Source organism: Ictidomys tridecemlineatus, chromosome 10 (genome assembly GCF_052094955.1).
Source record: "Ictidomys tridecemlineatus isolate mIctTri1 chromosome 10, mIctTri1.hap1, whole genome shotgun sequence".
NCBI classification, from domain to species: domain Eukaryota; kingdom Metazoa; phylum Chordata; class Mammalia; order Rodentia; family Sciuridae; genus Ictidomys; species Ictidomys tridecemlineatus.
Window position 1 is genome coordinate 111,609,989 of NC_135486.1, and position 997,831 is coordinate 112,607,819.

At 36.8% G+C, this 997,831-nt stretch overlaps 9 protein-coding genes, 3 long non-coding RNA genes and 8 pseudogenes across 27 annotated transcripts in view; 8 read left to right on the top strand and 12 right to left on the bottom strand.

Annotated features, from left to right (window-relative positions):
* Positions 1-19,881: 19,881 nt before the first annotated feature.
* LOC101969366 (cytochrome P450 3A12-like) lies at positions 19,882-44,229 on the top strand (annotated as a pseudogene). Its single transcript, XR_013427172.1, has 12 exons — positions 19,882-19,999; positions 21,900-21,993; positions 23,455-23,506; positions 23,596-23,714; positions 25,956-26,070; positions 26,326-26,414; positions 27,105-27,253; positions 35,953-36,080; positions 37,689-37,755; positions 40,845-41,005; positions 42,331-42,557; positions 43,673-44,229. The product of XR_013427172.1 is annotated as a cytochrome P450 3A12-like (transcript).
* Positions 44,230-69,603: 25,374 nt separating this feature from the next.
* On the bottom strand, positions 69,604-234,921 carry LOC144367644 (cytochrome P450 3A4-like). Of its 8 annotated transcripts, XR_013427176.1 has the most exons (12): positions 234,641-234,880; positions 232,171-232,264; positions 229,449-229,501; positions 227,749-227,848; positions 223,386-223,499; positions 222,854-222,942; positions 221,341-221,489; positions 211,418-211,545; positions 210,217-210,283; positions 207,293-207,453; positions 204,688-204,850; positions 201,766-202,356 (listed from the first exon to the last, which is right to left on the bottom strand). XR_013427176.1 is itself a non-coding variant. In XM_078024760.1 (11 exons), the coding sequence occupies exons 1-10, from the start codon at positions 234,712-234,714 to the stop codon at positions 207,302-207,304; spliced, it is 1,020 nt and encodes a 339-aa protein (XP_077880886.1). In that variant the 5' UTR covers positions 234,715-234,889; the 3' UTR covers positions 201,766-202,356; positions 207,293-207,301. The 8 variants fall into 8 exon arrangements, 6 of the variants coding, with proteins under 6 accessions (XP_077880888.1, XP_077880885.1, XP_077880887.1 ...); XR_013427177.1 differs by lacking the exons at positions 211,418-211,545; positions 221,341-221,489 and adding an exon at positions 211,581-211,620 and having other exon boundaries at positions 234,641-234,805; XM_078024760.1 differs by lacking the exon at positions 204,688-204,850 and having other exon boundaries at positions 234,641-234,889.
* LOC144367656 (cytochrome P450 3A43-like) lies at positions 88,633-100,856 on the bottom strand. Of its 2 annotated transcripts, XM_078024776.1 has the most exons (4): positions 100,568-100,856; positions 97,879-97,972; positions 92,891-92,990; positions 88,633-88,998 (listed from the first exon to the last, which is right to left on the bottom strand). In XM_078024776.1, exons 2-4 carry the CDS (start codon positions 97,968-97,970, stop codon positions 88,939-88,941), a joined length of 252 nt encoding a protein of 83 aa, XP_077880902.1. In that variant the 5' UTR covers positions 97,971-97,972; positions 100,568-100,856; the 3' UTR covers positions 88,633-88,938. The 2 variants fall into 2 exon arrangements, 1 of the variants encoding a protein (XP_077880902.1); XR_013427183.1 differs by lacking the exons at positions 88,633-88,998; positions 92,891-92,990 and adding an exon at positions 94,574-94,625 and having other exon boundaries at positions 100,568-100,853.
* Positions 148,653-187,732, top strand: LOC144364805 (cytochrome P450 3A12-like; annotated as a pseudogene).
* An 18,110-nt stretch (positions 234,922-253,031) lies between the features above and the next one.
* On the top strand, positions 253,032-257,636 carry LOC144367056 (uncharacterized). Its single transcript, XR_013426265.1, has 2 exons — positions 253,032-253,276; positions 256,540-257,636. It is a non-coding gene; the product is annotated as an uncharacterized LOC144367056 (long non-coding RNA).
* A 9,947-nt stretch (positions 257,637-267,583) lies between these two features.
* Positions 267,584-300,682, bottom strand: LOC144364742 (cytochrome P450 3A21-like; annotated as a pseudogene).
* LOC144367452 (uncharacterized) lies at positions 280,458-287,302 on the top strand. Its single transcript, XR_013426839.1, has 2 exons — positions 280,458-280,760; positions 286,978-287,302. It is a non-coding gene; the product is annotated as an uncharacterized LOC144367452 (long non-coding RNA).
* Positions 300,683-360,285: 59,603 nt separating the features above from the next.
* Positions 360,286-361,222, bottom strand: LOC144367057 (olfactory receptor 2AE1-like; annotated as a pseudogene).
* Positions 361,223-444,299: 83,077 nt separating this feature from the next.
* On the top strand, positions 444,300-937,204 carry LOC144367625 (cytochrome P450 3A11-like). Its single transcript, XM_078024712.1, has 4 exons — positions 444,300-444,424; positions 445,790-445,938; positions 450,861-450,988; positions 937,091-937,204. The coding sequence occupies exons 1-4, from the start codon at positions 444,336-444,338 to the stop codon at positions 937,202-937,204; spliced, it is 480 nt and encodes a 159-aa protein (XP_077880838.1). The 5' UTR covers positions 444,300-444,335.
* LOC144364731 (cytochrome P450 3A4-like) lies at positions 454,378-836,837 on the bottom strand (annotated as a pseudogene). The gene is made up of 5 exons (XR_013427180.1): positions 836,563-836,837; positions 464,375-464,441; positions 461,451-461,611; positions 458,796-461,225; positions 454,378-455,474 (listed from the first exon to the last, which is right to left on the bottom strand). The product of XR_013427180.1 is annotated as a cytochrome P450 3A4-like (transcript).
* On the top strand, positions 454,582-455,609 carry LOC101975683 (olfactory receptor 2AE1-like). Its single transcript, XM_078024767.1, has one exon. It carries the CDS (start codon positions 454,671-454,673, stop codon positions 455,607-455,609), a length of 939 nt encoding a protein of 312 aa, XP_077880893.1. The 5' UTR covers positions 454,582-454,670.
* Positions 574,121-609,971, bottom strand: LOC144364735 (cytochrome P450 3A9-like; annotated as a pseudogene). The gene is made up of 8 exons (XR_013427178.1): positions 609,869-609,971; positions 600,801-600,928; positions 599,243-599,288; positions 596,799-596,959; positions 595,256-595,481; positions 592,741-592,903; positions 578,330-578,423; positions 574,121-574,437 (listed from the first exon to the last, which is right to left on the bottom strand). The product of XR_013427178.1 is annotated as a cytochrome P450 3A9-like (transcript).
* On the bottom strand, positions 689,085-719,527 carry LOC101971685 (cytochrome P450 3A9). 2 transcript variants are annotated; one of them, XM_078022212.1, is made up of 13 exons: positions 719,368-719,527; positions 717,385-717,478; positions 716,303-716,355; positions 714,782-714,881; positions 712,461-712,574; positions 712,108-712,196; positions 711,284-711,432; positions 704,968-705,095; positions 703,339-703,405; positions 700,906-701,066; positions 699,403-699,629; positions 690,153-690,315; positions 689,085-689,602 (listed from the first exon to the last, which is right to left on the bottom strand). In XM_078022212.1, exons 1-13 carry the CDS (start codon positions 719,436-719,438, stop codon positions 689,507-689,509), a joined length of 1,512 nt encoding a protein of 503 aa, XP_077878338.1. In that variant the 5' UTR covers positions 719,439-719,527; the 3' UTR covers positions 689,085-689,506. The 2 variants fall into 2 exon arrangements, with proteins under 2 accessions (XP_077878338.1, XP_077878337.1); XM_078022211.1 differs by lacking the exon at positions 719,368-719,527 and having other exon boundaries at positions 717,385-717,472.
* On the top strand, positions 771,037-831,266 carry LOC101974169 (cytochrome P450 3A4). The gene is given in 14 exon segments (XM_078024778.1): positions 771,037-771,107; positions 791,792-791,885; positions 809,204-809,256; positions 810,855-810,954; positions 814,856-814,910; positions 814,913-814,968; positions 815,414-815,502; positions 816,865-817,013; positions 821,858-821,923; positions 821,926-821,987; positions 823,124-823,190; positions 825,954-826,114; positions 826,340-826,566; positions 828,593-831,266. Coding segments are annotated over 14 exon segments (1,452 nt in total). The 3' UTR covers positions 828,795-831,266.
* Positions 831,744-833,601, bottom strand: LOC144367645 (olfactory receptor 2AE1-like; annotated as a pseudogene).
* On the top strand, positions 859,353-861,190 carry LOC144367646 (olfactory receptor 2AE1-like; annotated as a pseudogene).
* On the bottom strand, positions 861,273-889,899 carry LOC101972654 (cytochrome P450 3A9). Its single transcript, XM_078024777.1, is given in 14 exon segments — positions 861,273-861,869; positions 864,183-864,341; positions 866,368-866,594; positions 866,820-866,980; positions 869,744-869,810; positions 870,947-871,008; positions 871,011-871,076; positions 875,923-876,071; positions 877,434-877,522; positions 877,967-878,080; positions 881,999-882,098; positions 883,689-883,741; positions 886,440-886,533; positions 889,739-889,899. Coding segments are annotated over 14 exon segments (1,506 nt in total). The 5' UTR covers positions 889,810-889,899; the 3' UTR covers positions 861,273-861,775.
* On the bottom strand, positions 897,230-901,655 carry LOC144367660 (uncharacterized). The gene is made up of 2 exons (XR_013427187.1): positions 901,582-901,655; positions 897,230-897,677 (listed from the first exon to the last, which is right to left on the bottom strand). It is a non-coding gene; the product is annotated as an uncharacterized LOC144367660 (long non-coding RNA).
* A 46,305-nt stretch (positions 937,205-983,509) lies between the features above and the next one.
* Positions 983,510-997,831, bottom strand: part of LOC144364745 (cytochrome P450 3A9-like) — a 466,715-nt gene continuing 452,393 nt past the window's right edge. For all 4 annotated transcript variants that reach the window (XM_078024750.1, XM_078024746.1, XM_078024753.1 and 1 more), the window contains one exon: positions 983,510-984,065. In XM_078024750.1, coding sequence (XP_077880876.1) covers positions 983,970-984,065 — 96 coding nt within the window. In that variant the 3' untranslated portion in view covers positions 983,510-983,969. The remainder of the gene's footprint in view (positions 984,066-997,831) is intronic.
* The window catches only part of LOC101972934 (cytochrome P450 3A12-like), a 17,249-nt gene continuing 16,905 nt past the window's right edge, over positions 997,488-997,831 (bottom strand). The window contains exon 5 of the mRNA XM_078022994.1: positions 997,488-997,831. This exon is cut by the window's right edge and continues 88 nt beyond it. Within this exon, the coding sequence (XP_077879120.1) occupies positions 997,763-997,831 (69 nt within the window). The 3' untranslated portion in view covers positions 997,488-997,762.

Consider the following 997,831-nt stretch of genomic DNA (forward strand, 5'->3'; position numbering starts at 1 on the left):
AGCTGATTGGCTCCTCTGAGGTGATGCTCATTGGGCTGTTTTCCTGCCCTTTCAGAACACGGAGCTGCTCATTGGGGAACTTCTTTGGCTCCGCCCACATGACCCAACCAATCGGCCTCAAGAGCAGGAAGATTGTGGGAGGTGGAGAGGCTGGTGTTGGGGTGAGAGGCTTGTGGGAAGCTGGTGGTGGCAGTTGGGCTCTGAGGGTTTTTTCCTGAGAAGCTGTTTTGTTTAGCGTGTGTAGTTCTAAAAATAAAGTTAGTTTCTTTTGACAAGTGGCTCCTGAATTGTGCCCAGCCAGACTGTGGCACTCTTCAGTCTTGTCTCACTCTATACCTCCATTAGATGTTTTAAGGGATTGTTATCATTTATTACATCCCAATCTCCCTAAAGGTGAAATGTTCTTGTTTTCTTTTGTCTATACAGGCTAGTCTTCTCTTGGAATGACCCAATGTGTTTTTCAAAAAGTGAATTCCTATCAAACTTTCACAAGTCACACTGGGCATCATCTACTCCAACTAACCCCTTTCACTGACTCATTATAGAGGTGGTTAAAAGTCCACTTCTGTCCTCTCATAATTCCTATTAAGAAACTATGAGTTGCTATCAACACAGGATTTCCATTAAAATTGATGTGCATGGGAGGCTTAAGAAATGCAGATACCATAATCTGCCTCACTCCAGATCCTAGTAATTTCTCTGTCCCTCCCATTGTCCTTCCCTCTGTTACCCTTTCTCTATTCTACTAGTCTTATTTCTATTTATTTCTACTTTTTGAAAATTAGTGCTTTATATTTATAGTGAGATTACAATAAATCACTGATTCAAACTCAATATAATAATTGTAACTTTTATTCACTGGCTGGTGGGCCAAGAGAAGGCCAAGAGAAGTTTTCACTACTTGACCCACTCCAGGGTTGGAGCACACCATTTATAGTTCAAAACCACAAGTCACTACATTAAACCTAAGTGGCTGTTACTATGATTCAAAACTATACACATAAATCATAAGCTCTAAAATCATAAGCAGAAGGGAAAGTGGATCAAAACAATCCTAAATGAGTACAATTGAAAGAATGGTTTACTAGTATCTAGACAATTATTCTATGTTGTTAGGGTACATTGCTAAGAAAAATGGAAACCAAAAAGAGAATGATTTTACATTGTATAAGAAGAAGAGCAACATTTGCATCTCGAAGCAGGGTGTGCTAAGCAGGATCAGAATGGCACTGACAGGGTTTTCTCCTGGAAAAACCATTTCTTGTATGAAATGGAGTCTCAGAGTAAAATGGAGTTTGTCTGGTTAAGGCACATATATCCTGACCCATAAAATTTCCCATTTTTGAATGAGGTAGAGGGTTGTAATGGCCATTCATTTAAGTATATATACTTGATTCACAAAATATGTTGTTTTATTAGTTCTGGCCTTAGAACACAGTCTGAGTAAGAGAAAAAACATAATTAACTTTTTTCATTTCTTTTTTTTTAGTTTTATCTTTAGAGGGTAATTGGAGTCTCTTAGTCTGTCCATTCTTTTGCAGAAGATATTTTTGTTGTTTTGATTCAGGTGAGATAAATCCACTCTGTGAGTTCATTTACCTTCATGGCCATTAGGGTTGTCAAGATGAGTGAATAATGTCCCATCCAGCTAGATGTTAATCCTTTATAAAACAATTTGATATAGACAAATTCATAGTCTTTTTTTCTTTAATAATGAAATTAATAAGACTAAAAAAATGCTTAGTTTGTATAATAGCTATCTTGAATTATGGCTGTCTTATACTTTATCTTCCTCTTTGAGATCATAGTAATCTTTAAAACAAGTATCACACTTCTAAACATAGCTTTAAATGAGCTTAAGTCCAGCCCATTTCGGAGCCATTCTAACATGTAGTAGGTGGAAGGCAGAGTTTTATCTCAGGTAAGGTGGGACTTGACAAATTTGAGGTAAAGTGTTTTAGGTCTGAGGCTGATTTTGTCTTTTTCTTAAATGTCATTTTATAAAGTTTGCATATATTATTTCCTGAGTCTATATGAACATTAGTTAACACAATATAAATTTACATTTAAAACACAGATCAGAGAAAGGATAAGGGGGCTGTTAGCTTTCCTTTTGCGTGGGTAGGTGGCAAAATGTTTTTATGTTTTACAATATTACCTTTAAACATTTCAGACTTATTATTTTTTAAAGTGCATTAAAATTTCAATTGTAATGTGAAGAGTAACCCCAAATTTTATATATAACTATTGACAACAGGTTACTTTATCTGATTATAAAACATTAAATGACATAAATAAATATCAACACAATTTGTTATTTCTAAACACATCTGAGACTTTTGTTACAGATAATTTTAGTTTGGAGAATATCAATATGGCAAAGTGCTCTCTTAAGCTTTACATTTTACTAATTTTAACTTTTACAATACAGTTTAGAATCCAGAGTTCAGTAATAATAATCATAGGTCTGCATGGGTTTCCAAAAACCAAAGGATATCTTTAAATTTCTTATACATTTAGAAAACAGTGTTAATAATCAGAAACTGCTTGGTAAAAGTAAAGAGGTATAGGAGAGATCTCTTAGGACAACATGTGGAGGAGGTTGAGCAGACCAACCCAGCCCCACACATGTAGGAGGATGACCAGATAGATCTCAGCCCTATGAGCAGAAGAAGAGCAGACTAACCCCAGCCAGACACACAGAGGAGGAGGAACCTGACCCCAGCCCAATGTGGATAGAAGGAGGAGACTGACCTCACCTAGACACATGTAGGAGGAGGAGGAGATTGACCACAGCTGTGTGTGTGGAAGAGGAGATCAACCATGCACATGTGAAGGAAAAGATCAAACCACATCTACCAATGCATGGCTCTTCTGTCTAGCTTTTACTAGAGAAAACAGCCAATACCTCGAATACCATCACCAAGGTCCTGGCTAGGTTACACTGGAGGTATCCTTGCTAGCCTACTTATCTTGATACCTCTTTCACTCTCCCTATGACTTAATACCTCTGTATTCTTACCTTCTACCTCACAACTCCCACATCCTATACCCTCCCCTTTGTTCATCATTCAAAACTATAGACCCTTATGCAAATATACTATTTTTAAGGTGGAGAGTAATTGGATACATTATTTCTGTTTAATGTGACAAAACTGCAATTATCTAAATAAGAGTTATATAGTTTAAGACTGTACATTGTTTGTTTGGATGCTGTAAATTAATATACTTGTTAAAGTTGATGTATTGGTAACCTGCAGGGACATTACAAGATTATAGAGTAGAAACTGTAATACCTAAGATCTGTACTGCTATAGAGGAAGACCATAAAGAACATTAAAAAAAACAAGGGAAGAAAGTGCCCCCAAACAAACCAAGATTATAAAATAATAGAATACATTGACATCACAGTAGAATAAATGTCAGAGAAGGCCTTCAAAACATACATAATTAAAGTGATCTTCAAGGCACAGAATAATATAAGACAGCAAATACAGGAGACAATAGATCACTCCAACAAAGAGATAAGAGACAAATACAGGTAGCAAAAGATTACATCAAGAAACACATAGAGATTATGGGGGGAAAAATAGAATCCTCAAAATGAAGAAATCAGTAAACCAAATTATAAATTCAATAGAAAGCATCACCAACAGACTAGACCACTTGGAAAACAGAACCTCAGGTGATGAAGACAAAAAAAAACATATAATCATGAAGATAGAGTTGACTCTGCAGAGAAGATAAACAGAAACCATGAATAGAACATCCAAGATTTATGAATTAACATGAAAAGACCAAATTTAAGTGTTATAAGAATAGATGAAGAAGCAGAGATACAAACCAAAGGAATGCACAATAATTCAATGATATAATATCAAAAAAATTACCAAACCTAAAGAAAAGAATGGAAAATCAAATACAAGAGGCTTACAGGACCCCAGATGTACAAAATTACAGCAGACCCCACCAAGATACATTAGAATGAGAATGACTAACATAGAGAATAAAGATAAAATCTTAAAGGCTATAGAGGAAAAAAAATTAAATTACATATGGGAGAAACCAATGTGGATCTCAACTGGTTTCTCAACCCAGACCCTCAAAGGTAGGAGTTCATGGTATAAAATATTTCAAGATGTAAAAGAAAATGGATGCCAACCAAGAACTTTACATCCAGCAAAATTAATTTTCAAATTTAAAGATGAAATTAAAACCTTCCATGATAACAAGCATTGAAAGAATTCACAACTAGAAAGCCTGAACTACATACAGAGCATTATCAACAAAATATTCCATGAGAATGAAGTTTAAAAAAAGTGGAAACCAGCAAAGGGAGAAACTACACTAAAATAATATTGAACAAAAGGAGAAACTAAATCAAATTAAAAACCAAAAGCAAAATGACAGGGAATACAAATCATATCTCAAAAATAACCTTGAATGTTAATGGCCTAAACTTATCAATAAAAAGACCTATACTAGCAGATTGGATTAAAAAGCAAGACCCGACAATATGCTCATCTCCTACATGGGCATGCTTTCCTCTTACCTCATGAGCACTCTCCTTGAGTTCTCATAGAGTTAGGAACCTGAAGACACCATTGGTCAGCTTAGAACAACTGATTTATGTACATCTCAGGCATATTGTGTAGTAGAAAATGAGTAAATGAGCAAATATGAGAAAACTTGCCTCCTGAGTTCCCACTCTGCATGGAGAGAGGGAGAACTGCCACCTCTACACAAGGACAGGGCAAGTTCAACATTTGCTCTGAGTTTTAACTCCAGAAAATTAAGAATAAATATTTCCATTGTTCAAATGCAATTGTGAATTTTAACTATACAAAAGTAGGTCACAGAAATGTGGATTTGGGAATACATCTATTGAAAAGTTCATTTAGGATAAATGGAGAGGAAATTATTGCTTTTTAGAGAAAAAATGCATGGAGATCTTCACTCGAACAAACTAAATCCTCTTAATGTGCCAGATATTTGGGCTGTGCACCTTAGGAAAACACTAGCCTTCAAATAAATGAGGTTAAAGTCCCAGGAAAATCCTGGGTGTACTCTGTGGAGCACACACACAGTTTCTGAAACCTCAGCACTTCTTCCTAAGGAGGAGCATCTAAATGGAACTAAGTGGATCTTTGCAACCAGGAGTAGCAAAACAGGAACTCAAGCAAGACTCACCTTACAGCAAGGCAGAATAGTTCCCCCAAACAACAGAGGTTTTGGTCCCAGAATCCCCAGCTCCTTTAAAAGTCCATGTGAGGAGGTCCCATAGCTATACTGTAAAAGAGAAAGTCAGGTCACAGGAATTGTGAAAGTATGTGGGGCTTGCCTGTCACAGACTCAGGAAACAGAGCAGTCAAGCCAGGGAGGTGACATGTAGATGATAAAATGACAGGAAAAATCCCCAAAGCAATAATAGCATTCACTCACCCTCTCCTTCTCCACCTCCACTGAGGGACCTATTGGAACTCATGATTACTTAAAAGAACATGAATTCTTTATGCTTCCATCTTAAAATGAAAAGTTGATAAGCATCCCCAAACTAGAGTGTTCCTGAGAGGGTCAGACTAAAATTCTGCCAGGGCATTTGATTTGCCTATGTCAATTGGTGAAATAGATTATTCCATGAAGTTATGATTCTCATTCATGGAATAATAAAGGTGGTAGAAATGGGAAGTTTTTTTTCTTTTCCTCAAATCATAATATTTTGCTTAAATGCATCTTCTCAGCATCTCAAAGTCGTGAAACACCTGTGGTAACATCGCTCTTTCAATTTGTTCTTGAGGGTTTTATAATTTTCCTTTTCTCTGAAGCATGCTCCTATTTTAGGGTCTGGCCCTTAGATATGTCTTCCCAGAAATATCTGGGATTGCTCACAGTGCTCTTATTTGTATAGAATGACAACTGGGTCCAAGGCTTCCCATGACATCAGAGAAATCTGAACACCTTCAGAGATACTCAAATTGCTGTTGTCAAACAGTCCATAGATTTGATTTATAGGGAAGGCTGATTTTCCAAATTTTACCTGAGTTACACTGGGCACAAAAATGGGTTATCAAGGAACCAATGTTGAGGCCATTCCTCTACTCATGAAATCTACAACAATAATGGTTGCATGGTCATCACAGTGCCAGCCAAGCTCACACTTATGAAGAGGGTCAGTTACAAAGCCATTCATTTGCTGCCTCTGTACATCAACTACCTCTATATGAAACCCATTATGGCTGATGCTCCTTAGGGCAGGCCTGCCTACATCTCATCTTTGATATGTCCTGATACTCATACCTGTGGGTTCTGGATCCCGCAAACCTCTTACTTAAATGTGGCTGACATGGGGCAAACTTAAGAAAAAAGAGAGAGGGAAGAGTCTTTCAGCAACCTATAAAGCCTGTAGCTGTTATTCCCAGAAGGTTGGTCCCTTAGTGACAAATGGGAAAGGTTTAAAAAGTTCTATGTGTATGAAAGGAATGTTCCCCAAGAGATCTTTCAGTTACAATAGAGGTGACCTTTGAAGTTCATTTCTTCCTGTTCATAGCAAGAGATGCACTGTGCAATATCAAATGAGAAACCATGATGTGTTTCAGATGGTTAAATTAACATCTTCTTCTCCAGAGATAAGCCTTTAAAGTAGACAGGTGTCAAGTATTCTGTAAAAATCTAGTAACTCTTGTAAAATATCATAAAATTTATTTCAGGAAAAGACTTGTGTTTGAAGGATCCACAGGCATTCCTCAGCAAGGCCCAGCTGGGCTCTGGGATCCCCCCTTCATATTTCCAACAGCTGTCTCTGCTCTAAAAGTTCAACATTGAGAGGTAAATAGTTCTGCATATTGTACGGTGTAGAAATTGAGTTCTAGGAGTGAATGGAGGTTCCAGGGGAAGATCACAGAAAAGAGGAAAGGTGGAATTTGACACTCCCTCTAGGTATGGGGTGCAGTGTGGAGCTTTTTATAAATGATGATGGGGATTAGGAGGGAGGAGAACAGGAAACACCAATACCCATAAGACAGCCACATCTACACCAGCAGACATAATGGAGAAGGTAAAGATAATAAGACAAATCTCCAAATAACCCATTTGCCCCCAGAATTCCCAAAGGGAATAGAGAAAGGGGTGAGGTTCCTACTGCACACGGCGGTCAGTTATTTTTGTTGTTGTTGTTTAAACTTTGCCGCCATTGTATTCTGGATAATTGGTCTGGGTCTAAAATTCAGTTAATCAGATCATCCCAGAAACTATTTTTGTCAATAACCCTGGTAGACACAGGAATAGGAAGTAGGAGGAAGGGATAGAAACTCAAGCAGATATTAAGGATATGGTTAAGATTAATAGGAGCTTATGCATTTCTAGCATTATCTCTTTTGACCATTCATACACATTAAAAAAATAAGGCCCTGATAACCACCCCAATGCCAGGGTTACAAAGTAGAAAGGCCTGGACAGCTACTCACAGACAGAGGAAAACCAGGCTGATTGTGAAGAGGATCCATGTCTCCATGGAGAAGTGGGGGATCAGGACTATCACAGCTTCCCACAGGCAATTCTCTATGCTGAGTTTTCCTGTCAGCTAAATATGAAAACCTTTAGGGCTACCCTATGCACGGCTGTCCCTGCAGAGCTTCCCTTCTGTGCCCAGATCTATTTGGTGACGCAAGCCTCAATTTTTACATTATGGAAGAGGAGATGGAGATAGTATGTTGGCCAGGAGTAGAGCCATATGTACCCCACCTGAAGTTGGAAGTGTTGAATGCCCTCTGCACCCTGGCAGTTGGAAAAGGGTCATAAACATCCCTACTCTGACCTCCTCTGAGTGAATGTTCTGTGTAAAATCAATAAGCAATTCTCTTAGTGTTGTCATAATGCCAAACATCTTTTACTCATATTAGATATTTAAGTGAGCCCACTGACATTAAATTTCCTGACATTAATTTTCCATCGCTCCCCTCATTCAAAATACTTGAATTCATTCCAACAAGTCACATCTACAGATCATTACCCAAGTAGTTTCCTCAGCCTAAATTGGCTCTGTGCCCCATAGAAGGCTCCTAATCACACTTCAAAACACAACTGAGGCACAAAATCATTCTAGTAGAAAGTTTCCACAGCAGTGGCCTCCAACAAATAAAATTGTGTCTTCCTCTGGGTAATTTATACCTGTCTCCCCAACCTCCATTTATATTATTGGCCTCTCTATGCTCTGCCTCCCTTGGGGACTTCTATAATAGTTCCCTCACCAGATTGTGAGATTATCAAGGAAAATGAGTATCATTCACTGTTATGTCCCTAGTCCCTAGCAGAATTCTTGATACAGAGTTGGCATCCAGAAACTTTGGTTGAGTTGAATTGAGTGTGATGCCTGGGCACCTTCATGCATTCCCTTGTAAGCCCTTGGCATCAACTCTACCTACCTAACAGAAGGTATCACCTGTGCCTCATCCTTAATCCCTGTAAGTTCAGGTGGATACAGCAGGGTTATGTTGACAAAAGGCCCTTGAATAAGGGACTGGACATGGTTGAGATGGAGTTGACAGCTGAGTGAGCACCATCAATTCATGGTGCTCTTTGAGAAGTCCCTCACAGGTGTCTGCCACAGAGAGAAATTAAGAGTGATTGTGTAAAAACGAATGGCCCCATCTCTCTGGCATCATGAGAAAATGGACAGAAAATAAGAATGATTTCTCTGGCCACTTGGACCCCAAACACCTTAGCTACCAATGGTGTGGAAGATGTCATAACAGGCAGCATATACAGCACCTTAGAATCCAAAAATATGATTCTAGGTTAGGTGAGGGGTCCATGGGTCAGAGACAGTGGGTTCCAGTTTTTGATGAATGGTGATTACTCAATGGGTGATGAAGAGACCTGGAAAACTGGTCAGGGATGTTGTGTAATTGATATCTCTGTCACTTGTGAGCTTCCACCACATCTCCAATGGTAGAGACCCCATAAATGAGTGTTTGGAAATCACACAAGCTCATTATTATCATTATGACTCATATCCTGAATAATTTTATTCTGAAAAAGAAAACATGATTCATGAAAAGGAAAAAAACCTTCATAGTTCTTAATACATAACAAAATTAAAGACACTTGAGCTGCACTAAGCGTGTCTCTTCCTCTTTATCTTTTCTCATTATTGTCAGACTTTCCAAAGAAAACTATAGGTCATGCATGACCTATTCTTAGAGAAACCAAGTTCCCTCCTCATATTGGTAATTGGAAAAGAATTATGTACACATTTAGTCTGACCTCCTTTTAGTGCTTATTCTGTGGGAAGTAAATAAACACCTCTATCAATGTTATTGGTAAGTTCAAAGGTTACAAATCACCACTTCCATTTTATCTTATTATTCTAGGTTTAAGTATATGGGCTGCTGAACAGTGGCCTATGTACGTGGACAACTCAATACTAAATATCGGCCACCTGCTTTCTTTGTTTTGGAGCTTATCAAGCAGCATGAAATGTTGACGATCATAGTTTGTCACATTTGAGTAAAAGATTTCTTTAGGAGACACCAGATAGACACTACAGCTTCTCATTTATAGTGCAAAAAGGAGATACATCTATTTATGCATGCATTGATTCAAGGCCAAGGGGAGGTGTTGTACCAGGTTGTCTCCTGGCACACAGTCTCCTTACCCAGGAATAGCCTTAGGTGAGCAGAAGACACATAAATGGGCTCAGATAGAGCCATACCTGTGGTATTCCTGTGGAATGTCTGAAAAAATAACACTCTGCAGAGATGTGATTAAGGATAGATATGGCAGAGATCTTTACAGGCAAGGAAAAGTACAGGAAAGGAAAGCTGGGAGACAATCACCAGGCATGGTGGCATTTATAGCTCAGGAAATTCTTACACATGCATTACTTCTCTCCTTGACTTTAATGAACATTGTTCCATAGAGTAAGGCTTCTATCCCTGGTTCACAGAGATTGAAACTGACTGCAAATGGCTTAACAACAGCTGTGGATCACAACAAAGTGATCAAGCTAACGTGAAGGAAGTTTGAAAAGTCTTCTGTTGCTTGTCATTTCTCAGTACTTGCCATTCCCTGACAGGGTCAACATCAGACATAGTTAGATCCATGACTGCAAAAGCTAATCAGTTGGGATTCAGTTCCTATCCCATGGTTCCTCCCTCAGCAGCTCCCCTGTTGCATTTTCAGATGTAAGAACACCTCTCCCCTTTCTCTCTCTCTTTCTCCCTCTCTCTCTCTCTCTCTCTCTCTCTCTCTCTCTCTCTCTCTCTCTCTCTCTCTCTCTCTCTCTCTCTCTCTCTTCCTCCCTCCCTCTTTCAGCAGGGATAAACAAGGAGGCAAATCAGGGAGATACTGAAGGTATTGATGAGTAGGATCGTCCTCTATGATCCCCACCAGAGGGGTTCACAGAATGCATTCAAACAAGGTCAGAGTTTCATCTCATAGCCACTGGCAACTTAATCCCAATGCCTTCCTTATTCTTTTTGGAAATAAATCTCCTGTGGAAATTTATGTTTTAATTTTCCTCCAAAGCATATATTTACAAATACTGTGTCATTACCAAGTCCAATGTGACAGTTCCTCTGCCATTGTCATTTTAGGCCCAAAACAGGTGCTTAGACTTCATAGCAAAAGCAGTACCTATCATTACTTGGGATGAAATGTAGTCAGAACTATTTCCCAACTGATGCAAAAGGTCTTACTCTACAGGGGATAATAATAAGAGACATGTTCTTTGTGCCATTTGATTCCCTGGAAGCAATGACTTCAAACAGAAAAAGTTTGCAAACTGACAATTTATTTGAACATATACGGGAAACCACCCCTTGTCTTCCGTCTACTTTTTGCTATACTGAAGCATCTCTATGTACTTTTAGAGGTCTGATCTAAGTACTGAGATTACAAAGATGACAGAGATTCAGATATTCTGGCCAAAAATAATGACAAATAAACAGATAACTACAGCAACCATCCAAGTGTCTTTGTCAACATTGAATGTCTGAGTTTCTGTCTCAGTGTTCTTCATATAATCAGTGTGAAGTCTCATATAATATTTACAGGGCATTAGGCTCAGATTCCATGACTGTATTCTAAGGATTTTCATGAATCTAATATTATCCTTTACATTGTTAGCCCAAGTCTCTCCTCTTATGGGAAACATGTCCTGATTTCCACTGTTTAAGTGTTTGCTCTCATTGTAGGGAGGCAGGGTTGTGCTAAAATGATTTGAGTGTTAGATTCAATTTCACAATTTCTAAACTTGACTGTGCAAATAAAGAAAGTAATTTTTTCAACGCAAAATAGATTTTTTTTTCTAACTCTGTTCTCAAGAGCCTACACTACTCAGTAGAGGCAAACTTGATTAGGCCTATTTGGGAAACCAGGTGGTATCTAGCTTTGATTGCTGAAGGAGGAGAGCAACTAACTCTTGTGGGCCTCATGGTTGGATGTTGTAGGGAAATTGGCAGGTCCTATGACATTCTCTCCTGGCATTGGAGGAGGTGTGTTCCTTACCTCAGTGTCACTGTGAATTGGCTCGGCTGTATGCCTGCTATGTTTGGGACATGCACCAGCACTGCATATAAAGGTCAGAATCATTGCTCTCATGGAGTTTAACATGAAACAGGAAAAAGATGCTAATTCTACAAGCACAAACAAATATTGAATTAGAAATAGGACTACTATATGATTCAGCATCCCACTTCTGTATATTTACCTAGATGAAATATAATGTGTCATAGAGGCATGTGTACTTACATGTTTATTGCAATATTATTCATGATAACCAAGAATAAAAATCAACTTAAGTGTCCATGAAATAGTGAATGAAAGGTGGAATGTATACAACAAATAACACTATTCAGCCTTACAAATGATGAATTTCTATCATTTGTTCAGCATGGATATGACTGAATGGCATCATTTCTTTACAAAATATCCTGCCTGAAATTTGTCATTTTAGTAATAAAATACAGATTTATAGAGAAATTGGTAGTGAAACATATGGTCATTAGTATAACTAAACTGAAAATGTGGAAGCATTTTTAGAACTGCAACATGCCCATAGGTAGGGAGAGTTGGGAAACAGCCAGATCAAAACATACATGAAATTTCAGGAAAAAAAGAATAGGAAATAGTAACAGTGTTGAGGGGAAATCATTTCAGGAATCCTGACACCATAGACACAAATCTACCACACACCTGACCATGGGAATACATCTATATTCTTCTAAGTCTAAACTTTTCAACTACTTGTTCTTAGTCAGAGAAAGTAAGTGAGGTGACTGAAACTAGCAGCCAGCTGGAAGATGTCACAATTTCAACAAAGTCAGCAAGGATGACATGTATCCAATAACTTCTTACAATACTATCTCACTAGCAAAATTGTGGTCGAATATTAAACAAAAACCTCAGGTGACCAAAAGGACCTCAGAAAGTGTAGAGAACAACCAGTTCAGGTAGGGTAAAATGGGAATTTGTGTCACCCAGGAACATGCTGTTAGGGATTGCTTTAGAGTCTGTCACTAAAAGTCAAGATTTCATTTACAATTTGTCACAGATGATATATATCAGAGTGAGCCCTAAAAGACAGATCTTGACTGCCACCAATCATGACATGTATCTAATGTTTTTCTACCTTGTAGATATAATCCTGGTTGACTATTAATTAACAACCTCAACTTACACTTAAACCTTAGGAAGTTCATATTTTAATCACCCTAATCAGGCCCATTGAGATTGTGAAATCAGCAGACTGATTAACTGGTCACTTTACAAGATACCACTTTGGATCCAAATTCCACTTGTCATGAAGAACAGTTGTAACTCATATCTTATTTGCCATGGAGAAGTCCCTGTAGCCCTGCAGAATTATAAATGGTTCACACCTATTAAACTTTCTAGCGATTTAATCAATAAAATGATTTGAAAATTATGTCAGTTTGACCCAATTTTGCTCAGACAATTCACCCTGAGCAGAATTGGCCCCCATTTCTGCATGAGCCCATTCACACAGAAGCTGAAATGGCCACCCTTATCAACTTGCTCCTTTATAACAATAAACTGTAGAATTAATGCAAGCTTGTTTCCTGACTATGCACAAAAAGGTGGCAATTCTGAGAACCTACAGCTTTCCACTTTATAAAATGAATGTACTTATGATTGTATTTGCCTCTCCTCCCTGCCTACTTTGTGCTTTTTTTGTATGTTTTTAAGCTGCCCCCCACCAGAATTCAATATCTTGGACTGCAGAACTGGCAGCTTTGTGCTTCCCTGGCCCTGGCCAGATTAAATCCTTTGTATTTACTTCAAAAAGACACAGAGTTTTATTTGATATTTAGAATAGTGCCTTAACATTTTAAGGCCCCAGAGAGATATTGGCTAGAGTTCTAAGCCACCTGAGATGCCAATGCCACAAATACAGAGAGAAGATCTTGGAACAACATATATCAAGTTCTGAAAAAATGGGTGCCAATCAAGAATCCTGTATCCAGCAAAATTAAACTTTAGATTTGAAGATGAAATAAAAACCTTCCATGATTAACAAAAGTTAAAAGAATTTTTAGCTAGAAAATTGGCTCTACAAAACATCCTTGGCAAAATATTCCATGAAGAGGAAATGAAAAACAACAATGAAAATCAGCAGAAGGTGGTAGTACCCTACAGGAAAAACTAATCAAAGAAGAAAATCAAGTCAAGTTAAATAACCAAAATAAACAAACATGGCTGGGAACACTATGCCTCAATAATAACCCTGAATTTTAATGGCTTGCACTCTCCAATCAAAAGACATAGGCTAGCACACTGTATTAAAAAAAAGAACAATATGCTGCCTACAAGAAACTCATCTGATAGGAAAAGACATACACAGACTGAAGGTGAAAGGTTGGGAAAATCATACCACTCACATGGGCTTCATAACCAAGCAGGGGTTTCCATTATCATGTTAAATAAAGTAGACTTCAAGCCAAAGTTAATCAAAAGGGATAAAGATGGACATTACCTTATGCTGAAGGGAACCATACACCAACAAGACATAACAATCATAAATATATATGCCCCCAAACAATGGTGCAGCTATGTTCATCAAACAAACTCTTCTCAAGTTGAAACTGAACACAACACAATAATTTTGGGTGACTTTATCACACCTCTCTCAGCACTGAATATATCTTCCAAATAAAAATTGAATAAGGAAACTCTAGAACTCAATAATACAGTCAATAACTTAGACTAAACTGACATAAATAGAATATTTCAACCTGCATCAAACAGATACACTTTCTTCTCAGCAACACATGGATTCTTCTCCAAAATAGACCATATAATATACCACAGCAACTCTTAGCAAATACAAAAATAGTAGAGATACAATCATGCATCTTATCAGATAATAATGAAATAAAATTGAAAATCAACAATAAAAAATAAATATTTTTCCATCACCTTGGGACTAAACAATACGCTACTGAATGAACAATAGGTTGCAGAAGACATCAAGGAGGAGATAAAAAAAATTCTTAGAGGTAAATGAAAACATAGACAAAACATATTAAAATCCAGGAAACTATGAAAGCAGTACTAAGAGGAAAGTTCATTGCATAGAGTTCATTCCTTAAAAGAAAAAAAAAAGCTAACAAATAAATGACCTCATATTACATCTCAATTCCCTATAAAAACAGTAACAAATCAGCAGCAAAAGCAGTAGAAGGCAAGAAATAATTAAAATTAGAGCTGAAATCAATGAAATCAAAACGAAAGAAACAATTGAAAAAATTGACAGAACAAAAAGTTGTTTCTTTGAAAAAATAAATAAAATTGACAGGTCCTTAGCTATAATAATGAAGAGAAGTAGAGAGAAAACTCCAATTACCAGCATTCATGATGAAAAAGGTAATATCACAACAGACACTACAGAAATACAGAGGATAATTAGAAATTATTTTGAAAACTTATACTTCATTAAAGTAGAAGTCATTGAAAGCATTGATAAAGTTCTTTTTTAAAATTGTTTTAAGTTGTCAATGGATCTTTTTATTTATTTGTATGTGGTGCTGAGAATCGAACCCTGTGCTTCAGGCCTGCTAGGCGAGCAGTCTACCACTGAACTACAACCCCAGCCTCGATAAATTTCTTAAGTCATAGATTTGCCCAATTGAATCAGGAAGATATACACATTTTAAACAGACCAATATCAAGTGATGAAATAGAAGACGCCATCAGAAGCTTACCAACCAAGAAAAGCCCAGGACCAGATGGATACACAGCAGAGTTCTACAAGACCTTGAAAGAAGAACTGATACCAATACTCTTCAATTTATTTCAGGAAATAGAAAAAAAGTTAATTTTTTTAGACAAATTTTTCACCTATTGTATCAGTCATCCACCTCTGCCAAATGCCAAAGTCTCGGCTTGGCACAGAATCACGATCCACCACACAGCTTTGTAGGTTCAAACAGCAATTCTTTATTCCCGATCTCACACCGCCTCCACGCAGGTACAGGGGCAATCCCAATCTCCCGCACAATTCAAGTCCTAAATACTTTCTCTCCAGGAGAACTCAGTGGGAACTCAGGCAGCAGGCACGCCCTACTCCCAGCAGGAATAATCTTCAACCTCCAACTTCCCTAAAACTCCTATTGTCACGCCCTAAACCCAAGGACTGGGATACTTCCTGCAAGATACACCCTAATCCTGGATCCACCCTGGTGATTGAGCAGGGTCACCTTTCTCAAACACACAAGCAAGGTTGCAGCAAATTTCCAAGGTAAGTCCATTTAACATGGGGTATGCTGGCAAGGATTATGATGCGTCATTCCTACTTGTTAATGGCCCTCAGCACACCTCAAGCTTTGAATACAATCTTTGGCTACTTTGCTACTGAGGCTTATTTTAAAATGGACAGGGTTTTATTTTCCTCTTCTACCTCTCTGTCTTCATAACCTGGGGGTGGGGAACAAGATTATCTTTTCCCATCCTAGGCTGAGTAATCCATCTGACTTTTAGCATACACCCAGCACAGGAACAAAGTAATTCAGATTTCAGGACTGGAGCCATAAGAATGGCTATCTCCCAAGTAAACAGGTGAATCTGAATCGAACCTCTCACAGGGAACACCTGGAATGGATTATGTCTTTAAAAACCCTCTGTTATTGGTTGAGTCAGAGCACTTGCATAGCATATATGAGGCACTGCTTTCAGTTCTTAGCACCACATAAAATTAAACACATAAAATAGAGGCATTCTGTCCATCTACCACTACAAAAAACAAAAGTAAACAAACAAAAAGAAAACCCCAAACCGTTTGTTCTCCCTGATGGGCAGAATCACAGCCTCTGGGAAAGGAGTCGCCTGTTCTTCTCCTTCCCAGTGGAACAATAAAACTTCCTTCTTTGCTCAAAACCATTCCTTTTATTGAATTGACAACAGGGACAAGACTGAGCTTTTAGTAACACTATTGTTACTTGAGGTACATTCTCTGTGTGTGTTGGGCACAGTGATGCACATGTGTAATCCTAGGGGCTCTGGAGGATAAGGCAGGAGGATCATGTGTTTGAAGGTTTGGAGGCAGATTCTTAGCAAGGCTGTAAGCAACATAGTGAGAGCTTACCTCAAAATAAAAAATAAAATAAAATGTGCTGGGGATGTGGCTGGATGTTTAAGGAACCTTAAGTTCAATCACTGCTATTAAAAAAAATTGGGGTGTGTGTGTGTGTGTGTGTGTGTGTGTGTGTGTGTGTGTGTGTGTGTGTTTGTGTGTGCATGCATTTGTGTTTCTGGGCAAATATGTGTTTTTGCACATGCATATAATGCCCTTTACTCTGTACCCCTAGGTGAGAAACCACTTTAGAATTTTAAAGCTAGGATATCCTTGGCAGGTATCTTCTTCAAGGCCCAGTCTATTCTGCTGTCTTTGTGCTTCATCCTGCCCTCAGGAGTTCTTGGTTGCTGGCTTGATTTGAGGGTCTGGGGAACTCTCAGTGATATGCAAGATAAAGAGGATAATGTGGAGGTGGTATGTTTATGAAAATACAAGAGAATCATAGAGGTAGAGAGAGGCAGGTGATCCCTGAGGTCCTGTGATTTGAAGGGCATTTACTGAGCCCCTTCTACAGTCAGATGAGGAATTAGAGCTAAGCATACTCAAGTTCTCACACAACTAACCCCTCAAGTTCTGTAGATTCTGCTTTCATAACTTACAAAGTAGGAAGGAGTTAAGAGATAAAGGAAATATCATGATATGGTTTGGCACTGGAATGTTCCCAAAGCCTCAAGGGTTAACAGCTTGGTTCCCAATGCATCCATGTGCACAGGTGGAGATTTTGTGAAGGTGGTATGATCATGAGCTTCCCTAATCTCATCTGTGAATGATCCATAGATGGATTCACAATTGTATGGCATTATCAGAAAGTGGTAGAGAGGACAGGGCTTAGGGCCTAGTTGGAGTTAGGTCACGAGGTGCAGATCCTGGAAGAGCTAATCAAATTCCTGGCCCCTACCTTGCCCTCTTTATGTTTCCAAGTCACCACGAGGGGAACAACTTTGCTCCATGGTGCACGTCTTCCATGGCAATTTGCCTCATCAAAGCCCAGAATCAATGGATCCAAATGATTATGGACTGAAATCTCTTAAACTGTGAGTCCAAATATATCTTTTATTCTTTATTTAATATTTCTCAGTTATTTTTTCTCTTATGGTTTTTAAGTTTTTATTTGTGCATTATAATTAGATAGATGAGTGATTTTTATTGTGTTATATTCATGTATGCACATAACATACATTGTCTATTTCATTCTCATATCCCTCTCTTTGCTCCCCCTTTTCCCTCCATGAATTCCATTTCTCTACTGGTCCCTCTTCTGTTTACCTGAGTTCCCTTTCTTTCCTTTTTTTTCTCTAATTTTCACATATTAAAAAAAACATATAATTTTTGACTTTCTGAATCTGGCTTATCTTACTTAGTATGATGTTCTCTGTTATGGTTTGGGTGTGTAGTGTTCCCCAAATATTGAGGTGTGAGACAATGCAAGAAGGTATGGAGGAGAAATTATTGGGTTATATAGCATAGTCTTAACCTAATCAGTGAATTAGTCCCTGATTGGATTAATTGAACGGGGACTGTAGGCAGGTGGAGTGGGGCTGGAGGAAGTGATTCATCGGGGGTATGGCTTTGAGATATATATTTGTATCTGGCAAGTGAATACTGGTCTCTCTCTCTCTCTCTCTCTCTCTCTCTTTCTCTCTCTCTCTCTCTCTCTCCCTCTCCCTCCCTCCCTCCCTCTCCTTTCTGATCATCATGAGAGCTGGTTCCCTCTGCCACAAATTTTCACCATGATGTTCTGCCTCACATTGTGCCCTAAGGAATAGAGCTGGCCTTCTATGAACTAAGACATCTGAAACCCTGAGTCCTTAGATAAACTTTTCCTCCTCATACAATTCTACTAGCTGGGTCCTTTAGTCACAGAAGAAAAAAATTCACTAAATCAGTCTCCATTTCTATTAATTTTCTTGTAAATGGCATAACTCTATTTGTGTTTATGGCTGAGTAAAACTCCACTGATTACAAATACCATATTTTATTTATCCAGTTGATGGACACCTAGGTTGGTTCTATAACTTAGTAATTGTGAAGTCCACCATGTGGCCAGCGCAATGGTTTCATTAATGAGGCTCTTGGCATAAAAGTTACCTAGCACAGATCGAAATAAAACACAGAGACTCAGTTACCTTTTTTCTATGACCAGGTCCGAGATGGCTCCCCTCTCTGTTTCCCACCTCTAACCGCCTGGCAGGGAAGCAAGGATTACTCAGGGCTAGCAGGAGAGAGAGAGAGAGCAAGCACGCCAGGGAGTAGACTTTTATTGGGGAACAAGAAATTCAGGGGAGAATTCAATCCAATGAATGTTGATGGGGGCCTCACCCCAAGGTCAGGGTCAGTGATTGGGCCCCCGGGCTCAGTGGTCAGTCACACCCCCACACGGACGGGTTCTCTCATCAGGAGAGGACCAGGAAAGTTCTGACACAGCCAAAATGCCTTAGACCCAAACCAGGAGTCGCCCAGTCACGTGTGAGAATAGCTCCCCACAGTGAAGTATGCTACTGTAAATATGGATATGCATATGTTGCTATAATATGCTGATTAATTCTGATGGATAAATATGAGGGATTATATAGCTGGGTTTGATTCTCAGCACTGCATATAAAGAAAGAAAGAAAGAAAGAGAGTGAGAAAGAAAGAAAGAAAGAAAGAAAGAAAGAAAGAAAGAAAGAAAGAAAGAAAGAAAGAAAGAAAGAAAATGTTCATCAACAACTAAAACAATTTTTTAAAAAGTCTTCTATGGGGCATGAGAACATTGTAAGCAGAGGAAAGTGCATGAGTAGTTATTTAGATATAATATTTTTGGGTATAATTCAAGGATTTTATAATGAGAACATCCACAGAGAAAAAAATGGAGTAGAAGACATTTAGTTCTAATGTTTCACTTGAGTTTCTGAAAAGAAGCAATAACCTTTGGGCATAATAACACTGATCAAAGTATTTTTAAAAAATATTTATTTTTTAATTGTAGGTGGACATAATATCTTTATTTCAAGTTTATGTGGTGCTGAAGTTTGAACCCAATGCCTCAGAACACTCTCCCACTGAGCCACGACCGCAGCCCCATTGAAGATTTTATAGATATTTTTTTTTATGAAAACTGAACTCTAAGATCCAAAGAGGCATGTCCCCAAGTCTCACTGCCAACTGCCAAGGTGGAGGGGGCACCTGGCTTCTTCAATAGTGGGTGGAGCACCAATAGTTTTTTCTATTGGTTGAACATTTATCCCCACCTCCTTTTCCAGCATATAAATATGCCAGTCTGACTTCATTGAATCACACCTGCTCACAGAAGGCAAGCTTGGCACTTCTAGATCACATATCTGGAAGGAAAGTTGTGATGGACCTGATCCCAAACTTTTCCATGGAAACCTGTGTTTTCCTGGGAATAAGCCTGGTGCTCCTCTATCTGTGAGTAACTGTCCCAGTTTCGCTTCTCTTGAAACCAACCATTTCTGTGACTAGGAGATTTAGTGATATGATTTGATTTAGAGGATGAACTTTGGAGTGAGTCTAAATTTGAACCCAGATTAATCAACCAGAAGAGTTCAGTAGATGAAGATTACAAACAACTGGACACCTTCTGAAAAGTGATGCACACTTTGCAAACTTTCAGAATTCTAGGGGTATAGAGGGGTCTTCACAAGTTTCTGTGTCATTGTTTATCTTTTGTGTTCTATGTGCACTACAAGAGATGTGTAGGAGCATCTCTCCTGTGGAACAGGTGGTTCCTGCTTCTTTTCTTCAGGTCCCAGCACCATTTGTAAAATGCACCAAGTGCATCCCAGGTGCTACCACAGGCTCAGATTCAATTCTTCCCTCTGTTCTCTTCCCTTTCCCTGGAACAGCCCTCTCTCCAAAAAATCAAATCCTCCGCTCTGCAATATGCAAGTACTCCTGAATGATAAAACTATTGAGCAAAGACCTGGGAGAAATTTGGAAGTTTTATGCCTTAAGTTAGCATCAGTGTAGAGACTTGTTTCTCCCTTGATTTGAAATCTAATGACAGCTTCAAGAGACAGATGTTTCCAAGCCCATTTTGTATTTTAAATATTTGCTTATGAAATTCTAGTACAGGAGCATGAATAATATCATCTAGTAGAAGAATTCCTTTAAATAGTGAGATTCCTGGGCTGTGGTTGTGGATCAGTGGTAGAGAGCTCATCTGGCATGTGTGAGGCACTGGGTTCAATCCTCAGCACCACAAAAATATAAATAAATAAAATAAATGTATTGTGTCTGCCTACAAGTATAAAAATATTTTTTAAAAAATAGTGGGATTCCTGGTTTCATGGAGCAGGGGGAAGAGAGCAGTTATTTATGACTGAGGTAGAAGACATTGCCCCAAGGTGACCTTTGACTTCTATCTTAAATCCACTTTTGTAAGACTAGGTATTCATAATGATATAAAAATAGAAAATATAAACCTGGTTGTAACAATTAAAGTAAAGGGTAGTATTCAGGCTTTTGTTGCATCTATTTTCCCACCAGTGGCATTTTAAAATTAATGAAAACGTTTTAATTTTATTCTGCTCAATAGTACAATTTCTTTGAGGTAAGTTCCTCACATTCCTTCTGAAGGTCAAAATAAGACCCTTGGGTTCTGAATTTGTGAAAAACAACCTGTTTAAGAATGACTTCATCTTTTTTGAAAAATTGAAAGAATATTAATCTAATACATATATCCATGACGTAGATTGCACATGTCTTTAAATATACCTGCCCAGCTGGTTATTCTTACTCAAAATTTTCTCCATATGCCAGTGTTCTTAATCTCTTACAGCAGATGAGTAAGAAAAATGTGGACCAGGGATGCAATAAAAAGCATCTAGATGGGAGTTATGAAAAAGTGGGAGAATACTCCTTTCTGCTCAGGAAAGAAGTCCCAGAGTGGGGATGGCTTCCACTGGAGGCCACTAGAAGGCCAACATAATGGCATCAAGTCAACTTCCTAAACTGACTCCAGTGAGTGAAGTGACCTGGAAGAAATCTAGTCTGAATGACTCAGGAGTATTCAAACTCATGTTCCGGGACTTATATCAAATATTAACTATAGAATTTGGAGCCTAATGATGCAACTTAACAATAATCAGCTGCTTTGAGCTAATTATTATGACTTTTGTGGTCTCTCAGAGAATGTGAGAGAGATGATGAGCAGATGTAATTAGGGCCATTGGAGTTTTTGTTGTTATTTAGGGCCTACATGTTACCTGCCTGGCTTTACTGCTCCCATTCTTGAATCAGTGACTCGTGAGCCACTGTATACACACAGTCACAATCCCTTGACATGGACTTCTCTTCCACTTTATAGATATGGGACCTATTCACATGGATATTTTAAGAAGCTGGGAATTCCTGGGCCAACACCTCTGCCTTTTTCGGGAATTCTTCTTAATTATCACCGGGTGAGTGTCATTTGAGCTCCCTGTTTTGCCTCTTTTGGTTGCAAATACCTGCTTAGTTACATCAGTAGATATTTAGCTCCATGAGAGAAGTTTTGAGATTTCAAGCTTCAGAAACTGTGTGAGGGCCCATCCAGAGCACAGTCAGGTTTACCCTGGGGCTCTGTTTACAACTCCTCATAGTGTCAGGTTCACTTCTGTTGATGAGCTCAGGACTCTGGCACATCAACAGTGTAAGCTGTGGACTTTATGTTCAGACTATGAGCATTCTCACAGTGTTTTCTTTTTTTCCTCAGGGCATATTTCTAGGAAGATACACTCATATCTCTGGGATGCTTTTTTTGCACAGTTAAAATATTACAAATGAAACTTAGCATGAGGAAGATTAATCGCTTAGTTTCTATGATGAAAACTCACAGCCAGTGTCTAACTATCTGTTTACTATGTGCAGAGAGGTAGCATCTCCCCTCTTCCAAGTTAAGCCCCAAAACAGGAAGGCAAATCCACTTTTATATGCTCACTATGTCACTTACTTACTCAACAACATGATTGTGACAACATAAATCTCCTAGTCTAGAAGAGTTTCCTGCCATCTTTACTCCCTAATTCTACTTTCTTCTTTTTATTTGTCATAATTATTGTTGCTCATATGCCATTATTAAGTTTTCAGTGTTGACTTTTCAGTGAAGCATTTCTTTCTCTCCTTCATCTATTTGATGTTAAGACCAGACATAGGATGTAATTCCACCAGTGAGTTCCCTGGTGGATTGACGGGGTTTATATTGGAGAGTGACCTCAGCTAACTGTAGCAACTATTCCCTTTCAGAGCTGGTGGGGGTTTGGTGGGAACCATAGAAGAGATGCAATCATTTTGCTCTAGAGTAAAAATAGTGGTAGAAGACATTGACTCTTCTCCTCCATCTTCTCTCATCAATCCCCAGAAAGCCACAGGGCTGGCCAGAGTGTTCTGCTCAGTTGACATGGCCCATAGACACCATGTGATCCAAGGACACAATGTGCCCCACTGAATCTCCAAAGGCCCCATTTCAGCTACCACTTGCAAACCTTAGTAATTGTGAGATGTTAGTAAATTATCTGCCTTCAATTTTTCACAAACTTATATTTTTCCATGTAAAAAGTTGTGAAGACTATGGGCTGAAGCTGTAGCTCAGTGGCAGAGCATTTGCATAGCACAATGAGGAAATGGGTTTGATCCTTATCACCACATAAAAATAGACAAATAAAGGCTTCTATCCACCTGTAATTTAAAAATAAGTAAATATGTAAATAAATCAACAAATAAATAAGTTATGGAAAGTACCGTAGGCAATACTATTGTATTCACCATATAGATTTAACCAGTGTTCCAATGTTATTTCTAATTATGATCTCTTAGAAGGTGTATTTTGTCTCTACGTTTCTCTTCCTACCTACTTTCTCTACATTACCCTCTTTGCTATGAAGACTCCAGTGGTTTCTGTGGTCAGAATCCCCAACCAGAACTTCATGTTCCTATGTATTGTAGGAGTAGGCAGGTAGAATATGTAATATCGGGATCAAAGTCTGGAATCCTGCTGCAGAATCAGGCCTCTTAGATTTAATCAGCTTTGCTTTCCCAACACAGCCTGTTTAATGGTTCACAACCTGTTTTGGCTACTATAGAGCCCAGCATTATCAAAACAGTGCTCATCAAAGAATGTTATTCTGTCTTCACCAACCGGTGGGTAAGTACTCACTTTTCAAAATTGTAACATTTATTTATATTTTTAAGATTTTATTTGTTCTTTTTAGTTATACATGACTCTAGAATGTATTTTGACATATTATACATACATGAAGTACAACTTTCATCCTTGTGTTTGTGCATAATGTGGAGTTTCACTAGTTGTGTATTCACATATGAATATAGGAAAGTTGTGTCTGATTAATTCTACAGTCTTTTCTAATCCCACCCCCTCACCCTTCCCTTTGTTCCCTTTTGTCTAATTGAAAGTAACATATTTTATTTATTTATTTAATTTATTGACTCAATTTTTATCCTGAGATATTTACGAATTCAGAGGGCATTCCTTGCCCAAAAAAATTATCAGGCAGTTTCATGTGTAATTTATTCTGTTTTACCCAATGAAAATTTCTTACATGACTATAAATTTATTAAGTACTTGTTCCTATATTAACAGGAAATTGATACAATCTAGGCTTTTTATTTTCATTTTTCCCGTTTTGTGTGCCTATATAAATGAGTGTGCAGCTCTGTCCAAATGTATCACATGCCTACATTTGTGTTGATTTAGATTGTTATTTTAATGTGTTTTCACCATTTCTTCATTAACCTTAGAAATGTGCCTGATTTCTTGTGTGTTGACCACATCGGACAAAGATCGCACCTATAAATAGGGAAAATCCTATCTGTATTTCTTTTATTTATTTGTTTTTCTTTTTCTCTGACATAACTTCCATAGCTTGGAGTTCCAGTGTGAGGTTGAATAACAGCAATGAGAGTGAACATTTTTTTTTGAAGGATATAGACTTTAATCTTCCAAAGTTCACCCCAATTTTAGATGAGGCTAATGTGTGTGTGTTTGGATTCCCATACAATCTCTATCTTCACTTTTTAAAAACTTTGAGGGCTAGGGATATAGCTCAGTTGGTAGAGTGTTTGCCTTGCAGGCACAAGACCTGGGTTTCAAACAAAAATTTTAAAACTTTGATTAATATATGATAATTGTGCATGATATTTGGATTTTCTGTGATCTTCAATAGATGCATATATTGCACACTGCTCAAATCCAGCCTCTATTTACTTGCCTTCTACATACCCCTTCCTAACATGTATAAATCACTAATCTACACTGAGATGAACATTTTTACTTGTCTTTCTGTATATGACTGAACAGACGTTGTTGAATTATTCCTGATGCTTGGGAGAAAGCATTCAGTTTGACACCAGTAAGTACATTGTTAGCTGAAAATTGTTTTTTTTTTTGTAGAATCTCTGACAAGTTGAAGCAGCTTCCCTCTTCTCCTAATCCCCTAAATGTTTACAGTGAATGAGTGCTGGAAGCATACATTTTTTGGTGGTAGTGGGGTACTGGGATTGAACTCAGGAACACTAGACCACTGAGCCAAATCCATGGTCCTATGTTGTACTTTATTTAGAGACAGCGTCTCACTGAGTTGCTTAGCACCTCAACACTGCTGAGGCTGGTTTTGAACTTGTGATCCTCCTGTATTAGACTCCTGAGCTGCTGGAATTACAGGCATGCACCACTGTGCCTGGATGGAAACATACATTTTAACACAAAAAAATATATTTTAGATGACAGAACTAAACTTCAAGGGTTTTACTTTGGAAGTCTAGCACCCAGGTGAAAAATAGAATTATTTTCCTTTTCTCCTCTGTCCTTTTAGAAAATACTGAAACAACTTCCATTAAAAACTTGTGTTTTTTCCTGTTTTCCACTTATATTCCAAATCCTTTAAGTTTCAAATATTATTATTTTTAAAATTATCATACCTAAGTACCCTTTTATCAAGACATTTATGCCGGAAATGTATGTAAAGACAGAACTGATCTTAGATAACATACAGTTGACCAAGAACATCTGATATCTGTCACCAACCCATTTCTGCTCTGCATAGCCCTGGAGTTTGTACTAGGTCTTTGTAGGTTTTTTCCTGTCTATTCCCCTAAAAAAAGTTTCCAACAATTGAAAATTTTGCATGTAAACATAGGTTGGAATATAAAGTCCAAAAGCTATGTGAGGTACCTGGGTATCTCTTTCAAACTCTCAGGAGGTTATATCACTTGGAATAAATATTATTGAGTGTCTGACATAGGGCAAGCTACCTAGTAGGCAGTCACTAAACTTTTTTTTAAATAAATGATACTTATTTAACAACTTTTGCAACTGTGGGGACCTCGACATTTATATAGGACAAAATCTCTTTTCTTTGGGCTCTAGAATCTTGGTCCAATGGGATTTATAAAAAAAAGCCATCTCCTTGTCTGAGGATGAAGAGTGGAAAAGAATAAGAACACTGCTCTCTCCAACCTTCACCAGTGGAAAACTCAAGGAGGTAAGGATGGCTCTTCATTGAAAACTTAGAGAATAAACCTGGGGATGGGTAGAAAATGAGATAGATAGTAGTTCCTTTTAAAGGGATAGTTATCTGAATTTGAAGTTCCTAAAAATGTTCTTTTGTCTTTATGTTTTAGAAGAGATATAGTAAGGTTCATTATAAATGTCTCATACTTCTTTATCCTGGGAAAACCATAATCTTGGGGACTGAGTCTCTCACTTAACTATTGATGATTTTGTGTTTTGTGTGTAGATGTTTCCCATCATTAACCAGTATGGAGATGTGCTGGTGAAAAACATGAGACTGGAATCAGAGAAGGGCAAGTTTATCAACTTGAAAGAGTAAGTAGCAGGGCAGCTCTGGCATTCCAAGCTCCACCAGGAGCCCCTCCAACTGCTTGCCACAGAACCGAATTCCAAATGTTGAGCTTGTACAATGAGCAGACAAAAGCAAGTTTGGAGTCACAACTCCAACTTTTCATCTAAGAAATAGCTGCTCCCAGGAGAAGACAGGGAAACTGCGGGAGAAAGGATCTCTCCTGTATCCACCAAGGTTTGTTTGGCTGCTATTTATGACTTTGGATATACTAGAAGACAAAATACTGTCAAGGTCAAGGTCACCTTTTTAAGCCCTCTAAGAAGACTCAGTTATTCCACCCTTGTCCTGCTGAAGCTGTTTGTATACAACTGTCATCATCTACAATCTATTGTGCTACTGTAGTTTGTCTGATTATGGATCTTATCCCCTGTGTGGGTGAACTTCTTGAGTTCAGAGGTGAATCTAAGTCACCTCACTGTCCCCATGACTCCTAGTACAAGGGCAGTACCTCATTTGAAACTCATAAAGACCTCTTGCTCAGTGTTAAGGGATCATAGACTAATCTGATGGTCCAGCAGATAACTGTTGACAGTGTGGGGCTCAATGCTTGTCTTGCTTGGGCACATGAACTTACTCCTACTACTTGCTGCATGTGTAGTGGAAGGATTGGGAAGAGACACTGGTTTTAACTTTCTATATCTTTCTCTATTCAGCATCTTTGGGGCCTACAGCATGGATGTGATCAATGCTACATTATTTGGAGTGAACATTGATTCCCTCAACAAACCACAAGATCCCTTTGTGGAGAAAGTCAAGAGGCTCTTACGATTTGATTTCTTTGACCCTTTGCTCTTCTCAATAAGTATGTGAACTACCATGTTATTCATTCATTCTCTTTTTGAATAAGAGTGTTATTGATACATAATTAATATACCTTTGGATCATCTCACTTAACTTGTAGAATTAAATGGTTTTCAGTACAAAAATATATGCAGCCATAACTAGTGACCATTTATCAACTCAGAAGCAGGCTATTATTTCATTACTAACTCTCTATTCTCCAAGCCTAAGCAACCATGAATCTATTTTCTGACTCTATAGATTTGCTGATACTGTGAATTTTCTATTAATGCAATCCTCAAAGTCATGTCTGACTTTTTTCATTTATCATTATGTTTTCAATTTCTTCCATTCTAAAGCATGTGTGAGTACTTCATTCCTTTTATTAAAGAAATTATTTATTTATTTGTTCTAATTAGTTATGCATGACAGCAGAATGCATTTTACTACATAATCCACAAATGGAGTGCAAGTTTCCATTTCTGTACTTTTACATAAAGTAGATTCACACCATTTGTGTCATCATACATGTACCTAGGGTAATGATGTCCATCTTATTACACCATCATTCCTATACCCATAACCCTTCCCTTCCCTTTTCTTTCCTTTGCCCTCTCCGAAGTTCCTCTATTCCTCCAATGACCACCCCCCCATTACGGATCAGAAACCAATTATGAGAGAAAATATTTGGCCTTAGATTTTTTGGGATTGGGTTATTTTACTGAGCATTGAATTCTCCAAATCTATCCATTTATCTGAAAATTTCATGATTTTATTCTGTTTTAATGCTGAATAATATGCCATTGTGTATATGCACCATAGTTTTTTTACTCATTCATCTACTGAAGGGCATCCAGGTTGGTTCCACAGTTTAGCTATTGTGAATTCAGCTGCTATAAACATTGATGTGACTGTGTCCCTGTAGTATGCTGATTTTAAGTTCTTTGGATGTAAACGGAATAGTTGGATAGCTAGGTCAAATGGTCGTTCCATTCCAACTTTTCTGAGGAATCTTCATACTGCTTTCCATATTGGTTGCATCAATTTGCATTCCCACCAGCAATGTAAGAGTATGCCTTTTCTCCCACATACTGACCAATATACATTTTTGCTTATATTCTTCATAACTGACATTCTGAGAGAAGTGAGATGAAATCTTGAGAGGAGTTTTGATTTGCATTTCTGTATTTACTAGAGAAGTTAAACCTTTCTTCATATATTTGTTGATCAATATATATCTTTTTCTGAGAAGTGTCTGTTCAGTTACATATCCTATTTATTTTTTGGGTTATTTGTTTCCTTGGTGTTAATTTTTTTGTGCTCTTTATATATCCTGGGTATTAGTGCTCTATATGATTTGTATGCTGTAAAAATTTGCTCCCATTCTTTAGGCTCTCTCTTCACCTTATCTTTTCTTTTGTTGAGAAGAACCTTTTTAGTTTGAATCTATCCCATTTACTGATTCTTGATTTTATGTCTTGTGCTTTAGGATTCTTGTTAAGGAAGTCAGAATCTAATCCAAGATAATCAAAATTTTGGCCTACTTTTTCTTCTATTAAATGCAAGATCTCTGGCCTAATTCCTAGGTGCTTCATTCATAGTGAATTAAGTTTTGTGCATGAGAGATAGTGGCTTAATTTCATTTTGCTATATATGGATTTCCAGTTTTCCCTGCAACATTTGTTGAAAAGACCATCTTTTTTTTTCCAATGAATGTTTTTGGCACCTTTGTCTAGTATGAAATAACTGTATTTGTGTAGGTTTGTCTCTATATCTTTTGTTCTGTACCATTGATCTATGAATCTGTTTTGGTGCCAATATGGATTTCCAATTTTGCCAGCACCATTTATTGAATAGGCCCTTTTCTCCAGTGAATGCTTTTGTTACCTTTATCTGGTATGATACAAACATATTCATGTCGGTTTGTCTCTGTGTCCTCTATTCTGTACTATTGGTCAACAAGTTTATTTTGGTGTAGATACCATGCCTTTTTATTATTATAGCTCTGTAGTATAGTTTAAGTTCTGGTATTGTGATGCCTCCTGCTTCACTTTTCTTGCTAAAGATTGCTTTAGCTATTCTGGGTCTCTTATTTTTTGATACATATTTTACAATGGCTTTTTCTATTTCTATGAAGAATGTCATGGGATTTTAATAGGGATTGCATTAAATGTGTAAAACACTTCTGGTAGTATGGGATTTGCCAGAATGTAATAGAGAATGTTTACATATATGTTCATTAGAGATAATGGTCTGAAATTTTCTTTTGTTGATGTGTCTTTGGCTGTTTTTGGAATCAGGGTGATACTGGCCTCATAGAATGAGTTTGGAAGTGTTTCCTCTTTTACTATTTCATGGAATAATTTAAGGAATATTTATATTAGGTCTTCTTTGAAGGACTTGTGAGATTATGTCTGGTAGAGGGCCTTCTTTGTATATAGCCTTTTGATAGTGTCTTTTATTTCCTTGCTTGAAATTGATCTTTTTAGCCTGTGAATGTGATCCTGATTCAGTTTAGATCATGACTCTAGAAATTTATTGATGTCTTTGATACTTTCTATTTAATTGCAGTATAAATTTTCAAAATAGCTTCTAATTATCTTCTGTATTTCAAAAGTGTCTATCATGATATTTCCTTTTTCATCACAGATTTTAGTAATTTAAGATTTCTCTCTCTCTTTCTCTTTGTTAGTGTGGCTAAGCATTTATAAATTTTATTTTTTTTCAAAGAACCAACTTTTTGTTTTGTCAATTTTTTCAGTTGTTTCTTTTGTTTCAATTTCATTGATTTCAGCTCCAATTTTAATTATTTCCTGTCTTGTACTACTTTGGGTTTTGATTTGTTCTTGTTTGGGGGGGCTTTTAGATGTAATGTTAGGTCACTTATTTGTTGACTTTTCTTCTTTTAAGGAATGAACTCCATGCAATGAACTTTCTTCTTAGTACTGCCTTCATAGTGTCTCAGAGATTTCTATATGTTGTATCAGTGTTCTCCTTTACCTTTAAAAATTTTTAAATCTCCTCTCTGATATCTTCTTCTATCTCTTGCTCATTCAATAGCATTATTTTTTTAGTTTCCAGGTGTTGGAGTACCTTCTATTTTTCATTTTATCATTGATTTCTAATTTTATTCCATTATCTGATAGTATGCAGGTTACTATCTCTGTTTGTTTGTATTTGCTAGGATTTGCTTTGTGGCATAATATATGGTATATTTTAGAGAAGAATCCATGTGCACTTGAGAAGAAAGTATATTATTTACTCATTAATGGGTGAAATATTCTCTATATGTCTATTAAGTCCAAGTTATTGATTGTATTATTGAGTTCTATAGTTTCTTTGTTTAGTCTTTGTTTGGAAGATCTATTAGATCTATACTGGTTAAAGTCATCCAGTATTATTGTGTTGTGGTCTATTTTACTCTTGAAATTGAGAAGAGTTTGATGAATGTAGATGCTCCATTGTTTGGGGGTATATGTATTTACTAGGGAGTGCTGCGTTAAATAGCAATTTAATGTTTACCTAATAGTAACTGTCAGTATGTTTTCCACAAAAGCCACACCTATCTCAATTTCCCACCTGGAGTGCACAAGGGCTCCTGTTACTCCCTATCCTGTCCAACACTTACTTTTTCCCATTGTTTTGTTTCTAGTTATCCTCCTGGGTGTATTGTGGCATCTCATTGTGAGTTTCATTTTAATTTCTATAACCTAATATGTTGAACAAGTTGAGGTATTTTTATGTCTTCTTTCTATAAAAGTCTTTTCAAGTCACAGTTGTATTTCTGTTTGTAGGCAAGTTGTAAGATTTCTTTATTCTGGATACAGATTCCTGATGTGATGTGTTTTGCAATTTTTTTCTCCTCATCTACAGGTCTGGTTTGACTTTTTGATTGTATATTTGGAAGTAGCATCTTTTTATATTTATAATATATAACTTTTGTGTTTTTTTAAAGAGAGAGAGAGAAATTTTTAATATTTATTTTTTAGTTTTTGGCAGACACAATATCTTTGTTTGTATGTGGTGATGAGGATCCAACCCGGTCCACATGCACTCCAGGCAAGCGTGCTACTGCTTGAGCCATATCCCCAGCCCAAATTTTTGTGTTTTTATTCCCTTTTTTTGGCTTCACAATCTTAGACTCCAGATCTAAAATTGTAAAGGTGTAGTTTCTTGCTTTTTTTTCCCTAAGAGTTAGTTTAATTTTATGTTTACATTTTTGATCCATTTTTAGTTGGATTTTTTTTACAGTATGAATTCAGGTCCCAACTTTAATCTGTTGTGTGTCTCTGTCCAGATGAACCAAAAGCATTTATTGAAAAGAGTGGTTTTTCCATATTTTACTGTCATGGCACCTTTCTCAAAATTCTTTGAACCATAGACACATGGGATTATTTCTTATCAACACTACAATTCTTCTGTCAGTTTTTTTTTTGTCTTTGAATTTTAAGATCACATCTTTTGTAAAGAATAATAATTTGACTTCTCTTTTTCCAATTCCTTTTACTTCATTCTTTGGCCTCATTTCTCAAAGATTTTAGTTGATATATTGACTAAGAGTGGTGACAGTGAACATCTTTGTCTTATTCCTTATTTTAAAGAAAATGCTTTTATTTTTTTTCTTGTCCATATGCTATTTGGGGTTTTTATATATAAAATTAATGATGTTGAAGGAATTTTTTTCTATTCTTTGCTACTTCGGTGTTTTTAATTTTTGACCAGTGCATTATAATTACACATAATATTGAGCTTCATTCTGACATAATTATACAAGCATGGAATATAATTTGCTCTAATTCAGTCTCTAGTACTTCCCCTGTCCCTTGCCTCTCCCTCTAACCTGTTCCCTTTCCTTTAGTCTACTGGTCTTTATTCTATTCATTTATCATTCTTTTTAATCAATGCATTATGGATATGCAAAAAGATGAAATTCAGTATGGTGAATTATATGCCCCCTTTATGTCATCCCAGAGCTCATGAATATTCTGATCATGTTTCCTCTTGTTTCCCTTAATGCTGACTGAGGTTTATATGTTTCAAGTGTGAAGTTTTATCTTCCAGGTGACCTAATACATTTGCAAGAATTCAGCTAAATTTTTATTTGATTTATTGAGATTTTTATTTCTCAAATTTGTTTGGTCTTTTCAGATTATCTTTCACATCCTGTGTTCTCACCCAGGGTTCATTCCTTAGATCATGTCTTAGTTTATTGATAATGTTAACAATCAACTTTTAAAATTATTTGCTTGGGATTTCATCAACTGCAATATCTGTGAACTTAGTATTGGAGGATAATAAGCATTTGGAGACAGGATGACAGCCTGTTTGCTGAGGTTGTATTTGTGTATATGTTGAGATGGATTCCTTTTGCTCATGTATGTGAGGGAGTTTAATTAATATTTATTTCATCATTTTAAGCCCTGATATGAAGATATATCTTAACTTTAACACATCTAATCAATGTAAACAGTCTTGGGCTCAAGAACAAGTACCACTTTCAGAAAATAAGTGCCAGTAACAGTAATAACTTAATAGCAAATCATATATCAACATATACTACAGCATTTATTAGTAATGAGCTCTGCAACTGTATTAACCAAAGAGAAAAGTGAGTGAGGAGTAACATAGAGTAGGTGGAAAAGCTTAAGCATTAGAAATATAGTATGGCAAACTATATTAGAAGAATAAAGCATAAATAAAATAAAAAGAAAAATAAAGAAAACTTGGGAGAGGGAGGAGAGAAAAAACAATGAAGCACAGGAGAATGGAGTGAAGGTGAAAGAGAAGCAGAATTGACATGGGATCCTTTTCATTAAAAAAATAAATAAAATTATATGAATTCTAAAAAATACATAATGATAAGACACTGGGAGTTTATCTCCAATAGTGAATGCAAGACCACTCATAGAGCTTCAGTTTTCTTTCTGTTGAAGCTTTAAATTTGAAGACATTGCTTTGTGGGGTTTTGATTTTAGAATATCCCAGTTATAAAGAATTTTGTGTGATACCAATGTCATGCTTTTTGTCTGTTTTCAGCTCTGGCCCAAGCTGGCCAAACTTGATGGAGGAGTCTGTGTGCTGAGCTCTGACCCCTCTGCCTGGCAGCATCTGCTGTGAAAGTATTGTCTTATTCAGAGTAGACTTCACTTTAAAAATGGCTTTGTTCTTGTGACTGAGGTGGGAATGTGAGTGTGGTAGGGTTGTTGGTCAACTTCTAGAAAACAAAGACAATCAGTAAAGGATCTGGGTGTCTCACACCCCTCCTTTAGAAAGCCTGAGTCCCTGTACTGGGTTGTTTGTGTGGAATGTTTGCCTCCATCTTTCAGACCCTCTGGAGCTTGGGGAGGTGGCACAGGTGCTGTGGGATGCTTTCACAGGCCCAGGGTTTTCAACCTGACCCTGATCTGTCCTATTTCCATCTCCTGCCAGCCATGGTCAGACTGCCAACTTCAAATAAAAGTGCCCTTAACACTTTACTCTGCAGACTGTCAGACAACTGCAGGTTGCCCCACAAAGCTTCTCCTTTTCTGTGTTGTAGTCTTACTTCTGTGTCCAGATTGATGCATGATCTGAACACCCGTCAATACAGTAAAAGGTAAAGATTAGGTGGCCATTTTTCTTGGTATTCAAAAAGAAAATATACCAGAAACAATACAAAAAGAGCAAAAAGTGAAAAATGAGTGAAACATGAAAAGCAAGGGTAAATTGCAGGGATTCGTAGTCTCCCTCCCAGGAAGTACTAACAGAGAATGTCTTTAGCTGATGCAACTTCCCCACTTTTACTCTCTGCTGGAGAGTGCCTGGTCTCTCTGTTGAGCTAGCTCTGATGAGCTTATTTTCTTCTCAGATGATGATTTTGTTGGACAGCAGCACCATTTATCTTAAACTGGGTGGGAGTAATTTGGGCCCATTGGGGAGGAGCTTCCTCTCCCCCATGGAACCAATGCACACCCGGAACTGCTGCCATCTATCCCTTGAATTAATTCTTTTTGTATTCTAGAAGTTGATATTTTTGGATTTCGCCTGATTGCTAGTTTTCTGGGTTGCTTGCTATCATTTTCCCATAGCCTTCCCATTTCCCCACAGAACTGTTGATTTAATTCAGTCTCCAGGGACTGTTGGGATATTGTGAGTTCTGCTAATACACCATTTTTTCTGACCTCCAAATCTGATTTTTTTGTTGTATATAATTATTTTTATATGATGCTAGATTTAATTTTCTAATACTAGTTGAGATTTTGCATCCATAATTATAAGATATGTCAGTTTGTAGTTGTCCTGTGTTATCTTTGTGTTAAATCTTATGATTAGGTTAACATGGACATTTAGGATCTTTTACAAGTGTTCACTGTATTCTATATTAGAAAATACTAGATATTTCTATGAATATTTGTGAAGAAGTTAAGAATTGGTTATAGTTCTTTGAATGTTTGGTGGAATTCTCCATGGAACATCTGGACCTGAGCTGCTCTTTGTGGAAATGTTCTTAATTTCTCTTTTAACCTCATCATGTGATGCATGTCTATGTATATTCTCACACCCCTCCTTCAGAAAGCCTGAGTATCTGTGCTGGGTTGTGTGTGTGGAATGTTTGCCTCCATCCCTCAGACCCTCTGGAGCTTGGGGAGGTAGGACAGGTGCTGTGGGATGCTATCACAGGCCCAGGGTTTTCAACCTGACCCTGATCTGTCCTATTTCCATCTCCTGCCAGCCATGGTCAGATTGCCAATTTCAGATTCAGTTGTTTGTGTTTTCTAGGAATATGTCCATTTCATTTATGTAATTTGTATAGTTGTTGTGATAATCTGATTGTTAAAATATCTTTATACTTCTTTCTTTGTTTATAATATCAGTATTTCCCATTTTCGTTTTGAAGGCTAGTAACTGTAGTCTTTCTATTTCTGGCTCAGTCTAGCTATTATTTTGGCATTATTGGTGATATTTTTCAAATAATTGCATTTGTTTTTATTCATTTCTTCTATTGACATTATTTTCTCTTTGATTAGCTTTCACTTTGGTCCTTAATATTTTCTTCCTTCTGTTTTCTTTACCTTTAATTTGTTCTTTTTTTCATGATTTATTGGGTGAAGTTTTATTGTTCATTTGTGATCTTTGTTTTTATTTAATAGATAACAATTTTCCACTACAAAATAATGGCTTTTTCTTCTTTCCATAAGTTTAATATATTATTTCTTCTTTTTTCTTATCAGTACTTTATCCATTTCACTTTATATTTCTTCTTTCATCCAGAGTTTATTTAGGTGAATATTGATCAATTTTCCCATACATTGAGTTTCCCAATTTTCTTTCTAATAATGTCTTCTGGATTCCTCCTGTGGTGGATTCTCTTTATCCCATCCTGACTGTTCTTTCTTGAAGAGCATAATTAACCACAGTCCCAGACTAAAGCCTAGTTTTATCCAAAGACACTCTATTCAAGTACATGAAGAGTAAAGGTGTCAGGGTTTTCATCCTGATCCTTTGGTCACTCCACACAGGCACAAGGGGCCACTAATATCACTGCTATGATGGTGGCCCTGTATATGACCTCCTCTTGCTCAGCCAGGGGCCTGGAGCCAAATAAGTAGTCCTAACACGAACAGTTACTCTTTAGGAACCATTATGACTTCCATTTTTCTGATTGGTAGACAAGATGTAATTGCTCCAGGTAAATTTTACATTTTTCACTGAAGTGTCCTTTGTTTTTTCTTTCCCCTGCAGCAATCTTTCCATTCCTTACTCCCATTTATGAGGCAATGAATATTTCTCTGTTTCCAAAGGATGTCACAAATTTTTTAAAGAAAGCTATAAGCAGAAGGAAAGAAAGTCGCCTTCAAGAGAAACAACAGGTAAAATCCAGTGGTGGTTACAGAGGAGGTTCATTTTTGATAACTTATTTGCCTATGGGTGTATGACTTCCATACTTCTTTGTATATTTTTAAAAAGTAGATGAAGAACTCTTGGTTGAGAGTAGTAGAGGGTTTTTATTTGGGGAGAATAAAGAATTTAGCATCTGGTAATTGAGATAAAAGAATGAATCAGAGAGGGAACTTAATTAGAGTGAGATGTATTCCAAGCTCTTATAATAATGTCAAAATGGACTCTACTCTCATACATAACTAAAAAGAACTAATAAAAATTAAAATAAATAAAATTATGTGTTTTAAATATTGAAAAAATAGTGAACCAAAGAGAAAACATTTACAATTAAATGATGGGCATGGAATTTAATTTGTCAAGGCATAAATATTGCTGATAGAAAAAGTCCCAAAGGAGTCCTTGTACATTATTGAATATAATTTAAATTACGACAGCCTTTATGGAAAATTGTCTGGAGGGCCCTCAGAAATCAAATAAAGACCCATCGTGAGATCCAGCAATCTCACAACTGGGTATCTAGCCAATGAAAATGAAATCAGTATGTCAAAGAGAGATATGTACTCCCATGTTTATTGCTGCACTATTTAAAAATTGTTCCTATAAATTGAGCCAAATATATTTTGAAAATATCCAGTATCAGGAAATGATAAATGCAATTAAAGATGTATATAAACTAACATAAACATCAAACAGCATATATATATATATATATATATATATATATATATATATATATATATATATCAAAGTAATCAGGTACCTTGTTAATATGTGTATAGCTAAATATTTTTATACATCAGTTGAAATGATTTTTTAAATAGAGGAAAAATATTTTATCATGTCCCTTGTCTTCAATAGATAAAATTTCAACATAATATTTTTCCTGGTGCTTTAATTTTTTTAGATTTTATATTGACAAAGAATCATTGCATTTCCAAACCTCTCACTTTATAAATTCTCCACAGAAGGCATCCTCAGTGTAGCTGGTACTGTCTGGCCTCTGATGGAGCAGGCATGGGTTCTTTAGGTGAAGGTTTGTTTCATGTATGAAGGCCAGCACAAGGATGTGTGCAGGCCAGGGAGCCAGTATGGGCCCTCCAGGTGTCAGTACAACTTCATAGCTTCAAGCATGATTGGATCTTTCAAGAAGCTTGCCCAAAATCTAATGATAAGCTCTAAATGGAAGGAGACTAATCTGTGGTATCTTTGGTGACGAATTGAGGCAGTAAAACAAAATATTGCAGTCCAGGACTTCTCCCTGAGAAAACAAATGTAACAGGAGACAAAGCCAACCACTCTCTGGCCAGGAGGCTGTGTTCAGAATCCACAGAGCTCACAAGCAGGGAGAGCAAAGACCAGTCGCTATTGGACCCCACAGCCAGTTTTCACTCAGGGAAATGTCCTACTCTCCAAAGTTTATAGATGGATACTTTTCTTCACTGATGACTTAGGAAACTTTAGCTGGACTTCTATACTTAAAGAAGTCATAGTTTCAGAAGAGTAGATAATTTCTGCACTCTTAATTTATTTCTGACTTCATAATTAACATTCTATCTTTGAAATCACTCTATTTCTAGCATCGGGTGGATTTTCTTCAGCTTATGATAAATTCTCAGAATTCCAAAGATGTGGAATCTCATAAAGGTAACCAAGGTTGCTACCTTGTCTACTTATGGGGAAACTCAGTGGGAAGAGTTGTTCTTGAAATTTTCAGCAATTTTTCCAGGAAGAAGAGCATTTCTACCAAGTTGCAGAAAGGCTATGCTTGGATATTATATACAGTAGCCTGAGGAACTCTCTGGAAAGACATCTAGAACTATGTTCAATACTGAAGCTGATATAAACAAGTATTTGTTTCACTAGCATGGTATTTTTTATTCAACTTATTTTCTCAATATTTTTATTTGATTCTCAATTTCTTTCTTATTTGTCCACTGGAATCCATTTCATGTAGACTCTTGAGTCCTCTATTATTCTTGTCACATTTCCTTGTGATTTTTTAAAAAGTAGCTTCTATTTATTGTGAGAAATTATAAATTCATTACAATATTGTGCTGAAAACATAGAGGTTCTCCATGTAGTCTTGAATACACTGCTTCACTATTAATATCCACCACAAAGAGTTATATTTGTTAGAGTTCAGGAACCTGTATTGACACACTTCTATCACTTAAAGTCCACAGATTTCCTTAGAGTTTGCTCTTGGTCTTGTACATTTTCTGACATGTATTTACATTATAGAAACATACAGTATATTCTGTTCCCTTTTCATTTATTTTCCAAGTATTTTCTCCCTTTCTGATTTAAGATATTCCAGGTTTCGGCTCTGTTTCTCCTGACCCCTTTGGAATCGGTGATTTTTCAATGGATCTTAGGGTTTTCATTTATTTATTTATTTATTTATTTAGTAATTAATGGAATTTAGAAATCAAAATCTGTGATCATCTTGTGGATTTTTGCTTTTAGATACTTTCAGCAGATAAGATTATTAACATGAAATGCTTCTACATGAAGCAGAGGAAAGAAATATTTTTGTATCTACTCACATCCAGAGATATACATTATTTTTCTCTCTCTTTCAAAAGAAATTTTCTAATTTAGAGCTTATTTCTGTGACATAAATACTCCCATTGCAGTTCTAATTTTTGGTACCCATTGTCTTGACAATCAAATAAAAAAATCCTGAATGTTGAAAATTAATTCGAGAGATGAGGGTTGGGCTTACTACAGCCTGCCAGTGTACATATTTTTTAAAAAATATCTTTATTTTTTAGTTGTAGGTGTACACAATATTTTATTTTATTTTTATATGGTGTTGAGGATCAAACCCAGTTCCTCATGTGTGCTAGGTGAGTGCTTTACCACTGAGCCACAAACCTAACCCCAGTGTACATAATTTTTTAATATTCATTTTTTGGGTTGTAGATGGACATATTATATTCTTTTTATTTATTTATTTTTATGTGGTGCTGAGAATCAAACCCAGGGCTTTGCACATGTGAGGTGAGCACTCTACCACTGAGCCATAACTCCAGCCCCTCATATTTTTGTGTTCACATGTGCATATCCATCTATCCATCCGTCCATCCATCCATCCATCCATCCATCCATCCATCCATCCATCCATCCATCCATTCATCTATCCTATATGTATCTACCCAGTTCTATTCAGCTCTTTGCAATGATAGAAACAGTCTATAGTTTAACTGTTTCAATATAATAACCACCAAACACATGTGCCTAGTGACCATTTGACATGTGGCTAGTGCCACTGAGGAACTGAAGTGTACTCAGGTTTAATTAATTAAAATTTAAACATTCACATATGGTTGGTAACTACGAATGCAAACATCTAAGCTTCAAACATTGATTGTTTTTTTTTTTTGGCTTTGGGGAGTGGGGTACCAGGGATTGAACTCAGAGGTACTCAACCACTGAGCCACATCTTCAGCCCTACTTTGTGTTTTATTTAGAGACAGAGTCTCAGTGAGTGATATAGACCTTTGTTGTTGCTGAGGAATATCTTGCCTCAGCCTCCCACTGGGATTACAGGTGTGTGCCACAGCACCTGGCCCAAACCTTGACTTTATAGTCCTACTCATGGGGTTCAAACTCACTGGGATAATAGATTTCATAATTAGATGCTCTCATGACATCATCATAGAAAAACACCATAGAAAAAAACATCAGTAAATCTGAACTCTGTATACCTCTCAAACACTTGTTTTGTGTATTCTATTTTTATCTTGAATTGCATGTTTGGCATAGGGACCATGTTATTTCAGGGCCCCATGTATCTAAATGTCATGATGCATTTCAAGATACATGAGTTAATTTCATGATTGTGTTTAGCTCCTCTCAAGAGAAAAATCAACATAGAGGTCAGCTTCTATGAGAAGATCTGTTTGGTGTGCATGATGTAGAGCAGAAAGAGAGAATGTACTAAGGAAGGTGAAATTCAGTCGTGACTGAATAAGTGTTGTGTTTTACTAAAATTGACCCACTTTTTCGCCACATGTAATTCCCACTGCCGCTCTATTGACAGTTTTCAATAGAATAGAATCATCACATTTTATGGAAGTTCATAAAATGAAAGTTCATATTTTGACTTGGTAGTTCTAGGATGGGTTTGAGATTCTGTGTTTCTAATAATTTCCTAAATGCTATTGATGCTGCTTGTCTATGGACCAGGCTTTCAGTAGCAACAGTCCCTTTGCTGCCCAATATTTTCTTACATTTCCTCCAGCATGCTTAGATGAAAGATTCTTCAATTTCCCACACACTGAAACCTTAGTATTACAAACAATCAAATTAGTATTTCAGGCTATATGTTACCTAGAATAATTAAAATTGTCCTGGACAAGAATATCATCCACTTTTGTACTTACACAAAGTAGATTCATAATAATCTAAGGGACATATTGATCATACTGTGTATCTTAGATAGAAATGGTGTCTCTTGAAATTACCTATCTTTGGTGGTGCTGAGAATGGCACAGTTTGTAGCCAAGTCCAAGTGTGGTGTAGATCTCAGAAAACTGGATTAAAAAAAGTCTTCCGTTGTCTCCCCTATCAGATAGACACTAGACTGAATACCACTCTGAGAATGACCTTGAACTGCTATTCCATGGTCCTGCCTGGTGATCTGTGGGTTTTAATGGGATTTATCTTCATCTAAAGCCTGATGTTGTGATTTTCTGGATTTACCTAAATTGTGTTTCTTCTTCCATTAGCCCTGTCTGATCTGGAGCTTGTGGCCCAATCAATTATCTTCATTTTTGCTGGCTATGAGACCACTAGTAGTGCTCTTTCCTTCATTTTGTATGAAATGTCCACCCATCCTGATGTCCAGACCAAATTGCAGCAGGAGATTGATGCGGCTTTGCCCAATAAGGTGAGAAGATGGTAACTGGAGAGGGAGGAGAGAGGCAGAGCCTCAACAAGACTGCCTCCGCGTCACTTCCTAGGAGGCTTTATCCAAAATATAGTCACTATTCTTTTCACCAGCTCTATTTGGAAAGGCTCTGAAGAAACAAATGAAGGAGAAAACAGCATTTTGGGGAAATATGTTATTCCCAAAACCACAACGAATTTTGAAAAGAATAAAATTTCAATTGTACCCATTACCAGTTACCATGATGATACCTAGGAAGTGTAAGCATGTGTCACTCAAGTGTTCAGATCATTGGATCTGCTGAACTGTGTCAAGAGCTCCTGCCTGGATGTCTGCTGAGTAAGCCTGGGCTTGGTGGGCAGGCCAACTCTGATCTGTTCCACATATCTTCACACTCTAGTCACATATTAGAGAGAAGCAGCCAAGGGATGAGTCAGGTTTTCTGGCTCCTGAGCCAAACAATTTACTTCTACCTTGTGTCCTCTCCAATGTCACATCAGGCATTAGCCACGTGCTGTTCCTGCTGTCTTCACACCTCTTCCTAAACAGGGAGTCTATCAGATATGAAGACACATGGTTTCTGGGACTGGCACGGCAGTGAAGTAGGTACAAAGCCTCTTCTTCAGAGCTTACAATGAAGCCCTAAAGAACAACCAGGAAATTGGTCCAGAAACAGAGGGTGGGGCTGAGAGTGGCCTCCTGTACTCCTTTGAATGTTCTCTGAAACTGAAATTATGTGACATGGTGCCATCGAATCTTAGCATTGTTTTGGAGGTATTAGGGTGGAAGTTACCAGTTTCTCCCAATATTTTTACATGAGGTAGTGTTATCTCTATGGTATATATACATATAAAATCTCCAAAGCAGAATTATTCAACTATAAATGGATGTAGAATGGTTATTTTCTATTTTTATGTTCTATTTACTTGAAATAGATACATGAGTTTTCTAGTGAAAGGTGACAGTGACTTTCACATATTTTGCTTGAGTGTAATTGTCATATTCTCTTTTGGGTGCTATTAATCACTTTTTCTCACATGAGAAAAAGTAGTACATGATGCTGCTGAGGATATTACAAACTGAATTTGGGATTGTCCCAAAGGTCTCTTAAGTACTTAACTTCTCTGCACTTCTCAATGGACCATGGACATGGTTGTCAAATGGGCATGATTGTTATTACAATGCTTAGTCAATTGTAAGTACTACTCTCCTTCACCATTCTGAGTATATTTTGGGATCTTCTAACACTTTAATAATACAGCATAGACTGAGGTTAATGTTAGTTTCAAACCTTAATTCCCCCAAATTTCATTTTTTCCCTTCAGGCACCAGTTACCTATGATGCCCTGATGCAGATGGAGTACCTGGACATGGTAGTAAATGAGACTCTCAGGTTGTACCCAATTGGTGTCAGAATTGACAGAATCTGTAAGAAAGATATTGAAATCAATGGAGTGTTTATTAGTAAGGGGACACTGGTGATGATACCAATCTTTGTTCTTCATCGCGACCCAAAGTATTGGCCAGAGCCTGAGGAGTTCCTCCCTGAAAGGTACAGGGACCCCGGGAAAAAGGACAAACTGGGCTAGGCTGATTCAAGCATATCCTTGTATCTATTAGCATAGGTGACATACAGGTAACTATGCAATAATTTTTATGTATGTCTTTTTATTTTAAGCTGTTTTCATGTTACAAACATGACATTTTCTTGCAAAATGCTATAAATTTGTGACAAGGAATAAAAAGGATGCTATGTCCATCCAGTATCTCAAATTTTTTAAAGAATCACAAGTTAATAATGTGATTATGTTCTCAGAAATATATGTCTGTGTAAATATAGACTTCTTTGCAAAACTAGATTGTATCAAATTTATTTTATTTTGAACAAATGTTTAACAACAAGCGGTAAATTCTCCATTATCACTTGATGACACTATGTATGTACAGGTTTTGCATCTATGATTTCAACTAAATATAAACATTTTTTCTTGTCATTTCCCTATAAATTGTCTAATACAATAAGTATTTATAGAGTGTGTACATTTTATTAGTTATTATATGCAATCCAGAGATGATTTAAAATATATTTCAGTATGTGCTTAGGGTATACAAATATTTCCCCATTATTTTTATAAAAGACATCATCATCCAAGATTTTATTGTGGCCTGATGCTGAAACGAATCCTAGTTCTCTAAAAGTTTGCCTTAATGTGTAGAAATCTATTTTAAATTTTTGAAACTATTTTTTTAATTTACAATTTTCTTAAAATCACTTTTTGTTTAGTTTATGGACCTTATGTATTTATATGTGGTGCTGAGAATCAAACCCAGTGCCTCACATGCTAGGGAAATGCTCTACCACTAAGCCACAACTCCAGTCCTTTATTTACAATTTTATCAATAAAGTGAATAAGTATAATTTTGTCTTAGGCCTCGTATAAGAGATATTCATGAAATAATTTTTCACATAAATGAATAATTTCACTATCCTATCATGACGCATGTTAGAGAAGGAGTATGAGGAGTTCAAGATACAGAATACTGAAAGTAGTTTTCATGTTTGTAAAGCATGACTGTACTTAATGTATTTTCTCTACTTTGCTCCTTCGTTTGCTGTTGTTCCATTCATTGTACTTCATTCTCCATGTGCTTGGCTATATGTTACAGATTCCTCTGAAATTAGGAAATCTTGAAATTCTTCAACCCATTATTCTGAAGGTTTTGTGCAGAGATGCAACAATTAGTGGAGCCTGAACTTCCCAAAGGATTTTTGAATGGTTCTTCTTGGAGACGGGGACACAGAACATCAGAGAACAAAAATGTATTTTGTGAAGAAAACTCAAAATGAAAGTAGACTCTATATTCCTCAATTGATGAATGATAAGAGATGATAAGAGATGCTGAACCTTTGCTGACCTTGCTCAGGGTCTGTGCAGAGAAATATTATCTAATTTGTGATGAAAAGTATGTGCCAATCCCAGTGCCACTCACCCTTTCTGGGTCTAATAGTCTCTCTCCTCTCACTGCCAGTTAGTACTGGCAGCTCCTCCTGATCTCTTATCAAAGAATCAACAATTATCACCAAATTTGTCAACAATTTTTAATGAAAATGAGGGTGGTTGTGGTCGCTTTTTTAGTGACATTGATATACGATGCATTCTTTGAAATATTCTGTGATAAGTTTTATAATGAGAAAGTCAATAAAAATATCCTTATAAAATTTATCTGAAGCTCCTATGCCCATTTAAGGGGATATATAGTACTGAATCAGTGAAAGTCAAAACTCAATCTTTGATCCTCAATCACTGAATACATGGAGCTTTTTCAGAAATTCAAATTAAATAGTAAGATAGATACAGTTAACCCACTGTGAATTTTTGCATTCCTGGAAAAGTATATTTATAGTGTCCTTCTGCAATTTTTGAAGCACATAATTTGTAACACTCTACTGAGGTAGTTATTACTGTATCTCTAGTTTAGATTTCATATTTTCATCCTATCTCCCTTATTGATTCTGAAAAGTAAAAATCATATTTGTAGTCCATCTTCAATTCCCAACGTGATAACAAGCACAATAAGCATTGAATTAGAAAATGGTTGATAGTCAATCATTTTTTATAGCAGGGATCCTCAGATTCAACTTGTATCAAAAGCTACACAGGATTTTTTCATCTTATTTCTGTCCCATATCTTCCTTCCCTTTACTTCCCTTTTCCTTCCTGAATAATTCACTCCTAATGCCATTAGATGCAGTCCAGCAATATGAGGGCATATTTTGTGGTAAAGGGGGGAATAATGGTAGCTTCAAGTCAGATATGAGATACAATTTGGAAGGTGTCCTCAGAAGGGACAGCCTACCTGAGTATGGAAGCCCAAGCAACCTAAGATGGGCACCACAGACAGAGGAAGCCTGTCATAAACACTCGTTGACAAAATAGGGTAAAAAAACACCCCAGTGAGCTAAGGAGGGCATGTGGTTTTAGAATAGGATAAATGGAATTTAGCTGTATAAAGAGAGATGGTTTAAAAAATTAAATACATCAAGGACAATGAAATCCAGTATTCATAGGAAATGTTGGTGGAGTGACTCTCTGGTTCAGGAAAGAAAACAGGAATTAGACCTGTGAAGGAGGACTGAAATTGAATCTATCACTTGGAATTCATGCTTTTCCAAATAGTGTGTGTGTGTGTGTGTGTGTGTGTGTGTGTGTGTGTGTGTGTGTGTGTTTGAGAGTTTGAATGCAGAAATTTAAATTCATACTTGTCTGCACTAATGGGACTGGGTAACAGTGACATTTTAATAGCAAGGACCAGTGGATCAGTCTTGGTGATCAGATCCTTGAATAAAAATACCATATTTCACTATAGGAAACAGGGTAGTTAGATAAAAGACTGATTCCAGGTTAAAAATTGGGAAAGTCCAAACTGAACCTTTAACACCTTTTTGTGTAAAATGCAAGAACACATTCAAAAAAGGGAGGAAGGTGTTCCAGGTGTACCCAGGCCTATCCCCCCTCCATCTTGGGCCTCTGTAAGCATCTCCATAGCCCTCCCCATGCAAGAGCCTTCACATTGGGACAATAGGTAGGGGTTGGAGGCAGCTGCATCTCAGAATAGGCAGACCAAAGCAATTGTAAGGCCCACTTTTTTAGCCCCATCTCTGAAAGTAGTTGCATCCATTTTGACACAACTTCACAGCTATCTTGAGTTATCTCCACTATTGCCACCACCACATTTATTTGCAGTAGCATTTATCATGGGATATTTACTGGGGGCTAGAAGTCCAAAACCAAGGTGAGGTACAAGTAATCTTCAGGGTCACTATAAGATTATAGGGTAGAAACTGTAATAACTCAGATTTGCACTGCAAGAAAGGAAGACACATAGACAACATGAAAAAACACACCAAGATACTACAATAATAGAATCCATGGAAAGTGCAGTTAATAAAATGTCAGAGAAGGAATTAAGAATATACATAATTAAAATGACCTACAAAGTAAAGAATGACCTAATTGAGAAAACATAGGCAACCATTGATCACACCAACAAAGAGATAAGGGGGCAATACAGGTAGCAAAAGAGTACTTCAAGAAAGAGAAATTCTGAAAATAAAATCAGAAATCAAGGAAACAATCAACAAACAAACAAAAAGCCAACAGAAAGCATAAAGAGCAGATTAGATCACTTGGAAGAAAAATGTCAGAAAATAAAGACAAAATATACAATCTTGAAATTAAGTTCAGCACACAGTGAAGATGTTAAGGAAGCATAAACGGAACACCAAATAATTATGGGATAACATCAAAAGACAAAATTTAAGATTTATTGGGTTAGAGGAAGGCACAAAGATTCAAAGCAAAGGAATGCACAATCTCTTCAATGAAATAATATCTCAAAATTTCCCACACATGAAGAATAAATTGAAAAATCAAATACCAGAGGCTTATAGGAAACCAAATGTACAAAATTAAAACAAATCTACACCAAGCTAAATTATAATGAAAAGGTCTAGCATACAGAGTAAGGATAAAAATTTAAAAGCCACAGAAAAAGGAATGAGATCACATATATGAAAAAAATTAGGATCTCTGCAGATTTTTCAATTCAGAACCTCAAAGCTAGAATATCCTGGAAAAAATATGTACCAAGCTATGAAAGAAAATGGATGCCAACCAAAAATCATATTCAGAAAAAAAAAGCTTTAGATTTGATGATGAAATAAAAACCTTCCATGAAAAACTTAAGATAAAAGAATTCACAACTAAAAAGACTACAGTACAGAACATCTTGGGAAAATAGACCATGAAAAGAAAATGAAAAACAACAATTAAAATCAGCTAAGGGAGTGATTACACTAAAGGAAAAATCAGCCAAAAGAGAAACCAAGTCAATATAAATATCAAAAATAAACAAAAATGACTGGGAATACAAATCATGTCTGAATAGTAACCCTCAATATTAATGTCCTGAACTCACCAAATAAAAGACATAGACTGGCAGGTTTAATATTTTTAAAAAACCAACAATATGCTGCATTCAAGAAGCTCATCTCATAGGAAAAAAGCATCCACAGACCGAAGGTGAAAGGTTGGGAAAAAACACACGCACATCTATGGAAACAATTAAGGGTTTCCACCCTCATATCAAATAGACTTCAAGACAAAGTTAATCAAAAGGGAAAAATAAGAGCATTTCATACTACTTAAGGAAATCATACATCAATAATACATAAAATTATAAATATGTATGCCCCAAGCAATAGAGCATCTATGCTCATCAATCAAACTCTTCTCAACTTCAAGAGTCAAATAGACCACAGTAAAGTATTTCTGGATGTCTTTAACATGCCTCTTTCACCACTGGATAGATCTTCCAAACAAAAGCTAAACAAAGAAATTATAGAACTCAATAATACTATTAATAACTTAGACTCAACAGACATATAGAGAATATTTCATCCTCCAATGAGTGAATACACTTTCTTCTCACCAGCACATAGATTCTTCTCTGAAATAGACCATGTATTATGCCACAAAGCAACTCTTAGCAAATACAAAGTAGAGATACTACCCTGCATTCTATCAGATTATAATGGAATAAAATTAGAAATCAATGATAAAATAAAAATAAAAGATACTCCAAAACCTGAAGAGTAAATGTTATGCTATTGAATGAACAATGGGTTGTGAATGACATCAAAGAGGAGATTAAAAATTATTAGAGGTTGTGGCTCAGTGGCGGAGTGCTTACCTAGCATATGTAAGGCTCTGGGTTTGATTCTTAGAACTGCTTATGAAAATAAGTAAAATAGACATGATGTCCATGTACAACTACTCAAAAATCTAAAATAATTTTAAAAATTCTTAGAGGTAAATGAGTACAGTGACGCAACATATTGAAATCTCTGGAACACTACGAAGGCAATACTAATCACATCACAATAGACTTTATTCATTGTAAAATGTAATTTATTACATCAATATACTTAAAGATAAGAATCATATGATCAACTCAATAGATGCAGAAAATACAAAATACATCACACCTTTATGTTCAAAACACTAGAAAAACTAGGGATAACAGGAACATTTTCAGTACTGTAAAAGTTATCTATGCTAAGCCACAGGCTAACATTATTCTAAATGGAGAAAAATTGAATGCATTCCCTCTAAAAGCTGTAAGAAGACAGGGATTCCTTCTTTTGCTACTTGTATTTAAACATAGTTTTTTGAAAATCTAGCCAAAGAAATTAGATAGATGACAGAAATTAAATGGATATGGATAAGAACAGAAAAACTCAAACTATCACTGTTTTCCAACAACATGATTGTATACCTAGAAGATCGAAAAAATTCCACCAGAAAAATTCTAGAACTAATGAATGAATTCAGCAAAGTATCAGGATGTACAATCAATACCCATAAATCAAAGGCATTTCTTTACATCAGTGACAAATCATCTAAAAGAGAATCAAGGAAAATCACCCCTTTACAATATCCTCAAAATAAATAAATAAATAAAATAGTTGGGAATCGACTTAATGAAAGAGGTGAAAGACCTCTAAAATAAAACTACAGAACACTAAAGAAATTAAAGAAAACCTCAGAAGATGGAAGATTCTCCCATGCTCCTGAACAGGCAGAATTAATATTTTCAAAATGATTATACTGCCAAAAGCACTACACATATTTCATGCAATCCCAATCAAAATTCTAATGACATTCCTCATAGAAATAAAAAAGGAATCATGAAACTCATCTGGAAAAATAAGAGACCAAGAATACATAAAGCAAACTTTACCAAGAAGAGTGAGGCAGGTGGCATCATTATACCAGAACATAAACTATACTATAGAGCAATAGTAACCAAAACAGCATGGTATTGTCACCAATGGTACAAAATAGAGGACACAGAGACAAACCCATATAAATGTAGTTATCTTATACTAGACGAAGGAGCCAAAAATTATATTGGAGAAAAGATAGCCTTTTTAAAAAATGGGGCAAGGGTAACTGGAAATCAACATGGAACAAAATGAAATTAAACCCCTGTCTCTCACCATGCACAAAACTCAAATCAAAGTGGATCAAGGACCTAGGAATTAAACTAGAGACACTGCACCTAATAGACTAAAGTAGGTTCAAATCTTCATCATGTTGGATTAGGCCCTGGATTCCTTAATAAGACTCCTATGGTCCAAGAAATAAAATCAAGAATGAATAAATGGGATGGATTCAAACGGAAAAGCTTCTTATAAATGAGGTGAATGAAGAGCCTATAGAATGGGAGCAAATTTATAACCATATACACATTGATAGAGCATTAATATCTAGGATATATAAAGAACTCAAAAAACCTTAAAAACAAAAAGCAAATAATCCAATCAGTGAATGGGGCAATGCATTGGTTAAGACCTGAAATATAATATATTTTAGTCCTAAGCACAGATTAGCCTATTGATATTGATGCCAGTTTTTAATTATTCTATTTGTGTGTTTTATATATAATAGTGGAGTTTGTTTTGATGAAAACAAACAAAAATAAAATATAATTTGCTTCACTTTTGTCCCCAGTGCATTCACTATCCCTCCTCACCCCTTTTCTCTGTTCCACTTTATTTAAAATTTTGGTTTTCTATTTATTTATAGCTTTTTAAATTAGTGTTTGTAGATGTACATAAAAGTGAAATTCAATGTATGTAATACATGCATTTATGGACATAGCATAATTTGGCCAATTTTATTTTATTTTTTCTCCATTTTTCCCATTCCTCCTCCCTTTCCCTCAATCCCCTTTCTCTGCCCCACTGTTCTCCCTTTCACTTTCATGGGATTCCACTCCCCTTCTTATTTCTTAGTTTGGTATAGCTTCTGCATATGACAGAAAACATTCAACGCTTGTCTGTCTGAATCTGGTTTATTTTACTTATCCTGATGTTCTGTGATTTCATGCATTTCCTATCAGATGACATAATTTCATTATTCTTTATGACTGATTAAAATTCCATTATGTCCATTTTAACATGTATGAGCTGTTCCTCATGTAAGCAGAGCACTTTGAAAGTCATCTTGGATTTAGTCATCACATCATCTCAGAAAAGCACATGTTTTTATAACATTGAAACATATAGTTTCCATAGGAATGTGTTTCCAAAAGAAAATATAAAGTTTTGGGGTTTGAGTGGACTAATTAAATTGTTTATAGCCATGAAATAACACGACAAAATTTTCTTGTTGAATGAATGTTGTTTTACATGCATTCAAATCTTATCATATTTTGCCAGTGAGAAGTCCACATTTTCAGGCTAGTGTCAGGAATCCCTGGGGATTTACAGACCAGAGGGATGGGAAGAGTTGTCTGGGGTGGTTATGAGTTTATACAGAATGTTAACACTAAGAACAGTAAAAGAAGAATGACCAGCTTTTGCTGCTTAAATTTCTACTCTTTCTGTTGATTTTTAAGAACTTTGAAGATTTATCATCTAATTCTTTATTCCTTAGACCAAGTAGACACAGAATATTAGATAATGTTCCAATTAGAAAGATAGTCCATCATATGGTGACATTAGATAATGAACTCGTGTTATTTCCAAGCAAACATGGGATGTCTTTCATCACTAAAGTGATGGGGGCTCACAGGTAGTAATGACACCTGTTACAGAGCTGTTCCTCTCTCAGCTGCCCAGACTCAACGTCTACCCATTTAATTAATCATCTATTCACCAAAAAATCATGAGACCATATATTCTGACTTATCACAAAGGAAAAGCTCAAATCATATTTTGGTGTTCCTAGATCTTGTATCTGCTCTGGCATTGCACCAAGTTGTTTGGAGGTCTATGTGTCCATGCAGGCTGATGTTTTTTTCCCCCTCTTTAACATCCATTGGTTTGGGACATGCAGACTTTCCAGAAAGCAAGAACCTCTTTTTTGTCAAAAATTTGGGTAACTTGCTGTATAATGCAATATTCCCTCAGGGACTGCACAGCAACATGAATACACACTGGTGGGACCATCTGCTCCATCTTGTCTGTGTCCCATCTCTCCTTGAGAGGCCATCTTCCCAAAAGAATTAGTACAGAATGGCCTGAAAGTACAGTTAAGGTGACTGACACAGAGCCAACTCTTCTTGGTATATTAACAAAGCAGGAAAATGGAGTGGTCACCAAAAACTCCCGAGAAATTATCATGCATAACCACAACAATATCACTCAATTCAACTCAGCCAACTTTTCTTGATGCCAGGAGTAAAACCTTCTGCTAGAGATCTGGCTACAATGGTGGATAATACCCAGTCTGGGCCCTTGAGAAACTTAACGTCTGGTTCAGGAAAACACTGGTGGAAACAAGCAATGTGCTAGAAGAGTAGAGAGAACAACAATGGAAGTGAGTGCAGATCACAGAAGTTGCTTCTGAGGAATAAATGCTGTTGATGGTGGTGATGGTGGTGGTTTGTTCATTTCTTGGTTTGTGAGGATTGTTTTTGTTTTGTTTTGAACTGGGAATTGAACTCAGAGGAGTCTCTCCACTGAGGTGCAGCCTTTATTCATTTATTTTTTATTTATTTGTTTATTTATTTTGATACTGGGGATTGAATCCAGGGGTGCTTAATCACTGAGCCATATTCCCCAACACTTCACTATTTGTTCTAATTATTTGTACATGACAGTAGAATGCATTTTGAGACATTATACAAAAATGGAGTATAACTTCTTATTCTTCTGGTTGTACATGAGGGAGACATACACCAGTCATGTAAAAATATATGCACATAGGGAAATGACCAGTTCTTTCTACTATAATTCATATATATATATATATATATATATATATATATATATATATATATATATGATGCTTAGAGGATCACTGCATTTCTGAAGCTGATTTTGAACTCATGATTTTCCTGCCTAAATCTATAGAGTCCTGAGGAAAAGAGACAAGGAATAAGTTGTCCTACTCTTTGAGATTAGTAAGGAAAGACTCTACCAAAATAGGTGCTATAAGAGCTGGCTTTTGGAGGCTCAGCAGGGGTCTTTTATGAGGCACAAAACTATTCTAGACAGAGGAACCTGTGTGGGCAAAGATGGAGCTTGTGTTGACAAAGGTCTCATGACTGGGGTTGTGCTCAGAGATAGAACGCTTAACTACCATGCATGAGACAGTGGGATGGATCCTCAGAATCACAGAAAAGTTGAATAATGATATTGTGTCCACTTATAACAAGAAGAACAACAACAACAAAAAGACAAGCAGCTAGGATCCAGGAACATATAAGGATATTTAATGCCAGTGGCTTCATATGAGTTTCTCATTATATAACATAACCTTTGGACTTATTGATTACACAGTGATTTATTGATTTTCCACAAAATAAGAATTGAAAGAATTACAGGAGTTCCATGCCAGGTACAAAATACAGGTCTGTCCACACATCACACACTCCTCAGAAAATCCAAAGGGTAATTGCAAAAATCAAGAAAAGAACTTTAGTCAGTGTGGCCACACCAGAAAGACAATGGAATGTATGTTTTAAGTCATATCTTCTGGGTGCTGGAATGACTTGTAGGTTTAAATAGAAGCAGAATTGGGAGAGTGGGGAAGAGGTATGCGTTGTGAAACAGTCTTGTCCAAACTAATGTCTGAAGGATCACTATCTCACTTCTAGCAATGTTAGGTGGCTTCTGAGAAGTCCTTATCACTTGAAAGGAATAAATTTTATTTATTGTCCAGGATGTTTATCTACCAGACCTGGAATCTTAAAAGGAGCAGTGTAGGTCCCATGGGATGATTGCTATTGTTGACAGAATAAACTCCTGTGTTTATCTGTATACAAGGGTCTACCTTAACTGGAAGTAAATTAACAATGACTGAAGTCTACTTAGAACCACCCTGGGGTTCTGAAAAAAGATAATGTAAAAGCTGACACTAGAGGAGCTGGGGTTCTGGTTCAATGGTTGATCACTTGACTGGCATGTGTGAGGCACTGGATCTGACTCTCAGCACTGCATTAAAAATGAATTTAACAAAGGTGTTTTGTTCAGGTACAACTAAAAAGAAAATTTTTATAAAAGCTGATAGTTGAATGTCCCTTCAATCTTGCCTCAATGTTCAAAGGGAATAAGATAGGTTAGATAAATTTGTAATCTATTGCTAGTTTTAATATGAGCACTCCTTAAATTATTAACATGTCTATGTGCAGAGCTGAGCAGTCACAAATATTAAGTTAGTAAAGGATATTAAATGAAGGCAGAATGCCAAGCTTTATCCTGCTTTTAGTTACTCATTGTACAGCTGCAGGCCCCAGAGTCATTGCCTTTACCCAAGGCAGTATCTGTAAGTCCCTGTTTTCAAACAAATGTCAAATTAGGAGAGTGCATGGTTCTTTGCCAGCTGCAAAGAGGACACTTGACCCCTCCAATTCCAGGAGATGCAAAGTTGGCCTTTCCACTGAATTCATTTCTGGCCTCACCTCCTTCCACAGCACAAACTGGCCTCACTGAATTGTAGCTTTTGAAGGGGCACTCTGCAGGCACAGTTCTGCAAAGGGCAGCCCATATTGCTGAAAGAAAGATACAAAATTCAAAACTGATAAAGTAAAGTGGTGAAGAATCTGACCCTGAATTCTTCCATAGAGACCCGGGTCCTCCTGGCTATCAGCCTTATGCTTTTTTATCTGTGACTCACTGTCTAGTCTTTTCTCCTCCAGAAGCCTGGAGTTGGTGGCCTAATCAGGTTCCAGTTTTCCTTAAGTAGTTGGAAGATCAAAACAGATGATGGAATTGAAATTTCTATAAACACTTAAGAATTTTCTATTGATCTTAGGCAGACTGCTTGAGCTTCTCCCTGTCCTGAAATCTATTTTACTATGGGTTTGGGGATTCATATGGAGGTGTGTCCCCAGTTGTAATCTGATTAGCTCAGAGTTGGCACGTAGAGTGATGAACCAGAATTCACTATATATAGCTCATGCATAAGTTCTTATCACATATAGTGGGAATCTCACCCTTTCAAGCTTTAAGAATTCTGGGGTAAACCAGGTTCCTTGGGTTTTATCTCTCCATCTTCTGGGTTTTCTGCAAAATGACATTCTGGAGGACTGTACCCATTCATATAGTGATTCCTATGACCTCCTGGCTGTAGAACCATTTGTACAATGCACCATAGCCCCTCAGACTCCCTGAGAGCCTGACTGAACAAGTCCCTCTTTTCTGTGAACCTCTTCTAGCACATCCTTCCCTCCTAAAACTCCATTCTCCCACCCTGAAATTCACAGAAATGTCTAAATGGTGAGTATCTAGAACAGAAAATACCTGACAGAAATTTTAAGAAATTTTAATTCTTTTCTTTTGTATTATCTTTTCTCCCTCTGGGAGATTAGCATCAGTAAAGACACTTATTTACCCCCAATATGAAATCTATATTTGGGGTGACAAATACCCCTAACTTAATTGGGCTTTTCATTTTTATTTCCCTGTACACTCCAGTATTAAAGAATGAATCTATACCATCTAGAAGTGATGTAATTTAATTTTATCATATTGTTATAGTTAAAGCTTCGTCTCAGGGCTTCATAAATTGACTTACATACCACTCACATATAATTGCATCAACCCTTTATTGAAGCACACTAGTGGCCACTGATGAGAACATAAAACTGTTCCTCAGATCAGCCCTGAACAATTGCAAGGGTGCTCCTTATAAGGGATATTCAGGAGTCTAGCAAATGCAAGCAAGCCAGGTTACAGAAGCAGGAGAGTGCAGTCAAGTGTAGGGAAGCCTAACCAATCACAGTGAACCCAGTCACCCCAGTTTCAGAATCAGAGCCCCGTTACCCTAGTTACAGAAACAATGCCCCATTAGGTATTTTCGTATTCTTAAAGGTTTCAATAGCAAAAGGTAAAGAACATCTTGACCAAGTCATGACCCTTCTACTTGGCATGGTTGTTTTACAGAATGGAGTCACAAAACAAAATTGAGTAACATTTGCTTTTGCTGTCACATTCCCCACTGGTTTTAGTAGATTTGATGTCAATCTTGCACATCATTAGAACTCAGTTTCTTTTTATTCCTTCTGCATCTAAGGGACCATACTAGGCTCACAAGACCAAAATTTGGACGTCAGCTACACCCTAGTTTATGAGGCAGGGCCCTATAGTAGTCCCAATCAGGAGAAGGACTAGGGGCCCAACTATGTCTGAGATGATAGTAGTCAGCCAAGGAGACCATGATAATAGGTTTTAGAACTAATTGCCTGAAGTTACTTATGTTTTTATTTCTTTCTCACTGGCACCAAACTGTTTTTTATTTTCCCAGAATGGTTGCATAAAAACAACACGTTTTTTCTAGGTCCATACAAAGTCCTATGTGTTTTATATAGAGAGGATCTAGACCCCATCTGTTTGTAATACTATTTCTGTCAGAGAGTCTGGTGAAATCTCTTGTTTGGAGATTGACATTTTTAGTTCTCCTAAATCTCTATCTATTTGATGGCTGAGGGACTTAAAATTTTTAGAGCCTGTGATAAGAGCTGCAGTTCCCAAAGCAGTATACTGATCCAGCTATTTCCATACCAGCCAGGAGGGGAACTAAAATGGGGGCAGCCTGTCTATGTTGATAAATCAGTGGGCCCTGGCCTTTTAATGAGCCCAGGTTCTTTTCCTTTTCTCCATGAAAATAGTAGATTACATACTTCAGTGTATTGACAGATTTGAGATTTAGGCAAGGAGTTTGAAGTGGAAGCCAGGAAGCACAATTTTTGGTGAACAGGGAGTTGTCCCACATATAATTTGGGTTGTGGAAGCAAGTGTCTCATTCTGGGAGATCACGCAGGGTGATATTGGGGGTAGTTTCCCAGGTGCATCTTCCTGAACTAGACATATTGGCGAACATTTATACTGACCATACTTTTTCTCTAATACTAGGGACTTACTACTGCTGGAAGGGAAAAGGGTTATGACCATTCTTGCTGCTTCGAGCTGAGAGGGGGCAATGCAGAGTGGGCAAGCAGTTTGCAGTTTCTTTGTGGAAACTGAGAGGGTCAAGGAGTAAGTCCATGGTAAAAATCTGGTTCAGGAAGAACAGATTGAAAATTCACCTGGGGGTGGGTACTTCTCTGAGAGAAACAAAAAGACATGAGTACTGAAATAAGATTAATGCAAAATAGCAGGTGTAGCATCTGAAATCATTTTATGAATATTATGAAAATGACAGAATATTGTTTACTAGGAGGTGGAAGACCTGAGAAACTGTCCACATAACAAGGCCTAACAAAGCCTAATAAGGCCCTTTTTATGGACATAAATCTTTAACATTTTCAGAATTATCAGGAATGTAGACACAACATTAAGTTAAGTTAGTTAATGCCATCTGATTTTTGTAAAATATCTTTATTGCCATGACCTCTACATTCAGTAGAGATTTATTTGTTACTTAGGGGTAGATAATTATACTATCAAACACTGATTATGTCTACTTGTATATGAGGTTAGGAAAATATGTAGGCCTTAATCTGACTAAAAACTTCTGGCTCTGGCAATTTTTATTATCAGGCATTCTTACCTAAAAATTTTTCTTTTGTTGCCTCCAGTCTTACTTATTTTTTGGGGGGTGAATACACAAGTGTACATTTTAAGTTATATTAAAATAAGTGCTGTTTGTTTTAAATTCCCAGGAATGGCTGTGCTTTGGTTTTTAACTGTTTTTGCTAGGTGTTTAAGACCAAGCTGGTCAAACAGAACTTTTTCCTACCTATTGGTGAGAGTCAGCTGAGTTTTCTTGGAGGAAACTCTTAGGGAAATTGTGAGCCACATTTCAGCTCTGCTAGTGCCATCTGCATTAGGATGGATCAAGGTCTTGCTGACCATGTGGCTTCCCTGGAAGCATCAGGCATGTCTCCCCTTTTTAATGACCCTCCTCTTTTTCAGCATGTACACTCATTGGCTTTCTGTTCTCCAGTAGTCTCATTAATCTCCCTTATTGGGAGGTTATGTGGCCCAGAGTTGCAAAGCTCTTCCTCCTGTCCTGGGTTCTGGTTGACTCAGAGGGCAAGAGCCAAATATTGTTTTTCTTGGCCCCTTTATTTTAAACTTATTTTTTAAGTTTGACCCTAAGCATCTAGCAAGTCAGTTATATCAGTCTTAAACTGAGAATACTCTGCTTTAACTTTAATGTTTATAACTTAAAGTTATTTTTACATAATACAATATTTTTATTTCACTTATTAACTTATTTAATGATGAGGATTGAACCTAGTGACTCACACATGCAAGGCTAGCACTCTACTGCTGATCCATAACTTTAGCCCCTTTACCCTTAGTTTAATCCCTTTTAATTATTATCTTCTACAGATGATGGTTTAATATCTCAAATTAACTTAGGTTGTGTGTTCATGAAGTATTACCTCTGTAAAACATTAACAGGCATCAGTTATTGTTAGTTTCAGAGCAGGCTGAACAAATGTTAGCTTCACTTGTTTGCCTCAAGTCTGAACACTCAACCCCACTTAAGGTTGAACACTTTCACCCATCTGTTTTAATGGAAACCCACATCTGACCCCTGCCTGGTCTGCCTGAAGGCAGAAGATGACACCCTTAGCAACTACAGTGATACAATCACTGTATGCCAACAAGGCAGGTTGTAGATCCAGAGAGCCCATTAGATTTTGACTATAAAATCTCTCTCTTGCCAGGTACCCCTCTCTTGTTCTCTCTTTCTTATCTCACTTGTGCTCTCTTTCATTCTCGCTCTCATTCTCTTTCTCTTTCTCTTTCTTTCTTTCCCTCTCTAATATCCTTTGTCCTCCCCCTTGTACTTTCCTCTCTCTCTCTCTCTCTCTCTCTCTCTCTCTCTCTCTCTCTCTCTCTCTCTCTCTCTCTCTCTCTCTCTCTCTCTCTCTCTCTCTCTCTTCCCTATTAATCAGACAATGGCAGTATAAAGGTCTATTGGTTGTTCTGAGTGTCATGGTCACTTTTTTAGTCATAATAAATATACAGGGCTGTGGATGTGACTCAAGTGGTAACACGCCCTCCTGGCATGCGTGAGGCATGGGTTTGATTCTCAGCATCACATACAAACAAAAGATGTTGTGTCCACCCAAAAAACTAAAAAATAAGTATTAGAAATCTCTCTCTCTCTCTCTCTCTCTCTCTCTCTCTCTCTCTCTCTTTCTCTCTCTCTTTAAAAAAAGAAAATATAAAGTGAAATTAACAACAGTAAAAACATATCTAGCTTGTATATAATTTTGAACCCTGGCTAAGTTATATATTATATTTTTTATTTGAGATCATAGTAATCTTTTTAATAAAATCAATATTTGAATATGAATTTAAATTAATCTTTTTAATAAAATCAATCTTTGAATATAACTTTAAATTAACTGAAATCTGGCCTACTTTGAAGTTATTTTGACATGCTGTAAGGTGGGTGGCAGAGCCTTATCTCAGGTAAGGCAGGGCTCTTCACAAATCTTAGGTAAAGTGTTTTAGTTCTAAAGCTGATCTTTGTCTCTCTTTTTAAATATTATTTTATAAAGCTTACATATATTGTTTTCTGACTCTGTATAAATGTTAGCTAGCACAATATGACATACATCTGAAACACTAATTAAGAAAAGGCTGAGTGCTCTTTTTTATGTGAAAAATTGAAAAAAATGTTTTATAATCTTAACTTTAAGCAGATCAGGCTCTCATTATCTTTTAAAATGCCTTTAAATTTTTATATCCCAGTGAAAAAGGTAACATAAAGTTTGGTTACAAAACATCAAATAATATAAATAATTTCCCAATAAAATCTATTATCCTTATAATTTTAACTTATCATTACAGACAATTTTAGTTTGGAGAATACCAACTTGATAAAATGTTTCTTTAAACCTTTTACCTTAAAGACTTGCATACCTGAAAGATATGAACATATTTAATCTGTAAAGAAGAGTAATTTACCACACTTCTATTGATGTTTTTATATTAACCAAGGTTAGCTTTTAAAGAAAAATCTAGATTCTGTAATGTAGGAAAATACTTTAAAATAAACTTTGCTGTTTAACCAAGATTACTTGTTCTAGGGGATAAAATTAACTGTCACAATGTAATAATTTTTTTGGAAGTTTTTGTCATTTTAGCATATAAGTATATCAGTACATTAATATTTATCTGTAGGGAATGACCTTGAATAGTTTTAACTATTTGTGTTACATACATAACCAACTTAGTTTCATATAAACCTTTTAATATTTATCTTTTATATGTAGACCTCTATATTAATTAATTAGGCCCTTTTGTTGTTTACTTAGATATATTATAATTATACTTTACCACATAAAGACTTTTTATCTTGAAACAGTTTTTACTAAATATAAGTTTATATTAGAACCTTTTAATAATTTTTAATCCATTGATCCTTCTTTCTGTTTGTACCTTAAAATAACCAGTATACATTTCTGAATTTAGATAAATCCATTTTAATAAGGTAAAATATTTTGTTATTTATGGTACTTTAGTTGAAATGTAGTTGAAAAATCTTGACTCCTTGTATGTAGAATTATGCCTGTTGGGATTTTTAATTTATAGTAACCTTATTTTATGATAACTCAAAATATTTATTTAAAGAGAGAGAGAAAATTTTTTAATATTTATTTTGTAGTTTTGGTGAATACAACATCGTTATTTTATTTTTATGTGGTGCTGAGGATCAATCCCAGTGCCCTTCAATGCCAGGGGAGTGCATTATATCTTGAGCCACATTCCCAGCCAGACACAAAATAATTTTAATTTCTTTAATTTACCAATTTATGAAAACACCAACATTGTTTGAGTATTTTGTCTAATGGAATTTAAGGAGTTGATAGTACTTGATATTATATTTAACAGTTAGCATTTTAACTTTGTAAAACAATTAGATCTCTCTAACAAACACATTCATGATTAATTTTATATGTGTTTAGATGTAATTTATGTTTTTTTTAAAAAACAAGGTATCATACAAGTGCTCTAAATAGTGTTAGTAATACTTTTTTCAGTTGAAGAAAAATCCTACAGACAATGGATATCAGACACCTTATAAAAATTAACATTTTAACAGATTTTTAACCATCTAGAAACAAAACTCTCCATTAGTAACTTTAACGACATTTGTACTTTTATTTATTTTTCCAATTTAAATTAAAGCTTTTAAATTATATTTACCAAAGATATTTGGATCTATTTTGTAAAATTTTAATGTATGAGCTCAGATGTCAATTTTTTTTGTACCAAATATATGTAGACATAGCAATACATGTTGATGGACACTACATTGATGCACTCACACAAAGCAAACAGACAAACAAAAGCCTTGTAGCTTATTTTTAAAAACCTATTAGATTGAGAGTAAACCCTTGTAAGTTTGCCTTAGAATAAAGCAGAATGTAATCAGAAAAACATATTAATATAGGCATATTGGATCAAAGTTATCAATTTGACAAATATAGAATTTTAAAAGTTTTTCTGACCTTTTTCTGAGATAGTCCTGTTCATCAAAGTTAAATAGAGTTAAGGGAATATAGAAAAATGAAAGGGTATTATTTTTTTCTGAAGAAATTTCCTAAAGACGCAGCTCCATTGGTGTCCTTGGGAGAGTGCTCAAGGTTGGGGTTCCATTCTAAACTGTTTTTTCTGGTTTCTTGGATAGTGGCCACCAAATTTTAGCCTGATATTGAAAAATCTTTGGACCACTTTTTTAATAGTTGGGAGTTATTCATGCTTGAAAATACTGAGAGACAAAAGCCAAATTTCCTAGACAAAACTATGCTTTTTGTTATACAATTTAGGAATAATAATTTTATAAAACACTTTAGTTTTAATCTGTCCTCTATAGGAACTCACATGATTTACCCAGTTGGCCATCTGGCTCAGTTCCTAAATGAAGGCAATCTCCAGAATGCTTTTTTTTTTAACCTTTAGCTTTTACGTTTGGCAATACTTTTATTCATGTTAAAAGCACTTTACATTTTAATGCAAGCTGTAGTGAGCACAGTTAAAACCATTTTAACCATTTTTTCCCATTTGAAACAAACTGAAGTAGAAATTAACACAGAACACAAAGGGAACAAACAAAAACAAACCAACAAACAAAAGTTCTGAAATTGTTAAGAAAATAAGTCAAATGGATCCAGGTAGAGATCTCTATAGAGCTCCCTTGTCCAATGATGTTGATAGAGGGAAGGAGTCCTGATGAAAGAAGAGCAGTAATGAGAATAAGAAAAGGTCCACGCACAATACACAGACAGATAAACACAAGACAGACGGCTGGCAAACAGACACTGGACAAATGACAAATAGCAAAGCAGAAGCTGGAGAAATGACAAACAGCAGAACAGATGCAGGACAAGCAACAATCAGTAAGATCACATAGGGAGAACTCTAATGGGGCAGAGATCATGTCTCCTCTTACCCCCAGGAAGAGATGAAGCTGCAGGGAGGCCTCCAGTGGGAGAGAGACAACATCTTGACCTGCCCCCAGATACAGACAGATGAGGTCACACAGGGAGAACTCCAAAGGGGCAGAGACATGACTGGTCCTGCCCCCAGGTACAGGTAAGGGCCCACTGGAAGGCCTCCAGAGAGACAGTGACAACATCTCATCCTGTCCTGGGAAAGGTGTAAGCAACAGCATCCAATATGAAATTTTCCCCAGGGAGTCAAATCACCATATCTGACAGGCCAGCAGGAGGCTTTTCAGAGCATCCTAGGATGTGGCCGAGGTTCAAAGGCCCATGATTGGAGGCAAATATGGTGTGAGGGTAAGGAAGAAATGAATCCTGTATGAGACCCAAGATGTTATAGTTAAAGCTTCATCCCAGAGTTTCATAAACTGACTTTCAGACCACTCTTCTATAACCAAATCAAGTCTTTATTGAAACACACTAGTGGCCACTGACCAGAATATAAAGCTGATCCCCTGATCAACCCTGAACAATCACAAAGGTGCTCCTTATAACCCTGAAAACCACCAAAGGGTCACTTTAAGGTTTAGCCAACGCAAGCAAGCCAGGTTACAGAAGCAGGAGAGTGCAGTCAAGTGGCAGGGGGCTATCCAATCACAGTTGGATCAGTCACCTTAGTTACAGAAACAATGCCCCATTAGGTAGTTCCGTGTCCTTCAAACTTTTGATAGCAAAAGAAAAAGAACATCTTTACCCAGTCATGACCCTTCTACTTGGCATGGTTATTTTATAGAATGGAGGCACAAAACAAAATGGACTCACATTTGATTTTACTATCACAGTATTTAATGGCAGGATTTGTACAGAACATATGAAACCTACACTGCCTTAAACATTCTCCTCTAAAAAGCAGCAGCAAGTTCTTATTGCAACTGTCTACAACACATTATGGGTTCTTATTTTATATTGCATATTTTCTTCTCATTCTACAGGACAGTTCCTGAACTTCGGAGGGTCCCCATTCATGTAGATGAAAGGAATTATAGAGCATGCTGGGCCATTTATTCATGCCACAGTTTTCTCCTCTGCTACTATGGGGCCACTTTTGCAGAACTAGCTATTTCATTGTTAAAATAGCTGCCAGGACTCTCTTATACATCATTACTGTTTTCCATATTTCTCTCATTTTTTGAGATGGTGGGGCAGGGGTTGTATCACATAGAACACTCTGGCATGGGGCTGTGATTATGACACCTCTGAGTTGCTGGCCAGCCAGGCCAAAGGAACACCAGCTTTTGTGGGTTTTCATACAAAGGGGGTTGATGCATGGGGGCAATAAACAAACTGTGCTGTGACTGGCCACCTTGGTGGACATAAGTATGCCTGGCTCTGCACTGCCATCTGAGCATCACCAGTTGGAGGAACACACTCAACAAGAGGGAGAATGGCCTGGAGATGATTACTCAGTTATTCATTCCTCGCAGTAGCACTCAGAGTACATAGGGAACTCAGCCTTCCCTCTGGCTCAAGGCAACCAGATTGTCTGACAACAGATTTTGGTGACACTCAACATGTCTCACATTTGTGTGAGGTAGAGGGAAGTCTCATTGTTTCAAAATGCTACATTTGCCATTCAACCAGAGAATAATATTACTGCTTCCAAGGATACATGTAAAGTTAATTTTAAAAAAGGGCTAGATGCTGAACAAGGAGCATGGCATGGAAAAAAGGAAAAGCCCCAAAGCTTTATGACCAAGTTGTAAGAAAAAAAGTCACCAGAGGCTCTCATTGGACCTGCTGTGATTGAATAGATCGTGTTAACCGAAATCTCTTCATCAAAGTAGCACCAAAATATCATACACACACCCTTTTTAGACTGAAAATACTACATTAAGGAAGGGTCAATATACCAAAGAGACATGCAAATGAAATGCCCTGGCAGAAAGCCAGGCTGGTCCTTGCAGGAACACTCAAGTCTGAAAATGTTTCAACTATGAACCCTCAACTTATCTTAGCTCATCATTGTGCCTTTGGGGTGAGGGGGGGCTCTCTAAATGGATTTGGGAAAGAGCGAATGTATTGTTGGAGTTTTTGTTGTTATATATCACCTACATGTTACCTCCCTCATTGCCTGGTTCAGTTTCTAAGTCAGAGACTTGTCAGGCCCTTATTTATAAAATGACAATCATGGTGACCTGGCTTTCTTTCTCACTTTATAGATATGGAAGCTATTCACATGGGCTATGTGAGAAGCTGGGAATTCCTGGGCCAACACCTCTGGAATTTCTTTGGAATGCTTCTGTAAGGTGAGTATGGTTGAGTTTCTTCTTTTTCTTTGGCAAATAAAATGTCAGTTTAATGTCATTGGTAAAAATGCACTTCTTTGGGAGGAAGTTCCCAACTCTCATTCTTTTTGAAACAGTGTGCAAGCTCCATCCTGAGCATGGCCAGGTTTTTTGGGAAGCTCTGTTGTCAACTCTTCAAGAGCCTTAGTGGAAATACTCATATCCCTAATTGACCAGCATTTGATGCTCATGATGTTGCTCAGACTTGTACATATCATAAAGAGAATGTTTAATTTGCCTTTTCACATTTGAGCAAAAATCTATGAAAGAGAAGATGTAAAGCACATTCAAACATTTCTATTCATAACTAGATCTCATGAGTAGCTTTATTTTAAAAAGTGTTCATAGATATATTTGAAACTACAATTTCTTGAACAATGCAAGTATTCATATTCATATTTGCACATACATAATTTCTTAATATCTAAATCTATGATTATTTCCATGGCAGTACCCAAGTATTACTACTAAAGGTACATGTAGAGAATTTGAGAGATGAAACAAAAGCAATCTGCATTTTTTTATTATCCTTCAAAGATAACACCTTATCTGTGAGTCTTAGAAGGGGAAAAATATGAAAGAGATAAGACAGCTCTTATCTATGGACTTCACATAATTAACCACAAGACGAGTATGGTTTTTCAACAAGGTCAGATTTAGTGATATAAAATGAGCATAAATTGGATGATTTAAAAAATTATTAAAATTTAAGTCAATTGAATGCAGTATTCCAAAAGAAATGTGAATTTGTGGCTTGCAATGGTGATTAACCTGGTTAGGTGTTTGACTCAGGGCCTGACTACTGGATAGAAATTCATGAGCTCTAATCCACATGGTCAGAGAATATGCTGCTCTCTTCTTAGATTATCTTTCCCAAAGACTGAGGCTTCCTAATTAGATTCTATTTCTACAATTTGGAGACTTAATGACCACTTGAGTGTTTCATACTTATGTTCTCTTTGGAAAAACAATCATTTAATCTTCACACTTCCCAGATAAACTGTTTACTAAACAGCCCCTAAGGTTCATATAATTGGGGTCTCCTTGTGCATCATGAAAACATCACTGCTGAAACAGCAACAGAAAAATTCTTTTTAAGTGTTAGAAGCAAAAACTTAGAGCAAAGACTTAATTTATTGATTCCCATGGGTAGGTTGGCATCTCCCCATCTTCTCCACATTGATCTGGAAAACTGGAAGGTGACTCCATTTTGTCAATCCTCACTTATTCTTTATCACTCTACAACATGCATGAGAACCACTGTTATGGTGTTGGTGTCCCCCAGAAGCTCATGTGTGAGGCAATGCAAGAAAGTTCAGAAATAAAGTGATTGGATTGTGAAAGCCTTAATCTACTCTACACTATTTCCTCAGTAAGGATTAACTGGGGGGCAACGGTAAGCAGGTAGGGTGTTGGTGGAAGAGGTGGGTCACTGGGGGCCTGGCTTCAGGGCATACATTTTGTCCCTGGTTAGTGGAGTTTCTGTCTGCATCCTGATGCCACGTTCTGAGCTGCTTTATTCCTTCACACACTTCTGCCATGTTATTCTGCCTCACCTCAGACCATGGCAACAAAGGAAGCTGTGTATGAACTGAGACCTCTGAAACTGTGGGCCCAGTAAATCTTAGCTTTCTACATGGTTCTTATCAGGGTCACAGTAGTGAAAGAAACAACTAAACTAATCACATCAACATGGTCAACTTAGAGGCGACTTGTGCCTTGAACTTCCTAATTTCCCCAGTATTCTAGGGAGATTCATGAGAGAAATGAAAAAGATCTAAGGAAAATCTGAGTGAAGTATCCTTGTGAATTTCCCTGGGAAACTCACTCACTTTCTCTCAGCTTTGTTTTTTTCACATTCATGTAGATGGTATGATTCAAATTTGGCAGGATTTCAAAAACAGTGCATGCACATAAGAAAATGACACAGAAAGTCAGGCTTGCTTTATATTCATACTCAAGGATGACTGTCCAAAAAGTGGCACACAGCTGTAGTCCCAACCACTCTGGAGGCGAGGCAGGAGAATCACAAATTCAAGGCCAGCTTGAGCAATATAGAAAATATGGCAATACCTTGTCTCAAAACAAAAGAAGGATAATCTCTTCAATATGTACAATATTTCAAGAAAATTCAAGATGGAATCTAAATTCCCTTTTCAAATATCTCATTTATTTTTTCTTATTTGCCTTTGGATGTCTTAGAATAAGAGCTTCCCTCTAATTGCCAGTGATGGACCATATTTCAGTCAGATTTTAAGAGATTGGAAAAATTGGTTCCTCAATTAGAATCAGGGTTCAATATTTTCAAAATAACAATATAAATTCTTTTGTTTCTCCTCTCATTGTTTTTAGCAATATGATCCCCAATTTCATGAAAAGTATGGGAAAATGTGGGGGTGAGTATTTTGGAAACTTCCCTTGTGTCGACTTGTTGGATGGGGCACTCCAGGGTAAGAGGACAATCCCACCCAGAGCTATTACTGATAATTAATTATTATAAAGCTTTTAGGGGCTCCTTCTCCTGCCAAGGGTCTAGTATTTCACCAGGTGTCAAGGTTTATGTCGAAGAATGTCACACTTCAGACTTTTCTCAGTCTCTGATGACCCAAACACTCTTGGACTCACCTTCTCTCCAGTGTCCAGCTTCTACCCCTATTTCCATTTTTTTTCTTTATTAGGAGCCTTTAATACTGCATAGGAGACATTAAGTCAGACCTTTCTAAAATGTGCACTATGCATGGCTTAATCTCCTTTCAAGATTGTCACTCTAGTAAAAGCAATTTTTATATAAATCAGGTTGTTATTATATACATTTGAGCGAAAACTGGAGTGAGAGATGAACAGATTGGGAAATGATTTGACCTCTGCTTTCTTTCATTTTAAATTTTTCTGCAAGTGTAAAATCTTGGGGATTTCATTTGATTTTCCCTGTCAATTAGGAGTTTTCAATAGAAGTATACACAGGGATTTCTCTGCCTACCTCATTCTATTGACTTTGATGAATGGACTTCCAGTACATTTTAAACCACTGTGTTCCAATGACCTTGTGTACTTCATAATCTGCTATGGTGAAATCAGCTAATTTCAGCAGCCATTTTCTTAATAATGCTTGATGAAAGCAGTTTCAGAGGTATTATTGTAGTTCTTGTGTACCTCAAGAAAATTGGAGGTGGCTTTGCCTCCTCCTCCCTCTTCATCTTCTCTCATCAAGTCCTCAAAACTGCAGAGATGGTCACATTATTCTGCCTAACTGGCATGGCCCATAAAGGCCATGTTGTTGAGTGGAAAAAGTACACGGGGCTGAGTCTACACTAATACTGTCTCTTGCATCTTAAGTACTTGTAAGAACTTAATAATTTAATTTAATAGATAACAATAATTTAATTGTTGTCTATTTTCTCTAATCTAATATCCTTTCACATCAGAAGAAACAATTGAGAGCATGAAGAGAGAACCTTCAGAAGTGGATAAAATCTTTGCCCCCTGTGCTTCATTTATGGTGTTAATATTCACAATATACAAAGAACTCAATGAGCTTAATACCAAAAAATCAAATAACTCAATCAATAAATGGGCAAAAGAACTGATCAGACCCTTCTCAAAAGAAGAAATACAAATGATCAATGAGTATATAAAAAATGTTCAACGTGTTAAACAATTAGAAAAGTGCAAAATTATTTTCAATGATTTTGTAATTATGTCAAAATGAAACTTATTGTTATGGATAAATAAAAAGAACTAATGAAAAATTTCAAATTACCTTTTGTCTTTATATCTAGAAGAGATATTATTTTATCCATTATAAATATCTTATACTTTATAATCCTTGGAAAACCAGAGCCTTGGGAACTCGATTCTCCTCTAACTGTGGGTGAAGTTGTGTTTTGTGCTTAGATGATCCCCATCATTAACCAATATGGAGACACATTGGTGAAGTATCTGAGCCAGGAAGTGAAGAAAGGTGAGCCTGTCACTGTGAAGGAGTAAGTAACAGGCCAGCTCTGGGGTTCTGAGCTGTTTTAAGACCTTCCAGCAGCCTGCCAGGGAACTGAAATTACCACTGTTGAGCTGCTCCCTGACCAGACAAAAGCAAGTGTGTGGTGTCACAACCACAATGGGCCAACCAAAAAGAAGAGGCTCCCAGGAGAAGGCAGGGCAGCTGGGACATCTGTGTACAGAAGACAGAATTAGTTTATCTACTTGGTCGTCAATGTGGATATTCTGTAAGTCAAAACACATGTTTTACAATGAAGAATGTGATCACTCAGAAGTTGGGGGTAGAGCACAGGGAATGTTGATTAGGGGAAAGTTTCTGGTACCTATTGATCAGGAATAGAAAGATACAATGCAGGCTATGGAACAAAAAATCTCTTCATGGTTGCACTGAGAATGTCAGCAAAATGAAAAATATAAAATATTCCTACCACTTCTTCCTCCAATTTCCAAAGAGATAGGGTCCTGAAAGAATACGGATTACAACTACCACATTATTTGTTGTATAAAATGGGTTATTTTGACCCATGTACAACCTCTAATACTGTAATGAAAAATCTGAAGGGAATATTTTCACCAGGTTGTGAGATCACCCAAGTACATTTTGAGGAGATATTCAATATTTTAACTGAGGATATTCTTACTCATTACCTTTTGCAAGATTTTGCCTTTGGGGCCAATTCATATCCTGGAGTGCAGGACCTCTCGGGAGCTGTAGCAGTGGATGCAGAGAAGGGGGGGGGCAATGTTTCTGCCTCTCAGAACAGTGTGTTGCTTTTATGTGTTGTGCTAGAGAGGAATCAGTTCTGGGCACAGACTGTGCTTCGGCAGGACCTAGGTCAAGGTCACATATCTTGGATCCCCTACCAGGAGTCAATTATAACACCCTGGTCCTGCTGAAGATCCATACTTAAATCATCTTTTATCATCTACACTCCACTCACTGATGTAATTTGTCTGATTATGGGTGTCTGTCACTCTGTGACTGAACTCCTTGAACTCAATACCTAGTGTCCCTAACTCCCCTGGCACAGAGGCAGCTGCCTCATGGCATTTGATAGGAGCATGGACTAGTCATTTGTTCAACAGATATTGTTGACAGTGTGTGAATGTGCTCATATCACTTCTTCCAACATGTGTACTAGGAGAGTAAAGCAGAGCAGATTAAAATTTTACATTTTTTTCGCTACTCAGAATTTTGCGGAGCTACAATATGGATGTGAAGTTCAAAAGTTGGAAGTGCTGAAATTGGAGGAAACTGGCATTGAGGAACTCATAACCAACAAGACAAGGTCACTCTAAGCAAGAAGTGTAGAGTTAGGGGCCAAGAGAAGTCTTGATCCCATGCCAACTGACCCCCCAGACACTACCCTTAAAAGTTTCTCTATTTTGCTCTTTATTACAAAAACAGGAAAAGAGTAACTCGTTCCAGAGTGCAAACTGTGAGGTTGGATCCAAATTTTCAGAAGGCCAAAGTCAAGACATATTTAAGGATGAATATCTCAGGTGTCTTGGGGGCAGGTTACTTGGCTTTGAAAGAGTCATCAACTGTGGAGAGTATGAGAAGCTGGCCCAGAACACTCCAGAGACAAGACTCAGAGGATCTGAGCTCTCTCCATCCTCAGTGAGGCTGCTTAAACCATCTGGATGAGAGGGAGGGTTCTCAGGCCTTAACTTGTATTTAACAGTTGTGCTGGAGAAACCAGGAAGCAATGTTTAATCAAGTGGAAGATAGATGTGCTTCCTAAAGCTGGTAGAAAATTCAAGGAGCTAAAGTGAACAGGACAAAAACCCTAAAATGATTAAAAAATATAAGCACCTAAAATAAGAGAGTGGTCAAGTGGCAGAAAGGTTTATAGATTACTGTTAAATAAAATAAAAAACAGTTCAACATCAAATGAAATGTGATAGCATTTCAGTCCTTAAAAACTACACATTTATATAAAAATGTCCATACTGACATTTATCACATTAATAATAGATAGGGCTTATTGTGATGTTCTAGAGCCTTAAATGGCTATAGTCATTTATTTTTTCTAATGTTTGTTTTCTAAAACAATTACCACTTTGTAAAAGACTTCTTAAAATTTTCTTAAAACAAGAAAATTTTAAAATCACATGTATGCCATCTGCACTAAAAGACCTCAGAATATGTGTGAAACAGCCTCTTAAGGGTGGATTTCCTTTCTCAGGAGCCCTGTACCTTTCAGGGTAGAACTTTTCATGTTCTGGCCAGTACATGGAGTTTTGATGAAGACTATATGTTGGTATAGCCACATTTGTTCTTTTGGGAATGAGCACCCCATTGAGTTCAACATCTTTTTTACACACTCTCACAATTCTCTCAATAATTGTATATAATCTGAGAGTTTCATTCACGACCATGTCCAGATACTTCATCTCAAATAGTACATCATATGTAACAGGTGTCTGGCAAGAAAGAAATTTTTGTGAATTAAGATTTGGAAATGACTTAAAACTCTGTTGACACAGTACACTGATGTTTTCAGAGCTCCTCAAATAACTCATATTGGTAATATTCCATAGCATTTACAAAGCATTTACTAACCATCATGATTTTAGAACTGCCCAATGGCACACTGAGATGCCCAGAGATTTTACCTCACCTCTTCCCTCCAGGTGCCATTCACTGATGTTATTTGCAAAGTCTCATCAATCTCTTTCTGAAGCTTCTTATGGACATCAGGGTTGGTGGCCAGTACATACATAATAAATGAAAGAGTGGTGCTAGTGGTTTCATAGCCAGCCATGATAAAGATAATAGACTGAGCTGCAATCTCCAGATCAGATAGACCTAAAAGGAGAGGAAAGACAATTTAGTCTAAGCAGGTCCATGCACAGTTTACAGTTTACATGAAGATAAATCAGAATGATGATCCAAAATTCCATGAGGAAAAACTGGAAGAGCAATTCATAATTTTCCTCATTCTGCCATCCCCTCACCACGAACACAACTGGGTGATTTCAAGGGACAGTATGGATGTCAAACAAACAGTATTTTTCAAATGTGCCTTGCATATCATGAAAGTCGTTTAGCTATAAATAGTGGGTAGCACTCTTCTCCTGGGAAAAAAATAAACTTACTCTATCTAGAATGTAGGTTGAAGAACCTTGAAAGCATTTACACTACTGGCATCTTTGCAGGGAAAATAAAGGCCATTATTTACAGAACTATACTAAGCCACAGAAAAATTTTTCTACACAAACTCTGGTCCATGGACCAGCAGCATCAACAGCTTCAAGGAGCTTATTAGAAACACAGAGTTTCAAGGTTCGCTCTAGAGGTACCAAATTGAAATCTGAACTTTCATGAGTTAGGGTCCACTCTGTTCACAAACTAGCCTAAGAATCATCAGGTAATAGAAGACCTGGGGAACCAGTCTTCAAAATGGATGATCTCAGGGTGTGCAGAAACTATACAGAGAAAAAAAAAACAGAAGAGTAGTGATTAACCAGAGTTTAATGAGTGGTATTAAAATCACACAAGAAAAAATGTGTTGATACAGGGCATTAGGCAGAAGCCATATGACGATGGGGTTCAGTGAGTGGAATTAACATTGCTTATCAATCTTGGGCTGAATGTCATCTTTCCTAGTACACATCCCCTCTATTTGCTGAACTTCATAATCATCAAATAGCCTTTGTGATAGAAGGTGTTGTTTCTCTTGACTTTTCTCCTGAAAAGTCACATTCAAGTATTCATCTCATTGATTGGAGAAATGATTAGAATTTGTTGATACTCGAATACCTGAAAGAAACATGGTATACATTCCAACCATGTAATTCATAACAAAAAATAATGCAAAATGAGTGTGAGAAAGATCTACATGGAATTCTAGCTTAAGGAAGCGTTCTATGATGCTATTGTGGAAAAACTCAAACCAAGTTTTCCCCACTACTGGCATAAACCCAATGATACTGAAATGAAATTGGATTATAATCTTAAGTTACAACTGTTCAGCACAATCTGGTAGCCACTAACCATATGTGTCTATCTAAATTTAAATTTTAATGTATTAAATCTAAATAACAATAGAAAGTACACTTCTTCAGTAACATTACCTACATGTCAAAAGCTTTGTAGCCACGTGTCCAGTGCTTACTGTATGAACAATACGTATATTTAGTACTTGATTCACCACAGAAAGTTGTAGTGGAATCTGGGAGAGGAGTACTGTTTAAACCATGTACATGGTCTCACATAGAAATATTTATATTGCTCAGTCTGCACTAATATATTTTATTTTAATATCTCTGTTCAGAGAAATGATATAGAAGTAACTACAGTAGTAATGGTGACATTACACTTCCAGATTTTGGTTTCTAATACCGTCTCTCACTTAAAGGAGCCAGGGCTTCTAGAAAAAATTGGTGGTTCCAGGCCTGATCAGAGGAAATAGACAAGGAACCTAGAGTTTCTTGCACCAGAAAGCAAGAATGTTCTCCCAAAACAATATGAGAAAACATATATAATACTGTATATGTTTCTACAATGTGGATATATATCATTATATAGTTATCAAAACTGATAGAATGTACAAACTCAAGAACCCTTAAGTTCACCTATGAACTTATGGGTAAGGTGACTTATCTGTGATGGTTCAAAAAATTGATATAGCAATCTCTATGCCTTCTTTTCAGTATTGTTATGAAACTAAAAGTGCTATAAAATATAGTCAATTTTAACAATCAAAATATAAGATGAGGAACAGGAGAGGGAGGAGGAATAGAAGGAGAAGGAAAAAGTTGTTAAAAGACTTAAGCCCAAGAGAATTTGACCATCAAAATAAAAAATGATAGCAAGAGAATAAATTCATAGTATATAACATCATACTGACATAAATAAGAATGGAACTCTCTTACAATCTAATACCAACTCATAAATGTATGGTAGATGATAGAATGATAAAGACAGCAGTTTGTAAACATCATAATTCAAATGCTTTCTATCAAAAATCATCCATGTATGATAAAATTAGTTGGTGAAAGTATGCTGAGGAATAGGATGTTTACACAGTATAAGAGGTTTCCCCCAAAACATTCTTATGAATTACATGGGAAAAGTTAATCTTAATATCAGATGAAGCTAGTGAACACATTTTCACCCAGTATTGCCATTGACCCTCACCACTACTGGGACAGTGAACCTCCTGATTGGATGTACAAATGCAAATATCCAGGCAGAGGTTCTGATTCAGTGCATCTAAATGAGGTTGTGAATCAGCATTTGTTCTGATGTCGATGGTAAAAAGACAACAGACTAACTTCATGACTGAAATGCTTTCTCCTAGTTTCCCTTCAATTTTTGAGCCTTGTTACACCTGTATGATTCTAGACAGTACATGTGGGCACCATTTGCAATATCCAAATGTGTATCTTCCTGCAATTTGGTGGAAATCTATTTTCTCTAGAAAACATGTACATTTTCAGGATAATTTGCTTATTTGAATTTCCCTGTCAATGGACCATAAAACATTCTTTGTTACCTTGGTAGGGCTCCCTGTCTTGGGAATTCTGGGAATCAATCATTAACTGGAGAAAATCAATGCGGTGTGGAAGCAGAAATGGAAATGGAAATGACAAAATAAGTCATAAAGTCAGAAGTAAATCTGGAATGTAGCATTTCACCTCACTTCTTAGAATATGGATCTTTTAAGTCCAGAATTCTGGCTAGTGTTGCACAACCTACCAGTGGAAAAAACATGCATGTATAAACCATGAAAAACAGGATATTTTCCTGAGAGAAATCCAGCTATGGTGTCCAATATCTGTTGGTCTTTGCTCTTCCTAATGCTGGGTTTGTCTCCTTCTCCTGTCACACCTGCTTGCCCACGAAGTGGTCCTGGACTTAAATTATTTTAGTTTGCCTTAATTCTTATTCAATGGCCACACTGAATACACTTGGTAGTTTCAAATATGATTACTAGCTTTTGTTTGTGTATCATCAAATTCTCCACCCATTAGGTACATGAGTCAATATTTAGTCACACTTGGGGATGGCTGTCCTGCCTCCCTGACCTGGAGACATTTTTGTGCTGACCTCCAGGCAAAGCAGAAGGCAAAGCTGGGTTAGCATATCACCTTGATGATCACTGAAGAGCACGGCCTGATTGTGGACATGAAAAGACTCAGATTTAATATACACATACTTCACCAGGTGCCCAATAGGACATTCCTTTGAAGAATGTGCCAACTAAGATGTAAATGGCTTGAAATTGCAATGATTGTTCACCAGTCTAAGATTTGGGGAATACTTTTTAACAGTAAAATCATTTTGAAATAGGATTTTTATTTTTACAGTTTACTGAATGGGAGGGAAATGATAAGGTTTTTATTTGAATGATATTTCTTTCAAGACATAACATCATGTCTATTATTGTATCAAACATTGTAAATCTTACTCATTATCAGTTTGCCTTTTTTAAATTTGATCTTAATTCTAACCAAAATGTAAAAATTCTCCAGTGCAAATCTTAAAGTATTCCATCAACTTTAAAAAATGTACAGAGAGGGACTGGGGAATGAAGCTCAGTGATAATAGTATTTGCCTAGCATACATGAGTCCTTGGATTCAATCCCCAGCACCACTTACAAAATTACATGTACATTTGTATATGCACAAGTCAGATGTACATGGTAAATAAATGATCAGAAAGCGAACATTGTCATGTCACCATGACCAGGTTTTACCTTTTCTTTATTTTCTAGGTGTTTTTGTTTCCTCTTCATTACAGCATTTTTTTTAAAAATCCAGAACACTTTTTGAAAACCTGTAGACATTTAATGCTTGAAACATTGGTCTAAGGAATGGAAATATCACTAGAAAGAAAGTGAAAGAAAAAATAAAGAGAAACCTTGATGAAAAGGAAACATCCCAGGAGCATTGATCATTTTCTAAAAAATACAGAAGAGAAAAATCATCAGTTTTCTCAACCAGCAGCCATTCCCTCTGTGGCTGGTACTTGGTGTCTAGTTCATGTCTGAGCAAGGGCACTTCATACATGGGGTTGCAGCCACCATTGCAGTGGATCAGCAGCTCCATTAATGCAAATGGACTGAGCAAAGGAAAGGATTAAATTCCCTGGCCCCTTACCCTTTTGTTTATTGGGATAGGGTCTCTGGGTAAACCAGTTCATAGTCTGTGCTATATTTAATTATGCATTGAGGAAGGAAATGTAGGCAGGATAGGTACAATTTGGCCTATGTTCCTCAGCTGTCAAGAAATGAAACCATAAATCAATAACAGATGGAAAATCAGGAAACTCCGACCAAAGTGGAAATTAACTGTAGAACTTTCAGATACAGCTGTCAAGCATCAATGATGGTATCCTGAGGCAACTAGAAGTTGTTTTTAGGTGAATTAAGGTGAAGACATGTTATATTACACTTAGGAGAAGTAGCAAAAGCAGTGCTCATAAACATATATCTACAGATGTATACGTTTTATAAAAGAGAGTTCTCAAGTAAATAGTCTAAGTTAAATCATAAAATGGTGAAAAGAGGAAATTAAACAAAAGGCAAGAATAAGGAAGAAAATCATAAAAACCCAAGTTGAAACAAATGAAATAGAAAAGAAATAAAATTGACGAAAACAAAAGGTGTCACCTTACCCCTTTGAAAATGTCATATAAATCGCCAAACCATTAGCCAGATTGACCAAGAAATACAAAGGGATAACAGTTTCATATGATAATATTTTCTCTCAATATGTACTAGAAGGGAGCATCTGGATCAGAAGGTATATCTACTTTTATTTATTCTTGGGATCTTCACACTCTTTTCCAGAATGGTGTGAATTTCCACCTACTATATGTAAGAGAACTTTTTCTTCACATCTAGCCAGCATTTGTTATTTTTTCATGCATTCTTTCTTTTTTTGATAATGGTCATTCTAACCAGGGTGAGATGATGTCTTATTGTAGTTTTGATTTTCATTTCCCTGACACCAAGTGATATTGAATAGTTTTTTCATGTATTTTTAAATCATTTTTATTTTTATTTTCATTTTTTGAGAAATTACTATTTGGAGCATTTTCCTATTTTTTAAACTAGATTACTTGAGAGTTTGGTCATCAAGTTCTTTTAAAATTTGTTATATTATGGAAATATATATCACTTATAAATGTAATACTCTATAGATATATAAAACATATTTTATATTAATTTATTCATTATCTAAATGATTGGAACATCTATACATCTAGATTTATTTCTATATTATTCTGAATACCTGAGATGTGCATAAAATCTAGGTATCCATCAATGCATGGATAAAGAAAGTGATATATATATATATTTAGTGTATATTATAATATAAAAATTATGTATTTATAATATATATTATAATAAAAAATATATATACCCACACATACATATATGACAAATGGAACATTCATCCATAAAGAAGAATGAAATTCTGTATTTTGTAGCTAAAAGTGGATAGAATTAGAGGACATTCAGCTTATGAACTAAACTAGACACATCTGTACAAGTATCACATGTTCTTTCTCATATGTGGAAGGTAAAAATATTTGACCTGAATGTATGATAGTGATTATTAAAGGTTGGAAAGAGCCATGGCAGAAGGTGGATAAAGAAAAGCTCTATTTCATATGTGTATGCTGTTTATATGTGTTAAGACATCACATGGAACCCCATTTATTTGCATAACTCATACATGTTAATTAAAAATAAAATAAATATTAAAAAAGAAATGAATAGCAAGAGAAATGAAAGGAGAATTTATTACTAACATTGGAGAAGTATTATTAAATAATTCTAACAATTTAATTGTTCACATATATTTGTGCAGAAAATCCTAACAAACACAAACTACAGAAATTGATTGAGAAGTAAATATACAACCTGAATAAACTTGTAAAATGTAACATGATTGCATTAGTAATAGAAAATTATTCACAAATACAAGCCCAGATCTGGATTGTTTTAATAATAGATTCTACAAAATAAAGAAATAATACCAATTATTCACAAACACTTCCAAAATTAAAAGAGCATTTCTGAATATAGTCTAAAAGGCCAATATTACCCTAATACTAACACCAAGCAATGACAACACAGGAAATAGTTGTGTAATACACCAAATTTATGAAATAAAATGTCAACACAGAGGATTGTTTCAATTGATGCAGAAAAAAACATTTGGTAAAAATCAAAACCAACCTCCCCCCCGGAAAAATAATCCTCAAAAATCATTCTTTTGTGATAAAACCCTCAGCTAATTAGGACTAGGATGAAATTTTGTAAACCTGATATAGGATATCTATGACAACTTGTAGCTTAATAATGTAATAGTTTCACCCCAAATCAAGAACATAACAAGCATCCCTCTCTCACCACTTCTCTTGGAGTACTGTAAGTAATAACAAGTTCACCAGCATTTCATGATACAAGATCAGTACACAAAAATGAACTGCATTTCTCTACACTGTGATAAGCAACCCAAAAGAAAAACTAAGAAATTAAAAAATAATTCTATATTCAATGACATTAAAAAGAATAAAATACATAGGAATCAATTTAACAAAGGTGCAAGACAAGCACAATAATAACTACAAAGTATTGTTGAAATAAAATAAAGAGGATCTACATGACTAGGAAAAACATCTCAGGTTTGTGGATCAGAAAACTTAATATTGTCCAAATGGCAATAGTATTGAAATTGATTTGCAGATCCTAATGCATTTGTAACAGAATCTTAGCTGGCTTTTTTGAGGAATAGACAAGTTGATTTAAAATTCACATAGAATTCAAAGGGACACAGAATAGCTAAAATAATGTTGGAAAGTGAGACTAAAGTTGTAGGACTCACATTTCTTGATTTGAAAACCTACTCCAAAGCAAAAATAAAATGTGGTCCTAGAAGATGGGTAAACATATAGGTAAATGGAATAGGATTTAGGGTCCAGAAATTAACTCACATATCTATGGCACATGGAATTTTGAGAAAGGTGCCCTGGTTATTGAATGGGGCAGACACTCTTTAAAAAATGGTGCTGAAACAACTGGATAGCCACATGCAAAAGAATAACATGTTGTCCTCACCTGGCCCTGAATGTAAAACTTAAATTAAAATGGTTGGGCAACCTTAATATCAGAGCTAAACTACAATTTTTAGTAGTAAACAATAAAAAGTATGTAAGTCCATATGGTTTCAATCAATTTTTATGTTTGATACTTGAAGCACAAACAATAAAAGAAAATGACATAAATTATATATTGTTTAAATGTTAAGTTTCCAAGACCTGTTGAGTTTCTAACATTTATATAAATGGCATCCAATTGCATGCATCTACACTCAATTGCTTTTCTTTTGTGAACACTACAGCTTTGAGATTAATACATTTTAAGATTTTGAAATCCAGCTCATTCATTTTAATGGTTGGGATATGTAATACCTCCCATGATAGGAATAAACTGCAAAAAGCTAAAAACTTTGTGCTTCAAAGGACACTATCAAGAAAGTAAAAAGATATCTATAGAATAGGAAAAACATGTTGCAAATCATAATGTGTAAGAAACTGTGTAAGGAATATATGAAAAAGTATTTTTTCAATTAAATTAATTAAAATTTATTTTTTCTTTTATTTTTAATTTTTTCCAATTAGTTATACATGACAGTGAGACTAAAGTTGTAGGACTCACAGTAGAATGCATTTTGACACATTGTACACAAATGGAGCACAAGATTTCCTTCCTCTGCTTGTACATAGTACAGACTCACACCAGTAAAATTCTTAAGCCTCAGAACAAAAAGACAAATACTTCAGGTAATTGTGGGCAAAAGATATGGATAGACATTCTTTAAAATAATGAATCTGCATTATCTTTCCTATGTACATATATGAACACCTAATAGTGAATTTCCATCTCATGTACCTCCACAAGCCTGGCATCCTAATTAGAAGAAGGTATACTTTATGTTGTTATAAATATGTCATGCATATCTAAAAAGAACAAATAAAAAAGTGATTAACATTGCTTGCTATCAGTAACCAACAGGAAAATGCAAATCAAAACCACATAAGTTGCCATCTCACATCCCCTACAATGTCTAAAATAAGAGATGGAAACAGGAAGTGTTAGAAAATAAGTGAAGCAATTGGAACCCTCATACACTTTGGTAAGAATATTAAATGGTACAGCTATTATGGAAAACACTGACAGAAGTACTTTGTAAGGCAGCAATTTCACTCCTGAGTATACACTCAGATGAAATTGAAAACTAGAGTTCACAAACAAGTTTCACACTAATTTTCATAACGGCACCATTCACAAAGGCCAAAAGGTCGAAATAACTTAAATGTCTATCAACTGATGAAAGGATAACTAAATTGTAGTATATCTATACAATGGAATATTATTTGGCCATAAATATGAAGTACTGATATACATTTCACTTGGAAACAAAATGCTAAATGATATCACTTTGCATCACAAAAGACCACATATACCATGTCACCATTTTTATAATGTATACATCATATGCAAAGCTAAAGAAATAGAAAATACAGTAGTGTTTGTTTAGGGTAAATGATTTTGAAAGCTGACAGTTAAAAGATAATTAGTTTTCTGAGTTTTGACAATGGTGAGGGCTGCACATATCATTTATCATGCTATAAATTATGGAATTTTACATTTTTAAGGAATCATATAGTATGTAAATAATATCTTAATGAAGTTGTTATTTTAAAAGAAAAAAAGAAATGGTGATCCACATACTAAGTATAAGAAAAATTGGATGGAATACATCTGAACCAAGGGCCTTCTTGGCTTTTTTCACAAATGGATCTTGTGGATTGTTGAGGGAATTGACATTAACTCCAAAAGATGTGCTAACACTCACGTCCATGTTGTAGCTCCCCAATATTCTGAGTAGAAAAAGAGATGTAAAATTTTAATCTGCACTGCTTTACTCTCCTACTACACATGCTGGAAGAAGTGATATGAGCACATTCACACACTTTCAGAAATATCTGTTGATGAAATGACTAGTCCATGCTCCTATCAAATGCCATGAGGCAGCTGCCTCTGTGCCAGGGGAGTTAGGGACACTAGGGTAGTGAGCTCAAGGAGTTCAGTCACAGAGAGACAGACACCCATAATCAGATAAATTACATCAGTGAGTGGAGTGTAGATGATAAAAGATGACTAAGTATAGAGCCTCAGCAGGACCAGGGTGTTATAATTGACTCCTGGTAGGGGATCCAAGATAGGTGACCTTGACCTAGGTCCTGCCTAAGCACAGTCTGTTCTCAGAGCTGATTCCTCTCTAGGACATCACATAAAAGCAACACCCTGTTCTGAGAGGCAGAAACATTGTCCCCCCTTCTCTGCACCCACTGCTACAGCTCCGGAGAGGTCCTGAACTCCAGGACCCAAAGTGGCCCCAAGGGCAGAATCTCACAAAAGGGAATGAGTAAGAATATCCTCAGTTAAAACATTGAAAATTTCCTCAAAATGCACTTGGATGAGCTCACAACTTGGGGAATGTATTCTCTCAGATTTCCCAAGACTATATCGGTGGTTGTTCATGGGTCAAAATAACCCATTTTATACAACAAATGATATGGTAGTTGTAATCCATATCCTTTCAGGACCTTATCTCTGTTGAGACTGGAGGGAGAAGTGGTGAGAATATTTAATATTTTGTATTTGCTGATATTCTCAGTGCAACTATGAAGAGATTTGCTGTTCCATAGCCTGCATTGTATCTTTCTTTTTAAAAAAATTTTAAATAATTTTTTACTTGAAGAGGACAGCATGCCTTTATTTTATCAGTTTATTTTTATGTGGTGCTGAGGATCAAACTCAGTGCCTTACACATGCTATTCAAGTTTTCTGCCACTGAGCTACAACCCTAGCCCTGTGTTATATCTTTCTATCCCTGCTCAATAGGTACTAGAAACTTCCCCCATCCAACATTCCCTAGGCTCTACCCTCAACTTCTGAGTGATCATGTTCTTCTTTGTAAAACATAGGGAGAAAGGACGGATGCATATGTCAGGAGGATAGAAAGGCTGTTATAATGATTTTGTGTGGTTCCCTTTTTATTGGATTCTGTCTCGGTTTTGTTTGGCGTCATCTTGTTGGGTTGTATTATAGTAGAAATACGGGATCAGCAATTAGTAAAAAACAAACCGAAAGAGTGTTAAGTAAATTGTTAGAGGAAGGAAGCTTCCCAGTAAAACCAAGAGCAGTCAGGGCATACGTTGATATAATACAAGAATATAGCCCATGGCTTTTTAAGGAGGAGTTGTTAGATATATCACAATGGAACCATCATGGTGAAGATTTAAAAAGAATAGAAAAGAACAACCCAGGGACTCTGCCAGTTGGCACATTGTCATTGTGGACGTTGGTATCTGGTTTGCTTAGTCCAAAGCCTTCAGTTCAGACAGAGGTAGAGGAAGAAGAAGACATATTGATTCAAGTAGAAGAGGAAGTCTCTCAAGTTAGTCAGAAAGAGGAAAAGATTCAAGTGAAAGAGAAGGTCTTTCGAGATAGTGAGACAGAGGAAGAAAGTTTAGAGCAGAAAAATCTATCAGGGGAAAAGTTAAAACAGGAGACTGCTAATAAGACCCTTTTATTAGAGAGCGTAAGTGTCCAACCAACAGCACCGCCTCTACAGGAGACTGCTACTAATAGCATTCTATCACCAGAGGGCGTAAGTGTTCAACCAACAGCGCCACCTCTACTAGAGACTGCTACTAACAGCACTCTATCACCAGAGGGCATAAGTGTCCAATCAACAGCACCACCTCCATATGCTAAGAGACTCCCAACCCCCGCAGTTGATAGTTGGGATCCTGAGACAGGATCTCAAGTATGCCCTGTATTTGAGGTAGGAGGGCAGCGAACTTACCAGGGTTTAAATTTCAAATCAGTGAAGGAGCTAAAAGAGGCTGTAACAACCTATGGTCCTCAAGCACCCTTCACTGTAAGCTTGGTCGAATCCATTACCAACTTAAGCATGACGCCAGCAGATTGGGCTAGTTTGTGTAAAGCTGTGCTAAATGGAGGACAATACCTGTTATGGAAAGTTGCCAATGAGGAATTTTGCAAAGAGACGGCTAGTCGAAATGCAGCAGCTGGTTATCCTCAGAGAAATCTAGATATGTTGTTAGGAAAGGGACCTTATGAGGATCGGCAGCAACAACTTGCATATGATCCTGGTGTATATTTACAAATTGCTGTAGATGCAGTTAGGGCATGGAAGACTTTACAAGAACATGGAGGTTTACAAGGTCAATTATCTAAGGTAATACAAGGAGCTAATGAACCTTACGCTGAATTTGTAGATAGGCTTATTCAAACAGCTACCAGAGTTTTTGGGAATACAGAACAAGCAATGCCATTTATAAAACAACTGGCTTATGACCAAGCGAATCGTTGGTGTAGAGATATCATTAGATCATGGAAACAGGAAGATTTAAACACATATATTAAATTATGTAGAGACATTAATGAACAAGGGCAAATTGTGGCAGCTGCAGTAAAACAAGCTTTAGATGCCAGAGACATTAATGAACAAGGGCAAATTGTGGCAGCTGCAGTAAAACAGGCTTTAGATGCCAGAGACATTAATGAACAAGGGCAAATTGTGGCAGCTGCAGTAAAACAGGTTTTAGATGCCAGAGACATTAATGAACAAGGGCAAATTGTGGCAGCTGCAGTAAAACAGGCTTTAGATGCCAGGCCAAGAACATGCTACAATTGTCAACAAACAGGACATTTTAAAAGGAATTGCCCCATAGGAGGAGGGTTTAACAAAACTAGGTATCAAACAAGTAGAATACCGGGTATTTGCCCACGATGCCGTAGAGGGAGACATTGGGCTAATGAATGCCGTTCTCAAACCACCATAGAGGGTACTCCATTATATTGGGCTAATGAATACCGTCCTCAAACCACCATAGAGGGTACTCCATTATCAAAAAACGAACAAGGACAAGGTGTTTATCCACAATATCGTGGACAAAGGCATCGGGCTCCGTTGCCAAAAAATGGACAGGGGGCCCCAATGCTCCGGGGCCCCAAACCACAAATATACGGAGCACTGGAGGAACCCAGCAACCCCAGCAACCCCGTCAGGGTAGTGCCCAGCACATCAGATCCCTCATCAGACAAACCAGAGGGAGCGCAGGGTTGGACATCTGCGCCTCCACCAAATCAGTACTAACTCCAGAGATGGGAGTTCAAATCATTCCCACAGGGGTAAAAGGACCTCTTCCCAAAGGAACAGTAGGCTTATTATTGGGACGCAGCTCTTCTACTCTAAAAGGACTTTTGATAAGTCCTGGGGTAATTGATTCCAATTATGAAGGTGAAATAAAAATTATAGCCAGTTCTCCAAAGGGTATATCAGTAATTTCACCAGGAGATAGAATAGCACAGTTACTAATAATACCAAGCCTACATGATAAATTTTCCAGTCATGTTGTAGAAAGAGGTTCCAAGGGATTAGGCTCCACAGGTGTAGACTGGGCTATGCTTTCTTTAAATTTAGATTCTCGCCCCATGCTAAAACTAAATATTCAAGGACATGAATTTAATGGGCTACTGGATACAGGTGCAGACCTTAGCATCATCTCTCGTCAAGAATGGCCAAAACATTGGCCATTACAACAAGCCACTCAATCGCTTCGAGGCCTAGGAGTGGCGACTAATCCCGATAGAAGTGCAATGCTATTAGATTGGAAGGATCCTGAAGGATGTGAAGGAACTATACAGCCATATGTATTGGATCATCTTCCCGTAAATTTATGGGGACGAGATGTCTTAGATCAATTAGGTTTGACATTAACAAATAATATCAATCAAAATGCACCCACTATTATGGCTAGACAAGGTTTTAGGAAAGGAAAAAGATTAGAAAGACAAGAACAATGTATAGCAGCACCAATACAAATAGATCAAGGAACAGACAGACATGGGTTGGATTTTCACAAAGGGCCACTGAGACAATAAAAATTACATGGAAATCAGAAAGACCAGTATGGGTTCCTCAGTGGCCCTTGACTAAAGAAAAGACACAAGTAGCCCATGATCTGGTCAAACAACAATTAGCGGAAGGACATATACAACCTTCTGTATCTCCCCATAATACTCCCATTTTTGTCATCAAAAAGAAATCTGGTAAATGGAGATTACTGCAAGATTTAAGAGCCATTAACAATGAAATGGTCATTATGGGACCTGCTCAATCGGGGATTCCTCAATTGTCTGCTTTGCCAAAAACTTGGTATGTTTTAGTTATAGATATTAAAGATTGTTTTTTTTCAATTCCAATTCATCCTGAGGATAGTCCACGTTTTGCATTTACTATCCCTGCACTAAATCATGAAGGTCCTGATCAGAGATATGAATGGAAAGTACTCCCTCAAGGGATGGCTAACAGCCCAACTATGTGTCAAATTTATGTTAACAAAGTAATCCAGCCACTTAGAAATCAAAATCCTGAACTACAAATATTTCATTATATGGATGATGTATTATTAGCACACAAAGCTAAAAACACATTGCTAGAATGTTATGCCACACTTACAAACTTATTAAAAAATTATAATCTAGAGATAGCAATAGATAAAGTACAATTAAATTTTCCAATTAATTATTTAGGAGTTCTATTATCCTCAACCATGGTCCGTCCACCAAAAATTCAAATACGAGTAGATCAACTCAAATCACTTAATGACTTTCAAAAGTTATTAGGAGACATAAATTGGATAAGGCCTTATCTAGGTATTCCAACAGGAGAATTGGGACCTTTATTTGATATCCTAAAAGGTCCATCAGATCCAAATTCACCCCGAATGTTAACGCCTGAAGCAAGAAAGGCATTAAAAATCATTGAAACATATATGGAAAATATGCATTTGGATAGAATTGATATAAGTTTGCCTTTATTATTTATTGTACTACCAACAAAAAATATTCCTACAGGAGTATTTTGGCAAGAAGGTCCATTATTATGGATACATTTATCTTATTCTCCTAACACTATTCTTACTAGGTATCCTGAGGCTGTAGGACAATTAATACTCAAAGGAATAAAAACAGCAAAGGCAGTGTTTGGAATTTCTCCCCATAAAATTATTACTCCATATACTATGAATCAAATTGATGAATTAGCTAATGAGTTAAATACTTGGGCAATAATAATGTGCAAATCTAATGTTTCATTTGATAACCACTTACCATCTAATCCTTTATTGTCTTTTTGGTCATTGCATCCTGTAATTTTTCCAAAAATGACAAGAAAAACACCTATCATGAATGCTCCAAATATATTCACTGATGGGTCAAATAATGGTACAGCAGCAATAGTTACACCTGATCAAACTTTTACATTTTTAGTACCCAAACAATCAGCTCAAAAGGTAGAGCTTAATGCAGTATTACAAACTTTTGTGATGTTTAAAGATTCTGTATTTAATTTATTTTCTGATAGCCAGTATATAGTTAATGCTATAGTATCCCTTGAAGATGCTGGTAGAATTTCCCCTTCTTCTACTGTTTTCTCTTTGTTTTCCACTATACAAAGTTTAATCTGGGACAGAAAAGATCCATTCTTTATAGGACATATCAGGGCACATACAGGATTGCCTGGAGCCCTTAGTTTAGGCAATGATTTAGCAGATAAAACTACACGTGACATACATATTTTCTCTACACTAGAAGAAGCTATAAATTTTCATGAAAGATTCCATGTCAATGCTAATACTTTACAAAAGCGTTTTAAAATAACTAAGGAACAAGCTAGACAAATAATAAAACAATGTCAAAATTGTGTGACCTTTTTACCACAAGTTAATCTTGGAGTCAATCCTAGAGGATTGATGCCTAACCATATTTGGCAGATGGACGTCACACACTTGCCAGAATTTGGAAAATTAAAATATTTGCATGTTACAGTTGATACTTCTTCTGGATTTTTGATGGGCTCCCTTCATGCCGGCGAAAAAACTAAAGATGTTATAGCTCATTGCTTACAAAATTTTGCCACTGTGGGCATTCCAAAACAGTTAAAAACAGATAATGCCCCTGGTTATACGTCTACTTCTTTTAAACAATTTTGCTCATCATTTGGCATTACTCATATAACAGGAATCCCATACAATCCACAGGGACAAGGCATAGTTGAAAGAGCTCATCAAACTATTAAAATGTACTTATTAAAGCAAAAAGATGGAATTGGGAAGGGGTATATATTCCCCAAAGATAAACTTAAAATAACCCTTTTTACTCTAAACTTTTTAAATTGGGATTCATCAGGACTTAGTGCTGCAGAAAGGCATATGTGTCCAAAAAATGTACATAAGCCCAAGGTACTTTGGAAAGATATTCTAACAGGACAATGGAAAGGTCCTGACCCAGTAATTGTCTGGAATCGGGGGTCTGTTTGTGTGTTTCCACAGGAAGAACAGCAGCCGATTTGGATTCCAGAGAGATTAACCAAGGTTCTGACCCAGAACAGCAGCCGATTTGGATTCCAGAGAGATTAACCAAGGTTCTGACCCAGTGATTGTCTGGAGTCGGGGGCCTGTTTGTGTGTTTCCACAGGGAGAACAGCAGCTGATTTGGATTCCGGAGAGATTAACTAAAATCCTGACCCAGTGATTGTCTGGAGTCGGGGGTCTGTTTTTGTGTTTCCACAGGGAGAACAGCAGCAGACCAAAAAGAAGATGATTTAGCTCAAATCCATAATAGCTGATATCCAAAACTCCAATTTGGCTATCCTTACATCTGCAACAGAACCAGGATGCTTTTATCAATATCTATTTTATTATTGCCCTTTCCCATATCATGAAGTTCTATTTTATTTTTTTGAGCTCATACAGACCTAGGTTAATGTTTTGCTGATCAGTTCTATTTTTTTTTGACTATAGAGTTTTTAAACATTGCAATAGAGATTTTACCTGTAAAAAGTTATAAGGCCTTTACTATTATGTTATGTGTTGTATGTATTATATTATGTGTGCACACTTGTGTTTTGTGTTATATGTTTGAATGTACGTATGTCCAATGTACGTATTTCCATATATCATATATGATGAGCGCTCATGAAAAGATGGATCCAAATATTTTTTTTATTCACGTGATTTAAATGGTTTAATTTAAATTGGGTAAATAACTGTTAAGAATTGTTTTAATATGTAAACAAAAAAGGAGGTTAACAGATCTGTTTATTTACTCTCACCTTTCGTTTTCATTATATTTAATAATTCTCTTCACTATAATGTAAATTGTTAAGAAAATTGTTTTCTTTTAGTGCCTTCTGAAATGTTACCTAATTTTTTCTTTAGCCATTATTGCCAGAATTTCTATCTTCAGATGAAGATAATATAAATTGTTAAGAAAATTGTTTTCTTTTAGTGTCTTCTGGAATGTTACCTAATTTTTTCTTTAGTCATTATTGCCAGAATTCCTATCTTCATCCCTGTGCCGGTGAAGACAAAGATAAAACTAATCTACAGTTTCTGCAATAGCCATCACTGAACTGCTTACAGAACTTGCACTGAACTGCTTACACAACTATGTGTCACTTGTATGCATTGTGAACTATCTGTTGGTGCAGCGACTTGTGGTAGTGTTGGGGTATTTTTGCTGATGATATCATCGGTGGTACAATTTTCCCAAAAGGAGCCGTCAATTGACTTGGTATATCTTCCTCCCTTCTGCTTGTCATGATCATTCAGCTAAAATTTGGGGGTCAACAGAGGTGAGGCAAAGAACCTCACCCCCCCTAACCTAACCCCGCTGAGACCTCTCCACAGGTGTGGCTGTATACTGGACCGGTAGTCAATGACGGGTAAGATCCAATTACAATGGTACCAACCTAAGACAGGAGGCTGACGCCCTGAGGTCAGCTCATCCGAAGACGGGTAAGGACCATATGTATTGGACAACCTAAGGCAGGCACGGTCCATAAGCCACATGCTTGTTGTTTAAACAGAGAGGGGGAGATGTTGAGAGCCACAGCCAAAGGGGCCCCAGCAAACTTCCAGCTGCCAGCAACTGCCCCAGCAACATCTAGCTGATTGGCTCCTCTGCGGTGATGTTCATTGGGCTGTTTCCCTGCCCTTCAGACTGCCAGCTGATGATTGGCTCACAGCGGCCCCAGCAACATCTAGCTGATTGGCTCCTCCACGGAGCTGCTCATTGGGTGACTTCTTTGGCTCTGCCCACGCAACCCAGCCAATCGGCCTCAAGAGAGGAGGATTGTGGGAGGTTGAAAGGCTGGTGTGGGGGGGAGAGGCTTGTGGAAGCCGGTGGTGGCAGTTGGGCTCTGAGGGTTTTTCCCTGGAGCTGTTTTGTTTGGCGTTTGTAGTTCTAAAAATAAAGTTAGTTTCTTTTTGACAAGTGGCTCCTGATTTGTGCCAAGCCAGACTTCGGCAGGGTGGCCCACTGTGGTTGCGATATCCCCACACTTACTTTTGTCTGGTCAGGGGAGTAGCTCATCAGTGGTAATTTCAGTTCCCTGGCAGGCTGCTGAAAGATCTTAAAACAGCTCAGAACCCCAGAGCTGCCTGCTACTTACTCCTTCACAATGACGGGCTTGCCTTTCTTCACTTCCTGGCTCAGGTACTTCACCAATGTGTCTCCATACTGGTTAATGATAAGGAACATCTAAACACAAAACACAACTCCACCCACAGTTAGAGAAGAATTGAGTCTCGGAGGCTCTGGTTTTCCCAGGATTATGAAGTATGAGATATTTATAATGAATCAAATAATATCTCTTCAAGGACATAATGACAAAAGGTGATTTGAAATTTTTAATTAGTTCTTTTATTTATACATAACAATGTTTCCTTTTGAAATAATTATAAAAGCATGGAAAAATAATTTGTTCTAACTCAGTCCCAAACTTCCCCTTTCTCTCCTGTCTTCCTTCTCTCTGTTCCCTTCCTTATACTCTATTGCTCTTTCTGATATTTACTTTTAGTTTTTTTTTTAATTAGGAATTTCAAACTTAGTGAAATATTCTTTGGAAAACGATGATGTTTTCACGTATGCCCCATCCCCAAATCCTTATTTAAGTTTCCAACGAAAGTCCTCTTAGTTTATTACCTCCTTGAGTTTCCCACTGGAGAACACTGGTGATAGCAAGACTCGAAGTCTTTTTCACTCTTTATCCCTTGCTGCAAAGAGAGCTTTTGGCACAAATCCCAATGGCAAAACTACCTGAAGTTCACAAAGAAAAAGACATTTTGTATGAGGTATGTTTTGGAAGTCTCCACATTGTAGAGAACTTGTTAAACGGGCATCAGTTTTTTAAATCAGTTATTTACTGAGTGTCTACTAGGGAGCAGGCCCTGTGCTAGATTCTCCATAAACTTTTATCCCAAATTCCTCTTCTTTTGTGAGGGTAGAGGGGGTACCCAGCCACCAGATGTGTGTTCAGTATTTATATTACAGCTTCTGTGTAAATACAAAGGCCCCTCATGGTAGGCAAACTGTTCTCCCAGGGGACAGAGAGCATTATGACTTAGGGCATTCTATACAGGCAGCACAGGAAAAACACTGATTGATGACAGTCATCCAGATAACCTTGGAAAACTAGGTGGCCCAGACCAGTTATGCTTTTCCATATATGTGCAGCATGAATATCTTGCAAGGGATGCCAGGATACAGCCACTTAAAAATAGTAGCTAATAACTTAAAAGATTAGGAACTTTTTCTCAATTCTGATAAAATAATGCAATTATATGGAAGTAGTTTTTTGACTCATCCCCCACTACACACATACATGGAGGGACAGAAGGAAAAGGAAAGATAATTATGTTTCCCAGCTTGAGACTGGCCTGTCAATCCAACCTGCTCAAAGCTGTCATTCAGCTTCCAACACTGTGTTTTGTTTATAAAGGTATACATCCAGTGCTCATTCATGATGAAAGCTCAAAACACTAGGAAGAAAAAAAAACTTCTTCAATCTGAAAGAGACTCTATATACTAAAAAACCCAACACCAACAACAAAGACCTTCAGCTAACATAACATTTACTGGTGAAATGGTGAATCTATTCTCCTAAGATCAGTAACAATGTAAAGTTTTCTACTTTTATTATTCTTATCCAATATTACCATACTGTAAATCCTTACTGGAGCAATGGGACAATGTTTTTAAAAAGGCATGAAAATTGGAAATGAAAGAACCTGAAGTGACCCTGTCTTCAGGGGACAAAATTATCAATGTGGAAAATCTCAAGAAATATTTTAAAACTTCTAGAACTAATAAATAGGTTCACCAAGGGTGTAAGATACAGTATTAACATGCAAAAACAAGCTATATTTCTATATAACAACAAGGGAAATGTGAAAAAAAACACATTAACGATACAATGATATTCACTGTCACTACAAGGAAAGTGAAACACATTAGGAACAGATATAAAAACAAGTACAGGATTGCTATGCTGAAAACTATAAAATGTTGATCAAAGATATTAAAGAAAATCTCAAGAAATGGAGAAGCATAACATTGATTGAAAGATTCAACCCAGAAAAGATACAGATTTTCTCCAAATTAATCTATAGATTTGATTGAATTCTTATCAAAATCTCACCAAATGGGTTTTTGCAGACAATCTTATTCTGAATTTGTATGAAAAATTAAAGGACCAACATAAATAAAGTGGGAAGGCTGGGGATGTGGCTCAAGCAGTAGCGCGCTCGCCTAGCATGCATGCGGCCCATGTTCAATCTTCAGCACCACATACAAAAAAAGATGTTGTGTCTGCCGAAAACTAAAAAAAAATAAATATTAAATATCTCTCTCTCTCTCTCTCTCTCTCTCTCTCTCTCTCTCTCAATAAATAAATAAATAAACAAACAAACAAATAAATAAATAAATAAAGTGGGAGTGAAACAGACAAACTGAGTCAGTCTTAGTAACAAACATAACAGAAAATTAGGAGTTAAACCATATGATAGTCTCTAATGTTAACTTAAAACACCAGGAGACAGGAGTTTGAAAAGTCAGCTCAGCATTCTGAGGCTATGAAGTCATCATAAAAACCAAAAAGCCAGAGGCAAAACCCAGGTCATTACAATAAAACCCACTGAGAGAGGCCACTAGTCTGCCCTGTTCTGATAATAATACTAGGGACTCCCCCAGATGAGGTGTCACATCTTTTTGAACTAAGGGGAAAATGCATGCATAGAAAAGTTAAGATGGTAACTTCTTGGTTAAAATATATATATATATAGTTGTAGATGGACACAATACCTTTATTTTATTTTTTTATGTGGTGCAGAAGACTGAACCCAGCACTTTACAAATGTTAGTCAAGCACTTTACCACTGAGCAACACAACCCTGGCTCCAGGATGATAACATATTTTTCCTTTGCTTTATTAACATAGTCACCATCCCCCAAGGTAGGTACTTCAAATGGTAATGAGACTCATTGCAAGAAAAATCACAATGGTTAGAAGAACACAGGCACAACTAAAATAAAACAGAGTGAGAAATAGACACACTCTATCAGCCCAAATGGATGCTTGACAATGGTGAAAACAATGATTAGAGGGAGGACAGTCTTTCTAAAGATGGTACTAAAACAACTGGACAGCCACAAGCCAACAAAACAAGATAACAACAACAAATGAACCCTCACTGTGTTTTACAATGAGCATGACATAGATCATAGGTTTTTATGTAAATTGTAAAGTCTATAACTTTTAGGAGATAAATAAGAACAACATAGAAGTCAGAAGCAAAGCTTTTCATGTATTAGCCTCCCCCATAAAAGACAATACTTGCTCTTATGTAGACCCTGTTAAGAGGAAAAGACAAGTGACCATTCAGCACTTTAAAAGACTAGAAAGAGGGAGCCTTGGGGAACACTATATCTTAAGAAAGCTGATGATTATATGGATTTATCCACAGCAGCAATTTTGCCCAAATGTACATAGGCACACATGTACTAGGGCACATAAAATGGTGAAATCTAAATAAGTTCTTTGGATTGTATGGATGTCAATTTCTGGTTACTCTAGTAACAAGAATAGACTACATTCAGAGATAAGTAATATGATATTCAAAGCATGTCAATTGTGAAAAACAGAAGAAAAGTAATATGAAACCTCCCTGAACAGTTTTGGAGCAAATTTCTGTGAAGCTGTGATTACTCCAAGACACAAATTTAATCAATAAATATTTGTATTTTTTAAAATAACCTGAGCATACACTTCACAGAAAGTGACATACACTCAATCAACAAATATATGAAAAACTATTCATCATCTCTAGTAATCAGAGAAATGCAAATCAAAACCACTATCATGTCATTCCAGTCAGAATGGCAATTATTATGAAGATAAACAACAATGAATGTTGGAGAGCATGGGGAGAAAAAGGCACAGTCATACATTGTTGGTGGGATTGCAAATTAGTGCAGCCAACATGGAAAGTAGTATGGAGATTCCTTGGAAATCTAAAAATGGAACCATCATTTGACCCAGCTATCTCTCTCCTTGGTCTATATCAAAGGACTTAAAATTAGCATACTACAGGGACACAGCCACATCAGTGTTTATAGCAGCACAATTCACAATAGCTAAACTGTAGAACCAACCTAGATGCTCTTCAGTGGATGAATGGATAAAAAGGGGGGGGATATATACACAATGGAATTTTACTCCACAATAAAAGAGAATAAAATCATGGCATCTGTAGGTAATTGGATAGCTTTGGAGAAGTTAATGCTAAGTGAAGTTAACCAATCCCCGAAAAAACAAATGCTCGAATGTTTTCTCTGATATAAGGAAGCTAATTCATAGTGGGTTAGGGAAGGGGAGTATGGGAAAAAATGGATTAACTCTAGATAGTGCAGAGGGTTGCAGGGAAAGGAAAGGGGTGGGGTTAGCAAAAATGATGCAATGTGATACATATCATTATCCAAAGTACATGTATGAAGACATGAATTGGTGTCAACATACTTTATATACAACCATAGATATGAAAAATTGTGTTACATATGTGTAATAAGAATTGTAATGCATCCTGCTGTCATTTATTTTTTAAAAAATCAATTAAAAAAAGAAAAAATATAATTTAAAAAATCAAATGCTTACCAGCGGATTTGTAAAAACAGAATTATGTTCTTTCACCAGCACTGTTTTGATCATCTCTGGATCCATAATAACCAACACAGGCTGTTGACCATCATACAATCTGTGTTGGGAAAGAAGAGCTCATTAAACCTACTAAGCCATGTTTTTCAGTTGGAGCAACACCCAAGAATCCAAACTGATATTCCATAATCCATATGCCTGACTGTAAAATGCACAGTGACAAGTTCAAGGTAGGTGATGACACACAAGAAGATTCTGTCCATATAAAATAAAGGTCATGTAAATGAAGCAGGGAAGAGATATTTAAAGATGAAAAAAATTCTATAAGAAGAGCCTGGTTGGAGATGTCTAAATAGTGCGTACATGTTTTATATCTCATTCTCCAATAATTTTTGTATTTAAAAATAGTTCATAATCAGTGCAGTTTTAATCTGCACTTCTCTAATTGCTAGATATGTTGAACATTTTTCATATATTAATTGATCATTTGTATTTATTCTTTTGACAAGGGTCTGCTCAGATCTTTCACCCATTTATTGATTGGGTTATTTTATTTTTTGGTGTTAAGCTTATTGGGTTGTTTGTATATTGTGAATATTAACACCATAAATTAAGTGCAGGAGGCAAAGATTTTATCCACTTTTGAAGGTTCTCTTTTTATGCTTTAATTGTTTCTTCTGATGTGAAAGGATATTAAATTAGAGAAAAATAGACAAGTAAATTATTAAGTTCTTACATGTGCTTAAGATGCAAGAGATAGCTGGGGTTGTATCAGTGGGGACTCAGTCTTGCATGCTCTTTCCATTCAAAAAAATGGCCTTTATGAGCCATGCAAGTTAGGCAGGATGATGTGGCCAGCTTTGCAGTTTTGAGGACTTGATAAGAGAAGATGAAGAGGGAGGAAGAGGCAAAGCAATCTCCCACTTGCTTATAGAACACAAGAACTACAATAAAACCTCTGGAGCTGCTTTCACCAAGCATTATTAATAAAATGACTGCTGAAAATAGCTGATGTCACCCTAGCAGATTATGAAGTACACAAGATCATGGGAACATAGTGGTTTAAAATGTACTGGCCATCCATTCTTCAAAGTCAGTAGAATGAGGTAGGCAGAAAAATCCCTATGTACACTTCTATTGAAAACTCCTAATTGACATGGAAAAACATATGAAATCCCCAAGACTTTACACTTGCAGAGAATGTTAAAATAGAAGAAAGCAGAGGTCAAATAATTTCCCAATCTGTTCATCTCTGTCTCCTCTTTTCTTTCAAATGTACATAATAATTCCCAAATTTATATAAAGGTCACTTTTATTCAGTGTGGCAATCTTGAAAGGAGATAAAGCCATGCACATTTTAGAAAGGTCTGACTTAATGCCTCCTATGCAGTATTAAAGGCTCCTAATAAAGAAAAAATGGAAAACGGGGTAGAGGCTGGGCACTGGAGAGAAGGTGAGGCCAAGAGTGTTTTAGTCATCAGAGACTGAGAAAAGTCAGAAGTATGACATTCTTGGCTTTCAACCTTGACACCTGGTGAAATATGGGACCCTTGGCAGGAGGAGGAGCCTATAAAACTTTATGATAATTATTTCCTAGTAATAGCTCTAGACAGGCATTGTCCTCTTGCCCTGGAGTGCCTCATCCAACAAGTCTACCCAAAGGAAGTTTCCAAAGTACTCACTGCCACATTTTCCCATACTTTTCATGACATTGGACACCATACTGCCAAAAACACTGGGTGGAGAAATAAGAGAATTTATATTGTTATTTTGAAAATATTGTACCCTGCTTCTAATTCAGGAACCAATGATTCCAATCCCTTGAAATCAGACTGGAATATGGTCCATCACTGGCAGTTAGAGGGAAGCTCTTATTCTAAGACATCCAAAGGCAAAGAAGAGAAAATAAATGGGATATTAATGTTGAGAGCTACAGTTTAGTCGGAATGATGACTAGCATTTTGCTAGAAGGAATGGTTGAAAGTGACCCTGCTCTGGGATTAGGGCTGCTCCAGGATTAGGGCGGATCCTGCTGGGATTAGGGCGTATCCTGTTGCCTCAGGCACTTGCTTCTTTGGAGTTCAGGCTGGTGGAGGGAGTGGGTTCCTGGGAAGTGAGTGTAGAGTGCCAGTGAGAGTTCGGGAATAAAGAGTTGCTGTTTGAACCTATAAGGCTTTGTGGCGCCTTGGTTAATTTGTGCCCAACCAGACTGTGGCATATTAGAAAAGAGAATTTAGAGTCCATCTTGAATTTTCTTGAAGTATTGTACATATTGAAGAAATTATTCTATTTTTTTTAGACAAGGTATTGTCATGTTTCCTATAATGACCTTGAATTTGTGATTCTTCTTCCTCACCCTCCAGAGTGGTTGGGACTACAGGTGTGTGCCCCAGTTTCACTAGTTGTCCTTGAGTATGAATATGAAGCAAGTCTAGTTTTCTGTATCATTTTCTCATGTGCATGGACTGTTTTGAAATCCTGCCAACTTTGAATCATTCCCTCCACCTGGATGTGAAAAAATCAAAGCTGAGAGAAAGTGAGTGAGTTTCCCAGGGACATTCTCAAGGCCACTTTACTCATTTTTCCCCAGATCTTTTTCATTTCTCTCATGAATCTCCCTAGAATACTGGGGAAATGACAAAGTTCAAGGCATCAGTTACCTCTAAGTTGACCATGTTGATGTGAGTAGTTTAGCTGGCTATTACACTACTGTGACCCTGACAAGAACCATGTAGAAAACTAAAATTTACTGGGCTCACATTTTCAGAGGTCTCAGTTCATACATCGCTTACTCTGTTGCTGTTGTCTGTAGTGAGGCAGAATAACATGGCAGAAGAGTGTGAAGGAATAAAGCAGCTGAGGACTGAAAGGGTAAAGTTTCTAAGCCGCAAAACCTGAGTTAAAATGTAAAGGACCAGGCATTGTAAGCCTGCTTCTAAACTGCAAAGCTTGGGTTCAATTCCTGAGGCAATTAAGACAGTGCACTACTGGCCATTTGGTTGTTTTATAACTTAGGACTCTGAGTAGCCTGGCACGTAGGCATCCAGGCCCCAAAAACAATCAGTTTAAATGTGTACCCAGCTTAGAAGTGACCAATCAACCCTGCCCAGACTGTTCCCGCCAATGAATGTACTAATCATGTCTAAGAGTTGTTGTTTGATTTTCCCGTGCCTCATGATGATTTGCCCTGATGTATGCAAAGCTTCCACCCTCCCCAGAAAAGTGTACTTAAGCATTGCTCAACCACTGCTCTGGGCTCTGGGCTGCTTTCCTTTCTTGAGTGGGCACGGAGCCCCAGCATGCTGGTTCAATAAATCCCCTTTTGCCAATTGCATGAGTGGTCTCTTGGTGGTCTCTTTCTCCGATGCTTAGCTGGACCCTTACAAGGACGTGGCATCAGGAAACAGACAGAAACTCCACTAACCAGGGACAAAACGTATGCCCTGAAGCCAGGCCCCCAGTGACCCACCTCTTCCACTAACACCCTACCTGCTTACAGTTGCCCCCAGTTAATCCTTACTGAGGAAATAGTGTAGAGTAGATTAAGGCTTTCACAATTAAATCACTTTATTTCTGAACTTTCTTACATTGCCTCACACATGAGCTTCTGAGGGATACCACGAACATAACAGTAATTCTCATGCATTTTGTAGAGTGAGAAAGAATAAGTAAGAATTGTTAAAATGAGTCACTTTTCCTTTTTCCAGCTCAACGTGGAAAAGATGGAGAGATGCCACTCCTACCCATGGGAGTCAACAAATTAAGTACTTGCTCTAAGTTTTTTCTTCTAACACTTAAAAAGAAATCTTCCTATTGCTATGTTTCAGGAATGATGTTTTCATGATGCACAGGGAGACCCCCAATTATGTGGATCTTACAGCCTGTCTAGTATACTATTGATCTGGAAAGCATGAATAGGAAATAATGCCTTTTCAGCAGGAATAGGAGAATGGAATTCTCAGGGGGTCAGGGGGTCTATAATTATCAGGGGGTCTATAATTCTGCTCAGAATTATAGAATAAAAGTATGATAAACAAGCCTCAGTGTTTGGAAGTGATAATCTGAGCAGAGTGTTGCCTTCTTTTCTGGCCTCTGGTTTTGAGCTCATGAATTTCTGTCAGTAGTCTGGCCCCGAGTCCAATATCCAAATGGGTTAATGAAAAAGGCTTGATAAAAATTCACCTTTTTTGTGGAACATGTTACCTTCCATTCAGTTTAAAAATTTTAAATTTTTTAAAATCATGGGATTACTGCTCATTTCATATGTGATACTGCCTTTGTTAAAAAACAATACACATCTTGTGTTTAATTATGTGAAATCCATAGACACGGGCTATCTTATCTCATTCATACTTATTCGTTTCTAAGACTCACTGCTAGGGTCCTATCTTTGAACAATAAAAGGAAATGCAGAATGCTGTCATTTCATCTGTTAAATCCTCCAAATACATCACAGTAAGTGAAACTTGGGTGAAGCCATGGAAATAACCACAGGGTATTTACACATTCAAAAATTAAGTATGTGCAAGTTGTCAACTTATGAATGTTTGGGGTACTTCAGAAACTGAAGTTTCATTTTTTATTTACAAAGGGACTCATGAGACCTTGCAAAGAATAGGAATGTTTGAAGGTGTTTACCATGCCCTTTTTCACAGACTTTTTGCTCAAATACTAAGCACAATATTATCATCCTGGAAATGTGCACCCAGCAAGTTAAACATCCTTTTCATGATGAATTCAAAGTCTGAACAACATCATGAAGATCAAATGCAGATGTACCAGAGATCCGAGCTGTTCCACTGAGGCTCTTGAAGAGTTGACATCAGAGCTCCAGGGAAAACCTGACCATGCTCCAGGAGGGGCCTGAACATTGTTTCTCAAAGGATAAAAACTACTAACTTTCTCCTGAAGATGGACATTTTTACTGATGGCACTAAACTGGCATTTGTACTCAGGAGAAAAAATAGAGGGAGCTCAAGCACACTCACCTTGCAGTAGTACAGAAGAGTTCCAAATAAAGGCAGAGGTGTTGTTCCAGGTATTCCCATCTTCTTAAATAATCCATGAGAATAGGTTCCATATCTATAAAGTGAAATAGAAAGCCAGGTCACCCTGATTGTCATTCCATAGATAAGGGCCTGATCAGTCTCTGACTCAGAAACTGGACCAGGCAGTGAGATAGGTAACATGTAGGTGATACATAACAACAAAAACTCCAAGGGCACATTCTGTTTTCCAATACCACTTAGAGATAACATCCTGCCACAAAAGGCACAATGATTCAGTAAAAGAACTTGAGTCTTCATGGCCCCAATAATTGGGTTAGTTCTTAATAAACAATCCCAGCCTTGTATGCGCCTGAGAAATTCAGGCTGGCCTTCTGCCAGGGCATTGCAGTTGCTACGTGTATTTGGTATGTTAATCTTTCCTTAACGTAGAGATTCCTAGTAAAATAAAGGCCAATGCTTTGACATAACTTTCATTATGAGATTTTGGATAACCAAATCCATTCAAGCACAGAATGTCCACTGAGAACCTATGGTAACATTGTTTCTTGTAATTTGACATAAACCTTTCATACTTTTCTTTCTTTCTATGCCATGTTTCTGGATCAGCATTCAGCCCTTTTTTTAAAATTCGACTTCACATGGATATTTGGAAGCAGTAATAGTATTCTTATTTTTATAGAATGACAAATGTGACATTTAAGAAAACTGGGACTTCCATTGGCTTCATACCAATGTGAGCCATGTTGAATGTCACCCAAGTCCATTGTAAGAAAATCTAAGTGACTCGAGCAAGAAGGAAGGCTGAGTTCCCTTATACTCTTAGTGTTTCTGTGAGGAATAAATGACTGAGGAATTATCTCCAGGCCATTCTTTCTCTCATTGAGTCTGATCCTCCAACTGGTGATGCTCAGATGGCAGCACAGAGTCAGGCATGCTCATGTTTACCAAGGCAGTCAATCATAAAATAATTTTGTGTATTGCCTCTATGCATCAACTCTCCTTGTATGAAAACCCACAAATGCTGGTGCTTCCTTGGGCTGGCCAACCTGCAACACAGATGTGTCATGTTCACAGCCCCATGCCTGAGGGTTCTGGATCCTAAAATCTTCACCCCTATCAGCGTTGATAATAGATGAAAGACTAGGAAAAGGAAAAATGGTGAACAAGAGATTCCTGGCAGCTACATCAATCACGAAACAACCAGTCTTGCAAAGATTGCCCCATAGTAGCACAGAAGAGAAAAGTCTGGCATGTTTAAATAGCTCAACATGCCCAGCAATTCCTTTTAACTACATGGAAGGTGACCTTCCACATTTCAGTTACAGTCATGGTGACAGAGCAAACAATATGCAACATAAAATAAGAACCCATTGTGTTCCAGACAGTTGAATAAGAACTTGCTGCTTTTTTGGAGGATCATGTTTAAGGCAGTATAGTTTTCACATACTCTGTACAAATCCTGTAATTACATACAGTAAAATTAAACTACATTGATTCACTAGAAAATGTCTACAGAGAGAAGATTATGTTGCCACAACACGCTGAATTAGTAGTACATTTCTTTCAGAGAATAAAAGCCAGATCTATATTTTCATGCTATTTTGATTCCTTATTTTTAAGAGTGAAATTGAGACAAACGTCAGATGTGACCTGTATGGAATCTCTCCTACCCACAATCAAAATAACTTTTTTCCCTCTGCTTCATGATGTCAGGATCCCATTAGTAAAAGCAATTTCCCTACTAGGTATATGCATTCATGCGTTCATGTTGGAGTGTAGAGGGAAAAAAGTAAAGCCAAACTGGCTTTGTGATGTTGTTCAGGCTGCTAGAAGATTTCATATTGTGGGGAAATAAATCTTTTTATAAGGCTAATATCTCAGAGAGAGCAAAAATAATACAAAATGAAAGAATAAAACTTCTTAAAATTTCTGTCAGGTATTCTCTGCTCTAGACACTTATCATTTAGAAGGAAACAGTTCTGTGAATTTCAGGGTGAAATAATTGAGTTTTACAAGGGAGGGAAGTGCCAGGAGAAAAAGAGGGAATTGTGCAGTCAACCTTCCAGGGAGTTTGAGGGGAAATTGGTGTGTTATATAGAGGGTGCTGGGGGCAAGAGGGGGCAGGAGTCACAACATGCACAGGCGATAGTCCTCTTGCATGTCTTCTGCAATAGGCAGAAATCTAAGAAGATAAAGAGAGAAAACCCAAGTAAACAGGTTGTCCCCAGAATTCCCTAAGTTTGAAAGGGAGTGAGGTTCCCACTGCATGTGATAATAGATATTAATTATCTGTATATGCTGAATTCTGGTTTATTCCTCTAGGTGCAAACACAGAGCCAATCAGACAACCCCCAGAAACAAATCTCAACACCAATTGCCCTATCCACAGGAACTCACCATTTTTCTTCAGCAGTTCTGTCTTCTGAATTGTTTTTTCTACTATGTGGGCTTTTTTGCCAAAATGTGTCAAGTTGTAATTCAGTGAGGCCAATTTATGTGCTAGGAAAGGAGTTGGGGCCAGGCATGCTCAATAGGAACTTTTAAAGTGTTTATAGAAATTTCAATTCCATCATCTCTTTTGATCTTTCAAATAGACAAAGGAAAGAGGAACATGATTAGGTCCCCACCTCCAGGGTTACAGAGGAGAGGAGGCTGGACAGCTACTCACAGATACAGGAGCACCAGACAGATAGCCAGGAGGACCCAGGTCTCTATGGAAGAATTGGGGATCAGGTCTGTCACCACTTTTCTTCAGCAGTTCTGCCTTCTGGATTGTTTTTTTCTGCTATGTGGGCTTTTTTTTGCCAAAATGTGTCAAGCTGTAATTCAGTGAGGCCAATTTATGTGCTAGGAAAGGATGTGGGGCCAGGAATGCAGCCAGTGGAAAGGCCATCTATGCATCTCCTGGAATTGGAGGGGTCAGGTGTCCTCTTTGCAGTTGGCAAAGAATCATGCACTCTCCTCCTTTTATCTTTTAAACCATTGACTTAAACAAACTTCCTTTGGTAATTTCATTAATTTTGAGACCAGCAGCTTTCCAATGGGTAACTAAAAAAAGAATAAATCTTGGTATTCTGCCTTCATTAGGTATCCTTTACTAACCTAATATTTGTGACTACACAGCTTTGCAGAAGACATGTTAATCATTTAAGGAGTGTTTATCTAACAACTAGCAAAATGAGAATGTTTAGTCCTAAATATACCTAATCTGATACCACCTTCTAGATTGAGGCAAGATTGAAGGGACATTTTATTGTCAGCTTTGGGGGTTTTGTTTTGTTTTTTTTTGTTTGTTTGCTTGGTGGTGATGTTGGAACCCAAACCTTGTGCATGCAAGACAAGCACTCTACCAACTGAGCTGTAGCCCCAGCCCTGATCCTCAGCTTTTACAGTAGCTTTTCTTCAGAGCCCCATAGTGGTGCCAAAAATTTTTCATTCATTTTTTAATTCCTTCCAGGAATGGCAGAGCCTTGTAGACAGATAACTATGAGGAGAGTGTTCCCTCAACAAAAGGAATCATATCATGATATCTACACTGCCTTTCTAGTATCCAAGGTCTGGTAGATGAACATTCTGAGCAGTAAGTAAAAATTTACCCCTTTCAAGTGATTAGGACTTCTCAGGAGCTATGTCACAATGCTAGAACTGAGATAGTGATCCATGAGACTAAAGTTTTGCAAGATTGCTTAACAATGCATACTTCTTCCCCACTGCCCTAATTCTTCTTCTATTAAAGCCTTCAGGTCAAGTCAGCACCCTGAAGACATGCCTAAAAATATGTCTTCCTGGGGTGGCTACACAGATTAAAGTTCTTTACTTGCATTTTACAATTATCCTTTGGGTTTGATTTTTGGGATGAGTGGCCAGACCTAGATTTTGTATCTGGCCTGGAACTTCTGTAGTATGCTTAGTTCACATTTGGTGGAAAAATCAATATATCACTGTGTAATCAATAATGTCAATGTTATTTAATATTTGGTATTTGAATTCAAGCAAAGCCACTAGCATTTCATTTCCTTATGTGTTCATGGCATCATAGCTGCTAAGATGAGAATACATGAGACCTTCATCAAAACAAGCTACATCCATAAATCTTTGGTTATACAGGTTCCTGCACCTAGAATGTTTTTGTGTCTCACAAAAGACTTCAGCTTAGCCTTCAAAACCCAGGTCCCACAGCACCTTTTTTGGTATAGTCTTTCCTAATTTATCTTGAGCAGTAGGACAAGTTATTCCTTGCTGCGATCTCCAAGACTCTGGAAGCTGAGGAATGAGGATTGCAAGAGTAAAACCAGTCTCAGAAATTCTTTGAGGCCCTATGACACTTAGATAGACACTCTCTCAAAATAAATTATAAAAAAGGAAGGATAATAGAATGAATCAGACAGTGTTACTTTATGTGCATATATGATTACACAATCCAGATAACTCTACATCATGTACAATCAAGAGACTCATTCTACTATACTTCCTACACATAAACCCCCTTTGTTCCCTTCACATACTTCTACTTAATCTTGTCTACACCCCCCTTTATTGTGAATTAGCATCAAGATATCAGAGAAAACATTTAACATTTGGTTTGGGGGTATTGTCTTATTTTATAATATTCTCCAGCTCCATCCATTTACCATTAAATTCCATTTTATTCATCTTTAAGGCTGAGTCATATTTCATTGTATATATGTATATATATATATATATATCATATTTTTTTTATATATTCATCTGTTGAAGGACACCTACGTTTGTTCCATAGTTTAAGTATAAAGCTCTGCTCAAATACTTGGTTATATAGAGACTCAGCCCCAGATACCATGCTGATTTTATAGGGGCACACATGAACAGCCAATTTTAAGATGCCAAATAAAGTAATCATAGAGGTATGAGAAAAAACATTCTTATCAATTTTAAAGGTGGAGCTTTTTTCTTGGCATGGAACAGTCCATTCTCTTGTGCATCGTCAGCCCACATAATATCTCTTTTGAGAAGCCTGTTATTACTTCCACTGGCAAATAAATTGTTCATGGTGTTGGCTTTTGTTTTACATTCAAAACTCACAGGTCATAATCTTATGTATGCAAAAAGGAAAAAAAAAGAATGGAATGAAAGAAAAAAATAAAGATGATTTTTTTTAACTCAGCTGTCAAATGCTCTTTCTTTTAAGTAAGGACTATTTTCATCTTGCCAAATTTGGGAGGCAAACAGTATCTAAGCTTTGTGGCAGGAAGAGGGAATAGCCAAGTATTCTGGGCCTTGTGTTTGGAGTGGTGTGAAGACTATCAGGTCCAGGAACACATCCTCTTGGACTGAAGGATAGTCACTGCAGGTAGAATGAGATGTATTCCCACTGTGTTCAGGACCTGTGTCAAGCATTACACATGAACGATCCAGAAACTTGGCTTTCATGAATTTTAACCTTTATTGGGGGAATGAAACATTAAACAGCAAAAAGAAAAAAACCCCACACATATAGATTTTGAATTATAAATTTGGATGAGTTCTGTGAAGTAAAAGAATACTTTAATGAAACTTGTAGCAGGATTTGACTCACTCATTCTTTCCTTTTTTAAACTCACTTCTTTTTCCAAAAATATAAAAGCAGCAGAATCAACAGAACTGAAGAGAAGGGAAGTGTGAGCCATTGGGTATGCCTAGACTTCTTTCCACATGTAGGTGATGGATATTGCCTAGAATTGACTTAAGATGTCCACGGGTCTTGTCATCTGAATCACAGGACTTGCTCAGGACTGCCTGCCTCTTTCAGGATTGATATAAAACACACCCCTTCCTCATTATTCTACTTATTTTGGATATTAGAGTCCACAAGTTCCTACAGTCCAGTCAGGAACCAAGAGATCCTATGATCATGATGCACAAAGGTAGAATAGGCAGGATCTCAAAGAAGACACACCTGCCATGGAAGCTCTGAGCCCTAAAGTCTAGAGAGGTTTCTCAACTGGGAGTGCAGAGAGAGAGAGATACACCACACCCCTACGCACCCCTTACCTCAAGAAAAACTATCTAGTGTTTATTTTTTTACTCTTTAAATTTTTATTTGGGATTTTTTGATATATATGACAGAAGATTATATTTTGACATTATACATACGTGGAGTATATCTTATTCAAATTAGGATACCATTTTTGTGGTTGTACATGATGTGGAATTTTACTGGTCATGTATTCATATATGAACATAGGAAAGTGACGTCCAATTCTTTCTACTTTCTTTTCTAATATTTTGTTGTTGTTGTTGTTGTTGTAAGGACTTCTCCTTAATTAACTGGCACAACCCATCCAACAATTCTATGAGATATGTATGGCTATAATTATCATTTTATGAAAGAGCAACTAAGCCCCAGAAATTTTAACTCATACATACAGTTACATAGCTATTACCATCAAAAAGCAGGGCCCTGGAACAAAATCTTGTGATTTCATTTTCCACTGAAACTTCAAAAGACCTTCTAAAAACCCTGGTTGATGTTTCAACCTCACATGGGTTACATATTTCTTTCCACATCTTCCAGAACACTCCCAACACAGTTAAAAAATGCTGCAGAACTGCTTGTAAACACAAATCCACAGACGACATTTTGTTTACTTATTACTAAATGTGTAGTCACTGAATTCTATGAGTCAGCAGACAGTCAGAGGTAAAAGGAGTTCAGCCATTTTGCAATCAGAATCATTCCAATAGTCAGGAAAACAAGCAGGAAAAGAGGTCAAAACCAATAAATCAAAGATAACTGAGAGAATTAATCAGTGAGGACAAAATGTGAATCATGGGATTATGTTGAAAAAGCCTGAAAAACCAGCACACTGCCTCTCTATGTGGGCCAGTGACTTTCCAACTTGCCTGGTGGGACTGCAGGCTGGCCTTTTCCAGGGAATGACCTCACCACCATGCAAATCCCAGTCCTTTTTATTTTTTATTTTGAAAGAGAGTCTTGCTAAGTTGCTTAGGACCTCACTATGATACAGATTAAACTGATAATACACTGGCTTATGTAAGCTCTTCTTTTCAACAATTTCACCAAGAGTTTTGGATTGACCATAAAACAGTTATTCCTTATAACCCTCAAGGGCAATCCATTGTAGAATGAGCTCATTTTTTTATTAAGCTACAATTACAAAACCTAAAAGGGGGATATAGACTATCACTCCCCAACATAACCTCAATAATGCTCTATTTGTTTTAAATTTTCTAAATTATGACTCAGAAGGTCACACTGCACTGAGTGACACATTTCTTCCACAGCAAAGGCCCTTTAGGACTTACAGACTGATCAATGGAAAGGACAAGGGGCAGAGGTCATGCTTGTATTTTTCCAGAAGGTGCTTTTTTTCCTATTTGGGTACCTGAACACACCATCAGGCATGGAGGACGTAGAACCTAGTTTCAAATGACTGAACATCGACCCAGAGAAGCCTTCACTCAAAAGTTAGAAAACACGATATTGTGTCCATGTACAACTAAAAACAATTAAAAAAAAAACTCGAAATAAGTGAAGAAGAGGGACCCTGAGAAACCAAACAAGGAAGCTAATCTCATGGAAGGACCTGAAGAAATTGACACTATGGGCTACAGGAATGATTTGACAGCAAGGGAAAGCTAAAACTCCAATGGTGATGCTTGCTGCAGTAATAGCTCTATTGAGCTGTTGGGTAAAAGAGAATCAGAGAGAAACTTACTGTACATATTTTCCAGATCCACCTCTAGTACACCCAGCTTTGTGGACTAGAGAATTCATTCCAGTATTTACTAATGACTTACATATGATGAGAGGACTTACAGACACTCATATTACTCTCAATGATGTGACTGGATTTAATTATTCTGGCTATGTTATGTTGGTTCCATGATAAACGGGCTGGCTCTCTAAAAGCATTACTTGAGGGAAACACAGAAATTAGGAGACTTAGACCAACTAATTGTACTGTTAATGGAGACTTAAAATCTTATATTAGATGAGTTATTAAAATGGGACTTTCTCATTACAATCCCGTCATCTCAGCAGAACATCTATGAATAATACCTCATTGTCCTAACCGTTCTGTGATAGAAATTGGCACTCTTCCTAAGTGAATAGATTGTATAGATACTTTTACACTACAACATAAAATGTCTAAAAATAGTGGGTATATTTTGTACTGGTCTCCTAAAATTGACAAAAGGCAGTTATACAAGAGTTCTGCCAACACCTGGAGAATTTGTTAGCAACATGTTGACTTTCAGCAAAGGTGGCATTCAGAAAGATGTTTGGTACTTAATTGCTGCTTCAGAATTCTTACACTTTACTTGCAAGCCTTTACCAGTCTTTGTAGGCAAGAACTGTAAGGAAGGTTCTTGCTATGGCTTATGAGCCTGTGTTCAATATTCTTATGTCTTAATTACTGTAATGAATAAATTAAATGGAAAGATTATAGATATCTTGTAACATGTAATAAATGCAATTTAACTGTATCACCAGATATAATAGAGGAAAAGGAATGCTAATACTCCATCAGCACTCTTTTGTCTTATTACCAGCTAATATTTCAGAGCCATGGTACACTGATGCTGGATTTTAAGTCTTACAACAAATACATGCCCAGCTAGTGAGATCTAAATGTGCTTATAATAATGGGAGTGGTTGCCTTGGTTTCTTTTATTGCTTCAATGGTCACAGCTACAGTGGCCATATATCAAAATATTCAACATGCAAATTTTCTTAATAATTTGGCTCAGAATACTCTCAAGGCTCTTCATAATCAAATAAATATTGATGAAAGAATTGAGATTAAGCTAAATGCTTTAGAGGCTACTGTCATAAATATTAGTAATGAACTTTCAGCTTTGAAATTCAAGGAAAGACTTAAATGTCATGCTAGCCAAATACAATGCTTCCCAATGGGATTGGAAGAAGGTTAGAAACCATTTGTTGGGTATTTTGCAAAATAATAGTAACAGCTTGGATCTTTTGCAGCTCCATCATTATATTTAAGATGTAAAAAAAAGTAAAATTGATTTTTCAGATCCTACTTTTTAACTGATCAAATAACCCTGGAAACATTCTTCAACATTCTGTATGTTATATTCTTGTATTGTTCTCTTTGCTACTAATTCTCTCTAATTCTCTCTAATTCTCTACTGTAATACTAGGATGCTGAGCCTTCATAATAAGGATTCAGGGATTCAAAAAAGTGACCCGTCGCCTGCTTTTTCAAAGAAAAAGTGGGAATATGAGGGGGACTGTTGGGCTGAATGACTGGCATTCTCCTTCTTGTGATTGGAAGAGGTTCTGTCGGTTACTTTTGTAGGGACACCTAGATATTGCCTGAATCCTTGAAGTAGCCAAATGTGTCTTCATGCATAGGTGTTCCTTCTCACAGCCTCAGGGGTCAAATTTCTCACCTGTAACCCTGCCCCTCTTGAACTTTTGTGGATGAAACTTTTTGAAAGAATGAGGGTTCCCCCCCCCCAATAAAAGCTCACTTCTGAACATGCTAGCTCTCTCTCTCTTGCCAGCCTCTGGTGACTTTCCTCACTCTCCTATTTGGGGAGCTTGAGGCCGAGAGCAGAGGAGCCATGCTGAACCTTGATTCAAAGGTACAGTGTGTGTCTGTGTTTTATTTGGTGTCCCAGGAAATTCCCATGAGTAACCTTAAGTTTAGCTGCCCACACTGGTTGTGCGCGGCAGTATGTGACCAAGATTCTGAAACATAATCCAGAACGCACGCACACACACATACACACACACACACACACACACACACACACACACACACACAATTAGATGCTAAGCTCCTGTTCTTAAACTCTGACTCATAAAATGAGCAGCAAACCCAAGCAAACCATATAAAACCCACACATGCTCACACACATAACAATCCCATATATAGAGACTCACACACACACACACACACACACACACACACACACACACATACACATAATATACACACATATACATACACCTACATACACATTTTTTTATGGAGAGGAGACATAAATTTTGGTCCTTAATAAAGTCTAGAAATTTTGGAATTTCAGAGTGTTCATGATCATGAAGGGAGATTTTAGATTTCTTTTGTTTTGAAAAAGAGTATATTTCAATAATTTTAGCTGCTAGATCATTAGAGACAAAATTTTTTTTTCTACAGTTTGTTTTCTTGAATCAAAAGTTCCTTATCACTATGAACACATTATCCCATATTTCTGGCATCACATTTGGTCTCAACTCCTTATTTCCCCAGCGACTCAGGATAAATAAAATATCATCCTGGTTTCTACATCCTATGGCTTCATCCAGCACAGTGTAAAAGAAATTCCTTTACCTCTTGCAGCTCCCACCTCACTGTGGCCTCTCTCTGGTTTGGTGCCTGCATTTTCTCATATGTGAAGTCCACGTCCCAGTGCACTCCACTGCAAGATAAAGTTGGTTTATTACTCCCACTCTGAATCCTCTGTTTTATTTATTTTTATTTTAACTTGTTATATATGACAGAAGAATGAGTTACAATTCATAGTACACATATAAAGCACATTTTTTCCTATCTCTGGTTTTATACAAAGTATGTTTACACCATTATTGTCTTCATATATGTACTTAAAGTAATGATATCCATCTCATTCCACCATCTTTTTATTCCTCCATGCCCCCTCCTTAACACTCCCACCCCTTTGTTCTATCTAGAGTTTCTCTAAATCCTCCCATGCTCCCCCCAATCCCTATTATGAATCACCCTCTTTATATCAGAGAAAACATTTGACATTTGTTTTCCTGAGATTGGCAAATTTTACTGAGCATTATCTTCTCAAACTCTATACATTTACCTGAAATATTATGATTTTATTCTCTTTTATTGCTGACTAATATTCCATTGTGTATATATATCACATTTTCTTTATCCATTCATCTACTAAAAGGCTTCTATGTTGGTTCCATAGTTTGGCTATTCTGAGTTGTGCTGCTATACACTTTCATGTGGCTGTGTCCCTCAAGTATGCTGTTTTTAAGTCCCTTGGGTATAGACCAAGGAGAGAGATAGCTGGGTCAAATGATAATTACATTCTCATATTTCTAAGGAATCCTCCATACTATTGTTTATATTGGCTGCACCAATTTACAGTCCTATAAGCAAGGTATGAGTGTATCTTTTTCCCCACATCCTCACCAACACTTATTGTTGTTTGTATTCTTAATAGCTGCATTCGGATGGAGTGAGATGAATTCTTAGAATAGCTTTGATTTGTATTTCTCTAATTGATAGGCATGTTGAACATTTCTTATATATTTGTTAGTTGATTATAAATCATCTTCTGAGAGGTGTCTCTTCAGTTCCTTGGCCCATTTATTGGTTGAGATTTTAGTTTTTTCGGTGTTTAGCTTTTTGAGTTCTTTATGTACCCTAAAGATTAGTGCTCTATCTGATGTGTGAGGGGTAAAATGTTGCTACCAAGATGTAAGCTCTCTATTTACCTCACTGATTATTTCTTTTGCAGAGAAGAAACTTTTTACTTTGAATCCATTCCACTTATTGATTCTTGGTTTTAATTCTTGTTCCATAGGAATGTTATTAAGGAAGCTGGGGGCTAATCTGACATGATGGAGATTTTCGCCTACATTTTTTTATAATAGGCACAGTGACTCTGATTTAATTCCTAGGTTCTTGATTTACTTTGATTTCAGTTTCGTGCATGGTGAGAAATAGGGTTTTAATTTCATTTTGTTCCATATAGATTTCCAGTTTCTTCAGCAACATTTGTTGAAAAGGTTTTTTTTTCTCCAATGTTTGTTTTTGTTGCCTTTGTCTAATGTGAGATGACTGCAATTATATGGGTTAGTCTCTTTGTCCTCCATTCTGTACCATTGGTATACCAGTCTATCTTGGTGCCAATACCATGCTGTTTTGTTACTATTGCTCTGTAGTATAGTTTAAGTTCTGGTACAGTGATGCCACCTTCTATACTTTCTTGCTAAAAGGAGAAAATTAGAGGGAAGATCTTATTCTAAGACATCTAAAAGCAAAAAAGAAAAAAAAATAAAAGAGATATTAGAAAAGGGATTTTAGAGTCAATCTTGAATTTTTTTGAAGTATTGCACATGTTGAAGTAATTATTCTCTTTTTTCTTTGAGATAAGATTTTGCCATGTTCTCTATGTTAGGTATAGACTGAGGAGTGGGATATCTGGGACAAATGGCAGATATAACTTCTTAAAGGTCCTCAGAATGACTCCTGGATTTGTAATTCATCTGCCTCAGCCTCCAGAGTGGTTGGGACTACAGGTGTGTGCCACGGTTTTACTAGTTGTCCTTGAGTAGGAATATGAAGGAAGTCTAGTTTTCTGTATTATTTTCTTATGTGCATGGACTGTTTCTGAAATCCTGCCAACTTTGAATCATTCCCTCCACCTGGATATAAACAAATCAAACCTGAGAGAAAGTGAGTGAGTTTTCCAGTAACATTCAAAAGGAAACTTTACTCATTTTTCCCCAGATCTTTTTCATTTCTTTCACGAATCCTTCTAGAATAATGGGGAAATTAGGAAATTAAAGGCACAAATCACCTCTTTAGTTAACCATGTTGATGTGATTAGTTTAGTTGGCTTTTTCACTACTGTGACCCTGACAAGAACCACTGGACTCACAGTTTCAGAGGTCTCAGTTCATACATGGCTTACTCTGTTGCTGTAGTCTGCAGTGAGGCAGAATAACATGGCAGAAGAGTGTGAAGGAATAAAAAAACTTTAGGACATGGCACCAAGAAGCAGACAGAAACTCTACTAACCAGTGACAACATGTATGCCCTGAAGCCAGGCCCTCAGAGACCCACCTCTTCCACCAATATCCAGTTGCATCCAGTTAATCCTTACTGAGGAAACAGTGTAATGAGTAGATTAAGGCTTTCACAATTCAATCACTTTCTTTCTGAACTTTCTTGCATTGCCTCACACATGAGCTTCTGAGGGACACCAACACCATAACAGTGATTCTCATGTATGTTGTGGAGTAAGAAATAATGAGTGAAAATTGACAAAATGGGGTCATCTTCCAGTTTTTCAGCTCACTGTGGAAAAGATGGAGAGATGCCACTCCTACCCATGGGAGTCAGCAAATTAAGTACTTGCTCTAAATGTTTGCTTCTAACACTTAAAAATAAATCTTCCTGTTGCTATGTTTCAGGGATGATGTTTTCATGATGCACAGGGAGATCCCAATTATGTGGATCTTACAGCCTGTCTAGTATGCTGTTGAACTGAAAATAGTGAATAGGAAATAATGCCTTTTCAGTAGGAATAGCAGTATGGAATTCTCAGATGGTCATTAGATCTCAGAATTTTAGAATTAGAATATGATAAACAAGCCTCAGTGTTTGGGATAGATAATCTGAGCAGAGTGTAGCCTTTTTTTCTTGCCTCTGGTTTTGAGCTCATAAATTTCTGTCCATAGTCAGGACCTGAGTCAAATACTTAACCAGGTTAGTCCCAAATGTGAGCCACAAATTCACATTTCTTTTGGAACATTCCATTCAGTTGACTTAAATTTTAATAATTTTTAAATCACCCAATTTCTGCTCATTTGACATCACTAAATATGCCTTTATTGAAAAAGACAATACTCATCTTGTGTTTAATTATGTGAAGACCATAGATAATAACTGTTTGATCTCATTCATAATTATTGCCTTGTAAGATTTAGAGACAGGGTATTATCTTTGGAAGATAAAAAAATGCAGAATGCTTTGGTTTCATCTCTCAAATCCTCTAAATGTACCTTCAGTAGTAAAACTTGAGTAGTGCCATGGAAATAACCACAAATTTAGACATTAAGAAATTATAGATGTGCAAATTATCAAACTATGAATACTTGCATCGCTCAAGAAATTGTAGTTTCAAATCTATCCATGAACATTTTTTAAATAACTACTCATGAGATCTAGTCATGAATAGGAGTGTTTGAATGTGCTTGATGTCTTCTCTTTCACAAATTTTTGATCAAATATTAAATACAATATAACTTTCCTGGAAATGTGCAAAGGCAAAAATTAAACATCCTCTTTATGATATGTGCAAGTCTGAACAACATCATGAGTATCCAATGCAGATGAACTAGAGATCTGAGCTCTTCCACTGAGGCTCTTGAAAAGTTGACAGGAGAGCCTCAGGGAAAACCTGGCCATGTTCAGGGTGGAGCTTGCACACTGTTTCAAAAAGGATAAGAGCTGGGAACTTCCTCCAAAAAAAGTGCATTTTTACCAATGACATTGAACTGGTATTTTATTTTTGCAAAAAAAAAAAAAGAGGGAACTCAACCATACTCACTTTGCAGTAGTGCAGAAACATTCCAAGAAAGGCAAAGGGGTTGGCTCAGAAATTCCCACCTTCTCAAACAGCACATGTGAATAGGTTCACCATCTATAAAGTGAGAGAAAAAGCCAGGTCACTATGATCGTCATTCTATAGATAAGAGCCTGACCAGCTTAACTCATAAACTGGACCAGGCAATAAGGGAGGTAATATGTAGGTAACAACAACTCCAACTCACAGTGAGAGAAAGTGAGCACATTTTCTTCTTCCCAACTCCATTTAGAGAGCCCCCCTTACCCCAAAGTCATAATAATGAGCTAAGAGAAGTTGAGACTTCATGCCCCAATTATTAGGTTTACACTCAATACACATTCCCAGACTTGAATGTTCCTGCAAGGTCCAGCCTGGCATTCTGCCAGGGCATTTCATTTGCATGTATCTTTGGTATGTTGGCCCTTCCTTAATGTAGTATTTCCCAGTCTAAAATGGGGTGATATTTTCAAGTTACTTTGATAAGGAGATTTTGCTTAACACAGTCTATTCAATCACAAAGGGCCAACTGAGAGCCTCTGGTGACATTTTTTTTTTACAACTTGGTAATAAAACTTTTGGGCTTTCCCTTCTTTCCATGCCATGCTCCTAGTTCAGCATCCAGCCCTTCTTTAAAATTGACTTCATATTGATGCTTGGAAGCAGTAATAATATCCTCTGTTGAATGGCAAATGTACCATTTTGAAACAATGAGACTTCTCTTTACCTCATACAAATGTGAGCCATCTTGAGTGTCACCCAAGTCTGTTGTCAGACAATCTGGTTGCCTTGAGCTAGAGGGAAGGCTGAGTTCCCTATGTCCTCTGAGTGATACAGTGAGAAATGAATGACTGAGGAATTATCTCCAGGCCATTCTCTCTCTTGTTCAGTCTGTTCCTCCAACTGTGATGCTCAGATGGCAGTGCAGAGCCAGGCATGCTCATGTCCACCAAGGTGGCCAGTCACAACATAGTTTGTTTATTACCCCCGTGCTTCAACTCCCTTTGTATAAAAACCCACAAAGGCTAGTGCTCCTTTGGCCTGGCTGGCCAGCAACTCAGATGTGTCATACGCACAGCCCCATGCCAGAGTGTTCTATGTCATACAATCCCTGCCCCACCATCCCAAAAAATGAGAGAAACACGGAAAAAAAAGAAATGATGTACAAGAGAGTCCTGGAGCCATTTTAACCATGAAACAGCTAGTTCTGTAAAAAGTGGCCCCATAGTGGCAGAGGAGAAAACTGTGGCATGGATAAATGGCCCAGCATGCTCTGTAATTCCTCTCATCTACATGGTGGGGGACCCTCCATAGTTCAGGAACTATCCTGTTGACTGAGAAGAAAATATGCAATATAAAATAAGAACCCATAATGAGTTCCAGACAGTTGCAATAAGAACTTGTTGCTGCTTTTTAGAGAAGAATGTTTAAGGCAGTGTAGGTTTCATATATTCTGTACAAATCTTGACATTAAATACTGTGATAGTAAAAGCAGATGTGACTCCATTTTGTTTTTTGCCTCCATTCTATAAAATGACCATACCAAGTAGAAGAGTCATGACTGGGTCAAGATGTTCTTTTTCTTTTGCTATCAAAACCTTTAAGGACATGAAACTACCTAATGGGGCATGGTTTCTATAACTAGGGTAACGAGGCTCTGTTTCTGTAACTGGGGTGACTGACCCAACTGTGATAGGTTAGGCTTCCTGCCACTTGACTGCACTCTTCTCCTTCTGTAACCTGGTTTGCTTGCATTGGCTGGACCCCCAAACATCCCTTTTGTGGATTTCAGGGTTATAAGAAGCACCCTTGCAATTGTTCAGGGCTGATCAGGGGAACAGCTTTATATTCTGTTCAGTGGCCACTAGTGTGCTGCAATAAAGGCTTGATTCGATTATACAAGAGTGGTCTGGAAATCAGTTTATGAAACCCCGGGATGAAGCTTTAACTATAACATCTGGGGGCTTTAGCATCCTAGGATGCTCCTCCTGCTGGCCTGTCAGATATGGTGAATGTACTCCTCTGGGGAAAAGGCCAGATTGGATGCAGTTGCTTACACCTTTCCTGGGACAGGAGGAGATGTTATCACTGTCTCCCTGGAGGTTTCCCAGTGGGCTCTTACCTGTGTCTGGGGCAGGATGAGTCATGTCTCTGCCTCAATGGAGGACTCCTGTGTGACCTCATCTGTCTGTATCTGGGGGCATGAGGAGACATTGTCTCTGTCCCACTGGAGGCCTCCCTGTGGGGCTTCATCTGTTTCTGGGGGCAGAATGAGAGGAGGTCTCTGCACCATTAGAGGTCTCCCTGTGTGACCTTACCGATGGTTGCTTGTCTGTTCTGCTATTTGTGGTTTCTCCAGCTTCTGCCTTTGTGTTTGTCATTTGTCCAGTGTCTGTTTGCCGGCTGTCTGTCTTGTGTGTATCTGTGTGTGTGTTGTGCATGGGCCCTTTTTTTGTTCTCACAACTGCTCTTCTCTCATCAGGACTCCTTCCCTTCACTATCATCATGGGACAAGAAAGCTCTATAGAAATCTCTGCTTGTACCCCTTTAACTTATTTTCTTATCAATTTTCAGAACTTTTGTTGTTGGCTTGTTTTTGTTTGTTCTCTTTGTGTTTTGTGTTAATTTCTACCTCAATTTGTTTCTAATGAGGAAAAAAATGCTTAAAATGGTTTTAACTGTGCTCACTACAGCTTTCATTAAAATGTAAAGTGCTGCCAAAAAGACTAAAAGAATTGTAAAAAGTAAAAGCTAAAGGTAAAAAAAAAAAAAAAGAAAAAGAAAAAAGCATTCTGGAGTTTGCCTTCACTTACGAACTACGCCAGGTGGCCAACTGGGTAAATCATGTCAGTTCCTATAGAGAACAGATCAAAACTGAAGTGTTTTATAAAATTATTATTCCTAAGTTGTATAATAAAAAGCAAAATTTTGTCTAGGAAATTTGGATTTTGTTTCTCAGTATTTACAAGCATGAATAACTTCCAAGTATTAAAAAAGTGGTCCAAAGATTTTTCAATGTAAGGCTAAAATTTAGTGGCCACAATCCAAGAAACCAGATAAACCAGTTTAGAATGGGACCCCAACCTGGGGGACTTTCCCAAGGAGACCAATGGGGCTGCATCTTCGGGAAGTTCCTTCAGGAAAAAAATAAGACCCTTTTATTTGTCTATATTACCTTAACTTTTTTAGCTTTGATGAACAGGACCTCCTCAAGGAAAAGGTCAGAAAACTTTTAAAATTCTATATTTGTTAAGTTGATAATTTTGATCCAATATGCCTAGATTAATATGTTTTTCTGATTACACTCTGCTTCATTCTAAGGCCCATATACAAGAGTTAACTCTCAATCTAATAGGTTTTTCAAAATAAGCTACAAGGCTTTTGTTTGTTTGCTTTGTGTGGGTGCACCAGTATACTGTCCATCTACATGTATTGCCATGTCTACATATATTTGATACCAAAAAAAAATTGACATCTGAGCTCATAAATTAAAATTTAACTATAGATACAAATACCTTTGATTAATATGATTTAAAAGGTTCAATTTAAATTGGAAAAATAAATAAAAGTACAAATGGCTTTAAAGTTACTAATGCACAGTTTTTTTCTAGATGGTTAAACAGCTGTTAAAACGTTAATATTTATAAAGTGTCTGATATCCATTGTCCCTAGGATTTTTCTTCAACAGGAAAAAAATGATTACTAACACTATTGAATGCACTTGTCTGATTCCTTGTTTAAAAAAAAAACATAAATTTCACCTAAACATATATAAAATTAATCATGGATGTGTTTGTTATAAACATCTAATTGTTTTACAAGTTAAAATGCTAACTGTTAAATATAATATCAAGTACTCTTAACTTCTTAAATTCCATAAGGCAAAATACCTAAACAATGTTGGTGTTTTCATAAGTTGGTAAATTTAAATTTTTTTTAAATTATTTGTGTCAGACAGGGTATATGGCTCAAGTGGTAATGCGCTTGCCTGGAATTCATGGGGCACTGGGTTAGATCCTCAGCACAACATAAAAATAAAATAACGATGTTGTCTCCACCAAAATACTCAAAATAAATATCTGAAAATTCTCTCTCTCTCTCTCTCTCTCTCTCTCTCTCTCTCTCTCAAGAAAAGATTTTGTGTTATCATAAGAACAAGGTTACAATAAATTAAAAGTCCCAATAGGTATAATTCTACATACAAGGAGTCAAGAGATTTCAATACATTTCAGTTAAAGTACCATAAATAACAAATATTTCATCTTATTAAAAGAGATTAATTTATCTAAATTATGGAATGTATTAAGATTATTTCAAGGTATAAACAGAAAGAAGGATCAATGGATTAAAAATTATTAAAAGGTTCTATATAAAATATATTTAGTAAAAATCTAATAGGTTTTAAAAAATAAGTTAATGTTTCAGAGGTATGTCATATTATGCTATCTTACATTCATACATAGTCAATAAACAATATATGTAAACTTTATAAAATAATATCTTAAAAGAGAGACAAAAATCAGTTTTAGAACCATTTAAAAAATGGTTCTAGGTAAAAAGTCTTTATGTGGTAAAGTATAATTTTAATACATCTAAGTAAACAAAAAAGGGTCTAATTAAGTAATATAAAGGTCTAAAAATAGAAATAAATATTAAAATTTTATATGTAAATAAGTTGGTTATATATGTAACAGAAATAGTTAAGACTATTCAAGATCCTTCCCTACAGACAAATATTAATGTACTGATATATTTATATGCTAAAATGACAAAACCTTCTAAAAATATTAATTACATTGTCTCTGTGAATTTTATCCCCTACAACAAATAATCTTGGTTAAACAGAAACGTTTATTCTAAAGTATTGTTCTACATTCCACTGTCTAGATTTTTCTTTAAAAGCTAACCTTGGTTAATATAAAAACATTGATAAAAGTGTGGAACATTACTCTTCTTTACAGATTGAATGGGTTCATATCTTTTGGTATTCAAGTCTTTAAGGTAAAAGGTTTAAAAGAACATTTTATCAAGTTGGTATTCTCCAAACTAAAATTGTCTGTAATGATAATTTAAAATTATAAGGATAATAGAATTTATTGGGAAATTATTTATATTATTTGATGTTTTGTATCCAAACTTTATGTTACCTTTTTCACTGGGATATAAAAATTTAAAGGCATTTTAAAAGATAATGAGAGCCTGATCTGTTTAAAGTTAAGATTATAAAACATTTTTTTTCCAATTTTCTACATAAAAAAAGCACTCAGCCTTTTCTTAATTAATGTTTCAGATGTATGTCATATTGTGCTAGCTAACATTTATACAGAGTCAGAAAACAATATATGTAAGCTTTATAAAATAATATTTAAAAAGAGAGACAAACATCAGCTTTAGAACTAAAACACTTCACCTAAGATTTGTGAAGAGCCCTGCCTCACTTGAGCTAAGGCTCTGCCTCCCACCTTACAGCATGTCAAAATAACTTCAAAGTAGGCCAGATTTCAGTTAATTTAGAGTTATATTTAAAGATTAATTTTATTTAAAAGATTACTATGATTTCAGATAAAAATATAATATATAACTCAGCCAAGGTTCAAAATTATATACAAGCTAGATATGTTTTTACTATTGTTAATTTCACTTTGTATTTTTATTATAACTAAAAAAAATGACCATGACACTCAGAACAACCAAGTAACCTTTATTGTGGAAGTGTCTGATTAATAGGGGAAAAAAGAGAGAGAGAGAGACAGAAAGAAAAGTGAGAGAAAGAGAGAGAGAGAGAGAGAGAGAGAGAGAGAGAGAAGGTAAAAACAAAGGGTATGAGAGAGGAAAAGAAAGAGAAAGAGAATGAGAGGGAGAATGAGAGAGAGCAAAAGTGAGATACGAAATAGAGAACAAGAGAGGGGGACCTGGCAAGAGAGAGATTTTATAACCAAAATCTAATGGGTTCTCTGGGTCTACAAGCTGCCTGGTTGGCATACAGTGATTGTATCACTGTAGTTGCTAAGGGTGTCATCTTCTGCCTTCAGGCAGACCAGGCAGGGGTCAGATGTGGATTTCCATTATACCAGATGGGTGAAAGTCAAGTATCAAACCTTGAGTGGGGTTAAGTGTTCAGACTTGAGGCAAATAAGTGAAGCTAACATTTGTTCAGCCTGCTCTGCAACTAACAATAACAGATGCCTGTTAATGTTTTATAGAAGTAAAACTTCATGAACACACAACCTAAGTTAGTTTGAGATATTAAGCCATCATGTGTAGACAGATAATAATTAAAAGGAATTAAACTAACTGTAAAGGGGCTAAAGTTATGGCTCAGCAGTTGAGTGTTTGCCTTGCATGAGTGTGTCACTGGGTTCAATCCTCATCATTAAATAAGTTAATGAATAAAATAAAGATATTGTGTTATGTAAAAAAATTAACTCTAAAGTTATAAACATTAAAGTTAAAACAGAATATTCTCAGTTTAAGATTGATAAAACTGACTTCCTAGAGGTTAAAGTTCAAACTTAAAAATTAATGTGAAAATAAAGGGGACAAGAAAACCAATATTTGGCTCTTGCCCTCTGAGTCAGCCTGAAACCAGAAAAGGGGAAAGAACTTTGCAACTCTGGGCCACACAACCTTCTGATAAGGGAGATTAATGAGACCACTGAAGAACAGAAAACCAATGAGTGTACATGCTGCAAAAGAGGAGGATCATTAAAAAGGGGAGACATACCTGATGCTTCCAAGGGAAGCTACATGGTCAGCAAGATCTTGACCCATCCTAATGCAGATGACACTAGCAGAGCTGAAATAGTGCTCACAAGTTCCCCAAGAATGTCCTCCAAGGAAACTAAGCTGACTCTTACCAATAGATAGGAAAAAGGTCAGTTTGATCATCTTGGTCTAAAACACCTAGCAAAAACAATTAAAAACCAAAGCACAGCCATTCCTGGGCATTTAAAATAAACCACAGTTATTTAATGTAACATAAAATGTACACTTGTGTTAACACTCCCCCCAAAATAAATGAGACTGGAGGCAACAAAAGAAAAATTCTTAGGGAAGAATGCCTGATGATAAAAATTGTCAGAGTCAGAAGTTTTTAGTCAGTTTAAGGCCTACATGTTTCCCTAACCCCATACACAAGTAGACTTAATCAGTATTTGCTAGTATAATTATCTAGCCCTAGGTAACAAATAAATCTCTACTGAATGTAGAGATCATGCCAATAAAGATATTTTACAAAAATAAGATGACTTTAACTAACTTAACTAAATGTTGTGTCTACATTCCTGATAATTCTGACAATGTTAAAGATTTATGTTCCTAAAAAAGGGCCTTATTAGGCTTTGTTAGGCCTTGTTATGAAAACAATTTCTCAGATCTTCTGCCTCCTGGTAAACAATTATTAATTTCTATTATTTTCATAATATTCATGAAAAGATTTCAGATGCTACAATTGCTATTTTGCATTAATCTTATTTCAGTACTCATGTCTTTTGGTTTCTCTCATAGAAGTGCCCACCCCCATGTGAATTTAAAATCTGTTTTTCCTGAACCAGATTTTTACCATGGACTCCTTGACCCTCTCCGTTTCTACAAAGGAACTCCAAACTTCTTGCCCACTGCACACTGCTCCCTCTCAGCTTGAAGCAGTTAGAACAGTCATTGCCCTTTTCCCATACAGCAGTAAAAGGTGACTAATATTAGAGAAAATATATGGTCAGTATAGATTTTCACCAATATGTCTAGCTCAAGAAGGTGTACCTGGGGAACTACACCTGAGATCACCCTGGGTGATCTCCCAGAAAGAGACACTTGCTTCCACAACCCACATTATATGTGGGACAACTCGCTCTTTGCCTTAAATTGTGCTTCCTGAGTCCCACTTCAAATTCCTTGCCTAAATCTCAAAACTGTTATGAAGAATACAAGCACAATTATATGTTGGTGTGAATGTGAGGGAAAAGGCACTTACATTGCTGGTGGGACTGCAAATTGGTGCAACCACTTTGGAAAGCAGTATGAAGATTCCTCAGAGAAGTTGGAATGGAACCACTATTTGACCCAGCTATCCAAATTCTTGGTTTATACCCATAGGATTAAAAATCAGCATACTACAGTGCTGCAGCCACATCAGTGTTTATAGCAGCACAATTCACAATAGCTAAACTGTAGAAGCAATCTAGATGCCCATCAACAGATGAATGGATAAGAAAAATGTGGTACACAATGGAATATTATTCAACATTAAAAGAGTAAAATCATGGAATTTTCAGATAAATGGATGGAGTTGGAGAATAATATGCTAAGTGAAGTAAGCCAATCCCAAAATACAAAAAGCCAAATGTTTCTCTCATAAATAAATGCTGATCCATAATGGGTGGGTGGGGGTCATCTGAGAAATGGAGGAACTTTGGAAAGGGCAAGGGAAATGGAGGAGAGATGGGTGGTGTAGGATTGATGGTGGAATGAGATGGACATCAGTACCCTAGGAACATTATGATGACACAAATTTTGTGAATCTACTTCATCTACAAGTACAGAAGCGAAAGTTGTGCTCCATTTGTGTTTTATGTAGAGGAATGCATTTTGCTGTCATCTATAATTCATTAGAATAAATAAATAATTTTTTTAAAAAAAGAAATGAAATACTCACACATGATTCAGGATGGAAGAATTTGAATATACAATGATAAATGAAAGAAGTCAGACATGCAAAACCACATATTGTAGAATTCATTAATACAAAATTTACAGGGGCTGGTGATGTGGCTAAAGCAGTAATGTGCTTGCCTGGCATGTGTGGGGTGCTGAGTTTGATCCTCAGCACCACATAAAATAAAGATATTTTTTCCACCAAAAACTGAAAAATAAATATTAAAAAATTCTCTCTCTCTATCTATTATCTATCTATCTATCTATCTATCTATCTCTAACTCTCAAAAAAAATTAACAGTATCAGCAAATGTAGAGTCAGAAAATAGATCCATGGTTGCTTAGGCTTGTGGAATAGAGAGGTGATAATGAAATGGTAGCCTGCTTCTGAGTTGAAAAATGGTCACTAGTGATGGCTGAGTATATCTTTGTACTAAAAACAATTTAATTGTTTAATTAAGTGGGGTAATTAAAAGATTATTAATAATGTATCAATAATCATCTTATTTAAATAGAGAGAGAAAACAAATAACATGGTAGTCCACATACTTATTGAGAGAAGCAAAGGATAAAAAAATTAAATTTTAAGAGCTTCTTGACTTTCACAAAAGGATATTTTGGGTTGTTGAGGAAATTGATGTTCACTCCAAATGATGAAGCAGTGATCACATTCATGCTGTGGGCCCCAAAGATGCTGAATAGAGAAAGATATAATATGGAAAGATAAAACCAGTGCCTCTTCCCAATCCTTCCACTACACATGCAGCAAGAAGTAGGAGTAATTTCACATACCCAGGCAAGATAAGCAGAGGGCCACACACTCACAGTTATCTGCTGAACGATCAGATCCCTTCACACTTACTATGAGTCCTTTAAGAGTTTCAAATGAGATACTGCCCTTGTTCCAGGAGTGATGGGGACAGTGAGGTGATTAGACTCACCTCTGAACTCAAGAAGCTCATCCACACAGGGATAAGATCCATAATCAGACACACTACAGTAGCACAAATAGAATGTTAATAATGATAGTTGTGTACAAACTGAGCTTCATCAGGACAAGGGAGGTACAACTAAGTCTTCCTAGAGGATTCACAAAAGGTGATCTTGACCTTGACAGTATTTTGTCTTCTAGTATATCCAAAGTCACAAATATTTGCAGCCAAACAAACCTTGGTGGATACAGGAGAGATCCTTTCTCCCCCAGCTGCCCTGTATCCTCCTGGGAGCAGCACCTTCTTGGATGAACAGTTGGAGTTGTGACTCCAAACTCTTGCTTTGTCTGCTCATTGCACTAGCTCAACATTTGGAATTCAATTCTGTGGCAGGCAGTTGGAGGGACTCCTTCAGGAGCTTGGAATGCCAGAACTGCCCTGCTACTTACTCTTTCAAATTGATAAACTTTCTCTTCTCTGATTCCAGTCTTATGTTTTTCACCAACACATCTCCATACTGGTTGATGATGGGGAATATCTACACACAAAACACAAGATCACCCATAGTTAAGTGAGGAGACTCAGTCCACAACGCTATAGCTTTCCCAGGATGAAGAAGTATGAGGCATTTATAATGAATCTCACTACATTTCTTCTAAAACATAATGACAAAAGACTATTTTTAGAAAGTTCAAATTCAGAGGACTGTCCGTTTGAAAGGGACTACTATCTCTCTCACTTTCTACGCATACCCAGATTAATCTTTTAAGTTTCCAATGAAAAGTCTTCCTATTTTATTACTTCCTTGAGTTTTCCACTGGTGAAGATTGGAGACAGAAGTGTTCTAATTCTCTTCCATTCTTCATCCTCAGATTCGGTGATGGTTTTTTTCATTAATCTCACTGGAACAAAATTCTAAGTTCAAAGAAAAAGAGATTTTGTCTACATAAATGTGGAGGTCTCCACAGTTGCAAAAATTTGTTAAACAAGCTTTATTTATTTAAAAAATGTTTAGTGTGTGATAATAGAAAAAGAACATCTGTACTTAAGCCTAATGATGGGCAAGATTGACATCAAACCTACTAAAACCAGTGGGGAATGTGATAGTAGGAGAAAATTTGATTCCATTTTGTTTTATGACTTCATCCTGTAAAACAACCATGCCAAGTAGAAGAGTCATGACTGGGGCAAGATGTTCTTTTCCTTTTGCTATAGAAACTTTTGTGAACATGGAACCACCTAATGGGGTATTGTTTCTGTAACTAGGATAACAGGGCTCTGTTTCTCTAACTGGGGTGTCTGGGCTAACTGTGATTGGTTAGGCTTCCCTCTGCTTGACTACACTGTCCCGCTTCTGTAACCTGGCTTGCTTGCATTGGCTATACCCCCTGAACATCCCTTTTGCAGTTTTCAGACTTATAAGCAGTGCCCTTGCAATTGTTCAAGGATGATAGGGGAACAGCTTTATCTTCTGGTCAGACACCACCAGTGTGCCTCAATAAAGGCTTGATTCAATTATATGTGCGTGGTCTGGAAGTCAGTTTATGAAACCCTGGGATGAAGCTTTAACTATAACATTTGGGGGTTCACCCTGGATCCATTTCTTCCCGACCCTCATGCCAAATTTGCCTCCAACGATGGGCCTTTGTACCTCAGCAGCAGAGTAGAGGGGAGCTACTGAGAGACACTCCACAGTCTCACTCCAATCCATCCTAGGACGCTCTGAAAAGCCTCCTGCTGGCTGTTAGTTCTGGTGAGTCAACTCTTCTCTGGGGGAAAAGATCAGATTGGACGCAGTTGCTTACACCTTCCCCAGGACAGAACAAGATGTTGTCACTGTCTCCCTGGAGGTCTCCCTGTGTGACCTCATCTGTCTGTATCTGGGGCTCACTGGAGGCCTCGCTGGGAGGTCTCATCTGTCTGGGGGCAGGAGGAGACATAGTCTCTGTCCCACTGGAGGTCTCCCTGCAGGGCCTCATCTTTCTGGGGGAAGGACAGAACATGGACTCTGCCCCATTAGAGGTCTCCCTGTGTGACCTCAGTGATTGTTGCTTGTCCTGTGTCTGTTCTGCTGTTTGTCATTTCTCCAGTGTCTTCTGCTGTTGGTCATTTGTCCATTGTCAGTTCGCTGGCCATTTGTTCTGTTTGTAGGGTCTCTGCGCCATTAGAGGTCTCTCTGGGTGACCTCAGCTGTTGTTGCTTGTCCTGTGTTTGTTTGGCTGTTTGTCATTTCTCCAGCATCTTCTTGCTGTTTGTTATTTGTCCCGTGTCTGTTCGTTGGCAGTTTGTCCTGTTTGTCTATCTGAGTGTTGCGCTTTCCTTGTTCTTGTAACCACTCTTCTTTCAACAGGACTCCTTCACTCCACTGACATCAGAGACAAGAAAGCACTACAGAGATCTCTACCTGGACCCCTTTAACTTGTTTTTTAAAAAATATTCAGGAAATTTTCTGTTGGTTGGTTTTTGTTTGCTCCCTTTGTGTCCTGTGTTAATTTCTACCTCAGGTGGTTTCTAATGGGAATAAAATGATTTATCTGTGGTCACTACAGCTTGTATTAAAATGTAAAGTGCTGCCAACAGGACTAAAAGAATTGTCAAAAGTAAAAGCTAAAGGTAAAAATAAAAGCATTCTAGAGATTGTCTTCATTTAGGAACTAGGCCAGGTGGCCAACTGAGTAAATCATGTCAGTTTCTATAGAGGACAGATTAAAACTAAAGTGTTTTATAAAACTATTATTCCTAAATTGTGGAATAAAAAGCATAATTTTGTTTAGAAATTTGGCTTTTGTCTCTCAGTATTTGCAAGCATAAATAACTCCCAACTATTAAAAAATGGTCTAAAAATTTTTCAATGTCAGGCTAAAAGTTGGTGGCCACTATGCAAGAAACCAGAAAAACCAGTTTAAAATGAGACCCCAACCTGGGGGACTCTCCCAAGGAGACCAATGGAGCTGTGTCTTTGGGAAGTTCCTCCAAAAAAAAAGCCCCCTTTATTGGTCTATGTTCCCTCAACTCTTCTCAGTTTTTATGAACAGAACCCCCTCAGGAAAAAGGTTAGAAAGCTTTTGAAATTCTGTATTTGTTAAATTCATAATTTTGATCCAATACACTTAGGTTAATGTTTTTCTAATTAAACTCTGCTTTATTCTAAGGCCAAATTACAAGAGTTAACTCTCAATCTAATAGGTTTTTTAAAAAAATAAGCTAAAAGTTTTCGTTTGTCTGTTTGCTTTGTGTGGGTGCACTGGTGTACAGTCTGGGAGGAGGAGGTTCTGCACAGTGATTAGTTCCTGTGTATTGAGAGGAGAAGCTTGGCCCGGTGGGAACAGCTCCACCTACTGAAAGAGAAGTCAATAAAAATCTAAGATTGCATTTATTTTTTTATCTGAGTTTATTTTTCATTTTCATTTTTTAATTTTTTTTAATTTTTTAAATTTTTTTAATTTTAATTTCAATTTTTTAATTATCTTTTTACTTTTTCTTTTTTTCTATGTTTTTCTATTGTCTTTTCATTTTTTTTCAACTTCCTTATTCCCCCTTCCTTGAATTATACCTGCTTACTCTCATGCTATTTAGTTACTTTTTCTCTTCCCTTCTAATACCTTTTCTCCCAAGCATCAAATAAATTTATAGAAGTAAACAGTAACTCAGCAGTCAAACAGAACAAGAAGTAACATGAGTAGCATAAAAAAGGAAGGAAGAAAAGGAGTACAAACAATGAGGGACAGCCTAAATATTCAGGAGGACCTAGAGTCATCAGAAAAATGGCCAAATAAAGAACTTAAGGAATATCTTAGACAGATGGAATGGAATCTGAAAGAGGATATGAGACAGCAAATTAAAACAGTGAAAGAACACATTGAAAATGAATTACATAATCAGATAAAAGAAGCATAAAGCATCTTCATCAGGAAATAGAGATTATAAAAAAAAATCAAACAATAATTCTAGAAATGAAGAAAACTATAAACCAAATTAATAACTCAAATGAGAGTATCACTAACAGAGTGAAGCAAATAGTAGCCAGAATGTCAGATAATGAAGACAAAATATATCATCTTGAAAAGAGTCAAGCAAACTCAGAAAGGCTGGTACAAAATCATGAGAAAAACATCCAAGAGATATGGAATAACATAAAAAAACAATCTTAAGACTCATCGGGATAGAGGAAGGTATAGAGGCTCAATCCAAGGGAGTGAGAAGCCTACTGAATGAAATTATTATAGAAAACTTTCCAGAAATAATAAAGGAAACGGATATACAAATTGTTGATGCATACAGGACACAGAGAATACAAAATTAGAGTAGACCAATGCCAAGACACATTGTTATGAAGATATCCAAAATACTGAACAAAGAGAAAATATTAAAAGCTACAAGAGAAAGGAAGCAGATAACATTCAGGGGTAAACCAATAAGGTTAACAACGGATTTTTTCATCACAAACGCTGAAAGCAAGAAGATCCTGGAACAACGTATTTCAAACACTAAAAGACAATGGATGCCAACCAAGAATTCAGTATCCAGCAAAATTAAGCATCAGATACGACAATGAAATAAAAATCTTTCATGATAAACAAAAGTTAAAAGAATTTGCAGCCAGAAAACCAACACTGCAAAGCATCTTGAGCAAAACACTATACGAGGAAGAATAAAACACAATAACCAAAACCAACAGTGGGAAGTACCTCAGTAAAGACAGAGAGTGGGGGAAAGCTAATCATGGAGAAACAAACTAAATTAAAAAAAAAGATAAATAATCACACATGGCTGAAAGTACAAACAATATATCAATAGTAACTCTAAACATTAATGGCTTAAACTCTCCAATAAAGCAACATAGGCTGGTAACATGGATTAAAAAAACAAATCCAACATTATGCCGCCTCCAGGAGGCACATATGATTGGAAAAGACATACACAGGCTGAAGGTGAAAGGTTGGGAAAAAATATACCACGCACACAGTCCTCGTAAGCAAGCGGGGTAGCCATTCTCATATCAAATAAAATCGACTTCAAGACTAAGTTAATCACAAGGGATAAGGAAGGACATTATATACTGTTAAAAGGAACCATTCACCAACAAGACATAACAATTATCAATATTTACGCACCAAATAAGAGTGCTGTGACATTCATAAAACAAACTCTCCTCAAGTTCAAAAATCAAATAGACCACAACACAATAATTATGGTTGACATCAACACACCTCTCTCACCACTGGACAGATCCTCCAAACAAAAGTTGAATAAAGAACCTATAGAACTCAATATCACAATCAATAACCTAGACTTAAATGATATATATAGAATATATCAACCATCATCAAGTGGATATACTTTTTTCTCAGTAGCACATGGATCCTTCTCAAAAATAGACCATATATTATGCCATAAGGCAATCCTCAGTAAATATAAAGGGGTGGAGATAATACCATGCATTTTCTCTGATCATAATGGAATAAAACTGGAAATCAATGATAAAAGAAGGAAGGAAAAATTCTACATCACATGGAAAATGAACAATATGTTACTGAATGATCAATGGGTTAGAGAAGACATGAAGGAGAAAATAAAAAAATTCTTAGAGATAAATGAAAATACAGACACAACATATCAGAATCTATGCGACACAATGAAAGCAGTTTTAAGAGGGAAATTAATCACCTGGAGGTCATTCCTCAAAAAAAGAAGAAAAACAAATAAATGAGCTCACACTTCAACTCAAAGCCCTAGAGAAGGAAGAGCAAAACAACAGGAAATGTAGCCGAAGGCAAGAAATAATTAAAATAAAAGTGGAAATCAACAAAATTGAAACAAAAGAAACTATTGAAAAAATTGACAATACTAAAAGTTGGTTCTTCAAAAAAATAAATAAGATCGACAGACCCTTATCCATGCTAATGAAGAGAAGAAGAGAGAGAACTCAAATTACTAAAGTATGGGATAAAAAAGGCAATATCACAACAGATGCTACAGAAATACAGAAGACAATTAGAAATTATTTTGAAAACTTATATTCCAATAAAATAGAAGACAGTGAAGATATCAATAAATTTCTTAAGTCATATGATTTGCCCAGACTGAGTCAGGAGGATACACACAATTTGAACAGAACAATATCAATGGATGAAATAGAAGAAGCAATCAAAAGTCTACCAACCAAGAAAAGCCAGGACCGGATGGGTATACAGTAGAGTTTTACAAACTTTTAAAGAAGAATTAATACCAATACTTTTCAAGTTATTTCAGGAAATAGAAAAAGAGGGAGCTCTTCCAAATTTATTCTATGAGGCCAACATCACCCTGATTCCAAAACCAGACAAAGACACCTCAAAGAAAGAAAACTACAGACCAATATCTCTAATGAACCTAGATGCAAAAATCCTCAATAAAATTCTGGCGAATTGAATACAAAAACACATCAAAAAAATTGTGCACCATGATCAAGTAGGATTCATCCCTGGGATGCAAGGATGGTTCAATATACGGAAATCAATAAATGTTATTTACCACATCAATAGACATAAAGATAAGAACCATATGATCATCTCGATAGACGCAGAAAAAGAATTTGACAAAGTGCAGCATCCCTTTATGTTAAAAACATTAGAAAAACTAGGGATAACAGGAACTTACCTCAACATTGTAACAGCTATCTATGCTAAACCTCAGGCTAGCATCATACCGCATGGAGAAAAATTGAAGGCATGCCCTCTAAAATCTGGAACAAGACAGGGATGCCCTCTCTCACCACTTCTATTCAATATAGTTCTCGAAATACTGGACAGAGCAATTAGACAGACAAAAGAAAGGCATAAAGGCATAAAAATAGAAAAAGTAGAACTTAAATTATCACTATTTGCAGATGATATGATTCTATACCTAGAAGACCCAAAGGTGTCTACAAAAAACTACTAGAACTAATTAATGAATTCAGCAAAGTGGCATGATATAAAATCAACACGCATAAATCAAAGCCATTTCTGTATATCAGGGAGAAAATTTCTGAAACGGAAATGAGGAAAAACATCCCATTCACAATATCCTCAAAAACAGTAAAATACTTGGGAATCAACCTAACAAAAGAGGTGAAAGACTTATACAATGAAAACTCAAGAACCCTAAAGAGAGGAATAGAAGAAGATCTTAGAAGACGGAAAAATATACCCTGTTCATGTATAGGCAGAACTAACATCATCAGAATGGCTATATTACCAAACGTTGTCTATAGGTTTAATGCAATGCCAATCAAAATCCCAATGGCATTTCTTGTAGAAATAGATAAAGCAATCATGAAATTCATATGGAAAAATAAAAGACCCAGAATAGCAAAAGCATCTCTAAGAAGGAAGTGTGAATCAGGCTGAATAGTGATACCAGATTTCAAACTATACTACAGAGCAATAGTAACAAAAACAGCATGGTACTGGTACCAAAACAGGAGGGTGGACCAATGGTACAGAATAGAGGACACAGAGACTAATTCACAAAGTTACAACTATTTTATATTTGATAAAGGGGCTAAAAGCATGCAATGGAGGAAAGATAGCATCTTCAACAAATGGTGTTGGGAAAACTGGAAATTCATATGCAACAAAATGAAACTGAATCCCCTTCTCTTATGATGGCCAAAAATTAACTCAAAATGGATCAAGGAGCTTGATATCAAATGAGAGACTCTGTGAATTATTGAAAAAAACGTTGGCTCCGATCTACATATTGTGGGGTTGGGCTCCAAATTTCTTAATAGGACACCCATAGCACAAGAGTTAATAACTAGTATCAACAAATGGGACTTACTTAAACTGAAAAGTTTTTTTCTCAGCAAGAGAAACAATAAGAGAGGTAAATAGTGAGCCTACAACATGGGAAAAAATTTTTACTCCTCACACTTCAGATAGAGCCCTAATATCCAGAGTATACCAAGAACTCTAAAAATTAAACAATATGGTAACAAATATCCCAATCAACAAATGGACCAAGGACCTGAACAGACACTTCTCAGAGGAGGACATACAATCAATCAACAAGTACATGCAAAAATGCTTGCCATCTCTATCAGTCAAATAATTGCAAATCAAAACCACTCTAAGATACCATCTCACTCCAGTAAGACTGGCAGCCATTATGAAGTAAAACAAGAAGTGCTAGTGAGGATGTGGAGAAAAAGGTACACTTGTATATTGCTGGTGGGACTTCAAATTGGTGTGGCCAATTTGGAAAGCAGTATGGAGATTCCTGGGAAATCTTGGAATGGAACCACCAATGACCCAGCTATTCCACTTCTTGGACTATTCCCTGAAGCCCTTAAAAGAGCCTACTAGCAGGGATTCTGCCACATCGATGTTCATAGCAGCACAATTCATGATAGCTAGACTGTGGAACCAACCCAGATGCCCTTCAATAGATGAATGGATAAAAAAATGTGGCATTTATACACAATGGAGTATTACTCTGCACTGAAAAATGACAAAATCATGGAATTTGCAGGGAAATGGATGGCATTAGAGCAGATTATGCTAAGTGAAGCTAGCAAATTCCTAAAAAACAAATTCCAAATGTCTTCTTTGATATAATGAGAGCAACTAAGAACAGAGCAGGGAGGAAGAGTAGGAGGAAAAGATTAACATTAAACTGAGACATGAGGTGGGAGGGAAAGGGAGAGAAACGGGAAATTGTATGGAAATGGAAGGAGACCCTCATTGGTATAAAAAATTACGTATAAAAGGTTGTGATGGGAATGGGAAAAAAACAAGGAGAGAAATGAATTACAGTAGATGGGGTAGAGAGAGAAGATGGGAGAGGAGGAGAGGGGGGATAGTAGAGGATAGGAAAGGTAGCAGAATACAACAGTCACTAATATGGCATTATGTAAAAATGTGAATGTGTAACCAATGTGATTCTGCAATCTGTATTTGGGGTAAAAATGAGTTCATAACCCGCTTGAATCTAATGTATGAAATATGATATGTCAAGAGCTTCGTAATGTTTTGAACAACCAATAAAAAAGGAAAAAAATAAAAATTACAATATTATCCTACATTACAAAGTCTAGATTTTCCTTTAAAAGCTAACCTTGGTTAATATAAAAATATCAATAAAAGTGTGGTATAAGGCTCAGCCTCCCACCTTACAGCATGTCAGAATAACATTAAAGTAGACCACATTTCAGTTAATTTAAAGTTATATTCAAATATTAATTTTATTAGAAATACTACTGCAATATCAAATAAAAATATATAATATATAATTCAGCCAAGGTTCAAAATTATATACAAGCTATATATGTTATTTCTATTATTAATTTCACTTTGTATTTTCATTATAACTAAAAAAAGTGTGACCACTACACTTAGAACAACAAAGAGACTTTTACTGTGACAGTGTCTGATTAACACAAGAGAGAGAGAGAGAGAGAGAGAGAGAGAGAGAGCAACAGAGAAAGAGATTGAGAAAAATGTAAGAGAGAGAGAGAGAGAGAGAGAGAGTGCAACAGAGAAAGAGATTGAGAAAAATGTAAGAGAGAGAGAGAGAGAGAGAGAGAGAGAGAGAGAGAGAGAGAGAGAAGAAAAAGAGAGAGGAAAAAAGTGAGAGGGAGAATGAGAGACAGGGAAAGTGAGAAAAAGGAGAGAGCAAGAGAAGAGGACCTAGCAAGAGAAAGATTTTATAGCCAACATCTAATGGAGTTCCTGGGTCTGCAAGCTGCCTTGTTGATATGCAGTGATTGGATCATACAGTAGAAGCTAAGGTGTCATCTCTGCCTTCAGGCAGATCTTCAGCATTTCATAAATTAATAAATAAAATGAGGATACTGTGTTATGTAAAAATTAACTGTAAAGTTATAAAGATTAAAGTTAAAGCCCAGCTTTCTTACTTTAAAACTGGTAAAACTGACTTGCTGGATGTTTAAGGCCAAACTTAAATATTAAGGTTAAAACAAAGGGGCCAAAAAAAAACAACAACCAATATTTGGCTCTTGTCCTCTTAGTCAGCCTGAACCCAGAACAGGGGGAAAAGCTTTGCAATTCCAGGCCACATAACCTCCCAATAAGGGAAATTAATGAGACCCCTGGAGAACAAAAAGCCAATGAATGTGCATGCTGCAGAAGAGGAGGGTCATTGAAAAAGGGAGACATGCCTAATGCTTCCAAGGGAAGTCATATGATAAGCAAAATCTTGATCCATCCTAATGCAGATGACACTAAAAATAGCTAAAATGCTACTCACACGTTCCCCAAGAATGTCCTCCAAGAAAATTCAGCTGACTCTTATCAATAGATAGAAACAAGGTCAGTTTAACCAGCTTGGTATTAAACATCTAGCAAAAACAGTTAAAAAACAAAGCACAGCCAATCCTGGGCATTAAAAAAAACAACAGTTATTTTAATGCAACTTAAAATGTACACTTGTGTTAACATCCTTCAAAATGAGTAAGACTGGAGACAACAGAAGGGAAATTCTTAAGCAAAAATGCATGATAACTACCATAAACATTGCCAGAAGTTTTTCTTCAGTTTAAGGCCTAAAGATCTTCCTTACCTCCTACACAGATAGATATAATCAGTGTTTGTTAATATAACTAGTTAGCCCTAAGTAATAAAAGAATCTTTACTGAACACAGAGGTCATGCCAAAAAGGTATTTTTATAAAAATAAGATGACATTAACTAATTTAACTAAATGTTGTGTCTATATTCCTGATAATTCTGACAATGTTAAAGATTTATGTTCCCACAAAAAAGTGCCTTATTAGGCTTTGTTAGGCCTTGTGTGGGGACAATTTTTCAGGTCTTCCATTTTTTGGTAAATAATTATTAATTTCTGTCATTTTCATGATATTCATGGACAGGTTCCAGATGCTACAACTGCTATTTTGTATTAATCTTACTTTAGAACTCATGTCTTTTTGTTTCTCTCATAGAAGTGCCCACCCCAGGTAAACTTACATCCTGTTCTTTCTGAGCCAGATTTTTACCATGGACTCCTTGACCCACTCACTTTCTAAAAAGGGACTCCAAACTGCTTGCCCACTGCACATCGCCCCCTTTCAGCTGGGAGTAGCAAGAACGGTGGTCATTGCCCTTTTCCCTCAAAGCAGTTGGAGGTCCCTAATATTAGAGGAAAAAATTAAGGTCAATATAGATGTTCACCAGTATGTCTAGCTCAGAAAGATGTACCTGGAAAACTACTCCCAAGATTACACTGGGTGACCTCCCAGAAAGTCAATAATTCTGAACTATGTAACCTTCTATTTTGATGGAGTAAAGGGAAAAAAACTCCTGGACTTATTAAAAGGCCAGGTCCCACTGATTTATCAACACAGACTGGCTGCCCCCATTTTAGTTCCTCTCCTGGCTGGATCTTCTGCATTAGGAACTACAACTCTTATCACAGGCTCTAAAAATTTTAAGGTCCTCAGCCATCAAATATATATAAAAGTAAACTTCAGGTGATTGGTTCCAAAACTTATTCTCCTGGTCCTCTTGGATGATTACCATCATTTCAGCCATAGTTAGGCCTCTAGTCCTTCTCCTGATTGGTATTACTGTAGGACCCTGCCTCTTAAAAACCCGCCTAAATCATATACACAAATATGTAGGTGAGGTCAGACTCATGGTCTTGTGAGCCCAGTATAGTCCCTAAGACACAGAAGGATGGAAAAAACTGAGGCCTAATGATGTGCAAGATTGATTTCAAACCTAATTAAACCAGTGGAGAATGTGATAGTAGAAAAATAACACCTGGAATTATGCCTAATTATGTGCAAGATTGACATCAAACCTACTAAAACCAGCAGGGAATGTGATAGTAGGAGCAAATGTAACTCCATTTTGTTTTATGACTTCATCCTGTAAAACAAACATGCCAAGTAGAAGAGTCATGCCTGGGGCAAGATGTTCTTTTCATTTTGCTATACAAACCTTTAAGAACACAAAACTACCTAATAAGGTATTGTTTCTGTAACTAGGGTAACAGGGCTCTGTTTCTGTAACTGGGGTGACTGGGCTAACTGTGATTGGCTAGGCTTCCCTCCGCTTGACTGAACTGTACTGCTTCTATAACCTGGCTTGCTTGCATTGGCTAGAACCCCTGAACATCCCTTTTTCAGTTTTCAAACTTATAAGGAGTTCCCTTGCAATTGTTTGGAGCTGATCAGGGAAACAGCTTTATGTTCTGGTCAGCCACCACAGGTGTGCCTCAATAAAGACTTGATTCGATTATACGTGAGTGGTCTGGAAGTCAGTTTATAAAACCCTAGAATGAAGCTTTAACTATAACATCAACTGCCTACTAGGTAGCTAGGTCTATGTCAGACACTCAATAGTATTTATTCCAAATGCCTAACCACCTGAGAGTTTGGAAGAGACACCTAGGTACCTCACATCATTTTTGGACTTTATATTCCAACCCTTGTTTAGATGTAAAATTTCCCTTGGTTGGAAGCTTTTTCCATGCGAATAGACAGAAAGAAGACCTAAGAAGACCTAGTACAACCCTCAGGGCTATTGCAAAGCAGAAATGGGTTGGTGACAGATACCAGATGTTCTTGGTCAATGGTATGTTACGTAAGACCAGTTCTGTCTTTACATTCATTTACAGCATAAGCATCTTCATAAAGGGGTGCTTATATATGGTAATTTTAAAAATAATATTTGAAACTTAAAAGATTTTGTCTACATAAATCTCCCAGCTAATGTTAGAGGAAAAGAAAAACAAATAAATAAAAGACATATAGATAAAACCACAAGTTATTAGTGAAAGTTCTTTCAATATTTTCTACAAGGGCAGAGGAGTGCTGAGGGCCATTACCAAGTAGGAATGACACATCGAAATCCTTGCCAGCGTACCCCATGTTAAATGGACTTGCCTTGGAAATTTGCTGCGACCTTGCTTCTGTGTTTGAGAAAGGTGACCCTGCTCAATCACCAGGGTGGATCCAGGATTAGGATGTATCTTGCAGGAAGTATCCCTGTCCTTGGGTTTAGGGCGTGACAATAGGAGTTTTAGGGAAGTTGGAGGTTGGAGATTATTCCTGCTGGGAGTAGGGCATGCCTGCTGCCTGAGTTCCCGCTGAGTTCTCCTGGAGAGAAAGTATTTAGGACTTGAATTGTGCAGGAGATGGGGATTGCCCCCGAACCTGTGTGGAGGCGGTGTGAGATCAGGAATAAAGAATTGCTGTTTGTACCTACAAAGCTGTGTGGTGGCTAGTGATTCTGTGCCAAGCCGAGACATTGGCATTTGGCAGAGGAGGAAAGGAAGATAATTCTATTTTTCACCTGGGAGCTAACCCAACAAAGCAAAATCCTTGAAATTTATTTCCATCATATAAAATATATTTTTGTATTAAAATATATGCTTCCAGCCAGGCACAGTGGTCATGCCTGTAATCCCAGCAGCTCAGGAGTCTGGGACAGGATGATCACATGTTCAAAGCCAGCCTTGGCAACGGTGAGGTGCTAAGCAATTCAGTGAGACCCTGTCTATAAATAAAGTGCAACATAGAACCAGAGATGTGGCTCAGTGGTTGAGTGCCCCTGAGTTTAATGTTCAGTCCCACCATACCCAAAAAATAAATATATGCTTCCAGCACTCATTCACTTTAAAAATTTAAGAGATTAGAAACAGAGTGAAATTTCTTCAACTTGACAAAGAGATTCTACAAAAAATTCATTTTCAGCTAACCATACACTTACTGGTGGCAAACTGAATGCTTTCTTCCAAGCATCAGGAAAAACTCTACAATGTCTGCTCAGTCATATTCAGAAAGACATGTAGAAACGTTCATCTGAGTGTAGATTAGTGATTTGGACATGTTGGGAGGTAAATAGAGGCTGGATTTGGGCAGTGTGGAATATGTGTATTATTGAACATAGCAGCAAATCCTATTATCATCCACAATTATCATACACTAATCAAAGTTTTTAAAACTTTTTTTGTGATACTGAGGATTGAACTCCAGACTTTGTGCCTGCGAGGCAAGCACTCTACCAACTGAGCTAAACCCAGCCCCAAAAGTTTTTAAAAAGTGAAGATAGAGATTGTATGGGAATCCACACACACACACACACACACACACACACACACACACACACACACACACATTAGCCTCATCTAAAATTGGGGTAAACTTTGGAAAATTAAAGTCTATATCTTCAAAATAAATGTTACTGTCATGGCTCTTATTAAATCTCACACTGGAATTCCCAGCTAATGTCAGAGGAAAAGAAAAACAAATAAATAAAAAGCATACAGATAGGATTTTCTCTATTTGTAGGTGCAAACGTTGACCAATGTGGTCAACACACAAGAAACCAGGCACATTTCTAAGGTTAATGAAGAATTGGTGGAAACACATTAAAAACACAATCTAAATCTGCACAAATGTAGGCATGTGATTCATTTGCCCAAAGCTGCACACTCATACATATAGGCACACAAAACAGGAAAAATAAAAATAAAAAGCCTAGATTGTATCAATTTCCTGTTACTATAGAAATAGGAACTTAATAAATTTATAGTCATGTAACAAATTATCATTGGGTAAAACAGAATAAATTATACATGAAACTGCTTGATAACTCTTTTGACAAGGAATGCCCTCTGAATCTATAAATATCTCAGGATAAAATTGAGTTAATAAATAAATAAATGTTACTTTGAATTAGTCAAAGTGGAACAAAGGGAAGGGTTAGGGGATGAGAAAAGGAAAGACTGTAGAATGAATCACACACAACTTTCCTATCTTCATATATGAATACACAACTAGAAAAACTCCATATTATGTCCAAACACAGGCTAGGGAAATTGTACGTCATGTATGTATAATATATCAAAATATAATATATCAAAATACATTCTAGTGTCATGCATAACTGAAAAGAATAAATTAAAAACTTAAATATAACTAATTAAATGTGAAAATGTTGAAAAGTGAATGCTTACCCACCAGTTAGTGAAGACAGAATAACATTCTTTGATGAACACTATTTTGATAGTGCTTGGCTCCTTAATAAACAAAACAGGCTGTTGACCATCATATATGCTGTGTTAGAAAAATAGGGCTAATTAAATCTAACAGGTCAGATTCTGCAGCAGGAATCCAGACTTTGATCCTGATGTTACCTATTCTACCTGCCTAGTTATACAATACATAGCAACATGAAGTTCTGGTAGGGGATTCTGACCACAGAAGCCACTGCAGTCTTCATAGCATAAAGAGTAATGTAGGTAAAGTAGGTAGAAAGATATCATAATTAAAAATAGCATTGGAACACTTGTTAAATCTAGATGGTGAATACAACAGTATTGCATACACTACTTTCCATAACTTATTTATTTATTATTTATTGTAATCATTGGTGGACAGAATGCCTTTATTTGTTTATTTTCATATGGTGCTGAGGATCAAACCCAGCGCGTCACACATGCTAGGCAAGTGCTCTGCCACTGAGCTACAGCCTCTGCCCATAGTCTCCATAACTTTTTACATAGCCAAATATAGGTTTGTGAAAAAAATTGAAGGCAGACAATTGAATAACTTCTCACAGTTATTAAGTTTTTCAAGTGGTAGCTAAAATGGGGGATTTGGAGATCCAGTGGGGCATGTTGTATCCTTGGACCACATGTTGTGTCTTTGGGCCATGTCAACTGAGCAGAATACTCTGGCCAGGCCTGTGGCTTTCTGGGGATTAATGAGAGAAGATGGAGAAGAAGAGTCAATGTCTTCTACTACTATTTTAAGTGGAGACCAAAATGATTACATGTCTTCTATGGTTCCCACCAACCCTCCACCAGCTCTAAAAGAGAATACTTGCTTTAGTTAGCGGAGGCCACCCTCCAATATAAACCCTATCACTTCACCAGGGAACTCACTGGGGTACCTACATCATATGTCTGGTCTTAACATCAAATGGATGAAGAAGAGAAACAAATGCTTCATTGAAAAGTCAACACTGAAAACTTAAAAATGGCATATGAGCAAAAATAATGATGACAATAAAAAAGAGAAAGAAAGTTAAGGAAATAAAAAAAATCTAAGCAGAAATGGTTTCCCATCTGCTTCCCAGTACCTCCCAGTCTTTTGTTCAAAATCATACATTAAATCTGATATTTAAATAAGAGAATTTGTCTTTAAATTAAAAAGGAAATCAATGGAGGAAAGAGATGATGCCATAAATTTATAAGCCCATGATTTTAAAAAGCAATTCTCAAATAATACATTTTATTTATCTAAAGGGGTCAAAAAGAAAGAAAAATGGGGAAGATAGGAATAACCAGGCATTAAACACAAAGTAAGGCTGGAGACTCTGGGTCATCAAATTAGGAGAAAAGCCAACACATGCAACATTCTCAACCTAAGTCAGAGTGTAGACCCAGACTCCTAGTGACATGCAGAACCTTAGGCAGGTCAAGCCTCCAAGGACTTTGCAGCACAGAGGGTTGCATCCAAATACTCAGGGCTGAGGTTGTCCTCATGCTTTGGGGCACCACATCATAACAAGTCTACCAAAGAGAAATTTCCAGAATACTCACTCCCATTTTATTCATACTTTTTATAATATTCTGTGTCAAAATTAGACAAACCCTAGGAAGAAGAACAAAATAAAATTACATTATTGTTGCAAATGTACTGACATTGCATCAAATGACCCAAATCCCATGAAATCAGGCTTGTTGTTCCTAACAGGTGGTTAGAGATAAGCTCTTATTCAGAAGATTCTAAGAAGAAAAGAGAAAATATGCAATGTTTGAAATAAAATATGTAAAGTCACTTGAATTTTCTCTATTATACATAATAAACCAATTCCCCTTGTCTATGAATACAACATGCTTCTCTTCTGCAATATTTCTTCTTCTACTTATGTTGTCTTAGAAATACTGGGACCTTCTGAATTATCACCTCAATGGGCACATGAGGAAACCCAGGGTGAGAAAAAGTGAGTGTTTCCCAGGGCCAGGCATGATCTTTTATCTCCTCATTGAGTATCATTTTAGTTTATCTCAGGTTTTAACTAGAATTCTAGTAGAATTAGGGACTTAAAGACACCAGCAACCTCTTCTAGCCTAGGAGATTTACGTTATCACAATCATGTTGTTGAGTAAGTGAGTGACATAGTGAGAAAATAAAATGTGGACTTGCCTTTCTATATTGTATCTCAACTTGGAAAAGGGAAGTTTCTACTTCTCTGCACATAGGACACAGATTGGTAGACACTGTCTCTGAGTTTTCACCATAGAAACTAACCATTAATCTTTCTCATGCTAAATTTCATTTGTAATATTTTAACTGTGCAAATAAAACAACCCAGAGATTTAACTGTGTCTTCCTAAAATCTGCACTGAGAAAAATAAAAACTCTGTGAGAATGCTCACAGTCTGCTGAACATAAAGTCCACAGCTTACAGTGTTGATGTGCCAGAGTCCTGAGCTTATCAACAGAAGTGAACCTGAGGCCAGGAGCAGTTGTAAACAGAGCCTCAGGGTAAATCTGACTGTGCTTTGGATGGGGCCCTCACACAGTTTTTGAAGCTTAGAAATCTTGAAATTCTCTCATGGAGCTGAATTTCTACTGATGTAACTAAGCAGATGTTTGCAACCATAAGAGGCAAAACAGGGAGCTCAAATGACACTCGCCCAGTGATAATTAAGAACAGTTCCCAAAAAAGGCAGAGGTGTTGGCCCAGAAATTCCCAGCTTCTTAAAATATCCATGTGAATAGGTCCCATATCTATAAAGTGGAAGAGAAATCCAGATCAAGGGATTGTGACTGTGTGTATATAGTGGCTCATGAGTCACTGATAAAGAATGGGAGCCATAAGCCAGGCAGGTAACATGTAGGCCATAAATAACAACAAAAACTCCAATGGCCCTAATCACATCTTCTCATCATCACCTCTCACACATTCCCTGAGAGACTCCAAAAATCATAATACTTGGCTCAGAGCAGCTAATTCCATCATTAGGCTCCCAATGCTACAGTGAATATCTGATATAAGTTCCCAAATATGAACTTGAAAATTCCTGAGCAATTCAGCCTAAATTTCTTTCAGGTCATTTTACTAACTGATGTCAGTTCAGGAAGATGACTTGATACCATCTTGTTGGCCTCTCAGTGGCTTCCAGTGGGGGCTGTCCCCACTATGGGCCTTCTTCCCTCAGTGGAGAGGAATATTCTCCCACTTTTTCATAACTCCTATGTTTGGATTTTTTTATTGCATCCCCGGTCCCTATTCTCTTTTACTTACCTGCTGTAAGAGATTAAGAACACTGGCATATGGAAAAACTGTTGAGTAAGAATAACCAGCTGGGAAGGTATATTTAAAGACATGTGTAATCTATGTCATGGATGTATGTATTAGATTAATATTCCTTCAATTGTTCAAAAAAGATGGGTCAATTTTAAACAGATTGTTTTTCACAATTACAGAATCCTAGGGTTCTATTTTGACCTTCAGAAGGAACGTGAGAAACTTACCTCAAAAAAAAATTGTACTATTGAACAGAATGAAATTAAAACATTTCCATTAATTTTAAAATGCCACTGGAGGGATAATAGATGCAACAAAAGTCTGAATACCACCCTTTACTTCAATTATTACAATCAGGTTTATATTTTCTATTTTCACATCATTATGAATGCAAACTCTCATAAAAGTGGATTTATGGTAGATGTCAAAGGTCTCCTTGGGGCAATGTCTTTTACCCTCAGTCAGAAATAACTTCTCTTTTTACCTGATCCATGAAACCAGGAATCCCAGTATTTTTTAATATTTTTTTTTAGTTGTAGGCGGACACAATACCTATATTTTATTTATTTAGTTTTATGTGGTGCTGAGGATCAAACCCAGTGCCTCACACATGCAAGATGAGCTTTTTCCCACTGAGCCACAACCCCAGCAAAGGAATTCCACTATTTAAAGGAATTCTTCTACTAGATTATTTTATTTATGCTCCTGTACTGGAATATCATAGGAAAATATTTAAAATACAAAATTGGCTTGTTAACTTCTGTCTCTTGAAGCTACCTTTAGATTTCAAATGAAGAAAGAAACAAATTTCTACACTGATGCTAACTTAACGAATAAATGTTCAAAATTTCTTGCAAGTCTTTGCTCAATAGTTTCATCATTCAGCAGTAGTTGCGTATTTCAGAGCAAAGGAATTGAGTTTATGGAGAGAGGGCTGTTTCTGTGAAAGGGAAGAGAACAGAGGGAAGAACTGAGTCTGAGCCTGTGGTAGCACCTGGGGTGCACTTTGTGCATTTTACAAATGGTGCTGGGACGTGGGAGGAGAAGCAGGAACCACCTGTTCCACAGAATACAAGCCTTCTACACATCTCTTGTACTGCACATAGAACACAAAAGATAAACAATGACACAGAAACTTGTGAAACTCCTCTTTACTCCCAGAATTCTGAAAGTTTGCAGAGGGTGCATCACTTTTCAGAAGGTGTCTGGTTGTTTTTAATCTGCCTCTACATAACTCTGGCTGATTAATCTAAGTACAAACTGAGACTCAATCAGAAGTTCATCCTCCAAATCAAATTATATCACTAAAACTCCTAGTCACAGAAATGGGGAGTTTCAAGAGGAGAGAAACTGGGACAGTTACTCACAGGTAGAGGAGCACCAGGCTGATTCCCAGGAAACCCAGGTTTCCAGGGAAAAGTTTAGTATCAGATCCATCACTACTTTCATTCCAAAATTTTCTTTGACAGCTATGTGAGCTATCTTTTTACTGGCGAAGATGCCAAGCTTGCCTTCTGTGAGCAGCTGTGAGTCAATGAAGTCAGTCTGGCATATTTATATACTGGGAAAGAAATGGAGCTGGATGTACAGCCAGTAGAAAAAATCACCTGTGCCCCACCCCCTATTGCAGAAGCCAGGTGACCCCTCCACCTTGGCAGTTGGCAGTAAGTCATGAGACATGCCCATTTTTATCTTTGAGCTAAGGTTTGTAAAAATTATTAATAAAAATTTAATCAGAGTTATCATTACGCCCAAAGGCTATTGCTTCTTATCAGAAACTCAAGTGAAACTTTGGAATTAAATTTCCTCTAAACATTTTTTGTCTCCTTGGGTTTTCTGATTACGAAATCTTTGAATTCTACCCCCAAAAAGTTATATCTAAATAACTACTCATGCACTTTCGTCTTCTTACAATGCCTTCTTGCTCAGAGAAGGCTTTTTTTAAGTATTTTTTTTAGTTGTTGATGGACTTTTTTTTCCTTCTTTCTTTCTTCCTTCCCTTATTTATTTCTATGCAGTGCTGAGAATCAAACCCAGGGCCTTACATTCTAGGCAAGCACTCTACCAATGAGTCACAGCCCCAGAAGAGAAGACTCTTAATCATCCTTCAAAATTCAGCTCAGAAAAAACTTAATCTGGTAAAGGCTTTCAACACCACCTCTTCACAAGGAACCACTTCCTCTCCTGAACAACCTCTATTTTCCCTGGAACACATTTCTCTTTTTGTTGTCCTCTTTATGTACAACATCGTTAGATTCCACGTTTGTTTAACTTTGCAGAATGTGAACTTTTCTGGAGCAGGGTCTCTGTACTATCCATTATTACACTCCTAGTCCCTAGCAGAGTTCTTTACAAAGAGCTGGTATCTGGGATGCTTGGTCCCTGAGTCAGGTGAGATTGCTGGGCCTCTGCAGGTTCTTTGCCTGTGTGTCTTTGCTGACCATTTCATCTTCCTGGTTTATTAATACAGAAAGATGATTTGTCTTGTTTGGGCCACAGCCACCTTCCCAGGACATTTAGGCTGTGTACCAGTACCCTGATGGCCAGAAGTTCCCTAAAAAACGGGGATGAACAAGATGACACTGATGGATGCACTGAGTCATGTCAATCCAAGCTACTTCCTGTGCCACCATTAAGAGATCCCTGCAGTAGCCAGAAAGTTAGACAGATTTTAGAGCAAAGAATAACCTCTGTCTCTGAAAATAATGCATGTCTATGACCAATGAGTGTGAAAGGACAAAAGAGGAGAACAGCATCCTGCACGGCCAGGTGAACCACAAATCTCTACTCACCCATCTCATGGCAGATATCACCAAAGAGAGCACATCCAGCACCAGAACCCAAAAAAAATAATCCCAGATTTTTTATTAGGCCAAGAGGTATCTGAGCAGGTGGCTCCCTGCTTTTTGGTAAATTAGGATGGAGATGAGACCCTGGGAGCTGGTTTAGGAGGAGTCTTGTAAGAACAATTGTCACTTGTGAGACTCTCAACAGATTCCTGATGCGAGTGATGTAATGTCTGAGTGTTTGGAAATTATACCAGTTCATCATCTAAAGTCTGAGTCAAATTCTTTGTCTGATTAGGCTGAGAAAGAGAGGTTTAGATAACAAAGCCTCCAAGTTTTCAAAACATAACAGAATGAGAAGACATTCAAGCTGTGCTTGTGTGCTACCTTCTCTCTTTCTTTTGACTCTGTGCCAACTGATACTCACTCTTCACCATCTGGCATGCATTCAAACAAGGAGAGATTATAGTGTCATTTGATAACTACTGACAATTAACAATCTTGAAACAGACTGAATTCAGAGGCACCCCATCTGAAATTGGGAATGACTTTCTTATGTTGAGAGTAGAAGCTGGGAGCCATGGGGCTTCCACCACTCACCCTGACAGGCACCAAAGAGGATGCAAATGGGGATTTCCTTCCTTCTGGGACAACACATATTAACTAAATCTGCATCTGTGCATTTCTTGCCCTTTTTTTCCAGATTGATTCCTCTTCAGATCAACCAAATATACACATGTATATCACCTGGCTTTTGTTTCTGTAAATTATAATTGTGTCTGTGGGATAGGTAAGGAGAAGTAATCTAACCACTCTCTCCTGGGATGATCAAACTGCATCAAGTTCAATACTCATTTTACCATATTTTGTATATTTATTATGTGGATAGGCAGCCAAATCCTGGCAGCTAGGATCAAGGCATGTCCCAGGGTTATGTTGCCAGTAACAATCTTACCATAATCCCAAATCTTTTTTATACTTTCTTTATAAACAACCTCTATGGAACTAATATAATTTCATCTTTCTTCAAATCATGTGTTTGACTACTATAATGAAATAGCCAGGGCTATTATTATTTTCCCCATCTTTTATAGCTCTGATCCTGGCTGGACTTGTTGGGACTTGTACCAACAAAGATGGGTTAGACATTTTTTTGAGAGGAAAAACGCATCCAGTGCTGGACCCAATCTATGCAGAAGTTCTTTTTCTGCAAAGGGCAATCAAAGAAGCCAAGCTTTAGCCAGGCAGGGTGGCAAACATCTGTAGTCCTAGTTGTTCAAGAGGATGAGGCTAGAAAATCACTTGAGCCCAGGAGTTCAAGGCCAGGTAACACAGGGAGAAATCATCACACACACACACACACACACACACACACACACACACACACACAGAGAGAGAGAGAGAGAGAGAGAGGCATATTCCACATGAACTTAATTTCATAGAAGGTAATATCATCAAACAGAAAAATATTTGCATACTAAAATTTTGCTGTGCATGTCTAGGAAAGTACTGGGTGCCAGAAGACTGCCCTCATGACTCTAGCATCTCCTCTACATATTTAGTGAAGCACTCACCACATACTGTAAAGATCTGATCTATATATTTAAGTATTTAGATGTTTAATTCCCAGTTATTATTCTGGTTGAAGATAGTGATAGCAAAAAATAAGGACATAGTATAAATAAGGATGGTTCAGCCACATAAAATTAACCATACAAGTATGAAAAACCTACAGTCCTTATCAATATGAATGGTTTATCTTGTTTCTTGTTTTCATATACAACAGATAAAAGTCCAATCTCAGATTACATTCAGAAAAACATCAGGCTGATATTAGTGTAAATGAGCAGGTGATCCACAAACTTAGTGATGTAAGGGTCCCAATCATTATGATATTTCCATCCTTTCATAATGGTAGCCCAAGTTGTTATTCCCATGGAAAGCCTGTCTTGACTGGAATTGTCTGACTAAATTTCTCTTGGTGTAGAGAGAGACACAGAAGTGCTCTGGAATGATTTGTGTATAAGGTTCAAATTCCACAATTTATAATAACAATTATGAAAAAATGCAAGCAAGATTGTTTATCTAACTTAGTTAAGTGCCCATTCTTCTCAGTTGGGTAAAACTTTATCTTGCTAATTTGGGGAATCAGATAATATCTAAGCATTGGTGGCTAGAAGAGGAAATAACCAACTCTTCTGGGCTAATGGATGGGAAGGTTGAGGAGCATGTCAGGTGAAAGAGACAGTTCCTCTCGTTATTGGACTCCTCCAATGTGTTTCTAACATCAGTATCACTGCAGATTGGCAGGACTGTCTGGCTACTGTTTTCAGGACTTGTGCCAAATTCTACATATAATCCAGTCAGAATCCTTGCCCTTATGAAATTTAACATTAAGGGAGAGCAACACTAATCAAATATATACACAAATAATATTAAATTGCAAATTTTATTACAAAATAAAAGAAAATTTGCTGAACTTCCCAGCAGTGTTTGACATAGGTGGTTGATGTGACAAGAGATGAGAAATTAAATCAATATATGACCCAGCTATATCATCCCCAATATTTATCCAACAGAATTAATCAGTATACTATAGCAACACATGCCTATCCATGTTTTTGGTAGCATACTTCACAAGAACTAGTTTATAGAAGCAATCTAGGTGTCCATCAACTGGATAAAGAAAATTTGGGGGCTGGGGATGTGGCTCAAGTGGAAGCACGCTTGCCTGGCATGCAGGCTGCCTAGGTTTGATCCTCAGCACCACATACAAAAAAGAAAATATGGTATATGTACTCAATGGAATTTTACTCAGCCATAAATACAAATAGAGTTACGCCATTTGCAAGAAAATTAATAGAAACAGAGAATTATTTATTCAGCTTTTTTTCTTCTGTGACTAAAGGACCCAGCTAGCACAACTGTATGGTGAGGAAAAGTTTATCTAAGGGCTCATCGTTTTAGATGTCTTATTTCATAAAAGACCAGCTCCATTCCATGGGGGCTCAAGATGAGTCAGAACATCATAGTGCAAAATTGTGGCAGAGGAAACCCGCTCACATGATGATCAGAAACAAGAGAGAGAGAGAGAGAGAGAGAGAGAGAGAGAGAGAGAGAGAGAGAGGTCTTCACTTGCCAGGTACAAATATGTACTCCAAAGCCATGCTCCTAATGAATCACTTCCTCCAGGCCCACTCCACCTGCCTAAAGTTCCCATTCAGTTAATCCAATCAGTGACTAATTCACTAATTAGGTGAAGACTATGCTATATAACCCAATCATTTCTTCTCCATACCTTTGTGCATTGTCTCACACCTCAACCTTTGGGGAACACTACATACCCAAACCATAACAGAGAACATCATACTAAGTAATATTAGCCAGATTCAGAACATCAAGGGTTCTTTGTTTTTTATCATATGTGGAAGCTAGAGAGAAATAAGGGAAAGAAAGGGAACTCAGGTAAACAGAAGAGGGACCAGTAGAGAAATGGAAATGGTGGAGGAAAAAGGGGCAGCAAAGAGAGGGATCTGACAATGAAATAGTGTATGCTATGTGCATATATGAGTATATCACAATGAAAATCACTCATCTATCTAATCATAATTCACAAATAAAAAAATTAAAACCATAAGAGAAAAAATAACTGAAACATATTAAATAAAGAAGAAAAGATATATTTGGACTCACAGTTTGAAAGATTTCAATCCATAATCACTTGGATCCATTGATTCTGGGCTGTGGTGAGGCAGATTGCCATGAAAGAAGTGCACCATGGAGCAAAGTTGCTCTCCTAATGGTGACAGGGAAGCATAAGGAGGGCAAGGTAGGGGCTAGGGATTTCATAAGCTCTTTCAGGATCTGCACCTGGTGACCTAACTCCAACTAGGCCCTAGGCTCTGTCCTCTTTACCACCTTCTGATAATGCCATAAAATTGTGAATCCATCTATGGATCATTCACAGATGAGATTAGGGAAGCTCATGATCAAATCACCTCCCCAAAATCCCCACCTCTGCACATTGCTGCACTGGGAACCAAGCTGTTAATCCTTGAACCTTTGGGAACATTCCAGAGTCAAACCACATCATGATTTTTTCTTTACCCCTTAACTCTCTCCTACTTTGTAAGTTATGAAATCAGAATCCACAGGACTTGTGGGGTTGGTTGTGTGAGATATTGGGTATGCTTAGCTCTAATTCCTCATATGACTGTAGAAGGGGATCAGTAAATATCCTTCAAATCACAGGACCTTAAGGATCACCCGCCTTTCTCTGCCTCTATGACTCTCTTGTATTTAAAAAAATTCCACCTCCACATTATTCTTTTTATCTTGCATATCATGAGAGTTCCCCAGGCCCTCCAGTTCAGCCAGAAACCAAGAACTCCTGCAGACAGGATAAAGCACATAGACAGCGTAATAGACTGGACCTTGAAGAAGACATCTGCCAAGGAGGTTCTAGCTTCAAAATTCTAAAGTGGTTTCTCAACTAGGAGTACAGAGTAAAGGGCATCATACACATGCACACAAACACATATTTGCCCACACACACACACACACACACACACACACACACACACACACCAATTTGGGGTTTTTTTTAGTAGCAGTGATTGAACCTAAGGTTGCTTAAACATCCAGCCACATCCTCAGCACACTTTAATTTTTTATTTTGAGACAGGGTCTCACTATGTTGCTTACAACCTTGCTGAATTAGCCTTCAAACCTTCAAACACATGATCCTCCTCCAGATCCCCTGGGATTACAGATGTGCATGACTGTGCCCAACACACACACATAATGTACCTCAAGCAACAATAGTGTTACTGAAAGCTCAGTCTTGTCCCTGATGTCAATTCAATAAAAATGACAGTTTTGAGAAAAGGAGAAAGTTTTATTGTTCTACTGAGCAAGGAGAAGCACAGGGGACTCCTTCTCCAGAGGCTGTGATTCTGCCCATCAGGGGGAACAGAGGGTTCCTTTTTTGTTTGTTTGTTTGCTCTTTTTTTGTAGTGGTAGATGGACAGAATGTCTTTATTTTATTTATTTATTTTTATGTAGTGCCAAGAACAGAATGCAGTGCCTTTTATATGCAAGGCAAGTGCTATGACTCAATCAAGAACAGATGGCTTTTAAAGACATAATCCATTCCAGATGTTCCCTGTGAGAGGTTCGATTCACCTGTTAATTTGGGAGATAACCATTCTTATAGCACCAGTCCTGAAGTCTGAATTACTTTGTTCCTATGGTGGGTGTATGCTCAAAGACAGATGGATAACTCAGCCTAGGATGGAAAAAAGATAATCTTGTTCCCCACCCCCAGGTTATGAAGAGAGAGAGGGAGAAGAGGAAAATAAAATCTTGTCCATAGTAAAATAAGCCTCAGTGGCAAAGCAGCCAAAGACTGTATTCAAAGAATGAAGTGGATTACTGATAAAATAGGTGAAATTTTTGTCTAAAACATTTTCCTATTTCCTGAAATAAATTGAAGAGTATTGTTAATATTTCTTCTTTAAAGGTCTTGTAGAACTTGGCTGTGTATCCATTTGGTCTTGGGATTTTCTTGGTTGGTAAGCTTCTGATGACATCTTCTATTTCATCACATGATATTATTCTGTTTAAATTGTGTATATCTTCCTGATTCAAATAGGCAAATCCTATGACTTAAGAAATTTATTGGTAGGTCCAGTGGCCTGCCGGCGTGGTAGACACATCACCCAATTGGAGGAGGGGGCAGAGCTGCCACCCGTGCCTGCAAGGTAGGCAGACCTTCGACCAACTTGTAGAATAAGCCCAGCAGCCCCTGGCATGGTAGACACATCACTCCAATTGGAGGAGGGGCAGAGCTGCCACCCACGCCTGCAAGTTAGGCAGACCTGCGACCGACCTGGAGAACAGGCCCAGGAGCCCGCCGACCTAGTTGAAAGATCACCCCATTTGGAGGAGGGGCACAGCCGCCACCTGAGCCTGCAAGGTAGGCAGACCTGCACCCTGGAGAAAAGGCCCAGCGGCCCGCCACCGTGGTAGACAGATCACCCCTAATGGAGCAAGGGCCCAGTCATTGCCCACAAGGTAGGCAGACCACGCGACCCGGAGAAGGGGCCCAAAGGCCCGCCGGCATGATACACAGATTACGCCAATTGGAGGAGAAGCACAGCTGCCGCCCGCACCTGCAAGGGAGACTTTGCAACTATACAAGAGCAATATAAATATATAGGGGGAAAATTCAATAACAACAGTTTCACCAAGCAGAAAGAAATGCAAGCAGTATGAAAAGACAAGGAAAGAAAGGACCACAAGCAATGCAGGTCAACTCAACTTTAGAAGAGGTAATAGCTGCAGCAGATGGAATGTCAGATAAAGAATTCAGGATATACATGCTTCAGATGATCTGGAGTCTCAAGGAAGACATTAGACACCAAAATCAGACAATGAAAGATCACTTTGACAATGAATTACATAAACCAATCCAAGAAGCAAAAGATCAACTATACATGGAGATAGAGGTTATAAAAAACAAACAAACAGAAATCTGAGAAATGCAGGGTGCAAAAAGTCAACTTAAAAACTCAAATGAGAATACTACCAGCAGAGTAGAACACTTATAAGATAGAACATCAGACAATTAAGACAAAGTATTTCAACTTGAAAAGAACATAGACAGCTCAGCGAGACTGTTAAGAAACCATGAGCAGAACATCCAAAAAATATGGGATAACATAAAGAGACCAAACTTAACTGTCATTGGAATACAGGAAGGTATAGAGGTCCAAACAAAAGGAATGAGCAAACTGTTCAAGACATAATACAAGGAAACTTCCCAGACTTGATGAATGAGACAGAATTCCAAATCCTAGAAGGATACAGGATGTTGAATGTTCAAAATCATAAGAGATCTACAACTAGACACATTATAATGAAGATGCCCAACGTACAGAATAAGGAGAGAATTTTAAAAGCTACAAGAGAAAGGAAGCAGATTACATATAGGGGTAAACCAATCAGGATAACAACTGATCTTTCAACACAGACTCTGAAAGCTAGAAGATCCTGGAATAACATATTTCAAACGCTGAAATAAAATGGGTTCCAACCAAGAATTGTGTATCCAGCAAAATTAAGCTTCCGGATGGAAGATAAAATTAAAACCTTTCATGATAAACAAAAGTTAAAAGAATTTGCAGCTAGAAAACCATCTCTTCAAAACATTACAGGAAGAGGAAATGGAAAATAACAATGAAAACCAACAGTGGGAGGTAGTACAGAAAAGGAGGGAAAAATGATCAAAGAGGAAAACAAACCATGTTAATTAACATAAATAAACAAATATGGCTGGAAGAACAATCCATTTCTCAATAATAACCCTAAATGTTAATGGCTTAAACTCAGCAATTAAGAGACACAGGCTAGTAGAATGGATCAAAAAAAAAAAAAAAGAAGATCCAACAATATGCTGCCTACAGGACACACATTTCATAGGAAAAGACATACATAGACTGAAGCTGAAAGGTTGGGAAAAATTATATCACTCATATGGATTTCGGAAACAAGCAGGAGTGATATGAGTATTTCATACTCATATCAAATAAAATAGATTTCAAGCCAAAGTTAATCAAATGGGATAAAGAGGGACACTACATACTGCTCAAGGGAACCATACACCAACAAGACATAACAATCATAAATATATATGCCCCCCAAAATGGTGCAGCTATGTTCATCAAACAAACTTCTCTCAAGTTCAAGAGTCTAATATACCACCATACAATAATTATTGGAGACTTCAACACACCTCTCTCACCAATGTACAGATCTTACAAACAAAAGTTGAATAAAGAAACTATAAAACTCAATACTACAATTAATAACATAGACTGAATTGACATATATAGAATATACCACCAAACATCAAGCAGTTACAATTTTTTCTCAGCAGCACATGGATCCTTCTAAAAAATAGATCACATATTATGTCAAAGGGAAACTCTTAGAAAATATAAAGGAGTAGAGATAATACCATGCATCTTATCTGATCATAAAGAAATGAAACTGGAAATGAACAATAAAAGAAAAAAGGAAAAATCTTGCATCACTTGAAGAATGAACAATAGGTTACTGAATAATCAATGGGTTATAGAAGACATCAAGGAGGAAATTTGAAACTTCTTAGAGATAAATGAATACATAGACACAACATATCGGAATTTATGGGACACAATAAAAGCAGTTCTAAGAGGGAAATTCATTGCTTGGAGTTCATTCCTTAAAAAAAACAAACAAAATAACAACAACAACAAAAAAAAAAACAAATAAATGATCTCACACTTCATCTAAAAATCCTAGAAAAAGAAGAGCAAAACAACAGCAAAAGAAGTAGAAGACAAGAAATAATTAAAATCAGAGCTGAAATTAATGAAATCAAAACAAAAGATACAATTGAAAAAATTGACAAAACTAAAAGTTGATTCTTTGAAAACATAAATAAGATCGACAGACCCTTAGCCATGCTAACGAAGAGAAGAGAGAGAACTCAAATTACTAGCATATGGATGAAAAAGGCAATATCACAACAGACACTTTAAAAATACAGAACATAATTAGAAATTATGTTGAAACCTTATACTCCAATAAAATAGAAGATAGTGAAGGCATCAATAAATTTCTTAAGTCATATGATCTGCAAAAAATTGAGTCAGGAGGATATAGACAACCTAAACAGACCAATATCAATTGACGAAATAGAAGAAGCAATCAAAAGACTACCAACTAAGAAAAGCCCAGGACCAGATGAGTATACAGCAGAGTTTTACAAAACCTTTAAAGAAGAACTAATACCAATACTTTTCAAGTTATTTCAGGAAATAAAAAAAGAGGAAGAACTTTCAAATTCATTCTATGAGGCCAACATCACCCTGATTCCTTAACCAGACAAAGACACTTCAAAGAAAGAAAACTACAGACCAATATCTCTAATGAACCTAGATGCAAAAATCCTCAATAAAATTCTGGTGAATTGGATACAAAAACACATCAAAAAAATTGTGCAACATGATCAACTAGGATTCATCCCTGAGATGCAAGGCTTGTTCAATATATGGAAATCAATAAATGTTATTCACCACATCAATAGACTCAAAGATAAGAGCCATATGATCATCTCCATAGATGAAGAAAAAGCATTCATCAAAGTACAGCATCGCTTTATGTTCAAAACTCTAGAAAAATCCGGAATAACAGAAACATACTTCAATATTGTAAAAGCTATCTATGCTAAGCCTCAGGCTAGTATTATTCTGAACGGACAAAAATTGAAGGCATTCCCTCTAAAATCTAGAACAAGACAGGGATGCCCTCTCTCACCACTTCTGTTCAACATAGTTCTCGAAACACTGGCCAGAGAAATTAGACAGATGAAAAAAATTAAAGGCATAAAAAAAAGAAAAGAAGAATTTAAATTATCACTATTTGTGGATGACATGATTCTATACCTAGCAGACCCAAAAGGGTCTACAAAGAAACTATTAGAGCTAATAAATGAATTCAGCAGAGTGGCAGGATATAAAATCAACACACATAAATCAAAGGCATACCTGTATATCAGTGACAAATCCTCTGAAATGAAAATGAGGACAACCCTTCCATTCACAATATCCTAAAAAAAAAATTAAAATAAAATACTTGGGAATCAACCTAACAAAAGAGGTGAAAGACTTATAAAATGAAATGAAAACTACAGAATCCTAAAAAGAGAAATAGAAGATCTTAGAAGATGGAAAAATATTCCCTGCTCATGGATAGGCAGAACAATCATCATCAAAATAGCTATATTACCAAATGTTCTCTATAGGTTTAATGCAATGCCAATCAAAATCCTAATGGCATTTATTGTAGAAATAGATAAAGCAATCATGAAATTCTTATGGAAAAATAAAAGACCCAGAATAGCAAAAACAACTCTAAGAAGGAAGTGTGAATCAGAAGGTATAGTGATACTAGACTTCAAACTATACTACAGAGCAATAGTAACAAAAAAAGCATGTTACTGGTACAAAAACAGGCAGGTGGACCAATGATACAGAATACAGGAAACAAAAAACAATCCACAAAGTTACAAGTATCTTATATTTGATAAAGAAGCTAAAAGCATGTAATGGAGGAAAGATAGCATCTTCAACAAATGGTGCTCGGAAAACTGGAAATCCTTATGCATCAAAATGAAACTGAATCCCTATCTCTCGCCATGCACCAAAGTTAATTCAAAATGGATCAAGGAGCTTGATATCAAATCTGAGACATGGCTTCTGATAGAAGAAAAAGTTGGCTACGATCTACATTCTGTGGGGTCGGGCTCCAAATTCCTCAATAGGACACCCATAGCATAAGACTTAATAACTAGAATCAACAAATGGGACTTACTTAAACTAAAAAGTTTTTTTTCTCAGCAAAAGAAACAATAAGAGAGGTAAACAGGGAGCCTACATCCTGGGAACAAATCTTTACTCCTCACACTTCAGATAGAGCCCTAATATCCAGAGTATACAAAGAACTCAAAAAATTAGACAATAAGATAACAAATAACCCAATCAACAAATGGGGCAAGGACCTGAACAGACACTTCTTAGAGGAGGACATACAATCAATCAACAAGTACATAAAAAAATGCTCACCATCACCAGCAGTCAGAGAAATGCAAATCAAAACCACCCTAATATACCATCTCACTCCAGTAAGATTGGCAGCCATTATGAAGTCAAACAAGAAGTGCTAGTGAGGATGTGGGGAAAAGGGTACACTTGTTCATTGTTGTTGGGACTGCAAATTGGTGCAGCCAATTTGGAAAGCAGTATGGAGATTTCTTGGAAATCTGGGAATGGAACCACCATTTGACCCAGCTATTCCCCTTCTCAGTCTATTCCCTAAAGACCTAAAAAGAGCATGCTACAGGGACACTGCTACATCTATGTTTATAGCAGCACAATTCACAATAGCAAGACTGTGGAACCAACCTAGATACCCTTCAATAGACGAATGGATAAAAAAAATGTGGCATTTATACACAGTGGAGTATTACTCTGCATTAAAAAATGACAAAATCATAGAATTTGGAAGGAAATGGATGGCAATAGAGCAGATTATTTTAAGTGAAGCCAGTCAATCCCTAAAAAACAAATGCCAAATGTCTTCTTTGATATAAGGAGAGTAACTAAGAACAGAGTAGGGACGAAGAGCATGAGAAGAAGATTAACATTAAACAGGGAAGAGAGGTGGGAGGAGAAAGGGAGAGAGAAGGGAAATTGCATGGAAATGGAAGGAGATCCTCAGGGTTATACAAAATTACATACAAGGGGACGGGAGGGGAAAGGGAAAAATAATACAAGGGGGAGAAATGAATTACAGTAGAGAGAGAAGAGGGGAGGGGGGAGGGGAGTGGGGATAGTAGAGGATAAAAAAAGGCAGCAGAATATAACCGACACTAGTATGGCAATATGTAAATTAATGGAAGTGTAACTGATGTGATTCTCCAATCTGTATACAGGGTAAAAATGGGAGTTCAAACCCACTTGAATCAAAGTGTGAAATATGATATATCAAGAACTATGTAATGTTTTGAACAACCAACAATAAAAAAAAGAATTTTCTGGGCTATCAATCCCACCATGCCTGGTGATTGTCTTTCAGCTTTCCTTTCCTGTACTTTTCCTTATCTGTAAAGATCTCTGCCACATCTATCCTTAATCACATCTCTGCAGAGTGTCATTTTTTTTTAAGAAATCCCACAGGAATACCACAGGTATGGCTCTATCTTAGCCCATTTATGTGTCTTCTGCTCACCTAAAGCTATTCCTGGGTAAGAAGAATGCCAGGAGGCTCTACCTGGTACAACACCTCCCCTTGGCCTTTATGCATGCATAAATAGATGTATTTCCTTATCGCACTTTAAATGAGGAGCTGTAGCATCTATCTAGTGTCTCCTGAAGAAATCTTTCACTCAATAGTGACAAACTATGATCATCAAAATTTCATGCTGCTTGATAAGCTCCAAAGCAAAGAAAGGAGGTGGCCGATATTTAGTATTAAGATGTCCACCTTCACAGGCCACTGTTCAGCAGCCCATATACTTAAACGTAGAATAATGAGATGAAATGGAAATGGTGATCTTAACCACTGAACTTACCAATAACACTGATTGAGGTGTTCATTGACTTCCCACAGAATAAGCACTAAAAGGAGGTCAGGGTGAATGTGTACATTTCTTTTCCAATTAGCAATGTGGGGAGGGAACTTGAGTTCTCTAAGTATAGGTCTTGCATAACCTATAGTTTTCTGTGGAAATTCTGACAATGATGAGAAAAGATAAAGAGGAAGAGACACACTAAGTGCAGCTCAAGTGTCTTCAATTTTGTTATGTATTAAGAACTATAAAGGTTTTTTTCCTTGTCATGAATCGTATTTTTTTTCAGAATAAACTTATTCAGGACACAAGTCAGTATGATAATAATGAGCTTGTGTGATTTCCAAACACTCACTTGTGGGGTCTCTACCATTGGAGATGTGGTAGAAGCTCACAAGTGACAGAGATATCAATTACACAACGTCCCCTGACCAGTTTCCCAGGTCTCTTCATCACCCATTGAGTAATCACAATTCATTAAAAACTGGAACCCACTGTCTCTGACCCATGGACCTCCCACCAAACCTGGAATCATTTTTGGATTACAAGGTGCTGTATAGGCTGCCTGTAATGACATCTTCCACACCATTGGTAGCTAAGGTGTTTGGGGTCCAAGTGGCCACACAGATTGTTCTTCTTTTCTGTCCATTTTCTCATGATGCCAGAGAGATAGGGTCATTATTTGTTCCAAAATCACTCTTAATTCCTTTCTGTGGCAGACACCTTTGAGGGACTTCCCAAAGAGCACCATGAATTGATGGTGCTCACTCAGCTGTCAACTCCATCTCAACCATGTCCACTCCCTTCTTCAAGGGACCTTTGTCAACAGAACCCTGCTTGATCTACCTGAAATTACAGGGACAAAGAATGAGGCATAGATGATACCTTCTGTTAGGTAGGTAGAGTGTACACCAAGGGATTACAGGGGAGACATTCAGGGGCCCAGCCATCAAATTAAATTCAACTCAACCAAACTTTCTGGATGCCAACTCTGTATCAAGCATTCTGCTAGGGACTAGGGACATAACAGTGAATGATACCCATTTTACTTGATAATCTGGTGAGGGAAATATTCATAGAAGTACCCAAGGGAGGCAGAGCACAGAGAGGCCAATAATAGAAATGGAGGTGGGGGAGACATGTAGAAATTATCCAGAGGAAGACACGATTTTATTTGTTGGAGGCAATTGCTGAGGAAACTTTCTACTAGAATGGTTTAGTGCCTTAGTTGTGTTTGAAGTGTGATTTGGAGCCTTCTGTGGGGCACAGTGTGATATTAGGCTGAGGAAACTACTTTGTTAATGATCTGTAGATATGACTTGTTGGATTAAATTCAAGTATTTCAGAATGAGGGAAGCAATGGAGAGAAGAGAAAGTCAGGAAATTTAATGCCAGTGGGCTCACTTAAATATCTAATATGAGTAAACCATGTTTGGCATTAGAACAACAGTAAGAGAATTAGAATTGCATATTGTTTTTACATAGAACATGCATTCACAGGAAGTCAGTGTAGGGGTGTTTATGAGCCTTTTCCAACGGCCAGAGTGCAGAGGGCATTCAACCCCTCCAACTTCAGGTGGGGCACAGGTGGTTATACTCCTGGCCGACATATTATCTCCATTTCCTCTTCTGTAATGTAAAAATGCAGGCTGGCCTCACCAAATACATCTGGGCACAGAAGGGAAACTCTGCAGGGACAGCCATGCATAGGGCATGCCTAAAGGTTTTCATCTTCAGCTAACAGGAAAATTCAGTGTAGAGAATTTTCCATGGAAAGCTGTGATAGACCTGATCCCCCACTTTTCCATGGAGACCTGGATCCTCTTCACAATCAGCCTGATGTTCCTCTGTCTGTGAGTAGCTATCCAGGTTCTTCTCTTCTGTAACCCTGGAATTGAGGTGGTTATCAGGGCCTTATTTTTTTTAAGTGTTTGAGAGTTCAAAACAGATAATGCTAGAAATGCATAAGTTTCTATTAATCTTAACTAGATCCTTAATATCTACTTGAATTCCTACCCCTTCCCCCAACTTCCTATTCCTGTGTCTATGGGGGTTATTGACAAAATTATTTCCTGCGATGATCTGATTAACTGAATTTTAGACCAAGACCAATGATCCAGAATACAATGGAGGCAAATTATACAAAACAATAAATTAAAAAAAAACTCACTGCCATGTGCAGTAGGAACCTTGCCCGTTTCTCTATTCCCTTTGGGAATTCTGGAGGGATCTGTGTTATTTGGAGATTTGCCTTATTATCTTTACCTTCTCCATTATGTCTGCTGGAGGAGATGTGTGGCTGTCTTGTATATATCAAAGTTTTCTGTTCTCCTCCCTCCTACTCTTCAGCATTATTTACAGAAAGCTCCACAGTGCACCCCATACCTAGTTGGAGGGTCACACTCTACTTTCCCTCTTTTCTGTGATCTTCCCCTCAAACCTCCATCCCCTCCTAGAACTCAATTTCTACACAATGCAATATGCAGAACTATTTACCTCTCAATGTTGAACTTTTAGAGCAGAGACAGCTGTTGGAAATACAGAGGAGGAATCCCAGAGCCAAGCTGGGCCTTGCTGAGGAATGCCTGTGGATCCTTCAAACACAAGTTTTTCCTGTAATAAATTTTATGATATTTTACAAGAGTTACAAGATTTTTACAGAATATTTGACACACTGTCTGCTTTAAAGGCTCATCTCTGGAAAAGAAGATGTTAATTCAACCATCTGGAAAACATCATAGATTCTCATTTGATATTGCACAGTGCATCTCTTGCTATGAACATGAAGAAACCTGAACTTCAAAGGGCACCTCTATTGTAACTGAAAGGTCTCTTGGGGAACATTCCTTTCATACACATAGAACTTTTCATACCTTCCCCATTTGTCACTATGGGACCAACCTTCTGGGAATAACAGCTACACGCTTCAGTGGTTGCTGGCAGCCTCTTTCCTTTTTCTCTCTTCTTTCTTAAGTTTTCCCCATGTCAGCCACATTGGAGTAAAATGGTTTTCTGGATCCAGAACTCACAGCTGTGAATTTCAGGACATGACGTATCAAAGATGAGTTTCAGGCAGGCCTGCCCTAGGGAGCATCAGCCCTAATGGGTTTCATACAGAGGTAGTTGATGGACAGAGGCAGCAAATGAATGGCTTTGTAACTGACCCTCTTGATAAGTGTGAGAATGGCTGGCACTGTGCTGACCATGCAAGCATCACTAGTTTTAGATTTCATGAGGAGAGGAATGGCCTCAATATTGGTTCCTTGGTAACCCATTTTTGTGCCCAGTGCCACTCAGGTGAAATGTGGAAAATCAGCCTTCCCTACATGTCAAATCATATGGAGTGTCTGACGACAGTAATTTGGGTATCTCTGAAGGTGTTCAGATTTCTCTGATGTCATTGGAAGCCTTGGACCCAGTTGTCATTATATATAAATAAAAGCACTGTAAGCACTCCCAGATCTTTCATGGAAGACAGATCTAAATGCCAGATCCTAAAAGAGGAACATGCTTCAGAGAAAAGGAAAATTATAAAACCCTCAGAAAAAACTGCAAGAACAATGTTACCACAGGTGCTTCATGACTTTGTGATGTTGAGAAGATGCACTTAAGCAAAATTTTATCATTCGAGGAAAAGAAAAAAATCTTTCTATTTCTACCACATTTATTAATCCATGAATGAGAATCATAATTTCATGGAATAATCAATTTCACCAATCAACATAGGCAAATCAAATGCCCTGGCAGAATTTCAGTCTGAAGCTCTCAGGAACACTCCAGTTTGGGGATGCTTATCAACTATTCATTTTAGGATGGGAGCATAAAGAATTCAGGTTATTTTAGTTAATCATGAGTTTTAGGAGGTCTCTCACTGGAGGTGGAGGGGGAGAAGGTGACTGAATGCAATTATTGCTTTGAGGATTTTGCTGTCATTTTATCACCTACATGTCACCTCCCTGGGTTGACTGCTCTGGTTCCTGAGTCTGTGACAGGCAAGCCCCACATACTTTCACAATTCCTGTGATCTGGCTTTTTCTTATACAGTATAGCTATGGGACCTCTTTATGTGAACTTTTTAAGGAGCTGGAGATTCTGGGACCAAACCTCTGTTGTTTGGGGGAACTATTCTGGCTTGCTGTAAGGTAAGTCTTGCTTGAGTTCCCTGTTTTGCTTCTCCTGGTTGCAAAGATCCACTTAGTTCCATTTAGATAATGCTCCTTGGGAAGAAGTGCTGAGGTTTCAGAAACTGTGTGTGGGCTCCACAGAGTATAGCCAGGATTTTCCTGGGGTTCTAACTTCACTTCTTTGGAGCTTAGTGTTTGCTTCAGGTGCAAGCCCAAATCACTGGCACATCAAGAGGATTTTGTTTTTTCCAGTGAAGGACTCCATGCATTTTCTCTTTGAGAAAGCAATAATCTCCTCTCCATATCTCCCAGATGAACTTTTCAGATGTATCCCAAAATCCACATTTCTGTGAACTACTTTTATATAGTTAAAATTCACAATTGCATTTTAACAATGGAAAGATTCATTCTTAACTTTCAGAAGGGAAAACTCAGGGCAAGTGTTTACTTGCCCTGTCCTTGTGTAGAAGTGGCAATTCCCCATCTCTCCAAGCTGAGTGGGAACTAAGGAGGCAAGTTTTCTGATATTTGCTCACTTACACACTTTGTACTTCACACTATGCCTGGAATGTACATAAGTCTGTTGGTCTAAGCAGACCACTGGTGTCTTCAGATTCCTAACTCTATGAGAACTCGAGGAGTAAGCTCATGAGGTAAGAGGAAAGCATGCCCATGGAGGAGATGAGCATATTGTTGGGTCCTGCTTTTTAATCCAATCTGCCAGTCTAGGTCTTTTGATTGATAAGTTTAGGCCATTAACATTCTAGGTTATTATTGAGATATGATTTGAATTCCCTATCATTTTACTTCTGGTTTAATTTAAATTAGTTTCTCTTTTGGTTGAATATTACTTTAGTGTAGTCCCTCCCTTTGCTGATTTTCACTTTTTTTTAACTTCATCCTCATGGAATATTTTGTTGAGAATGCTCTGTAGCTCAGGCTTTCTAGTTGTGAATTCTTTCAATATTTGTTATCATGGAAGGTTTTAATTTCATCTTCAAATATGAAACTTAATTTTGCTGGATGTAAAATTCTTTGTTAGCATTCATTTTCTTTTACATCTTTAAATATTTTATTTCAGGAACTTTTACCTTTGAGGGACTCAGTTGAGAACCAGTTGAGATCCACATTTGATTTTTTTCTAATGTAATTTGATTTTTTTTCTCTCACAGACTTTAAGATTTTAACATTATTCTCTGTGTTAGTCATTCTCATTTTAGTGTATCCTGGTATGGGCCTGCTGTAATTTTGTACATCTGGGGTCCTGTTAGCCTCTTGTATTTGATTTTCCATTCCATTCTTTAGGTTTGGTAAATTTTCTGATATTGTATCATTAAATTATTGTGCATTCCTTTGGTTTGTATCTCTGTTCCTTCATTTATTCTTATAACTCTTAAATTTGGTCTTTTCATGTTATCTCATAAATCTGCAATGTTCTATTTATGGTTTCTGTCTATCTTCTCTGCAGAGTCAACTCTATCTTCAAGATTATATGTTTCATCTTCATAACCTGAGGTTCTGTTTTCCAAGTTGTCTAGTCTGTTGGTAATGCTTTCTATTGAATTTATAATTTGGTTTATTGATTCCTTCATTTTGAGGATTCTGTTTGTTTGGGAGTTTTTCCCAGAATCTCTAAGTGTTTCTTGAAGTAATCTTGTGCTACCTGTATTTTTTCTCTTATTTCTTTTTTGGAGTGATCTATTGTCTCCTGTATTTGCTGTCTTACATTATTCTGTGCCTTGAAGATCACTTTAATTATGTATGTTTTGACATTCTTCTCTGACATTTCTTCTACTGTAATGTCAATGTATTCTATTATTGTACTGTCTTGGTTTGTTTGGGGTCACTTTCTTCTCTTGTTTTTTCATATTGTTTATGGTCTTCCTCTATAGCAGTACAGATCTGAGGTATTACAATTTCTACTCTATAATCTTGTAATATCCCTGCAGGTTACCAATATTTCAACATTAAAGAGAATATTAATATTTATAGCATCCAAAGCAAACAATATGCAGCCTTAAACTATATAACTCCTATTTAGACAATTACAGTTTTGTCACAATAAAGAGAAATAATGCATTCAATTAGTATCCATATTAAAATAGTAGGTTTGCATAAGGATCTACAGTTTTGAATGATGAACAAAGGGGAGGGTATAGGATGTGGAATATGTGTGGTAGAAGTGAGAATATAGAGGTATTAGGTCATAGGGAGAGTGAAAGAGATATCAAAAGACGTAAGCTACCGAGGATACCTCTGGTGTAACCAGGCTAGGACCTTGGTGATAGTCTTCCAGGTCTTGGCTGTTGTCTCTAGATAAAAGCGAGCCAGAAGACCCATGCATTTGTAGATATGGTTTGGTCTTTTCCTCCACATGTGCATGGTTGGTCTCCTCTTTCAAAAACACGCAGCTGTGTTAGATCTCTTTCTCCTCCTCCATGTTCTTGCTGAAGTCAGTCTCCTCTTTCTCCTCCTCCCCACATTGGGCTGGGGTCAGTTTTCTCCTCCTCCGTGTGTCTGGCTGGGGTCAGTCTGCTCTTTCTCTGCTCATGGGGCTGAGATCTGTCTGGTCCACCTCCTTCATGTGTGGGGCCAAGTCAATCTGCTCTACTTCCTCCATATGTTGTCCCAGGAAATCTCTCTTACATCTTTCACCAAGACAGTTTCTGATTATTAACACTGTTTACTAAATGTATAAGAAATTTAAGGATATGCTTTGATTATTATAAACCCATGCAAATCTATGATTATTGTTACTATATTCTGGATTCTAAATTGTACTGTAAAAGTTAAAATTAGTAAAAATTTAAATCTAAGAGAGCACTTTGCCATGTTGATGCTCTCCAAGCTAAATGTATCTGTAACAAAAGTCTTAGATGTGTATAGAAATAACAAATTGGGTTGATATTTATTCATGTCATTTAATGTTTTATAACTGGATAAAGTAACCTGTTGTCAACAAGATATATATATATCTTTTGTTACTCTTCACATTACTTTTGAAATATTAGTGCACTTATAAAAATAATAAGGAGAGCCTGATCTGTTTAAAGGTGATATTGTAAAACATAAAACATTTTGCCACTTACCTACACAAAAGGAAAGCTAACAGCCCCCTTAGCCTTTCTCTGATCCATGTTTTAAATGTAATGTTATATTGTGTTAACTAAAGTTCATATAGACGCAAGAAATAATATATGCAAACTTTATAAAATGACATTTAAGAAAGAGGCAAAATAAGCCTCAGACCTAAAACACTTTACCTAAAATTTGTCAAGTCCCACCTTACCTGAGATAATACTCTGCCTTCCACCTACTACATGTTAGAATGGCTCCAAAATGGTCTGAACTTCAGCTCATTTAAAGTTATGTTTAGAAGAGTGATATTTGTTTGAAAGATGATCTAAAAGAGGAACATAATGTATAAGATAGCCAAAATTCAAGATAGCTATTAAACAAACTAAGCATATTTTTAGTCTTGTTAATTTCATTATTAAAGAAAACAAAGACTATGACTTTGTCTATGTCAAATGGTTTTACAAAGGATTAACATCTAGTTGGATGGGACCTTATTCATTCATCCTGACTACCCTAATGGCCATGAGGGTAAATTAACTCACAGGGTAGATTTATCTCACCTGAGTAAAGACAACAAAAATATCTCCTGCAAAAAAATGGACAGATTAAGAGACCCCAACCACCCTCTAAAGATTAAAAAAAGGAAAAAGAAAGAAAAAAAGAGAAAGAAAAAGTCAATTATCTTTTTTTTTCTCTTGCTCAGACTGTGTTTTAAGGCCAGAACTACTAAAACAACATATTTTTGAATCAAGTTTATATATATATATATCCCCACTACAACCCCCTACCTCATTCAAAAGGGGAAAATGGGAAATGTTATGAGCCAGGATATATGTGCCTTAACCAAACAAACTCCATTTTACTCTGAGACTCCATTTTGTATAATAAATGCTTTTCCCAGGAGAAAACCCTGTCACTGCCATCCTGATCCTGCTTAGCACACCCTGCTTAGTGATGCAAATGTTGCTCTTCTTCTTATACAATGTAAAATCATTCTCTTTTTGGTTCCCATTTTTTTTGGCAATGTACCCTAACCACATGAAATTATTGCCTAGATGTTAGTAACCACTCTTTCAATTGTACTCATTTAGGATTGTTTGGATCCATTTCCCCTGTCTGCTTATAATTTTAGAGCTTATGATTTGTGTGTATGTTTTGAATCATAGTAAGAGCCACTTATGTTTAATGTAGTGACTGGTGGTTTTAAACTATAAATGGTGTGCTCCAACCCCTGGAGTGGGTCAAGAAGTGCAGACTTCTCTTGGCCTTCTCTTGGCCCACCAGCTGGTGAATAAAAGTTTCAATTGCTATATTGAGTTTGATTCCACGATTTATTGTAATCTCATTATAACAATAAAGCACTAATTTTCAAAAAGTATAAATAAATAGAAGTAAGACTAGTAGAATAGAGAAAGGTAACAGAGGGAGGGAGCATGGAAGGGAGAGAGAAATTATTAGGGTCTGAAGTGAGGCAAATTCTATTCCATGTTGTTTGATTATGGTATCTATTTTTTAAGCCTCCCATGCACATCAATTTCAATGGGAATCCTGTTTGGACAGCCACTGGGTGTTTATTTGTAGGAATTATGAGAGGGAAGAAGTGGAGCTCTTCACCAGCTCTCTGATGAATCAGTGGAAGGGATTAGTTGGGGTATATGATGCCCTGTGTGACTGCTGAAAGTTGAATAGAAATTCACTAAATGAAAAACAGGTTGGGTCACTCCAGAAGAAGACTAGCCTGTACAGACAAAAGAAAACAAGAATATGTCACATTAGGGAGCTTGGGATGTGATATATGATAACAATCCCTTAAAACATCTTATGGAGATATACAGTGAGACAAGACTGAAGAGGCCACCATGTCTTAGTGAAGAAGAATCAGCTGTTGCTGAAGGCAATTCGGTTTTATCCTGTGGGTGTTGGTAGCATTTGGAGGGATTTTAGTAAAAGAGAAATGTGTTGGGCATTATGGTACAATCCTTTAATCCAAGTGACTCAGGAGGCTGAGGCAGGAGGATCACAAGTCTAAAGCCAGCCTTAGCAACTTAGTGAGATCCTAACCAACTTTGCAAGAACCGGATTCAAAATAAAAAGTAAAAAGCCTGAGTACCAAAATCAATAAATAAATATTAAAAGACCGAGTTTACAAGGCTCTGCCTTGTGGTGAGCAGGGCATTCCTGGATAAGACCAGCCTACAGTCCCATCAAGCAAGTTAGAAGCTCACTGTCCTATGTGGAGGGGAGAGTTTGCAGGCTTTGGAGTTCTTTTCAACATGACCCCATGATGCTCATCTTCTCCTTACTCATTTTCTCTTTCATGAATTCTGATTTCTCTTTGATTTACCTGCAAGTGTAACCAGATTCTTGAAGGACCCCTCCAGTGAGCGGGGGTCTAGCTGGCTGGCAGGAGGAAGCGGGGGAGGAGCCAGAGAAGAGAAATGGCTCTGGACTAATAGGATTGAGAGACGCTCAGGACCCACCTTAGAGGGATTGCTGCAAGCACATAGAGGGCAGAAGCTCGGCTCGGAGGGCACAGCTCTGCCTAATGGAGGAGAAGAAAATGGATCTCTAAGACTTCATTTTTTTTTTAAATTTTCTACTTTATTAGTTTTTTTCCTTCCTTCTTTCTTTTCCCTTTTCAAGTTTTATTGTTCTTTCCACTGTCCACTATTCTACCTATCTCTCTCTCCCTCTTTCTCTTTAAGAACTCCTTCCTTCATTTCCCCCTAACATTAGACACAGAAAAAGTATTTGGCAAAGTACATATCCTTTTATGTTCAAAACACAAGAAATACTAGGGATAGCAGGAACTTGCTTCAACACTGTAAAAGCTATATATGCTAAGCCTCAGGCTAGCATTATTCTAAATGGAGAAAAACTAAAGGCATTTCCTCTAAAATCTGAAACAATACAGGGATGCCCTCTCTCACCATTTCTATTCAATTTAGTTCTCAAAATACTATCTAGAGCAATTAGACAGACAAAAGAAATTAAAGGCATAAAAATAGGAAAAGAAGAACTTAAATTATCACTATTTGCAGATGATATAATTTTTTACTTAACAGACCCAAAAGGGTCTACAAAGAAACTACTAGAGCTCATAAATGAATTCAGCAGAGTGGCAGGATATAAAATCAACACGCATAAATCAAAGTCATCCCTGTATATCAGCAACAAATCTTCTGAAATGGAAATGAGGACAACCACCCCAATCACAATATCCTAAAAAAAAAAAAATACTTGGGAATCAACCTAACAAAAGAGGTGAAAGATTTATATAATGAAAACTACAGAATCCTAAAGAGAGAAATAGAAGAAGATCTTAGAAGATGGAAAAATGTAACCTGTTCATGGATAGGCAGAACTAACATCATCAAAATGGCCATATTACCGAAAGTTCTCTATAGCTTTAATGCAATGCCAATCAAAATCCCAATGACATTTCTTGTAGAAATAGATAAAGCAATCATGAAATTCATATGGAAAAATAAAAGACCCAGAATAACAAAAGCAGGAAGTGTGAATTAGGCAGTATAGCGATACCAGATTTCAAAGTATACTACAGAGCAATAGTAACAAAAACAACATGGTACTGGTACCAAAATAGGCAGGTGGACCAATGGTACAGAATAGAGGACACAGAGACTAATCCACAAAGTTACAACTATCTTATATTTGATAAAGGAGCTAAAAGCATGCAATGGAGGAAGGATAGCATCTTCAACAAATGGTGCTGGGAAAACTGGAAATCCACATGCAACAAAATTAAACTGAATCCCCTTATCTCAAAAAGCACAAAAGTTAACTCAAAATGGATCAAGGAGTTTGATATCAAATCAGAGACTCTGTATCTTATAGAAGAAAAAGTTGGCTCTGATCTACATATTGTGGAGTCGGGCTCCAAATTTCTTTATAGGACACCCATAGCACAAGAGTTAATAACAAGAATCAACAAATGGGACTTACTTAAACTAAAAACTATTGTTTTTCTCAGCAAGAAAAACAATAAGAGAGGTAAATAAGGAGCCTACATCCTGGGAACAAATTTTTACTCTTCACACTTCAGATAGAGCCCTAATATCCAGAGTATAAAAAGAAATAAAAAAAATTATACAATAAGATAACAAATAACCCAATCAACAAATGGGCCAATGACCTGAGCAGACACTTCTTAGAGGAGGACATAGAATCAATCAACAAGTACATGAAAATATGCTCACCATCTCTAGCAGTCAGAGAAATGCAAATCAAAACCATGCTAACATACCATCTCACTCCAGTAAGATTGGCAGCCCTTATGAAGTCAAACAGCAACAAGTACTGACGAGGATGTGGAAAAAAGGGTATACTTGTGCTTGGCTGGTGGAACTGCAAATTGGTGTGGCCAATTTGGAAAGCAGTATGGAGATTCCTTGGAAAGCTGGGAATGGAACCCCATTTGACCCAGCTATTCCCCTGCTTGGACTATTCTCTAAAGACCTTATAAGTGCATACTATAGGGACACTGCTACAATAATGTTCATAGCAGCACAATTCACAATAGCTAGACTGTTTAACCAACCTAGATGCCCTTCAATAGACGAATGGATAAAAAAATGTGGCATTTATACACAATGGAGTATTACTCTACACTAAAAATGACAAAATCATGGAATTTTCAGGGAAATGGATGGTACTAGAGCAGATTATGCTAAGTGAAGCTAGCCAATTCCTTAAAAATAAATTCCAAATGTCTTCATTTATATAATAAAAGCTACTAAGAACAGAATAGAGAGGAAGAGCATGAGAAGAAGATCACCACTAAACAGGGATGAGAGGGGAGAGGGAAAGATAAAGAGGAGGGAAATTGCATGGTAAATGAAGGAGACCCTCATTGTTATACAAAATTACATATAAGAGAAAGTGAAGGGAAAGGGGAAAAAAACAACAGAGAGAAATGAATTAAAGTAGATGGGGTAGGGAGAGAAGAAGGAAACGGAGAAAAGGGAAGGGGAGGGAAGAGTAGGGAAGGGGGGATAGTATAGGATAGGAAAGGCAGCAGAATACAACACACACTAGTATGGCAGTAGGTAAAAAAGTGGATGGGTAACTGATGTGAATCTGCAATATGTATATAGGGTAAAAATGGGAGTCATAATCTGCTTGAATAAAATGTATGAAATATGATATGTCAAGAACTTTGTAATGTTTTGAACAACTAGTAAAAAATAAAAAGAAAACACAGAAAAGAAAAAAAAATAACACACATACCCTTTTTAGATTGAAAATACTACATTAAGTAAAGGGTCAACATACCAAAGAGACATGCAAATGAAGTGCCCTGGCAGAATGCCAGGCTGGACCTTACAGGAGCACTCAAGTCTGGAAATGTGTATTGAGTATGAACCCAAGAATTGGGGCATGAAGTCTCAACTTATCTTAGCTCATTATTGTGCCTTTGAGGTAAGGGGGGGCTCTCTAAATGGAGTTGGGAAGGAGCGAATGTGGTGTTGGAATTTTTGTTGTTATATATCACCTACATGTTACCTCTCACATTGTCTGATCCAGTTTCTGAGTCAGAGTCTTGTCAGGCCCTTATTTATAGAATGACAGTCATGGTGACCTGGCTTTCTCTCTAATTTTATAAATATAAAACCTATTCACCTGTGCTATGTGAGAAGATGGGAATTCCTGGGCCAACACCTCTGCATTTCATTAGAATGCTTCTGTAAGGTGAGTATGGTTAAGTTTCTTCTTTTTCTTTGGCAAAGAAAATGCCAGTTTAATGTCATTGGTAAAAATGCACTTCTTTGGGACGAAGTTCCAAGCTCTCATCCTTTTTGAAACAGTATGCAAGCTCCACCCTTAGCATGGTCAGGTTTTCCTTGGGGCTCCATTGTCAACTCTTCAAGAGCCTCAGTGGAAATACTCAGGTCCCTAATTCACCTGCATTTGATGCTCATGATGTTGTTCAGACTTGTACATATCATAAAGAGATGTTTAATTTGCCTTTGCACATTTGAGCAAAAATCTGTGAAAGAGAAGATGTCAAGCACATTCAAACATTCCTATTCATAACTAGATCTCATGAGTAGCTTTATTTAAAAAAGTGCTCATGGATATATTTGAAACTACAATTTATTGAACAATGCAAGTATTCATAGTTTGATAATTTGCACATACATAAATTCTTAATGTCTAAATCTATGGTTATTTCCATGGCACTGCCCAAGTTTTACTACTAAAGGTACATGTAGAGGATTTGAGAGATGAAACAAAAGCATTCTGCATTTTTTAAATTATCCTTCAAAAATAACACCCTGTCTGTAAGTCTTAGAAGGGAGAAAACACAAAAGAGATAAGACAGCTCCTGTCTATGGACTTCACATAATTAACCACAAGATGAGTATTGTTTTTCAACAAGGTCAGATTTAGTGATATAAAATGAACAGAAATTGGATGACTTAAAAAATTATTAAAATTTAAGTCAATTGAATGGAGTGTTTCAAAATAAATGTGAATTTGTGGCTTGCATTTGTGATTAACCTGGTTAGGTATTTGCCTCATGGCCTGAATACTGGATAGAAATTTATGAGCTCTAATCCAGATGGTCAGAGGATATGCTGCTCTCTGCTTAAATTATGTTTCCCAAAGTCTGAGGCTTCTTTTTTTTTTAGAGAGAGAGAGAGAGAGAGAGAGAGAGAGAGAGAGAGAGAGAGAGAGAATTTTTTAATATTTTTTTTTGTTTTTAGTTGACACAAAGTCTTTTTATTTTATTTTTATGTGGTGCTGAGGATTGAACCCAGTTCCCAGCATGCCAGGTGAGCACATTACTGCTTGAGCCACATACCCAGTCCCTGAGGCTACTTAATTAAATTCTATTTCTACAATTCAGAGACCCAATGAACACCTGAGAATTCCATATTGATGTTCAAGGTATTGGAATCATTTGTTCCTCAATTAGAAGCATGGTTGAATATTATCAAAATAACAATATAAATTCTCTTGTTTCTCCTCTCAGGGTTTTTGGCAATATGATCCCCAATGTCATGAAAAGTATGGGAAAATGTGGGGGTGAGTATTTTGGAAACTTCCCTTGGGTTGACGTGTTGGATGAGGCACTTCAGGGCAAGAGGACAATGCCAGCCCAGAGCTATTACTGGGAATTAATTATCATAAAGCTTTTAGAGGTTCCTCCTCCTGCCAAGAGTCCCATATTTCACCAGGTGTCAAGGTTCATGGCCAAGAATGTTATACTTCTGACTTTTCTCAGTCTCTGATGACACAAACACTCTTGGACTCACCTTCTCTCCAGTGCCCAGCCTCTACCCCCTTTTCCATTTTTTTTCTTTATTAGGAGCCTTTAATACTGCACAGAAAGCATTAAGTCAGACCTTCCTAAAATGTGCACCATGCATGGCTTAATCTCCTTTCAAGATTGCCACATTGAATAAAAGCGAACTTTATATAAATTTGGGGGTTATTATGTACATTTGAAAGAAAAGCTGAGAGAGAGATGAACAGATTGGAAAATAATTTGACCTCTGCTTTCTTTTATTTTAACTTTCTCTGCAAGTGTAAAGTCTCGGGAATTTCATTTGTTTTTTTTTTTGCTGTCAATTAGGAGTTTTCAATAGAAGGGTACACAGGGATTTTTCTACCTACCTCATTCTACTGACTTTGAAGAATGGATGGCCAGTACATTTTAAACCACTGTGTTCCCATGAACTTCTGTACTTCATAATCTGCTAGGGTGAAATCAGCTAATTTCAGCAGGCATTTTCTTAATAATGCTTGGTGAAAGCAGCTCCAGAGGTATTATTATAGTTCTTGTGTGCTATAAACAAGTGAGAGAAGGCTTTGCCTCTTACTCCCTCTTCATCTTCTCTCATTAAGTCTTCAAAACTGCAGAGGTGGCCACATTATCCTGCCTAAATGGTGTGGCCCATAAAGGCCATGTTGTTGAGTGGAAAGAGCACACAGGGCTGAGTCCCCACTGATACTGTCTCTTGCACCTTAATCACTTTTAAGAACTTAATAATTTAATTTAACAGACAACAATAATTTAATTGTTTTCTATTTTTCTCTAATCTAATATCCTTTCACATCAGAAGAAACAATTGAGAGCATGAAGAGAGAACCTTCAGAAGTGGATAAAATCTTTTCCCCCTGCGGTTCATTTATGGTGATAATATTTACAATATACAAAGAACTGAATGAGTTTAACACCAAAAAAAAATCAAATAACCCAATCAATAAATGGGCAAAAGAACGGAGCAGACCCTTCTCAAAAGAAGAAATACAAATGATCAATGAATATATGAAAAAATGTTCAACATGTAAAGCAATCAGAGAAGTGCAAAATTATTTTCCATAATTCTGTAATTATGTCAAAATAAAACTTATTGTTATGGATAAATAAAAAGAACTAATGAAAAATTTCAAATGACATTCGTCTTTATGTCCTAGAAGAGATATTATTTGATTCATTATAAATATCTCATACTTTATAATCCTGGGAAAACTACTGCCTCGTGCACGCGATTCTCTTCTAACTGTGGGTGGAGTTGTGTTTGTGCTTAGATGTTCCCCATCATTAAACAATATGAGACGCATTGGTGAAGTACTTGAGCCAGGAAGTGAAGAAAGATGAGCCTGTCACTGTGAAGAGGTAAATAGCAGGCTAACTCTGGGGCTCTGAGCTGTTTTAATACTTTCCAGCAGTCTGTCAGGGAATGGAAATTACCACTGTTGAGCTATTCCCTGACCAGACAAAAGCAAGTGTGTGATGTCACAACCATAATGGGCCACCCAAAGAGGAGAGGCTCCAAAGTGAAGGTGGGGCAGCTGGGACATCTGTGTACAGAAAACAGAATTAGTTTATCTGCTTCATCATCAATGTGGATATTCTGTAAGTCAAAACATGTTTTACAATGAAGAATGTGATCACTTAGAAGTTGAGGGTAGAGCCTAGGGAATGTTGGTTTGGGGAAGTTTCTGGTACCTATTGAGCAGAGATAGAAGATACAATGCAGGCTATGGAACAACAAATCTCTTCATGGTTGCACTGAGAATATCACCAAAATACAAAATATGAAATATTCTCACCATTTCTTCCTCCAATCTCAACAGAAATAGGGTCCTGAAAGGATATGGATTACAACTACTATATCATTTGTTGTATAAAATGGGTTATTTTGACCCCTGCACAACCTCTGATACTGCCTTGGAAAATCTGAGAGAATATGTTCACAAAGTTGTGAGCACATCCAAGTACATTTTGAGGATATTTTCAATATTTTATGTAAAAATATTCTTACTCATTCCCTTTTGCAAGATTCTGCCATAGGGGCCACCTTGGGTCCTGGAGTGCAGGACCTCTCAGGAGAAGTAGCAGTGAGTGCAGAGAAGTGAGGACAATGTTTCTGCCTCTCAGAACAGAGTGTTGCTGTTATGTAATGTACTAGAGAAGAGTCATCTCTGGGCACAGACTGTGCTTAGGCAGGACCTAGGTCAAGGTCACCTTTCTTGGATCCCTTAGCAGGGATCAATTATAACACCCTGGTCCTGCTCAAGCTCTGAACTTAATCACTTTTATCATCTACACTCCACTCACTGATGTAATTTGTCTGATTATGGGTGTCTGTCTCTCTGTTACTGAACTCCTTGATCTAACTCACCCTAGTGTCCCTAAGTCCCCTGGCACTGGAGCAGCTGCCTCATGGCATTTGATAGGAGCATGGACTAGTCATTTGATCCACAGATATGTCTGAAAGTGTGAGGACCTCCTGTTCCACTTCTTTCAGCATGTGTAGTAAGGAGTAAAGCAGTACAGATTAAAATTTTAGATTTCTTTCTCTACTCAAAATTTTGGGGAGCTATAGCATGGATGTGATCATTAGCATATCCTTTGGAGTTAATATCAATTCCCTCAACAATCCATTTGTGAAATAAGCCAAGTGCATCATTGGTTCAGAATTCCTTCATCCATTTTTTCATATAATTAGTATGTGGATTATCATTTTTTTTCTTTTAAAATAACAACTTCATTAATATATTTTTACATACTAAATGATTCCATACAATTTAAAATTTCATATTTTTAGCATGTTAAATGATACATGAAGCCCTCCCCATTGTCAAAACTCAGAAAACTCATTATCTTTTAACTGTCAGCTTCCAAAATTTTTTACCTGAAACAAACACTACTCTATTTTCTGTTTCTGTAGCTTTGCATATAATGTATACATTATAAAAATGGAGATATGTAATATGTGGTCTTGTGATGCAAAATGTATCATTTAGCATTTTGTTTTCAAGTGAAATATATATCAGTTCTTCATGTTTATAGCCAAATGATATTCCGTTGTATAGACATACCACAATTTAGTTATCCTTTCATCAGTTGATGGACATTTGTGTTATTTACACCTTTTGGCAATTGTGAATGATGCTGTTATGAACATTAATGTGAAACTTGTTTGTGAACTCTAATTTTCAATTTCATCTGAGTGTATACTCAGGAGTGAAATTTCTGCCTTACAAAGTACTTCTGTCAGTGTTTTCCATAATAGCTGTACCATTTAATATTCTTACCAAAAATGTGTGAAGGCTCCAATTACTTCACTTATTTTCTAACACTTTCTGTTTCCATCTCTTATTTTAGAAATTGTAGTGGATGTGAGATGGCATCTTTTGTGGTTTTGATTTGCAATTTCCTGTTGTTTACTGATAACAAGCAATGTTAATCACTTTTTTATTTGTTATTTTTAGATATCCATGACATATTTATAAAAACATAAAGTATACCTTATTCTAATTAGGATGCCAGGCTAGTTGAGGTACATCATGTGGAGATGAACTATAATGTATTCATCTATACATATAAAAGATTATTCACTATTTCAAAAAATGTCTATCCATATCTTTTGCCCACAATTACCTGAAGCATTTGTTTTTTGTTTTGAGGCTTAAGAATTTTACTGGTTTGAGTCTGTACCATGGACCAGAGGAAAAAATATCTTGTGCTCCATTTGTGTACAATGTGTCAAAATTCATTCTACTGTCATGTATAACTAATTGGAAGAAATTAAAAATAAAAGAAAAAAGAATTTTTAAATAATTTAATTGAAAAAATACTTCTTCATATATTCTTTACACAGTTCCCTACCAGATTATGATTTGTAACGTGTTTGTCCTGTTCTATAGATATCTTTTTACTTTCTTGATAGTGTCTTTGAAGTACAAAGTTTTTAGTTTTTTGCAGTATATTTCTGTCATGAATAAATGAGCAGAATTTTTAAATCTTAAAATGTATTAATCTCAAAGCTGTAGTGATCTCAAAAGAGAGCAATTGACAGTAGATGCAAGAAATTTGAGGCCATTTATATAAATGTTAAAAACTGAAGAGGTCTTGGAAACTTACATTTAAATGATGTATGATTTATATCATTTCCGTTTATTATTTGTGTTTTAAGTATCAAATCTCAGAATTCATTGAGACCATATGGACTTAGACACTTTCTATGGTCTACTAATAAAAATTGTAGTTTAGCTCTTATATTTAGGTTGCCCAACCATTTTAATTTAAGTTTTACATACAGGGCCAGTTGAGGTCAACATGTTTTTCTTTTGCATGTGGCTATCCAGTTGTTCCAGCACAATTTTTTGAAGAGTGTCTGCCCCATTCAGTGGCCATGGCACCTTTCTCAAAATTCCATGGGCCATAGACACGTGGGTTAATTTCTGGACTCTAAATCCTATTCCATTTATCTATGTTTACCCATCTTCCAGGACCACATTTTATTTTTGCTTTGGAGTAGGTTTTGAAATCAAAAAATGTGAGTCCTACAACTTTAATCTCATTTTTCAACATCATTTTAGCTATTCTGTGTCCTTTTGAATTCTATGTGAATTTTAAATCAACTTGTCTATTCCTCAAAGAATCCAGCTAAGATTCTGTTTCAAATTCATTAGGATCTGCAAATCAATTTCAATACTATTGCCATTTGAACAATATTAGTTTTTCTGATCCAAAAACCTGAGATGTTTTTTCTAGTCATTTATATCTCTCTTACTTTTTTTTTATTGTTGGTCGTTCAAAACATCACATAGTTCTTAATACATCATATTTCACAGTTTGATTCAAGTGGGTTTTTAACTCCCAATTTTACCCCGTATACAGATTGCTGTATCACATCAGTTACCCTTCCATAGATTTACATATTGCCTTTCTAGTGTCTGATGTATTCTGCTGTCTGTCCTATTCTCTACTATCCCCCCTCCCCTCCCTTCCCCTCCCCTCCCCTTTTCTCTCTCTACTCCCTCTACTGTAAATCATTTCTTCCACTTGTATTATCTTGTCTTACCCCTCCTTTCCTCTTATATGTAATTTTGTATAACCCTGAGGATCACCTTCCTTTTCCATGCGATTTCCCTTCTCACTCCATTTCCCTCCCACCTCTCATCCCTGTTTAATGTTAATCTTCTTCTCAAGCTCTTCATCCCTACCCTGTCCTTGGTTACTCCCCTATATCAAAGGAGTCATTTGGCATTTGTTTTTTAAAGATTTACTAGCTTCACTTAGCATAATCTGCTCTAAAGCCATCCATTTCCCTCCAAATTCTATGATTTTGTCATTTTTTTAATGCAGAGTAATACTCCATTGTGTATAAATGCCACATTATTTTTATCCATTCATCTAATGAAGGGCATCTAGGTTGGTTCCACAATCTTGCTATGGTGAATTGTGCTGCTATGAACATCGATGTAGCAGTGTCCCTGTAGCATGCTCTTATTAGGTCTTTAGGGAATAGATCCAGAAGGGAAATAGCTGGGTCAAATGGTGGTTCCATTCCCAGCTTTCCAAGAAATCTCCATACTGCTTTCTAAATTTGCTGCACCATTTGCAGTCCCACCAACAATGAACAAGTGTGCCCTTTTCCCCGCATCCTCTCCAGCACTTGTTGTTATTTGACTTCCTAATGCCTGCCAATATTACTGGAGTGAGATGGTGTCTTAGGGTAGTTTTGATTTGCATTTCTCTGACTGCTAGCGATGGTGAGCATTTTTTCATGTACTTATTGATTGATTGTATGTCCTCCTCTGAGAAGTGTCTGTTCAGGTCCTTGGCCCATTTATAGGTTGGGTTATTTGTTATCTTATTGTATAATTTTTTGAGTTCTTTGTATACTCTGGATATTAGGGCTCTATCTGAAGTGTGTGGAGTAAAGATTTTTTCCCAGGATATAGGCTCCCTGTTTTTCTCTCTTATTGTTTCTTTTGCTGAGAAAAAAACTTTTTAGTTTAAGTAAGTCCTATTTGTTGATTCTAGTTATTAACTCTTGCGCTATGGGTGTCCTATTGTCCCTCTTACTTTTATTTCAACAGTATTTTGTACTAGTGTGCTTGTTTTGCACTTTCGTTAAATTGATTCCTAAGTATTTTATTCTTTTTAATGACATTGTAAAAAAAATTATTTTTTTCACTTCTTAGTTTTTCTTTTGGGCTGTTTGTTACAGTGTATAGAAATGCAGTTTATTTTTGTGTACTGATCTTACATCATGAAATGCTGGTGAACTTGTTATTACTTACAATACTCCAAGAGAAGTGATGAGAGAGAAATTCTTGTCATGTTCTTGATTTTGGGTAAAACTATTAAATTATTAAGGTAAAAGTTTTCATAGATATCCTTTGTCAGGTTTACAAAATTTCATGCTAATCCTAATTTGCTGAGTGTTTTATCACATAAGAATGGTTTTGAGGATTATTTTTCCATGAGGAGGGTTGGTTTTGGTTTTTATCAAATGTTTTTCTTTTCTGCATCAATTGAAACAATCCTCTTATGTTTACATTTTATTTCATGGATTTGATGTATTACACAATCTTTTCCTGTGTTGTCTTTGCTTGGTGTTAGCAATAGGGTAATACTGGCCTTTTAGTATATATTCAGAAATGCTTTTTTAATTTTGGAAGTGTTTGTGAATAATTGATATTAGTTCTTTATTTCATAGAATCTACTATGAATAATTTCTATTACTAACACAATCATGTTACATTTTACAAGTTTATTCAGTTTGCATATTTATTTCTCAATTTCTATAGTTTATGTCTTTAAGGATTTTGTGCATTAAGATATGTGAACAATCAAATTGTTAGAATTCTCTCAGAATCTTTCTCCAATGTTAGTAATAATTTCTCCTTTCATTTCTTATGCTATTAATTTTATTCATTTCTTTTTTAATATTTATTTTATTTTTTAATTAACATGTATGTGCTATGCAAATAAATGGGGCTCTGTGTAATATCTCAACACATGTACATAGCATACAAAAATGAAATACAGCCTTTCTTTATATACCTTCTGCTATAACGCTTCCCAACCTTTAATAATCACTGTTATATATTCAGGTCAAATATTTTCCCTTCCACATATGAGAAAGAACATGTGATTCTTTTATTGATGTATCTAGTTCAGTTCATAAGCTGAATGTCCTCTAATTCCATCTACTTTTTGCTACAAAATACAGGATTTTATTCTTCTTTATGAATGAATGTTCCATTGGGCACATATGTATATGAATGTATATATTTTAGTATAATATATTATACATACATAAATTTTATATTATAATATAATAAATATATATATATTTATATACACATATATTGTATATATATATATATCACTTTCTTTATCTATTCATTGATGGATACCTTGATTTAATTCACAACTCAGATTTTCAGAATAATATAGGAATAAATCTGGATGTACAGATGTTCCAATCATTTAGATAAAAATATATTAATATAAAATAGGTTTTATATATCTATAGAGTATTACATTTATAAATTATACATAATATAACAAAGTTTTAAAAACCTAACAACCAAAACTCCCATGTAATCCAGTTTAAAAGTAGGCAAACACACTAAATAGTAATTTCTCAAAAGAAAAAACACAAATGACTTAAAAATACATGAAAAACTGTTCAAAATCACTTGGTGTCAGAGAAATGCAAATCAAAACTACAATACAACATCATCTCACCCTGGTTAGAATGACCATTATCAAAAAAAAAAAATAGAGAATGAATGAAAAAATAACAAATGCTGGCTAGATGTGGAGAAAAAGTTCTCTTACATATAGTAGGTGGAAATTTACACCATTCTGGAAAAGAGTGTAAAATCCCCAAAATGAATAAAAGTAGACATACCTTAGGATCCAGATGCCCCCTTCTAGTACATATTGAGTGGAAATATCATCATATGAAACTCTTATCCCTTTGTATTTCTTGGTCAATCTGGCTAATTGTTTGGTGATTTTTTATGATATTTTCAAAGGGGTGAGGAGACTTATAGACACCTTTTGTTTTCATCAATTTTATTTTTTTCTATTACATTTGTTTCAACTTGGGTTGTTATGATTTTCTTTCTTATGCTTGCTTTTTGTTTAATTTGCTCTTTTTGCCATTTTATGATTTAACTTAGACTATTGAGTTGAGAACTCTTTTTTATAATAAAAAATATATAGCTATATGTTTATGAGGGCTGCTTTTGCAGCTTCACCTAAGTGTGATATAACATGTCTTTACCTTAATTCACCTAAAAACAACTTCTAATTGCCTCTGGATACCATCATTGATGCTTGACAGCTGTATCTGGAAGTTTTACGGTTAATTTGCACTTTTGTCTGAGTTTCCTGATTTTCCATCTATTATTGATTTCTGGTTTCATTTCTTGACAGCTGAGGAACATAAGCCAAATTGCATCTATCGTATCTACTTCTCTTTTAATGCATAATAAATTACAGCACAGACTATGGACTGGTTTACCCAGAGACCCTATCCCAATACACAAAAGTGTAAGGGGCCAGGGAAATTAATCCTCTTCCTTTGCTCAGTCCAATGGCATTGATGGGGCCACTGATCCACTGCTATGGTGGCTGCCACCCCATGTATGAAGTACCCTTGCTCAGACGTGAACCAGACACCAAGTACCGGCCACAGAGGGAATAACTGCTGGTTGAGAAAACTGATGATTTTTCTCTTCTGTATTTTTTAGAAAATGATCAATGCTTCTGGGATGTTGCCTTTTCATCAAGGTTTCTCTTTATTTTTTCTTTCACTTTCTTTATAGTGCTATTTTCATTTCTTAGACCAGTGTTTCAAGCATTAAATGTCTACAGGTTTTCAAAAAGTGTTCTGGATTTCTTTAAAAATGCTGTAATGCAGATGAAACAAAAACACCTAGAAGATAAAGAAAAGGTAAACCCTGGTGGTGGTGACATGACAATGTTCTCTTTCTGATCATTTATTTGCTGTGTACATCTGACTTGTGCACATATAAGTATATATGTAATTTTGTAAGTGGTGCTGGGGATTGAGCCCAAGGCCTCATATATGCTAGGCAAATACTGTTATCACTGAGCTTCATTCCCAGCCCCTCTCTGTACATTTTTTAAAGTTCATGGAATACTTTAAAATTTGGAGAAATTCTACATTTTGGATAGAATGAAGATCAAATTTTAAAAAGGCAAACTAATAATGAATAAGATTGACAATGTTTGATACAATAATAGACATGATGTTATGTCTTGAAAGAAATAGCATTCAAATAAAAACTTTATCATTTCCCTCCCATTCAGTAAACTGTCAAAATAAAAATTCTATTTCAAAATGATTACACTGATAAAAAAGTATTCCCCAAGACTTAGATTGGTGAACAATCATTACAATTCCAAGCCAATTACATATTAGTTGGCACATTTTTCAAAGGAAGGTCCTATTGGGCAGCTGGTGAAGTATGCGTATGTTAAATGTGAGTCCTTTCCTGTCCACAATCAGGCCGTGCTCTTCAGTGACCATCAAGGTGATATGCTAATCCAGCTTTTCATTCTGCTTTGCCTGGAGGTCAGCACAAGAATGTCTCCAGTTCAGGGAGGCAGGACAGCCATTCTCAAGTGTGACTGAAGATTGAATCATGTACCTAATGGGTGAAGAATTTGATGATACACAAACAAAAGCTAGTAATCATCTTTGAAACTACCAAGTATATTCAATGTGGCCATTGAATAAGAATTAAGGCAAACGAAAAGAATTGAAGTCCAGGACCACTTCCTGGGCAAGTAGATGTGACAGAAAAAGAAGACAAACCCAGCATTAGGGAGAGCAAAGAGCAACAGATGTTGGACACCATAGCTGGATTTCTCTCAGGAAAATATCCAGTTCTCCATGGTTTATACATGCATGTTTTGTTTACTGGTGGGTTGTGCAACCTTAGCCAGACTTCTTGACTTAAAGAAGTCATATTCTAAGAAGGGACATGAAATGTTACATTCCAGATTTACTTCTGATTTATGACTGATTTAGTCATTTCCATTTCCATTTCTGCTTCCAGCACCATATTGATTTTCTCTAGTTAATGATTGATTCCCAGAATTCCCAAGACAAGGAGTCCTACAAAGGTAACCAAGAATGTTTCATGGACTACTGTCAGGGAAATTCAGAGTAAGTAAATTATCCTGAAAATACACATGTTTTCTAGAGAAAAGAGATTTCCACCAAATTGCAGGAAGATACAATTTGGATATTGCAAATGGTACCCACATGTACTGTCTAGAATCATACAGGTACAACAAGTCTCAAAAATTGAAGGGAAACTAGGAGAAAGCATTTCAGTCATGAATTTAGTCAGTTGTCTTTTTACCATCGACATCAGAACTAATGCTAATTCGCAGCCCCATTCAGATGGGCTGAATCAGAACCTCTGCCTGGATATTTGCATTTGTACATCCAATCAGGAGGTGCAGTGTCCCAATAGTGGTGAGGGTCACTAGCAGTACTGGGTGAAAATGTGTTCACTAGCTTCATCTGATATTAAGATTAACTTTTTCCCATGTAATTCATATGAATGTTTTGGAAAAACCTCTTACACTGTGTAAGCATCGTGTTCCTCAACATACTTTCACAAACTAGTTTTATCATACATTTATGATTTTTGATAGAAAGAATTTGTATTATTATGTTTACAAACTGCTGTCTTTATCATTCTATCTTCTACTGTACATACATGAGTTTGTATTAGATTGTAAGAACTTCCATTCTTATTTATGTCAGTATGATGTTATATACTATGAATTTATTCTCTTGCTATCATCTTTTATTTTGATGGTCAAATTCTCTTGGACTTAAGTCTTAACAACTTCTCCCTCCTCATTCTGTTCTTCCTCCCTCTCCTCTTTCTCATCTTATATTTTGATTGTTAAATTACTATATTTTATAGCAGTTTTAGTTTCATAACAAAACTTAGTAGAAGGCATAGAGATTGCCATATCAATTTTTTTTTCTCTAAATTCATATGTTGCCCCCATTAAAAACACCCCTCACCAAAATGGTATATTTGCCATAATCAATGAACCATCCCAGAAAAGTCACCCTACCTCTAAGTTCATAGGTTAACATGTGGGTTCTTGAGTTTGTACATTCTATCAGTTTTGATACCTATATAATGATATATATCCACATTATATAAAGATACACAGTATTGCATATGCTTTCTCATATTGTTTTGAGAGAACATTCTTGCTTTATGGTGCAAGAAACTCTAGGTTCCTTGTTTATTTCCTCTGATCAGGCCTGGAACCACCCATTTTTCCAGAATCCCTGGCTCCTTTAAGTGAGAGACAGTATTAGAAAGCAAAATCTGGAAGTGTAATGTGACCATTACTACTGTAGTTCCTTCTAGATCCTTTGTCTGAACAGATATATGAAAATAAAATTTATTTGTACAGACTGGGCAATATAAATATTTCTATGTGAGTCCATACACATGATTTAAACAGTACTCCTCCCCCTGATTCCACTACAAATTTCTGTGGTGAAGCAAGTACTCAATATACGTATTGTTCATACAGTAAACACTAGATACGTGACTACGAGCATTTGACATGTAGGTAATGTTACTGAAGAAGTGTACTTTCTATTGTTATTTAGATTTAATACATTAAAATTTAAATTTAGATAAACACATATTATTAGTAGCTACCAGATTGTACTGAACAGTTGTAACTTAAGTTTATAATCCAATTTCATTTCAGTATTATTGGGTTTATACCAGTAGTGGGGAATACATTGTTTGAGTTTTCCCAGAATAGCATCATAGAAAGCTTGTGTAAGCTAGAATTACATGTAGATCTTTCTCACACTCATTTTGCATTAATTTTTGTTATGAATTACATGGTAGGAATGTATACCATGTTTCTTCGGGTATTTGAGTAACAACAAATCCTAATCATTTCTCCAATCAATGAGATGAATACGTGAATGTCACTTTTCAGGAGAAAAGTCAAGAGAAACAACACCTTTTGTCACAAAGGCTGTTTGATGATTATGAATTTGAGCAAATAGAGGGGACATGTTCTAGGAAAGATGACATTCAACCCAAGATGAATAAGCAATGTTAATTCCACTAACTGAACTCCATTGTCCTTTGGTTTCTGCCTGACGCCCTGTATCAACACATTATTTCTTGTGTGATTTCAATACCACTCATTAGACTCCGATTAATCATTACTCTTTTTTTTTTCTCTGTATAGTTTCTGCACACCCTGAGATCATCCATTTTGAAGACTGGTGCCCCAGCTCTTCTATTACCTGATGATTCTTAGGCTAGTTTGTGAACAGAGTTTACCACATCCCATGAAAGTTCAGATTTTAAATTGGTAGCTCTAGAGTGAAGCTTGAAACTCTGTTTTTAATAAGCTCCTTGAAGCTGTTGATGCTGCTGGTCCATGGACCACAATCGGTGTAGAAAAATTTTTCTGTGGCTTAGTATAGTTCTGAAGATTCCAGTATTGCAAATGATTTTAAGGTTTGTCAACATACATTCTAGATAGAGTAAGTTTATTTTTTTTCCAGGGGAAGCGTGCTACCCACTATTCATACCTAAATAACTTTCACGATATGCAAGGCACATTTGAAAAATACTGTGTTTCTTTGACATCCATACTGTCCCTTGAAATCACCCATTTGTGTGGGTGGTAGGGGTGGCCAAATGAGGAACATTATGAATTGCTCTTCCAGTTTTTCCTCATGGGATTTTGGATTACCATTCTGATTTATCTTCATGTAAATGATAAAGTGTGCACAGACCTGCTTAGACTAAATTATCTTTTCTCTCCTTTTAGGTCTATCTGATATGGAGATTGCATTCCAGTCTGTTATCTTTATTTTGGCTGGCTATGACACCATTAGCACCAATCTTTTATTTATTATGTATGTACTAGCAACCCACCCTGATGTTCAAAAAAAGCTTCAGCAGGAGATTGATGAGACTTTGCCCAATAAGGTGAGTGAATGGCAACTGGAGGGGAGAGGAGAAGTAAAATCTCTGGGCATCTCAGTGTGCCATTGAGCAGTTCTAAAATCATGATGGTTAGTAAATGCTTTGTAAATGCTATGGTATTTTACCAATATGAGTTATTTGAGGAGCTCTGAAAACATCAGTGTACTGTGTCAACAGAGTTTTAAGTCATTTCCAAATGTTAATTTACAAAAATCTCTTTCTTGCCAGGCACCTGTTACATACAATGTACTATTTTAGATGAAGTATCTGGACATGGTGGTGATGAAACTCTCAGATTATATCCAAATATTGAGAGAATTGTGAGAGTCTGTAAAAAAGATGTTGAATTCAATGGGGTGCTCATTCCAAAAGGAACAAGTGTCGCTATACCAACATATAGTCTTCATCAAAACTCCACATACTGGCCAGAACCTGAAAAGTTCTACCCTAAAAGGTACAGGGCTCCTGAGAAAGGAAATCCACCCTTAAGAGGCTGTTTCACACATATTATTAGGTCTTTTAGTGCAGATGGCATACATGTGATTTTAAAATTTTCTTGTTTTAAGAAAATTTTAAGAAGTCTTTTACAAAGTGGTAACTCTTTGAACCTTAGAAAACAAGCATTAGAAAAAATAAGTGACTATAGCCTTTTAAGGCCATAGAACATTAAGATAAGCCCTATCAATTATTAATGTGATAAATGTCAGTATGGACATTTTTATGTAAATGTGTAGCTTTGAAGGCCTGAAATGCTATCACATTATATTTGGTGTTGAACTCTTATTTATTTTATTTAACAGTAATCTATAAACTTTTCTGCCATTTGACCACTCTCTTATTTTCGGTGCTTACATTTTTTAATCATTTTAGGGTTTTTGTCCTGTTCACTTTAGCTTCTTGAATTTTCTACTGCCTTTAGTCAGCACTTCTGTCTTCCATTTGAGTAAACATTGGTTCCTGGTACCTCCAGCACAATTTTTAAATACAAGTTAAGGCCTGAGAATTCCCCCCCCCACCCCAGATGGTTCAAGCAGTCTCACTGAGGATGGAGAGAGCTCAGAGCTTCTGAGTCTTCTCTCTGGAGTGTTCTGGGCCAGCTTCCTCCTACTCTCCACAGTTGATGACTCTTTCAAAGCCAAGTAATCTGGCACAAAGACACCTGAGATATTCATCCTTTGATATGTCTTGACCTTGGTTTTCTGAATATTTGGATCCAACCTCACAGTTTGCACTCTGGAAAGATTTATTGTTTTCCTGTTGTTGTACTGAAAAGCAAAATAAAAAAAAGTTTTCAGGGTAGTGTCTGGTGGGTCAGGTGGCATGGGATCAAGACTTCTCTTGGCCCCTACCTTTACACTTCTTGATTAGAGTGACCTTGTCTTGTTGATTATGAGTTCCTCAGTGCCAGTTTCCTCCAATTTCAGCACTTGCAACTTTTGATACTTCACAGATACAAAATCAGAGATTACACATCTCTTTGATTCACTGAGACCTGATGAGATACTAAGTGCTTGATGTGCATCCAGGACTAGACCAGGATGAGAAAAATTACAAAGATGTATTGTATGGAGGACATTTGACATACACACAAGAATAATCTACAGACAGTAGTCTGGAAAAATGCTTTAATGCTTTTGAATCTGCTCATCATCTGCCCAAACAACCATCCACCAACATCATCAGACCCTCCACACACCACTTCACCCTCCAATATATTCCATGTTACTTTGAATCACAATAACCTGTAAATTTGCCAAAATGCTCTCAAATATATAAGAATACTTTTAAAAAGAATCACAATGTCATTATCACTTTCTCCAAATCAACACTTTATCCTTAAAGCAATCAAATAACTAGGACTCAATTTGAATAAAACATGGGTTCAACATACAAGGAATTATTTGTAACCTGATGAGACAGAATAAGAAGACAGTGATAAGATATTCTATGGGAGGAGAGGCAGAGATAGAAGAAGAAAGAGAAAAAAGAAGAATGAGGAGGAGGTAGAGGAAGAGAGGAATTAGAAAATGGAAGGGAGAAAAGAAGGAAGTAAGACAAGAAAATTGAGGGAAAAAAGAAGTATAGAGAAGAGAAAAGAAGAGAAGAGAAGAGAGGTAATTATAGTGGGAGCATTTTCTCCTCCTTCATCAATAAAAATATGAAATGCAAGTGTGGGAGTTGAGGCAGAAACATACTTTTCTTTATTTATAAGCTCATTTTCTAATTTTTTCAGAGTGTATATGGATCACGATTCTGAATATAATTTCAATATTTAAAGACATATTTTCTTTTAAATAGCATTCATTACATCTTAACAAGATTGAGAGCTCCTCTAGTGTAAGGAGAATGAAAAAGTTCTGTAGGTTTCAATTCTTATAAGCAAAGTCACAACAGGATTTCAATGACCATTCTACAAAAGAATCCTGTGTTTTGCTGCTTATGAATATTTAGGAGACAACCCCAATTATGTAGCTTTTATACATTTATAATAACTTGTTTTCATCTACTATTGTGGAATCAGGTTCAGTAAGAAGAACAAGGACAGCATCAATCCTTACGTATACGTGCCCTTTGGAAATGGACCCCAAAACTGCATTGGCATGAGGTTTGCTCTCAGGAACATGAAAATTGCTCTCATCAGATTACTGCAAAACTTCTCTTTCTATCCTTTCAAGGAAACACAGGTCAGGACACTTTATGAAAAAGTAAGTTCTTGTGGATAGTTTCTTTTAGTTGAGAAGCCTATTTAAAGAAAAGTGTCTGCCCATTCAAATAAATAATCTATTTTGAGACATTTGGAGGAAGCTAGGCTTCTTCAGTTTTGAAGCTCTATATCTGTGGATTTATAAAAAACAGGGTATAAAAGATAAGGGAGAATCCATTGAGATTAGGTTGACATGTTTATATGCAGTGTTTTTGAACTTTACAAAAGTATAAACTTGATTTTATTTCAAATGAGGATGAGGCTGCTTTCCATAGTCAATCCTGAACTGTGAAAATCAGGTTTTGATGATGTCAAGTGCTGTTTTCCTCAACTAAACTTATGAAAATTTTGTGACAGTTTTTCTCAACTATTGTCTGAACATTGAAATCAACATAGGATTTTAAAAATACAAGATATTTGGGTCATCTCAAAAATTCTAAAATCACTTGCCTAGAGTTTGACTCTAAAATCTCCCTGTTTGTCTCATGCTCAGACAACATTGAGAAACTTTGACATCAATTATTTCTTAAAGATAGGAAAAATTTATTCAGTTCAGTGTTTTCCTAATTGATCCAACCTTCCTGGAGTCCTCTTGGAGAAAAAATACTTTTACATTTCAATAGTAACTCTTTGAATCTTAGTTTTCCATTTTCCTCATTCTATTCTCATCTTTCAACTTCTAGTTCAGCCCCAAACTCTTCAAAAGAGTCCTCCCATCTAATGCAAGACTCATTCATTCCTCTCTTTTGATATTGATTACCCCACACTTTTATGATCATCTAAGTTAATATTTTGTCCCCAAAGCATTTCATTTGGAGGCCCATTTTTTCTGTATATTAACTACATCATACCACTTAACCACATCACCTCAATTTTGCCCTTCATGAAATCTCAATGGTGACTTAGAGGAAAACTTGTTCATAGATGGATTCAAGAAATATTTAAGGAGAGACTTATCACTGATTTAGAGTACTTACTTGGCTGTCAATTTTTTGATTCGTTTAATTTTAAAATTTAACAAATTACCCCCCCCTCTCTCTCTCTCTCTCTCTCTCTCTCTTTCTCTCTCTTTCTCTCTCTCTCTCTCTCTCTCTCTCTCTCTCTCTCTCTCTCTCTCTCTCTCTGTCTGTCTCATCTCTATCTCTTTCTATCTCTATACCTCTCATAACTAATGTCAACCTAATCTAATGTTTGTGGTTTTCTCTATGCAGAAAATATTTGTAAACTATTTGAAATTTAAGAATAGTAATGTGTTACATTTATAGAACTATGTGGAATCTCTCCTGTGAAGAATACACTGTTCATTGAGTCACAAAAAGCAAAGTTCTATATGGCTTATTTCTAGAGACTGATCATTTATTATGCAATTTCTTTCCCATTTGTTCATGTTCCATATGGGAAAGGAGGAGACAGAAGTGGTGACCATTTTATTTGAGAAGTCAGGGAAGTCAGGTAGCTACCCTCTAAGCAGGAAGGAACTTAAATCTCAGAGAAAGTAGGTCTCTAGTACATCTGAGATGGGGCAGATACTTTCTGCAAGCTCCTAGTATTTCCCAGATTGGAACTTCTCAATCTCCATGACAATTGTCTTCCCTTCTCTCTCTTGAGTGTAGAAGATTACTCTGTTGGAGGTGCCCCCAACACTAAAGAAATTCCTCCATGAGAATGAGACTAAAGGGATACTCAAAACTATGTAGGACTCAAATGTTCCCCATTTGCACTTCAAAGAGGAAGAAAAACTTTAGGGGGAGAAAGCATGTTGTTCCCTGAAGGTCTTTTCCATCTTTAAACTTCATGGTTTCTATCAAGAGGCATGCCTGGACTCTCAGAAGGGAAGGACTGCTCATAGAGTTCAAATTATAAAACCTGATCAGGGTTACCTATGTAAACCATCCATGAAGCAACCTGAGCAAACATCCATGAAGTTCACTTTATTTACTTTTACAAAAAAGAGTTTGAAATAATACCAAAAATATAGTTTAAATTATTTAAATGCATCTATTTTGCTGAATATTTTTTGTTTGTGTTGTTAGGGAACCAAGGGCATCACACATGCTGAGCAAGTGTTCTACAACTCAGGCTCATCATCAGCTGTTTTCCTAAAATTTAAATTAAAAAGAACACAAGCCAACATTATTTTATCTCAGCGATGGTAGAGAATAGATGCTCCTGAAATACTTCTTTGAATGGTCAGATGTATATATGCTTTTATTCTACAATCTTGGCAAAGCTTATAGAACAAATATAAGGAATCCCAGACACATGAGGCTGAGTTTTATATGTTTGTATAGCTTTATTGTCTGAAATGTACTTTTTCAAATTCTTTCTGTTGTTCAGGCTTCACTTACTACATCTAAATATATTTGCTTAATGATTGCAGATACCTCTGAAATTAAGCAAGACACCATTTCCTCAACCAGAAAAACCCATTGTTCTAAAGGTTGTGTCAAGAGATGAGCCTGGAAAGTAGAGTCTAAATCTCCCTAAATTTCTCTACTCTATTCCTCAAAAAAGATGTATCTCAGAACAAAAGACATATTAATTTTCTCTGTGAAGAAAAAATGGAATTGAAGATGGATTTATGGGTGGATGCTGCACTTGAGTTACTAGGGATGCTGGACCTTTGCTGGGCTTGTTCAGTGTCTGTACACACTATTATGTGTTGTGTGATGGAAAGGAGGTGACCATCTGTGTGCCAGATATAATGACTCAGTCTCTGTAGTTTTTTGGTGATTCTATCCACCAACCTCTGCACCCTCACCTCTTCATATTGCCCTTAAACACTGACTCAGTAACTCAAAAGATCTGAGGACAATATTTTTAATCATCAACTCTTTCTTTCAAAACATGTTTTACTTCACAGGTTTCTAATATTAATCAACACATTCTACTTTTATACTCCCTAAATAGTCTTTGCTGTCATGATTTACATATGTATTATCAATAAAAATAATGATAGAAAAGGTCTTTATATATTTATCTTAATATTTTTAGAGTATCACTTAACTTCATATGTCTACCTTAAATGGGATTTATAAAGGTTTTCCATAATACTCTGAAAGATTATAGACACATATACAATGCTACTTGAATTCCTGCAACTAAGTTAAAATAATGAAGGTATACATAAACCACTTTATTCTGGGGATTGTCAAAGTACATAATGGATCTAGATTCTTGAAAATTCTTAGAGGTTTACCCACAATAACACTCTATACTTGGGCCAACTACAGGTGTAGTCATTGGGTGATTAACTCTCCTCAACACTCTCCTCAGAGCCTTAGCTACATCCTTATTCTGGAGAGTATAAATCAGAGGATTGAGAGGAGGAGTAATGATGCTATAGAACACAGAACCAACTTCGTCTTGCAATGGAGTGTGCTGGAATCTGGGCCTCATGTATGAAAAGATGCAGGCACCAAATCAGAGAGACACCACAATGAAGTGGGAACTGCAAGGGGCAAAGGCATGTTTTTTACTCTCAGCTGAACCCATATCAAGTTCACTGTGAAGGATGAAGCCATAGGATGTAGAAACCAGGATTATGGGGAGGAAGAGAAGCACGATGGTACAGATACACTGTGGTCTCATAGATGGTGACATCACTGTATACCAACTTCACAACAGCTGGATACTCACAGTAGAAGTGGTGTATTTTCCAAGATCCACAGAAGGGAAAGTGCATCAAGATGACTGTGTGAATTTGGGAGTTCAGAGATGCCCCCAACCATGAGGTGACGCCCATCATCAGTACCACGTTTTTGCTCATGAGCACAGTGTAATGCAGAGGATGACAGATGGCAACATACGTGTCATAGGACATGAGAGCTAGCAGAAGACACTCAGCGCCACCCAGAGACAAATAGAGGAATTGCTGGGTGGCACATTCCATGAAAGAGATGGACTTGCTGCCAGACAGGTATTTGGTAGCCACCTTGGGGATGGTTGTGCAGATGTGCATCAGGTCCATGAGGGAGAGCTGGCTGAGCAGAAAGTACATGGGCGTGTGAAGCCCACAATCCACACAGATGAGGAGGATGATGAGGGTATTGCACTCAGTGCAATAAGGTAGACCACCATGGTCAGGCAGAAAAGGAAAAGGTGGGTCAGGGAGTAATCAAAGAGCCCTTCAAAGATGAAGTCGGCCAGAGATGTCTGATTTTTCAGCCACATGGTCCCTTCAAAGTCTTGGGGGAACAGGGAGTGGATACAAAATGTGATGCCAGAAATATGGGATGGTGTGTACAGGGTGATAAGCTCTCTTGATCCAAGAAAACATTTGTGAAGAGATTTTTCTCTTTTTGTAAGTACCCAAAAACTGAAATTATTGAAATTCAACTTTTTTTTCAAAACAAGACAAACCTAAAATTTGTCATCACGATCATGGTCATTTGAATTCCAAGACTCTATTAAGGGCCAAAATTTATAACTCTTCTTACTAAATATAGGCATATGTGTGTGTAATCATATGCATGATTTGGATTAGTGTGTGTGTCTTTGTTTGTATGGTTGTTGGATTATGTGTCTTGTTTTACCAGGCAGCTGATAACAAGAGCAGCTGAACCACTATGATGTTTCTAGTTATGCATGTAATTGTTAAGAGTTGTGTTACAGAACTTTGGCCTTATTTTTTTGTGGAAGCTGGTTAAAGCGTTGGTGTACTGCTGTCATATTTAAGTCTCATGTGGAAACTTAAAGTCTAAAGGACAAGCAGTAGAAATGGAAGACAGTACAAAGCAGGCCAGACAAGAGACAGATGAAATCCCAAAGCATGAGCTATGACCCCACAAGAGAAAACAAAAAGAGTCAGTTGGCTTGCCTATAGAATTAAGCACTAAGGTTCTTCTTTTTTTATTGGCTCTTTTGAATTCTACAAAATATTAGGGTTTCTTTTTACATAATTAAAAAGCATAAAATAGGCCTCAATTCAGTCCCCATAATTCCCCCTTCCTACTTCTCCTCTCTTCCTCTGATTCCTTCCCTACACTCTGCTGATCTGCTATTTATTTATGGTTTTTTATTAGTTACTTGTGGTTATACATAAAGATGAGATCCATATGTTATTTTCATAAAGGCACATGGGAAATTTGGGTCAGATTTTTAATGAAGCTAAAGTCACACCCCTAGCCCAGAATTCCAAGAGCCTAAAGGAGTAGCCTGGAGAAGTAGAGCAACTGCAGGCCCAGCCAATGCTCCTTACCAGTGAGGTGTGAGGCAGCAGACCAGCAGCAATGTATTGCAATGTATTAGTACTACAGAATGGCTGCTTTCCTTCTGCCCTCTAATCTCCCAGGAAGCTTTTCTAAGTCCCACCTTAAACAGAAACGATGGATTAGAGGGAATTTTGGTGAGATGTAGTTAATCCTAGCCAACCTCACACATGGCAAACTCACTGCAGTCTATCTTCTGCCCTTTTGGTACACATGCACACCTCCATCAGTCAGGTTAACCTCCAAATACAAAAAGGATACCTGTGTAACTAAATACAATACATCCAGCATAAAGGCAAACAAGTTAACCCTTTCTCCAGGAGAAAATCCAAAGTTCTTTATTTTGCCTAGGGGAGAAATTCATTCTTCTAATACATGTGTCCCCTTTAATATCCTAGAGCTTCAAAATTTTCTTGATTATATATATATATATATATATATATATATATATATATATATATATATATATATTCTTATGGAAACAAGAAAGAAATACTCATTACTACCACCCACGGGATAGAGATTCTTATCCAAAGAAGGGTTAATCAGTACTTTGGATATCAGCCCCAGTTTCCTCATAGTCCTGGCATCTGCCCAATAGATCCATGAACAAAGTGGACATGGAATAAGAGGTAAAGTTTATCCCTGAGAGTTGAGGTTACTACTTTAGGATGCTCATTGTAGCTGAATCAACAGGTGAAGAAGAAGGCCACTCTGTGGCATGAAGTGACTGATTCTGACTAGGAAGGGAAACTGAGTTACTACTACACAATACAGAGAGGAAAAGCAAGTGTGACATAAGAAATTATCTCAGTGCCTCTTCAAACTCCCAGGTCCTGTGATGGAGGGCAATAGAAAACTAAAGCCCACGTCAGGTCACACTGATAAGGGCTCAGATACGTCAAAGATGAAGGTTTGGGTGACCTAACTGACAAGAAACAGTGACCAGCTGTGAACCAAGGCAGTATGGACTGCGGAGTGAAATATGATAATTATAAAGACCAGTAATGACCATATGAACAACTCTCAGGAACACAAAATGTCAATCTTTTGCATTTCTTTTTAATGCTGATAAGAATTTGTATATTTATATTACACAAATTAAGTCTTTATTTCATTGTCATCCTCTCATCAAAGATGAGGTGTGAATAATACCTAAAATCTCATCTCAGTATTTAAATAACTGAATATAAATGAGGAGTATGAATCAGTAGAAACAGAATATATTTCACACAAAATGCAAAAAAAAAAAAAGTATTTTTCTCCCTTAATGAGGAAAGGGTTGCATATTTTATATAATCTACTTGGGAAAAGATGACGATATCTTAGATTATACATAGAATAGTCATATCAGATTAGGTAGAAGTGTATTTTATGGTGTCTGTATTTGAATAATGAGCAAATTTTTAAAAAAATGCATGAGTGCTGTGTTAACACAAAACAAAGCAACCATACCTATGTCCTGGGTAAATTTGTGAGTCAACAGATGAAAAAAAAAATACTGACAAAATTAGGTTTCTCACATTGATTCAGCCACACTTGCCAATCTGCCCTTTCTCCAGTTCTCTCACAAACACAAATGAGAATGAAAAGTTGATCTCCATGGGGAAATTAGACTCAAAAAAGTCATAAATTAAGTAGAGCCTTCTATCACTTCTTGTGTCTTACCTCCTAAATATCTTCTTATACTTTCACATATTCTTAATCACTGATGCATATTAACAAGAAAGAACCACCACCATTGAAGGAAAGTGATCATGACAATTGTAAGAGTGAATATCGGTAATTAAAAATAATTATGTGAGTATAAGAATAAACTTCAAAAATAAAAGCAAAAAACACAGGACTTAATGCATTCTGATAAAATTTCAACTCTGCCAGTAAGAACAAGCTCACATTTATTTTTCTTCTGTCCTAGAGTCACTCTAGGATTATAATGACAGTCATGTTACACTGCTACTTCCTGCTCAGCTTCTGTGAACTAAGAGAACAATTTTAACCCTGATGCCCCTGATTACTCCAACCCAGTCAACATGATCTGCATACTTCTTTTCTACCTAATTGTAGACACACATCTTTTTCTTCATTAGTTTCTGAATATCTCTATGAACCTCGTTGGTATAAGTTTTCCATGATCTGGCTCTATTCTCTCTTCCTTCCTTAGGCAACCCATTCTTTCTTGTACCCCTTAAGTTATGTTTTTTTCTCTATCTTCTCAGGAAGATATGCTTATGTGCTGATAAAATGTCAGCATTTATTAAAGGATAATCTCACAATGCCCTAGTTTCTGATAAAGGCTTCTGAACACCTCAAGCCCCAACACTATCTTACCTGCAATTTTCTCTGCAGAGATTTGTGCACAGAAGTGAAATGGAGAGAGAACAGTCCTTCCAGCCATACATTGGTTATTTGTCTATTTGTGTTTATTATTTTAAGTCCTGTCTGTCAGATTAAGTAAAACTGAACACATTTGCCCCCTATTAATTGGCACTTGGTGTGGTGCATATATTTCCACTATTTACTTTCAGGGTTTTTAAATAGAAACTTGTGAACATACATTATGGTGAGATTCCTTGTGGTATATCCATGTATGTAGTATAATCATATATGAATTTTACATATATTTATATACTCGAAAGTTAGTTCAGATTCACTCTACTGCTTTTCCCTTATCATGTACCATCTCCCCCTTCTCATTTCCCTTTATCTAGTCCACCTATCTTACTTATCTTTTGATAGAATCCCCCATTTTCCTTCAATGTTTCTCTCTCTCTCTCTCTCTCTCTCTCTCTCTCTCTCTCTCTCTCTCTCTCTCTCTCTCTCTTATTTTGGACTAACTTTTACAAATCAGAGAAAAATTCAATATTTAGTTTTCCTTATCTGGCATATATGTCTCAATGAGAATGATAGTCTCCCTTTTTATCCATTAACTAGTAAATACCATAATTTCATTCTCCTTTATAGCCCATTGGTTATGGGTGGAGATGTATCACATTTTCTTATTCATTCATTTCTTGAAACACAACTTGGTTGGTTCCATAGGTTGGAACAAAATAAAAAAGTAAAGATATCCCCATGTATTTTGTGATAATAATGGAATAAAATTGGAAGTCAATGACAAAATAAAAAATAAAAATTTCTCCATCACATGGAGACTAAACAATATGCTACTGAATGAACAATGGGTTACAGATTGGAGGAGACCAACATAAGACTTTTAAAACTGATAAAATTTTAGTAAAGTCAGTTTCTAAAGTAAACATACAAAAGTCAATCACTTTCCTATACTTTAATAAAGAAAACTGTAACTGTTGTAAATGAAGTTAGGAAAACTATTCCTTTCACAATAACCTGGAAAAAAGTGGTACTAAATATTATAGTGGGTTTCAGGAAACTTTGAAATGAAAACTATATAATGCTTAACAAAGAGACTGAAGAAGACCTTAGAAGATGGAAAGATGTCCCATGTTCTTGGATAGGCAAAATTAATATTATTAAGATGACCATATCACCAAAAGTATTATAGAGATTCTATCCAATTTCCATCAAAACACCAATGACATTCTTCACAGAGCTAGAAGAGGCAACTCTAAAATTCCTTTGGAAAAATAAGAAACCCAGAATAGCCAAAGGAATTCTGAGCAAACAGTGATGCTGGAGGCATTACACTACCAGACCTCAAAATATGCTACAGAGCTATAGTAACAAAACACCATGGCACAAAAAGGAACTGAAGGACAATGGAACAGAACAAAAGATGGAAAGGTAAACCCACATAATTACAATTATCTAATACTAGACAAACATACCAAAAACATTCACTGGAGAAAAGATAGCCTTTTGAATAAATGGTGCTGGGAATACTGGAAATCTATATGTAGAAAAATGAAACTTGACCTCTATCTCTCATAAAGTCAAAGATTTAATATTTTCTCTGATTTGTAAAAGCTAGTCCAAAATAAGAAAAAAAAGAAGAGAGGAAACAGATTAAAGGAAAATGGGGGAGTCTATCAAAAGAGAAGTGAGATAGGTGCACTAGATAAAGGGGAATGAGAAGGGGGAGATGGTACATGATAAGGGAAGAGCAGCAGAGTGAATGTGAAGTAACTTTCACATATATGAATATATGTAAAATTTATATATGATTATATCACATACATGTATATTCCACAAGGAATCTCACCATAATGTATATCCACAAGTTTCTATTTAAAAACCCTGAAAGTAAATAGTGGAAAGATTAGTAGAGTAGAAGAAAAAAAGGGAGAGGGAAAAAGGAAGGAAAAGGGAAATACTACAGACTGAATTGAAACAAATTACATTCCATGCTTTGTAATTATGTCAAAATGAATGCTAATGTTAGACATAATGAAAAAGAAAAAAAGATCCAACACCTTCTGTCTTATGTCACTTGCATTGGGTATTGATTAATACAAATTCTTCACCCAAGTTGACATAGTTGTGTCTGTAACTCCCAAGGAGGAAAAGACCCCTCATGCTTGTTAATCACTATGTAATCAGTACAGTTCTTGAAACACAGCAGGTGCTCATAAAATATTTCTCAAACAATGAATAAATCATATAAATGCCAAGACTGTGTTAATTAAAACTATATTCTGTCATAAAGGGAGGTACCAGATAAGAGTAATAGCCTGTAGGTTTTGAAGCAAATGATAATACGTTTCCTCTACTTAAACAACAAGCCATGATATAGAGTCAAGATAAGCTCAGTGAAGCAAGGCATTTTAATATCTGAGTTGAGAAAAGTGAAACAAGAAAAGCTCAAATATGCTTATGATGAGAGGAGGGCAGTGAGTGAATATAACAAGGGAGTAAATAAAAGGTAGGGAAATGCACTTTTCTTTTTTCTCTCTTGACATGCTATTTTGTGTGGTCCATAGAATGGAAGCACCAACAAGACTGAGCATGGGAATTACCTGCTGTCATTTCTATAATATGACACATGGGAAAAAGCAGTAGAGTGGCCACTTGGCAAGAAGACACTCAGACTGTCTTCTCAAAAGAGTAGCATGGAAAGGGGCTACTGAGACCTGGATTCTGTAATGAACAAAATAAATCAGGGACTGTAGGAACAGTTACTCTGTATTATTAACTAGTCCCTAGAGAGAGTATTCCCATGTTATCTTCAGAACCAGATTCCCCCAATTACCTAGTTCCCCCACCCCTGCAAACAAACTTCAAGTACAGCACCATGGGATTCTCACCTCAGTGAACATAGCACAGACTATTTGGTATCTTGGGTAATGGTGCCCAGAAGACATCCGGTGTGTCTTCTAAGTGGGAATCCCTGATGCCATCAGGTCTTCAGATTTCTATTTACCTCTGCTGACATCATAGGTCCTGAGGACCAGGGGAATATTTCATCTCTCATGGAGCATGCTCCTCTTCCTCATGACTGGCTCAGGTCAAGACAGTCTGGCCTCTTCTGACCCCTTTGATTACTGTTGAGAAAACATCTCTGTGGTATAGAAGGAGCTTAGTAACTGCATAACACATACATACTTATATGTTACTACTAGGGAATGAGGTAAACAATGACAAGTGTGCTATAGTGAACCAAAAGCACAGAGACTGCAAAGAGGTTTTTTGTTGGGCTCTGGGAGCATTGAGGATTAACCTGCTATTATGTTTAGTAACTTACTAAGGTAACATGAATGGCCATTCCTATTTCCCAGGCTCTCAATATGGTAATGAAAGGAAGTTCAAATATAAGTTCAGAGTCAAGAGGATACATATGCAACACACCAAGTCCCAACTAGTAGGGGCTAAATGCACTCTGTTTTACTTAATCTGACAGGGCTCAAAATAATGAACACAGATTTTGATAGGCTCCCAGAACACCATGTCCTATTGTTTGTGTGATGCTCCATCCTAGGGTAATTAGTGCAAACCATGATGAGTGAGCTGGACAAATAATCTATCTAATATTCTACTAGAAGATGTAGCTTCCAGGGTTAGAAGAGGAGACTTAGGAGTACTTCAGAAAGTGCTTGTATGGAAGACAAATAGCCAATGTATGGCAGGAAGGACTGTTCTCTCTCCATTTCACTTCTGTGAACAAATCTCTGCAGAGAAAATTGCAGGTAAGATAGTGTTGGGGCTTGAGGTGTTCAGAAGCCTTTATCAGAAACTAGGGCATTGTGAGATTATCCTTTAATAAATGCTGACATTTCATCAGCACACGAGGATGCTTCCTGAGAAGATAGAGAAAAACATAACTTAAGGGGTACAAATAAGAATGGGTTGCCTAAGGAAGGAAGAGAGAATAGAGTCAGATCATGGAAAACTTATACCAACGAGGTTCATAGAGATATTCAGAAACTAATGAAGAAAGAGATGTGTGTCTACAATTAGGTAGAAAAGAAGTATGCAGATCATGTTGACTGGGTTGGAGTAATCAGGGGCATCAGGGTTGAAATTGTTCTCTTAGTTCACAGAAGCTGAGCAGGAAGTAGCAGTGTAACATGACTGTCATTATAATCCTGGCAGAGTTGAAATTTTATCAGAATGCATTAAGTCCTGTGTTTTTTGCTTTTATTTTTGAAGTTTATTTTTTATACTCACATAATTATTTTTAATTACCGGTATTCACTCTTATAATTGTCATGATCACTTTCCTTCAATGGTGGTGGTTTTTTCTTGTTAATGTACATCAGTGATTAAGAATATGTGAAAGTAAAGGAAGATATTTAGGAGGTAAGACACAAGAAGTGATAGAAGGCTCTACTTAATTTATGACTTTTTTGACTCTAATTTCCCCATGAAGATCAACTTCTCATTCTGATCAGTGTTTGTGGGAGAACTGGAGAGAGGGCAAATTGGCAAGTGTGGCTGAATCAACGTGAAAAACCTAATTTTCTCAGCATTTTTTTTTCATCTGTTGAGTCACAAATCTACCCAGGAAATAGGTATGGTTGCTTTGTTTTGTGTTAACACAGCACTCATGCATTTTTAAAAAAATTTGCTCATTATTTAAATAAAGACAACAAAATATCCTTCTACCTAATCTGATATGACTATTCTATGAATAACCTAAAATATCATCATCTTTTCTGAAGTAGTTTATATAAAATATGCAACCCTTTCCTCATTAAGGGAGAAAAATACTTTTTTGCATTTTGTGTAAAATATATTCTATTTATATGGATTCATACTCCTTCATTTATATCCAGTTATTTAAATACTGAGATGAGATTTTAGGTATTATTCACACCTCATGTTTGATGAGAGGATGACAATGAAATAAACACTTAATTTGTGTAATATAAATATACAAATTCTTATCAGCATGAAGAAGAAATGCTAAAGAATGGCAGTTTGTATTCCTGAGAGTTGTCCCCATGGTCATTACTGGTCTTTATAATTATCCTATTTCACTCCACAGTCCATACTTCCTTGGTTCACAGCTCGTCATTGTTCCTGGTCAGGTGAGTGACCCAAACCTTCATCTCTGAAGGATCTTAGACCTTATCAGTTTAGTTTCCTATTGCTGTCCATCACAGGACCTAGGAGTTCAAAGAGGCTCCGAGAAAATGTGCTATGTCACACTTGCTCTTCTTCTCTGTATTGTGTAGTTTCATCTCAGTTTCCCTTCCTAGTCAGATCCATGCCACTGAGTGACCTTCTTCTTCACCTGTTGATTCAGCTATATTGAGCACCCTAATGTGGCAGTAGGGCAATCTCAACTCTCAAAAAATTGAGTCACTTTGTGTCTTGGTAGAAAAATTTCTCTCTTTATTGAATTTTCTAAAGCAGCAGAACTGAAAAGTGCAGGAACAAACAATTTTGGTGGGTCATAGACATCAATCTTATAGGGAGAGAACACACTCTCATTTTTATCCATTGAATCCTTGGGGTCTGATTCTATAAATCCTTACTATAAGGGAAGCTGTACCATAAATTAGATGCAGACGTGGAACATGTATCACACCCTGGAGGACATTTCCCCAGCATCGAGAAGTGTTGCCACCAAGGTGTTGCTTGAGGCATAGTCTTACAAGGGTATTTCACCATTCTATCAGGATCTGCATTTCAGGAAGATGGAGGACCTATGTTAAGTATAACAAATCCCATGAACCCAGGCCACATTGCACACTTATTTGCTGTGAATTGAGCTCTTTGTACAGGAGCAATGCTGCATGGAATACGCTTATGGTGAATAAAGTATTCTGTGAGTCTAGAGATGGTAGTTCTGGCAGCAGCACTTCAGGAGAGGAAGCAAAATCCATACCAAGAGTGAATGTCCAGTCCAGAAAAAAAAAGGAATGTCCCTTTCATTTGAATGTGGTCCATGTCATCAATGTGCTATGGAGTGGTGGCTGATTACCCCTGGGAATGGTGTGATGTGGGGAACTCAGGTTAGTCTTTGCTGTTAGCCATGGATATTCTGCAATTGCTTCAGACAGATTGGCCTTGATGAGTGTATGTCCATCATGCTGAATTCAGGAATAATCTTTCTCCCTGATGCCATGTCCAGTTTGTTCATGGATCTATTGAGCAGATGCCAAGACAAAGTGAGGAAACAGGGGCTGATATCCAAACTACTGTTTAACCATTTTTTGGATAAGAAGATCTGTCCTGTGGGTGGTAGTAAATAGTATGTCTTTGTTGTTTCCATAACGATTTTTTCATAAATATCATCCAGAAAATTTTGAAGTTCCAGGATATTAAAGAGAACACATGTATCAGAGCAATGAATATTTCTTCTAGGTAAAATACAAAACTTTGGATTTTCTCTTGGAGAAAGATTAACGTGTTTGCCTTCATGTTGGATATATTGTATTTAGTTACACAGGTATCATTTTTGTATTAGAGGTTACCCTGACTGATGGAGGTGTGCATGTGTGCCACAAGGGCAGAAGATGGACTGCAGTGAGTTTGCGATGTGTGAGACTGGCTAGGATGAACTACATTTCACCAAATTCCCTCTAATCCATCATTTCTGTTTAAAGTGGATCTCAAGAGGAGCTTCCTGGGAGATTAGAGGGCAGAAGGGAAGCAGCCATCCTGTAGTACTTATATGTTGTTGCTGGTCTGCTGGCTCACACCTCACTGGTATGGAGCAGTGGCTGGGCCTGCAGTTGTTCTACCTTCCTCAGGATTCTCCTTTAGGCTCTTGGAATTCTGGACTATGGGTGTGCATTCAGCTTCTTAGAAATTAGAAATCTGACTTAACTTACTTTTGTGCCTACATGAACATACCATATGGATCTCATCTGGATGTATAATCACAAGTAACTAATAAAAAATAATAACAAATAGCAGATCAGTAGAGTACAGGGAAAGGATCAGAAGAAGAAAGGAGGAGAGGGAAAGGGGAAGTATGGGAACTGAATTGAGGCCTCTTTTATGTTTTTTAATTATGTTAAAAGAAACCCTAATATTTTGTAGAATTCAGAAGAACCAATACAAAAAAAAAAAAACAGTGCCTAATTCCATAGGCAAGCAGACTGACACTTTTTGTTTTCTCTTGTGGGGTCACAGCTCATGCTTTGGGATTTTGTCTGTCTCTTGTCTTCTCTGCTTTGTACTATCTTACCTTTCTACTGCTTGTCCTGTAGACTTTAAGTTTCCACATCAGACTTAAACATGACAGCAGTACACCAACTCCTTAACCAGCTTCCACAAAGAAATTAGGCCAAAGTTCTGTAAAGCAGCCCTTAACAATTACATGTGTAAATAGAAACGTCTTAGTCGTTCAGCTGTTCTTGTTAGAACCTGCCTGGTAAAATAAGAAACATAATCCAATAACCATAGAAACACAGACACACACTAACACAAATCACAAATATGATTACACACACATATGCCCATATTTAGTAAGAAGAATCATGAATTCTGGCCCTTAATAGAGTCTTGGAATTTAAAATGACCATGATTGTGATGACAAATTTAAGGTTTGTCTTGTTTTGAAAAAAATTGAACTTCAATAATTTCAGTTCTGGATACTTACAAATAGAGAAAAATCTCTTCACAAATGTTTTTTTGGATCAAGAGAGCATATCACCCTGTACACAGGATCCCATATTTCTGACATCATACTTTGTATCCACTTCTTGTTTCCCCAAGAATTTTGAAGGGACCACGTGGCTGAGGAATCAGACGTCTCTGGCAGATTTCATCCTTGAAGAGCTCTTCGAAGACTCCCTGACCCACCTTTTCTTTTTCTGCCTGACCATGGTGGTCTACCTTGTTACACTGAGTGGCAAAACCCTCACCATCCTCCTAATCTGTGTGGATCCTGGGCTTCACACCCCCATGTACTTCCTGCTCAGCCAGCTCTCCCTCAAGGACCTGATGCATATCTGCACAACCATCCCCAAGATGGCTACCAACTACCTATCTGGCAGCAAGTCCATCTCCTTCCTGGGATGTGCCACCCAGCAATTCCTCTATTTGTCTCTGGGTGGCTCTGAGTGTCTTCTGCTAGCTCTCATGTCCTATGACATGTATGTTGCCATCTGTCATCCTCTGCATTACACTGTGCTCATGAGCAGGAATGTGGTACTGATGATAGGCGTCACCTCATGGTTGGAGGCAACTCTGAACCCCCTAATTCACACAGGCATCTTGATGCACTTTCCCTTCTGTGGATCTTGGAAAATACACCACATCTACTGTGAGTATCCAGATGTTGTGAAGTTGGTATACGGTGATGTCACCATCTATGAGACCACAATGTATATCTGTAGCATCGTGCTTCTCCTCCTCATCATCATCCTGATTTCCACATCCTATGGATTCATCCTGCACAGTGTCATTGAGATGCATTCAGATGGGAGAAAGAGAAATGCTATTGCCACTTGTAGCTCTCACTTCATTGTGGTGTCTCTCTGGTTTGGTACCTGCATCTTTTCATACATGAGGCCCAGATTCCAGTGCACTCCACTGCAAGACAAAGTTGGTTCTGTGTTCTATAGCATCATTATTCCCACTCTGAATCCTCTGATTTATATTCTCTGGAATAAGGATGTAGATAAGGCTCTGAGGAGAATGTTGAGGAGAGGTATTATACCCAATGACTACACCTGTAGTTGGCCCAAGTTTAGAGTGTTATTACGGGTAAACCTCTAAGAATTTTTCAAGAATCTAGATCCATGACATACTTTGACTATCCCCAGAATAAAGTGGTTTATGTATACCTTCACTTTTTTAACTTAGTTGCAGGAATTCAAGTAGCATTGTGTATGTGTCTATAATCCTTCAGAGTATTATGGAAAACCTTTACAAATCCCACTTAAGGTAGACATATGAAGTTCAGTGATACTCTAAAAATATTAAGATAAATATATAAGGACCTTTTCTATCATTATTTTTATTGATAATACATATGTAAATCATGACAGCAAAGACTATTTAGGGAGTATAAAAGTAGAATGTGTTGATTAATATTAGAAACCTGTGAAGTAAAGCATGTTTTGAAAGAAAGAGTTGATGATAAAAAATATTGTCCTCAGATCTTTTGAGTTACTGAGTCAGTGTTTAAGGGCAATATGAAGAGGTGAGGGTGCAGAGGTGGGTGAATAGAATCCCCCAAAAAGCATAGAGGCTGAGACTTCATATCTGGCACTCAGATGGTTACCTCTTTTCATCACACAACACATAATACTGTGCACAGACACTGAACAAGCCCAGCAAAGGTCCAGCATCCCTAGTAACTCAAGAGCAGCATCCACCCATAAATCCAACTTTAATTCCATTTTTTCTTCACAGAGAAAAATCAATATGTCTTTTGTTCTGAGATACATCTTCTTTGAAGAACAGAGCATAGATTTTTAGGGAGATTTAGACTCTAATTTCCAGGCTCATCTCTTGACACAACCTTTAGAACAATGGGTTTTTCTGGTTGAAGAAATGGTGTCTTGCTTAATTTCAGAGGAATCTGCAAACATTAAGCAAGTATATTTATATGTAGTAAATGAAACCCGAACAACAGAAAGAATCGAAAAAAAATACATTTCAGACAATAAAGCTATGCAAATATATAAAAACTGCTTTCAGCCTCATGTGTCTGGGATTCCTTATATTTATTCTTTAAGCTTTGACAACATTATAGAATGAAAGCATACATGCCTCTGTCCATTCAAAGAAGTATTTCATGAGCATCTATTCTCTACCATCACTGAGATAAAATATTGTTGGCTTGTGTTTTTTTTTAAATTTTGGGAAAGCAGATGATGATGAGCCTGAGTGTTAGAACATTTGCATAGCATGCCTGATGCTCTTGGTTTCCAAACAACACAAATAAAAGATTTTCAGCAAAATAGATAAATTTAAATAATTTAAACTAGATTTTTGGTATTATTTCAAACTCTTTTTTTGTAAAGCTAAATAAAGCGAACTTCATGAATTTTTGTTCAGGTTGCTTCATGGATGGTTTACATAGGTAAACCTGATCAGGTATTATAATTTGAACTATATGAGCAGTCCTTCCATTCTAAGGGTCCAGGCATGCCTCTTGATAGAACCCATAAGTTTAAAGATGAAAAAGACCTTCGCTTTCTCCCCCTAAAGTTTCTCTTTCTCTTTGTAGTGCAAATGGGGAACATTTGAGTCCTACATAGTTTTGAGTATCCCTTTAGTCTAATTCTCAGGGAGGAATTCCTTTAGTGTTGGGGGCACCTCCAACAGAGTAATCTTCTACACCAAAGAGAGATAAGGGAAGACAATTGTCATGGAGATTGAGAAGTTCCAATCTGGGAAATACTAGGAGCTTGCAGAAAGTACCTGCCCCTTCTCAGATGTACTAGAGACCAACTTTCTTTGAGATTTAAATTTCTTCCTGGTTAGAGGGTAGCTACCTGACTGCCCTGACTTCTCAAATAAAATGATAACAACTTCTGTCTTCTCCTTTTTCATATGGAACATGAACAAATGGGAAAGAAATTGCATAATAAATGATCAGTCCATAGAAATAAGCCATACAGAACCTTGCTTTTTGTGACTCAATGAACAGTGAATTCTTCACAGGAGAGATTCCACATAGTTCCATAAATTTAACACATTACTATTTTTAAATTTCAAATAGTTTACAAATATTTTCTGCATAGAGAGAAACACAAACATTAGATTAAGTTGACATTAGATTAGGTGAGATGAGAGAGAGAGAGAGATAAAGAGAGAGAAAGAGAGATAGAGAGAAAGAGAGAGAGAGAGAGAGAGAGAGAGAGAGGTAATTTGTTAAATTTTAAAATTAAAGAAATCAAAAAATTGACAGCCAAGTAGTCTAAATCAGTGATAAGTCTCTTCTTAAATATTTTTTGAATCCATCCATGAACAAGTTTCCCTCTAAGTCACCATTGAGAGTTCATGAAGGAAAAAAATGAGATGATGTAGTTAAGTGGTAATGATGTAGTTAATATACAGAAAAAAATGGGAATCCAAACGGGATGCTTTTGGGACAAAATGTTAACTTCAATGATCATAAAAGTTTGGAGTAACCAATATCAAAAGAGAGGAATGAATGGGTCTTCATTGATGGGAGGACTCTTTTGAAGAGTTTGGGGATTGAAATATAAGTTGAAAAATTAGAATAGAATGTGGAAAAATGGAAAACTAAGATTCAAAGAGTTACTATTGAAATGTAAAAGTATTTTTTCTCCAAGAGGACTCCAGGAAGGTTGGATCAATTAGGAAAACACTGAACTGCATAAGTTTTTCCTATCTTTAAGAAATAATTGATGTCAAAGTTTCTCAACTTTGTCTGAGAATGAGACAAACAGAGAGCTTTTAGAGTCAAACTCTAGGCAAGTGATGTTAGAATTTTTGAGATGACCCAAATATCTTGTATTTTTAAAATTCTGTGTTGATTTCAATGTTTAGACAATAGTTGAGAAAAACTGTCACAAAATTTCCATAAGTTCTGTTGAGAAAAACAGCACTAGACATCATCAAAACCTGATTTTCACAGTTCAGGATTGAATATGTAGAGCAGCCTCATTCTCATTTGAATTATAATTGAGTTTATACTTTGATAAAGTTCAAAACTACTGCACATAAGCATGTCAACCTAATCTCAATAGACTCTACCTGATCTTTAAACTCTGTTTGTTTTTATAAAGCCACAGATATAGAGCTCCAAAACTGAAGAACCTAATATTACACAAGTGTCTCAAAAGAGATTCTTTGAATGAGCAGATACTTTTCTTTAAATAAGTTCCTCAACTAAATGTAACTACCCACAATACCTTACTTTTTCATAAAGTGTCCTGACCTGTGTTTCCTTGCAAGGATGGAAGGAGAAGTTCTGCAGTAATCTGATGAGAGCAAGTTTCATGCTCATGAGAGCAAATCTCATGCCAATGCAGTTTCTGGGTCCATTTCCAAAGGGCATGTATACGTAAGGATTGATGCTGTCTTTGTTCTTCTTACTGAACCTGATTCCACAATAGTAGATGAAAACAAGTTATTGAGACATAAATGTATAAAAGCTACATAATTGGGGTTGTCTCCTAAACATTCATAAGCAGCAAAACACAGGATTCTTTTGTAGAATGGTCATTGAAATCCTCCTGTGACTTTGCTTATAAGAATTGAAACCTACAGAACTTTTTCATTCTCCTTACACTAGAGGAGCTCTCTGTCTTTTTAAGATGTGATGAATCCTATTTAAAATAAAATATGTCTTAAGTACTGAAATTATATTCAGTATTGTGATCTATACACACTCTGAAAAAATTAGAAAATGAGCTTATAAATGAATAAAAGTGTGTTCTTGACTCAACTCACACTCCTGCTTTTCATATTTTTATTGATGAAGGAGGAGAAAATGCTCTCACTATAATTACCTCTATTCTCTATACTCCTTTTTTCTCAATCTTCTTGTTTCCCTTCCTTCCTCTCTTCCTTCCTTTTCCCAAATTTTCTCTTCCTCTACCTCCTCCTTATTCTTTTTTTTCTCCTTCTCCTTCTGTCTTTGCCTCTCTCCCCATAGAATATCATCATTGTCTTCTGTCTCATCAGGTTACAAATAATTCCTTGAATGTTGAACCCAGGTTTTACTCAAATTGACTCCTAGTTATTGGATTACTTTAAGGAGAAAGTGTTGATATGGAGAAAGTAATAATGACATTATGATTATTTTTAAATGTATTCTTATATATTTGAGAACATTTTGGCAAATTAATAGGTAATTGTGATTCAAAGTAACATGGAAGCTATTGGAGGGGGTGGTGGTGTGTGGAGGGTCTGCTGAGGTTGGTGGATGGTTATTTGGGCAGATGATGAGCAGATTCGGAAGCATTAAAAGCATTTTCTGAACTACTGTCTGTAGATTATGCTTGTGTTTCAAGTGTCCTTCATACAATACATCTTTGTAGTTTTCCTCATCCTGGTCTAGTCCCTGATGCACCTTAAGCACTTAGTTTCTTATCATGCCTCAGTGAATCAAAGAGATGTGTAATCTCTTATTTTGTATCTGTAAAGTTCAAAAGTTGCAAGTGCTGAAATTGGAGGAAACTGGCACTGAAAATCTCATAACCAACAAGACTAGGTCACTCTAATCAAGAAGTATAAAGTTAGGGGCCAAGAGAAGTCTTGATCCTATGCCAACTGACCCACCAGACACTACCCTGAAAACTTTCTCTATTTTTCTCTTCTGTACAACAACAGGAAAACAGTAACTCTTTCCAGAGTGCAAACTATGAGGTTGGATTCAAATTTTCAGAAGACCAAGGTCAAGACATATTTAAGGATGAATATCTCAGGTGTCGTGGGGGCAGGTTACTTGGCTTTGAAAGAGTCATCAATTGTGGAGAGTATGAGAAGCTGGCCCAGAACACTCCAGAGACAAGACTCAGAGAATGTGAGCTCTCTCCATCCTCAGTGAGGCTGTTTGAACGATCTAGGGGCCAGGGGCGGGGGATTTTCAGGTCTTAACTTGTATTTAACCAATGTGCTGGAGGAACCAGGAACCAATGTTTACTCAAATGGAAGATAGACGTGCTTTTTAAAGCTGGTATAAAATTCAAGTAGCTAAAGTGAACAGGAAAAAAACCCCTAAAATTATTAAAAAAAATGTAAGCACCTAAAATAAGAGAGTGATCAAGTGGCAGAAAGGTTTATAGATTACTATTAAATAAAATAAAATAAAAAAACAGTTCAACATCAAAATAAATGTGATAGTATTTCATCCCTTAAAAGCTACACATTTATATAAAAAATGTCTATACTGACATTTATCACATTAATAATAGATAGGGCTTATCTTGATGTTCTAGGGCCTGAAATGGCTATAGTCATTTATTTTTTCTAATGTTTGTTTTCTAAAACAATTACCACTTTGTAAAAAACTTCTTAAAACTTTCTTAAAACAAGAAAATTTTGAAGTAAGAGGCTGGATTTCCTTTCTCAAGAGCCCTGTACCTTTCAGGGTCAAACTTTTCAGTTTCTGGCCAGTACGTAGAGTTTTGATGAAGACTATATATTGGTATAGCCACGATTGTTTTTTTGGGGGAATGAGCACCCCATTGAGTTCAACATCTTTTTTACAGACTCTTACAATTCTCTCAATAATTGGATACAATCTGAGAGTTTCATTTACCACCATGTCCAGATACTTCATCTCAAATAGTACATCATATGTAACAGGTGTCTGGCAAGAAAGAAATTTTTTGTAAATTAAGATTTGGAAATTACTTAAAACTCTGTTGACACAGTACACTGATGTTTTCAGAGCTCCTCAAATAACTCATATTTGTAAAATTCCATAGCATTTACAAAGCATTTAATAACCATAATGATTTTATAACTGTCCAATGGCACACTGAGATGCCCAGAGATTTTACCTCTCCTCTCCCCTCCAAGTGCCATTCACTCACCTTATTGGGCTAAGTCTCATCAATCTCCTGCTGAAGCTTCTTCTGGACATTAGGGTGGGTGGCCAGTACACACATAATAAATGAAAGAGTGGTGTTAGTGGTGTGATAGCCAACAAAAATAAAGATAATAGACCGGGTTGCAATCTCCAGATCAGATAGACCTAAAAGGAGAGGAAAGACAATTTAGGCTAAGCAGGTCCATACACACTTTACCATTTACATGAACATAAATCAGAATGATGATCCAAAATCCCATGAGGAAAAACTGGAAGAGCAATTCATAATGTTCCTCTCTCTGCCAACACCCCCACCATGAACACAACTGGGCAGTTTCAAGGGACAGTATGGATGTCAAACAAACACAGTATTTTTCAAATGTGCCTTGCATATTATGAAAGTTATTTAGCTATAAATAGTGGGTATCACTCTTCCCCTGGAAAAAAAATAAACTTGCTCTATCTAGAATGTAGATAGAAAAACTTTAAAAGCATTTGCAATACTAGCATCATTGCAGGAAAAATAAATTTCATCATTGACAGAACTATACTGAGCCACAGAGAAATTTTTCTACAAAAATTTTGGTCCATGGACCAGCAGCATCAACAGCTTCAGGGAGCTTATCAGAAACACAGAAGCTCAATCATTGCTCTAAAGCTACCAAATTTAAATCTGAACTTTCATGAGATGTGGTCAACTCTGTTCAAAAACTAGCCTAAGAATCATCAGGTAATAGAAGAGCTGGGGCACCAGTCTTCAAAATGAATGATCTCAGGGTGTGCAGAAACTATACAGAGAAAAAAAAAACCCAGAAGAGTAGTGATTAACCGGAGTCTAATGAGTGGTATTAAAATCACACAAGAAAGAATGTGTTCATACAAGAAATTAGGCAGAAACCATAGGATGATGGGGTTCAGTGAATGTAATTAACATTGCTTATCAATCTTGGGCTGAGTGTCATCTTCCCTAGTACATGTCCCTTCTATTTGCTCAACGTCATAATCATCAAACAGCCTTTGTGATAGAAGGTGTTGTTTCTCTTGACTTTTCTCCTGAAAAGTGACATTCAAGTATTCATCTCATTGATTGGAAAAATGATTAGGATTTGTTGTTACTCAAATACCTGAAAGAAACATGGTATACATTCTAACCATGTAATTCATAACAAAAATTAATGCAAAATGAGTGTGAGAAAGATATACATGGAACTCTAGCTTACAAAAGCTTTCTATGATGCTATTCTGGGAAAACTCAAACCGTGTTTTCCCCACTATTGGCATAAACTCAATGACACTGAAATAAAATTGGATTATAAACTTAAGTTACAACTGTTCAGTACAATCTGGTAGCCACTGACCATATGTGTCTATCTCAATTTAAATTTTAATGTATTAAATCTAAATAACAATAGAAAGTACACTTCTTCAGTAACATTACCTACATGCCAAAAGCTCCATAGCCATGTGTCCAGGGCTTACTGTATGAACTATATGTATATTTAGTACTTCCTTCACCACAGAAAGTTGTAGTGGAATCAGGGAGAGGGTTACTGTTTATACCATGTATATGAACTCACATAGAAATATTTATATTGCTCAGTCTGCACTAATATATTTTATTTTCATATCTCTGTTCAGACAAAGGATCTAGAAGAAACTATAGTAGTAATGGTCACATTACACTTTCAGATTTTGGTTTCTAATACCATCTCTCACTTAAAGGAGCCAGGGCTTCTGGAAAAATGTGTGATTCCAGGCCTGATCAGAGGAAATAGACTAGGAACCTAGAGTTTCTTGCACCAGAAAGCAAGAATGTTCTCCCAAAACAATGTGAGAAAACATATGCAGTACTGTGTATGTTCCTACAATGTGGATATATATCATTATATAGGTATCAAAACTGATAGAATGTATAAACTCAAGAACCCTTATGTTAACCTATGAACTTTGGGGTAAGGTGACTTATCTGTGATGGTTCATTGATTATGGCAAATATATAATTTTGGTGAGGGATGTTTGTAATGGGGGCAACATATGAATTTAGAGAAAAAAATGGATATGGGCAATCTCTACGCATTTGTCTCAGTTTTGTTATGAAACTAAAACTGCTATAAAATATAGTCAATTTTAACAATCAAAATATAAGATGAGGAAGAGGAGAGGGAGGAGGAACAGATAAAGAAGGAAGAAGTTGTTAAAAGACTTAAGCCCAAGAGAATTTGACAATCAAAATACAAAATGATAGCAAAAGAATAAATTCATAATATATAACATTTTACTGACATAAATAAGAATGGAACTCTCTTACAATCTAATACCGACTAATAAATGTACAGAAGATTATAGAATAATAAAGACTGAAGTTTGTAAATATCATAATACAAATGCATTCTATCAAAAATCATCCATGTATGATAAAACTAGTTGGTGAAAGTATGCTGAGGAATAAGATGTTTACACAGTATCAGAGGTTTCCCCACAAAATTCTTATGAATTAGATGGGTAAACTTAATCTTAATATCAGATGAAGCTAGTGAACACATTTTCACCAAGAACTGCCAGTGACCCTCACCACTACTGGGACAGTGACCTCCTGATTGGATGTACAAATGCAAATATCCAGGCAGAGGTTCTGATTCAGTGCATCTGAATGAGACTGCTAAACAGCAATTGTTCTGATGTCGATTGTAAAATAAAAACAGACTAACTTCAAGACTGAAATGCTTTCTCCTAGTTTCCCTTCAATTTTTGAGCCTTGTTACACCTGTATGATTCTATACAGTACATGTGGGCGCTAGTTGCAATATCCAAATGTGTATCGTCCTGCAATTTGGTGGAAATCTATTTTCTCTAGAAAACGTGTACATTTTAAGATAATTTGCTTATTTGAATTTCCCTGTCAATAAACCATAAAACATTCTTGGTTACCTTTGTAGGGATCCTTGTATTGGGAATTCTGGGAATCAATCATTAACTGGAGAAAATCAATGCGGTGCTGGAAGCAGAAATGGAAATGGAAATGACAAAATCAGTCATAAAGTCAGAAGTAAATCTGGAATGTAGCATTTTAACTCCCTTCTTAGAATATGGCTCCTTTAAGTCCAGAAGTCTGACTAGGTTTGCACAACCCAACAGTGAACAAAACATGCATGTATAAACCATGGAGAACAGGATATTTTTCTGAGAGAAATGAAGCTATGGTGTCCAAATATGTTGGTCTTTGCTCTCCCTAATGCTGGGTTTGTCTCCTTCTCCTGTCACACCTTCTTGCCCAGAAAGTGGTCCTGGACTTCAATTCTTGTAGTTTGCCTTAATTCTTATTCAATGGCCACACTGAATACACTTGGTAGTTTCAAAGGTGATTACTAGCTTTTGTTTGTGTATCATCAAATTCTTCACCCATTAGGTACATGATTCAATCTTCAGTGACACTTGGGGATGGCTGTCCTGCCTCCCTGAACTAGAGACATCCTTGTGCTGACCTTCAGGCAAAGCAGAATGCAAAGCTAGGTTAGCATATCACCTTGATGATCACTGAAGAACACAGCCTGATTGTGAATAGGAAAGACTAAGATTTAACATACACATACTTCACCAGGTGCCCAATAGGACCTTCCTTTGAAGAATGTGTCAACTAAGATGTCAAGGGCTTGGAATTGTAATGATTGTTCACCAGTCTAAGATTTGGGGAATACTTTTTAACAGTAAAATCATTTTGAAATAGGAGTTTTATTTTGACAGTTTACTGAATGGGAGGGAAATGATAAGGTTTTTATTTGAATGGTATTTATTTTAAGACATAACATCACATCTATTATTGTATCAAAAATTGTCATTCTCACTAATTATTAGTTTGCCTTTTTTAAATTTGATCTTCATTCTATCCAAAATGTAAAAATTTTCCAGTGCAAATCTTAAAGTTTTCCATCGATTTTAAAAAATGTACAGAGGGGCTGGGAAATGAAGTTCAGTGATAACAGTATTTGCCTAGCATATATAAGGCCTTGGGTTCAATCCCCAGAACCACTTACAAAATTACATGTATATTTATATATGCACAAATCAGATGTACACAGCAAATAAATGATCAGAAAGCGAACATTGTCATATCACCACCACCAGGTTTTACCTTTTCTTTATCTTCTAGGCGTTTTTGTTTCATCCTAATTACAGCATTTTTTAAAAAATCCAGAACACTTTTTGAAAACCTGCAGACGTTTAATGATTCAAAAACTGGTCTAAGGAATGGAAATATCACTAGAAAGAACGTGAAAGAAAAAATAAATAGAAACCTTGATGAAAAGGCAACATCCCAGGAGCATTGATTGTTTTCTAAAAAATACAGAAGAGAAAAATCATCAGTTTTCTCAACCAGAAGCCATTCCCCCTGTGGCCAGTACCTGGTGTGTGATTCATGTCTGAGCAAGGGCACTTCATACATGGGGTTGCAGCCACCATAGCAGGGAATCAGTGGCCCCATCAATGCCGCTGGACTGAGCAAAGGAAGAGAATTAAATTTTCTGGTCCCTTACCCTTTTGTGTATTGGAATAGGGTCTCTGGGTAAACTAGTCCATAGTCTGTGCTATAATTAATTATGCATTCAAGGAAAAGTAGGCAGGATAGGTACAATTTGGCCTATGTTTATCAGCTGTCAAGAAATAAAACCAAAAATCAATAACAGATGGAAATTTAGGAAACTCATACAGAAGTGCAAATTAACCATAAAACTTCTAGATACAGTTGTCAAGCATCAAAGATGGTATCCAAAGGCAACTAGAAGGTGTTTTTAGGTGAATTAAGGTGAAGATATGTTATATCACACTTAGGAGAAGTAGCAAAAGCAGCGCTCATAAACATATACCTACAGATGTATAAGTTTTATAAAAGAGAGTTCTCAAGTCAATAGTCTAAGTTAAATCATAAAATGGTGAAAAGAGGAAATTAAACAAAAGGCAAGCATAAGGAAGTAAACCATAAAAACCCAAGTTGAAACAAATAAAATAGAAAAGAAATAAAATTGACGAAAACAAAAGGTGTCTATAAGTCACCTTACCCCTTTGAAAATGTCATAAAAATCTCCAAACCATTAGCCAGATTGACCAAGAAATATAAAGGGATAACAGTTTCATATGATGATATTTCCTCTCAATATGTACTAGAAGGGGGCATCTGGATCAGAAGGTATATCTACTTTTATTTATTTTGGGGACCTTCACACTCTTTTCCAGAATGGTGTACATTTCCACCTACTATATGTAAGAGAACTTTTTCTTCACATGTAGCCAGCATTTGTTATTTTTTCATTCATTCTTTCTCTTTTTAATAATGGTCATTCTAACCAGGGTGAGATGATGTTTTATTGTAGTTTTGATTTGCATTTCCTGACACCAAGTGATATTGAATAGTTTTTTCATAAATTTTTAAGTCATTTGTATTTTTTTTTTTTTGAGAAAAAACTATTTGGAGCATTTTCATATTTTTAAACAAGATTACTTGGGGATTTTGGTTATTAAGTTTTTTAAAATTTGTTATATTATGGAAATATATATCATTTATAAATATAATACTCTATAGATATATAAGACATACTTTATATTAATCTATTTTTATCTAAATGATTGGAACATCTGTACATCCAGATTTATTTCTATATTATTCTGAATACCTGAGATGTGCATTAAATCTAGGTATCCATCAATGCATGGATAAAGAAAGTGATTATATATATATATATATATATATATATATATATATATATATATATATACTATAATATAAAATTTATGTATTTATAATATATATTATAATATAAAATATATATATACACACACACATACATATATGCCCAATGGAACATTCATTCATAAAGAAGAAGAAAATCCTGTATTTTGTAGCAAAAAGTAGATGGAATTAGAGTACATTCAGCTTATGAACTAAACAAGACACATCAATACAAGTATCACATGTTATTTCATATATGTGGAAGGTAAAATATTTGACCTGAATGTATAATAGTGATTATTAAAGGTTGGGAAGGGTTATGGCAGAAGGTGGATAAAGAAAGGCTGTATTTCATTTGTGTATGCTGTGTATATGTGTTGAGACATCATACGGAACCCCATTTATTTGCATAACACATACATGTTAATTAAAAATAAAATAAATATTAAAAAAATGAATGCAATGAATAGCAAGAGAAATGAAAGGAGAAATTACTACTAACATTGGGGATGGATTTTAAGAGAATTCTAGCAATTTGATTGTTCACATATCTTTGTGTAGAAAATCCTTAAAGACAAAAACTGTAGAAATTGATTGAGAATTAAATATACAACCTGAATAAAATTGTAAAATGTAACATGATTGCATTAGAAATAGAAAATTATTCACAAATACAAGCCCAGATCTGGATTGTTTTAATAGTAGATTCTATGAAATAAAGAACTAATAACAATTATTTACAAACACTTTCAAAATTAAAAGAGCATTTCTAAATACATTCTAAAAGGCTAGTATTACCCTAATACTAACACAAAGCAAAGACAACAAGGAAAAGGTTGTGTAATACACCAAATCCATGAAATAAAAATCAACACAGAGGATTGTTTCATTTGATGCAGAAAAAAAACATTTGACAATAATCAAAACCAACCCTCCCCTTGGAAAAATAATCCTCAAAACCATTCTTTTGTGATAAAACACTCAACAAATTAGAACTAGGATGAAATTTTGTAAACATGATAGAGGATATCTATGAAAACTTGTAGCTTAATAATTTAATAGTTTCACCCCAAATCAAGAACATGACATGCATCCCTCTCTCATCACTTCTCTTGGAGTACTGTAAGTAATAACAAGTTCACTAGCATTTCAATATGTAAGATCAGTACACAAAAATAAACTGCATTTCTATATACTGTAATAAGCAACCCAAAGGAAAAACTAAGAAGTTAAAAAATAATTCTATATTCAATGTCATTAAAAAAATAAAATACTTAGGAATCAATTTAACAAAGGTGCAAGACAAGCACAATAATAACTACAAAATACTGTTGAAATAAAAGAAAGCGGATCTACATGACTAGAAAAACATCTCAGGTTTGTGGATCAGAAAACTTAATATTATCCAAATGCAAATAGTATTGAAATTGATTTTAGATCCTAATGCATTTGAAACAGAATCTTAGCTGGCTTCTTTGAGGAATAGACAAGTTGATTTAAAATTCACATAGAATTCAAAGGGACACAGAATAGCTAAAATGATGTTGGAAAATAAGACTAAAGTCGTAGGACTCACATTTCTTCATTTGAAAACCTACTTCAAAGCAAAAATAAAATGTGATCCTGGAAGATGGGTAAACATATAGATAAATGGAATAGGATTTAGAGTCCAGAAATTAACCCACATGTCTATGGCCCATGGGATTTTGAGAAAGGTGCAATGGCCATTAAGTTGGGCAGACACTCTTCAAAAATGGTGCTGGAAGAAGTGGATAGCCACATGCAAAATAATAACATGTTGACCTCACCTGGCCCTGTATGTGAAACTTAAATTAAAATGGTTGGGCAACCCAAATATAAGAGCTAAACTACAATTTTTAGTAGTAAACCATAAAAAGTGTGTAAGTTCATATGATTTCTATCAATTCTTAGATTTGATACTTAAAGCACAAACAATAAAAGGAAATTAGATAAATCATATATCATTTAAATGTTAAGATTCTAAGATCTGTTGAGTTTTTAATATTTATATAAATGGCATCAAATTCAATGCATCTATGTCAATTGCTTTTCTTTTGTGAACACTACAGCTTTGGGTTTAATACGTTTTAATATTTTTGAAATCCAGCTCATTCATTGTAATGGTTAGGATATGTATACCTCCTATGATAGGAATAAACTGCATAAAACTAAAAACTTTTTGCTTCAATGGACACTATCAAGAAAGTAAAAAGATATCTATAGAATAGGAAAAACATGTTACAAATCATAATCTGGTAAGGTAGGCAGAACTGCAACCACTGACAGGACAGGCCCAGCGGCCTGTGGATGGGCAGAGCCTCCAACTGCACCTGCAAGGTAGGCGGACCTGCGACCCACCTGGAGAACAGGCCTAGTTTCCTGCAGAGGGGCAGAGTGATGCCTGTGCCTGCAAGGTATGCGGACCTGCTACCGACTGGCAGAACAGGCCCAGCGACCTGTCAGCATGGTAGACACATTGCCCCAATTGGAGGAGGGGCACAGCCACCCCTGCCTGCAAGGGAGACTTTGCAACTATACAAGAGCAATATAAATATATAGGAGGGAAATTCAATAACACAACAGTTTCACCAAGCAGAAAGAAATGCAAACAGTATGAAAAGACAAGGAAAGAAAGGACCACAAGCAATGCAAGTCAACTCAACGTTAGAATAGGTAATATCTGCAGCAGATGGAATGTCACAAAAATAATTCAGGATATACATGCTTCAGATGATCTGGAGTCTCAAGGAAGAAATTAGACAGCAAAATCAGACAATGAAAGATCACTTCGACAATGAATTACATAAACAAATCCAAGAAGCAAACAATCAACTATACAGGGAGATAGACGTTATAAAAAACAAACAAATAAAAATCCTATAAATGCAGGAAGCAATAAACCAACTTCAAAACTCAATTGAGAATACTACCAGCAGAGTAAAAAACTAAGAAGATAGTACATCAGACGATGAAGACAAAGCATTTCAACTTGAAAAGAACATAGACAGCTCAGCAAGGCTATTAAGAAACCATGAGCAGAACATCCAAGAAATATGGGATAATATAAAGAGACCAAACTTAAGAATCATTGGGATACTGGAATGTATAGAAGTCCAATCCAAAGGAATGAGCAATCTGTTCAACGAAATAATACGAGAAAACTTCCCAGACTTGAAGAATGAGACAGAATCTCAAATCCTAGAAGCCTACAGGACGCCAAATGTGCAAAATCATAAGAGATCTACACCTAGACACATTATAATGAAGATGCACAACATACAGAATAAGGAGAGAATTTTAAAAGCTACAAGAGAAAGGAAGCAGATTACATTTAGGGGTAAACCAATCAGGATAACAGCTGATCTTTCAACACAGACTCTGAAAGCTTGAAGATCCTGGAATAACATATTTCAAACACTGAAAGAAAATGGGTTCCAACCAAGAATTGTGTATCCAGCGAAATTAAGCTTCAGGATGGAAGATGAAATTGAAACCTTCCATGATAAACAAAAGTTAAAAGAAATTGCAGCTAGAAAACCATCTCTCCAAAAACTCCTCAGCAAAACATAACAGGAAGAGGAGATGGAAAATAACAATGAAAACCAACAGTGGGAGGTAGTACAGTAAAGGAGGGAAAAATAATCAAATAGAAAAACAAACCATGTTTAGTAACATAAATAAACAAATATGGCTGAAAGAACAACCCATATCTCAATAATGACCATAAATGTTATTAACTTTAAACTCACCAATTAAGAGACACAGGCTAGAAGAATGGGTCACAAAACAAGACCCAACAATATACTGCCTACAGGACATGCATTTGATAGGAAAAGACATACATAGACTGAAGGTGAAAAGTTGGGAAACATCATATCACTCATATGGACTTCAGAAACAAGCAGGAATGTTCATACTCATATCAAATAAAATAGATTTCAAGCCAAAGTTAATCAAATGGGATAAAGAGGGACATGACATACTTCTCAAGGGAACTATACACCAACAAGACATAACAATCCTAAACATATATACCCAAAACATGGTGCAGTTATGTTCATCAAACAAACTCTTCTCAAGTTCAAGAGTCTAATAGACCACCATACAATAATCATGGGAGACTTCAACACACCTCTCTCACCACTGGACAGATCTTCCAAACAAAAGTTGAATAAGGAAACTATAGAACTCAATAACACAATGAATAACCTAAACTTAATTGACATACATAGAATATACCACCCGACATCAAGCAGTTACACTTTTTTCTCAGCAGCATATGAATCCTTCTCAAAAATAGATCATGTATTATGTCACAGGGCAATTTTAGACAATATAAAGGAGTAGAGATAATACCATGCATCTTATCTCATCATAATGGAATGAAACTGCAAATCAACCATAAAAGAATAAAAGAAAAATCATGCATCACTTGGAGAATGAACAATAGGTTACTGAATAATCAATGGGTTATAGAAGACATCAAGGAGGAAATTTAAAAATTCTTAGAGATAAATGAAAACACAGACACAACATATCAAAATCTATGGGACACAATGAAAGCAGTTGTAAGAGGAAAATTCATTGCTTAAAGTTCATTCCTTAAAAAAAAAACAACAACAAATAAATGATCTCATCCTTCATCTCAAAATCCTAGAAAAAGAAGAGAAAAACAATACCAAAAGAAGTAGAAGGCAAGAAATACTTAAAATAAGAGCTGAAATTAATGAACATACCTCAATATTGTAAAAGCAATCTATGCTGAGCCTCAGGCTAGCATAATTCTGAATGGAGAAAAAATTGAAGGCATTCCCTCTAAAGTCTGGAACAAGACAGGGATGCCCTCTCTCACCACTTCTGTTCAAGATAGTTCTCAAAAAACTGGCCAGAGCAATTAGACAGACGAAAGAAATTAAAGGCATAAAAATAGGAAAAAAGAACTTAAATTATCACTATTTGCAGATGATATGATTTTTTTACCTAACAGACCCAAAAAGTTCTACAAAGAAACTATTAGAGCTAATAAATGAATTCAGCAAAGTGGCAGGATATAAAATGAACATGCATAAATCAAAGGCACTCCTGTATATCAGCGACAAATCCTCTGAAATGGAAATGAGAACAACCACTCCTTTTACAAGAAAAATAAGATACTTGAAAATCAACCTATCAAAAGAGGTGAAAGACTTATATAATGAAAACTACAGAACCTAAAGAGAGAAATAGAAAAAAATCTTAGAAGATGAAAAAATATACCCTGTTCATGGATAGGCAGAACTAACATCATCAAAATGGCGATATTACCAAAAGTTCTCTATAGGTTTAATGCAATGCCATTCAAAATCCCAACAGCATTTTTGTAGAAATAAAAAAAGCAATTATGAAATTCGTATGGAAAAACAAGAGACCCAGAATAGCAAAAACAACTCTAAGCAGGAAGTGTGAATCAGGTGGTATAGCGATACCAGATCTCAAACTATACTACAGAGAAATAGTAACAAAAACAGCATGGTACTAATACCAAAACAGGCAGGTGGACCAATGGTACAGAATAGAGGACACAGAAACCAATCCACAAAACTACAACTATCTTATATTTGATAAAGTGGCTAAAAGCATGAAATGAAGGAAGAAAAGCATCTTCAACAAATGATGCTGGGAAAACTGGAAATTCATATGCAACAAAATGAAACTAAATCCCTTTCTCTCGCCATGCACAAAAGTTAACTCAAAATGGATCAAGGAGCTTGATATCAAATCAGAGACAAGGCGTCTGATACAAGAAAAAGTTGGCTACGATCTACATACTGTGGGTTCGGGCTCCAAATTCTCCAATAAGACACCCATAGCACAAGAGTTAATAACTTGAATCAACAAATGGGACTTACTCAAACTAAGAAGTTTTTTCTCAGCAAAAGAAACAATAAGGGAGGTAAATAGGGAGCCTACATCCTGGGAACAAATCTTTACTCCTCACACTTCAGATAGAGCCCTAATATCCAGAGTATACAAAGAACTCAAAAAATTATACAATAATAAAATGAATAACCCAATCAACAAATGGGCCAGGGACCTGAACAGACACTTCTCAGAGAAAGACATACAATCAATCAATAATTACATAAAAAAATGCTCACCATCTCTAGCAGTCAGAGAAATGAAATCAAAACTACCCTAACATACCATCTCACTCCAGTAAGATTGGCAGCAATTATGAAGTCAAACAACAAGTGCTGGCGAGGATGTGGGGAAAGGATACACTTGTACATTGCTGGTGGGACTGCAAATTGGTGCAGCCAATTTGGAAAGTAGTATGGAGATTTCTTGGAAAGCTGGGAATGGAACCACCATTTGACCCAGCTATTCTCCTTCTCGGTATACTTCCTAAAGACCTAAAAAGAGCATGCTACAGGAACACTGCTACATCAATGTTCATAGCAGCACAATTCACAATAGCAAGACTGTGGAACCAACCTAAATGCCCTTCAATAGACAAATGGATAAGAAAAATGTGGCATTTATTCACAATGGAGTATTACTCTGCATTAAAAAATGACAAAATCATGGAATTTGCAGGGAAATGGATTACATTTGAACAGATTATGCTAAGTGAAGCTAGCCAATCCCTAAAAAACAAATGCCAAATGTTTTCTTTGATATAAGGAGAGTAACTGAGAACAGAGTTGGGAGGAAGAGCACGAGAAGAAGATTAACATTAAATAGGGGTGAGAGGTGGGAGGGAAAAGGTAAGAGAAGGTAAATTGCATGGAAATTGAAGGAGATCCTCATGGTTATACAAAATTACATACAGGAAGAAGTGAGGGGGAAAGAGGAAAAAACAAGGAGGAGAAATGAATTACAGTAGATGGCATAGAAAGAGAAGATGGGAGGGGAGGTGATGGGGGATAGTATAGGATAAGAAAGGCAGCAGAATATAACAAACAATAGTATAGCAATATGTAAAACAGTAGATGTGTAACGTATGTGTTGCTGCAATCTGTATACGGGGTAAAAATGGGAGTTCATAAGCCACTTGAATCAAAGTGTGAAATATGATATGACAAGAACTATGTAATGTTTTGAACAACCAAAAATAAAAATTAAAGAAAAAAAAAGCAAATCATCATCTGGTAAGAAACTGTGTAACGAATATATGAAGAAGTATTTTTTTTCAATTAAATTATTTAAAAATTTTTTTCTTTTAAATTTAATTTGTTCCAATTAGTTATACATGATAGCAGAATGCATTTTTACACATTGTACACAAATGGAACGCAAGATTTTCTCTCTCTGGTTGTACATGGTACAGACTCACACCAGTAAAATTCTTAAACTTCAAAACAAAAAGACAAATGCTTCAGGTAATTGTGGGCAAACTATATACATAGACAATCTTAAAAATAGTGAATCTGATTTGTCTTTCCTATGTACATAGATAAACACCTCATAGTGAATCTCCACATCATGTACATACACAAGCCTGGGATCTTAATTAGAATAAGGTATACTTTATGTTTTTATAGATATGTCATGCATATCTAAAAAGAACAAATAAAAAGTGATTAGAATTGCTTGTTATCAGTAACCAACAGAAAAATGCAAATCAAAACCACATAAGATGCCATCTCACATCCACTAAAATGTCTAAAATAAAAGATGAAAACAGCAAGTGTTAGGAAATAAGTGAAGTAACTGGAAATTTCATACATTTTTGGTAAGAATATTAAATGGTACAGCTATTATGGAAAACACTGACAGAAGTACTTTGTAAGGCAGAAATTTCACTCCTGAGCATGCACTCAGATGAAATTGAAAACTAGAGTTCACAAACAAGTTTCACACTAATGTTTATAACGGCACCATTCATAATAGCCAAAAGGTGGAAATAACATGTCTATCAGCTGACGAAAAGATACCTAAATTGTAGTGTATCTATACAATGGAATATTATTTGGCCATAAACATAAAGTACTGATATATATTTTACTTGGAAACAGAATGCTAAATAATATCACTTTGTATCTCAAAAGACCACATATTACATGTCTCCATTTTTATAATGTATACATCATATGCAAAGCTAAAGCGATAGAAAATAGAGTAGTGTTTGTTCAGGGAAAATGATTTTGAAAGCTGACAGTTAAAAGATAATGAGTTTTCTGAGTTTTGGCAATGGTGATGGCTGCATGAATCATTTAACATGCTAAAAATTATGGAATTCTGCATTTTAATAAATTATTTAGTATGTAAATAATATCTTAATGAAGTTGTTATTTTAAAAGAAAAAAAATAAATGGTAATCCACATACTGATTATAAGAAAAAACGGATGGAGGAATTCTGAACCAAGGATGTTCTTGGCTTTTTTCACAAATGGATCTTGTGGATTGTTGAGAGAATTGATATTAACTCCAAAGGAGGTGCTAACGATCACGTCCATGTTGTAGCTCCCTAACATTCTGAGTAAAGAAAGAAATGTAAAATTTTAATGTGTATTGCTTTACTCTCCTACTACACATGCTGGAAGAAATGATATGAGCACATTCACACACTTTCAGAAATATCTGTTGATCAAATGGCTAAGTCCATGCTCCTATCAAATGCCATGAGGCAGCTGCCCCCCTGTGCCAGGGGAGTTAGGGACACTAGGGTAGTGAGCTCAAGGAGTTCAGTCACAGAGATACAGACACTCTTAATTAGACAAATTACATCGTTAGTGGAGTGAAGATGATAAAAGATGATTAAGTACAGAGCTTCAGCAGGGCCAGGGTGTTATAGTTGACTCCAGCTAGGGGATCCAAGAAAGGTGATCTTGACCTAGGTCCTGCCTAAGCACAGTCTGTGCCCAGAGCTGATTCCTCTCTAGCACATCACATACCAGCAACACCCTGTTCTGAGAGAAAGAAATATTGTCTCCCCTTCTCTGCACCCACTGCTACAGCTCCTGAGAGGTCCTGAACTCCAGGACCAAAAGTGGCCCCAAGGACAGAATCTCACAAAAGGGAGTGAGTAAGAATATCCACAGTTAAAACATTGAAAATTGCCTCAAAATGTACTTGAATGAGCTCACAACTTGGTGAACATATTCTCTCAGATTTCCCAAGACAGTATCAGTGGTTGTTCATGGGTCAAAATAACCCATTTTATACAACAAATGATATGGTAGTTGTAATAAATATCCTTTCAGGTCCTTAACTCTGTTGAGATTGGAGGAAGAAGTGGTGAAAATATTTCATATTTTGTATTTTGCTGATTTTCTCAGTGCAACCATGAAGTAATTTGTTGTTCCATAGTCTGCATTGTATCTTCCTTTCTAAAATTTTTTTTTAAGTAATTTTTTTAGTTGTAGAGGAGAGCATGCCTTTCTTTTATCAGTTTATTTTTATGTGGTGCTGAGGATAGAACTGAGTGCCTTACACATGCTAGGCAGGGTTCTGCCACTGAACTACACCCTAGCCCTGCATTATATCTTTCTATCCATGCTCAATTGGTACCAGAAACTTCCCCCCATTCAACATTCCCTAGGCTCTACCCTCAACTTTTCAGTGATCACGTTCTTCAGTGTAAAACATGTGTTTTGACTTACATAATATCCACATTGACGATCAAGCAGATAAACTAATTCTGTTTTTGTACATAGATGTCCCAGCACCCTGCCTCATCCTAGAAGCGTCTCCTCCTTTGGTGGCCCATTGTGGTTGTGATACCCCCCACTTACTTTTTTCTGGTCAGGGAGTAGCTCAACAGTGATAATTTCAGTTCCCTGGCAGGCTGCTGGAAGGTCTTAAAACAGCTCAGAACCCCAGAGCTGGCTGCTACTTACTCCTTCACAGTGACAGGCTTCCCTTTCTTCACTTCCTGGCTCAGGTACTTCACCAATGTGTCTCCATATTGGTTAATGATGGGGAACATCTAAACACAAAACACAACTCCACCCACAGTTAGAGGAGAATCGTGTCCCCAAGGCTCTGGTTTTCCAAGGATTATGAAATATGAGATATTGATAATGAATCAAATAATATCTCTTCTAAGACATCAAGACAAAAGGTGATTTGAAATTTTTAATTATTTCTTTTTATTTATACATAACAATGTTTCCTTTTGAAATATTATAAAAGCATGGAAAAATAATTTGTTCTAACTTAGTCCCAATATTTTCCTTTCTCTCCTCTTTTCCTTCCCTCTGTTTCCTTCCTTCTACTCGATTGATCTTTCTGATATTTACTTTTAGTTTTTTTTTAATTAGGAATTTCAAACTTAATGGAATATTCTTTGGAAAATGATGATGTTCTCACGAATGTCCCATCCCCAAATCCTTATTTAAATTTCTAACTAAAGTCGTCTTATTTTATTACCTCCTTGAGTTTCCCACTGGAGAACACTGGTGATAGCAAAACTCGAAGTCTCTTCCACACTTCATCCCTTGCTGCAAAGAGAGCTTTTTTCATAAATCCCAATGGCAAAACTACCTGAAGTTCAAAAAGAAAAAGACATTTTGTATAAGGTATGTTTTGGAAGTCTCCACATTGTAAAAAACTTGTTAAACAGGCATCAGTTTTTATAATCAGTTATTTACTTAGTGTCTACTAGGGGGCAGGCCCTGTGCTAGATGCTCCATAAACTTTTATCTCAAATTCCTCTTCTCTTGTGAGGGTAGAGGGCGTACTCAGCCACCAGATGGGTGTTCAGTATTTATATTTACATTAGCTATGTAAATACAAAGGCCCCTCATGGTAGGTAAACTGTTCTCCCAGGGGACAGAGAGCATTATGACCTAGGGCATTCTACACAGACAGCACAGGAAAAAAAAAGATTGATGACAGTCATCAAGATAACTTGGAAAACTAAGTTGCCCAGACCAGTTATGCTTTTCTATATACATACAACATGAATATCTTGCAAGGGATGCCAGGATATAGCCACTTAAAAATAGTAGCTAATAACTTAAAAGATTAGGAACATCTTCTCAATTCTGAAAAAATATGCAGTTATATGGAAGTACTTTTTTTGAATCATCCCCCACTACACACACATGGAGGGACAGAAAGAAAAGGAAAGATAATTATGTTTCCCAGCTTGAGACTGGCCTGTCAATCCAACATGCTCGAAGCTGTCATTCAGCTTCCAACACTGTGTTTTGCTTATAAAGGTATACATTCAGTGCTCATTCATGATGAAAGCTCAAAACACTAGGAAGAAAAAAAATTTCTTCAATCTGAAAGAGACTCTATATACTAAAAAACCCAACACCAACAACAAAGACCTTCAGCTAACATAACATTTACTGGTGAAATGGTGAATCTATTCTCCTAAGATCAGTAATAATTTAAAGATTTCCTCTTTTATCATTCTTATCCAATATTACCATACTGTAAATCCTTACTGGAGCAAGGGACAATTGTTTTTAAAAAGGCATGTAAATTGGAAATGAAAGAACCTGAAGTGATCCTGTCTTCAGGGGACAAAATTATCAATGTGGAAAATCTCAAAGAATATTTAAAACTTCTAGAACTAATAAATAGGTTCACCAAGGTTGTAAGATACAATATTAACATGCAAAAACAAGCTACATTTCTATGTAACAACAAGGGAAATGTGAATAAACATTAAAAACACAATACTATTCCTTTTCACTCCAAAGAAAATGAAAAACATTAGGAACAGATATAAAAACAAGTACAGGATTGCTATGCTGGAAACTATAAAATGTTGATTAAAGCAAATCTCAAGAAATGGAGAAGCATAACATGCATTGAAAGATTTAACCCAGAAAAGATACAGATTTTCTCCAAAGTAATCTATAGATTTTATTGAATTCTTATCAAAATCTCACCAAATGGGTTTTTGCAGACAAGCTTATTCTGAATTTGTATGAAATATTAAAGGACCAACATAAATAAAGTGGGAGGGCTGGGGATGTGGCTCAAGTGGTAGTGCGCTCGCCTGGCATGCATGCAGCCCAGGTTCGATCCTCAGCACAACATACAAACAAAGATGTTGTGTCTGCCAAAAACTAAAAAATAAATATTAAAAAAACTCTCTCTCAATAAATAAATAAATAGATAAATAAATAAATAAATAAATAAATAAATAAATAAATAAAGTGGGAGTGAAACAGAGAAACTGAGTCAGTTTTATCAGGTTAACAAACATAACAGAAAATTAGGAGTTAAACAATATGGTAGTCTCTAATGCTAACAAAACACCAAGAAACAGGAGTTTGAGAAGTCAGTTCAGCATTCTGAGGCTATGAAGTCATCAGAAAAACCAACAAGCCAGAGGCAAAGACCAGGTCATTACAATAAAACTGAGAGAGGCCACTAGTCCTCCCTGTTCTTATAATAATACTAGGGACTCCCCCAGATGAGGGGGAGTCACATCTTTTTAAACTAAGGGGCAAACGAATGCATAGAAAAGTTAAGATGGTAACTTCTGGGTTTAAATATATATATATATATATATATATATATATATATATATATATATATATATATATATATATATATGTGTGTGTGTGTGTGTGTGTGTGTGTGTGTGTGGTTGTAGATGGACACAATAAAGATAAATGTGGTGAGCCGCCTCTGCTGTTTATGCAGATTATGGTCACCATTACAAGATGGCGCTGGCTCCACTGTTGTATGTGACAAACAACTCCTTAATTGGGAGAGTTGGCGCATGGTTTTTCAGCACCCTATGAGAAAGTTCCACGTGGCAGCTTCGCATTGGGGCTTGAGATGCTTTATTAAGGCTGGGAGGGGCATCCGAGGGATTAGTAGAAGAAATATCAAGGGCCTGAATAAACCGCTGAAAGAAGATTCCCGAGTTGCGTCTTCCTTGCGGGCAAGGGGTCGCGACAGATAAAGATTTTGTTTGTTTTTATATGTGGTGCAGGGAACTGAACCCAGCACTTTACACACGTTAGGCAAGAACTCTACCACTGAGCCACACAACCCTGGCCCCAAGATGATAACATATTTTTTCCTTTGCTTTATTAACATAGTCACCATCCCCCAAGGTAGGTACTTAAAATGTACCTACCTTAATGAGTCTCATTGCAAGAAAAAACACAATGGAGAGAAGAGCACAGGCACAACTAAAATAAAACAGAGTGAGAAATAGACACACCCTATCATCCAAAATGGCTGCTTGACAATGGTGAAAACAGAATGATCAGAGGGAGGACAATCTTTCTAAAGATGGTACTGAAACAACTGGACAGCCACAGGCCAAAAAAACAAGACAACAACAAGAAATAAACTCTCACCGTGTTTTACAATGAGCATGACACAGGTCATAGGTTTTTATGTAAATTGTAAAGTCTATAACTTTTAGGAGAGAAATAAGAACAACATAGAATTCAGAGGCAAAGCTTTTCATGTATTAGTCTCCCCCATAAAAGACAATACTTGCTCTTATGGAGACCCTGTTAAGAGGAAAATACAAGTGACCCATCAGGACTTGAAAAGACTAGCAAGAGGGAGCCTTGGGGATCACTATATCCCAAGAAAGCTGGTGATTATATGAATTTATCCACAGCAGCAATTTTGCCCAAATGTACATAGGCACACATGGACACGGGCACATAAAACTGGTAAAATCTAAATAAGTTCTGTTGATTGTATCGATGCCAATTTCTGGTTACTCTAGTAACAGGAATAGACTACATTCAGAGATAAGTAATATGCCATTCAAAGCATGTCAATTGGGAAAAACAGAAGAAAAGTTATATGAAACCTCCCTGAACAGTTTTGGAGCAAATTTCTGTGAAGCTGTGATTACTCCAAGACACAAATTTAATCAATAAATACTTGTATTTATTAAAATGACCTGAACATACACTTCACAGAAAATTACATACACTCAATCAACAAATATATGAAAAACTATTCATCATCTCTAGCAATCAGAGAAATGCAAATCAAAACCACTATCATGTCACTCCAGTCGAAATGGCAATTATTATGAAGATAAACAACAATAAATGTTGGAGAGCAGGGGGAGACAACAGCATACTCATAAATTGTTGGTGGGATTGCAAATTGATGCAGCCAATATGGAATATAGTATGGAGATTCCTTGGAAATCTGGAAATGGAACCATTATTTGACCCAGCTATCCCTTCCATTGGTCTATACCCAAAGGACTTAAAATCAGCATACTACAGGAACACAGCCACATCAGTGTTTTATACCAGCACAATTCACAATAGCAAAACTGTGGAACCAACCTAGATGCTCTTCAGTGGATGAATGGATAAAAAGGGGGGTGGGGAATATATACCCAATGAAATTTTACTCCACAATAAAAGAGAATGAAATCATGGCGTTTGTAGGTAAATATATGGCATTGGAGAAGATAAAGCTAAGTGAAGTTAAACAATCCCCAAAAAAACAAATGCCGAATGTTTTCTCTGATATAAGAAAGCTGATTCATAGTGGGTTAGGGCGGGGGAGAATGGGAGGAATGGATGAACTCTAGGTAGAGCAGAGGGGTTAGAGGGAAAGGGAAGGGGTGAGGGTTAGCAAATTGATGAAATGTGATACACATCATTATCCAAAGTACATGTGTGAAGACATGAATTGGCGTCAACATACTTTATATACAACCATAGATATGAAAAATTGTGTAATATATGTGTGTTAAGAATTGTAATGCATTCTGCTGTCATTTATTTTTTAAAAAATCAATTAAAAAAATTTAAAAAAAATGAATGCTTACCGGTAGATTTGTAAAAACAGAATAATATTCTTTTACAAGCACTGTTTTTATCATCTCTGGATCCGTAATAACCAACACAGGCTGTTGACCATCATACAATCTGTGTTGGGAAAGAAGAGCTCATTAAACCTACTAAGCCATATTCTTCAGTTAGAGCAACACCCAGGAATCCAAACTGATATTCCATAATCCATATGCCTGACTGTAGAATGCACAGTGACACTAGATACAAGTTCAAGGTAGGTGATGACACACAACAAGATTCTGGCCATATAAAATGAAGGTTATATAACTGAAGCACGTAAGAGATATTTAAATATGAAAAAAATTCTTTCTAAGAAGAGCCTGGTCGGAGATGTCTAAATGGTGCATACATGTTTTCTACCTCATTCTCCAATAATTTTGTATTTAAAATATGTCATAATCAGTGCAGTTTTAATCTGCACTTCTCTAATTTTGAGATATGTTGAACATTTTTTTATATATTCATTGATAATTTGTATTTCTTCTTTTGAGAAGGGTCTGCTCAGTTCTTTTGCTCATTTATTGATTGGATTATTTGGTTTTTTTGGTGTTAAGCTTATTAGGTTGTTTGTATATTGTGAACATTAACACCATAAATAAAGTGCAGGGGGCAAAGATTTTATCCACTTCTGAAGATTCTCTTTTTATGCTTTAATTGTTTCTTCTAATGTGAAAGTATATTAAATTAGACAAAAATAGACAAGTAAATTATTAAGTTCTTACAAGTGTTTAAGATACAAGAGACAGCTGTGGTTGTATCAGTGGGGACTCAGCCCTGTGTGCTCTTTCCACTCAACAACATGGCCTTTATGAGCCATGCCAGTTAGGTAGGATGATGTGGCCAGCTCTGCTGTTTTGAGGACTTGATGAGAGAAGATGAAGAGTGAGGAAGAGGCAAAGCCTTTTCCCACTTGCTTATAGTACACAAGAACTACAATAATACCTCTGGAACTGCTTTCACCAACCATTATTAAGAAAATGGCTGCAGAAATTAGCTGATTTCACCCTAGCAGATTATGAAGTACATAAGCCCATGTGAACACAGTGGTTTAAAATGTACTGGTTATCCATTCTTCAAAGTCAGTAGAATGAGGTAGGCAGAGAAATCCCTGTGTACACTTCTATTGAAAACTCTAATTGATATGGAAAAATAAATGAAATCTCAAAGATTTTACACTTGCAGAGAAAGTTAAAATAAAAGAAAGCAGAGGTCAAGTCATTTTCCAATCTGTTCTTCTCTCTCTCAGCTTTTCTTTCAAATGTATATTATAACCCCCAAATTTATATAAAGGTCACTTTTATTCAATGTGGCAATCTTGAAAGGAGATTAAGCCATGCATGGTGAAAATTTTAGGAAGGTCTGACTTAATGCCTCCTATGCAGTATTAAAGGCTCCTAATGAAAAAAAAATGGAAAAGGGAGTAGAGGCTGGGCACTGGAGAGAAGGTGAGGCCAAGAGTTTTAGGGTTATCAGAGATTGAGAAAAGTCAAAAGTATGACATTCTTGGCCATGAACCTTGACACCTGGTGAAATATGGGACTCTTGGCAGGAGCAGGAGCCTCTAAAAGCTTTATGATAATTAATTACCAGTAATATCTCTGGGCTGGCATTGTCCTCTTGCCCTGGAGTGCCTCATCCAACAAGTCTACCCGAGGGAAGTTTCCAAAATACTCACCCCCACATTTTCCCATACTTTTCATGACATTGGATGTCATATTGCCAAAAACACTGGGAGGAGAAACAAGAGAATATATAGTGTTATTTTGAAAATATTGAACTCTGCTTCCAATTAGGGAACCAATGATTAGAATTCCTTGGAATAAGATTGAAATATGGTCCATCACTGGCAGTTAGAGGGAAGCTCTTATTCTAAGACATCCAAAGGCAAAGAAGAGAAAATAAATGGGATATTAGTGTTGAGAGCCACAGTTTAGTCGGAATGATGCCTGCATTTTGCTAGAGGGAATGGTTCCTGTTGAGTTCCCTTGGGGTTCAGAGAGAATTGGCCACCTGGAGCCCTGTGGAGGGAGTGTGTTGCAGGGAAGTGTGTGTAGAGTGCTGGTGAGAGTTCGGGAATAAAGAGTTGCTGTTTGAACCTACAAGGCTTTGTGGCGGCTTGGTTAATTTGTGCCCAGCTGGACTGTGGCATATTAGAAAGGGGAATTTAGAGTCCATCTTGAATTTTCTTGAAGTATTGTACATATTAAAGAAATTATCCTCTTTTTTAGACAAGGTATTGCCATGTTTACAATAATGACCTTGAATTTATAATTCTCCTGCCTCAGCCTCCAGAGTGGTTGGGACTACAGGTGTGTGCCCCAGTTTCACTAGTTTTCCTTGAGTACGAATATGAAGCAAGTCTAGTTTTCTGTATCATTTTCTCATGTGCGTGGACTGTTTCTGAAATCCTGCAAACTTTGAATCATTCCCTCCACATGCATGTGAAAAAATAAAAGCTGAGAGAAAGTGAGTGAATTTCCCAGGGACACTTACAAGGACACTTCACTCATTTTTCTTCAGATCTTTTTTATTTCTCTCATGAATCTCCCTAGAATACTGGGGAAATTAGAAAGTTCAAGGCACCAATCACCTCTAAGTTGAGCATGTTGATGTGATTTGTTTAGCTGGCTATTTCACTACTGTGACCCTGACAACAACCATGTAGAAAACTAAGATTTACTGGGCTCACAGTTTCAGAGGTCTCAGTTCATACACAGCTTCCTCTGTTGCTGTGGTCTGTGGTGAGGCAGAATAACATGGCAGAAGAGTGTGACAGAAAAAAGCAGTTCAGGACATAGCACCAGGAAGCAGACAGAAACTCCACTAACCAGGGACAAAATGTATGCCCTGAAGCCAGGCCTCCAGTGACCCACCTCTTCCACCAACACCCTAACTGCCTAAAGTTGCCTCCAGTTAATCCTTACTGAGAAAATAGTGTACCAAGTAGATTAAGGCTTTCACAATTCAATCACTTTATTTCTGAAGTTTCTTACTTTGCTTCACACATGAGCTGCTGAGGGACACCATGACCATAACAGTGATTCTTATGCATGTTGTGGAATGAGAAAGACTAAGTAAGGATTGACAAAATGGAGTCACCTTCCAGTTTTCCAGCTCAAGGTGGAAAAGATGGGAAGATGCCACCCCTACCCATGGAAGTCAACAAATTAAGTACTTGCTCTAAGTTTTTGCTTCTAACACTTAAAAAGAAATCTTCTTATTGCTATGTTTCAAGGATGATGCTTTCATGATGCACAGGGAGACCCAATTATATGGATCTTACAGCCTATCTAGTATACTGTTGATCTGGAAAGCATGAATAGGAAATAATGCCTTTTCAGCAGGAAGAGCAGAATGGAATTCTCAGGAGGTCAGCGGTGTCTATAATTCTCAGAGGGGGTCTATAATTCTTCTCAGAATTATAGAATTAGAGTATGATACACAAGCCTCTGTGTTTGGAAGAGATAATCTGAGCAGAGTGTAGTCTTTTTTTCTGGCCTCTGGTTTTGAGTTCATGAATTTCTGTCAGTAGTCAGGCCCTGAGTCAGATTTTAAATGGGTTAATGACAGAGGCTTCATTAAAATTCACATTTCTTGTGGAACATGTTACATTCCATTCATTTACTTTAAATTTTATTTTTTTTAAATTATGAGATTACTGCTCATTTTATATGTGATACTGCCTTTGTTAAAAAACAATACACATCTTGTGTTTAATTATGTGAAATCCATAGACAAGGGCTACCTTATCCCATTCATACTTATTTGTTGCTAAGACTCACTGCTAGGGTGCTATCTTTGAACGATAAGAAGAAATACAGAATGCTGTCATTTCATCGGTTAAATCCTCCAAATATGTCACAGTAAGTAAAACTTGGGTGAAGCCATGGAAATAACCACAGGTTATTTGCACATTCAAAAATTAACTATGTGCGAATTGTCAACTTATGAATGCTTGGGGTACTTGAGAAACTGTAGTTTCATTTTTTAATTACAAAGGGACTCATGAGACCTTGCAAAGAATAGAAATTTTTTTAGGTGTTTACCATGCCCTCTTTCACAGAATTTTTGCTCAAATACTAAGCACAATATAATCATCCTGGAAATGTGCACCCAGCAAGTTAAACATCTCTTTTATGATGAATTCAAAGTCTGAACAACATCATGAAGATCAAATGCAGATGTACCAGATATCCAAGCTGTTCCACTGAGGCTCTTGAAGAGTTGACATCAGAGCTCCAGGGAAAACCTGGCCAAGCTCCAGGAGGGGCCTGAACATTGTTTCTCAAAGGACAAAAACTACTAAATTTCTCCTGAAGATGGACATTTTTACTGATGGCACTAAACTGGCATTTGAACTCAAGAGAAAAAAATAGAGGGAGCTCAAGCACACTCACCTTGCGGTAGTACAGAAGAGTTCCAAATAAAGGCAGAGGTGTTGGCCCAGGTATTCCCAGCTTCTTAAATAGCCCATGAGAATAGGTTCCATATCTATAAAGTGAAATAGAAAGCCAGGTCACCCTGATTGTCATTCTATAGATAAGGGCCTGACAAGTCTCTGACTCAGAAACTGGACCAGGCAGTGAGATAGGTAACATGAAGGTGATACCTAACAACAAAAACTCCAACGGCACTTTCTGTTTTCCAATACCACTTAGAGATAACTTCCTTCCACAAGAGGCACAATGATTAGGTAAAAGAACTTGAGTCTTCATGGCCCCAATAATTGGGTTTGTTCTTAATAAACATTCCCAGCCTTGAATGTGCCTGAGAAGTTCAGATTGGCATTCTGCCAGGGCATCGCAGTTGCTGCATGTATTTGGTATGTTAACCTTTTCTTAACGTAGACATTCCTAGTAAAAAAGGGCCAATGCTTTGACATGACTTTCAGTATGAGATTTTTGGTAACCAAATCCATTCAATCACAGAGTGTCCACTGAGAACCTATGGTAACATTCTTTCTTGCAATTTGGACATAAGCCTTTCATACTTTTCCTTCTTTTTATGCCATGTTTCTGGATCAGCATTCAGCCCTTCTTTAAATTTGACTTCACATGGATATTTGGAAGCAGTCATAGTATTCTTATTTCTGTTGAATGACAAATGTGAAATTTAAGAAAACTGGGACTTCCATTGGCTTAATACCAATGTGAGCTATGTTGAGTGTCACCCAAGTCTATTGTCAGACAATCTAAGTGACTTGAGCAAGAAAGAAGGCTGAGATCCCTTATACTCTGAGTGCTACTGTGAGGAATAAATGAATGAGGAATCATCTACAGGCCATTCCTCCTCTCATTGAATCTGATCCTCCAACTGGTGATGCTCAGATGGCAGCACAGAGTCAGGTGTGCTCATGTTTACCAAGGCAGTCAATCACAAAACAGTTTTGTTTATTGCCTCTGCACATCAACTCTCCTTGTATGAAAACCCACAAATGCTGGTGCTTCCTTGGACTGGCCAACCTGCAACACAGATGTGTCATTTTCACAGCCCCATGCCTGGGGGTTCTGGATCCTAAAATCTTCACCCCCATCAGCATTAATAATAGATGAAAGACTAGATAAAGGAAAAATGGTGAACAAGAGATTCCTGGCAGCTACTTCAATCATGAAACAACCAATTTTGCAAAGATTGCCCCATAGTAGCACAGAAGAGAAAAGTCTGGCATGTTTAAATAGCTCAACATGCCCAGCAATTCCTTTTAGCTACATGGAAGGTGACCTTCCAAATTTCAGTTACAGTTCTGATGACAGAGCAGACAATATGAAACACAAAGTAAGAACCCATAATGTGTTTCAAACAGTTGAAAAGAACTTGCTGCTTCTTCTTTGGAGGAGAATGTTTAAGGCAGTATAGTTTTCATATACTCTGTACAAATCCTGTCACTACATACAGTAAAATTAAACTATATTGATTCACTAGAAAATATCATCAGAGAGAGGATTATGTTTCCACAACACCCCTGAATTAGTACCTTTTTTTTTCAGAGAATAAAAGCCAGATCTATATTTTCATTTTTCACGCTATTTTGATTCCTTATTTTTAAGAGTGAAATTGAGGCAAATGTCAAATGTGACCTGTGTGGAATCTCTCCTACCTACAATCAAAATAACCTCTTTTCCTCTGTTTTATGATGTCAGGATTTCATTAGTAAAAGCAATTTCCCTACTAGATGATATTCATTCATGCATTCATGTTGGAGTGTAGAGGGAAGAAAAGTAAAGCCAAATTAGCTTTGTGATGTTGTTCAGGCTGCTAGAAGATTTGATATTGAGACAAAATAAGTCTCTTTATGATGCTAATATCTCAGAGAGATAAAAATAATACAAAAAGAAAGAATAAAACTTCTTCAAATTTCATTCAGGTATTCTCTGCTCTAGACACTCATCATTTGGAAGGAAACAGTTCTGTGAATTTTAGGGTGAAATAAATGAGTTTTACAAGGGAGGAAAGTGCCAGTAGAAAAAGAGGGAATTGTGCAGTCAACCTTCCAGGGAGTCTTAGGGGAAATTGGTTTGTTGTATAGAGGGTGCTGGGGGTAAGAGGGGGCAGGAGTCACCACATGCACAGGGGATAGTCCACAGGAACTCACCATTTTTCTTCAGCAGTTCTGTCTTCTGAATTGTTTTTTCTACTGAGTGGGATTTTTTTTTTGCCAAAATGTGTCAAGTTGTAATTCAGTGAGGCCAATTTATGTGCTAGGAAAGGAGATGGGGCCAGGCATGCTCAATAGGAACTTTTTAAGTGTTTATAGAAATTTCAATTCCATCATCTCTTTTGATCTTTCAAATAGACAAAGAAAAGAGAAACATGATTAGGTCCCCACCTCCAGGGTTACAGAGGAGAGGAGGCTGGACAGCTACTCACAGATATAGGAGCACCAGACACATAGCCAGGAGGACCCAGGTCTCTATGGAAAAGTTGGGGATCAGGTCTATCATCACTTTTCTTCAGCAGTTCTGTCTTCTGAATTGTTTTTTTTTTTTTCTGCGATGTGGGCATTTTTGCCAAAATGTGTCATGCTGTAATTCAGTGAGGCCAATTTATGTGCTAGGAAAGGAGGTGGGGCCAGGCATGCAGCCAGTGGAAAGGCCACCTATGCATCTCCTGGAATTGGAGGAGTCAGGTGTCCTCTTTGCAGTTGGCAAAGAATCATGCACTCTCCTCCTTTGATCTTTTAAACCATTGACTTAAACAAACTTCCTTTGGTAATTTCATTAACTTTGAGGCTAGCAGCTGTCCAATGGGTAACTAAAAGCAGAATAAATCTTGGTATTCTGCCTTCATTAGGTATCCTTTACTAACCTAATATTTGTGACTACAGAGCTTTGCACAAGACATGTTAATCATTTAAGGAGTGCTTATCTAAAAACTAGCTAAATAAGAATGTTTAGCCCCAAATATACCTAATCTGATACCACCTTGGAGATTGAGGCAAGATTGAAGGGAAATTTAATTGTCAGCTTTGTTTTGTTTTGTTTTGTTTGTTTGTTTGGTGCTGAGGATCTAACCCAGGGCCTTTTGCATGCAAGACAAGAACTCTACCAACTGAGCTATAGCCCCAGCCCTGATTGCCAGCTTTTAAAGTAACTTTTTTTCAAAGCCCCAGAGTGGTGCCTAGATTTTCTCATTCATTTTTCAATTTCTTCCAGGAATAGCAGAGCTTTGTAGACAGATCACTATGAGGAGATTGTTCCCTAAACAAAAGGAATAATATCATGACATCTACATTGCCTCTTCTAGGATCCAAGGTCTGGTAGATGAACATCCTGAGCAGTAAGTAAAAATTTACCCCTTTCAAGTGATTAGGACTTCTCAGGAGCTACCTCACAGTGTTAGAACTGAGATAGTGATCCATGAGACTACAGTTTGGCAAGATTGCTTAACAATGTATACTTCTTCCCCACTGCCCTGATTCTTATACTATTAAAGCCTTCAGGTCAAGTCAGCACCCTGAAGACATGCCTAAAAATATGCCTTCCTGGGGTGGCTACACAGATTAAAGTTCTTTACTTGCTTTTTACAATTACCCTTTGGGTTTGATTTTGGGGGTGAGTGGCCAGACCTAGATTTTGTATCTGGCCTGGAACTTCTGTAGTATGCTTAGTTCATATTTGGTGGAAAAATCAATATATCACTGTGTAATCAATATTGTCTATGTTATTTAATATTTGATATTTGAACTCAAGCAAAGCCATTAGCATTTAATTTCCTTATGTGTTCATGGCACCATAGCTGTGGACATGAGAACACATGAGACCTTCATCAAAACAAGCTACATCCATAAATCTTTAGCTATACATGTTCCTGCACCTAGAATGTTTTTGTGCCTCACAAAAGACGTCAGTTTACCCTTCAAAACCCAGCTCCCACAGCACCTATTTTGGTATAGTCTTCCCTCATTTATCTTGAGCAGTAGGACAACTTATTCCTTGCTGTGATCTCCAAGACTCTGGAAGCTAAGGAAGGAGGATTGCAAGTTTAAAACCAGTCTCAGAAATTCATTGAGGCCCTATGACACTTAGATAGACCCTCTCTCAAAATAAAATATAAAAAGGGAAGGATAATAGAATGAATCAGACAGTATTACTTTATGTGCATATATGATTACACAATCCAGGTAAATCTACATCATGTACAACCAAGAGATTAATTCTACTATACTTCCTACTCATGAACCCCCTTAATTCCCTTCACATACTTCTACTTAATCTTGTTTACACCCCACTTTATTGTGAATTAGCATCAAGATATCAGAGAAAACATTTAACATTTGGTTTGGAGGGATTGTCTTATTTTGCTTAACATAATATTCTCCAGCTCCATCCATTTACCAGTTAATGTCATTTTATTCTTCTTTAAGGCTGAGTCATATTTCATTGTGTGTGTGTGTGTGTGTGTGTGTGTGTGTGTGTGTGTATATATATATATATATATATATATATATATATATAACATTTTATTTATATATTCATCTTTTAAAGGACACCTACGTTTGTTCCATAGTTTAAGTATGAAGATCTACTCATGTATTTGGTTATATAGAGACTCAGCCCCAGATACCATGCTGACTTGAGAGGGCCACACATGAACAGGCAATTGTAGAATGCCAAATAAAGTAATCATAGAGATATGAGAAAAAACATTCTTTTCAATTTTAAAGGTGGAGCTTGTTTCGTGGCATGGGGCAGTTCATTCTCTTATGTATCGTCAACCCATATAGATATATCTATTTTGAGAAGCCTGTTATAACTTCCACTGGCAAATAAATTGCACATGGTTTTGGCTTTTGTTTTACATTCAAAACTCACAGGTCATAATCTTAAGTATGCAAAAAGAAAAAAAAGAATGGAATGAAAGAAAAAAAAAGAAAGATGATTTTTTAAACTCAGATCTCAAATGCTCTTTCTTTTAAGTGAGGACTATTTTCATCTTGCCAACTTTGGAAGGCAGACAGTATCTAAGCTTTGTGGCAGGGAGAGGGAATGGCCAAGTATTCTGGGCCTTATGTTTGGGGTGGTGTGAAGACTATCAGGTCCAGGAACACATCCCCTTGGACTGAAGGAGGAATGTTCCTCACTCCATAGTCACTGCAGGTAGAATGAGATGTATGCCCACTGTGTTCAGGACCTGTGTCAAGCATTACACATGAACTATCCAGAAACTTGGATTTCATGAATTTTAACCTTTGTTGGGGGAATGAAACACTAAACAACAAAGAAGGAAAAAAAACCCTCAAATTCAGATTTTGAATTATAAATTTGAATGAGTTGGGTGAAGTAAAATAATACTTATTGAAACTTGTAGCAGGATTTGACTCACTCATTCTTTCCTTTTTTAAACTCACTCCTTTTTCAAAAAATATAAAAACAGCAGAATCAATGGAACTGAAAACAAAGGAAGTGCGAGTCGTTGGGTGTGCCTAGACTTCTTTCCTCATGTAAGTGATGGATATTGCCTAGAATTGACTTAAGATGTCCACGGGTCTTCTTATATGAATCACAGGACTTGCTCAGGACTGCCTGCCTCTCTCAGGATTGATATAAAACACACCCCTTCCTCATTATTCTACTTATTTTCGATATTAAAGTCCACAAGTTTCTGCAGTCCAGTCAGGAACCAAGAGATCCTATGATCATGATGCACAAAGGTAGAATAGGCAGGATCTTAAAAAAGACACACCTGCCATGGAAGCTCTGAGCCCTAAAGTCTAGAGACGTTTCTCAACTGGAAGTGCAGAGAGAGAGGTACACCACACCCCCACACATCCCTTACCTCATGAAAAACTAGCTAGTGTTTATTTTTTTACTCTTTAAATTTTTATTTGGGATTTTTTGATATATATGACAGAAGATTGTATTTTGACATTATACATACGTGGAGTATATCTTATTCAAATTAGGATACAATTTTTGTGGTTGTACATGATGTGGAATTTTACTGGTCATGTATTCATATATGAACATAGGAAAGTGACGTCCAATTCTTTCTACTTTCTTTTCTAATATTTTGTTGTTGTTGTTGTTGTAAGGACTTCTCCTTCATTAACTGGCACAATCCATCCAACAATTCTATGAGATATGTATGGTTATAATTATCATTTTATGAAAGAGCAACTAAGCCCCAGAAATTTTAACTCACCATATACAGTTACATAGCTAATTACTACCATCATAAAGTAGGGCCCTGGAGAAAAATCTTGTGATTCCATTTTCCGTTGAAAGTTCAAGAGACCTTCTAAAAACCCTGGTTGATGTTTTAACCTTACATGGGTTACATATTTCTTTCCACATCTCCCAGAACACTCCCAACACAGTTACAAAATGCTGCAGAACTGCTTGTAAACACAAATCCACAGACAACCTTTTGTTTACTTATTACTAAATGTGAATTCACTGAATTCTATGAGTCAACAGACAGTCAGAGGTAAAAGGAGTTCAGCCATTTTGCAATCAGAATCATTCCAATAGTCAGGAAAACAAGCAGGAAAAGAGGTCAAAACCAATAAATCAAAAATAACTGAGAGAATTAATCAGTGAGGACAAAAATGTGCATCATAGGGTTATGTTGAAAAAGCCTGAAAAGCCTGCACACTGTCCCCTCTATGTGGGCCAGTGACCTTCTAACTTGCTTGGTGGGACTTCAGGCTGGCCTTATCCAGGGAATGACCTGCTCACCACCATGCAGATCCTTGTAAAATGGATCTTTTAACATTTCTTGCTGATTTTGTTTCCCAGTCCTTTTTATTTTTTATTTTGAAAGAGAGTCTTGCTAAGTTGCTTAGGACCGCACTATGATACAGATTAAAACTGATAATCCACTGGCTTATGTAAGCTCTTCTTTTCAAAAATTTTGCCAAGAGTTTTGGATTGACCATAAAGCAGTTATTTCATAAGGAATATTCCATATTCCCTCAAGGTCAAGCCATTGTAGAATGAGCTCATTTATCTATTAAGCTACAATTACAAAAACTAAAAGGGGGATATAGGACTATGACTCCCCAACATAACCTCAATAATGCTCTATTTGTTTTAAATTTTCCAAATTATGACTCAGAAGGTCACACTGCACTGAGTGACACATATCTTCCACAGCACCAGGCCTTTTAGGACTTACAGACTGATCAATGGAAAGGACAAGACCCAGTGATTATGTGGGGCAGAGGTAATGCTTGTATTTTTCCAGAAGGTGCTTTTTGTCCTATTTGGGTACCTGAACACACCATCAGGCATGGAGGACTTAGAACCTAGATTCAAATAACTGAAGATCGACCCAGAGAAGCCTTCACTCAAAAGTTCGAAAACATGATATTTTGTCCCTGTAAAAACTAAAAACAATTTTTAAAAAACTTGAAAGAAGAGAAGAGGGACCCTGAGAAACTGAACAAGGAAGCGAATCTCATGGAAGGACCTGCAGAAATTGACGCTATTGGCTACAGGAATGATTCTACAGCAAGGGAAAGCTAAAACTCCAATGGTGATGCTTGCTGCAGTAACAGCTCTATTGAGCTGTTGAATAAAAGGGAATTAGAGAGAAACTTATTGTACATATTTTCCAGATCCACCTCTAGTACACCCAGATGTGTGGACTGGATAATCCATCGCAGTATCTACCAATGCCTCACATATGATGGGAGGACTTACAGACACTCATATTACTCTCAATGATGTGACTAGATTTAGTTATTCTGGCTATGTTGTGTTGGTTCCATGATAAACATGCTGGCTGTCTAAAAGTGTTTTTTGAGGGAAAGACAGAATTAGGAGACTTAGACAAACTAATTGTAATGTTAATGGAAACTTAAAACCTTATAGTAGATCAGTTATTAAATGTGACTTTCCCATAACAAACCAGTAATCTCAGGAGAACGTCCATGAATAATACCTCATTGTCCTAACCATTCTGCGATAGCAATTGGCACTTTTCCTAAGTGAATAGATTGTATAAATACTTTTACACTACAACATAAAGTGTCTAAAAATAGTGGGTATATTTTGTACTGGTCTCCTAAAATTGACAAAAGGCAGTTATACAAGAGTTCTGCCAACACCTGGAGAATTTGTTAGCAACATGTTGACTTTCAGCAAAGGTGGCATTCAGAAAGATGTTTGGTACTTAATTGCTGCTTCAGAATTCTTCAGAATTGCTTCCTCAGAATACTTACATTTTACTGACAAGCCTTTACCAGACTTTGTAGGCAAGAACTGTAAGGAAAGTTTATGCTATGGCTTATGAGCATGTGTTCAGTCTCTTTAAGTCTTAATTACTGGAATGTATAAATTAAATGGAAAGATTATAGATATCTTGTAACATGTAGTAAATGTAATTTAACTAACTGTGTCACAGACAGATATAATAGAGGAAAAGGAATACTCCATCATCCCTCTTTTGTCTTATTACCAGCTAATATTTCAGAGCCATGGTACACTGAAGCTTGTTTTCAAGTCTTACAAAAAATACATGCCCAGCTAGTGAGATCTAAACATGCTCATAATAGTGGGAGTTGTTGCCTTGGTTTCTTTTATTGCTTTAATGGTCACAGCTTCAGTGGCCATATCTCAAAATATTCAACATGCAAATTTTCTTAATAATTTGGCTCAGAATACTTCCAAGGCTCTTCATATTCAAATAAATATTGATGAAAGAATTGAGACTAACTAAATGCTTTAGAGGCTAGTGTCATAAATATTAGTAATGAACTTTCGGATTTGAAATTCAAGTAAAGACTTAAATGTTATGCTAGCCAAATACAATGCTTCCCAATGGGATTGAAAGAAGGTTAAAATCCATTTGTTTTGGTATTTGGCAATATTATAATAACAGCTTGAATCTTTTGGAGCTCCATCAGTGTATTCAAGATGTATAAAATAAAAGTAAAATTGATTTTTCGGATCCTACTTTTTAGCTGATCAAATAACCCTGGAAACATTCATAAACATTCTGCATGTTATATTCTTGTGTTGTTCTCTTTGCTACTAATTCTCTCTACTAATTCTCTATTGTAATAGTAGGATGGTGAGCCTTCAAAATAGGGATTCAGGGACTCAAAAAAATGACCCATCGCCTGCTTTTTCAAAGAAAAAAGTGGGAATATTAGGGGGGGCTTTTGGGCTGAATGACTGGCATTCTCCTTCTTGTGATTGGAAGAGGTTCTGTTGGTTACTTTTGTAGGGACCTAGATACTGCCTGAATCCTTGAAGTAGCTGAATGTGTCTTCATGCATAGGTGTTCCTTCCCACAGCCCCAGGGGTTGAATTTCTCACCTGTAACCCTGCCCCTCTTGACCTTTTTTGGATGAAACATTTTAAAGAATGAGGGTCCCCTCCCCCAATAAAAGCTCACTTCTGAACAGGCTAGCTCTCTCTGTTGCCAGCCTCTGGTGACTTTCCTCACTCTCCCATTTGGGGAACTTGAGGCCAAGAGCAGAGGAGCCATCCTAAAGCTTGATTCAAAGATAAAGTGTGTGTGTGTGTCTGTATTTTATTTGGTATCCCAGGAAATTCCCATGAGTGACCTTAAGTTTAGCTGCCCGCACTGGTTTTGGGCAGCAGTATATGACCAAGATTCTGTAACATAATCCAGAACACACACATGCACACACATACACACACACACACATGCACACACATACACACACACACATATTAGATGCTAAGCTCCTGTTCTTAAACTCTGACCCATAAAATGAGCAGCAAACCATATAAAACACACACATGCTCACACACGTAAAAACACATTTATACAGACTCACACACACTCACACACACACACATAATATGTATACATATACACACATATACATACACATACATATACATTTTTTTAACGAGAGGAGAAATAAATTTTGGTCCTTAATTTTAAAGTCTAGAAATTTTGGAATTTCAGAGTGATCATGATCATGAAGGAAAATTTTAGATTTCTCTTGTTTTGAAAAAAAGTATATTTCAATAATTTTAGCTGCTAGATCATTAGAGACAGAAAAAAATTTTTTTCTACAAATTTTTTCTTGGATCAAAAGTTCCTTATCACTATGAACACATTATCCTATATTTCTGGCATCACATTAGGTCTCCACTCCTTATTTTTCCAGGGACTCAGGATAAATAAAATATCATCCTGGTTTCTACATCCTATGGCTTCATACTTCATGGTGTAAGAGAAATTCCTTTGCCACTTGCAGCTCCCACCTCACTGTGATCTCTCTCTGGTTTGGTGCCTGCATCTTCTCATATGTGAAGTCCAAGTCCCAGGTCACTCGACTGCAAGAAAAAGTTGGTTTATTACTCCCACTCTGAATCATCTGTTTTATTTATTTTTATTTTAACTTGTTATATATGACAGAAGAATGAGTTACAATTCATAGTACACATATAAAGCATATTTTTTCATATCTCTGGTTTTATAGAAAGTATATTTACACCTTTAAGGTCTTCATATATGTATTTAAGGTAATGATATCTATCTCATTCCACTATCTTTTTATTCCTTCATGCCCCCTCCTTAGCACTCCCACCCCTTTATTCTATCTAGAGTTTGTATAAATCCTCCCATGCTCCTCTCAAACCCCATTGTGAATCACTCTCTTTATATCAGAGAAAACATTTGACATGTGTTTTATGGAATTGGCTAACTTTACTGAGCATTATCTTCTCAAACTTTATACATTTACCTGAAAATATCATGATTTTATTCTCTTTTATTGCTGACTAATATTCCATTGTGTATATATATATATATATCACTTTTTGTTTATTCATTTATCTACTAAAAGGCCTCTATGTTGGTTCCACAGATTGGCTATTGTGAGTTGTGCTGCTATACACTTTGATGTGGCTGTGTACCTGAAGTATGCTGTTTTTAAGTCCTTTGGGTATAGACCAAGGAGAGGGGATAGCTGGGACAAATGGTGATTCCATCCCCAGATTTCCAAGGAATCTCCATACTATTGTTTATATTGGCTGCACCAATTTACAATCCTATAAGCAATGTATTAGTGTACCTTTTTCACCACATCCTAACAAACACTTATTGTTGTTTGTATTCTTAATAGCTGCATTCTGAATGGAGTAAGATGAAATCTTAGAGTAGTTTTGATTTGTATTTCTCTAATTTCTATGCATGTTGAACATTTTTTATATATTTGTTAGTTGATTATAAATCATCTTCTGAGAGGTATCTCTTCAGTTCCTTGGCCCATTTATTGGTTGACATATTAATTTTTTTGGTGTTTAGCTTTTTGCGTTCTTTATATACCCTAGAGATTAGTGCTCTATCTGATGTGTGAAATGTAAAATGTTGTTACCAAGATGGAGGTTCTCTATTCATCTCACTGATTGTTTCTCTTACTGAGAAGAAACTTTTAATTTGAATCCACCCAATTATTGATTCTTCATTCTAATTATTGTGCTATAAGAGTGTTATTAAGGAAGTTGGGGGCTAATCAGACATGATGCAGATTTTGACCTACTTTTTCTTATAATAGGCACAGTGACTCTGATTTAATTCCTAGGTCCTTGATTTACTTTGAGTTGAGTTTTGTGCATGGTGAGAAATAGGGTTTTAATTTCATTTTGTTGCATAGGGATTTCCAGTTTCTCCAGCACCATTTGTTGAAAAGGTTGTTTTTGTTTTTTTTTTCTCCAATGTTTGTATTAGACGTCTTTGTCTAATGTAAGATGACTGCAATTATGTGGGTTAGTCTCTGGGTCCTCCATTTTGTACTATTGGTCTACCAGTTTATCTTGATGCCAATACCATGCTGTTTTTGTTACTATTGTTCTGTAGTATAGTTTAAGTTCTGGTACAGTGATGCCACCTTCTATATTTTCTTGCTAAAAAGGGAAGATTAGAGGGAAGATCTTATTCTAAGACATCTAAAAGCAAAAAAGAAACAAAATAAAAGAGAGATTAGAAAAGGGAATTTAGAGTCAATCTTGAATTTTCTTGAAGTATTGTACATACTGAAGTAATTATCCTCTTTTTCTTTGAGATAAGATTTTGCCATGTTCTCTATGTTGGGTATAGACCCAGGAGTGGGTTATCTGGGACAAATGGCAGATATATCTTCTTAAAGGTCCTCAGAATTACTCCTGAATTTGTAATTCTCCTGCCTCAGCCTCCAGAGTGGTTGGGACTACAGGTGTGTGCCACAGTTTCACTAGTTGTCCTTGAGTAGAAATATGAAGCAAGTCTAGTGTTCTGTATCATTTTCTCATGTGCATCAACTGTTTTTGAAATCCTGCCAACTTTGAATCATTCCCTCCACCTGGATGTGAAAAAATCAAAGCTGAGAGAAAGTGAGTGAGTTTTCCAGGGACATTCTCAAGGACACTTCACTCATTTTTTCCCCAGATCTTTTCATTTCTTTCATAAATCCTTCTAGAATAATGGAGAAATTAGGAAATTAAAGGCACAAATCACCTCTTTAGTTAACCATGTTGATGTGATTAGTTTAGTTGGCTTTTTCACTACTGTGACCCTGACAAGAACCACTGGACTCACAGTTTCAGAGGTCTCAAATCATACACGGCTTACTCTGTTGCTGTGGTCTGCAGTGAGGCAGAATAACATGCCAGAAGACTGTAAAGGAATAAAGAAGTTTAGGACATGGCACTAAGAAGCAGACAGAAACTCCACTAACCAGGGACAAAATGTATGCCCTGAAGCCAGGCCCTCAGAGACCCACCTCTTCCACCAATATCCTACCTGCCTACAGTTGCACCCAGTTAATCCTTACTGAGGAAATAGTGTACTGAGTAGATTAAGGCTTTCACAATTCAATCACTTTATTTCTAAACTTTATTGCATTGCCTTACATATGAGCTTCTGAGGGACACCAACATGATAACAATGATTTTCATGTATGTTGTGGAGTGAGAAAGAATAAGTGAGGATTGAAAAAATGGGGTCACCTTCCAGTTTTCCAGCTCAATGTGGAAAAAATGGGCAGATGCCACTCTACCCACGAGAGTCAGCAAATTAAGTACTCTAAGTTTTTGCTTCTAACACTTAAAAATAAATCTTCTTGTTGCTATATTTCAGCGGTGATATTTTATGATTCACAGGGAGACCCCCAATTATGTGGATCTTACAGCCTGTCTAGTATACTGTTGAATGGAAAAACGTGAATAAGAAAATAATGCCTTTGCAGCAGAAAAAGCAGTATGGAATTCTCAGATGGTCATTAAGTCTCAGAATTTTAGAATTAGAATATGATAAACAAGCCTCAGTGTTTGAGAGAAATAATCTGAGCAGATTGTAGCCTTTTTTCTGGCCTCTGGTTTGAGCTCATGAATTTCTGTCCAGCAGTCAGGACCTGAGTCAAATACCTAACCAGGTTAGTCCCAAATGCAAACCACAAATTTAAATTTCTTTTAGAACATTCCATTCAGTTGACTTAAATTTTAATAATTTTTAAATCACCCATTTTCTGCTCATTTGACATCACTAAATGTGCCTTTGTTGAAAAAACAATACTCATCTTATGTTTAATTATGTGAAGTCCATAGGTAAGAACTGTCTGATCTCATTCATAATTTTTTCCTTCTAAGACTTACAGGGTATTATCTTTGGAGGATAATAAAAATGCAGAATGCTTTTGTTTCATCTATCAAATCCTCTAAATGTGCCTTCAGTAGTGCCATGGAAATAACCACACATTGAGACATTAAGAAATTATGTATGTGCAAATCATCAGACTATGAATACTTCTATTACTCAAGAAATTATAGTTTCAAATCTATCCATGAACATTTTTTAAATAGCTAATCATGAGATCTAGTTATGAATAGGAGTGTTTGAATGTGCTTGATGTCTTTTCTTTCACAGATTATTGATCAAATATTAAATACAATATAAATTTCCTGGAATTGTGCAAAGGAAAATTAAACATCCCCTTTATGATATGTACAAGTCTGAACAACATCATGAGCATTCAATGCAGATGAACTAGAGATCTGAGCTGTTTCACTGAGGCTCTTGAAAAGTTGACAGCAGAGCCCTAGGGAAAACCTGGCTATGCTCAGGGTGGAGCTTGCACACTGTTTCAAAAAGGATGAGAGCTGGGAACTTCCTCCAAAAGAAGTGCAGTTTTACCAATGACATTAAACTGGCATTTTCTTTTTGCCAAAGAAAAAAGATGGAAATCAACCATACTCACCTTGCAGTATTGCAGAAACATTCCAAATAAAGGCAAAGGGGTTGGCTCAGAAATTCCCACCTTTTCAAACAGCACATATGAATAGGTTCCACATCTATAAAGTGAGAGACAAAGCCAGGTAACTATGATTGTCATTCTACAGATAAGAGCCTGACAAGTCTCTGACTCATAAACTGGACCAGGCAATGAGGGAGGTAACATATAGGTGATATATAACAACTCCAACTCAAAGAGAGAGAAAGTGAGTACATTCGCTCTTTCCCAACTCTATTTAGAGAGCCACCCCCCTTACCCCAAAGTCATAATGATGAGCTAAGAGAAGTTGAGACTTCATGCCCAAATTTTTAGATTTATACTCAATACACATTCCCAGACTTGAGTGCACCTGCAAGGTTCATTCTACCAGGGCATTTCATTTGCATGTCTCTTTAGTATGTTGGCCCTTCCTTAATGTAGTATTTCCCAGTCTAAAAAGGGGGTGATATTTAGAAATTACTTTGATGAAGAGATTTTTCTTAACACAGTCTATTCAATAACAGAGGGCCCATTGAGAGCCTCTGGTGATATGTTTTTCTTACAGCTTGGTCATAAAACTTTGGGGCTTTTCCTTCTTTCTCTGCAATGCTCCCAGTTCAGCATCCAGCCCTTCTTTAAAATTGACTTTATATGGATCCTTGGAAGCAGTAATAATATCCTTCTGTTGAATGGCAAATGTACTATTTTGAAACAGTGAGTCTTCTCTCTACCTCACACAAATGTGAGCCACGTTGAGTGTCACCCAAGTATGTTGTTAGACAATCTGGTTGCCTTGAGCCAGAGGGAAGACTAAGTTCCCTATGTCCTCTGAGTTCTAAAGTGAGGAATTAATGACTGAGAATCATTTCCAGGCCATTCTCACTCTCATTGAGTCTGTTCCTCCAACTGTGATGCTCAGATGGCAGCACAGAGCCAGGCATGCTCAATGTTCATCAAGCTGGCCAGTCACAACACACTTCGTTTATTGCTCCTATGCATCAACTCCCTTTGTATGAAAACCCACAAAGGCTGATGCTTTTTTGGCCTGGCTGGCCAGCAACTCAGATGTGTCATACTCACAACCCCATACCACAGTGTTCTATGTCATACAATCCCTGCCCCACCATCCCAAAAGATGAGAGAAACACGGAAAAAAAATAAATGGTGTACAAGAGAGTCCTAGCAGCTATTTTAACCATGAAACAACTAGTTCTGCAAAAGTGGCCCCATAGTGGCAGAGGAGAAAACTGTGGCAAGGATAATTGGCCCAGTATGCTCTATAATTCCTCTCATATGCATGGAGGGGACCCTCCAAAGTTCAGGAACTATCCTGTTAACTGAGAAAAAAATATGCTGTATAAAATAAGAACCCATAATGTGTTCCAAACAGTTGCAATAAGAACTTGCTGATGCTTTTTAGAGGAGAATGTTTAAGGCAGTGTAGGTTTCATATTTTCTGTACAAATCCTGTCATTAAATACTGTGATAGTAAAAGCAAATGTGACTCCATTTTGTTTTGTGCCTCCATTCTATAAAACGACCATACCAAGTAAAAGGGTCATGACTGGGTCAAGATGTTCTTTTCCTTTTGCTATCAAAACATTTAAGGACATGGAACTACCTAATGGGGCATGGTTTCTATAACTCGGGTAACAGGGCTCTGTTTCTGTAACTGGGGTGACTAAGCCAACTGTGATTGGTTAGGCTTCCTGCTGCTTGACTGCACTTTTCCACTTCTGTAACCTGGCTTGCTTGCATTGGCTGGACCCCCAAACATCCCTTTTGTTTTATTCAGGGTTATAAAGAGCACCCTTGCAATTGTTCAGGGCTGATCAGGGAAACAGCTTTATATTCTGTTCAGTGGCCACTAATGTTCTGCAATAAAGGCTTGATTTGATTATACAAGAGTGGTCTGGAAGTCAGTTTATTAAACCCTGGAATGAAGCTTTAACTATAATATCTGGGGGCTATAGCATCTTAGGATGCTCCTTCTGCTGGCCTGTCAGATATGGTGAGTGGACTCCTCTGGGGAAAAGGCCAGATTGGATGCAGTTGCTTACACCTTTCCTGGGACAGAACAAGATGTTGTCACTGTCTCCCTAGAGGCCTCCCAGTGGGCTCTTACCTTTGCCTGGGGCAGGATGAGTCATAACTCTGCCCCATTGGAGGACTCCCTGTGTAACCTCATCTGTCTGTATCTGGGGGGCATGAGGAGATATTGTCTCTGTCCCACTGGAGGTCTCCCTGTGGGGCCTCATTTGCTCCTGGGGGCAGAATTAGATATGGTCTGCCCCATTAGACGTCTTTCTATGTGACCTTACTGATTGTTGCTTGCCCTGCATCTGTTCTGCTGTTTGTCGTTTCTACAGCTTCTGCCTTCCTATTTGTCATTTGTCCAGTGTCTGTTTGCCAGCCATCTGTCTTGTATTTATCTCTCCCTGTGTTGTGCATGGGCCCTTTTTTTTTTCTCACAACTGCTCTTCTCTCATCAGGACTTCTTCCCTTCACCATCATCATGGGACAAAGGAGCTCTATAGAGATCTCTACCTGGACCCCTTTAACTTATTTTCTTAACAATTTTCAGAACTTTTGTTTGTTGGTTTGTTTTTGTTTGTTCCCTTTGTGTTCTGTGCTAATTTCTATCTCAATTTGTTTCTAATGAGAAAAAAAATGATTAAAATGGTTTTAACTGTGCTCACTACAGCTTTCATTAAAATATAAAGTGCTGCCAGCAGGACTAAAAGAATTGTCAATAGTAAAAGCTAAAGGTTAAAAAAAAAAGCATTCTGGAGATTGCATTCACTTAGGAACTAGGCCAGGTGGCCATCTGGGTAAATCATGTAAGTTTCTATAGAGGACAGATTAAAACTAAAGTGTTTTATAAAATTATTATTCCTAAATTGTATAACAAAAAGCATAATTTAGTCTAGGAAGTTTGGCTTTTGTCTCTCAGTATTTGCAAGCATGAATAACTTCCAACTATTAAAAAAGTGGTCTAAAGATTTTTCAGTGTCAGGCTAAAATTTGGTGGTCACAATCCAAGAAACCAGAAAAATCAGTTTAGAATGGGACCCCAACCTGGAGATTCTCCCTAGAAGACCAATGGAGCTGCATCTTTGGGAAGTTCCTTCAGGAAAAAAAAATAAGACCCTTTTATTTGTCTATATTCCCTTAACTTTTTTAGCTTTGATGAACAGGACCTCCTCAAGAAAAAGGTCAGAAAAACTTTTAAAATTCTATATTTGTCAAATTGATAATTTTGATCCAATATGCCTAGATTAATATATTTTTCTGATTACACTGTGCTTTATTCTAAGGCCAATTTACAAGGGTTAACTCTCAATCTAATAGGTTTAAAAAAATAAGCTACAAGGCTTATGTTTATCTGTTTATTTGTTTTGTGTGAGTGCAGCAGTGTACTGTCCATCTACATTTATTGCCATGTCTACATATGTTTGGTACAAAAAAATTGACATCTGAGCTCATAAATTAAAATTTTAAAAAAAGATCCAAATACCTTTGGTTAGTATGATTTAAAAGGTTCAATTTAAATTGGAAAAATAAATAAAAGTACAAATGTCCTTAAAGATACTAATGCACAGTTTTTTTTCTAGATGGTTAAACAGCTGTTTAAATGTTAATATTTATAAAGTCTGATATCCATTCTGCTAGGATTTTTCTTCAACAGGAAAAAACGATTACTAACACTATTGAATGAACTTGTCTGATACCTTGTTTTTTTAAAAATGAAACATAAATTATGTCTACACATATATTACAGTAGATGGGGTAGAGAGAGAAGATTGGAGAGGAGGGGAGAGGGGATAGTAGAGGATAGAAAAGGTAGCAGAATACAACAATTACTAATAAGGAATTATGTTAAAATGTGGATGTGTAACCAATGTGATTCTGCAATCAGTATTTGGGGTAAAAATGGGAGTTCATAACCCACTTGAATCTAATGTATGAAATATTATATGTCAAGAGCTTTGTAATGTTTTGAACATCCAATAAAAAAATTAAATTATTTGTGTCGGACAGAGGATTGGTTCAAGTGGTAACACACTCACCTAGAATAAGCGGGGCGCTGGGTTCAATCCTCAGCACCACATAAAAATAAAATAACAATATTATCTCCACCCAAATCCTCAAAATGAATATTTAAAAATTCTCTCTCCCTCTCTTAAAAAAAGTTTTGTGCTATCATAAAAACAAGGTTACTATAAATTAAAAGTTTCAACAGGTATAATTCTACATACAAGGAGTCAAGAGGTTTCAACTACATTTCAATTAAAGACCATAAATAACAAATATTTCATCTTATTCAAATAGATTGATTTACCTAAATTCAGGAATGTATAAGGGTTATTTCAAGGTATAAACAGAAAGAAGGATCAATGGATTAAAAATTATTAAAAGGTTCTAATATAAAAATATATTTAGTAAAAATCTAACAGGTTTTTTAAAATAAGCTAATGTTTTATATGTATGTCATATTTTGCTAGCTAATATTCATACAGAGTCAGAAAACAATATATGTAAACTTTATAAAATAATATCTTAAAAGAGAGACAAAAATCAGCTTTAGAACCATTTAAAAATGGTTTCAGGTAAAAAGTCTTTATGTAGTAAAGTATTATTTTAATACATCTAAGTAAACAACAAAAGGGTCTAATTAAGTAATATTAAGGTCTAAAAATAAAAGATAAATATTAAAAGGTTTATATGTTAATAAGTTGGTTATATACTTAACACAAATAGTTAAAACTATTCAACATCTTTCCCTACAGACAAATATTAATGTACTGATATATTTATATGCTAAAATGACAAAACCTTCTAAAAATATTAATTACATTGTTTCTGTGAATTTTATCCCCTACAGGAAATAATCTTGGTTAAACAGCAACGTTTATTTTAAAGTATTGTTCTACATTACACAGTCTAGATTTTTCTTTAAAAGATAACCTTGGTTAATATAAAACATCAATAAAAGTATGGTACATTACTCTTCTTTACAGATTAAATGTGTTCATATCTTTCGGTATACAAGTCTTTAAGGTAAAAGCTTAAAGGAACATTTTATCAAGTTGGTATTCTCCAAACTAAAATTGTCTGTAATGGTAATTTAAACTTATAAGGATAATAGATTTTATTGGGGTTTTATTTATATTATTTGATGTTTTGTAACCAAACCTTATGTTACCTTTTACACTGGGATATAAAAATTTAAAGGTATTTTAAGAGATAATGAGAGCCTAATCTGTATAAAGGTTAATACTATAAAATATTTTTGCCACATTGCCACATAAAAGAAAGCACGCTCAGCCTTTTTTGAATTAATGTTTCATATGTATATCATATTGTGCTAGCTAACATTCATACAGAGTCAGAAAGCAATATATGTAAACTTTATAAAATAATATCTATAAAGAGAGACAAAGATCAGCTTTAGAACTAAAACACTTCACCTAAGATTTGTGAAGAGCCCTGCCTTACTTGAGATAAGGCTCTGGCTCCCACCTTACAGCATGTCAAAATAACTTCAAAGTAGGCCAGATTTCAGTTAATTTAGAGATATATTCAAAGTTTGATTTTATTAAAAAGATTACTATGATCTCAAATAAAAATATATAACTCAGCCAAGGTTCAAAATAATATACAAGCTAGATATGTTTTTACTATTGTTAATTTCACTTTCTATTTTCATTATAACTTAGAAAAGTGACCATGATACTCAGAACAACCAAGAGACCTTTATTGTGGCAGTGTCTGATTAATAGGGAAAAAAAAGAGAAAGAGAGAGAGAAAGGAAAGTTTGAGAGAGAGAGAGAGGAAGAGAGAGAGAGAGAGAGAGAGAGAGAGAGAGAGAGAGAGAGAGAGAGAGAACAAATGGTACGAGAGAGGGAAAGAAAAAGAAAGAGAAAAAGAAAGAGAAAGAGAATAAAAGAGAGCAAAAGTGAGATAAGAAAGAGAGAACAAGAGAGGGGGACCTGGCAAGAGAGAGATTTTATAGCCTAAATCTAATGGGTTCTCTGGATCTACAAGCTGCCTTGTTGGCATACAGTGATTGTATCAATGTAGCTGCTAAGGGTGTCATCTTCTGCCTTCAGGCAGAAAAGGCAGGGGTCAGATGTGCGTTTCCATTATACCAGATGGGTGAAAGTCAAGTGTTCAACCTTGAGTGGGGTTGAGTGTTCAGACTTGAGGCAAACAAGCAAAGCTAACATTTGTTCAGCCTGCTCCGCAACTAACAATAACTGATGCCTGTTAATGTGTTATAGAAGTAAAACTTTATGAACACACAACCTAAGCTAATTTAAGATGTTAAGCCATCATCTGTAGACATATAATAATTAAAAGGGATTAAACTAACTGAAAAGAAACTAAAGTTATTGCTCAGCAGTAGAGTGTTTGCCTTGCATGAGTGAGTTACTGGGTTCAATCTTCAACATTAAATAAGTTAATAAATAAAATAAAGATATTGCGTTACATAAAAACATTAACTCTAAAGTTATAAACATTAAAGTTAAAACAGAGTATTCTCAGTATAAGACTGATAAAACTGACTTGCTGGATGTTAAAAGTCAAACTTAAAAATTAAGGTTAAAATAAAGGGGACAAGAAAACCAATATTTGGCTCTTGCCCTCTGAGTCAGCCTGAACCAAAAACAGGGGGAAGAGTTTTGCAACTCTGGGCCTCATAACCTCCTGATAAGGGGATTAATGAGACCACTGAAGAACAGAGAGCCAATGAGTGTACATGCTGCAAAAGAGGAGGATCATTAAAAAGGGGAGACATGCCTGATGATTCCAAGGGAAGCCACATGGTAAGCAAGACCTTGACCCATCCTAATACAGATGGGACTAGCAGAGCTGAAATTCTACTCACAAGTTCCCCAAGAGTGTCCTCCAAGGAAACTCAGCTCACTCTTACCAATAGATAGGAAAAAGGTCAGTTTGACCAGCTTGGTCTTAATCACCTAGCAAAAACAGTTAAAAACCAAAGCACAGGCATTCCTGGGCATTTAAAATAAACAACAGTTATTTTAATGTCACATAAAATGTACACTTGTGTTAACACCTCCCAAAATGAGTAAGACTGGAGGCAACAAAATAAAAATTCTTAGGCAAGAATGCCTGATAATAAAAATTGCCACAGTTGAAAGTTTTTTGTCAGTTTAAAGCCTACATATTTTCCTAACCTCATGCACAAGTAGACTTAATCAGTGTTTGCTAGTATAGTTATCTTCCCCTAAGTAACAAAGCAATCTCTACTGAATGTAGAGGTCATGCCAATAATGATATTTTACAAAAATACTATGACATTATCTAACTTAAATAAATATTGTGTCTACATTTCTGATAATTCTGACAATGTAAAAGAGTTATGTCCCTAAAAAAGGGTCTTATTAGACTTTGTTAGGCCTTGTTATGGGAACAATTTCTCAGGTCTTCTGCCTCCTGGTAAACAATTATTAATTTATATGATTTTCATAATATTCATGAAAATATTTCAGATGCTACAACTGCTATTTTGCATTAATCTTATTTCAGTACTCATGTCTTTTGGTTTCTCTCATAGAAGTGCCAACCCCAGGTGAATTTACAATCTTTTCTTCCTGAACTAGATTTTTACCAAGGACTCCTTGACCCTCTCAGTTTCTACAAAGAGACTCCAAACTGCTTTCCCACTGCACATCACTCCCTCTCAGCTCGAAGCAGTAAGAACAGAAATCGCCCTTTTACTTTACAGCAGTAGTAGGTCCCTAATATTAGAGAAAAAATTATGGTCGGTATAGATATTTGCCAATATCTCTAGCTCAGGAAAATGTACCTGGGTAACTACCCCCAAGATCACCCTGGGTGATCTCTCAGAAAGAGACACTTGCTTCCATAACCCCAAATTATAAGTGGGACAACTCCCTGTTCACCAAAAATTGTGCTTTCCGGTCCCACTTCAAACTTCTTGCCTAAATCTCAAAACTGTCAAGAACTCCAATCTATGTAACCTACTATTTTAGTGGAGAAAAAGGAAAAGAACCTGGGCTTATTAAAAGGCCAGGGTCCACTGATTTATCAACATAGACAGGTTGGCCCCATTTTAGTTCCCCTCCTGGCTGGTATGGAAATAGGTGGATCAGTATACTGCTTTGGGAACTGCAGCTCTTATCACAGGCTCTAAAAATTTTAAGCCCCTCAGCCATCAAATATATAGAGATTTAGAAGAACTAAAAATGTCAGTCTCCAAACTAGAATTTTCAATAGACTCTTGGACAGAAATAGTATTACAAACAAAAAAATGTGTTGTTTTATGAAAATCATTCTGGGAAAATAAAAAACAGTTTGGTGCCAGTGAGAAAAAAACACAAAACATAAGAAGCTTCAGGAAATTAGTTCCAAAACTATTTCTCATGGTCTCCTTTGCTGACTACCATCATCTCAGCCATAGTTGGGCCCTTAGTCCTTCTTCTAATTGGAACTACTATAGGGCTCTGCCTATTACACAAGAGTGTAGGTGAGGTCCGACTTTTGGTCCTGCAAGCTTAGTATGTTCCCTTAGACACAGAAGGATGAAAATGAAACTGAAGCCTAATGATGTGCAAGTTTTACATCAAACCTACTAAAACCCATGGGAATGTGATAGTAAAAGCAAAGGTGACTCCATTTTGGTTTGTGACTCAATTCTCTAAAACAACCATGCCAAGTAGAAGGGTCATGACTGGGTCAAGATGTTATTTTCCTTTTACTATCTAAACCTTTAAGAACATGGAACTACCTATTGGGCATTATTTCTGTAACTAGGGTACCTGGGCTCTGTTTATGTAAATGGGGTGACTGGACTCACTGTTATTGGTTAGGCTTTCCATCACTTTACTGCACTCTCCTACTTCTGTATCCTGGCTTGCTTGCATTGGCTAGACCCCCAAACATCCCTTTTGTTGTTTTCAGGCTTATAGGAACAACCCTTGAAATTGTTTAGGGCTGATGGAAGGAACAGTTTTAAGTTCTGGTTAGTGGCTACTAGTGTACTTCAATAAAGGCTGGGTTCAATTATATGTGACTGGTATGAAAGTTAGTTTATAAAACTGTTGGACAAATCTTTAACTATAACAGTACAATAAAACTAAATTACATCACTTATAGATGGTATAGATTCATTCTTTCATGCTGGAGTGTGGAGGGACATAAAAAAGAAAAGCCCAATTGGGTTTGGAGTGTTTGTTGGGTTGCTACTAGATTTCATATTGGGGGTAAATAAGTCTCTTTACTGATGCTAATCTCCAAGAGAGAGGAAAGATAATAAAAAAGAAAAGAATAAAACTCCTTAAAATTTCTATCAGGTATTTTCTGTTCTAGATGCTCATCATTTAGACATTTCTGTGAATTTCAGGGTGGGAGAATTGAGATTTAGGAGAGAAGAATGTGCTAGGAGAGGTTCACAGAAAAGAGGGAATTGTTCAGTCAGCTTCCCAGGGAATCTGAGGGGCTATGGTGCATTGTACAAATGGTTCTACAGCCAGGAGGGCACAGGAATCACCATATGAATAGGTACAGTCCTCCAGAATATTTTTAGCAGAAAACCCAGAAGATGAAGAGACAAAACCAGAGGAAACTGGTTTTCTCCAGAATTTCCAAAGCTTGAAAGGGCGAGGTTCCCACTGCATGTGATAAGAACTTATGCATTAGGTGTATCTGTTGAATTCTGCTTCATCACTCTATGTGCAAACTCAGAGCCAATTAGATTATCCCTGGGAATACACCTCACAATGAATCCCCAAACCCATAGTAAAATAGATTTCAGGACAGGAAAAAGCTAAAGCAGTCTGCCTAAGATCAATAGAAAATTCTTAAGTGTTCATAGCAATTTTAATTCCATCAACTATTTTGATCTTCCAAATAGTTCAGGAAAACAGTAACCTGATTAGGCCACCTACTCCAGGCTTGTGGAGGAGAAAATGCTGGACAGTGACTCACAGATAGAAAGCATAAGGCTGATAGCCAGGAGGACCCAGGTCTCTATGGAAGAATTTGTGGTCAGGTTCATCACCACTTTCCTTCATCAGTTTTGAATTCTGTATTTTTCTTACAGTCATATGGGCTGCCTTTGAAGAAATATGCCTGCAGAGTGTCCCTTCTGTGACAAGCTACGATTCAGTGAGGCCAGTGTTTGTGCTGGGTAAAGGAGGTGGGGCCATGGATGAATCCAGTGGAAAGGCTACGTTTGCATCTTCTGGAATTGGAGGGGTCAAGTGTCCTCTTTGCAGTTGGCAAAGAATCATGCACTCTCCTACTTTTACCTTTGTTTGAAAAGAGGGACTTAAAGATACTGCCTTGGGTAAAGACATTGACTCTGGGGCCTGCAGCTGTAGAATGAGTAACTAAAAGCAGGATAAAAGTTGGCATTCTTCCTTCATTCAGTATCATTTACTAACTTAATATTTGTGACTGCTCAGCTCTGCACATAGACATGTTAATAATTTAAGGAATGCTAATATAAAAACTAGCAATAGATTACAAATGTATGTAATCCATCTTATCCCCCTTGAAGACTGAGTCAAGATTGAAGGGACATTCAACTATCAGATTTTTAAAAAATATTCTTTTTAGTTGTAGATGAACAAAACACCTTTGTTTAATTCATTTAATTCTATGCAGTGCTGAGGGTCAAATCCAGTGCCTCACACATGACAGTCAAGTGATCTACCACTGAGCCACAACCCCAACCCCTCAAGTGTCAGCTTTTACAGTATCTTGTTTCAGAACCCCAGGGTGGTTCCCAGAAGTCTTCAGTCATTGTTTATTACCTTACAGGTAAGGCAGAGCCTTATAGACAGATAAACACAGGAGTTTACTCTCTCAACAGGGGCAATCATCTCATGGGACCTACACTGCCCCTTTTAGGATTTCAGGTCTGGTAGGTAAACATCCTGAACAATAAATAAAATTTATTCCTTTCAAGTGATAAGGACTTCTCAGGAGCCACATAACAGTGCTAGAAGTGAAATAATAATCCTTCAGACCTCAGTTTGGACAAGACTGCTTCACAATGCATACCTCTTCCCCACTGTCCCAATTCTGCTTCTATTTAAACCTTTAGGTCATGCCAGCACCCAGAAGACATGACTAAAACATGGATCCCCTTGTCTTTCTGGTGTGGCTGCACTGAATAAAGTTCTTTTTTTTTAATTTTTGCAATTACTTTGTGGGTTTAGGGGGGTGGGTGAATGGCCAGACCTGGATTTTGTACTTGGAATGGGACTCCATAATTCTTTCAATTCTTATTTTGTGTAAAATCAATAAACCACTGTGTAATCAACAATCCCAAAGGTTATGTGATATTATGAGAAATCAAAGTGAAACCACTGGGATTAATCTCCTTATATGTTCCTGGAACCCAGCTGCTTTTCTTTTTGATGTTGTTTTTCTTGATGTTGTTGTTATTGTTATAAATGGACACAATATCATTATTTTATTTTCCTGTAATGCTGAGGATCAAACCCAGTGTCTCACACATGGTAGATGAGCGTTCTACCTCTGAGCATAGCCCCAGTCCCATAGCTGCTCTATGAACAAATCATACATGAGACCTTTGTCAACACAAGCTCCACCCATATATCTTTGCCCACACAAGTTCCTCTGCCTAGACTATTTTTGTGCCTCATAAAAGACTCCTGCTGAGCCTCCAAAAGCCAGCTCTTATAGCACCTATTTTTATAGAATCTTTCCTTACTAATCTCAAAGTGTAGGTCAACTTCTTCCTTGTCTCTTCTCCTCAGGACTCTATAGGCTGAGGCAGGAAGATCATGAGTTCAAAAGCAGCTTCAGAAATGCATTGATCCCCTAAGCATCATATGTATATATCAATGATAGTAGAAAGAACTGGTCATTACCCTATGTGCATATATGGTTACATGACTGTAACCATATATGTGCATATATGTTTACATGACTGTGTTTGTCTGCATCATGTACAACCAGAAGAATAAAAAGTTATACTCCATTTTTGTATATTGTCACAAAATGCATTCTACTGTCATGTATAACTAATTAGAACAAATAGTAAAGTGATGGGGATATGGCTCAATGATAAAGCACCCCCAGATTCAATCCCCAGTACCAAAATAAATAAACAAATAAATAAAAATAAATGAATAAAGGCTGCACCTCAGTGGAGAATCACCTCTGGGTTCAATTCCCAGTTCAAAACAAACAAAAAAAATTCTCATAATCCAAGAAATAAATGAACCACCACCATCACCACCATCAACAGCACTTATTCCTCTGAAGCAACTTCTATACTCTGCACACACTTCCATTTTTTTCCTCTCTATCTTCTAACACATTGCTTGTTTCCACCAGTGTTTCCTTGAACCAGACATTGAGCTTGTCAACGTCCCAGTCTGGGTATTATCCACTATTTTAGCCTGATATCCAGGAGAAAGTTTTGCTCCTGGCATCAAGAAAAGTTGGCTGAGTTGAATTGGATGAGATTGCTGTGGTTCTGCATGATCCTTTCTGGGGAGTCTTTGGTGACCACTTCATTTTCCTGCATTGTTAATATACAAAGAAAAGTTGTCTCTGTGTCAGTCACCTTAACTGTAATTTCCGGCTGATCTTTACTAATTCCGTTGGAAAAATAGCCTCTCAAGGAGAGATGGGACATAGACAAGATGGAGCTGATGGTCCCAGCAGTGTGTATTCATGTTGCTGTGCAGTCCCTTCGAGAATATTGCAGTACACTGCAAATTACCCAAATTCTTGACAAAAGAGAGGTTCATGCTTTCTGGAAAGTCTGCATGTCCCAAACCAATGGATGTGAAAGAAAAGAAGAAGAAAACAGTTTTCTGCATGGACACATAGACCTCCAAACCCCTTGGTGGAATGCAAGAGAAGATACAAGGTCTAGGAACACCAAAATATGATTTGAGCTTTTCCTTTGTGATGATGAGTCAGAATATATGGCCTCCTGATTTTTGGTGAATAGAGAATTAATTAAATGGATGGACATTGAGTCTTAGCAGTTAAGAGAGGAACAGATCTGTAACAGGTGTCATTACTACCTGTGAGCCCCCATCACTTTAATGATGAAAGACATCCCCTTATTGTTTGGAAATAACAGCAGTTTTTTATCTAATGTCTTATGATGGACTATCTATCTAATTGGAACATTATCTAATATTCTGTGTCTACTTGGTCTGGGGCATTAAGGATTAAGTGATAAATCTTCAAAGTTCTTAAAAATCAACAGAAAGAGTAGAAATTTAAGCAGCACAAGCAAGTCATTCTTCTTTTATCTGTTCTCAGTGTCAACCTTCTGTATAAACTTATAAATACGAGGACAACTCGTCCCATCTCTCTGGTCTGTAAATCCCCAGGGATTCATGACACTAGCCTGAAAAAGGGACTTCTCACTGGCAAAATATGATAAGATTTTAATTCACGTAAAACAACATTCATTCAACAAGAAAAGTTTGGGATATCATTTCATAACTATAAACAATTTAATTAGTCCACGCAAACCCCCAAATATTTTTATTTTCTTTTAGAAACACATTCCTATGAAAACTATATGTTTATATGTTATAAAAACATGTGTTTTTCTGAGATGATATTATGACTAAATCTAATTTGACTTTCCACCTGCTCTGCTTACATGAGGAACAGCTCATACATGTGAAAATAGACATAATGGAGTTTTACTCAGCCATAAAGAATAATGAAATTATGCCATCTGATACTAAATGCGTGGAACCAATAACATCAGGATAAGTGAAATAAACCAGATTCAGACAGAGAAGTGTTGAATGTTTTCTGTCATACGCAGAAGCTATACCAAACTAAGAAATAAAAAGGGGAGTGAAATCCCATGAAAGAGAAAGGGAGACCAGTGTGGCAGAGAAAGGGGATTGAGGGGAAGGGAGGAGGAATGGGAAAAAGAGAGAAAATATAAAATTAAATTGGCGAAATTATGCTATGTCCATAAATGAATGTATTACATACATTTAATTTCACCTTTATGTACATCTACAAACATTAATTTTAAAAGCTATAAATAAATAGAACACCAATAGATTAAATGAAGTGGAATGGGGGAAAGAGGGGAAGAGAAAAAGTGGATGCACTAGGGACCAAAGTGAAGCAAATTGTATTTTATGCTTGTATGATTACATCAAAACAAACCCCAATATTATATATAATACACAAATAGAATCATTAAAAAACTGACATCAATATCAATAGGCTAATCTGTGCTTAGGACTGAAATGTAATATGTACCAGGTCTTAACCAATGCATTGGCCCATTCATTGATAGAATTATGGTTTTTTTGGTGTTAAAATAATTTTAGTTCTTTATATATCCTAGATATTAATGCTCTATCTAATGTGTATGTGGTTAAAAATTTGCTCCCCATTCTATAGGCTCTTTATTCACCTCATTGATAAGAAGCTTTTAAGTTTGAATTCATCCCATTTATTGATTCTTGATTTTGATTCTTGTGCTATAAAAGTCTTATTAAGGAATTCAGGGCCTGATTCAACATGATGAAGATTTGGACCTATTTTTTCATCTATTAGGTGCAGTGTCTCTGGTTTAATTCCTAGGTCTTTGATCCATTTTGAGTTGAATTTTGTGCATGGTGACACATAGGTGAGACATAATTTTATTTTGTTGCATGTGGATTTCCAGTTCCCCCTGCCCCATTTTTTGAAAAAGCTATCTTTTCTCCACTATAATTTTTTGGCTTCTTTGTCTAGTATGAGATAACTGTATTTATGTAGGATTGTCTCTGTGTCCTCTATTCTGTATCATTGGTGCCAATACCATGCTGTTTTTGTTACTATTGCTCTGTAGTTTAGTTTAAGTTGTGATATAATGATGCCACCTGCTTCACTCTTCTTGGTAAAGTTTGCTTTATGTATTCTGGGTCTCTTATTTTTCCAGATTGCTTTTTCTATTTCTATGAGGAATGTAATTGGGATTTTGAATGGGATTGCATGAAATCTGTATAGTGCTTTTGGCAGTATAATCATTTTTAAAATATTAATTCTGTCTATCCATGAGCATTGGAGGATCTTCCATCTTCTGAGGTTTTCTTCAATTTCTTTCTTTAGTGTTCTGTAGTTTTATTTTAGAAGTCTTTCACCTCTTTCATTAAGTTGATTCCCAAGTATTTATTTATTTATTTATTTTTAGGGTATTGTAAATGGGATGATTTTCCTCATTTCTTTTTTAGAGAATTTGTCACCAATGTAAAGAAAGGCCTTTGACTTATGGGTGTTGATTTTACATCCTGCTACGTTGCTGAATTTATTTATTAGTTCTAGAATTTTTCTGGTGGGATTTTTTTTATCTTCTAGGCATACAATCATGTTGTAGGAAAACAATGATATTTGAGTTCTTCGTTTCTTATCCATATCCATTGAATTTATTTCATCTGTCTAATTGCTCTGGCTATATTTTCAAAAACTATGTTAAAGAGAAGTGGCAAAACAAGGCTTCCCTGTCTTCCTCCAGTTTTTAGAGGAAATGATTTCAATTTTTCTCCATTTAGAATGATGTTAGCCTGTGGCTTAGCATAGATAACTTTTACAGTATTCAAAATGTTTTTGTTTATCCCTAGTTTTTCTAGTGTTTTTAACATAAAGTGGTGTTGTATTTTGTCTTTTCTGTATCTATTGAGATGATCATGATTCTTATCTTTAAGTCTATTGATGTAATGAATTACATTTTATAATGAATGAATTGTATTGATGTGATAAATTACATTTATATTTATGTTGAACCCACCTTACATCCCTGAGATGAACCCTACTTGATTGTAGTTCACTAACTTTCTAAAATGTTTTTGTATTTTATTTGTCAGAATTTGATTGAGAATTTTTGCATCTATGTTTATTAGAGATAGTGATCTGAAGCTTTCTTTCTTTGATGTCTATCTGATTTTGGAATCGGGGTAATATTGGCATGATAGAATGAGTTTTCAAGGGCTCTCTTTTTTTCTTTTTCATGAAATAGTTTGAGGAATATTTGTATTAGTTCTTTTAAGGTCTTGTAGAACTCAGCTATGTATCTGTCTGGTCCTGGGCTTTTCTTGGTTGGGAGGCTTCTGAAGCCAACTTCTATTTCATTCCTTGAAATTTATCTATTTAACTCGTGAATATTATTCTGATTCAGTTTGAGCAGATCATATAAACCTAGAAATTTGTCCATACCTTTGATATTTTCTATTTTACTGGAGTCCAAATTTTCAAAATAGTTTCTAATTATCTTGTGTATTTCTGTCGTGTTCATTATGATATATTCTTTTTTATCACAAATTTTAGTAATTTGAGTTTACTCTCTCTTCCTTTAAGCATGGCTAAGTGTTTATTGGTTTTATTTATTTTTCCAAAGAACCAACTTTTTATTTGTCAATTTTTCAATTGTTTCTTTTGTTTCAATTTCATTGATTTCATCTCTGATTTTAATTATTTCCTCTCTTCTACTGCTTTTGGTCTTGAGTTGTTGTTCTTTTTTTTTGAGGGGGGGTGGCTTTCAGATGTAATTTTAGGGAACTTATTTGTAGACTTTTTCTTCTTTTAAGGAATGAACTCCATGCAATGAACTTTTCTCTTAGTATTGCCTTCATAGTGTCTCAGAGATTTCAATATGTTGTGTCAGTGTTTCCATTTACCTCTAAGAATTTTTTAAATTATTTTAGATTTTTAGATTATTTTTGTAGTTGTACATGGACATCATGTCTTTATTTTATTTATTTTCATAAGCAGTTCTAAGGATCAAGCCCAGAGCCTCACACACGCTAGGCAAGCACTCTGCCACTGAGCCACAACCTCTAATAATTTTTAATCTCCTCTTTGATGTCTTTCACAACCCATTGTTCATTCAATAGCATAATATTTACTCTCTAGGTTTTGGAGTATCTTATATTTTTTATCTTATCATTGATTTCTAATTTTATTTTATTATAATCTGATAGAATACAGGGTAGTATCTCTACTACTTTATATTTGCTAAGAGTTGCTTTATGGCATAGTATATGATCTATTTCAGAGAAGGATCTATGTTTTGCTGAGAAGAAAGTGTATTCACTCATTGGTGGATGAAATATTCTCTATATGTCTGTTAAGTCTAAGTTATTGATTGTATTTTTGAGTTCTATAATTTCTTTGTTTAGCTTTTGTTTGGAAGGTCAATCCAGTGGCAAAGAGGCATGTTAAAGTCATACAAATTACTGTACTGTGGTCTATTTGACTCTTGAATTTGAGAAGAGTTTGATTGATGAGCATAGATGCTCTACTGCTTGGGACATACATATTTATAATTTTTATGTCTTGTTGATGTATGATTTCCTTAAGTAGTATGAAATTTTCTTATTTATCCCTTTTGATTAACTTTGGCTTGAAGTCTATTTGATATGAGGGTAGAAACCCCTACTAGTTTCCACAGTACGTGTGAGTGTGTTTTTTCCCAACCTTTCACCTTTGGTCTGTGGATGCTTTGTCTTATGAGATGAGCCTCTTACATGCAGCATATTGTTGTGTCTTTTTTTTTTAATTTAACCTGCCACTGTATGTCTTTTGACTGGTGAGTTCAGGACATTAATATCTAGAGTTACTATTCAGACATGATTTGTATTCCCAGTCATTTTTTTTATATTTTTGGTATTTAAATTGACTTGGTTTCTCTTTTGGCTGATTTTTTCTTTAATGTAATAACTCCCTTTGTTGATTTTCATTGCTGTTTTTTATTTTCTTCTCATGGACTATTTTGCCAAGGATGTTCTGTAGTGCATTCTTTCTAGTTGTAAATTCTTTTAACTTATGTTTCTCATGGAAGGTTTTTATTTCATCATCAAACCTAAAGCTTAATTTTGCTGAATATGATTCTTGGTTGGCATCCATTTATTTCATAGCTTGGCATATATTTTTTCAGGATCTTCTAACTTTCAGGGTCTAGATTGAAAAATCTGCAGAGATCGTAATTTTTTTTCCCTATATGTGATCTCATTCTTATCTCTGTGGCTTTTAATTTTTTTTCCTTACTCTGTATGCTTGACCTTTTCATTATAATGCATCTTGGTGTAGATTTGTTGTAATTTTGTACATTTGGTTTACTCTAGGCCTCTTGTATTTGATTTTCCAATTTATTCTTCATACTTGGGAAATTTTCTGATATTATTTCATTGAAGAGATTGTGCATTCCTTTGATTTAAATCTTTGTGCCTTCCTCTATCCCAATAAATCTTAGATTTCATCTTTTGATGTTATCCTATAATTATTGGGTGTTCTGTTTATGTATTCTTACCATCTTCACTGTGTGCTCAACTTTACTTTCAAGATTATATATTTTCTCTTCATTATCTGACATTCTATCTTCCAAGTGATCTAATCTGATGTTTATGCTTTCTCTTAGGTTTCTGTTTGTTTGTTGATTGTTTCCTTGATTTCTTATTTTATTTTCAGAATCCCTTTTTCTTGAAGTACTCTTTTGCTACCTGTATTAGCCCCCTTATCTCTGTTGGTGTGATTAATGGTTGCCTGTATTTTCTCAATTAGATCATCCTTTACTTTGTAGATCATTTTAATTATGTATATTCTTAATTCCTTCTCTGACATTTCATCAACTGCACTGTCCATGGATTCTATTATTGTAGTATCTTGGTGTGTTTGGGGCAATTTCTCCCTTATTTTTTCATGTTGACTATGCGTCTTCTTTTCTTGCAGTGCAAATCTGAGTTATTACAGTTTCTACCCTATAATCTTATAGTTTCCCTGAAGATAACTTGTACCTCACCTTGGTGTTGGACTTCTGGCCCCCATCCAATGACCCATGATAATGCTACTGCAACTAAATGTGGTGATGGCAATAGTGGAGATAACTCAAGATAGCTGTGGGGTTGTGTCAAGATGGATGCAACTACTTTCAGAGATGGGGCTAAAAAGTGGGCCTAACAGTGGCTTTGGGCTACCTGTTCTGAGATGCAGCTGCCTCCCATCCCTACCTGTTCTCCCAAGGTGGAGCCTACTGCATGGGGAGGGTTATGTTGATGCTTATAGGGGCTCAAGATGGAGGTGGGGAAGGGATGAGTTCTGTTGTAGGTCTGCCAGTTGGCTGGGTGAACCTGGGATTTCTTCTACCCTTTTTTGAATGTTTTCTTGCATTTAGAACAAAAAGGTGGTAAAGGCTCACCTTGGGCTTTCCCAATTTTTAACCTTGAATCAGCCTTTTGTCTAACCAGCCGGGCTTCCTATAGTGAAATTTTTTTTTTCTTCTAGGATCTGATCACCAAGACTGATCTGCTGGTCTTTGCTATTAAAATGTCACTGTTACCCAGTCCCATTTGTGCAGACAAGTATAAATTGAGTTTTCTACATTCAAACTCTCTCTCTCTCTCTCTCTCTCTCTCTCTCTCTCTCTCTCACACACACACACACACACACACACACACACACACATACACACACACACACACACACACACACACATACGTTTCTCTATTTTTCTATTGAGAAAGCATGAATTCACAGTGATACATTCCATTTCAGTCCTACTTTACAGGTCTCATTCCAATTTTCTTTCCTGAACCAGAGAGTCACTTTACCAACATTTCCTATGAAAACTGGATTTCATTGTCCTTCATGTATTTACTTATTTAAACAATCTCTCTTTATACAACTAAATTTCATTCATCCTATTCTAATCCCACAAGCCCTCCTTAGCTCACCTGGGTGTTCTTTACCCTATTTAGTCAATGAGTGTTGGGGGCTGCAATCATGTCAAGATGGCTCCTGGCAGTTTGCCAGGAGGAGTGGTTTGTGAGGCAATGCCACTGAGCTATTAAGATGGTAGGGATTCCTTATTGGTGGATTGCTGTATCTAGATGATGCTAATTGAGTCAAGCTGTGTGTAATCAGTTAGGTATATATACCTCTGCTGTTTCACAAGAAAGCAGTTCCCACTACCTTGAGTTCTCCCACAAATGAGTGTTTATGATAGGGCATCCCTCTGCTTGGAGCCAATCTCAGGTTGCTTGGGCTCTTATACTCAGACAGGCTGTCCCTTCTGAGAACGCCTTCCCAATTGTATCTCACATCTGACTTGAAGCCACCATTATTTCCTCCTCCACCACAAAGTGTGCCTTCACAATGCTGGACCACATCTAATGGCATTAGGAGTGAATTATTCAAAAAGGGAAGGGGATGTAGAGGGAAGGAAGAGAAAGAACAGGACAGAAGATGGAAAAATCCTGTGTAGCTCCTGATACCAGATGAATCTGAGGAGCACTGCTGTAAAAACAATTGACTATCAACCACTTTCTAATTCAATGCTAATTGTGCTTGTAATCAAATTAGGAGTTGAAGATGGACTACAAATATGTTTCTTGCTTTCCAGAATCAACAGGGAGATAGGATGGAAGTATGAAATCTAAGCTAGAGATATAGTAATAACTACCTCAGTAAAGTGTTACAAATTTTGTGCTTCAAAAATGACAGAAAGCTACTCTGAATATTCTTTTCCAGCAATGGGGAAACTCACAGTGGATTAACTCTATCTTACTATTTAACTTGAATTTCTGAAAAAGTGCCATGTATTCACTGATTGTTATGATCAAAAGATTGAATTTTGACTCCACTGATTCAGTACTATATATCCCCTTAAATGGGCATAGAGGCTTCAGATAAACTTCTACAAGGATATGTTTATTGACTTTCTCATTATAAAACTTATCATAACATATTTCAAAGAACACATCATATATCAATGTCACTACAAAAGCCACCACAACCACCCTCATTTTAATTAAAAATTATTGAAAAATTTGGTGATAATTGTTGATTCTCTAATTAGAACTCAGGAGGAGCTGCCAGTATTAACTGGCAGTGAGAGGAGAGAGCCCATTAGGCCCAGAAAGGGTGAGTCTTCAAATCTGGAACTGAAGTGGGCACCTCCTTTCCATAAGAAAATACATAATACTTTGCACAGACCCTCAGCAAGCTCAGCAAAGGTCCAGCATCTCTTATCATTAATCAATTGAGGAATATAAAGTCAATCTTAATTTTGAGTTTTCTTCACAAAATACATTGTTGTTCTCAGGCTCTTAGGACAACAATGCACAAATTCTTAGAGAAGTTCAGGCTTCACTTATTATCTCATCTCTGCACACAGCCTTCAGAATAATGGGCTTTTCAGATTGAAGAAGTCCTAGATCTCTTAATTTCAGGGAAATCTGTAATGTTTAAACAAGCACATGGAGAAGCAATGAATGAAACACCAGGAACAAAAGCAGAAAAGTCAAGAAGATACATTAAGCCCAGTAATGCTCCACAAACAAACAAAAAAAAACCCTACTTTTGGTATCATGTTCTTTGAATTTGTCCTACTCATTCTCTAAGGTGTGTCATGTTTGAATAGTAAAATTATTCATTTATCTGAAAAATTATTTCATAAACATTTATCCTGTACAAGGCCTGATACAAGGAAGTTCTGTAAGTTCTGGTGAGGAGAGCTTCACTCAAACATCAGAACCCTGTGGTCACCACACCTCATGACTGTGCACAGGAACTCTCCAGGAGACTTGGAGCTGAATTTACACTCTGCTCAAGTTCACAGTCCATACATACACATGGCACACTAATTTGCATTGAGTCAATATGTTTTTTACACTTTGGTCTTCATAAAGCCATAGATTTAGAGGCCCCATGGTGAAGAACTCTAAAACTCAAAGATGGTGCAAAAGAGACTCACTGGACTATAGATCTAACAATTAAATGATGAATGAGCATATAGTTTTCTGTGACTTGGCCCCCTCTGTTTGGAAAAACATCTTCAAGTAAAACATTGTACATATGAAAATCTACTGACCTGTGTTTCCTTACAAGTTTGGAAAGATAAGGTCTGCATTATTTTGACAAGAGCAAGTTTTATGTTCATGGGAGCAAACCTCATGCCGATGCAGTTTCGTGGTCCATTTCCAAGGGGCATGTACACGTAAGGATTGATGCTGTCCTTGTTATTCTTTCTGAACCTGATCCCACAATAGATGAGAAATCAACAAAATATTAAAACCTAAACAGTTACTTATTTCAGTTTGTGCCTTAGACACCCCTAAGCAATGGTGTAAAAGATGATTTCTGGGCTGGTCATTGAAATCCAGCTGTGGTTTTGCTATGAGAATTGTTAATCTATGGAATTTTCCCACCTTTCTATTTCTTATCCTATAGAAGTTTTTCCACCTTTCTCCCCCTTAGCCTATAGGATCTTTCAGTCTTTTTGAGATGAGATGAATGCTGTTTCAAAGGAAATCATGGTAAATTAAGACAGTAAAGAAAACAAAACACACATAAAATTTAAGGAGTATAAGAGTGAATACATAAAATGAAATGAGATAGGTGTTATGTCAGTTATTGCACATGCTTTAAAATTTGAAAACACAAACACACACACACACACACACACATGCATACACACAGAATAATGTGCCATATCTAAGGAGAATTAGTTTTAGCATCTGAATAAACAAAATCCTGGGTGTTTAAGGCTCTTAAAAAATAATGGGGAAATACTTGTATATCCCATGCACATCCTGAAATATATTTTACATCATCTCTGGATTGCTTATAATAACTAATAATATTTAAACACTATATAAATACTTATTGTTTAGACTCTTTAGGGGAAACTTAGAAGAAAAAAAGTTTATAAGTTAGTTGAAATTATAGATGGAAAAACCATACATAGGGCTGAGCACAGCACATGCCTGTAATCCCAGCAACTTGGGACACAGCAGGATCCCAAGTTCAAAGCCAGCTTCAGCAATTTAGTGAGGCCCTAAACAACTCAGTGGAACCCTGTCTATAATAAAATACAAAATAGGGCTACTGATGTGGCTCAGTGCTCGGCCACCCATGAGTTCAATTCCTGGTACCATACAAAAAAAATCATACATGCAGAGGTTGAATGTATATATTATCAGGTGCAATCAAAAATAAAATAAAATCTAGTTTAGCAAAAATATCTATCTATAAATAGAAATATGTTTATGAGAACATGATCATATTATTAATTCATGGTTATTTAAAGAATTTAACAAACTAAAAAGTTTCTTCTCAGCAAAATAAACATTTTTTGAGGTGAATAAAGAGCCTAAAGATTGGGAGCACATTTTTACTCCTCCCACATTAGATAGAACATCAATCTCTAGAGTATATAAAGAACTCAAAATCAAAGCACCAAAAAAACAAATAACCCAGTCAATAAATGGGCCAAGAACCTTAACAGACACTTCTCAGAAGATGACATACAATCAATCAACAAATATATTTAAAAAATGCTCATCATTTTTAGCAATTAGAGAAATGCAAATCAACACTATTCTAAGATATCATCTCACTCCAGTCAGAATGGCAGCTATTATGATGACAACAATAAGTGTTGGCAAGGATGTGGGGGAAAATGTACACTCATACATTGCTGGTAGAACTGTAAATTGGTGCAGCCAATATGGAAAGCAGTATGGAGATTCCTTGGAAATCTGGGAATGTAACCACCATTTGACCAAGCTATCCCTCTTCTTGGTTTATACCTAAAAGACTTAAAAACAGTATGCTACAGAGACATAGCCACATCAATGTTTATAGCAGCACAATTCACAATAGCTAAACTGTGGAGCCAACCTAGATGCCCTTCAGTAGATGAATGGTTTAAAAAATGTGGCATATATACACAATGAAATTTTACTCGATATTAAAAGAGAATAAAATCATGGCATTTGCAGGTAAATGGATGGTGTTGGAGAAGATTATGGTAAGTTAAGTTAGCCAGTTCCAAAAAAAAAAATGCTGAATGTTTTCTCTGATATAGGAGGCTGACTCATAGTGGGGTAGGGAGGGGGAGATTGGGAAGGATAGATAAAATCTAGATAGAGCAGAGGGGTGGAAGGGAAATGGAGGGGCAGGGGATTAGCAAGGATGATGGAATGTGATGAACATTATTATCCAAAGTACAGGTATAAAGACATAAATTGATGTCAAAATACTTTATATACAAACAGAGATATGAGAAATTGTTTTTATAAATGTGTACTAAGAATTGTAATGCATTTCATTGTCATTTATTTTTAAAAAAATCAATTTAAAATTTTTTTTAAAAAAGAATTTAGAATAGTGAATAAACATAGCATTTGTTTTGTTCCTTCTCACAAATTCATATCATTTTGCAAGAAAGTGGTATATTTATAACAGGAAAACTGCTCAAAGTACAAAGGCATACATGAAAATAATTACATAGCTACCTCTATGTTATCTATGATAAGAAATATAAGGACATGCTTAGACAACCCTAGCCCAGGGTGGAACTCCTCAGGCTCTGGCCAGTGCTGTGGGTCTCAATGAAGAACATAGCTTGATATCATCACCAATGTCCTCTTCCTAATGGGCACTCCATTGATTTCAACATCTTTCTTACAGATCCTCTCAAGTCTGCCAGCAATTGGGTATAACCTGAGAGTTTCATTCACCACCATGTCCAGGTACTCCATCTGTAACACAGTATCATAGGTAGCAGGTGCCTGAAAAGAAAAAAAAGAGATTTTTGGATATTTATGTTTAGAACTAACATTAAATGCAATCTACGTAGTTTTATTAAAGTGTTAGGAAGTGCCAGAAATAACAGAATGGAGAAGGAGAGTAGTGCTTACAATTGACTAAGCACTGTAATAACATACATGTCCATTTGACAACAATGTCCATGGCCCATTGAGAAGTGTAGAGTAGTTATGTACATAAGAGAGCTTTGGGACAATCCCAAATTCAGTGTATAATATCCTCAGCATCATCATGTACTACTTTTTCTCATGCAAGGAAAAGTAACTAATAAAATATTAAAATTACACTCAGGCAAAATATGTGAAAATCACTGTTAACTTTTTCTAGAAAAGCACATGTCTATTTCACGGAAATAGAAAAGAGGAAATAACCAATTATATATCAATTTTTTTGAATAAACCTGCTTTGAGTGTATATATATATATATATATATATATATATATATATATATACATACATATGTGTGTGTGTGTGTGTATGTGTGTGTGTGTATGAAACTTAAAAATAACACTACATCAAGAAAAAAATATTGGGAGAAACTGGTAACTTCCATTCCAGTACCACCAAAAGAAGTCTAAGTTTGGATGGCACCATGTCACACAATTTCAGTTCCAGAGAGCATTCTAAGGAGGACAGGAAGCCACTCTCAGTCCCACCCTCTGTTTCTGGAACAGTCTCATGATTGTTCTTCGGGGATTCATTGTAAGCTCTGAAGAAGAGGCTTTGTGCCCACTTCATTCCAAACCAGCCATGCCAGCCAAAGAGACCACGTGTCTTGATATCCAATAGACTCTCTGCTTAGTTGGGGTGTAAGGACAGCAGGTACAACTTGTGACTAATGCCTGGTGTGTCATTGGAGAAGATACAAGGTAGAAGTAAAGAATTTGGCTCAGGAGGCAGAAAACTTGACTCATCCCCTGACTGCTTCTCTCAAATACATGACTATAGTGTGAAGATGTGTGGAGCAAAGCAGAGTTGTCCTGCCCATCAAACACAGGCTCACTCAGCAGACAGCCAGGCAGGAGCTCATGCCACAGCTCAGCAGAGACAATGATATGGACACTTGAGTGACACATGCTTACACTTCCTAGGTGTCATCATGGTAACTGGTAATGGATACAACTGAAACTACACTCCTTTAAAAATTCCTTGTAGTTTTGGGAATAGCATTTTCCCCCAAATACTGTTTTCTCCTATATTTATCCCTTCAAATCCTTTAAAAATATAGGTGGTGAAAAAAAATCAGTTACTATATTTTGGACAAAGCCTTCTAGGAAGTGAAAAGGAGGCAGTCTTGTTGAGGCTCATCGTCCCTCCTCCCTCTTCAGATACCATATTCTCACCTTATTGGGCAAAGCCGCATCAATTTCCTGCTGCAATTTGGTCTGGACATCAGGATGGGTGGCCAGTTCATACAAAATGAAGGAAAGAGCACTGCTAGTGGTCTCATAGCCAGCAAAAATGAAGATAATTGATTGGGCCACAACCTCCAAATCAGACAGGACTAATGGAAGAAGAAACACAATTTAGGTAAATTCAGCAAATCCCAACATCAGAGTTTAGTTGAAGAGAAATCTCATTAAAACCCACAGATCACTATGCAGGACCATGGAAAAGCAATTCAGAGGCATTCGCAGAGTGGTTTTCACTTTCATGTCTCTCTGATAGGGGAGACAAAGGAAAACTTTTTTAATCCGGTTTTCCTGAGATCTATACCACTCTTGGACTTGGCTACTAACTGTGCCATTCTCAGCACCACCAATGATAGGTAATTTGAAGAGATACCATTTCTATCTAAGATACACAGTATGATCAATATGGACTTTTAGATACCTGGGCCCTAAAATAAACATGGTCTCTGTGCCAAACACGCAATTAAAGATAAAAAAAAGAATACACAAAACAAGTGTTTGAAAGGTCTACAGACTTCAGATTTATTGATGATGGTTTTCTATGATGATGTCATGAGAACATTTAATTATCAAATCTTTTATCCCAGTGAGTATGAACCCCATGAAATAGGACTATAAAGTCAAGGTTCAGGCCAGGTGCAGTGGCACACACCGGTAATCCCAGCAGGAGGCTTAGGCAAAAGGATCATGAGTTCAAAGCCAACCTCAGCAACAGTGAGGTGCTACGCAACTCAGTGGGACCCCTGTCTCTAAATAAAATACAAAGTAGGGCTGGGAATGAGGCTCAGTGGTTGAGTGCCTGAGTTCAATTCCTGGTAGCCCTCTCCCCTGCACCAAAAAAAGTCAAGGTTTGGAGCTTGGCTTTTTGCATTCGTAGCTACTAGCCACATGTGAATGTTTAAATTTTAAACAGTTTCTCAGTGGCACTAGCCACATGTCAAGTGCTAAGAAGGCACATGTGTTTGGTGGTTATTTTATTGAAGAGTTAAACTACAGACTGTTTCTTTCATCACACAAAGCTGAATAGAATTGGGTAGATACAAACATGATAGATGGATGAATGGATAAATGGATAGATAATTAGATAGATAGATAGATAGATAGATAGATAGATAGATAGATAGATAGATAATATGTACATGTGAACCTAAAAAAATGAACACTGGGGCTGGGGTTGAGGCTTAGTGGTAGAACACTCACCTAGCACACGTGAGGTACTGGGTTTGATTCTCAACACCACATAAAATTAAAATAAAATAAAAGTATTGTGTGCATCTATAACTAAAAAATAAAATTATCTTTAAAAATTATGTATACTGGCAGGTTGTAGTAAGCCCAGTCCTCATCTCTAGAATTAATTGCTCAACATTCAGGACTTTCTTCAGATGGTTGTTATGGTACTGGGTACCATGAATTAGAACTGCAATGGGAGTATTTGTGTATTACAGAAATAAGCAATGAATTAGAAAAAAATTGAAGGAGAGAGAAAAATAGTTTATATCACTGGATGTGAGTAGATACAGAAATATTTCTTTCCTCTGTTGCATATAGAAGTATTTCATGTTAATAATATTGTCTACTGAGAGTATCTAAGAGCAAAAATCCACAAGATGATCACAAATTTTGATTTCTAAATTCCATTAATTGCAAAAACAAAAACAAAAAACAAAGCTGTCATGAGAAACAAAGCAGAAACCTAGAATATCTTAAATCAGAAAGCAAGAAAATACTTAGAAAATAAATGAAAAGGAAATAGAATACACTATATGCTACTATAATGTGGTTACATGGTATAGAATGTACAAGACCAAGAGCAAACCCTAAGGAAATCTGTGGACTGTAAATGCTAGAAGTGTGTGAACACAGGTTCCTGAACTGTGATAAATATAACTGTCTGGTGGTAGATATGAGGAGTGAAGCAGTGTATTCAAGACTACATGGAGAACCTCTATGTTTTCAGTTCAATATTGCTATGGCCAGAATAAACAGAAGCTACTTTTAAAACAATCATAAAAAAATGACAAGAATAATAGAGGACTCAGGAGCCTACATGAAAGGGATTCCAGTGGACAAATATGGGAGAATTGAGGATCAAAATAAAAATAGTAAGAAAATAAGTTGAATAAAAATACCACGCTAGTGAAAGAAATACTTGTTTTTATCAGCTTCAACATTTGAACATGGCTCTAGGTGTGCTTCTCTAGAAAGTTCCTCAGGCTACTGTATATGATATCCAAGCATGGTCTTTCTTCAACTAGGTAGAAATATTCTTCTTCCTGGAAAATCTTCTGTACATTTCCAGAACAATCTTTCCCTCTGAGTTTCCCCATCAGTAGATGAGATAGCAACCGTGTTTACCTTTATAAGACTCCACATATTTGGAATTCTGAAAATATATTATAAGCTGAAGAAAATCCACCCGATGCTAGAAACAGAGAGATTTCAAAGATAGAAGGTCATTAAGAGTGCAGAACTTATCTTCCCTTCTGATACTATAAATTCTTTTTTTTATTGGTTGTTCAAATCATTACAAGGCTCTTGACATATCATATTTCAAACATTAGTTTCAAGTGAGTTATGAACTCCCATTTTTACCCCAAATACAGATTGCAGAATCACATCGGTTACACATACACATTTTTACATAATGCCATACTAGTAACTGTTGTATTCTGCTATCTTTCCTATCCTCTACTATCCCCCCTCCCCCCCCATTTCTCTTTTTATCCCGTCTACTGTAATTCGTTTCTCTCCTTGTTTTTTTCCCCCTTTCCCCTCACAACCTCTTATATGTAGTTTTTTATAACAATGAGAGTCTCTTTCCATTTCCATGCAATTCCCCTTTTCTCTCCCTTTCCCTCCCACCTCGTGTCTCTGTTTAATGTTAATATTTTCTTCCTGCTCTTCCTCCCTACTCTATTCTTAGTTGCTCTCATTATATCAAAGAAGACATCTGGTATTTGTTTTTTAGGGATTGGCTAGCTTCACTAAGCATAATCTGTTCTAGTGCCATCAATTTCCCTGCGAATTCCTTAAGTAGAGAAGTCCATCTAAAGTTTCCTAAGTCATCAGTGAAGAAAAGCATCCATCTACAAAATTTTAAGAGTAGGACATTTTCCTGAGTGAAAACTGGCTGTGGTGTCCAATAGCTACTGGCCTTTGCTCTCCCTACTTGTGACCTCCTGTGTATTCTGAACACAGCCTCCTGGCCAGAGAGTGGTTGGCTTTGTCTCCTGTTACATTTGTTTGCTTAGGGAGAAGTCCTGGACTTCGATATTTTGTTTTACTACCTTAATTCTTCACCAAAGATGCCACAGATTAATCTCCTACCATTGTTAGAGCTCATTATCAAATTTTGGGCAAGATTCTTGAAAGATCCCACCATGCTTGAAGGTATGAACTTTGTACTGACACCTGGAGGGCCCATCCTGGCTCCCTGGCCTGCACACATCCTTGTGCTGGGCTTCATACATGAAACAAAATCTTCACCTAAAGAACCTCATGCCTGCTTCATTAGGGGCCACACAGTTTCAGCTACCCTGAGGATGCCTTCTGTGGAGAGTTTGTAAAGTGAGAGGTTTGGAAATGCAATGATTCTAGACCATATAAAATCTGATAAAATTAAAGCACCAGGAAAATAATTTCTATGTTGAAATTTTATATATTGAAGAGAAGGGATATGATAAAACAGTTTTCCACTATTTAAAAAATAATTTCAACTGATATATAAAAACATTAAACTATACATATTAACAGGTACCTGATTAATTTGATATATGTATATGCTGTTTGATGTTTATGTCAGTTCAGAGACATTTTAATTGCATTTATCATTTCCTGATGGTGGATGATTTCAAAATCTATTTGACTCAATTAATAAGAACAATTTTAACATAGTGTTGTAATAAACATGGGAATGCATATCTCTCTTTGACATACTGATTTCATTTCCTGTGGTTATACACCTAGTAGTGAGATTGCTAAATCATATGGTGGGTCTGTATTTGATTTCTAAGGGCCCTCCTCATAGTTTTCCATAAAAGCTGTCCTAATTTGCATTCTAGTCAACAATATACAAGGACTCCTTTTTAGAGCATTTGGGACTTTTTCTATCAGCAGTATTTATGCCTTGACAAACTAATTACCATGCCCATTATTTAATTGTAAATGCTTTCTCTCTGATTCATTATTTTTTCAGTATTTGGAATGTATAATTTTATTTATTTAAGTCTTTTTTATTAGTTCTTTTTAGTTATATGAGAGTAGAGTCCATTTTGATTTAATTATAAAAGCATGGAATATATCTTACTCTATTTCAGTTCCCTCTTTAATTCATTCTTGTTTCTCAATTACCAGATGCTAAATTCTTTATTCTCCCCAAATGAAAACCCTCTACTACTCCCAACCAAGAGTTCTTCATCTACCATTTAAAAATATACAAAGAAGTATGGAAGTCATACACCCATAGGCAAATAAATTATCAAAAATGAATCTCTGTAACCACAACCGAATTTTACCTGTTGTTTCTCTTGAAGGTGACTTTTTTTCATTCTCTTTATAGCTTTCTTTAATAAAATTTGTGACATCCTTTGGAAGCAGAGAGATATTCATTGCCTCATAAATTGGAGTAAGAAATGGAAATATTACTGCAGGGGAAAGAAAAAACAAAGGACACTTCAGTGAAAAATGTAAAATTTACCTGGAGCAATTACATCTTTTCTACCAATAAAAAAAGTGGAAATCACAGGAGTTCCTAAAGAGGAACTATTTCTGTTGGGACCACTGATTGGGCTCCAGGCCACTGGCTGAGCAAGAGGATGTCATATATAGGGCCACCACTATACCAGTGAGATCAGTGGCCCCTTCTGCCTCTGTGGAGTGACCAAAGGAGCAAGATGAAAACCCTGACCCCTTTACCATTCATGTACTGGAATAGAGTGGCTTTGGATAGAACTAAGCTTTCATCTGAAGCTGCAGTTAATCATGCTCTTCAAGAAGGAGCAGTCAGGATGGACCAACAGAGCATGTATTTCTCAATCACCACAGGAGAAATCCAGAGGCATTATTAGAAAGAAAATTGGGAAACTCAAAGTATGGGCAAATTGATCAATATACACCTAAATAAACACTGGATGAAAGAAGAAATATAAAGTGAAATAGATAAAGCATTGAAAAAAAAAGAAGGTGTAATATATCAAACTTATAGAATGGAGAAAAAGCCATCATGGCTCAGAGGGAATTTCTTATCTATTAAATAGAAACAAAGATTGCAAATGTGTGATCAAACTTTACATAATAAATTATAAAAAAATCAAATTAAACTTAAAGGAAACAGAAGGAAGAAAATATTAAGGACCAAAGTGAAAACTAATCAAATAAAAAATAAAATCAATAGAATAAATTAATGAAAACAAAACAACAAAATTCACAAAATAATAGCTACATTGACCCAGAAATAGAAAGGCTACAGTTAGTAGCATTCAAAATGAAAACTGGGAAAATACTGACACTATAAACATAGAAAGAACTATAAAGATATTGTAACAGATTACACAACAAATATACAAATTACATAAATGAAATAGACAAATTCCTAAAAAGACACAAACAACAGAAACTGACACAAAAAGTAATGCAAAATATATATTTACATACATCATGTGATGAGACTAAATTAGAAATTAGGAACTTTTCTACAAAGGGAAGCTCAGGTCCAGATGTTCCAAGGACAATTCTACCAACCATTAAAAGAACTAATACCAATTCTTTACCTTTTTACAAACATTCATAGAAATATCTATTATTTTCTAAATATAGAATACAGTGAACACTTGTAAAAGATCCTAAAATGCACATGTTAACCTAATCCTAAGACTTAACACAAAGATAACACAGGAGAGCTACAAACTGATATATCTGATAATTATGGATGCAAAATCTCAACAGCATATTAGCAAATGAAATTATTTGTTGTTCTCTTCTTTCTCTTCTCTTCTCTTCTCTTCTCCTCTTCTCTCTCTCTCTCTCTCTCTCTCTCTCTCTCTCTCTCTCTCTCTTCCCCCTTCCCACTTATCTATCTCCTCAAAGTCTCTTTCTCTCTATTCTCCTGCTACTAGCCAACGTCTTTTGATTCCTCTTTTATGCTTCCTAAGATCTAATAACTCTATATCCTCATTTCCTACCTTCTTAACATCTCATCCTAAATCAGTCCCCCTATTCTCTCTTTGACCACCATTATAAACTGTAGATCTTTTTGCAACCTACTGTTTACATTGTTAATAATAATCAAACTCACCATTTCTGTCCATTGTGACAAAACTGTAAACATCTCAATAGAAGCTATTTGGTTTAATTAAGCCTGCATATTGTTTGCATGGGGATATGTTAATATTGATCTCCTCTTTAAAGGAGAGGTCATGAAATTCTGCAGGGATACTATAAGTGTATTGGTAAAAACTGTAATACCTTAGATCTACACTGCTAAAGGGAAAGACATGCAAACAATGTGAAAAAACAAGGGATAAAAGTGCCCAAAACAAACTGAGATACATTACTAGAACCAATGGCCAGCACAGCAGAAGAGATTTCCAAAAAGAGTTCAGGATGTATGTAATTAAAATGTTCTGTTAATTAAAGGATGATATAAGAAAGCAAACACAGGCAACAAAAGGTCATTTCAATAAAGAGCTACATAGCCAAATACAAGAAGCAAAAGTTTACTTCAATAAGGAGATAGAGATTCTACCAAACAAGGAAAAGAAATCATTGAAATGAAGAAAACAATAAAGCCATTTACAAACTCCATAGAAATCATCACCATCAGACTAGATCACTTGAAAGATAGGACCTCCAACAATGAAGACAAAGTATATTGTGGAAAGCCATTCTAACACGTGATTGGGTGACTTCCGTTAAGGGCCTGAGGCACTTTGGCTATGTCGAAGTTTTCCCGACCCTTTCCTGATGAGAGAGCCCATCCGTGTGGGGGTGTGCCTGACCACTGACCCCGGAGACCCAATCACTGACCCTGAACTTGGAGTTCAGCCCCCCTCAGCCTTCATTGGATGGAATTCTCCCCTGAATCTCTTGTTCCCCAATAAAAGGCTACTCCAGGCGTGTTTGCTCTCTCTCTCTCTCCTGCTAGCCCAGAGTAATCCTCGCTGCCCTGCAGGGCGATTGGAGGAGGGAACCAGAGAAGGGAGCCGTCTCGGACCTAGCAATAGAAATAAGGTAATTGAGTCTGTGTTTTTATTTCGATCTCTTCTAACTAACTTTATGCCTAGAACCTCATTAATGAAACCATTGCGCAGGTCGCATGGTAGAATTGGCACCCACGAGGGGGGCATTCTAGATTAGTTAGATTGAGTGGGAGCGCGCTATAAAGATAAGGAAAAAAGATATAAAGATAAGGATAAGAATAAAGATAAAGGAAGAAGTGACGTTTGGGTCACAAAAGTACGTGGAGTTATTGAAGGAAAGAGGTGTTAAATTAATTAAAATGGGAAATTCAACTTCTGCCGATAAGGAAATGTACCTGACTATTTTAGACAGTATAATTAATCAGAAAGGAAAACAGATAAAGAAATCTCAGTTATTACAATTTTTAAAGATTGTAGGTGAATATTGTCCTTGGTTTTGTGAACAGGAATCTCCAAATTTACTTACTTGGGAGAAATTAGGAAGGACGTTACAGAAAGTTTGTCTTTCTAATGAACTACCTGGAGGCATAGAAAATATACAGAAAACATGGACTGCTCTAGAAGTTTGTCTTTTTAAATATATGGGCCAGAGTTTGTGGCCCCCTAAGGAACTTTAAAAAGGCATTCAACGAGCTGTTAGGTCTATTCAAATAGATAATCAGCCTAAGGCTAAGTTAATTCCCTTTCCCTTAAGCCGTTTAAAAACAAAGGCACTAGGAGCCAAGCCAAAGGTTAAAAATGTGGACTTAAGCTCACAAGATCAGGCTAGCCCACAGGCCGATTGTACAGAGCAACATCATAGAAGAGAAACCTCCCAGATCCTAGGAAGGCCCTCCAGAAGATGGTCTTACTAGAGAGGAAAATACGGAAGAGACTCCTAGAGGGGCTCAGTGTTCTTCTCAACCATGGGTTTTAGAAACCCAAATTTAAAATGGCAATAGTTCAGATTCAGACCGTGGGTCACAGTCTGAGGAAGAAGAATCAAATGTTGAAATTCAGGACTTAGAGAGAAATTTTAATAGGCTGCGTTTAACACCGCCTGCCCAAGCTATTCAAATTCGGCCGGTACCTGCTAGAAGGACCAAATTTAACAGGTATGCTGAATTAAAAATGACTTTTCTTACCCCAGTACAGGGAGGTATTAAGAAGGCTCAAGAAATGGGAGAGGATACTAGTGGGTTTCACCTCTTTCTAGTTTTTGAGCAAACTGATGAACAAGATCAGAGAGTAAGAGTTCATACTGTAATCCCATTTAAAACTATTAAAGAATTAAAAAGTGCATGTGAGACGTATAGTCCAAATGTCCCTTTTGTACAGAGTCTGATAGAAAATATTTGCTCACAACCCCTTCCTCCTAGTGATTGGATTTTTTTAGCCAGATCTTGTCTGAGCGAGGGAGATTATTTGCTCTGGAAGACTTATTGGACTGATTTTTGTAATGAACAGGCAGAAAGAAACAGAAGACAGGGCATAGAAACACCAGTAATGATGTTTTTAGGGACTGAAAATTTTGCTGATTTGGAAAGACAATTAAATTATGATTTTGTAGTATACAATCAAATAACTGACTGTGCAAAGCGTGCTTGGAAGCAGATCGTCCCAAAGGACCAGTCCAATTTAGTCCTTACCAAAATCAGAGGAGGTGCCAATGAAACTTATTCAGATTTCGTAGCCCGACTGTATCAGGCTGCAAACAGGTCCATAGGGGACCCAGGAGAAAGCGAATTTATTGTTAGACAGTTGGCTTTTGAGAATGCAAATAGTTTGTCAAGATGTTCTCCGACCACATCGTAAAAAAGGGACAGTTTCTGAGTATATTCGCCTGTGTTCTGACTTAGATCCCACACAGTTGCAGACAGTGGCCTTAGCGGCTGCATTGAAGGAAACCTTGGGGCCGCAAAATTTAAGTCAAAAGTCTCGCGGTAGATGTAACGTTTGTGATAAGAACAATCACTTTGCCTGTGAGTGTCGCATGCGCAATTTTAAGTTCAGGGCTCCATCTACTGGCGATAATAGATATTACAGGACTCAGAGCCCTGTGGTGGATTCAGATGGCAGAGATGAGCCCGCCTTCTCTCCGCCGGCATTTCCTCCTAGCGGAAGGACAAAAAACTTCCGTTCGGCCCCTCCCCAGGCCGAGCAACAATACAGGGAATTCCAAGGGAGGTGGCAGAGTGTGACGTCACTGGCGCCGACCAGGACAGCCTGCTATTTTTACCAGGACAGAGACAGAGATAACAGACAGTTTTCTTAGGACCTTCGAAGACAGTTGAATTAAATCCTGAAATGGGGCCAGAACAAATCCCTACTGGGATTTTCAGGCCGCTTCCTGATAATACTGTAGGTTTAATTTGGGGACGTAATAATTTAAAGGGAGCCATCGAGGTGATACCTGGTGTGATAGATTCAAAATTTAACGGACAGTTATATGTTACTGTAAAATCAAATTATGCCCTAAGGCTCACCCCAAAGGATACTTTTGCCCAATTAATATTATTGCCTTGTGTCTCAGAAAGGCACCTGCCGGTAGATTCAGTTTCTAAACAGCCAGACAGAGTATACTAGTCACAGTTAGTATGGCAAGAACGCCCTTTATTAAAACTTAGAATTAATAATAAAAATTTTCTAGGAATAATCGACACAGAAGCTGACATCTCAGTATTGTCTAGTAGGTTTTGGCCTAGAAAGTGGCCTTTGCATGTAGCACCAGCTAACCTAGAGGGAATAGGACAGGTTTCACAGCCTGCTCAAAGTGCCAACTACCTCCGTTGGGAAGATTCCGATGGAAACAGTGGAGTATTTAAGCCTTATGTGTTAGAGTCTTTACCAGCTAACCTATGGGGAAGAGATATTTTAGCCAAAATGGGATTATTATTAGTTACTCCAAATACTATAAGGACAGTTGAGGAAGTTAATCAGAGGTATTTTCCTGGAGATGATAAGGAGACCTTTCAGGAAGAGTATCTGTTTACAAGCCAGTCTCCATGACAAAGATTAGTCAATGCTCCAAACCAAAATTTTTACTAGGGGCCCTGAGTACTTCCACGATCCCTAAGATAGCTGAAAAAATCACGCGGCTCACAAAGGAGCCTATATGGATTCCTCAGTGGCCCATCTCAGGGGAAAAACTTAAAATAATTCATAGATTAGTTGAGGAACAACTTTAGGCTGGTCATATTGAACCAATGCTTAGTCCTTGGAACACACCTATTTTTGTTATTAAGAAAAAGTCAGGAAATTGGAGATTGCTACAGGATTTAAGGGCAATAAATCATGCAATTCAGCCTATGGGATCATTACAGCCAGGACTTCCCTCCCCCACAGCCATTCCTTTAGATTATAGCTTGATGGTAATAGATTTAAAAGACTGCTTTTTCTCTATAAGGTTACATCCTGAAGATTGTGAAAGATTTGCTTTCACTGTCCCAGCAATTAATTTTAAGGAACCTGTTAAAAGATATTGCTGGAAGGTACTCCCTCAGGGAATGCATGATAGTCCTACACTGTGTCAAAAATACGTTGATCAGGCAATAGATCCCATAAGAAATAGCTTTCCTGATGCATATATTATTAATTTTATGGACAATATATTATTGGCTCATGCTAATCCAGAGGTACTTCCAGAAATTTTTACTCAGTTAGAGACTTCACTTACAGCAATGGGTTTATGTAAAATTCAAAAGGTGTCTCCTTTTCAATATCTAGGCCAGATAATTCAAGGACGTACAATCCGTCCTCAAAACCTTCAGATAAGAGTTAAAGAGTTACATACCCTTAATGATTTTCAAAAACTATTAGGAGATATTAACTGGCTGAGGCTATCCTTAAAATTAACTACCTCTGAGTTAAGCCCTTTATTTCAGATATTACAAGGAAATCCTTCTCCAACCTCTCCACCTCAGCTAACTTTGAAAGCTAAGGCAGCCTTCAGAAAAGTTAAAGACGCAATTAAAAATGCACAGCTTACTAGAATAGATCCTAAAAAAATAGTGTATTTATTAATATTTCCAACTGAGCATATGCCAACAGGAGCCATATGGCAAAGATTAGGAGTTATTGAGTGGATTTATTTATCCCACTCCCCACAAAAAACATTAATTCCTTTTCATGATTCCATAGCTCAATTAGTAATTAAAGGTAGAACTAGGATTTTACAATTAAGTGGATCTGAACCTGATATTATAATTATTCCATTTTCTATTCAACAGACTAATTGGCTTTTTCAAACTTCTAGCTCATGGCAGATAGCTTTTGCAGATTTTCCTGGGCAGATAGATAGCCATTATCCTCGTGATAAGATTATACAATTTGCATCATCAACCTCACTTATATTTCCAAAAATTGTACAAGCTTATCCAATAGAGAAAGCTTTACCAGTGTTCACAGATGGTTCCAACTCAGTTAAGGCAGGATTTTTCAGTCATGTTTACACAGAGGTGATACAAATTTCTTATATTTCTGCCCAAAGAGCAGAGCTTCAAGCTCTTATTTGTGCCTTAGATTACTTTTCAAATGAACCTATTAATATCTATTCTGACAGCTTATATGCAGTCAGAGTTACCAATAATATTGAAACCTCAATGATTGGGTTTACTTCATCACAGGAGTTATTTGAATTATTTCATAATTTGCAAAAGACAGTGCTAATGCGAAAGTACCCATGTTCCATAGGACACATACGTGCCCATACTAATCTTCCTGGACCTCTAGTTTTAGGTAATGACAAAATTAATAAGTTAGTAGCTTTTTGTCAACAGATGTCTTCGTATGACTGTACACTAGCTTCCCATTCCTTGCATCATCAAAATGCTTCTAGCTTACGTAAAAAATTTAGTATTACCAGAGAACAAGCTTGTCAGATTGTAAGCCAATGCCCAAAGTGTGTTATTCACACTCCATCTCTGTCATCAGGGGTAAATCCCCGTGGATTAAAACCAAATCAGATATGGCAAATGGATGTAACTCATATTCTTCAATTTGGTAAGCAATGTTATGTGCATGTCATAGTGGACACTTATTCTAGATTTATTTTTGCCACAGCACGTACTAAGGAAAATACTCAACATGTAATTTATCATTGCTTAGCAACTTTTTTCGTTTTAGGGTCCCCTATACAGATTAAAGCAGATAATGCTCCAGCTTATGTAAACTCTTCAACAATTTTGCCAAGAGTTTAAAATTAATCATAAAGCAGGAATTCCTTATAACCCCCAAGGTCAAGCCATTGTGGAACGAGCTCATTTATCTATTAAGCTTCAATTACAAAAAATAAAAAGGGAGAATAGGATTGTCACTCCCCAAAATAGCCTTAATCATGCCTTGTTTGTTTTAAATTTTTTAAACTGTGACACAGAAGGTCACACTGCTGCTGAGAGGCAGATAGCTCCCTCAGTATCAGACCTCTTAGGCAGAGTTCTGTGGAAAGATTTACAGACTGGTCAGTGGAAGGGACTAGACCCGGTAACAATGTGGGGAAGAGGCCATGCTTGTATCTTCCCAGAAGGCTCTCTCCATCCTATTTGGGTGCCTGAACATGCTATCAGACATAGAACCCAGATTCAAGCGACTGAGGATCGACCCAGAGGAGCCACTACCTAGAAGGAGGAGATTTTGGAAAAAGATGAAGAAAGACCAGATTGAACCAGTCGAAAAGCTGATTTCATGGAAAGACGTGAAGAAGCTAACAACCCAGGCTTCCTGAATACTTTGACGCCTAGGAAAGAACAGGACCCCAGTCTTGATGGTAGCGACAGTAATTGCCCTACTGGGCTGTCAGGTAAAAGGGAATCAAGTAGACACTTATTGGACATATTTCCCAGATCCACCCCTGGTACACCCAGCTGTGTGGACTGGAGAATATTTCAGTATTTACTAATGACTCATTCATGATGGGCGGATTTATAGATACTCATATTACTCCCAATCGTGTGACTAGATTTAATTATACTGGTTACAGTGCCCAATTACCTTTGTGTTGGTCACATGATAAACATGCTGGCTGTCTGAAAGTATCATTTGAAGAAAAGACAGCGATTGGTAAACCTAGATTGACAAATAATTCTATTTATGGGGACTTAAAACCTAATACTAGATCAGTAATTAAGATGGGACTTTCCCATAACCAGCCAGTCGTTTCTGCAAAACCTCCACTGATACCCCACTGTCCAAATAGTTCTATAATTGAGATCAACACCTTTCCTAAATGGATGGATTGTGTAAATGCCTTTCCTGTACAACATAAGGTATCTAAAGATAGTGAGTATATTTTAGACTGGTCTCCAAAAATTGATAAGAGACAATTATGAAGAAATTCTGCTATGACACCTGCAGGATTTGTTACTAATATTTTGACTTATAGTAAAGGAGGTGTTCAAAAAGATATTTGGTGTTTAATGGCTGTCTCAGAATATTTACATTTTACAGATAAACCTTTACCAAAATTTATCGGCAAGAACTCTAAAGAGGGATCTTGCTATGGCTTAAGAGCTTGTGTCCAATCTCCTTATGTTTTAATTATTGGAAATGTAAAAGTTAAATGGATGGATGACAGATATACCGTTACTTGTAATAAGTGCAACCTAACCAATTGTATTACTAGGTATAACGGAGGAAAAGGAGTGCTGATACTTCATCAGCCCTCTTTTGTTTTATTACCTGCTAATATTTCAGAGCCATGATATGCTGATGCTGGTTTACAAGTCTTGCAGCAAATTCATGCCCAGCTAACAAGACCTAAACATGCTATTAAAGTCATAATTGTTGGTGTGTTAGCACTGGTCTCATTTATTGCCTCAACTGTCTCTGCGTCTCTGACATTGTCTCAGAATATTCAGCATGCAAAATTTCTTAATAATTTAGCTCAAAATACTTCTAAGGCTCTGCATAATCAAGTAAATATTGATGAAAGGATTGAGACTAAATTAAATGCCTTAGAGGTGACTGTTATAGACACAGGTAATGAACTTTCAGTCTTAAAATTTAAAGAAAGACTTAAATGCCATGCTAATTAGAAGTATGGGTGTGTTACAGCTGCCAAGTACAATGCTTCACTCTGTGATTGGGAGAAAGTTAAAAACCATTTATTAGGTATTTGGCAAAATAGTAATAATAGCTTGGATATTTTGGAACTTCATCACTATATCCAAGACATTCAAAATAATAGAGCTGGTTTTTCAGATCCTTCTTCCTTGGCTAACCAAATATTGAAGGAGTTAAATAGATTCAACCGTGGAAATATTCTTAAACACTCCGCTTGGTACATTATTGGAATATTCTCTTTGCTGTTAATTCTCTTTTGTATTGTAACTATAGGATGGTGAGTCTTCCAATCAAGAATCCAGAAACTCCAGAGACTGAACGGCTGCCTCATTGTTAAGAAAACAAAGGGGCGATATGTGAGAAGCCATTTTAACACGTGATTGGGTGACTCCCGTTAAGGGCCTTAGGCACTTTGGCTATGTCAAAGTTTTCCCAACCCTTTCCTGATGAGAGAGCCCATCCGTGAGGGGGTGTGCCTGACCACTGACCCCGGAGACCCAATCACTGACCCTGACCTTGGAGTGCAGCCCCCCCTCAGCCTTCATTGGATGGAATTCTCCCCTGAATCTCGTGTTCCCCAATAAAAGGCTGCTCCAGGCGTGTTTGCTCTCTCTCTCTCTCCTGCTAGCCTGGAGTAATCCTCGCTGCCCTGCTGGGAGGTTGGAGGAGGGAACCAGAGAGAGGAGCCGTCTCAGACCTAGCAATAGAAATAAGGTAATTGAGTTTGTGTTTTTATTTCGATCTCTTCTAACTAACTTTATTCCTAGAACCTCATTAATGAAACCATTGTGCAGGTCGTGTGGTAGAGTATATAATCTTGAAAGTAAAGTTGACCACACAGTGAAGATGGTAAGAAACCCTGAGCAGAACATTCATGAATTATGAAAAGGCCAAATGTAAGAATTATTGGGATAGAGGAAGGCATACAGTTTCAAAACAAAGTAATCAAAAATTTATTCAATGAAATAATATCAGTAACTTTTCCAAACCTGAATAATGAATTGGAAAATCAAATACAAAATGCTTACAAGACACCAAGTGAAAAAAATCACAACAGATTCTACACCAAGGCATATAACAATTAAAATGCCTATTATATAGAATAAAGAAAGAAATTTAAAAGCCACAAGAGAAAGGAATCAGATTACATATAGGAGAAAATGAATTAGGAACTCTGCAGATTTCTAAACCCAGACCTTCAAAGCTAGAAGGTCCTGGAACAATATATACCAAACTCTGAAAGAAGATGGATGCCAATCAAGAATTTTATATCCAGCAAAATTAAGATTTAGATTTCATGATGAAGTGAAAACCTTGCATAATAAACAAAAATTAAAAGAATTGACAACTAGAAAGCCTGGACTACAGAACATCCTTAGCAAAATATTCCATGAAGAAAAAATGAAAAACAACAATGAAAATCAGCAAAGGGAAGAAGTACACTAAAGGAAAAGCCAATCAAAGGAGAAACCAAGTCAAATTAAAAACCAAAAATAAAGCAAAATGACTGGAAATATAAACCACACTTCAATAATAACCCTGAATGTTAATGGCCTAAACTCATCAATCAAAAGACATAGATTGGCAGATTGGATTTTTTAAAAAACCAACAATATGCTACCTTCAAGAGACTTATCTCATAGAAAAAGACATCCACAAATTGAAGGTGAAAGGTTGGGAATAAATATACTACTCACATATACTGTGTAAACAAGCACAGGTTTCTATCCTCATATCAAATAAAGTAGACATCAAGACAAAGTTAATTATAATGAATAAAGAAGGACATTTTATACTGCTTAATAAAACCATTCATCAACAAGAAATAACAATTATAAATACTTATGCCCCAAACAATGAATTATGGGATAACAAGAAAAGGCCAAATGTAATGGCCATCTACATTCATCAAACTCTTCTCAAATTCAAGAGTAAAATAGACCACAATACAATAATACTGGGTGACTTTAACACAACACATTCACCACTGGGTAGATCTTCCAAACAAAAGCTAAACAAAGAAACTATAGAATTTAATAATACAATCAATAACTTAGATTTAACAGACATATAGAGAATATTTCATTCATCAATGAATGAATACACTTTCTTCTCAGCAGCACATGGATTCTTCTCTAAAATAGACCATATATTATGCCACAAAACAACTCTTAGCAAATACAATAGAGATACTACCCTGAATGCCATCAGATTATAATGAAATGAAATTAGAAATTAATGATAAAATAAAAAACAGAAGCTACTCCAACACCTGGAGACTAAATAATATGCTACTGAATGATCAAGGGATTGCAGAAAACATCAGAGAAGAGATAAAAGAAATTCTTAGAGGTAAATGAGACCACTGATACAACATATTAAAGTCTCTGGGATACTATGAAGGTGGTACTAAGAGGAAAGTTCATTGCATGGAGTTCACTTCTTTAAAGAAGAAAAAGTCAATAAATAAAGGACCTAAAATTACATCTCAAAGCCCCCCCAAAAATAACAATCAACACTAAAAGTGGTAGAAGACAGAAAATAATTAAAATCAGAGCTGAAATCAATGAAACTGAAACAAAAGAAACAATTTAAAAAAAATGACAAAACACAAAGTTTGTTCTTTGAAAAAATAAATAAAATTCATAAACCCTTAGCCACACTAATAAAAAGAGAGAAAACGTAAAAAGGAAATATCATGATTGACACATCTGAAATATAGAAGATAATTAAAAACTATTTAAAAATTTTATACTCCAGTTAAATAGAAAATATCAAATACATAGACAAAATTCTAGAGTCATAATCTATTCAAACTGAATAAAGGTAATATACACAAGTTAATTAGATCAATTTTAAGCAAGGCAATAGAAGACACCATCAAAAGTCTACATACAAAGAAGAGCTCTACCAGTCAGATTCTCACAAGACCTTCAAAGAAGACCAAAAACTAAAACTCCTTAAATTATTCCATGAAATAGCAAAAGAGGGAACATTTGCAAACTCATTCAATCACTCTGATTCCAAAACAAGCCAAAGACACAGAAACAAAAGAAAATTTCAGACCAATATCTTTAATGAACAGAGATGCAAAAAGTCTCAATTAAATTCTGGCAAATCCATACTACGAAAAATGTTATACAGATTTAATGTAATCCCCATTAAAATCCCAACAACATTTTTCATAGAAATAAAAAAAGCAATCATAAAATTTATTTGGAAAAATAAGAGACCCAGAATAGCTAGCAATCCTTAACAAGAAAGTGAAGCAGAAAGCATCACTATACCAGACCTTAAATTATACTACAGAGCTATAGAAACAAAAACAGCATGGTATCTGCACCAAAATAGACTTGTTGACCAATGGTACAGAATAGAAGACACAGAGAAAAAACCACATGAATATGGTTATATCATGCTAGACAAAGGTGCCAAAAACATTCACTGGGGGAAAAAAAGCCTCTTCAACAAATGATATGTAGCAATGTGAAATTAAGTCCCTACCTCTAACCATGCACAAAACTTAACTCCCAGGGAATCAAAGACCTAGTAATTAGGCCAGAGACCCTGCACCTAATAGAAGAAAAAGTAGGCCCAAACTTTCATTATGTCAGATTAGATTCTGACTTCCTTAACAAGACTCCTAAAATGCAAGAAATAAAATCAATAAACAATAAATTGGATGGATTCAAACTGAAAAGCTTGTTATCAACAAAAGAAACAATCAATAAGGTAAAGAGAGAGCCTAAAGAACGGGAACAAATTTTGACAACATGCACATCATATAGAGCACTAATCTCTAGGATATATAGAGAACTCAAAAAACTTTACACAAAAAAATAAAACCAGCAAATACCCCTATCAAAAAATGAGCTAAGAAATTGAACATACATTTCTCAAAAGAAGAAACACAAGTGATCAACAAATAGATGAAAAAATGTTCAATATCTCTAGTAATTAGAGAAATGCAAATCAAAACTACTCTAAGATTTCATCTCACTCCAGTCAGAATGGCAGTTATGAAGAATACAATCAGAAATATATGTTGGTGTGAATGTGAGGGGAAAGGCATTTACATTGCTGGTGGGACTGAAAATTGGTGCAACCACTTTGGAAAGCAGTATGAAGATTCCTCAGAGAAATCGGAATGGAACCACAATTTGACCCAGCTATCCCACTTCTTGGTTTATACCCAAAAGATTAAAAATCAGCATACTACAGTGATGCAGCCACATTAATGTTTATATCAGCTCAATTCACAATAGCTAAACTGTAGAACCAACCTAGATGCCCATCAACAGATGAATTGATAAGGAAAGTGTGGTACATATACACAATGGAATATTATTCAGAATTAAAAGAGAATAAAATCATGGAATTTTCACATAAATGAATACAGTTGGAGAATATCATGCTAAGTGAAGTAAGCAAATCCCAAAGCACAAAAAGCCAAATGTTTTCTCTCATAAGTGGATGCTGATCCATAATGGGGGGGGTCATCCAAGGAATGGAGAAACTTTGGATAGGGCAAGGGAAATGGAGGGGTGATGGGTGTAGGAGTGAATGTGGAATGAGATGGACATCATTACCCTAGGAACATGTATGATGACACAAATGTTGTGAATCTACTTCATGTACAAGTACAGAAGTGAAAAGTTGTGCTCCATTTGTGTTCTATGTAGTGGAATGCATTCTACTGTCATGTATAATTCATTAGAACAAATAAATAAATATTTTTTTTAAAAAAAGAAATGAAGTACTCACTCATGCTTCAGGATGGAAGAATTTGAAAATACAATGATAAATGAAAGAATTCATACATGCAAAGCCACATATTGTAGGATTTGTTAATAGAAAATTCACAGTATCAGCAAATCTATAGTCAGAAAATAGATCCATGACTGCTTAGGCTTGGGGAATACAGAGTTTATAATGAAATGGTAGTCTGGTTCTGAGTTGACAAATGGTCACTAGTGATGCTTGAGTATATCTTTGTACTGAACAATTTAATTGTATAATTAAGTGGGGTAATTAAAAGATTGTTAATTATGTATCAATAATGATCTTATTTAAAAAGAGAGAGTGAACGAATAACATGGTAGTCCACATACTTATTGAGAGAAGCAAAGAGTCAAAGAAATTAAATTTTAACAGCTTCTTGATTTTCTCCTCAAAGGATTCTTGTGGGTTGTTGAGGGAATCAATGTTCACTCCAAATGATGTCGCTGTGATCACATCCATACTATAGGCTCCAAAGATGCTGAATAGAGAAAGACATGAAAAGTTAAAACCAGTGTCTCTTCCAAATCATTCCACTACACATGCAGCAAGAAGTAGGAGTAAGTTCACATACCCAGGCAAGACAAGCAGTGAGCCACACACTCACAGTTATCTGCTGGACTATCAGTTGAGTCCGTGATCCCTTCACACTTACTCTGAGGCCTTTATGAGTTGCAAATGAGTACTGCCCTTGTTCCAGGAGTGATGGGGACAGTGAGGTGAGTTAGACTGACTTCTGTAGTATGTCTGATTATGGATCTTATCCCTTACCTGAACAGGGATAAGATCCATAATCAGACATACTACAGAAGCACAAATAAAATGTGAATGATGATAGTTGTGTACAAACTGAGCTTCAGTAGGACAAGGGTGGAATAACTGAGTCTTCCTAGAGGGCTCAAAAAAGGTGACCTTGACCTTGACAGTATTTTGTCTTCTAGTATATCCAAAGTCACAAATAGCAGCCAAACAAACCTTGGGGGATACAGGAGAAATCCTTTCTCCCCAGCTTCCCTGTCTCCACCTGGGAGAAGCTCATTCTTGGATGAACAGTTGGAGTTGTGACTCCAAACTTGCTTTTGTCTGCTCATTGCACTAGCTCAACATTTGGAATCCAGTTCTCTGGCAGGCAGTTGGGGGCTCCTAGTGGAGCTTGGAATGACAGAGCTGCCCTGCTACTTACTCTTTCAAGTTGATAAACTTGCCCTTCTCTGATTCCAGTCTCATGTTTTTCACCAACACATCTCCATACTGGTTAATGATGGGGAACATCTATGCACAAAATACGAGATCACCCATAGTTAAGTGAGGAGACTCAGTCCCCAAGGCTATGCCTTTCCCAGGATGAAGAAATATGAGACATTTATAATAAATCTCATTATATCTCTTCTAAAACATAAAGACAAAAGAACATTTTTAGGAAGTTCAAATTCAGAGGACTATCCCTTTGAAAGGGACTACTATCTCTCTCACTTTCTACCCATACCCAGATCAATCCTTTAAGTTTCCAATGAAAAGCCTCTTATTTTATTAACTCCTTGAGTTTTCCACTAGTGTAGGTTGGAGACAGCAGTGTTCTTATTCTCTTCCACTGTTCGTCCTCAGACACGGTGATGGCTTTTTTCATAAATCCCACTGGACCAAAACTCTGGAGTCAAAGGAAAATATATTTTGTCTACATAAATGTGGAGGTCTCCACAGTTGCAAAAGTTTGTTAAACAAGCTTTATTTATTCAAAAAATGTTTAGGGTGTGATAGTAGAAAAAGAACACCTGGACTTAAGCCTAATGATGTGCAATATTAACATCAAACCTATTAAAACCAGTAGGGAATGTGATAGTAGGAGCAAATGTGACTCCATTTTGTTTTATGACTTCATCCTGTAAAACAACCATGCCAAGTAGAAGAGTCATGACTGGGGCAAGATGTTCTTTTCCTTTTGCTATATAAACCTTTAAGAACACAGAACTACCTAATGGGTTATTGTTTCTGTAACGAGGGTAACTGGGCTCTGTTTCTGTAACCGGGGTGACTGGGCTAACTCTGATTGGTTAGGCTTACCTCTGCTTGACTGTAGTGTCCCACTTCTGTAACCTAGCTTGCTTGCACTTACTAGATGCCCTAAACATCTCTTTTCGGTTTTCAGGCTTATAAGGAGTGCCCTTGCAATTGTTTGAGGCTGACCAGGGGAACAGTTTTATGTTCTGGTCAGCTGCCACCTGTGTGCCCGAATAAACGCTTGATTCATTTATATGTGAGTGGTCTGGAAGTCAGTTTATGAAACCCTGGGACAAAGCTTTAACTATAACATCGACTGCCTACTATGTCAGACATTCAATAGTATTTATTCCAAATGCCTAACCACCTGAGAGTTTGGAAGAGACACCCAGGTACCTCACATCAATTTTGGACTTTATATTCCAACCCTTGTTTAGATGTGAAATTTTCATTGGTTGAAAGCTATTTCCAGAGGAATAGACAGGAAGAAGACCTAAGAAGACCTAGTACAACCCCCAGGGCTATTGCAGAGCAGAAATGGGTTGGTGAAAAATACCAGATGTTCTTGGCCAACTATATGTTACCTAAGATCAGTTCTGTCTTTACATGCATTTACAACATAAGCATCTTGATAAAGGGGTGCTTAGATATGATAATTTTAAAAATAATAATATTTGAAACTTAAAGGATTTTGTCTACATAAAACTTTCAGCTAATATCAGAGGATAAGAAAAACAAATAAATAAAAGACATACAGAAAAAAAACACAAGTTATTAATGGAATTTCTTCCAATATTTTCCACAAGGGCAGAGGGGGAAAGAAAGATAATTTTATTTTTTCACCTGGGTGCTAGCCCACCAAAGCAAAACCCCTGAAATTTAGTTCCAGCATATATAATATATTTTTTTGTATTGAAAATGTATGCTTCCAGCCAGGCACAGTGGTCATTTCGTAATCCCAGCAGCTCTGGAGTCTGGGACAGAATGATCACAAGTTCAAAGCCAGCCTCGGCAACGGTGAGGTGCTAAGCAATTCAGTGAGACCCTGTCTCTAAATAAAGTGCAACATAGGACCAGGGATGTGGCTCAGTGGTTGAGTACCCCTGAGTTCAATCTTCAGTCCCACCCCACTTATAAATAAATATATGCTTCCAAGACTCATTCACTGAAAAAATTTAGGAGATTAGAAACATAGGGAAGTTTCTTCAACTTGACAAAGAGATTCTACAAAAAATCCATCTTCAGCTAACCATACACTTACTGGTGGCCAACTGAATGCTTCCTCTCAAGCATCAGAAATAATTCTACGATGTATGCTCAGTTACATACAGAAAGACAAGTAAAAATATTCATCTGAGTGTAGATTAGTGATGTGGACATGTTGGGAAGTAAATAGAGGCTAGATTTGGGCAGTGTGGAATATATGTATTATTGAACATAGCAGCAAATCCTATTATCATCCATAATTATCATACACTAATCAAAAATTTTAAAGAAATTTTGTGATGCTGAGGATTGAACTCCAGACTTTGTGTCTTTGAGGCAATTACACTACCAACTGGGCTAAACCCAGCCCCCAAAGTTTTTTAAAAAGTGGAGATAGAAATTGTATGGGAATCCATACACACACATCAGCCTCATCTAAAATTGGGGTAAACTTTGGAAGATTAAAGTCTATATCCTTCAAAAGAAATGTTCACTCTCAGAGCTCTTATTCAATCTCACACTGGAATTCACAGCTAATGTCAGAGGAAAAGAAAAACAAACAAATAAAAAGCATACAGATAGGATTTTCCCTATTTGTAGGTGCAAACGTTGACCAATGTGGTCAACACACAAGAAACCAGGAACATTTCTAAGGTTAATGAAGAATTGGTGAAAACACATTAAAAACACAATCTAAATCTGCACAAATGTAAGCATGTGATACATTTGCACAGAGCTGCACACTCATACATATAGGCACACAAAACAGGAAAAATGAAAATAAAAAACCTATATTGTATCAATTTCCTGTTACCATAGAAATAGGAACTTAATAAATTTATAGTCATGTAAGAAATTATCATTGGGTAAAATAGAATAAAGTATACATGCAACTGCCTGATAAATTTTTTGGCAAGGAATGACTTCTGAACCTATAAATATCTCAGGATAAAAATTGAGTTAATAAATAAATAAATGTTACTTTGAATTAGTCAAAGGGGAACAAAGGGGAAAGTGAGGTGATGAGAATAGGAAAGACTCTAGAATAAATCACACACAACTTTCCTGACTTCATATATGAATAAACAACTAGAGAAACTCCACATTATGTCCAAACACAGGCTTGGGAAGTTGTACATCAGGTATGTATAATATGTCAAAAGACATTCTAGTGTCATGTATAACTGAAAAGAACAAATTGAAACTTAAATATAACTAATTAAATGTGAAAATGTGGAAAAGTGAATGCTTACCCACTGATTACTGAAGACAGAATAACATTCTTTGATGAGCACTGTTTTGATAGTGCTTGGCTCCATAATAAACAAAACAAGCTGTCGACCAACATATATGCTGTATTAGAAAAATAGGACTTATTAAATCTAACAGGCAAGATTCTGCAGCAGAAATCCAGACTTCAATCATGATGTTACCTATTCTACCTGCCTAGTAATACAATACATAGCAACATGAAGTTCTAGTTGGGGATTCTGACCTCAGAAGCCACTGCAGTCCTCATAGCATAAAGGGTAATGTAGATGAAGTAGGTAGAAAGAGACAAAATACACCACCTAAGAGACCATAATTAGAAATAGCATTGGAACACTTGTTAAATCTAGCTAGTGAATACAATAGTATTGCCATAACTTATTTGTTTATTATTTATTGTAATTATTTGTGGACAGAATGTCTTTATTTGTTTATTTTCATATGGTGCTAAGGATCAAAGCCAGTGCCTCACATGTGCTAGGCAAGCACTCGCTCTGCCACTGAGCTACAGCCTCAGCCCATAGTCTCCATAACTTTTTAGATAGCCAAATATAGGTTTGTGAAAAAAATTGAAGGCAGATAATTTAATAACTTCTCACAATTACTAATGTTTTCAAGTTGTAGCTAAAATGGGAAATTTGGAGATCCAGTGGGGCATGTTGTATCCTTGGATCACATGTTGTGTCCTTGGGCCATGTCAACTGAGCAGAACACTCTGGCCAGGCCTGTGGCTTTCTGGGGATTGATGAGAGAAGATGGAGAAGAAGAGTCAATGTCTCCTACCACTATTTTTAGTGGAGAGCAAAATGATTACACCTCTTCTATAGCTCCCACCGACCCCCCACCAGCTCTAAAAGGGAATAGTTGCTATAGTTAGCTGAGGCCATCCTCCATTGAAAACCCTATCAATTCACCAGGAAACTTACTGGTGTAACTAAATCCTATGTCTTAACATCAAATGGACGAAGAAGAGAAAGAAATGCTTCATTGAAAAGTCAACACTGAAAACTTAAAATGGCATATGAGCAACAATAATGATGACAATAAAAAAGAAGAAAGAAAGTTAAGGAAATAAAAAAATCTGAGCAGAAATGGTTTTCCATCTGCTTCCCAGTACCTCCCAGCCTTTTGTTCAAAAGCATACATTAAATTTGAAATTTAAATAAGAGAATTTGTCTTTAAATTAAAAGGAAATCAATGGAGGAAAGAGATGAGGCAATAAATTTATAAGCCCATGATTTTAAAAAACAATTCTCAAATAATACATTTTATTCATCTAAAGGGGTCAAAAAGAAAGAAAAATGGGGAAGATAGGAATAGCCAGGCATTGGACACAAAGTAAGGCTGGAGACTCTGGGTCATCAAAAGAAGGAGAAAATCCAAAACATGCAACATTCTCAACCTATGTCAGACTGTAGACCCAGACTCCTGGTGACATGCAGAACCTTTGGCAGCCCAAGCCTCCAAGGACTCTGCAGCACAGAGGGTTGCATCCAAAAGCTCGGGGCTGAGGTTGTCCTCATGCTTTGGGGCACCACATCATAACAAGTCTACCAAAGAGAAATTTGCAGAATACTCACCCCCATGTATTTCCATACTTTTTATAACATTCTGTGTCAAAATTAGACAAACCCTAGGAAGAAGAACAAGATAAAATTACATTATTGTTGCAAATGTACTGACATTGCATCAAATTACCAAAATCCCATGAAATAAGGCTTCTTGTTCCTAACAGGAGGTTAGAGAGAAGCTCTTATTCAGAGGCTTCTGGGGAGAAAAGAGAAAATATACAATATTTGAAATAAAATATGTAAATTCACTTGAATTTTCTCTATTATACATAATCAACCAATTCCCCTTGTCTATGAATACAACATGCTTCTCTTCTGCAATATTTCTTCTTCTACTTACGTTGTCTCATAAATATCGGGACCTTCTGAATTATCACCTCCATGGGAACATGAGGAAACCCAGGGTGAGGCAAAGTGAGTGTTTCTCAGGGCCACACATGAACTTTTATCTAATCATTGAGGATCATTTTAATTTATCTCAGGTTTTAACTAGAATTCTAGTAGAATTAGGGACTTAAGAACACCAGCAACCTCTTCTAGCCTAAGAGATTTATGTCATCACCATCCTGTTGTTGAGTAAGTAAGTGACATAGTGAGCAAAGAAAAAGTGGACTTGCCTTCCTATGTTGTAGCTCAACTTGGAAAAGGGAAGATGCTACCTCTCTACCCATAGGAAACATATAGTTAGACACTTTCTCTGAGTTTTCATCATAGAAACTAAGCAATTAATCTTCCTAATGCTAAGTTTTATTTGTAATATTTTAAGTGTACAAATAAAGCATACCAGAAGTTTGAGTGTGTCTTCCTAGAATATGCACTGAGAAAAATGAAAATCCTCTGAAAATGCTCACAGTTTGCTGAACACAAAGTCCACAGATTTCAATGTGGATACGCCAGAGTCCTGAGCTCATCAACAGAAGTGAACCTGAGGCCAGGAGGAGTTATAAACAGAGCCCCAGTGTAAACCTGATTGTGCTTTGGATGTGACTCTCACACAGTTTCTGAAGCTTAGAAATCTTGAAACTTTTCTCATGGAGCTGAATTTCTACTGATGTAACTAAGCAGATGTTTGCAAACATAAGAGGCAAAACAGGGAGCTCAAATGACACATGGCGATAATTAAGATAAGTTCGCAAAAAAGGAAAAGGTGCTGTCCCAGGAATTCCCAGCTTCTTAAAATATCCATGTGAATAGGTCCCATATCTATAAAGTGGAAGATAAATACAAATCAAGGGATTGTGACTGTGTGTATATAGTGGCTCATGAGTCACTGATCAAGAATGGGAGCCATGAAGCCAGGCAGGTAACATGTAGGCCATAAATAACAACAAAAACTCCAATGGCCCTAATCACATCTGCTCATCATCTCCTCTCTCACATTCCCTGAGAGACTCCGAAAGTCACAATACTTAGCTCAGAGCACTTAATTCTATCATTAGGCTCACAATGTTACTGTTAACATCTGATATAAGTCCCCAAACATGAACTTAAAAATTCCTGAGAAATTCAGCCTAAATTTCTTCTAGGTTATTTCACTCACTGGTGTCAGTTCAGGAAGATAACTTGATACCATCATGTTGGCCTCTCTAGTGGCCTCCAGTGGAGGCTGTCCCCACTCTGGGTCTTCTTCCCTAAGCAGAGAGGAATATTCTCCCACTTTTTCATAACTCATATCTGGAAGCCTTTTATTGCATCCTTCATCCATATTCTCTTATACTCATCTGCTGTAAGATATTAAGAACACTGGCATATAAAGAAACTGTTGAATAAGAATAAGCAGCAGGGAAGGTATATTTAAAGACATGTGCAATCTACATCATGGATGTATGTATTAGATTAATATTCCTTCAATTGTTCAAAAAAGATGGGTCATTTTTAAACAGATTGGTTTTCACAAATACAGAATCCTAGAGTCCTATTTTGACCTTCATAAGGAACGTGAGGAACGTACCTCAAAAAAATTGTACTATTTAACAGAATGAAATTAAAACATTTTCATTAATTTTAAAATGCCACGGGAGAAAAAATAGATGCAACAAAAGTTTGAATACCACCCTTTACTTCAATGGTTACAACCAGGTTTATAATTTCTATTTTCACATCATTATAAATGCCAACTCTCATAAAAGTGGATTTAAGGTAGAAGTCAAAGGTCTCCTTGGGGCAATGTCTTCTACCCTAAGAAAGAAATAACTGCTCTTTTTACCTGATCCATGAAACCAGGAATCCCACTATTTTTTAAATATTTTTTTTAGTTGTTGGCAGACACAATATCTTTAATTTTTTATTTATTTTTATGTGGTGCTGAAGATCAACCCCAGTTCCTCACACATGCCAGATGAGCTCTCTCCCACTGAGCCACAACCCCAGCCCAGGAATCCCACTATTTAAAGGAATTCTTCTACTAGATTATTTTATTCATGCTCCTGTACTGGAATATCATGGGAAAATATTTAAAATACAAAATTGGCTTGTTAACTTCTGTCTCTTGAAGCTGCCATTAGCTTTCAAATCAATAAAGAAACAAATCTCTACACTGATGATAACTTAAAGAATAAAAGCTCAAAATTTCTCCCAAGTCTTTGCTCAATAGTTTCATCATTCAGCAGAAGTTGCATATTTCAGGGCGAAGGTATTGAGTTTTTGGAATGACTGTTCCTCTGAAAGGGAAAAGAACAGAGGGAAGAACTGAGTCTGAGCCTGTGGTAGCACCTGGGGTGCACTTGGTGCATTTTACAAATGGTGCTGGGACGTGGGAGGAGAAGCAGGAACCACCTGTTCCACAGGATACAAGCCTTTTACACATCTCTTGTACTGCACATAGAACACAAAAGATAAACAATGACACAAAAACTTGTGAAACTCCTCTTTACTCCCAGAATTCTGAAAGTTTGCAGAGGGTGCATCACTTTTCAGAAGGTGTCCAGTTGTTTGTAATCTGCCTCTACAGAACTCCAGCTGATTAATCTAGGTATAAACTGAGACTCAATCAGAAGTTCATCCTCCAAATCAAATGATATTACTAAAACTCCTAGTCACAGAAATGGGGAGTTTTAAGAGGAGAGAAACTGGGACAGTTACTCACAGATATAGGAGCACCAGTCTTATTCCCATGAGAACCCAGGTTTCCATGGAAAGTTTGGGATCAGTTCCATCACTACTTTCCTTCCAAAATTTTCTCCTCTGATTTTGACTTTCAGCTATGTGAGCTATCTTTTCACTGGCAAAGGTGCCAAGCGTGCCTTCTGTGAGCAGCTGTGAGTCAATAAAGTCAGTCTAGCATATTTATATACTGGGAAAGGAGGTGGAGCTGGATGTACAGCCAGTAGAAAAAATCACCTGTGCCCCATCCCCTATTGCAGAAGCCAGGTGCCCCCTTCACCTTAGCAGTTGGCAGTGAGTCATGAGACATGCCCATTTTTATCTTTGAGCTCAGATTTGTAAAAATTATTAATAAAAAATTTGATCAGAGTTATCATTACGCCCAAAGGTTATTGCTTCTTATCAGAAACTCAAGTGAAACTTTGGAATTAAATGTCCTCTAAACATTTTTTGTCTCCTTGAGTTTTCTCATTACAAAATCGTTGAATTCCATCCCAAAAATGTTATATATAAATAATTACTCGTACACTTTCGTCTGCTTACAATGCCCTCTTGCTCAGAGAAGGCTTTTTTTAAAGTATTTTTTTAGTTGTTGATGGATCTTTTTTTCCTTCTTTCTTTCTTCCCTTATTTATTTCTATGCAGTGCTGAGAATCAAACCCAGGGCCTTACATTCTAGGCAAGCACTCTACCAATGAGTTACAGCCCCAGAAGAGAAGACTCTTAATCATCCTTCAAAACCCAGCTCAGAAAAAACTTCATCTGATAAAGGCTTTCAACACCACCTCTTCACAAGGAGCCACTTCCTCCCCTGGACAACCTCTATTTTCCCTGGAACACATTTCTCTTTTTGTTGTCCTCTTTATGTACAACATTGTTGGATTCCACGTTTGTTTAACTTTGCAGAATGTGAACTTTTCTGGAGCAGGGTCTCTGTACTATCCAGTATTACACCACTAGTCTGTAGCAGAGTTCTTTACAAAGAGCTGGTATCTGGGACGTTTGGTCATTGAGTCAGGTGAGATTGTTGGGCCTCTGCAGGTTCTTTGCCTGTGTGTCTTTGCTGACCACTTCATCTTCCTGGTTTATCAATACAGAAAGATGATTTGTCTTGTTTGGGCCACAGCCATCTTCCCAGCACATTCAGGCTGTGTGCCAGTACCCTGATGGCCAGAAGTCCCCTAAAAAACGGGGATGAACAAGATGACACTGATGGATGCACTGAGTAATGTCAATCCAAGCTACTTCCTGTGCCACCATTAAGAGATCCCTGCAGTAGCCAGCAAGTTAGACAGATTTTAGAGCAAAGAATAACCTCTGTCTTTGAAAATAATGCATGTCTATGACCAATGAGTGTGAAAGGACAAAAGAGGAGAACAGCATCCTGCACGGCCAGGTGAACCACAAATCTCTACTCACCCATCTCATGGCAGATATCACCACAGAGAGCACATCCAGCACCAGAACCCCCAAAAAATAATCCCAGATTTTTCATTAGGCAAAGAGGTATCTGAGCAGGTGGCTCCCTGCTTTTTGGTAAATTAGGATGGAGATGAGACACTGGGAGCTAGTTTAGAGGAGTCTTGTAAGAACAATTGTCACTTGTGAGACTCTCAACAGATTCCCGATGCGAGTGATGCCATGTCTGAGTGTTTGGAAATTATACCAGTTCATCTTCTCAAGTCTGAGTCAAATTATTTGTCTGATTAGGCTGACAATGGGAGGTTTAAGTAACAAAGCCTTCAAGTTTTCAAAACATAACAGAATAAAAAGAAATTCAAGCTGTGCTTGTGTGCTTCCTTCTCTCTTTCTTTTGACTCTGTGCCAACTGATACTCACTCTTCACCATCTGGGATGCATTCAAACAAGGAGAAATTATAGTGTAATTTGATAACTATTGACAATTAACAATCTTGAAACAGACTGAATTCAGAGGCACCCCATCTGAAATTGGGAATGACTTTCTTATGTTGAGAGTAGAAGCTGGGAGCCATGGGGCTTCCATCACCCATCCTGACAGGCACCAAAGAGGATGCAAATGGGGATTTCATTCCATCTGGGACAACACAGACTAAATCTGCATCTGTGTATTTCCTGCCTTTTTTCCCAGATTGCTCCCTCTTCAGATCAACCAAATATACACATGTATATCACTTGGCTTTTGTTTCTGTAAATTATAATTTTGTTGTGGGATAGGTAAGGAGAAGTAATCTAACCACTTTCTTCTGGGATGATTAAACTACATCAAGTTCAATACTAATTTTACCATATTTTGTCTATTTATTATGTGGATAGGCAGCCAAATCCAGCCATGCAGGATCAAGGCAGATCCCAGGGTTAGGTTGTCAGTAACAATCTTACCATAACCCAAAATCTTTTTTATGCTTTCTGTATAAAAAACCTCTATAGAACTAATATAATTTCATCTTCCTTCAAATCATGTATTTGACTACTATAATGAGATAGCCAGGGCTATTATTATTTTCCCCATTTTTCATACGTCTGAACCTCGTTGGACTGGTTGGGATTTGTACCAACAAGGATGGGGTAGGCATTCCTTGAGATGAAAAACGCATCCAGTGCTGGACCCCAATCTATGAAAAAGTTCTTCTTCTGCAAAGGGCAATCAAAGAAACCAAGCTCTAGCCAGGCAGGGTGGCAAACATCTGTAGTCCTAGTTGTTCAAGAGGATGAGGCTAGAGAATCACTTGAGCCCAGGAGTTTAAGGTCAGATAACACAGGGAGAAGTCATCACACACACACACACACACAGAGAGAGAGAGAGAGAGAGAGAGAGAGAGAGAGAGAGAGAGAGAGAGAGAGAGAGAGGCATGTTTCTCATGAACTTAATTTCTTAGAAGGTAATATCATCAAACACAAAGATATTTGCATACTAAATTTATGCTGTGCATGGACAGGAACGCATTATGTGCCAGAAGACTGCCCTCATGACTCTGGCATCTCCTCTACATATTTAGTGAAGCACTCACCACATACTTTAAATATATGTTCTATATATGTCAGTATTCAGATGTTTAATTCCCAGTTATTATTCTGGTTGCAGATAGTTATAGCAAAAAATAAGGACATAGTATAAATAAGGATGGTTCAGCCACATAAAATTAATCATGCAAGTATGAGACACATAGACTCCTTATCAATATTAATGGTTTATCTTGTTTCTTGTTTTCATATGCAACAGATAAAAGTCCAATCTCAGATTACATTCAGGAAAACATCAGGCTTATATAAGTGTAAATGAACAGGTTATCCACAAACTTAGTGATGTAAGGGTCCCAATCATTATGATATTTCCATCCTTTCATAATGGTAGGCCAGGTTGTTATTCCCTTGGAAAGCCTGTCTTGACTGGAATTGTCTGACTAAATTTCTCTTGGTGTAGAAAGACACAGAAGTGCTCTGGAATGATTTGTTTATAAGGTTCAAATTCCACAATTTATAATTACAATTATGAAAAATGCAAGCAAGATTATTTATTTAACTTAGTTAAGTACCCATTCTTCTCAGTCGGTTAAACTTGATCTTGCTAATTTGGGGAATCAGGTGGTATCTAAGCTTTGGTGGCTAGAAGAGGAAATAACCAACACTTCTGGGCTAATGTATGGGAAGGTTGAGAAGCATGTCAGGTGAAAGAGACAGTTCCTCTCGTTATTGGACTCTTCCAATGTGTACCTAACATCAGTATCACTGTAAATTGGCAGGACTGCCTGGCTACTCTGTTCAGGACTTGTGCCAAATTCTACCTATAAGCCAGTCAGAATCTTTGCCCTTGTGAAATTTCACCTTAAGGGAGAGCAATGCAAATCAAGTATATACACAAATAATATTGAATTACAAATTTTATTACAAAATAAAAGAAAACTTGCTGAACTTCCCAGCAGTGTTTGACATAGATTGATGTGACAAGAGATAAGAAATTAAATCAATATATGACCCAGCTATATCATCCCCCATATTTATCCAACAGAATTAATCAACATACTATGCATATCCATGTTTTTGGTAGCATAGCATACTTCACAATAACTAAGTTATAAGAGCAATCAAGGTGTCCATCAAGTGGATAAAAAATATGGTATATGTACTCAATGGAGATTTACTCAGCCATAAACACAAATAAAGTTATGCCATTTGCAAAAAAAATACAGCTTATTTTCTTCTGTGACTAAAGGACACAGCTAGCACAATTTTATGGGGAGGAAAAGTTTATCTAAAGGCTCATCATTTTAGATGTCTTATTTTATACAAGGCCAGCTCCATTCCATGGGGGCTCAAGGTGAGGCAGAAAATCATGGTGTAAAAATTGTGGCAGAGGGAAGCAACTCATATGATGATCAGAGAGAGAGAGAGAGAGAGAGAGAGAGAGAGAGAGAGAGAGAGAGAGAGAGAGAGAGAGAGAGAGAGGTCTTCACTTGCCAGATACAAGTATATACCCCAAAGCCATGCCCCCAATGAATCACTTCCTCCAGTCCCACTCCACCTGCCTACAGTTCCCATTCAGTTAATTCTATCAGGGACTAATTCACTGATTAGGTTAAGACTATGCTACATAACCCAATCATTTCTCCTCCATACCTTCGTGAATTGTCTCATACCTCAACCTTTGGGGAACACTACATACCCAAATCATAACAGAGAACATCATACTAAGTATTATAAGCCAGATTCAGAAAGTCAGGGGTTATTTTTTTTATCATATGTGGAAGCTAGATAGATATAAATGAAAGAAAGGGAACTCAGGTAAACAGAAAAAGGACCAGTAGAGAAATAGAATCAGTGGAGGGAAAAGGGGGAGCAAAGGGAGGGATCTGAGAATGAAATAGACAGTGTATGCTATATGCTTATATGAATCTATCACAATGAAAATTACTCATCTATTTAATCATAATGCACAAATAAAATTTTAAAACCATAAAAGAAAAAATAACTGAAACATATTAAATAAAGAAGAAAAGATATATTTGGACTCACAGTTTAAGAGATTTCAGCCCATAATCACTTGGATCCATTGATTCTGGGCTGTGATATGGCAGATTGCCATGATAGAAGTGCACCATGGAGCAAAGTTGCTCCCCTCGTGGTGATTGGAAAGCATAAGGAGGGCAAGGTAGGGGCTTGGGATTTGATAAGATCTTCTAGGATATGCACCTGATTACCTAACTCCAACTAGGCCCTAGGCTCCGTCCTCTCTACCACCTTCTGATAATGCCATACAAATGTGAATCCATCTATGGATCATTCACAGATGAGATTAGGGAAGCTCATGATCAAATCACCTCCCCATAATCTCCACCTCCACACATTGCTGTACTGGGAACCAAGGTGTTAATCCTTGAGCCTTTGGGAACATTCCAGAGTCAAACCATATCATGAATTTTCCTTTACCCCTTAACTCTCTCCTACTTAGTAAGTTATGAAAGCAGAATCCAAGGACTTGTGGGGTTGATTTGTGAGAACTTGGATATTCTTAGCTCTAATTCCTCATCTGACTGTAGAAGGGGCTCAGTAAATATCCTTCAAATCACAGGATGTCAAGGATCACCTGCCTCTCTCTCTACCTCTATGATTCTCTTGTATTTAAAAAAATGCCACCTCCACATTATTCTCTTTATCTTGCATATCATGAGAGACTCCCAGACCCTCCAGTTCAGCCAGAAATGAAGAACTCCGAAGGACAGGACTAAGCACAAAGACAGTGGAATAGACTGGACCTTGAAGAAGACATCTGCCCAGGATGTCCTAGCTTTAAAATTCTAAAGTGGTTTCTCAACTAGGAGTACAGAGTAAAGGGCATCATACACATGCACAAAAACAAATATTTGCCCACAAACACACACACACACACACACACACACAAACACAAACACACACACACACACACACACCCTAATTTTGTTTTTTTTTAGTAGCAGTAATTGAACCTAAGGTTGCTTAAACATCCAGCCATATCCCCAGCCATATCCCCAGCTCACTTTATTATTTTTATTTTGAGACAGGGTCTCACTGCGTTGCTTACAGCCTTGCTGAATCTTCCTTCAAACCCTCAAACACATGATCCTCCTCCAGATCCCCTAGGATTACAGATGTGCATCACTGTACCCAACACACACACATACACATAATGTACCTCAAGCAACAATAGTATTACTGAAAGCTCAGTCTTGTCCCTGATGCCAATTCAATAAAAAGGACAGTTTTGAGAAAAAGAGAAAGTTTTATTGTTCAACTGAAGAAGGAGAAGCACAGGGGACTCCTTTCCCAGAGGCTGTGATTCTGCCCATCAGGGAGAACAGAGGGTTCCTTTTTTGTTTGTTTGTTTGATTTTTTTTTTTGTATTGGTAGATGGACAGAATGTCTTTATTTATTAATTTTTATGTGGTGCCAAAAACTGAATGCAGTGCCTCATATATGCTAGGCAAGTGCTTTGACTCAACCCAAGAACTGATGGTTTTTAAAGATATAATCCATTCCAAGCGTTCCCTGTGAGAAGTTCAATTTACCTGTTAATTTGGGAGATAACCATTCTTATGGCACCAGTCGTAAAGTCTGACTTACTTTGTTCCTGTGGTGGGTGTATGCTCAAAGACAGATGTATTTTCTAAGAGTTGCTTTGTGGCATATTATATGGTCTATTTTGGAGAAGGATCCATGTATTGCTGAGAAGAAAGTGTACCTGTTTGATGCAGGTTGAAATATTCTACATATGTCAGTTAAGTCTAAGTTATTGATTGTATTATTGAGTTCTTTAGTTTCCTTAATCAATTTTTGTTTGGAATATATATTTAGTGGAGAGAGAGGTGTGTTAAAGTCACCCAAAATTATTGTGTTTTGTTCAATTTGAACTTGAGAAGAGTTTGTTCAATGATCATAGCTGCACTATTTTTTGTAGCATATATATTTATGATTGTTATGACTTAATGGTATATGCTTCCTTCAGCAGTAGATAATGTCCATATTTATCCCTTTTGATTAACTTTGGCTTGAAGTCTACTTTATTTAATATGAGGATGGACACCCCTGATTGCTTCAGCAGCCCATGTGAGTGGTATGATTTTTCCCAACCTTTCACCTTCAGTCTCTGAATGTCTTTTCCTATCAGATGAGTCTCCTGGAAGCAGCATATTGTTCTTTTTTAATCCAGTGTTCTAGCTTATGTCTTTTGATTGGTGAGTTTAAGCCATTAAAATTCAGGGTTACTATTGAGACATGGTATTCCCAGCCATATTTGTTTATTTTGGTTATTTAACTTGACTTGATTTTCTTCTTTGATTATTTTTTCTTTTAGAATACTACCTTCCTTTGCTGATTTTCATTGTTGTTTTTCATTTCCTCTTCATAAAATATTTTGCCAAGGATGTTTTGTAAAGCCAATTTTCTGGCCATACATTCTTTTAACTTTTGTTTATCATGGAAGGTTTTTATTTCATCCTCAAATCTAAAGTTTAATTTTGCTGGATACAAGTTTCTTGATTGGCACCCATTTTTATTTGTAATTTTTTATTATTTGCTCAACCCAATACAATGATATTCACATATCATACATTTGATTCAAATAGGGTATGAATTCTCATTTTTCCACGTGTGCAGATTGCAGGATCACATTGGTTATACATCCATGTGTATACATACAGCAATCTTAGTGTTAGTTGTATTCTGCTGCCCTCCCTATACCCCCTCCACTCCCCTCCCATTACCTCTCTCTTCTCATTCTACTGTGACACTTATTTCTCTCTTTTTTCTTCCCTACCCCCTCACACCATCATATATGTATTTTGTGAAACCATCTCCTTCCATCTTCCATGCAATTCTCCTTCTCCCTCCCATTTTCTCTCACCTCTTTTCCTTGTTTAATGGTAATCTTCTTCTCATGCTCTTCCTTTCTACTCTGTTTTGAGTCACCTCCCTTATATCAGGGAAGACATTCAGCATTTGATTTTTAGGAATTGGCTAACTTCGCTTAGCATAATTTGCTCTAGTGCCATCCATTTCCCTGCAAATGGCACCCATTTTTTTAGAGCTTTATATATGTGGTTCCAGGATCTTCTCTCTGTGTTTGTGGCATTGGGGTCTCAGGTGGCTGAGAACCACAGCCTAGACTTCAGAGAATATCTCTCTGAGGCTTCCAAATGTTACGGCACTATTCCAAAATCCCAAATAAAACTTTTTGAAGTACAGATAAAAAATTTCTTCTGGCCAGGGTCAAGGGAACACAAAGCCGCCAGTTCTGCAGCCCAAAAATTGAATGCTGGTTGGGGGCATCTTAAAAACACAAAAAAGCACAAAGAAGGGAGGCAGGGAAGGCAAGTACAATCATAAGAAATATTTCATAAAGTGGAAAGAACCAAGTTCTCAGAATTGGCACCTTTTTGTGCATAGTCAGGAAGCAAGCTTGCATTAGTTCTACAGTTATGGACGTTGTTTTCAGGGATCAAGTTGGTAAGGATGGCAATTTCAGCTTCTATGTGAATGGGGTCATGCAGAAATGGGGGCCAATTCTGCCCAGGGTGAATTGTCTGAACAAAATTGGGTCAGACTGACTTAATTTCCAAATCATCCCATAACAAATCCATTTACATTTTTTTTATTAATGTCCTATGGAAACATGTGGTGCTGGGACCCACTGTGCCACACCGATGCATGCACATTCCATGTTCAGTGAGATTCATTCCATTCTTTTTCCTTTTTTATGTCCCTTCTTCTTCCTCCTCAACCCCTCCATCTACTCTACTTAACTTTCCTCTATTTTTATTAGTTGTTCAAAACATTACAAAGCTCTTGACATATTATATTTCATACATTTGATTCAAGCAGATTATGAACTCCAATTTTTTGATGAAATTATCTCTCCATTCTTTTGTTCCCTCTCTCTTTTTCTTCTTTTATTTTTTTAATCTCCACTTTACTTGCCTTATTTTGGATTACCTTAACCCTAGCAGAGAAAACCTTTGTATTTTAATGTTTTGGGACTGGATTATTTTACTTAACATGACTTATCTTTATTTTACCCTTTAGCTTTGATAACCTATAACAGAGAGGAGCAAAGACATACAAACAAAAAAAAAACTATTTTATAGATTATTTTTAGTGTTGTTCATATATTTATTTTTTATTATTGTTTATATACTTACTTTCTGAGGATACCTGAGGTTGTTGTTTAATATTCGAACACAATTTTGCTAGTGAGATGATGTTGTAAGAAGCTATTGGATACATGTCATCCTTGCTGACTTTGTTGGAATGGTGACATTTTCCAGCTGGATGTCAGTCTCAGTCACCTCTTACTTTCTCTGACTAAGAACAAGTAGTTAAAAGGTTTAGACTTAGAAGAATATAGATGTATTCCCATGGTCAGGTGTGTGAGTGATAGATTTGTGTCTATGGTATCTGGATTCCTGAAATTATTTCCCCTCAATACTGTTACTATTTCCTCTTCTTTTCTCCTGAAATTCCATGTATGTTTTGATCTGGCTGTTTCTCAACTCTCCCAACCTATGGGCATTTTGCAGTTCTAAAAATGCTTTCATTTTTTCAGTTTAGTTACAGTAATGACCATATGCCTCACTACCAATTTCTCTATAAATCTGTATTTTATTACAAAAATGAAGAATTTGAGTCAGGATATTTTGTAAAGAAATGATGCTATTCAGTCACATCCATGCTGTCCCAAATGATAGAAATTCATCATTTGTAAGGCTGAATAGTGTTATCTCTTGTATACATTCCACCTTTTCTTTTATGCACTCACTATTTCATAAACACTTAAATTGATTTTTATTCTTGATTATCATGAATAATATTGCAATAAACATGAGAGTACACATGCCTCTATGACACATTATATTTTATCTAGATAAATATCTAGAAGTGGGATGCTGAATCATATATAAAAGTTCCATTTCTAATTTAATATTTGTTTCTGCTTGTAGGATTAGCATCTTTTTCCTGTTTCATGTTAAACTCCATGAGAGCAATAATTCTGACCTTTATATGCAGTGCTGGTGCATGTCCCAAACACATCAGGCATGCAGCCGAGACAATTCACAGTGACACTGAGGTGAGAAAAACACCTCCTCCAATGCCAGGAGAAAATGTCATGGGACCTGCCACTTTCCCTACAACATCCAACCATGAGGCCCACAAGAGTTGGTTGCTCCCCTCCTTCAGCAATCAAACTAGATACCACCTGGTTTCCCAAATAGGCCTAATCAATTTGCCCCTACTGAGAAGTGTAGGCTCTTGATAACAGAGTTAGAAAAAAATTGAGTTTCCATTTAAAAAATTACTTTCTTTTTTGCACAGTCAAGTTTAAAAATTGTGAAATTGAATCTAACACTCAAATTATTTCAGCACAACACTGCCTCCCTGAAATGAAAGCCCACACTTAAACTGTGGAAATCAGGACATGTTTCCCATTAGAGGAGACTTGGGCTAAGAATGTAAAGGATAATATTATATTCATGAAGATCTTTACAATACTCTGAATCCAGTGATGGAATCTGAGCCTAATTCCCTGTGAATATTATATGAGACTCCACATTGATTATATGAAGAACACTGACACAGAAACTCAGACATTCAATGTTGACAAAGACACTTATTATACTTGGATGGTTGCTGTAGTTATCTGTTTATTTGTCATTATTTTTGGCCAGAATATCTGAATATTTGTCATCTTTGTAATCTAAGCACTTAGAGCAGACCTCTAAAAGAATCTCTGGAGATTCTTCAGTACAGCAAAGAGTAGATGGGAGACAAGGGGTGGTTTGCGTGCTTCCCGTATATGTTCAAATAAATGGTCAGTTCGCAAACTTTTTGTGTTCGAAGACATTGCTTCTGGGGAATCAAATGGCACAAAGAACATGTCTCTTATTATTAGCCCCTGTAGAGTAAGACAATTTGCATCAGTTGGGAATAGTTCTGACTACATTTCATCCCATGTAATGATAGCTATTGCTTTTGCTGTGGAGTCTAAGCACCCTGTTTAGGGCCTAAAATAACAATGGCAGAGGAACTGTCACATTGGACTTGGTAATGGCACAGTATTTGTAAATATATGCCTTGGAGGAAAATGAAAACATGAATTTCCACAGGGGATTTATTTTGAAAAAGAATAAGGAAGGCATTGGGGTTAAGTTGCCAGTGGTTATGAGATGAAACTCTGACCTTGTTTGAATGCATTCTGTGAACCCCCCTGGTGGGGATCATAGAGGACGATCCTACTCATCAGTACCTTCAGTATCTCCCTGATTTTTCTCCCTCTTTATCCCGCTGAGGGAGAAAGGGAGGGAGGGAGAGAGAGAGAGAAGAGGTGGGGAGAGGTGTTCTTACTTCTGAAAATGCCACAGGGGAGCTGCTGTGGGAATAACTATGGGATAGAAAATAAATCTCAACTGATTAGCTGTTGCAGTCATGGATCTGGCTATGTCTGATGTTCACCCTTTCAGGGAATGAAAAGTACTGAGAAATGACAAGCAACAGAAGACTTTTCAAACGCCCTTCATGTTAGCTTGATCTATCCTACTTTGTTGTGATCCACAGCTGTTGTGAAACCATTTGCAGTCAATGAGCCTCAGTTTCAACCTCTGGGAACCAGGGATAGTAGCCTCACTCTATAAAACAGAGTCCATTAAAGTCAAGGAGAAAAGTCAGGCATGTGTAAGAATTTCCTGAGCTATAAATCCCACCATGCCTGGTGATTGTCTCCCAGATTTTCTTTCCTGTACTTTTCATTGCCTGTAAAGATCTCTGCCATATCTATCCTTAATCACCTCTCTGCAGAGTGTCATTTTTTCAGACATTCCACAGGAATACCACAGGTATGGCTCTATCTGAGCCCATTTATGTGTCTTCTGCTCACCTAAGGCTATTCCTGGATAAGGAGACTGTGTGCCAGGAGACTCTACCTGGTACAACACCTCCTATTGGCCTTGAATCAATGCATGCATAAATAGATGTATTTCCTTATTGCACTTTAAATGAGGAGCTGTAGTTTCCATCTAGTGTCCCCTAAAGAAACCTTTGACTCAAATGTGACAATCTATGATCATCAACATTTCATGCTGCTTTATAAGCTCCAAAACAAAAAAAGCAGGTGGCCGATATTTAGTACTGAGATGTCCACCTACATAGGCCACTGTTCAGCAGCCCATATACTTAAACCCAGAATAATGGGATGAAATGGAAGTGGTGATCTGTAACCATTTAACTTACCAATAACACTGATTGAGGTGTTTATTGACTTTCCACAGAATAAGCACTAAAAGGAGTTCAGACTGAATGTGTACATAATTCTTTTCCAATTACCTATATGGGGAGGGAACTTGGGTTCTCTAAGTATAGGTCATGCATAACCTATAGTATTCTTTGGAAAGTCTGACAATGATGAGAAATGATAAAGAGGAAGAGACAAGCTAAGTGCAGCTCAAGTGTCTTAAATTTTGTTGTGTATTAAGAACTATGAAGGTTTTTTTTTTCCTTGCCATTAATCGTGTTTTTTTTTTTCAGAATAAATTTACTCAGGATCTGAGTCAGAATGATAATAATGAGCTTGAGTGATTTCCAAACACTCCCTTGTTGGGTCTCTACCATTGAAGATGTGGTTGAAGCTCACAAGTGACAGAGATATCAATTACACAACGTCCCCTGTCCAGTTTCCCAGGTCTCTTCATCACCCATTGAGTAATTATTATTCATCAAAAACTGGAACCCACTGTCTCTGACCCATGGACCCCTCGCCTAACCTAGAATCATATTTTTTGGATTATAAGGTGCTGTATATGCTGCCTGTAATGACGTCTTCTACACCATTGGTAGCTAAGGTGTTTGGGGTTCAAGTGGCCACAGAGATTGTTCCTTTTTTCCTTTCCATTTTCTCATTATGCCAGAGAGACAGGACCATTCTTTGTTCCAAAATCAATCTTAACTCTTTTCTGTGACAGACAACTTTGATGGACTTCCCAAAGTGCACCAGGAATTCATGGTGCTCACTCAGGTGTCAAATCCATCTCAACGATGTCCAGTCCCTTATTCAAGGGCCTTTTGTCAACAGAACCCTGCTGGATCCACCTGAACATTTTTTTGAATATTCTTTTTTTTAAATTTAATTTAATTTTTTATTGGTTGTTCACAACATTAAAAAGCTCTTGACATATCATATTTCATACATTAGATTCAAGTGGGTTATGAAGTCCCAAGTTTTACCCTAAATGCAGATTGCAGAATCATATGGGTTACACATCCACATTTTTCCATAATGGCATATTAGTTACTGATGTATTCTGCTACCTTTCCTATCATCTACTATCCCCCTCCCCTCCCCTCCCATCTTCTGTGTCTACCCCATCTACTGTAATTCATTTCTCTCCTTGTTTATTTTCCCATTCCTCTCACAACTTCTTATATGTAATTTTGTATAGCAATGAGGGTCTCCCTTTATTTCCATGCATTTTCCCTTTTCTCTACCTTTCCCTCCCATCTCAAGTCTCTGTTTAATGTTAATCTTGTCTTCCTGCTCTTCCTCCCTGCTCTGTTCTTAGTTGCTCTCATTATATCAAAGAAGACATTTGGTATTTGTTTTTTAGGGATTGGCTAGCTTCACTAATCATAATCTGCTCTAGTGCCATCCATTTCCCTGCAAATTCCATGATTTTGTCATTTTTCAGTGCTGCATAATACTCCATGGTGTATAAATGCCACTTTTTTTATCCATTCATCTATTGAAGGGCATCTGGGTTGGTTCCACAGTCTAGCTATTGTGAATTGTGCTGCTATGAACATCGATGTGGCAGTATCCCTGTATTATGCTCTTTTAAGGTCTTCAGGGAATAGTCCCGAGAAGGGCAATAGCTGAGTCAAATGGCGGTTCCATTCCCAGCTTTCCCAGGAATCTCCATACTGCTTTCCAAATTGGCCACACCAATTTGCAGTCCCACCAGCAATGTACAAGAGTACCCTTTTTTACACATCCTCGCCAGCACTTGTTGTTTTACTTCATAATGGCTTCCAATTTTACTGGAGTGAGATGGTATCTTAGGGTGGTTTTGATTTGCATTTCTCTGACTGCTAGAGATGGTGAGCATTTTTTCTTATACTTGTTGATTGATTGTATGTCCTCCTCTGAGAAGGGTCTGTTCAGGTCCTTGGCCCATTTCTTTATTGGGTTATTTGTTATTTTATTTTCTAATTTATTAGTTCTTTGTATACTCTGGAAATTAGGGCTCTATCTGAAATGTGAGGAGCAGGCTCTCTATTTACCTCTCTTATTGTTTCTCTTTCTGAGAAAATACTTTTCAGTTTAAGTAAGTCCCATTTATTGATTCTTGTTATTAACCCTTGAGCTATGGGTGTCCTATTAAGGAATTTGGAGCCCAACCCCACAATATGTAGATCGGAGCCAACTTTTTCTTCTATCAGACACAGAGTCTCTGATTTAATATCAAGCTCCTTGATCCATTTTGAGTTAACTTTTGTGCATGGTGAGAGAAAGAGATTCAGTTTCATTTTTTTTGCATATGGATTTCCAGTTTTCCCAACACCATTTGTTGAAGATGCTATCCTTCCTTCATTGCATGCTTTTAGCCCCTTTTTCAAATATAAGATAGTTGTAACTTTGTGGATTAGTCTCTGCATCCTCTATTCTGTATCATTTGTCCACCTGCCTGTTTTGGTACCAGTACCATGCTGTTTTTGTTACTATTGCTCTGTAATATAGTTTGAAATCTGGTATCACTATACCACCTGATTCACACTTCCTGGTTAGAATTGCTTTTGCTATTCTGGGTCTTTTATTTTTCCATATGAATTTCATGATTGCTTTATCTATTTCTACAAGCAATGCCATTGGGATTTTGATTGGCATTGCATTAAACCTATAGAGAACTTTTGGTAATATCTCTATTTTGATGATGTTAGTTCTGCCTATCCATGAACAAGGTATATTTTTCCATCTTCTAAGATCTTCTACTTCTCCCTTTAGGGTTCCGTATTTTTTATTGTATAAATCTTTCACTTCTTTTGTTAGGTTGATTCCCAAGTATTTTATTTTTTTTTTTGAGGATATTGTGAATGGAGTGTTTTTCCTCATTTCCGTTTCAGAAGTTTTGTCGCTGATATACAGAAATGCCTTTTATTTGTTCGTGTTGATTTTATATCCTTCCACTTTGCTGAATTCATTTGTTAGTTCTAGTAGTTTTTTTTTACCCTTTTGGGTGTTCTAGGTATAGAATCATGTCATCCGAAATTAGTGATAATTTAAGTTCTTCTTTTCCTATTTTTATGCCTTTAATTTCTTTCGTCTGTCTAATTGCTCTGGCCAGTGTTTCGAGAACTACATTGAATAGAAGGGTTGATAGAGGGCATCCCTGTTTTGTTCCAGATTTTAGAGGGAATGCCTTAAATTATTCTCCATTCAGAATGATGCTAGCCTGAGGCTTAGCATAGATAGCTTTTACAATGTCAAGGTAAGTTCCTGTTATCCCTAGTTTTTCTAATGTCTTGAACATAAAGGGATGCTGTACTTTGTTGAATGCTTTTTCTGCATCTATTCTGATGATCATATGGTTCTTATCTGTAAGTCTACTGATGTGGTTAATAACATTTAGTAATTGCCATATATTGAACCATCTTTGCATCCCACGGATGAATACCACTTGATCATGGTGCGTAATTTTTTTGATGTGCCTTTGTATCCAATTCGCCAGAATTTTATTTAGGATTTTTGCATCTATGTTAATCAGAGATATTGGTATGTAGTTTTCTTTCTTTGAGGTGTCTTTGTCTGGTTTCGGAATCAGGGTGATGTTGGCCTCTTAGAATGAATTTGGAAGAGCTTCCTCTTTTTCTATTTCCTGAAATAACTTGAAAAGTATTGGTATTAATTCTTCTTTAAAGGTTTTGTAAAATTCTGCTTTTACAAAAAAATAATCCATCTGGTCCTGGGCTTTTCTTGGTTGGTAGTCATTTGATTGCTTCTTCTATTTCATCCATTGATATTGGTCTGTTCAAATTGTGTGTATCCTCCTGACTCAGTCTGGGCAAATCGTATGATTTAGGAAATTTATCAATGTCTTCACTATCTTCTATTTTATTGGAATATAGGTTTTCAAAATAATTTCTAATTATTTTGTCTTCTGTATTTCTGTAGCATCTGTGGTGATATTGCCTTTTTCATCCCGTATATTAGTAATTTGAGTTCTCTCTCTTCTTCTCTTCATTAGCATGGCTAAGGGTGTGTATCTCTAAGAATTTTTTGATTTCCTCCTTTATGTCTTCTGTAACCCATTGATCATTCAGTAACATATTGTTCATTTTCCATGTGATGTAGGATTTTTCCTTTCTTCTTTTATCATTGATTTCCAGTTTCATTCCATCTTGATCAGATAAAATGCATGGTATTATCTCCACCCCTTTATATTTACTGAGGGTTGCCCTATGGCATAATATATGGTCTACTTTTGAGAAGAATCTGCTGAGGGCCATTGCCAAGTAGGAAAGACACATCGAAATCCTTGCCAGCGTATCCCATGTTAAATGGACTTGCCTTGGAAATTTGCTGTGACCTTGCATGTGTGTTTGAGAAAGGTGACCCTGCTCAATGACCAGGGTGGATCCAAGATTAGGGTGTATCCTGCAGGTTTGAGGAAGTATCCCGATCCTTGGGTTTAGGGCATTCCCAGTTTAAGACAATAGGAATTTTAGGGAATTTGGAGGTTGAAGATTATTGCTGCTGGGTGTAGGGCGTGCCTGCTGCCTGAGTTCCCGCTGAGTTCTTGTGGAGAAAAAGTATTTAGGATGTGAATTGTGAGGGAGATTGGGAATTTCCCCTGAGCGTGTGTGGAGGCTGGTGTGAGATTGGGAATAAAGAATTGCTGTTTGAATTTACAAAGCTGTGTGGTGGCTCGTGATCTTGTGCCAAGCCGAGACATTGGCATTTGGCATTTGGTGGTCCGTACGCGGAACATCTGAAACTTGGAGGTGAGTAAAATTGCTCGCTCCTGAGGGTAGGCGAGAGAATGGGTGACCATATCAAAAACAATGTGTTCTTGTTTTGATTTATTTTGCTTTGTTTCAAGCTGCCTATCCCTAAAAATTTCTCAGGCAAACTGGGAAAAATGGTTGGCTCAAGGTTTGAAGTTTGTTAGCCCCGAGAAAGAGAAAATTGATACAGCGAATTTTTATTCAGTTTTTGTTTCATTCAGTTGCGGTTTTGTTTTTGTGTTATCTTATTGGGTTGCGTTATCTTTATAGAAGATTAGAAATTAGTAAAAAAGAAACCGAAAAGGTGGTAAGTAAATTGTTAGAGATTCAGACCATGGAGAAAGATATTTTAGATCAAGCAAAAGAGAAGGTCTCTCGAGTTAGTCAGAGAGAGGAAGAAAATTTAAAAGAAAAGGGGTTATTAGGAAAAAGCCCACAGTAAGAGGCTGTTACTAACTCCATTTTATTACCAGAGGGCGTAATTCAACCAACAGCCCCACTGATGGAGACAGCTGAGTGGCTCTCAAACCCCGTAGTTGATAAGTGGGATCCTGAGACAGGACCTCAAAGATTAGCATGCCCTGTATTTGAACAAGTAGGAGGGCAGCGAATTCACTGTGCTTTAGATTTTAAAACAGTGAAGCATTTAAAGGAGGCTGTAACAACCTATTGTTCCCAAGATCCCTTTACAGTAAGCATGGTCGAGTCCATTACTAACTTGGACATGATGCCAGCAGGTTGGGCTAGCATGTGTAAATCTGTGCTAAATGAAGGACAATATTTGTTATGGAAGGTTGCCAATGAGGAATTTTGCATGGAGACAGCTAGGCGAAATGCAGCCACCAGTTACCCTCAAAGAAATCTAGATATGTTGTTAGGAAAAGGACCTTATGAGGGTCAGCAGCAACAAATTGAATATGATCCTGCTGTATATGTACAGATTGCTGCAGACACAGTTACGGCATGGAAGACTTTACAAGGACATGGAGATTTACAAGGTCAGCTATCTAAGGTAATACAGAAACCTAATTAACCTTACGTTGACTTTGTAGATAGTCTTATTCAGACAGTTGCCAAAATTTTGGGGGACACAGAACAAGCAATGCCATTAATAAAACAAGTGGCTTATGACCAAGCAAATCGTTGCTGCAGAGAGGTTATTAGACCTTGGAGACATAAAGATTTAAACGCATATATTAAATTGTGTAGAGATATTAATGAACAAGGGCAAGTCTTGGCAGCTGCAGTACATCAGGATTTAGATGCCAGGCCAGAATCATGCTATAATTGTGAACAAACAGAACATTTTAAAAGGAGTTGGCCCATAAGAGGAGGGTTTAACAAAACTAGAAATCAAAGGAATAGAATACCGGGTATTTGCCCACAATGCCGTAGAGGGAGACATTGGGCTAATGAATGCCGTTCTCAAACCACCATAGAAGGTACTCCCTTATCAAAAAACGGACAAGGATCAGGTATTTACCCACGATATTGTGGAGAAAGGCATCAGGCTTAATTGCCAAAAAGTGGACTGGGGATCCCAATGCTCTGGGGCCCACAACCACAAATATACGGGGCAGTGGATGACCCCAGCAACACCATGAGGGTGGTGCCCAGGACACATTGTCCACTAAATCCCTCATCAGACAAACCCGAGGGAGTGCAGGGTTGGACATCTGTGCCTCTGCCAGAGCAATATTAACTCCAGAGATGGGAGTTCAAATCATTCCTACAGGAGTAAAACGACCTCTTCCCCAAGGAACAGTAGGCTTATTATTGGGACGTAGTTCATCTACATTAAAAGGACTTATAATAAGTCCTGGGGTAATTGATCCCAATTATGTAGGTGAAATAAAAATTATAGCTAGTTCTCCAGGAGGTATATCAGTAATTTTACCTGGAGATAAAATAGCACAGTTGTTGATAATACCCAGCCTACATAATAAGTTCTCTAGTCTTAATGTAGAAAGAGGTTCCAAGGGATTAGGCTCCACAGGTGTAGATTGGGGTATGTTGTCTTTAAATTTAGATTCTCGCCCAATGCTAAAACTAAATATTCAGGTTCATGAGTTTAATGGACTGCTAGACACAGGTGCTGACCTTAGCATCATATCTCTTCAAGAATGGCCAAAACATTGGCCATTACAACAAGCCACTCAAACGCTTTGAGGCCTAGGAGTGGCAACTAATTCCCATAGAAGTGCTATGGTATTAGATTGGAAGGATCCTGAAGGATGTGAAGGAACTATACAGCCATATGTTTTGGATCACCTACCTATTAATATATGGGGACGAGATGTCCTAGATCAACTAGGTTTGATGTTAACAAATAACATCAATCCTAATGCGCCCACTACTAGGGATATACAAGGTATCAGGAAAGAAAAAAGATTAGGAAAACAAGAACAAGATATTGCAGCACCAATTCAAAGAGATCAAGGAACAGACAGACATGGGTCGGATTTTCAGAAAGGGCCACTGAGACAATCAAAATTACTTGGAAATCAGAAAGACCAGTGTGGGTTCTTCAGTGGCCCCTGACTAAAGAAAAGATAAAAATAGCCCATGATCTGGTCAAACAACAATTAGTGGAAGGACATTTACAACCTTTGGTATCTCCCCATAATACTCCCATTTTTGTCATCAAAAAGAAATCTGGTAAATGAAGATTAATGCAAGATTTAACAGCCATTAATAATGAGATGGTTATTATGGGACCTGCTCAATCGGGGATTCCTCAATTGTCTGCTTTGCAAAAAACTTGGTATGTTTTAGTTATAGATATTAAAGATTGTTTGTTTTTTTTTTTCAATTCTAATTCATCCTGAGGATACTCCACGTTTTGCATTTACTATCCCTGCACTGAATCATGAAGGTCCTGATCAGAGATATGAATGGAAAGTACTCCTTCAAGGGATGGCTAACAACCCAACTATGTGTCAAATTTATGTTAACAAAGTAATCCAGCCACTTAGAAATCAAAATCCTGAACTACAAATATTTCACTATATGGATGATGTATTATTAGCACACAAGGCTAAAAACACATTGCTAGAATGTTATGCCACACTTACAAACTTGTTAAAAATTATAATCTAGAGATAGGAATAGACAAAGTACAATTAAATTTTACAATTAATTATTTAGGAGTTCTATTATCCTCAACAATGGTCCGTCCACCTAAAATTCAAATACGAGTAGATCAACTCAAATCACTTAATGACTTTCAAAAGTTGTTGGGAGATATAAATTGGATAAGGCCTTATCTAGGCATACCAACAGGAGAGTTGGGACTTTTATTTGATATTCTAAAAGGTCCATCAGATCCAAATTCACCCCGAATGTTAACTCCTAAAGCTAGAAAGGCATTAAAAATTATTGAAACATATATGGAAAATATGCATCTAGATAGAATTGATATAAGTTTGCCTTTACTATTTATTGTACTACCAACAAAAAATATTTCTACAGGAGTATTTTGGCAAGAAGGTCCATTATTGTGGATACATTTATCTTTTTCTCCTAACACTATTCTTACTAGGTATCCTGAGGCTGTAGGACAATTAATACTCAAAGGAATAAGAGTAGCAAAGGGAGTGTTTGGAATTTCTCCCAATAAAATTATTACCTCATATACTATGGAGCAAATTGATGAGTTAGCTAATGAGTTAAATACATGGGAAATAATCATGTGTAAATCAAATGTTTCATTTGATAATCATTTACCATCTAATCCTTTGTTGTCTTTTTGATCTAAGCATTCTGTAGTTTTTCCTAAAATGACAAGAAAAACACCTATCGTGAATACTCCAAATATATTCACTGATGGGTCTAATAAAGGTACAGTTTCAGTAGTTACCCCTGATCAAACTTTTACATTTTTAGTTCCCAAACAATCAGCTCAAAAGGTAGAGCTTAATGCAGTTTTACAAGCTTTTGTGATGTTCAAAGATTCTGTATTTAATTTATTTTCTGATAGTCAGTATATAGTTAATGCTATAGTATCCCTTGAAGATGCTGGTAGGATTTCCCCTTCCTCTACTGTTTTCTCTTTGTTTTCCACTATACAAAGTCTAATCTGGCACAGAAAAGATCCATTATTTATAGGACATATTAGGGCACATACAGGTTTGCCTGGAGCCCTTAGTTTGGGCAATGATTTCACAGATAAAACTACACATGACATACATATTTTCTCTACACTAGAAGAAGCTACAAATTTTCATAAAAGCTTTCATGTTAATGCTAATACTTTACAAAAGCATTTTAAAATAACTAAAGAACAAGCCAGGCATATAATAAAACAATGTCAAAATTGTGTGACCTTTTTACCACAAGTTAATCTTGGAGTCAATCCTAGAGGACTGATACCTAACCATATTTGGCAGATGGACGTCACACACTTGCCAGAATTTGGAAAATTAAAATATTTACATGTTACAGTTGATACTTCTTCCAGATTTTTGATGGGCTCCCTTCATGCTGGAAAAAAAAACTAAAGATGTTATAGCTTAGCTCATTGCTTACAAAATTTTGCCACTGTGGGTGTTCCTAAACAGTTAAAAACTGGTAACGGTCCTGGTTACACTTCTACCTCTTTTCAACAATTTTGCTCATCATTTGGTATTACTCATATAACAGGAATCCCATACAATCCACAGGGACAAGGCATAGTTGAAAGAGTTCATCAAACTATTAAAACGTACTTATTAAAGCAAAAAGAGGGAATTGAAAAGGGGTATATATCCCCCAAAGATAAACTTAAAATAACCCTTTTTATTCTAAACTTTGTAAATTTGGTTTCATCAGGACTTAGTGCTGTGGAAAGATATGTATCCGAAAAATGTACATAAGCCTAAGGTACTCTGGAAAGATATTCTAATAGGACAATGGAAAGGTCCTGAACCAGTTATTGTCTGGAGTTGGGGTTCCGTTTGTGTGTTTCCACGGGGAGAACAGCAGCCAATTTGGATTCCATAGAGGTTAACCAAAATAATTTCTACAGAAAAAGAAGATGATTTGACTGAAATCCATAACAGCTGATATCCCGAGCTCCAGCTTGGCTATTCTTGATTAACTATGGTGTTTTTTTTTTTAATATCTATTTTATTATTGCATTTTTCCCACATCATAAAGTTCTATTTAATTTTTTGAGCTCATACAAACCTAGGTTAATGTTTTTCTGATCAGTTTTATTTTTTGACTGTGTTTTATTTTTTGACTGTTGAGTTTTTAAACATTGCAATGGAGATTTCACCTAGGTATAGCTACAAGGCCTTTACTTACTTATGTGTTGTATGTTATGTGTGCTATGTGTGTTATGTGTGCACTGTTTGTGTTGCATGCCAGTATGTGTGTATGTCCATATTTTTATATGAGGAGCCCTCATGAAAAAATGGATCCGAATTTTTTTTTATTCACGTGATTTAAGTGGTTTAATCTAAATTAGGTAAACAGCTGTTAATGATTGTTCTTAAAGGTGGTTAACAGATCTGTTTGCTTACTAATTTAAATTAGGTAAACAGCTGTTAAGGATTGTTTTTAAAGGTGGTTAACAGATCTGTGTATTTACTTTCACCTTTCCTTTTCATTATATTTAATAATTCTGTTCAGGATAATGTCTCTTTAGCATCATTGTCAGAATTTTCATCTCCATCCCAGTGCTGGTGAAGACTAAGAAAACCAAACTACAGCTTCTATGATAGCTATCACAGTAAACTGTATAAACTGATGCATCAATGAATATAACTCAACAAGTAATGTTCAATCAAGGACTTGATTTACTTTTGGAGGAAATGGACATATTGATAGACTCCTCTGATTTGAACTGCTTGCAGAAATTGCCTGGACTATATATCAGTTGCATGCATTGTGAACTATCGTCTGGTGCAGCGAATTGTGGTACTGCTGGCATATCTTTGCTGATGGTGTCACCAGTGATGCAATTTCCTTGCCAGCGCACCCCATATTAATTGTGGTAATGCTGGCATCTTTGCTGATGGTGTCACCAGTGACGCAATTTTTCCAAAGGAGCTGTCAATTGGCTTGGTTTCGTGGCATTTCTGTATCCTCCTCCCTTCTACTACTGATGGTCTAAAATTTGGGGGCCAACAGAGGTGAGGCAAAGAACCTCACCCCCCCACTGGCACCAAGGCTAAATTTGGGGCCAACAGAGGTGACGCAAAAACTTCACCCCCCCACTGGTGCATAGGCCTATCCACAAGCATGGCTGAATGCTGGACCGATAGTCAGTGACGGGTTGATCGGGTTGCAGTGGATTCAACCTAAGACAGGAAACTGACGCCTAAAGGTCAGTTCTCCCATGACGGGTAAGAACCATATGTTGAATTGGACAACCTACCAGGCACAATCCTAAGCCACATTGCTTGTTGTTTAATTAATCAGAAGGGGGGAGATGCTGAGGGCCATTGCCAAGTAGGAATGACACGTCAAAATCCTTGCCAGTGTACCCCATGTTAAATGCACTTGCCTTGGAAATTTGCTGTGACCTTGCATGTGTGTTTGAGAAAGGTGACCCTGCTCAATGACCAGGGTGGATCTAGGATTAGGGTGTATCCTGCAGGTTAGAGGAAGTATACCAGTCCTTGGGTTTAGGGCATTTCCAGTTTAAAACAATAGGAGTTTTAGGGAATTTGGAGGTTGAAGATTATTGCTGCTGGGTGTAGGGCATGCCTGCTGCCTGAGTTCCCGCTGAGTTCTTGTGGAGAGAAAGTATTTAGGATGTAAATTGTGCGGGAGATTGGGAATTTCACCTGAACGTGTGTGGAGGTTGGTGTGAGATCGGGAATAAAGAATTGCTGTTTGAATTTACAAAGCTGTGTGGTGGCTCGTGATCTTGTGCCAAGCCGAGCCATTGGAATTTGGCAAGGATCCATGTGCTGCTGAGAAAAAAGTATATCCACTTGATGATGGTTGATATATTTTATATATGTCAATTAAGTCTAGATTATTGATTGTGGTATTGAGTTCTATAGTTTCTTTATTCAATTTTTGTTTGCAGGATCTCTCCAATGGTGAGAGAGGTGTGTTGAAGTCACCCATAATTATTGTGTTTTGGTCTATTTGATTCTTGATTTTGAGGAGAATTTGTTTTATGAACATGTCAGCACCATTATTTGGTGCATAAATATTGATAATTTTTATGTTTTATTGGTGAATGGTTCCTTTTAACAGTATATAATGTCCTTCCTTATCCCTTTTGATTAGCTTAGTCTTGAAGTCGATTTTATTTGATATGAGGATGGCCACACCTGCTTGTTTATGAGGACCGTGTGCGTGGTATATTTTTTCCCAACCTTTCACCTTGAGCCTGTGTATGTCTTTTCAAATCAGATGTGTCTTCTAGAGGCAGCATATTGTTGGATTTGTTTTTTTAATCCATGTTACCAGCCTATGTCGCGTTATTGGAGCATTTAAGCCATTAACGTTTAGAGTTACTATTGATATATGGTTTGTACTTCCTGCCATGTTTGATTATTTATCTTTTTTTTCTAATTTAGTTTGTTTCTCCAAGATTAGCTTTCCCCCCATCCTCTGTCTTTACCGAGGCACTTCCCACTGATGGTTTTAGTTATTGTTATTTTATTTTTTCGTCGTGTAGTGTTTTGCTCAAGACACTTTGCAATACTGGTTTTCTGGCTGCAAATTCTTTTAGCTTTTGTTTATCATGAAAGATTTTTATTTTGTTGTCATACTCTTGCTGGATACAGAATTCTTGGTTGGCATTCATTTTCTTTCAGTGTTTGAAATATGTTGTTCTAGGATCTTCTTGCTTTCAGCGTCTATGATAAAAAAATTCGTTGTTAACCTTATTGGTTTACCCCTGAATGTAATCTGCCTCCTTTCTCTTGTAGCTTTTAATATTTTCTTTTTGTTTTGTATATTGGATATCTTCATAACAATGTGTCTTGGCATTGGTCTACTGTGATTTTGTGTGCTCGGTGTCCTGTATGCATCTACAATTTGTATATTCATTTTCTTTTTTATTTCTGGAAAGTTTTCTGTAATTATTTCATTCAGCAGGGTACTCATTTCCTTGGTTTGAATCTCTGTACCTTTCTCTATCCCGATGACTCTTAAATTTGTTTTTTTTATGTTATTCCATATCTCTTGGATGTTTTTCTCATGATTTTAAACCAGCTTTTCTGAGTTGGCTAGACTCTTTTCAAGATGAAATATTTTGTCTTCATTATCTGAAGTTCTGGCTTTTACTTGCTCTACTCTGTTAGTGATACTCTCATTTGAGTTTTTAATTTGGTTTATAGTTTCTTTCATTTCTAGAATTATTGTTTTTTTTATAATATATATCTCCTGATAAAGATGCTTAACTTCTTTTTTTATCTGTTTATGTAATTCATTTAAATGTATTCTTTCACTGTTTGAATTTGCTTTGTTGTATCCTCTTTAAGGTTCCATTCCATCTGTCTAAGGTATTCCTTGAGTTCCTTATATGACCATTTTTCTGATGGCTCTAGGTCCTCCTAAATATTTAGGCTGTCCTGCATTGTTTGTACTCCTTTTCTTCCTTGCTTTTTCATGCTGCTCATGTTACTTCTTGTTCTGTTTGACTGCTGAGTTACTGTTTACTTCTATAAATTTATTTGATGCTTGGGAGGAAAGGTATTAGAAGGGAAGGGGAGAAGTCATTAAAGAGAATGAGAGTAAGCAGATAGAATTTGAGGAAGGGGGAATAAGAGAATTGAAAAGAAATGAAAAGACAAATAATAATAAAAAAATGAAACTTAAAATTAAAAAAATAATAATAAATTATTTTTAAAAAAATTAAAAAAATTAAAAAAATATTTACAAAATAAAAACAAAAAATGAAAATGAAAAAAAAAATTAAAAAAATTAATAAATGCAGTCTTAGAGTTTGATTAACTTCTTTTCCAGTAGGTGAAGCTGTGCCCACTGGGCCAAGCTTGTCCTCTCAATAGGCAGAAACAAATCACTGTGCAACAGCTCTTCCTCCCAGACTAGGCAGGTCTCCAATCCTGGGTGCCTAGGGCCTTCTCTTGTGTCTAGTCACTTTCCCTCTTTTCCTCACGCCAGGCCCCGCTCACAGGTGATGGTCACCACAATATTGGCTACATGCCAGGTCTGCTGCTCCTGGGAGTTCTGTTTTCATGAACGCCTGGGCACACTCTCCTTGTTTACCATTCCCTTGGACCCTAAGTTTGTGGAGCTTGGGGCTAAGTACCCCCAGCAAATTTGCTTGCCCTCCAGTAGCCACGCCCCTGGTAGCTGGTGCAAGGGACCTCAGTTGTCAGCACTGGTGGGAGCAGTAGCCAGGAGTTCCATGCTGTGACTCCCGTGCCACTCCTGACTCCCTTGTTCTGGCTATTGCGATCAAGGGAGAGCTGGGATGGGGGAGGGGCCCTTAAAGTTTCCCCGCTTTGTGGAGAGGGAAGGCTAGGGGGTTACATACCTGTTGCCACTGGTTTCAATGAAGTTGTCTCCTCTGCCACGTTTTGGTGATGTCAGTTCTTAGCCATGGTGGTATCCCATGCAAATGGTGACAGTTTGTTCCCTTTGATGGGTGACCAATGCAACGGGTGGGTCCTGACTGTCTCTCCCAAGCCCCGTTTCAATCCTGTGACCACTGCCTATGAAGGCGTGGTTGGCATTTACTTCCCTAGGATCAGAAGCACTGACCAGTTGTTTCGGCAGGATCCTTAGTGAGGAGTCATAGCGGTTTGGCTGCAAGAAACAGGCAAACGAGAGCTTGAATGCAACAGATCATGGCTCCAATCCATCTGAACTTACAGGGATAAAGGATGAAGCATAGGTGATACCTTCTGTTAGGTAGGTAGAGTGGATGCCAAGGTCTTACAATGGAAGACATGCAGGTGCCCAGGCATCACACTCAATTCAACTCAACCAAAGATTCTGGATGCCGACTCTGTATTAAATATTCTGCTAGGGACTAGGGACATAACAGTGGATGATACCCATTTTTCTTGATGATCTCACAATCTGGTGAAGGAATCATTATAGAAGTCCCCAAGGGAGGCATAGCATAAGGAGGCCAATAATATAAATGGAGAGGGGACACAGGTAGAAATTACCCAAAGGAAGACACAATTTTATTTGTTGGAAGCCACTGCGGTGGAAACTTTCTACTAGAATGATTTTGTGCCTGAGTGTGTTTTGAAGTGTGATTAGGAGCCTTTTATGGGGCACAGAGTCAATTTAGGCTGAGGAAACTACTTGGTTAATGATATGTAGATGTGACTTGTTGGATTGAATTCAAGTATTTTGGAATGAGAGAAGAGCAAGTCAGGAAATTTAATGTCAGTAGGCTCACTTAAATATCTAATATGAGTAAAAGATGTTTGGCATTAGAACAACACTAAGAGAATTGCTTATTGATTTTACCGAGAACATGCACTCAGAGGAGGTCAGAGTAGGGGTGTTTATGACCCTTTTCCAACCACCAGGGTGCAGAGGGCATTCAACCCCTCCAACTTCAGGTGGGGCAAAGGTGGCCCTACTCCTGGCCAACACACTATCTCCATCTCCTTTTCCGTAATGTAAAAATGCAGGCTAGCCTCACCAAATACATCTGGGCACAAAAGGGAAGCTCTGAAGGGACAGCCGTGCATAGGGCAGGCCTAAAGGTTTTCATTTTCAGCTGACAGGAAAACTCAGCATAGAGAATTGCCTGTGGGAAGGTGTGATAGACCTGATCCCCTACTTCTCCATGGAGACCTGGATCATCTTTACAATCAGTCTGGTGTTCCTCTGTCTGTGAGTAGCTGTCCAGGCCCTTCTCCTCTGTAACCCTGGAATTGGGGTGATTATCAAGGCTTTATTTTTTAATGTGTTTGGACGCTTAAAAGAGAAAATGCTCAAAATGCATAAGCTCCTGTTAATCTTAACCAGATCCTTAATATCTGCTTGAGTTTCTATCCCTTCCCCCAACTTCCTATTCCTGTGTCTATGGGGGTTATTGACAAAAATAGTACCTGAGATGATCTGATTAACTTAATTTTAGACCCAGACCAATGATCCAGAATACAATGGAGGCAAATTATATATATATAAAAAAGCCCTGACTGCTATGTGCAGTAGGAACCTCACCCCTTTCTCTATTCCCTTTGGGAATTCTGGGGGCAAATGGGTTATTTGGAGATTTGTCTTATTATCTTTACCTTCTCCATTATGTCTGCTGGAGTAGATGAGTGGCTGTCTTGTGGATATTGGTGTTTCCTGTTCTCCTCCCTCCTAATCCCCATCATGATTTATAAAAAGCTCCAAAGTGCGCCCCATACCTAGTGGGAGCATCACATTCCACCTTCCCTCTTTTCTGTGATCTTCATCTGGGACCTCCATTCCCTTATAGAACTCAATTTCTACACCATGCAATATGCAGAACTATTTACCTCTCAAGGTTGAACTTTTAGAGCAGAGACAGCTGTTGGAAATATAAAGGGGGAATTCCAGGGCCCAGCTGGGCCTTGCTGAGGAATGCCTGTGGATCCTTCAAATACAAGTCTTTTCCTGAAATAAATTTTATGATATTTTACAAGAGTTACTAGATTTTTACACAATACTTGACACCTGTTTACTTTAAAGGCTCATCTCTGGAGAAGAAGATGTTAATTTAACTATCTGAAACACATCAAGGTTTCTCATTTGATATTGCACAGTGCATCTCTTGCTATGAACAGGAAGAAACGAACTTCAAAGGGAACCTCAATTGTACCTGAAAGGTCTCTTGGGGAACATTCCTTTCATACACATAGAATTTTTCTTTTTTTTTATTTTTAAAAGACAATGGTTCACATAGAACTTTTCATACCTTCCCCACTTGTCACTCTGGGACCAACCTTCTGGGAATAATAGCTACAGGCTTCACCGGTTGCTGGCAGCTTCTTCCCTTTCTCTTCTTTCTTAAATTTGCCCCATGTCGGCCACATTGGAGTAAGAGTTTTGCGGGATACAGAACCCACAGCTGTGGGTATCAGGACATGACATATCAAAGATAAGTTGCAGGCAGGCCTGTCCTAAGGAGCATCAGCCCTAATGGGTTTCATACAGAGGTAGTTGATGGACAGAGGCAGCAAATGAATGGCTTTGTAACTGACCCTCTTTATAAGTGTGAGCATGGCTGGCACTGTGCTGACCATGCAAGCATCATTGGTTGTAGATTTCATGAGGAGAGGAATGGCCTCAACATTGGTTCCTTGGTAACCCATTTTTGTGCCCAGTGCCACTCAGGTGAAATGTGGAAAATCTGCCTTCCCTACATGTCAAATCATATGGAGTGTCTGAGGACAGCAATTTGGGTATCTCTGAAGGTGTTCATATTTTTCTGATGTCATGGGAAGCCTTGGACCCAGTTGTCATTCTATGCCAATAAGAGCACTGTGAGCAATCCCAGATATTTTTTGGAAGACAGATCTAAGGAAAGACCCTAAAATAGGAGCATGCTTCAAGAAAAGAAATATTATAAAACCCTCAAGAACAAATTTTAAAAGTGATGTTACCACAGGTGCTTCATGACTTTGTGATGTTGAGAAGATGCAATTAAGCAAAATCTTATCATTCAAGGAAAAGAAAAAATTATACTTCAATTATTATTATATGAATGAGAATCATAACTTCATGGAATAATCTATTTCACCAATTGACATGGGCAAATCAAATGCCCTGGCAGAATTTTAGTCTGAACCTTTAAGGAACACTTTAGTTTGGGGATGCTTATCAACTATTCATTTTAGGATGGGAGCATAAAGAATTCAGGTTCTTTTAAATAATCATGAGTTACAACAGGTCCCTCAGTGGAGGTGGAGGAGGAGAGGGTGAGTGAATGCAATTATTGCTTTGGGGATTTTGCTGTCATTTTATCACCTACACGTCACCTCCATGGCTTGACTGCTCTGGTTCCTAAGTCTGTGACAGGCAAGCCCCACATACTTTCACAATTCCTGTGACTTGGCTTTCTCTTTTACAGTAGAGCTATGGGACCTCCTCCTGAGGACTTTTAAAGGAGATGGGGATTCTGGGACCAAAACCTCTGTTGTTTGGGGAAACTATTCTGGCTTACTGCAAGGTAAGTTCCCGTTTTGCTTCTCCTGGTTGCAAAGATCCACTTAATTCCATTTAGATGCTGCTACTTGGGAAGAAGTGCTGAGGTTTCAGAAACTGTGTGTTGGCTTCACAGAGTACACCCAGGATTTTCCTGGGGCTCTAACCTCCTTTCTTTGGAGACTAGTGTTTTCCTCAGGTTCACAGCCAAAATTTCTTGCACATTCAGAGGATTTTGTTTGTTCCAGTGAAGGACTCCATGCATTTGCTCTCTGAAAAAGCAATAATTTCCTCTCCATTTATCCTAAATGAACTTTTCAGTAGATGTTTCCCAAAATCCACATTTCTATGACCTACTTTTGTATGGTTAAAATTCACAATTGTATTTTAACAATGGAAAGATTTATTCTTAACTTTCCGAAGTGAAAACTCAGGGCAAGTGTTGAACTTGCCCTTTCCTTGTGTAGAGGTGGCAGTTCTCCCTCTCTCCATGCTGAGTGGAAACTCAGGAGGAGGGTTTTCTGATATTTGCTCACTTACTCACTTTCAACTATACAATATGCCTGGAGTGTACATAAATCTGTAGGTCTAAGCTGACCACTGGTGTCTTCAGGTTCCTAACTCTATGAGAACTTGAGAAGAGAGCTCATGAGGTAAGAGGAAAGCATGCCCATGGAGGAGATGAGCATATTGTTGGGTCTTGCTTTTTAATCCAATCTGCCAGTCTAGGTCTTTTGATTGATAAGTTTAGGACATTAACATTCAAGGTTATTATTGAGATATGATTTGTATTCCCTGTCATTTTGCTTCTGGTTTTTAATTTGATTTAGTTTCTCCTTTGGTTGAATATTACTCTAGTGTAGTTTCTCTCTTTGCTGGTTTCCACTTTTTTTTTTTTAACTTCGTTCTCATGGAATATTTTGTTGAGAATGCTCTGTAGCTCAGGCTTTCTAGTTGTGTATTCTTTCAATGTTTGTTATCATGGAAGGTTTTAATTTCATCTTTAAATCTGAAAGTTAATTTTGCTGGGTGTAAAATTCTTTGTTGGCATCCATTTAATTTTACATCTTGAAATAATTTATTCCAGGAACTCGTACCTTTGAGGGTCTGGGTTGAGAAACCAGTTGAGATCCACATTGGTTTCACCCATATGTAATTTAATTTTTTTCTCTCAGAGCCTTTTAGATTTTACCTTTATTCTCTATGTTAGTCATTCTCATTCTAATGTATCTTGGTGTGGGTCTGCTGTAATTTTGTCCATTATTATAGGTTCTGTAAGCCTCTTGTATTTGATTTTCCATTCCATTTTTTAGGTTTGGTAAATTTTCTGATATTATATCATTAAATTATTGTGCATTTCTTTGGTTTGTATCTCTGTTCCTTCATCTATTTTTATAACACTTAAATTTGTTTTTTTTATGTTATCTCATAAATCTTGGATGTTCTGTTCAGGGTTTCTGTTTATCTTCTCTGCAGAGTCAACTCTATCTTCATGATTATATGTTTTCTCTTCATCACCTGAGGTTCTGTTTTCCAAGTGGTCTGGCCTGTTGGTGATGCTTTCTATTGAATTTATAATTTGGTTTACTGATTCCTTCATTTTGAGGGTTCTGTTTTTTCCCCCTATAATCTCTGTGTTTCTTGATGTAATCTTTTGCTACCTGTATTTGTCTCTTATTTCTTTGTTGGAGTGATCTATTGTCTCCTGTATTTGCTGTCTTATATTATTCTGTGCCTTGAAGATCACTTTAATTATGTATGTTTTGAAGTCTTTCTCTGACATTTCTTCTACTGTTTTGTCAGTGTATTCTATTATTGTACCATCTGGTTGGTTTGGGGGCACTTTCTTCCCTTGTTTTTTTTTTAATGTTGTTTATGGTCTTCCTCTATAGCAGTACAGATCTGAGGTATTAGGGTTTCTACTCTATAATCTTGTAATGGTTACTAATACACCAATTTTAAGGAGTATATTAATATTTACAGCATCCAAACAAAAAATATACAGTCTTAAACTATATAACTCCTATTTAGATAATTGCAGTTTTGACACATTAAACAGAAATAATGTATCCAATTAGTATCCACATTAAAAATAGTAGTTTTGCATAAGGGTCTATAGTTTTGAATTATGAACAAAGGGGAGGATATAGGATGTGGGAGTTGTGAGGTAGAAAGTAAGAATACAGAGGTATTAAGTCATAGAGAGAGTGGAAGAGGTATCAAGAGAAGTAGGCTAGCAAGGATACCTCTGGTGTAACCAAGCCAGGACCTTGGTGATGGTCTTCCAAGTCTTGGCTGTTTTCTCCAAATGGAAGCAAGCCAGAAGAGCCATGCATTGGTAGATGTGGTTTGGTCTTTTCCTCCACATGTGTATGGTTGATCTCCTCTTCCAAACACGCAGCTGTGGTCAGTCTCCTCCTCCTCCTCCATGTGTCTAGCTGACGTCAGTCTCCTCCTCCTATCCACATTTGGCTGGCATCAGATTCCTCCTCCTCTGTGTGTCTGGCTGGGTTCAGTCTGCTCTTCTTCTGCTCAAGGGGCTGAGATCTGTCTGGTCCACCTCCTACATGTATGGGGCTGGGTTGGTGTGCTCTACCTCCTCCACGTGTTGTCCCAAGAGATCTCTCCTATATCTCTTTACTTTCACCAATCAGTTTCTGATTATTAACACTGTTTTCTAAATTTATAAGAAATTTAAGGATATCCTTTGGTTTTTGTAAACCCATGCAGACCTATGATTATTGTTACTTTACTCTGGATTCTAAACTGTATTGTAAAAGTTAAAATTAGTAAAATGTAAAGCTTAAGAGACCACTTTGCCATATTGATGTTCTCCAAACTAAAATTATCTGTAACAAAAGTCTCAGATGTTTATAGAAATAACAAATTGGGTTGATATTTATTTATGTCATTTAATGTTTTACAATCAGATAAAGTAACCTGTTGTCAATAGGTTATATATAAAATTTTCAGTTACTCTTCACATTACAATTGAAATTTCAATGCACTTTTAAAAATAATGAGAGTCTGATGTGTTTAAAGGTAATGTTGTAAAACATAAAAACATTTTGCCACCTACCCACTAAAAAGGAAAGCTAACAGCCCCCTTAGCCTTTCTTTGATCCATGTTTTAAATGTAAAGTTATATTGTGTTAACTAATGTTCATATAGACTCAGGAAATAATATATGCAAACTTTATAAAATGACATTTAAGAAAAAGGCAAAATCAGCCTCAGACCTAAAGGACTTTACCTAAAATTGGTCAAGCCCTGCCTTACCTGAGATAAAACTGCCTTCCACCTACTACATGTTAGAATGGCTACAAAATGGACTTCAGCTCATTTAAAGCTATGTTTAGAAGTGTGATACTTGTTTTAAAGATTACTATGATCTCAAAGAGGAAGAAAATGTCTAAGAATTATGGTTATAATTCAAGATAGCTATTACACAAACTAAGCATGTATTTGGTCTTAAATTTCATTATTAAAGAAAACAAAGACTATGAATTTGTCTATGTCAAATTGTTTTACAAAATATTAACATCTAGCTGGATGGGAAATTATTCACTAATCTTGACTACCCCAATGGCTAAAAAGGTAAATGTATTCACAGAGTGGATTTATCTCACCTGAGTCAAGACAACAAAAATATCTCCTGCAATATAATGGACAGACTAAGAGACTCCAACCACCCTCTAAAGATAAAACTAAAAACAAAATGAAAAGTTAATTATGTTTTTTTCTCTTAATCCAACTGTGTTCTAAGGCCAGATTTAATAAAACAACATAATTTGTCAATCAAGTTTATATATATATATATATATATATATATATATATATATATATATATATAGAAAGTTTATATAAAAAATAAACAATATATATTTATATATATATAAATAAAACAATATATTTATTTATATATATTCATTTATATATAAAATATTTTATATATAAAATATTATATATATATGTATATATATATATATATATATATATATACATGAATGGCCATTACAACCCTCTACCTCATTCAAGAGGGGGAAATGTTATGGGCCAGTATATATGTGTTTTAACCAGACAAACTCCATTTTACTCTGAGACTCCTTTTCATATAAGAAATGCTTTTTCCAGGAGAAAACCCTGTCACTGCCATCCTGATCCTGCTTAGCAGACCCTGCTTAGAGATGCAAATATTGCTCTTCTTCTTATACAATGTAAAATTATTCTCTTTTTCATTCCCATTTTTCTTGGCAATGCACCCCATCCTCATAGAATAATTTTCTAGATATTAGTAAACCATCTTTCAATTGTACTCATTTATGGTTGTTTTGATCCATTTCCCCTTCTGCTTATGATTTTAGAGCTTATGATTTTTGTTTATGGTTTTGAATCATAGAAACAGCCACTTAGGTTTAATGTAATGACTTGTGGTTTTGAACTATAAATGGTGTGCTCCAATTCTGGAGTGGGTCAAATAGTGAAGACTTCTCTTGGCCTTCTCTTGGCCCACCAGCTTTTTAATAAAAGTTACAATTCTTATATTGAGTTTGATGTAGTGATTTATTGTAACCTCATTATAAATATAAAGCACTAATTTTCAAAAAATAGAAATAAATAGAAATAAGACTAGTAGAATAGAGAAAGGGTAACAGAGGGAAGGACAATGAGAGGGACAGAGAAATTACTAGGGTCTGGAGTTGGGAAGATTATGGTATCTGCATTTTTTAAGCCTCCCATGCACATCAATTTTAATGGGAATCCTGTTTTGGTACCAACTCAGAGTTTCTTTATAGGAAGTATGAGAGGGCAGAAGTGGACTCTTCGCAACCTCTCTGGTAAGTCAGTGGAATGGGTTAGTTGGGGTAGATGATGCCCTGTGTGACTCCTAAAAGTTGGATAGGAATTCACTTTTTGAAAAACACGTTGGGTCATTCCAAGAAAAGACTAGCTTGTACAGACAAAGGAAAACAAGAACATGTCAACTTTAGAGAGCTTGGGATGTGATAAATAATAACAATTTCTTAAAACATCTAATGGAAATATAGAGTGAAACAAGACTGAAGAGGCCTGTGTGTCCTGGTGAAGAAGAATCAGGTGTTGCTGAAGGCAATTTGGTTTTATTCTATAGGTGTTGATAGCATTTTGAAAGATTTTAGTACAAGAGAAATGTTAGCTGGGCATTGTGGTACACTCCTGTAATCCAAGTGACTCAGGAGACTGAGGCAGGAGGATCACAAGTCTAAAGCCAGCCTTAGCAACTTAGTGAGGTCCTAACCTACTTAGCAAGACCAGATTCAAAATAAAAAGTAAAAAGTCTGAGTACAAAAATCAATCAATAAATATTAAAAGACCCATTTTACAAGGATCTGCCTGGTGCTTAGCAGGGCATTCCCTGGATAAGAGCAGCCTACAGTCCCATCAAGTAAGTTAGAAGCTCACTGTCCCATGTGGAGAGGAGAGTGTGCAGGCTTTGCAGTCCTTTTCAACATGACCACATGATGCTCATCTTCTCCTTACTCATTTTCTTTTTCATGAATTCTGATTTCTCTTTGATTTATTGTCTTTGTCCTCATTTTCTTCCTGCTTTCCTTACTATCAAAATGATTCAGATTATAAAATGACTGAACTCTTTCTTCCTCTGACTGTCTGCTGACTCCAGAAATTCAGAAAATTCACATTTAGTAATAAAGTAAAGGCTGTCTGTGGATTTGTGTTCACAAGCAGTTCTGCACCATTTCATAACTATGTTGGAAATATTCTGGGAGGTGCAGAAAGAAATATATAACCTATGTGAGGCTTCAGGTTTTTGAGAGAATCCCTTGTACCTTCAGCAGAATTTGGAATCACAAGTTTTGGCTCCAAGGCCCCACTTCAGGATTAAATTGCCTCAGCAATTTTCTTCTTCACTGTTGGTTTCCCAGGTATAACAGGGGAATTAAAACAATCCAACACTAGTTGTCTCACAGAGTAGAAATAGGATCCATCATTAAGAGACATGTAAATGAGCTTTCTTAACTATAAGGTACTCTGTTCACTTATTATTTTCAAAAGAAAAAAGGCTCAGGGATGGAGTAGGAAGTGAGCAGCCATGATGAAGTTTTCTTACTCTTATCCTCAAAATCTTCAGAAGGTTTCCTTTTCCAGAGTGAGGAGGGGAGATAGGATTTCCCCCATGGAGCTAAAATGGTATCTTCAACTTTTGCCTTTGTAGGAGACAGAGCTCTGGGCACAACACTTTCAGAAGATCTTGGCTACATTCCATTCCCTTAACTCATCCTGTGTGGCAGAAGTTCAGGCTGAGCCCAATTTGCAAGGTTGAGATACTGGGCACTAGAGTTATATGTTTTAAATTAGAACAGTGGCTCTGGTAGTAATTAGCTAGGTAACCATGGGTGGGTGAGTTAAACCTTGTGAGACTTAGTTTACTCATTCATAAAATAATGACTATAACCACATAAATCTCATACAGTTGTTGGATGGATTGTGCCAGTTAATGAAGCAGAAGTTATTAGAACAAAATAAAAAACACTTGGAAAGACATTAGACCTAATTGAACATCACCTTCCTATGTTCATATATTAATACATTAATACAAGACCAATGAAACTCCACATCATGTACAACTACAAGAATGTTATTCTAATTAAATACTTACACTCCATGTATGTGTAATGTCAAAACACACTATACTGACATGTATATCTAAAAAAAAAACCAAATAAAAATATAAATAAGTAAATAAATGGTAGCTATTCTTTCCTGAGTTATTGATTCCCATATGTGATGCCTTTTTTATTGCACTCCCAATTGAGAGACCCTCTCTAGATTTTATAGCTCAGGAAATCTGTGTCAGGTGTGTCATCTTTCAGTTCCAGATTATTTCACATTTTATGCATCCTGATCATAGGATCCCTTGGTTTCTGCATGAACTGGAGAAATTTGGGGACTATAACATAAAAGATAATTAGAATAATGAGGAAGGTGTGTGTTTCATGCCAACCATGAGATAGGCATGTAGTGCTGAGTGGGTCTTGTGATTGAAATAACAAGGCTTTTGAACCTCTTAGGTCAATTTCTCCCTTGTGAGGAAAGAGATCCTGGCACAACCAATCCTCAAACTTTCCATGCCTCTAGTCCCATTGATTCTGTTGTTTTTATATTTTTCAAAGGAGAAGTGATTTGAGAAAAAGAAAGGATAAATGAATCAAATCCTGCTGAAAGCTTCAGTAAAAAATTCTTCTACTTCACAGAATTTATCCCAATTTGTAATTAAAAATCTCTATTAGTGGGATTTTTGTTGTTGCTCTTTAGTATCTATTTCCCCCAGGAAACGTTAAACTTCATGAAGGCCAAGGTTCTGCCTGGCTTTTGTGTGTTGCCTGTCTCAGATCCAAAATCCTGATCTGAGCCATGCATTACACATGCAGGCATGCAGCCCAGTCACCCTGCAGTGACACTGGGGTAACATACATACTTTCTCCAGTGCCAAGAGAGAAGGTCCCTAGACCTGATTCTCTCCTCACCAAAACAAACAAAAAGGCCAGAGGTTTTGGCCATTCCCTCTCCCAGTCACAAAGCTTAGATACTGCCTGCCCCCCAAAACTGGCAAGACGAATATAGTCCCTACTTTGAAGAAAGGACATTTGAGAACTGAGTTACACAAATTATCTTTCTCCTTTCGTTCATTTCTTTCCTTTTTCTTTTTGCATATTTAAGATTATGATCTCTGATTTTTCAATGTGAAACATAAACCAAGACCATGAGTAATATACTTGCCAGTGAATGTGGGAACAGGCTTCTCAAAGAGATGTCACTTGTGCTGACGAAAAACAAGGAGATGGATCATCACGTGGCAAGAAAGAAGATCCACTATTCAAGATTGCTAGGATTCTGTTTCTCATTCCACTATGATTACTTTATTTGGCATCCTGAAATTGCCTGTTTATGTGTGCCTTTCTCAAATCATCATGATATCTGGGGCTGAGTTTCTATGTAACCAAGTACTTAGAGCAGAGATTCATAGCTAAACAGTGAAACAACTTGGTGCCTTTAAACAGATAAATGGATAAAAAATGTGTTATATATACACAACGGAATATTACTCAGCCTAAGGGAATGAAATTATGACATTTTTCAGTAAATGAATGGATCTGGAAAATATTGTGTTAAGCCAATCCCAGAAAAACCAAAGAGCAAATGTTTTCTCTGATATGCGAATACACAATAAAGTTCTGGTGTTAGAAAAGAATGAAATTACTTTGGATTAAGCAGAAAGGAGTGAAGGAAGTGGAGGGGATATGAGGTAAGAAGGATAGTAGAATGAATCTACTGGTTCTACACTATGTAGAGATACATGGGTTGTGTAATCATTTGCATAGATTAATAATTTGTGATTCATTCTATTTCTCTTCCCTTTTTATGTTTTATTTTGAGACAGATTCTATCTATATTGCTTAGAACCTCACTGAATTTCTGAGGCTGGTTTTGAATGTGCAATCCTCCTGCCTCAGTCTCCGGAGTCTCAGGGATTACAGGCAAAAGATAAATTGTTCTACTGTTTGAGATAAATAAGGAAAGACTCTATGTACCAAATAGATGCTATAGGAGATTTGTTTTGTAGGCTAAGCAGGAATCTTTTATGAGGCACAAAATCATACTAGGCAGACAAAACTGTGTGTGAAAAGATTTAAGAATGTTTGATGAAACATTTTTTTTTGATGAAAGTCTGTTTTTAACAACAGCAGCTATTTTGCAGAGACAAAATAAGGAGATTTAATGCTAGTGGCTTTGCTTTGGTTTCTCATTATATCAAATAACCTATGACATTACCAGTTACACAGTGATTAATGGATTTTCCACAATATATGAACTAAAAGTATTACAGGAGTTACAGGCCAGGTACAAAAGCCAGGTCTGGCTACTCACTCCCCAAAACAAATCCAAATGGTAATTGTGAAAATGAAAAAAAGAAATTTAATACCAGCCACAATGGGAATACATGTTTTAGGCATATCTTTACGGTGCTGACATGACCTGAAAGTTTAAATAGAAGAATTGCAGAAGTGGGGAAAAAGTATGCATTTTTGAGTAGTCTTGGCCAAACTGTAGTCTGATGGATCATTATCTCAGTTCTAGCACTATGAGAAGTCCTTATCTCTTGAAGTTGGTAAATTTAACTTACTGCATATTATGTTCATATACAAGACCTGAAATTCTAGGGGCATTATAGGTCCCATGAAATGATTGCTCCTATTGAGGGAAGAGTCTCCTCATTGTGATCTGTCTATAATGCTCTGTCATTTCTGGAAGAAATTGAACAATGACTGAAAACTTCTAGGCACCACACCAGGTCTCTGAAGCAAGGTACTGTAAAAGCTGATGATCAAATGTTCCCTCCATCTTGCCTCAGTTTTCAAGGGGGTATCAGATAGATTAGGTAATTTTGGGTTACTAAATGTGGAATTTTTAGTTTTTAGATGAGCACTCCTTAAATGATTAACATATTTATGTGCAGAGCTGAGCAGTAAAAAATGTTAAGTTAGGAAATGATACCTAATGAAGGCAGAACACCAAGCTTTATCCTGCTTTTAGTTACTTATTGAACAGCTGTTGACCCCAGAGTCACTGCATTTACCAAAGGTAACTTCTTGAAGATCCTATTATAGAAGGTCAAAGTAAGACAGTGCATGATTTTTTTTTTGCCAACTGCAAAGAGGGCACCTGACCCTCCAATTTCAGAAAATGGAGAGAGTGGCCTTTCCTCTGGCTGAAACTCTTGCCCCACCTTATTTCCCAGCACATAAACTGGCCTTGCACAGCTTGGCACAGAAGGGATGCTCTGCAGGCACAGTTCTCCAAACAGCATCCCCTAGAGCTGAAAGGAAAATTCAGAAGACAGAAGTGTTAAAGGAAAGTGGTGATGGATCTGATCCCAAATTCTTCCATAGAGACCTGAGTCCTCATAGCTATGAGGCTTGTGCTCTTCTACCTATGAGGAGCAACATTAGAAGCACCAACTTGATAAGGCCCTCAACTCCAGAGGAGAGGAGGCTAGACAGCAATTAGGAGTGAAATTCAGACAGAAGTCCATACAGGTTATATTGGACTTCTGCCTGAATTTCACTCCTAATTGCTGTCTAGCCTCCTCTCTTCTGGAACCCTGGAGTTAGAGGCCTAATCAGGTTCCTGTTTCCCTTATGTTTGGAAGATCAAAGAGATGATATCATTGAAATTGCTATAAACACTTATAAAGTTCCTCTTCATCTTAGGTTGACTGCTTGAGCTCCTCCCCACCTCTAAATCCATATTCCTGTGGGTAGAGAGATTGGTGGTGAGGTTTTTTCCTGGGGATAATCTGTTTATCTCTGAGTTTGCACCTAGTGTAATGAACCAGAATTAAACATATACAACTAGTGAATGAGTTATTACCATGCACAGTGGAAAATTCACCCTTTGGAGCTTTGGGAATTTCGGGGACAACCAGTTTGCTTGGGTTTTGCCTTCATCCTCTGGGTTTTCTTCTTCTGCAAAAGAAATGTAAAAGCAATAAAATAGCTCCTGGGAATGTGGTGATTCCTTACTCCTCCTGCCTGCAGCACTATTTATACAATGAACCAATTACACCTGAGACTCCCCAGGAGGCTAACTGCACAAATTCCTGTTTTCTGTGAACCACTCCTGGCACTCCCTCCCTCCTACAACTCAATTTTTACACTATGAAATACACAATACTGTTTCTTTCCAAATAATGAGTATTTAGAGCAGAGGATACCTGACAGAAATTTTAAGAAGTCTTATACTTGCTTTATATTGATTAACATCAGTAAAGAGATGTATTTCCCCCAATATGAAATCTGCAAGAAGCCTGAAAAACACCCCAAAGCCAATTTGATTTTATAGTTTTTTTTCTCTGTACTTCAGCATGAAAACATGAATAAATATCATCTAGTAGGAAATTGCTCTTAATAATGAGATCATGATATCTTGAAGTAGAGGGAGAGACATTACATTGATGTGTGTGTAGGAGAGATTCCATGCCAGTTATATTGGACGTCAGTCTGAATTTCACTCTTAATAGTAGAGAATCACAATAGCACGAAAAAGGAAAATGTAGATTCAGTTTCAATTATCTGAAAGTAAAGGTGTTAATTCAGGGTGTTATGGTGAAATAATCCTCTCTTCAATAACATTTTATAATAAATTGATGTAGCTTATTTTTTTTGTATTTAGTTACATGATTTGTACAGAAGTGTATGAAACCTACTGCCTTCAACATTCTCCTCTAAAGATGTAGCATCAAGTTTTTATTGCGACTGTTTGGAACTCATCATGGGTTCTTATTTTATGTTGTATATTTTCTGTTGTGTCAACAGGACTGTACCTGAACTTTGGAAGGTTCTTCCATGTAGCTAAATGGAATTGTAGGGCAATTGAGCCATTTATACTTGCCACATTCTCCTTCTCTGCCACTATGGGGCCACCTATACAGAACTAGATGTTTCATAATTAAAGCAGCTGGCAGAAATCTCTTCTTCACCTTTTCTTCTTTTTCTATTCTCTCATCTTTGAGTAATTCTGTGGAAAGTCAGGGGTTTTAGGATCCAGAATACCCAGGAATGGGGCTGTTCAACTCGACACATCTGAGTTGCTGACTATTCAGCCCAAGTGGGCACCAACCTTCGTAGATTTTCTTACAAAGAGAGTTAATGTATGGTATCCTCTGCTCTAAATACTCATGTATGGAGGCAATAAACAAATTGCTTCGTGATTGACCACTTTGGTGAACATGAGCATGTCTGGTTTTGTTAGCCATTTTACCATCTCCAGTTGGATAAACACACTCAATAAGGAGAGAAGTGGTCTGGAGATGATTTTTCAGTCATTCATTCCTCAAAGTAGCACTTAAAGGATGTAAGGGAAATCAGCCTTCCTTATGGCTCAAGTCAATTTTATTATCTGACAACAGATTTGGGTGTCACTCAACAGATTTTACATTTGTGTTAATCCAATGGAGTCTCATTTTTTAAAAATGACACATTTTTCATTCAATACAAATAAGAATACTATGACTGTTTCAAGTTCCCATGTGAAGTCAGATTTAAAGTAGTGCTGGATGCTGAACCAGGGACATGGCATAGTGAGAAAAAAAAGCGCAAGTATTTTGTGAAAAAAATGTCACCATATTCTCTCAGTGGATTCCCTGTAATTGAGTGGACTTGGTTACCCAAAATTTCATCATCAAAATCATGTCAAAACATAAATCCTCTCCACCTTTTTTTTTTACCTAGACTAGAAATCTGCACATTAAGCAAGAGTCAAGAAACCAAAGAGACATAGCAAACAAAATGCCCTGGCAGAACTTCAGCCTGGACCTCTCAGGAGCACAGAAATTTTAACTTATGGTAATGTTTACCAAGTACAAACCTAAGAATTTGGGCCATGAAGACTAAACTTCTTTTAGCTAATTAATCTGGTTTGGGGGTTGGAAGGGGGTGTTCTCTAACTGGAGTTGGAAAGGAGAGAATATGCCGATGTAGTTTTCATTATTATGTGTCACCTACTTGTTATGTCCCTCGCTGCCTGGTCCAGTTTCTCAGTCAGAGACTGGCCAGTCCCTTATCTATAGAATTATAGTCATGGTGATCTGGGTTTCTCTTTCATTTTATAGATAAAGAACATCTTCACATGGGCTATTTAAGAAGATGAAAATGCTTGGGCCAACACCTCTGCCTCCCTTTGGAACTTTCTGCACTACTGCAAGGTGATTGTTGTATCTAGGGTATCTAGGGTAATGATGTTCATCTTATTCTACCATATTTCCTGCCCTCCACACCCTGCCCTTCCTGCCTATCCTTTGCCCAATCAAAGTTTCTCCATTTTCCCATGTATCCCCACTCCCTGTCTTGGATGAGCATCCAATTATCAGAGAGAATATTCAACCTTTGGATTTTGGCATAGGCTTACTTCACTTAGCATGATATTCTCTAACTCCATCCAAATGCCTGCAAATTCCATGATATTATTCTTTTAAATCTATGTAATATTCTATTTGTATATTTACCACAGTTTCTTTTTTCCATTCATCTATTTAAAGACATCTAGGTTGCTTCCAAAATTTAGCTATTGTGAATTGAACTGCTATGAACATTGATGTGGCTGCATTACTATATTATGTTGATTTTAAGTCCTTTGGGTAGAGGTCAGGGAGTGGTATATCTGAGTCCAATTGTGGTTCCATTCCAAGTTTTCTAAGGAATCTCCGTACTGCTTTCTTGATTGTTTGCACCAATTTGCAGTCCCACCAGCAATGTATGACTTTGCATTTTCCCCTATATCCTTGCCAATATTTATTGTTGCCTGTATTCTTGATAACTGCCATATTGACTGTCATGAGATGAAATCTCAGAGTAGTTTTGATTTGCATTTCTCTGATTACTAAAGATGTTGAACATTTTTCATATATTTGTTGATCAACTATATAACTTCTTCTGAGAAATGTCTGTTCAGCTCCTTAGCCCATTTATTGATTGTGTTGTTTGTTTGTTTGTTGATGTTAAGTGTTTTGAGTTCTTTATATATTCTGGAGTTTAGTGCTATGATGTGTATGTGGCAAAAATTTGCTCACAAAATATAGGCTGTCTGTTCACCTCATTGATGTTTCTTTTGCTGAGAAGAAGCATTTTACTTTGAGACAATCCCATTTATTAATCTTTGATTATATTTCTTGTGGTTTAGGACTCTTGTTAAGGAATTTGGGGATTAATCTGACATAATGAAGATTTGGACCCAGTTTTTCCTCTATTAGGTGCAGGGTCTCTGGCGTAATTTGGGTCCATGATCCACTTTGAGTTGATAGAGATTTAATTTCATTTGTTACATGTGGATTTCCAGCTCTCCCAGCACCATTTGTTGAAGATGCTATCTTTCCTTCAATGTAAGTTTAGGAGCCATTTTCTAGTATAAAAAAACTGTATTTACATAGGTTTTTCTCTATGTCTTCTATTTGGTACCATTGGTCCACAAGATGAGTTTTGTTTTTCAACAAAGGTAGAATCACTTATATAAAATCAGCAGAAATTGGATGATTTTAAAATTTTTTAAAATATAAGTTCACTTAATTGAATGTAACATATTCCATAAGGAATGTGAATTTTAACCAAGACTTTGTGGTTAACCCAGTTAGGTGTTTGACTCAGGGCCTGACTCCTGAAGCGAAATTAATGAGATCTATTTCAGCAAATCAGAAGAAAAGCTGGTTTATGCTCAGATTTCTTCTCCCAAAAATCTAAGACTTTTTAAAAATCACATTCTAATTCTATAATTCTGAGACCTAACATCCACCTGAGAATTCTATACTGCTGTTCCCTCTGTAAAAGCAATCATTTCCTTTTCATACTTCCCCAGTCAACTACTTACTAGATAGGAGCTAAGATCCACATTATTGGGGACTCCCTTTGCAGCTTGAAAATATCACCTCTGAAACTTAGCAATAGGAATATTTATTATTAAGTGTGAAATGAAAAACTTAGAGCAAGTATTTAATTTGCTGACTCCTGTGTGTATTGGTGCCATTTTCCCTTCTTTTATACACTGAGCTAAGAAACTTGAAGTTGACTCCATTTTGTCATTCATCACTCATTTGTTCTCACTTGACAACATGTTTGAGGACCAATGTTATATTTTAAATATGAGGTGTCCCTCAAAAGGTCATTGTGAGACAATGCAAAAAAATTCAGAAATAAAGTGATTGTCTTATGAGAGCCTTGTCGTGATCAGTGCATTAACTGTTGTAACTGCAAGCAGGTAAGGTGTGGCTAGAGGAGGTGGGTCACTAGGCCCTGCCTTTGGAGCTTATATTTTGTCCTTGGTGAGTGGGGTTCTCAGTCTGCTTTTTGGTGCTGTGCCCTGAGCTGCTTTCTTCCATCACAGTTTTATGCCATGTTGTTCTGCCACAGGTTAGACCAGAACAAAAGAATCAACCGTCTTCGAAATGAGACCTCTGAAACAGTGAGTCAAATAAATTTTACCTTCTCTACATTGTTCTTCTTAGTTCTTTTGGTCATAGCAGTGAAAATATGAACTAAAACAATGATATATACTTTGTAAAATTAAATTCCCTTGTGCCTTTAACTTCCTAATTTTACCAGTATTCTAGGGGATTCATAAGATAAGTGAAAAAAATCTGAAAAAAAAAACCAAGTGAAGTGTCATTGTGAATATCCCTGGAAAATTCACTCACTTTCCCTTAGTTTTAGTTTTCTCACATTCACGTGGAGGAAAGAACTCAAAAGTTGGCAGAATTACAGAAACAAAAACTCACACAATAATGCTACAGAAACCCAGAGTTGCTTCATATTCATACTCAAAGATAACTAGCCAAACGGTGGCAAATACCTGCAGTCTCAACTACTCTGAAGGCTAAGGCAGGAGAATAACAAATTCAAGGACAGCCTGAGTGACATAGAAAATATGTATATATATATATATATATGCATATTTCTTCAATATGTTCAATAATTCAAGAAAATTCAAGATACACTCCAAAACTCCTTTTCAAATATTTTCTCTATTTTCACTCCTTTGCCTTCAGATGTCTTTGAATAGGTGCTTCAGACTGATTTTCCAGCATTTGACAATAAGTCTGATGCTAAGGGATTGGAACCAACTAGAGTCAGAATTCAAAATGTTCAAAATAACAATATAATTTCTTTTTTCCCTCTTCCTGGTATTTTTTTGGAAATATGAACCCAATATCATGAAAATATGGGAAAATGTGTGAGTGAGTATTCTGGAAAGTTTCCTCAGGTAGACTTGTTGGCAAAGGCACCCCACTGCATGAGGACAATGCAAGTCCAGACGTATTACTGGTGACTAATTATCATAAAGCTTTTGGAGGCTTCTACTCCTGCCAAGGGTCCCATATGTCACCTGGTATCAGGACTCAAAGCAAAGAATGCCACACTCCTGACTTTTCTCAGGTCTACAAAGACCCAGAAACTCCTGGTCACAACTTTTATCCAGTGCCTAGTCAATCCTCCCTTTTCCAATTTTCCTTTATTACAAAACATTTAATAATGCTTAGGAGGCATAACTCCAAACCCTTCTAATATATGCATCATGCCTGGCTTTATCTCCTTTCAAGAGAGTCAATTTGATTAAAAGTCAAAAACCTCTATATAAATTTGGGGTTTATCATGTGCATTTGAAAGAAAAGATGAGAGATGGAAATAAACCGATTGGGAAATGATTCGTCCTCTGTTTTATTTTAATTTTATCTACAAGTGTAAAGTCTTGGGGGGCGATTAATTTGTTTTTAATTGTAGGTGTTTTCAGCAGAAGTGTATACCAAGATTTGTTTGCCAACATCATTCTATTGACTAGGAAGGATGGATGTCCAGTACATTAAAACCACTGTGTTCCCCATGGGCTTATGTACTTCAGGATCTGGTAGAGTAAATTCAGCTAATTTCAGCAGCTGTTTCCTTAATGCTGTTTGGTGAAAGCAGCTCCAGAGGTATAATTGTAGTTCTTGTATGCTATAAGCAAGTAGGAGAAGGTTTACCACTTCCTACCTCTTCATCTTCTCTCATCAAGTCCTCAAGAACTGCAGGGCTGGCCACAGCATCCTGCCTAACTGGCATAAATCATAAAGGGCATGTGGATGAAGGGAAAGAGCACACAGGGTGAATATCTGCTGATACAACCCCAGCATTTGAAGCCCTTGTAAGAACTTAATAACTTACTTGCCTTCAAATTTTCACTAATACAATACTCTTTCACAGCAAAAGATTAATCAAGAACATGAACCGAGAATGTAGAGAAGAGGAGAAATCTTTGCCACCTGCATCATTTATAGTGTTAATTTTCAGGATATACAACGAACTCAATAAGCTTAACATCAAAACAAACAAACAAACAAACAAACAACAACAACAACAACAACAAAAACCCCACAAATATCTCAATCCATAACTTGGCAAAGGAACTCAACAGATCTTCTCAAAAGAAGAAATACAAATGATCAATGAATGTATGAAAAAATGTTCAACAACTCGAGCAATTAGAAATGCAAATTAAAAACTCCACTGATAATGAAATATTTTAAAATACGAAAATTGTTGCGAATGGAATAGAAAATACATGTGCACCATTTAGACTTATCTGACCAGGCTCTCCTTATGAAGAATTTTTTTGTCTTTAAATATCTCTTCCCTACTTCAGCTATATGACCTTCATTTTATGAAAATCAGAGTAGATTTTATGGCCAGAATCTCACTGTGTATCATACCCTAATTTGACCTTGTATCTAGTATCACTGTGCATTATACAGTTAGGCATATGGGTTAAGGAAGATCAGTCTGGATTCCTGGGGGTAGCTCTAACTGCAGAATCTGGCTTATTAGCTTTAATCAGCTCTTTTTTCCCACTACTGGTTGTGTGATGATCCACAGTCTGTGTTGGTTATTGCAGATCCAGAGATGATCAAAACAGTGATGGTTTGTTTTCACAAATCAGCTGTAAGCATCATTTTTTAAAATATTTTTTTAATTAAATTTATGTCTTAAAATGATTATACCTTCACAGAGAATTGCTCCAAAAAATGTACAGAAAGGTTTCATATACAATTTCTCCTGCATTCCAGCAATTATTAGCACATTGCTTATCTATGGATATAGTCTATTCCTCTCATTATAGTAACTAGAAATTGACATTGATACAATTCGAAGAACGTATTTAGATTTCACCAGTTTTTTTATGTGCCTCCTGCATGTGTGCCTATATATGTCTGCAAATTTGCTACTGTAAATAGATTCATGTAACTGTCATCTTAGTCCAGACAAAGTGTTTCCCAAGGCTCTGTCTTACTAGTCTTTTAGAGTCCTTATGTGTATCTTGTCTTTTCCTTTTAACAGGGTCTTCATAAAAGCAAATATTGTTTTATTTGGAGGAGACTAATATATTAATATTTCTTTGTGGTTTAAGCATAATATATGAAAATTCTTTACTTCTGACTTCTGTTTTTCTTGTTTCTCTTCTAAAAGTTGTACTTTAATGCTTTGCATTTAAATCTATGATCTATGTCATGTTCATTGTTAAACAAGATGAGGTTCGATTTTGTTGTCTCATTTTGTTGACCTGTGACTGTCCAGTTGTTCCAGCACCATATTTAGAAAGACTACCATTGAAGCACTTCCAAACTCATTTTTTGAGGCCAATATCACCCTGATCCCCAAACCAGGCAAAGACAGCAATATCTCTAATGAACATAGATGCAAAAATTCTCAATAAAATTCCAGCAAGTCGAATACAAAAACATATCAAAAAGATCGTGCACCATGATCAAGTGGGATTCATCTCAGGGATGCAAGGTTCATTCAACATATGGAAATAAATAAATTTAATCATCACAACAATAGACTCAAAGATTAAAATCATATGATCATTTCAATATGTGCAGAAAAAGCATTTGACAAAATGCAGCATCGCTTCATGTTCACAACAGTAGAAAAACTAGGGATAACAAGAACATATCTCAACATCATAAAGGCTATCTATGCTAAGCCTCAGGCCAACATCATCCTAAATAAAGAAAATTTGAAAACATTCCCTCCAAAAACTGGAACAAGACAGGAATGAACTCTTTCACCAGTTATATTAAACATAGTTCTTAAAACACTGGCTATAGCAATTAGAGAGTCAAAAGAAATTAAAGAGATATGTATAGGAAAAGAAGAACTTAATTAGCACTATCTGCTCACGATATGATTTTATACCTAGAAGACCCAAAATGCTCCACCAGAAAGCTTCTAGAACTAGTAAATGAATTCAGCAAAGTTGCAGGATATAAAATCAACACTCATAAATCAGAGACATTTCTACATATCAGTGACAAATCCTCTGAGAAAGAAAACTACCCATTTACAATAATTTCAAAAAAAATTAAGATACTTGAGAATCAAATTAAAGAAAGAGGTAAAAAATCTACACAAATAAAAACTACAGAACCCTAAAGAAAGAAAATCACAGAAGACCTAAGAAGATAGAAATATCTGCCTTGCTCTTGAATAGGCAGAATTAATATTATCAAAATACCCATACCACCAAAAGCACTATTCAGATTTAATGCAATTCCAATCAAAATCACAATGGTATTCCTCAAAGAAATAGAAAAAGCAATCATGAAATTCATCTGGAAAAATAGGAGACCCAGAATAGCTAAAGCAATTCTTAGGAGGAAGAGTAAATCAGATGACATCTGTATACCAGACCTTAAACTATACTACAGAGCAATAGTAACAAAAACAGCATGGTATTGGCACAAAAACAGGCTGGTAGACTAATGGTACAGAATAGATGACACAGAGACTAACCCACAAAATTACAATTATTGTACATTAGACAAAGGTGCCAAAAACACGCATTGGAGAAGAGATAGCCTCTTCAACAGATGGTGCTGGGAAAACTGGAAATCCATATGCAACAAAATGAAATTAAAACCTTTAATCTCTTTCATCTGTCTAATTGCTCAGGCCAGTGTTTCAAGAACTATGTTAAATAGAATTGGTGAAATTGGGAATTCCTATCTTGTTCCAGTTTTTAGAGGGAATTCTTTCAGTTTTTCTCCATTTAGAATCATGTTGGCCTGGGGCTTAGCATAGGTAGCTAGCTTTTACAAAGTTGTGATATGTTCCTGTTATCCCTAGTGTTTCTAGTATTTTGAACATGAAGCAGTACTGTATTTTATGAAATGCTTCTTCTTCATCTGTTGAGATGAGTATATGGTTCTTTTCTTTAAGTCTATTGATGTGATGAAATACATTTATTGATTTCTGTATGTTGAACCAACCTTGTATCCCTGGGAAGAACCCCACTTGATTGTGGCACACTATCTTTTTGATATGTTTTTGTATTTGGTGCCAGAATTTTATTGAGAATTTTTGCATCTATATTCATTAGAGATATTGATCTGAAGCGTTTTTTTTTTTTTTTTTGAAGTGTCTTTTCCTGGTTTTGGAATCAGAAAGATATTGGCTTCATAGAATGAGTTCGGAAGCAATTCCTCTTTTCTATTTCCTGAAATAAATTGTAGAGTATTGGTATTAGTTCTTCTTTAAAAGTCTTGTAGAACTTGGATGCGTATCCATCCATTACTGGGCTTTTATTAGTTGGTTGATTTTGTGGTGTCTGCTATTTTATCACTTGAAATTGATTGGTTTAAATTCTGTATATCATCCTGATTCAATTCGGAAAAATTATATGACTCTAAAAATTTATCAGTGCCTTTGATATTTTCTATTTTATTAGGGTATATATTTTAAAAATAATTTCTAATTTTCTTCTGTATTTCTGAAGTGTCTTTTGTGATATTTCCCTTTTCATCAAGTATGTTATTGATTTAAGTTTTCTCTCTCCTTCTCTTCATTATAATGGCTAAGTGTCTGTAAAATTTATTTGTTTTTCAAAGAACCAACTTTTTCTTCTGTTAATTTTTTCAATTGTTTCTTTTGTTTCAGTTTCACTTATTTCAGCTCTGATTTTAATTATATCCTGTCTTCTGATGCTTTTGGTGTTGATTTGTTCTTCTTGTTCTAGGGCTTTGAGATGTTGTGTTAATTCACTTATTTTTCGGCTTTTTCCTTTCTTAAGGAATAAACTTTATGCAATGAGGTTTCATCTTAGAACTTTCATAGTGTCCCAGAGATTTTGATATGATGTATCTGTGTTCTCATTCACCTCTAAAACCTTTTTAATCTCCTTTTGATGTCTTCTGTAACTCATTGTTCATTCAGTAGCATATTGTTTAGTTTCCAGGTGTTGGAGTGGATTTTATTTCTTATTTTATCATTGATTTCTAATTTCATTTCATTATAATCTGATAAATTCAGGGTTGTATCTCCACTTTTTTAAGTTTTCTAAGAGTTGCTTTGGGCATATTATATGGTCTATTTTATAGAAGGATACATGTGCTCTTGAGAAGAAAGTATACTCTCTTGTTAAAGATTAAAATATTCTGTATATGTCAGTTAAGTCTAAGTAATTAATTGTATTATTAAGTTCTAGAGTTTTTTTGCTCACCTTTTGTTTGGAAATCTATCTAGTGATGAAAGAAGTGTGTTACAGTCACCCAAAATTATTATATTGTGGCCTATTTGACTCTGGAACTAGAGAAGAATTTGTTTGATGAGATAGCTGCACCATTGTTTTGAGTATATATATTTATGATTTTTATGTTTTTGGGTGTATGGTTCCCTTGAGCAGTATGTAATGTCCATCTTTATTTCTTTTGATTAACTTTGGCTTGAAGTCTGCTTCATTTGATATGAGGATGGAAACTTCTGCTTGCTCCCAGGGTCCATGTGAGTGGTATGATTTCTCCCAACTTTCCCCCTTCAGCCTATGAATGGCTTTTCCAATGAGATGAATGTCTTAGAGACAGCATATTGTTGAGTCTTTTTTTTCCAATCCAATCTGCCAGTCTATGTCTTTTGATTGGTGAGTTTAGGTCATTAACATTTAGGGTAATTATTGAAACATCATTTCAATAATTTCTAGATATTTTTGCTTATTTTTGGTATTTAACTTGTCTTGGTTTCTCCTTTGATTAGTTTTTCCTTTAGTATAATACCTCCTTTTTCTGATTTTACTGTTGTTTTTCAATTCCTCTTCATGGAATATTTTACCAAAGATGTTCTGTAGTAGAGACTTTTGAGTTTTAAAATCTTTTAACTTCTGTTTATAATGGAAGGTTTTGCTTTCATCATAAAATCTAAAGTTTAGTTTTTCTTGATATAAAATTCTTGGTTGGTATCCATTTTCTTTCAGAGCTTGATATACGTTGTTATAGGACCTTATAACTTTCAGGGTCTGGGTGGAAAACTCTGCACATATTTTAATCGGTTTCCACCTATATGTAATCTGATTCCTTTCTCTCATGACTTTTAATATTCTCTCCTTGTTCTGTATAATAGGCATTTTCATTATAATGTGCCTTGGTGTGGATCCGTTATAATTTTGTACATTTGGCACCCTGTACACCTCTTGAATTTGGTTTTCCAATTCATTCTTCATATTTGGAAATTTTTCTGATATTATTTCATTGAACAGATTGCTCATACCTTTTGTTTGGAACTCCATTTCTTCCTCTATCCCAATATCTCTTAAATTGGTCTTTTTTGTGCTATCCCATATTTCTTATATCTTCTGCTCAAGGTTTCTTACCATTTTCATTGTTGGGTCTTCATTCAAGATTATATATTTTGTCTTCATTGTCTGAGGTCCTGTCTTCCAAGTGGTCTAATCTATTGGTGATGCTCTCAATTGAACTCTTAATTTGGTTTATTGTTTCTTTTATTGCAATATTTCTGTCTGGTATAAAAAAAAGTCTATCTCCCTATTGAAGTAATCTTTTGCTTCCTCTATTTGTTTATGTAGCTCTTTTTCAAAATGATCTTTTGCTGCCTGTATTTGGTCTTGTATCATCTCTTAGTTCACAGAACATTTTAATTATGTACATCCTGAACTCCTTCTCTGTAATATCTTCTGCTGTGCTAGCCATTTATTCAAATAATGCAGTGTCTTGATTTGTTTGAGGCACTTTCTTCCTTTGTCATTCATATTGATTGTATGTCTTTTCTCCTAGCACTGTGTTTATAGGTGGTACCTATTTTACCGTATAGGCTTATTGTGCTCCTGTAGGAACCTAATACCTCTTCTGTTAAGTTAAAAACAATGTTATCAGATCCTATATAAACAAATATACATCCTAAAACACAAATGTTTGCTACAGTTTGTTCACAATGTACAAAAATGGTGAATTAACTTCTACAATATATTCAGTAGGCTTATAAAAGGATTTACAGATTCTGATGGTAGACAAGGAACCTGGGATGAGGAATAGGATGATATGGTGGGGAGGTAGGAGGTGAGGATATAGAGTTGTTATACCTTAGAAAGTGTGAAAGAGAAATCTAAAAAAAAATTAGTAGAAGGATGGGAAGTACCTTTGGGTAGATAATTAAGTGGGAAGATAGTAGAGTACATAAAACAAACACACAGATATATCAAGAAAAGTAAAAAAAAATGTTAAAATAGAAGAACATTAAGGAAAAAAGAAAAAAGATTTTTAAAATTTAAAAAATAAAATAATATTAAAAGAATGTACAACATAATGTAATATACTATTCAGACGTCCCAACCTCAAAATACTAATTCATGCAAACTATTTGGTTTTACATATGTTGGAGATGTGAGGGCAAGTGAAAGGAGAAGGAGTGGGAAAGAGAGAGAGGAAGAGAGAGAGAGAAAGAGAGAGAGAGAGAGAGAGAGAGAGAGAGAGAGAGAGAGAGAGAGAAAATATTGAAGAAAGACACAGGGCTTGCTATGGTTGTTTATCAGTATCTTTCCTGCTTCCCTTCTCAACCAATAGGTGGAGTCCTCTGTTGTTACCTAGTATCTCTGCCCTCAGGTTGGTGAAAGTAACGAGAGTGTCATTGTGCAGAGTTAGCAGCTGCTGGGGAGAGTGGGGAGTTAGAAACTGAGTACTAGAAAGATGGTGATAAAGGTGACCCAAGATAGAGGCTCCTGCTTTCAGCGGTGGGGTGTCTGTTGTGGTGAAGGAAGCCTGGCAATGGTGATGGATGATGAGTTCAGCAGCAAGCTCTGTGTATGGCAGTGTCAGCTGTCTTCAGAGCCTGTGTGAATTTCCTAGGTGCTGACAGGCACTGTGCATACGTGATTATGTCAGCTGCTGCAGAGTCCCAAGATGGCAGTGATCAGGGGATTTCCCACATTGGTAGATGAGGGTTTACACAGGGGTGGCAGACTGAGTTCTTACTCATGGGAAGATCCAGGTGTCCTCCATGGAAGCAGCATCTGTGATTACTGCTTGAGTTGGTGGCCAAAAGTTCTTTGTGGGTGCTGCTGCCACTGCCATGGATGATCTCACAAAGGTATCCAGTAGTATTGTGTGGGCTAGTATTTGGGATACCTACTCTGATGCTGAGTCCTGGAGCCCTGGACAGGCAAGGTGCTTCCTGCATGGGGTGGAAATATTACTGGCAGAGAAGCCATATTCTCACATGTGATGGGAACAAGAACTAGCCATTGGTCAACAGATAATTCTGGTAGTGTGTGGATCTGTGCTGGTCCTACTTCTTGCTGCATGTGTAGCAGAAAAAGGGTAAAATGGCACAGATTTAAATATTCTGTGTTTTCTCTATTCAGAATCTTTGGGGCCTACAGTGCAGGCATAATCACTAGAACATCCTGGTACACAGAGGAAGGATGCCACACTATCTTCATTCACACTGAGTTGAAGAGGGGCTGGCAGGGGCATGACCACAGGGTCAGATACAGCCAGAGACAGTTAATGTTGATTCCCTCAACTATTCACAAGATTCCTTCGTGAAAAAAAAAATGAAGAGCATCAGAGATTTAGATGTCTTTCATCCACTTTTTCTTATAATTACTATGTGAACTAGCATTTCTTTTTCTCTTTTAAATAACAACTTTGTTAAGATACCATTTACATTATAAAAATAGAGTCATATTATATGTAGTCTTTTGTGATGTAAATGGCTATCATTTAGCATTTTGTTTACAAGTGAAATATCTATCAGTACCTCAGATTTTATTACCAAATAATATTTTATTGTATTTATATATCACAATTTGGTAATCCATCCATCATTGATTAACATTTGGGTGATTTCCACCTTTTGGCCATTGTGAATAGTGCTGTTATGAATAATATTGTGAAACTTGTTGTGAACTCTAGTTTTTAATTCTGGTGTATACTCAGGAGTGAAATTTCTGGCTTATGCAATAATTCTGTGTTTCACTTAATAAAGAACCACCAAAAATGTTTTCTATATTAGTCGTACCATTTTGCTTTCTCACCAAAAATGTATGAGAGTTCTAATTACTTCACATCTTTTCTAAGACTCTATGTTTCCACCCCTAATTTAAGACATTGTAATGGATGTAAGATGGCATCTCAGTAGTTTTGATTTGTATCTTCCTATTGGTTACTAGTACTGAGCAATGTTAGTTACTTTTTTATTTGTTCTGTTTAGGTGTACATAACAGGAGAGTATATTTTGACATATTCATACAAAATAGAGAACATCTTATTCTAATTAGAATCCCAGTCCTGAGGATGTACATGATGTGGAGATTCACTGTGGTGTATTCATCTGTGTACATAGGAAAGTTAAGACAGATCCACTATTTTAAAGAAATATCTATCCATGGGCTGGGATTGTGGCTCAGTGGTAGAGCACTTGCCTGGCATGTGTGAGGCACTGGGTTCAATTCTCAGCACCACATATGAGCAAATAAATAAAGGTCCATCCATTACTAATAAAAATATTTAAAAAAATATCTATCCATGTCTTTTGCCCACGTATACCCAAAGAATTTGTCTTTTCATTTGGAGGCTTAAGAATCTTTATGTAGTCTTCACAGAAGTCCTTCTTAGATTATGATTTACAACAAGTTTGTCCTATTCTATAGATGTCTTTTCACTTTCTTGATATTTTCATTTAAAGCACAAAGTTTTTAGTTTTTCTTGCAATTTATTTCTTTCATGGAAGCTACTATATACCTCAACCATTCAAATGAATGAACTAGATTTCAAAATCTTAAATGTATTAATCTCAAAGCTGTAAAGTTCATAAAAGAAAATCAATTGACAGAAAATGCATGTAATATGATACTATTTATAAAAATGTTACAAACTCAACATATCACGGAAACTTACACTTGAATGATGTGTGATTTATGTGTTTTTTTTTTATTGTTTGTACTTTAAGTATCAAATCTCAGGCTCCATTGAGGTCATATGGACTTACACAGTTGTTGTAATTTCTTGCCAAGAATTGCTTAGCTTTAACTCTTATACTTAGGTATTTCAACCATTTTGAGTTAAATTCTACATACAGAGTCAGGTAAGGACAACACATTATTGTTTTGCATGTAGCTATTCAGTTGTTCCAGTTTCATTTTTTGAAGAGTGTCTGCCCCATTCAGTGGCAATGGCACCTTTCTCAAAAGTCCACAGGTAATAGAAAGGTGGGTTTCTTTATGAACTCCAAATCATATTCCATTTAACTACATGTTACCCATCTGCCAGGACCAATAATTCTGTGTTTCACTTAATAAAAAACCACAAAAACTCTTTTCTCTAATAGTTCTACCATTTTGGTTTATCACTAAAAATGTATTTTTGCTTTGCATTAAGTTTTTAAATCAAGAAATGTGAATCCTTCACTTTATTTTTGATTTTCAAGATCATTATGGCTATTTGGGGGTCCTTTTAAATTCAATTTAAATTTTAATTCAATTTGTCAATTTCTACAAAAAAAGTCAGCTAAGATTCTCTTACAAAGGTCATTCTAATCTACAAATTGATTTCAAGAGTACTGCCATTTTGCTGATATTAAGTTTTCTGAACCGTGTACCTGGCATGTTTTTTGTTAGTCATGTAGATCCTCTTTAATTTATTTCAACAGTGGTTTTTAGTTATTATTGTACCTGTTTTTCTCACATATTTGGTTTTTTAAAAATATTTTTATAATAGATGGCACAATATATTTTATTTTTATGTAGTGCTGAGGATCAAACCCAGTACTTCACACAAAATAGGCTAGCACTCTACCAACTGAGCTACAGCCCCAGACCTGTATTGCACTTTTGTCAGTTTGATTCCTAAGTATTTGTTCTTTTCAATGATATGATAAATTGAACTATTTTCTTCATTTCTTAATTTTCCTCTTATAACAGTCTGTAGAAACACAGTTTCTTTTTGTATACTGATCTTCTATCCTTCAGTTCTCATTCTCAGACAAAATTGAGAATCAGTGATATCAATAATTTCTTAACATTATGAAGAATTTATACAGTCTAGGGTAATCCTGATTGACCTTTTACAGAAAAACTACTTGTTTTACTTTTCAGTAATAACTATTTCTGACTCTTATTTCCCACTTCTTCTCATCCTTCAAATTCTAGTTCAATATACAAACTCTTCCAAGGAGTCTACCCCATCTAATGCATGACTCCTTCACTCCTCCATTTTGTTATTGGTTACTGCAAACTGTTTTCATCATCTAAATTAATATTTTGTTATTATAGCATCCCATTCATAGGACTATATTTAAACCAGTTTGACTCTGGTTTAAATTTAGTTTTCTAAATGTGGTGTTGAGACTTGAACCCAGTGCCTCAAACAGGCTATGCAAGCACTCTACCACCGAGCCACAACCACAGCACATGAAAGCCTATTTTTTCTGTATCTTAGCACATCATCCCCCTTAACTACATCACCTTATTTATGCCTTTCATAAATTCCCAGTGGTGACTTGTAAGTGCACCTCACCCATGCAAAGCATTCAGTAAATATTAAAGAAGTGACTTGAATTAGAATTAGATTTCATGGCTGTAATTTTTTGTTCTTATTAATTTTAAAATTTTACAAATGATATTTCTCTCCCTCTTTCTCTGTGTGTGTGTGTGTGTGTTTTTGTGTGTGCTCATGCACACACGTTTCTCAGCATGCAGAAAATATTTGCAAATTATTTGAAATTTAAAAATAGTAATTTGTTATATTTATTGATCAATGTGGAATCACTTCTATGAATAATGTAAAGTTGTCACTAAGTCATGAAAAGCAAGGTCTTATATGGCTTATTTCTAGGGATTGTTAATTTAATATGTAAATCATCCCCCATCTGTTATTTTTCCATTTGGGAAATAAGAAGAGAGATATGCATATCATTTACTTTGAGGATTCAGGGCAGCCATGTAGCTATGCTTCATGTATGTCCATATAGGGAAGTTAGACCTGATAGAAAATAAGTCTCTAGTACACCTGGGATAGGGTAGGTACTTTCTGCAAGCTCCTAGTTTTTCCCAGCAAGAATTTCTCAATCTCCATGACAACTGTCTTCCCTTCCCTCTCCTGGGATCAGAATAATGCTCTGCTAAATTTACCCCTGACAGCAAAGGAATGCCTTGGTCAGAATGGGACAAAAGTGCTTCTCAAAATTCTGTATGACTCAAATGTTCCCCATTTGCACTTCTCTTGGAAGTAAAGACAAAAAGGAACCTTGGAGGGGGAAAGCACAAAATTTCCCTGAAGGTTTTGTCCATCTTTAAACTGCATGGGTTCAATCAAGAGGCATAACTAGACTCTTTTAGAAGGGAAGTTCTACTCATATACTTCAAATTATAAAACCTACTCAGGGTTTCCTGTGTAATCCATGCATGAAAGAACCTGAACAAACATCCATGAAGTTCATTTTATTTAGCTTTACAGAGAGTTTGACTCTGGTTTAAATTTTTCAAATTCATCCATTTTACTTATTTTTTTTTCTTCTTGTGGTACCAGGGAACTCAGGGCCTCACCATTGCTACGCAAGTGCTCATCCACTGAGCCTCATCTCCAACTCTCTTGATTAAATTTAAATTAAAAAAACACAAGTCAACATGATTTATCCCATGCATGGTAGTGAATGGTAGTTCTTTCATGCATGAAATATTTTGTTGAATGGACAGATGTATATATGCTTTCACTATCCAATCTTGACAAAGCTTATAAAATAAATGGAAGAAATCCTAGACATACAAGTTTAAAAGTAGTTTTCATATGTTTATACAGCATTATTATCTGAAATTTACCTTTTCTAATTCCTTCTGGTTTGGGTGCTTCATTTACTACTTTTAAGTATGCTAGATTAATGTTTTCAGATTTCTCTGAAATTCAGCAGGGAATCATTACTTCAGCCAGAAAAACCAATGTTCTAAAGATTGTGTCAAGAGAAAAGCCTGTAAAGTAGAATCTGAATCTCCCTAAATATTTATGCTTTGTTCTTAAAGAAACATGTATGTCAGAACAAAAGACATCTTGATTTGCTCAGTGAATAAAAAAATGAATTTAAGATAGATTGATGCTGCTCTTGAGTTACTAGTGATGCTGGACCTTCTCTGGGCTTGGTAAGTGTCTCTACACAGTACTCTGTGTTGTGTAATGAAAAGGAGGTTACCACCTCATTGCCAAACGTGAAGACTTAGCCTCTCTGGTTCTCTTGGGACTCTCTCCAACCCTCTCCATACCCTTACCTCTTTATTCCTTCCCTTATAAATTCATAAACACTGATTCAATGAACTATTAAGGTCTATGAGTATAAATTTTGTATCATCTACCCTTTCATTCAAAACAGCCTTTACTTCCCATGATTCTGATATTAAGCAACACATTCTAATTTTACACTCCATAAGTACCCTCTGGTGGCATAATTTACATAAGTCTTGGCAATAAATAATAACAGAAAAGGTCCTTACATATTTATCTTAATATTTTTACATTGTCTCTGACCATTATATGTCTTTTTAAATGGGTTTGTAAAGATATTTCTCTAATACTCTGAATGATTGTAGACACATATGCAATGCTGCTTGATTTCCTGTGACTAAGTTAAAATAGTGAAGTAAGTCATAAACCACTTTATTCTTGGAGTAGTCAGAGAACATCAGGTATTTGGACTCCTGAAAATTCTGAGAGATTTACTCAGAATAACATCTACATTTGAGACAAACACAGGTATAGTCATTGGGAAATAAAATCTCTCCTCAACATTCTCCTCAGAGTCTTAGCTACACCTTTATTCTGAGGAGTATAAATCAGAGGATTCAGAGTGGGAGTAATGATGCTATAGAACACAGAACCAAATTTGTCTTGCGTGGAGTGCGCTGGGACCTGGTTCTCATGTATGAGAAGATGCAGGCACCAAACCAGAGAGAGACCACAGTGAGGTAGGAGCTACAAGTGGCAAAGGCATTTCTCTTACTCCCAGCTAATCGCATCTCAATGACACTGTGCAGGATAAAGCCATAGTATGTAGAAACCAGGATGATGGGGAGGAGAGAAGCACTATGGTTCTTATGTATGCTGTGGTCTCATAGACAGTGACGTCAAAACACACCAACTTTACAACAGCTGGATACTCACAGTAGAAGTGGTGTATTTTCCGAGTTCCACAGAAAGTAAAGTGCATCAAGATGACTGTGTGAATTAGGGAGTTCAGAGATGCCCCCAACCATGAGATGAGGACCATCATCAGTGCCACCTTCCTGCTCATGAGCACAGTGTAATGCAGAGGATGACAGATGGCAACATACCTGTCAAAGGACATGAGAGCTAGCAGAAGACACTCAGCACCACCCAGAGACAAATAGAGGAAGTGCTGGGTGGCACATCCCAGGAAGGAGATGGACTTGCTGCCAGACAGGTAGTTGGTAGCCATCTTGGGGATAGTTGTGCAGACGTGCATTAGGTCCATGAGGAAGAGCTGGTTGAGCAGGAAGTACATGGGGGTGTGAAGTCCATGATCCACACAGATGAGGAGGATTGTGAGGGTGTTGCCACTCAGTGCAACAAGGAAGACCAGCATGGTCAGGAAGAAAAGAAAAAGGTGGGTTAGGGAGTCATCAAAGAGCCCTTCAAGGATGAAGTCTGGCAGAGATGTCTGATTCCTCAGCCACATGCTCCCTTCTCAGCCCCTGGGGAAACAGGAAGTAGAGACAAATTTTGATGCCCAAAATATGGGATCCTTCATACATGACGATAAGCACTTTGATCCAAGAAAACACTTGTGGAGAGATTTTTTTCCTATATGTAATTATCCAGCACCTGAAATTATTGAAATATATATATTTTTTCAAAACAAGCATTATAAGGTGAAGATAGCATAAAGCAGGGCAGACAAGAGGCAGACTAAATCTGAAAGCATGAGCTGTAACCCCACAAAGGAAGACAAAAAAATGTCAGGTGTGCTTGCCTATGGAATCAGTGGCTGGGATTCTTTTTTATTGACTCTTTTTAGTTATGCAAAATATTTGGGTTTGTTTTGACATAATTCTAATGCATAAAATATAATTTGCTTTAATTCAGTCCCCAGTACTTCCCCTTTCTCTCTCCTCCTCCTTTTCTCTTTTCCCTTTCCTCTACTCTACTGATCTATCTGCTATTGATATATATTTCTTCATTAGTTACTTGTGGATATACATCCAGATGAGATCCATATGGTATATTCATATAGGCACCTGGGAAATTTAGGTCAGATTTCTAATGAAGCTGAATGCACACCCCTAGCCCAGAATTCAAAGAACCTAAAGGAGAATCCTGGGGAAGGTAGAGCAACTGCAGGCCCAGCCACTGCTCCGTGTCAGTGAGGTGTGAGCCAGCTGACCAGCAACAACATATTAGTACTACAGGATGGCCGCTTCCTTTCTGCCCTCTAATCTCCCAGGAAGCTCCTCTAAGACCCACCTTAAACAGAAAAGATGGATTGTAGAGGGAATTTGGTGAGATGTAGTTCATCCTAGCCAACCTCACACATCACAAATTCACAACAGTTCATCTTCTGTCAATTTGAAACACATACACATCTTCTTCAGTCAGGTTAATCTTCAAATACAATAGTTACCTGCCTAAAAAATACAATACATCCAGCATGAAGGCAAATGTTAACCCTTTCTTCAGGCAAGAATCCACAGTTCTTTATTTTGCCTATGGGAGACAGTCATTCTTCTGAAATATGTGACCCTTTTTTCTCCTAGTACTTCAAAATTATCTGGTTAAGATATATTCAGAATATTCATGTGGAAACAAGAAAGAATTACTCCTACCCACAGAATATATCATCTTATCCAAAAAAGTATTTACCCATTCTTTAGCTATCAGCCATTTCCTCACTCAGTTCTGGAATCTGCCCAACAGAACCATGAACAAACCAGGCATGGCAGCAGGGGTAAAGATTATCCCTGGATTCAGCACAATGGACTTCTACTCACCAAGGTAAATCTGCCTGAAGCAACTGCTAAATACCCACTGCCAACAGCAAAGACCAACCTGAGTTGATAGCACCTTGATAGTATTGGACTACTTTTAACATAAAATGGACACTTGTGGGTTTTTTTTTTGTTTGTTTGTTTTTTTATTTTGTGATTTCATTTTCTGAGAGTTGAGATGTCCCTGCTGCCACTTTAGGATCCTCATTATAACTGAATAAGCAGGTGAAGAAGTTCACCCTATAGCACGGAGTGATTGATTCTGACTAGGAAGGGGAAACTGATTGTTACAACTACACAATACGGAGGAGGAAAAGCAAGTGTGAAATCGGGACATTTTCTAATGTTCCTCTTCAAACTCCCAGGTCCTGTAATGTAGAGCAATAGAAAAGTAAAGCCCAAGTCAGATCATGCTGATAAGGGCTCACATCCTTCAGAAAGAAAGTTTTGGGTCACCCTACCAGTTCAGAAACAATGACTACCTATGAACCAAGGAAATATGGACTGGGAAGTGAAATAGGATAGTTATAAACACCAATAATGACCATGTGGAAAACCCTCAGGAACACAAAACACCATACTTTGTGCATTTATTCCTAATGCTGATAAGAATATTATCCATTAATATTATATAAGTCAAGTCTTTATTTCATTTTAATCCTCTTATCAAACATAAGAGGAATTAATAAAACCTGATATCATATTTCAGTATTTCAATAACTAGATACAAAAGGAGGAGTATGAATCAGTAATGATAGAATAAATTTCACACAAAATACAAAAAATGATTTTTTCCCCTAAATGAGGAAAGGGTTGTATATTTTATATACTCTTCTTGGAAAAAGAAGATGATAGAATAGTCATATTGGGCTAAGTAAAAATATATTTTATGTTGTCTTTATTTGACTATTGATTATAATTTTTAAAAATGTGAATGGATGCTATGTTGACACAAAACAAAGCAACAATACCTATGCTCTAGGTAGACTTGTGAGGATCATGACATTTATAAGAGTGAACACAAATAATTAAAAATATATGAGTATTAAAAAAACTTAAAAATAAAAACAAAAAACAGAGGACTGAATTCATTCTGATCAAATATCATTTTTTTCCAGGAAATAAAGAGCTCACATTCATTTTTCCTGTGCCCTAGGGTCACTCTAGGATTTTTATGGCAGTCATGTCATATTTCACACTCAGCTTCTGTAGATTAAGAGAATTATTTCAACACTGCTCCCCCTGATTACTCCAACCAAGTCAAGATGGTCTACAAACATCCTTTCTACCTAATTATCTATACATATCTCTCTTTTCTCATTAGTTTCTAACCATATCTGTAAACCTCCATAGTACAAGTTTTCCACCATCTGACTCTATTCCTCTTCCTCCCTTAGGTAACACACCTAATAATTTTCCAATCTTACTTGTGGCCCTTAAATTACACTTTTTGGTTCAATGTTTTGTTTTGTTTTGTTTTTGTGCTTTCTCAGGAAGCCTCCACATGGGCTAACCAAATGTCTCCCTCGATTTAAAGGATAATCTCAAAATGCTCTAGTTTCTAATAAAACCTCAAGCTCCAGCACTATCTTACCTGGCATTTCCTCTGCAGAGATTTGTAGACAGAATAAGCACAGAAGTGAAATGGAGAAGGAAGAACAGTCCTCCCAGACACACTTTGGCTATTGGTCTTCCACACAAGCACTTGCTAAAATATTCCTCAGACTCCTCCTCTAACCCTGGAAATTGCCATGTCCTAGTAGTATACCAGAGAGTACATTGGTTCAGCACAGTCATCATGATTTGAACTAATTACCCTAGTGATGGAGCATCACAAAAACATTAGGATATGGGGTTCTGTGACCCTCTCAATATCTGTGCTCATATTTTGAGCCCCATGAGCCCACAGCAGGACAGATTAAGTAACTGAATGCATTTGGCCCCTCCTAGTAGGAACTTGGTATGGTATATATGTTTCCTCTGTCCCTGAACATATATTTGAACTACTTTTCATTACCAGGTTGAGAGCCTGGGAAATAGGAATGGCCATTCATGTTACCTGAGTAAGATGCTAAACATAATACCAGCTTAATCTTCAATGCTCCCAGAGTCCAACAAAAATCCACTTTGCAGTCTCTGTGGTTTGGAATAACTAAGGTACCCTCTTTCTAGCTTTATCTTCAATCCCTACTTAGTAACATCCAAACATGTATATGTTATGCAGTTACGAAGCTCCTTCTGGACTATAAGATGTTTCCTCAACAGTAATCACAAGGGTTAGAAGAGGTCAGACTTGGCCTGACATGAGTCATTCATGAGAAAAGAGGAGTATACTCCATGAGAGATGAAATACCCCCTGGTCCTCAGGACCTATGATGTCAGCAGATGTGAATAGAGATCTGAATCCCTGGTGGCATCAAGAATTCCCACCAGAACACACCCTGGATCTCGTCTGGGCACCATTACCCAACATACCAATTACTCTGTGCTGTGTGCACTGAGGTGATAATCCCATAGTGCTGTACTCGAAGTTTGTTTGCAGGGTTGGGGGACCTTGATAATTCTGGGACTCTGGCTCGGAAGATAGCATGGGGATACTCTCTCTAGGGGCCAATTAGCAATGCAGAGTAACTATTCCTACACTCCCTGACTTGTTTTATTCATTGCAGAACCCAGATCTCTGTAGCCCCTTTCCATGCTACCCTCTTGAGAAGACAATTTTTGAGAAAGATCAAGTCTCCTTTACCCAGTATGCCCTTTTAATGGTCTTCCTGTATCTTTACACAGAAAAAAATTTAAGAAATGAAGGAAGTTAATTCCCACACTAACACTTGGTGATTCTCCAGGAATAAATATTACTACATAAATATAACATGTCAGGAAAATGTGGTATATAAACACAATGAAATATTACTCAACCTTAAATAAAAATGAAATTATGGATTTTCAGGTAAATAGTTGTAACTAGAAAATATCATGCTAAGTGAAATATGCGAATCCCCTCCTTCTGAAAATAAAAACAAAGCCAAATATTTTCTCTGATATGTGGATGCTGATCCATACTGGGACAGGTGGGTCTGGAAGAATGAAGAAAATTTGGTGTTTGTGTAGAGTGCAGTGAGAGGTGGGGTGGGGCTGTGAAGATGAGAAGGATGGTAGAATGAGACAGAGATTATTACCTTATATATATGTATATACTTAAGTGACTCTGCACCATGTACTGTCAGAGGGATGAGAAGTTGTGCTGCATTTGTGTACAATATGTCAAAATGCATTCTACATTTATGAATAACTAATTAGAACAATTTTTTAAAAATCAGTTATAGCAGAGGATCATAGAAAACATGCCAGGATATTTTATAATAATGTATTCATTACAGAATCCAGATCTCTGTAGCCTCTTTCCATGCTACCATTTTCAGAAGACAGGCTGAGTATCTTCTTCTGTCTTTTCCCATGTAATATATTATACAAATGATAGCAGGTAATTCCCACCCTCAGTCTTATTAGTATTCTAATTTTTATAAAGTACATTAAATAACATGTAATTTACATAAACAAATAAAAAAAGTGCATTTTCCTACATTGCATTTACTCCCATGTTTCATACACTCCCTGCCCTCCTCTTGCCATGAGGATATTTTGGAGTTTTTTTTCCTTAGTTTTAGATAGACACACATAATCTATTTCATTTTGGTTTGAACCCAGTGCCCCACACATGCTAGGCAAGCACTCTACCACTAAGCACCAGCCCAACACTCATCATAAGCATATTTGAGATATTGTTTCTCTTTTCTCAACTCAGATATCAAAATGTCTTGCTTCATTGAGCTTACCATGACTCCATATTGTGGCTTGTTGTTTAAGTAGATAAAATGTATTACCATTGTCTTCAATTGCTTTTATCTATTACTATTACTTTTATTTGATACCTTCCTTTATGCAAGAATATAATTAGTTTTAGTTAAGGCAGCTATGGCATTTATATGATTCATTCATTTGTTTGACAAATATTGTATGAGCACTTGCTGTGTTCCATGCACTGGATTGATTACATAGTGATTAACAAGCATGAGGGGTCCTTTCCTCCTTAAAATTTACAGATACAAATATGTCAGCTTGTGTTTAGGATTTGTATTAATCAATGCCCATGCAAGTGACATGAAACAAAATTTTTTGAATTTTTTTGTTCTTTTAGTTATATATAACATTAGGATTAATTTTCACATACTTATAAAAGCATGAAATATAATTTGTCCTAATTCAGTCCCCAGTATTTCCTCCTTTCCCTTCCCTCCTCCCTCCCCATCTTTCCTATCCTCTACTCTACAGATTTTTCTGCTATTGAATTTTATGTTTTTTTTTAATAGTTAGTGTCTTGTGGATATACATTATGATGAGATTCACTGTGGTATATTCACATATGTGGTATATTCATATATGTATTTCACATATATTCATATATGTAAAAGTTAGGTAAGATTCACTCTGCTGTTCTTCCCTTATCGTGTTCCTTCTCCCTCCCCCTCAGCCCCCTTTATCTATTCTACCTAACTTTCTTCTATTTTTATGACATTATTTTCCCTTTATCTTTTTTTTTCTTTTTTTTTCCTCTTATTTTGGGGTAGCTTTCACAAATCAGACAAAACATTCAATCTTTAGCTTTATGAGTCTGGTTTAACTCACTTAGCATGATGGTCTCCAGTTCCATCCATTTACCAGCAAATACTATAATTTCATTCTCCTTTATGACTAATACTCCATTGGCTACAGATGGATATATAATATCACATTTTCTTTGTCCATTCATCTGTTGAAGGACACCTTCTTGGTTCCATAGCTTGATTGTTATGAATTGTGTTTCTACCAAACACTGATGTGGCTGTATCCATGTAGCATGCTGACTTTAGCTCCTTCAAATATATACCAAAGAGTGGGAGTCGTATGATGGTTCTATTCCTACATTCTTTTTTGCTTGTTTGTTTTTGTTTTTTGCTTTATTTTTCAATTTTTTGGGGGGTTATTTGTTTATTTATTTATTCTCCTTTGGTATATATGACAGCAAAATGTATTTTAATTCATTGTACACAATTACAGCAAGCACAACTTTTCATTTCTCTGGTTGTACACAATATAGCATCGCACCATATGTGACGTCATACAGGTATCTAGGGTAATGATGTCTATCTCATTTCACCATCTTTCCTGGCCCCTTGAGCCCTCCCTTCTCTCCCTCCCCTTTGCCCAAAGTTTCTCCATTTTCCCCATGTCCCCCCATTAAGGATCATTATCCACTTATCAGAGAGAATATGGCCTTTGGTTTTTGGGGATTGACTTACTTAGCATTATATTCTCCAACTCCATGCTTTTACTTGCAAATGTCATAATTTTATTCTCTTTTAATGCTGAGTAATATACTATTGTATATATAACACAGTTTCTTTATCCATTCATCTATTGACGGGCATCTAGGTTGGTTCCACAGTTTAGCTATGGTGAATTGAGTTGCTATAAACATTGATGTGGCTGTGTTACTATAGTATGCTGATTTTAAGTCCTTTGGGTATAGACCAAGGAGTGGGACAGTAGAATGAATTTTGACATATCGTACACAAATGCAGCACAACTTCTCACTCCTCTGACTGTACCTGGTAGTCACTTCAGTATATACATGTATATAAGGTAATAATGTCTGTCTCATTCTACCATCCTTCTCATCCCCACAGCCACACCCCAGTCCTCACTTCCCTTTACACAAATGATAGTTCCATTCCAAGTTTTCTAAGGAATTTCCATACTGCTTTCCAGATTGGTTGCACCAATTTGCAGTCCTACCAGCAATGTATGAGTTTGCCTTTCCCCCCACATCCTCACCAGTACTTATTGTTGTTTGTATTCTTGATAACTGCCATTCTGACTGACATAAGATGAAATCTTAGAATAGTTTGATTTGCACTTCTCTAATTACTAGAGATGTTGAACATTTTTCATATATTTGTTGATCAGTTATATATCTTCTTCTGAGAAGTGTCTGTTTAGCTCCTTAGTTTATTTATTGATTGGGTTGTTTGGTTTTTAGGTGTTGAGTATTTGAGTTCTTTATATATCCTGGAGATTAGAACTCTATCTGACATGCATGTGGCAAAAACTTGATCCCAAAACGTAGGCTCTCTGTTCACCTCATTGATTGTTTCTTTTGCTGAGCCCATTCCTAGTTTTTTGAGAAATCTCCATATAACCTTCCAGAGTAGTTGCATTAATTTTCAATCCTACCAACAATGTACAAATGTACCTTTTCCCCACATCCTTGTCAACACTTATTATTATTTGTACTCTTGATAATTGCTATTCTGACTAGGGTGAGATAAAATCTCAATGCAGTCTTGGTTTGCATTTCCCTAACTGCTAGAGATATTGAACATTTTTTACATGTTTGTTGTCCAGTTGTATTTCTTCTTTTGAGAAGTGTCTTTAGTTATTTTGCTCATTTTTAATTGAGCTATTTGAGGAGGTTTGGGTGTCAAGATTTTTGAGTTCTTTATATATTATGGATATTGATGCCCTGTCTGAATAACAGGTGGCAAAAATCTTATGCAAGGTTTCTCGTCACTCACTTGTTTTCTTTGCTATACAAAAATTTCTTCATTTTTATGCCATCCCATTTATTGATTTTTTTGGTTTTATGTCTTTTGCTTAAGGAGTCTTGTTAAGGAAGTCAGTTCCTATGCTAACATTTTGAACTGTTGGGACTATATTTTATAGGAGTTGCAGAGTTTCCAGTCTAATTCCTAGGTCTTTGATCCACTTTGAGTTGACCTTTTCATAGTTAGAGATAGAAATTCACTTTCATTTTTCTACATATAAATTTCCAGTAACTCCAAAACTATTTGTTAAAAAGACTATCTTTTCTCCAATTAATGTTTTTGGTACCTTCATCTAGTATCAGATAATTGTATTAATGTGGATTTGCCTCTCTATTTTCTATTCTATTTCATTGTTCTTCAGTCTGTTTTGGTGCCAGTGTCATGCTGCTTTGTTATTATAGCTCTGTAGCATATTTTGAGGTCTGGTATTGTGATGCCTCCAGCATCTTTTTTTTTTTTTTTTTTTTTTTTGGCTCAGGATTGCTTTGGCTATTTTGGGTCTCTTATTTTCTCAAATAAATTTTAAAATTGCCTTTTCTAGATCTGTTAAGAATGTCATTGGTATTTTGATGGAAATTGGATTGAATCTCTATTATGGTTTTGGTGATATTGTCATCTTAATAATATTAATTCTGCCTATCCATGGGACATCTTTCCATCTTCTAAGGTCTTCTTCAGTCTCTTTCTTTAGCATTCTATAGTTTTCATTGCAAAGGTCCCTGACATCCTTCATGATATTTAGTCCCACTTTTTTCAAGTTACTGTTTCTTTTACAGTGGTTCCTTATTGAAGTATAAGAAAGTGATTGATTTATATTGAAATATACGAAAGTGATTGATTTATATATGTTAACTTTGGATGCTGATACTTTACTAAAATTTTTTCAGCTCTAGAAGTTTTGTGTTGGAGTTTTTGGGGTCCTCTAAATATATGATCATGTCAATAGCTAGCCAAGATCATTTGAGCTCCTTTTCATTTTTGTATTTCTTTAATTTCCTTTTCTTGCCTGATTGCTCTGGCTAGATTTTTAACAACTGTGTTGAATAGGAATGGTGATAGTGGACATCTTTGTCATATTCCTGTTTTCAGAAGAAATGCTTTCTGTTTTTCTCCATTTAGTTTGATATTGCCTTTGAATTTGTCATGTATAGCCTTTACAATGTTGAGGTAAGTTCCTTCTATCCCGAATTTCTCTAATGTTTTAAACATTTATATGTGTTGTACTTTGTCAAATGATTATTCTGAATTTATTGAGACAATCATGTGATTCTTATCCTTAAGTCTATTATGTGGTAAATTACATCTATTAATTTGCATATATTGAACCAACCTCTCAGCCCTGGAATGAAACTCCCTTGATTGTAGTGTACTATCTTTGTAATATGTTTTTGTATCCAGTTTTCCAAAATATTTTGGGGGGCGGGAGAGACTGGGGCTTGAACTCAGGGACACTTGGCCACTGAGCCACATGTCCAGCCCTATTTTGTATTTTATTTAGAGACAGGGTCTCACTGAGCTGCTAAGCACCTCATTGTTACTGAAGCTGGCTTTGAAGTCACTATTCTCCTGTCTTCGGAGCCGCTGGGATTACAGGCCTGCATCACCACACTCAGATTCTCAATATTTTCTTAAGAATTTTTTGCATCTGCATCTGTGTTCATCAAGGATATCAGCCTGAAGTTTTCTTTCCTTGATGTGTGTTTGTCTAGTCAGGGTGATGCTGGTCTCATAGAATGAATTTGGCAGTGATTCCCTCCTTTTCAATTTCATGGAATAATTTGAGGAGGTAGGGTACTAATTCTTTTCTAAAGGTTTGATAGAACTTGGCTATTACTGCATTTGATCCTGGATTTCTATTTGTTGAAAGGCTTTTGATAGCTATTTAAATTTCATTACTTGATATTAATCTGTTTATGTTTTCTAGATCCTCATAGTTCATTTGATTTGGTCATATGTCTCTAGGAATTTTTTGATTTCTTCAAGAAGTTCTAGCTTATTGGAGTATAAATTTTCAAAATAATTTCAGATTATTCTCTGGCTTTCAGTGGTATCTAGTGATATTTCCTTTTTCATCACTAATTGTATTTATTTGAGTCTTTTCTCTCTTCATTTTGGTTAACTTGACTACGGGGGTTATTATTCTTGCTTATCTTTTAAAAAACTAACTGTTTTATTGATCCTTTGTATTTTTTATTCTCAATCTTATTGGTTTGGGGCTCTGATTTTAATTCCTGTTTTCTACTGACTTTGGTGTTGGTTTGTTTTTCTTTTTTCTAGGACCTTGAGGTATAATGTTAGTTATTTATGTGTTATCTAATTTTTTAATGTATGAACTCAGGGCTAAATTTTTTTCTTACATCTGCCTTTATACTGGCTAAGATATTTTGATATGTTGTGTACCTATTCTCATTTGTTTATATGAATATTTTTTATCTCCTCCAATTTTTTCTGCTGTCTATTTATCATTCAAAGATGTATTATTTAGTCTCCAGGTGTAGAGTGGTTTCTATTTTTTATCTGGTCATTGATTTCTAATTTCACTCCATTATGTTCCATTAGGATGCAAGGTATTATCTATATTTTTCATATTTGCTAAGATTTGCTTCATGACCTAAAATGTCACATATTTTAGAAAATGTTCCATGCACTGCTGAGAGGAAGATAAATTCAGTAATTGATGGATGAAGTATTCTACAGATGTCTATTAGGTCCATTTGGTTAATAGTATTTTTTAGGTCTGAGGAATCTATACTTAGATTATATATGGATGACCTATCTAGTGTGAGAGAGGTGTGTTGAAGTAATTGGAGCCCTGAAAGAGTAGAGACAGGAAGGACAGAAAAAAAATCTGAAAAAATAATTCTATTAACCAGCTTGACCTAGGTAAACTTACCAAACACTCCACTCTAAAAAAAAAAAAAAAAAAAAAAAAAAAAAAAAAAAAAAAAACAGAAAATATTTTTATATGTATGTGGAAAAATTTATCAACATAAGCTATATTCTAAGCCATAATAAAAGGAGCAATAAATTTAAACTTTAAGTCTTCAAAGTATATTCTCAGGCCAGTACAAAATTAAAAATCAATAATAGAAATAGCTCCTGAAACTCCAAATATTGAGAGACTTCTAAATTATCCATAGGTCAAAAAAGAAATCAGAAGGAAAATAAAAAACAAAAATGTCTTGTTTTGTATATTAAGACTACTTTGCTTATCTGGAATTGTAGCTCAGTGGTAGAGCACTTGCCTAGCATGTGTGAGGAACTGGGATCAATTCTTGGCACTGCATATAAATAAAATAAAGGTTCATTGAAAAAAAAATAAATAACATGGATTATCTCTGGGAGGCCATTCTCACAAGTGATTTGAGTTACCTCCCTGGCTGGATGAGAGGCGCTTAGACACAACTGTGTTAGAGCTTTTCCCCACCCTTCTCCCGGTCCTTGCAGAGGTATGCCTGGCCACTGCCCGAAGACCCAATTATCGTCCCTGACCTTGGGATGCTGCCCCCCCGCCGCCTTAATGTTCATTGGATGGAAATTTCCCTTGAATTTTTTGTTCTGTAATAAAAGTTCACTCCCTGGCCTGTTCTCTCTCTCTCTCTCTCTCTCTCTCTCTCTCTCTCTCTCTCTCTCTCTCTCTCTCTCTCTCCTCTTCAGTGAACCTCAAAACCGCATTACATGGGTGGAGGCGGGAGCTAGGAGAAGCCAACCCAGGGCTGGTATTAAAGGTAATTAGAGTCTTATCTCTTTAATTTAGAACTCCCTAGCATTTACTCATGAATTGAACTTTCTTTCATGAAGCCAGTGCTGGTCGTGTGGTGGAATTATCTTAAAACAAAAACAAAAACAAAACAAAACAAACAAACAAACAAAAAAACCCACTTTACTGGTATTTGATCCCTAGCACCACATAAAAATAAATAAACGAAATAAAGATATTGTGACCATATACCACTAAAAATATTGAAGATAATAAAAAACAAATAAAACCACTTTACTGAGGAAGGAGTAACATACAAAACATTGGACATATTTAATATATAAAAGTTGATGAGTTCAGAGATAAATATACTCATGAAATCACTATAAACTACACTATAAACATATCCATCTGCCCCAACCGGCAGGACACATCAACGTGGGCAGCGAACCTAGATGGGGAGGAATGAAGGGACAAGAGACACGAAGGGTGACAGCAAGACAAAAGTTCTGATCGAGCTGCAAACTTTTATTGTTCACACAGGGGTATTTATGGGCTGGGGATGGGGGGAGCTCTCTTATCGGCAGTTGCTAGAAGTCTTCACAAGGTGAGATAGTACAGGATGTTTCAGGAAGACAGATGGCCGCAGGATGTCTCAGGGAGATGGATGGCTGCAGGGTGTCTCCCAAGCGAGATGTCTCCTAGAGGGCTGTTTCTTGTAACTGTCAGGCTATTCTTTGAAGGAGAACTCACTTTTGGTCCCTGGCATTGTCAGGCTATTCTTTGAAGGAGAACTCCCTTTTGGTCCCTGGCATCTCCCCCTTACTTATATAAAATATATGACCATACCTTACCGGCCTATGTCTAATAGAGAAATCTCTAATTCTGTTACTTAGGGCTGGATAACCATACTAGCAAACATTAAGCCTACCTGTGTAGGTTAGAAATAAAGGCCTTAAACTAAAAACTATTCTGGAAGTCCCTTTTGATGGTTATCAGGCATTCCTGTCTGAGAATCTCTTTTGCAGCCTCCAGTTTACTTATTTTTGGAAGTTACATTTAACTATTATTATCATTTAAAATGCCCAGGACTAGCAGTGTTTAGGCTTTGACTGTTTTTGCTAAGTGTTTAAGATGAAGCAAGTCAAACTGATTTTTGTTTCTACCTATTGTTAAGTCAGCTGAGTTACTCTGGAAATCCTCAGGAACTTCACAGCAGCTTCTCAGTTCTGCTAGTGCCATTTGCGCTAGGATGGGTCCAAGTCTTTCTTGACCACGTGGCTTCCCTTGGAAGCATCAGGGATGTCTCCCTTTTCTGGTAACCCTCCTCTTCACAGCAAATGCACTGATTGGATTTCTGTCCTCCAGTGGTCTCATTAATCTCCCTGTTCAGGAGGTTATGTGGCCTAGGGTTGCAGAGCTCTTTGGAGAAGTCCCCTATTCCCTGACTCAGACTGACTCTGGGGGCAAGAGCCAAATATTGGTTTTCTTGGCCCTTTTAATTTAACTTTAATTTTAGAACTTAATCTTAAACATCCAGCAAATAAGTTTTAACAGCCTTATATTAATAGTACTGGGCTTTAATGTCTATCTCTCTATCCTGTAGGTGATAACTCTTTATCTTAAATTAGCCCAGGTTGTGTGTTCTTAAATCAGTACCTCTGTAAAACAGCAACAAGCAATTCTTAGACCACCTATAAGCAAACTACAAACTAAAATTAACTAGGGTAAAAGCATATTTAGTTTATGTAATAGCTACCTTGAATTCTGGCAGAGTTATACATTATAATCCCCTGTTTGAGATCCTGGTAATCATGACAAGAACCAACTTTTGGACACAACTTTTAAATGTACTGAAATCTGGTCTGCTTCTTTCATAGTCGCTCTCACATGTAGTGAGACGGGACATAGAGCCTTATCTCAGGCAAGGCAGGGCTCTTTATAAATCTTAAGTACTATAGTTCTGAAGCTGATCTTTGTTTTTTAGACATCATTTTACAAAGCCTACATAAATTTTTGCTCAAGTTTACATGAACATTAGCTAACACATCACATCTACAACATGAATTAAAGGCTGAAAACTTCTAAACCCCCCCTTTTTTAAGTAGCAAAGTACTTTTGTGTTGTACAATAAAACCTTCACACAGATTAGGCTCCCATTAACTTGAAAATACATTTAAATTGTATCTCAGTGTAAAGTAACACGGAACTTTACATATCTTATTGATAACAAATCCAGTTAGAGAACACAAATGATATAAATAAATCTCCAACATGTTTTTTAAGCCTAAAATTACCATATAACTTCAGAACACCAGCTTGATATAATGCTCTTTTGAAGCTTCTACCTTACAGACTTCTATACCTGGAAGATATGAATTAATAGCACCATAATTACATTGATGATTTTATATTGACCGAGTTTAGCTCTTAAAGAAATAACATTACAATATTGAAAAAAATAACAGTTGTTATTTAACCATAGTTGTATAATTTTAAAAACTTATACATATAACCAATTTACACAGACCTTTTTCATCACTTGCTTAAGCCCTTTTGTTAATTTAATCATATAGACTTTTTTATCCAGAAACACATTTTCCCTCTATTAAATCCATATCAAGAACCTTTTAGTTTTTCTTTTTCATCTGCTGACCTTCTTTTTTTTACATTTTGAAATAATACTTGTAAATTTCTGAATTTAAGCAATTATTTCATAGACATCAACATTTTATTAGGTTTTATTTTTGAACACCTAAAAAAACTTATAAGCTTAATTTTAAAGACATCTTTACTTCTATCTGTTTACCCAGTTTAAATTGAACCATTTGAATCACGTGAATCAAAGATATTTGGATTCCTTTTTTTTTTTGAGCGCTCTTTGAATATCTGCCAATTGTCATATAACTGCATGATATATGGACATACACACACACAGACATAGGACATACAACACATAACATGTGTGTAACACATAAAGAAGGCCTTGTAGTTTTTTTTTAATCTCCATTGCAATGTTTAAAAACTCCACAGTTCATCAAAAATAGAACTGATCAGAAAGCATTAACTTGTCCATGAGCTCAAAAAATACAGAATCTAAGGAAAAAACAAGAGTCAAAATGACTGGCCAGTAATTAGTAAATATCATACAATTTACTTTTTGGTTTGGTCTTGTTTGAGTTCAGGTAAAAGGACACTTTTAAGAAAGGAGGATCTGTGGGGATGTAAATTTAAGAAATAAGCCTGTGAGAAGGGTATAGCATCCTTTTAAATGTTGGCAGCGCGGTCTTCCATATCCAGACTATGATAGTAAACCTGTATGGGCTTAGAGGCTAAAATATTAATCTGTTCTTTAATAAATTGAACCAGCCTGTTTATAATGCAGGGTTCTATGGACATTATTAAAAGTAAACCCAAGAAAGGGCCTAATAGTGGAAGAAGGTAGGGTAAAAATCCATTAAGCCCAGTCCAGAGGGGATTTTCAAATAGTTCCCTTCGTCTCTTTTTTAGATCTTCTTGAAGCTGCTTAATTTTAGTCTGTACTATGCCTGATTTATTGGCATAAAAGCAGCATCATTCCCCTAAGGCCAAGCGAATACCTCCCTGGTTAGCTGTCAGCAAATCTAAGCCTCGTCTGTTTTGAAGGACCACTTCTGCCAGGGAGTCTATTTGGTCCTGTATATCTTTAGTGGTTCCTGATAGAGTTTGTATATCATCTATAAGTTGCTGAGATAGGCGATGGTAAGAGTGTATAGCTGTGCCTAAGCCAGCTGTACCTGTGCCCACAGCAGCTGTAATTCCAAGGGTGTCAAGGAGTGGTAAGGCCTGTATTGCCCTCCTATGTCTTTTGACTAAGGTGTCTAGGCAAGGAATGGGTAGAGGTTCATCTCCTGGGACAATAGTTATATCAGGGAGTAATAAGGCAAGAACACAGCCACCGGTCCAATTCGCTGGAAGCCTGGGGAAGGCTGAGTTTCCTCCACACATAAAAACTGTGCCATTGGGGGCATAAAGAGATGGGGTGGGTGAGGAATAATTTTTTATTGTTGAGCATTTTCTAAAGAAAGTAACTCCAACATCAATATCATAGGTATTATTTTGCATCGCGCCTAAAAGACATAATGTAAATGTGCCTATAGGCTGTACTTTAAAAGGAAATCCGGGTTGGCATGTATTATAATTGTCTATGATAGAATTAATAGGAACCTCCAAAGGCATGAATGCCCCTGTTGTCATGCAGAGCCAGCAATCACCAGCAAGGGTGGGGTTGGAATTATTAAGCAAGGAGAAGGTAGTTCCCAAAATATCTAATGTATTGGTATCTAAATCTGGGAGCTGGGATTTAGGCAGCACTAAGGGATGACATGTGAGCTCAGGGATTTGTGGTTTCAAAAGTTTGATTATCTGAAGATGCTTGACAGCATCAGTGGGTCCTCCACCATCAGAGACCCCTGTAGGGGCCTTAATGGGCCAGAAGGAGGGTTTACCAACAGTGCCTTGGCATCCAGCTGACTGTAACTTGGTGTATATGCCTTCTCCTTCCCGGTCAAAGAGAACGGGAGTATAATGAATAACGGTCCCCCTTGCTGCATGAGTTTTGGTTACAGTGGCTTCAAAAAATTGTTCTCCCTTATTGTTAACACAAATTGAGGCTGACGCATAACAAGAGATATGCATTGCCTGGGTATGCGTACAAGTTGCAGAACAATTTTGGAGAGCTTTACTTGTACTGGGGGGAATAATCTTTGGCTTGTTAACACATACCCATTCAGGCTGATAAAATCCTCCAAGTTTATTGTCAACCTCAGCACGGAGGTAAGCCACCTTAGTCAAGCAGTCAGCAGTCTAGGTCCAACTAGTGGGAGCCTGAGTCCAAAATCCTCCCATGCATTCGCAGGGAGGGCCAAAAAGGTACTACCTGATGTTGGAAGGTGGAGGGCCAAGGCCTCCGTGTACAAACTTGTTCAACAGAAGTGCCTTAAGCAGGATCCTCACACAGATTATTGGCTGCATCTGAAAAAGAGGAAAATTTGTCCTCAGGGGGAGGGTCTCTGTCCCTGGGTGGAGGTAAGTCATGAACCTGTTTAACCAGGTGTTCTGGTAACCATCTTGGGGCTGCTTGTTCTTGGTCCAAAACACAAGCTGAGCCTCGTCCCCAGATGAGGACAGTATCTGGGCCTTTTCATTTATTTGTAAGGGGATCGCGCCACATTACAGGTGGGCAAACAGAACTGGACGAGGAATGCCAGTGTCTGTCTGCGGACGAATGGCCTTCACTGTCTAGGGTAAGAAAATTAAGGGCAAATAATGCATGGTTAAGGCGATCCCTGGGAGTGGTAAATACAAGGGCGGAAGCCTTAAGGCAGGTTAGCCAAGTCTTTAAGGTAAGGTGGGCACGTTCCACAATGCCTTGGCCCTGAGGGTTGTATGGATTTCCAGTAGTATGACAAATTTACAAGGTGGCACAAAACTGTTTAAACTTGGCACTGGTATATGCAGGACCATTATCTGTTTTAATATGTATTGGTTTACCTATTATGGAAAAGGCTGAAAGAAGATGGGAAAGGACATCTTTGGTAGCCTCTCCGGAATGTGGTGATGCGAAAATAAAGCCACTGAAGGTATCTATAGAAACGTGTATATATTTGGTTTTTCCAAATTCAGAAAAATGAGTGACATCCATTTGCCAAACCTGATTGGGCAGCAATCCTCGGGAATTAACTCCCAAGTGTTGAATGGGGAGGGAGAGAGTGTAAGCAGGACATGCTTTTACTATTTCTCGTGCCTGCTGCCTGGTAATTTTACAAAGTAATCGAAGGCTCTGGGAATTTAGATGGTAAAGATTGGGTAACTCTGTGGCCTTTTGAACGGAGCCAACAAAAATTGGAAAGATGGAACAAGTTGCTGCATTAGCCTGGGCATTGCCTTGTGTTAGAGGGCCGGGAATATCAGAGTGTGCCCTGATGTGTCCTAAGAAAAATGGGTGTTGTCTGGCCTGAATTAGCTGCTGAAGCTGGTGAAACAGAAAGGCCGCATTGGAAGAAGCCTTAATAGCAGGTGAAATCTCCAGCAGGGACACAGAGTGAGAAATGTAGGCACTGTCTGTATAAATATTAACAGGCTTATCAAAAAATGTTATAAAAACTTGTGTTATGGCAAACAATTCCACAAGCTGTGCTGACTGATAGACAGTATCAAAGGTGGTAGGCTGGTTATTGACAACAAAGACCGCACGGCCATTACTGGAGCCGTCTGTAAAGACAATAAGTGCTTGGGAAATGGGAGCCTTTTGAGTAATTTTGGGAAAAATAAATGGATGTAATTGGGTAAAATGTAAAAGGGGGTCATTGGGGAGGTGGTTATCAATTGTTCCCAAAAAGCCTGATAGGGCAATACCCCATTCATCCCCTGTCTGTAGTAAAAATTAGGTTTGGTCCTTAGTATATGGAATTAAAATATTATCAGGGTCTTTGTCAAAATGTTATTGAGAAAGCAAACGACCTTTGATAATAATAGAAGCTACCTGAGCAGGATAAACAGTAATAACCTTGGAAGATGTGGTGGGTAAATGGACCCAAAGCAAGGGGCAGCCTTTATTTTTAAAATGTGGATCCTGCTTCCAAAATATTCCTGTGGGTGTATGAGGAGTGTGTAAAATAACCAGAACCAGAGGAAAGTTATAGGAAATTTGTGTAACAAACTGTTGGGCAATGGCTTCTGTGACTTGGTTTAATGCCTGTCGTGCCTCTGGAGTAAGCTTTTGAGGGGAGGAGGGGTGGGAATCACCTCTCAAAATATCATTAAGGGGCATAAGTACACAAGTGGGTAATTTTAAATATGGTCTTAGCCATTGAATATCCCCCAGTAATTTTTGAAAATCATTAAGGGTGTGAAGTTGGTCCACACGTAGTTGTATTTTAGGAATTTGGATCTGATTATCATGAAGTTTAAGGCCCAAATAGGTATAAGGGTCTTGTGTTTGAACCTTATCAGGAGCTATATGTAGTCCCAAGGTAGTGAGGGCTTTGTAAAGGTCCAAGTAACAATTATTAAGGTCATGGTTATTAGGTGCAGAAATTAACAAATCATCCATATAATGTAAAATATAAGTTTGTGGCCATCGCTCTCTTACAGGGTCTACTGCTTGAGCCACGTATTTTTGGCAAAGACTAGGGCTGTTAGCCATACCTTGGGGAAAAACCTTCCATTGAAACCTCTGCATAGGGCCCTGAAAATTAATGCGAGGGAAACTAAAGGCAAAATAGGGTCTATCCTCAGGATGTAAAGGAATGGTAAAAAACAGTCTTTTAAGTCAATAACCATTTTACAATAGTTTTTGGAAATAGCCACTGGTGTGGGAATGCCTGGCTGTAGTGCTCCCATAGGGTGCATAACTTTATTAACGGCACGTAAATTTTGTAAAAGGCGCCACTTGCCTGATTTTTTCTTGATAACAAAAATAGGAGTATTCCATGGTGAGGTTGAGGGCTCTACCTGGCCGGCTGCCAGCTGTTCCTGCACTAACATGGAGGCAGCCTCCAATTTTTCTTGGGTAAGGGGCCACTGATCCACCCACACAGGAGTCTGAGTCTCCCAAATAATCTTATCTGCATGGGGTACAGGAGGGTCAGGGACCGACACTAAAAATCCGAATACCCAAGACCATATGTATCTGTTTTTTGTATGGGTTGTATGGGCTCAACCAGTCCTTGTCTCAGTCTCCCAAGGCCTGTATCAGGAACAAAATTCATACGAAGCATTTGATGAGTCACCATGGAATTGGGACTGGCAAGAATAACTTCCATTTGACTCAAAATATCTCTTCCCCATAGGTTAACGGGGAGGTCAGGAAAAACAAAAGGAGTGACAGTTCCCTTATTACCCTCTTTATCAGTCCAGCTAAGAGCCCTAGAGCTGACTAGAGAATTTTTTGACTGTCCTATCCCTTTAAGGTCAGTCAAGGATGGGGTGAGGGGCCAGCCTGATGGCCAGTATTTTTGAGAGATAATTGTGGCATTAGCCCCAGTATCTAGAATTCCTTGGAAGTCCTTTCCTTCAATAAGTAGGGTAAGGGTGGGTCTATTGTGAGAAATAGGCTGAACCCAATACGCATCAGAGGAGCCCAGGGAGGCAGTCCCCCGAGGTAGGGTTTGGGCGGTGGAAGTGCCTCCTGAATCTAAGGGAAGGAGTATTAATTGTGCGAGTCTTGTTCCTGTTGGGATGGTTGCAACTCCATTAATAGCTGTGGCCAGTATTTTTATTTCTCCAGTGAAATCATTATCAATAATGCCAGGGAAGACCTGAACACCTTGTAAAGTAGTAGAGGCCCTTCCAAGAATAAGGGCACACGTATGAGATGAAGGGGGACCCATAATTCCAGTGGGTATTATCTGGGGCCCTTGCATGGAGTCTAATATTGTATCGGTGGTGACACAGAGGTCCAATCCTTCGCTGCCTGGGGTGGCTCGTTGGAGGGAGGCAATCATGAAGAAGGATTTTGAGGTAGGTTGGGAGTTTGGGAGGGAACAAACCTTATTGCCCCTGAGTTTGTCCTGGGGGAGGTCGGGGCCAGGGGCTGGCCCCTCAGGGAGTTTCCCGGGAAGCGGGAAGAAGTAAGCTGTCCAAGGGCATTTGCCTTAGATCTACACTCACTAGCCCAGTGACGACCTTTACCACATCTAGGGCAAAGGGTGGCTGGGGGCGGTTTAGCCCCGGTTTGAGGAGACACCATCCCTAGGCTTTGCTTTCCTGTCAGATACTCGCGTGCAAAATGGCCAGGCTGCTTACAAGTAAAGCAAGTACGTGAGCCAGGATTGCCAAAGGCCTTGGTAAAGGCAGCACCTATGGCCAGACCCATGGCATGGGCTGCACCCACGCCGGCACAGAGTCTAATAAAGTCAGAAAGTTCCCCTTTGTCCTTCTGTGGTTGAAGACATCCTGACATGCAGGGTTGGCATTTTCAAAGGCAAGATATTTTACAATAAGGCTTTCGCTTTCGCTTGGTCCAAGCAGGCGCTCCGCGGCTAGGTTAAGCCGGACAACAAAGTCGCTATAAGGCTCGTCAAGCCCTTGTCGGATTTTTGCTAGGGAAGTGGTAGCCGAGCCCTTTTTAGGGAGGCGTCTCCAAGACTGTAAGCCAGCCTTCTGAATCTGCACCAAAAGTCCAGCAGGGAAACGCGCCTGTTTAGGGTTAGTGTCAAAGGGCGCATTGCCCACTAGCTTAACATAAGTCCAGGATTTAGAGGAGGACTTAGTTAAATTTTTTTGAGCACGTTCCCGACAGTGCTCTTTGAAATCTGCATTCCATAACAGGAAATCTCCGGCACTGAGGGTAGCTCGGGCTAAAAATTTCCAGTCATTAGGAGTAAGCCATTGTGCGCTGTGACTCTCTAGTAAAGCCAATGTGTAGGGCGCAGTGGGTCCATAGAGAGCACAAGTCTTTTTAAGTTTTTCAAGAAAGTGCAGGCTTAATTTTTTGTAAGCACTCTGGGTTCCTTCCTGCCTAGGGGGTGAACTCCTCATTCTCTGAGTCCTGATCTTCCTCTTGCCCTCCCCCTGCTTCATCCCCTTGATCCTTTTCCTCGGCTTCCTCCTCTAGATCTGTTTCCTCCGCTTTCACCTCTTTGTCCTCAGCCTGGGTGGGCTTATCTGTCTGACTGCGGGTGACTGGGAAGGCAAGAACAGGCCGATGGCACGGCTTAGACTTTGTATCAGATCGCCTTGGGCCAGCTAGGGTTGACTCCATGCCTAAGGCTAATGAGAAGAGCTCAGAGTCAAGGGATCTTAATTCTTTTAAAAGTTGGATCTGTTCCCGTCTGTGTTGGAGAGACTCTCGCAAGGGAGCCAGGTCAGGCAGGGGAAGTGGAGAAAAAAATGTCTGAGGGGGCAGTTGGCCCCTGAAGGGCCGGAGAACAAAATGCAGGAGGGATATAGGAGGGAGGGGGATGTGTAAGTCCTATAGGCTGTGGTAGGGTCCTGAGAGGTGGCGGGTATTCTGAATGGTAGCGAGCTGCTTCCTTCTCCAAGTTAGCCTCTTTCCCAGAGGTCAATGTGTCTCCAAGATTTAAAACTGGATAAAGGTGGTTGGTAACCGTTGGAGCCTTATTTATTAGGGTGGGGTTTTGAACGGGACCAGGAAGGTTCCCAGAGTCCTGGGAAGACTGAGAATGGTCTGTGTCTATACTAACTGAAGGGCATGCCGAGGAGAGACGAGAGGTATTTTGCATAGCCTCTTCCCCAATCCTGACAAGTTTTAAGGTACCATTGTCAAAGGGTGAACTTTTAAGAAGTTCATTAATTAAGTTCCAGTAAGAAAAGGTGAGAACAGGCACCTTTTCTGGGCCAAAGGATTCATAATAATCTTTTAAACAATCTCCTACTCTAAGCCATCTTTTACCATCAATGGTCCCTTCAAGGGGAAACCATGGACACAATTCTCCTACATATGAAAAGAATAATTTTAAGTCCTTTTTCTTAACACGCGCCCCCCGTGTCTTGAGGGCCTCCTTGAGGCCTGACAAAAACAACTCGTGATGAAACTGCTTGTCCCATGGTGTGTCACTCACCTTGCGTTGTCCTCGCTCTCCTCCCGGATCTGTCTCTCGGTCGTGTCTGCCGAGGTGATCGTGCGCTCCCGCTTGGCCAAGTCTTCCCGGAGGACGGCATTCCCCCTCAGTCAAAGGCTCGAGCCCCACGTTGGGCGCCAAATGCCCCGACCGGCAGGACACATCAACGTGGGCAGCGAACCTAGATGGGGAGGAATAAAGGGACAAGAGACATGAAGAGTGACAGCAAAACAAAAGTTCTGATCAAGCCGCAAACTTTTATTGTTCACACAGGGGTATTTATGGGCTGGGGATGGGGGGAGCTCTCTTATCGGCAGTTGCTAGAAGTCTTCACAAGGTGAGATAGCGCAGGATGTTTCAGGAAGACAGATGGTTGCAGGATGTCTCAGGGAGATGGATGGCTGCAGGTGTCTCCCAGGCGAGATGTCTCCTAGGGGGCTGTTTCTTGTAACTGTCAGGCTATTCTTGAAGGAGAACTCCCTTTTGGTCCCTGGCATCCATCACCTCCAAACTTTACTCTCATTCTCTTTATTTATCATTATAATTTCTGCATGTAAAAAAAAAACACAATATAAGTTCTACTGTCTTACAAATTCTTAAGTATACAAAGTATAATAGAAAACTATAGGCTATATCTTGCCAGCCTCCTGCACTGACGAGATGAACTGGGTTCACAAGAGCTGGCTGCAACATTAAACTAAAAAAATGATGAGAAAGCACAGGACACAAAAGAAATTTTCACATGGAAGGTGGACTGCTCTGTGACCTTAAAGGTCAGCTTCCACGCTGGAAAGAGCACTAGAAAAGAGAGTATGCACCCAGAATCTCTTTTTGTTTATAGGGGAGACACACAGGAGTTTCAATAGAATGTTCTTCACCAAATAAAGCAGGAGATACAGTTTCAAAGGGAGTTGTCTAATCCCCTGGGTAATGCCCAAGTCCAGGGCTAGAGGAAACTTCTTTGCAGAGTGAAAGTGGGGGCCACTTCATTGCATAGAGTAAGGTGTGTGATACTAGACCAGCGCCCCCTTATTCAAAGCTGAGAGAGGATGCTAAGATTATGGGCAGGCAGCCTTCCACAGATCTATACACTGTATAGTAGAGATCAATATGACATATTCATCTTGTATAAAGGCTGAAAGTAAAAGAAAAAAAAGATATTCTATGCAAACAGTAACTGAAAGAAAACATGATGAAGTTATACTTGTATAAGGCAAATAGACAAGTCAAAACTGGTATTAGAGACAAAAAAAGTCATTATATAATGATTAAAGGGTCAATTCAATAGGAAAATGTAATGATTAAAAATAGGTATGCAAATTGGTTGCAGTGGGAAATGCCTGTAATCCCAGCCACTTGGGAGGCTGAGACAGGAGGATCTCCAGTTTAAAGCCAGCCTCATCAATGGAGGATCTCCAGTTTAAAGCCAGCCTCAGCAATGGAAAGGACCCACCTGTCAGTGAGATCCTGTCTGTAAATAAAATACAAAATATGGATGAGGATGTGGCTCAGTGGTCAAGTGTCCCTGAGTTCAATCTCCAGTACCCAAAAGAAAAAAAAAAAAGCTATGCAACCAACATCACTCTACCTAATTTAAGGCAAACACAGACGGATCTAAAGGAAGATATCATCAGCAACACATTATAAGTAGGAGTCATTAATTCATAACAGATTAATCATGTAGACAGAAAATCCATATGGAAACAGAATACTTGAACACAATACACCAAATGTACCTAACACAATGGAAATACAATTGGAAGGATACGGGAGCTAATATGAAGGATTCCTAATGAACAAAGCTGAGATAATTTGACCAAAAGATAAGTAATGTGATGCAACCCAAATGATAAAATAAATCTCCATGAGCTTAATTTGGTATAAATAATTAAACAAATGGAAGAGAAAGGAAGTCTTCCACTCAGAAACATTACAAATAATTTAAGTGGACACACGTCTCCCTCCCCCATACACTTTTGCCATCAGGCCTTGCTTGGCTCTGGCTCCTGTCCCCAATTGCATTCTCCTAGTTGCTTTCCCAGCCCCTAAGGCATGGGCTAGACTTTGTGACTCTTTTATTTTTTAATGTGGTGCTGAGAATCCAACCCAGAGCCTTACCCTCTCTCCCTGAGCTACAACCCCAGCCCAGTAACTGGTTTTGAAAGCACAAATAAATAAGGGAAAAATGTGAATTTTAAAAATTAAAAAAAAATAAAAACCTAGCTAACACAGCCTTAACCTTGGGCTGAAGATTAACAACGCCAGGAAAGAGCCTCACCCTCCAGAAGAGACACATGGGCACTCCCAGAGTCCCAGACTGCACATCGGATCCTTCCGCTGGCACTTCCGGTCTCCCCTTCTAGAAACCACCAGGTCTCCAGAGTGCTTGGAGTTTAGTTCCAACCCACTCGTCTAGAGACTGGTGTAAGAGATGGGCCTGTCTGTCTTCCTCACGTCAAGATGCCCCTCTGCCCTCTTTGGCACCTGGCGGAGAGCACCTTCTGGTGGAGGGGGATACTCATGACCTGAGAGGGCCAGGGTGGTGCAGTCTGGCTCTCACTGTGGATCTGAGGAGTTGAGATCCTAGAAGGTCCACGTGGGGCTCAGAAAGTGGAGGTTAAGTAAGGATTGCCAAACCACCTTCTAGGAAGTCAAAATTACTGTGCCAAGAACAATGGCTTCTGTGGTGAATGATGCTAAATTGCTGCCAACACTCCTAATGAGTCATATCACACATTAACAGAAAAAGCTTGCAGAAGTCCCTAAGTAAAATTGAAAATCTACCATGAAAGTTTCTTCTCAATAATGTTTTGTATGTCAAAAGCATCAAAGATGTTCAGTGTTTCAGTTTGTTGTTTTGTTATTATTATATTATTATTTATTTGTTTTGTTATTTGAATCCCATCCATACCTAATGAGCAGATAGGGTCAACATCAAGACCCACAAAAAAGAGGAAAAGGACTGAATAAAATGAGGTGAGAATATAAATGTGTTTTTTTTTCCCTCTCAAGTGAAAATTTAATTTCTTCCTAATTGTAGAGGAAAAGTTTGGAACTGTTGCCACCAGTGATTTAAAAGGAAGCCAAGGGATGAAAAAATAAAATTTGTTTATTGGCTCCATTTGATATCAGAATAAGGATTTGTAGAAGAATCAATCAATCTTGCAACAGCCCACAGGAAGAATAGGAAAATGTATTGATGAGTTTCCCAATAATAAGAAATTAGCAATGTGGGTACTGGAAGAAGTCCTGATAAAAAAGTGTAATCATTTCTTAGAACTGCCAAAACAAAGCTTAGGGAAATCTTTAACCAAGTGCACTGTCCCTGTGTTCTCACTTCCAATATAGCTGCTAACATCAGAAATGGTAAAAATGTTTTTAAAAGCTCTTTTTAATATTCAAAATATTCATACTTAAATATAATTAATAAAAAATATTTTAAATATTTAAATATGACTTAGATGCACCTTGGAAAATTTTCTGTCCTAGCTCCACTGGCCCTAATTCCTTAAATGAGACTGCATCTTCTGAAGAACATTGAGAATGAATATTAAATAGTTCAATTAGGAGGATAGAGAGGCAAAAGAAGTGTTTGGGTGGCCACTAGAAAAGTGACTAATGGAGGCTACCATATTTGTTTGTGTGCATCTTATGCAGGAGCTGAAAGGAACATGGAATTGGAATCTGAATGGATAATACTGATAGACTACTCAGGACAGAAATGAAGGGGAGAAAGGGAGCCAAGAAATGTGTGTCTCTAAGCCAGAGTTCAAGGAGGAAATTTTCATTCAAAAGAAGAATAGCTTTATTTCCCATGAGTCATTAATTGCCTAACTAAAAATGTTAGGGGACCCAGAAAAATAATACAGCCAGAGGTGTGAGACAAAAGGAGAAAAAAAATGTCAGGTGTACTCTGTCCACAGCGCTACAGTAAAATACCTCATGAGCTAGGCAAACCCCACCTGATAAACAGTTGTATCTCCCTCTGGAGGGATGACAGGGAGACTTGCTAGAGACTGATGGCCAGCTGAATTCCAATGATTATCCCAGATTTCCACATGAGGAAGTAGATATTTTTTAATCTCTAACATACTCCCACAGTAATCTTCAACCTTTCTTTGCTCTCCAATTACCAGTAATGTTACTCTGAAGTAAAAAATGTCTTTTATTCTTTAGAATAGGTCATTAGTGTTGAAATCTGTTTATGGTATTCTGAGGATTCCTTTATCCAGACAATAGCATGAAGATTGAGATGGGGGCGGGGGAATTTCTTAGTTGTGAAGTTGTATAATATCACTTGATGGTAGACTGATAAAGGTATTGTTAGACCAGGATGCAAAAAAAGACTATCGACTCCAATTAAAATCAAATTAAAGCAAACTTATTATTTCAACCAGCTGGGCTGCCTCTCCCAACAAAAACCACAGGAACAAAAGACAGCCTCGAAACTTTCTATAAGCGCAGATTTATAGCCCAGAAAATTACACAAAGAGGGGGGGTGAGATCTTACAGATAACAAAACTCTTGACGAGCATAACACAAAGGCTAGTTTATAATTTTGTTGGCCCCAACATCAGAATTTATGAAGGTCATTAGAGCCACAGAGAGGGTTGTTATCTGGTTAGGGAAAGACAATCATGGGTGAGTTCAAGACACAGGCAGGCATTCCAAGAAAATTTAGAATTCGCAGTAATTTATAGTAAATCTGAAATTAGCTTTTCATGTTTGTGGCGAGATAGCTCCCAATTTTAAGAGGGAATCAGGCTGGGTTTATCAGTATATGCTGTGACCCTTAAAGCAACACTAAAATTAAAACAGTGTATATAATAAATCAACAAGGAAATAAAGTGGAATGACTTTAAAATCTTGATTTATCAAAAAGAAGGTGGGAAAAGAAAGAAATAAAACAAAATGCAAATAGCAGGATAATAGACACCAATCTCACTGTATAATGATCACATTAACTATAACTATCTGTTACCCTAAACTAAAGGCAGAGAGTTTGGTTGTATCATCTTAAAAAGCAAGACCCAACTATGATCATTTTATATGAAGACCCATATATGTTTAAAGTAAAAGAATTAAAATGATATAAGATGTGAATACTAAAGAAATCTAGAGTGACTATATTATATCAACAGATTTAAGAGCAAAGAATAGTACCAGAGATAAAGTTCATTTCCTAGTGATAAAGGAGTCAATTTTTGTCATGCATTTCACCTTTAAATACATTACAAACTCCACAATATGCTCGTTTTGTTTTTTAAAATAGTCAATTTGTTTCCTGTTGTGGTTCTCCAAAGAAACAGAATCAATAGGATGTCTGTGTGTTTTCACATATGTATAAATGTGTGGGTGTGTGAGATTCATTATAAGGAATTAACTCACATGATTATGATAGCTGGCAATTCAAATATGTTTGGATACCAAAGGATGTATGGGCCTAACAGAGGTGTTGATGAGTCATAGATCCTGAACTAAGTGATAGGACCTGTTGGGCTTTTCTACCACTAGTATGGGAGTATGGTAAGCGGAATGAGCAGGACGGAGGTACTCCTTTGCTCACAAGGTCCTGAATAATAGGTTGTAGGCCCATATGAACTTTTGTGGACAGGGGGTATTGAGCATAATTGGGAAAGGTGTTAGGATCTTTACTGGTGGGCAGGAAACGGTGAAGGAGGTGTGAGTATCCCATACAATTGGGTCAACCAGGTTCGTAGGTAAGGGGTCCTTTTTAGTATGGTGTTTCACATCAGCCTCACAAGTGAAGCAGAATGGCCAGTCTTCTGCCAAAGGGGCCAGAAAAGATGAACAGGCCGATTCTGGGGCCTGACAGATGCCAGGAGCCCGGATGTTGATTGTTGTATTGAATTTAGAGAGAATATCTCAGCCAAGCAAAGGAACTGGTCATTGGGGCAAAGCTAGGAATTCCTCAGAGAATGGGAAGTTGTCTATGGAACAGAGTAATAGGGAATTCTTTTTTGGTTAGATGGTCTCTCCTTCTACCTTGACAATAGGAGAGGTGGACAGCACTGTTTGCCCCCAGAATTCTGTCAGGACTGAGAAGGTAGCCCCAGTGTCTAGGAGAAAGTCAATCTTGCACCTATCCACCTGAATCTTCATTCTGGTTTCTGTCTATTGAAGGGACAAGTACAAGGACAAGGGACAAGGACCCAAGGTTCCATCAATCTTCCATTGTCATGCCCAGAAGGTCAGATAGTAACCTGGCCATAGGCCTCCTATGGGATCTAGGACAGTCAGAGCCCCAATGACCTTGTTGTTGACATTTTGGGCATAGGGTATGCGCAGTGCATGGTGCAGGGCATGCCCTGGCCTAATGTCCCTCCTTGCCACACTTAAAACATGTACCCAGGGGGGGTTTTGGTGATGGGCAGCAACCCAAGGAAGCACCCTGCAGGGCCTGGGTGAGCATCTGAAATTTCTCAGTCTGGGGGGTGGCAGGGCTTTGTTTGAGCTGTTTTGGTTTGGCCCAGATGTCGAGGTAGCTCTGCAAGAGGAAATATGTCATAAGAACATGATGACCATCTGGGGTTTTAGTATCTAGGTTACTGCTGAAGGGTTTTCATAAGCTGATCCAGAAATTTCGATGAAATCTCCTGTAATTTTTGGAAATTGACAGCCTTACATGCCACTTTTTTGAGCCCAGCAATAATACATGCAGAGAATTGGTCCCTACTCTGTATGCCAGCTTGTATATTATCTGGGCCAGAAAATGGCCCCGGAGGGTGATTGGGATTAACCTAGTGAGTTTCATCAACATGGGCTCTAGCAAGTTCTCAGATTCTGGTACGTTCCTCAAGAAAGAGAGTATTAACCAATAACATATAAGTGAGGCTATAAGCCTGGAAGACCCATTGACCTCTCTTCTGTGGTGAATGAGCCCAACCTTCACTCTAGTTTCATGAAGTCATTCATAGAGAATGGGACATGTACTCAGATAATGCCCTCAGGTCCAGCAAAATCTCTTAAGGGGGCCATGGTTTGTGGGACTAGGGAGAAGGACCTAGTTTGGGGTAATAAAGGTGTCAGGCAAGTCAGGGGGAGCACCTGAGTGGCTGGATGGAGCTGACGGGGGAGGTCAGTAGGGAGGGGTTTCATCTGCTGGATAGGTCGGGGTGAGAATGAAGAAGAGAAAAAGCCTCAACATGGGGGATCTGCTTCCACTTATTTGAGCGCTCGCAGAAGTTAAACAGATCTCTGAGAATTGCGGGATCTAGGAATCCTCCTGGGGGCCATTGACTTTGATTATCTAATTGATAGTAAGGCCAATCTTGTCTGCAGAATTTAATGAGGAGGAGTCTTCAGGGAGAGAAGAAGAAGCCCCTATAGGTCAGCAAAGGGACAAGGGTGGTTGAGAGAGAGAGAGAGAGAGAGAGAGAGAGAGAGAGAGAGAGAGAGAGAGAGGAGTGCTTTTCTTCCACCCCTCAGGACCTCTCACTCATGAACCGGGTCCCAGAGAGTCCACCATGAATGTGAAGGTTGTGGTGGGGTGCATTCTCTCCTCCAGATTGGGCATCAGAGGTTTGCTGGACATTCATGGTAAAAGCCCCTGTGTATAGCCAATCTGAAAATGGATACCCAATAGGGGAACTCACCTACTGAAGAGCCGGTGTTCTGTGAGTAGTAGCAACACTTAAAAGAGAAGACAAAGATGGCAAGCCTTGAGAGAGGGGGCCCTCAAGCAGCGAGGCATTCCCTCTCCCAGGTTTCAGCTCTGATGAAAGAACAAAAAAGGCACATTGTTGGATAAAATGCCCGTTTATTGAGGAAAAGTTCTGTATATTTATAGAACCAGGGGTGATTTGACAGTTATGACAGTTTAACAGTTTAATGGTTTGCAGTTGGCATGGGGTGCTTTCTGATTGATGGGTAAGGATCATGTGAGTCAGCAGGCCTAATCTGATTGGGTGAATAAGGATCATGTGAGCCTGCAGGGCTAGTCTAATTGGTGGGTAAGGATCATGTGAGCCAGCAGGGCTCATCATTGGACAGCTCTTCTTGGGAAATGGGAAAGTTAAAGGGAGAACTTGTGAGAGGGCAGATTGGCAAGTGTGGCTGAATCAATGAGAAAAATATACCTTTATTGGCATTTTATGTAATCTGTTGACTCAAATCTACCCAGAACATAGATATGGTTGCTTTGTTTTGTGTCAACACAGAACTCATGCATTTTTTTTAAAATTTGCTCAATATTCAAATAAAGACAACATAAAATATTCTTCTACCTAGTCTTACTATTCTATAGATAACCTAAGATGTCCTCAACTTTTCCCAAGAAGAGTATATAAAATATACAACCCTTTCCTCATTAAGGGAAAAAAATCCTTTTTTTTTGTATTTTGTGTGAAATTTATTTGGTTTCTACTGATTCATACTCCTTCACTTATATCCAGTTATTTAAATACTGAGATATGATTTTAGGTATTATCCACACCTTATGTTTGATAAGAGGATGACAATGAAATAAACACTTAATTTGTATAAAATAAATAAACAAATTCTTATCAGCATTAAAAAGAAATGCAAAAGTATGGCAATCTGTGTTCCTGAGGGTTTTCCACATGGTCATTACTGGTGTTTATAACTATCCTATTTCACTCCCCAGTACATACTGCCTTGGATCACAGCTGGTCATTGTTGCTAGTCAGGTGGGTGACCCAAAACTGGATCTCTGAAGGATCTGAGCCTTTATCAGTGTGACCTGACTTGGGATTTAGTTTCCTGTTGCCCTCCATCACAGGACCTGGGAGTTCGAAGAGGCACTAGGAAAATGTCCTGTCACACTTGCTCTTGCTCTCTGTATTGTGTAGTAGCAACTCAGTTTCCCATTCCTAGTCAGAATTAATCACTATATGCCACAGAATGATTCTTCTTCACCTGTTGATTCAGCTATAATGAGAATCCTAAAGTGGCAGTAGAGCAATCTCAACTCTCAGAAAATGGAATCAATTAGTGTCTGGGTGGAAGAATCTCTCTCTTTGTCACTAAGAATTTTCTTAAACAGTAGAACTGAAAAGTCTAGGAACACATAATGTTGGTGGATCATAGACATCAATGATATACGGGGAGAACACACTCTCATTTCTATTCATTGAATGCTTGGGGTCTGATCCTATGAATCCTTGTTGTGGGAGAAGCAGCACCATAAATTAGATGTAGACATGGAGCATGTACACACCCTGGAGAACATTGCCCCACCAATGAGAGATGTTTCCAGCTATGTGTAGCATGAGGGAGAGTCTTACAAGGATATTTCACCATTCCATCAGGTTCTGTGTTTCAGGAAGTTGGAAGACCTATGTTAAGTATAACAAATCCCATGAACACAGACCACATTGCACACTTATTTGCTGTGAATCAAGCTCCTTGATCAGGAGCAATGCTGCATGGAATACTCTTATGGCGAATAAAGCATTCTGTGAGACCAGAGATGTTAGTTCTGGCAGCAGCACTTCAGGAGAGGAAGCAAAATCTATACTCAGAGTGAATGTCCAGTCCAGAAAAAAGCGTGTCCCTTTCATGTTGAACGTGGTCCAATGTCATCAATGTGCTATTAAGGGGCTGGCTGATCACCCCAGGTAATGGTGCGATGTTGGGAACTCAGGTTGGTCTTTGCTATTAGCCATGCTTATTCAGCAGGGGATTCAGACAGATTGGCCTTGGTGAGTGTACCTTTATCTTGCGGAATCCAGGAATAATCTTTACCCCTGATGCCATGTCCAGTTTGTTCATGGATCTATTGGGAAGATGCCAGGACTGAGTGAGGAAACAGGAGTTGATATCCAAAGTACTGGTTAACCCTTTTGTTGGATAAGAAGATCTATCCCGTGATGGGTAGTAATGAGTATTTCTTTGTTGTTTCTGAAAGAACGACCGGACAAGGCTTGTCATCGGAGAAGTACCTGTTTATTGAGGAACAGCTTTCCACATTTATAGAGCCAAGAACCATTCAACAGATCAAGGTATTGGCACAGGGCACTTTCTGGTTGGTGGGTAAGGATCATGAGGGTCAGCAGGGCTCACCATTGGGCAGCTCTTCCCGCCACTGTCTCTGGGCATGGGAAAGTTAGTACCAGAAGAGAAGAGTGGTCAGTGCCATCTTTGGAGCCAGGGTGACTCCAAACATTTTCTGTATGAATCTTTCTCATATAAATCATCCAGAAAATTTTGAAGTTCCAGGATATTAAAGGGGACACATGTATCAGAGGATTGAATATATCCCCTAGGTGAAATAAAAAACTTTGGATTTTCTCCTGAAGAAAGGGTTAATGTGTTTGCCTTCATGATGGATGTATTGTCATAGTGACACATGTATCATTTTTGTATTTGGAGGTTAACCTGACTGATGGAGGTGTACATGTGTGCCAAATTGGCAGAAGATGGAATGTAGTGACTTTATGATGTGTGAGGTTGGCTAGGATAACTACATCTCACCAAATTCCCTCTAATCCATCATTTCTATTTAAGGTGGGCCTTAGAGGAGCTTCCTGGGAGATTAGAGGGCAGAAGGGAAGCAGTCATCCTGTAGTATTAATACGTTGCTGGAGATCTGCTGGCTCATTCCTGACAGGTATGGAGCAGTGGCTGGCCCTGCAGTTGCTCTACCTTCCCCAGGATTCTCCTTTAGGCTCTTTGAATTCTGGGCTAGGTGTGGGCATTCAGCTTACTAAAAACATAACTTAAATTTCCCATGTACCTATATGAACATACCATATGGATCTCATCTGGATGTATATCCACAAGTAACTAATAAAAATCTATAAATAATAGCAGATCAGCAGAGTAGAGGGAAGTAATCAGAGGAAGGGAGGAGGAGAGGAAAAAGGGAAGTATGGGGACGGAATTGAGGCCTATTTTAACCTTTTAAATTATGTTAAAAGAAACCCAAAATGTTTATAGTATTCAAAAGAGCCAATACAAAAAAGAATCCCAGTGCATAATTCCATAGGCAAGAAGAACTGACTCTTTTTTGTTTGTTTGTGTTTTCTTGTGGGGGTCACAGCTCATGCTTTTGGATTTCGTCTTTCTCTTGTCTGCCCTTCTTTGTACTATCTTCCCTTTCTACTGCTTGTCCTGTAGACTTAAAGTTTCCACATCAGACTTAAACATGAAAGCAGTGCACCAACTCCTTAACCAGCTTCCACGAAGAAATAAGGCCAAAGTTCTGTAATGCAACCCTTAACCATTACATGTATTAATAGAAATGTCTTAGTGGTTCAGCTGCTCTTGTTATAAGCTGCCTGTAAAATAAGAAACATAATCCAACAACCATACAAACATAGACACACACTAACACAAATCACACATATGATTACATACACATATGCCTATATTTAGTAAGAAGAGTCATAAATTTTGGCCCTTAATAGAGTATTGGAATTTCAAATGACCATGATTGTGATGACAAATTTTAGGGTTCTCTTGTTTTGAAAAACTGAATTTCAATAATTTCAAATGCAAATTAATTACAAATAGAGAAAAAAATCTCTTCACAAATGTTTTATTGGATCAAGAGATCTTATCGCCATGTACACAGGATCCCATATTTCTGGCATCACAATCTGTCTCCACTCCCTATTTCCCTAGGGACTGAGAAGAGATCATGGGGCTGAGGAATCAGACGTCTCTGGCAGACTTTATCTTTGAAGGGCTCTTTGATGACTCCCCAACCCACCTTTTCCTTTTTTGCCTGATCATGGTGGTCTACCTTGTTGCACTGAGTGGCAACACCCTCACCATCCTCCTCATCTGTGTGGATCATGGGCTTCACACACCTATGTACTTTCTGCTCAGCCAGCTCTCCCTCATGGACCTGATGCACGTCTGCACAACCATCCCCAAGATGGCTACCAACTACCTGTTTGGCACCAAGTCCATCTCCTTCTTGGGATGTGCCACCCAGCACTTCCTCTATTTGTCTCTGGGTGGCGCTGAGTGTCTTTTGCTAGCTCTCATGTCCTGTGAGAGGTATGTTGCCATCTGTCATCCTCTGCATTACACTGTGCTCATGAGCAGGAAGGTGGCACTGATAATGGCCCTCACCTCATGGTTGGGGGCATCTCTGAACTCCCTAATTCACACAGTCATCTTGATGCACTTTCCTTTCTGTGGGACTCAGAAAATACACCACTTCTACTGTGAGTATCCAGCTGTCGTGAAGTATGTGTCAACGTCACTGTCTATGTGTCCACAGTGTTCATCAGCACCATCGTGCTTCTCCTCCTTCCATTCATCCTGGTTTCTACATCCTATGGCTTCATCCTGCACAGTGTCATTGAGATGCATTCATCTGGGAGTAAGACAAATACCTTTTCCACTTGCAGCTCACACCTCATTGTGTTGTCTCTCTGGTTTGGTGCCTGCATCTTCTTATACATGAGACCCAGGTCCCAGCACACTCCACTTCAAGACAAAGTTGGTTCTGTGTTCTATAGGATCATTACTCCCACTCTGAATCCTCTGATTTATACTCTCTGGAATACGGATGTAGCTAAGGCTCTGAGGAGAGTTTTAGGGATACAGATCACCCAGTGATTGCACTCACAGTTGTCCCATATAGAGAATGGAATAGGAAAAGCTCCTTATGTTGATCTGAATAAACCTTTCAAGAATCCAGGTCTCTGATTCTCTTTGTAAGAAATAGGTGTCTTATGTATAACTTCAGAAGCTTACCAACCAAGAAAAGCCCAGGACCAGATGGATACACAATTCTACAAGACCTTTAAAGAAGAACTAATACCAATACCCTTCAATTTATTTCAGGAAGTAGAAAAAATTTAAATTTTTTTAGACAAAATTTCACCTATTGTATCAGTCATCCACCTCATGCTTTGAATACAGTCTTTGGCTGCTTTGCTACTGAGGCTTATTTTAAAATGGACAGGATTTTTTTTTTCTCTTCTACCTCTCTTTCTTCATAACCTGGGGGTGGGGAACAAGATTATCTTTTTCCCATCCTAGGCTGAGTAATCCATCTGTCTTTGAGCATACACCCACCAGTAGAACAAAGTAATTCAGATTTCAGGACTTGTGCCATAAGAATAGGTATCTCCCAAATTAACAGGTGAATCCAACCTCTCACAGGGAACACTTTATATGGATTATGTCCTTAAAAACCCTCTGTTATTCGTTGAGTCAGAGCACTTGCCTAGCATATATGAGGCACTGCTTTCAGTTCTTAGCACCACATAAAAATAAACATAAAATAGAGGCATTCTGTCCATCTACCACTACAAAAAAAAGTAAACAAACAAACAAACAAAAAACCCAAACCCTTTGTTCTCCCTGAAGGGCAAAATCACAGCCTCTGGGACAGGAGTCCTCTGTTCTTCTCCTTTCCCAGTAGAACAATAAAACTTTCTTCTTTTCTCAAAACCATTTTTTTTTATTAAATTGACATCAGGGACAAGACTGAGCTTTCAGTAACACTATTGTTGCTTGAGGTACATTCTCTGTGTGTGTTGGGCACAGTGATGCACATCTGTAATCCCAGGGGCTCTGGAGGATAAGGCAGGAGGATCATGTGTTTGAAGGTTTGAAGGCAGATTCTTAGCAAGGCTGTAAGCAACATAGTGAGAGCTTGCCTCAAAATAAAAAAAAATAAAATGTGCTGGGGATGTGACTGGATGTTTAAGCAACCTTAGGCTCAATCACTGCTACTAAAAAAAAAAATGGTGTTTTTTTTGTGTGTGTGTGTTAATGCATTTGTGTTTCTGGGCAAATATGTGTTTGTGTGCATGTGTATGATGTCCTTTACTCTGTACTTCTAGTTGAGAAACCACTTTAGAATTTGAAAGTTAGGATATCATTGGCAGATGTCTTCTTCAAGGCCCAATCTATTCTGCTGTCTTTGTGCCTCATCCTGCCCTCAAGAGTTCTTGGTTGCTGGCTGGACTTTAGGGTCTGGGGGACTCTCAGTGATATGCAAAATAAAGAAGATAATGTGGAGGTGGCATGTTTTTGAAAATACAAGAGAATCATAGAGGTAGAGAGAGGCAGGTGATCCTTGGGGTCCTGTGATTTGAAGGGCATTTACTGAGCCCCTTCTACAGTCAGATGAGGAATTAGAGCTAAGCATACTCACGTTCTCACACAACCAACCCCACAAGTCCTGTGGATTCTGCTTTCATAACTTACAAAGTAGGAGAGAGTTAAGGGATAAAGGACATATCATGATATGGTTTGGCATTGTAGTGTTCCCAAAGGCTCAAGGGTTAACAGCTTGGTTCCCAATGCATCCATGTGCAGAGGTGGAGATTTGGGGAAGGTGGTGTGATCATGAGCTTCCCTAATCTCATCTGTGAATGATCCATAGATGGATTCACAATTGTATGGCATTATCAGAAGGCGGTAGAGAGGACAGGAATAGGGCCTAGTTGGAGTTAGGTGACCCAGTGCTGATCCTGGAAGATCTAATCAAATCCCTGGCCCCTAGCTTGCCCTCCTTATGCTTCCCAGTCACCACGAGGTGAGCAATTTTGCTCCATGGTGCACTTCTGCCATGGCAATTTGCCTCACCACAGCTCAGAATCAATGGATCCAAATGACTATGGACTGAAATCTCTTAAACTATGAGTCCAAATATATATTTTCTTCTTTATTTAATATTTCTCAGTTATTTTTTTCTCTTATGGTTTTTAAATTTTTATTTGTGCATTATAATTAGATAGATGAGTGATTTTTATTTTTTTATATTCATATATGCACATAGCATACATTGTCGATTTCATTCTCATATCCCTCCCTTTGCTCCCCATTTTCCATCCACCAATTCAATTTCTCTACTGGTCCCTCTTCTCTTTACCTGCGATCCCTTTCTTTCCTTTTTTCTTTCTAGTTTCCATATATTATAAAAAACATATAATCCTTGGCTTTCTGAATCTGGCTTATCTTACTTAGTATAATGTTCTCTGTTATGGTTTGGGAGTGTAGTGTTCCCCAAAGGTTGAGGTGTGAGACAATGCAAGAAGGTATGGAGGAGAAATGTTTGGGTTATATAGTATAGTCTTAACCTAATCAGTGAATTAGTTCCTGATTGGATTAATTGAGTGGAGACTGTAGGCAAGTGGAGTGGGGCTGGAGGAAGTGATTCTTTGGGGGTATGGCTTTGGGGTATATATTTGTATCTGGTAAGTGAATACTGGTGTCTCTCTCTCTCTCTCTCTCTCTCTCTCTCTCTCTCTCTCTCTCTCTCTCTCTCTCTCTCTCTTTTTACTGATCATCATGAGAGGTGGTTCCCTCTGCCACAAATTTCCACCATGATGTTCTGCTTCACCTTGAGCCCCAAGGAATGGAGCTGGCCTTTTCTGAACTAAGATATCTGAAACCATGAGCCCTTAGATAAACTTTTCCTCCCCATACAATTCTACTAGCTGGGACCTTTAGTCACAGAAGAAAAAAAATGACTAAATAATTTTTTATTTCTGTTAATTTTCTTGCAAATGGCATAACTCTATTTGTGTTTATGGCTGAGTAAAACTCCACTGATTACATATAGCATATTTTATTTATCCAGTTTATGAATAGCTAGGTTGGTTCTATAACTTAGTAATTGTGAAGAATGCTACCGTAAATATGGATATGCATATGTTGCTATAATATGCTAATTAATTCTGATGGATAAATATGAGGGATGATATAGCTGGGTCATATATTGGTTTAATTTCTCATCACTTGTCACATCAACCAAAACCTGACAATACAGGTCACCTATGTCAAACACTGCAGGGGAGTTCAACAAAGGGCACTGTAGAGTTCAACAAAGGACAGTCATGAGGGCAGTCTTCTGGCACATAATGTTTTCCTGCACATGCAGACCAAAAATTTAGCATGTATATATCTTTGTGTGTGATGATATTACCTTCTATGGAATTAAGTTCATGAGGAACATGCCTTTCTCTCTCTTTCTCTCTCTTTTGTGTGTGTGTGTGTGTGTGTGTGTGTATGTGTATGTGTGTGTGTGTATGATGACTTTTTCCTGTGTTGCCTGGCCTTCCTTGAATTTCTGCGCTCAAGGAATCCTTCTGCCTCATTCTCTTGAAAAGCTGGAACTACAGATGTTTGCCACCCTGCCTGGCTAGAGCATGGCTTCTGTGATTGCCCTTTGCAGAACAAGAACCTTTGCATAGCTTTGGCCCCAGCACGGGATGCGTTTTTCATCTCAAGGAATGACTAAACCATTCTTGTTGGTACAAATCTCAACCAGTTCAACCAGGATCAGAGCTATAAAAGACAGGGGGAAAATCATAATAGCCCTAGTTATTTCATCATAAGAGCCAAATACATTACTTGAAAAAAGATGAAATTAAATTAGTTCCATAGAGGTTTTATATACCGAAAATATAAAAAAGATTTTGGATTATGGTAAGATTATTACTTAGCCTAACCCTGGGAGCTACCTTGATTCTAGCTGGCTGGATTTAGATGCTTGCCCACATAATAAATAGACAAAAGATGGTAAAATGAGTATTGAACTTGATGCAGTTCCATCAACTCAGGAGAAAGCGGTTAGATTGCTTCTCTGTACCCATCCAACAGACACAATTATAATTTACAGAAACAAAAGCCATGTGATAGACATGTGTATATTTGGTTGATCTGAAGGGGAAGCAATCTGGAAAAAAAGGCAAGAAATGCACAGATGCAGATTTAGTTAGTCTGTGTTGTCCGAGAAGGAAGGAAATCCCCATTTCCATTTTCTTTGGTGCCTGTCAGGGTGGGAGGTGGAAGCCCCAAGGTCCTCCCGCTTCTACTCTCAGCATGAGGAAGTCATTCCCAAAGTGGGGTGCCTCCAAATCAGTCTGTTTCAAGGCTGATAATTGTCAATAGTTATTAAATGACACTGTAATCTCTCCTTGTTTGAAAGCATGCAAGAGATGTGAGAAGGTTTGGTGAAGGGTGAGTATCAGTTGGTGCAGAGTAACAAGAAAAAGAGAAGGAAGCACACAAGAGTTGAATGTCTTATTATTCTGTTATGTTTGAGAACGTGGAGACTTTGTTACCTAATCCTCCATTTCTCAGGCTAATCAGACAAAGAATTTGAATCAGAGTTTAGATAATGAGCTGATATAATTTTCAAACACTGAGACCTGGCATCACTCACATCAGGAATCTATTGAGAGTCTCACAAGTGACAATTGTTGTAAGACTTCTCATAAATCAGCTTTCAAGGTCTGCTCTCCACCCACAACCACCCATTTACCAAAAAGCAAGAAGCCACCTGCTCAGACATCTCTTGATCTAATGAAAAATCTAGGATCATCTTTTTGGAGTTCTGGTGCTGGATGTGCTCTCTGTGGTGATATTGGCCATGAGATGGGTGGGTAGAAATTTGTGGTTCACTTGGCCATGCAGGATGCTGTTCTCTTCTTCCTTTCATACCCATTGATCATAGACATGCACTATTTTCAGAGACAGAGGCTATTTTTTCTCTAAAATCTACTTACTGGCTACTGCATGGATCTCTTACTGGCTACACAGAAAGTAGTCTAATGTGCTGGGAAGGTGGCTGTGGCCCAAACAAGACAAGTCAACTTTCTGTATTAATAAAGAAGGAAGATGAAGTGGTAAGCAAAGACACACAGGGAAAGAACTTGAAGAGACTCAGCAGTCTCACCTGACTCAATGACCAAACGTCCCAGATACCAGCTCTTTGTAAAGAGCTCTGCTAGGACTAGGGGCATAATAGTGGATAGTACAGAGATCCTGATTTAGAGAAGTTCACATTCTGGAAAGTTAAACAAAGGTGGAATCCAAAAATGTTGTAGGTCAGTTAAAAGAACAACAACAAGAGAAATGTGTTCCAGAAATACTAGAAGTTGTCCAGGGGAGGAAGTGGCTCCATGTTAAGAGGTGGTGTTGAAAGCCTTTACCAGATGAAGTTTTGACTGAGCTGGGTTTTGAAGGATGATTAAGAGTCTTCTGGGCTGGGGCTGTGACTCAGTGGTAGAGGTCTTGCCTAGCATGTGTGAGGCCCTGGGTTTGATTCTCAGAACTGCATATAAATAAATAAATAAATAAATAAATAGATAGATAGATAGATAGATAAATAAATAAAATTTTTATCAACAACTAAAAAGTATTTTTAAAAAGTCTTTTATGGGGCATGAGGGCATTGTAAGCAGAGGAAAGTGCATGAGCAGTTATTTAGATATAACCTTTTTGGGTAAAATTCAATGATTTTGTAATGAGAACATCCATGGAGAAAGAAAATGGAGTAGAGGACATTTAATTCTAATGTTTCACTTGAGTTTCTGATAAGAAGCAATAACCTTTGGGCATAATGATAACACTGATCAAAGTTTTTTCTTAAAAAAACATATTTATTTTTTAATTGTAGGTAGGCATAATATCTTTTTTTCATTTTTATGTGGTGCTGAAGTTTGAACGTAGTGCCTCATGAGCACTCTACCACTGAGCCACAACCCCAGCACCATTGAAGTTTTTATAGATAATTTTTTATAAAATCTGAACTCAAAGATCAAAATAGGCATGTCCCCATGTCTCACTGCCAACTGCCAAGGTGGAGAGGGCACCTGGCTTCTTCAATAGTAGCTGGAGCACCAATAGTTTTTTCTATTGGTCGAACACTCAGCCCCACATCCTTTTCCAGCATATAAATATGCCAGTCTGACTTCATTGAATCACACCTGCTTACAGAAGGCAAGCTTGGCACTTCTAGATCACATATCTGAAAGGAAAGTCGTGATGAAAATAATCCCAAACTTTTCCATGGAAACCTGGGTTCTCCTGGGAATCAGCCTGGTGCTCCTCTATCTGTGAGTAACTGTCCCAGTTTCTATTCTCTTCAACCCACCCATTTCTGTGACCAGCAGATTTGGTGATATGATTTGATTAGGAGGATGAACTTCGGAGTGAGTCTAAGTTTGAACCCAGATTAATTAACCAGAAGAGTTCAGTAGATGAAGATTACAAACAACTGGACACCTTCTGAAAAGTGATGCACCCTCTGCAAACTTTCAGAATTCTGGGGGTATAGAGGGATTTTCTCAAGTTTGGGTGTCATTGTTTATCTTTTGTGTTCTATGTGCACTACAAGAGATGTGTAGGAGCTTCTCTCCTGTGGAACAGGTGGTTCCTGCTCCTTTTCCCCACGACCCAGCACCATTTGTAAAATACACCAGGTGCATACCAGGTGCTACCACAGGCTCAGATTCAGTTCTTCCCATTGTTCTCTTCCCTTTCACTGGAACAGCCCTTCCTCTAAAAGATCAAATCCTGCACTGTGCAATATGCAAGTACTTCTGAATGATAAAACTATTGAGCAAAGACCTGGGAGAAATTTGAAACTTTTATGCCTTAAGTTAGCATCACTGTAGAGATTTGCTTCTCCCTTGATTTGAAATCTAATGACAGCTTCAAGAGACAGAAGTTTCCAAGCCCATTTTGCATTTTAATATTTGCTTATGAAATTACAGTACATGAGCATGAATAAAACCATCTAGTAGAAGAATTCCTTTAAATAGTTGGAATCCTGGTTTGGGGTTGTGGCTCACTGGTAGAGACCTCATCTGGCATGTGTGAGGCACTGGGTTCAATCCTCAGCACCACAAAAAAATAAATAAAATAAATGTATTGTTTCCGCCTACAACTATAAAAATATTTTTTAAAATAGTGGGATTCCTGGTTTCATGAAGCAGGGGAAGAGAGCAGTTATTTCTGACTGAGGCAGAAGACATTGCCCCAAGGAGACCTTTGACTTCTATCTTAAATCTACTTTTACAAGACTAGGTATTCATAATGATGTGAAAATAGAAAATATAAACCTGGTTGTAACAATTAAAGTAAAGGGTAGTATTCAGGCTTTTGTTGCATCTATTTTTCCTCCAGTGGCATTTTAAAATTAATGAAAATGTTATAATTTTATTCTGCTCAATAGTACAATTTCTTTAAGGTAAGTTCCTCACATTCCTTCTGAAGGTCAAAATAGGACCCTTGGATTCTGTATTTGTGAAAACCAACCTGTTTAAATGACCTCATCTTTTTTGAAAAATTGAAGGAATATTAATCTAATACATACATCCATGACGTACATTGCACATGTCTTTAAATATACCTGCCCAGCTGATTATTCTTACTCAACAGTTTTCCCATATGTCAGTGTTCTTAATCTCTTACAGCAGATGAGTAAGGAAAATGTGGACCAGGGATTTAACAAAAGGCATCCAGATGGGAGTTATGAAAAAGTGGGAGAATACTCCTGTCTGCTCAGTTAAGAAGTCCCAGAGTGGGGATGGCCCCCACTGGAGGCCACTAGAGGGCCAACATAATGGCATGAAGTCAACTTCCTTAACTGACACTAGTGAGTGAAGTGACCTGGAAGAAATCTAATCTGAATGACTCAGGAGTATTCAAACTCATGTTTGGAGACTTATATCAAATATTAACTGTAGCATTTGGAGCCTAATGATGGAACTTAACAATAATCAGCTGCTTTGAGCTAATTATTATGATTTTTGTGGTCTCTCAGGGAATGTGAGAGAGGAGATGATGAGCAGATGTAATTAGGGCCACTGGAGTTTTTGTTGTTATTTAGGGCCTACATGTTACCTTCCTGGCTTCACTGTTTCCATTCTTGAATCAGTGACTCGTGAGCAACTATGTACACACAGTCAAAATCCCTTGAACTGGATTTCTCTTTCACTTTATAGATATGGGACGTATTCACATGGATATTTTAAGAAGCTGGGAATTCCAGGGCCAACACCTTTGCCTTTTTTGGGAACTATTCTTAATTATCGCTGGGTGAGTGTCATTTGAGGTCCCTGTTTTGCCTCTTTTGGTTGCAAATACCTGCTTAGTTACATAAGTAGAAATTTAGCTCCATTGAAAAAATTTTGAGATTTCAAGCTTCAGGAACTGTGTGAGGGCCCATCCAAAGTGCAGTCAGGTTTACCCTGGGGCTCTGTTTACAACTCCTCATAGTGTCAGGTTCACTTCGGTTAATGAGCTCAGGACTCTGGCACATCAACAGTGTAAACTGTGGACTTTATGTTCAGACTATGAGCATCCTCACAGTGTTTTCTTTTTTTTCCTCAGGGCAGATTCTAGGAAGATACACTCATATCTCTGGGATGCTTTATTTGCACAGTTAAAATATTACAAATGAAACTTAGCACGAGGAAGATTAATTGCTTAGTTTCTATGATGAAAACTCACAGCCAGTGTCTAACTATCCGTGTACTATGTGCAGAGAGGTAGCATCTCCCCTCTTCGAAGTTAAGCCCCAAAACAAGAAGGCAAAACCACTTTTATTTGCTCACTATGTCACTTACTTACTTAACAACATGATTGTGACAACATAAATCTCCTAGGCATCTTTACTCCCTAATTCTACCAGAATTCTACCAGAAAACATGAGATAAATTAAAATCATACTTGATGAGGAGATAAAAGATCATGCATGGCCCTGGGATGCACTCATTTTTTCTCACCCTGTGATTCCTCATGTGCCTATTGAGGTGATAATTCAGAAGGTCCAAGTATTTCTGAGACAACACAAGCAGACAAAGAAATAATGCTTAAGAGAAGCATGTTGTATTTATTGATAATGGTAATTTGTAGATTATGTATAATACTTAGAGAAAATTCAAGTGACTTTACATGTTTCATTTCAAATATGCATATTTTCTCTTTTCTCCTCAGAAGCCTCTGAATAAGAGCTTGTCTCTAACCACCTGTTAGGAACATCAAGCCTGATTTCATGGGATTTGGGTCATTTGATGCAATGTCAGTACATTTGCAACAATAATGTAATTTCATTTTGTTCTTCTTCCTAGGGTATGTCTAATTTTCACACAGAATGTTATAAAAAGTATGGAAAAACATTGGGGTGAATATTCTGGAAATTTCTTTTTGGTAGACTTGTTATGATGTGGTGCCCCAACACATGAGGACAACATCAGCCCAGTGCTTTTGGGATGCAACCCTCTGTGCTGCGAAGTCTTTGGAGGATTGTCCTGCCAGTGATCCTGCATGTAACCAGGAGTCTGGGTCTACAGTCTGACTTAGGTTGAGAATGTTACATGTTTTGGCTTTTCTCCTACTTTTGATGACCCAGAGTCTCCAGCCTTACTTTGTGTCCAATGTCTGGCTATTTCTATCTTCCTCATTTTTCTTTCTTTTTTAATCCTTTAGATGAATAAAATGTATTATTTGAGAAGTTTTTTTTTAAAAAAAACTTGGGCTTATAAATCTATGACATCATCTCTTTTGTCCACTAATTTCATTTTAATTTAAAGACAAAATTCCCTCATTTAAATTTCAGATTCAATGTATGCTTTTGAACAAAAGGCTGGGAGGTACTCTAAATCAGTTGGGAAACCATTTCTGCTCAGCTTTTTTCATTTCCTTAACTTTCTTTTTTCTTTTTAATTTTTATAATTATTGTTGCTCATATGCCATTTTTTAAGTTTTCAGTGTTGACTTTTCAATGAAGCATTTCTTTCTCTCCTTCATCCATTTGATGTTAAGACGAGACATAGGATGTAGTTCCACCAGTGAGTTCCTTGGTGGATTGATGGGGTTTATATTGGAGGGTGACCTCAGTTAACTATAGCAACTATTCCCTTTCAGAGCTGGTGGGGGTTTGGTGGGAGCCATAGATGAGGTGTAATCATTTTGCTCTACACTAAAAATAGTGGTAGAAGACTTTGATTTTTCATCTCCATATTCTCTCATCAATCCCCAGAAAGCCACGGGGCAGGCCAGAGTGTTCTGCTCAGTTGACATGGCCCATAGATATCATGTGATCCAAGGACACAACATGCCCCACTGTATCTCCAAAGGCCCCATTTCAGCTACCACTTGAAAAACTTAGTAATTGTGAGATGTTAGTCAATTATCTGCCTTCAATTTTTCACAAACCTATATTTTTCCATGTAAAAAGTTGTGGAGACTATGGGCTGAGGCTGTAGCTCAGTGGCAGAGTGCTTGCAAAGAACAATGAGGCACTGGGTTTGATCCTTAGCACCACATAAAAATAGACAAATAAAGGCTTCTGTCCACCTGTAATTAAAAAAAAACAACTCAATAAGTAAATAAATAAACAGATAGATGAGTTATGAAAAGTACCATAGGCAATACTATTGTATTCATCGTCTAGATTTAACCAGTGTTCCAATGCTATTTCTAATTATGATCTCTTAGAAGGTGTATTTTGTCTCTAAGTTTCTCTTCCTACCTACTTTACCTAAGTTACCCTTTATGCTATTAAGAATCCAGTGGCTTATATGGTCAGAATACCCAAACAGAACTTCATGTTGCTATGCATTGTAGGAGTAGGCAGGTAGAATAGGTAACATCAGGATCAAAGTCTGGATTCCTGCTGCAGAATCTGGCCTATTCGATTTAATTAGCTTTGCTTTCCCAACACAGCCTGTTTAATGGTTCACAACCTGTTTTGGCTACTACAGGGCCCAGCATTATCAAAACAGTGCTTATCAAAGAATATTATTCTGTGTTCACCAACTGGCGGGTAAGCACTCACTTTTCAACATTATAACATTTATTTATATTTTTAAGTTTTTATTTGTTCTTTTTAGTTATACATGACTCTAGAATATATTTTGACATATTATACATACATGAAGTACAGCATCCATCCTTGTGTTTGTGCATAATGTGGAGTTTCACTAGTTGTGTATTCACATATGAACATAGGAAAGTTGTGTCTGATTAATTCTACAGTCTTTCCTATTCCCACCCCTTTACCCTTCCCTTTGTTCCCCTTTGTCTAATCCAAAGTAACATTTTAAATTTATTTATTTATTTTATTTATTAACTCAGTTTTTATCCTGAGATATTTACAAATTCAGAGGGCATTCCTTGTCAAAAAAATTACCAGGCAGTTTCATGTATAATTTATTCTATTTCATTCAATGAAAATTTCTTACATGACTATAAATTTATTAAGTTCTTGTTCCTATATTAACAGGAAATTGACACAATCTAGGCTTTTTATTTTCATTTTTCCCGTTTTGTGTGCCTATATGAATGAGTGTGCAGCTCTTTCCAAATGTATCACATGCCTAAATTTGCGTAGATTTAGATTGTTTTTTTTAATTTGTTTTCACCAATTTTCATTAACCTTAGAAATGTGCCTGATTTCTTGTGTGTTGACCATATTGGACAAAGATTGCACCTATTAATAGAGAAAATCCCATGTGTATTTCTTTTATTTATTTGTTTTTCTTTTCCTCTGACATCAGCTGGGAGTTCCAGTGTGAGGTTGAATAATAGCCATGAGAGTGAACATTTCTTTTGAAGGATATAGACTTTCATCTTCCAAAGTTTACCCCAATTTTAGATGAGGCTAATGTGTGTGTGTGTGTTCCATACAATCTCTGTCTTCACTTTTAAAAAACTTTGATGGCTAGGGATATAGCTCAGTTGGTAGAGTGCTTGCCTTGCAGGCACAAGACCTGGGGTTCAAACCAAAATTTAAAAACTTTGATTAATATATGAAAATTGTGCATGAAAATTGGATTTGCTGCAATCTTCAATACATACATATATTGCACATTACTCAAATCCAGCCTCTATTTACTTGCCTTCTACATACTCCTTCCCAACATGTATAAATCACTAATCTACACTCAGATGAACGTTTTTTACTTGTCTTTCTGTGTATGACTGAGCAGACGTTGTTGAATTATTTCCTGATGCTTGGGAGAAAGCATACAGTTTGCCTCCAGTACATACATTGTTAGCTGAAAATCGTTTTTTTGTATAATCTCTGGCAAGTTGAAGAAGTTTCCCTCTGCTGCTAATCCCCTAAAAGTTAACAGTGAATGAGTGCTGGAAGCATACATTTTTTGGTAGTAGTGGGGTACTGGAAATTGAACTCAGAGACACTACACCACTGAGCCAAATTTCTGGTCCTATGTTGTACTTTATTTAGAGACACTGTCTCACTGAGTTACTTAGCACCTCAACACTTCTGAGGCTGGCTTTGAACTTGTGATCTTCCTGTCTCAGATTTCTGAGCTGCTGGGATTACAGGCATGCACCACTGTGCCTGGATGGAAACATACATTTTAACACAAAAATATATTTTAGATGACAGAACTAAATTTTAAGGGTTTTACTTTGGAAGTCTAGCACCCAGGTGAAAATAGAATTATCTTCCTTTTCTCTTGTGTCCTTTTAGAAAATACTGAAATAACTTCCATTAAAAACTTGTGTTTTTTTCCTGTATTACACTTATATTCCAAATCCTTTAAGTTTGAAATATTATTATTTTTAAAATTATCATACCTAGGAACCCTTTTATCAAGACACTTATGCCTTAAGTGCATGTAAAGACAGAAGTGATCTTAGGTAACATACAGTTGACCAAGTACATCTGGTATCTGTCACCAACCCATTTCTGCTCTGCATAGCCCTGGAGTTTGTACTATGTCTTCTTAGGTCTTCTTCCTGTCTATTCCCCTGGAAAAAGTTTTTGACCAAGTGGAAATTTTGCATCTAAACAAAGGTTGGAATATAAAGTCCAAAAGCGGTGTGAGGTACCTAGGTATCTCTTTCAAACTCTCAGGAGGTTATGTCACTTGGTATAAATATTACTTAGTGTCTGACATAGGGCAAACTACCTAGTAGACAGTCGCTAAACATTTTTTTAATAAATGATACTTATTTAACAACTTTTGCAACTGTGGAGACCTCAACATTTATGAAGGACAAAATCTTTTTTTCTTTGGGTGCTAGAATCTTGGTCCAAAGGGATTTATGAAAAAAGCCATCTCCTTGTCTGAGGAGGAAGAGTGGAAGAGAATAAGAACACTGCTATCTCCAACCTTCACCAGTGGAAAACTTAAGGAGGTAAGGAGGGATTATCATTGAAAACTTAGAGAATAAACCTGGGGATGGGAAGAAAATGAGATAGATAGTACTTTATTTTAAAGGGATAGTTCTCTGAATTTGAACTTCCTAAAAATGTTCTTTTGTCTTTATGTTTTAGAAGAGAAATAGTAAGATTCATTATAAATGTCTCATACTTCTTTATCCTGGGAAAACCATAACCTTGGGGACTGAGTATCTCACTTAAGTATGGATGATTTTGTGTTTTGTGCGTAGATGTTCCCCATCATTAACCAGTATGGAGATGTGCTGGTGAAAAACATGAGACTGGAATCAGAGAAGGGCAAGTTTATCAACTTGAAAGAGTAAGTAGCAGGGCAGCTCTGGCATTTTAAGCTCCACCAGGAGCCCCTCCAACTGCCTGGCACAGAACTGAATTCCAAATGTTGAACTAGTGCAATGAGCAGACAAAGCAAGTGTTTGGAGTCACAACTCCAACTGTTCATCCAAAAAAGTGCTTCTCCCAGGAGGAGACAGGGAAGCTGGGGGAGAAAGAATTTCTCTTGTATTCACCAAGGTTTGTTTGGCTGCAAACATTTGTGACTTTGGATATACTAGAAGACAAAATACTGTCAAGGTGAAGATCTCCTTTTATGAGTCCTCTAGGAAGACTTAGTTATTCCTCCCTTGTCCTGATGAAGCTTAGTTTGTACCCAACTATCATTATTAACATTCTATTTGTGCTACTGTAGTGTTTCTGATTATGGATCTTATCGCTGTGTGGGTGAGCTTCTTGAGTTCAGAGGTGAGTCTAACTCACTTCACTGTTCCAATCACTTCTGGAACAAGGAAAGTTCCTCATTTGAAACTCATAAAGGCCTCATAGTAAGTGTGAAGGGATCATGGACTCATCTGATAGTTCAGCAGATAACTGTGAGTGTGTGGCTCTCTGCTTGTCTTGCCTGGGTATGTGAACTTACTCCTATTTTTTGCTGCATGTGTAGTGAAAGGATTGGGAAGAGGCACTGGTTTTATCTTTCCATATCATATCTTTCTTTATTCAGCATCTTTGGGGCCTCCAGCATGGATGTGATCACTGCTACATCATTTGGAGTGAACATCGATTCCCTCAACAACCCACAAGATCCCTTTGTGGAGAAAGTCAAGAAGCTCTTAAAATTTAATTTCTTTGACCCTTTGCTTTTCACTAAGTATGTGGAATACCATGTTATTTGTTTCCTTTCTTTATTTAAATAAGATCATTATTGATACTTAATTAATAATCTTTTAATTACCCCACTTAATTATAGAATTAAATTGTTTTCAGTACAAAGATATACTCAGCCATCACTAGTGACCATTTGTCAACTCAAAAGCAGGCTATCATTTCATTATCAACTCTCTATTCCCTAAGCCTAAGCAACCATGGATATATTCTCTGACTATAGATTTTCTGATACTGTGAATTTTCTTTTTTTTTCAAGAGATAGAGGTAAAGAGAGAGAGAGGAGAGAGAGAGAGAGAGAGAGAGAGAGAGAGAGAGAGAGAGAGAGAGAGAGAGAGAGAATTTTTAAATATTTATTTTTTAATTTTCGGTGGACACAACATCTTTATTTTATGTGGTACTGAGGATCAAATCCAGCACCCCGAGCATACCAGGTGAGCACATTACCACTTGAGCCACATCCCCAGCCTCTGTGAATTTGTATTAATAAATCCTACAATATGTGGCTTTGCATGTCTGACTTCTTTCATTTATCATTGTATTTTCAAGTTCTTCCATCCTGAAGCATGTGTGAGTACTTCATTTTTTTAAAAAATATTTATTTATTTGTTTTAATGAATTATAGATGACAGCAGAATGCATTCCACTGTATAAAACACAAAGGAAGCACAACTTTTTACTTCTGTACTTGTACATGAATTAGATTCACACCATTTGTGTCATCATACATGTTCTTAGGGTAATAAAGTCCATCTTATTCTACCATCAATCCTACACCATTCTCCTCTCCATTTCCCTTGCCCTATCCAAAGTTTCTCCATGCTTTGAATGACCCCCCACCCACCTTGACAGGTCGAGCTCTTCTTTGTATGTAGGCTTTTGATGGTGTCTTCTATTTGCTTGCTTGAAATTGATCTAATTAACTTGTGTATATTACCTTTATTCAGTTTGGATAGATCATGACTCTAGAAATTTGTTGATGTCTTTGATATTTTCTATTTAACTGGAGTATAATTTTTTTAAATAGTTTTTAATTATCTTCTATATTTCAGATGTGTCCATCATGATATTTCCTTTTTATCACAGATTTTAGTAATTTAAGTTTTCTCTCTCTTTATTAGTTTGGCTAAGGGTTTATGAATTTTATTTATTTTTTGAAAGAACAAACTTTTTGTTTTGTAAATTTTTTCAATTGTTTCTTTTGATTCAGGTTCATTGATTTCAGCTCTGATTTTAATTATTCCCTGTCTTCTACTACTTTTTTGTGTTGATTGTTCTCTTTTGAGGGGCTTTGAGATGCAATTTTAGGTCCTTTATTTATTGACTTTTTCTTCTTTAAAGAAATGAACTCCATGTAAGTAACTTTCCTCTTAGTACCATCTTTATAGTGTTCCAGAGATTTCAATATGTTGTATCATTGGTTTATTTACCTCTAAGAATTTTTTAATCTCCTCTCTGATGTTTTCTGTTATGTCTTGCTCATTAAGTAGCCTATTATTTAGTCTCCATGTGTTGGAGTAGCTTCTGTTTTTCATTTTATCATTAATTTCTAATTTCATTCCATTGTAATCTGATGGCATTCAGGGTAGTATCTCTATTTGTACTTGCTAAGAGTTGCTTTGTGGCATAATATATGGCCTATTTTAGAGAAGGATCCATGTGCTCCTGAGAAGAAAGTGTATTCACTCATTGATGGATGAAATATTTTCTGTATGTCTGTTTTTTTAAATTTTATTCTTGCAATTTTTGTATGTCTGTTAAGTCTAAGTTATTGATTGTATTATTGCGTTCTATACTTTCTTTGTTTAGCTTTTGTTTGGGAGGTCTATCCAGTGGTGACTGTGTTGTGTTAAAGTCACCTAGTATTATTGTATTGTGGTCTATTTTACTAGAGTTTGATGAATGTAGATGGCCATTACATTTGTTCTATTCTTGTTAGCCCATAATTCATTGTTTGGTGCTTAAGTATTTATAATTGTTATTTCTTGTTTATTTCATTCAATCTTGTTGATAAATGGTTTTTTAAGCAGTATAAAATGTCCTTCTTTATTCCTTATGATTAACTTTGTCTTGATGTCTACTTTATTTGATATGAGGATGAAAACCTGTGCTTGTTTACACAGTCAACGTGAGTAGTATATTTATTCCCAACCTTTCACCTTCAGTTTGTGGTTGTCTTTTCCTATGAGATAAGTCTCTTGAAGCCAGCATGTTGTTGTTTTTTTTAAAAATCCAATCTTTCAGTCTATGTCTTTTGATTGATGAGTTTAGGCCATTAACATTCAGAGTTATTATTGAAACATGGTTCATGTTTCCAGTCATTTTGCTTCATTTTGGTTTGTAACTTGACTTGGTTTCTCCTTTGATTGTCTTTTCCTTTAGTGTACCTCCTCCCTTTGCTAATTTTCATGCTTGTTTTTCATTTTTGTTCATGGAATATTTTGCTAAGGATGTATTCTGTAGTCCAGGCTTTCTAGTTTTAAATTCTTTCATTTTTTGTTTATTATGGAGAGTTTTCACTTTATCATGAAATTTAAAGCTTAATTTTGCTGGTTGTAAGATTCTTGATTGGCATCCATTTTCTTACAGAGTTTGGTATATATTGTTCCTGGACCTTCTAGTTTTGAAGGTCTGGGTTTAGAAATCTGCAGAGATCCTAATTGATTTCCTCCTATATGTAATCTGATTCCTTTCTCTTGTGGCTTTTAAATTTCTTTCTTTATTCTGTATGTTAGGCATTTTCATTGTTATGTGCCTTGGTGTAGAATCTGTCGTGATTTTGAACACTTGATGTCCTGTAAGCCTTTTGTATTTGATTTTTTAATTCATTATTCAGTTTTGGAAAAGTTACTGATATTATTTTATTGAATAAACTGTTAATTTCTTTGTTTTGGAACTCTATGCCTTCTTCTATCTCAATAATTCTTACATTTGGCCTTTTCATAATTCATGAATGTTCTGCTCATGGTTTCTTACCATCTTCACTGTGTGGTCAACTTTACTTTCAAGATTATATATTTTGTCTTCATTGTCTGAGGTCCTATCTTTTAAGTGATCTAGTCTGTTGGTGATGATTTCTATGGAGTTTTTAATTTGCTTTATTGTTTCCTTCATTTCAATAATTTCTCTTCCTTTTTTTTTTTTTTTTTAGAATCTCTATCGCCTTATGAAGTAATCTTTTGCTTCCTGTATTTGGCTGTGTAGCTTTTTATTGAAATGAACTTTTGTTGCCTTTTTTTTCTCTTTTATATCATCTTTTAATTTACAGAACATTTTAATTACATACTTCCTGAACTCCTCTTGGACATCTCTTCTGTTGTGCTGGCCATTGGTTCTAGTAATGTATCTTGGTTTCTGTGTGGCTCTTTCTTCCCTTGTTTTTTCACATTGTTTTTGTGTCTTTTCCTTTAGCAGTGTATATCTAAGGTATTATAGTTTATATCAATAGACTTATAGTGTCCCTGCAGAATTCCATGACCTCTCCTTTAAGGGGGAGATCAATATTAATATATCCCAATGCAAAAAAATATTCAGGCTTAATTAAACAAAAGAGCTTCTATTGAGATGTTTACAGTTTTGTCACAACAGACAGAAAGGGTGAGTTTGATTATTATTAAGAATGTAAACAGTAGGTTGCAAAAGAACATCAGTTCATAATGGTGGGCAAAGAGAGAATGAGGGGTGGGTTTAGGATGAGATGTTAAGAAAGTAGGAGGTTAGGATATAGAGTTATTAGATCTTAGGAAGCATAAAAGAGGAATCAAAAGATGTTAGCTAGTAGCAGGAGAAAAGACAGAAAGAGATTTTGGGGAGATAGATAAGTGGGGAGAGAGAGAGAGAGAGAGAGAGAGAGAGAGAGAGAGAGGAGAATAACAAATTATTTTGTTGAGATTTTTGCATCCATAATTATAAGATATATCAGTTTGTAATTCTCCTATGTTATCTTTGTGTTAATTCTTAGGATTAGGTTAACACGGGCATTTTAGGATCTTTTACAAGTGTTCACTATATTCTGTACTAAGAAAATACTAGGTATTTCTATGAATGTTTGTAAAGAGGTAAAGAATTGGTATTAGTTCTTTTAATGTTTGGTAGAATTGTCCATGGAATATCTGGACCTGAGCTTCACTTTTTAGAAGTTCTTAATTTCTAATCATCACATGATGTATGTCAATATATATTTTGTATTACTTTTTGTGTCAGTTTCTGTTGTTTGTGTCTTTTTAGGAATTTGTCTATTTCATTTATGTAATTTGTATAGTTGTTATAATAATCTGATTGTTACAATATCTTTATAATTCTTTCTATGTTTATAATGTCAGTGTTTCTTCAGTTTTCATTTTGAATGCTACTAACTGTAGCCTTTCTATTTCTGGGTCAGTGTAGCTACTATTTTATGAATTTTGTTTTTTTTTTTCAAAGAATTGCATTTGTTTTTTATTTATTTATTTATTTATTTTTATTGGTCGTTTAAAACATTACATAACTCATGAAATATCATCTTTTATACATTTTACTCAAGTGGGTTATGAACTCCCATTTTTACCCCAAATACAAGTTGCAGAATCACATGGGTTACATATCCACATTTTTCCATAATGCCCTATTAGTGACTGTCATCTTCTTTTTTTCATGATTTATTATGTAAAATTTGATAATTAATTTGTGATATTTGTTTTTATTTAATAGATAAGAATTTCCCTCTGAGCAATAATGGCTTTTTCTCCATTTTATAAGTTCGATATATTATGCCTCCTTTTTTTTCTTTCAAAGCTATATCTATTTCACTCTATTTCTTCTTTTATCCAGTGTTAATTCAGGAATATATTAATCAATTTGCTCATACTATAAGTTTCCCAATTTTCTTTCTAATAATGCCTTCTGGATTTCTCCTGTGGTGCTCAAGGAACACATGTTCTGTTGGTCACATCCTGACTGCTTTCTCTTGAAGAGCATGATTAACTGCAGCCTCAGACTAAAGCCTAGTTTTATCCAAAGACACTCTGTTCCAGTACATGAAGGGAAAAGTGGTCAGAGTTTTCATCTTGCTCCTTTGGTCACTCCACACAGGCACAAGGGGCCACTGATCTCACTGGTTTGGTGGTGGCCGTACATATGACATCCTCTTGCTCCGCCAGTGGCCTAGAGCCCAATCAGTGGTCCTAACAGGAAGAGTTCCTCTTTAGAAACCCTGTGACTTCCACTTTTCTAATAGGTAGAAAAGATGTAATTGCTCCAGGTAAATTTTACATTTTTCAATGAAGTGTTCTTTGTTTTTTCTTTCCCCTACAGTAATATTTCCATTCTTTACTCCAATTTATGAGGCAATGAATATATCTCTGTTTCCAAAGGATGTCAAAAATGTTTTAAAGAAAGCTATAAAGATAATGAAAGAAAGTCGCCTTCAAGAGAAACAACAGGTAAAATCCGGTGGTGGTTACAGAGGAGGTTCATTTTTGATAATTTATTTGCCTATGGGTTTATGACTTCCATACTTCTTTGTATATTTTTAAAACATAGATGAATAACTCTTGGTTAAGAATAGTAGAGGGTACTCAATTGGGAGGAATAAAGAATTCAGCCTCTGGTAATTGAGATACAAGAATGAATCAGAGAGGGAACTAAATTAGAGTAAGATGTATACCATGCTTTTATAATTATGTCAAAATGGACTCTACTCTCATATAACTAAAAAAAAACTAATAAAAAAGACTGAAATAAATAAAATTATATATTCCAAATACTGAAAAAAAATGAATCAGAGAGAAAGCACTTACAATTAAATAATGGGCATGAAATTTAGTTTGTCAAGGCATAAATATTGCTGATAGAAAAAGCCCAAAATCTGTAAAAAAAGGAGTCCTTGTACATTGTTGACTAGAATGCAAATTAGGGCAGCCTTTATGGAAAACTGTGAGGAGGGCCCTCAGAAATCAAGTGCAGACCCACTGTATAATCCAGTAATCTCACTACTAGGTGTATAACCACAGGAAATAAAATTAGTATGTCAAAGAGACATCTGCACTCCCATGTTTATTGCAGCACTATGTTAAAATTGTTCTTATTAATTGAGCCTTATAGATTTTAAAAACACCCACCATCAGGAAATGATAAATGCAATTAAAGATGTTTCTAAACTGACATAAACATCAAATAGCATATACATATATCAAAGTAATCAGGTACCTTGTTAATATGTGTATAGCTTAATGTTCTTATATATCAGTTGAAATGATTTTTTTAAAATAGAGGAAAAATGTTTTATCATATCCCTTCTCTTCAATAGATAAAATTTCAACATAAACATTATTTTCCTGGTGCTGTAATTTCATCAGATTTTATATGGTCAAGAATCATTGCATTTCCAAACCTCTCACTTTACAAACTCTCCACAGAAGGCATCCTCAGGATAGCTGGCACTGTCTGGACTCTCATGGAGCAGGCATGTTTTTTTTTTAGGTGAAGGTTTTGCCTCATGTCCAAAGGCCAGCTCCACAGAGAGAGGTAGCCTGTTATAAACACTCATTGACAAAACAGGGTATAAAACACCTAGGTGAGCTAAGGAGGGCATGTGGGGTTAGAATAGGATGAATGGAATTTAGTTGTATAAAAGAGAGATTGTTTAAATAAGTAAATACATCAAGGACAATGAAATCCAGTTTTCATAGGAAATGTTGTTGAAGTGACTCTCTGGTTCAAGAAAGAAAATTGGGATGCAACCTGTTAAGTAGGACTGAAATGGAATGTATCACTGTGAATTCATGCTTTTCCAGATAGAAAAATAGAGAAACAAGTGTGTGTGTGTGTTTGAGTGTTTGAATGTAGAAAATTAAATTCATACTTGTCTGCACTAATGGGACTGGGTAACAGTGACATTTTAATAGGAAAACAAGTGTATTAGTCTTCGTGACCAGATCATGGAACAAAAATACCATATTTCACTATAGGAAGCAGGGCTGGTTCGACAAAAGGCTTATTCCAGGTTAAAATTTGTGAAAGTCCAAGGTGAGCCTTTTTGTGCAAAATGCAAGAAAACATTCACAAAAGGGTGGAAGAAATCCCAGGTCCACCCAGCCGACTGGCAGACCTACAACAGAACTCAGGCCTAACCCCACCTCCATATTGGGCCTCTATAAGCATCACCATAACCTTCCTCATGCAGTAGTCTCCACCTTGGGAGAACAGGTAGGGCTTGGAGGCAGCTGCATATCAGAACAGGCAGCTCAAAGACACTGTAAGGCCCACTATTTAGCCCCATCTCTGAAAGTAGTTGCATCTATTTTAAGACAACCCCACAGCTATTTTGAGTTATCTCCACTATTGCCACCATCATATTTAGTTGCAGTAGCATTATCACGGAACATTGGCTGGGGGCCAGAAGTCCAAAACCAAGGTGAGGTACAAGTAATATTCAGGGAAACTATAATATTATAGGCTAGAAACTGTAATAACACACATTTGCACTGCAAAAAAGGAAGACACATACACAACATGAAAAAAAACAAGGGAGAAAATTGCCCCCAAAACACAAAGATACTATAATAATAGAATCCATGGAGAGTACAGTTGATGAAATGTCAGACAAAGAATTAACAATATACATAATTAAAATGACCTACAAAGTAAAGAATGATCTAATTGAGAAAATACAGGCAACATTGATCACACCAACAAAGAGATAAGGGGGAAAATATAGGTAGCAAAAGAGTACTTCAAGAAAGAGATTCTGAAAATAAAATCAGAAATCAAGGAAACAATAAACAAACAAGCAAACACTTAACAGAAAGCATAAACATCAGATTGGATCACTTGGAAGACAGAATGTTAGATATTGAAGAAAAAAATATACAATACTGAAAGTAAATCTGAGCACAGTGAAGATGTTAAGAAAGCATAAAGAGAACACCCAATAATTTTGGGATAACATCAAAAGACCAAATCTAAGATTTATTGGGATAGAGGAAGGGACAAAGATTCAAACCAAAGGAATGCACAATCTCTTTAATGAAATAATATCAAAAATTTCCCAGTATGAAGAATAAATTGAAAAATCAAATACAAGAGGCCTATAGGAAACCAAAATTACAACAAATCTACATTAAGATGCATTATAAAGAAAAGGTCTAGCATACAGAGTAAAGATAAAAATTTAAAAGCCACAGAGAAAGGAATGAAATCACATATAAAATAAACAAATTAGAATCTCTGCAAATTTTTCAATCCAGACCCTGAAAGCTAGAAGATCCTGCAAAAATATATACCAAGCTATGAAAGAAAATGGATGCCAACCAAGAATCATATTCAGCAAAATTAAGCTTTAGATTTGATGATGAAATAAAAATCTTCCATGACAAACGTAAGTTAAAAGAATTTACAAATAGAAAGATTGCACTACAGAACATTTTCGGCAAAATAGTCCTTGAGAAAAAAATTAAAAACAGCAATGAAAATCAGCAAAGGGAGTTTTTACACTAAAGAAAAAATCAGCCAAAAGAGAAACCAGGTCAATTTAAATACCAAAAATAAACATAAATGACTATTTATGTTTATTTTTGGTATTTTAAAATACAAATCATGTCTGAATAGTAACCCTCAATATTAATGCCCTTAACTCACCAATCAAAAGACATAGAGTGGCAGGTTAAATTTTTTTAAAAAGACCCAACAATATGCTGCATTCAAGAGGCTCATCTCATAGAAAAAACCATCCACAGACCAAAGGTGAAAGGTTGCAAAAAACACATGCACGTGGACTGTGGAAACAAGTAGGGGTTTCCACCCTCATATCAAATAAACTTCAAGCCAAAGTTAATCAAAAGGGATAAAGAAGAACATTTCATACTACTTAAGGAAACCATACATCAACAAGACAAAAATTATAAATATGTATGCCCCAAGCAGTAGAGCATCTATGTTCACCAATCAAACTCTTCTCAAATTCCAGAGTCAAATAGACCACAATACAGTAATTCTGCCTGACTTTAACATGCCTCTTTCACCACTGGATAGAAGTTCCAAACAAAAGATAAACAAAGACATTATAGAATTCAATAATACAATCAATAACTTAGACTTAACAGACATATAGAGAATATTTCATTCACCAATGAGTAAATACACTTTCTTCTCAGCAGCACATAGATCCTTCTCTGAATTAGACCATATATTATGCCACAAAGCAACTCTTAGCAAATACAAAGAAGTAGAGACACTACCCTGCATTCTATCAGATTATAATGAAATAAAATTAGAAATCTACACGCAAATCAGCCCAAGGAAATGAAAAAATGGAACGGTGTGTGACAATTTCTAATTACTGTGTAAAAACAACATATGGAAACTTCATTGTCCATTTCATCCCTCAACATGTACCATCAAGTCATACTTCTCTTACTCAGTCACTCTCTTGAGCATTTGAGACTGATTTACTTCCATAGAGAGGCTGGTTTAAAAATGTTTTTGGATAGGGAAATAGTATTTTTGAAATTTTTTTAAAAACATCTGGATCATTGAGAGATTTTCCCAACCTTGCTCTATTCTCCATTTGAGTTTTGTTGTTGTATTCTCATTAGTTGATTTTATTCCCGAGGGTTGTTCAAAAGCTGGATTGAAACTGTCCCTTCTTGGAAATTTTAAATTAGCTGTCCCTAAGTACCTCTTATAAATGCTCCAATGGGTCCCTAATCACTTATTAGGAGAGGAAGGAGGATTGATTCAGTAATACTCTGCTCACATCTTCTAAAAGCATCTGAACAAGAAGTGAAAAAGAAAAATCAAGCAGACACCGTTGACCTAAAAAATAACAGTCACACTAAATGAAAAAAAAGAGGCTAGGTCAAGCTATGTGTTGAGGCAGAAAAGACAGGATTGAAGGTGAAGATACCTGGAGTCTGGCCCCTGCCTGACCTCAGCCTTACCTGTGTAATCTTAAACAAGTCCTTTGCTTCCTTCACCCTCTGCATTAAAATAAGACTTTTCAGATGCCATTCCTACATTCTCAGACTACATGGAATAATCTAAGCACTATGTGTTCCATGTGAGGCAGAGAAGACACTGCTGACCGAGAGTCCATTGTATTTAAATGCTAACCTTGGAGCAAAGTTTGAAGGTGGAGGTGAGACCAGAGAAACAAAACATACATCAACTACCCGTTTGCTAAAAGCAAAACCTTCCAGTTTCTCCTCTCTTCCCCGCTGGCCACAGAAATACAGTCAGTTAATGAATCAGAAAAAAAGCTGGTTACCAGATGTCCTGGCTTATTAACACGCACATCGCATTCTGTAATGGCATTCACTGAGAAAGCTGTGTGGAACCGAGAGATGGCAGAGGAAAAGTTCTCCTCCTCAGATGAGCTCCAAAATGTGGGTGTGCCCTGAGTCAATTCTGAGAATGGTTGGCATGCAGGCTCCTTTAAGCCACTATGGGCATTCTATCTGGTGGGTACTTTCCTGGGTCACTGAGCTTCTCTCCAAGGCCAGTAGGCCTCTCTGGGCCCTTCTCCCTCCCTCTAATCTGCAGAGCTGTTGACATGGACTCTCTTGTGTGGAAAAGAAAGACAATGATAATAAACTTAGGAGCAATGCAAAGGAAAAGCCAATTCTGTTTGATTGGTTTTCAACATGGCTAATTTTAAAGCCACCCATTGTTCGGCTCTGCAGTCTAATTTTATGTTAATATCCTGAAAGTTGTCAAATCTTGGCAAAACCTATGCATAAATTACACAGAAAGTAGCTCACAGGAGGGAGAATGTAATGACTGTCATGGTTAGCCAAACCCATTAATAGTCTGACAAGCAATAACCCAGGAGCTCTGGTAAACTGCTGCAGACATCTGTGAAAATTTTGCAATTAATATCATTTTCTTTCTTCTTCTTCTTTTTTTTCTTTAATTTTGGAAGAGGTAACTGTGAAATAGGAAACAACTGACTAATCATTATAAGCCCTGCTGGTATGGATTTGGCTTATCATCTCTTGGTTGACCTGTTATTCACAAAAAATCATTGATTTTGAAGGGATGCCATTTGGGGGTATAGATATCGATAGTTTTTAGAAAATGAGTACTAACGTTATGTGTCTACTCAAACAATAAAAAATGTTTAAAAAAATAACAAAATAAAAAATAGAAGATACTCCAAAACCTAGAGAGTAAATATTATGCTATTGAATAAACAATGGGTTGTGAAAGACATCAAAGAGGAGATTAAAAATTATTAGAGGTTGTGGCTCAATGACCGAGTGCTTGCCTAGCATGACCCTTAGAACTGCTTATGAAAATAAGTAAAATAGAGACATAATGTCCATGTACAACTACACAAAAAATCTAAAATAATTTAAAAAATTCTTAGAGGTAAATGAGAACACTGACACAACATATCAAAATTTCTGGGACCCTATGAAGGCCATACTAAGAGGAAAGTTTATTGCATGGAGTTCATTCTGTAAAAGAATAAAAAGTCTACAAATAAATGCCCTAAAATTACATCTGAAAGCCCTCCAAAAGAACAACAAATCAAGACCAAAAGCAGTAGAAAACAGGAAATAATTAAAATCAGATATGAAATCAATGAAACTGAAACAAAAAAAAAACAATTGAAAAAAATTGACAAAATAAAAAGTTGGTTTTTTGAAAAAAAATAAATAAAAGCAATAAACCATTAGTCATGCTTACAAGGAAGAGAGAGTAAACTCAAATTACTAACATCTGTGATGAAAAAGGTAATATCATGATGATCATGACAGAAATACACAAAATAATTAGAAACTATTTTGAAAATTTGTACTCCAGTAAAATAGAAAATATCAAAGGTATGGACAAATTTCTAGGGTCATATGATTTGCTCAAAGTGAATCAGGATAATATTCACAAGTTAAATAGATAAATTTTAAGGAATGAAATAGAAGATGGCATCAGAATCCTCCCAACCAAGAAAAGCCCAGGACCAGACAGATACATAGCTGAATTTCACAAGACCTTCAAAAAACTAATACAAATACTCCTGAAACAAAACCTTACATCCCAGGGATGTAAGGTTAGTTCAACATACATATAAATGTAATTCATCACATCAATACAATTCATTCATTATAAAATGTAATTTATTACATTAATAGACTTAAAGATAAGAATCATATGATCATCTCAATAGATGCAGAAAAGACAAAATACAGCACTCTTTTATGTTCAAAACATTAGAAAAACTAGGGATAACAGGAACATTTTCAATACTGTTAAAGTTATCTATGCTAAGCTACAGGCTAACATCATTCTAAATGGAGAAAAATTGAAAGCGTTTCCTCTAAAAACTGGAATGAGACAGGGATGCCTTCTTTTGCCACTTCTATTTAACATAGTTCTTGAAAATATAGCCAGAGCAATTAGACAGATTAAAGAAATTAAATGGATATGGATTAGAAAATGAAAAGTCAAACTATCACTGTTTTCCAACAACATGATTGTATGCCTAGAAGATCCAAAAAATTCCACCAGAAAAATTTTAGAACTAATAAATGAATTCAGCAACATAGCAGTATGTAAAATCAACATCCATAAATCAAATGTCTTTCTTTACATTGGTGACAAATCCTCTGAAAGAGAAACTAGGAAAATTATCCCATTTACAATGGCCTCAAAGTAAATAAACAAATAAAATATTTGGGAATCAACTTAATGAAAGAGGTAAAAGACCTCTAAAATAAAACTACAGAACACTAAAGAAAGAAATTGAAGAATCCTCAGAAGATGAAAGATCCTTTCATGCTCCTGGAGAGACAGAATTAATATTTTCAAAATGATTATACTGCCAAAAGCACTATACAGATTTCATGCAATCCCAATCAAAATCCCAATGACATTCCTCATAGAAATAGAAAAAGCAATCATGAAACTCATCTGGAAAAACAAAAGACCCAGAATACATAAAGCAAACTTTACCAAGAAGAGTGAAGCAGGTGGCATCATTATACCAGAACTTAAACTACAGAGCAATAGTAACAAAAACAGCATGGTATTGGCACCAATGGTACAAAATAGAGGACACAGAGACAATCCTACATAAATACAGTTATATCATACTAGATAAAGGAGCCAAAAACTTATATTGGAGAAAAGAGAGCCTTTTCAAAAAATGGGGCAGGGGAAACTGGAAATCCACATGCAACAAAATGAAATTAAACCCCTATCTCTCACCATGCACAAAACTCAACACAAAGTGAATCAAGGACCTAGGAATTAAACCAGAAATACTGAACCTAATAGACAAAAAGTAAGTCTTAATCATCATGTTGGATCAGGCCCTGAATTCCTTAATAAGACTTTTATAGAGCAAGAATCAAAATCAAGAATCAAAAAAATTGGATGAATTCAAACTGAAAAGCTTCTTATCAATGAGATGAATAGAGAGCCTATAGAATCAGAGCAAGTTTTTAACCACATACACATTGATAGAGCATTAATATCAAGGATATATAAAGAACTGAAAAGAATTTAACACCAAAAAACACATAATCCTATCAAAGAATGGGCCAATGCATTGATTAAGACATTGTATATATTACATTTCAGTCCTAAGCACAGATTAGCCTATTGATATTGATATCAGTTTTTTAATGATTCTATTTGTGTGTTATACATAATATTGGAGTTTGTTTTGATGTAATCATACAAGCATAAAATATAATTTGCTTCACTTTGGTCTCCAGGGCATCCACTTTTACTCCTCTCCTCCTTCCCCCTGTTCCACTTCATTTAATATATTGGTGTTCTATTTATTTATAGCTTTTAAAATTAGTGTTTGTAGATGTACATAAAGGTGAAATTCAATGTATGTAATACATTCATTTATGGACATAGCATAATTTGGTAAATTTAATTTTATTTTTTCTCTCTTTTTCCCATTGCTCCTCTCTTTCCCTCAATCCCCTTTCTCTGCAACACTGGTCTCCATTTCACTTTCATGGGATTTCACTCCGTTTTATTTCTTAGTTTGGTATAGCTTCTGTGTATGACAGAAAACATTCAACACTTGACTGTCTGATTCTGGTTTATTTTATTTATTCGGATGTTATGTGGTTCCACACATTTCCTATCAGATGACACAATTTCATTATTCTTTATGGCTGAGTAAAACTCCATTATGTCCATTTTAACATGTGTGAGCTGTTCCTCATGTAAGCAGAGCAGGTGGAAAGTGAAATTAGATTTAGTCATAACATCATCTCAGAAAAACACATGTTTTTATAACATAGAAACATATATTTTCCATAGGAATGTGTCTCCAAAAGAAAATAAAAATGATTAGGGTTTGGGTGGACTAATTAAATTGTTTATAGTTATGAAATGATATTTCAAACTTTCCTTGTTGAATGAATGTTGTTTCACATGCATTCAAACTTTATCATATTTTTCCAGTGAAAAGTCCACATTTCCAGGCTAGTGTCAGGAATCCCTGGGGATGTACAGACCAGAGGGATGGGAAGAGTTGCCTGGGGTGGTTATAAGTTTATACAGAAGGGTGACACTGAGAACAGATAAAAGAAGAATGACCTGCTTTTGCTGCTTAAATTTCTGCTCTTTCTGTTGATTTTTAAGAACTTCAAAGATTTATCACCTAATCCTTAAATCCTCAGACCAAGTAGACACAGAATATTAGATAATGTTCCAATTAGATAGATAGTGCATCATATGGTGACATTAGATTTAAAATACTGGTGTTATTTCCAGACAATCAGGGGATGTCTTTCATCACTAAAGTTATGGGGGCTCACAGGTATTAATGAGACCTGTTACAGAGCAGTTCCTCTCTTAGCTTCCCAGACTCGATGTCCACCCATTTAATTAATCCTCTATTCACCAAAAATCAGGAGGGCATATATTCTGACTTATCATCCCAAAGTAAAAGCTCAAATCATATTTTGATGTTTCTAGATCTTATATCTGCTCTTGCATTGCACCAAGGGGTTTGGAGGTCTATGGGTCCATGCAGGTCGCTGTTTTCTTTTTCTTTCCTTTCACATCCATTGGTTTGGGACATGCAGAATTTCCAGAAAGCATGAACCTCTCTTTTGTCAAGAATTTGGGTAACTTGCTGTGTACTGCAATATTCCCTCAGGAACTGCACAACAACATGAATACACACTGGTGGGACCATCAGCTCCATCTTGTCTATGTCCCATCTCTCTTTGAGAGGCCATCTTCCCAACAGAATTAGTACAGATCAGCCTGAAAGTACAGTGAAGGTTACTGACACAGAGACAACTTTTCTTGGTATATTAACAAGGCAGGAAGATAAAGTGGTCACCAAAGACTCCCCAGAGAAAATCATGCAGAATCACAGCAATCTCACCCCATTCAACTCAGCCAACTTTTATTGATGCCAGGAGTAAAACCTTCTGCTGGATATCAGGCTACAATAGTGGATAATACCCAGACTGGGCCTTTGAGACGCTAAATGTCTGGTTCAGGGAAACACTGGTGGAAACAAGCAATATGCTAGAAGAGTAGAGAAGACAACAATGGAAGTGTGTGCAGAGCAAAGAAATTGCTTCAGAGGAATAAGTGCTGTTGATGGTGGTGATGGTGGTGGTTTGTTCATTTCTTGGTTTGTGAGAACTTTTTTCTTTTGTTTTGAACTGGGAATTGAAACCAGAGGTGATTCTCCATCGAGGTGCAGCCTTTATTCATTTATTTATATTTATTTGTTTATTTATTTTGGTACTGCGGATTGAATCCAAGTGTGCTTAGTCAGTGAGCCATATCCCCAAAACTTCACTATTTGTTCTAATTAGTTGTACATGACAGTAGAATGCATTTTGACACATTATATAAAAATGGAGTATTACTTCTTATTCTTCTGGTTGTACATGATGCAGACATACACCAGTCATATAACCATATATGTACACAGGGTAATGACCAGTTTTTTATACTATCATTCATATATATATATATGATGCTGAGGGGTTCACTGCATTTCTGAAGCTGGTTTTGAACTCATGATCTTCCTGCCTCAGATTTTAGAGTCCTAAGGAGAAGAGACGAGGAATAAGGTGTCCTACTCTTTGAGATTAGTAAGGAAAGACTCTATCATAATAGGTGCTATAAGAGCTGAAGTTTGGAGGCTCAGAAGGAGTCTTTTATGAGGCACAAAATTATTCTAGGAAGAGGAACCTGTGTGGGCAAAGATATATGGATGGAGCTTGTGTTGACAAAGGTCTCATGATTTGTACATATAACAGCTATGGAACTGGGTTTACTCAGAGGTAGAATGCTCATCTACCATGTGTGAGACACTGGGTTTTATCCTCAGCATCACAGGAAAATAAGAATAATGATATTGTGTCCACTTATAACAATAAAAACAACAACAACAAAATCAGCAAAAACAAAAGCAGCTAGGTTCCAAGAACATATAAGGAGATTATTCCCAGTGGCTTCACTTGAGTTTGTCATAATATCACATAACCTTTGGCATTATTGACTACACAGTGATTTATTGATTTTCCACAAAATAATAATGTAAAGAATTATGGGAGTCCCATGCCAGGTACAAAATCAAGGTCTGGCCACTCACCCCCCAAAAAAGAATCCAAAAAGTAATTGCAAAAATCAATAAAATAACTTTAGTCAGTGCAGCCACACCAGAAAGACAAGGGGATCCATGTTTTTAGTCATGTCTTCTGGGTGCTGGCATGACCTGAAGGTTTAAATAGAAGCAGAATTGAAATAGTGGGGAAGAGGTATGCATTGTGAAGCCATCTTTTCCAAACTGAGGTCTGAGGGATCACTATCTCACTTTTAGCAATCTTAGGTGGCTCCTGAGAAGTTCTTATCACTTGAAAGAAATAAATTATATTTATTGTTCAGGATATTTATCTACCTAACCTGGAATCCTAAAAGGAACAGTGTAGGTCCCATGAGATGATTGCTCCTGTTCAGGGAATAAACTCCTGTGTATATCTGTCTACAAGGCTCTGCCTTTCCTTGAAGGAAATAAACAATGACTGAAGGTTTTTAGGAACCACCCTGGAATTCTGAAACAAGATACTGTGAAAGCTGACACTTGAGGGGCTGGCGTTGTGGCTCAGTTGTAGATCACTTGACTGTCATGTGTGAGGCACTGGCTTTGACCCTCAGCATTGCATAAAAATAAATGAATTAAACAAAGGTGTTTTGTTCATCTACAACTAAAAAGAATATTTTTTAAAAAGCTGATAGTTGAATGTCCCTTCAATATTTCCTCAATCTTCAAGGGGGATAAGACAGATTAGATATATTTGTAATCTATTGCTAGTTTTTATATAAGCACTCCTTAAATTATTAACATTTCTATGTGCAGAGATGAGAAGTAACAAATATTAAGTTAGTAAAGGATACTGAATGAAGGCAGAATGCCAAGCTTTATCCTGCTTTTAGTTACTCATTGTACAGCTGCAGGCCCCAGAGTCAATGTCTTTACCCAAGGCAGTATCTTTAAGTATCTGTTTTCAAACAAAGGTCAAAGTAGGAGAGAGCGTTATTCTTTGCCAACTGCAAAGAGGATACTTGACCCCTCCAATTCCAGGAGATGCAAAGGTGCACTTTCCACTGGATTCATCCCTGGCCCCACCTCATTTCCCAGCACAAAAACTGGCTTCACTGAATCATAGCTTCTCACAGAAGGGACACTCTGCAGGCACAGTTCTGCAAAGGGCAGCCCATCTTGCTGAAAGAAAGATACAGAATTCAAAACTTATGAAGAAAAGTGGTGAAGAACCTATCCCTGAATTCTTTCATAGACACCCGGGTCCTCCTGGCTATCAGCCTTATGCTTTTCTATCTGTGAGTCACTGTCCAGCCTTTTCTCCTCCAGAGGCCTGGAGTTGGTGGCCTAATCAGGTTCCTGTTTTCCTTAAATATTTGAAAGATAAAAATAGATGATGGAATTGAAATTGTTATAAACACTTAAGAATTTTCTATTGATCTTAGGCAGACTGCTTGAGCTTCTCCCTGTCCTGAAATATATATTCCTATGGGTTTGGGGATTCATGGTGAGGTGTATTCCCAGGGATAATCTGATTGGCTCTGAGTTTGCACATAGAATGATGAACCAGAATTCAACAGATACAGCTAATGCATAAGTTCTTATCACATGCAGTGGGAACATCACCCTTTAAAGCTTTGGGAATTCTAGGGAAAACCAGGTTCCTTGGGTTTTGTCTCTTCATCTTCTGGGTAATCTGCTAAAAATATTCTGGAGGACTGTACCTGTTTATATGGTGACTCCTGTGCCCTCCTGGCTGTAGAACCATTTGTACAATGCACCATAGCCCCTCAGACTCCCTGGGAGGCTGACTGAACAATTCCCTCTTTTCGGTGAACCTCTCCTAGCACATCCTTCCCTCCTAAAACTCAATTCTCCCACCTTGTAATTCACAAAAATGTCTAAATAATGATTGTCTAGAACAGAAAATATCTGACAGAAATTTTAAGAAGTTTTATTTTTTTCTTTTGTATTATCTTTCCTTTCTCTGGGAGATTAGCATCAATAAACAGACTTATTTACCCCCAATATAAAATCTACTAGCAACCTTACAAACACCCCAAACCCAATTGGGCTTTTCTTTTTTATTTCTGTCCACACTCCAGCATGAAAGAATAAATCTATACCATCTAGAAGTGTTATAATTTAGTTTTATTGTACTATTATACTTAAAGCTATGTCCCAGAGTTTTAATAAACTAACTTCCATAACAGTCACATATAATTGAATCAAGCCTTTATTGAAGTGCACTAGTGGCCACTGACCAGAACTTAAAGCTGTTCCTCCATCAGCCCTGAACAATTGCAAGAATGGTCCTTATAAGCCTGAAAACTGCAAAAGGGAAGTTTGGGGGTCTAGTCAATGCAAGCAAGCCAGGTTATAGAAGCATGAGAGTGAAGTCAAGTGATGGGAAGCCTAACCAATAACAGTAAGTCCCGTCATCCCAGTTACAGAAACAGAGCCCTGATACCCTAGTTACAGAAACAATGCCCCACTAGGTAGTTCCATATTCTTAAAGGTTTCAATAGCAAAATGAAAAGAACATCTTGACCCAGTCATGACCCTTCTACTTGGCATGGTCATTTTACAGAATGGAGTCACAAAACAAAATGGAGTCACATTTGCTTTTACTATCACATTCCTACTGGTTTTAGTAGGTTTGGTGTCAATCTTGCACATCATCAGGCTTTAGTTTCTTTTTCATACTTCTGTGTCTAAGGGACCATACTAGGCTCGCAGGACCATAAGTTCAACCTCATCTACACTCTTGTGTAATAGGCAGAGCCCTATAGTATTCCCAATCAGAAGAAGGACTAGGTGCTCAATTATGGCTGAGATAATGGTAGTCAGCCAAGGAGACCATGAGAAATAGTGTTGGAACTAATTACCTGAAGCTTCTTATGTTTTGTGTTTCTTTCTCACTAGCACCAAAATGTTTTTTATTTTCCCAGAATGGTTTGCATAAAAACAACACATTTTTCCTAGGACCACAAAAATTCTTCCTTGTTTTAGAAAGGGATGATCTAGACCCCATCTGTTTGTAATACTATTTCTGTCAGAGAGTCGAGTGAAAATTCTAGTTTTGAGACTGATATTTTTAGTTCTCCTAAATCTATATCTATTGGATGGCTGAGGGACTTAAAATTTTTAGAGTCTATGATAAGAGCTGCAGTTCCCAAAGCAGTATACTGATTTAGCTATTCCCATACCAGCCAGGAGGGGAACTAAAATGGGGGCAGCCTGTCTATGTTGATAAATCAGTGGGCCCTGGCCTTTTAATAAGCCCAGGTTCTTTTTCTTTTTCTCCATCAAAATAGTAGGTTACATAGTTCAGAAATGTTGACAGTTTTGAGATCAGGCAAGAAGTTTGAAGTGGGACTCAGGAAGCACAATTTTAGGCGAAAAGGGAGTTGTAGCACTTATAATTTGGGTTGTGGAAGCAAGTGTCTCTTTCTGGGAGATCACCCAGGGTGATCTTGAGGGTAGTTCCCCAGGTACATCTTTCTGAGCTAGACATATTGGCGAATATCTATACTGACCCTAATTTTTTCTCTAATGTTAGGCACCATTTACTACTGTATGAGAAAAGTGCAATGACAGTTCTAACTGCTTCAAGCTGAGAGGGAGCGATGTGCTGTGGGCAAACAGTTTGGAGTCCCTTTGTAGAAACTGAGAGGGTCAAGGAGTCCATGGTAAAAATCTGGTTCAGGAAGAACAGATTATAAATTCACCTGGGGGTGTGCACTTCTATGAGAGAAACAAAAAGACATGAGTACTGAAATAAGATTAATGCAAAATAGCAGTTGTAGCATCTGAAATATTTTCATGAATATTATGAAAATGATAGAAATTAATAAATGTTTACCAAGAGGCAGAAGACCCAAGAAATTGTTTTCATAACAAGGCCTAATGAAGCCTAATAAGGCCATTTTTTAGAGACAGAAATCTTTAACATTGTCAGAATTATCAGGAATGTAGACACAACATTTAGTTAAGTTAGTTAATGTCATCTTATTTTTGTAAAATATCTTTATTGGCATGACAATTCAGTAGAGATTTCTTTGTTACTTAGGGGAAGATAGTTATACTAGCAAACACTGATTAAGTCTACTTGTGTATGAGGTTAGGAAAATATGTAGGTCTTAAACTGACTAAAAGCTTCTGACTCTGGCAATGTTTATCATCAGGCATTCTTGCCTAAGAATTTTTCTTTTGTTGCCTCCAGTCTTACTTATTTTAAAGGGTGTTAACACAAGCGTACATTTTATGTTACATTAAAATAACTGTAGTTTATTTTAAAAGCCCAGGAATGGCTGTGCTTTGGTTTTTAACTGTTTTTGCTAGGTGAAGACCAACCTGGTCAAACTGACCTTTTTCCTATCTATTGGTAAGAGTCAGCTGAGTTTCCTTGGAGGACATTCTTGGGGAACTTGTGAGCAGCATTTCAGCTCTGCTAGTGCAATCTGCATTAGGATGGGTCAAGGTCTTGCTGACCATGTGGCTTCCCTTGGAAGCATCAGGCATGTCTCCCATTTTTAATGATCCTCCTCTTTTGCAGCGTGTACACTTGTTGGCTCTCTGTTCTTCAGTGGTCTCATTAATATCCTTTATCAGGAGAGTATGTGGCCCAGAGTTGCAAAGCTCTTCCTCCTGTCCTGGGTTCAGGCTGACTCAGTGGGCAAGAGCCAAATACTGTTTTTCTTGGCTCCTTTATTTTACCATTAATTTTTAAGTTTGAACTTTAACATCTAGGAAGTCAATTTTATCAGTCTTAAACTGAGAATATTCTGTTTTAACTTTAATGTTTATAACTTTAAAGTTTTTTTTACATAACACAATATCTTTATTTTATTTATTAACTTATTTAATGTTGAGGATTGAACCCAGTGACACACTCATGCAAGGCAAACACTCTTCTGCTGAGCCATAACTTTAGCCCCTTTACAGTTAGTTTCATCCCTTTTAATTATTATCTGTCTACAGATGATGGCTTAATATCTCAAACTAACTTAGGTTGTGTATATATGAAGTTTTACTTCTATAAAACATTAACAGGCATCTGTTATTATTAGTTGCAGAGGAGGCTGAACAAATGTTAGCTTTACTTGTTTGCCTCAAGTCTGAACACTTAACCCCACTCAAGTTTGAATACTCGACTTTCACCCATCTGATATAATGGAAACCCACATCTGAGCCCTGCCTATTTTGCCTGAAGGCAGAAGATGACACCCATAGCAACTATAGTGATATAATCACTATGTCAACAAGGCAGCTTGTAGACTCAGATCCCATTAGATTTTGGTTATAAAATCTCTCTTGCCAGGTCCCCCTCTCTTGTTCTTTATTTCTTTTCTCACTTTTGCTCTCTCTCATTCTCCCTCTCATTCTCTTTCTCTTTCTTTCCCTCTCTCATACCCTTTGTTTTTCCCTTCTCTCTCTCTCTCTCTCTCTCTCTCTCTCTCTCATTTCTTTCTCTCTCTCTCTCTCTCTCTCTCTCTCTCTCTCTCTCTCATTTCTTTCTGTCTCTATCTCTTTCTTTTTATCCCCTATTAATCAGACACTTGCAAAATAAAGGTTGTTCTGAGTGTCATGGTCACTTTTTTTTAATTATAATAAAAATACAAAGTGAAATTAACAATAGTAATAACATATCTAGCTTGTATATAATTTTGAACCTTGGCTGAGTTATATATTATATTTTTATTTGAAATCATAGTAATCTTTCAAATAAAATCAATCTTTGAATATAACTCTAAATTAAGTGAAATCTGGCCTACTTTGAAGTTATTTTGACATGCTGTAAGGTGGGAGGCAGAGCCTTATCTCAAGTAAGGAAGGGCTCTTCACAAATCTTAGGTGAAGTGTTTTATTTCTAAAGCTGATCTTTGTCTTTCTTTTTAGATATTATTTTATAATGTTTACATATACTGTTTTCTGACACTGTATGAATGTTAGCTAGCACAATATAACATACATCTGAAACATTAATTCAGAAAAGGCTTAGTGCTCTTTCTTTTAGGTGGAAATGTGGCAAAAATCTTTTATAATATTAACCTTTCAACTATCAGGCTCTCATTATTTTTTATAATACCTTTAAATTTTTATATCCCAGTATAAAAGGTAATATAAGGTTTGGTTACAAAACAACAAATAATATAAATAAATCCCCAGAAAAATCTATTATCCTTATAAGTTTAAATTAACATTACAGACAATTTTAGTTTGGAGAATACCAAATTGATAAAATGTTGCTTTAAACCTTTTACCTTAAAGACTTGCATACCAAAAGATATGAACCCATTCAATCTGTAAAGAAGAGTAATGTACCACATTTTATCAATGTTTCTGAATATAGTCTAAAAAGCCAATATTACCCTAATACAAACACCAAGCAAAGACAACACAGGAAATGGTTGTGTATTACACCAAATCCATAAAATAAAAAGTCAACACAGGGGATTGTTTCAATTGATGCAAAAAAAAAAAAAAACATTTGGTAAAAATCAAAACCAACCTTCCCCCCGAAAAAATAATCCCCAAAATCATTCTTTTGTGATAAAACACTCAGCAAATTAGGACTAGGATGAAATTTTATAAACCTGATAAAGGATATCTATGAAAACTTGTAGCTTAATAATTTAATATATTCATCCCAAATCAAGAACATGACAAGCATCCCTCTCTCACCACTTCTCTTGGAGTACTGTAAGTAATGACAAGTTCACCAGCATTTCATGATATAAGATCAGTACACAAAAATAAACTGCATTTCTCTACACTGTGATAAGCAACTCAAAAGAAAAACTAAGAAATTAAAAAATAATTCTATATTCAATGACATTAAAAAGAATAAAATACATAGGAATCAATTTAACAAAGGTGCAAGACAAGGACAATAATAGCTACAAAATATTGTTGAAATAAAAGAAAGAGGATCTACATGACTAGGAAAAACATCTCAGGTTTATGGATCAGAAAACTTAATATTGTCCAAATGGAAACAGTATTGAAATTGATTTTCAGATCCTAATGAACTTTGTAACAGAATCTTAGCTGGTTTCTTTGAGGAATTGGCAAGTTGATTTAAAATTCACATAGAATTCAAAGGGACACAGAATAGCTAAAATGATGTTGAAAAATGAGATTAAAGTTGTAGGACACACATTTCTTGATTTCAAAACCTACTCCAAAGCAAAAATAAAATGTGGTCCTACAAGATGGGTAAACATATAGATAAATAGAATAGGATTTAGAGTCTAGAAATTAACCCACATGTCTATAGCCCATAAAATTTTGAGAAATGTGCCCTTTCCAATGGATTGGAAGAAGGTTAAAAACCATTTGTTTTGGTATTTGGCAAAATAATAATAACAGCTTGAATATTTTGGAGCTCTATCATTGTATTCAAGATGTAAAAAAAAAAAAGTAAAATTGATTTTTTCGATCCTACCTTTTAGCTGATCAAATAACCCTGGAAACATTCTTAAACATTCTGCATGTTATATTCTTGTGTTGTTCTCTTTGCTACTAATTCTCTATTGTAATAGTAGGATGGTGACCTTTCAAAATAAGGATTCAGGGATTCGAAAAAGTGACCCATCACATTCTTTTTCAAAGAAAAAAAGTGGAAATATTAGGGGGGCTGTTGGGCTGAATGACTGGCATTCTCTTTCTTGTGATTAGAAGAGGTTCTGTCGGTTCCTTTTTTAGGGACCTAGATATTGCCTGAATCCTTGAAATAGCCGAATGTGTCTTCATGCATAGGTGTTTCTTCCCACAGCCCCAGGGGTTGAATTTCTCACCTGTAACCCTGCCCCTTTTGACCTTTTTTGTATGAAACATTTTAAAGAATGAGGGTCCCCCCCCAATAAAAGCTCACTTCTGAACAGGCTAGCTCTCTCTCTTGCCAGCCTCTGGTGACTTTCCTCACTCTTCCATTTGGGGAGCTTGAGGCCGAGAGCAGAGGAGCCATCCTGAATCTTGATTCAAAGGTAAAGTGTGTGTGTTTGTGTTTTATTTGGTATCCCAGGAAATTCCCACGAGTGACCTTAAGTTTAGCTGCCTGCACTGGTTGTGGGCAGCAGTATAAGACCAAGATTCTGTAACATAATCCAGAACACACACATGCACACTCATACACACACACACACACACACACACGCACACACACACGCACACACACACACACACATTAGATGCTAAGCTCCTGTTCTTAAACTCTGACTCATAAAATGAGCAGCAAAGCATATAAATCACACACATGCTCACACACATAACAACCCCATATATACAGACTCGCACACACACACACACACACACACACAAACACACATAATATGTATACATATACACACATACATACACATTTTTTAATGAGAGGAGACATAAATTTTGGTCCTTAATTTTAAAGTCTAGAAATTTTGGAATTTCAGAGTGATCATGATCATGAAGGAAGATTTTAGATTTCTCTTGTTTTGAAAAAGTATATTTCAATAATTTTAGCTGCTAGATCATTAGAGACAGAAAAAAATTTTTCTACAATTTGTTTTCTTGGATCAAAAGTTTCTTATCACTATGAACACATTATCCCATATTTCTGGCATCACATTTGGTCTCCACTCCTTATTTCCCCAGGGACTTAGTATAAATAAAATATCATCCTGGTTTCTACATCCTATGGCTTCATCCTGCACAATGTAAGACAAATTCCTTTGCCATTTGTAGCGCCCACCTCACTGTGGTTTCTCTCTGGTTTGGTGCATGCATCTTCTCATACATGAATTCCAGGTCCCAGTGCACTCTACTGCAAGACAAAGTTGGTTTATTACTCCCACTCTGAATCCTCTGTTTTATTTCTTTTTATTTTAAATTGTTATATATGACAGAAGAATGAGTTACAATTCATAGTACACATATAAAGCACATTTTTTACATATCCTTGGTTTTATAGGATAAAAGGTCTTCATATATGTATTTAAGGTAATGATATCCATCTCATTCCACCATATTTTTATTCCTCCATGCCCCCTCCTTAGCACTCCCACCCCTTTATTCTGACTAGAGTTTGTATAAATCCTCCCATGCTCCCCCCAAACCACATTATGAATTACCCTCTTTATATCAGAGAAAACATTTGACATTTGTTTTTCTGGGATTGGCTAACTTTACTGAGCATTATCTTCTCAAACTCTATACGTTTACCTGAAATATCATGATTTTATTCTCTTTTATTGCTGACTAATATTCCATTGTGTATATATATCATTTTTTGTTTATTCATTCATCTACTAAAAGGCATCTATGTTGGTTCCACAAATTGGCTATTGTGAGTTGTGCTGCTATACACTTTGATGTGGCTGTGTCCCTGAAGTACGCTGTTCTTAAGTCCTTTGGGTATAGACCAAGGAGAGGGATAGCTGGGTCAAATGGTTATTCTATGCCCAGATTTCCAAGGAATCTCCATACTATTGTTTATATTGGCTGCACCAATTTACAGTCCTATAAGCAATGTATGAGTGTACCTTTTTCCTCACAACCTAACCAACACTTATTGTTGTTTGTATTCTTAATAGCTGCATTCTGAATGGAGTGAGATGAAATCTTAGAGTAGTTTGATTTGTATTTCTCTAATTGCTACACATGTTGAACATTTTTTATATATTTGTTAGTTGATTATAAATCATCTTCTGAGAGGTGTCTCTTCAGTTCCTTGGCCCATTTATTGGGTGAGATATTAGTTTTTTGGTGTTTAGCTTTTTAAGTTCTTTATATACCCTAGAGATTAGTGCTCTATCTGCTGTGTGAGGTGTAAAACGTTGCTACCAAGATGTAGGTTCTCTATTCATCTCACTGATTGTTTCTCTTACTGAGAAGAAACTTTTAGTTTGAATCCATCCAATTATTGATTCTTCATTTTAATTCTTGTGCTATAGGAGTGTTATTAAGGAAGTTGGTGCCTAATCTGACGTGATAGAGATTTTGGCCTACTCTTTCTTATAATAGGCACGGTGACTCTGATTTAATTCCTAGGTCCTTGATTTAATTTGAGATGAGTTTTGTGCATGGTGAGAAATAGCATTTTAATTTCATTTTGTTGCATATGGATTGCCAGTTTCTCCAGCACCATTTGTTGAAAAGGTTTTGTTTTTCTCCAGTTTCTTTTTGGCGCCTTTGTCTAATGTAAGATGACTGCAATTATGTGGGTTAGTCTCTGTGTCCTCCATTCTGTACTATTGGTCTACCAGTCTATCTTGGTGCCAATATCATGCTGTTTTTGTTACTATTGCTCTGTAGTATAGTTTAAGTTCTGGTACAGTGATGCCACCTTTTATATTTTCTTGCTAAAAAGGGAAGATTAAAGGGAAGATCTAATTCTAAGACATCTAAAAGCAAAAAAGAAAAAAATAAAAGAGAGATTAGAAAAGGAAATTTAGAGTCAATCTTGAATTTCCTTGAAGTACTGTACATATTGAAGTCATTATCCTCTTTTTCTTTGAGATAAGATTTTACCATGTTCTCTATGTTGGGTATAGATTGAGGAGTGGGAAATCTGGGAGAAATGGCAGATATATCTTCTTAAAGGTCCTCAGAATTACTCCTGGATTTGTAATTCTCCTGCCTCAGCCTCCAGAGTGGTTGGGACTACAGGTGTGTGCCACAGTTTCACTAGTTGTCTTTGAGTAGAAATATGAAGAAAGTCTAGTTTTCTGTGTCATTTTCTCATGTGCATGAAGTGTTTTTGAAATCCTGCCAAATTTGAATCATTTCCTCCACCTGGATGTGAAAAAATCAAAGCTGAGAGAAAGTGAGTGAGTTTCCCAGGGACATTTTCAAGGACACTTCACTTATTTTTTCCCCAGATCTTTTTCATTTCTTTTATGAATCCTTCTAGAATCATGGGGAAAGTAGGAAATTAAAGGCACAAATCACCTCTTTAGTTAACCATGTTGATGTGATTAGTTTAGTTGGCTTCTTCACTATTGTGACCCTGACAAGAACCACTGGACTCACAGTTTCAGAGGTCTCAATTCATACACGACTTACTCTGTTGCTGTGGTCTGCAGTGAGGCAGAATAACATGGGAGAAGAGTGTAAAGGAATAAAGAAGTTTAGGACATGGCACTAGGAAGCAGACAGAAACTCCACTAACCAGGGACAAAAATGTATGCCCTGAAGCCAGGCCCTCAGAGACCAACCTCTTTCATCACTATCCTACCTACCTACAGTTGCACCCAGTTAATCCTTACTGAGGAAATAGTGTACTGAGTAGATTAAGGCTTTCACAATTCAATCATTTTATTTCTGAACTTTTTTCAATTGCCTCACACATGAGCTTCTGAGAGACACCAACACCATAACAGTGAGTTTCATGTATGTTTGGAGTGAGAAAGAATAAGTGAGGATTGACAAAATGGGGTCAACTTCCAGTTTTCCAGCTCAATGTGGAAAAGATGGAGAGATGCCACTCTACCCATGGGAGTCAGCAAATTAAGTACTCTAAGTTTTTGCTTCTAACACTTAAAAATAAATCTTCCTGTTGCTATGTTTCAGGGGTGATATTTTTAAGATTCACAGGGAGACCCCCAATTATGTGGATCTTACAGCCTGTCTAGTATACGGTTGAACTGAAAAATGTGAATAGGAAAATCATGCCTTTTCAGCAGGAATAGCAGTATGGAATTCTCAGATGGTCATTAGGTCTCAGAATTTTAGAATTAGAATATGATAAACAAGCCTTAGTTTTTGGGAGAGATAATCTGAGCATAGTGTAGCCTTTTTTCTGGCCTCTGGTTTTAAGCTCATGAATTTGTGTCCAATAATCAGGACCTGAGTCAAATACCTAAACAGGTTAGTCCCAAATGAAAGCCAAAAATTCACATTTCTTTTGGAACATTCCATTCAGTTGACTTAAATTTTAATAGGTTTTAAATCACCCAATTTCTGCTCATTTGACATTACTAAATGTGCCTTTGTTGAAAAAACAATACTCATCTTGTGTTTAATTATGAGAAATACATATATAAGAACTGTTTGATCTTATTCATACTTTTTTCCTTCTAAGACTTACAGACAGGGTATTATCTTTGGAGGATAATAAAAATGCAGAATGCTTTTGTTTCATCTCTCAAATCCTCTAAATGTACCTTCAGTAGTAAAACTTGAGTAGTGCCATAGAAATAACCACATATTTAGACATTAAGAAGTATTTTTTTATTTTTTTAATTGGTTGTTCACAACATTACAAAGCTCTTGACATATCATATTTCACACATTAGATTGTAGTGGGTTACGAACTCTCAATTTCACCCCAAATGCAGATTGCAGAATCACGTCGGTTACACATCCACGTTTTTACATAATGCCCTATTAGCAATTGTTGTATTCTGCTGTCTTTCCTATCCCCTACTATCCCCCCTCCCCTTCCCTCACATCTTCTCTCTCTACCCCATCTACTGTAATTCATTTCTCTCCTTGTTTATTTTCCCATTCCCCTCACAACCTCTTATATGTAATTTTGTATAGCAATGAGGGTCTCACTTCATTTCCATGCAATTTCCCTTTTCTCTCCCTTTCCCACCAATCTCATGTCTCTGTTTAATGTTAATCTTTTCTTCCTGCTCTTCTTCCCTTCTCTGTTCATAGTTGCTCTTATTATATCAAAGAAGACATTTGGTATTTGTTTTTTAGGGATTGACTAGCTTCACTAAGCAAAATCTGCTCTAGTGCCATCCATTTCCCTGCAAATTCTATGATTTTGTCATTTTTTATTGCTGCATAGTACTCCATTGTGCATAGATGCCACATTTTTTTATCCATTCATCTATTGAAGGGCATTTGGGTTGGTTCCACAGTCTACCTATTGTGAATTGTGCTGCTATGAACATCGCTATGGCAGCATCCCTGTAGCATGCTCTTTTAAGCTCTTCAGGGAATAGTCTGAGAAGGGCAATAACAGGGTCAAATGGTGGTTCCATTCCCAGCTTTCCCAGGAATCTCCAAACTTCTTTCCAAATTGGCCGCACCAATTTGCAGTCCCACCAGCAATCTACAAGTGTACCCTTTTCTCCACATCCTCGCCAGCACTTGTTGTTGTTTGACTTCATAGTGGCTGCCAATCTTACTGGAGTGAGATGGTATTTTAGGTGTTTTTGATTTGCATCTCTCTGAATGCTAGAGATGGTGAGCATTTTTTCATGTACTTGTTGATTGATTGTATATCCTCCTATGAGAAGTATCTGTTCAGGTCCTTGGCCCATTTGTTGATTGGGTTATTTTTTATCTTATTGTCTAATTTTTTGAGTTCTTTGTATACTCTGGATATTAGGGCTCTATCTGAAGTGTGAGGAGTAAAAATTAGGTCTCAGGATGTAGGATCCCTATTTACCTCTCTTATTGTTTCTCTTGCTGAGAAAAAAACTTTTTAGTTTAAGTAAGTCCCATTTGTTGATTCTTGTTATTAACTCTTGTGCTATGGGTGTCCTATTAAGGAATTTAGAGCCCGACCCCACAATATGAAGATCGGAGCCTACTTTTTCTTCTATCAGATGCAGAGACTCTGATTTGATATCAAGCTCCTTGATCCATTTTGAGTTAACTTTTGTGCAGTGTGAAAGAAAGGGATTCAGTTTCATTTTTTTTGCATATGGATTTCCAGTTTTCCCAACACCATTTGTTGAAGATGCTATCCTTCTTCCATTGCATGCTTTTAGACCCTTTATCAAATATAAGGTAGTTGTAACTTTATGGATTAGTCTCTGTGTCCTCTATTATACCGTTGGTCCACGTGCCTGTTTTGGTACCAGTACCATGCTGTTTTTGTAACTATTGCTCTGTAATATATTTTGAAGTCTAGTATCACTATACCACCTGATTCACACTTCCTGCTTAGAATTGCTTTTGCTATTCTGGGTCTTTTATTTTTCCATATGAATTTCATGATGGCTTTCTCCATTTCTTCAAGAAATGCCGTTGGGATTTTGATTGGCATTGCATTAAACCTATAGAGGACTTTTGGTAATATCGCCATTTTGATAATGTTAGTTCTGCCTATCCATGAACAGGGTATATTTTTCCATCTTCTAAGATTTACTTCTACTTCTCTCTTTAGGGTTCTGTAGTTTTCATTGTATAAATCTTTCACCTCTTTTGTTAGGTTGATTCCCAAGTATTTTATTTTTTTTGAGGATATTGTGAATGGAGTGTTTTTCCTCATTTTCGTTTCAGAAGTTTTGTTGCTGATATACAGAAATGCCTATGATTTATGCGTGTTGATTTTATACCCTGTTACTTTGCTGAATTCATTTATTAGTTCTAGTAATTTCTTTGTAGACCCCTTTGGGTCTTCTAGGTATAGAATAATGTCATCCGTAAATAGTGATAATATAAGTTCTTCTTTTCCTATTTTTATGCCTTTAATTTCTTTCGTCTGTCTAATTGCTCTGGCCACTGTTTCAAGAACTATATTGAACAGAAGTGGTGAGAGAGGGGCATCCCTGTCTCGTTCCAGATTTTCGAGTTAATGCCTTCAATTTTTCTCCATTCAGAATGATGCTAGCCTTAGGCTTAGCATAGATTGCTTTTACAATGTTGAGGTATGTTCCTGTTATCCCTAGTTTTTCTCGAGTTTTGAACATAAAGGGATGCTGTACTTTGTGGAATGCTTTTTTCGCATCTATTGAGATGATCCTATGGTTCCTATTTTTAAGTCTATTGATGTTGTGAATAACATTTATTGATTTCCGTATATTGAACCAGCCTTGCATCCCAGGGATGAATCCTACTTGATCATGGTGCACAATTTTTTCGATATGTTTTTGAATCTGATTCGCCAGAATTTTTTTGAGGATTTTTGCATCTAGGTTCATTAGAGATATTGGTCTGTAGTTTTCTTTCTTTGAGGTATCTTTGTCTGGTTTCAGAATCAGGGTAATGTTGGCCTCATAGAATGAATTTGGAAGAGCTCCCTCTTTTTCTGTTTCCTGAAATAACTTGAAAAGTATTGGTATTATTTCTTTTTAAATGATTTTGTAAAACTCCGCTTTATATTCATCTGGTCCTGGGCTTTTTTTTGGTTGGTAGTCTTTTGATGGCTTCTTCAATTTCATCCATTGATATTGGTCTGTTCAAATTGTGTGTATTCTCCTGACTCAGTCTGGGCAAATCATATGACTTAAGAAACTTATCGATGTCTTCACTATCTTCTATTTTATTGGAATAGAGGTTTTCAAACAATTTTTAATTGTCTTCTGTATTTCTGTAGCATCTGTTGTGATATTGCCTTTTTCATCCTGTATGTTAGTAATTTGAGTTCTCTCTCTTCTTCTCTTTGTTAGCATGGCTAAGGGTCTGTCAATCTTATTTATTTTTACGAAGAACCAACTTTCAGTTTTTCAGTTTTTTCAATAGTTTCTTTTGTTTCAATTGCATTGATTTCCGCTCTGATTTTAATTATTTCTTGCCTTCTGCTACATTTGCTGTTGTTTTGCTCTTCCTTTTCTAGGGCTTTGAGATGAAGTGTGAGCTCATTTATTTGTTGGTTGTTTCTGTTTTTGAGGAATGACCTCCAGGTGATGAATTTTCCTCTTAAAACTGCTTTCATTGTGTCCCATAGATTCCAATATGTTGTGTCTGTGTTTTCATTTATCTCTAAGAATTTTTTGATTTCGTTCTTTATATCTTCTGTAACCTATTGATCATTCAGTAACATATTGTTCATTTTCCATGTGATGTATGATTTTTTCTTTCTTTTTTTATCATTGATTTCCAGTTTCATTCCATTATGATTAGATAAAATGCATGGTATTATCTCCACCCCTTTATATTTACTGAGGTTTGCCCTATGGCATAATATATAGTCTATTTTGAGAAGTATCCATGGGCTGCTGAGAAAAAAAGTATATCCATTTGATGATGGTTGATATATTCTATATATGTCAGTTAAGTCTAGGTTATTGATTGTGGCATTGAGTTCTATAGTTTCTTTATTCAACTTTTTTTTGGAGGATCTGTCCAATGGTGAGAGAGGTGTGTTGAAGTCACTCATAATTATTGTGTTGTGGTCTATTTGATTCTTGAACTTGAGGAGAATTTGTTTTATGAACGTCACAGCACCATTATTTGGTGCATAAATATTGATAATTGTTATGTCTTGTTGGTGAATGGTTCCTTTTAACAGTATATAATGTCCTTCCTTATCCCTTTTGATTAACTTAGTCTTGATGTCGATTTTATTTGATATGAGGATGGACACCCCTGCTTGCTTACGAGGACTGTGTGGGTGGTATATTTTTTCCTATCGTTTCACATTCAGCCTGTGTATGTCTTTTCCAATCAGATGTGTCTCCTGGAGGCAGCATATTGTTGGATTTGTTGTTTTAATCCATGATACCAGCCTATGTCGCTTTATTGGAGAGTTTAAGCCATTAACATTTAGAGTTACTATTGATACATGGTTTGTATTTCCAGCCATGTTTGATTATTTATCTTTTTTAAAAAAAAGATAGTTTGTTTTTCCATGATTATCTTTCCCCTCGCCCTCTGTCTTTACCGAGGCACTTCCCACTGATGGTTTTGGTTATTGTTTTTCATTTCTTCCTCGTGTAATGTTTTGCTCAAAATTAGTGTCTACTAGGCATGCCCCCTAGTAGACACTAAGTAAATAACTGATTAAAAAAACTGATGCCTGTTTAACAAGTTCTCTACAATGTGGAGACTTCCAAAACATACTTCATACAAAATGTCTTTTTTTTTGTGAACTTCAGGTAGTTTTGCCATTGGGATTTGTGCAAAAATCTCTCTTTGCAGCAAGGGATGAAGAGTGGAAGAGACTTCGAGTCTTTCTGTCACCAGTATTCTCCAATGGGAAACTCAAGGAGGTAATAAACTTAGAGGACTTTAGTTAGAAACTTAAATAAGGATTTGGGGATGGGACATATGTGAGAACATCATCATTTTCCAAAGAATATTCCACTAAGTTTGAAATTCCTAATTAAAAAAAACTAAAAGTAAGTATCAGAAAGATCAATAGAGTAGAAAGAAGGGAACAGAGGGAAGGAAGAGAGGAATGAAAGGGGAAGTATTGGGACTGAGTTAGAACAAATTATTTTTCCATGCTTTTATAATTATTTCAAAAGGAAACATTGTTATGTATAAATAAAAAGAACTAATTAAAAATTTCAAATAATCTTTTGTCTTTATGTCCTAGAAGAGATATTATTTGATTCATTATAAATATCTCATACTTTATAATCCTGGGAAAACCAGAGCCTGGGAGACTCGATTCTCCTCTAATGGTGGGTGGATTTGTGTTTTGTGCTTAGATGATCCTTATCATTAACCAATATGGAGATGCATTGGTGAAGTATCTGAGCCAGGAAGTGAAGAAAGGGGAGCCTGTCACTGTGAAAGAGTAAGTAGCAGGCAGCTCTGGGGTTCTGAGCTGTTTTAAGACCTTCCAGCACCCTGCCAGAGAACTGAAATTACCACTGTTGAGCTAGTTCCTGACCAGACAAAAGTAAGTGTGTGGTGTCACAACCACAATGGGACACCCAAGGAGGAGAGGCTCCTAGGATGAGGCAGGGTGCTGGGACATCTGTGTACAAAAACAGAATTAGTTTATCTGCTTGATCATCAATGTGGATATTATGTAAGTCAAAACACATGTTTTACAATGAAGAACATAATCACTCAGAAGTTGAGGGTAGAGCCTAGGGAATGTTGGATGGGGGGAAGTTTCTGGTACCTATTGAGCAGGTATAGAAAGTTATAACAAAGAGCTAGGGTTGTAGTTCAGTGGCAGAACACTTGCCTAGCATGTGTAAGGCACTGAGTTTGATCCTCAACACCACTTAAAAATAAACTGAAAAAATAAAGGCATGCTGTCCTCTAAAACTAAAAAAAACATTATTTAAAAAAATTTAAAAAAGAAAAGTACAATGCAGGCTATGGAACAACAAATCTTTTCATGGTTGCACTGAGAATATCAGCAAAATACAAAATATGAAATATTCTCACCACTTCTTCCTCCAGTCTCAAGAGATATTAGGTCCTGAAAAGATATGGATTCCAGCTTCCATATCATTTGTTGTATAAAATGAGTTATATTGACCCATGAACAACCACTGATACTGTCTTGGGAAATCTGAGAGAATATGTTCCCCAAGTTGTGAGCTCATCAAAGTACATTTTGAGGAAATTTCTAATGTTTTAACTGAGGGTATTCTTACTCATTCTCTTTTGCCAGATTTTGCCCTTGGAGCCACTTTGGGTCCTGGAGTGCAGGACCTCTCAGGAGCTGTAGCAGTGTGTGCAGAGAAGGAGAGACAATGTTTCTGCCTCTCAGAACAGGGTGTTGCTTTTTTGTGATGTACTAGAGAGGAATCAGCTCTGGGCACAGACTGTGCTTAGGCAGGACCTAGGTCAAGGTCACCTAACTTGGATCCCCTACCAGGAGTCAATTATAACACCCTGGTCCTGCTGAAGCTCCATACTTAATCATCTTTTATCATCTACACTCCACTCACTGATGTAATTTATCTGATTATGGGTGTCTGTCTCTCTGTGACTGAACTTCTTGAGCTCACTACCCTAGTGTCCCTAACTCCCGTGGCACAGGGGCAGCTGCCTCATGGCATTTGATAGGAGCATGGACTAGTCATTTGATCAACAGATATTTCTGATAGTGTGTGAGTGTGCTCATATCACTTCTTCCAGCATGTGTAGTAGGAGAGTAAAGCAGTGCAGATTAAAATTTTACATTTCTTTCTCTACTCAGAATTTTGGGGAGCTACAGCATGGACGTGATAGTTAGCACATCTTTTGGAGTTAATGTCAATTCCCTCAACAATCCACAAGATCCATTTGTGAAAAAAGACAAGAAGGCCCTTGGTTCAGATGACTTCCATCAAATTTTTCTTATAATTAGTATGTGGATCACCATTTCTTTTTTTCTTTGAAAATAACAACTTCATTAAGATATTATTTACATACTATATGATTTCTTAAAATGTAAAATTCCGTAATTTTTAGCATGATAAATGATATGTGCAGCCCTCACCATTGTCAAAACTCAGAAAACTCATAATCTCTTAACTGTCATCTTTCAAAATCATTTACCCTAAACAGACACTACTGTATTTTCTATTTCTTTAGCTTTACATATGATGTATACATTATAAAAAATGGAGACATGGAATATGTGGTTTTTTGTGCTGCAAAGTGATATCATTTAGCATTTGTTTCCATGTGAAATATATATCAGTACTTCATGTTTATGGCCAAATAATATTCCATTGTACAGATATACAATTTAGTTATCCTTTCATCAGTTGATAGACATTTATGTTATTTTGACCTTTTGGCTATTATAAATGGTGCCATTATGAACATTAGTGTGAAACTTGTTTGTGAACTCTAGTTTCCAATTTCATCTGAGTGTATACTCAGGAGTGAAATTGCTGCCTTACAAAGTACTTCTGTCAGTGTTTTCCATAATAGCTGTACCATTTAATATTCTTACCCAAAGTGTATGCGGGTTCCAATTACTTCACTTATTTTCTAACACTTCCTGTTTCCATCTCTTATATTAGACATTTTAGTGGATGTGAGATGGCAACTTATGTGGTTTTGATTTGCATTTTTCTGTTGGTTACTAATAACAAGCAATGTTAATCATTTTTATTTGTGCTTTTTAGATATGCATGACATATTTGTAAAAACATAAAGTATACCTTATTCTAAATAGGATGTCAGGCTTGTGGAGGTACATGATGTGGAGATTCACTATGAGGTATTCATCTATGTATATAGGAAAGATAATTCAGGTTCATTATTTTAAAGAATGTCTATCCATATCTTTCCCCACAATTACCTGAAGCATTTGTCTTTCTGTTTTGAGGCTTAAGAATTTTACTGGTGTGATTCTGTACCATGTACAACCAGAGGAAGAAAATCTTGTGTTCCATTTGTGTACAATGTGTCAAAATGCATTCTACTGTCATGTATAACTAATTGGAACAAATTAAAAATAAAAGAAAAAATAATTTCTAAATAATTTAATTGAAAAAATACTTCTTCATGTATTCCTTTCACAGTTTCTTATCAGATTATGATTTGTAAGATGTTTTTCCTATTCTATAGATATATTATTACTTTCTTGATAGTGTCCTTTGAAGCACAAAGTTTTTAGTTTTTTGCAGTTTATTCCTATCATGGGGGGTACTACATATCGAAACCATTAAAATGAAAGAGCTGGATTTCAAAATCTTAAAATTTATTAATCTCAAAGCTATAGTGTTCACAAAAGAAAAGCAATTGACGGTAGATGCATGCAATTGGATGCCATTTATATAAATGTTAGAAACTAAACAGGTCTTGGAAACTTAATATTTAAATGATATATGATTTATGTCATTTCCTTTTATTGTTTGTACTTTAAGTATAAAATATAAGAATTGATTGAAACCATGTAGACTTACGTACTTTTTATGGTTTACTACTAAAAATTGTAGTTTAGCTCTCATATTAAGTTTGCCCAAAGATTTTAATTTAAGTTTAACATTCAGGGCCATGTGAGGACAAGATGTTATTCTTTTGCATGTGGCTATATAGTTGTTCCAGCACCATTTTTTGAAGAGTGTCTGCCCCATTCAATGGAAGGGCACATTTCTCAAAATTCCATTGGCCATAGACATGTGGGTTAATTTCTAGACTCTAAATCCTATTCTATTTATTTATATGTTTACCCATCTTGTAGAACCACATTTTATTTTTGCTTTGGAGTAGGTTTTGAAATCAAGAAATGTGTGTCCTACAACTTTAATCTCATTTTTCAACATCATTTTAGCTATTCTGTGTCCCTTTGAATTCTATGTGAATTTTAAATCAACTTGCCAATTCCTCAAAGAAATCAGCTAAGATTCTGTTACAAAGTTCATTAGGATCTGAAAATCAATTTCAATACTGTTTCCATTTGGACAATATTAAGTTTTCTGATCCATAAACCTGAGATGTTTTTCCTAGTCATGTAGATCCTCTTTCTTTTATTTCAACAATATTTTGTAGCTATTATTGTCCTTGTCTTGCACCTTTGTTAAATTGATTCCTATGTATTTTATTCTTTTTAATGTCATTGAATATAGAATTATTTTTTAATTTCTTAGTTTTTCTTTTGAGTTGCTTATCACAGTGTAGAGAAATGCAGTTTATTTTTGTGTACTGATCTTATATCATGAAATGCTGGTGAACTTGTCATTACTTACAGTACTCCAAGAGAAGTGGTGAGAGAGGGATGCTTGTCATGTTCTTGATTTGGGATGAATATATTAAATTATTAAGCTACAAGTTTTCATAGATATCCTTTATCAGGTTTATAAAATTTCATCCTAGTCCTAATTTGCTGAGTGTTTTATCACAAAAGAATGATTTTGGGGATTATTTTTTCGGGGGGAAGGTTGGTTTTGATTTTTATCAAATGTTTTTTTTTTTTTTGCATCAATTGAAACAATCCCCTGTGTTGACTTTTTATTTTATGGATTTGGTGTAATACACAACCATTTCCTGTGTTGTCTTTGCTTGGTGTTTGTATTAGGGTAATATTGGCTTTTTAGACTATATTCAGAAATGCTCTTTTAATTTTGGAAGTGTTTATGAATAATTGGTATTAGTTCTTTATTTTGTAGAATCTACTATTAAAACAATCCAGATCTGGGCTTGTATTTGCGAATAATTTTCTATTACTAATGCAATCATGTTACATTTTACAAGTTTATTCAGGTTGTATATTTACTTCTCGATCAATTTCTGTAGTTTGTGTCTTTTAGGATTTTCTGCACAAATTATATGTGAATAATCAAATTGTTAGAATTCTTTCATAATTCCTCTCCAATCTTAATAATAAATTCTCCTTTCATTTCTCTTGCTCTTCATTTCTTTTTAATATTTATTTTATTTTTTTAATTAACATGTATGAGTTATGCAAATAAATGCGGTTCCCTGTGATGTCTCAATACATATACACAGCATACACAAATTAAATAGAGCCTTTCTTTATCCACCTTCTGCCATAGCCCTTCCTAACCTTTAATAATCACTATTACACATTCAGGTCAAATATTTTTACCTTCCACATATGAGAAAGAACATGTGGTACTTGTACTGATGTGTCTAGTTTAGTTCATAAGCTGAATGTCGTCTAATTCCATCCAGTTTTAGCTAAAAAATACAGGATTTCATTCTTCTTTATGGATGAATGTTCCATTGGGCATATATGTATGTGTGGGTATATATATTTTTTATTTTAATATATATTATAAATACATAAATTTTATGATATTATATATATATATATATATATATATATATATATATATATATATATATATATTTGTTACTTTCTTTATCCATGCATTGATGGATACCTAGATATAATGCACATCTCATGTATTCAGAATAATATAGAAATAAATCTGGATGTACAGATGTTCCAATCATTTAGAAAAAAAAAGATTAATATAAAATATGTTTTATATATCTATAGAGTATTACATTTATAAATGATATATAATTCCATAATATAACAAATTTTAAAAAACTTAATGACCAAACCCCCAAGTAATCCAGTTTAAAAATAGAAAAATGCTCCAAATAGTTATTTCTCAAAAACAAAAAATACAAATGACTTAAAAATACAGGAAAAAACTATTCAATATCACTTGGTGTCAGGGAAATGCAAATTAAAACTACAATAAAACATCATCTCACCCTGGTTAGAATGACCATCGTCAAAAAAAGAAAGAATGAATGAAAAAATAACAAATGCTGGTTAGATATGGAGAAAAAGTTCTTGTACATATTGTAAGTAGGAATGTACACCATTCTGGAAAAGAGTGTGAAGGACCCCAAAATAAATAAAAGTAGATATACCTTGTTATCACGATGCCCATTTCTAGTACATATTGAGAGGAAATATCATCATATGAAACTGTTACCCCTTTGTATATCTTGGTCATTTTGGCTAATGATTTGGCGATTTTTATGACATTTTCAAAGGGGTAATGTGACTTATAGACACCTTTTGTTTTTGTCAATTTTATTTCTTTTCTATTTCATTTGTTTCAACTTGGGTTTTATGATTTTCTTCCTTATCCTTGCCTTTTGTTTAATTTCCTCTTTTCACCATTTTATGATTTAACTTAGACTATTGACTTGAGAACTATCTTTTATAAAACCTATACATCTGTAGCTGTATGTTTATGAGCGCTGCTTTTGCTACTTCTCCTAAGTGTGATATAACATGTCTTCACCTTAATTCACCTAAAACAACTTCTAGTTGCCTTTGGATACCATCTTTCATGCTTGACAGTTGTATCTGGAAGTTTTATGGTTAATTTGCATTTTTGTCTGAGTTTCCTGATTTTCCATCTGTTATTGATTTCTGGTTTCAGTTCTTGACAGCTGAGGAACATAGGCCAAATTGTACCTATCCTGCCTACTTTTCCTTGAATGCATAATTAAATATAGCACAGACTATGAACTGGTTTATCCAGAGATTCTATTCCAATAAACAAAAGGATAAGGGGCCAGGGAATTTAATCCTCTTCCTTTGCTCAGTCCAGTGGCATTGATGGGGCCACTGATCACCTGCTATGGTGGCTGCAACCCCATGTATGAAGTGCCCTTGCTCAGACATGAATCAGACACCAGGTACTGGCCACAGGGGGAATGGCTTCTGGTTGAGAAAACTGATGATTTTTCTCTTTTGTATTTTTTAGAAAATGATCAATGTTCCTGGGATGTTGCCTTTTCATCAAGGTTTCTCTTTATTTTCTCTTTCACTTTCTTTCTAGTGATATTTCCATTCCTTAGACCAGTGATTCAAGCATTAAATGTCTGCAGGTTTTCAAAAAGTGTTCTGGATTTTTTTAAAAATGCTGTAATGAGGATGAAACAAAAACGCCTAGAAAATAAAGAAAAGGTAAAACCTGGTGGTGGTGATATGACGATGTTCGCTTTCTGATCATTGATTTGCCGTGTACATCTGACTTGTTAATATATAAATATACATGTAATTTTTGTAAGTGGTGCTGGGGATTGAACCCAAGGCCTCATATATGCTAGGCAAGTACTGTTATCACTGAGCTTCATTCCCCAGCCCCTCTGTACATTTATTAAAGTTGATGAAAAACTTTAAGGTTTGCACTGGAGAATTTTTACATTTTGGTTAGAATGAAGATCAAATTTAAAAAAGGCAAACTGATAATGAGTAAGATTGACAATTTTTGATACAATAATAGATGTGATGTTATGTCTTGAAAGAAATATCATTCAAATAAAACCTTATCATTTCCCTCTCATTCAGTAAACTGTCAAAATAAAAATCCTATTTCAAAATGATTTTACTGTTAACATAAAATATCCTTCTACCTAATCTGATATGACTATTCTATATATAAACTAAGAGATCATCATTTTTCCCAAGTAGATTAAATAAAATAAGCAACCCTTTCCTCATTAAGGGAGAAAAATACTTTTATTGCATTTTGTGTGAAATATATTCTGTTTCTACTGAGTCATACTCCTTCATTTATATCCAGTTATTTAAATACTGAGATATGATTTTAGGAATTATCCACACCTCATGTTTGATAGGAGGACGATAATGAAATAAACACTTAATTTGTGTAATATAAATATACAAATTCTTATCAGCATTAAGAAGAAATGCAAAAGAATGGCAGTGTGTGTTCCTGAGAGTTGTCCACATGGTCATTTTTGGTCTTTATCCTATTTCACTCCACAGTCCATACTGCCTTGGTTCACAGCTGGTCATTGTTCCTGGTTACTTGGGTGACCCAAACCTTCTTCTCTGAAGTATCTGAGCCCTTATCAGTGTGACCTGACTTGGGCTTTAGTTTCCTATTGCCCTCCATCACAGGACCTGGGAGTTTGAAGAGGTACCGAGAAACTGTCCTATGTCACACTTGCTCTTTCTCTCTGTATTGTGTAGTAGCAACTCAGTTTTCCTTCCTAGTAAGAATCAATCACTCCATGCCACAGAGTGACCTTCTTCTTCACCTGTTGATTCAGCTATAATTAGCATCCTAAAGTAGCTACCTCAACTCTCAGGGATAAACTTTACCCTTGATGCCATGTCCTGTTTGTTCACGGATCTATTGGGCAGATGCCAGGACTGAGTGAGGAAACAGGGGCTGATATCCAAAGTTCAGGTTAACCCTTTATGCATAAGAATCTCTATCCAGTGGGTGATAGTAATGAGTATTTCTTTCTTGTTTCCATAAGAAAATGGAATCACTTTGTGTCTGGGTGGAAGAATCTCTCCCTTTGTGGCTAAAAGTTTTCTAAAGCAGCAGAACAGAAATGTTAGTGGTTCATAGACATCAATCTTATAGGGAGAGAACACACTCTCATTTCTATCCACTAAATTCTTGGGGGTCTGATCCTATGAATTCTTGCTGTGGGAGAAGCAGTACCATAAATTAGATGCAGACATCGAGCATGTATCACATCCTGAAGGACATTGCTCCAGCAATGAGAGGTGTTGTCATCTAGGTGTTACTTGAGGTAGAGTCTTCCAAGCGTATTTTACCATTCTATCAGGTTCTGTGTTTCAGGAAGATAAAGGACCTATGTTAATTATAACAAATCCCATGAACACAGGCCACATTACACAGTTGTTTGCTGTGAATGGAGCTCCTTGTTCAGAAGCAATGCTGCATTGAATACACTTATGGTAAATAAAGCATTCTGTGAGTCCAGAGATGGTAGTTCTGGCAGCAGCATTTCAGGAGAGGAAGTAAAATCCATACCAAGAGTGAGTCCAGAAAAAAAAGGAGTGTCCCTTTCATGTTGAATGTGGTCCAATGTCATCAATGTGCTATGCAGTGGCTGGCTGATCACCCCAGGGAATGGTGCGATGTTGGGAACTCACGATTGTCTTTGCTGTTAGCCATGGGTATTCAGCAGTGGCTTCAGACAGATTGGCCTCGGTGAGTGTAAGTTTATCATGATGAATCCAGGGATAAACTTTACCCCTGATGCCATGTCCAGTTTGTTCATGGATATATTGGGCAGATGCCAGGACTAAGTGAGAAAACAGAGGCTGATATCCAAACTACTGGTTAACCCTTTTTGGAATAAGAATCTCTATCCCATGGGTGGTTTTCATAAGAATATTTTTTTATATATATTATCCAGAAAATTTTGAAGTTCCAGGATATTAAAGGGAAAACATGTATCAGAGGAATGAATGCCTCCCCTAGGCAACGTAAAGAACTTTGGGTTTTTTTCTGGAGAAAGGGTTAAGATGTTTGCCTTCATGCTGCATGTATTGTATTTAGTTACACAGGTATCATTTTTGTATTTGGAGGTTAACCTGACTGATGGAGGTGTGCATGTGTACCAAAAGGACAGAAGATGGCCTGCAGTGATTTTGCGATGTGTGACGTTTTCTAGGATGAACTACATCTCACCAAATTCCCTCTAATCCATCGTTTCTGTTTAAGGTGGGTCTCAAGAGGAGCTTCCTGGGAGATTAGAGGGCAGAAGGGAAGCAGCCATCCTGTGGTACTAATACATTTTTGCTGGTCTGGTGGCTCACACCTCACTGGTAGGGAGCAGTGGCTGGGCCTGCAGTTACTCTATCTTCCCCAGGCTTCTTCCTTAGGCTCTTGGAATTCTGGGCTAGGGGTGTGCATTCAGCTTCATTAGAAATCTGACCTAAATTTCCAATGTGCCTGAATGAACATACCATATGGATCTCATCTTTATGTATAGCCACAAGTAACTAATAAAAAAAACCATAAATAAATAGCAGATCATAAGAGAAGAGGGAAGGAATCAGAGGAAGGGAGGAGGACAGGGAAAGGGGAAGTATGGGGACTGAATTGAGGCCTATTTAATGCTTTTTAATTATGTCAAAAGAAACCCTAATATTTTGTAGATTTCAAAAGAGCCAATACAAAAAGAAGAACCTTAGTGCCTAATTCTATAGGCAAACAGACTGACTCTTTTTGTTTTCTCTTGTGGGGTCACAGCTCATGCTTTGGGATTTCGTCTGTCTCTTGTCTGCCCTGCTTTGTACTGTCTTTCCTTTCTACTGCTTGTCCTTTCGACTTTAAGTTTCCACATCAGACTTAAACATGACAGCAGTATACCAACTCCTTAACCAGCTTTCACAAAGAAATAAGGCCAAAGTTCTGTAACACAACCATTAACAATTACATGCATAACTAGAAACATCTTAGTGGTTCAGCTGCTCTTGTTAGAACCTGCCTGGTAAAATAGGAAACATAATCCAACAACCATACAAACACAGACACACACTAACACAAATCATACACATGATTACTCACACATAGGCCTATATTTAGTAAGAAGAGTCATAAATTCTGGGCCTTAATAGAGTCTTGAAATTTCAAATGACCATGATCGTGATGACAAATTTTAGGTTTGTCTTGTTTTGAAAAAAAAATTAATTTTAATAATTTCAGTTTCTGGATACTTACAAATAGAGAATAAATATCTTCACAAATGTTTTCTTGGATCAAGAGAGCTTATCACCCTGTACACAGGATCCCATATTTCTGGCATCACACTTTGTCTCCACTCCCTGTTTCCCCAAAGACTTTGAAGGGACCATGTGGCTGAGGAATCAGACCTCTCTGGCAGACTTCATCCTTGAAGGGCTCTTCGATGACTCCCCGACCCACCTTTATTTTTTCTGCCTGACCATGGTGGTCTACCTTGTTGCACTGAGTGGCAACACCCTAACCATCCTCCTCATCTGTGTGGATCGTGGGCTTCACACCCCCATGTACTTCCTGCTCAGCCAACTCTCCCTCATGGACCTGATGCACATCTGCACAACCATCCCCAAAATGGCTACAAACTACCTGTCTGGCAGCAAGTCCATCTCCTTCTTGGGATGTGCCACCCAGCACTTCCTCTATTTGTCTCTGGGTGGGGCTGAGTGTCTTCTGCTAGCTCTCATGTCCTATGACAGGTATGTTGCCATCTGTCATCCTCTGCGTTACACTGTGCTCATGAGCAGGAAGGTGGCACTGATGATGGCCCTCACCTTATGGTTGGAGGCATCTCTGAACTCCCTAATTCACACAGTCATCTTGATGCACTTTCCCTTCTGTGGATCTCGGAAAATGTACCACTTCTACTGTGAGTATCAAGCTGTTGTGAAGTTGGTATGTGGTGATGTCACCATCTATGAGACCACAGTGTATATCTGTAGTATCGTGCTTCTTCTCCTCCCCATCATCCTGGTTTCTACATCCTATGGCTTCATCTTGCACAGTGTCATTGAGATGCATTCAGCTGGGAGTAAAAGAAATGCTTTTGCCACTTGTAGCTCCCACTTCATTGTTGTCTCTCTCTGGTTTGGTGCCTGCATCTTCTCATACATGAGGCCCAGGTCCCAGCGCACTTCACTGCAAGACAAAGTTGGTTCTGTGTTCTATAGCATTATTACTCCCACTCTGAATCCTCTGATTTATACTCTCCGGAATAAGGATGTAGCTAAGGCTCTGAGGAGAGTGTTGAGGAGAGGTATTATCACCCAATGACTACACCTGTAGTTGGCTCAAGTATAGAGTGTTATTATGGGTAAACCTCTAAGAATTTTTAAGAATCCAGATCCATGACGTACTCTGACTACCCCAAGAATAAAGTGGTTTACGTATACCTTCACTATTTTAACTGAGATGCAGGAATTCAAGTAGCACTGTGTATGTGTCTATAATCCTTCAGAGTATTATGGAAAAACCTTTACAAATCCAATTTAAAGTAGATATATGAAGTTAAATGATACTCTAAAAATAGTAAGATAAATATATAAAGACCTTTTCTATCATTATTTTTATTGATAATACATATGTAAATCATGACAGTAAAGACTATTTAGGGAGTATAAAATTAGAATGTGTTGATTAATATTAGAATCCTGTGAAGTAAAGCGTGTTTTGAAAGACAGAGTTGATGATAAAATATTTGTACTCAGATCTTTTGAGTTACTGAATCAGTGTTTAAGAATTTATAAGGGCAGATATGAAGAGGTGAGGGTGCAGAGGTGGGTGTATAGAATCCCCAAAAACCAGAGAGGCTGAGTCTTCATATCTGGCACACAGATTGTCACCTCCTTTTCATCACACAACAGATAATACTGTGCACAGACACTGAACAAGCCCAGCAAAGGTCCAGCATCCCTAGTAACTCAAGAGCAGCATCCACCCATAAATCCATCTTAAATACCAATTTTTATTCACAGAGAAAATCAGTATGTCTTTTGTTCTTAGATACATCTTCTTTGAAGAACAGAGCAGAGATTTTTAGGGAGATTTAGACTCTAATTTCCAGGCTCATCTCTTGACACAACCTTTAGAACAATTGGTTTTTCTGGTTGAAGACGTGGTGTCTTGCTTAATTTCAGAGGAATTTGCAAACATTCAGCAAGTATATTTAGATGTAGTAAATGAAACCCGAACAACAGAAAGAATCGGAAAAGGTACATTTCAGACAATAAAGCTATACAAACATGTAAAAACTACTTTCAGCCTCATGTGTCTGGGATTCCTTACATTTATTCTTTAAGCTTTGACAATATTGTAGAATGAAAGCATGCATGCCTCTGTCCATTTAAAGAAGTATTTCATGAGCATCTATTCTCTACCATCACTGAGATAAAATAATGTTGGCTTGTGTTCTTTATAATTTAAATTTTTGGAAAACAGGTGATGATGAGCCTGAGTGGTAGAACATTTGCCCAGCAACACAAATAAAAAATTTTCAGCAAAATAGATGAATTTAAATAATTTAAACTAGATTTTTGGTATTATTTCAAACGCTTTTTTTGTAAAGCTAAATAAAGCGAATTTTATGGATGTTTGCTCAGGTTGCTTCACGGATGGGTTACATAGGTAACCCTGTATTAGGTTTTATAATTTGAACTCTATGAGCAGTCCTTTTCTTCTAAGAGTCCAGGCATGCCTCTTGATAGAACCCATGAAGTTTAAAGATGGAAAAGACCTTCAGGGAACAACATGCTTTCTCCCCCTAAAGTTTCTCTTCCTCTTTGAAGTGCAAAAAGGGGCACATTGGAGTTCTACATAGTTTTGAGTACCCCTTTAGTCCCGTTTCCACCAAGGCATTCCTTTAGTGTTGGTGGTACCTCCAACAGAGTAATCTTCTACACCCAAGAGAGAGAAGAAAAGACAATTGTCATGGAGATTGAGAAGTTACAATTTTGGAAATACTAGAAGCTTGCAGAAAGTACCTGCCCCATCTCAGACATACTAGAGACCTACTTTCTCTGAGATTTAAGCTTCTTCCTGCTTAGAGGATAGCTACCTGACTGCCCTGACTTCTCAAATAAAATGGACACCACTTCTGTCTCCTCCTTTCCCATATGGAACACGAACAAATGGGAAAGAAATTGCATAATAAATGATCAGTTCCTAGAAATAAGCCATATAGAACCTTGCTTTTTGTGACTCAATGAAAAGTGTATTCTTCACAGGAGAGAGTCCACATAGTTCCATAAATGCAAAACATTACTATTCTTAAATTTCAGATAGTTTGCAAATATTTTCTGCATAGAGAGAAACACAAACAATAGATTGGGTTGACATTAGATTAGGAGAGATAGAGAGATACAGAGATACAGAGAGAGAGAGACAGAGAGAGAGAGAAATAGACAGAGAGATAGAGAGATAGAGGTGTCATTTGTTAAATTTTAAACTTAAAAAAAGCAAAAAATTTAGAGCCAAGTACTCTAAATCAATGAAAGGTCTCTTCTTAAATATGTTTTGAATCCTTCCAAGAACAAGTTTCTCTCTAAGTCACCATTGAGAATTCATGAAGGGCAAAAATGAGGTGATGTAGTTCAGTGGTATGATGTAATTAATATACAAAAAAAATGGGCCTCCAAATGGGATGCTTTTGGGACAAATTATTAACTTAGATGATCATAAAAGTTTGGAGTAACCAATATCAAAAGAGAGAAATTCATGGGCCCTGCATTAGATGGGAGGACTACTTAGAGGAGTTTGGGGACTGAACTAGAAGTTGAAAGATGAGAATAGAATGAGGAAAATGGGGAAATAAGATTCAAAGAGTTACTATTGAAATGGAAAAGTAGTTTTTCTGCAACAGGATGCCAGGAAGGTTGGATCAATTAGGAAAACACTGAACTGCATAAATCCTTCCTATCTTTAAGAAATGATTGATGTCAATGTTTCTCAACTTTGTCTCAGAATGAGACCAACAGGGAGCTTTTAGAGTCAAACTCTAGGCAAGTGATTTTAGAATTTTGGAGATGAACCAAATATCTTGTATTTTAAAATTCTATGTTGATTTCAATGTTCAGAAAATAGTTGAGAAAAACTGTCACAAAATTTCCATAAGTTCTGTTGAGGAAAACAGCACTTGACATAATCCAAACATGATTTTCACAATTCAGGATTGATTATGTAAAGCAGCCTCATGCTCATTTGAATTATAATCGAGTTTATACTTTAATAAAGTTCAAAAACACTGCACATAAGCATATAAACTTAATCCCAATGGATTCTATCTGATTGTTTATACTCTGTTTCTATAAAGCCACAGATATAGAGCTCCAAAACTGAAGAAGCCTAACATCGCACAAGTGTCTCAAAAGAGATTATTTGAATGAGCAGATATTTTCTTTAAACAGTTTCCTCAACTAAATGAAACTACCCACAAGACCTTACTTTTTCATAAAGTGCCCTGACCTGTGTTTCTTTACACAGATGGAAGGAGAAGTTCTGCAGTAATCTGATTACAGCAAGTTTCATGTTCACGAGAGCAAACCTCATGCCAATGCAGTTTCTTGGTCCATTTCCAAAGGGCACGTATACGTAAGGATTGATGCTGTCCTTGTTTTTCTTACTGAACCTGATTCCACAATAGTAGATGAAAACAAGTTATTAAGACATAAATCTATGAAACCTACATAATTGGGGTTGTATCCCGAATATTCATAAGCAGCAAAACACAGGATTCTTTTTTGGAATGGTCACTGAAATCCTGCTGTGACTTTGCTTATAAGAATTGAAACCTACAGAACTTTTTCATTCTCCTTACACTAGAGGAGCTCTCTGTCTTGTTAAGATGTGATGAATGCTATTTAAAAGAAAATATGTCTTTAAGTACTGAAATTATATTCAGGATTGTGATCCATACACACTCTGAAAAAATTAGAAAATGAGCATATAAATGAAGAAAAGTGTGTTCCTTCCTTAACTCCCACTCCTGCATTTCATATTTTTATTGATGAAGGAGGACAAAATTCTCCCAGTATAATTAACTCTCTTCTCTATACTCCTTTTTTTCTGGATCTTCTTGTCTTCCTTCCTTCCTCTCTGTCTTCTTTTTCCCAATTCCTCTCTTCCTCTACCTCCTCCTCATTCATCTTTTTTCTCCTTCTCCTTCTGTCTCTGCCTCTCTCCCCATAGAATATTATCATTGTCTTCTGAGTCTGTCTCATCAGGTTACAAATAATTCCTGGAATGTTGAACCCAGGTTTTATTCAAATTGAGCCCTAGTTATTTGATTACTTTAATGAGAAAGTGTTGATTTGGAGAAAGTGATAATGACATTGTGATTGTTTTTAAATGTATTCTTATATATTTGAGAACATTTTGGCAAATTTATAGGTGATTGTAATTTAAAGTAACATGGGATCTCTTGGAGGGTGTGTGGTGTGTGGAGGGTCTGATGAGGTTGGTTTATAGTTGTTTGGGCAGATGATGAGCAGATGCGGAAGCATTGAAAGTGTTTTCCAAACTACTGTCTGTAGATTATGCTTGCGTGTATGTCAAGAGTCCTGCACACCATACATCTTTGTAATTTTCCTCATCCTGGTCTAGTTCCTGATGCACCTTAAGCATTTAGTATCTTATCATGCCTCAGTGAATCAAAGAGATGTGTAATCTCTGATTTTGTATCTGTGTAGTTCAAATGTTGGAAGTGCTGAAATTGGAGGAAACTGGCATTGAAGAACTCATAACCAACAAGACAAGGTCACTCTAATCAGGAAGTGTAAAGTTAGGGGCCAAGAGAAGTCTTGATCCCATGCCACCTGACCCCCCAGACACTACCCTGAAAACTTTCTCTATTTTGCTCTTCAGTACAACAACAGGAAAACAGTAACTCTTTCCAGAGTGCAAACTGTGAGGTTGGATTCAAATTTTCAGAAGACCAAGGTCAAGACATATTTAAAGATGAATATCTCAGGTGTCTTGGGGGCAGGTTACTTGGCTTTGAAAGAGTCATCAACTTTGGAGAGTATGAGAAGCTGGCCCATAACACTCCAGAGACAAGACTCAGAGGATCTGAGCTCTCTCCATCCTCAGTGAGGCTGCTTAAACAATCTGGGTGGTGGGGGTGGTTTCTCAGGCCTTAACTAGTATTTAACAATTGTGCTGGAGGATCCAGGAAGCAATGTTTAATCAAGTGGAAGATAGAAGTGCTTCCTAAAGCTGGTAGAAAATTCAAGGAGCTAAAGTGCACAGGACAAAAACCCTAAAATGATTAAAAAATTTAAGCACCTAAAATAAGAGAGTGGTCAAGTGGCAGAAAGGTTTATAGATTACTGTTAAATAAAATAAAAAAACAGTTCAACATCAAATGAAATGTGATAGCATTTTAGTTCTTAAAAACTACACATTTTTACAAAAATGTCCATACTGACATTTTTCACATTAATAATAGATAGGTCTTATCTTGATGTTCTAGGGCCTTAGATGGCTATAGTCATTTATTATTTCTAATGTTTGTTTTCTAAAACAATTACCACTTTGTAAAATATTTCTTAAAATTTTCTTAAAACAAGAAAATTTTAAAATCACATGTATGCCATCTGTACTAAAAGACCTAAGAATATGTGTAAAACAGCCTCTTAAGGGTGGATTTACTTTCTCAGGAGCCCTGTACCCTTCAGGGTAGAACTTTTCAGGTTCTTGCCAGTACGTGGAGTTTTGATGAAGACTGTATGTTGGTATAGCCACGGTTGTTCCTTTGGGAATGAGCACCCCATTGAGTTCAACATCGTTTTTACAGACTCTCAAAATTCTCTCAATAATTGGATATAATCTGAGAGTTTCATTCACCACCATGTCCAGATACTTCATCTCAAATAGTACATCATATGTAACAGGTGCCTGGCAAGAAAGAAATTTTTGTAAATTAAGATTTAGAAATGACTTAAAACTCTGTTGACACAGTACACTGATGTTTTCAGAGCTCCTCAAATAACTCATATTGGTAAAATACCATAGCATTTACAAAGCATTTAATAACCATCATGAATTTAGAACAGCCCAATGGCACACTGAGATGCCCTGAGATTTTACCTCTCCTCTCCCCTCCAGGTTCCATTCACTCACCTTATTGGGCAAAGTCTCATCAATCTCCTGCTAAAGCTTCTTCTGGATATCAGGGTGGGTGGCCAGTAGATACATAATAAATGAAAAAGTGGTGCTAGTGGTTTCATAGCCAGCCAAGATAAAGATAATAGACTGGGCTGCAATCTCCAGATCAGATAGAGCTAAAAGGAGAGGAAAGACAAATTAGTCTAAGAAGGTCCATGCACACTTTACAGTTTACATGAAGATAAATCAGAATGATGATCCAAAATTCCATGAGGAAAAACTGGAAGAGCAATTCATAATGTTCCTCATTCTGCCACCACCCTACCACGAACACAACTGGGTGATTTCAAGGGACAGTATGAATGTCCAACAAACAGTATTTTTCAAGTGTGCCTTGCATATCATGAAAGTTGTTTAGCTATAAATATTGGGTAACACTCTTCCACTGGGAAAAAAATAAGCTTACTGTATCTAGAATGTAGGTTGAAGAACCTTGAAAGCATTTGCAATACTGGCATCTTTGCAGGGAAAATAAAGGCCATGATTGACAGAACTATACTAAGCCACAGAGAAATTTTTTAACACAAACTGTGGTCTATGGACCAGCAGCATCAACAGCTTCAAGGAGATTATTAGAAACACAGAGTTTCAAGCTTCGCTCTATAGCTACCAAATTGAAATCTGAACTTTCATGAGATGTGGTCAACTGTGTTCACAAACTAGCCTAAGAATCATCAGGTAATAGAAGAGCTGGGGCACCAGTCTTCAAAATGGATGATCTCAGGGTGTGCAGAAACTATACAGAGAAAAACAACCCAAGAAGAGTAGTGATTAACTAGAGTCTAATGAGTGGTATTAAAATCACACAAGAAAGAATGTTTTGATACAGGGTATTAGGCAGAAGCCATAGGACGATGGGGTTCAGTGAGTGGAATTAACATTGCTTATCAATCTTGGGCTGAATGTCATCTTTTCTAGTACACATCCCCTCTATTTGCTGAACTTCATAATCATCAAACAGCCTTTGTGATAGAAGGTGTTGTTTCTTTTGACTTTTCTCCTGAAAAATCACATTCAAGTACTCATCTCATGGATTGGAGAAATGATTACAATTTGTTGATACTCGAATACCTGAAAGAAACATGGTATACATTCCAACCATGTAATTCATAACAAAAAAATAATGCAAAATGAGTGTGAGAAACATCTACATGTAATTCTAGCTTACAGAAGTTTTCTATGATGCTATTGTGGGAAAACTCAAATCGAGTTTTCCCCACTACTGGCATAAACCCAATGATACTGAAATGAAATTGGATTATAAACATAAGTTACAACTTTTCAGTACAATCTGGTAGCCACTAATCATATGTGTCTATCTAAATTTAAATTTTAATAAATTAAATCTAAATAACAATAGAAAGTACACTTCTTCAGTAACATTACCTACATGCCAAAAGCTGCATAGCCACGTGTCTAGTGTTTACTGTATGAACAATATGTATATTTAGTACTTTCTTCACCACAGAAAGTTGTAGTGGAATCAGGGAGAGGATTACTGCTTCAACCATGTATATGGACTCACATAGAAATATTTATATTGCTCAGTCTGCACTAATATATTTTATACTCATATCTCTGTTCAGAGAAACAATCTAGAAGAAACTACAGTAGTAATGGTCACATTACACTTCCAGATTTTGGTTTCTAATACTGTCTCTCACTTAAAGGATCCAGGGCTTCTAGAAAAAATGGGTGATTCCAGGCCTGATCAGAGGAAATAGACAAGAAACCTAGAGTTTCTTGCACCAGAAAGCAAGAATGTTCTCCCAAAACAATATGAGAAAACATATGCAATACTGTGTATGTTTCTACAATGTGGATATATATCATTATATAGGTATCAAAACTGATAGAATGTACAAACTCAAGAACCCTTATGTTAACCTATGAACTTAGGGGTAAGGTGACTTATCTGTGATGTTTCATTGATTATGGAAAATATATCATTTAGGTGAGGGATGTTTGTAATGGGGGAAACATATAAATTTAGAGAAAAAATGGATACGGGCAATCTCTATGCCTTCTTCTCAGTTTTGTTATGAAACTAAAACTGCTATAAAATATAGTCAATTTTAACAATCAAAATATAAGATGAGGAAGAGGAGACGGAGGAGGAACAGAAGGAGAAGGGAGAAGTTGTTAAAAGACTTAAGCCCAAGAGAATTTGACCATCAAAATAAAAAATGATAGCAAGAGAATAAATTGATAGTATATAACATCATACTGACATAAATAAGAATGGAACTCTCTTACAATCTAATACCAACTCATAAATGTCCGGTAGATGATAGAATGATAAAGACAGCAGTTTGTAAACATCATAATTCAAATGCTTTCTATCAAAAATCATCCATGTATGATAAAACTAGTTGGTGAAAGTATGCTGAGGAATAGAATGTTTACACAGTATAAGAGGTTTCCCCCCACAACATTCTTATGAATTACATGGGAAAAACTAATCTTAATATCAGATGAAGCTAGTGAACACATTTTCACCCAGTACTGCCATTGACCCTCACCACTACTGGGACAGTGAACCTGCTGATTGGATGTACAAATGCAAATATTCACGCAGAGGTTCTGATTCAGTGCATCTGAATGAGGCTGCAAATAAGCATTTGTTCTGATGTCGATGGTAAAAAGACAACAGACTAACTTCATGACTGAAATGCTTTCTCCTAGTTTCCCTTCAATTTTTGAGCCTTGTTACACCTGTATGATTCTAGACAGTACATGTGGCACCATTTGCAATATCCAAAGGTGTATCTTCCTGCAATTTGGTGGAAATCTATTTTCTCTAGAAAACGTGTATATTTTCATGATAACTTGCTTATTTGAATTTCCCTGTCAATGGACCATGAAACATTCTTGGTTACCTTGGTAGGGCTCCTTGTCTTGGGAATTCTGGGAATCAATCATTAACTGGAGAAAATCAATGCGGTTCTAGAAGCAGAAATGGAAATAGAAATGACAAAATCAGTCATAAAGTCAGAAGTAAATCTGGAATGTAGCATTTCACCTCCCTTCATAGAATATGGCTCCTTTAAGTCCAGAAGTCTGGCTAGGGTAGCACAACCCACCAGTGAACAAAACATGCATGTATAAACCATGGAAAACAGGATATTTTCCTGAGAGAAATTCAGCTATGGTGTCCAATATCTGTTGGTCTTTACTCTCCCTAATGCTGGGTTTGTTCCTTTTCCTGTCACACCTGCTTGCCCAGAACGTGGTCCTGGACTTAAATTCTTTTAGTTTGCCTTCATTCTTATTCAATGGCCACACTTAATACACTTGGTAGTTTCAAAGATGATTACTAGCTTTTGTTTGTGTATCATCAAATTCTCCACCCATTAGGTACATGATTCAATCATCCATGACACTTGGGGATGGCTGTCCTGCCTCCCTGAATTGGAGACATTCTTGTGCTAACCTCCAGGCAAAGCAGAAGGCAAAGCTGGTTAGCATATCACCTTGATGGTCACTGAAGAGCACAGCCTGATTGTGGACAGGAAAAGACTCAGATTTAACATACACATACTTCACCAGGTGCCCAATAGGACCTTCCTTTGAAGAATGTGCCAACTAAGATGTAAAGGGCTTGGAATTGTAATGATTGTTCACCAGTCTAAGATTTGGGGAATACTTTTTAACAGTAAAATCATTTTGAAAAAGGATTTTTATTTTGACAGTTTACTGAATGGGAGGGAAATGATAAGGTTTTTATTTAAATGATATTTCTTTCAAGACATAAAGTCATGTCTATTATTGTATCAAACATTGTCAATCTTACTCATTATCAGTTTGCCTTTTTAAAATTTGCTTTTCATTCTAACCAAAATGTAAAAATCCTCCAGTGCAAATCTTAAAGTATTCCATCAACTTTAAAAAATGTACAGAGAGGGTCTGGGTAATGAAGCTCAGTGATTAAGTATTTGCCTAGCATATATGAGGCCTTGGATTCAATCCCCAGCACCACTTACAAAATTACATGTACATTTGTATATGCACAAGTCAGATGTACACAGCAAATAAATGATCAGAAATCAAACATTGTCATGTCACCACCACCAGGTTTTACCTTTTTAAAAAAAATTTCTAGGCGTTTTTGTTTCATCCTCATTACAGCATTTTTTTAAAAATCCAGAAAACTTTTTGAAAACCTATAGACATTTAATGCTTGAAACACTGGTCTAAGGAATGGAAATATCACTAAAAAGAAAGTGAAAGAAAAAATAAAGAGAAACCTTGATGAAAAGGCAACATCCCAGGAGCTTTGATTATTTTCTAAAAAATACAGAAGAGAAAAATCATCAGTTTTCTCAACCAGAAGCGATTCCTCTGTGGCCAGTACCTGGTGTCTGGTTCATGTCTGAGCAAGGGCACTTCATACATGGGGTTGCAGCCACCATAGCAGGTGATCAGTGGCCCCATCAATGCCACTGGACTGAGCAAAGAAAGAAGATTAAATTCTCTGGCCCCTTACCCTTTTGTGAATTGGAATAGGGTCTCTGGGTAAACCAGTTCATAGTCTGTGCTATATTTAATTATGCATTCAAGGAAAAGTAGGCAGGATAGGTACAATTTGGCCTATGTTCCTCAGCTATCAAGAACTGAAACCAGAAATCAATAACAGATGAAAAATCAGGAAACTCAGACAAAAATGCAAATTAACCATAAAACTTCCAGATACAACTGTCAAGCATAAAAGATGGTATCCAAAGACAACTAGAAGTTGTTTTTAGGTGAATTAAGGTGAAGACATGTTATATCACACTTAGGAGAAGTAGCAAAAGCGGCGCTCCTAAACATAGAGCTACAGATGTATAGGTTTTATAAAAGAGAGTTCTCAAGTCAATAGTCTAAGTTAAATCATAAAATGGTAAAAATAAGAAAGTAAACAAATGGCAAGCATAAGAAAGAAAATCATAAAAACTCAAGTTTAAACAAATGAAATAGAAAAGAAATAAAATTGAAAAAAACAAAAGATGTCTATACGTCACCTTATCCCTTTGAAAATATCATAAAAATCTCCAAACCATTAGCCAGATTGACCAAAAAATACAAAGAGATAACAGTTTCATATGAAGATATTTTCTCTCAATATGTACTAGAAGTTGGCATCTGGATCAGAAGGTATATCTACTTTTATTTATTTTGGGGTCCTTCACACTCTTTTTTAGAATGGTGTACATTTCTACCTATAATATGTAAGAGAACTTTTTCTCCACATCTAACTAACATTTGTTATTTTTTCATTTATTCATTCTTTTTTGATAATGGTCATTCTAACCAGGGTGAAATGATGTCTTATTGTAGTTTTGATTTGCATTTACCTGACACCAAGTGATATTGAATAGTTTTTTCATGTATTTTTAAGTCATTTGTATTTTTTTTTTTTGAGAAATAGCTATTTGGAGCTTTTTCCTATTTTTAAGCTGGATTACTTGGAGGTTTGGTCATTAAGTTTTTTTAAAATTTGTTATATTATGGAAATATATATTATTTATAAATGTAATATTCTATAGATAAATAAAACATATTTTATATTAATTTATTTTTTATCTAAATGATTGTAAAATCTGTACATCCAGATTTATTTCTATATTATTCTGGAAACCTGAGATGTGCATTAAATCTAGACATCCATCAATACATGTATAAAAAAAATGATATATATATTTATTATATATTATAATATAAAATGTATGTATTTATAATATATTATAATAAAAATATATATACCCACACATACATATATGCCCAATGGAACATTCATCCATAAAGAGGAATAAAATCCTGTATTTCATAGCTAAAAGTAGATGCAATTAGAGGACATTCAGCTTATGAACTAAACTAGACACATCAGTACAAGTACCACATGTTCTTTCTCATATGTGGAAGGTAAAAATATTTGACCTGAATGTATAATAGTGATTATTAAAGGTTGGAAAGGGCTATGGCAGAAGGTGGATAAAGAAAGGTTCTATTTTATTTGTGTATGCTGTGTATATGTGTTGAGACATCACATGGAACTCCATTTATTTGCATAACTCATATATGTTAATTAAAAAATAAAATAAATACTAAAAAGAAATGAATAGCAAGAAAAGTGAAAGAAGAATTTATTACTAACATTGGAGAGGGATTATGAAAGAATTCTAACAATTTGATTATTCACATATATTTGTACAGAAAATCCTAAAAGTTACAAACTACAGAAATTGATTTAGAAGTAAATATAAAACCTGAATAAACTTGAAAAATGTACCATGAGTAATACAAAGTTATTCACAAATACAAGCCCAGATCTGGATTGTTCTAATAGTAGATTCTACAAAATAAAGAACTAATACCAATTATTCATAAACACTTCCAAAATTAAAAGAGCATTTCTGAATATACTCTAAAAGGCCAATATTACCCTACTACTAACACCAAGCAAAGACAACACAGGAAATGGTTGTGTAATACACCAAATCCATGAAGTAAAAAGTCAACACAGAGGATTGTTTCAACAGATGCAGAAAAAAACATTTGATAAAAATCAAAACCAACCTTCCCTCCGGAAAAATAATTCTCAAAATCATTCTTTTGTGATAAATCCCTCAGCAAATCAGGACTAGGATGAAATTTTATAAACCTGATAAACGATGTCTTTGAAAACTTGTAGCTTAATAATTTAATAGTTTCACCCCAAATCAAGAACATGACAAGCATCTTTCTCTCACCACTTCTCTTGGAGTATTTTAAGTAATAACAAGTTTACCAGCATTTAACGATACAAGATCAGTACACAAAAATAAACTGCATTTCTCTACACTGTGATAAGCAATCCAAAAAAAAAAACTAAGAAATTAGAAAATAATTCTATATTCAATGACATTAAAAAGAATAAAATTCATAAGAATTAATTTAACAAAGGTGCAAGACAAGCACAATAATAACTACAAAATATTGTTGAAATAAAAGAAAGAGGATCTACATGACTAGGAAAAACATCTCAGGTTTGTGTATAAGAAAACTTAATATTGTCCAAATGGCAATAGTATTGAAATTGATTTGCAGATCCTAATGAACTTTGTAACAGAATCTTAGCTGGCTTCTTTGAGGAATTGGCAAGTTGATTTAAAATTCAAATAGAATTCAAAGGGACCCAGAATAGCTAAAATGATGTTGAAAAAATGAGATTAAAGTTGTAGGACTCACATTTCTTGATTTCAAAGCCTATTGCAAAGCAAAAATAAAATGTGGTCCTACAAGATGGGTAAACATATAGATTAATGGAATAGGATTTAGAGTCCATAAATTAACCCACATGTCTATGGCCCCTGGGGTTTTCAGAAAGGTGCCATGGCCATTGAATTGGGCAGACACTCTTCAAAAAAATGGTGCTGGAACAACTACATAGCCACATGCAAAAGAATAACATGTTGTCCTCACCTGGCCCTGAATGTAAAACTTAAATTAAAGTCGTTAGGCAACCTTAATATCAGAGCTAAACTACAATTTTAGTAGTAAACCATAAAAAGTATGTAAGTCCATATGGCTTCAATCAATTCTTATATTTGATACTTAAAGTACAAACAATAAAAGGAAATGACATAAGTCATATATCATTTAAATGTTGTTTCCAAGATCTGTTGAGTTTCTAACATTTATATAAATGGCATCCAATATCATCCATCTACTGTCAATTGCTTTTCTTTTGTGAACTCTACAGCTTTGAGATTAATACATTTTAAGATTTTGAAATCCATCTCATTCATTATAATGGTTTGGATATGTAGTACCTCCCATGATAGGAATAAACTGCAAAGAATTAAAAACTTTGTGCTTCAAAAGACACTATCAAGAAAATAAAAAGATATCTATAGAATAGGAAAAACATGTTACAAATCATAATCTGATAAGAAACTGTGTAAGGAATACATGAAGAAGTATTTTTTCAATTAAATTATTTAGAATTTATTTTTTTTATTTTTAATTTGTTTCAATTAGTTATACATGACAGTAGAATGCATTTTGACACATTGTACACAAATGGAAAACAAGATTTCCTTCTTCTTGTTGTACGTCTTACAGACTCACACCAGTAAAATTTTTAAGCCTCAAAACAGAAAGACAAATGCTTCAGGTAATTGTGGGCAAAAGATACGGATAGACATTCTTTAAAATAATGAATCTGAATTATATTTCCTTTGTACATAGATGAACACCTTATGGTGAATCTCCACATCATGTAACTCCACAAGCCTGGCATCTTAATTAGAATAAGGTATACTTTATGTTTTTACAAATATGTCATGCATAGCTAAAAAGAACAAATAAAAATGATTAACATTGCTTGTTATTAGTAACCAACAGAAAAATGCAAATCAAAACCACATAAGTTGCCATCTCACATCCACTAAAATGTCTAATATAAGAGATGGAAACAGGAAGTGTTAGAAAATAAGTGAAGTAATTGGAACCCTCATACACTTTGGGTAAGAATATTAAATGGTACAGCTATTATGGAAAACACTGACAGAAGTACTTTGTGAGGCAGCAATTTCACTCCTGAGTATACACTCAGATGAAATTGGAAACTAGAGTTCACAAACAAGTTTCACACTAATGTTCATAACGGCACCATTCATAATAGCCAAAAGGTCGAAATAACATAAATGTCTATCAACTGAAGAAAGGATAACTAAATTGTAGTATATCTATACAATGGAATATTATTTGGCCATAAACAGGAAGTACTGATATATATTTCACTTGGAAAAAAATGCTAAATGATATCAAATTGCATCACAAAAGACAACATATTCCATGTCTTTATTTTTATAATGTATACATTATATGCAAAGCTAAAGGAATAGAAAATTCAGTAGTGTTTGTTTTAGGTAAATGATGTTAAAAGCTGACAGATAAAAGATAATGAGTTTTCTGAGTTTTGACAATGGTGAGGGCTGTACATATCATTTATCATGCTAAAATTATAAAATTTTACATTTTAAGGAATCATATAGTATGTAAATAATCTCTTAATGAAATTGTTATTTTAAAAGAAAAAAAGAAATGTTGATCCACATACTAATTATAAGAAAAATTGGATGAAAGTCATCTGAACCAAGGGCCTTCTTGGCTTTTTTCACAAATGGATCTTGTGGATTGTTGAGGGAATTGACATTAACTCCAAAAGATGTGCTAACAATAATGACCATGCTGTAGCACCCCAAAATTCTGAGTAGAGAAAGAAATGTAAAATTTTAATCTGCACTGCTTTACTCTCCTACTACACATGCTGGAAGACGTGATATGAGCACATTCACACACTTTCAGAAATATCTGTTGATCAAATGACTAGTCCATGATCCTATCAAATGCCATGAGGTAGCTGCCCCTGTGCCAGGGGAGTTAGGGACACAAGGGTAGTAAGCTCAAGGAGTTCAGTCACATAGAGACAGACACCCATAATCAGATAAATTACATCAGTGAGTGAAGTGTAGATGATAAAAGATGATTAAGTATGGAGCTTCAGCAAGACCAGGATGTTATAATTGACTCCTGGTAGGGGATCCAATATAGGTGACCTTGACCTAGGTCCTGCCTAAGCACAGTCTGTGCCCAGAGCTGATTCCTCTCTAGACATCACATAAAAGCAACACCCTGTTCTGAGAGGCAGAAACATTGTCCCCTTTTCTCTGCACCCATTGCTACAGCTCCTGAGAAGTCCTGAACTCCAGGACCCAAAGTGGCCCCAAGGGCAGAATCTCGCAAAAGGGAATGAGTAAGAATATCCTCAGTTAAAACATTGAAAATTTCCTCAAAATGTACTTGGATGAGCTCACAACTTGGGGAACATATTCTCTCAGATTTCCCAAGACAGTATCAGAGGTTGTTCATGGGTCAAAATAACCAATTTTATACAACAAATGATATGGTAGTTGTAATCCATATCCTTTCAGGATCTTATCTCTGTTGAGACTGGAGGAAGAAGTGGTGAGAATATTTCATATTTTGTATTTTGCTGATATTCTCAGTGCAGCCATGAAGAGATTTGTTGTTCTATAGCCTGCATTGTATCTTTCTTTTTTAAAATTTTAAATAATTTTTTTTAGTTGTAGAGGACAGCATGCCTTTATTTTATCAGTTTCTTTTTATATGGTGCTGAGGATGAAACTCAGTGCCTTACACATGGTAGGCAAGTGTTCTGCCACTTAACTACAACCCTAGCCCTGTGTTATATCTTTCTATCCCTGCTAAGTAGGTACCAGAAACTTCCCCCCATCCAACATTCCCTAGGCTCTACCCTCAACTTCTGAGTAATTATGTTCTTCATTGTAAAACATGTGTTTTGACTTACATAATATCCACATTGATGATCAAGGAGATAAACAAATTCTGTTTTTCTACACAGATGTCCCAGCACCCTGCCTCATCCTAGGAGCCTCTCCTCCTTGGGTGTCCCATTGTGGTTGTGACACCACACACTTACTTTTGTCTGGTCAGGAACTAGCTCAACAGTGGTAATTTCAGTTCTCTGGCAGGGTGCTGGAAGGTCTTAAAACAGCTCAGAACCCCAGAGCTGCCTGCTACTTACTCTTTCACAGTGACAGGCTCAACTTTCTTCACTTCCTGGCTCATGTACTTCACCAATGAGTCTCCATATTGGTTAATGATGGGGATCATCTAAGCACAAAATACAACTCCACCCAAAGTTAGAGGAGAATCGAGTCCCCGAGGCTCTGGTTTTCTCAGGATTATAAAGTATGAGAGATTTATAATGAATCAAATAATATCTCTTCTAGAACATAAAGGCACAAGGTGATTTGAAACTTTTAATTAGTTCTTTTTATTTATACATAACAATGTTTCCTTTTGAAATAATTATAAAAGCATGGAAAAATAATTTGTTCTAACTCAGTCCCAATACTTCCCCTTTCATCTCTCTCTTCCTTCCCTCTGTTCCCTTCCTTCTACTCTATTGATATTTCTGATATTTACTTTTAGTTTTTTTTTTAATTAGGACTTTCAAACTTAGTGGAATATTCTTTGGAAAACGATAATGTTCTCACGTATGTCCCATCCCCAAATCCTTATTTCAGTTTCTAACTAAAGTCCTCTAAGTTTATTACCTCCTTGAGTTTCCCATTGGAGAATACTGGTGACAGAAAGACTCGAAGTCTCTTCCACTCTTCATCCCTTGCTCCAAAGAGAGATTTTCGCACAAATCCCAATGGCAAAACTACCTGAAGTTCACAAAGAAAAAGACATTTTGTATGAGGTATGTTTTGGAAGTTTCCACATTGTAGAGAACTTGTTAAACAGGCATCGGTTTTTTTAATCAGTTATTTACTGAGTGTCTACTAGGGTGCAGGCCCTGTGCTAGATGCTCCATAAATTTTATCCCAAATTCCTCTTTTCTTGTGAGGGTAGAGGGGGTACCCAGCCACCAGATGCGTGTTTAGTATTTATATTACAGCTGCTGTGTAAGTACAAAGGCCCCTCATGGTAGGTAAACTGTTCCCCCAGGGAACAGAGAGCATTTTGACCTAGGGCATCCTACACAGGCAGGAAAAAACTGATTGATAACAGTCATCCAGATAACCTTGGAAAACTAGGTTGCCCAGACCAGTTATGCTTTTCCATATATGTACAGCATGAATATCTTGCAAGGGACGCCAGTATATAGCCACTTAAAAATAGTAGCTAATAACTTAAAAGATTAGAAACTTCTTCTCAATTCTGAAAAAATAATGCAATTATATGAAAGCACTTTTTTTGAATCATCCCCCACTACACAAACATGGAGGGACAGAAGGAAAAGGAAAGATAATCATGTTTCCCAGCTTGAGACTGGCCTGTCAATCCAACCTGCTGGAAGCTGTCATTCAGCTTCCAACACTGTGTTTTCTTTATAAAAGTATAAATCCAGTGCTCATTCATGATTAAAGCTCAAAACACTAGAAAGAAAAAAAAAACTTTTTCAATCTGAAAGAGACTCTATATACTAAAAAACCCAACACCAACAACAAAGACCTTCAGCTAACATAACATTTACTGGTGAAATGGTGAATCTATTCTTCTAAGATCAGTAACAATTTAAAGTTTTCTACTTTTATCATTTTTATCCAATATTAACATACTGTAAATTCTTACTAAAGGAATGGGACAAAGTTTTTAAAAAGGCATGAAAATTGAAAATGAAAGAACCTGAAGTGATCCTGTCTTCAGGGGACTAAATTATCAATGTGGAAAACCTCAAAAAATATTTTAAAACTTCTAGAACTAATAAATGGGTTCACCAAGGTTGTAAGATACAGTATTAACATGCAAAAACAAGCTACATTTCTATATAACAACAAGGGATATGTGAAAAAAAAACCTTAAAAATACAATACTATTCACTGTCACTCCAAAGAAAATGAAACACTTTAGGCACAGATATAAACACAAGTACAGGATTGCTATGCTGAAAACTATAAAATGTTGATCAAAGATATTAAAGAAAATCTCAAGAAATGGAGAAGCATAACATAGATTGAAAGATTCATCCCAGAAAAGATACAGATTTTCTTCAAATTAATCTATAGATTTGATTGAATTCTTATCAAAATCTCACCAAGTTGGTTTTTTCAGACAAACTTATTCTGAATTTGTATGAAAAATTAAGGGACCAACATAAATAAAGTGGGAGGGCTGAGGATGTGGCTCAAGCTGTAGCCCGCTCGCCTGGCATGCATGCGGCCCAGGTTCAATCCTCAGCACCACATACAAAGAATGATGTTGTGTCTGCCAAAAACTAAAAAAATAAATATTAAAAATCTCTCTCTCTCTCTCTCTCTCTCTCTCTCTCTCTCTCTCTCTCTCTCTCTCTCTCTCTCTCTCTCTCTCAAAAAATAAATAAATAAAAAATAAACTGAGAGTGAAACAGACAAACTGAGTCAGTCTTAGCAGGTTAACAAACATAACAGAAAATTAGGAGTTAAACAGTATGGTAGTCGCTAATGCTAACTTAACACACAAGGAGACAGGAGTTTGAGAAGTCAGCTCAGCATTCTGAGGCTATGAAGTCATCAGAAAAACCAACAAGCCAGAGGCAAAGACCAGTTTATTACAATAAAACCCACTGAGAGAGGCCACTAGCCTGCCCTGTTCTGATAATAATAGTAGGGACTCCCCCAGATGAGGTGTCACATCTTTTTGAACTAAGGGGCAAATGCATGCATAGAAAAGTTAAGATGGTAACTTCTTCGTTAAAATATATATATATATATATATATATATATATATATATATATATATATATAGATGTAGATAGACACAATACATTTATTTTTTTTTATTTTTTTATGTGGTGCAGGGGACTGAACCCAGCATTTTACACATGTTAGAAAAGCACTCTACAACTGAGCCAAACAACCCTGGTCCCAGGATGATAACATATTTTTTCCTTTGCTTTATTAATATAGTCACCATCCCCCAAGGTAGGTACTTAAAATGGTAATGAGACTCATTGCAAGAAAAATCACAATGTAGAGAAGAGCGCAGGCACAACTAAAATAAAACAGAGTGAGAAATAGACAGACCCTATCAGCCTAACTGGATGATTGACAATGGTGAAAACAGAATGATCAGAGGGAGGACAGTCTTTCTAAAGATGGTACTGAAACAACTGGACAGCCACAGGCCAACAAAATAAGACAACAACAATAAATGAACCCTCACAGTGTTTTACAATGAGCATGACATAGATCATAGGTTTTTATGTAAATTGTAAAGTCTATAACTTTTAGGAGAGAAACAAGAACAACATAGAAGTCAGAGGCAAAGCTTTTCATGTATTAGCCTCCCCCATAAAAGAAAATACTTGCTCTTATGGAGACCCTGTTAAGAGGAAAAGACAAGTGACCCATCAGGACTTTAAAAACTAGCAAAAGTAAGCCCAAAAAATCATCAGCTTTCTTGGGATCACTATGTCCCAAGAAAGGTGATGATTATATGGATTTATCCACAGCAGCAATTTTGCCCAAATGTACATAGGCACACATGTACACGGGCACATAAAACTGGTGAAATCTAAATAAGTTCTGTGGATTGTATTAATGTCAATTTCTGGTTACTTAGTAACAGAAATAGACTACATTCAGAGATAATTAATATGATATTCAAAGCATGTCAATTGGGAAAAACAGAAGAAAAGTTATATGAAACCTCCCTGAACAGTTTTGGAGCAAATTTCTCTGAAGCTGTGATTACTCCAAGACATAAATTTAATCAATAAATATTTGTATTTTTTAAAATAACCTGAGCATACACTTCACAGAAAATGATATAAGCTCAATCAACAAATATATGAAAAACTATTCATCATCTCTAGTAATCAGAGAAATGCAAATCAAAACCACTATCATGTCACTCCAGTCAGAACGGCTATTATTATGAAGATAAACAACAATGAATGTTGGCAAGCATGGGGAGAATAAGGCACAGTCATCCATTGCTGATGGGATTGCAAATTGGTGCAGCCAATATGGAAAGTAGTATGGGGATTCACTGGAAATCTTGAAATGGAACCAACATTTGACCCAGCTATCCCTCTCCTTGGTCTATACCCAAAGGACTTAAAATCAGCATACTACAGGGACACAGCCACATCAGTGTTTATAGCAGCACAATTTACAATAGCTAAACTGTAGAACCAACTTAGATGCTCTTCAGTGGATGAATGGATTAAAAGGGGGGGATATATACACAATGAAATTTTATTCCACAATAAAAGAGAATCAAATCATGCATTTGTAAGTAAATGGATAGCATTGGAGAAGATAATGCTAAGTGTAGTTAACCAATCCCCAAAAAAAAACAGATGCTCAAATTTTTTATTTGATATAAGGAAGCTGATTCATAGTGGGTTAGAAAAGGGGAGCGTGGGAGAAATGGATGAACTCTAGATAGGGCAGAAGGGTTGCAGGGAAAAGAAAGGGGCAGGGTTAGCAAAAATGATGCAATGTGATACACATCATTATCCAAAGTACATGTATGAAGACATGAATTGGTTTCAACATACTTCATATACAACCATAGATATGAAAAATTGAGGTACATATGTGTAATAAGAATTGTAATGCATTATGCTGTCATTTATTTTTTTAAAAATCAATTAAAAAAAAATTACAAAAAAGAATGCTTACCGGCCGATTTGTAAAAACAGAATAATGTTCTTTCACTAGCACTGTTTTGATTATCTCTGGATCCATAATAACCAACACAGGCTGTTGACCATCATACAATCTATGTTGGGAAAGAAGAGCTCATTAAACCTACTAAGCCATATTTTTCAGTTGGAGCAACACCCAGGAATCCAAACTGATATTCCATAATCCATATGCCTGACTGTAGAATGCACAGTGACACTAGATACAAGTTCAAGGTAGGTGATGACACACAACAAGATTCTGGCCATATAAAATGAGGGTCATGTAACTGAAGCAGGGAAGAGATATTTAAAGATGAAAAACATTCTTCATAAGCAGAACCTGATTGGAGATGTCTCATTCTCCAATAATTTTTGTATTTAAAAATATTTCATAATCAGGGCAGTTTTAAACTGCACTTCTCTAATTGCTAGATATGTTGAACGGTTTTCACATATTAATTAATCATTTGTATTTCTTCTTTTGAGAAGGGTGTGCTCAGTTCTTTTGTCCATTTATTGATTGGGTTATTTGATTTTTGTTGGTGTTAAGCTTATTGGGTTGTTTGTATATTGTGAATATTAACACCATAAATTAAGTGCAGTAGGCAAAGATTTTATCCACTTCTGAAGGTTCTCTTTTTTTGCTTTAATTGTTTCTTCTGATGTGAAAGGATATTAAATTAGAGAAAAATCGACAAGTAAATTATTAAGTTCTTACAAGTGCTTAAGAAGCTGGGGTTGTATCAGTGGGGACTCAGTCCTGTATGCTCTTTCCACTCAAAAAAAAATGGCCTTTATGATCTATGCCAGTTAGCCAGGATGATGTGGCCAGCTCTGCAGGTTTGAGGACTTGATGAGATAAGATAAAGAGGGAGGAAGAGACAAAGCCATCTCCCACTTGCTTATAGAACACAAGAACTACAATAATACCTCTGGAGCTGCTTTCACCAAGCATTATTAAGAAAATGGCTGCTGAAATTAACTAATGTCACCCTAGCAGATTATGAAGTACACAAGGTCATGAGAACATAGTGGTTTAAAATGTATTGGTCATCCATTCTTCAAAGTAAGTAGAATGAGATAGGCAGAAATATTCCTGTGTACACTTCTATTGAAAACTCCTAATTGACATAAAAAAACAAATGAAATCCCTAAGACTTTACACTTGCAGAGAAAGTTAAAATAAAAGAAAGCAGAGGTCAAATCATTTCCCAATCTGTTCATCTCCGTCTCCTCTTTTCTTTCAAATGTTCATAATAACCCCAAAAATTCATGTAAAGGTCACTTTTATTCAATGTGGCAATCTTGAAAGGAGATAAAGAAATGCACATTTTAGAAAGGTCTGACTTAATGCCTTCTATGCAGTATTAAAGACTCCTAATGAAGAAAAATAGAAAAGGGGGTAGAGGCTGGGCACTGGAGGGAAGGTGAAGCCAAGAGTTTTTGGGTCATCAGAGACTGAGAAATGTCCAAAGTATGACATTCTTGACTTTGAACCTTGACACCTGGTTAAATATGGGACTCTTCACAGGAGGAGGAGGCTCTAAAAGCTTTATGATAATTAATTCCTAGTAATAGCTCTAGACAGGCATTGTCCTCTTGCCCTGGAGTGCCTCATCCAACAAGTCTACCCAAGGGAAGTTTCCAAAATACTCACCCCAACATTTTCCCACACTTTTTATGACATTAAACATCATACTGCCAAAAACCCTGGGTGGAGAAACAAGAGAATTTATATTGTTATTTTGAAAATATTGAACCCTGCTTCTAATTCGGGAACCAATGATTTCAATCCCTTGAAATCAGACTGGAATATGGTCCATCACTGGCAGTTAGAGGGAAGCTCTTATTCTAAGACATCCAAAGGCAAAGAAAAGAAAATAAATGGGATATTAGTGTTGAAAGCCACAGTTTAGTGGGAATGATGCCTGGCATTTTTCTAGAGGGAATGGTTGAAAGGTAACCATGCTCTGGGATTAGGGCGGCTCCTGCTGGGGTTATGACGGATCCTGTTGCCTCAGGAACTGGCTTCATTAGAGTTCAGGCTGGTGAGGGGAGTGTGTTCCCGAGAAGTGTGTGTAGAGTGCTGGTGAGAGTTCGGGAATAAAGATTTGCCATTTGAACCTACAAGGCTTTGTGGCGGCTCGGTTAATTTGTGCCCAGCCAGACTGCGGCATATTAGAAAACAGAATATAGAGCCCATCTTGAATTTTCTTGAAGTATTGTACATATTGAAGAAATTATCCTCTTTTTTTTTTTTAGACAAGGTATTGCCATGTTTCCTATAATGACCTTGAATTTGTGATTCTCCTGCCTCAGCCTCCAGAGTGGTTGGGACTACAGGTGTGTGCCACAGTTTCACTAGTTGTCCTTGAGTATGAATATGAAGCAAGTCTAGTTTTCTGTATCATTTTCTCATGTGCATGGAGTGTTTTGAAATCCTGCCAACTTTGAATCATTCCCTCCACCTGGATGTGAAAAAAATCAAAGCTGAAAGAAAGTGAATGAGTTTCCCAGGGACATTCTCAAGGCCACTTCACTCATTTTTCCCCAGATCTTTTTCATTTCTCTCATGAATCTCCCTAGAATACGGGGGAAATGAGGAAGTTCAAGGCACCAGTCACCTCTAAGTTGACCATGTTGATGTGAGTAGTTTAGCTGGCTATTTCACTACTGTGACCCTGATAAGAACCATGTAGAAAACTAAGATTTACTGGGCTCACATTTTCAGAGGTCTCTGTTCATACATCACTTCCTGTGTTGCTGTGGTCTGTGGTGAGGCAGAATAACATGGCAGAAGAGTGTGAAGGAATAAAGCAGCTCAGGACTGAAAGGGTAAAGTTTCAAAGCTGCAAAGCCTGAGTTAAAATGTAAAGGACAAGGCATTGTAAACCTGCTTCTAAACTGCAAAGCCTGAGTTAAATTCCTGAGGCACTTAAGACAATGCCCTACTGGCCATTTGGTTGTTTAATAACTTAGGACTCTGAGTAGCCCGGCACGTAGGCATCCAGGTGCCAAAACCAATCAGTTTGAATGTGTACCCCACTTAAAAGTGACTAATCACCGCTGCCCAGACTGTTCCCACCAATGAATGTACTAATCATGTCTAAGAGTTGTTGTTTGATTTTCCTGCGACTCATTATAATTTGCCCTGTTGTATGCGAAGCTTCCGCCCTCCCCAAAAAAGTGTACTTAAGCATTGCTCAACCACTCCTCTGGGCTCTGGGCTTCTCTCCATTCTTGAGTGGGCACAGAGCCTCAGCATGCTGGTTCAATAAATCCCCTTCTGCCAATTGCATGAGTGGTCTCTTGGTGGTCTCTTTCTCCAACGCTTCGCCGGAACCTTACAAGGACGTGGCATCAGGAAGCAGATAGAAACTCCACTAACCAGGGACAAAATGTATGCTCTGAAGCCAGGCCCCCAGTGACCCACCTCTTCCACCAACACCCTACCTACTTATAGTTGCCCCCAGTTAATCCTTACTGAGGAAATAGTGTAGAGTATATTAAAGCTTTCACAATTCAATTACTTTATTTTTGAACTTTCCTACATGGCCTCACACATGAGCTTCTGAGGAATACCACGACCATAACAGTGATTCTCATGCATGTTGTGGAGTGAGAAATAATAAGTAAGGATGTCAAAATGAAGTCACCTTCTGTTTTTCCAGATCAACGTGGAAAAGATGGAGAGATGCCACTCCTTCCCATTGGAGTCAACAAATTAAGTACTTTCTCTAAGTTTTTTCTTCTAACACTTAAAAAGAAATCTTCCTATTGCTATGTTTCAGGGATGATGTTTTCATGATGCACAGGGAGACCCCCAATTATGTGGATCTTACAAGCTATCTAGAATACTGTTGATATGGAAAGCATGAATAGGAAATAGTGCCTTTTCAGCAGGAATAACAGAATGGAATTCTCAGGGGGTCAGGGGGTCTATAATTTTCAGGGGCTCTATAATTCTTTTCAGAATTATAGAATTAGAGTATGATAAATAAGCCTCAGTGTTTAAAAGAGATAATCTGAGCAGAGTGTAGCCTTTTTTCTGGCCTCTGGTTTTGAGCTCATGAATTTCTGTTAATAGTCAGGCCTCGAGTCAGATATTTAAATGGGTTAATGACAAAGGCTTGATGAAAATTCACATTTCTTGTGGAACATGTTACCTTCTATTCAGTTTAAAAATTTTAAATTTTTTTTTAAATCATGTGATTACTGCTCACTTCATATGTGATACTGCCTTTGTTAAAAAACAATACACAGGGCTGGGGATGTGGCTCAAGCGGTAGCACGCTGGCTTAGCATGCGTGCGGCCCGGGTTCGATCCTCAGCACCACATACAAACGAAGATGTTATGTCCACCAAGAACTAAGAAAAAAATAAATAAATGTTAAAATTCTCTCTCTCTCTCTCTCTGTCCCCCCCTCTCTCTCACTCTTTAAAAAAAAAATACACATCTGGTGCTTAATTATGTGAAATCCATATACAAGGACAATTCCAACATCGCGGCGGCACAGAGAGATCAAGTCTCTGACCTCTTCAGTTGTGCAGGCTTAGGGAGTAGTAAACAGCCTAAATCTGTTTGCTCAGGATCACTAGGCAATGCTGAGCTGAAGTGGATCTGGGACGAGCAGTCTGGGCCTCTCAGAACACACACTGAACTCAGATCGGCTGAATTCAAGCTCCCGTTCGCCTGCTTCCCGCAGACAAACAGCTGTGACTCAGCACTAATCCATCCAGCTGAAACAACTGGTCAGCCCCTGGAATCCCACGGAGGTAAATGCCTACCAAGCCTTCATAGGTAGTGGCCACAGGTTTGAAACGGGGCTTGGCAGAGACAGTAAGGACCCACCCGTTGCATTGGTCACCCGGCAAAGGGAAACAAACTGTTGCCATTTGCAAGAGATACCACCATGGCAGAGAACTGACATCATCAGACTGTGGTGGAGGAGATAACTCTATTGAAACCTGCGGCTACATTTGTGTAATTCTCTAGCCTTCCACACATGGGGGAAACCTTAAGGGCCAATCCCAGCTCTCCCGTAAGAGCCCCTCCCAGCTCTCCCGTGAGCATGGTAGCCAGACCAAGGGAATTAGAGGAGGCACGGGACCCGCGGCACGGAACTACTGCTCCCACCAGTGCTGACTGCTGAGGTCTCTTGCACCAGCTACCGGGGGTGTGGCTACTGGAGGGGCAGTAAAATTTGCTGAGGGTTCTCAGCCCGAAACTCTACAAACTTAGGGTCTGAGGGAATGGCAAACTGGAAAAGTGTGCCGAGTCATTCATGACAACAGGGCTCCCAGCAGCAGCAGACCTGGCCTGTACCCAGTATTGTGGTGAGCGACACCCGTGAGAGGGGCCTGGCTAGAGGAAAAGTGGGGAAGTGACTAGACACAAGAGGAGGCCCTAGGCACCCAGGATAGGAGACTCGCCCAGTCTGGGAGGAGGATCTGCTGCACAGTTATTGGTTCCCGCATATTCATAGGAGAAACTTGGCCTGGTGGACACAGTGCCACCTACTGGAAGAGATGTTAATCAAACTCTAAGACTGCATTTATTAGTTTTTTTTTAATATTGATTTGAGTTTTTTTTCATTTTCATTTTTCTTTCTTGTTTTTTTAATTTTTTTTACAATTTTTTTTAAATTTTTTTCTTCCAATTTTAATTTTAATTTTTTTATTATTTTTTTAAAAAAATATTTTTCTTTTTTTATTTCCTGTTTTATTTCTTCTTTTGTCTTTTAATTTCTTTTCAATTATCTTATCCCCCATTCCTTGAATTCTACCTGCTTACTCTCATTCTCTTTAGTGACTTCTTCCCTTCTCTTCTAATACCTTTTCTCCCAAGCATCAAATAAATTTATAGGAGTAAACACTAACTCAGCAGTCAAACAGAACAAGAAGTAACATGAGCAGCTTCAAAAAGCAAGAAAGAAAAAGAGTACAAACAATGCAGGACAGCCTAAATATTCAGGAAGACCTAGAGTCATCAGAAAAATGGTCATATAAAGAACTCAAGGAACACCTTAGACAGATGGAACAGAACCTTAAAGAGGATACGAGACAGCAAATTCAAGCATTGAAAGAACACATTGAGAATGAATTACATAAACAGGTAAAAAAAGAAGTTAAGCATCTTTATCAGGAGATAGAGATTATAAAAAATAATCAAACAATAATTCTAGAAATGAAGAAAATGATAAACCAAATTAAAAACTCAATTGAGAGTATCACTAACAGAGTGGAGCAAGTAGAAGCTAGAACGTCAGATAATGAAGACCAAATATATCATTTTGAAAAGAGTCTAGCCAACTCGAAAGGCTGGCAAAAAATCATGAAAAAAACATCCAAGAGTTATGGGATAACATAAAAAAAATCAAACTTATGAGTCATCGGCATAGAAGAAGGTACAGAGAATCAAACCAAGGGAATGAGTAACCTGCTGAATGAAATAATAACAGAAAACTTCCCAGAAATAAAAAAGGAAACAGATATACAAATTGTCGATGCATACAGGACACCGAGCACACAAAATCACAATAGACCAATGCCAAGACACATTGTTATGAAGATATCCAATATACAGAACAAAGAGAAAATATTAAAAGCTACAAGAGAAAGGAGACAGATTACATTCAGGGGTAAACCAATAAGGTTAACAACGGATTTTTCATCACAGACACTGAAAGCAAGAAGGTAATGGAACAATGTATTTCAAACAATGAAAGAAAATGGGTGCCAACCAAGAATTCTGTATCCAGCAAAATTAAGCTTCAGGTATGACAACGAAATAAAAATCTTTCATGATAAACAAAAGTTAAAAGAATTTGCAGCCAGAAAACCAGCATTGCAAAAAATTTTGAGCAAAACATTACATGAGGAAGAAATAAAAAACAATAACCAAAACCATCAGTGGGAAGTGCCTCGGTAAAGACAGAGGGAGAGGGGAAAGATAATCATGGAGAAACAAACTATTTTTTTAAAAAAAGGATAAATAATCAAACATGGCTGGAAGTACAAACCATATATCAATAGTTACTCTAAATGTTAATGGCTTAAACTCTCCAATAAAGCGACATAGGCTGGTATTATGAATTAAAACAACAAATCCAACAATATGCTGCCTCCAGGAGACACATCTGATTGGAAAAGACATACACAGGCTGAATGTGGAAGGATGGGAAAAAATATACCACCCACACAGTCCTCGTAAGCAAGCAGGGGTGTCCATCCTCATATCGAATAAAATCGACATCAAGACTAAGTTAATCAAAAGGGATAAGGAAGGACATTATATACTGTTAAAAGGAACCATTCACCAACAAGACATAACAATTATCAATATTTATGCACCAAATAATGGTGCTGTGACGTTCATAAAACAAATTCTCCTCAAGTTCAAGAATCAAATAGACCACAACACAATAATTATGAGTGACTTCAACACACCTCTCTCACCATTGGACAGATCCTCCAAACAAAAGTTGAATAAAGAAACTATAGAACTCAATGCCACAATCAATAACCTAGACTTAACTGACATATATAGAATATATCAACCATCATCAAATGGATATACTTTTTGGCTCAGCAGCACATGGATCCTTCTAAAAAATAGACCATATATTATTTCATAGGGCAAACCTCAGTAAAAATAAAGGGGTGGAGATAATACCATGCATTTTATCTGATCATAATGAAATGAAACTGGAAATCAATGATAAAAGAAGAAAGAAAAAATCCTACATCACATGAAAAATGAACAATATGTTACTGAATGATCAATGGGTTACAGAAGATATAAAGGAGAAAATCAAAAAATTATTAGCTATAAATGAAAACACAGAAACAACATATCGAAATCTATGGGACACAATGAAAGCAGTTTTAAGAGGAAAATTCATCGCCTGGTGGTCATTCCTCAAAAAAAGAAAAAAAACCAACAAATAAATGAGTTCACACTTCATCTCAAAGCCCTAGAAAAGGAAGAGCAAAACAACAGCAAATGTAGCAGAAGGCAAGAAATAATTAAAATCAGAGTGGAAATCAATGAAATTGAAACAAAAGAAACTATTGAAAAAATTAACAAAACTAAAAGTTGGTTCTTCAAAAAAATAAATAAGATCGATAGACCTTTAGCCATGCTAACAAAAAGAAGAAGAGAGAGAACTCAAATTACTAACATACAGGATGAAAAAGGCAATATCACAACAGATGCTACAGAAATACAGAAGACAATTAGAAATTATTTTGAAAACCTCTATTCCAATAAAATAGAAGATAGTAAAGACATCGATAAATTTCTTAAGTCATATGATTTGCCCAGACTGAGTCAGGAGGATACACACAATTTGAACAGACCAATATCAATGGATGAAATTGAAGAAGCCATCAAAAGACTACCAACCAAGAATAGCCCAGGACTGGATGGATATACAGCGGGGTTTTACAAAACCTTTAAAAAAGAATTAATACGAATACTTTTCCAGTTATTTCAGGAAATAGAAAAAGAGGGAGCTCTTCCAAATTCATTCTATGAGGCCAACATCACCCTGATTCCGAAACCAGTCAAAAACACCTCAAAGAAAGAAAACTACAGAGCAATATCTCTAATGAACCTAGATGCAAAAATCCTCAATAAAATTCTGGCGAATCAGATTCAAATACATATAGAAAAAATTGTGCACCATGATCAAGTAGGATTCATCCCTGGGATGCAAGGGTGGTTCAATATACGGAAATCAATAAATGTTATTCACCACATCAATAGACTTTAAGATAAGAACCATATGGTCATCTCAATAGACACAGAGAAAGCATTCCACAAAGTACAGCATCCCTTTATGTTCAAAACTCGAGAAAAACTAGGGATAACAGGAACGTACATTGACATTGTAAAAGCTATCTATGCTAAGCCTCAGGCTAACATCATTCTGAATAGCCAAAGTTGAAGGCATTCCCTCTAAAATCTGGAACAAGACAGAAATGCTCTCTATCACCACTTCTATTCAATATAGTTCTTGAAACACTGGCCAGAGCAATTAGACAGACGAAAGAAATTAAAGGCATAAAAATAGGAAAAGAAGAAGATGGCGGCGAAGGGAGTGCATCACCCCAGTGCGCCGTGTCACTGAGGGGGAGAAAGACGAGGTGAAATGGCTGAAGAATATCTTGTTGGGAATTTCCAGTGAAATTGAGGTGCTCCAGAATCTAGTGGACAGATTTCCATCGCCCGAAGTTCGACTGCGGGAGCCCAGTCGAGGGCAATTTCTCTGTGATTTCTCTGCATGGACGATTGCATTGCCTGATCGGGGGAACGCCCCACAGCTGGAGTCTGCGGTGCGCGCGGGGAAAGCGGCGAGGTGCCGGAGTGGGGGTGCAGCGATATGGATTCTGGGGGCTCCCGCCAGCGGTACAATGGCCGCGCTTAGTGCTGAGTTCCGGCTTTGAGACAGAGGAGAGAAGCGGTCCAGTTCGGTTCCGGACACCAGTCGGACCACGGAGAAGGACAGCAGCCGCCATCTTGGAGAGATTATGTAATCATCTCTGTTTTCTACTGATATCAGCGCATTCAGCTATGGAACAGGTGATTTCAGGCTGGTATTAGCCTGCGTGTAGCAGACAGATTGTTCAGGCTTGGGAATTGAGAACCGGTGGAGAGTACTCCTGGGGGCCTGTTTCTGGCAAGGTGGGCGCTGGGCTCTGAGCGACCGGATTCTGGTCCCCGGGGCTCCCTTTGCCCAGGGTTGGGGAATCCACGGAGACTGCATATGAAGGCCAGCACCAAGTGGAGCGTGCGCTGAGCTTGGGGCGGCTGGGGTCTAATTTCCGGAACAGTTTTGGCCCGGGGCTGGGGAGCCCGCGGGGACTGTGTCTTTGAGCCTGCGCCCAGAGGAGTGTGCACCGAGTTTGGAGAGCTTGGAGCGGCCGGGCTCTGGCTTCCGGAAGTGCTTTGGCCTGGGGCTGGCGGACCCATGGTGGGGGGGTGCTCCTTGGAGCCAGCCCCCAGTGGAGCATGCATTAGGATCGGATAGGCCGGGTTCAGGCTCCCGAAACTGCCTTGGCCCAGGGATGGGGAACCTGTGGTGACTGCTTCTCGGTCAGGGTCCTGCTGGGTGCTGTGGAAGCCGGGGAGGCAGAGTGGAGCTGCCGCCTAGGCCAAGTGACCCGCCGGCGTGGTATCATGACACCCCAACTGCAGCTGGGGCCGAAGTTAGTAGCTGCCCACGCCTAGAATAGGATCAGCGACCCGACGGCATGATAGCAAAGTAACTCCACTTGGAGTAGGGGCTGTGCCAAGCCGCTGTCTGAGCCTGCAAGGTAGGCAGACCTGCGACCCACTGGCAGGACAGACCCGGTAGCCTGCTAGCTTGAGGGACACGTAGCACCGAGGCAGTCGCATCACACTGGTTGGAGTGGAGGCGGAGCAGGGCCGCCGCCGGTGCCCGGAGGGGGCTCAGCGAACCGTTGGAGAGGCAGTCAGGTACCCCCATTGGGAGTAGGGGCTGTGCAGAACTGCCACCCGAGCTCGAAGGGTGGGCAGACCTGCGACTCACCAGTGGAACAGGCTTAGAGGCCTGCCAGCGTGGTAGACACGTGACACCAATTGGAGTGGGGATTGAGCAGAGCCACCGCCCACATCCGGATCAGGACAAACGACCTGAGGGCATGGTAGTTATGTCACCACAATTGGAGTGGAGCAGAGCAGAGCTGCCACCTGCGCCCGCAGGGGGCGCAGACCTGCGACTGACCAGCGTAGTAGACAGACAACCCTAATTAGAGGAGGAGCACAGCCACTACTCGCCCTGCGAGGGAGACTTTCCAACTACAGAAGAGCAATATAAATAAATAGGGGTAAATTTCAAAACCACAATAGTTTCACCAAGCAGAAAGAAACGCGAGCAGTATGAAAAGACAAGGAAAGAAAGGACCACAAGCAATGCAGGTCAAGTCAACTTTAGAAGAGGTAATAGATGCAACAGATGGAATGGCAGATAAAGAGTTCAGGATATACATGCTTCAGATGATCTGGAGTCTCAAGGAAGACATGAGACAGCAAAATCAGACAATGAAAGATCACATTGACAAGGAACTACATAAACAAATCCAGGAAGTAAAAGATCAATCTCACAGGGAGATAGAGGTAATAAGAAAAAAAACAAATAGAAATCCTAGAAATGCAGGAAGCAATAAACCAACTTCAAAACTAATTGAGAATACTACCACCAGAGTAGATCACTTAGAAGATAGAACATCAGACAATGAAGACAAAGTATTTCAACTTGAAAAGAACATAGACAGCTAACCAAGTCTGCTAAGAAACCATGAGCAGAACATCCAAGAATTATGGGATAATATCAAAACACCAAACTTAAGAGTCATTTGGATACCGGAAGGCACAGAGCTCTAAACGAAAGGAATAAATAATCTATTCAGTGAAATAATAAGAGAAAACTTCCCAGACTTGAAGAATGAGACAGAATCCCAAATCCTAGAAGCCTACAGGACGCCGAATGTGCAAAATCATAAGAGATCCACACCTAGACACATTATAATGAAGATGTCCAACATACAGAATAAGGAGAGAATTTTAAAAGCTACAAGAGAAAGGAAGCAGATAAAATTTAGGGGTAAACCAATCTGGATAACAGCTGATCTCTCAACACAGACTCTGAAAGATAGAAGATCCTGGAATAACATATTTCAAACACTGAAAGAAAATGGGTTCCAACCGAGAATCATGTATCCGGCGAAATTAAGCTTCAGAATGGAAGAAGAAATTAAAACCTTCCACGATAAACAGAAGTTAAAAGAATTTGCAGCTAGAAAACCATCTCTTCAAAAAATCCTTGGCAAAACATTACAGGAAGAGGAAATGGAAAATAACATTGAAAACCAACAGTGGGAGGTAGGACAGTAAAGGGGGGAAAGTAATCAAAGAGGAAATCTAATCAGGTTTAGTAACATTAATAAACAAATATGGCTGGAAGAATAAACCATATCTCAATAATCACCCTAAATGTTAATGGCTTAAACTCACCAATTAAGAGACACAGGCTAGTTGAATGGATCACAAAACAAGACCCAACAATATGCTGCCTACTGGAGACGCATCTGATAGGAAAAGATATACATAGACTGAATGTAAAAGGTTGGGAAAAATCATACCACTCCTATGGACTGTGGAAACAATCAGGAGTGTCCATACTCATATCTAATAAAATAGATTTCAAGCCAAAGTTAATCAAAAGGGATAAAGAAGGACCCTTCATACTGCTCAAGGGAACCATACACCAACAAGACATAACAATCATAAATATATATGCCCCAAATAATGGTGCAGCTATGTTCATCAAGTAAACTCTTCTCAAGTTCAAGAGTATAATAGACCACCATACAATAATCATGGGAGACTTCAACACACCTCTCTCACCACTGGACAGATCTTCCAAACAAAAGTTAAATAAGGAAACTATACAACTCAATAACACAATTAATAGCCTAGACTTAATTGACATATATAGAATATACCACTCAATATCAAGTACTTAAACGTTTTTCTCAGCATCACATGGATCCTTCTCAAAAATAGATCATATATTATGTCACAGGGCAACTCTTAGACAATATAAAGGAGTAGAGATAATACCATGCATCTTATCTGATTATAATGGAATGAAACTGAAAATCAATGATAAAAAAAAAAGGAAAAATCATGCGTCACTTGGAGAATGAACAATAGGTTACTGAATGATCAATGGGTTTTAGGAGACATCAAGGAGGAAATTATAAACTTCTTAGAGTTAAATGAAAACACAGACACAACATATCGGAATCTATGGAAAACATTGAAAGCAGTTCTAAGAGGAAAATTCATTGCTTGGAGTTCATTCCTTAAAAAAAAAAAAAAAAAACAAATAAATTATCTCATACTTCATATCAAAATCTTAGAAAAAGAAGACCAAAACAACAGCAAAAGAAGTAGAAGGCAAGGAATAATTAAAATCAGAGCTGAAATTAATGAAATCGAAACAAAAGAAACAATTAAAAAAATTGACAAAACTAAAAGTTGATTCTTTGAAAAAATAAATAAAATCGACAGACCCTTAGCCATGCTAACAAAGAGAAGAAGAGAGAGAACCCAAATTACTAGCATACGTGATGAAAAAGGCAATATCACAACAGACACTTCAGAAATACAGAAGATAATCAGAAATTGTTTTGAATCCTTATACTCCAATAAAATAGAAGATAGTGAAGGCATCGATAAATGTTTTAAGTAATATAATCTGCCCAGATTGAGTCAGGAGGATATAGACAACCTAAACAAACCAATAACAATAGAGGAAATAGAAGAAACCATCAAAAGACTACCAACTAAGAAAAGCCCAGGACCGGATGGGTATACAGAGGAGTTTTACAAAACCTTTAAAGAGGAACTAACACCAATACTTTTCAAGCTATTTCAGGAAATAGAAAAAGAGAAAGAACTTCCAAATTCATTCTACGAGGCCAAAATCACCCTGATTCTGAAACTAGACAAAGACACTTCAAAGAAAGAAAACTACAGACCAATATCTCTAATGAACCTAGATGCAAAAATCCTCAATAAAATTCTGGCAAATCGGATTCAAAAACATATCAAAAAAATTATACACCATGATCAAGTAGGATTCATCCCTGGGATGCAAGGCTTGTTTAATATACGGAAATCAATAAATGTTATTCACCACATCAATAGACTTAAAAATTAGAACCATATGATCATCTTGATAGATGCAGAAAAAGCATTCGACAAAGTACAGCATCCCTTTATGTTTAAAACTCTAGAAAAATTAGGGATAACAGGATCATACCTCAACATTGTAAAAGCAATCTACGATAAGCCTCAGGCCAGCATCATTCTGAACAGAGAAAAATTGGAGGAATTCCCTCTAAGATATGGTACAAGACAGGGATGCCCTCTCTCACCACTTCTGTTCAACATAGTTCTCGAAACACTGGCCAGAGCAATTAGACAGACGAAAAAATTAAAGGCATAAAAATAGGAAAAGAAGAACTTAAATTATCACTATTTGCAGATGACATGATTCTATACCTATCAGACCCATTTATTAGCTCTAATAGTTTCTACAAAGAAACTATTAGAGCTAATAAATGAATTCAGCAAAGTGGCAGGATATAAGATCAACACGCATAAATCAAATGCATTCCTGTATATCAGCGACAAATCCTCTGAAATAGAAATGAGGATAACTACTTCATTCACTACATCCCCCCCAAAAATAAAATACTTGGGAATCAACCTAACAAAAGACGTGAAACACTTATACAATGAAAACTACAGAACTCTAAAGAGAGATATTGAAGAAGACTTTAGAAAATGGAAAAATATACCCTGTTAATGGATAGGGAGAACTAACATTATCAAAATGGCGATATTACCAAAAGTTCTCTATAAGTTCAATGCAATGCCGGTCAAAATCCCAACAGCATTTCTTGTAGAAATAGATAAAACAATCATGAAATTCATATGGAATAATAAAAGACCCAGAATAGCAAAAACAATTCTAAGCAGGAAATGCGAATCAAGCGGTATAGCGATACCAGACTTCAAACTATACTACAGAGCAATAGTGACAAAAACAGCATGGTACTGGTACCAAAACAGGCGGGTGGACCAATGGTACAGAATAGAGGACTCAGGAACCAATCCACAAAACTACAACTATTTTATATTTGATAAAGAGGCTAAAACCATGCAATGGAGGAAGGATAGCATCTTCAACAAATGGTGCTGGGAAAACTGAAAATCCATATGCATCAAAATGAATCTGAATCCCTTTCTCTCACCATGCACAAAAGTTAACTCAAAAGGATCAAGGAGCTTGATATCAAATCAGAGACATGGCATCTGATAGAAGAAAAAGTTTGCTATGATCTACATACTGTGGGGTCGGGTTCCAAATTCCTCAATAGGATACCCATAGTGCAAGACTTAACAACTAGAATCAACAAATGAGACTTACTCAAACTAAAAAGTTTTTCTCAGCAAAAGAAACAATAAGAGAGATAAACAGGGAGCCTACATCCTGGGAACAAATCTTTACTCCACACACTTCAGATAGAGCCCTAATATCCAGAATATACAAAGAACTCAAAAAATTAGACAATAACATAACAAATAACTCAATCAATAAATGGGCCAAGGACCTAAACAGACACTTCTCAGAGGAGGACATACAATCAATCAATAAGTACATGAAAAAATGCTCACAATCGCTAGCAGTCAGAGAAATGCAAATCAAAACCACACTAAGATACCATCTCACTCCAGTAAGATTGGCAGCCATCATGAAGTCCAACAACAAGTGTTGGAGAGGATGCGGGTAAAAGGGTACACTTGTTAATTGTTGGTGGGACTGCAAATTGGTGCAGCAAATTTGGAAAGCAGTATGGAGATTTCTTGGAAAGCTGGGAATGGAACCACCATTTGACCCAGCTATTCCCCTTCTGGGTCAAATCCCTAAAGACATAATAAGAGCATGCTACAGGGACACTGCAACATCGATGTTTATAGCAGCACAATTCACGATAGCAAGATTGTGAAACCAACCCAGATGCCCTTCAATAGATGAATGGATAAAAAAAATGTGGCATTTATACACAATGGAGTATTACTCTGCATTAAAAAATGACAAAATCATAGAATTTGGAGGGAAATGCATGGCATTAGAGTAGATTATGCTAAGTGAAGCTAGTCAATCTTTAAAAAACAAATGCCAAATGACTCCTTTGATATAAGGGGAGTAACCAAGGACAGGGTAGGGACGAAGAGCTGGAGAAGAAGATCAACATTAAACAGGGATGAGAGGTGGGAGGGAAAGAGAGCGAGAAGGGAAAGTGCATGGAAATGGAAGGTGATCCTAAGGGATATACAAAATTACATATAAGAGGAAACGAGGGGTAAGACAAGATAATACAAGTGGAAGAAATGATTTACAGTAAAGGGGGTAGAGAGAGAAAAGTGGAGGGGAGGGGAGGGGGGATAGTAGAGAATAGGATAGACAGCAGAATACATCAGTGACTAGAACGGCACTATGTAAGTCAATGGAAGGGTAACTGATGTGATACAACAATCTGTATACGAGGTAAAATTGGGAGTTCGTAACCCACTTGAATCAAACGGTGAAATATGGTATATTAAGAACTATGTAATGTTTTGAATGACCAACAATAAAAAAATAAAAAAAAAATTAAAAAGTAGGAAAAGAATAATTTAAATTATCACTATTTGCGGATGACATTATTCTATACTTAGAAGACCCAAAAGGGTCCACAAAGAAACTACTAGAACTAATAAATGAATTCAGCAAAGTGGCAAGATATAAAATCAAAACGCATAAATCAAAGGCATTTCTGTATATCAGCGACAAAACTTCTGCAAGAGAAATAAGGAAAAACACTCCATTTACAATATCCTCCAAAAAAATAAATTACTTGGGAATAAACCTAACAAAAGGGGTGAAAGATTTATACAATGAAAACTAAAGAACCCTAAAGAGAGAAGTAGAAGAAGACATTAGAAGATGGAAAAATATACCCTGTTCATGGATAGGAAGAACTAACATTATCAAAATGGCGATATTACCAAAAGTTCTCTATAGTTTTAATGCAATGCCAATCAAAATCCCAACAGCATTTCTTGTAGAAATAGATAAAGCAATCATGAATTCATATGGAAAAATAGAAGACCCAGAATAGCAAAAACAATTCTAAGCAGGAAGTGTGAATTGGGCGGTATAGTGATATCAGACTTCAAACTATACTACACAGCAATAGTGACAAAAACAGCATGGTACTGGTACCAAAACAGGCACGTGGACCAATGGTATAGAATAGAGGACACAGAGACTAATCCACAAAGTTACAACTATCTTATATTTGATAAAGGGGCTAAAAGCATGCAGTGGAGGAAGGATAGCATCTTCAACAAATGGTGTTGAGAAAACTGTAAATCCATAAGCAACAAAATGAAACTGAATCTCTTTCTCTCACCATGCACAAAAGTTAACTCTAAATGGATCATGGAACTTGATATCAAATCAGAGACTCTACGTCTGATAGAAGAAAAAGTTGGCTCTGATCTACATATTGTGGGGTCGGGCTCCAAATTCCTTAATAGAACACCCATAGCCAAGAGTTAATAACAAGAATCAATAAATGGGACTTACTTAAACAAAAAAGTTTTTTCTCAGCAAGAGAAACAATAAGAGAGGTAAATAGGGAGCCTACATCCTGGGAACAAATTTTTACTCCTCACACTTCAGATAGATCCCTAATATCCAGAGTATACAAAGAACTCAAAAAATTAGACAATAAGATAACAAATAACCCAATCAACAAATGGGCCAAGGAGCTGAACAGACCCTTCTCATAGGAGGATATACAATCAATCAACAAGTACATGAAAAAATGCTCACCATCTCTAGCAGTCAGAGAAATGCAAATCAAAACCACCCTAAGATACCATCTCACTCCAGTAAGATTGGCAGCCATTATGAAGTCAAACAACAACAAGTGCTGGCGAGGATGTGGAGAAAAGGGTAAAGTTTAACATTGCTGGTGGGACTGCAAATTGGTGCGGCCAATTTGAAAAGCAGTTTGGAGATTCCTGGGAAAGCTGGGAATGGAACCACCATTTGACCCTGCTATTGCCCTTCTCGGACTATTCCCTGAAGACCTTAAATGAGCATGCTACAGGGATGCTGCCATAGCGATGTTCATAGCAGCACAATTCACAATAGCTAGACTGTGGAACCAAACCAGATGCTCTTCAATAGATGAATGGATAAAAAAAAAATATGGCATCTATACACAATGGAGTACTATGCAGCAATAAAAAATGACAAAATCATGGGTGCCGCTCACCACAATATTGGCTACACGCCAGGTCTGCTGCTCCCGGGAGCTCTGTTTTCAAGAATGACTGGGCACACTCTCCCTGTCTGGCATTCCCTCAGACCCTCAGTTTGTGGAGCTTGGGGCTGAGAATCCTCAGCGAATTTTACTTGCCCTCTGGTAGCCACGCCCCCGGTAGCTGGTGCAAGAGACCTTAGGTGTCAGCACTGGAGGGAGCAGTAGCTGGGAGTTCTGCGCCGTGGGTCCTGCGCCACGTCTGATTCCCCTGGTCTGGTATTGAGCTCACGGGAAAGCTGGGAGGTGCCCTTACGGGAGAGTTGGCAGGGGCCTTTAAGGTTTCCCTGATGTGTGTAGAGAGAAGGCTATGGGATTACACACCTGTAGCTGCAAGTTTCCACGAAGTTATAACCTCCCCTGCAGTCTGGTGACGTCAGTTCTCTGCCATGGTGGTATCTCTTGCAAAGGACGACAGTTCGTTTCCCTTTGTCGGGTGACCAATGCAACGGGTGGGTCCTTACTGTCTCTCCAAGCCCCGTTTCAAATCTGTGGCCACTATCTATGAAGGCTCGGTTGGCATTTACCTCCGTAGGATAAGAAGGGCTGACCAGTTGTTTCAGCTGGATGGATTAGTGCTGAGTCACAGCTAGACATTAAGAAATTATGTATGAGCAAATTATCAAACTATGAATACTTGCATTGCTCAAGAAATTGTAGTTTCAAATCTATTCATGAACATTTTTTAAATAGCTAATCATGAGATCTAGTTATGAATAGGAGTGTTTAAATGTGCTTGATGTCTTCTCTTTCACAGATTTTTGATCAAATATTAAATACAATATAAATTTCCTGGAATTGCGCAAAGGCAAATTAAACATCCCCTTTATGATATGTACAAGTCTGAACAACATCATGAGCATCCAATGCAGATGAACTAGAGATCTGAGCTGTTCCACTGAGGCTCTTGAAAAGTTGACAGCAGAGCCCCAGGGAAAACCTGGCCATGCTCAGGGTGGAGCTTGCACACTGTTTCAAAAAGGATGAGAGCTGGGAACTTCCTCCGAAAGAAGTGCAGTTTTACCAATGACATTAAACTGGCATTTTTTTTTCCAAAGAAAAAAGAGGGAACTCAACCATACTCACCTTGTAGTAGTGCAGAAACATTCCAAAGAAAGGCAAAGGTGTTGGCTCAGAAATTCCCAGCTTTTCAAACTGCACATGTGAATAGTTTCCACATCTATAAAGTGAGAGACAAATCCTGGTCACTATGATTGTCATTCTATAGATTAGAGCCTGACCAGTCTCTGACTCAGAAACTGGACCAGGCAATGAGGGAGGTAACATATAGTTGATATATAACAACAACTCCAACTCACAGAGAGAGAAAGTGAGCACTTTTGCTCCTTCCCAACTCCATTTAAAAGCCCCCCTTACCCCAAAGTCATATTGATGAGCTAAGAGAAGTTGAGACTTCATGCCCGAATTCTTAGGTTTATAATCAATACACATTCCCAGAATTGAGTGCTCCTGGAAGGTCCAGCCTGGCATTCTGCCAGGGCGTTTCATTTGCATGTCTCTTTGGTATGTTGGCCCTTCCTTAATGTAGTATTTCCCAGTCTAAAAAGGGGGGTGATATTTTGAAGTTACTTTGATGAAAAGATATTGATTAACACAGTCTATTCAATCACAGAGGGACCATTGAGAGCATCTGGTGACATTTTTTTCTTACATTTTGGTCATAAAACTTTGGGGTTTTTCCTTTTTTCTCTGCAATGCTCCCAGTTCAGCATCCAGCCCTTCTTTAAAATTGACTTTGTATGATCCTTGGAAGCAGTAATAATATCCTTCTGTTGAATGGCAAATGTACCATTTTGAAACAATGAGACTTCCCTCTACCTCACACAAATGTGAGGCATGTTGAGTGTCATCCAAGTCTGTTGTCAGACAATCTGGTTGCCTTGAGCCAGAGGGAAGACTGAGTTCCCTGTATCCTCTGAGTGCTACAGTGAGGAATGAATGACTGAGGAATCATCTTCAGGCCATTCTCCCTCTCATTGAGTCTGTTCCTCCAACTGTGATGCTCAGATGGCAGCACAGAGCCAGGCATGCTCATATTCATCAAGGTGGCCAGTCACAGCACATTTTGTTTATTGCCCCCATGCATCAACTCCCTTTGTATGAAAACCCACAAAGGCTGGTGCTTCTTTGGCCTGGCTGGCCAGCAACTCAGATATGTCATACTCACAACCCCATGCCAGAGTGTTCTATGTCATACAATCCCTGCTCCACCATCCCAAAAGATGAGAGAAACATGGAAAAAAAAATAAATGGTATACAATAGAGTCCTAGCAGCTATTTTAACCATGAAACAGCTAGTTCTGCAAAAGTGGCTCCATAGTGGCAGAGGAGAAATCTGTGGCATGGATAAATGGCCCAGCATGCTCTGTAATTCCTCTCATCTACATTGAGGGGGACCCTCCAAATTCAGGAACTCTCCTGTTGAATGAGAAGAAAATATACAATATAAAATAAGAACCCATAATGTGTTCCAGACAGTTGCAATAAGAACTTGCTGCTGCTTTTTAGAGGAGAATGTTTAAGGCAGTATAGGTTTCATATATTCTGTACAAATTCTGCCATTAAATACTCTGATAGTAAAAGCAAATGTGACTTCATTTTGTTTTGTGCCTCCATTCTATAAAACTACCATGCCAAGTAGAAAAGTCATGACTGGGTCAAGTTGTTCTTTTCCTTTTGATATCAAAACCTTTAAGGACAAGGAAATACCTAATGGGGCATGGTTTCTATAACTAGGGTAACAGGGCTCTGTTTCTGTAACTGGGGTGACTGAGCCAACTGTGATTGGTTAGGCTTCCTGCCGCTTGACTGCACTCTTCCGCTTCTGAAACCTGGCTTGCTTGCATTGGCTGGACCCCCAAACATCCCTTTTGTGGTTTTCAGGGTTATAAGGAGCACCCTTGCAATTGTTCAGGGCTGATCTGGGGAATAGCTTTATATTCTGTTGAGTGTCCACTAGTGTGCTGCAATAAAGGCTTGATTCGATTATACACGAGTAGTCTGGAAGTCAGTTTGTGAAACCCTGGGATGAAGTTTTAACTATAACATCTGGGGACTATAGCATCCTAGAATGCTCCTCCTGCTGGCCTGTAAGATATGGTGAGTGGACTCCTCTGGGGAAAAGGCCAGATTGGATGCAGTTGCTTACACTTTTCCTGGAACAGGAGGAGATGTTGTCACTTTCTCCTTGGAGGCCTCCCAGTGGGCTCTTACCTTTGCCTGGGGCAGCATGAGTCATGACTCTGCCCCATTGGAGGACTCCCTGTGTGACCTCATCTGTCTGTATCTGGGGGCATGAGGAGACATTGTCTCTGTCCCACTGGAGGCCTTCCTGTGGGGCCTCATCTGTTCCTGGGGGAAGAATGAGATGTGGTTTCTGCCCCATTAGTTTTCTCCCTGTGTGACCTTACCGATTGTTGCTGGTCCTGCATCTGTTTTGCTGTTTGTCATTTCTCCAGCTTCTGCCTTCCTATTTGTCATTTGTCCAGTGTCTGTTTGCCGGCCATCTGTCTTGTATTTATCTGTCCCTGTGTTGTGCATGGGCCCGTTTTTTGATCTCACAACTGCTCTTCTCTCATCAGGACTCCTTCCCTTCACCATCATCATGGGACAAGGAAGCTCTATAGAGATCGTTACTTGGACCCCTTTAATTTATTTTCTTAACAATTTTCAGAACTTTGTTTGTTGGTTTGTTTTTGTTTGTTCCCTTTGTGTTCTGTGTTAATTTCTACCTCAATTTGTTTCTAATGAGAAAAAAATTATTAAAATGGTTTTAACTGCGCTCACTACAGCTTTCATTAAAATGTAAAGTGCTGCCAACAGGACTAAAGAATTGTCAATAGTAAAAGCTAAAGGTAAAAAAAAAAAAGCATTCTGGAGATTGCCTGCACTTTTGAACTAGGCCAGGTGGCCAACTGGGTAAATCATGTCAGTTCCTATAGAGGAAAAATTAAAACTAAAGTCTTTTATAAAATTATTATTCATAAATTGTTTAACAAAAAGCATAATTTTGTCTAGGAAGTTTGGATTTTGTCTCTCAGTATTTGCAAGCATGAATAACTCCCAACTATTAAAAAAGTAGTCCAAAGATTTTTCAGTGTCAGGCTAAAATTTGGTGGCCACAATCCAAGAAACCAGAAAAAACAGTTTAGAATGGGACCCCAACCTGGGGGACTCTCCCTAGGAGACCAATGGAGCTGCATATTTGGGAAGTTCCTTCAGGAAAAAAAATAAGACCCTTTCATTTGTCTACATTCCCTTAACTTTTTTAGCTTTGATGAACAGGACCTTCTCAAGGAAAAGGTCAGAAAAACTTTTAAAATTCTATATTTGTCAAATTGATAATTTTGTTCCAATATGCCTAGATTAATATATTTTTCTGATTACACTCTGCTTTATTCAAAGGCCAATTTACAAGGGTTAACTCTCAGTCTAATAGATTTTAAAAAATAAGCTACAAAGCTTTTGTTTATCTGTTTGCTTTGTGTGGATGCACCAGTGTACTGTCCATCTACATGTATTGCCATGTCTACATATATTTGGTACAAAAAATTGACATATGAGCTCATAAATTAAAATAAAAAAAGATCCAAATACCTTTGGTTAATATGATTTAAAAGGTTCAATTTAAATTTGAAAAATAAATAAAAGTACAAATGTCTTTAAAGTTACTAATGCACAGTTTTTTTCTAGATGATTAAACAGCTGTTAAAATGTTAATATTTATAAAGTGTCTGATATCCATTCTGTTTAGGATTTTTCCTCAATAGCAAAAAACTATTACTAACACTATTGAATGCACTTGTCTGATACCTTGCTTTTTAGAAATGAAACATAAATTACATCTACACATATATTACAGTAGATGGGGTAGAGAGAGAATATGGGATGGGAAGGGAGGGGGGATAGTAGAGGATAGGAAAGGTAGCAGATTACAACAATTACTAATAGGGCATTATGTAAAAATGTGGATGTGTAACCGATGTGATTCTGCAATCAGTATTTGGGGTAAAAATGGGAGTTCATAACCCACTTGATCTAATGTATGAAATATGATATGTCAAGAGCTTTGTAATGTTTTGAACATCCAATAAAAAAAAATAAATTATTTGTGTCGGACAGGGGATGTGGCTCAAGTGGTAACGCACACACCTGGAATAAGCGCAGAGCTGGGTTTTATCCTCAGCACCACATAAAAATAAAATAACAATATTGTCTCCACCAAAATCCTCAAAATAAATATTTAAAAATTCTCTCTCTCTCTCTCTCTCTCTCTCCCTCTCTCTCTCTCTCTCTCTCTCTCTCTCTCTCTTTCTCTCTTTTTCTCTGTCTCTCTTAAAAAAATTTGTGCTATCATAAAAACAAGGTTACTATAAATTAAAAGTCCCAACAGGTATAATTCTACATACAAGGAGTCAAGAGGTTTCAACTACATTTCAATTAAAGACCATAAATAACAAATATTTCATCTTATTAAAATAGATTAATTTACCTAAATTCAGAAATGTATAAGAGTTATTTCAAGGAATAAACAGAAAGAAGGATCAATGGATTAAAAATTATTAGAAGGTTCTATTATAAAAATATATGTAGTAAAAATCTAATAGGTTTTTAAAAATAACGTTTCATATGTATGTCATATTCTGCTAGCTAACATTCATACAGAGTCAGAAAACAATATATGTAAACTTTATAAAATAATATCTTAAAAGAGAGACAAAAATCAGCTTTAGAACCATTTAAAAAATGGTTCCAGGTAAAAAGTCTTTATGTAGTAAAGTATAATTTTAATACATCTAAGTAAACAACAAAAGGGTCTAATTAAGTAATATAAAGGTCTAAAAATAAAAGATAAATATTAAAAGGTTTATATGTTAATAAGTTGGTGATATATGTAACACAAATAGTTAAAACTATTCAACGTATTTCCCTACAGACAAATATTAATGTACTGATATATTTATATGCTAAAATGACAAAACCTTCTAAAAATATTAATTACGTTGTGTCTGTGAATTTTATCCCCTACAACAAATAATCTTGGTTAAACAGCAACGTTTATTTTAAAGTATTGTTTTACATTACACAGTCTAGATTTTTCTTTAAAAGATAACCTTGGTTAATTTAAAAACATCAATAAAATTTTGGTACATTACTCTTCTTTACAGATTGAAGGTGTTCATGTCTTTCAGGTATGCAAGTCTTTAAGGTAAAAGGTTAAAGGAACATTTTATCAAGTTGGTATTCTCCAAACTAAAATTGTCTGTAATGGTAATTTAAACTTATAAGGATAATAGATTTTATTGGGGTTTTATTTATATTATTTGATGTTTTGTAACCAAACCTTAAATTACCTTTTACACTGGGATATAAAAATTTAAATGTATTTTAAGAGATAATGAGATCCTAATCTGTTTAAATGTTAACATTATAAAAGATTTTTGCCACATTTCCACATAAAAGAAAGAGCGCTCAGCCTTTTTTGAATTAATGTTTCAGATGTATGTCATATTGTGCTAGCTAACATTCATAGAGTCAGAAAGCAATATATGTAAACTTTATAAAATAATATCTAAAGGAGTGACAAAGATCATCTTTACAACTAAAACACTTTACTTAAGACTTGTGAAGAGCCCTGCCTTACTTGAGATAAGGCTCTGCCTCCCACCTTACAGCATGTCAAAATAACTTCAAAGTAGGCCAGATTTCAGTTAATTTAGAGGTATATTCAAAGCTTGATTTTATTAAAAAGATTACTATGATCTCAAATAAAAAATGTATAATTCAGCCAAGGTTCAAAATTATATACAAGCTAGATATGATTTACTATTGTTAATTTCACTTTCTATTTTCATTATAACTAAAAAAAAGTGACCATGACACTCAGAACAACCAAGAGACCTTTATTGTGGCAGTGTCTGATTAATAGGAAAAAAAAGAGAAAGAGAGAGAGAGAAAGGAAAGTTCCAGAGAGAGAGAGAGAGAGAGGGAGAGAGAGAGAGAGAGAGAACAAAGGGTATGAGAGAGAGAGAGAAAGAAAAAGAAAGAGAATGAGAGAGAGAATAAAATAGAGCAAAAGTGAGATAAGAAAGAGAAAACAAGAGAGGGGTACCTGGCAAGAGAGAGATTTTATAGCCAAAATCTAATGGGCTCTCTGGATCTACAAGCTGCCTTGTTGGCATACAGTGATTGTATCACTGTAGTTGCTAAGGGTGTCATCTTCTGCCTTCAGGCAGACCAGGCAGGGGTCAGATGTGAGTTTCCTTTATATCAGATGGGTGAAAGTCGAATGTTCAACCTTGAGTGCGGTTGAGTGTTCAGACTTGAGGCAAACAAGCAAAGCTAACATTTGTTCAGCCTGCTCCGCAACTAACAATAACTGATGCCTGTTTATGTGTTATAGAAGTAAAACTTCATGAACACACAACCTAAGCTAATTTGAGATGTTAAGCCATCATCTGTAGACAGATAATAATTAAAAGGGATTAAACTAACTGAAAAGGGGCTAAAGTTATTTCTCAGCAGTACTGTGTTTGCCTTGCATGAGTGAGTCACTGGGTTCAATCCTCAACATTAAATAAGTTAATAAATAAAATAAAGATATTGTGGTATGTAAAAAAAAATAACTCTGAAGTTACAAACATAAAAGGTAAACAGAGTATTCTCAGTATAAGACTGATAAAACTAACTTGCTGAATGTTAAAGGTCAAACTTAAAAATTAAGGTTAAAATAAAGGGGTCAAGAAAACCAATATTTGGCTCTTGCCCTCTGAGTCAGCCTGAACCCAGGACAGGGAGAAGAGCTTTGCAACTCTGGGCCTCATAACCTCCTGATAAGGGAGATTAATGCGACCACTGAAGAACAGAGAGCCAATGAGTGTACATGCTGCAAAAGAGGAGGATCATTAAAAAGGGGAGACATGCCTGATGCTTCCAAGGGAAGCAACATGGTCAGCAAGACCTTGACCCATCCTAATGCAGATGGCACTAACAGAGCTGAAATGCTGCTCACAAGTTCCCCAAAAGTGTCTTCCAAGGAAACTCAGCTGACTCTTACCAATAGATAGGAAAAAGTTCAGTTTGACCAGCTTGGTCTTAAACACCTAGCAAAAGCAGTTAAAAACCAAAGCACAGCCATTCCTGGGCATTTAAAATAAACAATAGTTATTTTAATGTAACATAAAATGTACACTTGTGTTAACACCCCCCAAAATAAGTAAGACTGGAGGCAACAAAAGAAAAAATTTTAGGCAAGAATTCCTGATAATAAAAATTGCCAGAGTCAGAAGTTTTTAGTCAGGTTAAGGCCTACATATTTTCCTAACCACATACACAAGTAGACTTAATCAGTGTTTTCTAGTATAATTATTTTCCCCTAAGAAACAAAAATATCTCTACTGAATGTAGAGGTCATGCTAATAAAGATATTTTACAAAAATAAGATGACATTATCTAACTTAAATAAATGTTGTGTCTACATTTCTTATAATTCTGACAATGTTAAAGATTTATGTCCAGAAAAAAGGGCCTTATTAGGCTTTGTTAGGCCTTGTTATGGGAACAATTTCTCAGGTCTTCTGCCTCCTGGTAAAAAATTATTAATTTCTATCATTTTCATAACATTCATGAAAATATTTCAGATGCTACAACTGCTATTTTGCATTAATTTTATTTACAGTACTCATGTCTTTTGTTTCTCTCATAGAAGTGCACACCCCCCAGGTGAATTTACAATCTATTCTTGCTGAACCAGGTTTTTACCATGACCCTCTCAGTTTCTACAAAGGGACTCCAAACTGCTTCCCCACTGCACATCACTCCCTCTCAGCTCGGAGCAGTAAGAACAGTCATCGCCCTTTTACTTTTTAGCAGTAGTAGGTCCCTAATATTATAGAAAAAATTATGGTCAGTATAGATATTCGCTAATATGTCTAGCACAGGAAGATGTACCTGGGGAACTACCCTCATGATCACCCTGTGTGATCTCCCAGAAAGAGACACTTGCTTCCACAACCCAACTTATAAGTGGGACAACTCCCCGTTCACCAAAAATTATGCTTCCTGGTCCCACTTCAAACTCCTTGCCTAAATCTCAAAACTGTCAATAACTCGGAAATATGTAACCTACTATATTGATGGAGAAAAAGGAAAAGAACCTGGGCTTATTAAAAGGCCAGGCCCACTGATTTATCAGCATAGATAGGCTACCCCCATTTTAGTTCCCCTCCTGGCTGGTATGGGAATAGCTGGATCAGTATACTGCTTTGGGAACTGCAGCTCTTATCACAAGCTCTAAAAATTTTAAGTCCCTCAGCCATTGAATAGATTTAGGAGAACTAAAATTTTAAGTCCCTCAGCCATGGAATAGATTTAGGAGAACTAAAAATGTCAGTCTCCAAACTAGAATTTTTACTAGACTCTCTGACAGAAATGGTATTACAAACAGATGGGGTCTAGATCATCTCTTTCTAAAACAAGTAGGATTTTGTATGGCCCTTGGAAAAATGTGTTGTTTTTATGCATTCTGGGAAAATAAAAAACAGTTTGGTGCTAGTGAAAAAGAAACACAAAACATACGAAGCTTCAGACAGTTAGTTCCAAAACTATTTCTCATGGTCTCTTTGGCTGACTACCATCATCTCAGCCATAGTTGGACTCATAGTCCTTCTCCTGACTGGGACTACTATAGGGCTCTGCCTATTACACAAGAGTGTAGGTGAGGTTTGACTTATGGTCCTGCAAGCCTAGTATGGTCCCTTAGACACAGAAGGATAAAAAAGAAACTGAGGCCTAATGATGTGCAAGTTTTACATCAAACCTTCTAAAACCAGTGGGAATGTGATAGTAAAAGCAAATGTGACTCCATTTTCGTTTGTGACTAAATTCTGTAAAACAACCAAGCCAAGTAGAAGGGTCATGACTGGGTCAAGATGTTCTTTTCCTTTTGCTATCTAAACCTTTAAGAACATGGAACTCCCTGGTGGGGCATTGTTTCTGTAACTAGGGTAACTGTGATCTGTTTATGTATATGGGGTGACTGGACTCACTGTTATTGGTTAGGCTTTCTGTCACTTGACTGCACTCTCCTGCTTCTGTAACCTGGCTTGTGTGCATTGGCTAGACCCTCAAACATCCTTTTTGTTGTTTTCAGGCTTATAAGAAGCACCCTTGAAATTGTTCAAGGCTGATGGGGGGAACAGCTTTAAGTTCTGGTCATTGGTCACTAGTGCACTTCAATAAAGGCTGGGTTCAATTATATGTGACTGGTATGAAAGTTAGTTTATAAAACCGTTGGACAAAACTTTAACTATAACAGTACAATAAAACTAAATTACATCACTTCTAGATGGTATAGATTCATTCTTTCATGCTGGAGTGTGGAGGAAAATTAAAAAGAAAAGCCCAATTGAGTTTGGGGTGTTTGTAAGGTTGCTAGTAAATTTTATGTTGGAGGTAAACAAGTCTCTTTACTGATGCTAATCTCCCAGAGAGAGGAAAGATAATAATAAAAAAGAAAAGAATAAAACTTCTTAAAATTTCTGTCTTGTATTTTCTGTTCTAGATGCTCATCATTTAGACATTTCTGTGAATTTCAGGGTGAGAGAATTGAGATTTAGGAGAAAAGAATGTGCTAGGAGAGGTTCACAGAAAAGAGGGAATTGTTCAGTCAGCCTCCCAGGGAATCTGAGGGGCTATGGTGTATTTTACAAATGGTTCTACAGCCAGGAGGGCACAGGAATCACCATATGAATAGGTACAGTCCTCCAGAATATTTTTAGCAGAAAACCCAGAAGATGAAGAGACAAAACCCAAGAAACATGGTTTTCCCCAGAATTCCCAAAGCTTGAAAGGGTGAGGTTCTCACTGCATCAGATAAGAACTTATGCATGAGCTGTATCTGTTGAATTTTGGTTCATCACTCTACGTGTAAACTCAGAGCCAATAAGATAATCCCTGGGAATACACCTCACCATGAATCCCCAAACCCATAGTAAAATAGATTTCAGGACAGGGAGAAGCTCAAGCAGTTTGCCTAAGATCAATAGAAAATTCTTAAGTGTTCATAGCAATTTCAATTCCATCATCTATTTTGATCTTCCAAATAGTTCAGGAAAACAGTAACCTGATTAGGCCACCAACTCCAGGCTTCTGGAGGACAAAATGCTGGACAGTGACTCACAGATAGAAAGCATAAGGCTGATAGCCAGGAGGACCTGGGTCTCTATGGAAGAACTCGTGGTCAGGTTCTTCACCACTTTCCTTCATCAGTTTTAAATTCTGTATTTTTCTTACAGTTATATGGGCAGCCTTTGAAGAACTATGCCTGCAGAGTGTCCCTTCTGTGACAAGCTACGATTCAGTGAGGCCAGTTTTTGTGCTGGGTAAAGGAAGTGGGGCCAGGAATGAATCCAGTGGAAAGGCCACTTTTGCATTTCCTGAAATTGGAGGGGTCAAGTGTCCTCTTTGCAGTTGGCAAAGAATCATGCACTCTCCTACTTTGACCTTTGTTTGAAAACAGGGACTTAAAGATACTGCCTTGGGTAAAGACATTGACTCTGGGGCCTGCAGCTGTACAATGAATAACTAAAAGCAGAATAAATCTTGGCATTCTTCCTTCATTCAGTATCCTTTACTAACTTAATATTTGTGACTGCTCAGCTCTGCACATAGACATGATAATAATTTAAGGAGTGCTCATATAAAAACTAGCAATAGATTACAAATTTATCTAATCTATCTTATACCCCTTGAAGATTGAGTCAAGATTGAAGGGAAATTCAACTATCAGCTTTTTAAAAATATTATTTTTAGTTGTAGATGAACAAAATACCTTTGTTTAATTCATTTATTTCTATGCAGTGCTGAGGTTCAAACCCAGTGCCTCACATATGACAGTCAAGTGATCTACCACTGAGCCACAACCTCAACCCCTCAAGTGTTAGCTTTTACAGTATCTTGTTTCAGAACCCCAGAGTGGTTCCAAGAAGTCTTCAGTCATTGTTTATTACCTTCCAGGAAAGGCAAAGCCTTATAGACAGATAAACCCAGGAGTTTTTTCCCTCCACAGGAGAAATTATCTCATGGGAACTACACTGGCCCTTTTAGGATTCCAAGTCTGGTAGAAAAACATCCTGAAAAATAAATAAAATTTATTCCATTCAAGTGATAAGGACTTCTCAGGAGCCACCTAACAGTGCTAGAAGTGAGATAATGTTCTTTAAGACCTCAGTTTGGACAAGACTGCTTAACAATGCATACCTCTTCCACACTGTCCCAATTCTGCTTCTATTTAAACCTTCAGGTCATGCCAGCACCCAAAAAACATGACTAAAAACATGGATCCCCTTGTCTTTCTGGTGTGGCTGCACTGACTAAAGTTCTTTTCTTGACTTTTGCAATTACTTTTTGGATTTAGGGGGCTGGGTGAGTGGCCAGACCTGGATTTTGTACCTGGAATGGGACTCCATAATTCTTTCAATTCTTATTTTGTGTAAAATCAATAAACCACTGTGTAATCAATAATGCCAAAGGTTATGTGATATTATGAGAAATCCAACTGAAGCCACTGGGATTAATCTCCTTATATGTTCCTGGAACTTAGCTGCTTTTCATTTTGCTGTTGTTGTTGTTGTTGTTATTGTTGTTGTTTTTGTTATTGTTATAAGTGGACACAATATCATTATTTTATTTTCCTGTGATGCTGAGGATAAAACCCAGTGTCTCACACATGGTAGATGAGCGTTCTACCTCTGAGCACAGCCCTAGTCCCATAGCTGCTGTATGTACAAATCATGAGATCTTTGTCAACACAAGCTCCATCCATATATCTTTGCCCACACAGGTTCCTCTGCCTAGAATATTTTTGTGCCTCATAAAAGACCCCTGCTGAGCCTTCAAAAGCCAGCTCTTATAGCACCTATTTTGGTAGAGTCTTTCCTTACTAATCTCAAAAAGTAGGACAACTTATTCCTTGTCTGTTCTCCTCAGAACTCCATAGGCTGAGGCAGGAAGATCATGAGTTCAAAACCAGCTTCAGAAATGCAGTGAACCCCTAAGCATCATATATATATATATATATATATATATATATATATATATATATATATATATATATATATATGAATGATAGTAGAAAGAACTGGTCATTACCCTATGTGCATATATGGTTATATGACTGGTGTATGTCTGAATCATGTACAACCAGAAGAATAAGAAGTTATACTCCATTTTTGTATAATGTCTCAAAATGCATTCTACTGACATGTACAAATAATTAGAACAAATAGTGAAGTGTTGGGGATATGGCTCAGTGATTAAGCACCCCTGGATTCAATCCCTAATACCAAAATAAATAAACAAATAAATAAAAATAAATGAATAGAGGCTGCATCTCAGTTGAGAATCACGTCTGGTTTAATTCCCAGTTCAAAACAAAAGAAAAAAAAATATCACAAACCAAGAAATGAACAAACCACCACCATCACCACCAGCAACAGCACTTATTTCTCTGAAGCAACTTCTGTGCTCTGCACACACTTCCATTGTTGTCTTCTCTACTCTTATAGCACATTGCTTGTTTCCACCAGTGTTTCCCTGAACCAGACATTGAGCTTCTCAAGGGCCCAGTCTGGGTATTATCCACTATTGTAGCCTGATATACAGCAGAAGGTTTTACTCCTGGCATCAAGAAAAGTTGGCTGAGTTGAATTGGGTGAGATTGCTGTGGTTCTGCATGATCCTTTATAGGGAGTCTTTGGTGACCACTTCATCTTCCTGCCTTGTTAATAAACCAACAAAAGTTGTCTCTGTGTCAGTCACCTTCACTGTACTTTCAGTCTGATCTGTACTAATTCTGTTGGGAAGATGGCCTCTCAAGGAGAGACGAGACATATACAAGATGGAGCTGATGGTCCCACCAGTGTGTTTTCATGTTGCTGTGCAGTCCCTACAAGAATATTGCAGTAGGCAGAATTTACCCAAATTCTTGACAAAAGAGAGGTTCATGCTTTCTGGAAAGTCTGCATGTCCCAAACCAATGGATGTGAAAGGAAAGAAAAAGAAAACAGTGGCCTGCATGGACACATAGACTTCCAAACCCCTTGGTGCAATACCAGAGCAGATACAAGGTCCAGGAACACCAAAAAATGATTTGAGCTTCTCCTTTGGGATGATAAGTCAGAATATATGGCCTCCTGATTTTTGGTGAGTAGAGGATTAATTAAATGGGTGGACATCAAGTCTGGGCAGCTAAGAGAGGAACAGCTCTGTAACAGGTGTCATTACTACCTGTGAGCCCCCATCACTTTAGTGATGAAAGACATCCCCTGATTGTTTGGAAATAACACCAGTTTTTTATCTAATGTCACCATATGATGAATTATATATCTGATTGGAACATTATCTAATATTCTGTGTCTACTTGGTCTGAGGCATTAAGGATTAAGTGATAAATCTTCAAAATTCTTAAAAATCAACAGAAAGAGTAGAAATTTAAGCACCAGAAGTAGGTCATTCTTCTTTTATCTGTTCTTAGTGTCAACCTTCTGTATAAACTTATAACCACCCCAGACGACTTTTCCTATCTCTCTGGTCTGTAAATCCCTAGGGATTCCTGACACTAGCCTGAAAATGTGAACTTCTCACTGGCAAAATATGATAAGATTTGAATGCATGTAAAACAACATTCATTCAAAAAGGAAAGTTTGTTGTATTATTTTACAACTATAAACAATTTAATTAGTCCACCCAAACCTCAAAACATTTTTATTTTCTTTTGGAAACACATTCCTATGGAAACTATATGTTTCTATGTTATAAAAACATGTGTTTTTCTGAGATGATATTATGACTAAATCCAATAGGACTTTCCACCTGCTCTGCTTACATGAGGAACAGCTCACACTGACCCAGAAATAGAAAGGCTACAGTTAGTAGCATTCAAAATGAAAACTGGGGAAATACTGACATTATAAACATAGAAAGAATTATAAAGATATTGTAACTATCAGATTACACAACAATTATACAATTACATAAATGAAATAGAAAAATTTTTAAAAATACACAAACAACAGAAACTGACACAAAAAGTAATGCAAAATATATATTGACATACATCATGTGATGAGACTAAATTAGAAATTAGGAACTTTTCTACAAAGTGAATCTCAGGTCCAGATGTTCCAAGGAAAATTCTACCAAACATTAAAAGAACTAAAACAAATTCTTTACCTCTTTACAGACATTCATAAAAATATCTATTATTTTTTAAATATAAAATACAGTGAACACTTGTAAAAGATCCTAAAATGCCCATGTTAACCTAATCCTAAGACTTAACACAAAGATAACACAGGAGAACTACAAACTGATATATCTTATAATTATGGATGCAAAATCTCAACAGAATATTAGCAAATGAAATTATTTGTTGTTCTCTCTTCTCTCTTCTCTCTCTCTCTCTCTCTCTCTCTCTCTCTCTCTCTCTCTCTTTCTCTCTCTCTTTCTCCCCTTCCCCCTTATCTATCTCCTCAAAGTCTCTTTCTATCTTTTCTCCTGCTACTAGCCAACATCTTTTGATTTCTCTTTTATGCTTCTTAGGATCTAATAACTCTATATCCTCATTTCCTACCTCTTTAACATCTCATCCTAAATCAGTCTCCCCATTCTCTCTTTGTCCACCTTTATAAACTGTAGATCTTTTTGCAACCTACTGTTTATATTGTTAATAATAATCAAACTCACCATTTCTGTTCATTGTGACAAAACTGTTAACATTGTAATAGAAGCTATTTGGTTTAATTAAGCCTGCATAATGTTTGCATGGGGATATGTTAATATTGATCTCTTCTTTAAAGGAGAGGTCATGGAATTCTGCAGGGATACTATAATTCTATTGGTAGAAACTGTAATAACTTAGATCTGCACTGCTAAAGGAAAGACATGCAAACAATGTGAAAAAACAAGGGAAGAAAGTGCCCCAAACAAACCGAGATACATTACTAGAACCAATGGCCAGCACAGCAGAAGAGATGTCCAAAAAGAGTTCAGGATGTATGTAATTAAAATGTTCTGTGAATTAAAGGATGATATAAGAAAGAAAACACAGGCAAGGAAAGGTCATTTCAATAAAGAGCTTCATAGCCAAATATGAGAAGCAAAAATTTACTTCAATAAGGAGATAGAGATTCTACCAAAAAAAGGAAAAGAAATAATTGAAATAAAGAAAACAATAAAGCAAATTAAAATCTCCATAGAAATCATCACCATCAGACTAGATCACTTGAAAGATAGGACCTCCGACAATGAAGACTAAATATATAATCTTGAAAGTAAAGTTGACAACACAGTGAAGATGGTAAGAAACCATGAGCAAAACATTCATGAATTATGAAAAGGCCAAATGTAAGACTTATTGGGATAGAAGAAGGCATACAGTTTCAAAACAAAGGAATCAACAATTTATTCAATGAAAAAAATATCAGTAACTTTTCCAAACCTGAATAATGAATTGGAAAATCAAATACAAAAGGCTTACAAGACACCAAGTGTACAAAATCAAAACAAATTCTACACCAAGGCACATAACAATTAAAATGCCTATCATACAGAATAAAGAAAGAAATTTAAAAGGCACAAAAGAAAGGAATCAGATTACATATACTAGAAAATGAATTAGGATCTCTGCAGATTTCTAAACCCAGACCTTCAAAGCTAGAGGGTCCAGGAACAATATATACAAAACTCTAAAAGAAGATGGATGGCAATCAAGAATCTTATATCCAGAAAAAATTAAGCTTTAGATTTCATGATGAAGTGAAAACCTTCCATAATAAACAAAAATTAAAAGAATTCACAACTAGAGAGCCTGAACTACAGAACATCCTTAGCAAAATATTTTATGAAGAAAAAATGAAAAATAACAATGAAAATCAGCAAAGGGAGGAAGTACACTAAAGGAAAAGCTAATCAAAAAAGAAACCAAGTCAAATTAAAAACCAAAATAAAGCAAAATGACTGGAAATATAAACCACACTTCAATAATAACCCTGAATGTTAATGGCCTAAACTCATCAATCAAAAGACATAGACTGGCAGATTGGATATTTTAAAAAACCAACAATATGCTACCTTTAAGAGACTTATTTCATAGGAAAAGACATCCACAAATTGAAAGTGAAATGTTGGGAATAAATATACTACACATGTATACTGTGTAAACAAGCACAGGTTTCTATCCTCATATCAAATAAAGTAGACATCAAGACAAAGTTAATTATAAGGAAGAAAAAAGGACATTTTATACTGCTTAACAAAACCATTCATCAACAAGAAATAACAATTATAAATACTTATGCCCCAAACAATGAATTATGGGATAACAATAAAAGGCCAAATGTAATGGCCATCTACATTCATCAAACTCTTCTCAAATTCAAGAGTAAAATAGACCACAATACAATAATACTGGGTGACTTTAACACAACACATTCACCACTGGGTAGATCTTCCAAACAAAAGCTAAACAAAGAAACTATAGAATTCAATAATACAATCAATAACTTAGATTTAACAGACATATAGAAAATATTTCATTCATCAATGAGTGAATACACTTTCTTCTCAGCAGCACATGGATCCTTCTCTAAAATAGACCATATATTATGCCACAAAACAACTCTTAGCAAATACAAATAGAGATACTACCGTGCATGCCATCAGATTATAATTGAATGAATTTAGAAATTAATGATAAAATGAAAAACAGAAGCTACTCCAACACCTGGAGACTAAATAATATGCTACTGAATGATCAAGGGATAGCAGAAAACATTAGAGAGGAGATAAAAAAAATTCTTAGAGGTAAATGAGACCACTGATACAACATATTAAAATCTCAGAAATACTATAAAGGTGGTACTAAGAGGAAAGTTCATTGCATGGAGTTCATTTCTTTAAATAAGGAAAAGTCAATAAGTAAAGGACCTAAAATTACATCTCAAATCCCCCCCAAAAATAACAATCAACACTAAAAGTAGTAGAAGACAGGAAATAATTAAAATCAGAGCTGAAATCAATGAAATTGAAACAAAAGAAACAATTGAAAAAATTGGCAAAACACAGAGTTTGTTCTTTGAAAAAATAAATAAAATTCATAAACCCTTAGCCACACTAATAAAAAGAAAGAAAACTTAAATTACTAAAATCTGTGATAAAAAGGAAATATCATGATGGATACATCTTAAATAAGAAGATAATTAAAAACTATTTAAAAAATTTATACTCCAGTTAAATAGAAAATATCAAAGACATCAACAAATTTCTAGAGTCATGATCTATCCAAACTGAATTAGGTAATATACACAAGTTAAGCAGATCAATTTCAAGCAAGGAAATAGAAGACACCATCAAAAGCCTACATACAAAGAAGAGCTCTACCAGATTCTCACAAGACCTTCAAAGAAGACCAAAAACTAATATTCCTTAAATTATTCCATGAAATAGCAAAAGAGAAAACATTTCCAAACTCATTCAATCACTCTGATTCCAAAACAAGCCAAAGACACATCAACAAGAGAAAATTTCAGACCAATATCTTTAATGAACATAGATGCAAAAAGTCTTAATTAAATTCTGGCAAATCCATACTACCAAAAGTGTTATACAGATTTAATGTAATCCCCATTAAAATTTCAACGACATTCTTCATAGAAATAAAAAAGGCAATCAAAAATTTATTTGGAAAAATAAGAGACCCAGAATAGCTAGCAATCCTTAACAAGAAAGTGAAGCAGGAAGCATCACTATACCGGACCTTATACTATACTACAGAACTATAGAAACAAAACCAGCATTGTATCTGCACCAAAATAGACTTGCTGACCAATGGTACAGAATAGAAGACACAGAGACAAACCCACATGAATATGGTTATATCATACTAGACAAAGCTGCCAAAAACATTAACTGGGGGAAAAAAAGCCTATTCAACAAATGATTCTGGGTAAACTGAAAATCAATATGTAGCAATGTGAAATTAATTCCCTACCTCTCACCATGCACAAAACTTAACTCACAGTGAATCAAGGACCTAGTAATTGGGCCAGAGACCCTGCACCTAATAGAAGAAAAAGTAGGCCCAAACTTTCATTATGTCAGATTAGATTCTGACTTCCTTAACAAGACTCCTAAAGTGCAAGAAATAAAATCAATAAACAACAAATGGAATGGATTCAAACTGAAAAGCTTCTTATCAATAAAAGAAACAATCAATAAGGTGAAGAGAGAGCCTAAAAAACGGAAGCAAATTTTGACAACATACACATCATATAGAGCACTAATCTCCAGGATGTATAGAGAACTCAAAAAAACTTAACACACAAAAAAAACCAAATAACCCTATCAAAAAAAGGGCTAAGAAATTGAACAGACATTTCTCAGAAGAAGAAACACAAGTGATCAACAAATATATAAAAAATGTTCAATATCTCTAGTAATTAGAGAAATGCAAATAAAAACTACTCTAAGATTTCATCTCACTCCAGTCAGAATGGCAGTTATGAAGAATTCAAGCAGAAATATATGTTGGTGTGAATGTGAGGGGAAAGGCATTTACATTGCTGGTGGGACTGCAAATTTGTGCAACCACTTCAGAAAGCAGTATGGAGATTCCTCAGAGAAGTTGGAATGGAACCACAATTTGACCCAGCTATCCCACTTCTTGGTTTATACCCAAAGGATTAAAAATCAGCATACTACAGTGATGCAGCCACATTAATGTTTACATCAGCTCAATTCACAATAGCTAAATTGTAGAACCAACCTAGATGCCCATAAACAGATGAATGAATAAGAAAAGTGTAGTACATATACACAATGAAATATTATTCAGCATTAAAAGAGAATAAAATCACGAAATTTTCACAAAAATGAATACAGTTTGAGAATATCATGCTAAGTGAAGTAAGCCAATCCCAAAACACAGAAAGCCAAATGTTTTCTCTCATAAGTGGATGCTGATTCATAATGGGGGGGGTCATCTGAGGAATGGAGAAACTTTGGATAGGGCAAGGAAAACAGAGGGGCGATGGGTGTAGGAGTGATGGTGGAATGAGATGGACATCATTACCCTAGGAACATGTATGATGACACAAATGGTGTGAATCTACTTCATGTACAAGTACAGAACTGAAAAGTTGTGCTCCATTTGTGTTTTATGTAGTAAAATGCATTCTACTGTCATGTATAATTCAATAGAACAAATAAATAAATAACTTTTTTAAAAAAAGAAATGAAGTACTCACACATGCTTCAGGATGGAAGAATTTGAAAATACAATGATAAATGAAAGAAGTCAGACATGCAAAGCCACATATTGTAAGATTTGTTAATAGAAAATTCACAGTATCAGCAAATCTATAGTCAGAAAATAGGTCCATGGTTGCTTAGGCTTGGGGAATACAGAGTTTATAATGAAATTGTAGTCTGGTTCTGAGTTGACAAATGGTAACTAGTGATGGTTGAGTATATCTTTTTACTGAACAATTTAATTGTATAATTAAGTGGGGTAATTAAAAGATTGTTAATTATGTATCAATAATGATCTTATTTAAATAGAGAGAGGGAACAAAAAACATAGTAGTCCACATACTTACTGAGAGAAGCAAAGGGTCAAAGAAATGAAATATTAACAGCTTCTTGACTTTCTCCACAAAGGGATCTTGTGGGTTGTTGAGGAAATCAATGTTCACTCCAAATGATGTTGCTGTTATCACATCCATACTATAGGCTCCAAAGATGCTGAATAGAGAAAGACATGAAAAGTTAAAACCAGTGCCTCTTCCCAATCCTTCCACTACACATGCAGCAAGAAGTAGGAGTAAGTTCACATGTCCGGGCAAGACAAGCAGTGAGCCACACACTCACAGTTATCTGCTGTACTATCAGATGACTCCATGACCCCTTCACCCTTACTATGAGGCCTTTATGAGTTGCAAATGAGTTCTGCCTTTGTTCTAGGAGTGATGGGGACAATGAGGTGAGTTAGACTCACTTCTGAACTCAAGAAGCTTACCCAAACAATGATAAGATTTTTTCTACCCTCAGTCAGAAATAACTGCTGTTTTTACGTGATCCATGAAACCAGGAATGCCACTATTTTTTAAATATTTGTTTTAGTTGTTGACAGACCCAATAACTTTATTTTATTTATTTATGTTTATGTGGTGCTGAAGATCAAACCCAGTGCCTCACACATGCCAGATGAGCTCTCTCTCACTGAGCCAAAACCCCAGCCCAGGAATTCCACTATTTAAAGGAATTCTTCTACTAGATTATTTTATTCATGTTCCTGAATGAGAATATCATGACAAATGTTTAAAATACAAAATTGGCTTATTAACTTCTGTCTCTTGAAGCTTCCATTATATTTCAAATCAAGAAAGAAACAAATCTTTACACTGATGATAACTTAAAGAATAAAAGTTCAAAATTTCTTCCAAGTCTTTGCTCAATAGTTTCATCATTCAGCAGTAGTTGCATATTTCAGGGCGAAGAAATTGAGTTTTTGGAGGGAGGGCTGTTCCTTTGAAAGGGAAGAGAACAGAGGGAAGAACTGAGTCTGTGCCTGTGGTAGCACCTGGGGTGCACTTGGTGCATTTTACAAATGGTGCTGAGACGTGGGAGGTGAAGCAGGAACCACCTGTTCCACAGGATACAAGCCAGAATTCTGAAAGTTTGCAGAGGGTGCATCACTTTTCAGAAGGTTTCCAGTCGTTTATAATCTGCCTCTACAGAACTCCGGCTGATTAATCTAGGTACAAACTGAGACTCAATCAGAAGTTCATCCTTCAAACCAAATGATATCACTAAAACTCCTAGTCACAGAAATGGGAAGTTTCAAAAGGAGAGGAACTGGGACAGTTACTCACAGGTAGAGAAGAACCAGGCTGATTCCCAGGAGAACCCAGGTTTCCATGGAAAAGTTTGGGAGCAGATCCATCACTACTTTTCTTCCAAAATTTTCTCCTCTGAGTTTGACTTCCAGCTATGTGAGCTATCTTTTCACTGGCGAAGGTGCCAAGCTTGCATTCTGTGAGCAGCTGTGAGTCAATGAAGTCAGTCTGGCATATTTATATGCTTGGAAAGGAAGTGGAGCTGGGTGTACAGCCAGTAGAAAAAACCACCCCCTATTGCAGAAGCCAGGTGCCCCCTCCACCTTGGCAGGTGGCAGTGAATCATGAGACATGCCCATTTTTATCTTTAAGCTCAGGTTTGTAAAAATTATTAATAAAAAATTCGATCAGAGTTATCATTACGCCCAAAGGTTATTGCTTCTTATCAGAAACTGAAGTGAAACATTGGAATTAAATGTCCTCTAATCAGTTTTTTTTCTCCTTGGTTTTCTCATTACAAAATCTTTGATTTCCACCTAAAAAAAAAGTTATATCTAAATAACTACTCATGCACTTTCCTCTGCTTACAATGCCCTCTTGCTCAGAGAAGACTTTTTAAAAATATTTTTTAGTTGTTGATGAACCTTTTTTTATTCTTTCTTTCTTTTTTAATTTATTTCCATGCAGTGCTTAGAATCAAACCGAGGGCCTTACATCCTAGGCAAGCACTCTAAGACTGAGTCACAGCCCCAGCCCAGAAGACTCTTAATTATCCTTCAAAACCCAGCTCAGAATAATACTTCATCTAGTAAAGGCTTTCAACACCACCTCTTCACACGGAGCCACTTCCTCCCCTGGACAACTTCTATTTTCCCTAAAACACATTTCTCTTTTTCTTGTCCTCTTTATGTAAAACATTGTTGGATTGCACCTTTGTTTCACTTTCCAGAATGTGAACTTTTCTGGAGCCGGGTCTCTGTACTATCCACTATTATGCCCCTAGTTCCTAGCAGAGTTCTTTACAAAGAGCTGGTATCTGGGACGTTTGGTCATTTAGTCAGGTGAGATTGCTGGGCCTCTGCAGGTTTTTTGTTTGTGTATCTTTGTTGACCACTTTATCTTCCTGGTTTATTAATAAATAAAGATGATTTGGCTTGTTTGGGCCACAGCCACATTCCTAGCACATTCAGGCTGTGTGCCAGTACCCTGATGGCCAGAAGTCCCCTAAAAAACGGGGATGAAGAAGATGACACTGATGGATGCACTGAGTAATGCCAATCCAAGCTACTTCCTGTGCCACCATTAAGAGATCACTGCAGTATCCAGCAAGTTAAACAGATTTTAGAGCAAAAAAATAACCTCTGTCTCTGAAAATAATGCATGTCCATGACCAATGGGTGTGAAAGGACAAAAGAGGAGAACAGCATCCTGCACGGCCAGGTGAACCACAAATCTCTACCCACCCATCTCATGGCAGATATTACTACAGAGAGCATATCCAGCACCAGAACTCCAAAAAGATGATCCTAGATTTTTGATTAGACCTAGAGGTGTCTGAGAAGGTGGCTTCCTGCTTTTTGGTAAATGGGTGGTTGTGGGTGAAGAGCAGACCTTGGGAGCTGGTTTAGAAGTTTTGTAAGAACAATTATCACTTGTGAGACTCTCAATAGATTTTTGATGTGAGTGATGCCAGGTCTGAGTGTTTGAAAATAATATCAGCTCATTATCTCAACTCTGATTCATATTCTTTGTCTGATTAGCCTGAGAAATGAAGGATTAGGTAACAAGGTCTCCAAGTTCTCAAACATAACCAAATAATAAGAGATTCAACTCTTCCTTCTTATTTTCTTCTTACTCTGCACCAACTGATACTCACCCTTCACCAACCCTTCCCACATCTCTGGCATGCATTTGAACAAGGAGATATTACACTGTCATTTGAAAACTATTGACAATTAACAGCCTTGAAGCAGACTGAATTTGGAGGCACCCCACTGAAATTGGGACTGACTTCCTCATGCTGAGGGTAGAAGCTGGAGGACCTTGGGGCTTCCACCTCCCACCCTGACAGGCACCAAAGAAAATAGAAATGAAATTTTTTTTTATTCTGAGACAAAAGAGACTAACTAAATCTGCATCTGTACATTTCTTGCCTTTTTTCCAGATTGCTTTCTCTTCAGATCAAGCAAATATACACATGTCTATCACATGGCCTTTGTTTTTTTAAATTATAATTGTGTCTGTGGGATAGGTACAGAAAAGCAATCTAACTGCTTTCTCCTGAGTTGATGGAACTGCATCAAGTTCAATACTCATTTTACCATCTTTTGTCTATTTATTATATGGGCAATCATCTAAATCCAGCCATCTAGGATCAAGGTAGCTCCCAGGGTTAGGCTGTCAGTAATAATCTTACCATAACTCAAAATCTTTTTTTATATTTTCTGTATATAAAACCTCTATGGAACTAATATAATTTCATCTTCTTTCAAGTAATGTATTTGGTTCTTATGATGAAATAACTAGAGCTATTATGATTTTCCCCCTGTCTTTTATAGCTCTGATCCTGGTTGGGCTGGTTGGGATTGGTACCAACAAGGATGGATTAGTCATTCCTTGAGATGAAAAACGCATCCAGTGCTGGGGCCCAACCTATGCAAAGGTTCTTGTTCTGCAAAGGGCAATCAAAGAAGCTATGCTCTAGCCAGGCAGGGTGGCAAACATCTGTAGTCCCAGCTTTTCAAAAGGATGAGGCAGGAGAATTCCTTGAGCCCAGGAATTCAAGGAAGGCCAGGAAACACAGGAAAAAGTCATCACACAAACACACATACACACACACACACACACACACAAACAGAAGAAAGAGAGAGGGAGAGAGAGAGAGGCATGTACCTCATGAACTTAATTCCATAGAAGGTAATATCATCAAACACAAAGATATTTGCATACTAAATTTTTGCTGTGCAAGTCCAGGAATGCATTATGTGCCAGAAGACTGCCCTCATGACTCTGGCATCTTTTCTACATATTTAGTGAAGCACTCACCACATACTTTAAAGATATGTTCTATATATTTAAGTATTCAGATGTTTAATTCCCAGTTATTATTCTGGTTGCAGATAGTGATAACAAATAATAAGGACATAGTATAAATAAGGATGGTTCAGCCACATAAAATGAATTCTACAAGTATGAGACACATACAGTCCTTATCAATATGAACGGTTTATCTTCTTTCTTGTTTTCATATGCAACAGATAAAAGTCCAATCTCAGATTACATTCAGGAAAACATCAGGCTGATATAAGTGTAAATGAACAGGTGATCCACAAACATAGTTATATTTCCATCCTTTCATAATGGTAGCCAAAATTGTTATTCCCATGGAAAGCCTGTCTTGACTAGAATTGTCTGACTAAATTTCTCTTGGTGTAGAGAGACACAGAAGTGCTCTGGAATGATTTGTGTATAAGGTTCAAATTCCACAATTTATAATTACAATTATGAAAAAATGCAAGCAAGATTTTTTATCTAACTTAGTTAAGTGCCCATTCTTCTCAGTCGGGTAAAACTTGATCTTGCTAATTTGGGGAATCAGGTGGTATCTAAGCTTTGGTGGCTAGAAGAGTAAATAACTAACTCTTCTGGGCTAATGGATGGGAAGGTTGAGGAGCATGTCAGGTGAAAGAGACAGTTCCTCTCGTTATTGGACTCTTCCAATGTGTGCCTAACATCAGTATCACTGTAGATTGGGAGGACTGTCTGGCTACTGTGTTCAGGACTTGTGCCAAATTCTACCTATAAGCCAGTCAGAATCCTTGCCCTTGTGAAATTTAACCTTAAGGGAGAGCAATGCCAATCAAATAAAAACACAAATAATATTAAATTACAAATTTTATTACAAAATAAAAGAAATTTTTTTGAACTTTCCAGCAGCGTTTTTACATAGGTGGTTGATGTAACAAGAGATGAGAAATTAAATCAATATATTACCCAGGTATATCATCCCCCATATTTATCCAACAGAATTAATGAACATACTATGCATATCCATGTTTTTGGTAGCATACTTCACAAAACTAAGTTATAAAAGCAATCTAGGTGTCCATCACCTGGATAAAGAAAATATGGTATATGTACTCAATGGAGATTTACTCAGACATAAACACAAAACACAAATAGAGTTATGCCATTTGCAAGAAAATTAATAGAAACAGATAATGATTTGGTCAGCTTTTTTTCTTCTGTGACTAAAGGACAGAGCTAGCACAATTGTATGGGGAGTGAAAGTTTATCTAGAAGCTCATAGTTTTAGATGTCTTATTTCATAGAAGGCCAGCTCCATTCCATGGGGGCTCAAGGTGAGGCAGAACATCATGGTGTAAAATTGTGTAAGAGGGAAAGAGCTCACATGATGATCAGATGAGGGAAAGACAGTGAGAAAGAGAGAGAGAGAGAGAGAGAGAGAGAGAGAGAGAGAGAGAGAGAGAGAGAGAGAGATTTCACTTGTCAGATACAAATATATACCCCAAAGCCATGCCCCCAATGAATCACTTCCTCCAGTCCCACTCCACCTGCCTACAGTTCCCATTCAGTTAATTCAATCAGGGACTAATTCACTGATAAGGTTAAGACTATGCTATATAACCCAATCGTTTCTCCTCTATACCTTCGTGAATTGTCTCACACCTCAACCTTTGGGGAACACTATACACCCAAATCATAACAAAGAACATCATACTAAGTAATATAAGCTAGATTCAGAAAGTCAAGGGTTTTTTGTTTTTTATCATATGTAGAAGCTAGAGAGATATAAACGAAAGAAAGGGAACTCAGGTAAACAGAAAAAGGACAAGTAGAGAAATGTAATAAGTGGAGGGATAAGGGGGAGAAATGAAGAACTCCTGAGGACAAGATGAAGCACAAAGACAGTGGAATAGACTGGACCTTGAAGAAGACATCTGCCAAGGAAGTCCTATCTTTAAAATTCTGAAGTGGTTTCTCAACAAGGAGTACACAGTAAAGGGCATCATACACATGCACAAAAGCACATATTTGCCCACAAACACACACACACACACACACACACACACACAAACACACTAATTTTGGGTTTTTTTAGTAGCAGTAATTGAACCTAAGGTCACTTAAACATCCTGCCACATCCCCAGCACACTTTATTTTTTTTTATTTTGAGAGAGGGTCTCACTGTGTTGCTTACTGCCTTGCTGAATCTGCCTTCAAACCCTCAAACACATGATCCTCCTCCAGATCCCCTGGGATTACAGATGTGCATCACTGTACTCAACACACACACATACACACACGCTCACACACACATAATGTACCTCAAGCAACAATAGTGTTACTGAATGCTCAGTCTTTTCCCTGATTTCAATTCAATAAAAAGGACAGTTTTGAGAAAAAGTGAAAGTTTTATTGTTCTACTAAGGAAGGAGAAGCACAGGGGACTCCTTTCCCAGAGGCTGTGATTCTGCCCATCAGGGAGAACAGAGGGTTCCTTTTTTGTTTGTTTGTTTGATCTTTTTTTTTGTATTGGTAGATGGACAGAATGTCTTTATTTTATTTATTAATTTTTATGTGGTGCCAAAAACTGAATGCAGTGCCTCATATATGCTAGGCAAGTGCTCTGACTCAACCCAATAACTGATGGTTTTTAAAGATATAATCCATTCCAGGTGTTCCCTGTGTGAGGTTTGATTCACCTGTTAATTTGGGAAATAACCATTCTTATGGCACCAGTCCTTAAGTCTCCCTTACTTTGTTCATGTGGTGGGTGTATGCTCAAAGACAGATAGATAACTCAGCCTAGGATGGGAAAAGAAAATCTTGTTCCCAACTCCCAGTTTATGAAGAGAGAGAGGAAGAAGAGTAAAATAAAATCCTGTCCATATTAAAATAAGCCTCAGTGGCAAAGCAGCCAAAGACTATATTCAAAGCATGAAGTGGATGACTGATAAAATAGGTGAAATTTTTGTCTAAAACATTTAATTTTGTCCTATTTCCTGAAATAAATTGAAGAGTATTGGTATTAGTTCTTTAAAGGTCTTGTAAAACTTGGCTGTGTATCCATCTGGTCCTGGGCTTTTCTTGGTTGGTAAGCTTCTGATTGAGTCTTCTATTTCATCACTTGATATTGGTCTGTTTAAAATTGTGTATATCTTCCTGATTCAAATGGGCAAATCTTATGACTTAAGACATTTATCAGGATTGGGGTTGTAACTCAGTGGTAGAGCGCTTGCCTAGCATGCCTGAAGCAAGGGTTCGAGTCTCAGCACCACATACAAATAAATAAATAGATCCATTCACAAGTAAAAAAAATTTTTTAAAGAAATTTATCGATGCCTTCAATTTCTTCTATTTTATTGGAGTATAAGTTTTCAAAATAATTTCTAATTATCCTCTGTATTTCTGTAGTATCTGTTGTGATATTACCTTTGTCATCATGTACGTTGGTGATTTGAGTTTTCTCTCTACTTCTCTTCATTAGCATAGCTAAGGGCCTGTCAATTTATTTATTTTTTTAAAGAACCAACTTTTTTTTGTCAATTTTTTCAACTGTTTCTTTTGTTTTGATTTCATTGGTTAGAGCTCTAATTTTAATTATTTCTTACTTTCTACTTCTTTTGCTGCTGATTTGTTCCTCTTTTTCTAGGATTTGAGATTTAATATGAGGTCATTTATTTGTTAGCTTTTTCTTCTTTTAAGGAATGAATTGCATGCAATGAACCTTCCTCTTAGTACTGCTTTCATAGTGTCCCAGATTTTGATATGTTTTGTCTATGTTCTCATTCACCTCTAAGAATTTTTTATCTCATTCTTTATGTCTTTTGCAACCCATTGTTCATTCTGTAGCATATTGTTCAGTCTCAAGGTGATGGAGAAATTTTTATTTTTTACTTTGTTGTTGATTTCCAATTTCATTCCACTATGATCTTATAAAATGCATGATTGTATCTCTCTACTTTTTTGTATTTGCTAAGAGTTGCTTTGTGGCATGTTATATGGTCTATTTTGGAGAAGGATCCATGTATTTCTGAGAAGAAAGTGTACGTGTTTGATGCAGGTTGAAATATGCTATATATGTCAGTTAAGTCTAAGTTATTGATTGTATTATTGAGTTCTTTAGTTTCCTTAATCAATTTTTGTTTGGAAGATATATCTAGTGGTGAGAGAGGTGTGTTAAAGTCACCCAAAATTATTGTGTTGTGTTCAATTGAAACTTGAGAAGAGTTTGTTTGATTATCATAGCTGCACCATTGTTTGGGGCATATATATTTATGATTGTTATGTCTTAATGGTATATGCTTCCCTTCAGCAGTAGATAATGTCCATCTTTATCCCTTTTGATTAAATTTGGCTTGAAGTCTACTCTATTTAATATGAGGATGGACACCCCTGATTGCTTCTGCAGCCCATGTGAGTGGTATGATTTTTTTCCAACCTTTCATCTTCAGTCTCTGTATATATTTTCCTATCAGATGAGTCTCCTGGAGGCAGCATATTGTTCTTTTTTTAATCGAGTGTGCTAGCCTATGTCTTTTGATTGGTGAGTTTAAGCCATTAAAATTCAGGGTTACTATTGAGACATGGTATTCCCAGCCATGTTTCTTTATTTTGGTTATTTAACTTGACTTGATTTTCTACTTTGATTAGTTTTTCTTTTGGAGTACTATCTCCCTCTGCTGATTTTCATTGTTGATTTTCATTTCCTCTTTTTTTTTTTTTTTTTTTTTTTTTTTTTTTTTTTTTAAAGAGAGAGTGAGAGGTGGGGGGGGACAGAGAGAGAGAGAGAGAATTTTAACATTTATTTATTTTTTCTTAGTTCTCGGCGGACACAACATCTTTGTTGGTATGTGGTGCTGAGGATCGAACCCGGGCCGCACGCATGCTAGGCGAGCACGCTACCGCTTGAGCCACATCCCCAGCCCCTCATTTCCTCTTCATGGAATATTTTGCCAAGGATGTTTTGTAAAGCCAATTTTCTGGCCATACATTCTTTTAACTTTCGTTTATCATGGAAGGTTTTTATTTCATCTTCAAATCTAAAGTTTAATTTTGCTGGATACAAGTTTCTTGATTGGCACCCATTTTTATTTGTAATTTTTTATTATTTTCTAAACCCAATACAATGATCTTGACATATCATACTTTTGATTCAAATAGGGTATGAATTCTCATTTTTCCACATGTACAGATTGCAGGATCACATTGGTTATACATCCATGTGTATACATACAGCAATCTTAATTTAAGTTGTATTCTGTTGCCCTCCCTATCCCCCCTCACCTTTCCTCCAATCACCTCTCTCTTCTCATTCTACTGTGACACTTATCTCTCTCTTTTTTTCCCTTCTCCCTCACACCATTGTATATGTATTTTGTGAAACCATGAGGGTCTCCTTCCATCTTCCATGCAATTCCCCTTCTCCCTCCCATTTCCTTCCATCTCTTTTCCTTGTTTCATGGTAATCTTCTTCTCATGCTCTTCCATCCTACTCTGTTTTGAGTCACCTCCCTTATATCAGGGAAGACATTCAGCATTTGTTTTTTAGGAATTGACTAACTTCGCTTAGCATAATCTTCTCTAGTGCCATCCATTTCCCTGCAAATGGCACCCATTTTTTTCATAGCTTGATATATATGGTTCCAGGATCTTCTCTCTGTGTTTGTGGCATTGGGGTCTCAGGTGGCTGAGAGCCACAGCCTAGACTCCAGAGAATATCTCTCTGGGGCTTCCAAATGTTAAGGCACTATTCCAAAATCCCAAATAAAACTCTGTGTCTTTTTGAAGTAAAGATAAAGAATTTATTCTGGCCAGGGACAAGGGAACACAGATCCGCAAGTTCTGCAGCCCAAGAATTGAATGCTGGTGGGGGGGGGCATCTTAAAAACACAAAAAAGCACAAAGAAGGGAGGCAGGGGAGGCAAGTACAATCATAAGACATATTTCACGAAGTGGAAAGCACCAAGGTCTCAGAATTGTCACTTTTTTGTGCATAGTCAGGAAGCAAGCTTGCATTAGTTCTACAGTTATGGACAATGTTGTCAGGGATCAAGTTGATAAGGATGGCAATTTCAGCTTCTATGTAAATGGGCTCATTCAGAAATGGGGGCCAATTCTGCCCAGGATGAATTGTCTGAACAAAATTGGGTCAGACTGACAGAATTTTCAAATCATCCCATAACAAATCCATTTACATTTTTTTTTATTAATGTCCTATGGAAACATGTGATGCTGGGACACACTGTGCCACACCCATGCATGCACATTCCATGTTCAGTGAGATTCATTCCACTCTTTTTCCCTTTTTATGTCCCTTCTTCTTCCTCCTCAACCCCTCCATCTACTCTACTGAACTTTCCTCTATTTTTTATTAGTTGTTCAAAACATTACAAAGCTCTTGAATATCATATTTCATACATTTGATTCAAGCAGATTATGAACTCCCATTTTCTGATGAAATTACCTCTCCCTTATTTTGTTCCCTCTCTCTTTTTTTTGTATTTTTTTATCCCCACCTTACTTGCCTTACTTTGGATTAGCTTCCCCTTAGTAGAGAAAACCTTTGAAGTTTAATGTTTTGGGACTGGATTATTTCACTTAACATGACTTATCTTCATTTTAATCTTTATCTTTGATAACCTGTAACAGAAAGGAGCAAAGATCTATCAACAAAAATAACTATTTTATAGATTTTTTAGTGTTGTTAATATACTTACTTTTACAAAAATTCTGGATATTTTCATATGGTTTTATGTTAATATTTAGCCAAAAAATAGTATCTATTTCATTATAGTAGTCACAGAAGGCTATGCAGCCCTTCTCTCTTTCTGGTGAAGTATCTGAAACTTTCTGACTTTGTTGTTGCTAAAATAATTCATCATCATTGGGTTTTATTGATTAAGCACCCTAGAAAATTTAATGGGTGTGAACCATTTATAATTCTGCAGGGTTACCGGGTGTTCTCTGTGGCAAATAAGATTTGAGTTCCAACTGTTCTTTATGACAAGTCGAATCTGGGCCCAAACTGGTGTGTTGAAAGGTGACCAGTTAATCAGTCTGCTGATTTCACAATCTCAATGGGCCTGATTAGGGTGATTAAAATATGAACTTCCTAAGTTTTATGTGTAAGTTGAAGTTGTCAGATAATAGTCAAACAGGATTATATTTACAAGGTAGAATAACATTAGATATATGTCATGATTGGTGGCACTCAAGGTCTGCCTTTCAGGACTCACTTTGATATATATCATCTGTGACAAATTGTTAATGAAATCTTGACTTTTAGTGACAGGCTGTAAAGCAATGCCTAACAGAATGTTCCTGGGTGACACAAATTCCCATTCTTACCCTAACTGAACTGGTTATTGTCTACACTTTCTGAGGTTTTTGTGGTCACCTGAGGTTGTTGTTTAATATTCAACAAGAATTTTGCTAGTGAGATAGTGTTGCAAAAAGCTATTTGATACATGTCATCCTTGCTGACATTGTTGGAATTGTGACATCTTCCAGCTGGCTGCCAGTCTCAGTCACCTCACTTACTTTCTCTGACTAAGAACATGTAGTTGAAAGATGTAGACTTAGAAGAATATAGATTTATTCCCATGGTCAGGTGTGTGAGTGATAGATTTGTATCTATGGTGTCTGAATTCCTGAAATGATTTCCCCTCGATACTGTTACTATTTCCTCCTCTTTTTTCTAAAATTCCATGTATGTTTTTTATCTGGCTGTTTCCCAACTCTCCTAACCTATGGGCATTTTGCAATTCTAAAAACTGCTTCCACTTTTTCAGTTTAGTTACAGTAATGACCATATGCCTCACTACCAATTTCTCTATAAATCTGTATTTTATTACGAAAATGAAGAATTTGAGGCAGGATATTTTGTAAAAAAATGATGCCATTCAGTCACATCCATGCTGTCCCAAATGATAGAAATTCATCATTTGTAAGGCTGAATAGTGTTATCTCTTGTATACATTCCACCTTTCCTTTTATCCATTCATTAATCCAGGGACACTAAAGTTGATTTTTATTCTTGGTTATCATGAATAATATTGCAATAAACATGGAAGTACACATGCCTCTATGACACATATTTCATCTAGATAAATATCCCCAAGTGGGATGCTGAATCATATAGTAGTTCTATTTCTAATTCAATATTTGTTGTGTGCTTGTAGGATTAGCATCTTTTTCCTGTTACATTTTAAACTCCATGAGAGCAATAATTCTGACCTTTATATGCAGTGCTGGTGCATGTCCCAAACACAGCAGGCATTCAGCCAAGCCAATTCATAGTGTCACTGAGGTAAGAAACACACCTCCTGCAATGCCAAGAGAGAACGCCATGAGACCTGCCACTTTCCCTACAACATCTAATCATGAGGCCTACAGGAGTTGGTATTTCCTGTTCTTCAGCAATCAAAGCTAGATACCACCTGGTTTCCCAAATAGACCTAATCAAGTGTCCCCCTACTGAGAAGTGTAGGCTCTTGAGAACAGAGTTAGAAAAAAATCTTGTTTGCATTTAAAGAATTATTCTCTTTTTTTCACAGTCAAGATTAGAAATTGTGAAAATTGAATCTAACACTCAAATCATTTCAGCACAACACTGCCTCCCTGCAATGAGAGCAAATACTTAAACAATGAAAATCAGGACATGTTTCCCATAAGAGGAGAAACTTGGGCTAACAATGTAACGTATAATATCAGATTCATGGAAATCCTTACAATACTCTGAATCCAGTGATGGGATCTGAGCCTAATGCCCTGTGAATATTATTTGAGACTTCACATTGATAGTATATGAAGAATACTGAGACAGAAACTCAAATATTCAATGTTGACAAAGACATTTATTATACTTGGATAGTTGCTGTAGTTATCTCTTTGTCATTATTTTTGGCCAGAACACCTGAATCTTAGTCATCTTTGTAATTTCAGCACTTAGAGCAGACCTCTAAAATTACATGCTGATGCTTCAATATAACAAAGAGTAGATGGGAGACATGGGGTGGTTTGGGTGCTTTCCGTGTATGTTCAAATAAATTGTCAGTTTGCAAACTTTTTATGTTAGAAAACATTGCTTCTGGGGAATTAAATGGCACAAATAACATGTCTCTTATTATTATCCCCTGTAGAGTAAGACCATTTGCATCAGTTGGGAAATAGTTCTGACTACATTCCATTCTCAAGTAATGGTAGCTATTGCTTTTTTTAAAAAAAACATCAGAAATGTATTAGTTGCTCACAACATTACATTGATCTTGACATATCATATATCATATATCTCTTATTATTATCCCCTGTAGAGTAAGACCATTTGCATCAGTTGGAAAATAATTCTGTTTACATTTCATTACAAAGTAATGATAGCTATGGATTTAAAAAAATCAGAAATTTATTAGTTGCTCAAAACATTACATTGATCTCAACATATCATATATCATACATTTGATTCAAATGGGGTATGAATTCTTATTATTCCCACATTTACAGATTGCAGGTTCACATTGGTTATACAGCCACATTTATACATACTGCCATACTAGTGTCTGTTGTATTCTGCTGCCCTTTCTATCCCATTTCTATCCCTCCTCCGCTCCCCTCTCCTCACCTCACCTTTCTCTACCCCCTCTACCATAACTAATTTTATTCTCTATCTTTTTTCCCCTTCCTTTCACATCCTCTTATATGTATTTTTGTATAACAATGTGGGTCTCCTTCCATCTTCTATGTAATTTTCCTCTTCTCTCCCATTCCCTCCCACCTCTCATCCCTATTTTATGGTGATCTTCTTCTCATGCTCTTCCTCCCTGCTCTGTTTTGATCCGCCCCTCTTATATCAGAGAAGACATTTGGCATTTGTTTTTTAGGGATTGGCTAACTTCACTTAGCATAATTTGCTCTAATGCCATCCATTTCCTTGCAAATGCCATGATTTTCTTATTTTTTAGTGCTGAGTAATATTTCATTGTATGTGAAGTCTAAGCACCCTGGATAGGGCCTAAGATGACAAGGGCAGAGGATCTGTCACATTGGACTTGGTAATGGCACAGTATTTGTAATTATATGCTTTGGAGAAAAATAAAAACATATGAATTTCCACAGGGGATTTATTTCCAAAAAGAATAAGGAAGGCATTGGGATTAAGTTGCCAGTGGTTATAAGAGGACACTCTGACCTTGTTTGAATGCATTCTGTGGACCCCTCTGATGGGATAATAGAGGATGGTCCTACTCATCAATACCTTCAGTATCTCTCTGATTTTCCTCCCTCTTTATCCCTGCTGAGGGAGGGAGGGAAGGGAGGAGGGAGAGAGAGAGAGAGAGAGAGAGAGAGAGAGAGAGAGAGAGAGAGAGAGAAAGGGGAGAGGTGTTCTTACTTCTGAAAATGCCACAGGAGAGCTGCTGAGGGAATAACTCTCTGGGATAGAAACTGAATCTCAACTGATTAGCTGTTGCAGTCATGGATCTGGCTATGTCTGATGTTGACCCTGTCAGGGAATGGCAAGTACTAAGAAATGACAAGCAGAAGACTTTTCAAACTCCCTTCACGTTAGCTCTATCTATCCTATTTTGTTGTGATCCACAGCTGTTGTGAAACCATTTGCAGTCACTGAGCCTCAGTTTCAACCTCTGGGAACCAGGGGTAATACCCTCACTCTATGAAACAGAGTCCATTAACGTCAAGGAGAGAAGTCTGGCATGTGTAAGAATTTCCCGAGCTATAAATCCTACCATGCCTGGTGATTGTCTCCCAGCTTTTCTTTCCTGTTCTTTTCCTTGCCTGTAAATATCTCTGCCACATCTATCCTTAATCACCTCTGTGCAGAGTGTCATTTTTTCAGACATTCCTCAGGAATACAAAAGGCATGGCTCTATCTGGGCCCATTTATGTGTCTTCTGCTCTTATAAAGCTATTCCTGGGTAAGGAGACTGTGTGCCAGGAGACTCTACCTGGTACAACACCTACCCTTGACCTTCAATCAATGCATGGATAAATAGATGTATTTTCTTACTGCATTTTAAATGAGGAGCTGTAGTGTCTGTCTAGTGTTTCCTGAAGAAATATTTCACTCAAAAATGACAAACTATGATTGTCAACATTTCGTGCTGCTTGATAAGCTCCAAAGCAAAGAAAGGAGGTGGCTGATAATTAGTATTGAGATGTCCGCCTACACAGGCCACTGTTCAGCAGCCCATATACTTAAACCCAGAATAATGGGGTGAAATGGAAGTGGTTATCTGTAACCACTGAACTTACCAATAACACTGATTGAGGTGCTTATTGACTTCCCACAGAATAAGCACTAAAAGGAGGTCAAACTGAATGTGTACATTTCTTTTCCAATTACCAATGTGGGGAGGAAACTTGGGTTCTCTAAGTATATGTCATGAATAACCTATAGTTATAGTTACATTAAGAGAACTGCTTATTGTTTTCACATAGAACATGCATTCAGAGGAAGTCAGAGTAGGGGTGTTTATGACCCTTTTACAACTGCCATATATAGTGAAGCACTCACCACATACTTTAAAAATATGTTCTATATATTTAAGTATTCAGATGTTTAATTCCCTGTTATTATTCTGGTTGCAAATAACAATAGCAAAAAATAAGGACATAGTATAAATAAGGATGGTTCAGCCACATAAAATTAATCATACAAGTATGAGACACATACAATCCTTATCAATATGAACGGTTTATCTTCTTTCTTGTTTTCATATGCAACAGATAAGAGTCCAATCTCAGATTACATTCAGGAAAACATCAGGCTGATATAAGTGTAAATGAACAGGTGATCCACAAACTTAGTGATGAAAGGGTCCCAATCATCATGATATTTCCATCCTTTTATAATGGTAGCCCAAGTTGTTATTCCAATGGAAAGCCTGTCTTGACTGGAATTTTCTGACTAAATTTCTCTTGGTGTAGAGAGACACAGAAGTGCTCTGGAATAATTTGTGTATAAGGTTCAAATTCCACAATTTATAATTACAATTATGAAAAAATGCAAGCAAGATTATTTAATCTAACTTAGTTAAGTGCCCATTTTTCTCAGTCAGGTAAAACTTGATCTTGCTAATTTGGGGAATCAGGTGGTATCTAAGCTTTGGTAGGTAGAAGAGGAAATAACCAACTTTTCTGGGCTAATGGATGGGAAGGTTGAGGAGCATGTCAGGTGAAAGAGACAGTTCCTCTTGTTATTGGACTCTTCCAATGTCTGCCTAACATCAGTATCACTGTAGATTAGCAGGACTGTCTGGCTACTGTGTTCAGGACTTGTGCCAAATTCTACCTATAAGGCAGTCAGAATCCTTACCCTTGTGAAATTTAACCTTAAGGGAGAGCAATGCTAATCAAATAAAAACACAAATAATATTAAATTACAAATTTTATTACAAAATAAAAGAAAAATTGTTGAAATTCCAAGCAGTGTTTGACATAGGTGGTTGATGTTACAAGAGATGAGAAATTAAATCAATATATGACCTAGCTATATCATCCTCCATATTTATTCAACAGAATTAATCAACATACTATGAATATCCATTTTTTTGGTAGCATACTTCACAAAACTAAGTTATAAAAGCAATCTAGGTGTCCATCACCTGGATAAAGAAAATATGGTATATGTACTCAATGGAGATTTACTCAGACATTAACACAAATAGAGTTATGCCATTTGCAAGAAAATTAATAGAAACAGAGAATAATTTGGTCAGCTTTTTTTTCTTCTGTGACTAAAAAACAGAGCTAGCACAATTGTATGGGGAGGGAAAGTTTATTGAATGGCTCATTCTTTTAGATGTCTTATTTCATAGAAGGCCAGCTCCATTCCATGGGGGCTCAAGGTGAGGCAGAACATCATGGTGTAAAATTGTGGCAGAGGGAACCAGCTCACATGATGATCAGAAGAGGGAGGGAGAGAGACAGAGAGAGAGAGAGAGAGAGAGAGAGAGAGAGAGAGAGAGAGAGAGAGAAGGGTCTTCACTTGCCAGATACAAATATATACCCCAAAGCCATGCCCCCAATGAATCACTTCCTCCAGTCCCACTCCAACTTCCTACAGTTCCCATTCAGTTAATTCAATCAGGGTCTAATTCACTGATTAGGTTAAGACTATGCTATATAACCCAATCGTTTCTCCTCTATACCTTCGTGTATTGTCTCACACCTCAACCTTTGGGGAACACTACACACCCAAATCATAACAGAGAACATACTAAGTAATATAAGCCAGATTCAGAAAGTCAAAGGTTCTTTGTTTTTTTATTATATGTGGAAGCTAGAGAGATATAAACGAAAAAAAGGGAACTCAGGTAAACAGAAAAGGGACCAGTAGAGAAATGGAATCAGTGGAGGGAAAAGGGGGAGCAAAGGGAGGGATCTGAGAATGAAATAGACACTGTATGCTATGTGCATATACGAATATATCACAATGAAAAATCACTCATCTATCTAATCATAATGCACAAATAAAAATTTTAAAACCATAAAAAAATAACTGAAACATATTAAATAAAAAAGAGAATATATATTTGGACTCGCAGTTTAAGAGATTTCAGCCCATAATCACTTGGATCCATTGATTCTGGGCTGTGGTGAGGCAGATTGCCATTACAGAAGTGCACCATGGAGCAAAGTTCCTCCCCTCATGGTGATTGGGAAGCATAAAGAGGGCAAGGTAGGGGCTAGGGATTTGATAAGCTCTTCTAGGATCTGCACCTGGTGACCTAACTCCAACTAGGTCCTAGGCTCTGTCCTCTCTACCACCTTCTGATAATGCCATGCAAATGTGAATCCATCTATGGATCATTCACAGAGGAGATTAGGGAAGCTCATGATCAAATCACCTCCCCAAAATCTCCACCTCTGCACATTGCTGCACTGGGAACCAAGCTGTCAACACTTGAGCCTTTGGGAACATTCCAGAGTCAAACCATATCATGATTTTTCCTTTACCCCTTAACTCTCTTCTACTTAGTAAGTTATGAAAGCAGAAACCAAAGGATTTGTGGAGTTGATTGTGTTAGAACTTGGGTATGCTTAGCTCTAATTCCTCATCTGACTGTAGAAGGGGCTCAGTAAATATCCTTCAAATCACAGAACCTCAAGGATCACCTACCTCTCTCTCTACCTCTATGATTCTCTTGTATTTAAAAAAATGCCACCTCCACATTATTCTCTTTATCTTGCATATCATGAGAGACCCCCAGGCCCTCCAGTTCATCCAGAAACCAAGAACTCCTGAGGACAGGATGAAACACAAAGACAGTGGAATAGACTGGACCTTGAAGAAGACATCTGCCAAGGAGGTCCTAGCTTTAAAATTCTAAAGTGGTTTCTCAACTAGGAGTACAGATTAAAGGGCATCATACACATGCACACAAACACATATTTGCCCACAAACACACACACACACACACACACACACACACACACAAACACACTAATTTTGGGGTTTTTTAGTACCAGTAATTGAACCTAAGGTTGCTTAAACATCCTGCCACATCCCCAGCACACTTTATTTTTTTTTTTTATTTTGAGAGAGGGTCTCACTCTGTTGCTTACTGCCTTGCTGAATCTGCCTTCAAACCCTCAAACACATGATCCTCCTCCAGATCCCCTGGGATTACAGATGTGCATCACTGTACTCAACACACACACATACACACATGCTCACACACACATAATGTACCTCAAGCAACAATAGTGTTACTGACAGCTCAGTCTTGTCCCTGATGTCAATTCAATAAAAAAGACAGTTTTGAGAAAAAGAGAAAGTTTTATTGTTCTACTAAGGAAAGAAAAGCACAGGGGACTCCTTTCCCAGAGGCTGTGATTCTGCCCATCAGGGAGAACAGAGGGCTCCTTTTTTGTTTGTTTGTTTGATCTTTTTTTTTTATATTGGTAGATGGACAGAATGTATTTATTTTATTTATTAATTTTTATGTGGTGCCAAAAACTGAATGCAGTGCCTCATATATGCTAGGCAAGTGCTCTGACTCAACCCAAGAACTGAAGGTTTTTAAAGATAGAATCCATTCTAGGTGTTCCCTGTGAGAGGTTCGATTTACCTGTTAATTTGGGAGATAACCATTCTTATGGAAACAGTCCTGAAGTCAGACTTACTTTGTTCCTGTGGTAGGTGTATGCTCAAAGACAGATGGATAACTCAGCCTAGGATGGGAAAAAATAATCTTGTTCTCAATCCCCAGGTTATGAAGAGAGAGAGGAAGAAGAGTAAAATAAAATCCTGTCCATATTAAAATAAGCCTCAGTGGCAAAGCAGCCAAAGACCATATTCAAAGCATGAAGTGGATGACTGATAAAATAGGTGAAATTTTTGTCTAAAACATTTAATTTTGTCCTATTTCCTGAAATAAATTGAAGAGTATTGGTATTAGTTCTTCTTTAAAGGTCTTGTAGTACTCGGCTGTGTATCCATCTGGTCCTGGGCTTTTCTTGGTTGGTAAGCTTCTGATGGTGTCTTCTATTTCATCACTTGATGAAAGCCCTAAAGTTTTTCATCTTCAGCTGACAAGAAAACTCAGTGTAGAGAATTGCCCATGGAAAGCTGTGATAGACCTGATTCCCAACGTATTCATGGCGATCTGGATTCTCTTCACAATCAGCCTGGTGTTTCTCTGTCTGTGAGAAGCTGTCCAGGCCTTTCTCCTCTGTAACCCTGAAATTGAGGAAGTTTTCAGGGCCTTATTTTTTTAAAGGGTTTTTAAATTCAAAACAGATAATGCTAGAAATGTATAAGTTTCTATTAATCTTAACTAGATTCTTAATATCTGCTTGAGTTACTACCCCTTCTCCCAATTTCCTATTCCTGTGTCTACAGGGGTTATTGAAAAAATTATTTCCTGGGATGATCTGATTAACTGAATTTTAGACCCAGACCAGTAATCCAGAATACAATGAAGGCAAATTATACAAAATAAAAAAAATTTAAAAAACTGACCGCCATGTGCAGTAGGAACCTCGCCCCTTTATCTATTCACTTTGGGAATTCTGGAGGCATCTGGGTTATTTGGAGATTTGTTTTATTATCTTTACCTTCTCCATTATGTCTGCTGGAGGATACGTGTGGCTGTCTTGTAGATATCATTGATTCCTGTTCTCCTCCCTCCTACTCTCCAGCATCATTTACAAAAAGCTCCACAGTGCACCCCCTACCTAGTGGGAGGGTAACACTCAACCTTTCCTCTTTTCTTTGATCTTCCTCTGGAACCTCCATCCCCTTCTAGAACTCAATTTCTACGTCATGCAATGTGCAGAACCATTTACCTCTAAGTGTTCAACTTTTAGAGCAGAGACAGCTGTTGGAAATACAGAGGAGGAATCCCAGAGCACAGATGGCCTTGCTGAGGAATGCCCCTGGATCCTTTAAACACAAATTTTTCCTGAAATAAATTTTATGATATTTTACAAGAGTTACTGGATTTTTACAGAATATTTTACACACTGTCTGCTTTAAAGGCTCATCTCTGGAGAAGAAGATGTTAATTCAACCATCTGGAACACATCACAGTTTCTCTTTTGATATTGCACAGTGCATCTCTTGCTATGAATAGGAAGAAACTTGAACTTTAAAGGGCACCTCTATTGTAACTGAAAGGTCTCTTGGGGAACATTCCTTTCATACACATAGAACTTTTCATACCTTCCCCATTTGTCACTATGGGACCAACCTTCTGGGAATAAGAGCTAGAAGCTTCAGTGGTTGCTGGTAGGCTCTTTCCTCTTTCTCTCTTCTTTATTAAGTTTGCCACATTTCAGCCACATTGGAGTAAAGAGGTTTGAAGGATCTAGAAGCCACAGCTGTGGGTTTCAGGACATGACATATCAAAGATGAGTTGCAGGCAGGACTGCCCTAGGGAGCATCAGACCTAACGGGTTTCATACAGAGGTAGTTGATGGACAGAGGCAGTAAATGAATGGCTTTGTAACTGACCCTCTGTATAAGTGTTAGCATGGCTAGCACTGTGCTGACCATGCAAGCATCACTGGTTGTAGATTTCATGAGGAGAGGAATGGCCTCAACATTGGTTCCTTGGTAACTCATTTTTGTGCCCAGTGCCACTCAGGTGAAATGTGGAAAATCAGCCTTCCCTAAATGTGAAATCATATGGAGTGTCTTACAACAGCAATTTGGGTATCTCTGAAGGTGTTCAGATTTCTCTGCTGTCATGGGAAGCCTTGGACCAAGTTGTCATTCTATATAAATAAGAGCACTGTGAGCACTCCCAGATCTTTCTGGGAAGACTGATCTAACTGTCAGATCCTAAAATATGAGCATGCTTCAGAGAAAAGGAAAATTATAAAACCCTCATAACAAATTGTAACAACAATATTACCACAGGTGTGTCATGAATTTGTGATGTTGAGAAGATGCACTTAAGCAAAATCTTATCATTCAAGGAAAAGAAAAAAATCTTTCTATTTCTACCGCATTTATTATTTCATGAATGAGAATCATAATTTCATAAAATAATTACTTTCACCAATCGACATAGGCAAATCAAATGCCCTGGCAGAATTTCAATCTGAAGCTCTCAGGAACACTGTAGTTTGGAGATGCTTTTCAACTATTCATTTTAGGATGGGAGCATAAAGAATTCAGGTTCTTTTAATTAATCATGTGTTTTATGAGGTCCCTCACTAGAGGTGGAGGGGGAGAAGGTGGGTTAATGCAATCATTGTTTTGGAGATTTTGCTGTCATTATATCTCCTATGTGTCACCTCCCTGGCTTGACTGCTCTGGCTTCTGAGTCTTTGACAGGCAAGCCCAACATACTTTCAAAATTTCTGTGACCTGGCTTTCTCTTTTACAGTATAGCTATGAGACCTCCTCATGTGGACTTTTAAAGGAGCTGGAGATTCTGGTACCAAAACCTCTGTTGTTTGGGGGAACTATTCTGGCTTGCTGCAAGGTAAGTCTTGATTGAGTTCCCATTTTGCTTCTCCTGGTTGCAAAGATCCACTTAGTTCCATTTAGATGCTGCTCCTTGGGAAGAAGTGCTGAGGTTTCAGAAACTGTGTGTGGGCTCCACAGAGTATAGCCAGGATTTCCCTGGGGTTCTAACCTCATTTCTTTGGAGCCTAGTGTTTGCCTCAGATGCAAAGCCCAAATCTCTGGCAAATTAAGAAGATTTTGTTTGTTCCAGTGAAGGACTCCATGCATTTTCTCTCTGAAAAAGCAATTATTTCCTCTCCATTTATCCCAAATGAACTTTTCATTAGATGTATCCCAAAATCCAAGTTTCTGTGACATACTTTTGCATTTTAACAATGGAAAGATTTATTCTTAACTTCCAGAAGTGAAAACTCAGAGCAAGTGTTGAAATTGCCTTGTCCTTGTGTAGAGGTGGCAGTTATCCATCTCTCCATGCTGAGTGGGAATTCAGGAGGCAAGTTTTCTGATATTTTCTCACTTACACACTTTCTATTCCACACTATGCCTGGAATATACATAAGTCTGTTGGTCTAAGAAGACCACTGGTATTTTAAGATTCCTAACTTTATGAGAACTCAAGGAGAGAGCTCCTGAGGTAAGAGGAAAGCATGCCCCTGGAGGAGGTGTGCATATTGTCTGGTCTTGCTTTTTAATTCAATCTGCCAGTCTAGGTTTTTTGATTGATAAGTTTAGGACATTAACATTCAAGGTTATTATTGAGATATGATTTGTATTCCCTGTCATTTTACTTCTGGTTTTTAATTTGATTTAGTTTCTCCTTTGCTTGAATGTTACTTTAGTGTAGTTTCTCCCTTTGCTGGTTTTCACTTTTTTTTAACTTTATCTTCATGAAATATTTTGTTGAGAATGCTCTGTAGCTCAGGCTTTCTAGTTGTGATTCCTTTCATTGTTTGTAATCATGGAAAGTTTAATTTCATCTTTAAACCTGAAACTTAATTCTGATGGATGTAAAATTCTGGTTGGCATCCATTTTCTTTTACATCTTAAAATATTTTATTTCAGGAACTCCTACCTTTGAGGGTCTGGGTTGAGAAAGAAGTTGAGATCAAAATTGGTTTCCCCCATATGTAATTTGATTTTTTTCTCACAGCCTTTAAGATTTTACCTTTATTCTCTATATTAGTCATTCTCATTCTAATGTATCTTGGTGTGGGTCTGCTGTAATTTTGTACATCAGGGGTCCTGTAAGCCTCTCATATTTAATCTTCCATTACATTCTTTAGGTTTGGTAATTTTCTGATATTATATCATTAAATTATTGCTGCATTCCTTTGGTTTGTATCTCTTCTTCTACTTCTATTCTTATAATTTTTAAATTTTATCTTTTCATGTTATCTCATAAATTTTGGATATTCTATTTATGGTTTCTGACTATCTTCTCGGCAGAGTCAACTCTATCTTCAAGATTATATATTTTGTCTTCATCACCTGAGGTTCTGTTTTCCAAGTGATCTAGTCCGTTGGTGATGCTTTCTAATGAATTTATAATTTGGTTTATTGATTCCTTCATTCTGAGGATTGTGTGATTTTTCTCCCAGAATCTCTATGTGTTTCTTGAAGTAATCTTTTGCTATCTGTATTTTGTCTCTTATCTCATTATTGGAGTGATGTATTGTCTCCTGAATTTGCTGTCTTACATTATTCTGTGCCTTGAAAATGACTTTAATTGTGTATGTTTTGATGTCCTTCTCTGACATTTCTTCTACTCAGCTGTCAATGTATTATATTATTGTACCATCTTGGTTTGTTCGGGGTCACTTTCTTCCCTTGTTTTTTTAATGTTGTTTATGGGTCTTCCTCTATAGCAGTATAGATCTGAGGTATTACAGTTTCTACTCTATAATCTTGTAATGTCCCTGCAGGTTACCAATACCTCAAAGTTAAGGGGTATATTAATATTTAAAGCATCAAAAGCAAACAATATGCAACCTTAAACTACATAATTTTTTCTTAGACAATTACAGTCTTGTCACAATAAACAGAAATAATTTATTCAATTAGTGTCCACATTAAAAATAGCAGATTTGCATAAGGGTATACAGTTTTGAATGATGAACAAAACGGAGGCTATAGGATGTAAGATTTGTGAGATAGAAGGTGAGAATATAGAAATATTAGGTCCTAGGGAGAGTGAAAGGGGTATGAAGCAAAGTAGGCTAGCAAGGATACCTCTGGTGTAACCAGGACAGAATCTTGGCGATGGTCTTCCAGGTCCTGGATGTTGTCTCTAGATGGAATTGAGCCAGAAGAGCCATGCATTGGTAGATGTGGTTTGGTCTTTTCCTCCACATGTGCATGGTTGGTCTCCTCTTCCACACACACAGCTGTGGTCAATCTCCTTTTCCTCCTCCATGTGTCTGGCTGAAGTCAGTCTCCTCCTTCTACCCACATTGGGATGAGGTCAGTTTCCTCCTCCTTTTTGTGTCTGGCTGTGGTCAGTCTGCTCTTCCTCTGCTCTGGGGCTGAGATCTCTCTGGTCCACCTCCTTCATGTGTGGGGCCAGGTTTGTCTGTTCTACTTTTTCCACATGTTGTCCCAGGTGATCTCTCTTATATCTCTTTACTTTCACTAAGGCAGTTTCTGATTTTTAACACTTTTTTCTAAATGCATAAGAAATTTAAGGATATCCTTTGATTTTTGTAAACCCATGCAGAGGTATGATTTTTGTGCTGTACTCTGGATACTAAACTGTACAGTAAAAGTTAAAAATAGTAAAATGTAAAGCTTAAGAGAGCACTTTGACATGTTGATGTTCTCCAAACTAAAATTATCAGTAACAAAAGTCTCAGATATGTATAGGAATAACAAATTGGGTTGCTATTTATTAATGTCATTTAATGTTTTACAACCAGATACAGTAATCTGTTGTCAATAAGTTATATATAAAATTTTGTGTTACTCTTCACATTACAATTGAAATGTCACTGCACTTTTAAAAATAATGAGAGCCTGTTAAGGTAAACTTGTAAAACATGAAAACATTTTGCCACCTTCCCAGACAAAAAAAAAGTTAACAGCCCCCTTAGCCTTTCACTGATACAGGTTTTAAATGTAATCTCATATTGTGTTAACTAATATTCATATAGACTCAGGAAATAATATATGCCAACTTTTTAAAATGACATATAAAAATGCAAAATCAATCTCAAACCTAAAACACATTACCTAAAATTTGTCAAGTCCCACCTTACCTGAGACAAAACAATGCCTTCCACCTACTATATGTTAAAATGGCTCCAAAATGAGCTAGACTTCAGCTCAAATAAAGTTATGTTTAGAAAAGTGATACATTTTTTAAAGATTACTTTTATCTCAAAGAGGAATATAATGTATAAGATAGCCAAACGTCAAGAGAGCTATTACACAAACTAAGCATATTTTTAGTCTTGTTAATTTCATTATTAAGTAAAACAAAGATTATGACTTTGTCTATGTCAAATGGTTTTACAAAGTATTAACATCTAGTTGGATGGGAACTTATTCACTCATACTGACTACCCCAATGACCATGAAAATAAATGAACTCACAGGGTGGATTTATCTCACCTGAGTCAAGACAAAAAAAAAATATCTCCTGCAAATGATTGGATAGACTAAGAGACCTCAACCACCCTCTGAAGATAAAACAAAACAAAAAAAAAGAAATGAAAAATCAATTGTTTTTTTCTCTTACTCAGACTGTATTGAAAGTCCAGAATTAATAAAACAACATATTTTTTGAATCATATATATATATATATATATATATATATATATATATATATATATATATATATATAATTGATTCACTATATATATTAATTTATATATAAAATATTATATATTCATTGTTTTATATATATGATTCACAATATATTCATTGATATATAAAATATTATATATTTTATATATCAATGAATTTATATATCAATTATTTTATATATATAAATGGCCATTACAACCCCCTACCTCATTCAAAAGGGGGAAAAGTTACGGGCCAGGATAGAGGTGCCTTAACCAGACAAACCATTTTACACTGAGACTCCATTTCATATAAGAAATTCTTTTGCCAGGAGAAAACCCTGCCACTGCCATCCTGATCCTGCTTAGCACACCCTGCTTAGAAATGCAAATGTTTCTCTTCTTCTTATACAATGTAAAATTATTCTCTTTTTGGTTCCCATTTTTCTTGTCAAGGTACCCTAACCACATAGAATGATTGTCTAGATATTAGTAACCATTCTTTCAGTTGTACTCATTTAGGTTTGTTTTGATTCATTTCCCCCCTCTGCTTATGATTTTAGAGCTTATGATTTATGTGTATGGTTTTGAATCATAGTAACAGCCATTTATGTTTAATGTAGGACATGCTTTACTTGTGGTTTTTAACTATAAATGATGTGTTCCAACCCCTGGAGTGGGGCAAGTAGTGCAGACAGTGGTGAATAGAAGTTCCATTTCCAATATTGAGTTTGACTCAGTGATTTATTGTAATCTCATTATAAAAATAAAGCACTAATTTTCAAAAGTAGAAATAAAACTAGTAAAATAGAGAAAGGGTAACAGAGAGAATGAGAATAGGAGGGACAGAGAGAATGAGAATAGGAGGGAGGTATAGAGTGAGACAAGACTGAAGAGGCCAGCATGTCTTAGTAAATAAGAATCAGGTGTTGCTGAAGGCAATTTGGTTTTGTCCTGTGGGTGTTAGTAGCATTTGGAGGAATTTTAGTACAAGAGAAATGTCAGCTGGGCATCATGGTAAACTCCTGTAATCCAAGTGACCCAGGAGGCTGAGGAAAGAGGATCACAAGTCTAAAGGCAGCTTTAGCAACTTAGTGAGGTCATAACCTACTTAGCAAGACCCGGATTCAAAGAAAAAAGTAAAAAGTCTGAGTACCAAAATAAATAAATAAATATTAAAAGGCCCATTTTTCAAGGCTCTGCCTGGCGCTGAGCAGGGCATTCCCTGGATAAGACCAGCCTGCAGTCCAATCAAGCAAGTTATAAATTCACTGTCCCATGTGGAGGGGAGAGTATGCAGTTTTGCAGTGCTTTTCAACATAACCCCATGATGCTCATCTTATCCTTACTCCTTTTCTCTTTCATGAATTCTGATTTCTCTTTGATTTATTGGCTTTGTCTTCATTTACTTCCCGCTTTCCTGACTATCAAAATGATTCAGATTATAAAATGACTGAACTCTTTCTACCTCTGACTGTCTGCTGACTCCAGAAATTCAGTGAATTCACATGTAGTAATAAACTAATGGTTGTCTGTGGGTTTGTGTTCACAAGCAGTTCTGCACCATTTCATAACTATGTTGGGAGAATTCTGGGAGGTGTGGAAAGAAATATTTAACCCATGTGAGGCTGACACATCAACTGGGTTTTTGAGAGAATTCCTTGCACCTTAAGCACAATTTGGAATCACACGTTCTGTCTCAAGGGCCCCACTTAAGGATTAAATTGCCTCAACAATTTTCTTAATCACTGTTGGTTTCATGGCTATAGCAGGGGAATTAAAACAACCCAACACTAGTTGTCTTACAGAGTAGAAATAGGATCTATCATTAAGAGAGATGTAAATGAGCTTTCTAAACTATGAGGTACTCTGTTCCCTTATTGGTTATTTTCAATAGAAGAAAGGTTCAGGGATGGAGCAGGATGTGAGCAGCCATGATGAAATCTTCTTACTCTTAACCTCAAAATCTTCAGAAGGTTTCCTCTTCCAGAGTGAGGAGGGGAAATAGGATATCCCCCATGGAAGTAAAATGGTATCTTCAACTTGTGCCTTTGTAGGAGACAGAGCTCTGGGCACAACACTTTCAGAAGATCTGGGCCACATAGCAGTCCCTTATCTCAACATATGTTGCAGTAGGTGAGGGTTATCCTATGTTGCAAGATTAAGACTCTGGGCTCTAGAGTTAGATGATTTAAATTAGAACAGTGGCTCTGGTAATAATATCTAGGTAACCATGGGTGGGTGAGTTAAACTTTGTGAGACTTAGTTTACTCATTCATAAAATAATGACTATAACCACACAAATCTTATAAAGTTGTTGGATGGATTGTACCAGATAATGAAGAAGAAGTTCTTAAAACAAAGAAACAAACAAACAAAAAATACACTAGGAAAGACAATGGAATTAATTGAATGTCACCTTCCTATGTTCATATATGAATACAAGACAAATGATACTCCACATCATGTAAAACCACAAGAATGTTATTCTTTTTAAAATAAGTTATACTCCATGTATGTGTAATGTCAAAACACACTCTACTGTCATGTATATCTAAAAAGACCAAATAAAAATATAGATAAGTAAATTAATTCTAGCTATTCTTTCCCGAGTTATTGATTTCTGTGTGTGGTGCCTTTTTTTTTTCACTCCCAATTGACAGACCTCTGTAGATTTTACAGCTCAGGACATCTGTGGCAGGTGTGTCATCTTTCAGTTCTAGTTAATTCCACCTTTTATGCATCCTGATCATAGGATCTCTTGGTTTCTGCATGAATTGGAGAAATTTGGGGACTATAATATACAAGATAATTAGAATAATAAGGAAGGGGTGTGTTTCATGCCAAACCTGAGAGAGGCAGGCAGTGCTGAGTGGGTTTTCTGATTGGGATAACAAGGCTTTTGGACCTCTTAGGTCCACTTCTCCCACATGAGGAAAGAGGTCCAGGCACACCCAATGCCTCACACTTTCCATGCCTCCAGTCCCATTGATCCTGTTGTTTTTAAATTTTTCAAAAAACCAGTGATTTGAAAAAAAGAAAGGATGAATGTATCAAATCCTGCTGCAAAGATTCAGTAAAGGATTCCTTTACTTCACAGAATTTATCCCAATCTGTAATTGTAAATCTGTATGAGTGGAATTTTTGTTGTTGCTCTTTAGTGTCTCTTTCCCCCAGGAAATGTTAAACTTCATGAAGGCCAAAGTTCTGCCTGGCTTTTGTGTCATGCATAGCTCAGATCCTAAACACAGCAGGCATGCCAGACCAGTCACCCTTCAGTGATACTGGGGTGAGGTATATACCTTTTCCAGTGCCAAGAGGGAATGTCCCTTAATTTGAACCTCTCTTCACCAACACAAACAAAAATGCCAGATTATTTGGCCATTCCCTCTCCCAGCCACAAAGCTTAGATACCTGCTCCTCAAAACTGGCAAGATGAAGATAGTCTCTACTTATAAAAAAGGGCATTTGAGAACTGAGGTACACAGATAATATTTCTCTTTTATTTTATTCATTTTTTTGTTTTTACTTTTTTGCATATTTAAGATTATGACCTTTGTGTTTTGAATGTAAAACATAAACCAGTTAATTCCACCTTTTATGCATCCTGATCATAAAATCTCTTGGTTCCTGCATGAATTGGAAAAATGTAGGGACTATTTCACCATGAGCAATTTACTTGCCCCTGGACATCAGAACAGGCTTCTCAAAGAGATATCACATGTGCTGAAGAAGAACAAGGAAACGGACCATCCCGTGGCAAGAAAGAAGCTTCACCATTCAGGATTGATAAGATGCTGTTTCTAATTCCACTATGATTACTTTATTTGGCATCCTGAAATTGCCTGTTTATGTGTGCCTCTCTCAAATCATCAAAATATCTGGGGCTGAGTTTCTATTTAACCAAGTACTTAGAGCAAAGATTTATAGATGAACAGTGAACCAAACTTGGTGCCCTTCAACAGGTGAATGAATAAAGAAAATGTGTTCTATATACACAACAGAATATTACTCAGCCTAAATGAATGAAATTATGAAATTTTTTAGTATATGAAGGGAGCTGGAAAATATTGTGCTAAGCCAATCCCAGAAAAACCCAAAGGCTGAATGTTTTCTCTGATATGCAGGTGCTAATTCACAATAAAGGTTGGGGGTTAGGGAAGAATAGAATTACTTTGGATTACACAGAAGGGAGTGAAGGGAGGAGAGGGGATAGGAGATAAGAAGGATAGTAGAATGGATCTATTGTTTGTACACTATGTAGAGATACGAGGGTTGTGTAATCATTTGCATAGAGTAATAATGTGCGATTCATTCTATCATTCTTCCCTTTCTATGTTTTATTTTGAGAAAAGGTCGATCTAAGGTTCTTAGGACCTCACTGAGTTTCTGAGGCTGGTTTTGAACTTGCAATCCTCCTGCCTCAGCCTCCAGAGTCTTGGGGATTACAGGTAAAATATAAATTGTCTTACTGTTTGAGATAAGGAAAGACTCTAGCAAATAAGAGCTATAGGAGATGTGTTTTGGAGGCTGAGCAGAAATGTTTTATGAGGCACAAAATCATACTAGGCAGATGAAACTCTGTGGGCAAAGATTTAAGAATGTTTTGATGAAAGTCTGTTTTTAACAACAGCAGCTATGTTGCAGAGACACATAAAGAGATTTAATGCTAGTGGCTTCGCTTTGGTTTCTCATGATATCAAATAACCTATGACATTACCAATTACACAATGATTTATTGATTTTCCACAATATATGAACTAAAAATATTACATGAGTTCCAGGCCAGATACAAAAGCCAGGTCTGGCCACTCATCCCAAAAAACAAACCCAAATGCTAATTGTGAAAAGCAAGAAAAGAACTTTAATACCAGCCAAAATGGGATACATGTTTTAGGCATATATTCAGCATGCTGACATGACCTGAAGGTTTAAATAGAAGAAGAATTGGGAAAGTGGGGAAGAGGTATGCAGTTTTACGTAGTTTTGGCCAAACTGTAGTCTGATGGATCATTATTTCAGTTCTAGCACTCTGAGAAGTCCTTATCACTTGAAGTGGGTAAATTTAACTTACTTCACAGTATGTTCATCTACCAGGCATGGAATGCTAGAAGGGGCAGTGTAGGTCCCATTAAATGATTGCTCCTGTTGAGGGAACAATCTCCTCATGGCAATCTGTCTATAATGCTGTGTCATTTCTGGAAGGGATTGAACAATGACTGAAAACTTCTAGGCACCACACCAGGTCTCTGAAACAAGGTACTGTAAAACCTGATGATTAAATGTTCCCTCCATCTTGCCTCAGTTTTCAAGGGGGTATCAAATATATTAGGTAAATTTGGGTTAATAAATGTGGTATTTCCAGTTTTTAGATGAGCACTCCTTAAATGATTAACATTTAAAGGGAGGGGGATATTAGGGGATAGGAAAGGTAGCAGAATACAACAAGTACAAATAGGGCATTATGTAAAATTGTGGATGTGTAACCGACGTGATTCTGTAATCTGCATTTGGGGTAGAATTGGGAGTTTATAACCCACTTAAATCTAATGTATGAAATATGATATGTCAAGAGCTTTTAATGTTGTGAACAACCAATAAAAAAATAAAAATAAAAATAAAATAATAAAAAATTCCCATGCGCAAGGCCCTGGATTCAATTATTAGCACCACAAAAATAAAAAATAAAAAAAGATGAGCACTCCTTAGATGATTAACATGTCTATGTGCAGAGCTGAGCAGTCAAAAATATTAAGTTAGTAAATGATACCAAATAAAGGCAGAACACCAAGCTTTATCCTGCTTTTAGTTACCCATTGAACAGTGGACCTCAGAGTCACTGCATTTACCAAAGGTAGCTTTTTGAAGTTCCTATTATAAAAGGACAATGTAAGACAGTGCATGATTCTTTGCCAACTGAAAAGAGGACACCTCACCCTCCAACTTCAGGAAATGGAGAGAGTGGCCTTTCTTCTGGCTGTAGCTCTTGTCTCACCTCATTTCCCAGCACATAAATTAGCTTTGCACCGCTTGATACAGAAGAAATGCTCTGCAGACACAGTTCTCCAAACAGCATCCCCCAAAGTTGAAAGAAAAATTCAGAAGACAGAAGTGTTGAAGGAAAGTGTTGATAGATCTGATTCCAAATTGTTCGATAGAGACCTGAGTCCTCCTATCTATCAGCCTGGTGCTCCTCTATCTGTAAGGAGCTACATTTGAAACACCAACCTGATTAGGCCCCTAACTCTAGAGGAGAGGAGGTTAGCAGCACTTAAGAGTGAAATTCAGACAGAAGTACACACAAGTTATATTGGACTTCTGTCTGAATTTCACTCTTAATTCCTGTCTAGCCTCCTCTCATCTAGAACCCTGGAGTTGGAGGCCTAATCAGGTTCCTGTTTCCCTTATGTTTGTAAGATCAAATAAATGATGCAATTGAAATTGCTATGAACACTTAAGAAGTTCCTCTTCAACTTAGGCAGACTTCTTGAGCTCCTTCCCACCTCTAAATCCATATTCCTGTGGGTAGAGGGATTGGTGGTGAGGTTTGTTCCTGGGGATGATCTGATTAGCTCTGAGTTTGCACCTAGTGTAATAAACCAGAAATAAACATATACAGCTAATGAATAAGTTATTACCATGTACAGTGTAAACTTCACCCTTTTGAGCTTTGGGAATTTTTGGGACAACCAGTTTGCTTGGGTTTTGCCTTTATCTTCTGGGTTTTCTGTCTTCTGCAAAACAAATGTAAAAGGAATATCTCTCATGCATGTGGAGATTCCTGACTCCTCCTGCCCCCAGCACTATTTATACAATGAACCAATTACACCTGAGACTCCCCCAGGAGGCTAACTGCACAATTTCCTGTTTTCTGTGAACCACTCCTGGCACACCCCTCCCTCCTAAAACTCAATTCTTCCACTCTGCAATACACAATATTCTTTCTTTCTATATGATGAGTATTTAGAGCAGAGTATACCTGACAAAAATTTTAAGAAGTCTTAATCTTTTCCTTTATATTGATTAGCATAAGTAAAGAGATGTATTTCCACCAATATGAAATCTGCAAGCAACCTGAATAATACCCCAAAGCCAATTTGATTTTACAGTTTTTTCTTTATACTCCAGCATGAAAACATAAATAAATATCATGTAGTAGAAAATTGTTCTTAATAATGAGATCATGATATCTTGAAGTTGAGGGAGAGAGATTACTTTGATTTGTGTGTAGGACAGATTCCATGCAGGTTATATTCATTCTTAAAAGTAGAGAACCACAATAGCATGAAAAAGGAAAATGTAGATCTAGTTTCAATTCTCTGCAAGTAAAGGTATTTAGGTATTTAGGGTATTGATGTCCATCTCTTTCCACTATCTTTTTTGCCCTCCCTCACCCTGCTCACCCTGGCAATCCTTTGCCCAATCAAAGTTCTTCAATTTTTCCCATGTCTCCCCCCTTCCTGTCTTGGATCAGCATCCACTTATCAGAGAGAACATTCAACCTTTGGATTCGGGGCATTGGCTTACTTTATTTAGCATGATATTCTCTAACTCCATCCAATTGCCTGTAAATGCCATGATTTTATTCTTTTAAGGCTAAGTTATATTTCATTTGTATATATACCACAGTTTCTGTATCCATTCATCTATTTAAAGGCATCTGGGTTGCTTCCAAAATGTAGCTGTTGTGAATTGAGCTACTATGAACACTGTGGCTGCATTACTATAGTATGCAAATTTTAAGTTCTTTGGGTAGAGGTTGAGGAGTAGGATATCTGGGTCCCGTGGTGGTTCCATTCCAAGTTTTCTAAGGAATCTCCCTACTGGTTTCTTGATTGGTTGCACCAATTTGCAGTCTCACCAGCAATGTATGACTGTGCATTTTCTCCTACATCCTTGCCAACATTTATTGTTGTCTGTATTCTTGATGACTGCCATATTGACTGTCATGTGATGAAATCTTTAGTAGTTTTGATTTTCATTTCTCTGATTATGAAAGATGTTGAAAAGTTTTTCATATATTTGTTGATCTACTATATATTTCATAAGATCAGAAGAAAACCTTCTCTATGCTCAGATTTTATCTTCCAAATATCTGAGACTTTTAAAAATTAGATTCTAATTCTATAATCCTAGACCTAATGTCCACCTGAGAATACTTTATTGCTTGTTCCCTCTGTAAAAGCAATCATTTACTTTTCATACTTTTCCAGTCAACTACTTACTAGACAGGAGCTAAGATCCACATTATTGGAGATTCCCTTTGCAGCATGAAAATATCACCTATGAAACTTAGCAATAAGAAGATTTATTTTTAAATGTGAAAGCAAAAACTTAGAGCAAGTTTTTAATTTGCGGACTCCTGTGTGTATTGGTGCCATTTCCCCTTCTTTTCTACACTGAGCTAGGAAACTTGAAGGTGACTGCATTTTGTCATTCATCACTTATTTTTCTCAATCAACAACATGTTTGAGGACAACTGTTATGTTTTAAGTATGAGGTGTCCCCAAAAGCTCATGTATGAGACAGTGCAAGAAAACTCAGAAATGAAGTGATTGGCTTATGAGAGCCTTAATGTGATAAGTGCATTAACTGTTATAAGTGTAAGCAGGTAGGGTGTGGCTGGAGGAGGTGGGTCACTAGGCCCTGCCTTTGGAGCTTATATTTTGTCTTTGGTGAGTGGGGTTCTCATTCTGCTTCCTGGTGCTGTGCCCTGAGCTGCTTTCTTCCATCATACTCTTCTGCCATGTTGATTTGCCACATGTTAGACTAGAACAAAAGAATCAAACATCTTCAAAATGAGACCTCTGAAAAAGTGAGCCAAATAAATTTTACCTTCTCTACATTGTTATTTTCAGGTCTTTTGATCATAGCAAGAAAAAATGAACTAAAATAATCACATAAACGTTATAAAATTAAATTCACTGGTGCTTTAACTTCCTAATTTTACCAGTATTCTAGGGGATTCATAAAATAAATGAAAAAAGAAATCTGGGAAAAAAACAAGTGAAATGTCATTGTGATTATCCCTGGGAAACTCACTCACTTTCCCTCAGTTTTAGTTTTCTCACATTCATGTGGAGGAAAATCTTCAAATGTTGGCAGGATTCCAGAAGCAAAAAACTCACACAATAACGCTTCAGAAACCCATAGTTGCTTCATATTCATACTCAAAGACAACTATCCAAACAGTGGCAAACACCTGCAGTCCCAACTACTCTCAAGGATGAGGCAGGAGAATAACAAACTCAAGGACAGCCTGAGCGACATAGGAAATATGACAAGACCTTCTCTCTCTCTCTCTCTCTCTCTCTCTCTCTCTCTATATATATATATATATATATATATATATATATATATGTATATATATATATATATATATATATATATATATATATATATATATATATATATTCCTTCAATATGTACAATACTTCAAAAAATTCAAGATACACTCCAAACTCCCTTTTCAAATATCCTTTCTATTTTCTCTCTTTTGCCTTCAGATGTTTTAGAATAGGTGCTTTTCTCCAGCTGCTAGCATTGGACAGACAATAAGTCTGATGCCAATGATTGGAACTAACCAGAAGCAGAATTCAATATGTTAAAAATAACAATGTAATTTCTTTTTTTGCTCTTCCCAGGATTTTTGGAAATATGAACCCAATGTCATGAAAATATGGGAAAATGTGGGAGTGAGTATTCTGAAAATTTTCTTACATAGACTTGTTGGCATGAGGCACCCCACTACATGAGGACAATGTAAATCCAGATGTATTACTGGTCACTAATTATCATAAAGCTTTTGGAGGCTCCTACTCCTGCCAAGGGTCCCATATGTCACCTGGTGACTCAAAGCCAAGAACGCCACACTACTGATATTTCTCAGTCTATGAAGACCCAGAAACTTCTGGTCTCACCTTTTATTTAGTGCCAAGTCAATCCTCCCTTTTCCAATTTTTCTTCCTTACAAAACATTTAATAATGCATAGCAGACCTTACTTCAAACCCTTTTAATACATGCACTATTCATGGCTTTATCTCCTTTCAAGATAGTCACTTTGATTGAAAATCAAACACCTTTATATTAATTTTGGGTCTATCATATGCATTTGAAAGAAAAGATGAGAGGTAGAGATAAACAGATTGGGAAACGATTTGTCCTCTATTTTATTTTAACTTTATGTACAAGTGTAAAATCTTGGGGTGATTAATTTGTTTTTAATTGTCAAGTGTTCTCAGCAGAAGTATATACAAGGATTTGTTTGCCAACATCATTCTATTGACTATGAAGAATGGATGTCCAGTACATTTAAATCACTGTTTTCCCCATGAGCTTATGTACTTCAGAATCTGGTAGAGTGAATAGAGTTAATTTTCGCAGCTGTTTCTTTAATGCTGTTTGGTGAAAGCAGCTCCAGTGGTATAACTGTAGTTCTTGTGTGCTATAAGCAACTGGGATAAGGCTTTGCCTCTTCCTACCTCTTCATCTTCTCTCATCAAGTCCTCAAGAACTGCAGGGCGGTCCACAGCATCCTGCCTAACTGGCATGGACCATAAAGGACATGTTGTCAAAGGTAAAGAGCACACAGGGCTGAATCTCCACTGAAAAAACCCAAGTATCTGAATCCCTTGTAAGGACTTAATAATTACTTGCCTTAAAATTTTCACTAATCCAATACTCTTTCACAGCAAAAGGCCAATCAAGAACATGAACCAAGAATGTACAGAAGAGGAGAAAATCTTTGCCACCTGTATCTCATTCATGGTGTTAATTTCCAGGATATACAAAGAACTCAATAAGCTTAACACCAAAAAATTAAAAAAAATTAAAAAATAACTCAATCCAAATTTGGCAAAGGAACTAAACAGATTTTCTCAAAAGAAGAAATACAAATGATTGATGAATGTATGAAAAAATGTTCAACATCTCTAGCAATTAGAGAAATGAAAACTTAAAAACTCCACTGATAATAAAATATTTTAAAATACAAAAATTGTTACGAATGGAAGAGAAAATACATATGCACTATTTAGACTTATCTGACCAGCCTCTCCTTATGAAGAATTTATTGCCTTTAAATATCTCTTTCCTACTTCAGCTATATGACCTTCATTTTATGGAAATCATAGTGGTTTCTATGGCCAGAATCTCGCTGTATATCATACCCTAATTTGACTTTGTATCTAGTGTCACTGTGCATTATACAGTTAGGGATATGGGTTATGGAACATCAGTCTGGATTCCTGGGGGTCGCTCTAACTGCAGAATCTGGCTTTTTAGTTTTAATCAGCTCTTCTTTCCCATTAAAGTTGTGTGATGATCCACAGACTGTGTTGGTTATTGCAGATCCAGAGATGATCAAAACAGTGATGGTTTGTTTTCGTAAATCATCTGTAAGCATTCATTTTTTAAAATGATATTTTTTTATTAAATTTCTGTCTTAAAATTATTATACTTTCATAGAGAATTGCTAAAAAAATACAGGGAGGTTTCATTACTATTCTCCTGCATTCTAGCAGTTATATTTTATGACTACATTGCTTATCTATGAATATAGTCTAGTCCTCTTATTATAGTAATGAGAAATTGTAATTGATACAGTTCAAAGAACGTATTTATATTTCACCAGAATTTTTTTTTTTTGGCGTGCCTCATGTATGTGTGCCTATGCATGTCTGCAAATTTGCTACTGTGGATAGATTCATGTAACTATCATCTTAGTCCAGACAAAGTGTTTCCCAAGGCTCTGTCTTACTAGTCTTTTAGAGTCCTTATGTGTATCTTGTCTTTTGCTCTTAACAGGGTCTTCATAAAAGCAAATATGGTTTTATTTGGAGGAGACTAATATATTAATATTTCTTTGTCATTTAGGAATAATATCTGAAAATTCTTTACTTCTGACTTCTGTTTTTCTTTTTTTCTCTTCTAAAAGTTGTACTTTTATGTTTTGCATTTGAATCTATGATCTATTTCACATTCATTGTTAAATAAGATGAGGTTTGGTTTCGTTGTCTCATTTTGTTGACCTGTGTCTGTCCAGTTTCTCCAGCGCCATCTTTAGAAAGACTGTCCTTGCAGCACTTCCAAGCTCATTCTCTGAAGCCAATATCACCCTGATTCCAAAACCAGGCAAAGACACTAATATCTCTAATGAACATAGATGCAAAAATTCTCAATAAAATACTGGCAAATTGAATACAAAACCATATCAAGAAGATCGTGCACCATGATCAAATGGGATTCATCCCAGGGATGCAAGGTTCATTCAACATATGGAAATAAATAAATGTAATCATTACATCAATAGACTCAAGAATTAAAATCATATGATCCTCTCAATATATGCAGAAAAGCATTTGAGAAAATACAGCATTGCATCATGTTCAAAACACTAGAAACACTAGGGGTAACAAGAACATATTTCAATATGATAAAGACTATCTATGTTAAGCCTCAGGCCAACATCATCCCAAATGGAGAAAAATAAAAGGCATTCCCTCTAAAAACTAGAACAAGACAGGGATGTCCTCTTTCACCACTTCTATTCAACATAGTTCTTGAAATACTGGCCATCTCTGGAATTCTTTTTTTTTTTAAAGAGAGAGTGAGAGAGGAGAGAGAGAGAGAGAGAGAGAGAGAGAGAGAGAGAGAGAGAGAGAGAGAGAGAGAGAGAGAGAGAGAATTTTTAATATTTATTTTTTAGTTCTAGGTGGACACAACATTTTTGTTGGTATGTGGTTCTGAGGATCGAACCCAGGCTACACGCATGCCAGGCGAACGTGCTACTGCTTGAGCCACATCGCCAGCCCCAATCTCTGGAAGTCTTTTGGGTTGCACTCTGGGGCCTTTGCATCTGTCATGGAGATTTGTTTTGTATTGGGCAGATCAAGACCAGGCTTTGTGAGCTACTGACCGGTCATGTAGCTACATGTGCCAGATTAGTGGCTGTGGGGGTGAAGGGGAAGTTGTGGAACTAAAGGTACCTTGATATTGCTTCTAGGCCTCAGCCAGTGTCCCAATCTGAAAATTGCCCCAACTAAAGATGACAACAAAAGTGTTTCAAGATAGAGGCAGCTGCTTTCAGAGATGGGGTGTCAGGTAGGGCCAGGCGGTGGCCTGGGGCAGCATGCTCATAAATTCTGCTCTGTAGCAAGCAGTGATTTTCTGGTAGCTATCTTTAGACCCTGTCAGTTGTCCCCAGGTGCAAGTTGCTATGGCAACAGTTGCAGTGTCTCAAGATGAGGTGATAGGGGATCCACATGCTGGAAGATGGGGGCCCACATGGAAGTGGCAGCTGGGCATCCTGCACAGGCATTGATTCTGAGGGTCCTGCACAGACATTGAAGTCAGAGGACCTGTGTGGACATGGCAGCCAGGATTCCTACATGGGAGAGCTGTCAGGGGTCCTTTAATAACTCACAGAGAAACAGTATTCCCACTGCTTAAATCCTAGGTCATGGAGTGACAATGAATGAAGCCTCCCTCCAGCCTGCCATCATGGATCTCTTCCTCACAATTTCTTTGTCCATTCATCTGTTTAAGGACACCTAGATTAGTTTCATACTTTGGCCACTACAAATTCAGATACTACAAACATTGACGTGGCTGTGTCAGTGTAGTATGTTGATTTAAAGTCCTTTGAGTATAAACTGAAGAGTGGGATAGCTAGGTCAAATGATGGTTCCATTCCAAGCTTTCAGAGAAATCTCCATACTGCTTTCCATAGTGGTTGCACCAATGTGCATTTCCACCAGGAATGTATAAGTGTAGCTTTTTCCCCCCACATCCTCACCAACATTTATTGTTGCTTGTATTCTTGATAAATGTCATTCTGACTGGAAGTGAGATAAAATCTTAAAATAATTTTGATAAGAAAAATTATTCAAATTAGCTCAGTTTTGATGGCTGAAAGTTCTAGCAGCATGGCTTTGGCTCTTGTGAGAGTTCTTCTGACTTCCATCCATCAGGTCTCATCATGGTAGAAGCATTTGAAAGAGGGAGGAATTGAAACCATTGGTTACCAATGACAAGTCCTGCTTCCCCATATGTTGAAGTATAACATTAGAGAAGCATGTCCAGGCAAGCATATAAAGCAAGGTTTACTTAAAAAGGTATAACATAGACTTCTCCAAGGGAATGATAGCTGGTATCTTGGTATTTCAAGGAGTGAGATGTTCTGACTTTAAAAAAATATGCCATAGACTTCCTTTGTTCTTCTGCTTTCTTTCCCTTATCTCTTTCTCTTTCCTATGTATGTTACTAGGCCCAAGAGATGCTTGGTAGGATGGCCAAAAGGTGAGAAGCTACCTTGATAGGGTGGAGAAAGCATTCTGAACGAATTAACATTTCATTTCCTCCATTCTTTGGATCTGACCCTTGCCTATCTGCCTGTCTAATTCTGGCTTCAAAATGGCAGGAAGAGATAGGATGCCAGACCATGGGGACAGGTCAGGAATGATTTTCTGCTATGCCAAACTAGTGGTAAGTTTCACCTGCTGATAACATCACCACACTAGGGACCAAGTTTCTTACATGATCCCTTGGGGTAAAAACTAAATCCAAACTTTAGCACTATAATTTTCAATATATGGTAACTATAAAAATTTTTAATACATTATTTCTATTTTTTCACACAGAGTCTCTCACTCTAGTAAATTCACATTGGATAGCAGCTATCAATGGGGAGCAACCACATTTCAAGAGCTCAATCACGAGGTCCTACTGCATCAGACAGTGTAGGATTAATTTTATCTTGGAAATGAGAGAAATTCTAAGGAGAGTTGATAATTGACCAGGGACTGGACATGCAGTGATAGGGTAGAAAAATCTTGGAGGTTAATTTCAAGTGACTATAGCCACAGATTGAAAGTGAGTGGAGTAAGAAACTGTGCACAGATTTCTACTACTGCAAATATTGTCACAAGGGATATCTTTACATAGATGATAGATATCTTTACATATCCTTGCTCTGGCATTGGATACCATAAATTTGAATCAGGTTTTAACATGAACCAGCTGTTTGACATGGGAGCAGTTTCTTCACTCCTCTGGGCCTTGGTTTCCTCATCTGGAACATGAGGGTGGTAATAGTATGTACCTCATAGAATTTTTTGGAGACTCAGTGAATTAAACACAAAAAGCATATAAAATGCTTCCTGTTGTGTAGTCAATATTAGCCATTGTGTGTTTTTCTTTGCTGAATTATTTCTGAAAGTGCATTTTCTGGAGAGAGGTACTAGACTGACGTTCTACAAGAGTGTGGTATGGACTGTGGGCACAGGGTTTCTGTTTCTGAAAACTGCTAATATTTCACTTCTGTTAGGCTCTCCTCTTAAAGAAGGAAATTACTGAATCAAAAGAAAATTATTCTAAATTTTTCAGAGAGAACTTGCAGACACCTGAGCAGTCCCCCCATCTGGAGTAAAAGTAGGCATTGTTCTTGAAGGAAATCTGCCTGTGCCAGATATGCATTCCTCTTGGAAGTAATAGATTTTGTAAAAACAGATTGGCACCATCTGGAGAATCTTGCATATGATTCTTAGAATTACAATCAACCCATGTTTGTAAAGTTCTACTGTGTGTCAGGTGCTTTGTCCATGTTGAAGATACAAAGGTAAAATAGATAAAATATTCCTGCCTCAAGAGGGTCACATGCTATGGTTGAGAGACAGCCAACAAGGACCACAAACTCAGGAACTACCCATTTCTTAATTGCCAGGAAGGAAATGAATAGGATGTTGAGAGAGCAAGTAATAGGGCATCTAGTTGCTTGGAAGAGTCGGTGAAGTCTTTCTGAATACAAGGGATTTTAAGCTGAGATATTGAATATTAAGCATCTGTCCCATGAACAGCCAGGGAAAGAGCATTCCAGAAAGCAGAATCAACAATGCAAAGGGCTGTTTTTTTTTCCTCTGTGTTTGTTTCTCTGGAACACCACCCTGTTGTTCCAGGGTAAAATCCAGTTTATCATTGTATATTATCTTTTGATCACTGCTACTGGGTTTGTTTTGTTATTTTGTTTAAAAATTTAGCACTGAGCCTCATGATAGAGACAGGCAATTAGCCTGAATTTGTTGTTCTGTTTTTTGTTTTGTTTTGTTTGTAATTTGGATCTAGTTGCTGTTTCCCATAGAATGAGTTGGTCACAGTGCCCTATTTTTCAAGTCTCTGGGTTGATTGACACTGTGGTGTCTCTTGGCTTCACCTGTGTATTCACAGCCTCTAGATGGTTGCCCATGGCCCTGTGTTCTAGGACTTATATTTGTGTGCAATTGCTTCTCCTTTGCTATAACCTGGTGGTTCCTAAATTCTGTATTTTTCTAAATACAGAAATCCACATACATTGACATTAATATGTATCGTGGGTTGACTGTCACTAAGTGGTGCTTCATAGAACCTGTGGGTGAGAAGAAGTGGGACTCTCTCTACCAGCTGCCTGCTGAGGCAGTGGAAGTGGGTGGTTGGAAGAGATTATGTCCTGCTTCACTTCTGAAGGAAGAATAGGAATTCCCCAGATAGAAAACTCTTTGGGTCTATGTCAGGCTCTAGAACCATCTGTGCAAACTAAAGAGACAAGGCCAAGCCACTTTTGGAGACTGTGGCAATTGGCAAAATGTTCCAGTTTCTTAAACAGCCTCATGCAGAACAATGTAGAAAGCTTATTAACAATTACTTAAAGAGCAGTAGCTTCTCCTGTCCCCACAAGCATAGGTAATTCCCTCTAAAAGTAGCTGCCAAGCAGCAAACAGAAAAAAAGGGGAGAAGTTCATGGCTGCTCACCTTCTACTCTATCCAGTGTCTATCCTGATAAGCTATCTGCTAACACCTCCACAGCACTTCACAGTTTACAAAGTGCTTTCACATCTCCCTTCATGGATCCTTATGGTGTTTCCATGAGCTGAACATGGTATTGCCCCCTCTTCCATCAAAGAATCTTTAGCTTCTCCAGAGACCCTTACCATACCTGTTCTTATTAACAAAACATCAGAAAAAAAATTTCAACTATTGTAACAGTGATCCACCTCATGCTTTGAATACAGCTTTTGGATTCTCTGCCACTAAGGATTACTTTAAAATAGATGTGATTTTATTTTTCTCTCCTCCCTCTCTCCCTCTATAACCTGGAGGTGGGGAACTATCTTTTACCCATCCTAGGTGGAGTGATCTGTCTTTAAGCAAGCACATACCCACCACAGGTAACAAGTAATTCAGACTTCAAAAATGGTACCAGAAGAATGATTGTCTCCCATTAACAGGTAAATTGAACCTCTCACAGAGAAAATCTAGGATGGATCACTTTTTTAATTACCCTCTGTTTTTGGACTGGGGCTATAACTCAGTGACAGAGCACTTGTCTAGCATGTATGAGGCACTGAGTTCAATTTTTACCACCACATAAAAATAAACAAACAAAATAACGTCATTATGTTCATCTATAACCACAAAAAAAATAAATAAAATCCTTCTGTTTTCTCTGATGGGCAGAATCATAGCCTCTGGGATAGGAGTCCCCTACGCTTCTTTCCTAGTAGAGCAATAAAACTTCCTTCTTTGTCTCTAAACCATCCTTGTTATTGAATTGGCATCAGGAACAAGACTGAGCTTTTGGTAACACTATTGTTACTTGAGATAAATTCTGTGAGTGTGCTGGGCACAGTGGTGCACATCTGTAATCCCAGGGGCTCTGGAGGCTGAGGTAGGAGGATTGCATGTTTAAAGGTTTAAGCAACTTAGCAAGGCTGTAAGCAACCTAGTGGGATCCTTTCTCAAAATAAAAAAATAAAAAGTGCTGGGGATGTGGGTCCGTGTTTAAGCACCCTTAGGTTCAATAATTGATACTAAAAAAAAGTTATCTGTGTGTTTGTGGGAAAGTGTGTGTGTGTGTGTGTGTGTATGTGTGTATGTGTGTGTGTGTGTGTGTGTGTGTGTGTGTGTGTGTGTTGCCCTTTTATCTGTAGTCCTAGTTGAGAAACCAGTCTAGAATTTTAAAATTAGGACCTCCTCAGCAGATGTCTTCTCCAGGGTCCTGTCTATTCCATCTTTGTGCTTGATCCTGCCCCCAGGAGCTCTTGGTTCCTGGCTGAACAGGAGGGCCTGGGGAACTCTCAGTGATATGCAAGATAAAGAGAAAATGAAGAGATGGTATGTTTTTGAAAGTTCAAGAGAATTATAGAGTAGAAAGAGGCTGGCAGTCCTGTGGGGTCCTGTGACTTGAAGGACCTTAACTGAGCCTCTTCCAAAGATGAGAAAATAGAGCTAGGCACCCCCAAGTGCTTACAACCTCACCCTTCAAGTCCTGTGGATTCTGCTTTCATAACTTTCAAAGTAGGAGAGAGTTAAGGGACAAAGTAAAAGTCATGGCATGATTTTGATCTGGAATATTCCTAAATGCTCAAGTGTTAAAGGCTCAGTTTCTAATGCAGCCTTTTTGGGGAGGTGATTTGAGCATGAGCTTCCTTAACCTCATCTATGAATGATCCATAAATGGTTTCATAATTTTATGGCATTATCAGAAGGTGGTAGAGAACACAGGGCCTAGGGCCTAGTTGGAGTTAGGTCACTGGGTGTATATGAAAGAGTTTATCGAGCTGGTGATGTGGCTCAAGCAGTAGTGCGCTCGCCTGGCATGTGTGCGACCCGGGTTCGATCCTCAGCACCACATACCAACAAAGATGTTGTGTCCGCTGAGAACTAAGTAATAAATTCTCTCTCTCTCTCTCTCTCTCTCTCTCTCTCTCTCTCTCTCTCTCTCTCTCTCACTAAAAAAAAAGAAAGAGTTTATCAAATACCTGGCCCCTACCTTGCCCTCCCTATGCTTCCCAGTTACCATGAGGGGAGTGACTTTGCACCATGGTGCACTTCTGCCATGGCAATCTGCCTCACCACAGCTTGGAATCAACGGATCCAAGTGATTATGGACTGAAATATCTTAAACTGTGAGTCAAAATATATCTTTTCTTCTTTTTTTAATTTTCATTTTTTATTGATTGTTCAAAATATTACAGAGCTCATGATATATCATCTTTCATACATTTAACTCAATTGGGTTTTGAACTCCAATTTTTACCCCAAATACAAATTGCAGAATCACTTCTGTTACATACTCACAGTTTTACCTAATGGCATATTAGTGACTGTTATATTCTGCTACCCTTCCTATCTCCTACTATCCCCCCTCCCCTCCCCTCCCATCTTCCCTCTCTACCTCCTCTGCTGTTGTTCAATTCTCTTCCTTTTTCCCCTCCCCCTTGCCCCTCATAACCTCTTATAATTTTGTGTATCATTGAAGGACTCCTACCATTTCCATATGCTTTCCTTTCTCTCTCCCTTTCTCTCCCCTCATTCGTCTTAGTTTACTGTTAGTCTTTTCCTCATGCTCTTTCTTCCTGTTCTATTCTTAGTGGCTCTCTTTATATCAAAGAAGACATTTGACATTTTTTTAAGGCCTTGGCTAGCTTCACTTAGCATAATCTGCTCTAATGCCATCCATTTCCCTGCAAATTCTATAAAATTTGTAAATTCTTAGTCCTGCATAATGCTCCATTGTGTATAGCTGCCACAATTTTTTTATCCACTCATCTATTGAAGGGCATCTATGTTGGTTCCACAGTCTAGCTATTGTGAATTGTGCTGCTATAATCATTGATGTGGCCTTATCCCTATAGTGTGCTATTTTCAGGTCTTCAGGGAATAGTCCGAGAAGGGCAATAGCTGGGTCAAATGGTGGATCCATTCCCAGCTTTCCCAGGAATCTCCATACTGCTTTCCAAATTGGGCTCACCATTTTGCAGTCTCACCAGCAGTGAACAAGTGTGCCCTTTTCCCCACATCCTCGCCAACACTTATTGTTGTTTGACTTCATAATGGCTGCCAATCTTACTGGAGTGAGATGGTATCTTAGGGTTTTGATTTGCATTTCTCTGATTGCTAGAGATGGTGAGCATTTTCTCATGTACTTGTGGATTGATTGTATGTCCTCCTCTGAGAAGTGTCTGTTCAGATCCTTGGCCCATTTGTTGATTGGATTATTTGTTATCTTATTGTTTAATTTTTTGAGTTCTTTATACATTCTGGATATTAGGGCTCTATCTGAGGTGTGAGGGGTAAAAATTTGTTCCCAGGATGTAGGCTCTCTATTTACCTCTTTTACTGTTTCTCTTGCTGAGAAAAAACTTTTTAGTTTAAGTAGGTCCCATTTGTTTATTCTTGTTATTAACTCTTGAGCTACGGGCATCGTATTAAAGAATTTAGAGCCCGACCCCACAATATGTAGATCATAGCCAACTTTTCCTTCTATCAGACACAGTGTCTCTGTTTTGATATCTAGCTCCTTGATCCATTTTGAGTTAACTTTTGTGGCTGGCGAGAGAAAGGGGTTCAATTTCATTTTGTTGCATATGGATTTCCAATTTTCCCAACACCATTTGTTGAAGATGCTATCCTTCCTCCATTGCATGTTTTTAGGCCCTTTATCAAATATAAGATAGTTGTAACTTTGTGGATTAGTCTCTGTGTCCTCTATTCTGTACCATTGGTCCACCTGCCTGTTTTGGTACCAGTACCATGCTGTTTTTGTTACTATTGCTTTGTAGTACAGTTTGAGCTCTGGTATCACTATACCTCCAGATTCACACTTCCTGCTTAGAATTGCTTTTGCTATTCTGGGTCTTTTTTTTTTCATATAAATTTCATGATTGCTTTATCTATTTCTACAAAAAATGCCTTTGGTATTCTGATTGGCATCGCATTAAACCTGTAGAGAACTTTTGGTAATATCACCATTTTGATGATTTTAGTTCTGCCTATCCATGAACAGGGTACATTTTCCATCTTCTGAGATCTTTTTCTATCTCTCTCTTTAGGGTTCTTTAGTTTTCATTGTATAAATCTTTCACCTCTTTTGTTAGGTTGATTCCCAAGTATCTTATTTTCTTTGAGGATATTGTGAATGGAGTGGTTTTCTTTATTTCCATTTCAGAGGTTTTGTTGCTGATATACAGGAATGCCTTTGATTTATGCGTGTTGATTTTATAACCTGCCACTTTGCTGAATTCATTTATTAACTCTAGCAGCTTCTTTGTAGACCCTTTTCAGTCTGTTAAGTATATTATAATGTCATCCGCAAATAGCTATAATTTAATTTCTTCTTTTCCTATTTTTATGACTTTAATATCATTTGTCTGTCTAATTGCTCTGGCTAGTACTTCGAACTTAAATTGAATAGACGTGGTGATAGAGGGCATCCCTGTCTTGATCCAGATTTTAGAGGGAATGCCTTCAGTTTTTCTCCATTTAGGATGATGCTAGCCTGAGGTTTAGCATATATAGCTTTTACGATGTTGAGGTAAGTTCCTGTTCTCCCTATTTTTTTCTAGAGTTTTGAACATAAAGGGATGCTGTACTTTGTCAAATGCTTTTTCTGCATCTATCGAGATGATCATATGGTTCTTGTCTTTAAGCCTATTGATGTGGTGAATAGCATTTATTGATTTCCGCATATTAAACCAGCCTTCCATCGCAGGGATGAATCCTACTTGATCATGGTGCACAAGTTTTCTGATATGTTTTTGTATTTGATTCGCCAGATTTTTATTGAGAATTTTTGCATCCAAGTTCATTAGAGATATTGGTCTGTAGTTTTCTTTTTTTGAAGTGTCTCTGTCTGGTTTTGGGATCAGAGTGATGTTGGCCTCATAGAATGAATTTGGAAGAACTCCTTCTTTTTCTATTTCTTGAAATAGCTTGAAAAGTATTGGTATTTATTCTTTTTTAAAGGTTTTGTAGAACTCCGCTGTATACCCATCCGGTCCAGGGCTTTTCTTGGTTGGTAGTCTTTTGATGGCTTCTTCTATGTCTTCCTTTGTTATTGGTCTGTTTAAATTGTGTGTGTCTTCCTGTCTCAATCTGGGCAAATCATATGACTTAATAAATTTATCGATATCTTCGCTATCTTCTATTTCATTAGAATATAGGGTTTCAAAATACTTTCTAATTATCTTCTATATTTCTGTAGTGTCTGTTGTGATATTGCCTTTTTCATCCCGTATGTTAGTAATTTGAGTTCTCTCTCTTCTTCTTTTCGTTAGCATGGCTAAGGGCTTGTCTATCTTATTTATTTTTTCAAAGAACCAACTTTAATTTTATCAATTTTTTCAATGGTTTTTTTTTGTTTCAATTTTGTTTATTTCTGCTCTAATTTTAATTATTTCTTGTCTTCTACTACATTTGCTGTTGTTTTGTTCTTCCTTTTCTAGGTTTTTGAGGTGAGTGTGAGTTCATTTATTCGTTGTTTTTTTTTCTTTTTTTGATGAAAGAACTCCAGGAAATGAATTTTCCTCTTAAAACTGCTTTTATTGTGTCCCATAGATTTCGGTATGTTGTGTCTGTATTATCATTTGACTCTAAGAATTTTTTTATCTCTTCCTTTATGTCTTCTGTAACCCATTGATCATTCAATAACATATTTTTCATTTTCCATGTGGTGTAGGATTTTTCCTTCCTTTTTTTATCATGGATTTCCAATTTCATTCCATTATGGTCAGATATGGTGCATGGTATTATCTCCATGCCTTTATATTTACTAAGAGTTGCCTTATGGCATAATATATGGTCTATCTTTGAGTAGGATCCATGTGCTGCTGAGAAGAACGTGTATCCACTTGATGATGGTTGATATATTCTATATATGTCGGTTAGGTCTAGGTTATTGATTGTGCTGTTGAGTTCTATATTTTCTTTATTCAGTTTTTGTCTAGAGGATCTGTCTAATGGTGAGAGCGGTGTGTTGAAGTCACCCGTAATTATTGTGTTATGGTCTATTTGACTCTTGAACTTGAGGAGTGTTTGTTTTATGTATGTTGGAGCTCCATTGTTGGTGCATACAAATTGATAATTGTTGTGTCTTGTTGGTGGATGGTTCCTTTTAACAGTATATGGTGTCCTTCTTTATCCTTCTTAATTAACTTAGGTTTGAAGTTGATTTTATTCGATATGAGTATGGCGACTCCTGCTTGCTTACAAGGGCCATGTGAGTGGTATGATTTTTCCCAACCTTTTACCTTCAGCCTGTGTATGTCTTTTCCTATCATATGAGTCTCCTGAAGGCAGCATATTGTTGGATTTGTTTTTTTGATCCAGGTTACTAGCCTATGTCTCTTGATTGGTGAGTTTAGGCCATTAACATTTAAGGTTACAATTGAGATATGATTTGTACTTCCAGTCATGCTTCTTTATTTATTTTAGTTTGGCTAGTTTTACTTTTGGGTTATTTTCCTCCTCCTCTTGTTGTTAGTTTTGGGCACTATTTTTCAATTCCTCTTCTTGTAGTATTTTGCTCAGAATGCTTTGCAGTGCTGGTTTTCTTGCTACGAATTCCTTTAGCTTTTGTTTATCGTGAAAGATTTAAATTTCGTTATCAAATCTGAAGCTCAGTTTTGCTTGATACAGTATTCTTGGTTGAAATCCATTATTTTTCAGCGTTTGAAATACATTGTTCTAGGATCTTCTCACTTTCAAAATCTGTGCTGATAAATCAGTCCTTAACCTAATTGGTTTACCCCTGAATGTAATCTGCCTCTTTTCTCTCATAGCTTTTAATATTCTCTCCTTGTCCTGTATGTTGGCTATCTTCATAATTATGTGTCTTAGAGTTGGTCTATTATGGTTTTGAATGCTTGGGGTCCTGTAGGCTTCCAGGATTTGGCAATCCATTCCATCTTTCATCTCTGGGAAGTTTTCTACAATTATTTCATTTAATATGCTGTCCATTCCTTTGGTTTGAATCTCTGTGCCTTCTTCTATCCCGATGACTCTCAAATTTGGGTTTTTTTTTATGACATCCCATATCTCTTGAATAGATTGCTCATGGGATTTAAGCATCTTTTCTGTGTTGACTATACTCTTTTCAAGTTGATAAACCTTGTCTTTATTATCTGATGTTCTGACTTCTACTTGATCAAGTCTATTTGTAATATTCTCGTTTGAGTTTTTAATTAGGATTATAGTTTCCTGCAATTCTAGGATTATTGTTTGATTTGTTTAAGATCTCTATCTCCTGGTAGAGCTCGTTCTTTGACATTTGAATTTGTTTGTTTAATTCATTTTCAAAATATATTTTTATTGCTTGGACTTGCTGTCTCATGTCTTCTCTAATATTCCTTTCCATTTGAGTTAGGTATGCCTTGAGTTCTTTCCCTATCCCTGCTTCTGATGTTTCTATTTCCTCCTGTAGAATTAAGTTGTCTTGCAGTGTTTGTACTCCTTTTTTCTCTAGTTTTCTCATGTTGTCCCCGTTGCTTTCCAGCTCTATTTGATTGTCGTGTTTCTGCTCTCTTCTATAGATTTGTTTTGGTTCTGTATTATTCTGATGTCTTTTCTTCTTTAGTTAATATTTCTCTGTTATTTTTTTTCTTGTAGTTTTTAAATTTTATATTGTGCACGATAATTATACATAATAGTGGCTTTCATTGTGATATATCCATACATACAATGTATACACATAGCATACATTAGTTTATTTCATTCTCATGTACCTCCTTCTTTTTGCACCACCTTCTCCCTTCCCTGATTTCAGTTCTCTATTGTTCTCATGTTTTTCTTTTCGTTTTCTATCTTCCACATATAATAAAAATGTATAACCCTTGATTTTATGAATCTTGCTTATTTCACTCTCTGTTCTGCTCTCTGTTATGGTTTTGATGTGTGGTGTCCCCCAAAAGTTTAGGTGTGAGGCAATGCAAGAAGGTTTGGAGGAAAAATGATTGTGTGATATAGCATAGCCTTAACCCAATCAGAAAATTAGTTCCTGATGGGTTTAGCTGAGTGGTAACAGGAGCCAGGTGGGGTATGGCTAATGGAAGTGGTACATTGGGGTCATGTATTTGGCATATATATTTGTATGTGGCAAGTGAACACCTCTCTCTCTGCTCTGATCATCATATGAGCTGGCTCCCTCGTCTACACTCTTCTGCCATGATATTCTGCCTCATCTTGTACCCTGAGAAATGGAGCTGGCCTTCTATGGACTAAGCCCTCTGAAACAATGAGCCCTTAAATAAACTTTTTCACTCCATGCAATGGTGCTCATTGGGTCCTTTAGTCATAGAAGCAAAAAAGTAACTAAAACATTCTCCATTTCTATTATTTTTCCTGCAAATGACATAATTCCATTTGTGATTATGGCTGAGTAAAACTCCATTGGGGAGATATATATATATATATATATATATATATATATATATATATATATATATATATACCACATTTTCTTTATTCAGTAATCTGTTGATGGACACCTAGTTTGGATCTATAAACTTTGTTATTGTGAAGTATGCTGCCATAAACACAGATGTGCGTGTGCTGCTATAGTGTGCTAATTCTATTAGACAAATATGGAGGATGGTATAGCTGGGTCATATATTGGTTTCATTCTTAATCTCTTATCACAGCAACAAAAACCTGGCAATAGAGGTCACCTGTGTCAAAAACTGATGGGAATTTCAGCAAAGGTTTCTTTTATTTCTTAATAATTAACTCAGTTTGTAATTAATATCATTTTTTGTGTTTAATTGGTTAGCATCCCTCACCATTAATCAAGGTTGAGACTCATAAGGGCAAAGATTCTAACTGGCTTGTCGGTGGTATTTGGAACATGTCATAAACACAACAGACAGGCAGCCCTGCCAATCCACAGTGACATTGAGGTGCAGCACACACCTCCTCCAATGCCATGAGGAACTGTCTTTGGACCCTACATGTTCCTTGGCACTCCCAACCATGAGATCTCATCATTCCTTCACCAAAGCTTAGATACCACGTGCTTCCCCAAATTAGCAAGATCAAGTTTTACCCAACTGAGAAGAATGTGCACTTAGCTAAGTTAAATAAGTAGTCTTGCCTGCATTTTTTTCATAATCACAATTATGAATTGTGGATTTTGAACCTCATACACAAATCGTTCCAGAGCACTACTCTGCCTCTCTATACCCAGAGAAATTCACTCAGACAGTGCAAGTCAAAATAGGCTTCCCATGTGAGGAACCACCTGGGCCACTATTATGAAAGGATGGAAATGCCATAATGATGTCATCCTTACATCACTGAGTTGGTGGATCACCTGTTCATTTACACTTATATCCGCCTGATGCCTCCCTGAATGTTATCTAGATGGAATTTTCACCTGTTGTCAATGAGAAAAAGAAAGGAGATAAACCATTCATATTGATAAGGACTGTATGTTCCTCATACCTGTATGATTCATTTTATGTGGCTGGACTGTCCTTATTTAAGCTACGTCCTCATTTGCCTCTATCTGCAATCAGAATAATAATTGGGCATTAGTCATCTGAGTACGTAAATATTTAGAACAGAACTTTTCAGATATGCATTTCCTGCTTTTTTTCCCCAGATTTTTCCTTCTTCAGATCAACCAAATATACTTATGTATATTACCTGGCTTTTATTTCTGTAAATTATAATTGTGTCTGTGGTATAGGCAAGGAGAAGAAATCTAACTGCTTCCTCCCAGGTTGATCAAACGGCATCAAGTTCAATATGCATTTTACCATATTCTATGTATTTATTAGGTGGGCAGACAGCCAAATCCAGCCAACTGGGATCAAGACAGTTTCCAGGGTTAGGCTGTCAGTAATAATCTCACCATAACCCAAAATGTTTTATATACTTTTTGTATGTAAAACCTCTATGGAACTATATAATTTCATCTTTTTTCAAGACCTATTTGGTGGAAAAATTAATATACCACTGTGTAATCAATAATGTCAATGTTATTTAATATTTGATATTTGAACTCAAGCAAAGCCATTAGCATTTAATTTCCTTATGTGTTCATGACACCATAGCTGCTGACAGAAGAATACATGAGACCTTCATCAATACAAGCTACATCCATAAATCTTTCACTATATAGGTTCCTGCACCTAGAATGTTTTTGTGCCTCAAAAAAGACTTCAGCTTACCCTTCAAAACCCAGCTCCCACAGCACCTATTTTGGTACAGTCTTTCCTAATTTATCTTGAGCAGTAGGACAACTTATTCCTTGCTGTGATCTCCAAGACTCTGGAAGGTGAGGAAGGAGGATTGCAAGTTTAAAACCAGTCTCAGAAATTCATTGAGGCCCTATGACACTTAGATAGACCCTTTCTCAAGATAAAATATAAAAAGGGAAGGATAATAGAATGAATCAGACAGTATTACTTTATGTGCATATATGATTACACAATCCAGGTAAATCTACATCATGTACAACCAAGAGATTCATTCTACTATACTTCCTACTCATAAACCCGCTTTGTTCTCTTCACATACTTCTATTTAATCTTGTCTACACCCCCCTTTATTGTGAATAAGCATCAAGATATCAGAGAAAACATTTAACATTTGGTTTGGGGAGATTGTCTTATTTTGCTTAACATAATATTCTCCAGCTCCATGTATTTACCAGTAAATGTCATTTTATTCTTCTTTAAGGCTGAGTCATATTACATTATATATATATTTAACGTATTCTTTATATATTTATCTGTTGAAGGACACCTACGTTTTTTCCACAGTTTAAGTATAAAGCTCTGCTAAAGTACTTGGTTATATAGAGACTCAGCCCCAGATACCATGCTGATTTGAGAGGGGCACACATGAACAGGCAATTGTAGGATGCCAAATAAAGTAATCATAGAGGTATGAGAAAAAACATTCTTATCAATTTTAAAGGTGGAGCTTCTTTCTTGGCATGGAACAGTCCATTCTCTTGTGCATCGTCAGCCCACATAATATCTCTTTTGAGAAGCCTGTTATTACTTCCACTGGCAAATAAATTGTTCATGGTGTTGGCTTTTGTTTTACATTCAAAACTCACAGGTCATAATCTTAAGTATGCAAAAAGAAAAAAAAGAATGGAATGAAAGAAAAAATAAGATGATTTTTTAACTCAGCTCTCAAATGCTCTTTCTTTTAAGTAAGGACTATTTTCATCTTGCCAACTTTGAGAGGCAGACAGTATCTAAACTTTGTGGTAGGGAGAGGGAATTGCCAAGTGTTCTGGGCCTTGTGTTTGGAGTGGTGTGAACACTATCAGGTCCAGGAACACATCATCTTGGACTGAAGGAGTAATGTTCCTCACCCCATAGTCACTGCAGGTAGAATGTAATGTATGCCCACTGTGTTCAGGACCTGTGTCAAGCATTACACATGAACTATCCAGAGACTTGGCTTTCATGAATTTTAACCATTGTTCGGGGAATGAAACATTAGACAGCAAGAAGAAAAATAAACCCACACATATAGATTTTGAATTATAAATTTGGATGAGTTCTGTGAAGTAAAAGAATACTTTACTGAAACTTGTAGCAGGATTTGACTCACTCATTCTTTCCTTTTTTAAACTCACTCCTTTTTCAAAAAATGTAAAAACAGAAGAATCAATGGAACTCAACAGAAGGGAAGTGTGAGCCGTTAGGTGTGCCTAGATTTCTTTCCTCATGTAGGTGATGGATATTGCCTAGAATTGACTTAAGATGTCCACAGGTCTTGTTATCTAAATCACAGGACTTGCTCAGGATTCGCTGCCTCTGTCAGGATTGATATAAAACACACCCCTTCCTCATTATTCTACTTATTTTGTATATTAAAGTCCTCAAGTTCCTGCTGTCCAGTCAGGAACCAAGAGATCCTATGATGATGATGCACAAAGGTAGAATATGCAGGATCTCAAAGAAGACACACCTGCCATGGAAGCTCTGAGCCCTAAAGTCTAGAGAGGTTTCTCAACTGGGAGTGCAGAGAAAGAGGTACACCTCACCCCCACACACCCCTTACCTGAAGAAAAACTAGCTAGTGTTTATTTTTTTACTCTTAAATTTATATTTGGGATTTTTCGATATATATGACAGAAGATTGTATTTTGACATTATACATACGTGGAGTGTATCTTACTCAAATTAGGATACCATTTGTCTGGTTGTACATGATGTGGAATTTTACTGGTCATGCATTTATATATGAACATAGGAAAGTGACGTCCAATTCCTTCTACTTTGTTTTCTAATGTTTTGTTGTTGTTTTTGTTGTTGTTGTTGTTGTAAGGACTTTTCCTTCATTAACTGACACAACCCATCCAACAATTCTATGAGATATGTATGGGTATAATTATCATTTTATGAAAGGGCAACTAAGCCCAAGAAATTTTAACTCACCATATACAGTTACATAGCTAATTATTACCATCAAAAAGCAGGACCCTGGAGCAAAATCTTGTGATTCCATTTTCCACTGAAAGTTCAAGAGACCTTCTAAAAACCCTGGTTGATGTTTCAACCTCACATGGGTTACATATTTCTTTCCACATCTCCCAGAACACTCCCAACACAGTTACAAAATGCTTCAGAACTGTTTGTAAACACAAATCCACAGATGACCTTTTGTTTATTACTAAATGTGAAGTGATTTAATTCTATGAGTCAGCAGACAGTCAGAGGTAAAAGGAGTTAAGCCATTTTGCAATCAGAATCATTCCACTAGTCAGAAAAACAAGCAGAAAAAGAGGTCAAAACCAATAAACTAAAGAGAACTGAGTGAATTAATCAGTGAAGACAAAATGTGCATCATGGGGATATGTTTAAAAAGCCTGAAAAGCCTGCACACTGCCCCTCTAATTGGGCCAGTGACTTTCCAACTTGCCTGGTGGGACTGCAGGCTGGCCTTATCCAGGGAATGACCTGCTCACCACCATGCAGATCCCTGTAAAATGGATCTTTTAACATTTCTTACTGATTTTGTTACCCAGTCCTTTCTATTTTTTATTTTGAAAGAGAGTCTTGCTAAGTTGCTTAGGACTGCACTATGATACAGATTAAAACTGATAATCCACTGGCTTTTGTAAGCTCTTTTTTTCAACAATTTCACCAAGAGTTTTGGATTCACCATAAAACAGTTATTCCTTATAACCCTCAAGGTCAACCCATTGTAGAATGAGCTAATTTATCTATTAAGCTACAATTACAAAACCTAAAAGGGGGATATAGACTATGACTCCCCAACATAACCTCAATAATGCTCTATTTGTTTCAAATTTTCTAAATTATGACTCAGAAGGTCACACTGCACTGAATGACACATGTCTTCCACAGCAAATGGCCCTTTAGGTCTTACAGACTGATCAATGGAAAGGACAAGACCCAGTGATTATGTGGGGCAGATGTCATGCTTGTATTTTTACAGAAGGTGCTTTTTGTCCTATTTGAGTACCTGAACACACCATCAGGCATGGAGGACTTAGAACCTAGATTCAAATGACTGAAGATCTACCCAGAGAAGCCTTCACTCAAAAGTTAGAAAACACAATATTGTGTCCATCTACAACTAAAAACAATTAAAAAAAAACTCAAAAGAAGTGAAGAAGAGCGACCCTGTGAAACCAAACAAGGAAGCTAATCTCATGGATGGACCTGAAGAAATTGACACTATGGGATACAAGAATGATTAGACAGCTAAAACTCCAATGGTGATGCTTGCTGCAGTAACAGCTCTGTTGAGCTGTTTGGTAAAAGGGAATCAGAGAGAAACTTATTGTACATATTTTCCAGATCCACCTTTAGTACACCCAGCTGTGTGGACTGGAGAATTCATCCCAGTATTTACTAATGACTCACATATGATGGGAGGACTTACAGACACTCATATTACTCTCAATGATGTGACAGGATTTAATTATTCTGGCTATGTTATGTTGGTCCCATGTTAAACGTGCTGGCTGTCTAAAAGTGTTATTTGAGAAAAAGACAGCAATTAGGAGACTTAGACCAACTAATTATACTGTTAATGAAGACTTAAAATCTAATATTAGATGAGTTATTAAAATGGGACTTTCCCATAACAAACCAGTCATCTCAGCAGAACATCCATGATTAATATCTCATTGTCCTAACTGTTCTGCGATAGAAATTGGCACTCTTCCTAAGTGGATAGATTGTATAAATACTTTTCCACTACAACATAAAGTGTCTAAAAATAGTGGGTATATTTTGTACTGGTCTCCTAAAATTGAGAAAAGGTAATTTTGCAAGAGTACTGCAAACTCCTGGGGGATTTGTTAGCAACATCTTGACTTTCAGCAAAGGTGGCATTCAGAAAGATGTTTGGTATTTAATTGCTGCCTAAGAATTCTTACATTTTACTTGCAAGCCTTTACCAGACTTTGTAGGCAAGAACTGGAAGGAAGGTTCTTGCTATGGCTTATGAGCCTGTGTTCAATCTCCTTATGTCTTAATTACTAGAATGTATAAATTAAATGGAAAGATTATAGATATCTTGTAACATGTAGTAAATGTAATTTAACTGTATCACCAGATATAATAGAGGAAAAGAAATGCCGATACTCCATCAGCCCTCTTTTGTCTTATTACCAGCTAATATTTCAGAGCCATGGTACACTGAAGCTGGTTTTCAAGTCTTACAACAAATACATGCCCAGCTAGTGAGATCTAAATGTGCTTATAATAGTGGGAGTTGTTGCCTTGGTTTCTTTTATTGCTTAAATGGTCACAGCTTCAGTGGCCATATCTCAAAATATTCAACATGCAAATTTTTTTAATAATTTGGCTCAGAATACTTCCAAGGCTCTACATAATCAAATAAATATTGATGAAAGAATTGAGACTAAGCTAAATGCTTTAGAGGCTACTGTCATAAATATTAGTAATGAACTTTCAGCTTTGAAATTCAAGGAAAGACTTAAATGTCATTCTAGCCAAATACAATGCTTCCCAATGGGATTGGAAGAAGGTTAGAAACCATTTTTTGGGTATTTTGCAAAATAATAATAACAGCTTGGATCTTTTGGAGCTCCATCATTATATTCAAGATGTAAAAAAAAGTAAAATTGATTTTTCAGATCCTACTTTTTAGCTCATCAAACAACCCTGGAAACATTCTTAAACATTCTGCATGTTATATTATTGTATTGTTCTCTTTGCTACTAATTCTCTCTACTAATTCTCTATTGTAATACTAGGATGAGCCTTCATAATAAGGATTAAGGGATTCAAAAAAAGTGACCCGTCCCCTGCTTTTTCAAAGAAAAAGTGGGAATATGAGGGGGACTGTTGGGCTTAATGATTGGCATTCTCCTTCTTGTGATTGGAAGAGGTTCTGTTGGTTCCTTTTGTAGGTACCTAGATATTGCCTGAATCCTTAAAGTAGCCAAATGTGTCCTCATGCATAGGTGTTCCTTCCCACAGCCTCAGGGGTCGAATTTCTCACCTGTAACTCTGCCCCTCTTGACCTTTTTTGGATGAAACTTTTTAAAGAATGAGGGTCCTCCCACAATAAAAGTTCACTTCTAAACATGCTATCTCTCTCTCTAGACAGCCTCTGGTGACTTTCCTCACTCTCCCATTTGGGAAGCTTGAGGCCGAGAGCAGAGAAGCCATCCTGAAGCTTGATTAAAAGGTACAGTGTGTGTCTGTGTTTTATTTGGTGTCCTAGGAAATTCTCATGAGTAACCTTAAGTTTAGCTGCCCACACTGGTTGTGGGCGGCAGTATGTGACCAAGATTCTGTAACATAATCCAGAACGCACGCGCACGCACACACACACACACACACACACACACACACACAAACACATAATGTACACACATATACATACACATACATACACATTTTTTTTTTTACTGAGAGAAGACATAAATTTTAGTCCTTAATAAAATCTAGAAATTTTGGAATTTCAGAGTGATCATGATCATGAAGGCAGATTTTAGATTTCTTTTGTTTTGAAAAAAGTATATTTCAATAATTTTAGCTGCTAGATCATAAGAGACAGAAAACTTTTTTTTCTACAATTTGTTTTCTTGGATCAAAAGTTCCTTATCACTATGAACACATTATCCCATATTTCTGGCATCACATTTGTTCTCCACTCCTTATTTCCCCAGGGACTCAGGATAAATAAAATATCATCCTGGTTTTTACATCCTATGGCTTCATCCTGCACAGTGTAAGAGAAATTCCTTTGCCACTTGCATCTCCCACCTCACTGTGGCCTCTCTCTGGTTTGGTGCCTGCATCTTCTCATATGTAAAGTCCAGGTCCCAGTGCACTCCACTGCAAAACAAAGTTGGTTTATTACTCCCACTCTGAATCGTCTGTTTTATTTATTTTTATTTTAACTTGTTATATATGACAGAAGAATCAGTTACAATTCATAGTACACATATAAAGCACATTTTTTCATATCTCTGGTTTTATACAAAATATATTTACACCATTAGTGTCTTCATATATGTACTTAAGGTAATGATATCTATCTCATTCCACCATCTTTTTATTCCTCCATGCCCCCTCTTTAGCACTCCCACCCCTTTGTTCTATCTAGAGTTTTTCTAAATCCTCAAATGCCTCCCCCAAACCCTATTATGAATCACCCTCTTTATATCAGAGAAAACATTTGACATTTGTTTTTCTGGGATTGGCAAACTTTACTGAGCATTATTTTCTCAAACTCTATACATTTACCTAAAATATTATGATTTTATTCTCTTTTATTGCTGACTAATATTCCATTGTGCATATATATCACATTTTCTTTATCCATTCATCTACTATGCTGGTTCCACAGTTTGGCTATTATGAGTTGTGCTGCTATACACTTTGATGTGGCTGTGTCCATCAAGTATGCTGTTTTTAAGTCCCTTGTGTATAGTCCAAGGAGACAAATAGCTGGGTCAAATGAGGTTACATTCACATATTTCTAAGGAATCTCCATACTATTGTTTATATTGGCTGCACCAATTTACAGTCCTATAAGCAACGTATGAGTGTACCTTTTTCCCTACGTCCTCACCAACACTTATTGTTGTTTGTATTTTTAATAACTGTATTCTGATGGAGTGAGATGAATTCTTAGAATAGCTTTGATTTGTATTTCTCTAATTGCTAGACATGTTGAACATTTTTTATATATTTGTTAGTTGATTATAAATCATATTCTGAGAGATGTCTCTTCAGTTCCTTGGCCCATTTATTGGTTAAGATATTAGTTTTTTGGTGTTTAGCTTTTTGAGTTCTTTATGTACCCTATAGATTAGTGCTCTATCTGATGTGTGAGGGGTAAAACGTTGCTACCAAGATGTAGGCTCTCTATTCACCTCACTGACTGTTTCTTTTGCAGAGAAGAAACTTTTTACTTTTAATCCATCCCACTTATTGATTCTTGGTTTTAATTCTTGTGCTGTAGGAGTGTTATTAAAGAAGTTGGGGCCTAATCTGACATGATGGAGATTATCGCCTACTTTTTTTTATAATAGGCACAGTGACTCTGATTTAATTCCTAAGTCCTTGATTTACTTTGATTTGAGTTTTGTGCATGGTGAGAAATAGGGTTTTATTTTCATTTTGTTGCATATGGATTTCCAGTTTCTTCAGCATCATTTGTTTAAAAGGTTTTTTCTTTTCTCCAATTTTTTTTCGTGCCTTTGTCTAATAGAAGATGATTGCAATTATATGGGTTAGTTTCTGTGTCCTCCTTTCTGTAACATTGGTCAACCAGTCTATCTTGGTGCCAATACCATGCTGTTTTGTTACTATTGCTCTGTAGTATAGTTTAAGTTCTGGTACAGTGATGCCACCTTCTGTACTTTCTTGCTAAAAAGAGAAGATTAGAGGGAAGATCTTATTCTAAGGCATCTAAAAGCAAAAAAGAAAAAAATAAAAGATATATTAGAAAAGTAATTTTAGAGTCAATCTTGAATTTTCTTTAAGTATTGTACATATTGAAGTAAATATCCTCTTTTTTCCTTGAGATAAGATTTTGCCATGTTCTCTATGTTGGGTATAAACTAAGGAGTGTGATATCTGAGACAAATGGCAGATATATCTTCTTAAAAGTCCTCAGAATGACTCCTGGATTTGTAATTTTTCTTCCTCAGCCTCCATAGTGGTTGGGACTAGGTGTGTGCCACAGTTTCACTAGTTGTCTTTGAGTAGAAATATGAAGAAAGTCTAGTTTTTTGTATCATTTTCTCATGTGCGTGGACTGTTTCTGAAATCCTGCCAACTTTGAATCATTCCCTCTATCTGAATGTAAAAAAATCAAAGCTGAGAGAAAGTGAGTGAGTTTCCCAGGGACATTCAAAAGGAGAGTTCACTCATTTTTCCCCAGATCTTTTTCATTTATTTAAGGAATCCTTCTGGCATAATGGGGAAATTAGGAAGTTAAAAGCACAAATCACCTTTTTAGTTAACCATGTTTATGTGATTAGTTTAGTTGGCTTTTTCACTACTGTGACCCTGAAAAGAACCACTAGACTCACAGTTTCAGAGTTCTCAGTTCATACATGGCTTACTCTGTTGCTGTGGTCTGCAGTGAGGCAGAATAACATGGCAGAAGAGTGTGAAGGAATAAAGAAGTTTAGGACATGGCACTAGGAAGCAGACAGAAACTCCACTAACCAGGGATAACATGTATGCCCTGAAGCCAGGCCCCCAGAGACCCACCTATTCCACCAATATCCTACCTGCTTTCAGTTGCATCCAGTTAATCCTTACTGAGGAAACAGTGTACTGAGTAGATTAAGGATTTCACAATTCAATCACTTTATTTCTGAACTTTCTTGCATTGCCTCACACATGAGCTTCTGAGGGACACCAACACCATAACAGTGATTCTCATGTATGTTGTGGAGTGAGAAAGAATGAGTGAAAATTGACAAAATGGTGTCACCTTCTAGTTTTTCAGCTCAATGTGGAAAAGGTGGAGAGATGCCACTCCTACCCATGGGAGTCAGCAAATTAAGTACTTGCTCTAAATTTTTGCATCTGACACTTAAAAATAAATTTTCCTGTTGCTATTTTTCAGGGATGATGTTTTCATGATGCACAGGGAGACCCCAATTACGTGGATCTTACAGCCTGTCTAGTATACTGTTGAACTGAAAATCGTGAATAGGAAATAATGCCTTTTCAGCAGGAATAGAAGCATAGAATTCTCAGATGGTCATTAGATCTCAGAATTTTAGAATTGGAATATGATAAACAAGCCTAAGTGTTTGGGAGAGATAATCTGAGCAGAGTGTAGCCTTTCTTTCTGGCCTCTGGTTTTGAGCTTATGAATTTCTGTCTATAGTCAGGACCTGAGTCAAATACCTAACCAGGTTAGTCCCAAATGCAAGCCACAAAATTCACATTTCTTTTGGAACATTCCATTCAGTTGACTTAAATTTTAATAATTTTTAAATCACCAAATTTCTGCTCATTTGACATCACTAAATGTGCCTTTGTTGAAAAAAACAATACTCATCTTGTGTTTAATTATGTGAAGTCCATAGATAAGAACTGTCTGATCTCATTCATAATTTTTCCTTGTAAGATTTACAGACAAGGTATTATCTTTGGAGGATAATAAAAAAATGCAGAATGCTTTGGTTTCATCTGTCAAATCCTCTAAATGTACCTTCAGTAGTAAAACTTGAGTAGTGCCATGGAAATAACCACAAATTTAGACATTAAGAAATTATGTATGTGCAAATTATCAAACTATGAATACTTGCATTGCTCAAAAAATTGTAGTTTCAAATCATTCCATGAACATTTTTTAAATAGCTAATCATGAGATCTAGTTATGAATAGGAGTGTTTGAATTTGCTTAATGTCTTCTCTTTCAAAGATTTTTGATCAAATATTAAATACAATATAACTTTCCTGGAAATGTGCAAAGGCAAAAATTAAAAATCCTCTTTATGATATGTGCAAGTCTGAACAACATCATGAGTATCCAATGCAGATGAACTAAAGATCTGAGCTCTTCCACTGAGGCTCTTGAAAATTTGACAGCAGAGCCCCAGGGAAAACCTGGCGATGTTCAGGGTGCAGCTTGCACTCTGTTTCAAAAAGGATAAGAACTGGGAACTTCCTACAAAAGAAGTGCATTTTTACCAATGACATTAAACTGGTATTTTCTTTTTGCCAAAGAAAAAAGAGGTAACTCAACCATACTCACTTTGCAGTAGTGCAGAAACATTCCAAAGAAAGGCAAAGGGGTTGGCTCAGAAATTACCAGCTTCTTAAACAGTACATGTGAATAGGTTCACTATCTATAAAGTGAGAGACAAAGCAAGGTTACTATGATCATCATTCTATAGATAAGAGCCTGACCAGCTTGACTCAGAAACTGGACAAGGCAATGAGGGAGGTAACATGTAGGTGATATATAACAACAACTCCAACTCACAGTAAGAGAAAGTGAGCACATTTGCTCCTTCCCAACTCCATTTAGAGAACCCCCCTTACCCCAAAGTCATAATAATGAGCTAAGAGAATTTGAGACTTCATGCCCGAATTCTTAGGTTTATACTCAATACACATTCCCAGACTTGAGTGCTCCTGCAAGGTCCAGCCTGGCATTCTGCCAGGGCGTTTCATTTGCATGTCTTTTTGGTATGTTGGCCCTTCCTTAATGTAGTATTTCCCAGTCTAAAAAGGGGTGATATTTTCAAGTTACTTTGATGAAGAGATTTTGCTTAACACAGTGTATTCAAACACAGAGGGCCCACTGAGAGCCTCTGGTGACATTTTTTTCTTAAAACTTGGTAATAAAACTTTTGGGCTTTCCCTTCTTTATATGCCATGCTCCCAGTTCAGCATCAAGCACTTCTCTAAAACTGACTTCATATGGATCCTTGGAAGAATTAATAATATCCTTCTGTTGAATGGCAAATGTACCATTTTGAAACAATGAGACTTCTCTCTACCTCACACAAATATGAGCCATGTTGAGTGTCACCCAAGTCTGTTGTCAGACAATCTGGTTTCCTTGAGCCAGAGGGAAGGCTGAGTTCCCTATGTCCTCTGAGTGCTACAGTGAGAAATTAATGACTGAGGAATTATTTCCAGGCCATTCTCTCTCTCGTTGAATCTGTTCCTCCAACTGTGATGCTCAGATGGCAGTGCAGAGCCAGGTATGCTCATATCCACCTAGGTGGCCAGTCACAACACAGTTTGTTTATTTCCCCCAGGCATCAACTCCCTTTGTATGAAAACCCACAAAGGCTGGTGCTCCTTTGGCCTGGCTGGCCAGCAACTCAAATGTGTTATACTCAGAGCCCCATGCCAGAGTGTTCTATGTCATACAATCCCTGCCCCACCATCCCCAAAGATGAGAAAAACATGGAAATAAAAGAAATGATGTACAAGAGAGTCCTGGCAGCTATTTTAACTATGAAACAGCTAGTTCCGCAAAAGTGGCCTCATAGTGGCAGAGAAGAAAACTGTGGCATGGATAAATGTCCCAGCATGCTCTGTAATTCCTCTCATCTACATCGAGGGGGACCCTCCAAAGTTCAGGAACTATCCTGTTGACTGAGAAGAAAATATGCAATATAAAATAAGAACCCATAATGTGTTCCAGACAGTTGCAATAAGAACTTGCTGCTGCTTTTTAGAGGAGAATGTTTAAGGCAGTGTAGGTTTCATATATTCTGTACAAATCCTGCCATTAAATACTGTGATAGTAAAAGCAAATGTGACTCCATTTTATTTTGTGCCTTCATTCTATAAAAGGATGAGTCATGTCTCTGCCCCATTGGAGGACTCCCTGTTTGACCTCATCTGTCTGTATCTGGGGGCATGAGAAGACATTGTTTCTGTCCCACTGGAGGCCTCCCTGTGGGGCCTTATCTGTTCCTGGGGGCAGAATGAGATGTGGTCTCTGCCCTATTAAAGGTCTCCCTGTGTGACCTTACTGATTGTTTCTTGTCCTGTGTCTCTTTTGCTGTTTGTCGTTGCTATAGCTTCTGACTTTCTGTTTGTCATTTGTCCACTGTCTGTTTGCCAGCCATCTGTCTTGTGCTTATCTGTCCATGTGTTGTGCATGGGCCCTTTTTTTTCTCACAACTGCTCTTCTTTCATCAGGACTCCTTCCCTTCACCATCATCATGGGACAAGGAAGCTCTATAGAGATCACTGATGGTAACCCTTTAACTTATTTTCTTAACAATTTTCAGAACTTTTGTTTGTTGGTTTGTTTTTGTTTGTTCCATTTGTATTCTGTGTTAATTTCTACCTCAATTTGTTTCTAATGAGGAAAAAAAATGGTTAAAATGGTTTTAACTGTGCTCACTACAGCTTTCATTGAAATGTAAAGTGCTGCCAACAGGACTAAAAAAATTGTCAAAAGTAAAACCTAAAGTTAAAAAAAAAAAAGGATTCTGTAGATTGCATTCACTTAGGAACTAGGCCAGGTGGCCAACTGGGTAAATCATGTCAGTTTCTATAGAGGACAGATTAAAACTAAAGTGTTTTATAAAATTATTATTCCTAAGTTGTATAATAAAAAGCAAAATTTTGTCTAGGAAATTTGGATTTTGTCTCTCAGTATTTGCAAGCATGAATAACTCCCAACTGTTAAGAAAGTGGTCCAAAGATTTTTCAAAGTCAGGCTAAAATTTGGTGGCTACAATCCAAAAAACCAGAAAAAACAGTTTAGAATGGGATCCCAACCTGGGGGACTCTCCCAAAGAGACCAATGGAGCTGCATCTTTGGGAAGTTCCTTCAGGAAAAAAATTAGACCCTTTTATTTGTCTATATTTTCTTAACTTTTTTAGCTTTGATGAACAGGACCTCCTCAAGGAAAAGGTCAGAAAACTTAAAAATATATATTTGTTAAATTGATAATTTTGATTCAATGTGCCTAGATTAATATGTTTTTCTGATTACACTCTGCTTTATTCTAAGGCCAAAGTTAACCTTTACAAAGGTTAACTCTCAATCTAATAGGTTTTAAAAAATAAGCTACAAGGCTTTTATTTGTTTGCTTTGTGTGGGTGCACTGGTATACTGTCCATCTACATGTATGCCATGTCTACATATATTTGATACAAAAAAATGACATCTGAGCTCATAAATTAAAATTTAAATATAGATCCAAATACCATTGGTTAATATGATTTAAAAGGTTCAATTTAAATTGAAAAAATAAATAAAAGTACAAATGTCTTTAAAGTTACTAATGCACAGTTTTTTTCTAGATGGTTAAACAGCTGTTAAAACGTTAATATTTATTAAGTGTCTGATATTCATTGTCTCTAGGATTTTTCTTCAACAGGAAAAAATGATACCAACACTATTCATTGTATTTGTCTGATATCTTGTTTTTTTAAAAAAGTAACATAAATTACACCTAAACATATATAAAATTAATCATGCATGGGTTTGTTATAAACATCTAATTGTTTTACAAAGTTAAAACGCTGTTAAATATAGTATCAAGTACTCTTAACTCCTTAAATTCCATAATGCAAAATACCTAAATAATGTTGGTGTTTTCATAAGTTGGTAAATTTAAATTTTTTTTTAATTATTTCTGTCGAACAGGGCATATGGCTCAAGTGGTAATGCACTCGCCTGGAATACATGGGGCAGTGGGTTAGATCCTAAGCACTACATAAAAATAAAATAACGATGTTGTCTTCACCAAAATCCTAAAAATAAATATTTGAAAATTCTCTCTCTCTCTCTCTCTCTCTCTCTCTCTCTCTCTCTCTCTCTCTCAAAAAAAAGATTTTGTGTTATCATAAAAACAAGGTTACAATAAATTAAAAATCCCAATAGGTATAATTCTACATACAAGGAGTCAAGAGGTTTCAACTACATTTCAATTAAAGTACCATAAATAAGAAATATTTCATCTTATTAAATAGATTAATTTATCTAAACTCAGGAATATATAAGGATTATTTCAAGGTATAAAAATTATTAAAAGGTTCTATATAAAAATATATTTAGTAAAAATCTAATAGATTTTAAAAAATAAGCTAATGTTTCAGAGGTATGTCATATTGTGCTAGCTAACATTCATACAGAGTCAGAAAACAATATATGTAAACTTTATAAAATAATATCTTAAAAGAGAGACAAAAATCAGCTTTAGAACCATTTAAAAAATAGTTCTAGGTAAAAAGTCTTTATGTGGTAAAGTATAATTCTAATACATCTAAGTAAACAAAAAGGGTCTAATTAAGTAATATAAAGGTCTAAAAATAAAAGTAAATATTAAAAGTTTTATATGTAAATAAGTTGGTTATATATGTAACACAAATAGGTAAGACTATTCAAGATCGTTCCCTACAGACAAATATTAATGTACTGATATATTTATATGCTAAAATGACAAAACCTTCTAAAATATTAATTACATTGTCTCTGTGAATTTTATCCCCTACTACAAATAATCTTGGTTAAACAGCAACATTTATTCTAAAGTATTGCTCTACATTCCACTGTCTAGATTTTTCTTTAAAAGCTAACCTTGGTTAATATAAAAATATTTATAAAAGTTTGGTACATTACTCTTCTTTACAGATTGAATGGGTTCATATCTTTTGGTATGCAAGTCTTTAAGGCAAAGGGTTTAAAGGAACATTTTATAAAGTTGGTATTCTCCAAACTATAATTGTCTGTAATGTTAATTTCAACTTATAATGATAATATTTTACTGGGGATTTATTTATATTATTTGATGTTTTGTAACCAAACCTTATATTACCTTTTACACTGAGATATAAAAATTTAAAAATATTTTAAAAGATAATGAGAGCCTGATAGTTGAAAGGTGAATATTATAAAAGATTTTTGCCACATTTCCACCTAAAAGGAAGAGCGCTCAGCCTTTTCTGAATTAATGCTTCAGACATATGTCATATTGTGCCAGCTAACATTCATACAGTGTCAGAAAACAATATATATAAACTTTATAAAATAATATCTAAAAAGAGAGACAAACATCATCTTTAAAACTAAAACACTTCACCTAAGATTTGTGAAGAGCCCTGCCTTACTTGAGATAAGGCTCTGCCTCCCACCTTACAGCATGTCAAAATAACTTCAAAGTAGGCAAGATTTCAGTTAATCTAGAGTTATATTCAATGATTAATTTTATTTTAAAGATTACTATGATTTCAAATAAAAATATAATATATAACTCATCAAAATTATATACAAGCTAGATATGTTTATACTATTGTCAATTTCACTTTGTATTTTCATTATAACTAAAAAAAAGTGACCATGAAACTCAGAACAACCAATAACCTTTATTGTGAAAGTGTCTGATTAATAGGGAAAAAAGAGAGAGAGAGAGAGAGAGAGAGAGAGAGAGAGAGAGAGAGAGAGAGAGAGAAAGAAAAGTGAGAGAGAGATAAAGAGAGAGAGAGAGAGAGAGAGAGAACAAAGGGTATGAGAGAGGGAAAGAAAAAAAGAGAATAAGAGGGAGAAAGAGAGAGAGCAAAAGTGAGATAAAAAATAGGGAACAAGAGAGAGAGACCTGGCAAGAGAGAGATTTTATAGCCAAAATCTAATAGTCTCTCTGGGTCTACAAGCTGCCTTGTTGGCGTTCAGTGATTGTATCACTGTAGTTTGCTTTGGGTGTAATCTTCTGCTTTCAGTCAGAATAGGCAGGGCTCAGATGTGGGTTTCCATTATACCAGATAAATGAAAGTCGAATATTCAAACTTGAGTGGGGTTGAGTGTTCAGACTTGAGGCAAACAAGTGAAGCTGACATTTGTTCAGCCTGCTGTGCAACTAACAATAACAGATGCCTGTTAATGTTTTATAGAAGTAAAACTTCATGAACACACAACCTAAGTTAGTTTGAGACATTAAGCCATCATCTTTAGACAGATAATAATTAAAAAGGATTAAACTAACTGTAAAGGGGCTAAAATTATGTCTCAGCAGTAGAGTGTTTGCCTTGCATGAGTGAGTCACTGGGTTCAATCCTCATCATTAAATAAGTTAATGAATAAAATAAAGATATTGTGTTATGTAAAAAAATTAACTCTAAAGTTATAAACATTAAAGTTTAAAGAGAATATTCTCAGTTTAAGACTGATAAAACTGACTTGCTGGATGTTAAAGGTCAAACTTAAAAATTAATGTTAATATAAACGGGCCAAGAAAACCAATATTTGGCCCTTGCCCTCTGAGTCAGCCTGAACCCAGGACAGGGGGAAGAGTTTTGCAACTCTGGGCCACATAACCTCCTGATAAGGGAGATTAATGAGACTACTGAAGAACAGAAATCCAATGAGTGTAAATGCTGCAAAAGAGGAGGGTCATTAAAAAGGGGAGACATGCCTGATGCTTTCAAGGAAAGCCACATGGTCAGCAAGACCTTGACCCATCCTAATGCAGATGGCACTAGCAGAACTGAAATGCTACTCACAAGTTCCCCAAGAATGTCCTCCAAGGCAACTCAGCTGACTCTTACCAATAGATAGAAAAAAGGTCAGTTTGACCAGTTTGGTCTTAAACACCTAGCAAAAACAGTTAAAAACCAAAGCACAGCCATTCCTTGGCATTTAAAATAAACTACAGCTATTTTAATGTAACATAAAATGTACACTTGTGTTAACACCCCCCAAAATAAGTAAGACTGGAGGCAAAAAAAGAAAAATTCTTAGGCAAGAATGCCTGATGATAAAAATTGCCAGAGTCAGAAGTTTTTAGTCAGTTTAAGGCCTACATATTTTCCTAACCTCATACACAAGTAGACTTAATCAGTATTTTCTAGTATAATTATCTAGCCTTAAGTAACAAAGAAATCTTTACTGAATGTAGAGGTCATGCCAATAAAGATATTTTACAAAAATAAGATGACATTAACTAACTTAACTAAATGTTGTGTCTACAGTTTCATTGATTTTATATCTGATTTTAATTATTCCTGTCTTCTACTGCTTTTGGTCTTCATTTGTTGTTCTTTTGGAGGGCTTTCAGATGTAATTTTAGGGCGTTTATTTGTAGACTTTTTATTCTTTTAAGGAATAAACTCCATGTAATGAACTTTCCTCTTAGTATGGCCTTAATAGGGTCCCAGAGATTTTTATATGTTGTGTCAGTGTTCTCATTTACCTCTAAAAAATTTTTAAATTATTTTAGATTTTTTGTGTAGTTGTACATGGACATTATGTCTTTCTTTTACTTATTTTCATAAGCAGTTCTAAGGATCATGCTAGGCAAGCACTCGGTCATTGAGCCACAACCTCTAATAATTTTTAATCTCCTCTTTTATGTCTTTCACAACCCATTTTCATTCAATAGCATAATATTTACTCTCTAGGTTTTGGAGTATCTTCTATTTTTTTATTTTGTTATTGATTTCTAATTTTATTTCATTATAATCTTATATAAATGCAGGGTAGTGTCTCTACTTCTTTGCATTTGCTTGGAGTTGCTTTGTGGCATAACATATGGTCTAATTCAGAGAAGGATCTATGTGCTGCTGAGAAGAAAGTGTATTCACTTATTGGTGGATGAAATATTCTCTACATGTCTGTTAAGTATAAGTTATTGATTGTATTATTGAATTCTATAATTTCTTTGTTTATCTTTTGTTTGGATGATCTATCCAGTGGTGAAAGAGGCATGTTAAAGTCATGCAGAATTACTGTATTGTGGTCTATTTGACTCTGGAATTTGAGAAGAGTTTGATTGGTGAACATAGATGCTCTTCTGCTTGGGGCATACATATTTATAATTTTTACGTCTTGTTGATGTATGGTTTCCTTAAGTAGTATAAAATGTTCTTCTTTATCCCTTTTGATTAACTTTAGCTTGAAGTCTATTTGGTATGAGGGTGGACACCCCTACTTGTTTCTACAGTTCATGTGCATGTGTATTATGCAACCTTTCACCTTTGGTCTGTGGATTCTTTTTTCTATGAGATAAGCCTCTTGAATGCAGCATATAGTTGGGTCTTTTTTAAAAAATTCAACCTGCCACTCTATGTGTTTTGATTGGTGAGTTAAGGGCATTAATATTGAGGGTTACTATTCAGACATAATTTGTATTTTAAAATACCAAAAATAAACATAAATAGTCATTTATGTTTATTTTTGGTATTTAAATTGACTTGGTTTCTCTTTTGGCTGATTTTTCCTTTAGTGTAAAAACTCCCTTTGCTGATTTTCATTGCTGTTTTTAACTTTCTTCTCATGGACTATTTTGCCAAGGATGTTCTGTAGTGGAGTCTTTCTAGTTGTAAATTGTTTTAACTTACATTTGTCATGGAAGATTTTTATTTCATCATCAAATCTAAAGCTTAATTTTGCTGAATATGATTCTTAGTTGAATCCTTTTTCTTTCATAACTTCGTATATATTTTTGCAGGATCTTCTAGCTTTCAGGGTCTGGATTGAAAAATCTGCAGAGATCCTAATTTGTTTTCCCTATATGTGATCTCATTCCTTTCTCTGTGGCTTTTAAATTTTTATCCTTACTCTGTATGCTAGACCTTTTCATTATAAAGCATCTTTTTTTTTATTCTCAAAATAAATTTAATATATTGTAGCCCACATTTGTAATATCCAGAAGAAATTCTTGAAGAGAACATATTTAAAACTATAAATAAATAAACTCCAAATTGTTAAGAGGTGAGAAGTAAGTTACCAAAGAAAAAAATATGGGAATACATTCACACTGAATCACTTTGGATCACTTTGATTGTTTCACTAACATCGGATTTTCACAATCGACTTTTATTATTATTTTTTTTATTGATTGTTCAAAACATTACAGAGCTCAAGACATATCATCTTTCATACATTCGACTCAATTGGGTTTTGAACTCCCCAAATACATAATACAGACTCACTTCTGTTACATACTCACATTTTTACATAATGGCATATTAGTGACTGTTGTATTCTGCTACCTTTCCTATCCCCTACTATCCCCCCTCCCCTCCCCTCCCCTCCCATCTTCCCTCTCTACCTCCTCTGCTGTTGTTCAATTCTCTCCCCTTTTTTCCCCCCACCCCATTGCCCCTCATAACCTCTTATAATTTTGTGTATCACTGAAGGTCTCCTACCATTTCCATATGTTTTCCCTTCTCTCTTCCTTTCTCTCCCCCCATTCGTCTTAGTTTACTGTTAGTCTTTTCCTCATGCTCTTCCTTCCTGTTCTATTCTTAGTGGCTCTCTTTATATCAAAGAAGACATTTGACATTTGTTTATTAGGGCTTGGCTAGCTTCACTTAGCATAATCTGCTCTAATGCCATCCATTTCCCTGCAAATTCTATGATTTTGTCATTTCTTAGTGCTGCATAATACTCCATTGTGTATAGCTGCCACAATTTTTTTATCCACTCATCTATTGAAGGGCATCTAGGTTGGTTCCACAGTCTAGCTATTGTGAATTGTGCTGCTATAATCATTGATGTGGCCGTATCCGTATAGTGTGCTCTTTTAAGGTCCTCAGGGAATAGTCCAAGAAGGGCAATAGCTGGGTCAAATGGTGGATCCATTCCCAGCTTTCCCAGGAATCTCCATACTGCTTTCCAAATTGGCCTCACCATTTTGCAATCCCACCAGCAGTGAACAAGTGTGCCCTTTTCCCCACATCCTCGCCAACACTTATTGTTGTTTGACTTCATAATGGCTGCCAATCTTACAGGAGTGAAATGGTATCTTAGGGTGGTTTTGATTTGCATTTCTCTGATTGCTAGAGATGGTGAGCATTTTCTCATGTACTTGTGGATTGATTGTATGTCCTCCTCTGAGAAGTGTCTGTTCAGGTCCTTGGCCCATTTGTTGATTGGATTATTTGTTATCTTATTGTTTAATTTTTTGAGTTCTTTGTACATTCTGGATATTAGGGCTCTATCTGAGGTGTGAGGGGTAAAAATTTGTTCCCAGGATGTAGGCTCTCTATTTTCCTCTTTTACTGTTTATCTTGCTGAGAAAAAACTTTTTAGTTTAAGTAGGTCCCATTTGTTTATTCTTGTCATTAACTCTTGGGCTACGGGCGTTCTATTAAGGAATTTGGAGCCCGACCCAACAATATGTAGATCGTAGCCAACTTTTCCTTCTATCAGATGCAGTGTCTCTGTTTTTATATCTAGCTCCTTGATCCATTTTGAGTTAACTTTTGTGGCTGGCGAGAGAAAGGGATTCAATTTCATTTTGTTGCATATGGATTTCCAATTTTCCCAGCACCATTTGTTGAAGATGCTATCCTTCCTCCATTGCATGTTTTTAGGCCCTTTATCAAATATAAGATAGTTGTAACTTTGTGGAGTAGTCTCTGTGTCCTCTATTCTGTACCATTGGTCCACCTGCCTGTTTTGGTACCAGTACCATGCTGTTTTTGTTACTATTGCTTTGTAGTATAGTTTGAGCTCTGGTATCGCTATACCTCCAGATTCACACTTCCTGCTTAGAATTGCTTTTGCTATTCTGGGTCTTTTGTTTTTCCATATGAATTTTATGATTGCTTTATCTATTTCTACAAGAAATGTCTTTGGGATTCTGATTGGCATCGCATTAAACCTGTAGAGAACTTTGGGTAATATCGCCATTTTGATGATGTTAGTTCTGCCTATCCATGAACAGGGTACATTTTTCCATCTTCTGAGATCTTCTTCTATCTCTCTCTTTAAGGTTCTGTAGTATTCATTGTATAAATCTTTCACCTCTTTTGTTAGGTTGATTCCCAAGTATCTTATTTTCTTTGAGGATATTGTGAATGGAGTGGTTTTCCTTATTTCCATTTCAGAGGTTTTGTTGTTGATATACAGGAATGCCTTTGATTTGTGCGTGTTGATTTTATATCCTGACACTTTGCTGAATTCATTTATTAACTCTAGCAGCTTCTTTGTAGATCCTTTTGGGTCTGTTAAGTAAATTATCATGTCATCTGCAAATATATAAAGCATCTTAATGTAAATTTGTTGTAATTTTGGTTTCCTATAGGCCTCTTGTATTTGATTTTCCAATTTATTCTTCATACTTGGGAAAATTTTAAATATTATTTCATTGAAGAAATTGTGCATTCCTTTGGTTTGAATCTTTGTCCCTTCCTCTATCTCAATAAATCTTAGATTTGGTCTTTTGATGTTACCCCAAAATTATTGGGTGTTCTGTTTATGCTTTCTTAATGTCTTCACTGTGCTCAGATTTACTTTCAAGATTGTATATTTTTTTCTTCATTATCTAACATTCTGTCTTCCAAGTGATCCAATCTAACGTTTATGCTTTCTGTTAAGTTTTTGCTTGTTTGTTTATTGTTTCCTTGATTTCTAATTTTATTTTCAGAATCTTTCTTTCTTGAAGTACTCTTTTGTTACCTGTATTTGCCCCCTTATCTCCTTGTTAGTGTGATCAATGGTTGCCTGTATTTTCTCAATTAGGTCATTCTTTACTTTTTACTTTTACTTTTTTCATTTTTATTATGTATATTTTTAATTCCTTCTCTGACATTTCGTCAACTGTACCATCCATGGATTCTATTATTATACTATCTTTGTGTGTTTGGGGCAATTTTCTCTCTTGTTTTTTTTCATGTTGTGTATGAGTCTTCCTTTTTTGCAGTGCAAATCTGTCTTATTACAGTTTCTACCCTATAATTTTATAGTTTCCCTGAAGATTAGTTGTACCTCACCTTGGTTTTGGACTTCTGGCCCCCAGCCATTGTCCCGTGATAATGCTACTCCAACTAAATATGATGATGGCAATAGTGGACATAACTCAAGATAGTTGTGGGGTTGTCTTAAGATGGATGCATCTACTTTCAGAGATGGGGCTAAAAAGTGGGCCTTACAGTGGCTTTGAGCTGCCTGTTCTGAGATGCAGCTTCCTCCAAGCCCTACCTGTTCTCCCAAGGTGGAGACTACTGCATGAGGAAGGTTATGGTGATGCTTATAGAGGCCCAATATGGAGGTGGGGTTAGGCCTGAGTTCTGTTGTAAGTCTGCCAGTCGGCTGGGTGGACCTGGGATTTCTTCCACCCTTTTTTGAATGTTTTCTTGCAATTAGCACAAAAAGGCTCACCTTGGACTTTCAAAAATTTTAACCTGGAATCAGCCTTTTGTCTAACCAGCCCTGCTTCCTATAGTGAAATATGGTATTTTTGTTCCATGATATGGTCACCAAGACTAATACACTGGTCTTCCTATTAAAATGTCACTGTTACCCAGTCCCATTAGTGCAGACAAGTAAGAATTTAATTTTCTAAATTCAAACACTCAATCACACACACGCACTTGTTTCTCTATTTTTCTATCTGGAAAAGCATGAATTCACAGTGATACATTCCATTTCAGTCCTACTTAACAGGTCGCATCCCAATTTTCTTTACTGAACCAGAGAGTCACTTCACCAACATTTCCTATGAAAACTGGATTTCATTGTCCTTGATGTATTTACTTATTTAAACAATCTGTCTTTTATAAGACTAAATTCCATTCATCCTATTCTAACCCCACATGCCCTCCTTAGCTCACCTAGGTGTTTCTTACCCTGTTTTGTCAATGAGTGTTTATGACAGGCTACCTTTCTCTGTGGAGCCCATCTCAGGTTTATTGGGCTTCCATACCCAGGCCAGGCTGTCCCTTCTGAGGACACCTTCCCAATTGTGTCTCATATATGACTTGAAGCCACCATTATTCACTCCTCCACCACAAAGTGTGCCCTCACATTGTTGGACCACGTCTAATGGCATTAGGAGTGAATTATTCAAGAAGGTAAGGAGAAGTAAAGGGAAGGAAGAGAAGGGACAGGACATTATATGGAAAAATTCTGTGTAGCTCCTGATACCAGTTGAATCTGAGGAGCAGTGCTATAGAAACAATTGACTATCAACCACTTTCTAATTCAATGCTCCTTCTGCTTGTTATCAACTTAGGAGTTGAAGATGGACTACATATTTGTTTCTTGCTTTCCAAATCAACAAGGGAGATAGGATGGGAGTATGAAATCTAAGCTAGAGATATAGTAATACCTACCTCAGTAGAGTGTTACAAATTTTGTGCTTCAAAAATGACACAAGGCCACTATGAATATTTTTTTCCAGCAATGGGTAAATTCACAGTGGATTAACTCTATCTTACTATTTAATTTGAATTTCTGAAAAAGCTCCATGTATTCACTTATTGTGATGATCAAAAGATTGAATTTTGACTCTCACCGATTCAGTACTATATATTCACTTAAATAGACATAAATGCTTCAGATAAACAACTATAAAGATATGTTTATTGATTTTCTCATTATAAAATTTATCCCAACATATTTCAAAGAACACATCATATATCAATGTCACTACAAAAGCCACCACAACCACCCTCATTCTAATTAAAAATTATTGAAATATTTGGTGATAATTGTGTTTTTTTAAAGAGAGAGTGAGAGAGGGGAGAGAGAGAGAGAGAGAGAGAGAGAGAGAGAGAGAGAGAGAGAGAAAATTTTTTTAATATTTATTTTTTAGTTCTCGACGGACACAACATCTTTGTTGGTATGTGGTGCTGAGGATCGAACCTGGGCTGCACGCATGCCAGGTGAGTGCGCTACTGCTTGAGCCACATTCCCAGCCCCTGGTGATAATTGTTGATTCTCTAATCAGAGCTCAGGAGAAGCTGCCAGGACTAAATGGCAGTGAGAGGAGAGAGCCCATTAGACTTATAAAGGGTGAGTCTTCATATCCAGAACTGAAGTGGGTACCTCCTTTTCATCAGTAAATACATAATACTTTGCACAGACCCTAGCAAGCTCAGCAAAGGTCCAGCATCTCTTATCATTCATCAATTGAGAAATGAAGAGTCTATCTTCATTTTGAGTTTTCTTAACAAAATAAATTTTTGTTCTCTGATGTTCTGGTCCCCAGGCACTGGGGACAACAATGCACAAATCCTTAGGGAAGGTTAGGCTTCACTTATTGACCCATCTCTGCACACAGCCTTTAAAATGGGATTTTCAGGTTGAAGAAGTCCTTGATCAGTTAATTTCAGGGGAATGTGTAATGTATAGACAAGCACATGGAGAAGCAATGAATAAAACACAAGGAACCAAAGCAGAAAAGTAGAGAAGTTACATTAAGCCCAGTGATGCTCCACAAACAAAAAAAACTATTTTTAGAATCATGTTGAATTCTTCCTACTCATTCTCTAAGGTGTGTCATGATTGGATAGTAAAATTATTCATTTATCTGAAAAATTATTTCATAAACATTTATCCTGTACAAGGCCTGAGATAGGGAGGTTTTGTAAGTTCTGGTAAGGAAAACTTCCCTCAAACATCAGAACCCTGTGGTCACCACTCCTCATGACTATGCACAGGGTCTCTCCAGGAGACATGGAGCTGAATCTACACTGTGTTCACGTTCACAGTCCATACATACACATGTCACACTAATCTGCATTGAGTCCATATGTTTTTTACACTTTGGTCTTCATAAAGCCATAGATTTAGAGCCCCCATGGTGAAGAACTCTAAATCTTAAAGATGGTGCAAAAGAGACTCACTGGACTATAGATCTAAGAATTAAATGATGAATGAGCATATATTTTTCTGTGACTCAGCCCCTCTATTTGGAAAAAACATCTTCAAATAAAACATTATGTATATGAAAAGCTACTGACCTGTGTTTTCTTATAAGTTTGGAAGGAAAAGGTCTGCATCACTTTGCCAAGAGCAAGTTTTATGTTCATGAGAGCAAACCTCATGCCCATGCAGTTTCGGGATCCATTTCCAAAGGGCATGTACATGTAAGGATTGATGCTGTCCTTGTCATTCTTACTGAACCTGGTTCCACAATAGATGAGAAGTCAAAAAAATATTAAAACCACAACAGTTACTTGTTTCAGTTTGTGCCTTAGACACCCCCTAGCAATAGTGTAAAAATGATTTTATGGGCTGGTCACTGAAATCCATCTGTGGTTTTGCTATGAGTATTGTTAAGCTAGGGAGTTTTTCTACCTTTCTCTTCTTTAGCCTATAGGAGTTTTCCACCTTTCTCCTCCTTAGCCTATGGGATCTCTCAGTCTTTTTGAGATGAGATAAATGCTGTTTCAAAGGAAATCATGGTAAATTGAGATAGTAAAGAAAACAAAACACACATAAAATATAAGGAGTATAAGAGTGAATATATACAATGAAATGAGATAGTGATTATGTCAGTTATGGCACATGCTATAAAATTTGAAAACACATAAACACAAACATACACACACACACACACACATGCATATACACAAACAGAGTCATGGTGCCATATTTGAGAAGAATTAGTTTTAGCATCGGAATAAACAAAATCCTGGGTGATCAAGTATCTTATAGAAATAATGGGAACATACTTGTATAACCTATGCACATCCTGAAATATACTTTAAATCATCTCTGTATTGGTTATAATAACTAATAATATTTAAGTACTACATAAATACTTATTGTATTACACTGTTTAGGGAAAATTGACAAGAAAAAACATTTATAAGTTAGTTGAAATTATAGATGCAAAAACCATACATACATGCTGAGCATGGCACACACCTGTAATCCCAGCAACTTGGGAGGTGAAGACAGCAGGATCCCAAGTTCAAAGCCAGCTTCACCAATTTAGTGAGGCTCTAAACAACTCAGCGAAACCCCATTTGTAATAAAATACAAAATAGGGCTTCAAATGTGGCTCAGTGGTGGACCACCCATGAGTTCAACTCCTGGGACCCCACAAAAAAAAATCATACATGCAGAGGTTGAATGTATATATTATCAGGTGCTAGCAAAAATCAAATATGATACAATCTAGTTTAGCAAAAATATCTATATATGCCTAGAAATATGTTTATGAGAACATGATCATATTATTAATTCATGATTATTTAAAGAATTTAACAAGCTAAAAAGTTTCTTCTCAGCAAAAGAAACAATTTGTGAGGTGAATAAAGAGCCTACAGCTTGGGAGCAAATTTTTACCCCTCACACATTAGATAGAACATCAATCTCTAGGAACTAAAAGCGAAGCACCAAAAAAAAAAAATAACCCAATCAATATATGGGCCAATAACCTTAACAGATACTTCTCAGAAGAGGATATACAATCAATCAACAAATATATGAAAAAATGCTCATCATCTCTAGCAATTAGAGAAATGCAAATCAAAACTACTCTAAGATATCATCTCATTCCAGTCAGAATGGCAGCTATTATGATGCCATTGTAAGTATTGAAAGGATGTGGGGGAAAAAGTACACTCATACATTGCTGGTGGGACTGTAAATTGGTGCAGCCAATATGGAAAGCAAAATGGAGATTCCTTGGAAATCTGGGAATGGAACCACCATTTGACCAAGATATCTCTCTCCTTTGTTTATACCTAAAAGGTATAAACATGCTACAGGGACACAGCCACATCAATGTTTACAGCAGCACAATTCACAATAGATAAATCGTGGAGCCAACCTAGATGCCCTTCAGTAGATAAATGGATTAAAAAATGTGGCATATATACACAATAAAATTTTACTCATTTAAAAGAGAATAAAATCAAGGCATTTGCAGGAAAATAAATGGTGCTGGAGAAGATAATGCTAAGTGAAGTTAGCCAATTCCAAAAAACAAATGCTGAATGTTTTCTCTGATATAAGGAGGTGGGCTCATAGTGGGGTAGGGAGGGGTAGCATGGTAGGAATAGAAAAACTCTAGATAGGGCAGAGGGGTTGGAGGGGAATGGAGGAGGCAGGGGATTAGCAAGGATGGTGGAATGCAATGGACATCATTATCCACAGTACAGATATGAAAACATAAATTGGTGCAAAATACTTTATATACAAACAGAGATATAAGAGATTGTGTTACATATGCGTACTAAGAATTATAATGCATTTTTTTGTCATTTATTTTTAAATAAACAGTTTAAAATTTTTAAAAAATAATTTAGGATAGTGAATGGACGTAGCATTTATTTTGTTCCTTGTCACAAATTCATATAATTTTGCAAGAAAGTGTTATATTTATAACAAGAAAACTGATTAAAATACAAAGACATATATGAAAATAATTACATAGATACCTGTTTGTCATCTATGATAAGAAATAAAAAGACATGCTTGGACAACCCTAGCCCAGGGTGGTTCCCTTTCCCAGAGGCCCTGTACCTTTCAGGGCAGAACTCCTCAGGCTCTGGCCAATGCTGTGGGTCTCGATGAAGAACAAAGCTTGATATCATCAGCACTGTCCTTTTCCTAATGGCACTTTATTAATTTCAACATCTTTCTTACAAACCCTCTCAAGTCTTCCAGCAAGTGGAAACAACCTGAGAGTTTCATTCACCACCATGTACAAGTACTCCATCTGTAATATGGTATCATAGGTAGCAGATGCCTGAAGAGAAATAAAGAGATTTTTGGAAATTCATGTTTGAATCTAACTTTAAACTCAATCTACATAGTTTTATTAAAGTGTTAGGAGGTCCCAGGAATAACAGAATAGTGAAAGAGAGTAGTGCTTACAATTGACTAAGCAATGTAATAACAATCATGCCCATTTGAAAAACATGTCCATAGCCCATTGAGAAGTGCAGAGTAGTTATGAACATAAGAGGCCTATGGAACAATCCCAAATTTAGTGTATAATATCCTCAGCATCATCATGTACAATTTTTCCTCATGTGAAGAAAAGTAACTAATAGAATATGAAAATTACACTTAGGCAAAATATGTGAAAGTCACTGTTACCTTTCTCTAGAAAAGTCACATGCCTATTTCAAGGAAATAGAAAAGAGGAAATAACCCATTGTATATCAGTTTTTTCTTGAATAATCCTGCTTTGAATATATATATATGAAACTTAGAGATAATACTACCTAATTTAAAAAATGTTGAAAGAAACTGGTAACTTCCATCCCAGTACCACCAAAAGAAGGCTAAGATTTGATGGCACCATGTCAAACAATTTTAGTTTCAGAGGACACTCTAAGGAGGATAGAAAGCCACTCTCAGCCCCACCCCTTGGTGCTGGACCAGTCTCCTGGTTTTTCTTCAGGGCTTCATTGTGAGCTCTGAAGAAGAGGCTTTGTGCCCACTTCACTGCCAAACCAGCCATGTCAGCCCCAGAGACCTGGTGTCTTCATATCCAATAGACTCAATAGACTTCCAGTTTAGGCAGAGGACAGCAGGCACAACATATGGCTAATGCCTGGTATGACATTGGAGAGGATACAGGTAGAAGTAAAGAATTTAGCTCAGGTGCTAGAAAACCTGACTCATCCCCTGGATGCTTCTCTCTAATACATGACTAGAATGTGAAGATGGGTGAAGCAGAACAGAGAGGGCCTGCCCACCAAGCCCAGGCTCACTCAACAGACAGCCAGGCAGGAGCTCATGCCACAGATCAGCAGAGCCAATGATCTGGACACTTGAGTGACACATGCTTACACTTCCTAGGTGCCATCATGGTAACTGGTAATGGATACAACTGAAACTATACTCGTTTAAAAAATTCCTTGTAGTTTTGAGAATAGAATTTTCCAAAAAACACTGTTTTCTCCTTCATTTGTCTCTTCAGATACTTTCCAAATAGAGCTGGTGAAAAGAATCAATGTATGAAAGCATTTTGGTCAAAGCCTCCTATGAAGTGATGAGGAGGAAGTCTTGTTGAAGCTCCGCCTCTCTCCTCCCTCTCCAGGTACCATCTTCTCACCTTATTGGACAAAGCCGCTTCAATCTCCTGCTGCAGTTTGGTCTGGGCATCAGGATGGGTGGCCAGTTTATACAAAATAAAAGAAAGAGCACTGCTAGTTGTCTCATATCCAGCAAAAATGAAGATAATTGATTGATCCACAAGCTCTAGATCAGACAGGTCTAATGGAAGAGGAAACACTACTTAGGTAAGTCCAGCAAATCAAGACATCAGAAGTTTAGATAAATATAAATCCCATTTAAACCCACAGATCCCTAGGCAGGACCATGGAAAAGCAATTCAGAGGCATTCTCAGAGTGGTTTTTCACTTCCGTGTCTATCTGATATGGGAGACAAAGGAAAGCTTTTTTAATCCAGTTTTCCTGAGGTCTATACCACTCTTGGACTTAGCTACTAACTATGCCATTCTCAGCACCACCAAAGGTATGTAATTTCAAGAGATAACATTTCTATCTAAGATACACTGTATAATCAATATGGACTTTTAGATACCTGGGCCCTGAAATAAATATGGTCCCTGTGCCAAACATGCAATTCAAGATAAAAAAAAAGAATACATAAAACAAGTGTTTGAAAGGTCTACAGAGTTCAGATTTATTGATGATGGTTTTCTATGATGATGTCATGAGAACATTTAATTATCAAATCTTTTATCCCAATGAGTATGAACCCATGAAATAGGACTATAAAGTCAAGGTTCAGGCCAGGTGCAGGGGCACACACCAGTAATCCCAGTGGGAGTCTGAGGCAAGAGAATCAGAAGTTCAAAGCCAACATCAGAAACAGTGAGGCACTACGCAACTCAGTGAGATCCTGTCTCTACATAAAATACAAATTAGGGCTGGGCATGTGGCTCAGTGGTTGAGTGCCCCTGAGTTCAATTTCAGGTAACCCTCTCCCCTGCACCAACAACAGTTAAGATTTGGATCTCGGCTGTTTACATTTGTAGCTACTAGCCACATGTGAATGTTTAAATTTTAAACAGTTCCTCATTGGCACTAGCCACATGTCAAGTGCTAAGAAGGCAAATGTGTTTGGTGGTTATTTTATTGAAGAGTTAAACTACAGACTGTTTCCTTCATCATAGAAAGCTGAATTAAAATGTGTAAATACATACAGGATAGATGGATGGATGAATAGATAGATAGTTAAGTAAATAGATAGATAGATAGATAGATAGATAGATAGATAGATAGATAGATAGATAGATAGATAGATAATATGTACATGTGAACATAAAAATATGTACACTGGGTCTGGGGTTGTAGCTCAGTGGTAGAACACTCACCTAGCACACGTTGAGGCACTGGGTTTTGTCCTCAGCACCATATAAAAATAAAATACAATTATTGTGTGCACCTACAACTAAAAAATAAAAATATCTTTAAAAAATATGGATACTGGCAGGCTGTAGTAGTCCAGTATTCATCTTTAGAATTAATTGCTTAACATTCAGGACTTTCTTAAGATGGTTGTCAAGGCACTAGGTACCTCAAATTAGAACTGCAATGGGAGTATTTGAGTATTACAGAAATAAGCAATAAATTGGAAAAAATCTCTGAATGAGAGAGAAAAATAGTTTATATCACTGGATGTGAGTAGATACAGAAATATATCTTTTCTCTGTTGCATGTAGAATTATTTCATGTTAATAATGTTGTCTACAAAGAGTATCTAAAAGCAAAAATCCACAAGATGATCACAAAATTTGATTTCTAAATTCCATTATTTGTGAAAACAAAAACAAAAAACAAAGCTTTCACGAGAAACAGAGCAGAAACCTAGAATATCTTAAATCAGAAAGCAAGAAAATACTTAGAAAATAAAAGAAAAGGGCAAAGAGTACACTGTATGCTACTATAATGTGAATACATGTCATAGAATGTACAAGACCAATAGCAAACCCTAAGGAAATCTATGGACTGTGAATGATAGAAGTGTCTCAATATAGGTTCCTGAACTGTGATAAATGTAACTCTCTGGTGGTGGATATTAGGAATGAAACAGTGTATTCATGACTACATGGAGAACCTCTATGTTTTCAGTTCAATATTGCTATGGCCAAAATAAACAGAAGCTACCTTTAAAACAATCATTAAAAAGATGACAAGAATAATAGAGGACTCAGGAGCCTACATGAAAGGGATGCCAGTGGACAAATATGGGGTAATTGAGCATCAAAATAAAAATAGTAAGAAAATAAGTTGAATAAAAATATCATGCTAGTGAAAGAAATACTTTTTTATATCAGCTTCAACATTTGAACATGGCTCTAGGTGTGCTTCTCTAGAAAGTTCCTCAGGCTACTGTATTTGATATCCAAGCATGCACTTTCTGCAGCTAGGTAGATATTCTCTTCTTCCTGGAAAATCTCCTCCACATTTCCAGAACAATCCTTCCCTCTGAGTTTTTCCATCAGTAGATGAGGTAGAAACCTTGTTTACCTTTATGAGACTCCACATCTTTGGAATTCTGCGAATTTATTATAAGCTGAAGAAAAACCATCAGATGTTATAAACAGAGAGATTTCAAAGATAGAAGATCAATTATGAAGTCAGAAGTAAATTAATAGTGCAGAACTTATCTTCCCTTCTGAGACTATGACTTCTTTAAGTACAGAAGTCCAGCTGGAGTTTCTTAAGTCATCAGTGAAGAAAAACATCCACATACAAACAGAAGAGAAAAGTGAAAACTGTCTGTGGTGTCCAATAGCTACTGGACTTTGCTCTCCCTACTTGTGAGCTCTTGTAGATTCTGAACATAGCCTCCTGGCCAGAGAGTGGCTGGCTTTGTCTCCTGTTACACTTGTTTGCTTAGGGAGAAGTCCTGGACTTCAATATTTTGTTTTATTACCTTAATTCTTCATCAAAGATGCCATAGATTAATCTCCTGACATTTTTAGAGCTCATCATCAGATTTTGGGCAAGCATCTTGAAATATCATTTAGACATGAGGCAAAATCTTCACCTAAAAAACCTCATGCCTGCTCCATGAGGGGCAAGACAGTGCCAGCTACCCTAAGGATGCCTTCTGTGGAGAGTTTGTAAAGTGAGAGGTTTGGAAATGCAGTGATTCTTCACCATAAAAAATCTTATAAAATTAAAGTTCCAGGAAAATAATTTTTAAGTTGAAATTTTATCTATTGAAGAGAAGGGATATGATAAAACATTTTTCTTCTATTTAAAAAATCATTTCAACTGATATATAAGAACATTAAGCTATACACATATTAACAACGTACCTGATTACTTTAATATATGTATATGCTATTTGATGTTCATGTCAGTTTAGACACATCTTTAATTGCATTTATCATTTCCTGATGGTGGATGTTTTCAAAATCTATTAGGCTCAATGAATAAGAACAATTTTAACATAGTGCTGCAATAAACATTGGAGTGCAGATGTCTCTTTGACATACTGATGCTATTTCCTGTGGTTATACACCTAGTAGTGAGATTGCTGGATTATACAGTGGGTCTGCATTTGATTTCTGAGGGCTTTCCTCACAGTTTTCCATAAAGGCTGCCCTAATTTGCATTCTAGTCAACAATGTACAAGGACTCCTTTTTTAGAGATTTTGGGCTTTTTCTATCAGCAATATTTATGCCTTGACAAACTAAATTCCACATCCATTATTTAATTGTAAGTGCTTTCTCTCTGATTCATTATTTTTTCAGTATTTGGAATATATAATTTTATTTATTTAAGTCTTTTTTATTAGTTCTTTTTAGTTATATGAGAGTAAAATCCATTTTGACATAACTGTAAAAGCATGAAATACATCTTACTCTAATTTAGTTCTCTCCCTGATTCATTCTTGTATTTCAGTTACCAGATGCTAAATTCTTTATTCTTCCCAAATGAGAACCCTCTACTATTCTCAACCATGAGTTCTTCATCTACCTTTTAAAAATATACAAAGAATTATGAAAGTCATACACCCATAGGCAAATAAATTATCAAAAATGAACCTCCTCTGTAACCACCACCAGATTTTACCTGTTGTTTTTCTTGAAGGCGACATTCTTTCATTCTCTTTATAGCTTTCTTTAAAACATTTGTGACATCCTTTGGAAACAGAGAGATATTCATTGCCTCATAAATTGCAGTAAGGAATGGAAATATTACTGTAGGGAAAAAAACAAAGAACACTTCAGTGAAAAATGTAAAATTTACCTGGAGTAATTACATCTTTTCTACCTATCAGAAAAGTGGAAGTCACAAGGGTTCCTAAAGAGGAACTGTTTCTGTTGGGACAACTGATTGAGTTTCAGGCCACTGGCAGAGCAAGAGGATGTCATATATATGGTCACCACAAAACCAATGAGTTCAATGGCCCCTTCTGCCTCTGTGGAATGACCAAAGGAGCAAGATGAAAACTCTGACCATTTTCACCTTCATGTACTGGAATAGAGTGTCTTTGGATAAAACTAGGCTTTAGTCTGAGGCTGGAATTAATCATGCTTTTCAAGAAAGAGCAGTCAGGATGGGACCAACAGATCATGTGTTCCTTGAGCACTATGGGAAGAATCCAGAAAGCATTATTAGAAAGAAAATTGGGAAACTCATAGTATGAGCAAATTGATCAATATATTTCTGAATAAACACTGGATGAAAAAAGAAATAGAGTGAAATAGATAAAGTATTGAAAGGAAAAAAGGAGGCATAATATATCAAACTTATGGAATGGAGAAAAAGCCATCATTGCTAAGAGGGAAATTCTTATTTATTAAATAAAAACAAATATCACAAATGAATGATCAAACATTACATAATAAATCATGAAAAAAAAGAAAAGTAAATTAAACTTAAAGGAAACAGAAGGAAGAAAATATTAAGGACCAAAGTGGAAACTAATCAAATAAAATAATAAAATCAATAGAAGAAATTAATGAAAACAAATGCAATTCTTTGAAGAAGAAAAAAAATTCACAAAATAATAGCTACACTGACCCAGAAATAGAAAGGCTACAGTAAGTAGCATTTGAAATAAAAACTGTGGAAATACTGACATTATAAACATAGAAAGAATTATAAAGATATTGTAACAATCAGATTATTATAATAATTATACAAATTACATAAATGAAATAGACAAATTCCTAAAAAGACAGAAACTAACACAAATAGTAATACAAAATATATATTGACATACATCATGTGATGAGACTAAATTAGAAATTAAGAACTTTTCTACAAAGTGAAGCTCAGGTCCAGATATTACATGGACAATTCTACCAAACATTAAAAGAACTAATACCAATTCTTTACCTCTTTACAAACATTCATAAAAATATCTAGTATTTTCTAAATATAGAATATAGTGAACACTTGTAAAAGATCATAAAATGCCTGTGTTAACCTAATCCTAAGAATTAACAAAAAGATAACACAGGAGAACTACAAACTCATATATCTTATAATTATAGATGCAAAAATCTCAACAAAATAATTTGTTGGGCTGGGGATGTGGCTCAAGGGGTAGCGCACTCGCCTGGCGTGCTTGCGGCCCGGGTTCGATCCTCAGCACCACATACCAACAAAGATGTTGTTACCACCAAGAACTAAAAAATAAATATTAAAAATTCTTTCTCTCCCTCCCTCTCTCTCCTCTCTCACTCTCTCTTTGAAAAAAATAATTTGTTATTCTCCTCTCTCTCTCTCTCTCTCTCTCTCTCTCTCTCTCTCCACTTATCTATCTCCCCAAAGTCTCTTTCTCTCTTTTCTCCTGCTACTAGCCAACATCTTTTGATTCCTCTTTTATGATTCCTAAGATCTAATAACTCTATATCCTCACCTTCTACCTCCTTAACATCTCATCCTAAGCCCACCCCCCTATTCTCTCTTTGCCCACCATTATAAACTGTAGGTCCTTTTGCAACCTACTGTTTACATTGTTAATAATAATCAAACTCACCATTTCTTTCTGTTGTGACAAAACTGTAAACATCTCAATACAAGCTCTTTGGTTTAATTAAGCCTGAATATTGTTTGAATTGGGATATGTTTATATTGATCTTCTTCTTAAAGGAGAGGTCATGGAATTCTGCAGGGACACTATAAGTCTATTGACATACACTATAATACCTTAGATATACACTGCTAAAGGGAAAGACACAAAAACAATGTGAAAAAACAAGGGAAGAAAGTGCCCCAAAGAAACTAAGATACATTACTAGAACCAATGGCCAGCACAGCAGAAGAGATATCCAAGAGGAGTTCAGGAAATATGTAATTAAAATGTTCTTTGAATTAAAGAATGATGTAAGAAAGCAAACACAGGCAACAAAAGGTCATTTCAATAAAGAGCTACACAGCCAAATAAAGAAAGCAAAAGATTACTTCATAAGGCGATAGAGATTCTAAATAAAAATGGAAAAGAAGTCATTAAAATGAAGGAAACAATAAAGCAAATTAAAAACTCCATATAAATCATCACCAACAGACTAGATCACTTGAAAGATAGTACCTCAGACAATAAGGACAAAATATCTAATCTTGAAAGTAAAGTTGACAACACAGTGAAGATGGTAAGAAACCATGAACAGAACATTCATGAATTATGAAAAGGCCAAATGTAAGAATTATTGAGATAGAAAAAGGCAGAGAGTTCCAAAACAAAGGAATGAATAATTTATTCAATGAAATAATATCAGTAACTTTTCCAAACCTGAATAATGAATTGGAAAATCAAATACAAAAGGCTTACAGGACACCAAGTGTTCAAAATCATGACAGATTCTACACCAAGGCACATAACAATGAAAATGCCTAACATACAGAATAAAGAAAGAAATATAAAAGCCACAAGAGAAAGGAATCATATTACATATAGGAGGAAATCAATTAGGATCTCTGCAGATTTCTAAACCCAGACCTTCAAAGCAAGGGGGTCCAGGAACAATATACCAAACTCTGAAAGAAAATGGATGCCAATCAAGAATCTTACATTTAGCAAAATTAAGCTTTAGATTTCATGATAAAGTGAAAACCTTCCATAATAAACAAAAATTGAAAGAACTTAAAACTAGAAAGCTTGGACTACAGAATACATCCTTAGCAAAATATTCCATGAAGAAAAAATGAAAAACAACTATGAAAATCAGCAATGGGAGGAAGTACACTAAAGGAAAAAGACAATCAAAAGAGAAACTAAGTCAAGTTAAAAACCAAAAATAAAGCAAAATGACTGGAAATATGAACCATGTTTCAATAATAACCCTGAATGTTAATGGCCTAAACTCATCAATCAAAAGACATAGACTGGCAGATTAAATTTTTTATAATATCAACAATATGCTGGCTTCAAGAGACTTATCTCATAGGAAAAGACAACCACAAACTGAAGATGAAAGGTTGGGAATAAATATACCACTCACATGGACTGTGTAAACAAGCACAGGATTCTATCCTCATATCAAATAAAGTAGACACCAAGACAAAGTTAATCATAAGGAATAAAGAACGACATTTTATACTGCTTAAGAAAACCATTCATCAACAAGATTGAATGAAATAAACAAGAAATAACAATTATAAATACTTAAGCACCAAAAAATGAATTATGGGCTAACAAGAAAAGGACAAATGTAATGGCCCTCTACATTCATCAAACTCTTCTCAATTTCAAGAGTAACATAGACCACAATACAGTAATATTTGGTGACTTTAACACAACACTTTAACCACTGGATAGACCTTCCAAACAAAAGCTAAACAAAGAAACTATAGAACTCAATAATACAATCAATAACTTAGACTTAACAGACATACAAAAATTGCAAGAATAAAATAAAAAAAACAGACATACAAAAATTATTCCATCCATCAATGAGTGAATACACTTTCTTCTCAGCAGCACATGGATCCTTTTATAAAATAGGCCATATATTATGCCACAAAGTAACTCATAGGAAGTACAATAAGAGATACTACCCTGAATGCCATCAGATTACAATGGAATGAAATTAGAAATTAATGATAAAATGAAAAACAGAAGCTACTCCAACACATGGAGACTAAATAATATGCTACTTAATGAGCAAGAGATAGCAGAAAACATCAGAGAGAAGATTAAAAAATTCTTAGAGGTAAATGAGACGAATGATACAACATATTGAAATCTCTGGAACACTATAAAGATGGTACTAAGAGGAAGGTTAATTACATGGAGTTCATTTCTTTAAAGAAGAAAAAGTCAATAAATAAAGGTCCTAAAATTGCATCGCAAAGCCCCCCAAAAGAGAACAATAAACACCAAAAGTAGTAGAAGACAGGAAATAATTAAAATCAGAGCTAAAATCAATGAAACTGAGTCAAAAGAAACAATTGAAAAAAATTGACAAAACACAAAGCTTGTTCTTTGAAAAAATAAATATAATTCATAAACCCTTAGCCACACTAATAAAGAGAGAGAAAACTTAAATTACTAAAATCTGTGATAAAAAAAGAAATATTATAATGGACACATCTGAAATACAGAAGATAATTAAAAACTATTTAAAAATTTATTCTTCAATTAAATTGAAAATAACAAAGACATCGACAAATTTTTAGAGTCATGATCTATCTAAACTAAATCAAGCTAATATACACAAGTTAAACAAATCAATTTCAAGAAAGTAAATAGAAAACACCATCAAAAGCCTACATACAAAGAAGAGCTTAATGAATCAAGGTGGGTGGGGGGTTATCCGAGGAAGGAAGGAACTTTGAATAGGGCAAGGGAAATAGAGAGGAGATAGGTGTACGATTGATGGTGGAATGAGATGGACATTATTATCCTAGGAACATGTATGATGACACAAATGGTGTGAATCTACTTCATGTACAAGTACAGAAGTGAAAAGTTGTGCTCCCTTTGTGTTTTATGTAGTGGAATGCATTCTGCTGTCATCTACAATTCTTTAGAACAAATAAATAAATATTTTTTTAAATGAAGTACTCACACATGCTTTAGGATGGAAGAATTTGAAAATATAATGATAAATGAAAGAAGTCAGACATGCAAAGCCACATATTGTAGGATTCATTAATACAAATTCAAAGGGGATGGGGATGAGGCTCAAGTGGTAATGTGCTTGCCTGGCATGCACGGGGTGCTGGATTTGATCCTTAGTACCACATAAAATAAAGATGTTGTGTCCACCGAAAATTAAAAAATAAATATTTTAAAATTTCTCTCTCTCTCTCTCTCTCTCTCTCTCTCTCTCTCTCTCTCTCTCTCTCTCTCTCTCTTTCTCTTTATCTCTATCTCTTGAAAAAAAAAAGAAAATTCACAGTATCAGCAAATCTGTAGTCAGAAAATAGATCCATGGTTGCTTAGGCTTGGGGAATAGAGAGTTGATAATGAAATGGTAGCCTGCTTCTGAGTTGACAAATGGTCACTAGTGATGGCTGAGTATATCTTTGTACTGAAAACAATTTAATTGTATAATTAAGTGGGGTAATTAAAAGATTATTAATTACAAATCGATAATGAACTTATTTAAATAAAGAAAGGGAACAAATAACATGGTATTCCACATACTTATTGAAAAGCAAAGGGTCAAAGAAATTAAATTTTAAGAGCTTCTTGACTTTCTTCACAAAGGGATCGTGTGGGTTGTTGAGGAAATCAATGTTCACTTCAAATGATGTAGCAGTGATCACATCCATGCTCTAGGCCCCAGAGATGCTGAATAGAGAAAGATATGATATGGAAAGATAAAACCATTGCCTCTTCTCAATCCTTCCACTACACATGCATCAAAAAGTAGGAGTAAGTTCACATACCCATGCAAGACAAGCAGAGAGCCACACACTCACATTTATCTGCTGAACTATCAGATGAGTCCATGATCCCTTCACACTTACTATGAGACCATTATGAGTTTCAAATGAGTACTTCCCTTGTTCCATAAGTGATGGGGACATTGAGGTGAGTTAGACTCATCTCTGAATTCAAGAATCTCACCCACACAGGGATAAGATCCATAATCAGACACACTACCGTAGCACAAATAAAATGTGAATAATGATAGTTGTGTACAAACTGAGCTTCATCAGGACAAGAGAGGAATAATTAAGTCTTCCTAGAGGACTCATAAAAGGTGATCTTCACCTTGACAGTATTTTGTCTTCTAGTATATCCAAAGTCACAAATATTTGCAGCCAAACAAACATTGGTGAATACAAGAGAGATCCTTTCTCCTCCAGCTGCCCTGTCTCCTCCTGGGAGCAGCACCTTCTTGGATGAACAGTTGGAGTTGTGACTCCAAACTCTTGCTTTGTCTGCTCATTGCACTAGCTCAACATTTGGAATTTAGTTCTGTGGCAGGCAGGTGGAAGGGCTCCTGGTGGAGCTTGGAATGCCAGAGCTGCCCTGCTACTTACTCTTTCAAGTTTATAAACTTGCCCTTCTCTGATTCCAGTCTCATGTTTTTCACCAGCACATCTCCATACTGGTTAATGATGGGGAACATCTACGCACAAAACACAAAATCATCCATACTTAAGTGAGAGACTCAGTCCCCAAGGTTATGGTTTTCCCAGGATAAAGAAGTATGAGACATTTATAATGAATTTTACTATTTCTCTTCTAAAACATAAAGACAAAAGAACATTTTTAGGAAGTTCAAATTCAGAGAACTATTCCTTTAAATGGGAATACTATCTCCCATCCCTAGGTTTATTCTCTAAGTTTTCAATGAAAAACCCTCCTTAAATCTTTGAGTTTTCCACTGGTGAAGGTTGAAGATAGCAGTGTTCTTATTCTCTTCCACTCTTTATCCTCAGTCAAGGAGATGGCTTTTTTCACAAATCCCTTTGGACCAAGATTCCAGCACCCCCCCCCCAAAAAAAAAAGATTTTGTCCTACATAAAAGTTGAGGTCTCCACAGTTGCAAAAGTTGTTAAATAAGTATCATTTATTAAAAAAATGTTTAGTGACTGCCTATTAAATAGCTGGCCCTATATCAGACACTCAATAATATTTATTCCAAGTGACATAACCTCCTGAGAGTTTGAAAGAGATACCCAGGTACCTCAAACCGCTTTTGGACTTTATATCCCAACCTTTGTTTAGATGCAAAAATTCCACTTGGTTGGAAACTTTTTCCAGGGGAATAGACAGGAAGAAGACCTAAGAAGAAATAGTACAAACTCCAGGGCTATGCAGAGCAGAAATGGGTTAGTGACAGATACCAGATATTCTTGGTCAACTGTATGTTACCTAAGATCAGTTCTGTCTTTACATGCATTTAAGGCATAAGCGTCTTGATAAAAGGGTGCTTAGGTATGATAATTTTAAAAATAATAATATTTGAAACTTAAAGGATTTGGAATATATGTGTAATACAGGAAAAAACACAAGTTTTTAATGGAAGTTGTTTCAGTACTTTTTAAAAGGGCAGAGGAGAAAAGGAAGATAATTCTATTTTTCACCTGGGTGCTAGACTTCCCAAGTAAAACCCTTGAAATTTAGTTCTGTCATCTAAAATATATTTTTGTGTTAAAATGTATGTTTCTATCCAGGCACAGTGGTTCATGCCTGTAATTCCACCAGCTCAGGAATCGGAGACAGGAAGATCACAAGTTCAAAGCCAGCTTCAGCAGTGTTGAGGTGCTAAGCAACTCAGTGAAACCCTGTCTTTAAATAAAGTACAACATAGGACCAGGAATTTGGCTCAGTGGTCTAGTGTCCCTGAGTTCAATCCCCAGTACCCCACTACTACCAAAAAATGTATGCTTCCAGCACTCATTCACTATTAACATTTAGGGGATTAGCAGTAGAGGGAAGCTTCTTCAACTTGACAGAGATTCTACAAAAAACAATTTTCAGCTAACAATGTACATACTGGTGGCAAACTGGATGCTTTCTCCCAAGCATCAGGAAATAATTCAACAACATATGCTCAGTCATACACAGAAAGACAAGTAAAAATGTTCATCTGAGTGTAGATTATTGATTTATACATGTTGGGAAGGAGTATGTAGAAGGCAAGTAAATAGAGGCTGGATTTGAGTAATGTGCAATATATGCATGTACTAAAGATTGCAGAAAATCCAATTATCATGCACAATTTTCATATATCAATCAAAAATTTAAATTTTGGTTTGAACCCCAGGTCTTGTGCCTGCAAGGCAAGCACTCTACCAATTGAGCTATATCCCTAGCCCTCAAAGTTTTTAAAAAGTAAAGATAGAGATTGTATGGGAATCCACACACACACATTAGCCTCATCTAAAATTGGGGTAAACTTTGAAAGATTAAAGTCTATATCCTTCAAAAGAAATGTTCACTCTCATGGCTATTATTCAACCTCACATTGAAACTCCCAGCTGATTTCAGAGGAAAATAAAAACAAATAAATAAAAGAAATACAGATAGGATTTTCCCTATTTATAGTGCAATCTTTGTCCAATGTGGTCAACACACAAGAAATCAGGCACATTTTTAAGATTAATGAAAATTGGTGAAAACACATTAAAAACACAATCTAAATCTACACAAATTTAGGCATGTGATACATTTAGACAGAGCTGCACACTCATTCATATAGGCCCACAAAATGGGAAAAATGAAAATATAAAGCCTAGATTGTATCAATTTCCTGTTAATATAGGAAAAAGAACTTAATAAATTTATAGTCATGTAAGAAATTTTCATTGGGTAAAATAGAATAAATTATACATGAAACTTCCTGGTAATTTTTTGGCAAGGAATGCCCTCTGAATTTGTAAATATCTCAGGATAAAAATTGAGTTAATAAATTAAATAAATAAATAAATAAATAAATAAATAAATAAATAATGTTACTTTGGATAAGACAAAGGGGAACAAAGGGAAGGTTGAGGGGGTGGGAATAGGAAAGACTGTAGAATTAATCAGACACAACTTTCCTATGTTCATATGTGAATACACAACTAGTGAAACTCCACATTATGCACAAACACAAGGATGAATGTTGTACTTCATGTATGTATAATATGTCAAAATATATTCTAGAGTCATGTATAATTAAAAAGAACAAATAAAAACTTAAAAATATAAATAAATGTTATTATGTTGAAAAGTGAGTGCTTACCTGCAGGTTGGTGAACACAGAATAACATTCTTTGATGAGCACTGTTTTGATAATGCTGGGCTCTGTAGTAGCCAAAACAGGTTGTGAACCATTAAACAGGCTGTGTTGGGAAAGCAAAGCTAATTAAATCGAACAGGCCAGATTCTGCAGCAGGAATCCAGACTTTGATCCTGATGTTACCTATTCTACCTGCCTTCCCTTACAATACATAGCAACATGAAGTTCTGTTTGGGGATTCTGACCATATAAGCCACTGAATTCTTAATAGCATAAAGAGTAATGTAGGTAAAGTAGGTAGGAAGAGAAACTTAAAGACAAAATACACCTTCTAAGAGATGATAATTAGAAATAGCATTGGAACACTGGTTAAATCTAGATGGTGAATACAATAGTATTGCCTATGGTGCTTTCCATAACTTATTTATCTGTTTATTTAATTACTTATTTAGTTATTTTTTAATTACAGGTGGACAGAAGCCTTTGTCTATTTTTATGTGGTGCTAAGGATCAAACCCAGTGCCTCATTGTTCTATGCAAGCACTCTGCCACTGAAATACAGCCTCAGCCCATAGTCTCCACAACTTTTTACATAAAAAAATATAGGTTTGTGAAAAATTGAAGGCAGATAATTGACTAACATCTCACAATTATTAAGTTTTTCAAGTCGTAGCTGAAATGGGGCCTTTGGAGATCCAGTGGGGCATGTTGTGTCCTTGGATCACATGGTATTTATGGGCCATGTCAACTTAGCAGAACACTCTGTCCTGCCCTGTGACTTTCTGGGGATTGATAAGAGAAGATGGAGATGAAAAGTCAAAGTCTTCTACCACTATTTTTAGTGCAGAGCAAAATGATTACACCTCATCTATGGCTCCCACCAAACCCCCACCAGCTCTGAAAGGGAATAGTTGCTATAGTTAACTGAGGCCACCCTCCAATATAAACCTCATCAATCCACCAGGGAACTCACTGGTGGAACTGTAGTTCTTAACATCAAATGGATGAAGAAGAGGAAGAAATGCTTCATTGAAAAGTTAACACTGAAAACTTAAAAAATGGCATATGAGCAACAATAATTATGACAATTAAAAAGAAGAAAGAAAGTTAAGGAAATAAAAAAAGCTGAGCAGAAATGGTTTCCCATCTGCTTTAGAGTACCTTCCAGCCTTTTGTTCAAAAGAATACATTGAATCTGAAATTTAAATAAGGGAATCTTGTCTTTAAATTAAAAGGAAATCAGTGGACAAAAGAGATGATGCCATAGATTTATAAGCTCATGATTTTTTTTAAAAAAAGTTCTCAAATAATACATTTTATTCATCTAAAGTATTTAAATATAAAGAAAAATGGGGAAGATAGAAATAGCCAGACATTGGACACAAAGTAAGGCTGGAGACTCTTGGTCATCAAAAGTAGGAGAAAAGCCAAAACATGCAACATTCTCAACCTAAGTCAGACTGTAGACCCAGACTCCTAGTGATATGCAGGATCACTGGCAGGACAATCCTCCAAGGACTTTGCAGCACAGAGGGTTGCATCCCAAAAGTTGTGGGCTGATGTTGTCCTCATGTGTTGGGGCACCACATCATAACATGTCTACCAAAGAGAAATTTCCAGAATACTCACCCCAATGTTTTTCCATACTTTTTATAACATTCTGTGTCAAAATTAGACAAACCCTAGGAAGTAGCACAAAATGAAATTACATTATTTTTGCAAATGTACTGACATTGCATCAAATGACCCAAATCCCATGAAATCAGGCTTGATGTTCCTAACAGGTGGTTAGAAAGAAGCTCTTATTCAGAGGCTGCTGAGGAGAAAGGAAAAAATATGCAATAATTGAAATGAAACATGTAAAGTCACTTGAATTTTCTCTGAGTATTATACATAATCTACCAATTACCCTTATCAATGAATAAAACATGCTTCTCTTATGCATTATTTCTTTGTCTGCTTGTGTTTTCTCAGAAATACTGGGACCCTCTGAATTATCACCTCCATAGGCACATGAGGAATCCCAGGGTGAGGGAAAATGAGTGCATCCCAGGTCCATGCATAATCTTTTATCTCCTCATCAAGTATGATTTTAATTTATCTCATGTTTTATGGTAGAATTCTGGTAGAATTAGGGAGTAAAGATGCCAGCAAACTCTTTTAGCCTAGGAGATTTATGTTGTCACAATCATGTTGTTGAGTAAGTAAGTGACATAGTGAGCAAATAAAAGTGGATTTGCCTTCCTGTTTTGGGGCTTAACTTGAAAGAGGGGAGATGCTACCTCTCTTCACATAGTACACAGATAGTTAGACACTGGCTGTGAATTTTCATCATAGAAACTAAGCAATTAATCTTCCTCATGCTAAGTTTCATTTGTAATATTTTAACTGTGCAAATAAAGCATCTCAGAGATATGAGTGTATCTTCCTAGAATCTGCCCTGAGGAAAAAATCAAAACATTGTGAGGATGCTCATAGTCTGAACATAAAGTCCACAGTTTACACTGTTAATGTGCCAGAGTCCTGAGCTCATTTACAGAAGTGAACCTGACACTATGAGGAGTTGTAAACAGAGCCCCAGGGTAAACCTGACTGCGCTTTGAATGGGCCCTCACACAGTTTCTGAAGCTTGAAATCTCAAAACTTCTTTTATGGAGCTAAATTTCTACTGATGTAATTAAGCAGGTATTTTTAACCGAAAGAGGCAAAACAGTGAGCTCAAATGACACTCACCCAGCGATCATTAAGAAGAGTTTCCCAAAAAGGCAAAGGTGTTGACCCTGGAATTTCCAGCTTCTTAAAATATCCATGTGAATACGTCCCATATCTATAAAGTGAAAGAGAAATCCAGGTCAAGGGATTGAGACTGTGTGCACATAGTGGCTCATGGGTCACTGATTCAAGAATGGGAACAGTGAAGCCAGGCAGGTAACATGTAGGCCATAAATAACAACAAAAACTCCAATGGCCCTAATTTCATCTGCTCATCATCTCTTCTCTTATATTCCCTGAGAGATCACAAAAATCATAATAATTAGCTCAAAACAGCTGATTATTGTTAAGTTCTATCATTAGGCTCCAAATGATACAGTTAATATTTGATATAAGTCCCCAAACATGAGTTTGAAATCTCCTGAGTCATTCAGATTAGATTTCTTTCAGGTCACTTCACTCACTGGTGTCAGTTTAGGAAGTTGACTTAATGCCATCATGTTGGCCCCCAAGTGGCCTCCAGAGGAGACCATCCCCACTCTGGGACTTTGTAACTGAGCAGACAGAAGTATTCTCCCACTTTTTCATAACTTCCATCTGGATGCCTTATATTGCATCACTGGTCCACATTTTCCTTAGTCATCTGCTGTAAGAGATTAAGAACACTGGCATATGGGGAAACTGTTGAGTAAGAATAACCAGCTGGGCAGGTATATTTAAAGACATGTACAATCTACGTCATGGATGTATGTATTAGATTAATATTTCTTTAATTTTTCAAAAAAGATGAGGTCATTTTTAAAAAGGTTGGTTTTCACAAATACAGAATCCAAGGGTACTATTTTGACCTTCAGAAGGAATGTGAGAAACTTACCTCAAAGAAATTGTAGTATTGAGCAGAATAAAATTAAAACATTTTCATTAATTTTAAAATGCCACTGGACGGAAAATAGATGCAACAAAAGCCTGAATACTACCCTTTACTTTAATTGTTATAACCAGGTTTATATTTTCTATTTTCACATCATTATGAATACCTAGTCTTGTAAAAGTGGATTTAAGATAGAAGTCAAAGGTCTCCTTGGGGCAATGTCTTCTACCTCAGTCAGAAATAACTGCTCTCTTTCCCTGCTCCATGAAACCAGGAATCCCACTATTTAAAAAAAAAATATTTTTATAGTTGTAGGCGGACACAATACATTTATTTTATTTATTTTTGGTGGTGCTGAGGATTGAACCCAGTGCCTCACATATGCCAGATGATCTCTCTACCAGTGAGCCAAAACCCCAAACCAGGATTCCACCTATTTAAAGGAATTCTTTTACTAGATGGTTTTATTCATGCTCCTGTACTGGAATTTCATAAGCAAATATTTAAAATACAAAATGGGCTTGGAATCTTCTGTCTATTGAAGCTGTCATTAGATTTCAAATCAAGGGAGAAACAAATCTCTACACTGATGCTAACTTAAGGTGTAAAAATTTCAAATTTCTCCCAGGTCTTTGCTCAATAGTTTTAACATTCAGAAGTACTTGCATATTGCAGAGTGCAGGATTTGATTTTTTAGAGGGAAGGCTGTTCCAGTGAAAGGGAAGAGAACAGAGGAGAGAACTGAATCTGAGCCTGTGGTAGTACCTGGGATGCACTTGGTGTATTTTGCAAATGGTGCTGGGACGTGGGAAAAAGGAGCAGGAACCACTTGTTCCACAGGAGAGAAGCTCCTACACATCTCTTTTAGTGCACACAAAACACAAAAGATAAACAATGACACAGAAACTTGTGAAGACCCCTCTATACACCCAGAATTCTGAAAGTTTGCAAAGTGTGTATCACTTTTCTGAAGGTGTCCAGTTGTTTGTAATCTTCATCTACTGAACTCTTCTGGTTGATTAACTGGGTTCAAACTTAGACTCACTCCGAAGTTCATCCTCCAAATCAAATCATATCACTAAATCTCCTAGTCACAGAAATGGGTGGTTTCAAGAGAGGAGAAACTGGGACAGTTACTCACAGATAGAGGAGCACCAGGCTGATTCCCAGTAGAACCCAGGTTTCCATGGAAAAGTTTGGAATCAGGTCCATCAAGACTTTCCTTTCAGATATGTGATCTAGAAGTGCCATGCTTGCCTTCTGTGAGCAGGTGTGATTCAATGAAGTCAGACTGGCATATTTATATGCTGGAAAAAGAGGTGGGGCTGAGTGTTCAACCAATAGAAAAAAACTATTGGTGCTCCAGCTACTATTGAAGAAGTCACGTGCCCTCTCCACCTTGGCAGTTGGCAGTGAGACATGGGGACATGCCTATTTTGATGTTTGAGTTCAGATTTTATAAAAATTATCCTTAAAAACTTCAATGGTGGTAGGGTTGTGGCTCAATGGTAGAGTGCTCATGAGGCACTGCATTCAAACTTCAGTACCATATAAAAATGAAATAAAGATATTATGCCTACCTACAATTAAAAATAAATATGTTTTTTTTAAAAAAAACTTTGATCAGTGTTATCATTATGCCCAAAGGTTGTTGCTTCTTATCAAAAACTCAATTGAAACATTAGAATTAAGTGTCCTCTACTCCATTTTTTTCCTCTGTGGATGTTCTCATTACAAAATCCTTGAATTCTACCCAAAAAGTTTATATCTAAATCACTGCTCATGCACTTTCCTCTGCTTACAATGCCCTCATGCCTCATAAAAGACTTTTTAAAAAATACTTTTTAGTTGTTGATGAAAATTTTATTTATTTATTTATTTATTTATTTATTTTTCATTTATATGCAGTGCTGAGAATCAAACCCAGGGCATCACACATGCTAGGCCACTGAATCACAGCCCCTGCCAGGAAGACTCTTAATCATCCTTCAAAATCCAGCTCAGTCAAAACTTCATCTGGTAAAGGCTTTCAACACCACCTCTTCACATGGAGCCACTTCCTCCCCTGGACAACTTCTAGTATCCCTGGAACACATTTCTCTTGTTGTTTTTCTCTTAACTGACCTACAACATTGTTGGATTTCACCTTTGTTTAACTTTCCAGAATGTGAACTTCTCTGGATCAAGATCTCTGTACTATCCACTATTATGCCCCTAGTCCTAGCAAAGCTTTTTACAAAGAGCTGGTATCTGGGACGTTTGGTCATTGAGTCAGGTGAGACTGCTGAGTCTCTGCAAGTTCTTTTCCTGTGTGTCTTTGCTGACCACTTCATCTTCCTTGTTTATTAGTACAGAAAGATGATTTGTCTTATTTGGGCCACAGTCACCTTCCCAGCACATTAGGCTAATTTCTGTTTAGCAGTAACAGATCCCTCCAGTAGCCCGTAAGTAGATTTTAGAGAAAAAATAGCCACTGTTTCTGAAAATAATGCATGTCCATGATCAATGGGTATTAAAGGAAGAAGAGAACAGCATCCTGCATGGCCAGGTGAACTATAAATCTCTACCCACCCATCTCATGGCCCATATCAGCACAGAGAGCACATTCAGCACCAGAACTCCAAAAAGATGATCCTAGATTTTTCATTAGACCAAAGGGTGTCTGAGCAGGTGGCTTCCTGCTTTTTGGTAAATGGGTGGTTGTTGGTGGAGATAAGACCTTGGGAGTTTATTTAGGAGAAGTCTTACAACAATTGTCACTTGTGAGACTCTCAATAGATTTCTGATGTGAGTGATGCCAGGTCTGAGTGTTTGAAAATTATATAAGCTCATTATCTCAACTCTGATTCAAATTCTTTGTCTGATTAGCCTGAGAAATGGAGTATTAGGTAACAAAGTCTTCAAGTTCTCAAACATAACAGAATAATAAGACATTCAACTCTTGTGTGATTCCTTCTCTTTTTTTTCTTACTCTGCACCAACTGATACTCACCCTTCACCAACCCTTCCCACATCTCTGGCATGCATTCAAACAAGGAGAGATTACAGTGTCATTTGATAACTGTTGACAATTAACAGCCTTGAAACAGACTGAATTTGGAGGCACCCGACTGAAATTGGGAATAATGGGAGGACGTTGGTGCTTCTACCTTCCACCCTGACAGGCACCAAAGAAAATGGAAATGGGGATTTCCTTCCTTCTTGGACAACACAGACTAACTAAATTTGCATCTTTGCATTTCTTGCCTTTTTTTCCAGATTGCTTCCTCTTCAGATAAACCAAATATACACATGTCTATCACATGTCTTTTGTTTCTGTAAATTATAATTGTGTCTGTGGGATAGGTACAGAGAAGCAATCTAACCGCTTTCTCCTGAGTTGATGGAACTGCATCAAGTTCAATACTCATTTTACCATCTTTTGTCTATTTATTATGTGGGCAAGCATTTAAATTCAGCCAGCTAGGATCAAGGTAGCTCCCAGGGTTAGGCTGTCAGTAATAATCTTACCATAACCCAAAATCTTTTTTATATTTTCTGTATATAAAACCTCTATGGAATTAATATAATTTCATCTTCCTTCAAGTAATGTATTTAGCTCTTATGATGAAATAAGTAGGGCTATTATGATTTTCCCTCTGTCTTTTATAGCTCTGATCCTGGTTGGACTGCTTGGAATTCGTACCAACAAGGATGGGTTAGTCATTTATTGAGATGAAAAACGCATCCAGTGCTGGGGCCCAACCTATGCAAAGGTTCTTGTTCTGCAAAGGGCAATCAAAGAAGCCATGCTTTAGCCAGGCAGGGTGTCAAACATCTGTAGTCCCAGCTTTTCAAGAGGATGAGGCAGGAGAATTCCTTGAGCCCAGGAATTCAAGGAAGGCCATGCAACACAGGGAAAAGTCATCACACACACACACACACACACACACACACACACACACACACACACAGAAGAAAGACAGAGAGAGAGAGAGAGGGAGGCATGTTCCTCATGAACTTAATTCCATAGAAGGTAATATCATCAAACACAAAGATATTTACATGCTAAATTTTTGCTGTGCATGTGCAGGAAAACATTATGTGCCAGAAGACTGCCCTCATTAGTGTCCTTTGTTAAACTCTCCAGTGCCCTTTGTTGAACTCCCCAGCAGTGTTTGACACAGGTGACCTGTATTGTCAGGTTTTGGTTGATATGACAAAAGATGAGAAATTAAACCAATATATGACCAAGCTATATCATCCCTCATATTTATTTGTCAGAATTAATTATCATACTATAGCAACATATGCATATTCATATTTACGGTAGCATACTTAACAATTACTAAGTTATAGAACCAACGTAGGTGTTCATCAACTGGATAAATAAAATATGGTATATGTAATCAGTGGAGTTTTACTCAGCCATAAACACAAATAGAGTTATGTCATTTGCAAGAAAATTAACAGAATAAAGAATGATTTAGTAAGTTTTTGTCTTCTGTGACTAAAGGTCCCAGCTAGTAGAATTGTATGGGGAGGAAAAGTTTATCTAAGGGCGCATGGTTTCAGATGTCTTAGTTTATAGAAGGCCAGATCCATTCCTTGGGGCTCAAGGTGAGGCAGAACATAATGGTGGAAATTTGTGGCAGAGGGAACCAGCTCTCATGATGATCAGTAAGCAGAGAGAAAGAGACAGAGTGAGATAGAGACACCTGTATTTACTTGCCAGATACAAATATATACCCCAAAGCCATACCCCCAATGAATCACTTCCTCCAGCCCCACTCCACTTGCCTACAGTCCCCACTCAATTAATCCAATCAGGAACTAATTCACTGATTAGGTTAAGACTATGCTATATAACCCAAACATTTCTCCTCCATACCTTCTTGCATTGTCTCACACCTCAACCTTTAAGGAACACTACACTCCCAAACAATAACAGAGAACATTATACTAAGTAAGATAAGCCAGATTCAGAAAGTCAAGGATTATATGTTTTTTATAGTATGTGGAAACTAGAGAGAAAAAAGAAAAGAAAGGGAACTCAGATAAACAGAAGAGGGACCAGTAGAGAAATGGAATTTGTGGATGGAAAAGGGGGCGCAAAGGGAGGGATATGAGAATGAAATAGACAATATATGCTATATGCATATATGAATATAACACAATAAAAATCACTCATATATCTAATTATAATGCACAAATAAAAATTTAAAAACCATAAGAGAAAAAAATAACTGTGAAATAATAAAGAAAAAAAGATATATTTGGTCTCATAGTTTAAGAGATTTCAGTCCATAGTCACTTGGATCCATTGAATCTGGGATGTGGTGAGGAAAATTGCCATGGCAGAAGTGCACCATTGAACAAAGTTGCTTCCCTCGTGGTGAATGGGAAGCATAAGGAGGGCAAGGTAGGGGCCAGAGATTTGATTAGCTCTTCCAGGATCTGCACCTGGTGACCTAACTCCAACTAGGCCCTAGGTCCTGTCCTCTCTACCACCTTCTGATAATGCCATACAATTGTGAATCCATCTATGGATCATTCACAGATGAGATTAGGGAAGCTTATGATTACACCACCTTCCCAAAATCTCCACCTCTGCACATGGATGCATTGGGAACCAAGCTGTTAACCCTTGAGCCTTTGGGAACATTACAATGCCAAAACATATCATGATATTTCCTTTATCCCTTAACTTCCTCGTACTGTGTAAATTATAAAAGAAGAATCCATAGAGCTTGTGGGGTTTGTTGTGTGAGAACTTGAGTATGCTTAGCTCTAATTTCTCATCTGACTGTAGATGGGGCTCAGTAAATGTCTTTCAAATCACAGGATCCCAAGGATCACCTGCCTCTCTCTACCTCTATGATTCTCTTGTATTTTCAAAAACATGCCACCTCCACATTATCCTCTTTATCTTGCATATCACTGAGAGTCCCTCAGACCCTCAAGTCCAACCAGCAACCAAGAACTCCTGAGGGAAGGATGAAGCACAAAGACAGCAGAATAGACGGGGCATCGAAAAAGACATCTGCCAAGGATGTCCTAGCTTTGAAATTCTAAAGTGGTTTCTCAACTAGGGGTATAGAGTAAAGGGCATCATACACATGCACACAAACACATATTTGCCCAGAAACACAAATGCATTAACACACACACACACACACACACACACACACACACACACACACACACTCACACAACACCAGTTTTTTTAGTAGCAGTGATTGAGCTTAAGGTTGCTTAAAAATCCAGTCAAATCCCCAGCACATTTTATATTTTTTATTTTGAGGCGAGCTCTCACTATGTTGCTTACAGCCTTGCTAATAATCTGCCTTCAAACTTTCAAACACATGATCCTCCTGCTTTATCCTCCAGAGCCCCTGGGACTACAGATGTGCATCACTGTGCCCAACACTCACAGAGAATGTACCTCAAGCAACAATAGTGTTCCTGAAAGCTCAGTCTTGTCCCTGATGTCAATTCAATAAAAGAAATGGCTTTGAGAAAAGAAGAAAGTTTTATTGTTCTACTAGGAAAGGAGAAGAACAGGGGACTCCTGTCCCAGAGGCTGTGATTCTGCCCATCAGGGAGAACAAAGGGTTTGGGGGTTTTTTGTTTGTTTACTTTTTTTGTAGTGGTAGATGGACAGAATGCCCCTATTTTATGTTTATTTTTATGTGGTGCTAAGAACTGAAAGCAGTGCCTCATATATGCTAGGCAAGTTTACTGACTCAACCAATAAGAGAGGGTTTTTAAAGACATAATCCATTCCAGGTGTTCCCTGTGAGAGGTTGGATTCACCTGTTAATTTGGGAGATAGCCATTCTTATGGCACAAGTCCTGAAATCTGAATTACTTTGTTCCTGTGGTGCGTGTATGCTCAAAGATAGATGGATTACTCAGCCTAGGATGGGAAAAAGATAATCTTGTTCCTTACCCCTAGGTTATGAATACAGAGAGGTAGAAGAGGAAAATAAAATCCTGTCCATTTTAAAATAAGCCTCAGTAGCAAAGCAGCCAAAGACTGTATTCAAAGCATGAGGTGGATGACTGATACAATAGGTGAAATTTTTGTCTAAAAAAAATTTAACTTTTTTTCTATTTCCTGAAATAACTTTAAGAGTATTCATATTAGTCCTTCTTTAAAGCTCTTGTAGAACTGTGTATTCATCTGGTCCTGGGCTTTTCTTGGTTGGTAAGCTTCTGAAGGCGTCTTCTATTTTCATCACTTGATATTGGTCTGTTTAAATTGTGTATATCTTCCTTATTCAATTGGGCAAATTGTATTACTTAAGATATTTATTGGGGCTGGGGTTGTAGCTCAGTGGTAGACTGCTTGCCTAGCATACCAGAAGCACAGGGTTCTCAGCACCACATACAAACAAATAAAAAGATCCATTGACAACTAAAAACAATTTTAAAAAAGAAATTTATCAATGCCTTCAATGTCTTATATTTTAATGGAGTATAAGTTTTCAAAACAATTTCTAATTATCCTCTGTATTTCTGTAGTGTCTTTTGTGATATTACCTTTTTCATCACGAATGCTGGTAATTTGAGTTTTCTCTCTATTTCTCTTCATTAGCATAACTAAGAACCTGTAAATTTTATTTATTTCTTCAAAGAAACAACTTTTTGTTTTGTCAGTTTTTTTCAATTGTTTCTTTCATTTTGATTTCATTGATTTCAGCTCTAATTTTAATTATTTCTTGCCTTATACTGCTTTTGCTGCTGATTTGTTCCTGTTTTTCTACAGAATTGAGATGTAATATGAGGTCATTTATTTGTTAGCTTTTTTTTCTTTTAAGGAATGAACTCTATACAATGAACCTTCCTCTTAGTACTGCTTTCATAGTGTCCTGGATTTTGATATGTTTTGTCTATGTTCTCATTTACCTCTTAGATATTTTTTTTATCTACTCTTTGTTGTCTTCTGCAACTTATTGTTCATTCCGTAGTATATTGTTTAGTCCCAAGGTGATGGAAAAATATTTATTTTTTATTTTGTTGTTGATTTCTAATTTCATTTAATCATGATCTGATAAGATGCATGATTGTATCTCCACTTTTTTGTATTTGCTAAGAGTTGCTTTGTGGTATATTATATGGTCTATTTTGGAGAAGGATGCATGTGTTGCTGAGAAGAAAGTGTATCTGTTTGATGCAGGTTGAAATATTCTATAAATGTCAGTTAAGTCTAAGTTATTGATTTTATTATTGAGTTCTAGAGTTTCATTATTCAAATTTTGTTTGAAAGATGTATCCAGTGCTGAGAGAGCTGTGATAATATCACCCAGAATTATTGTGTTGTGTTCAATTTGAACTTGAGAAGAGTTTGTTTGATGAACATAGCTGCACCACTGTTTGGGAGCATATATATTTATGATTGTTATGTCTTGTTGGTGTATGGTTCCCTTCAGCAGAAGGTAATGTCCATCTTTATCCCTTTTGATTAACTTTGGCTTGAAGTCTACTTTATTTAACATGAGAATGGACACCCCTGCTTGCTTATGCAGCCCATGTGAGTGGTATGATTTTCTCCCAACCTTTCACCTTCAGTCTGTGAATGTCTTTTTCTATCAGATGAGTTTCCTGTAGGCAGCATATTGTTCTTTTTTTCAATACAGTGTGATTGGTGAGTTCAAGCCATTAAAATTCAGGGTTATAATTGAGACATGGTATTCCCAGCCATGTTTGTTTATTTTGGTTGTTTAACTTGTCTTGATTTTCTTCTTTGATTAGTTTTTTCTTTAGGGTACTACCTCCCTCTGCTAATTTTCATTGTTTTTTTTTCATTTCCTCTTCATGGAATATTTTGCCAAGGATGTTTTGTAGAGCCAATTTTCTAGCTAAAAATTCTTTTAACTTTTGTTTATCATGGAAGGTTTTTATTTCATCTTCAAATCCAAAGTTTAATTTTGCTGGATACAAGATTCTTGATTGGCACCCATTTTTTCAGAACTTGATATATGTTGTTCCAAGATCATCTTTCTGTATTTGTGGCATTGGGGTCTCAGGTGGCCTAGAACTACAGCCAATATCTCTCTGGGGCCTCCAAATTTTAAGGCACTATTCTAAATCCCAAATAAAACTCTGTGTTTTTTTGAAGTTAAGGCAAAGGGTTTATTCTGGCCAGGGCCAAGGGAGCACAATGCTGCCAGTTCTGCAGTGCAAGATATTAAGTGCTTGTCGGGGGCAGGTTAAAAACATACAAAAAAAGCACAAAATAGGAAGGCAGGAGAGGCAAGTGCAATCATAAGTACATTCATTTTATACAGTGGAAAGCACCAGGTTCTCAGAAATGGCACCTTTTTGTGCATAGTCAGGAAGCAATGTTGCATTAGTTCTACAGTTAAGGACATTGTTGTAAGGGAGCAAGTTGGTAAGGGTGGCAATTTCAGATTCTGTGTGAATGGGCTCATGCAGAAATGGGGGCCAATTCTTCTCAGGGTGAATTGTCTGAGCAAAATTGGGTCAGACTGACAGAATTTTCAAATTATCCCATAAGAAATCCATTTATAGATATTTTTATTAATATCCTGTGGAAACATGTGATGCTGCGACCCACTGTGCCACACCCATGCATGCACATTCCATGTTCAATGAGATTTTTTCCACTCTTCTTCCCTTTTTATGTCCCTTCTTCTTCCTTCTCAACCCCTCCATCTACTCTACTGAACTTTCCTCTATTTTTTATTAGTTGTTCAAAACATTACAGAGCTCTTGACATATTATATTTCATACATTTCATCCAAGCAGATTATGAACTCCCATTTTTTGATGAAATTACCTCTCCCTTCTTTCCTTCCCTCTCTCTTTTTCTTATTGTATTTTTTTTTAATCTTCACCTTACTTGCATTATTTTGTATTACCTTACCCCTAGGAGAGAGAACCTTTGTACTTTAATGTTTTGGGACTGGATTATTTCATTTAACATGACTTATCTTTATTTTACCCTTTAGCTTTGATAACCTATAACAGAAAAGAGCAAAGACATACCAACAAAAATAACTATTTTATAGAATATTTTTAGTCTTGTTCATATATTTATTTTTTATTGTTGTTTAAATACTTACTTTCTGAGGTACTTGTGGTTACCTAAAGTTGTTGTTTAATATTTAATCTCAATTTTGCTAGTGAGATAGTGTTGTAAGAAGCTATTGGATACATGTCATCCTTGTAGACTTTGCTGGAATTGTGACATCTTGCAGCTAGCTGCCAGTCTGAGTCACGTCACTTACTTTTCCAAAATTCTGGATATTTTCATATGGTTTCATTTTAATGTTTAGAAAAATAAATACTAACTATTTTATTATAGTAGTCACAGCAGGCTATGTAGCCCTTCTCTCTTTCTGGAAAAGTATCTGAAACTTTCTGACTTTGTTATTGCTAAAATAATTCATCACCATTAGGTTATATTGATTAAATCCCTAGAAAATTTAATGGCTGTGAACCATTTATAATTCTGCAGGGTTACAGGGCCTTCTCCATGGCAAATAAGATTTGAGTTTCAACTGTTCTTCATGACAAGTGGAATTTGGACCCAAACTGGTATCTTGTAAGGAGACCAGTTAATTAGTCTGGTGATTTCACAATCACTATAGGCCTGATTAGGGTGATTACAATATGAACTTCCTAAGGTTTAAGTGTAAGTTGAGGTTGTTAGTTAATAGTCAACCAGGATTATATATACAAGGTAGAGAAACATTAGGTAATGTCATAATTGGTGGCAGTCAAGGTCTGCCTTTCAGGACTCACTTTGATATATATAATCTGTGACAAATTGTAAATGAAATCTTGACTTTTAGTAACAGGCTCTAAAGCAATCCCTAACAGCATGTTTCTGGGTGACACAAATTCCCATTCTTACCCTACCTGAACTGGTTGTTGTCTACACTTTCTGAGGTCCTTGTGTTCACCTGAGGTTTTTGTTTAATATTCGACCACATTTTTGCTAGTGAGATGGTGTAGTAAGAAGCTATTGGATACATGTCATCCTTGCTGACTTTGTTGGAATGGTGACATCTTCCAGCTGGATGCCAGTCTCAGTCACCTCTTACTTTCTCTCACTAAGAACAAGTAGTTGAAAGGTTTAGACTTAGAAGAATATAGAGGTATTTTCATGGTCAGGTGTGTGAGTGATAGATTTGTGTCTATGGTATCTGGATTCCTGAAATGACTTTCCCTCAATACTGTTACTATTTCCCCTTCTTTTTTTCCTGAAATTCTATGTATGTTTTGATCTGGCTGTTTTCCAACTCTCCCAACCAATGGGCATTTTGCAGTTCTAAAAATGCTTCCACTTTTTCAGTTTAGTTACAGTAATGACAATATGCCTTACTACCAATTTCTCTATAAATCTGTATTTTATTACGAAAATGAAGAATTTGAGGCAGGATATTTAGTAAAGAAATTATGCCATTCAGTAACGTCCATGCTGTCCCAAATGATAGAAATTCATCATTTGTAAGGCTGAATGGTGTTATCTCTTGTATACATTCCACCTTTTCTTTTATGCATTAACTATTTCATGGACACTTAAGTTGATTTTTGTTCTTGATTAATATGAATAATATTGCAATAAACATGGGAGTACACATTCCTCTATGGCACATTATATTTCATCTAGATAAATATCCAGAAGTGGGATGCTGAATCATATATAATAGTTCTATTTCTAATTCAATATTTGTTTGTGCTTGTAGGATTAGCATCTTTTTCCTGTTACATGTTAAACTCCATGAGAGCAATAATTCTGACCTTTATATGCAGTGCTGGTGCTTGTCCAAAACACAGCAGGCATGCAGCCGAGACAATTCACAGTGACACTGAGGTGAGGAACCCACCTCCTCCAATGCCAGGAGAAAATGTCATGGGACCTGCCACTTTTCCTACAACATCCAACCATGAGGTCAACAAGAGTTGGTTGCTCCCCTTCTTCAGCAATCAAACTAGATACCACCTGGTTTCCCAAATAGGCCTAATCAATTTGCACCTACTGAGAAGTGTAGGCTCTTGAGAGCAGAGTTAGAAAAAAAAATTAGTTTCCATTTAAAAATTACTTTCTTTATTTGTACAGTCAAGTTTAGAAATTGTGAAATTGAATCTAACACTCAAATCATTTCAGCACAACACTGCCTCCCTGTAATGAAAGCCCACACTTAAACAGTTGAAATCAGGACAGGTTTCCCATAAGAGGAGAGACTTGGGCTAAGAATGTAAAGGATAATATTAGATTCATGAAGATCTTTACAATACTCTGAATCCAGTGATGGAATCTGAGCCTAATGCCCTGTGAATATTATGAGACTCCACATTGATTATATGAAGAACACTGAGAGAGAAACTCAGACATTCAATGTTGACAAAGACATTTATTATACTTGGATGGTTACTGTAGTTATCTGTTTATTTGTCATTATTTTTGGCCAGAATATCTGAATCTTTGTTATCTTTGTAATTGCAGTACTTAGAGCAGACCTCTAAAACCACATGGCGATGCTTCAGTACAGCAAAGAGTAGATGGGAGAAAAGGGGTGGTTTGGGTGCTTCCCGTGTATGTTCAAATAAATTGTCAGTTTGCAAACTTTTTGTGTTCGAAGACATTGCTTCTGGGGAATCAAATGGCACAAAGAACATGTCTCTTATTATTATCCCCTGTAGAGTAAGACCATTTACATCAGTTGGGAAATAGTTCTGACCACATTTCATCCCATGTAATGATACCTATTGCTTTTGCTATGGAGTCTAAGCACCCTGTTTAGGGCCTAAAATGACAATGGCAGAGGAACTGTCACATTGGACTTGGTAATGGCACAGTAGTTGTAAATATATGCTTTGGAGGAAAATGAAAACATGAATTTCCACAGGGGATTTATTTCCAAAAAGATTAAGGAAGGCATTGGGGTTAAGCTGCCAGCGGTTATGAGATGAAACTCTGACCTTGTTTGAATGCATTCTGTGAACCCCCCTAGTGGGGATCATAGAGGACCATCCTACTCATCAATACCTTCAGTATCTCCCTGATTTTTCTCCCTCTTTATCCCGCTGAGGGAGAAAGAAAGGAAGGCAGAGAGAGAGAGGATGGGGGAAGAGGTGTGTTTACTTCTGAAAATGCCACAGGGGAGCTGCTGTGGGAATAAGTATGGGATAGAAACTAAATCTCAACTGATTAGCTGTTGCAGTCATGGATCTGACTATGTCTGATGTTGACCCTGTCAGGGAATGACAAGTACTGAGAAATAACAAGCAACAGAATACTTTTCAAAGTCCCTTCATGTTAGCTTGATCTATCCTACTTTGTTGTGATCCACAGGTGTTGTGAAACCATTTGCAGTAACTGAGCCTCAGTTTCAACCTCTGGGAACCAGGGATAGTACCCTCACTCTATGAAATAGAGTCCATTAAAGTCAAGGAGAGAAGTCTGGCATGTGTAAGAATTTCCTGAGCTATAAATCCCACAATGCCTGGTGATTGTCTCCCAGCTTTCTTTTTCTGTACTTTTCTTTGCCTGTAAAGATCTCTGCCATATCTATCCTTAATTACCTCTCTGCAGAGTGTCATTTTTTCAGACATTCCACAGAAATACCACAAGTATGGCGCTATCTGAGCCCATTTATGTGTCTTCTGCTCACCTAAGGCTATTCCTGGGTAAGGAGACTGTGTGCCAGGAGACTCTACCTGGTAAAACACCTTCCCTTGGCCTTGAATCAATGCATGCATAAATAGATGTATTTCCTTATTGCACTTTAAATGAGGAGCTGTAGTGTCTATCTAGTGTCTCCTAAAGAAACCTTTGACTCAAATGTGACAAACTATAATCATCAACATTTCATGCTGCTTGATAAGCTCCAAAAAAAAGAGAAAGGATGTTGCCAATATTTTGTATTGAGATGTCCACCTACATAGGCCACTGTTCAGCATCCCATATACTTAAACCCAGAATAATGGGATGAAATGGAAATGGTGATCTGTAACCATTGAACTTACCAATAACACTGATTGAGGTGTTCATTTACTTCCCACAGAATAAGCACTAAAAAGAGTTCAGACTGAATGTGTACATAATTCTTTTCCAATTACCAATATAAGGAAGGAACTTGGTTTATCTAAGTATAGGTCATGCATAACCTATAGTAATCTTTGGAAAGTCTGACAATGATGAGAAATGATAAAGAGAAAGAGATATGCTAAGTGCAGCTCAAGTATATTCAATTTTGTTGTGTATTAAGAACTATGAAGGTTTTTTTCTTGCCATGAATAGTGTTTTTTTTTTCAGAATAAATTTATTCAGGACCTGAGTCAGAATGACAATAATGAGCTAGTGTAATATTCAAACACTCACTTGTGGGGTCTCTACCATTGGAGATGTAGTGGAAGCTCACAACTGACAGAGATATCAATTACAAAACATCCCCTGTCCAGTTTCCCAGGTCTCTTCATCACACATTGACTAATCACCATTCATCAAAAACTGGAAACCACTGTCTCTGACCCATGGATTCTTCACCTAACCTAGAATTATATTTTTTGGATTATAAGGTGCTATATATGCTGCCTGTAATGACATCTTCCACACCATTGGTAGCTAAGGTGTTTAAGGTCCAAGTGGCCAGAGAGATCTTACTTTATTCTGTTCATTTTCTCATTATTCCAGAGAGACAGGACCATTCTTTGTTCCAAAATCATCTGAATTCCTTTCTGTGGCAGACACCTTTGATGGACTTCCCAAAGAGCACCATGAATTGATGGTGCTCACTCAGGTGTCAACTCAATCTCAACCACGTCCAGTCTCTTCTTCAAAGGACTTTTGTCAACAGAACACTACTGGAACCACCTGTACCTTTTTTTTTTGAATATTCTTTTTTAAAAAATTTAATTTAATATTTTATTGGTTGTTCACAACATTAAAAAGCTCTTGACATATAATATTTCATACATTAGATTTAAGTGGGTTATGAACTCCCAATTTTTACCCCAAATGCAGATTGCCATATCACGTGGGTTACACATCCACAGTTTTACATAATGGCATATTAGTGACTGTTGTATTCTGCTACCTTTCCTATCCTCTACTATTCCCCCTCCCCTCCCCTCCCATCTTCTCTCTCTACCCCATCTACAGTAATTCATTTCTTTCCTTGTTTATTTTCCCATCCCCATCACAACCTCTTATATGTAATTTTGTATAGCAATGAGGGTCTCCCTTCATTTTCATGCAATTTCCCTTTTCTCTCCCTTTTCCTCCCATCTCAAGTCTCTGTTTAATGTTAATCTTTTCTTCCTGCTCTTCCTTCCTGCTCTATTCTTAGTTGCTCTCATTATATCAAAGAAGACATTTGGTATTTGTTTTTTAGGGATTGAGTAGCTTCACTAAGCATAATATGCTCTAGTGCCATCCATTTCTCTGCAAATTCCATGATTTTGTAATTTTTTAGTGCTGCATAATACTCCATGGTGTATAAATGCCACATTTTTTTATCCATTCATCTATTAAAGGGCATCTGGGTTGGTTCCACAGTCTAGCTATAGTGAATTGTGCTGCTATGAACATCGATGTGGCAGTATCCTTGTAGTACGCTATTTTAAGGTCTTCAGGGAATAGTCCCAGAAGGGCAATAGCTTGGTCAAATGGTGGTTCCATTCCCAGCTTTCCAAGGAATCACCATACTGCTTTCCAAATTGGCCGCACAAATTTGCAGTCCCATAAGCAATGTACAAGAGTACCCTTTTCCCCACATCATCACCAGCACTTGTTGTTTGACTTTATAAAGGCTTCCAATCTTACTGGAGTGAGATAGTATCTTAGGGTGGTTTTGATTTGCATTTCTCTTACTGCTAGAGATGGTGAGCATTTTTTCATGTACTTGTTGATTGATTGTATGTCCTCCTCTGAGAAGTGTCTGTTCAGGTCCTTGGCCCATTTGTTGATTGGGTTATTTGTTATTTTATTGTCTAATTTTTTGAGTTCTTTGTATACTCTGGAAATTAGGTCTCTATCTTAAATGTGAGGAGTAGGCTCCCTATTTACCTCTCTTATTGTTTCTCTTGCTGAGAAAAAACTTTTCAGTTTAAGTAAGTCCCATTTATTGATTCTTGTTATTAACTGTTGAGCTATGGGTGTCCTATTAAGGAATTTGGAGCCCGACCCCACAATATGTAGATCAGAGCCAACTTTTTCTTCTATCAGACACAGAGTCTCTGATTTAATATCAAGCTCCTTGATCCATTTTGAGTTAACTTTTGTGCATGGCTAGAGGAGGGGATTCAGTTTCATTTTGTTGCATATGGATTTCGAGTTTTCCCAACACCATTTGTTGAAGATGCTATCCTTCCTCCATTGCATGCTTTTAGCCCTTTTATCAAATATAAGATAGTTGTAACTTTGTTGATTAGTCTCTGTGTCCTCTATTCTGTACCATTGGTCCACCTTCCTGTTTTGGTACCAGTACAATGCTGTTTTTTTTTACTATTGCTCTGTAATATAGTTTGAAATCTGGTATCACTGTATCACCTGATTCACACTTCCTGCTTAGAATTGCTTTTGCTATTCTGGGTCTTTTATTTTTCCATATAAATTTCATGATTGCTTTATTTATTTCTACAAGAAATGCCATTGGGATTTTAATTGGCATTGCATTAAACCTATAGAGAACTTTTGGTAATATCTCCATTTTGATGATGTTAGTTCTGCCTATGAATGAACAGGGTATATTTTTCCATCTTCTAAGATCTTCTACTTCTCTCTTTAGGGTTCTGTAGTTTTCATTGTATAAATCTTTCACGTCTTTTGTTAGGTTGATTCCCAAGTATTTTATTTTTTTTGAAGATATTGTGAATGGAGTGTTTTTCCTCATTTCTGTTTTAGAAGGTTTGTTGTCGCTGATATACAGAAATGCCTTTGATTTATTCGTGTTGATTTTATATCCTTCCACTTTGCTGAATTCATTTATTAGTTCTAGTAGTTTTTTTTTCTTGACCCTTTTGGGTCTTCTAGGTATAGAATCATGTCACCTGCAAATAGTGATAATTTAAGTTCTTCTTTTTCATTTATATGCCTTTAATTTCTTTCGTCTGTCTAATTGCTCTGGCCAGTGTTTCGAGAACTATGTTGGACACAAGTGGTGAGAAAGGGCATCCCTGTCTTGTTCCAGTTTTTAGATGGAATGCCTTCAATTTTTCTCCATTCAGAATGATGCAAGCCTGAGGCTTAGCATAGATAGCTTTTACAATGTCAAGGTAAGTTTCTGTTATCTCTAGTTTTTCTAATGTCTTGAACATAAAGTGATGCTGTACTTTGTCGAATGCTTTTTCTGCGTCTATCGAGATGATCATATGGTTCTTATCGGTAAGTCTATTGATGTGGTGAATAACATTTGTCAATTTCCGTATACTGAACCATCCTTGCATCCCAGGGATTAATACCACTTGATCATGGTGCACAATTTTTTTTATGTGCGTTTGTATCCGATTCGCCAGAATTTTATTGAGGATTTTTGCATCTAGGTTCATCAGAGATATTGGTCTGTAGTTTTCTTTCTTTGAGGTGTCTTTGTCTTTTTTCGGAATCAGGGTGATGTTGGCCTCTTAGAATGAATTTGGAATTTCTCCCTCTTTATCTTTTTCCTGAAATAACTTTAAAAGTATTTGGTATTAATTCTTCTGTAAAGGTTTTGTAAAACTCTGCTTTTACAAAAGAAAATATATATATATATATATATATATATATATATATATATATATATATATATATATATATATATATCCATCCGGTCCTGGGCATTTTTTGGTTGGTAGTCATTTAATTGCTTTTTCCATTTCATCCATTGATATTTGTCTGTTCAAATTGTGTGTATCCTCCTGGCTGAGTCTGGGGAAATCATATGACTTAAAAAATTTATCGATGTCTTCACTCTCTTCTATTTTATTGGAATATAGGTTTACAAAATAATTTCTAATTTTCTTTTGTATTTCTGTATAATCTGTTGTGATATTGCCTTTTTCATCCTGTATGTTAGTAATTTGAGTTCTCTCTCTTCTTCTCTTCATTAGCATGGCTAAGGGTCTGTATCTCTAAGAATTTTTTGATTTCCTCCTTTATGTCTTCTGTAACCCATTGATCATTCAATAACATATTGTTCATTTTCCATGTGATGCAGAATTTTTCCTTTCTTCTTTATCATTGATTTCCAGTTTCATTCCATTATGATCAGATAAAATGCATGGTATTATCTCCACCCCTTTATATTTACTGAGGGTTGCCCTGTGGCATAATATATGATCTATTTTTGAGAAGGATCCATGTGCTGCTGAGAATAAAGTATATCCACTTGATGACGGTTGATATATTCTATATATGTCAGTTAAGTCTAGGTTATTGATTGTGGTATTGAGTTCTATAGTTTCTTTATTCAACTTTTGTTTGGAGGATCTGTCATGGTGAGGGAGGTGTGTTGAAGTCACCCATAATTATTGTGTTGTGGTCTATTTGATTTTTGAACTTGAGGAGAATTTGTTTTATGAACGTCACAACACCATTATTTGGTGCATAAATATTGATAATTGCTATGTCTTATTGGTGAATGGTTACTTTTAACAGTATATAATGTCCTTCCTTATCCCTTTTGATTAGCTTAGTCTTGAAGTCGATTTTATTTGATATGAGGATGGCCACCCTTTGCTTGCTTACGAGAATCGTGTTTGTGGTATATTTTTTCCCAACCTTTCACATTGAGCCTGTGTATGTCTTTTCCAATCAGATGTGTCTCCTGGAGGCAGCATATTGTTAGATTTTTTTTTTTATTCTATGTTACCAGCCTATGTCGCTTTATTGGAGAGTTTAAGCCATTTACGTTTAGAGTTACTATTGATATATGATTTGTACTTTCAGCCATTTTTGATTATTTATCTTTTTTCTCTAATTTAGTTTGTTTCTCCATGATTAGCTTTTCCTTCATCCTCTGTCTTTACTGAGGCACTTCCCACTGATGGTTTTAGTTATTGTTTTTAATTTCTTCCTCATGTAGTGTTTTGCTCAAGACACTTTGCAAGGCTGGTTTTCTTGCTGCAAATTCTTTTAGCTTTTGTTTATCATGAAAGATTTTTATTTTGTTGTCATACCTGAAGCTTAATTTTGCTGGATACAGAATTCTTGGTTGGCATCCATTTTCTTTCAGTTTTTGAAATACATTATTGTAGGATCTTCTCGCTTTCAGCGTCTGTGATAAAAAATTCGTTGTTAACCTTATTGCTTTACCCCTGAATGTAATCTACCTCCTTTCTCTTGTAGCTTTTAATATTTTCTCTTTGTTTTGTATATTGGATTTCTTCATAGCAATGTGTCTTGGCATTGGTCTACTGTAATTTTGTGTGCTCAGTGCCCTGTATGCATCTACAATTTGTATATTCATTTTCTTTTTTATTTCTGGAAAGTTTTCTGTAATTATTTCATCCAACAGGTTACTCATTTTTTTGGTTTGAATCTCTGTGCCTTCCTCTATCCCGTTGACTCTTAAATTTGTTTTTTTTATTTTATTCCATATCTCTTGGATGTTTTTCTCGTGATTTTTAACCAGCCTTTCTGAGTTGGCTACACTCTTTTCAAGAGGAAATATTTTGTCTTCATTTTCTGACGTTCTGCCATCTACTTGCTCCACTCTTTTAGTGATACTCTCATTTGAGTTTTTAATTTGGTTTATAGTTTCTTTCATTTCTATAATTATTGTTTCTTTTTATAATCTATATCTCCTGATAAAGACGCTTAACTTCTTCTTTTATCTGTTTATCTAATTCATTTTCAATGTATTCTTTCACTGTTTGAATTTGCTGTCTCTTATCCTCTTTAAGGTTCCATTCCATCTGTCTAAGGTATTCCTTGAGTTTCTTATATGACCATTTTTCTGATGACTCTACATCCTCCTGAATATTGAGGCTGTCCTGCATTGTTTGTACTCTTTTTCTTCTTTGCTTTTTCATGCTGCTCATGTTACTTCTTGTTGTGTTTGACTGCTGAGTTACTGTTTACTCCTATAAATTTATTTGATGCTTGGGAGAAAAGGTATTAGAAGGGAAGGGGAGAAGTCATTAAAGAGAATGAGAGTAAGCAGATAGAATTTGAAGAAGGAGGAATAAGAGAATTGAAAAAAAATGAAAAGACAAATAATAAAAAAATGAAAATTAAAATTAAAAAAAAATAAAATAATACAAAAAAATTAAAAAAATAAAAACATTTAAAAATATTTACCAAACAACAACAAAAAATGAAAATGAAAAAAACCCAAATTAAAAAAAGAAATTATAAATGCAGTCTTAGAGTTTGATTAACTTCTCTTCCAGTAGGTGGAGCTGTGCCCACTGGGCCAAGCTTGTCCTCTCAATAGGCGGGAACCAATCACTGTGCAACAGCTCTTCCTCCCATGCTGGGCGAGTCTGTAATCCTGGGTGCCTAGGGCCTTCTCTTTTGTCTAGTCACTTCCCCTCTTTTCCTCACGCCAGTCCCTGCTCACTGGTGACGCTTACCACAATATTTGCTACACGCCAGGTCTGCTGCTTCTGGGAGCTCTGTTTTTATGGACACCTGGGCACACTCTCCCTGTTTACCATTCCCTCGCACCCTAAGCTTGGGGCTGAGTACCCCCAGCGAATTTGCTTGCCCTCTGGTAGCCACGCTCCCGGTAGCTTTTGCAAGGGTCCTCAGTTGTCAACACTGGTGAGAGCAGTAGCCGGGAGTTCTGTGCTGCAAGTCCCTTGCCACTCCTGACTCCCTCGTTCTGGCTATCGATCATGGGAGAGCTGGGAGTGGGGAGGGGCCCGTAAGGTTTCCCTACTGTGTGGAGAGGGAAGGCTAGGGGATTACACACCTGTTGCCGCTGGTTTCAATGAAGTTATCTCCTCCGCCACGTTTTGGTGATGTCACTTCTCCGTCATGGTGCTATCCCATGCAAATGGTGACAGTTCGTTCCCTTTGATGGGTGACCAATGCAACGGGTGGGTCCTGACTGTCTCTCCCAAGCCACATTTCAATCCTGTGGCCACTGCCTATGAAAGCTTGGTTGGCATTTACTTCCGTAGGATCAGAAGGGCTGACCAGTAGTTTTGGCGAATCATTAGTGCTGAGTCATAGCGGTTTGCTGCAAGAAACAGGAAAATGAGAGCTTGAATGCAGCCGATCCTGGTTCCGATCCACCTGAACTTACAGGGTAAAGGATAAGGCATAGGTGATACCTTTTGTTAGGTAGGTAGAGTGGATGCCAAGGTCTTACAAGGGAAGACATGCAGGTGCCCAGGCATCACACTCAATTTAACTCAACCAAAGTTTCTGGATGCCAACTCTGTATCAAATGTTCTGCTAGGGACTAGGGACATAACAGTGAATGATACCCATTTTCCTTGATAATCTCACAATCTGGTGAGGGAACTATTATAGAAGTCCCCAAAAGCGGCAGAGCATAGAGAGGCCAATAATATAAATGGAGGTGGGGGAGACAGGTAGAAATTACCCAGAGAAAGACACAATTTTATTTATTGGAGGCCACTGCTGTGGAAACTTTCTACTAGAATGATTTTGTGCCTGATTTGTGTTTTGAAGTGTGATTAGGAGCCTTCTATGGGGCACAGAGTCAATTTAGGCTGAGGAAATTACATGGGTAATGACATGTAGATGTGACTTGTTGGATTGAATTCAAGTATTTTGGAATGAGAGGATCAATGGAGAGAAATGCAAGTCAGGAAATTTAATGTCAGTGGGCTCACTTAAATATCTAATATGAGTAAAAGATGTTTGGCATTATGACAACACTAAGAGAATTGCTTATTGATTTTACCCAGAACATGCACTCAGAGGAGGTCAGAGTAGGGGTGTTTATGACCTTTTCCAACTGCCAGGGTGCAGAGAGCATTCAACCCCTCCAACTTCAAGTGGGACCCAGATGGCCCTAATCCTGGCCAACATACTATCTCCATCTCCTCTTCTGTAATGTAAAAATGCAGACTGGGCAAATACATCTGGGCACAGAAGGGAAGCTCTGAAGGGACATCCATGCATAGGGCAGCCCTAAAGGTTTTCATCTTCAGCTTACAGGAAAACTTAGCATAGAGAATAACCTGTGGGAAGCTGTGATAGACCTTATCTCCCACTTCTCCATGGAGACTTGGATCCTCTTCACAATCAGCCTGGTGTTTCTCTGTCTGTGAGTAGATGTCCAGGCCCTTCTCCTCTATAACCCTGGAATTGGGGTGGTTATCAGGGCCTTATTTTGTTAATGTATTTGGATGATCAAAGAGATAATGCTTGAAATGCATAAGCTCCTGTTAACTTAACCAGATCCTTAATATCTGCTTGAGTTTCTATCCCTTCCCCCAACTTCCTATTCTTGTGTCTATGGGGGTTATTGACAAAAATAGTTCCTGGGATGATCTGATTAACTGAATTTTAGACCCAGACCAATGATCCAGGATACAATGTTGGTGAATAATATATATATATATATATATATATATATATATATATATATATATATATATATATAAACCTGACTGCCATGTGCCGTAGGAACCTCACCCCTTTCTCTATTCCCTTTGGGAATTCTGGGGGCATCTGGGTTATTTGGAGATTTTTCTTATTATCTTTACCTTCTCTATTATGTCTGCTGGAGTAGATGTGTGGCTGTCTTATGGATATTGGTGTTTCCTTTTCTCCTCCATCCTAATCCCTATCATCATTTATAAAAAGCTCTATAGTGAGCCCCATACCTAGTGGGAGCATCACATTCCACCTTCTCTTTTTTCTGTGATCTTCACCTGGGACCTCCATTTCCTCCTAGAACTCAATTTCTACACCATGCAATATGCAGAACTATTTGCCTCTCAATGTTAAACTTTTAGAGCAGAGACAGCTGTTGGAAATATGAAGGGGGAATTCCAGAGTCCAGCCGGGCCTTTCTGAGGAATGCCTCTTGATCCTTCAAATACAAGTATTTTCCTGAAATAAATTTTATGATATTTTACAAGAGTTATAGAATTTTACAGAATACTTGACACCTGTCTACTTTAATGGCTCATCTCTGGAGAAGAAGATGTTAATTTAACCATCTGAAACACATCAACATTTCTCGTTTGATATTGCACAGTGCATCTCTTGCTATGAACAGGAAGAAACGAACTTCAAAAGCCACCTCTATTGTAACTGAAAGGTCTTTTGGGGAGCATTCCTTTCATACACATAAAACTTTTCATACCTTTCCCATTTGTCACTCTGGCACCACTCTTCTGGGAATAATAGCTACAGGCTTCACCAGTTGCTGGCAGCCTATTCCCTCTCTCGTCTTTCTTACGTTTGCCCGATGTTGGCCACATTGGAGTAAAGAGGTTTATGGGATCTAAAACCCACAGCTGTGGGTATCAGGACATGACATATCAAAGATGAGTTGCAGGCAGGCCTGCCCTAAGGAGCATGAGCCCTAATGGGTTTCACACAAAGGTGGTTGATGGACAGAGGCAGCAAATGAATGGCTTTGTAACTGACCCTCTTTGTAAGTGTGAGTATGGCTGGCACTGTGCTGACCATGCAAGCATAATTGGTTGTAGATTTCATGAGGATAAGAATGGCCTCAACATTGGTTCCTTGGTAACCCTTTTTTGTGCCCAGTGTCACTAAGGTGAAATTTGGAAAATCAGCCTTCTCTATAAATCAAATCATATGGACTGTCTGACAACAGCAATTTGTGTATCTTTAAAGGTGTTCAGATTTATCTGATGTCATGGGAAGCCTTGGAACCAGGTGTCATTCTATGCAAATAAGAGCACTGTGAGCAATCCCAGATTTTTCTGGGAAGAGAGATCTAAGCAAAGACCCTAAAATAGGAGCATGCTTCAGAGAAAAGAAAAATTATAAAACCCTCAAGAACAAATTGTAAGAGTGATGTTACCACAGGTGCTTCATGACTTTGTGATGTTGAGAAGATGCAATTAAGTATAATCTTATCATTCGAGGAATAAAAAAAATCTACTTCAATTATTATTATATGAATGAGAATCATAACTTCATGGAATAATCTATTTTACCAATTGACACAGGCAAATCAAATGCCCTGGCAGAATTTTAGTCTCAACCTTTCAGGAACACATTATTTTGGGGATGTTTATCAACTATTCATTTTAGGATGGGAGCATAAAGAATTCAAGTTCTTTTAGGTAATCATGAGTTCCAACAGGTCCCTCAGTTGAGGTGGAAGAGGAGAGGGTGAGTGAATGCAATTATTGCTTTGGGGATTTTGCTGTCATTTTATCACCTACATATCACCTCCCTGGCTTCACTGCTCTCATTCCTGAGTCTGTGATAGGCAAGCCCCACAAACTTTCACAATTCCTGTGACTTGGCTTTCTCTTTCACAGTAGAGCTATGGGACCTCCTCATGTGGACTTTTAAAGGAGATTGGGATCCTGGGACCAAAACCTCTGTTGTTTGGGGAAACTATTCTAGCTTACTGCAAGGTAAGTTCCCGTTTTGCTTCTCCTGGTTGCAAAGATCCACTCAGTTTCATTTAGATGCTGCTCTTTGGAAAGACGTGCCGAAGTTTCAGAAACTGTGTGTTGGCTCCACAGAGTATACCCAGGATTTTCCTGGGGTTCTAACCTCATTTCTTTGGAGCCTAGTGTTTGCCTCAGTTTCACAGCCAAAATCTCTGGCACATTCAGAGAATTTTGTTTGTTCCAGTGAAGGACTCCATGCATTTTCTCTCTGAAAAAGCGATAATTTCCTCTCCATTTATCCCAAATGAACTTTTCAGTAGATGTGTCCCAAAATTCACATTTCTGTGACCTACTTTTGTATAGTTAAAATTCACAATTGCATTTTAACAATGGAAAAGTTTATTCTTAACTTTCCGAAGTGAAAACTCAGGGCAAGTGTTGAACTTGCCCTGTCCTTGTGTAGAGGTGGCAGTTCTCCCTCTCTCCTTGCTGAGTGGGAATTCAGGAGGCACGTTTTCTGTTATTTGCTCACTTACTCACTTTATACTATACAATATGCCTGGAGTGTACATAAATCTGTTGGTCTAAGCTGACCACTGGTGTCTTCAGGTTCCTAACTCTATGAGAACTCGAGGAGAGAGCTCATGAGGCAAGAGGAAAGCATGCCCATGGAGGAGATGAGCACATTGTTGGGTCTTGCTTCTTAATCCAATCTGCCAGTCTAGGTCTTTTGATTGATAAGTTTAGGACATTAACATTCAAGGTTATTATTGAGATATGATTTGTATTCCCTGTCATTTTGCTTCTGGTTTTTAGTTTGATTTAGTTTATCCTTTGGTTGAATACTACTCTAGTGTAGTTTCTCCCTTTGCTGGTTTCCACTTTGTTTTTAATTTTGTTCTCATGGAATATTTGGTTGAGAATATTCTGTAGCTCAGGCTTTCTAGTTGTGTATTCTTTCAATGTTTGTTATCATGGAAAGTTTTAATTTCATCTTTAAATCTGAAACTTAATTTTTCTGGATGTAAAATTCTTTGTTTGCATCAATTTTATTTTATATTTTGAAATAATTTATTCCAGGAACTCGTACCTTTGAGGATCTGGGTCGAGAAACGAGTTGAGATCCACATTGGTTTCACCCATATGTAATTTAATTTTTTTTTCTCTCACAACCTTTAAGATTTTACCTTTGTTCTCTATGTTAGTCATTCTCATTCTAATGTATCTTGGTATGGGTCTGCTGTAATTTTGTACATCTGGGGTCCTGTAAGCCTCTTGTATTTGATTTTCCATTCCATTCTTTAGGTTTGGTAAATTTTTTAATATTATATCATTAAATTATTGTGCATTCTTTTGGTTTGTATTCTGTTCCTTCATTTATTCTTATAACACTTAAATTTGATCTTTTTATGTTATCTCAAAAATCTTGGATGTTCTATTCATGGTTTTTGTTTATCTTCTCTGCAGAGTTAACTATATCTTTATGAATATATGTTTTGTCTTCATCACCTGAGGTTCTGTTTTCCAAGTGGTCTAGTCTGTTGGTGATGCTTTCTATTGAATTTATAATTTGGTTTACTGATTCCTTCATTTTGAGGATTCTGTTTTTTTCCCCCATAATCTCTATGTGTTTCTTGATGTAATCTTTTGCTACCTGTATTCGTCTCTTATTTCTTTGTTGGAGTGACCTATTGTCTCCTGTATTTGCTGTCTTATATTATTCTGTGCCTTGACGATCACTTTAATTATGTATGTTTTGAAGTCCTTCTCTGACATTTCTTCTACTGTTATGTCAATGTATTCTGTTATTGTATAATCTTGGTTGGTTTGGGGGCACTTTCTTCCCTTGTATTTTTTTTTAATATTGTTTATGGTCTTCCTCTATAGCAGCACAGATCTGAGGTATTACAGTTTCTACTCTATAGTCTTGCAATGGTTACCAATACATTAAGTTTAGGGAGTATATTAATATTTACAGCATCCAAACAAAAAATATACAGTCTTAAACTATATAAGTCCTATTTAGATAATTGCAGTTTTGTCACATTAAACAGAAATAGTGTATCCAATTACTATCCACATTAAAAATAGTAGTTCTGCATAAGGGTCTATAGTTTTGAATGATGAGCAAAGGGGAGGGTATAAGATGTAGGAGCTGTGAGGTAGAAGGTAAGAATACAGAGGTATTAAGTCATAGGGAGAGTGAAAGAGGTATCCAGGGAAGTAGGCTAGCAATGATACCTCTGGTATAACCAATCCAGGACCTCGGTGATGGTCTTCCAGGTCTTGGCTGGTGTCTCTTGATGAAAGCAAGCCAGAAGAGCCATGCATTGGTAGATGTGGTTTGGTCTTTTTCTCCACATATGCATGGTTGATCTCCTCTTCCACACACGCAGCTGTGGTCGATCTCCTCCTCCTCCTCCATATGTCTAACTGAGGTCAGTCTCCTCCTCTTATCCACATTTGGCTGGGGTCAGGTTCCTCCTCCTCTGTGTGTCTGGCTGGGGTGAGTCTGCTCTTTTTCTGCTCATGGGGCTGAGATCTATCTAGTCCACCTCCTACATGTGTGGGTCTGGGTAGGTCTGCTCTACCTCGTCCACATGTTGTCCTAAGTGATCTCTCCTATATCTCTTTACTTTCACCAATCAGTTTCTGATTATTAACACTGTTTTGTAAATGTATAAGAAATTTAAGGATATCTTTTGGTTTTTGTAAACCCATGCAGACCTATGATTATTGTTACTTTACTCTGGATTCTAAACTGTATTGTAAAAGCTAAAATTAGTAAAATGTAAAGCTTAAGAGAGCACTTTGCCATACTGATGTTTTCCAAACTAAAATTATCTGTAACAAAAGTCTCAGATGTGTATAGAAATAACAAATTGTGTTGATATTTATTTATGTCATTTAATGTTTTACAATCAGATAAAGTAACCTGTTGTCAATAAGTTATATATAAAATTTTGGGTTACTCTTCACATTACAATTGAAATTTCAATGCACTTTTAAAAATAATGAGAGTCTGATGTGTTAAAAGGTAATATTAAAACATAAAAAACATTTTGCCATCTACCCACACAAAAGGAAATCTAACAGCCCCCTTAGCCTTTCTCTAATCCATGTTTTAAATGTAAGTTATATTGTGTTAGCTAATGTTCATATGGACTCAGGAAATAATATATGCAAACTTTATAAAATTACATTTAACAAAACTGCAAAATCAGCCTCAGATCTAAAACACTTTACCTCAAATTTGTCCAGCCCTGCCTTTTCTGAGATAAAACTCTGCATTGCACCTACTACATGTTAGAATAGCTCCAAAATGTGCTGGACTTCAGCTCATTTAAAGCTATGTTAAGAAGAGTCATACTTGTTTTAAAGATTACTATGATCTCAAAGAGGAAGAAAATGTATAAGAATTATGGTTATAATTCACGATAGCTATTAAACAAACTAAGCATGTTTTTAGTCTTATTAATTTCATTATTAAAGAAAACAAAGACTATGAATTTGTCTATGTCAAATTGTTTTACAAAGTATTAACATCTAGCTGGATTGGACATTATTCACTCATCTTGACTACCCCAATAGCCATGACGGTAAATGAATTCAGAGTGGATTTATCTCAACTGAGTAAAGACGACCAAAATATCTCCTGTAAAAGAATGGACAAACTAAGAGACTCCAACTACCCTCTAAAGATAAAACTAAAAAAAAAAAAAAAGAAAAGTTAATTATGTTTTTTTCTCTTACTCAGACTGTGTTCTAAGGCCAGATTTAATAAAACAATATAATTTGTGAATTAAGTTTATATATATATATATATATATATATATACAATATATATATTTATATATATAACAATATATATATTCATTTATATATAAAATATTATATATATTTATATATATAAATGAATGGCCATTACAACCCTCTACCTCATTCAAAAGGGGGAAATGTTATGGGCCAGGATATATGTGCCTTAACCAGACAAACTCCATTTTACTCTGAGACTCCATTTCATATAAGAAATGCTTTTGCCAGGAGAAAACCCTGTCACTTCCATCCTGATCCTGCTTAGCACACCCTGCTTAGAGATGCAAATATTGCTCTTCTTCTTATACAATGTAAAATCATTCTTTTTTTGGTTTCTATTTTTCTTGGCAATGCACCCTATCCACATATAATAATTGTCTAGATATTAGTAAACCATTCTTTCAGTTGTGCTCATTTATGGTTGTTTTGATCCATTTCCTCTTCTGCTTATGATTTTAGAGCTTATGATTTATGTGTATGCTTTTGAATCATAGTAACAGCCAATTTGATTTAATGTAGTAACTTGTAGTTTTGAACTATAAATGGTGTGCTCCAACCCTGGAGTGGGTCAAGTAGTGAAGACTTCTCTTGGCCCACCAGCTTGTAAATAAAAGTTACAATTCTTATATTGAGTTTGACTTAGTGATTTATTGTAATCTCATTATAAATATAAAGCACTAATTTTCAAAAAGTAGAAATAAGTAGAACTAAGACTAGTAGAATATAGAAAAGGTAACAGAGGGAAGGACAATGGGAGGAGCACAAAAATTACTAGGATCTGGAGTGGGACAGATTGTGGTGTCTGCATTTCTTAAGCCTCCCATGCACATCAATTTTAATGGAAATCCTGTGTTGATAGCAACTCAGAGTTTCTTTACAGGAAGTATGAGAGGGCAGAAGTGGACTCTACACAACCTCTCTGGTGAGTCAGTGGAAGGGGTTAGTTGGGGTACATGATGCCCTGTGTGACTCCTGAAAGATGGATAAGAATTCACTTTTTGAAAAACACGTGGGGTCATTCCAAGAGAAGACTAGCCTGTACAGACAAAGGAAAACAAGAACATGTCACCTTTAGGGAGCTTGGAATATGATAAATGATAACAATCTCTTAAAACATCTAATGGAAGTATAGAGTGAGACAAGACTGAAGAGGCCTGTGTGTCCTGGTGAAGAAGAATCAGGTGTTGTTGAAGGCAATTTGTTTTTATTCCGTAGGTGTTGATAGAATTTTGAAAGATTCTAGTACAAGAGAAATGTTAGCTGAGCATTGTGGTACAATCCTGTAATCCAAGTGATTCAGGAGGCTGAGGCAGGAGGATCACAAGTCTAAAGCCAGCCTTAGCAACTTAGTGAGGTCCTAACCTACTTAGAAAGACCGGAATCAAAATAAAAAGTAAAAAGTCTAAGTACAAAAATCAATAAATAAATATTAAAAGACCCGTTTTACAAGGATCTGCCTGGTGGGGAGCAGGGTATTCCCTGGATAAAAGCAGCCTGCAGTCCCATCAAGCAAGTTTGAAGCTCACTGTCCCATGTGGAGGGGAGAGGGTGCAGGTTTTGCAGTGCTTTTCAACATGACCCCATGATGCTCAAATTCTTTTTACTCATTTTCTTTTTCATGAATTCTGATTTATTTTTGATTTATTGGCTTTGTACTCATTTGCTTCCTGCTTTTCTAACTATCAAAATGATTCAGATTATAAAATGACTGAACTATTTCTACCTCTGACTGTTTGCTGACTCCAGAAATTCAGTGAATTCACACTTAGTAATAAACTAAAGGCTGTCTGTGGATTTGTGTTCACAAGCAGTTCTGAACCATTTCATAACTATGTTGAGAGTACTCTGGGAGGTGTGGAAAGAAATATATAACCTATGTGAGGCTGACACATTAATCAAGTTTTTGAGAGAATTCCTTGTACCTTCAGCAAAATTTGGAATCACACGTTCGGGCTCCAGTGCCCCACTTCAGAATTAAATTGCCTCAGCAATTTTCTTCTTCAGTGTTGGTTTCACAGCTATAACAGGGGAATTAAAACAACCCAACACTAGTTGTCTCACAGAGCAGAAATAGGATCCATCATTAAGAGACATTTAACTGAGCTTTCTAAACTATGAGGTACTCTGTTCACTTATTGGTTATTTTCAAAAGAAAAAAGGCTCAGGGATGGAGTAGGAAGTGAGCAGCCATGATGAAGTCTTCTTACTCTTAACCTCAAAATCTTCAGAAGGTTTTTTCTTCCAGATTGAGGAGGAGAGATAAAATGTCCCCCATTGAGCTAAATGGTATCTTCAACTTGTGCCTTTGTAGGAGACAGAGCTCAGGGCACAACACTTTCAGAAGACCTGGGTCACATTCCAGTCCCTTAACTCATCCGGTGTGGCAGAAGTTGAGGCTGAGCCCAGGTAAGACCCTTGGCTCTAGAGTTAGATGATTTAAATTAGAACAGTGGCTCTGGTAGTAATTAGCTAGGTAACCATGGGTAGGTGAGTTAAACATTGTGAGACTTAGTTTACTCATTCATAAAATAATGACTATAACCACACAAATCTCAGAGTTGTTGGATGGATTGTGCCAGTTACTGAAGCAGAAGTTATTAGAATAATAACAACAACAACAACAACAAAAACACTAGGAAAGAAATTAGAACTAATTGAACATCACCTTCCTATGTTCATATATTAATACAAGACCAATGAAACTCCACATTATGTACAACCACAAGAATGTTATTCTAATTAAAAAGTTACACTCCATGTATGTGTAATGTCAAAACACACTCTACTGTCATGTGTATCTAAAAAGACCAATTAAAAAAACAGATAAGTAAATAAATGGTAGATATTCTTTCCTGAGTTATTGATTCCTGTATGTGGTGCCTTTTTTATTGCACTCCCAATTGAGAGACCCTCTCTAGATTTTATAGCTCAGGACATCTGTGGCAGGTGTGTCATCTTTCAGTTCCAGATTATTTCATCTTTTATGCATCCTGATCATAGGATCTCTTGGTTTCTGCATGAACTAAAGAAATTTGGGGACTATAACATAGAAGATAATTAGAATAATAAGGAAGGTGTATGTTTCATGCCAAGCATGAGATAGGCAGGTAGTGCTGAGTGGGTCTTGTGATTGAGATAACAAGGCTTTTGGACCTCTTAGGTCAATTTCTTTCTTGTGAGGAAAAAGATCCAGGCACAACCAATGCCTCACACTTTCCATGTCTCTAGTCCCATTGATTCTGTTGTTTTTATATTTTTCAAAGGAGGAGTGATTTGAGGAAAAGAAAGGATGAGTGAATCAAATCCTGCTGCAAGCTTCAGTAAAGAATTCTTCTACTTCACAGAATTTAACCCAATTTGTAATTCAAAATCTGTATTAGTGGGATTTTTGTTGTTGCTGTTTAGTGTCTATTTCCCCCAGGAAAAGTTAAACTTCATGAAGACCAAGATTCTGACTGGCTTTAGTGTGATGCATGGCTCATATCCTAAATCCTGATCTGAGCCATGCATTAAACATGCAGGCATGCAGCCCAGTCACATTGCAGTGACACTGGGGTGAGGTACATACTTTCTCCAGTGCCAAGAGGGAATGTCCTTAGACCTGACCCTCTCCTCACAACACAAACACCAAGGCCAGAGAATTTGGCCATTCCATCTCCCAGCCACAAAGCTTAGATACTGCCTGCCCCCCAAAACTGGCAAGATGAAGATAGTCCCTACTTTGAAGAAAGGGCATTTGAGAACTGAGTTACACAAATCATCTTTCTCCTTTCTCCTTTCTTTCATTTTTTTTCTTTTTCTTTTTGCATATTTAAGATTTTGACCTCTGATTTTTCAATGTAAAACAAACCAAGACCATGAGCAATATACTTGCCAGAGAAAGTCAGAACAGGCTTCTCAAAGAGATGTCACTTGTGCTGACGAAAAACAAGGGGATGGATCATCCCGTGGCAAGAAAGAAGCTCCACTATTCAAGATTGGTAGGATGCTGTTTCTCATTCCACTATGATTACTTTATTTGGCATCCTGAAATTGCCTGTTTATGTGTGCCTTTCTCTAATCATCATGATATCTGGGGCTGAGTTTCTACTTAATCAAGTACTTAGAGCAGAGATTTATACCTAAACAGTGAACCAACTTGGTGCCCTTCAACAGATAAATGGATAAAGTAAATGTGTTATATATACACAATGGAATATTACTCAGCCTAAGAGAATGAAATTATGACATTTTTCAGTAAATGAATGAAGCTGGAAAACATTCTGCTAATCCAATCCCAGAAAAACCAAAAGGCGAATGTTTTCTCTGATATGAGAATGCAAATACACAATAAAATTCTGGTGTTAGGGAAGAATAGAATTACTTTGGATTAGGCAGAAAAGAGTGAATGGAGGGGAGGGGATATGAGGTAAGAAGGATAGTAGAATTAATCTACTGGTTGTACACTATATAGAGATACGTGGGTTGTGTAATCATTTGCATAGAGTAATAATGTGTGATTCATTCTATTACTCTTCTCTTTTTCTGTTTTATTTTGAGACAAGTTCTACCTATATTGCTTAGGACCTCACTGAATTTCTGAGGCTGGTTTTTAATGTGCAATCCTCCTGCCTTAGCCTCCAGAGTCTTGGGGATTACAGGCAAAATATAAATTGTTCTACTGTTTGAGATAAATAAGGAAAGACTCTATTACCAAATAGATGCTATAGGAGATTTGTTTTGTAGGCTAAGCAGGAATCTTTTATGAGGCACAAAATAATACTAGGCAGACGAAACTGTGTGGGCAAATATTTTAGAATGTTTGATGAAACATTTTGTTTTGATAAAGTCTGTTTTTAAAAACAGGAGCTATCTTGCAGAGACATAATAAGGAGATTTAATGCTAGTGGCTTTGCTTTGGTTTCTCATGATATCAAATAACCTATGACATTACCAATTACACAGTGATTAATGGATTTCCCACAATATATGAACTAAAAGTATTACAGGAGTTTCAGGCCAGGTACAAAAGCCAGGTGTGGCCACTCACCCCCCCAAAAAAAACAAAGCCAAATGGTAATTGTGAAAATCAAGAAAATAACTTTAATACCAGCCACAGTGGGAATACATGTTTTAGGCATATCTTCAGGGTGCTGACATGACCTGAAGGTTTAAATAGAAGAAGAATTGCAGAAGTGGGGAAGAAGTATGCATTTTTAGGTATTATTGGCCAAACGGTAGTCTGATGGATCATTATCTCAGTTCCAGTACTCTGAGAAGTCCTTATCTCTTGAAGTCGGTAAATTTAACTTAATGCAAATTATGTTCGTATACCAGACCTGAAATGCTAGAAGGGGTACTATAGGTCCCATGAAATGATTGCTCCTATTGAGGGAAGAGTCTCCTCATTGTGATCTGTCTATAATGCTCTGTCATTTCTGGAAAGAATTGAACAATGACTGAAAACTTCTAGGCACCTCACCAGGTCTCTGAAACAAGGTAATGTAAAAGCTGATTATCGAATGTTCCCTTCATCTTGCCTCAGTTTTCAAGGGGGTATCAGATAGATTAGGTAAATTTGGGTTACTAAATGTGGTATTTCCAGTTTTTAGATGAGCACTCCTTAAATCATTAACATGTCTATGTGCAGAGCTGAGCAGTCAAAATTGTTAAGTTAGTAAATGATACCCAATGAAGGCAGAACACCAAGCTTTTTCCTGGTTTTAGTTACCCATTTAACAGCTGTTGACTTCAGAATCACTGCATTTACCAAAGGTAGCTTCTTGAAGTTCCTATTATAAAAGGTCAAAGTAAGACAGTGCACGATTTTTTGCCAACGGCAAAGAGGGCACCTGACATCTAATTTCAGGAAATGGAGAGAGTGGTCTTTCCTCTGGTTGAAACTCTTGCCCCACCTCATTTCCCAGCACATAAAATGGCCTTGCACAACTTGGCACAGAAGGCATTCTCTGCAGGCACAGTTCTTCAAACAGCAGCCCCCAGAGCTGAAAGAAAAATTCAGAAGACAGAAGTGTTGAAGGAAAGTGGTGGGGGATCTGATCCCAAATTCTTCCATGGAGACCTTAGTCCTCCTAGCTATCAGCCTTGTGCTCCTCTACCTATGAGGAGCTACATTAGAAACACCAACCTGATTAGGCCCCAAACTCCAGAGGGGAGGAGGCTAGACAGCAATTTAGAGTGAAATTCAGACAGAAGTCCATACAGGTTACATTGGATTTCTGTCTGAATTTCACTCTTAATTGCTTCTAGCCTCCTCTCCTCTGGTACCCTGGAGTTGGAGGCCTAATCAGGTTGCTGTTTCCCTTATGTTTAAAAGATCAAAGAGATTATGTCATTGAAATTGCTATAAACACTTCCGAAGTTTCTCTTCATCTTAGGCAGACTGCTTGAGCTCCTTCCCACCTCTAAATCCATATTTCTGTGGGTAGACGGATTGGTGGTGAGGTTTGTTCCTGGGGATGATCTGTTTGGCTCTGAGTTTGCACGTAGTGTAATGAACCAGAATTAAACATATACAGCTAATGAATGAGTTGTTACCATGCAAAGTGGAAAATTCACCCTTTGGAGTTTGGGGAATTTCGGGGGCAACCAGTTGGCTTGGGTTTTGCCTTTATTCTCTGGGTCTTCTTCTTCTGCAAAACAAATGTAAAAGGAATATCTCCTATGCATGTGGTGATTCCTTACTCCTCCTGCACCCAGCACTGTTTATAGAATGAGCTAATTATACCTGAGACTCCCCAGGATGCTAACTGCACAAATTCCTGTTTTCTGTGAACCACTCCTGGCACTCACTCTCTCCTACAAGTCAATTCTTACACTAAGCAATACACAATACTGTTTCTTTCCAAATTATCAGTATTTAGAGCAGAGAATACCTTACATAAATTTTAAAAAGTCTTATTCTTCCTTTATATTGATTAACATCAGTAAAGAGATGCATTTCTCCCAATATGAAATCTGCAAGAAGCCTGAAAAACACCTCAAAGACAATTTGATTTTATAGTTTTTTCTCTATACTCCAGCATGAAAACATGAATAAATATCATTTCATAGGAAATTGCTCTTAATAATGAGATCATGATATCTTGAAGTAGAGGGAGAGACATTACTTTGATGTGTGTGCAGGAGAGATTCCATGCCGGTTATATTGGACTTCTGTCTGAATTTCACTCGTAAAAGTAGAGAATCACAATAGCATGAAAAAGTTTCAATTCTCTAAAATTAAAGGTATTAATTTAGGGTGTTATGGTGACATAACCCTCTCTTCAATAACATTTTCTAATAAATTGATGTAGCTTAATTTTCTTGTATTTAGTTACATGATTTGTACAAAAGTGCATGAAACCTATACTGCCTTCAACATTCTCCTCTAAAGATGTAGCATCAAGTTTTTATTGCAACTGTTTGGAACTCATCATGGGTTCTTATTTTATGTTGCATATTTTCTGCTGTGTCAACAGGACTGTACCTGAACTTTGGAAGGTTCTTCCATGTAGCTGAATGGAATTTCAGGGCTATTAAGCCATTTATACTTACCACACTCTTCTTCTCTGCCAGTATGGGGCCACCTATAAAGAACTAGATGTTTCATGATTAAAGCAGCTGGCAGAAATCTCTTCTTCACCTTTTCTTCTTTTCCTAGTCTCTCATCTTTGAGTAATGCTTTGGAAGGGCAGGAGTTTTAGGATCCAGAATACCCAGGATTGGAGCTATTCAACTAAACAGATCTGAGTTGCTGACTATTCAGCCCAAGGGGCACCAGCCTTTGTAGATTTTCTTACAAAGAGAGTTAATGTATGGTATCCTCTGCTCTAAATACTCATGTATGGAGGCAATAAACAAATTGCTTGGTGTTTGACCAGTTTGGTGAACATGAGCATGTCTGGCTTTGTGAGCCATTTGACCATCTCCAGTTGAAGAAACAGACTCAATAAGGAGAGGAGTGGTCTGGAGATGATTTTTTCAGTCATTCATTCCTCAAAGTAGCACTTAAAGGATGTAAGGGAAATCAGCCTTCCTTATGGCTCAAGTCAATCTTATTATCTGACAACAGACTTGGGTGTCACTCAACAGATTTCACATTTGTGTTAAGCTAATGGAATCTCATTTTTTTAATGATACATTTTTCATTCAATAGAAATAAGAAAACTATGACTGTTTCTAAGTGCCCATGTGACGTCAGATTTAAAGTAGTGCAGGGACATGGCATAGTGAGAACAAAAAAGATAAATGTTTTGTGAACAAATTTCAGGGAAAAAATGTCACCATATTCTCTCAGTGGATTACCTGTAATTGAGTGGACTTGGTTACCCAAAATCTCATCATCAAAATCATGTCAAAATGTGTCCTCCCCACCCATTTTTTTTCCTAGACTAGGAATCTGCATATTAACGAAGAGTCAAAAGACCAAAGAGACATAGCAAAAAAAAAGGCCCTGCCAGAACACCAGTATGGACCTCTCAGGAGCACAGAAATTTTAATTTATGGAAATGTTTATCAAGTATGAACCAAAAAATTTGGGCCATGAAGAGTAAACTTCTTTTAGCTAATTATTGTGCTTTTGGGGTTTGGAGGGGGTGTTCTCTAACTGGAGTTGGAAAGGAGAGAATATGCCTATGGAGTTTTCATTATTATGTGTCACCTACATGTTATCTCCCTCACTGTCTGGTCCAGCATAGATCTGCACACTGTCAGAATTATCTGTTGACCAATGGCTAGTTCTTGTTCTCATCAAATGCCATGAGGCAGCTACCCATGTGCCAGGGGAGTCAGAGACACTAGGGTGAGTGAGTCTCATCTCTCAGATCAAAGAGGAGAGAAAGAGAGAGAGAGAGAGAGAGAGAGAGAGAGAGAGAGAGAGAGAGAGAGAGAGAGAGAGCCATAAGTGAACCAATTACAGCAACGAATGAAGTGTGGATGATTAAGGGGGGTTATAAGATGGCGGGCTAGTGGGAGGCAGAATTCTGCATTGCTCAGTAACCTGGGGTTCAAGTTGTGAGAATATGACTACTCTGCCAGAAATACTCCTGCCCCATGCAGGAAGCACCTTGCTTTTCCAGGGCTCCAGGCCTCAGGATCAGAGTAGGTTTCCCAAATACTAGCCCATGCAAGATTACTGGATACCTGAGTGAGACCATCCATGGCAGTGGCAGCAGCACCCACAAAGAAGGTCTAGGACGTCTGAATAGTATATTACATTATGTTGTACATTCTTTTAATACTATTTTATTTTTTAAATTTTAAAAATCTTTTTTTTCTTAAGGTTCTTCTATTTTAACATTTTTTACTTTTCTTGATATATCTGTGTATTTGTTTTATGTACTCTACTATCTTTCCACTTAATTATCTACCCAAAAGTACTTCCCATCCTTCTACTAATTTTCCTTTTTAGATTTCTCTTTCAGACTTTCTAAGGTATAACAACTCTATCCTCACCTCCTACCTCCTCACCATATCATCCTATTCCTCACCCCAGGTTCCTTGTCTACCATCAGAATCTGTAAATCCTTTCATAAGCCTTCTGAGTATATTATAGTTAATTCACCATTTTTGTACATTGTGAACAAACTGTAGCAAACATTTGGGTTTTTAGGATGTATATTTGTTTATATGGGATCTGATAACATTGTCCTTCAATTCAAAGAAGAGGTATTGGGTTTCTACAGGGGCACAATAAACATATATGGTAAAATAGGTACCACCTATATACAAAGTGCTAGAATGAAAGACACACAAGCAATATGAAAAGACAAAAAGAGAAAGTGGCTCAAACAAATAAAGACGCTGCATTATTAGAATCCATGGCTACCACAGCAGAAGATATTACAGAGAAGAAGTTCAGGATGTACATAATTAAAATGTTCTGTGAACTAAGAGATGATAGAAGAGTAAATACAGACAGCAAAAGATCAGTTTTGAAAAGGAGCTACATCAACAAATAGAGGAAGCAAAATATTACTTCAATAGGGAGATAGAGGCTTTAAAAAAACAGACAGAAATCTTGCAATGAAAGAAACAATAAACCAAATTAAGAGTTCAATTGAGAGCACCACCAATAGATTAGACCACTTGAAAGACAGGATCTCAGACAATGAAGACAAAATATATAATCTTGAATGAAGACCACACAATGAAAATTGTAAGAAACCATGAGCAGAAGATATATGAAATATAGGATAGAATAAAAAAGATTTAAGAGATATTGGGATAGAGGAAGAAATGGAGTTCCAAATGAAAGGTATGAGCAATCTGTTCAATTAAATAATATCAGAAAAATTTCCAAACATTAAGAATGAATTGGAAAACCCAATTCAAGATGTTTACAAGGTGCCAAATGTACAAAATTATAATGGATCCACACCAAGGCACATTATAATGAAAATGCCTAATATACAGAATAAGGAGAGAATATTAAAGTCATGAGAGAAAGGAATCAGATTGCATATAGGTGGAAACCGATTAGACTATGTGCAGAGTTTTCAACCAAGACCCTGAAAGTTATAAGGTCCTGTAACAACATATATTAAGCTCCGAAAGAAAATAGATGCCAACCAAGAATCTTATATCCAGAAAAACTACGCTTTAGCTTTGATAATGAAACTAAAACCTTCCATGATAAACAGAAGTTAAAATATTTTACAACTCAAAAGTCTATACTACAGAACATCCTTGGCAAAATATTCCATGAAAAGGAATTGAAAAACAAGAGTAAAATCAGGAAAGATAGGTATTATACTAAAGAAAAACTAATCAAAGGAGAAACCAATACAAGTTAAATACCAAAAGTAAACAAAAATGGCTAGAAATAGAAATTATGTCTCAATAATTACCCTGAATGTTAATGGCCTAAACTCACCAATCAAAAGACATAGACTGGCAGATTGGATTTTTTAAAAAAAAGACTCAAAAATATGCTGCCTCTAAGAGATTCATTTCATTGGAAAAGCCATTCATAGACTGAAGGGGAAAGTTGGGGAAAATAATACCACTCATGTAGAGTCTGGGACCAAGTAGAAGTTCATCAAGTAAAGTAGACTTCAAGCCAAAGGTAATCAAAAGGGATAAAGATGGACATTACATACTGCTAAAGGGAACTATACACCAAAAAACATAAAAATCATAAATATATATGCCTAAAACAATGGTGCAGCTATATTCATCAAACAAATTTTTCTCAAGTTCAAGAGTCAAATAGGTCACAACATAATAATTTTGGGTGACTTTAACACACTTCTTTCATCACTAGATAGATTTCCAAACAAAAGCTGCACAAACAAACTCTAGAACTCAATAAAGCAATCAATTACTTAGACTTAACTAACATATATAGAATATTTTAATCTTTAACAAGAGAGTATAGATTCTTCTCAACAGCACATGGATCCTTCTCTAAAATAGACCATATAGTATTCCCAAAGAAACTCTTAGAAAACATAAAAAAGTAGAGATACTACCCTGAATTTATCAGGTTATAATGAAATGAAATTAGAAATCAATGATAAAATAAGAAATAAAATCCACTCCAACACCTGGAAACTAAACAATATGCTATTGAATGAACAATGAGTTACAGAAGACATCAGGAGATTAGAAAGCTTTTAGAGGTGAATGAGAACACAGATAAAACATATCAAAATCTCTGGGACACTATGAAAGCAGTTCTAAGATGAAACTTCATTGCATGGAGTTTATTCTTTAAGAAAAGAAAAAGTCTACAAATAAGTGAATTAACAAAACATCTCAAAGCCCTAGAACAAAAAGAACAAATCAACACCAAAAGCATCAGAAGACAGGATATAATTAAAATCAGAGCTGAAATAAATGAAATTAAAACAAAAGAAATAATTGAGAAAATTAACAGAACAAAAAGTTGGTTCTTTGAAAAACAAATAAATTTGACAGACCCTTAGTCATTATAATGAAGAGAAGGAGAGAGAAAACTTAAATCAAGAACATACTTGATGAAAAAGGAAATATCACAACAGATACTACAGAAATACAGAAGAAAATTAGAAAGTATTTTTAAAATATATACCCTAATAAAATAGAAAATATCAAAGGCACCGATAAATTTCTGGAGTCATATAATTTGTCCAAATTGAATCAGGATGATATACAGAATTTAAACCAATCAATTTCAAGTGATAAAATAGCAGACACCATAAAATCTACCAACCAAGAAAAGCTCAGGAGTGGATGGATACACATCCAAGTTTTACAAGACCTTTAAAGAAGAACTAATACCAATACTCTATAATTTATTTCAGGAAATAGAAAAGAGGCAGCACTTCCAAACTTATTCTATGAAGCCAATATCACTCTTATTCCAAAACCAGGCAAAGACACATCAAAACAGAACACTTCAGACCAATATCTCTAATGAATATAGATGCAAGAATTCTCAATAAAATTCTGGCATCAAATAAAAAAACATATCAAAAAGATACTGAGCCACGATCAAGTGGGGTTCATCCCAGGGATGCAAGGTTGGTTCAACATACAGAAATCAATAAATGTATTTCATAACATCAATAGACTTAAGGATAAAAACCATATGATCATCTCAACATATGAAGAAGAAGCATTTGATAAAATACAGCACAGCTTCATATTCAAAATACTAGAAACACTAGGGATAACAGGAACATATCACAACTTTGTAAAAGCTATCTATGCTAAGTCCCAGGCCAACATGATTCTAAATGGAGAAAAATTGAAAGAATTCCCTCTAAAAACTGGAACAAGACAGGGATGCCCGATTTCACCACTTCTATTTAACATAGTTCTTGAAACACTGGCCAGAGCAATTAGACAGATGAAAGAGATTAAAGGGTTTAATTTCATTTTGTTGCATATGCATTTCCAGTTTTCCCAGCACCATCTGCTGAAGAGGCTATCTTTTCTCCAATGCATGTTTTTGGCACCTTTGTCTAATATAAGATAATTGTAATTTTGTGGGTTGGTCTCTGTGTCATCTATTCTGTACCATTGGTCTACCAGTCTGTTTTGGTGCCAATACCGTGCTGTTTTTGTTATGATTGCTCTGTTGTATAGTTAAAGGTCTGGAATAGAGATGTCATCTGATTAACTCTTCTTGCTACAGATTGCTTTAGCTATTCTGGGTCTCTTAGTTTTCCAGATGAATTTCATGATTGCTTTTTCTATTTCTTTGAGGAATACCATTGTGATTTTGATTGGAATTGTATTAAATCTTAATAGTGCTTTTGGTGGTATGGTCATTTTGATCATATTAATTCTGCCTATCCAAGAGCAAGGTAGATATTTCTATCTTCTAAGGTCTTCTGTGATTTTCTTCTTTAGGGTTCTGTAGTTTTTATTTGTGTAGATTTTTTATCTCTTTCTTAAATTTGATTCCCAAGTATCTTATTTTTTTGAAATTATTGTAAATGGGTAGTTTTCTTTCTCAGAGGATTTGTCACTGATTTATAGAAATGCCTCTGATTTATGGGTGTTGATTTTATATCCTGCTACTTTGCTGAATTTATTTACTAGTTCTAGAAGCTTTCTGGTGGAGCTTTTTGGGTCTTCTAGGTATAGAATCATATCGTGAGCAGATAGTGCTAATTAAGTTCTTCTTTTCCTATACATTTAATTTCCTATCCCTTTGATTTCTTTTGACTCTCTAATTGCTGTGGCCAGTGTTTTAAGAACTATGTTGAATATAACTAATGAAAGAGGACATTCCTTTCTTGTTTCAATTTGGTATTGAATTTTTGGAGGGAATGGTTTTAATTTTTTTCCATTTAAGACGATGTTGGCCTGAGGCTTAGCATAGATAGCCTTTATGATGTTGAGATATGTTCTTGTTATCCCTAGTTTTTCTACTGTTTTGAACATGAAGCAATGCTGTATTTTGTCAAATGCTTTTTCTGCACATATTGAAATGATCATATGATTTTAATCCTTGAGTCTATTGTGATAATCAAATTTATTTATTTTTATATGTTGAGTGAACCTTGCATCCCTGGGATGAATCCCACTTGATCATGGTGCATGATCTTTTTGATATGTTTTTGTATTCAATTTGCCAGAATTTTATTGAGAATTTTTGCATCTATGTTCATTAGAGATATTGCTATCTTTGCCTGGTTTTGGGATCAGGATTATATTGGCCTCAGAAAATGAGTTTGGAAGTGCTGCAATGATAGTCTTTCTAAATATGGTGCTGGAAAAACTGGACAGTCACAGGTCAACAAAATGAGACAACAAAATCGTATCTCATCTTGTTTAACAATGAACATGATATAGATCATAGATTTAAATGCAAAGCATAAAAGTACAACTTTTAGAAGAGAAACAATAAAACAGAAGTCAGAAGTAAAGAATTTTCAGATATTATGCTTAAACCACAAAGAAATATTAATATATTAGTCTCCTCCAAATTAAACAATATTTGCTTTTATGAAGACCCTGTTAAAATAAGTCTGGATTCCTGGGGGTAGCTCTAACTGCAGAATCTGGCTTATTAATTTTAATCAGCTCTTCTTTCTTATTACTGGTTGTATGATGATCCACAGTCTGTGTTTGTTATTGCAGATCAAGAGATGATCAAAACAGTGATGGTTTGTTTTCACAAATCAGCTGTAAGCATCATTTTTTTAAATGATATTTTTTTAAAATTAAATTTGCATCTTAAAATGATTATACCTTCACAGAGAATTGCTCAATAAAGTGTACAGGAAGGTTTCATATACAATTTCTCCTGCATTCCAGCAATTATTAGCACATTGCTTATCTATGGATATATTCTATTCATTTTATTATAGTAACTAGAAGTTTACATTGATACAATTTGAAGAACGTATTTAGATTTCACCAGTTTTATTTTATGTGCCTCCTGCATGTGTGCCTATGTATGTCTGCAAATTTGCTACTGTGGATAGATTAATGTAACTGTCATCTTAGTCCAGACAAAGTGTTCCCCAAGGCTCTGTCTTACTAGTCTTTCAGAGTCCTTATGTGCATCTTTGTCTTTTATTGTTTGGCATGTAGCTATTCAGTTGTTCCAATTTCATTTTTGAAGAGTGTCTGCCCCATTCAGTGGCAATCGCACCTTTCTCAAAATACCACCGGTCATAGACAGGTGGGTTTGTTTATGAACTCCAACTCATATTCCATTTATCTACATGTTACCCATCTGCCAGGACCAATAATTCTGTGTTTCACTTAATAAAGAACCACCAATACTCTTTTCTCTAATAGTTCTACCATTTTGCTTTATCACTAAAAATGTATTTTTGCTTTGCATTAAGTTTTCAAGTCAAGAAATGTGAATCCTTCACGTTATTCTTTATTTACTTGGACTGCACTGAAATGAGTATCCCATGGTGTGTACTTGACGTTTTTTTTGCAGGGGAGGAGGAACTGAATAATTTGGGGAATCTAGTTTTTAAGATAACATGGGAATACTCTATCTAGGGGCCAGTTAATAATACAAAGGTAATTCTTACAGTCCCTGATTTGTTCATTACAGAATCCAGATCTCTGTAGCCCCTTTCTGTGCTACTCTTTTGAGAAGACAATCTGAGTGTCTTCTTTCCCAGTGGTCACTTTTCTGGTTTTTTTTCCATGTGTCATATTATACAAATGATAGCAGGTAATTCCAACACTCAATCTTGTTGGTGCTTCAATTCTATTAACCACACAAAATAGCATGTCAGGAGATTTTATATGGACCAATAGAAAGAACCTTGCATTTTCCTGCATTTCATTTACTCCCATGTTTTATTCACTCACTGCCCTCCTCTCATCATAAACATATTTGAGCTATTCTTGTTTCTCTTTTTTCAACTCAGATATTAAGCTGCCTTGCTTCACTGCACTTACCTTGACTCTATATCGAGGCTTGTTGTTTAAGTAGAGGAAATGTTTTATCCCTTGCTTCAAAACCTACAGGCTATTAGTTTTATCTGGTGCCTTCCTTCTATCAAAATTGAAGTGAGGTAGGTGGACTAGATAAAGAGTAATGAGAAGTGGGAGATTGTACATGATAAGGGAAAAACAGCAGAGTGAATCTGAACTAACTTTCACATATATGAATATATGTAAAATACATATATGATTATACCACATACATGGATATTCCACAAGGAACCTCACCATAATGTATATCCACGAGTTTCTATTTTAAAATGCCTAAAAGTAAATAGTAGAAAGATCAGTAGAGTAGAAGAAAGAAAAGAGAGGGAATAAGGAAGGGAAAGGTAAATACTGCGGACTGAATTGGGACAAATTACATTCCATGCTTTGTAATTATGTCAAAATTAATCCTAGTGTTAGACATAAATAAAAAGAAAAATGCAACACATTCTGTTTTATGTCACTTGCATTGAATATTGATTAATACAAATCCTAAACTTAAGTTGACATAGTCGTGTCTGTAACCCCTAAGAAGTAAAAGATCCCTCATGCTTGTTATCACTCTGTAATCAGTACACTTCTTGGAATGCAGCAGGCTCTCATAAAATATTTCTCAAACAATGAATAAATCATATAAATGCCAAGACTGCCTAAATTAAAACTATATTCTGTCATAAAGGGAGGTACCAGATAAAAGTAATAGCCTGTAGGTTTTCAAGCAAGAAATAACATGTTTCATCTACTTAAAAAACAAGCCGTGATATAGAGTCAAAGTAAGTTCAGTGAAGCAAGGCATTTTAATATCTGAGTTGAGAAAAGAGAAACAGTCTGTCTGAGTGTCTTCTTGGCTAGTTGACACTTTCTGTTTTTTTTTTTCCCATGTGTCATATTATAGAAATGATAGCAGGTAATTCCCATACTCAGTCTTGTTTGTGCTTCAAAACAAGAAACAAGAATAGCTCAAATATGCTTATGATAAAAGGAGGAAAGTGAGTGAATAAAATATGGAAGTAAATGAAATAGAGGGAATGCACTTTTCTTTCTATTGGTCCATATAAAATCTCCTAACATGCTATTTTGTGTGTTCCATAGAATTGAAGCACCAACAAGACTGAGAATGGGAATTAACTGCTGCCAGTTCTATAATATGAGACATGAGAAAAACAGTAATGTGGCCACTGAGCAAAAACACACTCAGATTGTCTTCTCAAAAGAGTAGCACGGAAAGGGGCTACAAAGACCTGGATTCTGTAATGAATAAAACAAATCAGGGACTATAGGAACCGTTACTCTGTATTATTAACTAGCCCCTACAGAGAGTATTCCCATGTTATATTCAGAACCAGATCCCCCAAAATTATCCAGATCCGCCACCCCTGAAAACAAACTTCAATTACAGCACCATGGGATACTCACTTCAGTGCACATGGTACAGACTAATTGGTATCTTGGGTAATGTTGCCCAGAAGACATCCAGTGTGTCTTCTGAGTGGGAATCCCTGATGTCATCAGGTCTTCAGATTTCTAGTCACTTCTGCTGACATCAGAGGTCCTGAGGACCTGAAGGATGTTTCATCCTTGTGGAGCATGCACCTCTTCCCTCATGACTGGCTCAGGTCAAGAAAGTCTGGCCTCTTTTGACCCCTTTGATTACTGTTGAGAATACATCTTTGTGGTATGGAAGAAGCTTAGTAACTGCATAGCACATACATGTTACTACTAGGTAATGAGGGTAAATCTATTATGAGAGTGCTATAGTGATCCAAACCACAGAGACTGCAAAGAGGATTTTTGTTGGACTCTAGGAGCATTGAGGATAAACCTGCTATTATGTTTAGTCTCTTACTCAGGTAACATGAATGGGCATTTCTATTTCCCAGGCTCTCAATCTGGCATTGGAAGGAAGTTCAAATATAAGTTCAGAGTCAAAAGGAAACATATGCACCACCGGTTCCAAATAGTAGGGGCCAAATGTGTTCAGTTTTACTTAATCTGTCTGACAGGGATCAAAATATGAGCACAGATTTTTAGAGAGTCCTAGAACACCATGTCCTGTTGTTTGTGTGATGCTCAATCACTAGGATAATTAGTGGAAACCATTAAAAGTGAGCTGAACAAATATTCTCTCTGGTATTCTGCTAGAAGATGCAGCTTCCAGGGTTAGAGGTGGAGTCTGAGGAGTATTTCAGCAAGTGCTTGTGTGGAAGACCAATAGCCAATGTGTGGCTGGGAGGATGTTCTTCTCTCTCCATTTCACTTCTGTACTTAAATCTCTGCAGAAAATTGCAGGTAACATAGTGTTGGGGCTTGATGTGTTCAGAAGCCTTTATTACAAACTGGGGCATTGTGAGATTATCCTTTAGTCAATTGTGATATTTTATCAGTACATGAGGATGCTTCCTGAGAAGATTGAGAAAAACATACTTTAAGGGGTACAACAATGGGATGCCTAAGAAAGAAAGAGAGAATAGAGCCAGATCATAGAAAACTTATGCCAAGGGGGTTAATAGAGATAGTCAGAAACTAATGAAGAAAGAGAAAGAGATGTGTATCAATAATTAGGTAGAAAAGATGTATGCAGATCATGTCAACTGAGTTGAAGTAATCAGGGAAACCAGGGTTGAAATTGTTCTCTTAGTCCACAGAAACTGAGCAGGAAGTAACAATGTGACACGACTGTCATTATAATCCTAGAGTGACCCTAGGACAGAAGAAAAATAAATGTGAACACGTTTTTACTGGTAGAGTTGAAATTTGATTAGAATGCATTAAGTCCTGTGTTTTTTGCTTTTATTTTTGAAGTTTATTTTTTATACTTACATAATTATTTTTAATTACTGGTATTTACTCTTATAATTGTCATGAATACTTTCCTTCATTGGTGGTGGTTCTTTCCTGTTAATGAACATCAATGAATCAGAATATGTGAAAGTACAGAAAGATATTTAGGAGGTAAGACACAAGAAGTGATAGAAGACTCTACTTAATTTATGACTTTTTGAATCTAATTTCCTCATGGAGATCAACTTCTTATTCTGATTAGTGTTTGTGGGAGAACTGGAGAGAGGGCAGATTGGCAAGGGTGGCTGAATCAACATGAAAAAACTAGTTTTGTCAGCATTTTTTTTTGTCATCTGTTGACTCACAAATCTACCCAGGACATAGGTATGGTTGCTTTGTTTTGTCTCAGCACAGCACTCATGCATTTTTTAAAAACTTTGCTCAATGTTCAAATAAAGACACATAAGATATCCTTCTACCTAATATAATATGACTATTCTATGTATAATCTAAGATGTCATCAACTTTTCCCAAGTAGAGTATATAAAATATACAACCCTTTCCTCATTAAAGGAAAATCCTTTTTTTGTATGTTGTGTGATATTTATTCTATTTCTATGGATTCATATTTCTTTATTTATATCTAGTTATTTGAGATATGATTTTAGGTATTATTCACACCTCATGTTTGATAAGATGATGACAATGAAATAAACGCTTAATTTGTGTAATATAAATATACAAATTCTTATCACCATTAAGAATGAATGCACAAAGTATGGCAGTTTGTGTTTCTGTGGTTTGTCCACATGGTCATTACTGGTCTTTAAAACTATCTTATTTCACTCCACAGTCCATACTGCTTTGCTCCATATCTGGTCACTGTTCCTGGTCAGTTGGGTGACCCAAACCTTCATCTCTGAAGGATCTGAGTCCTTATCAATGTGACCTGACTTGGGCTTTAGTTTTCTATTGCCCTCCATCATAGGACCGGGAAGTTTGAAGAGACACCGAGAAAATGTCCTATGTCACACTTGCTCTTCCTCTCTGTATTGCGTAGTAGCAACTCAGTTTTCCTTCCTAGTCAGAATCAGTCACTCCATGCCACAGAGTGACCTTCTCTTCTTCACCTGTTGATTCAGCTATAATGAGCATCCTAAAGTGGCAGCAGGGCAATCTCAACCTTCAGGAAATGGAATCACTTTGTGTCTGTGAAGTAGAATCCCTCCCTTTGTAGCTAAGAGTTTTCTAAAGCAGGAGAACTGAAAAGTACAGGAAAAATAATGTTGGTGGGTCATAGACATTAATTATATAGGGAGAGAACACACTCTCATTTCTATTCATCGAATTTTTGGGGTTTGATCCTATGAATCCTTGCTGTGAGGGAAGCAGTACAATAAATTAGATGCAGACGTGGAGCATGTACCACACCCTGGAGGACATTGCCCCAGCAATGAGAGGTGTTGCCACCTAGATTTTGCTTGAGGTAGAGTCTTACCAGGGTATTTCACCATTCTATCAGGCTCTGTATTTAAGGAAGATGGAGGACCTATGTTAAGTATAACAAATCCCATGAACACAGGCCATATTGCACAATTGTTTGCTGTGAATCAAGCTCCTTGATCAGAATCAATGCTGTGTGGAATACTCTCATGATGAATAAAGCATTCTGTGAGTCCAGAGATGTTAGTTCTGGCAGCAGCACTTCAAGTGAAGAAGCAAAATCCATACCCAGAGTGAGTGTCCAGTCTAGGAAAAAAAAATGGAGTGTCCTTTTCATGTTGAATGTGGTCCAATATTATCAATGTGCTGTGGAGGGGCTGGCTGATCACCCCAGGACTGGGGCAATGGGGGGAACTCATGATGGTCTATGCTGTTATCCATATTCAGAAGTGGCTTCAGACAAATTGGCTTTGGTGAGTGTAAGTCCATCATGCTGAATCCAGGGATTAATTTTACCCCTGATTTCATGTCCGGTTTGTTCATGGATCTATAGGGCAGATGCCAGGACTGAGTGAAGAAACAGGGGTTTATATCCAATGTACATGCTAAACCATTTTTGGATAAGAATCTCTATCCTATAGGTGGTAGTAATGAGTATTTTTTCTTGTTTCCATTAGAATATTTTTCACATATATCATTCAGAAAATTTTGAAGTTCCAGGATATTAAAGGGGACGCATGTATCAGAGGAATGAATGTCTCCCCTAGGGGAAATAAAGAACTTTGGATTTTCTCCTGGAGAAAGGGTTAACGTGTTTGCCTTCATGCTGGATGTATTGTATTTAGTTACACAGGTATCTTTTTTTTTTTGACAGTTCTTTTTTTTATTGTTCGTTGTTCAAAACATTACATAGTTCTTGATATATCATATTTCACATTTTGATTCAAGTAGGTTATGAACTCCCATTTTACCCCGTATACAGCTTGCAGAATCACACCAGTTACACTTCCATTGATTTACATATTGATATACTCATTTCTGTTGTATTCTGATGCCTTTCCTATCCTCTACTATCCCTCCTCCCCTCCCCTCCCCTCCCCTCTTCTCTCTCTACCCCCACTACTGTAATTCATTTCTCCCCCTTGTATTATTTTTCCCTTTCCTCTCACTTCCTCTTTTATGTAATTTTTTATAACCATGAGGGTCTCCTTCAATTTCCATGCAATTTCCCTTCTCTCTCTTTCCCTCCCACCTCTCATCCTTGTTTAATGTTGGTCTTCTTCTCATGCTCTTCTTCCCTAGTCTGTTCTTAGTTACTCTCCTTATATCAAAGAAGACATTTGGCATTTGTTTTTTAGGGCTTGGCTAGCTTCGCTTAGCATAATCTGCTCTAATGCCATCCATTTCCCTCCAAATTCTATGATTTTGTCATTTTTTAATGCAGAGTAATACTCCATTGTGTATAAATTCTACATTTTTTTATCCATTCGTCTATTGAAGGGCATCTAGGTTGGTTCCACAGTCTTGCTATTGTGAATTATGCTGCTATGAACACTTGTATGTTGTTGGTGGGACTGCAAATTGGTGCAGCCAATTTGAAAAGCAGTATGGAGATTTCTTGGAAAGCTGGGAATGGAACCACCATTTGACCCAGATATTCCCCTTCTCGGTCTATTTTCTAAAGACCTAAAAAGAGCATGCTACAGGGACACTGCTACATCAATGTTCATAGCAGGTATCATTTTTGTATTTGGAGGTTAACTTGACTGGTGGAGGTTGTGAATGTGTGCCAAAAGGGCAGAAGATGGACTTCAGTAACATTGTGATGTGTGAGGTTGGCTAGGATAAACTATATTTCCCAAAAATCTCTCTAATTTCTCGTTTCTAGTTTAGGTTGGTCTTAGAGGAGATCCCTGCGAGATTAGAGGTCAGAAGGGAAGCAGCCATCCTGTAGTATTAATAGGTTTTTGCTGGTCTGCTTGTTCACTCCTCATTGGTATGGAGCAGTGGCTGGGCCTGCAGTTGCTCTACATTCCCCAGGATTCTCTTTTAGGTTCTTGGAATTCTGGAATAGGAGTGTGCATTCAGCTTCATTAGAAATCTGACCTAAATTTTCCATATGCATATGAACATACCAAATGGATGTCATGTATATGTATATCCACAAGTAACTAATAAAAAACTATAAATAAATAGCAGATCAGCAGAGTAGAGAGAAGGGATCAGAGGAAGGGAGGAGGAGAGGGAAAAGGGAAGTATGGAGACTGAATTGAGGCCTATTTTATGCTTTTTAATCATCCTAAAAAAAAAACTCAAATATTTTGTAGAATTCAAAAAAAAAAAAAAAAAACGATGCCTAATTTTATAGGCAAGCAGAATTGACTCTTTTTTGTTTGTTTGTTTTCTCTTGTGGGGTCACAGCTCATGATTTTGTATTTTGTCTGTCTCTTGTCTGCCTTTCTTTGTACTATCTTCCCTTTCTACTGCTTGTCCTGTAGGCTTAAAGTTTCCACATCAGACTTAAACATGACAGCAGTACACCAACTCCTTAACCAGCTTCCACAAAGAAATAAGGCCAAAGTTCTGTAACGCCACCCTTAACAATTACATGTATTAATAGAAATGTCTTAGTGGTTCAGATGCTCTTGATAGAACCTGCCTGGCTAAATAAGAAATATAATTCACCAACCATACAAACACAGACACACACTAATGCAAAATTACACATGATTACACACACATACGCCTATATGTAGTAAGAAGAGTCATAAAATTTGGCCCTTAATAGAGTCTTGGAATTTCAAATGACCATGATTGTGATAACAAATTTTAGGTTTCTCTTGTTTTGAAAAACCTGAATTTAAATAATTTCAGCTGCAGGATAATTACAAATATAGAAAAAAATCTCTTCACAAATGTTTGATTAGATCAAAACAGCTGATCACCATCTACACAGGATCCCATATGTCTGACATCACATTTTGTATCCACTCCCTGTTTCCCCAAAGACTTTGAAGGGACCATGTGGCTGAGGAATCAGACATCTCTGGCAGACTTCATTTTTGAAGGGCTCTTCGATGACTCCCCGACCCACCTTTTCTTTCTCTGCCTGACCATGGTGGTCTACCTTGTTGCACTGAGTAGCAACATCCTCACCATCCTTCTCATTTGTGTGGATTGTGGGCTTCACACCCCCATGTACTTCCTGCTCAGCCAGCTCTCCCTCATGGACCTGATGCACGTCTGCACAACCATCCCCAAGACGGCTACCAACTACCTTTCTGGCAGCAAGTCCATTTCCTTCATGAAATGTGCCACCCAGCACTTCCTATATTTGTCTCTGGGTGGCACTGAGTGTCTTCTGCTAGCTCTCATGTCCTATGACCGGTATGTGGCCATCTGTCATCCTCTGTGTTACACTGTACTCATGAGCAGGAAGGTGGCACTGATGATGGCCCTCACATCATGGTTTGGGGCATCTCTGAACTCCCTAATTAACACAGTCATCCTGATGCACTTTCCCTTCTTTGGGACTTGGAAAATACACCATTTCTACTGTGAGTATCCAGCTGTTGTGAAGTTGGTATGTGTTGACATCACTGTCTATGAGTCCACAGTGCACATCAGCAACATAGTGCTTCTCCTCCTCCCCATAATCCTGGTTTCTACATCCTATGGCTTCATCCTGCACAGTGTCATTGAGATGCGTTCAGCTGGGAGTAAGAGAAATGTCTTTGCTACTTGCAGATCCCACCTCATTGTGGTGTCTCTCTGGTTTGGTGCCTGCATCTTCTCATACATGAGGCCCAGGTCCCATCGCACTCCACTGCAAGACAAAGTTGGTTTTGTGTTCTATAGCATTATTACTCTCACTCTGAATCCTCTGATTTATACTCTCCAGAATAAGGATGTAGCTAAGGCTCTGAGGAGAGTGTTAGGGATACAGATCATCCAGTGATTGCACTCGAAGTTGTCCCAAACAGAGAATGGAATAGAATAAGCTCCTTATGCTTGTCTGAATAAACCTTTCAAGAATTCAGGTCTCTGATTCTTTTTGTATACTGTAAGAAATAGGTGGCTTATGTATAACTTTACTTTTTTAACTTGGTCTCAGGCATCCAAGCAGCATGGGTCACATTTCACACCCCCTAGAGAACTAGGGAAAAAGATTAAAAATCTCTCCAAAGAAGACTTGCAAAGTTCAGTGACACTCCAACAAATATTAAATAAAGATATAAGGGCTTTTCCCATTAATATTTTCATCCACAAAATAGATATAAATAATGCCACTCAAGAGTATTTACGAAATATAGAATGGGAAGATCTTGCTTAATATCAGAAGCATGGGACATGAAGTGAAGAGTTTTTTGAAAGGGAGGGTTAGAGATAAGTTATGTTGTTAGATTTGTAGTTTCCTGAATCAGTAAGTTTTTAGAAGGTTAGTATTATTACATACAAAGTAATAGTACCTGTACATACTTTTTGTATAATATGCATATATTTTTAAATTTGTTTTAATTAGTTCTACATGACAGTAAAATGTGTTTATGCACTTTGATATGTCATACATAGATGGAATATAATTTCTCATTTTGCTGAGTATACCTGTTGCAGAATCATATTGGTCATGTAGTCACATATATACATACAGTAATAATGTCTGTTTTTTTCTACTGTCTTTTCTATCACTACATCCTCTTTCCTAGCCTCCCATCACTTTCCTCTCCCTAATCTAAGGTAATGGTATTCTTCCTTTGTGTCCTCTGCCTAATTGTGAATTAGCATCTGAATATTAGGGAGAACATTTGGCCTTTGGTTTTGTGAGATTGGCTTATTTCACTTAGTATGATTTTCTCAGTATGATTTCTTAGTATGATTGCCTCACACATGCTAGGTAAGTGCTCTACGACTGAGCCACATCACTATCTTCAAAAATTTAACATTCTTAACATAAATTCATGATTTATTTTTTCTGTATTGGTCCTGCCATATAAATTAGTGAAGTGATATTATTGTTTTTGGTTTTTTTTTTAATTTCAAAGGTTGAAAATACTTTTCTGTTTTCTGAGAGTTTCTAGTCTCATTATTCGGAATCATAACTCTGTGGATTAGAGTCTGTCACTTGCTACCACTGTGATATATAGTAAATTACTCTTTTTAGTCACATTAGTCTCAGGACTTTATCTACAATACTTGTTTTATTTGAGATTATGAGTTGAGAATATTAGTTCTGAGCAGATATGGGTTCCGGGTATTAGCAGGAAAAAACTGTGTTGAAGTGATGTTGGAATGATGAGAAAATAGTGGGAGAACCCATCTTGAATTCCATGTCCCCATATTCACCTACTATAAATTGTGGGGAGCCACAATGAATGACCACACCTTTCAGTCATGATGCCTCAGATTCTTATAAACTACTGCATTCACTGTGGTTTGGGTGGGGTCTAGCTCAGAGCAAGGGTTGCAAGGGTTCTTCTTTGTGGGATATTCCCTTAGGGTTGAATTTCAATCACCTTTCCCTTGTATTCTTGCTCCTTCTGGAGGTTTGTGGATAGAACTTTCTAAACAAGAGTTCCCCCAATGAAAGCTCACCTCTGAACCTTTTCCCTCTCTCTCCTCAGCCTCTCCTGACTTTCTCTTGCTCTCCCTTTTGGAGAGTCTGAGGCTGAGGGCTGGGGAAGCCATCATGAAGATTTCTAAAAGTAAATTGTGTCTATGTTTTATTTGGTGTCCCTGCAAATTCACATCAGTGTTCTTAAGTTCAGCTGCCCACGCTGATGGGGGCGCCAGGTTGCGCCCGGAATCGGGAACTGCTCAGAGTGAATTTCCAGGTAGACTGAGTGAATGTACTTTTGAAAATTCATTGAACTGTGTTTTGGGGTTGTAGAAGAAGGAAGCATTCTGAGAATCAGAGATATTAAAGAAATAAAGGGTAGTCTTCAGAAAGAAATAATGACATATGCCTGTGGCTTAGTGATGAAATGCCACCAGATTTGTGTACTTGGGAAGGGATAGGTAGAAAATTTTCTAAAGGCTGCCTCTCTGCCAAGCTATCTAAGAGTACAATAGAAAATATTCAAAAGTTCTGAATTGGTTTAGGAACGTTTCATTTTGAACATCAAGAGGAGGAGTAGTGGTCTTTGGAAGACTTGTTAAAAAGGGCTCCAGAGACCCTCATTGTTATACAAAATTACATATAAGAAGTTGTGAGGGGAATGGGGAAAAACAAGGAGAGAAATGAATTGTAGTAGATGGGGTAGGGAGAAGATGAAAGGGAAGAGGAGGTGAGATAATAGAGGATAGGAAAGGTAGCAGAATACAGCAGTCACTAATATGACATCATGTAAAAATGTGGATGTGTAACCGATGTGATTCTGCAATCTGTAATTGGAGTAAAAATGGAAGTTCATAACCCACTTGAATCTAATATATGAAATATGATATGTCAAGAGCTTTGTAATGTTTTGAACAACCAATAAAAAAAATCTCATAAAAAAAGGGCTCCAGAAAGCAATTAGAAGTTTGGAGTCAGAGAAGTGGCCCAGGGCTGCTCCCAGGCAGTTTTCTCTATCTGTAGTGGGACTGAGGGCTGAGTCAATTTTCATCCAGTTTGTAACTCACAAACCACAGACAGGTGACCTTAGTGCAAGATCTAAAACCAAACATTCAGTCACAGCTGAACCAGACAGAATCAGTGATTTAGATGTGTGCCAACTAAACTGGATGATAGGGGCATTGCTAGAGAGGAAACTAGCCCTAATGGGGTCTCTGTGAGGCTGTTTCAAGATGGAGGAGAAGAAAATGGACAAAAAAATGCTGGTGAAGCTGAGCCACAATATAAGGAAACTCAGTCAGAGGGTGAGAATGATCTGGAGGAGGGTTTGGTAGATTATATCTGACTGTCCCCATGCCCGCCATTTGGATCTGGCCATTTCCTCTAAGAGATCAAGATTTAATAGCTACTCTGAATTGGCAGTAGCCATGCTTTCATCCCTCCAACATGGCCTTCGAACAGCACAGGAAGCAGGGGAGGACATTACAAGTTTTCAGCTTTTTCCAGTCTTTGAGCAGATTAATGAGCAAAATCACTGTGTCCGTATGCATGCTACAGTTTCTTTTAAGACTCTAAAGGAGCAAAAAAATGCCTGCTGTCCAAATTCACCTTTGTTCAAAGTTTGCTTAATCCCTTATGCAAAGAGCCTTTACCCCCACATGACTGGATTTCTATGGCCAAATTTTTTTGTGGGGGAGGAGGCAACTACCTCCATTGATGGTCTCACAGGACTGATTATTGCAAAAAAAAGGCTGAGAGAAACCGGAAACAAGGCTTTGATGCTCCCTTTGAAGATGTTAACTGTAACTGGAGAATTTACAGATCTGAAAAGGCAATTAAATTATGATCTGGCCATATATGATCAAATTACTGAATGTGCCAAAAGGGCATGGAGAGAACTACCTAATCAGGGTGAATCAACTTTGGATTTTAGTCATATCAAACAGGGATCAGAGAAGCCATTTTCACATTTGGAGGAATACCTATACCAGGCAACAAAGAGATCAGTAGGAGACTTGGATGCCTATGATTTCCTAGTCAAGCAGCTAAAATTTGAGAATGCTAATAAAGTTTGTCAGGAAATCCTTCAACCCCATTAAAAAAGGGAGATGGTCTCTGAGTTCATTAGCCTTTGTGTGGATGTGGGTCTCACACAGCTACAGGGCTTAATGCTCATTGCGGCTTTGCAGCAGGTATTACAACCTCAGTTTCAGAGGTGCCATTCTCTCAGGAAGTGTATCAATTGTGGTAGAACTGGTATAGGGCTTGAGACAGTGGATTTCTGCACAAAAGTGCAGAGACCTCTCCCAGTTTACGTAGATGCACTACCAGGGAGATGACCCCATGACATGGGAAGATTTGGATAGATATGGTGGAACCAGTGGTTCACAGCCAATTCTGCCTTCACCTCTGCCTTCTTTGGAGTCAGGATACTGGGAGCTGGGCCTTACCTGGGCCCTCCAAACAGTAGGGTCACAGCAATATACACCAAAAAAAAAGGAGTAACAGACTCTGACATCATCAGGATTGCCCATGCCTGTTAGTCACTTTACCAGTCAACTCCACCAAGACTGTACACTTATGGCCAACCTTGGGAATTACTTTAATGCCTGAAATGTGGCCAACTGAGTCCCTACTAGGGTTCATGGGCCATTACCTCAAATACCAAAGGCTGATTTGGGGGGTAAAAAACTTATAAAAGGGAATTCAGGTGCTGCCAGGAGTGATTGATTCAAACTTTAGAGATAAAATTAAAATTATTATGCAGTCAGAGCCTGATACTTAGCTCTCTTTAAGAGATGATTGGCACAGCTAGTATTCCTGCCTTGTCACTCAATGGAAGGCCCAGAGTAGACCTCAACTTTTGGGTCCCCAGACCAAGTGTATTGGGCTTAATTAGTTCAGCAAGAATGCCCTCTACTGGATCTTAAAATTAATCATAAAAAATTCAGGTATCATAGATACTGGGGCTTATAGATCTGTTCTGACTAATAGATTATGACCTATGGGCTCGCCTTTACATATTCAACTGCCAACATGGAGGGGATAGGTCAGACCTCTCAGCCAGCACAAAGAGCTCAATATCTTCACTGGGGTGATAAAGATGGTAACTCTGGAATTTTCAAGGGTTATGTTTTAGACATCTTGCCAGTAAATTTGTGGGGCCAAGATATTCTAAGCAGCTTAGGTTTGTTATTAGTAACTTCAAATTTTATCATGTTTTTTGAGAGACTTAATAAAAAATTTTCCTAGGAAAATTTACAAAGGTATTTACCTACAATTCAATCTTCCCAAGAGAGACTTATTAATGTATCCAGTCAAAACTTTTGATAGGCCCCCTAACTTGATTCCCAACCCAGAGAACAGCAGAAAATATTCGTTGGCTCATAGAAGAGTCAATCTATGTTATTCAGTAGCCCTTAACAGGGAAAAACTTAAAATAGCCCACATATTAGTTCAGGAACATATTTAGGCTGGCCATTTACAACCTATGCTCAGTCCTTGGAACATCTTTGGAATTAAGAAAAAATCTGGCAACTGGAGATTATTACAAGATCTCAGGGAAATTAATTGTGTTATCAAGCCCACAGAGCCTTACAACCAGGGCTTCTTTCTTTTTCAGCTATCCCTTTGGATTTCTTTTAATAGTAGTAGATTTTAAAGATTGTTCTTGTTTTTTTTTTTTTTTGTATACCATTATGCCCAGATGACTTATCTTTAGTGTCCCAGCAATTAATGTTAAAAACAAATTAAAAGATATTGCTGGAAAGTGTGACCTCAGGAAATGTGTAGCAGTCCTACCCTTTGTCAAAATTTTGTGGCATACACCATCATGCCTGTGAGGGAGAAATTTCCTGATGCATATATTATTGACTATATGGATTTTATACTTTGAGCTCATTTTAATCCAGATGTACTCTTAAATATTTTTACCCAATTATAGACCTCACTCAAGCAATGGGTTTTTGCATTGCACCTCAAAATTTACAGAGGATATCTCCTTCTCAATATCTAGGTCATGTGATTGAAAGGCGGACATTCTGTCCTCAAAACATACAAATTAGAGTCAAGGAGTTGCACATTCTTAATGATTCTCAAAAACTATTAGGTGATATAAATTGGCTGAGGCCATCTTTAAAGCTAACTCCTTCTAATTTAAGTCTTTTATTCCAGATATTACAGGGAGAGCCTTCTCCAACCTCTCGTCAGCTCAGAGCAGAAGCAAGAATGCCTTGAGGAAAGTTAAAATTGCTATTTAAAATGCTCACCTTATTAGAATTAACCCACAAGGGCCTATATATTTATTGATATTCACCACTATTTAATCTCCTAGAGGTGAAATAAAGCAATCATTGGGAGTTATTGAGTGAATTCATTTAGCCTACTCTTCTAAAAGGTCATTAACTTCTTCTCATGATTTTGTTCCTCAATTAGTTATCAAGGGAAGAATTTTATAGCTGGTTGGATCAGAACTTAATATTATAATCATTCCATTTTCTGCTCAACAGAATGATTGGCTTTTCCAAATTTCTAATAATTGGCAAGTAGCTTTTGCTAATTTTCTTGGTCAGATAGAAAGTCATTATCCTTGTGATAAAATTATTTAATTTGCCTTGGTAACTGTTGGGAGTTGCTCTGGCTACAAAGACTAATTTCCCCATTCCCTGAAAAGAGCCATCCAATGGTGAGCCCTGCTGGCTCACATGATCTTTACCCACCAATCAGACTAGCCCTGATGGTTCACATGATCCTTACCCACCAATCAGAACTTCCCCATTGCTGTCCAATGGTGAGTCCTGCTGACTCACATTATCCTTACCCACCAATCAGAAAGCACCCCATGCCAGCTGCCAAAACCATTAAACTGTTAAACCATTTCAATCGTCAGACCATCCCCGGCTCTATAAATATGCAGAGCTGTTCCTCAATAAACGAGCATTTTCTTCGACGATGAGCCTTGTTCATTCTTTTGGTAACTACACTTATTTTTCCAAAGATTTTTGCATGCACAGCCAATAGATGGAGCACTAATAATATTCACTAATGGCTCAAGCTCAGGGAAAGCAAGTTTTATAGTCATGCTCGTACAGAAGTGATACAAACCTCATCTGCTTCTGCCCAATGAGCAGAACTTCAAGCTCTCATTTGCGCTTTATGTCTTTTTGCAAATGAGCCCATCAATATTTATTCTGACAGTTTATATGCATTTTGAGTTGCAAAAAATATTAAAACTTCAATTATTGGGTATACACCATAACAAGAGTTATTTAATTTGTTTTATACCCTCCAAAAAACAGTACAAATGCGAAAATACCTATGTTTTATAGGTCCCATATAGCCTGTCACTAATCTTCCAGGGCCTTTAATTCTGAGAGCCATTGCCAAGTAGGAATGACACATCAGAATTTCCTTGCCAGCCTATCCCGTATTGCTTAGAGAAAGGACTCATGGAAATGGACATTTGAAGTGACATTGCATGTATGTTTGAGAAAGGTGACCCTGCTCAAGGACCAGGGTGAATCCGGGTTTAAGGAGGATTCTACTGGATTGAAGCGGATCAGGTTTTAGGGAGTATCCTGCTTTATGGGTTTAGGGCACTCTGGTTTAGAACAATCTGGGTTTAGAGCTGTTCCGGGTTTAAGGTTATTTCTCTGGTTATAGGGCGTATCCTGCTGCCTGAGTTCCCATTGGGTTCTCCTAGAATTCAAAAAGTTTTTGGAATTCAAAGCCTGGTGGAGTTCGTGAATTTTGTAGGCAGAACTTGGATTTCCCAAGGACGTGTTTGTAGAGGGCTGCTGTGAGTTCGGGAATAAAGAATTGCTCTTTGAATCTACAAGGTGTGTGGTGGCTCTTGATTCTATGCCCAGCCAGACTGTGGCACTTTAACATCAGGTAATGATAAGACTGATAAATTGGTTGCTGTTTGTCTGCAAATATCTTTGTATGACTGTGCACGAGCTTTGCATTTTTTGCATCATCAAAATGCTTCTAGCTTACATAAAAATTTAATATTACTAGAGAGCAACTTTGTCAAATTGTACATCACTGCCCCCAATGTGTTGCACACACTCCATTTTTACCATCTGGGGAAAATCCCCATCGATTAAAACCAAATCAGTTATGGCAAATGGATGTAACTCACATTCCTCAATTTAGTAGGCAATTTTATGTACATGTAATTGTAGATAGTTATTCTAGATTTATCTTTGCCATGGCCCATGCAAATGAAAATTCTCACCATGTTATTTCTCATTGCTAGCTGCTTTTGCAGAATTAGGATATATTTTACAAATTAAAACATAATGCACCAGCTTCTGTTAGCTTCTCTTTTCAACAATTTTTCCAAGGGTTTCATATTGACCGTAAAACACATATTCCTTTCAACCCTCAAGGTCAAGCTATTGTAGATTGAGCTCATTTATCTATTAAGCTACAATTACAAAAACAAAAAGGGGGAGATATGACTAAGACCCCCCCCAAATAACCTCAATCAGGCTCTGTTCAATTTTAATTTTTAAAACTGTGACTCAGAGTGTCACATTGCAGGTGAGTGACACATGTCTTCCACAGCAACAAGCTCTTTAGGCTAAGTTAGGTAAAAAGATTTACAAACTGGTAAATGAGTACCAGATCCAGTAATAATGTGGGACAGAGGCCATGCTTGTATTTTCCCAGAAGTTGCTTTTTTTCCTATTTGAGTACTTGAATGTGTCAATAAGGAATGGAGGACCTAGAACCAAGGTTCAGATGACTGAGGATTGACCCAGAAATGCCAGACCTGATTCCCCACCAAGAGAAGCTCTTAAAGGTAGAGGGGAAAGAAGATGGCCCAGAGAGACCCAATGGTGAGGCTACCCTCATGGAAATAGCTGAAGAATCTGATGCTGCAGGCTGAGCAAATGATTCAGCAGCTAGAAAAAACCAAGTCTCCAACAATGATGCCTGCCACAACACTAGCTCTATTGAGCCAAGTTTCCAAGACCTGTTGACTTTTCAACATTTATATAAATTGTTGGGAGTCACACTGGCTCCAAAGACTAACATCCCCATCCCCAAAAAAAGCCATCCAATGGTGAGCCCTGCTGGCTCACATTATCCTTACCCACAAATCAGACTAGCCCTGCTGGCTCACATGATTCTTACCGACCAATCAAACTAGCCCTGATGGCTCACATGATCCTTACCCACCAAAAAGAAAGCACCCCATGAAAACTGTAAAACCGTTCAACCATTAAACTGTCATAACTGTCAAACCACCCCCGTCTCTATAAATATACATAGCTGTTGCTCAATAAGCGGGCATTTTCTCAGATGATGAGCCTTGTTTGTTCTTTCATAAATGGCATCAGGTTGCATGCATCTACTGTCAATTGTTTTTCTTTTGTGAACATTAAAGCTTTGAGATTAATACATTTTTAAGATTTTCAAATCCAGCTCATTCATTTTTAATGGCTGGGATATGTAGTACCTCCCATAATAGGAATAAACTGCAAAAAACTAAAAATTTTGTGCTTCAAAGGACACTATCCAGAAAGTTAAAAGATATCTATAGAATAGAACAAACATGCTACAAAGTATAATCTGATAAGAAACTGTGTAAAGAATATATGAAGAATTATTTTTCAATTAAATTATTTTAATTTTTTTTCTTTTATTTTAATTTATTCCAATTAGTTACATAAGACACTAGCATGCATTTTGACACATTGTACACAAAAGGAGCACATGATTTCCTTCCTCTGGTGGTACATGGTACAGACTTACACCAGTAAAATTCTTAAGCCTCAAAACAAAAAGACAAATTCTTCTGATATATGTGGGCATAAGACATGGATAGATATTTCTTCAAAATAGTGAATCTGACTTATCTTTCCTATGAATCTCTACATCATATACATCTACAAGCCTGGGATTCGAATTAGAATAAGGTATACTTTATGTTTTTATAAGTATATCATGTATAACTAAAAAGGATAAATAGAAAAAGTGATTAACATTGCTCAGTATCAGTAACCAACAAGAAAATGCAAATCAAAACCACATAAGATGCCATCTCACATCCACTACAATGTCTAAAATAAGAGATGGAAACATGAAGTATTAGGAAATAAATGAAATAATTGGAACTTTCATACATAATTGGAAAGAATATTAAATGATACAGCTATTATGGAAAACACTGACAGAAGTACTTTGTAAGGCAGCAATTTCACTCATGAGTATACACTCAGATGAAATTGAAAACTAGCATTCACAAAAAAGTTTCACACTAATGCTCATAATGCCACCACTCACAATAGCCAAAAAGTGTGAATAACACAAATGTCAATAAACTGATGAAAGGATAACTAAATCGTGGTATATCTATACAATAGAATATTTTTTGCCATAAACAGGAAGTACTGATATATATTTCACTTGGAAACAAAATGCTAAATGATATCACTTTACATTACAAAAGACCACATATTACATGTCTTTATTTTTATAATGTATGCATCATGTGCAAATCAACAGAGACAAAAAATAGAGTAGTATTTGTTTCAGGAAAATGATTTTAGAAGCTGAACGTTAAAAGATAATAGTTTTGTGAGTTTTGACAATGATGATGGTTGAAAATATCATTCAACATGCTAAAAATATGGAATTTTACATTATAAGAAATCACATAGTATGTAAAAATTTTTAATGAAGTTGTTATGTTAAAAGAAAAAAGAAACGGTAATCCACATACTAATTATAAGGAAAAAATAGATGGAGAACATCTGAACCAATGATGCTCTTGTTTTTTTTTCACAAATAGATCTTGTGGATTGTTAAGGGAATTTACATTAACTCCAAAGAATGTGCTAATGATCACATCCATGCAGTAGCTCTCAAAAATTTTAAGTAGAGAAAGAAATGTAAAACCAAACCTGTACCACTTTACTTTCCTACTACACATGCTGGAAGAAGTGCCACCAGAAAGTACCACAGAGTTAGAAATATGTCTTGATCAAATGACTAGTCCATGCTCCTGTCAAATGCCATGAGGCAGCTGCCCCTGTGCCACAGGAGTTAGGAACACTAGGGTAGTGAGCTCAAGGAGTTCAGTCACAGAGAGACAGGCACCCATAATCAGACAAATTACATCAGTGAGTGGAGTGTAGATGATAAAAGAGATTAAGTACAGAGCTTCATCAGGACCAGGGAGTTATAATTGACTCCTGGTAGGGGATCCAAGATAGGTGACCTTGACCTAGGTCCTGCCTAAGCAAAGTCTGTACCCAGAGCTGATTCCTCTCTAGCATATCACATAACAGCAACACTCTGTTCTAAGAGGCAGAAACATTGTCCTCCCTTCTCTGCACCCACTGCTGCAGCTCCTGAGATGTCCTGCACTCCAGGACCCAAGGTGGCCCCAAGGGCAGAATCCTGCAAAAAGGAAAAAGTAAGAATATCCTCAGTTAAAACATTGAAAATATTCTCAAAATGTACTTGGATGGTCTCACAACTTGATGAACATATTCTCTCAGATTTCCCAAGACAGTATCAGAGGTTTTGCATGGGTCAAAATAATCCATTCTATGCAAAAAAATTATGTGGTAATTGTAATCCCTATCCTTTCAGGACCTTATCTCTGTTGAGACTGGAGGAAGAAGGGGTGGGAATATTTTATATTTTGCATTTTGCTGATATTCTCAGTGCAACCATGAAAAGATTTGCTGTTCCATAGCCTGCATTGTATCTTTCTATCCCTACTCAATAGGTACAAGAAACTTCCCCCATTTAACATTCCCTATGTTCTACCCTCAACTTAGAGTGATAATATTCTTTATTGTAAAACACGTGTTTTGACTTACATAATATCCACATTGACTATCAAGCAGATAAACTAATTCTGTTTTCTGTACCCAGATGTCCCAACTAACCTGCCTTCTACTGGAAACCTCTCCTTCTTGGGTGGTCCATTGTGGTTATGACACCACACACTTACTTTTGTCTTGTCAGGGGAATAGCTCAACAGTGGTAATTTCAGTTCCATCGCAGACTGCTGGAAGGCCTGAAAACAGCTCAGAACCCTAGAGCTGTCTTCTAATTACTCCTTCACAGTGACAGAATCGCATTTCTTCACTTCCTGGCTCAGGTACTTCACCAATGTGTCTCCAAATTGGTTTATGATAGGGAACATCTAAACACAAACACAACTCCAACCACAGTTAGAGAAGAATCGAGTCTCTGAGACAGTGGTTTTCCCAGGATTATAAAGTATGAGATAGTTATAATGAATCAAAAGTATCTCTTCTAGGACATAAAGACAAAAGGTCATTTGAAATTTTTAATTAGTTCTTTTTATTTACACATAACAATAAGTTTTATTTTGACATAATTAAAAAAGCATGGGAAACAATTTTGCACTTTTCTTATTGATATATATTCATTGATCACTTGTATTTATTCTTTTGAGAAGGGTCTGCTCAGTTCTTTAGCCCATTTATTGATTGGGTTATTAGGTTTTTTGGTGTTAAGCTTATTGGGTTGATTGTATATAGTGAAAATTAATAAAATAAATGAAGTCAGGGGGAAAAGATTTTTATCCCCTTCTGAAGATTCTCTTTTTAGGCTTTCAATTGTTTCTTCTGCTGTGAAAGGATATTAGAAAAAATTTGACTACAAGTAAATTATTAAGTTCTTACAAGTGCTTAACATGCAAGAGACACCTGGGGTTGTATCAGTGGGGACTCAGCCATGTGTGCTCTTTCCACTCAACCATATGGCCTTTATGGGCCACCAGTTATGCAGGATGCTGTGGCCAGCTCTGCAGTTTTGAGGAGTTGATGAGAGAATATGAAGAAGGAAGAAGAGGCAAAGCCATCTCCCACTTGCTTATAGACCAAAAGAACAACAATAGTACCTCTGGAGCTTCTTTCACCAAGCATTATTAAGAAAACGGCTGCTGAAATTAGCTGATTTACACTAGAAGATTATGACATTCACAAGGTCATGGGAACACATAGGTTTAAAATATACTGGACATACATTCTTCAAAGTCAGTAGAATGAGATAGGCAGAAAAATTTCTGTGTACACTTCTAGTGAAAACTCCTAATTGACAGAAAAAAACAAATGAAATCCCCAAGACTTTAGACTTGCAGACAAAGTTAAAATAAAAAAATCAGAGGTTAAATCATTTACTAATCTGTTCATCTCCATCTCTTCTTCTCTTTAAAATGTACAAAATAACCCACAAATTTATAAAATGTTCGCTTCTACTAAAGTGACAATCTTGAAGAGAGATAAAGCCATGTATGGTGCACATTTTAGAAAGGTCTGAATTAATGCCTCCTATGCAGTATTAAAGGCTCCTAATAAAGAAAAAAATTAAAAGGGGGTAGAGGCTGGGCACTGGAGAGAAGGTAAGGCCAAGAGATTTTGGGTCATCAGAGACTGAGAAAAGTCTGAAGTGTGACATTCTTGGCCATGAACCTTGACACCTGGTGAAATATGGGACCCTTGGCAGGAGAAGGAGCCTCTAAAGCTTTATGATAACTAATTCCCAGTAACAGCTCTGGGCGGCATTGTCCTCTTGCCCTGGAGTGCCTCAGCCAACAAGTCTACCCAAGGGAAGTTTCCAAAATACTCACCCCCACATTTTCGCATACTTTTCATGACATTGGGTGTCATATTGCCAAAAACCCTAGGAGGAGAAACAAGATAATTTATATTGTTATAATGAAAATATTTAACCCTGCTTCTAATTGAGGAACCAATGATTCCAATCCCTTGAAATCAGACTGGAATATGGTCTATCACTGGCAGTTAGAGAGAAAATCTTATTCTAAGACAACCAAAGGCAAAAAAGAGAAAATAAATGAGATATTTGAAATGGGAATTTTGAGTCCATCCTGAATTTTTTTGAAGTATTGTACATATTGAAAAAAAATATCCTTATTTTTTTGAGACAAGGTATTGTCATGTTTCCTATATCGCTCAAGCTGACCTTGAATTTGTGATTCTCCTGCATCAGCCTCCAGAGTGGTTGGGACTACAGGTGTGTGCCACAGTTTCACTAGTTATCCTTGACTATGAATATGAAGCAAGCCTGGCTTTCTGTATCATTTTCTCATGTGTATGGACTGTTTCTGAAATCCTGCCAAATTTGAATCATTCCCTCCACCTGGATGTGAAAAAACCAAAGCTGAGAGAAAGTGAGTGGGTTTCCCAGGGACATTCATAAGGACACTTCACTCATTTTTCCCCAGATCTTTTTCATTTCTTTCATGAATCCTTCTAGAATACTGGGGAAATTAGGTAATTCAAGGCACCAGTCACCTCTAAGTTGACCATGTTGATGGGATTAGTTTAGCTGGATTTTTACTACTGTGACCCTGATAAGAACCATGTAGAAAACTAAGATTTACTTGGTTCACAGTTTCAGAGGTCTCAGGTTATATACGGCTTCTTCTGTTGCTGTGGTCTGAGGTGAGGCAGAATAACATGGCAGAAGAGTGTAACAGAATAAAGCAGCACAGGACATGGCACCAGGAAGCAGACAGAAACTCCACTAATCAGGGACAAAATGTCCTGAAGCCAGGCCCCAGTGACCCACCTCTTCCATCAACACCCTACCTGCTTACAGTTGCCCCTAGTTAATTCTTAATGAGGAAATAGTGTGCCGAGTAGATTAAGGCTTTCATAATCGAATCACTTTATTTCTGAACTTTCTTGCATTGCCTCACATATGAGTTTTGGGGGACACCACATCCATAACAGTGGTTCTCATGCATGTTGTGGAGGGAGAAAGAATGAATGAGGATTGACAAAATGGAGTCACTTTCCAGTTTTCCAATTTAATTAGGAAAAGATGGGGAGATGCCACTTCTACACATGCGAGTCAATAAATTAAGTACTTGCTCTAAGTTTTGCTTCTAACACTTAAAAGGAAATTTTTCTGTTGCTATGTTTCAGGGATGATGTTTTCGTGAAGCAAGGGGATACCTCAATTATGTAGACCTTACAGCCTGTCTAATAAACAGTTTATCTGGGAAATGTGAAGATTCAATGATTGTTTTTCCAAAGGGATCAGCAGTTAGGAATTCTCAGGTGGTTATTAGGCCTCCAAATTGTAGAAATAGAATCTAATAAAGAAGCCTCAGTCTTTGGAAAAGATAATCTAAGCAGAAAGCAGTGTATCCTCTGACCTTTTGAATTAGAGCTCATGAATTTTTATCCAGTATTCAGGCCATGAGTCAAATACCTAACCAGGTTAATCACAAATGCAAGCCATAAATTCACATTTCTTTTGGAACACACCATTCAATTGACTTAAATTTTAATATATTTTTTTAAATCATCCAATTTCTGTTCACTTTATATCACTAAATATGACCTTGTCGAAAAACAAAACTCATCTTCTGATTAATTATGTAAAGTCCATAGATAAGAGCTGTCTTATCTCTTTCATCTTTTGTTTCTTCTAAGACTAACAGATAAGGTGTTATCTTTGAAGGATAATAAAAAAATGCAGAATACTTTTGTTTCATCTTTCAAATCCTCTACATGTACCTTCAGTAGTAAAATTTGGGTAGTGCCATGGAAATAACCACAAATTTAGACATTAAAAAATATTTATGTGCAAATATCAAACTATGAATACTTGCATTGCTCAAGAAACTGTAGTTTCAAAGATATACATGAACAGATTTTTTTTTAAAAAAAGCTACTCATGAGATCATGTTATGAATGGAATGTTTGAATATGCTTGACAAGTCTTCTCTTTCACAGATTTTTGCTCAAATATTAGGTACAATACAAACTTCCTGGAAATGTGCAAAGGCAAATTAAAAATCCCCTTTATGATATGATAAAGTCTGAACAACATTATGAGCATCAAATTCAGGTATACTAGAGATCTGAGTATTTCCACTGAGGCTCTTGGAGCATTGACAGCAGAGCCCCAAAGAAAATCTGGGCATGCTCAGGTTGGGCTTGCACACTGTTTCAAAAAGGATGAGAGCTGGGATCTTCCTCCCAAAGGAGTGCATTTTTACCAATGACATTAAACTGGCATTTTTTTTCTTGCCAAAGAAAAATAGAGAACACAACCATACACACTTTGCAGTAGTACAGAAGCATTTCAAATAAAGGCAGAGGTGTTGTCCCAGAAATTCCAAACTTCTCACATAGCACATGTGAATAGGTTCCATATCTATAAAGTGAGAGAGAAACCCAGGTCACTATGATTGTCATTCTATAAATAAGGGCCTGACAAGTCTCTGACTCAGAAACTGGACCAGGCAATGAGAGAGGTAACATGTAGGTGATACATAACAAAAACTCCAACAGCACATTTGCTCCTTCCCAAATTTATTTAGAAAGCCCCAAAGACACAATGATGAGCTAAGAGAAGTTGAGACTTCATGCCCCAATTCTTAGGTTCATACTCGATACACATTCCCAGACTTGAGTGCTCCTGCATGGTCCAGCCTGGCATTCTGCCAGGGCATTTTATTTGCATGTCTCTTTGGTATGTTGGCTCTTCCTTAATGTAGTATTTCCCAGTCTAAAAAGGGGGGTGATATTTTCATGTATCTTTGATGAAAAAAATTTTGTTAATATAGTCCACTGAATCACAGAGGGTCCACTGAGAGCCTCTGGTGACATTTTTTTCTTACAACTTTATCATAAAGCTTTTGGGGTTTTCCTTCTTTCCATGCCATGCTCCTGGTTCAGCATCCAGCCCTTCTTTAAAATTGACTTTATATGTATCCTTGGAAGCAGAAATAATATTCTTCTGTTGAATGGAAAATGTACTATTTTGAAACAATGAGACTTCCCTCTAACTCACACAAATGTGAGCCATGTTGAGTGTCACCCAAGTCTGTTGTCAGACAATCTGGTTGCCTTGAGCCAGAGGGAAGGCTGAGTTCCCTATATCCTCTGAGTGCTATAACAAGAAATGAATGACTGAGGAATCATCTCTAGGCCATTCTCCCTCTTGTTGAGTCTGTTTATCTGGTGATGCTCAGATGGCAGTGCAGAGCCAGGCATGCTCATGTTCACCAAGGTCACCAGTCACAACACAGTTTGTTTGTTGCCTCCATGTATCAACTCCCTTTGTAAGAAAACCCACAAAGGCTGGTGGTATTTTGACCTGGCTGGCCAGCAACCCAGATGTATCATACTCACAGCCCCATTCTAGAGTGTTCTGTGTCATAAAACCCCTGCCCCACTGCTGAGAGCCACAACCAAGTCAAGATGATGCCTGGCACTTTGCCAGAAAAAGTGGTTTGAGAAGTAATGCCAGCAAGCCATTAAGATGATAGAGATTCCTTAATGACTGATTGCTGTAACTGGATGATGCTAAATTGAAACAAGCTGTGTATTCAGTTATGTATACATACCTCTGCAGTTTGAAAGTAAAGGGACTCCCGCTGTATTAACCTTCACCAGTTGCTTGTCACCCCCCAGTTACTTTGCCCAGCCAGACTGTGGCAGATGTGGCCCATACAAGGAGCCCTGGGACACTTGGGGGTAAGTGACAAGAAAAAGCTGCCAGTCCCTAGAAATAGATAGGATGGGAGAAAATCTGCTCATCCCTAGAAGCAGACAAGGTGAGAGGAAGGTTGGTAATTTTAAGAAAATGGATAAGATTGATACAGTATGTTTTTGTCTGGTTTTGTCTTGGATGATTGTATTGTCTTTGTTACAAAAATATGGAAGGGTTGGTAAGTAAATTTCAAAGGGAAGGAGGCACTCCAGGGGAACCAAGAACAGTTAGGGCATACATTGATAAAAGCCTAGGAACTCTAGTCATAAAAAAGAAGAAAGTTCAGAGAATTAAAGATTATCATGGAAGGAATTATAACAGGAGGCTGCTATTAATCTCCTTTTGTCACCAGACGGTGTGTGAAGTGGCGCTGTTCGGGAGACTGCCACATGCGCAATCTGGTCACAGGCACAGCTGGGAATTTCCAGCTGGTGGCAACAGTGGCTGCAGGCTCTTTCCCACCCCCTGCTATGGGGGTGCCCGAGGATGCTGCAGCTGGTGGTGGAGGATTCGCCTCATGCTCCTGAAGCTTGGTCATTTCCAAAGTTAATAACTACAATGGTTCTTCCACACCTGAAGGCTAATAATGAGCACCACTAAGGCTTATTTTAAATGTAAAAAACCTTGAGATAATGTACTAAATTGTTCAGAAGGTTGTTTCTTGGTGCCTGGTGGAATTCTATAGGATTTTCTTTTGCATCATTACCGGAGTTCCTGCCTTCATTTCAGTGCCAATGAGGATGGGGGTGGAGGGATTTCCAGTGTTGCTGAGAACCGGAGGAGACTTTGGAAGTTAGCTGCCTGCAGAACTTACCTGGACTGTGATTTAATTACCTGGACTGTGAACTTACCTGGACTGTGATTTAAATAATCTATTGAACTTTGAACTTACCTGGACTGTGAATTTACCTGGACTGTGATTTACCTGGGACTGTGATTTAATCTACAACAAATTGTAATGGTGCCAGTGTATCTTTGTTGATGGTGTCATCTGTGGTACAATTTTTCCAAAGACTTCTTACTTGGAGCCATCAGTTGGCTTGGTATTGTGTCATTTTGTATCCTCCCCTTCTGCTTGTAGCAGGTTATCCATAAGTATGGCTTAGTGTGTTGGGCTGATAGTAAAAGGCAGGTAAGATCCAATTACAATGGAACCAACCTAAGACAGGAGGCTGACGATTTGAGGTCAGACCATCCAATGACGGGTAAGGACCATATGTAGTGTTGGATAACCTAAAACAGGCATGGTCCCTAAGCCACATACTTGTTGTTTAATTAAACAAAAGCAGGGAGATGTTGAGAGCCACAACCAAGTCAAGATGGTGCCTGGCACTTTGCGAGAAGGAATGGTTTGAGAAGTAACACCAGCAAGCCATTAAGAGGATGGAGATTCCTTAATGACTGACTGCTGTATCTAATGATGTTAATTAAGTTAAGCTGTCTATAATTATTAAGATGATGAAGATTCCTTAATGACTGATTGCTGTAACTGGATGATGCTAAATTGAAACAAGCTGTGTATTCAGTTATGTATATATACATCTGCAGTCCAATAATAAAGGGGCTCCCGCTGTATCAACCTTCACAAGTTGCTTGTCATCTCCCAGTTACTTTGCCCAGCCAGACTGTGGCACCCAACCATCCCAAAAGATGAGAGAAATACAGAAAAAAAGAAATGGTGTACAAGAGAGTCCTGGCCTATTTTAACCATGAAACAGCTAGTTCTGAAAAAGTGGCCCCATAGTGGCAGAGTAGAAAACTGTGGCATGGATAAATGGCCCAGTATGCCCTGTAATTCCTTTCATTTATGTGGAGAGGGACCCTCCAAAGTTCAGGAACTATCCTGTTAACTGAGAAGAAAATATGCAATATTAATTAAGAACCCATAATATGTTCCAGACAGTTGTAATAAGAACTTGCTGCTGCTTTTTAGAGGTGACTGTTTAAGGCAGTGTAGGTTTCATGTATTCTGTACAAATCCTGTCATTTAATACAATAAAATTCAATTGCATTAATTCATTAGAAAATGTCATCAGAGCAGATTATGTTGTCACAACACTCTGAATTTATAGTTTTCTTTTAGAGACTAAAAACCAGATCTTGTTTTCCTTTTCCATGATATTCTAATTCATTATTCTTAAAAGTGACATTGAGACTGAAGTCACACATTACCTGTGTAGAATCTCTTGTACCCTAGCATCAAAATATCATCTTTCCCTCTGCTTCATGATACTAGCATCTTATCAAGAGCAATTTCCCTACCAGAGGATATAGATTCATGCTTTCATGCTGGAGTGTAGAGGGAAATAAAAAAGAAAATCCCATTTGGGTTTGGGGTGTTTTTCAGGCTGCTAGTAGATATTATAAGGGGGTAAATAAGTCTCTTTACTGATGATAATCTCCAAGAGAGATGAAGGATAATACAAAAGGAAAGAATAAAATTTCTGAAAATTTCTGTCAGTTTTTTCTAATCTAGACACTAATCATTTAGGCATTAAAAGGTCTGTGAATTTCAGGATGGAAGAATTGAGTTTTAAGAGGGAGAGATGTGCTAGGATGTGCTTTTTGCAGAAAAGGGGGCATTGTTCAGTCAGACTCTCAGAGAGTCTGAGGAGCTATGGTGCATTGTATAAATGGTTCTGCAGCAAGGAGGGCACAGGAATCACCATATGAAGAGGTACAGTCCTTTAGAATGTCTTTTTCCAGAAATCCCAGATGATGAAGATACAAAATCCAATTAACTGGTTTTCCCCAGAATTCCCAAAGCTTGAAAGGATGAGGTTCCCACTGCATGTGATAAAAACTTATGCATTTGCTGTATATGGTGAATTCTGGTTTATCACACTATGTGCAAACTCAGAGCTAATCAGATTATTCCTGGGATCGCACCTCACCCTGAATCTCCCAAACCACAGGAATATGGATTTCAGGCAGGGAGTAGCTCAAGCAGTGTGCCTAAGATCAATAGGAACTTCTTAAAGGTTTATAGCAATTTAAATTTCATCATCTATTTTGATCTTCCAAACAATTAAGGCAAACAGGAACTTGATTAAGCTACCAACTCCAGGATTCTGGTGGATAAAAGGCTGAACAGTGACTCACAGATAAAGAAGCATAAGGCTGATAGCCAGGAGGACCCGAGTCTCTACAGAAAAATTCAGGGTCAGATTCTTCATCACTTTCTTTCATCAGTTTTGAATTATCTATTTTTCTTTCAGCTATGTGGGCTGCCCTTTGCAGAACTGTGCCTGCAGAGTTTCCCTTTTGTGACAAGCTATGATTCAGTGAGGCCAGTTTTATGCTGGGGAAGCAGGTTGCACCAGGGACAAAGCCAGTGGAAAGGCCACTTTTGCATCTCCTGAAATTGGAGGGGTCAGGTGTCCTCTTTGCAGTTGGCAAAGAATAATACACTCTCCTACTTTGACCTTTGAAAACAGAGACTTAAAGATGCTTTTTTGGGTAAAGACAAATGACTCTGAGGCCTGAAGCTGTACAATGAATAACTAAAAGCAGGATAAAGCTTAGCATTCTGCCTTCATTCAGTATCCTTTACTAACTTAACATTTGTGACTGCTCAGCTCTGCACATAGACATGTTAATAATTTAATGAGTGCTCAGATAAAAACTAGCAATAGATTACAAATGTATCTAATCTATCTTATCCTCCTTAAAGACTGAGGAAATTTTGAAGAGACATTCAACTATCAGCTTCTATAAAGTTGATAGAAGCTTTTTAGTTGTATTTGAACAAAACATCTTTGTTTAATTTCTCATTTTAATGTATTGCTGAGAGTCAGGCCCATTGCCTCATACATGCCAGTCAAGTGATCTACCATTGAGCCACAACCTCAGCCCCTCGAGTGTTAGCTTTTACAGTATCTTGTTTCAGAACCTGAGGGTGGTTCCCAGAAGTCTTCAGTCATTATTCATTTCCTTCAAGGAAAGGCAGAGCATTTAGACAGATAAACACACGAATTTATTCCCTCAACAGGAGCAATCATCTCATTGGACCTACTCTGCCCCATTTAGGATACCAGATCTGGTAGATAAACATCTGGAACAATAAATAAAATTTATTCCTTTAAAGTGATAAGGATTTCTCAAGAGCTACTTTACAGTGCTAAAAGTGAGATAGCAATCCTCAGACCTCAGTTTGGACAAGACTGCTTCACAATGCATACCTCTTCCCCACTGTCCCAATTCTGCTTCTATTTAAACCTTTGGGTCATGCCAGCACCCAGAAGACATGACTTAAAACATGAATCCCCTGGTCTTTCTGGTGTGGCTGCACTAACTAAAGTTCTTTTCTTGATTTTTGCAATTACTTTTTGGATTTTGGGTGTGGGAGAGGTGTGATGAGTGGCCAGATCTGGATTTTGTACCTGGCATGGGACTCCTGTAATTCTTTCAATTCTTATGTTGTGGTAAATTAATAAATCATTGCATAATCAATAATGCCAAAAGTTATGTAATATTATGAGAAACTCAAGTATAGTCACAGGCATTAATCTCCTGCTGCTGTCTTTTTGTTTTGTTTTGTTGTTGTTGTTGTTGTTTAAGTGGACACAATATCATTATTTTATTTTTCTTTGATTCTGAGGATCAAACCCAGTGTCTCACACATAGTAGATTGTTGGGGTTTAAGTGTGCAGAGTTTAGCTCCCTCAGCCCGACACTTTGCAAAGAGCTGTGGGTGTGATTTAGGTCAGCTAAAGCAAGCCTCAGCCAGGAGGAGAAAAAGTTCTCTTCCCCTTATCGCAAGCAACAACCTCTGCATGGTTTGGCCTAGAGGAAGAAGCTTCCTGCATACTGAACCTGGGAACAGTACATTCGGGGATTAGATAATATCTAAAGAACTTTGGGAGGGTACTTATCAAATGAACAGGAACAATCTGAATTTAGCTCTGTGTACCCGCTGAGACATGATATTTGGGAAATGTAGATGAAATGTTACTGAAGAATTGCCTGCTTTGTTAGAAGAAGAATATTAAAGGAACTTGCACATAAACCTCAGCATGCAGTTGCAATTGCTGCCTTGGCTCTGCATCCCCTGTGTCCCGGTGATTTCGCGAACCTTACCCAGGGGCCCGAATGCACTAGACATTCACAGTAGATGAGCATTCTACCTCTGAGAAAACCCAGTCCCATAGCTGCTGTATGTACAAATCATAAGACCTTTGTCAACACAAGCTCCATTCATATATCTTTGCCCACACAGGTTCCTCTGCCTAGAATACTTTTGTGCCTCATAAAAGACTCCTGCTGAGCCTCCAAAAGCCAGCTCTTATAGCACCTATTTTGGTAGAGTCTTTCCTTACTAATCTCAAAAAGTAGGACAACTTATACCTTGCCTGTAATCCTCAAGATTCTGTAGGCTGAAGCAGGAGGATCATGAGTTCAAAACCAGCTTCAGAAACTCAGTGAGACCCTGAGCATCCTACCTAAAACTTGTATCAATAAATATATATCATATAACATGTATTTTATATATATATATATATATATATATATATATATATATATATATATATATATATATGAAAGGATTCTAGAAATAATTGGTCATTACCCTATGTGCATATATGGTTATATGACTGGTATACGTCTACATCATGTACAAGCAGAAGAATAAAAAGTTTTACTCCATTTTTGTATAATGTGTCAAAATGCATTCTACTGTCATGTATAAATAATTAGAACAAATAGAAAGTATTGGGGATGTGGCTCTGGAGTCAATCCCCAGTACTTGAATAAATAAATAATAAAATAAATAGATAAGGTCTACACCATTAGGAGTTGAAGATGGATTACAACTATGTTTCTTGCTTTCCATAATCAAAAAGGGAAATAAAATGGGAGTATTAAATCTAAGCTAGAGATATAGTAATAAGTACACCTCAGTAAATTGTCACAAATTTTGTACTTCAAAAATGGCAGAAAGACACTATGAATATACTTTTCCAGTAATGGGAAATTCACAGTGGGTTAACTTTATCTACCTTACTATTTAGTTTGAATTGCTGAAAAAGCTCCATGTATTCACTGATTGTGATGATCAAAAGATTTAGTTTTGACTCTCACTGATTCAGTACTATATATCCCCTTAAATAAGCATAGAGGCTTCAGATAAACTTCTACAAGGACATGTTTATTGACTTTCTCATTATAAAACTTATCACAGAATATTTTAAAGAACACATCATATATCAATGTAACTACAAAAGTCACCACAAGCACCCTCATTTTTATTAAAAATTGTTGACAAATATGCTGATAATTGTTGATTATCTGATCAGAGCTCAGGAGGAGCTGCCAGGAGTAACTGTCGGTGAGAGGAAAGAGCCCATTAGACCCAGAAAAGGTGAGTCTTCACATCTGGCACTGAGGTGCTCACCTCCTTTTCATCAGAAAATAGATAATACTCTGCACAGACCCTGAGAAAGCTTAGAAAAGGTCCAGCATCTCTTGTCATTAATCAACTGAGGAATATAGAGTCTATCTTCATTTTGAGTTTTCTTCACAAAATAAATTTTTGTTCTCTGATGTTCTGAGTCCCAGGCTCTGAGGACAACAATGCACAAATACTTAGGGAAGTTCAGGCTCCACTTATTGTCCCATCTCTGCATACAGCCTTCAGAATAATGGGCTTTTCAGGTTTCAGAAGTCCATGATTGGCTAATTTTAGGGGAATCTGAAACATTTCAACAAGCACATGGAAAAGCACTGAATGAAACACCAAGAACCAAAGCAGCAAAGTTGAAAAGATATATTAAGCACAGTGATGCTTCACAAACATAAAACTACTTTTAGTATCATGTAATTTGAATTCATCCTACTCATTCTCTAAGGTGGGTCATGATTAAATAGTAAAATTATTCATTTATCTGAAAAATTATTTTATAAACATTTATCCTGTACAAGGCCTGAGACTGTGCACAGGGTCTCTCCAGGAGACTTAAAGCTGAATTTGCACTGTGCTCAAGTTCACAGTCCACACATACATATGGCACACTAACCTGCATTGAGTCCATACATTTTTTACACTTTGTTATTCATAAAGCCATAGATTTAGAGCCCCCACAGTGAAGAACTCTAATATCTCAAAAGTGGTGAAGAAGAGATTCACTGGACTATACATATAAGAATTAAATGATGAATGAGCATATATTTTTCTTTGTCTAGGCCCCTCTGTTTGGAAAAACATCTTCAAATAAACATTATTTATATGAAAATCTACTGACCTGTGTTTCCTTACAAGGTTGGAAGGAGAAGTTCTGCATTACTTTGACAAGAGCAAGTTTCATTTTCATGAGAGCAAACCTCATACCAATGCAGTTTCGGGGTCCATTTCCAAAGGGCATGTACATGTAAGGATCGATGCTGTCCTTGTTCTGCTTACTGAACCTGGTCAAGAAGATGACAAGTCAACAAAACATTAAAACTACAACAGTTACTTATTTCAGTTTGTGCCTTAGATATCCCCAAGCAATGGTGTAAAAGATTATTTCTGGGCTGGTTCTTGAAATCCAGCTGAGGTTTTGCTATAAGAATTGTTAAACTATCGAGTTTTTTCACCTTTCTTCCCCTTAGCCTATAGGAGTTATTCCACCTTTCTCCCTCTTAGCCTATAGGATCTTTCAGTCTTTTTGAGATGAGATAAATGCTGTTTCAAAGGAAATCATGATAAATTGAGACAGTAAAGGAAACAACACACATATAAAATATAAGGAGTATAAGAGTGAATACATAAAATGAAATAAGATAGTGGTTATGTCAGTTATGGGACATGCTATGAAATTCGAAAACACAGACACACACACACACACACACACACACACATACACAAACAGAGTTATGGTGCCATATCTGAGGATAATTAGTTTTAGCATCAGAATAAATAAAATCCTGGGTGTTGAACTTTCTTATAAAATAATTAGAAAATACTGGTATAACCTATGCACATCCTGAAATATATTTTAAATCATCTCTGGATTGCTTATATTAACTAATAATATGTAAATACTATATAAATACTTACTGTATTAGACTGTTTAGGGGAAACTGAAAAGAAAAGAACCGTTTATTTAGTTAGTTGAAATTATAGATCCAAAAATCATATGTACAGGCTGAGCACAGTGGCACACGCCTGTAATCCCAGCGACTTGGGAGGAGGAGATAGTAGGATCCCAAGTTGAAAGCCAGCTTCAGCAATTTAATGAGGCACTAAGCAACTCAGTGAGATCCTGTCTCTAATATAATACAAAATAAAGCTATAAATGTGGCTCAGTGGTCCACCGCCCCTGAGTTAAATTCCTGATACCCCCCAAAAAACATAAATGCACAAGGTTGAATACAAAAATTATCAAGTACTAGCAAAAATCAAATAATATATGATACAATCTAGTTTTGCAAATATCTATATACCTAGAAATATCTTTATGAGAACATGGTCATATTATTAATTCATAATTATTTAGAGAATTTAACAAACTAAAATTTTCTTCTTTTCAAAAGAAATAATTTGTGAAGTGAATAAGGAGCCTATAGCTTGAGAGAAAAAGTTTACCCCTCACACATTAGATAGAACACCACTCTCTAGAGTATATAAAGAACTCAAAAGCAAAGCACCAAAAAACCAAATAACCCAATCAATAAATGGGCCAAGGACTTGAACAGACACTTCTCAGACACTTCTCAAATGCTCATCATCTCTAGCAATTCAAGAAATGTAAATCAAAACTACTCTAAGATATCATCTCACTTCCGTTACAATGGCAGCTATTATTAGGACAGCAATAAGTGTTGGTGAGAATGTAGGGAAAAATGTACACTCATACATTGCTGGTGGGACTGTAAATTGGAACAGCCAATATGGAAAGGAGTGTGGAGATTCCTTGGAAATCTGAGAATGCAACTACCAATTGACCCATCTATTCCTCTCCTTGGTTTATAGCCAAAAGACTTAAAAAATAGCATGCTACAGGGACACAGCCACATCACTTTTTATAGCAGCACAATTCACAATAGATAAACTGTGGAGCCAACCTTAGATGCCCTTCATTGGATGAATGGATTTTTAAAATGTGGCATATATACACAATGAAATTTTACTCATCATTAAAACAAAATAAAATCATGACATTTGCAGGTAAATGGATGGCATTGGAGAAGATGAAGTTAGCCAATTCCAAAAAAAAAAAACAAATGCTGTATGTTTTCTCTAATATAAGGAGGCTGACTCATAGTGAGGTAGGTAGGAGGAGCATGGGAGTAATAGATGAACTCTAGATAGGACAAAGGGGTGGAAGGGAAAGGGAGGGGGCAGGGGGTTAGCAAGTACGATGGAATGAAATGAATATCATTATCCAAAGTACATGTATGAAGACAAGAATTGGTGTCAACATACTTTATATACAAACAGAGACATAAGAATTTGTGTTGCATATGTGTAATAAAAATTATAATGTATTCCGTTGTCATTTTTTTAATTAATTTAAAAAACTTTACAAAAGAATTTAGGATAGTGAATGGACATAGCATTCGTCTTGTTCCTTGTCATAAATTCATTTAATTTTGCAAGAAAATGTTATATTTATAACAGGAAAACTGCTTAAAATACAAAGACATATATAAAAATCATTACATAGGGAGATCCAACATGGTGGCAGGCCCAGAGAGATCAAGTCTCTGACCTCTTCAGCTATTCGGGCATCAGGAGTCGTAAACAGCTAAATACTCTTTTCTCAGGATCACTAGGCAATGCTGAGCTGACGTGGATCTGGGGCGAACAGTCTGGGCCTCTCAGAACACACACTGAGCCCAGATCGGCTGAATTCAAGCTCCCATTTGCCTGCTTCCCGAAGACAAACAGATGTGACTCAGCACTAATCCATCCGGCTAAAACAACTGGTCAGCCCTTCTGATTCTACGGAGATAAATGCCAACTGAGCCTTCATAGGTAGTGGCTACAGGTTTGAAACGAGGCTTGGGAGAGACAGTTAGGACACACCCGTTGCATTGGTCACCCGGCAAAGGGAAACGAACTGTCGCCATTTGCAAGAGATACCACCATGGCAGAGAACTGACGTCACCAGACTGTGGCGGAGGAGATAACTTTATTGAAACCTGTGGCTACAGGTGTGTAATCCCCTACCCTTCCCTCTCCACACATCGGGAAACTTTAAGGGCCCCTCCCAGCTCTCCCGTGAGCGCGATAGCCAGACTGAGAAAATCAGAAGTGGCACGGGACCCATGGCACAGAACTCCTGGCTTCTGCTCCCACCAGTGCTGACAACTGAGGTCTCTTGCACCATCTACCAGGGGCGTGGCTACAGGAGAGCAAGTAAAATTTGCTGAGGATTGTCAGCCCCAAGCTCTACAAACTTAGGGTCTGAGGGAATGGTAAACAGGGAGAATGTGCCCAGTCATTCATGAAAACAGGGCTCCCGGGAGCAGCAGACCTGTCGTGTAGCCAGTATTGTGGTGAGCGTCACTGGTGAGAGGGGCCTGGCTAGAGGAAAAGTGGGGAAATGACTAGACACAAGAGGAGGCCCTAGGCACTCAGCATTGGAGACACGCCCAGTCTGGAAGGAGGAGCTTCTGCACAGTGATTGGTTCCCAAATATTGACAGAATAAGCTTGGCCTGGTGGGCACAGCTCCACCTACTGGAAGAGAAGTTAATCAAACTCTAACACTGTGTTTATTAGTATTTTTTTCTTTTTTTTTTTTTTGATTTGGGTTTTTTTTGTTCATTTTCATTTTTCTTTCTTGTTTATTTTCAAATTTTTTAAAAAATTTTAAATTTTTTTCTTCTAATTTTAATTTTAATTTTTTTATTATTATTTTTAAATTTTGTTTTCTTTTTTATTTCCTATTATTTTTCTTTTTTTGTCTTTTCTTTTCTTTTCAATTTTCTTATTCGCCCTTCCTTTAATTCTACCTGCTTACTCTCATTCGCTTTAGTGACTTCTTCCCATCTCTTCTAATACCTTTCCTCCCAAGAATCATATAAACTTATAGGAGTAAACAGTAACTCAGCAGTCAAACAGAACGAGAAGTAACATGAGTAGCATGAAAAAGCAAGGATGAAAAGGAGTGCAAACAATGCAGAACAGCCTAAATATTCAGGAGGACGTAGAGTCATCAGAAAAATTGTCATATAAAGAACTCAAGGAACACCTTAGACAGATGGAATGGAACCTTAAAGGGGATATGAGAGAGCAAATTCAAAAAGTGAAAGAACACATTGAAAATGAATTACATAAACAGATAAAAGAAGAAGTTAAGCATCTTTACCAGGAGATAGAGACTATAAAAAAAATCAAACAATAATGATAGAAATGAAGGAAAGTATAAACCAAATTAAAAACTCAAATGAGAGTATCACTAACAAAGTGGAGCAATTAGAAGCCAGAACGTCAGATAATGAAGACAAAATATATCATCTTGAAAACAGTCTAGCCAACTCAGAAAGGCAGGTAAAAAATCACAAGAAAACATGCAAGAGATATGAAATAACATTAAAAAACCAAACTTAAGAGTCATCTGGATAGAGGAAGGTATAGAGATTCAAGCCAAGGAAATGAGTAACCTGCTGAATGAAATAATTACAGAAAACTTTCCAGAAATAAGAAAGGAAACGGATATACAAATTGTAAATGCATTTAGGACACCGAGCATACAAAATCAGAGTAGACCAACGCCAAGACACATTGTTATGAAGATATCCAATATACAGAACAAAGAGAAAATATTAAAAGCTACAAGAGAAAAAGGCAGATTACATTCAGGGGTAAACCAATAAGGTTACCAACGAATTTTTCATCACAGACACTGAAAGCAAGAAGGTCATGGAACAATGTATTTCAGACACTGAAAGACAATGGATGCCAACCAAGAATTCTGTATTCAGCAAAATTAAGCTTCAGGTATGACAACAAAATAAAAATCTTTCATGATAAACAAAAGTAAAGAATTTGCACCCAGAAAACCAGCATTGCAAACCATCTTGAGCAAAACACTATACTAGGAAAAAATGAAAAACAATAACCAAAACCATTAGTGGGAAGTGCCTCAGTAAAGACAGAGGGCAGGGTAAAAGATAATCATGGAGAAACAAACTAAATTTAAAAAAAAAGGATAAATAAAATAAAACATGGCTGGAAGTACAAACCATATATAAATAGTAACTCTAAATGTTAATGGCTTAAACTCTCCAATAAAGTGACATAGGCTGGTATCATGAATTAAAAAAACAAATCAAACAATATGCTTACTCCAGGAGACACATCTGGTTGGAAAAGACATACACAGGCTGAAGGTGAAAGGATGAGAAAAAATATACCACGCACAAGGTCCTTGTAAGCAAGCAGGGGTGGCCATCCTCATATCGAATAAAATGGACTTCAAGACTAAGTTAATCAAAAGGGATAAGAAAGAACATTATGTACTTTTAAAAGGAACCATTCACCAAAAAGACATAACAATTATCAATATTTATGCTCCAAACAATGGTTCTGCGAAATTCATAAAGCAAATTCTCCTCAATTACAAGAATCAAATAGACCAAAACACAATAATAATGGGTGACTTCAACACACCTCTCTCACCATTGAACAGATCCTCCAAACAAAAGTTGAATAAAGAAACTATAGAACTCAATACCACAATCAATAACCTAGACTTAACTGACATATATAGAATATATCAACCATCATCAAATGAATATAATTTTTTCTCAGCAGTACATGGATCCTTCTCAAAAATACACCATATATTATGCCATAGGGCAACCCTCAGTAAATATAAAGGTGTGGAGATAATACCAGGCATTTTATCTGATCATAATAAAATGAAACTGGAAATCAATGATAAAAGAAGGAAGAAAAAATCCTGCATCACATGGAAAATGAACAATATGTTACTGAATGATCAATGGGTTACAGAAGACATAAAGGAGGAAATCAAAAAATTCTTAGAGATAAATGAAAATATAGACACAACATATCAGAATCTATGGGACACAATGAAAGCAGTTTTAAGAGGAAAAATCATCACCTGGAGGTCATTCCTCAAAACTGAAAAACCCAATAAATGAATGAGCTCACACTTCATCTCAAAGCCCTAGAAAAGTAAAAGCAAAACAAGCGCAAATGTTCCAGAAGGCAAGAAATAATTAAAATCAGAGCGGAAATCAACAAAATTGAAACAAAAAAAACTATTAAAAAAAACTGCCAAAACTAAAAGTTGTTTCTTCGAAAAAATAAATAAGATTGACAGACCCTTAGACATGCTAACAAAGAGAAAAAGAGAGAGAACTCAAATTACTAACATACGGGTGAAAAAGGCAATATCACAACAGATGCTATAGAAATACAGAAGACAATTAGAAATTATTTGAAAACCTGTATTCCAATAAAATAGAAGATAGTGAAGACATCGATAAATTTCTTAAGTCATATGGTTTGCCCAGACTGAGTCAGGAGGATACACACAATTTCAACAGACCTATATCAATGGATGAAATAGAAAAAGCAATCAAAAGACTACCAACCAAGAAAAGCCCAGGACTGGATGGGTATAGAGCAAAGTTTTACAAAACCTTTAAAGAAGAATTAATACCATTATTTTCAAGTTATCTCAGGAAATATAAAAAGAGGGAGCTCTTCCAAATTCATTCTATGTGGCCAACTTCACCCTGATTCTGTAACGAGACAAAGACACCTCAAAGACAGAAAACTACAGGTCAATATCTCTGGTGAACCTAGATGCAAAAATCCTCAATAAAATTCTATCGAATCAAATACAAAAACACATCAAAAAGATTGTGCACCATGATCAAGTAGGATTTATCCCTGGGATGCAAGGATGGTTCAATATACGGAAATCAATTAATGTTATTCACCACACCAATGGACTTAAAGATAAGAACCATATGATCATCTCGATAGATGCAGAAAAAGCATTCAACAAAGTATAGCATCACTTTATGTTCAAAACATTAGAGAAACTAGGGATAACAGGAACTTACCTTGACATTGTAAAAGCTACCTATGCTAAGCCTCAGGCTAGCATCATTCTGAATGGAGAAAAATTGAAGGCATTTCCTCTAAAATCTGGAACAAGACAGTGATGCCCACTATCACCACTTCTATTCAATGTAGTTCTCAAAACACTGGCCAGAGCAATAAGACAGACAAAGAAATTAAAGGCATAAAAATAAAAAAAGAATAACTTAAATTATCACTATTTGCAAATGACATGATTCTATACCTATAAGACCAAAAAGGGTCTACAAAGAAACTAATAGAACTAATAAATGAATTCAGCAAAGGGTCAGGATATAAAATCAACATGCATAAATCAAAGGAATTTCTGTATATCAGTGACAAAACTTCTGAAATGAGGAAAAACACTCCATTCACAATATCCTCAAAAAAATTAAATAAAATAAAATACTTGGGAATCAACCTAACAAAAGAGGTGAAAGATTTATAGAACGAAAACTACAGAACCCTAAAAAGAGAAGTAGAAGAAGATTTTAGAAAATGGAAAAATAGACACTGTTCATGGAATGGTAGAACTAACATCATCAAAATGGCAATATTACCAAAAGTTCTCTATAGGTTTAATGCATTGCCAATCAAAATCCCAACAGCATTTCTTGTAGAAATAGATAAAGCAATCATGAAATTCATAAGGAAAAATAAAAGACCTAGAATAGCAAAAGTAATTCTAAGCAGGAAGTGAGAATCAGGCGGTACAGCGATACCAGATTTCAAACTATATTACAGAGCAATAGTGACAAATACAGCATGATACTGGTACCAAAACAGGCGAGTGAACCAATGGTACAGAATAGAGGACATGGAGGCTAATCCACAAAGTTACAACTATCTTATATTTGATAAAGGGGCTAAAAGCATGCAATGAAGGAAGGATAGAATCTTCAACAAATGGTGTGGAGAAAACTGGAAATCTATATGCAACAAAATGAACCTGAATCCCCTCCTTTAGCCATGCACAAATGTTAACTCAAAATGGATCAAAGAGCTTGATATCAAATCAGAGGCTCTGCATCTGATAGAAGAAAAAGTTGGCTCCGATGTACATATTGTGGGGTTGGGCACCAAATTCCTTAATAGGAAACCCATAGCACAAGAGTTAATAACAAGAATCAACAAATTGGACTTACTTAAACTAAAAAGTTTTTTTTCAGCATGAGAAACAATAAGAGAGGTAAATAGGAAGTCTACATCATGGGAACAAATTTTAACTCCTAACACTTCAGATAGAACCCTAATATCCAGAGTATACAAAGAATTCAATAAATTAGACAATAAGACAACAAATAACCCAATCAACCTATGGGCCAAGGACCTGAACAGTCACTTCTCAGAGGAGGATATACAATCAATCAACAAGTACATGAAAAAATGCTCACCATCTCTAGCAGTCAGAGAAATGCAAATAAAAACCACTCTAAGATACCATCTCACTCCAGTAAGATTGGCAGCCACTATGAAGTCAAACAAAAACATGTGCTGGCGAGGATGTGGAGAAAAGGGTACACTTGTACATTGCTGGTGGGACTGCAAATTCATGTGGCCAATTTGGAAAGCAGCATGGAGATTCCTGGGAAAGCTGGGAATGGAATTACCATTTGACTCAGCTATTGCCCTTCTCAGACTATTCCCTGAAGATCTTACAGGGATACTGCCACATCGATGTTCATAGCAGCACAATTCACAATAGCTAGACTGTGGAACCAACCCAGATGCCCTTCAATAGATGAATGGATAAAAAAATGTGGCATTTATACAACATGGAGTATTATGCAGCACTAAAAAATTACAAAATCATGGAATTTGCAGGGAAATGGATGGCACTAGAGCAGATTATGCTTAGTGAAGCTAGCCAATCCCTTAAAAAATACCAAATCTCTTCTTTGATATAATGAGAGGAACTATGAACAGAGCAGGTAGGAAGAGCAAGAAGAGAAGATTAACATTAAACAGAGACTTGAGATGGGAGGTAAAAGGAGAGAAAAGAGAAATTGCATGAAAATGAAGGGAGACCCGCATTGCTATACAAAATTACCTATAAGAGGTTGTGAGAGAAATGGGAAAAGAAACAAGAAGAGAAATGAATTACAGTAGACGGGGTAGAGAGAGAAGATGTGAGGGAAGGGGAGGGGGGATAGTAGGGGATAGGAAAGATAGCAGAATACAACAGTTACTAATAGGGCATTATGTAAAACTGTGGATGTGTAACCGACGTGATTCTGCAATCTGCATTAGGGGTAAAAATTGTTAATTCATAACCCGCTTCAATCTAATGTATGAAATATGATGTCAAGCACTTTGTAATGTTGTGAACAACCAATAAAAAATGATTACATAGCTAGCTGTATGTCATCTCTGATAAGAAATACAAGGACATGCTTAGACAACCCCAGCCCAGGGAAGTTCCCTTTCCCAGAGGCCCTGTACCTTTCAGGGCAGAACTCCTCAGGCTCTGGCCAGTGCTGTGGGTCTCGATGAAGAACAAAGCTTGGTATCATCACCACTGTCCCCTTCCTAATGGGCACTCCATTGATTTCAATATCTTTCTTACAGACCCTCTGAAGTCTGCCAGCAATTGGGTACAACCTGAGAGTTTCATTCACCACCAAGTCCAGGTACTCCATCTGTAACACGGTATCATAGGTAGCAGGTGCCTGAAGAGACAAAAATATATTTTTTGGAAATGCATGTTTGGAACTAAATTTAAACTCAATCTAGATAGTTTTATTAAAGTATTACAAGGTCCCAAAAATAACAGAATGGTGAAGGAGAGTAGTGCTTACAATTGACTAAGCATTATAATAACAATCATGTTCATTTGACAACCATATACATAAGAGACCTTTGCGACAATACTAAATTCAGTGTATAATATCCTCAGAATCATCATGTACTAGTTTTTCTCATGTAAGAAAAATTAACTAATAGAATATGACAATTACACTTAGGCAAAATAATGTGAAAGTCACTGTTACCTTTCTCTAGAAAAGTCACATGCCTATTTCAGGGAAATAGAACATAGAAAAGAGAAAATAACCCATTATACATCTGTTTTTTCTAATAATCCTGCTTTGAATATATATACTTAGAGATAACACTACATCATGTAAAAAATGTTGGGAGAAACTGGTAACTTCCACCCTAATACCACCAAAAGAAGGCTAAGATTCAATGGCACCACGTCACACAATTTTAGTTTCAGAGAACATTCTAAGGAGGACAGAAAACCACTCTCAGCCCTACCCTGTTTCTGGACCAGTCTCTTTGTTGTTCTTCAGGGCTTCATTGTGAGCTGTGAAGAAGAGGCTTTGTGCCTACTTCACTGCCAAACAAGCCATGCCAGCCCCAGAAACCATGTGTCTTCATATATGATAGACTCCCTGTTTAGGAAAAGGTGTGAGGATAGCAGGCACAACACGTGGCTAATGCCTGATGTGACATTGGAGAGGACACAAGGTAGAAGTAAATTGTTTGGCTCAGGAGCCAGAAAACCTGACTCATCCCTTGGCTGATTCTCTCTATTACATGACTAGAGTGTGAAGATGTGTGGAGCACAGCATAGTCGGCCTGCCCACCAAGACCAGGCTCACTCAGCAGAAAGCCAGGCAGGAGCTCTTGCCACAGTTCATCAGATCCAATTATCTGGACACTTGAGTGACACGAGCTTACACTTTCTAGGTATCATCATGGTAACTGGTAATGAGTACTACTGAAATTACACTCTTTTCAAAATTCCTTGTAGTTTTGAGAATAGCATTTTCCCGTCAATACTGTGTTTTCCCTTTCATTTCTCTCTTCAGAACCTTTCCAATAGAGCTGGTGAAAAGAATCAGTGACTATATTTTGGATGAAGCCTCCTAGGAAGTGAAAAGAAGGGAGTCTTGTTGAGGCACCACCTCTCTCCTCCCTCTCCAGGTACCATTTTCTCACCTTATTGGGCAAAGCCGCATCAATCTCTTGCTGCAGTTTGGTCTGGGCATCAGGATGGGTGGCCAGTTCATACAAAATGAAGGAAAGAACACTGCTAGTGCTCTCATAGCCAGCAAAAATGAAGATAATCGATTGAGCCACAAGCTCCAGATCAGACAGGACTAATGGAAGAGGAAACACAATTTAGGTAAATCCAGCAAATCACAAAATCAGCGTTCAGATGAAGAGAAATTCCATAAAAACCCACAGATCACTAGGCAGGACAATGGAAAAGCAATTCAGGGTCATTCTCAGAGTTGTTTTTACTCTCATGTCTATTCAATAGGGGAAACAAAGGAAAACTTTTTTTTTTAATCCAGTTTTCCTGAGGTCTACACCACTCTTGGACTTGGCTACTAACTGTGCAATTTTCACACCACCAAAGGTAGGTAATTTCAAGGGATACTATTTTTATCTAAGATACACAGTATGATCAATATGAACTTTTAATTACCTGGGCCCTGAAATAAACATGGTCTCTGTGCCAAACATGCAATTCAAGATAAAAAAGAATACATAAAACAAGTGTTTGAATAGTCTACAGAGTTCAGATTTACTGATTATGATTTTCTATGATGATGTCATGAGAACATTTATTTATCAAAACTTTTATCCCAGTGAGTATGAACCCCATGAAACAGGACTATAAAATCAAGGTTCAGGCCAGGTGCACTGGCACACGCCAGTAATCCCTGCAGGATGCTGAGGCAAGAGAATCATGAGTTCAAACAAACCTCAGCAACAGCAGGGCACTATGCAACTCAGTGAAACCCTGTCTCTAAATTAAAAAAAAGTAGGGCTGGGGATGTGGCTCAGTGGTTGAGTGCCCCTGAGTTCAATTTCTAGTAACCGTCTCTACTGCACCAAATAAAAGTCAAGATTTGGAGCTCGAATATTGGCATTCATACCTACCAGCCACCTGTGGGGGTTTGGATTTTAATTAATTAAAAATCAATATACTTCAGTGGCACTAGCCACATGTCAAGTGCTAAGTAGGCACATGTGTTTGGTGGCTATTTCATTGAAGAGTTAAACTATAGACTGTTTTCTTTATCTTAGAAACCTGAATAGAACTGGGTAGATACATTCAGGATAGATGGATGGATGGATGGAAAGACAGATATATATATAATAGTTAGTTAGATAAATAGAGAGATAGATATATAGATAGATGATATGTAAATGTGAACATAAAAATATGTACACTGGGTCTGGGGTTGTAGCTCAGTGGTAGAACACTCACTTAGCACAAGTGAGGCACTGGGTTTGGTCCTCAGCACCACATAAAAATAGAATAAAAGCATTGTGTGAACATACAACTAAAAAATAAAAATATCTTTTTAAAAAATATGTATACTGTCAGGCTGTAGTAAGCCAAGTGTTCATCTTTAGAGTTTATTGCTCAACATTCAGGACTTTTTTCAGATGGTTGTCAAGGCACTAGGTACCTCAAATTAGAACTGCAAAGAGAGTATTTGTGTATTACAGAAATAAGCATTAAATTAGGAAAAAATTTTTGAAGAAGAGAGAAAAATAGTTTATATTACTGAATGTGACTAGACACAGAAACATTTTTTCCACTGTTCTATGTAGAAGAATTTCATGTTAATAATCTTGTCAACTGAGAGTATCTAAAAGCAAAAATTCACAAGATGATCACAGATTATGATTTCTAAATTCAATTAATTGGATAAACAAAAAACAAACCTGTCAGGGGAAACAGAGCAGGAACCTAGAATATCTTAAATTAGAAAGCAAGAAAATACTTAGAAAATAAATTAAAAGGGCACAGAATACACTGTGTGCTACTATAATATGGATACATGTCATAGAATGTACAAGACCAAGAGCAAACCCTAAGAAAATCTGTGGACTGTAAATGATAGAAGTGTGTCAACACAGGTTCCTTAACTGTGATAAATATAACTCTCTGGTGGTGTATATTAGGAGTGAAGCAGTGTATTCAAGACTACATGAAGATCCTCTGTGTTTTCAGCTCAATATTTCTATGGCCAGAATAAACAGAAGCTACTTTTAAAACAATCACTTAAAAGGTGACAATAATAATAGAAGACTCGGGAGCCTACATGAAAGGGATTCCAGTGGACAAATTTGAAAGAATTGAGAATCAAAATAAAAATAGTAAAAAAATAAGTTGAATAAAAATATCATGCTGGTAAAAGAAATACTTGTTTAAATCAGATTCAACATTGAACATGGCTCTAGGTGTGCTTCTCTAGAAAGTTCCTCAGGCTACTGTATATGATATCCAATCACGCACTTTCTGCAACTTTGTAGAAATATTCTTCTTCCTGGAAAATCTCCTGCACATTTCTAGAACAATCCTTCCCTCTGAGTTTCCCCATCAGTAGATGACATAACAACCTTGTTTACCTTTATGAGACTCCACATCTTTGGAATTCTGAGAATTTATCATAAGCTGAAGAAAATCCACCCGATGCTAGAAACATAGATATTTCAAAGATAGAAGATCAGTTATGAAGTCAGAAAAAAATTAAGAGTGTAGAACTTATTTTCCCTTCTGAGGCTATGACTTCTTCAAGTACAAAGTCCATCTGGAGTTTCCTAAGTCATCAGGGAAAAAAAGCATTCATCTACAAACTTTGGACAGAAGGACGTTTCCCTGAGTAAAAAGAGGCTATGGTGTTCAATAGCTACTGGCCTTTGCTCTCCCTGCTTGTGAGCTCCTGTGGATTCTGAACACAGCCTCCTTGCCAGAAAGTGGCTGGCTTTGTCTCCTGTTACATTTATTTGCTCAGGGAGAAGTCCTGGACTGCACTACTCTTCACCAAAGACATCACAAATTAATCTCCTTCTATTTTTAGAGTTCACCATCAAATTTTGAGCAAGCTTCTTGAAAGATCCCACCATGAATGAAGCTATGAACTTTGTATTGACACCTGGAGGGCCCATCCTGGATTCCTGGCCTGCACACATCCTTGTGCTATGCTTTGTACATGAGGCAAAACCTTCACCTAAAGAACCCCATGCCTGCTCTATGAGGAGCCATACAGTGCCAGATAGCCTGAGGATGCATTCTGTGGAGAGTTTGTAAAGTGAGAGGTTTGGAAATGCAATGATTCTTGACCATATAAAATCTGATAAAATTAAAGCACCAGGAAAAATAACTATGTTGAAATTGTATCTATTTAGGAGAAGGAATATGATAAAATATTTCCCTCTATTTAAATAAATATTTCAAAGAGCAAACCCTAATTTTTATAAAAAAATTAAGTTCTACATATTAACAAGGTACCCTATTACTTTGATATATTTATATGCTGTTTGATGTTTATGTCAGTTTAGACACATCTTTAACTGCATATATCATTTCCTGGTGGTGAATATTTTCAAAATTAATTTGGCTCAATTAACAAGAACAATTTTAGCATAGTGTTGCAATAAACATGGGAGTGCAGATTTCATTTCCTGTGGTTATACACTTAGTACTGAGAATGCTGGATTATACAGTGGGTCTGTATTTGATTTCTGAAGGCCCTCCAGACAGTTTTCCATAAAGGCTATCGTAATTTACAAATCTATTCAACAATGTACAAGAACTCCTTTTTATAGCATTTGAGATTTTTCCTATCAGCAAGATTTATGCCTTGCCAAACTAATTACCATGTCCATTATTTAATTGTAAATTATTTCTCTCTGGTTCATTATTTTTTCAGTATTTGGAATATATAATTTTATTTATTTAAATCTTTTTTATTAGTTATTTTTAGTTATATGAGAGTAGAGTCCATTTTGACATAATTATAAAAGCATGGAATATATCTTACTCTAATTCAGTTCCCTCTCTGATTCATTCTTGTTTCTCAATTACCAGATGCTAAATTCTTTATTCTCTCCAAATGGAAAGCTTCTACTACTCTCAACCAAGAGTTCTTATTTATCTACCTTTTAAAAATATACAAAGAAGTATGGAAGTCATACACCCATAGGCAAATAAATTATCAAGAATGAACCTCCTCTGTATCCACCACCAGTTTTTACCTGTTGTTTCTCTTGAAGGCGACTTTCTTTCATTCTGTAAATAGCTTTCTTTAAAAAATTTGTGACATCCTTTGAAAACATAGAAATATTTATTGCCTCATAAATTGGAGTAAGGAATGGAAAGATTTCTGCAGGGAAAAGAAAAAAACAAAGGACACTTCAGTGAAAAATGTAAACTTTACCTGAAGCAATTACATCTTTTCTACCAATCAGAAAAGTGGAAGTCAAAAGGGTTTCTAAAGAAAAACTGTTTCTGCTGGGACAACTGATTGGGCTCCAGGCTACTGGCTGAGTAAGAGGATGTCATATATAGGGCCAGCACCATACCACTGAAATCAGTGGTCCCTTCTATCTCTGTGGAGTGACCAAAAGAGCAAGATGAAAACTCTGACCCTTTTCCCCTTCGTGTACTGGAATAGCATGTCTTTGGATAAAACTAGGCTTTAGACTGATGCTGCAGTTAATCATGCTCTTCAAGAAAGAGCAGTCAGGATGGGACAAACAGAGCATGTGTTTCTCAAGCAACATGGGAGGAATCCAGAAGGCATTATTATAAAGAAAATTAGAAAACTCAAAGTATGGGCAAATTGATCAATATTCACCTAAATAAACACTGGATGAAAGAATAAATATAAAGTGAAATAGATAAATTATTGAAAGAAAAGAAAGAGGCATAATATGTAAAATTTGTGTAATGGAGAAAAAGCAATCACTGTACAGAGGGAAATTCTTATCTATTACATAAAACAAAAGTCACAAATGAATGATCAAACTCTACACAATAAATCATTAAAAAGGAAGAGCAAATTAAACTTAAAGGAAACAGAAGAAAAAAATATTAAGGATCAAAGTGAAAACTAATCAAATAAAAATAAAATCAATAGAAGAAACTAATGAAAACAAATGCAATTCTTTGAATAAAACCAACAAATTTTGCAAAATAATAGCTACACTGACCCAGAAATAGAAAGGCTACTATTAGTAGCATTCAAAATAAAAACTGGGGAAATACTGAAATTATAAATATAGAAAAAATATAAAGATATTGTAACAATAAGATTATCAAAATAATTATATAAATTACATAAATGAAATAGACAAATTCCTAAAGAGACACAAACAACAGAAACTGACACAAAAAGTAATATAAAATATATATTGACATACATCATGTGATGAGACTAAGTTAGAAATTAAGAAATTTTCTACAAAGTTAAGCTCAGGTCCAGATGTTTCATGGACAATTCTACCAAAGACTAAAAGAACTAATACCAATTCTTTACTTCTTTACAAACATTCATAGAAATATCTATTGTTTTCTAAATATAGAACACAGTGAACACTGTATTAGATCCTAAAATGCCCGTGTTAACCTAATCCTAAGAATTAACACAAAGATAACACAGAAGAACTACAAACTGATATATTTTATAATTATGGATGCAAAATCTCAACAGAATATTGACAAAATAATTTGTTATTCTAGCCTCTTCTTCCCTCTCTCCCTCTCTCTCCCCTTCCCACTTATCTATCACTTCAAAGTCTCTTTTCTCCTGCTACTATCCAACATCTTTTGATTCTTCCTTTATGTTTCCTAAGATCTAATAACTCTATATCCTCATCTCCTACCTCCTTAATATCTCATCCTAAACCCACCCCCAGTTCTCTCTTTGTCCATCATTATAAACTGTAGGTCCTTTTGAAACCTACTCTTTATATTGTTAATAATAATCAAACTCACCATTTCTGTCTATTGTGACAAAAGAGAAACATCTCAATGAAATCTATTTGGTTTAATTAAGCCTGCATATTGTTTGCATTGGGATATGTTAATATTGATCTCCTCCTGAAAAGAGAGGTCATGGAATTCTGCAGGGACACTATAAATCTATTGGTAAAAACTGTAATACCTTGAATCTACACTGCTAAAGGGAAAGACAAACAATATGAAAAAAACAAGGGAAGAAAGTGCCCCAAACAAACCAAGATACATTACTAGAACCAATGGCCAGAACAGCAGAAGAGATGTCCAAGAGGAGTACAGGATGTATGTAATTAAAATGTTCTGTGAACTAAAGAAAGCAAACATAGGCAACAAAATGTAAATTAAATAAAGAGCTACACAGTCAAATACAGAAAGCAAAACATTACTTCAATAAGGAGATAAATATTCTACCAAAAAAAAAACAAAACAAAATCCTTGAAATGAAGGAAGCAATAAACCAAATTAAAATACTCAATAGAAATTATCACCAACAGACTGGATCACTTGAAAGATAGGACTTCAGACAATGAAGACAAAATATATAAAATTGAATGTAAAGTTGACTACACAGTGAAGATGGTAAGAAACCATGAGCAGAACATTCATGAATTATGAGATAACACGAAAAGGCCAAATGTAAGAATTATTGGGAGAGAAGAAGGCATAGAGTTCCAAAACATAGGAATGAACAATTTATCCATGAAATAATATCAGTAACTTTTCCAAATCTGAATAATGAATTGGAAAATCAAACACAAAAGGCTTATAGGATACCAAGTGTACAAAATCACGACAGATCTACACTAAGGCAATAACAATAAAAATGCTTAACATACAAAATAAAGAAAGAAATTTAAAAGCCACAAGACAAAGGAATCAGATTACATATAGGAGGAAATCAATTAGAATCTCTCAGATTTCTAAACCCAGACCTTCATCAACAAGAAATAACAATCATAAATACTTATGCCCAAACAATTAATTATGGGATAACATGAAAAGGCCAAATGTAAAGGTCATCTACATTCATCAAACTCTTCTCAATTTCAAGAGTCAAATAGACCACAACACAATAATACTGGGTGACTTTAATACATCTCTTTCACCACTGGATATATCTCCCAAACAAAAGCTAAACCAAGAAAATATAGAACTCAATAATACAATCAATAACTTAGACTTAAGAGATATAGAGAATATTTCATCCATCAATGAGTGAATACACTTTCTTCTTTGACAGTACATGGATCCTTCTCTAAAATAGACCATATATTATGCCACAAAGAAACTCTTGGCAAATACAAACAAAGATAATACCCTGAATGCCATTAAATTATAATGGAAAGAAATTAGAAACTAATGATAAAATGAAAAAAAAGCTACTCCAACACCTGGAGACTAAATAATATGCTACTGAATGATCAAGGGATAGCAGAAAACATCAGAGAGGAGATTTAAAAATTCTTAGAGGTAAATGAGAATACTGATACAACATATTGAAATCTTTTGGATTCATTGCATGGAGTTTATTCATTAAAAGTAGAAAAAGTCAATAAATAAAGGACCTAACATTACATCTCAAAGCCCCCCCCCACAAGAAAAAAGAACAATCAACATCAAAAGTAGTAGAATACAGGAAATAATTAAAATCAGAGCTGAAATCAATGAAACTGAAGCAAAAGAAACAATTGAAAAAATTGACAAATCTAAAAGTTGCTTCTTTAAAAAAAATAAATAAAATTCATAAACCTTAGTCACACAAATAAAGAGAGAGAAAACTTAAATTACTAACATCTGTGATAATAAAAGAAATATTATGATTGACACATCTAAAATACATAAAATAATTAGAAACTATTTTGAAAATATGTACTCCAATTAAATAGAAAATATCAAAGACATCAACAAATTTTTGGTGTCATGACCTACCCAAACTGAATCAAGGTAATATACACAAGTTAAACAGATCAATTTCCAGCAAGGAAATAGAAGACACCATCTAAAGCCTACATACAAAGAAGAGAAACAGCCAGACAGATTCTAACAAGACTTTCAAGGAAGACCTAATACTAATACTCTTCAAAGTATTTCATAAAATAGCAAAGAATAGAACACTTCCAAACTCATTCTATGACACCAGTAGACCCTGATTTCAAAACTAGCCAAAGACACATCAACAAAAGAAAATTTCAGACCAATATCTTTAATGAACATACATGCAAAAAGACTCAATTAAGTTCTAGCAAATCCATACTACCAAAAGTGTTTTACAGATTCAATGCAACCCTATTAAAATCCCAATGGCATTCTTGATAGAAATAGAAAAGGCAATCATAAAATTTATTTGGAAAAATAAGAGACCCAGAATAGCTAGCAATTCTTAGCAAAAAAGTGAAGCAGGAAGCATCACTATACCAGACCTTAAACTATACTACAGAGCTATAGTAACAAAAACAGTATAATATCTGCATCAAAATAGACTTGTAGTCTAATGGTACAGAATAGAGGACACAGAGACAAACCCACATTAATATTGTTATATTGTACTATACAAAGGTGCCAAAAACATTCACTGGAGAAAAAAGCCTATTCAACAAATGCTTCTGTCAAAACTGGAAATCCATATTGGCACCAAAAGAGACATGTAGACCAATGGTATGGAACAGAAGATACAGAGACAAACCTACACAAATACAGTTATCTCATACTAGGCAAAGGTGCCAAAAACATTCACTGGAAAAAAAGCCTTTTCAACAAATGATTCTGCAAAAACTAAAAATCCATATGTAGCAAAACGAAATTAAGTATCTCTCACCGTGCACAAAATTTAACTCACAGTGAATCAAGAACTTAGAAATTAGGCAAGGGATCCTGAACCTAATAGAAGAAAAAGTAGGCTAAAACTTTCCTTAAGACTCCTAAAGTGTAAGAAATAAAAACAAGAAACAATAAATGGAATGGATTCAAACTAAAAAGCTTCTTATCAACAAAAGAAACAATCAATAAGGTGAAGATAGAGCATAAAGAATGGGAGCAAATTTTTACAACATGCACATCATATAGAGCACTAATCTCCAATATATACAAAGAACTCAAAAAAACTTAACACCAAAAAACCTCACAATAACAACAAATAACCCTATCCAGAAATGGGCCAAGAAATTGAACAGACATTTCTCAGAAGAAGATTTACAACTGATCAACAAATATATGAAAAAATATTCAACATCTCTAGTAATTACAGAAATGCAAATCAAAACTATTCTAGGATTTCATCTCACTTCAATAAGAATGGCAGTTATGAAGAAAACATGCAAAAATATATGTTGGTGAGAATGTGGGGGGAAAGACACTTATACTGCTCGTGAAACTGAAAATTGGTGAAACAACTTTGGAAAGCAATATGAAGATTCCTCAGACAAGTTGGAATAGAACCACCATTTGACCCAGCTATCACTCTTCTTGGTTTATACCCAAAGGACTTAAAATCAGCATACTACATTGATGCAGCCACATCAATGTTTATAGCAGCTCAATTCACAATAGCTAAACTGTAGAACCAATCTACATTCCCATCAACAGATGAATGGATAAATAAAATGTGGTACATATAAACAATGGAATATAATTCAGCATTAAAGAGAATAAAATAATGGAATTTTCAAATAAATGGATAATGTTGAGAATATCATGCTAAGTGAAGTAAGCCAATCCCAAAATACTAAAAGCCAAAGGTTTTCTCTCATGAGTGGAGCTGATTCATAATAGGTGAGACAGTCATCAGAGGAATGAAAGAACTTTGGATAGGGCAAGGGAAATGGAGGGAGGATTGGTTTAGGAGTGATGGTGGAATGAGATGAACATCATTACCCCAGAAAAATGTATGATGACACAAATGTTGTGAATCTACTTCATGTACAAGTTCAGAAGTGAAAAGTTGTGCTCCATTTGTGTATTATTTAGTGAAATTCATTCTGATGTCATATATAATTCATTAGAACAAATAAATAAATAATTTTTTAAAAAAAAAGAAATGAAGGGCTGGGACTGTAGCTCAAGCAGTATTGCACTCGCCTGGCATGCGCAGGGCGCTGGGTTTGATTCTCAGCACCACATAAAATAAACATGTTATGTCCATCAAAAATTAAAAAATACATATTAAAAACTCTCTCTCTCTCTTTCCCTCTCTCTAAAAAAAGAAATGAAGTACTCACACATGCTTAGAATGGAAGAATTTGAAAATACAGTGATAAATGAAAGAAGTCAGACATGCAAAGCCACATATTGTAGGATTCATTAATAGAAAATTCACAGTATCATCAAATATATAGTCAGAAAATAGATTCATGGTTGCTTAGACTTGGAAAATAGAGAGTTGATAATGAAATGATAGCCTGCTTCTGAGTTGACAAAAGGTCACTAGTGATGGCTGCATATATCTTTGTACTAAAAACTATTTAATTGTATAAATTAAAAGATATGTTAATTATGTAACAATAATGATCTTATTTAAATGGAGAGAAGGAACGAATGGCATGGTAGTCCACATACTTATTGAGAGGAGCAAAGGGTCAAAGAAATCAAATTTTAAGAGCTTCTTGACTTTCTCCACAAAGGGATCTTGTGGGTTGTTCAGGGAATCGATGTTTACTCCAAATAAGGTTGCAGTGATCACATCCATGCTGTAGGCCCCAAAGATGCTGAATAGAGAAAGACATGGAAAGTTAAAATCAGTGCCTCTTCCCAATCCTTCCACTACACATGCAGCAAGAAGTAGGAGTAAGTCCACATACTCAGACAAGACAAGCAGAGAGCCACACACACTCAGTTATCTGATGGACTATCAGATGAGTCCATGATCCTTTCAAACTGACTATGAGGGCTTTATGAGTTGCAAATGAAATACTGCCCTTGTGCCAAGAGTGATGGGGACAGTGAGTTGAGTTAGACTCACCTCTGAACTCAAGAATTTCACCCACACAGGGATAAGTTCCACAATCAGACACACTACAGTAGCAAAAGTAGAATGAGGATGATGGATAGTTGTGTACAAACTGAGCTTCAGCAGGACAAGAGTGGAGGTACTGACTCAAAAAAGGTGACCTTGACCTTTACAGTATTTTTTCTTCTAGTATATTCAAAGTCAAAAATAGCAGCGAAATAAACCTTGGCAGATAGGAAGAGATCCTTTCTCTTCCAGCTGCCCTGTCTCCTCCTGGGAGCAGCTCCTTTTTGGATGAATAGTTGGAGTTGTGACTCCAAACTCTTGCTTCCTCTGCTCATTGCACTAGCTCAACAGTTGGAATTCAGTTCTGTCAGCCAGTCGGAGGGGCTCCTGCTGGAGCTTGGAATTCCAGAGATGCCCTGCTACTTACTCTTTCAAGTTGATAAACTTGCCCTTCTCTGATTCCAGTCTCATGTTTTTCACCAACACATCTCCATACTGGTTAATGATGGGGAACATCTATGCACAAAACACAAGATTGTCCATAGTTAAGTGAGGAGACTCAGTCCCCAAGGCTATGGTTTTCCCAGGATAAAGAAGTATGAGACATTTATAATGAATTTTTCTAATTATCTTCTAAAAAATAAAGACAAAAAAAACATTTTTAGGAAGTTCAAATTCAGAGGACTATCCCTTGGAAAGGGACTACTATCTATCTCACTTTCTACCCATCCCCAAATTTATTCTTTAAGTTTCCAATAAAAAGCCCTCCTATTTTATTACCTCCTTGAGTTTTCCACTGGTGAAGGTTGGAGACAGAAGTGTTCTTATTCTCTTCCACTCTTTATCCTCAGACATAGAGATGGCTTTTTTCATAAATCCCACTGGACCAAAATTCTAAAATCCAAAGGAAAAGAGATTTGGTCCTATATAAATGTGGAGGTCTCCACAGTTGCAAAAGTTTGTTAAACAATCATCATTTATTTTAAAAAATGTTTAGTTACTGCCTACTAGGTAGCTAGCCCTATTTCAGACACTCAATAGTATTTATTCCAAGTGCCTAACCTCCTGTGAGTTCGGAAGAGACACCCAAGGACCTCACACTGTTTTTGGACTTTATATTCCAACCTTTGTTTAGATGAAAAATTTTCACTCTGTTGAAAGTTTTTCTAGGGGAATAGACATAAAGAATACCTAAAAAAACCTAGTACAACCCCCCAGGGCTGTGCAGAGCAGAAATCAATTGGTAACAGATACCAGGTGTTCTTGGTCAACTGTATGTTACCTAAGAAAAGTTCTGTCTTTACATGCATTTATAGCATAAGCATCTTGAAAAAGGGGTGGTTAGATATGATAATTTTAAAAATACAAATATTTGAAATTTAAAGGATTGGAATATAAGTGTAATACAGAAAAAAACAAGTTATTAATGGAAGTTCTTTTAATATTTTCTACAAGGGCAGAAGGAGAAAGAAAGATAATTCTGATTTTCACCTAAGTGCTTGCCCACCAAAGCAAAACCCTTGAAATTTACTTCTATGATCTAAAATATATTTTTTAATTAAAATGTATGCTTCCAGATGGGCACGATGGTGCATATCTGTAATCCCAGCAGCTCATGAGTATAAGACAGGATGATCACAAATTGAAAGCCTGCCTCAGCAACAGTGAGGTGCTAAGCAATTCAGTGAGACTCTGTCTCTAAATAAAATACAACATAGGACCAGGGATGTGGCTCAATGGTCGAATGCCTCTAAGTCCAATCCCTAGTACCCCACCCCCAAAATGTATGTTTCCAGAACTCATTCACTATAAAAATTTAAGAGATTAGGAACAGAGGGAAGCTTCTTCAACTTGATGCAAAGATTCTTAAAAAATCCACTTTCAGCTAACAATACACTTCCTGGTGTCAAACTGAATGCTTTCTCCCAAGCATCAGGAATAATTCAACAATGTCTGCTCAGCCATATATAGAAAGACAAGTAAAAACGTTCATCTGAGTGTATATTAGTGATTTGAACATGTTGGGAAGTAAATAGAGGCTGGATTTGGGCAGAGTGGAATATATGTGTGTATTGAACATAGCAGCAAATCCTATTATTATGCACAAATGTCATACATTAAACAAAGTTTTTAAAAATATTTTTGTGATGTTGGGGATTGAACCTCAGACTTTGTGCCCGCAAGGCAAGCACTCTACCAACTTAGATAAACCCAGCACCCAAAGTTTTTAAAAAGTGAAGATAGAAATTGTATGGGAATCCACACACATACACATCAGCCTCATCTAAAATTAAGGTAAACTTTGGAAGATTAAAATCTATATCCTTCAAAAAAAATGTTCACTCCTCTGGCTCTTATTCAACCTCACACTGGAACCCCCAGCTAATATCAGAGGAAAATAAAAAAAAAATAAATGAAATAAATACAGGTTGGATTTTCCCTATTTATAGGTGGAATCTTTGTCCAATGTAGTTAGCACACAAGAAACCAGGCATATTTCTGAGGTTAATGAAGAATTTGTGAATAAACATTAAAAACGCAATCTAAATCTATCTACACAAATTGTAGGCATGTGATACATTTGCACAGAGCTGCACACTCATACATAGAGGCACACAAAACAGGAAAAATGAAAATAAAAAGCCTAGATTGTATCAATTTCCTGTTAGTATAGAAAAAGAAACTTAGTAAATTTATAGTCATGTAAGAAATTATCATTGGGTAAAATAGATTATACATGCAACTGCCTGGTAATTTTTTTTGGCAAAGAATGCCCTCTGAATTTATAAATATCTCAGAATAAAAATTGAGTTAATAAATAAATATTACTTTGGATTAGACAAAGGGGAACAAAGAAAAGGGTGAGGGGATGGGAATAGGAAAGACTGTAGAATTAATCAGACATAACTTTCGTATGTTCATATATGAATACACAATCAGAGAAACTCCACATTATGTACAAACACAGGCTTCGGAAGTTGTAATTTATGTATGTATAATATGTCAAAATACATTCTAGTGTCATGTATAACTGAAAAGAATAAATTAAAAAATTAAAAATAAGTAAATAAATGTTAAAATGTTGAAAAGTGAATGCATACCCGCCGGTTAGTGAAGGCAGAGTAACATTCCTTGACGAGCACTGTTTTGATAATGCTTGGCTCCGTAATAACCCAAACAGGCCGTCGACCATCATATAGGCTGTGTTAGAAAAATAGGGCTGGTTAAATGTAACAGGCCAGATTCTGCAGCAGAAATACAGACTTTGATCCTGATGTTACATATTCTACCTGCCTAGTCTACAGTACATAGAAAAAATACATCTTCTAAGAGATCATTATTAAAAATAGCATTGGAACACTTCTTAAATCTAGATGGTGAATACAATAGTATTGCCTACATTACTTTCCATAACTTATTTATTTATTGTAATTGTAGGTCGACAGAATGCCCTTATTTGTTTATTTTTATGTGGTGCTGAGGATCAAACCCAGTGCCTCACACATGATATAGGCAAGCGCCCTGCCACTGTGAGCCAGCCTCAGCCCATATTCTATATAACATTTTACATAACAAAATCTTGAATTATTCAAAAGGCTATTAGGTTAGTGAAGAAAAAAATTAAGGCAGATAATTGACTTTCATAATTACTAAGTTTTTCAAGTGGTAGCTGAAATGGGACCTTGGAGATCCAGTGGGGCATGTTGTGTCCTTGGATCACATGGTATCTATGGGCCTGTCAACTGAGCAGAACACTCTAGCCAGCCCTGTGGCTTTTGGGAGATTGAAGAGAGAAGATGGAGAAGAGTCAATATCTTCTACCAATATTTTTAGTGTAGAGCAAAATAATTACACCTCTTCTATGGCTCTCACCAAACTCCCACCAGCTCTGAAGGGAATAGTTGCTACAATTAGCTAAGGCCACCCTCTAATGTAAACCCCATCAATCCACCAGGAAACTCAGTGGTGTAACTACATCCTATGTCTGGTCTTAACATAATGGATGAAGGAGAGAAAGAAATTCTTGGGTCTACTTCATTGGAAAGTCAATGCTGAAAACTTAAAAATGGCATATGAGAAACAATAATGATGACAAATAAAAAGAAGAAAGAAAGGAAATTTTAAAAAAGATGAGCAGAAATGGTTTCCCATCTGCTTCCCAGTACTTCCCAGCCTTTTGTTCAAAAGTGTACATTAAATCTGAAATTTAAATAAGGGAATTTTGTCTTTAAAATAAAGGAAATCAATGGAGGAAAGAGATGATGCCATAGATTTGTAAGCCCATGATTTAAAAAAAAATTCTCAAATAATACATTTTATTCAGCTAAAGGGATCAAAAAAAAAAAGACAAATGGGGAAGATAGGACATTGGACACAAAGTAAGGATGGAGTCTCCGGGTCATCAAAAGCAGGAGAAAATTGAAAACATGCAACATTCTCAACCTAAGTCAGACTGTAGACCCAGACTCCTGGTTACATGCAGGACCCTTGGCAGGACAAGCCTCCAAGGATTTTGTAGCACAGAGGGTTGCATCCCAAAAGCTCTGGGCTGAGGTTGTCCTCACACATTGAGGAACCACATCATAACAAGTCTTCCAAAGAGAAATTTCCAGAATACTTACCCCCATGTTTTTCCATACTTTTTATAACATATTGTGTCAAAATTAATCAAACCCTGGGAAGAAGAACAGTATGAAATTCCATTATTATTATAAATGTACTGACATTGCATCAAATGACCCAAATCACATGAAATCAGGCTTGCGGTTTCTAACAGGTGGTTAGAGAGAAGCTCTTACTCAGAGGCTTCTGAGAAGAAAAGAGAAAATATGCAATGTTTGAAATGAAATATGTAAAGTCACTTGAATTTTCTCTAAGTATTATTTATACTCAACCAATTACCCTTGTCTATGAATATGACATCCTTCTCTTCTGCAGTACTTCTCTTTCTCCTTGTGTTGTCTCAGAAATACTGGGACTTTCTGAATGATCACCTCCATGGGAAAATGAGGAAACCCAGGCCGAGGAAAAATGAGTGTTTCCCATGGCTATGAATGATTTTTTATCTCCTCGTTGAGTATCATTTTAATTTATCTCATGTTTTCTTTAGAATTCTGGTAGAATTAAAAAATAAAGGCACCAGGAACCTCTTCTAGGCTAGGAGATTTATGTTATCACAATCATCTTTTTGAGTAAGTAAGTGAAATAGTGAGCAAATAAAAGTGGACTTGCCTTTCTGTATTGGAGCTCAACTTGGAAAAGGGAAGATGCTATCTCCCTGCACATAGGACACAGATAGGTAGACACTGGCTCTGAGTTTTCATAATAGAAACTAAGCAATCAATCTTCCTCATGCTAAGTTTCATTTGTAATATTTTAACTGTGAAAATAAAGCATCCCAGAGGTTTAAGTGTGTCTTCCTAGAATCTTCACTGAGAAAAATGAAAACTCTGTGAGAATGCTAACAGTCTGCTGAACATAAAGTCCACAGCTTACAGTGTGGATGTGCCAGAGTCCTGAGCTCATCAACTTAAGTGAACCTAAGGCCAGGAGAAGTTGTAAACAGAGCCCCAGGGTAAAAATGTGCTTTGGATTGGGCCCTCACACAGTTTCTGAAGCCTCACAGAGCTGAATTTCTACTGATGTAACTAAGCAGATGTTTGCAACCATAAGAGGCAAAACAGGGAGCTCAAATGGAACTCACCTGGCGATAATTAAGAATAGTTCCCAAAAAAGGTAGAGGTGTTGGCCCTGGAATTCCCAGCTTCTTAAAATATCCATGTGAATAGGTCCCATATCTAAAAGTGGAAGAGAAATCCAGGTCAAGGGTTTGTGACTGTGTGTATATAGTGGCTAATGAGTCACTGATCAAGAATGGGAACAGTGAAGCCAGGCAGATAATATGTAGGCCCTAAATAACAACAAAAACTCCAATGCCCCTGATTACATCTGTTCATCATCTCCTCTCTCACATTCCCTGAGAGACTCCAAAAGTCATAATAATTAGCTCAAAGTAGCTAATTTCATCATTAGGCTCCCAATGCTACAGTGAATATCTGATATAAGTCTCCAAACATGAACTTGAAAAGAGTAATTCAGCCTAGATTTCTTCCTGGTCACTTCACTCACTGGCGTCAGTTCAGGAAGATGACTTGATACCATTACATTGGCCCCTCTAGTGGCCTCCAGTGGGGGCCGTCTCTACTCTTGGCCTTCTTCTCTGAACAGAGAGGAATATTCTCCCACTTTTTAATAACTCATATCTTAATGCCTTATATTGCATCCCTGGTCCCCATTCTGTCTTACTCATCTGCTGTAAGAGATTAAGAACACTGGTGTTTGGGAAACTGTTGAGTTAGTATATTTAAATATACCTGGGCAGGTATATTTAAAGACATGTGCAATCTATGTCATGGATGTATGTATTAGATTAATATTTCTTCAATTGTTCAAAAAAGGTGAGGTCATTTTTAAACAGGTTGGTTTTTACAAATACAGAATCCAAGAGTCCTATTTTGACCTTCAAAAGAAACATGAGGAACTTACCTCAAAAAAATTGTACTATTGAAAGAATGAAATTAAAACATTTCCATTAATTTTAAAATGCCATTGAGGGAAAATAGATGCAACAGAAGCCTGAATATTATCCTTTACTTCAATTGTTACACAACCAGGTTTATATTTTCTATTTTCACATCAATATGAATGCCTAATCTTGTAAAAGTGGATTTAAGATAGAAGTCAAAGCTCTCCTTGGGGCAATGTCTTCTACCCTTCATCAGAAATAACTGCTCTCTTCACTTGCTCCATGAAACCAGGAATCCCACTATTTTAAATACTTTTTTTAGTTGTAGGCAGACACAATACCTTTATTTTACTTATTTATTTTTATGTGATGCTGAGGATCACACCCAGTGCCTCACACATGCCAGAGGAGCTCTCTACCACTGAGCCACAATCTCAGGCCAGAAATACCACTATTTAAAGGAATTCTTCTACTAGATAGTTTTATTCATGCTCCTGCACTGGAATATCATAGGAAAATGTTTAAAATACAAAATTGGCTTTTTAACTTCTGTCTCCTGAAGCTGCCATTAGGTTTCATATCAAGGAAGAAACAAATCTCTACACTGAAGCTAACTTAAGGTATAAAAGTTCAAAATTTCTCCCAGGTCTTTGCTCAATACTTTCATCATTCAACATTAGTTGCATATTGCAAGGTGGAGGAATTGAGTTTTTGGAAAGAGGGCTATTTCAGGAAAAATGAGGAGAACAGAGAGAATAACTGAGTCTGAGCCTATGGTAGCACCTGGGGTGCACTTGGTGCATTTTACAAATGGTGCTGGGACATGGGGAGGAGGAGCAGGAACCACCTGTTCCACAGGAGACAAGCCTCCTACAAATCTTTTGTAGTTCACATAGAACACCAAAGATAAACAATGACACAGAAACTTGTGAAGACTCCTCTTTACCTCCAGAATTCTGAAAGTTTGCAGAGCATGCATCACTTTTCAGAAGGTGTCCAGTTGTTTGTAATCTGCATCTACTGAACTCTTCTGGTTGATTAATCAAGGTTAAAACTGAGACTCACTCCAAAGTTCATCCTCCAAATCAAATCATATCACTAAGCCTTCTAGTCACAGAAATGAGAGGTTTGAAGAGGATAGAAACTGGTATAGTTACTCACAGATAGAGGAGCACCAGGCTGATTCCCAGGAGAACCAAGGTTTCCATGGAAAAGTTTGGGATCAGTTCCATCACTACTTTCCTTCCAAAATTTTCTCCTCTGAGTTTGACTTCCAGCTATGGGAGCTATCTTTTGACAGGGCAGAAGGTTCCAAGCTTGCCTTCTGTGAACCACTGTGAGTCAATGAAGTCAGTCTGGCATATTTATATGCTGGGAAAGAAGGTGGAGTTGGATGTACAGCCAGTAGGAAAATACACCTGTGCCCCACCTCCTATTGCAGAAGCCAGGTGCCCCCTCCACCTTGGCAGTTGGCAGTGAGTCATGAGACATGCCCATTTTTATCTTTTAGCTGAGGTTTGTAAAAATTATTAATAAAAATTCAATCAGAGTTATTATTATGCCCAAAGGTTATTGCTTCTTATCAGAAACTCAAGTGAAACATTGGAATTAAATATCCTCTAATCAGTTTTTTTTCTCCTTGGGTGTTCTCTTTATAAAATCCTTGAATTCCACCCAAAAAGGTTATATCTAAATAACTACTCATACTCTTTCCTCTGCTTAGAATACTCTCATGCTCATAGAAGACTTTTTTAAAAAATATTTTTTTTTAGTATTTAATGGACCATTTTTTCCTCCTTTCTTTCTTTCCTTATTTATTTCTATGCAGTGCTGAGAATCAAATCCAGGGTCTCACACATGATAAGCAAGCACGCTACCACTAAGCTCCAGCCCCAGCCCAGAAGATTCTTGATCATCCTTCAAAACCTAGCTCAATCAAAACTTCATCTGGTAAAGGCTTTCAACACCACCTCCTCACACAGAGCCACTTCCTCCCCTGTACAATTTCTAGTATCCCCGGAAAACATTTCTTTTTTTGTTGTTCTCTTTACTGTCCTACAACATTGTTGGGTTACACCTTTGTTTCACTTTCCAAAATGTGAACTTCCCTGGAGCAGGGTCTGTGTACTATCCACTATTAAGCCCCTAGTCCCTAGCAGAGTTCTTTGCAAAGAGCTAATATCCAGGAAATTTGGTCATTGATTCAGGTGAGATTGCTAGGCTTCTGCAGGTTCTTTCCCTGTGAGTCTTTGGTGACCACTTCATATCCCTGGTTTATACAGGAAGATGATTTGGCTTGTTTGGGCCACAGCCACCTTCCCAGAACATTCAAAATTTTGTGCCAGTACCCTGATGGCCAGAAATCCCCTAGAAAAAAAATAGTGGGCATGGCAACAATAAAGCTGATGGATGCACTGAGTAATGTCAATCCAGAATACATCCTGTGCAGTTATTAAGAAATCCCTGTAGTAGCCAGCACATAGATTTTAGAGCAAAAAATAGCCTCTGTCTCTGAAAATAATGCATGTTCATGATCAATGGATTTGAAAGGAAAAAAGAGGAGAACTGCATCCTGTATGGCCAGGTGAACTGAAAATCTCTACCCACCAATCTCATGACAGATATCACCACAGAGAGCACATCCAGCACCAGAACTCCAAAAAGATGATCCCAGATTTTTCATTAGGCCAAGAAGTGTCTGAGCACTGGATCCCTGCTTTTTGGTGAATGGGTGGTTGTGGATGGAGAGCAGACTCTGTGAGCTGGGAATAGGGGGCTTGTAAGAACAATTGTCATTATGAGACTCTCAGCAGATTCCTGATGTGAGTGATGCCAGGTTTGAGTGTTTGTAAATCATATAAGCTCATTAACTTAACTCTGAGTCAAATTCTTTGTCTGATTTGCTTGAGAAACTGAGGATTAGGTAACAAAGTCTCCAAGTTCTCAAAACATAACAGAATAAGAAGACATTCAAGCTGTGCTTGTGTGCTTCCTTCTCCCTTTCTTCTGACTCTGCACCAACTGATACTCACCCTTCACCAATCCTTCCCACATCTCTGGCGTGCATTCAAGCAAGGAGAGATAACATTGTCATTTGAGAACTGTTGACAATTAGTAATCTTGAAGCAGACTGAATTCAGAGGCACCTCATCTGAAATTGGAAATGACTTCCTCATGCTGAGAGTAGAAGCTGGGGGCCATGAGGCTTCCACATCTCACCCTGACGGACACCAAAAAAGATGAAAGTGGGGATTTCCTTCCTTCTGGGACAACTCAGACTAACTAAATCTGCATGTGTGTAATTCCTGCCTCTTTTTCCTCGGCTTTCTCCATCTTAAGATTAACCAAATATACACAGGTATATCACCTGGCCTTTGTTTCTGTAAATTATAATTATTTCTGTGGGATAGGTAAAGAGAAAAAATCTAACTGCTTCCTCCCAGGTTGATCAAGTTCAATACTCATTTTACCATCTTTTGTCTATTTATTATGTGGGCAGACACCCAAATCCAGCCAGCTGGAATCAAGTCAGGTCCCAGGTTTAGGCTGTCAGTAACAATCTAACCATAACCCAAAATCTTTTATATACTTTTTGTATGTAAAACCCCTATGGAACTATATAATTTCACCTTTTTTCAAGACACATATTTGGCTAAGATGATGAAATAACCAAGGCTAATAGGATTTTTGCCCTGTCCTGCTTAGCTCTGGTCCTGGTTGTATTGTTTGGCATTTGTACCACCAAGGACGGGTTAGTCATTCTTTGAGATGAAAAACGCATCCAGTGCTGGGGCCCAACCTATGCAAAGGTTCTTGTTCTGCAAAGGGCAAGCAAAGAAGTCATGCTCTACCAGGCAGGGTAGCAAACATCTGCAGTGCTGGTTGTTCAAGAGGCTGAGGTTGGAGGATCACTTGAGCCTAAGAGTTCAAAGCCAGGAAACACAGGGAGAAGGGAGAAGTTATCTCTCTCTCTCTCTCACACACACACACACACACACACACACACACACATACACACACACACACACACACACTGAGAGAGAGAGAGAGAGAGAGAGAGAGAGAGATAGAGAGAGAGAGAGACATATTCACATATTCCTCATGAACTTAATTCCATAGAGGGTAATATCTTCAAACACAAAATTATTTGCATACTAAATTTGTGCTGCACCAAGGCAAGAAAGCATTATGTGCCAGAAGAGAGTCTTCGTGACCTCTGACCTCTCCTCACACATATTTAGTAAAACACCATATACCTTAAAAAGTCTGTTCTAAATATTAAGTAACTCACATGACTAATGCCCATTTATTATTCTGGTTGCAGATAGAGACAAATAAGAACATAGCATAAATAAAGAAATAAGGAAATAAATAAGAGATAAATCTTATTAGCCTTGGTTATTTCATCATCTTAGCCAAATACAGGTCTTGAAAAAAGATGGAATTATATAGTTCCATAGAGGTTTTACATACAAAAAAGTATATGAAAGATTTTGGGTTATGGTGAGATTATTGCTGACAGCCTAACCCTGGGACCTGCCTTGATCCTAGCTGGCTGGATTTGGCTGTCTGTCCACCTAATAAATAGATAGAAGATGGTAAAATGCATATTAAACTTGATGCCATTTGATCAACCTGGGAGGAAGCAGTTAGATTGCTTCTCCTTACCTATCCCACAGACACAATTATAATTTACAGAAATAAAAGCCAGGTGATATACATGTGTATATTTGGTTGATCTGAAGAGAGAAAAATCTGAGGAAAAAAAAGCAGGAAATACATATCTTAAAAGATCTGTTCTAAATATTTAAGTACTCAGATGACTAATGCCCAGTTATTATTCTGATTGCAGATAGAGATAAATGAGGACGTAGTTTAAATAAGGACAGTCCAGCCACATAAAATGCATCATACAGGTATGAGAAACATACAGTCCTTATCAATATGAATGGTTTATCTTCTTTCTTTTTCGCGTTGACAACAGGTAAAAGTTTCATCTAGATAATATTCAGGGAGGCATCAGGCTGTTATAAGTGTAAATGAACAGGTGAACCACCAACTCAGCGATGTAAGGATGACATCATTATGGCATTTCCATCCTTTCATAATGGTGGCCCAGGTGGTTCCTCCCATAGGAAGCCTATCTTGACTTGCACTGTCTGAGTGAATTTCTCTGGATATAGAGAGGCAGAGTAGTGCTCTGGAACAATTCGTGTATGAGGTTCAAAATTCACAATTCATAATTTTGATTATGAAAAATATGCAGGCAAGATTACTTATTTAACTTAGCTAAGTGCACATTCTTCTCAGTTGGGAAAAACTTGATCTTGCTAATTTGGGGAACCCGGTGGTATCTAAGCTTTGGTTGATGAATGATGGGGTCTCATGGTTGGGAGTGCCAAGGAACATATCGGTTCCAGAGACAGTTCCTCATGGCATTGGAGGAGGTGTGTGCTGCACCTCAGTGTCACTGTGGATTGGCAGGGCTGCCTATCTGCTGTGTTTAGGACATGTGCCAAATACCACCGACAAGCCAGTTAGAATCTTTACCCTTATGAGTCTCAACCTTGATTAATGGTGAGGGATGCTAAACAAGTAAACACAAAAAATAATATTAAATTACAAATTGAGATAATTATTATGAAGTAAAAGAAACCTTTGCTGAAGTTCCCATCAGTTTTTCACACGGGTGACCTCTATTGTCAGGTTTTTGTTGCTGTGATAAGAGTTTAAGAATGAAACCAATATATGACCCAGCTATACCTTTCTCCATATTTGTCCAATAGAATTAGCACACTATAGCAGCACACACATATCTGCGTTTATGGCAGCATACTTCACAATAACAAAGTTTATAGAACCAACCTAGGTGTCCATCAACAGATTACTGAATATATATATATATATATATATATATATATATATATATATATATATCCAATGGAGTTTTACTCAGCAGTAAACACAAATGGAATTTTGTCATTTGCAGGAAAAATAATAGAAATGGAGAATGTTTTAGTTGCTTTTTTGCTTCTATGACTAAAGGACCCAACAAGCACAATTGTATGTTGAGAAAAAGTTTATTTAAGGGCTCATTGTTTCAGAGGGCTTAGTTCATAGAAGGCCAGCTCCATTCCTCAGGATACAAGATGAGGCAGAATATCATGGCAGAAGAATGTGGCAGAGGGAGCCAGCTCATATGATGATCAGAGCAGAGAGAGAGGTGTTCACTTGCCACATACAAATATATATGCCAAATTTATGCCCCCAATGTACCACTTCCACCAGACACACCCCACCTGGCTCCTGTTACCACTCAGCTAAACCCATCAGGAACTAATACGCTGATTGGGTTAAGGCTATGCTATATCACAATATCATTTTTCCTCCAAACCTTCTTGCATTGCCTCACACCTAAACTTTTGGGGTACACCACACATCAAAACCATAACAGAGAGCATCATACTAAGTGAAATAAGCAAGATTCATAAAATCAAGGGTTATACATTTTTATTATATGTGGAACATAGAGAACAAAAAGAAAAACCTGAGAGAACAATAGAGTAGAGAATTGGAATCAGGGGAGGGAGAATGTGGTACAAAAAGAAGGGGGTACATGAGAATGAAATAAACTAATGTATGCTATGTGTATACATTATATGTATGGATATATCACAATGAAAACCACTATTATGTATAATTATAGTGCACAATATAAAATTTAAAAACCACAAGAAAAAAATAACTGAGAAATATTAACTAAAGAAGAAAAGATATATTTTGACTCCCAGTTTAAGAGATTTCAGTCCATTATCACTTGGATCCATTGATTCTGAGCTGTGGTGAGGTAGATTGCCATTTCAGAAGTGCACCGTGGTGCAAAGTCAGTCCCCTCATGGTGACTGGGAAGCATAGGAAGGGCAAGGTAGGGGCCAGGTATTTGATAAACTCTTCCAGAATATACACCCAGTGACCTAACTCCAACTAGGCCCTAGGCCCTGTCCTCTCTACCACCTTCTGATAATGCCATAAAATTATGAATCTATCTATGGATCATTCACAGATGAAGTTAAGGAAGCTCATGATCAAATCACCTCCCCAAAAAGGCTGCATTTAAAACTGAGCCTTTAACACTTCAGCCTTTAGGAATATTCCAGATCAAAATCATGCCATGACTTTTACTCTACCTCTTAACTCTCTTCTACTTTGAAAGTTATGAAAGTAGAATCCACATTAATTGAGGGGTGAGGTTGTAAGCACTTGGGTGTGCCTAGCTCTGTTTCCTCATCTTTGGAAGAGGCTCAGTTGAAGTCCTTCAAGACACAGGACCCCACAGGACTGCTAGCCTCTCTCTACTCTATAATTCACTTGAACTTTCAAAAACATACCATCTCTTCATTTTGTCTTTATCTTGCATATCACTGAGAGTCCCCCAGGCCCTCCTGTTCAGCCAGGAGTCAATAGCTCCTGGGGGCAGTATCAAGCACAAAGATGGAATAGACAGGACCTTGGCAAAGACATCTGCTAAGGAGGTCCTAATTTTAAAATTCTAGACTGGTTTCTCAACTAGGACTACAGACGAAAGGGCAACACACACACACACACACACACACACACACACACACACACACTTGCCTGCAAACACATAGATAACTTATTTTAGTATCAATTATTGAACCTAAGGGTGCTTAAACATGGAGCCACATCCCCATCACCTTTTATTTATTTTTTTTTTATTTTGAGACAGGGTCCCACTAGGTTGCTTACAGCCTTACAAAGTTGCTTAAACCTTTAAACATGTAATCCTCCTACCTCAGCCTCCAGAGCCCCTGGGATTACAGATGTGCACCACTGTGCCCAGTACATTCACAGAATTTATCTCACGTAACAATAGTGTTACCAAAAGCTCAGTCTTGTTCCTTATGCCAGTTCAATAACAAAAATGGTTTTGAGACATAGGAAGAAGCTTTATTGCTCTACTAGGAAACAAGCACAGGGGACTCCTATCCCAGAGGCTATGATTCTGCCCATCAGAGAAAACAGAAGGATTTTATTTCTTTTTTGTGGTTATAGATAAACATAATGACGTTATTTTGTTTGTTTATTTTTATGGGGTGGTAAAGATTGAACTCAGTGCCTCATACATGCTAGGCACGTGATCTGTCACTGAGTTATAGCCCCAGTCCAAAAACAGAGGGTAATTAAAAAGTGATCCATCCAAGATTTTCCCTGTGAGAGGTTCAATTCACCTGTTAATGGGAGACAGTCATTCTTCTGGTACCATTTTTGAAGTCTGAATTACTTGTTTCCTGTGGTGGGTATGTGCTTGCTAAAAGACAGATAACTCCACCTAGGATGGGTAAAAGATAGTTTCCGACTTTCAGGTTACAGAGGGAGAGAGGGAGGAGAGAAAAATAAAATCACGTCCATTTTAAAGTAATCCTTAGTGGTAGAGAATCCAAAAGCTGTATTCAAAGCATGAGGTGGATCACTGTTACAATAGGTGAAATTTTTGTCTAAAAAATTTACCTCTGAAAACCATAAAAGACAGGCACCATTAAGAATGCACAGAAAGCAAATAAAGTTTCAGTAATATCAACTGATCCTTGCAAGAACATATTGGTAATTACATACAGAGTCACAATTCAAATTTACATAGTCTAGTTTTAGAATTTCTGGCCTTAATCTTTTAACACCAGCTTAGACTTGCCCAAGGCCACTCAGAATTAGTGGATGATTGTCACTTCAGCACATGCCTTCTGAATGGGTTATTAACTGACTCTTCCCATACACAGGGTCAGCGTGAAGAACTACAGTAAGTTCACTGATGAGGGATGGAGTTAGAGAGAGGGTTGTCCTTTTTGACCCTTTTGCCCAGAGGGTAAGCACTTCTATTTATTTTCTGTCCAAAAAAATGGAACCAAACTTAATGACTTTGGACTTTGGTGTTGGAAAACTGATAAGCACAAGGCAGAGATAAAATGGTGAAGAAAATTTTATTACTTGCAGCAAGTATGGAGAGCATCCTGGATATGAACAAATCCAAAGGCTATGTCTTCTCTAACAAAAATAAATGGTCTTTTATTAGGGAAGTGAATGTCTGTTCATATTGGAAGACTCCTCATCACAGAGCTGGGCACAGTCCTACACAGGCTCAGTGACATACCTGCCTATTCATGCATCACATTTCAAGATGTTGTGGAAGGAAGCTTTATAAGGAGATTATAATGAGAAAAGTTTAGTTCACTTTACCTGAAAGAGAAGCTGAACTGCTTTGGCTGGTTTGGCAGGTTCTTTGTGGTTTTCTAATTTAGAGCCTCATGCAGAACAATGTAGAAAGCAATTACTTAAAGAGCAGTAGCTTCTCGTGTCCCTACAAGCATAGGTAATTCCCTCTAAAAGTAGATGCCAAGCAGCAAACAGAAAAAAGGGGAGAAGTTTATGGCTGCTCACTTTCTGCTCTATCCAGTATCTATCCTGATAAGCTATCTGCTAACACCTCCACAGTACTTCACAGTTTACAAAGTGCTTTCACATCTCTCTTCTTGGATCCTTATGGTGTTTCCATGAGCTGAACATGGTGTTGCCCCCTCTTCCATCAAAGAATCTTAAGCTTCTCCAGAGACCCTTACCATAACTGTTCTTATTAACAAAACATCAGAAAAAAACAACAAATTTTACCTATTGTAACAGTGATCCACCTCATGCTTTGAATACATTTTTTGGATTCTCTGTCACTAAGGATTACTTTAAAATGGATGTGATTTTATTTTCCTCTCCTTCCTCTCTCCCTCTATAATCTGGAGGTGGGAAACTATCTTTTACCCATCCTAGGTGGAGTGCTTTGTCTTTAAGCAAGCACATACCCACCACAGAAAACAAGTAATACGGACTTCTAAAATGGTACCAGAAAAATGACTGTCTCCCATTAACAGGTGAATTGAACCTCTCACAGGGAAAATCTGGGATGGATCACTTCTTTAATTACCCTTTGAAATAACTGAATTTAGGAATGAACTTCCTACTTTTTGTGAGGACTAAATTGCTCTTTCTTGCAAAAGTTAGGATTGGCCAAAGACTTGATGGTGCTACTTCTGCTTTTGTGATGAAACTTGGAAAATCTCTGATTAATCTAAAAAAAAAAGAGAGACAAAAAGCACTTTTTTTGTACACCGCCAACCTCTCCCCCATACAAAGTTCCAAGAATTTCCAGACTCAACGTCCAGAGTATTTTTCAGGTGATTACTCCTCTGGACCCTGTAGCCAATAAACCTGAAAAATGAAAATTCTTTGGGTGTTCAGCCTCTTTTTTCCTACATCATTAGTATAACTGGGATTATTTTAATGAGCACTTACAGATGTGGAAACAGAGAAATCGGGGATAGACCTGCCAATGAACTAAAGCAAGAATCCAGGTTCTGGAACCAGACCTTGTGATTCCAAATTGTGCTGCTATTATGCTTGTTTGTATATGAAACAGCCTCCTGAATAACCTGTCAGGTTACCTCTCTCCCCCACTGGATAAATATTTCCTTATGTACCTCACAGAATACACCCAATGTAGTTACAAAATGTTACCGAGATGTTACAAAGAACATCCATAAATATAAACCCACTATGAACTTGCATATTCTCTGAACTCTTGGTATCAGAAGAAAAACAGACATCGCAAACAGTTATATTTCCCAACCAGAATCATTTAGGGTGCCAGGAGAGTATAAAATAAAAGGTAATGAAATCAACAAGTCAAAGAAAAACCAGAGTGTTGACCAATTTCAGAAAACCATACGGAAATAAATAGGCAATATTTAAAGAAAAAGATGAGCATTAAGATATGTGCCCTGGGTCTCCATATAATGAATAAGGATAGATACCGGTCAGACAATGGCTCACATTAAGGTCTTATTCAAAGGCAGATTCTCTACTAGGAGGCTAACCAGTAGAAATATTACTAAGAACCATCAAGGCCTATTTCAAATGGAAAAGACCATGAAGCTCACCTGTGAGAACACTCCAGTAAACTCCTTTTTCCCAGAGAGGTGGTGAGTGGAAATGGACGATGAAAGTGAACCCTGATGGGAATTACAAGAAGCATTAAAACTCAAGCTATAGATCACAACCAATAGCCTCAATATTTTTTCAATGCCTTTTTAACATAGATTTTGATTGATGCTTGTAACCCCTAAGCTAGCACACCAAAATGGGTTTTCCTGCTCTCTTGCCCCCTCCCACATCAGGAGTTCTATCTCTTCTCATTTAAATAAATCTTACACTATTTACTCTTCCCTTCCATCATTGTCCATGGATTTTATTCTTTACATTTGTGAGAGAAGAACCCAAAAGAAAATTGGTGAAGTGGGGAATCAAATCTCATGTCAAAACTCTGGTTGCAATCATTCTGACAGTAACCTCCTAATCAGTTTTTTTTCTGAACCCAGGAGTGAGATATCCAGGGAATTCTCTGCTCAGTCTGAAGTCTGAGTCTCCTGAAATATAGATCTTATAATGTTCCTTATTTGCTCAAATCCTTCCAAGTGCTCTCCAAACCATGAGATAAAATTTAAACGCCTCAGAATCGTAGCACTAGACCCCTCTCCATCTGGCAACAGCTGGCTTATTCAGAGATATGTGATGTTTTAAGAAATTGGAACATTTTGCCAATTGCCACAGTCCCCAAAAGTTGCATGGCCTTGTCTCTTTAGTTTGCACAGATGGTTCTAGAGCCTGACATGGACCCAAACAGTTTTCTATCTGAGGAATTCCTATTCTTCCTTCAGGAGTGAAACAGGACATCATCTCCTCCAACCACCCACTTCCACTGCCTCAGCAGGCAGCTGGTAGGGAGGGTCCCACTTCTGCTCACCCAGAGGTCCTATGAAGCACCACTTAGTGACAGTCAACCCAGGATACATATTAATGTCAATGTATGTAGATTTCTGTATTTAAAAAAATACAGAATTTAGGGACCACCAGGTTATAGCAAAAAAGAAGCAATTTCACACAAACATAAGTCTTAGGACACTGGGCCATGGGCAACAATCTAGAAGCTGTGAATACACAGGTGAAGCCAAGAGACACCACAGTGTCAATCAACCCAGAGTCTTGAAAAAGAGGGCACTGTTACCAACTAATTCTAGGGGAAACAGCAACTAGATCCAAATTACAAACAAAACAAAACAAAAAACAGAACAACAAATTCAGGCTAATTGCCTGTCTCTGTCATGAGGCTCAGTGCTAAATTTTTAAACAAAATAACAACCCAAACCCAGTAGCAGTGATCAAAAGATAATATACCATGATAAACTGGATTTAACCCTGGAACAACAGGGTGGTGTTCCACATAAAGAAACACAGAGGAAAAAAAAACAGCCCTTTGCATTGCTGATTCTGCTTTCAGGATGCTCTTTCCCTGGCTGCTCATGGGACAGATGCTTAATATTTAATGTCTCAGCTTAAAATCCCTTGTACTCAGAAAGACTTCACTGACTCTTCCAGGCAACTAGATGCACTATTACTTACTCTCTCAACATCCTATTCATTCCCTTCCTAGCAATTAAGCAATGGGTAGTTTCTGAGTTTGTGGTCCTGCCTGTTGGCTGTCTCTCAACCATAGCATGTGACCCTCTTGAGGAAGGGATCTTTTATCTATTTTATCTTTGTATCTTCAAAATGGACAAAGCAGCTGACACACAGTAGAACTTTACAAATATGGGTTGATTGTAATTCTAAGGATCATATGCAAGATACTCCAGATGGTGCCAGTCTGTTTTCACAAAATCTATTACTTCCAAGAGGAATGCATATCTGGCACAGGCAGATTTCCTTCAAGAACAATGCCTACTTTTACTCCATATGGGGGGGACTGCTCAGGTGTCTGCAAGTTCTCTCTGCAAAATTTAGAATAATTTTTTTGATTCATAACCATTTCCTTCTTTAGAAGGACAGCCTAACAGAAGTGAAATATTAGCAGTGTTCAAGGACAGAACCCCTGTGCCCACAGTCTATACCACACTCTTGTAGAATGACAGTCTAGTACCTCTCTCCAGGGAATGCATTTTCAGGAATAATTCAGCAAAGAAAAACACACAATTAGCAACATTGACTACACAACAGGAAGCATTTTATATGCTTTTTGTGTTTAATTTACTGAGTCTCCAAATAATTCTATGAGGTACATACTATTACCACCCTCATGTTCCAGATGAGGAAACCAAGGCCCAGAGGAGTAAAGAAACTGCTCCCATGTCACACAGCTGGTTCATGTTGGAACCTGATTCAAATTCATGGTATCCAATGCCAGAGCAAGAATATGTAAAGATATCTATCATCTATGTAAAGATATCCTTTGTGACAATATTTGCAGTAGTAGAAATCTGCACACAGTATCTTACTCCACTCACTTTCAATCTGTTGCTATAGTCACTTGAAATTAACCTCCAAGATATTTCTACCCTATCACTGCATGTCCAGTCCCTGGTCAATTATCAACTCTCCTTAAGATTTCTCTCATTTCAAAGTTAAAATTAATCCTGCATTGTCTGATGCAGTAAGACCTTGTGATTGAGCTCTTAAAATGTGGTTGCTCCTTATTGATAGCTGCTATCCAATGTCATGTGAATTTTCTGAGTGAGAGACTCTGTGTGAAAAAATAGAAATAATGTATTAAAAATTTTTATAGTTACAATATATTGAAAATTATAGTGCTAAAGTTTGGATTTGGTTTTTACCCCAAGGGATTATGTCAGAAACTTGGTCCCTAGTGTGGTGATGCTATCAGCAGGTGAAACTTACCACTAGTTTGGCATAGCAGGAAATAATTCCTGGCCTGTCCCCATGGTCTGGCATCATATCTCTTCCTCTCATTTTGAATCCAGAATTAGACAGGCAGAAAGGCAAGGGTCAGATCCAAAGAATGGAGGAAATGAAATGTTAGTTCGTTCAGAATGCTTTCTCCACCCTATCAAGGTAGCTTCTCACCTTTTGGCCATCCTACCAAGCATCTCTTGGGCCTAGTCACATACAGAGGAAAGAGAAAGAGATAAGGGGAAGAAAGCAGAAGAACAAAGGAAGGCTATGACATATTTATTTATTTATTTATTTACTTTTAGATCATGCTAAATAAGTTTATTTTATTTATTTTTTTTATTGTTGGTTGTTCAAAACATTACATAGTTCTTAATACATCATATTTCACTATGACATATTTTTTTAAAGTCAGAACATCTCACTCCTTGGCATACCAAGATACCAGCTATCATTCCCCTGGAGAAGTCTATGTTATATCTTTTTAAGTAAACCCTGCTATATATGCTTGCCTGGACATGCTTCTCTAATGTTATACTTAAACATGTGGGGAAGCAGGACTTGTCACTGGTAACCAATGGCTTCAATTTCTTCCTCTTTCAAATGCTTCTACCATGATGTGACCTGATGGATGGAAGCAAGAAAAACTCTCACAAGAGCCAAAGCCATGCTGCTGGAACTTTCAGCCATCAAAACTGAGCTAATTTGAATAATTTTTCTTATCAAAATTATTTTAAGATTTTATCTCACTTCCAGTCAGAATGACATTTATCAAGAATACAAGCAACAATAAATGTTGGTGAGGATGTGGGGGGAAAAGGTACACTCATACATTCCTGGTGGAAATGCACATTGGTGCAACCACTATGGAAAGCAGTATGGAGATTCCTCTGAAAGCTTGGAATGGAACCACCATTTGACCTAGCTCTTCCACTCCTTAGTTTATACTCAAAGGACTTTATATCAGTATACTACAGTGACAAAGCCACATCAATGTTTGTAGTATCTGAATTTGTAGTGGCCAAACTATGGAACTAATCTAGGTGTCCTTCAACAGATGAATGGATAAAGAAATTGTGAGGAAGAGATCCAAGATAGCAGGCTGGAGAGAGGCTGCATTTCTTGTCACTCCATGACCTAGGATTCAAGCATTGGGAATACTGTTTCTCTGTGCGTTATTAAAGGACCACTGACAGCTCTCCCATGTAGAAATCCTGGCTGCCATGTCCACACAGGTCCTCTGACTTTAATGTCTGTGCAGGACCCCCAGCATCAGTGCCTGAGGAGGATGCCCAGCTGCCACTTCCATGTGGGCCCCCATCTTTCAGAATGGGAATCCCTGTCACCTCCATCTTGAGGCACTGCAACTGTTTCCATAGCCATTTGCACCTGGGGACAACTGACAGAGTCTAAAGATAGCTACCAGAAAAAACACTGCATGCTACAGAGCAGCATTTCTGAGCATGCTGCCCCAGGCCACCGCCTGGCCCTACCTGATACCTCATCTCTGACAGCAGCTGCCTCTATCTTGAAACACTTTTGTTGTTATCTTTAGTTGGGGCAACTCACAGACTGGGACACTGACTGAGGCCTAGAAGCAATATCAAGGTACCTTTAGTTCCACAACTCCCCCTTCACCCCCACAGCCACTAACCTGGCACATGTAGCTACATGACCGGTCAGTAGCTCACCAAGCCTGGTCCTGATCTTCCCAACACAAGACAGATCTCCATGACAGATGCACAGGCCCCAGAGTGCAACCCACAAGAATTCCAGAGATGGCCAGTGTTTCAAGAACTATGTTGAATAGAAGTGGTGAAAGAGGACATCGCTGTCTTGTTCTAGTTTTTAGAGGGAATGCCTTTAATTTTTCTCCATTTGGGATGATGTTGGCCTGAGCTTAACATAGATAGTCTTTATGATATTGAAATATGTTCTTGTTACCCCTAGTTTTTCTAGTGTTATGAACATGAAGCGATGCTGTATTTTCTCAAATGCTTTTTCTGCACATATTGAGATTATCATATGATTTTAATTCTTGAGTCTATTGATGTAATGATTACATTTATTTATTTCCATATGTTGAATGAACCTTGCATCCCTGGGATGAATCCCATTTGATCATGGTGCACGATCTTCTTGATATGGTTTTGTATTCAATTTGCCAGTATTTTATTGAGAATTTTTGCATCTATGTTCATTAGAGATATTAGTGTCTTTGCCTGGTTTTGGAATCAGGGTGATATTGGCTTCAGAGAATGAGCTTGGAAGTGCTGCAAGGACAGTCTTTCTAAAGATGGCGCTGGAGAAACTGGACAGACACAGGTCAACAAAATGAGACAACAAAACCAAACCTCATCTTGTTTAACAATGAATGTGAAATAGATGATAGATTCAAATGCAAAACATAAAAGTACAACTTTTAGAAGAGAAAAAAAGAAAAACAGAAGTCAGAAGTACAGAATTTTCAGATATTATGCCTAAATGACAAAGAAATATTAATATATTAGTCTCCTCCAAATAAAACCATATTTGCTTTTATGAAGACCCTGTTAAGAGCAAAAGACAAGATACACATAAGGACTCTAAAAGACTAGTAAGACAGAGCCTTGGGAAACACTTTGTCTGGACTAAGATGATAGTTACATGAATCTATCCACAGTAGCAAATTTGCAGACATGCATAGGCACACATATATGAGGCATGCCAAAAAAAAAAAAATCTGGTGAAATATAAATACGTTCTGTGAACTGTATCAATTACAATTTCTCATTACTATAATAAGAGGACTAGACTATATTCATAGATAAGCAATGTAGTCATAAAATATAACTGCTAGAATGCAGGAGAATAGTAATGAAAACTCCCTGTATTTTTTTAGCAATTCTCTATGAAAGTATAATAATTTTAGGACAGAAATTTAATAAAAAATATCATTTTAAAAAATGAATGCTTACAGATGATTAATGAAAACAAACCATCACTGTTTTGATCATCTCTGGATCTGCAATAACCAACACAGTCTGTGGATCATCACACAACTTTAATGGGAAAGAAGAGCTGATTAAAACTAAAAAGCCAGATTCTGCAGTTAGAGCGACCCCCAGGAATCCAGACTGATGTTCCATAACCCATATCCCTAACTGTATAATGCACAGTGACACTAGATACAAAGTCAAATTAGGGTATGATATACAGCGAGATTCTGGCCATAGAAACCACTATGATTTCCATAAAATGAAGGTCATATAGCTGAAGTAGGAAAGAGATATTTAAAGGCAATAAATTCTTCATAAGGAGAGGCTGGTCAGATAAGTCTAATTAGTGCATATGTATTTTCTCTTCCATTCGTAACATTTTTTGTATTTTAAAATATTTTATTATCAGTGGAGTTTTTAAGTTTTCATTTCTCTAATTGCTAGAGATGTTGAACATTTTTTCATACATTCATCAATTATTTGTATTTCTTCTTTTGAGAAAATCTGTTTAGTTCCTTTGCCAAGTTTGGATTGAGTTATTTTTTAATTTTTTTTTATTTTTTGGTGTTAAGCTTATTGAGTTCTTTGTATATCCTGGAAATTAACACCATGAATGAGATACAGGTGGCAAAGATTTTCTCCTCTTCTGTACATTCTTGGTTCATGTTCTTGATTGGCCTTTTGCTGTGAAAGAGTATTGGATTAGTGAAAATTTGAAGGCAAGTAATTATTAAGTCCTTACAAGGGATTCAGATACTTGGATTTTTTCAGTGGAGTTTCAGCCCTGTGTGCTCTTTACCTTTGACAACATGCCCTTTATGGTCCATGCCAGTTAGGCAGGATGCTGTGGACCGCCCTGCAGTTCCTGAGGACTTGATGAGAGAAGATGAAGAGGTAGGAAGAGGCAAAGCCTTATCCCAGTTGCTTATAGCACACAAGAACTACAGTTACACCACTGGAGCTGCTTTCACCAAACAGCATTAAAGAAAAAGCTGCTAAAATTAACTCTATTCACTCTACCAGATTTTGAAGTACATAAGCTCATGGGGAACACAGTGATTTAAATGTACTGGACATCCATTCTTCATAGTCAATAGAATGATGTTGGCAAACAAATCCTTGTATATACTTCTGCTGAGAACACTTGACAATTAAAAACAAATTAATCACCCCAAGATTTTACACTTGTACATAAAGTTAAAATAAAATAGAGGACAAATCATTTCCCAATCTGTTTATCTCTACCTCTCATCTTTTCTTTCAAATGCATATGATAAACCCAAAATTGATATAAAGGTGTTTGACTTTCAATCAAAGTGACTATTTTGAAAGGAGATAAAGCCATGCATAGTGCATGTATTAGAAGGGTTTGAAGTAAGGTCTGCTATGCATTATTAAATGTTTTGTAAGGAAGAAAAATTGGAAAAGAAAGGATTGACTGGCCACTAAATAAAAGGTGTGACCAGAAGTTTCTGGGTCTTCATAGACTGAGAAATATCAGTAGTGTGGTGTTCTTGGCTTTGAGTCCTGACACAAGGTGACATAGGGGACCCTTGGCAGGAGTAGGAGCCTCCAAAAGCTTTATGATAATTAGTCACCAGTAATACATCTGGATTTTCATTGTCCTCATGCAGTGGGGTGCCTCATGCCAACAAGTCTATGTAAGAAAATTTTCAGAATACTCACTCCCACATTTTCCCATATTTTCATGACATTGGGTTCATATTTCCAAAAATCCTGGGAAGAGCAAAAAAAGAAATTACATTGTTATTTTTAACATATTGAATTCTGCTTCTGGTTAGTTCCAATCATTGGCATCAGACTTATTGTCTGTCCAATGCTAGCAGCTGGAGAGAAGCACCTATTCTAAAACATCTGAAGGCAAAAAAGAGAAAATAGAGGGTATATTTGAAAAGGGAGTTTGGAGTGTATCTTGAATTTTTTTGAAGTATTGTACATATTGAAGGAATATATATATATATATATATATATATATATATATATAGAGAGAGAGAGAGAGAGAGAGAGAGAGAGAAGGTCTTAGAGAGAGAGAGAGAGAGAGAGAGAGAGAGAGAGAGAGAGAGAGAGAGAGAAGGTCTTGTCATATTTCCTATGTCGCTCAGGCAGTCTTTGAGTTTGTTATTCTCCTGCCTCATCCTTGAGAGTAGTTGGGACTGCAGGTGTTTGCCACTGTTTGGATAGTTGTCTTTGAGTATGAATATGAAGCAACTATGGGTTTCTGAAGCGTTATTGTGTGAGTTTTTTGCTTCTGGAATCCTGCCAACATTTGAAGATTTTCCTCCACATGAATGTGAGAAAACTAAAACTGAGGGAAAGTGAGTGAGTTTCCCAGGGATAATCACAATGACACTTCACTTGTTTTTTTTCTCAGATTTTTTTTTCATTTATTCTATGAATCCCCTAGAATACTGGTAAATTAGGAAGTTAAAGCACCAGTGAATTTAATTTTATAACGTTTATGTGATTATTTTAGTTCATCTTTTCTTGCTATGATCAAAAGACCTGAAAATAACAATGTAGAGAAGGTAAAAATTATTTGACTCACTTTTTCAGAGGTCTCATTTTGAAGATGTTCGATTCTTTTGTTCTGGTCTAACATGTGGCAAATCAACATGGCAGAAGAGTATGAAGGAAGAAATCAGCTCAGGGCACAGCACCAGGAAGCAGAATGAGAACCCCACTCACCAAAGACAAAATATAAGCTCCAAAGGCAGGGCCTAGTGACCCACCTCCTCCAGCCACACCCTACCTGCTTACACTTATAACAGTTAATGCACTGATCACATTAAGGCTCTCATAAGCCAATCACTTCATTTCTGAGTTTTCTTGCACTGTCTCATACATGAGCTTTTGGGGACACCTCATACTTAAAACATAACAGTTGTCCTCAAACATGTTGTTGATTGAGAAAAATAAGTGATGAATGACAAAATGCAGTCACCTTCAAGTTTCCTAACTCAGTGTAGAAAAGAAGGGGAAATGGCACCAATACACACAGGAGTCCGCAAATTAAATACTTGCTCTAAGTTTTTGCTTTCACATTTAAAAATAAGTCTTCGTATTGCTAAGTTTCAGAGGTGATATTTTCATGCTGCAAAGGGAATCTCCAATAATGTGGTTCTTAGCTCCTGTCTAGTAAGTAGTTGACTGGAAAAGTATGAAAAGTAAATGATTGCTTTTACAGAGGGAACAAGCAGTAAAATATTCTCAGGTGGATATTAGGTCTAGGATTATAGAATTAGAATCTAATTTTTAAAAGTCTCAGATATTTGGAAGATAAAATCTGAGCATAGAGAAGGTTTTCTTCTGATCTTATGAAATATATAGTAGATCAACAAATATATGAAAAACTGTTCAACATCTTTCATAATCAGAGAAATGCAAATCAAAACTACTCAAGATTTCATCACATGACAGTCAATATGGCAGTCATCAAGAATACAGACAACAATAAATGTTGGCAAGGATGTAGGAGAAAATGCACAGTCATACATTGCTAGTGAGACTGCAAATTGGTGCAACCAATCAAGAAACCAGTAGGGAGATTCCTTAGAAAACTTGGAATGGAACCACCACGGGACCCAGATATCCTACTCCTCAACTTCTACCCAAAGGACTTAAAATCCGCATACTATAGTAATGCAGCCACATCAGTGTTCATAGTAGCTCAATTCACAACAGCTACATTTTGGAAGCAACCCAGATGCCTTTAAATAGATGAATGGATACAGAAACTGTGGTATATATACAAATGAAATATAACTTAGCCTTAAAATAATAAAATCATGGCATTTATAGGCAATTGGATGGAGTTAGAGAATATCATGCTAAATAAAGTAAGCCAATGCCTTGAATCCAAAGTTTGAATGTTCTCTCTGATAAGTGGATGCTGATCCAAGACAGGAAGGGGGGAGACATGGGAAAAATTGAAGAACTTTGATTGGGCAAAGGATTGGCAGGGTTGGCAGGGTGAGGGAGGGCAAAAAAGATAGTGGAAAGAGATGGACATCAATACCCTAAATACCTAAATACCTTTACTTGCAGAGAATTGAAACTAGATCTACATTTTCCTTTTTCATGCTATCGTGGTTCTCTACTTTTAAGAATGAATATAACCTGCATGGAATCTGTCCTACACACAAATCAAAGTAATCTCTCTCCCTCAACTTCAAGATATCATGATCTCATTATTAAGAACAATTTTCTACTACATGATATTTATTTATGTTTTCATGCTGGAGTATAAAGAAAAAACTGTAAAATCAAATTGGCTTTGGGGTATTATTCAGGTTGCTTGCAGATTTCATATTGGTGGAAATACATCTCTTTACTTATGCTAATCAATATAAAGAAAAAGATTAAGACTTCTTAAAATTTTTGTCAGGTATACTCTGCTCTAAATACTCATCATATAGAAAGAAAGAGTATTGTGTATTGCAGAGTGGAAGAATTGAGTTTTAGGAGGGAGGGGAGTGCCAGGAGTGGTTCACAGAAAACAGGAAATTGTGCAGTTAGCCTCCTGGGGGAGTCTCAGGTGTAATTGGTTCATTGTATAAATAGTGCTGGGGGCAGGAGGAGTCAGGAATCTCCACATGCATGAGAGATATTCCTTTTACATTTGTTTTGCAGAAGACAGAAAACCCAGAAGATTAAGGCAAAACCCAAGCAAACTGGTTGTCCCAAAAATTCCCAAAGCTCAAAAGGGTGAAGTTTACACTGTACATGGTAATAACTTATTCATTAGCTGTATATGTTTATTTCTGGTTCATTACACTAGGTGCAAACTCAGAGCTAATCAGATCATCCCCAGGAACAAACCTCACCACCAATCAGTCTACCCACAGGAATATGGATTCAGAGGTGGGAAGGAGCTCTAGAAGTCTGCCTAAGATGAAGAGGAACTTCTTAAGTGTTCATAGCAATTTCAATTGCATCATTTCTTTGATCTTCCAAACATAAGGGAAACAGGAACCTGATTAGGCCTCCAACTCCAGGGTTCTAGAGGAGAGGAGGCTAGACAGCAATTAAGAGTGAAATTCAGACAGAAGTCCGATATAACTTGTGTGGACTTCTGTCTGAATTTCACTCTTAAGTGCTGCTAGCCTCCTCTCCTCTAGAGTTGGGGGCCTAATCAGGTTGGTGTTTCAAATGTAGCTCCTTACAGATAGAGGAGCACCAGGCTGATAGATAGGAGGCACAGGTCTCTATCGAACAATTTGGAATCAGATATATCAACACTTTCCTTTAACACTTCTGTCTTCTGAATTTTTCTTTCAGCTTTGGGGGATACTGTTTGGAGAACTGTGTCTGCAGAGCATCCCTTCTATATCAAGTGGTGCAAAGCTAGTTTATGTACTGGGAAATGAGGTGAGACAAGAGCTACAGCCAGAAGAAAGGCCACTCTCTCCATTTCCTGAAGTTGGAGGGTGAGGTGTCCTCTTTTCAGTTGGCAAAGTATCATGCACTGTCTTACATTGTCCTTTTATAATAGGGACTTCAAAAAGCTACCTTTGGTAAATGCAGTGACTCTGAGGTCTACTGTTCAATGGGTAACTAAAAGCAGGATAAAGCTTGGTGTTCTGCCTTTATTTGGTATCATTTACTAACTTAATATTTTTGACTGCTCAGCTCTGCACATAGACATGTTAATCATCTAAGGAGTCGTCATCTTTTTTTATTTTTTATTTTTGTGTGTGCTAATAATTGAATCCAGGGCCTTGCGCATGGGAATTTTTTATAATTTTTTTTATTTTTATTTTTTTATTGGTTGTTCACAACATTACAAAGCTCTTGAAATATCATATTTCATACATTAGATTTAAGTGGGTTATAAACTCCCAATTATACCCCAAATGCAGATTACAGAATCACATCGGTTACACATCCACAATTTTACATAATGCCCTATTAGTAATTGTTGTATTCTGCTACCTTTCCTATCCCCTAATATCCCCCTCCCTTTAAATGTTAATCATTTAAGGCGTGCTCATCTAAAAACTGGAAATACCACATTTATTAACCCAAATTTACCTAATATATTTGATACCCCCTTGAAAACTGAGGCAAGATGGAGGGAATATTTAATCATCAGGTTTTACAGTACCTTGTTTCAGAGACCTGGTGTGGTGCCTAGAAGTTTTCAGTCATTGTTCAATCCCTTCCAGAAATGACACAGCATTATAGACAGATTGCCATGAGGAGATTGTTCCCTCAACAGGAGCAATCATTTAATGGGACCTACACTGCCCCTTCTAGCATTCCAGGTCTGGTAGATAAACATACTGTGCAGTAAGTTAAATTTACCCACTTCAAGTGATAAGGACTTCTCAGAGTGCTAGAACTGAGATAATGATCCATCAGACTACAGTTTGGCCAAGACTACTTAAAAATGCATACCTCTTCTCCACTTCCCCAATTCTTCTTCTATTTAAACCTTCAGGTCATGTCAGCATGCTGAATATATGCCTAAAACATGTATCCCATTTTGGCTGGTATTAAAGTTCTTTTCTTGCTTTTCACAATTAGCATTTGGGTTTGTTTTTTGGGATGAGTGGCCAGACCTGGCTTTTGTATCTGGCCTGGAACTCCTGTAATATTTTTAGTTCATATATTGTGGAAAATCAATAAATCATTGTGTAATTGGTACTGTCATAGGTTATTTGATATCATGAGAAACCAAAGCGAAGCCACTAGCATTAAATCTCCTTATGTGTCTCTGCAACATAGCTGCTGTTTTTAAAAACAGACTTTCATCAAAACATTCTTAAATCTTTGTCCACACAGTTTCATCTGCCTAGTATGATTTTGTGCCTCATAAAACATTCCTGCTCAGCCTCCAAAACATATCTCCTATAGCTCTTATTTGCTAGAATCTTTCCTTATTTATCTCAAACAGTAGGACAATTTATATTTTACCTGTAATCCCCAAGACTCTGGAGGCTGAGACAGGAGGATTGCAAGTTCAAAACCAGCCTCAGAAACACAGTGAGGTCCTAAGAAACATAGATCAACCTTTTCTCAAAATAAAACATAGAAAGGGAAGAATGATAGAATGAATCGCACATTATTACTCTATGCAAATGATTACACAACCCTTGTATCTCTACATAGTGTACAAACAATAGATCCATTCTACTATCCTTCTTATCTCCTAACCCCTCTCCTCCCTTCACTCCCTTCTGTGTAATCCAAAGTAATTCTATTCTTCCCTAACCCCCAACCTTTATTGTGAATTAGCACCTGCATATCAGAGAAAACATTCGGCCTTTGGGTTTTTCTGGGATTGGCTTAGCACAATATTTTCCAGCTCCCTTCATATACTAAAAAATTTCATAATTTCATTCATTTAGGCTGAGTAATATTCTGTTGTGAATATAGAACACATTTTCTTTATCCATTCACCTGTTGAAGGGCACCAAGTTTGGTTCACTGTTCATCTATAAATCTCTGCTCTAAGTACTTGGTTAAATAGAAACTCAGCCCCAGATATTTTGATGATTTGAGAGAGGCACACATAAAGAGGCAATTTCAGGATGCCAAATAAAGTAATCATAGTGGAATTAGAAACAGTATCTTATCAATCCTGAATGGTGGAGCTTCTTTCTTGCCACAGGATGGTCCGTTTCCTTGTTCTTTCTCAGCACATGTGATATCTCTTTGAGAAGCCTGTTCTGATGTCCAGGGGCAAGTAAATTGCTCATGGTGAAATAGTCCCTACATTTCTCCAGTTCATGCAGGAACCAAGAGATTCTATGATCAGGATGCATAAAAGGTGGAATTAACTGGTTTATGTTTTACATTCAAAACACAAAGGTCATAATCTTAAATATGCAAAAAGTAATAACAAAAAATGAATAAAATAAAAGAGAAATATTATCTGTGTATCTTATTTCTCAAATGCCCTTTTTTATAAGTAGGGACTATCTTCATCTTGCCAGTTTTGAGGAGCCGGTATCTAAGCTTTGTGGCTGGGAGAGGGAATGGCCAAATAATCTGGCATTTTTGTTTGTGTTGGTGAAGAGAGGTTCAAATTAAGGGACATTCCCTCTTGGCACTGGAGGAAGTATATGCCTCACCCCAGTATCACTGAAGGGCGACTGGTCTGGCATGCCTGCTGTGTTAAGGATCTGAGCTATGCATTACACATAAGCCAGGCAGAACTTTGGCCTTCATGAAGTTTAACATTTCCTGGGGGAAAGAGACACTAAAGAGCAACAACAAAAATTCCACTTATACAGATTTAGAATTACAGATTGGGATAAATTCTGTGAAGTAAAAGAATCCTTTACTGAATCTTTGCAGCAGGATTTGATACATTCATCCTTTCTTTTTTTCAAATCACTGGTTCTTTGAAAAATTTAAAAACAACAGGATCAATGGGACTGGAGGCATGGAAAGTGTGAGGCATTGGGTGTGCCTGGACCTCTTTCCTCATGTGGGAGAAGTGGACCTAAGAGGTCCAAAAGCCTTGTTATCCCAATCAGAAAACCCACTCAGCACTGCCTGCCTCTCTCAGGTTTGGCATGAAACACACCCCTTCCTTATTATTCTAATTATCTTGTATATTATAGACCCTAAATTTCTCCAATTCATGCAGAAACCAAGAGATCCTATGATCAGGATGCATAAAAGGTGGAATTAACTAGAACTGAAAGATGACACACCTGCCACAGATGTCCTGAGGTGTAAAATCTACAGAGGTCTGTCAATTGGGAGTGAAAAAAAAAAGGCACCACACACAGAAATCAATAACTCGGGAAAGAATAGCTAGAATTAATTTACTTATCTATATTTTTATTTGGTCTTTTTAGATATACATGACAGTAGAGTGTGTTTTGACATTACACATACATGGAGTATAACTTATTTTAAAAAGAATAACATTCTTGTGGTTTTACATGATGTGGAGTATCATTTGTCTTGTATTCATATATGAACATAGAAAGGTGACATTCAATTAATTCCATTGTCTTTCCTAGTATATGTTTTATTTTGTTTGTTTGTTTTAAGAACTTCTTCTTCATTATCTGGTACAAACCATCCAACAACTTAATGAGATTTGTGTGGTTATAGTCATTATTTTATGAATGAGTAAACTAAGTCTCACAAAGTTTAACTCACCCACCCATGGTTACCTAGATATTATTACCAGAGCCACTGTTCTAATTTAAATCATCTAACTCTAGAGCCAAGAGTCTTAATCTTGCAACATAGGATAACCCTCACCTACTGCAACATATGTTGAGATAAGGGACTGCTATGTGGCCCAGAACTTCTGAAAGTGTTGTGCCCAGAGCTCTGTCTCCTACAAAGGCACAAGTTGAAGATACCATTTTACTTCCATGGGGGATATCCTATTTCCCCTCCTCACTCTGGAAGAGGAAACCTTCTGAAAATTTTGAGGTTAAGAGTAAGAAGATTTCATCATGGCTGCTCACATCCTGCTCCATCCCTAAGCCTTTCTTCTTTTGAAAATAACCAATAAGGGAACAGAGTACCTCATAGTTTAGAAAGCTCATTTACATTCTCTCTTAATGATAGATCCTATTTCTACTCTGTAAGACAACTAGTGTTGGGTTGTTTTAATTCCCCTGCTATAGCAATGAAACCAACAGTGATTAAGAAAATTGTTGAGGCAATTTAATCCTTAAGTGGGGCCCTTGAGCCAGAACGTGTGATTCCAAATTGTGCTTAAGGTGCAAGGGATTCTCTCAAAAACCTGGTTGATGTGTCAGCCTCACATGGGTTAAATATTTTTTTCCACACCTCCCAGAATTATCCCAACATAGTTATGAAATGGTGCAGAACTGCCTGTGAACACAAACCCACAGACAACTATTAGTTTATTACTACATGTGAATTCACTGAATTTCTGGAGTCAGCAGACAGTCAGAGGTAGAAAGAGTTCAGTAATTTTATAATCTGAATCATTTTGATAGTCAGGAAAGCGGGAAGTAAATGAAGACAAAGCCAATAAATCAAAGAGAAATCAGAATTCATGAAAGAGAAAAGGAGTAAGGAGAAGATGAGCATCATGGGGTTATGTTGAAAAGCACTGCAAAACCTGCACACTCTCCCCTCCACATGGGACAGTGAATTTATAACTTGCTTGATTGGACTGCAGGCTGGTCTTATCCATGGAATGCCCTGCTCAGCACCAGGCAGAGCCTTGAAAAATGGGCCTTTTAATATTTATTTATTTATTTTGGTACTCAGACTTTTTACTTTTGTCTTTGAATCCGGGTCTTGCTAAGTAGGTTATGACCTCACTAAGTTGCTAAAGCTGCCTTTAGACTTGTGATCCTTTTTCCTCAGCCTCCTGGGTCACTTGGATTACAGGAGTGTACCATGATGCCCAGCTGACATTTCTCTTGTACTAAAATCCCTCCAAATGCTACTAACTCCCACAGAACAAAACCTAATTGCCTTCAGCAACACCTGATTCTTATTTACTAAGACATGCTGGCCTCTTCTGTCTTGTCTCACTCTATACCTCCATAAGATGTTTTAAGGGATTGTTATCATTTATCACATCCCAAGCTCACTAAATGTGACGGGTTCTTGTTTTCTTTTCTCTATACAGGATAGTCTTCTCCTGGAGTGACCCAACCTGTTTTTCATTAAGTGAATTCCTAACCAACTTTCAGGAGTCACACAGGGCATCATATACCACAACTAACACCTTCTACTGACTCACCAGAGAGGTGGTAAAGAGCTCCACTTCTGCTCTCTCATAATTCTTATAAAGAATCACCCAGTGGCTGTAAACACAGGATTCCCATTAAAATTGATATGCATAATCATACAACATGGAATATAATTTGCTCCATTCCAGACCATAGTAATTTATCTGTTTCTCCTATTCTCATTCTCTCTGTTACCCTTTCTCTATTTTACTAGTCTTATTTCTACTTTTGAAAATTAGTGCTTTATTTTTATAATGAGATTACAATAAATCACTGAGTCACACTCAATATTGGAAATGTAACTTCTATTCACCACTGTCTGCACTACTTGCCCCACCCCAGGGGTTGGAACACATCATTTATAGTTAAAAAACACAAGTAAAGCATGTCCTACATTAAACATAAATGGCTGTTACTATGATTCAAAACCATACACATAAATCATAAGCTCTAAAATCATAAGCAGAGGGGGGAAATGAATCAAAACAAACCTAAATGAGTACAACTGAAAGAATGGTTACTAATATCTAGACAATCATTCTATGTGTTTAGGGTACCTTGACAAGAAAAATGGGAACCAAAAAGAGAATAATTTTACATTGTATAAGAAGAAGAGAAACATTTGAATTTCTAAGCAGGGTGTGCTAAGCAGGATCAGGATGGCAGTGGCAGGGTTTTCTCCTTGCAAAAGAATTTCTTATATGAAATGGAGTCTCAGTGTAAAATGGTTTGTCTGGTTAAGGCACCTCTATCCTGGCCCATAACTTTTCCCCCTTTTGAATGAGGTAGGGGGTTGTAATGGCCATTTATATATATATATATATATATAAAATAATTGATATATAAATTCATTGATATATAAAATATATAATATTTTATATATCAATGAATATATATATATATATATATGATTCACAAAATATGTTGTTTTATTAATTCTGGACTTACAATACAGTCTGAGTAAGAGAAAAAAACATAATTGATTTTTCATTTCTTTTTTTTGTTTGTTTTATCTTTAGAGGGTGGTTGAGGTCTCTTAGTCTATCCAATCATTTGTATATCAGGAGACATTTTTATTGTCTTGACTCAGGTGAGATAAATCCACCCTGTGAGTTCATTTATTTTCATGGTCATTGGGGTAGTCAGTATGAGTGAATAAGTTCCCATCCAACTAGATGTTAATACTTTGTAAAACCATTTGACATAGACAAAGTCATAGTCTTTGTTTTACTTAATAATGAAATTAACAAGACTAAAAATATGCTTAGTTTGTGTAATAGCTATCTTGACGTTTGGCTATCTTATACATTATATTCCTCTTTGAGATAAAAGTAATCTTTAAAAAATGTATCACTTTTTTAAACATAACTTTATTTGAGCTGAAGACTAGCTCATTTTGGAGCCATTTTAACATATAGTAGGTGAAAGGCAGAGTTTTGTCTCAGGTAAGGTGAGACTTGACAAATTTTAGGTAATGTGTTTTAGGTTTGAGATTGATTTTGCATTTTTATATGTCATTTTAAAAAGTTGGCGTATATTATTTCCTGAGTCTATATGAATATTAGTTAACACAATACAAGATTACATTTAAAACCTGTATCAGTGAAAGGCTAAGGGGGCTGTTAACTTTCCTTTTGTCTGTGAAGGTGGCAAAATGTTTTCATGTTTTACAAGTTTACCTTAACAGGCTCTCATTATTTTTAAAACTGCATTGACATTTCAATTGTAATGTGAAGAGTAACACAAAATTTTATATATAACTTATTGACAACAGATTACTTTATTTGGTTGTAAAACATTAAATGACATTAATAAATAGCAACCCAATTTGTTATTCCTATACATATCTGAGACTTTTGTTACTGATAATTTTAGTTTGGAGAACATCAACATGGCAAAGTGCTCTCTTAAGCTTTACATTTTACTATTTTTAACTTTTACTGTACAGTTTAGTATCCAGAGTACAGCACAAAAATCATACCTCTGCATGGGTTTACAAAAATCAAAGGATATCCTTAAATTTCTTATGCATTTAGAAAAAAGTGTTAAAAATTAGAAACTGCCTTGGTGAAAGTAAAGAGATATAGGAGAGATCACCTGGGACAACATATGGAAAAAGTAGAACAGACAAACCTGGCCCCACACATGTAGGAGGTGGACCAGAGAGATCTCAGCCCCAGAGCAGAGGAAGAGCAGACTGACCACAGCCAGACACAAAAAGGAGGAGGAAACTGACCTCATCCCAATGTGGGTAGAAGGAGGAGACTGACTTCAGCCAGACACATGGAGGAGAAAAAGGAGATTGACCATAGCTGTGTGTGTGGAAGAGGAGACTAACCATGCACATGTGGAGGAAAAGACCAAACCACATCTACCAATGCATGGCTCTTCTGGCTCAATTCCATCTAGAGACAACATCCAGGACCTGGAAGAACATCACCAAGATTCTGTCCTGGTTACACCAGAGGTATCCTTGCCAGCCTACTTCGCTTCATACCCCTTTCACTCTCCCTAGGACCTAATATTTCTATATTCTCACCTTCTATCTCACAAATCTTACATCCTATAGCCTCCGTTTTGTTCATCATTCAAAACTGTATACCCTTATGCAAACCTGCTATTTTTAATGTGGACACTAATTGAATAAATTATTTCTGTTTATTGTGACAAGACTGTAATTGTCTAAGTAGGAATTATGTAGTTTAAGGTTGCATATTGTTTGCTTTTGATGCTGTAAATATTAATATACCCCTTAACTTTGAGGTATTGGTAACCTGCAGGGACATTACAAGATTATAGAGTAGAATCTGTAATACCTCAGATCTATACTGCTATAGAGGAAGACCCATAAACAACATTAAAAAAACAAGGGAAGAAAGTGACCCCGAACAAACCAAGATGGTATAATAATATAATACATTGACAGCTGAGTAGAAGAAATGTCAGAGAAGGACATCAAAACATACACAATTAAAGTCATTTTCAAGGCACAGAATAACGTAAGACAGCAAATACAGAAGACAATACATCACTCCAATAATGAGATAAGAGACAAAATACAGGTAGCAAAAGATTACTTCAAGAAACACATAGAGATTCTGGGAGAAAAATCCCACAATCCTCAGAATGAAGGAATCAATAAACCAAATTATAAATTCATTAGAAAGCATCACCAACGGACTAGATCACTTGGAAAACAGAACCTCAGGTGATGAAGACAAAATATATAATCTTGAAGATACAGTTGACTCTGCCGAGAAGATAGTCAGAAACCATAAATAGAATATCCAAAATTTATGAGATAACATGAAAAGACAAATTTTAAGAACTATAAGAATAGAAGTAGAAGAAGAGATACAAACCAAAGGAATGCAGCAATAATTTAATGATATAATATCAGAAAATTACCAAACCTAAAGAATGGAATGGAAGATTAAATATGAGAGGCTTACAGGACCCCTGATGTACAAAATTACAGCAGACCCACACCAAGACACATTAGAATGAGAATGACTAATATAGAGAATAAAGGTAAAATCTTAAAGGCTGTGAGAAAAAAATCAAATTACATATGGGGGAAACCAATTTTGATCTCAACTTCTTTCTCAACCCAGACCCTCAAAGGTAGGAGTTCCTGGAATAAAATATTTCAAGATGTAAAAGAAAATGGATGCCAACCAGAATTTTACATCTATCAGAATTAAGTTTCAGGTTTAAAGATGAAATTAAACCTTCCATGATCACAAAAAATGAAAGGAATCACAACTAGAAAGCCTGAGCTACAGAGCTTTCTCAACAAAATATTTCATGAAGATAAAGTTAAAAACAGTGAAAACCAGCAAAGGGAGAAACTACACTAAAGTAATATTCAAGCAAAGGAGAAACTAAATCAAATTAAAAACCAGAAGTAAAATGACAGGGAATACAAATCATATCTCAATAATAACCTTGAAGGTTAATGTCCTAAACTTATCAATCAAAAAACCTAGACTGGCAGATTGAATTAAAAAGCAAGACCGGACAATATGCTCACCTCCTCCAGGGGCATGCTTTCCTCTTACCTCATGAGCTCTCTCCTTGAGTTCTCATAAAGTTAGGAATCTTAAAATACCAGTGGTCTTCTTAGACCAACAGACTTATGTATATCCCAGGCATAGTGTGGATAAGAAAGTGTGAAAGTGAGAAAATATCAGAAAACTTGCCTCCTGAGTTCCCACTCAGCATGGAGAGATGGATAACTGCCACCTCTACACAAGGACAAGGCAATTTCAACACTTGCTCTGAGTTTTCACTTCTGGAAGTTAAGAATAAATCTTTCCATTGTTAAAATGCAAAAGTAGGTCACAGAAACTTGGATTTTGGGATACATCTAATGAAAAGTTCATTTGAGATAAATGGAGAGGAAATAATTGCTTTTTCAGAGAGAAAATGCATGGAGTCCTTCACTGGAACAAACAAAATCTTCTTAATTTGCCAGAGATTTGGGCTTTGCATCTGAGGCAAACACTAGGCTCCAAAGAAATGAGGTTAGAACCCCAGGGAAATCCTGGCTATACTCTGTGGAGCCCACACACAGTTTCTGAAACCTCAGCACTTTTTCCCAAGGAGCAGCATCTAAATGGAACTAAGTGGATCTTTGCAACCAGGAGAAGCAAAATGGGAACTCAATCAAGACTTACCTTGCAGCAAGCCAGAATAGTTCCCCCAAACAACAGAGGTTTTGGTCCCAGAATCTCCAGCTCCTTTAAAAGTCCACATGAGGAGGTCTCATAGCTATACTGTAAAAGAGAAAGCCAGGTCACAGAAATTTTGAAAGTATGTTGGGCTTGCCTGTCACAGACTCAGAAACCAGAGCAGTCAAGCCAGGGAGGTGACACGTAGGAGATATAATGACAGCAAAATCTCCAAAACAATGATTGCATTCACTCACATTCTCCCCCTCCACCTCCAGTGAGGGACCTCATAAAACACATGATTAATTAAAAGAACCTGAATTCTTTATGCTCCCATCTTAAAATGAATAGTTGAAAAGCATCTCCAAACTACAGTGTTCCTGAGAGCTTCAGATTGAAATTCTGCCAGGGAATTTGATTTGCCTATGTCGATTGGTGAAAGTAATTATTTTATGAAATTATGATTCTCATTCATGGAATAATAAATGCGGTAGAAATAGAAAGATTTTTTTCTTTTCCTTGAATGATAAGATTTTGCTTAAGTGCATCTTCTCAACATCACAAAGTCATGACGCACCTGTGGTAATATTGTTGTTACAATTTGTTATGAGGGTTTTATAATTTTCCTTTTCTCTGAAGCATGCTCATATTTTAGGATCTGACAGTTAGATTTGTCTTCCCAGAAAGATCTGGGAGTGCTCACAGTGCTCTTATTTATATAGAATGACAACTTGGTCCAAGGCTTCCCATGACATCAGAGAAATCTGAACACCTTCAGAGATACCCAAATTGCTGTTGTAAGACACTCCATATGATTTCACATTTAGGGAAGGCTGATTTTCCACATTTCACCTGAGTGGCACTGGGCACAATAATGAGATACCAAGGAACCAATGTTGAGGCCATTCCTCTCCTCATGAAATCTACAACCAGTGATGCTTGCATGGTCAGCACAGTGCTATCCATGCTAACACTTATACAGAGGGTCAGTTACAAAGCCATTCATTTACTGCCTCTGTCCATCAACTACCTCTGTATGAAACCCATTAGGTCTGATGCTCCCTAGGGTAGTCCTGCCTGCAACTCATCTTTGATATTTCATGTCCTGAAACCCACAGCTGTGGGTTCTGGATCCTTCAAACCTCTTTACTTCAATGTGGCTGAAATGTGGCAAACTTAAGAAAGAAGAGAGAAAAAGGAAAGAGCCTACCAGCAACCACTGAAGCTTCTAGCTCTTATTCCCAGAAGGTTGGTCCCATAGTGACAAATGGGGAAGGTATGAAAAGTTCTATGTGTATGAAAGGAATGTTCCCCAAGAGACCTTTCAGTTACAATAGAGGTGCCCTTTGAAGTTCAAGTTTCTTCCTGTTCATAGCAAGAGATGCACTGTGCAATATCAAAAGAGAAACTGTGATGTGTTCCAGATGGTTGAATTAACATCTTCTTCTCCAGAGATGAGCCTTTAAAGCAGACAGTGTGTAAATTATTCTGGAAAAATCCAGTAACTCTTGTAAAATATCATAAAATTTATTTCAGGAAAACTTGTGTTTAAAGGATCCAGGGGCATTCCTCAGCAAGGCCATCTGTGCTCTGGGATTCCTCCTCTGTATTTCCAACAGCTGTCTCTGCTCTAAAAGTTCAACACTTAGAGGTAAATGGTTCTGCACATTGCATGACGTAGAAATTGAGTTCTAGAAGGGGATGGAGGTTCCAGAGGAAGATCAAAGAAAAGAGGGAAGGTTGAGTGTTACCCTCTCACTAGGTAGGGGGTGCACTGTGGAGCTTTTTGTAAATGATGCTGGAGAGTAGGAGGGAGGAGAACAGGAATCAATGATATCTACAAGACAGCCACACATATCCTCCAGCAGACATAATGGAGAAGGTAAAGATAATAAAACAAATCTCCAAATAACCCAGATGCCTCCAGAATTCCCAAAGTGAATAGAGAAAGGGGCGAGGTTCCTACTGCACATGGCGGTCAGTTTTTTAAATTTTTTTTATTTTGTAAAATTTGCCTTCATTGTATTCTGGATTACTGGTCTGGGTCTAAAATTCAGTTAATCAGATCATCCCAGGAAATAATTTTTTCAATAACCCCTGTAGACACAGGAATAGGAAATTGGGGGAAGGGGTAGTAACTCAAGCAGATATTAAGAATCTAGTTAAGATTAATAGAAACTTATGCATTTCTAGCATTATCTGTTTTTAACTTCCAAACACTTTTAAAAAATAAGGCCCTGAAAACTTCCTCAATTTCAGGGTTACAGAGGAGAAGGGCCTGGACAGCTTCTCACAGACAGAGAAACACCAGGCTGATTGTGAAGAGAATCCAGATCCCCATGAATACGTTGGGGATCAGGTCTATCACAGCTTTCCATGGGCAATTCTCTACACTGAGTTTTCTTGTCAGCTGAAGATAAAAAACTTTAGGGCTTTCATCAAGTGATGAAATAGAAGACACCATCAGAAGTTTACCAACCAAGAAAAGCCCAGGACCAGATGGATACACAGCCGAGTACTACAAGACCTTTAAAGAAGAACTAATACCAATACTCTTCAATTTATTTCAGGAAATAGGACAAAATTAAATGTTTTAGACAAAAATTTCACCTATTTTATCAGTCATCCACTTCATGCTTTGAATATAGTCTTTGGCTACTTTGCAACTGAGGCTTACTTTAATATGGACAGAAATTTATTTTACTCTTCTTCCTCTTTCTTTTCATAACCTGGGGGTTGAGAACAAGATTATTTTTCCCATCCTAGGCTGAGTTATTCATCTGTCTTTGAGCATACACCTACCACAGGAACAAAGTAAGTCTGACTTCAGGACTGTTTCCATAAGAATGGTTATCTCTCAAATTAACAGGTGAATCGAACCTCTCACAGGGAACACCTTGAATGGATTATATCTTTAAAAACCTTCAGTTCTTGGGTTGAGTCAGAGCACTTGCCTAGCATATATGAGGCACTGCATTCAGTTTTTGGCACCACAAAAAATTAATAAATAAAATAAAGACATTCTGTCAATCTACCAATACAAAAAAAAAAAGATCAAACAAACAAACAAAAAAGGAACCCTCTGTTCTCCCTGATGGGCAGAATCACAGCCTCTGGGAAAGGAGTCCCCTGTGCTTCTCTTTCCTTAGTAGAACAATACAACTTTCTCTTTTTCTCAAAACTGTCTTTTTTATTGAATTGACATCAGGGACAAGACTGAGCTTTCAGTAACACTATTGTTGCTTGAGGTACATTATGTGTGTATGTGTGTGTGTTGAGTACAGTGATGCACATCTGTAATCCCAGGGGATCTGGAGGAAGATCATGTGTTTGAGGGTTTGAAGGCAGATTCAGCAAGGCAGTAAGCAACACAATGAGACCCTCTCTCAAAATAAAAAAATAAAGTGTGCTGGGGATGTGGCAGGATGTTTAAGCAACCTTAGGTTCAATTACTGCTACTAAAAAACCCCAAAATTAGTGTGTTTGTTTGTGTGTGTGTGTGTGTGTGTGTGTGTGTTTGTGGGCAAATATGTGTTTGTGTGCATGTGTATGATGCCCTTTAATATGTACTCCTAGTTGAGAAACCACTTTAGAATTTTAAAGCTAGGACCTCCTTGGCAGATGTCTTCTTCAAGGTCCAGTCTATTCCACTGTCTTTGTGCTTCATCCTATCCTCAGGAGTTCTTGGTTTCTGGATGAACTGGAGGGCCTGGGGGTCTCTCATGATATGCAAGATAAAGAGAATAATGTGGAGGTGGCATTTTTTTAAATACAAGAGAATCATAGATGTAGAGAGAGAGGCAGGTGATCCTTGAGGTTCTCTGATTTGAAGGATATTTACTGAGCCCCTTCTACAGTCAGATGAGGAATTAGAGCTAAGCATACCCAAGTTCTAACACAACCAACTCCACAAATCCTTTGGTTTCTGCTTTCATAACTTACTAAGTAGAAGAGAGTTAAGGAGTAAAGGGAAAATCATGATATGGTTTGACTCTGGAATGTTCCCAAAGGCTCAAGGGTTAACAGCTTGGTTCCCAGTGCAGCAATGTGCAGAGGTGGAGATTTTGGGGAGGTGATTTGATCATGAGCTTCCCTAATCTCATCTGTGAATGATCCATAGATGGATTCACATTTGCATGGCATTATCAGAAGGTGGTAGAGAGGACAGAGCCTAGGACCTAGTTGGAGTTAGATCACCAGGTGCAGATCCTAGAAGAGCTTATCAAATCCCTAGCCCCTACCTTGCCCTCTTTATGCTTCCCAATCACCATGAGGGGAGGAACTTTGCTCCATGGTACACTTCTGTAATGGCAATCTGCCTCACCACAGCCCAGAATCAATGGATCCAAGTGATTATGGGCTGAAATCTCTTAAACTGTGAGTCCAAATATATATTCTCTTTTTTATTTAATATGTTTCAGTTATTTTTTTATGGTTTTAAAATTTTTATTTGTGCATTATGATTAGATAGATGAGTGATTTTTAATTGTGATATATTCGTATATGCACATAGCATACAGTGTCTATTTCATTCTCAGATCCCTCCCTTTGCTCCCCCTTTTCCCTCCACTGATTCCATTTCTCTACTGGTCCCTTTTCTGTTTACCTGAGTTTCCTTTCTTTCGTTTATATCTCTCTAGCTTCCACATATAATAAAAAACAAAGAATTCTTGACTTTCTGAATCTGGCTTATATTACTTAGTATGTTCTCTGTTATGATTTGGGTGTGTAGTGTTCCCCAAAGGTTGAGGTGTGAGACAATACACGAAGGTATAGAGGAGAAACGATTGGGTTATATAGCATAGTCTTAACCTAATCAGTGAATTAGACCCTGATTGAATTAACTGAATGGGAACTGTAGGCAGGTGGAGTGGGACTGGAGGAAGTGATTCATTGGGGGCATGGCTTTGGGGTATATATTTGTATCTGGCAAGTGAAGACCCTTCTCTCTCTCTCTCTCTCTCTCTCTCTCTCTCTCTCTCTCTCTCTCTCTCTCTCTCTCTGTCTCTCTCCCTCCCTCTTCTGATCATCATGTGAGCTGGTTCCCTCTGCCACAATTTTACACCATGATGTTCTGCCTCACCTTGAGCCCCCATGAAATGGAGCTGGCCTTCTATGAAATAAGACATCTAAAAGAATGAACCATTAGATAAACTTTCCCTCCCCATACAATTGTGCTAGCTCTGTTTATTAGTCACAGAAGAAAAAAAAAGCTGACCAAATTATTCTCTGTTTCTATTAATTTTCTTGCAAATGGCATAACTCTATTTGTGTTAATGTCTGAGTAAATCTCCATTGAGTACATATACCATATTTTTTTATCCAGGTGATGGACACCTAGATTGCTTTTATAACTTAGTTTTGTGAAGTATGCTACCAAAAACATGGATATGCATAGTATGTTGATTAATTCTGTTGAATAAATATGGAGGATGATATAGCTGGGTCATATATTGATTTAATTTCTCATCTCTTGTAACATCAACCACCTATGTCAAACACTGCTTGGAAGTTCAACAATTTTTCTTTTATTTTGTAATAAAATTTGTAATTTAATATTATTTGTGCATTTATTTGATTAGCATTGCTCTCCCTTAAGGTTAAATTTCACAAGGATAAGGATTCTGACTGGCTTATAGGTAGAATTTGGCACAAGTCCTGAACACAGTAGCCAGACAGTCCTGCCAATCTACAGTGATACTGATGTTAGGCACACATTGGAAGAGTCCAATAACGAGAGGAACTGTCTCTTTCACCTGACATGCTCCTCAACCTTCCCATCCATTAGCCCAGAAAAGTTGGTTATTTCCTCTTCTAGCCACCAAAGCTTAGATACCACCTGATTCCCCAAATTAGCAAGATCAAGTTTTACCTGACTGGGAAAAATGGGCACTTAACTAAGTTAGATTAAATAATCTTGCTTGCATTTTTTCATATTGTAATTATAAATTGTGGAATTTGAACCTTATACACAAATCATTCCAGAGCAATTCTGTGTCTCTCTACACCAAGAGAAAATTAGTCAGAAAATTACAGTCAAGACAGGCTTTCCATTGGAATAACAACTTGGGCTACCATTATGAAAGGATGGAAATATCATGATGATTGGGACCCTTTTATCACTAAGTTTGTGGATCACCTGTTCATTTACACTTATATCAGCCTCATGTTTTCCTAAATGTAATCTGAGATTGGACTTTTATCTGTTGCATATGAAAACAAGAAAGAAGATAAACCGTTCATATTGATAAGGATTGCATGTGTCTCATACTTGTGTGATTAATTTTATGTGGCTGAACCATCCTTATTTATACTATGTCCTTATTTTTTGCTATCGTTATCTGCAACCAGAATAATAACAGGGAATTAAACATCTGAATACTTAAATATATAGAACATATTTTTAATGTATGTGGTGAGTGCTTCACTAAATATGGCAGTTGTAAAAGGGTCATAAACACCCCAACTCTGACTTCCTCTGAATGCATGTTCTATGTGAAAATAATAAGCAGTTCTCTTAATGTAACTATAACTATAGGTTATTCATGACCTATACTTAGAGAACCCAAGTTTCCTCCCCACATTGGTAATTGGAAAAGAAATGTACACATTCAGTTTGACCTCCTTTTAGTGCTTATTCTGTGGGAAGTCAATAAGCACCTCAATCAGTGTTATTGGTAAGTTCAGTGGTTACAGATAACCACTTCCATTTCACCCCATTATTCTGGGTTTAAGTATATGGGCTGCTGAACAGTGGCCTGTGTAGGTGGACATCTCAATACTAATTATCGCCACCTCCTTTCTTTGCTTTGGAGCTTATCAAGCAGCACGAAATGTTGACAATCATAGTTTGTCATTTTTGAGTGAAATATTTTTTCAGGAGACACTAGACAGACACTACAGCTCCTCATTTAAAATGCAGTAAGAAAATACATCTATTTATCCATGCATTGATTGAAGGCCAAGGGTAGGTGTTGTACCAGGTAGAGTCTCCTGGCACACAGTCTCCTTACCCAGGAATAGCTTTATAAGAGCAGAAGACACATAAATGGGCTCAGATAGAGCCATGCCTTTTGTATTCCTGAGGAATGTCTGAAAAAATGACACTCTGCACAGAGGTGATTAAGGATAGATGTGGCAGAAATATTTACAGGCAAGGAAAAGAACAGGAAAGAAAAGCTGGGAGACAATCACCAGGCATGGTAGGATTTATAGCTCAGGAAATTCTTACACATGCCAGACTTCTCTCCTTGACGTTAATGGACTCTGTTTCATAGAGTGAAGGTATTACCCCTGGTTCCCAGAGGTTGAAACTGAGGCTCAGTGACTGCAAATTGTTTCACAACAGCTGTGGATCACAACAAAATAGGATAGATAGAGCTAACATGAAGGGAGTTTGAAAAGTCTTCTGCTTGTCATTTCTTAGTACTTGCCATTCCCTGACAGGGTCAACATCAGACATAGCCAGATCCATGACTGCAACAGCTAATCAGTTGAGATTCAGTTTCTATCCCAGAGTTATTCCCTCAGCAGCTCTCCTGTGGCATTTTCAGAAGTAAGAACACCTCTCCCCCCTTTCTCTCTCTCTCTCTCTCTCTCTCTCTCTCTCTCTCTCTCTCTCTCTCTCTCTCTCCCTCCTCCCTTCCCTCCTTCCTTCAGCAGGGATAAAGAGGGAGGAAAATCAGAGAGATACTGAAGGTATTTATGAGTAGGAACATCCTCTATCGTCCCATCAGAGGGGTCCACAGAATGCATTCAAACAAGGTCAGAGTGTCATCTTATAACCACTGGCAACTGAATCCCAATGCCTTCCTTATTATTTTTGGAAATAAATCCCCTGTGGAAATTCACATGTTTTCATTTTTCTCCAAAGCATATAATTACAAATACTGTGCCATTACCAAGTCCAATGTGACAGATCCTCTGCCCTTGTCATCTTAGGCCCTAACCAGGGTGCTTAGACTTCACATACAATGGAATATTACTCAGCACTAAAAAATAAGAAAATCATGGCATTTGCAAAGAAATGGATGTCATTAGAGCAAATTATGCTAAGTGAAGTTAGCCAATCCCTAAAAAACAAATGCCAAATGTCTTCTCTGATATAAGAGGGGCGACTCAAAACAGAGCAGGGAGGAAGAGCATGAGAAGAAGATCACCATCAAATAGGGATGAGAGGTGGGAGGGAATGGCAGAGAAGAGGAAAATTACATAGAAGATGGAAGGAGACCCACATTGTTATACAAAAATACATATAAGAGGATGTGAAAGGAAGGGGAAAAAAGATAGAGAATAAAATTAGTTATGGTAGAGGGGGTAGAGAAAGGTGAGGTGAGGGGAGGGGAACGGAGGAGGGATAGAAAGGGGATAGAAAGGGCAGCAGAATACAACAGACACTAGTATGGCAGTATGTATAAATGTGGCTGTATAACCAATGTGAACCTGCAATCTGTAAATGTGGGAATAATAAGAATTCATACCCTATTTGAATCAAATGTATGATATATGATATGTTGAGATCAATGTAATGTTTTGAGCAACTAATAAATTTCTGATTTTTTTTAAATCAATAGCTATCATTACTTGGGAATGAAATGTAATCAGAATTATTTCCCAACTGATGCAAATGGTCTTACTCTACAGGGGATAAAAATAAGAGACATATGATATATGATATGTCAAGATCAATGTAATGTTTTGAGCAACTAATACATTTCTGATGTTTTTTAAAAAAAGCAATAGCTACCATTACTTGAGAATGGAATGTAGTCAGAACTATTTCCCAACTGATGCAAATGGTCTTACTCTACAGGGGATAATAATAAGAGACATGTTATTTGTGCCATTTAATTCCCCAGAAGCAATGTTTTCTAACATAAAAAGTTTGCAAACTGACAATTTATTTGAACATACACGGAAAGCACCCAAAACACCCCCTTGTTTCCCATCTACTCTTTGTTATATTGAAGCATCAGCATGTACTTTTAGAGGTCTGCTCTAAGTGCTGAAATTACAAAGATGACTAAGATTCAGGTGTTCTGGCCAAAAATAATGACAAACAGATAACTACAGCAACTATCAAAGTATAATAAATGTCTTTGTCAACATTAAATATTTGAGTTTCTGTCTCAGTATTCTTCATGTACTATCAATGTGAAGTCTCAAATAATATTCACAGGGCATTAGGCTCAGATCCCATCACTGGATTCAGAGTATTGTAAGGATTTCCATGAATCTGATATTATATGTTACATTTTTAGCCCAAGTTTCTCCTCTTATGGAAAACATGTCCTGATTTTCATTGTTTAAGTATTTGCTCTCATTGCAGGGAGGCAGTGTTGTGCTGAAATGATTTGAGTGTTAGATTCAATTTTCACAATTTCTAATCTTGACTGTGAAAAAAAGAGAATAATTGTTTAAATGCAAACAAGATTTTTTTTCTAACTCTGTTCTCAAGAGCCTACACTTCTCAGTAGGGTGACACTTGATTAGGTCTATTTGGGAAGCCAGGTGGTATCTAGCTTTGATTGCTGAAGAAGGGGAAAAACCAACTCTTGTAGGCCTCATGGTTGGATGTTGTAGGGAAAGTGGCAGGTCTCATGGCATTCTCTCTTGGCATTGCAGGAGGTGTGTTTCTTACCTCAGTGACACTATGAATTGGCTTGGCTGAATGCCTGCTGTGTTTGGGACATGCACCAGCACTGCATATAAAGGTCAGAATTATTGCTCTCATAGAGTTTAAAATGTAACAGGAAAAAGATGCTAATCCTACAAGCACACAACAAATATTGAATTGGAAATAGAACTACTATATGATTCAGCATCCCACTTGGGGATATTTATCTAGATGAAATATGTGTAATACAGGCATGTGTACTTCCATGTTTATTGCAATATTATTCATGATAACCAAGAATAAAAATCAACTTTAGTGTCCCTGAATTAATGAATGGATAAAACGAAAGGTGGAATGTATACAAAAGATAACACTATTCAGCCTTACAAATGATGAATTTCTATCATTTGGGACAGCATGGATGTGACTAAATGGCATCATTTCTTTACAAAATATCCTGCCTCAAATTCTTCATTTTCGTAATAAAATACAGATTTATAGAGAAATTGGTAGTGAGGCATATGGTCATTACTGCAACTAAACTGAAAAAGTGGAAGCAGTTTTTAGAATTGCAAAATGCCCATAGGTTAGGAGAGTTGGGAAACAGCCAGATAAAAAACATACATGGAATTATAGAAAAAAGAGGAGGAAATAGTAACATTATCGAGGGGAAATCACTTCAGGAATTCAGACACCATAGACAAAAATCTATCACTCACACACCTGACCATGGGAATAAATCTATATTCTTCTAAGTCTACATCTTTCAACTACATGTTCTTAGTCAGAGAAAGTAAGTGAGGTAACTGAGACTGGCAGCCAGCTGGAAGATGTCACAATTCCAACAATGTCAGCAAGGATGACATGTATCAAATAGCTTTTTGCAACACTATCTCACTAGCAAAATTCTTGTTGAATATTAAACAACAACCTCAGGTGACCACAAAAACCTCAGAAAGTGTAGACAATAACCAGTTCAGTTAGGGTAAGAATGGGAATTTGTGTCACCCAGGAACATTCTGTTAGGCATTGCTTTACAGCCTGTCACTAAAAGTCAAGATTTCATTAACAATTTGTCACAGATGATATATACCAAAGTGAGTCCTGAAAGGCAGATCTTGACTGCCACCAATCATGACATATATCTAATGTTATTCTACCTTGTAGATATAATCCTGGTTGACTATTATCTGACAACTTCAACTTACACATAAAACTTAGGAAGTTCATATTTTAATCACCCTAATCAGGCCCATTGAGATTGTGAAATCAGCAGACTGATTAACTGGTCACCTTTCAACACACCAGTTTGGGCCCAGATTCGACTTGTCATAAAGAACAGTTGGAACTCAAATCTTATTTGCCACGGAGAACACCCGGTAACCCTGTAGAATTATAAATGGTTCACACCCATTAAATTTTCTAGGGTGTTTAATCAATAAAACCCAATGATGATGAATTATTTTAGCAACAACAAAGTCAGAAAGTTTCAGATACTTTACCAGAAAGAGAGAAGGGCTGCATAGCCTTCTGTGACTACTATAATGAAATAGATACTATTTTTTGGCTAAATATTAACATAAAACCATATGAAAATATCCAGAATTTTTGTAAAAGTAAGTATATTAACAACACTAAAAAATCTATAAAATAGTTATTTTTGTTGGTAGATCTTTGCTCCTTTCTGTTACAGGTTATCAAAGCTAAAGATTAAAATGAAGATAAGTCATGTTAAGTAAAATAATACATTCCCAAAACATTAAACTTCAAAGGTTTTCTCTACTAAGGGAAAGCTAATCCAAAGTAAGACAAGTAAGGTGGAGATAAAAAAATACAAAAAAAGAGAGAGGGAACAAAATAAGGGAGAGGTAATTTCATAAAAAAATGGGAGTTCATAATCTGCTTGAATCAAATGTATGAAATATGATATTCAAGAGCTTTGTAATGTTTTGAACAACTAATAAAAAATAGAGGAAAGTTCAGTAGAGTAGATGGAGGGGTTGAGGAGGAAGAAGAAGGGACATAAAAAGGGAAAAAGAGTGGAATGAATCTCACTGAACATGGAATGTGCATGCATGGGTGTGGCACAGTGTGTCCCAGCATCACATGTTTCCATAGGACATTAATAAAAAAAATGTAAATGGATTTGTTATGGGATGATTTGAAAATTCTGTCAGTCTGACCCAATTTTGTTAAGAAAATTTACCCTGGGCAGAATTGGCCCCCATTTCTGAATGAGCCCATTTACATCGAAGCTGAAATTGCCATCCTTACCACCTTAATCCCTGACAACAATGTCCATAACTGTAGAACTAATGCAAGCTTGCTTCCTGACTATGCACAAAAAAGTGCCAATTCTGAGACCTTGGTGCTTTCCACTTCGTGAAATATGTCTTATGATTGTACTTGCCTCCCCTGCCTCCCTTCTTTGTGTTTTTTTTTTGTGTGTTTTTAAGATGCCCCCCACCAGCATTCAATTCTTGGGCTGCAGAACTGGCGGATCTGTGTTCCCTTGGCCCTGGCCAGAATAAATTCTTTATCTTTACTTCAAAAAGACACAGAGTTTTATTTGGGATTTTGAAATAGTGCCTTAACATTTGGAAGCCCCAGAGAGATATTCTCTGGAGTCTAGGCTTTGGCTCTCAGCCACCTGAGACCCCAATGCCACAAACACAGAGAGAAGATCCTGGAACCACATATATCAAGCTATGAAAAAAATGGGTGCCATTTGCAGGGAAATGGATGGCACTAGAGAAGATTATGCTAAGCGAAGTTAGCCAATTCCTAAAAAACAAATGCTGAATGTCTTCCCTGATATAAGGGAGGTGACTCAAAACAGAGTAGGATGGAAGAGCATGAGAAGAAGATTACCATGAAACAAGGAAAAGAGGTGGAAGGGAATGGGAGGGAGAAGGGGAATTGCATGGAAGATGGAAGGAGACCCTCATGGTTTCACAAAATACATATATGATGGTGTGAGGGGGAAGGGAAGAAAAAAGAGAGAGATAAGTGTCACAGTAGAATGAGAAGAGAGAGATGATTGGAGGGGAGGGGAGGGGCGATAGGGAGGGCAACAGAATAACACTTACACTAAGATTGCTGTATGTATACACATGGATGTATAACCAATGTGATCCTGCAATCTGTACATGTGGAAAAATGAGAATTCATACCCTATTTGAATCAAATGTATGATATGTCAAGATCATTGTATTGGGTTTAGAAAATAATAAAAAATTACAAATAAAAATGGGTGCCAATCAAGAAACTTGTATCCAGCAAAATTAAACTTTAGATTTGAAGATGAAATAAAAACCATCCATGATAAATGAAAGTTAAAAGAATGTATGGCCAGAAAATTGGCTTTACAAAACATCCTTGGCAAAATATTCCATGAAGAGGAAATGAAAATCAACAATGAAAATCAGCAGAGGGAGATAGTACTCTAAAAGAAAAACTAATCAAAGTAGAAAATCAAGTCAAGTTAAATAACCAAAATAAAGAAACATGGCTGGGAATACCATGTCTCAATAGTAACCCTGAATTTTAATGGCTTAAACTCACCAATCAAAAGACATAGGCTAGCACACTCGATTAAAAAAAGAACAATATGCTGCCTCCAGGAGACTCATCTGATAGGAAAATATATACAGAGACTGAAGATGAAAGGTTGGAAAAAAATCATACCACTCACATGGGCTGCAGAAGCAATCAGGGGTGTCCATCCTCATATTAAATAGAGTAGACTTCAAGCCAAATTTAATCAAAAGGGATAAAGATGGACATTATCTACTGCTGAAGGGAAGCATATACCATTAAGACATAACAATCATAAATATATATGCCCCAAACAATGGTGCAGCTATGATCATCAAACAAACTCTTCTCAAGTTTTAATTGAACACAACACAATAATTTTGGGTGACTTTAACACACCTCTCTCACCACTAGATATATCTTCCAAACAAAAATTGATTAAGGAAACTAAAGAACTCAATAATACAATCAATAACTGAGACTTAACTGACATATATAGCATATTTCAACCTGCATCAAACACGTACACTTTCTTCTCAGAAATACATGGATCCTTCTCCAAAATAGACCATATAACATGCCACAAAGCAACTCTTAGCAAATACAAAAAAGTAGAGAGATACAATCATGCATTTTATAAGATCATAGTGGAATGAAATTGGAAATCAACAACAAAGTAAAAAATAAAAATTTCTCCATCACCTTGAGCCTGAACAATATGCTACTGAATGAACAATGGGTTGCAAAAGACATAAAGAATGAGATAAAAAATTCTTAGAGGTGAATGAGAACATAGACAAAACATATCAAAATCTGGGACACTATGAAAGCAGTACTAAGAGGAAGGTTCATTGCATGCAATTCATTCCTTAAAAGAAGAAAAAGCTAACAAATAAATGACCTCATATTAAATCTCAAATCCTAGAAAAAGAGGAACAAATCAGCAGCAAAAGAAGTAGAAAGTAAGAAATAATTAAAATTAGAGCTCTAACCAATGAAATCAAAACAAAAGAAACAGTTGAAAAAATTGACAAAAAAAGTTGGTTCTTTAAAAAAATAAATAAATTGACAGGCCCTTAGCTATGCTAATGAAGAGAAGTAGAGAGAAAACTCAAATCACCAACGTACATGATGACAAAGGTAATATCACAACAGATACTACAGAAATACAGAGGATAATTAGAAATTATTTTGAAAACTTATACTCCAATAAAATAGAAGACATTGAAGGCATCGATAAATTTCTTTAAAAAATTTTTTTTAGTTGTGAATGGATCTATTTATTTATTTGTATGTGGTGCTGAGACTCGAACCCTTGCTTCAGGCATGCTAGGCAAGCGCTCTACCACTGAGTTACAACCCCAATCCTGATAAATGTCTTAAGTAATAAGATTTGCCCATTTGAATCAGGAAGATATACACAATTTTAAACAGACCAATATCAAGTGATGAAATAGAAGACTCAATCAGAAGCTTACCAACCAAGAAAAGCCCAGGACCAGATGGATACACAGCCAAGTTTTACAAGACCTTTAAAGAACTAATACCAATACTCTTCAACTTATTTCAGGAAATAGGACAAAATTAAATGTTTTAGACAAAAATTTCACCTATTTTATCAGTCATCCACTTCATGCTTTGAATATAGTCTATGGCTGCTTTGCCACTGAGGCTTATTTTAATATGGACAGGATTTTATTTTACTCTTCTTCCTCTCTCTCTTCATAAACTGGGAGTTGGGAACAAGATTATCTTTTCCCATCCTAGGCTGAGTTATCCATCTGTCTTTGAGCATACACCCACTACATGAACAAAGTAAGGGAGACTTAAGGACTGGTGCCATAAGAATGGTTATTTCCCAAATTAACAGGTGAATCAAACCTCACACAGGGAACACCTGGAATGGATTATATCTTTAAAAACCATCAGTTATTGGGTTGAGTCAGAGCACTTGCCTAGCATATATGAGGCACTGCATTCAGTTTTTGGCACCACATAAAAATTAATAAATAAAATAAAGACATTCTGTCCATCTACCAATACAAAAATAAAAAAAAAAAGATCAAACAAACAAACAAAAAAGGAACCCTCTGTTTTCCCTGATGGGCAGAATCACAGCCTCTGGGAAAAGAGTCCCCTGTGCTTCTCCTTCCTTAGTAGAACAATAAAACTTTCTCTTTTTCTCAAAACTGTCCTTTTTATTGAATTGACATCAGGGAAAAGACTGAGCATTCAGTAACACTATTGTTGCTTGAGGTACATTATGTGTGTGAGAGCGTGTGTGTATGTGTGTGTGTTGAGTACAGTGATGCACATCTGTAATCCCAGGGGATCTGGAGGAGGATCATGTGTTTGAGGATTTGAAGGCAGATTCAGCGAGGCAGTAAGCAACACAGTGAGACCCTTTCTCAAAATAAAAAAATAAAGTGTGCTGGGGATGTGGCAGGATGTTTAAGCGACCTTAGGTTCAATTACTGCTACTAAAAAACCCCAAAATTAGTGTGTTTGTGTGTGTGAGTGTGTGTGTGTGTGTGTGTGTGTGTGTGTGTGTGTGTGTTTGTGGGCAAATATGTGCTTTTGTGCATGTGTATGATGCCCTTTACTGTGTACTCCTTGTTGAGAAACCACTTCAGAATTTTAAAGCTTGGACTTCCTTGGCAGATGTCTTCTTCAAGGTCCAGTCTATTCCACTGTCTTTGTGCTTCATCTTGTCCTCAGGAGTTCTTCATTTCTCCCTCTTATCCCTCCACTGATTCCATTTCTCTACTTGTCCTTTTTCTGTTTACCTGAGTTCCCTTTCTTTTGTTTATATCTTTCTAGCTTCTACATATGATAAAAAACAAAGAACCCTTGACTTTCTGAATCTGGCTTATATTACTTCGTATGATGTTCTTTGTTATGATTTGGGTGTGTAGTGTTCCCCAAAGGTTGAGGTGTGAGACAATTCACGAAGGTATAGAGGAGTAACGATTGCATTATATAGCATAGTCTTAACCTTATCAGTGAATTAGTCCCTGATTGAATTAACTGAATGGAAACTGTAGGCAGGTGGAGTGGGACTGGAGGAAGTGATTCATTGGGGGCATGGCTTTGGGGTATATATTTGTATCAGACAAGTGAAATCCTCTCTCTCTCTCTCTCTCTCTCTCTCTCTCTCTCTCTCTCTCTCTCTGTCTCTGTCTCTCCCTCTTCTGATCATCATGTGAGCTGTTTCCCTCTTACACAATTTTACACCATGATGTTCTGCCTCACCTTGAGCCCCCATGAAATGGAGCTGGCCTTCTATGAAATAAGACATCTAAAACTATGAGCTTCTAGATAAACTTTCACTCCCCATACAATTGTGCTAGCTCTGTCCTTTAGTCACAGAAAAAAGAAAGCTGACCAAATCATTCTCTGTTTCTATTAATTTTCTTGCAAATGGCATAACTCTATTTGTGTTTTGTGTTTATGTCTGAGTAAATCTCCATTGAGTACATATACCATATTTTCTTTATCCAGGTGATGGACACCTAGATTGCTTTTATAACTTAGTTTTGTGAAGTATGCTACCAAAAACATGGATATGCATAGTATGTTCATTAATTCTGTTGGATAAATATGGGGGATGATATACCTGGGTCATATATTGATTTAATTTCTCATCTCTTGTTACATCAACCACCTATGTAAAAACGCTGCTGGAAAGTTCAGAAAAATTTCTTTTATTTTGTAATAAAATTTGTAATTTAATATTATTTGTGCATTTATTTGATTAGCATTTCTCTCCCTTAAGGTTAAATTTCACAAGGGCAAGGATTCTGACTGGCTTATAGGTAGAATTTGGCACAAGTCCTGAACACAGTAGCCAGACAGTCCTGCCAATCTACAGTAATACTGATGTTAGGCACACATTGGAAGAGTCCAATAACGAGAGGAACTGTCTCTTTCACCTGACATGCTCCTCAACCTTCCCATCCATTAGCCCAGAAGAGTTGGTTATTTCCTCTTCTAGCCACCAAAGCTTAGATACCACCTGATTCCCCAAATTAGCAAGATCAAGTTTTACCCGACTGAGAAGAATGGGCACTTAACTAAGTTAGATAAAAAATCTTGTTGCATTTTTTCATAATTGTAATTATAAATTGTGGAATTTGAACCTTATACACAAATCATTCCAGAGCACTTCTGTGTCTCTCTACACCAAGAGAAATTTAGTCAGACAATTCCAGTCAAGACAGGCTTTCCATGGGAATAACAAATTTGGCTACCATTATGAAAGGATGGAAATATCACTATGTTTGTGGATCACCTGTTCATTTACACTTATATCAGCCTGATGTTTTCCTGAATGTAATCTGAGATTGGACTTTTATCTGTTGCATATGAAAACAAGAAAGAAGATAAACCGTTCATATTGATAAGGACTGTATGTGTCTCATACTTGTAGAATTCATTTTATGTGGCTGAACCATCCTTATTTATACTATGTCCTTATTATTTGTTATCACTATCTGCAACCAGAATAATAACTGGGAATTAAACATCTGAATACTTAAATATATAGAACATATCTTTAAAGTATGTGGTGAGTGCTTCACTAAATATGTAGAGGAGATGCCAGAGTCATGAGGGCAGTCTTCTGGCACATAATGCATTCCTGAACATGTACAGCAAAACTTTAGTATGCAAATATCTTTGTGTTTGATGATATTACCTTCGATGGAATTAAGTTAACGAGGAACATGCCTCTCTCTCTCTCCCTCTCTCTTTCTTCTGTTTGTGTGTGTGTGTGTGTGTGTGTGTGTGTGTGTGTGTTTGTGTGATGACTTTTTCCTGTGTTTCCTGGCCTTCCTTGAATTCCTGGGCTCAAGGAATTCTCCTGCCTTATCTTTTTGAAAAGCTGGGACTACAGATGTTTGCCACCCTGCCTGGCTAGAGCATGGCTTCTTTGATTGCCCTTTGCAGAACAAGAACCTTTGCATAGGTTGGGCCCCAGCACTGGATGCGTTTTTCATCTCAAGGAATGACTAATCCATCCTTGTTGGTACCAATCCCAACCAGTGCAACCAGGATCAGAGCTGTAAAAGACAGGGGGAAAATCATAATAGCCCTAGTTATTTCATCATAAGAACCAAATACATTACTTGAAAGAAGATGAAATTATATTAGTTCCATAGAGGTTTTATATATAGAAAATATAAAAAAGATTTTGAGTTATGGTAAGATTATTACTGACAGCCTAACCCTGGGAGCTACCTTGATCCTAGATGGCTGGATTTAGATGATTGCCCATATAATAAATAGACAAAAGATGGTAAAATGAGTATTGAACTTGATGCAGTTCCATCAACTCAGGAGAAAGCAGTTAGATTGCTTTTCTGTACCTATCCCACAGACACAATTATAATTTAAAGAAACAAAGGCCATGTGATAGACATGTGTATATTTGCTTGATCTGAAGAGAAAGCAATCTGGAAAAAAAGGCAAGAAATGTACAGATGCAGATTTAGTTAGTCTGTTTTGTCCCAGAATAAAAAAAAAATTTCCATTTCCATTTTCTTTGGTGCCTGCAAGGGTGGGAGGTGGAAGCCCCAAGGTCCTCCAGCTTCTACCCTCAGCATGAGGAAGTCAGTCCCAATTTCAGTGGGGTGCCTCCAAATTCAGTCTGTTTCAAGGCTGTTAATTGTCAATAGTTATCAAATGACAGTGTAATATCTCCTTGTTCAAATGCATGCCAGAGATGTGGGAAGGGTTGGTGAAGGGTGAGTATCAGTTGGTGCAGAGTAAGAAGAAAAAAAGAAGGAAGCACACAAGAGTTGAATCTCTTATTATTCGGTTATGTTTGAGAACTTGGAGACCTTGTTACCTAATCCTCCATTTCTCAGGCTAATCAGACAAAGAATTTGAATCAGAGTTGAGATAATGAGCTGATATTATTTTCAAACACTCAGACCTGGCATCACTCACATCAGAAATCTATTGAGAGTCTCACAAGTTATAATTGTTCTTACAAGACTTCTAAACCAGCTCCCAAGGTCTGCTCTTCACCCACAACCACCCATTTACCAAAAAGCAGGAAGCCACCTGCTCAGACATCTCTAGGTCTAATCAAAAATCTAGGATCATCTTTTTGGAGTTCTGGTGCTGGATATGCTCTCTGTAGTAATATCTGCCATGAGATGGGTGGGTAGAGATTTGTGGTTCACCTGGCCGTGCAGGATGCTGTTCTCCTCTTTTGTCCTTTCACACCCATTGGTCATGGACATGCATTATTTTCAGAGACAGAGGTTATTTTTTGCTCTAAAATCTGTCTAACTTGCTGGATACTGCAGGGATCTCTTAATGGTGGCACAGGAAGTAGCTTGGATTGACATTACCCAGTGCATCCATCAGTGTCATCTTCTTCATCCCCGTTTTTTAGGGGACTTCTGGCCATCAGGGTACTGGCACACAGCCTGAATGTGCTGGGAAGGTGGCTGTGGCCAAACAAGCCAAATCATCTTTATTTATTAATAAACCAGGAAGATAAAGTGGTCAACAAAAATACACAAACAAAAAACCTGCAGAGGCCCAGCAATCTCACCTGACTAAATGACCAAACGTCCCAGATACCAGCTCTTTGTAAAGAACTCTGCTAGGGACTAGGGGCATAATAGTGGATAGTACAGAGACCCTGCTCCAGAAAAGTTCACATTCTGGAAAGTGAAACAAAGGTGCAATCCAACAATGTTTTACATAAACAGGACAACAAAAAGAGAAATGTGTTTTAGGGAAAATAGAGGTTGTCCAGGGGAGGAAGTGGCTCCGTGTGAAGATGTGGTGTTGAAAGCCTTTACTAGATGAAGTATTTTTCTGAGCTGGGTTTTGAAGGATGATTAAGAGTCGTCTGGGATGGGGCTGTGACTCAGTCTTAGAGTGCTTGCCTAGGATGTAAGGCCCTGGGTTTGATTCTAAGCACTGCATGGAAATAAATTAAAAAAGAAAGAAAGAAGGAAAAAAAGGTTCATCAACAACTAAAAAAAATTTTAAAAAAGTCTTCTCTGAGCAAGAGGGCATTGTAAGCAGAGGAAAGTGCATGAGTAGTTATTTAGATATAACTTTTTTTTAGGTGGAAATCAAAGATTTTGTAATGAGAAAACCAAGGAGAAAAAAATTGATTAGAGGACATTTAATTCAATGTTTCACTTGAGTTTCTGATAAGAAGCAATAACCTTTGGGCGTAATGATAACTCTGATCAAATTTTTTATTAATAATTTTTACAAACCTGAGCTCAAAGATAAAAATGGGCATGTCTCATGATTCACTGCCAACTGCTAAGGTGGAGGGGGCACCTGGCTTCTGCAATAGGGGGTGTTTTTTTCTACTGGCTGTACACCCAGCTCCACTTCCTTTCCAAGCATATAAATATGCCAGACTGACTTCATTGACTCACAGCTGCTCACAGAATGCAAGCTTGGCACCTTCGCCAGTGAAAAGATAGCTCACATAGCTGGAAGTCAAACTCAGAGGAGAAAATTTTGGAAGAAAAGTAGTGATGGATCTGCTCCCAAACTTTTCCATGGAAACCTGGGTTCTCCTGGGAATCAGCCTGGTGCTCCTCTACCTGTGAGTAACTGTTTCAGTTCCTCTCCTTTTGAAACTTCCCATTTCTGTGACTAGGAGTTTTAGTGATATCATTTGATTTGAAGGATGAACTTCTGATTGAGTCTCAGTTTGTACCTAGATTAATCAGCCGGAGTTCTGTAGAGGCAGATTACAAACGACTGGAAACCTTCTGAAAAGTGATGCATCCTCTGCAAACTTTCAGAATTCTGGCTTGTATCCTGTGGAACAGGTGGTTCCTGCTTCACCTCTCACGTCTCAGCACCATTTGTAAAATGCACCAAGTGCACCCCAGGTGCTACCACAGGCACAGACTCAGTTCTTCCCTCTGTTCTCTTCCCTTTCAAAGGAACAGCCCTCCCTCCAAAAACTCAATTTCTTCGCCCTGAAATATGCAACTACTGCTGAATGATGAAACTATTGAGCAAAGACTTGGGAGAAATTTTGAACTTTTATTCTTTAAGTAATCATCAGTGTAAAGATTTGTTTCTTTCTTTATTTGAAATATAATGGAAGCTTCAAGAGACAGAAATTAATAAGCCAATTTTGTATTTTAAACATTTGCCATGATATTCCCATTCAGGAACATGAATAAAATAATCTAGTAGAAGAATTCCTTTAAATAGTGGAATTCCTGGGCTGGGGTTTTGGCTCAGTGAGAGAGAGCTCATCTGGCATGTGTGAGGCACTGGGTTTGATCTTCAGCACCACATAAACATAAATAAATAAAATAAAGGTATTGGGTCTGCCAACAACTAAAACAAATATTTAAAAAATAGTGGCATTCCTGGTTTCATGGATCAGGTAAAAACAGCAGTTATTTCTGACTGAGGGTAGAAAAAATCTTATCCCTGTTTGGGTAAGCTTCTTGAGTTCAGAAGTGAGTCTAACTCACCTCATTGTCCCCATCACTCCTAGAACAAGGGCAGAACTCATTTGCAACTCATAAAGGCCTCATAGTAAGGGTAAAGGGGTCATGGAGTCATCTGATAGTCCAGCAGATAACTGTGAGTGTATGGCTCACTGCTTGTCTTGCCTGGGCATGTGAACTTACTCCTACTTCTTGCTGCATGTGTAGTGGAAGGATTGGGAAGAGGCACTGGTTTTAACTTTTCATGTCTTTCTCTATTCAGCATCTTTGGAGCCTATAGTAGGGATGTGATAACAGCAACATCATTTGGAGTGAACATTGATTCCCTCAACAACCCACAAGATCCCTTTGTGGAGAAAGTCAAGAAGCTGTTAAAATTTCATTTCTTTGACCCTTTGCTTCTCTCAGTAAGTATGTGGACTACTATGTTTTCTGTTCCCTCTCTCTATTTAAATAAGATCATTATTGATACATAATTAACAATCTTTTAATTACCCCACTTAATTATACAATTAAATTGTTAAGTACAAAGATATACTCAACCATCACTAGTTACCATTTGTCAACTCAGAACCAGACTACAATTCATTATAAACTCTGTATTCCCCAAGCCTAAGCAACCATGGACCTATTTTCTGACTATAGATTTGCTGATACTGTGAATTTTCTATTAACAAATCTTACAATATGTGGCTTTGCATGTCTGACTTCTTTCATTTATCATTGTATTTTCAAATTCTTCTATCCTGAAGCATGTGTGAGTACTTCATTTCTTTTTTTAAAAAAGTTATTTATTTATTCATTCTATTGAATTATACATGACAGTAGAATGCATTCTACTACATAAAACACAAATGGAGCACAACTTTTCACTTCTGTACTTGTACATGAAGTAGATTCACACCATTTGTGTCATCATACATGTTCCTAGGGTAATGATGTCCATCTCATTCCACCATCACTCCTACACCCATCGCCCCTCCGTTTTCCTTGCCCTATCCAAAGTTTCTCCATTCCTCAGATGACCCCCCTCCATTATGGATCAGCATCCACTTATGAGAGAAAACATTTGGCTTTTTGTGTTTTGGGATTGGCTTACTTCACTTAGCATGATATTCTCAAACTGTATTCATTTTTGTGAAAATTTGGTGATTTTATTCTCTTTTAATGCTGAATAATATTCCATTGTGTATATGTACCACACTTTTCTTATTCATTCATCTGTTGATGGGCATCTAGGTTGGTTCTACAATTTAGCTATTGTGAATTGAGCTGATATAAACTTTAATGTGGCTGCATCACTGTAGTATGCTGATTTTTAATCCTTTGGGTATAAACCAAGAAGTGGGATAGCTGGGTCAAATTGTGGTTCCATTCCAACTTCTCTGAGGAATCTCCATACTGCTTTCTGAAGTGGTTGCACCAATTTGCAGTCCCATCAGCAATGTAAATGCCTTTCCCCTCATATTCACACCAACATATATTTCTGCTTGTATTCTTCATAACTGCCATTCTGATTGGAGTGAGATGAAATCTTAGAGTAGTTTTGATTTGCATTTCTCTAATTACTAGAGATATTGAACATTTTTTATATATTTGTTGATCACTTGTGTTTCTTCTTCTGAGAAATGTCTGTTCAATTTCTTAGCCCTTTTTTTGATAGGGTTATTTGGTTTTTTTTGTGTTAAGTTTTTTTGAGTTCTCTATACATCCTGGAGATTAGTGCTCTATATGATGTGCATGTTGTCAAAATTTGCTCCCGTTTTTTAGGATCTCTTTTCACCTTATTGATTGTTTCTTTTATTGATAAGAAGCTTTTCAGTTTGAATTCATTCCATTTGTTGTTTATTGATTTTATTTCTTGCACTTTAGGAGTCTTGTTAAGGAAGTCAGAATCTAATCTGACATAATGAAAGTTTAGGCCTACTTTTTCTTCTATTAGGTGCAGGGTCTCTGGCCCAATTACTAGGTCCTTGATTCACTGTGAGTTAAGTTTTGTGCATGGTGAGAGGTAGAGAATTAATTTCACATTGTTACATATGGATTTTTAGTTTACCCAGAATCATTTGTTGAAGAGGCTTTTTTTCCCCCAGTGAATGTTTTTGGCACCTTTGTCTAGTATGATATAACCATATTCATGTGGGTTTGTCTCTGTGTCTTCTATTCTGTACCATTGGTCAGCAAGTCTATTTTGGTGCAGATACCATGCTGGTTTTGTTTCTATAGTTCTGTAGTATAGTTTAAGGTCCGGTATAGTGATGCTTCCTGCTTCACTTTCTTGTTAAGGATTGCTAGCTATTCTGGGTCTCTTATTTTTCCAAATAAATTTTTTGATTGCCTTTTTTATTTCTATGAAGAATGTCGTTGGAATTTTAATGGGGATTACATTAAATCTGTATAACACTTTTGGTAGTATGGATTTGCCAGAATTTAATTAAGACTTTTTGCATCTATGTTCATTAAAGATATTGGTCTGAAATTTTCTCTTGTTGATGTGTCTTTGGCTTGTTTTGGAATCAGAGTGATTGAATAAGTTTGGAAATGTTTTCTCTTTTGCTATTTCATGGAATAATTTAAGGAATATTAGTTTTTGGTCTTCTTTGAAGGTCTTGTGAGAATCTGGTAGAGCTCTTCTTTGTATGTAGGCTCTTGATGGTGTCTTCTATTTCCTTGTTTGAAATTGATCTGCTTAACTTGTGTATATTACCTTGATTCAGTTTGGATAGATCATGAATCTAGAAATTTGTTGATGTCTTTGATATTTTCTATTTAACTGGAGTATAATTTTTTTAAATAGTTTTTAATTATCTTCTTATTTAAGATGTATCCATTATGATATTTCCTTTTTATCACAGATTTTAGTAATTTAAGTTTTCTCTCTTTTTATTAGTGTGGCTAAGGGTTTATGAATTTTATTTATTTTTTTCAAAGAACAAACTCTGTGTTTTGCCAAATTTTTCAATTGTTTCTTTTGTTTCAATTTCATTGATTTCAGCTCTGATTTTAATTATTTCCTGTCTTCTACTACTTTTAGTGTTGATTGTTATTTTTGGGGGGGCTTTGAGATGTAATTTTAGGTCCTTTACTTATTGACTTTTCCTTATTTAAAGAAATGAACTCCATGCAATGAACTTTCCTCTTAGTACCACCTTTATAGTATCCCTGAGATTTTAATATGTTGTGTCAGTGGTCTCATTTACCTCTAAGAATTTTTTTTATCTCCTCTCTAATGTTTTATGCTATCCCTTGTTCATTCAGTAGCATATTATTTAGTCTTCAGGTGTTGGAGTAGCTTCTGTTTTTCATTTTATCATTAATTTCTAAATTCATTCAATTATAATCTGATGGCATGCAGGGTAGTATCTCTATTTGTATTTGCTAAGAGTTGTTTTGTGGCATAATATATGGTCTATTTTAGAGAAGGATCCATGTGCTGCTGAGAAGAAAGTGTATTCACTCATTGATGAATGAAATATTTTCTATATGTCTGTTAAATCTAAGTTATTGATTGTATTATTGAATTCTATAGTTTCTTTGTTCAGCTTTTGTTTGGAAGATCTACCCAGTGGTGAATGTGTTGTGTTAAAGTCACCCAGTATTATTGTATTGTGGTCTATTTTACTCTTGAATTTGAGAAGAGTTTGATGAATGTAGATGGCCATTACATTTGGCCTTTTCTTGTTATCTCATAACTCATTGTTTGGGGCATAAGTATTTATAATTCTTATTTCTTGTTGATGAATGGTTTTCTTAAGCAGTATAAAATGTCCTTATTTATTCCTTATAATTAACTTTGTCTTGATGTCTACTTTATTTGATATGAGGATAAAAACCTGTGCTTTTTTACAAAGTATACGTGTGTAGTATATTTATTCCCAACCTTTCACCTTCAATTTGTGGATGTCTTTTCCTATGAAATAAGTCTCTTGAAGGTAGCATATTTTTGGTTTTTTAAAAAATCCAATCTGCCAGTCTATGTCTTTTGATTGATGAGTTTAGGCCATTAACATTCAGGGTTATTATTGAAGTGTGGTTTATATTTCCAGTCATTTTGCTTTATTTTTGGTCTTTAATTTGACTTGGTTTCTTCTTTGATTGGCTTTTCCTTTAGTGTACTTCCTCTCTTTGTTGATTTTCATTGTTATTTTTCATTTTTTCTTCTTAAAATATTTTGCTAAGGATGTTCTGTAGTCCAGGCTCTCTAGTTGTGAATTCTTTTAATTTTTATTTATTATGGAAGGTTTTCACTTCATCATGAAATCTAAAGCTTAATTTTTCTGGATATAAGATTCTTGATTGGCATCCATCTTCCTTTAGAGTTTTGTATATATTGTTCCTGGACCCTCTAGCTTTGAAGGTCTGGGTTTAGAAATCTGCAGAGATCCTAATTCATTTTCTCCTATATGTAATCTGATACCTTTCTATTGTGCCTTTTAAATTTCTTTCTTTATTCTGTATGATAGGCATTTTAATTGTTATGTGCCTTGGTGTAGAATTTGTTGAGATTTTGTACACTTGGTGTCTTGTAAGCCTTTTGTATTTGATTTTCCAATTCATTATTCAGGTTTGGAAAAGTTACTGATATTTTTTTCATTGAATAAATTGTTGATTTCTTTGTTTTGAAACTGTATGCCTTCTTCTATCCCAATAAGTCTTACATTTGGCCTTTTCATAATTCATGAATGTTTTGCTCATGGTTTCTTACCATCTTCACTGTGTTGTCAACTTTACTTTCAAGATTATATATTTAGTCTTCATTGTCGGAGGTCCTATCTTTCAAGTGATCTAGTCTGATGGTGATGATTTCTATGGAGTTTTTAATTTGCTTTATTGTTTTCTCTATTTCAATTATTTCTTTTCCTTTTTTTTTGTAGAATCTCTATCTCCTTATTGAAGTAAATTTTTGCTTCTCATATTTGGCTATGTAGCTCTTTATTGAAATGACCTTTCGTTGCCTGTGTTTTCTTTCTTATATAATTCTTTAATTCACAGAACATTTTAATTACATACATCCTGAACTCTTTTTGGACATCTCTTCTGCTGTGCTGGCCATTGGTTCTAGTAATGTATCTCAGTTTGTTTGGGGCACTTTCTTCCCTTGTTTTTTCACATTGTTTGCATGTCTTTCCCTTTAGCAGTGCAGATCTAAGGTATTACAGTTTCTACCAATAGAATTATAGTATCCCTGCAGAATTCCATGACCTCTCCTTTAAAGATGAGATCAATATTAACATATACCCATGCAAACATTATGCAGGCTTAATTAAACCAAATAGCTTCTATTGCAACGTTTACAGTTTTGTCACAATGGACAGAAATGGTGAGTTTGATTATTATTAACAATATAAACAGTAGGTTGCAAAAAGATCTACAGTTTATAATGGTGGACAAAGAGAGAATGGGGGGACTGATTTAGGATGAGATGTTAAGGAGGTAGAAAATGAGGATATAGAGTTATTAGATCCTAAGAAGCATAAAAGAGAAATCAAAAGATGTTGGCTAGTAGCAGGAGAAAAGATAGAAAGAGACTTTGAGGAGATAGATAAGTGGGAAGGGGAGAAAGAGAGAGAGAAAGAGAGAGAGAGAGAGAGAGAGAGAGAGAGACAGAGAGAAGAGAGAAGAGAGAACAACAAATAATTTCATTTGCTAATATTCTGTTGAGATTTTGCATCCATAATTATAAGATATATCAGTTTGTAGTTCTCCTGTGTTATCTTTGTGTTAAGTCTTAGGATTAGGTTAACATGGGCATTTTAGGATCTTTTACAAGTGTTCACTGTATTTTATATTTAAAAAATAATAGATATTTTTATTAATGTTTGTAAAGAGGTAAAGAATTGGTATTAGTTCTCTTAATGTTTGGTAGAATTGTCCTTGGAACATCTGGACCTGAGCTTCACTTTGTAGAAAAGTTCCTAATTTCTAATTTAGTCTCATCACATGATGTATGTCAATATATATTTTGCATTACTTTTTGTGTCAGTTTCTGTTGTTTGTGTATTTTTAAAAATTTTTCTATTTCATTTATGTAATTGTATAATTGTTGTGTAATCTGATTGTTACAATATCTTTATAATTCTTTCTATGTTTATAATGTCAGTATTTCCCCAGTTTTCATTTTGAATGCTACTAACTGTAGCCTTTCTATTTCTGGGTCAGTGTGAGCTGTTCCTCATGTAAGCAGAGCAGGTGGAAAGTCCTATTGGATTTAGTCATAACATCATCTCAGAAAAACACATGTTTTTATAACATGAAACAATGTTGTGAAAAACCAATAAAAAAAAAAGAAACATATAGTTTCCATAGGAATGTGTTTCCAAAAGAAAATAAAAATGTTTTGAGGTTTGGGTGGACTAATTAAATTGTTTATAGTTGTAAAATAATACAACAAACTTTCCTTTTTGAATGAATGTTGTTTTACATGCATTCAAATCTTATCATATTTTGCCAGTGAGAAGTTCACATTTTCAGGCTAGTGTCAAGAATCCCTGGGGATTTACAGACCAGAGAGATAGGAAAAGTTGTCTGGGGTGGTTATAAGTTTATACAGAAGGTTGACACTAAGAACAGATAAAAGAAGAATGACCTACTTCTGGTGCTTAAATTTCTACTCTTTCTGTTGATTTTTAAGAACTTTGAAGATTTATCACTTAATCCTTAATGCCTCAGACCAAGTAGACACAGAATATCAGATAATGTTCCAATCAGATACATAGTTCATCATATGGTGATATTAGAAAAAAACTGGTGTTATTTCCAAACAATCAGGGGATGTCTTTCATCACTAAAGTGATGGGGGCTCACAGGTAGTAATGACACCTGTTACAGAGCTGTTCCTCTCTTAGCTGCCCAGACTTGATGTCCACCCATTTAATTAATCCTCTATTCACCAAAAATAAGGAGGCCATATATTCTGACTTATCATCCCAAAGGAGAAGCTCAAATCATATTTTGGTGTTCCTGGACCTTGTATCTGCTCTGGCATTGCACCAAGGGGTTTGGAAGTCTATGTGTCCATGCAGGCCACTGTTTTCTTTTTCTTTCCTTTCACATCCATTGGTTTGGGACATGCAGACTTTCCAGAAAGCATGAACCTCTCTTTTGTCAAGAATTTGGGTAACTTCTGTCTACTGCAATATTCTTGTAGGGACTGCACAGCAACATGAAAACACACTGGTGGGACCATCAGCTCTATCTTGTCTATGTCCCGTCTTTCTTTGAGAGGCCATCTTCCCAACAGAATTAGTACAGATCGGACTGAAGGTACAGTGAAGGTGACTGACACAGAGACAACTTTTGTTGGTATATTAACAAGGCAGGAAGATGAAGTGGTCACCAAAGACTCCCTATAAAGGATCATGCACAACCACAACAATCTCACCCAATTCAACTCAGCCAGCTTTTCTTGATGCCAGGAGTAAAACCTTCTGCTGGATATCAGGCTACAATAGTGGATAATACCCAGACTGGGCCCTTGAGAAGCTCAATGTCTGGTTCAGGGAAACACTGGTGGAAACAAGCAATGTGCTATAAGAGTAGAGAAGGCAACAATGGAAGTGTGTGCAGAGCACAGAAGTTGCTTCAGAGGAATAAGTGCTGTTGCTGGTGGTGATGGTGGTGGTTTGTTCATTTCTTGGTTTGTGAGATTTTTTTTCTTTTGTTTTGAACTGGGAATTAAACCAGACGTGATTCTCCACTGAGATGCAGCCTTTATTCATTTATTTTTATTTATTTGTTTATTTATTTTGGTATTAGGGATTGAATCCAGGGGTGCTTAATCACTGAGCCATATCCCCAACACATCACTATTTGTTCTAATTATTTGTACATGTCAGTAGAATGCATTTTGAGACATTATACAAAAATGGAGTATAACTTCTTATTCTTCTGGTTGTACATGATTCAGACATACACCAGTCATATAACCATATATGCGGATAGGGTAATGACCAGTTCTTTCTACTATCATTAATATATATATATGATGCTTAGGGGTTCACTGCATTTCTGAAGCTGGTTTTGAACTCATGATCTTCCTGCCTCAGCCTATAGAGTTCTGAGGAGAACAGACAAGGAATAAGTTGTCCTATTCTTTGAGATTAGTAAGGAAAGACTCTACCAAAATAGGTGCTATAAGAGCTGGCTTTCGGAGGCTCAGCAGGGGTCTTTTATGAGGCACAAAAATATTCTAGGCAGAGGAACCTGTGTGGGCAAAGATATATGGATGCAGCTTGTGTTGACAAAGATCTCATGATTTGTACATACAGCAGCTATGGAACTAGGGCTGTGCTCAGAGGTAGAACGCTCATCTACCATGTGTGAGACACTGGGTTTGATCCTCAGCATCACAGGAAAATAAAATAATGATATTGTGTCCACTTATAACAATAACAACAAAAACAACAACAATAACAACAACAACAACAACAGCAAAATGAAAAGCAGCTAAGTTCCAGGAACATATAAGGAGATTAATCCCAGTGGCTTCAGTTGGATTTCTCATAATATCACATAACCTTTGGCATTATTGATTACACAGTGGTTTATTGATTTTACACAAAATAAGAATTGAAAGAATTATGGAGTCCCATTCCAGGTACAAAATCCAGGTCTGGCCACTCACCCAGCCCCCTAAATCCAAAAAGTAATTGCAAAAATCAAGAAAAGAACTTTAGTCAGTGCAGCCACACCAGAAAGACAAGGGGATCCATGTTTTTAGTTATGTTTTATGGGTGCTGGCATGACCTGAAGGTTTAAATAGAAGCAGAATTGGGACAGTGTGGAAGAGGTATGCATTGTTAAGCAGTCTTGTCCAAACTGAGGTCTTAAAGATCACTATCTCACTTCTAGCACTGTTAGGTGGCTCCTGAGAAGTCCTTATCACTTGAAAGGAATAAATTTTATTTATTTTTCAGGATGTTTTTCTACCAGACTTGGTATCCTCAAAGGGCCAGTGTAGTTCCCATGAGATAATCGCTCCTGTGGAGTGAATAAACTCCTGTGTTTATCTGTCTATAAGGCTCTGCCTTTCCTGGAAGGTAATAAACAATGACTGAAGACTTCTTGGAACCACTCTGGGGTTCTGAAACAAGATACTGTAAAAGCTAACACTTGAGGGGTTGAGGTTGTGGCTCAGTGGTAGATCACTTGACTGTCATATGTGAGGCACTGGGTTTGAACCTCAGCACTGCATAGAAATAAATGAATTAAACAAAGGTGTTTTGTTCATCTACAACTAAAAATAATATTTTTTAAAAAAACTGATAGTTGAATTTCCCTTCAATCTTGACTCAATCTTCAAGGGGTATAAGATAGATTAGATAAATTTGTAATCTATTGCTAGTTTTTATATAAGCACTCCTTAAATTATTATCATGTCTATGTGCAGAGCTGAGCAGTCACAAATATTAAGTTAGTAAAAGATACTGAATGAAGGAAGAATGCCAAGCTTTATCCTGCTTTTAGTTATTCATTGTACAGCTGCAGGCCCCAGAGTCAATGTCTTTACCCAAGGCAGTATCTTTAAGTCCCTGTTTTCAAACAAAGGTCAAAGTAGGAGAGTGCATGATTCTTTGCCAACTGCAAAGAGGACACTTGAACCCTCCAATTTCAGGAGATGCAAAAGTGGCCTTTCCACTGGATTCATTCCTGGCCCCACTTCCTTTACCCAGCACAAAAACTGGCCTCACTGAATCGTAGCTTGTCACAGAAGGGACACTCTGCAGGCATAGTTCTTCAAAGGCTGCCCATATAACTGTAAGAAAAATACAGAATTCAAAACTGATGAAGGAAAATGGTGAAGAACCTGACCACGAGTTCTTCCATAGAGACCCAGGTCCTCCTGGCTACCAGCCTTATGCTTTCTATCTGTGAGTCACTGTCCAGCATTTTGTCCTCCAGAAGCCTGGAGTTGGTGGCCTAATCAGGTTACTGTTTTCCTGAACTATTTGGAAGATCAAAATAGATGATGGAATTGAAATTGCTATGAACACTTAAGAATTTTCTATTGATCTTAGGCAAACTGCTTGAGCTTCTCCCTGTCCTGAAACCTATTTTACTATGGGTTTGGGGATTCATGGTGAGGTGTATTCCCAGGGATTATCTGATTGGCTCTGAGTTTACACGTAGAGTGATGAACCAAAATTCAACAGATACAGCTCATGCATAAGTTCTTATCTCATGCAGTGAGAACCTCACCCTTTCAAGCTTTGGGAATTCTGGGGAAAACCATGTTTCTTGGGTTTTGTCTCTTCATCTTCTGGGTTTTCTGCTAAAAATATTCTGGAGGACTGTACCTATTCATATTTTGATTCCTGTGCCCTCCTGGCTGTAGAACCATTTGTAAAATACACCATAGCCCCTCAGATTCCCTGGGAGGCTGACTGAACAATTCCCTCTTTTCTGTGAACCTCTCCTAGCACATTCTTCCCTCCTAAATCTCAATTCTCTCACCCTGAAATTCACAGAAATGTCTAAATGATGAGCATCTAGAACAGAAAATACCAGACAGAAATTTTAAGAAGTTTTATTCTTTTCTTTTTTTATTATCTTTCCTCTCTCTGGGAGATTAGCATCAGTAAAGAGACTTGTTTACCTCCAACATAAAATTTACTAGCAACCTGACAAACACCCCAAACTCAATTGGGCTTTTCTTTTTAATTTTCCTCCACACTCCAGCATGAAAGAATGAATCTATACCATCTAGAAGTGATGTAATTTAGTTTTATTGTACTGTTATAGTTAAAGCTTTGTCCAACGGTTTTATAAACTAACTTTCATACCAGTCACATATAATTGAACCCAGCCTTTATTGAAGTGCACTAGTGGCCAATGACCAGAACTTAAAGCTGTTCCCCACATCAGCCTTGAACAATTTCAAGGGTGCTTCTTATAAGCCTGAAAACAACAAAAAGGATGTTTGAGGGTCTAGCCAATGCACACAAGCCAGGTTACAGAAGCAGGAGAGTGCAGTCAAGTGACAGAAAGCCTAACCAATAACAGTGAGTCCAGTCACCCCATATACATAAACAGATCACAGTTACCCTAGTTACAGAAACAATGCCCCACCAGGGAGTTCCATGTTCTTAAAGGTTTAGATAGCAAAAGGAAAAGAACTTCTTGACCCAGTCATGACCCTTCTACTTGGCATGGTTGTTTTACAGAATTGAGTCACAAACCAAAATGGAGTCACATTTGCTTTTACTATCACATTCCCACTGGTTTTAGAAGGTTTGATGTAAAACTTGCACATCATTAGGCCTCAGTTTCTTTTTTATCCTTCTGTGTCTAAGGGACCATACTAGGCTTGCAGGACCATAAGTCAAACCTCACCTACACTCTTGTGTAATAGGCAGAGCCCTATAGTAGTCCCAGTCAGGAGAAGGACTATGAGTCCAACTATGGCTGAGATGATGGTAGTCAGCCAAAGAGACCATGAGAAATAGTTTTGGAACTAACTGTCTGAAGCTTCTTATGTTTTGTGTTTTTTTCTCACTAGCACCAAACTGTTTTTTATTTTCCCAGAATGCATAAAAACAACACATTTTTCCAAGGGCCATACAAAATCCTACTTGTTTTAGAAAGAGATGATCTAGACCCCATCTGTTTGTAATACCATTTCTCTCAGAGAGTCTAGTAAAAATTCTAGTTTGGAGACTGACATTTTTAGTTCTCCTAAATCTATTCCATGGCTGAGGGACTTAAAATTTTTAGAGCTTGTGATAAGAGCTGCAGTTCCCAAAGCAGTATACTGATCCAGCTATTCCCATACCAGCCAGGAGGGGAACTAAAATGGGGGCAGCCTATCTATGTTGATAAATCAGTGGGCCTGGCCTTTTAATAAGCCCAGGTTCTTTTCCTTTTTCTCCATCAATATAGTAGGTTACATATTTCCGAGTTATTGACAGTTTTGAGATTTAGGCAAAGAGTTTGAAGTGGGACCAGGAAGCATAATTTTTGGTGAACGGGGAGTTGTCCCACTTATAAGTTGGGTTGTGGAAGCAAGTGTCTCTTTCTGGGAGATCACACAGGGTGATCATGAGGGTAGTTCCCCAGGTACATCTTCCTGTTCTAGACATATTGGCGAATATCTATACTGACCATAATTTTTTTATAATATTAGGGACCTACTACTGCTAAAAAGTAAAAGGGCGATGACTGTTCTTACTGCTCCGAGCTAAGAGGGAGTGATGTGAAGTGGGGAAGCAGTTTGGAGTCCCTTTGTAGAAACTGAGAGGGTCATGGTAAAAATCTGGTTCAGGAAGAACAGATTGTAAATTCACCTGGGGGGTGTGCACTTCTGAGAGAAACAAAAGACATGAGTACTGTAAATAAAATTAATGCAAAATAGCAGTTGTAGCATCTGAAATCTTTTCATGAATATTATGAAAATGATAGAAATTAATAATTTTTTACCAGGAGGCAGAAGACCTGAGAAATTGTTCCCATAACAAGGCCTAACAAAGCCTAAGAAGGCCCTTTTTTCTGGACATAAATCTTTAACATTGTCAGAATTATCAGAAATGTAGACACAACATTTATTTAAGTTAGATAATGTCATCTTATTTTTGTAAAATATCTTTATTGGCATGACCTCTACATTCAGTAGAGATATTTTTGTTTCTTAGGGGAAAATAATTATACTAGCAAACACTGATTAAGTCTACTTGTGTATGTGGTTAGGAAAATATGTAGGCCTTAACCTGACTAAAAACTTCTGACTCTGGCAATTTTTATTATCAGGAATTCTTGCCTAAAATTTTTTCTTTTGTTGCCTCCAGTCTTACTTATTTTGGGGGGTGTTAACACAAGTGTACATTTTATGTTACATTAAAATAACTATTGTTTATTTTAAATGCCCAGGAATGGCTGTGCTTTGGGTTTTAACTGCTTTTGCTAGGTGTTTAAGACCAAGCTGGTCAAACTGAACTTTTTCCTATCTATTGGTAAGAGTCAGCTGAGTTTCCTTGGAAGACACTCTTGGGGAACTTGTGAGGAGCATTTCAGCTCTGCTAGTGCCATCTGCATTAGGATGGGTCAAGGTCTTGCTGACCATGTTGCTTCCCTTGGAAGCATCAGGCATGTCTCCCCTTTTTAATGATCCTCCTCTTTTGCAGCATGTACACTCATTGGCTCTCTGTTCTTCAGTGGTCGCATTAATCTCCCTTATCAGGAGGTTATGAGGCCCAGAGTTGCAAAGCTCTTCTCCCTCTCCTGGGTTCAGGCTGACTCAGAGGGCAAGAGCCAAATATTGGTTTTCTTGGCCCCTTTATTTTAACCTTAATTTTTAAGTTTGACCTTTAACATTCAGCAAGTTAGTTTTATCAGTCTTATACTGAGAATACTCTGTTTACCTTTTATGTTTGTAACTTCAGAGTTATTTTTTTTTACATAACACAATATCTTTATTTTATTCATTAACTTATTTAATGTTGAGGATTGAACCTAGTGACTCACTCATGCAAGGCAAACACTGTACTGCTGAGAAATAACTTTAGCCCCTTTTCAGTTAGTTTAATCCCTTTTAATTATTATCTGTCTACAGATGATGGCTTAACATCTCAAATTAGCTTAGGTTGTGTGTTCATGAAGTTTTACTTCTATAACACATTAACAGGCATCAGTTATTGTTAGTTCAGAGCAGGCTGAACAAATGTTAGCTTTGCTTGTTTGCCTCAAGTCTGAACACTCAACCGCACTTAAGGTTGAACATTCGACTTTCACCCATCTGATATAAAGGAAACTCACATCTGACCCCTGCCTGGTCTGCCTGAAGGCAGAAGATGACACCCTTAGCAACTACAGTGATACAATCACTGTATGCCAACAAGGCAGCTTGTAGATCCAGAGAGCCCATTAGATTTTGGCTATAAAATCTCTCTCTTGCCAGGTACCCCTCTCTTGTTTTCTCTTTCTTATCTCACTTTTGCTCTCTTTCATTCTCTCTCTTATTCTCTTTCTCTTTCTTTCTCTCTCTCATACCCTTTGTTCTCTCTCTCTCTCTCTCTCTCTCTCTCTCACTTTTCTTTCTCTCTCTCTCTTTCTCTTTTTTTCCTATTAATCAGACACTGCCACAATAAAGGTCTCTTGGTTGTTCTGGGTGTCATGGTCACTTTTTTTTAGTTATAATGAAAATATAAAGTGAAATTAACAATAGTAAATCATATCTAGCTTGTATATAATTTTGAACCTTGGCTGAATTATATATTTTTATTTGAGATCATAGTAATCTTTTTAATAAAATCAAGCTTTGAATATATCTCTAAATTAACTGAAATCTGGCCTACTTTGAAGTTATTTTGACATGCTGTAAGGTGGGAGGCAGAGCCTTATCTCAAGTAAGGCAGGGCTCTTCACAAGTCCTAGGTAAAGTGTTTTAGTTGTAAAGCTGATCTTTGTCTCTCCTTTAGATATTATTTTATAAAGTTTACATATATTGCTTTCTGACTCTATGAATGTTAGCTAGCACAATATGACATACATCTGAAACATTAATTCAAAAAAGGCTGAGCGCTCTTTCTTTTATGTGGAAATGTGGCAAAAATCTTTTATAATATTAACATTTAAACAGATTAGGATCTCATTATCTCTTAAAATACATTTAAATTTTTATATCCCAGTGTAAAAGGTAACTTAAGGTTTGGTTACAAAACATCAAATAATATAAATAAAACCCCAATAAAATCTATTATCCTTATAAGTTTAAATTACCATTACAGACAATTTTAGTTTGGAGAATACCAACTTGATAAAATGTACCTTTAACCTTTTACCTTAAAGACTTGCATACTTGAAAGACATGAACACCTTCAATCGTTAAAGAAGAGTAATGTACCAAACTTTTATCGATGTTTTTATATTAACCAAGGTTATCTTTTAAAGAAAAATCTAGACTGTGTAATGTAAAACAATACTTCAAAATAAACGTTGCTGTTTAACCAAGATTATTTGTTGTAGGGGATAAAATTCACAGACACAACGTAATTAATATTTTTAGAAGGTTTTGTCATTTTAGCATATAAATATATCAGTACATTAATATTTGTCTGTAGGGAAATACGTTGAATAGTTTTGACTATTTGTGTTACATATATCACCAACTTATTAACATATAAACCTTTTAATATTTATCTTTTATTTTTAGACCTTTATATTACTTAATTAGACCCTTTTGTTGTTTACTTAGATATATTAAAATTATACTTTACTACATAAAGACTTTTTACCTGGAACCACTTTTTAAATGGTTCTAAAGCTGATTTTTGTCTCTCTTTTAAGATATTATTTTATAAAGTTTACATATATTGTTTTCTGACTCTGTATGAATGTTAGCTAGCAGAATATGACATACATATGAAACGTTATTTTTAAAAACCTATTAGATTTTTACTAAATATATTTTTATAATAGAATCTTTTAATAATTTTTAATCCATTGATCCTTCTTTCTGTTTATTCCTTGAAATAACTCTTATACATTTCTGAATTTAGGTAAATTAATCTATTTTAATAAGATGAAATATTTGTTATTTATGGTCTTTAATTGAAATGTAGTTGAAACCTGTTGACTCCTTGTATGTAGAATTATACCTGTTGGGACTTTTAATTTATAGTAACCTTGTTTTTATGATAGCACAAATTTTTTTAAGAGAGACAGAGAAAGAGAGAGAAAGAGAGAGAAAAGAGAGAGAGAGAGAGAGAGAGAGAGAGAGAGAGAGAGAGAGAGAGAGAATTTTTAAATATTTATTTTGAGGATTTTGGTGGAGACAATATTGTTATTTTATTTTTATGTGGTGCTGAGGATAAAACCCAGCGCTGCGCTTATTCCAGGTGTGCGCGTTACCACTTGAGCCACATCCCCTGTCCGACATAAATAATTTAATTTTTTTTAATTGGATGTTCAAAGCATTACAAAGCGTTTGACATATCATATTTCATACATTAGATTCAAGTGGGTTATGAACTCCCATTTTTACCCCAAATACTGATTGCAGAATCACATCGGTTACACATCCACATTTTTACATAATGCCCTATTAGTAATTATTGTAATCTGCTACATTTCCTATCCTCTACTATCCCCCCTCCCTTCCCATCCCATATTCTCTCTCTACCCCATCTACTGTAATATATGTGTAGATGTAATTTATGTTTCATTTTTAAAAAACAAGGTATCAGACAAGTGCATTCAATAGTGTTAGTAATAGTTTTTTGCTATTGAGGAAAAATCATAAACAGAATGGATATCAGACACTTTATAAATATTAACATTTTAACAGCTGTTTAATCATCTAGAAAAAAACTGTGCATTAGTAACTTTAAAGACATTTGTACTTTTATTTATTTTTCCAATTTAAATTGAACCTTTTAAATCATATTAACCAAAGGTATTTGGATCTTTTTTTTATTTTAATTTATGAGCTCAGATGTCAATTTTTTGTACCAAATATATGTGGACATGGCAATACATGTAGATTGACAGTACACTGGTGCATCCACACAAAGCAAACAGATAAACAAAAGCTTTGTAGCTTATTTTTTAAAATCTATTAGATTGAGAGTTAACCCTTGTAAATTGGCCTTAGAATAAAGCAGAGTGTAATCAGAAAAATATATTAATCTAGGCATATTGGAACAAAATTATCAATTTGACAAATATAGAATTTTAAAAGTTTTTCTGATCTTTTCCTTGAGAAGGTCCTGTTCATCAAAGCTAAAAGAGTTAAGGGAATATAGACAAATGAAAGAGTCTTATTTTCTTTCCTGAAGGAACTTCCCAAATATGCAGCTCCATTGGTCTCCTAGGGAGAGTCCCCCAGGTTGGGGTCCCATTCTAAACTGTTTTTTCTGGTTTCTTGGATTGTGGCCACCAAATTTTAGCCTGACACTGAAAAATCTTTGGACTACTTTTTTAATAGTTGGGAGTTATTCATGCTTGCAAATACTGAGAGACAAAATCCAAACTTCCTAGACAAAATTATGCTTTTTGTTAAACAATTTATGAATAATAACTTTATAAAAGACTTTAGTTTTAATTTTTCCTCTATAGGAACTGACATGATTTACCCAGTTGGCCACGTGGCCTAGTTCCTAAGTGCAGGCAATCTCCAGAATACTTTTTTTTTTTTTTACCTTTAGCTTTTACTATTGACAATTCTTTTAGTCCTGTTGGCAGCACTTTACATTTTAATGAAAGCTGTAGTGAGCGCAGTTGAAACCATTTTAATAATTTTTTTCTCATTAGAAACAAATTGAGGTAGAAATTAACACAGAACACAAAGGGAACAAACAAAAACAAACCAACAAACAAAGTTCTGAAAATTGTTAAGAAAATGTTAAAGGGGTCCAGGTAGAGATCTCTATAGAGCTTTCTTGTCCCATGATGATGGTGAAGGGAAAGAGTCCTGATGAGAGAAGAGCAATTGTGAGAACAAAAAAAGGGCCCATGCACAACACAGGGACAGATAAATACAAGACAGATGGCCGGCAAACAGACACTGGACAAATGACAAACAGAAAGGCAGAAGCTGGAGAAACGACAAACAGCAGAACAGATGCAGGACAAGCAACAATCGGTAAGGTCACACAGGGAGACCTCTAATGGGGCAGAGACCACGTCTCATTCTGCCCCCAGGAACAGATGAGGCCCCACAGGGAGGCCTCCAGGGGGACAGAGACAATGTCTGCTCATGCCCCAAGATACAGACAGGTGAGGTCACACAGGGAGTCCTCCAATGGGGAAGAGTCATGACTCATCCTACCCCAGGCAAAGGTAAGAGCCCACTGGGAGCTCCAGGGAGACAGTGACAACATCTCCTACTGTCCCGGGAAAGGTGTAAGCAACTGCGTCCAATCTGGCCTTGTTTCCAGAGGAGTCCACTCACCCTATCTGACAGCCAGCAGGAGGAGCATCCTGAGATGCTATAGCCCCCAGATGTTATAGTTAAAGCTTCATCTCAGGGTTTTAGAAACTGACTTCCAGACCACTCTTGTATAATCAAATCAAGCCTTTTTTGCAGCACATTAGTGGTCACTGAACAGAATATAAAGCTGTTTCTCTGATCAGCCCTGAACAACTGTAAGGGTGCTCCTTATAACCCTGAAAACCACAAAAGGGATGTTTGGGGTGCAGACAATGCAAGCAAGCCAGGTTACAGAAGCGGAAGAGTGCAGTAAAGCACTAAGAAGCATAATCGCAGTTGGCTCAGTCACCCCAGTTACAGAAACAGAACCCTGTTACCCTAGTTATAGAAATCATGCCCCATTAGGTAGTTCCATGTCCTTAAAGGTTTTGATATCAAAAGAAAAAGAACATCTTGACCAAGTCATGTCCCTTCTACTTGGCATGGTCATTTTATAGAATGGAGGCACAAAACAAAATGGAGTCACATTTGCTTTTACTATCACAGTATTTAATGGCAGGATTTGTACAGAATATATGAAATGTACACTGCCTTAAACATTCTACTCTAAAAAGCAGCAGCAAGTTCTTATTGCAACTGTCTGGAACACATTATAGGTTCTTATTTTATATGGCATATTTTTTTCTCAGTTAACAGGACAGTTCCTGAACTTTGGAGGGTCCCCCTCCATGTAGATGAGAGGAATTATAGAGCATACTGGGCCATTTATCCATGCCACAGATTTCTCCTCTGCCACTATGGAGCCACTTTTGCAGAACTAGCTGTTTCATGGTTAAAATAGCTGCTAGGACTCTATTGTACACCATTTCTTTTTTTCCATGTTTCTCTCATCTTTTGGGATGGTGGAGCAGGGATTGTAGGACATAGAACACTCTGGCATGGAGTTGTGAGTATGACACATCTGAGTTGCTGGCCAGCCAGGCCAAAGAAGCACCAGCCTTTGTGGGTTTTCATACAAAGGGAGTTGATGCATGGGGGCAATAAACAAAATGTGCTGTGACTGTCCACCTTGATGAACATGAGCATGCCTGGCTCTGTGCTGCCATCTGAGCATCACAGTTGGAGGAACAGACTCAATGAGAGGGAGAATGGCCTGAAGATGATTCCTCAGTCATTCATTCCTCACTGTAGCACTCAGAGGATAAAGGGAACTTAGTCTTCCCTCTGGCTCAAGGCAACCAGATTGTCTGACAACAGACTTGGATGACACTCAACATGCCTCACATTTGTGTGAGGTAGAGGGAAGTCTCATTGTTTCAAAATGGTACATTTGCCATTCAACAGAAGGATATTATTACTGCTTCCAAGGATCATACAAAGTCAATTTTAAAGAAGGGCTGGATGCTGAACTGGGAGCATTGCAGAGAAAGAAGGAAAAACCCCCAAAGTTTTATGACCAAAATGTAAGAAAAAAATGTCACCAGAGGCTCTCAATTGGCCCTCTGTGATTGAATAGACTGTGTTAATCAATATCTTTTCATCAAAGTAACTTCAAAATATCACCCCCCTTTTTATACTGGGAAATACTACATTAAGGAAGGGCCAACATACCAAAGAGACATGCAAATGAAACGCCCTGGCAGAATGCCAGGCTGGACCTTGCAGGAGCACTCAATTCTGGGAATGTGTATTGATTATAAACCTAAGAATTCGGGCATGAAGTCTCAACTTCTCTTAGCTCATCAATATGACTTTGGGGTAAGGGGGGCTTTTTAAATGGAGTTGGGAAGCAGCAAAAGTGCTCACTTTCTCTCTCTGTGAGTTGGAGTTGTTGTTATATATCACCTATATGTTACCTCCCTCATTGCCTGGTCCAGTTTCTGAGTCAGAGACTGGTCAGGCTATTATCAATGGAATGACAATCATAGTGACCAGGATTTGTCTCTCACTTTATAGATGTGGAACCTATTCACATGTGCAGTTTGAAAAGCTGGGAATTTCTGAGCCAACACCTTTGCCTTTCTTTGGAATGTTTCTGCACTACTACAAGGTGAGTATGGTTGAGTTCCCTCTTTTTACTTTGGGAAAAAAAATGCCAGTTTAATGTCATTGGTAAAACTGAACTTCTTTTGGAGGAAGTTCCCAGCTCTCATCCTTTTTGAAACGGTGTGCAAGCTCCACCCTGAGCATGGCCAGGTTTTTCCTGGGGCTCTGCTGTCAACTTTTTCAAGAGCCTCAGTGGAACAGCTCAGATCTCTAGTTCATCTGCATTGGATGCTCATGATGTTGTTCAGACTTGTACATATCATAAAGGGGATGTTTAATTTGCCTTTGCACAATTCCAGGAAATTTATATTGTATTTAATATTTGATAAAAAATCTGTGAAAGAGAAGACATCAAGCACATTCAAACACTCCTATTCATAACTAGATCTTATGAGTAGCTATTTAAAAAATGTTCATGAATAGATTTGAAACTACAATTTCTTGAGCAATGCAAGTATTCATAGTTTGATAATTTGCTCATACATAATTTCTTAATGTCTAGCTGTGACTCAGCACTAATCCATCCAGCTGAAACAACTGGTCAGCCCTTCTTATCCTACTGAGGTAAATGCCAACCGAGCCTTCATAGATAGTTGCCACAGATTTGAAACGGGGCTTGGGAGAGACAGTAAGGACCCACCCGTTGCATTGGTCACCCAGCAAAGGGAAACGAACTGTCGTCCTTTGCAAGAGATACTGCCATGGCAGAGAACTGACGTCACCAGACTGCGGGGGAGGTTATAACTTCGTTGAAACTTGCGGCTACAGGTGTGTAATCCCATAGCCTTCTCTCTCCACACATCAGGAAAACCTTAAAGGCCCCTCCCAACTCTCCTGTAAGGGCGCCTCCCACCTTTTCCGTGAGCTCGATACCAGACCGGGGGAATCAGTCGTGGCGCAGGACCCACGGTGCAGAACTCCCAGCTACTGCTCCCACCAGTGCTGACACCTAAGGTCTCTTGTACCAGCTACCCGGGGCGTGGCTACCAGAGGGCAAGTAAAATTCGCTGAGGATTCTCAGCCCCAAGCTCCACAAACTGAGGGTCTGAGGGAATGACAGACAGGGAGAGTGTGCCCAGTCATTCTTGAAAACAGAGCTCCCGGGAGCAGCAGACCTGGCGTGTAGCCAATATTGTGGTGAGCGTCACCCATGATTTTGTCATTTTTTATTGCTGCATAGTACTCCATTGTGTATAGATGCCACATTTTTTTTTATCCATTCATCTATTGAAGAGCATCTGGTTTGGTTCCACAGTCTAGCTATTGTGAATTGTGCTGCTATGAACATCGCTATGGCAGCATCCCTGTAGCATGCTCATTTAAGGTCTTCAGGGAATAGTCCGAGAAGGGCAATAGCAGGGTCAAATGGTGGTTCCATTCCCAGCTTTCCCAGGAATCTCCAAACTGCTTTTCAAATTGGCCGCACCAATTTGCAGTCCCACCAGCAATGTTAAACTTTACCCTTTTCTCCACATCCTCGCCAGCACTTGTTGTTGTTTGACTTCATAATGGCTGCCAATCTTACTGGAGTGAGATGGTATTTTAGCTTGGTTTTGATTTGCATTTCTCTGACTGCTAGGGATGGTGAGCATTTTTTCATGTACTTGTGGATTGATTGTATATCCTCCTATGAGAAGGGTCTGTTCAGCTCCTTGGCCCATTTGTTGATTGGGTTATTTGTTATCTTATTGTATAATTTTTTGAGTTCTTTGTATACTCTGGATATTAGGGATCTATCTGAAGTGTGAGGAGTAAAAATTTGTTCCCAGGATGTAGGCTCCCTATTTACCTCTCTTATTGTTTCTCTTGCTGAGAAAAAACTTTTTTGTTTAAGTAAGTCCCATTTATTGATTCTTGTTATTAACTCTTGTGCTATGGGTGTCCTATTAAGGAATTTGGAGCCTGACCCCACAATATGTAGATCAGAGCCAACTTTTTCTTCTATCAGATGCAGAGTCTCTGATTTGATATCAAGTTTCATGATCCATTTAGAGTTAACTTTTGTGCATGGCGAGAGGAAGAGATTCAGTTTCATTTTGTTGCTTATGGATTTACAGTTTTCCAAACACCATTTGTTGAAAATGCTATCCTTCCTCCACTGCATGCTTTTAGCCCCTTTATCAAATATAAGATAGTTGTAACTTTGTGGATTAGTCTCTGTGTCCTCTATTCTATACCATTGGTCCACGTGCCTGTTTTGGTACCAGTACCATGCTGTTTTTGTCACTATTGCTGTGTAGTATAGTTTGAAGTCTGGTATCGCTATACCGCCTGATTCACACTTCCTGATTAGAATTGTTTTTGCTATTCTGGGTCTTCTATTTTTCCATATGAATTTCATGATTGCTTTATCTATTTCTACAAGAAATGCCGTTGGGATTTTGATTGGCATTGCATTAAAACTATAGAGAAATTTTGGTAATATCGCGATTTTGATAATGTTAGTTCTTCCTATCCATGAACAGGGTATATTTTTCCATCTTCTAATGTCTTCTTCTACTTCTCTATTTAGGGTTCTGTAGTTTTCATTGTATAAATCTTTCACCTCTTTTGTTAAGTTTATTCCAAAGTAATTTATTTTTTTGGAGGATATTGTAGATGGAGTGTTTTTCCTTATTTCTCTTGCAGAAGTTTTGTCGCTGATATACAGAAATGCCTTTGATTTATGCGTTTTGATTTTATATCTTGCCACTTTGCTGAATTCATTTATTAGTTCTAGTAGTTTCTTTGTGGACCCTTTTGGGTCTTCTAAGTATAGAATAATGTCATCTGCAAATAGTGATAATTTAAATTCTTCTTTTCCTACTTTTTAATTTTTTTATTTTTTTATTGTTGGTCATTCAAAACATTACATAGTTCTTAATATACCATATTTCACCGTTTGATTCAAGTGGGTTATGAACTCCCAATTTTACCTCGTATACAGATTGTTGTATCACATCAGTTACCCTTCCATTGACTTACATATTGCCGTTCTAGTCACTGATGTATTCTGCTGTCTATCCTATTCTCTACTCTCCCCCCTCCCCTCCCCTCCACTTTTCTCTCTCTACCCCCTTTACTGTAAATCATTACTTCCACTTGTATTATCTTGTCTTACCCCTCCTTTCCTCTTATATGTAATTTTGTATATCCCTTAGGATCACCTTTCATTTCCATGCACTTTCCCTTCTCGCTCCCTTTCCCTCCCACCTCTCATCCCTGTTTAATGTTGATCTTCTTCTCCAGCTCTTCATCCCTACCCTATTCTTCGTTACTCCGCTTATATCAAAGGAGTCATTTGGCATTTGTTTTTTAAATATTGACTAGCTTCACTTAGCATGATCTACTCTAATGCCATCCATTTCCCTCCAAATTATATGATTTTGTCATTTTTTAATGCAGAGTAATACTCCATTGTGTATAAATGCCACATTTTTTTTATCCATTCATCTATTGAAGGGCATCTGGGTTGGTTCCACAATCTTGCTATCATGAATTGTGCTGCTATAAACATCGATGTTGTAGTGTCCCTGTAGCATGCTCTTATTATGTCTTTAGGGGTTTGACCCAGAAGGGAAATAGCTGGGTCAAATGGTGGTTCCATTCCCAGCTTTCCAAGAAATCTCCATACTGCTTTCCAAATTTGCTGCACCAATTTGCAGTCCCACCAACTATTAACAAGTGTACCCTTTTACCCGCATCCTCTCCAGCACTTGTTGTTGGACTTCATGATGGCTTCCAATCTTACTGGAGTGAGATGGTATCTTAGGGTGGTTTTGATTTGCATTTCTCTGACTGCTAGCGATTGTGAGCATTTTTTCATGTACTTATTGATTGATTGTATGTCCTCCTCTGAGAAGTGTCTGTTTAGGTCCTTGGCCCATTTATTGATTGAGTTATTTGTTATCTTATTGTCTAATATTTTAAGTTCTTTGTATATTCTGGATATTAGGGCTCTATCTGAAGTGTGTAAAGATTTGTTCCCAGCATGTAGGCTCCCTGTTTATCTCTCTTATTGTTTCTTTTGCTGAGGAAAACTTTTTAGTTTGAGTAAGTCTCATTTGTTGATTCTAGTTGTTAATTCTTGCGCTATGGGTGTCCTGTTGAAGAATTTGCAGCCCGACTTCACAGTATGTAGAACATAGCAAACTTTTTCTTCTATCAGATGCCATGTCTCTGATTTGATATCAAGCTCCTTGATCCATTTTGAGTTAACTTTTGTGCATGGCGAGAGAAAAAAATTTAGTCTCATTTTGTTGCATATGGATTTCCAGTTTTCCCAGCACCATTTGTTGAAGATGCTATCCTTCCTCCATTGCATGGTTTTAGCCTCTTTATGAAATATAAAATAGTTGTAGTTTTGTGGATTGGTTCCTGTGTCCTCTATTCTGTACCATTGGTCCACCTGCCTGTTTTGGTACCAGTACCATGCTCTTTTTGTCACTATTGCTCTGAAGTATAGTTTGAAGTCTGGTATCACTATACCGCTTGATTCGCACGTCCTGCTTAGAATTGTTTTTGCTATTCTGGGTCTTTTATTATTCCATATGAATTTCATGATTGTTTTATCTATTTCTACAAGAAATGCTGTTGGGATTTTGACGGGCATTGCATTGAATTTATAGAGAACTTTTGGTAATATCGCCATTTTGATAATGTTAGTTCTCCCTATCCATTAACAGGGTATATTTTTCCATCTTCTAAAGTCTTCTTCAATATCTCTCTTTAGAGTTCTGTAGTTTTCATTGTATAAGTCTTTCACGTCTTTTGTTAGGTTGATTCCCAAGTATTTTATTTTTTGGGGGGATGTTGTGAATGAAGTAGTTGTCCTCATTTCTGTTTCAGAGGATTTGTTGCTGATATACAGGAATGCATTTGATTTATGCGTGTTGATCTTATATTCTGCCACTTTGCTGAATTCATTTATTAGCTCTAATAGTTTCTTTGTAGAAACTATTAGAGCTAATAAATGGGTCTGCTAGGTACAGAATCATGTAATCTGCAAATAGTGATAATTTAAGTTCTTCTTTTCCTATTTTTATGCCTTTAATTTTTTCGTCTGTCTAATTGCTCTGGCCAGTGTTTCGAGAACTATGTTGAACAGAAGTGGTGAGAGAGGGCATCCCTGTCTTGTACCATATCGTAGAGGGAATTCCTTCAATTTTTCTCTGTTCAGAATGATGCTGGCCTGAGGCTTATTGTAGATTGCTTTTACAATGTTGAGGTATGATCCTGTTATCCCTAATTTTTCTAGAGTTTTAAACATAAAGGGATGCTGTACTTTGTCGAATGCTTTTTCTGCATCTATCAAGATGATCATATGGTTCTTATTTTTAAGTCTATTGATGTGGTGAATAACATTTATCGATTTCCGTATATTAAACAAGCCTTGCATCCCAGGGATGAATCCTACTTGATCATGGTGTATAATTTTTTGATATGTTTTTGAATCCGATTTGCCAGAATTTTATTGAGGATTTTTGCATCTAGGTTCATTAGAGATATTGGTCTGTAGTTTTCTTTCTTTGAAGTGTCTTTGTCTGGTTTCAGAATCAGGGTGATGTTGGCCTCGTAGAATGAATTTGGAAGTTCTTTCTCTTTTTCTATTTCCTGAAATAGCTTGAAAAGTATTGGTGTTAGTTCCTCTTTAAAGGTTTTTTAAAACTCCTCTGTATACCCATCCGGTCCTGGGCTTTTCTTAGTTGGTAGTCTTTTGATGGTTTCTTCTATTTCCTCTATTGTTATTGGTATGTTTAGGTTGTCTATATCCTCCTGACTCAATCTGGGCAGATTATATTACTTAAAAAATTTATCGATGCCTTCACTATCTTTTATTTTATTGGAGTATAAGGATTCAAAATAATTTCTGATTATCTTCTGTATTTCTGAAGTGTCTGTTGTGATATTGCCTTTTTCATCCCGTATGCTAGTAATTTGGGTTCTCTCTCTTCTTCTCTTTGTTAGCATGGCTAAGGGTCTGTCGATTTTATTTATTTTTTCAAAGAATCAACTTTTAGTTTTGTCAATTTTTTTCAATTGTTTCTTTTGTTTCGATTTCATTAATATCAGCTCTGATTTTAATTATTCCTTGCCTTCTAATTCTTTTGCTGTTGTTTTGGTCTTCTTTTTCTAAGATTTTGAGATGAAGTATGAGATAATTTATTTGTTGTTTTTTTTGTTTGTTTGTTTGTTTTTAAAGGAATGAACTCCAAGCAATGAATTTTCCTCTTAGAACTGCTTTCAATGTTTTCCATAGATTCCGATATGTTGTGTCTGTGTTTTCATTTAACTCTAAGAAGTTTTTAATTTCCTCCTTGATGTCTTCTAAAACCCATTGATCATTCAGTAACCTATTGTTCATTCTCCAAGTGACACATAATTTTTCCTTCCTTTTTTTATTATTGATTTTCAGTTTCATTCCATTATAATCAGATAAGATGCATGGTATTATCTCTACTCCTTTATATTGTCTAAGAGTTGCCCTGTGACATAATATATGATCTATTTTTGAGAAGGATCCATGTGCTGCTGAGAAAAACGTGTAAGTACTTGATGTTGGGTGGTATATTCTATATATGTCAATAAAGTCTAGGCTATTAATTGTGTTATTGAGTTGTATAGTTTCCTTATTTAACTTTTGTTTGGAAGATCTGTCCAGTGGTGAGAGAGGTGTGTTGAAGTCTCCCATGATTATTTTATGGTGGTCTATTAGACTCTTGAACTTGAGAAGAGTTTGTTTGATGAACATAGCTGCACCATTATTTGGGGCATATATATTTATGATTGTTATGTCTTGTTGGTGTATGGTTCCCTTGAGCAGTATGAAGGGTCCTTCTTTATCCATTTTGATTAACTTTGGCTTGAAATCTATTTTATTATATATGAGTATGGACACTCCTGATTGTTTCCACAGTCCATATGAGTGGTATGATTTTTCCCAACCTTTCACATTCAGTCTATGTATATCTTTTTCTATCAGATGCGTCTCCAGTAGGCAGCATATTGTTGGGTCTTGTTTTGTGATCCATTCAACTAGCCTGTGTCTCTTAATTGGTGAGTTTAAGCCATTAACATTTAGGGTTATTATTGAGATATGGTTTATTCTTCCAGCCATATTTGTTTATTAATGTTACTAAACCTGATTAGTTTTCCTCTTTGATTACTTTCCCCCCTTTACTGTCCTACCTCCCACTGTTGGTTTTCAATGTTATTTTCCATTTCTTCTTCCTATAATGTTTTGCCAAGGATTTTTTGAAGAGATGGTTTTCTAGCTGCAAATTCTTTTAACTTCTGTTTATCATGGAAGGTTTTAATTTCTTCTTCCATTCTGAAGCTTACTTTCACCGGATACACGATTCTAGGTTGGAACCCATATTCTTTCAGTGTTTGAAATATGTTATTCCAGGATCTTCTATCTTTCAGAGTCTGTGTTGAGAGATCACCTGTTATCCAGATTGGTTTACCCCTAAATTTTATCTGCTTCTTTTCTCTTGTAGCTTTTAAAATTCTCTCCTTATTCTGTATGTTGGACATCTTCATTATAATGTGTCTAGGTGTGGATCTCTTATGATTTTGCACATTCGGCGTCCTGTAGGCTTCTAGGATTTGGGATTCTGTCTCATTCTTCAAGTCTGGGAAGTTTTCTCTTATTATTTCACTGAATAGATTATTTATTCCTTTCGTTTAGAGCTCTGTGCCTTCCTGTATCCAAATGACTCTTAAGTTTGGTGTTTTGATATTATCCCATAATTCTTGGATGTTCTGCTCATGGTTTCTTAGCAGACTTGGTGAGCTGTCTATGTTCTTTTCAAGTTGAAATACTTTGTCTTCATTGTCTGATGTTCTATCTTCTAAGTGATCTACTCTGGTGGTAGTATTCTCAATTAGTTTTGAAGTTGTTTTATTGCTTCCTGCATTTCTAGGATTTCTATTTTTTTTTATTACCTCTATCTCCCTGTGAAATTGATCTTTTACTTCCTGGATTTGTTTATGTAGTTTTTTGTCAATGTGATTTTTCATTGTCTGATTTTGTTGTCTCATGTCTTCCTTGAGACTCCAGATCATCTGAAGCATGTATATCCTGAACTCTTTATCTGCCATTCCATCTGTTGCAGCTATTACCTCTTCTAAAGTTGACTTGACCTGCATTGCTTGTGGTCCTTTCTTTTTATGTCTTTTCATACTGCTTGAATTTATTTCTGCTTGGTGAAACTATTGTGGTTTTGAAATTTACCCCTATTTATTTATATTGCTCTTGTATAGTTGGAAAGTCTCCCTTGCAGGGTGAGTAGTGGCTGTGCTCCTCCTCTAATTAGGGTGGTCTGTCTACCACGCTGGTCGGTCGCAGGTCTGCCCCCCCTGCGGGCGCAGGTGGCAGCTCTGCTCTGCTCCTTCCAATTGTGGTGACATAACTACCACGCCCTCGGGTCGTTGGTTCTGATCCGGATGTGGGCGGCGGCTCTGCTCAATTCCCACTCCAATTGGTGTCACGTGTCTACCACACTGGCAGGCCTCTAGGCCTGTTCCACTGGTGAGTCACAGGTCTGCCCACTTTTCGAGCTCGGGCGGCAGTTCTGCACAGCCCCTACTCCCAATGGGGGTACCTGACTGCCTCTCCAACGGTTCGCTGAGCCCCCTCTGGGCACCGGCGGCGGCCCTGCTCCACCTCCACTCCAACCAGTGTGATGCGACTGCCTCAGTGCTACGTGTCCCCCACGCTAGCAGGCTACCGGGCCTGTCATGCCAGTGGGTCGCAGGTCTGCCTACCTTGCAGGCTCAGACAGCGGCTTGGCACAGCCCCTACTCCAAGTGGAGTTACTTTGCTATCACGCTGTCGGGTCGCTGATCCTTTCTAGGCGTGAGAAGCTACTAACTTCGGCCCCAGCTGCAGTTGGGGTGTCATGATACCACGCCGGCGGGTCACTTGGCCTAGGCGGCAGCTCCACTCTGCCTCCCCAGCTTCCACAGCACCCAGTAGGACCCTGACCGAGAAGCAGTCACCACAGGTTCCCCAGCCCTGGGCCAAGGCAGTTTCGGGAGCCCAAATCCAGCCTATCCGATCCCAATGCATGCTCCACTGGGGGCTGGCTCCAAGGAGCACCCCCCCACCGTGGGTCCCCCAGCCCCAGGCCAAATCACTTCCGGAAGCCAGAGCCCGGCCGCTCCAAGCTCTCCAAACTCGGTGCACACTCCTCTGAGCGCAGGCTCAAAGACACAGTCCCCACAGGCTCCCCAGCCCTGGGCCAAAACTGTTCCAGAAGTCCGACCCCAGCAGCCCCAAGCTCAGCGCACACTCCACTTGGAGCTGGCCTTCACATGCAGTCTCCGTGGATTCCCTAACCCTGGGCAAAGGCAGCCCCGGGGACCAGAATCCGGTCGCTCAGAGCCCAGCACCCACCTTGCCAGAAACAGGCCCCCAGGAGTACTCTCCACCGGTTCTCAATTCCCAAGCCTGAGCAATATGTCTGCTACACGCAGGCTAATACCAGCCTGAAATCACCTGTTCCATAGCTGAATGCGCTGATATCAGTAGAAAACAGAGATGATTACATAATCTCTCCAAGATGGCGGCTGCTGTCCTTCTCCGTGGTCCGACTGGTGTCCGGAACCGAACTGGACCGCTTCTCTTCTCTGTCTCAAAGCCAGAACTCAGCACTAAGCGCGGCCATTGTACCGCTGGCGGGAGCCCCCAGAATCCGTATTGCTGCACCCCCACTCCGGCACCTCGCCGCTTTCCCCGCGCGCGCCGCAGACTCCAGCTGTGGGGTGTTCCCCCGATCAGGCAATGCAATCGTCCATGCAGAGAAATCGCAGAGAAATTGCACTCGACTAGGCTCACGCATTCGAACTTTGCGCGATGGAAATCCGTCCACTAGATTCTGGAGCACCTCAATTTCACTGGAAATTCCCAACAAGATATCCTTCAGCCATTTCACCTCGTCTTTCTCCCCCTCAGTGACACGGCGCACTGGGATGATGCACTCCCTTCACCGCCATCTTCTTCTTTTCCTATTTTTATGCCTTTAATTTCTTTCATCTGTCTAATTGCTCTGGCCAGTGTTTCAAGAACTATGTTGAACAGAAGTGGTGAGAGAGGGCATCCCTGTCTCGTTCCAGATTTTAGAGGGAATGCCTTCAATTTTTCTCCATTCAGAATGATGCTATCCTTAGGCTTAGCATAGATTGTTATTACAATGTCAAGGTACGTTCCTGTTATCCCTAGTTTTTCTCGAGTTTTGAACATAAAGGGATGCTGTACTTTGTGGAATGCTTTCTCTGCGTCTATTGAGATGATCATATGGTTCTTATCTTAAAGTCTATTGATGTGGTGAATAACATTTATTGATTTCCGTATATTGAACCAGCCTTGCATCCCAGGGATGAATCCTACTTGATCATGGTGCACAATTTTTTCTATATGTATTTGAATCTGATTCGCCAGAATTTTATTGAGGATTTTTGCATCCAGGTTCATTAGAGATATTGGTCTGTAGTTTTCTTTCTTTGAGGTGTTTTTGTCTGGTTTCAGAATCAGGGTGATGTTGGCCTCATAGAATGAGTCTGGAAGAGCTCCCTCTTTTTCTATTTCCTGAAATAACTTGAAAAGTATTGGTATTAATTCTTTTTTAAAGGTTTTGTAAAACTCCACTGTATATCCATCCAGTCCTGGGCTATTCTTGGTTGGTAGTTTTTGATGGCTTCTTCAATTTCATCCATTGATATTGGTCTGTTCAAATTGTGTGTATCCTCCTGACTCAGTCTGGGCAAATCATATGACTTAAGAAATTTATCGATGTCTTCACTATCTTCTATTTTATTGGAATAGAGGTTTTCAAAATAATTTCTAATTATCTTCTGTATTTCTGTAGCATCTGTTGTGATATTGCCTTTTTCATCCTGTATGTTAGTAATTTGAGTTCTCTCTCTTCTTCTCTTTGTTAGCATAGCTAAAGGTCTATCGATCTTATTTATTTTTTCGAAGAACCAACTTTTAGATTTGATAATTTTTTCAATAGTTTCTTTTGTTTCAATTTAATTGGTTTCCGCTCTGATTTTAATTATTTCTTGCCTTCTGCTACATTTGCTGTTGTTTTGCTCTTCCTTTTTTAGGGCTTTGAGATGAAGTGTCAACTCATTTATTTGTTGGTTTTTTCTTTTTTTGAGGAATGACCACCAGGCGATGAATTTTCCTCTTAAAACTGCTTTCATTGTGTCCCATAGATTTCGATATGTTGTGTCTGTGTTTTCATTTATCTCTAATAATTTTTTGATTTCTTCCTTTATATCTTCTGTAACCCATTGATCATTCAGTAACATATTGTTCATTTTCCATGTGATGTATGATTTTTTCTTTCTTTTTTTATCATTGATTTCCAGTTTCATTCCATTATGATCAGATAAAATGCATGGTATTATCTCCACCCCTTTATATTTACTGAGGTTTGCCCTATGGCATAATATATGGTCTATTTTTGAGAAGGATCCATGTGCTGCTGACAAAAAAAAGTATATCCATTTGATGATGGTTGATATATTCTATATATGTCAGTTAAGTCTAGGTTATTGATTGTGGCATTGAGTTCTATAGTTTCTTTATTCAACTTTTGTTTGGAGGATCTGTCCAATGGTGAGAGAGGTGTGTTGAAGTCACTCATAATTATTGTGTTGTGGTCTATTTGATTCTTGAACTTGAGGAGAATTTGTTTTATGAACATCACAGCACCATTATTTGGTGCATAAATATTGATAATTGTTATGTCTTGTTGGTGAATGGTTCCTTTTAACAGTATATAATGTCCTTCCTTATCCCTTTTGATTAACTTAGTCTTGATGTCGATTTTATTCGATATGAGGATGGACACCCCTGCTTGCTTACGAGGACTGTGTGGGTAGTATATTTTTTCCCATCCTTTCACATTCAGCCTGTGTATGTCTTTTCCAATCAGATATGTCTCCTGGAGGCAGCATATTGTTGGATTTGTTGTTTTAATTCATGATACCAGCCTATGTCGCTTTATTGGAGAGTTTAAGCCATTAACATTTAGAGTTACTATTGATATATGGTTTGTACTTCCAGCCATGTTTTATTATTATTTATCCTTTTAAAAAAAATAGTTTGTTTCTCCATGATTATCTTTCCCCTCGCCCTCTGTCTTTACCGAGGCACTTCCCACTGATGGTTTTGGTTATTGTTTTTCATTTTTTTCCTCATGTAATGTTTTGCTCAAAATTCTTTGCAATGCTGGTTTTCTGGCTGAAAATTCTTTTAACTTTTGTTTATCATGAAAGATTTTTATTTCGTTGTCATACCTGAAGCTTAATTTTGCTGGATACAGAATTCTTGGTTGGCACCCATTGTCTTTCAGTGTTTGAAATACATTGTTCCATGACCTTTTTGCTTTCAGTGTCTGTGATAAAAAATCCGTTGTTAACCTTATTGGTTTACCCCTGAATGTAATCTGTCTCCTTTCTCTTGTAGCTTTTAATATTTTCTCTTTGTTCTGTATATTGGATATCTTCATAACAATGTTTCTTGGCGTTGGTCTATTGTGATTTTGTGTGCTCGGTGTCCTGTATGCATCGACAATTTGTATATCTGTTTTCTTTTTTATTTCTGGAAAGTTTTCTGTTATTATTTCATTCAGCAGGTTACTCATTCCCTTGGTTTGATTCTCTGTACCTTCTTCTATCCCGATGCCTCATAAGTTTGTTTTTTTTTATGTTATCCCATAACTCTTAGATGTTTTTTTCATGATTTTTTGCCAGCCTTTCGAGTTGGCTAGACTCTTTTCAAAATGATATATTTTGTCTTCATTATCTGACGTTCTAGCTTCTACTTGCTCCAGTCTGTTAGTGATACTCTCAATTGAGTTTTTAATTTGGTTTATCGTTTTCTTCATTTCTAGAATTATTGTTTGATTATTTTTATAAACTATATCTCCTGATAAAGATGCTTAACTTCTTCTTTTATTTGTTTATGTAATTCATTCTCAATGTGTTCTTTCGATGCTTGAATTTGCTGTCTCGTATCCTCTTTAAGGTTCTGTTCCATCTGTCTAAGGTGTTCCTTGAGTTCTTTATATGACCATTTTTCTGATGACTCTAGGTCTTCCTGAATATTTAGGCTGTCCTGCATTGTTTGTACTCTTTTTCTTCCTTGCTTTTTGAAGCTGCTCATGTTACTTCTTGTTCTGTTTGACTGCTGAGTTACTGTTTACTCCTATAAATTTATTTGATGCTTGGGAGGAAAGGTATTAGAAGAGAAGGGAAGAAATCACTAAAGAGAATGAGAGTAAGCAGGTAGAATTCAAGGAATGGGGGATAAGATAATTGAAAAGAAATGAAAGACAAAAGAAGAAAAAAAACAGGAAATAAAAATAGAAAAATAATTAAAAAAAAATAATAAAAAAATTAAAATTAAAATTGGAAGAAAAAAAGTTTAAAAAAAATTGTAAAAAAAAATTTAAAAAACAAGAAAGAAAAATAAAAATGAAAAAAAAACCCAAATCAATATTTAAAAAAAAAAAACTAATAAATGCAGTCTTAGAGTTTGATTAACATCTCTTCCAGTAGTTGGCACTGTGTCCACCAGGCCGAGTTTCTCCTATGAATATGCGGGAACCAATCACTGTGCAGCAGATCCTCCTCCCAGACTGGGTGAGTCTCCTATCCTGTGTGCCTAGGGCCTCCTCTTGTGTCTAGTCACTTCCCCAATTTTTCTCTAGCCAGGCCCCTCTCGCGGGTGTCGCTCACCACAATACTGGGTACACGCCAGGTCTGCTGCTGCTGGGAGGCCTGTTGTCATGAATGACTCGGCACACTTTTCCAGTTTGCCATTCCCTCAGACCCTAAGTTTGTAGAGCTTGGGGCTGAGAACCCTCAGCAAATTTTACTGCCCCTCCAGTAGCCACATCCCTGGTAGCTGGTGCAAGAGACCTCAGCAGTCAGCACTGGTGGGAGCAGTAGTTCCGTGCCGCCGGTCCCGTGCCACCTCTAATTCCCTCGGTCTGGCTACCATGCTCATGGGAGAGCTGGGAGGGGCCCTTAAGGTTTCCCCGATGTGTGGAAGGCTAGAGAATTACACAAATGTAGCCGCAGGTTTCAATAGAGTTATCTCCTCCACCACAGTCTGATGATGTCAGTTCTCTGCCATGGTGGTATCTCTTGCAAATGGCAACAGTTTGTTTCCCTTTGCCGGGTGACCAATGCAACGGGTGGGTCCTTACTGTCTCTGCCAAGCCCCGTTTCAAACCTGTGGCCACTACCTATGAAGGCTTGGTAGGCATTTACCTCCGTGGGATCCGAGGGGCTGACCAGTTGTTTCAGCTGGATGGATTAGTGCTGAGTCACAGCTGTTTGTCTGCGGGAACCAGGTGAACGGGAGCTTGAATTCAGCCGATCTGGGTTCAGTGTGTGTTCTGAGAGGCCCAGACTGCTCGTCCCAGATCCACTTCAGCTCAGCATTGCCTAGTGATCCTGAGCAAACAGATTTAGGCTGTTTACGACTCCCTATGCCTGCACAGCTGAAGAGGTCAGAGACTTGATCTCTCCGTGACACCGCCATGTTGGAATTGTCCTTGTATACAGATTTCACATAATTAAGCACCAGATGTGTATTTTTTTTTAAAGAGTGAGAGAGAGGGGGGGACAGAGAGAGAGAGAGAGAGAATTTTAACATTTATTTATTTTTTTCTTAGTTCTTGGTGGACACAACATCTTCGTTTGTATGTGGTGCTGAGGATCGAACCCGGGCCGCACGCATGTTAAGCCAGCGTGCTACCACTTGAGCCACATCCCCAGCCCTGTGTATTGTTTTTTAACAAAGGCAGTATCACATATGAAGTTAGCAGTAATCACATGATTTAAAAAAAATTTAAAATTTTTAAACTGAATAGAAGGTAACATGTTCCACAAGAAATGTGAATTTTCATCAAGCCTTTGTCATTAACCCATTTAGATATCTGACTCAAGGCCTGACTATTAACAGAAATTCATGAGCTCAAAACCAGAGGCCAGAAAAAAGGCTACACTTTGCTCAGATTATCTCTTTCAAACACTGAGGCTTATTTATCATACTCTAATTCTATAATTCTGAAAAGAATTATAGACCCCCTGACCCCCTGAGAATTCCATTCTGTTATTCCTGCTGAAAAGGCACTATTTCCTATTCATGCTTTCCATATCAACAGTATACTAGATAGCCTGTAAGATCCACATAATTGGGGGTCTCCCTGTGCATCATGAAAACATCATCCCTGAAACATAGCAATAGGAAGATTTCTTTTTAAGTATTAGAAGAAAAAACTTAGAGAAAGTACTTAATTTGTTGACTCCAATGGAAAGGAGTGGCATCTCTCCATCTTTTCCACGTTGATCTGGAAAAACAGAAGGTGACTTCATTTTGACAATCCTTACTTATTCTTTCTCACTCCACAACATGCATGAGAATCACTGTTATGGTCGTGGTATTCCTCAGAAGCTCATGTGTGAGGCCATGTAGGAAAGTTCAGAAATAAAGTGATTGAATTGTGAAAGCTTTAATCTACTCTACACTATTTCTTCAGTAAGAATTAACTGGGGGCAACTATAAGCAGGTAGGGTGTTGGTGGAAGAGGTGGGTCACTGGGGGCCTGGCTTCAGAGCATACATTTTGTCCCTGGTTAGTGGAGTTTCTGTCTGCTTCCTGCTTTCTGTCTGCCACGTCCTTGTAAGGTTCCAGTGAAGCATTGGAGAAAGAGACCACCAAGAGACCACTCATGCAATTGGCAGAAGGGAATTTATTGAACCAGCAAGCTGGGGCTCTGTGCCCACTCAAGAATGGAGAGCAGCCCAGAGCCCAGAGGAGTGGTTGAGCAATGCTTAAGTACACTTTTTTGGGGAGGGGGGAAGCTTCGCATACATCAGGGCAAATCATTTTGAGTCACAGGAAAATCAAACAACAACTCTTAGACATGATTAGTACATTCATTGGCGGGAACAGTCTGGGCAGCGGTGATTAGTCACTTTTAAGTGGGGTACACATTCAAAGTGATTGGTTTTGGCGCCTGGATGCCTACGTGCCGGGCTACTCAGAGTCCTAAGTTATTAAACAACCAAATGGCCAGTAGGGCATTGTCTTAAGTGCCTCAGGAATTTAACTCAGGCTTTGCAGTTTAGAAGCAGGTTTACAATGCCTTGTCCTTTACATTTTAAATCAGGCTTTGCAGCTTTGAAACTTTACCCTTTCAGTCCTGAGCTGCTTTATTCTTTCACACTCTTCTGCCATGTTATTCTGCCTCACCACAGACCACAGCAACACAGGAAGTGATGTATGAGCTGAGACCTCTGAAAATGTGAGCCCATTAAATCTTAGTTTTCTACATGGTTCTTATCAGGGTCACAGTAGTGAAATAGCCAGCTAAACTACTCACATCAACATGGTCAACTTAGAGGTGACTGGTGCCTTGAACTTCCTCATTTCCCCCGTATTCTAGGGAGATTCATGAGAGAAATGAAAAAGATCTGGGGAAAAATGAGTGAAGTGGCCTTGAGAATGTCCCTGGGAAACTCATTCACTTTCTTTCAGCTTTGATTTTTTCACATCCAGGTGGAGGGAATGATTCAAAGTTGGCAGGATTTCAAAACAGTCCATGCACATGAGAAAATGATACAGAAAACTAGACTTGCTTCATATTCATACTCAAGGACAACTAGTGAAACTGTGGCACACACCTGTAGTCCCGACCACTCTGGAGGCTGAGGCAGGAGAATCACAAATTCAAGGTCATTATAGGAAACATGACAATATTTTGTCTAAAAATAAAGAAGATAATTTCTTCAATATGTACAATACTTCAAGAAAATTCAAGATGGACTCTATATTCTGTTTTCTAATATGCCACAGTCTGGCTGGGCACAAATTAACCGAGCCGCCACAAAGCCTTCTAGGTTCAAACGGCAACTCTTTATTCCTGAACTCTTACCAGCACTCTACACACACTTCTCGGGAACACATTCCCCTCACCAGCCTGAACTCTAATGAAGCCAGTTCCTGAGGCAACAGGATCCGCCATAACCCCAGCAGGAGCCGCCCTAATCTCAGAGCATGGTTACCTTTCAACCATTCCCTCTAGCAAAATGCCAGGCATCATTCCCACTAAACTGTGGCTCTCAACACTAATATCCCATTTATTTTCTTTTCTTTGCCTTTGGATGTCTTAGAATAAGAGCTTCCCTCTAACTGCCAGTGATGGACCATATTCCAGTCTGATTTCAAGGGATTGAAATCATTGGTTCCTGAATTAGAAGCAGGGTTCAATATTTTCAAAATAACAATATAAATTCTCTTGTTTCTCCACCCAGGGTTTTTGGCAGTATGATGTCCAATGTCATAAAAAGTATGGGAAAATGTGGGGGTGAGTATTTTGGAAACTTCCCTTTGGTAGACTTGTTGGATGAGGCACTCCAGGGCAAGAGGACAATGCCTGTCTAGAGCTATTACTAGGAATTAATTATCATAAATCTTTTAGAGGCTCCTCCTCCTGTGAAGAGTCCCATATTCAACCAGGTGTCAAGGTTCAAAGTCAATAATGTCATACTTTGGACATTTCTCAGTCTCTGATGACCCAAAAACTCTTGGCCTAACCTTCCCTCCAGTGCCCAGCCTCTACCTCCTTTTCCATTTTTCTTCATTAGGAGTCTTTAGTACTGCATAGAAGGCATTAAGTCAGACCTTTCTAAAATGTGCATGGCTTTATCTCCTTTCAAGATTGCCACATTGAATAAAAGTGACCTTTACATGAATTTTTGGGATTATTATGAACATTTGAATAAAAAGATGAGACAGAGATGAACAGATTGGGAAATGATTTGACCTCTGCTTTCTTTTATTTTAACTTTCTCTGCAAGTGTAAAGTCTTAGGGATTTCATTTTTTTTCTATGTCAATTAGGAGTTTTCAATAGAAGTGTACACAGGAATATTTCTGCCTATCTCATTCTACTTACTTTGAAGAATGGATGGCCAATACATTTTAAACCACTGTGTTCCCATGACCTTGTGTACTTCATAATCTGCTAGGGTGACATTAGTTAATTTCAGCAGCCATTTTCTTAATAATGCTTGGTGAAAGCAGCTCCAGAGGTATTATTGTAGTTCTTGTGTTCTATAAGCAAGTGGGAGATGGCTTTGTCTCTTCCTCCCTCTTCATCTTATCTCATCAAGTCCTCAAACCTGCAGAGCTGGCCACATCATCCTGGCTAACTGGCATGGATCATAAAGGCCATTTTTTTTTTGAGTGGAAAGAGCATACAGGACCGAGTCCCCACTGATACAACCCCAGCTGTCTCTTGCATCTTAAGCACTTGTAAGAACTTAATAATTTACTTGTCTATTTTTCTCTAATTTAATATCCTTTCACATCAGAAGAAATAATTAAACCATAAAAAGAGAACCTTCAGAAGTAAATAAATTCTTTGCCTACTGCACTTAATTTATGGTGTTAATATTCACAATATACAAACAACCCAATAAGCTTAACACCAACAAAAATCAAATAACCCAATCAATAAATGGACAAAAGAACTGAGCAGACTCTTCTCAAAAGAAGAAATACAAATGATTAATTAATATATGAAAACCGTTAAACATATCTAACAATTAGAGAAGTGCAGTTTAAAACTGCCCTGATTATGAAATATTTTTAAATACAAAAATTATTGGAGAATGAGATAGAAAACATGTACGCACCATTTAGACATCTCCAACCAGGTTCTTCGTATGAAGAATGTTTTTCATCTTTAAATATCTCTTCCCTGCTTCAGTTACATGACCCTCATTTTATATGGCCAGAATCTTGTTGTGTGTCATCACCTACCTTGAACTTGTATCTAGTGTCACTGTGCATTCTACAGTCAGGCATATGGATTATGGAATATCAGTTTGGATTCCTGGGTGTTGCTCCAACTGAAAAATATGGCTTAGTAGGTTTAATGAGCTCTTCCTTCCCAACATAGATTGTATGATGGTCAACAGCCTGTGTTGGTTATTAAGGATCCAGAGATGATCAAAACAGTGCTAGTGAAAGAACACTATTCTGTTTTTACAAATCGGCCGGTAAGCATTCTTTTTTGTATTTTTTTTTCTTTTTTTTAATTGATTTTTAAAAAAATAGATGACAGCAGAATGCATTACAATTCTTATTACACATATGTACCTCAATTTTTCATATCTATGGTTGTATATGAAGTATGTTGAAACCAATTCATGTCTTCATACATGTACTTTGGATAATGATGTGTATCACATTGCATCATTTTTGCTAACCCTGCCCCTTTCTTTTCCCTGCAACCCTTCTGCCCTATCTAGAGTTCATCCATTTCTCCCACGCTCCCCTTTTCTAACCCACTATGAATCAGCTTCCTTATATCAAATAAAAAATTTGAGCATCTGTTTTTTTGGGGATTGGTTAACTTCACTTAGCATTATCTTCTCCAATGCTATCCATTTACCTACAAATGCCATGATTTCATTCTCTTTTATTGTGGAGTAAAATTCCATTGTGTATATATCCCCCCTTTTTAATCCATTCATCCACTGAAGAGCATCTAGGTTGGTTCTACAGTTTAGCTATTGTAAATTGTGCTGCTATAAACACTGATGTGGCTGTGTCCCTGTAGTATGCTGATTTTAAGTCCTTTGGGTATAGACCAAGGAGAGGAATAGCTGGGTCAAATGTTGGTTCCATTTCAATATTTCCAGTGAATCCCCATACTACTTTCCATATTGGCTGCACCAATTTGCAATCCCATCAACAATGGATGACTGTGCCTTATTCTCCCCATGATTGCCAACATTCATTGTTGTTTATCTTCATAATAATAGCGGTTCTGACTGGATTGACATGATAGTAGTTTTGATTTGCATTTCTCTGATTACTAGAGATGATGAATAGTTTTTCACATATTTGTTGATTGAGCTTATATCATTTTCTGTGAAGTGTATGCTCAGGTTATTTTAAAAAATACAAATATTTATTGATTAAATTTGTGTCTTGGAGTAATCACAGCTTCAGAGAAATTTGCTCCAAAACTGTTCAGGGAGGTTTCATATAACGTTTCTTCTGTTTTTCCCAATTGACATGCTTTTAATATCATATTACTTATCTCTGAATGTAGTCTATTTCTGTTACTAAGTAACCAGAAATTGACATTAATACAATCCACAGAACTTATTTAGATTTCACCAGTTTTATGTGCCCGTGTACATGTGTGCCTATGTACATTTGGGCAAAATTGCTGCTGTGGATAAATCCATATAATCATCACCTTTCTTGGGACATAGTGATCCCAAGAAAGCTGATGATTTCTTGGGCTTACTTTTGCTAGTTTTTAAAGTCCTGATGGGTCACTTGTCTTTTCCTCTTAACAGGGTCTCCATAAGAGCAAGTATTTTCTTTTATGGGGGAGGCTAATACATGAAAAGCTTTGCCTCTGACTTCTATGTTGTTCTTGTTTCTCTCCTAAAAGTTGTAGACTTTACAATTTACATAAAAACCTATGATCTATGTCATGCTCATTGTAAAACACTGTGAGGGTTCATTTATTGTTGTTGTCTTATTTTGTTGGCCTGTGGCTGTCCAGTTGTTTCAGTACCATCTTTAGAAAGACTGTCCTCCCTCTGATCATTCTGTTTTCACCATTGTCAAGCATCCAGTTAGGCTGATAGGGTCTGTCTATTTCTCACTCTGTTTTATTTTAGTTGTGCCTGCGCTCTTCTCTACATTGTGATTTTTCTTGCAATGAGTCTCATTACCATTTTAAGTACCTACCTTGGGGGATGGTGACTATATTAATAAAGCAAAGGAAAAATATGTTATCATCCTGGGACCAGGGTTGTGTGGCTCAGTTGTAGAGTGCTTTTCTAACATGTGTAAAATTCTGGGTTCAGTCCCCAGCACCACATAAAAAAAATAAATAAAATAAAGGTATTGTGTCTATCTACAACTATATATATATATTTTAACCAAGAAGTCACCATCTTAACTTTTCTATGCATGCATTTGCCCCTTAGTTCAAAAAGATGTGACACCTCATCTGGGGAAGTCCCTACTATTATTATCAGAACAGGGCAGGCTAGTGGCCTCTCTCAGTGGGTTTTATTGTAATAAACTGGTCTTTGCCTCTGGCTTGTTGGTTTTTCTGATGACTTCATAGCCTAAGAATGCTGAGCTGACTTCTCAAACTCCTGTCTCCTGGTGTGTTAAGTTAGCATTAGCGACTACCATACTGTTTAACTCCTAATTTTCTGTTATGTTTGTTAACCTGCTAAGACTGACTCAGTTTGTCTGTTTCACTCCCAGTTTATTTTTTATTTATTTATTTTTTGAGAGAGAGAGAGAGAGAGAGAGAGAGAGAGAGAGAGAGAGAGATTTTTAATATTTATTTTTTTAGTTTTTGGCAGACACAACATCTTCCTTTTTATGTGGTGCTGAGGATTGAACCTGGGCCGCATGCATGCCAGGTGAGCGGGCTACAGCTTGAGCCACATCCTCAGCCCTCCCACTTTATTTATGTTGGTCCCTTAATTTTTCATACAAATTCAGAATAAGTTTGTCTGCAAAAACCCACTTCGTGAGATTTTGATAAGAATTCAATCAAATCTATCGATTAATTTGGAGAAAATCTGTATCTTTTCTGGGTTGAATCTTTCAATTCATGTTATGCTTCTCCATTGCTTGAGATTTTCTTTAATATCTTTGATCAACATTTTATAGTTTTCAGCATAGCAATCCTGTACTTGTGTTTATATCTGTGCCTAATGTGTCTCATTTTCTTTGGAGTGACAGTGAATAGTATTGTATTTTTAAGGTTTTTTTCCTCATTTCCCTTGTTGTTATATAGAAATGTAGCTTGTATTTGCATGTTAATACTGTATCTTACAACCTTGGTGATCCTATTTATTAGTTCTAGAAGTTTTAAAATATTTTTTGAGATTTTCCACATTGATAATTTTGTCCCCTGAAGACAGGATCACTTCAGGTTCTTTCATTTTCAATTTTCATGCCTTTTTAAAAACTTTGTCCCATTGCTTTAGTAAGAATTTACAGTATGGTAATATTGGATAAGAATGATAAAAGTAGAAAACTTCAAATTGTTACTGATCTTAGAAGAATAGATTCACCATTTCACCAGTAAATGTTATGTTAGCTGAAGGTCTTTGTTGTTGGTGTTGGTTTTTTTAGTATATAGACTCTCTTTCAGAATGAAAAAGTTTTTTTTATTCCTAGTGTTTTGAGCTTTAATCATGAATGAGCACTGGATGTATACCTTTATAAAGAAAATACAGTGTTGGAAGCTGAATGACAGCTTCCAGCAGGTTGGATTGACAGACCAGTCTCAAGCTGGGAAAAATGATTATCTTTTCTTTTCCTTCTGTCCCTCCATGTTTGTGTAGTGGGGGATGATTCAAAAAAGTGCTTTCATATAATTGCATTATTTTTTTCAGAATTGAGAAGAAGTTTCTAATCTTTTAAGTTATTAGCTACTATTTTTAAGTGGCTATATCCTGGCATTCCTTGCAAGATATTCATGCTGTACACATATGAAAAAGCATAACTGGTCTGGGCAACCTAGTTTTCCAAGGTTATCTGGATGACTGTCATCAATCAGTTTTTTCCTGTGCTGCCTGTGTAGGATGCCCTAGGTCAAAATGCTCTCTGTTCCCTGGGGGAACAGTTTACCTACCATGAGGGGCCTTTGTACTTACACAGCAGCTGTAATATAAATACTAAACACGCATCTGGTGGCTGGGTACCCCCCTCTACCCTCACAAGAAAAGATGAATTTGGGATAAAATTTATGGAGCATCTAGCACAGGGCCTGCACACTAGTAGACACTCAGTAAATAACTGATCAAAAAAAAAAAAAAAAACGATGCCTGTTTAACAAGTTCTCTACAATGTGGAAACTTCCAAAACATACCTCATACAAAATGTCTTTTTCTTTGTGAACTTCAGGTAGTTTTGCCATTGGGATTTGTGCAAAAATCTCTCTTTGGAGCAAGGGATGAAGAGGGAAGAGACTTCGAGTCTTGCTGTCACCAATATTCTCCAATGGGAAACTCAAGGAGGTAATAAACTTAGAGGAATTTAGTTAGAAACTTAAATAAGGATTTGAGGATGGGACATAGGTGAGAACATCATCGTTTTCCAAAGAATATTCCACTAAGTTTGAAATTCCTAATTAAAAAAAAACTAAAAGTAAATATCAGAAAGATCAATAGAGTACAAGGAAGGGAACAGAGGGAAGGTAGAGAGAGATGAAAGGGGAAGTATTGGGACTGAGTTAGAACAAATTATTTTCCCATGCTTTTATAATTATTTCAAAAGGAAACATTGTTATGTATAAATAAAAAGAACTAATTAAAAGTTTCAAATCACCTTTTGCCTTTATGTTCTAGAAGAGATATTATTTGATTCATTATAAATCTCTCATACTTTATAATCCTGGGAAAAGCAGAGCCTCAGGGACTTGATTCTCCTCTAACTTTGGGTGGAGTTGTATTTTGTGTTTAGATGATCCCCATCATTAACCAATATGGAAACGCATTGGTGAAGTACCTGAGCCAGGAAGTGAAGAAAGGTGAGCCTGTCACTGTAAAAGAGTAAGTAGCAGGCAGCTCTGGGGTTCTGAGCTGTTTTAAGACCTTCCAGCACCCTGCCAGAGAACTGAAATTACCACTGTTGAGCTACCCCCTGACCAGACAAAAGTAAGTGTGTGGTGTCACCACCACAATGGGACACCCCAGGAGGAGAGGCTCCTAGGATGAGGCAGGGTGCTGGGACATCTGTGTACAAAAACAGAATTTGTTTATCTCCTTGATCATCAATGTGGATATTATGTAAGTCAAAACACATGTTTTACAATGAAGAACATGATCACTCAGAAGTTGAGGGTAGAGCCTAGGGAATGTTTGATGGGGGGAAGTTTCTGGTACCTACTTAGCAGGGATAGAATGATATAACACAGGGCTAGGGTTGTAGTTCAGTGGCAGAACACTTGCCTAGCATGTGTAAGGCACTGAGTTTCATCCTCAGCACCATATAAACAGAAACTGATAGAATAAACGCATGCTGTCCTCTACAACTAAAAAAAAATTATTTAAAATTTTAAAAGAGAAAGATACAATGCAGGCAATAGAACAACAAATCTCTTCATGGCTGCACTGAGAATATCAGCAAAATACAAAATATGAAATATTCTCACGACTTCTTCCTCCAGTCTCAACAGAGATAAGATCCTGAAAGAATATGGATTACAACTACCATATCATTTGTTGTATAAAATTGGTTATTTTGACCCATGAACAACCTCTGATACTGTCTTGGGAAATCTGAGAGAATATGTTCCCCAAGTTGTGAGCTCATCCAAGTACATTTTGAGGAAATTTTCAATGTTTTAACTGAAGACATTCTTACTCATTCCCTTTTGCGAGATTCTGCCCTTGGGGCCACTTTGGGTCCTGGAGTGCAGGACCTCTCAGGAGCTGTAGCAATGGGTGCAGAGAAAAGGGGGCAATGTTTCTGCCTCTCAGAACAGGGTGTTGCTTTTATGTGATGTACTAGAGAGGAATCAGCTCTGGGCACAGACTGTGCTTAGGCAGGACCTAGGTCAAGGTCACCTATCTTGGATCCCCTACCAGGAGTCAATTATAACACCCTGGTCCTGCTTAAGCTCCATACTTAATCATCTTTTATCATCTACACTCCACTCACTGATGTAATTTATCTGATTATGGGTGTCTGTCTCTCTGTGACTGAACTCCTTGAGCTCACTACCCTTGTGTCCCTAACTCCCCTGGCACAGGGGCAGCTACCTCATGGCATTTGATAGGATCATGGAATAGTTATTTGATCAACAGATATTTCTGAAAGTGTGTGAATGTGCTCATATCACTTCTTCCAGCATGTGTAGTAGGAGAGTAAAGCAGTGCAGATTAAAATTTTACATTTCTTTCTCTACTCAGAATTTTGGGGAGCTACAGCATGAACGTTATTGTTAGCACATCTTTTGGAGTTAATGTCAATTCCCTCAACAATCCACAAGATCCATTTGTGAAAAAAGCCAAGAAGGTCCTTGGTTCAGATGATTTCCATCCAATTTTTCTTATAATTAGTATGTGGATCAACATTTCTTTTTTTCTTTTAAAATAACAATTTCATTAAGATATTATTTACATACTATATGATTACTTAAAATGTAAAATTTTATAATTTTTAGCATGATAAATGATATGTGCAGCCCTCACCATTGTCAAAACTCAGAAAACTCATTATCTTTTAACTTTCAGCTTTTAATATCATTTACCTAAAACAAACACTACTGAATTTTCTATTCCTTTAGCTTTGCATATGATGTATACATTATAAAAATGGAGACATGGAATATGTGGTCTTTTGTGGTGCAATTTGATATCATTTAGCATTTTGTTTCCAAGTGAAATATATATCAGTACTTCATGTTTATGGCCAAATAATATTCCATTGTATAGATATACTACAATTTAGTTATCCTTTCTTCAGTTGATAGACATTTATGCTATTTCGACCTTTTGGCTATTATGAATGGTGCCGTTATTAACATTAGTGTGAAACTTGTTTGTGAACTCTAGTTTTCAATTTCATCTGAGTGTATACTCAGGAGTGAAATTGCTGCCTTAGAAAGTACTTCTGTCAGTGTTTTCCATAATAGCTGTACCATTTAATATTCTTACCCAAAGTGTATGAGGGTTCCAATTACTTCACTTATTTTCTAACACTTCCTGTTTCCATCTCTTATTTTAGACATTGTAGTGGATGTGAGATAGCAACTTATGTGGTTTTGATTTGCATTTTCCTGTTGGTTACTAATAACAAGCAATGTTAATCATTTTTATTTGTTCTTTTTAGATATGCAGGACATATTTGTAAAAACATAAAGTATAACTTATTCTAATTAAGATGCCAGGCTTGTGGAGTTACATGATGTGGAGATTCACCATAAGGTGTTCATCTATGTACATAGGAAAGATAATTCAGATTCATTATTTTAAAGAATGTCTATCCATATCTTTTGCCCACAATTACCTGAAGCATTCGTCTTTCTGTTTTGAGGCTTAAGAATTTTACTGGTGTGAGTCTGTAACACGTACAAGAAGAAGAAGGAAACCTTGTGTTCCATTTGTGTACAATGTGTCAAAATGCATTCTACTGTCATGTATAACTAATTGGAACAATTTAAAAATAAAAAAATAAATTCTAAATAATTTAATTGAAAAAATACTTCTTCATGTATTCCTTACACAGTTTCTTATCAGATTATGATATTGTAACATGTTTTTCCTTTTCTATAGATATCTTTTTACTTTCTTGATAGTGTCCTTTGAAGCACAAAGTTTTTAATTCTTTGCAGTTTATTCCTATCATGGGAGGTACTACATATCCAAACCATTAAAATAAATGAGCTGGATTTCAAAATCTTAAAATGTGTTAATCTCAAAGCTGTAGTGTTCACAAAAGAAAAGCAATTGACAGTAGATGGATGAAATTGGATGCCATTTATATAAATGTTAGAAACTCAACAGATCTTGGAAACAACATTTAAATGATATATGATTTATGTCATTTCCTTTTATTGTTTGTATTTTAAGTATCAAATATAAGAATTGATTGAAACCATATGGACTTACATACTTTTTATGGTTTACTACTAAAAATTGTAGTTTAGCTCTGATATTAGGGTTGCCCAACGATTTTAATTTAAGTTTTACATTCAGGGCCATGTGAGGACAAGATGTTATTCTTTTGCATGTGGCTATGTAGTTGTTCCAGCACCATTTTTTGAAGAGTGTCTGCCCAATTCAATGGCCATGGCACCTTTCTGAAAATCCCAGGGGCCATAGACATGTGGGTTAATTTCTGGACTCTAAATCTTATTCCATTAATCTATATGTTTACCCATCTTGTATAACCACATTTTATTTTTGCTTTGCAGTAGGCTTTGAAATCAAGAAGTGTGAGTCTTACAACTTTAATCTCATTTTTTCAACATCATTTTAGATATTCTGTGTCCCTTTGAATTCTATGTGAATTTTAAATCAACTTGCCAATTCCTCAAAGAAGCCAGCTAAGATTCTGTTACAAAGTTCATTAGGATCTGCAAATCAATTTCAATACTATTGCCATTTGGACAATATTAAGTTTTGTTATACACAAACCTGAGATGTTTTTCCTAGTCATGTAGATCCTCTTTCTTTTATTTCAACAATATTTTGTAGTTATTATTGTGCTTGTCTTGCACCTTTGCTAAATTAATTCTTATGAATTTTACTCTTTTTAATGTCATTGAATATAGAATTATTTTTAATGTCTTAGTTTTTCTTTTGGATTGTTTATCACAGTGTAGAGAAATGCAGTTTATTTTTGTGTACTGATCTTGTATCATTAAATGCTGGTGAACTTGTTATTTCTTACAGTACTCCAAGAGAAGTGGTGAGAGAAAGATGCTTGTCACGTTCTTGATTTGGGATGAATATATTAAATTATTAAGCTACAAGTTTTCATAGACATCATTTATCAGGTTTATAAAATTTCATCCTAGTCCTGATTTGCTGAGGGATTTATCACAAAAGAATGATTTTGAGAATTATTTTTCCGGTGGGAAGTTTGGTTTTGATTTTTATCAAATGTTTTTTTCTGCATCTGTTGAAACAATCCTCTGTGTTTACTTTTTATTTCATGGATTTGGTGTATTACACAACCATTTCCTGTGTTGTTTTTGCTTGGTGTTAGTAGTAGGGTAATATTGGCCTTTTAGAGTATATTCAGAAATGCTCTTTTAATTTTGGAAGTGTTTATGAATAATTGGTATTAGTTCTTTATTTTGTAGAATCTACTATAAAAACAATCCAGATCTGGGCTTGTATTTGTGAATAACTTTGTATTACTAATGCAATCATGTTACATTTTGCAAGTTTATTCAGGTTGTATATTTACTTCTAAATCAATTTCTGTAGTTTGTAACTTTTAGGATTTTCAGCACAAATATATGTGAATAATCAAATTGTTAGAATTCTTTCATAATCCCTCTCCAATGTTAGTAATAAATTCTTCTTTCACTTTTCTTGCTATTCATTTATTTTTAGTATTTATTTTATTTTTTAATTAACATGTATGAGTTATGCAAATAAATGGGGTTCCATGTGATGTCTCAACACATATACACAGCATACACAAATGAAATAGAACCTTTCTTTATCCACCTTCTGCCATAGCCTTTTCCAACCTTTAATAATCACTATTATACATTCAGGTCAAATATTTTTACCTTCCACATATGAGAAAGAACATGTGGTACTTGTACTGATGTGTCTAGTTTAGTTCATAAGCTGAATGTCCTCTAATTCCATCCACTTATAGCTACAAAATACAGGATTTTATTCCTCTTTATGGATGAATGTTCCATTGGGCATATATGTATGTGTGGGTATATATATTTTTATTATAATATATATTATAAATACATACATTTTATATTATAATATATATATATATATATATATATATATATATCACTTTCTTTATACATGTATTGATGGATGCCTAGATTTAATGCACATCTCAGGTATCCAGAATAATATAGAAATAAATCTGCATGTACAGATTTTACAATCATTTAGATAAAAAAATAATATATATTTCCATAATATAACAAATTTTAAAAAACTTAATGACCAAACCTCCAAGTAATCCAGCTTAAAAATAGGAAAAAGCTCCAAATAGTTATTTCTCAAAAAAAAAAAAAATACAAATGACTTAAAAATACATGAAAAAACTATTCAATATCACTTGGTGTCAGGGAAATGCAAATCAAAACTACAATAAGACATCATTTCACCCTGGTTAGAATGACCATTATCAAAAAAGAATGAATGAAGGAAAAAATAACAAATGTTAGTTAGATGTGGAGAAAAAGTTTTCTTACATATTATAGGTAGAAATTTACACCATTCTAAAAAAGAGTGTGAAGGACCCCAAAATAAATAAAAGTAGATATACCTTCTGATCCAGATGCCAACTTCTAGTACATATTGAGAGAAAATATCATCATATGAAACTGTTATCCCCTTGTATTTTTTGGTCAATCTGGCTAATGGTTTGAAGATTTTTATGATATTTTCAAAGGGATAAGGTGACGTATAGACATCTTTTGTTTTTTTCAATTTTATTTCTTTTTTATTTCATTTGTTTCAACTTGAGTGTTTATGATTTTCTTTCTTATGCTTGCCTTTTGTTTAATTTCTTATTTTTACCATTTTATGATTTAACTTAGACTATTGACTTGAGAACTATCTTTTATAAAACCTATACATCTGTAGCTGTATGTTTAGGAGCACCGCTTTTGCTAATTCTCCTAAGTGTGATATAACATGTCTTCACCTTAATTCACCTAAAAACAACTTCTAGTTGTCTTTGGATACCATCTTTTATGCTTGACAGTTGTATCTGGAAGTTTTATGGTTAATTTGCATTTTTGTCTGAGTTTCCTGATTTTTCATCTGTTATTGATTTCTGGTTTCAGTTCTTGATAGCTGAGGAACATAGGCCAAATTGTACCTATCCTGCCTACTTTTCCTTGAATGCATAATTAAATATAGCACAGACTATGAACTGGTTTACCCAGAGACCCTATTCCAATTCACAAAAGTGTAAGGGGCCAGGGAATTTAATCTTCTTTCTTTGCTCAGTCCAGTGGCATTGATGGGTCTACTGATCACCTGCTATGGTGGCTGCAACCCCATGTATGAAGTGCCCTTGCTCAGACATGAACCAGACACCAGGTACTGGCCACAGAGGAATGGCTTCTGGTTGAGAAAACTGATGATTTTTCTCTTCTGTATTTTTTAGAAAATAATCAATGCTCCAGGGATGTTGCCTTTTCATCAAGTTTTCTCTTTAATTTTTCTTTCACTTTTTTTCTAGTGATATTTCCATTCCTTAGACCAGTGTTTCAAGCATTAAATGTCTATAGGTTTTCAAAAAGTTTTCTGGATTTTTTAAAAATGCTGTAATGAGGATGAAACAAAAACGCCTAGAAAATTTTTTTAAAAAGGTCAAACCTGGTGGTGGTGACATGACAATGTTTGATTTCTGATCATTTATTTGCTGTGTACATCTGACTTGTGCATATACAAATGTACATGTAATTTTGTAAGCGGTGCTTGGGATTGAATCCAAGGCCTCATATATGCTAGGCAAATACTGTTATCACTGAGCTTCATTCCCCAGACCCTCTCTGTACATTTTTTAAAGTTGATAGAATACTTTAAGATTTGCACTGGAGAATTTTTACATTTTGGTTAGGATGAAGAGCAAATTTTAAAAAGGCAAACTGATAATGAGTAAGATTGACAATGTTTGATACAATAATAGACATGACTTTATGTCTTGAAAGAAATATCATTCAAATAAAAACCTTATCATTTCCCTCCCATTCAGTAAACTGTCAAAATAAAAATCCTTTTTCAAAATGATTTTACTGTTAAAAAGTATTCCCCAAATCTTAGACTTGTGAACAATCATTACAATTCCAAGCCCTTTACATCTTAGTTGGCACATTCTTCAAAGGAAGGTCCTATTGGACACCTGGTGAAGTATGTGTATGTTAAATCTGAGTCTTTTCCTGTCCACAATCAGGCTGTGCTCTTCAGTGACCATCAAGGTGATATGCTAACCAGCTTTGCCTTCTGCTTTGCCTGGAGGTCAGCACAAGAATGTCCCAAGTTCAGGGAGGCAGGACAGCCATCCCCAAGTGTCACGAATGATTGAATCATGTACCTAATGGGTGGAGAATTTGATGATACACAAACAAATGCTAGTAATCATCGTTGAAACTACCAAGTGTATTCAGTGTGGCCATTGAATAAGAATGAAGGCAAACTGAAAGAATTTAAGTCCAGGACCACTTTCTGGGCAAGCAGGTGTGACAGGAAGAGGAACAAACCCAGCATTAGGGAGAGTAAAGACCAACAGATATTGGACACCATAGCTGAATTTCTCTCAGGAGAATATCCTGTTTTCCATGGTTTATACATGCATGTTTTGTTCACTGGTGGGTTGTGCAACCCTAGCCAGACTTCTGGACTTAAAGGAGCCATAGTCTATGAAGGGAGGTGAAATGCTACATTCCAGATTTACTTCTGACTTTATGACTAATTTTGTCATTTCTATTTCCATTTCTGCTTCTAGAACCGCATTGATTTTCTCCAGTTAATGATTGATTCCCAGAATTCCCAAAACAAGGAGCCCTGCCAAGGTAACCAAGAATGTTTCATGGTCCATTGACAGGGAAATTCAAATAAGCAAGTTATCATGAAAATATACACATTTTCTAGAGAAAATAGATTTCCACCAAATTGCAGGAAGATACACATTTAGATATTGCAAATGGTGCCCACATGTACTGTCTAGAATCATACAGATTTAACAAGGCTCAAAAATTGAAGGGAAACTAGGAGAAAGCATTTCAGTCATGAAGTTAGTCTGTTGTCTTTTTACCATCGACATCAGAACAAATGCTTATTTGCAGCCTCATTCAGATGCACTGAATCAGAACCTCTGCGTGAATATTTGCATTTGTACATCCAATCAGCAGGTTCACTGTCCCTATAGTGGTGAGGGTCAATGGCAGTACTGGGTGAAAATGTGTTCACTAGCTTCATCTGATATTAAGATTAGCTTTTCCCATGTAATTCATAAGAATGTTGTGGGGGGAAACCTCTTATACTGTGTAAACATTCTATTCCTCAGCATACTTTCACCAACTAGTTTTATCATACATGGATGATTTTTGATAGAAAGCATTTGAATTATGATGTCTACAAACTGCTGTCTTTATCATTCTATCATCTACCGGACATTTATGAGTTGGTATTAGATTGTAAGAGAGTTCCATTCTTATTTATGTCCGTATGATGTTATATACTATCAATTTATTCTCTTGCTATCATTTTTTATTTTGATGGTCAAATTCTCTTGGGCTTAAGTCTTTTAACAACTTCTCCCTTCTCCTTCTGTTCCTCCTCTGTCTCCTCTTCCTCATCTTATATTTTGATTGTTAAAATTGACTATATTTTATAGCAGTTTTAGTTTCATAACAAAACTGAGAAGAAGGCATAGAGATTGCCCGTATCCATTTTTTCTCTAAATTTATATGTTTCCCCCATTACAAACATCCCTCACCTAAATGATATATTTTCCATAATCAATGAAACATCACAGATAAGTCACCTTACCTTTAAGTTCATAGGTTAACATAAGGGTTCTTGAGTTTGTACATTCTATCAGTTTTGATACCTATATAATGATATATATCCACATTGTAGAAACATACACAGTATTGCATATGTTTTCTCATATTGTTTTGGGAGAACATTCTTGCTTTCTGGTGCAAGAAACTCTAGGTTTCTTGTCTATTTCCTCTGATCAGGCCTGGAATCACCCATTTTTTCTTGAAGCCCTGGCTCCTTTAAGTGAGAGACGGTATTAGAAACCAAAATCTGGAAGTGTAATGTGACCATTACTACTGTAGTTTCTTCTAGATTGATTCTCTGAACAGAGATATGAGTATAAAATATATTAGTGCAGACTGAGCAATATAAATATTTCTATGTGAGTCCATATACATGGTTGAAGCAGTAATCCTCTCCCTGATTCCACTACAACTTTCTGTGGTGAAGAAAGTACTAAATATACATATTGTTCATACAGTAAACACTAGACACGTGGCTATGCAGCTTTTGGCATGTAGGTAATGTTACTGAAGAAGTGTACTTTCTATTGTTATTTAGATTTAATTTATTAAAATTTAAATTTAGATAGACACATATGATTAGTGGCTACCAGATTGTACTGAAATGTTGTAACTTATGTTTATAATCCAATTTCATTTCAGTATCATTGGGTTTATGCCAGTAGCGGGGAAAACTCGATTTGAGTTTTCCCACAATAGCATCATAGAAAGCTTCTGTAAGCTAGAATTACATGTAGATGTTTCTCACACTCATTTTGCATTATATTTTTGTTATGAATTACATGGTTGGAATGTATACCATGTTTCTTTCAGGTATTCGAGTATCAACAAATCGTAATCATTTCTCCAATCAATGAGATGAGTATTGAATGTGATTTTTCAGGAGAAAAGTCAAAAGAAACAACACCTTCTATCACAAAGGCTGTTTGATGATTATAAAGTTCAGCAAATAGAGGGGATGTGTACTAGAAAAGATGACATTCAGCCCAAGATTGATAAGCAATGTTAATTCCACTCACTGAACCCCATCGTCCTATGGCTTCTGCCTAATACCCTGTATCAAAACATTCTTTCTTGTGTGATTTTAATACCACTCATTAGACTCTAGTTAATCACTACTCTTCTTGGGTTGTTTTTCTCTGTATAGTTTCTGCACACCCTGAGATCATCCATTTTGAAGACTGGTGCCCCAGCTCTTCTATTACCTGATGATTCTTAGGCTAGTTTGTGAACACAGTTGACCACATCTCATGAAAATTCAGATTTTAATTTGGTAGCTATAGAGCGAAGCTTGAAACTCTGTGTTTCTAATAAGCTCCTTGAAGCTGTTGATGCTGCTGGTCCATAGACCACAGTTTGTGTAAAAAAATTTCTCTTTGGCTTAGTACAGTTCTGTCAATCATGGCCTTTATTTTCCCTGCAAAGATGCCAGTATTGCAAATGCTTTCAAGGTTCTTCAACCTACATTCTAGATACAGTAAGCTTATTTTTTTCCCAGTGGAAGAGTGTTACCCACTATTTATAGCTAAACAACTTTCATGATATGCAAGGCACACTTGAAAAATACTGTTTGTTGGACATTCATACTGTCCCTTGAAATCACCCAGTTGTGTTCGTGGTAGGGTGGTGGCAGAATGAGGAACATTATGAATTGCTCTTCCAGTTTTTCCTCATGGAATTTTGGATCATCATTCTGATTTATCTTCATGTAAACTGTAAAGTGTGCATGGACCTGCTTAGAATAATTTGTCTTTCCTCTCCTTTTAGCTCTATCTGATCTGGAGATTGTAGCCCAGTCTATTATCTTTATCTTGGCTGGCTATGAAACCACTAGCACCACTCTTTCATTTATTATGTATCTACTGGCCACCCACCCTGATATCCAGAAGAAGCTTCAGCAGGAGATTGATGAGACTTTGCCCAATAAGGTGAGTGAATGGAACCTGGAGGGGAGAGGAGAGGTAAAATCTCAGGGCATCTCAGTGTGCCATTGGGCTGTTCTAAATTCATGATGGTTATTAAATGCTTTGTAAATGCTATGGTATTGTACCAATATGAGTTATTTGAGGAGCTCTGAAAACATCAGTGTACTGTGTCAACAGAGTTTTAAGTCATTTCCAAATCTTAATTTACAAAAATTTCTTTATTGCCAGGCACCTGTTACATATGATGTACTATTTGAGATGAAGTATCTGGACATGTTGGTGAATGAAACTCTCAGATTATATCCAATTATTGAGAGAATTTTGAGAGTCTGTAAAAAAGATGTTGAACTCAATGGGGTGCTCATTCCCAAAGGAACAATCGTGGCTATACCAACATATAGTCTTCATCAAAACTCCACGTACTGGTCAGAACCTGAAAAGTTCTACCCTGAAGGGTACAGGGCTACTGAGAAAGTAAATCCACCCTTAAGAGGCTGTTTTACACATATTCTTAGGTCTTTTAGTGCAGGTGGCATACATGTGATTATAAAATTTTCTCGTTTTAAATAAATTTTAAGAAGTCTTTTACAAAGTGGTAATTGTTTTAGAAAACAAACATTAGAAATAATAAATGACTATAGCCATCTAAGGTCCTAGAACATCAAGATAAGACCTATCTATTATTAATGTGAAAAATGTCAGTATGGACATTTTTGTAAAAATGTGTAGTTTTTAAGGACTAAAATCCTATCACATTTCATTTGATGTTGAACTGTTTTTTATTTTATTTAACAGTAATCTATAAACCTTTCTGCCACTTGACCACTCTCTTATTTTAGGTGCTTATATTTTTTAATCGTTTTAGGGTTTTTGTCCTGTTCACTTTAGCTCCTTGAATTTTCTACCAGCTTTAGGAAGTACTTCTATCTTCCACTTGATTAAACATTGCTTCCTGGTTCCTCCAGCACAATTGTTAAATACAAGTTAAGGCCTGAGAAACCACCCCCACCACCCAGATTGTTTAAGCAGCCTCACTGAGGATGGAGAGAGCTCAGAACCTCTGAGTCTTGTCTCTGGAGTGTTATGGGCCAGCTTCTCATACTCTCCAAAGTTGATGACTCTTTCAAAGCCAAGTAACTTGCCCCCAAGACACCTGAGACATTCATCTTTAAATATGTCTTGACCTTGGTCTTCTGAAAATTTGGATCCAACCTCACAGTTTGCACTCTGGAAAGAGTTACTGTTTTCCTGTTGTTGTACTGAAGAGCAAAATAGATAAAGTTTACAGGGTAGTGGTGGCATGGGATCAAGACTTCTCTTGGCCCATAACTTTACACTTCTTGATTAGAGTGACCTTGTCTTGTTGGTTATGAGTTCCTCAATGCAAGTTTCCTCCAATTTCAGCACTTCCAACATTTTAACTACACAGATACAAAATCAGAGATTACACATCTCTTTGATTCACTGAGGCATGATAAGATACTAAATGCTTAAGGTGCATCAGGAACTAAACCAGGATGAGGAAAATTACAAAGATGTATGGTGTGGAGGACTCTTGACATACACGCAAGGATAATCTACAGACAGTAGTTTGGAAAACGCTTTCAATGCTTCTGCATCTGCTCATCATCTGCCCAAACAACTATAAACCAACCTCATCAGACCCTCCACACACCACACATCCTCCAAGAGATTCCATGTTACTTTGAATCACAATCACCTATAAATTTGCCAAAATGTTCTCAAATATATAAGAATACATTTAAAAACAATCACAATATCATTATCACTTTCTCTAAATCAACACTTTCTCCTTAAAGTAATCAAATAACTAGGGCTCAATTTGAATAAAACCTGGGTTCAACATTCCAGGAATTATTTGTAACCTGATGAGACAGACTCAGAAGACAATGATAATATTCTAAAGGGAGAGAGGCAGAGACAGAAAGAGAAGGAGAAAAAAGATGAATGAGGAGGAGGTAGAGGAAGAGAGGAATTGGGAAAAAGAAGACAGAGAGGAAGGAAGGGAGACAAGAAGATCCAGAAAAAAAGGAGTATAGAGAAGAGAGTTAATTATAGTGGGAGAATGTTCTCCTCCTTCATCAATAAAAATATAAAATGCAGGAGTTGGAGTTAAGGCAGGAACACACTTTTCTTCATTTATATGCTCATTTTCTAATTTTTTCAGAGTATGTATGGATAGCAATCCTGAATATAATTTCAGTACTTAAAGACATATTTTCTTTTAAATAGCATTCATCACATCTTAACAAGACAGAGAGCTCCTCTAGTGTAAGGAGAATGAAAAAGTTCTGTAGGTTTCAATTCTTATAAGCAAAGTCACAGCAGGATTTCAGTGACCATTCCACAAAAGAATCCTGTGTTTTGCTGCTTATGAATATTCGGGAGACAACCCCAATTATGTAGGTTTCATAGATTTATGTCTGAATAACTTGTTTTCATCTACTATTGTGGAATCAGGTTCAGTAAGAAGAACAAGGACAGCATCAATCCTTACGTATACATGCCCTTTGGAAATGGACCAAGAAACTGCATTGGCATGAGATTTGCTCTCATGAACATGAAACTTGCTGTCATCAGATTACTGCAGAACTTCTCCTTCCATCCGTGTAAAGAAACACAGGTCAGGGCACTTTATGAAAAAGTAAGGTCTTGTGGGTAGTTTCATTTAGTCGAGGAAACTATTTAAAGAAAATATCTGCTCATTCAAATAATCTCTTTTGAGACACTTGTGCGATGTTAGGCTTCTTCAGTTTTGGAGCTCTATATCTGTGGCTTTATAAAAACAGAGTATAAACAATCAGATAGAATCCATTGAGATTAAGTTTATATGCTTATGTGCAGTGTTTTTGAACTTGATTAAAGTATAAACTCGATTATAATTCAAATGAGCATGAGGCTGCTTTACATAATCAATCCTGAATTGTGAAAATCATGTTTGGATTATGTCAAGTGCTGTTTTCCTCAACAGAACTTATGGAAACTTTGTGACAGTTTTTCTCAACTATTTTCTGAACATTGAAATCAACATAGAATTTTAAAATACAAGATATTTGGTTCATCTCCAAAATTCTAAAATCACTTGCCTAGAGTTTGACTCTAAAAGCTCCCTGTTGGTCTCATTCTGAGACAAAGTTGAGAAACATTGACATCAATCATTTCTTAAAGATAGGAAGGATTTATGCAGTTCAGTGTTTTCCTAATTGATCCAACCTTCCTGGCATCCTGTTGCAGAAAAACTACTTTTCCATTTCAATAGTAACTCTTTGAATCTTATTTCCCCATTTTCCTCATTCTATTCTCATCTTTCAACTTCTAGTTCAGTCCCCAAACTCCTCTAAGTAGTCCTCCCATCTAATGCAGGGCCCATTAATTCCTCTCTTTTGATATTGGTTACTCCAAACTTTTATGATCATCTAAGTTAATATTTTGTCCCAAAAGCATCCGATTTGGAGGCCCATTTTTTTTTTGTATATTAACTACATCATACCACTGAACTACATCACCTCATTTTTGCCCTTCATGAACTCTCAATGGTGACTTAGAGGGAAACTTGTTCTTGGAAGGATTCAAGAAATATTTAAGAAGAGACTTTTCATTGATTTAGAGTACTTGGCTCTAAATTTTTTGCTTTTTTTAAGTTTAAAATTTAACAAATGACACCTCTATCTCTCTATCTCTGTCTATTTCTCTCTCTCTCTGTCTCTCTCTCTGTATCTCTGTATCTCTCTATCTCTCCTAATCTAATGTCAACCCAATCTAATGTTTCTGTTTCTCTCTATGCAGAAAATGTTTGCAAACTATCTGAAATTTAAGAATAGTAATGTTTTGCATTTATGGAACTATGTGGACTCTCTCCTGTGAAGAATACACTTTTCATTGAGTCACAAAAAGCAAGGTTCTATATGGCTTATTTCTAGGGACTGATCATTTATTATGCAATTGCTTTCCCACTTGTTCGTGTTCCATATGGGAAAGGAGGAGACAGAAGTGGTGTCCATTTTATTTGAGAAGTCAGGGCAGTCAGGTAGCTACCCTCTAAGCAGGAAGAAGCTTAAATCTCAGAGAAAGTAGGTCTCTAGTACGTCTGAGATGGGGCAGGTACTTTCTGCAAGCTTCTAGTATTTCCCAAATTGGAACTTCTCAATCTCCATGACAATTGTCTTTTCTTCTCTCTCTTGGGTGTAGAAGATTACTCTTTTGGAGGTACTACCAACACTAAAGGAATGCCTTGGTGGGAATGGGACTAAAGGGGTACTCAAAACTATGTAGAACTCCAATGTTCCCCTTTTGCACTTCAAAGAGGAATAGAAACTTTACGGGGAGAAAGCATGTTGTTCCCTGAAGGTCTTTTCCATCTTTAAACTTCATGGGTTCTATCAAGAGGCATGCCTGGACTCTTAGAAGAAAAGGACTGCTCATAGAGTTCAAATTATAAAACCTAATCAGGGTTACCTATGTAACCCATCCGCGAAGCAACCTGAGCAAACATCCATGAAATTCGCTTTATTTAGCTTTACAAAAAAAGCGTTTGAAATAATACCAAAAATCTAGTTTAAATTATTTAAATTCATCTATTTTGCTGAAAATTTTTTATTTGTGTTGCTGGGCAAATGTTCTACCACTCAGGCTCATCATCACCTGTTTTCCAAAAATTTAAATTATAAAGAACACAAGCCAACATTATTTTATCTCAGTGATGGTAGAGAATAGATGCTCATGAAATACTTCTTTAAATGGACAGAGGCATGCATGCTTTCATTCTACAATATTGTCAAAGCTTAAAGAATAAATGTAAGGAATCCCAGACACATGAGGCTGAAAGTAGTTTTTACATGTTTGTATAGCTTTATTGTCTGAAATGTACCTTTTCCGATTCTTTCTGTTGTTCGGGTTTCATTTACTACATCTAAATATACTTGCTGAATGTTTGCAAATTCCTCTGAAATTAAGCAAGGCACCACGTCTTCAACCAGAAAAACCCATTGTTCTAAAGGTTGTGTCAAGAGATGAGCCTGGAAATTAGAGTCTAAATCTCCCTAAAAATCTCTGCTCTGTTCTTCAAAGAAGATGTATCTCAGAACAAAAGACATGCTGATTTTCTCTGTGAATAAAAATTGGTATTGAAGATGGATTTATGGGTGGATGCTGCTCTTGAGTTACTAGGGATGCTGGACCTTTGCTGGGCTTGTTCAGTGTCTGTGCACAGTATTATCTGTTGTGTGATGAAAAGGAGGTGACCATCTGTGTGCCAAATATGAAGACTCAGCCTCTCTGGTTTTTGGGGGATTCTATACACCCACCTCTGCATCCTCACCTCTTCATATCTGCCCTTATAAATTCTTAAACACTGATTCAGTAACTCAAAAGATCTGAGTACAAATATTTTATCATCAACTCTGTCTTTCAAAACACGCTTTACTTCACAGGATTCTAATATTAATCAACACATTCTAATTTTATACTCCCTAAATAGTCTTTGCTGTCATGATTTACATATGTATTATCAATAAAAATAATGATAGAAAAGGTCTTTATATAGTTATCTTAATATTTTTAGAGTATCATTTAACTTCATATATCTACTTTAAATTGGATTTGTAAAGGTTTTTCCATAATACTCTGAAGGATTATAGACACATACACAATGCTACTTGAATTCCTGCATCTCAGTTAAAATAGTGAAGGTATACGTAAACCACTTTATTCTTGGGGTAGTCAAAGTACGTCATGGATCTGAATTCTTAAAAATTCTTAGCGGTTTACCCATAATAACACTCTATACTTGGGCCAACTGCAGGTGTAGTCATTGGGTGATAATACCTCTCCTCAACACTCTCCTTAGAGCCTTAGCTACATCCTTATTCCGGAGAGTATAAATCAGAGGATTCAGAGTGGGAGTAATAATGCTATAGAACACAGAACCAACTTTGTCTTGCAGTGAAGTGCGCTGGGACCTGGGCCTCATGTATGAGAAGATGTGGGCACCAAACCAGAGAGAGACAACAATGAAGTGGGAGCTACAAGTGGCTAAAGCATTTCTTTTACTCCCAGCTGAATGCATCTCAATGACAATGTGCGAGATGAAGCCATAGGATGTAGAAACCAGGATGGGAGGAGGAGAAGCACGATACTACAGATATACACTGTGGTCTCATAGATGGTGACATCACCACATACCAACTTCACAACAGCTTGATACTCACAGTAAAAGTGCTACATTTTCCGAGATCCACAGAAGGGAAAGTGCATCAAGATGACTGTGTGAATTAGGGAGTTCAGAGATGCCCTCAACCATAAGGTGAGGGCCATCATCAGTGCCACCTTCCTGCTCATGAGCACAGTGTAACGCAGAGGATGACAGATGGCAACATACCTGTCATAGGACATGAGAGCTAGCAGAAGACACTCAGCGCCACCCAGAGACAAATAGAGGAAGTGCTGGGTGGCACATCCCAGGAAGGAGATGGACTTGCTGCCAGACAGGTAGTTTGTAGCCATTTTGGGGATGGTTGTGCAGATGTGCATCAGGTCCATGAGGGAGAGCTGGCTGAGAAGGAAGTACATGGGGGTGTGAAGCCCACGATCCACACAGATGAGGAGGATGGTTAGGGTGTTGCCACTCAGTGCAACAAGGTAGACCACCATGGTCAGGCAGAAAAAGAAAAGGTGGGTCGGGGAGTCATCGAAGAGCCCTTCAAGGATGAAGTCTGCCAGAGAGGTCTGATTCCTCAGCCACATGGTCCCTTCAAAGTCTTTGGGGAAACAGGGAGTGGAGACAAAGTGTGATGCCAGAAATATGGGATCCTGTGTACAGGGTGATAAGCTCTCTTGATCCAAAAAAAACATTTGTGAAGATATTTATTCTCTATTTGTAAGTATCCAGAAACTGAAATTATTAAAATTCATTTTTTTTTCAAAACAAGACAAACCTAAAATTTGTCATCAGGACCATGGTCATTTGAAATTTCAAGACTCTATTAAGGCCCAGAATTTATGACTCTTCTTACTAAATATAGGCCTATGTGTGTGTAATCATGTCTATGATTTGTGTTAGTGTGTGTCTGTGTTTGTATGGTTGTTGGATTATGTTTCCTATTTTACCAGGCAGGTTCTAACAAGAGCAGCTGAACCACTAAGATGTTTCTAGTTATGCATGTAATTGTTAATGGTTGTGTTACAGAACTTTGGCCTTATTTCTTTGTGAAAGCTGGTTAAGGAGTTGGTATACTGCTTTCATGTTTAAGTCTGATGTGGAAACTTAAAGTCGACAGGACAAGCAGTAGAAAGGAAAGAAAGTACAAAGCAGGGCAGACAAGAGACAGACGAAATCCCTAAGCATGAGCTGTGACCCCACAAGAGAAAACAAAAAGAGTCAGTCTGTTTGCCTATAGAATTAGGCACTAAGGTTCTTCTTTTTGTATTGGCTCTTTTGAATTCTACAAAATATTAGGGTTTCTTTTGACATAATTAAAAAGCATTAAATAGGCCTCAATTCAGTACCCATACTTCCCCTTTCCCTCTCCTCCTCCCTTCCTCTGATTCCTTCCCTCTTCTCTTATGATCTGCTATTTATTTATGGTTTTTTTTATTAGTTACTTGTGGCTATACATAAAGATGAGATCCATATGGTATGTTCATTCAGGCACATTGGAAATTTAGGTAAGATTTCTAATGAAGCTGAATGCACACCCCTAGCCCAGAATTCCAAGAGCCTAAGGAAGAATCCTGGGGAAGATAGAGTAACTGCAGGCCCAGCCACTGCTCCCTACCAGTGAGGTGTGAGCCACCAGACCAGCAAAAATGTATTAGTACTACAGGATGGCTGCTTCCCTTCTGCCCTCTAATCTCCCAGGAAGCTCCTCTTGAGACCCACCTTAAACAGAAACGATGGATTAGAGGGAATTTGGTTAGATGTAGTTCATCCTAGAAAACGTCACACATCGCAAAATCACTGCAGGCCATCTTCTGTCCTTTTGGTACACATGCACACCTCCATCAGTCAGGTTAACCTCCAAATACAAAAATGATACCTGTGTAACTAAATACAATACATGCAGCATGAAGGCAAACATCTTAACCCTTTCTCCAGAAAAAAAAAAAAAAACCCAAAGTTCTTTACGTTGCCTAGGGGAGACATTCATTCCTCTGATACATGTTTTCCCTTTAATATCCTGGAACTTCAAAATTTTCCGGATAATATATATGAAAAAAATATTCTTATGAAAACCACCCATGGGATAGAGATTCTTATTCCAAAAAAGGTTAACCAGTAGTTTGGATATCAGCCTCTGTTTCCTCACTTAGTCCTGGCATCTGCCCAATATATCCATGAACAAACTGGACATGGCATCAGGGGTAAAGTTTATCCCTGGATTCATCATGATAAACTTACACTCACCAAGGCCAATCTGTCTAAAGCCACTGATGAATACCCATGGCTAACAGCAAAGACAATCGTGAGTTCCCAACATCGCACCATTCCCTGGGGTGATCAGCCAGCCACTGCATAGCACATTGATGACATTGGACCAAATTCAACATGAAAGGGACACTCCTTTTTTTTCTGGACTGGACACTCACTCTTGGTATGGATTTTGCTTCCTCTCCTGAAATGCTGCTGCCAGAACTACCATCTCTGGACTCACAGAATGCTTTATTTACCATAAGGGTATTCAATGCAGCATTGCTTCTGAACAAGGAGCTCCATTCACAGCAAACAACTGTGTAATGTGGCCTGTGTTCATGGGATTTGTTATAATTAACATAGGTCCTTTATCTTCCTGAAACACAGAACCTGATAGAATGGTAAAATACCCTTGGAAGACTCTGCCTCAAGTAACACCTAGATGACAACACCTCTCATTGCTGGAGCAATGTCCTCCAAGATGTGATACATGCTCGATGTCTGCATCTAATTTATGGTACTGCTTCTCCCACAGCAAGAATTCATAGGATCAGACCCCCAAGAATTCAGTGGATAGAAATAAGAGTGTGTTCTCTCCCTATAAGATTGATGTCTATGAACCACTAACATTTCTGTTCTGCTGCTTTTAGCCACAAAGGGAGAGATTCTTCCACCCAGACACAAAGTGATTCCATTTTCTTATGGAAACAAGAAAGAAATACTCATTACTATCACCCACTGGATAGAGATTCTTATGCAAAAAGGGTTAACCTGAACTTTGGATATCAGCCCCTGTTTCCTCACTCAGTCCTGGCATCTGCCCAATAGATCCGTGAACAAACAGGACATGGCATCAAGGGTAAAGTTTATCCCTGAGAGTTGAGGTAGCTACTTTAGGATGCTAATTATAGCTGAATCAACAGGTGAAGAAGAAGGTCACTCTGTGGCATGGAGTGATTGATTCTTACTAGGAAGGAAAACTGAGTTGCTACTACACAATACAGAGAGAAAGAGCAAGTGTGACATAGGACAGTGTCTCGGTACCTCTTCAAACTCCCAGGTCCTGTGATGGAGGGCAATAGGAAACTAAAGCCCAAGTCAGGTCACACTGATAAGGGCTCAGATACTTCAGAGAAGAAGGTTTGGGTCACCCAAGTAACCAGGAACAATGACCAGCTGTGAACCAAGGCAGTATGGACTGTGGAGTGAAATAGGATAAGGACCAAAAATGACCATGTGGACAACTCTCAGGAACACACACTGCCATTCTTTTGCATTTCTTCTTAATGCTGATTAGAATTTGTATATTTATATGACACAAATTAAGTGTTTATTTCATTATCGTCCTCCTATCAAACATGAGGTGTGGATAATACCTAAAATCATCTCTCAGTATTTAAATAACTGGATATAAATGAAAGAGTATGACTCAGTAGAAACAGAATATATTTCACACAAAATGCAATAAAAGTATTTTTCTCCCTTAATGAGGAAAGGGTTGCTTATTTTATTTAATCTACTTGGGAAAATGATGATCTCTTAGTTTATATATAGAATAGTCATATCAGATTAGGTAGAAGGATATTTTATGTTAACAGTAAAATCATTTTGAAATAGGATTTTTATTTTGACAGTTTACTGAATGAGAGGGAAATTATAAGGTTTTTATTTGAATGATATTTCTTTCAAGACATAACATCACATCTATTATTGTATCAAAAATTGTCAATCTTACTCATTATCAGTTTGCCTTTTTTAAATTTGATCTTCATTCTAACCAAAATGTAAAAATTCTCCAGTGCAAATCTTAAAGTTTTTCATCAACTTTAATAAATGTACAGAGGGGCTGGGGAATGAAGCTCAGTGATAACAGTATTTGCCTAGCATATATGAGGCCTTGGGTTCAATCCCCAGCACCACTTACAAAAATTACATGTATATTTATATATTAACAAGTCAGATGTACACGGCAAATCAATGATCAGAAAGCGAACATCGTCATATCACCACCACCAGGTTTTACCTTTTCTTTATTTTCTAGGCGTTTTTGTTTCATCCTCATTACAGCATTTTTAAAAAATCCAGAACACTTTTTGAAAACCTGCAGACATTTAATGCTTGAATCACTGGTCTAAGGAATGGAAATATCACTAGAAAGAAAGTGAAAGAAAAAATAAAGAGAAACCTTGATGAAAAGGCAACATCCCAGGAACATTGATCATTTTCTAAAAAATACAGAAGAGAAAAATCATCAGTTTTCTCAACCAGAAGCCATTCCCCCTGTGGCCAGTACCTGGTGTCTGATTCATGTCGGAGCAAGGGTACTTCATACATGGGGTTGCAGCCACCATAGCAGGTGATCAGTGGCCCCATCAATGCCACTGGACTGAGCAAAGGAAGAGGATTAAATTCCCAGGCCCCTTATCCTTTTGTTTATTGGAATAGAATCTCTGGATAAACCAGTTCATAGTCTGTGCTATATTTAATTATGCATTCAAGGAAAAGTAGGCAGGATAGGTACAATTTGGCCTATGTTCCTCAGCTGTCAAGAACTGAAACCAGAAATCAATAACAGATAGAAAATCAGGAAACTCAGACAAAAATGCAAATTAACCATAAAACTTCCAGATACAACTCTCAAGCATGAAAGATGGTATCCAAAGGCAACTAGAAGTTGTTTTAGGTGAATTAAGGTGAAGACATGTTATATCACACTTAGGAGAAGTAGCAAAAGCGGCGCTCATAAACATACAGCTACAGATGTATAGGTTTTATAAAAGATAGTTCTCAAGTCAATAGTCTAAGTTAAATCATAAAATGGTGAAAAGAGGAAATTAAACAAAAGGCAAGGATAAGGAAGAAAATCATAAAACCCAAGGTGAAACAAATGAAATAGAAAAGAAATAAAATTGACGAAAACAAAAGGTGTCTATAAGTCACCTTACCCCTTTGAAAATGTCATAAAAATCGCCAAACCATTAGCCAAAATGACCAAGAAATACAAAGGAGTAACAGTTTCATATGATGATATTTTCTCTCAATATGTACTAGAAATGGGCATCGTGATAATAAGGTATATCTACTTTTAGTTATTTTGGTGTCCTTCACACTCTTTTCCAGAATGGTGTACATTCCTACCTACAATATGTACAAGAACTTTTTCTCCACATCTAACCAGCATTTGTTATTTTTTCATTCATTCTTTCTTTTTTTGATGATGGTCATTCTAACCAGGGTGAGATGATGTTTTATTGTAGTTTTAATTTGCATTTCCCTGACACCAAGTGATATTGAACAGTTTTTTCCTGTATTTTTAAGTCATTTGTATTTTTTTGTTTTTGAGAAATAACTATTTGGAGCATTTTTCTATTTTTAAACTGGATTACTTGGGGGTTTGGTCATTAAGTTTTTTAAAATTTGTTATATTATGGAATTATATATCATTTATAAATGTAATACTCTATAGATATATAAAACATATTTTATATTAATCTATTTTTTTCTAAATGATTGGAACATCTGTACATCCAGATTTATTTCTATATTATTCTGAATACGTGAGATGTGCATTAAATCTAGGTATCCATCAATGCATGGATAAAGAATGTGACAAATATATATATATATATATATATATATATATATATATTATAAAATTTATGTATTTATAATATATATTAAAATAAAAAACACATATATAGCCACACATACATATATGCCCAATTGAACATTCATCCATAAAGAAGAATAAAATCCTGTATTTTGTAGCTAAAACTGGATGGAATTAGAAGACATTCAGCTTATGAACTAAACTAGACACATCAGTGCAAGTACCACATGTTCTTTCTCATATGTGGAAGGTAAAAATATTTTACCTGAATGTGTAATAGTGATTATTAAAGGTTAGGAAGGGCTATGGCAGAAGGTGGATAAAGAAAGGCTCTATTTAATTTGTGTATGCTGTGTATATGTATTGAGACATCACAGGGAACCGCATTTATTTGCATAACTCATACATGTTAATTAAAAAAATAAAATAAATATAAAAAAGAAATGAAGAGCAAGAGAAATGAAAGGAGAATTTATTACTAACATTGGAGAGGAATTATGAAAGAATTCTAACAATTTGATTATTCACATATAATTTGTGCAGAAAATCCTAAAAGACACAAACTACAGAAATTGATTGAGAAGTAAATATACAACCTGAATAAACTTGTAAAATGTAACATGATTGCATTAGTAATAGAAAATTATTCGCAAATACAAGCCCAGATCTGGATTGTTTTAATAGTAGATTCTACAAAATAAAGAACTAATACCAATTATTCACAAACACTTCCAAAATTAAAAGAGCATTTCTGAATATAGTCTAAAAAGCCAATATTACCCTAATACAAACACCAAGCAAAGACAACACAGGAAATGGTTGTGTAATACACCAAATCCATGAAATAAAAAGTCAACACAGGGGATTGTTTCAATTGATGCAAAAAAAAAACATTTGATAAAAATTAAAACCAACCTTCCCCCTGAAAAAATAATCCCCCAAATCATTCTTTTGTGATAAAACACTCAGCAAATTAGGACTAGGATGAAATTTTATAAACCTGATAAACGATGTCTATGAAAACTTGTAGCTTAATAATTTAATATATTAATCCCAAATCAAGAACATGACAAGCATCCCTCTCTCACCACTTCTCTTGGAGTACTGTAAGTAATGACATGTTCACCAGCATTTCATGATACAAGATCAGTACACAAAAATAAACTGCATTTCTCTACACTGTGATAAGCAACTCAAAAGAAAAACTAAGAAATTAAAAAATAATTCTATATTCAATGACATTAAAAAGAATAAAATACATAGGAATCAATTTAACAAAGGTGCAAGACAAGGACAATAATAGCTACAAAATATTGTTGAAATAAAAGAAAGAGGATCTACATGACTAGGAAAAACATCTCAGGTTTATGGATCAGAAAACTTAATATTGTCCAAATGGAAACAGTATTGAAATTGATTTGCAGATCCTAATGAACTTTGTAACAGAATCTTAGCTGGCTTCTTTGAGGAATTGGCAAGTTGATTTAAAATTCACATAGAATTCAAAGGGACACAGAATAGCTAAAATGATGTTGAAAAATGAGATTAAAGTTGTAGGACACACATTTCTTGATTTCAAAACCTACTCCAAAGCAAAAATAAAATGTGGTCCTACAAGATCGGTAAACATAGATAAATAGAATAGGATTTAGAGTCTAGAAATTAACCCACATGTCTATAGCCCATAAAATTTTCAGAAATGTGTCCTTTCCAATGGATTGGAAGAAGGTTAAAAACCATTTGTTTTGGTATTTGGCAAAATAATAATAACAGCTTGAATATTTTGGAGCTTTATCATTGTATTCAAGATGTAAAAAAAAAAAAGTAAAATTGATTCTTTCGATCCTACTTTTTAGCTGATCAAATAACCCTGGAAACATTCTTAAACATTCTGCATGTTATATTCTTGTGTTGTTCTCTTTGCTACTAATTTTGTATTGTAATAGTAGGATGGTGAGCTTTCAAAATAAGGATTCAGGGATTCGAAAAAGTGACCCATCACATGCTTTTTCAAAAAAAAAAGTGGAAATATTAGGGGGGCTGTTGGGCTGAATGACTGGCATTCTCTTTCTTGTGATTAGAAGAGGTTCTGTCGGTTTCTTTTTTAGGGACCTAGATATTGCCTGAATCCTTGAAGTAGCCGAATGTGTCTTCATGCATAGGTGTTTCTTCCCGCAGCCCCAGGGGTTGAATTTCTCACCTGTAACCCTGCCCCTTTTGACCTTTTTGGATGAAACTTTTTAAAGAATGAAAGTCTCCCCCCCCAATAAAAGCTCACTTCTGAACAGGCTAGCTCTCTCTCTTGCCAGCCTCTGGTGACTTTCCTCACTCTTCCATTTGGGGAGCTTGAGGCCGAGAGCAGAGGAGCTATCCTGAAGCTTGATTCAAAGGTAAAGTGTGTGTGTCTGTGTTTTATTTGGTATCCCAGGAAATTCCCACGAGTGACCTTAAGTTAAGCTGCCTGCACTGGTTGTGGGTGGCAGTATAAGACCAAGATTCTGTAACATAATCCAGAACACACACATGCACACTCATACACACACACACACACACACATGCACACACACACACACACACACACACACACATTAGATGCTAAGCTCCTGTTCTTAAACTCTGACTCATAAAATGAGCAGCAAACCATATAAATCACACACATGCTCACACACATAACAACCCCATATATACAGACTAGCACACACACACACACACACACACACACACACACACACACAAACACACATAATATGTATACATATACACACATACATACACATTTTTTTATGAGAGGAGACATAAATTTTGGTCCTTAATTTTGAAGTCTAGAAATTTTGGAATTTCAGAGTGATCATGATCATGAAGGAAGATTTTAGATTTCTCTTGTTTTGAAAAAAGTATATTTCAATAATTTTAGCTGCTAGATCATTAGAGACAGAAAAACAATTTTCTACAATTTGTTTTCTTGGATCAAAAGTTCCTTATCACTATGAACACATTATCCCATATTTCTGGCATCACATTTGGTCTCCACTCCTTATTTCCCCAGGGACTTAGTATAAATAAAATATCATCCTGGTTTCTACATCCTATGGCTTCATCCTGCACAATGTAAGACAAATTCCTTTGCCATTTGTAGCGCCCACCTCACTGTGGTTTCTCTCTGGTTTGGTGCATGCATCTTCTCATACATGAAGTCCAGGTCCCAGTGCACTCCACTGCAAGACAAAGTTGGTTTATTACTCCCACTCTGAATCCTCTGTTTTATTTCTTTTTATTTTAAATTGTTATATATGAGAATGAGTTACAATTCATAGTACACATATAAAGCACATTTTTTACATATCCTTGGTTTTATAGAATGTATATTTACACCTTTAAGGTCTTCATATATGTATTTAAGGTAATGATATCCATCTCATTCCACCATATTTTTATTCCTCCATGCCCCCTCCTTAGCACTCCCACCCTTTTATTCTGACTAGAGTTTGTATAAATCCTCCCATGCTCCCCCCAAACCACATTATGAATTACCCTCTTTATATCAGAGAAAACATTTGACATTTGTTTTTCTGGGATTGGCTAACTTTACTGAGCATTATCTTCTCAAACTCTATACGTTTACCTGAAATATCATGATTTTATTCTCTTTTATTGCTGACTAATATTCCATTGTGTATATATATCATTTTTTGTTTATTCATTCATCTACTAAAAGGCATCTATGTTGGTTCCACAGATTGGCTATTGTGAGTTGTGCTGCTATACACTTTGATGTGGCTGTGTCCCTGAAGTACGCTGTTTTTAAGTCCTTTGGGTATAGACCAAGGAGAGGGATAGAAGGGTCAAATGGTGATTCTATCCCCAGATTTCCAAGGAATCTCCATACTATTGTTTATATTGGCTGCACCAATTTACAGTCCTATAAGCAATGTATGAGTGTACCTTTTTCCTCACATCCTAACCAACACTTATTGTTGTTTGTATTCTTAATAGCTGCATTCTGAATGGAGTGAGATGAAATCTTAGAGTAGTTTTGATTTGTATTTCTCTAATTGCTACACATGTTGAATATTTTTTATATATTTGTTAGTTGATTTTAAATCATCTTCTGAGAGGTGTCTCTTCAGTTCTTTGGCCCATTTATTGGTTGAGATATTAGTTTTTTCGTGTTTAGCTTTTTGATTTCTTTATATACACTAGAGATTAGTGCTCTATCTCCTGTGTGAGGTGTAAAATGTTGCTACCAAGATGTAGGTTCTCTATTCATCTCACTGATTGTTTCTCTTACTGAGAAGAAACTTTTAGTTTGAATCCATCCAATTGTTGATTCTTCATTTTAATTCTTGTGCTATAGGAGTATTATTAAGGAAGTTGGGGCCTAATCTGACGTTATAGAGATTTTGGCCTACTCTTTCTTATAATAGGCACGGTGACTCTGATCTAATTCCTAGGTCCTTGATTTAATTTGAGATGAGTTTTGTGCATTGGGAAAAATAGCATTTTAATTTCATTTTGTTGCATATGGATTGCCAGTTTCTCCAGCACCATTTGTTGAAAAGGTTTTGTTTTTCTCCAATGTTTCTTTTTGGCGCCTTTGTCTAATGTAAGATGACTGCAATTATGTGGGTTAGTCTCTGTGTCCTCCATTCTGTACTATTGGTCTACCAGTCTATCTTGGTGCCAATACCATGCTGTTTTTGTTACTATTGCTCTGTAGTATAGTTTAAGTTCTGGTACAGTGATGCCACCTTTTATATTTTCTTGCTAAAAAGGGAAGATTAAAGAGAAGATCTAATTCTAAGAAATCTAAAAGCAAAAAAGAAAATAATAAAAGAGAGATTAAAAAAAGGGAATTTAGAGTCAATCTTGAATTTCCTTGAAGTATTGTACATATTGAAGTCATTATCCTCTTTTTCTTTGAGATAAGATTTTACCATGTTCTCTATGTTGGGTATAGACCGAGGAGTGGGATATCTGGGACAAATGGCAGATATATCTTCTTAAAGGTCCTCAGAATTACTCCTGGATTTGTAATTCTCCTGCCTCAGCCTCCAGAGTGGTTGGGACTACAGGTGTGTGCCACAGTTTCATTAGTTGTTCTTGAGTAGAAATATGAAGAAAGTCTAGTTTTCTGTGTCATTTTCTCACGTACATGAAGTGTTTTTGAAATCCTGCCAAATTTGAATGATTTCCTCCACCTGGATGTGAAAAAATCAAAGCTGAGAGAAAGTGAGTGAGTTTCCCAGGGACATTCTCAAGGACACTTCACTTATTTTTTCCCCAGATCTTTTTCATTTCTTTTATGAATCCTTTTAGAATCATGGGGAAAGTAGGAAATTAAAGGCACAAATCACCTCTTTAGTTAACCATGTTGATGTGATTAGTTTAGTTGGCTTCTTCACTATTGTTACCCTGACAAGAACCACTGGACTCACAGTTTCAGAGGTCTCAATCCATACATGGCTTACTCTGTTTCTTTGGTCTGCAGTGAGGCAGAATAACATGGGAGAAGAGTGTAAAGGAATAAAGAAGTTTAGGACATGGCACTAGGAAGCAGACAGAAACTCCACTAACCAGGGACAAAATATATGCCCTGAAGCCAGGCCCTCAGAGACCAACCTCTTTCATCAATACCCTACCTACCTACAGTTGCACCCAGTTAATCCTTACTGAAAAAATAGTGTACTGAGTAGATTAAGGCTTTCACAATTCAATCACTTTATTTCTGAACTTTTTTCAATTGCCTCACACATGAGCTTCTGAGAGACACCAACACCATAACAGTGAGTTTCATGTATGTTTGGAGTGAGAAAGAATAAGTTAGGATTGACAAAATGGGGTCACCTTTCAGTTTTCCAGCTCAATGTGGAAAAGATGGGGAGATGCCACTCTACCCATGGGAGTCAGCAAGTTAAGTACTCTAAGTTTTTGCTTCTAACACTTAAAAATAAATCTTCCTGTTGCTATGTTTCAGGGGTGATATTTTTATGATTCACAGGGAGACCCCCAATTATGTGGATCTTACAGCCTGTCTAGTATACTATTGAACTGAAAAATGTGAATAGGAAAATAATGCCTTTTCAGCAGGAATAGCAGTATGGAATTCTCAGATGGTCATTAGGTCTCAGAATTTTAGAATTAGAATATGATTAACAAGCCTCAGTGTTTGGGAGAGATAATCTGAGCAGAGTGTAGCCTTTTTTTCTGGCCTCTGGTTTTAAGCTCATGAATTTGTGTCCAGTAATCAGGACCTGAGTCAAATACTTAACCAGGTTAGTCCCAAATGCAAGCCAAAAATTCACATTTTTTTTGGAACATTCCATTCAGTTGACTTAAATTTTAATAGTTTTTAAATCACCTAATTTCTGCTCATTTGACATTACTAAATGTGCCTTTGTTGAAAAAACAATACTCATCTTGTGTTTAATTATGAGAAATACATAGATAAGAACTGTTTGATCTTATTCATACTTTTTTCCTTCTAAGACTTACAGACAGGGTATTATCTTTGGAGGATAATAAAAATGCAGAATGCTTTTGTTTCATCTCTCAAATCCTCTAAATGTACCTTCAGTAGTAAAACTTGAGTAATGCCATAGAAATAACCACAAATTTAGACATTAAGAAGTTTTTTTAAATTTTTTTTATTGGTTGTTCACAACATTACAAAGCTCTTGACATATCATATTTCACACATTAGATTGTAGTGGGTTACGAACTCTCAATTTCACCCCAAATGCAGATTGCAGAATCACGTCAGTTACACATCCACATTTTTACATAATGCCCTATTAGCAATTGTTGTATTCTGCTGTCTTTCCTATCCCCTACTATCCCCCCTCCCCTTCCCTCACATCTTCTCTCTCTACCCCATCTACTGTAATTCATTTCTCTCCTTGTTTATTTTCCCATTCCCCTCACAACCTCTTATATGTAATTTTGTATAGCAATGAGGGTCTCCCTTCATTTCCACGCAATTTCCCTTTTCTCTCCCTTTCCCACCAATCTCATGTCTCTGTTTAATGTTAATCTTTTCTTCCTGCTCTTCTTCCCTTCTCTGTTCATAGTTGCTCTTATTATATCAAAGAAGACATTTGGTATTTGTTTTTTAGGGATTGACTAGCTTCACTAAGCATAATCTGCTCTAGTGCCATCCATTTCCCTGCAAATTCTATGATTTTGTCATTTTTTATTGCTGCATAGTACTCCATTGTGCATAGATGCCACATTTTTTATCCATTCATCTATTGAAGGGCATTTGGGTTGGTTCCACAGTCTACCTATTGTGAATTGTGCTACTATGAACATCGCTATGGCAGCATCCCTGTAGCATGCTCTTTTAAGGTCTTCAGGGAATAGTCTGAGAAGGGCAATAGCAGGGTCAAATTGTGGTTCCATTCCCAGCTTTCCCAGGAATCTCCAAACTTCTTTCCAAATTGGCCGCACCAATTTGCAGTCCCACCAGCAATGTACAAGAGTACACTTTTCTCCACATCCTCGCCACCACTTGTTGTTGTTTGACTTCATAGTGGCTGCCAATCTTACTGGAGTGAGATGGTATTTTAGGGTGGTTTTGATTTGAATCTCTCTGACTGCTAGAGATGGTGAGCATTTTTTCATGTACTTGTTGATTGATTGTATATCCTCCTATGAGAAGTATCTGTTCACGTCGTTGGCCCATTTGTTGATTGGGTTATTTTTTATCTTATTGTCTGATTTTTTGAGTTCTTTGTATACTCTGGATATTAGGGCTCTATCTGAAGTGTGAGGAGTAAAAATTAAGTCTCAGGATGTAGGCTCCCTATTTACCTCTCTTATTGTTTCTCTTGCTGAGAAAAAATCTTTTTAGTTTAAGTAAGTCCCATTTTTTGATTCTTGTTATTAACTGTTGTGCTGTGGGTGTCCTATAAAGGAATTTAGAGCCCGACCCCACAATATGAAGATCGGAGCCTACTTTTTCTTCTATCAGACGCAGAGACTTTGATTTGATATCAAGCTCCTTGATCCATTTTGAGTTAACTTTTGTGCAGTGTGAAAGAAAGGGATTCAGTTTCATTTTGTTGCATATGGATTTCCAGTTTTCCCAACACCATTTGTTGAAGATGCTATCCTTCTTCCATTGCATGCTTTTAGCTCCTTTATCAAATATAAGGTAGTTGTAACTTTATGGATTAGTCTCTGTGTCCTCTATTATACCGTTGGTCCACGTGCCTGTTTTGGTACCAGTACCATGCTGTTTTTGTCACTATTGCTCTGTAATATATTTTGAAGTCTGGTATCGCTATACCACTTGATTCACACTTCCTGCTTAGAATTGCTTTTGCTATTCTGGGTCTTTTATTTTTCCATATGAATTTCATGATGGCTTTCTCCATTTCTTCAAAAAATGCCGTTGGGATTTTGATTGGCATTGCATTAAACCTATAGAGGACTTTTGGTAATATCGCCATTTTGATAATGTTAGTTCTGCCTATCCATGAACAGGGTATATTTTTCCATCTTCTAAGATTTTCTTCTACTTCTCTCTTTAGGGTTCTGTAGTTTTCATTGTATAAATCTTTCACCTCTTTTGTTAGGTTGATTCCCAAGTATTTTTTTTTTGAGGATATTGTGAATGGAGTGTTTTTCCTCATTTTCATTTAAGAAGTTTTGTCGCTGATATACAAAAATTCCTTTGATTTATGCGTGTTGATTTTATACCTTGCTACTTTGCTGAATTCATTTATCAGTTCTAGTAATTTCTTTGTAGACCCCTTTGGGTCTTCTAGGTATAGAATAATGTCATCCATAAATAGTGATAATATAAGTTCTTCTTTTCCTATTTTTATGCCTTTAATTTCTTTCGTCTGTCTAATTGCTCTGGCCAGTGTTTCAAGAACTATGTTGAACAGAAGTGGTGAGAGAGGGCATCCCTGTCTCGTTCCAGATTTTAGAGGAAATGCCTTCAATTTTTCTCCATTCAGAATGATGCTATCCTTAGGCTTAGCATAGATTGTTTTTACAATGTTGAGGTATGTTCCTGTTATCCCTAGTTTTTCTCGAGTTTTAAACATAAAGGGATGCTGTACTTTGTGGAATGCTTTTTTCGCATCTATTGAGATGATCATATGGTTCTTATTTTAAGTCTATTGATGTGGTGAATAACATTTATTGATTTCCGTATATTGAACCAGCCTTGCATCCCAGGGATGAATCCTACTTGATCATGGTGCACAATTTTTTCGATATGTTTTTGAATCTGATTTGCCAGAATTTTTTTGAGAATTTTTGCATCTAGGTTCATTAGAGATATTGGTCTGTAGTTTTCTTTTTTTGAGGTATTTTTGTCTGGTTTCAGAATCAGGGTGATGTTGGCCTCATAGAATGAATTTGGAAGAGCTCCCTCTTTTTCTATTTCCTGAAATAACTTGAAAAGTATTGGTATTATTTCTTTTTAAATGATTTTGTAAAACTCCGCTGTATATTCATCTGGTCCTGGGCTTTTCTTGGTTGGTAGTCTTTTGATGTCTTCTTCAATTTCATCCATTGATATTGGTCTGTTCAAATTGTGTGTATTCTCTTGACTCAGTCTGGGCAAATCATATGACTTAAGAAACTTATTGATGTCTTCACTATCTTTTATTTTATTGGAATAGAGGTTTTCAAATAATTTTTAATTGTCTTCTGTATTTCTGTAGCATCTGTTGTGATATTGCCTTTTTCATCCTGTATGTTAGTAATTTGAGTTCTCTCTCTTCTTCTCTTTGTTAGCATGGCTAAGGGTCTGTCAATCTTATTTATTTTTACGAAGAACCAACTTTTAGATTTGATAATTTTTTTCAATAGTTTCTTTTGTTTCAATTTCGTTGATTTCAGCTCTAATTTTAATTATTTCTTGCCTTCTGCTACATTTGCTGTTGTTTTGCTCTTCCTTTTCTAGGGTTTTGAGATGAAGTGTGAGCTCATTTATTTGTTGGTTTTTTCTTTTTTTGAGGAATGACCTCCAGGTGATGAATTTTCCTCTTAAAACTGCTTTCATTGTGTCCCATAGATTCCGATATGTTGTGTCTGTGTTTTCATTTATCTCTAAAAATTTTTTGATTTCCTTCTTTATATCTTCTGTAACCCATTGATCATTCAGTAACATATTGTTCATTTTCCATGTGATGTATGATTTTTTCTTTCTTCTTTTATCATTGATTTCCAGTTTCATTTCATTATGATCAGATAAAATGCATGGTATTATCTCCACCCCTTTATTTTTACTGAGGTTTGCCCTATGAAATAATATATGGTCTATTTTTTAGAAGGATCCATGTGCTGCTGAGCCAAAAAGTATATCCATTTGATGATGGTTGATATATTCTATATATGTCAGTTAAGTCTAGGTTATTGATTGTGGCATTGAGTTCTATAGTTTCTATATTCAACTTTTGTTTGGAGGATCTGTCCAATGGTGAGAGAGGTGTGTTGAAGTCACTCATAATTATTGTGTTGTGGTCTATTTGATTCTTGAACTTGAGGAGAATTTGTTTTATGAATGTCACAGCACCATTATTTGGTGCATAAATATTGATAATTGTTATGTCTTGTTGGTGAATGGTTCCTTTTAACAGTATATTATGTCCTTTCTTATCCCTTTTGATTAACTTAGTCTTGACGTTGATTTTATTCGATATGAGGATGGACACCCCTGCTTGCTTACGAGGACTGTGTGGGTGGTATATTTTTTCCTATCCTTTCACATTCAGCCTGTGTATGTCTTTTCCAATCAGATATGTCTCCTGGAGGCAGCATATTGTTGGATTTGTTTTTTTAATCCATGATACCAGCCTATGTTGCTTTATTGAAGAGTTTAAGCCATTAACATTTAGAGTTACTATTGATATATGGTTTGTACTTCCAACCATGTTTTATTATTTATCCTTTTTTTAAAAAAATAATTTGTTTCTCCATGATTATCTTTCCCCTCGCCCTCTGTCTTTACCGAGGCACTTCCCACTGATAGTTTTGGTTATTGTTTTTCATTTCTTCCTCGTGTAATGTTTTGCTCAAAATTTGTATCTACTAGGCATGCCCCCTAGTAGACACTCAGTAAATAACTGATTAAAAAAACTGATGCCTGTTTAACAAGTTCTCTACAATGTGGAGACTTCCAAAACATACCTCATACAAAATGTCTTTTCTTTGTGAACTTCAGGTAGTATTGCCATTGGGATTTGTGCAAAAATCTCTCTTTGCAGCAAGGGATGAAGAGTGGAAGAGACTTCAAGTCTTGCTGTCACCAGTATTCTTCAATAGGAAACTCAAGGAGGTAATAAACTTAGAGGACTTTAGTTAGAAACTTAAATAAGGATTTGGGGATGGGACATATGTGAGAACATCATTGTTTTCCAAAGAATATTCCACTAAGTTTGAAATTCCTAATTTAAAAAAAACTAAAAGTAAATATCAGAAAGATCAATAGAGTAGAAGGAAGGGAACAGAGGGAAGGAAGAGAGGAATGAAAGAGGAAGTATTGGGACTGAGTTAGAACAAATTTTTTTCCATGCTTTTATAATTATTTAAAAAGGAAACATTGTTATGTATAAATAAAAAGAACTATTGAAAAATTTCAAATAATCTTTTGTCTTTATGTCCTAGAAGAGATATTATTTGATTCATTATAAATATCTCATACTTTATAATCCTGGAAAAACCAGACCCTTGGAGACTCGATTCTTCTCTAATGGTGGGTGGAGTTGTGTTTTGGGCTTAGATCATCCTTATCATTAACCAATATGGAGATACATTGGTGAAGTATCTGAGCCAGGAAGTGAAGAAAGGGGAGCCTGTCACTGTGAAAGAATAAGTAGCAGGCAGCTCTGGGGTTCTGAGCTGTTTTAAGACCTTCCAGCACCCTGCCAGAGAACTGAAATTACCACTGTTGAGCTACCCCTTGACCAGACAAAAGTAAGTGTGTGGTGTCACAACCACAATAGGACACCCAAGGAGGAGAGGCTCCTAGGATGAGGCAGGGTGCTGGGACATCTGTGTACAAAAACAGAATTAGTTTATCTGCTTGATCATCAATGTGGATATTATGTAAGTCAAAACACATGTTTTACAATGAAGAACATAATCACTCAGAAGTTGAGGGTAGAGCCTATGGAATGTTTGATGGGGGGAAGTTTCTGGTACCTATTGAGCAGGGATAGAAAGTTATAACACAGAGCTAGGGTTGTAGCTCAGTGGCAGAACACTTGCCTAGCATGTGTAAGGCACTGAGTTTGATCCTCAACACCACATATAAATAAACTGAAAAAATAAAGGCATGCTGTCCTAACAACTAAAAAAAATTATTTAAAAAAAATTAAAAAATAAAAGTACAATGCAGGCTATGGAACAACAAATCTCTTCATGGTTGCACTGAGAATATCAGCAAAATACAAAATATGAAATATTCTCACCACTTCTTTCTCCAGTCTCAAGAGAGATTAGGTCCTGAAAGGTTATGGATTCCAACTACCATATCATTTGTTGTATAAAATGGGTTATATTGACCCATGAACAACCACTGATACTTTCTTGGGAAATCTGAGAGAATATGTTCCCCAAGTTGTGAGCTCATCAAAGTACATTTTGAGAAATTTCTAATGTTCTAACTGAGGGTATTCTTACTCATTCTCTTTTGCGAGATTCTGCCCTTGGAGCCACTTTGGGTCCTGGAATGCAGGACCTCTCAGGAGCTGTAGCAGTGTGTGCAGAGAAGGAGAGACAATGTTTCTGCCTCTCAGAACAGGGTGTTGCTTTTATGTGATGTACTAGAGAGGAACAAGCTCTAGGCACAGACTGTGCTTAGGCAGGACCTAGGTCAAGGTCACCTATCTTGGATCCCCTACCAGGAGTCAATTATAACACCCTGGTCCTGCTGAAGCTCCATACTTAATCATCTTTTATCATCTACACTCCACTCACTGATGTAATTTATCTGATTATGGGTGCCTGTCTCTCTGTGACTGAACTCCTTGAGCTCACTACCCTAGTGTCCCTAACTCCCGTGGCACAGGGACAGCTGCCTCATGGCATTTGATAGGAGCATGGACTAGTCATTTGATCAACAGATATTTCTGATAGTGTGTGAATGTGCTCATATCACTTCTTCCAGCATGTGTAGTAGGAGAGTAAAGCAGTGTAGATTAAAATTTTACATTTCTTTCTCTACTCAGAATTTTGGGGAGCTACAGCATGGACATGATTGTTAACACATCTTTTGGAGTTAATGTCAATTCCCTCAACAATCCACAAGATCCATTTGTGAAAAAAAGCCAAGAAGGCCCTTGGTTCAGATGACTTCCATCAAATTTTTCTTATAATTATTATGTGGATCACCATTTCTTTTTCCTTTTAAAATAACAACTTCATTAAAATATTATTTACATACTATATGATTTCTTAAAATGTAAAATTCCATAATTTTTAGCATGATAAATGATATGTGCAGCCCTCACCATTGTCAAAACTCAGAAAACTCATAATCTTTTAACTGTCATCTCTCAAAATCATTTACCCTTAACAGACACTACTGTATTTTCTATTTCTTTAGCTTTACATATGATGTATACATTATAAAAAATGGAGACATGGAATATGTGGTTTCTTGTGCTGCAAAGTGATATCATTTAGCATTTGTTTCCATGTGAAATATATATCAATACTTCATGTTTATTGCCAAATAATATTCCATTATACAGATATATTACAATTTAGTTATCCTTTCATCAGTTGATAGACATTTATGTTATTTTGACCTTTTGGCTATTATAAATGGTGCCATTATGAACATTAGTGTGAAACTTGTTTGTGAACTCTAGTTTTCAGTTTCATCTGAGTGTATACTCAGGAGTGAAATTGCTGCCTCACAAAGTACTTCTGTCAGTGTTTTCCATAGTAGCTGTACCATTTAATATTCTTACCCAAAGTGTATGCGGGTTACAATTACTTCACTTATTTTCTGACACTTCCGGTTTCCATCTCTTATATTAGACATTGTAGTGGATGTGAGATGGCAACTTATGTGGTTTTGATTTCTATTTTCCTGTTGGTTACTAATAACAAGCAATGTTAATCATTTTTATTTGTTCTTTTTAGATATTCATGACATATTTGTAAAAACATAAAGTATACCTTATTCTAATTAGGATGTCAGGCTTGTGGAGGTACGTGATGTGGAGATTCACTATGAGGTATTTATCTATGTACATAGGAAAGATAATTCAGGTTCATTATTTTAAAGAATGTCTATCCATATTTTTCCCCACAATTACCTGAAGCATTTGTCTTTCTGTTTTGAGGCTTAAGAATTTTACTGGTGTGATTCTGTACCATGTATAACCAGAGGAAGAAAATCTTGTGCTCCATTTGTGTACAATGTGTCAAAATGCATTCTACTGTCATGTATAACTAATTGGAACAAATTAAAAATAAAAGAAAAAATAATTTCTAAAAAATTTAATTGAAAAAATACTTTTTCATGTATTCCTTTCACAGTTTCTTATCAGATTATGATTTGTAACATGTTTTTCCTATTCTATAGATATATTTTTACTTTCTTGATAGTGTCCTTTGAAGCACAAAGTTTTTAGTTTTTTGCAGTTTATTCCTATCATGGGAGGTACTACATATACAAACCATTAAAATGAATGAGCTGGATTTCAAAATCTCTAAATGTATTAATCTCAAAGCTATAGTGTTCACAAAAGAAAAGCAATTGACGGTAGATGCATGCAATTGGATGCCATTTATATAAATGTTAGAAACACAACAGGTCTTGAAAACTTAATATTTAAATGATATATGATTTATGTCATTTCCTTTTATTGTTTGTACTTTAAGTATCAAATGTAAGAATTTATTGAAACCATATGGACTTACATACTTTTTATGGTTTACTACTAAAAATTGTAGTTTAGCTCTGATATTAAGTTTGCCCAAAGATTTTAATTTAAGTTTAACATTCAGGGCCATGTGAGGACAAGATGTTATTCTTTTGCATGTGGCTATATAGTTGTTCCAGCACCATTCTTTGAAGAGTGACTACCCCATTCAATGGCAAGGGCACATTTCTCAAAATTCCATTGGCCATAGACATGTGGGTTAATTTCTGGACTCTAAATCCTATTCTATTTATTTATATGTTTACCCATCTTGTAGGACCACATTTTATTTTTGCTTTGGAGTAGGTTTTGAAATCAAGAAATGTGTGTCCTACAACTTTAATCTCATTTTTCAACATCATTTTAGCTATTCTGTGTCCCTTTGAATTCTATGTGAATTTTAAATCAACTTGCCAATTCCTCAAAGAAACCAGCTAAAATTCTGTTACAAAGTTTATTAGGATCTGCAAATCAATTTCAATACTGTTTCCATTTGGACAATATTAAGTTTTCTGATCCATAAACCTGAGATGTTTTTCCTAGTCATGTAGATCCTCTTTCTTTTATTTCAACAATATTTTGTAGCTATTATTGTCCTTGTCTTGCACCTTTGTTAAATTGATTCCTATGTATTTTATTCTTTTTAATGTCATTGAATATAGAATTATTTTTTAATTTCTTAGTTTTTCTTTTGAGTTGCTTATCACAGTGTAGAGAAATGCAGTTTATTTTTGTGTACTAATCTTGTATCATGAAATGCTGGTGAACTTGTCATTACTTTCAGTACTCCAAGAGAAGTGGTGAGAGAGGGATGCTTGTCATGTTCTTGATTTGGGATGAATATATTAAATTATTAAGCTACAAGTTTTCATAGATATCCTTTATCAGGTTTATAAAATTTCATCCTAGTCCTAATTTGCTGAGTGTTTTATCACAAAAGAATGATTTTGGGGATTATTTTTTCGGGGGGAAGGTTGGTTTTGATTTGTATCAAATGTTTTTTTTTTTGTATCAATTGAAACAATCCCCTGTGTTGACTTTTTATTTCATGGATTTGGTGTAATACACAACCATTTCCTGTGTTGTCTTTGCTTAATGTTTGTATTAGGGTAATATTGGCTTTTTAGACTATATTCAGAAATGCTCTTTTAATTTTGGAAGTGTTTATGAATAATTGGTATTTGTTCTTTATTTTGTAGAATCTACTATTAAAACAATCCAGATCTGGGCTTGTATTTGCAAATAATTTTCTATTACTAATGCAATCATGTTAAATTTTACAAGTTTATTCAGGTTGTATATTTACTTCTCCATCAATTTCTGTAGTTTGTGTCTTTTAGGATTTTCTGCACAAATTATATGTGAATAATCAAATTGTTAGAATTCTTTCATAATTCCTCTCCAATGTTACTAATAAATTCTCCTTTCATTTCTTTTGCTCTTCATTTCTTTTTAATATTTATTTTATTTTTTTAATTAACATGTATGAGTTATGCAAATAAATGTGGTTCCCTGTGATGTCTCAATACATATACACAGCATACACAAAATAAATAGAGCCTTTCTTGATCCACCTTCTGCCATAGCCCTTCCTAACCTTTAATAATCACTTTTACACATTCAGGTTAAATATTTTTACCTTGCACATATGAGAAAGAACATGTGGTACTTGTACTGATGTGTCTAGTTTAGTTTATATATATATATATATATATATATATATATATATATATATATATGTCACTTTCTTTATCCATGCATTGATGGATACCTAGATTTAATGCACATCTCACGTATTCAGAATAATATAGAAGTAAATCTGGATGTACAGATGTTCCAATCATTTAGAAAAAAATAGATTAATATAAAATATGTTTTATATATCTATAGAGTATTACATTTATAAATGATATATAATTCCATAATATAACAAATTTTAAAAAACTTAATGACCAAACCCCCAAGTAATCCAGTTTAAAAATAGAAAAATGCTCCAAATAGTTATTTCTCAAAAACAAAAAAATACAAATGACTTAAAAATACAGGAAAAAAACTGTTCAATATCACTTGGTGTCAGGGAAATGCAAATTAAAACTACAATAAAACATCATCTCACCCTGGTTAGAATGACCATCATCAAAAAAAGAAAGAATGAATGAAAAAATAACAAATGCTGGTTAGATGTGGAGAAAAAGTTCTTGTACATATTGTAGGTAGGAATGTACACCATTCTGGAAAAGAGTGTGAAGGACACCAAAATAACTAAAAGTAGATATACCTTATTATCACGATGCCCATTTCTAGTACATATTGAGAGAAAATATCATCATATGAAACTGTTACTCCTTTGTATTTCTTGGTCATTTTGGCTAATGGTTTGGCGATTTTTATGACATTTTCAAAGGGATAAGGTGACGTATAGACATCTTTTGTTTTTTTCAATTTTATTTCTTTTTTATTTCATTTGTTTCAACTTGAGTGTTTATGATTTTCTTTCTTATGCTTGCCTTTTGTTTAATTTCTTATTTTTACCATTTTATGATTTAACTTAGACTATTGACTTGAGAACTATCTTTTATAAAACCTATACATCTGTAGCTGTATGTTTATGAGCGCCGCTTTTGCTACTTCTCCTAAGTGTGATATAACATGTCTTCACCTTAATTCACCTAAAACAACTTCTAGTTGCCTTTGGATACCATCTTTCATGCTTGAGAGTTGTATCTGGAAGTTTTATGGTTAATTTGCATTTTTGTCTGAGTTTCCTGATTTTCTATCTGTTATTGATTTCTGGTTTCAGTTCTTGACAGCTGAGGAACATAGGCCAAATTGTACCTATCCTGCCTACTTTTCCTTGAATGCATAATTAAATATAGCACAGACTATGAACTGGTTTATCCAGAGATTCTATTCCAATAAACAAAAGGATAAGGGGCCTGGGAATTTAATCCTCTTCCTTTGCTCAGTCCAGTGGCATTGATGGGGCCACTGATCACCTGCTATGGTGGCTGCAACCCCATGTATGAAGTACCCTTGCTCCGACATGAATCAGACACCAGGTACTGGCCACAGGGGGAATGGCTTCTGGTTGAGAAAACTGATGATTTTTCTCTTCTGTATTTTTTAGAAAATGATCAATGTTCCTGGGATGTTGCCTTTTCATCAAGGTTTCTCTTTATTTTTTCTTTCACTTTCTTTCTAGTGATATTTCCATTCCTTAGACCAGTGATTCAAGCATTAAATGTCTGCAGGTTTTCAAAAAGTGTTCTGGATTTTTTAAAAATGCTGTAATGAGGATGAAACAAAAACGCCTAGAAAATAAAGAAAAGGTAAAACCTGGTGGTGGTGATATGACGATGTTCGCTTTCTGATCATTGATTTGCCGTGTACATCTGACTTGTTAATATATAAATATACATGTAATTTTTGTAAGTGGTGCTGGGGATTGAACCCAAGGCCTCATATATGCTAGGCAAATACTGTTATCACTGAGCTTCATTCCCCAGCCCCTCTGTACATTTATTAAAGTTGATGAAAAACTTTAAGATTTGCACTGGAGAATTTTTACATTTTGGTTAGAATGAAGATCAAATTTAAAAAAGGCAAACTGATAATGAGTAAGATTGACAATTTTTGATACAATAATAGATGTGATGTTATGTCTTGAAAGAAATATCATTCAAATAAAAACCTTATAATTTCCCTCTCATTCAGTAAACTGTCAAAATAAAAATCCTATTTCAAAATGATTTTACTGTTAACATAAAATATCCTTCTACCTAATCTGATATGACTATTCTATATATAAACTAAGAGATCATCATTTTCCCAAGTAGATTAAATAAAATAAGCAACCCTTTCCTCATTAAGGGAGAAAAATACTTTTATTGCATTTTGTGTGAAATATATTCTGTTTCTACTGAGTCATACTCTTTCATTTATATCCAGTTATTTAAATACTGAGAGATGATTTTAGGTATTATCCACACCTCATGTTTGATAGGAGGACGATAATGAAATAAACACTTAATTTGTGTCATATAAATATACAAATTCTAATCAGCATTAAGAAGAAATGCAAAAGAATGGCAGTGTGTGTTCCTGAGAGTTGTCCACATGGTCATTTTTGGTCCTTATCCTATTTCACTCCACAGTCCATACTGCCTTGGTTCACAGCTGGTCATTGTTCCTGGTTACTTGGGTGACCCAAACCTTCTTCTCTGAAGTATCTGAGCCCTTATCAGTGTGACCTGACTTGGGCTTTAGTTTCCTATTGCCCTCCATCACAGGACCTGGGAGTTTGAAGAGGTACCGAGACACTGTCCTATGTCACACTTGCTCTTTCTCTCTGTATTGTGTAGTAGCAACTCAGTTTTCCTTCCTAGTAAGAATCAATCACTCCATGCCACAGAGTGACCTTCTTCTTCACCTGTTGATTCAGCTATAATTAGCATCCTAAAGTAGCTACCTCAACTCTCAGGGATAAACTTTACCCTTGATGCCATGTCCTGTTTGTTCACGGATCTATTGGGCAGATGCCAGGACTGAGTGAGGAAACAGGGGCTGATATCCAAAGTTCAGGTTAACCCTTTTTGCATAAGAATCTCTATCCAGTGGGTGATAGTAATGAGTATTTCTTTCTTGTTTCCATAAGAAAATGGAATCACTTTGTGTCTGGGTGGAAGAATCTCTCCCTTTGTGGCTAAAAGCAGCAGAACAGAAATGTTAGTGGTTCATAGACATCAATCTTATAGGGAGAGAACACACTCTTATTTCTATCCACTGAATTCTTGGGGGTCTGATCCTATGAATTCTTGCTGTGGGAGAAGCAGTACCATAAATTAGATGCAGACATCGAGCATGTATCACATCTTGGAGGACATTGCTCCAGCAATGAGAGGTGTTGTCATCTAGGTGTTACTTGAGGCAGAGTCTTCCAAGGGTATTTTACCATTCTATCAGGTTCTGTGTTTCAGGAAGATAAAGGACCTATGTTAATTATAACAAATCCCATGAACACAGGCCACATTACACAGTTGTTTGCTGTGAATGGAGCTCCTTGTTCAGAAGCAATGCTGCATTGAATACCCTTATGGTAAATAAAGCATTCTGTGAGTCCAGAGATGGTAGTTCTGGCAGCAGCATTTCAGGAGAGGAAGCAAAATCCATACCAAGAGTGAGTGTCCAGTCCAGAAAAAAAAGGAGTGTCCCTTTCATGTTGAATTTGGTCCAATGTCATCAATGTGCTATGCAGTGGCTGGCTGATCACCCCAGGGAATGGTGCGATGTTGGGAACTCACGATTGTCTTTGCTGTTAGCCATGGGTATTCATCAGTGGCTTTAGACAGATTGGCCTTGGTGAGTGTAAGTTTATCATGATGAATCCAGGGATAAACTTTACCCCTGATGCCATGTCCAGTTTGTTCATGGATATATTGGGCAGATGCCAGGACTAAGTGAGGAAACAGAGGCTGATATCCAAACTACTGGTTAACCTTTTTTGGAATAAGAATCTCTATCCCATGGGTGGTTTTCATAAGAATATTTTTTTCATATATATTATCCGGAAAATTTTGAAGTTCCAGGATATTAAAGGGAAAACATGTATCAGAGGAATGAATGTCTCCCCTAGGCAACGTAAAGAACTTTGGGTTTTTTTTTTTTTTCTGGAGAAAGGGTTAAGATGTTTGCCTTCATGCTGCATGTATTGTATTTAGTTACACAGGTATCATTTTTGTATTTGGAGGTTAACCTGACTGATGGAGGTGTGCATGTGTACCAAAAGGACAGAAGATGGCCTGCAGTGATTTTGCGATGTGTGACGTTTTCTAGGATGAACTACATCTAACCAAATTCCCTCTAATCCATCGTTTCTGTTTAAGGTGGGTCTCAAGAGGAGCTTCCTGGGAGATTAGAGGGCAGAAGGGAAGCAGCCATCCTGTAGTACTAATACATTTTTGCTGGTCTGGTGGCTCACACCTCACTGGTAGGGAGCAGTGGCTGGGCCTGCAGTTACTCTATCTTCCCCAGGATTCTTCCTTAGGCTCTTGGAATTCTGGGCTAGGGGTGTGCATTCAGCTTCATTAGAAATCTTACCTAAATTTCCAATGTGCCTGAATGAACATACCATATGGATCTCATCTTTATGTATAGCCACAAGTAACTAATAAAAAAAACCATAAATAAATAGCAGATCATAAGAGAAGAGGGAAGGAATCAGAGGAAGGGAGGAGGAGAGGGAAAGGGGAAGTATGGGTACTGAATTGAGGCCTATTTAATGCTTTTTAATTATGTCAAAAGAAACCCTAATATTTTGTAGAATTCAAAAGAGCCAATACAAAAAGAAGAACCTTAGTGCCTAATTCTATAGGCAAACAGACTGACTCTTTTTGTTTTCTCTTGTGGGGTCACAGCTCATGCTTAGGGATTTCGTCTGTCTCTTGTCTGCCCTGCTTTGTACTTTCTTTCCTTTCTACTGCTTGTCCTGTCGACTTTAAGTTTCCACATCAGACTTAAACATGAAAGCAGTATACCAACTCCTTAACCAGCTTTCACAAAGAAATAAGGCCAAAGTTCTGTAACACAACCATTAACAATTACATGCATAACTAGAAACATCTTAGTGGTTCAGCTGCTCTTGTTAGAACCTGCCTGGTAAAATAGGAAACATAATCCAACAACCATACAAACACAGACACACACTAACACAAATCATAGACATGATTACACACACATAGGCCTATATTTAGTAAGAAGAGTCATAAATTCTGGGCCTTAATAGAGTCTTGAAATTTCAAATGACCATGGTCCTGATGACAAATTTTAGGTTTGTCTTGTTTTGAAAAAAAAATGAATTTTAATAATTTCAGTTTCTGGATACTTACAAATAGAGAATAAATATCTTCACAAATGTTTTTTTTGGATCAAGAGAGCTTATCACCCTGTACACAGGATCCCATATTTCTGGCATCACACTTTGTCTCCACTCCCTGTTTCCCCAAAGACTTTGAAGGGACCATGTGGCTGAGGAATCAGACCTCTCTGGCAGACTTCATCCTTGAAGGGCTCTTCGATGACTCCCCGACCCACCTTTTCTTTTTCTGCCTGACCATGGTGGTCTACCTTGTTGCACTGAGTGGCAACACCCTAACCATCCTCCTCATCTGTGTGGATCGTGGGCTTCACACCCCCATGTACTTCCTTCTCAGCCAGCTCTCCCTCATGGACCTGATGCACATCTGCACAACCATCCCCAAAATGGCTACAAACTACCTGTCTGGCAGCAAGTCCATCTCCTTCCTGGGATGTGCCACCCAGCACTTCCTCTATTTGTCTCTGGGTGGCGCTGAGTGTCTTCTGCTAGCTCTCATGTCCTATGACAGGTATGTTGCCATCTGTCATCCTCTGCGTTACACTGTGCTCATGAGCAGGAAGGTGGCACTGATGATGGCCCTCACCTTATGGTTGAGGGCATCTCTGAACTCCCTAATTCACACAGTCATCTTGATGCACTTTCCCTTCTGTGGATCTCGGAAAATGTAGCACTTTTACTGTGAGTATCAAGCTGTTGTGAAGTTGGTATGTGGTGATGTCACCATCTATGAGACCACAGTGTATATCTGTAGTATCGTGCTTCTCCTCCTCCCATCCTGGTTTCTACATCCTATGGCTTCATCTCGCACATTGTCATTGAGATGCATTCAGCTGGGAGTAAAAGAAATGCTTTAGCCACTTGTAGCTCCCACTTCATTGTTGTCTCTCTCTGGTTTGGTGCCCACATCTTCTCATACATGAGGCCCAGGTCCCAGCGCACTTCACTGCAAGACAAAGTTGGTTCTGTGTTCTATAGCATTATTACTCCCACTCTGAATCCTCTGATTTATACTCTCCGGAATAAGGATGTAGCTAAGGCTCTAAGGAGAGTGTTGAGGAGAGGTATTATCACCCAATGACTACACCTGCAGTTGGCCCAAGTATAGAGTGTTATTATGGGTAAACCGCTAAGAATTTTTAAGAATTCAGATCCATGACGTACTTTGACTACCCCAAGAATAAAGTGGTTTACGTATACCTTCACTATTTTAACTGAGATGCAGGAATTCAAGTAGCATTGTGTATGTGTCTATAATCCTTCAGAGTATTATGGAAAAACCTTTACAAATCCAATTTAAAGTAGATATATGAAGTTAAATGATACTCTAAAAATATTAAGATAACTATATAAAGACCTTTTCTATCATTATTTTTATTGATAATACATATGTAAATCATGACAGCAAAGACTATTTAGGGAGTATAAAATTAGAATGTGTTGATTAATATTAGAATCCTGTGAAGTAAAGCGTGTTTTGAAAGACAGAGTTGATGATAAAATATTTGTACTCAGATCTTTTGAGTTACTGAATCAGTGTTTAAGAATTTATAAGGGCAGATATGAAGAGGTGAGGATGCAGAGGTGGGTGTATAGAATCCCCCAAAAACCAGAGAGGCTGAGTCTTCATATTTGGCACACAGATGGTCACCTCCTTTTCATCACACAACAGATAATACTGTGCACAGACACTGAACAAGCCCAGCAAAGGTCCAGCATCCCTAGTAACTCAAGAGCAGCATCCACCCATAAATCCATCTTCAATACCAATTTTTATTCACAGAGAAAATCAGCATGTCTTTTGTTCTGAGATACATCTTCTTTGAAGAACAGAGCAGAGATTTTTAGGGAGATTTAGACTCTAATTTCCAGGCTCATCTCTTGACACAACCTTTAGAACAATGGGTTTTTCTGGTTGAAGACGTGGTGCCTTGCTTAATTTCAGAGGAATTTGCAAACATTCAGCAAGTATATTTAGATGTAGTAAATGAAACCCGAACAACAGAAAGAATCGGAAAAGGTACATTTCAGACAATAAAGCTATACAAACATGTAAAAACTACTTTCAGCCTCATGTGTCTGGGATTCCTTACATTTATTCTTTAAGCTTTGACAATATTGTAGAATGAAAGCATGCATGCCTCTGTCCATTTAAAGAAGTATTTCATGAGCATCTATTCTCTACCATCACTGAGATAAAATAATGTTGGCTTGTGTTCTTTATAATTTAAATTTTTGGAAAACAGGTGATGATGAGCCTGAGTGGTAGAACATTTGCCCAGCAACACAAATAAAAAATTTTCAGCAAAATAGATGAATTTAAATAATTTAAACTAGATTTTTGGTATTATTTCAAACGCTTTTTTTGTAAAGCTAAATAAAGCGAATTTCATGGATGTTTGCTCAGGTTGCTTCGCGGATGGGTTACATAGGTAACCCTGATTAGGTTTTATAATTTGAACTCTATGAGCAGTCCTTTTCTTCTAAGAGTCCAGGCATGCCTCTTGATAGAACCCATGAAGTTTAAAGATGGAAAAGACCTTCAGGGAACAACATGCTTTCTCCCCGTAAAGTTTCTATTCCTCTTTGAAGTGCAAAAGGGGAACATTGGAGTTCTACATAGTTTTGAGTACCCCTTTAGTCCCATTCCCACCAAGGCATTCCTTTAGTGTTGGTAGTACCTCCAAAAGAGTAATCTTCTACACCCAAGAGAGAGAAGAAAAGACAATTGTCATGGAGATTGAGAAGTTCCAATTTGGGAAATACTAGAAGCTTGCAGAAAGTACCTGCCCCATCTCAGACGTACTAGAGACCTACTTTCTCTGAGATTTAAGCTTCTTCCTGCTTAGAGGGTAGCTACCTGACTGCCCTGACTTCTCAAATAAAATGGACACCACTTCTGTCTCCTCCTTTCCCATATGGAACACGAACAAGTGGGAAAGCAATTGCATAATAAATGATCAGTCCCTAGAAATAAGCCATATAGAACCTTGCTTTTTGTGACTCAATGAAAAGTGTATTCTTCACAGGAGAGAGTCCACATAGTTCCATAAATGCAAAACATTACTATTCTTAAATTTCAGATAGTTTGCAAACATTTTCTGCATAGAGAGAAACAGAAACATTAGATTGGGTTGACATTAGATTAGGAGAGATAGAGAGATACAGAGATACAGAGAGAGAGACAGAGAGAGAGAGAAATAGACAGAGATAGAGAGATAGAGGTGTCATTTGTTAAATTTTAAACTTAAAAAAAGCAAAAAATTTAGAGCCAAGTACTCTAAATCAATGAAAAGTCTCTTCTTAAATATTTCTTGAATCCTTCCAAGAACAAGTTTCCCTCTAAGTCACCATTGAGAGTTCATGAAGGGCAAAAATGAGGTGATGTAGTTCAGTGGTATGATGTAGTTAATATACAAAAAAAAAATGGGCCTCCAAATCGGATGCTTTTGGGACAAAATATTAACTTAGATGATCATAAAAGTTTGGAGTAACCAATATCAAAAGAGAGGAATTAATGGGCCCTGCATTAGATGGGAGGACTACTTAGAGGAGTTTGGGGACTGAACTAGAAGTTGAAAGATGAGAATAGAATGAGGAAAATGGGGAAATAAGATTCAAAGAGTTACTATTGAAATGGAAAAGTAGTTTTTCTGCAACAGGATGCCAGGAAGGTTGGATCAATTAGGAAAACACTGAACTGCATAAATCCTTCCTATCTTTAAGAAATGATTGATGTCAATGTTTCTCAACTTTGTCTCAGAATGAGACCAACAGGGAGCTTTTAGAGTCAAACTCTAGGCAAGTGATTTTAGAATTTTGGAGATGAACCAAATATCTTGTATTTTAAAATTCTATGTTGATTTCAATGTTCAGAAAATAGTTGAGAAAAACTGTCACAAAGTTTCCATAAGTTCTGTTGAGGAAAACAGCACTTGACATAATCCAAACATGATTTTCACAATTCAGGATTGATTATGTAAAGCAGCCTCATGCTCATTTGAATTATAATCGAGTTTATACTTTAATCAAGTTCAAAAACACTGCACATAAGCATATAAACTTAATCTCAATGGATTCTATCTGATTGTTTATACTCTGTTTTTATAAAGCCACAGATATAGAGCTCCAAAACTGAAGAAGCCTAACATCGCACAAGTGTCTCAAAAGAGATTATTTGAATGAGCAGATATTTTCTTTAAATAGTTTCCTCGACTAAATGAAACTACCCACAAGACCTTACTTTTTCATAAAGTGCCCTGACCTGTGTTTCTTTACACGGATGGAAGGAGAAGTTCTGCAGTAATCTGATGACAGCAAGTTTCATGTTCATGAGAGCAAATCTCATGCCAATGCAGTTTCTTGGTCCATTTCCAAAGGGCATGTATACGTAAGGATTGATGCTGTCCTTGTTCTTCTTACTGAACCTGATTCCACAATAGTAGATGAAAACAAGTTATTCAGACATAAATCTATGAAACCTACATAATTGGGGTTGTCTCCCGAATATTCATAAGCAGCAAAACACAGGATTCTTTTGTGGAATGGTCACTGAAATCCTGCTGTGACTTTGCTTATAAGAATTGAAACCTACAGAACTTTTTCATTCTCCTTACACTAGAGGAGCTCTCTGTCTTGTTAAGATGTGATGAATGCTATTTAAAAGAAAATATGTCTTTAAGTACTGAAATTATATTCAGGATTGCTATCCATACATACTCTGAAAAAATTAGAAAATGAGCATATAAATGAAGAAAAGTGTGTTCCTGCCTTAACTCCAACTCCTGCATTTTATATTTTTATTGATGAAGGAGGAGAACATTCTCCCACTATAATTAACTCTCTTCTCTATACTCCTTTTTTTCTGGATCTTCTTGTCTCCCTTCCTTCCTCTCTGTCTTCTTTTTCCCAATTCCTCTCTTCCTCTACCTCCTCCTCATTCATCTTTTTTCTCCTTCTCTTTCTGTCTCTGCCTCTCTCCCTTTAGAATATTATCATTGTCTTCTGAGTCTGTCTCATCAGGTTACAAATAATTCCTGGAATGTTGAACCCAGGTTTTATTCAAATTGAGCCCTAGTTATTTGATTACTTTAAGGAGAAAGTGTTGATTTAGAGAAAGTGATAATGATATTGTGATTGTTTTTAAATGTATTCTTATATATTTGAGAACATTTTGGCAAATTTATAGGTGATTGTGATTCAAAGTAACATGGAATCTCTTGGAGGATGTGTGGTGTGTGGAGGGTCTGATGAGGTTGGTTTATAGTTGTTTGGGCAGATGATGAGCAGATGCAGAAGCATTGAAAGCGTTTTCCAAACTACTGTCTGTAGATTATCCTTGCGTGTATGTCAAGAGTCCTCCACACCATACATCTTTGTAATTTTCCTCATCCTGGTTTAGTTCCTGATGCACCTTAAGCATTTAGTATCTTATCATGCCTCAGTGAATCAAAGAGATGTGTAATCTCTGATTTTGTATCTGTGTAGTTAAAATGTTGGAAGTGCTGAAATTGGAGGAAACTTGCATTGAGGAACTCATAACCAACAAGACAAGGTCACTCTAATCAAGAAGTGTAAAGTTATGGGCCAAGAGAAGTCTTGATCCCATGCCACCACTACCCTGTAAACTTTATCTATTTTGCTCTTCAGTACAACAACAGGAAAACAGTAACTCTTTCCAGAGTGCAAACTGTGAGGTTGGATCCAAATTTTCAGAAGACCAAGGTCAAGACATATTTAAAGATGAATGTCTCAGGTGTCTTGGGGGCAAGTTACTTGGCTTTGAAAGAGTCATCAACTTTGGAGAGTATGAGAAGCTGGCCCATAACACTCCAGAGACAAGACTCAGAGGTTCTGAGCTCTCTCCATCCTCAGTGAGGCTGCTTAAACAATCTGGGTGGTGGGGGTGGTTTCTCAGGCCTTAACTTGTATTTAACAATTGTGCTGGAGGAACCAGGAAGCAATGTTTAATCAAGTGGAAGATAGAAGTACTTCCTAAAGCTGGTAGAAAATTCAAGGAGCTAAAGTGAACAGGACAAAAACCCTAAAACGATTAAAAAATATAAGCACCTAAAATAAGAGAGTGGTCAAGTGGCAGAAAGGTTTATAGATTACTGTTAAATAAAATAAAAAACAGTTCAACATCAAATGAAATGTGATAGGATTTTAGTCCTTAAAAACTACACATTTTTACAAAAATGTCCATACTGACATTTTTCACATTAATAATAGATAGGTCTTATCTTGATGTTCTAGGACCTTAGATGGCTATAGTCATTTATTATTTCTAATGTTTGTTTTCTAAAACAATTACCACTTTGTAAAAGACTTCTTAAAATTTATTTAAAACGAGAAAATTTTATAATCACATGTATGCCACCTGCACTAAAAGACCTAAGAATATGTGTAAAACAGCCTCTTAAGGGTGGATTTACTTTCTCAGTAGCCCTGTACCCTTCAGGGTAGAACTTTTCAGGTTCTGACCAGTACGTGGAGTTTTGATGAAGACTATATGTTGGTATAGCCACGATTGTTCCTTTGGGAATGAGCACCCCATTGAGTTCAACATCTTTTTTACAGACTCTCAAAATTCTCTCAATAATTGGATATAATCTGAGAGTTTCATTCACCAACATGTCCAGATACTTCATCTCAAATAGTACATCATATGTAACAGGTGCCTGGCAATAAAGAAATTTTTGTAAATTAAGATTTGGAAATGACTTAAAACTCTGTTGACACAGTACACTGATGTTTTCAGAGCTCCTCAAATAACTCATATTGGTACAATACCATAGCATTTACAAAGCATTTAATAACCATCATGAATTTAGAACAGCCCAATGGCACACTGAGATGCCCTGAGATTTTACCTCTCCTCTCCCCTCCAGGTTCCATTCACTCACCTTATTGGGCAAAGTCTCATCAATCTCCTGCTGAAGCTTCTTCTGGATATCAGGGTGGGTGGCCAGTAGATACATAATAAATGAAAGAGTGGTGCTAGTGGTTTCATAGCCAGCCAAGATAAAGATAATAGACTGGGCTACAATCTCCAGATCAGATAGAGCTAAAAGGAGAGGAAAGACAAATTATTCTAAGCAGGTCCATGCACACTTTACAGTTTACATGAAGATAAATCAGAATGATGATCCAAAATTCCATGAGGAAAAACTGGAAGAGCAATTCATAATGTTCCTCATTCTGCCACCACCCTACCACGAACACAACTGGGTGATTTCAAGGGACAGTATGAATGTCCAACAAACAGTATTTTTCAAGTGTGCCTTGCATATCATGAAAGTTGTTTAGCTATAAATAGTGGGTAACACTCTTCCACTGGGAAAAAAATAAGCTTACTGTATCTAGAATGTAGGTTGAAGAACCTTGAAAGCATTTGCAATACTGGCATCTTTGCAGGGAAAATAAAGGCCATGATTGACAGAACTGTACTAAGCCAAAGAGAAATTTTTTTATACAAACTGTGGTCTATGGACCAGCAGCATCAACAGCTTCAAGGAGCTTATTAGAAACACAGAGTTTCAAGCTTCGCTCTATAGCTACCAAATTAAAATCTGAATTTTCATGAGATGTGGTCAACTGTGTTCACAAACTAGCCTAAGAATCATCAGGTAATAGAAGAGCTGGGGCACCAGTCTTCAAAATGGATGATCTCAGGGTGTGCAGAAACTATACAGAGAAAAACAACCCAAGAAGAGTAGTGATTAACTAGAGTCTAATGAGTGGTATTAAAATCACACAAGAAAGAATGTTTTGATACAGGGTATTAGGCAGAAGCCATAGGACGATGGGGTTCAGTGAGTGGAATTAACATTGCTTATCAATCTTGGGCTGAATGTCATCTTTTCTAGTACACATCCCCTCTATTTGCTGAACTTTATAATCATCAAACAGCCTTTGTGATAGAAGGTGTTGTTTCTTTTGACTTTTCTCCTGAAAAATCACATTCAATACTCATCTCATTGATTGGAGAAATGATTACGATTTGTTGATACTCGAATACCTGAAAGAAACATGGTATACATTCCAACCATGTAATTCATAACAAAAATATAATGCAAAATGAGTGTGAGAAACATCTACATGTAATTCTAGCTTACAGAAGCTTTCTATGATGCTATTGTGGGAAAACTCAAATCGAGTTTTCCCCGCTACTGGCATAAACCCAATGATACTGAAATGAAATTGGATTATAAACATAAGTTACAACATTTCAGTACAATCTGGTAGCCACTAATCATATGTGTCTATCTAAATTTAAATTTTAATAAATTAAATCTAAATAACAATAGAAAGTACACTTCTTCAGTAACATTACCTACATGCCAAAAGCTGCATAGCCACGTGTCTAGTGTTTACTGTATGAACAATATGTATATTTAGTACTTTCTTCACCACAGAAAGTTGTAGTGGAATCAGGGAGAGGATTACTGCTTCAACCATGTATATGGACTCACATAGAAATATTTATATTGCTCAGTCTGCACTAATATATTTTATACTCATATCTCTGTTCAGAGAATCAATCTAGAAGAAACTACAGTAGTAATGGTCACATTACACTTCCAGATTTTGGTTTCTAATACCGTCTCTCACTTAAAGGAGCCAGGGCTTCAAGAAAAAATGGGTGATTCCAGGCCTGATCAGAGGAAATAGACAAGAAACCTAGAGTTTCTTGCACCAGAAAGCAAGAATGTTCTCCCAAAACAATATGAGAAAACATATGCAATACTGTGTATGTTTCTACAATGTGGATATATATCATTATATAGGTATCAAAACTGATAGAATGTACAAACTCAAGAACCCTTATGTTAACCTATGAACTTAAAGGTAAGGTGACTTATCTGTGATGTTTCATTGATTATGGAAAATATATCATTTAGGTGAGGGATGTTTGTAATGGGGGAAACATATAAATTTAGAGAAAAAATGGATACGGGCAATCTCTATGCCTTCTTCTCAGTTTTGTTATGAAACTAAAACTGCTATAAAATATAGTCAATTTTAACAATCAAAATATAAGATGAGGAAGAGGAGACAGAGGAGGAACAGAAGGAGAAGGGAGAAGTTGTTAAAAGACTTAAGCCCAAGAGAATTTGACCATCAAAATAAAAAATGATAGCAAGAGAATAAATTGATAGTATATAACATCATACGGACATAAATAAGAATGGAACTCTCTTACAATCTAATACCAACTCATAAATGTCCGGTAGATGATAGAATGATAAAGACAGCAGTTTGTAGACATCATAATTCAAATGCTTTCTATCAAAAATCATCCATGTATGATAAAACTAGTTGGTGAAAGTATGCTGAGGAATAGAATGTTTACACAGTATAAGAGGTTTCCCCCCACAACATTCTTATGAATTACATGGGAAAAGCTAATCTTAATATCAGATGAAGCTAGTGAACACATTTTCACCCAGTACTGCCATTGACCCTCACCACTATAGGGACAGTGAACCTGCTGATTGGATGTACAAATGCAAATATTCACGCAGAGGTTCTGATTCAGTGCATCTGAATGAGGCTGCAAATAAGCATTTGTTCTGATGTCGATGGTAAAAAGACAACAGACTAACTTCATGACTGAAATGCTTTCTCCTAGTTTCCCTTCAATTTTTGAGCCTTGTTAAATCTGTATGATTCTAGACAGTACATGTGGGCACCATTTGCAATATCTAAATGTGTATCTTCCTGCAATTTGGTGGAAATCTATTTTCTCTAGAAAATGTGTATATTTTCATGATAACTTGCTTATTTGAATTTCCCTGTCAATGGACCATGAAACATTCTTGGTTACCTTGGCAGGGCTCCTTGTTTTGGGAATTCTGGGAATCAATCATTAACTGGAGAAAATCAATGCGGTTCTAGAAGCAGAAATGGAAATAGAAATGACAAAATTAGTCATAAAGTCAGAAGTAAATCTGGAATGTAGCATTTCACCTCCCTTCATAGACTATGGCTCCTTTAAGTCCAGAAGTCTGGCTAGGGTTGCACAACCCACCAGTGAACAAAACATGCATGTATAAACCATGGAAAACAGGATATTCTCCTGAGAGAAATTCAGCTATGGTGTCCAATATCTGTTGGTCTTTACTCTCCCTAATGCTGGGTTTGTTCCTCTTCCTGTCACACCTGCTTGCCCAGAAAGTGGTCCTGGACTTAAATTCTTTCAGTTTGCCTTCATTCTTATTCAATGGCCACACTGAATACACTTGGTAGTTTCAACGATGATTACTAGCATTTGTTTGTGTATCATCAAATTCTCCACCCATTAGGTACATGATTCAATCATTCGTGACACTTGGGGATGGCTGTCCTGCCTCCCTGAACTTGGGACATTCTTGTGCTGACCTCCAGGCAAAGCAGAAGGCAAAGCTGGTTAGCATATCACCTTGATGGTCACTGAAGAGCACAGCCTGATTGTGGACAGGAAAAGACTCAGATTTAACATACACATACTTCACCAGGTGTCCAATAGGACCTTCCTTTGAAGAATGTGCCAACTAAGATGTAAAGGGCTTGGAATTGTAATGATTGTTCACAAGTCTAAGATTTGGGGAATACTTTTTAACAGTAAAATCATTTTGAAAAAGGATTTTTATTTTGACAGTTTACTGAATGGGAGGGAAATGATAAGGTTTTTATTTGAATGATATTTCTTTCAAGACATAAAGTCATGTCTATTATTGTATCAAACATTGTCAATCTTACTCATTATCAGTTTGCCTTTTTAAAATTTGCTCTTCATCCTAACCAAAATGTAAAAATTCTCCAGTGCAAATCTTAAAGTATTCTATCAACTTTAAAAAATGTACAGAGAGGGTCTGGGGAATGAAGCTCAGTGATAACAGTATTTGCCTAGCATATATGAGGCCTTGGATTCAATCCCAAGCACCGCTTACAAAATTACATGTACATTTGTATATGCACAAGTCAGATGTACACAGCAAATAAATGATCAGAAATCAAACATTGTCATGTCACCACCACCAGGTTTGACCTTTTTAAAAAAATTTTCTAGGCGTTTTTGTTTCATCCTCATTACAGCATTTTTAAAAAATCCAGAAAACTTTTTGAAAACCTATAGACATTTAATGCTTGAAACACTGGTCTAAGGAATGGAAATATCACTAGAAAAAAAGTGAAAGAAAAATTAAAGAGAAAACTTGATGAAAAGGCAACATCCCTGGAGCATTGATTATTTTCTAAAAAATACAGAAGAGAAAAATCATCAGTTTTCTCAACCAGAAGCCATTCCTCTGTGGCCAGTACCTGGTGTCTGGTTCATGTCTGAGCAAGGGCACTTCATACATGGGGTTGCAGCCACCATAGCAGGTGATCAGTAGACCCATCAATGCCACTGGACTGAGCAAAGAAAGAAGATTAAATTCCCTGGCCCCTTACACTTTTGTGAATTGGAATAGGGTCTCTGGGTAAACCAGTTCATAGTCTGTGCTATATTTAATTATGCATTCAAGGAAAAGTAGGCAGGATAGGTACAATTTGGCCTATGTTCCTCAGCTATCAAGAACTGAAACCAGAAATCAATAACAGATGAAAAATCAGGAAACTCAGACAAAAATGCAAATTAACCATAAAACTTCCAGATACAACTGTCAAGCATAAAAGATGGTATCCAAAGACAACTAGAAGTTGTTTTTAGGTGAATTAAGGTGAAGACATGTTATATCACACTTAGGAGAATTAGCAAAAGCGGTGCTCCTAAACATACAGCTACAGATGTATAGGTTTTATAAAAGATAGTTCTCAAGTCAATAGTCTAAGTTAAATCATAAAATGGTAAAAATAAGAAATTAAACAAAAGGCAAGCATAAGAAAGAAAATCATAAACACTCAAGTTGAAACAAATGAAATAAAAAAGAAATAAAATTGAAAAAAACAAAAGATGTCTATACGTCACCTTATCCCTTTGAAAATATCATAAAAATCTTCAAACCATTAGCCAGATTGACCAAAAAATACAAGGGGATAACAGTTTCATATGATGATATTTTCTCTCAATATGTACTAGAAGTTGGCATCTGGATCAGAAGGTATATCTACTTTTATTTATTTTGGGGTCCTTCACACTCTTTTTTAGAATGGTGTAAATTTCTACCTATAATATGTAAGAAAACTTTTTCTCCACATCTAACTAACATTTGTTATTTTTTCCTTCATTCATTCTTTTTTGATAATGGTCATTCTAACCAGGGTGAAATGATGTCTTATTGTAGTTTTGATTTGCATTTCCCTGACACCAAGTGATATTGAATAGTTTTTTCATGTATTTTTAAGTCATTTGTATTTTTTTTTTTGAGAAATAACTATTTGGAGCTTTTTCCTATTTTTAAGCTGGATTACTTGGAGGTTTGGTCATTAAGTTTTTTAAAATTTGTTATATTATGGAAATATATATTATTTTTTTATCTAAATGATTGTAAAATCTGTACATGCAGATTTATTTCTATATTATTCTGGATACCTGAGATGTGCATTAAATCTAGGCATCCATCAATACATGTATAAAGAAAGTGATATATATATATATATATATATATATATATATATATTATAATATAAAATGTATGTATTTATAATATATATTATAATAAAAATATATATACCCACACATACATATATGCCCAATGGAACATTCATCCATAAAGAGGAATAAAATCCTGTATTTTGTAGCTATAAGTGGATGGAATTAGAGGACATTCAGCTTATGAACTAAACTAGACACATCAGTACAAGTACCACATGTTCTTTCTCATATGTGGAAGGTAAAAATATTTGACCTGAATGTATAATAGTGATTATTAAAGGTTGGAAAAGGCTATGGCAGAAGGTGGATAAAGAAAGGTTCTATTTCATTTGTGTATGCTGTGTATATGTGTTGAGACATCACATGGAACCCCATTTATTTGCATAACTCATACATGTTAATTAAAAAATAAAATAAATACTAAAAATAAATGAATAGCAAGAAAAGTGAAAGAAGAATTTATTACTAACATTGGAGAGGGATTATGAAAGAATTCTAACAATTTGATTATTCACATATATTTGTGCTGAAAATCCTAAAAGTTACAAACTACAGAAATTGATTTAGAAGTAAATATACAACCTGAATAAACTTGCAAAATGTAACATGATTGCATTAGTAATACAAAGTTATTCACAAATACAAGCCCAGATCTGGATTGTTTTTATAGTAGATTCTACAAAATAAAGAACTAATACCAATTATTCATAAACACTTCCAAAATTAAAAGAGCATTTCTGAATATACTCTAAAAGGCCAATATTACCCTACTACTAACACCAAGCAAAAACAACACAGGAAATGGTTGTGTAATACACCAAATCCATGAAATAAAAAGTAAACACAGAGGATTGTTTCAACAGATGCAGAAAAAAACATTTGATAAAAATCAAAACCAAACTTCCCACCGGAAAAATAATTCTCAAAATCATTCTTTTGTGATAAATCCCTCAGCAAATCAGGACTAGGATGAAATTTTATAAACCTGATAAATGATGTCTATGAAAACTTGTAGCTTAATAATTTAATATATTCATCCCAAATCAAGAACGTGACAAGCATCTTTCTCTCACCACTTCTCTTGGAGTACTGTAAGAAATAACAAGTTCACCAGCATTTAATGATACAAGATCAGTACACAAAAATAAACTGCATTTCTCTACACTGTGATAAACAATCCAAAAGAAAAACTAAGACATTAAAAATAATTCTATATTCAATGACATTAAAAAGAGTAAAATTCATAAGAATTAATTTAGCAAAGGTGCAAGACAAGCACAATAATAACTACAAAATATTGTTGAAATAAAAGAAAGAGGATCTACATGACTAGGAAAAACATCTCAGGTTTGTGTATAACAAAACTTAATATTGTCCAAATGGCAATAGTATTGAAATTGATTTGCAGATCCTAATGAACTTTGTAACAGAATCTTAGCTGGCTTCTTTGAGGAATTGGCAAGTTGATTTAAAATTCACATAGAATTCAAAGGGACACAGAATATCTAAAATGATGTTGAAAAAATGAGATTAAAGTTGTAAGACTCACACTTCTTGATTTCAAAGCCTACTGCAAAGCAAAAATAAAATGTGGTTATACAAGATGGGTAAACATATAGATTAATGGAATAAGATTTAGAGTCCAGAAATTAACCCACATGTCTATGGCCCCTGGGATTTTCAGAAAGGTGCCATGGCCATTGAATTGGGCAGACACTCTTCAAAAAATGGTGCTGGAACAACTACATAGCCACATGCAAAAGAATAACATCTTGTCCTCACATGGCCCTGAATGTAAAACTTAAATTAAAATCGTTGGGCAACCCTAATATCAGAGCTAAACTACAATTTTTAGTAGTAAACCATAAAAAGTATGTAAGTCCATATGGTTTCAATCAATTCTTATATTTGATACTTAAAATACAAACAATAAAAGGAAATGACATAAATCATATATCATTTAAATGTTGTTTCCAAGATCTGTTGAGTTTCTAACATTTATATAAATGGCATCCAATTTCATCCATCTACTGTCAATTGCTTTTCTTTTGTGAACACTACAGCTTTGAGATTAACACATTTTAAGATTTTGAAATCCAGCTCATTTATTTTAATGGTTTGGATATGTAGTACCTCCCATGATAGGAATAAACTGCAAAGAATTAAAAACTTTGTGCTTCAAAGGACACTATCAAGAAAGTAAAAAGATATCTATAGAAAAGGAAAAACATGTTACAATATCATAATCTGATAAGAAACTGTGTAAGGAATACATGAAGAAGTATTTTTTCAATTAAATTATTTAGAATTTATTTTTTTTATTTTTAAATTGTTCCAATTAGTTATACATGACAGTAGAATGCATTTTGACACATTGTACACAAATGGAACACAAGGTTTCCTTCTTCTTCTTGTACGTGTTACAGACTCACACCAGTAAAATTCTTAAGCCTCAAAACAGAAAGACGAATGCTTCAGGTAATTGTGGGCAAAAGATATGGATAGACATTCTTTAAAATAATGAATCTGAATTATCTTTCCTATGTACATAGATGAACACCTTATGGTGAATCTCCACATCATGTAACTCCACAAGCCTGGCATCTTAATTAGAATAAGTTATACTTTATGTTTTTACAAATATGTCCTGCATATCTAAAAAGAACAAATAAAAATGATTAACATTGCTTGTTATTAGTAACCAACAGGAAAATGCAAATCAAAACCACATAAGTTGCTATCTCACATCCACTACAATGTCTAAAATAAGAGATGGAAACAGGAAGTGTTAGAAAATAAGTGAAGTAATTGGAACCCTCATACACTTTGGGTAAGAATATTAAATGGTACAGCTATTATGGAAAACACTGACAGAAGTACTTTCTAAGGCAGCAATTTCACTCCTGAGTATACACTCAGATGAAATTGAAAACTAGAGTTCACAAACAAGTTTCACACTAATGTTAATAACGGCACCATTCATAATAGCCAAAAGGTCGAAATAGCATAAATGTCTATCAACTGAAGAAAGGATAACTAAATTGTAGTATATCTATACAATGGAATATTATTTGGCCATAAACATGAAGTACTGATATATATTTCACTTGGAAACAAAATGCTAAATGATATCAAATTGCACCACAAAAGACCACATATTCCATGTCTCCATTTTTATAATGTATACATCATATGCAAAGCTAAAGGAATAGAAAATTCAGTAGTGTTTGTTTTAGGTAAATGATATTAAAAGCTGACAGTTAAAAGATAATGAGTTTTCTGAGTTTTGACAATGGTGAGGGCTGCACATATCATTTATCATGCTAAAAATTATAAAATTTTACATTTTAAGTAATCATATAGTATGTAAATAATATCTTAATGAAATTGTTATTTTAAAAGAAAAAAAGAAATGTTGATCCACATACTAATTATAAGAAAAATTGGATGGAAATCATCTGAACCAAGGACCTTCTTGGCTTTTTTCACAAATGGATCTTGTGGATTGTTGAGGGAATTGACATTAACTCCAAAAGATGTGCTAACAATAACGTTCATGCTGTAGCTCCCCAAAATTCTGAGTAGAGAAAGAAATGTAAAATTTTAATCTGCACTGCTTTACTCTCCTACTACACATGCTGGAAGAAGTGATATGAGCACATTCACACACTTTCAGAAATATCTGTTGATCAAATAACTATTCCATGATCCTATCAAATGCCATGAGGTAGCTGCCCCTGTGCCAGGGGAGTTAGGGACACAAGGGTAGTGAGCTCAAGGAGTTCAGTCACAGAGAGACAGACACCCATAATCAGATAAATTACATCAGTGAGTGGAGTGTAGATGATAAAAGATGATTAAGTATGGAGCTTAAGCAGGACCAGGGTGTTATAATTGACTCCTGGTAGGGGATCCAAGATAGGTGACCTTGACCTAGGTCCTGCCTAAGCACAGTCTGTGCCCAGAGCTGATTCCTCTCTAGTACATCACATAAAAGCAACACCCTGTTCTGAGAGGCAGAAACATTGCCCCCTTTTCTCTGCACCCATTGCTACAGCTCCTGAGAGGTCCTGCACTCCAGGACCCAAAGTGGCCCCAAGGGCAGAATCTCGCAAAAGGGAATGAGTAAGAATGTCTTCAGTTAAAACATTGAAAATTTCCTCAAAATGTACTTGGATGAGCTCACAACTTGGGGAACATATTCTCTCAGATTTCCCAAGACAGTATCAGAGGTTGTTCATGGGTCAAAATAACCAATTTTATACAACAAATGATATGGTAGTTGTAATCCATATTCTTTCAGGATCTTATCTCTGTTGAGACTGGAGGAAGAAGTCGTGAGAATATTTCATATTTTGTATTTTGCTGATATTCTCAGTGCAGCCATGAAGAGAATTGTTGTTCTATAGCCTGCATTGTATCTTTCTCTTTTAAAATTTTAAATAATTTTTTTTTAGTTGTAGAGGACAGCATGCCTTTATTTTATCAGTTTCTTTTTATATGGTGCTGAGGATGAAACTCAGTGCCTTACACATGCTAGGCAAGTGTTCTGCCACTGAACTACAACCCTAGCCCTGTGTTATATCTTTCTATCCCTGCTAAGTAGGTACCAGAAACTTCCCCCCATCAAACATTCCCTAGGCTCTACCCTCAACTTCTGAGTGATCATGTTCTTCATTGTAAAACATGTGTTTTGACTTACCTAATATCCACATTGATGATCAAGGAGATAAACAAATTCTGTTTTTGCACACAGATGTCCCAGCACCCTGCCTCATCCTAGGAGCCTCTCCTCCTGGGGTGTCCCATTGTGGTGGTGACACCACACACTTACTTTTGTCTGGTCAGGGGGTAGCTCAACAGTGGTAATTTCAGTTCTCTGGCAGGGTGCTGGAAGGTCTTAAAACAGCTCAGAACCCCAGAGCTGCCTGCTACTTACTCTTTCACAGTGACAGGCTCACCTTTCTTCACTTCCTGGCTCAGGTACTTCACCAATGCGTCTCCATATTGGTTAATGATGGGGATTATCTAAGCACAAAACACAACTCCACCCAATGTTAGAGGAGAATCGAGTCCCCGAGGCTCTGGTTTTCCCAGGATTATAAAGTATGAGATATTTATAATGAATCAAATAATATCTCTTCTAGAACATAAAGACAAAAGGTGATTTGAAACTTTTAATTAGTTCTTTTTATTTATACATAACAATGTTTCCTTTTTAAATAATTATAAAAGCATGGGAAAATAATTTGTTCTAACTCAGTCCCAATACTTCCCCTTTCATTCCTCTCTTCCTTTCCTCTGTTCTCTTCCTTCTACTTTATTGATCTTTGTGATATTTTCTTTTATTTTTTTTTAATTAGGAATTTCAAACTTAGTGGAATATTCTTTGGAAAACGATGATGTTCTCACGTATGTCTTATCCACAAACCTTTATTTAAGTTTCTAACTAAAGTCCTCTAAGTTTATTACCTTCTTGAGTTTCCCATTGGAGAATACTGGTGACAGCAAGAATCGAAGTCTCTTCCACTCTTCATCCCTTGCTGCACAGAGAGATTTTTGCACAAATCCTAATGGCAAAACTACCTGAAGTTCACAAATAAAAAGACATTTTGTATGAGGTATGTTTTGGAAGTTTCCACATTGTAGAGAACTTGTTAAACAGGGATCGGTTTTTTTAATCAGTTATTTACTGAGTGTCTACTAGGGGGCAGGCACTGTGCTAGATGCTCCATAAACTTTTATCCCAAATTCCTTTTCTCTTGTGAGGGTAGAGGGGGTACCCAGCCACTAGATTCATGTTAAGTATTTATATTACAGCTGCTGTGTAAATTCAAAGGCCCCTCATGGTAGGTAAACTGTTCCCCCAGGGGACAGAGAGCATTATGACTTAGGGCATCCTATATAGGCAGCACAAGAAAAAACTCATTAATGACAGTCATCCAGATAACCTTGGAAAACTAGGTTTCCCAGACCAGTTATGCTTTTCCATATATGTACAACATGAATATCTTGCAAGGGATGCCAGGGTATAGCCACTTAAAAATAGTAGCTAATAACATAAAAGATTAGGAACTTCTTCTCAATTATTCAAAAATAATGCAATTATATGGAAGCACTTTTTTTGAATCATCCCCCACTACACAAACATGGAGGGACAGAAGGAAAAGGAAAGATAATCATTTTTCGCAGCTTGAGACTGGCCTGTCAATCCAACCTGCTGGAAGCTGTCATTCAGCTTCCAACACTGTGTTTTCTTTATAAAGGTATACATCCAGTGCTCATTCATGATGAAAGCTCAAAACACTAGGAAGAAAAAACAAACTTTTTCAATCTGAAAGAGACTGTATATACTAAAAAACCCAACACCAACAACAAAGACCTTCAGCTAACATAACATTTACTGGTGTAATGGTGAATCTATTCTCCTAAGATCAGTAACAAATTAAAGTTTTCTACTTTTATCATTCTTATCCAATATTACCATACTATAAATCCTTACTCGAGCAATGGGACAATGTATTTAAAAAGGCATAAAAATTGGAAATGAAAGAACCTGAAGTGACCCTGTATTCAGGGGACAAAATTATCAATGTGGAAAATCTCAAAGAATATTTTAAAACTTCTAGAACTAATAAATAGGTTCACAAGGTTGTAAGATACAGTATTAACATGCAAAAACAAGCTACATTTCTACATAACAACAAGGAAATGTAAAAATAACATTAAAAATACAATACTATTCACTGTCACTCCAAAGAAAATGAAACACATTAGGAACATATATAGAAACAAATACAGAATTACTATGCTGAAAACTATAAAATGTTGATCAAAGATATTAAAGAAAACCTAAAGAAATGGAGAAGCATAACATGGGTTGAAAGATTCAACCCAGAAAAGTTACAGATTTTCTCCAAATTAATCTATAGATTTGATTGAATTCTTATCAAAATCTCACCAAGTGGGTTTTTGCAGACAAGCTTATTCTGAATTTGTATGAAAAGTTAAAGGACCAAAGTAAATAAAGTGGGAGGGCTGGGGATATGGCTCAAGCGGTAGCGCACTCGCCTGGCATGTGTGTGGCCCAGGTTCGATCCTCAGCACCACATACAAACAAAGATGTTGTGTGCCGAAAACTAAAAAATAAATATTAAATCTCTCTCTCTCTCTCTCTCTCTCTCTCTCTCTCTCTCTCTCTCTGTCTCTCTCTGTGTTTCTCTCTCTCTGTTTGTTTGTCTCTCTCAATAAATAAATAAATAAATAAAGTGGGAGTGAAACAGACAAATTGAGTAAGTCTTAGCAGGTTAACAAACATAACAGAAAATTAGGAGTTAAACAGTATTATATTCTCTAATGCTAACTTAACATACCAGGAGACAGGAGTTTGAGAAGTCAGGTCAGCATTCTGAGGCTATTAAGTCATCAGAAAAACCAACAAGCCAGAGGCAAAGGCCAGGTCCTTACAATAAAACCCACTGAGAGAGGCCACTAGTCTGACCTGTTCTGATAATAACACTAGGGATTTCCCCATATGAGGTGTCACATATTTTTGAACTAAGGGGAAAATGCATGCATAGAAAAGTTAAGATGGTAACTTCTTGGTTAAAATATATATATAGTTGTAGATGGACACAATACCTTTATTTTATTTATTTTATTTTTTTATGTGGTGCAGGGGACTGAACCCAGGAATTTAAACATGTTAGGCAAGCACTTTACCACTGAGCCATACAACCCTGGTTCCAGGATGATAACATATTTTTTGCTTTGCTCTATTAACATAGTCACCATCCTCCAAGGTAGGTACTTAAGATGGTAATGAGAATCATTGCAAGAAAAATCACGATGGAGAGAAAAGCACAGGCACAACTAAAATAAATCAGAGTGAGAAGTAGACACACACTATCAGCCCAAATGGATGCTTGACAATGATGAAAACAGAATGATCAGAGGGAGGACAGTCTTTCTAAAGATGGTACTGAAACAACTGGACAGCCACAGGCCAACAAAACAAGACAACAACAACAAATTAACCCTCACCATGTTTTACAATGAGCATGACATAGATCATAGGTTTTTATGTAAATTGTAAAGTTTATAACTTTTAGGAGAGAAAAAAGAACAACATAGAAGTCAGAGGCAAAGCTTTTCATGTATTAGCCTCCCCCATAAAAGACAATATTTGCTCTTATGGAGACCCTGTTAAGAGGAAAAGACAAGTGACTTATCAGGACTTTAAAAGACTAGCAAGAAGGAGCCTTGGGGATCACTATGTCCCAAGAAAGCTGATGATTATATGGATTTATCCACAGCAGCAATTTTGCCCAAATGTACATAGGCACACATGTACGTGGGCACATAAAACTGGTGAAATCTAAATAAGTTCTATGGATTGTATAGATGTCAATTTCTGGTTACTCTAGTAACAGGAATAGACTACATTCAGAGATAAGTAATATGATATTCAAAGCACTTCAATTGGGAAAAACAGAAGAAAAGTTATATGAAACCTCCCTGAAAAGTTTTGGAGCAAATTTCTGTGAAGCTGTGATTACTCCAAGACACAAATTTAATCAACAAATATTTGTATTTTTAAAAATAACCTGAGCATACACTTCACAGAGAATGACATACACTCAATCAACACATATATGAAAAACTATTCATCATCTCTAGCAATCAGAGAAATGCAAATCAAAACCATTATCAAGTCACTCCAGTCAGAATGGCTATTATTATAAGATAAACAACAATGAATGTTGGCAAGCATGGGGAGAATAAGGCACAGTCATCCATTGTTGGTTTGATTGCAAGTTGGTGTAGCCAATATGGAAAGTAGTATGGATATTTCTTGGAAATTTGGAAATGGAACCATCATTTGACCCAGCTGTCCCTCTCCTTGGTCTATACCCAACGGATTTAAAATCAGCATGCTACAGGGACACAGCCACATCAGTGTTTATAGCAGCACAATTCACAATAGCTAAACTGTAGAACCAACCTAGATGCTCTTCAGTGGATTAAAGGATAAATAAAGGGGTGGGAATATATGCACAATGGAATTTTACTCCACAATAAAAGAGAATGAAATCATGGCATTTGTAGGTAAATGAATAGCACTGGAGAAGATAATGCTAAGTTAAGTTAACCAATCCCCCCCCCAAAAAAAACAAATGCTGAATGTTTTCTCTGATATAAGGAAGCTGATTAATAGTCGGTTAGGGATGGTGAGCATGGGAGAAATGGATTAACTCTAGATAGGGAAATTGGGTTGCAGGGAAAGGTAAAGGACGGGGTTAGCAAAAATGATGCAATGTGATACACATCATTATCCAAAGTACATGTATGAAGACATTAATTGGTGTCAACATACTTTATATACAACCATAGATATGAAAAATTGTGTTACATATGTGTAATAAGAATTGTAACGCATTCTGCTGTCATGTTTTTTTAAAAAAAATCAATAAAAAAAAGAGATTTACAAAAATGAATCCTTACTGACCGATTTGTAAAAACAGAATAATGTTCTTTCACCAGCACTGTTTTAATCATCTCTGGATCCGTAATAACCAACACAGGCTTTTGACCATGATACAATCTCTGTTGGTAAAGAAGAGCTCATTAAACCTACTAAGCCATATTTTTCAGTTGGAGCAACACCCAGAAATCTTAACTGATATTCCATAATCCATATGCCTGACTGTAGAATGTACAGTGACACTAGATACAAGTTCAAGGTAGGTGATGACACACAATAAGATTCTGGCCATATAAAATGAAGATCATGTAACTGAAGCAGGGAAGAGATATTTAAAAATGAAAAAAAAAATTATAAGAAGAGCCTGATTGGAGATGTCTAAATGGTGTGTACATGTTTTCTATCTCATTCTCCAATAATTTTTGTATTTAAAAATATTTCATAATCAGTGGAGTTTTAATCTGCACTTCTCTAATTGCTAGATATGTTGAACATTTTTCATATATTAATTGATCGTTTGTATTTCTTCTTTTGAAAAGGGTCTTACCAGCTCTTTTGCCCACTTATTGATTGGGTTACTTGATTTTTTGGTGTTAAGCTTATTGGGTTGTTTGTATATTTTGAATATTAACACCATAAATTAAGTGCAGGAGGCAAAGATTTTATCCATTTCTGAAGGTTCTTCTTTTATGCTTTAATTGTTTCTTCTGATGTAAAAGGATATTAAATTAGAAAAAATAGACAAGTAAATTATTAAGTTCTTACAAGTGCTTAAGATGCAAGAGACAGCTGGGGTTGTATCAGTGGGGACTCAGTCCTGTATGTTCTTTCCACTCAAAAAAATGGCCTTTATGGGCCACACAAGTTAGGCAGGATGATGTGGCCAGCTGTGCAGTTTTGATGAATTGATGAGAGATGAAGAGGGAGGAAGAGGCAAAGCCATCTCCCACTTGCTTATAGAACACAAGAACTACAATAATACCTCTGGAGCTGCTTTCACCAAGAACTATTGAGAAAATGGCTGCTGAAATTAGCTGATGTCACCCTAGCAGATTATGAAGTACACAAGGTCATGGGAACATAGTGGTTTAAAATGTACTGGCCATCTATTCTTCAAAGTCAGTAGAATGAGGTAGGCAGAGAAATCTCTGTGTACACTTCTATTGAAAACTCCTAATTGACAGGGAAAAACAAATGAAATCCCCAAGACTTTACACTTGCAGAGAAAGTTAAAATAAAAGAAAGCAGAGGTCAAATTATTTTTCAATCTGTTCATCTCTCTCTCAGATTTTCTTTCAAATGTACATAGTAACCCCCAAATTTATATAAAGGTCTCTTTTATTAAATGTGGTAATCTTGAAAGGAGATAAAGCCGTGCACATTTTAAAAAGGTCTGACTTAATGCCTCCTATGCAGTATTAAAGGCTCCTAATGAAGACAAAATTGAAAAGGGTGTAGAGGCTGAGCACTGGAGAAAAGGTGAGGCCAAGAGTTTTTGGGTCATCAGAGACTGAGAAAAAAAGTCAAAATATTACATTCTTGGCCATGAACCTTGACACCTGGTGAAATATGGGACTTTTGGTAGGAGGAGGAGCCTCTAAAAGCTTTATGTAATTAATTCACAGTAATAGCTCTGGGCTGGCATTGTCGTCTTGCACTGGAGTGCCTCATCCAACAAGTCTACCCAAGAGAAGTTTCCAAAATATTCACCCCCACATTTTCCCATACTTTTCATGACATTGAACATCATACTGCCAAAAACCCTTGGTGGAGAAAGAAGAGAATTTATATTGTTATTTTGAAAATATTGAACCCTGCTTTTAATTCAGGAACAAATGATTAGAATCCCTTGAAATCAGATTGAAATATGGTCATCACTGGCAGTTAGAGGGATGCTCTTATTCTTAGACATCCAAAGGCAAAGAAGAGAAAATAAATGGGATATTAATGTTGAGAGCCAGAGTTTAGTCGGAATGACGCCTGGCATTTTGCTAGAGGGAATGGTTAAAAGATGACCCTGCTCTGGGATTAGGGCGGATCCTACTGCCTCTGGCACTCGCTACTTTGGAGTTTTCCTCGAGTTCTCTAGGGGTTCACAGAGAATTGGCTGCCTGAAGCCCTGTGAAGGGAGTGTGTTCTTGGGAAGTGTGTGTAGAGTGCCAGTGAAAGTTCGGGAATAAAGAGTTGCTGTTTGAACCTACAAAGCTTTGTGGCGGCTTGGCTAATTTGTGCCCAGCTAGACTGCGGCATATTAGAAAAGGGAATTTAGAGTCAATCTTGAATTTTCTTGAAGTATTGTACATATTGAAGAAATTATCCTCTTCTTTTTGTTTACTATAATGACGTTGAATTTGTGATTCTCCTGCCTCAGCCTCCAGAGTCGTTGGGACTACAAGTGTGTGCACAGTTTCACTAGTTGTCCTCTAGTATTTATATGAAGCAAGTCTAGTTTTTTGTATCATTTTCTCATGTGCATGGACTATTTCTAAAATTCTGTCAACTTTGAATCATTCCCTCCACCTGGATGTGAAAAAATCAAAGCTGAGAGAAAGTGAGTGAGTTTCCCATGGACATTTTTAAGGCCACTTCACTCATTTATCCCCAGATCTTTTTTCATTTCTCTCATGAATCTCCCTAGAATACGGGGGAAATGAGGAAGTTCAAGGCACTAGTCACCTCTAAGTTGACCATGTTGATGTGAGTAGTTTAGCTGGCTATTTCACTACTGTGACCCTGATAAGAACCATGTAGAAAACTAAGATTTACTGGGCTCACATTTTCAGAGGTCTCAGTTCATACATCGCTTCCTCTGTTGCTGTGGTCTGTGGTGAGGCAGAATAACATGGCAGAAGAGTGTGAAGGAATAAAGCAGCTCAGGACGTGGCGTCAGGAAGCAGACAGAAACTCCACTAACCAGGGACAAAATGTATGCCCTGAAGCCAGGCCCCCAGTGACCCACCTCTTCCACCAACACCCTACCTGCTTACAGTTGCCCCCAGTTAATCATTACTGAGGAAATAGTGTAGATTAAGGCTTTCACAATTAAATCACTTTATTTCTGAACTTTCTTTCATTGCCTCACACATGAGCTTCTGAGGGATACCACAAGCACAACAGTGATTTTTATGCATGTTGTGGAGTGAGAAAGAGTAAGTAAGGATTGTCAAAATGGAGTCACCTTCCATTTTTCCAGCTCAAAGTGGAAAAGATGGAGAGATGCCTTAAGTACTTTCTCTAAGTTTTTTCTTCTAACACTTTAAAAGTAATCTTCCTATTGCTATGTTTCAGGGATGATGTTTTCATGATGCACAGGGAGACCCTCAATTATGTAGATCTTACATTCTGTCTAGTATACTGTTGATCTGGAAAGCGTGAATAGGAAATAATGCATTTTCAGCAGGAATAGCAGAATGGAATTCTCAGAGGCTCAGGGGGTCTATAATTCTCAGGGGGATCTATAATTCTGCTCAAAATTATAGAATTAGAGTATGATAAATAAGCCTCAGTGTTCGGAAGAGATAATCTGAGCAGAGTGTAGCCTATTTTTCTGGCTTTGGTTTTGAGTTCATGAATAACTGTCAGTAGTCAGGCCCTGAGTCAGATATCTAAATGGGTTAATGACAAAAGCTTGTTGAAAATTCACATTTCTTGTGGAACATTTTACATTCTATTCAGTTAACTTAAGTTTTAATTTTTTTAAATCATGTGATTGCTGCTCATTTTATATGTTCTACTGCCTTTGTTAAAAAACAATACACATCTTTAATTATGTAAATCCATAGACAAGGGCTACCTTATCCCATTCATACTTATTCGTTGCTAATACTCACTGCTAGGGTGGTATCTTTGAATGATAAGAAGAAATGCAGAATGCTGTTGTTTCATCTGGTAAATCCTCCAAATATGTCACAAGAAGTAAAACTTGGGTGAAGCCAGGTAAATAACCACAGGGTATTTGCACATTCAAAAATTAAGTATGTGCAAATTATCAACTTATGAATGCTTGGGGTACTTCAGAAACTGTAGTTTCAAAGACATTAATGAGTATTTTTTATTTACAAAGGGACTCATGAGATCTTGCAAAGAATAGGAGTGTTTGAAGGTGTTTACTATGCCCTCTTTTACAGACTTCTTGCTCAAATACTAAGAACAATATAATCTTCCTGGAAATGTGCACCCAGCAAGTTAAACATCTTTTTTTATGATGAATTCAAAGTCTGAACAACATCATGAAGATCAAATGCAGATGTACCTGAGATCCAAGCTGTTCCACTGAGGCTCTTGAAGAGTTGACATCAGAGCTCCAGGGAAAACCTGGCCATGCTCCAGAAGGTGCCTGAACATGGTTTCTCAAAGAATAAAAACTACTAAATTTCTCTTGAAGATGAACATTTTTACTGATGGCACTAAACTGGCATTTGTACTCAGGAGAAAAAATAGAGGGAGCTCAAGCACACTCACCTTGCGGTAGTACAGAAGAGTTCCAAATAAAGGCAGAGGTGTTGGCCCAGGTATTCCCAGCTTCTTAAATAGCCCATGAGAATAGGTTCCATATCTATAAAGTGAAATAGAAAGCCAGGTCACCCTGATTGTCATTCTATAGATAAGGGCCTGACCAGTCTCTGACTCAGAAACTGGACATGCAGTGAGATAGGTAACATGTAGGTGATACATAACAAGAAAAACTCCAAGGGCGCATTCTGTTTTCCAACACCACTTAGAGCTAACTTCCTGCCACAAGAGGCACAATGATTAGGTAGAAGAACTTGAGTCTTCAGGGCCCCAATAATTGTGTTTGTTCTTAATAAACATTCCCAGCCTTGAATGTGCCTTAAAAGTTCAGGCTGGCATTCTGCCAGGGCATCACAGTTGCTATGTGTACTTGGTATGTTAACCTTTCCTTAACGTAGGATTCCTAGTAAAAAAGGGCCAATGCTTTTACATGACTTTCATTATGAGATTTTGGGTAACCAAATTCATTCAAGCACAGAGTGTCCACTGAGAACCTATGGTAACATTGTTTCTTGCAATTTGGACATAAACCTTTCATACTTTTCCTTTTTTCTATGCCATGTCTCTGGTTCAGCATTCAGCCTTTCTTTAAATTTAACTTCACATGGATACTTGGAAGCAGTCATAGTATTCTTATTTCTGTTGAATGACAAATGTGACATTTAAGAAAACTGGGACTTCCATTGGCTTCATACCAATGTGAGCCATGTTGAGTGTCACCCAAATTCATTGTCAGACAATCTAAGTGACTTGAGCAAGAAGGAAGGCTGAGTTCCTGTTGGGGTTTAAGTGTGCAGAGTTTAGCTCCCTCAGGCCTGACTTTTTGCAAGGGCTGTAGCTGTGATTAAGGTCAGCTGAGGCAAGCCATCAGCTAGGAGGAGAAAACGTTCTCTTCCCTTTATCGCAGATTCACAAGTCCTGCATGGTCTGGCCAAGAGGAAGAAGCTTTCTGCATACCGGACCTGGGAACAGTACATTCGGGGATTAGATAATGTCTACAAACAACTTTGGGAGGGTACTTATCAAATAAACAGGAACAATCTGAATTTAGCTCTGTGTACCCGCTGAGACATGATATTTGGGCAATGTAGATGAAATGTTATTGAAGCATTGCTTGCTTTGTTAGAAAAAGAATATAAAAGGGAGGGGAGGGGGGATAGTAGAGGATAGGAAAGGCAGCAGAATACAACATACATGAGTATATCAATATGTAAATCAATGGAAGTGTAACTGATGTGATTCTGCAAGCTGTATATGGGGTGAAATGGAAGTTCATAACCCACTTGAATCAAAATGTGAAATATGATATATCAAGAACAATTTAATGTTTTGAACAACCAACAATAAAAAAGAATTAAAAAAAGAATATAAAAGGAACTTGCAAATAAACCTCAGCATGCAGTTGCAATCGCTGCCTTGGCTCTGCATCCCCTGTGTCCCGGTGATTTCGCGACCCTTACCCAGGGACCCGAATGCACTAGACGTTCACAAGTTCCCTTATACTCTTAGTGCTTCTATGAGGAATAAATGACTGAGGAATCATCTCCAGGCCATTCCTCCTCTCATTGAGTCTGATCTTCCAACTGGTGATGCTCAGATGGCAGCACAGAGTCAGGCATGTTCATGTTTACCAAGGCAGTCAATCACAAAACAGTTTTGTTTATTGCCTCTACACATCAACTCTCCTTGTATGAAAACCCACAAAGACTGGTGCTTCCTTGGGCTGGCCAACCTGCAACACAGATGTGTCATGTTAAAAGCCCCATGCCTGAGGTTTCTGGATCCTAAAATCTTCACCCCTATCAGCATTGATAATAGATGAAAGGAAAATGGTGAACAAGAGATTCCTGGCAGCTACTTCAATCACGAAAAAACCAGTCTTGCAAAGATTGCCCCATAGTAGCACAGAAAATAAAAGTCTGGCATGTTTAAATAGCTCAAAATGACCAGCAATTCCTTTTAGATACATGGAAGGTGACCTTCCAAAATTCAGTTACAGTCCTGGCGACAGAGCAGACAATATGCAACATAAAATAAGAACCCATAATGTGTTCCAGACAGTTGAATAAGTACTTGCTGCTTCTTTGGAGGAGAATGTTTAAGGCAGTATAGTTTTCACATACTCTTTACAAATTCTGTCATTACATGCAGTAAAATTAAACTACATTGATTCACTAGAAAATCTCTGCAGAGAGAAGATTATGTTGCCACAACACCCTGAATTAGTACTTTTTCTTTCAGAGAATAAAAGCCAGATCTATATTTTTATTTTCATGCTATTTTGATTCCTTACTTTTAAGAATGAAATTGAGACAAATGTCAGATGTGACCTGTGTGGAATCTCTCCTACCCACACTCAAAATAACCTCTTTCCCTCTGCTTCATGATGTCAGGATCCCATTAGTAAAAGCAATTTCCCTACTAGATGATATTCATTCATGAGTTCATGTTGGAGTGTAGAGAAAAAAAAGTAAACCCAAATTGGCTTTGTGATTTTGTTCAGGCTGCTAAAAGATTTCATATTGAGGGGAAATAAGTCTCTTTATGAGGCTAATATCTCAGAGAGAGCAAAAATAATACAAAAGGAAACAATAAAACTTCTTAAAATTTCTGTCAGTTATTCTCTGCTCTAGACACTTATCATTTAGAAGGAAACAGTTCTGTGAATTTCAGGGTGAAATAATTGAATTTTATAAGGGAGGGAAGTGCCAGGATAAAAAGAGGGAATTATGCAGTCAACCTTCCAGGGAGTCTGTGAGGAAATTGGTGTGGTGTATAGATGGTGCTGGGGGCAAGAGGGGGCAGGAGTCACCACATGAACAGGGGATAGTCCTCTTGCATGTCTTCTGCAATAGGCAGAAATCCAAAAAGATAAAGAGACAAAACCCAAGTAAACTGGTTGTCCCCAGAATTCCCTAAGTTTGAAAGGGAGTGATGTTCCCACTGAATATTATAATAGTTATTATTTAGCTGTATATGCTGAATTCTGGTTTCTTCCTCTAGATGAAAATACAGAACCAATCAGATAAACCCAGAAACAAATCTCAACACCAGTTGCCCTATCCACAGGAATATTGAGGGCAGGGAGCTCAAGTGGTCTGCTTAAGCTCAATAGGAACTTTTTAAGTGTTTATAGAAATTTCATTTCCATCATCTCTTTTGATCTTCAAATAGAAAAGGGAAAGAGGAACATGATTATGTCCCCACCTCCAGGGTTACAGAGGAGAGAATACTGGACAACTACTCACAGATATAGGAGCATCAGGAAGATAGCCAGGAGGATCCAGGTCTCTATGGAAAAATTGGGGATCAGGTCCATCACCACTTTTCTTCAGCAGTTCTGTCTTCTGAATTGTTTTTTTTTTTTTTTGCTATGTGGGCATTTTTTTTTTTTGCCAAAATGTGTCAAGCTGTAATTCAGTGAAGCCAATTTATGTGCTAGGAAAGGAGGTGTGGCCAGGCATGTAGCCAGTGGAAAGGGCATCTATGCATCTCCTGGAATTTGAGGGGTCAGGTGACCTCTTTGCAGTTGGCAAAGAATCATGCACTCTCCTCATTTGATCTTTTAAACCATTGACTTAAACAAACTTCCTTTGGTAATTTCATTAACTTTGAGGCCAGCAGCTGTCCAATGGGTAACTAAAAGCAGAATAAATCTCGGCATTCTGCCTTTAATAGGTATCCTTTACTAACCTAATATTTGTGACTACACAGCTTTTCACAAGACATGTTAATTATTTAAGGCGTGCTTATCTAAAAACCAGCAAAATAAGAATTTTTAGCCCCAAATATATCTAATCTGATACCACCTTGAAGATTGAAGCAAGATTGAAGCAACATTTGATTGTCACCTTTTGGGGGATTTTTTTGTTTAGTTTTGTCTTGTTTTGTTTGTTTTGGTGCTGAGGATCATACCCAGAGCCTTGTGCATGCAAGGAAAGCACTCTACCAACTGAACTATAGCCCCAGTCCTGATTGTCAGCTTTTAAAGTAGCTTTTTTTCAGAGCCCCATAGTTGTGCCTAGAATTTCTTATTCATTTTTCAATTTTTTCCAGGAATGGCAGAGCCTTGTAGACAGATCACTATGAAGAGACTGTTCCCTCAACAAAAGGAATCATATCATGACATCTACATTGCCTCTTCTAGGATTCCAGGTCTGGTAGATGAACATCCTGAGCAGTAAAAATTTACCCCTTTCAAGTGATTAGGACTTCTCAGGAGCCACCTCACAGTGCTAGAACTGAGATAGTGATCTATGAGACTACAGTTTGTGCAAGATTGCTTAATAATGCATATTTCTTCCCCACTGCCCTAATTCTTATTCTATTAAAGCCTTCAGGTCAAGTCAGCACCCTGAAGACATGCCTAAAATATGTCTTCCTGGGGTGGCTAAACAGATTAAAGTACTTTACTTGCTTTTTACAATTACCCTTTGCGTTTGATTTTGGGGGTGAGTGGCCAGACCTAGATTTTATATCTGGCCTGGAACTTCTGTAGTATGCTTAGTTCATATTTGGTGGAAAAATTAATACATCACTGTGTAATCAATAATTTCAAACGTTATATTATATTATGAGAACTCAAGCAAAGCCATTAGCACTTAATCGCCTTATGCGTTCATGGCACCATAGCTGCTGACATGATAATACATGAGACCTTCATCAAAACAAGCTACATCCGTAAATATTTGGCTATATATTTATACATAAATATTTGCACCTAGAATGTTTTTGTGCCTAACAAAAGACTTCAGCTTACCCTTCAAAACCCAGGTCCCACAGCACCTATTTTGGTATAGTCTTTCCTAATTTATCTTGAGCAGTAGGACAACTTATTCCTTGCTGTGATCTCCAAGACTCTGGAAGCTGGGGAAGGAGGATTGCAAGTTTAAAACCAGCCTCAGAAATTCATTGAGCCCTATGCCACTTAGATAGACCCTCTCTCAAAATAAAATAAATAAAATAAAATAAAATGAATCAGACAGTATTACTTTATGTGCATATATAATTACACAATCCAGGTAACTCTACATCATATACAACCAAGAGATCCATTCTACTATACTTCCTACTCATAAACCCCCTTTGTTCCCTTCACACACTTCTACTTAATCCAAAGTAGTTCTATTCTTTTCTATACCTTTCTCTATTGTGAATTAGCATCCAGATATCAGAGAAAATATCTGAAATTTGGTTTGGGGGGATTGTCTTTTTTGCTTAACATAATATTGCTGGTAAAAAAATTTACTGGTAAATCCATTTACCAGTAAATGCCATTTTATTCTTCTTTAAGGCTGAGTCATATTTCATTGTGTGTGTGTGTGTGTGTGTATTTTTTTTTCTTTATATATTCATGTGTTGAAAGACACCTGCATTTGTTCCATAGTTTAAGTATAAAGGTCTGCTCTAAGTACGTGGTTATATAGACACTCAGCCCCAGATACCATGCTGATTTGAGAGGGGCACACATGAACATGCAATTGTAGGATTCCAAATAAAGTAATCATAAAGGTATGAGAAAAAACATTCTTAGCAAGTTTAAAGGTGGAGCTTCTTTCTTGGCATGGGACAGTCCATTCTCTTGTGCATCGTCAGCCCACATAATATCTCTTTACAGAAGCCTGTTATTACTTTTACTGGCAAATAAATTGCTCATGGTGTTGGCTTTTGTTTTATATTCAAAACTCACAGGTCATAATATTAAGTATGCAAAAAGAAAAAAAGAATGAAATGAAAGAAAAAAAGAAAGTTGATTTTTTAAACTCAGCTCTCAAATGCTCTTTCTTTTAAGTAGGGACTATTTTCATCTTGCCAACTTTGGGAGGCAGAAGTATCTAAGCTTTGTGGCGGGGAGAGGGAATAGCCAAGTACTCTGGGTTTTGTGTTTGGAGTGGTGTGAAGACTGTCAGGTCCAGGAACACATCCTCTTGGACTGAAGGAGGAATGTTCCTCACACCATAGTCACTGCAGGTTGAATGAGATGTATGCCCACTGTGTTCAGGACCTGTGTCAAGCATTACACATGAACTATCCAGAAACTTGGCTTTCATGAATTTTAACCTTTGTTGGGGGAATGAAACACTAAACAGCAAGATAAAACAGACCCAGATATATAGATTTTAAATTATAAATTTGGATGAGTTCTGTGAAGTTAAAGAATACTTTACTGAAACTTGTAGCAGAATTTGACTCACTCATTCTTTCCTTTTTTAAACTCAATCATTTTTCAAAAAATATAAAAACAGCAGAATCAACAAAACTAAATAAAAAGGAAGTGTGAGCTGTTGGGTGTGCCTAGACTTGTTTCCTCATGTAGGTGATGGGTATTGCCTAGAATTGACCTAAGATGTCCACGGGTCTTATTATCTGAATCACAGGACTTGCTCAGGACTTCCTGGCTCTCTCAGGATTGATATAAAACACACCTTTTCCTCATTATTCTACTTATCTTATATATTAAAGTCCATAAGTTCCTGCAGTTCAGTCAGGAACCAAGAGATCCTATGATCATGATGCACAAAGGTGGGATAGCCAGGATCTCAAAAAAGACACACCTGCCGTGGAAGCTCTGAGCCCTAAAGTCTAGAGAGGATTCTCAACTGGGAGTGCAGAGAGAGAAATGTACACCACACCCCCACACACCCCTTACCTCAAGAAAAATAGCTAGTGTTTATTTTTTAACTCTTTAAATTTTTATTTGTGGTTTTTCGATATATATGAAAGAAGATTGTATTTTGACATTATACATACATGGAGTATAACTTATTCAAATTAGGATGCCATTTTTGTGGTTGTAAGTTATGTGGAATTTTACTGGTCATGTATTCATATATGAACATAGGAAAGTGACGTCCAATTCCTTCTACTATTTTTTCTAATATTTTGTTGTTGTTGTTGTTGTAAGGACTTCTCCTTCATTAACTGGCACAACCCATCCAACAATTCTATGAGATATGTATGGCTATAATTATCATTTTATGAAAGAGCAACTAAGCCCCAGAAATTTTAACTCACCATATACAGTTACATAGCTAATTACTACCATCAAAAAGCAGGGCCCTGGAGCAAAATCTTGTAATTCCATTTTTCATTGAAAGTTCAAGAGACCTTCTAAAAATCCTGGTTGATGTTTCAACTTCACATGGGTTACATATTTTTTTCCACATCTTCCAGAACACTCCCAACACAGTTACAAAATGCTGCAGAACTGCTTGTAAACACAAATCCACAGATGACCTTTTTTTTATTTATTACTAAATGTGAAGTCACTGAATTCTATGAGTCAGCAGACAGTCAGAGGTAAAAGGAGTTCAGCCATTTTGCAATCAGAATCATTTCAATAGTCAGGAAAACAAGAAGGAAAAGAGGTCAAAACCAATAAATCAAAGAGAACTGAGAGAATTAATCAGTGAGGACAGAATGTGCATCATGGGGTTATGTTGAAAACGCCTGAAAAGCCTGCACAATGCCCCTCTATGTGGGCCAGTGACTTTCTAACTTGCCTGGTTAAACTACAGGCTGGCCTTATCCAGGTAATCACCTGCTCACCACCATGCAGATACCTGTAAAATGGATCTTTTAACATTTCTTACTGATTTTGTTGCCCAGTCCTTTTGATTTTGAAAGAGAGTCTTGCTAAGTTGCTTAGGACCTCACTATGATACAGATTAAAACTGATAATCCACTGGCTTATGTAAGCTCTTCTTTTCAACAATTTCATCAAGAGTTTTGGATTTACCATAAAGCAGTTATTCCATAAGGAATATTCCATATTCCCTCAAGGTTAAGCCATTGTAGAATGAGCTCACTTATCTATTAAGCTACAATTACAAAAACTAAAAGGGGGATATAGGACTATGACTCCCCAATATAACCTCAATAATGCTCTATTTGTTTTAAATTTTCTAAATTATGACTCAGAAGGTCACACTGCACTGAGTGACACATCTCTTTCACAGCAACAGGCCCTTTAGGACTTACAGACTGATAAATGGAAAGGACAAGACCCAGTGATTATGTGGGGCAGAGGTCACGCTTGTATTTTTCCAGAATGTGCTTTTTGTCCTATTTGGGTACCTGAACACACCATCAGGCATGGAGGACTTAGAACCTAGATTCAAATGACTGAAGATAGACCCAGAGAAGCCTTCACTCAAAAGTTAGAAAACATGATATTGTGTCCATCTACAGCTAAAAACAATTTTAAAAGATACTTGAAAGAAGAAAAGAAGAGGGACCCTGAGAAACCAAACAAGGAAGGTAATCATGGAAGGACCTGAAGAAATTGACAATATGGGCTACAGGAATGATTTGACAGCAAGGAAAAGCTAAAACTCCAATGGTGATGCTTGCTGCAGTAACAGCTCTATTGAGCTGTTGGGTAAAAGAGAATCAGAGAGAAACTTATTGTACATATTTTCCAGATCCACCTTTAGTACACCCAGCTGTGTGGACTGGAGAATCCATCCCAGCATTTACTAATGACTCACATATGATTGGAGGACTTACAGATACTCATATTACTCTCAATGATGTGACTGGATTTAATTATTCTGGCTATGTTGTGTTGGTTCCATGATAAACATGCTTGTTGTCTAAAAGTGTTATTTGAGGGAAAGACAGAATTAGGAGACTTAGACCAACTAATTGTATTGTTAATGGAGACTTAAAACCTTATATTAGATGAGTTATTAAAATGGGACTTTTCCATAACAAAACAGTAATCTCACCAGAACGTCCATGAATAATATCTCATTGTCCTAACTGTTCTGCAATAGAAATTGGCAGTTTTCCTAAGTGGATAGATTATATAAATACTTTTCCACTACAACATAAAGTGTCAAAAAATGGTGGCTATATTTTGTACTGGTCTCCTAAAATTGATAAAATGCAGTTATGCAAGAGTACTGCCAACTCCTGGAGGATTTGTTAGCAACATCTTGACTTTCCGCAAAGATGGCATTCAGAAAGATGTTTGGTACTTAATTTCTGCCTCAGAATTCTTACATTTTACTGACAAGCCTTTACCAGACTTTGTAGGCAAGAACTGTAAGGAAGATTCTTGTTATGGCTTATGAGCATGTGTTCAATCTCCTTTATGTCTTAATTACTGGAATGTAAAAATTAAATGGAAAGATTATAGATATCTTGTAACATGTAGTAATTGTAATTTAACTAACTGTATCACCAGATATATTAGAGGAAAAGGAATACTCCATTAGCCTTCTTTTGTCTTATTACCAGCTAATATTTCAGAGCCATGGTACACTGAAGCTGGTTTTCAAGTCTTAAAACAAATACATGCCCAGCTAGTGAGATCTAAATGTGCTCATAATAGTGGGAGTTGTTGCTTTGGTTTCTTTTATTGCTTCAATGGTCACAGCTTCAGTGGCCATATCTCAAAATATTCAACATGCAAATTTTCTTAATAATATGGCTCAGAATACTTCCAAGGCTCTTCATAATCAAATAAATATTGATGAAAGATTGATACTAAGCTAAATGCTTTAGAGGCTACTGTCATAAATATTAGTAATGAAGTTTCAGATTTGAAATTTAAGGAAAGACTCAAATGTCATGCTAACCAAATACAATGCTTCCCAATGAGATTGGAAGAAGGTTAAAAACCATTTGTTGGGTATTTGTCAAAAGAATAATAAGAGCTTGGATCTTTTGGAGCTTCACCATTATATTCAAGATGTAAAAAAAAGTAAAATTGATTTTTAGGATCCTACTTTTTAGCTGATCAAATAACCCTGGAAACATTCTTAAACATTCTGTATGTTAAATTCTTATGTTGTTCTCTTTGCTACTAATTCTCTCTACTAAAAGATCCTACTTTTTAGCTGACCAAAAAACCCTGGAAACATTCTTAAACATTCTGCATGTTATATTTTTGTGTTGTTCTCTTTGCTAGTAATTCTCTCTACTAATTCTCTATTGCAATAGTTTGATGGTGAGCCTTTAAAATAAGAATTCAGGGATTCAAAAAAGTGAACCATCGCCTCCTTTTTCAAATAAATAAGCTGGAATATGAGGGAGCTGTTGGGCTGAATTACTGGCATTCTCCTTTTTGTAATTGGAAGAGATTCTGTCGGTTACTTTTGTAGGGACCTAGATATTGCCTGAATCCTTGAAGTAGCCGAATGTGTCTTCATGTGTAGGTGTTTCTTCCCACAGCCCCAGCGGTTGAATTTCTCACCTGTAACCCTGCCCCTCTTGACCTTTTTTGGATGAAACTTTTTAAAGAATTAGGTTCCCCCGCAACAAAAGCTCACTTCTGAACATACTAGCTCTCTCTCTTGCCAGCCTCTGGTGACTTTCCTCATTCTCCCATTTGGGGAGCTTGAGGCCAAGAGCAGGGGAGCCATCCTGAAGCTTGATTCAAAGGTAAAGTGTGTTTCTGTGTTTTATTTGGTATCCCAGGAAATTCCCACGAGTGACCTTAAGTTTAGCTGCCCACACTGGTTGTGGGCAGCAGTATTTGACCAAAATTCTGTAACATAATCTAGAACACACACATGCACACACACACACACACACACACACACACAGACACACATATTAGATGCTAAGCACCTTTTCTTAAACTCAGACTCATAAAGTGAGCAACAAACACAAGCAATCTATATAAATCACACACATGCTCACTCACATAACAACCCCATATATACAGACTCACACATACACACACACACACACACACACACACACACAATATGTATACATATACACACATATACATACGCATTTTTTTTTTACTGAGAGGAGACCTAAATTTTGGTCCTTAATAAAGTCCAGAAATTTTGCAATTTAGAGTCATCATGATCATGAAGGCAGATTTTAGATTTCACTTGTTTTGAAAAAAGCATATTTCAATTATTTTAGCTGCTAGATCATTAGAGATAGAAAAAATTTGTTTACAATTTGTTTTCTTGGATCAAAAGTTTCTTATCACTATGAACACATTATCCCATATTTCTGGCATCACATTTGGTCTCCACTCCTTATTTCCCCAGGGACTCAGGATAAATAAAATATCATCCTGATTTCTACATCCTATGGCTTCATCCTTCAAAGTATAAGACAAATTCCTTTGCCACTTGCAGCTCCCACCTCACTGTGGTCTCTCTCTGGTTTGGTGCATGCATCTTCTCATACATGAAGTCCAGGTCCCAGTGCACTCCACTGCAAGACAAAGTTGGTTTATTACTCCCACTCTGAATCCTCTGTTTTATTTCTTTTTATTTTAACTTTTTATATATGACAGAAGAATGAATTACAATTCATAGTACACATATAAAGCACATTTTTTTCATATCTCTGGTTCTATAGAAAGTACATTTACACCTTTAAGGTCTTCATATATGTATTTAAGGTAATGATATCCATCTCATTCCACCATCTTTTTATTCCTCCATGCCCCCTCCTTAGCACTCCCACCCCTTTGTTCTATCTAGAGTTTGTCTAAATTCTCCCATGCTCCCCCCCAAGCCCCATTATCAATCACCCTCTTTATATCAGAGAAAACCTTTGACATTTGTTTTTTTGGAATTAGCTAACTTTACTGAGCATTATCTTCTCAAACTCTATACATTTACCTGAAAATGTCATGATTTTATTCTCTTTTATTGCTGACTAATATTCCATTGTTTATATATATATATCACATTTTCTTTATCCATTCACCTACTAAAAGGCGTCTATGTTGGTTCCACAGTTTGTTTATTGTAAGTTGTGCTGCTATACACTTTGATGTGGCTGAGTCACTGAAGTATGCTGTTTTTAAGTCCTTTGGGTATAGACCAAAAAGAGCAATAGCTGGGTCAAATGGTGATTCTATTCCCAGATTTCCAAGGAATCTCCATACTATTGTTCATATTGGCTGTACCAATTTACAGTCTTATAAGCAATGTATGAATGTTCCTTTTTCCCCACATCCTCACTAACACTTATTGTTGTTTGTATTCTTAATAGCTGCATTCTGAATAGAGTGAGATGAAATCTTAGAGTAGTTTTGATTTGTATTTCTTTAATTGCTAGGCATGTTGAACATTTTTATATATTTGTTAGTTGATTATAAATCATTTTCTGAGAGGTGTCTCTTCAGTTCTTTGGCCCATTTATTGGGTGAGATATTAGTTTTTTGGTCATTAGCTTTTTGAGTTCTTTATATACCCTAGAGATTAGTGCTGTATCTGATGTGTTAGGGGTAAAACGTTGCTACCAAGATGTAGACTCTCTATTCACCTCACTGATTGTTTATTTTGCTGAGAAGAAACGTTTTAGTTTGAATCCACCCCACTTATTGATTCTTGGTTTTAATTCTTGTGCTATAGGAGTGTTATTAAGGAAGTTGGGGTCTAATCTGACATGAGGGAGATTTTGGCCTTCTTTTTCTTATAATACGCATGGTGACTCTGATTTAATTCTTAGGTCTTTTATTTATTTGAGTTGAGTTTTGTGCATGGTGAGAAATAGGATTTTAATTTTATTTTGATGCATATGGATTGCCAGTTTCTCCAGCACCATTTGTGGAAAAGTTTTTTTTTCCTCCAATATTTGTTTTCATGCCTTTGTCTAATGTAAGATGACTGCTATTACGTGGGTTAGTTTTTGTGTCCTCTATTCTGTACCTTTGGTCTACCAGTCTATCTTGGTGCCAATACCATGCTGTTTTTATTACTATTGCTCTGTAGTATGGTTTAAGTTCTAATATGGTGATACCACCTTCTATACTTTTTTGCTAAAAAGAGAAGATTAGAGGAAAGATCTTATTCTAAGACATCTAAAAGCAAAAAAGAAAAAAAAAGAAAAGAGATATTAGAAAAGGGAATTTAGAGTCAATCTTAAATTTTCTTGAAGTATTGTATATATTGAAGTAATTATTCTCTATTTTCTTTGAGATAAGATTTTGCCATGTTCTCTATGTTGGGTATAGACCGAGGAGTGGGATATCTGGGACAAATGGCAGATATATCTTCTTAAATGTCTTCAGAATGACTCCTGGATTTGCGATTCTCCTGCCTCAGCCTCCAGAGTCGTTGGGACTACAGTTTGTGCCACAGTTTCGCTAGTTTTCCTTGATTAGGTATATGAAGCAAGTCTAGTTTTCTATATAATTTTCTCATGTGCATGAACTGTTTTTGAAATCCTGCCAAATTTGAATCATTCCCTCCACCTGGATGTGAAAAAATTAAAACTGAGAGAAAGTGAGTGAGTTTCCCAGGGACATTCTCAAGGACACTTCACTCATTTTTTTCCCCAGATCTTTTTCATTTTTTTCATGAATCCTTCTAGAATCATGGGGAAATTAGGAAATTAAAGGCACAAATCACCTCTTTAGTTAACCATGTTGATGTGATTAGTTTAGTTGGCTTTTTCACTACTGTGACCCTGACAAGAACAACTGGACTCACAGTTTCAGAGGTCTCAATTCATACACGACTTACTCTGTTGCTGTGGTCTGCAGTGAGGCAAAATAACATGGCAGAAGAGTGTAAATGAATAAAGAAGTTTAGGACATGGCACTAGGAATCAGACAGAAACTCCACTAATCAGGGACAAAATGTATGCCCTGAAGCCAGGCCCTCAGAGACCCACCTCTTCCACCAATATCCTACCTGCCTACAGTTGAAACCAGTTAATCCTTACTGAGGAAATAGTATAGTGAGTAGATTAAGGCTTTCACAATTTAAACAGTTTATTTCTGAACTTACTTGCATTGCCTCACACATGATCTTCTGAGGGACACCAACACCATATCAGTGATTCTCATGTATGTTGTGGAGTGAGAAAAAATAAGTGAGGATTGACAAATGGGGTCACCTTCCAGTTTTCCAGCTCAATGTGGAAGAGATGGGGAGATGTCACCCTACCCATGGGAGTCAGCAAACTTAGTACTCTAAGTTTTTGCTTCTAACACTTAAAAATAAATCTTCCTGTTGCTATGTTTCAGGGGGGATATTTTTATGATTCACAGGGAGACCCCCAATTATGTGGATCTTACAGCCTGTCTAGTATACGTCTGAAAGGAAAAACGTGAATAGGAAATAATTCCTTTTGAGCAGGAATAGCAGTATGGAATTCTCAGATGGTCATTAGGTCTCAGAATTTTAGAATTATAATAGATAAACCAGCCTCAGGGTTTGGGAGAGATAATCTGAGAAGAGTGTAGCCTTTTCTTCTGGCCTCTGGTTTTGAGCTCATGAATTTCTGTCCAGTAGTCAAGACTTGAGTCAAATAACTAACCAGGTTAGTTCCAAATGCAAGTCACAATTTCACATTTCTTTTGGAACATTCCATTCAGTTGACTTAAATTTTAGTAATTTTTAAATCACCCAATTTCTGGTCATTTGACATCACTAAATGTGCCTTCGTTGAAAAAACAATACTCATCTTGTGTTTAATTATGTCAAGTCCATAGATAGGAACTGTCTGATCTCATTCATAATTTTTTCTTTCTAAGACTTACAGACAGGGTATTATCTTTTGAGGATAATAAAAATGCAGAATGCTTTTGTTTCATCTCTCAAATCCTCTACATGTAACTTCAGTAGTAAAACGTCAGTAGTTCCTTAGAAATAATCACAAATTTAGACATTAAGAAAGTATGTATGTGCAAATTATCAAACTATGAATACATGCATTGCTCAAGAAATTGTAGTTTCAAATCTATCCATGAAAATTTTTTAAATAGCTATTCGTGAGATCTAGTTATGAATAGGAGTGTTTGAATGTGCTTAATGTCTTCTCTTTCACAGATTTTTTATCAAATATTAAATACAATATAAATTTCCGGGAAATGTGCAAAGGCAAATTAAACATCCCCTTTATGATATGTACAAGTCTGAACAACATCATGAGCATCTAATGCAGATGAACTAGAGATCTGAGCTGTTTCACTGAGGCTCTTGAAAAGTTGACAGCAGAGCCCCAGGGAAAAATCTGGCCATGCTCAGGGTGGAGCTTGCACACCGTTTCAAAAAGGATGAGAGCTGGGAACTTCCTCCAAAAGAAGTGCATTTTTATCAATGACAATAAACTGGTATTTTTTTGCCAAATAAAAAAAAGGGAACTCAACCATACTCACCTTGCAGTAGTGCAGAAACATTCCAAAGAAAGACAAAGGTGTTGGCTCAGAAATTCCCAGCTTCTCAAACAGCACATGTGAATAGGTTCCACATCTATAAAGTGAAAGACAAAGCCAGATCACTATGATTGTCATTCCATAGATAAGAGCCTGACCAGTCTCTGACTCAGAAACTGGACCAGGCAATGAGGGAGGAAACATGTAGGTGATATATAACAACAACTCCAACTCAAAGTGAGAGAAACTGGGCACATTCTCTCTTTCCCAACTCCATTTAAAAAGGCCCCCCTTACACCAAAGTCATAATGATGAGCTAAGAGAAGTTGAGATTTTATGACCCAATTATTAGGTTTATGCTCAATACACATTCCCAGACTTGAGTGCTCCTGCAAGGTGCAGACTGGCATTCTGCCAGGGCATTTTATTTGCATGTCTCTTTGGTGTATTAGCCCTTCCTTAATTTATTATTTCCCAGTCTAAAAAAGGGGGTGATATTTTGAAGTTACTTTGATAAATAAATTTTGCTTAACACAATCTATTCAATCACAGAGGACTCATTGAGAGCTTCTGGTGACATTTTTTTTCTTACAACTTTGTCATAAAACTTTGGGGCTTTTCCTTCTCTCTCTGCAATTCTCCCAGTTCAGCATCCAGCCCTTTTTGAAAATTGACTTTATATGGATCCTTGGAAGAATTAATAATATCCTTCTGTTGAATGGCAAATGTACCATTTTGAAACAATGAGACTTCCCTCTACCTCACACAAATGTGAGCCATGTTGAGTGTCATCCAAATCTGTTGTCAGACAATGTTGTTGCCTTGAGCCAGAGGGAAGGCTGAGTTCCCTATGTCCTCTGAGTGCTACAGCGAGGAATTAATGACTGAGGAATCATCTTCAGGCCATTCTCCCACTCATTGAGTCTGTTCCTCCAAGTGTGATGCTCAGATGGCAGCGCAGAGGCAGGCATGCTCATGTTCATTAAGGTGGCCAGTCACAGCACACTTTGTTTATTGCCCCCATGCATCAACTCCCTTTGTATGAAAACCCACAAAGGCTGGCGCTCCTTTGGCCTGGCTGGCTAGCAACTCAGATGTGTCATACTCACAGCCCCATGCCAGAGTGTTCTATGTCATACAACCCCTGCTCCACAATTCCAAAAGATGAGAGAAACATAGAAAAAAGAAATGGTGTACAAGAGAGTTCTAGCAGCTATTTTAACCATGAAACAGCTAATTCTGCTAAAGTGGCTTCATAGTGGCAGAGGAGAAAACTGTGGCATAGATAAATGGCCCAGCATGCTCTGTAATTCCTCTCATCTACATGGAGGGGGACCCTCCAAATTCAGGAACTGTTCTGTTGAATGAGAAGAAAATATACAATATAAAATAAGAACCCATAATGTGTTCCAGACAGTTGCAATAAGAACTTGCTGCTGCTTTTTAGAGGAGAATGTTTAAGGCAGTATAGGTTTCATATATTCTGTACAAATTCTGCCATTAAATACTCTGATAGTAAAAGCAAATGTGACTTCATTTTGTTTTGTGCCTCCATTCTATAAAACTACCATGCCAAGTAGAAGGGTCATGACTAAGTCAAGTTGTTCTATTCCTTTTGATATCAAAACCTTTAAGGACATGGAACTACCTAATGGGGCATGGTTTCTATAACTAGGGTAACAGGGCTCTGTTTCTGTAACTGGGGTGACTGAGCCAACTGTGATTGGTTAGGCTTCCTGCCACTTGACTGCACTCTTCCGCTTCTGAAACCTGGCTTGCTTGCATTGGCTGGACCTTCAAACATCCCTTTTGTGGTTTTCAGGGTTATAAGGAGCACCCTTGCAATTGTTCAGGGCTGATCTGGGGAATAGCTTTATATTCTGTTGAGTGTCCACTAGTGTGCTGCAATAAAGGCTTGATTCGATTATACACGAGTAGTCTGGAAGTCAGTTTGTGAAACCCTGGGATAAAGCTTTAACTATAACATCTGGGGGCTATAGCATTCTAGGATGCTCCTCCTGCTGGCCTGTAAGATATGGTGAGTGGACTCCTCTGGGAAAAATGCCAGATTGGATGCAGTTGCTTACACCTTTCCTGGAACAGGAGGAGATGTTGTCACTTTCTCCCTGGAGGCCTCCCAGTGGGCTCTTACCTTTGCCTGGGGCAGCATGAGTCATGACTCTGCCCCATTGGAGGACTCCCTGTGTGACCTCATCTGTCTGTATCTGGGGGCATGAGGAGACATTGTCTCTGTTCCACTGGAGGCCTTCCTGTGAGGCCTCATCTGTTCTTGGGGAAAGAATGAGATGTGGTTTCTGCCCCATTAGTTTTCTCCCTGTGTGACCTTACCGATTGTTGCTGGTCCTGCATCTGTTTTGCTGTTTGTCATTTCTCCAGCTTCTGCCTTCCTATTTGTCATTTGTCCAGTGTCTGTTTGCTGGCCATCTGTCTTGTATTTATCTGTCTCTGTGTTGTGCATGGGCCCTTTTTTTGATCTCACAACTGCTCTTCTCTCATCAGGACTCCTTCCCTTCACCATCATCATGGGACAAGGAAGCTCTATAGAGATCGTTACCTGGACCCCTTTAATTTATTTTCTTAACAATTTTCAGAACTTTTGTTTGTTGGTTTGTTTTTGTTTGTTCCCTTTGTGTTCTGTGTTAATTTCTACCTCAATTTGTTTCTAATGAGAAAAAAATGGTTAAAATGGTTTTAAGTATGCTCACTACAGCTTTCATTAAAATGTAAAGTGCTGCCAACAGGACTAAAAGAATTGTCAATAGTAAAAGCTAAAGGTAAAAAAAAAAGCATTCTGGAGATTGCCTTCACTTAGGAACTAGGCCACGTGGCCAACTGGGTAAATCATGTGAGTTCCTATAGAGGACAGATTAAAACTAAAGTGTTTTATAAAATTATTATTCCTAAATTGTATAACAAAAAGCATAATTTTGTCTAGGAAGTTTGACTTTTGTCTCTCAGTATTTGCAAGCATGAATAACTTCCAACTATTAAAAAAGTGGTCCAAAGATTTTTCCATGTAAGGCTAAAATTTGGTGGCCACAATTTAAGAAATCATAAAAACCAGTTTAGAATGGGTCCCCAACCTGGGCGCTCTCCCTAGGAGACCAATGGAGCTGCATCTTTGGGAAGTTCCTTCAGGAAAAAAATAAGACCCTTTCATTTGTCTGTATTCCCTTAACTTTTTTAGCTTTGATGAATAGGACCTCCTCAAGGAAAAGGTCAGAAAAACTTTTAAAATTCTATATTTGTCAAATTGATAATTTTGATCTAATATGCCTAGATTAATATGTTTTTCTGATTACACTCTGCTTTATTCTAAGGCCAATTTACAAGGGTTAACTTTCAGTCTAATAGGTTTTAAAAATAAGTTACAAGGCTTTTGTTTGTCTTTTTGCTTTGTGTGGGTGCACTGGTGTACTGTCCATCTACATGTATTGCCATGTCTCTATATATTTGGTACAAAAGTAATTGACATCTGAGCTCATAAATTAAAATTTAAAAAATAGATCCAAATACCTTTGGTTAATATGATTTAAAAGGTTCAATTTAAATTGGAACAATAAATAAAAATACAAATTTCTTAAAAGTTACCAATGCACAGTTTTTTTCTAGATTGTTAAACTGCTGTTAAAATGTTAATATTCATAAAGTGTCTGATATCCATTCTGTCTAGGACTTTTCTTCAACAGGAAAAAATGATTACTAACACTATTTAATGCACCTGTTTAATACCCTGTTTTTAAAAAATGAAACATAAATTACATCTAAACATATATAAAATTAATCATGGATGTGTTTGTTATAGACATCTAATTGTTATACAAAGTTAAAATGCTAACTTTTAAATATAATATCAAGTACTCTTAAGTCCTTAAATTCCATAAGGCAAAATACCTAAACAATGTTGGTGTTTTCATAAGTTGGTAAATTAATTTTTTTAAAATTATTTGTGTGGGACAGAGGATGTGGCTCAAGTAGTAATGTACTCACCTGGAATATGCAGGGCGCTGAGATCAATCCTCAGCACTACATAAAAATAAAATAACAATATTGCCTCCACAAAAATCTTCAAAATAAATAATTAAAAACTCTCTCTCTCTCTCTCTCTCTCTCTCTCTCTCTCTCTCTCTCTCTCTCTTTCTCCAAAAATATTTTGTGTTATCATAAAAACAAGGTTACTACAAATTAAAAGTCCCAACAGGTATAATTCTACATACAAGGAGTCAACAGGTTTCAACTACATTTCAATTAAAGACTATAAATAACAAATATTTCATCTTATTAAAATAGATTAATTTATCTAAATTCAGGAATGTATAAGGGTTATTTCAAGGTATAAACAGAAAAAAGGATCAATGGATTAAAAATTATTAAAATGTTCTAATATAAAAATATATTTAGTAAAAATCTAATAGGTTTTAAAAAATAAGCGAATGTTTCAGATGTATGTCATTTTGTGCTAGCTAACATTCATACAGAGTCAGGAAACAATATATTTAAACTTTATAAAATAATATCTTAAAAGAGAGAAAAAATCATCTTTAAAACCATTTAAAAATTGGTTCCAGGTAAAAAGTCTTTATGTGGTAAAGTATAATTTTAATACATCTAAGTAAACAAAAAAAGGTCTAATTAAGTAATATAGAGGTCTAAAAATAAAAAATAAATATTAAAAGGTTTATATGTAAATAAGTAGGTTATATATGTAACACAAATAGTTAAAACTATTCAAAGTCTTTCCCTACAGACAAATATTAAAGTACTGATATATTTATATGCTAAAATGACAAAACCTCCTAAAAAATATTATTTACATTGTGCCTCTGAATTTTATCGCCTACAACAAATAATCTTGGTTAAACAGCAATGTTAATTTTAAAGTATTGTTCTACATTAAACAGTCTAGATTTTTCTTTAAAAGTTAACCTTGGTTAATATAAAAACATTGATAAAAGTGTGGTACATTACTCTTTTTACAGATTGAATGTGTTCATATGTTTCAGGTATGCAAGTCTTTAAGGTAAAAAGTTTAAAGGCACATTTTATCAAGTTGGTATTCTCCAAACTAAAATTTTCTGTAATGGTAATTTAAACTTAAAGAGGATAATAGATTTTATTGGGGATTTATTTATATTATTTGACGTTTTGTAACCTAACCTTATGTTACCTTTTACACTGGGATATAAAAATTTAAAAGTATTTTAAAAGATAATGAGAGCCTGATCTGTTTAAAGGTTGATATTATAAAAGATTTTTGTCATATTTCCACATAAAAGAAAGAGTGCTCAGCCTTTTCTGAATTAATGTTTCAGATGTATGTCATATTGTGCTAGCTAACATTCATACAGAGTCTGAAAACAATATATGTAAACTTTATAAAATAATATCTAAAAAGAGAGACAAAGATCAGCTTTAGAACTTAAACACTTTACCTAAGATTTGTGAAGAGCCCTGCCTTACTTGAGATAAGGCTCTGCCTTCCACCTTACAGCATGTTAAAATAACTTCAAAGTAGGCCAGATTTTAGTTAATTTAGAGTTATATTCAAAGATTGATTTTATTAAAAAAAATTACTATAATTTCAAATAAAAATACATAACTCAGCCAAGGTTCAAAATTATATACAAGCTAGATATGTTTTTACTATTGCTAATTTCACTTTGTATTTTCATTATAACTAAAAAAGTGACCATGACACTGAGAACAACCAAGAGACCTTTATTGTGGCAGTGTCTGATTAATAGGGAGAGAGAAAGAGAGAGAGAGAGAGAGAGAGAGAGAGAGAGAGAGAGAGAGAGAGAGAGAGAGAGAAGAGAGAGAGAGAAACAGAGAAAGGAGAGAGAGAGAGAAAAAACAAAGGGTATGAGAGAGGGAAAGAAAGAGAAAGAGAATGAGAGAGAGAATAAAAGAGAGCAAAAGTAAGATAAGAAAGAGAGAACAAGAGAGGGGGACCTCGCAAGAGAGAGATTTTATAGCCAAAATCTAATGGCCTCTCTGGGTCCACAAGCTGCCTTGTTGGCATACAATGATTTTATCACTGTAGTTGCTAAGGGTGTCATCTTCTGCCTTCAGGCAGATCAGGCAGGAGTCAGATGTGGGTTTCCATTATAACAGATGGGTGAAAGTCCAGTGTTCAACCTTGAGTGGAGTTGAGTGTTGAGACCTGAGGCAAACAAGCGAAGCTAACATTTGTTCAGCCTGCTCCACAACTTACAATAACTGAGCCTGTTAATGTGTTATAGAAGTAAATCTTCATTAACACACAACCTAAGTTAATTTGAGATACTAAGCCATCATTTGTAGACAGATAATAATTAAAAGGGATTAAACTAACTGAAAAGGGGCTAAAGTTATGGCTCAGCAGTACAGTGTTTGCCTTGCATGAGTGAGTCAATGAGTTCAATCCTCAACATTAAATAAGTTAATAAAAAAAGATATTGTGTTATGTAAAAAAATTAACTCTAAAGTTATAAACATTAAAGTTAAAACAGAGTATTGTAAATTTAAGACTGATAAAACTGACTTGCTGGATGTTAAAGGTCAAACTTAAAAATTAAGGTTAAAATATAGGGGCCAAGAAAACCAATATTAGGCTCTTGCCCTCTGAGTCAGCCTGAACCCAGGACAGGGGGAAGAGCTTTGCAACTCTGGGCCACATAACCTCCTGATAAGGGAGATTAATGAGACCACTAAAGAACAGAAAGCCAATGAGTATACATGCTGCAAAAGAGGAGGATCATTAAAAAGGGGAGACATGCCTGATTCTTCCAAGGGAAGACACATGGTCAGCAAGACCTTGACCCATCCTAATGCAGATGGCACTAGCAGAGCTGAAATGCTGCTCACAAGTTCCCCAACAGTGTCATCCAAGGAAACTCAGCTGACTCTTACACATATATAGGAAAAAGGTCAGTTTGACCAGCTTGGTCTTACTCACCTAGCAAAAACAGTTAAAAACCAAAGCACAGCCATTCCTTGGCATTAAAAATAAACAACACTTATTTTATTGTAACATAAAATGTACACTTGTGTTAACACCCCCCAAAATTAGTAAGACTGGAGACAACAAAAGAAAAATTCTTAGGCAAGAATGCCTGATAATAAAAATTGCCAGAGTCAGAAGTTTTTAGTCAGTTTAAGGCTTACATATTTTCCTAACCTCATACACAAGTAGACTTAATCAGTGTTTGCTAGTATAATGATCTTCCCCTAAGTAACAAAGAAATCTCTACTGAATGTAGAGGTCATGCCAATAAATATTTTACAAAATAAGATGACATTATCTAACTTAACTAAATGTTGTGTCTACATTCCTGATAATTGTGACAATTTGAAAGATTTATTTCCCTAAAAAAAGGGCCTTATTAGGCTTTGTTAGGCCTTGTTATGGGAAAATTTGTCAGGTCTTCTGCCTCCTGGTAAACACTTATTAATTTCTATCATTTTCATAATATTCATGAAAAGATTTCAGATGCTAAAACTGCTATTTTGCATTAATCGTATTTCAGTACTCATGTCTTTTTGTTTATCTCATAGAAGTGCACCCCCACAGGTGAATATACAATCTGTCCTTCCTGAACCAGAATTTTACCATGGACGCCTTGACCCTCTCAGTTTCTACAAAGGGACTCCAAACTTCTTGCCCACTGCACATCGCTCCCTCTCAGCTCGAAGCAGTAAGAACAGTCATCGCCCTTTTACTTTACAGCAGTAGTAGGTCCCTAATATTAGATAAAAAATTATTGTCAGTATAGATATTCGCCTATATATCTAGCTCAGGAAGATGTACCTGGGGAACTACCCCCAAAATCACCCTGTGTGATCTCCCAGATAGAGACACTTGCTTCCACAACCCAACTTATATGTGGGACAACTCCCCGTTCACCAAAAATTGTGCTTCCTGGTCCCACTTCTAACTCCTTACCTAAATCTCAAAACTGTAAATAACTCTTATCTATGTAACCTACTATTTTGATGGAGAAAAAGGAAAAGAACCTGGGCTTATTAAAAGGCCAGGGCCCACTGATTTATCAACATAGACAGGTTGCCCCCATTTTAGTTCCCCTCCTGGATGGTATGGGAATAGCTGGATCAGTATACTGCTTTGGGAACTGCAGCTCTTATCACAGGCTCTAAAAATTTTAAGTCCCTCAGCCATAGAATATATTTAGATTTAGGAGAACTAAAAATGTCAGTCTCCAAACTCGAATTTTTACTAGACTCTCTGACAGAAATAGTATTACAAACAGATGGGCGTCTAGATCATCTCTTCTAAAACAAGTAGGATTTTGTTTGGCCCTAGGAAAAATGTGTTGTTTTTAAGCAAACCATTCTGGGAAAATAAAAAAAACAATTTGGTGCTAGTGAGAAAGAAACACAAACCATAAGAAGCTTCAGGCAATTAGTTCTAAAACTATTGCTCCTGGTCTCCTTGGCTGACTACAATCATCTCAGCCATAGTTGGGCCCCTAGTCCTTCTCCTAATTGGGACTATTATAGGGCTCTGCCTATTACACAAGAGTGTAGGTGAGGTCGGACTTATGGTCTTGCGAGCCTAGTATGGTCCATTAGGCAGAGAAGGATGAAAAAGAAACTGAAGCTTAATGATGTACAAGATTGACAACAAACCTACTAAAACCAGTGGGAATGTGATAGTAAAAGCAAATGTGACTCCATTTTGTTTTGTAATTCCATTCTGTAAAACAGCCATGCCAAGTAGAAGGGTCATGAATGGGTCAAGATCCTCTTTTCCTTTTACTATCAAAATCTTTAAGAACATGGAACTACCTAGCGGGGCATTGTTTCTCTAACTAGGGTAACGAAGCTCTGTTTCCATAACTGGGATGACTAGAATCACTGTTATTGGTTAGGCTTCCAGTCGCTTGACTTCACTCTCCTGCTTCTATAACCTGGCTTGCTTACATTGGCTACACCCCCAAACATCCCTTTTGTGGTTTTCATGCTTATAAGGAGCACTCTTGAAATTGTTCAGGGTTGATGGGGGTGGGGGAGGGAAAGTTTTAAGTTCTGGTCTGTGGCCACTAGTTCACTTCAATAAAGGCTTGATTAAATTATATGTGACTGGTATGGAAGTTAGTTTATAAAACCCTGGGACAAAGCTATAACTATAACAGTACAATAAAACTAAATTACATCACTTCTAGATGGTATAGATTCATTCTTTCATTCTGGAGTGTGGAGGGAAATAAAAAAGAAAAGCCCAATTGGGTTTGGGGTGTTTGTCAGGTTGATAGTAGATTTTATACTTGGGGTAAATAATTCTCTTTACTGATGCTAATCTCCCAGAGAGAGGAAAGATAATACAAAAGAAAAGAATAAAACTTCTTAAAATTTCTGTCAGGTATTTTCTGTTCTAGACACTCATCATTTAGACATTTCTGTGAATTTCAGGGTGGGAGAATTGAGTTTTTGGAGGGAAGGATGTGCTAGGAGAGGTTCACAGAAAAGAGGGAATTGTTCATTCAGCCTCCCAGGGAGTCTGAGGGGCTATGGTGCATTGTACAAATGGTTCTACAGCCAGGAGGGCACAGGAATCACCATATTAACAGGTACAGTCCTCCAGAATATTTTTAGCAGATAACCCAGAAAATGAAGAGACAAAACCCAAGGAACCTGGTTTTCTCCAGAATTCCCAAATCTTGAAAGGGTGAAGTTCCCACTGCATGTGATAAGAACTTATGCATTATCTGTATCTGTTGAATTCTGGTTCATCACTCTATGTGCAAACTCAGAGCCAATCAGATCATCCCTGGGAATATAGCTCACCATGAATCCTGAAACCTATAGGAATATAGATTTCAGGACAGGAAGAAGCTCAAGCAGTCTGCTTAAGATCAATAGAAAATTCATAAGTGTTTATAACAATTTTAATTCCATCATCTATTTTGATCTTCCGAATAGTTAAGGAAAACAGTAACCTGATTAGGCCACCAACTCCAGGCTTCTGGAGGAGAAAATGCTGGACATCTACTCACAGATAGAAAAGCATAAGGCTGATAGCCAGGAGGACCGGGTGTCTATGAAAGAATTCAGGGATAGGTTCTTCACCACTTTTCTTCATAAGTTTTGAATTCTGTATCTTTCTTTCAGCAAGATGGGCTGCCCTTTGAAAAACTGTGCCTACAGAGTGTCCATTCTGTGACAAGCTACAATTCAGTGAGGCCAGTTTTTGTACTGGGGAAGGAGGTGGGTCCAGAAGTGAATCCAGTGGAAACGCCACCTTTGCCTCTCCTGGAATTGGAGGGGTCAAGTGTCCTCTTTGCAGTTGGCAAAGAATCACGCACTCTCCTACTTTTACCTTTGTTTGAAAACAGGGACTTAAAAATACTGCCTGAGTAAAGACATTGACTCTGGGGCCTGCAGCTGTACAATGAGTAACTAAAAGCAGGATAAAGCTTGGCATTCTGCCTTCATTCAGTATCCTTTACTAACTTAATATTTGTGACTGCTCAGCTGTGCACATAGACATGTTAATAATTTAAGGAGTACTCTTATAAAAACTAACAATAGATTACAAATTTATCTAATCTGTCTTATCCCCCTTGAAGATTAAGGCAATATTGAAGGGACATTCAACTATCAGCTTTTTAAAAAATATTCTTTTTAGTTGTAAATGAACAAAACACCTTTGTTTAATTCATTTATTTTTATGCAATGCTGAGGGTTAAAGCCAGTGCTTCACACATGACAGTTAAGTGATCTACAACTGAGCCACAACCCCAACCCCTCAAGTGTCAGCTTTTACAGTATCTTGTTTCAGAACCCCAGAGAGGTTCCCAGAAATCTTCAGTCATTGTTTATTTCCTTCCAGGAAAGGCAGAGCCTTGTAGACAGATATACACAGGAGTTTATTCCCTCAATAGGAGCAATCATCTCATGAGACCTACACTATCCCTTTTAGGATTCCAGGTCTGGTAGATAAATATCCTGAACGATAAATAAAATTTATTCCTTTCAAGTGATAAGGACTTCTCAGGAGCCACCAAACAGTGCTAGAAGTGAGATAGTGATCCCTCAGACCTCAGTTTGGACAAGACTGCTTCACAATGCATACCTCTTCCCCACGGTCCCAATTCTGCTTCTATTTAAACCTTCAGGTCATGCCAGCATCCAGAAGGCATGACTAAAAACATGGATCCCCTTGTCTTTCTGGTGTGGCTGCACTGACTAAAGTTCTTGTATTGATTTTTTCAATTTCTTTTTGGATTTTGGGGGGGTGAGTTGCCATACCTTGATTTTGTACCTGGCATTGGACTCCCATAATTCTTTACATTCTTATTTTGTGAAAAATCAATAAATCACTGTGTAGTCAATAATGCCAAATGTTATGTGATATTATGACAAACTCAAGTGAAGCCACTGGGACTAATCTCTTTATATGTTCTTGGAACCTAGCTGCTTTTCTTTTTGCTGATTTTGTTGTTGTTGTTGTTATTGTTATAAGTGGACACAATATCGTTATTCTTATTTTCCTGTGATGCTGAAGATAAAACCCAGTGTCTCCCACATGGTAGATGAGCATTCTACCTCTGAGCAAACCCATTCCCATAGCTGCTGTATGTACAAATCATGAGAGCTTTGTCAAAACAAGCTCCATCCATATATATTTGCCCACACAGGTTCCTCTGTCTAGAATATTTTTGTGTCTCATAAAAGACTCCTGATGAGCCTCCAAAACCCAGCTCTTATAGCACTTATTTTGGTAGAGTCTTTCCTTACTAATCTCAAAAAGTAGGACAACATATACCTCCTCTCTTCTCCTTAGGACTCTATAGTCTGAGGCAGGAAGATCATGAGTTCAAAACCAGCTTCAGTAATGCAGTGAACCCCTCAGCATCATATATATATATATTAATGAAAACAGGTCATTACCCTATGTGCATATATGGTTACATGACTGGTGTATGTCTGCATCACGTACAACCAGAAGAATAAATTATACTCCATTTTTATATAATGTGTCAAAATGCATTCTACTGTTATATACAACTAATTAGAACAAATAGTGAAGTGTTGGGGATATGGCTCAGTGTCTAAGCACTCCTGGATTCAATCCCCAAAACCAAAATAAATAAACAAATAAATAAAAATAAATAAATACAGGCTCCATTTCAGTGAAGAATCACGTCTGGTTTAATTCCCAGTTCAAAACAAACAAACAAAAATTCTAACAAACCAAGAAATGAACAAATCAGAACCATCACCACCAGCAACAGCACTTATTCCTCTGAAGCAACTTCTATGCTCTGCACACAGTACCATTGTTGTCTTCTCTACTCTTATAGCAAATTGCTTGTTTCCACCAGTGTTTCCCTGAACCAGACATTGAGCTTCTCAAGGGCCCAGTCTGGGTATTATCCACTATTGTAGCATAATATCTAGCAGAAGGTTTTACTCCTAGCATCAAGAAAAGTTGGCTGAGTTGAATTGGGTGAGATTGTTGTGGTTGTGCATGATCCTTTCTGGGGAGGCTTTGGTGACCACTTCATCTTACTGCCTTGTTAATATACCAAGAAAAGTTGTCTCTGTGTCAGTCACCTTCACTATACATTCAGGCCAATCTGTACTAATTCTATTGGGACGATGGCCTCTCAAGTAGAGATGGGACATAGACAAGATGGAACTGATTGTCCAACCAGTGTGTATTCATGTTGCTATGCAGTTCCTGAGGGAATATTGCAGTACACAGCAAGTTACCCAAATTCTTGACAAAATAGAGGTTCATGCTTTCTGGAAAGTCTGCATGTCCCAAACCAATAGATGTGAAAAGAAAGAAAAAGAAAACAGTGGCCTGCATGGACACATAGACCTCCAAACCCCTTGGTGCAATGCCAGAGCAGATACAAGATCTAGGAACACCAAAATATGATTTGAGCTTTTCCTTTGGGATCATAAGTCAGAATATATTGCCTCCTGATTTTTGGTGAATAGAGGATTAATTATATGTGTGGGCATCAAGTCTGGGAAGCTAAGAGAGGAACAGCTCTGTAACAGGTGTCATTACTACCTGTGAGCCCCCATCACTTTAGTGATGAAAGACATCCCCTGATTTTCTGGAAATAACACCAGTTTTTTATCTAATGTCACCATATGATGGACTATCTATCTAAGTGGAACATTATCTAATATTCTGTGTCTACTTGGTCTGAGGAATTAAGGATTAGGTGATAAATTTGCAAAGTTCTTAAAAATCAACAGAAAGAGTAGGGATTTAAACAGCACAAGCAGGTCATTCTTCTTTTATCTGTCCTCAGTGTCAACCTTCTGTATAAACTTGTAACCACCCCAGGCAACTCTTCTCTTCCCTCTGGTCTGTAAATTCCCAGGGATTCCTAACACTAGCCTGAAAATGTGGACTTCTCACTGGCAAAATATGATAAGATTTGAATGCATGTAAAAAAACATTCATTCAACAAGGAAAGTTTGAAATATCATTTCATAACTATAAACAATTTAATTATCTACCCAAACCCTAATCATTTTTATTTTCTTTTGGAGACACATTCCTATGTAAACTATATGTTTCTATGTTAAAAAACATGTGTTTTTCTGAGATGATGTTATGACTAAATCTAAATTGACTTTCCACCTGCTCTGCTTACATGAGGAACAGATCACACATGTTAAAATGGACATAATGAAGTTTTACTCATCCATAAAGAATAATGAATTTATGTCATCTGATAGGAAATGTGTGAACCACATAACATCAGAATAAGTGAAATAAACCAGATTCAGACAGTCAAGTGTTGAATGTTTTCTGTCATACACAGAAGCTATACCAAACTAAGAAATAAAAAGGGGAGTGAAATCCCATGAAAGTGAAAGTGAGATCAGTGTGGCAGAGAAAGGGGATTGAGGGGAAGGGAGGAGCAATGGGAAAAAGAGAGAAAAAATAAAATTAAATTGGCCAAATTATGCTATGTCCATAAATGAATGTATTACATACATTGAATTTCACCTTTATGTACAACATTTTAAAAGCAATCTATGCTAAGCCTCAGGCTAGCATCATTCTGAATAGAGAAAAAATTGAAAGCATTCCCTCTAAAATCTGAAACAAGACAGGATTGCCCTCTCTCACCACTTCTGTTCAACATAGTTCTCGAAACACTGGCCAGAGCAATTAGACAGACGAAAGAAATTAAACACATTAAAATAGGAAAAGAAAAACTTAAATTATCACTATTTGTGGACGACATGACTCTATACCTAGAAGACCAAAAAGGGTCTACAAAGAAACTACTAGAACTAATAAAGAACACCTGGACTTAAGCCTAATGATTATGCAAGAGTGACATCAAACCTACTAAAACCAGTGGGGAATGTGATAGTAGGAGCAAATGTGACTCCATTTTGATTTATGACTTCATCCTGTAAAACAACCATGCCAAGTAGAAGAGTCATGACTGGGGCAAGATGTTCTTTTCCTTTTGGTATAGAAACTTTTAAGAACATGGAGCCACCTAATGGGGTATTGTTTCTGTAACTAGGGTAACAGGGCTCTGTTTTTGTAACTGGGTTGACTTGGCTAACTGTTATTGGATAGGCTTCCCTCTGCTTGACTGCACTGTCCTGCTTCTGTAACCTGGCTTGCTTGCATTGGCTATACCCCTTGAACATACCTTTTGCAGTTTTGAGACTTATTAGGAGTTCCCTTGCAATTGTTCGGGGCTGATTAGGGGAACAGTTTTATGTTTTGGTCAGCCACCACTGGTGTACCTCAATAAAGGCTTGAATCAATTATACGTCAGTTTATTAAACCCTGGGATGAAGCTTTAACTGTAACATTTGGGGGTTTGCCCTGGATTCATTTCTTCCTGACCATCACGCCAAATTTGCCTCCAACAACGGGCCTTTGGACCTCAGCAGTGGAGTAGAGGGGAGCTCCTGAGAGACACTCCACAGTCTCACTCCAATCCATCCTAGGATGCTCTGAAAAGCCTACTGCTGGCTGTCTGTTCTGGTGAGTCAACTCTTCTCTGGGGGAAAAGGTCTGATTGGACGCAGTCGCTTACACCTTCCCCGGGACAGGACGAGATGTTGTCACTGTCTTCCTGGAGGTCTCCCTGTTTGACCTCATTTGTCTGTATCTGGGGCCCACTGGAGGTCTCCCTGGGAGGTCTCATCTGTCTGGGGACAGGAGGAGACATAGTCTCTGTTCCACTGGAGGCCTCGCTGCAGGGCCTCATCTCTCTGGGGGCAGAACGAAACATGGTCTCTGCTACATTAGATGTCTCCCTGTGTGACCTCAGAGACTGTTGCTTGTCCTGTGTCTGTTCTGCTGTTTGTCATTTCTCCAGTGTCTTCTGATGTTGGTCATTTGTTCATTGTCAGTTCGCTGGCCATTTGTTCTGTTTGCAGGTTCTCTGCCCCATTAGAGGTCTCTCTGGGTGACCTCAGCTATTGTTGCTTGTCCTGTGTCTGTTTGGCTGTTTGTCATTTCTCCAGCATCTTCTTGCTGTTTGTCATTTGTCCCGTGTCTGTTCACTGACAGTTTGTCCTGTTTGTCTATCTGAGTGTTGTGCATGGGCCCTTTTCTTGTTCTCATAATCGCTCTTCTTTCAACAGGACTCCTTCACTCCACTGACATCAGAGACAAGGAAGCACTACAGAGATCTCTACCTGGACCCTTTTAACTTGTTTTCTTAACAATTTTCAGGACTTTATCTGTTGGTTGGTTTTTGTTTGCTCTTTTTGTGTCCTGTGTTAATTTCTACCTCAGATGGTTTCTAATGGGAATAAAATGATTAAAATGATTTATCTGTGCTCACTACAGCTGGTATTAAAATGTAAAGTACTGCCAACAGGACTAAAAGAATTGTCAAAAGTAAAAGCTAAAGGTAAAGAAAAACATTCTAGAGATTGTCTTCATTTAGGAACTAGGCCAGGTGGCCAACTGAGTAAATTATGTCAGTTCCTATAGAGGACAAATTAAAACTAAACTGTTTTATAAAACTATTATTCCTAAATTGTCTAATAAAAAGCATAATTTTGTCTAGAAATTTGGCTTTTGTCTCTCAGTATTTGCAAGCATGAATAACTTCCAACTATTAAAAAATGGTCTAAAGATTTTTCAATGTCAGGCTAAAAGATGGTGGCCACTATTTAAGAAACCAGTAAAAACAGTTTAAAATGACACCCCAACCCTGGGGACTCTCCCAAGGAGACCAATGGAGCTGCGTCTTTGGAAAGTTCCTCCAAAAAAAAAATAAGCCCCCTTCATTGGTCTATATTCCCTCAACTCTTTTCAGTTTTCATGAACAGAATCACCTCAGGAAAAAAAGGTTAGAAAACTTTTAAAATTCTGTATTTGTTAAATTCATAATTTTGATCCAATATGCTTAGGTTAATGTTTTTCTGATTAAACTCTGCTTTATTCTAAGGCCAATTTACAAGAGTTAACTCTCAATCTAATAGGTTTTTTAAAAACAAGCTACAAAGTTTTTGTTTGTCTGTTTGCTTTGTGTGGATGCACTGGTGTACTGTCTGTCTACATGTATTGCCATGTCTACATATACTTGGTACAAAAAAATTGACATATGAGCTCATAAATTAAAAATTTTAAAAAATGGATCCAAATACTTTTGGTTGATATAATTTAAAAGGTTCAATTTAAATTGGGAAAATAAATAAAAGTACAAATGTCTTCAAAGTTACTAATGCACAGTTTTGTTTCTAGATGGTTAAACAGCTTTTAAAATGTAAATGTCTATAAAGTGTCTGATATCCATTGTCTCTAGGATTTTTATTCAACAGAAAAAAAATAAAAATAAATTACTAATACTATTCAATGTACTTGTCAGATACCTTGTTTTTTTTAAAGATATGTAAATTTTATCTAAACGTATATAAAATTAATCATGGATGTGTTTGTTAGAGACATCTAATTGGTACAAAGTTACAATGCTAACTGTTAAATATAATATCAAGTACTCTTAACTCCTTAAATTCCATAAGGTAAAATATTTAAGCAATGTTGGTGTTTTCATAAATTGGAAAACTAAAAAAGAAATTTGAAATTATTTTGTGTTATTATAAAAACAAGGTAACTATAAGTTACAAAGTCCCAACAGGTATAATTCTGCATACAAAGAGTCAAGATGTTTCAACTGTATTTCAATTAAAGTACTGTAAGTAACAAATATGTCATCTTATTAAAAGAAATTAATTTATCTAAATTCAAAAATTTATAAGGGTTATTTCAAGTTACAAACAAAAAAAGGATCAATGGGCTAAAAATTATTAAAAAGTTCTAAATATAAAAAATATGTTTAATGAAAAACGTTTCCAGGTAAAAAGTCTTTATGTGATAAAGTATAATTATAATACATTTAAGTAAACAAAAGGGTCTAATTAAGTAATATAAAGTTCTATAAATAAAAGAGAAATATTAAAAAGTTTATATGTAACTAAGTTGGTTATGTATGTAAAACAAATAGTCAAAACTATTCAAGGTTGTTTCCTAATGACAAATAATTATGTTATTTACATGTTAAATTGATAAAAACTTCTAAAAATATTAATTACATTATGTCTATTAAGTTTTAATCCTCTAGATCAAGTAATCTTAGAGAAATTAAGGTTTGTACATTTATGGCTAAACAACAACTGTTATTTTAAAATATTGTCCTATAGAATTCAAGCTTACATCTCGCAGGCAAACCACTGTGACTCGGCACTAAACAATCCTGCTGAAACAACTGGTTGGCCCTTCTGAACCTGCGGAGGTTAATACCAACCGAGCCTTCATAGGCAGTGGCCCCAAGATTGAGATGGGGCTTGCGAGAGCCAGTCAGGACCCACCCATTGCAATGGTCACCCAGCAAAGGGAAAAAACTGTAGCCATTTGCATGGCATACCACCATGGCAGAGAACTGACGTAAACAGAATGTGAAGGAGGAGATAACTTCATTGAAACCTGCGGCGACAAGTAGGTAACCCCCTAGCACTTTCTCTCCACACAACGGGGAAATCTTAAGGGCCCCTCCCAGCTCTCCCGTGAGTACAATAGTCAGACTGAGGGAATCAGGAGTGGAGTGGGACCCGTGGCACAAAACCCCTGGCTACCGCTCCAACCAGTGCTGACAACTGAGGGCTCTTACACCAGCTACCGGGGGCTTGGCTACCGGAGAGCAAGCAAAATTTGCTGAGGGTTTTCAGCCCCAAGCTCCACAAACTTATGGTCTGAGGGAATGGCAAATGGGGAGAATGTGCCCAGTCGTTCAAGAAAATAGGGCTCCTGGGAACAGCAGACCTGGCATGTAGCCAGTATTGTGGTGAGCATCACAGGTGAGTGGGGATTGGCTTGAGGAAAAATGGGGAAGTGACTAGACACAAGAGAAGGCCTTTGGCACTCAGGATTGGAGACCTGCGCAGTCTGGGAGGAGGCGGTTCTTCACAGTGATTGGTTCCCGCATATTGAGAGGAGAAGCTTGGCCCAGTGGGCACAGCTGCACCTACTGGAAGAGAAGTTAATCAAACTCTAAGATTGCATTTATTAAAATTTTTTCAATCTGAGTTTATTTTTCGTTTTCATTTTTTTAATTGTTTTAAAATTTTTTTATATTTTTTAATTTTAATTTTAATTTTTAAATTATCATTTTATATATTTTTTCTTTTTTCTTTTCTATTATTTTCTTTTGTCTTTTCATTTTTTTTAACTTCCTTATTTCCCCTTCCTTGAATTCTACCTGCTTACTCTCATTCTCTTTAGTGACTTCTTACTTTCCCTTCTAATAAATTTCCTCCCAAGCATCAAGTAAATTTATAGGAGTAAACAGTAACTCAGCAGTCAAACAGAACAAGAAGTAACATGAGCAATATGAAAAAGCAAGGAAGAAAAGAAGTACAAACAATGCAGGACAGCCTAAATATTCAGGAGGACCTAGAGGCATCAGAAAAATGGTCAAATAAAGAAATCAAGGAATACCTTAGACAGATGGAATGGAATCTGAAAGAGGATATGAGACAGCAAATTCAAACAGTGAAAGAACACATTGAAAATGAATTACATAAACAGATAAAAGAAGCAAATAAGCATCTTTATCAGGAGATAGAGATTATACAAAAATCAAACAATAATTCTGGAAGTGAAGAAAACTATAAACCAAATTAAAAACTCAAATGAGAGTATCACTAACAGAGTGGAGCAAATAGAAGCCAGAACATCAGATAATGAAGAAAAAAACATATCATCTTGAAAAGAGTCTAGCCAACTCAGAAAGGCTGCTAAAAAAATAACAAGAAAAACAACCAAGAGATATGGGATATCATAAAAAAAATAAACTTAAGAGTCATTGGGATAGAGGAAGGTATAGAGATTCAAACCCAGGGAGTGAGAAACCTGCTGAAAAAATTATTATAGAAAACTTTCCAGAAATAATAAAGGAAACGGATATACAAATTGTCGATGCAAACAGGACACCAAGCATACAAAATCAGAGTAGACTAATACAAACATACATTGTTATGAAAATATCCAATATACAGAACAATGAGAAAATATTAAAAACTACAAGAGAAAGGAGGCAGATTACATTCAGTGGTAAAGCAATAAGATGAACAATGGATTTTTTATCACAGACGCTGAAAGTGAAAAGATCCTGGAACAATGTATTTCAAACACTAAAAGACAATGGATGCCTATCAAGAATTCTGTATCCAGCAAAATTAAGCTTCAGGTATGACAATGAAATAAAAATCTTTCATGATAAACAAAAGTTAAAAGAATTTGCAGCCAGAAAACCAGCACTGCAAAGCATCTTGAGCAAAACAATACACGAGGAAGAAATGAAAAACAATAACCAAAACCTACAGTGGGAAGTACCTCAGTAAAGACAGATGGCGGGGGGAAAGCTAATCATGTAGAAACAATCTAAATTAAAAAAAGATAAATAATCAAACATGGCAGAAAGTACAAACCATATATCAATAGTAACTCTAAAAGTTAATGGCTTAAACTCTTTAATAAAGTGAAATAGGCTGCTAACATGGATTAAAAAAACCAATCCAACAATATGCTGCCTCCAGGAGACACATCTGATTGGAAAAGACATACACAGGCTGAAGGTGAAAGGTTGGGAAAAATATACCACGCACATGGTCCTCATAAGTAAGCAGGGGTAGCCATCCTCATATCAAATAAAATCGACTTCAAGACTAAGTTAATCACAAGGGATAAGGAAGGACATTATATACTGTTAAAAGGAACCATTCACCAACAAGACATAACAATTATCAATATTTATGCACCAAATAAGGGTGCTACGATGTTCATAAAACAACTCTCCTCAAGTTCAAGAATCAAATAGACAACTACATGATAATAATGGGTGACGTCAACACACGTCTCTCACCATTGGACAGATCCTCCAAACAAAAGTTGAATAAAGAAACTATAGAACTCAATATCACAATCAAAAACCTAGACTTAACTGACATATATAGAATATATCAACCATCATCAACTGGATATACTTTTTTCTCAGTAGCATATGGATCCTTCTCAAAAATAGGCCATATATTATGCCATAGGACAACCCTCAGTAAATACAAAGGGGTGGAGATAATACCATACATTTTATCTGATCATAATGGAATGAAACTGGAAATCAATGATAAAAGAAGGAAGTAAAGATTTTTTAGTAAAGATTTTTACTTCCTTCATTTATCATTGATTTCCAGTTTCATTCCATTATGATCAGATAAAATGAACATTATGATCATGGAAAATGAACAATATGTTACTGAATTATCAATGGGTTACAGAAGACATAAAGTAGGAAATAAAAAAAATTCTTAGAGATAAATGAAAATACAGACACAACATATCGGAATCTATGGGACACAATGAAAGCAGTTTTAAGAGGGAAATTCATCCCCTGGTGGTAATTCCTCAAAAAAAGGAAAAAACCAACAAATAAATGAGCTCACACTTCATCTCAAAGCCCTAAAAAAGGAAGAGCAAAACAACAGCAAATGTAGCAGAAGGCAAGAAATAATTAAAATCAGATCTGAAATCAACGAAATTGAAACAAAAGAAACTTTTGAAAAAATTGACAAAACTAAAATTTGGTTTTTCGAAAAAATAAATACGATTGACAGACCCTTAGCCATGCTAAGGAAGAGAAGAAGAGAGAGAATTCAAATTACTAACATATGGAATGAAAAAGGCAATACCACAACTGATGCTACAGTTATACAGAAGAAAATTAGAAATTATTTTGAAAACCTATATTCCAATAAAATAGAAGATAGTGAAGACATCGATAAATTTTTTAAGACACATGATTTGCCCAGACTGAGTCAGGAGGATATACACAATTTGAACAGAACAATATCAATGGATGAAATAGAAGAAACAATCAAAAGTCTACCAACCAAGAAAAGCCAGGACCGGATGGGTATACAGTAGAGTTTTACAAACTTTTAAAAAAACAATTAATACCAATATTTTCAAGTTATTTCAGGAAATAGAAAAAGAGGGAGCTCTTCCAAATTCATTCTATGAGGCCAACATCACCCTGATTCCGAAACCAGACAAAGACATCTCAAAGAAAGAAAACTTCAGACCAATATCTCTAATGAACCTAGATGCAAAAATCCTCAATAAAATTCTGGTGAATCGGATACAAAAAAATATCAAAAAAATTGTGCACCATGATCAAGTAGGATTCATCCCTGGGATGCAAGGATGGTTCAATATACGGAAATCAATTAATGTTATTCACCACATCATAGACTTAAAGATAAGAACATTATGATCATCTCAATAGATGCCAAAAAAGCATTTGAGAAAGTTCAGCATCCATTTATATTCAAAACATTAGAAAAACTAGGGATAACAGGAACTTACTTCAACATTGTTAAAGCTATCTATGCTAAGCCTCAGGCTAGCGCCATTCTGAATGGAAAATAATTGAAGGCATGCTCTCTAAAATGTGGAACAAGACAGGGATGCCCTCTCTCACCACTTCTATTAAATATAGTTCTCGAAACACTGGCCAGAGCAATTAGACAGACAAAAGAAATTAAAGCCATAAAAATAGGAAAAGAAGAACTTAAATTATCACTATTTGCAGATGACATGATTCAATACCAATCAGACCCAAAAGGGTCTACAAAGAAACTACTAGAACTAATAAATGAATTCAGCAACGTGGCAGAATATAAAATCAACATGCATAAATCAAATGCATTTCTGTATATCATTGACAAAACTTCCTTAACAGAAATGAGGAAAAACATCCCATTCACAATATCCTCAAAAACAGTAAAATACTTGTGAATCAACCTAACAAAAGAGGTGAAAGTTTTATACAATGAAAACTACAGAACCCTAAAGAGAGAAATAGATGAAGATCTTAGATGATGGAAAAATATACCCTGTTAATGGATAGGCTGAACAAACATCATCAAAATGGCCGTATTACAAAAAGTTCTCTATAGGTTTAATGCAATGCCAATCAAAGTCCCAATGGCATTTCTTGTAGAAATAGATAAAACAATCATGAAATTCATATGGAAAAATAAAAGACCCAGAATAACAAAAGCAACTCTAAGCAGGAAGTGTGAATAAGGCTGCATAGCAATACCAGATTTCAAACTATACTAAAGAGCAATAGTAACAAAAACAGCATGGTACTGGTACCAAAACAGGCAGGTGGACCAATGGTACAGAATAGAGGGCACAGAGACTAATCCACAAAGTTACAATTATCTTATATTTGATAAAGGGGCTAAAAGCATACAATGGAGGAAGGATAACATCTTCAACAAATGGTGTTGGGAAAACTGGAAATCCATATGCAACAAAATGAAACTGAATCCCCTTCTCTCATGATGCACAAAAGTTAACTCAAAATGTATCTGGGAGTTTGATATCAAATCAGAGACTTCACATCTGATAGAAGAAAAAGTTGGCTCCGATCTACATATTTTGGGGTCAGGCTTCAAATTTCTTAATAGGACACCCACAGAACAAGAGTTAATAACAAGAATCAACAAATGGGTCTTACTGAAACTAAAAAATTTTTTATCAGCAAAAGAAAATATCATAGAGGTAAATAGAGAGCCTACATCCTAGGAACAAATATTTACTCAGCACACTTCAGACAGAGACCTTATATCCAGAGTATACAAAGAACTCAAAAAATAAACAATAAGATAACAAATAACCCAATCAACAAATGGGCCAAGGACCTGAATATACAAGTCTCAGAAGAGGACATACAATCTATCAACAAGTACATGAAAACATGCTCACCATCTCTAGCAGTCAAAGAAATGCAAATCAAAACCACCCTAAGATACCATCTCACTCCAGTAAGAGTGGCAGCCATTTTGAAGTCAAACAACAACAAGTGCTGCTGAGGATGTGGGGAAAGGGTACACTTGTATATTGCTGGTGGGACTGCAAATTGGTGCGGCCAATTTGGAAAGCAGTATGGATATTTCTTGGAAAGCTGAGAATGGAACCACCATTTGACCAAGCTATTCCCCTTCTTGGACTGTTCCCTAAAGACCTTAAAAGAGCATACTATAGGGACACTGCTACAACAATGTTCATAGCAGCACAATTAACAATAGCTAGACTGTGGAACCAACCTAGATGCCCTTCAATAGATGAATGGATAAAAAAAATGTGGCATTTTTACACAATGGAGTATTACTCTGCACTAAGAAATGACAAAATCTTGGAATTTGCAGGGAAATAGATGGCACTAGAGCAGATTATGCTAAGTGAAGCTAGCCAGTCCCTTAAAAATAAATGCCAAATGTCTCCATTGATATAGGGAGAGCAACTAACAACAGAATAGAGAGGAAGAGCATGAGAAGAAGATCACCACTAAACAGAGATGAGAGGTGGGAGGGAAAGAGAGAGAGAAGGGAAATTGCATGGTAAAGGAAGGAGACCCTCATTTTATACAAAATTACATATAAGAGGAAGTGAAAGGAAAAGGAAAAAAACAAGAGAGAGAAATGAATTACAGTAGATGGGGTAGGGAGAAAAAAAGGAAAGGGAGGTGAGGGGAAGGGGGAAGGGGAGGGGAGGGGGGATAGTAGACGATAGGAAAGGCAGAAGAATACAACATACACTATAGTATGGCAGTAGGTTAAAAAGTGGGTGTGTAACCAATGTGAATCTGCAATATGTATCTAGGGTAAAAATGAGAGTTCATAATCCGCTTGAATCAAATGTATGAAATATGATATGTCAAGAACTGCAATGTTTTGAACAACTAATAAAAAAATTTAAAAAAACAGGAAAGAAAAAAAATATCACACATGCCCTTTTTAGACTGAAAATACTACATTAAGGAAAGGGTCAACATACCAAAGAATCATGCAAACAAAATGCCCTGGCAGAATGCCAGGCTGGACCTTGCAGGAGAACTCAAGTCTGGGAATGTGTATCGAGTATGAACCCAAGAATTGGGGTATGAAGTCTCAACGTATCTTAGCTCATCATTGTGCCTTTGGGGTGAGGAGGGTCTCTCTAAATGGAGTTGGGAAGGAACGAATGTGCTGTGGAATTTTTGTTGTTATATATCACCTACATGTTACCTCCCTCATTGTCTGGTCCAGTTTCTGAATCAGAGACTTGTCAGGCCCTTATTTATAGAATGACAATCATGGTGACCTGGCTTTATCTCTCATTCTATAGATATAGAACCTATTCACATGTGCTATGTGAGAAGCTGGGAATTCCTGGGCCAACACCTCTGCATTTCGTTGGAATGCTTCTGTAAGGTGAGTATGGTTGAGTTTCTTCCTTTTCTTTGGCAAAGAAAATGCTAGTTTAATGTCATTTATAAAAATGCACTTCTTTGGGAGGAAGTTCCCGGCTCTCATTCTTTTTGAAACAGTATGCAAGCTCCACCCTGAGCATGGCCAGATTTTTTGGGGGGCTCTGTTGTCAACTTTTCAGGAGCCTCAGTGGAAATACTCAGATCCCTATTTCACCTGCATTTGATGCTCATGATGTTGTTCAGACTTGTACATATCATAAAGAGATGTTTAATTTGCCTTTGCACATTTGAGCAAAAATCTGTGAAAGAGAAGATGTCAAGCACATTCAAACATTCCTATTCATAACTAGATCTCACGAGTAGGTTTATTTAAAAAAGTGATCATGGATATATTTGAAACTACAATTTCTTGAACAATGCAAGTATTCATAGTTTGATAATTTGCACATACATAATTTCTTAATGTCTAAGTCTATGGTTATTTCCATGGCACTGCCCAAGTTTTACTACTAAAGGTACATGTAGAGGATTTAAGAGACAAAACAAAAGCATTCTGCATTTTTTAATTATCCTTCAAAGATAACACCCTGTCTGTAAGTCTTAGAAGGGAGAAAATACAAAAGAGTTAAGACAGCTCTTATCTATGGACTTCATATAATTAACCACAAGATGAGTATTGTTTTTCAACAAGGTCAGATTTAGTGATATAAAATGAACAGTAATTGGATGATTTAAAAAATTATTAAAATTTAAGTCAATTGAATGGAGTGTTCCAAAAGAAATGTGAATTTGCGGCTTGCATTTGTGATCAACCTGGTTATGTATTTGACTCAGGGCCTGAATACTGGATAGAAATTCATGAGCTCTAATCCAGATTGTCAGAGGATATGCTGCTCTCTGCTTAGATTATCTTTCCCAAAGTCTGAGGCTTCTTTTTCTTTTAAAGAGGGAGAGAGAGAGAGAGAGAGAGAGAGAGAGAGAGAGAGAGAAATTTTTTTAATATTTCTTTTTTTAGTTTTTGGTGAAAACAACATCTTTTTATTTCATTTTTATGTGGTGCTGAGGATCGAACCTAGTGCCCCATGCATGCCAGGTGAGCACATTACTGCTTGAGCCACATACCCAGCCCCTGAGGCTACTTAATAAGATTCTATTTCTACAATTCAGAGACATAATGAATACCTGAGTATTCCATATTGATGCTCAAGAGGTTGGAATCATTTGTTCCTCAATTAGAAGCAGGGTTCAATATTTTCAAAATAACAATATAAATTCTCTTGTTTCTCAACCCAGGGTCTTTGGCAATATTACCCCCAATGTCATGAAAAGTAACTTCCTGGCTCAGATACTTCAACAATGTGTCTCCATATTGGTTAAATGTATGTGGGGGTAATTATTTTGGAAAGTTCCCTTGGGTCGACTTGTTGGATGAGGCACTCCAGGGCAAGTGGACAATGCCGGCCCAGAGCTATTACTGGGAATTAATTATCATAAAGCTTTTAGAGGCTCCTTCTCCTTCCAAAAGTCCCATATTTCACCAGGTGTCAAGGTTCATGGCCAAGAATGTCATACTTTTGACTTTTGTCAGTCTCTGATGACACAAACACTCTTGGACTCACCTTCTCTCCAGTGCCCAGCCTCTACCCCCTTTTCCATTTTTTTCTTTATTAGGAGCCTTTAATACTGCATAGGAGGCATTAAGTCAGACATTTTTAAAATGTACATCATGCATGGCCTAATCTCCTTTCAAGATTGTCACTTTAGTAAAAGTGACCTTTATATAAATTTGGGGGTTATTATGTTCATTTGAAAAAAAATCTGAGAGAGAGATGAACAGATTGGGAAATGATTTGACCTCTGCTTTCTTTTATTTTGACTTTCTCTGCAAGTGTAAAGTCTTGTGGATTTCATTTGTTTTTCCCTGTCAATTAGGAGTTTTCAATAGAAGTGTACGCAGGGATTTCTCTGCCTACCTGATTCTACTGACTTTGAAGAATGGACTTCCAGTACATTTTCAACCACTGTGTTCTGATGACCTTGTGTACTTCATAATCTGCTATGGTGAAATCAGCTAATTTCAGCAATCATTTTCTTAATAATGCTTGGTGAAAGCAGTTCCAGAGGTATTATTGTATAAACAAGTGAGAGAAGGCTTGCCTCTTCGTCCCTCTTCATCTTCTCTCATTAAGTCCTCAAAACTGCAGAGCTGGCCACATAATCCTTCCTAACTGGTGCAGCCCATGAAGACCATGTTGTTGAGTGGAAAGAGCACACAAGGCTGAGTTCCCACTGATACAATCTCTTGCATCTTAAACACTTGTAAGAACTTAATAATTTAATTTAATAGGCAACAATAATTTAATTGTTGTCTATTTTTCTCTAATCTAATATCTTTTCACATCAGAAGAAACAATTGAGAGCATGAAGAGACAACCTTCAGAAGAGGATAAAATCTATGCCCCCTGCGCTTCATTTATGGTGTTAATATTCACAATATACAAAAAACTCAATGAGCTTAACACAAAAAAAAATCAAATAACCCAATCAATAAATGGGCAAAAGAACTGAGCAGACCCTTCTCAAAAAAAAAAATACAAATGATCAATGAATATATGAAAAAAATGTTCAACATGTAAAGCAATTAGAGAAGTGCAAAATTATTTTCCATGATTTTATAATTATGACAAAATAAAACTTATTTTTATGGATAAATAAAAAAAACTAATTAAAAAATTCAAATGACATTTGCCTTCATATCTTAGAAGAGAAATTATTTGATTCATTATAAATATCTCTTACTTTATAATCTCAGGAAAACCAGAGCCTCGGGGACTCGATTCTCCTCTAACTGTGGGTGGAGTTGTGTTTGTGCTTAGATGATCCCCATTATTAACCAATATGGAGACACATTGTTGAAGTACCTGAGCCAGGAAGTTAAGAAAGGCGAGCCTGTCACTGTGAAAGAGTAAGTAGCAGGCAGCTCTGGGGTTCTGAGCTGTTTTAAGACCTTCCAGCAGCCTGCCAGTGAACTGAAATTACCACTGTTGAGCTATCCCCTGACCAGACAAAAGCAAGTGTGTGGTGTCACAACCACAATTCGCCACCCAAGGAGGAGAGGCTCCCAGGAGAAGGCGGGGCAGCTGGGACATCTGTGTACAGAAAACAGAATTAGTTTATCTGCTTCATCATCAGTGTGAATATTATGTAAGTCAAAACACATGTTTTACAATGAAGAATGTGATCACTCAGAAGTTGAGGGTAGAGCCTAGGGAATGTTGGTTGAGGGGAAGTTTCTGATACCTATTGATCAGGGATAGAAAGATACAATGCAGGCTATGCAACAACAAATCTTTTCATGGTTGCACTGATATTATCAGCAAAATGCAAAATATGAAATATTCCCACCACTTCTTTCTCCAATCTCAACAGAGATAAGGTCCTGAAAGGATACAGATTACAACTACCATATCATTTGTTGTATAAAATGGGTAATTTTGACCCATGCACAACCTCTGATACTGCCTTGGGAAATCTGAGAGAATATGTTCACAAAGTTTTGAGCTCATCCAAGTACATTTTGAGGAGATTTTCAATGTTTTAACTTAGGATATTCTTACTCATTTCCTTTTTTCAAGATTCTGCCATTAGGGCCAATTAATATCCTGGAGTGCAGGACCTCTCAGGACCTTTAGAGATGGGGGGACAATATTTCTGCCTCTCAGAACAGGGTGTTGCTTTTATGTGATGTGCTAGAGAGGAATCAGCTCTGGGCACAGACTGTGCTTAGGCAGGACCTAGGTCAAGGTAACCTATCTTGGATCACCTACCAGGAGTCAATTATAACACCCTGGTCCTGCTGAAACTCCATACTTAATCGTCTTTTATCATCTACACTTTACTCACTGATGTAATTTGTCTGATTATGGGTGTCTGTCTCTCTGTGACTGAACTTCTTGAGCTCACTGAGTGCACCCTAGTGTCCCTTGCCCCCCTGGCACAGGGGCAGCTGCCTCATGGCATTTGATAGGAGCAGAAACTAGTCATTTGATCAACAGATATTTCTGAAAGTGTGTGAATGTGCTCATATCACTTCTTCCAGCATGTGTAGAAGGAGAGTAAAGCAATACAGATTAAAATTTTACATTTATTTCTCTACTCAGAATATTGGGGAACTACAGCATGGACATGATCATTAGCACATCCTTTGGAGTTAATGTCAATTCCCTCAACTATCCATTTGTAAAAAAAAGCCAAGAGCATCCTTGTTTCAGATGTCCTCCATTCATTTTTTCTTTTAATTAGTATGTGGACTAACATTTCTTTTATATTTTAAAATAACAACTTCATTAAGATATTTTTTACATACTATATGATTCCTTAAGATATGAAATTTCATATTTTTAGCATGTTAAATGATACATGTAGCCCTCACTATTGTCAAACCTCAGAAAACTCATTATCTTTTAACTGTCAGCTTCCAAAATTATTTACCTGAAACAAACACTACTCTATTTTCTGTTTCTGTAGCTTTGCATATAATGTATACATTATAAAAAAATGGAGACATGTAATATGTGGTCTTTTGTGATGCAAAATGTATCATTTAGCATTTTGTTTTCAAGTGAAATATATATCAGTACTTCATGTTTATGGCCAAATAATATTCCATTGTATAGACATAGCACAATTTAGTTATCCTTTCATCAGTTGATGGACATTTGTGTTATTTACACCTTTTGGCGATTGTGAATGATGCTATTATGAACATTACTGTGAAACTTGTTTGTGAACTCAAATTTTCAATTTCATCTGAAATTGAAATTTCACTCAGGAGTGAAATTTCTGCCTTACAAAGTACTTCTGTCAGTGTTTTCCATAATAGCTGTACCATTTAATATTGTTACCAAAAATGTATGAGTGTTCCAATTACTTCACTTATTTTCTAACACTTCCTGTTTCCATCTCTTATTTTAGACATTGTAGTGGATGTGAGATGGCAACTTATGTGGTTTTGATTTGCATTTTCCTGTTGTTTTCTGATAACAAGCAATGTTAATCACTTTTTTATTTGTTCTTTTTAGATATGAATGACGTATTCATAAAAACATAAAGTATACCTTAATCTAATTAGGATGCCAGGCTTGTGGAGGTATATGATGTGGAGATTCACAGTGATGTATTCATCTATACATATGAAAGATAAGTCAGATTCACTATTTTAAAGAATGTCTATCCATATCTTTTGCCCACAATTACCTGAAGCTTTTGTTTTTTTGTTTTGAGGCTTAAGAATTTTACTGGTGTGAGTCAGTACCATGTACCAGAGGAAAAATATCTTGTGCTCCATTTGTGTACAATGTGTCAAAATGTATTCTACTGTCATGTATAACTAACTGTAACAAATTAAAAATTAAAGATAAAAGAATTCTTAAATAATTTAATTGAAAAATACTTCTTCATATATTCTTTACACAGTTTCTTACCAGATTATGATTTGTAACATGTTTGTCCTGTTCTATAGATATCTTTTTAGTTTCTTGATACTGTCCTTTGAAGCACAAAGTTTTTAGCTTTTTTGCAGTTTATTCCTGTCATGAATGAATGAGCAGAATTTTTAAATCTTAAAATGTATTAATCTCAAAGCTGTAGTGATCTCAAAAGAGAGCAATTGACAGCAGATGCATGAAATTTGATGCCATTTATATAAATGTTAAAAACTCAACAGGTTTTTGAAACTTACATTCAAATTATGTATAACTTATGTCATTTCCTTTTATTATTTGTGTTTTAAGTATCAAATCTAAGAATCAATTGAGACCATATGGACTTACATACTTTTTATGGTCTACTACTACAAATTTGTAGTTTAGCTCTTATATTAAGGTTGCCCAACCATTTTAATTTAAGTTTTACATTGAGAGCCAGGTGAGGACAACATATTATTCTTTTGCATGTGGCTATATAGTTGTTCCAGCACCATTTTTTGAAGAGTGTCTGCCCCATTCAATGGCAAGGGCACATTTCTCAAAATTCCATTGGCCATAGACATGTGGGTTAATTTCTGGACTCTAAATCCTATTCTATTTATTTATATGTTTACCCATCTTGTAGGACCACATTTTATTTTTGCTTTGGAGTAGGTTTTGAAATCAAGAAATGTGTGTCCTAAAACTTTAATCTCATTTTTCAACATCATTTTAGCTATTCTGTGTCCCTTTGAATTCTATGTGAATTTTAAATCAACTTGCCAATTCCTCAAAGAAACCAGCTAAGATTCTGTTACAAAGTTCATTAGGATCTGCAAATCAATTTCAATACTGTTTTCATTTGGACAATATTAAGTTTTCTGATCCATAAACCTGAGATGTTTTTCCTAGTCATGTAGATCCCCTTTCTTTTATTTCAACAATATTTTGTAGCTATTATTGTCCTTTTCTTGCACCTTTGTTAAATTGATTCCTATGTATTTTATTCTTTTTAATGTCATTGAATATAGAATTATTTTTTAATTTCTTAGTTTTTCTTTTGAGTTGCTTATCACAGTGTAGAGAAATGCAGTTTATTTTTTGTGTACTGATCTTGTATCATGAAATGCTGGTGAACTTGTCATTACTTACAGTACTCCAAGAGAAGTGGTGAGAGAGGGATGCTTGTCATGTTCTTGATTTGGGATGAATATATTAAATTATTAAGCTACAAGTTTTCATAGATATCCTTTATCAGGTTTATAAAATTTCATCCTAGTCCTAATTTGCTGAGTGTTTTATCACAAAAGAATGATTTGGGGGATTATTTTTTCGGGAGGAAGGTTGGTTTTGATTTTTATCAAAAATTTTTTTTTGCATCAATTGAAACAATCCCCTGTGTTGACTTTTTATTTCATGGATTTGGTGTAATACACAACCATTTCCTGTGTTGTATTTGCTTGGTGTTTGTATTAGGGTAATATTGGCTTTTTAGACTATATTCAGAAATGCTCTTTTAATTTTGGAAGTGTTTATGGATAATTGGTATTAGTTCTTTATTTTGTAGAATCTACTATTAAAACAATCCAGATCTGGGCTTGTATTTGCGAATAATTTTCTATTACTAATGCAATCATGTTACATTTTACAAGTTTATTCAGGTTGTATATTTACTTCTCAATCAATTTCTGTAGTTTGTGTCTTTTAGGATTTTCTGCACAAATTATATGTGAATAATCAAATTGTTAGAATTCTTTCATAATCCCTCTCCAATGTTAGTAATAAATTTTTCTTTCACTTTTTTTGCTATTCATTTCTTTTTAATATTTATTTTATTTTTTAATCAACATGTATGAGTCATGCAAATAAATGGGGTTCCATGTGATGTCTCAACACATATACTCAGCATACACAAATGAAATAGAGTCTTTCTTTATCCACCTTCTGCCATAGCCCTTTCCAACCTTTAATAATCACTATTATGCATTCAGGTCAAATATTTTTACCTTCCACATATGAGAAAGAATATGTGGTACTTGTACTGATGTGTCTAGTCTAGTTCATAAGCTGAATGTCCTCTAATTCCATCCACTTTTAGCTACAAAATACAGGATTTCATTCCTCTTAATGGATGAATGTTCCATTGGGCATATATGTATGTGTGGGTAAATATATTTTTTATTATAATATGTATAAATTTTATATTATAATATATAATAAATATATATATATCACTTTCTTTATACATGTATTGACGGATGCCTAGATTTAATGCACATCCCAGGTATTCAGAATAATATAGAAATAAATCCGGATGTACAGATGTTCCAATCATTAAGATAAAAAATAGATTAATATAAAATATGTTTTATATATCTATAGAGTATTACATTTATAAATGATATATATTTCCATAATATAACAAATTTTAAAAAACTTAATGACCAAACCTCTAAGTAATCCTGCCTAAAAATAGGAAAAAGCTCCAAATAGTTATTTCTCAAAAAAAAAAATACAAATGACTTAAAAATACATGAAAAAACTATTCAATATCATTTGGTGTCAGAAAAATGCAAATTAAAACTACAAAAAGACATCATTTCACCCTGGTTAGAATGACCATTATCAAAAAAGAAAGAATGAATGAAAAAAATAACAAATGCTGGTTAGATGTGGAGAAAAAGTTCTTGTACATATTGTAGAAAGGAATGTACACCATTCTAAAAAAGAGTGTGAAGGACCCCAAGATAAATAAAAGTAGATATACCTTCTGATCCAGATGCCCACTTCTAGTACATATTGAGAGGAAATATCATCATATAAGACTGTTATCCCTTTGTATTTCTTCGTCAATCTGGCTAATGGTTTGGAGATTTTTATGATATTTTCAAAGGGATAAGACACCTTTTTTTGTCAGTTTTATTTCTTTTCTATTTCATTTTTTTTAACTTCAGTTTTTATGATTTTTTTCTTATGCTTGCCTTTTGTTTAATTTCCTCTTTTCACCATTTTATGATTTAACTTAGACTATTGACTTGAGAACTCTCTTATATAAAACCTGTACATCTGTAGCTGTATGTTTATGAGCGCCACTTTTGCTACTTCTCCTAAGTGTGATATAACATGTCTTCACCTTAATTCACCTAAAAACAACTTCTAGTTGTCTTTGGATACCATCTTTTATGCTTGAAAGTTGTGTCTGTAAGTTCTATGGTTAATTTGCATTTTTGTCTGAGTTTTTTGATTTTCCATCTGTTATTGACTTCTGGTTTCAGTTCTTGACAGCTGAGGAACATAGGCCAAATTGTACCTATCCTGCCTACTTTTCCTTAAATGCATAATTAAATATAGCAGAGACTATGAACTGGTTTACCCAGAGGCCCTATTCCAATGCACAAAAGGGTAAGGGGTCAGGGAATTTAATCCTCTTCCTTTGCTCAGCCCAATGGCATTGATGGGGCCACTGATCCACTGCAATGGTGGCTGCAACCCCATGTATGAAGTGCCCTTGCTCAGACATGAACTAGACACCAAGTAGCAGCCACAGAGGGAATGGCTTCTGGTTGAGAAAACTGATAATTTTTCTATTCTGTATTTTTTTAGAAAATGATCAGTGCTCCTGGGATGTTGCCTTTTCATCAAGGTTTCTCTATATTTTTTCTTTCACTTTGTTCTAGTGCTATTTCCATTCCTTAGACCAGTATTTCAAGCATTAAATGTCTGCAGGTTTTCAAAAAGTGCCGCAGTCTGGCTGGGCACAAATCACGAGCCACTGAAGCAGGAACAAACTTTATTTTCTAACTGCAGGAAAAAACCTCACACACGCTCCTGGGGAATCCTCCCGAAAAGCCACGAGGCTCCTGCAGGAACCCCCAGCTGGAAATACCTCCCTGGGAAATCCCTCCTCCTGCACTTCGCCAACCAACGGGAACGCCAGGGGAATCCCCGTGAGAACTCAAAATAGCGCAAGAAGTCAAAAAATAGTGCGAGAACGCAAAAGTAGCGGCAGAGGTGGATAATGCCTCGCCTGTCAATCAATACTGTTGGCAAAATGCCCAGGAGCCATACAGACTCGGCTGTGGCTCTCAGCAAAAAAGTGTTCTTGATTTTGTTTTAAATTCTGTAGTGAGGATGAAACAAAAATGCCTAGAAAATAAAGAAAAGGTAAAACCTGGTGGTGATGACATGACAATGTTCGCTTTCTGATCATTTATTTGCTGTGTACATCTGACTTGTGCATATATAAATATAGATGTAATTTTGTAAGTGGTGCCTAGGATTGAACCCAGGGCTTCATATATGCTAGGCAAATACTGTTATCACTGAGCTTCATTCCCCAGACCCTCTCTGTACATTTTTTAAAGTTGATAAAATACTTTAAGATTTACACTGGAGAATTTTTATATTTTGGATATAATGAAGAGCAAATTTTAAAAAGGCAACCTGATACTGAGTAAGATTGACAATGTTTTACACAATAAAAGACATGATATTATGTCTTGAAAGAAATATCATTCAAATAAAAAACTTATCATTTCCTTCCCATTCAGTAAACTGTCAAAATAAAAATCTTTTTTCAAAATGATTTTACTGTTAAAATGTATTCCCCAAATCTTAGACTGGTGAACAATCATTACAATTCCAAACCTATTACATCTTAGTTGGCACATTCTTCAAAGTAATGTCCTATTGGGCACCTGGTGAAGTATGTGTATGTTAAATCTGAGTCTTTTCCTGTCCACAATCAGGCCATGCTCTTCAGTGACCAATAAGGTGATATGCTAACCCAACTTTGCCTTCTGCTTTGCGTGAATCATGTACCTAATGCGTGGAGAATTTGATGATACACTAACAAAATCTAGTAATCATCTTTGAAACTACTAAGTGTATTCAGTGTGGCCATTGAAGAAGAATTAAGGCAAACTAAGAGAACTGAAGTTCAGGACCACTTCCTTTCCTTTCTTTCCTTTTCCTTTCTTTTCCAGGTGTGACAGGAAAAGAAGACAAACCCAGCATTAGGAAGAGCAAAGACCAACAAATATTGGACACCATAGCTGTATTTCTTTCTGGAAAATATCCTGTTCTTCATGGTTTATACATTCATGTTTTGTTCACTGGTGGGTTGTGCGACCCCAGCCAGACTTCTGGACTTAAAGAAGCCATGCTCTAAGAAGGGACGAGAAATGCTACATTTCAGATTTACTTCTGATTGATGACTGATTTAGTCATTTACATTTCCACTTCTGTTTCCAGCACTGCATTGATTTTCTCCAGTTAATGATTGATTCCCAGAATTCCCAAGACAAGGAATCCTACAAAGGTAACCAAGAATGTTTCATTGTCTACTGGCAGGGAAATTCAGAGTAAGCAATTATCCTGAAAATACACATGTTTTCTAGAGAAAAGAGATTTTCATCAAATTGTAGGAAGATACACATTTGGATATTGCAAATGGTGACCAAATGTGCTGTCTAGAATCATACAGGTGTAACAAAGCTCAAAAATTGAAGGGAAACTAGGAGAAAGCATTTCAGTCATGAAGTTAGTCAGTTGTATTTTTACCATCTACATCAGAACAAATGCTGATTTGCAGCCTCATTCAAATGCACTGAATCAGAACCTGTGCCTGGATATTTGCATTTGTACATCCAATCAGGAGGTGCCCTGTCCCAATAGTGGTGAGGGTCACTGTCAGTACTGAGTGAAAATGTGTTCACTAGCTTCATCTGATACTATGATTAGCTTTTCCCATGTAATTCATAAGAATGTTGTGGTGGAAACCTCTGACACTGGGTAAGCATCCTGTTTCTCAACATAATTTCACCAACTAGTTTTATCATACACAGATAATTTTTGATAGAAAGCATTTGAATTATGATGTTTACAAACTGCTGCCTTTATCATTCTATCATCTACTGTACACATATGAGTTGGTATTAGATTGTAACAGAGTTCCATTTTTCTTTATTTAAGTATGATGTTATATACTATAAATATATTCTTTTGCTATCATTTTTTATTTTGATGGTCAAATTCTCTTGGGCTTAAATCTTTTAACAACTTCTCCTTCCTCCTTCTGTTCTTCCTCTCTCTCCTCTTCCTCATCTTATATTTTGATTGTAAAAATTGACCATATTTAACAGCAGTTTTAGTTTCATAACAAAACTGAGGAGAAGGCATAGAGATTGCCCATATCCATTTTTTTCTAAATTCGTATGTTGCCCCCATTACAAACATCCGTCACCAAAATGATATATTTGCCATAATCAATGAACCATCACAGATAAGTCACCTTACGCCTAAGTTCATAGGTGAACATGAGGGTTCTTGTGTTGGTACATTCTATCAGTTTTGATACCTATATAATGATATATATCCACATTATAGAAACATATACGGTATTGCATATGTTTTCTCATATTATTTTGAGAGAACATTCTTGCTTTCTGGTGCAAGAAACTCTAGGTTCCTTGTCCATTTCCTCTGATCAGGCTTGGAATCCCCCATTTATCCAGATGCCCTGGCTCCTTTAAGTGAGAGACGCTATTAGAAACCAAAATATGAAAGTGTATGTGACCATTACTACTGTAGTTTTTTCTAGATCATTTCTCTGAACAGAGATAGGAAAATAAAATATATTTGTGCAGACTGAGCAATGTAAATATTTCTATGTGAGTCCATATGCATGGTGTAAACAGTACTCCTTTCTCTGCTTCCACTACAACTTTCTGTGGCGAATGAAGTACTAAATATATATATATATATATATATTGTTCATACAGTAAGCACTGGACATGTGGCTACAGAGCTTTAGGCATTTGGGTAATGTTACTGAAGAAGTGTACTTTCTATTGTTATTTATATTTAATTCATTACAATTTAAATTTAGGTAGACACATATGGTTAGTAGCTACCAGATTGTACTGAACAGTTGTAACTTAAGTTTATAATCCAATTTCATTTCAGTATCATTGTGTTTATGCCAGTAGTGGGGAAAACTCGGTTTGACTTTTCCCACAATAGCATTATAGAAAGCTTCTGTAAGCTAGAAGTCCATGTAGATCTTTCTCACACTCATTTTGCATTAATTTTTGTTATGAATTATAATGTTGGAGTGTATACCATGTTTCTTTCAGGTATTTGAGTATCAACAAATCCTATTTATTTCTCCAATCAATGAGATGAATGCTTGAATGTGATTTTCAGGAGATAAGTTAAGAGAAACAACACTTTCTATCACAAAGGCTGTTTGATGTTTATGAAGTTGAACAAATAGAAGGGACATGTACTAGGGAAGATGACATTCAGCCCAAGATTTATAAGCAATGCTAATTCCACTCACTGAACCCAATCTTCCTATGATAAGATACCAAGTGCATTTCTGCCTAATGCCCTGTATCAACACATTCTTTCTTGTGTGATTTTAATACCACTCATTAGAATCCAATTAATCACTACTCTTCAGGGTTTTTTTCTCTGTATAGTTTCTGCCAAGCCTGAGATTATCAATTTTGAAGACTGGTGCCCCAGGTCTTTTATTACCTGATAATTCTTAGGCTACTTTGTGAACAGAGTTGACCACATCTCATGAAAGTTCAGATTTCAATTTGGTAGCTCTAGAGCAATGCTTGAGCTTCTGTGTTTTTAATAAGCTTCTTGAAGCTGTTGATGCTGCTGGACCATGGGCCACAGTTTTTGTAGAAAAATTTCTCTGTGGCTCAGTTTAGTTCTGTCAATCACGGTCTTTATTTTCCCTGCAAAGATTCCAGTATTACAAATGCTTTCAAGCTTCTTCAACATACATTCTAGTGTTACCCACTATTTATAGCTACATAACTTTCTTGATTATTCAAGGCACATTTGAAAAACACTGTGTTCATTTGACATCCATACTGTCCCTTGAAATCACCCAGTTGTGTTGGTGGGAGGGGTGGCAAAATGAGGAACATCATGAATTTCTCTTCCAGTTTTATCTCATGGGATTTTGGTCATCATTTTGATTTATGTTCATGTAAATGGTAAATTGTGCATGGAACTACTTAGACTAAATTTTCTTTCATCTCCTTTTAGGTCTATCTGATCTGGAGATTGCAGCCCAGTCTGTTATCTTTTTTTTTGGCTGGCTCTGACACCACTAGCACCACTTTTTCATTTACTATGTATCTACTGGCCACCCAACCTGATGTCCAGAAGAAGCTTCAGCAGGAGATTGATGAGACTTTGCTCAATAAGGTGAGTGAATGGCACATGGAGGGGATTGGAGAGGTCAAATCTCTGGGCATCTCAGTGTGCCATTGGGCTGTTCTAAAATCATGATGGTTATTAAATGCTTTGTAAATGCTATGATATTTTACCAATATGAGTTATTTGAGGAGCTCTGACAACATCAGTGTACTGTGTCAACAGAGCTTTAAGTCATTTCCAAATCTTAATTTGCAAAAATTTCTTTCTTGCCAAGCACCTGTGACATATGATGTACTATTTGAGATAAAGTATCTGGACATGGTGGAGAATGAAACTCTCAGATCATATCCAATTGTTGAGAGAATTGTGAGAGTCTGTAAAAAAGATGTTGAAGTCAATGGGGTGTTCATTCCTAAAGGCACAATTGTGGCTATACCAACATATAGTCTTCATCAAAACTCCACATACTGGCCAGAACCTGAAAAGTTCTACCCTGAAGGGTACAGGGCTCCTGAGAAAGGAAATCCACCCTTAAGAGGCTGTTTCACACATATTCTGATGTCTCTTAGTGCAGATGACATACATGTGATATTAAACTTTTCTTCTTTTAAGAAAATTTTAAGAAGTCTTTTACAAAGTGGTAATTATTTGATCTTTACAAAACAAGCATCAGAAAAAATAAATGACTATAGCCATTTAAAGCCCTAGAACATCAAGATAAGCCCTATCTATTATTAATGTGATAAATGTCAGTATGGACATTTTTATATAAATGTGTAGATTTAAGGACTGAAATACTATTATATTTCATTTGATGTTGAATTGTTTTTTATTTTATTTAACAGTAATCAATGTACCTTTCTGCCACTTGACCACTCTCTTATTTTAAGTGCTTACCTTTTTAATCGTTTTAGGGTTTTTGTCCTGTTCACTTTAGCTCCTTGAATTTTCTACCAGCTTTAAGAAGCACTTCTGTCTTTCACTTGATTAAACATTGCTTCCTGGTTCCTCGAGCACAATTGTTAAATACAAGTTAAGTCCTGAGAAACCACCCCCCCACATACACACCCAGATGGTTTAAGCAGCCTCACTGAGGATGGAGAGAGCTTAGATCCTCTGAGTCTTGTCTCTGGAGTGTTCTGAGCCAGCTTCCCATACTCTCCACAGTTGGTGACTCTTTCAAAGCCAAGTAACCTGCCCCCAATACCTGAGATATTAATACTGAAATATGTCTTGACCTTGGTCTTCTGAAAATTTGGATCTAACCTCACAGTTTGCACTCTGGAAAGAGTTACTGTTTTCCTGTTGTACTGAAGAGCAAAATAGAGAAAGTTTTTAGGATAGTGTCTGGGGGGTCAGGTGGCATGGGACCAAGACTTCTCTTGGCCCCTAACTTTACACTTCTTGATTAGAGTGACCTTGTATTGTTGGTTATGAGTTCCTCAATGCCAGTTTTCTCCAATTTCAGCACTTCCAACTTTTGAACTTCACAGATACAAAATCAGAGATTACACATCTCTTTGATTCACTGAGGCATGATAAGATACTAAGTGCTTAAGGTGCATCAGGGACTAGACCAGGATGAGGAAAATTACAAAGATGTATGGTATGGAGGACTCTTGACATACACGCAAACATAATCTACAGACAGTAGTTTGGAAAACGCTTTCAATGCTTCCGCATCTGCTCATCATCTGCCCAAACAACTATAAACCAACCTCATCAGACCCTCCACACACCACACACCCTTTAATAGATTCCATGTTACTTTGAATCACAATCACCTATAAATTTGCCAAATATTCTCAAATATATAAGAATACATTTAAAAACAATCACAATGTCATTATCACTTTCTTCAAATCAACACTTTCTCCTTAAAGTAATCAAATAACTAGGGCTCAATTTGAATAAAACCTGGGTTTAACATTCCAGGAATTATTTGTAACCTGATGAAACAGACTCAGAAGACAATGATAATATTCTATGGGGAGAGAGGCAGAGACAGAAGGAGAAGGAGAAAAAAGATGAATGAGGAGGAGGTAGAGGAAGAGAGGAATTGCGAAAAAGAAGGGAGAGAGGGAGGAAGGGAGACAAGAAGATCCAGAAAAAAAGGAGTATAAAGAAGAGAAATAATTATAGTGGGAGAATTTTCTCCTTTTTTATCAATAAAAATATGAAATGCAGGAATGGGAGTTAAGGCAGGAACACACTTTTTTTCATTTATATGCTCATTTTCTAATTTTTTCAGAGTGTGTATGGATCACAATCCTGAATATAATTTCAGTACTTAAAGACATATTTTCTTTTAAGTAGCATTCATCACATCTTAACAAGACAGAGAGCTCCTCTAGTATAAGGAGAATGAAAAAGTTCTGTAGGTATCAATTCTTATAAGCAAAGTCACAGAAGGATTTCAGTGATCATTCCACAAAAAAATCCTGTGTTTTGCTGCTTATTAATGTTTGAGAGACAACGCCAATTATGTAGGTTTCATAGATTTATGTCTCAATAACTTGTTCTCATCTACTATTGTGGAATCAGGTTCAGTAAGAAGAACAAGGACAGCATCAATCTTTACTTACACATGCCCTTTGGAAATGGACCCAGAAACTGCATTGGCATGAGGTTTGCTCTCATGAGCATGAAGCTTGCTCTCATCAGATTACTGCAGAACTTCTCCTTCCATCTTTGCAAGGAAACATAGGTCAGGACAATTTATGAAAAAGTAAGGTCTTGTGGGTAGTTACAGTTAGTTGAGAAACCTATTTAAAGAAAATATCTGCTTATTCAAAGAATCTCTTTTGAGACACTTGTGCGATGTTAGGCTTCTTCAGTTTTGGAGCTCTATATCTTTGGCTTTATAAAAAACAAGAGTTTAAAGATCAGGTAGAATCCATTGAGAGTAAGTTGACATGCTTATGTGCAGTGTTTTTGAACTTTATCATAGTATAAACTCGATTACAATTCAAATGAGGATAAGGCTGCTTTACATATTCAATCCTGAACTGGGAAAATCATGTTTGGATGATGTCAAGTGCTGTTTACCTCAACATAACTTATGGAAATTTTGTGACCGTTTTTCTCAACTATTTTCTGAACATTGAAATCAACATAGAATTTTAAAAATACGAGATATTTGGGTAATCTCCAAAATTCTAAAATTACTTGCCTAGAGTTTGATTCTGAAAGCTCTCTGTTTGTCTTATTTTCAGACAAAGTTGAGAAACATTGACATCAATCATTTCTTAAAGATAGGAAGGATTTATGCAGTTCAGCGTTTTCCTAATTGATCCAACCTTCCTGAAGTCCTGTTTCATAAAAACTATTTTTACATTTTATTAATAACACTTTGAATCTTATTTCCCCATTTTCCTCATTCTATTCTCATATTTCAACTTCCAGTTCAATCCCATACTCTTCTAAGGAGTCCTCCCATCAATGTAGACCCATTCATTCATCTCTTTTGATATTGGTTACTCCAAACTTTTATGATCATGGAAGTTAACATTTTGTCCCAAAAGTAAAATTCTTAAGCCTCAAAATAAAACGACAAATTCTTCAGATATATGTTGGCAAAAGACATGGATAGATATTTCTTCAAAATAGTGAATCTGATTTATCTTTCCTATGGACATAGATGAATACCTTATAGTGAATCTCCATCATATACATGCACAAGCCTGGGATCCTAATTAGAATATGATATACTTTATGTTTTTATAAACAGATCATGCATAACTAAAAAGAATAAATAAAAAAGTGATTAACATTGCTCAGAATCAGTAACCAACAGGAACATTGATATCAAAACCACGTAAGATGCCATCTCACATCCACTACAATGTCTAAAATAATAGATGGAAACATAAGTGGTTAGGAAATAAATGAAGTAATTGGAACTTTCATGTATTTTTGGAAAAAAATATTAAATGATACAGCTATAATGTAAAACACTGACAGAAGTATTTGTAAGGCAGCAATTTCACTCCTGAGTATACACTCAGATAAAATTGAAAACTAGAAAAAAAAGAAAAAAAATTGAAAAATAAAGTTCACAAACAAGTTTCACACTAATGTTCATAACAGCATCAATCACAATAGCCAAAAGACGTAAATAATACAAATGTCCATCAACTGATGAAAGGATAACTAAATAGATATACAGTGGAATATTATTTGGCCATAAACATGAAGTACTGATATATATTTCACTTCAAAACAAAATGCTAAATGATATCACTTTGCATCACAAAAGACCACATATTACATGTCTCCATTTTTATAATGTATACATCATATGCAAAGCTAAAAATATAGAAAATATAGTAGTGTTTATTTAGGATAAATGATTTTGAAAGCTGACAGTTAAAAGATAATGAGTTTTCTGAGTTTTGACAATGGTGATGGCTGCATGTATCATTTAACATGATAAAAGTTATGGAATTTTACATTTAAGGAATCAAAAGTATATAAATAATATCTTAATGAAGTTGTTATTTTAAATGAAAAAAGAAATGGTAATCCAAATACCAATTACAAGAAATAAATATTCAGAGGACATCTGAACCAAGGATGTTCTTGGCTTTTTTCACAAATGTATCTTGTGGATTGTTGAAGGAATTGACATTAACTCCAAAGAATGTGTTAACGATCACATCCACATTGTAGCTCCCCAAAATTCTGAGTAGAGAAAAAAATGTAAAATTTTAATCTGCACTGCTTTACTCTCCTACTACACATGCTAGAAGAAGTGATATGAGCACATTCACACACTGTCAGCAATATCTGTTGAACAAATGACTAGTTCCTGCTCCTATCAAATGCCATGAGGCAGCTGCCCCTGTGCCAGGGGGGCAAGGGACATTAGGGTAGTGAGCTCAAGGAGTTCAGTCACAGAGAGACAGACACCCATAATCAGACAAATTACATCAGTGAGTGGAGTGTAGATGATAAAAGATGATTTAAGTATGGAGCTTCAGCAGGACCAGGGTGTTATAATTGACTGCTAGTAGGCCATCCAAGATAGGTGACCTTGACCTAGGTCCTGCCTAAGCACAGTCTGTGCCCAGAGCTGATTCCTCTCTAGCACATCACATAAAAGAAACACACTGTTCTGAGATGCAGAAACATTGTCCCCTCTTCTCTGCACTCACTGCTACAGCTCCCGAGAGGTCCTGCACTCCAAGATATAAATTGGCCCCAAAGGCAAAATCTCGCAAAAGAGAATGAGTAAGAATATCCTCAGTTAAAATATTGAAAATCTTCTCAAAATGTACTTGGATGATCTCACAACTTGGTGAAAATATTCTCTTCAGATTTTCCATTACAGTATTAGAGGTTGTACATGGGTCAAAATAACCCATTTTATACAAAAAATAATGTGGTAGTTGGAATCCGTATGCTGTGAGGACCCTATCTCTGTGGAAATTGAAGGAAGAAGTGTTAGGAATAATTTATATTTTTTATTTTGCTGACATTCTCAGTGCAACCATGAAGAGATTTGTTGTTCCATAGCCTGCATTGTATCTTTCTATCCCTTATGAATAGGTACCAGAAACGTCCCCCAACAACATTCCTTGTGCTCTACCCTCAACTTCTGAGTGATCACATTCTTCATTTTAAAACGTGTTTTTACTTACAGAATATCCACATTGATGATCAAGCAGATAAACTAATTCTGTTTTTTGTACACAGATGTCCCAGCTGCCCCGCCTTCTCCTGGGAGCCTCTCCTCCTTGGGTGGCCCATTGTGGTTGTGACACCACACACTTTCTTTTGTCTGGTCAGGGAGTAGCTCAACAGTAGTAATTTCAGTTTCCTGGCAGGCTGCTGGAAGGTCTTAAAACAACTCAGAAGCCCAAAGCTGGCCTGCTACTTTCTCCTTCACAGTGACAGGCTCACCTTTCTTCACTTCCTGGCTCAGGTACTTCACCAATGCTTCTCCATATTGGTTAATGATGGGGATTATCTAAGCACGAAACTCAACTTCACCCACAGTTAGAGGAGAATCGAGTCCCCAAGGCTCTGGTTTTCCCAGGATTATAAAGTATGAGATATTTTAGGAAGATGGCGGCGAAGAGAGTGCATCACCCCAGTGCGCCGCATCACTGTGCGGGAGAAAGTCGAGGTGAAACGGCTGAAGGCTATCTTGTTGGGAAATTCCAGTGAAATTGAGGTGCTTCAGAATCTAATGGACGGATTTCTATCACGCGAGGTTCGGCTGCGTGGGCTTGGTCACAGGCAATTTCTCCGCATGGAGGGTCGCATTGCCTGATTGGCGGAACGTCACGCAACTGGAGTCTGCAGCGCACACTGGGAAGCTGCGAGGTGCCGGAGCAGAAGTGCAGCAATGCAGATTCTCGGGGCTCCTGCCAGTGGTGCAATGGCCTCACTTAGTGCTCTGTTCCGGCTTTGACACAGAGGAGAGAAGCGGTCCAGTTTGGTTCTCGACATCGGTCGGACCATGGAGGAGGACAGCAGCTGCCACCTTGGAGAGCTGATGTAATCATCCCTGTTTTCTACTGATCTCAGCTCATTCAGCTACAGAACAGGTGATTTTAGGCTGGTATTTGCCTGCGTCTCGCAGACAGATGGCTCAGGCTCGGGGCTGAAGAACTGGTGGGGAATATTCCTGAGGGCTCGCTCCTGGCAAGGCATGCGCGGGGCTCTGAGCGGCCGGATTCTGGTTCATGGAGCTGCTTTCGCCCAGGGCTGGTGAAACTGCGGAGACTGCGTGTTGAGGCCAGCTCCAAGTGGAGCATGCGCTGAGCTTGGGGTGGCTGGGTTCTGACTCCCAGAAGAGTTTTGGCCCGGGGCTGGGGAGCCGGTAGGGACTGCGTCTTTGAGCCTGTGACCAGCGGAGCGTGCACTGAGTTCGGAGAGCTTGGAGCGGCCGGGCTCTGGCTCCCGGAGCTTCTTTAGCCTGAGGCTGGGAAACCCGCGGGGGGTCGCTCCTTGGAGCCAGCTCCCAGTGGAGTGTGCGTTGGGATCGAAAAGGCCTGGTTCTGACTCCCGAAGCTGCTTTGGCCCAGGGCTGGAGAACCTGCAGTACTGCTTCTCGGTCTGGGTCTTGCTGGGTGCTGTGCGGGCCGGGTGGGGGGGCAGAGTGGAGCTGCAGCCTATGCCCAGAGCAGGCCAAGTGACCCGCCGGCGTGGTAGCATGACACCCCAACTGCAGCTGCGGTCGAAGAGAGTAGCCGCCCACTCCTAGAAAAGGACCAGCGACCCAACGGCACGGTAGCCAAGTCATTCCATTTGGAGTAGGGGCTGTGCAGACCGCTGTCTAAGCCTGTAAGGTAGGCAGACCTGTGACCCACTGGCAGGACAGGCCCGGTAGCCTGCCAAAGTGGTGGTCACGTACCACCGAGGCAGTCACGTCATGCTGGTTGGAGTGGGGGTGGAGCAGGGCCGCCGCCTGTGTCTGGAGGGGGCTCAGCAACCCGTTGGAGAGGCAGTCAGTTACCCCATTGGGAGTGGGGGCTGTGCAGAACTACCGCCCGAGCCCGCAGGGTGGGCAGACCTGTGACTCTCCAGTGGAACAGGCCTAGAGGCCTGCCAGCGTGGTAGACACGTCACACAAATTGGAGTGGGGACCGAGCAGAGCCGCCGCCCACATCCGGATCAGGACCAACGACCCGAGGGTTGGTAGTTACGTCACTACAATTGGAGTGGAGGCAGAGCAGAGCTGCCACCCACGCCTGCAGGGGGGGCAGAGCTGCGGCCGACCAGCATTGTAGACAGACCACCCCAATTAGAGGAGGAGCACAGCCACTACCCGCCCTGCAAGGGAGACTTCTCAACAATACCAGAATAATATAAATAATTAGGGGGAAAATTTCAAAAACACAACAGTTTTACCAAGCAGAAAGAAACGCGAGCGTATGAAAAGACAAGGAAAGAAAGGACCACAAGCAATGCAGGTCAACTCAACTTTAGAAGAGGTAATAGCTGCAACAGAGGGAATGTCAGAGAAAGAGTTCAGGATATACATGCTACAGATGATCTGGAGTCTCAAGGAAGACATGCGAAAGCAAAATCAGACAATGAAAGATCACATTGACAAGGAACTACATAAACAAATTCAGGAAGTAAAAGATCAATTTCACAGGGAGATAGAGGTAATAAAAAAAAAAATAGAAATACCAGAAATGCAGGAAGCAATAAACCAACTTAAAAACTCAATTGAGAATACTACCAGCAGAGTAGATCACTTAGAAGATAGAACATCAGACAATGAAAAAAAAGTATTTCAACTTGAAAAGAACATAGACAGCTCAGCAAGTCTGCTAAGTAACCATGAGCAGAATATCCAAGAAATATGGGATAATAGTAAAAGCCCAAACTTAAGAGTCATTGGGATACGGGAAAGCACAGAGCTCCAAACCAAAAGAATAAACAATCTATTCAATGAAATAATAAGAGAAAACTTTCCAGACTTGAAGAATGAGACAGAATCCCAAATCCTAGAAGCCTACAGGACACCGAATGTGCAAAATCATAAGAGATCCACACCTAGACACATTATAATGAAGATGTCCAACATACAGAATAAGGAGAGAATTTTAAAAGCTACAAGAGAAAGGAAGCAGATAAAATTTAGGGGTAAACCAATCTGGATAACAGCTGATCTCTCAACACAGACTCTGAAAGATAGAAGATCCTGGAATAACATATTTCAAACACTGAAAGAAAATGGGTTCCAACCGAGAATCATGTATCCGGCGAAATTAAGCTTCAGAATGGAAGAAGAAATTAAAACCTTCCACGATAAACAAAAGTTAAAAGAATTCCCAGCTAGAAAACCATCTCTTCAAAAAATCCTTGGCAAAACATTACAGGAAGAGGAAATGGAAAATAACATTGAAAACCAACAGTGGGAGGTAGGACAGTAAATGGGTCAAAATAATCAAAGTGGAAAACAAATCATGTTTAGTAACATTAATAAACAAATATGGTTGGAAGAACAAACCATATCTCAATAATAACCCTAAATGTTAATGGCTTAAACTCACCAATTAAGAGACACAGGCTAGTTGAATGGATCACAAAAAAAAAAGACCCAACAATATGCTGCCTACCGGAGACGCATCTGATAGGAAAAGATATACATAGACTGAAAGTGAAAGATTGGGAAAAATCATACCACTCATATGGACTGCGGAAAAAAGCAGGAGTGTCCATACTCATATCTAATAAAATAGATTTCAAGCCAAAGTTAATCAAAAGGGATAAAGAAGGACCCTTCATACTGCTCAAGGGAACCATACACCAACAAGACAACAATCATTAATATATATGCCCCAAATAATGGTGCAACTATGTTAATCAAGCAAACTCTTCTCAAGTTCAAGAGTCTAATTGACCACCATACAATAGTCATGGGAGACTTAAACACACCTCTCTCACCACTGAACAGATCTTCCAAACAAAAGTTAAATAAGGAAAGTATAGAACTCAATAACACAATTAACAACCTGGACTTAATTGACATATATAGACTATACCACCCAACATCAAGTAGTTACACCTTTTTCTCTGCAGCACATGGATCCTTCTCAAAAATAGATCATATATTATGTCACAGGGCAACTCTTAGACAATATAAAGGAGAAGAGATAATACCATGCATCTTATCTGATCATAATGGAATGAAACTGAAAATCAATGATAAAAGAAGGAAGGAAAAATCATGCATCACTTGGAGAATGAACAATAGATTACTGAATGATCAATGGGTTTTAGAAGACATCAAGGAGGAAATTAAAAACTTCTTAGAGTTAAATGAAAACACAGACAAAACATATGAGAATATATGGGACACATTGAAAGCAGTTCTAATAGGAAAATTCATTGCTTGGAGTTCATTCCTTAAAAAAAGAAAAAACCAACAAATAAATTATCTCATACTTCATCTCAAAATTCTAGAAAAAGAACAGCAAAACAACAGCAAAAGAAGTAGAAGGCAAGAAATAATTAAAATCAGAGATAAAATTAATGAAATTGAAACAAAAGAAACAATTGAAAAAATTGACAAAACTAAAAGTTGGTTCTTTGAAAAAATAAATAAAATCAACAGACCCTTAGCCATGCTAATGAAGAGAAGAAGAGAGGGAACCCAAATTACTAGCATACGGGATGAAAAAGGCAATATTAAAACAGACACTTCAGAAATACAGAAGATAATGATAAATTATTTTGAATCCTTATACTCCAATAAAATAGAAGATAGTGAGGGCATAGATACATTTCGTAAGTCATATGATCTGTCCAGATTGAGTCAGGAGGATATAGACAACCTAAACAGACCCATAACAATAGAGGGAATAGAAGAAACCATCAAAAGACTACCAACTAAGAAAAGCCCAGGACCAGACGGGTATACAGCAGAGTTTTATAAAATCTTTCAAGAGAAACTAACACCAATACTTTTCAAGCTATTTCAGGAAATAGAAAAAGAAGGAGAACTTCCAAATATATTCTACGAGGCCAACATCACCCTGATGCCTAAAACAGACAAAGACACTTCAAAGAAAGAAAACTACAGACCAATATCTCTAATGAACCTAGATGCAAATATCCTGAATAAAATTCTGGAGAATCAGATTCAAAAACATATCAAAAAATTTATACACCATGATCAAGTAGGATTCATCCCTGGGTTGCAAGGCTGGTTCAATATACGGAAATCAATAAATGTTATTCACCACATCAATAGACTTAAAAATAAGAACCATATGATCATCTCAATACATGCATAAAAAGCATTTGACAAAGTACAGCATCCCTTTATATTCAAAACTCTAGAAAAATTAGGGATAACAGGATCATATCTCAATATTGTAAAAGCAATCTATGATAAGCCACATGCCACCATCATTCTGAATGGAGAAAAATTGAAGGCATTCACTCTAAAATCTGGAACAAGACACGGATGCCTTCTCTCACCACTATGTTCAACATAGTCCTCGAAACACTGGCCAGAGCAATTAGACAGATGAAAGAAATTAAAGGCTTAAAAATAGGGGCTAAAACCATGCAATGGAGGAAGGATAGCATCTTCAACAAATGGTGCTGGATTAACTGGAAATCCATTTGCATCAAAATGAATCTGAATTCCTTTCTCTCGCCATGCACAAAATTTAACTCAAAATGGATCAAGGAGCTGAATATTAAATCAGAGACACGGCATCTGATAGAAGAAAAAGTTGGCTACGACCTACATACTGTGGGGTCGGGCTCCAAATTCCTCAATAGGACACCCATAGCGCAAGAGTTAAGAACTAAAATCAACAAATGGGACTTACTCAAACTAAAAAGTTTTTTCTCAGCAAAAGAAACAATAAGAGAGATAAACAGGGAGCCTACATCCTGGGAACAAATCTTTACTCCACACACTTCAGATAGAGCCCTAATATCCAGAGTATACAAAGAACTCAAAAAAATTAGACAATAAGATAACAAATAACCCAATCAATAAATGGGCCAAGGACCTGAACAGACACTTCTCAGAGGAGGACATACAATCAATCAATAAGTACATGAAAAAATGCTCACCATCTCTAGCAATCAGAAAAATGCAAATCAAAACCACCCTAAGATACCATCTCACTTCAGAAAGATTGGCAGCCATCCTGAAGTTCAACAACAACAAGTGCTGGAGAGGATGCGGGGAAAAGGTTACTCTTGTTAATTGTTGGTGGAACTGCAAATTGGTGTGGCCAATTTGGAAAGCAGTATGGAGATTTCTTTGAAAGCTGGGAATGGAACCACCATTTGACCCAGCTATTCCCTTTCTCGGTCTATTCCCTAAAGACCTAATAAGAGCATGCTACAGGGACACTGCTACATCGATGTTCATAGCAGCACAATTCACGATAGCAAGATTGTGGAACCAACCTAGATGCCCTTCAATAGATGAATGGATAAAAGAAATGTGGCATTTATACACAATGGAGTATTACTCTGCATTAAAAAATGACAAAATCATAGAATTTGGAGGGAAATGAATGGCATTAGAGCAGATTATGTTAAATGAAGCTAGCCAATCTTTAAAAAACAAATGCCAAATGACTTCTTTGATATAAGGGGAGCAACCAAGGACAGGGTAGGGACTAAGAGTTTGAAATGAAGATTAACATTAAACAGGGATGAGAGGTGGGAGGGAAAGGGAGTGAGTAGAGGAATTGCATGGAAATGGAAAGTGATTCTCAGGGTTATACAAAATTACATATAAGAGAAAAGGAGGAGTAAGACAAGATAATACAAGTGGAAGAAATGATTTACAGGAGAGGGGGTAGAGAGAGAAAAGGGGAGGGGAGGGGAGAGTGGATAGTAGAGAATAGGATAGACAGCAGAATACATCAGACACTAGAACCGCAATATGTAAATGAATGGAAAGGTAACTGATGTGATACAGCAATCTGTAGAGGGGGTAAAATTGGGAGTTTATAACCACTTGAATCAAACTGTGAAATACGATATATTAAGAACTATGTAATGTTTTGGACGACCAACAATAAAAAAAATAAATTAAAAAAATGAAGTATGAGATATTTATAATGAATCAAATAATATCTCTTCTAGATATAAATACAAAAGTTCATTTGAAATTTTTCATTAGTTCTTTTTATTTATCCATAACAATAAGTTTCATTTTGACATAATTATAAAATCATGGAAAATAATTTTGCACTTCTCTAATTGCTTGACACGTTGAACATTTTTTCATATACTCATTGATCATTTGTATGTCTTCTTTTGAGAAGGGTCTGATCAGTTTTTTTGCCCATTTTTTGATTGGGTTATTTGATTTTTTGGTATTAAGATCATTGAGTTCTTTGTATATTGTGAATATTAACACCATAAATGAAGGGAAGGGGGCAAAGATTTTATCCACTTCTGAAGGTTCTCTCTTCATGCTCTCAATTGTTTTTTCTGATGTGAAAAGATATTAGATTAGAGAAAATAGACAACAATTAAATTATTGTTGTCTATTAAATTAAATTATTCAGTTCTTACCAGTGCTTAAGATGCAAGAGACAGTATCAGTGGAGACTCAGCCCCGTGTGCTTTTTCCACTTAACAACATGGCCTTTATGGGCCATGCCAGTTAGGCAGGATAATGTGGCCAGGTCTGCAGTTTTGAGGACTTGATGAGAGAAGATGAAGAGGAAGGAAGAGGCAAAGCCTACTCCAATTTTCTTGTGTCACACAAGAAGTACAATAATACCTCTAGAAGGGCTTTCATCAAGCATTATCAAGAAAATGGCTGCTGAAATTAGCTGATTTGACTATATCAGATTATGAAGTACACAAGGTTATGGGAACACAGTGGTTTAAAATGTACTGGAAGTCCATTCTTCAAAGTCAATAGAATGAGGTAGGCAGAGAAATCCCTGTGTACACTTCTATTGAAAACTCCCAATTGACAGGGAAAAACAAATGAAATCCCCAAGACTTTAAACTTACAGAGAAAGTTAAAATATAAGAAAGCAGAGGTCAAATCATTTCCCAATCTGTTCATCTCTTACTCCACTTTTCGTTCAAATGTATATAATAACCCCCAGATTTATATAAAGATTGCTTATACTAGAGTGACAATCTTGTAAGGAGATTAAGCCATGCATGGTGCACATTTTAGAAAGGTCTGACTTAATGCCTCCTATGCAGTATTAAAGGCTTCTAATAAAGAAAAAAATGGAAAAGGGGTAGAAACTGGGCACTGGAGAGAAGGTGAGGCCCAGAGTGTTTGGGTCATCAGAGACTGAGAAATATCTGAAGTGTGACATTCGTGGACATAGACGTTGACATCTGGTGAAATATGGGACCCTTAGAAGGAGGAAGAGCCCCTAAAAGCTTTATGATAATTAATTATCAGTAATAGCTCTGGGTGCTATTGTCCTCTTACCCTGGAGTGCCCCATCCAACAAGTCGACCCAAGGGACGTTTCCAAAATACTCACCCCCACATTTTCCCATAGTTTTAATGACATTGGGGGTCATATTGCCAAAAACCATGAGAGGAGAAACAAGAGAATTTATATTGTTATTTTGAAAATATTGAACCTTGCTTCTAATTGAAGAACCAATTATTCCAATCTCTTGAAATCTGACTGGAATATGGTCCATCACTGGCAGTTAGAGGGAAGCTCTTACTCTAAGACATCCAAAGGCAAATAAAACAAAATAAATGAGATATTTGAAAAGGGAATTTTGAGTCCATCTTGAATTTTTTTGAAATATTGTACATATTGAAGAAATTATCCTTCTTTTGTTTTGAGACAAGGTATTGCCATTTTTCCTATATTGCTCAAGGTGACCTTGAATTTGTGATTCTTCTGCCTCAGCCTCCAGAGTGGTTGGGACTACAGGTGTGTGCCACTGTTTGGACAGTTGTCCTTGAGTATAAATATAAAGGAAGCCTGACTTTGTGTATTATTTTCTCATGTGCATGGACTGTTCCTGAAATCCTGCCAACTTTGAATCATACCATCCAGATGAATGTGAAAAAAACCAAAGCTGAGAGAAAGTGAGTGAGGTTCCCAGGGAAATTCACAAAGATACTTCACTCATTTTTTCCTCAGATCTTTTTCATTTCTCTCATGAATCTCCCTAGAATACTGGGGAAATTAGGAAGTTCAAGGCACAAGTCGCCTCTGAGTTGACCATGTTGATGTTATTAGTTTAGTTGTTTTTTTTTTTTTCACTACTGTGACCCTGATAAGAACCATGTAGAAAACTAAGATTTACTGGGCCCACAGTTTCAGAGGTCTCAGTTCATACACTGCTTCCTTTGTTGCCATGGTCTCAGGTGAGGCAGAATAACATGGCAGAAGAGTGTGACAGAATAAAGAAGCTCAGGACGTGGCATCAGGATGCAGACAGAAACTCCACTAACCAGGGACAAAATGTATGCCCTGAAGCCAGGTTCCCAGTGACCCACCTCTTCCACCAACACCCTACCTGCTTACAGTTGCCCCCAGTTAATCCTTACTGAGGAAATAGTGTAGAGTAGATTAAGACTTTCACAATCCAATCACTTTTTTTCTTAACTTTCTTGCATTGCCTCACATATTAGCTTCTGGGAGACACCAACACCATAACAGTGGTTCTCATGCATTTTGTGGAGTGAGAAAGAATAAGTGAGGATTGACAAAATGGAGTCACCTTCCAGTTTTCCAGATCAATGTTTAGAAGATGGGAAGATGCCACCCTACCCATGGGAGTCAATAAATTAAGTCCTTGCTAAAAGTTTTTGCTTCTAACACTTAAAAAAAAAATTTTTGCTGTTCAGCAGTGATGTTTTCATGATGCACAGGAAGACCCCAATTATATGGACCTTATAGGCTGTTTAGTAAACAGTTTATTTGGGAAGTGTGAAGATTAAATGATTGTTTTTCCAAAGAGAACATAAGTATGGAATTCTCACGTGGTCATTAAGTCTCCAAATTGTAGAAATAGAATCTAATTAAGAAGCCTCAGTCTTTGGGAAAGATAATCTAAGCAGAGAGCAGAATATCCTCTGACCATCTGGATTAGAGCTCATGAATTTCTGTCCATAGTCCGGACCTGAGTCAAATACCTAAGCAAGTTAATCACAAATGCAAGACACAAATTCACATTTCTTTTGAAACACTCCATTCAATTGACTTAAATTTTAATAATTTTTTAAATCATCCAATTTCTGCTCATTTTATATCACTAAATCTGACCTTGTTGAAAAACAATACTCATCTTGTGGTTAATTATGTGAAGTCCATAGATAAGAGCTGTCTTATCTCTTTCGTATGTTTTCCCTTCTAAGACTCACAGATAGGGTGTTATCTTTGAAGGATAATAAAAAAAATGCAGATTGCTTTTGTTTCATCTCTCAAATCTTCTACATGTACCTTTAGTAGTAAAACTTGTGTACTACCATGGAAATAATCATAGATTTAGACATTAAGAAATTATGTATGTGCAAATTTTCAAACTATTAATACTTGCATTGTTCAAGAAATTGTAGTTTCAAATATATCTATGAACACTTTTTGAAATAAAGCTACTCATGAGATATAGTTATGAATAGAAATGTTTGTGCTTGACATCTTCTCTTTCTCAGATTTTTGCTCAAATGTGCAAAGGTAAAGTAAACATCCTTTTTATGATATGTACAAGTCTGAACAACATCATGAGCATCAAATGCAGGTCAATTAGGGATCTGAGTATTTCCACTAAGGATCTTGAAGAGTTGACAACAGAGCCCCAAGGAAAAACCTGACTATGCTCAGGGTGGAGCTTGCACACTGTTTCAGAAAGGATGAGAGTTGGAAACTTCCTCCCAAAGAAGTGCATTTTTACCAATGACATAAAACTGGCATTTTCTTTGCCAAAGAAAAAGAAGAAACTCAACCATACTCACCTTACAGAAGCATTCCAAAGAAATGCAGAGATGTTGGCCCAGGAATTCCCAACTTCTCACATAGCCCATGTGAATAGGTTACATATCTATAAAGTGAAGAGAAAGCCAGGTCACCATGATTGTCATTCTATAAATAAGGGCCTGACAAGTCTCTGACTCAGAAACTTGACCAGACAATGAGGGAGGTAACATGTACGTAATATATAACAAAAAATACTCCAACAACACATTCGCTCCTTCCCAACTCCTTTTAGATAGCCCCCCCAACCCCAAAGGCACAATGATGAGCTAAGATAAGTTGAGGTTTCATACTCGAAACATTCCCAGACTTGAGTATTCCTGCAAGGTCCAGCCTGGCTTTCTTCCAGGGCATTTCATTTGCATGTCTCTTTGGTATATTGACCCTACCTTAATGTAGTATTTTCAGTCTAAAAAGGGTGCATGTATAATATTTTGGTGCTACTTTGATGAAGAGATTTTGGTTTACAGAATCTACTAAATCACAGCAGGTCCAATGAGAGCCTCTGGTGACATTTTTTTTTCTTATAACTTGGTCATAAAGCTTTTGGGCTTTTCCTTCTTTCCATGCCATGCTTCTGGTTCAGTATCTAGCCCTTATTTAAAATTGACTTTATATGTATCCTTGGAAGCAGTAATAATATTCTCTGGTTGAATGGCAAACATAGCATTTTGAAACAATGAGACTTCCCTCTACCTAACACAAATGTGAGACATGTTGAGTGTCACTGAAATCTGTTGTCATACAATCTGGTTGCCTTGAGCCAGAGAAAAAGCTGAGTTTCCTATGTACTCTAAATGCTACTGCGAGGAATGAATAACTGAGTAATCATCTCCAGGCCATTTTCCCTCTTGTTCAGTGTGTTCTTTCAACTGGTGATGCTCAGATGGCAGCGCAGAGTCAGGCATACTCATGTCCACCAAGGTGGCCAGTCACAGCACAGTTTGTTTATTGCCCCCATGCATCAACTCCCTTTGTATGAAAACCCATAAAGCTGGTGCTCCTTTGGCCTGGCTGGCCAGCAACTCAGAGGTGTCATATTCACAGCCCCATGCCAGAGTGTTCTATGTGATAAAACCCCTGCCCCACCATCTCAAAAGATGAGAGAAATATGGAAAAAAGAAATGATGTAAAAGAGAGTCCTGGCAGCTATTTTAACTATGAAACAGCTAGTTGTGCAAACGTGGCCCCATAGTAGCAGAGGAGAAAACTGTGGCATGAATAAATGGCCCAGCATGCTTTATAATTCCTTTCATCTACATGAATGGGGACCGTCCAAAATTCAGGAACTTTCCTGTTGACTGAGAAGTAAATATGCAATATAAAATAAGAACCCATAATGTGTTCTAGACAGTTGCAATAAGAACTTGCTGCTGATTTTTAGAGGAGAATGTTTAAGGCAGTGTAGGTTTCATATATTCTGTACAAATCCTGCCATTAAATAATGTGATAGTAAAATCAAATGTGAGTCCATTTTGTTTTGTACCTCCATTCTAGAAAACAACCATTCCAAGTAGAAGGGTCATGACTGGGTCAAGATGTTCTTTTCCTTTTGCTATCAAAACTTTTAAGGACACGGGACTACCTAAAGGGGCATTGTTTCTGTAACTAGGGTGACTGAGCCAACTGTGATTGGTTAGCCTCCTGCCACTTGAATGCACACTTCTGCTTCTGTAACCTGGCTTGCTTGTATTGGCTAGACCTTAAAGTGATCCTTTGGTGGTTTTAAGGGTTATAAGGAGCACCCTTGAGATTGTTCAGGGTTGATCAGGGGATCAGCTTTATATTCTGGTCAGTGGCCACTAATGTGTTTCAATAAAGACTTGATTTGATTATACAAGAGTGGTCTGAAAGTCAGTTTATGAAACTCTGAAATGAAGCTCTAACTATAACATCTTGGGTCTCATCCAGGATTCATTTCTTCCTTACCCTCACACCATATTTGCCTCCAATCATGGGCCTTTGAACCTCGGCCCCATCCTAGGATGCTCTGAAAAGCCTACTGCTGGACGTCAGATATGGTTATTTGACTCCCTGGGGAAAATTTTATATTGGATGCTGTTGCTTACACCTTTCCCAGGACAGGATGAGATGTTGTCACTGCCTCTCTGGAGGCCTCCCAGTGGGCCCTTACCTGCACCTGGGGGCAGGAGCAGTCATGTCTCTGCCCCTTTGGAGTTCTCCCTGTGTGATCTCATCTGTCTGTATCTGGGGGCAGGTCAAGATGTTGTCTTTCTCCCACTGGAGGCCTCCCTGCAGCTTCATCTGTTCCTGGGGCCAAGAGGAGACATGATCTCTGCCCCATTAGAGTTCTCCCTGTGTGATATTACTGATTGTTGCTTGTCCTGCATCTGTTCTGCTGTTTGTCATTTCTCCAGCTTCTGCCTTGCTATTTGTCATTTGTCCAGTGTCTGTTTGCAGGACGTCTGTCTTGTGTTTATCTGTCTGTGTGTTGTGCATGAACCTTTTCTTGTTCTCATTACTGCTCTTCTTTCGTCAGGACTCCTTCCCTCTATCAACATCATGGGACAAGGGAGCTCTATAGAGATCTCTACCTGGACCCATTTAACTTATTTTCTTAACAATTTCAGAACTTTTGTTTGTTGGTTTGTTTTTGTTTGTTCCACTTGTGTTCTGTGTTAATTTCTATTTTAGTTTGTTTCTAATGGTTAAAATGGTTTTTAACTATGCTCACTGCAGCTTGCATTAAAATGTAAAGTGCTACCAACAAGAATAAAAGTATTGTCAAAAGTAAAAGCTAAAGGTTAAAAAAAAAGCATTCTGGAGATTGCCTTCATTTAGGAACTCGGCCAGGTGGCAAACTGGGTAAATCATGTGAGTTCCTATGGAGGACAGATTAAAACTAAAGTGTTTTATAAAATTATTATTCCTAAATTGTTTATCAAAAAGCATAATTTTGTCTAGGAAATTTGGCTATTGTCTCTCAGTATTTGCAAGCATAAATAACTCCCAACTATTAACAAAGTGGTCCAAAGATTTTTAAATATCAGGCTAAAATTTGGTGGCCACTATCCAAGAAACCAGAAAAAACAGTTTAGAATGGGACCCCAACCTGGAGCACTCTCCCAAGGAGAACAATGAAGCTGCATCTTTAGGAAATTCCTTCAGGAAAAAAATAATACCTTTTCATTTTTCTATATTCCCTTAACTCTATTTAGCTTTGATGAACAGGACTGCTTCAGGAAAAGGTCAGGAAAACTTTTTAAATTCTATATTTGTCAAATTAATAACTTTGATCCAATATGCCTAGATTAATATGTTTTTTTGATTACACTCTGCTTTATTCTAAGGCCAATTTACAAGGGTTAACTCTCAATCTAATAGGTTTTTAAAAATAAGCTACAAGGCTTTTGTTTGTCTATTTACTTTGTGTGGGTGCACCAGTGTACTGTCCATCTACATGTATTGCCATGTCTACATATATTCGGTACAAAAAAATTGACATCTGAGCTCATAAATTAAAATTTTAAAAAATAGATCCAAATATCTTTGGTTAATATGATTTAGAAGGTTCAATTTAAATTGGAAAAACAAATAAAAGTACAAATGTCATTAAAGTTACTAATGGAGAGTATTGTTTCTAGATGGTTAAACATCTGTTAAAATGCTAATTTTTATAAGGTGCCTGATATCCATTGTCTGTAGGATTTTTCTTCAACCGGAAAAAAAAAATTACTAACACTATTCAAAGCACTTGTATGATACCTTGTTTTTTTTTAAAAAAAACATAAATTACATCTAAACATATATAAAATTAATCATGAATGTGTTTGTTAGAGACATCTAATTGTTTTAAAAAATTAAAATGCTAACTGTTAAATATAATATCAAGTACTCTTAACTCCTTAACTTCCATAAGACAAAATACTCAAACAATGTTGGTGTTTTCATAAATTGGTAAATTTAAAAAAATTAAAATTATTTTGTGTCTGGCTGGGAATGTGGCTCAAGAAATAATGCACTCCCCTGGCATGTGCAGGGTACTGGGATTGATCCTCAGCACCACATAAAAATAAAATAACGATGTTGTATTCACCAAAACTACAAAATAAATATTAAAAAATTCTCTCTCTCTTTAAATAAATATTTTGTGTTATCATAAAAATAAGGTTACTATAAATTAAAAGTCCCAACATGTATAATTCTACATACAAGGAGTCAAGAGCTTTCAACTACATTTCAATTAAAGTGCCATGAATAACAAAATATTTCATCTTATTAAAATGGATTAATTTATCTAAATTCAGAAATGTATAAGGATTATTTCAAGGTACAAACAGAAAGAAGGATCAATGGATTAAAAATTATTAAAAGGTTCTAATATAAAACTATATTTAGTAAAACTGTTTCCAGATAAATAGTCTTTATGTGGTAAAATATAATTATAATATATCTAAGTAAACAACAAAAGGGCCTAATTAATTAATATATAGGTCTACATATAAAAGATAAATATTAAAAGGGTTTTATGAAACTAAGTTGGTTATGTATGTAACACAAATAGTTAAAACTATTCAAGGTCGTTCCCTACAGATAAATATTAATGAACTGATATACTTATATGCTAAAATGACAAAACTTACTAAAAAATTAATTACATTGTGACTGTTAATTTTATCCCCTAGAACAAGTAATCTTGGTTAAACAGCAAAGTTTATCTTAAAGTATTGTCCTACATTACAGAATCTAGATTTTTCTTTAAAAGCTTACCTTGGTTAATATAAAAACATTAATAGAATTGTGGTAAATTACTCTTCTTTATAGATTAAATATGTTCATATCTTTCAGGTATGCAAGTCTTTAAGATAAAAATTTTAAAGGAACATTTTATCAAGTTGGTATTCTCCAAACTAAAATTGTCTGTAATGATAATTTTAAATTATAAGGATAATAGATTTTATTGGGAAATTATTTATATTATTGGATGTTTTGTAACCAAACTTTATGTTACCTTTTACACTGGGATATAAAAATTTAAAGGTATTTTAAAAGATAATGAGAGCCTGATCTGTGTAAAGGTTAATATTATACAAAATTTTTTTCCAATTTTCCACATAAAAAATGGAGCGCTCAGCCTTTTCTTAATTAGTGTTTCAGATGTATGTCATATTGCGCTAGCTAACATTTATACAGAGTCCGAAAACAATATATGTAAGCTTTATAAAATAATATTTAAAAAGAGAGACAAAGATCAGCTTTAGAACTAAAACATTTTACCTAAGATTTCTGAAGAGCCCTGCCTTACCTGAGATAAGGCTCTGCCACCGACCTTACAGCATGTCAAAATAACTTCCAAGTAGGCCAGATTTTAGTAAATTTAAAGTTATATTCAAAGATTGATTTTATTAAAAAGATTAATTTAAAGTTATATTCAAAGATTGATTTTATTAAAAAGATTAATTTAAAGTTATATTCAAATATTGATTTTATTAAAATGATTACTATGATCTCAAATAAAAAAATATATTATATAACTCAGCCAGGGTTCAAAATTATATACAAGCTAGATATGTTTTTACTTTTGTTAATTTCACTTTGTATTTTCTTTTTTTAAAGAGAGAGAGAGAGAAAGAGAGAGAGAGAGAGAGAGAGAGAGAGAGAAAGAGAGAGAGATTTCTAATACTTATTTTTTTAGTTTTTTCAGTGGACACAACATCTTTTGTTTGTATGTGGTGTTGAGGATCATACCCATGCCACACACATGTTAAGAGGGCGTGCTACCACTTGAGTCACATCCCCAGCCCTGTATTTTCATTATGACTAAAAGAGTGACCATGATACTCAGAACAATCAACAGACACTTATAGTGGCATTGTCTGATTAATAGGAAAGAGAGAAAGAGAGGAGAGAGAGAGAGAGAGAGAGAGAGAGAGAGAGAGAGAGAGAGAGAGAGAGAGAGACAAAGAAAAGTGCAAGGGGGTGTACAAAGGGTATGAGAGAGGGAAAAAAGAAAGAGAAAGAGAATGAGAGGGAGAATGAAAGAGAGCAAAAGTGAGATAAGAAAGAGAGAACAAGAGAGGGGTACCTGGCAAGAGAGACATTTTGTAGCCAAATCTAATGGGCTCTCTGGGTCTACAACCTGCCTTGTTGGCATACAGTGATTGTATCACTGTAGTTGCTAAGGGTGTCATCTTCTGCCTTCAGTCAGACCAGGCAGGGGTCAGATGTGGGTTTCCATTATACCAGACTGTGAAAGTCAAGTGTTCAACCTTGAGTGGGGTTGAGTGTTCAGACTTGAGGCAAACAAGTGAAGCTAACATTTGTTCATCCTGCTCCGCAACTAACAATAACTGATTCCTGTTAATGTTTTACAGAGGTAATACTTCATAAACACATAACCTAAGTAAATTTGAGATATTAAGCCATCATCTGTAGACAGATAATAATTAAAAGGGACTAAACTAACGGTAAAGGGGCTAAAGTTATGGATCAGCAGTAGAGTGCTAGCCTTGCATGTGTGAGTCATTGGGTTCAATCCTCAACATTAAATAAGTTAATAAATGAAATAAAGATATTGTATTATGTAAAAATAACTTTAGGTTATAAACATTAAAGTTAAAACGGAGTATTCTCAGTTTAAGACTGATATAACTGACTTGCTAGATGCTTAGGGTCAAACTTAAAAATTAAGGTTAAAATAAAGGGGACAAGAAAGCCAATATTTGGCTCTTGCCCTCTGAGTCAGCCTGAACCCAGGACAGGAGGAAGAGCTTTGCAACTCTGGACCACATAACCTCCTGATAAGGGAGATTAATGAGACTATTGGAGAACAGAGAGCCAATGAGTGTCCATGCTGCAAAAGAAGAGGGTCATTAAAAAGGGGAGACATGCCTGATGCTTCCAAGGGAAGCCACATGGTCAGCAAGACCTTGACCCATCCTAATGCATATGGCACTAGCAGAGCTGAAATGCTGCTCACAAGTTCCCCAAGAGTGTCCTCCAAGAAAACTCAACTGACTCTTACCAATAGGTAGGAAAAAGTTCTGTGTGGCCAGCTTGGTCTTAAACACCCAGCAAAAACAGTTAAAAACCGAAGCACAGCCATTTCTGGGCATTTAAAATAAACAACAGTTATTTTAATGTAACTTAAAATGTACACTTGTGTATTCACCCCCCAAAAAATAAGTAAGAATGGAGGCAACAAAAGAAAAATTTTTAGGTAAGAATGCATGAAAATAAAAATTGTCAGAGCCAGAATTTTTAGTCAGATTAAGTCCTACATATTTTTCTAACCTCATACACATGTAGACATAATCAGTTTTAGATAGTATAATTATCTACCTCTAAGTAACAAAGAAATCTCTACTGAATGTAGAGGTCATGCCAATAAAGATATTTTATAAAAATCAGATGAAATGAACTAAATTAACTAAATGTTGTGTCTACATTCCTGATAATTCTGACAATATTAAAGATTTATGTCCATAAAAAGGGCCTTATTAGGCTTTGTTAGACCTTGTTATGGGGACAGTTTCTCAGGTCTTCCACCTCCTAGTAAACAATAATTAATTTCTGTCATTTTCATAATATTCATGAAAAGATTTCAGTGGCTACACCTGCTATTTTGCATTAATCTTATTTCAGTACTCATGTCTTTTTGTTTCTCTCAGAGAAGTACCCACCCCCAGGTTAATTTACAATCTGTTCTTCCTGAACCAGATTTTTACCATGGACTCCTTGACCCTCTCAGTTTCCACAAAGGGACTGCAAACTGTTTGCCCACTCTACATTGCCCCCTCTCAGCTCAAAGCAACAAGAATGGTCATTGCCCCTTTCCCTTACAGCTGTAGTAAGTCCCTAATATCAGAGAAAAAATTATGGTCAGTATAGATGTTCGCCAAAATGTCTAGTTCAGGAAGATGTACAGGGGAACTACCCCCAATATCACCCTGCATGATCTCCCAGAAAGAGACATTTGCTTACAGAACCCAAATATAAGTGGGACAACTCCCTGTTCACCAAAAATTGTGCTTCCTGGCTTCCATTTCAAACTCCTTGCGTAAATCTCAAAACTGTCAATACTCTGAACTATGTAACCTACTATTTTCATGGAGAAAAAGGAAAAGAACCTAGGCTTATTAAAAGGTCAGGGCCTACTGATTTATCAACATACACAGGCTGCCCCCATTTTAGTTCCCTTCCTGGCTGGTATGGAAATAGCTGGATCAGTATGCTGCTCTGGGAACTGCAGCTCTTATCACAGGCTCTAAAAATTTTAAGTCCCTCGCCCATCAAATAGATGGAGATTTAGGAGAACTAAAAATGTCAATCTCCAAACGAGAGATTTCACTAGACTCTCTGACAGAAATAGTATTACAAACAGATGGGGTCTAGATCCTCTTTCTAAAACACGTAAGACTTTGTATGGCCCTAGGAAAAACGTGTTGTTTTTATGCAACCATTCTGGGAAAATAAAAAACAGTTTGGTGCTAGTGAGAAAGAAAAAAAAAATAACATTGTAAGGGTCTGGCGAAACGTCGGAGTAAGAGACCACAAGAGACTGTCTTATGCAACAGCAGAAGGGTGGGTTTATTCGGAGACCAGCGTGCTGGGGGCCCGAGCCCTCTATAGCATAGAGAGATAGAGCCCCGAGAACAGCTTGAGCAGAGCTTATATACTTTCTCTGAAGAGGGAAGGGAGAGAAGTTACATTTTGTAGTTTGGCAGTTGGGGACAGCTCATTCTGGGAACAAGATTAGTAGACAGTCCACAGTTGGGGATAGCACATTCTGGGATCAAGATTAGCAGACAGATCTTAAGATTTCAACAGTGTTTTGTTAAGCATATAGAGAAACGGAGTGACAAGTACCTATTTTATTAACCTTTCATTTTCCACTTCTTCTTCTGGTTACTTTTAATCATAAAAGTGATTATTGGGGGGTTTCACATTCCGTGTCTGCTAGTGGGGTATATTGTTGTCTGAATTCCATAAGTTTGATTTGTCCAATTTGGGCCTGGAGAAAGGAAACTACATGGTTGAGCAAACAGGGTCCTAATGTTAGCAACAATATAAGAATTATTAGAGGACGGGCCAAGGCTGATAAATACGTAGTTAACCAGGGGGACTGTGTGAACCAAGATTCATACCACCCTTTTTGGGTCTCTCTCTCTCTTTGATGCTCTTTAAGGCATCTTCTTAGTTTGCTCATAGATTGTTTTACAACTCCAATATGGTCGGCCTACAAACAACATTATTCCCTTAATGCAGCACAAAGGCCCTCTTCTCTCAAGAAGAGGAGGTCCAACCTTTGCCTGTTCTGTAAAACAACTTCAGAGAGAGAGAGGTTAAAGATTCCTGTAAAGCTGTGATGGAGGTTTTTAATATCTTTAAATTATGGTCCATTGCTGTTTCTAACTGGGTAATTTGTTGTGTCCCACGGACCAGGGCAGTGGTCCTTGTGCCAACGTCTGCAGCAATTTCCATTCCTAATAAGATGGCTAACGTAGGGATATAGGTTCTTGGCAAAACCGGGTTGTTTGCCCCCCTATTTGATCTTTAAATGAACCTGCATCATGATAGAGCACTCTGGGAAACATCTTCACCATTATACAATTAATTGCATCTGTTGACTATTTTATGAAAACATAAATAATGTTTAAGTATATAGAATTATACTGTTGTAGGGACAGACAAGGCAAGGCACCTAAGATAGCACTGAAGACAGGGAAACAGTTCTGTTTGGTTGCAACCGGATTCAGAGGGCGTTGTTTTTGTTGTAGTCAATTAATCCCTTGAATCCCAAGTTTAGGTAGTTTTAGAATTTTGTACTTAACATGTAAGGGAAGGGGCTCAGAAGTTTCCAGTCTGAAGAAGTTCACAAAAATCAGGTTTTTTTTCTGTTTTTTTTTTCTCTATTCTGGGCAAGTTAACTTTTTAAGGACACCTGGGAGGGGGAGAACTTTTTTTTTTTTTGCCAGCTATTACCATGGAGCCCAGTTGATAAATTTTTATCTTAGAAATGTAGCCATCTCTGTGAAGCATCAGCTCAAGGCCAGAGGCCTTGTTCACATATTTTGTAAAAAACTAGTAAGGGGGTGTCTAGCTTAGGAGTGCTGATTTTTCCAGCCAGTGGCCAAGTAGAACAGAGCAACATGAAAAGAGGAAGTTTATCTATACTGAACTCTTTTATAAAGACTCTTTTGTTGAAAGTCCTAAAGTCAGCCATGGTGAATACTTCTGGAGAAGGTCAGTTAAGACTTTTCTGGGGGCCTGGTACAGAGAGGGAGGACGGGGAAGGCAGTGCTGAGAGCAGCTCCTTGGATCTGAGAATGAGGAAGGAGAGATATAAAAGAATAATGGGAAAGGGGTTTGGGATTTTCCTAGCAACAAAAACTTGAGTAGTAGAACAGGTAGAGCAGAGGGGAAGACTGGGGTGAGTATCCCAAAAAGCCTGTGAGGGACTTTAATTTTTTAGTAACCTGTTTTCAGTGATTACAAAGCAACTTTAAAGGCCATTTTCATTTTATTTTGGATAGGGGTCTGAGGGCTCTCCTCAGCTGGTTTAAGCTTTGGGTTAGCTGGTAAGAGGACCTGGTGGGACCCATTGTGGGCACTGACAGGAGAAGAGAGGAGTGAATGGGTGGAGAGATATCTCAGTACCTGTTACTTCAGCAAGGGGCAATGGTCTGAGAACTGGTGGAGGTTTGGGTTCCATCAGGTAGCCCCTGTATATTCACATCCTTATGACTTACAGAAGAAGTTAGTTTTTCTTCCATATAGCCATGACTGTTTGTGGCTTTGATAGTCCACCGGGCAAACATAGTAATCTATGTTAGCCAACCTACATCTGGCTCGCGTGTCCCTACATCCATAATGTTTGTTTCCATTATCTATGATATGGAGGGGATTTAATGGAATTTTAGTGGGATCTTCTTCATCAGGGATACCCAATAGGAAAGACCTATAGCCAGCTGACAAATATCCGGGTGGAGAGATGGCCACCAGGTCCCTAAGGGGGCTGTGTGCGAGACAGACCATACTTCCTGTCCAGTAGGATTTATGATCAACCATCGCTGCTGAACGGGCTGATGAGGATTAGGACTACTGATGGTCAAGGGGAGAATCCATAGCCCTATCAACACGGCGAATATGCAATTTGAGAGGGTTACCAGTTTTTTTTCAATTTCCAGCCAGAGTCTGGACAGGGCACAGGCTTGAAATGAGAGGCATGGATCCAGGAAGTGATTCCATCTACCTTTACCACTGTAGGTGTTATAAGTAGCACCTGGTATGGTCCTTTCCAGCGGGGTTCTAGGGATGACACCTGATGTCATCTTACATAGATGAAGTTTCCTACTTGATATCGGTGTGGAGTCCTCTCGTCCCCAGGTTGGTAGGCAGTGGCCAGCTGTTTCCACAGGTAACACTGAGTTTTTTCAAGAGCTTTTAGTCTGTCAAGCAAGGGGATGTGAAAGGAATCATTAGGTCTTAGAGTTGGGGTCAGGTCCCTTACTGGAGGAGGGGCACCATAGAGAATTTCATAGGGGGTAAGGTTACACAAAAAAAACAGAGAGAGTATTTTTTGCATGAAACAGTGCATAAGGCAGGAGCATAGTCCAATCTTTTATGCCGGTCTCTAAGCTTAATTTCGTCAAGGTCTCTTTAATGGTTCTATTTATTCTTTCTACCTATCCTGAGCTCTGGGGTCTATAAACGCAATGTAACTTCCAATTAATCCTCAGGGTCCTGGCTAACCCCTGACTTACCTGGGCCACGAACACCTGTCCCTTATTTGACCTTATTATTTTAGGCAGGCCGTATCTTGGAAAAATATCTTCCAGGATCTTTTTGACCACCATTTGCGCCATTTCTTTTTTTGCAGGGAAGGCTTCAATCCATCCTGAAAATGTATTTACAAAGATTAGGAGATATTTAAGTCCATACCTTGCTGGCTTAATTTCAGTAAAGTCCACTTTTTAGAATTGTCCTGGTTTGGTTCCTTGAAGACACCTTCCTATAGGAAGCTTGGAGGGGTAAGCATTAACCAATTGACGTACCCGACAGGCTTTTGTTACTCGTTCAGCTAATTTTTTTCGCTGTGAGCCGGTTAGTGGAAATCTCTGTTCTTGATCTTTTAGGAATGTTTGCAGTTTCTTTGAACCAAGGTGAGTAAGTTGATGTACATTCTTAACGCAGTGTAGGGCTTTCTGAAATTGCAAGTTGGGTTCAGTGTTGTCAAGGAGTTTAGTGTCAGTGTCCTCAGATGTTAAGTTGTCAGGGTGCTCTGATGTAGTTAAATCTCCTGACTCATATTTCCCCCCGTATGGAAAGTGTTAACATGATTACTCTGTTTAAAGCTGCCAATTTAGCCTCTTCATCTGCCCTCCTGTTCCCGACCGCTACAGGATCGTTTCTTTTGTGGTGTCCTGGACAGTGCACTATAGCTAGTTCTTTAGGGCTTTGTATTGCTGAGAGGAGGCAGATGATCTCATCTTTGTTCTTTATTTCTTTTCCCGCCGAGGTTAATAGTCCCCTTTGCTGGTAGATAGCCCCATGTATATGAGCAGTAGCGAAGGCATAGCGGCTATCTGTGTATATGGTGGCCTTTTTGCCTGCTGCCAGCTCTAATGCCTTCGTGAGGGCGATCAGGTCTGCCTTTTGAGCCGATGTTCCCTCTGGGAGGCTAGAGGACCAGATGACTTTAGTTCTGCTAACAATTGCTGTTTTAGCCAACCGCTTACCCTGCTAGATAAAGCTGCTGCCATCAGTGAACCATATGACCTCAGAGTGGGGCAGTGGCTGATCCTTTAAATCCCGTCGTATATTGGTTTCTTCTGCCAGTATATGTTGACAGTCATGAGTGACGGTTTCTGATGATTGTTCAGGTAGTAGTGTAGCCAGGGGGTCCCAATATTATTCTGTTCTTTTCAAGCAACAGGCTCTGATATTGTGTTATTCTAGAGTTTGATAGCCATCTGTCTGGTGGCTGGCAATGATGCTCTCTAGGGCATGGGGGGCTATAACGGTTAGTTTCTGCCTCAGCGTTAACTTATCAGAATCTTTGATTAGTAGGGCCACCGCTGCTATGGCTTTTAGGCATTGAGGCCATTCATTAGCCACTGGGTCCACCTTTTTAGATAAGTAAGCTATAGGCCTTTTCCAGGGTCCTAAAGTTTGAGTAAGCACTCCTCGTGCTATTCTTTTCTTTTCCTCAATGTAGAGAGTAAAGGGTTTTTTATATCTGGGAGTGCTAAGGCTGGAGCAGATAGCAGTGCCCTTTTGATGTTATCAAAAACTTGTTGGTTTTCAGGGTTCCATTGGAATTGGGCATTTCCCTTAACAACAGGTATAAAGGAGCAGCTAAGGTTGCAAACCCAGGTATCCATAACTTGCAAAAGCCAGCAGTCCCAAGAAACTCTCTGAGTTGCCTCTTATTAGATGGGTGTGGTATCTGCACAACAGTTTGTTTTCTGGGCTCAGTGAGCCATCATTTACCGCCCCTAAGGGAATAGCCCAGGAAGATTACTTCTTGCTGGCAAATTTGGGCCTTTTTGACAGAAGCTCTATACCCGAGTTGAGCAAGCTCAGATAGTAGTGTTTGGGTCCCAGACTCACAGTTTTTCTTGTTTTCCGCTGCCAGTAGCAGGCCATCCACATATTGACTTCAGGGTGCAGTTTTGAAGTTATTGAGATCTCTGTGGAGGGCTTCATCAAAAAGAGTAGGGGAGTTCTTGAACCCCTGTGGAAGTCTGGTCCAAGTTAGTTGACCAGATTTTCCGGTTTCTGGGTTTATCCACTCAAAAGCAAACAGCAATTGACTATCTTTTTGCAGAGGCAAGCAAAAGAAAGCATCTTTTAAGTCCAGGAAAGTATACCATTTTCTCTTGGGGTTAAGGGTGCTAAGCAGATTGTACGGATTAGGTACTGTGGGGTGAATGTCCTGCACTCTGTTGTTGATCTCTCTTAGGTCTTGAATGGGGCGATAGTACCAGGTTCCTGGCTTTTTTACTGGCAGCAGGGAGTGTTCCAGGCTGATTGACAGGGCCTTAGGACCCCAAAGGCCAGATATTTCTGAATATGGGGCCTTATCTCATCTTTAGCTTCTTTGCTCAGAGGATATTGTTTAATATTAATTGGGGAGGCTGAGGTTTTTAACTCTACCATTATTGAAGGTTGTTTTATAGATAGGCCTAATTTAGTAGTTTCTGTCCAGGCATCTGGGTAATCTGTTATTCATTTCTGGGGTAGCTTGCTTGTTTGATCAGTCTTGAGGGGTGTGAAGAGTTGATGTTCATCTTCTACTGACATAGTTAAAGCCATGACTATAGGAGTTTTTACTGAAAGTTTTAGAAATTCCATTTGGGGGCCTTCAGGGTTAAAAGTTATTCTGGCCCGGAGTTTGGTGAGCAGATCTGTGCCCATCAATGGGGCTGGGCATTCTGGGATCAATAGGAAGTAGTGATGGATTTTTTCTCTTCCCAGGTCCATGGTCCTCTTAGTTGTCCAAGCCCAATATTTACTGCTGTTAGCCCCTTGAACTAGAGACCTTTTAGTTGATAGAGGGCCCAATGGGGCCTTAAGGGCTGAGTATATTGCCCCTGTATCCACTTCAAAGTTCACTGAGGTTCTCTCCACTTCAAAAGTTACCTTGAGCTCAGGGAAGGGATCTGAGCCCTGACTTTCCTAGTCATCCTCCAAAGTTAGAATGGCTGGTTGGCGTGGCTGTTTCTTTCTAGGGCACTCTTTGACCCAGTGTCCTTTTTCTTTACAGTAGGCACATTGATCTGAGGCCAGACGTGGCTTTTGGCGTGGGCTCAGGTATCCCTTTCTGTCTCCCTGTCTCCTAACTTCTGGCCTATTTGTTGTTGTGACCAGGACCTTAGTCAATGCCTCAGTCTGTCTTTTGCTTCTTTCATCCTCCCTTTGCTCCCTTTCTTTCTCCCTCTTTTGTTCCTTCTCTTACTCAGTTTCTCTCTTATAGTATGCCTTCTCGGCTTCTCTGACTAAATCTCTCAAAGTCATATCTTGTAATCCATCTAAGCATTGTAACTTTTTTTTAATATCCAGGGCAGCTTGCCCAATAAAGGCCATCATGACAGATGCCTTTTGATCCTCCACCTGAGGATCAAAAGGAGTATATCTCCTATATGCCTCCATAATTCTCTCCAGAAACATAGAGGGTGATTCATTAGGCCCTTGAATAATCTCTCTTACCTTGGTCAAATTAGTTGGCTGTCTAGCGGCTGCTCGGATACCCATTATTAGAGCCCGGCGGTAAGTGGACACATGCTCCCTACCTTCAAAGGTGTTGGGGTCCCAGTTAGTTTGGTTCAAGGGGAAGTCAGCTTCGATTATGTTGGGAAGTTGTGTTGGTTGCCCATCTGGTCCGAGGATATTTTTTTTCTTGCTTCCAGGAGGATTCTCTCTCATTTCTCTGTCGTGAAGAGAGTGCCTAAGAGTTATTGGCAGTCTTCCCAAGTAGGCTGGTGTGAAAACATTCATGACTCAATCAGACTTGTAAGCTGGGTGGGGTCCTCGGAAAAAGGGGGATTGTTATTTTTTCGGTTATATAGATCTGAAGAGGAGAAAGGCCAATACTGGTAGACTTGCATTTCTACACCATGGCCATCCTCTATCATTGGCCCATGAGGACGGAGGGGAAGTATCATAGGGGCTTCAGGGTTTTTAATCATTCGCTGCCGGCGAGTTCCTTTAGCCAGGCCAGCTTCCTCCAGGGAAGGAGGGACTATGTGTACCTCGAGGAAGTCATCTGGAGGGTGCTGGGGGTTGGGGAACAAAGGCAGGGGATAAGGAAATGGAGAAGAGTCCATCAGAGTCAAATCTTGAGACTCAGAGAGAACAAAGGGTGGAGGAGGAGGTTTGAGAGATAGAATCGTGGAAGGGAGGGGTAGAAGCAGGAGCAGGAACGAGAAAAAGCTTTATCCAAGGAGGAGGAGATTCACAAAGGTCCTGCCAAGTTAAGATATATGGCTGTTTATCTGGATGGCTATGTGGCCCCGGCTGAAAAACAATATCTCTGACTTTTTGAGTCAATGGGGAGTAGAAAGATCCTTCTGGAGGCCATTCAACTCCAAAGTCGGGCAATTCTGTGGCACAGAGAGTCTGCCAGGTCCGGCGTTTTACTGAAGAAGAAAGATTATGAGCCCTTATGCGGACTTCAGTCCAGTGAATGACTCTGTCCCATAATGAAAGTTACTTTAACAAAGACAGGGACAATACAAACGTGACACAAAAATGGACACACAGTAAACAGTAAACGTGTAACACATGTTCAGAGGCAAAGATTAAAAACAGACAGTGAATTCAACCTGAGAGAAAGAATAGTTGCCAGCAAGACCAGATGGGTTGGCAGCAGAATACAGATGAGGGCACCTTGTCCCTCCCAGATGGGGGCACCTCCGTCTCCCCCAGAGCCTCTCAAAGCGTCCCTTGAGAGGCGTGGTCTGCAGCTTCAGGGACACGTCTATCCACCACCACCAGGGGGAGCTCATGCTCTCCACTGACAACCACACTCTGCCAACTCAAAACAAAAAGAAAAAGAAGGCTCTGAGGGCTCACGCTCTCCAGCCAAAAACCAGAAGGCTCTGAGAGCTCACGCTCTGCAGCCAAAAACCAGAAGGCTCTGAGAGCTCACGCTATCCAGCCAAAAACCAGAAGGCTCTGAGAGCTCATGCTCTCCAGCCAAAAACCAGAAGGCTCTGAGAGGTCATGGTCTCCGGCCAAAAACCAGACTCTGAGCGATCGCAAAGGAAAAACAAGAAGGAGAAGAAGGAGGAGGAGGAGAAGAAGAAGATAAGGCGCCTTACTTACCCCCCTAAAGAAGTCTTGTTGAGGTCTTCCTGTCTAGCGATTCGCAGTTCCTGGCCAATGCACCAAATGTAAGGGTCCAGCGAAACGTCGGAGTAAGAGACCACAAGAGACTGTCTTATGCAACAGCAGAAGAGTGGGTTTATTTGGAGACCAGCATGCTGGGGCCAAAGCCCTCTATAGCATAGAGAGATAGAGCCCCAAGAACAGCTTGAGCAGAGCTTATATACTTTCCCTGGAGAGGGCAAGGAGAGAAGTTACATTTTGTAGTTTGGCAGTTGGGGACAGCTCATTCTGGGAACAAGATTAGCAGACAGTTCTTAAGATGTCAACAGTGTTTTGTTTAGCATAAAGAGAAACGGAGTGACAAGTACCTATTTTATTAACCTTTCAACATAAGAAGCTTCAGGCAATTAGTTCCAAAACCTATTATCATGGTCTCCTTGGCTGACTACCATCATCATCTCAGACATAGTTGGACCCCTAGTCCTTCTCCTGATTGGGACTATTATAGGGCCCTGCCTCTTAAACTAGTGTGTAGCTGAGGTCCAAATTTTGGTCTTGTGAGCCTAGTATGGTCCCTTAGATGCAGAAGGATGGAAAAGTAACTGAGTTCTAATGATGTGCAAGATTGACATCAAATCTACTAAAACCAGTGGGGAATGTGATAGCAAAAGCAAATGTGACTCCATTTTGTTTTGTGACTCCATTCTGTAAATCAACCATGCCAAGTAGAAGAGTCATGACTGGGTCAAGATGTTCTTTTCCTTTTGCTTTTGAAACCTTTAAGAATACGGAAGTACCTAATGGGGCATTGTTTCTGTAACTAGGGTAACCAGGCTCTGATTCTGTAACTGGGGTGACTGGGATCACTGTAATTTGTTAGGCTTCCCTACACTTGACTGCACTCTCCTGCTTCTGTAACCTGGCTTGCTTGCATTTGCTAGACTCCTTAATAACCCTTTTGTGGTTTTCAGGCTTATAAGGAGCACCCTTGCAATTGTTCAAGGATGATCAGGGGAACAGCTTTATGTTCTTGTCAGTGGCCACTAGAGTACTTCAATAAAGGGTTGATGCAATTATATGTGAGTGGTATGGAAGTCAATTTATGAAGCCCTGAGATGAAGCTTTAACTATAACAATATAATAAAATTAAATTACATCACTTCTAGATGGTATAGATTCATTCTTTCATGCTGGAGTGTAGAGGGAAATAAAAAAAGAAAAGCCCAATTGGGTTAGGGGTATTTGTCACCCCAAATATAGATTTCATATTGGGGGTAAATAAGTCTCTTTCCTGATGCTAATCTCCCAGAGGGAGGAAAGATAATACAAAAGAAAAGAATTAAAACTTCTTAAAATTTCTGTCGGGTATTTTCTGTTCTAGACACTCACCATTTAGACATTTCTCTGAATTTTAGGGTGGGAGAATGGAGTTTTTGGAGGGAAGAATGTGCTAGGAGAGGTTCACAGAAAAAAGGGAATTGTTCAGTCAGCCTCTCAGGGAGTCTGAGGGGCTATGGTGCATTGTACAAATGGTTCTACAGCCAGGAGGTCATAGGAATCACTATATGAACGGGTACACTCCTCCAGAATGTCTTTTTGTAGAAAACCCAGAAGATAGAGAGATAAAACCAAAAGAACCTAGTTTGCCCCAGAATTCCCAAAGCTTGAAAGGGTGAGATTCTCACTACATGTGATAAGAACTTATGCATGAGCTATATATGGTGAATTCTAGTTCATCACTCTATGTGCAAACTCTGAGCCAATCAGATTACCCATGGGGACACACCTCCCCATGAATCCCCAAACCCATAGTAAAATAGCTTTCAGGACAGGGAGAAGCTCAAGCAGTCTGCCTAAGATCAATAGAAAATTCTTAAGTGTTTATAGCAATTTCAATTCCATCATCTATTTTGATCTTCCAAATAGTTAAGGAAAACAGTAACCTGATTAGGCCATCAACTCCAGGCTTCTGGGGGAGAAAAGGCTGGACAGTGACTCACAGATAAAAAAGCATAAGGCTGATAGCCAGGAGGACCTGGGTCTCTATGAAAAAATTCAGGGTCAGATTCTTCACCACTTTACTTCATCAGTTTTGAATTTTGTATCTTTCTTTCAGCAATATGGGCTGCCCTTGGCAAAACTGTGCCTGCAGAGTGCCTCTTCAAAAGCTACGATTAAGTGAGGCCAGTTTGTGCTGAAAAATGAGGTGAAGCCAGAAATGAATCTAGTGGAAAGGCTGCCTTTGCATCTCCTGGAATTGGAGGGGTCAAGTGTCCTCTTTGCAGTTGGCAAAGAATCAAGCACTCTCCTACGTTGACCTTTGTTTGAGAACAGGGACTTACAGATACTGCCTCGGGTAAAGACAATGACTCTGGGGCCTGCAGCTGTACAATGAGTAACTAAAAGCAGGATAAACTTGGAATTCTGCCTTCATTTAATATCTTTTACTAACTTAATATTTGTGACTGCTCAGCTCTGCACATAGACATGTTAATAATTTAAGGAGTGCTCATATAAAAACAAACAATAGATTACAAATTTATCTAACCTATCTTATCTCCCTTGAAGATTGAGGCAAGATTGAAGGGGCATTCAAGTATCAGCTTTTATAAAAATTTTCTTTTAATTTGTACCTGAACAAAGCACCTTTATTTAATTCATTTTTTATGCAGTGCTGAGAGTCAGACCCAGTGCCTCACACATGCCAGTCAAGTGATCAACCATTGAGCCAGAACCCCAGCTCCTCTAGGGTCAGCTTCTACAGTATCTTGTTTCAGAACCCCAGGGTGGTTCTAAGTAGTCTTCAGTCATTGTTCATTTACCTCCAGTTAAGGTAGACCCTTGTAGACAGATAAACACAGGAGTTTATCCCTTCAACATGAGAAATCATTTCATGGGACCTACACTGCTCCTTTTAGGATTTCAGGTCTGGTAGATAAACATCCTGAACAATAAATAAAATTTATTCCTTTCAAGTGATAAGGACATCTCAGGAGCCACCTAACAGTGCTAGAAGTGAGATAGTGATCCTTCAGACCTCAGTTTGCACAAGACTTCTTTACAATGCATACCTCTTCCCCACTGTCCCAATTCTGCTTCTATTTAAACCTTCTCGTCATTTCAGCACCCAGAAGATATGACTTAAAACATGGATTCTATTGTCTTTCTGGTGTGGCCACACTGACTAAAGTTCTTTTCTTGATTTTTGCAATTACTCTTTGGATTTTCTGAGCAGTGTGTGATGTGTGGACAAACCTGTATTATTTACCTGGCATGGAACTCCTGTAATTATTTCAATTCTTATTTTGTGAAAAATCAAGAAATCACTGCATAATCAATAATGCCAAAGGTTATGTTATATTATGAGAAACTCACGTGACGCCACTGGCATTAAATATCCTTATATGTTCCTGGATCCTAGCTGCTTGTCTTTTTGTTATTGTTGTTGTTGTTGTTGTTGTTGTTGTTGTTGTTGTTGTTATAAGTGGACACAATATCATTATTTAACTTTTCTGTGATGCTGAGGATCAATCCCAGTGTCTCATGCATGGTAGTTAAGTGTTCTACCTCTGAGCACAACCCCAGTCCTGAGATCTTTGTCAACTCAAGCTCCATCCATATATATTTGCCCACACAGGTTCTTCTTCCTAGAATATTTTTGTGTCTCATAAAAGATCCCTGCTGAGCCTCCAAAAGCCAGCTCTTATAGCACCTATTTTGGTAGAGTCTTTCCTTACTAATCTCAAAGAGTAGGACAACTTATTCCTTGTTTCTTCTCATCAGGACTCTATAGATTTAGGCAGGAAAATCATGAGTTCAAAATCAGCTTCAGAAATGCAGTGATCCTCTAAGCATCATATATATATATGAATGATAGTAGAAAGAACTGGTCATTACCCTATGTGCATATATGGTTACATGACTGGTGTATGTCTGAATCATGTACAACCAGAAGAATAAAAAGTTATACTCCATTTTTGTATAATGTGTCAAAATGCATTCTACTGTCATGTACAAATAATTAGAACAAATAGTGAAGTGTTGGGGATATGGCTCAGTGATTAAGCACCCCTGGATTCAATCCCTAATACCAAAATAAATAACCAAAAAAATAAGAAATAAATGAATAAAGGCTGCACCTCAGTGGAGGGACTCCTCTAGGTTCAATTCCAAGTTCAAAACAAAACAAAAACAATCCTCACAAACCAAGAAATGAACAAACCACCACCATCACCACCATCAACAGCATTTATTCCTCAGAAGCAACTTCTGTGGTCTGCACTCACTTCCATTGTTGTCCTCTCTACTCTTCTAGTACATTGCTTGTTTCCACCAGTGTTTTTCTGAACCAGACCTTAAGTTTCTCAAGGGCCCAGTCTGGGTATTATCCACAATTTTAGCCACATCTCTAGCACAAGGTTTTACTCCTGGCATCAAGAAAAGTTGGCTGGGTTGAATTGGGTGAGATTGTTGTGGTTGTGCGTGATCTTTTCTCGGGAATCTTTGGTGACCACTCCATCTTCTTGCTTTGTTAATATACCAAGAAGAGTTGGCTGTGTGTCAGTCACCTTCACTGTACTTTCAGGCTATTCTGTACTAATTCTGTTGGGAAGATGGCCTCTCAAGGACAGATGAAACACATACAAGATGGAGCTGATGGTCCCACCAGTGTGTAATCATGTTGCTGTGCAGTCCCTGAGCGAATATTGCAGTGTAGAGCAAATTACCCAAATTTTTGACGAAAAAGAGGTTCATGCTTTCTGGAAATTCTGCATGTCGCAAACCAATGGATGTTAAAGAGGAGAAAAAAAAAACAAAAAAACCCCAGCAGCCTGCATGGACACATAGACCTCCAAACACCTTGGTGCAATGCCAGAGCAGATACAAGATCTAGGAACACCAAAATATGATTTTAGCTTTTTCTTTGTGATAAGTCAAAATATATGGCCTCATGATTATTGGTGAATAGATGATTAATTAAATGGGTAGACATTGAGTCTGGGCAGCTAAGAGAGGAACAGCTCTGTAACAGCTGTCATTACTACCTGTGAGCCCCCATCAGTTTAGTGATGAAAGACATCCTCTGTTTGCTTGGAAATAACATGAGTTCATTATCTAATTTCACCACATGATGGACTATCTATCTAATTGGAACATTATCTAATATTCTGTGTCTACTTGGTCTAAGGAATAAAGAATTAAGTGATAAATCTTCAAAGTTATTAAAAATCAACAGAAAGAGTAGAAATTTAAGCAGCAAAAGCAGGTTATTCTTCTTTTATCTGTTCTTAGTGTTAACCTTCTGTATAATCTTATATCCACCCCAGAAACTCTTCCCATCTCTCTGGTCTGTAAATCCCCAGGAATTCCTGACACTGGCTTGAAAATGTGGACTTCTCACTGGCAAAATATGATAAGATTTGAATGCATGTAAAACAACATTCATTCAACAAGAAAAGTTTGGCGTATTATTTCATGAATATAAACAATTTAATTAGTCCACTCAAACCCCAAAACTTTTTATTTTCTTTTGGAAACACATTCGTATGGAAACTATATGTTTCAATGTTATATAAACAGGTGCTTTTCTGAAATGATGTTATGACTAAATCCAAGATTACTTTCCACCTGCTCTGCTTACATGAGGAACAGCTCATACATGTGAAAATGTACATAATGGAGTTTTACTCAGCCATAAAGAATAATAAAATTATGTCATCTGATAGGAAATGCGTGGGACCACAGAACATCAGGATAAGTGATATAAACCAGATTCAGACAGACAAGTGTTGAATGTTTTCTGTCAAATGCAGAAGCTATACCAAACTAAGAAATAAAAAGGGGAGTGGAATCCCATGAAAGTGAAAGGGAGAACAGTGGGGCAGAGAAAGGGGATTGAGGGGAAGCGAGGAGGAATTGGAAAAAGGGGAAAAAAATAAAATAAAATTGGCCAAATTATGCTATGCCCATAAATGCATGTACTATGTACATTGAATTTCACCTTTATGTACATCTACAAACACTAATTTAAGGAGATATAAATAAATGGAACACCAATAGATTAAATGAAGTGGAACAAGAAAAAGGGGAGAGAAGGGATAGTGAATGCACTGGGGACAAAAGTGAAGCAAATTATATTTTATTTTTGTATGTTTACATCAAAACAAACCCTACTATTATATATAAAACACACAAATAGAATAATTAAAAACTGACATCAATATCAATAGGCTAATCTGTGCTTAGGACTAAAATATATTATGTTCCAGGTCTTAACCAATGCATTGGCCCATTCATTGATTGGATTATTTGTTTTTTGTTTTTAAGAATTTTTGAGTTCTTTATATATCCTAGATATTAATGCTCTATCAATGTGTATGTGGTTATAAATTTGCTCCCATTCTATAGGCTCTCCATTCACCTCATTGATAAGAAGCTTTTCCGTTTGAATCCATCCCATTTATTCATTCTTGATTTTATTTCTTGGACTATAGGAGTCTTATTTAGGAATCCAGGGCCTAATCCAACACGATGAAGATTTGAACCTTCTTTTGTCTATTAGGTAGAGTGTCTCTAGTTTAATTCCTAGGTCCTTGATCCACTTTGCTTTGAGTTTTGTGTATGGGGAGAAACAGGGTTTTAATTTCATTTTGTTCTATGTTGATTTCCAGTTACCCTCGCCCCAGTTTTAAAAAGGCTATCTTTTCTCCAATATATTTTTGGCTCCTTCGTCTAGTATGAGATAACTACATTTATATGGGTTTGTCTCTGTGTCCTCTATTCTGTACCATTGGTACCAATACCATACTGTTTTGGTTACTATTGCTCTATAGTTTAGTTTACGTTCTGCTATAATGATGCCACCTTTCTTTACTCTTCTTGGTAAAGTTTGCTTTATGTATTCTTGGTCTCTTATTTTTCCAGATGAGTTTCATGATTGCTTTATTATTTCTATGAGGAATGTCATTGGAATTTTGATTGGGATTGCATGAAATATGTATAGTGCTTTTGGCAGTATAATCATTTTGAAAATATTAATTCTGCCTGTCCAGGAGCATGGGAGGATCTTCCATCTTCTGAGGTTTTCTTTAATTTTTTTAGTGTTCTGTAGTTTTATTTTAGAGGTCTTTCACCTCTTTCATTAAGTCGATTCCCAAGTATTTTATTTATTTATTTATTTTGAGGATATTGTAAAAAGGGTGATTTTCCTTGTTTCTCTTTTAGATGATTTGTCATCGATGTAACAAAATGCCTTTGATTTATGGGTATTGATTTTACATCCTGATACTTTGCTGAATTCATTCATTAGTTCTTGAATTTTTCTGGTTGAATTTTTTGGATTTTCTAGGTACACAATCATGTTGTTGTAAAACAGTGATAGTTTGAGTTTTTCTGTTCTTATCTATATCTATTTAATTTCTTTCATCTATCTCATTTCTTTGGCTAGATTTTCAAAAACTATGTAAAATAGAAGTGGCAAAAGAAGGCATCCTTGTCTTCTTACAAATTTTAGAGGGAATGCATTCAATTTTTCTCCATTTAGAATGATGTTAGCCTGAGGCTTAGCATAGATAACTTTTACAGTATTGAAAATATTCCTGTTATCCCTAGTTTTTCTAGTGTTTTGAACATAAAGGCGTGATGTATTTTGTATTTTCTGCATCTATTGAGATGATCATATGATTCTTATCTTTAAGTATATTGATGTAATAAATTACATTTTATAATGAATAAAGTCTATTGACGTGATTAGTATTGCCTTCATAGTGTCCCAGAGCTTTTGATATGTTGCATCACTGTACTCATTTACCTCTAAGAATTTTTTAAATTATTTTAGATTTTTTGAGTAGTTGTACATGGAAATCATGTCTATTTTACTTATTTTCATAAGCAGTTCTAAGAATCAAACCCAGAGCCTTACATATGCTAGGTAAGCACTCTGCCACTGAGCCACAACCTCTAATAATTTTTAATCTCCTCTTTGATGTCATTCACAACCCATTGTTCATTCAATAGCATAATATTTCCTCTCCAGGTTTTGGAGTATCTTTTATTTTTTATTTTATCATTGATTTCTAATTTTATTTCATTATAATCTGATAGAATGCAGCGTAGTATCTCTACTTCTTTGTATTTGCTAAGAGTTGCTTTGTGGCATAATATGGTCTATTTCAGAGAAGAATCTATGTGCTAGCGAGAAGAAAGTGTATTCACTCATTGGTGGATGAAATATTCTCTATGTGTCTGTTAAGTCTAAGTTCTTGATAGTATCATTGAGTTCTATAATTTCTTTGTTTAGCTTTTGTTTGGAAGATCTACCCAGTGGTGAAAGAGGCATGTTAAAGTCATCCAGAAATTCTTTACTGTGGTCTATTTGACTCTTGAAGTTGGGCTCACAGGTAGTAATGACAGCTGTTACAGAGCTGTTTCTCTCTTAGCTGCCCAGACTCAATGTCTACCCATTTAATTAATCATCTATTCACCAACAATCATTCCTTCTCTGACATTTCATCAACTGCGCTTTCCATGGATTCTATTATTGTAGTATCTTAGTGTGTTTTTTTCATGTTGTCTATGTGTCTTCCTTTATTGCACTGCAAATCTGAGTTATTACAATTTCTACCCTATAATCTTATAGTGATCCTGAAGATTACTTATACCTCACCTTGGTTTTGGACTTCTAGCCCCCAGTCAATGTCCCATGATAAATGCTACTGCAAATAAATGTGGTGGTGGCAATAGTGGAGATAACTCAAGATAGCTGTGAAGTTGTGTCAAAATGGATGCAACTCCTTTCAGAGATGGGGCTAAAAATGTGGGCCTTACAGTGGCTTTGGGTGGCCTATTCTGAGATGCAGCTGCCTCCAACCCCTACCTATTGTCCAAAGGTGGAGGCTATTGCATGGGGAGGGCTATGGAGATGCTTACAGGGGCCCAAGATGGAGGTGGGATAGGCCTGGGTACACCTGGGACACCTTCCTCCATTTTTTTGAATGTGTTCTTCCATTGCATTTTGCACGAAAAGGTGTTAAAAGTTCAGTTTGGACTTTCCCAATTTTTAACCTGGAATCGGTCTTTTATCTAACTATCCCTGTTTCCTATAGTGAAATATCTTATTTTTATTCAAGAATCTGATCACCAAGACTGATCCACTGGTCTTTGCTATTAAAATGTCACTGTTACCCAGTCCCATTAGTGCAGACAAGTATGAATTTAAATTTCTGCATTTAAACACTCAAATAAACACACACACACACACACACACACACACACACACACACACATACAGACACACACATACACTTGTTTCTCTATTTTTCTATCTGGAAAAGCATGAATTCACAGTGATACATTCCATTTCAGTCCTCCTTCACAGCTCTTGTTCCAGTTTTCTTTCCTGAACCAGAGAGTCACTTTACCAACATTTCCTATGAAAACTGAATTTCATTGTCCTTGATGTTTTTACTTTTTTAAACAATATCTCTTCATACAGCTAAATTCCATTCATCCTATTCTAAAACCACATGCCCTCTTTTGCTCACCGGGGTGTTTTTTACCCTATTTTGTCAACGAGTGTTTATGACAGGCTACCTGTGTCTGTGGAGCCCATCTTGGGTTGCTTGGGCTCCCATACACAGGCAGGCTGTCCCTTCTGAGGACACCTTCCCAATTGTATCTCATATCTGACTTGAAGCCACCATTATTCACTCCTCCACCACAAAGTGTTCCCTCACATTGCTGGACCACATCTAATGGCATTAGGAGTGAATTATTCAGGAAGGGAAAGGGAAGTAAAGGGAAGGAATATATGGGACAGGAATAAGATGAAAAAATCTTGTGTAGCTTTTGATATCAGTTGAATCTGAGGAGCCCTGCTGTAAAAATGATTGACTATCAACTATTTTCTAATTCAATTCTTATTGTGCTTGTTATCACGTTGGGAATTGAAGATGGACTACAAATATGATTTTTGCTTTCCAGAATCAATAAGGCAGAGAGAATGGGAATATGAAATCTAAACTAGAGATACAGTAATAACTACCTCAGTAGAGTGTTACAAATTATGTGTTTCAAAAATTGCAGAAGGACAATATAAATATACTTTTCCAGCAATGCAAAAATTCACAGTGGGTTAACTGTATCTATCTTACTATTTAATTTGAATTTCTGAAAAAGCTCTATGTATTTAGTGATTATGAGGTTCAAAAGATTGAGTTTTGACTTTCACTAATTCAGTACTATATATCCCCTTAAATGGCCATAGAGGCTTCAGATAAATTTTATAAGGATATTTTTATTGACTTTCTCATTATAAAACTTATCACAGCATATTTCAAAGAACGCATCATATATCAATGTCACTAAAAAAGCCACCAAAACCACCCTCATTTTCATTAAAAATTGTTGACAAATTTTTTGATAATTGTTGATTTTCTGATCAGAGATCAGGAGGAGGTGCCAGTACTAACTGGCAGTGAGAGGAGAGAGACCATTAGACCCAGAAAGGGTGAGTGGCACTGAGATTGGCACATACTTTCCATCACAAATTAGATAATATTCCTCTGAACAGACCCTGAGCAAGGTCAGCAAAGGTTCATCATCTCTTATCATTTATCAATTGAGGAATATAGAGTCTACCTTCATTTTGAGTTTTCTTCACAAAATGAATTTTTGTTCTCTGATGTTCTGTGTCCCTGTCTCCAAAAAGAACCATTCAAAAATCCTTTGGGAAGTTCAGGCTCCACTAATTGTCGTATCTCTGCACAAAACCTTCAGAATAATGGGATTTTCAGGTTGAAGAATTTCTAGGTTGCCTAATTTCAGAGGAATCTGTAACATATAGCCAAACACATGGAGAATGAAGCACAATGAATAAAACAACAGCAACCACAGCAGCAAAGTAGAGAAGATACATTAAGTACAGTCATGCTTTACAAACATGAAAACTACTTATAGTATCATGTATCTTGAACTCCTCCTACTCCTTCTCTAAATGTGTCATGATGGAATAGTAAACTTATTCATTTATGTGAAAAATTATTTTATGAATATCTCTTATACGAGGCCTGAGAAAAAATGAGATTGACTTATTCACTTTATTGATAAAATTGTAAATAAAGAACTGGAGTTGTGGCTTAGTGGTAGAGCATTTCCCTAGCATGTGAGAAACTGGGTTTGATTCTCAGCACCACATATAAATACATAAGGTCCATCAACTAAACAAAAAGTGATTTTAAGAAAATTGTAAATTAAAGAAAAGTTTCAAAAATTTAAAATAGAATACTACACATTAAGGCAAACTTTTAGAGAACCCTAAAGAAATTTTAGAAAAACGCTAAAAAAATCTGTGGACTTTATGTGATAGAAGTGTGTCAATACAGGTTCCTGAACTGTGACAAATATAACTCTCTTGCGGTGGATATTAAGAGTGAAGCAGTGTATTCAAGACTACATGGAGAACCTCTATGTTTTCAGTTAAATATTGTTATGGATAAATAATTTCTCAGAATAAACAGAAGCTACTTTTTAAACAATAACAAGGAAAGGTGATAGAATAATAGAGGACTCAAGAGCCTACACAAAAGGGATACCAGTGGAAAAATAAGGGAGAAATTGAGCATCAAATAAAAATATTAAGAAAATAAATTGAATAAAATACTATGCTAGTGAAAGAAATACTTGTTTATATCAGCTTAAACATTAAATATGGCTCTAGGTGTCTTTCCAGAAAGTTCCTCAGGCTACTGTATATAATATCCAATCATGGCCTTTCTGCAACTTGGTAGAAAAGCTGTTATTCATGGGAAACCTGCTGAAAATTTCAAGAACAACTTTTCCCACTGAGTTTCCCCATCAGTAGACAAGGTATCAACCTTAGTTATTTTTATGAGACTCCACATCTTTGGAATTCTGAGAATTTATCATAAGCTGAAGAAAATCCACCCAATGCTAGAAACAGAGAGATTTTAAAGATAGAGTGTTAATTATTAAGTCAGAAATAAATTAAGAGTGCAGAACTTATCTACCCTTCTGGGACTATGATTTCTTTTAGTACAGAAGTCCAGTTGGAGTTTCCTAAGTCATCAGTGAAGAAAAGTATCCATCTACAAACTTTGGAGAGTAGGACGTTTCCCTGAGTGAAAACTGGCTGTGGTGTCCAACAGCTACTGGTCTTTTCTCTCCCTGTTTGTGAGCTCTGTGGATTCTGAACACAGCCTCCTGGCCAGAGAGTGGTTGGCTTTGCCTCCTGATACATTTTTTGCTCATGGAGAAGTCATGGACTGCAATATTTTGTTTTACTGCCTTAATTCTTCACTAAAGATGCCACAGATTAATCTCCTGCCATTTATAGAGCTTATCATTAGATTTTGGGCAAGCTTCTTGAAAGATCCATTCATGCTTGGAACTATGAACTTGTACTGACACCTGGGGGGCCCATACTGGCTCCCTGGCCTGCACACATCCTTGTGCTGGCCTTTGTACATGAAACAAAACCTTCACCTAAAGAACCCATTCCTGCTCCATTAGGGGCCAGACAGTACCTGCTACACTGAGGATGCCTTCTGTGGAGAATTTGTAATGTGAGAGGTTTAGAAATTCAATGATTCTTTCTCCATATAAAATCTGATAAAATTAAAGCGCCAGGGGAAAATATTATGTTGAAATTTTATCTATTGAAGAGATGGGATAAAATAAAAATTGTTTCCTCTATTTAAAGAATCATTTCAACTAATATATAAAAACATTAAGCTATACACATATTAACAAGGTACTTGATTACTTTGATATATATGCTGTTTGATGTTTATGTCAGTTTAGACACATCTTTAATTGCATTTATCATTTCCTGATAATGGATATTTCCAAAATCTACTTGGCTCAATTAAGAGGAACAATTTTAAAATAGTGCAGCAATAAACATGGGAGTACATATCTTTCTTTGACATACTGATTTCACTTTCTGTGGCTAGATAACCAGTAGTGAGATTGCTGGATCATATGATGGGCCTGTATTTTATTTCTGAGGGCCCTCCAGACAATTTTCCATAAAGACTGTCCTAATTTACATTCTACTCAACAATGTACAAGGACTCATTTTTTAGAGTATTTGGGACTTTTTCTATCAGCAATATTTATGCCTTGACAAACTAAATTCCATGCCCATCATTTAATTGTAAATGTTTTCTCTTTGGTTTACTATTTTTTCAATATTTAAAATATATAATTTTATTTATTTTAATCTTTTCATTAGTTTTTTTAGTTATGTATGAGAGTAGAGTCCATTTTGACGTTATTATAAAAGCTTGGAATACATCTTACTCTAAGTTCCCTCTCTGATTCATTCTTGTATCTCAATTACCAGATGCTAAATTCTTTATTCTTCTCAAATGAAAACCCTCTATTACTCTCAACTAAGAGTTCTGCATCTACCTTTTAAAAATATACAAAGAAGTATGGAAGTCAAACACCCATAGGAAAATAAGTTATCAAAAATGAACGTCTTCTGTAACAACCACCGGAGTTAATCTGTTGTTTCTCTTGAAGGTGACTTTCTTTCATTCTGTTTATAGCTTTCTTTAAAACATTTGTGACATCCTTTGGAAATAGAGAGATATTCATTGCCTCATAAATCGAAGTAATGAATGAAAATATTGCTGAAGGGAAAAGAAAAAACAAAGGACACTTCAGTAAAAAATGTAAAATTTACCTGGAGCAATTACATCTTTTCTACTGATCAGAAAAGTGGAAGTCATAAGGGTTCCTAAAGAGGAACTGTTCCTGTTAGGACCACTGATTGAGCTCCAGGCCCCTGGCTGAGCAAGAGGAGGTCATATATAGGGCCAGCATCATAGCAGTGATATCAGTGGCCCCTTGTGCTTGTGTGGAGTGACCAAAGAAGAAAGATGAAAACCCTGACCCATTTCCTATTTATGTACTTGAATAGAGTGTTTTTGGATAGAACTAGGCTTTAGTCTTGGACTGTGATTAATCATGCTCTTCAAGAAAGAGCAGTCAGGATGGGATAAACAGATTCGATCACAGAAGGAATCCAGAAGGCATTATCAATATTCACCTAAATAAACAGTGGATGAAAGAAGAAATATAAAGTTGTATAGATAAAATACTGAAAAGAAAAAAGAAGAAATAATATATTAAACTTACGGACAGAAGAAAAAGCCATTATTGTGTAGCAGAAAATTGTTATGTATTAAATAAAAACAAAGATCACAAATGAACAATCAAACTTCACACAATAAATCATGAAAAAAAGAACAAATTAAACGTAAAGAAAACAGAAGGAAGAAAATATTAAGGACCACAGTGAAAGCTAATCAAAGAAAAAATAATGTCAATAGAAGAAATTAATAAAAACAAATGCAATTAATTGAAAAATATCACCAATGTTGCCACAATAATAGCTAGACTGAGCCAGAAATAGAAAGACTACAGTTATTAGTATTAACATTAAAAATGAGAAATACTGACATTATAAACACAGAAAGAAGTATAAAGATATTTTAACATTCAGATTATCACAACAACTATACAAATTACATAACTTAAATAAAATGGACAAATTCCTAGAAAAACACAAACAACAGAATCTGACACAAAAAGTAATAGACAAATACATAGACATACAACACATAATGATATTAAAATATAAATTAAGAACTTTTCTACAAAGAGCAGCTCAGGTCCAGATGTTCCATGGACAATTCCACCAAACATTCAAAGAACTAATACAAATTCTTTACTTCTTCACAAAATTTCATAGAAATATCTAGTATTTTCTAATATAGAATACAGTGAACACTTGTAAAAGATCCTAAAATGCCCATGTTAACCTAATCATAAGACTTAACACAAAGATAACACAGGACAGCTACAAACTGACATATCTTATAATTATGGATGAAAACTCTCAACTAGTATTAGCAAATTAAAACAAGCATCATATAAAAAGAATTATATACAACAACAAAAAAACAGATTTGGAGGTCAGGAAAAATGGTGTATCAGCAGAATTCACAATAACCCAGCAGTCCCTGGAGACTGAATTAAAACAACAGTTCTGTGGGGAGATGGGAAGACTGTGGGAAAATGATAGCAAGCAACCCAGAAAACTAGAAATCAGGTGAAATCCAAAAATATCAACTTCTAGAATACAAAGAGATTTAATTCATGGGATAGATGGCAGCAGTTATGGGTGTGCATTGGTTCCATGGGGGAGAGGAAGCTCCTCCGCAATGGGCTCAAATTACTCCCACCCAGTTTATGATGAATGGTGCTGCTGTCCAACAAAATCATCATCTGAGAAGAAAATAAGCTCATGAGAGCTAGCTCAACAGAGAGACCAGGCACTCTCCAGCAGAGAGTAAAAATGGGAAAGGGGAATCAGCTAAAGACATTCTCTGTTAGTACTTCCTGGGAGGGAGACTAGGAATCCCTGCCATTTACCCTTGCTTTTCATGTTTCACTCATTTTTCACTTTTTGCTCCTTTTTGTATTGTTTCTGTTATATTTTCTTTTTGAATACCAAGAAAAATGGCCACCTAATCCTTACCTTTTACTGTACTGGTGCGTGTCCAGATCATGCATCAATCTGGACACAGGAGTGGGACTACAACACAGAAAAGGAAAAACTTTGTGAGGCAAGCTGCAGCTTTCTGACAGTCTGCAGAGTAAAGGGTGAAGGGCACTTTCATTTGAAATTGGCAGTCTGACCTTGGCTGGCAGGAGATGGAAAAAGGACAGATCAGGGTCGGTTGAAAACCCTGGGCCTGTGATAGCATCCCACAGCACCTGTGCCACCTCCCCAAGCCCCAGACGGTCTGAGGGATGGAGGGAAACATTTCACACACACAACCCAGCACAGGGACTTAGGCTTCCTGAAGAAGGGGTGTGAGACACCCAGATCCTGTGCTGATTCTCTTTGTTTTCTAGAAGTTGACCAACAACCCTACCACACTTTCATTCCCACCCCAGTCACAAGAAAAAAAGCCATTTTTAAAGTGAAGTCTGCTCTGAATCATACAATACTCCCACAGCAGATGCTGCCAGGCAGAGGGGTCAGAACTCAGCACACAGACTCCTCTATCAAGTTTGACCAGCTTGGGCCAGAGCTGAAAACAGACAAACAGCATGACATTGGTGTCACATAAAATCCTTCATAACTGGGAGTTTCTAAAATCAAAACCCCACAAACAAATGTCTGCAAATTTAAAGCTTCAACAGGAAGAAAACTGAAGCTCTATGAGTGGTCTTGCATTCACTATTGGAGATAAACTCCCAGTGTCTTCTCATTATGTATTTTTTAGAATTCATATAATTTTATTTATTTTTAGAATGAAATGGATCCCATTTCAATTCTGCTTCTCTTTCACCTCCACTTCATTCTCCTGTGCTTCATGTTTTTTCTCCTCCCTCCCCCAATTTTTTTTTATTTTTCTTTTTATTTTCTTTATGCTTTATTCTTCTAATACAGTTTGGAATACTATATTGCTAATGCTTAAGCTTTTCCACCTACTCTATATTATTCCTCACTTACTTTTATCTTTGGTTAATAGAGTTGCAGAGCTCATTATTAATAAATGTTATAGTATATGTTGATACATGATTTGCTACTAAGTTATTACTATTACTGGCACTTATTTTTTGAAAGTGGTACTTGTTCTTGAGCCCAAGACTGATTACATTGATTAGATGTGTTAAAGTTAAGATATATCTTCATATTGGGGATTAAAATTATGAAATAAATATTCATTAAACTCCCCCACATACATGAGCAAAAGGAATCTATCTCAACATATACACAAATACAGAACCTCAGAAAATAGGCTGTCATCCTGTCTCCAAAAGCTTATTATCCTCCAATACTAAATTCACAGATATTGCAGTTGATGAAATCCCAAGCAAATAATTTTAAAAGTTGATTGTTAACATTATCAATAAACTAAGACATGATCTAAGGAATGAACTCTGGGTGAGAACACAGGATGTGAAAGATATTCCAAAAAGACTAAAGAAATTTGAGAAATAAAAATCTCAATAAATCAAATAAAAATTTAGCTGAATTCTTGCAAATATATTTAGGTCACCTGGAAGATAAAAATTCACACTTGAGACATATAAACCTCAGTCAGCATTAAGGGAAACAAGAGGAAACCATGATCAGAATATCCATGAGCTCTGGGATGACATAAAGGGGGCATATAATTCACCACAGTGAATTTATTTTTGCATATCCATAATGCATTGATTAAAAAGTATGATAAATAAATAGAATAAAGACCAGTAGACTAAAGGAAAGGGAACAGGTTAGAGGGAGAGGAGAGGGACAGGAGAAGTACTAGAGACTGAATTAGAGCAAATTATAGTCTATGCTTGTATAATTATGTCAGAACGAAGCTCAATATTATGTGTAATTATAATGCACTGGTCAAAAATTAAAAACACTGAAGTAGCAAAAAATAGGAAAAAATTCCTTCAACATTATTAATGTCATATCTGAGAATCCCAAACAGTATATGGACAAAAAAAAAGCATTTTCTTTAAAATAAGGAATAAGACAAATATGTCCACTGTCACAACTCTTAGTCAATATATCAACTGAAATCTTTGAGCAATGAGGCCAAAGAATGAAATAAAAGGAATAGGAAAAAGAGAAGTCAAATTATTATTCTTTACAAAAGATGTGATCTTAAAATTCAAAGACAAAAAAACTGACAGAAGAATTGTAGTGTTGATAAGAAATAATCCCACGTTTCTATGATTCAAAGAATTTTGAGAAAGGTGCCATGACAGTGAAATATGGAAAAACCACTTTTTTCAATAAATGCTTTTGGTTCATCTGGACAGAGACACGCAGAATATTAAAGTTGGGCCTTGAATTCGTACTGTAAAAAACATCCAACTAAAAATGGACCAAAGATGTAAACATAAAATTAAACCAACTCTTAGAAAAAGAGCAAGAAATTACACCTTTTCAATTTTAGATCTGGAGTCTAAGATTGTGAAACCAAAAAAAGGGAATAAAAACACAAAAATTTGGGCTGAGGATATGGCTCAAGCAGTAGTGCACTTGCCTGGCATGCATGCAGACTGGGTTCGATCCTCATCACCACATACAAACAAAGATGTTGTGTCCACCAAAAACTAAAAAAATAAATATTAAAAAATTCTCTCTCTTTAAAGAAACACAAAAATTATATGCTATAAATATAAAAAGATAGTACTTTCAAATATACAATCAAAAAGTCAAACCAGACCTGTAGATGAGGAGAAAAAAATTGCAAAACACATCACATCATGAATCTGTATCCAGAATAAAGAAATCTTACAACTCGCCTACAAACAGAAATACAATTGTGACTTGAAAAGACCTTTATAGAAAGAAGACATAAAAATAGCTCAACTTGTTCAAATTATTAGTTTATAGAAATTAAAATGAAACCCACAATGAGATGCCACAATACACACCAGGAGGATAGCTAGAAACAAAACAGTGGGAAATAGTAAGTGTTGGACAGGATAGAGAGAAACAGCAGCCCTTGTGCATTCCAGGTGAGAACTTGAGATGGGTATGGCTTTTGTGGAAAACATACTGACAGTTACTTTATTAGGTAAACATTAAATTGCTATACAAGGCAGCACTCCCTAGTAAATACATATACCCCCAAACAATGGAACATCTACATTAATCAAACTCTTATCAATTTCAAGAGTAAAATAGACCACAACACAATGATAATGGATGAGGAACTAATACCAATATTTTTCAAGCTATTTCAGGAAATAGAAAAAGAGGGAGAACTTCCAAATTCATTCTATGAGGTCAACAACACCCTGATTCTGAAACCAGACAAAGACACTTCAAAGAAAGAAAACTACAGACCAATATCTCTAATGAACCTAGATGCAAAAATCCTCAATAAAATTCTTGCGAATCAGATAAAAAAACATATCAAAAAAATTGTGCACCATGATCAAGTAGGATTCATCCCTGGGATGCAAGGCTGGTTCAATATATGGAAATCAATAAATGTTATTCACCACATCAAAGACTTAAAAATAAGAACCATATGATCATATCAATAGGTGCAGAAAAAGCATTCGAAAAAGTACAGCATTCCTTTATGTTCAAAACTCTAGAAAAACTAGCGATAACAGGATCCTACCTCAAAATTGTAAAAGCAATCTATGATAAGCCAAAGGTCAGCATCATGCTGAATGGAGAAAAATTGAAGGAATTCCCTCTAAGATCTGTTGCAAGACAGGGATGCCCTCTCTCACCACTTCTGTTCAACATAGTCCTCAAAACACTGGCCAGAGCAATTAGACAGAGGAGAGAAATTAAAGGCATAAAAATAGGAAAAGAAGAACTTAAATTATCACTATTTGCAGATGACATGATTCTATACCTAGAAAACCCAAAAGGGTGTACAAAGAAACTATTAGAGCTAATAAATGAATTCAGTAAAGTGGCAGGATATAAAATCAACACGCATAAATCAAATGCATTCCTGTATATCAGTGACACATCCTCTGAAATGGAAATGAGGAGAACCACTCCATTCACAATATCCTCAAAAATAATAAAATACTTGGGAATCAACCTAACAAAAGAGGTGAAAGATTTATACAATGAAAACTACAGAACTCTAAAGAGAGAAATTGAAGAAGATCTTAGAAGATGGAAAGATATACCTTGTTCATGAATAGGCAGAACTAACATCATCAAAATGGCGATATTACCAAAAGTTCTCTATAGGTTTAATGCAATGCCAATCAAAATCCAAACTGCATTTCTTGTAGAAATAAAGAAAGCAATCATGAAATTCATATGGAAAAATAAAAGACCCAGAATAGCAAAAACAATGCTAAACAGGAAGTGTGAATCAAGTGGTATAGCGATAGCAGACTTCAAACTATACTACAGAGCAATAGTAACAAAAACAGTATGGTACTGGTACCAAAACAGGCGGGTGGACCAATGGTACAGAATAGAAGACACAGAAACCAACCCACAAAACTACAACTTTCTTATATTTGATAAAGGGGCTAAAAGCATGCAATGGAGGAAGGATAGCATCTTCAACAAATGGTGCTGAGAAAACTGGAAATCCATATGCAACAAAATGAAACTAAATTTTTTTCTCTCGCCATGTACAAAAGTTAACTCAAAATGGATCAAGGAGCTTGATATCAAATCAGAGACACGGCATCTGATAGAAGAAAAAGTTGGCTACGACCTACATACTGTGGGGTCGGGCTCCAAATTCCTCAATAGGACACTCATAGGACAAGAGTTAACATCTAGAATCAACAAATGGGACTTACTAAAACTAAAAAGTTTTTTCTCAGCAAAAGAAACAATAAGAGAGGTAAATAGGAAGCCTACATCATGGGAACAAATCTTTAGTCCTCACACTTCAGATAGAGCCCTAATATCCAGAGTATATAAAGAACTCAAAAAATTAGACAATAAGATAACAAATAACCCAATCAACAAATAGGCCAAGGACCTGAACAGACACTTCTCAGAGGAGGACATACAATCAATCAACAAGTACATGAAAAAATGCTCACCATCTCTAGCAATCAGAGAAATGCAAATCAAAACCACCCTAAGACACCATCTAACTCCAGTAAGATTGGCAGCCATTATGAAGTCAAACAACAATAAGTGTTGGCGAGGATATGGGGAAAAGGGTACACTTGTACACTGCTGGTGGGACTGCAAAATGGTGAGGCCAATTTGGAAAGCAGTATGGAGATTTCTGGGAAAGCTGGGAATGGACCCACCATTTGACCCAGCTATCGCCCTTCTCGGACTATTCCCTGAGGACCTTAAAAGAGCGCACTATAGGGATATGGCCACATCAATGATTATAGCGGCATAATTTACAATAGCTAGACTGTGGAACCAACCTAGATGCCCTTCAGTAGATGAATGGATAAAAAAATGTGGCATCTATAAACAATAGAGTATTATGCAGCACTAAGAAATGACAAAATCATAGAATTTTCAGGGAAATGGATGGCATTAGAGCAGATTATGCTAAGTGAATCTAGCCAAGCCCTGAAAAACAAATGCCAAATGTCTTTTTTGATATAAAAAGTGCAACTAAGAACAGAACAGGAGGGAAGAGCATGAGGAAAAGACTAACATTAAACAAAGATGAATGGGGGAAGAGAAAGGGAGAGAGAAGGGAAAGCATTTGGAAATGGTAGGAGACCTTCAATGATACACAAAATTACAAGAGGTTATGAGGGGCAAGGGGGAGGGAGGAAAAAGGAAGAGAATTGAACAACAGCAGAGGAGGTAGAGAGGAAAGATGGGAGGGGAGGGGAGAAGAGATAGTAGGGGATAGGAAATGTAGCAGAATAAAACAGTCACTAATATGCCATTATGTAAAAATGTGAGTATGTAACAGATGTGATTCTGCAATCTGTATTTGGGGTAAAAATGGGAGTTCAAAACCCAATTGAGTCAAATGTATGAAAGATGATATATCATGAGCTCTTTAATGTTTTGAACAATCAATAAAAAAAGAACAAACAAACAAAAAAAAAGAAATGTCAAATTGATTGGATTAAGATACACCAAGGATTAAGAGGAATATGGATGGGTCATGAGGGTGTGTCTAAGAATAATTAGCATGTAAGATAGCCAACTGAAATGCAGACCCTACCTAAGTGTGGGCAACATTGACCAATAGGATAATGGCTTGGATGGAATAAAAGTTGGAAGAACAAAGAAGCAACAGCATATGAAAGCTCCATTCTTCTTGAACAGATTCTTGATTGCTGCTGCAATCATTGGATTCTTGCTTCTTCAATCTTCCAATACAGACTCTGACAGTGATTATCCAGAAGGCTTAGATCTCAGACTAGGGTAGCACCTCTTGTCTGGAGATTCAGCCTCTTGGACCTTTGTACCTGGAGCTAGAGTCTCTCTTGTTCTTGATTACCATGGTGTGAGCTGTTTCTCTCTGCCACCCCTACCAGAAGTTCAGCCTCACTTTGAGCCCCAAAGAATACATAGGCCTTCAGTGGACTAAGATGTCTGAAACCATAAGCACTCAAATAAACTTTTCCTCCCCTAAAAAAAAAAAAAAAAAAAAAAAACGAAAAAGACCCCCGACCAGACAGATTCTCACAAGTCCTTCAAAGGAAACCTAATACCAATATTCCTAAAATTATTCCATGAAATAGTAAAAGAGGGAACACTTCCAAACTCATTCTATGAGGTCAGTATCACCCTGATTCCAAAAACAGCCAAAGACACATCAACAAAAGAAAATTTCAGACCATTACCTCTAATGAACATATATGTAAACATTCTCAATTAAATTCTGGCAAATCCCATACTACCAGAAGTGTTTTACACATTTAATGGAATCCCTATTAAAATCCCAGTGACATTCTTCATAGAAATAGAAAAAGCCATTGTAAAATGTGTTTCGAAAAATAAGAGACCCAGAATAGCTAAAGCAATCCTTAGCAAGAAAAGTGAAGCAGGAGGCATCACAATACCAGAACTTAAATTATACTACAGAGCTATAGTAATAAAAAGGCATGATATCTGCACCAAAATAAACTTGTTGACCAATAGTACAGAATAGAGGACACAGAGATGAACCGACATGAATATGTTTATATTATACCAGATAAAGGTGACAAAAGCATTCACTGAAGAAAAGAGCCTATTCAATAAATGGTGCTGGCAAAATTGGAAATCCATATTGGCACCAAAATATATTCGTAGACCAATGGTAAAGAACAAAAGATATAGAGACAAACCTACACGAATACAGTTATTTCATACTAGACAAAGGTGCCAAAAACATTCATTGGAAAAAAAAATGGTCGTTTCAACAAATGATGCAGGGAAAACTGGAAATCCATATGTAGGAAAATGAAATTAAGCCACTATCTCTAATCATGCACAAAAATTAATTCATTATGAATGAAGCACCTAGGAATTAGGCCAGAGACCTTGCACTTAATAGAAGAAAAAGTAGGCCAAAATTTTGATTATCTTGGATTAGATTCTGACTTACATAACAAGACTCCTAAAGCGCAAAAAATAAAATCAAGAATCAATAAATGGGATAGATTTAAACTAAAAAGCTTCTTCTCAACAAAAGAAACGATAAGGTGAAGAGAAAGCCCAAAGAATGGGAGCGATTTTTTACAGTGTACACATCATATAGAGCACTAATCTCCAGGATATATAAAGAACTCAAGAAATTAACACCAAGGAAACAAATAACCCAATCAATAAATAGCATATGTAACTGAACAGACGCTTCTCAGAAGAAGCTATACAATTGGTCAACAAATATATGAAGAAAGTTTTAACTTCTCTAGTAAATAAAATGCAAATCAAAACTCCTCTCAAGATTTCATCTCACTTCTCTCAGAATGTCAGTTATGAAGAAAATAAGCAAAAATGTATATTGGTGAGTATGTGGGAGAAAAGGCGTACTCTTACATTGCTGGTGGGAATGCAAATTGATGCAACCAATATGGAAAGAAGTATGGAGATTCCTCAAAAAAGTTGGAATGGAACCACCATTTGACCCAGCTATCCCACTATTCAGTTTATATCCAAAGGACTTAAAATCAGCATACCACAGGGACACAGCCACATCAATGTTTATATCAGCTGAATTCACAATAGCTAAACTGTGGAACCAACCTGGATGCCTTTCAGTAGATGAATGAATAAAGAAAATATAGTGCATATACCAATGGCATATTATTCAGCATTAAAACAGAATAAAATCATGAAATTTTCAGGTAAATGGATGGATTTGGAGAATACAATACTCAGTGAAGTAACCCAATCCTAAAAATCCTAAGGCCAAATATTTTCTCTCATAATTGGTTGTTGATCCGTAATGGGGTGGTCATTAGAGGAATGGAGGAACTTCGGAGAGGGCAAAGGAAAAAAAAGGGAAGGGAAGGGTTATGGGTATAGGAATGATGGTGGAATAATATGGACATCATTACCCTAGGTACATGTATGATGACACAAATGGTGTGAATCTACTTTATGTAAAAGTACACAAATGGAAACTTGCACTCCATTTGTGTATTATGTAGTTAAATGCATTCTGCTGTCATGCATAACTAATCAGAACAAATAAATAAATAATTTCAAAAAAGGAATGAAGTACTCACACATGCTTCAGGATGGAAGCATTTGAAAACATAATGATAAATGAAAGAAGTCAGACATGACTTTTAGGATTTCATTTATAGAAAATTCACAGTATCCGCAAATCTATAGAGTCAGAAAATAGATTCATGGTTGCTTAGGCTTGGGGAATAGAGAGTTAATAATGAATGATAGCCTTCTTCTGAGTTGATAAATGGTCACTAGTGATGGCTGCATATATCTTTGTACTTAAAACCATTTAATTGTATAAGTTAAGTGGGGTAATCTAAAGGTATTTAATTATGTATCAATAACACTCTTATTTAAAAAGAGAATGAATGAATAACATGGTAGTTCACATACTTATTGAGAAGAGCAAAGGGTCAAAGAAATCAAGTAATAAGAGTCTCTTGACTTTCTCCAC

What these genes read in the sequence shown, in the direction of transcription:
- LOC144367656 (XM_078024776.1), bottom strand. Translation starts at nt 97,970, where the DNA reads ATGGAACCTATTCTCATGGATTATTTAAGAAGATGGGAATACCTGGAA. An exon ending in CTCTTCTGTACTACTGCAAG is followed by an intron (nt 92,991 to 97,878) that starts GTGAGTGTGCTT and finishes TTCCCAACACAG; the next exon opens with ATTGTATGATGGTCAACAGC. An exon ending in CTGTTTTTACAAATCCGCTG is followed by an intron (nt 88,999 to 92,890) that starts GTAAGCATTTGA and finishes TGTGAACTTCAG; the next exon opens with GTAGTTTTGCCATTGGGATT.
- LOC144367644 (XM_078024759.1), bottom strand. Translation starts at nt 234,714, where the DNA reads ATGATAGACCTGATCCCCAACTTTTCCATAGAGACCTGGGTCCTCCTG. An exon ending in CTCTTCTGTACTACCGCAAG is followed by an intron (nt 229,502 to 232,170) that starts GTGAGTGTGCTT and finishes TTCTCCTCCCAG; the next exon opens with TGTTTTTGGCAATATGACAT. An exon ending in CCAGTGGGAAACTCAAGGAG is followed by an intron (nt 222,943 to 223,385) that starts GTAATAAAATAA and finishes TTTTGTGTTTAG; the next exon opens with ATGTTCCCCATCATTAACCA.
- LOC144367625 (XM_078024712.1), top strand. Translation starts at nt 444,336, where the DNA reads ATGATCCTTATCATTAACCAATATGGAGATGCATTGGTGAAGTATCTG. An exon ending in GAGCCTGTCACTGTGAAAGA is followed by an intron (nt 444,425 to 445,789) that starts GTAAGTAGCAGG and finishes TTCTCTACTCAG; the next exon opens with AATTTTGGGGAGCTACAGCA. An exon ending in TCAAATTTTTCTTATAATTA is followed by an intron (nt 445,939 to 450,860) that starts GTATGTGGATCA and finishes CTTTCTTTCTAG; the next exon opens with TGATATTTCCATTCCTTAGA.
- LOC101975683 (XM_078024767.1), top strand. Translation starts at nt 454,671, where the DNA reads ATGTGGCTGAGGAATCAGACCTCTCTGGCAGACTTCATCCTTGAAGGG.
- LOC101971685 (XM_078022212.1), bottom strand. Translation starts at nt 719,438, where the DNA reads ATGGAACTGATCCCAAACTTTTCCATGGAAACCTTGGTTCTCCTGGGA. An exon ending in CCAGTGGAAAACTCAAGGAG is followed by an intron (nt 712,197 to 712,460) that starts GTAATAAAATAG and finishes TTTTGTGCATAG; the next exon opens with ATGTTCCCCATCATTAACCA. An exon ending in AACCTTGTAAGGAAACACAG is followed by an intron (nt 689,603 to 690,152) that starts GTCAGTAGATTT and finishes GAAATGTTTCAG; the next exon opens with ATTCCCCTAAAATTAGCCAA.